Here is a 1,153,433-nt window from a genome sequence, read left to right on the forward strand (position 1 = left end):
AAATGCTCATGCTATTGCATTGAGACCATTTCTGGCGAGTGATTTGCGCGTCACCTTCTGAGGCATGGGGTGCTGGGGCACCCTCAGTTTTTGGGGTCTTACATTTTATGGTACAAGGGCTGGGAAGTGCGATTTCCCTTCACACCCGAGAACCAACTCAGAGGTAAAGGGGATCCTCTCTGGAATGTGTGTGTGCCAGCTGGTGTCTGTGTCCTGAATGTCTGAACTGATCTGTTTTCTGTATCTGAGGAGACGTGCATTTGATGTGTACAGCTGTCCTCTCAGGTTCATGAGAACCAGAGGAACGTGGTGAGCAGACGTGCTCTTTACCACAGGCTGAGACCCGGGCAGATGTTCCCGGGTATTTTGGGGGAACTCCATAGACCCTGGAATATTCCCGTCTGAATTTTGGAGAGGACATGGTAGTTCTACTGAATTGGAGAACTTATACGCCCTCCCGGCCATCTGGTTTTCTGATCTGGTTTTGTCCGTCTCAGTGGAGGCAAATACTTGTCAGTTTTGTGTGTCTCTGTCTACAGTTTGACCACTAGATGGGTGCCGCGGTTTACTTTCTGTCTGTCTCACTGTGTGTCAAAGTCTCAGTCTATAAGCCTTTCTGAAAATTTTGGTTTAGCTTGCAAGCTTCTGGTGTGGTGCGTTCCACTGGCAGCTGCTAGAGTCAAGACTATGAGGGTTTGGAGGAAGATTTAAACCCAGGAGAGAGCTGAATAAGGCTCTCCTCCATCTGTAAACAGCAAATTAGTAATGGTAGAAGCCATGCTTTGCTGAAATCTGTTTTATCTGATTCCTGCTATGTATGCAGGGATGCCTGATGTCTGAAACTGGGCCCTTCTAGGGGCAAATTGTGTGATTTTCCTTGCTCTGTGTCCTTGAATCTAGAGGCCGGATGGTGGCAGGGTCAGGCTGTCTATGTGGTATTGTTTTGTATCGTGTTTTGTGTTCTTGGACTTAGATGGATGATATTATTTTGACTTTGACCGAAAAGCAACTCTGTCTGTGGCACCAAAATCATGTCATGTGACTCAAGTGCACCAAAATCAGGTCACATGACTCAAGCACACCAACTTAAAACAAAAGGGGAGACAAAATACTTGGGCTCTGATGCCCCCTGAAAAGGAAAACAAGTCTTAACAAGACGATCAATGTGGCAGGTGCGAGAATTTTGGGTTGAAGTTGGTAAAAATGGCATATTTCTTTTATTTTAACTTGTTTAAATTGTTATGATTAATGTGATGTTAAACTTTCTGGTTATATTGTTCCTCTGAGAGAGGACAAAATAAGGGAGACCTCCAGAAGACTAGATTCTAAAATATTAAATGAAAAAAATCTGTCTTTGTGATACTAAAATCTTTATAATTGGTATTAAGTTCAAGGCATAAGCTCTTATTTGATACAGGTTTTATTTTGATACAAAATCAAGATTTTCATTGCTATAAATACTAAATTTAAATGTATAGGATTTGCACCCAGATCTTTGTTGTTATTATTACTGATTTAAGATGTTTAAGCCTATGAGGTTAGAGCTAAATAGAAATATAAGGCTCTGAGTTTATTGTTAGGGTGTTTTCTAGGTTTTAATCAGAAATAGCTGAATATAGTTTAATAGACCACAGTCCACATTACTTTACATAGATAGTTGGTTTTCAAAAATGTCAAAAATCCATGGCATATGATGTTTAGGTTTTAAAAAGCTATGTTAAGCTTTCTCTATATTTTCAGTTAATATTGGTCACTCTTAGATTTCTGATGGGGTTGAAGACTGTAGTCTCACAGACTGCCCAAGCTCTTTAATCTTGAGAAAGCTGATATAAATTTAAATAAATGATTTTCAGGTGACATAAAATTTAAAGCCAGGACATGAGTCAATTCTTACAATGTTAATTCTTAAGTGTTAATTCTGACAGTCTTTTAAGATAAACCAGGTGAAAAGGGTTCTGTTTAATTGACAGTGATGATAAGCTAGGTGTTATGTCTATCTTGTAGTTTATAATTTATAGTTATGCTCAATTGATATTTGGAGAGGACCACAGAATGGAGCAGGAGAGGACCTAAGACCACCTGTCCTGATACCATGGTAGCTCTCTCACTAAGGGTATATTTCCCAAGAGACTAATTAATCTCTTTGAGACTGTTTTATTTGTAATACAGGAAGCCAAAAAGATTAGCCCCTCAGACAAAAGTTAAGAGGCATCTGACAGACCAGCATCAGACTCCATTGGCAGTTCTCGAGGGCACGGCATCCCACGAATTTGACCAAGGTATGTAAAGTTAAGCAGGGACCAGAGGAGTCACCTGCAGCTTTTCCTGAACAACTCATAGAAGCATTCTGCCAATATACATGCTATGACTCCAGGGGCTCAGAATATAAAGCTACTATGACAATGGCTATTATAGACAGGGCTATAGAGATATCAGGAAAAACATTCAGAGGCTAGAGGGATTTGGTACAGGTTGCTGAGAAGGTCTGTAGAAGGATTTAGTAGTGTAGGTTATTGAGAAAGTCTGTAAAGAGATTTAGTAGTTTGTTGAGACAGGGAGACAGCAGAAAAAGAAAGAAACAGAGAAAAAGAAAGAAAATGACAGAGAAGGAAGGAAGTGACAGAGAATCCTGGATATAATAGCTAGAAAAAGCAGAAAAGGGAGACAGAAAAGGACCAGTGTACATACTATAAGGAAAGAGGCCACTGAGCCAAGTGTGCCCTAAGAAATAGAAACTGGGAGCAGGAATTCCCATGTCTTGGGAAAAGTGCCCCCAAATGGCAAACCCAGATGTTAGCCCTGGGTGAACAGAGCAACTAGGGGAGATGGGTTTTCTGACCACCTCCCTCAACCCAAGATAACTGTTGGAGTAAAAGAGAAACCCACTCAGTTCTTGGTGGGCACAGGGGCTCAACACTATGTCTTCCAAGCCAATGGCACTGTTTCCAAGGAAAGAACTTGGATCCAAGAAGCCCCTGGCATCAAAATATATTCATGGACTACCCAAAGTACAGCGGACCTAGGGGTGGGATGAGTAGCCCATTCATTAAGTGTCACCCCAGACTTTTCCTACTCTCTGTTGGAGAAAGACATACTCTCCAAAATGGGGAGGGGTCAGATATGCTTCCTGCCCAATGGGCTGTAGCTAACTGGCCCAAAAAGAGAGACTGACCCCTGCTGAAAGTTGCTACAGACCAGAGGAGTTTTCTCCATGATGGAAGCAGGTGCTGCTAAGGTGGACGGCACAAATGTCATCTGGGTAGAAAAATCTTTACCCCCTGGCATGTCGACACAGAAAGGGAAGCTTGTTGCCCTTACCAAGACCTTGAAACTTGGAGCCAGCAAGAAAATCAACATCCACACAGATAACAGGTATGCCTTTGCCACAGCCCATGTCCACAGGGATATATGCCAAGAGAACTGCTCACATCGGAGGAAATCAACTGGAAATCTTGGACCTCTTAGATGTCCTAATGAAGTCAGCCACTGTGAGTATTCATTGCCCAGGACATGCAAAGGCAAAAGACTCAATGGGCAATAGCCAGGCAGAGCAAGTGGCTCCAGGAATGGATATGCAGGAGCCTATACTGATTATGGGTCTGTAAGAGACACCCATTGGGAAATGGGACAATATTAAGGAACAGTCTCCCTTAAAAAAGGACTGAGATTGCTAGCCACCCTACCAACTATTGCCATGATAAGGTGCACACAAGAAGGGAGAACTATACTCCCCAGAAAGTAAACCAAGGACTCACTAGGCCAAATGCACAGATGGACTCATTTAGAGGATTTAAAGAAAAAAAAAAACTGTCCTGGCTGTTAAGGGACTAAACGTATATATTTTTGACTCAGGTCTTAGGCTAGAGAGATAATTAATAGAACAGTGTAAGATACGCCAGCAAGTAAATCCTTATGCAGTAAAGAGTACCTAGGGCAAAAGACCTAAAAGAGAACAGTCTAGAGTATATTAAGAGATTTTATAAAAGCTACGGCAGGAGAATATGGTTATAAAATATCTTATAGCATTTACAGATAATTTTATCTTGATGACTTGAAGCAGGAAACAGCTGCCAAGGTTAGAAAAAATTTTTCCAAGTTTCAGAGTGCCCACGGTAATTAGATCAGACAATGGTTCTGTTTTTGTTTCTAAGGTAAGTCAGAAATTGACAGAGATATTGGGGACTAATTGGAAACATTATTGGATGTATTGCCCCCAGGGCTCAAGACAGGTAGAGAGAATAAACAAAACACTATGAAAGACCTTAACTAAATTGACCTTGGAGACTGCCTTAGACTGGGTGGTGCCGCTCCCCTTGTTTCTGAAGAGCCCCAACCATTTTAACCTGACCTAGAGATCCTCTTTGATACCCCAACTCTTTGGTGTCCACAGGGCCCTCCCAGGAGGTGTCCCACTGTATATGATTTGCCTTAAATGCTCCAGGCATGCCAGAGTCTCCTCACTGCTTCCAGATAGGTTACTGGATCTGTATAAGAAGGCTTCAGGAACTGTTGCTGGAACCCTGATGAAAGAAACCATCACCAAATTAACCACAGAGACTGGTATTAATGATTTGATAGCTCTCCTACCCTTTTTGCTTCAGGCTTTTGTTCTCTAGGCTCAAGGCCCTTGAGTGGGTGAGGCAGCAAGTGTGGAAGCAGCTCTGGGAGGCCTACACAAGAGAAGTCCCACATTGCTTCCAATTTGGAGATTCGGTCTACATTAGACACCACTGCACAGAAAATCTTGAGTCTCAGTGGAAAAGCCCTTATCTTGTACTCTTGACCATCCTGCTTTCTGTTTTGATGAGACCCTTTGTAATTTTACTCCTTTTGCTTACAATTGGAACCTGTATGACTAACCGGTTAATAGCTTTTATTAGGGAAACATATATGTGCAGTGTAGATTCTTATGCTATGCCAACAATATCAGAGATTAAGGCAGGACAATCCAGAATATATAGAGTCAGAGATTTAGTTCTATTTTTCTAAGATTAGAACTACTAACAAGAGAAGAAGTGGGAAATGAGAGACCCCCAACTCAATGTTTTTAGACCTCTAAATATCTTGCCCAGCAAAAAGTAACTTGTTCTTCTGCTTTCAGCTTGAGAAAGATAGCCCACCCTATTCTAGTTCCAATGTTTGACTGTACAATGTCCCAAGGATGTTTGCTCCAGATAATCTCTAACCTTCCTTACTTCCTCATTCTGTACTTCCCCATTCTATGCATATTTTGTCCTCCACCTCTTGCCTTGTGAATTGTGTCCTCCAACCCTTGTTTTGTGATTTTTCCCCTTTAAATACCCCTGACTTCAGTTGCACGGGGTCCTCAGTCCTCTACCCTGTGTGCTGTCTGGCTGTGGAACCCAGAATTCTGGAATAAAGAAATCCTCGTGCTATTTCATCAAGACCATTTCTTTCGAGTGATTTGGGTGTCACTTTCCGAGGCGTGGGGTGCTGGAGCAGCCTCGGTTTTTGGGGTCTTACAGCTATACACCCGAGCTTTCAAAATGAAGTGCACAGGCAGCTGGCCTCTGCTTTCTTGCAAAAGTTCTCTCTCCTGCTCCTTCCTGCAGCAACAGATAGGCTTCCCTCTCCCTGGACTTTCCTGATGGATTGGTCTAGCATCTGAGTATCTCTATCCATGTTTTCATAGAGGCACCCCTAACTACACCCCCCTACACACACACCAGGAGCAACAGGTGCAAGCTTGAGAATAGATAAAAGACAAACTCCCTTGCCTCCCTGTAGCCAAGGCTGGCACTCTCATGTATAAACTGTTAAGCCCTTCAGAGGTACAGCTGGCACCTGTCAATGGGAAAGAAGTGAAGACCAAACACACATCCTTGGAGAGATTAGGTCCAGCATTTGGATTATGAAAGGAGGGTAATCAGGGGTCCCAGGCAGCTGTGGCTAGTTGTAAATGCACTCTAGTTCCTGATAAAACCATAAAGTTACTCCCTGGGTGAGAAGAGTTCACTTTCCCCATCTCACAATTCTGCCTTTCTGCCTGAACAAATGATATAGTGTTTGAAAGATGCCTTCCCTTATCACCTTTCCCACCACCCTAAAATACAAAGAATCTCTGACTATGCTGTATAAAAACATTAATACCTCTAGGCAGGGGGTTGAGCTCCTGCCCTACTCAGTGAGAAGGTGTGCCATATGAATCTGACTCAAATTAAGAAAATATCTCTGGCATTGGGCCTAGCAGTTCCTAGAGTTCTCCTATGGTGGGGGGGGGGGAGTCCCACAGTGACTTGAACATAACAAGAAAACCTAAAACCTACACAACCAGCAGTTAGGACCTTAGTTTATAAAATGTAAATATCTATAGGGTCAGGGCTAGCTTGAAATATGCAAGGGAAGAATTTAAGCATGATCCCCTACTAAAGAATTGTCAATTATATAAAAGAATTGTGTGTTGCAAGGTTAAAAGTTTAGCACTTTTTATTTAGCCTCTGTGATTAAAAAAAAAAATCCTGATGTAGTATTACATATCCATAATACCAGCACTCATAGGACAAGACTGTATAGACCTGAGAGTTCTGTGAGATTATCACACAAGGAAAACCAAAAACAAGCAAAATGCTGACTTTTCTACTGGGCTGGATAAGGGAGATTGAGGCCCCTGTTTGACTTACTGTGATATTATGAACTATTATATCCTCATTCCTCAATTTCTGCAAGTTCTGGGGGATCCCTCAGACAAACTAAGTATAATAATACCAACTTGCAACCAGAGTTATTAGGAAAGTTAAGTACAGTATAAGCTCAGTAGGTAATTAAATGCAGTGATTATACTGTTCTGTATTTCATGTAGTCTTAGAAGCCATATTTTCAGAAATACACTATGAGTGGTAAAAGTATGTGAAAGTCTACCCTAAAGACATTTCAGGGACAACAAGTTTTAGACAAGTAATAAGTAGGTGATGAAATGGCCCATGAACTTGAAAAACAATAAGTGTCCCTTTTCCTCCTCTTCTTCCTTCTCTTTTTCTTCCTTCTACCCACATTGATCTGTCTCCTCTCTTTCCTCTTCTTTCTTTCTTTTATGCATCCTCTTTATTCTTTTCTTTCTTTCCTTCCTTTCCTTACTGTCCCTACTTTCTGTTTCTTCCCTTTGTCTTAGCCTCAGAAAAAATAACATCTATAGCACCTTATGGATCATCTATTATTATTCTTGAGCTTTAGGTTGGTTCATCCTACAAACTCCCCAATTTTCATTATACTTTTCAGATTAAATTAGTAGTTATTTATATTCAATTCATATGTAGTATGCCATGAGGAAAAAATAGCAACTTGTGCACACATACACACACACACACACACACACACACACACACACACCACACATACATATACACATATCAGAAAAAGCATACAAAGAAAATATGTGATTTGCACCTAAGGTGTAGACAGAATTCCATACATGCCACCTTCAGTAGGCCTCACTTCTGCTGTGGGACACCCCAGTCTACCCTGAAGTTTAACTGTGTGACTGGAATGATCTCACCAAAAGTCTAGAATCATATCATGGTACTAGAAGATTGCAAGAGGAGTATAACCATATTCTTGTTCACAGGAGAATGTTGTGTGAGATCATGAGATAGGGATGTATGTGGTTCATTTGTTCAAACAAATATTACATATGGTGTGATTCTTATTACATAGTGTACTTGGCTATGAATCAATTAGGATATTTTGTACTGTCATAGAGTGATTAAAAAACAAAGTAATGAAATCATCATATGTGGTTATCATCACTATTTGTAGTATGATATACTTTCTGTCCATTCTCTAATTGTCATATAACTACTAGGTCTCCCTTTTTTCCAAAGTTTTAGACACATCCTTCTTGAATGCTCATAATCATTATTGTTGTCATCCTTACAGCCTAGGTGCTACCTTGAAAACTGAGGAGCAAATTTTATCTTCAAATTTTATTTTATTGAGGATATTACCAGCAAAGATACACAGATAATAATAAACTTTTAAAAAGTATTTAGGCTCTTCTATATATGTGAAGTCTTCTATTTTATATACAATGTCCTGTAAGAATGAATGAATTTTATAACTAATTGTAATAATTGCAGTAAAGAAAAGAAATAACAATATTTCATTTGTGGAACAGTAGTACTCTTTGACTGAGTTAAATACTTCAGGTCTTGCCATTACCAAGTGGCAAATACCACAGTAGACAATCATTATACACACACACACACACACACACACACACACACACACACACACACACACACACACACACACACAATCAGATTTTTAAAAATGAAGTCCTGTGCCCTACTATTATAGTTCTCACATGATAGAGACAATGCACATTTATAAAACAATCCAGTATTTATGCTTTACAGCCCCCAGTTACATGCAAGTATCCCTGAAATTCAAAATTGCTTATGATCTTTTAAACTTAATGGAGTTTAGCATGGAACTAATAATAAATATTTTCTGCAACACAATTAAACCAAATTAAATTCAATGTGTTTAGACTTCAGTGGCAAATTGACACTGGCCCAGGATACCAATTATGGCTAATAAAGATGAAGTGGAAGGAAGGTTAAGCTGAGACTGCTCAGCTGTGAAGCTCTACAAGGTGCTGCAGAACATGGGCTGTCCTTTTAGGCAAGTCTGGCCTTATGGCTTCATGCCGCCGACACTTACCATTCCTGGAGAGCAGGATAGCCAGAAAATTCTGAGAAGAGAAATTGAGGTAGAGCAAGAGGGTGGGAGCTTGTGCTGTCATGAAACTCAGCCTGATGGTTTCCTTAAATGAAGCTGTTATCTGTGTAGAAAGCTGAAGTGGAAAGGCTTGCATTCTTGATCACTGAATATGGTTCTTGAAACATGTATGTTATAGAGGTTCCAGAATCCAAAAGAGCTGAAATTTCTGCAAAAAAGAAAAGATAGCAGACTTTCAAACTTTCCAATATTTAGTCACTTACTTTGGGTAGCTGTAATACCTGCTTGTTGATTTATCTGTATCCAGCAATGGGTTAGAGGTGTTAAGAAACTACACAGTCTGCTTCTTGATGACTTTAGAAAGACTCAAACCCATTCCTATGTATATGTACACATGTGTAGATGTAGACTCATGTTGATATTGAAGACTAAGGGTTGTTGGATGTCCTCCCTTATCATTCTCCAATTTGAATTTTGAGACACTGAGTGTGGAGCTCATGGACTGGTTAGTTTGGCTGCTAATTAGGCTCAGAACTAATAAGATCTCACCATAATAAGATCGCAACATATCTAGTTGTCTAAGTTGGTGCGGATGATCTACACTCAGACTCTTATGCTTGTGTGGCAAGCATTGTGCTGACAATAACTATTTCCAAGCCCTTTTGTAACCATTGTTTGTAATTATAAATATGGCTGAGGAGGCTAATGAGAACATTTAACACTATTTCTGTATTACCATGTCATTTAGTGAGATTGTCTTTGTAAATCATTGAAGAACAATGTCCTACAGGGTTTTAAATTGTGTAATCTCTGTGCTATAAGAACATATAACTTAGGAATAAGGACATAGCTAGGTTGGATGGTTAAATGTCTGCTGTACAAGTGCAAAGAAATGAATTTGGATCTTCAATATCTACATTAAAAGATAGGTGTGGTTGTGTACATATTCCATCCTCACTCTGGGAAATCAAAGATAAAACGAACCCTGGTGCCCACTAAGTAGTCTAGCAACTACCGAGTGCCACGTTTTGAAGAGTAACTGAGCAATATATCTGTTATTGACTCCCGACCTATACATACATGTATATGCACACATACACACACCCACACACAATCTCACACATATATAAACATACTGAAAATATACAAAAACATAGAAAAAAGAACATAATTTAAGCTAAATACATCTCAGTAGCCTCCACATTTTATGTGTTTTGATTGATGGTATGTCTCTCAATGTGTTGAAATACTTATTCTCTCACATTTCAGGCTCCTCTTGAGCTAACCATAATTTTATCTTGTTGTGGACAAATGTAAAGGCAACATTGCTTTTTATAGAAGACTTCGAAGATCTATAAGCACAGAACTACATGGAAAACTGTGGTAGACTCAAGTTTATATGGGTATGATAGGTTCTTCTTCCCAAAGAAAGACACAGTGTTCCTAATCCTCTCTCAAAATGATCTGGCTAAGTGTGGGACACTAAGGCCTATCTTAGCTTTCCTTCCGAAGGCTCTCTAGCCATTTGAGTGTGTGTGTGTGTGTGTGTGTATGTGTGTGTGTGTGTGAAATTCTGTTAACAGTTTATAGTAGTGCCACCTAATTCACACTTTGTGTTTTTTCATAATGACTATCAGATATGGACTACTAGTGTAATTTGGGAAAATGTAAAGAAGCAGTGTTTTGACTTTATCAATCAAGTTACATCAGTGTGTGTATGTTAAAACTATGAATCAGACAAATATAGCTATGCAAATGTTGGCTCATAATCTGCTTGATACCTGTGTTGTCCTTATGGATGTATGACCTGCAGTTCAAGCTCCTATTTTCTTTTTTTTATTGATATATTTTAATTTACATTTCAAATGATTTATATTAATATATATTTAATATGATATTAATTTAATTATTTAATATAATATTAAATATATTTATATATTCAAAAATTGGTTTATCCACATTTGGAGGTTTCATTTGTTTTTTTGTTTGTTTGTTTTTTGTTTTTTATTTACTTTTTAAAATTTACATTGCAAATGATTTCCCATTTTCTGAATCCCCATTTCCCGCAAGTCCCATAAGCCCTCTTCTGTCCCCCTATTCTTCCATCCACCCCTTCCCACTTCCCTGTTCTGGAATTCCCCTATATTCTTGCACTAAGTCTTTCCAGAACCAGGGGCCACTCCTCCATTCTTTTTGGACATCATTTAATTTGTGGATTATGTCCTGGGTATTCAAAGTTTCTAGGCTAATATCCACTTATCAGTGAGTGCATACCATGATTGATCTTTTGAGACTGGATTACCTCACTTAGTATGATGTTCTCCAGCTCCATCCATTTGTCTAAGAATTTCATGAATTCATTGTTTCTAATGGCTGAATAGTACTCCATTGTGTAAATATACCATATTTTTTGTATCCATTCCTCCGCTGAAGGACACCTAGTTTCTTTCCAGCTTCTGGCTACTACAAATAGGGCTGCTATGAATACAGTGGAACATGTGTCATTATTGCATGCTAAAGAATCCTCTGGATATATGCCCAGGAGTGGTATAACAGGGTCCTCAGGAAGTGATATGTCCAGTTTTCTGAGGAACCGCCAGAATGATTTCCAAAGTGGTTGCATCATCTTGCAATCCCACCATCAAGCTCCTATTTTCAAGCTAACATAATAAAAGCCTTGGTCATGTTTGAGTATATTCTTAAATTTATATTTTATTCACAATGAATGTAAAGCATATAATATATAGGAATGTAAAATATGATTTTTCTTTTATGACAATAAATTAAAAATTAAAAAAAACTTTTATAATTAGACATATTAAAAAATTGGCATTCTGGCTCTGTTCCTGGAGCTAGTTTTAATTATTTCTAATATTTATGTGTAATTTGTTTCAGTGGAAAGCTGAACTCAGCAGTAAGTGGAGATGCTGCTACTCATCCAATTTTTTGTTTTATAACAAGAGATGAAGGTACTGGACTAGGTTTCATTTTCCTATAAATAAATTATAAAAAAAAAATCTGAAGCACATTTAGTAAATGTTTCATTTTATTGTTATTTTACTTTGAGATAATATAACATTTCAAAAAATAGTTAGTGCTAGCACTTAGGGAGAATTTACATAAAATGTATAGTGTTCATTGATGACTAAACTTGATCCATTCTATACAACTCCTGAATTTCACACACCTAATCAAGGAAGTAAGTTTGAGGTTAAGTGCATAAATATTATTTGCGCAGCGAGAATGTAAATTATGAGACCCTGAACATAGACTATTTCCACAGAGGTCCAGTGATAAATGAATTAAATAAGAAAGGAGAGTGTGTATAATAAGAAATGTTGTAATAGTTAAAACTGGTGCTTACAAACATTTATGACATTTATAGAAATGCTTATGGGATGAAATAAAGCAAGTGTGTGGCATAAATAAAACTCATACCATGATCTCTACTATATAAAATGTAAGTAATTTCAAAATGATTATGTGTATTTAAATGAGGTTTAGCATTATAAATTTACAAATTTATTATCCAGCACTTTTAGTAACAAAAGTATTTTTGTAGTAGGACTAGATTTTTGGTCAATAATAGAAGAGTGCTGAATGCAAAGACACACACATTCATCAATGCTCTCCTGAGGCAAAACAATCATGTCAAAAATGGCAAGGTGGCTCAGACCATACACTTAGGGCCACATGGTAGAATGAAAGAAGGTACTACTGAAAGTGCCCTGGCATGCTGACACACACATGCACACACACACACACACACACACACACACACACAAATAAATATAATTTAAAATTGGGGAGATAAATAATGGAATCATGCAAGAGCACAATTTTACAAAAAATAAAAATGATAACCCAAAATGTAACAAGGTCCTCAAAAAAAGAGATAAAATTAAAGTAATAAGATACTTAGAAGAAATATTTAGAAGAAATTATAGGTAAAACTTTCATTTCCTCAAATCCAACAATTATTTCTCATGAATGACAGCAAAAGTAGAACCAGTGAAAAAAATACCTCTTAAATTGAGTTTTAGCAGAATGAAAGACATTTCTGTTTCTCTAATCCATTGGTAATATGACTTTGAAGGGGATCTGGAAATTCCAGTTCCCTCTTTCTCTTCTTCTATACAAAAAGCTGTAAGAAATAGTTTTTTTTCTGCCATACTTGCCCTCAATGATGTCCCATGTCAACCTGACCCCAAAATCAACAGAGCCAAGGCACAGTTGGCTGAAATCTCTGAAATTATAAGCCCAGATGAATAATTTTTTGTTGTCATAGCCTTACAAAGAATAGAAAGTCTGTAATTTGGTCCAGTTCTGATAACAGAGAACATGTTCTTAATTTTATTCCTGATGTTACACAAGCCAATTGTCAAGACAATTATTTGTTTAGGAAAGGTTTCTCACTACCAATGCTTATGCATGTGATTATTAATTTGAATATGAAGGTAGAAATTGGAAACAGTGGAGTAGGTAAGGCTTAGAAATACATATTTTTTTTTTAACTTATGAATCAAAATGAGAAATACTGCAACAGTTGGGGCATTATTACTGGAGAAGAATGAGTAAAAATGTTACAGACAAATGAACTTGTAATAATGAGGCTAAACTGGACATTTGTATAATATCCCTTGAAAAATGCAGGTAGGGCCACTGTTCAAGTCCTCCCATCATTAGAAGATTTTCACATAGATGTTACAGAATACTGTGTGTATATTATAGTGTCATGTTTGTTGCTTTGCATCTGCATGTTCTTGATATAATAATGGATAGACTCAAACTTTTCAGAGATTGATAGCAGAGATCTCCACTTGTGAAACCTGAGAGAACTTTTATCTTCAAATCAGCTTAAAATGTATTTGTTTATTCTTCAAGAATGTTATATGTGCTGTCTTTTTCAATTTTCATTACCTTAACACAGGTCAGTTTAAACCATGAGGAGGAAACTTCAATAGAGCAAGTTCCTCCAACAGATTGGCCTCTAGGCAAGTCTATGGGAGACTTTTCCTAATGATTGATGTAGGAGTTCCCAGACTACATTAGACAGTGCCATCTCTGAACAAGTGGTGATGGATTATCCACAAATCAGTCAAAGCAAGTTCCTCACCTAGGTCACAGTCTTAGCTTCTGATGATGGACTGTGACCTGTAAGCTGAATAAGCTATTTTCTCCCCAAGTCCTTTTGGTCATAGAATTTATCATAGCAAAAGACAATAAATTGCAATTGAAGATGGAAGCAGGTTTATGGAATATTGCTGAGATTGATCTGTACATGCTCGTTTGAGGAGGAAGGTGGGATGCATTTGGCACTTTGTGCTAGACAATGCCATTATAGGCCCAGAGTCTATTAGGCTATATGTAAGGATCTGAAACATAATGTTGGGAGTTAACAAGAATAAGATGATGGAGATCTGGCTGGTTACATTTCAGAGGAAGTAATAGACTCTATCAGGAGTGATTGTGTGATATTTTTGTAGCAATGATCCCTGGGGTGTTTCATGTGGCTCACTGAGATAAGACTTACTCGCTAATTGGGGCGAGGGAACAGCTGAGAGTAATAAAAGACCATCAAAATCTTTTTTTTTTTTAACATTTACTCAGGGTTAGCACCCCAATGTGCAGACCAGAGAAGAAAAAGCAAAATTTCAAGCTGGTATCAAACATGGAATTGTATAAGTCTCCTCCAGATGATACTTGGTTTGTGTTGAATGAAATGTCAATACTGAAGGAGTCATGGAGAAAAGCTGAAGTATGGCAATAGGCCAGGACAGGTCATTGGTAATGCTATAAACTAAATTTACAGTAGAAATCCCAAAATTGAAGATTGTATTGAGAAAAGATGAAGTTTGGTATGGCGTGGTAGTATCAAAGACACAAAAGAGAGGCCAGGAAGGCACTGGTGATGGTAGAGACCCCATCAATTTTAGAGAAATCAGAACTGTAGGACAACATTCAAGGTAAGTAGTATCCAAAAGAAGGAGTGTACCTAGGTCTAGAAGAGGAGCTATGTGTATTACAAAGAGGAGAGTCAAAGAAGTATAGCTGTCTAGGCCATTGGTAGCCAAGATCATGTGTGGGAACCAGGTGACAACTAATGAAATTTTTACAATCTACTTTTAGTTTTGTTTTGTTTTGATAGTAACTGTACCCTATCTCTGTTGCCCACCCCGTCAAATAAGGAAGACTGTAACTTATTTGTTATATTAGAGTTATAAATACTATAGAGACTTTGGACTTTTAGAGAGACCAGATATTTAAAGGTCTGAATTTTAAAATTATTTTAATTTTTAAAAGTCATTGGACTTTTAAATGTAGATATGAATCTGAATTCTTAGAGACAAATGATAAAGGAGATGTCATGATTTTATAGCAATATATTGGTATGTCAAATTGTACAGGAGTCAATTGTCCTTGTTAATATTTGTCAACTTGACCAAGGCCCTGGTATTCTGGGAAGAAAGAGCTTCAATTAATAACATGACTCTGGAAATGACTTGCCTAGTTATCTGAGGAACCACCAGACTGATTTCCAGAGTGGTTGTATGTATTTGCAATCCCACCAGCAGTGGAGGAGTGTTCCTCTTTCTCCATATCCTTGACAACACCTGCTGTCTCCTGAGTTTTTAATCTTAGCCATTCTGACTGGTGTGAGATGAAATCTCAGTTTTGTTTTGATTTGCTTTTCCCTAATGTCTAATGTTGCTGAACATTATTTTAAGATGCTTCTCAGTCATCCGCAGTTCTTCAAGTTAAAATTTTTTGCTTAGCTCTGTACCCAATTTTTTAGTAGGGTTATTTGGTTTTCTGGAGTCTACCTTCTTGAGTTATTGGTATATATTAGATATTAGCCCTCTGTCAGATGTAGGGTTGGTGAATATCTTTACCCAATTTGTTGGTTGCCAATTTGTCCTTTTGATGGTGTCCTTTGCCTTACAGAAACTTTGTAATTTTATGAGGTCCCATTTGTCAATTCTTGATCTTAGAGTATAAGCTATTGGTGTTCTGTTCAGGAACTTTCCTCCTGTATCGATGTCCTCAAGTGTCTTCCCCAGTTTCTTTTCTATTAGATTCAGTGTGTCTGGCTTTAGCTGGAGGTTCTTGACTCATTTGGAGTTGAGCTTAGTACAAGGAGATAAGAATGGATCAATTAGCATTCCTCTGCATGCTGACTTCTAATTGAAACAGCACCATTTGTTGAAAAGGCTTTTTTTCCTCACTGGATGTTTTTAGCTCCTTTGTCAAAGATCAAGTGGTAGGTGTGTGGGTTCAATACTGGATCTTCAATCCTATTCCATTGATTGGCCTGCCTGTTACTGTACCAATAACTTGCAGTTTTTAATACTATTGCTCTGTAGTATTGCTTGAGGTCCAGGATACTGATACCCCCAGAATTTCTTTTAATGTTGCAAATAGTTTTAGCTATCCGTTTTTTTTGTTTTGTTTTGTTTTTTGTTTTTTTGTTATTCCAGATGAATTTGAGAATTGCTCTTTCAAGCTCTATGAAGAACTGAGTTGGGATTTTGATGGGTATTGCATTGAATCTGTATATTGCTTTTGGCAAGATGGCCATTTTAACAAAATTAATCCTGCCAATCCATGAGCATGGCAGATTTTTCCACTTTCTGAGGTCTTCTTCCATTTCCTTCTTCAGAAATTTGAAGTTCTTGTCATACAGATCTTTCACTTATTTGGTCAGAGTCACACCAAGGTACTTTATCTTATTTGTGGCTATTGTGAATGGTGTCATTTCCCTAATTTCTTTCTCAGCCTGCTTATCCTTTGAGTATAGAAAACCTACTAATTTGCAGAGGCTTCCCCAGCATGTAATAAAGACACATGCTACACTGTGTTCCTAGCAGCCCTATTTATAATAGACAGAAGCTGGGAAGAACCCAGATTTCTCTCAATGGGGAAATGGATACAAAAAATGTGGCATATATACACAACGGAGTACTATTCAGTCATTGGAAACAATGAATTCATGAAATTCTTAGAAAAATGGAGAGAGCTGGAGAACATCATACTAAGTGAGGTAACCCAGTCTCAAAAGATCAATCATGGTATGCACTCACTGATAAGCAGTTATTAGCCTAGAAAGTTGGAATAACCAAGACATAATCCACATATCAAATGATGTCCAAGAAGATTGGAGGAGTAGCCCCTGGTTATGGAAAGACTCAATGTAGCAGTATAAAGCAATACTAGAACAGGGAAGTGGGAAGGCGTGGAAGGGGGAGCAGGGGGAGGAAAGAAGGCTTATGTGGCTTCTGGTGAGTGTGGAGCCAGGAAAGGGGAAGACATATGAAATGTAAATAAAAATATATCGAAAAAAATAAGTAAAATAAAAAAAAAAAAAAGAACATGACTCTATCAGACTGGCCAACAGGCAAGCTTGTGTTGGTATTCTCCTGATTAATGGTTGGTGTAGAATACAAGGGCACATCCTATTATAGGCAGTGCAACCTGAGGCAAAGGCCCTGGGTTTACGTGGAAGCAGGAAGAGCAACACAGGAGAACCATGGCAATAAGCAGTATGCCTACATAGACTTTACTTCATCTCTTGCCTTTGAGTAACTCAATTGACTTTCTCAGATGATGTACTCTGGCCTGTAAGCCAACTTAACTCTTTCTTCCCTTTGTCGTTTTTGGTCATGGCATTTGTCCCAGCAGCAGAAAGCAAAGATAGAAATAAAATGCATTGTGATCACACCCCCTCCAACTCCTTCTTCCCTCATGACATGTATTGCCTCCTAACTTTATGTTATTCATTCGTTTATTCAACTGCCACTGAGTCGGGTTAATGTTTACACTATTACCATACATAAAAGGCCATCCAAGGGAGAATGGGCACCACATCAGTAAATAAACTGACTCTTCCTCAACTAATGATTATCAACTGCCAATAGATTCTCAGCTAGGGATGGAGCCTCTCAAGCATCTCCAAGATAATTGTTGGAATACTGACTAGATTTATCTTTTATAGGCTATATGTAAGCAACTGCAATTGCTGTGACTTTATGAGCTCTTATCTGAAAAATGTATAGTTAAGATAGTGCAATGGGTAAAATTTCTTCTCATCACACTGGAATACCTGAATATTGGACCCAAATAACAGATGCGAAAGTTAACTAGCCAAAATTTTCCTCTAACCTCCATGTGTGTGTTGTAATATCTATATTCTCCCCCAAAATACAAATAAATGTAATAGAACAAATTTCAAAGTTTTGCCTTTAGTGAAAACTTTTGGGATGAGACCTGCCTTATTCATTTCAAGTACTGATGAATTGTTTACCATGCTTGGTCCTAATGATTTCTGGGATATTTTCTTTTCTCATATTTTTTTTTGTTTGTTTGTTTGTTTGTTTTGTTTTTAATATTTTCTTGCAATAACACGCAAATAATTTAAGAGATCAGCATGAGTAAAGAGAGAAGTTAAATTACGGGATCTGAATGAAGCTTAAGAGGAAAGAAGACCACAGAGTGGATGCTTTGGTCTTACATAGGAAGGAGAGGATGAGAGATCCTTGGGATGAAAAGGAGAGGGGGAGAAGAAAAGAGGGAAAGAATCAAGTATGGGAGGAGTTGGACAATGTGTTCAGATGGTCAGGAAATTAAATACATCTGTGTAGCAATGGGAGATGTGGAACTGGGGGTAGAAATAAGAAAATCCCCGATGCCAGGAAAGCAAGAGCCTCCCAGAACTCCACGGGGATGATATTAGCCAAAATACCCCACAAAAGTGAGACAGAGTCTGCTGAGACCGTACCCAGAGATTAGGCATCCTCCCCCATTCACTGATTGAGGGATGGGACCACCCACCCATCTCCAAAAATTTAACCCAGAATTGCTCCTGTCTAAAGTAATCATGGGGACAAAGAGTAGAGCAGAGACTGAAGTAAAGACCATCCTGAGACTGCTCCATCTGAGGATCCATTTCACATACAGACACCAAACACAAACACCATTGCTGAGGCCAAGAAGTGCTTGCTGTCAGGAGTCTGAAACAGTTGTCTCTGGGAGTCTCTGCCAGATCCTGAGCAATACAGATGTGGATGCTCGCATCCAACCATAGGACTGAGCACAGGAATTCCAATGAAGGAATTATGGGAAGAACTGAAGGAGCTAAAGGGACCTTATCAAAGGGATGGGGACCCTTAGTACTGTGAAGGCTTGATGCCCCAGTGTAGAGGAATGCTAGGGTGGTGAAGAAGGAGTGGGTAGGTGGGTTGGGGAGCACACTCATAGAAGAAGGTTAAGGGAGGATGGGATAGGGGATTTGCAGAGGGGAAACTGTGAAAGGGTAAAACATTTGAAATGTAAATAAATAAAGTATCAACTTGAAAAATACAGGATTCTTCAAGGGAAACCGTGGGCACTTTTATTTTAAATTTGAGATTAAATTAGACTAAATAAAATACTGCTTGGTGGAGGAGTTTGAAAATTTTCTTTTAAGGCTTAAGAGATGGCTATGTTGTTGAACTGCTTAAAGTATGATCATCAAAACCTATGTTAAAAAATAGCTTACATAGTGGTGGCTACAATGTCTATTCTGGGCAGACAGAGTCTCCCACATCTTTGTAGCTTGTTGGCTAACCAGACTAGTCCACTGGAGAGTCTATACAAGTGAGAGACACTGACTTAAAACACAAAGTAGATGTGACCTAAGGAACATATGCCCATTTGTCCTATATATTGTTCACAGATGCTTATTCCTCATACATAGGAATGTGTGTGTGTGTGTGTGTGTGTGTGTGTGAGTGTGTGTGCGCATGGGGACACATACACATAGAGTCACACATAGACCAACACCAAAAAGGACAGTGTCTTTATGAATTGGTAAGAGTCTAGTGGAATTGCTGAGTCCTGTAGCAGTTAAAATATTTCATCTTAATATTGGATACTGTTGTTGAATATTATTTACACTAGGTCTTAGCAAACTTCATTTTTGTGAATAAAAGAAATGCTAAAAATCCTAGGAAGGTTATAGCAGACAAAACTTTTATTTTATTTTTTTCTCATTGACACATTCATTCAAATGAAGATGGCTTGAGCGTTTCTATATTTTGCACTCAATTCTTTTGGTCTTTTGATACATTTTCCAATTCATAACTAGAACTAGAAATTTAAGTATGCCATTAAACTCAAGTAGATGATCCACTGTTAATCTTCATCAGACCCTTCAGCCTTGTAGATGTGCCCATTTTCAATTATTGCTGAGCACAACTGATCCATCTAAACCAGTCAGCATATAAGACCAATGCATCAATATAATTATGCTGATGAGCTATGCAGAGTCTAAGCACAGGAAAACTTTCTGAAAGCGCAAAGTATGGACACTGCTTAGAGCATGGAAAAGGTTAGCTTGACAATGCCATGTCAGTATTACATTGCCACAAATAGAAGAAATGGTGTAGCTTGCCTGCAGTTTAAATATGGCATGTGGGTAGTAGAGCATTATATGTAGTATCAATGGTCTGGACTGAGTAAAGGCACATAATCATTGGCCATGGTATTTGTGTGTTAGGGAACCACACACAGTAATGAAATGTATGTCTACCATACCTTTCTGGCAGAAAGGTCCTTCATATGGTGAGTTGGTACAGTCACAGGAGTAACCACTATGTTTCTCCAAACACTTGCCCCCATTGTGACAATTGCTTCCATAGCTGCTGCAGTGACCTTGACAGCCAGGTATAACTCCAGACATGACCTTTGCTCTCTCTTCCAGGTCTGCTTTATGACCATTCAAGAGTAAAGATCGGATGCATCCAAGAAAGCCTTTCTGTCTTGATGATGTTCCTCCTAATGGTGAAAAAAAAGAGGGAACACATGTAAAGTGTCATAGCTTTAATACATAGGTGTAGCCAATAGATCACAGAAATCCTAGTTGTTCCCTCTCCCAGAAAGCATTCTAATTCTTGCTAAGGTCTCTCACTGTATACAGGATGAAATAGGCTCCTGTGGTCACAACTCTTCTTCTTTCCTTTGTGGTTGCAAACAAGGGGCAATGGACATCCTTTCACTATTGCCAAGTCATTAGAGGCTTAAGTTCAAGCTAGAGTCTGATGATGTCTAGCATGTAGAGTAGGACATTTGGTGTAGACCTTAGTCCTGTCTCCCTAGAAATCTGTACTAACAAGATGCTTCTTTTTGGTGAAGCAACATTTTTTTTTTAATGGACCTAAGAGCTCTTCACTCGCAATTTTGGGCCTATAAGGCTTTTGTGGTTGTGAGGCTAATACTCTGCACAGGAAGCTTGTCCAAGTGGTAATTTGATCTCAGCTTTCATCTGTTGATCTTTAACATCTTATTCCATGAAAGTAATATCTTTGTGGCAACACGAAGCTATAGTGCTATTGTCAGCTCAGCAGAACTTTTCCTTAAGTTCCCAGTAAAAGAAAGAAAGTTGTTAAAAAATAAAAACAAATATACAATAACAAAAAACAAACCAAACAAACAAAAAACCTAGAAGTCTGGCTAGCGACTTGATTCAGTTGGTAGACTGCTTGCCTAGCATGCAAGAAGCCCTGAGTTCAATGCCCATTACCACTGAATAAACTGTCACAATGAACATCAATAATCTTAGCCTTCAGGATGTGAAGCTAGGAAAATCAGAATTTAAGGTCATCTTTTGCTACATAACATGTTCAAGGCTAACTTTGGATCCATGAGGCATGTTGCAAAGAAAAATTATCATGAGACAGGGGAGACTGAGAGGGAAACTTAGCTCTTCTTAAAATACTAAAGAAGGAACATTTATTTATTTATTTATTTACACATGAATAAAATATGGAGTTTTATGCGGCTTGTACTGTGTTTCATCTGAAATAAAAGGGTTGCAATAAGATTGTCTCTTCTGGCCAATTTCAAAGAAAGATGTTAGGTCTACCACAGTGACAAAATTGTAACTTTCCCCTTTGCTCATACAGTTCAAGATTCAGAACTGTAAAAGGGTTAGGTGGGTGTTGGTGTTCAACTCCTGGTCACACACTGGTTAGCCATATTGCTAATTGAATCACTTAAGTTGAAGCTATTCCATTTATTATTCCATAATTTTGTAGTAAAGCTTACAGCACAGCTTAGAAAACAGTTTATGTTCAGTTACTACTGTCTTCTTAGTCTTCTCTTGAGAAGCAGTGTTCCTAATGTTAAGAATCAGTAGAAGTATTATGCATTATCTGATTTTTGCTCCTAGAGTTTACTAATAAAATTCCATTTAGCAGATTTTCAAGCTTATATTCAGACTTGGGCTATAATCTGACTCTTAGCTCAGAAGACATCGGAGGGATCAGAAGGGACTTCAATACATTCCATAAAGCATTGAGCAGATTTAAACTTTCATATTGTTTTGTTCACATAGAAAACCCAGCTCTTCATGCAAGTAAGAAAGTATGTATATTAAGACACAACAAATACAGCTAAATTCCATTAGCCTGTATTGTGTAGTGCTGAGCATTCTAGGAGTTCACAGAAAAGGCAGAGGTCCATTCTGACTTTAAAAAAACTGGCAATTATTGTCCAACCCTTGAACACAAGGTCATATCACAGATGAAATGAGAGTGCAGAGTAATCATTGAGTTCTGTCAAATGTACTAATGGGAGAAAAAGAAAGGAGGAGGGTGGAAAAAAGAGAGGGGAGAGAAGATAAGAAATGCTGATGGCAGTAGCAACAAATCAATTATTTTCCATGTATATCTGCTGTCTCAACTGAAATTCATTCTTCCTTAACATCTTTTGCCACAACTCTATTAAATTGTATTTTACAGGATCAGTTCTCAATCTGTAGGTCATGACCCCTTTAGAGGTAAACCAACCTTCCACAGTTTCATATGTCAGATATCTTGCATATCAGATATTTACATTACTACTCATAACAGTAGCAAAATTACAGTTACAAAGTATTACCAAATATAATTTTATGGCACAACATGAAACATTAGCCAGACTGAGAACTGCTCATCTAGAAAGTAACTAGATCTGTATGTGTGCTTATCAACATGGATAGATTCAGCATATCTAATTTTCTGTCTTAGATAAGAAATATGTCAACAAGGAAAATAAAGTCATAAATGGGGACTGGGAAGTTTGGACAATCAGAAAAGGGCTTGCCTTGCCAGCATGAAGACCAGAGTTTTACCCCCAGAACCAATGAGAAACCTAGGTTATGGGGTGGATGCACACAATATCTTTAATGTAAGATGTGAGGTAGAAACAAGCAGATCTCTGGAAGCCCACATGCCAGGTAGCCTAGTCTACATGAAAAAGTTACAAGACCATGAGAAACATTGATTTAAACAAATTGGAGGTATCTAAGGACTGTTCTCAGACTTTATATGCAGTGTGTACACATGATCACATCTACTCACATGTGCATTGACACACACAAACATGTGCACACACATACACACACAGATACACACACATACACACACAAATACACACAGGAGATCTGTAAGTTGAAAGGACAAAAGAGTAATTGATGACATGAAAGATAATGAACAGTGTAGAGGGTTAGAAATGACATGATGGTTAAAAATATACCTTCCTTAACCTGTCCCAGATATAGTGGTTCGAGTGACAACAGCTTCCTTAAGCTTATATTTGCACAGTCACTCCCCATATTCTATTGCTGGAACTGTTTGGGAAGAATTAGGAGGTTTGATCTTTTTGGAGAAAGATGGGCTCTGAAGTTCCAAAAGTGAGTTAGCTTTCTCTGTCTCATTCTTACGTAGTAAAATATAAGATCTTGGCTATTGCTTTGGCAGCATGCATACCTTGCTGCTGCCATGATTACTTCCATGCTGGAATAGACTCTAGCCCTCCACAAGTATGAGCACAAATAAAGGATTTTTATTGGTGTCTTATCATGGCAATTAAAAAGTAATTAAGACACCTGGTTACCAGACTAGTAAACACATATGTGAAATTTACTGCATGAGTCCAAAAAAAGAACATTCCTGAGGCACAGGTCTCTTACTCAGAAATAATGACAAAACTATAGATTGTTTCCAATTCTGATAAGACTGCAAGCAAAGAAGGCAAACCTCACTGGTAGTGTCTTCTCTGTTTCAATTTCAGTGAGTGAGTCTCCTTTAGCTGCAGGATAAATCAATGGGACATATGCCCCATCCAAATGATGACAGAGCAGTATAAAATGAAGCATTCCATACTACCATGTGCAGTGAACTAAAGTTGTATTTTTACCTGTGTGTAATTTATTTTTACAGTTTTAAGGAATGTATGAACTAGCCTAAATGTTGGATAATTTTAAGAGATTCTATATCATCACCATAACATACACCCATGTGCAAATCCTTGTATGTGTGTGTGTATGTGTGTATGCATGTGTATGTGTGTGCATTTGTGTGTGTGTGTTTGTGTGTATGTATAAATAAATACACTATATGACACCTAAACAAACATCTATATTCCTTCAGTGTAAACATTAATTGCAATGATCCAAAACATAAAATTCTACCAATGTTTGAAAACAATAAACAGAATGAAAAGTGGTACCAAAATTGTCTGAGATGACTCCTAAATTTGTAAAAGAGGTCAATGACTTTACTGCAATGACCATAAAGCTAGAATAAAATATTTTATAAAATTAAGCATGGTGAAAAACACCATTTTTTATTGTTTCCTAGTCATCATACGTTACTAGGAATTATCCTTGAGCGAGGACACAGAGAAATCTTGTAGGTAAGATCACAGCATAAAGTATGATCTATTATGTCTCCTACCTACAAACAACTGGCTATTCAACTGAAGTTGAAAATGGCCTTCCTCTGAGGCTTCCCTCATGCTCTGTGGAAGGTTGTCCACCTGTAGTGAGGTCTCCTTGAGGTTTGTCTCAGCTCGGATATAATGCCATTGATTGTCATTCAGAGGATAAGGAGACTGGATGAGAAGTTCAATGGGGCCATTTCCAACATCAATGGCAAATGTGAACTCAGAAGGGGCTGCAGCCAAACAAGAAAGAAGGATAAAGGTCATTGTCAGTGTGTTGTCAGCACAAACATATTCAGAATGTTTATTGGGTCTTATATATCTCAGTCAACATAGAAAGGACATTTCTGAGCTCCTCTAGCACTGAATACCATTACTATCAAACTATAAAGACTAAGAGTTTATATGGTTTATGTCCTCCCCACTTTGGCTATTCCCAATTGATCAATATATATGGTAACTGGGGCATCTGAGCTTATCTCAATCTCTGCTCAAGTTCTGAGTTTACTTTTTATACCCTGGTTTTACCTTTATCTTACTGTGCACTTGGGATGCACTAATCATCTCTAACCTTCAGAGCAGAGACACATATTGTTAGAATAACAGTACCATCTATCATGATATTTAGTTGGGGTTTATTAGATTGTGTTGAATTGAGTTGAGCAGATGACCTAATGTGAGTAATGTGATTCTATGGGCTTAAGTCCTGAAATAAATATGAAAAGGAAAGTGTGTTGAAACGTGACATTCATCACCTTAACTTCCCTGATATCATAGGCAGTGCACCTTGCAACCTCAAACTCTTATCATCAAGCCTTTCATACTGTGGTAAAATGTACCCTGAATCTATGAGTCAGAATAATAAAACCTGGCTCCTGTGACTGAGCAGACAGGTGGAACCAGGAACTCAGGGAACACCCAAGTGTCAGAACAGCTGGGACACAGTCCAGAAGTGCCCCACCTGCACCCAGGAGCGGGGCAGTGCCTCAACACTTGGCAGGAGAGAACCTGTCATCCAGGAGTGCTGAGACAGGCTTGCAGGCACACAGGAGAGACAAGCACCATCCAGAGACAGCAGGAACAACTAACACCAGAAAAAAACAGATGGCAAAAGGCAAAAGTAGGAACATTACTAAAAGAAATCAAGACAACATGGCACCATCCAAACCCAATTCTCCCACAACAACTAGACCAGGATACACCAATACATCAGAAAAACAAGATTTAGAATTAAAATCACAGCCCATGATGCTTATAGAGGGCATCTAGAAGTACATAAATAACTCCCTTAAGTAAATACAGTATATCACAAGTAAACAGGGAGAAGCCCTTAAAGAAAGAAATCAAAGACATGTAAGAACTTAATGAAAATGTAGGCACAACATAGCTAAATTTATGGGGCACAATGAAAGCAGTGCTAAGAGGAAATCTCAGAACTCTGAGTGCCTCCAAAAAGAAGCTGGAGAAAACATGTACTAGGAGCTTAGCCACACACCTGAAAGGTTTATAACAGAAAGAACTTAATACACGCAAGAGGAGTAGAAGGCAGAAAATCATCAAATTCAGGGCTGAAATAAACCAAGTAGAAACAAAAAGAACTATACAAAGAATCATAAAACCAGGAGCTGGTTCTTTGAGAAAATCAAGAAGATAGATAAACCCTTAGCCAGACTAACCAGAGGACACAGAGACAGTATCCAAATTAACAAAATCAGAAATGAAAAGGGAGATATAACAACAGAAACTCAGGAAATTAAAAAAAAAATCATCAGATTCTACTACAAAAGCCTATATTCAACACAACTGGAAAATCTGGAGTAACTGGACAATTTCCTAGACAGATACCAAATACCAAAATTAAGCCAGGATCAGATAGATCACCTAAACAGTTCCATAACACTTAAGCCATAATTTGAAGTATTCCAAACAACAGAAAAAAGAGGCACAGAACATGATGGTTTTAGTGCAGAATTCAATCAGACCTTCAAAGAAAACGTAACACTAGTAGTCTTCAAACTATTCCACAGAATAGAAACAGAAGGACCACTACCCAACTCCATCTATGATGCCACAATTGCACTAACATCAAAACCACACAAAGATCCAACAAAGAAAGAGAACTTCAGACCAATTTCCCTTATGAATATTGATGCAAAAATACTCAATAAAATTCTTGCCAATCAAATCCAAGAACACAACAAAATGATCATTCACCACAATCAAGTAGTCTTTGTCCCAGTGATGCAAAGATGATTCAAAATATGGAAATCTATCAATGTAATCTACTATATAAACAAACTGAAAGAAAAAAAAACACAAGTGCATTTCATTAGATGCTGAAAAAGCATTTAACAAAATTCATCATCCTTTCATGGTTAAAGTCATATAAAGAACAGGAATCCTGGCCCCTATAAAACATAGTAAAAGCAATATACAGCAAACCAATAGCCCACATCAAACTAAATGGAGAGAAAATTGAAACAATCCTACTAAAATCAGGGACTAGACAATGCAGTCCTTTCTCTCCATACTTATTCAATACAGTACTTGAAGTTCTAGTTAGAGCTATTATACAATTAAAAGAAGTCAAAGGGATAAAAAATTGAAAGGAAGAAGACAAATTATCATTATTTGAAGATGATATGATAGTATCAGTAAGCGACCAAAAATCTCCACCAGAGAACTCCTACAGCCGATAAACAACTTCAGTAAAGTGACTGGATATAAAATTAACTCAAAGAAACCAGTAGCCTTCCTATACTCAAAAAACAAACAGGCTGAGAAAGAAATTAGGGAAACACCATTCACAATAGTCACAAATAATATAAAGTATCTTGGTTTGACTCTAATCAAACAAATGAAACATCTCTATAACAAGAACTTCAAGTCTCCAAAGAAAGAAATCAAAGAAAACCTAATAAGATAGAAAGATCTCCCTTGCTTTTGGATTGGCCAGCTGGGTCCAGGGATTGCTATACCTTCTTCTCTCAACAGAAGTAATGCAAGTACCTGCCGCTACATTTAAGTTTTCAGTGTGTACACTGATGGTTATACTCAGGTCTTTATGCTTATAAAGGAATAATTTGTCAACTAAGCCATTTTTCCTGCCCTGATTTCTTTTTTAATTTGTTTAAATATTATTTATTTTGTTTTTGGTATATAAATCATTTATCTGTATGTATGTCTGCACACTACATGCATGTCTGTTATTTACAGAAACCATAAGAGGATGCAAGTGGCATTGTCGTGTAGATGGCTATAATCACCATGTTGGTGCTGGGAGCAGAACACAGGTACACTGCAAGAACAGCAAGTGCTGTTAGGTTCTGAACCATGTCTCTAGCCTCGGTTTTTATTTCTTACTCAGATCAGTAGTTCAATTTTGAAAATCTGCTCCTCTCCATACCAAACATTTATTGAGACATGAGTTGGTTTCATATGCATATCTCTTTATTATGCAGGGGAAAAATTCATGGAAATTTGGGAGAAGAGACACTAAATATTTGGCTAAAATCTTCCCTAAATACTAAATATTAAATACTAAATACTAAATAAATAATACTAAATACTAAATGCTAAATACTAAATGCTAAATGCTAAATGCTAAATACTAAATACTAAACACTAAACACTAAATAAATACTAAATACTAAATACTAAATAATACTAAATACTAAATAAAGGCGTTAGTTTCTAATCACACAAAATACCATTGTAGTATCATTGCTACTATTTTCAGCCTGAACCCATTTTGTCACCAAGTTAGGCTTCCTGTCTGTACTGATCTTGACTATACGATTCATCCCCTGAACCATATGATTTGACTGTTTCTGTCTCTCCAACTAGTCACTATACTGTCGGAGAGTGGTTCTCAACCTGCAGGTCAAGGCCTTTTTGCAGTAGAATGAACCTTTCACAAGGGTCACATATTAGTTTCACTGCATATCAGATACTTATATTATGATTCATAACAGTAGCAAAGTTTCAGTTTTAAAGGAGCAACTAAAATAATTTTATAATTAGGGGTCACCATAACATGAGTAAATGTATTAAAGCATCACAGCATTAAGGAGGTTGGAAACAATGGCTGTAGAAGAATTTTTATTTCGTACAGACCTAGCTAATAGCACTGTGCTTGGGTATAGCAAATCCTGGGGTTTGCAATCTGTAGAGAAACAGTTACTTATTACAAGCCCAGCCCAGCCCTGTGTTTGTATACACATTGTTCTGGAAAAACCAGGACTGCACATCTCAAAAGGGACAAGTGCTGTGTATTTTTCTCTACCTACTATTTATTTTTAAACCTGAGACTCTGTCTAACAATTAAGATATATCAAGCTTGAACAGTGTTTCTTCGATAGCTAAGAGTGTTCTCGAGATTGGACTATATTTATTCTGACTCACTAAATCTGTTAAAGGTCAATTCCTTTCCAAGTATCTGGTCTGTAGGATTTCCTGTTATAAACTCTTTAACATAAAAACTCCATCTTTAAGGGAGGGACCTGGGGGGGGAGGGATTAGGCAGGTAGGATCAGATATGAGGGGAGACATAAGGGAAACTCAGATGGCTAGAACAATGAATATACAGCTTCAGAGGGTGGGAGTAGGGTGGGGGAACATCTAAAATGTCTCAGACACCTGGAATGTGAGAAGCTCCCAGGAATCAATGGGGATGACCTTAGCCAAAATGCCCAACAGTGTATAGAATCTGAAAAGATCATCAGTAGTGTCCCCCAGTGGAGGGATGGGGTCACCAACCTACCTTCAAAAATTTTGACCCCAAATTGTTCCTGTCTTAAAGAAATACAAGGACAAAAATGGAGCAGAGATTGAAGGAAAGACTATCCAGCAACTGGCCCACCTTGTAATCCATTGCATGGGTGAGTACCATATCCTGACACTATTACTGATGCCATGTTGTGCTTGGAGACAGGAAATTAGCATGACTGTCCTCTGTGAGGCTCTACCAGTAGCTGACTGAGACAGATTCAGCTATATCCAGTCAACCATTGGCTAAGGTCTGGACTCCAGTAGAAGAGTCACGGGAAGTATTGAAGGAGCTTAAGGGGATGGCAACCCCATAGTAAGACTGATAGTATCAATGAACATGGACCGCTAGGAGCTCCCAGAGACTAAGCCACCAACTCAAGAACATAGATGGGCTGGTCCATGTTCCCCAGCACATATGTAGCAGAGGACTGCCTTGTCTGGCCTCAGTGGGAAAGGATATGACAAATGCTGTAGAGACTTGATATTCCTGGAAGGGAGGATGTGCAGGGTGAGGTAAGGTTGGCTCAGTTGGGGAGAGAGCACCCTCTCTGAGGCAATAGGGAAGGGGAAGGTGGTAAAGAACTCTTGGATTGGGGACCGGGAAGTGTGGCAACATTTAGAATGGAAATAAATTAAAATAATGTACAACACACAGGGAATAGTGCACTGCCACAAAGCACAAACAAATTGTGCACTGTTTACATTTGTTTGTTTATCTGTGTGTTTGTGTGTGTCCATTCATGGACAGAATGTGTTCAGAAGTGCTCATTCATGTGTGTATGCAGCAGTACTTTTCACTGCCTTAAAAGGACTCACTTTTTCTCCCCTTGATACTTGTTTATTGTTGTATAATCATCCTTCACTGGTAATTGTAAGTAATGATAATGATATATCACTCCATAAACAAAGACACATATACACACATGGATACACACACCCTAAAGTTCCTGTTAATTGTTAACACAGTCCAAATGACCCTTAAATGAATATATTTGTGACTTAGTAAATAAATTTATCCTGGGGAACAGTTAATACAGGTAACTGCACTTATTCCACTGGCTCCATGAAAAATCACAGGTGAATGTGATGGCTTTTAAGAGAAGAAAGCTGTTTCTCCCAGGTATCCGTATATTTTTCCGCTATGTTCTGTATTCTGATATTAGCTTGACACTGAAAACATGTACTAATGGCTGGTGACATAGATAAAGTAGAACCCTGCTTTGTGAACCGCTGACATTGAACTCATAAATGAAGGCACTTACAGCTCATTTCAAGTCGGAGGAAGTTTTTTAGTGCCAAGGTTTTCTAGAAATACTCCAGATAAAGCAGTGGTTTAAAAAAAAGAAAGAAAGAAAGAAAAGATATGTCAGCGCTGAATTCCACAAGGAAGGTAGGAAACTGGAGATAAGAAGCTTCCGTAGAAAACGAGACAGCATTCCAGAAGTGTCCTGTAAAGCAGAGAGTTCATGAACATGGCTCATTTATTTTTAATGTGGTAAGAAAAAACAATTGTCTTGTAGGTAACTTTCATGACAGGGAGGACACTGAAAGAAAAAGGAATACCAGGACCAAAATATTTTGTGCTTCTGCAATTCAACGAGTGATGGAGGGGAGGGGTGTTGTACTCACTGTCACCATAGCAACGCAAGGGGCCAATTCTCCAAGCAGCTTCTGCGTTTGATTGGTTGGTATCCATGATAAGTATCTGAGTTACAGGCAAATGATCTTTGAAGGAAAATAAGCCAGAATTATCTGCCCTGCAAAACATAAATTTCAGGAGGATGGAAAGAAGGTTAAATTTAGATTATTGAGACATTCAGTGCTAAGACACCTCTTTAGCAGAGACTTGGATTGGATGCATTTTGGCTACAATTGGAAAGAGCATAACAGAGATATTTTATTTTTGGCCTATGTGAAAAATTAGAATGCCATTTACAGAACCCATGGCATACATCAGAGCACCACTAGATGTTTTATCTTCCCTAAATGTGCTTTCAGGAACATAGGTAGTTTACAAATATCACAGAACCAATTGTGATATAGAGGAACTGAATGTTCACTGCAGCATTAATGTGAATTAAACACCACTTAATTTTCCTATAAAAGAAGATCTTACATCTGAGGACTGAGTCTGAAAAGAGGCATCACAAATGCCTGTCAGAATTGAACATTAAACCACCAGCAGGTTGAACCACCTGCTATGAGGTTTTAATCATTTTTGAGTGTTTCTTATCACCCTTTTACTTGTGTTAAAATGAATCTCTATACTTAATTGGTTGCTTTTTACTTTCTTCTTTACAAAGATCATGCTGGTTCTTGTTTGTTATGCAAATAAGAAATTGCCTAGTCAAAGGAATGCCTTGTCAGGGATCAGTGTGAGGAGAGGTCCTTGGTCCTGTGGCTGCTCAATAGGTACCCCAACAAAGAGAAATTGAGGGGAGGGGAGATGGGAGTGGGTGAAGTGGAGGGGCATATACTTGGAGGCAGGGGTAGAAGGAGAGGTTGAGGGTTTTCAGGGTGGGGGGAAACCGGGAAATGTTTTAGCATTTGAAAAGTAAATGAAGATTATATTCAATTAAAAAAAAGAATTGCCTACTTTTCTTTTGATAGGAAAATAAAAAGAATAGAGAAAGCCAGTGTTTCTTCTTCTTTTAAAGCTGTCTTTGACATCAAGGTAAAGATGGAACCGCTTGCTAGAGGAGAAAATTCAGAAGTGAAAAACTGGTATGGGATTGTATAGCTTCTTGTATTATGAAGGCTGATTATGTGCCCCCAAAAATCTGCTTACATGTACCTGCACATAGCTTCTGCAAACCTGCTCCCAGATGTTTGTGATTTGTAAATAAAAGATGCCAACTGCTAATTGCTGGAGAGGACAGACAGAGGCAGGTCATTTATAATTCAAAGGGCTTTGGACCTGGAGGAGAAAGGAGATCCACATGCTGGGAGAGTGTGGAAGAGAGGAGAAAGGCCATGCATGAGAAGAGTGCAGGAGAGACAGGCATGGCTACAATGGAAGGGAGCCAGGGGCACAAGGCCTAGAGTGCAGCCCAGTTGGGCAGTCCTTTGTGTCTAGACTATTCAAGATAGAACACAGAATTTAGTAAGTAGAAAATTACAATTATCAGTGAGAAGTAGTGGAGGTTAGGCAGTGGCCTAGATATTGTGTTGCTTAAAGTATATTACAATATAAATGCTGCATGTGTTTCTTTTATTCAGAAACAGAAACCATTAATGTGTGTAGAGAACCTGTTTTTGTGGTGTATTTATTAAATATTTAATTCTACAACTGACGTCTAGCTTCCACATGTACACAGATACTTGTTCACATGTACCTGTACATATGTATAAAAATGTGCATACCTATAACCCATACACACACCACAAAGAGCTAGAAGTAGTATAGGGGGTAGATGCTATCCAAGTACATTGTATTCATGAATGACATTTTCAAAAAATAAAATAAACCAATACTTTAAAAATAACAATACAAATTTAATTAAAATAAATAGTCACTGACTATGTAAATACTTCCAGACAAAAATATGCTAGGGACAACTCTAAGCTTTGTACACACAACATACCTATTGTGTACCACTATGTCCATTTGCAAATGTTGAAACTGTCAGAAGTACTGAGGAGTTTCCTAGGACCACAGACTAGAAAGACTAGAAAGGGAAGGAAGCAAGTCACTGGTTGCTTCCCCAAGTATCTCTTTCATGTGTTTTAGACAGTTCCTAGATGTGTAGCATGAGTGATATCCTTTCTGAGAAACATGGTATGTTGAGTGCACATATGAATAGCAACTTACAGAGTATTAAATGAATCTTTCAGCTGTTGTGACCAGTGTCTTGGTTAAATGTCCAAAATTAGTCTACCTGACATTTTAGGTTTTTTTTTTTCTTTGTCCCTGAACAGTAGTGGCCCGTGGCCTCAGGCAAGACAATTTAGTCAAGGATATCCAACTATGATCCTGGATTGGAGAGTTGTTGCCATGTGCCACATGTGAAATATTATATTTTAAGAATAAGAAAAGAGCTCAAGAAATTTAGAGAAAGATTCTTAATAACTTATCTGCATTACAAATAAATAAATAATCTACCTAAACCCTACCCCTACAGCTCTATTCACAACACAAAGAAATACATAATGTAATATTTGTGGCTTGAGTGCTTGTGTATAGAAACCTTTCAAATGATAAGACTTGTGCTCTGACTGACACTGGTGATATCCACAGAGGCAATTACTTCTATACCACAGGACATTTCTGTTTTCATATCTAAAATGAAACTTCTAATATCTTTTTTCTCAGTGTACAGGATGTGAAATTGAATGGCCAGGTTATAAATTCAGGATTTGATTCCAAAATATTATCACATCAGTGTGTGAAAATGCTTTCATATACCATGAACAGAGAGCAGCTCGTTCTGTCTGCCAGCTGGTACATCACCATGTATGGAAGGTGATAACCTTCCATAGACATTGCTGTATGCATAGCAACAGCACTGATTGCTGATTCCTGATTGCTTGGTTCGTCTCTGGCTGACCTTCCCATTTTATTCACACAGGCTTTCTCCACACACAACACAATTCAATTGATTGAGTTTCAGTTTGCTAATTTGCAATAACTGCAAGACTGATTCCCTACGATAACACCTTGGTCAACTTCACAGATGCTGTGAGAGACCACATACTACACCTCTGTTACACACTCAAAGCTCAACAGCAGGTCCATCCACTGCATAGCAAAGTTACAAGAATCTCCATTTTGAGGTATTTTGGATTTTTCAGAAATATCTCTTTACTCCACCCAGAATTTGTCAGTTGAAGGAAATTTTGTTATGCTGGCATGATATTTTTTCATTCATGCTTTTATTTCACATATACACTTGCCTATTGTTTCCAGAAGCATAAATTTAATATAGAAGCAATAGTAGTCTTTTATAATCAATTGAGGATTTTGCAGTATTACAGGAAATAATAATATGAATAACCACATATTTTTTCAAAGCTGACAACATACCACATCTGGTAGATGTGAAGATTATTTGCTAATTCAGCTAGTTATCTCCAGAAACAATTATTCTGCCTTTCCTTATTTTTTAAAATAAAACTATGACTGAGGCCTGCAGAACCTGAATGATTTAGATCCTTTAGTTAAAAAGTGACATGTGTAGGATTGATTGCACTGCTTCATAATAAAAATTTAGTTAAGGATATATTATATCTAGCATTCAGACTATGACAGAGTTATTAGAAAAAATAACTGTATGTGATAAGTGCATGATCATCCCTCAATCTCAGTACTGTGGATATGCAAACACACACACACACACACACACACACACACACAAACAGGATTAGTTCTTTTCCTTGTGCATGGTGAGAATTCTGTTTTTTTTTTCTTTTATTAGATATTTACTTTATTTACATTTCGAATGTTATCTGTTTTCCAGGTCTCCCCTTTGGAAACACCCTACCCCATCACCTCTCCCCCTGCCTCTGTGAAGGTGCTTCTCAACTCGTGCACCCACTCCTACCTTCCCATCCTACACTGGGGTAGGATGGGAAGGATCGAACCCCTGTAGGAGCAAAGGTTGCTCCTCCCACTGATGTCCAACAAGATCATCCTCTGTCACATACAAGGCTGGAGGTAGGGTCCCTGCATGTGTACTCCATGATTGGTGGTCCATTCCACGGAACTCCTGGGTGGTCTGGTCACTTGACACTATTTCTCCCCCCATGGGGTTTCAAACTCTCTCAGCTCCTTCTGTCTCTTCTCCAACTCCTCAATCAGGGACCTCCATGCTCATTCCAATGGTTAGTTTCTATCATCTGCCTCTGTATTTGTCAGACTTTGGCAGAGCCTCTCAGGAGATAGCCATGTCAGGCTCCCATGAGCAAATACTACCTGGTATCCACAATAGCATGCCAGTTTGATGACTGTACATGGAATTGATTTCTAGGTGGAACAATCTGTGTGGCCTTTCCTTTAGTCTTTGTTTGACACTTCGACTAAATATTTCCTCCTGTGACTATTTTGTTCCCCATGTTAAGAAGCAATGAAGCATCCACACTCAAGTTATCCTTCTTCTTGAGCTTCATATACTCTTAGGTATTCTGAGCTTTTGGGCTAATATCCACTTATCAGTGAGTGCATACCATGTGTGTTCTTTAGTGACTAGGTTACTGCCATAGAGGGGCTGGGTGCTATTCTTGTGATCCAATCCCCTAATGAGTAAAGGAACCAATCACTGGGCAAGTAGGCGAGACTTCTGGGTTGGACAGGGGAAGAAAGGAAACAGGATAGAATAACTTTCTTTTGGAATTGGGATAGCAGAGGGGTGAGATGTAGGTGCCAGCATTTCCTAGTATCATGTCAGATCCTTCAGCAAATAGAGGTATCAGATTTTAATAAGGCTTAGTAAATTTGATTTTAGTTCTTGTGCCCACATTTTTAGCTACCATTGTTTTTGAACTAAGTTTCTGTTATATTTTCCTTCATACAACTGCTTGCCTGGGTTTAAGAGAGGAAGGTATGGTGGCAAATCGTGGGTTTGCCAGATGTGTAACACAAATGCCATAGGGCATTTGAAGCACAGCATTGGTATGGTAGTGACCTGCCAGAGAGAATCTAGTGAGTTGGGGGAGAGATTGTGGAATTCAGAGTCAGAATCTCCATGAGATAAAAACAGGTTGGCCACTGCTCACTAGTGCATGGCCAGGCCACCGAAGCAATGGCACAACCACATAAATGTGATGGTTCTACATCATTTTATTTTAATTTATTTTATTTTATTAGATATATTCCTTATTTACATTTCAAATGTTGTCCCCTGTCCTGGTTCCCCCCTTCCAGAAAGTCTCATAACCCATCTGTCCTCCACCTGTTTCCCAACCAACCTTCTCCTGCTTCCCTGTCCTGGTATTCCCCTACACTGATGCATTGAGACTTTCCAGGACCATAGGCCTCTCCTCCCTTTGATGTTCATCAAGGTCAACCTCTGCTGTCTATGCATTCAGAGCCATGGGTACCATCATGTGCACTCTCTGGTTAATGTTTTTGTCCCTGGGAGCTCTGGGAGTACTGGGTGGATCATATTGTTGCTCCTCCTAAATCCCCCAACTGATGGCAAACCAACATGCTGACTGGACATGCATCCACTAGAAATTTAAGATTATTAGCCTGAGAGTTACAGTTTTATTTTATTTCCTTTCATCTTTTTTAAAGTGAGTAGCTGGATATCACTGAGATGAGTCACATGAGAATTGAAACATAGAAATCAGACTCTGAGGTCCCAGGCTGTGGGGAATTCTGGCAGCCCTAGGCAGAGAGCTGAACCATAAGATGCTATAAGTTTGCTTTACTTGCCTCACAGGATACTCATCTTCTGTCTATCGAGGGCTCCATGGGGATATTGGGTTTTATATTTTCTTAGCAACACAGGAAAGTCCTAAGTATAGGCACATACATTATTTTAGTTTGCTTCACTTGTTTAGGATTGTGTTGGTTTGAAGTAGAATAGGAAACATTAGTTACTGTCTTCAAGTAGAGATGAGAGTGAACAGGTATTAATAAAATAAATGTCTGTAGCTCCAGGCAGAGAGCCAAACATATAGATGGTAGAACAAGTTGGCTGCTCAGGCAGACTGCCAAACCAAAAGATGCTATAAGTTTGCTTTCCTTGCCTAGCAGGATACTCATATTCTATCTAACATGGGGTCCATGGGAATACTGGGGTTTATATCCTTTTGTCAACATAGGAAAAGCCTAAGTATAGGCACATACAGTATTTTCATTTACTTCATTTGTTTTGGAATTTAATTTTAATTTGAAGTAGGATAGGGAATATCATTCACTGACTCCAGACTACGAAGTGCAGTGATTGTCTATGTCTGTGGTTCCAGGTAGAGTGTTCAACAGACAGATATTATACAAATAGTAATAAAATATGTCTGTGGATATGGGCAGAAATCCAAGTGGAAAGATGGTATAGATTGTATAACCAGCCACAGGAAGCTTGTATTCTGTTAACATGGGCTCCATGGGAATCTTGAGTGTCTTCTTGCTTAGCAAGATAGGAAAGGCCTAGTATAAGGACATGAAGTGTCTTAATTTACTTCATTTGTTTTAATTTTCAAAATGGGATTGATGTTGAGTTTTGTGGGTATCTTATTCCTCTGGGAGAGAGGTCAAAATGAAGATTTTTCTAGTTACTTAGTCAAGGATATGCTGATTTGGGAAAAAGACTTTGTCTTTGTGTTTTTGGAAAAGGTGATTAAGGTATTTACACCATCCAGAGTTTTATGGATCAGATTTGATAGAGGGAAACCCTTTGAAGATCTAGATTCCAGAGAATCAAACAAAACATTTATCTTGATGATACTAATTTTTTTGAGATTTGTATATTACAGAATATACATCTTTGATGAATTTCCTCCTGAACTCTAGAAGTCTTGAAATTTCAGCCAGATACAGTCAAGAAACAGATATCAGAGACAAATAAATCATTGATGAGGCTTCTTAAGGCCAACCAACTCTATTTTCCCTAGCTTCCTCCCCCTTAAAAATATTTCAATGTCCATTCTCAGTTTGAAGAAGTTATGAAGAATCATCAAATCAGTCTGGGCTTTTGGGGCTGGAGAGGGTTATTAACAGGATGTAAAAGTGGTTATAATGAAACAGGGAAAAATAGCTAGAATTGATTGCATAGCCATACTTTCATTTGGTAGAACTTTTCTAAGTTGTTATTAAGGTGAAGTCATAATTTATTAAATGGGACATAATTTATTTTAATGTGAAATCAAGGGTTTCATTGGTATAAATTTCTTCTATTGATGCAAAATGTTGTAAGTACAGGAATTAGACCAGGTCCTTTTATAACTTATTTTAATCTGATATGAGATGTTTAAGCCTGTCAGTTTAAGACCAAATAGCAAATTCATGTCCATGAATTTATTATTGGGTGTTTTCAATATTTTAATTAGAAATACTTGAAAGTAGTTAAATAACAACAGTCCAGATTACTTTACATGGAGAGTTGGTTTTCACAAATCCACAGAATGTGACATGTAATTTTATTTCATCAATTGTTCTTGAGACTACTCTGCTCTTGACAGGTTTCCCTGTCTTGGATTCAAAGAAGAAACTGGGCATCTATGTAATCCTCCAGTTGGAGCAAGACAGGCACTAGGCAAGAATTGCCTCTTTTCAACTACAGACAATACTGTCCAAAGAAAGGACACAAGTACAGGTTTAGGACAGCTTGGTACTGCAAACACAAAATAGGCTACTACTATTTTTCGTTCTTAATTTACTTTTCAAATAATTTCCCCTTTCCTTGATCCTCCTTCGCTGCAAGTCCCATAAGCCCTCTTCCCTCCCCCAGTTTCCCCATCCACCCCTTCACAGTTGCCTTTTCAGGTATTCCCCTATACTGCTACACTGAGCCTTTCCAGAACCAAGGGCCAGTTTTTCCTTCTTTTTAGACATGATTTGATATGTGGATTGATACTTGGGTATTGCAAGCTTCTAGGCTAATATCTTGTCAGTGACTGCATACCAAAAGTGTTCTTTTGAGACTGGGTTACCTTACTTAGGATGATGTTCTCTAGCTCCATCCATTTGTCTAAGAATTTCATAAATTCATTGTTTCTAATGGCTGATTAGTACTCCATTGTGTATATATACCACAATTTTTATATCCATTCCTCCATTGAGGGACATCTAGGTTCTTTCAAGCTTCTGGCTATTGTGAATAGTACTTCTATGAACATACTGGAATATGTATCCTTATTACATGCTGGGTAATCCACTGGGTATATGCCCAGGAGTAATATAGCAGGGACCTAGAGAAGTTTCTTGCCCAGTTTTCTGAGGAACAACCAGACTGATTTCCAGAGTGGTTGTATCAGCTTGCAATCCCACCAGTAGTGGAGGAGTGTTCCTCTTTCTCCACATCCACACCAACAGCTTCTGTCTCCTGAATTTTTAACTTTAGCCATTCTGACTGGTGTGAGGTCAAATCCCAGGGTTGTTTTGATTTGCATTTCCCTGGTGACTAATGATACTGAATATTTCTTAAGGTGTTTCTCAGCCATTCAAAGTTCTTCAGGTGAAAATTCCTTGTTTAGCTCTGTACCCCATTTTTAATAAGGTTATTTGGTTTTCTGGGGTCTACCTTCTTGAGTTCTTTGTATATATTGGATATTAGCCCTCTGTCAGATGTAGGGTTGGTGAAGATCTTTTCCCAATTTGTTGGTTGCCAATTTGTCCTTTTGATGGTATCCTTTGCCTTACAGAAACTTTGTAATTTTATGAGGTCCCATTTGTCAATTCTTGATCTTAGAGCAAAAGCTATTGGTGTTCTGTTCAGGAACTTCCCCCCTGTAACCATGTCATTATGGATCTTCCCCAGATACTTTTCTATTAGTTTCTGTGTATCTGGTCCTTGTTCCACTTGGAGTTGAGCTTAATACAAGGAGATAGGAATGGATCAATTCACAATCTTGTGCATGCTGACCTCCAATTGAACCAGCACCATTTGTTGAAAGGCTATCTTTTTTCCACTGGATATTTTCAGCTCCTTTGTCAAAGAGCAAGTAACCATAGGTGTGTGGTTTCATTTCTGGGTCTTCAATCCTATTCTATTGATTTACATGCCTGTCACTGTAGAAATATCATGCAGTTACTAACACTATTACTCTGTAGTATTGCTTGAGGTCTGGTATGCTGATTCTCTCAGAATTTCTTTTACTGATGAGAGTAGTTTTATATATCTTAGGTTTTTTGTTATTACAGATGAATTTGAAAATTGCTATTTCTAAGTCTATGAAGAACTGAGTTGGGATTTTGATGGGGATTGTGTTGAATCTGTAGATTGCTTTTGGCAAGATGGCCATTTTAACTATATTTATCCTGACAATCAATGAGCATGGAAGATTTTTTCATTTTCTGAGGTCTTCTTCAATTTCCTTCTTCAGAGACCTGAAGTTCTTGTCATACAGATCTTTCACTTGTTTGGTTAGAGTCAAACCATGATACTTTATATTGTTTGTGGCTATTGTGAAAGGTGTCATTTCCCTAATTTCATTCTCAGCCTGCTTATCTTTTGAGTATAGGAAGGCTACTGATTTGCTAGTTTTGATTTTATAACTAGCAACTTTGCTGAAGTTGTTTATCAGCTGTAGGAGTTCTCTGCTGGAGTTTTTTTGGGATCATTTAAGTATACTATCTTATCATCTGCAAACAGTGATAATTTGAATTCTTTCTTTCCAATTTGTATCTATTTGACCTCCTTATGTTGTCTAATTGCTCTAGTTAGTAGCTCAATTACTATATTGGAAAGATATGGAGAGAGGGGACAGCTTTGTCTAGTCCCTGATTTTAGTGGGATTACTTCAAGTTTCTCTCTATTTAGTTTGATGTTGGCTACCAGTTTGATGTACTATGCTTTCACTATGTTTAAGTATGGACCTTGCATTCTTGTTCTTTCCAAGACTTTTTAGCATGAAAGGATGCTGAATTTTGTCAAATGCTTTTTCAGCATCTAATGAAATGACCATGTGGTTTTATTTTTTCTTTGAGTTTGTTTATGTAGTGGATTGCATTGTTGGATTTCTGTATATTGAAACATTCCTGCATCCCTGGGATGAAATCTACTTAAACATGGTGAATGATGGTTTTGATGTGTGCTTTGATTTGGCTGGCAAGAATTTTATTGAGTATTTTTGCACCTATTTTCATAAGGGAAATTGGTCTGAAGTTCCCTTTCTTTGTTGGATCTTTGTGTGGTTTTTGGAATCAGTATAATTGTGGCCTCTTAGAATGAGTTGGGCAGTGTTCCTTCTGTTTCTATTTTGTAGAATAGTTTTAAGAGTATTGGTGTTAGGTCTTCTTTGAAGGTCTGGTAGAATTCTTCACTAAAACCATCTGGCCTTGTGCTTTTTTTTTTTTTTTTTTTTTTTTTTTTTTGGTTTGCAAAACTTTCTATGATCCCTTCTATTTTGTTAGGGGTTATGGGACTGTTTAGATATTCCTATATCTCTAAGGTGTGTCAGATGATCCTGGCTAGAAGGCCAAAGACAGATGCTCCAATATTTTGAAGTAAGGAATTTTCCAGGTGATCAGGAGTCTTTATAAATTGACTGTAGTTTGAAGCTCTGGTAGGCATTTTATCTATTTTCAGTTAATATTTGTAGTTCTTAGATTTCTGAAGGCTTGACTACTGGTACTCTCATACATAACCCAAGCTGTTTAGCACTGAGAAAGATGATATACATTTAAGTGGCTGGTTTTCTTTTCTTTTTTTATTTTTATTTTTTATTTGTTTTTATTCGATTTATTTTTTATTTACATTTCAAATGATTTCCCCTTTTCAGGCCCACCCACTCACCAAAAGTCACATAAGCCCTCTTCCCTAATCCTGTTCTCCCAATCACCTCTTCCCACTTCCCTGTTCTGGTTTTGCCCTATACTGCTACACTGAGTCTTTCCAGAACCAGGGGCCACTCCTCCATTCTTCTTGTACCTCATTTGATGGGTGGATTATGTTTTGGGTATTCCAGTTTTCTAGGCTAATATCCACTTATTAGTGAGTGCATACCACGATTGTTCTTTTGAGACTGGGTTACCTCACTTAGTATGATGTTCTCCAACTCCATCCTTTGTCTAAGAATTTCATGAATTCATTGTTTCTAATGGCTGAATATTACTCCATTGTGTATATATACCACATTTTTTGCATCCATTCTTCTGTTGAGAGATACCTGGGTTCTTTCCAGCTTCTGGCTATTATAAATAGGGCAGCTATGAACATAATGGAGCACGTATCCTTATTACATGCTGGGGAATCCTCTGGGTATGTGCCCAGGAGTGGTATAGCAGGATATTCCGGAAGTGAAGTGCCCAGTTTTCTGAGGAACTGCCAGACTGATTTCCAGAGTGGTTGTACCAGCTTGCAACCCCACCAGCAGTGGAGGAGTGTTCCTCTTTCTGAGTGGATGGTTTTCAAATGGTTTATAATCTTAAACCAGGGCATGAGTCAGGAGTCTAATGATACATCTTTTACATTAGGGTAGATGAAAATGTTCTATCTTAATGACAAAATTAATGGACTGGGTATTAGGCTTGTTTATACCTTATAAATTACAAAATAGTAATAGTTGTGCTCTATATAGAGAGACGGTTTTAGTTTTTATTAGCATAGAAATTTTCTGAGGTCTTCTTCAATTTCCTTCTTCAGAGACCTGAAGTTCTTGTAATACAGATCTTTCACTTGTTTGGTTAGAGTCACACCAAGATACTTTTTCTTGTTTGTGGCTATTGTGAAGGGGGTCATTTCCCTAACTTCTTTCTAAGACTGTGTATCTTTTGAGTATAAAAAGGCTACTGATTTGCTTGAGCTGATTATATAACCAGCCACTTTGCTGAAGTTGTTTATCAGCTGTAGGTGATCTCTTGTGGAGTTTTATGGTTCACTTAAGTATAATATTATATCATCTGCAAATAGTGATAGTTTGACTTCTTCCTTTCCAATTTGTATCCCATTGACCTCCTTATGTTGCCGAATTGCTCTAGCTAGAACTTCAAGTACTATATTGAAAAGATATGATTTTTTAAAAAATCATTTTTTTAAAAATCAGGCAGTCCCTGATTTTAGTGGGATTGTTTCAATTTTCTCTCCATTTAGTTAGATGTTGGCTACTGGTTTGCTGTATAGTGCTTTTACTATGTTTAGGTATGTACTTTGAATTCTTATTTTTTCCAAGACTTTTACCATGAAAGGATGCTGAATTTTTAGATGCTTTTTCAGCATCTAATAAAATGACCATGAAGACCTAAGAAAAAGGGTAAATCTTTCATGCTTATTGATTGGGAATATTAATATAGTTAAAATGGCCATTTTGCCAAAAACAATCTACAGATTCAACACAGTCCCTATCAAAATCCCAACCCAGTTTTTCACAGGGTTAGAAAGAGCAATTCTCAAATTCATCTGGAATAACAAACAACCCAGGATAGCTAAAACTATTCTCAACAGTAAAAGAACTTTTGAGAAAATCAGTATCCCAGACCTCAAATAGTACTACAGAGCAATAGTGTTAAAAATTGCATGGCATTTGTACAGTGACAGGCAGGTAGATCAATGGAATAGACTTGAAGATCCAGAAATGAATCCATATACCTATGGTTACTTGATCTTTGACAAAGGTGCTAAAACCATCCAGTGGAAAAAAGACAGCCTTTTCAACTAATGGTGTTGGTTCAACTGGAAGTCAGCATGCAGAAGAATGCAAATTGATCCATTTTTATCTCCTTAGACTAAGCTCATTTCAAGTGGATCAAGGGCCTCCACATAAAACACACTGAAATTAATAGAAAAGAAACTGGGGAAGAGCCTTGTGCATATGGGCACAGGGGAAAATTTCCTGAACAGAACATCAGTAGCTTATGTTCTAAGATTAAGAATTGACAAATGGGACCTTATAAATTTACCTAGTTTCTGTAAGGTACGGCATTGTCAACAGCAAGGAACAAATTGGGAAAAGATCTTCACCAACTCTACATCCTATAGAAGGCTAATATCCAAGATTTAAAAAAAACTCAAGAAGGTCAATTCCAGAAAACCAAATAACTCTATTAATAAATGGGATACAGAGCTAAAAAAGAAGTTTCACCTGAAGAATTTTGAATCGCTGAGAAGCACCTTAAGATATGTTCAACATCATTATTCACTAGGGAAATGCAAATAAAAACATCTCTGAGATTTTACCTCACTCCAGTCAGAATGGCTAAGATTAAAAACTCAGGAGACAGCAGATGTTTGCTATGATATGGAAAAAAAGAACACTCCTCCTCTGCTGGTGGGAATGCAACTTGGTACAACCACTCTGGAAATCTGTCTGGTGGTTCCTCAGAAAACTGGGCATGACACTTAAGGAGGACCCTGTTATACCACATCTGGGCATATACCCAAAGGATTCCCCAGTATGCAATAAGGACATGTGCTCCACTATGTTCATAGCAGCCTTATTTATAATAGCCAGAAGTTAGAAAGAACCCAGATGTCCCTCAATGGAGCAATGGATACAGAAAATGTGGTACCTTTACACAATGGAATACTACTCAGCAATTAAAACAATGAATTTATGAAATTCGTAGGCAAGTGACTGGAACTGTAAAATATCATCCTAAGTGAGGTAACCCAGTCACAAAAGAACATGGAATGCAGTCACTGATAAGTGGATATTAGCCCAGAAGCTCTGAATACCCAAGACACAGTTTATATATCAAATAATTCCCAAGAAGAAGGAAAGAGAGGGCCCTGGTCCTGGAAAGGCTTATTGCAACAAATAGGGGATTACCATAACAAAGAAGTGGGAGTGGGGTTGATTGTGGAATGGGCAGAGGGAAAAGGGCTTGTGGGACTAATAGGAATGGGGGACAGGGAAAGGGGAAATCATTTGTAATACAAACAAAGAATGTAGGAAAAAAAGAATAGAATGGGGGAAGTGTAGCTGGGCCTCATGCTGTTCTTGTGATCCATCCCTCTAATGAATAGTAGAGCCAATCACTGGGCAAGTAGCTGAGACTTCTGTTTTGGACTGGGGAAGAAAGGAAGCAAGATAGAGGTACTGGTTTTGGAACTGGGAGAGCAGAGAGGTAAGATGTAGCTACCAGTATTTCCTAGTATCATGGCAGATCGTTCCACCACCAGAGGGATCAGATTCTAATAAGGCTTACAAGATTAGGTTCCTGTGCCTATTTTTTGAGTTACCATTTTTTGAACTAAGTTTGTATTGTATTTTCCTTAATACAACTGCTTGTCTGGATTTAAGAGATGAAGGTATGGCGGCAAATCCTGGGTTTGCCAGATGTGCACTACAAAGGCCATGGGGCACTTGAAACACAGTGTTGGTATGGTAGTGACCTTCCAGAGGGAGTCTAGTGAGCTGTGTGGAGAGATTGTGGAATTCAGAGTCAGAATCTCCATGACATAAAAACAGGTTGGCCATTGCCCAGCAGGGCAGAGGCACAAGTGCAGGAATGTGACAGTTCTACTTTTATAATATGTCCCCCCTAAAAGTTAACTTAGGATGATATTTTCAAGTTCCATCCATTTGCCTGTGAATTTCATGAAATCATTATTTTTAATGGCTGAGTAGTCAATTGTATAAATTCCATTTTCTCTATCCATTCTTCTTTTGAGGGACATCTGGGATGTTTCCAGCTTCTCTTTGATTATGCAGTCACTGCAATTGTCTGAAATCATCCATGCACTTTTCCATGGATTGTGGAAGTATGAGGAAAAAGAAATGGAGTAGCAGAGTATTACATCAAATCTATTCTGAGCACTGGCAAAGTAAAGGCACCAGAAAGTTTTCAGCCAGAAAGTTTACAAAGAATATCTCTCCATATGGGTGTGTGAGACTCTTCTGAGGGCTGACTACCTCCCTTCATGTCACTGAATAAGTTCCCTCCTTGGTGCTATGATAAAGGTTTATTTTGTCTCACATTTCAAGGGTGCTTTTCATCCTGGTGCCAAGGGATTGAGGCAACTCTTCACAGCACAGTCTCCATGCAAAAAAGTGAATGCTGATTCTCAGTTTTCTTTTCCCTATTTACTCACTCTAGATCCCCAGGATATAGCATGGTCCTTGAGTTTCAGTTGACTTAAATATTCTTGTCTTCTTGGTGATTCTGGATTATGTCCAGTTGTTGATTCATGTTGGCCATCTCATACCTATACTATTCTCTCAAAGAGTAGGCAATTCTCTGCATGCTCTGCATGGCCAGGGAATTCTACTTGGATTTTGCTCTGTTGGAATCTGCATAATGACCAATGTGTCCTTAACTATTTTGCTCAATTGGTCACAATTCATCCTCTCATAATTCTAAGATGCAATTCTAGTTAATAAAATACTACATAAAAACAATAAAAACAATACAAATCAAAACTCAAAACATTTTTCTACTGCACTATAGTGGCTATTCCTGGTTATCAATGCGGCTGTATCTGGAATGAACTCTGACCTGGATCTTGGATGAGAGATCTTGAGGCATAGTCTCTAGGAATCCCTGAAGATAAAGACAGAGTGATCTCTGAGTTCAAGGTTATATGGCACAAAGCACTTCCCAGATCCATGCATGGTGGCACACACATTTAATTTGGGTCTCACCTTTTGCTGGAGACCTATATAAGGGCATTGGAAGAAGACTGATTCTCTCTTCTTTGTCTGCTTGCCTTGTGGGACTGAGTAACTGCTAGATCCTTGGACTTCCATTCACAGCTGCTGCTGACTGTTGTTGTGAAGTTGTACTACAGACTTGTAAGTCTTCAACAAATTCTCCAACTATATAGAGACTACCCTTAAGTTCTGTGACTCTAGAGAACACTGGCTAATACACGCACAGTAGCAAAAAGTCAATCACTAGTTAATGCTTACTGTGGAATATTGAAAACAAGTAATGATAAAAGCTGAATATGGAGAATATGGAGGATTGTATATCCATTAAATTTGCCATGATGTCTTAACATGTATGATAGTATGGTGAATCCAAGGAAAGGATTTGTAACTTTTTTTCTGGAAGAAATACATTGAAAATAAATGCACTTAATTTGAATCATATTTAGTAATGGCTGAGCATGCAGTTTACAAATACTGGATGTCTATAAAATACTTATATTTGCAGAAAAGTTACATAACCAATTATTATATGCAGGAGTATTTTTCATGTGGCAACATGTCAGTGACTATATCACTAATGGAAATGGCACTCATCCCCCAACTATAGTTAATTTTCAATCATCCTTTTTAGTAGGGTGAGATGTCAGGGTCATTCCTTCATCCACAAGGATTTCAGGGGCTAGTATTGCACATGTCTTATGCAGTGAGTTCATTAGTAAAATGGCTATATCATGTCCAGACAACATCTTTTTGTAGTCATATTTCGCAGTCTTTGGAACTTATATTATTCCTAATTCATCTTCTGTGATGTTTCCTGAGACTAGGATAGAATCACTGTCCCATTTACAGATGAGCACCTCATCATTTCACTCTCAACACAAGGCTGATTTCCAGTTTCTTCAGTGTTCACAGTATAATCAGTATCCTCTTGGCCACTCATTCTTGGGTAAGCAACTATAATTAAATCAGTGACCACTGATAAAATAGAGACATGAAGGTAAAAATGGCTTACTGAGATTGGCTGTACCAGGAGAGGATGACAATGCGAGACAGGAATGGAAAATTATGGAAAATCATTATATAAATACAAGAAACTATCAAATAATAAAGTTAAACAGATTTTGCACATGGGATATATACATGAGGTTTCAAAGTACTAGTGAGGTGAAATTTTCTCCTTTTTATTTGTATATTCTGAAATCTTTGAATATATTATAATAAAAGTATATATTTAAAATAAGCCTTACAGTTATCCATTTAACAAAATAGCCTTATGTATCATTTAAATTGTGACAGATCAGGACTTAGAATGGCAATGAAAATATGGGAGACAAACAGCTCATTTTGAAGATTTAGTTCTGAGTGTGAGCTACACATAACAGTAAACCATGGGCTTTATTTCTCAGAAGCTCCCTACATTATTTCCAAAGATAGGGTCTCCCTATAGTATGGAATTTCCTCATTTATCTAAGTTTTGCACAGTTTTTATAGTACTTGAGAGATAACAATTTTAGAGAAACCTCAATTCTACATCTTGACTGTGTATGTGTGTGTGTGTGTGTGTGTAACGAATATATGGGTTCAACTTTGTGCATGGATGTACATGAACACGTGTGCACATGTGAACAGAGCACCATTTCCTTGGAGCTCTCCATCTTGCCCATGCCTTGTCCTGTCTTCACTGACTCATCATTGGAAAAATCATTGTGATTCATGATGGCTGACTCACTTTATTTGAGTTCTCGAGACTAGACTCAGGTCTCCATGCTTATTTGCCATGTATTTTCCAAACAAATCTACCTCGTCAGCCTCATTTATGTTTCCTAAAAACATTAGAAAGATGTTTCCTAGAGCAGAAGTGAGTGATAAGCTATTTATACTTAGAACTTGAGATGATAGCATAGACACATTATTGAATCCATTTCCAGAAAACCTCTTTTATATTTATAATTTTTACAAATATCAAATAAGTCTATTACATCTAGAATTTTTCCAATTTCAGTCATTCATTATGAATTTTATCCCCTATTCTCTCTTTGTATTTTTCTGTATTATCTTGAGTGTAAAATACCATTGTATTTTCTCCAGCTGAATAAACTACAAGCCAATTGTATTTTTAAAACATTGTAAGCCAATCATATGCCTAAACAAGTTATGAGAAAGTTACCTCTAGCCTGTGTATGCTTAAGGGTCAATTCAGAGAATCATATGGCAGGAAAGGTTAAGGAGTTTCATGGTAAAGAGACATGAGTGTTTCACCGGAACCAGAAAAGTAGCAACAATCAAAACCATAATTGTCCACAGACAGAAAGAAGAGTTATCCAAGAGCAGACTGAAAGGAAATCATCATGAGGCCATCTCTTAACTCACTACCTCTTTGATCAGTAAAAGCACATTGGCCTCAGAGCAAGCAGCAGACACACTTTGATCCAACAGAAAGGGCTGATCTGATGTTGCTGCCAGATAGACATACATGAGAATCCAAGTAACTGCCCTGATAACTAGTCAACCACTTTGAACTTTGGTGTGACCTCCCCCTGCCCATTGCTCTCAAGAATAGAAGGGAGGAATTGTGAAGTCCACCTACCCACTGCTCTCAAGAATAGCAGCCAGCAACCTGACTGCCCACCTCCTGAAAAACAAGAAGAACCAGTTTCCAGTCTTCAGGGGAGGGGCTTGGTCTGCCTTTGTATCTTTGGAGTGAAGGATTAAAGATGGAGACTTGAACCAGAAGCCATGTGTTTTTGTGTGTCCCCATGTGTTTTCTCTTGCAACCTGTTCCTTACCCATCTCTCCTTCCAGGAAACCTGCAGTTAGAATGTGTGAGCTGAACTCTACATATGGTGCCAACGTGGATTATAACTGGAAATGGAGAGGCAGAATGAAGTATGTTGTCTGAATTTAGGAGCTCCAAGGAAAAAGAAAAGGAAAAAATTTATGTATCAAGCACGGTAAGCAACAGGGTATTAATTTAGGGCCAATAATGTCATTTATTTCTAAAGAATGTTGCTGCAGAAGTGTATAAAGATATAGGCTAGACTGACTCAGTATATAGGCCCTGCACTGAGATCAGCTAGGATGTGAAGACAACTATGGAAGAGGTAATTTAGTTAGGCAATTGTCCACAGTCTAGAACTGCATCAGGCAAGAGAAATAAGGCATAAATTATTAAACAAAATATAAAGAGTAAAAAACAAGAAACAAAAATATTTCTAGAAACATGAAACAAAAAAGGAAAATAGATTTGGTTACATTGCAGGCGCACTTTAATTTTTATGTCTTCGGCACACCAATTGTCTGTCTACATGTACGTTTATTTGTCTATGTTTTGTGTGGATGACTGTTTCTTTCATGTTAAAAAATAAAAATTGATGAAAATTTTGTTTGCTGGGGCCTTGAGCCAGCAGGCCACAAGATGATACAAAGCCGCGTGCAGCAGCGGGCAATGGTGGTGTGCGCCCCTTTAATCCCAGCACTTGGGAGGCAGAGCGCCAGGAGGGAGCCTGGAACTCCAAGGGCTGTGGGTCGGGCAGGTAGCCCATGCAAGTGGCCCCGAGCAGCTGGAGCAAGCAGCTGGAGCACTACAAAGTTACTTGAACTTGCTCTGGGCCTGGGGCCAGCATCCTGTTGGTGGGAGGAACAAAGCAGGGCTTAGAGAAAGCCCAAAACTCTATGGCCTGGGTAGCCCAGGCTTTCTGCAGCACCCTGGCCTCAGTGGGCCTGGTCGTTTGTGCTGTGGCCCCCATGGTTTTTCAAGTGGCTGGAGGTGGCGCATGAGTGCTGCAAACGGCAGCTGCGGAGGCAGACCACAAGGCAATGAGGCACGGCCTCAATGGCCAGCCTAGGGCAGCGGCTATGACTCTAGACTAGGTGGTTTCAAACAAACTAAAAGTAAATTATTTTACAAAAAGATAAAATTAGCAAATCATACGTTCTGAAAAGGCTTGCAGGCAGAGCTCCAGGACATGCCTCTCCCTACCAGTTCATAACTGAACATTATGCTAGAATTATTATTATTATTATTATTGGTTTTGTATCTGATGTTTTGCTTGGATACTGGGTGTGCATCAAGCTAAGGTTTCACACTTATATAGTGAATACTATTGTTATCCCTCCAGTCTCAAGAACTTCTTTTGAAAGAATGTAGATAATTAATTCACAATAAAACTATATATTGTAAATAGTTCTTATGTTGAGAACCTAGAGAAATTGGCAAATAGTGTAATCAACACTAGTCAAACCAGAACTGGATTTAATCCACCTACCAAAGAATTGAGGTAAACATATGCCCAAAACAAACCACCCAGTCATCAGTCACTCATGAATACAGTGTCAGCCTGTAAATAATCTCTCTAAGGTACAGAGTGAAATCTAGCTATACACAGTAGCTGGAGGTTCTCAGGTTCCATATAATGAAAAGAAAAATAAAGAAAGAGAAGGGAGTGGAAGAAGGAAGGGAGGGAAGAAGGAGGGAGGGATTAAAGAGGGAAGAAAAAAGAATCCTGAAAAGTATACTGTTCTTTAAAGTTAAGATTGACATTTTTGCCTTTCAGGTTATAAAGTGACAGGAGCCCTGTCTTATGGACGTGCACACTAAGGCCAGAATCTATAACTAGAACTAAAAACTCTTCAATACTCCTCACTTCCTTTGAAACAATATTAAGAACCAGGCAGGAGCTCTACATGAAGGGAGCTTCACTTTAGTTGAACCTTGTATTGGGATGAGAAAACTTGTACTTCAGACTGTGGTCTGTTACCAGGAGCCCACATTGTAGTGTGTCCACACCTTCAACATGCCACATATCTGTGCTTCCTCCCTATTCAATGATCACTTTCTCTGCCCTGAAATACCCTATATTCCCTTACACTTTCCAGTGCCATACAGTCTCATGGGTTTTGCTGTATACCCATGGTGGTTTACCAGACTATTTCAGAAAGTTCCTCCTTCTGGGCTGGGGGGGGGGGGATAGATGGTTTAGTAGGTGAAAGTGTTTATCAAAACCATATGAGGATTTGAGCTCAGATCAACAGAAATCCCATTTTAAAAAGAACATATTTTAGTCTATAATCCTAGCACTCTAGATATCAGCAGGACCTGAGGATATCATTGGCTAGCCAGTCTCCAGGTTTAATAAAAGACCCTTGAGTTAGGGGAAGAAAGAATGGAGAGAAGAAAGGAAAATAGAAGATACATAATAACATTTGCTCTTCACTTAAGAACACGTTAATATTCCTACCCATACTCACATTTATACATGCAACATCACATAAACACAGATACGTACACACCCAAACACACACACACACACACACACACATACACACACACGCACACACACACACACACACACACACACACACAGTCTTGTATATGTATATATAAGTGAAAATTCCTAAATGAGATAAAATGTGAATTTTTCTATGATATGCTTCATATGATTAAAAATGTATCTCCAGTTGTATCTAATTTACTACAAAATCCAAACAACAACAACAACAACAACAACAACAGCAACAGCAACAGCAACACTTACTGCCTTTTTACTGCTAAAAACATTAAATCCTATATGCCAATATAGGATGCCAATATTAATTTTCTTATTTATTTCTTCTTCTTTACTAGGTATATTTGACTCTAACAAAATCCCTTGAGAAATGAATTTTATAGAATAGTATGTCCCTTCTCCCCATAAGTTCTTCATTCACAAACTCAAACTACTTATTTATTAAGATAAGATTTTCTTAATTTTAAACAAAAGAGTTCTTCTAAAAATGTTAGTTGAGGCATATCCCTTCATCTCCATCTCAGCCTCTTTCACCAATTATATAATACCCACTCATTTTCCTAACTTATTTAATCTCATTGGAACATGTGGCAATAAGTGTTGATCATCAAGGTCTGTCATAATAGAACAAAACAAAATGTGAGCAGAACCATATTCTGGGCTAGGGTTCCAGAATGAATAAAAAGGAAAAAGAGACCAGAATATCAGTATTCATCTTGTTCTGCTTGCTGCCTATGGATACAATGTGACCTGCTGTCTCAAGCTCCTGCTACTATGCCTTCCCCTCCAGGATAGATTGCACCTTTTACTTTGTGACAAATAGACTTTTCTGAATTTCCTTTTTTTTTTCTGTATGAAAAAAGAAGCTAATATATTCCTCTCCAAAGATATTCTGAACTTGCCTCCCTAAAACTTCCCTCAAACATCTACCAGGACTAAATAGATTGAGCATCATGTAGTTCAGAGAATTGTTCTTCATTCAGGACACAAAATAGATAGTTGTTAGGTCTCTCTAATGCTACAATAATATTCACTTCGAAGTAAAGGTGGAGACCAAAAAGAAAGCAGTTGACATTCAATATATGGTATTCTCCACATGACTTTTTCCTCATGAAGAGTTTGGGGTGACAGAGGAATCTAAAGAATTTTTTCTTTGTACTTTGTCATGTTCAGAACTCATGGGCCACTTATGGTAGTGAACACAGATTCTTCTTCTTCTTCTTCTTCTTCTTCTTCTTCTTCTTCTTCTTCTTCTTCTTCTTCTTCTTCTTCTTCTTCTTCTTCTTCTTCTTCTTCTTCTTCATCATTATCTTCTTCTTCTTCTTCTTCTTCTTCATCTTTTTCTTCTTTTGCAAGTGTGTGTGTGTGTGTGTGTGTGTGTGTATACAGGAGCATATGTACATTTGCACATGTATATAAGGAATAGATTCCATAACATTAACATGGATGCACACCACCAAGTATTGTTCATCTTTGCTTGAATTTTTTCTTAGAGCAGTAGTTCACAACTGCCCTAATGTTATGGTCATTTAATACAGTTTCTCATGTTTTGATGGAACCCAACAAGCAAATTATTTTCACTGCAACTTCATAACTGTAATTTTGCTACTATTACAAATTGTAATATAAATATCTGTGTTTTCAGATGCTCATATACAAACCCTGTGAGTGTGCCATTCAAACTGCAAAGGGGTCTCGACCCATGGGTTGAAAATTGGTGTTTTATATGATCACCCATCTGGAACTTTCCAACAAGCTCCGATGACCCACCTGATTCCAGCTCACTAGTGCTGAGAATTCAAGACCAGGACTCCCAGATGTTTAAATAATTTATTTATATGGATTCTGAGGATTTAATTCAGGTCTTCATGTTTGAGAGGCAAGTGTTTACTGATAAACCCATCTCCCCAACTCTAGGTTCCTGATCTAAAATAAGGTTTTGACTAGAATTTATGTTTCTTTGAACTGATTGCTTCAAGTAACAATTTGAAAAATGAAAGAAAATACTGTACCCAAAAGAAATTGTACTTTGTCTGAGAGAGGACTGACAGGGATTCTCAGTTATAAGTGAAAAGTATTTGAAGAGAAGAGAGAAAAAAACTGCAAAAGCTAAAATATCTGGTTGCCTAAAATCCAGCCCTACCTGAAAGCTGACTGGACATGTTGTTTGTACATTTTCATGACTAATAGAGTGAAAACAGAAAATCGTTCCAGGAGGTTGGAGATATATAGACCTAATAGACATAGAAATTAGACATCACCTCACAGAACTGAGATGATTTAGGAGAGTTCGAGAGAAGGTGTCCATAAACTTAAGTTTGAGTTTGGGTCTTCCAATTTAACATATGTATATAATATTGAAAACATTCATTTAACTTTCTGTAATTGGTACTTTTAAACCTCCAAACATGTGTTTTCATAGAAGATCAAGATTGTGAGAGTTATATGATCTGTAACTGAAAATCAGTAGGTAGAATAGAAAAATTAATTTGGTGTTAGAGTGACTAAATTGTGATTAAAGGAACTAAACACCAGTGAGTGAACAAGAAGGAAACTATTAACATAATTACACTCCCATCTTTCCTGTCTCTTCCACAGCAAGTGTGTTTCGAAACCTAACTCTGAATCTAGAGCGAGGGCTTGTTAGAATAGTACTTGCCTTAAACAGGCAGGACCTGACCTCATCCTCAGAACCCACAATAAATGGCTAGATGCAATTATAAAGGCTTAAAATACCAGCACTTGGGAGGCAAAGACAGGCAAACCAACCATGCCTACTTCTTCTGGGCCACAGAGAGATCATGTCTCAAATAAATCAAGGCAGGTAAAACCTGTTGAGTGACAAGGAAAGTTGTCTTCTGGCTTCCACAGACATGCACAAACACATCATGGACACTAACAAACACAAGAGCATCTACACACACACACACACACACACACACACACACACACACACACACACACATACACACACATGAGGGATGTGGACAGAATAAAAAAAACTGACTAAATGGTAAATGCATATTACATTACATTTTTTTGCTTAGAACAGAAATTTCAGAATATAAGGAAGTTATGGTACTAACTTCAGTATTACTCCTCAACACAGAACAGCAGAGTTTTCACATTTTTGAATTTTGTATTATATGAGTGTTTTTCTCTTATGTAAATGAACCATATACACACAGAGTCTATTAGAGGGCATTAGATCTATTGTACTTAAGGAAGATTTTAGCCAATATATAGGGGCTGAGTAGCAAATCTAGGTCCTATAAAAAAGCATCCATTGCTAAGTGCTGAACCATCTCTCAGACACCCAGGCCTTTTAAAATTTTTTAGATTTTTTAATTTTTTCTTTCTTTTTACTATGTACTCCTAATTCCCTTTGAATTTAGTATCTGCATGCTTCTCTTTTAGTAGCTATTCTGCATATCAGCTAACATTTCATACCAATATAGAAAACTGAAGTTCTTCTTATCATTCATCTGTGTCACCATCACAGTTACAAAAATGTTGATTGTCTAGGCAGATATCCTCTAGGCCACATCCACATTCCTGGACTCTAAGAACAGAACCTCCCCAGTAAGGGTGCCTTTCATCAGACCTCCCAATCCACCAGGTGAATGGGGCCCCATCTGAAAGACAAGATGTTTCATGAATAAGGAGTACAAGGTGAAAAGCTATTGAGATGCTCACAGTGGTTGTGGTGGTGGTGGTGGTGGTGTGTGTGTGTGTGTAGACATATAAAGGTTCTCCTCCCTACCCAACCAACCCCTGTTTTTTCCATACTTTATGGATTGCATTATCTCTTTCTCTGTTATGTTTTTCAAGTTTCTATATGTGTTAAATACATACTTACATACACATATGTGTGAGTACACCAAAAAATATTTTTATTAAAATAACATAGCTAAAAACCAATGAGTGAAACCATTGAGAATCAGGGATATAACTCAAACTGTTAGCAGATTAGACAATGTCACAGCTGATTTATTTGGATCAGGTTTAAAATATTAAAAGCCATACTTTATTTTTATGTACAGCATTCCAAAATTTATAGCTTAAGAATAGCATTAGTAATAATGCATTTGATTAATAAAATTAATAATTTAAATTAAGTAGAGTAAGATAAAAACTTGAGTTTATAAAATCCATTCCTTAAAAAAGTTTTTAAAAAGTAACTTTAAGTTGGTCAGTGCCACGTTGCGTTTTTAGTGACTAGTCATTTTTGCATGCTCTTGTACTAACGATTGGTGGAATTTAAAATAAACCTGAAATTGCAGAATCACTACCTCAGAGGGATAACAAAATTTAGATACTATTTGAATGTCAAGATGGTGTACTTACATACAAAAACATGAATTCACCTATCCTTTATAAAACAGAAAAAGATTACAGTGAAATCAAAACTGGAAACAAAGCTTCATATTCTCTTTCGTGATCTGTGTGTCTTTTCTTCTGGGTCTCTTCCTGTTCACCTAACATTAATCTCTTTTTTTTTTAATTAAATCAGTTTTTAAACAGCAATAGCAGCAACACACATACACACACTACACACTAAACACACACACACACACACACACACACACACACACCACACATCACAGACCTCCATATATATGTTGATTGAATGGTAATCCTTGGGAATTATTCCAACAAATTAACACAGTAAGTGTCAAAATTAGCCAAACCTGTGTTCCTTTTGATAGATATTAAAGAATGTGTAAAATAACGTGAAATAGAATATAAGCATATATAAAAGTGATCCTGACCTTGTCCCTATTAATTTTTTCCTCAGAACAAAATGAACTCATGTTCTAAGAGAAGTCATGAACTTTCAAGTTCATAAACTTAAGGGGAAATAAGACTGTGAAGACCATAACCCAGTGATTCAGGTAAAGCATTCTGAAATTATGATTTACTGAGATATAGGGGAGGGGGAAGAATAATTAGCTTTGAGTCCTGACTTTATTAACTTTCTGTGGTCTTTAATGATTGTGAATAGTACAGTAGCTTATAGTTACTAATTATAAAATGATAGTAGACCCCAAACAAGAACCAACACAGATATGAAGGCCCTGGATAGAATCTTGCTGAAGGTAATCATAGCTTCCTGTGGCAATTGATAACTCTTCTTGGCTTGAAATATGGTAGATACCTAAAATAAAAATATTATTGATTTAAGATTCTACTGTTAAGGCTGGGCATATAGTACAATTGGCACTGAGTGCTTTTCTAGCATGGAAGAAGCTCTGAATTGGATTCCCAGAACCATATACACAAACTAGGTAGACTGCTAAAGACTTGCAATCCCAGCATTAGGGGTATGAAGACAAGAGGATTTGAAGTTTAACATTGTACTTGGTTACATAACATTTCAGAGGACAGCCTAGGCCACAAGAGGGAATGCCTCAAACCAAAGCAAGCAACTATTCTAAAGCCATTGCAAATTTCTGCTTATGCTTGCTAGTATGTGGGACTTTTACACAGGAAAGATTTTGTTGTACAGGGACATCCTTAATTTTCTTAAAGATTCTACCTACATATACATATCCTCTGAATTGTCCACACAGCTAAATCTCTGAAATTTTGTGGCAAACATACATAGAGGATACATTTAGAAGTTCAATGACCATGAGGAAAATGGGGGGAGGGTTTTTTTTAAAAAAAAAACAATTATTTGGGTATCCTAATTCTTAAGAAGCCCTGGAAAACTCCACCTTCAACCCCCAGCCACATCTGCCCTAAATTTCACACATACTTTAGTACTATCTTCCTTCTTAGAGTTCCCCATGTATGTCTGCTAACTATTACTTCTTTTAAGACCATTCCTTAATGACCCAAACATCTCCTTCATCTCAAGCACCTCAGTCTCCTTCAAAGGCTTCAGATGATTTTGGGGTCAACAATGAAGACTTAGAGAATAGACTGAAAGAAAAGAATGGGTTTGCAACCTCATAGAAAGAGCAACAATATCAACCAAGCATAGTCCCCAGAGCTTCCAGGGACTAAGCCATCAACCAAGAAATACACGTGCTTCTAGCTGCATCAGTAGCAGAGGATTGCCTTGTTAGACATCAATGGGAATAGAGGTCCTTTGTCCTATGAAGCCTTGGTAGATGTCCCAGATTAGGGGAATTGAGGGTAGAGAGGTGGGAGAGGGGTGGCTGGAGAAACACCCTCATAGAAGGGAAAGGGAAGATGGGATAAGAGATTTCCAGGAAGGGGGCACCTGGGAAAGGGGATAGCATTTGCAATGTAAATAAAGAGAATATCCACTAAGAAATCATAAAAAATACAAATGTAAATTACAGGCATGAGTAGCTACAACAAAACAAAAACAAAAACAAACAAACAAAAACATCAGATGAATTGCCTTCTTCCTAAACCCTTGGCTAGATAAGTCATACTCAAGGCTTGACAGCTGACTGATCACTTGATTTTAACTGTATACAAAGAAAGAAAAAGGAAGAAAACAAAACAAAAATATCTACATATATTCCTATTTAAATATGTTGAAAAGTTGAGGACTTAGATTTATTTTTTCCTTCCAGATAAGCCACTTTTATTTCTACATCATTATAAAGTAGTGGAGATATCAGAAAATGTGGAAACTGAGAACCACAAACAATATATTTTTCTGTTAAATCACAAACCAATTGCATATCCAATGAAAGGATCTACACTTGAGCTGTAAATTTTGGACTTAGGAGACTAATTTTGCTTTCTCTTGTTATAAAACTGTTCCAACAAAGAAGGAATGAAATATTATTACTTAATTATAACTAAAATATTGAGTAATTTGACAAACATTTACTAAGGTTTTCTTTTTTTTATTGATATATTTTTTATTTACATTTCAAATGATTTGCCCTTTTCTGGGTCCCCACTCCCTGCAAGTCCCATTAGCCCTCTTCCATACCCCTGTTCTTCCATCCACCCCTTCCCTGTTCTGGAATTCCCCTATACTCTTGCACTGAGTCTTTCCAGAAGCAGGGGCCACTCCTCCATTCTTTTTGGACATCCTTTAATTAGTGGATTATGTCCTGGGTATTCAAAGTTTCTAGGCTAATATCCACTTATCAGTGAGTGCATACCATGATTGATCTTTTGAGACTGGGTTACCTCACTTGGTTTTCTTTTTCTAAGATCTATTTTAATAGTATGTAATTATTACATCATCAGGGAGAAATAACAAAATACAACAAAGCAAAAACAACAAAGAAAGCATGCCTCTGAGTTTACCTTGCTAAAAGGAAAAATATATAAAAATGCAAATTACAGGGACATTATTCAGTTAAGCACTGGATTCTCAAGCTGAAGACATTAACTTTACATCTAGAAATCTACATGGTGGATCCTGGGCAGATGGCATACAGACCCTAAGAGAACTACACTGAATAGTCAGCCCAGACTACTATACCCAGCAAAACTTTCAATTATCATAGAAGGAGAAAACAAAGTCATTTCATGACAAAAGCAAATTCACACAATATCTTTCAACAAATCCAGCTCTACAAAAGACAATGGATGGAAAATACCAACACAAGGCAGGTAAACACACCCGTAGAAAAAGCAATAAAGTAATTTTTCAACAAACCCAATAGAAAATAGCTACACAAACTGAATTTCACCTTTAACAAAAAAGATAACAGTAAGCAACAATCAATTTTCCTTAGTATCGCTTAACATCAATGGTCTCAATTTTCCAAGAAAAAGACACACTAACAGACTGGATATGTAAACAGGACCCAATGTTTTGCTGCATACAAGAAATCCAAATAAGTGACAAAGGCAGTCACTATTTCAGAGTCAAAGGTTTTAAAACAATTTTCCAAGTAAGTGCTCGCAAGAAACAAGCTGGAGTGGCCATTCGTCTATTGGATACAATTGACTTTCATCCAAAAGTTGTCAAAAAAGATAAGGAGGGACACTTCATATGGGTAGAAGGAAAAATCTACCAGGATGAAATATCAATTGTGAATATTTATGTTCCCAATGCAAGGGCACCCACATTAATAAAATAAACTTTACTAAAGCTCAAAGCACACATTACACTCCATACAATAATAGGGAGAGATGCCAACACCTCATTTGCCCCAATGGACAAATTATGGAAATATAAACTAAAGACAGACACAGGGAAACTAACTGAAGTTATGGAGCAAGTGGATCTAACAAATATTTATAGAATATTCCATCCTAAAGCAAAAAATTATACCTTCTTCTCGTCACCTCATGGTACCTTCTCCAAAACTGACCATATAATTGGTCACAAAGGAGGCCTCAATAGATAAAGAAATATTGAAATTACTCCAAGCACCTTACTAGATCACCACAGCCTAAGACTAGTCTTAAGCTCAAACAAAAAAAACTATGGAAAATACACATACACATGAACTTTTTTATTTTTTGGCAGGGAAACATATTTTATTATTAGACAAGAATAGTTGTATGGAGTCCATTGACCTTAGATGAATTAATGTCAACTCTCTGAAGTTTTAGTTAATTTTTTTTTAATTTTCTATATTCTTTGTTTCCATTCCAAATGATTTTCCCTTTCCTGGTTTCCCCAGCCCCATAAGTCCCATAAGCCCACTTCCCTCCATCTCTTCTCCAATCAACCCCCTTCTACTTCCCTGTCATGGTATTCCCCTACAATGCTGGATCAAGTTTTTTCAGGACCAGGGACCTCTCCTTCCTTCTTCTTCGGCATTATTTGATATGTGAATTGTGTCTTGGGTATTCAGAGCTTCTGGGGTAAAACTGACTATCAGTGACTGCATTCCATGTGTCTTCTTTTCTGATTGGGTTACCTCACTAAGGATGATATTTTCCAGTTCCAATCATTTGCCTAAGAATTTCATGAATTAATTGTTTTTAATTGCTAAGTCATATTCCACTGTGCAAATATACCATATTTTCTGTATCCATTCCTCCACTGAAGGGCATCTGGGTTCTTTCAAGCTTCTGGCTATTATAAATAAGGCTGCTATGAACATAGTGGAGCATGTGTCCTTATTGCATACCAGGGAATCCTCTGGGTATACGATCAGGAGTTGTATAGCAGGTTCTTGGTATGACTCTTTAGTATCTTGGTGTGACTCTAAACAAAAAAAGATCTGCATGGAAAGTGAAGAAGGAAATAGAAGAAGACCTCAGAAAATGGAAAAATCGTCTTTGCTTCTGGATTGAAAGGATTAATATAGTTAAAATGGCCACTTTGCCAAAAGCAATATACAGATTCAACACAATCCCCATCAAAATCCTAACTCAGTTCATAGAGTTAAAAAGAAAAATTCTCAAATTCATCTGGAATAACAAAAAAACACACAATAGCTAAAAGTATTCTCAACAGTAGAAGAATTTCTTGGGGAATCAGTAATCGGGACCTCAAGCAGTACTACAGTGCAATAGTATTAAAAAACTGCATGGTATTAGTTCAGTGACAGGCAGGTGGATCAATGCAATAGGATTGAAGTTCCAAAATGAACCCATACACCTACGGTCACTTGATCTTTGACAAAGTAGCTACAACAATCCAGTGGAAAAAAGATAGCCTTTTCGAGAAATGGTGCTGTTTCAATTGGAGGTCAGCATGCAGAAGAATACAAATTGATCCATTCTTATCTTCCTGTACCAAACTCAAGTCCAAGTAGATCAAGGACCTCCAGACATACTGAAACTAATAGAAAAGAAACTGGGGAAGAACCTTGAGGACATGGGCACAGGGGAAAAGTTCCTAAACAGAACACCAATAGCTTATGCTCTAAGATCAAGAATTGGCAAATGAGACCTCATAAAATTACAGTTTCTGTAAGGCAAAGGACACCATCAAAAGGATGAATTGGCAACCGACAAATTGGGAAAAGATCTTTACCAACCCTACATCTGACAGAGGGCTATTATCCAATATACACAAAGAACTCAAGAAGTTAGATCCCAGAAAACCTAATAACCCTATTAAGAATTGGGTTACATAGATAAACAAAGATTTTTCACCTGAAGAACTTCGAATGGCTGATAAGCACTTTAAGAAATGTTCAACATCATTAGTCATTAGGGAAATGCAAGTCAAAACAACACTGAGGTTTGACTTCACACCCTTCAGAATGGCTAAGATTAAAAACTCAGCAGATCTTGGTGAGAATGTGGAGAAAGAAGAATAATCCTCCACTGCTCGTGGGATTGCAGGCTGGTGCAAGCACTCTGGAAATCAGTCTGGGTTCCTCAGAAAACTTGGCAGGACACTTTTGGAGGGCACTGTTATACCACTCCTGGGTACATACCCAGAAGATTCCCCAGCATGCAATAAGGACACATGCTCCACTATGTTCATAGCAGCCCTATTTATAATAGTAAGAAACTGAAAAGAACCCAGATGAACCTCAATGGAGGAATGGATACAAAAATTGTGGTATATATACACAATGGAGTATTATTCAACCATTAGAAACAATGAATTTATGAAATTATTAAGCAAATGGATGGAGCTGGAGAATGTCGTCCTAAGTGAGGTAACCCATTCTCAAAAGAACACTCATGGTATGCACACACTGATAAGCAGATATTAGCTTAGAAGTTGGAATAACCTAGATACAATCCACATATCAAATGATGTCCAAGGAGACAGAAGGAGTGGCCCCTGGTTCTGGAAAGGCTCAGTGCAGCAATGTAGGGGAATACCAGAACAGGGAAGTGTGAAGAGGTGCATGGGAAACAGGGGGAGGGAAGAGGGCTAATGGGACTTGCAGGGAGGGGGATCAAGGAAAGGGGAAATTATTTGAAATGTAAATAAAGAATATAGCGAATAACAAAAGTGAATAGATACCAAAAGTAGAAGCCAATTCTGATTATTTATAGTGACATAACTATTAAGTGGAATTTATTGTTATATTATAAAATATTTAGGTTTAGGAGGACAGAAGGCTTTTCTGTTTGGTTATTTAAAAGTGTAGTTTTTCTTAAGGAATCTTAAAACTTAACTATGCTCCCTGATTTTCTCTGTTTGAAAGATGAGTTTTATATGGATTGATGAAGGATTAATAAGTATGTATTCAGGAAAATAAATCTCATTCCCCCAGGTATACATACACATAATTAAGACTGAATCTATAAGGAGCTATCAACATAGCTCAGCAGTTAAGAGCACTTGCTATTCTTCTAGAATACTTGGGACCTACATGGAGCTCACATTTCTGTAAATTGAATTTCAGGTGATTAAGTGTTCACTTATGGCATCCAGGCTTACTATCGGGGATGTAGTACACACATGTACATATAGTCAAAAATAATAAATGTAAAGAAAAATAAATAAATCTTCATAAAAATGTGATTAAAAAACACTTGAATGTTCTAGAACAAAAAGAAGCAAATACACCCAAGAGGACTAGACAGCGGAAAATAATCAAACTCAGGGCCAAAATCAACCAAATAGAAACAAAAAGTACTAGATAAAGAATCAACAAAACCAGGAGCTGGTTCTTTGAGAAAATCAATAAAATAGATCAACCCTTAGCCAGACTAACCATAGCGCACAGAGACACTATGCAAATTAATAAAATCAGAAATGAAAAGGGAGATTGAAACTGTGGAAATTCAAAAAACCTTTGAAAACCTGCATGAAATGGACAACTTTCTAGATACAAAGCAGGTGCAAATGTTAAAACAGGATCAGGTAAACCATCTAAATAATCCCATAAGTCCTGAGAAAATACAAGCAGTTGTTAATAGTCTCCCATCAAAAACAGCCCAGGATATGATGGGTTTACCAGGGATGATCATGATCTGATGATTATCAGATGATCAAAGAAGAGTTAATACAGGTAATCTTCAAAATATTACACGAAACAGAATTTCAGGGATCACAACCCCTCTCATTCTATGAAGCCACAATAATGCTTATACTTAATCCAAAGAAAAACCAAATAGAAAGCACTTCAGACAAATCTCCCTCATGATCATTGATGCAAAAATACTCAACAGAATTCTGGCCAACCGAATCCAAGAATACATCAAAAGTAGAATTCATCACAATCAGGAAGGCTTTATCCCAGTGATGCAGGGATGGTTTAATATAAGGAAATCCATCCATGTAATCTGCTACATAAACAAAATAAAGGAAAAAAAAACACATGGTCATTTCATTAGATGCTGAAAAGGCTTTTGTCAAAATTCAGCATCCCTTCATGATAAAAGTTTTAGAGAGATTGGGAATCTAAGGCCCATACATAAACATAGTAAAAGCAATATACTGCAAAACAATAGCCAACATCAAATTAAGCAGAGAGAAACTTGAAGCAATCCCACTAAGTGCTAAAACTGGGAAAGCAGACAAGGCTGCCCACTCTCTCCCTATCTATTCAATATAGTACTTGAAGTCCTAGACAGAGCAATCAGGCAAAAGGCAGTCAAAGATATGCAAAGTGGAAAGGAAGGAGTCAAATAATCACTATTTGCAGATGATATGATCATGTACTTAAGCAACCCCAAAACTTCCACCAGAGAACTCCTAAAGCTGAAAAACAACTTCAGCAAAGAGTCTGGATATAAAATTAACTCAAGTAAATCAGTAGCCTTCCTCTACTCAAAGGACAAACAAGCTGAGAAAGAAATTAAGGAAATGACACCATTCACAATATTCACAAATAATATTTCATACCTTGGTGTAACCCTAACGAAGCAAATGGAAGATCTGTATGATAAGAAGTTCAAGCCCCTGAAGAAAGAATCAAAGAAGATCTCAGAATATGGAAATATCTCCTATATTCATGGATGGGCAGGGTCAATATAGTAAAAACTACCATCTTGCCAAAAGCAATCTACAGATTCAATGCAATCCCCATCAAACTTCCAAATTAATTCTTCATATATCTAAAATCGTAGCTCTCAAATTCATCTGTAATAACAAAAAAAAAAAAAAAAAAAAAAAAAAAAACAGGATAGCAAAAACTATTCTCCACAACAAAAGATCTCCTGCAGGAATCACCATCCTGACCTCAAGCTCTACTACAGATCAATAGTGACAAAAACTCTTTTTTATTTGTATGGAGACAGGCAGGATTATCAATGGAATAGAATTGAAGACTCAGAAAAGAACCCACACAAGTACCTTCAGTTGATATTTGACAATGGAGCTAATAACATTCAGTGGGAAAAAGATAACCTTTTCAACAAATGGTGCTAGTTCAACTGTAGAAATTGTAGAAAATGTAAAAAAATGCAAATTTACCCATTCTTATCTATTTGTATAAAGCTCAAGTCCATGTGGATCAAGGACCTACACATAAAACCAGATACACTGAAGATTATAGAGGAGAAAGTGGGGACAAATCTTGAACACATGGGCACAGGGGAAAAGTTCCTGAATAGGACACCAATGGCTTATGCTCTAAGAACAACAATTGACAAATGGGACCTCATAAAACTGTAAAGCTTCTGTAAGGCAAAGGACAAGGTCAATAGGACAAAACAGCAACTAACAAATTGTGAAACTATCTTTATCAATCCTACATCTGATAGAGGGCTATTATCCAAGGTACTCAAAGAACTCAAGAAGTTAGTCTCTAGAGAGTCAAATAACCCTATTAAAAATGGGGTACAGATCTAAACAGGGAATTCTCAACTGAGGAAACTCGAATGGTTCTAAAGCACTTAAAGTGTTCAGCATCCTTAGTTATCAGGGAAATGCAAATCAAAACAACACTGAAATTCCACCCCATACTGATCTGAAATGCAAAGATGAAAAACTCATGGAACATCAGATGCTGGGGAGGATGTGGGGAAGGAGGAAGACTTCTCCGTTGTTGGTGGGATTACAAGCTGGTAAAAGCACATTGGAAGTCATTTTGGCAATTCCTCAGAAAATAAGACATAGAACTACCTGAGGACCCAGCTATACCATTCCTGGGAATATACTCAGAAGATGCTCCTACATGTAATATGGACATAAGCTCCACTATGTTCATGGCTGCCTTATTTATAGTAGTCAGAAGCTGGAAAGAACCCAGATGTCCTTCAGCAGAGGAATTGATACAGAAACTCTTATATATACATGCCAGGAGACATTCTCACAGAAAGCTCCAAACCCTCTCCTCTCAGCCATTTCTAGCTTGCTTTCTCTAGGCTGCTTTTAGAAGGAAATGTACTAGTTTAAAGATTAAACAAGTAAGCTAGATGGTCACTACGTACAGAGCTCACCCAAGTGGGCTCGAACAAATGAAGCTCACCTGTGGTTAAGTTACCATAGCAACTCCTTTCCACTTCACCTCCTCATGATCGAAATATGATGGCAAGTACCTACTGCACCTGCCAAATTTTCCCTGAGATTCTGAGAGACAATTCTGAGAAACTGTTCCTGAGAAATGATGCTAGCCCCCTAAGATTAGTCTCCAAATACAATGATGTTCCCCCTTCCCCCCTCCGCACACCTGTTTGCTTGCCTTTATAATGCCTAGTGTAACAATTAAAATTTGACAGCTTGATCAGAATCAGACTTGCTGTCCATCTCTCGGGTCTCTTGTCTCTTGCCTTTCCCTAGGTAGTTCTGGGGACCCTGTTGACTGTCCTGCAGGTTGGGACACTCTGGCACCTGACATTGTGGCCCCTGGGAAGCAATCAAGTGGAAGGATGTCATAGGAAAAAAAGAAGAAGGAAGGGCTCTTCTCGTACAGCTCCAGGAGCAGATTAGGTCATGGCACAGTTGACCTACAGGGGCTTGGCCAGGGGAAAATCTCCATGGCAATGACGTCTTGGAAGGTGAGACCCCATGAGACAAGCCTTTACTCAGAAATCCCTGTTCATTTCAGGGCTAAAGGAATCTCTCAAGACACGAGGGGCTAGGGTAAAGAAAAAAGATCTTAAGCACTTCTTAGACTTTGTTGGACAAATTTGTCCCTGCTTCCCAGGGGAAGGAACCATAGATAAGAAAACTTGGGCTAGAGTAGGTGATACTATGCAAGCTTTGGTCCAGAAAAAATTCAGGTCACTGCCTTTAACTACTGGTCTCTAATGACATTTTTCAGAACTCCTCCTGCTTCCAGGATCTAGTTTTTGAAGGAGAATGCACTCTGAGAAAGCGTTCATCTAGAGCACTGTCTCTGCACTCTCTTACCCCTCCTGCCTCTGTGGTGCTTGAAATGGAGGAGGGAAATTTAAAACGTCCATGTCTGTGTCTGCTCTTTCTTCTGATCTCCCAAAATAACTATGTGGCAAGATACATTACCCCCCTTTGCAAACTATAAATTCAGGTCATATTTCTGAAGGTGACCGTCTACGCCTGGAGGAGGAAGCCGACTTAGAGGAGGAGGCCAACTTAGAGGAGGAGGCCAACTTAGAGGAGGAAGTGGTGATATCTCATAACCCAAACCCACCTAAGGTTGCTGCTCCCACCACTACCATTGCCTTTGCTTCAGCACACCCGTGCTAGAATTGGTTCCACCTTTTGTCCTTCTGCCTTGTATGCCTTTTGATGATTTTTTTACTGCCCCCTCAGCTTCCGCTGCCCACAGGAGAGCCACTGAATAGATTTCTTCTCTCCACCAAATGGTAGAGAGCCACAAGGAGCAAGTAGCCCTCTTAAAGACACTATGAGACTTAGAACAACAAATGGTCACTTTAACTTCAGGATTTATTTCAAAGACAGAAACCCAGAAAAAGACAGAGCAAAAATCCTTGCAAAAAGGTTCAGACCTGGCATTTCCACTCTCTTTGCACAGTGGAGCCACTGTTCCTCATGTAGCTCCAGCTACTGATGAGGAGGAGAGTCCAGATGAATTAGAGGAGAGGAGGAGAGAGAAATAGGAGAACCCCCACATTCCCTGGATACTCGGACCCTGGATGAGGGCAGGGACGGCAATGTATCAAATTCAATTTATTCTTACAAGCCTCTTGACTTTAAAATTTTAGAAAAATTAAGGTCTGCAGTCACAGCCTATGGGTCAACATCTCCCTTCGCACTGGCTTTGTTAGAGTCTTCTACTGAGGGCTGACTTATAACCAAGGAATTTATCCAGCTTGCCAGAGCCGCATTCTCTGGGGGAGGATTTGTTCTTTAGAAGTCAGAGGCAGCTGAAGTGGCAAAAGAACTCAAAAGTAAAAACCACTCACAGGCAGAGTGTAAGTCCTGGACTGCTAAGAAACTTCTGGGTGATTCACCTTTTAATACATTAGAGGCCCAAATGATGTACCCCCATGACTCTTAGTCCAAGTTAGACAAAATTTTCTCATGGCATGGAGATGGTTACTTCCCAAGAAAGGGTCAACTGCCACTGTAACTAAAGTTCTTCAGGGTCCAGAGGAGCCCTATAGCTCATTCATCAGCCACCTTACTGAGACTATGGAGCATGTCTTTGGGCCCCAAGACCCTGAAAGTACATTCCTCAAACAGCTTGCCTTTGAGAATGCAAACCCATCCTTCCAGGATGTGCTTAAACTGCATTGTTCTAAATCCTTGTCAGAATATGTTCGCTTATGTGCAGGCGTGGGACCCAGTCATGCCATGGGGCTGGCAATAGGAGTTGCGCTTCAGAAAGCAGGCGTTCTGACGCAGTCAAAAACTTGCTTTAATTGCAAACAGCCCAGACACTTTCAATATAACTGTCCTCATTCCAGAGCTACCAGAAACTCTTTTTCCTAAACTTCAACTGCTCAATCCACAGGTCCACCCGCCCTAAGGCAAAGACCTCCAACTACCCTTTGTTCTTGCTGTTGCAAATGTCGCAAAGGTTAACATTGGGAATGGGACTGTCATTCCAAGATAGATAATCTTTGCCATCCTCTCTCTCCCCAGCCTTCAGGAAACACCCTGCAGGTGCAGCCACCAGTCTCCTACACAGAAACCAACCCCAGGATGATTGGGCTTGTCCCACAACAACAGTCCCTGCATCTAAAGATAAAACGCCCCAGGCACACTTGCCTCCACTCCTGTATGCACTATTCTTCAACTAACTCTTTTGCTATGGCTCTTTTGGGCAGCAAATTATTCAATAGCACCTCACTGCTCACTTACCTTTTAAAAGCAAGCAATCATTTGCAATGTGAAATACAGATGCCCGCCCCTCCCCCCCAACCCTTGGCCTCTAAGGATTATTAGATTTGTTTGTTTCCCCAGCCATATATTAACTCTTCAATCAAACTGGCCAATTCCTTTTCTTGACATTTGGAGGAATATATTTTGTTTTGCTTTGTTAGTCTCCCTGCCTATAAAATTCTCTCCTCTAGCTCTGGTTGACTGTTGAATATGTGCAAGTTCTAGTCTTTTCTTTTTGTAAATTCTTCTAAATATTTTCATTTCTAGGAACTCATCTTTGATATCATAAATTGAATGTATTTATTTTCACTGAAAAATATAGAAATTACTGATTTCATGCTATTTTATGTGCTTTATCACTATCACTATCTTCTTAATATTTAGGGGGGTCACGGTCAATTCTTTCCCTCACTTGTCAAAGCTCACCATCTTTTGATGGAATTATTTAGCCACTGGTTCTTTAAAAAATTATAAATAAGAGGGAATTTGTCCCTTCCCCGACTCTAGCCTTGAGCTGGGTTTTCTAGCCTCAGCTTGGATCATCAGTTATCATCCTGTGAAATTCCTGGCCTTTGCTCTTTAGAGAACAATCCAGCTGCTGCTCCCACCTAGAAGCCATGGGCAGCCTCACCTGAAAGCATTCTGGATCTGCTAGACTTGAATTGTTCTGATCTTAGCAGGTGACCTACTGAGATTGGAGACAGCAAGTTCTTGGACCTCTCCTTGAAGTCTGGGAGGAGGGCTTTCTTCCTAAGCTCTATATTGACTGATATTTATTACAGTTTTAGTCTTGATCAGCACAATGTTGACTTGAATCATTTCTCTTTTTACCATTTCTCCATCTATCCCTAAGTTTTTGTTCCAGGATCCAGCCCTCCAGTAACAGCAGAATACAACAACTATTTGTTGGGCAAAGGTATAGAGGCAGGTCTTCCAGGTCCACGGAGGAAGAGAAAGAAACAAGATTGAGAAAAGACTTTTCAAAGAGGTTGTGGAACAGAGGAGATGGACACCATGTAGACCTTGGGGTTATTAGATCTGGTGGTGGCTTCCACCACAGGATAAATTCTAATATAGAATGGCAGATGAGTTTCAGACAATAGATTATGAGCCCAGGGATTGTGTCATTTGGCTGATTTTTGAAAATTAATATTGTCTAGTCTTTTGCATTTGTGACAATACATGTGGGCAACAGAGAGGGTATAACTGAGAAGAGGTCATTATGAGGTGGCCATTTCTGCTACCAGGCAAGGAGGTAAAGGCTTCCTCTTGGGATTATAGTCAGCGGGTAGTCTCAGAGAATAGCAGGGATCTTGGGAAAATGTGAGCTAGCTGTGGGGACTAAGTAGATGTCAAGTGAGTGACTGCTAGTACCAGAGCCTAGCAAGGGATAACATGATTTTTAAATATTACATGCAATAATTACCATCTTGCAGGACTACATGAGGCACAAAATAAAAAATCCTTCTAATCCCAAATAGGAGTGCTCAAAAAGTTAGACAAAGTACAAATCTTCTCTCTCTGTATTTAAAACAACTCATAGTTATTATTACAGATATAGAAAACAAGGAAAAGCAATAGTAACCCTTTGATGGTAACTATTTGATGACCTGACCTTTCCTGAAAGAAACCTGAGGAAAAATATCTGTGTTGTGGGCAACACAAACATTCAGAGCACAGCATGAAGAGAACATTTAATGCCCTAATAGATTATTATAAAAGAATTTTAAACATGGCTAGAAAAGGATGAGAAGTAAGATTATAAATAGAGTACACCAATTTTAAATATGCATCTTTCTTATGCCTATGCAAAATTATCAGCATTTTACCTGATATTAACCCAGCATTTATCAAAAGGAAATTGTTCTTCTCTTTATATAATAAACAATTCTAACATGAATTTGGATCAGGTGATTGTTGTTATTGTGTCAGGAGCCATAATGGGACAAGAGAATATAATAGCAGATTAACATTCTGAAATGGCCTTCTACAGATAATTGTTTAATTTGTGGCAGGTGATCCCTCATTAAGCAAGGTCCTGAGAGACTAATTTTAGGAAAGATGCCTGCTATTAATATGTTTTTCCTATTATTGTTAAATATATAATAATAAGTAATAACACACCCCTTTGTAGCAGATCTTTGCAGATCCAGGATGATATACTGTCTTATAGTGATGCTTTATAGAGAAATAGATGACTTATGTTTTAATGATGATCCTGTAAGAATCCTTAAAATTATATCTGTGATTATTAAGTTTTTGTATAATGGGACTGCTATTAGGTCCTTTTAAGATAGTCAAAACTGCAACATGAACTCTGCCAGTCTCCCAAGTGTCACAAGTTAATTGCTCTTAGACGGTTACCAGACTTTCTCCTACTGCAAGCACATTCCAAGAGGTTGTAAAACAATTAATCAAAGGTCATAAAAGGGAATTAATCATTTCTTATAGGTGCTAGGACACAAGAAAAAATATTGACTGGGTCTATTTATACAAAACTTCACTAATAGCTTAGTTATGGTTTTAAACTGTCAATGAGCATGTAGACCTGAGACAAGTGATTAGTGTTTAACTAGATAATTACCCCTAATGGATATGAATGCAAACATTCTCTGTTGCAAACTTATATTTCAATTTATGATTTGATTTTTGTGTGAACTTGTGAAGAACTTTGTAACATGTGATTGTGTATTCTGAAAGATATATAAGTATTGAGGACAAAGAGATGAAGAGGAATTAGAGTAGAAAATTTTCCCTTTCCCTAGTTAGAGTAGAATTTTTGCCTTTCCCCTCTTAAAAGATTTTTTTTACCTTTCCCTGCTTAGGATCTTTTCAGTTTTCCCTTAGATAACTTTCAAAGGAAACCTTTTATAACTTAGGAAACCTTTTACAACAAAAGGAAAGCAAAGGGATACAAATAGGAAAGGAGGAAGTCATGATATCAGTATTACAGATGATATGATAGTATACATATTTACCCAAATAGATCCATGAAACAACTCCTACAGCTGATAAGGAATTTCAGCAAAGTGGCTGGATACAAAAATCAACTCAAATAATTCAGTAGCTTTCCTCTACTCAAAGGATAAACAGGCTGAGAAAGGAATCAGGGAAATAATACCCTTTTAATAGTCATAAATAATATGAAATATTTTGTTGTGATGCTAACAAAGTGAGTGAAAGATCTGTATGACAAGAACTGCAAGTCTCTGAAGAAAGGTCAAAGAAGACCTCAGAAGATGGAAAGATCTCCTATGCTCATGGACAGCAAGATTAACATAGTAAAATGACCATCTTTCCTAAAGCAATCTACAGATTTAATGCAATCCCTGTCAAGTTGCCAACTTCACAAAGACAGAAAGGGTAATTCTCAAATTTATCTGGAATAACAAAATACCCAGGACATATAAAACCATTTTCAACAATAAAGTAACTTCTGGAGGAATTGTAATCACTGACCTCAAGTTATTATACAGAACAATAGTGACTAAAAACTACAGACTATTGTTAGAGAGACAGACAAGTAGATCATTTGGATATAATGGAAGACCCAGAAATAAACCCATATGCCTATGGTCACTTGATTTTGCCAAAGGAGCCAAAACCATCCAGTGCAAAAATGACAGCATTTACAACAAATGTTGCTGGTTCAACTGTAGGTCAGCATGTAGAAGAATGCAAATTGATCCATTTTTATCTCCTTGTACAAAGTTCAAATACAAGTGGATCAAGGACCTCCACATAAAATCAGATACACTGAATCTAATAGACTAGAAAGTGGATATTATTTTTAAAAAAAGAAAGAAAGAAAGAAAGAAAGAAAGAAAGAAAGAAAGAAAGAAAGAAAGAAAGAAAGAAAGAAAGAAAGAAAGAAAGTGGGCAAGACCCTAAACACATTGGTGCAGGGAAAAATTTCCAAAATAGAACACCAAGGTCTCATGCAAAAGACCTTTACCAACCCTACATCTGGTAGGCAATATCTAACATACACAAAGAACTCAGGAAGGTAGACTCCAGAGAAACAAATAATTTTATTATAAAATGGGTTACAGAGCTAAAAAGAGAATTCTCAAGTGAAGAATCTCAAATGGCTGAGAAGAATTTAAAGAAATGTTCAACAGCTTCAGTCATCAGGGAAATGCAAATCAGAACAACCCTGAGATTTCACTTTATACCAGTCAGAATGGGTAAGATCAAAAATTTAGATAACAGCAGATGCTGGTGAGGATGTGGAGAATGAGGAACACCCCTCCATTGCTGGTACGATTGCAAGCTTGTACAACAAATTTGGAAATCAGAGTGGAGTTTCCTCAGAAAATTGGAAATAGTTCGACCTGAGGACCCAGCTATAGCACTCCTGGGCATATACACAAAAGATACTACAACATATATCAAGAACAAATGGTCCACTATGTTCCTAGCAGGGCATCAGAAGACATTTTCTGGCTTCACTCATGTGTAAATTCAGAAACAGACTCACATATACACATAATAAAAAACAAACTTGTAAAACAAAATTCCTTATTTCACTATTACACTTTTGTGTTGGTTTGGTTGTTACTGTTACTGTTTTTGTTTTGTTTTGTTTTGCTTTGCTTTCTCCTCAGACAGAGTTTTTCTTTGTAGTCTTGGCTCTCTTGAAACTCTCTATATACTAGAATGGCCTTGAACTCACAGAGATGCATTTGAATATGCCTCCAAAGTTCTAGGATTAAAGGCCTGTGCCATCGCTACCAGCTAAATACTGTTAATTCTGGGTATAAATCCAAAGGAATTGAAAGATATGTTTGCATATGGAGTAAAGGGGATAGATATAGGACAAAATGAAGAGAGATTCTCAAACTGTGCCCTGGGGATATCAAGTAACAAATTAGTTCCAGGGGCTGAAATGTAATGAAATTTGCTATTATGAGAGCTAAAGTAGATGTGGTTGCTTAGATCTTCCCCTGTTTGAGCTTGAGGTAGGCTAGAAATCAGACATACTAACAAGGAAAGAAGTTAGAAAGTTCTGATCTTATAGACAAAAACCAATTTTGAAGGATAAACAATATGTTCCTCCCCAAATATAGTACCCCTATAGAAATGTTATCCAATGAGAATTACCTAGTTGAGATCCAAAATAAAGCATTTAAAAGAACAACAATGAACTTGAGTTTAAAGAAGACATGAGCAGTGGAGTGTTCTTAGAGGGAATAATGTCTGAGTGGTGGCCTAGAAAAAGAAAAAAATGACTGAAAAAATTCTGAAAAATGCCAGGATTTGAAAACTGAATTCATTGAGAAGTTGAAAATATTTTAGGGAACTCAAGCCAATGTGAAGGTGGAATTGAAAAACTCAAAAATCTTTTAAGATTTTACAAGTAAAATAGATCAAGTGGAAAACAGAATATCAAGACATGAAGATAAAGTAGAACTATTGAATCACTCCAGTAAAGAGTATGAATTACACACACACACACACACACACATACTAGGACCTACTAATTGTCAGGAACAGTTGGAATATTCAAATTATATACATAAAGAGAATAACTCAAGTTCAGTGGCATAGACCAGGTTGGACAGGTCCAGAAAAGAAAGTCTCCATAGCATATTATAATTTAAAAACAAAATATACAGTGTGAAGAGAAGGTATTGAAGACTGTGAGGGAAAAATCCTGTCTCAAATAAAAGAATGTTCATCACAGTAACACAGGATTTTTTTTCCATGGTAAAGTTAAAATCCAGAATGTGACCAATTTCTGAAAGTTCATGGACAACAGCCTAGACTATTCTACTGAGCAAAACTATTCTCCACAGCTGAAAGAGGAAGAATACTTTCTCTGATGGAAACAAGTTAAAAGTATTTGTATCTACCAAACAAGATCTAGAGAGGACAATAGAAACAATACAGACACTTAAAAGAGTAATAAGATTGCCGATTTATAATGGAATGCTACTGATTTTGATATTTTATAAATTTTTTCCTCTTTAGCCTCTCTTTGATTTGTATATTTTCAATGCACTTCATTGGATAATTGATACACAGGGAGGCACACATGTGGCCTAGTGTGTTTGTGAGGCAGGAAAACAAAAAATCTTGCTTTTCACTTTTCATCTGAGACATCAACTCTTTTCAATTGCTTCACAATGAAATTTGTGAAATTTAAAGAGGCAAATCTTGTCAAAGACTAGATGAATGAAACTGGGTGCTGGAGCACTCCATTCATGTGCTGTTTGAGATTTGTTACTTTACACTTTATTTTGGAAGTTAGGGCAGAAAAATGATCTACACATCATGAAACAATACCATTAGGTGGATAGTTAGAAAAAAATATATGTTTTTTTTTGAAAATTCGATTTTTTAAATTAGATATTTGCTGTATTTCTAATCTGAAAACTCACAACATAAAATGATGCAAACTAAAATTTATTTTGAGTACCCTCATGAATCCATTACTTAAAAATACAATAATATTAGATATTTTCTTTATTTACACTTAAATGTTACCCCCTTTCTTTGTTCCCCCTCTGAAACCGCCCTAGCCCATCTCTACTCCCCCCTCTCAATAAGCCACACACTCCTGCTTCCATGACCAAGAATTCTCCTACCCTGGGGCAATGAGCCTCCATGGGTCCAAGGGGGGAAACAAAAAAAAAAAAAAATATATATATATATATATATATATATATATAAAAGAAGTGATTCTGGTTCTCCTTAAGTTGTTAAAAAATAAGTGAAAGTATAATAAAATAAAAAAATACAATAACATATTCTTTTGTATAGTATGTATAAATTATTGAAATATTGTATGCTGTGTGTAAGGTATAAACATAAATATAAATTGGTGGCAGTAGGTTTAGATCTTTCTCTAACATTATCAAGTAGATGCAAATATGCTAAAATATTAAGACCCCTCCAGTCCAAATCTCTTCTAGTCCTAGTATTCCAGACAAGGAATGATTACTCTGCTCATTAAAGGAAGATAAAGGAAAAGGTTGGAAGGAACATCTTCAGTGCAATCACATATATAAAGTACAGAGTTACTGCTCTCTTGAAAGAAACTGTGCATTTCATTGTCATGGCAACAGGGCTTCAGACCAACAAATGCCATATATGTCATTTTTTCAGTTATTAAAAGTACAACAAACTTATTTACCATTGCAAATGGACAAAGTTTACATATTAATTTCTCAATACTGTGTTTGGTATTTTTCTGCTCTCTTAGGCTTTTTCATGGGAAATAAACATTTCTGGCTGTTATTTTTCCCTCTTTTACTGATCTAATATAACTAGCATAATAGTAGAGCCATCTAATAATTTACACTCAAATTTTAAAAGTGATTTTCTGAGTTCTTTAAATATTTTCTCTTGAAAAGATTATCTAAGACATGTCATCATGTGTGAGTTATTTCTGGCTAAGTCAATAGAGTTGTTGAAGCTCAGGACAGCACAGGGGAGGGGAGGAAACCCATAGATGCTGCTTCCATCTGCACTAGGGGGAAGGGGACTCAGGTTTTCAGGAACCATTCAAAGCAGGAAACCACCAGGGTTCTCAGCCCTTTATGGGCAAAACTTATTATCTAAAATACTTCAGATAGAATTGCTGAGAACTGCCAAATCATTAAATGAAGACAAAGCATGCAAGGAATGGGCAGAGGCTGAGATAAACCCAAACACTCATGTTCAATCCCATAGAATACACACATTAAAAACAGGAGTAGCAAATTGGCACCTACCTCCTATCTGTAATCCCATGACAAAATTGCAGTCTCTGGACTTCCTGGCCAGAGAAACCAACATGGCCCCATCTCATAAATCAAAGAAGAATGACTGAGGAAAAATTGATGAACCTGTATATGCACACATATGCAGGTGAATGCTGCACACACACACACACACACACACACACAAGTATGCACACAAGCCCTTAACATAAATTGATTTAAATGAAAGAAATAAAATTAAATGCCCATTGTGGTTTTTTATAAGAATAAAAATAGAAAACAGAAGGATACACTTTATATGCCTTACCAATTAAGCAATAAACTATCACAGAATCATGAAAATTACTATGCAGGCACTGAAGATCAGTATGCTTAAGAAGTTTTCCAAATTTAAACTGATAAGTAAAATCAAGATTAAAATATCATCAAAATTTTGTTGTTGTATACCAGAAATTAAAATAAATGACCTCTCCCTCTTTAGTCCCACACTGAGTATATTTATTGTTTCACATGTTCTTTATATATATGACATATATGTTCCTATAATTCATTTGCAACCACCCACCAGTATACCTCCCCCTGCCTACTGCTCTCAAGAATAGAAGGGAGGAATTGTGACTTCCCCCTGCCCACTGCTCTCAAGAATAGAAGGGAGGAATTGTGACTTCCCCCTGCCCACTGCTCTCAAGAATAGCAGCCAGAAACCTGACAATCCACGTCCTGAAGAACAAGAAGAACCGGTTTTCAGCCTTCAGGAAAGGGGCTTGGTCTGCCTTTGTTTCTTGGGAGGTAGGGATCATTAAAGATGGAGACTTAAACCAGAAGCCATGTGTTTTTGTGTCTCTCCATGTGAGTTCTCTTGCAGCCTGTTCCTTACCCATCTCTCCTTCCAGAGAACCCACGATTAAGATGTGTGAGCTGGACTCTACACACCAGCACTGTGATTTTATTCACTATGCAAACAATTCTTTGTCTCAGAGAAAATTAAAAGTTTGCATCAATGGCCCAGGTGATGATAGGAACTAACCTTTATTAGAAGTATTATTTGCTGATGATTGTGATTACAGAAGGTGATTTAAACATTTAAACAGATCGTTTTCCTTTCTTATCAATATAGTCTATAAAAAGTTTTGATATATGGATTTAATAGCTAAAAATACCCAAAATCTAAATTTTCAAAGAGATTGATCATCTGGAGAGATGGGTTGAGGGAGGAGATGCATAGGGTAGGAGAGTGCTTGATACACAAGCATGAGGACCTGGTCACAGTACCCAAGGGCAGCACTATGTTCAGTGCCACATGCCTGTAATCAAAGGACAGGAAAGCAGAGCTGAGATGATAAATTGAATTTTCTGACTAGTGACAAGAGTCTGCAGGTGGGTCAGTTAGAACCAGGTTCAGTGAGTGACTCTGAAGTCCTTTCTCAGGCATAAAGATTACCTCTAGCTTCTTAAACAGATCCCACCCTACTCCTCAGTGTTTATAAAGTCACTATCCACATGGGATAAAGAATACAAGTTATTTCACTGAGAATGATCTGAGAGTAGCTGTTTTACTGAACTATAACACATTGGGGAAGACTCTTCTCTCTCATAACATTAATTGCTGGACCTTGGACCTGCCTAGCAGGGTGGGCTCATGCCAGTTTCTCTGCCACTTCCACTGCCCACTGCCACCATTTCCTGCCTATTGGGGTTCCTTCTGAGAGCTGTAACACTTTGGCCATTTCCAGCTGGACCAGGATTCTGGTTCCATGTAGGATGACATGTATGTATACACACACATACAGACACAGACACACACAGACACACACACACACACACACACACACACAAAGAGATTGAACAATTAACTCCACATAAAGGTCAAGTGGCTTTTTATCTGAAACACGTATAATGAGAATTATTCAGATTTCCTGTTATTTTCAAGATTAGAGCTAAGATGATGAAATGGAAGTTGAACTTTTTGAGAAGCATTAAACTAACAGAGCAGAGAACATGAGAATAAACTCTTAGAAATAACCCAGAGCTGACTAGAGGCCCTGAACAAAGCAGAGAGTTTACAACCCAGAACTAAAAGCACAGAATATAAGGCAACCTCATGAACACCAGCTGCCCTGCCAGTGGAAGAAAATCAGCCCTCCTTAGTTTTCCTTTTAGTGTTGTTACTGATGTTGCTCATATTCCCTTGCTGTTCCCTATTTTAAATTCACTTCCATTTTTTTATTCATTCTTCAATTGAATTCCATTCCTTTTCTCTGGTCTATTCTTTCTCATTTCCTCCATTTTATTTTACACTGCTTTTTTCTGCTATTCTTTCCACATTTATTCACCCAGGGCCCCTCATTTATAATCTTTTGCTGTTTTTTTTTTAATCCTCTTCATTAATTTTTAACTTCTCAATGCATTTTGTGCTACCTTTGTCTCTTTTCTAATATTCTTAAACCTATATCAGTTATGGTTACAGAATCACTATGCACCCACTTTATTTTCATGGAGAGTGTTTTTTTATTATATTAACTAAGTTGCTCCTAGCACTGGGAGTAGAAGCAACCCAAGTATTTTATTGTATACCACCATCTCAGATGAAATACACAGAATCTTATTTCCACCATGGCTTAGCTCCAGAGGGGCCTTTGTAAAAACTTCAACTCAAGCAACTAAGAGTGTAATGATTAACTTTCACTGTTTTTTGACACTACCCAGATTCACCTGAGAAAAGTTCTACATTGAGAAATTTTCTATATCAGTTTGGCCTCTGAGTATGTCTGTGGATTGTCTTGATTGTTAATGCAGGACTATTGACCAATTCTGGCCTGCACCATTCACTAGGCAGGACCTTGAACTATGTAAGGGAAGCAAGACTGCATGTTTATTTCTCTCTGCTCATGACTGTAGACATGCTGTTTGACTCCCTTCTTCAGGCTCCAACTACAGTAACTTCTCTACTATGATGGATTATAACATGGAATTATAAGCAAACAAACATTCTCCCCTAAGTTGCTTTTGGACACAGTATTTTATCTGAGCATGGGAAATGAAACTGGAACACAAGCCCTCAGACAATGATGATTCTATAAGTGTGTGTCATTGAAGAGACCTGAGGATGAACTCCAAGGAATGTTTCACAGCCATAAAAATGATAAATAATGCAGTTCCCATTTGAAGCACTTCTATCCTCATATGCTTCTAGGCTGATGAAACAGAAGCAGTAACAGAGGGCACTGCTCCCACCTGCACTAATTACAGTTTCAGCAGAGGTATTCATTTCAGATCTGTCAGCAAAGCAAATGCTCTGATCCTTTTGTTACCATACAGTGAAAGGTAGATTATAAACTGGAAAGGGCTCTATGGCTACAAATATATACTGCTCTTGAAAAGAACTCAAATTTGAACCCTAGTTCTTGTAATTCTGGCTCTACAGTATTTTTGACATCATCTTCTACCTTTCATGGGCACCCATACACACACACACACACACACACACACAGAGAGAGAGAGAGAGAGAGAGAGAGAGAGAGAGAGAGAGAGAGAGAGAGAGAGAGAGAACTCCCAGAGAGATGACATGGTCTACTTGTAAGGAAGATCAACTTCTTTCTGGTAATTTCTTTTCCTTATTCTAATTTGTTTATATGTAAATAATAATATAGTAACTAAGTAGAATAATGGTACTTATTTATATTTTATCAATACTTCACACAAATGATATGAAGTAAATTTTATGTAATATTGCCAGCTCCACCAGCATTTTGCTGATGTCATATCATGTTGTTTCAAATTTACAAAATTACAACTTTGAGATTTCTACACTAAGGTAGTTCAGCTCATTAGGAAAGACACAAAACTGTCTCATCACATATAAATGTCTTTCTGCAAACAATTTTTCTCTTCTGTTAGAGAAAGCTTATTGGATTTGTTCAATAAAATCCTCAACTTAACTGAATTCATGACCTTCCCTTTTCTCAGTGGTTTGATGTCAGTTTAATGTCATCATGATCTAGAAATGTTGAATATCTGGTCCCTTAGAAAACAATACTTGTAGTTCATCTCATGCCAAGATGAACTATTCAGCAGATATAACTACTAATATAATTTTAATAGCAGTAGCAGCAGCAGCACAGCAGTAATAAAAGCAGCAGTATCAGCATATTTAATAATATACCTGAATACTGACATGCTCAATCATATTTTTTTTTTTTTGGATTTTTCGAGACAGGGTTTCAAAACTGTTTCAACAGATTGTGTAGTCCTATCTGTCCTGGAACTCACTCTGTAGATCAGGCTGGCCTCGAACTTAGAAATCCGCTTGCCTCTGCCTCCCAAGTGCTGGGATTAAAGATATGCACCACTACTGCCTGGCTCAATAATATTTCTTCATTGAGTTAATTAATGTGTCCTGAGTAGGGCATTGCCTTGTTACTGGGAGCAGGATGACATGGATCTTGCCCCTGGGACAAGGCCAGCAGATGTGGGCATCTAACAGTGGCAATGGCTGACTTGGACATAAGATTTATTTGTTGAATCAGGTATATACTTGACAATCCCCCTATAAGGAGTATCCTTACTGTTAACATTAATGTCTTCTTCCTAAACAAAAACAACATTAATCAGGGCAGAGAAGGTATGGCTAATGTCTTAGAAAAATGGTAAATTTTGGGACCTTCAGGACTCCCTTTAAGGCTATGCAGAAAAACTCTAAAAACATAAATTCAATAATATATATTTATCAACTATCCAAAGATATATGGATACAATATTAACTGAATTAAGGAGCTTAATGATTCTAAAGGAAAATAGACAGCTGCATTAATGAGTCAGCTTGTCAGAAAGATAGAGTAATAGGCAGGTACAAAGTAAGGGAGATTCCTGAGTTCAAGGTCAGCCTGCAACAGAGGGACTTCAGGCCATGGTGTGGAAGAAGTAGTGATTTCAGGACTGGGTCCTACCTAGCTAGCTTACCATGTGTCTGTGCTTAACACAGGCAGGCAGATGTCTGAAATCTTTTGCTCTGTTACAAGAAAATGTGTGCTCTGTTTCCTTAGAATTAAGGGACAAGGGTCATAGGATCCTGATTTATAGTATGATCAAAAGGAAAACTGAAGCAAATTACTGCACAGGGTTTATGATTTGCAGGAGGTGAGCTATCCAGAGAATATTTTAGTACAGCAAGGAAGAACTGCTTGGAGAAATATCTTGAAAACATAGAGATCTGTCTAGAGATCTCCAGAGAACATGGATAAAAAGGAAGGAAAGAAAGAAAGAAAGAAAGAAAGAAAGAAAGAAAGAAAGAAAGAAAGAAGGAAGGAAGGAAGGAAGGAAGGAAGGAAGGAAGGAAGGAAGGAAGGAAGGAAGGAAGGAAGGAAGGAAGGAAGGAAGGAAGAAGAACAGAAAAAAATCAGGCTGGAGCAAAACACAGGCTGCCAGACTGTGCAATTTGACTGCAAGTCCTTTGTTTGAACCACTCCCAGACATGCCTTCTCTCAGAACCCCTCTCCAAATAAGGCTGGTCCTTGGAAGTTGGACCTGGAACAGGGACTAAGACAAGTACAGGAAAATATATTGGGCAAGTTTGGTTTAGGATAGATTTCATTCAAGGTACTGTAAACTCACTGGTGTTAGATAGAGCTGAAAAAATGAGTAAAGATTAGGTAAATAATAATGGGTGAAACAAATTAAAAAACCTGAGAAATGTATATTAAGGTTTTGAAGCAAGCAGTTAATAAGAAAGGTGTCAAGATGTATACAACGCTTTTGCAAAATTTCTTTGAATTTATACAGCAAGTTATTTTATACTTCCCTGAAGAAGAGTCATTTAGTCATGATATAAGAAGGTCTGTAAAACATTCACAAGTGGGTACAAATCAGCAACAGTAAAGAAATGCCTGAGAATGTTCTTTTTTTTGAGGCACATAATTGAGCAAACTATAAGAACAAAAGTGATTAATGGAAAACACCAAGAAAAAGAGGGTAACTACACACTAGAAAAAGCAAGAAATTAGTCTTCTTTCAACACACTCAAAAGAAAATAATCACACAAACATAAGAAATACATCAAAAATAACAGGAAGCAGCAATCACTGTTCCTTAATATCACTTAACTTCAATTGAATCAATTCCCCAATAAAAAGACATAGACTAAAAGACTGGATAAGTAAACAGGTCCCAACATTTTGCAACATATAGGAAACACATCGCAGTGTCAAAGACAAACACTACCTCAGAGTAAAATGCTGAAAAACAGTTTTTCAAGCAAATGGTCCCAGGAAATAAGTTGGAATAGCCATTCTAATATCCAATAAAACAGACTTTCAACTAAAAGTCATCAAAAAAGACACAGAAGGACACTTTATACTCATCAAAAGAAAAATTTACCAAGAAAACTCTCAATTCTGAACATCTATGCTCCAAATACAATGGCACACTCATTCGAAAAGGAAACTTCACTAAAAATTAAAGCACACTTTGTGCCTCATACAATAATTGTGGGTGACTTAAACACCACACTCTCCTCAATGAAAAGATCAGGGAAACATGAACTAAACAGAGACACAGTGAAACAGAAGTTTTGGGCCAAATGGATTTAATAGAGATGTATAGAACATTTCATCCTAAAGCAAAATAATATACCTTCTCATTACCTCATGATACCGTCTCCAAAACTGACCATATAATTGGTCACAAAGGAGACCTCAACAGATATAAGGAGATTGAAATAATCCCATGCCTCTTATCAGATCACTAGGGAGTAAGAGTGCTTTTCAATAGCAACAAAAACAACTGAAAGCTCACATACACATTGGGGTTGAAAAATAGTCTACTGAATGGTACCTTGGTCAAGAAAGAAATAAGGAAAGAAATCAAACACGTTTTAGAATTTACTGAAATGAAGGCACATCATACCCAAATTTATGGGACATAGTGAAAGCAGTGATAAGAGGATTCTCACAGCCCTGAGTGCCTCCAAAAAGAAGCTGTAGAAAGCATATACTAGCAGCATAGCAGCCCAACTGAAAGTTTTAGAACAGAAAGAAGCTAATGCTCTCAAGAGGAGTAGAAGGCAGGAATTATCACAAAAAAAAAAAAAAAAAACAATAACTATACAAAGAATCAACAAAACCGGGAACAGGTTCTTTGAGAAAATCAACAAGATAGATAAACCTTTAGCCAGACTAAACAGAGGACACAGAGTATCCAAATTAACAAAATCAGAAAAGAAAAGGGAAATATAACAATAGAAACTAAGGGAAAAAACATCAAATCCTACTACAAAAACTTATACTAAACACAATTAGAAAATCAGAAGGAAATAGACAATTTCATAGACAGATACTAAATACTAAACTTAAATCAGGATCAGATAGACCATCTAAATGGTTCCATTACACCTAAAGAAATATAAGTGACCATTGAAAGTCTCCCAACCAAAAAAAGCACAGGACCAGATGGTAGTGCAGAATTCTATCATACCTTTAAAGAAGACCCAACATGAATATTCTTCAAACTATTCCACAAAACAGAAAAAACACTACTCAACTTGTTCTATGGAGCCGAAATTATACTGATACCAAAATCAGACAAAGTTCCAACAAAGAAAGAGAACTTCAAAACAATTTCCCTTATGCATATTGATGCAAAAATACTGAATAAAATTCATGCCACCTGAATCCATGAACACACCAAAATGACCATTTACCACATGCATGGATGGTTCAATATATGGAAATCCATCAATGTAATCCACTACATAAACAAACTCAAAGTAAAGAAAAACACATGGTCATTTCATTAGATGCTGAAAAAGCATTTGACAAAATTCAGCATCCTTTCATGTCAAAGGTCTGGGAAAGAGCAGGAATTCAAGGTCCTTACTTTAACATAGAAAAAAAAATCAATACACAGCAGGGGGCAGCAGCAATGCCTGGTCCAGCTGAAGGGCTATCAGCAGTGGAACCAAGGTGACAGGGTCCAGGCAGGCCCTGCGCCCATGACCACTGACCTTCGCTGGCCAGCTGGGCTGCAAGCAGCGGCAGATTTACGGTGCCTTTCACCGCACAGAAGCCACTTCAGAGCTCTGCCTCCTGCCAGTCATGAGAGACTCCTCCATCTTGGTTCTCAGACTCCAGAGAGATCAGACAGACAGAGGTATGCAAACATAACCCAAGACCAACATCGCGGGGGTCTAAGCCCTACGGGCGTTGGCTGCACCCAGGCCCTGGGCTGTTCAGGGGGCCATCGGGGTGCCAACACAGCCAGGAGTTTTTTTGCCCAGGCCCGCCTCATGTGCCGCCATTTTGCCTACAGGACGCCAGTGAGCTCTAGCAGGCAAAGCTGGCTAACTGGCATAGCCCGAGGCTAACATGGCAGGGGTCTAGGCCCCAACAGGCCTTGGACTTGCCCCAAGATCTGGGCTGCTCAGTGGGCCATCTGTGTGTCAACTCCACCAGGAGGTTGTTAGTCAAGCAGACTCTCCTAGCACTTTCAGGGAGGGCAGGCGCACGCTCCCCTGGCCACCTGACAGACCCAATTAACAGTCATAGTCCGAGGGGAGCTTTGCTTGGACCTTGGCCTCCCAGGCTTTTGCCTAGACTCAGGGCCTGAGCAGCTAGGCTAGCCTTGTGTGCACCATCCTTGTTGGGAGATCTGCTGCCCAGCAGAGTGATCAGCACATAGAAAAGGTCCCCGCAGCATACACCCTTCAGCACTCCCTGAAGGAGCAAACAGGCAACATCTGGTTCACATACACAATCTGGGGCAAAGAACACTAAGGCTGCAAGGGCACCCAAGAGGAGGACAGCACATCAGTAATCTGCTACAGGGAAAACCCAGCCATCAAGTGTTGCAGAAATAGCCCCAGTGCCCCTCAGGAGGCTCATACACCAGCCAGAGACAAGACCAATTAACTCCAGAGAACAAGATGGCAAAGGGCAAACACAGGAACTCTACTAACAGAAATCTAGGCAATATGGCAGCATCTGAACCAAACACTCCAACATCAGCAAGTCCTGGTTATGCCAACACACCAGAGAAGCAAGATTTGGATTTAAAATCACTGGTCATGATACTTCTAGAAGAACACAAAAAGGACATAAATGAATCTCTTAAAGAAATACAGTCGAACAGGAATAAGCTAGAAACCCATATAATGGAAACACAAAAATCACTTAAAGAAATTCAGGAGAATAAGGCTCAAGAGATAGAAGCCAATAAATAAGAAATACAAATAAATAAATAAATAAATAAATAAACCAAAAAAACAAAAAAAAAAAAAACTTAAAGAAATGCAGGAGAACTTGAGTCAAGAGGCAGAAGTCATGAAAGAGGAAACATAAAAATCTCTTAAAAAATTACAGGAAAACACAAACAAACACATGACGGAACTGAGCAAAACCATCCTGGATCTAAAAACAGAAATAGAAACAACAAAGAAATCTCATAAGGAGACAACTTTGGAGATAGAAAACCTTGAGAAGAAATCAGGGGCCATAGATGCAGATATCAACAACAGAATACAAGAGATGGAAGAAAGAATCTCAGATACTGAAGATACCATAGAAACCATTGACTCAACAGTCAAAGAAAATGCAAAATGCAAAAATCTTGTATCCCAGAACATCCAGGAAATCCAGGATATAATGAGAAGACCAAACCTAAGGATTATAGGTATAGATGAGAGTGAAGATTTAGAACTGAAAGGGCCAGCAAATATCTTCAACAAAATTATGGAAGAAAACTTTCCCAACTTAAAGAGAGAGATGCCTATGAATATACAAGAAGCCTACAGAACTCCAAACAGACTAGACATGAGCAGAAATACCTCTTGCCACATAATAATTAAAACCCTAAATGCATTAAACAAAGAAAGAATATTAAAGGCAGTAAGAGAAAAAGGGCAAGTAACATATAAAGGAAGACCTATCAGAATCATACCAGACTTCTCACCAGAGACCAAGAAAGCTAGAAGATCCTGGGCAGATCTCATGCAGACTCTAAGAGAACACAAATGTCAGCCGAGACAACTATAACCCGCAAAACTCTCAAACACAATAGATGGAGAAACCAAGACATTCCATGTCAAAACCAAATGTACACAATATCTTTCCACAAACCCAGCTCTGCAAAGAATAATAGGAGGAAAACTCCACTACAAGGAGGGAAACTACACCCTGGAAAAAGCAAGATAGTAACCTTCCTTCATCAAACCCAAAAGAAGAAAACCACTCAAATATAAAAATAACATCAAAAATGACAGGAAGTAATAATCACTATTCCTTAATATCTCTTAACATCAATGGACTCAATTCCCAAATAAAAAGATATAGACTAACAGACTGGATAAGGAAACAGGACCCTACATTTTGCTGCATACAGGAAACAAACCTAAATGTCAAAGACAAAAATACCTTAGAGTAAAAGGCTGGAAGACAATTTTAAAAGACAATGGTCTTGGGAAACGAGCCAGAGTAGCCATTCTGATATCAGATGAAATTGACATTCAACCTAGAGTCATCAAAAGAGACACTGAGAGACACTTCTTGCTGGTCAAAGGAAAAATTCACCAAGAAGAACTTTCAATTCTGAACATCTATGCGCCAAATGCAAGGGCACCCTCATTCGTAAAAGAAACTTTACTAAAGCTCAAAGCAAGCATTTTACCTAACAAAATAATTGTGGGGGACTTCAACACTCCACTCTCCTCAATGGACTGATCAGGAAAACAGAAACTAAACCGGGACACAGTAAAACTAATTGAAGCTTTGTACCAGTTGGATTTGACTTATATTTATAGAACATTTCACCCTAAAGCAAAAGAATATACCTTTTTCTCAGCACCTCATGGTACCTTCTCCAAAATCGATGATATAATTTGGTCACATGACCAAATCAACAAATACAAGAAGATCGAACTAATGTCATGCCTACTATCAGATAACTACGGTGTAAGAGTGGTTTTCAATAGCAACAAAAACAACAGAAAGCCCACATACACATAGAGGCTGAACAATACTCTACTCAATGACACCTTGGCCAAAGAAGAAATAAAGAAAGAAATCAGAGAATTTTTAGAATTTAATGAAAATGAAGGCACAACATACCCAAATCTTTGGGACACAATAAAAGCAGTGCTAAGAGGAAAACTCATAGCCCTGAGTGCCTCCAAAAAGAAAATGGAGAGAGCATACACTAGCAGCTTAAAGACACACCTGAAAGCCCTGGAAAAAAAAGAAGCCCATTCCCCCAGGAGGAGTAGAAGACAGGAAATCATCAAACTCAGGGCTGAAATCAATCAAGTGGAAACAAAGAGAACCATACAAAGAATCAACAAATCCAGGAGCTGGTTCTTTGAGAAAATCAACAAGATTAATAAACTCTTAGCCAGACTGACCAAAGGGCACAGAATTTCCTTGACAGATACCAAATACCAAAATTAAATCAGTACGAAACAGAACATCTAAATAGTCCCATAGCCCCTAAAGAAATAGAAGGAGTCATAGGAAGGTAAAGCAGAGAGTAGCCGATGCTGCCAGTGGGGTCTTAGTAGTACAAATTGACCACTTCGGCTTTCCCACAGGCCACCACACTGTGTCCACGTGTGATAAGTTCTTGCTCTTGAGGAAGGAGCATAAGGAATGCCTGTGGCTCTGCCTACTAAGTGACTAAATGGTTATTTTTCACAGACTGAGTCCACAGTGAGCAAACTAGTCATAAAGCTGTCTAACATAAATGTTTGGGTATTTTACAATATATTAGTCACTAGGTTCTTTGGCCAATTGGTCAGACTGTATACATTTAATTTCTCTAGGAAAGAACACGACTTTGCTTAAACGTTTTCCATATGCTGAGAAGACAGGGGTACCTGCTGTGGACACATCATTTATCTGTGCACTCATCAGTAAAATCAATGACTTCAATCTTGGTGGATCAGCACTGTGCTGTGACTTCAGCTGCTTTTTAGGGAGAGCAGATCACAAGCACATCCTGCTTGTTAGGAATAATGCTCATGGGCCAGCTGAAAAGTTCACAAATATGTCACTACTGTTTGCCACTCTGACCTTCCCATCACATGTAAGTCTTTTGATTAAAATGTGACACTACAATCAAAATATCTTCCTGTCTGTTCTTCTGAGGATAAAAGGAAGCTGTACACAGAATGGACAGTCCTAGACATGGCACAATGTGACTTTGAAGGTAATTTGGTCCTGCTAGTAGAATTTTATACATTTCATTGACTTTATTTGTAACTCTTTAAATATTTAGATAAGGACATGTGTCTCTCCATCTCCATTTGGATTTTTACCCCAGGCCCTGTGTATGTCTGAGATATCCTAAAGCCTGACTAATTTTCTATTATTTCACTGATGAGTGGAGTAATTCACCCAGTATTAAAAATGTGTGATTAACTAACTCTATTAAAGAGGAAGGCTAATTAACCTATGCTCTTGACATTCTAGCAAAAAATTGAATGGAACAAGAAAATATATTGTAAGTTGCTTTCATGAATGCTTATAAAAAAAATCAATGAATTCAGACTTGGTGGCTCAGCACTGTGCTGTGCTTTCAGCCGCTGTTTAGGGAGAGCGGGAAGAACACTAGTAACCATGCCACAGAGAGCCCTCCAAATCCACCTTATTTTGGGAAGAAGCTGGGTGGTTGGACAATTGTCTAACAAGCACAGGACACTCAATTCAACCTCCAGAACTGAAAGAACAATAAAGGGGAGGAGGGATGGTTATAGCTTTCTTGGTATAATGCTAATTATTAAAAGACTTTCTGTCATGCTTAATGCCATTTTTTTTTTTTTTTACTTTTGGTGCATACCAAAATGTGTGTGTGTTTGTGTGTGTGTGTGTGTGTGTGTGTGTGTGTGTGTATCAGATATGCAGCTCAGTCGTCATGTGTTTTTTGAACAACTGGAATATTGTGTATCCCAAGAACTGTTGCCTATATGTGGAATATGGTCTTCTAGCTCGGCTGCTTGTCAGGTTTCAGTAGGAGAGAATGCGCTTAGCTTCAGGGAGACTTTATGTACTAGAATGTGAAATACCCAGAGGGGTCTCCACTAGCTCAGAGTAGAATAGGAAGGGTAATGGGGGAAGATTGTCAGAGGGGGACAGTGGGAGGGACACAGTGAACAGGATATAAAGTGAGTAAAAACAAACAATCAAACAAAGATGTTCCTTTTGCATAGCATATTCATGTGTGCATGTAAATATTCTTGCATGTCGGTGCACAGTCATATGGCAGCCACACTGGGTGCTCTCCTCCTAGATTATTTATTTATTTTTAACACATTTATTTAATATTTAGAGAATTAGAGTAGGGGAGATATATATATATATATGTCTGCCACAGAGCACATGTGGAAGCTGGAGAAAAATTGGAAGAGGTGGTTCTTGCTGTACACCATGTGGAAATCAGGGACTAAATGCAGATCTTCAGGCTTGGCATTTACGTACTGAGTCTGGTAAGAAACCAACTATTCAGTTCATTTACTTTTTATTATTTTTTTACTTTTTAGTGATATTCACTAAAACTGGAGTTCATATATTAAGCTAGGATGGTTTTTCAGCAAGCCCCAGGGATCATCTTTTCCTTGCTTTTCTAGTCCTGGGATTATATTCATATATATAAGCCCCTGAGGGAATGTTTTATACCATTTCATATTTATAATATTCAAGGAAATACAAAATCAACAGAACCAAAATCACAATTTGAAATTGGAAAATTAAAATGAAGGAGAATGACTTATGGAAATCTAATCATGCAGGTCAGTGGTGGTGCATACCTTTAATCCTAGCAATTGTGAGGCAGAGTCAGTGGATTTCTGAGGTAGAGATTGGCCTTGTCTACAGAGTGAGTTCCAGGACAGTCAGGGCTACACAGAGGATCGCTGTCTGGAGAAACAAAAACAAAAAACAAAAAAAGAGAAAGAAAGAAAGAAAGAAAGAAAGAAAGAAAGAAAGAAAGAAAGAAAGAAAGAAAGAAAGAAAGAAAGAAAGAAAGAAAGAAAGAAAAGAAAAGAAAAGAAAAAAGAAAAAGAAAAAGAAAAAGAAAAAAAAGAAAGAAAAGAAAAGAAAAGAAAAGTAAAAGAAAATCTAGTCTTTCCCAGAAAGTGTTCAGACCCAGTTCCCCCTGCTTCACCATCTGTCTCCTATCTCCAAGACAGCATCAGGGTCCCCTGCAAATCTCTGGGCATCATGTATATGTGACTCTGACTACAATAAAAAGAGGAATGAAGATGCTTTCCTCTCCTTGGGTCTTAGAGCTTACTATATGATACATCATGGATTTCATCCATTTCAGGGATTGTTTAAATGTGGAAAAATTTGGATTTGAATGCCAAATATCATCAGAGGTACATCTGTCTCTACCTGGTTCTACTTTTTATAAACATTTCGGAAGTTTTAAGAGATAGAGCCTAGAAGGAATACTTAACTATGAGGCTCTTATTGGCTGGGCCTACTCCCTTTGCTACCAGCATCTATACTGCAGATGCAGATAGCCTTGTGCTCTTGCTGTTGTGCCTTGTCTAAAATGATGGATGGTATCTCACTGAACTATAAATCAAATTACACCTTTCTCCCCTAAGTTACTTTACTCAGAGTATTTCAGCACATCAACAGAAGAAAAACAATATACAAGAATGCACGTGTTATATTACTTGAGATTATTCCCCATCTCTTCTATTCTCTCTCTCTCTCTCTCTCTCTCTCTCTCTCTCTCTCTCTCTCTCTCTCTCTCTCATCTTCTCATTCTCATTTTGTTTTCATGATATTTTATGTATTATGTATTCCCAATGTATTCATTTTAGGTTAGCCTCACAACTTAGTTACCCAGGAATAAAACACTAGCAGCAATAATATTTCACATTGTCTTGGAAACCATTTTTTTCTGGTGATTTGTCGTTATTTTAATTACAGATAAAGATTCCTATTTGTCCAGCCAACCTTTTAATCACATATGCATGGTTAGCAAAGTAGATAGTGTCTTGAAATAGCAATGGGGTCAGTAAGGACAGGCTCTTAAGATGTGGAAACTTGTACCAACTTCTTATGGGGAATTGGGATGAAGCTCAGCTTGCATAGCCCATATGAGTTCCTATGTTGTGTCTGCATCACTGCAAAAATGAGGTATGGTAATCCATCTGCAATCCCAGAGCTTGGAGGATAAAGGCAGGATTGGGAAATCAAGAACATCTACAATCATGGTTAGTTCAGTATTGGGGCTACCTGAGACCATCTCTCAAAAATCAAAAGAAAATCTTAACATCAGAGAAGTAGGAATAGGGTTAAACTGATACTATGCTAATTCATTAAAAAAAACCTCATTTTCATAGTTAAGAAATATCTCCAAATTTATCAGCAAGTTGTACTTTTTAGAAAAAAAAAGAAAGAGAAGCAAAAAAATATCAATCCCTATGATGAACTTAAATACATGGCATGTATGTGATAATGAGATAAATAGATAAATTTGAATACATCATATAAAGTGATATATATATATATATATATATGTATGTATGTATAGTGACACAAATATATATATATATATATGTATATGTTTATATATATATATATATATATATATATATACGTATATGTTTATGTATATATATATATATATATATATATATATATATATATATATATATATATTCCACAATAACTATGTTGACAATACATAATTGAATTAAAAATAAACAATTCCTGGTAACACACAGCTTGCTCCAGTGGATCAATTGGATCAGCACCACATAGCTTAGTTTCCAGTCCTGAGGCCTCTGGCAGGAGCCTTCAGATCTCTGCTTCAGGATCCAGAAAAGCCTGGGCTACACCATATCTCCAGGTACTGCAAGAGGCCAGAGGGGCACCCAGGAGGCCGGCTGGGAGGAGTCAGTGTGCTCTGGTGAATCCAGCAGGACCTGGTGGGAGCCTTCAGGTGTCTGCTTCAGGATCTGAACAGCCTGGACCACAGCACTCTGTCTCCAGGAAGTGCAAAAGGCCTGGTGTGCACCCAGAGGCAGACTGGGAGGATACAGCTTGCTCTGGTGGTTCTGCACCACAGAGCTTAGGTTCCAGTCCTGAGGCCTCTGGCAACAGCCTTCAGATCTTCACTTCGGGATCCAGAACAGCCTGGGCTACAACACCACATCTAAATACCCTGCAAGAGGCCAGAGGGGCACCCAGGAGGCCGGTTGGGAGGAGTCAGTGTGCTCTGGTGAGTCCAGCAGCCCAAAGCAGGAGCCTTCAGATGTCTGCTTCAGATCTGAACAGCCTGGGCCACTGCACCCTGTCTGAAGGAAGTGCAGGAGGTCAGCTGTGCACCAGAGGCCAGCTGGGAAGAGGCAGCTTGCACTGGTGAGTACAGCATTGACAAGACCAACTAACAACAGTGATAACTAGATGGCAAAAGGCAAACCCAGGAACGTCACTAACAGAAATCAAGGCAATATGGCAGAATCTGAACCCAATTCTCCTTTAACATCATGTCCTGGATACACCATCACACCAGAAAAACAAAACTTGGATTTAAAATCACTGGTCATGATGCTAGTAGAGGAACACATGAAGGACATACTTAAAGAAATTCAAGAGAAAATGGATCAAAAGTTAGAAGCCTGTACAAGGGAAACACAAAAATCATGAAAGACATTCAGGAGAATAAAAAAGCCAATAAGGAGGAAATGCAAAAATCACTTAAAGAAATACAGGAGAAGTTTGATCAACAGGCTGAGGTCATGAAAGAGGAAACACAAAAATCTCTTAAAGAATTACAGGAAAGCACAAACAGGAAAGTGAAGGAGCTAAGTGAAACCATCCAGGATCAAAAATCAGAAGTAGAAACAACTAAAAAAAAACTCAAAGGGAGACAACTTTGGAGATAGAAAACCTTGGGAAGAAATCAGAGGACATATATGCAAATATCAACAATAGAATACATGAGATAGAAGAAAGAATCTGAGATGCTGAAGATACCATAGAAACCATGGACTCAACAGTTAAAGAAAATGCAAAATGCAAAAAAGCTTGCCACCCAAAACATCCAGGAAATCCAGGACACAATGAGAAGCCAAAACCTAAGAATTATAGGCATAGATGAGAGCGAAGATCTACAACTTAAAGGGCCAGCAAATATCTTCAATAAAATTATGGAAGAAAACTTCCCTAACCTAAAGAGAGAGATGCCCATGAATATAAAAGAAGCATACAGAACTCCAAACAGACTGGACCAGAACAGAAATACCTCCTGTCACATAATTATCAAAACCCCAAATGTACTAAACAAAGAAAAAATATTAAAGGCAGTAAGAGAAAAAGGCCAAGTCACATATAAAGGAAGACCTATCAGAATCACACCAGACTTCTCACCTAAGACTATGAAAGCTAGAAGATCCTGGGCAGATCTCATGCAGACTCTAAGAGAACACAAATGCCAGCCAAAACTACTATATCCAGCAAAACTCTCAATCACCATAGATGGAGAAACTAAGATATTTCATGACAAACCAAGTTTACCCAATATCTATCCACAAACGCAGCCCTACAAAGGATAATAAGAGGAAAACACCAATACAAGGAGGGAAACTACACCCTGGAAAAAGCAAGATAGTAACCTTCTTTCATCCAACCCAAAAGAAGTTAAACAATCAAATTTAAAAAATAACATCAAAAATGCCAGGAAGTAATAATCACTATTCCTTAATATCTCTTAACATCAATGGGCTCAATGCTCCAATAAAAAGACATAGACTAACCGACTGGATAAAGAAACAGGACCCTACAATTTGCTGCATACAGGAAACACACCTCAGTGCCAAAGAAATACACTACCTTAGAGTAAAAGGCTGGAAGACAATTCTACAAGCCAATGGTCTCAGGAAACAAGCTGGAGTAGTCATTCTAATATCAGATAAAATTGACTTTCAACCCAAAGTCATCCAAAGAGACTCTGAAGGACACTTCTTGCTGGGCAAAGGAAAATACAACAAGAAGAACCCTCAATCCTGAACATCTATGCTCCAAATGCAAGGGCACCCTCATTCATAAAAGAAACTTTACTATGGTTCAAAGCACACATTGCACCTAACACAATAATTGTGGGTGACTTCAACACTGCACTTTCCTCAATGGACTGATCAGGATAACAGAAACTGAACAGGAACACAGTGAAACTAATTGAAGCATTGGACCAATTAGATTTCACAGATAGATATAGAACATTCTATCCTAAAGCAAAAGAATATACCTTTTTCTCAGCACCTCATGGTACCTTCTCCAAAATAGACCATATAATTGGTCACAAGACAGACCTCAATAAATATAAGAAGATCGAACTAATCCCATGCCTCCTATCAGATCACTATGGAGTAAAAGTGGTCTTCAATAGCAACAAAAACAACAGAACATCCACATACATGTGGAAACTGAACAATATTCTACTCAATGATACCTTGGTCAAGGATGAAATAAAGAAAGAAATTAAAGACTTTTTAGAACTTAATGAAAATGAAGACACAACATACCCAAATCTATGGGACACAACAAAAGCAGTGCTAAGAGGAAAACTCATAGCCCTGAGTGCCTCCAAAAAGAAAATGGAGAGAGCATACACTAACAGCTTAATGACACACCTGAAAGCCCTGGAACAAAAAGAAGCTATTTCACCCAGGAGGAGTAGAAGGCAGGAAATCATCAAACTCAGGGCCAAAATCAATCAAGTAGAAGCAAAGAGAACCATACCAAGAATCAACAAAACCAGGAGCTGGTTCTTTGAGAAAATCAACAAGATAGATAAACCCTTAGCCAGACTAACCAAAGGGCACAGAGACAGTATACAGATTAACAAACTTGGAAATGAAAAGGGAGATATAACAACACAAACTGAGGAAATTCAAAAAATCATTACATCCTACTACAAAAGCCTATACTCAACACAACTGGAGAATCTGGAAGAAATGGGCAGTTTCCTAGACAGGTATCTGACACCAAAACTAAATCAGGATCAAATAGATCATCTAAACAGTCCCATAACACCTGAAGAAATAAAAGGGGTCATAGAAAATCTCCCAACCAAAAAAGGCACGGGAACAGATGGCTTCAGTGCAGAATTCTATCATACCTTCCTAGAAGACCTAACACCAATATTCTTTAAACTTTTCCACAAAATAGAAACAGAAGAAACACTACCCAACTCGTTCTATGAAGCCACAATTACACTCATACCAAAGCTACACAAAGATCCAACAAAGAAAGAGAATTTCAGGCCAATTTCCCTTGTGAATATTGATGCAAAAATACTTAATAAAATTCCTGCCAACTGAATCCAAGAACACATCAAAATGATCATCCATCATGATCAAGTAGGCTTCATGCCAGGAATGCAAGGATGGTTCAATATAAGCAAATCCATCAATGATATCGACCCCAAAAACAAACTCACAGAAAAAAAAAAAAACATTTGATCGTCTCATTAGATGCAGAAAAACATTTGACAAAATTCAGCATCCTTTCATGCTAAAAGTCTTGGAAAGAACAGGAATTCAAGGCCCATACCTAAACATCTTTAAAGCAATATACAGCAAACCGATAGCCAACATCAAATGCAATGGAGAGAAACTTGAAGCAATCCCAGTAAAATCAGGGACTAGACAAGGCTGTCCTCTCTCTCCATATCTTTTCAATATAGTACTTGAAGTTTTAGCTAGAGCAATTAGACAACATAAGGAGGTCAAGGGGGTACAAATTGGAAAGGAAGAAGTCAAATTATCACTATTTGCAGATGACATGATAGTCTACTTAAGTGACCCGAAAACCTCCACCAGAGAACTCCTACAACTTCAGCAAAGTGGCTGGTTATAAAATCAACTCAAGCAAATCAGTGGCCTTCCTATACTCAAAGGATAAGCAGGCTGAGAAAGAAGTTAGGGAAATGAAACCCTTCAATATAGCCACAAACAATATAAAGTATCTTGGTGTGACTCTAACCAAACAAGTGAAAGATCTATACGACAAGAACTTCAGGTCTCTGAAGAAGGAAATCCAAGAAGACCTCAGAAAATGGAAAAATCTGCCATGCTCGTGGATCAGCAGTATTAATATAATTAAAAATGGCCATCTTGCCAAAAGGGATCTACAGATTCAACGCAATCCCCATCAAAACACCAACTCAGTTCTTCACAGGGTTAGAAAAAGCAAATCTCTAATTCATGTGGAATAACAAAAAACCCAGGATATCTAAAACTATTCTCAACAACAAAAGAAATTCTGGGGGAATCAGTATCCCTGACTTCAAGCAATACTACAGAGCAATAGTCTTAAAAACTGCATGGCATTGGCACAGTGACAGACAAGTGGATCAAAGGGATAGAATTGAATATCCAGAAATAATTCCACACACCTATCGTCACTTGATCTTTGACAAAGAAGCCAAAAATATCAAGTGGATAAAAGATAGCCTTTTCAACCAATGGTGCTGGTTCAATTGGAGGTCAGCATGCAGAAGAATGCGAATTGATCCATTCTTATCTCCATGTACTAAACTTCACTCCAAGTGGATCAAGGACCTCCATGTAAAACCAGACACACTGAAACTAATAGAAAAGAAACTGGGGAAGACCCTTGAGGGCATGGGCACAGGGGAAAATTTTCTAAACAGATCACCAATTGTTTATGCTCTAAAATTAAGAATTGACAAATGGGACCTCATAAAATTACAAAATTTCTGTAAGGCAAAGGACACTGTTAAAAGGACAAAATGGCAACCATCAAATTGGGAAAGGATATTCACCAACCCTACATCTGATATATGGCTAATATCCAACATGTACAAAGAACTCAAGAAGTTAGACGCCAGGGAACCAAATAACCCTATTAAAAATGGGGTACAGATCTAAACAAAGAATTTTCACCTGAAGAAATTCGGATAGCCAAGAGGCACTTTAAGAAGTGCTCAACATCATCAGTCATTAGGGAAATGCAAATCAAAACAACCCTGAGATTTCACCTTATACCAGTCAGCAAAAACTCAGGAGACAGCAGGTGTTGGCGAGGATGTGGAGAAAGAGGAACACTCCTCCACTGCTGGTGGGGCTGTAAGATGGTACAACCACTTTGGAAATCAGTCTGGCGCTTCCTCAGAAAACTGGACATGACACTTCCGGAGGACCCTGCTATATCTCTCCTGGGCATATACCCAAAGGATTCCCCTGCATACAATAAAGACTCATGTTCCATTATGTTCATAGCAGCCTTATTTATAATAGCCAGAAGCTGGAAAGTACCCAGGTGTCCCTCAAAGGAGGAATGGATACAGAAAATGTGGTATATTTACACAATGGAATACTACTCAGCAATTAGAAACAATAAATTCTCAAAATTTTTAGGTAAATGGTTTGATCTGGAAAATATCATCCTAAATGAGGTAACCCAATCACAAAAGAATACACATGGAATGCAATCTCTGATAAGTGGATATTAATTAGACCAGAAGCTCTGAATACCCAAGGCACAAATCGCATAACAAATGACTCCCATGAAGAAGTATGGAGAGGGTCCTGATCCTGGAAAGGAATGATCTAGCATTGGAGGGGAATATAAGGACAGAGAAAAAGGAGGGAGGTGATTGGAGAATGGATGGAGAGAAGAAGGTTTATGTGACATATGGGGAGGTGGTATCTGGGAAAGGGGAAATCATTTGGAATGTAAACAAAAATATAGAAAATAAAAATATTAAAAAAATAATATAGGAGGAAAGCAAGAAAATATACCATCTAGTATGGAGTGTTAGCTTCCATACAAAGGTACACACTTATGTAAACATAACTCTCCTCATACAACAGATACATCTTAACAACTATTAAAGTAAACAATGATAAATATGACAAAGCATATATATATATATATATATATATATATATATATATATATATATTCTATATAAAGCTGTGGCTGTTCTGGAACCTATTATGTGAACAAGAATGACCTCAAGCATATACAGATTAGCCTTCCTTCACTCCTCAGTAGTGGTTCAAAGGTATATGTCACCATGCCCAGCAAAAATGAAATTTTAAGAGAAAAACTATAAATTAGAATACTATGAAAACTTGAAATTTTAGAAGCACATAGAACCATATCATGAAGCATTCATTCTTTCTGTGGTCTCAAATTCTTAAAATGTGGCAAAAAATTAGAAAGTTTTGTAAAGTTAAATATTAAACAATAAAATGTTCCTCTATATAATGCCACTCTTCAGTACTAGTCCAGAATTCTTTAGTATGATTTGATTCTTACTTCGTTTGCTAATTATTAAAGAGAATCAAATATGACTGGATATCCCAGCACTAGGGAGCCAGATACAGGTGGAGTATGAATCAAATGTTCTCTACAAAGTAAATTCCAGGACAGCCAGGACTACACAGATAATATCTTATACGTATATATATATATATATATATATATGTATATATATGTATATATGCATGTATATATGTGTATGCATATACACATACACACACACACATACATACACACACATATATGAGAGAAAGGGAGAGAGAGACAGAGGCATAGACAGAGAGACAGAGAGAAAGAAAGAGAGAATGAGATATGCTACCAAATCAGAACACACTGTGTTAGTTTACTTCTTCCAGTGAGTCCATTATAGATTTTCATGTTTCTCCACAGTTTTTGCCCTAGTTGACATCAGAAACATGGTTATGATAGGAGTGAATTTTAAGTTGAGCTACTTTTAATTTGCACAAAATGAGAAAAGGCTCAAATTCTGTGGCTTCCCATGCATCTTTCCTCATTTCTTAAGATCATAATTTATCAGGGAGAGTTAGATGTCTATCATGTCAATTGAGATAGTAACTTTTTTAAGGAACCATAAGTATACTATACTTAGAATTTTTGGACATAGTTCAATTCTAAGAGGAGGGTTATGACAACCCAGTCCCCACTAGAATCTCTGAAAACTGTCCCCTGAATGCCTCAATGTTACAGAGCTGAACGGAGAGGGCAACTGTGTCACCGGCCACCATCTCTTATCTGTTATGGCCCAAGAACTTCCTGCCATATTTCCGATGAGCCCTAGAGCAAACTTTTGTCTGTGTGGACACAAGCAAAGTCATTGTGACACTCTGGTGAGCTATTCTAATATGGGGTTGACAATAAGTTTTAAATTATCAACATTTTTGGACTATGGACTGTACTCATCCCCCAGCCTTGAGGAGACTTAAATAGACCTTAAGTGTTTGCCACAGATGGAACTTAACCACCTAGGTAGAGTCTTCCTGCCTTGCTGAACCTGCAATTTTCTAGAGGAGTAGACTGCCCACTGAGTTTGCTTTGCAACATAATCCAGCTGAAACAAAACAATATAATTCAGCTGAAAGAAAGGATAGGTTCTGAGGGCTCTCCTTATATAAATACAGTGCTGAATATTAAACTTTGAGCCTTAATCAGAAAGTTTTTCTTTGCTTTATCTTTCTCTCATACCCATTATTTTCATTTCCATCCCCCCTTTCAAGTAACCTAGTTCATCTATGACTTCTGGATAGCAAAAATGAACAATTTTCCCATCAAAATTCCCAAAAATGATATAAGCTTCCAATATGGTTCTTGGTTGTCCACCAGAACTTGATGGTAATATTTATTGATGATGGCATGCCCTCTTTGATCTTTGGATAATAAAAATCATGTTGGATCTGAACAATAAATTTACTCCCTACCAGATAGCCTTCAGAGTACCTGAGGTATCCCCTGGTTTATGCAGCCATGAATCCTATGAACCACTTAATGACTTACCAGGCAAAATGTACCCACGAGTGAAACAGTGGCATAGCTATTATAAGATAAATCAACTTCTTTTCCTTTTTCTTTTTTTTTTCTCCTAATTCTTAGCATAATGCCAATTATATTAACTTACATAACTATGAACAAATTTTGAGAAAATGAATTTGGGTAGGGGAAACCATGTCTCACTTGATTGATATAATAATGTCTTAAATATTATATATAACAAAGAAGTGCACCATACTTTTGGACTATTTATGAATAAGTCAATATGCTTTGTTACAAGATGGTGTCTGCTAAGAAAATCCTCTGCTACATATCTAGCTGGAGCCATGAGTCCCTCCATCTGTACTCTTTTTTTTTTTTTTTTTTTGGTGGTTTAGTCCCTGAGACCTTTGGTGGGATTGTTTGGTTCATATTATTGTTCTTCCTGTGAGGTTGCAAACCCAACAGCTTCTAAATTCCTTGTCCTAACTTCTCCATTGGGCTTCAAATGCTCAGTTCATTGTTTGACTATGTACATCTGCATTTGTCTTGGTCAGGCTCTGGGAGACCCTCTTTCAGGGTAGAGCTATACCAGATTTCTGTCAGTAAGCACGTTTTGATTTGGTTCTGAAGATGGGCTGAATCCCTAGGTGGAACAGTCTCTGGAAGGCCTTTCCTTCACTCTTCTCCACTCTCTGTCCCTGCATTATTTTTGACAGATGAAATTATGGATTAATATTTTTGAGGATGTTGGGTGGCACCATCCCTCATCTGGGGCCATGCCTATCCACTGGATATGGTCTCTACAGGTTCTTTCTCCAATTGTTGGGTGTTGTTTTCATGTTCATTAAATATGTCACTGTTCCTCTGTATCTCCTTCTATGGGTACTTTGTTCCCCTATCTGCAAAGGACCCAAGTATCCATAATTTGTTCTCTCAGAGACAAAGCATAGAGCATCTGAGGGAAAAGACCATCCAGAGACAACCCCACACAGGGATACGTCCCATACAGTTACAAAAACCAGACAGTGTTATCAATGCCCACATGTGCTTGCTGACTGGAGATGGATATAGCTGTCACTTGGGAGTCTCTGCTAGTGCATGTCAAATACAGAAGGGGACACTCTCAGCCAATCATTGAACTGAGCACAGGGTCCCCAATGGAGGAGCAAGAGAAAAGGCCCAAGGAACTAAAGGAGTTTGCAGCGCCACAGGATGAAGAACAATATGAGTCACCCAGTACTCCCAGAGCTCCCAGGGACAAAACCAACCAAAGATTGCACATGGAGTTTCCCTTGGCTCTAGACACAAAGGCAGCAGAGGATGGTCTTGTTAGATCCCAAAGGGAGGAGAGACCCTTGGTCCTGGAAACACTTGATACCTTAGTATAGAGAAATACGAGGACAGGAATGCAGAGGATGGTTGATTGGGTAAGGGGAGATGACATATGGGATTTTCAGGGAATGGGGTAACCAGGAAAGGGGAAAAATTGAAATGTAAATAAAGAATATATCTAATAAAAATGTCACTGTGCTTTGAATTTATTGTAATTTACTGTGATCTCTTTTCTTTCTTCAATCTATTAAACAAGGTGTCATGGAAATTTTATGGCTACTAAAAGATTTTCCATAGTCATCAATTTAAAAATACCTACCTGGTTGCTTTCACTTTGAACCAAAGAATGTCAATGTGCCTTTTGAAGTTACTGAATGACGTATATTATCTACAATACTTAACAGAAGTTCTGTTAATCAAAGGAAAAGCCCTTTCTTAACGTTCATGAAGAAGACTGAAAAAAGCAAAACTTTCTATTATTTCTTTCTTCTTAGTTTTATTCCTCTATTCCACAGAGTCCTAAATTGTGTACATATGTTCCCTAGTCACTGTCTAGCAAGCACTTATAGGTTAGTTTCTTTTGCTCATAAAATACCCTGATAAAACAACTTAAAGAAGGAAGGATTTATTTCTTCGTACCATTCAAAGATAGAATCCATCACAGAAAGGAATTTCTAGTAATAGAAGCATGAGGTAGCACAATAGTCACATGGCCCTCACAACCAAGACACAGAAACAGAGTGATGATTTCTTGTACTCAGCTCATATTCAAGCTTTAATGCAGTAAAGCATCTCATCCCATGGAATAAAGACATGTGCAGCGATGGGTTTCCAGATCAATTAACCTAAGAATCCCTATACTATGGCTGCTTTTATGTCATCTTAACATGAACTGTAGTCACTGCAGCAGATTATTCCTTAATTGAATTTTTTCCTACAAAATTAGCTTGTGGAGAAACTTGTAGTGCATTCTCTTGATTAGTGCTTGATGTAGAAAATTCTGTCTCATAGTAAGTGATGTAACTCTTGGGGTAGTGGCCCTGGACAGGACATATATAATATAGCTGTAATGCACAAGGAGCAAGTGGTAAACATTGTCCCTTGATGCTCTCTGACACCTGATTTCTGCCTTGTGTTCCAGTTCAGACTTGCCAGGATAATAAACAGATATTGGAAGTCTAAGGTAAAATAATTTATTTTTCCTACAAACTGCTTTTGGCCACAGTGTTTTATCATAGTAACAGGAAACCTGACTTAAAAAAAAAAAAAAAAAAAAAAAAAAAAAAAAAAAAAAACAACCTTAAAGACATGCTGACCTAATCTGCATAAGCTTTTTTTAATTTTCTATATTCTTTCTTTACTTTCCAAATGATTTCCCCTTTCCCAGTTCCTACCTTCCCATATGTCCCATAAGCCTTCTTCTCTCCAGCCATTCTCCAATCACCTCCCTCCTTTCACTCTATCCTGGTATTGCCCTAGAATGCTAGATCAAGCCTTTCCAGGATTAGGACCCTCTCCTTAGTTCTTCATGGGAGTCTTTTGTTATGCTAATTGTGCCTTATCCATAGCTTCTGGGATAATTAATATCCACTTATCAAGATTGCATTCCATGTGTATTCTTTTGTGATTGAGTTACCTCACTTAGAATGATATTTTCCACTTCCATCCATTTGCCTAAAAATTTCATGAATTCATTGTTTTTAATTGGTGAGTAGTATTCCATTGTGCAAATATACCACATTTTCTGTATCCATTCCTCGATTGAGGGACATCTGGGTTCTTTACAGCTTCTGGCTATTATAATTAAAGCTGCGATGAACATAATGGAGCATGTGTCCTTATTGCATGCGGGGAATCCTTTGGGTATATGCCCGGGAGTAGTATAGCAGGGTCCTCTGGAAGGGTCATGTCCAGTTTTCTGAGGAACTGCCAGACTGATTTCCAGAGTGATTGTATTAGCTTACAATCCCACCAGCAGTGAAGGAGTGTTCCTCTTTCTCCACATCCTAGCCAACACCTACTGTCTCCTGAGTTTTTAACCTTAGCCATTCTGACTTGTGTGAGGTGAAATCTCAGGGTTGTTTTGATTTTCATTTCCCTAATGACTAATGATGTTGAGCATTTCTTAAGGTGCTTCTCGGTCATCCAAATTTCTTCAGGTGAAAATTCTTTGTTTATATCTGTACCCCATATTTTAATAGGGTTATTTGGTTCCCTGGAGTCTAACGTCTTGTGTTCTTTGTATTTATCTATCAGACGTAGGATTGGTGAAGATATTTTCTCAATTTGTTGGTTGCCATTTTGTCCTTTTGACAGTGTCCTTTGCCTTACAGAAACATTGTAATTTTATGAGATCCCATTTGTCAATTCTTGATCTTAGAGCATAAGCTATTGGTGTTCTGTTCAAGAACTTTCCCCCTGTGCCCATTTACTCAAGGGTTTTCCCCAGTTTCTTTTCTATTAGTTTCAGTGTGTCTGGTTTTATGTAGAGGTCCTTGATCCACTTGGAATTAAGCTTAGTACAAGGAGATAAGAATGGATCAATTCGCATTTGTCTGCATGCTAACCTCCAGTTGAACCAAGCACCATTTGTTGAAAAGGCTATCTTTTCTCCATTGGATGTTTTACTCTCCTATGTCGAAGATCAAGTGACCATAGGTGTGTGGATTCATTTCTAGGTCTTCAATTCTATTTCATTGGTCTACTTGCCTGTCACTGTGCCAATGCCATGAAGTTTTTAACACTATTGCTCTGTAGTATTGCTTGAGGTATGGGATATTGATTTTCCCGCAAGTTCTTTTTACTGTTGAGAATAGTTTTAACTATCCTGGCTTTTTTGTTTTTACAGGTTCACCTGAAGGCCAACATCACATATAACATAAGTGGACAATTACCCCCATATCCTGGTATTTGTTTCACCCATGAATAACCTACATGCAATTTTTGCAGAAACAGAGAGAGAGAGAGAGAGAGAGAGAGAGAGAGAGAGAGAGAGAGAGAGAGAGAGAGAGGAGAGAGACAGAGTCAGAGACAGAGAGACAGAGAGAGTCAGAGAGACAGGGAGACAGAGAGACAGAGGCAGAGACAGAGACAAAAATACAAACACAATGACACAGAAAAATAGAAACACACAGTACTATACAGAGAGAGGCAAGACAATCGCCTTTAGACAATAGATGGTATCAAAAATTGCCTGCAGGATTTCTGAGCATCAACAGTTAATTCCCTCATCTAGAATTTCTGACTCAGTAGGTCTGAATGAAGCCTAAGATGGTCCTATTTAATGTATTTTTAGTACAAATAATACTAATATTTAGAATTATAATTTACCCTGTGAACAGTTGTTCAGTGTTCTTAATTTACATAATTTAAATTCTGATTTAAAGCATTTTCCTTCTTTTATTTTTTTTCTTTCTTTTTTTCTTGGCTGTTTTCTTTATTTACATTTCAAATGTTATTCCCTTATCCCACCGCCCAAACTCCCTATCCCATCCACCCTCCCTCTGCTTCTGTGAGGGTGTTCTTCCATCCACCCCACTCCCAACTACCTGTCCTCAATTACCCTACTCTAGGCTTTCATAGGACCAAGAACCTCTCCTCCCATTGATGCCTGACAAGGCAATCCTTAATTACATAGGCAGCTGGAGCCATGTGCACTCCTTGGTTGATATTTACTTCCTGGGAGCCCCAGGGGTGGGGGTGTGTCTGGTGGGTTAATAGTGTGCTTCTTCCTAGGAGGTTGCAAACCACTTTAGTTCCTAAGTCCTTTCTCTAAGGCCTCCATTGGGGACCCCAAGCTTAGTCCAATGGTTGACTGCAAGAATTTGCCAATCTTTTTGCAAGGCTATGGCAAGGGATCTCATAAGACAGCCATATCAAGCTCCTTTCATCAAGCATTTCTTGGCATTCAAATAGTGCTAGGGATTGGTGACTGTATATGTGATGAATTCCCAGGTGGGACAGTTTCTAGATGGCTTTTCCTTTATTCTCTGCTCTACACTTTATCTCTATATTTACTCCTGTGAGTATTTTGTTTCCCTGAAGCACCCACACTTTGGTCTTCCTTCTTGAGTTTATGTGGTCTGTGAATTGTGTCTTGGGTATTCCAAGCTTCTAGGCTAATATCCACTCATTAGTGAGTGCATACTATGTCTATTCTTTTATGATTGGGTTACCACACTTAGGATGATATTTTCTAGTTCCAAACATTTGCCTAAGAATTTCATAAATCAGTTGCTTTTAATAGCTGAGTAGTACTCCATCTTGGGTATCCAATTCTATGTTGAGGGACATCTGTTTTTGTTTTTGTTTTTTTAATTAAAAAAGGAAGTAAAAACACTTTATGATAAAACTAAAGATTTACATGTACAATATTTCAGATAAAGACATTAAAACTGACAATTTTCATGGAAAATTAAAGAGTAAAGTGGTAGAAACTTAAAATATTGCTGAATTATTTGAAATATAGAATAGAAACATTTTATGATAGAATTGAAGATTCATGTAGAAACTATTTCTGATAAAATTGTAGAAAAATGTAGAAAAACATGTTAGAATTGAAGATTATCATGGTAAATTTTATATAGATCTAATAAAGGTAGTCATAAAAGTACTACTAAGTTGATTGAAAGTGGAATTATAAACATTTTCTGATAAACGTGAATATTTACATGGAAAGTATTTCTGGAAAAATTCAAGAAATATATAGACAAACACATTAAAATTGACTATTTCATGGAAAATTTTACATGTAAAATGGTAGATATAAATACTCTTTCTAAGCCAAGCAGTGGTGGTGCATGCCTTTGATCCCAGCACCTGAGAAGCAGAGGCACGCAGATTTCTGAGTTAGAGGCCAGCCTGGTCTACATAGTGAGTTCCAGGACAGTCAAGGCTGCACTGAGAAACCCTGTCTCGGGGAGGGGGGGGGACAGGGGGAGGGGGACATCTCTTATAAAATAGATGAAATATATAGAAAGACATATTAAAATTGAACATTATCATGAAAAATAATGCAGATAAAATGGTAGACATAAAAATCCATTACTAAATTAATAAAAAGGGGAATTACAAACATTTTCTGATAAAATTGAAAATTTACATGAGAAATATTTCGTTAGTCTATTTCTTTTTATTGGGGAGTTGTGTCTATTGTTGTTAAGAGATATTAACAAATAGTGATTGCTGCTTCCTGTTATTTTTGATGTTATTTTTATGTTTGTGTCAGTATCTTCTTTTAGGTTTGTTGGAAGAAGATTACTTTCTTGCCTTTTCTAGGGTGTAGTTTCCCTCCTTATGTTTGGATTTTCCATCAATTATCCTTTGTAGGGCTGGATTTGTGGACAGATATTGTACAAATTTGGTTTTATCATGGATTATCTTGGTTTCTCCATCTATGATGAGAGTTTTGCTGAATATAGTAATCTGGGCTGGCTTTGTGTTTTCTTAGGGTCTGTATGAGGTCTGCCCAGGATCTTCAGGCTTTCATCATCTCTGGTGAGAAGTCTGGTATAATTCTGATAGGTCTGCTTTTATAAGTAACTTGCCCTTTTTCCCTTACTGCTTTTATTATTCTTTCATTGTTTAGTAAATTTGGTGTTTTGATTATTATATGCTGGGAGGACTTTCTGTTTTGGTCCAGTCTGTTTGGAATTCTGAAGGCTTATTTTATGTTCATGGGCATCACTGTCTCTAGATGAGGGAAGTTTTCTTCTACAATTTTGTTGACAATATTTACTGGACCTTTAATGTATAAATCCTCACTCTCATCTATACCTATAATCCTTAGGTTTGGTCTTCCCATTGTGTCCTGGAGTTCCTGGATGTTTTAGGTTACCGGCTTTTTGAATTTTGTGTTTTCTTTGACTGTTGAGTGAATGTTTTCTATGGTATTGTATTAGTTTGGGTTCTCTAGAGTCACAGAACATATGGGTAGTCTTTATATAGTTAGGGAATTTGTCGATGACTTACAGTCTATAGTCCAACTCCCCTATAATGGTCAACAGCAGCTGTGGATCTAAGTCCAAGGATCTAGCAGTTTCTCAGTCCCACGAGGCAAGCAGGCAAAGAAGAGTGAGTAAATCTTCCTTCTTCCAATGTCCTTATATATCTCCAGCAGAAAGTGTAGCCCAGATTACAGGCATGTGGGTCTCCAGCAGAGCGTGTGGCCCAGATAAAAGGCATGTGCCTACATGCCTTTAATCTCAGATGATCATGAACTCAGAGATCTCCTTGTCTTAATCTTCTTAAATTCATAGCCACTATACTTCAAGATCTCCATGCCAAGATCCAGGTCACAAACATATCTCTGAGCTTCCAGATTAGGATCATAGGTGAGCCTTCCTACTCTCGATTGTAGTTCATTCCAGATATAGTCAAGTTGACAACCGGGAATAGCCACTATAATCCACCCTTTGTCAACTTGACACAAATAATATCTCATGTCCACATGAAACAATAACAAGGTCATGAATAAGCCTTACATGATATAACTATTCCTCGAACAATCGCAAATGCATTTGTAAATTTACAAAGGGGTAATGTCCCTTGGGAACATTCTTTTAGTGTTTCAATACCAACTGATGTTAAAGTAATTGGAAGAAAGACAAATGTATCCTTAACACAATAAGATAGAAGCATTCATATTACTTATAATCCTCATTTCTGCAACTGGATATGTGGCTTTAGCTGGTATTTATAACTATATTCTTCTGCTACCCATTCTGTATTTCCTTCACCTTCAGCAAGCACCTCAGCAGGTCTTGTTTCTTTTTCTGGAGGATTGATCCATACCTTCATTCCTGATGGGTCATCCTTTGTCATCCTGCTTGGATTAGGCTGTTATAGTTTCCCATTGACTTTAATCACAAGACATGGTAGTACTAAGAGACACCCTAGGAGATCTCCTGTAATCCAGACATAATCCTGCTTACCTCCATTGTGGAAAGGCAATCCAATTTCTCCATGGTAATCTGGATCTACCACCCCTCCTAGCACTGTTATTCCTTTCTTGGCTTGTTGGTTTAAGGGCATTAGAAGCCCAAAATGGCCAGGGGGAAATCTGAGCTTCCAGTTCAATTGAATGTTTCTTGTGACTCCTGGTAGGAGCACTTCCCCTCTCTGGAACCGAAACTTCTAGGCCAGCAGAACCTAAAGTTGTGGGCACAATTAGCAAAAATTTTCCTAGAGGGTTACTAGGAGTGATAGTGAGTGGAACTATTCCCTTTTCCACCCCTTGATTCCTAGACCCATGGATCTTGGCTATGGGAGAAACAGTACCATATATTGAAGGCTGATTCAAAGCATATACTGCCTTCTGAATAACACTGCCCCAGCCCTCCATGCTGTTGCCATGGTACTGTAACTGTGTCTTCAAATGGCCATTCCATCTTTCTATCAGACCAGCTGCTTCAGGGTGATGGGGAACATGGTAAGACCAGTGAATTCCATAATCGTGGGCCCACTGTCGCACTTTTCTGGCTGTGAAATGAGTTCCTTGGTCAGAAGCAATACTGTGTGGAATACCATGACGATAGATAAGGCATACAGTGAGTCCACGGATGGTGGTTTTGGCAGAAACATTACGTGCAGGAAAGGCAAATCCATAACCAAAATAAGTATCTACTCCAGTAAGAACAAAACGCTGTCCTTTCCATGGGGGAAGTGGTCCAATATAGTCAACCTACCACCAGATTGCTGGCTGGTCACCTCAAGGAATGGTGCCATATCTGGGGCTCAGTGTTGGTTTCTGCTGTTGGCAGATCTGGCATTCAGCAGCAGCTGTAGTCAGGTCAGTCTTGGTGAATGGAAGTCCATGTTGCTGAGCCCAAACATAACCTCTGTCTCAGCTACCATGGCCACATTGTTCCTGTGCCCACTGGGCAATAACTGGGATGGCTGTGGAAAGAGGATGACTATCCACAGAACAGGTCATCTTATCCTCTTGATTATTAAACTCCTCCTCAGCTGAAGTCACCTTTTGGTGAGCATTTACATGGGACACAAATATCTTCACATCCTTTGCTCATTTGGAGAGCTCTAGCCACATACTTCTTCTTCAGATGTCTTTCTCACCAATTTTCCAATTGTGATCTTTCCATGTCCCTGACCATCCAGTCAATCCATTGACTACAGCCCATGAGTCAGTGAACAATCGTACATCTGGCCATTTCTTCTTCCAAACAAACTGTAATACCATATGTACTGCCCAAAGTTCTGTTCACTGTGAAGATTTTCCTTCACCTGTATCTTTCAGGGTTGTCCCAGAAAGGGGTTGTAATGCTGTAGCTGTCCACTTCTGGGTGATGCCTGCATAATGTGCAGAGCCATCAGTAAACCAGGTCCTAGTCTTCTCTTCTTCAGTCAACTGGTCATAGGGAACACCCCATGAGGCTATAGGTGCATGTTTGGCAGCAGATGGCATTGTAACAGGAGTAGAAACCATAGGCATTTGAGCAACTTCTTCATGTAACTTGCTTGTGCCTTCAGGACCTGCTCTGACCCGATCACGTATATACCACTTCCATTTGATAATAGACTGCTGTTGTGCACTCCCTACTTAATGACTTGGGGGGGTCAGATAACACCCAGCTCATGATGGGCAGTTCAGGTCGCATAGTAACTTGGTGTCCTATTGTCAAACGTTCAGTTTCCACTAAGGCCCAATAGCAGGCCAAGAGCTGTTTTTCAAAGGGGGAGTAGTTGTCTGCAGATGACAGTAGAGCTTTGCTCCAAAATCCCAAAGGTCCCTTCTGTGATTCACCTACAGGGGCCTGCCAGAGGCTCCAAGCAGCATCTCTATCTGCCACTGACACCTCAAGTACCATTGGGTCTGCTGGATCATATGGTCCAAGTGGTAGTGCAGCCTGCACAGCAGCCTGGACCTGTTGAAGAGCCTTCTCATGTTCAGGGCCCCACACAAAGCTAGCAGCTTTCGGAGTCACTTGGTAAATAGGCCTGAGTAACACACCTAAGTGAAGAATGTGCTGTCTCCAGAATCCAAATAGACACACTAAATGTTGTGCTTCTTTCTTGGTGGTGGGAAGGGCCAGGTGCAATAACTTATCTTTCACCTTAGAAGGAATATCTCTGCATGCCCCACACCACTGTATTCCTAAGAATTTCACTGAAGTAGATGGTCCTTGAATCTTGGTTGGATTTATTTCCCATCCTCTGATATGCATATGTGTTACCAATGAATCCAAAGTGGTTGCTATTTCCTGCTCACTTGGTCCAATCAGCATAATATCATCAATATAGTGCACCAATGTAATTTTTTGTGGAAGAGACAAATGATCAAGGTCCCTTCTAAGTTATGACACGGGGCAGGAGAGTTAATATACCTTACAGGCAAAACTGTAAAGGTATACTTCTGGCCTTGCCAATTGAAATCAAATTGCTTCTGGTTGTTCTTATGGACAGGTACTGAGAAGGCATTTTCCAGGTCAATAGCTGCATACCAGGTTCCAGGAGATGTGTTAATTTGCTCAAGTAACGAAACTACATCTGGTAGAGCAGCTGCAATTGGAGTTACTACCTAATTTAATTATCAATAGTCAATTATCACCCTCCATGATCCATCTGTCTTCTGCACTGGCCAGATAGGAGAGTTAAAGGGTTATGTGGTGGGAACCACCACCCGTGCATATTTCATACCTTGATTGTGGCAGTAATTTGTGCAATTCTTCCAGGAATACGATATTGTTTTTGATTCACTATTTTCTTTGATAGAGGCAACTCTAAAGGCTTCCATTTTGCCTTTCCAACCATAATAGCCATCACTCCACAGGTCAGAGAACCAATGTGAGAATTCTGACAATTTCTGAGTATATCTATCCCAATTATACATTCTGGAACTGGGGAAATGACCACAGGATGTGTTCGGGGACCCACTGGACCTACTGTGAGTCACACATCAGTCAAAACTCTGTTAATCACCTGTCCTCCATAAGCCCCTACTCTTACTGGAGGGTCACAATGTTTCTTGGGATCTCCTGAGATCAGTGTCAATTCAGAACCAGTATCCAATAGCCCCCAGAAAGTCTGATTATTTCCTTTTCCCCAGTGTACAGTTACCCTTGTAAAGGGCCATAGGTCCCTCTGGGGAAGAATTGGAGAAAGACTAACAGCAAAACTTTTAGGTGTCTTATCAAGATCCTTCCTCAGGGGAACCCGGCCACCCCTTCATTCAAGGGGTTCTGGATATTTAAACTGGCTCAAGTCTGGAAATTAATTCACTGGCTGAGATTGCCTTTTGCCATGGTCTAATGCAGCCTTTCTATCATTTGTTTGAGGATTTTTCTGCTTATACAGATCGAACAGATATGCAGTAGGTTTCCTATATAGTTCATCCCTGGAAACTCCACGATTGATTAGCCAGCACCAAAAAAGTCATACCATTATAAGTTCCACCTCTCTGCCCATTAAGGGGTAGGTCATTATAAACATTGTTTTGTCTATGCTGTCCATTATAATAACTACGATCACCTTGTCTCTGGTGATTCATTGCTGCCACCTGGCCCTTGTTAACTCAGGGCCCAATTAAACCCATTGAATTTAATTCATCTAATTGAGAAGCAGCATCTCCAACCCTAAGTTCTGGCACAAGGGAAAGGGCAAGAGCAAAACTCTTTATATGTGCTGGTGCCCCTCTCACCAGTTTGCATCTTATAGGACTGGTGAAGGGCATATCTTCTGGACCTTCCCACTGTGGAGGATTAGATTTTACACAATGTATCCACTCTAACACTGCAATTTCCCTAATCCTTAAAATCCCTTCATCAACACTAAGCCAAGGGTTATCAGGCATCTCCAACTCCTTTTCAGCAGGCCATCTTTTGATAAATACTTCAACCAACCACTCAGACAAACTTTTGACACCTTTTTGAACTGTGCTAGCTTCCATATTAAACCTAGAATCTCCACTCAGAGGGCCCATTCCAATAAACTCAGCCTGCTCTAGTTTTATGTTCCTTCAACCATTATCCCACACCCTTAAAATCCATTTCCACACATATTCCCCAGACTGCTTGAATGAATTAGCAACCTCATTAAGCTCCTTATTAGTATAGTGTGTTTCCTCATGGGCTACACTTTCTCTCTCACCTTTAGGGGCCTGCTTTGCCTTGAGTCTGGTTATAGGTCTAGAAGAAACTATTGGTGGGGCCTAAGAAACATCAGCATTGTCAGCATAAGTCACTGCTGGTTTATCAGGCTCTGAGGAATTAATTTCCTCATGTGGAGAAGGAAGGCATTATTTCAAGGGGTGGGGCTAAGGGTACTACTTCTTCAGGTGGAGAAAATTCTTGAAAATCTGAAGATTCAAAACTCTTAATTTCAACAGGGTCTTCCCACACATCCCCATCCCAAGTTATAGCATCCCATTCTTTGCCGATTAATGACCTTACTTTAACTGCTGACACCTTCTGAGGTTGAGACTTAAATTTTCATTGTAATTCAGTCAACCTTATAATGAGGGCTTCAGTTTGATTTTCTGCTACTTGAGCTCTGTGGCTGCTAGAGAGTAGATTCTCTTCAAGGGCACACGTAGCAACTTTTAGATTGTTTACTTGAGTCTGGAGCTCTTTGATTTTATCACACAACTCCTTCCTTTCCTTCATTATTTTTTCTCAAGATGCTAAGAGCAACCATCCAGCAAAATCATTTTCCGAGTATTTCCCCAACTTGGAGAAAGTATTGTATACCACTGAATCACATAATTCATCAAGATAATCAAAGGCATTAGCTTCTTTAAGCTTGAGATATAGTTTCATCCATGAGTCTTCAATATTCTCCGAGTTCCCAGGATGGAAATAATCTGGAGAGGTTTCAGTAGTTGAAGATGCTGGTGGACCAACCAACCAACTCCAAAGTTTTGAAACATTCATCCTTATACTTCTACTCCTCTAGAAGCACTCCTGGTACCCACTTCTCTATTAGTTAGGGTTCTCTAGATTCTCAGAACGCATGGATAGTCTTTATATAGTTAGGGAATTTGTCAATGACTTACAGTCTATAGTCCAGTTCCCCTACAATGGTCAGCAGCAACTGTGGATTGAAGTCCAAGGATCTAGCAGTTTCTCAGTCCCATGAGGCAAGCAGCAAAGAAGAGTGAGTAAATCTTCCTTCTTCCAATGTCCTTATATATCTCCAGCAGAAGGTATAGCCCAGATTACAGGTGTGTGGGTCTCCAGGTGAGGGTGTGGCCCAGATAAATGGCGTGTGCCTACATGCCTTTAATCCCAGATGATCTTGAACTCAGAGATCTCCTTGTCTTAAACTTCTGAAATTCATAGCCACTATGCTTCAAGATCTCCATGCCAAGATCCATGTCAGAAACATATCTCTGAGCCTCCAGATTAGGATCATAGGTAAGCCTTCCAATTCTAGATTGTAGTTCATTCCAGATATAGTCAAGTTGACAACCAGGAATAGCCACTACAGGTATCTTCAGCACCTGAGGTTCTTTCTTCTATCTCTTGTATTCTGTTGTTGATGCTTGCATCTATGACTCCTGAATTATTTCCAAGGTTTTCTATCTCCAGAGATGTCTCACTTTGTGATCACTTTATTGATTCTACTTCCACTTTTAGATCCTGGATGGTTTTGCTCAGTTCCTTCACTTGATTGTTTGTGTTTTCCTGTAATTTTTTAAGGGATTTTTGTGTTTCTTCTTTAAGGGCTTCTGCCTGTTGACCCATGATCTCCTGTATTTCCTTAAGGGAGTTATTTAAGTCTTTCTTGAAGCCCTCTATCAGTGTCATGAGATGGTTTTAAATGCATTTCTTGCTTTTCTGGTGTGGTGGGATATCTGGGACTTGCTGTGGTGGCAGAACTGGGTTCTGATGTTGCCATGTGGCCTTGGTTTCTGTTGGTAGGGTTCTTGTGCAAGGCTTTTGCTATCTGGTTGTCTCTGGTGATAGTTGCTATTGATTTCTCTGGCTGGAGTTTGTTTCTCCTGTGGGGCCTGTAAGCCTGTGTTCTTACTACTCTGAGCTCAAAAGTGAAAGCACTGCTGGGAGATCTGTCTTTCCTGGCTGGCTATGCACAGAAGGATGAGGAATTTCTGGGTCCCTGGTGCAAATGGCAGTGGGAAGACTTCTGTCCCAGCTGTTCCATTGATCTTATGCCCTGTCGACATCTGGGTTCTTTCCAGTTTCTATCCATTGTAAATAAGGCTGCTATGATCATAGTTGAGTATGTTTCCTTATTACATGTTGGAGAATCTTCTAAGTATATGTCCAGGAGTTATATAGCTGGCTTCTCAGGTAATACTATGTCCAATTTTCTGAGGAGCCACCAAACTGATTTCCAGAGTGGTTATACGAGCTTGTAATCTCACTAGCAACAGAGAAGTGTTCCTCTTTCTCCAAATCTTAGCCAGCATCTTCTGTCATCTAAGTTTTTGATTTTATCCATTTTGACTGGTGTGAGGTGGAATCTCAGGGTTGTTTTGATTTGCATTTCCCTGACAACTAAGGATGTTGAACATTTCTTTAGATGTTTCTCAGCCATTTGGTCTTCCGCAGTTGAGAATTCTTTGATTAGCTCTGTACCCTATTTTTTTAATAGGGTTGTTTTTCTGGAGTAGTCTAACATTTTGTGCTCTTTGTATATATTGGATATTAGCCCTCTATCAAATGTAAGATTGGTAAAGATATTTTGCAAATCTGTTGGTTGCTGATTTCTCCTATTGATAGTACCCTTTGTCTTACAGAAGCTTTGCAATTTTATTAGGTCCCATTTGTCAATTCTTTATCTTAAAGCATAGGCCATTTGTGTTCTGTTCAGGAAAGTTTTCCCTCTGCCCATGTGTTCAAGGATCTTCCCCCTTTCTCCTCCATAAGTTTCAGTGTATCTGATTTTATGTACAGATTTTTCATCCACTTGGAGTTGTGCTTTGTACAAAGAGATAAGGATGGGTCAATTTGCAGTTTTCTACATGCTGAATTCTAGTTGATCCAGCACCATTTGTTAAAAAATGCTGTCTTTTTTCACTGGATGATTTTATCTCCACTGTGAATATCAAGTGACCATAGTTGTGTGGGTTAATTTCTAGATCTTCAGTTCTATCCCATTGATCTTCATGTTTCTCTCTATACCCATACTATACAGTTTTTATCACTATTGCTCAATAATACAGCTTGATATCAGGGATGGTTATTCAACCAGAAGTTCTTTAACTGTTGAGAATATTTTTTTGCTATCCTGGGTTTTTGTTATTCCAACAGAATTTGAAAATTGTTCTTTCTAACTCTATGAAGAAATGATTTGGAATTTTGATGAGGATTGCATTCAATCCATATATTACTTTTGGCAAGGTGGACATTCATACAATATAATTCCTGCCAATCCATGAGCATGGGAGAACTTTCCATATTCTGAGATCTTTTTGGATTTCTTTCTTCAGAGATTTGAAGTTCTTGTCATATAGATCTTTCAGTTGTTTGATGAGAGTTGCACCAAGGTATGTAATACTATTTGTGACTATTGTGAAGGTGTTGTTTCCCTAATTTCTTTCTCAGTCTTTTAATCTTTTGAGTAGAGGAAGGCTATTAATTTGTTTGAGTTAATTTTATATCCAGTTACTTTGCTGAAGTTGTTTATCAACTTTAGATAATCTCTGGTAGATTTTTTTCTGCATCACTTAATTATAGGATCATATCTTCTGCAACAGTGATATTTTGTTTTCTTCATTTCCAATTTGTATACTTTTGACATCCGTTTTTTCTCTAATTTCTCTAGCTAGAACTTCAGTTACTATATTGAATGGATATGGAGAGAGAGGGCAGCCTTGTCTAGTCCCTGATTTTCGTGGGATAGCTTTAAGTTTTTCTCCATTTAGTTTGTTGTTGGCTACTGGTTTGCTGTATATTGCTTTTACTACATTTAGGTATGGGCCTTGAATTCCTGATCTTTCTAAGACTTAACCTGAAGGGATGCTGAATTTTTGTCACATGCTTTCTCAGCATCTAATGAAATGACACATTTTTTCACTGAGTTTGCTTATGTAGTGGGTTGCATTGATGGATTTCCATACTTGATCATACTTGATCATGGTGAATGATTGCTTTGATGTGGTCTTGGATTCAGTTGGCAATAATTTTATTGAGTATTTTTGCATCAATGGTCATAAGGGAAATTGGTCTGAAGTTGTATTTCCTTGTTTGGTCTTTGTGTGGTTTAGGTATAAGCATAATTTTGGCTTCATAATACAAATTAAGTAGTATTCCTTCTGTTTCTATTTTGTGGAATGAAGAATATTGGTATTAGGTCTTCTTTGAAGGTTTGATAAAATTCTCCACTGTACCCATCTGATCCTGGGTTATTTTGGTTGAGAGACTATTAATTACTGCTTCTATTTCTTTAGGTGTTATGAGACTGTTTAGATTATTTATGTGATCCTGTTTTAACTTTGGTACATGGTATGTGTATAGAAAGTTGTTCATTTCATCCAGATTTCCCAATTTTATTGAGTTTAAACTTTTGTAGTAAGATCTGATGATATTTTTGAATGTCCAGAGTTTCCTTTTTGATGTCTCTCTTTTCATTTCTGATTGTATTAATTTTGGTACTATATCTGTTTCCTCTGGTTATTCTGGCTAAGGGTTTATGTTTTGTTTCTATTTGGTTGATTTCAATCCTGAGTTTGATTATTGCCTGCCGTCAACTAGTCTTATGTGTATTTGCTTCTTGTGGTTCTAGAGATTTCAGTGTGCTGTCAAGCTGCCAGTGTAAGCTCTCCCCAGTTTCTTTTTGGAGGCACTTAGAGCTATGAGTTTTCCTCTTGTGTCACATAAGTTTTTGATTAATGGGTATTCATTTTCATTAAATTCTAAAAAGTCTTTAATTTCTTTATTTCTTCCTTGACCAAGTTGTCATTGAGTAGAATATTGCTCAGTTTCCACATGCATATGTATTTTCCATTGTTTTTGTTGGAATTTAAGACTGTTTTCTCTGTCTATGATAATTGAGAGTTTTGCTGGATGTAGTATCCTGGGTTGGCATTTGTGTTTTCGTAGGGTCTGTATGACATCTGCCCAGGATCTTCTAATTTTCACAGTTTCTGGTGAGAAGTATGGTGTAATTATGATAGATCATCTTTTAAATGTTACTTGACCATTTTTCCTTACTGCTTTTAACATTCTTTCTTTGTTTAGTGTATTTGCTGTTTTGACTATTATGTGACAGGAGGAATTTCTTTTCTGATCCAATCTATTTGGAGTTCTGTAGGCTTCTTGTAATTTTATGTGTATCTATTTCTTTAGATTAAGGAAGTATCCTTCTATAATTTTACTGAAGATATATCCTAGCTCTCTTCTATTATCCTAAGGTTTGGTTCTCACTGTGTCCTCTATTTCCTGGGTGTTTTGGGTTAGGACGTTACAGCATTGAACATAAAGTCTGCTGATTCCTGGTCTGGGACATCTAAAACGAATGAGTCAACCTGAACTTTCAATGTTCATCATCATCTTGGTATTAAGACCTTCCCCAGACAAAGCAGTTATAAATATTCTTGTGTGTATATTCATAAATAAGAGCTAATTACATAGCAAAAAAAATAGGAATGAACAATTTTCCTCAAAAATGTTTTATTTAATTTAATTCCCAGCTTGTTTGATCACATTTATTGAGTTTATGTTTTAATAATGGGCATGTCTTCTAAGCAGCTTTGCAATTTTCTGAAAATCTTACCTTTGTTCCTCCTGTACCAAAGTGATTTCTGCATGGCACTGTTTTAAATCATGCCCACTCTGTTGCTTGACATTTCTGCTTTAGAGCCCAGTACACACATGCTACATCTTAACTTCTGTGGCGGTTTGAATATTCTTGGCCCAGTGATTTGCACTATTAAGAAGTTTGACCTTGTTGGAGTAGGTACGTCATTCTGGGTATGTCCTTTAAGACTATCTTCATAGCTGTCTGGAAGGCAGTCTTCTCCTAGTGTCCTTCAGATAATGATGTAGAACTCTCAGCTTCTCCTGCACTATGCCTCATAGGATGCTGCCATGCTTCTGTCTTGGTGATGATGGCCTGAACCACTGAATCTGTAAGCCAGCCTCAGTGTTGCCCTTATAAGAGTTGCCTTGGTCATGGTGTTTGTTCATAGCAGTAAAACCCTAACTAAGACAGTTTCTGATCAGGCTAACTGTATCCTTCTTTCAAGACTTAGTGGAATCTCCTGCTTGAAATCTTGTACCTCTTTCTCTGAACCAAATGTCCTGTCTCCACCTGCCCCCATCCCAAAAGACTCATCTTTCTGGATTTTTTTAAAATTAGACTTCTAGTACATGACTCAGAGGAACTGAAATCAAGTCATCAAGCATGGCAACATTCCCTTTACTAGATGAGCCATCTTGCTAGCACATGCTGATTTTTTTTATACTTTCAGTTTCCTTTTATTAGTCCAACTAATTGAAATAGTTTGTTCAAGAATGAATGGTCAGATGTAAACAAGAAACAACACTGTGTGGAAATATGTACATAGATATCCACATGTGTGTACACATGATCACATACACACACACATACACACATGGATACACAGATAGTAAAAAGAAGTATTGATTTTTAATGTATACATTTTATACCTCATCAAGGAAACAAAGGCATTTCCAGATAGCAGTGCATATCTTCCTGGGAGAATGCTCCCTTGTAGCCCAGCCCAGATGGAGGGGCTTAAGCACTTTATATACTGACTTCCCTTCCATTCCTGGGAACCTGTGGGGAGAATTGACTTACCTCATAGTCAATGTCAAGGGCGTCTGTGTTACCCTTGGTCCTAAAGTGCTGTGTGTTCATGTCCACAGTGAAGTTTGCCTGCTTGCCCACACGCTCCAGGAGAACTTAATGCCAGTGCTGGTCATCCAGAAGGCTACCAAGGATGACCAAGGGCACAGTGCTGCTGAGCTGAGTTTTGCTGTCATCTACAGAGGGAGGAAGAAGGAATGGGTTCTTTACTACAGCAGCCTTGAATACTGTACATCAACAGTACTAATTTATGGTTACCTGAGATTTCCTCAATCAAACCCAATTCAAGCTGTCCCTCACTTTGCACACTACTGGGCACTTATCTGAAGTCACACACAGGTTTTCCTTTTGCTTCCAGAACCCAGTTCTGGACCCCACTTCCTATCAGGAAATACAATCTGTCCCAGGTTTCCAGGAGACCAGCAATTGAATGGTGACAGGAATGTTTATAGTATTGGCCACGGGAATAAGATTGAAAGGAGAAGTCTCCATGTTTTAAACACACACACACACACACACACACACACACACACACACACACGTACACCTAAACACACACAATTTTTGAGAGTTATGCAGGAAAAAAGCAGATGCTGACCCAGATTTGGAGCATGCCCGTGGCCACAAAGAGTGTCTATGCACAAAAGAGCAGAAATAATAAACCATAACCCTTCCAGTTGCAACTGTTCAGTGCCTACTGTATGTGTGGCATGAGATCCTCCACTAAAAAGGCAATGGTTGTCACTACCACACAGATGTTGTCTCAACATAAAAAAGAAGCTGTCATCATCCTAAGTGAGGCACAATTAACATATCAAATCATTCCCAAGAAGGAAGAAAGGAGAAGGCCCTGGTCCTGGAAAGGCTTGATGCAGCATTGTAGGGGATTACCAGGACAGAGAAGTGGGAGGGGGTTGATTGGGGAATGGGCAGAGGGAAGAGAGGAATGGGACTTATGGGGAGAGGGGAACCAGGAAAGGGAAAACCATTTGGAATGTAAACAAAGAATATGGAAAATAAAAAAAAATAAACCTTGAATATACCAATAAAAAAGAAGCTGCCATTATAATAATATATATTTTTAAATCTTCATAAGTTGTGTGTGTGCACATGTACACATGTGTATGTGAATGTGTGTGTGTTTGTGTGAGTGTGTGTGTGTGTGTGTGTGTGTGTGTGTGTGTGTGTGTGAGAGAGAGAGAGAGAGAGAGAGAGAGAGAGAGAGAGAGGGAGAGAGAGAGAGAGAGAGATGGGGTAGTGTAAACGTGCATGTGCATGTCATGTGTGTGCTGGGATCTAACTCTAGCTATCAGACATGGCAGCAAACACCTTTACATACTGAGACATCATCTGGGTCTCTGATACATTAAATCTAGTTTAAGAAAATCGTTTATGTCCCCACCCCACTCAAAATATGATATCTAAGGGTGTCTCTTCTCTTTCTTGCACTTTATCATCCTTAACCCCACCTGTTATCATCTGGGCACAGGTGAGACTTTGATGTTCTGGATCTGGTATAGTTAATCTTCCTGTCGGCTGTTCATGACTACCTTCAGTATGGCCTGATGGTGCTATTTCTCTCATTGAATAAGGAAGCCTGGCTTCCAGCAGGAATTAAAATGAAAAGTTCACACTTCGCATACTTGAAAAATAGGGCCAGTATTTTAATGCCTGTTTCTATTTTGTTGATTTATCACTTGTTTATTCCACAAATTTTGAATTCTCAGCATTGGCAGATTACGTTAATGCCTTCATAAATATCCCTTTATCTTCTTCCTTTGCTTCTTCTGAAGGACATTGCAATCTAGCTGAACTCATTACACTCAAAGGTCATATAGAGAGAAAATACGGAAGGGAGGTTGAACTCTCTCTTCTGGAGCTTTAATGTGGCTGCCTTTCAGTAATAGTAGTTAGCAAAGATGACCACATAAATACAGACAAAAGGCTAAGTACACAGGAAGCTGTAGTATCCACTCAACATGGAGAAATTTGTTGAAGGGTCCTCAGCAGAGGAAAGCTGGATTAGGTCAAGCCTAGCAGCATCCTCCATGACTCTGTATGAGATTGCTCTAGTTGATTAACACAGAAGGAAAGTTAGGTTACCAGCAACACAAGATTCATTTGACATTTGCTGCTGCTTCAGCTTCTTTAAGAGGTATGACAACTTTTAACACACATTTCTTTAAGTGTGTGTGTGTGTGTGTGTGTGTGTGTGTGTGTTTGTGTGTGTGTGTTTACCAGAATTCACCTTCGGATGTCAGAGACAGTCTTGAACATCACTCTTCACCCTCCATTTTCCTTCAGACAAAGTATCTTGGGTGCCCCTGAATATCCCTGAGCAACCAGCCTATGAGCCTCTAGAGATTCTCTCTTATCTGTCTCTCAACCTGCAGTAAAATCTTATACAAAGTTATATATCTATAACTTTATGAGTGTGGGGGATCTAAATTCAGATTTTCACACTGAATTGGCAAACACTTGACCCATTGAGCCACCTTCCTAAGCCACTTCCTGTTTATTTCTCTTGGTATGGGAAGAGTTGGACAACATCTTCATTTTTATAAGCCATATTCTCTGACATTTGATCATTTGTTTTGACAACAATTTTGATATAGTCAAAGTCCTGCAGTATAAACTTTGAGGGTATCTGCCTGTTTGATAACTTTTTGAATGTTGCTTTTTCTGTTTTAGTTACTTTAATAATGAAGATATTTTTCTGTTGAAACTTCACTGGTTGAGAGCATCAGAGATGGCAGTGCAGTCTAAAGGCCTGTTATACAGGCTTCGGGATCAGACTTCAGATCTCTAGAAACCCTAGTAAATGCCTCTTGGTGTGGTGTCTCACTGAAATCCTAGCCCTGTACAGTGGAGACTGAGAATTGCAGTGCAAACTGCCTCAAAAGATTCCCCATCTCTCTGAGCTCTGTGTTTACTTGAGAGACCTGCCCTTGATAACTAAGGAGTAAGAGCAATGGATGATTTCCAACATCAGTGGTGGGCTGTCATTTGCAGGAGGATGCAGATGCACACTCATCCACAAGTATGTATGCCTACATACATATAAAGGAAAAACTATGCACCCTTCTAACATGCATACACATGGAAAAGAAAACTCAAAGGAATCACTGTAATTTTTCTTTCTGTAACAGCCCATCTCTGCTTTGAGATCAGAGGAAACATGATAGTCTGTTTAACCATTGATTTTGTATTTAGAAACCCAGATCTTTCTTGATTTATTCAGTAAGATAGGCAATTTGCGCTGTCTGATCCCTGTAAGTACACTATTTCAGATGGACACCTTAGGAAAACAGGCTCACTGAAGTGCAGACAGAACAAGCTACAAGGCTAAGTCCAAGTCAGGACAGGTATCTTTAAGTTCTAGCCCTAGTCATCTGCCTTCTGGAAATGTATGCTAGAAAAATAAATTAGTAAGCTGCTGAAAAAAAAGGCTAATAATTTTAAAAATGGACATAACTTTCACTTGTTTTCTTTGGAAGAAGATTAAACATACATATAAAATCAACAAAACAATATGATAGATGTTAAATTGGCTTTTATGATGTTCTCATAATATTTTAAAATATGTATGAGTAAAACCTGTATTTTTAGATGAAATTAAAAGTGACAGCTAATAAACAAAATATTTAACAACTTAAAATTCTTAATTTATGGTTTATACAAGTAGAATAGAAATGGGCAAATGCGTACTAAACACAGATATAAAAAATCACCAATAAATACTATAAAACCATAATGTACAAAAACACTACCATAAAATCAAACTAAATGTTTCTTTTCTTCTACATTTAGAGTTATAATATCGATTTTAATACCCAGAAAGAGCACTACAAAATTATGTTTATCCTATGTGAAATACTGCATGCTATCTAAATTACAAGGAGTTCCTTGTGTTTCATTGTTGGCTTCAAGGATGAATTTAATGTCTTGAATATGATGGGTGGGTACTTAATATAACATTGAGTTATGTCCATACTCAATGATTCAATTTTTATTACATATATACACTTATTTATGTGGGATGGTGTGAGTGTGTATGTTCTCTCTTTCCACCTCCTGTGTCTCAGGCATTAAAACCAGGTTTTTAACCTTGGCAGAAAGCACCTTTACCATCACAACAGTCCACACACTTATTTCCTAATTGTCGCCAAAGAGGAACATATGCATATATTCTAATCATTTTTAATTTACTTTTCACTAAACTCAATCATCTTACAGGAAAGGTAGTGAAAAGTATGTTGACTAAAAATTGTAGAAAACAAATACTACTTCTGATACTTGAGAATCAGTCATTCACAATTATATTGGTGAAGAAAGAACAACAATAATCTAATGAAACCTCCCCTAGAAATCTAGACTGTTGTCATGGAAACCATAGAAAATACAATTCTTAGCACACTGCCATTTTTTTTTTTAAATCTCAGGACACCTGTTTCTAGTTTTATATGAGTTACTTTTGGTGTTCAGTTACCCTGTCTTAACAGATTTTCAGTTTATTAAGACAAGATAAAACATGATACGACAAGAACAGCTGAGAAAAATAAGAATGACATAGGGAAGAAGAAACTGGCTTTGGAGACAGAAACAAAGAGGAAATTTATTTCTAATTAAATGGATGTTTTTAACCTTGTAGTTTGAGGATGACAGAAGTACTTCCTAAGCTTTATTGCAATGGATATGGTAAAGGAAGAGGTATTGAACTTTTAAAATAATTTTTGTTTTTAGCTTTTTAAAATTCATTTTTATTGTAATGTTTTGCTTCAGCTGTCTATATGTACATCATGTGAGTACCTTTTGATGTTAGAAGAGGACATTGAATACCTTGAAACTGGAATTATAAACCAAGACTGTGTGTTGCCATGTTGTTCTTGGGAACTGAATTCAGTTCCTCTGTAAAAGTAAAGGTGTTTTTAAGTGCTGAGACATCTCTACATCAGCATTAATTTATGTTTAATGTGGTGTGTGTGTGTGTGTGTGTGTGTGTGTGTGTGTGTGTGCTTATATCTGTGAGTGTGTGCAGCTGAGTACAAGAGGCCATGGAAGCTACAAAAGCTCCCCTAATCTTCTGAAAGCTGAGTTATAGGCTTTTGTGTCCTTCTCTATGTATGTACAGAGATCTGGATGTCTACCCGCTGCACTCTTAATCACTGAGTCATCCAGAGAATTCCAGGATTCTATCTGTTTCTACCTGCTCAGTCCTGGGGTTACAAGTTTTGCTACCAAACCAAGCTATTCTTTGTGGATTCTGAAGGTGAACAGACACTCAGAACTTTATTCTGAGTAGCATTTTTCCAAAGAATAATGTTACCATCCGTATCAATTTATTTATTTATTTATTTACTTTTATTTACATTGCAAATGATTTCCGCTTTTCTGGGTTCCCACTCCCCGCAAGTCCCATAAGCCCTCTTCCATCCCCCTATTCTTCCATCTACCCCTTCCCACTTCCCTGTTCTGGAATTCCCCTATACTCTTGCACTGAGTCTTTCCAGAACCAGGGCCCACTCCTCTACTCTTTTTGGACATCATTTAATTTGTGGATTATGTCCTGGGTATTCAAAGTTTCTAGGCTAATATCCACTTATCAGTGAGTGCATACCATTATTGATCTTTTGAGACTGGGTTACCTCATTTAGTATGATGTTCTCCAGCTCCATCCATTTGTCTAAAAATTTCATGAATTCATTGTTTCTAATGGCTGAATAGTACTCCGGACACCGTCAAAAGGACAAAACGTCAACCAACAGACTGGGAAAGAATCTTCACCAACCCTAAATCCGACAGAGGGCTAATATCTAATATATACAAAGAACTCAAGAAAGTAGAACCCAGAGATCCAAATAACCCCATTAAAAAGTGGGGTACGGAGCTAAACAAAGACTTTTCACATGAAGAACTTCAGAGAGCTGAGAAACACCTTAAGAAATGTTCAACATCATTAATCATTAGGGAAATGCAAATCAAAACAAGCCTGAGATTTCACCTCACACCAGTCAGAATGGCTAAGGTCAAAAACTCAGGAGACAGCAGGTGTTGGCGAGGATGTGGAGAAAGAGGAACACTCCTCCACTGTTGGTGGGATTGCAAGATGGTGCAACCACTTTGCAAATCAGTCTGGCGGTTCCTCAGAAAACTGGGCATGTCACTTCCTGAGGACCCTGTTATACCGCTACTGGGCATATATCCAGAGGATTCTTCAGCAGGCAGTAAGGACACATGCTCCACTATGTTCATAGCAGCCCTATTTGTAGTAGCCAGAAGCTGGAAAGAACTGTATCAATTTTTTAAGTAGGTAATAGTAATACTCCTTATATTGCTTTTGTACTTTTAAAGATTTTGATTTGAGTTGATTTGATTTGATGTTGTATGTGTACCCATGAAAGACAAGAGAGGACACTGGATCTCCTGGAGTAAGAATTGCAATTGTATCAGAGCATGAGAGAGCTCTGACATGGATCCTAGGACAACTCTAGTCCTCTCCACCTGACCCCAAAGCTAATATACTTTCCAGTCTTACTGCTGGTAAAATGATGATACTCTTCCATCTGTGTTTTGACTACCTGTATACAACCCTGCCAACTTGTTGCTTGTGAGCAGAAATTCAGAATAGGATTTGAAGGGCTCAGAAAAATCCTGGATGAATTGTGGAAAAGAGATCTGTGGTGAAAGAAATTCAAAGGTAAGGGTATTATATAAAATGCCAAAGTAAACCATAGCTTTATATGTTTTCCAGGATCAGGAAGACAGAGCTCTGCAGCAGGTTTGTATTACATGCAAAATCCACAAGTGGATTCCTAAAGACCCAAGTGAGAACACTAAAGAGATTCCAGCTGGCTTGATCCCAGCCCAGCACCAGCTGCCTTTTCAAAATGACAGGCCAATTCACTAGCTATCACTAAAACAATTAAACACAAGTCTTTGTCTTTGGAAATCTAGAATGGGTTCCTCCATCCTTGCTTCTTACTGATGTCCAGCTTCTCTGACCTTCCTACCATATAAAGGTTTTCTCATAGTGAGTTTTTGTGATATGATTTAGGGCATGAATGGGAACTATATTTTAATTAATATTACAAAGCTTGAAAATCAATAGAAATATATTAGAAGCAGGGAACACAAGTACAACTTTTAGACCAAAATTGCTGACCTTATTGCTCAATTACTTTTTACTGGCAGCCTTGCAGGATCTTGAATCACCTAGGAGTCAAATGCTTGGACAATTCTGTGAGAGAGTTTCTAGACAGGGTGGATATAGGAAGACCCAACATCAATGTAGGCAAGTATAAAGGACTGGAGACCAGGAGTGTGTAGGGAAGAGAAAGTGAACTGAGCATTTCATCTCTCCTTCTGCTTCCTTCTGCAGATGTAATATGACCAGTGGCCATAAACACCCTTGGCCATGTCTACCATGGTGGACTGCACACTTGATTTTGGATGTGTAATAAGCCTTTCCTTCCTTATTTTGCCAGAGCAACCGGTAATGAATACTTGGTTTAAGATGTGCTTATTTTATAAATTACAGAATTTATGAAGAACATTTTGTACCTGTTCACATTGTCTAGCATATCTGTCTTCTTTCTTCACAACTAGTTCAAAAGAATTTAAGATTACCTTGAACAATTACCCTCACAGCTTAAACATGGATATTGGACACCTGGTAATTGGTACTTTACTGTTTGATGAGGACATACAGTTTGATAGAACTTACAGTGTCAGCACATGAGGTAAGTTTCAAAGAATCTTCAGATCAGTGTTCTCTAGGTGTGCAGTTACGGGATCTTACATAATTAACAGTTATCATGGAATCAGATTCGAAATAAGATAAATGGAGATTGGAGTTGTGACTCAATTATTAGAGTACTTGCACAATATCTATGAGATCCTGGGTTTTATGCCCAGCACTAAATTGGGTAAATTGGGTATGTGGTACCTGTAATCTCAAAAGTCCAGAGATAGAGGCAGGAGGACTTGAAGTTTCAGGTCCTTCTCAGCTACATAGCAAGGTTAAAGCCAGCCTGGAATGTATTAGCCTCTGTCTCACAATAAAATAAAGCAAAAGGAAAAACTGCCTAGGATTGTCATTTGCCACAAATGAAATATACATGTGCATATATATTAAAGTCCCTGAATGTAGACTCTTGAAAAATAGAAATGCCTTTTGGAAGACTTGATAAATTCTCTCTCTCTCTCTCTCTCTCTCTCTCTCTCTATATATATATATATATATATATATATATATATATATATATATATATGTTAGTTGACTTACTAAAATGTCTAAAACACAAAGGAGCTACAAAATTTATGGTCTGAGGTTTCTTTAGAGCTGAATAAAGTTGCCATTACCTTGATAAGTTGTCATATAGTCTCTGGCTTTAGCCTGTGAGCTCTGAACCTGTCCTCCAAAGAACCCCCAGCTCTGCTCATGTTCTATGGCAAGATTCTCATTGTTCTGCATCTGTTTTTGCTGGGATCACCCAACATTCCAGTTCAGTTCAAAAACACTGAACTGTTGTAAGGATGAGTAACTTGTATGCTCCATTGATAACTTGCTCAGTACTTAAGCATAGTTCACAACCTACACAATTCTTCTGCCTTTTAATTCTCCAAGTGCCTATGTTACTCTTACCTTTGTAATTCTACTGAGAGCAGGTTCCCGTGGGTATTGAAAGGAATCCTGTGAAGGTTGGCAGGGGAAATACTCTAACCCCATGGATTGAAGAGTAAAATCTCATGCTCTGTTAGCAATTCTAAAAAGTCTGTTTTCTACACTTGGAAAGTAGGACAAGGCAAATTTCACCACAGAATTAGTTCTGCCCAAAATTCATAGCACACATAACAAGATGACACAAGTTTCCTCTTGAAGATCAGTGTAATATGCCTGTAGTTTCGCCATCTTTATTTTTGTTATTATGTGCACATATGCATGTATGTTTGTGTGTGTGTGTGTGTGTGTGTGTGTGTGTGTGTGTACAGGAGGTTAATCTCTAGTATTGTTTCTTAATTATTCTATGCCTTGTTGTTTGGACTTTTGGTTTGAAACAAGAATTTCATCGGGCCAAATAAATAAGTTTTATTTACCAAATATGCTAGGCAAAATGGCCAATAAGACCCAGGGATCCTTATGTCTCATGAACAGTACTGGGCTTAAAAGCAAGTGTCACAGCTGGTTTATTGGGGGTGTGGAAGCTGTCTGGGGATTAAGTTTAGTTCCTTAGGATTATAGGAAAGTTAGAAAGAGAGTCATCTCCCCAGTACACAGTTTATATTCATCTTATGTGTCAGGCATCAGTTGTATGAATTAAACTTGGAAATGTGTAGATTCTTCCTACTTCTTTTCCATATTTTTATGGAAAATACTAGGCAGATAATTGGAGCTGACATTGAGGAAGGAGTAGAACATTAGATAGAAGGATCTACATTGTTTGCTCTTGGGAGCTAGGCTGTACTATGGAGATTCACATGTTTTCTTCCTGATGACTAAAATACAGCTTATTCTGATGTCCTTTGTGTATCGTGGAGTTTGCACCCAGTATTAACCTATACTTCTTCTTGCCTACTATTTAAGAAATACTAAGGACAATGTGCTTCCTCTCCTTATTAATACATATTAAAGGGGAAATAAGGAGGGAGTTTCACACAAAACAGTCCCTCTGAGGACCAGAATTATTGTTCAGCAGAGTAAAGGTATGTGTAAATGAATCTAATGATCTAAGTTTGATCTTAGGAGATTAAAAATTCATGAGACAGCAGGTGTTGGAGAGGGTGCGGAGAAAGAGGAACACTCCTCCACTGCTGGTGGGGTTGCAAATTGGTACAACCACTCTGGAAATCAGTCGGGCGGTTCCTCCGAAAACTGGGCACCTCACTTCCAGAAGATCCTGCTATACCACTCCTGGGCATATACCCAGAAGACTCCCCACCATGTAATAAGGATACATGTTCTACTATGTTCATAGCAGCCCTATTTATAATTGCCAGATGCTGGAAAGAACCCAGGTATCCCTCAACAGAAGAGTGGATGCAAAAAATGTGGTATATCTACACAATGGAGTACTATTCAGCCATTAGAAACAATGAATTCATGAAATTCTTAGGCAAATGGATGGAGCTAGAGAATATCATACTAAGTGAGGTAACCCAGACTCAAAAGGTGAATCATGGTATGCACTCACTAATTAGTGGATATTAACCTAGAAAACTGGAATACCCAAAACATAATCCACACATCAAATGAGGTACAAGAAGAAAGGAGGAGTGGCCCCTGGTTCTGGAAAGACTCAGTGAAACAGTATTCAGCAAAACCAGAACAGGGAAGTGGGAAGGGGTGGGTGGGAGGACAGGGGAAGAGAAGGGGGCTTACGGGACTTTCAGGGAGTGGGGGGGGGCTAGAAAAGGGGAAATCATTTGAAATGTAAATAAATTATATCGAATAAAAAAAAGAAAAAAAAAGTTTGATCTTAGGAAACCACACCAAGAAAGTGAGACCAGAATGTGGTGGTGCATACCATTTATGCAAGGACTTGAGAGGCAGAGGCAAGTGGATTTCTGACTTTGTGACCAGTCTGGTCTACAGAGTGAGTTCCAGGGCAGCCAGGGCTATACAGAGAAACCCTGTCTCAAAACAAACAAACAAACAAACAAACAAAAAGTGAGACCAAACCCCTGCAAGCAATCCTCTGACCTTTGTGCCATGACAATTGTACACACCACAGCACAAATAAATCAATGAATATCATTAAATTTAAAATACAAAAGCCACTTATTTTTGCTCCAACATACATCTTTTCTGTTTGCCTTTTTTGAGAGGAGAGCTCATTTGATTTTCATCTGTGCTCTAAGGAACTCAGCACTTACTTCCTGGGGCCAGCCTTTCCTTTCCTTTCTTCCATGAGAAGACATGGCACAATGAATGGAGACCTACTTGCAGTGAAGCAAAACCAGGGAATAATTAACTCAGTGTTCCAAGCATCATTGTTCTGAAGAAAGGCAGGAAGATCCTCTTTACTAGGCCATCTGTTTTTCAGTTCACAGGCCCAAGGGCAGGGATTTAGTTTTCCATTAGCATATGTGCATAGTAACTCTCATTAAGAAGACCAAAACAATTAAGTTTTTTTTTCTTTTTAAATTACTTTAAGATGTTTGAGTTTGTTCTTTTGGTTGTTGTTGTTTTGCATATAGTAGGCTTTTATGGGATGCTCTATATAATAGTTGCATGTTATATATTTTTAAATTACTTGAGAGTTCTAAAAAATTTATTTTAAGTATATAGATTAAAAGATATTAAAAAGTTACATTCTAGCATCCTGTACATACAAATATTGTCTGTATCATAGAATGATATCTCTGGCAAAAACAAATAAAAATAAGTATTACCTCATAGGTGAGATATTTGAAATTAATTGGTGTTTTACTTCAATAAAGACAAAGGAAATAGTATTGATCATTTAGATAGTGCTCCTGTGACTCCATTTGATGTGTGAGAAAATGTTCCCTTGAATGTTATAGTATCCTTGAACAAAAATCACTGAGTATGAACACCTGCATTCCTGCATTTGAATTCCTAGCACTCATTTATTGGAATAATAATAATTAAAAATGGTAATCAATAACATTTTGTCTAGCACTACTACAGCAATACTGGCAATAGCCAGGTATGCCTGACTCACTACAAAAGGAGTTGCTTGCCCACTCTGCTTTCTCTTGCTCTTCTTGACTTCCTGTTCCTGTTCTGTCCTCTTGTCCCTTACCTCCTCTCTCCACATGCACATGCCACCCCTTCTCTCCTTCCCTCCTTTTCTCTCTGTCTCTGTCTCTCTCTCTCTCTCTCTATCTATCTCTCTCTCTGCCTTTCTCTGCCTCTACCACCCTTTTTACTCCCCTCACCATGAGCTGAATAAACTCTATTCTATACTATGCTTTAGTGTTGATGGTCCCTCAGGTAGAAGGAATGCCACATTGTGGGACTGCAGAGGCACCACATTCCCCCATAATTCACCACACAGCCACCAGTAACAATAATAATAATGAATGTGTGCAAGGCCATGAGCTGTCAGTAACCCCAGCTCTCAGTGACAGAAATAGGTGGATCTTAAGGAATTGCTTACAACCCAGCCTAGACCCAATTATAAGTTTCTGGGTCAGTAAAAGACTTTGTCTCAAGTCAATAACACAGAGATAGCAAAATACTAGTGTTTTGCTCAGTTCTCCACATTTATGTGCAAATATATATATATATATATATATATATATATATATATATTCTTAATATATGTTAATGTTCTTACAACAAACACACACATACAGTTAAAAAGTCCATGATGTTTAGAACTGTTTCCCACTCTATGCTAATATCTAAACCTGTCATTTTAGAGACATCTCCCTTCTACACTAAAACGTTGTATAAAAAAATTAGAAAGAAGGAAACCAAGGGTAACCACAAATAATTCAAGGTTGAGTTATCTAAAACTACTTAAAACCTTTTCTCCTGTGCTTTTATTGCTAACATCTGCAAGTGCTTTCTAAACCTAAATATGAAGATTATCCTACATCAGATCAACATTTCCTTTTTACAAGAGGAGATATCCAATGAGGGACAAGGCAGCACAAGTATGAGGATTTGAGTTCAATCCCTAGAACTCATGTAAAAAAGCCAGCTGCATCAATGCAAGCTTCAAATCTCAGCATGAGGTGAGTATTGGAAGGGAAAATAGGGACAGGAAATCATTGGGGTTTGCTTTTTAGTCATCCTGGCCAAATCAGTAAGCTACAAATTCAGTGAAAGTCTGCCACAGAAAGGGGGTGGTAGTTATTGAAGTGGATACCCTAGCTTCTCTTCTATCCTCAACAGTCATATACACAACATAAGCATAGGAATGACCTTACCCAGGTTCAGGTATAGAGCTAGCCTGCCCTTCTGGAGTTCCAAAGTGATGTGGTCTCCATGTTGTCCTTCTCCATGAAACAGAACTCCATCTCCTTGTATGCTCTTGAACTTCAGGGAGATCACATCTTTAAGGGTGCTCATTGTCTTCTGATTGAACCTGTATAAAAGTGAACTCTGACCATCAAAGTCAGCTACATCCGATCCTGAGAGCAGAGAAAGAGAGGAAAAATGTCACTGTGTTTCCTCATGGCAGCTATTTTTGATTCTCATCTTTGATGCTGCTCTGTTCATGGGAATGCTCCTGAAATCTGTAAGATCTCTCTTTTGAGGAAGCCCATGGAATAGAACAAAACTATGTAGAGTCTAAAGAATCATTCATTTGTAGGCCGAGCGTACATACCAGACTGAAATATAAATCCTTTTTAGTGACTGCTAAACAAAGCAAAACAAGAGCAGAAGCATGTCAAAGAAGGGAGCTGTCACATAATTCCCTACAATGAGTTGTATTACTTACAAGAGGCTCAAGGCAGTGATTGGACCTTGGGAAAAGAGGGATATCTTTAGACAAAATTAATGGGAGGACCTAACTCACTACATAATAGAACAGGCAACCATGTTAGGCCTTATAATTCAATTTTCCAGAAGGGCAACCAAGGCTTCTCAAAAAAAAATCAAAAACAAAAACAAAACCAAAAACCAAAAAAACAAACAAACAAACAAACAACAACAACAACAACAACAAAAAACAAAACAAAACCAAAAACCACATCAACGTGGCAGCCAATCAGCAACTGCCTGACATTTGACTTACAACAGATACAGAAAAGTCTTTACAAGGTAATCCTTTCTCCCTTCCTCGACTTATGAACCAATCAAAAGTGTACAAATATATCAAAAGCTCAGCTAATCCTGGTGAAAGGTGACCCAACCTCAACTGGAGAAACCCTAAATGGCTTTAAAAGGGGCTTGTTGGCTGTCTGCAGGGACACAAAAGAATCCCTAGGTACTGTACCACCCTGAGCTTTAGATTTCTGGTGATGCAAACCGCCAGGGGTCTGCCTGAACTAAGGAACTGAGCACATAGGCGGTTCATCTGCAAGCCAGTCCATCGCAGGACCTGTGTCCTATGTGAGAATCAACAGAGGGAGTGACCCCCACCACAACTTCTTCCTTCCATAATAGAGGAGACAGAGAACACCTGGTTGACCTTGACAACCTAAGTATAGCACTGCTTGAGGCAAGACTGAGAAGGGCTCCAAAGGCACAAAAGAAGCCAGAATATCGGTAATCTGTGCCAGAAAAAACCCAGTCATCCAGTGTTGCAGAGATAATCTTAAAGATCCACAGTAGGTTGAAGCACCAGTCAGTGACAAATAAGACCATCTAACTCCTGGGAGAACCAGATGGCTAAAGGCAAACATAGGAACATTACTAACAGAAACCAAGGCATTATGGCAGCATCTGAACCCAATTCTCCAATATTAGCAAGTCCTGGATATCCCAACACACCAGAAAAACAAGATTTGGATTTAAAATCACTGGTCATGATGGACACATGAAGGACATATTTTACGAAATTCAGGAGAAAATGGATCAAAAATTAGAAACCCTTACTAGGGAAACACAAAAATCATTGAAAGAAATTCAGGAGAATACAAAAGCCAATAAGGAGGAAACGCAAAACACACTTAAAGAAATACAGGAGAACCTTGATCAACAGGCAAAAGTCATGAAAGAGGAAACACAAAAATCACTTAAAGAATTAGAGGAAAACACAAACAAGCAAATGACAGAACTGAGCAAAAATTTCCAGGATCTAAAAACAGAAGTAGAAACAACTAAGAAAGCACAAAGGGAGACAACTTTGGAGATAGAATACCTTGGGAAGAAATCAGGGACCATAGACGCAAATATCAGCAACAGAATACAAGAGATAGAAGAAAGAATCTCAGATGCCAAAGACACCATAGAAACCATGGACTCAACAGTTAAAGAAAATGAAAATGCAAAAAGCTTGTAACCCAAAATATCCAGAAAATCCAGGACACAATGAGAAAGCCAAATCTAAGGATTATAGTTATTGATGAGAGTAAAGATTTACAACTTAAAGGGCCAGCAAATATCTTCAACAAAATTATGGAAGAAAACTTCCCTAACCTAAAGAGAGAGATGCCCATGAATATACAAGAAGCCTACAGAACTCCAAACAGACTGGACCAGAACAGAAATACCTCCCATCACATAATAATCAAAACCCCAAATGTACTATACAAAGAAAGGATACTTAGGGCAGTAAGAGAAAAAGGGCAAGTAACATATAAAGGAAGACCTATCAGAATTATACCAGATTTCTCACCAGAGACCATGAAAGCTAGAAGATCCTGGGTGGAGCTCATGCAGACTCTAAGAGAACACAAATGCCAGCCGAGACTACTATACCCAGCGAAACTTTAAATTACTATAGATGGAGAAAACAAGATATTCCATGACAAAACCAAATTTACACAATATCTTTCTAGAAACCCAGCCATACAAAGGATAATAGGGGGAAAGCACCATTACAATGAGGCAAACTATACCCTGGCAAGAGCAGGATATTAAGCTTCTTTCAGCAAATCCAAAGAAGATAACCACACACGTATAAAATTAAAATCAAAAATGTTAGGAAGCAATAACCACTACTCCTTGATATCTCTTAACATCAATGGACTCAATTCCCCAATAAAAGGACATAGACTAACAAACTGGTTATGTAAACAGGACCCTACATTTTGCTGCATACAGGAAACACACCTCAATGTCAAAGACAAAAACTACCTTAGAGTAAAAGGCTGGAAGACAATTCTACAAGCAAATGGTCCCAGGAAATAAGCCGGATTTGCCATTCTAATGACTTTCAACTTCATGTCATCAAAAGAGACATGGAACATCACTACTTGCTGGTCAAAGGAAAAATCCAACAAGAAGAACTCTCAATCCTGAACACCTATGCCCCAAATACAAGTGTGCCCTCATTCATAAAAGAAACTTTACTAAAGCTCAAAGTACACATTGCACCTAACACAATAATTGTGGGTGACTTCAACACTCTACTTTCACCAATGGACCGATCAGGAAAACAGAAACTAAACAAGGAGACAATGAAATTAATTGAAGCTTTGAACCAATTGGAGTTAAAAGATATATATAGAACTTTTTATCCCAAAGCAAAAGATTATACCTTTTTCTCAGCACCTCATGGTACCTTCTCCCAAATAGATCATATAGTTGGTCACAAGACAGACCTCACCAAATAAGAATTGAAATAATCCCATGCCTCCTATCAGATCACTATGGAGTAAAAGTTGTCTTTAGTAACAGTAAAAACAACAGAAAGTGCACATACACATGGAAACTGAACAATACTCTACTCAATGATACCTTGGTCAAGGAAGAAATAAAGAAAGAAATCAAAGATTTCTTAGAATTTAATGAAAATGAAGGCACAACATACACAAATGTATGGGACACAGTGAAAGAAGTGCTAAGAGGAAAACTCATAGCTTTGAGTGCCTCCAAAAAGAAATTTGAGAGAGGTTACACTAGAAGATTAACGGAACAACTGAAAACCTTGGAACAAGAAGAATCTAATTCACCCAGGAGGAAAAGAACACAGGAAATCATCAAACTCGGGGCTGAAATCAATCAAGTAGAAACCAAGAGAACCATACAAAGAATCAACAAGACCAAAAGCTGATTCTTTGAAAAAATCAACAAGATAGATAAACCCTTAGCCAGAATAACCAAAGGGCACAGAGAAAGTATCCAAATTAACAAAATTAGAAATGAAAATGGAGATATTACAACAGAAACTTAGGAAATTCAAAAAATCATCAGATCCTACTACAAAAACCTATACTCAACACAACTGGAGAATCTGTAGGAAATGGACATTTTCTTAGACAGATACCAATTACCAAAATTAAACCAGGATCAAATAGACCATCTAAACAGACCCATAACCCCTAAAGAAATAGAAGGGGTCATAGATAGGCTTCCAACCAAAAATAACACAGGACCAGATGGTTTCAGTGCAGAATTCTATCAGACCTTCAAAGAAGACTTAACACCACTACTCTTCAAACTTTTCCACCAAATAGAAACAGAAGGAACACTACCCAACTCCTTCTTCGAAGCCACTATTACGCTGATACCAAAACCACACAAAGATCCAACTAAGAAAGAGAATTTCAGGCCTATTTCCCTTATGAATATCGATGCAAAAATACTAAATAAAATTCTTGCCCACCGAATCCAAGAACACATCAAAACGATCATACACCATGATCAAGTAGGATTCATCCCAGGGATGCAGGGATGGTTCAATATAAGGAAATCCATCAATGCTATCCACTACATAAACAAACTCAAAGAAAAAAAACCACATGATCATTTCATTAGATGCTGAGAAAGCATTTGACAAAATTCAGCATCCTTTCATGCTAAAAGTCTTTGAAAGGACAGGAATTCAAGACCCATATCTCAACATAGTAAAAGCAATATACAGCAAACCGGTAGCTAACATCAAACTAAATGGAGAGAAACTTGAAGCAATCCCACTAAAATCAGGGACTAGACAAGGCTTCCCCCTCTCTCCATCTTTTCAATATATTTCTTGAAGTCCTAGCTAGAGAAATTAGACAACAGAAGGAAGCCAAAGGGATGCAAATTGGAAAGGAAGAAGTCAAACTATCACTATTTGCAGATGATATGATCGTATACTTAAGTGACCCTAAAAACTCTACTAGAGAACTCCTACAGCTGAGAAACAACTTCAGCAAAGTGACTGGCTACAAAATCAATGCAAGCAAATCAATAGCCTTTATATACTCAAATGATAAGCTGATTGAGAAAGAAATTAGGGAAATGACCCCCTTCACAATAGCTACAAACAGCATAAAGTATCTTGGGGTGACTCTAACCAAACAAGTGAAAGATCTATATGACAAGAACTTCAGATCTCTGAAGGAAATCGAAGATCTCAGAAAATGGAAAAACCTTCCATGCTCATGGATTAATAGGATTAATATAGTTAAAATGGCCATCTTGCCAAAGGCAATCTACAGATTCAATGCTATTCCCATAAAAATCCCAGCCCAGTATCTTCATAGAGCTAGAAAGAGCAATTCTCAAATTCATCTGGAATAACAAAAAACCCAGGATAGCTAAAACTATTCTCAACAGTAAAAGAAATACAGGGGGATTCAGTATCCCAGACTTTAAACTCTACTACAGAGTAATAGTGATAAAAACTGCATGGTATTGGTACAATATCAGGCAAGCAGATCAATGGAATAGGATTGAAGACCCAGAAATGAACCAACACACCTATGGAAACTTGGTCTTCGACAAAGGAGCTGAAAGCATCCAGTGGAAGAAAGATAGTCTTTTCAACAAATGGTGCTGGTTCAATTGGAGGTCAGCATGCAGAAGAATGCGCATCGATCCATTCTGATCTCCTTGTACCAAGCTCAACTCCAAATGGATCAAGGACCTCCACATAAAACCTGACACACTGAAACTAATCAAAAAGAAACTGGGGAAGACCCTGGAGGACATGGGCACAGGGGAAAAGTTCCTGAATAGAACACCAATAGCTTATTCTCTAAGATCAAGAATTGACAAATGGGACCTCATAAAACTTCAGTTTCTTCTGTAAGGCAAAGGCACCGTCAAAAGGACAAAACGTCAACCAACAGACTGGGAAAAGATCCTTACCAACCCTAAATCTGAAAGAGGGATAATATCTAATATATACAAAGAACTCAAGAAAGTAGAACCCAGAGAACCAAGTAACCCCATTAACAAGTGGAGTACGGAGCTAAACAAAGAATTTTCACATGAAGAATTCGGAGAGCTGAGAAACACCTTAAGAAATGTTCAACATCATTAATCATTAGGGAAATGCAAATCAAAACAAGCCTGAGATTTCACCTCACACCAGTCAGAATGGCTAAGGTCAAAAACTCAGGAGACAGCAGGTGTTGGCGAGGATGTGGAGAAAGAGGAACACTCCTCCACTGCTGCTGGGATTGCAAGATGGTGCAACCACTTTGGAAATCAGTATGTCAGTTCCTCAGAAAACTGGGCATGTCACTTCCTGAGGACCCTGTTATACCACTACTGGGCATATATCCAGAGGATTCTTCAGCATGCAATAAGGACACATGCTCCATTATGTTCATAGCAGCCCTATTTGTAGTAGCCAGAAGCTGGAAAGAACCTAGGTGTCCTTCATCGGAGGAATGGATACAAAAAATGTGGTATATTTACACAATGGAGTAATATTCAGCCATTAGAAACAATGCATTCATTAAATTCTTCATACTAAGTGAGGTAACCCAGTCTCAAAAGATCAATCATGGTATGCACTCACTGATAAGTGGATATTAGCCTAGAAACTTTGAATACCCAGGACATAATCCACAAATTAAATGCTGTCCAAAAAGAATGGGGGAGTGGCCCCTGGTTCTGGGAAGACTCAGTGCAAGAGTATAGGCGAATTCCAGAACAGGGAAGTGGGAAGGAGTAGATGGAAGAATAGGGGGATGGAAGAGGGCTTATGGGACTTGTGGGGAGTGGGGACTCAGAAAAGGGGAAATCATTTGCAATGTAAAGAAAAAAATAATATAAAACAAAAGGGGCTTGTTATCTTCCCTTGTGGCCACTATTTTGTTTGAATAGTTGATCCACACATGCTGGCTTTTTTCCCCATAATAAATGCTCTTTGTCTTTGCAAACTCTCAAAAATGGGTTCTTCTTTAAGTGACTCTTAGATCCTCACAGTACAGTACCTGGAGAACTAGAAATGATGGAGCCTTAGAAGTAAGGAGAAGCTTGTTTTGAAGTCTGGAGAGAAACAGTAAGAATAAGGGGAATATAGGGTGAGTGAGAAAAATATATAGCTACTATGTAAGGGACACTGAGTCAGGCAAGAAGAGCCTCCTCAGAGAGCAGCATTTAGAGCCCCTGAGAAGAAATACCGCTGAGGAATTTGGGTCCTATACTTGGAAAAAATAAAATCTGTGATATTTTACTCAGTTTTGTGGGTAGCAAACAGATGGCATCTCACTCTTTTCTCCCTACTCCAGCCTTTAAATCCCAGTTCTTTTCTCTCATTTTTCTTGAGATAAGCTTGGTCAAATTCCATAGATATTATCAGATAACATTTTCATTATATGCCTCCTAAATTTCATTTAGCATATGTAATCCAGTTCTGTTAGTATGGAAGCCAGATAGTGAACGTCAAGAAGTCTTGATCTAAACAAAGTTTTGAAGTATATGCATATGTACAAACTGACAAGTGTCTATCAATATATCCAGTGGAGAGATGTATTTGATTGTGTGTGTGTGTGTGTGTGTGTGTGTGTGTGTGTGTGTGTGTGTGTGTGTGTGTGTGCAGATACTCATGCATATGTGCAGGTTTGTACATGCTTCATGTGCATGCTCATGAGATTGATATTGGGTGTCTTCCTCACTCACATTCTAGACTCATACAGCCCAGCTTGTTCTTGAATTCACAATATTACTGAGGACAGCTTTGAACTTCTGATATCTTTATCTCTATTATTTAAGTGCTAGGATTATAAAAGTCTACCATGTGCCGGGTTTTATTCAGAGAGGAGGAAAACTCAAGGCCTTGTGCATGGAACATACTCTCTCTACCAGTTGACTTGGCTCTCCATCTCTCATTTTTTCACTGATACTGGTTCTCAACTATTAAGCAGATTAGATGGACAGTGAGCTCCAGGGATCTCATTCTGCCCCAAGGCTGAGATTATAAAAGTGTTTCACACTGAGCCAAGCTTCTTAAATATGTGCTGAATTAATATTGCCATGCTTGTACAGCAAGCACTTTACCACCAACAATCTCCATTGCTCCTTAGAAGAATTATTATAAGTTACTTGTATTTCTTTCTCTATTTTTATTACAAAAATCATATTGTAAAATGCTATTACTTCTATAATACAAAAATGTAAGGTTACTTAATTATAACTTGGAAAAGATTCATCATATAGTATCTTAGGAGGGTGAAACAGATGAGGGACTGTGTGGACAAGATACAGTTATACTTATTTGAAATCCAGAAGACACAAAAACTTATTTTGTCAAGATTTACTAACAACTAAAAAATTCTTAGATCAAGTATTAATAATGACAACTTAATTATTTTTCCTGTTCAAGGATATAGAGTTATCCTTAATAAAGAATGTTTGAAAGGAAGAAAAATCATGGTCTTCTGTAATCACATTGAAAAGAAAATTATTTAACTTATTTTTTAAATATACAGCTAACAACAATGCCCTTGAAGACTCCAGATTGTAAAAGCAGCTGGCCAGATGCTGGGAGGTTTTTAAAATCTCCTGTGTTTTTCTTTTTTCTTTTTTCTTTTTTTCTTTTTTCTTTCTTCTTTCTTCTTTTTCATACTTTTTTATTAAGTATATTATTCATTTACATTTCAAAGGTTTTTCCAGTTTTGCATCCCTCCCAGAAAACCCCCAACCAATTCTCCCTCCTCCTACCTTGATGAGAATGCCCCTCTACCCAACCCACTCCCACCCCCCACCCCTTGATTTCCCCACCCTGAGGCATCTATCCAGCCTTCTCAGGACCAAGGACCTCTTCTCTCACCAGTGCCCAAGGCATTCCTCTTCCAAAATGTTGCTGGAAACATGTGTACCCCTTGGTTGATGGCCTAGTTTCTGGGAGCCTTGGGGTTCTGGTTGGCTGTCATCATCATTCTTTCCATGAGATTGCAAACCCCTTCAGCTCCTCCAGTCCTCCCTCCAACTCCTCAATCGGGGACCCTGCTCTCACTCTAATGGTTGGTTAGTAGCATCTGCCTCTGTAATTTTAAGGCTTTGACAGGTCCTGGCCTCTCTAGAGACAGCTGTAGGAAGGCAAAGAAGAAAAACTTAGGGGACAGCAGATACTGGCCAGGATGTGGAGAACCAAGAACACTCCTCCATTTCTGGTGGGATTGCAGATACTGGCGAGGATGTGGAGAACCAAGAACACTCCTCCATTTCTGGTGGGATTGCAAGCTGGTACAACCACTCTGGAAAACACTTTGGCAGTTTCTCACAAAATTAAACATAGTACTACCTAAGGATCCAGCTATACCACTCCTGGGCATATACCCAGAAAATGCTCCAACATATAATAAGGAAACATGCTCCAATATATTCATAACAGCCTTATATATAATAGACAGAAGCTGAAAAGAACCCAGATATCCTTCAACAGAAGAGCAGATACAGAAAATGTGGTATATTTAAACAATGGAATACTAATTAGCTATTAAAAACAATGAATTTGAGAAATTCTTAGGTAAATGGATGGAACTGGAAATTGTCATCCAGAGTGAGGTAACACAATCACAAGGGAACACATATGGTATGTACTCACTGGTGAGCCCAAATGCTAAGAATAAACAAGGTATCATTTACAGCTCAAGAAGAAGGAAGAACAAAGTATGGGTCCTTTGGTTTTTCTGAGAAACAGAACAAAATACTCACAGGAGCAATTAGGGAGACAAAGTGTGGTACATGGACTGAAGGAAAGATCATCCAGAGACTGTCCTATAAATAGTCACCAAACCCAGGCATTATTATGGATGCTAAGAAGTGCTTTTCTATGTTTTTCAAAACCTTCCCACTTAATACTATCACTACATCTATGCATACTGTACTCACTGAACTTCAAGCTGAACTTATGGAGCTCTTGGCCATATTGCTCTGGCTTGGGTAATCAGAGCCATGGCTAGAGGGAATATCAGAGCTATAGCTTGCCAGCTGGATCACCTTTGGAATTTTATCTCTCTAAGATTTAAATTCATACATAAGACAAATACATTAGAAATATATAAAGCATAATCTTTAGGAGAAAAATCCCTCATGGCTAGGGATATAACTCAATGAATAATGAGCAGATGAGCTTAGACTCTAGCATTTTTTTAAACAACCAGAAGTACCTGTAATCCCAGAACTATGAAGACAAAAACAGGAGGATCCAGGGAACTAAATGGCTAGCAAGTCTAGAAGAAAAGGCAAGGTCCAGGTTCAATGAGAGACCTGTTTTCAAAAATAAGGTCTTTATACAACTAGAGAGAAGGCCTAGTGGTTAAGAGTGAGGAGTACTTTTTCAGTTCCCAACATTCACATGGGTGGTACACTGCAAAGTATAACTTCTGATTCTGGTCACTCAATGTCTTCTGAACCCTACCGACACTTACACTCACATGTGTATATGATCCCACTCCAAATGGTTAAAAGGAAAATAAAATAAGTATTAAATAAAGTGGTTAGAAACTGAGGAATACATCTGATATCCATCTCAATATGTATGCACACTCATGTAGGCTTGTGTACACACACACAAAAGCATAAGTGAAATGGTAGAAGAGTCCAGATATGTTGAAAGAGAAGACATGGAGGGAAGCGTTATGATTTATATTATATTATATTATATGCATGTATAAAATTATCAGAGAATGAATAAAGGAAGAAATAAAAAAGGAGGAAATAAATACATGCATAACCTAATAATTAAATGTATTAACACTAGTTACTTCATAAAAGATAAAATATATACCACCTTACCAGACATACTATTTGTTTTAAGTCAGTATGAAATAGATTGCCAGTTGTAACTGGGTTAAGTAGAAGGGTCTGGGGATCATGAACTGTGACTACAGTTGATGTTTTACTGCTCAGCAATGCATAGATCAACCACATAGCACCCACCAGTGCTTGGAAAACTGAATATAATGTGAATATATACATAGGGAGGCTGAAGAGTCCAAAAGGAAAGGAGAGTCCAGATAAACAAAGGAAAACACATCAGTATGCTGATACTAAATGAAGTGCTTTGGAAGAGATGGACCTAGTGTCACAGAGTTAGGGTAGAGACTGAAAGGGAAAAGAACACATGAAGATCAGTGATAAGTTCCAGCAATGGACAGCAGGAACTGCACTGTCCAGCACACTTACTTCCTACAGGCTGAGTAACACAGTGCAAAAGGTGACACCTAAAGAGTAACTGATAATCTATATTTACTACAAGATCATTGTTCCCACCTCCATGGAGAAATGCAGTATTTAACCTCTACATTCCCAGAGCATGGAGAACATCACTTCATTAGAGTATCACTGCCAAATACTGGGTTAAACTTCTCCCATATCAGCCAGTTATAGGTGGTGCTCTGAGTTCCGAGTACTCCTTATTCCAAGATTATGTTCCCCCAGACAAATTATTGCACAAGGGTCAAATAGTTATAAGTAGAAACTGTTTATTAAGAAAGGAGAAGCACTCCTGAAGATGAGAGTGGACAAGCCAGATGAACAGAAGAGAAAGTGTGTGTTCAACAGGCTTGGGCCATAGGCCATATGCTTCTTTATAGGATAACTCTACAGCAGCTGCCCCTCCGTCTTTTGTGTGGCATGAGCTTTTCTTAAACACAATTGACCTGTGTGATGACAAAGAAGAGACTCTAGTCCTCTTCTGCCAACTGGAACCATTCATATGAAAGTATTGATGCTGCTGTATCCAGGGTTTATTTTCTTACCACAGTCCTACACTGGAACTTTGGGCATTATATATTTCAGTAGAGACTGACACTGGTCAGTGTTTGTTATGAGAAAATGAAGCCACAGAATAGTACTTGGAAACAGTTGAGTTCCTTCTTTGTGCAGAATTTTATGTAGTGATGTACTTGATTAAAAAGTAAATGTTTAACACAAACAAGATGTTGCTATTGCTTTGTACTTTCCATTTCATTTCATTGGAGTATCATTGGCCACCAGGAACTTTTGAAGCCCTAAATTCCTCTGTCAAGTTATACATTCTAGAACTATTTTTTCTCCTGTAGTGTGGCTGCTACGGCTACATGCTAATGGTTTGAGTTCTCTGGACAGAGAGGAGATAAGAAGCAGGGTGGCAAGAGAATAAACATGGAGTCAAACCATCATTTTTTACTCAAGACTCAACCATTAATGAATCTCTCCAAAGATAAATAGGCAAGCCAAGACCCTCTCCTGGAGGCTCAAAACCGGTTCTGCTTGTTCTGCAGGAGGCTGGCAGTCAGGTGCCTGACGGCTATTCTTTGAGAACAATAGAGCTAAAGCTCTAGGAAGACCAAAGTGAGATCATCGTATATGGCCAATATAAAAGGGATTTTTTTTTTCTAGCAAGAATGATGTTTTGAAATTGTGAAAGCAAAGATCCTGATGGCATATTAAAATTAAATGTGCCACAGGTTTTTAATAAAGGGGCAGATTCTGCAACACGCAAACTATCTGTAAAAAGATTAAAAGTACTATTTATATGCTAAACAACATTTAATACTGCAGTTACCTCTGCTAACTAGGCTGAGAACCCAGGTGTTTCTATAATCACCCGTTGATTATTAATAAAATATCTAGCTCTTTTTTCAGAGGAGCCATCCTTGAAAATCAAAAGAACATTATGCAGCGGCTGTAAAGATGTCATATTAGGAAATACAACCTTATTCTTATATAAAACTTTATTAATTTATCTTGAGAATATGGTTATTTATAGTTCCTTCAAATCTTATATGAGCAAGTAACCAAACTGTGCTATGCTGCTTTAGCCAAGTATCTTGATCTATATTAAAAGGCTGAATAATGATATCTGTTTCTTTGTCAAAATAAATTAGCGACTGTTTCCTTCCAAGCACAATTATCTAGGCTACAGCTTCATAATATGGCAGGTTATTATGTTTAGGAGGCACCCTCAGATGAATCCACATAAGAGGAACCTTTTGCCACAATACTCTTATAGGCTAATGAGTCGTTATAATTTCTCCTTTAGATTAATTTTTCTAAGTTAGTTTAACAGTCTCCAAATTCTCTGTCCCACAAGTTCTAAAAACTTGAAGCAAGGCTGTTTATTTGATCTGGGACATTTGACAATTAAAGTGTGTGGGTACTCAGCAAGGCCACAGTCAACATTATCTTCAGTACCACACCAATACTCTGGCATCTAGCAGGTTTCTGCAGCATTCTGTGGAAAAAGAAAAACAACATAAACATGCTTTCTTTCCCAATATTAAGTCAGGATCATGTCATATGCCAATAAGCGAATTATTCCATCTCACATAGGAATTATATGCCTAGTTATAGGATGTCATATATACTCAGCAAAGAGTTTCTTGGCATCCAAAATTTAATTTTTTAAAAAATATGCAAGCATAATTTAAATGATATGCAGAGGTATACAATTTCACCTCTATTTTTCTTTTTAAGAAGATATTATTTTAAATATTTTTATATTATCTCATCTTTGAAGATAATAAAGAATTAAATTGTCAAGGACATCTCAAATGTTGCATAACTTTTATTTATTAAATGGTCAGTTCCATTATCTGTTTTAATTTAAGTTGGAACACCAAGCATATAACATAATATAGGCAATAACTATGTAATTATAGAAAATAAATGTAGTATTTTTATTTTTTTATATTAGAGCAGTTGTAACTAGAAATCCTAAAAATGAATCATTAGTCACATGTACATATTCTAATTTTCTAAATTAGAAGTATGAGAATCATTTATCTATATTAATTAATTAAGTCCTCTAGAATTAACACCATTATGTGGTAGAGGTAAAAACTGAGGACCCCAAGAACAAGTCTCTATAATTTGATGTACACAAAAATATAAAATTACTTTTTAATCCATTATCCTTTTGATGATATAAAGAATATGCTTGTATGGCCAATTGTTTCTATATAGTCTACCTGGAACACAAATTTCATGTGATTTGTCTTAAGTGGTCTTGTCCAGGTACCTTTTAAAAGATTAATTATATATTACTCTTGAATACTATCATAGCTGTGATGATCTAAGTAGCACTTCTTGAAGTTTGTGGATAGTCCAGAGGCCTTATCGATTAGATGAAATGTCACATACATGCATGGGCTCCAAGGAAACAGGTCTGAGTGTAGAGAAATTAGAGCTTTGGGTAAAGGAGAGACATGCACAAATATTTCACTCTTGTTCTGCAGCTTGTTAGTTGGTGCACAGAGGCTGAATTCTGAACTTTCACAAGCTCCATATTTATTGATCATTTGATGAGGCCTACAAAAGTCTGACCTGCAAAACACATTGAGAATTATAGAATTATAGACACTGACATGTGAATAAGCATTCAGTATCATCTCACTTCATTATTAATTCAGAGGATCTTTCCATTTGAGAAGATTTTGAGTGAGAGATGGAGATAGTATAAAGTTATGTGTGAATAAGTTACTGGAGAATTTGGAATGTGGAAGTTTGATGACATTTTCAGAGTTCTGAGATTATGGATGAATATTCATGTGTATATGGAAAATCTGTATCAACCTTCCGCCCAACTCCAAGGGCTCATAGGAGTACAAAGAAAGCAAGTTGAAGAATGTATGGACTGGAATCAGAAGATTATACTGTCTTAAACAAATAAGACACTCTTCATCCTCGAAGAAGTATCACTAAGACTATAAAAATAAACAACACACAACTCTCAGGGAGTTCCTAAAATGTATAAGATTCATAAAGCCCTTCTTCAAGGTTGTATAAGCAATAGTGGCTGCTGGGGAGAGATGATTTTCTGATCTACCCAGATGCCTACAAATTGTGCAATGAGCTCCAGGCATATAGATTTGGTGATTTGTCACTTATGCTGGGATGTAATTTTGGTGATACAAAAGCAAACAGTGATGAGTCCTCCTTGCTTGTGTAATTAATTCATCACCAAGAGTTCACAAGCAGTCCCAATAAACTCATGGGGTTTTTCAAATTGGGCTTCAGTAAATCTGTTTTTGGCCTGTTGTCAATGCCCTTCTGGGGTGAATATATATCTGTGGGTCCCTAGAAAAAGTCATAAAACAAGCACTGATATAATGTAATAACTCTGGGTCATAGTGATATGATTATTTGATGAACTGTCACATTTAACAGCCCCAAATTTAGGTGCTAGCTGTCCATTTATATTGAAATGGCTACTTCTCTCTAGAGCAGTGGTTCTCCACCTGTGGTTGTGACCCCTTTAGGGATTGAATGGCACTTTCATGTTGTGGTCTCATATCAGACATCCTGTATGTAAGATATTTACATTATGATTTGTAACAATAGCAAAATTACAACTTTGAACTATAAACAAAAGAAATAATTTCCACAACATGAGCTGTATTAAATGGTCACAGTATTAGGATGGTTGAGAACCACTGCTCATGTTTGCCTATTTGCCACTTGACCTGTGGAGACTGTATCACCCATCCTTGTTGCCTCTCACAGCAATGATATGTTCCCTTCATTGAGCACAGACTCAACCTGGTAGGATGGTGCAAGCTTTTCTCCAAACACCACTAACACTTATCAACAGAAATATTTTGCTCATCTGAAAGAATCCAGTCAAATGATTTAGAAATTTGGAATATTAATTAAGTAGCTCATGAGTTGTCACAACTGTTTCACAGATAGAGAAGCAAAACTTTGAAAGAAGCTTTGAAGAAGGATTAAGTATACCCAATGAATACTTAATCCCTTCTCTATACATAATGAGATGTTTAGTATCCCCAACAATACTTAGAAAAGCAGATTTAAAATAGCAATAAAAACTCAAAATTTTTACTCTTGTCATTTTTAAAAGAAGAAATACAACATACATTAGATTTTCATCATTGCATGTTATAATGCCTCTCTAATGATTGCCTTATTTGGAATTTAATTTGCAGACAGAGTCCTGTTGTGGACATTAAAACCTTTACTAATAGTATAAACATCTTGCCCAATCTCTTTAAAACTATTAGAGATTGAAAAAAAAAAAACATATGCTATATTATAAGAGACATCCAGGTTAGAGATGAGCTCTTATTTTTAACAGTTATTGTTGTATTTTATGACTTATAAACTCTTTCTTTCTCTCTGTCTCTGGTGTGTGTGTGTGTGTGTGTGTGTGTGTGTGTGTGTGTCTGTGTGTGTGTTACTTACTGGTATGTAGGTGCTTTGGGTGCAGGAGTTCAGAAAAAAACTTTCAGGATTCACTTCTCTCCTTCCATCTTCTATTTATCTCATTCTGTTTTTATTGTTTCTACCTACAAGATATTTACTACAAGCAAGCTAGCTCACTAGCTTGCAGCTTACAGTTAAGTATGTTCCCTGCTTCCAACCTTTCTCTAGGCTTGTTAGCGTTACAGATGTATGACCCCTGTTAACTGTAAAACTGAAAAATTATTCTGTAAAATTTCAAGTGACTACAAATATAGATATTAGCTACCAAATAAATCATAAACAAATTCCAATACATAGATCCAGATAGGGTAGGAGGGAAGGAGAAATGGAATAGATGTTTCAGATGGACTGCTGGAAGACGGGAATGGAAACAGCAGGGATCAGGTTGGAGAAGATGGAGGAAAAGCATGCAGGGAGAGAAAACCGGAATTAGAGAACATATGGGGAGCTATGTGGAAACTTAATGTAGTGGAAACTTCCTAGAATCTGTAAGGGTGCTCCTAGTGAGGACATCTACTAATGACGGATACAGAGTCTCATCTTGCCTCATTTAACCACGCAAGGATCCCAGAGTCAGGACTGGGATGTACTTGGTTGAGTTGTGGCCATGAGGGTCCTGTGGAGATCTCTAAACAACCAAGTTTGATACTAGGAGAATGAGACTTGCTATCTTCAGACTGACAGCAAGGACTCATTGCTGAGGAATAAGCAGATTGCACAGCTCATTGAAGATGGAAAAATTAAGCTGATGACTATATGAGGCCTTCACCCTTATTTTCTAATCTCTTTTGTGTTGGGATGTTCTCGATAGGATACTTAACAACAACAAAAAAAGTGGAAAATAACTCAGGAGCAATATTTCCTTCATGCAAGATATGCTGAGGCAACCATGGTGTACAACTTATGGGAGTAGTCAATCAATACCTGATATAACTTGAGATCCATTCCAGGTGAGGAGGCCTATGTCCTACACTGCTTGGAGAGCCATGAACCAGAGACTAGATAACCCAGAGATTCAGGGTAATGTCAAACATGACTGGGCAATAAAATGAAATTAATGAAATGATTCCTAATGGTATTCTGCTATTTTCATAGGTTCATTTTCCTTAGTCATCATTAGAAAAGCTTCCTCTGGCAGTAGATGGGAGTAGATCTAGATGTCCCCAGGCATATATTGTGCAGAAAGAGTTCAAATAAATTGGAGGTCTCCATCAGGTTCCTTCTCTAAAACTTGGGTAACCTGTATAAAAACAGTCAGAAAGATTGTGGGAGTCATAGAAGACAGAGGATAGCATGAGAAAGTTACTCACTGAATCAACCAAGAAGGGCTCATATGAGCTGCACACTAAGGAACCAGTGTCTGAACCAGTGTCTCTGCACATATGCTGTGACTGTGAGCTTGGTGCTCTCATGGAACTCTTAACAGTGGGGGTTGCTGTGTCTTTGACTCAGTTTTCTGCTCTTGGGATTTTTTTCCTCCTGTTTGGTTACCTTGTCCAGCCATATTGTGTGGTTTTTTGTTTGTTTGTTTTGCTTTTACTTGGGGGTATTTTGTTTTTGTTTTATTCTGTTTAGTTTTTGTTTCTTGGACCTGCTCTTTTCTGAAAGGAGGCAGAGGGGGAGTGGATTCAGGGGGAAAGAGGAGGTTTGGGGAGGTAGGCAGAGTGGAAGGAGGGAAATCTATATTGTATTCAAAAAGAATCTATTTTCAATAAAATAGAAAAGAAAATAAAGAAGAGAAAACATAGAAGAGAAAAGAAAGAAATGAAACAAGAAAAGAGAAAGAGTGGATGCCAAGTCAGAGAAAAGATTAGAGTAGGTAAGAATGTCCCCTATCAGTTGGGTTTAATCTCTAAACCCCACAGGAAAGTAGAAAGAAACAGATTGAACAATGTCATTCTCTGACCTCCAAATGTGCACTATTTTATGTATGCACTCCAAATACACGAACACACAGAAACACACTAATTTTTTTAATTATATTACTAATGGGTAGGTTTCTTTTCTTTATAAGTTATTATGTACTTTCCTGGCTCCTAGTCTTCTGTATTTCTTTCAGAAAAGTACTTATGAAGATCAAGGGTATTGCCAGTAGAGAGATGCCAGGAAGAAAGAACACAAAAAATCTAATATACTACATATGATCTGTTATAACATTTTCTCCTGGAGGTTCGGTACTGTTTTAGTCTTCCATATGTCAGTCTTGACACCTTCTCTCAATTTTATTCTCCTGATTCATACTAGGCTCTTACTGGGTCTCTTTCTTCTAGCTGACTTGTACAATCTCACTGCTTTCAGATATTCCTTTTTATTTTTTATATATTTTTTGTTTTTTAGAGACAGTGTTTCTCTTTGTAGCCCTGGCTTTACTGGAACTCACTCTGTAGACCAGGCTGGCCTCAAACTCAGAAATCTGCTTGCCCCTGCATCCCAAATTCTGGGATTAAAGGTGTGCACCACCATTGCCTGGCTTCCAGATATTCTTGATTCATACAGGTTTCTTTCTTATTGTTTGGTTCTTTGTATGTGAATGGTATGTGTGTGTGTGTGTGTTGTATTTTATAGAAAGGGAGGTTATATATGTACATGACAATATGTGCAGAAGAGAACCAGAAGTTGATGTTGAACATGTTCAATACCTCCCACCTTAATTATTGAGGCAGAGTCTCTCACTTGAATCTAGAGTTCATTGATGATAACTCTAGCTTATCATTTTGTTTCAGGGATTTTTTTTTTTTTATTCAACTTCCTAAGTACTAGTATTGGACGTGGGATTCTTCATCTGCCTGATATTTATGAGGGTAAATGTGACCTGAAATTAGGTGAACACATCAGTGCAGCAATGTGAAATCTTCCCATCTCCTTAGATTGCTTCTATTAATCTATTTCAGAATATGTGCCTGCATCCTAGATGTACAGCATGAATGAATAGTGACATCTTTGATAAGCTTTCTGGTTCAGGACTCTAAGCTGGAAAGCAAGCCACAACTCTGCATCCTGCAGAAAGACCAGCTCTTTGTGTTGTGCAAATTAAGTGGTTCCCCACTATCTTCAAGGTGAGATACAGTGTCAGCAGTATATCAAGCTAGGAGATATATTTATGAATGTCAAGGGTATTGCCTGTAGTGATATGCCAGGAAGAGACAACCCACAGGGTCAGATCTTGAATCTGTGAAGATCAGCTAGTTCTAGCCTCCATCCTTGAATAACTGCATAATTCTTATTTCCCGTTTTATAGAGGATTTAAGATTATCCAAGGATACTAGAGTAGTTATTGGTAAGGTCATGTTGTTATCTGTGGTATGTTAAGCCCAGTCCATGTGTTGCATTTGGCCATGTATGACTTTAGAAAGCTTCTAAGGATTCTGAGAAGATAGTTCTAGTGGTAGTCTTTGCCACACTAGTGTGTACACCTGAAGTCAATTCTAAATGTTCTGTAAATATTCTGTAAACAGACAGGTATGGTGGTATATTCCTGTAATCCTAATACACAGTAGTCAAAGTCAAGGGCATTCTAGGCAATTGATCAACTTACAACCTAGAATTTCTAGGTTGAGCCTAATTTCTCAACATTACTATGTAGAGAGTGTATGTGTACCAGGCGACAACATTGGGATTTGGATCTCCTCTTCCACCTTCTGGGTCCAAGGGATTCATCCTTCATAAGCTTTTAGGATTCAATGGCTGGAGTCCTCATCCATTCTGCCATCTTACAGACCCTTCTTGAAGATTCTAAAGATCTACAGATACTTATATAAAAGACAGTGCAAACTAAGAAACAATTGACTACAAAAAACGATAGTTACATAAGAAACAGAGATTGAAACAGTGGACTAAAATTCTTGTACTTTATCACAACTAATAATAAACAAACTCACTTGTGGCAAGAATAGGTATTTTTATGCTGTTTTCTTTTAAGATAGGGGCTGTGGCCCATGATGGATTTGAACTGGCTATGTATCTAAGGTTGACATCAACATGAGATGATTCTGCCTTCAATTCCTGAGTAAATGCTAGGATTACAGGCCGGCACACTAAGCCAGGTTTATGTGGTAGCTTGCCTGAATCTCATCTTTGTGGGTGCTCAGCAGGCATTTTTCTAGCAGAGCTATATTCTGAGCTCTAAGGTCTAATTTAGAAACCAATGGAAAGAAGTTATTCTTATGCAAAATTAAGGATAATGGTGCAGGTGAGGGACACAGAAACTGTTGCTCCTGGCAACAATTCAACTTTGTCCCTGGATCTTCTTAAATATATGCTTGGAAATTGTGGGATGTTGGTTTTGACTTTTGGAGTAAAAAACTAACTTGGTTGCCAGAAGATTGAGTATGGTCTTTTTCTTCCAGGGAAGTATTTTATGCCACATGATTGAATATAAATAAGATATAAATGGAAGGCCACAAGGGAAGAAGAAAGCAAACTTTGTTCAGATCCTACTAGCTTCAGCCACTTATGAATTTACTGTTATTATCTCTTAAATGTTCAATTATTTTTGAGTACACTTGGCCATTTCTGTGCAGAGTACTGGGGATCTAAGAACATAAGTTTCTTGGCTGCATGAAGCTTATAAATTACTAGGTGATACAGATTAATTTTAATGAATTGTGCCTATACTTTATTAAACATTCATTTAAAATGAGATGGATGATGATAAGGATTAGATGAGTGATAAATAATTACATAAAGTATGAAAAATAATCGAAAATAGATGAAAGATAGAAAGATGGACAATGTTATTTCTATCTATTAAAATTTGTTGTTTTACTTAGAAGCAGTCAGCTCAGCTGACAATACTCTTATTCAGAATTTCCGTTTCAGTAAGGATTCTCCAGTCAATCTCTGCTAAATATTATATGTGTATATAATATACACACACACACACATTACCAGATATATAGATATATATATAGTCTATCTGTCCATCTGTTATTTATCCTTTCACTTTAGCTTGCTGTATACTTAATAGGTTTACTCATTCTCATTCTAAGCAGAAGTATGGTGATAGTAGCTCAGTCTCCGGACAGGACAGAAAAACTTGCTAAGTCATTGATGCTTTATTAACAAAAGATTAATTAATATATGTCATATATTCTAATTTGTAGAGATCATTTGTATATTTATGAAATATAGTTTGGTTTGATAAGGTAATGAGTAGAAACTACTGAAGTCCCACAGCTGAGCATAGAATCTTTCCCTCACAAGGTAGGGGTGGGGGTTCAGATGTTTTCTAGAGAAAAGAGCTGAGAGAGTTACTGTGAGTTTTGGGCAGATTACTAGAAAAGTCATTAGAGGAAAGAAAAGTGTTAAACTTTTCAATATCATATATCAGCAGGCAGGGTGTAGGAGCCAATGATTGAAGACTGACTGGAGAGGAGGAGGTCTGGGGCATCTCGGTAGCCAAAATTGCCATTTTTTTTTCTATATCAAACTGGAGATATTTAGCACATTTTCTTGGGGAATCAAAATGTAAGCTTCCTGTTAGTATTTCTGGAGGCCAGGTTGACAGACAGAAAAGCTAAGAGACCTGATCCTAAATCTGAAAGAAAAAGACTTAATAAGCCATCAACCAAAGAGTAGACATCGAGTTATCCATGACTCCAAACAAATAGGCCACAGAGGATGGTCTTGTTAGACACCAAAGGGAGGAGAGTCCCTTGGTACTAGAAAGTCTTGATGCCATAGTGTAGAGGAATACCTGGATAGGGAAGCAGGAAAGGGTTGATTGGGGAAGGAGAGATGGCTTATGGGATTTTTGGGGGAGGGGGAACATCAAAGGTGACAAGATTTGAAATGTAAATAAAGAGTATATCTAATAAAAAAAGAAAAAGAAAAGAAAAAATTTTATTTAATCTTTAAAAAATTTATAAATTCATCTCTTCTTCAATATCTCCTGTCCCCTTAGCATATCACCCTTCCTACTTTCCAGTTCTTAGAAATCTATCGAGTTCAATTAGTCATGCTCATATGTACATGACAAACCATCCCCACCTCGATGTCTCATGGAACATCGTAGAAGAGGTAGGAGAAAGAATATGAGGACTGTCAGATTGGGAGAGTGCTATGAAATTCTATCTTTTCATTTTGTTTCTCAGTTTCTCATTAAACACTCCAGACTGTCCTCAAATTCAAATTCATTTTATACTTTCTTATTTATATCTTGGCTGTTAAGATTTTAGATGAGTACACTGGACTCAAATATTCTCTCTCTCCCCCCCCCTCTCTCTCTCTCCCTCCCTCCCTCCTTCCCTCTCTCCCTTACTCCCCTCTCTCTCCACCTCTGCATGCATAAGTGCATGTGTGCAATCCCATATGTATGCATCCATGTGTCTAATTTTGAAAAAGTAGAGAAAGACTAGATATTGGGTATCTTCTACAAGTGTTCTCCTTATTTTTTGAGATTGTCTCTCATTAAAACTGCAGCGCTCCAATTGCCAGAGTATTTAACCATCAAGTGTCAGAGATTCTTCTTTATTTGCATCTGCAGTACTGGGATCACAGGTACATGCTGCCAGGTCAAACTCATGTTCTTTTTAACAACTGTTCAGGCACCACCATGCTCATCAAAATGACATTATTTACATAGCCTCAAATATTCTTTTTGAAAAATAATTCAAATAGTGGTTTTAAATAACAACTGTGGCTATTTGGAGTCAAATGGAAATTCATGAAGAAAATAGATTTGTGGAGCATTTTGCACAGGTTAAAATACCATAAAAGAAAGAGAGAGCAGAAGGCTCAGACATACATCAGAAGAATTGAGACTGACCTTCATAGAGCTGATTGTCCACTGATGAGGTTGGAACTGCGAGGGACTGAAAGTGCTGTTCAATACAGACTGCCTTCTTCATTAGGAAATCACAGACTATTGTCTCTATTGCTTAAAAATAAGCTGGTTATAGGCCTAGAAAGATAGTGCAGATGTTAAGAGCACTAGGGCCTTTTCCAGAGGACCATGGCTTAATTCTCAGTGCCCACACAATGACTAATGATTGATCCAATGCCCTCCTTGGCAACCCTTGGAATGGCATTTTCATGGCATATACACACTTGCTGGTAGAACATCTATACACATAAAATTAAAGTTAAAAATTAAATGTAAATAAGCAAAATCAAGTGAATACAGACCTAATATAAACAACATCTCAGTGACACTTGAATAAGCATGTGGTAGTGTACTTTAGAATTAAATTGAGCCTTCCAGCTTACCCTCAGATGTCCAAAGACTCTTGTGAGAACCTACACAAAAAGAGGCAGGCAGAGATAGTAACTAAAGGAAAATTTTAGAAAAAGCATTATGTGAGATAGAGAAGAATAAAGAGGGAGGGAAATACTAAACAGGGCCCCACAAGGCCTTTGTTAGGGTAGATGGTGTTTTATAGAGCAGGGTTTTGTGTTAATAGGTATAGTCTAGTCATAGAATTGAAAGTCAACTTGACATGGATGAGAAGAAAGGCCTTCATGAAGTTTGCCTATGATCATTTTCATAGGACATTTTCATTAAAGAGGCCTTCCCCCACTATAGGCATTGCTGTCTTTGTGCAGTTGGGTCTGTGCTATCTAAGAAATAAAGGTTAATATTAGTCAGGCAGTAAATTAGAAAGCATAATTCCTGCTTCCATGTTCCTAATTTGATCTCCTGCTTTGTCGAGGATGTGAAGCTTCAAACCAAATGAACCTTCTGCTGCAAAGTAGATTTTGTCTGTGTTTTAGCATATCAACAAAGGAGCAAACTAGAACAGACTCAAGCCAGAGGCCATAGTGATATCTTGGGTTTTATAGAGAGACTTATGGATAGGATCATGGGCAACCAAAGCCAGCTACAGATAAACAACTAAGAAATTCATTCTGTCTTGAATAGTTCCCAAGGTGCTAACAACCATTGATGGCCAGTCTTACTGAAGAATTCCATCCACTTAAATAACTCAGGAAAATAGTAGTGTCTTCAGTGGAGTAGGCAGGCTTGGGTTCCCTTAAAGTCAGAAGTGTCTTAGAATGAAACAGCTGGGTTTTAGCAGATCTGTGGGTATATTTCTACTTTAAAAATGCATATATTTTCTATTATAAAGCTGATGTATTGGCATAGATTATTATATGATTTCTTCATTGGAAAAAGATAAAGTGCTACTGAAAGATACTTTTCAACATTATGATGGCTTATAGACTCAAGAGAGATCTGTGGGTAAAATATTTGTTTTAAAAGCACAAGGGCATTAGTTTGCTCCTCAGATCCTGTGTGTGAAGGCTAAGGGTGGTGGTAAGTACTTTTAAGCTCAACACTGTAGAGGGAGAGACAAGCAGAACATGCACTGTCAGAGTCTCTCAGTGGACAGCTATATCAGGTTCCTGCCAAGCACTTGTCATCAACAATAGTGTCTGGGTTTGGTTACTGTATATGGGATAGATCTGCACATGGGGCAGTCTCAGGTTGGCCTTTTCTTCGGACTCTGCTTCACAGTTTGTCTCTGTATTTTTTCTGAATTTGTTGGTTGTTGTTTTGTCCTATTGACTGTGTTCTTTGCCTTATGGAAGCTTTGCAATTTTATGAGGTCCCATTGATCAATTCTTGATCTTAGAGCTATTGGTGTTCTGTTCAGGAGAATTTTCCCTATGCCCATGTGTTCAAGGCTCCTCCCAACTTTCTCCTCCATAAGTTTCAGTGTGTCTGGTATTTGATACATTTGCACTTAAGCTTTGTACAAGGGGATAAGAATGGATCAATTTTCATTCTTTGATATGCTAGGACCCAGTTGAACCAGCACCTTTTGTTAAAAATGCTCTTTTTCCACTGGATGGTTTTAGCTCCTTTGTCAAAGATCAAATGATTACAGTTATGTGGGTTCATTTCTAGGTCTTCAATTCTCTTCCATTGACCTACTTGCCTGTCACTGTACCAATACTATGCAGTTTTTTCAGGATTGGTCTGTAGTACAACTTGAGGTCAGGGATAGTGATTTCACCTAAAGTTATTTTATTGTTGAGAATAGTTTTTGATATCCTCGGGTTTTTTTTTTTTTGTTTTGTTTTGTTTTTTGTTTTTTGTTCTGTTGTTGTTGATCTAGATGACTTTGCAAATTGCTCTTTCTAGCTCTATGAAGAATTGAGTTGGACTTTTAATGCGGAATGCAGTTCTGTAGATTGCTTTTGGCAAGCTGGCCATTTTTACTATATTAATCCTGCAAAACCATGAGCATGGGAGATCTTCCCATCTCTGACTTCAATTTCTTTTTTCAGAGACTTGAATTTTTTCATCAAGAAATTTCACTTGTTTAGTTAGAGTTACACCAAGGTACTTGATATTATTGTGACTATTGTGAAGGGAAGGTAGTTCTTTCTCTAATTTATTCTCAGCCTTCTTATCTTTTGAGTAGAGGAAGGCCAATGATTTGTTTGAGTTAATTTTATATCCAGTCACTTTGCTGAAGTTGTTTATCAGGCTTAGAAGTTCTCTGGGAGAATTTTTGAGGTCACTTAAATATCATCTGCAAATGATATTTTGACTTCTTCTTTTCCAATTTGTATCCCTTTGACTTTTTTTTGTTTGTTTGTTTGTTTGTTTTCTAATTGCTCTGGCTAGGACTTTTAGTACTATATTGAACAGGTATGAAGCAGTCTTGTCTAGTCCCTGATATTAGTGGGATTGTTTGAAGTTTCTTTCCATTCTGATTGATGCTTTCTACTGCTTTGGTTTTCTGTATATTGCTTTTACTGTATTTAGGTGTGGGCCTAGAATTGCTGATCTTTCCAAGACTTTTATCATGAACAGGTTTTGGGTGTTTTCAAATGTTTCTCATCATCTAATGAATTGATCTTGTGGGTTTTTTGTTTGTTTGTTTGTTTGTTTATATAGTAGATTACATAGATGAATTTTTTATATTGAGCCATCCCTGCATCCCTGGGATGAAGTCTACTTGATCATGGTGGTTGATGTACTCTTGGATTCAGTTTTGTGAAAATTTTATTGAGCATATTTGCATTAATATTCATAAGGGAAATTTGTCTGAAATTCCCCTTCTTTTTGGGGTCTTTGTGTGGTTTAGGAATAAGAGTAATTGTGGCTTCTTAGATATGTTGAGGCCTGTTTTGTGACCAATTATTTGGTCAGTTTTGGAGAAAGAACCATGAGTTCTATAAAATCTATAAAAAAAAATAAGTTATATTATTTTGTTTTAGGATAAAAATTGTAGATATCTGTTAAATCAATTTGGTTAATAACTTCTGTTAGTTTCACTGTGTCTTCATTTAGTTTATGCTTCCATGATTTGTCCATTGATGAGTTTGGGGTGTTGAAGTCTTCCAATATTATTGTATAAGGTATGTATGCTTTGAGCATTAGTAAGTTTTTTTTTGGATGAATGTATATGCCCTTGTATTTTAAGCATAGATGTTCAGAATTGAGAGTTCTTCTTTATAGATTTTTCCTTTGATTAGTATGAAGAGTCCTTCCTTATCTTATGTTTAACAACTCTGGGATGGAAGGCAATTTTACTCAATCTTAGAATGGCTACTGCAGCTTGTTTTTTTGGGAGCATTTGCTTGGAAAATTCTTACCCAGCCTTTTACTCTGAGTTAATGTCTCTCTTTGTCACTGAGGTGAGTTTCTTGTATGCAATAAAATGTTGGTTCCTGTTTACATATCTAGTCCATTAGTCTATGTGTTTTTATTGGTGAATTGAGTCCAATGATTTTAAGAAATATTAAGGAAAAGTGATTTTTGCTTCCTGATTTTCTTGTTAAAGTTGATGCTGTGTTTAAGTGGCTATCCTCTTATTGGTTTGTTAATGAATGATTACCTTCTTGCTTTTTCTAGGTTGTAGTTTCCATCCTTGTGTTGGAGTTTACATTTATTATCATTTGAAGGGCTGGGTTTATGGAAAGATATTGTGAAAATGTATTTTTGTCATGTAATATCTTGGTTACTCTGTCTGTAGAAATTGAAAGTTTTGCTGGGTTTAATAGCCTGGACTGGCATTAGTGTTCTCTTAAGGTCTGAATGATATCTGCCCAGGATTTTCTAGGTTTCATAGACTGTGTTGAGAAGTCTGGTATAATTCTGATAAATCTGCCTTCATATGTTACTTTACATTTTTCCCTTTCTGCTTTCAGTATTCTTTCTTTCTTTTGTGCATTTGTAGATTATTATGTAACAAGAGGGATTTCTATTCTGGCCAATATATTTGGAGTTCTGTAGGCTTCTTGTATGTCCATGGGTATCTCTTTCTTTCGGATTGGAAAGCTTTCTTCTATAATTTTATTGAAGATATTTATTGGCCCTTTAAGTTGGGAGTCTTCCCTCTTTTCTATACCTATTATCTTTAGGTTTGTTCTTCACATTGTGCCTTGGATTGCATGGATGTTTTGGATCCAGAGCATTTTGCATTTTCTTTGACTTTTGTGTCAATGCTTTCTTTTTTTTTTTTTTTTGAAATATTTTTTTTTATTCGATATAATTTATTTACATTTCAAATGATTTCCCCTTTTCTAGCCCCCCCACTCCCCGAAAGTCCCGCAAACCCACTCCTCTTCCCCTGTCCTCCCACCCACCCCTTCCCACTTCCCTGTTCTGGTTTTGCTGAATACTGTTTCACTGAGTCTTTCCAGAACCAGGGGCCACTCCTCCTTTCTTCTTGTACCTCATTTGATGTGTGGATTATGTTTGGGTATTCCAGTTTTCTAGGTTAATATCCACTTATTAGTGAGTGCATACCATGATTCACCTTTTGAGTCTGGGTTATCTCACTTAGTATGATATTCTCTAGCTCCATCCATTTGCCTAAGAATTTCATAAATTCATTGTTTCTAATGGCTGAATAGTACTCCATTGTGTAGATATACCACATTTTTTGCATCCACTCTTCTGTTGAGGGATACCTGGTTTCTTTCCAGCATCTGGCAATTACAAATAGGGCTGCTATGAACATAGTAGAACATGTATCCTTATTACATGGTGGGGAGTCTTCTGGGTATATGCCCAGGAGTGGTATAGCAGGATCTTCTGGAAGTAAGGTACCCAGTTTTCGGAGGAACCGCCAGACTGATTTCCAGAGTGGTTGTACCAATTTGCAACCCCACCAGCAGTGGAGGAGTGTTCCTCTTTCTCCACACCCTCTCCAACACCTGCTGTCTCCTGAATTTTTAATCTTAGCCATTCTGACTGGTGTAAGATGAAATCTTAGGGTTGTTTTGCTTTCTATAGTGTCTTCTGCACCTAAGATTCTCTCTTCTATCTCTTGAATTCTGTTGTTGAGGCTTGCTTGCATCCATGACTCCTGACATCTTTCCTAAGATTTTTATGTCCAAAGATGTTTCCCTTTGTGATTTCTTTATTGTTTCCTCCTCTATTTTTAGATTCTGCATTGTTTTGTTCAATTTCATCCCCTGTTTGATTATGTTTTACTGTAATTCTTTAAAGGTTTCTACCTGTTTGCCTGTGTTCTCTGTTTCATTAAGGGAGTTATTTATGTCCTTCTTGAGGCCCTCTATCATCATCTTGAACTGTGATTTTAAATCCAAATCCTGTTTTTCCGATGAGTTTGGGTATCCAGGACTTGCTGTTGTGGGAGAATTGGATTCAAATGGTGCCATGTTACCTTGATTTCTGTTAGTAGCATTCCTATGTTTACTTATCTCTGGAGTTAGTTGGTCCTGGTGTCTCTAGCTGGTTCTTGTCCCTCCTGTGTGGCTGCAATACTGTCTCAGGATCCTGGGTGACCTGCTCTCCCTGGCACAGATTGCTATGGCACTACCCAGCTCCTGGGTGCAGGTAGCATATTTCTCAACCTGGCCCCAGCTGTTCTGGCACTCCAGTTTTCCCCAAGTTGCTGGCTGTACCTGCCTGCTCAGTCACAGTAGCAAAGATGAGGGTCTCACCTCTACAATCAGTACTCCCTCTAAATTCTGGGCTCCCTGCAGAACAGATCTCTCCTAGCAGGATAGATGCCCAGATAACTATGGTGCTGCCCAGCTCCTGTATGCAGCTGGTGCCCTGCTGGACCGTTTCCCAATTGTTCTAAAACCCCTGTATTCCCTGAGTTCCTGTTTGTACCTGTCCACTCAGTCACAAGTCCAATGATTCCCCATAACTAAATTATAAGTGAAGTTTTATACAGATAAACCCAGTCAAGGGTTTATCTATCTTGTTGATTTTCTCAAAGAACCAGCTCCTGGATTTGTTGATTCTTTGTTTGGTTCTTTGTTTCCACTTGATTTATTTCATCCCTGAGTTTGATAACTTCCTGTCTTCTACTCCTCCTGGGTGAATTGGCTTCTTTTTGTTCCAGGGCTTTCAGGTGTGTAGTTAAGATGCTAGTGTATGCACTCTCCATTTTCTTTTTGGAGGCATTCAGGTCTATGAGTTTTCCTCTTAGCAATGCTTTCATTGTGTCCCAAAGATTTGGGTATGTTGTGCCTTCATTTTCATTAAATTCTAAAAGTCTCTGATTTCTTTTTTTATTTCTTCTTTGGCCAAGGTGTCATTGAGTAGAGTGTCGTTCAGCCTCCATGTGTATGTGGGCTTTCTTTTGTTTTTGTTGCTATTGAATACCACTCTTACTCCATAGTGATTTGATAGGAGGCATAGGATTATTTTGATCTTTTTATATTTTTGAGGTCTGTTTTGTGACCAATTATAATGTCGATTTTGGAGAATGTACCATGAGGTGCTGAGAAAAAGATAAATTCTTTTGTTTTAGGGTGAAATGTTCTATAAATATCAGTCAAGTCCAATTGGTCCAAAGCTTCAATTAGTTTTATTGTGTCCCTGTTTATTTTCTGTTTTCCTGATCAGTCCATTGAGGAGAGTGGAGTGTTGAAGTCACCCACAATTATTGTGTTAGGTGCAATGTGTGCTTTGAGCTTTAGTAAAGTTTCTTTTACAAATGAGTGTGCTCTTGCATTTGGCGCATACATGTTCAGAATTGAAAGTTCTTCTTGGTGGGTTTTTTGTTTGACCAGCAAGAAGTGTCCTTCTGTATCTCTTTTGATGACTTTAGGTTGAAAGTCAATTTTATCTGATATTAGAATGGCTACTCTGGCTTGTTTCCTGAGACCATTGTCTTGTAAAATTGTCTTCCAGCCTTTTACTTTAAGGTAGTGTTTTTCTTTGACATTGAGGTGTGTTTCCTGTATGCAGCAAAATGTAGGGTCCTGTTTCCTTATCCAGTCTGTTAGTCGATGTCTTTTTATTGGGGAGTTGAGTCTATTGATGTTAAGAGATATTAAGATATAGTGGTTATTACTTTCTGTCATTTTTGATGTTATTTTTGTATTTGAGTGGTTATCTTCTTTTGGGTTTGATGAAAGAAGGTAACTCTCTTGCTTTTTCCAGGGTGTCGTTTCCCTCCGTGTATTGGTGTTTTCCTCTTATTATTCTTTGTAGAGATGGGTTTGTAGAAAGATACTGTGTAAATTTGGTTTTGTCATGGAATATCTTGCTTTCTCCATCTATTATGATTGAGAGTTTTGCTAGGTATAGTAATCTTGGCTGACATTTGTGTTCTCTTATAGTCTGCATGAGATCTGACAAGGATCTTCTAGCTTTCATGGTCTCTGGTGAGAAGTCTGGTGTGATTCTGATAGGTCTTCCTTTATATGTTACTTGGCATTTTTCTCTTGCTGCCTTTAATATTCGTTCTTTGTTTAGTACATTTGGGGTTTTGATTATTATGTGATGAGAGGTATTTCTGCTCAGGTCCAGTCTGTTTGGAGTTCTGTAGGCTTCTTGTATATTCATGGGCATCTCTCTCTTTAAGTTGGAAAAGTTTTCTTCCATAATTTTGTTGAAGATATTTGCTGGTCCTTTCAGCTGTAATTCTTCACTCTCATCTATACCTATAATCCTTAGGTTTGGTCTTCTCATTGTATCCTGGATTTCCTGGATGTTCTGGGATACAAGCTTTTTGCATTTTGCATTTTCTTTGACTGTTGAGTCAATGGTTTCTATGATATCTTCAGCATATGAAATTCTTTCTTCCATCTCTTGTATTCTGTTGTTGATTTTTGACATTGATCTGATTTCTTCTCAAGGTTTTCTATCTCCAAAGTTGTCTCACTTTGTGATTTCTTAGTTGTTTCTACTTCTGATTTTAGATTCTGGATGGTTTTGCTTAGCTCCTTCACTTGCTTGTTTGTGTTTTCCTGTAATTCTTTAAGAGATTTTTGTGTTTCCTCTTTCATGACTTCTGCTGTTTGACTCATTTTCTCTTGCATTTCTTTAAGTTTTTTTTTTGTGTGTGTGTGTGTGTGTGTGTTTCTTCTTTATTGGCTTCTATCTCTTGAGCTTTATTCTCCTGAAGTCCTTTAAGTGATTTTTGTGTTTCCATTATTTTATGTGTCTAGCTTATTCATGTTCCCCTGTATTTCTTTAAGAGATTCATTTATGTCCTTTTCATTTTCTTCTAGCAGCATCATGAACAGTGATTTTAAATTCAAATCTTGTTTTTCTGGTGTGTTTGTGTAACCAGGACTTGCTGATGTTGGAGAGTTTGGTTCAGATGCTGCCATATTGCCTAGATTTCTGTTAGTAGCATTCCAGGTTTGCCCTTTGCCATCTTGTTATCTCTGGCATTTGTTGGTCTCATCTCTGGCTGGTGTTTGTGCCTCCTGTGAAGCTGTAGGACTATTTCTGCAACACTGGATGGCTGGGTTTGCCCTGTTACAGATTGCTGATATGCTGTCCTCCTCTTGGGTGCCCTTGGAGCCCTAGTGTGCCTTGCCCTAGATTGTCTGTGTGATCTAGGTGGTACCCATTTGCTCCTTCAGGGAGTGCTGATGGTGTATGCTGCCGTACCTTTTCTGAGTGCTTGTCACTCTGCTGGGCAGCCAATCTCCCACAGGGTTGGTGCACACAAGGCTAGCCTATCTGCTGAGGCCCTAAGGCTAGGCAAAAGCCTGGCAGGCCAAGGCCAGAACAAAGTTCCCCTCGGGCTATGATTGTTAATTGGTTCTGTGAGGTGGCCAGAATGGCAGAGTGTGGGCATGCTCAATGAAAGTGCTGGGAGAGTCTGCTAGACTAACAACCTCCTGGCCAGGTTGGCACACAGATGACCCACTGAGCAGCCCAGGACTTGGGGGCTTTCCAAGGCCTATCTGGCTTAGGCCCTACCCGCCGCCCCCCTCCCACCCCCCCCACCCCCCCCCAGCCCCCCCCACCCCCCCCCAGCCCCCCCCCACCCACCCCCCCCCCCCCCCCCGCTATGTTAACCTCAGGCTATGACTCCTTAGCTGACTTTGCCTGCTTGAACTCTCTGAAGTCCTGTAGTCAAAATGGCGGCACACACTCCGGGCTGGGCTAACGACCTCCTGGCTAGGTTAGCACACGAGGTCCCCCCTCCAACAGGCCAGGGCCTGGGTGCAGGCCAATGCCCATCATGCTTAGATGTTGGCCTCGGGTTATATTTGCATACCTCTGTCTGATTTCTCTGGCACCCGAGATCCAAGATGGCGGAGAGTCTCTCGTAACTGACTGGCAGGAGGTAGAGTTCTCATGTAGCTTCTGTGGGGTGAAAGGCTCTGTAAATTTGCCACCGCTTGCAGCCCGGCTGGCCAGCGAAGTTCAGTGGTAGAGGGCACAAAGCCTGCCTGGACCCTGTCACCTTGGTTCCACTGCTGATGGCCCTTCTGCTGGACCAGATGCTGCTGCTGCTGCTGCTGGCGCACCCTCCCAGATTTCCATAAAAAGATCTTAATAATTACACATATAATCTTAGGAATTATTATAGGTCCATCATTAAGACTCAAGTCATATTTTTGCCTATATAGTATGTATGTTCATGGTCATCTCTCCCTTTAGGTTAGGGTAGTTTTCTTCTATAATTTTTTGAAGATATTTACGGGCCCTTTAAGTTGGAAATCTTCACTCTCTTCTATACCTATAATCCTTAGGTTTGGTCTTCTCATTGTGTCCTGGATTTCCTGGATGATTTGGATTAGGAGCTTTTTGCATTTTGTATTTTTTTTGACTGCTGTGTCAATGTTTTCTTTGGTATATTCAGCACCTGAGATTCTCTCTTCTGTCTCTTGTGTTCTATTGGTGATGCTTGCATCCATTTTACCTAATCTTTTTCCTATGTTTTCTATCTCCAGAGTTGTCTCCCTTTGTGATTTCTTTATTGCTTCAACTCTCATTTTTTGATTCTGGATAATTGTTTTCTGTTCCTTCACCTGTTTAGTTGTGTTCTCCATTAATTCTTTAAGGGTTTTTGTGTTTCCTCTTTAAGGGCTTCTATCTGTTTACTTGTGTTCTCCTGAATTTCTTTATGGGAGTTATTCATTTCCTTCTTAAAGTCCTCTCTCAGCATCATCAGATGTGATTTTACATCCAACTCTTGCTTTTTTTGGTGTGTTCAGGTATCCACGACATGCTGTGGTGTGAGCACTGGCTTCTGATGTTGCCAAGTAGTCTTGGTTTCTGTTGGTATTGTTCTTGTGCTTGTCTTTCTCCATCTGGTTATCTGTGGTTACAGTTGATCTTCATATCTGTCTGGAGCTTGTCCCTTCTGTAAGCCAGTGTCAGCACTCTTGGGAGACCAGCTCTGTTCTGGTGGGATTTGTGTTCATATAGCTGTGGAACTGCCCAGTTCCTGAGTGCAGATGACTACTGGAAGGTTCCTGTTCTAGATGTTCCCCTGATCGTTTGTCCTGTGCACTTCTAGCCTTTCCCCTCAGAACAGTTATTTGAGAGAAAGTGGAGCTCTCACCCATGAGCACAGAAGTGAAAGTGATGCTGGGAGACCAGATATTTCCTGGATGGAGATCCACAGAGGGCAGTGTAAGTGCTAGTCTCCCAGATTCAGATGGTGACTGAAAGCGAATGTTTATTAACAAATGAATAAGCAAACAAGGATGGCAAGAATCACTGAAGCCTCACAGCAGTGAAAACGGTTATGAAGACCCATAGGAGAAGCAACAACATGTACCAAAGAGTACCCCCAAGTTCCCAAGGATTAAACCATCAACCAAAGAGCACACATGGTGGGACCCATGGCTCCAGAGGCATAGGCAGCAGAGGATGGCCTTTTCAGACATCAATAAAAGGAGAGGCCATTGGCCCTGTGAAGGTTTAATGCCCCAGTTTAGAGAAATGCCAGGTCAGAAAATTGGGAGGGAGGGTTAGTAAGTAGCGGGAGGGGGATGGGATATGGATTTTTTTGGAGGGGTATGGAGGGAAGGGGATACCATTTGAAATGTAAATAAACCAAGTATCTGATTAAAAAACTTGTTATAAAAAAAAAGAAAAAAGTAAATTGTCCCTACTGAGGGGTGAGACACCAGGGTAATTAAAGGCTTGATACTTGGAAGTAACAAAGTCCTTACTTGGATAGGCTGTTGATGCTTCTCCTATAGATAATAATCTTTCTAAAAGAATACTTTTAAAAGTATTTTATTTCTAAATGCTCACAGTAAGGACAGTCCTTTCTCCAGCAAATTCTCTGCCTTCAGACTTCATTTCTCTACCAGAGCTACCTTAGCCAACAGTTTTCCCAAGGAGCCATCAACACCTCATAGTTTTGTCTTTTTATGTACAGAAATCTTAATTTAGTGCCTGTAATATCAGAGATCCAAATGCATTTTTATGAAGTTCTTCAGATGCTTCTAAGACAAGTGTTATTTTACCTTGGCTTTAGTACATGTGAACACCTTCTATGACCTAAGTTCATAACTTACTGAACTGCTGTGAAAATTTTAATTACCACCATGAAAGCATGGAATCATTTCTGAAGGGAACCTCAGTAAGTCAATTCTTTAGATTAGGTTGGTTTGTGGGCATGTATAAGGAAGATTTTCCTTGAATAATGTGAAAATGCACTCACTCTGTTGTACCACTGCCTGGACATGGTATACTGGATTGGCAGGAGCAATAAAGTAAGTTGAGCACTAGCGTGTCATCATATATTCTTCACATTCCACTCTTAAATGCAGATGATGTGACTTGCCTTCTCAACTTTATGCCACCTTGATTACCTACCAATGATGGATTGTAATCTGAGATTGTGAGCTAAAATAATTAACATCTTCATCCCTGAAAATGGCCTCCAAAGTATTTTATCTTAGTAATTGGAAACAGCTAGGATAACTATGTTGTTAAACATTTTGTTGACTACGTATATTAACTCCTTAGTTGACAATGGATATTGCTATAAAATCAGCAAGTGAATGCGACTGATTAGAAGAAGAAAATTAATTCATAATGACACAATTTTCATGTTCACCTACAAGAGAGAATTAAAATAGCAATCTTTGTGAATGACTCCTTCCCTCCAGAATAATGCCATCCTCCTGTGGGTTATGACCATTTTGGGACTCAAATGATTCTTTCACAGATGTCATATATCAGATTTCCTTCATATCATATATTTACATTATAATGCATAATGGTAGCAGAATTAGAGTTATGCAGTAAGAACAAAAACAATCTTATGGCTGGAGGTCACCAGAACATGAGCAAAAATATTGTAGAAATACAGCATTAGGAGAGTTAAGAACCATAGTTTTAGAAACATCTTCAATTTTATAGTCTCATTTTGTTCAAGATGAATTATTACTTAAAATTTACACTTAGCAACTCTCAGATAACACATGAATACAATGACTGCAGAAGAAAAGAAATTCATGAGTTACCCTGTGTGGAATTATTTTTCTTTTTCAGGAATGTGAAGAAAGAAAACATACATCTTTCATGGTTCTTAAATAGAAAAATAACTTTCCTTTCAAAGAAAAGCTAAGATAGCTATTTCTGATTACAAGTGTCAATACTTATCCAAGCCCCAAGGGCTCTTAGCTTTGAATTTTTCTTTGAAACCATATTGCCTTATTGCCTCATCCTTATATAGAGCCCTCTCAATCATAAAAATGTTTCTACTTCTCTGCTGAGGTACACATTTTCATACACACACACATACACATACACACACACACACACACACACACACACACACATATATATATATATATATATACACACACATACACACATATATATACACATATATGTATATATGCATATATACATATGTGTATATATATGAAATATATATGAAAAATGTATATATATATATATATATATATATATATATATATATATATATATATATATATATACATTTTCAGTTATATTACAGTGATAATAACAGGCTGGGGAAATAGCTATAGTTCTAAAGTCCTTATTTTGCAAGCATTAAGACTTGGATTCTATTCCCAGGATCCAAATCAAGTTGGATATGATAGTACATGCTAGTAGTCCCAGCTGTGTGGAAATAAAGATAACAACATCTTTATGGGTCACTGGTCAGCCAGCATAGACTCAGATGGAAGTTCCAGACCATGTAAAAAGTATTGGTTCAAATGGTAGAGTGTTTTCTTCAGAAACATTACAGGTTTGTGGCTAGCTGCTTTATTGTACCCATGCAAATGAATACATACACAAATACAGAGATTTTAATTCTCAATATGAGTAACTGGTATTCCATAGACATCTTATGCTGTGTGATTTGATCTACATAGTTACTTACTATAGGAGCATCCATAGATTTCCACTCTCATGCCAATCTTTCCATTTGGATTCCACTCTAGAGACACAAAGCGAACAAAGTAGGATCTCACAGAGTGTATCAGCTTGTGGTGAACCACACTGTCAGCATTTATGTTTCCTAGAAATGTCTGAAGAGAAAAGAAAATTCATTTAGTATCAAGCGATGTCAACAGCAGTATGTGTGCTTCCTCACCCACACTTTCTGGAAATGTCAACAATAAAAGCAAAATAAAAGAAGATAAAAATAAACAAAGTCAATAATTGCTCTGACATTACTTTAATGTTGTGACTGTCCTGTGCCAGGCCTTACAATTTTTCATAAGCACCAAATCCTATTCTTTAGGATGTTCTTCTCACTATCATAGTACCTTGCTAAATTTTATGAATAAGGAAAGCTTCGATGTACAACATCTGAAGCTTTAAAAGCTAATAATAATGTGAAGTCCAGTTTTCCACTTGTCTATAGTCACTATGAACTCTAAGATAACTTCCAATCCCTTCTTGGAAGGGAAGATGTTTTACTGAAATTGTTGTCAAAGTTATTTGAGGGTAGTTATTAACTAAGCACATAACATCATCACCAACATTTTAAAAATTAAACATCAATGACAGACAACAAACAAAATCTCCTGTGTGAAGGAAACACATAAGGAAATAAATCTTCAAATCATCCAGTTATTCAGAAGTTAGAAATTAGCCAGAGTTTAGTTCTAAGACATTCCATGCTAGTTTTTGTAGTTTTCATTTTCTATGAAATCATCAGGTTTTACAGGAAGGAACTATCACAGTCTAGCTATATATGTAGTTCATTTTTCTGTTCATTTGTGAATGATGTTTATCTGAAAAAAATCAGACATGGTGTGAAGAGTTGGTCAGGGATTAAGAGTGTGTAATGCTTTGCTTACTACCCTTGGAGGAAATAAACCTATCTCTTTACTAATTCAGCATAATCTCTAACTCCATTCCAAATATTTACCATTATATGCACAGATAAATCAAGTCCTTGCCTCTCACCAAGGAAAATTTTCCTAGAAATAGAGAAGACATCACAGAAACCCACAATGGATTAAAATGTAGAGAATAAATAACTTTAAGATGCCTGGTCCCCGATCAGGAAAACCGAAACTAAACAGGGACACAGCAAAACTAATTGATGTTTTGGACCAAATGGATTTGACTGATATTTATAGAACATTTCACCCTAAAGCAAAAGAATATACATTTTTCTCAGCACCTCAGGGTACCTTCTTCAAAATCAGCCATATAATTGGTCACAAGACAGATCTGCACAAACATAAGAAGATTGAACTTATCCCATGCCTCCTATCATATCACCATGGAGTAAGAGTGGTCTTCAATAGCAACAAAAACAACAGAAAGACCACATACTCATGGAGACTGAACAATACTCTACTCAATGACACCTTGGCCAAAGAAGAAATAAAGAAAGAAATTGGGGACTTTTTAGAATTTAATGAAAATGAAAACACAACATGCCCAAATCTATGGGGCACAATAAAAGAAGTGTGAAGAGGAAAACTCATAGACCTGAGTGCCTCCAAAAAGAAAATAGAGAGAGCATACGCTAGCAGTTTAATGACACATCTGAAAGCCTGGGAACAAAAAGAAGCCAATTCACCCAGGAGGAGTAGAAGACAGGAAATCAACAAAATCATGGCTGAAATCAATTAAGTGGAGACAAAGAGAACCATACAAAGAATCAATGAATCCAGGAGCTGGTTCTTTGAGAAAACCAACAAGATAGATAAACCCTTAGCCAGACTGACCAAAGGGCACAGAGAAAGTATCCAAATTAACAAAATTAGAAATGAAAAGGGGGATATAACAACAGAAACTTAGGAAATTAAAAAATCATCAGATCCTACTACAAATGCCTATACTCAACACAACTGGAAAATCTGGAGGAAATGGACAATTTCCTAGACAGATACCAAATACCAAAATTAAATCAGGACCAAATAGATCATCTAAACAATCCTATAACCCCTAAAGAAATAGAAGGGGTAATAGAAAGTCTTCCAACCAAAAAAAGCACAGGACCAGATAACTTCAATGCAGAATTCTATCACACCTTCAAAGAAGACTTAACACCAATACTCTTCAAACAATTCCACAAAAGAGAAACAGAAGGAACACTACCCAATTCCTTCTACCAAGCCACAATTATGCTGATACCAAAACCACACAAAGATCCAACAAAGAAACCAATTTCCCGTATGAACATTGATGCAAAAATACTCAATAAAATTCTTTCCATCTGAATCCAAGAGCACATATAAAAGATCATCCACCATGATCAAGTAGGCTTTATCCCAGGGATGCAGGATTGGATCAATATATGGAAATCCATCAATGCAATCCACTAGGTAAACAAACTCAAAGAAAAAAACCACATGGTCATTTCATTGGATGCTGAAAAAGCATTTGCCAAAATTCAGTATCCTTTCATGCTTAAAGTCTTGGAAAGAACAGGAATTCAAGGCCCATACCTAAACATAGTAAAAGCAATATACAGCAAACCGGTAGCAAGCATCAAACTAAATGGAGAGAAACTTGAAGCAATCCCACTAAAATCAGGGACTAGACAGGGCTGCCCCCATTTCTCCTTATCTTTTCAATATTGTACTTGAGGTACTAGCTCGGGCAATTCGACAACATAAAGAGGTCAAAAAGATACAAATTGGAAAGGAAGAAGTCAAACTATCATTATTTGCAGATGATATGAGCATCTACCTAAGTGACCCAAAAACCTCGACTAGAGAACTCCTACAGCTGAAAAACAACTTCAGCAAAGTGGTTGGTTATAAAATCAACTGAAGCATATCCGTAGCCTTCCTATACTCAAAGGATAAGCAGGCTGAGAAAGAAATTAGGGAAATGACACCTTTCACAATAGCCACAATCAGTATAAAGTACCTTGGGGTGACTCTTACCAAATATGTGAAAGATCTGTATGACAAAAACTTCAAGACTCTGAAGAAGGAAATGGAAGAATACCTCAAAAAATGGAAAAATCTCCCATGCTCATGGATCAGCAGGATTAATATAGTTAAAATGGCCATTTTGCCAAAAGCAATATACAGATTCAACGCTATACCCATCAAAATCCCAACTCAATTCTTCATAGAGTTAGAAAGAGCAATTCTCAAATTCATCTTGAATAACAAAAAACCCAGGATAGCTAAAACTATTCTCAACAGTAAAAGAAATTCTGGGGGTATCAGTATCCCTGACATGAAGCAATACTACAGAGCATTAGTGTTAAAAACTGCATGGTATTGGTACATTGACAGGCAGGCGGATCAATGGAACAGGATTGAAGATCCAGAAATGAACCCACACACCTATGGCCACTTGATCCTTGACAAAGTGGCTGAAAACATCCAATGGAACAAAGATAGCCTTTTCAACAAATGGTGCTGGTTCAACTGGAAGTCACCATGCAGAAGAATGCAAATTGATCCTTCCTTATCTCCTTGTTCTAAGCTCAACTCCAAATGGATCAAGGACCTCTACATAAAGCCAGACACTCTGAAGCTAATAGAAAAGAAATTGGGGAAGACCCTTGAGGACATTGGTACAGGGGGAAAGTTCCTGAATAGAACACCAATAGCCTATGCTCTAAGATAAAAAATTGACAAGTGGGACCTCATAAAATTAAAAGTTTCTATAAGGCAAAGAACACCATCAAAAGGACCATTCGGCAACCAACAAACTGGGAAAAGATTTTCACCAACCCTACATCAGATAGAGGGCTAATATCCAATATATACAAAGAACTAAAGAAGTTATACTCCAGAAAACCAAATAACTCTATTAAAAATGGGGTACAGAACTAAACAAAGAATTTTCACTGGAAGAACTTCAAATGGCTGAGAAGCATCTTAAAAAATGCTCAACTTCACTAGTCATTAGGGAAATGCTAATCAAAACAGCCTTGAGATTTCACCTTATACTAGTCAGAATGGCTAAGATTAAAAATTCAGGAGACAGCAGGTGTTGGTGAGGATGTGGAGAAAGAAGAACACTCTTCCACTGCCGGTGGGGTTGCAAATTGGTAAAACCACTCTGGAAATCAGTCTGGTGGTTCCTCAGAAAACTGGGCATGTCACTTCTGGAAGATCTGGCTATTCTACTCCTGGGCGAATACCCAGAGGTTTCCCCAGCATGTAATAAGGATATATGTTCCACTATGTTCATAACAGTCCTACTTATAATAGACAGAAGCTGGAAAAAACCCAGGTGTTTCTCAACAGAAGAATGGATGCAAAAAATGGAGTACACAATGGAGTACTATTCAGCCATTAGAAACAATGTATTCATGAAATTCTTAGGCAAATGGATGGAGCTGGAGAACATCATACTAAGTGCAGTAACTCAGTCTCAAAAGATCAATCACGGTATGCACTAACTAATAAGTGGATATTAGCCTAGAAAACTAGAATACCCAAAACATAATCCACACATCAAATGAGGTACAAGAAGAACAGAGGAATGGACCCTGGTTCTGGAAAGACTCAGTGTAGCAGTATAGGGCAAAACCAGAACAGGGAAGTGGGAAGGGGTGGGTTGGAGAACAGGGGGAGGGAAGGGGTCTTATGTGACTTTCGGGGAGTTGGGGGGCGAGAAAAGTGGAAATCATTTTGAAATGTAAATAAAAATTATATCGAATAAAAAAAAAGATGCCTGCTCCCGACTGATACATACATCTAAAACACAGTTCTAGTACCTAAACCTCAGGGAGCAATATGGAAGAGATGGAGGAAAGACTGTAAGAGTCAGAAAAGCAGAATATTTCCTGTGAGATTGAGACTTCCATGAATGTCAGGGGGTTTACAACCAGGAAGTCTCACCCACATGGCTACCGAAATAAGACTAAAACAAGGATGACACCATTAGACATGTAAACATGGATAAAGGAAGTTCATAAGGCTTCCATCCCAGACAAGGAACTACAGGCAACTAAAAAATGCTGAGAGCAGAAACTATAGTATTCTGCTGAGACGTACCCTTCAGTTGGTTATCTACTATCAAATGGTCACCCAGAAATCAAATAATCAAATTCATACAGATAACGTTGTATAGACTAAGCATCTTTTACACACACACACACACACACACACACACACACACACACACACACAAAGCACTTTTTGGTTCATATGTATTATGTATCATATCCTTTATCTACAGGATAAAAGATTTAAAGTAAAGATGTTGTAGAGAACATACATACACATGGTGTTTTTCTGCAAGTTGCCCTGCAAAAGGTCATGTGATACTTTGCTAGAGCAGACACTTGGAAAAACACATGGTGTTTGGAAAGTGTATAAATATAACCCAACAGACAGTGGGCAGCACTGGGTGATATCAGTTCACTTTGCCACTCTTTGCTGGTCTTCTTTTGTCCTAATGGTGTAAAGATAACTGCATCAAGAAAATGGGCTTTTCAAGTAAATCGAGCAACCACTGCTGATTCTTGTGAACTAAGCTGTTGCTGTCTTGACAATGAAGATTGAGATTGTCCCAAATAACTTTTTCTAAACAGGTGCATATCCTTCCTATTAACCCTTCCTTTCCACTACATCTAGTGGGTGATGTGTTAGAAGAGAGGTTAAAAGTATGGAGAGGATCCTGATCCTGGAAAGGATTGATCTAGCATTGGAAGGGAATATAAGGACAGAGAAAAAGGAGGGAGGTGATTGGAGAAGGGATCGAGAAAAGAAGGTTTATAGGACATATGGGGAGGGGGGATCCGGGAAAGGGGAAATCATTTGGAATGTAAACAAAGAATATAGAAAATAAAAATATTAAAAAAAGAAGTGAGGTTAAAGCATTTAAAATCCCTTATTAAAGTAGTTTTGTTGTTCTCTCGTTGTTGTTGTTGTTTTAATATATGCCTTCTGACCTGTCTTTCCAAGGAGGCAAATTTAAGGGAAGCAAATACAGGAAACTCAGCAAATCATAAAGACATTTTCTTCTTTTGGATAGGACACATTTAGAAAGGCATAGGGCAAACCATGTGTTAAAACTAAAATGAATTAGCACAACCCAGCTCCAAGTTCCTGACTGTTCTTCTGTGATTCATGATAATAAGGATTTCCATCAGGCTCTCAGGAAAATGGAAATGAAGGAACTACATACAAGGAATTGGCCAGCTATTGCTGACTGACAAAGATTATAAAATATTACAGTTTAGGAGTGAAAGGGGAAAATAAAAATGTGGAATTCTCCTTTGAGTTCTACTTCTTTTTTTTTTTTTTTTTAGTGATGACTGTCTGTTTTGTCATTTTAAGGCCAAAGTCCCAACTGTTTCAAAATGCAGTAATTTTGGCTTCATATCCACTCCAGATTTGATCACTGTGAGATACTTAGTTGTAGCTTTGTTATTAGTTAAAGGATATCTCCTTTAGTTGATCATAACTTATACTTGCTGTATAACATAGTTGGTGGTGGTGGGGAATTAAATTATTTTATTTGGCAAGAAGCTCATTAAGCAGGTAGGAAAAAAGCACAAATACCTTTGGGAAGTCCCTGAAACTAATTAAAATCATTAGGCTACTCCCTGTCAGAGTAAATAATAACATCTGAGAGTCACTTTCAGAGGACAAGCCGCAAAGAAAACTCTCTTGTCAGACTAGCTGCTTGGAAGAAACAGAAACTAGCTAAGGTGCTTGAGAGAAATGTATCTAAACTAAAGAATGTGGGAAAAAACACTGCCCAAACTGTTGAGTTGTCCATAGCCTGTTTTCTAGCTTTCACCCATGAGCTGTCACCCATGCTGGGGTAGGTTGGCCTTGATGATGTAGATATCTTTGAGTCATTTTTGCTCTTTTAAGTAACATATTTTACCCATATTTCGGGAGTAACTTCATTAAAACTCATTAGTTTTCCAAGGTGGACTTTAATGATATCCACACTTTGGTCTGATGTGGGTTCTATGAAAGGATTCTAGCAAGCCAGTGCATGACTAATTTGGCTCTCACAGGCCTTGCCATTCTCTCCCATTCCCTCTGCCTTGCTAGAAAAACTTCCTAAATTACGTTCCTAAAACTAGTCCCTAAGGGCTCTTGCTTTATTTGGCCTCTTTCTTCTCTTAGGCTTACTACTACGGTCCAACTATCAAAATATTGATGCCCATTCATCAAAAACCACTTTGACTAACCTAATTAACATGCCCTATTAAAATGTAACACCTCATCCTATCAGGTGTCTTCCCCTTTTCCCCTATAAGCTGTCACTTTCCTATGGGCACGTCTGTCTTCGTTCTATCTACAGGCGGTCATTTGTACTCTGAGACACAGACTTTTCTCCCCTCATCCTCTTCCTCTTGTTCTTTATCTTCTATGTCTTCTATGCATTTCAGATTTTCTGTCCTTTGTCCCTATGGAGCAAATAATTCTTCTTTCTACAGAGAACTTGGTCGTGTGGATCTTGGTTCACTTTTTTCCATATCTAGAGTGAGTAGACATGTTTTGCGTCTTCCCAGGAAAAGCTTGTTACATAACACACTCTCTATGACATTCTGCCTCTTTTGTCTGCTTTTGGCCTTTATAGTAAGAAACAATGGAAGAGTTTCAAGAAACAATGCATCTTATTCTTCTTGAGTGACAGTGCTATTCATTAACATGATTCAAAATTAGAGATGGTGTAATAGTGTTAAAGATTTAGTGAAATCTGTACATTTAGTGATGAAACCAGTGTAGTATTCATATTTTGAACAGTATGCATAAGCTAATACTGCTAAATGCCACAAAGAGAAACTATTGGCACAGTTTTGCTGTGCTAGGTGTAGAATGTTGAGTTTATTTATAGTACACAGTAGATTTTTCAGGATGTAAACATATGAAGGTTGTGTAGACAGCTATCAGGGTGTTCTGATTATCATCATATATGAGAATGTGTTAATGACACTTATGCTGAATCATATGGGAACAAAAATGCACTCAAGTTCATCCTTTACCCCTAGGAATCACCCTACACATCTGACTATTCTGATAGAGTAACTGTACCACAATGACACTGGGCTCACTTGAGTGGCTCTCTCCTTAAAATCTCTCCAGGGTATATGGTATTTTCTCAGTACTACCCGTATCTGGCCCCACTTCTGACATCCATGTTCTTTCACAGTGAAAGGCCACCTGGGCAACTTGTTTCTCTTCTTCAGTTTTGTGACCTTAGCTGACACACCCTTGATTCATCACACTCTTGATTCATCACACTCTTGGCCATTTGAGAAAATGAAATCCAAATGGAAGTTTGAATACTGTTCACTTTGTTGTTAATTTACCTGTATTAAAATTACTTTTTATGCAAATATTATATACAATAACTCAGATACACCAACCAGGACTGCATCTTCACTTAACACAGGTCCCTTTATATTCCAAGTGATAAGATGTTACAAGACTTTTGGAAAATAAAACCTGTACTATAAAATTGTGAGTAGTGTTTTAAAACGTCCTTCATTTACTAGAGGTGCAGTTAGGAGAACAGCACTAAAACACAGACAAAAACATCAAAGTAACATACTTTCCCAGGATATACAGAATTGTGTGATCATGACACTTTAAATCCCTGCTTTAAGTATATATCTCAATGTAAATCATTCTAGAGGCTAGGAAGTGGCTCAACCAGGAAAGTGGTCATCACACAAGAATAAGAATCTGAGGCTACTTTCTCAAACCCATGTAAAAAGTCAAGCATAGAAGTTCAAAGGTATAATCAGCACTAGGTAGTTGGTTAAAGGATCCTTGAATTTCACTAGACAGGAGTCCAATTAAATTTGATTTGCAGGCTCCAATTTCTTTCTCAAAAAATAAGCTGTGTGGATGGTGAGATGGTTCAGCGAACAGAGCCATATGCTCATCCTTCAAGACCTGATTTAATTTCTAAATCTTGCAAAATAGCAGGAGGCAATTGACTACTGAATGTACTCACTCCACATATGTTTTGTGGCATATGTACCTGGACATACAATACACACTCATACACATACAAACTATTTCCACATATACACAAAATTACAAGTGATTATTCTTAATGATGTTTTCTTATCATTTGTCTAGTTTGATGAACCATTATCATTCCCTATAATTATTTTTGTTTTTTTAATCAATATCTTTGAACTTCCAAAGTTTTAACAACACAAAGATATACTTAAAAAGGCGATTTTGAAGTATAAGTGACAGATGTCTCAAATTACCTTTCCTGTCCATGACTACATTAATAACCAATATCCTTTGGTTTAAAGGGAAGTTCCTTTAATAGGTAGATCCAACATCTTCTTATAGCAATAAGAACCTTTCCAACTGTGTAAACAGTAGAATAGCTTCCTCATGATAACAAGTATGAGTGTGTGGTTTAATTATTGCTAGAAACTAAAGAAATCATGTAAGTCAACAGTGTTAGTTACTTCACTCACTGTCTTGAGAAAATACAAAAACAACATAAGAGTAAATAGTGTATTTTCATGCTGAGTTGGAGGAGATAGAGTCCATCATACTGGAAAAGGCAAGACTGCAGGAAAAGAGACCTACTGAGTCAGGAAGCAGAGTTACCAGCAAGTGGTCCAAGACTCTAGCTACTCCAAGTCCCCCTTCAGCCCACTTCCTCCAGTGAGGTATTAGCTCCTAAAGGTTCCATAACCTTTCCAAACAGTACAACCAGTTGTAAATGGAGTATGCCACAAGACAGAACTGGTAAGTTAGAAACAGGTTGCAAAAAAAAAAACAACAACAACAACAAAAAAAAAACAAACAGGTACTTGTTACAGGACAGGCTCTACCTGTCCTGTAACAAGTAACCACAATAACCCATTGAGAGGGCCATGACAACCAGTAAGATAGGAACAACACCTAATATCATTCCCTATGCAAATAATGCACTCCTAGAATCTCAGATTGAGCCACTGGCTTGCATCTCTCCCTGGATATCACCATATGGCCCAAATGTTTATAAGGTCCCTATCCACATGGAATAAAGTGCACGATTTATATTACCAAGAGTCTTTGGAGGGCAGCTACTTTATTGAGCTGTAACACTGCAGGGAAGTGTTTTCTTTCCTGGAGCATTCATTTGTGGACCTCAGCTCTGCTCAGCTGAGCTTAGCAGACAGCTGCCATTCACTGCAGATTGTAGTCCCACCTTTGGCTGCAGGGTGCCCGCTGCAGCTCATCCCTATTGCTGCCAGTAGCACTAGTGATTTTAGCAGAAGAGATCTGGTTGCCTGCCCTGCCAAGGCTTCTCCTCTGAGAGCTGTAACACTTTATCCATTTCAGCCAGGCCAAAGACCTAAAGCACCTTTATTTCCAGGCAGATACAGAGGCCAACAGAAAACCAAGTATTTAAACACCTAAGCTTCTGGTGGGATGTTTTGCATTAAAAAAATCAATATTAACTAATGGCCAGACACACTGACTTGAATGAATTAAACAATTAATTATTGAATGCAGATGGTAACCACCAAAACTGTCCATCACTGTTATGATTTTGCACCTCCAACTGTGTGGTGGATACAGGATGAAAAATTGGCTGCTGAGAAGCTTGTCTCATGTTTCTTTCTATATCTACACTGACGCTGTAATATCAACATGAATGCAGCTCTGCCATATGCTGTATACTTGGTAAAAATGAAATTCCTACTTAGCAAAATTAATTTTTCCACACTCCACTAAAGAAATAGAATGCCTTGCCTTTCTGAGAAATAGACAGATCAAACAAACAGACAAAACAAAAAACAAACAAGGAAACAAAAAACCAAATCAAACCAAGCAAACATTCTTTCCCTTCTGAATCACAAAGCTACTGTATAAAAGTTTACAGCAGGGCTTGTCCTACTGTTATTAGGTTTAAGGTAAGATTTGAAATTTTTATAAGGGCTAGTCCCAGAACTAGGGGAGATGACTGTTGTGTCTAAGGTAAATTCCCAGGGCAAATTTAGTAATGAAACCAACATAGAAGAATGAATGAGATTGTTAAGCAATTCTCATGTACATATAAATGGCAGTGACTCCATAATGTGATCCTGCTAACTATATAAGCTTTATTATATGCTGATCTTCTTAGCATTTGACAAAAATAATATACTACATATGAATATATATGTATATATGTATATGTGCATGTATATAAGATTAGAAGTCTGTCATCTATCTTGTTTATCTTCTATCAATTATTGTGAATCTTCCTGTCCATGTACTATAAGATGAAGAAGAGAAATTCGCTTAGAGTCACAGTGAATACCTTCTGAATGATAATTTGCATTTGTTTTTTAAGATTTTGAACTGCTGCTTTTCTCATGGAGCACCTTATGAAATTAGTATGCCCCCAAAAATGTGAACAAACTGTTATTGTGGGAACTCATTTACAGAAGTATAAATTATTTGCTGGCTTTTGGGAAACAAAATATTATTATGTAGACAGTTTTTCCCCAGACTCTCAATATCTTCTGCTTCAGCCTTCAAATAATGCCACAATTGTAAGTATACGGCATCTGAAAGTATTGCTCAAGGAATTTCAAGGACAGGAGTTCTAATACCCACTCTTAATGTTGATTCAGTACTAAGGGTCACTGGAATTTCATAGAAACAAATAGTTTCTTCCACTCCCACAGGTGACCTCAGGGCTCTTAATTCTCCAACTCTAGTGCTGTAGAGGTGCAAAAAAGTGTCAGCAGGGATGAGTCTGCAGCTCTATGCTAGCAGCCTATCACAAGGGTGAAGGAAGAATCCCAAAGTGTGATGGGTTGTACCTGTTGTTTCTTCTCTGATCTTGATGGTTGGTTTGCTGACTCCTCCACTATGCATGACTTTAAAGTGTTTCCTAGTCTTTTCCAGTTTCAATTAGCCAAGGGCAGAGAATGCTTGGTACTGGGTTTATATGGGCCACATAAGACTAGAAAGTTGCTCTGGCTATGTTTTATGGTATTTCTTCTCAGAGCTTTTCAGGCTCATGGCCATGTATAAGTGTCTGCACCAGGAGACAAGCCCCAACATGTTAGCCAGGTAAGCAGTTTCCTTCCAAGCTCATCTAATTCCCACAAGTAAGAATTTTGGTGGAGATAACAAACTCCATTGGAAAGTAGTATTAAAGTGGATAGCACATGTCTTTTTTTCTTTTGCTGTCCTGAGATTTGGATCTCAGCATAGGTTGTGTAATTTTGGTTTCAGGCATTTGTAGAACCATGTAGCAGAACAAACTTATCAAAATCTCCTCTTTGCTACTCTCATTTTTATTTCACTCTTACATTTCTCCTTCATTCTAGCAGGAGAATCTAAAAAATTACAAATTATTCAATCACTGAATCCCCCATGGGGGGCAGTATTTGAACATTTGAAATGGATTCTTGGAATATGATGGGTATGGGGGGGGGGGCAGAAAAGAAGAAAAAGAAAGGAAGCAGAAAGCATTTGCCACACTAAAGGAAGTACTTTCTGATGTCAACTTTGCTGGAAAATTGAGACCAAGCCCCCTGGTTATTTGTTGTAGTCTTTGAAGTCTCTCTCTGAGTGAGTGAAAACCAAATAAAATACCTGCTAATGTGTTTTTGACAGTAGAAAAGAGTACATATCAGGTTGGGGAGATGTCTCTGTCAGTAACAGTTGCAGTGCAAGCATGAGGGCCTGCATTCTATTCTCAAGACCCACAGAAAAAGTTGAACCTAGGTACATATATATTCAAGTGCTAGGGACAGAGACCAGATGATCTTGCTAGTCAGCCAGCCTAGTTGAGATAGTGATGTATAGATTCAATGAGAAAGAAATGATATCCACCTCTGGCCTTGGCATGTGTGGCAGGGCAAGAGAATACAGAGGTTCCTCCATCATATATTCTTGCTAAGATTTTCAGGTTTAATAAAACTGGGGTAGCCTTGATAGAGAACCACATGGAAAACTACCCCCATCCATTTGAGTAACCTGAGGTCAAAAGGCCCTAGCTGAATTATCCTACCTTCTGTTAAACTGCCTGCTTGTGAAACCTGTGCAACTGCTTCTCCACTTCCTTGCATGCAGCTGTAGAAAGAGACACCCAGATTTTTTCGCTTAAAAATGCCTTGTTCAAAATGCTTTGGGGTATGCAGATTTGATCCAAAATACCTGTGCTTACTCTGAGCCAACTAAATATAAAGGTTTACAATTGGCCATACAGAATGTCTTCGTGGTCATATCTGGTGGGATCCTGTAACATGGGCAGACACATACTTTTATATGTGCAGTCACAAGCATCTGGCCAAGACATACACACATGAGAGAGAGAGAGAGAGAGAGAGAGAGAGAGAGAGAGAGAGAGAGAGAGAGAGAGAGAGAGAGAGAGAGAGAGGAGAAAAACCTTTCATTCTAATAGGTGAGAAAAAATAAGCCCTTGGTATGAATGAGTAACTAATATCTCTAATATCTCTTTGGAGCCACACAACCATACTTACACATGAAAGTAGATGTTACTGTTTTACCAATATGTCTACAATGATTCTATTTTAATTTTCAATTATCTTTTTTTTTTTTTTTTTGCTAACAACCTCCTATGTAATGTCACTGCACTTTTGTTGTTATAATGAAGCATGAAGCCAATGGACTTTGAAAGGAAAGTGTTATTAAAAATTACCTATGACTGTTTTTTCATGTATAAACTCAAGCCATACACATTTCCCCTCAGAATCTTTTCCAATCTCTGTCATCTCATTTATTGAATATAGTTAAATATTCCTGCTAGAATGAGTTATGGAACCCTGGTAAGATTTGCACAACTGGGGGCTAGAGAGATGGCTCAGTGGGTAAGAGCACCGACTGCTCTTCCGAAGGTCATGAGTTCAAATCCCAGCACCCACATGGAGGCTCACAACCATCTGTAAGAAGATCTGACGCCCTCTTCTGGGGTCTGAAGACAGCTACAGTGTACTTACATATAATAAATTAAAAAATATATATATGTATATGTATATATATATATATATATATATATATATATATATATATATATATATATATATATAGAGAGAGAGAGAGAGAGAGAGAGAGAGAAACCCTGACTTTGGAAAAAACAACAACAAAAAACTTCTTAAAAAAAAAAAGATTTGCACAACTGCAGTCTAGCCCTAGAGGGTCTAATAGTGGAGAAGCTAATGTTCCAGAGTAGTCTAAGATAGAAACTGAGTTTGAGAATTGGGGCTTAGCATGTAGAAGAATGCAAATTCATCCATTCTTATCCCCTTATACAAAGCTCAAGTCTAAGTTTATCAAATACTTCCACATAAAACCAGATAAACTGATAATAATAGAAAAGAAATTGGGGAAGACCCTAGAGTTTGAGAATAGCAAGATGGAAAACCCTACCTCAAGAAGAGTAGAGGAATAGAGGAAGAAGATGGAAAGCAGAAGTAGAAGTTGAGAAGGGTATATGTAGAGGTGATGACCATTTCAAATACTATTATTCTTAGTTCCTGGTATCAAAATATGAGATAGGGAAAGTTGATCATGGGATGCTTGTATGTTCTTAAAAATTAATACAATGAAACTGTAGCAACCAGTGTCATGGTATTTGTTTGCATTCTGTTTAAACTTCACCCCACAGTTACCTGGCAACAGGTAGGCTTGACCTGATTTCCCTCTCCTTCCTTTCTTGTTCCTTTATTCCTCTCTTGGGCTCTTGTTCCCTTGCTCTTCCCTTCCCTGCTCTATTCTCATTCCCTCCGACGACCTTCAAGTGGTCATGACTGGCCTCTACTTCTCTACTGTCTCCCTCTTTCTGCCCTTTTCAGCCTCTATTACCCTTTTAACATCACTTTCAATGCTCAGAATAAACTTTATTCTATACTATACAGTTTTGTGGCTGGTACCTCAGAGGGAAGTGAGGCCTTGGTATTGGCTCATTTTGACCTCCCTTTCCCCCATAACTGACTATACAACATATTCATTCTCTCCTTATCTTTTTATAAACATATCCGTATTAGCTGACATTTGGAGAATTAGATTTTGGAAGTTTACCCTTGTGCTGGGAATAAGTTTGTGACTCTCTGTTGAAACAATGGTCCCTAAAAAACTAGAATTTCCTCAGGCATTCATAATGAGAGGAGGAAAAGGATTGGTGTCAGCCAGGGGAGGAACTTTTCTCCCAGCAAGAGACTTCACATAATACTGCCAATTTGCCAGACACCTTGCAGGTAGTACTGAGTGGAGCTAGCAGTGGGAAAGACTACACCTTGACCAGGGCTTCTCAGTGATGCTTCAACTTTTCTTCTATTTCAGTCTAAATAGAAGACCCCTTGGGTTTAAGAAGTGGGTAGGTCTTTTGACCTCTATCTGTGGAAACACTGAATATCTACTTTTTCACTTTTGTCCTCTTTTTTGACCATTGCTAGCTTGTTATGGATGTCAGCCCCAGGTTCTGATGCCAATAAATCTGATATTGTTATCCTTCAAGATAAAAAAGGGGAGATTTCTTCCTCACTAATTTCTTTTGCTTTCCACCCTCTTCTATATTCTCTCACTTCTCTTTTATTCATTATCATGTGAAGACCCAGGAGAGAACTACCTGCAGATCAAGAAGAAGGTCCTCAGCAGAGGATGCACTTAAAAGTTAATCTTGTTCTTCTTGACTCCAAATCCACAAGAAATAAATTTATTGCTTTCTGTTCTACTGAGTCTATAGTGATTAAGACAACAGATCTTTAGAATGGCCAGTATACCCAGAATAATATTTAAATCTAAAAACAAAGAATACTCTATACAAACTCAATGACAAAGAATGTTCTTGTCCCCTTTTGTTATTGAAATATTACACATTTTTTATATACACGAAGTTTGAGGACATAGTTCAGAAGAGAGACTGTCTGAGTGAAGCTCTGGGTTTACCCGCTAGCACTGACAATCAGGCATGGTGGGACTCAAGAGAGAGACACCGGAAGATGGAAAAGTCAGTGTCAGCTTTGTCTATATAATGAATTTGAGTTCAACTTGGGCTATATGACAACCTAATCCAATATCCTAAAATGCTTAAGGGCTTCCAACATTGCAATTGAAAATGTCCTAAAACACTGGTTTCAGAATCAAAACACTTTATGCTGCTTGGTATTACCTGGCAGAATTAGTAGAAGAAGCTGGATTCACTGTCACTAGGCTAGAGGCCAAAATAAAATAAAATAAAATAAAATGCCCAGGACTGCAATTTCACTTACACCTATATGGAATATGGCCACTACTGTTTCTGCTGTTATTGGATGATTATCTGGGGCTCTAAATTCACCCATAAAAAAGACAGTGAATTTACTCAGCTAAGAAAAAAAATTTTCTTCTTTCGTTTCCAGATCTTTTTGGAGCATCTACAGGAAGCTATTCATTTAGAACAGCATAAAAGCAATAATAATAATTTGACACTGGATTTAAAATAGCAAGCTATTTTTAAATTCACAATTTTTGGAGTGTGCAAAATTATTGCTTACTATATTCTGAAATATCATTTGTTACTTAAAACAAAGTTATAGTTGTTATTTTTAAAAATAATAAAATCACAGCAAAACCAAGATTTAAAAATGTACCCTAGAACTGAGAATTGATCTGACTTTTTTAGTTCTTTGCAAAAGTGCTTCCACTCCAATCATTAATCATGTTCTCTGCTGTTACTCTGCACATTCATCAGGGGAATCAGGAGGCTCTGCTACAATGATAAGGATTAAGACTGTATAAAGTACTTTACAACAAAACTGAATTTAAAATGAGAAGCACTCAAGTTCTGCCCAAACTTCAAATCTTTTTCGAGTAATAATTTTACACATGGCCTAATTTCTCACTTAAGAAATTCTGCTAGCAAGTAATAGGTATTCCAGTCCATTAATGTGGAAATGGTTCTCTTTTGTTGTTGTTGGTGTTGTTTTAGAGATAAGTCATTGCATATGTGTGTGTGTGTGTGTGTGTGTGTGTGTGTTTGTGTGTGTGTGTGTGTGCATGTGTGTAGTACCTGAAGAGGTCAGAATACAATGTTAAAATTTTTATTTATGCCTTTCTGCTTTATTTATTTATTTTATTATACAACTTTAAATTTACATTTTAAGTGTTATCCCCTTTCCTCATTTCCCCTCAAAAATCTCCTATCTCATTCCTCCTTCCCCTACTCACCAACCCACCTACTCCTCTTTGGTTGGTGGTTTAGCTCCTGGGAGCTCTGGGGGTACTGGGTGGTTAATAATATTGTTCTTCCTATGGGGATGGAATCCCCTACAGCTCCTTTTGTCCTTTCTCTAGCTCTTCCAATGGGGACACTGTGCTCAGTCCAATGGTTGACTGTAGTAGCATCCCCCTCTGTATTTTTGAGGCACTGGCAGAGCATCTCAGGAGACAGCTATATCAGGAAGGATGTAAGAGCAGGAACTCAAGGCAAAAACTGAAGCAGAGATCATGATGAGTGCTGCTTACTAGCTTCCTTAAGTATGATTTTGTTAGCCCTCTGTTTTTGTGTGGATAATGGAAAGGACTATCCTCCAAGGAAGATCTAGCATATTATGATTTTGGTGCTGAGAATGGATAACCTTATTACATCAATATTTAAACATCAGAAAAAATGCATAAATTATCCCCCAAAATCTTAAAAACAAAACAAAACATAGTATCCACTAGATGGTTTCCTATCTTGAGCCATCCCTCACAATTTCTTTCAAGATTTTATTTTGGTTAACTTTACTAAATATACTTCTGCTTAAATTGTATATGTATATAATAATTCTTCTCCTTGAGTGTACTATAACCAAAAATAAATGTGCCGTATAATACTAGAAATACATATAAAAAGCATGTATCCATATATATACATATATTCATACATATATATATATATATATACATATACATACATGCAAACATATACACATACATGTATACACATGTAGATGGACACAAAGCTATATAATTCCAAGATACCCTGAGCATTGTAAACATGGAACAGCTGAGAACTTAAAGCTGAGAGTACTTTTTGTTCTGATACAAAAGTAAATGACATGTTTGTTTTGTGAAAGATAAAATACAATATTTTGCTAAGCCTATGCATAGACATAGCTTAATCCAATAAAGCAAACCCTGCAGCAAAGGCAAGTGTACCCCTATGGATGTGTTCATGTGTCCTAAGCTGGGGTGAGGTAACTGCACTGGTCTCCAGAGGAAACAAGAAGTTTGCACTCTAAAGTAAGGTTTTTATGCATGCTGCAAAGTATTGTAAAAGTATAGTTAAATAGCAAGCAAGTTTCATACAGTAGGTAGGGTGGTGGGACACCCTTCAGCTGATGCAGTATGTACCAATTCAAATGCATTAATCATTATTAGGGAGATGACTCAGTGGGAAGACAACCTGAGTTCAAATTCCTAGATCCTTTGCAAAGCTACAATATATAAAACTATGATACATCCATGATTACATTGTTCTTACAGTGAGGTGATAGGTGGAGACAGACACTCTGGAAACTCCTGGATCAACAAGCCTGGTAAACTGACATCCACACGTGTATCATGCCATGCAGGTAACTGGACTCACATGAACACAAAAATGAGTGTAAAATCCACTAAATGACATTTGTACACTGTGATTTTTCTTCTTATTCCCAGCTATCCTTCTTGTTTCTATATCCTACATTAATGTTTCACCTGGTTGAGGAGGTGAAAAATTTCCTTCTTTCTGATTCAGCAGTTACAAAGAATAAAAACTTGGCTGATTTCTGCAAATCAGAGGGAAATAGTGTTTGAAGACTCTGCTGACTATATTACACAGTACTCCACACATTCATTATTCTACAACAGATAGTAGTAAATCTGTATGATTTGAATCTACTACAAGCTGAAATCACTTAATGTTGTCTTTCTATCCTCACACCTATTATAGAATAGAAAAGTAATAAAATATAAAGCAATGTGTGGGGAAGGATTACACAGTAAATGTAAAAGCTGCTTAATTTTAGTTGTATCTTGGAATATAACCCCAGTGGAATGAATTGTTGACACAAAATAGAATAAATTCCAGTGTTTTGACAGGCATGTGGTCAAGTTTCTTCCTTGTGATTCCCCAACTACCCTGAGACCCATACTGCCTAAGCAAACTTGCTGAAGTCTTTTGCTGAAGCTTTCCATCCACTCTCTTCCTACTTTTTCCCCATATCTTACTCCCTTTTAGGCAATGAAGAACAAAATGCAAATCACCAGTCAGATTTATTCACATGTCACACTTAGGAAACAATGCCAAACTAATTATTCTTATCCAACACTAGGGATTCTGAGAGGTTTCAGGATGGTGTGAATAAATTTCAATACAGACATTACTACTTTGTGATGTAACATCAGCCTTAATTTCATTGAGGCTGTCAAAATGCATTAGAGTTCTGACTCAATTAAAGCAGCTTTGAGTTTTTTGAGCTTCCTGGCTGAATTATTGAGATGTTTTACTTATCTAATATATTTGTAGATTTGTAAAGGCAACTGCTTTAAAGAATTAACCCTCTTTTAACTCTCTTTTTCTTTTCAAAGATAATCAAGACTGTTTCTTTACATCACCAGGGATAATTGTTGATCACATATCATTTCATCCTGTTTGCATTATGTGACCTTTACTTGTTAGCTTTTACAGTTCTTTTTTGGAAACATTTCTTTGCAGCAAACAATCTTGAAGTATAGTAAATGCAAATTGGACCTTTGAAAGTGTCCCATGATATATATGCCTCAATTTAAATTTTCTTGGCATAGAGCAGTGATGGGCACAGCCACTTTGTCCTGTCTTTCTTCAGTACTCATGGTCCTCTTACATTGGTCTCAGTGACACTTGATTACTCTTATCTCTTGCACATGTCCCCAGTACCTGGTTTCACCTTCTCAGTTTCCACTAAGAATAGAAGGTCTCTGAGATACGAAGACAGTCATTGGCACTTCCTGCCTGCTTTAAAAAGGAAGCTCCTTCAAATTATTTTAATATCTGGTTACCCTGGGGTAAGAGCTGGTAAAAGGAGTGTGTCCTAGTTTCATTTCTGTTGCTATGACAAAATACGCTGACAAAAAAAAAAAACTTTCAAAACAAATATTTCTTTTAACTCATAATTCTGGGTTACAGTTCGTCATTGCAGGGAAGTCAAGGAACCAAGAAACCAAAGCCTCAAGTCACATCATGTAATCAGATAAAAGGCTAGAGAAATGCATCCACACAAGCCGGTTCATTTGCCCGATTGCTTGTGCTCATCTTGATTTTTCTCTACTCTTATACAGCAATTGTCCCTCTCTTGGAAATGGTGACAGCACTGTGGGCTGGTTCTTTTTCCATCACTTATTTTATTTAAGACATTCCCACATAGATCTTCCCAGGATAACCAAGTGTATCCTATCTCTCTCTATTCTGAGGTGACTGTATGCATTTTCAGGATAAGAATTAAAGAGAAGCACCATGGAGTGTGACAACACTGAACTCACTGCTTTGACTTTATCCAGTCTACCCATGAACAGATTGTATCTTCTTCCCATTTCTTGTTACCTGTATTTGATTTGCATCACCCTATCTGAAAAGGTTAACATCTTCTATCTACCCTGTCTCTCTAAATATTCTGCTTGATAAATTTTAGAATCTTTTATGCAGGAACTTTTTTTCCTTCACATTTAAAACACTTTTATAAATATGCTAAGCCATAATTTTAGTGAGATGATTTAAATTCTCTACTGATGTTTACAGAATTTTATTTGAACCAAGTACTCTGAACTGATTATCTACCATATTGAACATTTGTCATCCTTTCTGGCACACGGCCATAGAGGCACTTGCTTTCAGTCTTATGATTTTGCCAATGCTTTTGCCCTTCCTAGAATTTCTCAAAAAATATTGCAAGGTCTCATTTTGTGCTTTTATATCATGTCATTTATATATCTAATAAAACATTATTCTGGCACCAAAAGGATGGGGAAAATACTGTGTGTCTGTGTGTGTGTGTTTAGCCATAAAAGAAGCAACTAGCTTAGTTGAAGGAATGTATTGCTCTATCTTGCTGATCGTCCTCAGTTACTAAGAAAAGTTATATTTCCTTTGTGCATTATTCCTCTTTAATCAAGACTTCCCATCATACTCAGCTGCCACTCGCTGTAGTATTTTCTTTATAAAACGTCTTTTAGTGTGGCCACGGCCAACATGTTGGGACAGTGATGTCAACAAGAATTGATTGGCAATGGTGTTGTTGTTTTCACAGATAATCCTGTGTTAAATGGTTATCCTTCCTGCCATTAGAGAATGCTTTAACTACACCAGTGGAGTTACAATATTACAGAAGGTGACAGGCCCAGACACCTGTCTACAATTAAAGTCATACATTAATAGTGAAAAGCAGAAAAAAGTGATTTACTTAATTAGCTATATTGTTAAAAGTAGTTAGGAGGCCCAATAATTGCCCTATCCCCAAGTCTATCTTCCTCTTGTGAAGTTCAGGTCTGAAGACAGACAAGAAGTATTCACAGTTAGGCAGTCCCCACCAAGATGTGGTCTCGCACCACATTAACTTTTCACTGCCTGGGGTAGCAATATAGGTTGTCAGAAGTGTGTGAAATATTTTTTCAGAAGACAATTAAAGGCATACATTAACAGTGAGGAGCAGAAAAAATGTAATGTACTTAATTGGCTATACAGGGAAAAGAAGATGGGAGGTCCAACAATTGTCCTATGCCTAAGTCAGACAAAATCTCCATTAGGATAAATTAATATAATGGTAAACATGTATGCCTGCCTTTCTTGAGAGAAAGATAAGATGACTGTCTCTACTTTGATAAGAATGGAATAATAGTTAACCATATTTAAGACAGTCTGGTGGGACACAGTCAAATGACCATAAAAAAAACACTGCTTGTCTGTATTCACACCAGAGTGTCACATCATAACACTGAAGATAGACTTGAAGGTGGGGCAGGCATCAGACCTCCATCACTTTACCCATTGTAGCCAATTAAATAATTCACCTTTTACCTCTTCTTTTATTCCTAAATAAACAGCGACAGAAAATTGAAAGGTATATTAAATTGGATCTGGAAAGAAAGACATGAAATTATATTTCTTTTCCAGCTCAAGCCTTTTCTTCCAAGCGATACACACACACACACACACACACACACACACACACACACACACATATACAATATATTCCAGTTCCTTGGTCTTGTTTCTTATATGGATCTAAATATCACTGGATCAAAAGTACTGCTGATTTTTGTTTGTTTGTTTTATTCCCCAGCTCTGTAACTTTTACTGTATTCAATGTAGAGTTTTGTTGTACTGAAATGAGATCCTGGAAAACAATCTACACTAGGGAGTATATGGACTGCTGTGGCTGGTAATCTTGCAGTGATGAAAAGGAGCTACTTTGGAGTGGATAGAGCCTAGTGTCTTCCCTTAACCTGAGTTTCTATGTGGCCTGGGATATTAGTAAATGCATTTGACATGTACTCCATGTTCTGAATTCAAGGTGAGATAGATGGCATTAAGTATCTACAAGTGAACATATGATTGTAAAGAACAAAGAAGATAGTCATCCAAATTCTTTATAAACCTATAATCCTGCATCTGCTTTGGAGTAACCTTCCAATGAATGAATGCATGTGTTCAGGAACGTTTCCTAAGCTCCTTAGAAATCCAACATTTACTTAAGGACAGAAATTGTACAGGCCAGGCTGGAATGATGGTTCAGTAAAGAAAATAGTTGAGCACACACCTTGCTCCGGCAGCACGGAGCTTAGGTTCCAGTCCTGAGGCCTCTGGCGGGAGCCTTCAGATCTCTGCTTTGGGATCCAGAACAGCCTGGGCTGCTATACCACATCTCCAGGTCCTGCAAGAGGCCAGAGTGGCACACAGGAGGCTGGCTGGGAGGAGTCAGTGTGCTCTGGTGAGTCCATCAGGCCCCAGGCAGGAGCCTTCAGGTGTCTGCTTTGGATCTGAACAACCTGGGCCACAGCACCCTGTCTCCAGGCAGTGCAGGAGGTCAGCTGTGCACCAGAGGCCACCTGGGAAGAGGCAGCTTGCACTGGTGAATCCAGCATTGACAAGACCAACTAACACCAGTGAGAACTAAATGGCAAAAGGAAAACGCAGGAATATCACTAACAGAAATCAAGGCAATATGGCAGCATCTAAACCCAATTCTCCCTTAACAGCATGTCCTGGATACCCCATCACAACAGAAAAACAAGATTTGGATTTAAAATCACTGGTCGTGATTCTGGTAGAGGAACATATGAAGGACATACTTAAAGAAATTCAGGAGAAAATGGATCAAAAGTTAGAAGCCCTTACAAGGGAAATACAAAAATCATTGAAAGAAATTTAAGAGAATACAAAAGCCAATAATGAGGAAAGGCAAAAATCTCTTAAAGAAATACAGGAGAACTTTGGTAAACAGGCTGAGGTCATGAAAGTGGAAACACAAAAATCTCTTAAAGAATTACAGGAAAACACAAACAAGCAAGTGAAGGAGCTAAGCAAAACCATCCAGGTTCTAAAATCAGAACTAGAAACAACTAAGAAATCTCAAAGGGAGACAACTTTGGAGATAGAAAACCTTGGGAAGAAATCAGGGGACATAGATGTAAATATCAACAACAGAATACAAGAGATAGAAGAAAGAATCTCAGATGCTGAAGATACCATAGAAACCATGGACTCAACAGTTAAAGAAAATGCAAAATGCAAAAAGCTTGTAACCCAAAACATCCAGGAAATTCAGGACACAATGAGAAGCCCAAACCTAAGGATTATAGGCATAGATGAGAGTGAAGATTTACAACTTAAAGGGCCAGCAAATATCTTCAATAAAATTATGGAAGAAAACTTCCCTAACCTAAAGAGAGAGATGCCCATGAATATACAAGAAGCTTACAGAACTCCAAACAGACTGGACCAGAACAGAAATCCCTCTCGTCACATAGTAATCAAAACCCCAAATGTACTAAACAAAGAAAGGATAGTAAAGGCAGTAAGAGAAAAAGGCCAAGCAGCATATAAAGGAAGACCTATCAGAATCACACCAGACTTCTCACCTGAGACTATGAAAGCTAGAAGATCCTATTTATAATAGCCAGAAGCTGGAAAGATCACAGATGTCTCTCAAAGGAGGAATGGATACAGAAATGTGGTATATTTACACAATGGAATACTACTCAGCAATTAGAAACAATTAATTCAGAAAATTTTTAGGCAAATGGTTTGATCTGGAAAATATCATCCTAAGTGAGGTAACCCAATCACAAAAGAATACACATGGAATGCAATCTCTGATAAGTGGATTTTAATTAGCCCATAAGCCCTGAATACCCAAGGCACAAATCGCATAACAAATGACTCCTATGAAGAAGTATGGAGGGGGTCCTGATCCTGGAAAGGATTGATCTAGCATTGGAGGGGAATATAAGGACAGAGAAAAAGGAGGGAGGTGACTGGAGACTGGATGGAGAGAAGAAGGTTTATGGGACATATGGGGAGCGGGGTCTGAGAAAGGGGAAATCATTTGGAAAGTAAACAAAGAATATAGAAAATATATTTAAAAAGAAAAGTTATACATGAATATATATATATATATATATATATGTGTGTGTGTGTGTGTGTGTTTTATCCTTATAGTCCATTTGAAAAATCTTGGCATAATAATGTATGCTTGTAATCTTAGTACTGGCTTGGCAAAGCACCTATTACCAGCTATCCTATCCTAGTCACAGAGTGCTTATCAATGAGCCCTGTCACCTACAGTCTTGACAAACATGCACACACACACACACACACACACACACACACACACACACACACACACATATATATGCACTCATACAAATGCAAATGCAAATGCACACGCACACACACACACACACACACACGCACGCACGCACACACACATACACATACACATACACACAAATGAGCTTGTATGACCATGGAGGGCCCACGGCAGAACTTTGTAGTACTTGCACAGTCTGTCTTCCATAGACTTGGGTCCCTCTATAGTAGTTGTCTCCTAGCTCTCCATTCTGCCAGGAGACAACATGATAGAAGAGTGGCTCAGGAAAAAAACCAACCATCTGACCACAAGTTTTGAATTATGATTTTTCAGGGTTTGATCTATGAACAGAGACATCACTGAGAGTCTTGGGAGTAAAATAATAAATTATTTCCCTGAGACAGAGCTTAGCTATCTAGGTCCTTGCTTATCATGGAAAAAGCATTTAGCTCAATCTCTGATACAATGTAAATTAGACCGTGTGTTGCATGTCTGTAATACCAGCACTCAGAGGGTGATAAAAAGATAAGAATTTTAAGTCTAATCTCAGTTATATAGTGAATTTGAGAGCAGCCTGTGCTATAGGATATTTTTCTTAAGAGAGGGAGGGGGTTCTTGCTCTTTCATCTCTCAAAAGCTACTAGAAAATCCAGTAGCATCCCATGGTCTCTTAATACTCAGAGGAGAGGCAGCCAACATGACACCACACCCTTTGTCTTAGTTTTCATTCTTAGCATAATTTTCTGAGATTGCCTTCCTTTTAGAAATATGCACAGTAGACTCTACTGTGAGAATGATCTTGCTCTGTGTGGAGATATAGAATGGATATCAGGGAAAAGCTCAGTGGTTAAAAAAATCTTTTATTCAAAATTAGAGATCCTGGTAAAATAACCTGTATCTCTTAGATACATAAGTTGCCTCTCCATGGCCTTACTATTCCCAGCAGAAGTACTGGCCCAAATCTCATCTTTCTGAACCCGAGCTAATATGAGGGTTGGAAAATGAAAGGTTTTAATCTTTGGATCACACACCATTAACATAAATGGAACAACACTGTATGCTTTTCTAAATAAGTTCCCATAGGTACATAGCCAAAGTATTTTCTACACCAAGATGACAAGTATGCAATTACCTTAGAGAAAAGTAAAACATGAACATGATCATCATGGGAGATATTTAAGTCAGGAAGGCAGATACCTTATTGGAAGTTAGTACTGTTTGTTGGCTCTGTGATTGGCAGGTGACAGTGAGACCCTGACCATCATTCTTTAACCACTTCACACAGACTAGTTTACTCTTTTACATTCTGATTTTAATTAAGGAAGTGTGAGCCCCTGATCTTGGACTTTCAAGCCTACAAAGCATTGTCAATATAAATCTCTTTTCTACTGCATTTACTTGACCTCATGTATTCTATATCCATAGAAATTACAGTGTGGTAGGACTAATGGAATCATAATTGGATTATTTTTCAAGGTCTCATCTCCAAATGCCATATCAGGATGAGGACTTTGATACCTGACCTGTGATGCACACAAAAATTGATCTACAAAGGAAAAAGGTAACTTTTTAGAAAGATATTTAGAGACCTTTATGGAAGAGTGTGTGCCAGGAGCCATTCTCACTTAGATCTCGATGCCAGGAAATCTCGATATCAGGATCCATTCCTACTTAGATTTCAAAACCCCCTCCTTTCTGAGCTCATCTTTGGATAGGTAACTATAGCAACTCCTTTCTACTTCACCTCATTATGACCCCCTTTATCATGCCAAGATTCCAGCAGCAATAATTAGCTTTTCCCAGAAATTATGAGACACTGTTTCTTAGAAATTATGCCAGCCCCCTGAGATTGTTCCCCCTTTACCACTCCCTACACCTTTACCCTTCCCTTTAAATTGCCTCGTGTAAAAAATAAAATTTGACAGCTTAATCAGAATACTGTCTTACTGTCCATCTCTCACGTCTCTTGTCTCTCACCTTCTCCTAGGTGTTCCTGGCACCCTGATGCGTATCCTGTGGGTTGGGATAAGGGTGCAATAATAGGAAGCCATTTGTAGTGAGATTGAGATAATCCTACAGTGCGGGGCAGAAGAAATGGTGAAGGAGTACATAAAATTCCCATCACACAGTATTGCTCTTTATATTGATACTGTTACCAGAGGTCTGTCCATGCACTAAAGCCTTGATCTCTGGCCTCACACTATTGAGAGATGGTGAAATATATAAGACAGAATATGAAAGAAGGATGCTGAAATACTGGAATGTATGAATAGAGAGTGTGTTGGGACACCCATATCCCTCTGTCTCTCTTTTCTTTATGTGGTACATATTATTGATACCCATGAGAATGAAGGGATTGAGATCAGTAAGTCTTGGACTGTAAATGTCTTAAAATATGTGTCAAAATATGGCTTTCATATTAAATATGTTGGGTTTATTTTTAGGCTAATGGAAATATGTTTGCAAAGATCCTGCCAAATAAAGATTTGAATACTGTTTTAAGTATAATATTTCAAGGTAACATAGAATAGAAAACACTACTGTAGGGAGGATTCGGTTTAAAGCAATGAATGTTCTTGAGAGAAAGGTGCTTAACAATAGCAGAGATGAGAAGATGATGCAGCACCATCACCATGCCAGCATTATTACACCTTTGTAAGATTGTCCTAGGGGGGATTCCTGTGAGGATGGGAACTGGGTTGGAGTATCGCCAAAGTTATAGATTTTGAGTCTGGATCTTCAATCAAAGTTAGTGTTTCACTTAGAGAACACGTGTGCTGCTGCTCTCCAGAGGACCTGAGCCTCCACTCCTTGCTTTGCAAGATTTTAACACAGTGGAGAAGAAATTTAAGCAATGCATTAAACACTCTGAAGAAATTCTGAGCAGATTCCACAGAAATTCTGAAGGTTACTTGCAGTAGAACATGAGACACACATACACACACACACACACACACACACACACACACACACAGAGAGAGAGAGAGAGAGAGAGAGAGAGAGAGAGAGAGAGAGAGAGAGAGAGAGAGAGACTGTTTCCATCCATCACTCTATAGGTAATAATAATCCGGTGTTGAAGGACGATCAAGCATATATCCCTTGGTATACTCACCCCAGGCAGTTCACTTATTCACTGAGTCACTTATTCATCCAATAAGTGTCAGTGATGTCTAGGTATAGGATACTACAAAGATGAAGAATGAATGATGAACTCTGTAGGACTGCATAGCCAGAAGGCAGGCAAAAGAGGAAATAAAGATAGAAAAAGGATTGAAAATGGGATAATGTATTCCATCTGTGCTGGTGTCTGTAGAAAGGACAAGCAGATTAACCTTTCCTAATGAGGTTGTTCTTATTGAAGAAGGAACCACAATATAAATATTATAGAATTGAGAATATTCAGGCTGACCTGAAATTGCTCATGTTATCCCCTTTCCTTGCTACTTAAATCCATATAAATACAGCTCTAGTCAATCAGAAATTTCTGTAAGGATTGCTTATTTAGTGGTGTCAAGTAAGACTCAAAGGATGGGGCAATGAAATGAAAAATATATCCTGACCCAGAAAAAATAACTCCATAATATAAAAAGGAATAAATCATTGGTTGCAGAGTAATTTCCTTGTATAATGCATTAAATTTTGTGGCTGTCATAAAATACCCTAAAATGCACTTTAGAGGAGAAATGGTTTATTTTTGCTCATATGTCCAGGTCATAGTCCAACATTATGTGAAAGTCTTCAAGGTAGATATTTAAAACAGCAACTCATATCCACTGAATGTAAGATATGAATTCATGTGAGCTCATTTATGCTCAGTCCCTCTCTATACTTTATAAATTGGGATTCCCTAATATCCAGAGTAGATTACAATATCAAGGTGATTCCCACAGACATGCTCAAAGGCTAGCATAATCTAAAAGATCCTTCACTTAGACTCACTTCTCAGATGATTCTAGATCTTGGCAAGCTGAAAATTAAAAGTAACTTTCACACATGGTTATATTGCATCCATGCAATTAGTGAGCTGAATGGAAGAATTAGTTTGTTCATCAGTGCCATGAATGATATCATGCTCACAGTATTGAAGTGGGGTACAAGAAATGTTACATACAAACTACTGTGTGCCCTATGTGGTATAGCAAATGATTGCTGAGTATTTACTGTTTATTCTGTGTTCACTGCAATGGCATTTATTGCTCCCCTTTTAGTTCTTCTGTCATTAGAGCAAGCAGAAACATTATCTTCATCCATTGCTAGGTCTTGCTTTCTTGATCGTCTCACCTGGATTCCTTTGTGCTCTAGATTTATACTGAAGTTCAGTAAATGGACTGGGTGAATCAGTATCTGAGTGAGTATCAGTGCCTAGAGTAAGTAAACCAGGGGTATGTGTTCAGCTGACTTTGATCACTAGGCTCATATTGCCGATGGTGTGGTGGGTGACACTGTCCTTATACACTCTCTACTGCAGACAGACCTTGTATTTCTGTGATATCTTCCTGAATTACCTCAGCATGTTGGAGGATGTTAAATTGCTTAAATTTCCTTTCTAAAATGTGACATTTAATTGTGTGTGCAACAGCACAGATTTGTACCCTTTCAAGATTTGCAACACTAGCTTTCCCTCAGTGGTACATCACCTGCCTTCCTGTCTTTCATGGAAGTTAAAATGATAAAATTTTGCTGACAGAACCCAAGGTATAGCAAGACCACTTCCTTGATGCCTGAGGGAAAAAGTGACTTTTCATTATATGTCATGTATCAGCTGTCATTGGAACCAATTAGGCCAGTTAAACATTTGTTTCATCCTTGAGTCCATATGACATCACTCTCATCTTCTGGGCTCTTCATTCTGTCTGATACTCACCTGTCATAAGTGCAGCAGCAGAAAGGGCAAGGCAGACAAGCAGGGGACATAAAAGAACTATAGGTGTACCTGACACTGTGCTTATCATTGCCACATATGACTCAGGAAGTTAAACATCAGAGGAACAAGGAAATTGAAGAATGAGAAACACAGTTTATTTTGTATGAACCTATGTATTCAATTTTTAATGTCATCAGAAGGAATATGTTAATTTTATTTGTGTTTTGATTAGAATTCCAAGACTGTATTCAAATCAATTTTGAATTCAGGAAATTTGCTTATCTTTTTAAGTTCTCAGACTTTTTGTGGTTAAAGATACGACAATTGGTGATTAATCCTAATTGTCAACTTAATGGGATTTAGAATCACAATGGTAACATATCTTTGGTGTATTCATGACATTTTCTAGGAAGTTTAAGTGAGAAAGAAAAATTCACCCTAACTCCATGCCTATAGACTGGGTCAACTGATTTAATAAAAAGGAGAGGGACTAAATGCTAATGTTCATCTCTTTCTGCTTCCAGATGATGCATAAAATGTGAGCAGCTTTAACCTCCCTTTTGCCATGCCTTTCCCACCATGATGGACTCTACCCTCAAACTATATGTAGATATAGATATAGATATAGATATAGATGATATAGATATAGATATAGATATAGATATAGATATAGATATAGATATAGTATAGATATAGTATAGATATAGTATAGATATAGTATAGATAGAGATAGAGATACAGATAGAGATACAGATACAGATACAGATAGATACAGATAGATACAGATAGATACAGATATAGTGTGTGTGTGTGTGTGTGTGTGAAATAAATCTTCCTTTGAGGTGTGTTTATTTGTCTGTTTGTTCTTGGTTTTATATTTGATTACAGCAGATAGCAAAATAAGTAACACATTGCCTCTATTTAAAATACAGACTAAGACATAGAGGAAGGTGTGCGTGTGCATGCGCGTGCACGTGCCCACGCGCACACACACACACACACACACACACACACACACACACATGCACTCTCCTATTTATCAACAACTAATCTGTGTTCAAAATATACATAATTTCTCTTTATTTATTCTAATGTGACCATAAATATTAATGTCTCCAAAACAGTTCAGATAGTCTTCTAGATATTTCTCTACATCAACACATTATGTTAAGTGGAAAAATTTGCTCTTGCAAATGAATCAAGTTCAGTTTCCAGAATTCATATTAGAGTAACTTACAGCAGCCTAAAACTATTGCTTCAGTACTGAAGTGTGCTTGACTTCAGTTATCACAGTATTGAAGTGTGCATACCTACCTATGCACAGTCACATACATGACATCAAATAGAAAAGGCAAATCTTAAACAAGACATAATTACCATAGCCTTAATTTCAGAACTATGTATGCAGACGCAGATGGATTTCTCTGAGATTGGGGCCAGCTTGGACTACATCATGAATTCCAAACCTACTGAGGTAAAATGTATCTTGATTCTATCCCATGAGTTATAATCCACTGAGAACTAATGATGGTGGAAACTATAATGAGATACTGTGCATTAAACTACCTTCACATTTATAGGAGCTTACAATTTTTTCAAATATGCAAGTAATGTACTGGGATTCAAATATTTTATAATAAATGCTGTGATCTATTTATTTTCTTATGTTTTTAATCATTATTATTGCATTTTATTTGTTTATGTACATGTGTGTGCACATATGTATGCACATGTACATGTATATGTATTTTGTATCACTTATCTGGCTCATCAAGGAGGTTAGGCTAGCAGGCCAGCCATCCCCAGGAACCTGTTTTTGAGTACATAAAACCAAGTTGAGAAGTACCTGTCATCAAACACAATAATTTTTTTTCATTTAAATTTACTTTCTCTTTAATTATTAATATGTGCATGTAACTGAGTATGAATATGTGTGCACACAGGTACCCACAGAAGTCAAATGTTCTGCAAGCCCTTGGAATTGGAGTTGTTAGTGATAGTGAGGTGCCACATCTGGGTTCTGGGAACTGAATTCTCAGCTTTTTAAAGACCAATATGTGTTGTTAACCAGAGAACAATTTACCTTGCATGCATAGCCAACATCTTGACCAGGATTTTTTTTTTTACAGGAGTTTTCGGTATCAAAATCAGGTCTTTGTGTTTGTAAGGCAGACACTTTCGAGCTGAAGCATCTCCACATCTGTCACACACACTACTTTGTGGTTATCATATTACTCTGTTCTCTTGACTGTAGTGCCTAGGCTGGTAGGGGTATCCCTGTGGATATGAACATAGTAGGGAGCAGCATGATAGGAATATGCATGTCACAGAAGCCTTCACAGAGCAGAGAGGGTGAAATGGGTCTCTATATGTGCCTATATGTTCATAGTTAAGTGCATTAAAATAATGATCTGGATAGAAATACAGCCTTTCAAGACGCAGATTTGTCTCTCTCCAAGTCTGATGTTAATGTTCACTTCAGAATGAAAATAGGTGAGGAATTCAGGTCATATAGAAGCCTACCATAGGCTCCACAAATGGTAGGAGATAAAGAACTGCTCTCATTGCTCCAGAGACAATGTTTTGCTAACCATTTACAGCTCTCCTGAGAAGCTTGGTCTGAGAATGCATCAGCCATTGTGATTTTTGGCATAGACTTGCAGGGCTGGAGGTGAGAAACAAGGCACATAAGAATAAAGTATCAAAGCTATGAGAGCAGTTTTGGCAGATGCACATTAGAAAATTTGACATTTCCAAATATAGAACAAATTTTACTTCTAGAAACTGCCAAAATCTGAATAATATTAGGAATGTTTTTGGATGGTAGTGGCAGGTTTTCCTCAGTTAAATATTTTGCTTTGCTTTTAAGGAAATACAGATTCAATCTTTAGAGTTCAGATATGAATACTAAATAAGAATGAACTTAAAGATGCAATTGAGCAATAAACAGTGTCACTGGTATTTGTGGTAAAGCAAGTTTAAGTGCAATGGTATATGTTGTGGACATAGTTTCTAAAATTTGTTCTTTTCTTTTATTTTTTCCTTCCTTCCCTAATTCCCCTTCTTCCTTCATCCTTCCTCACTAACCTTCTCTCTTTTCCTTCTTCCCCATCCATTGCCACATACATCTCTTTGAAACAGTTTTTCATGTACATGTCACAATATTTATAGATTAGTTTAAATCACACCATGAAGAAAAATTTATCTGTCATCAAAGGCCTGGTATATAAGGACCTCAATGCAATTTATGGATCTGTATATGTTAGAAGAAATGCAAATATATACATGCATGTGTGAGCACTTGTGCACAAGTATGTGTGATGGCCTGAAGTCAACCATAGCTGTTGCCCATCCTGATTTCCCGAGACAAAATTTCTCACTGGCCTATAACTCACCATGTAGAAAGCAAGACTAACTAAGCAGTGAACACTAGAGATCTTCCAAAATGCCCACCAGACAATAAGATATCAAGTACATTCAGTCATGCCAGACTTTTTATGTGGTTTCTAGAATTAAATTCAGGTCTTCATGCTTGCAAGGCAAATGTGTCACCATTTAAGTTATCTCCCTACACTCAAATATTGAGAATTTTAAAATTTTAAAATTTGCATTGGTAAGAAAACTAGATTAATTTATATAATATATACAAGTATATGAACAAACATAGGATTAAGCAATATTTTATACACATAGCATCTATGCATACAGTTATAAACACACACACACATACACTCACACACACACACACACACCCACACACACATCTGAAGGTACGGAGAAAGAGCTGAGACTCACTCAAATCCCCAAGGAGTTAAACTATGTAGTAGTTTCCACAGATAATTTTCTTCTCCTTCATTATGACTTACATTCACTTCTGCCTTTTCTAGTCTGGCATGTCTGTTTTCCCTGATCTCACTCAGTTACACACTCAGGGGATGACTCCTTCAAATCTGATGATCTTGGCAGCACTAGAACAGAAGGTTCTTACCTCTTACCTCATAGATGTTGCTTGGGCTCCATCTCTAGTGTAAATGGCAGTGCCATGAGTTCTCTCTAGCTGTAGTGCTAGTTCCGTCCCCTTCTACCTGTCTTACCCTTCTGCCTACTTTGACTTTGCAGTGGTAGCTTTCCTCTTAAGGCTCCTTTGCCTTCTTTGTGTTAATTTGAGAACACAAATATGCTATACAAATTATCACCTAAAAAACAAATACCACATAAAAAGCAAGCCAACATAGAAGCAAATCTGACCTAGGCTCTGCTGCCCTACTTGGAACTCTTTATTTTGCACTGCAATTTCACATGCTATGCACTTGCATTTTTCCTGATCCTTCACTATGTCCTTTAGCAACTGGGCTGGGCACTTTGGTTCCCTTTGCTGTGTCTCCTGTCCAGTATTTCCATGATTCAGAAGGGCTTTTTTTTCATAGCAGGTCTTGTTAAAGCCAATACTGTAACCAACATGTTCAATAACCTCCATATCTGCATGCCAATCATACATACTAGTGAATCTGATGCTTATCTCACTATCTAATAGGTGATTCAAATTTTTGTACCTTTTACCATGTCATCTTACCATCATCACTTTAGTACAAGTCAGCTCAGCATGAGGTTTTATTGCTGAAGATTTTCTCTCAAGTAAATACTAGGGGTTTTTCTTAGTTACTTTTATATTGCATTAATGAAACACTGTAACTAAAAACAATTTGTGGAAGAAAGTGTTCTTCTGACCTACACTTCCACATAAGTCTATCATTGGAGAAAGTAAGGACTCTGGAGACACACACTCAAGGCTAAGGAAGGAACTGAAGCAGAAATCATGGATTAAATCTGCTTACTCACATGCTACCAGGGATCAGCCTGATTTCTTATACAACCAAGGACCGATCTGGGATGATATTAACCACAGTAATCTGGGTCTTCATACATCAAATATTAATGAAGACAATACTCCATAGGCTTGCTTATGGGCTATTCTTTTATAAGCATTTTTCTCTGTTAAAATTTCCATTTCCCATGTTTGTTCAGGTTTCTGTTAGGATAAGTAAAAATAATCAGTACAGCAGCAGCCCATAACTAGTGTTCCCATACTCCCAGTGAGTCCCCGCTTAAGCCCCATTTCAGCATTATTAATTTTTCCTTTCTTACTTCATAATGTGCTTGCATGGACATTTATGAATGAGTGTGCATACATGGGTGTGCTTTGATGGTGTGTGTGTGTTTGTGTGTGTGTGTGTGTGCATATATAAAAGAGAGAGTGAACTAGACACATACATACATACAGAGACAGGGAGAGAGAGAGAGAGAGAGAGAGAGAGAGAGAGAGAGAGAGAGAGAGAGAGAGAGAGAGAGAGAGAGAGAGAACACATCACATACAGACAAGAACAGACCAGACTCCTACATTGATGCCAGTATTTGCCTTCTACTTTGTTTGTGAAAGTCATTCATTTCCAGGGTTCTTGCCAGGATAGCTGACCCCATAGGCCTCTAGAGATAATATTTATCTTTGTCCTTGATCTCCCAGTAGAAATTTTGGACTTACAGACTTTCATGCTTCAATAAACATTTTTTTCACATTTTTAGTAATTCAAACACCCATCTGTGAACCATCAAGTTTCTATTCTTGTCAAACCCCTATTTTCACCACACTGACAAATATTTATTGGGTTTGCACTCAGGAATACTGTGGAATGTCTCTATGGTTTGTAGAGAGACAGAAAATGCCTAGAATTCTCTGCTAGTCAAAAGAACCTAGACTTAGTCTTTTCTGATTGATAAAATAGACTCTGTTTGGTCTTTTAATGGATTCAAAAAAAGCATATAACTTGTAACACTTATTATACATTTTGTGTTACTCAGAATTAAATTATATATTCTGCACAGCTCCTAATTTTCTTCCTATGGGTTTCTTCTACCTCTTTCCAAACTTGCAATAAAGATTGATTTGAAAAACTTCAATGTTCTAGATGCTGCTTCTGAAGCAAGAGTTATTCAGTCAGTACTCTCCAGGGATGTGCTGAGTTCAGGGCAATTTTATTGATACAAGGGAGAGAACAGCCAGCAATGCAACCTATGCTTTCAAGAAAGTTGTACTCCACTCAGAAGAAAAAGATAAAACACATATTTTCTAAAAGAATAAACAATCTTAAATAATGATGTGTATTGTAAACAACAGTCCCTAATTGCTCTATGAAGTATAAAGGATATATAGCATTTCCCTTAAGACCTGGTGACTGGAGATTTTAGAAGGTGAAATTTGAGCTGAGCCTTGATGTTTCAGAACAAACATCTCTAAGAAGTGATCTGGCAATGTGAGTTTTACCCAAAATGAACTTGAGTGTAAAAAAAAAAATCATTGGCTCAAGCCTTTATTTGAACTTTATTTGGTTTGGGAGAAGGTTCAGAAGGCAATTCCTCAGCTGCATCCCCTCCCAAGATTGGAATTATCATCAAAACACAAGCCTAGGGTTATTATTCACAACATATAACCAATTCACAATGCAGAATATATGAGCTCCAACTTCAAAAGTCCCCAAAATAAAGCAGTCTCAAAATGTTGAGTCCACCTTTCAAAGACTCTTCTGAGATTAATCCTATCATGTAATAGTAATCACATATATTTTCAAAAAATTAAAAGGACATCATATATCTTCATATAAACATGATATACATCACCATTCCTAAAGGGCATTGTGAGTAAATCCTGTGCCTAAAGAAACCAATGTCAGGTGAGCAATCTCAAAACTCTGCATATCCAGTTCTGATGTCAAAGCATTCTTCTGATCAATAACTCTTTTCTGCATTGTTTACTGAAGCACAATTATTGCTCTTTGAGTAGTTTTACTCCCTTAAAGCAATTTTCCTGAGCAGGAAGCCCACAGTTCTAACATCTCAAAATCTTGGTGTCTCCAAGAATATTTCAATATCACAGCTTCTTGTTTCAATGTCCTGGATCCACACATGATCTTCTCTGCTCCTCCAAAGAGATTTGGTCACTTTTTCAGCATTGCCCTCTCCATCACTCTAAGCTCTGGTTGACTCCTCTCTGTTGCTCCTGCTGTTCTTGCTGCTCATCCCATGGTACTTTCTGTGCTCTTCTGCTGCAACTAGGCTTCACCCATAGCCTCTCTTATGCTCCCTGAATGATGCTAAGCCTCAGCTGTTCCACATGACAGCTTCATGCTCTCAAAATCAGTACCACTTGGGTTATTCTTAAACATGACCAAGTCCAGCTGCACCACTAGGTCCAACCTTGGTGATCTCTAGAACACACCTTCTTTGTCATTCAATAAATACTACCAATTTTTCACTCAGTGCTGCTGATTTCTTCTTCATCACCTCTAATGTCTTAGTTATAGCTAGACAGCATCAATTGTCTCAGTAGTTGCTTCTATTCTTACCTCTTAAGACAGAGCCACATGGACACAGTTGTTAAGTTCGCTGCTTTCTGGGACTGGAACATGGCCCCTTCTATTTCATTATCAGCAGCTTTCAATTTTTCAAAGACATCACTCCCTAACCTTAGCTTTCCTGAAACTTGCTTGGAGATCTACCTTGATCTCCAAGATCTGTATGGTTCTGTCTACTGAAGTCTGGAATAATAAGCATGAAACACCATACTGGACCTAAGCTTTTTCTTTTAGATCTTAAATTGAAATCCCAGAATAGCAATCAAGATCCTTCCCTTGTCAGTTTGACTCATGCTTGTATCTTTGTATGTCCACATGACATACCAGGTAATAATTCCTCACATGATAAATTCACTTTCATACAACAGCACATCCATAATTTTATGTGGATGTAATATTGTCCTATGTACATATTCCTTTGATACCATTGATTCCAGGATTTTGATTGATTCACCTTCTTGGTGATGCTCTGCTCTTTGAACCTTACATTTTTCTAATTTTCCTTTTGAAGTAGCTATGCTTGAACAAACCTGTCAGCCAAATTCTATGCAGAGATTTCTGAGCCTTCCTTTGACAATGCAATTAATGTAAACCTCTTTAACTTAACCTCAAGGAGGCTCTTTAGACAAGGGTAAAAGTTAGCAACATTCTTTGCCAAAGCATCAAAAGCACCATCTCAAGAGTTGAAATAATCCTAAGCACCAATGCCTATCATATACTTCACCCAATGGCCTCCTAGTTCCCATTTAATTCATGATTATATTAATTATATTTCTCTCTAGCATGTGTTCTCTTATGTCTTTGGAGGCTTCTCCCTTGTGAATAGGTTTTACGACATTGATTGCATTCATAAGGTTTCTTTCCAGTATGTGTTCTTTTATGATATTGGAGATGACTGGTTCTTGCCAAGGCTTTACCACATTGCTTACATTTATAGGGTTTCTCTCCAGTATGTATTCTTTTATGACTTTGGAGATCACTGGTGTTGCAAAGGCTTTACCACATTGATTGCATTCATAAGGTTTCTCTACATTATGTGCTATTTTATGTCTTTGGAGATTACTTGGTCTTGAAAAGGCTTTAGCACATTAATTACATTCATAAGGTTTCTCTCCAGTATGTATTATTTTATGCTATTGGAGATAACTACAGCTTGAAAATGCTTTACCACATTGATTATATTCATAAAGATTCTTTCAAGTATGTATTCTTTTATGATATTGGAGACTACAGTGACCCACAAAGGTTTTACCACATTGATTACATACATAAGATTTCTCTCCAGTATGTGTTCTTTAAGATATTGGAGATTACTGTTACCTGCAAAGGCTTTACACATTGATTACAATCATAGGGCTTCTCTCCAGTACATGTTCTTTTATGATATGGAGACTACTGTGACCTGCAAAGGTGTTACCACATTGATCACATACATAATTTTTCTCTCCAGTATGTATTCTTTTATGATATTGGATATGACTGGGTCTTGCAAAGGCTTCATCACACTGATCACATTCATTGGCTTTCATTCCAATATGACTTCTTACATGCTTATAGTTTTGAGGTTCAGGTAGGTTTCCAAGATCACATCTTTGTAGAGACTCTTCTGGCACATCCCACTCTTCCCCCATGAAGTTCACATTCACATTATCATAAGAAACTAAATCGTGCCTCACCAGCTTACACACAGAAGCAAGGGCCAGGCACACATCCCAGTGATCCATGGTGGCCAGACAAGATGGAACAACTATTATATTCTTGCATTTTTGATTCTAAGACAGTTATGTTGTAGTAAGTAAGTAAGTAGGCCACATAAGGATATAGATCTATAATCATATGTATGTTTGAATTCTATTAATTGTGTTTTTTAGAAACTCCTGACTTATAAAATGCCACATGGTTATTTTTTCTGTTGTTGTGATTAAGTACCCTGATGCCAAAGATAAAAGGATAAGTGTATATTGTGAGCAATAGTTCCAAAAGGAGATTGTTTTGCACTGTGGGGAAGATTCAATTCCAGTTTAAAAAAAATTATACTGGTAGGAGCAACAGGATAGCTGGCCACATTGTAGGAAAACCCATGAAGCAGAAAGCAAAAAGAAAATGGGAATATTCTACCAAGGCCCTACCTCCTCAAGGCTCCATATTCTTTTCAAATAGACCAAGTCCGAAAACACAAGTGGCTATGAGTATTTCACATTCAATCACCACTAGTCCTTATTCATAAAATAGTTAATTATATCTAAACAGGTGTATTTGGATACAAAATGCATACACCATGTCTACTAAGACAGCTAGTAGTAGGCAGCAGGGAAAGAGTTCTGGGGATACCCTGTAGACTGCAGAATATATGGAATGGCAGAAAATAGTTGCAAAGAGAAAAGCAAACATGGTAGACAAATCCCTAGCTACAGTTCTGATTTATGTTTGGTCCAAAGCACTGAAATTTGTATAATGACAGCATCAAAAATGGTGCTTAAGGGCTCCTCATTTAACGTTCTGTAACTTTCCCAATTTTCTTATGCTTTCCTTATGGAAATATTTGTTTTTATATATCCGATCAATATGGCTGATTCCTCATTCTCTCAGAGATACCATGCACTACCTTTATCCTTACGAAAAGCCCACTGTAGCTTCTAATTTACTTTTCATTGAAGGAAAGTTTGCCAGGAATCCAATACTCATAGGCATTTAAAGTGAGTACAATAAAAAGGAAACTTTAATCCTGGGGTATGGAAGGCATTGTCTAAGCAAGCATTTGATGGAGCTTTTAAAGTAAGTTGAAACATGAGATTGCATGCCTACTTTAAACTGTTATGGTTGGACTTTTCATATATTTCCCCCAGACAGTATGATAGAATAATAGAAAACCCAGGCTAGCTTTGAAAACTCTGTGGAACTTGAGATGACTTTATGGTTCTTGTCCTCCTGCCTTTCCTCCTCAGTTCTCACATTACAAATGTGAGACACCATGCCAGAGCTTTACACACTATTGAGGAATTATTCTACATGCCACACAAAAACTATACCAACTGAGCTACAAGCTCAGCCCTTTGTTTTCTTCATGTAGTAGGATAGTGAGGAGAAAGGCCTTTTGATACTTTTAATTGGGAATGGAGAAACTCATCATTATTTCATTTCAGTGGAGAAAACTAGTTTTTGGTACACATTTGTGCCATTTGTCTTTTCAATGCACTAGAAATCCTTAAAACAAGAATAACCATTGATTTTGAGCTTACTAATTGTTAAGAGTGTCCACCAATAAGAGAAGTATTAAAAATTTATGAAATATTGTAACCAGGCAATGAAGCTGTTATGTGACTTGCCATTCATGCAACAAACTAGAAGAGATGGATAATCTGCCATGTTAGGCAGTATGCCAAGTACCAAGGATAGAGAGGAAAGTGAGCATTACACCATCTCTCTTTTCAAAAGGCATGGTTGGCACTAAATCCTGAAGGCTTGACACTAGGGATGGATACTGGAGATTACCAAAATCTCACTAGTCACCCATTCTAGTTGAAACGATGACCTTTGTGTTCAAGGAGATCTTTTTTTAAAATATTAAGTGCAGAGGCTACAAAGTGGCTCAGATGTAAAAGGTATCATATTACATGACTGACAGAATGTAGCAGGTATCATAATATACAATTGACAGCATTACTGATAGGACAGCTAGGACAGCATGGGTCTTGGGATAGAACCAATTCCTGAATTTCAACATTCTTTCTTTGTTATGTAACATGCTTGAGCACACACATATACACACACATACACACACAACACACATACCACACACACACACACACACACACACACACACACAGAGAGAGAGAGAGAGAGAGAGAGAGAGAGAGAGAGAGAGAGAGAGAGAATGACGACGATGATGATGATGATGATGATGATGATGATGATGATGATGATGATGATGGATTACTACAGAAGAATCTTCCAAATGCCTTAATTCTACAGATTTTTTTTTGTCCCAGGGGCATCACATCTATGCTTGGGATAGAGCAGAGCCCTTACTTTAGGTATGGGTCTTCTGTTGACTCTCCCTAGAGCATCTCTTATTTTTTTAAATCTGATTTGTTCCTGTGGGAAACTGGCATTCGAGAAACAGGATCATATGTTTCAAGTGTAATATGTATTATTTAGAGAATATTTAGACTTGGGAAGCATAAGAAGGCATAGCACCTTGCTTTAGAATGCTGCGTTGTGGGCCATGAAGGCCTTCAGTTTTCACTTAACTTTACTGATAGCATTCCCTCTTCATATATTGAAAAAATATTTATATTCCCCATTCTCCTTCAAAGGGTTCTGTGGAGTTCAAATATGAATGTAGAGGTAGATTCTTCTATTCAGCTGGAATTGACTTCAGATGTTTTTCACCATCTGGAAGGCTCCAAATCCTGCTATAGCTCGTCAGTCATCATTTTTTAATTATGGGACTAATCCACTTCTACTGAGTATATGTAGTAGAAGCAAGGTTCTCTAAATAACCAATACAATTTACTCAGCCCCACCAAACATAGTCAGTTATGTTCCTTCTCTGAGCATAAATAAAAAGACTAATACAGGATGTCTAAGCAGGTGAGCTCTTAAACACGGTCATTGGGACATGAAGCCAATGTCTCTGAGGCAAGGTTGATTCTGTTTCCTGTTTTACAATGCCAATTTTCCAAGTCTACAAGAGAGTTTCTCTTTACAGTCATGCTCAGGTTTTATATTTTGTAAAGGTCCAGATATTACTGAAGGAATACCCCAGACTCAGATAGTATGCAGAAGCAAAGAGATTTTATTTTGCAGGAAACATCCCTCATGTGGATGTCAACCATTCTCTAAAATGGCAACCTAAGACAAAGGAACACAGGCCTTCTTATAGGGAATCAAGGCAACTCTCTAGAAGGATCAGGTTATCTAACATTTCAGTGGTGGGTGCTGGGAGGGGGAAGTGCCACAGGTTATCAGTAGTCTGCATTCCTATCTCATTGACTTCAACCATGTGATAAAACAGGGATGCCCAGCACAGATGGCACATTCTGAGATAAAGTATTCCCCTGTTTTTGTGATTATCCCCAGGCTGTTCTTTGGGAGGGGGTTTATTATCTTGTTCTGGATTTTATGGTCTGTTTCTAGGTCTGGTGTCTTATGACTTACTTTCTGAGACTTATGGTTTATTCTTAAAATTTGTGGTACAGATGGTAGTGGTGCACCCCTTTAATCCCAGCACTTGGGAAGCAGAGGCAGGCAGATTTCTGAGTTCTAGAACAGCCTGGTCTACAGAGTGAGTTCCAGGACAGCCAGGGCTACACAGATCAAAAAAAAGTTTGTGGCTTATGGCCTTTATTGAAATCAGACCTGGTCCTTACATAGAGATAAGTGGAGTTTATGGTGCCCTTTCAATTTATACATAAGTGGGTTTTTAATCACCACAGAAGTTCAGAAGCTGATACTTCATTTAGAAAACAAACCACAGGTCAAGGGCCAGCATTTACTGCCTGAATTCAGCTTAGCTTCTTTTTGCCATAACTCAACAGAGTGATCCTGGTTTTCTTCTTCTGTTAGCCTATGAAGTCTATTTAAGTAGTGGGTGGCTTAAATTACTTATGCTTTAGTTTTTGATTAATTTTGTTCGAGTCTTCTGGTAATTCAGCTTGTTACTTAAAATAGTCAATAAATGTCTCAGCACTTCTGCTTTGATTTAAATTTGCAGAATAGGGACTGGTTATATGTGTCAAAGGAAATGGAAACTGAGTAATTGCCAGCTGCCAAGTTGGCAGGTAATAATCATGTTAGAAATCAGGGTAGAAGACAGGTGAGATAGCTCAGAGGTTAAAGTGCTAGTTGAGTGAATCTGTAGGCACAAGTTTTATCCTCTGAACCCACATGAAAGATTCCCCCCATATAAAAGAGTCTGTAAACCTACTTACTTTATTAGGTCTACACCCACCCCACAGCATGAGGCTGTACATATTCTTCCTCTCTCTCTCTTTCTTTCTCTCATACAAACACACACACACACACACACACACACACACACACACACACATATCTTCTTCATCATTTTTTATTTTGACACAAAGGAGAGACCCTTCATGTGGAAAAGAGAAGTTCATGGGCTTATCTTTCTCCCTTGAAATGAATTGGCATGTGCAGTAGATTGAAGAAATGTGTACTATGAAGTGTACTTACTGTCCTTTCTGGTTCCTGAAGAACTGTATAATGTGACACTAATTGTTTTGAAATGAAAAGTCCTTATACATTGCTGGGCTTCTTACCAGCTGGTGGTATGCTCAGAATCTGTGGGTCTTGATGAGACTAGATCCTAGATTAATTACTGATGAGAGTGCCAAAGTGATGGAGAAACAGGAAAGCAATAAGCACCAAGGGTTATACCATCTGGATGCTAAAGACTCATAAGCTCTTCTCTCCGTTGTCTCTAATCTTTTGATAAAGACTGGAGCAAGAACTCCTGATGGTTCACTACCTTCAGCACACAAAGAAAGCACTTAGCTTTCCTCAATCTTTGCCTTTTCAGTCAAAAAACCAAGATTGACTCAGCAGTTTTGGATTGAAAAAAGCCACAGCCATCCTCTCCAGAATGACTAGATACCTTGCATTGAAAGAACTTCAAACTAATAATAGGCAGGTAGTATCCTGAGCTAAAAATCAGTACCAGAGAAGATATAAATTTCAAGCTCAATGCAAAAATCTAAAGGTGGAAACAATGTTTTGGGGCAGAAGAGTAGGGTAAGAAAGGCAGTGAGATAAACATATGAAATAAACCAAGGACAGAGAAAGACTGAAATGTTAGGTCCAGGTCTCATATCTGATTCAGAAGACCTTGGATACTGTGTAAATGGCTCATCAGGGAGCAGGACTCTAGTGACCCAGAAGCAATCAGGCTTCAACCTTTGCTAACTCTCTGGCCCACTTCTATAGAGGACATAGTTTCTTAACATACTTTCCATTTCTACCACAATGCTTTATTCTGGTACATCTGGATTGTCATAGTGAGCTCTCCAGAATCTGATTTCCACTTTTATTAACAACATGAATTCTCATGTAGTAAATGAGGGTGATTTTCAGTGTGTAGGATTTTGCTTGCACTGAAGCTGGGATTCCCCATAAGACTCATGCATTGAGTCTCTAAACCCTCATTGTGATAATATGTGGAGATGGGAAACATTTGTGGTAATTAGTGTTAGATTAAGTCACTTAAGTCACAAAATTGATTAGTTTTTTAGTGGTATTTCCAGGGCATATTTGTGCTCACTTTCCCTTTTCTTTCATCACTTTGTCCTTTGAATTACTCTTTCTCCCTCTCCTGTTCCATCCAGGTGCCAAGCAACACACATCAAGAAATTCAAGTAGGAACTGGGAAGTTAATGAAATTTAAATCCTTTGACACCATTTTCTCATGAATCAATCCTCTATCCCCCTGAAACTTAAACACACACACACACACACACACACACACACACACACACACACACACGTACATAAACATACACCAAAATAAGTTATTCAAGTCCCTTAATGTAGGGTGTATTTTTTCCATTTTTAAATGGAAGACAGGGCATTTCAGAGATGTTTTTTCCATCTCTACAAATAGAAAGCAGGGCAACTTTTTTAAAACCAGGGAGATGATTGAGCAACACTGCCCAGGTTTAGCAAGCAGATATGCTCTCCTGTCATTCTCACTCTGGTTATTGCAGAACAGCTCTCCATAGACATCCTTCACAACATCTTCTGCCTGTGTGGACCTGATGCCACCCACTGTGTTGTTCAATGATCTGTGTCACTAAGATCTGAACAACCAACGTGTTTCTGGCTATCAGCAGTAGCTCTTTGATGAGGATTTGGCCACAGAAACTTAGTTCTGGGCATCCATAGAATCTTTGGTGGAAAAAAGTGTGCTCCCTTGTCCTGGGCACTCAGTAGGGCTATTGTGCCGGGATAGTTTACAGTTAGTGTTATGGTTTGAAAGTGAATGTTTCCATACAGGCTCATGTACTTAATTCTTGGTCTGAGTTGGTGATAATATTTGTGATGGTGGGGGTCTTCTCACATGCCATAGAATGTGGGATTTTAGGATTTAATGCCTGGTATCATTGCCTGTTTTCCCTCTGCCTCCTGAGTACTGATGTCATCACATCCCCATCTGTAATGCTTTCCCCACTATTATAAATTCCATTATTCTGGAACTGTCAAACATTTTGTCCAGTAAGCTGCTTTGCTCATAGTATCTCTTGATAGCAACAGAAAAGAAACTAAGACAGTTAGCTTGTCTCCATGTCGAAGATCTTTCTGGCAGGGAAACCGACAAGGGGTGAGAAGGAAGAACTGCGATTGAAGAAAGGAGAGAGGTGAGGATGGAATAAGCAAACAAGTTTTCTCATTTTATTTTGTTGCTTTAACTACTTTGACCAAAATAAACCAGAAGATTTATTTTGTGTTACTATTCTAGATGATAGAAAAGCAATGAAGCAGAGTCAAGGAAGTAACTAGAAGCTAGGTTGATCTGCTGTCCTACACAACATTTCCTATCGCCAAATAACTCACTCCATGTCAAAGACAAATAGATATAGCAACAACTGTATGATGGCTGTATCACAGGCTGGCTTATACTTTCTTATATAAGTCAGGATCATCTACCTAGGGATAGTGTTACCCACAATGAACTGAACCCTCTTATAAAAAATAAATCAAGATAGCTTCATCTAGATAGTTCACAGCTTAACTTGATCTATAAAACTGAACAACTGAAACTCACTTTATCAGGTAATCCTTGCTTGTGACAAGTTGACAGCTAACCAGGACATCAAATAACAATTTTATTTGAATTCTGTGGTTTTCAGAATATCATATTGTCCTAAAATATTAAGATGCTCCATTTATAAACACACACACACATACACACAAACACAAACACACACAAACACACACACACAAATAACAAAAATAGAAAAAACACACACATACACAAAAAACCCCAACACAATTGAGGACTTTTACTACTGTCTGTTTATATAGAAAATTGATGTTACATTACACTTTTTATTCTTATGTGTTATAAAACGACACAGATTGTTAAAAAGAACTTAAAATAACTGGTGAGGCATCCGTTTTATATGGGATCAGTGAAGCATAGAAACCTGGGTTATCATCTCCTTCCTCCTTTTCAACAAAACACATACCACTTCAGCCAGATGGATGCTCCGTGATCAAGATAGACAAAGACTCTGATTTTCACAAATTACATGTTATATAACTAAAAATAATTGAGAAAATAATTTAGCAAGTCATCAGAATCATAATTAATTATAATTAACATGATACAAAAGAGAAGAATTATGTTAATAGAATGCTTGAATTTTTAGCAAATGACCGAGACTGGAGGTCCAAGAACAGTTTCTTCAAAATCATGACATTGTGCTGACATCCAACATAGAAAAAAATCAAAAAGGGGAAAATAGAAAAGTAGACCAACAGAGAAAACAGGCTATGATTAAACTCAGGTTCCAACATAGCCCATTAGGAAAGGCTGGGGAGAAATTCCCCAGCACTCATGAGTGTTCCCCATTGCATTCTCAGGTGGTCTGAGAGGATGGAAAGCTGGTCTTAGGGAGAGATGTGGAGAGCAGATCCCTCTCTAAAAGTTCATGCTATAGTTTCTAAACAAACTGGAAAAAGATGATCAGGATTAATAATGATTGTCAACTTCACAGGACCTCGCATCACTTAGGAAAAAAAAAAGACCTCTTGTCACTAAGTATTTTCTTTTAAGATAATCTATGCAATGAATTCACTCATTATTCATTCAATTCTAAAACCACAATTAATTGTGGACTCACCTTTGTGCAGCTCAGTCTTCTGAGGGGAAAAACAGCATCTGTCCTCAGTGTCCTGTAGTTTGCAACACCATAACAACCTTAGAGGATGTGTTAGACCTTAAAATGACTGTTACACTTAGGAAACAACCTCCTCGTCTGTTGAAAGCCTCTGAACAAGAGTTTGCAAGGTGGATCCATCTGTGTTTGGAAATCACCATCTGAAAATGTTTTGTTTCCAAATACACAGATTTATCTACATTTGTCCGCAGAAAATTTGACTCCACATGCAAACAACTCCTACCCAAATTGAGTTGGTTCTAGAAAGTGATGCTCAGCCTTTCTATTCTTTCCCACATGCAAATAAGTAGTAGTCCACTGTGTTATTTACATCATCATTCATTAATTTATTTATTCATTCAAAATAGTAAATGTATTACTTACTAGGATTCCATAACACCAAAGACTGAATGGCTTAATCCATAGATATCTCCTTGCATTTCTAGAGGTGGGAATTGAGGGAACAGGTTCCAAAGACTACACCTATATTGTGGCATCTTTCATTCATAGTCAGCTGCTTTATACTTTAGGCTTCCTGGCATTTCTCCCTCTGTACTTAGTTATATCTTCATCCAACCACTATCTTTAAGCTTAAAGATCCTATCTCCAAATATAGCCACATGGAGAGTGAGGACATTAATATGTAAATATGATTTATATAGGGCACAAAATTAATTCATAATATTCACATCAGTTTTATTATCACTTAAAGTGTTACATGAGGTGGAAATATTCCCCTCTATATACTGAAGTGGAGCTTTAAGATTTATCCACATTACAGTCACCTGAAGTATCATGACAAAATTTCAAGTGATGGTAGAAGTCTCTAGGACTGGGCAGATAGATGAATCAGTAAATTTCTTTGGCAAGAGGACCTGGATTCTATCCTCTTCACCTATATAAAAGGCAAAGTACAGTGGCATGGTTTTTTTGCTGGAAGATCCTTCTCTTAAGGTCAGAGTCCACCATGTCCAAATAAGCTCTCCAAGCTCAACACAAAATGGAGTACTCTCATTCTCATCAGGGCTCCCTCTTCTGGTCCTGATCTTATCTTGAGAGTGTTACTAAGTATAAGTGCCTGACTTTAGGCAGAAGATGATCCTGCACAAAGCTTCCTATTAGAACTGCATGATTCAGCACACAAGTTCTGCTCAGCCCTCCCCACAATATGATTATTAGGTATTATGCTATGACCCTTTAGCCTCTGCCACCTATAACATGCCAAAAGACCTCTGAGGAGACTCACCTAACCCATGACTAGATTACAGGTTCAACATACTCTCTTCCTTTAAGAACTTGTCTGGCTGATTCTTACAATTTCTCTTTATGCAAATGAAGCATATTTGCCCTAGCTAATAATATATAACCACTCGGAAATGCCTACCCATCCCCCAAGATCTATATAACCCTTGTATACCCCCAATAATGTTGGGCTGCCTCACAGAAACTGATTCTGGAAGCTATTCTGAGAGTACTCAATGAGTACTATATTCTAGCTACTTATGGTCCACTTCCCCGAGGGGAACTGTCCTCAAGGACCCATGAAGAAAGACAGTCCCACATTCCTATAATCCCAGCACTGGGAAGAATGCAAGCAAGTTGTGTGGAGCTGTTTACTAGCCAGCCTAGTTTTACCATAAATGAATCAACAACTTTTACCTTAAGTGACTGATGACATTTCCCTTTTTTACCAGGACAGAATGTTGATGGACTCAGTGCTAGAAGATTTTAAGCGGCAGAGGTCAGCTCCCCAGTATTTGCAAGCCTTTTCACTGTCCTTAGCTCAGGAGTCTTCTTTAGAGAGTCAGCTCAAAAACCTGCTGTGAAACCAATGTTACCCAAGGTAAGACATTCATCCAAGTCCTTCAGTCTTCAGAAGGCTGCGAGAATGCAAGAATGAATATTTGCAAGTTACCTGTGAATTACTGAATGTGACTATGCCATCAATCCCCATCTGCCCCTTCATTAACCTTCAGCTTTCTACACCATGTTCCTAGCACCAGGATGAAGCTTCCCCTCAGTCTAGTAACTGTCTTCATGCTCTTAAATTACATTTCTTCTATAAGCCTGATGAGTTTTGCTGTCCAGTCAAGATGAATGCAAACGATATAAAAATGACAGCATCATGGAGCCTCAGTTTTCATGATCTACTTACTTATACTTGTCTATCAATTAGCAATGTGAGACATTTAACTTCACTGAATTTCTCAAAATGAAGCAACTGGTGAATGGGACTTATAGGCTCCCAGCAATCCTTAGGAACTCTCAATTTGCCAGTCGTATGATGAACCTTATCCCAGATCTAGTATACCAATTCTGACTTGACTGTTAGGTACATGTATAGTACAGAAAACAGAGTCTGGACCACAGAGGGCTCTCCTCATGTGCAACAGCGGCAAGAGGTGGTGGTGGTAGCAGCACATCCAGCAGAGAGGGCCACCACCAGAAGAACCAAGGTGACAGGAACCAGGCAGGTCCTTCACCCGCTACCACTGGTCACCGCCAGCCAGCTGAACTGTGTGCAGAGGAGTTGCAGCACTTTTTACTGCACTGAAGCCCCATTAGACTTCTGCCTCCTGTCAGCCAGTTAAAAGAGGTGCTCCACCATCTTGGCTCCCAGACGCAAGAGAAAACTGACAGAGCCAGGTATGCAGATATACTCTGAGGCTAACATCACTTGGGTCTAAACCTGGCAGGCTTTTACTTGCATCCAGGCCTTGGGCATCTCGGTGGACCATCTATGTGCCAACCTGGCCAGAAGGTTGTTTGCCCTGTAGTCTGCCAGGCACTTGCAGGGGCATGTGCCACAATCTTGCCTACTGGATGCCAGAGAGATCTTACACTTAACGCCAGCTAGCAGACATAGCCCAATGCTAGCATTGTTTGGGTCTAAGCCTGGAAGGCTTTTGCATGCACACAGGTCCTGGGCAACTTGGTGGGCCATCTGTGTGCCAACCCAGTCCAGAGGTCATTTGCCCTGCAGACTGTATGGCACTTGTGGAAGTGCGCCACCATTTTGGCTACCAGATGCCAGTGTGATCTAAGGGACAGAACCAGCTACTCAGACATAGCCTGTGGCTAACATCACTTAGGTCTAAACCTGTGAGGTTTTGCCAGCACACATGCCCTTGGCAGCTAGGTGGGCTGTATGTGCTCCAACCCAGTCCAGGGGTCGTTTGCCCTGCAGACTGACCAGAACTTGCAGGGGCACACCTTGCCATCTTGGCTACCTGACAGAATCAGTTAGCAGACATAGCACAAGGCAAACATTGCTCTGGCCTAAGCCTGTCAGGCTTTTACCTGGACTCAGGGTCTGGGCAGCTAGACAGGCCATTTGTGCACCAACCCAGCTGGGGGATCTTTTGCCCTGCAGAGGGATCAGCAGTCAGAAAATGTCCCCACAGCATCCAACATCATCACTCCTTGAAGGAGCAAATGGGCAACACCATGTTCACAGAGACAACATGGGGCAGGGCACACTAGGGCCCCAAGGGCACCCAAGAGGAGGGCAGCACATCAAGAATGTGTGCCAGGGGAAACTCAGTAAGCCAGAGGTGTTGAAATAGCCCTACACAGAACCTCACAGGATGTTCAAACACCAGCCAGTGACAACAAGACCAACTAACACCAGAGATAACCAGATGGCAAAAGGCAAATGTTTGGAAGGTTATTAACAAAAATCTAGGCAATATGGCAGCATCTGAACCCAATTCTCTGACAACAGCATATCCTGGATACCCCAACACATCATAAAAACAAGATTTGGATTTAAAATCACTGGTCATGATGCTGTTAGAGAAACACAAAAAGGACATAAATAAATCTCTTAAAGTAATACAGGGGAACATAAATAAGTTAGAAGCCCTTACAATGGAAACACAAAAATCACTTAAAGAAATTCAGAAGAATTTGGGTCAACAGATAGAAGCCAATAAACAAGAAACATAAAAATCAGTTAAAGAAATGCAGGAGAAATTGAGTCAACAGGCAGAAGTCATGAAAGGAAACACAAAAAATACTCTTAAAGAATTATAGGAAAACACAAACAAACAAGAGAAGGAACTGAGCAAAAGTATCCAGGATCTAAAAACAAAAGTAGAGACAACTAAGAAATAACAAAGGGAGACGACTTTGGAGATAGAAAACATTGAGAAGAAATCAGTGGCCATAGATGCAAATATAAACAACAGAATACAAGAGATAAAAGAAAGAATCTCAGATGCAGAAGATGCCGTAGATACAGCTGACACTAGTGTCAAAGAAAATGCAAAATGCAAAAAGTTGGTAACCAAACACAACCAGGAAATCCAGGACACAATGAGATGACTAAACCTAAGGATTATAGGTATAGATGAGAGTGATGATCTACAACTGAAAGGGACAGCATATATCTTCAACAAAATTATGGAAGAAAACGTCACTAATCTAAAGAAAGATGCCCATGAATATACAAGAAGCCTACAGAACTCCAAAGAGACTGGACCAGAGCAGAAATACCTCCCGTCACATAATAATCAAAACCACAAATGTACTCTGCAAAGAAAGAATATTAGGCAGCAAGAGAAAAAGGCCAAGTAACATATAAAGGAAGACCTATCAGAATTACACCAGACTTCTCACCACAGACTATGAAAGCTAGAAGATCCTGGGCAGATATCATGCAGACTCCCAGAGAACACAAATGTCAGTCAAGACTACTATACCCAGCAAAACTCTCAATCACCATAGATGGAGAAAGCAAGATATTCCATGACAAAACCAAATTTACACAATATCTTTCCATAATCCCAGCCATACAAAGGATAATACAGGGAAAACACCAATACAAGGAGGGAAACTATACCCTGGAAAAAGCAAGATAGTAACATTCTTTCATCAAACCCAATGGAAGATAACCACTCAAATATAAAAATAACATAAAAAATGGCAGGAAGCAATAATCACTATTCCTTAATATCTCTTAACATCAATGGACTCAATTCCCCAATAAAAAGACATAGACTAACAGAGTGGATGAGGAAACAGGACCCTACATTTTGCTGCATACAGGAAACACACCTCAGTGTTAAAGACAAACATTACATTACAGTAAATGGTGGAAGACAATTTTACAAGCAAATGGTCTCAGGAAATGAGCCAGAGTAGCCATTCTAATATCATATAAAATTTACTTTTAACGTAAATTCATCAAAAGAGACATGGAAGGAAACTTCTTGCTGGTCAAAGAAAAAGTCCACGAAGAAGAACTCTCAATTCTGAACATCTATGCTTCAAATGCAAGGTCACTCTCATTCATAAAAAGAACTTTATAAAAGCTCAAAGAACACACTGCACATAACAAAATAATAGTGGTTAACTTCAGCACTCCACTCTCCTCAATAGACCAATCAGGAAAACAGTAACTATACAGGGACACATTAAAATTAATTGAAGCTTTGGAGCAATTGGATTTAACAGAGATTTATAGAACATTTCATCCTAAAGCAAAAGAATATACCTTTTTCTCAGCACCTCATAGGACATGCTCCAAAATTGACCATATAATTGGTCACAAGGCAGACCTCAACAAACACAAGAAGAATGAACTAGTCCCATGCTTCCTATCAGATACTATGGAATAAGAGTGGTCTTCAATAGCAACAAAAACAACAGAAAGCCCACATATACATGGAGGCTGGACAATACTCTACTCAATTATAACTTTGCCAAAGAAGAAATAAAGAAATAAATCAAAGACTTTTTATAATTTAAAGAAAATGAAGGCAAAATATACTCTAATATATGGATCACAATTAAAAAATTGCTAACAGGAAAACTCATAGCCCTGAGTGTCTTAAAAAAGAAATGGGAGAGAGCATACACTAGCAGCTTAAGGGCACACATGAAAGCTCTGGAACAAAAAGAAGCTAATTCAACCAGGAGGAGTAGAAGACAGGAAATCATCAAACTCAGGGCTGAAATCAATCAAGTTGAAACAAAGAGTATCATACAAAGAATCCGCAAAACCAGGAGCTAGTTCTTTGAGAAAATCAACAAGATAGATAAACCCTTAACCAGACTAAACAGAGGGCACAGAAACAGTATCCAAATTATCAAAATTAGAATCGAAAAGGGGGCTATAACAACAGAAACTGAGGAAATTCAAAAAACCATCAGATCCTACTACAAAAGTCTGTACTTAATACAACTAGAGAATCTGGAGGAAATGGACAATTTCCTAGAAAGACACCAAATACGAATAATAAATCAGGACCAAATAGATCATCTAAACAATCCCACAACCCCTAGAGAAATAGAAGGGGTCATAGAAAGTCTTCCAACCAAAAATAGTCACAGGACCAGATGCTTTCAGTGCAGAATTCTATCAGACCTTCAAAGAAGACCTAACACCAATACTCTTCAAGCTGTTCCACAGAACAGAAACAGAAGAAACACTACCCAACTCACTCTACGAAGCCACAATTATGCTGATACCAAAACCACACAAAGATCCAACAAAGAAAGAGAACTACATACCAATTTTCCTTATGAACATCAATGCAAAAATACTCAATAAAATTCTTGCCAACTGATTCCAAGAACACTTCAAAATGATCATCCACCATGATCAAGTAGGTTTCATCGCAGGAATGCAGGGATGGTTTAACATAAGGAAATCCATCAATGAAATCCACTACATATACAAACTCAATGAAAAAAAAAACACATGGTCATTTCATTGGATGCTGAAAAAGCATTTGACAAAATTCAGCATCCTTTCATGCTTAAAGTCTTGAAAAGTACAGGAATTCAAGGTCCATACCTAAATATAGTAAAATAAATATACAGCAAGCTAGTAGCCAACTTCAAACTAAATGGAGAGAAACTTGAAGCAATCCCACTAAAAACAAGGACTACACAAGGTTGCCACCTCACTCATTATCTTTTCTATATAGTACTTGATGTACTAGCTAGGGCAATTAGACAACATAAGTAGGTCAAAAGGATAGAAATTGGAAAGGAAGAAGTGGAACTATCACTATTTGCAAATGATATGATAGTATACTTAAGTGTCCCAAAAACTCCACCAGAGTACTACTACAGGTGAGAAACAACTTCAGCAAAGTGGCAGGATATAAAATCAACTCAAGCAAATCTGTAGCCTTCCTATACTCAAAGGATAAGTAGGCTGAGAAAGAAATTAGGGAAATGACACCCTTCACAATAGCCACAAACAATATAAAGTATCTTGGTATGACTCTGACCAAACAAATGAAAGTTCTCTATGACAAGAACTTCAAGTCTCTGAAGAAGGAAATGGAAGAAGACCTCAGAAAATTGAAAAATCTGCCAGGCTCATGGATTGGCAGGATTAATATAGTTAAAATGGCCATCTTCCCAAAGGCAATATATAGATTCAGTGAAATATCTATCAAAATCCCAACTCAGTTCTTCATAGAGTTAAAAACAGCAATTCTCAAATTCATCTGGAATAACAAAAAATCCAGGGTCACTAAAACTCTTCTCAACAACAAAAGAAATTCTGAGGGAATCAGTATCCTGGACCTCAAGCAATACTGCAGATTAATAGTGTTAAAGACTGCATGGTATTGGTACAGTGACAGGTATATCAATGGAATAGGATTGAAGATCCAGAAATGAACGCACATACCTATGGCCACTGGATCTTTGACAAAGGAGCTGAAAACATCCAGTGGAAAAAGACAGCCTTTTCAACAAATGGTGCTGGTTCAACTGGATGTCAGTATGCAGAAGAACACAAATTGATCCATTTTTATCTCCTTGTACTAAGCTCAGAAACTGGGAAAGACCCTTGAGGACATGGGAACAGGGGAAAAGTTCCTGCACAGAACACCAATAGCTTATGCTTTAAGATCAAAAATTTACAAATGGGACCTCATAAAATTACAAAGTTTCTGTGAGGCAAAGGATATAATCAAAAGGTCAAATCAGCAACAAACAAATTGTGACAAGATCTTCACCAACCCTACAGCTGAGAGAGGGCTAATATGCAATATGTACAAAGAACTCAAGAAGTTAGACTCCAGAAAACCAAGTAACCCTATTAAAACATGGGTAGAGAGCTAAACAAATAATTTTCACCTGAAGAACTTTGGATGGCTGAGAAGCATCTTAAAAAATGTTCAACATCAGGCAGCAAGCCCCGGACAGGAGCCTTCAGGTATCTGTTTGGGATCTGAACAGAATGGGCCACAGCACTTGGTCTCCAGGAAGTGCAAGAGGCCTGGTGTGCACCCGGAGGCAGACTGGGAGGAAACAGCTTGCTAAGGTGGGTTATCCCCACAGAGCTTAGATTCCAGTCCTGAGGCCTCTGGTGGGAGCCTACAGATCTCCGCTTCGGGATCCAGAACAGCCTGGGCTACAACACCACATCTCCAGGCCCTGCAAGAGGCCAGAGGGCACCCGTGAGGCTGGCTGGGAGGAGTCAGAGTGCTCTCGTGAGTCCAGCAGGCCCTGGGTGGGAGCCTTCACATGTCTGTTTTGGGATCTAAACAGTTCGGGCCAAAGCACTTGGTCTCCAGGAAGTGAAAGAAGCCTGGTGTGCACACGGACGCAGACTGGGAGGACACAGCTTGCTCTGGTGGGTCAGTCCCACACAGCTTAGGTTCCAGTCCTAAGGCCTCTGGCAGGAGCCTTCAGATCTCCGCTTTGTGATCCAGAAAAACCTGGGCTACAACACCACAACTCCAGGCCCTGCAAGAGGCCAGAGGGGCACCCGGGAGGCGAGCTGGGAGGAGTCAGTGTGCTCTGGTGATTCCAGCAGGTCCTGGGCGGGAGCCTTCAGGTGTCTGTTTCAGGATCTGAACCGACTGGGCCACTGCACCCTGTCTCCAGGCAGTGCAGGAGGTCAGCTCTGCACCAGAGGCCAGCTGGAAAGAGGCAGCTTGCACTGGTGAGTCCAGCATTGACAATAAGATCAACTAACACCAGTGAGAACTAGATGGCAAAAAGCAAACACAGGAATGTCACTAACAGAAATCAAGGCAATATGGCAGCATCTGAACCCAATTCTTCTTTAACAGCATGTCCTGAATACCCCATCACATCAGTAAAACACGATTCAGATTTAAAATCACTGTCATTATGCTGGTAGAGGAACACATGAAGGACATACTTAAAGAAATTCAGGAGAAAATGGATCAAAAGTTAGAAGCCCTTACAAGGGAAACACAAACATCTTTGAAAACAATTTAGGAGAATTCAGCAGCCAATAAGAAGGAAACACAAAAATCACTTAAAGAAATACAGGAGAACTTTTGTCAACAGGCTGAGGTCATGAAAGAGGAAACACAAAAATCTCTTAAGAATTACAGGAAAACACAAACAAGCAAGTGAAGGAACTAAGCAAAACCATCCAGGATCTAAAATCAGAAGTAGAAACAACTAAGAAATCTCAAAGGGAGACAACTTTGGAGATAGAAAACCTTTGGAAAAAATCAGGGGCCATAGATGCAACTATCAACAACAGAATACAAGAGATAGAAGAAAGAATCTCAGATGCTGAAGATACCATAGAAACCATGGACTCAACAGTTAAAGAAAATGCAAAAAGTGTGTAACCCAAAACATTCAGAAAATCTAGGACACAATGAGAAGACCAAACCTAAGAATTATAGGCATAGATGAGAGTGAAGATCTACAACTTAAAGGGCCAGCAAATACCTTCAATAAAATTAAGGAAGAAAACTCCCCTAACCTAAAGAGAGAGATTCCCATGAATATAAAAGAAGCATACAGAACTCCAAACAGACTATACCAGAACAGAAATACCTTCCGTCACATCATAATCAAAACCCCAAATGTACTAAACAAAGAAAGGATATTAAAGGCAGTAAGAGAAAAAGGCCAAGTAACATATAAAGGAAGACCTATCAGAATCCTTCCAGATTTCTCACCCGAGACTAGGAAAGCTAGAAGATCCTGGGCAGATCTCATGCAGATTCTAAGAGAACACAAATGCCAACCAAAACTACTATACCCAGCAAAACTCTCAATCAACATAGATGGAGAAACTAAGATATTCCATGACAAAACCAAGTTTACCCAATATCTATTCACAAACCCAGCCCTACAAAGGCTAATAGGAGGAAAACACCAATATAAGGAGGGAAACTTCACCCTAGAAAAAGCAAGATAGTAACCTTCTTTCATCAAACCCAAAAGAAGATAAACAATCAAATTTAAAAAATAACATCAAAAATGACAGGAAGAAATAATCACTATTCCTTATTATCTCTAAACATCAATGGGCTCAATGCCCCAACAAAAAGACATAGACTAACCAACAGGATACGTAAACATGACCCTACATTTTGTTGCATACAGAAAACACACCTCAGTGCCAAAGAAAAACACTACCTTAGAGTAACAGTCTGGAAGACAACTTTACAAGCAAATGGTCTCAGGAAACAAGCTGGAGTAGCCATTCTAATATCAGATAAAATTGACTTTCAACCCAAAGTCATCAAAAGAGACTCTGAGGGACACTTCTTGCTGGTCAAAGGAAAATGCAACAAGAAAAACTCTCAATCCTGAACATCTATGCTCCAAATGCACAGGCACCCTCATTCATAAAAGAAACTTTACTAAAGTTCAAAGCACACATTGCACCTAACACAATAATTGTGGGTGACTTCAACACTGCACTTTCCTCAATAGACCGATCAGGAAAATAGAAACTGAACAGGGATACAGTGAAACTAATTGAAGCTTTGGACCAATATATATATATATATATATATATATATATATATATATATATAAAATATTGTATCCTAAGCAAAAATACCTTTTTCTCAGCACCTCACAGTACCTTCTCCAAAATCGACCATATAATTGGTCACAAGACAGACCTCAACAAATATAAGAAGATCGAACTAATCCCATGCCTCCTATCAGATCACTATGGAGTAAAAGTGGTCTTCAATAGCAACAAAAACAACAGAAAACCCACATACACATGGAAACTGAACAATATTCTACTCAATGATAACTTGGTCAAGGAAGAAATAAAGAAATTAAAGACTTTTTAGAACTTAATGAAAATGAAGACACAACATACCCAAATCTATGGGACACAATGAAAGCAGTGCTAAGAGGAAAACTCATAGCCCTGCGTGCCTCCAAAAAGAAAATGGAGAGAGCATACACTAACAGCTTAATGGCACACCTCAAAGTCCTGGAACAAAAAGAAGCTATTTCACCCAGGAGAAGTAGAAGGCAGGAAATCATCAAACTCAGGGCCGAAATCAATCAAGTAGAAACAAATAGAACTGTACAAAGAATCAACAAAACCAGGATCTGGTTCTTTGAGAAAATCAATAAAATAGATAAACCCTTAGCCAGAATAACAAAAGGGCACAGAGACAGTATACAGATTAACAAACTTAGAAATGAAAAGGGAGATATAACAACAGAAACTGAGGAAATTAAAAAAAAAATCAGATCCTACTACAAAAGTCTATACTCAACTCAACTGGAGAATCTGTAGGAAATGGATGGTTTCCTATACAGATATCTGACAACAAAACTAAATCAGGATCACATAGATCATCTAAACAGTCCCATAACACCTGAAGAAATAAAAAGGGTCATAGAAAGTCTCCCAACCAAAAAAAGCACAGGACCAAATGGCTTCAGTTCAGAATTCTATCAGGCCTTCATAGAAGATCTAAGACCAATACTCTTCAAACTACTCCACAAAGTAGAAACAGAAGGAACTCTACCCAACTTTTTCTATGAAGCCACAATTATGCTGATACCAAAACCACACAAAGATCCAACAAAGAAAGAGAACTTCAGGTCAATTTCCCTTATGAATATTGATGCAAAAATACTTAATAAAATTCTTGCCAACCAAATTCAAGAACACATCAAAATTATTATCCACCATGATCAAGTAGGCTTTATCCCAGGGATGCAGGGATGGTTCAACATAAGGAAATCCATCAATCCTGTCCACTACATAAACAAACTGAAAGAAAAAAAAACATATGATCATCTCATTAGATGCAGAAAAAACATTTGACAAAATTCAGCATCCTTTCATGTTAAAAGTCTTGGAAAGAACAGGAATTCAAGGCCCATACCTAAACATCTTTAAAGCACTATACAACAAACCGGTAGCCAACATCAAAGTAAACAGAGAGAAATTTGAAGCAATCCCACTAAAATCAGGGACTAGACAAGGCTGCCCTCTCTCTCCATATCTTTTCAATATAGTACTTGAAGTTCTAACTAGAGCAATTAGACAACATAAGGAGGTCAAGGGTATACAAATTGGAAAGGAAGAAATCAAATTATCACTATTTCCAAATGACATGATAGTCTACTTAAGTGACCAGAAAACCTACACCAGAGAACTCCTACTGCTGATAAACAACTTCAGCAAAGTGGCTGGTTATAAAATCAAGTCAAGTAAATCAGTTGCCTTCCTATACTCAAAGGATAAGCAGGCGGAGAAAGAAGTAGGGAAATGACACCCTTCACAATAGCCACAAACAATATAAAGTATCTTGCTGTGACTGTAACCAAACAAGTGAAAGATCTATTCGACAAGAACTTCAGGTCTCTGAAAAAGGAAATCGAAGAAGACATCAGAAAATGGAAAAATCTGCCATGCTCATGGGTTGGCAGGATTAATAGAGTTAAAATGGCCATCTTCCCAAAAGCATTATACAGATTCAACGCAATCTCCATCAAAATCCCAACTCATTTCTTCACAGAGTTAGAAAAAGCAATTCTCAAATTCATCTGGAATAACAAAAACCCAGGATAGCTAAAACTATTCTCAACAACAATAAAAATTCTGGGGGAATCAGTATTCCTGATTTCAAGCAATACTACAGAGCAATAGTGTTAAAAACTGCATGGTATTGGCACAGTGACAGACAAGTGGACCAATGGAAAAGAATTGAAGATCCAGAAATGAATCCACACACCTATGGTCACTTGATCTTCGACCAAGGAGCCCAAAACATCCAGTGAAAAACATATTGCCTTTTCAACAAATAGTGCTGGTTCAATTAGAAGTCAGCATGCAGAAGAATGTGAATTGATCCATTCTTATCTCCATGTACTACTAAACTTCACTCCAAGTGGATCAAGGACCTCCATGTAAAACCAGATACACTGAAACTAATAGAAACGAAACTGGGGAAGACACTTGAGGACATGGGAACAGGGGAAAAATTCCTGAACAGAACACCAATAACTTATGCTCTAAGATCAATAATTGACAAATGGGACCTCAAAAAATCACAAAGTTTCTGTAAGGAAAAGTACACTGTTAAAAGGACAAAACAGTAACTATGAAATTGGGAAAGGATATTCACCAACCCTACATCTGATAGAGGGTTAATATCCAATATATACAAAGAACTCAAGAAGTTAGACCCCAGGGAACCAAATAACCCTATTAAAAAATGGGGGTACCGATCTAAACAAAGAATTTTCACCTGAAGAAATCCCGAATGGCTAAGAGGCACCTTATGAAGTGCTCAACATCTTTATTCATGAGGGAAATGCAAATCAAAACAACCCTGAGATTTTACCTTACACCAGTCAGAATGTCTAAGGTCAAAAATTCAGGAGACAGCAGGTGTTGGAGAGGATGTGGAGAAAGAGGAACACTCCTCCACTGCTGGTGGGGCTGTAAGATGGTACAACCACTTTGGAAATCTGTCTGGCAGTTCCTCAGAAAACTGGACATGACATTTCCAGAGGACCCTGCTATACCTCTCCTGGGCATATACCTAAAGGATTCCCCGGCATGCAATAAAGACACATGCACCATTATGTTCATAGCAGCCTTATTTATAATAGCCAGAAGCTGGAAAGAACCCAGATGTCCCTCAAAAGAGGAATGGATATAGAAAATGTGGTATATTTACACAATGGAATACTACTCAGCAATTAGAAACAATGAATTCACAAAATTTTTAGGCAAATGGTTTTATCTGGAAAATATCATCCTAAGTGAGGTAACCCAGTCACAAAAGAATATACATGGAATGCAATCTCTGATAAGTGGTTATTAATTAGCCCAGAAGCTCTGAATACCCAAGGCACAAATTGCATAACAAATGACTCCCATGAAGAAGTATGGAGAGGGTCCTGATCCTGGAAAGGATTGATCTAGCCTGGGAAGGGAATGTAAGGACAGAGAAAAAGGAGGGAGGTGATTGGAGAATGGATGGAGAGAAGGTTTATGGGACATATGTGGAGGGGGGGTCTGGGAAAGGGGAAATCATTTGGAATGTAAACAAAGAATATAGAAAATAAAAATATTTAATAAAAAATGTTCAACATCATTAGTCATTAGGGAAATGTAAATCAAACCATCCCAGTGATTGCATCTCACATCAGTCAGAAAGACCAAGATCAAAAACTCAGGAGAAAACAGGTGCTGGCAAGGGTGTGGAGAAAGAGGAACACTGCTTCACTGCTTGTCAGGTTGCAAATTGGTACAATCACTCTGGAGATTAGTCTTGTAGTTCCTTAGAAAACTGAGCTCATCACTTCCAGAGGACCCTGCTGTACCACTCCTAGGCATATACCCAGAGGATTCTCCAGCATGTAATAAGAATACATGCTCCTTTATGGTCATAGCAGCCCTATTCATAAAAGCCAGAAGCTGGACAGAACCCAAGTGTCCGTCAAGGGAGGAATGGATACAAAAAATATGATACACACACACACACACACACACATAAAATGGAGTACTATTCAGCCATTATAGACAATGAATTCATGAAATTCTTAGACAAATGGATGGAGCTGGAGAACATCATACTAAGTGAGGTAACCCAGTCTCAAAAGATCAATCATGGTATGCACTCACTGATAAGCAGATATTAACCTAGAAACTCGGATTAACCAAGTCATAATCCACATATCAAATTATGTCCAAGAAGATCAGAGGAGTGGCCCCTGGTTCTGAAAAGGCTCAGTGCAGCAGTATAGAGCAATACCAGAACAGTGAAGTGGGACCGGGTGGATGGGGAAACAGGTGAATGGAAGAGGGCTTATGGGATTTTCAGGGAGTGAGAAGCCAGGAAAGGGTAAATCATTTGAAATGTAAGTAAAAAATATATCCAATAAATAAAAAAAGAAAAGAAAAGAAAACAGACTCTGCTGAGTCACTTTTTAGGGAAAGTTTCCTATTTTCTATTTTATGCTCTTACATGATTGACACGTGCAATTGCAAGTGTTGCCAATTTGGCATAATCAAGAATTACCTGGGAGATGGGTCTCTAAGCCCTCCCGGGAAGACAATCATGATTATATCAATTGCGGTGGGGAGGAGTACCTGTCCAGTGTGGATAAGACCATTCTTAACTGAGAACAGGACTCTGTAGATAAAAAAAAAAAAAAGGAACTGACTATTGGTGCATATTCATTGTACTTTGTTTCCTGTCTATAGATATACTATGAGCAGCTGCTGTAATTTCATTCCTTGATTTCTCTGCCATGATGGACCATATCCTTGATTGTGAATTAGAATAAAGTTTTCTCTCTTAAGTTTCTTTTGTTTAAAAATTTTATCACAGTAACAAGAAGAAAAAAAAACTAAGATATCAAGTATATAATTAAAATTAGATATATCTAAATAAATGACATTTATAGTCACAAAGGTTTCTATAACCCAGCCTATCAATCCAAACAGAAAACAAACCTCAAACCCCACCACTCCTGGTATCAAGCTCCTGATGATGTACGCACAAAACAAAGACATTGGCTTTAAGCAGGAATCTTGAACAAATATCATTCAGGCCTTGCTATTCTCTGCAACAAATCCACACTGTATCTTGCACCTTTGGTTCTGAACAGAAGCCCAGATGACTTTACTATTTATGTATTTCTTCACTTCTTTGAACAGGGTAGCACAAACCTAGAAACAGCATCATCTTCATGAAGTCAGTGTACATACTTGTGAGAGTGAATCACTATGGTTTCTGTTCACATTCTCTCCAAGGAGGGGAGAGGAAAGTCATTGGACTCTTGTCATAATGTAGCTTCACTACTGCCACTGATTTGTATGAAAAATTACTCTATTTGTATTTTGATGGATGGGACTACGCAGGTTGGGGTACAAAAAGAAGGCTCCATCTATATGGCTGTGGGCAAGATAATATCCATTCTGGGTAAAGACTCTTCAGCATGGCTACTTTGGATTGTGCATACTCCTTTGAGTAGCCTATTACCTATGATATGAGCTGGTTTGTTTTACTGTCAATTTGATACAGACAAGTTGAGAGTATAAGAAGGAATCTCAATTGAGGGATTGCCTGGATCAAGCTTGTATGAAGGAGGACATAGTCCACAGTAGGTGGTATCATACATGTGTAGATGGTTCTACATTATAGAGGAAAGCAAGCTGATAATAAGCCAGAAGGAGGAAACTACTAAGCAGCATTCTCCAGTTTTTTTCAAGTTCTGACATTGTGTTCCTGTGGGATGAAACTAATTCTTCCATTGTCATGTTGGTTTTGCTCACAGTGTTTATTATAGCTACAGAAGACAAACCAGAAAAATATGTAAGACCAATAAACTCATTAGTTTCCAAGGATGAACATATGCTGCTTGCATCTCCCCCAGATAAGCAAATGTAACAGCATATCCAGCTAGAAAGAGAACCACATCCATATTCTCCTATCTTTAGGTCTCTTTCCATCATCCTTTGACATCCTTACTACACAGCAGATTTGAAATGACCACCCTCCTAGGCACTTCCTCAGTATTCATCATTGTTTGTAAGATTTATTTTCCCTCCTCCCTTTTGTGTGTTTTCCTGGTACCTGGAATATGTATGCACCTTGTAGAAGATGAAGCTGATGCAGCTGAGCCCTTGTGAGATAGAGCTGGAATTATTCTTAAATCATGGCTGTGAGCATGATTTTGCAAAGACAAAATACATAGTACAAGTATGACACAAAGCCTTTATCTTTACAAATATTCTGGGCATCCTTAAATTTCCAGAGTCAATTAAGTTGGCATTGGGAAAACCCACGATGACCAAAAATTACGGCATTAGGTCACCAGTGTTTCCAGGTTGTTTTTCTTTTATAGTCTCTATTTTCATTTTTTTCTTTTGGTATGTGTGTTTTCATCTATTAGGGCTCTGTTGTGTATAGGAGTGTACAAATGTTTGTGGAAGATTGATTTAAATTGGTGGATGTTTTCTTCAATTGCATTTCATATAATTTATTAAGGTATAAAAGCCAGGAATTTGACAATGTGGCTAGTAATGCTAACCAGTCTTCTGAGGTGTTTTCTAGGCTCTTTCCTGGACAAGATGAGATAAAAAGAGGACTCATGTCCCCATATGACATTTATGTGAGTTCTGCTGATTCAAATTTACATCTTCACATGTACTTGCAAATATTTTGCCCACAAAGCCATCTTCATAACCTCTCAAGAATATTTTTATGTTGTGAGTAGATAATGTTACTACCTTGAACAATTGCAAGAAAAATAAAAGAGCATTAATTTTCTAATCCATCAAATATCATTTTATATGACATGGAAAGAAATAGAAAAGCCCATGTGTGGAGTAACAACTGAGGATGGCTTAGCAAAAGAAGAGATGGAGCCAGCTTGTATCAGCTCTTAAGGGTTTTTGTTTTGATTGCTGTGTTCACACACAACAAGCATGAGCTCCAAGGCTGTGCTGCACCCACCATACTCAAGAAACATGTTTTGAATATATGAACATAATATGAAACATGATCTATTATTTAAAAATTCTGCTTAACTTAGCAACCAAAGAATGACTTTGGATTGTAAGAGGGAAATGAACTGATTTCTGAAATAACAATTTGACTTTTTCATATAATCAAACTTACAAGACTTGAACTGATTTCTCTACACAAGGGTCTTGAGCTCTGCACCACTGTCTACCCACTGCCACTCCACATACGGGACTCACACTCCCATTGCTATCCATTTGTATTCTGAGAGATAAGATGTCTTCATCAACAACACAAAAGTTCAGAGGCTGAAGAAATGGCTTTGTCCCTAAGGTGCTTGTCATCACAAGAAGATGTGAACTGGATCCCAATAACCCATGTAAGAAAGACAGACATGGTGATATACACTTGTGTTCGTGTTCCATCACTGAGGAAGTAGAGATGGGTGGCATTGACAACCATTGGACAGCCATCACAGTGGACCTGTAGAGCTCCCAGACACTGAGAGGCCTGAAAAGACAGGAGATGCTCTATCATGTTATGAAGAAGGAGGCATCTAAGTACATATTAGAGTGCTAGTAAGAGAGAAATTATTGGTTCATTATATTAAAAAAATTGCTTCTTGAATTATTTCAATGCATTCTAGAAATGTCCAAGATCTGCTCAGAGAAAGGTAGGTGCCTAAGTAATGAAACATAAGGTTTCTAAGTTTGCCATTCACATATGTATACAAGTAACTTGAAGGGATATGCTAGTTAAGAGGAGAAAGAAAACACACATGTGCATGTGCGCACACAAGTGTGCATGAGAGAAAGAGAGGGAGAGAGAGAGAAAGAGAGAGACGGGGGAGAAAGTGAGGGAGAGCAGGAGTGATTGAGAAAGGAAAAGCCAAAGAGATACAAATAGATGAAAGATAGATAGATAGATAGATAGATAGATAGATAGATAGATAGATAGATAGATAGATAGATGGATAGATGGATGGATGGATGGATGGATGGATGGATGGATGGATGGATGGACAGATGGAGGGATGAAGAGATAGATAGATAGATAGATAGATAGATAGATAGATAGATAGATAGATAGATAGATAGATAGATAGATAGAACGAACCTAACCACATCATCTCATGTTGTGGTATCTAATTATATGAAATATTATAGACTGTTTGTAAATGTTACTTTACATTCTGGGGATATTCCTTCATATTATAAACACAGATGCATCCTAGTCCACATTAGAGTGATAATAAGAATGAACATATTATTTCATTATATGAAAATAAATAGACTTCCCCAATTATTTCAATATACTGCTAAAATGTCTAAAAGCTGCCCAAGGTAATGGGCTTTAAACATGTTCAAAACTTTTAAGCTTTGCCTGCATTTTGGCCTCTCTATGTCCCTTTCCTGTTTCCTCCTCTTTCTTATTCTTTTCCCATCCACAGGTACAGGATTTCTTCTAGTTCTTAAAATACCACATCCAGTTTTTATCCTCTTCCTGGACATGGTTCTTGCAGTATGGTCTATGTTTAGTCTTCTACTGAAGATGGTTAAGTACTATATCTTGTGCCTGTTGGTGTTAATTGTCAAGGTGATAAATTCCTGAGCCACCTGAGAGATTGTGTTCTAGGCATGTTTCTTGGGCATCTTCTAGATCACGATATTGGATATGTGGAGTTTTGTGGTGGTTTGATTAGGAATGGTCCCCATAGACTCTTATATCTGAATGCTTGAGCATTAGAATGTGGACCAACTTGAAAAATATTAAGAAAAGTGACTTTATTAGAGGGCAATGCCACGGGGATGGGACCTGTGCTTTCAAAAGCTCAAGTCATGCCTACTATCTTTCTCTTCCTGCTGGCTGTGGATCCAGATAGAGAACTCTGATCTACTTCTCCAGGACTATGTCTGACTGCATACCACCATGCTTCCTTCCTTGATATTAGATTAAACCTCTGAAACTCAACACAAGTCTCATTTAAATGCTTTAAATATTCTATATCATTAGTCATTAGGGAAATGCAAATCAAAACAACCCTGAGATTTCACCTCATGCCAGTCAGAATGCCTAAGATTTAAAACTCAGGGGACAATAGGTGTTGGCGAGGATGAGGAGAAAAAGGGACACTCCTCCTGGTGGGAATGCAAGTTGATACAACTACTCTACAAATCAATCTGCTGGTTCCTTAGAAAACTGGGCATGGCTCTTCTGGAGGACCCTGCTATACCACTCCTGGGTATATACCCAGAGAATTCTCCAACATGCAATAAGGACACATGGTCCTCTTTGCTCATAGAAGCCTCATTAATAATAGCCAGAAGCTGGAAAGAACCCAGAAGTCCCTCAATGGAGGAATGGATATTTACACAATGGAATGCTACAATAAATTCATGAAATTTGTAGGCAAATGGTTGGAACTAGAAAATATCATCCTAAGTGAGGTAACTCATTCACAAAAGAACACATATGGAATGCAGTCACTGATAAGTGGATATTAGCCCAGAACCTCTGAATACCCAAGATACAACTCACATATCAAATAATTCCCAAGAAGAAGGAAGGAGAGGGCCCCAGCCCTGGAAAGGCTTGATGCAGCATTGTAGGGGATTGCCAGGACAGAGAATTTGGAGGGGGTTATTGGGAAATGGGCAGAGAGAAGAGGGTTTATGGGGAGGGGGAACAAGGAAAGAGAAAATCATTTGGAATGCAAACAAAGAATATAGAAAATTAAAAAAAAGAAAAAAAAGTGTTGCTGTGTTCATGGTGTCTCTTTACAGCAATAGAACATTGACTAAAATAGGCTCATCTTAAATGTGGGTTGAATCATTTCCTGGGCTGCGCATTGTGGGTTTTATCAAATGGAGAAAGTGGGCTGAGCATTAGCATTCTTTTCTCTCTATATTTCCTGGTTTTAGATGTTATATAAGTAGCTCCTATATGTTTCTGATGTCTTGACTATCCCACTACGATGGGTGGTAACATGGAACTCTGTACCAAAATAAGCCCTTCTTCCTTTGTCAGACTTTTTTATTGTAGGAAAAGAAACTAAGGAAAGTCAATACATTGCAGTTTCAGAGATAAATATTCAGACCCTTTAATATACATCTTACTCTAGTCCAAACATTATTATAAAACTCTAATTATTTTATAGCATTGACATTTAATTGTTTTCCTTGTTATTTATTAATCTTTAAGTATTTATCTTTTAATTTTCAGGGAGAATCACCATCCCTGACCTCAAACTTTACTACAGAGCTATAGTAATAAAAACTGCACAGTATTGGTATAGAGACAGAGAGTTGATAAATGAAATAAAATTGAAGACTCAGAAATAAAACCACACACTTAAAGACACTTGATCTTTGACAATGTAGCCAAAAATATGCAATGGATAAAAGAAGATATCTTCAACAAATGGTGTTGGTCTGACTCTCTGTATGTAGAAAAATAATAATAAATAAAAATGTTTGTCTCCTTGCACAAAACTCAGTCCAAAGGGATCAAGGATCTCAACATAAAACCAGTTATACTGAATCTAACAGAAGAAAATGTGGGAAAGAGCCTTTAACTCATTGGCACAGGGGGGAATTTCCTAAACAGTACTCCAATAACTCACTATCTAAGATCAAGGATTGATAAGTGCGATCTGTTGAAACTGGAAAGCTTCTGTAAGGCAAAGGACATAGTAAATAAGACAAATCAGCAACCTACAGACTGGGAAAAAGATTCTTCACTAACTCCATATCTGATAGAGGGCTAATATCCAAAATATATAAAGAACTCAAGAATCTAATCACCAAAAACTTGAACAACCCAATCAAAAAATTGGGGTATAGAACTAAACTGAGATTTCACAACTGAGGAATCTCAAATGGCTGAGAAGCACCTAAAGAAATGGCCAAACTCCTTATTGATCAGAGAAGTACAAATCAAAACTACTCTAAAATTCCCCCTACAACAATCAGAATGTCTACGATCAAAACCACAGGTGACAAGACATGATGGAGAGAATGTGGAGAAAGAGGAACACCCCTACATTGTTGTTGGAATTGCAAACTGGTACAACTACTCTGGAAATCAATCTGGTGGTTCCTCAGAAAATTGGGAATAGAACTACCTGAAGACCCATTTACACCCTCCTAGAAATGTATGCAAAAGATGCCTTATGGCACCACAGGAAAACCTGTTTCCTCTGTTTATAGTGCCCTTGTTTGTGATAGGCAGAAGCTGGAAACAACCCAGATGTCCCATGACAGAAGAATGGATACAGAAAAAGTGGTTCATTTACACAATGGAATACTACTCAGCTATTAAGAATGAGGACATTTTGAGTTTTGCAGGCAAATGGATGGAACTAAAAAATATCATCCTGAGTGAGGTAACTCAGACCCAAAAGACATGCATCATATATTCTAACTAATAAGTGGATGTTAGTTCCCCTCAAAAGTTGAGTACTCAAGATCCAGTCTACAGAACTCAAAAAGTTCAACAAGCTGAAGTGCCCAAGTGAGGATGACTCAGTCCCACTTGGGAGGGAGATCAAAGCAATTACAAGTGGGGAGGGAGGGACGGACTAGGGAGGGAAGTGGATGGAGGATTTTGGGGAGGGAGTGGATGGGAAAAGGGAGCCTGATCTGATATTGGTTTAGTGGAATTTAATAGAGATTGAATTTATCATATTTCATGAGGTTCTAGAAATCTGATGTTTGTTTAATAAACTGAACATGGGCTTTGCACTAGATGGCTAATGGGGTATGGGCGTTTCCAGCTTACTTTAGTACTACTCCACAAAATTCTATCTCCTACTATTTATTGTGTATTTTATATAATACAATGTTACTTTCATTTCATAAGTAAGCTCTATGAACAAGGGGCTCATTATGTGTTATCATCTCAGCCAGCCAAGCAGCTCATAACAGGCCCACAAATTCTTCCCACTAGCTGGCCAGCCACATAAGTCACAGACACCCAGCACCTGCACTCCTTATCTCCTTATTGTGACATGGTCCTTCCTGCCTGTATCTCCCTTATCCCCCTTTGTGAGCTCTGCCTGCAAGAGTCCTCTCATATGCATGGGGGACCTCATAATGGAGACTGAGTATCAGGAATCCATAGTTCTTTTTTTCCATTGCTATGTTTATCATTAAGCACCATTACACATGGTGTTTTTAATGTTGTTTCTGAGCATAGAGATACTTATGTTTCCAAGCCAGAACCTCACTGACTTCACTATCACTCCATTTAAGCAGTGTGACTTTCAAGGCACTCTTACCATTTTACATTTGAGAGAAGAAAGGTGACTTTATGGATTCAAACAAGATTACTATATAAGTACATCCGATGACCTATATTTTTTCCTGTAGGCACCCCAACATAAAAGTAAACTTAGGTGTTTGGAAAAAGGGCCCATAGCTTCACATGTAGAATCTTGATACTGGCTTCCAGGTATTCCATGAGAGAGATGATAAAGCCTGTAAACAAAAATACCACATGCTGGTAAAGGCTGTCCGACCAGCACCAGCTGCAGCTATTACCCCTGACTCCTGGCTTTCTAAGGCTTGGAGAGCACCAGGCCCCTGCTACAGAAGACTTTCCCTATCCCTGGGAAGCCAAGAGGATCGTGTCCTAGGTGCTATCAGGAGGAACATTGACTTCTTGATTGCCCTCAAGTCATGCACAACGGAGGGACATTGCTTCCAGGTAACCCTGCATCTGATCTCCTAGTCTTGACTAGAGATGACTGAAGGGGTCAGAGCTCACTTGACAGGACCATACCTATCACTAGCAGGTAGTCCCAGTTAGCTATCATGGTATCTGAGAGAACCATCTCCTTCCATTTGGACACCTGGGCCACTTACTCAGTCCTGATGGAGTTTTGGGGATCCACATCACCTTCAAGTTTTCCTATCTTCAGGGTAGGAGGACAAACTTAATTTCTTCATTAGATCCCACCACTTAGTTGCAATTTTAGGGGTGTACCCTTCACCCAATCCTTTTCGGTATTTCTTACATGTCCTGTCCCATTATTGGGAAGGGATCCTTTATCTAAGTTGGGAGCCTCTATTTCCTTTGTTCCTCCCATTCGCCTAAACCCAAGCTCAACAGCAATTCCTCTGCTACTCTTCTACCCAGTCATCCTATTAACACTAGCCTGTTGTTTCCTTTACCAGCTTCTCAGGTTCACCTCCAGAACCCCTCTGTTGCTAAACATAATTCTCATGTTGCTGTTTAGTTACTGAACTCTACCAGGTATATCACCCAAGTTCAATACTCTCTCTCTCTCTCTCTCTTCTCTCTCTCTCTCTCTCTCTCTCTCTCTCTCTCTCTCTCTCTCTCTCTCTCTCTCTCTCTCTCTCTCTCTCTCTCTCTTTCTCTCTCTCTCTCCAAAGCTTCAGGGGACATAAAGCCTATCATTTTTGACTTCTTAAGGAAAAAACTCCTTTGTCCCACTTCTTCCTCTTTTAACATCCCTATATTAGCAGTTAAGAAACCTAATGGAGCCTATCGGCTGATTCAAGATCTCAGAAGCATTAATTCTGCAGTGGTCCCACTCCACCATGCTGTAGCTAACATTTATACACTTCTTTCAACTATCCCTTCAGGGACTTTTTATTTCTTATTCCTAGATCTCAAGGACACACTTTTTTCGATCCTTCTTGATGTCCAGTCACAGAACATATTTGCCATTACCTGCACAGATCCTGACACTCACTTTTCTACCCAACTAACTTGGACTGTTCTACCTCAGGGATTCTGAGACAGCCCTATTTGGCAAGACCCAGGCTTCTGACTTACTTTCTTTATATCTTCCTAAATCTAAGATTGTACTTAATTTAAATGATGTCCTTCTCTGTAGCCCCTCTCTAGAGATTAGCCTAGCTGACACCTCTGTTCTTCTAAATTTCCTTTCTATTTGAGTCTACAGGGTCTCACATTCTAAAGTCCTAATGTCCACTCCTCAGGTCACCTATTTTGAAATAATATCTACCTCAACTCACAAGGGTATTACCTTAGATAGAAAGAATGTGATTCAGTCTCTAACTGTTCATTCTACAAAAGAAGAGATTTTATCATTCCTAGGTATGGCTAGCTTTTAAGTTCCTTGGTTCTTTTCTTTTCCCTCCTTTCTCACTCCTTATATGAAACAGTTTTAGACCCCACCCATGATGCTCTTCTCCAACCTGTTAACAAGTACTTTCAGAGGCTCCAACAGGCCCTCCTTAAGGCCCCAGCCTTACATCTCCCTGACCTGACTTGTACTTTTTCCATATATGTAACTTAAAAAGAGGGATTTGCCCTTGGGGACTTAGATCACCAATTAGGACCTTCTTTAGAACCTGTATCATACTTGTCAAAAAAGATCTAGTCAGACAATGGTGGCATACACCTTTAATTCCATCACTCCAGAAGCAGGCAGATTTCTGAGTTCAAGGCCAGCCTGGTCTACAGAGTGAGTTCTAGGACAGCTAGGGCTACACAGAGAAACCCTGTCTTAAAAAAAAAAAGAAAGAAAAAGAAAAAGAAAATAGTGGATCTAACCATCTAGGGATGGACATCTTGTATTTGTACCTTAGCAGTGATGGAAATCCTTGTTCATGCGTCAAAAACTAAACTTGGGGTCACCTTTAGCTGACCTCTCTTCGCATAACCTGTCACAGCTCCTAACTTACAAAAGCTTACAGACTGTACCTCCATCCAGAGTTCTTTCTCTTTAGGTAGCAGTAATAGAAGACTCTACACTCACCTTCCAGTCATTCCTGCCTCTTAATTTTTTCAATCTTCTTCCTAGACCTAATACTAACCACTCCCTACCTCACACCTGCACTGAAATTTTAGAAGAACTATTACTTAATCCTTCACACATACAGGAGAGCACATTACCTCAAGCCATTTATACCTGGTATACAGATGGAAGCTTATTTCTATATGAAGGGGCCAGAAAAGCTGGCTATGCTATAGTTTAAGACACTGATGTTGTGGAGACACAGGCCCTTCCTACTCACACCACTAGTCAACCTGCTGAACTAATAGCTCTTACCCATGCCTTTCAACTGACACAGGGGCATTCTTCAACATCTACACAGATTCCAAATATGCTTTTCATATCCTCTTTTCCCACTCTGCTATCTGTAAGGAGCACAGGTTACTTACCACAAAAGGAGGATCAGTAACTAATGCAAACCTCATTATAGTCATGCTAAAGGCCTCCAATCTCTCCAGAGCTATTGGCATTGTTCACTGCAGATCTCACCAGAGCAATGACTCTACCCAGTCCAAGGGAAACAACATAGTAGATGAGTCAGCTAGAGTTGTGGTGCTTAAGGGCCTGGACTCATCTCACCCTCCTCAGGACATCCTTACACTGCAACCCACATCCGTACCTTCAACCACTGTCACTAGCCAAACTCTGTCCGCTCTTCACCAGCTCTTACATCCTAAAATCTGAGTGTTGTCTTCCTTTGTCAATACCCATCTACAGCCTACTCCTGAGGAGTAAGTTTCTTAAATTTTATCACTGCTTCTGGCCAAATTTGTCAGATGTTAGACTCCAACTCGAGGTATTGTAGCACTCCTTTTCCTACTCATCAGGCTAGAGGTTCCCTTCCTGGAACTGACTGGCAACTTGACTTTAACCACATGACAACTGTCACATGTGCCAAGTACAGATCTTGAGCTATAAGCTCTTCCCAAGTGACCGCTTCTCATTTCTGCCTTTGAACACATGTATGGACATCAGGTCCTAACTCCTCGTCTTTCACCTAAATGTTTTCCCCTTCAAGTCTACCTATTCACCCCATTACTTTGTCACCTCTGTTCTCTCCTATGGAACTTTGCTGACCACCATCTATTGCAGCCACACACTGTCTCCTGTCCACTGCCTGTCAACATTGGAGACCAAGTCCTTCTATCTCCTCCAGATCATCAGTCCTCACCCCTCTTTCCCAAATGGCAGTACCCTTTTAAGGTAATTCTCATGACCCCTACAGCTGTTAAATTCAAGGGACTCACTTGGTCCACCTGTCTCACCTTTCATCTCTCCACCTAAAAATGATCCTTCTTCTTACATGTTGTCCCTAACAGGACCATGCTCAGTTAAGCTCCAGATGATTTTGAGACCCTGCAATTTGTCCCAATCCCAGAAAATGAAACTTGACTCTGGCAGCCAAGCTCAACCTTGCTGGATTAGACATGAGTTTCTTCTCTTCTCCTTCTGTTCATTTCCACCCAGGACAATCCTTACATCTGGAGATTTGAGCTTCAAGAAACTTCCACAGAAAACAGTCTTTCCAAATAGTGTCAGGAAATTGCTCCATAGCTGGATGCCAGGAACTGATCCAAATTGCTATCATCCCTGTATCTGTCATTCCATCTGAATATTATGATCTCTCTACTTGGCTTTGGCTTTGACCAGACAAAATATTATTGTAGAGAAAGGCCAGGCAAATATGAGGCTTACCCATAATAAACTTGTAAGATGCATATGCTAGGATCATGTGCCAATCATTTCTTCTATCAACACAAGACACTCTTCTTCTATATACAAGAAACATGAGATGCTCTAGAGTGTAATAGAACCATAACCCTTGATATACCACATTTGCAACAATGCCCTGCAGTACAGAACACAAGAATTTTGTGTGGTGCTCAGGTATATCATTGCCTATCTGCCAGCTGGTCAGGAGTTTGCACATTGATACTCCTTTTCCATGAACTTGGAGTAATCCAGGGAAACAAAGCCCCACCAATCCCAGTTGTAGATATAATAGCTGCCCAACAAAAGAGAGCAGTTCATGTCATACCACTCTCAGTCACCACAGACATAGCCAGGGGTGTTGTTACTAGATTGAGGAATAACTTCCATGACCCAATATATCACATCCACTTCCCAGTGTTAAAGCAATCTTCAAAATTGACTGAAACTGTGCTTACTATCCAGAAAGAGACCGATTCTTTGGCAGCTGTGGTACTTCAGAACTGATTGGGGCTAGATGTCCTGATGCTAAAAAAGGTGGTCATTGACTGTTACTCTAAGCAGAATGCTGTTTTACATCAACCAATCTGGGATAGTGAGAAATAATATCTGGGAGCTACAGTCAGAAATAAAGAGTTTCAGGTAAGTTGAGACCTCCAATGCTGGTATTTTTGAAAACCTTGTATCAAAGTGGATACTCTCGTCTGTAGTGCCTTTTCTAGTCATCCTACTGGTGTTATTATTTTCTCCCTCCCTCATTAATCTTGTTTCTACATTCTTTCAATAACAAATCCAAAAAAATTGCTAATCAAAATATTAATCAGTTCCTGTTACAGCATTATCAACCACTGCTCACAGAAGAGCCACTGTCTACGGAGGAACCTGATGTGACAATTTACTAAGTGGACCCTGATGATGAAAGTAAGATACACTCCTAAATTGATGACAGCCCTAGACAACAGGAAACAGCTTAAAAGACAGGTTGCCCTCAATCCCTTTTTACCATAGGCTTTCCCCTCTCACTTTTTTCTTCTCTTTATCATAATAAGAAGGGAGGTACATTGGTATCAGACCTCAAAACCTATGACATCACAGGCAACAATATGACTCATACACCTGTTGCCAAGGCAACAACCACCATATCCCCAGAATCCACTTGCCTCACTTCCCACCTTTCCCTGTAGCTATGTTACCATCTATATATAAAGGAAGGCCCCTATAATCTTATTCTTTCTTCTGCCCTTCTCTTTCTTCTGCCACCTTGCCCTTTCTCTCTCAATAAACCTCATGTGGAATTGTTTGGCTTGGTGTTTTCTTACTGGACCTGCATGATGATCACAGCATTGTTGATTTAAGCACTCCCTCCTTGTCTCTGATGTAGATTTTATATGTGGTTGGTAGCTGGAGGCTCTATCACCCAGAGTTATGAATTCCTGCTTAGGATGACAAGATTACCAAGTTGCAGTGTTCAAACTTAGATTCGTCTGAATCCAGAGCTCATGTCCTAAATCTGAACAGAAAAGAAAGCTCAGATAAATTAAAATGATGCAAATGGGAGTACAACCCTGCTCTAGTCTCAGGGAACAACTCTCCTCCCCATCTTATCTAAGTCCTTTCTGCAGACAGATGTTACAGACACACTTCATCTATTGTTGGATAAACAAAGACAGCTCAAGTGGGAGACAATGAATTCAGAGTCAACCCATTATACTTATCTGTACCCATTCTGCCAAACATCCTGAGAAGTAGTGCCTAGTTATTCCTAAAACTTACTCAATTATTTTCTGTTTCCCTTGTCTCATGTAAATCTGGAAGTCATACAAGCCATTGGAGAAGAAAAGTATGAACAAGTCCTTTACATATCACTTACCATAGGGTCAGACAAGAGAGGGTTATTGCATTCTCCAAAAACTAGGACTATTGCATTTTATTCTGAAGCAACACAACAGGAAATTTGGATTTTTGAGTAGCCCTCCTTGGATTATACATGTCCCTGTGCTGTGGGAGGGCCAAGGTGAGGAAATTATGTTCTTTGATGAGCCTTGCTTATCATCCTGGACCTGGTCTTGTGACTGACACCAGGAACTTACTGCCATATTTTTCTTTTTCTCTCTTTCCTTTGGAGACATACTAGGATTTGGACACATAGTCTTATACATCCTAGATAAGTTCTGTACAAATACATCTGAGCAACAGCTCCCCTCTTTATTGTCTCATCTCTACATGGGAACTTTCTCTCCTGTGCTCTAAGATGAGTTCACAATAGCACTCAGCAAAAATGTCACTCAGTAAAGAAATCTATTATATACTGCTACAACATTTGCTTCTAATGGGCTTGCAGAGAAATGAGGAGGGGACAACAACCAATCAAAAACAAATAAGCAAAACCTATATGTATACTGGTGTTCAGTTAGTAAATTATTACCTTACAGGCATAAGGATGTAAGTTCAGTCCCCTAGGGTTTATTTTTAAAAATCAGGAATTAGTGGTGAATGCTCATAAGGGCAGATTTCTAGGGCTTACTTTCAGGCAAATGAGACACCCTGTCTCAAAATATTTAAGAAGGAAAATACCTGAGAAACTATAGTGAGCTTTTCCTCTGCCCTGCCTACTTCCATGCACCAGCACATAGGCATGAATCCATAGTTAATGGCACTTAAACTAAAATGCTTGTAACCCTACCAAATAGTGTTTGTGATTCATTCCAGTCCAGCCAGAATACATATTAGCTTATGTTTCATCTGGAAAATAATTAATTCAGAAAGTATTCATGTACTTTATTGACTGATATAATATTTTAAAGATTTATTCATTTACTATATATGCATATATGACTGAACACCAGAAAAGAACATATGATCTCATTACAGCTGCTTGTGAACCATTATGTGTTTGCTGGAAATTGAACTCAGGACCTCTAGAAGAACAGTGATATTAGCCTCTGATCCATCTCTCCATCCCAATTGTTATTGTTTATTGTGAAATGTCTTCTAAAGTATCATGTGTTTGAACTCTTGGACCTTAGCTTGTGGTGCTCTTTGGAAAGATCGAGGTGATCCCTCATGGGAGCAAGTGCTCACTGGGGTAAATCGTGAGTTTTTGCAGCTCACCTCTTTTAACCTCTGTTCCTTAACTGTGGATGTAATGTGAGCTTCTGTCATGTTGTCATCATGTCTTCTTTACAATGATGAATTAGATCATCCTAGAACTGCAGAGACAAAATAAGCATCTTCTCCCATAAGTTCTTTTGTCAGTTAACTTTATCACAGCTGAAGAAGTAACTAAGCCAAAAACAAAGTTGATGTCACTTCAACTGCAATGTTAGGGTCAATGTACACATTAGGATCAATCTTGCTTTCTTATATCAGGGCTCAAAGTTTTTGCTAATGGCCAGTGGTACCTAGGTAAGGAGGTATAAATCACAGGTCTATGTGATGTGTGCTGTTTCCTGTTGCAGAAATACTGGTTACAAATATAACCTTACACTAATTTGGCACAATTTACATAAGTCATCTAATTGTAAAATTAAATATTTAATACAAAGTGAATGTACTCATCTTTTTCTAGTATCTTAATAACTATCACAACCTTTTAAAATTAGATAATTAAAATTTATATTTCAAATTAAATCCAGCATGCTAATATTCAAGTTTATGTGTATGTATAGAACATACTTATTTAAATGTAATTTATACATATATATTGAGAGAGTCTATCAACTCTTGCTTAGATATTAGAGTCACACCCTGAAGGTAGAATTTTTTTTTTTCGTTCATCTGTACATTGAAATACAGCCATCTGAAAGTCTTCAGGTTCCAGAAAAAAAAATGGTTCAAAAAACATTCACACTGATTTTTGTAAGTGTGTAAGAACTTAAAATTTTGAGTACTGCTACTCTATTCTTAAAATTTATCCACAATATCAATTGATCTTTCATTTTCTTCCATGATAAATTTTTTATCCATTACACAGAATTGAGAAATCCATTTATCAGGTTGTCATCTAATTGTTTCAGTAATTATTAAATGACAAATCCTTCTCAAAAGAGAACACCGATAAGCTAACATATTTGTGGGATAAAAGAGTTGCATAATAAAGATACTTGAGCTAAGACTATACTACCAGGCAGGGAAACTGAAGTAGAATGCACGGTGACTTCTTGATTAATCAAGTTCTTCTTGGTCAGGGAGAGAGGCTGTGCTGCACCTGCTCGGCAGGGTGGTTGGTCTTCTGCTGAGTCTCTGGAGATGCAGTCACTTGCATGTATACATCTACACTAGCAATGCAGTCTTAGTGTTTCCAAGTGTGGGAAAAGCCATCTTAATTGAAAGGGCACTCTGCTCCTGGCCTCTAAATTGGATTTGTTTAAACAGATTCCCTCTCATTTTTTCTTAACATGGACTAAGTTAACTCTTATATTATGTGTAGTTTTCCCATCATGCAGGTCAAACCTCATTGGGTTTTGGTTTGGGAGTTAGTGTGCACATGTATGTGTGAATACATCTATCCTAGTGCATGTATGCAGGGTCCAGAAAAGGATATCAAGTATTCTGCTCTATCATTCTCTGACTTACTCTCTTGAGACTGTTTCTTATTGTTGCATGAGATAGCTGGCAGTCAGCAAGGTCAGTGATCCTTCTGTCACTTCCCTACACAGATTTGGGCATAAAAATGCATGTGACCACATCTGGCAGTTTACATGAGTACATATACTTATACTTAAATCTTAGTGCTGGTGCAGCACATTTTCTTGCTTTTTGTACATCATGGAGCCATGTGAGCCCTATATGTGGACCTTCATCCATTCTCACAAACATACAACACTCACATAGATTCAATGTCTGAAATAGTAGCACATCACAGAAGCAGCTACTTTACAGGAAGGCTGAGGGAGGTCCATGAGAGTATGCAATCATCTCCATGTCCACTGAAGGCTGACCCACAGTCAGCAAAGATGCTTAGAATATCAAGGTAGTATGTGTACACTAGTCTGCTTTGTCCTTATTCCTTCTAGATACTCAGGTTCTCAGTCTGTTATAGAAGGCTGAGCCTATGTCATTGCAGCTTGTCATAAAAGAAGAAAAGTGACACACAAAAGTCAAAACTGCTTCTAGGGAAAAATTACTAAACAGGTATCTCCCCAACTTCACACAGATCTTCACACTGCCCCTTCCACATATTTGTCTTCACACCACAGAAGACTGTCCCATCGTACTTTAAAAATCAACTTAATCTATTGTCTCACACATGCCTGATAGCCTAAATTATATTCAAATAATTTAAGGAATGAGGAATGCTGGATTCTCTGATAATTCCAGTCCAGTTCAAAGGGCCCCTTCTTTTAAAAATTGTGTTGTAAAATGGTGCTGGTTCAACTGGAGGTCAGCATGCAGAAGAATGCGAATTGATCCATCCTTGTCTCCTTGTACTAAGCTCAAATCCAAATGGATCAAGGACCTCCACATAAAGCCAGACACTCTGAAGCTAATAGAAAAAAAACTGGGGAAGACCCTTGAGGACATCGGTACAGGGAGAAAGTTTCTGAACAGAACACCAATAGCGTATGCTCAAAGAGCAAGAATTGACAAATGGGACCTCATAAAATTACAAAGTTTCTGTAAGGCAAAGGACACCATCAAGAGGACAAATCGGCAACCAACAAATTGGGAAAAGATCTTCACCAATCCTACATCAGATAGAGGGCTAATATCCAATATATATAAAGAACTCAAGAAGTTAGACTCCAGAAAACCAAACAACCCTATTAAAAATGGGGTACAGAGTTAAACAAAGAATTCTCACCTGAAGAACTTCGGATGGCGGAGAAGCATCTTAAAAAATGCTCAACTTCATTAGTCATTAGGGAAATGCAAATCAAAACAACCCTAAGATTTCATCTTACACCAGTCAGAATGGCTAAGATTAAAAATTCAGGAGACAGCAGGTGTTGGAGAGGGTGTGGAGAAAGAGGAACACTCCTCCACTGCTGGTGGGGTTGCAAATTGGTACAACCACTCTGGAAATTAGTCTGTCGGTTCCTCCGAAAACTGGGCACCTTACTCCCAGAAGATCCTGCTATACCACTCCTGGGCATATACCCAGAAGACTCCCCACCATGTAATAAGGATACATGTTCTACTATGTTCATAGCAGCCCTATTTGTAATTGCCAGATGCTGGAAAGAACCCAGGTATCCCTCAACAGAAGAGTGGATGCAAAAAATGTGGTATATCTACACAATGGAGTACTATTCAGCCATTAGAAACAATGAATTCATGAAATTCTTAGGCAAATGGATGGAGCTAGAGAATGTCATACTGAGTGAGGTAACCCAGACTCAAAAGGTGAATCATGGTATGCACTCACTAATAAGTGGATATTAACCTAGAAAACTGGAATACCCAAAACATAATCCACACATCAAATGAGGTACAAGAAGAATGGAGGAGTGGCCCCTGGTTCTGGAAAGACTCAGTGAAACAGTATTCAGCAAAACCAGAACGGGGAAGTGGGAAGGGGTGGGTGGGAGCACAGGGGAAGAGAAGGGGGCTTGCGGGACTTTCAGGGAGTGGGGGGGCTAGAAGAGGGGAAATCATTTGAAATGTAAATAAATTATATCGAATAATAATAATAAAAAAATTGTGTTGTAGTTTAAAATGTGTGTGTGTGTGCACGCGCGCGCGCGCGCACGTGCTTATATTTGTAAATGAGTACAATGCCTCTAGAAACCATAGGTATTGGATCTACTGGAGCTAGAGTGGCAAGTTGTGACTTTGGATGATGAAAACTGAATTGAACTCAGTTCTGTGAGTTCTTAACTGATGAGCATCCTCTTTTTCTGTGGGGAATTCTCCTCTGTAATCCTTTGAAGAAAAAAATTCGCTACTATCTTCATTTATTGGCTATACCACAGTTTCTGATACAATCTCCAGCTACAGAGTATAATGATGCTTTTCAAGGCAAGTTGGGGGTGCCTAATGCATTTTGTGGTCCCATTTGGCATCTTTTTGTGTTTCAAAACAGCATAGAAAATATCTGTGTACTCTCAGACAGAGGGAATGTTTTTCTCATATGTGAACCACTTTAACTGAGCATTGACATGAAACATATCAACTCTACACACTCCATATTTCGCTTGTGGTGTTGATGCATTTATATTATTACACTGTACCCATCATCTTTGCATTATCCCTCTTTGCTTGAATTCTCACTGAGGCAACAAAAATCAAGTCTTCCTTAAGAGCAATTGTGCCTTGTGGTTTTGATATTGCAATTCTCTCCTTAGCACTGGCTGCTATTGTGATATTAAGGTAAATAATTTTAGTGAAGATGAGTTTCTTCTTGGCTTCTTTTCTTTTATAAAAGGGAGGGAAAGTCTTTATTTTCAGGAGCCCTATCCAGGGCTGAAGCTTTACAGTTGACTACAGACCTAGTAGACACCTGGGATTTCAGATTTTGGCCTAGAGTTCTTTACTTTAAGCATCCGTATGATTCTCAGGCTCTTCTATATCTCCTCTGTTTGCTGCAAGGCCAGTGAGCTAATTGTCTTTAATGAGCTTGCCTAAGTAATTCTGCACATAATCCAAGTACAGATTATCTGTCCCATTGAGCTTTCAGTTTATGCAAAAAACGTTGACATCTTAGGCTTATTTCTTATTTTCTATACAATGCTCTAATTAAAGAAACTGAGAATAGTCATCCTCTTTTTACTTGAACTATGTAGATGCCACATACTGCCTTTAATAATAGTAATGTTTTTCACCACTTTAGCTCTGGTCGAACTCATCAAGTGCATGAATCCACTTATGGTTTAAAAGGAGCTTGAAAAAGTTAGGGAATAGCCAATGTTCCACAAACATTTGATATTTTCCTTTTAGAAATGCAAATACTTAACCTAATACTAATCTATTGGGTTAGAAGTTCTACAAGCAGAGTTCTCCACATTGTGCCTTAACAAACACTATGGGGCATTTTAGGGCATGCTCATTTATTGTAACTGTGCTTTACAGGTCATGTGAGGTCAGCATCTTCATTACTCTTTCTTTTCAAGGGAGGGAGCTAAGGTTACTAGGGATTTAGTTATCTGTCAGAACCAAAGATTATTTTAAACTTCAAAGCAGAGCCAAAATATAGAAAACAACAGCTTAAAGATGAAACACAAATTCCATGTATATAAAGCTCAGTAGAGCGGTGGAGATCTTTTGGTTTGTAAAGTTCTTGGTGTGCATAATTAGGATCTGAGTCCAGGAACCAGGACACAAGAGAAAAGGTGCTTATGGGAGTATACATTTGTAATCTAAGCATTTGACAACTAGAGACAAGTGGATTCCTGGTGTCTGCTGGTCAGCTAGCAGAACCAAATGAAAGGGATCCAGACTACCGAGACGAACTGTCTCCAAAAATGCCTGGAGGAAGAACACTTAAATTTGAAGTCTGTCTTCCACATGCAGGCACACATATGTGCATGCACATCAGTATAAAAATATACAATTATACACAAACACATACACACACACACACACACACACACACACACACACATCCATAAAGAGAAGGCAATTAAAATTAAGTCTCTCAGACACTATACTTAATATAATTCAGTAAATTTAAAGAAGCAAAAAACATATGTTAAAATTAAAATATCAACTCTGTTTTCTTCTAGTCTAGTAAGCAAGTCTTCAGAACCTAATGAACTTAATTGGTATTATTAGGTTCTGAAGACTTTCTTCATGCTCAGAACTTCCTGGGATGTTGGGAGCCATAATGGGACAAACTAATAATTTCAGGATCATCCAGAAATGGCTGGCTTCAGATTATTATATAATCTGTGACAGATGAGCCCTCATTCAGCAAGGCTGTGTGGGACTAATTTTAGGAAAGGTTAATATGCTTTTCCTGTTATTATTAAACATATATGATAATCAATAAATAATAACACACCCCTTTGGAGCAGAACTCTGCAGATCCACGAGGATGTACTGTCTTACAGTGATGCTATGTAGACAAATTGATGACTTAATTTTAATGATGATCCTATAAGAATTCCTAAAATTATATCTGTGATTATTAAACTCTTTTATAATGGGACTGCTACTAGGTCATTTTCTGATAGTCAAAACTGCAGTGAGAAGTCTCCCAAGTGTCACAAGCTAATTGCTCTTAGAAAGCAATCAGACTTTCTCCTACTCAGAGCACAGCCCAAAAGGTTGCAAAACAATTAACCAAAGGTCATATAAAGGGAACTAATGACTTATTATGGGTTCTAGGACAGAAGATGAAATATTGACTGTATGTATACAAAACTTCACTTATAACTTAGTTATGGTTTTAAAGTTTCTATGAACCTGTGAAGAAGACAAGTGATAGATGATTATTCCTAATGGATATGCATGTAAACATTCTCTGTTGTAAACTTCTATTTCAATTTATGACTTGCTATTATGTGTGAACTTGTGATGGACTTTGTAACATGGGATCATATATTTTGAAAGATATTTAAGGTCTGAGGACAAAGAGAATTGTTAGACTAGAAGAATTTAGGTGAGAGGAACAGAGCTAAAAGAACTAAACTGAGGAAGTTTTCAGTCAGAAGAGAACAAGATTAGAAGGAGAACGCAGAGTGGAATAACTTAGAAACTATAGGTAACATAAAATAACTAAGAGAACAATGTGCAGGAGGCAGAGGGAAAAAGAGAAAAAAGAAGATGTTGCAGAGGGCAGAAGGAGCAGGCAGCCTTCTCCTTACCATGGGACCTGTTCTGCCTCATGGTAAGGACAAGGCAGGCTTGGTCTTATTAAAAGAAACAAAGCTTTTTTTCTAACACAGATGGATTTAATTCATTTAGAATTAAAAGCTTGGAAGCTTTTTCTTTCTCAATATAGTAAATATTGTAGTCCATTTTTTTTTTATCCCGAATAAGTGAATTCTTTCTGCAACAGTGTTTGGTCTTTTGCTCCATATGTATATGTAAGTATGGATGTGTGTGTAAGGATGTAATTGTGAGAATGTATGCATGTGTGTGTGTGTGTGTTTGTGTGTGTGAGTATAAAATTTTGAGAATACATGTAAGCTGAGCCCAAATGAATTTGCATGGAAATATGTATCATTGAAGCTGCAAATGAAATTATGTGAGATTATGCATATTCACTTATGTAAAAGTTTTTCCTTCTTCTCCTGCTTCAATAGAAGTTTGTTTCTCCTAACTTCCCCATAGACTGACAAGTAAGAGGCATTTGGACAATAGGGAAAAGGCTCTAGCAACTAATCCTTTACTTAATCTTCTGCTGTTTTAGCATAAGGTGTTAAGTGCCTGAGGCTGCAGTCTCTGGCTTCAGAGGAACACAGAAGGCAGGTCAGCTACATTAGCCATAGTAACTTAGATAAGTAAACTTTTTATTATACAGCAACCATAAATTTTCCATAAGACAAAGTCTTACCCCCTCTGACACTCTTTCCCCCTCCACTGCCTCAAGAACCAAGAAGAAAGAAACAACTCTCCTGGAATTGGCTCCCAGCACTGGGAAACATGGAGTAAATTAACAACAAGGTTAATTTCATAACTGAATTTAGAATAATTAATTTTAAGCAGATAGTACCAGTCCTTTTATATCAGTTATCTGTCCTTTCATAGAAAGTTTTCATATAAATAGTGATATTGAAGACTGCATGTTAGCTCCTTGTCCATGCAGTGTGTGTAAATGCCTCCTGAGTAATTGTGGGAAAGCATTAGCTTCCTGAAGAGGCTAGACCCCACACAGTGAAGTGCCGTGAAATACCACAGCTAACTCTCACATTAAGAAAGAAAAGCAGCTTCTGGCTATTATAAATAAGGTTGCTATAAATATAATGGAGCATGTGTCTTTGTTGCATGCCAGGGAATCCTTTGGGTATATGCCCAGGAGAGGTATAGTGGGGTTCAGGGAGGGGGGGGATCTGGGAAAGGGGAAATCATTTGGAATGAAAACAAAAATATAGAAAATAAAAATATAAAAAAGAAAAGAAAACTGGAAGACCAAAAACATAATACACACACAAAAAGAAAGAAAGAAAGAAAGAAAGAAAGAAAGAAAGAAAGAAAGAAAGAAAGAAAGAAAGAAAGAAAGAAAGAAAAAGGAACAAAGAAAGAAAGGAAGAAAGAAAGAAAAGCAGATGGGCATCAGTCAGGAAGTTTTAAGTTTATGTATAAAGCCATAATTCTAGAGATAAGCCTGCTGAGAGGTTGTATCAAGAACCAGATGTTCACAAGAACACTTGTTCCTTCCCTTTTCAGCAGGGTTCCTTTAGACTTAAGGGTATCCCAGATCAGCAAAGACAGCCACGGGGGCACCTCAAGGAGAATACTGAGCTTCAGAAGTCTATGTTTGTTGATTTAAAGCTGTATTAATGTGAAGATAAGACTCCATTTCCAGGTACGTCCTACCACCTCAAGAAAGGTAGTCAGATCAGGTAATGTGGAGGAATGAAGGCTGAGTATCAGAAGGCAACTTTGTCTACAGGTGCCATGGCTGATGTCAATGATGTGCTAAGGTAGTGCAAGTTACATTTTTATCCAGTGGCACAGCTGGAAAACAACCTACTTCATGCCAGAAATTTATGTTTGCATTAGTGGTACCTTTTGACAGCCTAAGTGTACAGAGTTCTTCATTTATTTCGGTTTTAAAAAGGTTGTATTAGTTCTTTGGGAAGTTTCCTGAAAAAAATTCACATGTTTATTCACTCTTTGAAAATTTAATACACTGTGTCTTGATTAAATTCACCTCTTCCTTCTCTTCCAATTACATCCAGCTCCATTCCTTATGCCTAATCCCACTTTCTACTTCTTTAACTTTTCTTATTCTTTTTAGACAATACTATCTCACAGGTTTGATCTCATTTTATGCCTAGTACCAGGCTACACGAAGAGACTTAAATATATAATCTCTTCCTCTTCTGTATATCCAGAACCATTAAGAGATTAAAACATTGATCCTATATAACACAGCCTTCATTCTTATTTTAGAATGTGTATATCTACACACTTCTGTGCACTCTGAAAATAAAAGCAGGTGTTATATGTTCTGATCTATCACTTTCTTACTTAGTCCCTTGGGACTGGTCCACTCAGTGTAACTTGAGATAGCATTGGTGCTAGCAAGCCACAGTGATCCTCCTACCTCATGACAGCTCTGGGTACATATGTAGGCTCAGGGTCAAACCTAGCTTTCTGTTTATTTGTTTGTTTTTTAATGAGAGATCGAGGGATGCATTCATAGACATAGCCCTTCATGCTTGTATACTGAGTATTCTTAGCCACTGCTCAATCTTCACAGTCTTTACCTTAATACCTTTAACATAGAATAATAAGACTATATAGAACAACACAGTATGAAAGGCATTTGCTGGGACTTTTGTTGCATGGACATAGTGTTTTATTCATGACTAATGCCTGCCTTGGGCTTCCAGAGTTCTAAAATTAAACAAACATCCATCATGTCTGGTGATTGCCTGGATTTTAAAGATATTTCTCTCATTTGTTTTCTCACACTTGGTAGTGTACACTATATTTTTTTAATTTTGTAGTTAAACATTATTTAAAGACCAAAGAGGAGGGTTAAATAATACTAAGTGTTTTGTAAAAAAGACTAAGGGATTATATTATTTTATGTTTATTTAATATTACATATAATATATGTTTGTATATAGGCATATATATTAATTAAAGCTATGCTACTTTGAATAAATACTCACAAACAAAATCTATTATCTAAATCAAAAATTATTGAATTTAGGAAAACTAATAAGTTGTTGGTCAGGGGAGTCCAGGAGGCCCCAAGCAACCTAGGCTAGGACTGCAGTCCTGGGAAGCTGAGTAGGAGCAAAGGTGAAGCAGTGCTGTGTCCACATCTCCCCACAAAGCGTCTCATACCAGAATTTCCCAGGAGGCTTGAGTTTCTACTTTGATTTGGCTGAGCATTATATTCTGGAATCTTGGTGAGACCTGATTCATCTTAATCATCAGAGAGCATGCTTTCCTAAGTGCTAGTGCCTTCAGGCTGAGGCATCACCCATCGGCGTGTGCATAGATGGCATTTACAGGGGGAGCAGAGTTTGCAACCAGCTGCTACTTCGGCACAGGCCAGCTTTAATTATTTTTTTTAAAGTTTTTTTGTTTGTTTGTTTTTTGTTTTTCTTTTTTATTAGATATATTCTTTACTGACATTTGAAATGCTTTCTCCTTTCCTGGTTCCCCCTCCCCTCAAAATCCCACAAGCCATCTCTGCTTCCCTAATCAACTCTCCCCTGCTTCCCTGTCCTGCTATTCTTCTACACCACACACTACAGCATCAAGTCTTTCCAGGACCGAGGGCCTCTCCTCACTTTGGTGTCTAACAAGATGGGCCTCTGCTGCCAATGTGTCTGGAGCCAGAGATAACTCCATTTGTACTCTTTGCTTGATGGTTTTGTCCCTGGGAGTTCCGGGAACACTGAAAACCCAGCATTCTCTAACTTTTGAAATCTCAATGTCTTCGATGAAAGAAACCTATTAGGCATCAATAAGAGTTGGAATGATCTGCTCATAATCTTATCAGAGTGTCCATGTGCTTTAGCGCTGGTTAAAGAGTATATGCTATGCAGAAATGCATGTCCAGGGAACAGATACCCAAAGGAAAGCACTTTGAACTTTAGAAGGTTGTCTTCTGAGCTGGAATTATCAGTCCATAGAAAATGTCTTGCAAGCTTCCTTGTTTCTTCATGGACACAACTCTACAAGTTCTTTTTTACCCACAGGGATCTTGTCCCTGTTCTCTACATCCTTCAGACAACAGTTTTCATGTTGTCATATAAACAATTAGCACATCTCCACCCTTTTAGAAAAAGTGGCCTGTGTCTAATGCAAGCTGGTCTTTCACAGATTGAGTAGAGTTCAGGAAGATGTGAGTGACAAATCAGCTAAATATATGCATGATTCAAGCAGAAGGAGGTACCAGTCACAAATGTCTGTCTGAAATCTGAACCCTGCAATGGGCTTCTTGGAGTGCCCTTGCAAAAGACAAATTAAGCAAACCATCACAGAGATAATGTATGGACCAGATTTGAAAAGGGAAATCTGGAAGGTGACTGGAAGGTAAAGAAATTTTAGACCCCAGGACTCACACCAGTTAACTAAGCTTCTTGGTCTGTGTGCTTTCTTTGTGAACACAATTAAAAGAGGGTGGCAGTGCTGATGTCATCAAAGATTTTAGGTAACTTGGAAGTTCCCAAGTAGGAGAGAAATGGAATGGATAACAGAAACAATTTTTGTAACTTTTGATGGATGTGTAACAGCAGGCAGGAAAGTCAGGTGGTTTATTTGTCCTGCCTCACTGCAGACCTAAATACTAATCTCAGGAGATGTCTCATAGGGTATGCACTGTACTCTAGCCTAATTACATGGGGGTCTTTTCTGGAACAAACAGAGTGGAACGGAAGAGAATTCTGCAGCTTTTCACCTAATTTACAAATGCATCCTACCAAGACACACAAAGCAAATCACTCTGGTTCAACCCTCTGCTTAGAGTTAGAATTTTAATCTTTGTATTTATCTCCCATGTTCATGTCATAATTTACAGATACTTTAGATCCACAAGGTATCTAAAATTTGTTGCCAAATCTGTCCTTGAGGTAGCTTCACTGATTAGTTAGTGGCCAGAGGCTTAGCTTGTTAAAAAATTATGAGGTATTGCTAGGCAGCTGCATATTTCTGTGAAATGTTTTTAAAATACCAGTTTGACATATTCTCCTTGAGCATTTCAGAGTTTAGATAGTATTTGCAATACAAAGGTACTAATATGTATAGTTGAAAATTTCCTAATTTTATATTTAGCAGTGTATATATTAAACATGTTTAATATTATTTCAGAGTAGGTCTGATAACATTTCATGATTCACATAAGACCAGAAAAAAAAAAGAGAAACATTTAAAAGAAATTAGTAATAAAGGAGAAATAGACCATAATGTCACAATCAATTATACTTAGAAATTAAACTTAAATTTGACTAGTAGTGCTAATGGGGCTTGGTCATTGTCAGTGCTGTTGAGGGTTAATGGGCTAGGGTGACAGCAGTCTTACCAATCAACCTGTATCTCTAAGAACCTTAACAATTCCACAATTCTTTATCTAAACACCCTAATATCAATCCAATGTGTAAAGGCTTTGTTTTTCATAGATGTAGAAGAGTGTGGTGCTTGCCATGAAATGAAAAGCAAACTCTTGAAACTTAAGGGAACTAAAAGGTCAAACAAGGTTTAGAGTCCTTTGTCAGCTGTTCCCCAAACACAGATAGGACTCATTGAAATGTTTGCTGAGGACTAGAAAGGCTGAAAGAAGGGTATTTAGAGGTGAGGAAAATGAAAACATAGATGTATTTTTTAAACATGGAAACAAAATAACTCAAAACTGCAACTCTGTCTGAAAACAACTAGTTCTGATGAAAAACTCTAGAGAAAATAAGTGATCTGGCATTCATTTTCACCCCTAAAGTCAACATAAAAATTTAAAATTGCTTCCTTGGCAGAAAGAGTGCTTATTTCTCACTCCAAACTCAACATCAATGCAAGCACAAATCTATAAACATTGAGATACTTCGATATTGAGAAAAAAGATAGAAGAGCCTTTTAAAACTATTTTCATAATGAAAAATTGCCATGGACCAGTCTCAGTTTGGAAAACGGTTCTGAAGTTGTGTCTGGGAACAGCAAAAGAAATGAATCCAAGTCAAATGATAGGGTGCAAGCTGACAGCCTGTGTTCTGCTGGGCAAAGCTTTCTCTGGAGATCATCAAACAGTTCAACTCTACAGATCAAAGCTCAAAGTCTTTTATTTACTTATCAATTCAATTGTCAGTCCCAATCTTCCATTTGATTATTCTACCAGTCAGCAATTTTGCCATTAGCTCCTTGACTCCTAGGAAAAGACAACAAGCTCACTTTTCTTAACATTGCAAATGCACTGAGAGATCTGCCTGCTTTTGTAAGCATAGAAAATAAACTCCCTGGATGAGATCTGACTCTGAGATCACCACGCTGACCACATCTGGACCTAATTTCCCTTTGTCCCAGGCTAACTTTGAATTCAGGAATATGCTGGCATTTATATTTGCCATTTGTATTTGTATTTATGATGGTGATTGCTAATTGTCAACTTGACAAAATCTAGAATCTGCTGATAGTTGAACATCTGAACATATCTGTAGAGGACTATCTTGATGGTCCTAATATATAAAGGAATATCTGCCTACTGTGGGTGGCAGCATTCCCTGGTTAGGATCCAGAAGAAAGTGGGGAGAGCAGCATCATGGCATTCATTAATCCTTCTGATAATGGATGCTATGTGACCAGCCACCTCAAATTCCCATAGTTGTGAATTCTCTGCTGAGAAAGATAATAACCATGAACCATAACAAAATTCTCACTTATATTGCTTTTATTGGCAGAATTTTACCACAGCATAATGGACAAAACAAAATAAGATAATTAATGAAACAGTATTACTGATAATTACATTGTTGTCACCATGTTTTCTCTTTTTATAGACGATGCAAGGGATTTTGTCTTAAAATCGTTGAAATTGCTAGAAAAGGTGAAACACACTGATATTCTGAATTTATTTGGGATAGAGCTACATTGGAATCAGGGCCTAGATGTGATCTCATTATTTCTGAATGGACACAGGACAGTGACTAAGCCCCTACAGTTTGTTTTCAGTAAGATGGAAGAAATATGCAAAAGTTAGCATTAACACATCCCATTTTTATTCACTGGAAGAGGAAAATATTTCTTAACCCATATCCTGTCTTCTTGATTGTACTGCCTCCAGTTGTACCCAGTGTCACTAAACATCAGGCGATAGCTTGTCACACAGTCACAGCTCCCATATCTTCCCTGGGTGGCCACTGTTGTAATCTCCACTCTGTTTAGCAGGTCAATCTGGAGCCACTGTTGGGCACTGGAATTTGCTGGGGACCAACCACCAGTTCCTGGTACAGAATGAAAGAAAGACTTGTAATAATGCCTTAGAAAGTCACTGTTTCCTATGTCAGAGATTCCTGAAAGTTCAGAGTTAAGGCACAGTCCGTGCCTCTGTACATAAACTCCTAGTACTTTCAAAGCTAATTTTCTATCTTGTATTCCAGGGCCACATGCTCATGGAAAGCACTGTGATTATGATACTACCTCCTTCCTTCCTTCTTCCATTCTTCTCTTGCTTGCTCTTTTTTTTTTCTCTTTTCAAATCAGTATTATGAACCTACTAGGGGACATATACTTCACTGTGGATATGAAGCTGAAAAGAAGACATTCATTGAGCCTTCCATGGACTTAATTTTTTCATTTAATATTTATTCTCCATGTGGAGAATTTTGGATGCAAGGTAGAGAAATGTTCAAAGAAAGCATGTGCAGAACTTTCACAGGAGAAAGACAGAAGTAACTATACTGGCACAGTGGATGTGCTCAGAAATGACTTTCAAAGACAGAGAGAATAAAGCTGAATCCTGAAGCCAGGATAGCCTGCAAAGGTAGGGTCAGCTAGAAACATGAGAAGCAGACAGTTGTCCAACCACACAAGCATAGGAAACAGAAGAGGTAATTGTGTATGAACAAGCACATTTCATGAAAAAGCCTGGCAAAGGTCATGTGTAATCTACTACACTAAGACTCACAAGGACTTTGTAATAGCTACTTGACTCCTAGATAATTATTGAAATTTGAATTTTGTCAATAACAAATATTCATTCTCTCACAATTGGAAACCTCAAGGTTTTTGTTACCATGTGAAGTAAGAAAAAGTAATTCAAAATATACTATTATTGACTGTTGAATTTTCAAGTCCTCTGTAACCTGGGGTGAGGGGTATTCCAGAGTGGTTGATGAACATCAACTATTTTGCTGGTTCTTTTGCTCAGAACAGGAGGGGAGAGTACTACTAATTATAATAATTAATAGAGTCACTTTTTTTCTTAAACTTGAATGCTTGTAGTGGTTATTCCTGGTTGTCAACTTTACTATATCTGGAATGAACTATAATCAAGAATTGGAAATCTCACCTTTTATCCCAATCTGGGGGCTCAGAGATACAAGTTTCTGACCTTGATCTTGACATGGAGATATTGAAGCATAGTGGCTATGAATTCCAGAAGTTTAAGACAAGGAGACCTCCAAGTGGTGGCACACACCTTTAATCTGCACCAAATCCTCTGTGAGAGACCCACAGCCTTTAATCTGTGACACACTGTCTGCTGGAGACCTACAGCCTTTAATCTGGGCCACACCTTCTGGTGGAGACCTATATAAGGACATTGGAAGAAGGAAGACTGACTCACTCTTCCTTGCCTGCTTGCCTCGTGCTACTGAGCAACTGCTAAATCCTTGGACTTCCATCCACAGCTGCTGCTGGCCATTGTTGGGGAGTTTGACTACAGGCTGCAAGTCATAGACAAATACCCTAACTATATAGAGACTGCCCATATGTTCTGTGACTCTAGAGAACTCCGACTAATACAATGCTGTTTCCTATAATGTTCTTATTTGCCTTCCAACAAGTGGAAGAGTGTTTACCCAGTGAAGAGAGACTTCAGCTGGGTAGCCGAAAGATTGTCTATATTCTGGTTGCCACTACACATTCATTCAGACCCATGCTTAGCTCATAGACTTAATGTATTGTGGTTCCAAGTGCACAGTCCCTCACTTTATATGACTAAATATATTGATACTGGAGCTGGAGGAAGAAAGGCAGAAATCTTACTGATCATGAGACATGTAGGACATGGGGACTGTCTTTGGGTATCAGCTAGTCTCTTATATTCTTATTTGATAAGCTTGTTTTTCTTTCCATCAACTAAATAAGATTTAAAACAGAGATGAAAGATCCATGATTAACATCTCTCTGAAATATATTCTCCTTAGTGGCCAGCATGCCACAAGCAAGTTTGTTACTGTGGTATACTGATTCTACATTCTTTTTATAATAAGAGATCTATACTCTGTGTGTGTGTGTGTGTGTATGTGTGTGTGTGTATGTGTGTGTGTGTGTGTGTGTATGTGTGTGTGTGTGTGTGGAAGGGTGATTGATTTCTTTTTTTTGTTGTATTTTATATTCCCATAGTAATATAGCTATGGCCACAAGATTAAGCTCTAAAGAAAAAAAGCTGTAAGTAGACTTTGATTACTTCCTTGACTCTAGTATCCTCCGTCTTATGAAAGATACTATAAACAAGACATAGATAATGTAGGAATGATTCCTGGGAAGAAGGCTGGGTGTCTGAACCAATATGAGCTCCCAAGCACTTATAAGACTGAATCAATCAACAGCAGGGACAAAACTTAAGACATTTTTTGATCCAATTATTTTATACTAGAATATTTTTTTTTTGCTTTTTAAATTTTTAATATTGAATATATTCTTCATTTACATATCTTTTTTCTTTAATTTTTTTATTCGATATAATTAATTTACATTTCAAATGATTTCCCCTTTTCTAGCCCCCCACTCCCCAAAAGTCCCATAAGCCCCCTTCTCTTCCCCTGTCCTCCCACCCACCCCTTCCCACTTCCTGTTCTGGTTTTGCCGAATACTGCTTTACTGAGTCTTTCCAGAACCTCCTTTCTTCTTGTACATCATTTGATGTGTGGATTATGTTTTGGGTATTCCAGTTTTCTAGGTTAATATCCACTTATTAGTGAGTGCATACCATGATTCACCTTTTGAGTCTGGGTTACCTCACTTAGTATGATGTTCTCTAGCTCCATCCATTTGCCTAAGAATTTCATGAATTCATTGTTTCTACTGGCTGAATAGTACTCCATTGTGTAGATATACCACATTTTTTGCATCCATTCTTCTGTTGAAGGATACCTGGGTTCTTTCCAGCATCTGGCAATTATAAATAGGGCTGCTATGAACATAGTAGAGCATGTATCCTTATTACATGGTGGGGAATCCTCTGGGTATATGCCCAGGAGTAGTATAGCAGGATCTTCTGGAAGTGAGGTGCCCAGTTTTCGGAGGAACCACCAGACTGATTTCCAGAGTGGTTGTACCAATTTGCAACCCCACCAGCAGTGGAGGAGTGTTCCTCTTTCTCCACACCCTCTCCAACACCTGCTGTCTCCTGAATTTTTAATCTTAGCCATTCTGACTGCTGTAAGAAGAAATCTCAGGGTTGTTTTGATTTGCATTTCCCTAAAGACTAATGAAGTTGAGCATTTTTTAAGATGTTTCTCTGCCATCCGAAGTTCTTCAGGTGAGAATTCTTTATTTAACTCTGTACCCCATTTTTTAATAGGGTTGTTCGGTTTTCTGGAGTCTAACTTCTTGAGTTCTTTATATATATTGGATATTAGCCCTCTATCTGATGTAGGATTGGTGAAGATCTTTTCCCAATTTGTTGGTTGCCGATTTGTCCTCTTGATGGTGTCCTTTGCCTTACAGAAACTTTGTAATTTTATGAGGTCCCATTTGTCAATTCTTGCTCTTAGAGCATACGCTATTGGTGTTTTGTTCAGAAACTTTCTCCCTGTACCGATGTCCTCAAGGGTCTTCCCCAGTTTCTTTTCTATTAGCTTCAGAGTGTCTGGCTTTATGTGGAGGTCCTTGATCCATTTGGATTTGAGCTTAGTACAAGGAGACAAGGATGGATCAATTCGCATTCTTCTGCATGCTGACCTCCAGTTGAACCAGCACCATTTGTTGAAAAGGCTATCTTTTTTCCATTGGATGTTTTCAGCCTCTTTGTCGAGGATCAAGTGGCCATAGGTGTGTGGGTTCATTTCTGGATCTTCAATCCTGTTCCATTGATCCTCCTGCCTGCATATTTTGTGGTTAGTTTCCTTTACTTTCTACACAAGGTCTTATGAAAAAAAAATAGCATCTAATTCCTGAAATGGAAGAAAGAATAGCACAGTTTAAAATATTGGACAACTAGGATTCAAATATTTCTCAGAAAATTCCAGCTCCTAGAGATTATTTTATATCAGAAAAATAATGCATCTAAATCCCAGATAATCTGAGATTGAGATGACTTGGAATAAAAAAGGCTTGCTCCTAAGCCTGACCACCTGACTTATTCATGAGAACCACATAGTAGAAAGAAGGATCTAATTTTAGGAAGTTGTCTTACATCAATATAGCCACACCCACACACACCCACACAGAGTTTCATTCAGCTAGAATGCTGGGGTTATTACAAAGAATTGGATATAATAAAACAAGAAAGGTTCAGTGGGGTGGAAGATGAGACGGTAAGGTAGAGGAATATAGAAAAGCATGAAGAACCTTTGAAAATGCTACATCAAATCTTACTGTAGAAGCTTCCTACAATATATACATGTACATAATGAGTTTGACTGTAATCTATAAAAAAAGACAATGTCCCCACTATAGACTCTCAAATAAAAATATCAGCACAAGGCATTGGTTACCTGTATGTTATCTATTAATCAGGTTGTTCAGTGGGATTCCATATTTCCCTTAAAAACTACAGCTACTGACATTGTTTTCTGTTACCTTCCAGATCTTGAAAGCAAAACACTATTGTAGAATACTCAATATACTTCAGTCATAAGACATGGAGAGATCAAAGTTACTAAGTAAGCTCAGTAGATTTAAAACATACCAAATTTTATAAAGATTAAGAGTCATGGAAGCAAGCATTTAAATCTCCTGAGTTTTCAGCTGCAGAAATATGTGTTTGCTATTCCTATTATTATCCTTACCACACTCAGAAGTCCCAACCACTACTACTGCCTCTCTGCTACCTCCTCAGAAGTGAAAGAGGAGGAGATTTAATTTCCTAGGAATTGCAAACTATTCATCATACCCAGTCACTTCTGCTTCTCATTTCAGAAACATTGCTGTTCTTAAGAGATAAAAATTCAAAGTGATTTTAAATTGTGTCACCACAATAATACTAAACCTTGACAGAAAATGGAAGTAAGATGTTATTTTTTTTCTGAGTAAAGACAGTCTGATTTGTGTGCTTGTTGTTTTTTCATGTAGAAGTTTCCTTTAGTGAATCTATATAATAAATAACTATATAAAGTTAAGAATATACTTATTATGGGAAGAATAATGTATGACTCTGGCTCTTTTCAGTTATGTTCACTAGTTTGAAATAACATTTCAAACCTTCATAATGTGCTTTTTATTACCAACAGTTCCCAACTGGACTTCTTGTTTATACTTTTGAATTTTTCACTTTTTAATAATATGTACACATAAGATAAAGTTAGTAGAAAACAGTTCTAGGGTGATGGCTCAACATCAAGTAAAATGCTTGCTATGTGAGACCTGAGTTTGGATCCCAGTAGTCATTGTTTTATTTTGTGCATTTATGGTACATGTATATGTTCAAATGTGTGCTTTTGTCCATGTGATTTCAATATTTGTGTACATCTGTGTGAAAATCATAGTCCACTGTTTAGTGTCTTCCTGTATTGCTCTTCATATTATTTTGATGCAGGGTCTCTCCCTGAACCTGGATATCTTATTTGACATCCACTTGACATGGCAAGAGCCATCTAGGCTTTCATTTAATTAAGAGATTGCTCAGATAAGCAAGTAGGATTGTCTTCATTATTAATTTTTGGGAGGACAAGATCCACTATGGGCAACATACATTCCTATACAAGTGATTTCATAAATGCTAACAAAGTAGAAGCCTGTGATTAAACTAGAAAAGGTTGGTGTTCTATATTTTCAGCCTCCATATTTCTGTGTGAGATTATGCCCTGGCTTTCTTCAAACATAAAAGCTATTCAGAAGTGCAAGCCAAATACATTTATTCCTCTAAGTTTCTTTTTATCAGTGTTTTATCATATCAGCAGGAAAAAAAAATTCCTAAACCTCTGGGATGCATTGACTCAGCTATACTAGCCAAATAACAATCAAGTTTAACTTTTTTCCACCTTCCCAGTGCTGGGACTGCTAACACAGATGCCCATTGTCAGCACATGGGGCCAAGTGTTCTAACAGAAGTCTTAATGTTTCCACAATAAGTACATTAAAAGCTATATCTCAAGCTTTTGACTAATCTTTATTTTTATCTTTTATTAGATATTATCATTTTTATTAGACATATTCTTTATTTACATTTCAAATGATGTCCCCTTTCCTGGTTCCCCATCCCCAATACTCCCATAAGTTATCTCCCTCCCCCTGTTCCCCAATAAACCCCCTCCTGCTTCCTTTTCCTGGTATTCTCCTACACTACTGCATCGAGGCTTTCTAGGACCAGGGGCCTTTCCTTTCTTCTTCTTGGGCATCATTTGATACATGAATTGTGTCTTGGTTATTCTGAGCTTCTGGGCTAATATCTACTTATCAGTAAGTGCATACCATTGTGTTCTTTTGTGATTGGTTTACCTCTCTTAGGATGATAATTTTCAGTTCCACCCATTTGCCTAAGGATTTCATGAATTCATTGTTTTTAATAGCTGAGTAGTATTCCATAGTGTAAATATACCTCATTTTCTGTATCCATTTCTCTGTTGAGGAATATCTGGGTTCTTTCCAGCTTCTGGCTTTTATAAATAGGGATGCTATGAACACAATAGAGCATGTGTCCTTATTACATGCTGGGGAATCCTCTGAATATATTCCCAGGAGTGATATAATGGTGTTCTCCAGTAGTATCATGCCCAGTTACCTGAGGAACCACCAAACTGATTTCCAGAGTAGTTGTACCAACTTGCAATCCCACCAGCAGTGGAGGAGTGTTCCTCTTTCTCCATATCCTCATCTGAACCTGCAGTCTCGTGAGTATTTGATCTTAGCCATTCTGACTGGTGTGAGGTGAAATCTTAGGATTGTTTTGATTTGCATTTCCCTGATGACTAAGGATGTTGAACATTTCTGTAGGTGCTTCTCAGTCATTCGATATTCCTCCAATGAAAATTCTTTGCTTAGTTCTGTTTCTATTTTTTATTAGGATTATTTGCTTCTCTGGATTCTAATTTCTTGAGTTATTTTTATATATTGGATAGTAGCCTTCTGTCTAATGTAGGGATAGTGAAGATGTTTTCCTAATTTGTTGGTTGTATTTTTGTCCTATTGACAGTATCTGCATGTCCTATTGACTGCAAACTAGCTGCCAGTTAAATCAACACCATTTGTTAAAAGGCTATCATTTTTCTTTTTCTTTTTTTTAGTTTTTCTCTTTCAACCTTTTGATTTCTTAGCAATACTTAAAATTTTCCAAGAGTGAAATATCTTTTAAGTTATAGTATAACAGAAACTGTGAGCAGATTGACTTATTATTTAAGTTTACTATTGTTGTCATTATTTCTAACAAACTTATCGATTCATTGGTATTTAGTAGAAGAGTTTTTCCACTGGCCATATATTCCCCAATGTTGGATCTGCCAAAATACTTGATACTCACTGAGAATTTTTTGTTTTTTGTTTTTTGTTTTTTAATATTTTATCTTCTATATTCTTTGTTTACATTCCAAATGATTTCCCCTTTCCAAGATCCCCTCTCCCCATATATCCCATAAACCTTCTTCTTTCCATCCATTCTCCAATCACCTCCATCCTTTTTCTCTGTCCTTATATTCCCCTCCAATGCTAGATCAAGCCTTTTGAGGATCAAGACCCTCTCCATACTTCTCCATGGGAGTCATTTGTTATGCGATTTGTGCCTTGGATATTCAGGGCTTCTGGGCTAATTAATATCTACTTATCAGAGATTGCATTCCATGTGTATTCTTTTGTGATTGGGTTACCTCACTTAGGATGATATTTTCCAGATCAAACCATTTGCCTAAAAATTTTGTGAATTCATTGTTTCTAATTGCTGAGTAGTATTCCATTGTGTAAATATACCACATTTTCTATATCCATTCCTCTTTTGAGGAACATCTGTGATCTTTCCAGCTTCTGACTATTATAAATAAGGCTGCTATGATCATAATGGAGCATGTGTCTTTACTGCATGCTGGGGAATCCTTTGGGTTTATGCCCAGGAGATGTATAGCAGGGTCCTCTGGAAGTGTCATGTCCAGTTTGTTGAGGAACTGCCAGACTGATTTCCAAAGTGGTTGTAACATCTTACAGCCCCACCAGCAGTGAAGGAGTGTTCCTCTTTCTCCACATCCTCTCCAACACCTGCTGTCTCCTGAGTTTTTGACCTTAGCCATTCTGACTGGTATAAGGTGAAATCTCAGGGTTATTTTGATTTGCATTTTCCTAATGAATAATGATGTTGAGCACTTCTTAAGGTGCCTCTCGGACATCCGAATTTCTTCAGCTGAAAATTCGTTGTTTAGATCTGTACCCCATTTTTAATAGGATTATTTGGTTCCCTAGGGTCTAACTTATTCAGTTCATTGTATATATTGGATATTAGCACTCTATCAGATGTAGGGTTGGTGAATATACTTTCCCAATTTGATAGTTGCCGTTTTGTTCTTTTTTACAGTGTCCTTTGCCTTACAGAAACTTTGTAATTTTATGAGGTCCCATTTGTCAATTCTTGATCTTAGAGCATAAGCTCTTGGTGATCTGTTCAGGAAGGTTTCCCCTATCCGCATGTCCTCAAGGGTCTTCCCCAGTTGTTTTCTATTAGTTTCAGTGTGTCTGGTTTTACAAGGAGGTCCTTGATCCACATGGAGTGAAGTTTAGTACATGGAGATAAGAATGGATCAGTTTGCATTCTTCTGCATGCTGTCCTCCAATTGAACCAGCATCATTTGTTGAAAAGGCTATCTTTTTTCCACTGGATGTTTTGGGCTCCTTGGTCGAAGATCAAGTGACCATAGGTGTGTGGAATTATTTCTGGATATTCAATTCTATCCCTTTGATCCACTTGTCTGTCACTGTGCCAATGCCATGCAGTTTTTAACATTATTGCTCTGTCATATTGCTTGACGTTGGGACACTGATTCCCCTAGAATTTCTTTTGTTGTTGAGAATAGTTTTAGCTATCCTGGGTTTTTTGTTATTACAGATGAATTCGAGAATTGCTTTTTCTAACTCTGTGAAGAACTGAGTTGGGATTTTGATAGAGATTGCGTTGAATCTGTAGATCGCTTTTGAGAAGATGGCCATTTTAACTATATTAAGACTACCGATCCACCAGCATGGTAGATTTTTCCATTTTCTGAGGTCTTTGATTTCCTTCTTCAGAGACCTGAAGTTTTTGTCTATTAGATTTTTTACTTGTTTGGTTAGAGTCACACCAAGATACTTTATATTGTTTGTGGCTATTTTGAAGGGTGTCATTTCCCTAACTTCTTTCTCAGTCTGCTTATCCTTTGAGTATAGGAAGGCAACTGATTTGCTTGAGTTGATTTTATAACCAGCCACTTTGCTGAAGTTGTTTATCAGCTGTAGGAGTTCTCTAATGGAGGTTTTTGGGTCACATAAGTAGACTATCATGTCATCTGCAAATAGTGATAATTTGACTTCTTCCTTTCTAATTTGTATCCTCTTGACCTCCTTATGTTGTCTAATTGTTCTAGCTAGAACTTCAAGTACTATATTGAAATGATATGGAGAGAGAGGACAGCCTTGTCTAGTCCCTGATTTTACTGGGATTGCTTCAAATTTCTCTCCATTTCGTTTGATGTTGGCTATCGGTTTGCTGTATATTGCTTTAAAGATGTTTAGGTATGGGCCTTGAATTACTGTTCTTTCCAACATTTTTATCATGAAAGGATGCTGAATTTTGTCAAATGTTTTTTCTGCATGTAATTTGATGATCATATGTTTTTTTCTTTGAGTTTGTTTATGTAGTGGATAGCACTACATTGATGGAATTGATGGATTTCCTTATATTGAACCATCCCTGCATCCCTGGGATGAAGTCTACTTGATCATGGTGGATGATCATTTTGATGTGTTCTTGGATTTGGTTGGCAAGAATTTTATTAAGTATTTTGCATCAATATTCATAAGGGAAATTGGCATGAAGTTCTCTTTCTTTGTTGGACCTTTGTGTGGTTTTGGTATGAGTGTAATTGTGGCTTCATAGACCGAGTTGGGCAGAGTTCCTTCTGTTTCTATTTTGTGGAAAAGTTTGAAGAGTATTGGTGTTAGGTCTTCTATAAATGTATGATAGAATTCTGCACTGAAGCCATCTAGTAACATGCTTTTTTTTGGTTGGGAGACTTTCGATGACCCTTTTTATTTCTTCAGGTCTTATGGGACTGTTTAGATGATCTATTTAATCCTGATTTAGTTTTGGTTTCATATATCTGTCTAGGAAACTGTCCATTTCCTCCAGATTCTCCAGTTGTGTTGAGTATAGGCTTTTGTAGTAGGATCTGATGATTTTTTTTGAATTTCCTCAGTTTCTGTTGTTATATCTCCCTTTTCATTTCTAAGTTTGTTAATCTGTATACTGTCTCTGTGCCCTTCGGTTAGTTTGGCTAAGAGTTTATCTATCTTGTTGATTTTCTCAAAGAACCAGCTCCTGGTTTTGTTGATTCTTTGTATGGTTCTGTTTGTTTCTACTTGATTGATTTCGGCCCTGAGTTTGGTGATTTCCTGCCTTCTACTCCTCCTGGGTGAAATAGCTTCTTTTTGTTCCAGGGCTTTTAGGTGTGTCATTAAGCTGTTAGTGTATGCTCTCTCCATTTTCTTTTGGAGGCACTCAGGGCTATGAGATTTCCTCTTAGCACTGCTTTCATTGTGTCCCATAGATTTGGGTATGCTGTGTCTTCATTTTCATTTAATTCTAAAGTCTTTAATTTCTTTCTGTATTTCTTCCTATCATTGAGTAGAATATTGTTCAGTTTCCATGTGTATTTGGATTTTCTGATGTTTTTATTGCTATTGAAGACCACTTTTATTCCATTGTCATCTGATAGGAGGCATGGGATTAGTTCTATTTTCTTATATTTGTTGAGGTCTGTCTTGTGAACAATTATATGGTCGATTTTGGAGAAGTGCTGAGAAATAGGTATATTCTTTTGCTTTAGGATAGAATGTTCTATATATATCTGTTAAATCTAATTGGTCCAAAGCTTCAATTAGTTTCACTGTGTCCCTGTTCAGTTTCTGTTTTCCTCATAGGTCCATTGAGGAAAGTGCAGTGTTGAAGTCACCCACAATTATTGTGTTAGGTGCAATGTGTGCTTTGAGCTTCAGTAAAGTTTCTTTTATGAATGAGGGTGCCCTTGTATTTGGAGCACAGATGTTCAGGATTGAGAGTTCTTCTTGTTGTATTTTTTCTTTGACCAGCAAGAAGTGTCCCTCAGAGTGATGACTTTGGGTTGAAAGTCAATTTTATCTGATATTAGAATGGCTATCCCAGCTTGTTTCCTGAGACCATTTGCTTGTAAAATTGTCTTCCAGCCTTTTACTCTAAGGTACTCTTTGTCTTTGACACTGAGGTGTGTTTCCTGTATGCAGCAAATGTAGCGTCCTGCTTATGTATCCAGTCGGTTAGTCTGTGTCTTTTTATTGGGGTATTGACCACATTGATATTAAGAGATATTAAGGAATAGCGATTATTACTTCCTGTCATTTTTGACGTTATTTTTTAAATTTGATTGGTTAACTTCTTTTGGGATTGATGAAAGAAGGTTACTATCTTGCTTTTTCCAGGGTGAAGTTTCCCTCCTCGTATTTGTGTTTTCCTCCTATTATCTTTGTAGGGCTGGGTTTGTGGATAGATTGTGTGTAAACTTGGTTTTGTCATGGAAAATCTTAGTCTCTCCATCTATGGTGATTGAGAGTTTTGCTGGGTATAGTAGTTTTGGCTGGCATTTGTGTTCTCTTAGAGTCTGCATGAGATCTGCCCAGGATCTTCTAGCTTTCATAGTCTCAGGTGAGAAGTCTGGTTTGATTCTAATAGGTCTTCTTTTATATATTACTTGGCCTTTTTCTCTTACTGCCTTTAATAGTCTTTCTTTGTTTAGTACATTAGGGGCTTTGATTATTATGTGACTGGAGGTATTTCTGTTTGGAGTTCTGTAGACTTCTTGTATATTCATGGGCATCTCTCCCTTTAGGTTAGGGAAGTTTTCTTCCATAATTTTATTGAAGATATTTGCTGGCCCTTCAAGGTGTATATCTTCACTTTCATCTATGCCTATAATCCTTAGGTTTGGTCTTCTCATTGTGTCTGGATTTCCTGGATGTTTTGGGTTACAAGCTTTTTGCATTTTGCATTTTCTTTAACTGTTGAGTCCATGGTTTCTATGGTATCTTCAGCATCTGAGATTCTTTCTTCTATCTCTTGTATTCTGTTGTTGATATTCGCATCTATGTCCCCTGATTTCTTCCCAAGGTTTTCTATCTCCAAAGTTGTCTCCCTTTGAGTTTTCTCAGTTGTTTCTACTTCTGATTTTAGATCCTGGATAGTTTTGCTTAGCTCCTTCAATTCTTATTTGTGCTTTCCTGTAATTGTTTAAGAGATTTTTGTGTTTCCTCTTTCATGATCTCAGCCTGTTGACCAAAGTTCTCCTGTAGTTCCTTAAGTGATTTTTGTGTTTCCTCCTTATTGGCTTTTGTATTCTCCTGAATTTCTTTCAATGATTTTTGTGTTTCCCTTGTAAGGGCTTCTAACTTTTGATCCATTTTCTCCTGAATTTAAGTATGTCCTTCATGTGTTCCTGTACCAGCATCATGACCAGTGATTTTAAATCCAAATCTTGTTTTTCTGGTATGATGGGTATCCCTGACAAGTTGTTAAAGGAGAATTGGGTTCAGATGCTGCCATATTGCCTTGATTTCTGATAGTGACATTCCTGCGTTTGCCTTTTGCCATCTAGTTCTCACTGATGTTAGTTGGTCTTGTCAATGCTGGACTCACCAGTGCAAGCTGACTCTTCCCAGCTGGCCTCTGGTGCACAGCTGACCTCCTGCACTGCCTGGAGACAGGGTGCTGTGGCCCAGGCTGTTCAGATCCCAAGGTGTGGTGACACCTGAAGGCTCCCGCCTGGGGCCTGCTGGACTCACCAGAGCACACTGACTCCTCCCAGCCGGCCTCCCAGGTGCTCCTCTGGCCTCTTGCAGAGCCTGGAGATGTGATGTTGTAGCCCAGTCTGTTCTGGATCCTGAAGCGGAGATCTGAAGGCTCCAGCCAGAGGACTCAGGACTGGAACTTAAGCTCTGTGGTGCTGACTGTGGAGCAAGCTGTGTGCTCCCAGTCTGCCTCTGGACCATAGGTGTGTGTGTTCATTTCTAGGTCTTCAATTCTATTCCATTGAAATACCTGTCACTGAACCAATACCATGCAGTTTTTAACACTATTGCTCTGTAGTACTGCTTGAGCATTCAGGATATTGATTCTCCCAGAATTTATTTTACTGTTGAGTATAGTTTTAGCTATACTGTGTTTTTTCTTATTCCAGATGAATTTGAGAATTGCTCTTTCTAACACTATGAAGAATTGAGTTGGGATTTTGATGCAGATTGAATTGAATTTGTATATTACTTTTGGCAAAATGGCCATTTTTACTATATTATTCTTGCCAGTCTACAAGCCTTGAAGATTTTTCCATCTTCTAAGGACTTCTTCGATTTCTTTCTTCAGAGATGTGAAGTTCTTGTCATACAGACATTTAACTTGTTTGGTGAGAGTCACACCAGGATACTTTATTTTGTTTGTGGCTATTGTGAAGGTTGTCATTTGCCTAATTTCTTTCTCAGCCTGTTTGTCTTTTGAGTATAGAAAGGTTACTGATTTGCTTCATTAATTTTATTTCCCGCCACATTGCTGAAGTTGCTTATCAACTGTAAGAGTTCTCTGGTGGGTTTTTCTTTTTTTGGTGGGGGGGAAAGGTCAATTAAATTTAATCTCATATCATCTCCAAATAGTGATACTTTGAATTCTTCCTTTCTAATTTGTTTCCTTTTGAACTACTTTTGTTGTCTAATTGCTCTAGCTAGAACTTCAAGTACTATGTTGAATAAATATGGAGAGAGAGGGCAGCCTTGTCTAGTCCCTGATTTCAGTGGGATTGCTTCAAGTTTCTCTCCGTTTAGTTTGATGTTGGTTAGCTGTATATTACTTTTCCTATGTTAAGCTATGGGCTTGAAAACCTTTTCTTTCCAAGACGTTTAGCATGAAAGGATGCTGAATTTTGTCAAATACATTTTCAGTATTTAATGAAATGATCATGTGGTTTTTTTTCTTTGAGCTTGCTTATGTAGTGGATTGCATTGTTGGATTTCTGTATATTGAAACATCCCTGAATCCCTGGGATTAAGCCTACTTGGTCATTTAGATCAACATTTTGAATTAACATTTTGATGCATTCTTGGTGTGATGGTTTGTATATTATTGGCCCAGGGGGTGACCCTATTAAGACTTGTGGCCTTGTTGGAGTATGTTTGTCACCCTGGGTGTGGGCTTAAGACACTCACTCTAGTTGCCTGGAATTCAGTCTTATACCAGAAGCCTTCAGCAGCCTATGATGATGTAGAACTCTTACTTCCTCCTGAACCATATCTTCTTTGATGCTCCCATCTCTCTGCCTTGATGACAATGGATTGAACCTCTGAAGCCAGCCCCAATTAAATGTTGTCTATTATAAAACTTGCATTGGTCATGGCTTCTGTTCACAGCAGTGAAATCCTAACTAGGACACTTGAATTTGGGTGGTGAGAAATTGACTGAGTATTTTTGCATCAACATTCATAAGGAAAATTGGTCTTAAGAACTCTTTCTTTGTTGGATCTTTGTGTGGTTTTGTTATCACTGTAATTGTGGCTTCATAGAATGAGTTGGATAGTGCTTCCTCTGCTTCTATTTTGTGGAATAGCTTGGAGAGTATTGTTGTTAGGTCTTCTTTGAAGATCTGATAGAATTCTACATTAAAACCATCTGGTCCTTTGCTTTTCTTGGTTGGGAATCTGTCATTGACCACTTATATTACTTTAGGGGTTATGGGACTGTTTAGATGATCTATCTGATCCTGATTTAAATTTTGTATTTGTTATCTCTGTAGAAAATTGTCCATTTCATACAGATTTTCCATTTGTGTTGATTATAGGCTTTTGTAGGAGGACCTGATGGTTTTTTGAATTCTCCTAGTTTCTGTTAATATAATTCCCTTTTCATTTCTGATTTTGTTAATTTGGATACTGTCTCAGCACACTCTGGTTAGTCAAGTTAAAGGTTTATCAAAAAGAACCAGCTCCTGATTTGTTGATCCTTTGTATAGCTCTTTTTGTTTCTACTTGGTTGATTTCAGCCCTTAGTTTGATGATTTCCTGTCTTCTACTCTTCTTGGGTGTATTAGCTTCTTTCTATTCTAAAGCTTTCAGGTGCACTGTTAAGCTGCTAATGTATGCTTTCTCCAGCTTCTTTTTGGAGGCATTCAGAGCTATGAGTTTTCTGACTAGTACTGCATTCATTGTGTCCCCAAAATTTGGAAATGTTGTGCTTTCATTTTCATTACATTCTAAAAAGTATTTGATTTCTTTCCTTTCTTCCTCCTTGACCAAGTTATCATTGAGTAAAAGATTTTTCAGTTTCCATGTGTATGTGGGTTTTCTTTTGGTTTTTTTGCTATTAAAGACCTCCATAGTGATCTGATGGGATGCATGGGATTAATTCAGTCTTCTTATATATGTTGATGTCTGTTTTGTGACAATTATATGGTCAATTTTGGAGAAGGTACATTGAGGCATTGAGAAGAAGGTATATTCTTTTGAGTTTAGGATGAAATATTTTATAGATATCTATTAAATCCATGTGTTCCAAAACTTTTGTTAATTTCACTGTATCTCTGTTTTGTTTATGTTTCCCTGATCTGTTCATTGTTGAGATTGGGGTGTTGAAGTCACCCACAATTTTTTGTGTGAATTGCAATGTGTGTTTTAAGCTTTAGTAAAGTTTATTTTATGAATGACGTTGCCCTTATATTTGGAACACAGATGTTCAGAATTGAGAGTTCTTCGTGGTAGATTTTTTCCTTTGTCCAGTATAAAATGTCCTTCTGGTTCTTTTTTTGACAACTTTTAGCTGACAGTCTATTTTATAGGCCATGAAAATGGCTGGGGCTGGAGAGATGGCTCAGCGGTTAAGAGCACCAACTGCTCCTTGAAAGGTCATGAGTTCAAAACCCAGCAACCACATGATGACTCACAACCATCCATAATGGGATCTGATGCCCTCTTCTGGGGTGTCTGAAGACAGATACAGCAAGCAAATGAGAGCGGCTGAAGTGAGAAGAAAATGTGTCTGAAGACAGCTACAGTGTACTTACATATAATAAATAAATCTTTAAAAAATAAAAATTTAATGAAATGGCTACTCCAGCTTGTTTCCTGGTGTCATTTGCTGAAAAAGTGTTTTCCAGCCTTTTACTCTGAGGTAGTGTTTGTCTTCGACACTGAGAAGTGTTACCTATATGCAGCGAAATGTTGGGTCCTGTTAGTCTACACCTTTTTTATTTGGGGATTGAGTACATTGATGTTAAGAGATATTAAGGAATAGTGATTGTTGCTTCCTGATATTTTTGATGTGATTTTTATGTTTGTGTGGTTATCTTCTTTTGGGTTTTTTGAAAGAAGATTAATTTCTTGCTTTTTCTAGTATGTAGTTCTCTTCCTTTTTTGGTGTTTTCCATTCTTTATCCTTTGAAGGGCTGGATTTGTGGAAAGATATTGTGTAAATTTATTTTTGTCATGGAATAACTTGGTTTCTCCATCTATGGTAATTGACAAATTTGTTGGATATTGCAGTCTGGGTTGGCATTTTTTTCCCCTTATTGTTGTTTGACATCTGCCCATGATATTCTGGCTTCCATAGTCTCTGGTGAGAATTCTGGTGTAATTCTGATAGGTCTACCATTATATGTTACTTTACTTTTTTTCCCTTAGTGCTTTTAATATTCTTTCTTTGATTAGTACATTTGCCATTTTAATTATTATGTGACGGGATGAATTTCTGTTCTAGTCAAATCTATTTGGAGGCCTGTAGGTTTTTTATATGTTCACGGGAATCTCTTTCTTTAGGTTCGGGAAGTTTTCTTCTATAATTTGTTGAAGACATTTACTGGCCCTTTAAGTTGGAAATCTTAGCTCTCTTCTATACCCTTAATCCTTAGGTTTGGTCTTCTCATTGTATCCTGGATTTCAAGGATGTTTTGCCTTAAGACATTTTTTGCATTTCCTACTTTATTTGACTGTTGTGTCAATGCTTCCTATGGTATCTTCTGTGTTTGATAGACCCTCTTTTATTTCTTGTATTATATTTTTGATGCTTGCATCCTTGACTCCTGATATTTTTTCTAGGTTTTCTATGTCCAGATTTGTTTCCCTTTGTGATTTCTTTATTTTTTCTACCTCCATTTTTCTGGGTTCAGGTGAGGCCATGGAAGACTGAGTACCAATTGATCTTATACTAGGATGTTCTTTGTGTTCCTGGCTGTAACAGCCTGTTCAGTTGCAGGAGTGCAGATGGTGGCCTGTTGGCTAAATGTGGGACTCCCTGCAGAGCAGATTTCCCCTAGAAGACTAGGGGCACAGATGGCTGTGGCAGCACTACCCAGCTCCTGGGTACAGGTGGGTTACTGGTGGGTTGTGTCCCAAGTGGTCTTACACTTGGGTGTTCCCTGTGTACCTGGCGGCACATTTCTGCTCAGTCTTAGGAGCAAGGGTGGTGGCCTCACCACTAAATGTGGGACTCCCTCTAACAGCAGGACTCCCTGCAGGACAAATGTCCCCTGGCATGGTAGGTGCACAGAAGGCTGTGGTTCTGTCCAGCTACTGGATGCGGGTGTGCCCCTGGTTGTCTGAGTCCCAAGTGATTTTACACTTGGATGTTTGCTGTGTTCCTGGCTGCAACAGTCTGCTCAATAGCAGGAATGAAGATGGTGGCCTCACCTCTAGCTGCAGCACTCCCTGCAGAGCAGATATCCCCTAACAGGATAGGTGCTCAGATGGCCGTGGTAGCACTGATAAGCCCCTGTGTGCAGTTGGGGGATCTGGTAGCCCATTTCCCAAGTGATCTTACACTAGGGTCTTCCCTGGGTACCTGGCTGCAACTGTCTGCTCAGTCACAGGAGCAAAGATGTACAGATATTTCCTTTATTTACTTTGTAAATGTTATCCCATTTCTGGTTTCCTCTCAGAAAACACCATATCCCAACTCCCTCCCCCCTTTGCCCTGTTCACCAACCCATCCATTCCTGCTTCCCTGCCCTGGTATTCCCCTATATTGCAGCATCCAGTCTTCTCATAGCCAAGGGCCTCTCCTTCCTTTGATATTCAACAAGGTCATCCTCTACTACACATGAAGCTGGAGCCATGGGTTCCTCCGTATGTACTCTTTGGTTGGTATTTTAGACCCTTGGAGTTCTAGGGTACTGATTGGTTCATAATGATGTTCTGCCTATGGAGCTGACAGCTCCTTTGGTTCCTTGTGTCCTTTCTCTAGCTCCTCCATTGGGGACCTTGTTCTCATTCCAATGGTTGGCTGGGAGCACCCACCTCAGTATTTGTTGCATACTGGCAGAGCCTCTCATGAGAGAGCTATATCAAGCTCCTGTCAGCAAGCAGTTTTTGGCATCCACATTAGTGTCTGTGTTGGGTGACACTATATGGGGTGGATACTCAGGTGGGGCAGTCTCTGGTTGTCCTTTTCTCCAGTCTCTGCTCAACACTTTGCCTATGTTTCTTCTCCCATGGCTGTTTTGTTCCTCCTTCTAAGAAGGGCCTAAATATTCACACATTGGTTTTCCTTCTTCTTGAGCTTAGTCTATAAATTGTAACTTGGGTATTACAAGCTTCTTGAGTAATATCCATTTATCAGTGAGTGTATACAGTGGTTTTAATCCCTTAAATCAGTCTTATAAGGAATTGGTTTCAAAAACCTGTGACTCACCACACAGAAGCCCAATGAGCAGAACTTTTCCATGACAGATGATGGAGCTTGCAAGGAAGAAAAGTTATAGCCTCAGTTTTTACACTCAGAGTATCCCTGTAAGCTAATACTCAAACTTGTTTTATGGACAAATAAACTTAATGTGTAAAACACTGTAATAAATTAACACAGAGTCCTTGTGCCTGGTAAGATGACTCATTCAGTAGAGCACTTGCTTTCAAAGAATAACACATGAGTTCAAACCCTACTTTACCCATATTTACATGCAGAACATAGTGGTACACAGCTGTAATTCCAGCTCTAGGAAGGTGGAGACAGGTAAATCACTAAAGCTCAATGGTGAAAACATTTCAGAAGTTTCAGGCCATTAAGATCCTTCATAGGACCAAGGACATCTCCTCCCATTGATGCCTGACAGGAACATCATCCTCTACATATGCAGCTGGAGCCATGTGCACTCCTTGGTTGGTGGCTTAGTTCCTGGGAGCTCAGCAGGGGTCTGGTTGGTTGATTTTGTTGTTCTTTCTATGTGATTTGCAAACCCCTTCAGCTCTTTTAGTCCTTTCTCTAACTCCTCCACTTGGGACCCCACACTCAGTGCAATGGTTGCCTGCTAGCATCTGACTCTGTATTTGTAAGGCTCTGACAGGGTCTCTCAGGAGACATCTATATCAGGCTTCTTTCAGAAAGCTTTTCTTAGTATCCACAATAGTGTCAGAGTTTGGGACTGTATCTGGGGAAAATTCCCAAGTGGTACAGTCTCTGGATGGCCTTTTGTTGAGTCTCTGCTCTGCACTTTGATCCCATATTTGCCCCCATGAATATTTTGTTCCCCCTATCTAAGGAGGACCAAAGTACCCACACATTGCTCTTCCTTCCTCTTTAGCTTCATGTGGTCTGTGAGTTTTTTCTTGCGTATTTGGATTTTTTTGGTTAATATCCACCTATTTGTGATTGAATACCAAATATATTCTTTTGTGATTGGGTTAACTCACTCAGGATGATATTTTCTAGGTCTGTCCATTTACTTAAGAATTTCATGAAATACACTGTAAATTAGTTTGACAGTTCCTCAGAAAATTAGACCTAGTCCTACCTGAGGAACAAGCTACAGCATTCCTGGGAATATACCAAGAAAATTCCCCAACACGTAATAAGGAAACATGCCCCACTATGTTCATAGCAGTCTTATTTATAATAGCAAGACACTGGAAAGAACCCAGATGTTCACTATTAAAAACAACACATTTATGAAATTCTTAGGTAAATGGATGGAATGAGATAGTGTCAACATTAGTGAGGTAACCCAATCACAAAAGCACATACTTGGTATGCACTCACTGATAAGTGGGTATTAGTGCAAAAGCTCAAAATAAACATGTTTTCATTTCTAAGAACATAGCATAAAATTGCTGAGCCATTAATATCTATCATAGTATGATATTTGGTCAAGTAAAAGCAATGGCTGTCATAAAAGATAAAATGGCCACATCCAGGAACATGCAGCTCATTAAGAAGGGAAGCAAAAAGACAGAAAAATTGCTCAAGTAGTGTAAAGTCTTGAAGAACTGAAAAAATGAAACTATTATAACAAATTGTGAGCAGATACAAAAATAGTTAATGTCTGTATTCATTATGATTTTCTAAAAAAGAAAGCTATGTACATGAATTTGTACATATGATTTCAAATGCATGTTAGCATATATGTGAAGAAATATAATAAACAAATAAACACACCATAGGTGGTACAGATATGCAGGAAGAGGCCCATTGTGTAACTTGATCATGTAATTATAGAAGGTAAGAAAACCTTGATGGGCGGTGGTGGCACATGCCTGTAATCCCAGCACTTTGGGAGAAAGAGGCAGGTGGATTTCTGAGTTCAAGGTCAGCCTGGTCAATATAGTGAGTTCCAGGACAGCCAGGGCTATACAGAGAAGCCCTGTCTTAAAGAACCAAATCCAAAAAACCAAAAAACCAAAAAACCAAAAAACCAAAAAACCAAAAAAAAAAAAAAAAAAAAAAAAAAAAAAAAAAAAAAAAAAAAGAAAAAAGAAAAAGAAAAGAAAAAAGAAAAGAAACGAAAAGAAAAACTCCATATGCTTTTTAGAAAATAGTAAACCAGGGAAGCTGGTACATCCCAGTGAGCCCAAAGATATGAGAACAGTGATGGCTGTTGGAATAACTTTTGAGTTGAGGCTTGACAATGAGAACCTGACCATGTAACTTTCTAAGCCTAAAGGTGTTTGATCCTGGTTAGATTACATGGCCAGTGTGTGCTAGGGATATTCCTGATTCGATTTATCCATCAGAATGCTTGGGTTAATGTGTACACTAACAGTCCTGGATTTTTATAGTGGTGATGGACTCAGATCATATTTGTGAAGTGAGCACTTATCCAACTGGGTCATCTCTTAAAACCATCAGCTCTATATAAGTAGAATTCCTACATGTTTTGTGCAATCATATGTAAAGATTCTAGTACAGTGACTAATACACATGAAGTATTCTCAAATCATCACAGAAATATTGATTATTCATTAATTGCTCTAACTTAATATCTTATAACTCTGGTTAAAATTTAAAACACTCCAGAAATCCTTTGTTCATTCACTTGATCAACATCCAGATAAAGTGTCTGGGCTATGTGTTTAACAATGTCACTGGTAAAAGTGCCTAGGTGAAGTAGACACACAGAGAGAACAAGAGAGAGCCAGGATTACAATTACCCTAGAGGCTGAGATTCCTCTTCCCTAAGAAATGATGAGGCCCTGTGAATGGAAATTCCTGCTAGTATATTGCACATTGAATTAGAGGGGGAGTTCTAGTCTCTGCATTTATCTTCATAACTTCAGCTTCTCTCAGTCTTCTAAGATAGAGTACCTAGGATCTCCGCCAAGCCAGAAAAAGATGGGTAGAATTAAGCATTACAGAGACATGGTCCCCAGTCAATATCTATCTAATAGAGAAGTAACTGGTTTAAAATTAGACCCTTAGCTTCTCCAGAGTTGGATTAGGAGTTCCTAGACAATGCTGGCACAGTTTCACACAATTTGAATAGAGATGAAACCAATTGTCTTGGCAAGCTCCATCCACTGTTTGGCTGTGGGATATCTCAACATGAGTCTATAACGGCTTAGAGGATATGGGGAGAAGGAATAGGGGAAGGATTGTGTGAGGGGGTGACCAGAGGGAAGTAATGAGTGGGATATAAAGTGAATAAGTAAAAAAAATAAAAAATTAAAACAAAAAAAGTCAGAGCGTTATATGCTTGTAATCCCACCTCAAAAACAGGAAGCAACTAGCCTAACATTTAAGCTCAAGGCAAATGAGACACGCTACAACTTAAGAGTGTCTGACACCTAAGAAATATCATTAAATGTTTTCCTCTGCCCCTCCACAACATACAATTGCATACATGTAAGCATGTGCATTCACTCATGACTATAAACAAACAAGTTCACACACAAATACAAATCTACACCAGGAATTTCATAGACCAGCTATGTGCACACATGAGCAAGTGAATAAGCATATTTCTCATATGCATGAAACCATGGGTTCTAGAGTCAGTACTTCAAACAACAACAACAACAACAACAACAACTAACACAAAGAATTCCTTGCTGGATCTTTGGGTTGGGCAAACATGTTGACTATCTATTACAAGCTGGGAAGTATTTTTGCTGTAGACTTAACCACGAATATTCCTTCAGGACTGTGATTTTGGATGGGAATCCTATGTAGACAGAATCCTATGAAGAACTTACAGTGACTTCAACTAACACTTCTATTTCAGCTTTAATCACTATTCTTACCCATTCTCCAGTTCAGTTAACCTGAGCTAGAACTTCCACTGAGATCTGAGGAACTGGAGAAAGCCGTCAGTGAGAGGAAGTTGGTCAATGGTTCATCACAGTTCTCTGAAAATATATAATGAGAGCAGGAGAGGTCAGATTGGGTGGTCAAGAAATGTTTTACAATGATGGAACTTACAAAATATGCACTCTCTTTTCTTAACCATACGCTCTGGAAAAGGTTGGGAATTATTTTCAGTGCATGTCTTTGCTGTTGCTTCTCATAAGCCTCAAGCATGATATGACTTCTCTTAATCGATTGAGAAATGAAGAATGAATGGTTTCAAATTCAGAACACTAGTAAATACCATAACCAAAAACTCACAGGAAGATTTGTTTGAGTTAAAAGCCCAGCAACCCATGCTTTCAATTTCTTTGTGAATCTGAGCCTAGCCTCACAACATAGCTGTTTTTAATCTATGAGAAGAGAAACACTTACAGAGCTTTGTTTTTTATCCCACATTTAGCTTCATAAAGGCTTTGCAATAAGTTTGCCTAACAAAATTGGATAATCTTGAATTCTTTCTACAATTTGTATATGAACATGTGGAAAAACTTCTTCTTACATATATGCTCACTTATGATATAGGAAATAAAAGTGAATAGTCTCAGATTTTGTACAATTTTGAGCTGGATAGGAATTTCAATAGCTAACTTTCCAGTTTTCCCTCGTGAGGCACTTTCTAAAGCTCTTTCAATAATACTAAATAAGATGAGGACATGGATAAATACATGTCTTGGCAGCATGGACATGTTCCTCCAAGTTCACATTAATCCATACCCACTGGATTTCAGGCGGAAGGGCTTGATTTTCATAATTAGCATTTATATATCATCAAAAGCTTCACTGACATTTGAGATCTTGTACTTTAGAAGTGCATATTTTCATCCTCTTCTATTCCATCACTTAATGACTCATAGTTTTGGCTTTGCTACACACTGACATCTTGATATCTTGACATCTTGATTCTCTAAAGATATCAGCTAACAACATTCTTCATAAGTGACTCTTACTCAGATATTCTGTTATAGCAGCACTAGACAGGTTAGAGGATTAATCACAAATGAACTGTAGTAATCTATTGTTTTTCTGAATCTTCCATAACATGGTCCATGTTTTTAAGGGTCTTTAGCAATGAATCTGCTGAATAAGAGAATTCATGTAAAGTTGTATGAACAGAGTGGGAAAATGAATGATAAGCTCTAGACAAGGGAAAGAACCAATGAATCTAACAGCTAATCTCACAAAGCCTATATTCCTTTCCCATTTTTAAAATTTGTAAACAGTTGGTTCTCTGGGACATTAAAAAATGACTCCATAACAGCCAGCAGACCTTATTCAAAATACATTTGAAATGCATCATTCAAGGTAAAATGTAGGTTCTTGGAAGGAACTGATCTAATATTTGAATATAACATTAACATAAGATCATGATTGTTTATCTAGCTAAATCCTATAAAGTTGTATTTCAGGCAATACAAAGAGAATTAATTAGAAACATGAGTTTTAAACTTGTGTTTATTAAGAGGTGTGTTTAAGTAGAGGTGAGTTGCCTGTGATCCTCTGAGCCTCATGTCTAGGTCTGGGCTTGCTCTTTAGCCCAGAGAAGCCTTCCATGTCCCCAAGAGCAAGCTTCCCTTCCTGGGAACTTTCAGGGGACCAAAACCTAACTAGATTGAAACTTTGCTGGACCAATACAATCCCTTCCCAGCTGGATCTACCAGCCATCCCAATTTGTCTGCCTGGGACACAGCCTGCAGAGGTGAATTGCATGAGGCCTTCTTAGTTTCATTCTCTAGCTCTGGGTTTACTTTTAATGCCTGGGGATCCTTGAAGGACACCAAGAGTATCCTGCTTCCTCCTGTAAGCCTTCAGAGGGCCTCAAAACTAATAAGTTTGAAAACATATTTCGCCATTCCATGCCTGTCAGATCTATCTGCCATCTCAGTTGGGTCTGACTGAGACACAACCTGCTGAGTGGGGTCTGCCTGAGGCACAGCCATCTGGGTCAAGTATCCTGACCTTTATTGTAAGAAAAGACAGCTTCCACTACCTTCCAAGGAAGTCCTGATACTATCAGGATCATCCTGCCAACACCAAAAAAAGCAACAATAACAACAACAGCAGCAACAACAACAACAAGTCAAACAGGTGCCTAGAAAACAATGTAAAAATACAATCAACAAGTCCCAATGCAGTATGGTACCACCAGAGCCCAGCAATCTTGCTACAACAAACCCTGGATTTTCTATTGCAATTAAAGTACCAGAAGTGGATATTAAATCAAATCTTATAAAATTAATAGAGGAATTTAAAGATGACAAGAATATGTCCCTTAACGAAATAAAGGAAATTAAATTTTAACAAGTAAAAGCTTTAATATAGGAATAAAATAAATTGAAAGATACAGAAAATGCAATCAAAGAGATAAAGGACATGAATAAAACTGTCAAAGACCTGAAAAAGGAAATAGATGCAATAAAAAAATGCATAAACTGAATCAATCCTGAAGATATAAAACCTCTTAGGAAAGTGACGTCACCAACAGAAAAGAGAAGGAAGAGAATCTCACATGTAGAAGATTCAATACAAGAAATTAAAACATCAATCAAAGAAAATTCAAAACATAAAATTTTTATGAAACAAAACATCTAGGAAATTTCAGACACTATGTAAGTTCAATCCTGGAAATAACTGGAATAGAAGAAGGAGAGGATTCCCATATCAAAGGGCTAGAAAATATCTTTACCAAATTCATAAAATGAAATATCGCTAACCTAAAGAAAGAGATGTCTACAGGTACCAGATGCCTAAAGAACACCAATCAGATTGGTTCAGAAAACAGAATTCTCCCACCACATAATAATCAAAACACTAAATGTAGAGAACACAGAAAAAAATTAAACGCAGCAATGAAAAATGCCAAGTAACATATAAAACAAACCTGCTAGAATAATAACTGATTTCTCATCTGAGACTCTAAAAGCCAGCAGGGTCATGGGATTGGTCTTGCATATCCTAGAGACCCCAGATGTCAGCCCAGACTGATAAACCCATTAAGATGTTCAGTTAGCATAGATGGAGAACCTAACATATTCCATGTCCAAATAAATTGAAACAATACCTTTCCACTAACCCAGCCCTAAAGAGGATCTTTGAAAGAGAACCCGACCCAATGTGGTAAACTACACTCAGAAAAACAAACAAACAAAAATATAGTTTCATATTATTAAAACCAATAGAAATGAAAAACACACATACACAACCACCACTAACAGTAAAATTAACAGGAACTAATAATCATTGCTATTAATAACTCTCAACAGCAGTGGAATCAATTCCCCAGTAAAAAGACACAGGATAACAGAGTGGATATATAAATAGAATCCAACACTCTTCTATATACAGCAAACATATCTCAGCAATAAACACAGACACAATCTCATCATCAAGGGCTGGAAAATGGTTTTCCAAGAAAACAGACCAAAGAAAGATACTGGTGTAGTCATTGTAACAACTAATAAAACAGACTTTCAACCAAAATTTAAAAAAAAGAAAGAATGGGAAGAACACTTGATATCTTGTACAGGAAAAAAGTTCAGTAAAATTATATCACAATTTTGAATATCTATGCTCCAAATGCAAGGGCACCCACATTTGTGAAAGAAATATTAGTAAAGCTTAAATCACACTGTGAATCCTACACATTAATAGTGGGAGACCTCAAGAAATAAATGGCCTGAGAAAGAAGTTAGAGACAAGAAAACCTTCCATAATAGCCACAAATACAGTAAAATTCCTTGGTGTAACTCTAACAAATCAGGTTAAAGACCTGTATGACAAGACCTTCAACTCTCTGAAGATTCAAAATTGAATTGAGGAAGATATCAGAAGATAGAAAAATGCTCGTTCAAGAGGATTAACCTCATGAATGGGCAATCTTAACAAAAGCAGTCTATGGATTCAATACAACTTCCATCAAAATTCTGACACAATTCTTTACAAGATCTTAAAAGAACTATTCTCAACTTCCTAAGGAAACACAATCAATAAACCAGGACAGCTAAAATCCTGAACTATAAAAAAATATTCTGGAAGTATCACTATCCCTTATTTCCAGCTGAAATACTGAGCAATGGTAATAAAAATTGCATGGTATTGATATAGAAACAGAGAACTGATACAATACAATTGAACCAAAGACTCAGATACAAACTATATATATATAGTTTTTGAAAAAGAAGCCAAAAACAAACAATGGAAAAGGGAAAGCATCTATAACAAATGGTGCTGGTTAAATAGGATATCTGCAGGTGGAATGCATATAGATCCACAAGAATCAAAGATCACAATGTAAATTAAGAAACACTAAATATAATAGAAAAGTGTGGAATAGCCTTGAACAGTACAGGAGACAACTTCTGAACAGAACAACAGTGGCTTAGGCATTAAGGTCAAGAATTAGTAAATGGGATCTCATGAAACTGAAAAGTTTATATACGTCCAAAAATACTGTTATCTGGGTAAAACAATGATTGGGATAAGATCTTTACTAAAGCTCCATTTGACTTAAGGATAATATTAAAATATGAAAAAAAATCTCATGATATTAGACACTACCAGTCCTTAATAACCAAATTAAAAATGGGGTATAGAGATAAAACAAAGATTCTCTAATTCCCAACAAACACTAAAGGAATGTTCAGTATCATTAGTCATTAAAAAAATACAAATAAAATGATGCCTAGATTCCATCTTCCATCCATTAGAATGTCTATGATCAAAACTTCAAAAATTCTGGAAAATTTATGTAAGAAAGGGAACACTTCTCTGCTGGTGGGAGTTCATACTTGTGCAATTACTCTGGAAATTATTTTGGTGGTTGCTTACAAGAGTGGAAATAGTTCTAATCAAGACCAAACTATACTACTTCTGGGCATATACACAAAATATACTCCACCATCCCACAAGGACACTTGCACAACAATGTGCATAGCAGCTTTATTTGTAACAGCCAGAAGCTGAAAACAACCTAGATGTTCCTCAACCAAAAATATGGATAAAGAAAAATGTATCTAATTTATATAATAGAATACTATTCAGCCATTAAAAACGAGGAATTTCACAGGCAAATTCATGGAACCATAAAATATGATCCTGGGTTAGGTAATACAGACCCCAAAGGACAAATATTGTATGCACTCTCTTATAAGTTGATATTAGTCAGAAAGTACAGGATAACCATGCCATAGTGAACTGACCGAAATCTGCCAAATAACAGGAAGGTCCAAAGGAGGATCGTTTAATCTTTCTCAGGAGAATAACAAAATAGACATCTAAAGTCAATAGAAGAAGGTAACTGTGTAAAATAGGGGGATGAAGAGAGGAATAGACTGGGGGGCAACCATATTTAGGAAGAACAGAAGATATATAAGGCAGATTGGCCACAGGGGCAGGAACAATCTCTAGGACCTGATATGAGGAGAGTCCCCGTGGGTTCTATTGGGGGACAACTCTAGCTGAGACTCCCGACCATTGAGAGAAATGGAGCCTGAAGTGGCCACTTTCTCTAGGCAGGCAAGTGTCCAAGGATAAGGATAGCAATTCACATGCAAAATCTTTGACCCAAAAAGTGTACTGCCTATAAGATGTGCAGGAAAAAATAGAGCACAGACTAGAGGAACAGCTAACCAATGACTGCCCAATTTTAGCCCCATCCCACTGGAAAGAACCAATCTCTAACACTATTAATGATACTCTGATATGCTTGTAGACAGGAAGCTAGCATAACTCTTCTCTGAGAGGGTCCACCTAGCAGCCAATGAAAAGAGATGTAGATACCAAAATATGAGCTGGAGGTTGTGGCATCTTCTGGAAACGAGGAGAGAAGGATTGAAGGACTCAAAGAGAAAAGATACTCCATAGCAAGATCAACTAACCAGGACACTTGGGAACTATGAGAGACTGAATCACCAACCAGAAAGATAGCATGGGCTGAACCTAAGTCCTCTGTACATAAGTAGCAGATGAGCAGCTTGGTCTTCATGCAGGTTCCCCCCAACAACTGGAGCTATGGCTGTCCCTTGAGCCAGTTGCAAATCAGCCTGTGGATCTCAATACCCTAAATGGATAACCTTGTTCAGCCTCAGTGGGAGCAAAGGTTTCTAGTCCAGGAGAAGCTCAATGTCCAGGTGTGGGTACAGTACATTATTGTGTGAGGTGGTGACACAGAGAGGGAGCTTCCCCTCCTCAACTGAGAAGGAGAAGGTGGAATAGGGGTAGGGAGTGGACTTTTATGAAGGGGTAATGGGAATAGAGAAAGGGCTGATATTTGGTTGTAAAGATAATAAATAATTTTAAAGAAGGAGGAGGAGGAGGTAGGAGTAGGAGGAAGAGTAGGGGAGGAGAAGGAAAAGGAGGAGAAGGAGGAAGAAGAAGAAGAGGAGGAGGGGGAGGAGGAGGAGGAGGAAAAGGAAGAGAAGGAGAAGAAGGAGGAAGAGGAGGAGAAGGAGAAGGAGGAGGAGGAGAAGGAGGAGGAGGAGGAAGAGGAGGAGAAGGAGAAGGAGGAGGTGGAGAAGGAGGAGGAGGAGGATGAGAAGAAGAAGAAGAAGAAAAGAAGAAGAAAAAGAAGAAGAAGAAGAAGAAGAAGAAGAAGAAGAAGAAGAAGAAGAAGAAGAAGAAGAAGAAGAAGAAGAAGAAGAAGAAGAAGAAGAAGAAGAAGAAAGAAAGAAGAAGAAATAGTAGTATGTTTTAGGTTTCTCCCAAATGCAAAGATCAATGATGACACAGAGGAATATCCTAACTGGAAAAGAATATCATCATAATCACATTCATGGCATCTTTATGACTCTGGAGGTTTATGATTCTCTTGTCATCAAGAAACATTAGAACATCAGATACAAGTGGAGGCATAGCTTGATTTGCCAAGTACTTGCTGTGCAGCCAAAAGGTTCTGAGTTCAACCACAACAGATTAAATCATGGATGCAACTCTCGTCTTTTAATACCAGAACTAGGGAGATAGAAACAAGTGGATATCTGGGGATTGTTTGCCAGCAAGACAAACCTATTTTGTAAGCTCTAATCCAGTACAATGAGAGACACTTTTTTTTTTTGTCTCCTTGTACTAAGCTCAAATCCAAATGGATCAAGGACCTCCACATAAAGCCAGACACTCTGAAGCTAATAGAAAAGAAACTGGGGAAGACCCTTGAGGACATCGGTACAGGGAGAAAGTTTCTGAACAGAACACCAATAGAGTATGCTCTAAGATCAAGAATTGACAAATGGGACCTCATAAAATTACAATGTTTCTGTAAGGCAAAGGACACCATCAAAAGGACAAATCGGCAACCAACAAATTTGGAAAAGATCTTCACCAATCCTACATCAGATAGAGGGCTAATATCCAATATATATAAAGAACTCAAGAAGTTAGACTCCTGAAAACCAAACAACCCTATTAAAAATGGGGTACAGAGTTAAACAAAGAATTCTCACCTCAAGAACTTCAGATGGCAGAGAAACATCTTAAAAAATGCTCACCTTCATTAGTCATTAGGGAAATGCAAATCAAAACAACCATGAGATTTCTCCTTACACCAGACAGAATGGCTAAGATTAAAAATTCAGGAGACAGCAGGTGTTGGTGAGGATGTGAAGAAAGAGGAACACTCCTCCACTGCTGGTGGGGTTGCAAATTGGTACAAACACTCTGGAAATCAGTCTGGTGGTTCCTCCGAAAACTGGGCACCTCACTTCCAGAAGATCCTGCCATAGCACTCCTGGGCATATACCCAAAAGATTCCCCAGCATGTAATAAGGATACGTGTTCCACTATGTTCATAGCAGCCCTATTTATAATTGCCAGAAGCTGGAAAGAACCCAGGTATCCCTCAACAGAAGAGTGGATGCAAAAAATGTGGTATATCTACACAATGGAGTACTATTCAGCCATTAGAAACAATGAATTCATGAAATTCTTAAGCAAATAGATGGAGCTGGAGACCATCATACTAAGTGAGGTCTCCAGACTCAAAAGATGAATCATGGTATGCACTCACTAATAAGTGGATATTAACCTAGAAAACTGCAATACCCAAAACATAATCCACACATCGAATGAGGTACAAGAAGAATGGAGGAGTGGCACCTTGTTCTGGAAAGACTCAGTGAAGCAGTATAGGGCAAAACCAGAACGGGAAGTGGGAAGGGGTGGGTGGGAGGACAGGGGGAGAGAAGGGGGCTTATGGAACTTTCGGGGAGTGGGGGACTAGAAAAGGGGAAACCATTGGAAATGTAAATAAAAATATATCGAATTAAAAAAAAAAGAAAAGAAAAAGAGAGACTCTTTCTTAAAAGAAGCAGAGAACAGTATCAGCATCCTGAGGATATTGCTCAATAATGACCTCTGGCTTCCATAGCGAGAGCCAGGTACCAGAATGAATATCTACTAGCAAACATGTATACTGCATGTGCACTAGCAAACACACACACACACACACACACACACACACACACACACACACACACAGAGTGAAGTTTTCATTATTAGGTTCTAATAACTTTTCCATGCATTATGGGTGAACTTTACAAGTGTTGTGCTCTTGGCTGGGATCAACCCAAATTTTTATCAGGTTTTATAGTAAAATCACATCTTCATTTTCCCATACATTTTAATTTTGCATTCTGACATAACTGAATGTAGTACTTTAAAATGTTCTGACATTAGTTCAAAGTCAAACATAACTTCAAAATTTGTCCTAGTGCTTTATTTTTCCTTTTATTGTAAAGCTTGGGTACATGTGTAAATTGTTGAAATACCTGAAATGTGAAAAAAATATGTCTGCTGTGCTGTGCTGTTTTGGATCACTGTGAGCCAAAAACACAAAAGTGCAGAAGAGAAGACGGTGAAGACATGGGGATAGGAAATTATAAGACATAGTCTACTCCTAGTAGAGGCTTACTTGATTTGACACCCACCATGTCTGGAAATGAAGGAAAGGAAATACCATGTGTTCCCTTACTCTTATGGGTTTTCTGGATATCTACCACATTGTCTTTCACTTTAAAGCTCCTCTACTTCCTCAGTTTCTCAGTGTTTTCACAAATCAAGAATCTCCTCTCCACTATGTCTGTGGTGTGTGTTTATGTGTGTGTGTATGTGTGTGAGTGTGTATGTGTGTGTGTGTGTGTGTGTGTATGTATGTGTGTGTGTGTGTGTGTGTGTGTGTGTGTGAGAGAGAGAGAGAGAGAGAGAGAGAGAGAGAGAGAGAGAGAGAGAGAGAGAGAAACTTAAAGAAAGTAAAAGAATGAAGAATACTGATTTGGAGGGAGTTTCTGTTTATGAGATGGTGTCTATGTACCCCATAATCTCCAACTTGCAATACTGTTTCAACCTTCTGAATACTGGACGTTCTAGTGCAGAAGGAGATGTTTTCAAGTTCACAAAAAATACCTTGAAGAATATTAGTGATTAATCTCAGTTGTAAACTTGAGAGATTCTAGAATTCCTAAGATTGGAGTCTTAATGTCAAAGCTCGTAATTACTTAAAATTAAAAATTAAGCTTGAAAATTTGTGCTTGTGAACAATTACATGTAAAACTGAAAAGGATGTGGCCTCAGATACAGGGTCTTCAGCCTGTAGTAATGTATTTCTCTGTCTATGGTCACCAGTGACACAGTGTGTGAATTTCTTTGGGCTCAGCAATGATGCAGGGTTTTAGCTGGATTCAGCAGAGATGCAGTTCTCTGTCTCTGGTCAGAAGTGATGCAGTGCTCTATCTGGGGACAGCAGTGAGGCAATATTCTGTCTGTTGTCAGCAGTGATGTGGTGCTGTCTGGGAGTCATTAGCTAAGCATCTCTATGGCTAATGTCAGCAGTGATGCAGCTCTCCGTCAGGGATCAACAATGATGCAGCTTTCTGGAGAGACTTCCCAGAATGCTGGATCAGCTTTCTTTGATTTGCAGAAGTAGCAAAAAGGGGAAATCCTCTGGTTGATCAACAGTAGAGTTTATAACATGTCAGGAATGACAGTAGAAACAGTACAGAGGAGACTGCCAGGACCATGATGACATAACAATGGCTACAATTCCTTACAGCATTATCCATTATGCAGAGGATGGGTTCTTCTTCTTCTTCTTCTTCTTCTTCTTCTTCTTCTTCTTCTTCTTCTTCTTCTTCTTCTTCTTCTTCTTCTTCTTCTTCTTCTTCTTCTCTCTTCTCCTTCTCCTTCTCCTTCTCCTTCTCCTTCTCCTTCTCCTTCTCCTTCTCCTTCTCCTTCTCCTTCTCCTTCTCCTTCTCCTTCTCCTTCTCCTTCTCCTTCTCCTTCTCCTTCTCCTTCTCCTTCTCCTTCTCCTTCTCCTTCTCCTTCTCCTTCTCCTTCTCCTTCTCCTTCTCCTTCTCCTTCTCCTTCTTTCTCCTTCTCCTTCTCCTTCTACTTCTCCTCCTCCTCCTCCTCCTCCTCCTCCTCCTCCTCCTCCTCCTCCTCCTTCTTCTACTTCTTCTCCTTATCCTCCTCCTCCCTCCCTCCCTCTCTGTCCCTCCCTGCTTCCCTCCCCCTCCCTCCCCGCCTCTCTCTCTTTGTTTTTTTGTAAACTTTTAATAATAGTCAATGTGAGTCTCTGCCCATTGTCTGTCTTGAACACATTCCTCAAAACTACAGTGGTAAATAAGCATGGTGAACTACCATGTGTGAATGTAGCTCTTTCTTTCTCAGATTGTCCCTGAATATACCATGATCCCAGACATAAGTTGCTCTCTTATTTCATTGCACATAACAGCCCTGTTTTGTTTTAATTCTGCTATTGCTTTAATTTATTTTAATTTTCCTTTGGATGTTCTATACAATGTATATTATCATATCCTTCCACTACTACCTCTGCTTTAAAAGTGGTTCATTATACTAGTTCCCAGGTACATATCCACTTTGTATTTGGGTACTGTTTATAAACCCTCATCCAGTTAGTGCCACCCATGTGGCCATGGGTTAGTCACCATCAGTGAAGTAAGAGTAACAGACTGAAATTGTATCCTCAATCAAAAGTTACTCATTCATCCTTAAGAGCTAGCAATTGGCAGTTTCTTCTCCAATAGGAGTCGAGCCTTGTTAGCTTCACACTACATTTGCTGGAATTTTGACGGGCTTAATTTTATACAGTTAGCTACAGTTGCAGGGAGATGATATATGCAAAAGCAATGTCATGTCTAGAAGTTCTGTTGATGTTTGTTGACTATTGTTTTCCTTCCAAGATAAATACATTATTTTCTTTATTATTTTCAATTTCTGTCCTAAAATCTAATTTGTGAATGGCTAGATTGATTCAGAACAAGTTTCTTTCAAGTTTTGTTTAGTATGTTTTCTAAGATGTAAGGTTAGAGGCTGCCTTTGTGTGACATGGTGAGTGCTAAGAGTCACAACTACAAGGGTAGACTCTATCATTAAAGAGAATGATTGGAACACTTTCAGAAACCACATGGTTGTGACAGACCCTATCCTGATAAGTGTATAGAACAGTGTGACTCAGCAAAAACCCACTTTCAGCATAGGGGGCATGATACTGTGCAGCAGTGGTAAGGCTAGAGGTCAGGCAGCCAGGGGTAAGTCAGGTTTCTCTACTGGCAATGGAATGTAGACAATCAGACAATCTGACAACAGAAAGAAAGAGCTATATTCACACATGGTACCTAATACTCTTGTTGTGTAATGGGACATCAGTGGAGCAGATTTCCATTCAGTCACTCTTGTTTTCTCAAAGAGGATGACAGGAACCATTGAAAAATATCCTATTCATTAATATTGACCAGTTTGGTATGTGAAGTGTGAAAAATAATTGAACATATATGATATGAAAGTAGAAGAGTTAATACTTGTGGTCTTACACTTCAAGTGCAGATGGTGCTTGGGAGATAAGGGAGAGCAATAAGCATCGGAGGTATGATCAATCAAAACACCTTAAAGAAACGTGTTGCTCGGTATAAAAATTATAAAGTTTAAATAAACTGAATTAAATAAAAATAGATTGACCTATACTGGGGGAATAATAATGATAACAAATAACAATGTACAATCATCAAACTGCCATGAGAAATACTTAGTTGTGGAAGGAGAGAAGAAGGGATTTCACATGACAAAAAGTATACATCTACTGATGAATGCTTGAATGGCAACAGGCATTGTCTTCAAGTATGTAAGGTAACTATGAACCCACTAGGCTGTAAAGATTAGTTTCAAATTCATGGTCACATAGGCCGTCCTGATTAGTAACAATGGGACATAAACCAAATGAAACTGTACAGAAATGGGAAGAAAAAGGATCTTTAGAGAATAAGGGGATGAAAGGAATTGGAGAGAAATAGAATTGGAGGATGAGAGCAAACATTGGAATGTGTGTGTGTGTGTGTGTGTGTGTGTGCATCTGTGTGTCTTTGTGTGTCTGTGTCTGTCTATGTGTGTCTGTGTCTGTGTGCCTGTGTGTGTCTAGGTGTGTCTGTGTTCACATGTGTGTCTGTGTCTGTGTGTGAACATGTATGTGTGCATGTGTGAACATGCTTGTGCATGAGTGCCAAATGAAAAATGTAATCAGGTAAAAATATCATGTTTAATAAAGCCTGGCAAGAAGCATAATATAATGTATTTGAGGGAGGTTTAGCTTAGGTAATGATAGTTATGAAGGCTGGGCTGGGGATCTCACCTTCAATTCAGAGGAGCTAACTCCATCACCTATGTGTAGCTCAGATTTTGAGAGTTCTCAGTATAAAGTAAACTTTGTGCTAAGTCTTCTGGAGCCATCTGTCTGCTATACATCTTTGGTATACTAGGAAAGGGTAACTAAAGCTCTATGGAAATGCCTACCTTGTATAGCTTCATATTATCACGATGATTGATTTGCTTGTATGCATCTCCATCCTTGTTGTGTCTTTTCATTCCAGTTTACATGGGAGCTACCTGTTAGGTAGAATACTAGCTGTTTTAGGGTGAATAATGTAGGAATCAGAGGAGTGTGAGAAACCCTGTTCAGCCTAGTAACTGCAAAGCTAGGTGTCAACAGCAGAGGGTAATGGTATAAAAAGAGGAGATGCTATTAATGTGATAGCAGCTCTGGTGGACACTTGACTGTCATGTAGTCCAGACTCAGGAAGAGATTTAGTAGGTGGGTCTATGTACCCTAGGGATCCCCTTGCCTTAACCATACTCACAAGCTAGAGACATTGTGAAGAAGCTGCATCATCTGTGTTTTCTTTACAGAATGCAAAGCTCTGCTTATCAATTTTCTTTATCAGGCCACTAATTACTTTTAATTTTATCTTGCTCCTTCCTCCTTCTTCCAAAATTTATATTCCATTGCTCTTTTTTCCTCTCAATTACTTAATCTTGTTTCCTTCTTTGCTTCATGTCTCTAGTGCTTCTTTCCTTACTTTATTAATTTACTATTTTATTGTTTAACTCAAATAAAAAATTAAGATCACAATACAATGTAAATTCATTTTAAACATTTTCTCTTCCCTTATGCCTGCTGGCAAATATTATGGGTTTTAAGTTATTTTGCCGTGTTTCTATTTGTGTTCTATTTGGTGGTAATTTTGTCAGTGTGTTTTCTATTCTGAGTGGCACTTGGAACTAAAAACTTAAGAAAAGGTGTATACCAAGAATCTCTTCAGGTAAAATACGAAGAACTTCTCTACAAAACCAGGAATAACCCTCAACACAGAATGACACATGATAAGACAAAGTGTGGTAAAATTACATCCTCAAGATGTCATGCTTCCTCCATTATAATCCAAATATACAGAAAAGGTAGTCAATTCAAGAACCTACTTCCAAATATACCACTGACTTTCATGGGAAAACAAACAATTAGATGAATAAAGAAAAGAAATCAATTCACAACATGCATGTTAAAGTCAGCAACCAAGAAGAGAAACAGAAGAATCTAAAATAATAATAATAATAATAATAATAATAATAATAATAATAATAATAACAATAATAAGTTTGGAATCCTGTATTGAGAACAAATAAACTCAATTAATTTTAAAAGTAAAGCAGTGAAAAATATCACAAGTAGACATGATAAAGCCAAAAGGAAGCTAATAGCATTGGAAAATAAGGTCACCAAAATATTACATTATGGCATCAATAAAGCTGAGCAAGAATAACAACAAATGACTAAGCATCACAGCAAACATCTTTGGGACAAGAGTAACAAACTATGTCTAAAATCCCATGCAGTTAAGAAAGGAGATATAGGAATCTATTCTGTAAAGCACAAAATTCACCTGTGATAAAAATGCTCACACAGGAGAAAGAGGAACACTCCTCCACTGCTGGTGGGGTTGCAAATTGGTACAACCACTCTGGAAATCAGTCTGGTGGTTCCTCCAAAAACTGGGCCCCTCACTTCCAGAAGATCCTGCTATACCACTCCTGGGCATATACCCGGAGGATTCCCCACCATGTAATAAGGATACATGCTCTACTATGTTTATAGCAGCCCTATTTATAATTGCCAGATGCTAGAAAGAACCTAGGTATTCCTCAACAGAAGAGTGGATGCAAAAAATGTGGTATATCTACACAATGGAGTACTATTCAGCCATTAGAAACAATGAATTCATGAAATTCTTAGACAAATGGATGGAGCTAGAGAACATCATACTAAGTGATGTAACCCAGACTCAAAAGGTGAATCATGGTATGCACTCACTAATAAGTGGATATTAACCTAGAAAACTGGAATACCCAAAACATAATCCACACATCAAATGAGGTACAAGAAGAAAGGATGAGTGGCCCCTTGTTCTGGAAAGACTCAGTGAAGCAGTATAGGGCAAAACCAGAACGGGGAAGTGGGAAGGGGTGGGTGGGAGGACAGGGGGAGAGAAGGGGGCTTGCGGAACTTTCGAGGAGTGGGGGGGCTAGAAAAGTGGAAATCATTTGAAATGTAAATAAAAATATATCGAATAAAATAATTGCTCACACAAACAGAAGGAGCATTTCAAACTCAAGTGTCCATAGTCATGAATAGACCTTTCCATGTTGCTTTATAATTTAAAATAAAGAACGAATACCACAAACTACAAGAGAAGAATCCCGAATCAGGGAGGCAAACAGATTAGAGCAGAATCTTAGTTCCTAGCAGCTTCACTGATGTTGTTGATGGCACTGTGTTTTTATTTGGCATGAGAATCAGACCCAATAGTCAGGAATCACAAGTCATGGACATACCGGGAAAGATGCTTGGGGATTTTGCTTTCAATACCAATGTTCTGATGCTGTACAAACTAAACTATGGCACTGCTAAATGATTAGAGTACTAAATAAGCCTCCAATTTAATTGAATTAGATAGAAGGCATGAGATCCTTTTCCAAAATTTTCCAAAATGTTTGGAATATTAAAAGTCAGCAAAGCCTACATTAGTTTGGAAAGTTTTAATTTTTTGTTTTGTTTTTCAGTTAGGGTCCTTTTGGGGGGAGTGGTTTTTGGGTTTTTATGCATTTTAGTTTTTTTCAAGACAGGGTCTCTCTGTATAGCCCTGGATGTCCTGGAACCCACTCTGTAGACCAGGCTGGCCTTGGACTCAGAAATCCAGCTGCCTCAGTCTCCCAGAATGCTTGGATTACAGGCATGTGCCACCCCACGAAGACCTGGCTCAGTTAGGGTGTTAATATTTAGAGTGGCCTGTAATTTACAGGGAATCTTCAGCCTCATCATTCCTCATGTGGGGCTTACAGGCGTAGCTTTGGACATTTCTCAAAAAGACTTATTATATATTTTATTATATATTTCTCAGGCAGGATTGATTCTATCCTATTATGAGGACTCTGGACAGCAATATATAAATATGAAATGAATGAAAATACTGGTGACTTGCTGAGGTCTCAGTTGAGATAAAAATATAAAATGTGAATTATATTAGCAAATAAGCTAAAGAGTTAACAACAATAACAAAAAAGAAAAACAATGAAGGAATAGAATTGTATTTACACTATTCTCTAATATTCCTGTACCTATGACTGTAGAGATGTAACTGTGATTACAAATATTTTTTTGCTCTTCCAGAAGATCCTAATTCAATTTCCAATGTCTAAGTCAGGTAGCACACAAATACCAATAACTTCAGGGAATTATTGTCTGGGAGGGCAGTGTTACTTGCCTGTGTGCTAATGAAACTATGTGCAAATAATCGATTGGAGACTATGTGTTGTCAAATAAATCATATAAAAATCTAACCCATAGATTGGTACATTATTATATTCATATACATACTTATATAAGTATACCATGACATGACTATATGTATTTCTGGTACTAAGATATAATTCACTTTGAAATGCAGATTTTAAGTAGGACCTTTTGTACTTGTCTTATAGATACTGAGCTTGAAAGCAGAAAGATACTAACTCAGAAGATAAAAGACGCTGATTTGTAGTTTCAAATCTATTCTAAATCTTAAGCAAGTTTTTTTTTGTTTTTGTTTTTGTTTTTGTTTTTTGTTTTTTTGTTTTTTTGTAATCTGAAATCTCAGAACAGAGGTTTTGGGGTTCATCCTTGGGGATCTCTTGGCACCCATGATGCATTGTTGAGCTCAAAGGAAAACTGAGAAAACCTATACTACACCCCAAATGGATGGCACCAGAGGAATGTCACTTGGAGTGGTCCTCATGTCCACACATATACAGAAACATGTGCTTATGCAGCAGCAAGCAGGATCGAATCTGAACACTCACAAAAAATGTCAGGAACATTAAAGAAGAAAAAAAAGGTAAGCTGGAGGAGAAAGATTGGAATTATCTCAATAAGGCCAGAGACAGACAATAAGCATGGTATAAGTGTTTCTTCCTGCTTCCAACTGCATGTTTAGAGATACTACAATCTCACATCTTTAACAACAGTATATTTTGTGTCTAGACAATGTCCATAAGCCAGCTAACATATTGTATCTTACTAAAGTTAGATATAAAGCAAAATAAAATATGATATGAATTACAATGAATATAGAGTTTAAAATAATTAAGAGTTAAAATAGGACTATGTCAATAATGACAAAATAATTTGAGAAACATTTTATAAAAGATTGGTGCTTGGAGGGGAAATGTATGAAAAATAAACTTGTCTCTGACAGGGAAAGGAAACCTAAAAGAATTTGGCATTAGTCAGCTTGATAAGAATGGCTTTACATAGACTGCTATGCACTATTATTTATTAAATTAAAAATCAAGTGAAAAATAATGATTATTAGTTCAATAGATAAAAATTATAAATCCAATAAAATATCTAAACATCTATTATTGACAGTTTTAGCAATTAAAACAGAAGATCAATGTATTAGTTCCTAGTCTTATTACTGTGAAAGATACCAAAAAGGCAGCAATTTGCAGAAAAAAACAGATTTATTTGGCTCCAGATGTTGGTACAAACAATATCAGTAGAAGATACACAGGGATAGAAGAGTGGGGAAGTCTATCAAACAATATGTGTCAGGACACAGAGGCAATATGCCGGCTAGTTTTCTCCTATTTATTCAGTCTACATCCCTACCTTGTGGAATAGTGCCAGCCACACTCAATGTGAGTATTCCTTACTCAGTTAAACATTTTGGAACTATCCTTACAGACACTCCCAGAGGTTTGTTTCCTTGGTGATCTTAACTCTACTCAAGATGAAAATGAACCTGAATCCTCAGAGGTATGTAAAACAAACCTTAATGATGACATGCTTAAAGCATTTTTTTTAAAATGTCTATATTGCCTCCTTCTTCTCCCACCACTGCCCCTTTCTGTCAGATGTGGTAGACCTGCACCATTTCTGACACAGAGAGGATCCTATTTCCTGATACTTTCTGCCTGTTCCAACATTGTAGGGCAGTAACAGGACAGAGAAAAAGGAGGGAGGTGATTGGAGAATGAGTGTATAGAAGGCTTATGGGACATATGGGTTGGAGGGAAATGGGAAAGGAGAAAGCATTTGGAATGTCAACAAATAATTTAGAAAATAAAAGAAAAAGAAAAAGAATTGGAAATAGCAGGGCATTCAGTAAAAATCTCCCCCACCCCACCCCTAGAAAACCAGAGCAGTTCTCTGATTCATTACCCAACAACCTCCAGATCACCACTCTCCTTCCATCCCTCCTACCCCTCCCTCAACCCCCTGCCACTTCCCCATTCTGCCAGATGTGGTAGACCTGTGCTACTTCTGACATGGAGAGGATCCTACTTCTTGATACTATCTAGAGATATGGCAGGAGCAGGTAATTCAAAAACAGGCACCAGAAGGGAATTTGAACTGGCAGAAGCAGGGCATTTGAGAACCAGCATCAGCCAGGCATTCGAGATCCAGCAGCAGGAGAACATTTGAGAACTAGCAGCCTGCAGGGCATTCAACCCTTGCTAAGTTTGCCACAGGGGAGACCCCATCACCTGGTACTTCCTGGAGAATCAGCTGTTTGCAGGGCATTGGACAGAAAGAGAATCCCAGGAGTACAAAAAACAAGGCCTGCAGGAGAGAGAAGATAGAGACAGCAAGACCAGCTAACACCAGAGAAGATGGCCAAAGGCAAATTCAAGATCATTATCAACAGAAACCCAGGCAACATTGCACCATCAGAACCCAGTTCTCCCACAACAGCAAATCCTGGATACTCAATTACATCAGAAACGCTAGAGTTAGATTTAAAATCACATCTCATATTGCTGATAGGGGACTTTAAGTAGGACATAAATAACTCCCTTAAAAAAAAAATACTGGAGAACAAGGATCAACAGGTAGAAGCTGTTAAAGAAGAAGCACAAAAAGCACTTAAAGAAATACAAGAGAATATGTATCTAAAGGAAGAAGACCTTAAAGAGGAATCACAAAAATCCCTAAATGAAAAACGGGAGAATATGGGTCAACAGTTAGAAGCCCTTAAAGAGGAAACACAAAAATTACTTAAAGAATTTCAGGAAGAAAAAAAAAGTGAAGGAACTGGACAAAACTATCTAGGATCTAAAAATGGAACTAGAAACAATAATGAAATCTCAAAATGAGACCTCTCTGAAGATAGAAAACCTTGGAAATAATTCAGGAGTCATAGATGCAAGCATCAACAACAGAATACAAGAGATAGAAGAAATAATTTCAGATGCAGATGCTGAAGATTCCATAGAAAACATTGACTCAACAATCAATGAAAATGCAAAATGCATAAAGCTTGTAACCGAAAATATCCAGGAAATCTAAAAACACAATGAGAAAACTAAAGCTAAGGATTATAGATGTAGAAGAAAGCAAAGATTTACATCTTAAAGGCACAGTAAATATCTTCATCAAAATTATAGATGGAAACTTCCCTAACCTAAAGAAAGAGATGCCCATGACCATATAAAAATCCTACAGAACTCCAAAGAGATTGGAACAGAGAAGAAATTATTCCCCTCACATAACAAACAAAAACAACAAATGTACTAAACAAAGAAAGAATATTGAAAGCAGTAAGAGAAAAAGGTCAAGTGACATATAAAGGCAGACCTATCAGAATTACACAAGACTTCTCACCAGAGACTATTAAAGCCAGAACATCCTGAGTAGTTGTTATACAGACCATAAGAAAACATAAATGTAAGCCCAGACTACTTTACCCAGCAATACTTTCAATTACCATAGACATAGAAAACAAGACATTCCATGACAAAAGTAAATTTACACAATATCTTTCCACAAATCCAGCTCTGCAAAGGATAATGGGTGGAAGATAACAACACAAGGCAGGAAACCACACTGTAGAAAAATCAATAAGTTAATCTTTCAATGAACCCATTAGAAGATAGCTATACAACCAGAATTTCACCTTTAACTAAGAAGATAATAGTAAGCCACAATCACTTTTCTTTATATCTCTTAATATCAATGGTTTCATTTCAACATAGACTAATAGATTGGATATGTAAACAGGACCCAACGTTTTGCTGCATACAAGAAACCCACCTCAGTAACAAAGACAGTCACTATTTAAGAGCCAAAAGTTGAAAAACAATTTTCCAAGCAAATGGTCCCAAGAAACAATCTGGAATAACCATTCTTATATCCAATAAAATTGACTTTAAACCAAAAGTTGTCAAAAAGATAAGGAGAGACACTTCATACTGGTTAAAAGAAAAGTCTATCAAGATGAGCTCTCAATTGTGAACATCTACGCTCTGACTGCAAGGGCACACCCATTCATAAAATAAATTTTAATAAAGTTCGTAGCACACATTGCATCCCACACAATAATAGTGGGAGACATCAACACCCCACTCTCAAAAATAGACAAATCATGGAATCAGATACTGAAAGATACAGTGAAACTAACCAAAGGTATGCATCAAATTGATCTAACACATATTTAAAGAACATTTCACCCTAAAACAAAAGAATATACCTTCTTCTCAGCAATTCATAGTACCTTCTCCAAAATTGACCATAAAATTTGTCACAAAAAGGGCCTCAACAGATACAGAAATATTTAAATTATTCCATGTACCTTATCAGATCTCCATGGCCTAAGGCTGGTCTTAAGCTCAAAAAAAAAAAAATGGACAACACATATACATATGGAATTTTAACAATACTCTTCACAACAATAACTTGGTAAAGGAAAAAAAATTAAAGTCCTTTTTGAATTTAATGAAATTGAAGACACATCATACCAAAATTTATGGGATACAAAGAAAGGAGTGCTAAGAGAAAAACTCATAGCTCTGAGGGCCTCCCAAAAGAGAATGGAAAGAGCTTACACTAATAGCTTGACAGTGCACTTGAAAGTTCTAGAACAAAAAGAAGCAAATAGAGCCAATAAACTTAGGGCCAAAATCATCCAAACAGAAACAAAAAGAACTATACAAACAATCAAAAAAAAAACAAGGAACTGGTTCTTTGAAAAATCAACAAGATAGAAAAACCCTTAGCCAGACTAACCATAGGCCACAGAGATAATTAATAAATTCAGAAATGAAAAGGGAGACATTCCCACAGAAACTGTGGAAATTCAAAAAATCCTCAGAAAGTAGTACAAGAGTTTATACTCAACAAAGTTTGAAAATCTGGATGAAATGGACAACTTTCTAGATATATACCAGGTGCTAACATTAAAACAGGATTAGATAAACCATTTAAATAGTCCCGTAAGTCCTGAAGAAATGGAAGTAGTCATTAATAGTCTCCCATCAAAACAAAGCCCAGGATGAGATGGGTTTAGAGAGGAGTTTTATCAGATCTTCAAAGAAGTGTTAATACCTTTACTCTTCAAACTATTCCATGAAAAAGAAACACAAGGAGCACTACCCAACTCATTCTACGAAGCCACAATAAAGCTTATACCTAACCTAAGCAAAGGACAAACAAAGAAGGAGAAATTGAGACCAATCTCCCTAATGAACATTGACGCATAAATACTGAACAAAATGCAGGCAACCAAAATCCAAGAATGCATAAAAACTATAATTCTCCATGATCAGGTAGGCTTCATACCAGGGATGCAGGGATGGTTCAATATATAGAAATCTGACAATGTATTCCACTACATAAACAAACTAAAGGAAAAAAAAGCCACGTGGTCATTTCATTAGATGCTGAAAAGGCTTTTGAAACAATCTAGCATCCCTTCATGATAAAAGTCTTGGAGAGATTGGGAATCCAAAGCCCATAACTGAACACAGTGAAAGTAATATACTGCAAACAGGTAGCCAATGTCAAGTTAAAGAGTGAGAAACTTGAAGCAATCCCACTAAAATCAGGGACCAGACAAGGCTGCCCACTTTTTCCCTCTCTATTCAATATAGTACTTGAAATCCTAGCCAGAGCAATCATGCAGCAAAAGGAAGTCAAAGCTATATAAATTGAAAAGGAAGAAGTCATAATATCATTATTGGCAGATGGTATGATAGTATACTTAAGCAATCTCAAGAATTCCACCAGATAACTCCAAAAGCTGATAAACAATTTCAGCAAAGTGACTGGATATAAAATTAACTCAAGCAAATCAGTGGCCTTTCTCAATTCAAACAATAAAAGATGAGAAAGAAATTAGGGAAATGGTGTACTTCACAATAGTTCCAAATAATATTTCATACCTAGGGGTGACCTTAACCAAGCAAGTGAATGATCTGTATAACAGTACTTCAAGCCTCGGAAGAAAGAAATCAAAGAAGTTCTCAGAAGATGGAAATATCTCCCAAGTTCATGGATTGGCAGAATCAATATAGTTAAAATGGCCATCTTGCTGACTGCAATCTACAGATTCAATGCAATCCCTATCAAAATCCCAAATCAAATCTTCATAGATCTAGAAAGACCAATTCATAAATTCATCTGGAATATCAAAAAACCCAAGATAGGAAAAACTATTCTCCACAAAAGATCTTTAAATCTATTCTCAGAAACAAAAGAAAGTCTAGGGGAATCAGTATCCCTGACCTCAAGCAATACTACAGAGCAATACTATTAAAAACTGCCTGGTATTGGTACAGTGACAGGCAGGAGGATCAATGGAACAGGATTGGAGATCCAGAAATGAACCTATGGCCACTTGATCCTCGACAAAGAGGCTGAAAACATCCAATGGAAAAAGATAGCCTTTTCAACAAATGGTGCTGGTTCAACTGGAGGTCAGCATGCAGAAGAATGTGAATTGATCCATCCTTGTCTCCTTGTACTAAGCTCAAATCCAAATGGATCAAGGACCTCCACATAAAGCCAGACACTCTGAAGCTAATAGAAAAGAAACTGGGGAAGACCCTTGAGGACATCGGTACAGGGAGAAAGTTTTTGAACAGAACACCAATAGCGTATGCTCTAAGAGCAAGAATTGACAAATGGGACCTCATAAAATTACAAAGTTTCTGTAAGGCAAAGGACACCATCAAGAGGACAAATCGGCAACCAACAAATTGGGAAAAGATCTTCACCAATCCTACATCAGATAGAGGGCTAATATCCAATATATATAAAGAACTCAAGAAGTTAGACTCCAGAAAACCGAACAACCCTATAAAAAATGGGGTACAGAGTTAAACAAAGAATTCTCACCTGAAGAACTTCGGATGGCAGAGAAACATCTTAAAAAATGCTCAACTTCATTAGTCATTAGGGAAATGCAAATCAAAACAACCCTAAGATTTCACCTTACACCAGTCAGAATGGCTAAGATTAAAAATTCAGGAGACTGCTGGTGGGGTTGCAAATTGGTACAACCACTCTGGAAATCAGTCTGGCGGTTCCTCCGAAAACTGGGCACCTCACTTCCAGAAGATCCTGCTATACCACTCCTGGGCATATACCCAGAGGATTCCCCACCATGTAATAAGGATACATGCTCTACTATGTTCATAGCAGGCCTATTTATAATTGCCAGATGCTGGAAAGAACCCAGGTATCTCTCAACAGAAGAGTGGATGCAAAAAATGTGGTATATCTACACAATGGAGTACTATTCAGCTATTAGAAACAATTAATTCATGAAATTCTTAGGCAAATGGATGGAGCTAGAGAACATCATACAAAGTGAGGTAACCCAGACTCAAAAGGTGAATCATGGTATGCACTCACTAATAAGTGGATATTAACCTAGAAAACTGGAATACCCAAAACATAATCTACACATCAAATGAGGTACAAGAAGAACTGAAGAGTGGCCCCTTGTTCTGGAAAGACTCAGTGAAGCAGTATTCAGCAAAACCAGAACGGGGAAGTGGGAAGGGGTGGGTGGGAGGACAGGGGGAGAGAAGGGGGCTTATGGGACTTTTGGGGAGTGGGGGGGCTAGAAAAGGGGAAATCATTTGAAATGTAAATAAAAATTATATCGAATAACCCCCCCCCCCCAAAAAAAATAAGATCTCCTGGGGGAATCACCATCCCTGACCTCAAGCTCTACTACAGAGCAATATTTATAAAAACTGTTTGGTATTGGTATGAAGGAGGATCGATGGAATAGAATTGAAGACCCAGAAAAGAACCCACACAATATGGTCACTTGATATTTGACAAGGAGGTAATAAAATCCAGTGGACAAAAGACAGCATTTTTAACAAATGTTGCTGTATCAACTGGAGGTATCCATGCAGAAAAATGCAAATAGACCTATTCTTATCTCCTTGTACAAAGGTCAAGTCCAAGTGAATCAAGGATCTAAACATGAAACCAGACACACTGAAGCTTATAGGGGAGAAAGTGGGGATGAATCTTGAACACATGGGCACGGGGAAAAGTTCCTGAACAGAACACCAATGGCTCATGCTCTAAGAACAAGAATTGACAAATGGGACCTCATAAAACTGCAAAACTTCTGTAAGGCAAAAGACATGGTCAATAGGACAAAATGACAACCAACATATTGGGACAAGACCTTTACTAACCCTACATGTGATAGGGGGCTAATATCCAATGTATACAAAGAACCCAAGGAGTTAGTCTCCAGAGAGTCAAATAACCCAATTAAAAATGGGGTACAAAGTTAAACAGGGAATTCTTAACTGAGGAAACTGGAATGCCTCTAAAGTAATCTTAGTTATCAGGGAAATGCAAATCAAAACCACACTGAGATTCCACTTCACACCGTTCGGAATGTCTAAGATGAAAAACTCCGGGGACAGCAGATGCTGGAGAGGATGTGGGAAAAAAAAAAGGAATAATTCTCCATTGTTGATGGGATGGCAAGCTGGCAAAACCACTTTAGAAATCAATTTGGCTATTCATCAGAAAATTAGATGTAGTACTACCTGAAGACACAGCTATACCACTACTGATCATATACCCAGGAGATGCTCCAACATGTAATAAGGACACATGCTCTACTATGTCAATAGCTGCCTTATTTATAACAGCCAGAAGCTGGAAAGAACCCAGATGTCCTTCAACAGAGAAACTGATACAGAAACTGTGTACACAATGTTGTACTATTCAGCGATTAAAAACAATGAAATAGGCAAAAGGATCTGACTTGAAAGTGCCGTCCTGAGTAAGGTAATCTCATCTCAAAAGAATACACATGGTATGCACTCACAAATAAGTGGATGTTAATCCAAAAGCTCAAAATAAACAATTTACAATTCACCCAGCACAGGAAGCTCAAGAAGGAGAGCTTAAGTGAGGGTGCCTTGGTTCCTCTGAGAAAGGGAACAAAATACTCACAGGAGCAAAAATGGAGGCAATGTGTGGAGCAGAGACTGAAGTAAAGGGCACAAAGAGACTGCCTACACAGGGATTTGTCCAATAAACAGTCACCAAAGCCTGACAATATTATGGATGACAAGTAGTGTAGACCAAAAGGAGTATGCCATGGTTGTCTCAGGAAGGTCCCTGCCAGGGCCTTACAAATACAGAGGCAGATGCTAGTAGCCAATCATTGGCTGGACACGGTGTCCCCAATGGAGGAGCTAGAAGATTGTCCAGAGGAGCTGAATGGGTTTACAGCCCCATGGGAAGAAAAATGATCTCTGCCACCCAGAAGGCCTAGGACTCCCAGGGACTAAACCATCAACCATGGGGTACACATGGTTTCAGCCAAAAATGTGTCAAAGGAAGGCCTTGTTGGGCATCAGTGGGAGGAGTGGTCCTTGTTCAGGTGAAGGCTTAAAATATGACTGCATCAAAGGGAAATCAAGGTGGGGAGGTGGGAGTGGGTCAGGTGGAGGAGCATTAAGTGGAGGCAGGGGATGGGAGGAGGGGTTGGGATTCTTTGAGGAGGGAGGAAATCGGCAAATGTTATTTACCATTATCAATGTAATAGAGACAATATTCATTAAAAAAGAAAAAAGAAAAAAAGAAAAAAGAAAATATTATGATGGTACCCGACTCAAAATATTAAGCACAGCCACCCATCATATCATCACACCAATAAATCAATTAATGAATAAACTATTTAAAAAGGACCAAATTGTCATGGACTATATGAAAAATATTTACCAGGCTCTATCTTTTGGGAAATACAAATTCAAAGTTTATAAAAATCCATTTCATTATAGTAAGAGTTGTCATGATGAAAACAAAAATGGTCATGGGAATGTGGTGAAGTGGTGCTTGCACAGTATTGGCAGGAATACTGATAGTTAGAATAACTCTGAAAATCAATATGGAGGTCCCTTGTAAAGGTAACAATAGGGCTAAAAGAAAATGCAGTTACACTACTAGAAAAATCTCCAGGGAACCTAAGCCAGCATCCAGAGAAAGACTTGCATACCCGTGTTTATATAGAACTATTTATAATCACTAGGACTTGGGATCAGTATAAAGCATCGATCACCAGAAAAATGGGTTCTATATACACAACAGAGTTTTATACAGTTGTGATGAAAACTAGAATTTCATGTGATTGGCATGAAAATGAATGGTACTAGAAATAATCACAGTAAGTAGAATAATCTAGAAGCAGAAAGGCAAACAGTACAGTCTTAATTAAACATAAGTATCTGTATGTGTGTAGGATATGAATTTATTAAGGAAAGGAATGTGAGAGGAATTAAGACAATCGTGTCTCCACATGTAGTCTATTTATGCCCACTCATTTAAATTGGTACTTACACAGGCATGTTCATATATTTGTATAAGAATATACAAAAATATGATTATGAACTGAGAAGACACTAGTTTCCTGTCATTTACACAGACTACTCCACCAATCATTCTGTTTATATCTGTGATTTGTAGACGGTTCATGTATGCAGATTCACTTTTAGAGGAAACTGTAAAAAACAAAGGGCAAAAATTGTATGTAGACAGTATTGTCTTTTCAATGTAATCTAAGAACACAACCAATTACCAGGGTCTCTCATAAGACAGGTATCCATTACTTCATTATCAGAGGTAGCATCTTCAGCATTTAAAGCTATTGTACATGTAGCTTGAAAAATTCTTATTTTCTAAATCACTATTAATATTAATCAAGAAAAAATATGCTGCAATTTTTTATGAAGTACCATGTTCACTTTAAGAAGAGATGGACACAAAAGATAATCTATCTAAATCCAATATGTATTTTATACCTCACATTGCTAATTTTTAAGCCTGAAAAACTTAACTTTTGAAATAAATTATAGAGAAGCAGGCAAAGAAGAAAGGATAATTTGGTCCAAACTAGGCCATTTCTTTTTATTGATTTATATTAAGCTTTAGTTTTGAAGAGTTTGAGAGACAGAGACAGAGAGAGACAGAGACAGAGAGAGAAAGAGACAGAGACAGAGAGACAGAGAGACAGAGACAGAGAGACAGAGAGACAGAGACAGAGACAGAGACAGAGACATAGAGACACAGAGAGAAAATGCTTGAAGTGCCTACGTCTTGCTGTGTGTGTCTGTGTATGTGTGTCTGTCTGTCTTTCCATGTGGGGTGCTGCCTAGCTAGCTGTTCATCTGTCTATCTCTGTTTTTGTATGTGTTTGTTTTTAGGACATACTTTCTGTATGTGTGTTTAGGAACACTTATGTATGTGTGTTCATCATCTGTCTATATCTCTCTATTTGAGCATATGCTGTTTTTGTGTGTGTATGTATGTGTTCATTTATATGTGTGTTGTGTAGGTACTTGTGGTGTTGAGAAGAGGGCATTGGATCCACTAGAGTTAGTGCTACAGGCAGCTGTGAGCTACCTGGCATGGGTAGTGGAAACTGAATTTATGTCTCCTGGATGAGCATCACATATTCTTAAACATCTCTCCAGTCCTACCACTATATTTTTGTGATCCATACTTCATTAGATTATGGCTTCTTCTTTTACATTTAGTCCATAAGATAACTTTCAATGATGTGAGGGCAGGGCGAATAACCTCTGTTAGAGCAGTTCCTGCATTTCAGTTCCTTTCCCTAGGATCTTCATTGGGCAATGCCTGTACATAGGTAGAGTATAAGTGCCTTATGCCTGCTCAGTGCACTCTCTCTCTCTCTCTCTCTCTCTCTCTCTCTCTCTCTCTCACACACACACACACACACACACACACACACACACACACACACACACAAACACACAAAACTGCCTGCACCATTCCCAAATGTGTTGCCCATCTTAATTCCCTGCTCTTGGTAGCAGGTAGCTTTATTCTCTTCCTCTCTCTGCCAACTGTCTTTCCAGCCTATGCCTATCTTTCCTGATCATACACAGTTTTATACTTCATTTCAGGGTAATAAATGGCAAGTAAATTCTCACCGTTTAAATATGCATTATTAATTTTCCGTATGACTGAGACCATTTAACGTGCTTTTTTTTTTTTATTATAAATTTTGAGGTTTTTTTTTCTAGAAGTCTTTCAATAACTTGCTCATTTGTCTATTGGTGGTATTCATACTTTCTAGTCAGAAGGCTTTCAGGCTTCTTCCATAGTTTCTAAACAATATCTTATGAATTAGGATGTTGTGATTAATATCTTTGACCCATATATTATTTTTTCTCATTTTGCCAAAAATGGAGATAAGTCTCATCCTACTTTCATTTCTGTTACTATGATGTATTCCCTGAAATAAATATATTTGTCTTGTCATTCTGGGTTATTGTCTCTTATATAACAATGCCCCTAGATGTATTGATAGTGTACTTGCTGTATCACATGTACATCAGTAGATGGCAGTGGCTACTTCTCAGATTTAAACTTTATGGACAGGCTGTGAAATAGAGAAAACCCATTAAAACAAAACATGGGTCCCCAAAGTATTCAGTGAAGTGATATTCGCCAAATGAAGGGGTCAGTAGCTTTGTGTTTTTCTAAACGATAATGTGTTTGGTTTTTATTCCCCGACAGATAAGACAGTGTGTCTAAGGCATCATCTAGAGTTTCATGTCACATTAATTCTTAAAATAGACTCTTATTTACACTTTCCTCGTCAATTCATAAAACACCTACTGAGTAGCCTTTTCTACTCACACAGTCCTGCTTGCTTAGCCATAACAATGTTAATAAAAAGCAGAGATACCAGATTACAAATTCCCACTTTGCCTTTAAAACCAAGTATAAACAGTGGATCCAAACATTATCAATTGGATATCACTGGTTCATCTGTGTGATGCTCAAATCCCTATGTTGAGAGATCATTTGTTCAGGGTGTGAAATTCTTGATATACACATAAGGTCCTTACTTCAATTTCTAGTATCCCCATTAAACTTAGGTCAGTCATCAATAGTCCCAAGACAGAATGTAGAGATAGGAGGATTCTTGGGACTTGATGACCTGCTGAATTGGTATATTACAATGGCATTCTATACATCAAATAAGACAAAATGTGATTGAGGACAATACATTCTTTTGACTTCTAGTGTTTTGACTCACAGAGTTAACAAAACCAATATAAGAACATATACTCATAACAGAGAGACAGAGAGACAGTAAGACAGACAGACAGATCATTGGGAATGTTTACATTCCATGTAGATTTAGGAATGAAGTTTTAGACAAGTTAAGGTGAGGTGTTATAGGAGTGTTAACATGGCATCTCTTGATCCACATAGATGACCAGAGGCAGATGAGGTAGGACAGAGGTAAAGATTAATGATAGACTTCTGCATGTCACAGAAGATCTAGGACTACCAGAAATAGGAAGGAAGTGGTGTGCTCTTTTACTACCTCTGAAAAACACATGGCCCTACCACCACCTTGATTTCTAATGTGTTCTGAACCTGGGGAACAATGTATTTTTTTCTGAGCTCTTTGGCATTTGGTAATTTGTAGGTAATAGCTAATGTGCTCTGTTAAGTCAAGGAGATCTAATATTTCTTAGAAGACAAACTTCTGGGCATGCATATGAGAAAACTTCTAGACTGGATTGATTGAGAGAAAGGACACATCCTATATGTAAGCATCAACATCCCATTCCCTGGGATGAATAAAGAGGAGGAAGTGAGTTGAAATCAGCATTGACTTCTGATTCTTTATTACAAATGCAATATGACCAGCAGCCTCACAAGCCACCCCTTCCCTTCCATAACAATGTCCTCATACTATTAGCTAAAATAAACCTTTGCATTCTGAAGTTCTATTTGTGAGGCATTTTGTCACAATGAAAGAAGTAACTGATGCAAGCATATTGAGAGAAGTGACACACAATGCATACTAGAGAATGGTCATACTGAGAGACAGAAAAAGACAAGGTTGAAGATCAGTAGTGAAAGCAGCAACTGATGATTTACATATGGTGGTCATGATGGGTCTAGATGATCTTAAAGAAAATGCAGGCATGGGACTACTGGAGGGACTTCAGCATACTCTAGCTGATGCGGCCAAGAGTTAGAGGGTTGAAATATAACTGTGTACTACCCTTGAAGGTGCCTCATTTTTTTTCTTGGGACCCAAAAAGAGATCTATCACAATCTATTTTAAGTCAGTCATACAACTGGTTAAACTGAGCCCTGGAAATAAGAGACCACTGAAACAGCAATACACTAATCTGGGCAACAGATAATATAAACCAAAGCTAGAACTTGTGGCCAACATCTAGAGAGAGGAGACAGGACAATCATCTGGCTATATGTTGAAAGTAGAGCCAATGAAATTTCCTTAGTAATTCTGTGTGGTTCACAAGAAGAAGTGGGCAACAGGCAAGATATGCTCTGAGGTTTAAAGGTTAACAACTTCTGAAAGGGAATAGCCACAACTGAGAGGATATAAATGCCTAGCAAATACAGAATATGGTGAAGTATTGACATACTGAGTTTAAAATATATAATAGACATCAGTATTCATCATGGTACCAGTGGGCAGAAGCTGATGCTTCCATCTATAAAAATAGAAAGAAGTGGCTATCTCCAAATTGTGGGATGATAGAGAAAATCTTGGTTTTAACAGACCACACTAGACTGCGGCCAGTGGGCTTCACTTCTATGTAGAGGCTGGTAGAGTGCCAGGACAACAGGGCCAACCAGAGAGCAAAACAGGAGCCACACCATTCTTTAGAGAAAATCAGGTTCTGCCAGTTTCTAGGGCAGGCATGGCATGTGTCATACATATTGTAACTGTACTCTTCTCTATGCCTGACATCTCAGAGGAAAAAAAAACTGTAGAAGCAAAGAAAAAAGAAAAGTGACGGAGATAGTACTATAGTTAACCCTCACTACTACCCTGATTCAATCTAGAATTACTATGGAAACAAACCTCTGAGTCTATCTATGAAAATGCTACTGAACTGTTAATTGAAGAGTGAGAAATTACCCAGGTGGGTTCTTGGAGTAAATGAAGGATGATAAAACCACTCTGGATTCCAGTCTCTGCTTCCCAACTGCCAAGGCAAACTGACTAGTTCCCTCCTATTCCTACCATAGTAGCCTGTAGTCTCAAACTTGTGCCAAATGAACCCTTCTTCCACAGAGGTTCTGTTGCCAGGTATCTAGTCACAATAGTGAGAAACTAACATAAAGAGAGAACCCAAAATTTGAGGACAGTATCGTGGCTTGCAAAGCAATAATCATTCACAGAATGAAAGACTTCAAATCACCAGGACTTAGTCCCAGCCCTCAGTATGAAAACTAAAGATGTAAAATGCCTACAGTGTTTGAAGGAGGCAGGAATTAGGATTCACAGTTTCACTGAGTTAAGGCTACTAGTTTGTTTTTGGTTCATTTCAGGGACCATGTTTTAGAATCTATTAGCAAGTTTTAACTTCCAGTCTTAGACTAGTAGCTCAGTCAGGTCTTGCTGATCTCTTTAGCCTGATGTTTCTATCCCATTTCTTTCCACATTGCCACATCAAGGAACATTGTGTGAGTACTTTGCAGGGAGTAGCACTTCTCCCTTCTCTCCTTGGCCTAAGAATGCTGTGCCTCCACTACATTTTTTTGGAATCCCTACCATCCATGCCAAAGGGATATGTCATCACAACTCTAGTGAGGTACAGTAGTGGTATCAGTTTATATAAAGACCTCTGTGCCCTATGAGATTGGGAAGCATGAGAAGCCACCTGTGAAAGTACCTGGAGACCAAGGAATGTGTTTGGGAAGTAAAAACTACACCTCACTTTTGCAGTTTGGCAATTCTGATCATAAAATTCAACCCAACATGGAGGTCCTAACTTTCCTAGACATCATTCCTTACACAGTCCCTGTAGTCTGTCATAAAACCTACCTTTATGATTGCATTTAAAAAAATTAATATCTCTTCTCACATTAGCTGTAAATTCATGTAGGCAAGGTGCATCACTTGAGCTTGGTATGCCCCTGAGATACTTTTACATTCACCTAGGATCCTGTCCAATGAGTGATAAATTCTGAATTGTCATCCTGTTACCTCACAACTACCGCACCTTTTAGTTCCCATTAATAATTATAATTGCATTATATCACTCACCAGTCTCTTGAAAGACACAAAGGGACAAGTTCCCCTTCCTCCAGTAATAGCATCTTAAGGATCGTCAAAGAATATTTTTTTCAAACTATCAAAACTATAAAACTATCAGATGTGGACAGAATTTTTATCTCTTCGCCTGTCTTTTAATTTCCCTTTTGTTACTTATATAATAATATTACAATTTTATTCCAAATGAGAAATTTGACTGTCAGAACATAAATAATTCATGTTTATTCTACCTATTTCAAAATAATTCATTTCAATTTTAAATCTCTGCTACTATGGTTCTAAGAGTAAAGTGAGCAAGACAAGTATATTTGTATCTTGAAATAAAAGTTGTGTAAAGTATCAACAATGCTTCCAAGGCTGGATTTTGGAGGGATCATTTCTTTGAAAATGTTTACATCTAGTGCTTATAAATACCTAGGCATTACAAGTAAAATGAACAAGAGGCAGGGAGACATCTCAGTTGCTGAAGTACCTTGGTATGAACATTATGACCTGAGTTAACATAAAATGGGAAACAAAATGACTTAATGGCCAAATGCAATTGCTGTCAGGCTTAAGGACCTGAATTTAATCCCTTGGACCCATATGTTGGAAGAATAAAATTAACTCTCATAGGTTTTCCTTTGACATCCACAGGAATGATATGACACATGAATATATATACACACAGTAATAAGAACACTGTTACAAATTTAAAAGCTGTACTTTGTTTCACAGGAATAAAATTTTAGCACTGATGATGAGCTGACTTGCTACTTATGGGTTTTCCTGACTGACCTGTCTGATTAAACTGAGACAGTTTCAAAAAGTCAAAGTGACTGACACCCAGAAGACATTATCCAAGGTTTATTTCTAGCCTCAGCATACACTTGTACATATGTGCCAGCACACCAATACATACACATGTACCCACACACATGAACATGCACATGTACAGAAAATAAGTAGAACAAATCTGTGCCTAATTTTGATCCCCCACGAATATGTTGACCTTAGTAAAACTTCTAGGGTATGCAACTGAAAATGTTAAAATGGGTGATTTGAATATATTTTTGGGTAAATTCTGTTAACTTAAATACTAATTAAACAATTGTTTTTTATTTATTTTGCTTAGTTATAAAAACTTAAAGGTGTTAATTATATAATGTTCTTATTTTGTGTTTATAGTGCTATTATTTCCTCTCTGAATAAAAAGGGGATCTATGTTTGTTCTTACTTGTAACTTGAAAATAATGTTCAGCTACAGTTACTGTTTTTAAGTCATGTTTAACATTGAGGGTTCTGTCTTTGGCTGGTGAGATGGCAGATAGGAGCTTGCCATGGAAACCTAAAAACTTGACTTCTATACCCAGGATCCACACAAATAATCTTAAAGGAGAGAATGACTTCAACAGCGACCATGTTTGTGACATGGATGCCATGGACTTGCACTCTATCCAGTAGTATTAAGAAAATTAAAAAAAAAAAAAAGATAGTACTATCTTGAACCATCTAGATTTTAGCAGGGCAGGAAGGTCTGCTCCTCCACCAATGATTTAACCCAGAATCTAATACCACATAGGTGCAACACACCAAAGGACATAATCCTTCTTTCTATTTGATTCAAATCACATCCTCATTAACAATTTCACAGGATGGCTATTTAAGTCTCATCCATATGCATGCTTCCAGGGTACTGGTTTCTGAATGAATTTTCCACATTTTCAGAAAAAAAAAAAACAAACCTTAATACCTTATTTAAGGAAAAAAAATATCTGGATTTTATGGCTATGGAAAGACCAGGAACAATCCTCACCTTGCACACGTGCCTAAACCATCAGCCAAGCTGTATTTTCTGCAGTATGTCACTATGCGAAAACAAACGCTTTGACCCTGACTGTAAGATGTTTTTCCACAAATTTTTGATCTTTCTGTTTTAAATAAATGAAGATACTTATTTTAACAATTTATTTTGAGTGAAACCAATGATATCAATTTGAACATAGTAACAGATTGATTTACCATTCATTTTAAGATAATAAAGCATGGTGGAATGTGCTAATGTTTGGGTTATATAAGTTTTAACTTGGGCTGTGGTTATGGAGTGTAAGCAATAGGAAGTAGGTAAGCTCTTGACTAGGGTTACTGACACAAGATACCAACATTTCAATTCTTCTGAGCATTGACTGGGCTGGTATCACAATTTTGTCATTGACATGAGTTGTCAGGAACTTATGAAACTTTCAAGGTGTAAAAGTAATTTGATAAAATTTGCTCTGCAAATAAGTAAAAAATTTTAAGGACTCATGTCTGGAGCTGGGGAGGTTGCTTAGCTGGTGAGGTGCTTGCCCTACACATATGGAGACCTGAATTCTATCTCTCAAGTGCCCATACAAATTCTGGGTATAGAGCAGGCACTTGTGACTCCAACACTGGGGAGGTAAAGGGAGGGAGATTCCTGTCCATTCAGTCTATCCTATTTAGCAAACATGAGGCCAATGAGAACTTTATGTTAAGGAACAAAGGGGGTGGCTTCTGAGGAATGAGAGCCAAGTGGTCTTCTGGCATACATAGGAGGTGCATGTGCTTATTGGCCATGGGAAGGCATTGACTGCTATTATTGCTCAAATATTTATGAGACTTTAGTCAGAAAATAGAGACTCCTGTTGGGACCTGTTTTTAAACACATTCAAAGACACAGGCAAAAGTAAGACACTAGCCACAAATATGTACAAATGGGTGTTAAACTAACCCAGTTTCCAAAAAAATCCATGCCCAAATGTTGGAGGGCTAGCAAGATGTTCAGTAAGATGAAATATCCATAGTGCAAGCCAAAAATACCTACAGTTATTTCTTGATGGCCAATATTGTCAAGCAGACAGGATCTAAAGCTCCTTCATACCTCTATGAAGGAGTTTCTGGACTACGTTAGTTGTAGTTGGATTATGTACTCTAAAATGTGGGCAGCATCTTGATTGACCAAGATTCTGGACTGATTCTGTAAAGGAAAAGCTGAGCTGAGCACAAGTATTCATCTATATCTGCTTCCTGCCTGTGGATGCCCATTGAGCAGCTGTATTATGTTCCTACTCCCATACATTATCCACCAAGTTTTACAGTACCTTCAAAATATGAACCAAAAGAAATGCTTCTTTCTTAAGTGCTTTTATTAGATATTTTTCTAAAAGCAATGAGTAAATCTTTGAATATCTGCTTGTTTATTTGTTTGCTTGCCTTTTGTTTTTTAAGACAGGTTTCTTTGAATAGCCCTGGATATTCTGGAACGCACTCTGTAGACCAAGTTGGTCTCAAACTCAGAAATACTCCTGCTTCAGTTTCTTAAGTAATGGGATTAAAGGCATGAACCACCATAACCTGCTAAGCACAGAATGTTTCACCAAGAAATATAGTGTCAGAAAATATATTACAGTTAACAGTCTACACAGATGAAGAGAGTTGGAGAAAATACTTATCATAAAATACCTATGTATATGTGTAACCTACTGATAACTCCTGGTATTGGTGATATATCACTCATTAGGAATGGCCTTGATGGTAGCACAGGCATATGCAGTACAATAACTCAGTAAATATGAAGAGAGAGGTTGAGAGAAGTGAATACTGGGAGCAAATTCCATTTGTATTTTTCTTTGCTAAGACCAAGATTCTGTTGATTGAGCTGTATTTTTCTCATGACAAATAGCCTTTATTCATGGATAATCTTGGTGTGAATTATTTTTAAAGTTACAGAATATTTGATTTTAAATGGGAACACTTTATCCAGTAGGTATTTTGTATGGCCATGCTGTATTCCCAACCATATCCTCAAGATTATATGTGAAGGTAATCATTGCTAGATATTGTCAATATCTGTATTGTAGGTCCTGTGACGTCATACAGGTGACAACTAGGACAGTGTATATGTCTGTTGCCAAGGCAACATCTGCCATATACCCAGAATTCAATGGCCCACCATTACCTGTAATTAAGTCATCACCCGTATATAACTGGGCAGCATTTCTCCCCCCGCCCCTTTTTTTTCTCTCTTTCTTTCCTTCCTTCTTCCCTTTCCCCATCTTAAATAAAGTCCCACATGGAACTGTTTGGCCTGGTGTATCTCATTGCAGCCCACATCTCCACCACATCCCCACAGCCCGCACTGCCTGCACATGTGGCAAGCAGACAGGTGACCTGTGCCACAGAGTAGGCAGGCGGACCTTTGCACAGAAAAACCAACATGTATCCCTAATAAGATTTGTACATGCGTGTGTATGTGTGTGTATGGTGTATATTTGAATCTGTGTTCATGTGTGTGAATTCATCCTTGTGAAGATGATTAGATAATTTAGAGCCCAGAGGCCAACATTACATGTTTTTCTTAACAGTTTTTCCCTCTACTTTACTGAGACAGAATCTTTCACTGAACATGGAGTTTATGAGATTGTCTAGGCTGCCTGCTACCAAAGCCACAGGGACCATCTTGTCTCTGCCTCTCCTCTGTGCTAGAATTATAGATGCACATTGTCAGGTCAGTTTTATTTTATTTTTTATTTATTTTTTTTTTATTTTTGGCCAAGAGATCTAACTTAGGTCCTTTTGATTCTATGACAAGTACAGTAGTGACTAAAGCATTTACCTAGACTACTTCAACCATCATTACATTTGAATCTTGAAACAGTCCTTGCTTCTATACTTCTCTGCTGACTAGAGGTGTGCTCATACAGGTCACTGCAACCTCTTATGCTAATAATGACACATATCATAGCTATGTGATCTATAATAACAGATGCCTTATGAGGCAAAGAGAGGTAACTCATAGCCAAGAGTATTATGGAAAAGTAGTCTTGCAAAACAAGTTCACATTTAACTCATGCATGAAGATTTTGTCTCTTCTTTTCTAACTGGAGAGAAGATTTAATTTTGCTCTCCAGAACCAGCCATAGAAACTTGATTTCCCCTCAGTTTTCCATTGGTGAAGTTGAGTGGAGCTGAAAGCTTTACTTGAATAAGTCATGAGAGAGATATAAAAGCCATTCTCATAGACTCTGTCAGCTTTTCTTTGTGGTACATGGAGGAAGCACAAAACTGGAAGTCAGCTTCATCTCTGACACTGTATCCCCTTATGATTGACATGTACAAATTACATGTCAAGCATAACATGTACTCTACTTCAGAACAGCACTCTCAACACATGGCAAGGAGCTATGGAAATCTCAGCAACTTGGTGCCAATGACGTTATGAATTTTAAACTGAAGGCCACTGATGCTCTATTTTAGAAAAAAAATGTAAAATAGAGGACACTGTAAATCAGAGATTGTTTTCCTTGGTTAATTATTTTATTAGCTAGCTTGGTGAAATTACATGAATGACTACCCATTTATTGACCTCCTTGGCAGTTATGTTAAAATATCTCACTTCTGTGATGTCCTATTAATCTTTTTTTGCTTGGCATGGGAGAATATGTCTACAATGGCAGAGACTATGGAGACCAAACTGGGAGAGTTGTGAATTCAAGTCTTGCCTGGGTAATCTGAGACAAAATCCTCCTAAAATACTGCAAACATAAACACAAAATATAGTGACATATTCTGAACAAACTTTAAGTTAAAACTGACAACCAGGAAGCCAAAGTTGGGATCAGAGATAATTAGCATTTCACTAGAAGTTAGAGGAGTGTACCTTCAGCATAGGTGCATGAGAGCCATCCTAACCTATCTGGTTTTGTGCCAAGAATAATCAGACTTGGCTTCTGGAGACACTTATGCTTAGAAAGCCCACATGTAAATTGTAAGTGTGTGCACTATTTGTATTATGATGTAACTCTATAAGGCCAAGGATTTGGTATTATTTCCTCTTTATTTCTAACATAACTAAATCAGAAGGAAGTCAAATGTTTGCTTCTTGAAGATTAAGAAAAAAATAAGAATAATGACTTCATATAGCAAAATGTCCATTCTACCAAAGGCAGATTCAATGCTATTGCCATCAACACCCCAAAACAATTCTTAAAAGACATGCAATGGGCAATTCTCAAATTCATCTGGTAAGTCAAAAAACACAGAATAGCGAAAACAGTTTTTAACAACAACAAAAAAAAAGGGTGGGGGCTGGAAGCTCTGAGAATACTGGATATTGAAATGGGTCAGGCTCGGGTACCAAACCTTCCCTTGACATGTGTTGGAGTGTGGCCCTGAGTCCAGAAGGCTTGGCACTTATGTACAACATAATTAGAGATTCTTTGAAAGCTTAGGGTGATGGGGGGGGGGAGGATGAGACAAGTCTTAATTTAAATAGGAATTCATTTGGCAGGGCAGAATTGTGCAGAAGAGAGGGGGATTCTCCTGACCTTTGGGCTTATCTCTACAGCACTGTCAGGGACCAATTTTATGACTGCCTGTGACCTCTTGTCTAAGATTCAAATGTGGGAACTGAATCTTTGTTTCTTTCTCTGAGGTCCTGAGGACAGGCACTTGCTGTGCCTGGGAAGATCAAGGAAAGCCTTGACAAAGGAGAGACAATAGAGGCTGGAACTGCTTCCTTGATCAAGCATTCCCTAACAAGATACTTCAGGGAATGTTGTTAAGAGTAGGTGGGGATGGTTTTTATGGGTAGTGCTATTCTAGCCAGGTTCTCTGGGTGCAGCCAGCAGTGGGGGTTGGGTCGGGGGAGTGAGCCCTGTGCTTGCTGCAGGAGGACACAGCACAGAAGCCAGCTATCTACATACTTATCCCACTTTGTCACAAGCAGGAACATTGGGAGGGAGCTGGGGACTTCTACCGGAAGCTATAGACAAACTATCTATACCTATACACTGAAGTTTCTTCGGTGAGGCTTACAAGAAACATAACATTTAACAGCAAATCAGGGACCATATCAAAAGCTTCTTCAATAAATGGTACTGGTCTAATTGGCTGTCTGTATGTGGAAAAATGAAAATAGAACCATATTTGTCACTTTGCATAAAGCTCAAGTCCAAGTGGATCAAAGCCCTCAAGATAAAACCAGATACACTGAATCTAATAGAAGAGAAAGTTGGAGAGAGCCTTTAACTCATTGACACAGGGAAAATTTCCTAAATAGAAATTAAATAACTCACTATCTAAGAATTGTTAAATGGAAATTCTTAATACTGTAAAGCATCAGTAAGGCAAAGGCCATAGCAAAAGAGGCGAATCGGCAACCTACAGATTGGGAAAAAATATTTACTAACCCCATATCTGATAGAGGGTGAATATTCAAAATAAATAAAGAACTCAAGAAGCTAACCATCAAAAAAGCAAACAGCCCAATCAAAAAATGGGGTATAGAAGTAAACCAAGATTTCACAATTGTGGAATTTCAAATGGTTGAGAAGCACCTAAAGAAATGTTCAAGTCCTTAGTCTTAAAGAAAGTCCTTAGTGATCAGAGAAATGAAAATCAAAATGACCCTGAGATTCCACCTTACATTAGCAGAATGGCTAAGATCAAAACTTCAAGTGACAACACATGTTGGCTAGGCTGCGGAGAAAGAAGAACACTCCTTCATTGCTGGAGGGATTGCAAACTGTAACACCCACTCTGGAAATTAATCAGGAGGTTCCTCAGAAAATTGGAAATAAATCTTCTTGAAGACCCAGAAATATACCCAAAAGCAGCCCCACCATGCAAAAGGGGCACATGTTCTACTGTGTTAATGGTGGCCTTATTTATGATAGCCAGAAGATGGAAAAAACCCAGATGTTCCATGACAGAAGAATAGACACACAAAATGTGGTTCATTTACACAATGGATTACTAACTAGCTATTAAGAATGAAGACATTCTGAAATTTGCAGAAAATAACATCCTCAGTGAGTTAACTCAGGCCCAAAAGGAAATATATACTCCATAGTCCATGGTATATACTCACTAATAAGTGGATATTAGCAAAAAAAAAAAAAAAAAAAAAAAGAAAAGAAAGAAAGAAAGAAAGAAAAGAAAGAGAGCGAGATAGAGAAAGAGAGAGAAAAGAAAGAAAGAAAGAAGGAAGGAAGGAAGGAAGGAAAGAAAGAAAGAAAGAAAGAAAGAAAGAAAGAAAGAAAGAAAGAAAGAAAGAAAGAAAGAAAGAAAGAAAGAAAGAAAGAAAAGTACAGAATACCCAAGATGCAGTCCACAAGACTCAAAAGGGTCAACAAACTGAAGGGCCAAGTGAGGATGCCTCAGTCCCACTTGGGAAGGAGAAGCAAGCAATCACAAGTGGGGACTAAGAGAGCAACCTGGGAGGGAAAGTAATGGGGGTAGGGGGAGTAGGGAGCCTTATCTGGTATTGGTGAGAGAAAAGTTCTAAAACCCTAAGGGTCAGCCTAAAGAATGGAAACAGGCAACTTCTTGGGAGGTAGGAAGTTATGAGGAAACTCCAGAATGCCCGTGAGACATTGTGTCAATGTTTTTCTATTATAAAATAAATTATGATGTGTGTGTAAAGTTATGTATTCTTGTATGTAAGAGTGTATCTAAATATATACCATGGTGTATGTACAGGTCAGAGGCCAGTCCCCAGTGTCAACACAACTTTCCACCTTATTTGAAAATGGATTTCATTTCAGTCCAGGACAGTTGGCCACGGAGCTTCCAGGAAATCAGGTGCCTCTATTTCCCATCTCCCTGAAACAGTGCTGGGATTACAGAGGCATGCCCCCAAAGCTGTTATACCTGGGAATCCAATCTTAAGTCTTTAGGTCTACACAGCAAGCTTGTTACTCACTGATTTATAGTTCATCCTATGCTTTCACTATATTGTATATACTTTTAACTCCTAACTATAAGACCCTAAACTTATCCATGGCATTTCTTTCTTCTCCTACTTCAAAGACAGCATATGTCTTGAAGTGAATGGACATTTTCAGCAGGAAGAAAAGAAATAATAAGTGCAATACACATGAGTCATGTGCTGTATTCATTTTAGTTTAATGCTGGAAAAATTACTCTACAGTTGAATGAGGCAGAAAAAGAAGGAAATGATTGAAATTTGACTTTAGAGCAGGATTCCAGAGGTCCTACAAGTTTGTAAACTTTATTTGACTTTGCAGATTCACATGTAACAAATGGAAATGTAAAAGGTACATCATGATTATGGAAAGTACCATCTTACAAATAAAGTTTAACACAGCCAGCAGGAAGAAACATCTATTGGAACACTTTGGTAATGAATTTAATAGAAAGTAGTGAGTATGATCTGCCTTTATTCATTTTTGAATATGGAGACAGATTAATAATACGCATGTATACATGCCCAGCATAAATGCTACCAAGAAATGTGCCTATTAAAATATTTTCAGCCTCAAGGGTTGAGAAAATGATTCAGTTGGAAAAGTTCAAGCCTTGAAAGCTCCTAGACAGAACCCAATCCTGAGAACCCACATAAGGATATCCAGCCATGGTAGTACACACTTCTAATCTCAATGCTGGGGAGACAGAGACAAGGAGTTTTCTGGGCATGTCGCCAGACAAACTTATCTACATGTTTGAGGCCAGTTTCAGAAAAATCTTGTCTTAATAAACAAGGAGAAAAGAATCTGAGAAATAATACCCATGGTGGTCCTCTTAACTCTATGAATGGACATGTACACATAAATAAATATATAAATGAACATTCACAATAAAAAAAATATATATAAGTCATGCTTCTATGTATGCATGGGTGTATAAAATTTATGTTTGGGTTGATCAGCTCTCACAAATAATTAATTTTGACATATTTAATCTTGATTGGGTTTCTTATTTACATTTTATTAGTAGAAGCAGAGAAATGCAGATAAAAAGGGTAAATTATCTGCTTCTAAACATAACACTGAACTATATGGTATAATTGACCTTTGTAGTCAAAACATATAGGATTTATATTGAATGTATTCATGAATATAGTAAATCTACCCATAATGATGAGCAGCTTAAGCACTAGAGGGTTTACCTTCTTCTGTAAGTTGAAAGAGTACACTCACACAAATCATCCTAGCATAGTACAGAACATAGGCAGTAGCTGAGGTCACTGAATTCAAAAGATCCTAAAAGGACCCCAAGCACTGACACTGAGCATGGCATCTTGGAAAGGCAGCTAGGAATAAGATGCCTAATATATGTCTATGTATATGTGTATATGTGTGTGTATATATATATATATATATATATACATACATACATACAAATATGTAATGTATACACATATACATATATGTATATATGTATATATTAGATTACATATATAAATAAATATATTAAGAATTTTCAACTGAGGAATATCAAATGGCCTAGAAGCACCTAAAGAAATGTTCAACATTCTTTGTTTTCTGATAAATGAAAATCAAAACAATCCTGAGATTTCACTTCACAACAGTCAGAATGGCTAGAATTAAAAACTCAGGGACAACAGATGTTGGTGAGGATTTGGAGAAAAAAGAAAACTTCTCAATTGCTGGTAGGTTGCAAGATGGTACAACCGCTCTAGAAATTGGTTTGGTGGCTGTCTTAGTCAGGGTTTCTATTCCTGTACAAACATCATGACCAAGAAGCCAGTTGGGTAGGAAAGTCTTTATTGAGCGTACATTTCCACGTTGCAGTTCATCACTAAACGAAGTCAGGACTGGAACTCAAGATGTTCAGGAAGCAGGAGCTGATGCAGAGGCCATGGAGGAATGTTCCTTACTGGCTTGCTCCCCTGGCTTGCTCAGCCTACTCTCTTATAGAACCCAAGAACACCAGCCCAGGGATGTTACCACCCAAAAGGGTCCCTCCTCACGTGATTGCTAATTGAGAAAATGCCCCACAGCTGGATCTCATGGAGGCACTTCCCCAACTGAAGCTCCTTTCTCTGTGATAACTCCAGCCTGTGTCAAGTTGACACACAAATCTAGTCAGTACAATTGACCCCTTTTCAACTTGACACACAAATACATCACTATTAAGCCTGACCCTTGCTTTCTTATTCATCCCCAAGATCTAAATTACTTTAAGAGTCCCACAGTCTTTACATATTAAAAGTTCAATCACCTTAAAATGTCCAATATCTTTAAAATTCAAAGTCTTTTAAAAATTTAAAGTCTCTCAACTGTGGGCTCCACTAAAATACTTTCTTCCATCAGAGTGAAACATATCAGGGCACACTCACAACCAAAAGAAAAACTCATACTCCAATGGTTCAATATCTGGGATCCAACTCATGATCTTCCGGGCTCCTCCAAGGGCTTGGTTCACTTCAGCTCTGCCCTCTGTAGCACACAGCTTGTCATCTACGCTCCAGCTGCCTGTACTCCACTGCTGCTGCTGTTCTTGGTGGTCATCGCATGGTACTGGCATCTCCAAAATGCTGCTATCTTCCACTTTAATTAGGCTTCACCAATAGCCTCTCATAGGCTATCTTCATGGTGACAAGCCTCTGCTCCTATGCATGACCCCTTCAAGTCCTGGGCCATCAATTGCAACAGAGGTTGCACCTTCACCCATGGCCTTCTGTGGCCTCTCACTGTGCCAAGAGCTTCAGCTGCACTTCATGACCCCTTCATACCTTCAAAACCAGTACCATCTGGGTGACTCTTACACAGTACCAAGTCCATCCACAGTACAAAATATAACTGTGATTATCTCTGGAACACAGCCTCTGTGCTCTCAGAAAACACTTCCCAGAAGATTTCACCTCAGTGATGCTGGTTTCTTCTTAATCACAGCTAATTTCTTAGCTCCAGCTAACCAGCATCAATAGTCCCAGTAACACAAACGTTTGCTTTAGTGGTTCTGGTAGCTTGTTACTCACCGGTGATTCTTCAGCCCCAGCTAACAAAACCACAGAATCTTCACAATCAAATCATGGCCACTGTAAGAGTCTTTAATCTTCCTTCTGAAATTTCACAAGCCAGGCCTCCATCTTCTGCACTTTATTTTTTTCAGTGTTATAATTTAATTACAGACAAGGAAGCACAAACTGCTAAAGGACATATGGACAACTACACTTGTCGGTATCTCTAGGGACAGTACAGAAATGGAAAAGAATTATGAACAACTAGGAAGTAATTATGTCCTACTAGCCAGTTTTTGAGAATTGCTTTGGAGTGAGTGAGCTAAACTTTTGTGTAAAAGAAAATTCAGGTCTCTCAAGAATGAAAAGTAACATGTATGGATTGTTAAACATCTATGTAAAATCCATACAAGATATTGACTATAATACTTTCTTTTTTTTTTCTATTAGCTTCTTTTTTTCTTTTTTCTTTTTCTTTTTCTTTTTTTTTTTTTGTAATTCGATATGTATTCTTTATTTACATATCAAATGATTTCCCCTTTTCTGGGTCCCCACTTCCAGCAAGTCCCATAAGCCCTCTTCCCTCCCCCTGTTCCCCCATCTACTCCTTCCCACTTCCCTGTTCTGGTATTCCCCTATACTGTTGCACTGAGTCTTTCCAGAACCAAGGGCCACTCCTCTGTTCTTTTTGGACATCATTTAATACGTGTATTATTTCTTGGGTATTCCAAGTTTCTAGGTTAATATCCACTTATCAGTGAGTGCATACCATGATTCATCTTTTGAGACTGGGTTACCTCACTTAGTATGATGTTCTCCAGCTCCATCCATTTGTCTACGAATTTCATGAATTCATTGTTTCTAATGACTGAATAGTACTCCATTGTGTAAATATACCACAGTTTTTGTATCCATTCCTCCATTGAGGGACACTTGGGTTGTTTCCAGCTTCTGGATACTACAAATAGGGCTGCTGTGAACATAGTGGAGCATGTGTCCTTATTACATGCTGGGGAGTCCTCTGGGTATATGCACAGGAGTGGTATAGCAGGGTCCTCCGGAATTTTGCACTGTTCTTAACATTGTTTTCCAAGCTCCTACAGAACTTTCCACCAAGCTTTTAATATTCTAATGGCTTTTCTAGTTCAAAGTTCCAAAGTCCTTCCACAGTCCTCCCCAAAACATGGTCAGGTTGTCACAGGAATACCCAACTATGCTGGTACCAATTTGTCTTAGTCAGGGATTCTATTCCTGTACAAACATCTTGACCAAGAAGCAAGTTGGGGAGGAAAGGGTTTATTGAGCTTACACTTCCACGTTGCAGTTCATCAATAAAGGAAGTTAGGACTGGAACTCAAGCAGGTCAGGAAGCAGGAGCTGATGCAGAAGCCATGGAGGGATGTTTCTTACTGGCTTGCTACCCTGGCTTGCTCAGCCTGCTCTCTTATAGAACCCAAAAACACCAGCCCAGGGATGGTACCACCCACAAGAGTCCCTCCCCACTTGATCACTAATTGAAAAAATGCTCCACAACTGGATCTCATGGAGGCACTTCCCCAACTGAAGCTCCTTTCTCTGTGATAACTCCAGCCTGTGTCATGTTCTCACACAAAACTAGCCAGTACAGTGGCTCCTCAGAAAATTTGACATAATACTACCTGAAGACCCAGCTATACCACTCCTGCACATATACCCAGAAGATGCTCCAATATGTAATAAGGACATATGCTCCACTGTGTTCATAGCAGCTTTGTTTATAATATCCAGAAGCTGGAAAGCACCCAGATGTCCTGCAACAGAGGAATGGATACAGAAAAGGTGGTATATTTATACAATGGGGTACTACTCAGCTATTAAAAACAATGAATTCATGACATTCTTAGGCAAATGGATGGAATTAGAAAATATCATGCTGAATGAAGTAACCCAATCACAAAAGAACACATATGATATGCAGTCACTGTTAAGTCAATATTAGCCCAAATACTTTGAATACCCAAGATACAATTCACAGACCACATGAAACCCAAGAAGAGGAATTACAAAATTGTTGGTGCTTCGTTTTGTGTCAGAAGAGGAACAAAATACTCACAGGAGCAAATATAGAGATAAAATATACAGCATAAACTAAAGGAAAGGCCATCCAGTGACTGTCCCACCTGGGGATTCATCCCATATATAGTCACCAAACCCTGACACTATTATGAATGCTAAGAAATGCTTGCTGAAAGGAGCCTGATATGGCTGTCTCTTGAAGGGTCCTTCCAGAACCTTGCAAATACAGAGGAAGATTCTCACAGCCAAACTTGGGACTGAGGGCAGGGTCCCCAATGGAGGAGTTAGAGAAAGGACTGAAGGAGGTGAAGTGGTTTAACCTCACAGGAAGAACAACAATGTCTTATACACTCCAGTGTTCCCAGGGACAAAGCCATCAACCAAGGAATACACATGGTTCCTGGCGCATATGTAGCAGAGGATTGCCTTGTCGGGCATCAATTGGAGGAGAGGTCATTGTTCCTACGAGGGCTTGATAGATGCCACAGAGTAGGAGAATTGAGAGTGGCGAGGTAGGAGTAGGGTTGGTGCAGGAATACCCTCATAGAAGCAGGGGAAGAATGTAATAGGGGGTTTCCCAGAGGATGAAAAACCGGGAAAGGAAATAACATTTAAAATGTAAATAAAGAAATTATCCAACAAACAAACAAACAATGGAACCAAGCACTGAGCATGGAATCCTGGGAAGTCAGATAGGGATAAGAAAGATGTCTAATATAGATAGATATAGATGTAAATATAGATATAGATTAGATATACATAGACATAGACATATATGTGTGTATATACATACATATATATGTGTGTATATATGTGTGTGTGTGTTAGAAGGATTACACTGATCATAAATAGCATAAAGACACAATGTGTGGTGTCATTTGTATATATATATATATACACATGCTCACCTACATATACATACACATATATGACAACCCAGACATGAAACTTTGATCTACATCTTGTCTTTCCTGTAAGATACTCTGGGGCAATTCTAACCCAGAACTTGTGGAAATGGCCAACCAATCACTGGTCTAACTTGAAGTCCATGCCACAAGAGGGAGTTTATGATGGACTCTGCCTAGATTGTCAGCAATTGGGATCCCAAAATCACAGAAACCTAGAGTAGAACCTCATAAGTCAGGGGAGAGAAAAAAAAAGAAGAGAGAGAGAGAGACAGAGAGAGACAGAGAGAGAGAGAGAGAGAGAGAGAGAGAGAGAGAGAGAGAGAGAGAGAGAGAAGAAGAAGAAGAAGAAGAAGAAGAAGAAGAAGAAGAAGAAGAAGAAGAAGAAGAAGAAGAAGAAGATTCTGATGATATTTTGCTATCCTGCTGTATTCATTGGTGCCTAGTTCAATTGTTAACAGAGAAGCATCACATAGCAAAGATGGAAGTAGATGCAGAGGCTCAGAGCCAAACATTAGGAAGAGTTTAGGACACCACATAGAAGAGTGGGAAGAAGGATATTAAGAAATAGAAGAGTCAAGAGAACATAGGCCACAAAACTAGCTAATGAGTACTTAGGTGCTCACAGAGACTGAAGTGGAAATAATGGAGACTATTACTGGTCTAGAGTTGGTACTTTCTATATATGTTATGGTTTTTTTAGCTTGGGAGTTGTGTAGAGTTTCTAGTCATAGAAATGGAGGTGTCCCTGTCTCCTTTCCCTACTCTTGGGAGCCTTTTCTATTTACTGGGATGTCTCCTTCAGCCTTTATATGAAGATCTGTTATGTTGTGTTTGCTTGATATCCCTGGAAAGCCTGTTCCTTTCTAAAGGGAAATAGAGAAGCAGTAGATTTGGGGGAGAAGAAGGTACTGGAAAGAGTGAAGGAAGGAGAAAATTCTGTTGGGATTACTGACATAAGAAAAGAATAAATAAAAATGTATTTATATTTTTACATGTGTGTGTGTGTGTGTGTGTGTGTGTGGTAAAGGTTTTTCATATATACACAGATGACCTCAGAATCCAGAAATCCCCTGGAGCCACAGTTACAGGTGTGAGTCCCCTGACATGGGTTTTGGGATCTGAATTTCAGTCCTTTCCAAGAGTAGGTAGTGATCTTAATATTCTGAGTCATCTCTATGAGATGGTGGATATTTGAGAATTTAGATCTGAGACCCAAGAGAATCCACAGAGTCCTTGTATCTGGGCCATTCTTAGAATATGAATAACTCTTAGTTGACACATTTTATCTAATCAAGCAATGTTAAAATTATGTCTCTTTAGTATGGTTTATGTTCTATTCTCTACTATCAATAGGATGGACCTAACACTCTCCAAACATTCCTGCTTCTACAGTTTTGAGTTTGTTTTGCTTGTGTATTCTTCTATGCTGTTCTTAAATGCACAGAAAAAGGGGCCTCGGGGGGATCCAATGTGTATAAGGTTCCACATGAACCTAGATTCTAGTCCTATTTCCTGGCTGTGAATGCTTTTTTTTTTTTTTTTTTTTTTTTCCTTTTTTGGTTTTTCGAGATAGGCTGTCTGTCCTGGAACTCACTCTGTAGACCAGGCTGGTCTTGAACTCAGAAATCCAACTGCCTCTGCCTCCCAAGTGCTGGGATTACAGGTGTGTGACACCAATTCTATTAATCAAATATTCTATGTCCAATGCCCAATAAGATTATATAGAGCTTTCTTAGAACAACGCAGAGATTCCTTCTCCCCCATCCTCTTGTAACTTTCAATTTAGTGTGAATACAAAAGATAAACCAAGAAAACTCTGATAGATTTTGCCACACAACAAACTGAATTATACTGACAATGAGTGGCTGTGGAGTCAAATTTGGGCAGTGCGAGGAAATGTATAGTTTTTGATAGCATTAGAATAACAAAGAGCAAATTGTAGGGGAAAGAAATCAGAGAAGTTGATTTTACCAATTACCTTCTCTGATATTTTGACTAAAACATTCATGTCTTTTGATGGAAAGCCATTGAAATAATGTTTCTGTGAAGACTTGGAAATATACAAATGAAATCAGAAGTAATACATTGTGCATGTTTGAGGGCTTAAGCCTGAGACCCAGGAAAACCACTGAGCCCTTGCATTCTAGACACTCTCACTAGACTGTTTAAACCACAGTCTGTCGAGCAGACAGGTAGATATGCATCTACTTATCAGAGGGACAGATGGCTCCCTAAAATAACTAGGGTTAGAGTACTGGAACACTAACACCAATGACTCATCCTAAAATATCAGCTGACTTCTGAATGGAACCTAAAGATAGCTTTTTTTCTGCTGGTTTTTATCTCTTTGTGTCTTGGCAACAAAAGAGTACAATTCCTGAACACTAATCTCAGCACATGTGAGTCTTAATGATAATGATTCATCCCTTAAATTGGTCTTTCTTGTTCAATTCATCCACTACAGTAACAATAGAATGAAGCTGAGAGATTTTAATCTATAAACATGTAGAGCCCTATTGAAAATTGACTTTCAGAATAGTAATAAATATTTCATTCTGTAGTATGCATATGCCCCAGAAAAGACTTAAATAAGAACTATTCTTAAAATAAGCACCACTTATTTATCTGAAATTAACTGTATTTTATATGAACATTCTATTCTAAGTGGCTAGATTGCTCATCTTATCATGTCTTTTATTTCAGTTAATATTCATTCAAATATTTTATTTTTAATTTTCTTTCTTTTGAGAAATGATCTCAATATGTACCCCTGGCTGTCTAGGAACTCCTTTGTAGTTCAGAGGAGCCTTGGATATACAATGTTTTTCCTGCCTCTGCCTCATGAGTATTGGAATTTAAGGTCTGTGCTACCATGCCTGGTTATTTTTATTTTTTTAATTATTTGTTCCTAAATACTGGTTTGTGAACATGACTGAAGTACCCTCAGACATCATAAGAGAGCATTGCATCCCCCTGAAGGTGGAGTTACAGGTAGTTGTGAGCCATCAGACATAAGTTATAGCCGCCACCATACTTTGTTCCTATGCAAGTGCAGTATGTACCAATAACTGATGAGCCATCTCTTTAGCCCTACTCTCAACTCTTTAAAACCCAAACTTCTCAAACCCCACGAGGACATTTACAGTCATTGTGGGATGTGTCATGTTTATGTTCCAGGTTTTACTTCTTAGATATGAAGATTCAGTGTGTGTATGATCTAGCCACTGTGTTTGAGGTCCCTGAACATGTTTGTCTGTCCTGTGAGTACCTTTTGATCCACAAGTTGTCCATTCATAAAACCTTTCTTCTCACTTTCCTAACACTTCAGAGTCCCATTGAGTGTGATATCTTCTGTAGTCCTCTCCATGACCTGGTGTAATGTATCTTGATCATATCTAGCCCTCCACCTCCTGTAGAAATATCCTCTAGTGTACCAAACTTATCTTCCTCCCAACTCCATGTCGTTTCTTATTTATGAATTTACCACTGAGTCCAGAAAGTGCAGCTCATGTGTTACACAGGGAACCTTGCAGGTTCCATAACTCTGAAAAAAAAGTGACCCTCCTCACCAAGAAATCATCAATCATTAATATCTCCTAGGTTTGGGAGGGGTATATATAGTTCCTTATCACTGCATGCTGGGAATTTAATTTCATTGAAGATGTATAAGGGTTATAGCCACTGAGAGTTTCTGTGTGCAACAGTTATGTCATAATTAGAGTGCAGTATTTCATAGATTTCCTCTCCATCCTTAAGCCCTGAGTCTTGGAAGAAGAGGTTGATATAAAAATTTGTTCTATAACTAAATATTAACAGTCATTTATTTTCAGCCTCGTACACAATTATAATCTTTTTTATTGGGATATTTGTTTTTTGCCAATAATTGTGTTGTGTTACAAGAATTACATGCCAGGTAAAGTAAGTTTTTATCATCCCAATGTACCATGCTGAATGGATTAAAGTGTTGCTATCTCCAACAGTGAAACCCTGGCACCAAGTACAGAAAGGGACATGTAAAGTGTTGAGAGATGTGGTCCTTACTCATTTCTGTTGAGGAACAAATGTTATATCTAGAAGTTTTAAGAGAGGTTAAATGTAAAATTGAAAGACATGTTAATGTCAGAGTGGAAAAATTTTGACTGGGATGGGAAAAATGGATGAAATGCATTTCTGATTCAAAGGAGAGTTGATGGGGAAGTGAAGGTATATTCATCAGAACTAAAGACATGTGCAGACCTGAGGAGATGGGTCAGTAAGGAACCGTTTGCTTTGCAAGCAGGAGCTCCTAAGCATAATGCCCCAAATCTATGCAAAAACATCAATACATAAGAGTATGCATTTACAATCCCAGAATTCAAGAGGTGAAAAGACATAGTTGGGTATTGCTGGCCAGCCAGTCCAACCTGCTGTGCAGGTGCCAAACTGAGAGCACTCTCTCTACACAACAACAAAATCAAGAAAGTTAATTTCTAAGATAAGAAGTCAAAAGCGACTGGTGGGTACATATGTGACATATATTCATGTTGTGTCATATGAAGTTATTTGACCGAACAAATATGTCAATCAGGAAAATGTACCTGTCTCGCTGAAAAGGATTCTTCCAGCTGGATTTCAACCTACGTCCTATGACAGTAGTTGAACAAGTTACCTCCTTTTATGTCTGGTGTTAATTCCTTGTGGGTTAATAAGCCAGTGTATCCCCCATGTACAGCATGGGCGTCTTGAAGGAGATAATCCGATTACTGCGGTGTACTTGAAATCTAACTTGGTCTGCGTGTTTATGGCACACATGCACATGTGCACACACACACACACACACACACACAAACACACACACATGCGCATACCCATCATTATTTTGAGGAGAATGTGAAGAAGATGTATTCACCTCTATAAACAACACTTCTTTGCAAAAGAGGAAACGAACACGCTCCTCTTGTTTTTGTCTCTGTGCAAGGGATGGATTAATCTACTGACTGAAAGCTCACAAAGTCTATAATTTGGGGAGTGTTTCATATAAGCCAATGCTTATTTCTGATTCTATTTTCTCTAAAATATAGATAATTAAGTTGCCAAAACTCAAGTTTAAACTACAGTTACCTACTCAAATGACTTTCTTCCTGACACATTTTAGTATCATGACATGTCTTTCTGTCATACTGCCAATGTTTAAGTCAAAATATCCTATATCTAAGAAAGGATACTGGTTAAATTAAGATTCAAAGATGAAACTGGCAATTTTGCTTGGTTTGTTAAGTAAGTCTGTACTCTTTTTAACTGCATAAGCAATCTTGCCATAAACACGCAGACCAAGTTAGACTTCAAGTACACCGCAGTAATCGGATTATCTCCTTCAAGACGCCCATGCTGTACATGGGGGATACACTGGCTTATTAACCCACAAGGAATTAACATCAGACATAAAAGGAGGTAACTTGTTCAACTACTGTCATAGGACGTAGGTTGAAATCCAGCTGGAAGAATCCTTTTCAGCGAGACAGGTACATTTTCATGATTGACATGTTTGTTCGATCAAATAACTTCATATGACACAACATGAACATATGTCAGAAATACTAAGACACATCTTAAATGTTGGTTATGTTAGTACACGATCTGGGTCCCTGACAGAATAAAAAGGAAAAGTTAAGCTGAGCATCCACATCCTACCACTTCCTGACTTTGGATGTGAAGCAATCAAATGCTTTGCACTCTTACTCCTATTGTTTTATCCAATGATGTAGCAACCCAACAAACTGAGCTGAAATTAACTTTTCCCCTTGCATTTGTTAGTTATTTTTCATTGTTGTGAAAAACGTAATGGATAAATGTATGAGAGAAGACATGATATTAATGTACAACTTAAATAGAAATAACTGTAAATTATCATAAATACAGGGGAAAAACAGTCTTCTTTCTTTTCAAGTGAGGTAAGAAGTTTTGGTGTCCATCACAGCAATCTTCAGTTCCATTATGAAATGAGAATACACAGCATTCATATGCATCATTGATTGAGCTCCTCCCCTGAGGAAGCTTTTACCAGCTTGGTATATACAAAAGAAGACATACGGAACTGTGTCCGAGGGACCCTCTAACATTAACAATGAATGGAAATGAGCTAGTAAGAGGAAGTATTTTGGTAACCTCTGTGGCTTACATTGCAGAGCTTTTGTTATTGAGGCATGGATGTATTAAGAGGGGTGCTTTTATTTTCCAAATTCCCTGAGCTGAGGCAACATAAACATTGTATACATTTCATGTAAGATATATCCAAGTAGCACCATAACTATTTTTCAAACCTCACTGTGAGTGTACATACAGATGTGTGTGAATGCACTAACTGTGTGAATGTAAAGGTGAATGGACAACCTTGGGTTGTCCTCAATGGACAATTCAATGTTGGTCATTGCTTTTCACAATTTTTAAATTTTATTTTTATGAATATGAGTGCTTTGTATGCATGTTTTATGTGAACTACATACAAGACTCTTTCTTTACAAAACCAGAAAAAGGAGTCAGATCATCTGGAACTGGATTTAGAATTGTTGTGAAGCAGTATGTATATACTAGCAATGGATTCCATGTCCTCTGGAAAGAGAACCAAGTATTCTTAATTACAGAGAAATCTGTTCAGTCCCCACTTCTATTATGTTTTAGACAGAGTATCTAGGTTGTTTTCCATAAGCAGATATCAGTCAGTTGTCCTTTTAGATTTGTGTACTTCCATTCTCATCAGGTGAATGCTGAAACTATAGATGTGCACTTTATTGACCAGATTTGGTGACTCTTACAGTTATAACACAAGTCCTAATATTTGCAAAGCAAATACTTTACCATAGAACCATATTCTCAGCCAAGTATCATAATTTTTAAATGAATTCCATCAATTGTAGCAGTTAATATGGATGTGTTATAATAAAATAAATCTTAAAATTATGTATAATTTAACCTTATTTACATATTAGAAATTTCTTATTTTATATCAAAATTATATATATATATATATATATATATATATATATATATATATATATATATACACACACACACACACACACTTTTATTCCTTCCTACATATTTTGAAATAAAATTATGTCTAAAACAATTCATAAAAAGTAAACTTTGATATAATTAATGTAAATGACAAAATATAAATGAATTAAATTAGGTCAAAAGTATATGTTGCAGTAAGATCACTTGGGACTCAGTTTGTCAGGGCCCCACATGCACCCAGGAACCGGGCAGTGCCATAGCCCTCTGGGCACCTATCCTGCCAGGGGACATCTGCTCAGCAGGGAGTACAATAGTTAGAGGCGAGGCTACCATCTTCACTTCTGAAACTGAGAGTCTACCACAGCCAGGAGCACAGGGAACATCTGAATGTAAGATCACATGGGACTTGGTCCACCAGGGCACCACCTGCACCCAGCAGTTGGGCAGCTCTGCCCTGCAGAGAGTTCCACATTTAGAGGGAGACCCTCATTTAGATGTGAGGCCACCATTTTTTCTCCTGTACTGAGCAGAGAGGTGTAGCCAGGAATACAGAGAACACCCAAGGGTAAGATAGCTTGGCATACAGTCCAACAGGGCCACAACCATACCCAGGAGCTGGGACGTGCCACATCACTCTGGCCAGGGAAGAGTCAGTGACACAGAGGTGCTGAGACAGATTTACAGGAACACAGGAGGGACAAGCAACAGCCAGAGACAGCAGGACTGACTAACACCTAAGATAGCCAGATGGCAAAAGGCAAATATAGGAACTTTACTAACAGAAATCAAGGTAGCATGGCACCATCCTAAAACAATTCTCCCATAACAACAAATCCTGGATACTCCAACGCACCAGAAAAGCAAGGTTTCTATTTAAAATCACAGCTCATGATGCTAATAGAGGGCTTCAAGAAGGACATAAATAACTCACTTAAAGAAATATAGGAGAACACATTAGTAAATAGGGAGAAATCCTAACAAACTACAGGAAAACAAACAAACAAACAAACAAAAACGAAAAACAAAAACTGGTGAAGGAATTGAACAAAACCATCTAGGAACTAAAAATGGAGGTAGAGAAAATAAAGAAATCACAAAGGGAAGCAACTCTGGACTTATAAAAATCTAGGAAAGATGTTAGAAGTCATGGATGCAAGTATCAACAATAGAATACAAAAGATAGAAGGGAACATCTCAGATGCAGAATATACGATAGAAATCACTGACACAACAGTCAAAGAACACCATCAAAAGGACAAATTAGCAACCAACAATTTGGGAAAAGATCTTTACCAACCCTACATCAGATAGAGGGCTAATATCCAATATATATAAAGAACTCAAGAGGTTAGACTCCAGAAAACCAAATAACCCTATTAAAAAATGGAATAAAGAATTAAACAAGGAATTTTCACCTGAAGAACTTCGGATGGCAGAGAAGCATCTTAAAAATGCTCAATTTCATTAGTCATTAGGGAAATGCAGATCAAAACAACCCTGAGATTTCACCTCACACCAGTCAGAATGGCTAAGATTAAAAATTCAGGAGACAGCAGATGTTGTCGAGGATGTGGAGAAAGAGGAACATTCCTCCATTGCTGGTGGGGTTGCAAATTGGTACAAGCACTCTGGAAATCAGTCTGGGGTTCCTCCGAAAACTGGGCACCTCACTTCCAGAAGATCCTGCTATACCACTACTGGGCATATACCCAGAAAATTCCCCAGCCTGTAATAAGGATACGTGTTCCACTATGTTCATAGCAACCCTATTTATAATTGCCAGAAGCTGGAAAGAACCCAGGTATCCCTCTACAGAAGAGTGGATGCAAAAAATGTGGTATATATACACAATGGAGTACTATTCAGCTATTAGATACTATGAATTCATGAAATTCTTAGGGAAATGGATGGAGCTGGAGAACATCATACTAAGTGAGGTAACCCAGTCTCAAAAGATCAATCATGGTATGTACTCACTAATAAGTGGATATTAACCTAGAAAACTGGAATACCCAAAACATAATCCACACATCAAATGAGGTACAAGAAGAAAGGAAGAGTGTCCCCCTGTTCTGGAAAGACTCAGTGAAGCAGTATTCGGCAGAACCAGAACGGAGATGTGGGAAGGGGTGGGTGGGAGGACGGGGGAGAGAAGGGAGGTTGCGGGACTTCCGGGGAGTCGGGGGCTAGAAAAGCGGAAATCATTTGAAATGTAAATAAAAAATATATCGAATAAAAAAAAAAAAACAGGACCAGATGATTTTAGGACAGAATTCTATCAGATCTTCAGAAAATATCTAACATCAATACTCTTCAAACCATTACAAAAATAGAGACAGGAAGTATACTACCCAACTCTTTTGATGAAGTCAAGATAATGCAGATATCAAAACCAGCCGAAAATACCACAAATAAGGAGTACTTCAGATCCAATTACCTTGTTAGTACTGATGCAAAAATATACAGCAAAATTATTGCCAACTGAATCCAAGAACATATCATAATAATCATTCACTATGATCATGTAGGCTTCACCCCAGTGATCCAGGTATGCTTCAATATACAGAAATCCAAAAATGTAATCCACTACATAAACAAATTCAAAGAAAAAAAAAAACTAGGTTATTTCATTAGATGCTGAAATAGCATTTGACAGAATTCAGCATCCTTTCATGTTAAAAGTCTTGGATACAACAGGAATTCAAGATGCATACATAAACATAGTAAAAGAAATATACAGCAAACCAGTAGCCAACATCAAACTAAATTGAGAGAAACTTAAAGCAATCTCACTAAAATCAGGGACTAGATAAGGCTGTGCTCTTTCTCCATATATACTCAATATAGTACTTGAAGTTCTAGCTAGAGCAATTAGACAAAAAAGGAGGTCAAAGGAAAACAAATTGGAAAAGAAGTCAAATTATCCCTATTTGCAGATGATATGATAGTATAATTAAGTGACCAAAAATCTTTACCAGAGAATTCCTACAGTAGATAAACACCTTCCATAAAGTGGCTGGATATAAAATTAACTCAAACAAATCAGTAGCCTTCCTAGACTCAAAGGATAAACAGACTGAGATAGAAATTAGGGAAAGGACACCTTTCACAATAGTCACAAACAACATAAAGTATCTTGCTGTGACTCTAAACTAACAAATGAACGATCTGTATGACAAGAACTTCAAGTCTCTTAAGAAAGAAATCAATGAAGACCTCAGGAGATGGAAAGATCTCCCATGCTTTTGGATTGGCAGGATTAATATAGTAAAAATACCATCTTGGAAAAAGCAATATACATATGCTATGCAATTCCATCAAAATCCCAACTAAATTCTTCACAGAGTTAGAAAGAGCATTTCTCAAATTTATCTGGAATAACAGAAATCCCAGGATAGCTAAAACTATTCTCAAAAGTAAAAGAAATTCTGGAGGAATCAATATCCTGGACTTCAAGCAGTACTACAGAACTATAGTGTTAAAAACTGCATTGTATTGGTACAGTGACAGACAAGTAGATCCATGGAATAGAATTGAAGACCCAGAAATGAACCCACACATCTATGGGCACTTGGTCTTTGACAAAGGTGTTAAAACCACCCATTGGAAAAGGATAGCCTTTTCAACAAATAGTTCTACTTGCAGCTAGTATGCAGAAGAATGCAAATCAATACTTTCTTACCTCATTGTACTAAGCTCAAGTCCAAGTAGATCAAGGACATCCACAGGAAACCAGACACACTGAAACTAATAGAAAAGAAACTGGGGAATGCCCTTGAGTACATGGGCACAAGGGAATATTTCCTTAATAGAACACCAATAGCTTATGCTCTTAGATTAAGGATTGACAAATAAACTTTGTGCAAGGAGATAAGAATGGGCCAATTTGCATTTTTCTGCTGATGCAAGTTTAATATCTTACAACATCCAGATTTATAATAAAATGATATCAGCTTAAACAGTATCCAGTCAGGAAGTATCTATGTGCCAATCATTGTGATAAATAAGAAGTTTACGCAATGACCCTTAAGGAGCTACTACTAATCCCATTTTAAGGTCATTATTGTACCTTCTTTTTTAGATTCAGCTAACATATCAGAACCCATATATTTGAATGCTAGTGATCTGGGTTTTGGTTTTGAGACAGAGTCTCACTGCTTAACACTGAGTGATCTGAAACTTGCTATGTAGAGCAAATAGGCCTCCACCTCATAGAGACCCACATGCTTCTGTCGCTGTTTCTGCCACTTGAGTGCTGGAAAAGGTGTGCAAAACCAAAGGATTTTCCAGCATGCAATAAGGCACATGTGCCACTGTGTTCATAGCTCCCTTATTTATAATATCCAGAAACTGGAGAGATCCCAGATGTTCCTCAACACAGGAATGAATACAGACAATAAATCTGTATTGGTACATATACACCATAAAATACTACTCAGCTATTAAAAACAATAAATTCATGAAATTCTTGGACAAATGGATGGAACTAGAAAATATCATCCTGATTGAGGCAACTCAGTCACAAAAGAACACACATTGTATGTATTTGCTGATAAGTGGATGCTAATCCAGAAACTTGGAATACCCAAGATACAATTCACAGGCCAAATGAAGCTCAAGAAGAAAGAAGAACAAAGTATGGATAATCTAGTTCTTTTTAAAGGGGGAACAAAATATCCACAGGAGGGGATACAGAAAGAAAGTGTGGAGCAGAGACTGAGGAAAAGACCATCCAGAAACTGCCATACCTAGGGATACATTCCAGAGAGTAATAAATCCAGACACTATTGTGCATGCCAAAAACTGCTTGCTCACAGGACCCTGCTATAGATGTCACCTGTGAGGCTCTGCCAGTGCATGACAAATATAGAGGGGGACACTCTCAGCCAACCATTGAACTGAGCACTGGGTCCCCAATGGAGGAGCTATAAAAAGGACCCAAGGAGCTGAAGAGGTTTTCAACACCATAGGAGAAACTACAATATGAATCACCCAATACTCCCAGTGCTCCCAGGGACTAAACGACCAACCAAAGAGCACAAATGGAGGTACCCATGACTGAAGATGCATATGCAGCAGAGGATGGCCTTGTTGCACATCAAAAGTAGGAGAGATCCTTGGTCCTGAGAAGACTGGATGCCCCAACATAGGGGAATGCCAGGACAGGGAAGCAGGAGTGGGTGGATTGGTAAGCAGGGAAAGAGAGATGGTTTAGGGGAGTTTTTGAGGAAAACCAAGAAAGGGGAAAACAGTTGAAATATAAATAAAGAATATATCTAATAAAAATAAACTGGGAAAAAAAGAATTGACAAATAGTTTCTGTAGGGCAAAGACACTGTCAATAAGTCAAAATCTCAACCACAAATTGGGAAAAGATCTTTACCAACCCTACATCCAATAAAGGTCTAATATGTAATATATAAAAAGAACTCAAGAAGGTAGACTCCAGAGAGCCACATAACCCTCCTAACAAATAGGTACAGAGCTAAACAAAGAATTTTCATCTGAGGAATATCGAATGGCTGTGAAAGACCTAAAGAAATGTTCAACATCCTTAGTCACCAGGGAAATGCAAATCAAAAGAACCCTGAGGTTTCTCCTCACACCAATCAGAATGGCTAAGATCAAAAACTCAGGGGACAGCAGGTGTTGTCAAGAATCTGGAGAATGAGGAACTCTTCATGGAATTGTAAGCTGGTACAGGCACTATGGAAATTAGTGTGGCAGTTCCTCAGAAAACTGGGCATGATACTATACTGTACTAGAGGACCCTGTTAAACCACTCTTGGGCATATACCAAGAGGATTCTCCATCATGTAATAAGTACACATGCTGCACTATGTTCAAAGCAGCCCTATTTAAAATAGCCAGAAGCTGGAAAGAACACAGATGTCCCTGAGCATAGGAATGGATACAGAAAATGTGGTATATTTACACAGTAGAATACTACTCAGCTATTAAAAACAATGAATTCATGAAATTCTTAGGCAAATGGGTAGAACTGAAAAATATGATGCTGAGTCAGGTTACCCAATCACAAAAGAATCCAAATAATATGTATTCACTGGGCTAAGTGGTTATTAACCCAGAACTTGGAATACCAAAGACACAATTTGCATATCAAATGATACCCAAGAAGGAGGATGAACAAAGTGTGGATACTCTGGTCTTTCTTAGAAGGGGGAGCAAAATACCCTCAGAATGAGATACAGAGACAAAGGGTGGAGTGTAGACTGAGGGATAGATCATCAGAGACTACCCCACCTTGGGATCCATCCCATATATAGCTACAAACCCCAGACATTATTATTGATGCCCACAAGTACTTGCTGTCTTGAGGTGGATATAGCTTTCAGCTGGGAGACTATGCTAGTACATGAGAAATACAGAGGGGTCACTCTCAGCCAGCCATTGAACTAAGCACAGGATTCCCAATGGGGGGCTACAGAATAGACTCAAGGAGTGGAAGGGTATTGCAGCACCATAGGAGGAATGAAGATATGTGGCACCCAGTATTCCCGGAGCTCCCTTGGACAAAGACATCAACCAGATAGTACACATGCTGCTACCCTTGGCTCCAGAGGCATAAGAAGTGAGGATGGCCTTGTAGGACATCAAAGGCAGGAGAGGCCCATGGTCCTGGTAAGACTCAATGTAGCAGTGTAGGTGAATACCAGGACAGGGAAGCAGGAAGGGGTTGATTGGAAAACAGGGTGAGGGAAGACTGCTTATGAGACTTTCAGAGGTTGGAACCAGGAAAGGGGAAATCATTTAAAATGTAATATATAATATTTGATATATATATATATATATATATATATATATATATATATATATATATATATATATATATATATAATCAAAAAAAGGAAAAAAAAAGGAAAGTATTTATTGCAAAATTTTATCCTGTATGTCCAGAAAACAAGCTGAAAATAGACTCTCTGGAATTATAGCTGATGTTTGCCTCAAATATTTGCCTTGTTACTCTTTACAGGAAATTGATTTTCTTTGCTGTAAATGATGTCATCCCTGCAGGTCCTTTGAAGTCTTGTCCAGAACCATCACATATTTTTATGCGTTTTTTGCAAGTGTCCAAAATATGCTCTCATGAAGTTAACTGTTGGAGAAGGAAACCAAAAACCAAATGCTTTATTCCTTCAGATTTATAACATTTGAACCAACCAAGTCATACTGGTACAAAGAAAATAAAAATCCCACAGTTTTATTTTTATAGACCAGCCCTCCCTAGAATTTTTCTGGAAATAGTGAATGTATATTCTGAAATAGCTTTGTTCTAAGAGAGCAGAAATAAGCAGGTGAATGGCTACCAGCACAGGCACGGGGCTAGCTTTAGCTAAAAGTCAAACCAATCAGGAACACATAAAACTCCTACTAATCCTGGAGAAGCCATAGGTACTGGATTTTAATAGTTGTAAATAAAAGGTTCATTTATCTTTGGTTGACGTGGAATCCTGCTTCTACCATGCCCAGTTTTCAGAACAGCATTTCATCTAATTTAAGGAAAGAATTTGAGGGATGATTGCTCTTGACTTGTGGAATTCAACGTTTGAGCTCCAAAAAGTGTTTAATTTCATTCTCTCTCTCTCTCTCTCTCTCTCTCTCTCTCGCTCACTCGCTCTCTCCCTCTCCTTCTCCCTCCCTCCTGCCCTCCCTCCCTCCCTCTTTTTGTGTGTGTGGTGTGTGTGTGTGTGTGTATGTGGTGTATGTGTGTGGTGTGTGTTTATCTTTGGAGGGAGAAAAGGAAAGCAAGCTTTCCTTTTTGGCAGGTGGCACTGATCTGTTTTGAATTCTCTGCATTTCATGTAATGAAGGAGGCAGAATGTAGGCTTAAGGAAGCAGTTTCCAGTGCCACAGGAGTGACAACAATATGAGCCACCCAGTACTCCCAGAGCTCTCAGGGACAAAACCATCAACCAAAGAGTACACTTGGAGTAACCCATGACTCCAGATACATAAGTAGGAGAGGATAGTCTGTTTAGACACCAATGGGAGGAGAGGCCCTTGGTACTGGAAGACTTGAGATCATAGTGTAGAGGAATACCAGGACAGAGAAGTAGGACAGGGTTGTTTGGGGAAGGGGAGATGACTTACAGGATTTTCAGGGAAGCGGGAGAACTAGGAAAAGAGACATTGGAAATGTAAATAAAGAATTGCCGGATTTGAATTAGAGGACACCAAATACAATTCATACATTTCCTCTAGGGCTGAACATTTTAAAACTGGAAAATAACAGTCCTGTTCATCTTGGCCACACCATTTTACCCAGATCTTCTATTTTGGTTGAACTAGTGTAACTATAATCATTTAGTTTTACAATAAATTCAGTTGTTTTTTTTTTTTATCCAGATTCTTGGTCGCTTGGTCTATAGATCTAAAAAATGGCCAGTCAGGACATTAATTGATCATCTAAAATTGGTTACCTCACTACTCCTTGATAATGTCAACTACTATCAAAGTAGGAAAGGTTTTACCCCCCCCCCCCTTCTTGTCATCCCTTTTTGTGCTATGACTATCCCGGCTTCAAAATTAGTCATAGAACTCAATTCCTGCACAGATCCTTCTTCATTTGCAAGTCCCAATAAAGGCCACAAAAATTGGAGGACACTTACTCACTGACTTATTTTTTCCTTTTCACTGACCAGTTAAGGCACAGCCTAGAAGGAGTTTCAGGACTGTTTCCCGAGTACCTGGAACAGAGTCAGGAGTGGGTGTTCAGAGCAATTCTCAGTTACCTAGCACAAGGCAAGCCTGAGCTACAAGAGACACTGCTCTAAACTTCAATAAATAATCAACAGCACTTCAGAAAAATGGAAGTTCTTAATGACTAGGAAACATTAGAGAATAAAAACAAGAGATCAGAGCAGTGATGTATTTAAAGAAAATCTAATTTAAAAAGTGAAATCAATAATTGACCTTTTAAAAAACAATAATTTAAAAATAGCTATAGTGACTTGAAAAAGAATAGCAAATTGTTCCCTGGCAAAGAGAATGGGGTTAATGTGACTGCTGAGGTGGCCCAGTGATGTCTGTAAAAATGATATTTTACAGACAGAGGCGGAAAAGAAATGCCTCCTGGGAATAATGGAATTCTCTGGAAGCTGTGGAAGCTGACAATCTCACCTAGCAATTTACTGTACTCTCTTACTTTCTGGCTATTTAAGATGGGCCCTTAGTTCTCAAGCAGCAGTTCGCCCTTACTTTCTCTTTTTCTCTCTTCACCTGGATTCCTAAGGCCAGGCTGATAATCCGGTCTTTGAAGTCGACTCACTGACTGCCAACCTTGCTTCATAGTTGTTTACATAATTACTACCTTCCAACCACATGCAGGTTTTTATGGCTGTGCATATGTATATGAGGATGGCTCAGGCACTCTGATACTGAAAGCATTAATTTAGTCAGGAAGTTTTTTGTTTTACAAGGTAAAAGGCTAAATGTTAGATAAGGATTTCTCATAAGAACTTGTTAAGACCCAGGTGGTATAAGAAACTTCAAACTCTTTGAAGGTTTGCTGTAAACTATGAGTGATTCTGTATTCTAATCAGGAAGTTTGATGGCATCTGTAAATTGATCTTCTGTATCTGTTACTTGAGAAACTGTTCCTGATTGATGTTGCATTTCCTTGTACCAAATGGCTATGATAATTGTACCTGCCTCACTGGCTACATCTTTTGAAATGGTAATAGTAACTCTTCCTGTATAAAAATCCTTGCCTTAGAGCTCCTAAATACATTCAGTTCAAACCGCCTCTGTGTGTGTGTGGTTTGTTCTGTCTGTCATCTCAGCTGGACCTGTGCCTTCCTGGACCAAGTGGTCCCTGGTTACCCCACAGCAGACCCACGGTCTGTAACAAAGAATATATCTAATAAAAATTTAAAAAAACAAAAAACAAAACAGTATTTGGATCTGTGCTGTAGTTGGGTGTGAGAGAAACTTGAAATTGTGTGTGTGTGTGTGTGTGTATGTGTGCACCAGCATGTGTCTGTATATAGAAGGTAGGTGTTAGGCCTATGTGCCATGGTGCACATAAAGAGAATGTAAAGATAAGGAGATAACATTGTGGAATGGTCTCTCTTCTTCCATCTTTATGTTGGTTGCTTCTCATCAACTCAGGCTGCCAATCTCAGACAGCATGCTCTCACCTCACCTCATTTTGAGACAGTTTCTCAAGGTTAGAACTCACCAAAACACATGTGTAGGGCTAACTAGAAGACCCTGGGTTTATTCTGGTTCTGCCTCACCAGTGTTGATATTCCTGTGCATATAAGCATACCTGGCTTTTTAAATGTAGATTCTCTTGTTCAAATGCAAGTTCAAGTAATTTAAAGGCAATACTTTCCAGAACAAGTTCTGACAGATACATAACTCATAAGATAGGGCTATTATTCTATAAGTGTTGCTGACATCTATTGCCAGTAACATAAATACTATGATCATAAAGAAACGGACAAGACTGAAAACCTAGAAATATAAGAATCTCAAAAGATTTCCTAAAATATCAGTGAAAACAATTATGAACATCAACAAAAACCCATGTCTATAACCTAAACAAATAGATACACACACAAAACAAATCAAACTCTGACTTACCGTCAGAACAATCACAGCATCACAAACTTCACATCGAAATTTGAGTCTAAATACTACCTTTGTGTTACTGAGATCATGGAGGACTCGATAATTTAGAAGATTACAAGCGAATTAATACCTCATATTAGAAATTAGTTCTAATGCTTTGTCTTATTTTGACTCCCAAAAATCTTGCTCCAGACTTGAGAGTCACTGCCCTTACCTGCCTTTGATTGATAATGAAGAATTGCCATGCATCCAATTGCTGCACAAGGAGATAGGTATGACTTTAGCTTGCTTGGGCAAGAGTTGGAGAGAGAGGAGAGAGAGGAAAGGAAGGGGAGATTTGCTATGACTCAGAGGGAGAAGGATAAGAGCTTCAGGAGAGAAAGTATCCTACAATGTATGTGAAAAGGGAATGAGGCCCTAGGTATGGGTGGGAAGCTACCCAAAACATAATAGGGAAGCCATGATAAAATATAGGTTTACTAGATAGTAAGCCAGAAATACCAGAGTGAAATGTATGTTAGCCATGGGGAGGATTAGAAATACTCAACCACTGAGCTAGTCAAGGCAAATCAAAGCTAACTGGCATGTGTCTTTCATTTGTCAATCCAGAGAGCTTTTGGGCAGATGAAGAGCACTTGTGACCTGCTGGGAGTCAAAGCAGATTGATTAATTAACTGCTACAATCACACTCTAAAACTGTAAGGTTAAATAGATCACTTAAATTACCTTAGCAGACACAGAACAGCCATTCATTCCCCTATTATTCTCATGTTGACAGAAATTAGAAAAACATGGCAGGGGCTATACAGATGGCTTAGTAGTTAAGAGCACTGCTTGTTCTTGCAGAGGTTCTGAGTTCAATTTCCAACAATCACATGGTAGCTCACAACCATCTATAATGTGATCCTGTGTCCTCTACTCGTATACTTGAAGACAGCATACTCATATACATAAGATCAATAAATAAATCTGAAAGAATGAGATAAAAGAAGAAAGACAAACAGACAGACAGAGAAATAGACAGACAAGAAGGAAGGAAGGAAGGAAGGAAGGAAGGAAGGAAGGAAGGAAGGAAGGAAGGAAGGAAGGAACAAAGAAAGAGAGAGGGGGAGAGAGAGAGAGAAAGGAAGAGGGACATGGGAAGTCTGACAGCCATACAGGCAAGCATGATGCATAAAAAAGGATAATGGCTGATTGTCTCACCTGAGTAATTGACTTTCTTTTTTTTTAATATTTTAATTTTCTATATTCTTTGTTTACATTCCAAATGATTTCCCCTTTCCCATCCCCCCTCCCCATATGTCCCATAAACCTTCTCTCCATCCATTCTCCAATCAACTCCCTCCTTGTTCTCTGTCCTTATATTCCCCTCCAATGCTAGATCAATCCTTTCCAGGATCAGGACCCTCTCCATACTTCTTCATGGGAGTCATTTGTTATGCAATTTGTGCCTTGGGTATTCAGAGCTTCTGGGCTAATTAATATCCACTTATCAGAGATTGCATTCCATGTGTATTCTTTTGTGATTGGGTTACCTCACTTAGGATGATATTTTCCAGATCAAACCATTTGCCTAAAGATTTTGTGAATTCATTGTTTCTAATTGCTGAGTAGTATTCAATTGTGTAAATATACATTTTCTGTATTCCACATTCCTCCTTTGAGGGGCATCTGGGATCTTTCCAGCTTCTGGCTATTATAAATAAGGCTGCTATGAACATCATGGAGCATGTTTCTTTATTGCATGCCAGCGAATCCTTTGGGTATATGCCCAGGAGAGGTATAGCAGGGTCTTCCGGAAGTGTCATGGCCAGTTTTCTGAGGAACCACCAGATTGATTTCCAAAGTGGTTGTACCATCTTATAGCCCCATCAACAGTAGAGGACTGTTCCTCTTTCTCGACATCCTCACCAACACCTGCTGTCTCCTGAGTTTTTTGTCCTTAGCCATTCTGACTGGTGTAAGGTGAAATCTCAGGTTGTTTTGATTTACATTTCTCTAATGACTAATGATGTTGAGCACTTCTTAAGGTGACTCTCAGCCATCTGAATTTCTTCTGGTGAAAATTCTTTGTTTAGATCTGTACCCCATTTTTTAATAGGGTTATTTGGTTCCCTGGGGTCTAACTTCTTGAGTTCTTTGTATATATTGGATATTAGCCCTCTATCAGATGTAGGGTTGGTGGATATCCTTTTCCAATTTGATGGTTGCTGTTTTGTCCCTTTAACAGTGTCCTTTGCCTTACAGAAACTTTGTAATTTTTTGAGGTCCCATTTTTCAATTCTTGATCTGATCTGCTCACCTAGTCAGGGAACTCTGGAGAAGTCTGATAAAGCCAAAATTACTGGGATGGTCCATGTTTTCATATAGATATCACCAACAAAGATGTCAAAAGCTATAAAAAAAAATAACTATTTCTTGCTCAAATAGTGTGTAACTTTGAGCACCTACCCTTTCTACTAAACCTAAACAATTCCCTTCATAAATCCAAGTTACATTTTTTTTTAACTTTACTTACTATACATTTTTCTCTTTTCTGTTTTCATGTGTATATGGTGTAAAACTTTAAATGCTTGCTTGAGCAAATGTGTTCATCTGCTGGCATGCAGAGGCCTAGAATTTGAAGTTGGGAATTCTAGTTTCTTTCCTTTCCATCTTATTCTTTGAGAAAGTTCTCTCAGTTGAATCCAGTGCTCACCAACACTACTGGTCTCACTAACCAGTTTGCTCCAGATAACTTTGCACTCTGTCTTCTCAGGCTGGACTTACAGGTAGGTCACTTGGGTTCTGGAGATCTCAAATATGTTTCTCATGCTCTTAATAGTAAATGTTTAACTGCTGTGGCAACTTCCAGACCCAAATTTCTTCAATCATATTTCAAAGTACACTCAGAGAAATGTTGTAATGTTTGTCTGTGAATCTTAATTTTGACATAGCTTGAGAGACACCAAAATTCTGTACATGTATATTGTAAATTTATGAAGACCTCCTCTCCTGCAGAAGGCCAAAGTCACCTATCCTTTCTCTGACTACCTCTTCTGGTAATCTCTATGCTAAAGATTTTCACTGATGATGCCTCTCAGTAAGTCTCCAATGCTAATTCATATGGGATTTCCCTAAAAGTCTCCCGTTCACTGAAACCACAGCTCCTATTTTTATCTGATAAGAGGTGTGCAAGGGGAAGAAAACTTTTCAGGTTTTGGGTGGGAAGGCAGAGACCTGTACAGGCAAAGGCTATGCCATTATTGCCAGTGGCAAGTTTGTGTACACTACAATCCGCATGCTCAATCCATTTGAGAAAATGAGTTTTATCTCAAGAGTAGGATAAGATCCAATGAAACACAGTACTCCAAAGCAGAAAAAGGGAAGGGGAACATGAAATTACTCAACAGGTATGAATGCTTGCCATTTACAGAGATTACCTGAATTTGCTTACTAGAATACGTGACAGAAGGAGAGAAATGAGATCTGTCATGTATGACTTGACATGTGCATACGCTCACATATGGCAAGAGGACATGCAATTAAAGAAAAGTAAAGAAAAATCAGAAACTATACAGTAAGCTATACGACAAATTGATTTTAGTGCCAAACAGATGGATGGATTGGGCGGTGGAGTTAAATTTCACACACACAATGTGTTTAATAGAAACAGAAACAATGATAAAGAAAGCTAGTTGTTTAGCATCTTCAACAGCACAGCTAGGAGAGGAATGGATCCTGGAGAAGATACATCTGGAAGAAAACTGTCAAGCATAAACACAGAAAACAAACAGAACAAAACTAAAGCAGCAAACAAACACAAAAAACAGCACAGGTAGCATGAATAGTATGAGACTGAAGGACTGCAGAACTCATTTTTATGCATACTTTTGAGAGGTTCTCTGGACATAGAGGGTGGAAGGAACTGAAAGAAGGAAGGAAGAAGGGAGAAAAGGAGGGATGGCTAGAATTTATGTGGCACATGTCTGGTCTGAGCATCTTTGGGAATCTACATGACACAGAATTAACATTAATTAAAAACACCTTCTTCTCTGGCTAGTGCTGTGTACTGGCTGATTTTGTGCGTGAACTTGACACAGGCTGAAGTTTTCACAGAGAAAGGAGTTTCAGTTGGGGAAGATCCCCCATGTGATCCATCTGTGGAGCATTTTCTCAATTAGTGATCAAGGGGGGAGGGTCCCTTGTGGGTGGTGCCATCTCTGGGCTGGTAGTCTTGGGTTCCACAAGAGAGCAGGCTGAGCAAGCCAGGGGAAGCAAGCAAGCCAGTAAGGAACATCTCTCTATGGCCTCTGCATCAGCTCCTGCTTCCAGGCCTGCTTGAGTTCCAGTCCTGACGTCCTTTTGTGATGAACAGCAATGCAGGAGTGTAAGCTGAATAAACCCTTTCCTCCCCAACTTGGTTCTTGGTCATGATATTTGTGCAGTAATAGAAACCCTGACTAAGACATGCTGGTTCACTGAGTAAAGTATACACCATATACACATGAGATCCTAAGTTTAAATCTCCAGAATGCACTGAAAACTAGTATGGGCAGTGAATATATATGTATGTATGTATGTATGTATGTATGTATGTATGTATATATGTATATATATATTCATTCCTAGGACTTCTAGACAGAGATTTGAAGTGAAGAGAGAAAGAGCCCTAGAAACTTATGGGCAGGCTAGCTTGGGTCACACTGTAAGGAAAAAGATACCTTGCCTCAGACAAGGTAGATGGGAATAACTAATATAGAAATTGTATTCTCCATGCATTCTGTGATATGTTCATGTGTACACCTGTACTCACATACATGAATGTACATGCACACTCACATGGACATGCTATCCAATACAGACCAGTAATTGTTCATACATTTATATATCTGTCCTTCTCTAGCAACAGCTTAATCAGGAATTTACCCAAACTAAAGCAAAAATCAATCTAGGAATAAAGCATGTCATTTAGGTAGTTGAGGCCGAATTGATTCATCCCTGCTTGATTTCAGAGCCTCACTTTTCTCAATATACTTTCTAACAGAAATCATGGCTGCTGATTTTTTTTTTTTTAAGAAAAAGTACCTTGCTTTAGAGTTGCTAGGTGTGAAGGAAGCCTGTTCTGAAACACTGAACATCTCACCCAAGGAGTCATTTCACTATTGAAGCACAGTTTCTGACCCTACACAGTTAAGTCATGTCTCCTAATAATGGTATATGGAACAATAGAACTGTTCTCATGCCATTAGCATTTGTTGGGGTTTGAGAGAGCTAGCTAAACACATGGCATTATGTGGTATGCCTATAGCCAGGGGTGTTGGCAGGGGAGAGATGAGCATAAAAGCATCGAGGAGAAAAAGAACAGGACATGGAGGGTTGAAGGATGTAGCTAGCTATCTTAGAGGTATATAATTTTCACTCTCAGGATTTATCAAACAAGGGCATAGGTTTTTAACATTATGAATTTAATAATTTAAATTTAATTTAAAGAATAAGAAAGTTTTTTTTTAAATTTTTTTCTTTATTGGTATATTTTTATTTACATTTCAAATGTTTTCCCCTTTTCTGGGTCCCCACTCCCCACAAGTCCTATAAGATCTCTTCCTTCCCCCTGTTCCTCCATCTACCCCTTCCCACTTCCCTGTTATGGTATTCCCCTATGGTGTTGCACTGAGTCTTTCCAGAACCAGGGGCCACACCTCCATTCTTTTTGGACTTCATTTAATATGTGGATTATGTCTTGGGTCCTCAAAGTTTCTAGGCTAATCTCCACATATCAGTGAGTGCATACCATGTTTGATCTTTTGAGACTGTGTTACCTCACTTAGTATGATGTTCTCCATCCATTTGTCTACGAATTTCTTGTATTCATTGTTTCTAATCCTGAATAGTACTCCATTGGGTAAATATACCACATTTTTTGTATCCATTCCTCCGTTGAGGGACACCTGGGTTCTTTCCTGCTTCTGGCCAAAATAAGTAGGACTGCTATGAACATAGTAGAGCATGTGTCCTTATTGCATGCTGAAGAATCCTCTGGATATATGCCCAGGAGTGGTATAGTAGGGTCCTCACGAAGTGTCATGCCCAGGAACTGCCAGACTGATTACCGAAGTAGTTGCAACATCTTGCAATCTCACCAGCAGTGTAGGAGTGTTCCTCTTTCTCCACATCCTTGCCAACACCTGCTGTCTCCTGAGTAAGAAAGGTTTTTAAGACAAAGCTTCCTGTGTGGCCCATGCTGGTTTTAGAATCCAGGGCTCATGTGATACTCACATCTTAGTGTTCAAGTTAGTGTTCATACATTTGCCTCTTAACTCATCGGTGCAAATTTTTGTGAATAGTTAAGTCAATGGGGAAATATTACAATAGAGGCTGAGTTGAAAAACATCAATATACATACTAATAAATATAAAAGGCTTTACTCACATATGCTTAAGGGATGGGTCTTTTGTGTACTATGTGTGTACATTTATACATATACAATAAATGTGTATTATGTCATGTACCTATTTATGTACATACATTTACACACATTTTATATTTATATGCAAGATACCTTAGCATATATCTAGAAAGACTAAGCATAAAAGCCAATTTTATAAAAAACAAATATGCAAGTATTTTATGAAGTCTTAATAGTTAATATCTTTCTTAAAACAAACAGGGGAGAAGGGAAAATCAGTAGTAATGCCCACATTACTATTTTTTTTATCTTCATAAATGTTGCTCTACTCTACATACCCTTTGAATGTAGAAATTTTCAAAGATAAAAAGCAAATGAGAATATATTTGTCAAATCCTGATAAAGATAATTAAAGATGTACATAGTTCTAGAACATGAAGTACTTTAGTGTAACTGAACATCATGGTCCATGAACAAGTTTTCTTCAAAACCTAATGTGAGTATAGTAAGCATCCTTTTACACATGTGTGGTCACAGGTGTTTGGAGGTCTATATGTGTGTGCATGCAAGTAAAGGTCCAAGGTTAGTGTCACACTTCTTCATATTTCTACACCTTTTTCACTGAAGGGATGTGTAATAGTGTCATTTTGGATGCTGTAATAAAATATTCCAAAAAGCAACTTAGGGGACACATGGGCTTACTACATCTTATAATTCCAGGTCATAGGCTTTCATTGTGGGGTAGTCAAGGCAAGAACCTCAAATAAATAGTCATATGTCACCTACAGAAGAAAGAAACAGACGAAAGTGAGCAGGCACTGGAAACTTACAAGTTGGCATACTGCTCAATTCCTCCACTCATACTTCAGGGCCCCATGCCAAAACAATGGTGCCATCATAGTATGATGGGTGCTCTCTCATGATTTAACTTTCAGTCCCCTATATACATGAACACAGAACAAACACAGGTCCACAGTAACCACAACACTCTACCAAGGTGAGGGTCCACTGTGCCCTATTAATGACTGAAGCTAGCTCTTATGTTTGGTCTCTCAGCTTAACTCAGTGCTTGGTGCAACAGTTGAGGTTTCTCCTGGCTGGAATTCTAATGGAATTGGTATGCCTGCTTCACATTTACATATGACCTAGGTATTAAAAACTTGGCTATATGTGTAGCAGGCACTGGAATCTTTGAGACTCTCCTTCACCCTGTCTTTGACATCACAAGAACAATGGGTACAGCTTTAGACTGCAAATCTGACCTAAAGAGACATTAAGAATTCATTATTTTTAATAACTGAATAGTATTCTATTGTGTATGTATACCAAAATTTCAGTATCTATTCCTCTGTTGAAGGACATCTAGGTTCTTTTCAGCTTCTGGCTATTATAAATAAGGCTGCTATAAACATATTGGAGGATGTGTCTTGATTACATGTTGGAATATCTCCTGGGTATATGACCAGGAGTTGTATAGCTGCATCCTCAGGTAGGAGTATATCTAATTTTCTGAGGAGGAGCTGCCAAAGGTGATTTTCAGAGTGGTTTTACCAGCTTGCAATTCCTCCAGCAATGGAGAAGTGATCCTCTTTCTCCACATCCTCTCCAGCATCTGTTGCGCCCTGGGTTTTTCATCTTAGTGATTCTGAATGGTGTCAGGTGGAATCTCAGGGTTGTTTTGATTTGCATTTCCCTGTGGACGGAACTAGAAAGTGTCATCCTAAGTGAGGTAATCCAATCAGAAATGAATATACATAGTATGTACTCACTAAAAAGTGGATATTTGCCCAAAAGATCAAAATTAACAAGTTACAATTCACAGACTACAGGAAGCTCAAGAAGAAGGAGGACTGAAGTGGGGGTGCTTTGGTTCCTCTGAGAATGGGAACAAAATACTCACAGGAGCAATTATGGAGACAAAGTGGGGAGCAGAGACTGAAGGAAAGGCCACTTAGAGACTGCCCTACCTAAGGATTCATCCTATTAACAGTAACCAAATCCAGACACTATTTTGGACAACAAGAAGTGCATACAGAAAGGATCCTGCTATGGTTGTCTCTTGGGGGCCCTGCCAGAGCCTTACAGATTCAGGGGCAGATGCTAGCAGTCAACCATTGGACTGGACTGAACGTGGGGTCCCCAATGGAATAGTTGGAGGGCAGACTAGAGGATCTGAAGGGGTTTGCAGCCACATGGGAATAACAACAATGTCGGCCACCCAGACACCTTAGGACTCCAAGGGACTATACTATCAACCAAGGGGTACACATGTGACAGAGGAATGCTTTATCAGGCATCAGTGGGAGGAGAGGTCCTTGGTCCTGTGAGGCTCAATAGATGCCCCAACAAAGAGATATCAAAGTAGGGAAGATGGGAGTGGGTCAGGTGGAGGGGCATATACTTGGAGGCAGGGGTTGGGGGAAGGGGTTGGGGGATTTCAGGGAGGGAGGAAACCTGGAAAGGATTTAGCATTTGAAATATAAGTGAAAAAATATATTCAATAAAAAGCACTAGGTGAAAAACAAACAGACAAAAACAAACAACCCCCCCAAAACAAACAACTACAATGAAACAAACAAACAAACAAAAAAGTACTGACTTCAGCAAACAAACAAACAAAAAAGTACTGACTTCAGCAGTCTTAGATAAACTAGACCTGTGATATCTCTCAGACATTGATCCCCCAACCAGCATGCATAGAGTAGCTGGTCTGAGGCCAGCAGAGGACAGTCTGTTCTGGCCTCAGTGGGAGAAGTTGTGCCTAACTATGGAGAAACTTGAGGCCCCAGAGAGTTGTGAGGCCTGGTGGGGGCAGGGAAGCGGTATCCTCTTGAAATAGGGAAGAGAAGGAATGGGATGAGGACCTCTGGGAGGACAGATCTGGAGAGGGACAATGACTGGGCTGTAAAAATTAAAAAATAATTAAACAAACAAAAAAGAGAAACTCTAGCTTTGGCTTAAGTGAGGGTGGGAGTCACACTGTTGCTATTGTTGAGAAGTAAAGTAAAACATGGCCAAATTTGATTGACGGAAAGTCTTTCTGTATCATTTCTTCAGAGAAACCTGTCCCAATATTTACCATCCATCCTACAAAAGCTTGATTTTTCACCTTAAGACCATCATGACAAGGAGACCTGCCCCTTAGCTCTAGCAGACAGTACTCATGGGGAAAAAATTATTTCTATTATCTGAGCAGGGGAAGTTGGAGACTCTGAGCCAAAGATTGCAAACTAGTACCTAACTCAGTCCCCAGGAGCCTGTCTAGCTAGTGGAGTGAGCTCGGCGGGAGGGCTCCTTGTACTGCATATCCCAGCACATTATTCAGAGTTTGTTTGTTTTTTTTTGTCCTACTCAGCATTTTTCGTACATGACACTCACTGATTTCGTATCTACAGAACAACTTATACTAGATGCATGCTGAGGCTCTCTCATACCAACTCTGCAGAATAGAGAACAAAAACAAGAACACTGCTGGGTGTCAGTTAAATACCATGATCTGTGTATTCAGTGGCTAGCGGAAGACCAGTGAGTGGGAAAGATAATTCACACAAAAGCCACCAGGGCATCTGAATGTAGACAATGGAAGCAACCATTTATATTCTAGCTGTAATTCTATGCTGTTTAGAAAAGCAATGTGCTCCTTTCTATCTGCATGACAGTAAGGGGTGCTATCACAGTTCTCAGAAATTTGGGAATAAATATATCAAACTTTACGTTGGGACAAAGGAGATGGTCATGGAAGTCAAGGGCCTTCTCAAATGGCTGATGGATTGGAATAAAGCTAGAATCACCCACTGTGTGTCATATTTAAGAGTCATAATTCTACTGCTCAAGCAGAAGTCATAATTCTACTGCTCAAGCAGATCAGGGTAACAGATACAATGTATCATAACAAAAATTGACACACACTGGCGTCTATGAACATTGGGTTTATCTTCAACAAAGGAGCAGAAAACATCCAGTGGAAAAAAGATAGTCTTTTCAACAAATGGTGTTGGTTCAACTGGAGGTCAGCATGCAGAAGAATGTGAATTGATCCATTCTTATCTCCTTGTACTAAGCTCAACTCCAAATGGATCAAGGACCTCCACATAAAACCAGACACACTGAAACTAATAGAAAAGTAACTGGGGAAAACCCTTGAAGACATGGGCACAGGGGAAAAATTCCTGAAGAGAACACCAATAGCTTATGCTCTAAAATCAAAAATTGACAAATGGGATCTCATAAAATTACAAAGTTTCTGTAAGGCAAAAGACATTGTCAAAAGGACAAAATGGCAACCAACAAATTGGGAAAAGATCTTCACCAACTCTGTATCTGATCGAGGGCTAATATCCAATATATAAAAAGAACTCAAGAAGTTAGACACCAGGGAACAAAATAACTTTAATAAAAAATGGGTTACAGATCTAAGCAAAGAATTGTCATCTGATGAGAATCGTCTCTGCCGAGAAGTACCTAAAATGCTCAAAATCATTAGTCATGAGGGAAATGCAAATCTAAACAACCCTCAGATTTCACCTCACACTAGTCAGAATGGCTAAAGTTAAAAACTCAGGAGACAGCAGGTGTTGGCTAGGATGTGGAGAAAGGAAAACTCCTCCACTGCTGGTGGGATTGTAAGATGGTACAACCACTATGGAAATCAGTCTGGTGGTTTCTTGGAAAACTGAACATGACACTACCGGAGGACCCTGCTATAACTTTCCTCGACACATACCCAGAGGATTTCCCCACATGCAATAAGGACACATGCTCTACTATGTTCATAGCAGCCTTATTTATAAGAGCCAGAAGCTGGAAAGAACCCAGATGTCCCTCCGTGGAGAAATGGATACAGAAAATGTGGTATAAATACACAATGGAATACTACTCAGCTATTAAAAACAATGAATTCATGAATTTTTTAGGCAAATGGATGGAACTGGAAAATATCATCCTAAGCAAGGTAACCCAACCACGAAAGAATATACATGGAATGCAATCATTGATATGAGGATATTAATTAGCCTAGAATCTCTGAATACTGAAACACAATTAGCATATTAATTGATTCCCATGAAGAAGCAAGAAGAGGGCCCTGATCCTGGAAAGGCTTGATCCAGCATTGTAGGGCAGTACCAGGACAGAGGAAAGGGAGGGGGAATGGTTGGAGAATGGATGGAGAGAAGAGGATTTATGGGACGTATGGGGAGGTGGGAACTGGGAAAGGAGAAAGCATTTGGAATGTAAACAAAGAATATAATATAATATAATATAATATATATATATATATATATATATATGCAAAAATAAGAACATTGGGTTTCTAATTGTCTGTTATTCCATAATTATCAGTCTCCATGACCATATGGAATACTTGTTTCTGACAGTCCTGTCCTCCTCTTACCAATCCTTAGTCCTCTGTGTCCCTCCTTTCATCACCCTTCACCATAGAGACTGGAAGGTGAGTCTCATGCTGTATAAAAGACTATAGAGTTCATTCTGATAATTGTTAATTCTTTTCCTGTCCTTGCATTCAGGGCAAAACATGCTATCAGGGTAAAGTTTCACCCCACAGATCCCTAGGAAGAACTCCACAATTTACTGGCCAATGGACTTTCAGAGCTACAGAACTCTAACCTGGTTTTCCCACAATGGCAGAGAACACCATCTCTGTGTGATTTAAAGGCACCATCTCACTGACATCCCAGGGCACCACTCATTTGAAAAGCATCTGCATACAATGTTGATATTGGCAAGGCTAATATTAGAAGGTTCACTCCAGTACCAAACCATGCCAAATGATAAATCAAACCATACTGGCTTTTTTCCAAGGCAATGGCCTCAGAGGAAAACTAAGGACATGTCAGTTCTGGATCACAAATGAACCCCATGCCATTCTAGAAGACAAGAGGAAAAACTGAAAAAAGGTAAGGCCAGCGCTGAAAGCAGGTTCCTTTGAAACTGTCTCCATGCTGCATGCCTCAAATAACTCTTATGCTTCTTATTCTCTGATTTCATTTTTTCCCAACTCACACTTCTGCCTTCTCTTTTTACAAAGTGTAGCATACAACTAATTATATTACATGTGTTTGCTAGAGTCATTTACTGGACTTTGAGACATGGATGCCTCCTGGTTTGGCTTTGCCCACTGTGATTCCCATAGGTACAACAGCAAAGAGCAGCTCTGGGTGCCATAGGAATGGTTGGTGCTCCACTCCAGTGTTTCTAGACTCTAGAATCAGGCTTTTTTGCCTTCACCATGCTCCCTTCACATTAACTGCTCAGTAGTTACATAGAACCCAAGTCCAAGATAACTCTGCCACCCTTCTAAATTGCTGTCCTTATGGACTTGAGTATGTGGTACTAAAAAATAGTTATCTAGTTGGGTTTTGTTAGAGTTGCACAATAATATTATTAATTAGCACTTTAATAGAAAATGAAACTCCTGATATACCTCAGCCCATAAAGAAGGAAGGGGAAGAGGCCATGATGTTTGTTCATACATGTGGAAGAAAAGGTGAGCGTTCTATTTTAATTCCTGTCATTGTAGCATATATCATTGCCAAAAGTGACAAAAGCATGTTGGGCAAGGAAAGAGTATATTTTAGATTATATTTTCAGGTCATAATACATTAATGATGTAAGATGGAGTAGGAGCTGAAGCAGAAATCATAAATTAATTCTGCTAACAGACTTACTCTCTGGTTCATGCTTAGCCTGATCTTTTATATAGCTTTGACCCATCTGCCTAGAGATAGGGTCACCCACAGTATACTGGGCCCTACAATATTAAGCATCAATCAAGATAATATGTCACAGACATGGCCATTGGCCAATCTGATTGACTCAATGATTCTTATTAGGTTCTTTCTTTCCAGTGGCACAAAGTTGTATCATGTTAAAAATAAAAGAAGCAAACACAATGCATGGTGTGCAATCATTATTTCCTGTCCAATGGGAAAAATACCAGGTGAAGTAGTGAACAGATGAGACTGTGGTTCCTATGTAAGAGCCAAAGGATCTTACTTATGGACTTATAGATTCTGTGCTGAATGATGGTATTCAGGTCTGCTGTGTACATGATGGGAAGTCAGATAGAGCAGAATTGGAAATCTCTGTAATTTCAAAGTGCTGTTATTGTATAAATTGTCTGGATGTCATGCATATGACACAAATGACATGTCAAAATATGATGCAATCAAACCTAGTATATCACTTAATTTACTGCTATTACATATAGTAGAATGTATGAATCAAGAAGCTGCATCAACAAAAAGTACACTAAGCATGAACACTGACTCCTCAAAACTGAATAGGTATAACCTGCAGAAAAACCAGCAAAGAACCTTTTTCCTATGCCTTTGCTACTGTTTATATAACCCTGTGGAGTGACCCTATTAATCTTTTCAGTTTAAGAAGGCATTTTTAGAGTGGTGAATTTCACTTAGGACCCTCCTTTCTCTCCTCAAGAGGTGGCTTCAAATTGACAGATAGTTACATAACATACTTCTTGAAACACCAGTTTTTTACTCAAATTCAAATATCAATATTGTGGGATTTGAATTTTCAAGAGAGGAATGTTCCAATAGTGCAAGGCTCAACCACACCCTCTATTTTCTCAGGTCACTTTCCTGGAGGTGATATACAAACAATCCCTGACCAGCCTTTATCATTGTAACTCAATTCTCTATTAAATTTACCTACACCAACTATTTTGTTGTAGAGTCAGAAAAGCTGACTTCTACAGCTTGGATTTGAGTAACAAATAAGCTTAATTAAGGAATATTTCCCAAAACTACTTCCATTTGTTTACACTTTTTTAATAATAAATGTTGGTGTGTCTATGACTAACATCAGTCAACACGACTGAGCAATAACATTTGCTTTCTTCTCATGCTTCTCCTTCACCCCTGGGCAAGTCAAATTTGAAAATGAGATTGCTAGAGACATCAGAATTATATCAAGGGAGAACCTCTTCAGTCCTTATCTTCCTCTTTCGAAGCCTAGATGATATTGTTCTATATTCTCTTCCAATTGTCTTCTTGGTGTTCTATGAATGAAGAATTTTTGATAACAAACCAAACCAAACAAACCCCTCTGAGTCATTTGGGTAAAGTTGCAGTGAATTTTATGCTTGCCATAATTGCCACCTAAGAAATAAAACCAACAGTTGTGCAGTAGTTGGTAGAGCAGGGTTTTTCTTTCTGCCCAACATTTTCCAGACTATTTGTCTATTAGTTGATCATGCCACCACCACTTAAGGGGTGATCTCTATCTTTCTAGTCTCTTCTATCTTCCCAAGTGTATGAAACATAAACACAGAATTCCTGGTTTTGCTTCTGGAAGTTTATAATGGGAAACAGATAAGATAATGAAGCCAATAGTCCCATACTAGCCAATAAGTAGATACCCTTCAGATAGCAGGGCTTTTATTTTAACTCCTTGTGGTAGGGTTGTGATGAGATCTAAGTGGACAAACACTAGTCTTCTGAAGAAGGCAACCTGAATTGGCTCTCTAGAATTAATGTTAACCAAATGTAGGCATGACATGGTTGTGTGCATTTGTAATGCCAGCACTAGAGAGACAAGACCTGCAGATCCTTGGGGCTGGCCTGCTTGATGATTTCAGACCAATGAAGGAGCCTATCTCAAAAACTAAGATGAGTGGTGTCACAAATGATTACCAAGGTTGCTGTATACCCTCCAAAGATATGTACAAAACTTTGCAGGCATGTGTAAACAGATGTCTGTTTACACAGACACCTGTAAACCCACAATGGATATGCATTAACATGCACACACACACACACACACACACACACACACACATACACATTCAGCCATTCACAGATGCAAATGCAAATCCTCATAATCAATTTTATTCAGTTAGTGTTTCACTGCTACTACATAAAGGCACTAATGTATTTTGATCATATATCAAGATAAAAATCAAATACAGCAACCATTAAAATTAGTAATGGAGTAACATAGAGTCATCTTGTCTGTGTTTAAAAATTCTTTTATCTTCTTTTAAATTGTTAAATTATTTTAAATAATTTAAAATGCATTTCTTGATAACTCTCTATATTTTTATTTGTTTGTTTGCTTGTTTTTAATACACGTGTTTTGATTCCCTTGTTTATCCTTGAACCGTTTGAGGCATTCCTTTTTGTTGGTGGTGGGGTTTTTTGTTTCTTTTTGCTTTGATTTATTTTTTCTTTTCTATTCTTTCTTTTAAAAAAACAAAAAAAAATAAATTTTAGGTATCAACAATCAGGAAATAAATGGTGGGTTCTTTTAGAGTGCTAGAAGGACTTCAGCTTTCAAAGAATCAGATGATAGTTAGGTCCTGAGTCTCCTGTCTATATAAGATTTCTCAGAACCACCTAACTGGAGACATAAGGAACTATATATTCTGCAGAGAATGTCAGACTTTGAAAATGAAAGCATGGTAATGAAAGATTTTCTTCATATAAAGTCTGCTATTTTCTGTTTATGCCTTTGGGAAAAATGTGACAAAAACAACAGTTTTGTTTTGGTAATTTTCTGCAGTACTGAGAAAATTGAGAATTTATTTTAAAATTATTTTGTACTTGAAATTTTTCAATGAAAATTGAAGTGGAGATTACCAAAGTAAACAGGACAGTGAAGTGTTAACAAAACTTTGGAAAGATACGTGGGAAACAACAGTAGAATTCTTGCCTGCCATTGTGCAGTATAATCTATCTCAACACCTCAATTCATGTTTTAATCTCTTCTGGTTAAAGAATATAATCCCATGTGGAAATACATCAGAGACAACTTGCCCTTCTAGCTAGAAGCAACAGTTTTTACCTGAATTATATCTCGTTACATACACACTTGAATTTCACAGTGTAGGATTTAGGAGATAGTGGTCATGTGTCCCCAGTACCTGTTGTATAGACTTAGAATGAATTATTTGGATAAAAGTAGATATGTGAGGAATAATTTATAAAATTAAGCATGCTATGTTAGAGAGTTCGAGGGAGACAGGTACAAAATATATGTTCTTGACTTTGAAAGTGAGTAAGGCTTTTCTCTGTGGGCTTTGAATTCTTAAGGGGGTGTGTTAAAAAGTGCATTACTGAGCCAACATCCCCTATTTTCTCAGGCCAATTTCATGCAGGTGATTCTGCCATATCTAAAATTCAACAGGATATATAGAATCATGGAAGAGACAGGTCTACTAGCATACCTATAGAAGAATACCTGGATTGGGTTACTTGAGGTTAAAAAGCCTGTACTAAGTGTAGTCAGCAGCTTTCCTGGCTGGGACTCTAGACTTAATCAAAAATAGAAACCAGCTTAGCACCAGTATTAACCATTCTCTAGTTCCCAATAATGGATGCAGCCAGCTCCTTCCGGCTTCTGATGCTATACCTCTCTGATAGGCATTTCTTCAAAGTATAAACCAATACAAACCGTTGGGGTTCTTTACTTAGGTATTTTGTTACAGCAAATGGAAAGGTAAGTAATACAGAACTCACTGTAAATAGAAGAGGTGTTTGCATTCGCAAACACTACAGCAAGAATGGTGCATACATATGAACAGTGCACCATGTAGAGTTTGCATACCAGATGAATAGGTTCTGCTGCCTCACATATATAGTAGTCTTCTATATGACTAAATACCAAAACAATCTCTCTCTATATATATTTATACCTATATCTATATATACACTGGTATAGATATAGGTGTAGATATAGATATCGATAGATATAGATGATAGACAAACATGTAGATATAGATGATAGAAATAGAGATAGAGATATATGGTCTCTCTCTCTCTCTCTCTCTCTCTCTCTCTCTCTCTCTCTCTCTCACACACACACACACACACACACACACACACACACACACACACATCAGGAACACAGTAAAAACTAGACCTGATTTTCATTTTCTATCTTGGAAAAGTGGAGAAAGAGATTTAGAAAAATTCTGTGGAAAGAATAAACCAAGAAGTAAAATTAGTTGCCTGGGAATTTGAGATCATATTAACCCTCTAGCTGTCTAAGGACAGAGCATCTTTTCCAAACCAAAAACTCAGATCATTCCCAAAGTTGTGCCATTGCATGGAAAAATTGTTCTGAAACTGGTGTTGGGGGAGTTCCATCGTTTGGTGGTTCCTTCTAATTAATTGAATTATTGGAACAAGGATAGAGCTACACAGGCATGCAAAATAAGTAAGGTGGAAGCTTATCAGAGAAAAGAATGGATGAGAGGCAACTGGGAATAGACTATGCCATAAATCCTTTAGTACTGACTGTAAGCTGTAAGAGCTGCCTCACATCTAGAGCATGGAAGCTCACCCTTACTCGGCCCCAAGTTCCAATGTAAATGAGTGTGGTTAGTTACAGGCTTTAGATTATTAAACATGATTTAGATTCTCCCTGGCTCTAACAAGAACTGCATGCACTTATTACTATAACATCTCCCACATGACAATATAATCAGGATTATAGCACATTTATTTAAACAAAACAACAGCCTATATAATTGGGTCCATGTAGTATTTTCAGGAGCACAGATTTTGAGGCACAAGATTTGGAGAAGTGAAAACACAAGGGCTCTATCTCAGGCTAAACATTTGCTATTTTGAGTTTTGCTTTAGCTTTCTTGGGGATCATTAGCATTCACATTCCAGCCAAAAATGTATTGTTGGACTTTGAAGGTTGGAGTGTAGAGTGCCACATTTAGATCATGATCTCTCTGTTTCTGTCCGTGTCTCTGTCTCTAACTCTGTCTCTCTGTGTCAGTATCTCTGTTGGTGTCTCTGCTTCTGTCTGTCTCCTTCTCTGCCTCTCAATTGTCTCTCTGTCTCTCTCTGTCTCTCTCTTTCTCTGTCTCTCTCTCCCCCCCACCTCTCTCTCTCTCTCTCTCTCTCTCTCTCTCTCTCTCTCTCTGTTTGTTTGTGTGTGTGTGTGTGTGTGTGTGGCTAGACTGTCCAAAGAGGAGATGTCTCTCCTTCTGAGCACTGATATTGTAGATTTGTACTATCTTACCTGCATTTTGGTGATGGCTTTTAAGTGATGAAATTCAGGTCATATTTGCACAGTGAGTACTTAACCAAGTAATAAGTACTTTTTATATATTATTGAAATTCACAAATTGTAGTCTGAGAAGATAGATTAGTGGATGAAGCACTTCTCACACCAGACTGATGACTTAATTTTAGATTCCTAGACCAGGGACAATACATGGCTAGTGTGGCAGTCTCACCTCTAGGAGTTTCAGCAAAGAAAGACTGGTTAAACTGGAGGCACTATGAACTCTGGGATAAAATGAATGATCCCATCTCAATGAATAAGGTGAATAATTAAGAAAGATACCTGATACCAATTTCTGGCCTCTTTCAGCTCATGTGCGTGTACATCTACATGCGAACTGCTGTGAACACATACACATCACATATCCACAAGGGTAAATAAGTATTAGAAAATGAATTGGAACAGAGATTATGCATATTAGTCCAATTGCCAGCAATTACTTAATCACATCCCTTGTATCATTCATGCCTTTACACATAATTTAATTCTTACAACATTATATAAACTAAATGATATTGCACATACTTTGTGCCTGAATCGAAAATGGTCCACAGGGTATTTAGTGACAGGCAAGAGGAAGAAAAACTGACCATGCACACTGGGATTTAAAGTGATGTGATGTTTCACTCAAATCACATCATGTCTTTTCCTAGGAAAACAGTGGATACGCTGTTAATCTCATTATTCAATGGCTCCTTACATTTCTGTACATAGTGTCTGTACTTCACAGTTGAAAGCCACCCCTTCATGCATATAATATAGATGTTAATCAGCTAGAGTAATATTGGAGTCTGAGGATTAACTTCCACCATGTAAGACTCCATTATAATGGAGTCAAAATAATTTATTCCTCTTCTCCTCTTACCCAGGAGATAGAATTACAGGCTGCTGCTCCCACTGTGATAAAGTGTAGTCTTCATCCTTGTTTGGAAAGAATTCTACCCATTGATCCACAATCTCTTTTTTTCATAACATAAAAGTAAATGGTTTTTAATATTATATGAAAGGTATTTATTAATTAGTAGATCTTACTACTGCTTTTAGTGAATGCTGACAACCATCTAGTGCTCATGCAGAGACCTATACAGGTCACACTTTGATGTCATTCTCTGTAAGAGAGATTAGCATATCTTAACCCCATGCCTGAATGGAACTTAATCCAAACAGAAGGAAAGAAGAAATAAGAAAACACCTAAACCTTGGAAAGAAATCAGTAGTCATAGATGCAAGTATCACCAACAGAATACAAGAGATAAAAGAGAGAATCCAGGTGCAGAAGATACCATGGGAAACATTGACAAATGTGTTAAAGAAAATGCAAAATGCAAAAAAATCCTAACCCAAAACACCCAATAAATTTAGGACACAATCAGACGACCAAAACTTAGAATAAAAAGTATAGAAGAGAGTGAAGATTCCCAACATAAATGGCCAGTAAATATCTTCAATAAAATTATAGAAGAAAGCTTCCCTAACATAAAGAAAGAGATGCTTATGAACATAAAAGAATCCTACAGAACTACAAATGGACTGGACCAGAAAAGAAATTACTCCTGTCACATAATAATTAAAACACCAAATTCACAAAATGAAGAAAGAATATTAAAAATAGGGAAAAAGTCAGGTAACATATAAAGGCAGACCTATCATAACTACACCAGATTTCTCACTGGAGACTATGAAAGCTTGAAGACACTGAGCAGATGTCATATAAACCCTAAGAGAACACAAATGTCATCCCTAACTACTATACCCAGTAAAATAATTACCATAGATTGAGAAAATAAGACATTCCATGACAAAACCAAATTTACATAATATCTTTGCAGAAATCAAGCCATAGAAAGGATAGTAAATGGAAAACTCCAACACAAGAAGGGGAAATCCACCTTACAAAATGCAAGAAAGTAATCTTTCAACAAACCTGCAAAGCCATAATTACCCCTCTAACAACAAAAATAACTGGAAGTAACAATTTTCCTTAATAGCTCTTAATGTGAAAATTAATATTACCAACATAACCTAATTAATTCAAATTCAAAAATGTGAGAAATTTGAAATTTTTGGCTCTAATTTGTCTCTTTAATGTGTGTCTCTAATTTAGTAATTGGAGAAATATGTCCAATATTGTACAATCCATATATACTTACTGCTTGTTTTCATGTGACAGTCTCTTTCTGTGTACTACATAATGACCTTGAAATCATGCTTCTCTTATCTCAGCCTCTCTATTACTAGGATTGTTTATTTGATCTTTTTACACTGCAGTTTGTTTTTCAGAGAAGCTTACATATTTCAAAATTACTCATACAGCCAAAAGAAACATAAACATTCAATTTTGGAGGTGGCTTGTAAAAGAATAATGAATAGTTAGACTGAATGTTTTGCTTGATATTTATAATTATTGCATCAATTTTAAAGATGATGACCTTATAAGTCATTCTTTTTCTGAGATGAATGCTTTTCAAAAATCATCAGAGCCAATGAAAGGGAATCTTACCCTCACCTAATGTGTGTGCCACCCTCCAAGCTGAAACATTGTTCATTGAAAGGATTGTTGAATTACTTGACAGAGAGACAATCTTAATACACACACAATTTCTTACATGAAAGTAACCTGTTCCCTGTGGGCTGATAATGACAATCACTCAAGTCAAACAGCTTTGAGCATAGCAGGAAATCTATATCCAAAAAATTAATACCTTGGAGCAGCATAAATATCTATCTTTAGATTAGCTACTATGGAGTTAACATCCTTTGGTGATGTGAGGGACATTGAAGTATAGCCTAACTACAATATACTCTAATGTCTAAAAATTTTTCTTATTTTAGGTTTTTACCATAGTAAGCACCAAGATTTTAAGCTCTACTAAAAAGAAAACAAACAGACCAACAAAAAGACTTTATCTTTTTATGTTCATTTAATGATATGTCTATCATTTTTATGATTGGTATAAAAATATAGAGTTGAAATTAATAAAAAATTAAAATTAAAATTAAAAAAAAAATGAAAAGAGTAAGAATGGTGTTAGATGGAGATGAAAGAGAGTGTGAGACAGAGGAAGTCATGGTATGGTATGCATATATCAAATTATAAAATGATTAATTTTTAATGTTAGGAACTGGAGAGATGGCTCAGCAGTTAAGAAAGAGTACTGACTACTCTTCCAGAGGATGCAGTTTGGTTCTTACCACCCTCATGGATTCTCAGTTATCTGTAATTCCAGTTCCTGAGAGTCCAGTGATCGATTTGAGCCTCTGTCATCAGCATGAGACATGAGTGTGCTTCTCATTCCTACATGCAGACAAACATTCATGCACATGAAGTAAAAATAATAAGAGCCATCTTTAAAAAACCCAGATGAATGCAGAAAATCTATTTTAATCATATGTGCTTGTGTTCCTCTTTTGAAAGTAATGTTTCATGCAAATGGTATTTGAACAGACACCTAAATAAAGAGAGAACAAAATTTAGAAAAAAAAATAAGTAGAGAAGACAATCTACAGTGGCATTAAGCTCTTCTGTTCTTAGAGGATCTTTAAAGATGGAAAGGGGATGGAAACTAGAGAATGGGCAATTGGGAACTTAGAAGGCTAGACAAAGACTTCACAGTAGAACACATATTCACTACCAGGTTTAACAAAGCTATTTAGATGTCCTTCACCTCAGTTAGGAGACTCTGTAGAGGCAGGTCTTAGCTAAGAAAACAGCTAAGGATTGCTCTGAGCGTCTTCATAAGTAAATAGAATAATACCTCTGTTGCTAAAACACGGAAGAAACTATTCCCTCCCTCAACAAACACTAATTTTCAATAGTCATGTAGGAAGGACAATTTGGCTTTTTATCTGTTTTTTTTGTTGTTGTTCTATTTATGGATAAAAATTATATATTACATTATAACCTTTATGTTTTCCTATTTCACATTTCCTTCCCTTTTGTTTAAGCTCTATTTAAGTATAGGATTGAGATATGCTCAGCTTTATCACGTTTACTTTAGAGAAAATTCAGTTTCAGAATAGTCTTTCAATGACATTTTCACCTCTATGTTGATATTTGCATATATGAGGTGAAAGGGCATGACATACAAGTAACTGTGACATGTGTAGATCTCTTTATGATCACTGAATGGTAGTAAGCATCCACTAAATCCAGAAATACTAGAACTGCCATGTTTTACAAGCCACTAAGACATGCACTAATGCTAAACAGAGCTTCGAGGAGAGAGTGCTTTGAGGTATATTTCAGCTAATCTATAGAAGTCATAGATCTTGGAAGAAATATTGAAAATGATAAAGCTCTGCTTATCATTGAGAGAGGGATTTGGTTTAGATAAATGCTCCAAAAGAAGATAATCTGAAGCCAAAAAGGAAATGGAGGTCTTTCTCATGAAAGAAAATTAAATGTTATTTCTCAAGTCATCACTCATATTAGAGAAACCAGAGGACTTGGGAGATGTCTCAGGAAGACAAAAAGTCATCTTCCACAAGTGTTTGAGCATGTGAGTTCAGACCCTAGACCCATGAAAAAGCCAGCTTCAGGTGTGTGCACTTGAAATTCCATCTATGGAAAGCAGTTCTCTGAGACTTGTTTTCCAGACTGATCAGAAAAATCTGTAAGCTTTACAGTCAGGGAAAGACACTTATTCAAAACATACAGTGAAGTGCAATTCAGAAAAATTTTCAATATTGATTTCTGGTTTCCACAAATACATATATCCAGGTATACATATGGCTAAGACATATGCAGTCACATGCACATTAACAAGTACCAACACATAAGAAACCTGGTGAAATGGCATGCAAGGTAGAGAAGCCCCCTCAAAGTGGCATGGGGAAGGTATAATCTTAGTGGTTGATCCAGTAGGTTGTAGCTTCCTACAGTCTAGATGAAGAAAAATCCATTGCCTTACAGAAAGCTTGTAATTTTATGAAGTCCCATTTGTCAATTCTTGATCTTAGAGCATAAGCTATTGGTGTTCTGTTCAGGAACTTTCCCCCTGTACCAATGTCCTCAAGGGTCTTCCCCAGTTTCTTTTCTATTAGCTTCAGTGTGCCTGGCTTATGTGGAGGTGCTTGATCCATTTGCAGTTGGGCTTAGTACGAGGAGATAAGGATTGATCAATTCTCCTTCTTCTGTATGCTGACCTCCAGTTAAACCAGCACTATTTGTTAAAAAGGATATATTTTTTTCCACTGGATGTTTTTCTGGCAACCAACAAATTGGGAAAAGATCATCACCAACCCTACATCTGACAGAGGGATAATATCCAATATATACAAAGAACTCAAGAAGTTAGACCCCAGAAAACCAAATAACCCTATTAAAAATGGGGTACAGAGCTAAACAAAGAATTCTCACCAGAAGAACTTCAGATGGCTGAGAAGCATCTTAAAGAATGTTCAACTTCATTAGTCATTAGGGAAATGCAAGTCAAAACAACCCTGAAATTTTACCTTACACCAGTCAGAATGGCTAAGATTAAAAACTCAGGGGACTGGAGGTATTGACGAGGATGTGAAGAAAGAGGAACACTCCTCCACTGACGGTGGGAATGCAAATTGGTACAACCACTCTGGAAATCAGTCTGGCAGTTTCTCAGAAATCTGGGCACGTCACTAACAGAGGACCCTGCTACACCACTCCTGGGCATATACCCAGAGGATTCCCTAGCATGTAATAAAGACACATGCTCCACTATGTTCATAACAACCTTATTTGTAATAGCCAGAAGTCGGAAAGAACCCAGGTGTCCCTCAACAGAAGAATGGATGAAAAAAATGTGGTATATATACACAATGGAGTACTATTCAGTCATTAGAAACAAGGAATTCATGGAATTCTTAGACAAATGGATGGAGCTGGAGAACATCATACTAAGTGAGATAACCCAGTCTCAAAAGATCAATCATGGTATGCATTCACTGATAAGTGGATATTTGTCAAGAAACTTGGAATACCTAAGACATAATCCACATATTAAATGATGGCTCTGGAAAGGCTCAGTGCAGCAGTATAGGGCAATACCAGAACAGGGAAGTGGGAAGGGGTGGATGGGGAAGAGGGGGAGGGAAGAGGGCTTATGGCACTTTCGGGGAGTGGGGAGCCAGAAAAGGGGAAATCATTTGAATTGTAAATAACAAATATATCAAATATAAAACAAAACAAAACAGGAAAAAAAAGAAAAAAATCTATCTTCCTTCAATGTGAAATCTTCAATCAAACTCATTATTTTATTTGTATTAGCCATAAGGATAATCCAATGCTCAAATTAATTTGTGAAGAGTCATCTCAAAATCCAGTCTTTCCTCCTGAATTCCTTCATGTAAATCAGATTTAGTAGTCTAGGTTTACCCCTCAAAACATGCTAAATACATCCTGATATTTCTAGTAAGCAAAACTACCTGTCAGCTGGTGTATAAGATAGATGCTTTCTGAGGTTCTACAGCCATGATAACTTGCCATGAATAATGCCATCCTGCTACTGCTATGCTTCCAAAATAGGAGAGAACACATCTAAACCCTGACTAAAGCCTGAGAGTCAGAGCACTTGACTTCTGTCCCAACTTTATAACATTATGAGTGACCTTGTATACATGTCCGAGTTACTGTATTCCTTACTTTGGAGTGAAAGGATGGTTGGGATTAATATCAGTCTTAAATTTTAATGTTCCATGATTCCAATTCATAAATTTTCAAGTGGAATGTCTTTAAAATGTTCCAATCTAATAATATTTCAAAATTATGCTTTCAGTGGCATTATCAGGATCTATTTTAACCAACATTTGGAATAACATTTACTTTAGAGAAAATTTGGTTTCAGAATACTTAGTCTTTCAATGACATTTTTCACCTCTGTGGTGATATTTGCATATATGAGGGAATAAAAAAGAGAAGGAACCATATTGAAAAGCTAATAAAATATACTTAGAAATAAAGACACTGGTCTTGGAAAATGGTCCAGGAGACAAGGGTTCTTGTTGCCAAGCCTGAGTACCTTAGTTTGATGCCTGGAATCCACATACTACAAGGAGAAAGCCAACTACCAAATGACATCCCCTGATCTCCACATGCTCATGGTAAGTATTTATTTGTGTTTACACACACTAAATAAATAAATATTTTTAAAAAAATGTAGGCAGACTATTATTGGTTCACAAATCTTAGTTTTATGATTCTTACCAACCAGTGGGTAACTAAATAATTCCTAGCCTCCTTTTCAAAAAAGAGACAACTAAAGTTTTCTACTTCTAATCATTTTATTAAAACTATTGTTTAAAAATTCATGCTCTTTTTCCTAGATGTGATTTCTACATTTCTAGCTTCATTTTATACTATGGATAGGAGCATAATGTTAATAAAGAGCAGGAATGCTGTTTCTTCAGTTTGAGTGCCAAGAATATCATTTGAAAATCTGTGATAGTTGAATCATCATTTTCCTGACAACTGGAGAAATATGAAGCTCTAATCTGATCATTCTCTCCAGGTTATGAGCCTAAAGCTCTGCTCTGATCCTTGACCTATGTTCAAGTCCATGGGGGGATTTGACTGCTTTTTGAATTGACTCTGTGCAATGAAGATAATGAAACAGATGACTTCAAGATAGTCACCATGGTCAAATAATGTTATGCTCAATGCCAAGCATAAGTTACATTTGAAATATGGGGTCCTTATATCTAGTGAGGGCTATTCTAGGTACCTTTCCTCTTCTTGTGTTAAAATGTCCTACAAAAGGAAACTTGAGTGAGAAACTGTTTATTTTGACTCACAGTGTGAGGTTACAGTTCCTTATATTTGGGAAATCACAGCAGCAAGAAGGTGGTTTAGCTCTTCATATTGTATAGAAAGCTAAGAAGTGAAGAGTAATACATACATGTGCTCATCCCAAGTATAGACAATATTTTTGCCCATATCAATCATATTCCTACATTTCAGATGTGGGCCACATTTTGAAGATAGTGGCCCATAGACATATCCAGAAGCCTGAGACTCAAGTGATTCTAGATCTCACTGAGTTGACCATTGGGATTATGTATCACAAGGGTTTAACTACTTTTATTTAAAATTTCACTAAAAGGCAGACAAACAATATCAAGTAAAATATCTGTTCAACATCACTCTTTTAATGAAATAATTACAGATTCCAACACTGAAACTCTAATATTAAATGAGTTTCTTAGACAGAGGTATGAATAGAAAGGGGTCATAGCCAAGGTTTTATCTAATTAGTAACAGAGCATCCATGTTAGTGGACTTTTCTGACACAGCCTTACCTGTCAGCAGCAGTACATTTCTTTTACCATTTGCTCATTTCACTTTTTTTAAACTCCTGAAATCCTATTTTAAAATTGCACCCCTCTCTTTTATATTATTCTAATTTTACTTTTCTCTGCTATGAATTCAAGAGATGTTATTCTGTCTAAAATCTGTTTCTTTAAAGAATGGATAGCATTAAAACCAAGGGAAAAAAAGCAAGAAAAGAGTCCATACTGAAAGAAAAAAATAGCAATGTTTTTTTTAAATAGCTACATTGACACCTACATTCAGAAACCTTTTGAAGTATTCAATCAATGCAAAATTATTGAATAATTTCTGATCACATACTAACTTCGGGAAGTCATTAGGAATGGTACTCATGTATTTCATGACAGAGTCTGTATTTGAATAGACCTCAAGCTACTTCTTTCCTAATTCTTATAGTTGTAAATGACATAGATTCAAGCTCTATTTCCCCTGTATTATAACCTTCCCATTTTCTTATCACTGTGCTTGTCTATATTCCAATCTCCTCTGTAGCATAGAAAAGGAGACTGGTTATAGAGATCAAGTTTTATTCAGCTGTGCTCATTTACTATTTGGGTCCACTTAGCATATTTATATCTCTTTACCTCTACCTGCACAGTGAGCTTTAGATGATTGACTTCATAACTGTTGTAGAAATCATCAATGAACTGATATATTATTCACACTCATTTCACAGATGTTATCACTTAACCATGACTGGAAGCAGTACATTTGTATGGCCTATGCTTTCTTTCCTAAGAATCCTTTCCTCTGATCTTAATGTTTGGCTTATGATCAGTTATGCTTTTAGTATAGCATCACCAATTTCTTTTGCAGGTGATCCACAGGAGCCTTTTGAAAAACCGACAAGCTTTCAGATACACACTCTAAGAAAATGTATTGATACAAAAAAAAAAATAAATACAGAACTTGGTCACAAATGTCCAATCTTATGTTCTCTAGTTATACAGTCTATATATATATATATATATATATATATATATATATATATATATATATATATATATATATATATATATTCTGTCAACTATGATGGTTATTTATTAATTCCAAACATGCAAAAATGTGAGAAATGTACAATTTAACAGAGGGCCTGGCTATGCAGGAGCAATGCTAATTACAATCATTTGTGTCTACAGCTTACCATTTATACCTAATCACCATGCTTCAAAAATACATTAAGCATATCATTAACTGTGTGTGTCAAATTAACTCTGTTGTAAGTTTTATTTAATTATACCACTGTCCTCTACACCTCTATGCTCAGTTTTTATAGGCTGTTACTTCTGTGTCATGTTCAACTGACGTTAGCCTACAGAAAAAAAAATGATGGAGCCAGCAAACACCAAGCATAATAGAAATAGATTATTGAGACTCTAGCACAAAGGTGTTGTTCAGAATGGAGAAGTAGGTCATTGAATAAAGCATCTGTCAAGCAAGTTCATATCCCAGCATCAAGTAAAAGCCTGGTATGTTTGTGTGCATGAATAAACCCCGTGAAGGGAAAAAAGGGACAGTAGGGCCGCAAGAGCAAAGATAAAAGAGAGAGTGATTGAGGAAGACCCCCCCAAATGGGTTTTAGGCCTCCATATGCATGCCCACAAATGTTCATGCCCACTAATGCCCCCACTCATGTATATTAGCAGTAAAGATTGATTTGGTCATTGTACTGGCTTGTTTTGTGTGTCAACTTGACACAGGCTGGAGTTATCACAGAGAAAGGAATTTCAGTTGGGGAAGTACCTCCATGAGATCCAACTCTGAGACGTTTTCTCAATTAGTGATCAATGGGGGAGGGACCCTTGTGGGTGGTACCATCCCTGGGTTGGTATTCTTGGGTTCTATAAGAGAGCAGGCTGAGCAAGCCAGCAGAAGCAAGCCAGTAAGGAACATCCCATCATGGCTTCTGCATCAACTCCTGCTTCCAAACCTGCTTGAGTTCCAGTCCTGACTTCCTTTTGTGATGAAGAGCAATGCAAAAGTGTAAGCTGAATAAACCCTTTCCTCCCCAACTTGCTTCTTGGTCATGATTGTGCAGGAATAGAAACCCTGACTAAAACAGTCCTCTTCAATTAATTTTAGTTAACACCTGTGTTTCAAACGTCAATGACACCAAAGAATGCCAGCTGTGAGCTGTGAAAAAAGACATAGAGTCACTTTATCCAACCCTTTTTTTTTCCCTAGAGGAAAACATTAGAATGCAATGGGGATAAATAATTTCAGCAATGGCCAAACAGTTGGTCTGGGAGAAACTTGGCACAAAATTTCATTTGGCCTTTCTGCTGAGCAAGTCCAGGGGCTGGAAAACTATGACCTGGAGGCAAATGTCACCTGCTACCTATATTTACAAAGAGAGTTTGACTGGGGTGGACATGCATTTATGCATTTATACACTGTGTAGTTTGCTGATCTAACAGAAGAGTTGAGTAACTGTGGAAGAAACCAGATGGCATGAAAATCCAATTGTGCTTACTCTCTGGCCTTTTGCAGAAAGTTTTGAGACCTGTTTCAGAAATAGGAATAATTCCCAATGCCAACTCACAAACCGAGATAGCTGCAAACTTTTCATTATCAATTGAATAAAATAAACATTAAACTACTGTGCATCTATCTTTTAAGCAATGCCAATGATATGTACATATACATATAATATTACTATATATACTAATATAAATTTTATATTATTTATAATATTATATACTATTTTAATATAATATTATATTATATTATAATATATATTATATACTATTTAGTATATATTAATATATATATACTAAATATTTAGTATATATTAATATACTAATATTAATATAATATTATATTATATACTATTTCTATACTATTAATATATACTAAATATTTAGTATATATTAATATACTAATATTAATATAATATTATATTATATACTATTTCTATTAGGGGATGTGATTACATCTTGGAAAAAACATTAAAACCAAGAATATCAGAATATTTCTGAATATCATATCCAATATATTTTCTTCCTCAAGTTTTCTATAGCTGTTACAGAGTGGTTTTATAAGGAATACATATTTAATGTGTACAAGATAGCATGATTTATAAAGTGTTCACTGAGCAAGCATGAAGATCTTAGCTTCAGATCTATAGCCTGTCAGCACATGCTATAATCACAGTGCTATGGAGATGAAGATACAAAGGTCCTTGAGAATTGTTGGTCTTCTAGGCCAGCTGAATTGGTATGTTACAGGTTTAAAGAGAGATCCAGTTTAGATTAATAAAGCAGATTGATTACAGAAATCATACACTACTGCTCATTGGTATCCATGAGCCAATGCCCTTCTCTATTAATACGTACATACTTTGCATACACACAGCTATAAGAAGGACATTTTTGTAGTGAACTATAAGACTTCTCTGAGTCAAAAGATCTTACTGTTCCATTCCCAATGCATAAGCAATCTGTAATATATATACCTATCATGCCATATCAAAAAGGTACTCTTCAGTGTAATATTAAAATAAGGGGTACATTTTGTGTTTTACACAATGGTATACCCTAGAAGAGGAATTATACGTGGTCATCTGACAGGTCACACAAATTAAAGAGCTATATTTTTAATGCATTCTTTGCTATTAGTAAAGTTAAACATGTATAAAATATCATTTTAACATAAGAGAAAACTGTCCTAAAAATATAAATATTTATTAATCATTTCAACATGACTATCACAAACAAGTTAATAATTGATATTATAAACACCCTCTATTTTTGATGGTATGGAAGCTGCTCTTCAGAGGATACATGAAGTCATAAGAAACTGAAAATCAAAACTGTTATAAAGAGGACATGAAACCCCTCATCTCACATGGTATGAAAATAATAGAATCTCTCAGAGTCATGAATTACCAGTAGTTAACCAATAAAGGGAAGAGTGCCTGTTATTTCAAAATTTCATCATGACAATTTTCTCCATTTTTTCTTCTCCAAATTTCCCTGATTGATAATATGGCAATACTTAATAAAAGAAAATGATGTGTTTATTCTCCCAAACAATATTTTTAAAAAGCTATGCTTTGGTAGAGATTTATCACAATGTTTGACAGTTTTAAGCTTCTGGATCCATAACCTTAAAGGGGACAATGGGATATGGATCTCCCATCCTTATTCACTCAAATAGGCAGTGTATACAAAGAATTGGGGGAGGGGGGACACTTGGCCAAAGCTCCTAAATTATGAGCAAATTTAGGCTGTCTTTATACTTGATACTGCCAGATATTTACAGTAGAGACAATTTCTTTCTTCTAAAAGGAACTGAAATATCAAATTTTACATGTCCTATAACAATATAAAAAACAAGTATGCACTAAAGGATACATTTATTAAAAGTATTAGGGTGACAGGCATTTAAAACAATAGGTAACTTAAAGTTGGAGAATTAAGTACCAAAAGAATAAGAAGTCATTTCACATTTTTGCACTAAGGGTCCAATACAGACCTTCCTTACCAGAGAACAAAGTAACCAAGCTGTGAAGTCACAGAAGACATGTCAAAGAATCTTACTAACCATAATTTAATTAATTATATAAAGATAGTTTTAGGCTAGGGATGGATAAGATACTTTTTGGTCAATTATGAGGACCTGAATTTGAATTCCTAGGACACATAAAGCCTAATTTGGTAGTACATTTTTAATCACTGGGCTTCTAGAGAGGTGGGAAGTGGATATGGAAAAACCCTCAGAAGTTTTCTTGTCAGCTAGCCTTGTGTGTAGCTGTGAAGACCAGAGACTCTGTCTTTGTCATAGAGAAAAGTGAAGAGCAATAATTGATATCTTCTGACCTCTACACAGGTAAAGTGGATGCCTATACTTTGTATGAACACACACACACACACACACACACATACACACACAAACACACAAGCAACTAAGGAGAGGGGTGATGGAGAGAGAGGGAGAGGGAGAGGGAGAGGGAGAAGTAACAACAACAACAGTGAGGAAAAGAGTTATTTAATATGACGGTCAAGATATGTGAGACACAGCTAGACGCAGGTGCTCAGGATATTCCTTGGATTTGACTTCCTCCTTTTACTCTTCTCTTAAGCTGTCTTTCTCAACCATTCCTTATGACACCCTCCAAACCCTTCCTAGAGGTCAACTTATCTCTTTACAGCCATTCAGATTTGATCATGATACTCTGATATCTCTGACTCATGATCTCTACTCTGGAGTCAGTGACTAGTATTCCCTATCATAGTTCGAATTAAAACAATCCAAGATGGCAACCAACAAATTGGAAAAGGATATTCACCAACATTACATCTGATGGAGGGCTAATATCCATTATATACAAATAACTCAAGAAGTTAGACCCTAGGGAACCAAATAACCCTATTAAAAATGGGGGGACAGATTTAAACAAAGAATTTTCACCTGAAGAAATCCAGATGCCTGAGAGTCACCTTAAGAAGTGCTCAACATCATTAGTCATTAGGGAAATGCAAATCAAAGCAACCTGAGATTTAACCTTACACCAGTCAGTATGGCTAAGGTCAAAAGCTCAGGAGACAACAGGTGTTGGTGAGGATGTGGAGAAAGAGGAACACTCCTCCACTGCTGGTGGGGCTGTAAGATGGTACAACCACTCTGGAAATCAGTCTGGCGGTTCCTCAGAAAACTGGACATGACTCTTCCAGAGGACCCTGCTATACCTCTCCTGGACATATACCCAAAGGATTCCCTGGCATGTAATAAAGACACATGCTCCATTATGTTCATAGCAGCCTTATTTATAATAGCCAGAAGCTGGAAAGAACCCAGATGTCCCTCAATGGAGGAATGGATACAGAAAATGTGGTATATATATACAATGGAGTACTATTCAGCCATTAGAAACAATGAATTCACGAAATTCTTAGGCAAATGGTTGGATCTGGAAAATATTATCCTTAGTGAGGTAACCCAATCACAAAAGAATACACATGGAATGCAATCTCTGATAAGTGGATATTAATTAGCCCAGAAGCTATGAATACCCAAGGCGTAAATAGCATAACAAATGACTCCCATGAAGAAGTATGGAGAGGGTCCTGATCCTGGAAAGGATTGACCTAGCGTTGGAGGGGAGTATTAGGACAGAGAAAAAGGAGAGAGGTGATTGGAGAATGTGTGGAGAGAAGGAGATTTATGATACATATCGGGATGGGGTCTGGGAAAGGGGAAATCATTTGGAATGTGAACAAAGAATATAGAAAATAAAAATAGAAAATAAAAAATTAAAATATTCTGTTTCAACAGAAAAAAAAATCCAAAAAATGAAATAAACTAAAATATTGTATGTGCCTATACTTACACCTTTCCTATGTTGACAAACGGATATAAAACACAATATTTGCATGGAGCCCACATTACACAGACTATGAGTATCCTGCGAGATGTATTAGAACAGTGCATCTTTACACAATCTTAACACAATTGCTTCACAATTCTTTCTATACCTACTTATAAGCAGGCAGCTATTCAAAGTTGTATTTAAGCCGAGAATTCCTGTGGAATCCATGTTAGACAGAATTTGAGTATCCTCTAAGATGTATTAGAGCAATATATCTTTATACCATCTTTAAAGCAATTAATTCAAAATTTCACTAATATCTGCCTATAGGAAGCAGGCAGTTTTTACTTGATAAGTTCTCTGCCTAGAGCAGCCAGCATTCCCCACAGCACGGGACCTAAGAGCCTGCTTTATATGTTTCAATTCCCATGGAACTCTTCGCAGTGCTACCCAGCTGCTCAGTTAAAAATAAAGAAAGTAAATAAAATAAAACTCTTACACTCAGGCTCATGATTTTTAATTTCTAGTGGGTTAGTGCCCAGCCAGCTCATTGCTTTGCAATCTCTTACAGCAATCCATTGGACTGAGCACCAGGTCCCCAGTGGAGGAGCTAGAAAATGGATCAAAGGAGCTGAAAGGGTTTGATAGGAGGAGCAACAACATGAAACACAAAGTTCCCCCAGAGCTCCCAGGGACTAAAACATTAACCAAAGAGTACACATGGAGGGATCGATGGTGCCAGGTACATATATAGCAAATGATGGCATTTGGACATCAATGAGAGAGGCCCTTGGTCCTGGGAAGTCTTGAAGCCCCAGTGTAGGGGAATGCCAGGACAGGGCAGTAGGAGTGGGAGGGAGAGTGAGTAGAGGGAGAGGGGGTGGGATATGAGAGTTTCAGAGAGGAATGAGGAGAGGGGATAACATTTGAAGTGAAAATGAATAAAATATCTAATTAAAAAAGAAAGAAAAATAATTGATGACAAAATTAGAGCTGCTCATTTCTATACTGTGTTTCTGCCCAGACAGATTGATTGGACATGCACTGGCAGGTAATGCCATACCTGTTTTTCTCTTGTGAAGATTCTGACTCTGAACTCCACAATATCTCCACACAGCTGAATAGGTTCACAATGTCAAGTTGCTACCAAGCCATGCTTCAAATCCCCCACAAAGGTATTTTTGTGGAGCACCTTTTTCTCTTGAATTCACAAGAGCTGCTGTGTAAAGGAAAATACAACACACACTTAGTTCAGAAACAATGGTAAATCAATCTCTGGGCACAACAACTAAAACCTAATCTTGTAAGCCTTACTAAACTCTGATCCCTCCAGTGGCAGATCCTCAGGGATCAGCCATGACACTAGGAAACTCTAGCAGCTGCATCTTACCCCTCTGCTCTCCCAGTTCCAAAGAGAACTGTCTTCTGCTACCTTTCTTCTGTCCTGATACCTATATCTCTTAATTCAGTTTTAAATTTAATATCAATGATCATGGCATTGTTCTTCACAAAGTTGTATAAAATTACCTGGTGAAAATTTACCTCTGCAAAAAACAAGGTACTTTTTAGGGGCACATTGAAGTTGAGCCCCTTCTCTATGCAAGGTAGGAAAACATGGCATGTTCACTATCTCCTAAGAAGCATAACACCTCTCATTCTGAGGGGACTCTGTTCTTCTGTTTAAATTAGCAGTAAACTTATTCATACCTATATACTTAGTCATAGAAATAAAATGAGCATTCTCCTCCCTTAATGCTCATTATTCCTTTTTTCTCAGAAGTCAATTTATTGGTTTTCATTTTGCTTTCAGGTTCTGAATACTGAGAATTGTATTTTTCTTTGTAAGCTAATTAAGGACAATACAATTTAAATGGGTCAATCATTAATATTACACACACACACACACACACATACAGAGAGAGAGAGAGAGAGAGAGAGAGAGAGAGAGAGAGAGAGAGACCCTTGATATGACATCTGATTTTATGCATATTTTAATGTGCAGATATGCATACGCACATTGAAAGTGTTACAGGGATAAAGTTGTATTGGAAAACTTTAAGATTAAAAATGTTTGAGTCAAGTATTGCTCTTCACTTTTCTCCTTGAGTAAGACAGGGCTTCTTTTCTTCACAGCTAGTATACCAGGCTAGCTGACAAGAACAGTTACAGAAGGAGATGAGAGTGTTTCCAATTGTCAAAAGGAAGGTCAAGTCGAGGCATTACTTCTGCCTTTGAAGATCTAAAAGGTATTCAGGTGCAAAATAGACTAGACTCATTCTGCATTGTTCAAAACTGCAAAATGAGGATGATTGTTGTAAGGTTCAGAGGAAGGTTTAACCCAGCCTGAGAAAAATAAGATTGGAACAATTAGTGGTGTCAGAGAGTGGAATAGTTTGCTTCTTAAATTATCAGTGTTGTCTCATGAACAATTTCTAAGACAAGTTTGAATGGCCATGTGTCAAGGATACGGTAGAGCAAATGATTGCATTCATCAAACAAGAGCAGTGTTCCTTGGCCCAGATTACCATATGGAATCATGAGGTCAGTTTGTACAATTTTTTCACCCCTAAAGTCCATCCCTGATATTCAGTTCATACGTGCAGTGGAGTCATGATTTATATTTTAAGGTTTCCAATCTGATTGTCATATGTAACCCAGTAAGCCTCATCTAGTTCAATAAAATTTATCTTATTGATTATTCAAAGTCAGTATGTTAATGGTGTTTTAATTGATATGACAAAACATTATGGCTGTGAGCAACTTAGAGGGGAAAGTCTGTATTCTATTTTACAGATTGAAATCTATTGAAGACATCAGGGTGAAAACTCAAGGCTGAAAATCAAGGTGGAAACCTGGAAGCTGAAATTGAAGCAGAGGCCATGGAGGAAATTTTCACACTTGCTTGCTACTTATGGCTTGTCTAGCTTGCTTGGCTATATAATCTAGGATCTCCTGCCAAGGGGTAGCAGTGCTCAAAGTGGACTAGGTTCTGCCCCATCAATCATGAATCCAGAAAATACTTTACAGATCAATCTAGTGGAGGCAATTTCTTAATTAAATTCCCTATATTAGATGTCTCTACTTTGTGGCAAATTGGCAGAAAAGTAGCCAACACAGATATATACATGATGCAATCATCTTCTTTGAGTTAGAAAAAAATTAGCCTGATCTGGGTTATATATGTAAAATTTTCTCCCAACTGTCACCAACAGATGTTTCAGAGCAGCACCTACAGTTTCAGATGCAGAAATTTCACTTAGCAGTAGAAGACTTTGCCATAGCATGGCAGGGAAGAATACAGAGTCATAGTTCCTTAGAAGATTCATTCAGCCAGAGTCTGACAGGAGCATCATGTCTTAGACAAGGCTGTGGCATTATGAACTATGTATTCTGCAGTTGTCCTCTGCATTCCTACACTTTGTTTACTTAACCTCTATATCCATTTTTTTAATCTCTAGTCTCTACTATTGTTCCTTTTATCACTACAACAAGTTGGTTACACTTCAATACTGAATGTGCTAGCAAAATCTACACTACATAGAGATAACTAGACCATTTTGAATGGAAAGAATGCACAATGCAAAAAGAGAGAACAAATGAACATAAATGATATTCAGATTTTTTGTAAAACCATTCAGAGAAGGATATTGACGATAAGAGTATATGATCAATGCTATTGTCAACTTGACTAGATACAGAATCACCTAAGAATCTCAGCATGTTGATGAAGGATTTTGTGCATTAAGTTAAGTGGCAGGACTCATTTTAAATGTGGGTAGTCCTCTTTTATGGGATGGAGTGTCTTAGAATGAACATAGGGTAGAAACTGAGCTAAGAACTAGCAGTCATTTTCCTATGTTTCTTGATTACAAATCAACTTGACCTATCACCTCATCACCATGTTTCTGAGGATTTCCATTCATGATGACCTGTACTCTCAAAAATCTTTAAATTGCTTTTGTCAGGTATTTTGTCACAGTATCAAGAAAGCAACTAATATCCTTACAAATTTGCTTGCTACATAGAGTATCTGCATCTCCATCAATCTTTTCATTAAAATATGGGCCTCACAGCAATGCTGTGACATAAAGCCATAGGAAGGGCCTCAGGACAAGTAGATAATTAACCATGAACCAGTATAGAGCTTATATTGAGGATTGTACATGGATCTCCCTTGAATGGCCACACTTAGATATGTATACAAACAAAGAACAAGTCCTCATAAGATGATGAGTTAGCTTTTGACTTGATCTTGGACCTCCAATTTCTGGAGTTATGAGAAATAGGATTGAGTAAGTAGCTCAGTTGCAAAAGTTTTTATCATTCAGGTGTGAAGATCTGATTTTGGTCCTCAGAAAACATGTAAATAAGGTAAGCATTGGTATTACATGCTTATCATGCCAGTCATAGTGAGGCAGTTAGGGATAGCCCTCAGGATCTTTGGCCAGCAGCCTAGCATAAACATCAAGTCCCAGAACAATGAAAGACCTTGTGCAAAAGGGACAGTATCTTGAGGAAAAATATCCGAAGTTAAGCTCTTATATTCACATAAATATATACACGCAGGATCCCAACTACAGAAGTAAAACACACATGTGCAAGATCCGTGCAGCAGGGAACACAGAGAGCATCCAAGTGTAAGATCACTTGGGACTACATCCAACAGCGCTTTGCCTGCACCCAGGAGCTGGGCAGCTAGTGCCACATCCATCAGTGCACCTACCTGGCAAAGGCACATATGCCATGCAGGGAGTCCTACATTTAGAAGTGAAGCTGCCATCTTTGCTCCTGGGACTGAGCAGACAAGTGAAGACAAGGACACAGGGAACATGCAAGTATAAGATCACATTGGAATCCACTGCCAGGGTCCCACCTACACCTAGGAGCTGGACAGCACCACAGCCCTCTGAGCACCTTTCCTGCCAGGGGAAATCTGCTCTGCAGGGAGTCCCACAGTTAGAGGTGAGGCCACCATCTTCAATCCTGTGACTGAGCAGGGTGTTTCAGCCAGGATCTCAGGGAATATTCAAGTGTAAGATCACTTGGAACTCAGTCTGCCAAGGTAACACCTGCACTCAGGAACTGGGCAGAGCAGAAGAACTCTGTGCCAGGGGAGAAGCAATAACCCAGACACAAAGGAGGGACAAACACTAAGCAAAGACAGCAGGACCAACTAACACCTGAGATAACCAGATGGCAAAAGGCAAACGTAGGAATTTTACTAACAGAAACCAAGGGAATATGGCACCATCCTAAATAAATTCACCCAAAACAGCAAGACCTGGACGCCCCCAATAGACCAGGAAAGCAAGATTTGTATTTAAAATCACAGCTCATGATGCTGATAAAGGGCTTCAAGGAGGACTTAAATAACTCCCTTAAAGAAATACAGGAGAACACAAGTAAACAGGGAGAAGCCCTTAAAGAACTACAGAAAAACACAACAAAACAGGTGAAGGAATTGAAAAAAATCTAGGATCTAAAAATTGAGGTGGAAAAGATAAAGAAATCACAAAGGGAAACAACTCTGTACATAGAAAACCTAGAAAAGATTTCAGGTTCATGGATCAATAATGGAATACAAGAGATAGAAGAGAGAATCTGAGATACAGAAGACACCATAGAGAGCATTGATACAATAGTCAAAGAAAATGAAAATGCAAAAAGTTTCTCACCCAAAATATCCAGGAAATTGAGGACAAAATGAGAAGACCAAACCAAACGATTATAGATATAGAAAGAGTGAAGATTTCCAACTTAAGAGGCCAGTAAATGTCTTCAACAAATTATAGAAGAAAACTTCTCTAACCTAAAGAAAGTGATGCCCATGAACATACAAGAAGTATACAGAACTCAAAATAGATTTGACAATAAAAGAAATTCCTCCTATCACATAATAATTCAAAAGCCAAATGTACTAAACAAAGAAATAATATTAAAAGCAGTAAGGGAGAAAGGTCAAGTAACATAAAAAGGTAGACCTATCAGAATTATACCAGACTTCTCCCCAGAGAATATGAAAGCCAGAAGATCCTGGGAAGATGTCCTACAGACCCTAAGGGAAAACAAATGTCATCCCAGATGGCTATATATAGCAAATCTCTCAATTAACATAGATTAGAAACCAAAGGATAATGAATGGAAAACACCAACAAAAGGAGAGAAACTACACACTCGAAAAAGCAAGGAATTAATCTTCCTTCCACAAACCCAAAGAAAGATAACCACACAAACATATAAATAACATCAAAAATAGCAGGAAGCAACAATCATTATTCCTTAATATCTTTTAACATTGATGGACACAATTCCCCAATAAAAAGACATAGACTAAAAAACTGAGTAAGTAAACAGGACCCAACATTTTGCTGCATACAGGAAATGCATCTCAGTATCAAAGACAAACACTACCTCAGAGTAAAAGCTGGAAAACAGTTTCCAAAGCAAATGGTCCCAGGAACCAAGCTGGCCATTCTAATATACTATAAAACAGACTTTCAACAAAAAAAATCATCAAAAAAGGCACAGAAAGTCATTTTACACATATCAAAGGAAATATCTACCAAGAGGAACTCTTAATTCTGAGCATCTATGCTCCAAATACATGGGCACCCTCACTTGTAAAAGAAACTTTACTAAAGTTTAAAGCACATGTTGCACCTCACAAAATGATTGTGGGTGACTTCAACATCCTACTCTCCTCAATGGAAAGATCAGGGAAACACAAACTAAACAGAGACACAGTGAAAATTACAGTAGTTTTGGACCAATGCATTTAATTGATATCTATCGAACATTTCATCATAAGTCAAAAGAATATACCTTCTTTTCAGCACCTCATGGTACTTTCTTCAAAATTAACCATATAATTGCTCACAAACAGACCTCAACAGATATAAGAAGATTGAACTAATCCCATGCATCCTATAAGATCACTGTGGAGTAAGGGTGGTCTTTAATAACAACAAAAACAACAGAATACCCACATACACATGGAAGCTGAACAATGCTCAATTATACCTTAGTGAAGGAAGAAATATGGAAAGAAATCGAAGACTTTATAGAATTTAATGAAAATGAAGGTATAACATACCCAAATTTATGGGACATAATGAAAGCAGAGCTAAGGGGAAACACAAAGCTATGAGTTTCTCTAATAAGAATCTAGAGAGAGCATATAAAAGCAGCTTAACAGCACATCTGAAAGCATTAGAACAGAAAGAAGCTAATATACCCAAGAGGAGTGAGTACAATTCAGGAAATTATCATGTTCAGGGTTAAAATCAACCAAGTAGAAACAGAAAGAACTATACAAAGAATCGAAAACCTGAAGCTGGTTCTTTGATAAAATAAACAAGAAAGCAAACCCTTAGCCAGACTAATTAATTGGCACAGAGACAGTATCCAAATTAAGAAAATCAGAAATTAAAAAGAATATATAACAACAGAAACTGAGGAAATTCTACAAATCATTAGATTTTACTACAAAAGCCTATACTCAAGAAAATTAGAAACTGAATGAAATGGACAATTTCCAAGAAAGATATCAAATTCCAAAATTAAATCAGGATCAGATAGATCACCTAAATGGTCCCATAACCCCTAATAAAATGAAGGTGAAATTAAAAGTCTCCTAACCAAAAAAAGGAACAGGACCAGATGGTTTTAGTGCAGAATTCTATTAAGCCTTTAAAGAAGACCTAACACCAATACTTTTCTAATTATTCCACAAAATAGAAACAGAAGGAACACTACCCAAAAAGGAGAACTTCAGACTAATTTCCTTTATGAATATCAGTGTAAAAATACTCAATAAAATTATTGCCAACAGAACTCAAGAACACATGAAAATGATCATTCAACAAGAACAGTAGGCTTCATTCCAGGGATGCAGGGATGGTTCAATATATGTAAATTCATCAATGTAATCCACTTCATAAACAAACTCAAAGGAAAAAAAACCACATGGCCATTTCATTAGATACTGAAAAAATATTTGACAAAATTCAGCATCCATTCATGTTAAAAGTCTTGGAAAAATAGGAATTTATGGCCAAGTCCTAAATAGTAGCCAACATCAAAACAAATGGAGAGAAACATGAAGGAATCCCACTAAAATCAGGGAGTAAACAAGGCTGCCTTTTGTCTCTATATTTATTTTGTATAGTACTTGAAGTTCTAGCTAGAGCAATTAGACAACAGAAGGAGGTCAAATGTACACAAATTGGAATGGAAGAAATCAAATTATCACTAATTACAGATGATATGATAGTATCATTACGTGACCCAAGAAACTCCACCAGAAAATTGCTACAGTTGATAAAGCACTTCGGCAAAGTGGCCAATTATAAAATTAACACAAACAAATCAGTAGGTTTCTGAAACTCAAAGGATAAACAGACCGAGAAAGAAATTGGGGAAATGGCACCCTTTACAATAGTCACAAACAATATAAAGTATCTCGGTGTGACTCTAACCAAACAACTGCAAGATATATATGACAAGAACTTCAAGTCTCTGAAGAAAGAAATTGAAGGAGACTCAGAAGATGGAAAGATCTCACATGCTTGTGTGTTGGCAGAATTAATATAGTAAAACTGGCAATCTTGCAATATTCAGATTCAGTGAAATCCCCCATCAAAATCCCAACTCAACTCTTCATAGACTAATTTTCAAATTCATCTTGAATCACAAAAGTCCCAGTATAGCTAAAACTATTCTCAACAGTAAAAGAACTTCTGGAGGAATTAGTATCCCAGACCTCAAGCAGTATTACAAAGCAATAGTGTGAAAAACTGCATGCTATTGGTACAGTGACAACCAGGTAGATCAATGGAATAGAATTGAAGACCCAGAAATGAACCCACACACCTATGGTCACTTAATCTTTGACAAAGGAGCTGAAACCATCCAGTTGAAAAAAGATAGCCTTTTAAACAAATTGTGGTGGTTCACCTCTCAGCTAGCATATAGAAGAATGCAAATCAATACATGTTATCTCCTTGTACTAAGCTCAAGTTCAAGTGGATCAAACACCTCCACATAAAACCAGACACACTGAAACGAATAAAAAAATACTGGGCAAGAGTCTTGAGCACATTGCCACAGGGGAAATTTTCCTAAAAAGAATATCAATAGCCTATGCCCTAAGATCAGTAATTGAAAAATGTGACCTCATAAAGTTATGAAGGTTCTGTAATGAACAGGACACTGTCAAAAGGACCAAACAGCAGCCAACAAATTGGGAAAAAAACTTCACCAATCCTACATCTGATATAGGGCTAATATCCAATATATACAAATAATTTAAGAAGTTAGACCCCAGGGAACCAAATGACCCTATTAAAAAATGGGTTACAGACCTAAACAAAGAATTTTCACCTGAAGAAATTCGGAAGCACCTTAAGAAATGGTCACCATCATTAGCCATTAGGGAAATGCAAATCAAAACAACCCTGAGATTTCACCTCACACTAGTCAGAATGGCTAAGGTTAAAAACTCAGGAGACAGCAGGTGTTGGTGAGGATGTGGAGAAAAAGGAACATTCCTTCACTGCTGGTGGGATTGTAAGATGGTACAACCACTATGGAAATCAGTCTCGTGGTTCCTAAGAAAACTGGACATGACACTTCCGGAGGACCCTGCTATACCTCTCCTGGACATATACACAGATGATTCCCCAGCATGCAATAAGGACACATGCTCCACTATGTTCATAGCAGCCTTATTTATAAGAGCCAGAAGCTGGAAAGAACCCAGATATTCCTCAATGGAGGAATGGATACAGGAAATGTGGAGTACTATTCAGCAATTAAAAACAATGAATTCATGAATTTTTTAGGCAAATGGATAGAACTGGAAAATATCGTCCTAAGCGAGGTAACACAATCACAAAAGAATACACATGGAATGCAATCATTGATAAGTGGACATTAATTAGTCCTGAAGCTTTGAATACTGAAGATACAATTAGCATATCAAATGATTCCCATGAAGAAGGAAGGCCCTAATCCTGGAAAGGCTTGATCCAGCATTGTAGGGGAGGACCAGGACACAGAAAAGGGAGGGGGAAAGATAAGAGAATGGATGGAGAAAAGAGGACTTATGGGACATATTGGGAGGGAGGAACTGGGAAAGAGGAAAACTTTTGGATTGTAAACAAAGAATATAGAAAATAAAAACATCTTTAAAAAAAAGAATTCAGAAGTCACAGATGCAACAAGCATCAACAACAAAATACAATAGATATTTGTATTTTGCTGAAGCTCAGGTTCAACAGAACCTTGGGTGCTGAAGATACCATAGAAAACTTTGACTCAACAGTCAAAGAAAATGCAAAATGCATAAAGCTGGTAATCCAAAATATCCATGACTCCAGGACACAATGAGAAGAACAAACCTAAGGATTATAGGTATAAAAAAGAGTGAAGACTTCCAAATTAAAGGACCAGTAAATATCTTCAAAAAATTATAGAAGAAAACTTCCCTAACCTAGAGAAAGAGATGCCCATAAACATACAAGAAGCCTTCAGAACTCCAAACAGGCTGGACCAAAACAGAAAATACTCCCGGCACATAATAATCAAAACACCAAATTCACCAAACAAAGTAAGAATATGAAAAGCAGTAAAGGAAAAATGGCAAGCAACTTATAAAGGAAGACCTATCAGAATTATACCAAACTTCTCACCAGAGATGATGAAAGCTAGAAGACCCTGGGCAGACCTCAGGCAGATCCTAAGAGAACACAATTGCCAGCCCAGGCTACTATACCCAGCAAAACTCTAAATCATTGTAGATGGAGAAACCAAGATATTCCATGATAAAACCAAATTTATACAATCTGTCCACAAATCCAGCACTACAAAGGATAATTGATAGAAAATGCCAACACAAGGAGGGAAACTGCACACTAGAAAGAGCAAGAAAGTGATCTTCTTCCAATAAGCCCAAAAGAAGATTCCCACACAAACATAAAAATAACATCAAAAATAACAGGAAGCAACAATCACTATTCCTTAATATCTGTTAATGACAATGGAATCAATTCCCCATTAAAAATAATAGACTAATGAAATATTTCTCATGCAAATCTTCAATTTTATCAGAAAATATTTATATTCCCCTTTTAATTAATTTAATAATTTTTTATCTCTACCATTTTATCTGCATTAATTTTCATAATATACTATTTCATATGTTTTTCTAAATACTTCCTCCATTTTATCAGAAGTGTTTCCAATGTAAATCTTTGATTTTATCACAAATGTTTCTAATTCCACCTTCAATTAATATCTGCCATTTTACTCTTGATCTTAGCCAAAAAGCGGAGAAGTCATATCTACCATGTTATATGTAAAATTTTCCATGAAATAATCAATTTTAACATGTATATCTATGTATTTCTTGAATTTTGCCAGAATTATTTTCCATATAAATCTTCAATTTTTACCTGAAAATGTTTATAATTTCACCTTCAATCAACTTAAAATTATCTCTATGCCTATCATTATATCTGTATAATTTCCATGGTAATCTTGAATTTTAACATATTTTTCTATATATTTCTTCAATTTTATCAGAAATATTTTCCATGTAAATTTTCAAGTTTATCAGAAAATATTTATAATTCCACTTTTAAATCAGTTTAGGAATATTTCATGCCTATCATTCCTATACCGATATAAAATTTTGATAATCTATTATTCCAACATGTTTTTCTACAATTTTTCTGATATATTGTCCAAATAAATCTTCAATTCTATCATAAAATGTTTCCATTTAATATTTCAATTAATTTCGCAATGTTTTTTATGTGTCCTACTTTACCCTTTAATTTTCTGTGAAAATTGTCTATTTTAACTTGTTTTTCTATGTATCTCTTCTATTTTATCTAAAATCCATATAAATCTTTAATTTTATCATACAGTGTTTCTAGTTCCCTTTTCAATAAAAAAGTAAAAACAGTGAATTTATGAAATTCTTATGCAAAGGAGTGGAACTGGAAATATCATTCTAAGTGAGGCAACCCAATCACAAAAGAACATACATGGTATGGACTCTGATAATTAGATATTAGACCAGAAGTTTGGAATACCCAAGACACAATTTATATATCAAATGATTCTCAAGAAGTAGGAAGAACAGAGAATGGATACTATGATCCTTCTTAGATGGGGGAGCAAAATACCCACAGAATGAGATACAGAGACAAGGGTGGAACATAAAGGGAATAATCATCCAGAGACTACCCCACCTAGTGATCCATCCCATATACAGTTATAAAAACCAGACACTATTATCAATGACCACAAGTACGTGCTGACTAGAACCGGATATAGCTGTCACATGGGAGGCTCTGTTAGTGCATGAGAAATACATTGAGGGATACTCTCAACCAGTCATTGAACTGAGCACATTGTCCCCAATGGGTGAGCTAGAGAAAGGATCCAAGGAGCTGAAGGGGTTTGCAGCACCATAGGAGGTACAATGATATTAGCCACCCAGTACTCCCAGAACTCCCAGGACAAAACAAACAACAACCAGATAGTACACATGTTATTACCCATGGCTCCAAACACATAGGCAACTGAGGATGGCCTTTTTGGTCATCAAAGGGAGGAGAGGACCCTGGTCCTGGAAAGGCTAGATGCAACAGTGTAGGGGAATTCCATGACAGGTAAGCAGGCATTTATTGGGAAACAGGGGGAAGGGAGATGGCTTATGGGAAATTCACGGAGGGATCCAGGAAAGGGAAGAACATTTGAAATATAAATGAATATACCTAATAAAAATAGAGGGAAACACATACACATATACAAACACACACACAAAGTCAGAGGATTATAAGAAATAGTTTTGTTTTTTCCTTTAATTTATTCATTTATTTTATGTCTCAATAACAGTCTTCCCCTCTTCCCAGCCCTTCCACTCTCCAACATAATCCTTCCTCCTATCCTTATTCTCTCCTCTTCTCTGAGAAGGGGGAGGTCCCCTGTGAGTACCAACCAACCCTGGCACCTAAAGCTACTTCATGATGCTAGGCACTCCTCTCATATTAAGGTGAGTCTAAGCTATCTAGTTAGGGGAACAGGATCTAGTGATATGCAATAGAGTCAAGGTAAGCCCCTGCTCCCCTTGTTGGGAAAACTACATGAAGACCAAGTTGCATATCTGCTACATATATGCTGGGAACTTAATACCAGACCATGCATGTTCTTTGTTTGCTGTTTCAGTCTCTGGGAACACTCAAGTGTCCAATTTTTTGATTAATTTGGTATTCTTCTGGAGTCACTTTGCTTTCCTGTTTCATCAATCCATCACCCAACTCTTCTAGAAGTCTCCTTGAGTTCTATCAGAAGTTTGGCTATGGATCTCTGCATCTGTGTGAGTCACCTGATGGGTGGAGCCTATTCAGGGACAGTTATGCTAGGCTCAGGTCTAAAAGAATTACCAGCTATCATTAATAGTATCAGGGGTTGGTTCTTGCACATGGGATGCATCTAAAGTTGAGTTGCTCATTGGTTGGCCATTCTCTCTGTTCCTGCTCCATTTTCATCATTTTGTTCGATCTTTGTACACTTCTTGTATACAGGACAGATATTGGGTTGAAGCTTTTTCTTGGGTGAGTATGTGTCCTTATTCCTTCACTCGATCTTCTTCCTGGCTACAGTAGGCCATTTCAGACACTCTAACATCCACTGCTAGGAGTCCCAACAAGAGTAGCTCTCATAGACTCCCCTGAGCCTCTCCCATCCCAAGTGTCTTGCATCTCCTAGAAATGCTACCCTCCCTTCTGTGGAATAGTTAAATTACAAGAAGAGACTAAGAATAGGACTCTAACTCAGACAGGGAAATAAAATTGTCATTGTTGGTGGGTGGCCCGAGGGAACTGATTGGAAGAGGAGATGAAGAAGGGAATGGAGAGGGCAACTCAAATTATGGCCTGTGTTACTCAGAGGTTCTTGACCTCAAATTATGCCTTAAATTTCATGATAGCCAGTGCTTTTATGTGTCACTCTAAATGCATATTGGAACTCAGCACATGCATAGGGTAGTATCTGCATATGCCATCCATTAGGTAATTGAAAATTAAATCAGCAGTAGAATTTTTTGCTTCTTCCTAAAGTATTCTTAGACAATGCACAGAGATTTAAAAAGTAGAAGAACTCTGGTTGACAGCTTTTCTGTACAAGTAGGCACTAGAGTACAATCAGGCAAGTATGCACTGAAATTTTCTTAGAAATTTGGAACTCCACTTAACTTGGAACTATATACACATTCTTATTTAAACAATATAATTGGAAACCTAGGAACTTCTATATGCAAACACTTGTCTTATCAGTACACTAAGCAACTTATGCACTGAGTGAGATGAACACCCAACTTTGAACATTATCTTTTCTACCAACAATAAGAAGAACATTTTATGAATCATTTTCAATTTATATGTCCAGATTATATCTAGCTGTGGGGAAAAGTGCAATGATCCAGCACACATTGAGTTTGAATGCATGGGCAGTGCAGTAAACTTTGTTTTCTTGGTGAATTACTACAGAAAATCATGTTTCTACCATATCCAATTAGATATTTATATGACTAAAATCAGGTGCATTGGGCGGTGGTAGCAGCAGAAGCAGCAGCTCATCAGGCAGAGAGGGCTACCACCAGCAGAACCAAGGCGATAGGGAAAAGGCAGGTACTGCAACTGCTACCACTAGCCATTGCCGGCCAGCCGTGCTGTGAGCAGCAGTGGAGTTACAGTGCTTTTTTTTTTTTTTTTTTTAATATTTTTTTATTCGATATAATTTATTTACATTTCAAATGATTTCCCCTTTTCTAGCCCCCCACTCCCCGAAAGTCCCGTAAGCCCCCTTCTCTTCCCCTGTCCTCCCACCCACCCCTTCCCACTTCACCGTTCTGGTTTTGCCGAATACTGTTTCACTGAGTCTTTCCAGAACCAGGGGCCACTCCTCCTTTACCATACTGAAGCCACATTCGACCTCAGCCTACTGCTAGCCAGTTATGAGAGGCGCTTCGCCATCTTGGCTCCCGGACGCCAGGGCGATCTGAAAGTGCCAGGTATACAGACATAGTCCGAGGCTAACATCACTTAGGTCTAAACCTGTCAGGCTCTGGCCTGTACCCAGGCCCTGGGCAGCTCAGTGGACCGTCTATGTGCCAACCCAGCCAGGAGTTTGTTTGCACTGCAGACTGCCCATCACTTGCAGGGGTGCGTGTTACCATCTTGGCTACCTGATGCTAGAGAGATCTAACAGGCAAACCCAGCTAGCAGACATCACCTGAGGCTAACATCGCTTTAGTCTAAGCCTGATTTGGATTTAAACAAGATTTGGATTTAAAATCACTGCTCATGATGCTGCTAGGGGAACACAAAAAAGACATAAATAAATCTCTTAAAGAAATACCGGGGAACATGCTTGAGTCAACAGGCAGAAGTCATGAAATAGGAAACAAAAAAAATCTCTTAAAGAATTCAAGGAAAACACAAACAAGCAAATGAAGGAACTGAGCAAAACAATCCAGGATCAAAAAACAGAAGTAGAAACAAGTAAGAAATCACAAAGGGAGACAATTTTGGAGATAGAAAACCTTGGGAAGAAATCAGGGGCCATAGATGCAAATATCAACAACAGAATGCAATAGATAGAAGAAAGAATTTTAGATGCTGAAAATACTATAGAAACCATTGACTCAACAGTCAAAAAAATGCAAAAAGCTTGTAACCCAGAACATTCAGGGCACAATGAGAAGACCAAATCTAAGGATTATAGGTATAGTTGAGAGTGAAGATTTACAATTGAAAGGGCCAGCAAATATTTTCAACAAAATTATGGAAGAAAATTTCCCTAACCTAAAGAAAGAGATGCCCATGAATGTACAAGGAGCCTACAGAACTCCAAACAGACTGGACTCAATTCCCCAATAAAAAGACATAGACTAACAGACTGGAAGAGGAAACAGAACCTTACATTTTGCAGCATACAGGAAACACACCTCAGTATCAAAGACTAAAACTACCTTAGAGTAAAAGGCTGGAAGACAATTTTACAAGCCAATGGTCTCAGAAAACGAGCCGGAGTAGCCATTCTAATATCAGATAAACTTGACTTTCAACCTAAGTCATCAAAAGAGACTCAGAAGGACACTTCCTACTAGTCAAAGGAAAAATCCATCAAGAAGAACTCTCAATTCGGAACATCTATGCGCCAAATGCAAGGGCACCCTCTTTTCTAAAAGAAACTTTACTAAAGCTCAAAGGGCACATTCCACCTAAAACAATAATTGTAGGTGACTTCAACACTCCATTCTCCTCAATGGACCGATCAGTAAAACAGAAGCTAAACAGGGACACAGTAAAACTAATTGAAATTTTGAACCAATTGGATTTAACTGATATTTATAGAACATTTCACCCTAAAGCAGAAGAATATACCTTTTTCTCAGCAACTCATGTTACCTTCTCCAAAATCAACCTTATAATTGGTCACAAGACAGACCTCAACAAATATAAGAAGATTGAAATAATTCTATGCCTCCTATCAGATCACTAAGGAGTAAGAATGGTCTTCAATAGCAACAAAAACAATAGAAAGCCCACATACACATGGAGGCTGAACAATACTCTACACAGTGATAACTTGACCAAAGAAGAAATAAAGAAACAAATCAAAGACATTTTAGAATTTAACGAAAATGAAGGCACAACATTCCCAAATCTTTGGGACACAATGAAAGCTGTCCTAAGAGCAAAACTCATAGCCCTAAGGGCCTCCAAAAAGAAATGGAAGAGAAAACACACTAACAGCTTAATGACACACCTGAAAGCCCTGGAACAAAAAGAAGCTAATTCACCCAGGAGTAATAGAAGACAGAAAATCATGAAACTGTAGGCTGAAATCAATCAAGTGGAAAGAAAGAGGACCATGCAAAGAATCAACAAAACCAGGAGCTAGTTCTTTGAGAAAATCAACAAGATAGATAAACCCTTAGCCAGACTAACCAATGGGCACAGAGACAGTATCCAAATTAACATAATTAAAAATGAAAAGGGGGATATAACAACAGAAACTGAGGAAATTCAAAAAGTCATCAGATCCTACTACAAAAGCCTATACTCAACACAACTGGAGAACCTGGAGGAAATGGACAATTTCCTAAACAGATATCAAATACCAAAATTAAATTAGGATTGAATAGAACATCTAAACAGCCACATAACCCTAAAGAAATAGAAGGGGTCATAGAAAGTCTTCCAAAAAAAAAAAAAAAAAGGATCACATGTTTTCAGTGTAGAATTCTATCAGACCTTCAAAGAAAACCTAACACCAATGCTCTTCAAACTATTCTACAAAATAGAAACAGAAAGAACACTACCCAACTCCTTCTAAGAAGCCACAATTATGCTGATACCAAAACCACACAAAGATCCAACAAAGAAAGAGAACTTCAGACCAATTTCCCTTATGAACATCGATGCAAAAATACTCAATAAACTTCTTACCAACCGAATCCAAGAACACATGAAAACAATCATGCACCATGATCAAGTAGGCTTGATCCCAGTGATGCAGGGAAGGTTCAATATGTGGAAATCTAACAATGCAATCCATTACATAAAGAAACTCAAAGAAAAAAAAACACATGGTCATTTCATTGGATGCTGAAAAAGCATTTGTCAAAATTCAGCATCCTTTCATGCTTAAAGTCTTGGAAAGAACAGGAATTCAAGGCCCATACTTAAACATAGTAAAAGCAATATACATCAAGCCAGTAGCCAACATCAAACTAAATTGAGAGAAACTTGAAGCAAGCCCACTAAAATCAGGGACTAGACAAGACTGCCTACTCTCTCTTTATATTTTCAGTATTGTACTTGAGGTACTAGCTAGGGCAATTAGACAACATAAAGAGGTCAAAGGGATTCAAATTGGAAAGGATGAAGTCAGACTATCACTATTTGCAGATGATATTATTGTCTACATAAGTGACCCAAAAAAAACTCCACCAGAGAACTACTATAGCTGATAAACAACTTCAGCAAAGTTGCATGTTATAAAATCAAATCAAGCAAATCAGTAGACTTCCTATACTCAAAGGATAAGCAGGCTGAGAAAGAAATTAGGGAAATGAAACCCTTCACAATAGCCACTAACAATATAAAGTACATTGGTGTGAATCTGACCAAACAAGTGAAAGATCTGTATGACAACAACTTCAAGTCTCTGAAGAATGAGGTGGAAGAAGACCTCAGGGAAAAAAGAAATCTTCCACGCTCCTGGATTGGTAGGATTAATATAGTTAAAATAGCCATCTTGCCAAAAGCAATATACAGATTCAATGCCATAACCATCAAAATTTCAACTCAGTACTTCATAGAGTTAGAAAAAGCAATTCCCAAATTCATCTGGAATAATAGAAAACCCAGGATAGCTAAAAATATTCTCAACAACAAAAGAAATTCAAGGTGAATCATTATCCCTGACTTCAAGCAAAACTACAGAGCAACAGTGTAAAAAACTGCATGGTACTGATACAGTGACAGGCAAATTAAACAATGGAATAGAATTGAATACCCAGAAATGAATCCACATACCTATGGGCTCTTGATCTTCAACAAAGTTGCTGAAATCATCCAGTGGAAAAAAAGATAGCCTTTTGAAAAAATGGTGCTGGTTCAACTGGATGTTGAATTCAAAAAAATGTGAATTGATCCATCCTTATTTCCTTGTACTCTGCTCAACTCTAAATCGATCATGGCCCTCCACACAAACCAGACACACTCAAGCTAATAGAAAAGAAACTGGGGAAGACCTTTGAGGACATTGGTATACGGGGAAAGTTCCTGAACAGAACACCAATATCTTATGCTCTAAGATCAAGAATTGACAAATGGGACCTCATAAAATTACAAAGTTTCTGTAAGATGAAAGTCTCCATCAAAAGGACAAATTGGCAACCACAAATTGGAAAAAGATCTTTCCCAACCCTGTATCAGACAGAGTGCTAATATCCAATATATTCAAAGAACTCAAGAAGTTAAACCCCAGAAAATCAAATAACCCTATTAAAAATGGGGTACAGAGCTAAACAAAGAATTTTCACCTGAAGAACTTCAGATGGCTGAGAAGCATCTTAAAAGAATGCTAAACATCATTAGTCATTAGGGAAATGCTAATCAAAACAACCCTGATATTTCATCTTACACCAGTCAGAATGGCTAAGATTAAAAACTCAGGAGACTGGAGGTGTTGGTAAAGATGTGGAGAAAGAGGAACACTCCTTCACTATTGCCTGGGTAGCAAATTGGTACAACCACTCTGGAAATCAGTCTGGCAGTTCCTTATAAAACTGGAAAAGTCACTTCTGGAGGTCCCTGCTATAACACTCCTGGGCATATACCCAGAGGATTCCCCAGTATGTAATAAGGATATATTCTCCACTATGTTCATAGCGGCCCTATTTATAATAGCCAGAAGCTGGAAAGAACCCAGGTATCTCTCAACAGAAGAATGGATACAAAATAATGTGGTATATTTACAAAATGGAATACTATTCAGCCAGTAGAAACAATGAATTCATGAAACTCTTAAGACAAATGGATGGAGCTGGAGAACATCATACTAAGTGAGGTAACCCAGTCTCAAAAGATGAGTCATGGTATGCACTCACTGATAAGTGGATATTAGCCTAGAAACTTGGAATACCCAAGACATAATCCACATATCAAATGATGTTGAGGATGAATGGAGGATTACTCCCTGGTTCTGGAAAGGGTCAGTGCAGCAGTATAGAGCAATATCAGAACAGGGAAGTGGGAAGGGGTAGATGGAGGAACAGATGGAGGGATGAGGGCTTATGGGACTTTCAGGGAGTGGGGAGCCAGAAAGGAGGAAACCATTTGAAATGTAAATAAAAAATATATCGAATAAAAAAAGAAAAAAAGAAAAAAAAAACAGGTGCATCACATTAAGGTACATGCACAGTGTATACATTTTACATAAATCACGTCAAACAAGTGGAAGTTATTCAAAAAATTCACCTTGGCAAATATCTTCCTTCCCCTAGATTTTCATTAAAGAAGCTCTTAGGTATCTTGTGCACTCTCCTGCTTTGGTGTCATGCTACTGTTTTTACTGTATTTTTATAATTTGCTTCATTGGTGAGCTGTTTCATTGCTGCTTTGAAATCTGAGTAGGCCTATTTTTTTTTTTTCTGATTATTTGAGTAAGGTGCCAAGCTCCTGGAAATACCTAGTTTAGACAACAATCAGAGTCATCCAAAAGATGCTTATTTTATGTCACACAGTTCCACATCTTTTTCTAGAAAATGGATGTTTTAATATCCACTAAATCTCAGTCAGATTCTATTCAATGAACCAGTGCATGTAAAGTTCTTGTCAATTAGATTTCATTTTTCTTTTTTCTTTTAATTTTATTTTTTACTTATTCTCTTCACATTGAGCTGACTGCCCTTCTCTAGGTCACCACCTCCCAAAATCCTTTCTTTGTCACCTCTACCCCTCTCTTCTGTGTGGGTTGGCCCTCTCTGGATTCACCCCACCTCTCCCTTCATGTCTCTGTGAGGCTAGGCACTTTCTCTTCTACTGAAGTCAGATAAGGCTGCCTAGACAGAACAATAGCCAAGCAGAGGCAACAGCTTTTGGGATAGCTCATGCTCCAGTTGTTCAAGATTCACATGAAGACCAAGCTGTTTATCTGCTACATATGTGCAGTGAGGTCTAAGTCCAATGCATGTGTGTTCTTTGGTTGGTGATTCAGACTCTAAGATCCACAAGAGTCCAGAGTAGTTGATTCTGTTTTTCTTCCTGTGGAGATCCAATCACCTTTGGGGCCTACAATCATACCTCCTCTTCGGCAAGAGTCTCCAATCTCCATCCACTGTTTGGCTGTGGGTATCTGCTTGTTCAAGACTCTCAAAAGAAAACATGCTCTTTTCCCTAACCATAATAGAGAAAGAGACCTGGAATGATGGAGACACGCAAGAATCAACTGGGGTAACCTTAGCTGTATCTGATAACATTGGGTATATAGAACCTGAAGAGGTCACCTATTGTAGCCATGCAGGAACCCCAGTGGAGCTAGAGAAACACCAACCTACCTACAAAACTTTCTTTTTTTTAATTATATATTTTTATTTTCTATATTCTTTGTTTACATTCCAAATGATTTCCCCTTTCTGAGTTTCCCCTTCCCCATATGTCCTATAAACCTTCTACTGTCCACTCATTCTCCAATCACCTCTTTCCTTTTTCTCTGTCCTGATACTCCCCTCGAATGCTAGATCAAGCCTTTCCAGGATTAGGACCCTCTTCATACTTCTTCATGATAGTCATTTGTTATGCTAATTGTGCATTGGACATATACCCAAAGGATTCCCTGACATGCAATAAAGACACATGCTCCATTATGTTCATAGCAGCCTTATTTATAATAGCCAGAAGCTGGAAAGAACCCAAATGTTCCTCAATGCAGGAATGGATACAGAAAATGTGGTATATTTACACAATGGAATACTACTCAGCAATAAAAAACAATGAATTCACAAAAATTTTAGGCAAATGGTTGGATCTGGAAAATATCATCCTAAGTGAGGTGACCAAATCACAAAAGAATACATGGAATGCAATCTCTGATAAGTGGATTTTAATTAGCCTACAAAACTTTCAACCCAAAATTCACCCCATCTATAAGAAATGCAGTCGTGGGGGTTGGAGCGGAGAATGTGGGAATGTCTACTCATTAAGCAGCCTAACTTAAGACATATCCCATGGGCAAGCACTAATCCCTGACACTATTAACGATACTTTATCAGTGGAATTTATTAAAGTTTGGATACCTAAAGCTGTTCTATTGGATTGATTCTCTCCCTTGACCTTTAAGAAGTTGCTATTTCTCAGCAACTCCCATGTCCAGCCTGTAAGTAGACAAGAGAATGTTGTCATCTCTCTCTGCTTGCAAGGCAGCTCTGTAGAGCTAGGGCATATGTTGCCTACTTTGATATAGCAGACCAGAGTAGAAATGTAATAATACTGAAAAAAAGTATTGATAGCAGAGCATACGGTGAATGATCTTTGTAAGATATACCTGGAGACCAGATGATACAAATGCATTTCTGTCCCATGGTTTAACCTTGCTATTATGATACAGTTCAAATTCCTGGAATTGACCACAAAGTTCTGTTAATGAGCCCCAGCTTACATTTTCTTATATCCCAGATTACAAGGCCATAACAAACAATCACTTATGCACTCTGCACTTATATTAGTGTCAAGCATTATCTTTTTATATCAGTTACAGGCATTATCTTCCTGAAAACTTTCATAAGAGTTCTGTAGGGGTTCAACCACCTTGTAGAAATTTCTTTTCACTGAATTTTGCAAGGGTCTAAGTATATTATATTCTTTACAAATTTTCATGTGCATCACTTTTGAGAAACTTCTTCAGCCAAAGTCTCTACTGCCAACATGGAGCTTGGTACTCCAGCAGGAACTTGATATTCACAAAAGAATTAATTATGCTTGCTCACATCAATGCAAGAATATGTTGCTTTTTAGAAGGTAGAGAGTAGCTGGGAAATAGACTTTCTGTACACATGCACGCACGCACACACAAACACACACACATGCACACATGTGCACACACAGAGACACACACATGCACATGTGTGCATTCACATGCACACATGTGCACACAAAGACACACACAGACAGACACACACACACACATACACACATACAGACACAAACACACACACTCATGAAACTCAAAGACACCAGGCAAGAGTTTTACCACTGAGATAACCAGTGGTAAACAACCCAGCTCCAAGTTATTAGGTATTAAAGCAAAAAACACACAATTCATAATAATTTGTTTTCTTTGCATCAAAAATAACTTTAACAGGACTTTATAGGAAGCAATCTGATATAGAGATTATTTTTGCTTTTTGTTTCTTTTTGTAGTTTTTTTTTAACTGTACACATGTTGTAAGCACAGATATAGCATTTAAAGAGGTCAGAAGACAAACACATATATCATCTTCCTCCCACTTTTGCTTGAGACCATCACCATCACAAATGTTTGTCTAGAGAACTGGCCTGAATGTTAAAAAGAGGGCAACCCAATTGACAATATTGGCATGGAGGGATGAGAACTTGTATGTAGGATGCTCAAAGCTGCCAAGGGAACTTGATTCAGCAACAGATGATACACAGGTAATCTGGTCAGATGTACCTGTTTGTTGGCTCCATGAAAGTACGACATTCTTCCAAGGGTTGGAGCACCATGGCCTAGATACTGCTTCTTCTATGTAGGGTTATCATGGCTCACTTCTTATTTCCTTTCCTTTGTCCATGATGTCCAGTAATATGGGGTTTCACACTCTTTTGACCTTCTGTAGGAAGGCATTTCTTTTTCAGTGAAAAATAGATGTAGGAAAGCAGGCCATTCTGAATACAGGTGCTGGAGCTCTAGGACTACCTTATCATGGCAGTGGTTTCTGATTTCACTGTGAGTTAAGCTTAACTATCCTACACTGCTTTGCCTTCTGATAAATGCACTACCCACTATAAGCATATTCCTGATTCCATTGTCATTATTTGCTTCTTTTTAGTGATGGGCAATAAAGAAATAAAAATATTCTTTCCTTCTTAATTTATTACTATCAAATGCAAAATAGAGGAGAATAAAATTTCATGGGAAAATATGGATTGTTCTAGTAATATTTTTTTACATACATTCATTATTTACATTTCAAATGTTGTCCACTTTCCTGGTGCCCCCAACGAAAATGCCATAAGCCATCACCCCTCCCCCTGTTCCCCAATCAACTCTCTCATGCTCTGCCCTGCAGCATTGAACCTATCTAAGACCAAGGGCCTCTCCTCCCTTTGGTTTCTAAAAAGGTGATCCTCTGCTGCCTATGTGTCTGGATGTGTACTCCTTGGTTTATGGTTTTATCCCTGGGAGCTCTGAGAGTACTTTCTGTTTCATATTTTTGTTCCTCCTATGGCCCTGCAAACTCCTTCAGCACTTTGGATCCTCTTTCCTGTTCCTCCATTGGGGACTCTATGCTTAGTTCAATGGCTCACTGGGAGTGACCCCTCTGTATTTATCATTCACTACCAGAGCCTTCCATATGGCAGCTATATCCGGCTCCAGTCAGCAAGCACTTGTGGGCATCAATAATACTGTCTGGGTTTTGCAGCTGTATATAGGATGAATCCTTCGATGGGGTAGTCTCTGATGGTCTGTCCTTCACTCTACACTTGACCCCTTGTCTCTGTAGCTCCTTCTGTGGGTATTTTGTTCCCCATTTAAAGAAGGACAAGAGTATCCATACTTTGTTTATCCTCCTTCTTGGGCATCCTGTGATATGTGAATTGTGTCTTGGGTATTCCAAGCTTCTGGGCTAATATCCACTTAGCCCAGTGAGTGCATATCATGTGGGTTCTTTTGAGATTGGGTTTCCTAACTCAGGATGATATTTTCCAGTTCCACCCATTTGCTTAAGAATTTCATGAATTCATTATTTTTAATCGCTGAGCAGTATTCCATTGTGTAAATATACCACATTTTCTATATCCATTTCTCTGTTGAGGGACATCTGGATTATTTCAATCTTCTGGCTATTTTAAATAGGGTTGCTTTGAATATAGTGTAGCATGTGTCCTTATTACATGCCGGGGAATCCTCTGGGTATATGCTCAGGAGTGGTATAGCAGGGTCCTCTAATGTAGTATCATGCCTAGTTTTCTGAAGAACGACCAGACTGGTTTCCAGACTGATTGTACTAGCTTGCAATCCTACCAGCAATTGAGGAGTGTTCCTTTCTCCACATCTTCACAAGCACCTGCTGTCTCCTGATCTTTTAATTCTACCCATTCTGACCAGTTTGAGGTGAAATCTCAGGGTTGTTTTGATTTCCATTTCCTTGATGACTAAGGATGATGAACAGTTCTTTAGGTGCTTCTCAGCCATTCGATATTCCTCAGGTGAAAATTTAATTTTTAGCTCTGAATCAAATTTTTAATAGGGATATTTGGTTCTCTAGAGTCTAACTTCTTGAGTTCTTTGTATATATTGGATAGTAGCCCTCTGTTGGATGTAGGGATGGTTCAATTTTTAAATGAATATAAAGTTATTTCCAAAGCATAACCCTCTTAAAATTATATATATATATATATACATGTATATGCATATGTATGATTTTAAACATATTTTCATATCTTATTATATAGATATATTATTTATGAATATAATAAATATATTATTTACATATAATTATCCATAAACCAGACTATTTTAACAAGTTCAGTTTTGGATCAGTAATTTCTAAATACTTCCTTCCATACTTCTGAGATGAATATCTTTACTAGATGGACTAAGCAGTTCTGATCTCTTTGAGTCCTACTTTCAAGACTACCAGGAGGTAGGTGTGTATGTGTGCATTTGTGGGTATATGCACACAATATATGTGTGCGTGTGTGTGTGTGTGTGTGTGTGTGTGAATGTGTGCATGTTCATGTGCATGTGCGTGTGCGCATGTGTCTGTGCATGAGTGTGTGTGTGTATGTGTGTGTGTGTGTGTGTGTGTGTGTGTGTATGTGTGTGTGTGTGTCTGGTTTGAAACAAAATAAGGCACTTTTGGCAAATTTAGCTATCTGAACATTTAGTGTATTGACTTCAGATTGACCAGGCAGCTTCTAGAGAAAAGCATACTTGTGCTTTGTCTCCATTTTTGGTGTGAGTATCCAGTTCTGCTTCAAAATGTCTGCCTGCTTCTCTCTTTACTTCTGTTTTCTTGTCTCTTTGTTAGCAGTTGTTCTCACCTCTGCCTTTCCTTCATCAGCTGAAATGCTCTCAAGAGAAAATAAAAGGATCTTTTAAAGCAAAAGTTGCTCCACAGCTTCATCCTGTTATTAATTATACTAAGCAGTGACTAGAATTTTTTTCATTTACATACCATTAAGTTACTATCATCATGCATCAATTTTCTATCCATCTTATGAAATTCAAAACTGAAAATCTCAATAATTACTTAAAACACCAAATCTTCCCTATAATTAATAGCAGTAGTTAGGCACAGAATTTTTTAAAATAGATATTGCTATTTGACAATACTGCATACTGATGAGAGACCAAGGGAAATAAAGAATTAAAGATGAGAACTCTTGTGCTACGGTTGAGAGAGCATAGAACTAAAGCAAGCTAAAACCACATTGTGTAACAGGCATCTTCTGTGACTCCTTGTTTCTCAGTTGGAGAAGAGGTTCCTGAAGGATGGCTCTGTTGAAGGTCCATCACAGCACAAATGTCCCATGGTTTTCAGGAGCTCTCTCAATGGGAATGATGTGTGTTAGCCAGCAAGGTTATTACTAGAAGGTGGCTTTATATCTTGGATCAGTGTTTTGTGCATGCATGTTAAACATTTTATTCTATATCAGTTATTTTCTGAAGAGGTGCAAATATATGTCTCAGGAGGTCGAGTAAGATTATTCTGGCCATTCATAAAGCCAAGTCTTCCACTCTCAAAACTACATAAATCTGTCATGGTGATGCATACCTTGGATTCTCACAGTTGCAAGGTAGATGTGGGAGGTTTAGAAGTTCAAGGTCATCCTTCCCTACATAGCAAATTTGCAATCAGCCTGAGATACAAGAAAAACTACCTAAAATGAAAAAGAATAGTAGGAATCACAGATGAATGAACAAAGGGAGTGAACCAGGAATGAGAAAGGGAGGGAGGAGAAATGGGATTTCCTGGGTAATGGTAAAATCATTATGTTTGGCTTTGTCTTGCTTACTTCTCAAGATAAACTAAAAGAAATAAAATGAATGAATAAATATTGAACAAGTCCATATCCTGGATGAAATAAAGTATGAACAACTGTACAAATGTACAAGAAGAGAATTTACTGTAGCTCTATGTCAAAGTGTAGACCTACAAAGTGATAATAGGGGCCAGAGGTTAAATTTTCCATGTGTGTGTGTGTGTGTGTGTGTGTGTGTGTGTGTGTTGTGTACATGTGTGCATGTGTATGTGTATGAAGGAGTAGAAATTTGTTTCTTCTGGAATTGTTAGTCGAATCTAGAATGCTGATACATAGTAGATTGAGGTGTGTGTGTGTGCACGTCTGTGTGTAAGGGATGAGTGTGAAGTGGATTTCAATACCATGTGCCCTTGTATCCAACGTTTAGTATATAAAAATAAAATGACTGGATCACTTTTTTTTACAAGCAAATTTAATTAAATAGGCTTTCTCTAAAATTCAGGATCTAAACTTTGGTTTAATTTTAAGTGCTCATCTCATCTCCCTAGGGTACAGATTATCTCCTAATGGAAGTCAAAACCTAACACAGCTGAAAGATAAGAAGAGGACCTGTTCAAAATTCCTCAGATTGAAAATGCAAGAAGGTCACTTGTGCTCTGTGAGAATATTCTCAACTTGCCTATCTTTCAAAATTGATCCACTGACATTTATCAAATGGCTATCATAAACTCATAAACATTTCTTGAAGAGAAAAATTAAAAGACTCAATCACAAGACCAGAGAAAGATTTGGTCTTATAATAACCCATGTGGCAAGAGGAACAACGAGTTCTTTCTCTACCTTTTAAAGGCAGTTAGTCATTCCTGTGAGGAGAATAGTGTATTGTAGTGCAGTAGAATAATATAGTAGTAGGGTAATGACTGACAAGGTGTCCATTCTCCAGTGAGCAATCTAAATAAATTTATTGTGCTACAACATGCACACACACACACACACACAAACACACACTCACATATATATATATACTATAAATATATATAATATAAATTACTTTGTTCTGTACATTTTTTACTTTGATAATATGTAAATATACTATATATAATAAATATACAATATAGTGTATATATCTATAGTATATGTACATTAATAGTATATGTAAAATCAAAGTAGAAAAGTACTAATTGAAGAGGGAAAAGGAATCATCAGGAGTTAGAGAAGGACAGGAGTGGAAAATAAGTGTTGAGTATGAGGGTGATAATACATATTAAAAGGAAATATGAAACTGCTATAATAAAAGCATGTATACCTAATATATGCTGATAAATCACTCAAGATGAAATTCTCTCAGAAACTCAATCTTACTTGAGCACAGAAGTTTCTAGGCTTATATAATTGCCCAGACAGTGCCTTTAACAAAATCTGTTTGCTAATTTGAGGCAGAATGATTGAAATTAATATATTACCAGTTTATCAATGGTAAACTAGTTAGATTAGATGATATGTATACACTTCTAGTTAGATTAGATGATATGTATACACTTTTACTTTAACTTTTCTTTCCATTTATCTTTCATACATGCTTTTTCATTTATTTCTTTCTACCTTCATCCCAACCTCCTTCCTTCTGCATCCTCTTCCTTCTCTCCTTGTCCTTCTCTCCCATCTTCTTTCTTTTCTTCCATATTTTGTTCCTCCCTTCCTTTTTTCTTTCTTCCTTCTTTCTTCTTTTCGTTCTTCCTTCCTTTCTTCCTTTCTTCCTTTCTTTCTACATTTCTTCCTTTCTTCCTTCCTTTTTCTTCCTTCCTTCCTTCCTTCCTTCCTTCCTTCCTTCCTTCCTTCCTTCCTTCCTTCCTTCCTTCCTTCCTTCTTAGGATACATCATCCAGCCACTTATATTATAGTCATTTGCCAGTATGATCAACATTGTAGATACTTGTATATTCTTATAACTAGTGTTATTTATGATGTTTACTTTTAGTTCATCTATCATATAGAGATTTATCTTAAGTAATCCAAGAATTCATATCTAGACCTAGCTTTATTTCTTTACTAATCATATATTAATATATAAAAATGGCAAATGTTTTTTTTTATTTCCTATAACTCTCCTTTATTCCTTTTTGTTTGATTTCTCTCACAATTTTGCCACAGATATCCTACTTCAGGATTTGTGTCCCTGTCCTTCACTGCTCTGCTGATCTTCTGAGAGATAGTCATTGAATGGCTAGGGAAGACCGGGCTGTTTATCTATAGCAAGTTCTAGTTAGTGTTATCTTCAAACTTCTTATATCTTATATCATGAAAATTCTATTTCTTTCCTTATACCTTAATAACTATAGTGGCCCCTGCTCTGTTTCATACAAGTTTCTCTTCCTTGCACCTTCTGAGATCCCAGGCTACTTCACAGAAAAACTATGTCAACTGCTACTTAGCCACAGCCAGGAATATTTCCTTGCCTTCTAGTGATATGATGTTTGCGAGGCACTGTCTCACAGAATCTAGCACAAGTCTGTCCTGAAGTTTTCACTACTGAGTAGGCTCTACCCTGTTGAAAAGAAGACCAGTCCTCTTCTTTTTTTTGCTTGTTTTGTTGTTTTCTCACTAAAGATTTTTCCTGGACAATCTGTGGTTCCGACTGAATCAAATTAAGCTTTGTAGTATGGTATATCATAAGTTTTTATTAGTCAGCAGTGTGTAATCTGCATATAATTTAACAAATAAACTTATTTTGAAACAAAATTACTTGCAGGTTATTGGAACAAATCATTAAAAAGCATGTTTCATACTCATTGGTGTGAGTAGGAATTGTTTGTTTAGGTTGTGGAGTAATTTGTTCTGATCTCAGTAAAGCTCCAGTGTATTACAGAAGACAAGAAATTACCAAGTTCCTAGAAAGTCTATATTCTAACAGGGAAGTGAAGACTAGAGTTTACACTAGGAATTAACACTGCTCCATTCTGAGCTCATGAGGATCAAGAGGAAAATGAGAAAAAAAGTGAGTATCTGAGAATGATCTTGGAAGTTCCCTGAACTTGGTGATCAAGAATAGTTTACTCAAACCCAATGGTTAAAGCATCCTTAGAGGAAAACATCTGGGTCCCTTGAGGTGTCTACCTCATGTTTTCACCAATCTTCGAGAAAACAACTTTGTTTGTGCTGTTAATCTACATACATCATGAAACTATTATCATATTTAAACACTGTATCTGAAAAAACCCAATTGTGGGTCTCTGAGGATCCACATTAATATTCAACTATCTAATAAACAATCTTCCACTTTCTATGATGACAGAGCTATATTTCAGTGTTGTTATTAGTATGTGGGTTACAATAAAGATAGGGTTATCAACACACATCTCTAAGGCATATTGAGGATTTAAAATGTATGGCTTTTCCTTTATATCCTGTGTCATCCAACTATTCCCTAGCAATATCGCAAATGCCAAACAAGGCAGATTTCATTATAGACTATGTGCTGCTATGTCTCCTTGAAGTCACACTAATTAGCCTCTGTCAATGTTCTCACTGGCGCTCAGGATTCCCACAACTGATAAGGTCATGTTGCTTTAAAAATAATTTAGCTTATCAACATTACACATAACAAAAGAAGACAACCTCATTATTTTACAGTTCACTTTACACTCAGTGGACTACAGTCCTCTATTGCACTCAGTGACAGATGTATCCTCAGAGATGGATAGGACTGAGATTATCTTGTGATTTCTTCCAGGTTGAATACCTGATGTTTTGATTGGATAAACTGCAATCCAAAGCAAGCTTTGTGTTTTGTAGCTCTGAAAATTGAAACTTTGATGCAAGCATATTTGTGTATTAAATATTCTCTGTAGGTATTCATGTACAGAGTAGTGTTTGTGTACATGTATATATGTATGTACACATATATTCTATAAAAATGTATGCAGTAAAATAATGGAAATATTCTCAAATCTTGGTTATCACTATTTTTGGCCTTGTCATATTTTATTAGAAAGGTGGAAACAACTTTTTAAGGAGGGTCTCATGCATCAAAGGCTGGTCTCTCACATTCCATATAGCCAGTGATAAACTTGGTCATCTAAGTCTCCCATCTCTCTGTCCTATATGCCAGGATTATAGGCAGGCAGCATGATGCTCAGTTTATGTGGCACTGGGGAACAAACTTGGGATTGTTTCCATGCTAGGCAGAAACTCTACCATGAGAGGTTTATCCTCTGGTCGGTATAGAAACTTTTAATATAAACTTGCAAATTCATTACAAACAACAACCATAGAACAAAGATTTACAAATGTGATCATTCATCAAAGCCCAACTACACATGCACTGTCTGATTTGATAATCTTGTACCTGCCTTAGACTTCACATTCAGTATTCACTGCTTTTTCATAATTTTAATGCAGAATACAGAGCAGGAGAGATCTCCAAAGTTATTGAATAGCAGAGACTAAGGAATCACTGCTCATGACCAAAGTTTTAAAATAAGAAATAGTAGAGAACACAGCACGCATTAAACTAGTGCTACATTCTATTTTGAATACTTTTTTCCTTCATCAAACAAATAACTTATCCCAAACATTCTTGAGAGTTTTGATTTCATATATTGGGGAGTACTTTAAGACAGAGGAGATAAAATACAATAATTTAACATTAAAGAGAAATAATGTCATAGGAAGCATTAAATGGTGTGGGATTTGAATATCAGAATAAAGAAAGGAATGTAGAGAAGGTTAACTAACATAAAAGACCTTTCAAGAAATTAATGTGAAGATCTTTTCCAAATTTGTTGTTTGCTGTTTTATCCTTTTGACTGTGTCCTTTGCCTTACAGAAGCTTTGTAAGTTTATGAGGTCCCATTTGTCAATTCTTGATCTTAGAGCATAAGCTATTGATGTTCTGTTCAGGAACTTTTAACCTGTGCCCATGTCCTCAAGGGTTTTCCCCAGTTACTTTTCTATTAGTTTCAGTGTGTCTGGTTTTATGTGGAGGTCCTTGAACTACTTGGAGTTGAGCTTAGTAGGAGATAAGAATGAATCAATTTGCATTTGTCTGCATGTTGACCTCCAGTTGAACCAGCATCATTTGTTGAAAAGGCTGTTATCCACTGGATGCTTTCAGCTCCTTTGTTGAAGATCAAGTGACCATATGTGTGTGGGTTCACCAACCCTACTTCTGATAGAGGGTTAAGATCCAATATATACAAAGAACTCAAGAAGTTAGACCCCAGAGAACCAAATAATCCTATTAAAATGGGGTACAGATATAAACAAAGAATTTTCACCAGAAGAAATTCAGATGGCTGAGAAGTACCTTAAGAAATACTCAACATCATTATTCATTAGGGGAATGCAAATCAAAACAAACCTGAGACTTCACATCACACCAGTCAGAATGGCTAAGGTTAAAAACTCAGGAGACAGCAGGTGTTGGTGAGGATGTGGAGAAAGAGGAACACTCCTCCAATGCTGGTGGGATTGTCAGATGGTACAATCGCTATGGAAATCAGTCTGGTGGTTCCTCAGAAAACTGGGCATGACATTTCTGGAGGACCCTGCTACACCTCTCCTGGGTATATACCCAGAGGATTCCCCAGCATGCAATAAGGACACATGCTCCATTATGTTCATAGCAGCCTTATTTATAATAGCCAGAAGCTGGAAAGAACCCAGAAGTCCCTCAATGGAGGAATAGATACAGAAAATGTGGTATATTTACACAATGGAATACTACTCAGCAATTAAAAACAATGAATTCATGAAAATTTTATGCAAATGTTTGGAACTGGAAAATATCATCCTAAGTGAGGTAACCCAATCACAAAAGAATACACATGGAATGCAATCTGTGATAAGTGGTTATTAATTAACCCAGAAGCTCTGAATACTCAAGGCACAATTAGCATAACAAATGACTCCCATGAAGAAATAAGGAGATGGCTCTGATCCTGGAAAGGCTTTATCTAGCATTGTAGGGGAGTACCAGGACAGAGAAAAAAGTGGGAGGTGATTGGAGAATGGGTGGAGAGAAGAAGGCTTATGGGCCATATGGGGAAGGGGGGAACTGGGAAAGGGGAAATAATTTGAAATGTAAACAAATAATATAGAAAATTTAAAAAAAAAGAAAAAAAAAGAAATTACTGTGAATACTACTGTCAAAGCTTCCAAAATATGTGCAAACATGTTAAATTTAAATATGATTTTTCACCAAGGAGTGAGGAGACTCCACAGACCTCTGTTCACAGTGCACCAGGAGAGAGTGATCTCATGGCAGCACCTTCAATTCTGAGTGCCTAGGTGAGATCTCCACCTTCTCTCTGGAGGGGACCAGCTAGGAGGACACTGGGGCATATGATTAGTGGAGCAACTGGGAAAGAAATCTTCTTGCAGCCATTTGCACCAGGGAGCCAGGAAACTCTATAGACTTCTGTGCAAAGCCTGCCAGGCGTGGTCTCCCACCATCACTTTCACTTTTGAGCTCAGAGGAGTAAGGACACAGGCTTACAGGCCCACAGGAGGAACAAACTCCAGCCAGAGAAAACAATAACAATTAGCACCAGTGATAACCAGATGATGAAAGGCAAACATGAGAACTCTACCAACAGAAACCAAGGCCACATGGCCACATCAGAACCCAGTTCTCCCACCACAACAAGTCCCAGATACCCCAACACACTGGAAAAGCAAGAGTGGGATTTGAAATCATACCTCATGATACTGATAGAGACCTTCAAGGAAGACTTAAATAACTCCCTTAAAGAAATACAGGAGAACATGGATCAAGAGGTAAAAGCCCTTAAAGAGCAAACACAAAAACCCCTTAAAGAAATACAGGAGATCATGGGTCAACAGGCAGAAGCCCTTAAAGAAAAAAACACAAAAATTCCTTAAAGAATTATAGGAAAATACAATCAATCAAGTGAAGGAACTGAACAAAAACATCCAGGATCTAAAAGTGGAAGTAGAAACAATAAAGAAATGACAAAGTGAGATATCTGTGGATATAGAAAACCTTGGAAAGAATTCAGGAGACATAGATTCAAGCATCAACAACAAAACACAAGAGATAGAAGAAAGAACCTTGGGTGCCTCAGATGCAATGAAACAAAGAAATGACAAAGTGAGATATCTCTGGAGATAGAAAACCTTGGAAATAATTCAGGAAGCATAGATGCAAGCATCAGCAACAAAATACAAAAGGTAGAAGAAAGAACCTCCGGTGCCTCAGATTCAATAGAAAACATATATAAAGAACTCAAGAAGTTAGACTCCAGAAAATCAAACAACCCTATTAAAAAATGGGGTACAGAGTTAAACAAAGAATTCTCACCTGAAGAACTTCGGATGGCGGAGAAGCATCTTAAAAAATGCTCAACTTCATTAGTCATTAGGGAAATGTAAATCAAAACAACCCTGAGATTTCATCTTACACCAGTCAGAATGGCTAAGATTACAAATTCAGGAGACAGCAAGTGTTGGAGAGGGTGTGGAGAAAGAGGAACACTCCTCCACTGCTGGTGGGGTTGCAAATTGGTACAACCACTCTGGAAAGCAATCTGGCAGTTCCTCTGAAAACTGGGCACCTCACTTCCAGAAGATCCTGCTATACCACTCCTGGGCATATACCCAGAGGATTCCCCACCATGTAATAAGGATACATGCTCTACTATGTTCATAGCAGCCCTATTTATAATTGCCAGATGCTGGAAAGAACCCAGGTATCCCTCAACAGAAGAGTGGATGCAAAAAATGAGGTATATCTACACAATGGAGTACTATTCCGCCATTAGAAACAATGAATTCATGAAATTCTTAGGCAAATGGATGGAGCTAGAGAACATCATACTAAGTGAGGTAACCCAGACTCAAAAGGTGAATCATGGTATGCACTCACTAATAAGTGGATATTAACCTAGAAAACTGGAATACCCAAAACATAATCCACACATCAAATGAGATACAAGAAGAAAGGAGGAGTGGCCCCTGGTTCTGGAAAGACTCAGTGAAGCAGTATTCGACAAAACCAGAACGGGGAAGTGGGAAGGGGTGGGTGGGAGGACAGGGGAAGAGAAGGGGGCTTACGGGACTTTCGGGGAGTGGGGGGCTAGAAAAGGGGAAATCCTTTGAAATGTAAATAAATTATATCGAATAAAAAAATTAAAATAAAAAGAAAGGCAACTCCTATCATTGATTTTATTCAACAAGAATACTGGATTCATTAGGTTAACTTGTTTCAAAGAAAATAATTGTATTGGCTACAAATAAATTCACAATACTACATTAAAAAAAAAAGAAAACATTGACTCAACAGTTATAAATGCAAATTGCAAAATGATTGTACCCCAAAACATTCTGGAAGTACAGGACACAATGAGAAGACCAAACCTAAGCATTATAAGAATAGAAGAAAGTGAGGATTTACATCTTAAAGGGCCAATAAATATCTTCAACAAAATTATAGAAGAAAACTTCCCTAACCTAAAGAAAGAGATACCTATGAACATACAGGAAGACTATAGAACTCGAAACATACCAGAGCAGAAATTCCTCCCTTCACAAAATAATCAAAACACCAAATGCACTAAACAAAGAAAGAATATTAAAAGCAGTTAGAGAAAAAGCCAAGTAACATATAAATGTAGACCTATCAGAATTATACCAGATTTCTCTCCAGAGTCAACAAAAGTCAGAAGAGCCTAGGTAGATATCATACAGACCCTAAGAGAACATAAATGTCCACACAGACTACTATACCCAGCAAAACTTTTAATTACCATAGATGGTGAAAACAAGACATTCCATGACAAAAGAAAATTTATACAGTAACCACAAATCTAGCTCTGTAAAGGATAATGGGTGGAAAATACCAACACAAGGCAGCAAGCAACTCGATAGAAAAATCAATAAGGTAATCTTTCAACAAACCCAATAGAAGATAGCTACACAACCAGAATTTCACCTTTAACTAAGAAGATAACAGTAAGCAACAATCACTTTTCTTAATAACTCTTAATATCCATGGTCTCAATTCCCCTATAAAAAACAGACTAACAGACTGGATACATAAACAGGACCCAACATTTTGCTGTACTCAAAAAACTCACCTCAGTAAAAAAGACAGTCACTACTTAAGAATCAAAGTCTGGAAAAAAAATTTCCAAGAAAATGGTCCCAAGAAACAAGCTGGAGTGGCCATTCTTATATCAGATAAAATTTACTTTCAAACAAAAGTTGTCATAAAAGATAAGGAGAGACACTTCATACTGGTCAAAGGAAAAGTCTACCAAAATGAACTCTCAATTCTGAATATCTATGCTCCGACGACAAGGACACCCATATTCATAAAATAAACTTTAATAAAGCTCAAAGCACACATCACACCCCAAACAATTCAACACCTAACTGTCTAAAATGGACAAATCCTAGAATCAAAAACTAAACAAAGATACAGTGAAACTAACTGAAGTTATGGACCAAATAGATCTAACAGATATTTATAGTACATTCTACCCTAAAGCAAAAGAATATACCTTCTTCTCAGCACTTCATGATACCTTCTCCAAAAATTGACCATACAATTGATCACAAAATGGGCCTCAATAGATAAAGAAATATTGAAATTATTTCATGTATCTTATCAGATCACGATGACCTAAGGCTGGTCTTAAGCTCAAACAAAAACAATGGAAAACGCACATACATGTGGACTTTGAACAATGTTCTTCTCAATGATAGCTTGGTCAAAGAAGAAATAAAGAAATAAATTAAAAATGTTTTAGAATTTAATGAAAATGAAGATATATCATACCTTTATGATGGGACACAATGAAAGCAGTGCTAAGAGGAAAACTCATAGGTCTGAGTGCCTCCAAAAAGAGAATGGAGAGAGCTTACTCTAACAGCTTGACAATCCAAATGAAAACTCTAGAACAAAAAGAAGCAAATACACCCAAGAGGAGTAGATAGATGGCAGGAAATAGTCAAATTTACAGCTGAAACCAACCAGAAACAAAAAGAACTATACAAAGAATCATCAACACAAAGACCTGATTCTTTGAAATAGTTAAAAACATAGATACACCCTTAGACAGATTAACCAGAGGACACAGATACAGTATCCAAATTAATAAACTCAGAAATGAAAAGGGAGAGAGAACACCAGAAAATGTGAAAATTCAAAAAATTATCAGATACTGCTACAAGAGTTTATACTCAAGAAAGTTTGAAAACCTGGAGGAAATGGACAACTTTTTAGATACACACAAGGTGCCAATGTTAAAAGAGGATCAGATAAATCATCTAAATAGTCCCATAAGCCCTGAGGAAATAGAAACAGTCATTAATAGTCTCCCATCCAAACAAAAGAAAGCCCAAGAGCAGAAGGGCTTAGTGGGGAATTCTATCAGATCTTAAAAGAAGAGTTAATCCCTTTACTCTTCAAACATTTCCAGAAAATAGAAACTCAAGGAACACTACCCAAATCATTCTATGAAGCCACAATAATGCTTATACCTAAACCAAACAAAGACCAAACAAGTAAGGAAAACTTCAGACCAATCTCCCTCGTGAACATTGATGCAGAAATATGAACAAAATCCTGGCAAACTGAATCCAAGAATGCATCAGAACTATAATTCACCATGATCAGGTAGGCTTCATCCCAGGGATACAGGGATGGTTCAATATAAGAAAATCCATCAATGTAATCCACTATATAAACAAACTAAAGGAAAAAAAAAACACATGGTTATTTCATTAGATGCTGAAAAGGATTTGGACAAAATCCAGTATCCTTTCATGATAAAAGCCTTGGAGAGAGCGGGAATCAAAGGCCCATACCTAACTTCTTTGGTGTTAATATACAGTGGTGACCCACAGATTTCCTCCAAAATGTTCAGGTTATTGTTTAGCCTCTTGTTCATCCTAGAGAACTTAACTGTAAGAACTATTAATCAAGAAAAATCATTCTCAAGTCACAGAACATAATGAACTCAAGATGACACTTACCTGGATAATTTGTCTTTACTGTAGTGGCTTCTCTAGTGCCAGGGGGTGACTTTGTGCATTTCATGATACTACAGAAAAAAAGTAATCTTCAACTTGACCTAGCTATGAACCCTGAGAAGTATAATGACTGGCTTGACAAGGTATATCCCTTGGTGTAATAGTGGCACAAACATCATAGAAATAACTAACCACTTTCTGATTGGTTATAAGTCAAAACTCCATATGTTGAAACACATTTTTGGCTCCTTTATTTCCAATTTGTATCTTCTTGATCATGAATTTTCAGGCAAAGGAATGGAACTTGAGGGAATATTCCTGAGTGAGGTTACTCAGTCCCCAAAAGCATGTATGATATGTACTCACTTATAAGTAGATTTTATCCATAAAATAAAGGTACCATGATGTACTCTTACAGATCCAAAGAAGCTAAATGAGAAGGAAAGTACAAGCAAGGATGCTTGAATCTCACTTAGAAAGGGGAATAAAATAGTCATAAGAGGTAGATGGATGGAGGAAACTTGAAGGGAAAGGGAATGGAAAGGGTACTTCACGATGAGGTATGGAGGACAGAAGAGATGGTTAAATGGAAATAAAAATAGATGGGAATCTGCATCTGAGAGATGCGAAGAGGTAGAGGACATCTCCAGGATGTAACAGAGACACTGGATGGGGTGATCTTAATTATAACTCACAGCATTGAGGATATGGAACCTGAAGAGGCCACCTCCTGTAGCCAAGCAGAAACCTCAGTGGATCAAGAGAGACATCAATCATTTACAAAAATTTCAGACCAAAATGTATCTTTTCTACAAGTAATGTATGCAAAAAGGAGTGAGCAGAGACTGAGGGAATGGCAAACCATTTACCAGCTCAACATGAGACTCATCCCAGGGGCAAACTCTAATCCTTGACACTATTAATGGCAAAGTGTTTTGCTCACAGACAGGAGAATGCTCACTTCTGAGAGTTTCATCCAGCAGCTCACTCAGACAGATGCAGACTCCCACAACCAAACAGTGGGTGACTCTTATGGAAGAATAGGAGGAAAAGTGACATGCAGCAAAAGGGATAGAAACAGCACAGGAAGACCAACAGAGTCCACTAATCTGAAACTTTGGTAATCTCAGAGTCTGAACAAGGGCTGGATTGGCCTTCTTGCACATATGTAGTAGATGCACCTTGGTCTCCATATGTGTTCCAAAAACTGGAGTGGGTTCTGCCTCTCTCTGTCACTGTCTCTTTCTGACTCTCTCTCTATCTCTCTCCTTCTCTGTCCTAAGTCTGTATTTTCCTTCCCTTCCCCTTCTCTTCTTTTTCTTATTTTATTTCCTTTCCCCACATCCCTTTCTCTTTCATTTTTTCCTTTCCTTTCTTTTTTTTCTTTTCTAGTTTTGAGTATGGTCTCCCATTTCCCAGAAAGCCTTCAAACTTTGTATGTAGTTGAATCTGGTCTTGTTATTCTAATCACTTTATTGTGAGAGTTGCTGTTAAGTTTCCTTTCTTGATAATTATTTGTTTATTTTCCAAATATAAGAAAAATAAAGCTGATACTTAGGGCATTTAATAATTTTCTTTATCCATGTATGTTTCCAATTACTGAGCTCAGAAAAATATAAACACCAAAAAAGCACCAGCTGTGTGTTAAACATTAAGGTAGCTTATATTTTGCCTCTCAGAACTCATCCAATGAGAGCAAGGGACCCCATTGCACTTGTCTTGAGACAATAAAGAATTGAGTTTCATATGCAATGAGTATATATAAAAATCTGGTGTGGTACTATGTAATTGTAATCCCTATACTGGGTTTCCTTGGCTCCAGCCAGCCTAACCTCATTGGCCTGGCTAGGGAAAGTCACTATCATGTGTCCTTCTTTATCAGCGATGTCTCCTGAGACATACTGGGAACAACTGGACCTGCAATATATGTGTCAAATTATGCAGTGACGGAAAAACCAGAATAAACACAGTCTGGTGACTCAGAGCATAGTGTTTGGAGAAATTGATAAATTACAAATGAAAGCTACTACTTGCAAAAAGGAAATTGTGTATGATGAATTTAAGAAATGGCCAGAAAGAAGATGATTTTGTGTCATTGAAGTGTTTATGCCAGCATCAGTGAGTCATTAATGTTGGTCCGTGATTTTGCCCTTCGTGTTTTCCATCAGTCATATTGTAGCTTCTTCACTGTTTTCAGTAAATCACATCAATTTTGGAGCTTGGACTGAGAATAAAATGATTTGGAGCTTTAAGAATTGAACAATGCTATCAGGCCCCTGGGTAATCAGATGAAATTTGTAATAGAAACATATGTATCAGTGTTTAGGTAATGTTGGGCCTACTAGTAACATCCATAACTCTCATGCTTAAAGATAATGGAATTGAACTGAGCTGCTACAAGAGAATATACGGATAGCAGTATCAAAATTGACACATGAAGAAAACAGTTTTGCATCGCTCTACAGTTGGGCATAAAACGTTTTAACACCTGATTTGTATCCCCAGGTCCAACATGACCATTCTTTTACCTCTCTGAATGTTCTGTGCTTATACTTTCCCTCTCTCTCCTTCTCCTCTCTACTTCTCATTGTTGCTCTCCTTGTCCCTGGTCTCCCTCGCTTCCTTGTTCCTCTCCCTGTACTCTCTTTTCCTGTTCATCTCTCTTCATCTCCTCTCCCTCCCTTTCATTGTGTCTCATATAAGTTTATGTGTACCTAGATGCACACATACAGATAAACACACACACACACACACACACACACACACACACACACAAAGAGGAACACAAATATAATATGTAAATGAAACATAATAAGGAAGAAACAAGTTAGGAAATTACTAGACATTGTTCATAATCTGAGATGTATAAAAGAAAAAAGAGAGAATGCATGAGAAAAATCTCATGATAGACAAATGTAAAAGACATGGGTATTATGAGATGGGACAATGAAGGGTCATGAACTTCATGCCCAGAGATTTAGGAAGAAATTTCTTCCCAGACTAATGGATCTCTTTCATTCTCAGACTATTTTATTTTTAATTAAGATATTTCTATTTCTATTCATAACCACATAATCCTGCTCTAATACTTGTTTTTGGTCACAGCGACACATAAACTTCATTGGGTGTCATCCAGATTCTCACCTAAGCTTGTACATAGGCTGAAAGATTTGAAACAATTGACCTGCCATACATACCTTTATCATATCTAGAAAGGACACTTTTGCTTATCTGAAGTCACAGTTACTTCATACACTTCGAGTTTGCAGTCTAAGAAATGTAGTGCACACAAGCCTTTTCCATAATGAGTGTCCAAATGACTTAGGCAACCAAATGTACCCTGAATCTATAAGAGTTTTCTCCTTTGTTGTTTTTCTGTTGCTCCAACAACCTTTCCCAAGCTCTTTATGGAATTTACCCAAATTTCCTTGCATTTTCAATTCTCTGCCAGGCAGATAATAAGAGGCATCTGATCAAGTGCTTCCTTAAGTGCATCATACTGTGCTGTGGATCCTGCATGCATTATGCATGCAACACCACCAGCCCAATAACCCATAAACCAAGGTTTTCTAATACAGTCATTTTTAAGTCCATTCATTTACCAGAGAAGTTAGAGATCAGTGGAGATCAGAGGAGACACTCTTATGCAGCGATAATGAACTTTGGCTCTTTCCCCCATGTGTCTTTGTCTCCCCTTTCTGGTGTGGGTTATCTTCGGAAAAGGCCTTTTTGAATATCAAATGAACGGATAGATGGAAAAGTTCACTGATCTGTAAATGCACTGAATACACTGATACAGTTATCCTTGGAAAGCAGGGTCTTTGAGTAGACCGTTTTGCAATTACAGAGAACAACTTCTGAATGGCAAAGTATGCAAGTGACCTCTGAGAAAAACCTAAGTTCTTTTAGCCCTAGCTTCAGTGACTTTAAACTGAAGAAAATTGGGATTAAGTAGGTGAAATGCCTGACATACAACAAGGACTACAGTTTAAGTCCCTGACCCCATGTAAAATGCCAAATATGCTTGCATGGGTATGTCCTCTCAGGGTTGGGTGGTGGGGAAGGTGATAAAAAAGGTGATCCTTGAAGTTCATTGAACAGTAAGAAAAGTCTAATTGATAGTTTTTGTTTTAGTAAGAAAATGTTTCAAAAAATAAGGTGGAAATCTGCCGAGGAGAGACAATCATTGCTAATCTCTGGATTTGACACATATGAACACATTCACATCAATAAGTAGATAAATCATAGACATAAAACACACATTCATGTGTACTTGCGATTATAAATAAAGCAAAAGTTCAGTAGTTCATTGTCAGAACAGTAACCTCATCGTGGTATCATCTACAACTGGCATTTTATAATGATTTTCCCTTTTGCTCATTGCTGCTTTGTTCATTGGCCCTTTTGTGAACACCATCATTCTGATTAACTTTCATTAATGTGAGCTCTGTTGCCAGCTTGAGTCTAAAATCCTAAGATACAGAGCTGGTTAATTGTTCTACTTTACTTCTGAAGCCAATCAAGTATATGCATAGAAATGTGCCTTTTTCATATACCTAAGTATGAGCATGCATTCTCTGCTCTGTGTTTGAATTATTTTTACATATATTCTTTTCATGCTTAGGGAAGGAGACAGTACCTACATATTTTCATGAGAAGACAAGGCAGACAAATGCTTCCTAAGAGCTCATTATCTAATGTGCAAACTGAGATATGTATCCTCAAAGTTTGTGTATCCACTGATGCAAATAAAAGACAAAATTTTATTGTGAAAATCTCAGCTCACTCAGTTGATTAAGAATAACCTGCACAAGTGCTCTTGCCTTTGTATTATGGCTTCATGAATTAATTCCCTCTAGTTGGAGTAATTAGGAAAAATTTCTGATATCTATATTACCTCTAGAACTGAATGAATATGTGGTAGAAGAGGCTACAAAAATATACCTTCTAAAATAAGAAAACATGAGCTACTGAGATGGTTCAGTAGGCAAAAGTACTTGTTATGCATGCCTGGCAACTTTCATTAGAATAGGATGCCACATTGGAAAGATACAATGAACTACTAAAAGTGGTTCTCTGTAGAAATGCACTTACACAAACACAGAGACTCTCTCTCTCCCTCTCTCTCTCTCTCTCTCTCTCTCTCTCTCTCTCTCTCTATATATATATATATATATATATATATATATATATATATATATATATATATATATATGTAGATATATATATGTAAATATATATGTACAAATATATACACATATATACATATATAGTTTTTTTCATTTTTATTATCTTCTTCATTTACATTGCCAATGGTAAAACCTTTCCCAATTTCCCCCCTTCCAAAAGCCCCCCCAATGATTCCATACCCCTCCTCCTGCCCCTGCCTCTATGTATATGCCCCTCTGCCTGACACAGTCCCACCTTCCCCCTAACTTCCCCCACCTGTTTCCCTTTGTTGTGGCCTTTATTGAGCCTTTACCTGACCAAAGACCACTCCTCCAACTGATGCCCCAAAAGGCATTACTCTGCCACATTTTTGGCTGGAACCATGTATACCCCTTGGTTGATAGTTCAGTCCCTGGGAGTTTGGGGGTATCTGGGTGTCCAAAGTCATTGTTCTTCCCATGGGGTCCGTTCAGCTCCTCTGGACCACCCTCCAGATCTTCTGTTGGGGACGCCAAGCTCAGGCCAATAGTTGGTTGCTAGTTTCTGCCTCTGAATTTGTAAGCCTCTGGCAGGGCCCCTCTGGAGACAGCCATGGTATGCTCCTTTTGGTACACACTTCTGGTCTTTGTGTCAGGGTTTGCTGACTATTTATAGGATGAATCCCCAGATAGGGCACCCCCAGGTGGCCTTTACTTCAGACTCTGTTCCACACATTTTCTCCCTTGTTGCTCCTGTGAGCATTTTGTTCCCTTTATCAGAGGAACTATAGCTCTCTCACTTAAGTACTAATTCTTCTTGAGCTTCCTGTGCTGGGTGAATTGTAACTTGTTCATTTTGAGCTTTTGAACTAGCATCTGCTTATTAGTGACTGCATACCATGTGCGTTCTTTTGTGACTGGGTTATCTCACTCAGGGTGACACTTTCTAGTTCCATCCATTTGCCTAAGAATTTCATGAATTCATTGTTTTTTAATAGCTGAATAGTATTCTATTGTGTATGTATACCACAGTTTCTATATCAATTTCTCTGTTGAGGGACATCTGGGTTCTTTCCAGCTTCTGGCTATTATAAATAAGGAAGCAATGACCTTAGTGGAGCATGTGTCCTTATTACATGTAGGAGCACTTTCTGGGTATATGCCCAGGAGTGGTATAGCTGGGTCCACAGGTAGTACTATGTTTAATTTTCTGAGGAATCGCCAAACTGATTTCCAGAGTGGTTTTACCAGCTTGCAATCCCACCAACAATGAAAAAGTGTTCCTCTTTCCACACATCCTCTCCAGCATATGCTGTTCCCTGAGTTTTTCATCTTAGCCATTCAGACTGGTGTAAGGTGGAATCTCAGTGTTGTTTTGATTTACATTTCCCTGTTAACTAAGGATGATGAACATTTTTTAGGTGCTTTAGAGCCATTTGAATATCCTCAGTTGGGAATTCCCGGTTTAGCTCTGTACCCCAATTTTTAAGAGGGTTATTTAATTCTCTGGAGACTAACCTCTTGAGTTCTTTGTATATGTTGGATATTAACCCTCTATCAGATGTAGGGTTAGTAAAGATCTTTCCCCAATTTGTTGGTTGCCGTTTTGTCCTATTGACTATATCCTTTGCCTTAGAGAAGCTCTGCAGTTTTATGAGGTCCCATTTGTCGACTCTTGTTCTTAGAGCATAAGCCATTGGTGTTCTGTTCAGAAACTTCCCCCCTGTGCCCATGTGTTCAAGGTTTGTCCCCACTTTCTCTTCTATAAGCTTCAGTGTGTCCGATTTTATGTGTAGATCTTTGATTCACTTGGAATTGAGCTTTGTACAAGGAGATAAGAATGGGGCAATTTGCGTTTTCTGCATCCAGACTTCCAGTTGATCCAGCACCATTTGTTAAAAATGCTGTCTTTTTTCCACTGGATTTTTTTTAGCTCCTTTATCAAATATCAAGTGACCATACGTGTGTGTGTGTGTGTTTTTTCTGGGTCTTCAAATCTATTTCATTGATCTTCCTGCCTGTCTGCATACCAATACCAAACAGTTTTTTTTTTTTTTTTTTTTTTTTTTTTTATAAATACTGCTCTGTAGTAGAGCTTGAGGTCAGGGATGGTGATTCCCCCAGAATATCTTTTGTTGTGAAGAATAGTTTTTGCTATCCTGGGTTTTTTTTATTCCAGATGAATTTGAGAATTGCTCTTTCTAGATCTGTGAAGAATTGATTTGGAATTTTGATGGGGATTGCATTGAATATGTAGATAGCTTTTGGCAAGATGGCCATTTATACTATTTTGATCCTGCCAATCCATGAATATGGGAGATCTTTCCATCTTCTGAGACTTTGTTCTATGTCTTCATATAGACCCTTCACTTACTTTGTCAGGGTCACACCTAGGTGTGAAATATTATTTGTGTCTATTGTGAAGGGTGTCATTTCCCTAATTTCTTTCTCATCTTGTTTATCCTTTGAGTAGACGAAGTTTCCTGATTTGCTTGAGTTAATTTTATATCCAACCACTTTGCTGAAGTTGTTTATCAGCTTTAGGAGTTCTTTGGTGGAAGTCTTGGGGTCGGTTAAGTATACTATTTATCATCTGCAAATAGTGATAGTTTGACTTCTTCATTTCCAGTTTGCATTCCTTTAACCTATTTTTGCTGCCTGATTGCTCTGGCTAGGACTTCAAGTAATATATTGAGTAGATAGGGAGAGAGTGGGCAGCCTTGTCTGGTCCCTGATTTTAGTGGAATTGCCCCAAGTTTCTCTCTATTTAGTTTGATGTTGGCTACCTGTTTGAAGTATATTGCTTTAACTATGCTTAGGTATGAGCCTTGGATTCCTGATCTTTCCAAGACTTTTATCATGAAGGGATGCTGGATTTTGTCAAAAGCCTTTTCAGCATCTAATGAAATGACCATGTGTTTTTTTTTTCCTTTAGTTTGCTTATGTAGTGAATTACATTGACAATTTTCTGTATGTTCAACCATCCCTGCATCCCTGGGATGAAACCTACCTGATCTCGGTGAATTATAATTCTGATGCATTCAAGGATTCGGTTGGCCAGGATTTTGTTCAATATTTTTGCATCAATGTTCATGAGGGAGATTGGTCTAAGTCCTCCTTCTTTGTTTGGTTTAGGTTTAAGTGTGATTGTGGCTTCATAGAATGAGTTGGGTAGTGTTCTTTGAGTTTCTATTTCATGGAAAAGCCTGAAGATCTGATAGAATTCCCCACTAATCCCTTCTGGTCCTGGGCTTTTTTTTTTTTTTTTTTTTTTTTGAAGGGAGACTATTAATGACTGCTTCTATTTCCTTATGACTTATGGGACTATTTAGATGGTTTATCTGATCCTGTTTTAACATTGGCATTTGTTAGTATCTAGAAAGTTATCCATTTCATCCAGGTTTTCAAACTTTGTTGAGTATAAACTCTTGTAATAGGATCTGATGAGTTTTTGAATTTCCAGTTTATGTTGTTATGACTCCCTTTTCATTTCTGATTTTATTAATTTTGATACTGTCTCTGTGTCCCCTGGTCAGTCTGGCTAAGGGTTTATCTTTCTTGTTGATTTTTTCCAAGAACCAGCTCCTTGTTTTGTTGATTCTTTGTATAGCTCCTTTTGTTTCTGCTTGGTTGATTTCAGCTCTAAGTCTGATTATTTCCTGCTGTCTGTTCCTCTTGGTATTTGCTTCCTTTTGTTCTAGAGCATTCAAGCACACTGTCAAGCTGTTTGTGTAAGCTCTCTCCATTCTCTTTTTGGAGGCACACAGAACTATGAGTTTTCCTCTTAGCATTGCTTTCATTGTGTCCCATAAATTTTGGTATGATGTGTCTTTATTTTCATTGAATTCTAAAAAGTCTTTAATTTCTTTCTTATTTCTTCCTTCACCAAGCTCTCATTGAAAAGAGCATTGTTCAAAGTCCATGTGTATGCATGTTTTCCATTGCTTTTGTTTGAGCTTAAGACCAGCCTTAGGCCATGGTGATCTGATAAGATACATGTAATAATTTCAGTATTTCTATATCTGTTGAAGCCTGTTTTGTGACCAATTATATGGTCAATTTTGGAGAAGGTACTATGAGGTGCTGAGAAGAAGGTTTATTCTCTTGCTTTAGGGTGGAATGTTCAATAAATATATGTTAGATCCAGTTGGTTCATAACTTCAGTTAGCTTCACTGTATCTTTGTTTAGTTTCTGGTTCCATGACTTGTCCATTTTTGCCAGTGGGGTGTTGATGTCTCCCACTATTATTTTGTGGGGTGCAATGTGTGCTTTGAGCTTTAGTAAAATTTCTTGTATGAATGTGGGTGCCCTTGCGTTTGGAGCGTAGATGTTCAGAATTGAGAGTTCATCGTGGTACTTTTCCTTTGACCAGTATGAATTGTCCCTCTTTATCTTTTTTGACAAGTTTTGGTTGAATGTCAATTTTATCTGATATAAGAATGGCTAAACCAGCTTGTTTCTTGTGACTATTTGCTTGGAAAATGGTTTTTCATCCTTTGACTCTTAAATAGTGCCTGTCTTTGTCACTGAGGTGGGTTTCTTGTATGCAGCCAAATGTTGGGTCCTGTTTAGGTGTCCAGCCCATTAGTCTATGTCTTTTTATAAGGCAATTGAGACCATTGATATTAAGAGATATTCAGGAAAAGTGATTGTTGCTTACTGTTATATTCTTAGTTAAATTTGATATTCTGGTTGTGTAGCTATCTTCTATTGGGTTTGATGGAAGATTACCTTATTGATTTTTCTACAGTGTGGTCTTGTTTTGGCATTTTCCACAAATTATTCTTTGCAGAGCTGGATTTGTGGAAAGATACTGTGTAAACTTGCTTTTGTCATGGAATGTCTTGTTTCCACCATCTATGGTAATATATAGTTTTGCTGGCTATAATAGTCTGTGCTGACATTTATGTTATCTTAGGGTCTGTATGATATCTGCTCAGGCTCTTCTGGCTTTCTTTCTTTCTTTCTTTCTTTCTTTCTTTCTTTCTTTTTTTTGAAGCATTTTTAATTTATCTTTATATAGGTTACAATAATTTAATGATAATATCAAAAGATAATTTTCATTCCTTAGAAATAGGAACTTGTCCTAAAGAAAGTCAAATTTCTAAAAAAAAAATTAAAAAAGAATTGTCATTAGAAAAAACAGGTTGCAGAAAATGAATCTCAGTTGGAAATACTTTTCGCAGATCCATTGAGTGGCAGACTGAGATTAAATAGACAAATAAAATTTTTTTGAAGACTAGTAGAGATGTAGAAAATGCATTTGAAAAGCAAGTACTCAATATGTTTAGATAGATAGGTTCATTCCTTTAGAATTATGCCTCAGGATATCTGATTTTATGGGTTCTATGATATCTAAAGGCTTCCATTCTCTGGGTCTCTCCAGGACTTTATATAATCATGTAGTTCCAGATTTCTATCACTTTATGTGTTACACACTTTTCTGGAAAATTCTCATTGGGTACCAGAAGCTCCAGCTTCTGTATGGATGGGGTACTTTGGGGCTGGGTGGCTCTCCACCATCAGTGATTAACACAGTCCTTCACTAAATGAAGCAGAAAGATGTAATAGTTTCCCCAGACATGTTAGTCGGGCATAACATTTACTAAATTTTAAAACTGCTAACCTAGCATGCAATTATACCTGCCAGGAAAAAACAAAACAAAACAAAACAGTACTAACAAGGAAATTGTAGATTATGGACCTTCATATCTTTGCTCCCTCTAACATCGCCTCCTGGATTTCTCAACTGTGACTTCTTGTATTTCCAAATACAAAATTTGGACAATGTGGCTGCTTCTTATACTGCTCTTATTTTCCTTAAATATTAAAGCTTATGTTTTCCTATTCCAGGTTATTGAACCTAAAGAGGTATGTAACACAATATACTTCAGTATATTCATTATATTCAACTTGTTTCAGTATAAGAAAAAGGAAGAGCTTGACAAAGAAATGCTTATTTCTCTAAGAGGCACCAAGTCCTTGAATTCAGGGACTCAGATTGTACTAAATAAGGAATTGTACCAAGTTAGTAAGGAGTATAAGACAGGAAGCAGCTGAATTACTTTCAATGCTATTTTGTATAAGGCAACACAATTTCCAACTGTTGTCTAGGGATGTATTCTAGAAGGTCTGATAGAATTCTGCACTGAAACCATCTGGTCCTGTGCTTTTTTTGGTTGTAAGCCTATCTATGACCCCTACTATTTCTTTAGGGGTTATGGGTCTGTTTAGATGGTCTATTTGATCCTGTTTTAAGTTTGGTAATTGGTGTCTGTCAAAGAAAATGTCCATTTCTTCCAGATTCTCCAGTTTTGTTGAGTACAGGTTTTTGTAGTAGGATCTGATGATTTTTTTGATTTCCTCGGTTTCTGTTGTATTATCTCCATTTTCATTTCTAATTTTGTTAATTTGGATACTTTCTCTGTGCCCTTTGGTTAGTCTGGCCAAGGGTTTATCTCTCTTGTTGATTTTTTCAAAGAACCAGCTTTTGGTCTTGTTGATTCTTTGTATGTTTCTCTTGGTTTCTACTTGATTGATTTCATACCTGAGTTTGATGATTTCCTGTCTTCTTCTCCTCCTGGGTGAATTAGCTTCTTCTTGTTCCAGGGTTTTCAGTTGTTCCATTAATCTTCTAGTGTAAGCTCTCTCAAATTTCTTTTTGGAGACACTCAAAGCTATGAGTTTTCCTCTTAGCACTGCTTTCATTGTGTCCCATAGATTTGTGTATGTTGTGCTTTCATTTTCATTAAATTCTAAGAAATCTTTGATTTCTTTCTTTATTTCTTCCTTGACCAAGGAATCATTGAGTAGAGTATTGTTCAGTTTCCATGTGTATGTGGGCTTTATGTTGTTTTTACTGTTACTAAAGACCACCCTTACTCCACAGTGATCTTATAGGATGCATGGGATTAGTTCAATCTTCTTATATCTGTTGAGGTCTCTTTGTGACCACATTACTAACAGAAACCAAGGCATTATGGCAGCATCTGAACCCAATTCTCCAACATTAGCAAGTCCTGGATACCCCAACACACCAGAAAAACAAGATTTGGATTTAAAATCACTGGTCATGATGCTAGTACAGGAACACACGAAGGACATTCTTAAAGAAATTCAGGAGAAAATGGATTAAAAATTAGAAGCCCTTACAAGGGAAACACAAAAATCATTGAAAGAAATTCAGGAGAATACAAAAGCCAATAAGGAGGAAATGCAAAAACCACTTAAAAAAATACAGGAGAACCTTGATCAACAGGCAGAAGTCATGAAAGAGGAAACTCAAAAATCACTTAAGAATTAGAAGAAAACACAAACAAGTAAATGACAGAACTGAGCAAAAATTTCCAGGATCTAAAAACAGAAGTAGAAACAACTAAGAAAGCACAAAGGGATACAACTTTGGAGATAGAAAACCTTGGGAAGAAATCAGGGACCATAGACGCAAATATCAGCAACAGAATACAAGAGATAGAAGAAAGAATCTCAGATCCCGAAGATACCATAGCAACCATGGACACAACAGTTAAAGAAAATGCAAAATGCAAAAACCCTGTATCCCAAAATATCCAGGAATTCCAGGACACAACGAGAAAGCCAAATCTAAGGATTATAGGTATTGATGAGAGTGAAGATTTACAACTTAAAGGGCCAGCAAATATCTTCAACAAAATTATGGAAGAAAGCTTCCGTAACCTAAAGAGAGAGATGCCCATGAATATACAAGAAGCCTACAGAACTCCAAACAGACTGGACCAGAACAGAAATACCTCCCATCATATAATAATCAAACCCCCAAATGTACTAAACAAAGAAAGAATACTTAGGGCAGTAAGAGAAAAAGGGCAAGTAGCATATAAAGGAAGACCTATCAGAATTACACCAGATTTCTCACCAGACACCATGAAAGCTAGAAGATCCTGGGCAGAGCTCATGCAGACTCTAAGAGAACCCAAATGCCAGCCGAGACTACTATACCCAGCGAAACTCTCAATTACTATAGATGGAGAAACCAAGATATTCCATGACAAAACCAAATTTACACAATATCTTTCTACGAACCCAGCCCTACAAAGGATAATAGGGGGAAAGCACCATTACAATGAGGGAAACTATACCCTGGCAAGAGCAGGATATTAAGCTTCTTTCAACAAACCCAGAGAAGATAACCATACACGTATAAAATTATAATCAAAAATGATAAGAAGCAATAACCACTACTCCTTGATATCTCTTAACATCAATGGACTCAATTTCCCAATAAAAAGACATAGACTAACAGACTGGTTGCATAAATAGGACCCTACATTTTGCTTCCTACAAGAAACACACCCCAATGTCAAAGACAAAAACTACCTTAGAGTAAAAGGCTCGAAGACAATTCTACAATCAAATGGTCCCAGGAAACAAGCCGGAGTTGCCATTCTAATTTCAGATAAAATTGACTTTCAACCTAATGTCATCAAAAGAGACATGGAAGGTCACTACTTGCTGGTCAAAGGAAAAATCCAACAAGAAAAATTCTCAATCCTGAACATCTATGCCCCAAATACAAGGGTGCCCTCATTCATAAAAGAATTTTTACTAAAGCTCAAAGTACACATTGCACCTAACACAATAATTGTGGGTGACTTCAACACTCCACTTTCACCAATGAACCTATCAGGAAAACAGAAACTAAGCAGGAAGACAATGAAACTAATTGAAGCTTTGAACCAATTGGAGTTAACAGATATATATAGAACTTTTTATCCCAAAGCAAAAGAATATACCTTTTTCTCAGCACCTCATGGTACCTTCTCCAATATAGATCATATAGTTGGTCACAAGACAGACCTCAACAAATATAAGAAGATTGAAATAATCCCATGCCTCCTATCAGATCACTATGGAGTAAAAGTTGTCTACATTTCTAACATGAAAGCTATTAATGTGGCATGGGTAACATGGAGGAAGAAAATAACTAGCTATGAAAACCAGAAAGGTTTGTGCTTGGCACTAGACTATTCCAGGATGACATCACATATCATAATCATTTCTAATTGTTTTCTGTCTTAGGTTAGTCACTGGCTTTCAAGGGGCGGTTCTTAGGTCATAACGGATGGTACTCACTATTGTTTGAAACTGGTTCATCCCAGAACTATCTACTAAAAGATTCCTGTTTTTCACACTGATCTTTTTCTAAGTACTCGTTGTCTCTATCTAAACAGAGTGTTTCTAGGCTAAAGGGCAGTAGGTTTGTAGTTTTATGTTTTGACTGACAGAACTGGGCTATATGACTTCTTTCTCAATTTATATATGGTACTTTCCCATGGTACATCCATTTTAATCATTAACATACCCTACTATGCATATAGTCCAGGCTAGAGTAATGTACAGCTTCTACTTCTGGGTATGTTCTGGGATGTGTTTGACCACAAAACAAACTGGTTTACACACTGCTAAAATATTCCTCAAAGTTGGTGGAGTGACTGATTTGAAGGGTATATTTAGAGCTCAATATATGGATTAATCAAATCGTTCTAAGGTACCCATGAAAATTACCTGCCATTGTATGAATACATGAATGGTAGTAGAATGTCGAAGTCTGGGGCCTAAATGGAATGTTTAGGCCATTGGGAACACTGCCTTACAAGGAGATTAAAGTGGCTCTTATGTAACCTCAATTAGTTCTCAAGAGGGATTTCTTATACTAGAGCAGTGCTGAATTTCCTTCCCCCAGGCCCATGCTTACTGATTTACCATCCCTCCACATTGCTTGCACTTTCCCATAGTGACATTGTGAAGCCCTGACAAGAGGAAAAACTAATGAATAGCATGAACATGGACTTACTGACTATGAAGTAATAAACCACGAATATATTCTGTTTCCTAGGATTTGAAATGATTTCAAAAGCCTATGTACTAGAAGCAAGGTCTCAACCCATGGTGCTTTTGCAAGTTAGAAGAAACCTTGAGGAGACTTAATTGGAAATCTTATAGTAACAGAACAAATGGATTTTCCTTAATGAAAGTAATGTGGTTACAATGGTCTCTTCTTGTCTCTTGTCTCTGCCTTTTGTCTTGAGCACAAAGATTATTTTTGGTTTTCTACTTGGAACAGTTCAAAAACAAAACAATAGAATCCACCGCTTATTATCTGAAATTCCCATGCTGGAGCCCAAATAATTTTTTTCCCTATCAGCTAATTATCTCTGGAAATTGTCAATACAGGGAAGCAAATGATCAGAAATACGCATTGTTGTGTCTTTTGTTATACAGTAGGAATGAAGTATATGCACTGTCCACATAAGGCTTCAAACAACAGGACTACCAATTGGCAAGGATTAGGGAACCGATAGAATAGTTAGGAGGATATTAAGTATGCCATGTAGAAAACTAGAGTGATGATTTAGAGCACTGGCTTCTTTCCTAGAAAATCAAGTTTAATTCCCAGCACCTACATGTTCGCTTACAGTTGTCTGTAACTACAGTTCCATGACATTCAATCACTGCATACTCACATATGCATACACACACACACACACACACACACAGACACAGACACACACACGGACACAGACACAGACACAAACAAACACATTACATATAGATTACTTGTGTGTGAACATTCATACATATATATTCTTTTACATTTTTAAAATAAATCTATATATTTTATCTATCTATTCATTGTAAAAATTTAAAAACCAGTTTAGATGATCTTAGCACACAACATAGCTGCTTAATGCAGTTATGAGGGACAAAACTACTGGAATTTTTCTTGTGAAAATCAAAGGAATTTGGGTATTAAGGCAAGGTACATACATTAGTGCCTTAGTGCTAAGGATCAGCCTCAGCTTAGAGAGAGGTTCTGTGAGAAGGGATGTCTGGAGTAGCAGAAGCAATGACTCAAAGTCAGTCTATCTTCTCCTGAAGATGGCTCCCAGATTGGTTTTCTCTCTGTGTTCTGCAGGAAAAAGCTTTTCAGAGTCCACTCTCTGTTTTGTTCTGCTGGAGACAGATATCTCTTGCTATTCTAACATCTCTTTGATTAGCTCATCTTTTGGAAATAAAAGATGAGCTTTTTTTAAAATTTTATATTTCAATTCAGTCATTACTGCAGTTTGTCTTTCCTTTAACCAATGAATAAGCAGCACATGACCCCAGCCCCTTGATTCTTAGAAAGAGACAGTAAGCAAAAGCATAGGCAATAAGGTCCTGGAAATGCTCAATGCAGCAGTATAGAAGAATACCAGGACAGGGAAACAGGGGAGGGTTGATTAGGGAACAGGTGGAGGGAAGAGGGCTTACGGGACTTTTTGGGAGGGGGGATCCAGGAAAGAGGAAAGCATTAAAATGTAAGTTAAGAATATATCTAATAAAAAAGTAAATTAAAAAACAAGGTGGATATATGAAATTACTCTTCTGATGACATCTGGAACTTAATTAGCTGTATCCCAGGCTGGCTTTGAATTCAGGAATCCACCTGCCTTTGTAAGCAAATGAAAAAAACAAGCAGACAAACAACAAAACAAAACAAAAACAAGATAAATTCAAACTAAATGAAACAAGACAAAACAAAATTAAAAAAAAATTGCTGGGTAGAATATTCCCTTGTGATCACCATTCCCTAAAACCTCTTTATCACCTTTCTTAGTTTCTTTCTGACAAGCTGGCTCACAGTCGAGCTACCTCTGTACCTTTTGACCTGTGAAGATCCTATGCAATTCATATTACATACTTATATTTTTGTATAATTTAGAAAGTATATACTTTCAAACTCAGGTGTTTAGCATTCTTTCCCATAGTTTTAATTGCTATCCTGATGTTCACAGCATTCTACCATTTTGCTGAGAGAAGACATGCCCTTGCCTGCAGGACATGTTGTCTCTGATTATAATCATTAACCTCGGCAGAAAGGTTAATCCTCAAAGGGGGGAACTTGAAAATATGTACACTATTATACAAAAAGCCCTTCTCCTACAGAAACTGTCTACTTTCGTGGAGTCCATGCTCTGCTGGCACTATTTGGGTGCAGGAATTCATGTCGAACTATACTTTACATTGCTAGACTCAGCATCTTATCTTTGCCTATTGTTGTTGTGATACAAAATCCTGACAAAAGTTACTTAGAGAAAAGAATTTCTTTTTCAAAGCTCATGATTTAAGGTTATAGTTCACTATAGAGTGGAAGTCACAGATACAGAAGCTATACAAACAGTTCAAAATATTAAGAAAACAGACCAATGCATTGCTGAACTCAGCTTTTTGTTTGGTTGTATTTGTTTTTGTTTTGTTTTTTCTTGTTTTTGTTATGTTTGTTTGTTTGGTTTTGATTTTCTGTGGTGTTTTTGTTCTATTTTTGTTTCCTTGGATTCATCTTGCTTATAATTCAGGATCATCTGATAGGGAATGTTGCCACCCACAGTAGAGAAAGGATTTAACACAAACAACACAGTCTTTCAAAGACATGCCCACTGGCCAATATAATCTAGGCATTCCATTATAAAGAATCCCTTCCCAGGTGATTTTAGATTGTTTCTGTTTGACAAAACTATTCATCATACTCAGTAAATAAGTTTCCTTGTCACTATGGATAAGGATATGAATTACATCCACATAAAAATTCTAGGCAAGTAGTATGTCTGTAACTCTTGCACTGTGAAAGTGAAAACACCATGTTCATTAGGAATTACTATGCTGCTAGTCTAACTGAATAAGAAACCTGCAAATTTACTGAACATATACAAGTGGTTTCAGAGTACACATGAGTTGGAACTCTTGGGGAAGTGGATGGAATAGGGTTATTTTTTAATTTTTTATTCGATATATTCTTTATTTACATTTCAAATGACTTCCCCTTTCCTGGAACCCCCCTCTCCAAAAGTCCCATAAGCCCTCTTCGTTCCCCTTGTTCCCCCATCCACCCCTTCCCAATACCCTGTTCTGGTATTCCCCTACACTGCTGCACTGAGCCTTTCCATAACCAGTGGCCACTCCTTCATTCTTCTTGGACATATTTGACAAGTGGATTGTGTCTTGGCTATTCCAAGCTTCTACGCTAAAACCTGCTTATCAGTGGGTGCATACCATGAGTGTTCTTTTGAGACTGTGTTACCTTACTTAGGATAATGTTCTCCAGTTCCATCCATTTGTCTAAGAATTTCATAAATTCATTGTATCTAATAGCTGAACAGTACTCCATTGTGTATATATACCACATTTTCTGTATCCATTCCTCCATTGAGGGTCATCTGGGTTCTTTCCAGCTTCTGGCTATTATAAATATGGCTGCTATGAATGTAGTGAAACATGGATCCTTATTACATATTTGGGAAGCTTCTGGGTTTATGCCCAGGAGTGGTATAGCAGGCTCCTCTGGAACTGTTGTGCCCAGTTTTCTAAGGAACCACCAAACTGATTTACAGTGTGTGTGTACCAGCTTGCAATCCCACCAAGAGTGGAGGAGTGTTCCTCTTTCTCCACATCCTCATCAATACTTGCTCTCTCCTGAGTTTTTAATCTTAGCCATTCTGGCTGGTGTGAGGTAAAATCTCAGGGTTGTTTTGGTTTGCGTTTCCCTAATGACTAATAATGTTGAACATTTCTTAAGGTGCTTCACAGAGAGTCAAAGTTCTTCAGGCAAAAATTCCTTGTTTTAGGCTGCCCCCTTTCTCCTTATCTTTTCAATATTGTACTTGAGGTACTAGCTCGGGCAATTCGGCAACATAAGGAGGTCAAAGGGATACAAATTGGAAAGGAAGAAGTCAAACTATCGTTATTTGCAGACGACATGATCGTCTACCTAAGTGACCCAAAGAACTCAACTAGAGAGCTCCTACAGCTGATAAACAACTTCAGCAAACTGGCAGGTTATAAAATCAACTCAAGCAAATCAGTGTCCTTCCTATACTCAAAGGATAAGCAGGCTGAGAAAGAAATTAGGGAAATGACCCCCTTCACAATAGCCACAAACAGTATAAAGTATCTTGGGGTGACTCTTACCAAACATGTGAAAGATCTGTATGACAAGAACTTCAAGACTCTGAAGAAGGAAATGGAAGAAGACCTCAAAAAATGGGAAAACCTCCCATGCTCGTGGATCGGTAGAATCAACATAGTTAAAATGGCCATTTTGCCTAAAGCACTATACAGATTCAATGCAATACCCATCAAAATCCCAACTCAAATTCTTCACAGAGTTAGAAAGAGCAATTATCAAATTCATCTGGAACAAGAAAAAACCCAGGATAGCTAAAACTATTCTTAGCAACAAAAGAAAATCTGGGGGAATCAGTATCCCTGACCTCAAGCTATACTACAGAGCAATAATGTTAAAAATTGCATGGTATTGGTACAGTGACAGGCAGGAGGATCAATGGAACAGGATTGAAGATCCAGAAATGAACCCACACACCTATGGCCACTTGATCCTCGACAAAGAGGCTGAAAACATTCAATGGAAAAAAGATAGTTTTTTCAATAAATGGTGCTGGTTCAACTGGAGGTCAGCATGCAGAAGAATGCGAATTGATCCATCCTTGTCTCCTTGTACTAAGCTCAAATCCAAATGGATCAAGGACCTCCACATAAAGCCAGACACTCTGAAGCTAATAGAAAAGAGACTGGGGAAGACCCTTGAGGACATCGGTACAGGGACAAAGTTTCTGAACAGAACACCAATAGCGTATGCTCTAAGAGCAAGAATTGACAAATGGAACCTCATAAAATTACAAAGTTTCTGTAAGGCAAAGGACACCATCAAGAGGACAAATCGGCAACCAACAAATTGGGAAAAGATCTTCACCAATCCTACATCAGATAGAGGGCTAATATCCAATATATATAAAGAACTCAAGAAGTTAGACTCCAGAAAACCAAACAACCTTATTAAAAAATGGGGTACAGAGTTAAACAAAGAATTCCCACCTGAAGAACTTCGGATGGCGGAGAAGCATCTTAAAAAATGCTCAACTTCATTAGTCATTAGGGAAATGCAAATCAAAACAACCCTAAGATTTCATCTTACACCAGTCAGAATGGCTAAGATTAAAAATTCAGGAGACAGCAGGTGTTGGAGAGGGTGTGGAGAAAGAGGAACACTCCTCCACTGCTGGTGGGGTTGCAAATTGGTACAACCACTCTGGAAATCAGTCTGGCGGTTCCTCAGAAAACTGGGCACCTCACTTCCAGAAGATCCTGCTATACCACTCCTGGGCATATACCCAGAAGACTCCCCACCATGTAATAAGGATACATGTTCTACTATGTTCATTGCAGCCCTATTTATAATTGCCAGATGCTGGAAAGAACCCAGGTATCCCTCAACAGAAGAGTGGATGCAAAAAATGTGGTATATATACACAGTGGAGTACTATTCAGCCATTAGAAACAATGAATTCATGAAATTCTTAGGCAAATGGATGGAGCTAGAGAATATCATACTAAGTGAGGTAACCCAGACTCAAAAGGTGAATCATGGTATGCACTCACTAATAAGTGGATATTAACCTAGAAAACTGGAATACCCAAAATATAATCCACACATCAAATGAGGTACAAGAAGAAAGGAGGAGTGACCCCTGGTTCTGGAAAGACTCAGTGAAACAGTATTCAGCAAAACCAGAACGGGGAAGTGGGAAGGGGTGGGTGGGAGGACAGGGGAAGAGAAGGGGGCTTACGGGACTTTCGGGGAGTGGGGGGGCTAGAAAAGGGGAAATCATTTGAAATGTAAATAAATTATATCGAATAAAAAAAAGAAAAGGAAAAAAATTTCCTTATTTAGCTCTGTACCCCATTTTTTTTAAAAAGCGTTATTTGTTTTTCTGGGGTCTAAGTAAAGTATCTTGGTGTGACTCTAACCAAACAAGTGAAAGATCTGTATGACAAGAACTTCAGGTCTCTGAAGGAAATTTAAAAATTCCTCAGAAAATGGAAAAATCTTTCATACTTGTGGACTGGCAGAATTAATATAGCTAAATGGCCATCTTGCCAAAAGCAATATACAGATTCAATGCAATCCCCATCAAAATCCCAAGTCAGTTCTTCATAGATGTAGGAAGAGTAATTCTCAAATTCATCTTGAATAACTAAAAGCCTAGGATAGGTAAATCTATTCTCAACAATAAAATAACTTCTGGGCGATTAGTATCCCAGACTTCAAGCAATACTACAGAGCAATAGTGTTAAAAACTGCATGGTATTGGTACAGTGACAGGCAGGTGGATAAATGGAATAGGATTGAAGACCCAGAAATGAACCCACAAATATATCGTCACTTGATCTTCAACAAAGGAGCTGAAAATATCCAGTGTAAAAAAGTTAGCCTTTTCAACAAATGGTGCTACTTCATTTGGAGGTCAGCATGGAGAAGAATGTGAATTGATCCATTCTTATGTCCTTGCACTAAGCTCATCTACAAGTGGATCAAGAACCTCCACATAAAACCTTTTACACTGAAACTAATAGAAAAGAAACTGGGTAAGACCCTTGAGGCCATAGGCACAGGGGGAAAGTTCCTGAACAGAACACAAATAGCTTATGCTCTAAGATCAAGAATTGACAAATGGGACATCATAAAATTACAAAGTCTCTGTAAGGAAAAGGACAATGTCAAAAGGACAAAATGGCAACCAACAAATTGGGAAAAGATCTTCACCACCCCTACATCCAACAGAGGGCTAATATCCAATATATACAAAGAACTCAAGGAGGAATAGAGTTCTTATATCATCTTATTTCATTCTTTTCTTATTTCTTTGAGACAGGGTCTCTGTACCTGGAGTCACAGATCTGAATATTTAATATATATGTAATATTCTTGATTGCAACAGTCACTCTTCTCCAAGTCTATTGCCTTAGTTTGGTGCTCAACACACTGATGAAACCTGGGACCCCTGCATTTGAACTTCGTATACAAATATAATAGGAGCCTAGACTCTAGACTCCAGTTCTAAAAACCACCCCCTCAGTGTCAATTTCTCTCTCTCTCTCTCTCTCTCTCTCTCTCTCTCTCTCTCTCTCTCTCTCTCTCTCTCTCTCTCTCTCTGTGTGTGTGTGTGTGTGTGTGCATGCATGTGTTATTCTTATGCATGTGTATGTGTTTTCCTGTACCTGAACCATGTTGTAAGCAAGCAGGTCAGAGAAAGGACTTGAGTATCAATTCTTGCCTGCCTCCCTCCCTTTTTGAGACACAGTCTCCTGTTGTTTATAACAGACTATCTGTTCCTTTAATTTCCTGGAGTTTCTGCCTCAGATACTGCCATAAGAATTCTGAAGTTAGAAATATGTGCTACCATATCCCAGTAATCTGGTCTTATAGGCATCCAAACTCTAGTACCCCAGCTTGCATGGCAAGTAGTTTACTCTGGGCCATCTCCACAGCACTTTCTGGACTCAGGTTTTATCATGTTTTTAGAAGGCACAGTCCTCAGAGATTTCTCTGTTATCTTATATCTTCCAAGAGCCTTGTGAGGTAAATAACTTTTTTTTTTTTTTTTTTTAGTGAAAATCTTAGGTGTGTTGACAAAACTTTTTAAGAGATCATCTGTAGGAGTGGGAGGAGATCCCAAAATACACAGTGAGAAAGCAGATTTGTTCTGAGGCAAATATTTTAAATTGGGTTTGAAAGCATGGTCCAAGTTCTCATTTAAATAAACATTAGGGAGGTGGATGAGAGACAGACACAACACAGAATTCTCATTGTGTTCTGATCTACTTCTGCAAATTCACTTATGCTTATTTCTCTGAACTACAGAGTCAGTACACCCCTACCCTACTACCTAAAATCAATCTGCTCTGGTTTACCTATGGAGAGGCCAGAAAGCCAATGTATGAGCCACTTAGCTTCTGGCCCCTTGCTCTTTTCATCTACAAGTTCAAGCATAGTCCAGATTATAACTATGCCCTGAGGATAATTTCTGTTTCTTTATTACATTACTCAGCAATTTTATTTGGTACTTTCTTCATCTATTTAATAGAAAAGTTTAAACATACATACATACACACACACATTATATATATATATATATTATACATGTAATATATATATATTATTAATAATAAATAATAATATATATTATTTCTATGAAAAGTGGCCCCAGGGATTAGATCAGTTCCCATGCTTGGGCAGTGTTTTCAATATCTGCAAAGAAAAATGCAAAGATCACCTCCTTTTTTATATTTCCTGTTTCCTCTATATTTTTTACAAAGTGGTAAATGAGGTCTTTGAAAGCTCAGTGTTTAGAAAGAGTCAGCTCATGAAGTGGTCATAGTTCTGTTTACCATCTACAATGGGCATTAAATGCATCTCTGCTTCTAGAATTGAGAGGTGGAGACACAGCAATGTTACATGAATGTCAGACATAAAGACACCTTTGTTGAGATGAGCCTAAACTGATAGTTCACATTAAAATGCAACTCTCAGAAAAGTCAGCATCCTCAGAGTCTGGCCTTAAGTAAATGAATAGCTTGATGCAGACATTGCGTAGTCAGCAGTCATAACACCAACTTTCAGTTCTGCATGACTCCAAACTTCATGACCATAGCTTTGATCGCAAAATCTGTAGACATTTGGGTGTACAAGTTGAATACAGCAAAATACAATATATAGATTAAATGCATAACTTTTTGACTGAACCTGGCAGATCTATTCAATAAGTGGTGAGAGAAAATTTTCCTAGATTTGCTTTTTGTCTTTGATATGTAATCAACACGAAATGTTAAAGGGAAGCCATAGTGGTGACTGGAATGAAGTCTGTGTCTGCGGATGCTTCTGAGCTCTGTACCTATGCATGTATGTGTGTACAAACTACATATCTGTCTTTCTATATATTTCTTGTTAGGTTTGCATGGTGCTTCTCAGCCATTCAAGATTCCTCAGTTTGGGCTGGAGGTCACCTGTTATGAACAACGACTATTCTTCCAGAGGTCTTGAGTTCATTTCCCTGCTACCACATGATAGCTCACAAACATCTGTTATGTGAGCAGATGCCCTCTTCTGGTGTGTCTGAAGACATCTACAATGTACATAAAGTAAATACAAAAAGATTCCTCGGTTCAGAATTCTCTGTTTAACTTTTGTTCCCCATTTTTATTTTTATTTTTTTTAATTTTGGAGGTTAGCTTCTTGATTTCTTTATATATTTTGGATATTAGCTCTCTATCTGATGTGTAGTTGATGACGTTCTTTTTTCAATATGTAAATTGCCTCTTTGTTCTATTGACTGTGTCATTTGCCTTACAGAAGCTTCTCAGTTTCATGAGGTTTCATTTATTAATTGTTGATCTTAGAACCTGAGCCATGGAGTCAGTTTAGGAAATTTCACCCTGTGTCAATGAGTTCAAGGCTGTTTCCCTCTTTTTCCTCTATTTATTGTATATGGTTTTATGTTGAGGTCCTTGATCAACTTGTAATTGAGCTTTGTGCAAGGTGATAAATATGGATCTATTTTAATTTTCTACATATATTCTGCCAGTTGTAGCAGCACCATTTATTGAAAATACTTTCCTTTTTCCATTGTATGATTTTAGATTCTTTGCTGAATGAAGATCAAGTGACCATATGTATGGGCTTATTTCTGGGTCTTCAAGTATATTCCATTGATTGACCTATCTGTCTCTATACCAATATCATGCAGTTTTTATCACTATTACTCTGTAGTACAGCTTGAAATCAGAGATGGTGATTCCCCCAGAATTTATTTTATTTTTTAAAATTGTTTTCACTATCCTGGCTTTTTTAAAACCATATGAAATTGAGAATTGATCTTTCCATGTCTATGAAGAAGTGTTGGAATCTTGATAGGGATTGCATTAAACCTCTAGATGGATTTTGGTGAGATGGCCATATTTACTGTGTTAATACTACCAATACATGAGCATGGGTGGTATGCCTTTTTATGGTACTTGACTTTTTTTTCTTGCTGCTTTTAATATTTTTTCTTTGTTCTGAGCAATTATTTTGATTATTATATAAATGAAGTACTTTCTTTTCTGGTGCAATTTATTTGGTGTTCTGTAGGCTACTTGTATGTTTATGTCTTTCTTTAAGTTAGGGACATTTTCTTCTGTGATTCTGCTGAAGATTTTTCTGGCCCTTTGAGCTGGGAATCTTTGCTCTCTTTTATTCCTATTATTCTTATATTTGGTCTTTTCATTGTGTCCTGGATTTCCTGGATGTTTTGAGGTAGAATTTTTTTTTTATATTTTATATTTTCTTTGACTAATGTGTCAAAATCTTCTATTTGGGTAGCTATCCTACCTGTTGCCCTGGTTGTAGCATGTTTCCTGGGAACCCTGCAGACTGTGCAGTGTTAAGAGATGAGGCAGACAGGCTGATCTTCTCCTACATAGGTACATAGCAGAAATGAGATGTACATAACATATTGTAGGTATGCTCTATGCCTGAGATTTTCTCTTCTATCTCTTCTATTCTGATACTGATGTTTGCATCTATAGCTCTTGATCTCTTTCCTAAGTTTTCATTATTCAGAGTCGCCTCTATTTGTGATTACTTTATTGTTTCTACTTCCATTTTCAGGTCTTGGACTACTTGGTTCAATTCCTTCACCTGTTTGGTTGTGTTTTCCTGTATTTCTTTAAGTGAGTCATTTTTATTCTCCTTAAATATCTCTATTTTCTTCACAAAATGGAATTTTATGTCAGCATCATGCTTTTCAGGTGTATTGGAGTATTCATGGCTTGCTGTAATGGGAGAGCTGGGTTCTGAAGGTGTCAAAGTATATTGGCTTCTGTTGTCTATGATCTTGTACTTATCTCTAGCCATCTGTTTTTTTCTGGTATTAGCTGGCCCAGGTGACTCGAAGGAGCCTGAGTCCTGTGCCCCTGGGGTTCCACAGATCTCCCAGAGATCTATGGCTCAAGATTCATCTGATCTCCTGTGAAACTAGCAGACTGTTGCCCTGGCTTCAGCAGATCTCCAGTTAGCCCTATAAACTGTTGTCCTGGCTGCATCACATTGCCTGGAAGCCCTGAAGACTGTGAAGTGTTGAAAGAGAAGGTGAAGCAGGGTTATCTGCTCCCAAGCAGGTGCAAACAAGAAAAGAAGTAGCATGTGTTTGTAGGGGGAAAAGCACCACATCTACTGGGTACCTCAAGTGAGGTTCCCAGCTGCTCCAGTTATTTGGTGGGTATCCTACCTGTTGCTCTAGTAGATTTCCTGGGAGCCCTGAAGACTGTGCAGTGCTAAGAGATGAGGCAGACAGGCTGATCTTCTCCCATACAGGTACAGATCAGAAAGGAAATATACATTTCTCCTCTTAATGCATCAGAATGCTGCAAATTCTACATCTTTCAAAATAAGATGATTCTGCTTTCCTCTCATTCTCTTTTTCTTTAAAATCTTGAAACACATATTTATTAAAATCTTGCTGGTTATCAACATAAACAAGCTTAATATATTTGACATAACATTGCACTGCTTTTCTGAAACTCAGTTTGAATTCAGGTTTCCCCCATTATTTTGTAGCAATATGCAAGCTGTTCAGTCTCCCATAGTCACTGCTTTCTCTTGAGTTGAATCCGAGAGGATATTGTCTATTTAGCAAGCTTTCTCTGAAAAGCTTACATGTAAGTGTCTTGGCCATTCTACAGTCAATGCATGTTCCTTTTCTCTATTTTATTTTCTATTTTAAAATAGTATTTGTTTTTAAATTTTTATTTTAGTTGTGTTTGTCTAAGAGTGCATGCACATGCTTGCTGGGGGATTCAAGATACCAATATACAATCAAAGGACAAAAGAGTTTGAGAACACATTGAATCCAGCAGAGCAGGCTGTAATAATAATTTAAGACTTGCCAAGCTTGTCATGTATGCTCTGCCATTACAATATTCCTGTCCTTGTGATTATTGATCAAGAACTCTTAAAGACTGTTCTACCTTTCTCATGTCCTGCTACCTTCTACCTTACTACTATGATGACACAATATACCAGCAGAGAGGTCAGTGCTTTACTTAAAACTCTGATATTTGCATATATTGTCTCTGCATATATATATTGATCATATTATGGATTGACTACAGGGCTTCAGATACACAAGCAAGAGTTCTACCACTGAACCATACTTCACTGCTCAGATCGACATAAGGTGAGGCCCATCATTGTTGAGGCATTGAAGCATGAGGATTAACTAAGGACCTAAGATAAGCCAGCCCATTAACAGGATAATGGGGGAAAGCCTCGTATCAATGTAATAAATGCATTTGATAAAATTCCTTATTTGTGAAGGAAGTTTGTAGGGGCTGGGAATGTAGCTCACTGTTAGAGTTACATCTAGCATATGTAATACCATGCGTTCATTTTCTCAAGCTGGCCATCTCTCATCCCAGAAAAATCCTCTAAGAATACTCGAAACAGAAGATGTTTCTCATTTAAATGAAGACTATTCATAAAATGCTATGGCAAGGGTCAGTTGCATAGCTTAGTGAGTAGAGGCACTCTCCTCTGGCCCCTGAAGACCTGAATGTCAACCCTAGAATATCTATGAAAGGAAGAGAAGAATGACATTGCAACCCTGTCCTCTGAATTCCACATGAGTACCATGGCACACATGTTCCACTGTACACATCCTGCACACACAGAGATAGCAAATTAAATATTTTTAAAAGTATTGTGTCTAACACCACATTTATTGGTAAAACAATGAATGTTTTTCACATAAAATGGGAAAGAAGCAAAGATTTTTGAAAATTATTACCTAAATAATATAGTTAAGAACCTTCAAAACACTCTAAAAATTGATTCTGAGATGGAGGATTTAAAAAAACTTAAAAATGTTGAGATATTTTATATGCTTAGAATAAGAATATATGGAAAATAATATTACATACATTGCTAAACATTCCAACTATTAGCAGATATATCTAAATATAGACCAAATGCACACAGAACATTATATGCCAGAAACTAGCAATTTATCATGAGAAGAATAAAAACTGTCTATAGCACAAAAATCAGCTGATGAGAGAATCCATTCTTTCTAGAGAAGCACACATAAGTAACATTTCTCATCAGAGTCAAAGGAAGCTGCTTTGTTTCATAAGGGTCATTACTATGTGTATATTCAAAGAAAAAAGAATCACAGTAAATCAAATTTTTAAAATGAAATGTTTTTAAAAATAATGGAATATATCAAGGGGCATTAATTCATCTTCTGTCACATCCTTACAGATGTCAAAACAAAGCTTGTGTGATGCTGGTGGAGTGGAAGATGAATACAAAAATGCAAAATAAAGAGAACTCACACTAGTTGTTTAAAAAATGCTTAAAGCAGTTTGGTGGAGAAAAATAACCTTTTTGAATCATTAAAATTTAATAAGCAAACCCTGGCAGAGAATCTTTAGTATCTAAAATTTGGCAAAGAAAAATCAGACTTTATTCAAATCAGAAGGAGTTCCTTCTGTAAAACTGAAGAACAATGCTCAAATCTTAGTCTCCCAACAAAAGAGATATATCCAATGTAGGAACAAATTCTGAAACCTCAACATTAAGTTATCTGTCAGTTATCATCAGGAAAGATATGGAAAGTGACTATACCCCACCCCTGCCAAAGTATCTTCAGATGCAAATCACCATGTGAAAGATGTTCAGCTTCATAAGCCAATGAAGAAATGCTCATTAAAATGCAGGAAGATATCAGTGCAGAGCTATCAGAATGCACAAAGAGACAAAGAGTAATGCTACCAAGTGCTACTGGGATGAAGAGAAATCAAATTGCTTGCAAGTGAGGGTGTGGACCTGCACAAACTTCTGAAACACACATTGACTGGTTCCTTAAAAGTCTGTATGTTATCACTATATGACTTGGCTATTATATTCTCTAGTATTTTGTTTTAATTTTTTTATTCGATATAATTTATTTACATTTCAAATGATTTCCCCTTTTCAAGCCCCCCCTCCCCGAAAGTCCCGTAAGCCCCCTTCTCTTCCCCGTCCTCCCACCCACCCCTTCTCACTTCCCCGTTCTGGTTTTGCTGAATACTGTTTCACTGAGTCTTTCCAGAACCAGGGGCCACTCCTCCTTTCTTCTTGTACCTCATTTGATGTGTGGATTATGTTTTGGGTATTCCAGTTTTCTAGGTTAATAAGCACTTACTAGTGGGTGCATACCATGATTCACCTTTTGAGTCTGGGTTACCTCACTTAGTATGATGTTCTCTAGCTCCATCCATTTGCCTAAGAATTTCATGAATTCATTGTTTCTAATGGCTGAATAGTACTCCATTGTGTAGATATACCACATTTTTTGGATCCACTCTTCTGTTGAGGGATACCTGGGTTGTTCCAGCATCTGGCAATTATAAATAGGCCTGCTATGAACATAGTAGAGCATGTATCCTTATTACATGGTGGGGAATCCTCTGGGTATATGCCCAGGAGTGGTATAGCAGGATCTTCCGGAAGGGAGGTGCCCAGTTTTCGGAGGAACCGCCAGACTGATTTCCAGAGTGGTTGTACCAATTTGCAACCCCACCAGCAGTGGAGGAGTGTTCCTCTTTCTCCACACCCTCTCCAACACCTGCTGTCTCCTGAATTTTTAATCTTAGCCATTCTGACTGGTGTAAGATGAAATCTTAGGGTTGTTTTGATTTGCATTTCCCTAATGACTAATGAAGTTGAGCATTTTTTAAGATGCTTCTCCACCATCCGAAGTTCTTCGGGTGAGAATTCTTTGTTTTACTCTGTACCCCATTTTTTAATAGGGTTGTTTGGTTTTCTGGAGTCTAACTTCTTGAGTTCTTTATATATATTGGATATTAGCCCTCGATCTGATGTAGGATTGGTGAAGATCTTTTCCCAATTTGTTGGTTGCCGATTTGTCCTCTTGATGGTGTCCTTTGCCTTACAGAAACTTTGTAATTTTATGAGGTCCCATTTGTCAATTCTTGCTCTTAGAGCATACGCTATTGGTGTTCTGTTCAGAAACTTTCTCCCTGTACCGATGTCCTCAAGGGTCTTCCCCAGTTTCTTTTCTATTAGCTTCAGAGTGTCTGGCTTTATGTGGAGGTCCTTGATCCATTTGGATTTGAGCTTAGTTCAAGGAGACAAGCATGGATCAATTCACATTCTTCTGCATGCTGACCTCCAGTTGAACCAGCATCATTTGTTGAAAAGGCTATCTTTTTTCCATTGGATGTTTTCAGCCTCTTTGTCGAGGATCAAGTGGCCATAAGTGTGTGGGTTCATTTCTGGATCTTCAATCCTGTTCCATTGATCCTCCTGCCTGTCACTGTACCAATACCATGCAGTTTTTAACACTATTGCTCTGTAGTATTGCTTGAGGTCAGGGATACTGATTCCCCCAGATTTTCTTTTGTTGCTGAGAATAGTTTTAGCTATCCTGGGTTTTTTCTTGTTCCAGATGAATTTGATAATTGCTCTTTCTAACTCTGTGAAGAATTGAGTTGGGATTTTGATGGGTATTGCATTGAATCTGTATATTGCTTTTGGCAAAATGGCCATTTTAACTATATTGATTCTACCGATCCATGAGCATGGGAGGTTTTCCCATTTTTTGAGGTCTTCTTCCATTTCCTTCTTCAGAGTCTTGAAGTTCTTGTCATACAGATCTTTCACATGTTTGGTAAGAGTCACCCCAAGATACTTTATACTGTTTGTGGCTATTGTGAAAGGGGTCATTTCCCTAATTTCTTTCTCAGCCTGCTTATCCTTTGAGTATAGGAAGGCCACTGATTTGCTTGAGTTGATTTTATAACCTGCCACTTTGCTGAAGTTGTTTATCAGCTCTAGGAGCTCTCTAGTGGAGTTTTTTGGGTCACTTAGGTAGACTATCATGTCGTCTGCAAATAATGATAGTTTGACTTCTTCCTTTCCAATTTGTATCTCTTTGACCTCCTTGTGTTGTCGAATTGCCCGAGCTAGTATCTCAAGTACAATATTGAAAAGATAAGGAGAAAGGGGGCAGCCTTGTCTGGTCCCTGATTTCAGTGGGATTGCTTCAAGTTTCTCTCCATTTAGTTTGATGCTGGCTACCGGTTTGCTGTATATTTCTTTTACTATGTTTAAGTATGGGCCTTGAATTCCTGTTCTCTCCAAGACTTTACGCATCAAAGGATGCTGAATTTTGTCAAATGCTTTTTCAGCATCCAATGAAATGACCATATGGTTTTGTTCTTTGAGTTTGTTTATGTATTGTATTGATTGTATTCATGGATTTCCGTATATTTAACCAACCCTGCATTCCCGGGATAAAGCCTACTTGATCATGGTGGATGATCCTTTTGATGTGTTCTTGGATTCAGTTGGCAATAATTTTATTGAGTATTTTTGCATCGATGTTCATAAGGGAAATTGGTCTGAAGTTCTCTTTCTTTGTTGGATCTTTGTGTGGCTTTGGTATCAGCGTAATTGTGGCTTCATAGAAGGAACTGGGTAGTGCTCCTTCTGTTTCTATTTTGTGGAATAATTTGAAGAGTATTGGTGTTAACTCTTCTTTGAAGGTCTGATAGAATTCTGCACTGAAACCATCTGGTCCTGTGCATTTTTTGGTTGGAAGACTTTCTATGACTCCTTCTATTTCTTTAGGCATTATGGGACTGTTTAGATGGTCTAGTTGGTCCTGATTTAATTTTGGTATTTGGTAACTGTCAAGGAAATTGTCCATTTCCTCCAGATTTTCCAGTTGTGTTGAGTACAGGCTCTTGTAGTAGGATCTGATGATTTTTTGGATTTCCTCAGTTTCCGTTGTTATATCTCCCTTTTCATTGCTAAGTTTGTTAATTTGGATACTTTCTCTGTGCCCTGTGGTCAGTCTGGCTAAGGGTATATCTATCTTGTTGATTTTCTCAAAGAACCAGCTCCTGATTTTGTTGAATTTTTTGTATGGTTCTCTTTGTTTCTACTTGATTGATTTTGGCCCTGAGTTCGATGATTTCCTGCCTTCTACTCCTCCTTGGTGAAATAGCTTCTTTTTGTTATAGGGCTTTCAGGTGTGTCATTAAGCTGGTAATGTATGCTCTCTCCATTTTCTTTTTGGAGGCACTCAGGGCTATGACTTTTCCTCTTAGCACTGGTTTCATTGTGTCCCATAGATTTGGGTATGTTGTATTTTCATTTTCATTGTGTTCTAAAAAGTCTTTCATTTCTTTCCTTATTTCTTCATTGACCAAGGTATCATTGAGTAGAGTATTGTTCAGTTTCCACGAGTATGTGGGTTTTCTGTTATTTCTGTTGCTATTGAAGACCACTTTTACTCCATAGTGATCAGATAGGAGGCATGGGATTAATTCGATCTTCTTATATTTGTTGAGGTCTGTCTTGTGACCAATTATACGGTCGATTTTGGAGAAGGTACCATGGGGTGCTGAGGAAAAGGTATATTCTTTTGTTTTAGGGTAGAATGTTTTATATACATCTGTTAAATCTAATTGGTCCAAAGCTTCAATTAGTTTCATTGTGTCCCTGTTTAGTTTCTGTTTTCCTGATCGGTCCATTGAGGAAAGTGCAGTGTTGAAGTCACCCACAATTACTGTGTTAGGTGCAATATGTGCTTTGAGTTTTAATAAAGTTTCTTTTACAAAAGAAGGTGCCCTTGCATTTGGAGCATAGATGTTCAGGATTGAGAGTTATTCTTGTTGTATTTTTTTTTTTTTTTTTTGACCAGCAAGAAGTGTCCCTCAGAGTCTCTTTTGATGACTTTGGGTTAAAAGTCAATTTTATCTGATATTAAAATGGCTACTCCAGCTTGTTTCCTGAGACCATTTGCTTGTAAATTGTCTTCCAGCCTTTTACTCTAAGGTAGTGTTTGTCTTTGACCCTGAGGTGTGTTTCCTGTAAGCAGCAAAATGTAGGGTCCTGTTTACGTATCCAGTCAGTTAGTCTGCGTCTTTTTATTGGGGCATTAAGTCCATTGATGTTAAGAGATATTAAGGAATAGTGATTGTTACTTCCTATCATTTTTGACGTTATTTTTTAAATTTGATTGCTTAACTTCTTTTGGGTTTGATGAAAGGTTACTATCTTGCTTTTTCCAGGGTGAAGTTTCCCTCCTTGTATTGGTGTTGTCCTCCTATTATCCTTTTTAGGGCTGGGTTTGTGGATAGATATTGGGTAAACTTTGTTTTGTTATGAAATATCTTAGTTTCTCCATCTATGGTGATTGAGAGTTTTGCTGGATATAGTAGTTTTGGTTGGCATTTGAGTTCTCTTAGAGTCAGCATGAGATCTGCCCAGGACCTTCTAGCCTTCATAGTCTCAGGTGAAAAGTCTGCTGTGATTCTGATAGGTCTTCCTTTATATGTTACTTGGCCTTTTTCTCTTACTGCCTTTAATATTCTTTCTTTGTTTAGAACATTTGGTGTTTTGATTATTATGTGACATCAAGTATTTCTGTTTTGGTCCAGTCTGTTTGGAGTTCTGTAGGCTTCTTGTATATTCATGGGCATCTCTCTCTTTAGGTTAGAGAAGTTTTCTTCCATAATTTTATTGAAGATATTTGCTGGCCCTTTACGTTGTAAATCTTCACTCTCATCTATGCCTATAATCCTTAGGTTTGGTCTTCTCATTGTGTCCTGGATTTCCTGGATATTTTGGGTTACAAGCTTTTTGCATTTTGCATTTTCTTTAACTGTTGAGTCCATGGTTTCTATGGAATCTTCAGCATCTGAGATTCTTTCTTCTATCTCTTGTATTCTGTTGTTGATATTTGCATTTCTGTCCCCTGATTTCTTCCCAAGGCTTTCTATCTTCAAAGTTTGAAGTTTTGAGTTTTCTTAGTTGTTTCTACTTCTGATTTTAGATCCTGGATGGTTTTGCTTAGCTCCTTCACTTGCTTGTTTGTGCTTTCCTGTAATTCTTTAAGAGATTTTTGTGTTTCCTCTTTCATGACCTCAGCCTGTTGATCAAAGTTCTCCTGTATTTCTTTAAGTGTATTTTGCGTTTCCTCCTTGTTGGCTTTTGTATTCTCCTTGATTTCTTTCAATGATTTTTGTGTTTCCCTTGCAAGGGCTTCTAACTTTTGATCCATTTTCTCCTGAATTTCTTTAAGTATGTCCTTCATGTGTTCCTGTACCAGCATCATGACCAGTGATTTTAAATCCAAATCTTGTTTTACTGGTGTGATGGGGTATCCAGGACATGCTGGTAGAGGAGAATTGGGTTCAGATGTTGCCATATTGCCTTGATTTCTGTTAGTGACGTTCCTACGTTTGCCTTTTGCCATCTAGTTCTCACTGGTGTTACTTGGTCTTGTCAGTGCTGGACTCACCAGTGCAAGCTGCCCCTTCCCCGTTGGCCTCTGGTGCACAGCTTACCCCCTGCACTGCCTGTAGACAGGGTGCTGCTGCCCAGGCTGTTCAGATTCCGAAGCAGGTGCCCGAAGGCTCCCACTGGGGCCCGCTGGATTCACTGGAGCACACCGACTTCTCCCAGCTGGCCGCCCGGAAGCCCCGCTAGTGTCTTGCAGAACCTGGAGATGTGGTGTGGCCGCCCAGGCTGATCTCAGTCTGTCCGATGTTTCTGGAGTCTGAAACCAAGATGGAGATGAGCCTCTCCTGACTGGTGGGAGGCCGAGTTCTGAAGTGGCTTCCGTGCAGCGAAAGGCACCGCACAACAGCAGCTGCTTACCGCCCGGCCAGTCAGTGAAGGTCAGTGGTCGTGGGCACAGGGCCTAACTGGACCCTGTGTCGCCTTGGTTCCACTGCTGATGGCCCTTCAGCTGGACCAGCCACTGCTGCACTGCCACTGCCGCCGCCGCTGCCGCTGCTGCCTCTCTCTAGTATTTTTATTTATTTATTTTTTATTAGATATTTTCCTTATTTACATTTCAAATGTTATCCCCTTTCCTGGTTTATCCTATGAAAACCCCCTATCCTATCTCCGCTACGCCTGATCACTAATACAACCATGCTCCTTTTGCTTCCCTGTTCTGGAATTGCCTGACATTGGGGCACCAAGCCTACACCTCTCATTGATGTTTGACAAGGCCCTACTCTGCTACATATGTGGCAGAAGCCCTGGGTCCCTCCAAGTGTACCCTTTGGTTGGTGGTTTAGTCCCTAGGAGTTCTGGAGTTACTGGTAAGTTCATATTGTTGTTCCTCCTGTGAGGCTGTAATCCCTTTAGCTCCTGGGGTTCTTTCTCTAGCTCCTCCACTGGAGAACCTGTGCTCAATCCACTGGTTGGCTATTAGCATTCACTTCTGTGTTTTTCATCCACTGGAAGCTCATCTCAGGAGATTCTCTCTTCTATTTCTTGTATTCTTTTGATGATGCTTGCAACTGTGACTCGTGATCTCATTCCTTTATTTTCTATCTCAAACTTGTTTCCCTTTTTGATTTCTTATTTCTACTTCCACTTTTATATTCTGCATGGTATTGTTCAATTCCTTTACCTTTTTGGTTGTGTTTTTCTGTAATTCTTTAAGGGATTTGTGTGTTTCCTTTTTAAGGGCTTCTACCTGTTTACCTGTGTTCTCCTGTATTTTTTTAAGGGAATTATTTATGTCCTTCTTGAAGTCCTCTATCAGCATCATGAGATGTGATTTTAAGTCCAAATCTTGCTTTTTTGGTATGCTGGGATATCCAGGACTTGCTGTTGTGGGCACTGCATTCTGATGATACCATGTAGCCTTGGTTTCTGTTAGTAAGTTTCTTGTATTTGACTTTTACCATCTGTTTATGTCTGCTGTTGGTTGGTCTTGCTATCTCTGGCTGTATCTTGTCACTCCTGTGAGTGTGTAAGCCTGTGCCAGCACTCCTGGAAGACCAACTTTCCCTTGCCAAGACCCATGCACAGAGAGCTGTGGAACAGCGCCCTGCTCCCAGGTGCAGAAGGCAACCAGAAGTACCCTGTCCAGCTGCTCCTTAGTTCTTGTGCCTTGTGTGCTCCTAGCCAGACCTGCCTAGGACAGTCACCAGAGAGAAAATGGTGATCCATCTCTAAGCCTAGGAGTCAGACCACTCCCTGGAGACCAGCTCTCTGCAGCACAAAGGACTATGGGACTATGGGACTACCTCTAAGATGCAGATGGTGACTAGAAGGACTCTGTCCTAAATTTATTTTAATTGGTTATTTTATTTATTTACATTTCAAATGTTGCCCCAACTTTCCAATTTATGCCATTTAAAATGGAATCTCTCACTGAGTTTGGATCTTTTGTTTCTCTAGCTAGGCTGCTGTCAACAAACCTCAGTGATCCTCCTGTCTCTTCCCATCCAGCTATCCCTGAGTTAGTGTCCTACTTAAGCATTGATATTTTAGTACTCATTGATGTTGGAGAGCCGAACTCAAATGCTCATATTTACACAAAGTGTGCTGTTACCTATAGCCATTTACCAGTACATTGTTAATTTAAAAATAAGTATATGAATCTACAGTTGTCTCCAAGTTAACAATAAATGAAATATATGAATAGATGAGATATTTGTTTCATGCTTGTTCATCTTACAAAGTTGGAGAAAAAAGGAACAAGGAATAATAATAATAATAATAATACAATGACATTTGCCCACTGATTTCATAAAATGATGGACATTGCACTATTTCAAGCACAATCTATTTTACATCTCACAGAAGTCAGTTCCTCAGGCCTACAGCTCAATAAAAGGAAGCAAAGGATGTGGAAGCTTATATATCAAGGAAACAAGTAAGAAGTTAACACCTTTGAACAGCTTCCTTCCACTTTCTAAAAGTGACTCATACACACCAGAGCACATGTAGAGATGGCTGTTAGGATGCAGATGAGTTATTAAGCCACTTAATGAAGGAAGTGGTGAAGGTAGATTTGTATGTTCATCCCACAGAGGTGAAATGTTATTAGATGCTTGTATCTGAAGGTCTGGTAGCTGAGACATATAAGAGACTTATTTCCTGTTACAAATTTATTTCCCAAGAGAAAGTTGGGAAATACTTGATGATAAGTTGTTGTAAGAAGTAATATATTTGCATGCATCGTGATGTAGTAACTTAAATATGTATTAGAAAAAAACAATATAGACAATAACATAAGTAGAAATACAAAACTGCCACCTATAGAAGGATTTATGCATTTCTCAGTTTTAGTATACCTCATTTTAAATGTAGAAGTTTTGTTTTTATGAGACATATTTTCCATTTTTTAAAATTAGATATATCCTTTATTTACAGTTCAAATGTTGTCCCCTTTGCTGGTTTCCCCACCAAAAATGCTTTAACCCACACCCCCTTACCCTGCTCACCAATGCACCCACCCCCACTTCCCTGTACTGGCATTCTCCTATACTAGGACATCTAGCCTCTCAGGACCAAGGGCTTCTCCTCCCTTTGATATCAAACAAGGCCATCCTCTGCTACATATGCCTCTGGAGCCATAGGAGCCATGTGTGCTCTTTGGTTGGTGGTTTAGTCCCAGGGATCTCTGGGGGTACTGTGTGTTTCAAATTGTTGTTCCTCCTATGGTGGTACAAATTCCTTCAACTCCTTGAGTCCTTTCTCTAGATCCTCCAAAGGGGACCCTGTGCTCAGGTCAATGGTTGGCTGAGACTTTCCCTCTCTGTATTTGTCATGCACTGGCAAAGTCTCCCAGGTGACTGCTATATCAGACCCCTGTCAGAAAGCACTTGTTGGCATCCACAATAGTGCCTGGCTTTTGTAACTGTACATGGGATGGATCCATAGGAGGGGCAGTCACTATGTGGTCTTTTGCTCAGTCTCTGTTCCACACTTGCTCTCTGTATCTCCTCCTGTGGGTATTTTATTTCTCCTTCTAAGAAGAATTGGAGTATACATACTTTGTTCTTCCTTCTTCTTGAGTTTCATTCAGTCTGTGAACTATGTTTTGGGTATTCCAAACCTCTGAGATAATATCCACTTATCAGTCAGTGCATACTATGTGTATTCATTTGTGATTGGGCTACCTCACTCAGGATAATACTTTATATCTCCATCCATTTGCCTAAAAATTACATGAAGTCATTGTTTTTAATAGCTCCATTGTGTAAATGTGCCATGTTTTCTGTACTACTCCTTCTGCTGAGGAACATCTGGGTTCGACTTTTATGCACATGTACATTGTTCTTGAATCATTTAGCTACCCACATCCATGATTTCTCCCTTCTCCTTCCTTTTTCTCTGCAATCGATCTCCTTTGTTACACTGTTTCACTTCTACTTGAGATATCAATATGTCTGTATTTTTATGTGACTTTGAAGTCTGAGCATTTGTTTTCTAGAGTAATTTAATTCTTTTAATGTGATTGTTTCTAGTTGCACAAATTTACCTGCGAGTGACTTAATTTTATTCTTCTTTGAAGCTTCTACATATTCCATTTTGTATTTGAGTGAAAAGAAATTTAAAACAGAATTCAATTGGGGGGTCAGAGAAAATACTTGCTGTGAAGAAAAGGCTTGAGTTGGGATCCCAAGGAACCCTGCAAAGCTAAACAAGTTAGTGCAGGTTGACAAGTCCAGCACAACTCTGGTGACATGAGAGGCTGGGACCAAAAGAATCTGTGATGACTGAGGGCTAGCAATACTGTTGTGCAATACAGTTACTAATAACTAGACACATTTTTTAAACAGAATGGAAGGCCAAGATTTGACACTTGAGGTTTGCCTCAGACTTCCAACCATTTTATGGTAGCACTTGCATGGATGTGCTCATAAACACAAGCAGGAAATTATATATAACACTATTAATAGGGAAAAGAAAACAAATAAGGATAAATGTAGGGGGTTTCTTGCCATGCTTGTGAATGATATTTATGAGCATGGTTATGTATTGTCACTGGAGACAAAAGCTGACTATTCATATTTCATCAATAGGACAAAATAAAATGTATCAATAATGATAGAAAGTTTTGTCCATAGTTGGGACTCAGGAAATGTGCTCTCATAGCATTGCTCCTAACATTTTATCTTCTAATTACCTATCATTCTTTTAGACTGACTGCAAAGGATTGTGAGCATACATTTATGGAAGAGCAGCTGCAGATGTACCGAGAAAAACAACAGCATTGCTTCCAGGCCAGGAAGGCAGTCAGCAAACTGTAATCCATGAGTTCTCAGAATCAGTCTCTAGATCCAGTGTCAGTTTCTACTTATATTTCATCCTGACTGATCATGATAAACTTCAGTGTTTACTCAATAACAAGCTTAAGAAGATAGAAAATACTGCTCAAAGTTTCCCAGCAGTACTTGATGTGCAATCAGTTCTAATATGACTCATCTAGATTACATAATGAAAGCTGCCAGACTCAGACAGTGATAGCTCAAAGTCATTGCTTCCAGCTGAAAGACTAGACTGTTATGTTCTCTCTCAGTTTGAAGGTAGATGTTGTGTGGTAGGAATTTCCTCTACTTAAAAGATTCCATCCTGGATAGAGTCTGATAAATAATCAAGAAGTAAATAAAATTTAATAGCTCCAGGAAGAAAATAAAAAAAGAGGGATCAGAAAGTTCCTGTAATATATACTACCCACAGTGGGCCTTCCCAGAGTTATTTAAACAGTAGCAACTTCAGGAAAAAGGGTTGAACTACCTTTCAGTGAGGCAGAGATGTCTGCAGATGCAGATTTTGTGGATAATTACTAACAATCCATAGGCTTTTCTGCAACCCATCCATCCTCATATTTGTAAACCCAGTGTACTCACAGGTTCATGTAGCTTTATTTTGGATAGAATTGCTCCTTTGGTCTGTCCTTAGTGTCTGCTCTGGGGTAATACTAGTATGAAAATTATATGATAGCTTATGGAAATTTGTTAATATTTTGCTAAGATGACAAGACTATTTGAGGAATGATAAAATTTTACTCAGATTAACTGTCTTAGTGAAATTGGACACAGTGCATATATTAGAAAGGTGTGTGATTCATGAAAATAAGTACTTTACTTTGATTTGATGGCTTAATTTCATAAATGCTCTGCTTGTACAGCAAGACATTAGCTAGTGATGAATCTTTTGAAAGAGAATGCAAAGACAATTGCATGAAATTTTAGACTTAAATCAATTCTCAACACATATCTTCCTGGGAGGTTAAAAATGTGGATGATTTTAATCTCCCTTGTTCCTTGCTGAACAAAAACTGTATCAAAATTTAATTTATCTGTCATTCAGTGACTGCACTTATAAAATAAAGAAAATATATATTGAGTGATGTTAATATGTAGGTACCATCTTTGACTTTCTGGTTATGGTCATTAATTTATTCCTCATATGAACCCATGTGAATAATGATATTTTATGGAAAGAATATAAAATCCAATTAGTAGGTGATAGTGCTAAATTAATTAAATGATTGTACCCCAAGAATTTAAACATTACAATCCCTACATTTTGAAACCTCGAGTTAGCAAGAGACTTTTATTAACAGTATATTATATGAAAGCTTTTCCTGTATAGCCTCAAAAGATACACACACACACACACACACACACACACACACACACACACACTTATACAGAGAGGGACATGCACACACACACACATACTCCAAAGAGAAATACTCCTCCCCTTTTGTTAAGATGACACAAATCATTTCTGTTGATATTTCTATTTTCTTAGTTGTTTCATTCTAAAAATGCTAGTCAAAAAATATTGAAAATGGTCTTACAAATCAGTGCATTTTAATCAACATATTACAAAAAGAACAGCTTTTATGAAATTATGGCAAGTTAGAAACTGATCTCTCAAATGGTAAAGACAATCAAAAACAAGCATCTACTTTGTGAAGACATATAGAGAAGTTTTAAGTTTGTAGGGGATATTGCTGGGTTACTAGAGAGTGAGAGATAAGCCTTCCTCCTGTGCTCAAATAACTGAAAGGGACAGCAGAGAGTAGGAGCTAAATTTCCTGGAGTTGATAACCTGGGATGTGAAGAAAGGTGGCTGTTATCAGAATAGTCTCAAGCACGGACCAACAGCCAGCTGAGTCATTTTGGACAAATGAATTAATCTTTCAAAGATTAATTTCCAGTTTCTTCTGCCATGAATCTTACCCTTCTCACAGTAACTAGCTCATATAAGCCTGGCTAACACAGGTGGAATTAAATTCTAAACTCTGTATTGTGATACTTGAAATGCTTAGAACTGTAATATACAATCACAGACAATCAGAAGGTCTCCTGATCCAAGAGTCAATCCTTACCCAGTCAGAAAATCCCACAGCTATCTGTTCTTTGGCAGACAACCCCAGAGATTATTCTCTTTCTTTCACAGAGTCCTGTTATGATCAAGTACTTCTGTTTTGGGTATCTGTTGAGTAATTGTTGAATTTTTGTCCCATGAATAGCATCTTCCTTATTCAACTTCAGCTTTCTGAGGTCTCTCACAATTTCCTGAATAGTCAAACCACAATTGTTGATATCAGAGATGTGAATCACACTCCATTATCTAATTAATCAGATGCAAAGCTCCAGGAGGACCTGCTTTATTCTAAACTAGGGTGATATTTGTAGAAAGTAGACAGAGACCTGGAGCTCAAGAATAAGAGGTGGAGATACAGTGCTCAGTCTAAGTAACAGTAAGTTGAGACTCCAATGGTGAACAGTGCTTAAGGCAAGAGCTAGAATATCTCCTTGCCAATATGCTTAGTTACAAACACTTGAGAAGTTCTTAGTAATCATGAAAAAATAACCTCTGAATAAACTGTGAAAACATAAACTTCAGGTGAATAAAGCCAACATCCAAATTTAAGGCATTATCTTACATTTACTTCAAACATTAGCTTAGGAACTACACCTATTGTTGATCTTCTAAGCAAGAATTACAATTGTGATTTCCTTCTTATTGCACCTTTCAAAGGGAATAGACAATATGGAGATGCATTTGTAAGCATGTCAAGCAAGGTACAGTTAATTATTCTGTGGCATATTGATAAAGTTCAGTGCACATATATTGGGTGATAAAACAAAGTCATTCTGGATATTTTAAGTAAAAACATGAGCAAACACAATAATTTGTTCATAATTGCACAAGTCTCAGGTCCTGGTATTAGGAATTACTTTCACATGACGTTATATATGGCAGCAACATTAAAATAATTGCCTTTCAACCTTCAGCGGATGCCCAGATAGAATCTGAGTTTTATTTTACAAAGGACCCTGTGACTCTGAATGTCTAATCTTGGTTCAGGTTAGAATCATCTGACACAGCAGCTTGCTATCAGAGATGGGGTGGAGGGTGTCAGACATTAGGCACTGATAAAGCTTTGCTGCTCTGGAATGTTCAATAATTACTTCTTAAGTGTGAGGAGTCTAATTTATAATTTCTTCTGAAAAACTATGGTGAGAGACAAGTCAGTGGTCAATTTGGTTATAAGAGGAATAGATGCTTACTTATTGGAAGAGAGAGTTTTCAATTCATATTATGTATTCTTAGTTGTTTATTTCATAATTCCATAGAATGAGAATTGTCATGTTATCATGAATTTCCAAAGTAGCTTCCTAGAAAAGTTAGGGATCCATCTCAATCTGTAACATTTAACACCTGTAAGCAAATGAACCTGAGTTCTAACCCTCCAACCCATATAAAAAGTCTGATGCAGTATATAGATTCACATTAATCCCAGAATTTATGGGTAGAGGCTGAGAGATTTCGAGGCTTCATTGGCAAGCTCTAGGCTAGGCAGAAACTCTGTCTCAATAAAATAAGTTAGACAGTGCCTCAACAACACCGAAGGTCATTCTGGTCAATATTTTTCCTCCACATGAATATATACAAGTGTGTACACACATGCACATATACACATGAGCATTCATACACACAGGTAGTTGACCAAGAAAAAAGGGATACAAAAATAAATCTCTTCTAGGAGAAATTAAAAAGGGAAATCTTCAGAGGCACCAACAGGGCATTCCTAGAGGCAAAAATAGCTTCCAGTTTCTGTCTGTAGCTGGAGCTGGTCCTCTGCCATAGGGCTCCATACCAAAGTGGCATAGGGAGGTAGCTAGCCTTCCTGGAGTGCAGACAGGCTGGTGAGCAAAGGTAGGGCCACCCCTGGTACTCAGAGGAACCCACCCCAATCACTCAGTACAGAGGAACTGAGGGTCTGTCTGAGACAAGGATCTTCCAATTTCTGTATGCACCCAGAACTGATCCTGGGCCATAGAGCTACATTACCAAATACCACCAGTAGTGAGCTGGCTTCCCAGAACTACCTACACACATGCAAGCATGAGTAAGACCACTATTTCTCTTGAAATTCCTGGTGCAAGATGGAACTGCTCAGAGCGATCAGGACACAGGAATCAAGGAGTAGCTGGGGACAGGATCCTTCTGGTTTCTGTCTTCAGCCTAGAGATGAACCTGTACCACAGATCTCCATACCTAAATTCCTCCAGGAGAGAACTGGTCTCCCAGGAGAACTGACACACACAGGCTTGCAGGACAGAGAATTCAAAGTAAGAGATATCAATTAGCTAACACCAGAGATAACCAGATAACAAAAGGCAAGTGCAAGAACATAAAAAACAGAAACAAATGCTACTTGGCATCATTAGAACCCAGTTCTCTTATCACAGCTAGCCCTGGCTAACCCACCACACAAGAAAAGCAAGTCTCTGATTTAAAATCACATCTCATGATGATGATGGAGGACTTTAAGAAGGACATGAAAACCTACCTTAAAGAAATATAAGAGAATACATGTAAACAAGTAGAAGGTCTTAAAGAGGAAACCCAAAAATACCCTAATTATTTACAGGAAAACAAAAGCAAAGAGGTGAAGGAACTGAACAAAACCATCTAGGATCTAAAAATGGAAATAGAAACAATAAAGAAATTACAAAGGAAGACAATATTGGAGATAGAAAACCTGAGAAAGACATCATGATTGATAGATGCAAGCAGCACCACAGAATATAAGAGATAGAAGAGATAATCTGAGGTACAGAATATACCATAGAAAACACTGACACAACAGTCAAAGAAAATGAAAACTGAACAAAGCTTCTAACCTAAAACATCCGAGAAATGAAGGTCACAATGAGAAGACCAAGCAAAGGATAATAGGCATAGAAGAGAGCGATGATTCCCAACTTAAAGGCCCAGAAAATATCTTCAACAAAATTGCAGAAGAAAACTTCCCTATCCTAAAGAAATAGATGGACATGAACGTATAGGATGCCTACAGACTTCCAAATAGATTGGAAGAGAAAATAAATTCCTCCCCTCCCATAATAATCAAAACATCAAATGTGCTGAACAAAGAATGGATATTAAAAGTAGTAAGGGGAAAAGATCAAATAACATATAAAGGCAGACCTATCAGAATTATACCAGACTTCTCACCAGAGACAATGACAGATTCAAGATCCTGGGCAGATGGCATACAGACTCTAAGGGAACATAAATGCCAGCCCAGACTATTATATCCAGAAAAACTATCAATTACCATAGATAAAGAAACCAAGATATAAGTGACAAAACCATATTTACACATCTTTCCACAAATCCAGCCCTACAAAGGAGAGAAACTATATGCTTGAAAAGGAAGAAACACATTTTCAGCAAACCCTAAAGAAGAAAACCAGACAAATATAAAAATAGCATCAAAAAACCCAGAAAACAACAATCAGAATTCCTTAATATCTCTTAATATCAATAAATTTAATTACCCAATAAAAAGACATACACTAACAGACTGGATACATAAATAGGACATAGCATTTTGCTGTATTCACGAAACACACCTCAGTGTCAAAGATAAACACTACCTCAGAGTAACGGGCTGGAAAACAATTCTTCAAGCAAATTGTCCCAGGCAACAAGCTGGAGTAGCCATTCTAATATCATATAAAATCAGCTTTCAATCAAATGGCATCAAAAAGGATGAGGAAGGACACTTAATATACATCAAAGGAAAAATCTACCAAGCAGAACTCACAATTCGGAACATCTATGCTCCAAATGCAAGAACACACACGTTCATAAAAGAAAATTTACTAAATCCCAAAGCACACATTGCATCTCACATAATAAATGTGGACATCAAAACCCTGCTCTCATCAATGGACAGATCAAGGAGTCAAAAACTAACAGAAGTTATGGACCAAATGGATTTAACTGATATCTATAGAACATTTCATCCTTTATCAAAAGAATAAACCTTCTCAGCACCTCATGGTACATTCCCCAAAATTGACCATTGAATCTGTCAAAAAACAGATCTCAATAGATACAAGAAGACAGAAATAATCCATGCCTCCTTTAAGATCATAACAGATAAAGCCTGGTATTCAATAGCAACAAAACCAGCAGAAATTCTATTTACACTTTGAAGCTCAACAATGTTCTACTTAATAATTACTTGGTCAAGGAATAAATAAAGAATGAAATTAAAGAGTTTTTAGAATTTAATGAAAATGAACAACATACCCGAATTTCTGAGATGCAGTAAAAGCAGTGCTAAGGGAAAAATTCATAGATCTGAGTCCCTACAAATAGAACCTGGAGAGAGCATAAACTAGCAGCTTGACCATACATCTGAAATCTCTAGAAAAAACAAAACAAAACAAATATACCCAAGAAGAGTAGACAACAGGAAATCAAACTCAGGCTTGAAATCAACCAAGTAGAAACAACAACAGCAAAAAACTATACAAAGAATCAATCAAAGAAAAAAGCAGCAGTTCTTTAGAAAATCAATAAGATAGATAAGTCCATAGCCAGACTAACCATAGTGCACAGAGACAGTAGTAAACGAGATATAACAACAGAAACTGAGGGAATTCAAACAGTCATCAGATCCTACTACCAATGATTATATTTAACAAAACTGGAAAATCTAGATGAAATGGACAATTTTCTAGACAGATACCAAAAACCAAAATTAAATCAGGATCAGATAAACCATAAAAGCATTCCCATAAGCCCCAAAGAAATAGAAGCTGTCATTAAAAGTCTCCCAAGCAAAAAAGCCAAGAACTAGATGGGTTTTGGGCAGAATTCTATCAGACAGTCAAAGAAGACCTAATACCAAAAATTCTTTAACCTATTCCACAAAATAGAATCAGAGGGAACTTTACCAAACTCTTTCTATGAAGCTTCAATTATACTGATACCAAAACCACATAAAGAACCAACAAAGAAAGACAACTTCAGACCAATTTTCCTTATATCTATGCAAAAATACTCAATAACATTTTAGCCAACAGAATCCAAGAACAAATCAAAATGTTCATTCACCAAAATCTGATAGGCTTTATCCCAGGGATGCAGGGATGGTTAAATATAAGGAAATCCATCAATTTAATTCACTACTTAAACTAAAAAAAAAAAAAAAAAAAAATCCAAATGGTTATTTCATTTGATCCTGAGTAAATATTTGACAAAATTCAGCACACTTTCTCATCAAGAGTCTTTGAAAAACAAGGAATTCAAAGTCGGTATATAAACATACTAAAGACAATATACAGCAAACCAGTAGCCAACATCAAACTAAATCGACAGAAACTTGAAGTTATCTCATTAAAATCAGGGACTAGCCAAGGCTGACCTCTCTCTCTCTCTCTCTCTCTCTCTCTATATATATATATATATATATATATATATATATATATATATATATATATATATATATATATATCTGTCTCTCTCTTTCTCTCTTCAATATAGTACTTAAAGTTCTAGCTGCAGAAATTTGAAAACAAAAGGATGTCAAAGGGATACAAATTGGAAAGGAAGAAGTCAAACTATCACTATTTGCAGATGATATGATAGTATACCTACAGATTATAAACGACTTCAACAAAGTGGCTGGATATAAAATTAACTCAAAAAAATGAGTACCCTTCCTATACTCAAAGGATAAAAAGGCTGAAAAAGAAATTAGGGGAAAGACACCCTTGACAATAGACACAAGCAACATAAAGTATCTTGCTGTGACTCTAACCAAACAAGTGAAATATCTGTATGACAAAACTTCAAGTCTCTTAAGAAAGAAATCAATGAAGTCATTAGAAGATGGAAAAATCTCCCATGATCATAGATTGAAAGGATTAATATAATAAAAATGGCCATCTTGTCTAAGGCAATCTATAGATTCAATGAAATACCCATCAAAATTCCAACTCAGTTCTTTATAGAGTTAGAAAAAAGTATCTGGAATGATAAAATAACCCAAAATAGTGAAAACTATTCTCAACAATAAAAGTTGTATCTATCTAGGAAAGTGTCCTTTCATCCAGCATTTCCAGTTTTGTTGAATATAGGCTTTTGTAGTAGGATCTGATGATTTTTTTTTAATTTCCTCAGTTTCTGTTGTTATTTCTCCCTTTTCATTTCTGATTTTGTTAATTTGGATACTGTCTGTATGTCCTCAGGTTAGTCTGGCTAAAGGTTTATCTATCTTGCTGATTTTCTCAAAGAACCAGCTCCTGGATTTGCTGATTCTTTATATAGTTCTTTTTGTTTCTATTTGTTTGATTTCAGCCCTGAGTTTGATGATTTCCAGCCTTCTACTCCTCTTGGGTGTATTATCTTCTTTTGGTTCTAAAGATTTCAGATATGTGTTAAGCTGCTAGTGCATGCTCTCTCCAGCTTCCTTTTTGAGGCACTCAGATCTCAGTTTTCCTCTTAGAACTGCTTTCTTCGTGTCCCATAAATTTGGTATTTTGTGCCTTCATTTTCATTAAATTCTAAAAAGTCTTTGATTTCTTTTCTTATTTCTTCCTTGACCGAGTTACCATTGAGAAGAACATTGTTCACCTTCCATGTGTATGTGGGCTTTCTGTTTTTTTTTTTTTTTTGTTGTTGTTGTTGTTGCTATTGAAGACCACCCTTACTCCACAGTACAGAGTACTCCATCTGATAGGAGGATTGGGAATATTTCAATCTTCTTATATCTGTTGAGGTCTGTTTTGTGACTAATTATATGGTCAGTTTTGGAGAAAGTACCATGAGTTGCTGAGAAGAAGATATATTCTTTTGATTTAGGATGAAATGTTCTATAGATTAAATCCATTTTGTCCAAAACTTCTGTTTGTTTTGCTGTGTCTCTGTTTAGTTTGTGTTTTTCTGATAAGTCTATTGAGGAGATTGTGGTGTTGAAGTCACTTAAAATTATTGTGTGAGATGCCATGTGTGCTTTAAGCTTTAGTGAAGTTTGTTTTACAAATATAGGTGCCTATGTATTTGGAGCATATATGTTCAAAATTGAGACTCTAGGAAGATTTTTAATTTGATGAGTATAAAGTGTACTATCATGTCTTTTTCCATGACTTTTGTTTGAAAGTCTATTTTATTGGATATTAGAATGGCTACGCCAGCTTGATTCCTGGTCACATTTGTTGGGTAAACTGGTTTCTACCCTTTTACTCTGATGTAGTGTTTTTCTTTGACACTGAGATGTGTTTCCTATATGCAGCAAAATGTTCGGTCCTGTTTATATATCAAATCTGTTCATTTACGTCTTTTTATTGGGGAAGTGAGTCCACTGATGTTAAGAGATATTAAGAAATAGTAATTGTTACTTCCTGTTAATTTTGATGCAATTTTTACGTTTGTGTGGTTATCTTCTTTTGAGTTTGCTGAAAGAAGATTAATTTCTTGCTTTTTCTAGTGCATAGTTTCCCTCCTTTTGTTAGTGTTTTCCATTCATTATCCTTTGAAGGGCTGCATTTGTGGAAAGATACTGTCTAAATTTATTTTTGTCATGGAATACCTTGGTTTCTCTATCTATATTAATTGAGAGATTTGCTGGATATATCAGACTGGGTTGGTATTTGGGTACCCCTAGAGTCTGTATGCCATCTGCCCAGGCTCTTCTAGCTTTCATAGTCTGAGTAGTCTGGTATAATTCTGATAGGTTTACTTTTATATATTACTTGATTTTCCCTTACTGCTTTTAATATTCTTTGTTTGTTTAGTACATTTGGCATTTTAATTATTATGTGACAGGAGAAACTTCTTTTCTCATCAAACCTCTTTGGATTTCTGTAGGCTTTTTATATGTTCATGGGCACCTCTTTCTTTGGGTGCTGGAAAAGGAACCACTAGATTTACATCTTGAATAGAAGGTGGCCAGGAGAAAACTGACATCTAGATGGTTAGGAGGAGGATCTCAATATCTGCCCTAACAGTCCTCCAGCAAAGCTACACCTACTCCAACAAGGTCATATTTTTATTATTATAAATTTGTTTTTATTAATTATTTTTATACATTCCATATTTTTCCCTGCCCCGAGAACTACTGTCTACCCTGCAAAACTTCCACATCCCATACCTCCTTACCTGCCCCTGTTTCCACATAGATGCCTCTACCACACCCCACCTGACCTCTATACTCCATTGTGCCTCCAGTCTCTTGAAGGTTAGGTGCAACATCTCTGAATCAACACAAAGTCAGCAGACCTTTTTTGTATGTGTGCTAGGGGCCTCATTTCCACTGGTATATGCTGCATTTTTGGTGGTCCAGTATTTGAGGAATTCCATGGGGTCCAGATTAATTGAGACTGCTAGTTTAATTAATTGAGACTACAGGATTAATTGAGATTACAGGATTGCCCTCAGCTTCATTCAGCCTTCCCTAATTCAGCAGCAGGGGTCAGATGCTTCTGTCCATTAGTTAGGTGCAAATATCTGCATCTGACTCATTCAGCTGCTTGTTGGTTTGTCTGAAATTTTGTCATGGTAGTTCCCTTTTTGTGTGTGCTCCATAGCCTCAGTAATAATGTCAGGCCTTGTGACCTCCCCTTGCTCCGGATCACATTTTGAGCCTATCACTGGACCTTCTTTTCCTTTGGCTCCTCCATTTCCCTCCCTGTAAGTTTTTTCATCAAGGAAAAATTATAGGTTAGAGTTATGACTGTGGCATGGCCCTTCTCTCCCGCATTTGAAGCCTTGTCTTCCTGCTGAAAGTAGGCTTTATATGTTCACTCTCCGTACTGCTGGGCATTTCATCTAGGGTCCCTGGCTCTTTTAGTTCTTGAATCTCTCACCTCCCAGGTCTCTGGTACATTCTTGAGGGTCCTCCTAATCTCCTGTCTCTGGAGGTTGCCTGTTTCCATTCTTTCTGCTGGCCCTCAGGGCTTCAGTCCTTTTCTCTCCCCCAATGTCAAATAAGGTTTTCTTCTTTTCCCCTTTCCCCCCTCTTCCATCTCCATCTACTTTCCCTCCAAGGTTCCTCCCTTCCACCTCACTTGTGATTGCTCTTTTCTCTCTCCCAGGTGGGAATGGGTTTTCCTCACTTGGGCACTTCATCTTGTTGACCTCTTTGAATCCTTTAGACTGTATCTTGGGTTTCTGTACTTTTTTTGACTACTACACACTTATTAATGAGTACATACCAAGCATGTCATTTTGGGCCTGTGTTACCTCACTCAGGATGATATTTTCTAGTTCCATCCATTTGCTTGCAAAGCTCAGGATGTCCTCATTCTTAATAGCTGAGTAGCCTTCCATTGTGTAAATTAACCATATTTCTCTATCCATTCTTCTGTTGTGAGACATCTGGGTTGTTACCAGTTTCTGGCTATCACAAATATGGTTGATATGAACATAGTGGAACACATCTTTTGGGTATATTCTCAAGAGTGATATAGCTGGGTCTTCAAGAAGATCTATTTCCAACTTTCTGAAGAAGCTCCAGGTTGATTTCCAGATTGGTTTTACCAGTTTGCAATCCAACCAGCAATATAGGAGTGTTCATTTTTTCTACATCCTTTTCAATATGTATTGCTTCCTGATGTTTGATCTTAGCTATTCTGATTGGTGCAAGGTGTAATCTCAACTTTACTACAGAGCAATAGTGATAAAAAACTGCATGGTTTTGGTACAGGAACAGACACATTGGTCAATGGAACAAAAATTGAAGAATCAGAAATAAAACTACACACTTACAGACAATTGGTCTTTGTCAAAGAAGCCAAAAATATACAATGGCAAGAAGAAAGCATCTTCAAAAAGTGGTGCTGGTCTAATTGGCTGTCTGTGTATAGAAAAATGAAATTAGACCCATATTTGTCACCTTGCACAAAAGCTCAAGCACAAGTGGATCAAGGACCTCAGCATAAAACCAGAAACAGTGAATCTAATGGAAGAGAATATGGTAAAGAGCCTTGAATTCTTTGGCAAAGGGGAAACTTCCTAAACACAACTCCAATGGGTCATGCTATATGTTCAAGAATAATAAATAGGATCTCATGAAACTGGAAACTTCTGTAAGGCAAAGAACATAGTCAATAAGACCTACTACAGAGTGGGAAAACAACACTTCACTAACCACACATTCAATTGAGGGCTAATATCCAAAATTTATAAAGCACTCAAGAAGCTAATTACCAAAACACCAAACAACCCCATCAAAGATTGGGGTATAGAACTAAACTGAGATTTTACAACTGAGGAATCTCAAATGGCTGAGAAGTACCTAAAAAAAATGTTCAAAGTCCTTAGTGATAATAGAAACACAAATCAAAACGATGAAGCCATATTTTTTCTTTTTTTCTTTTTTTTTTTAATATTTTTATTTTCTATATTCTTTGTTTACATTCCAAATGATTTCCCCTTTTCCGGATCCCCACTCCCCATATGTCCCATAAACCTTCTTCTCTCCATCCCTTCTCCAATCACCTCCCTCCTTTTTCTCTGTCTTTATAATCCCTTCCCATGCTAGATCAATCCTTTCCAGGATCAGGACCCTCTCCATACTTCTTCATGGGAGTCATTTGTTATGCAATTTGTGTCTTGGGTATTCAGAGCTTCTGGGCTAATTAATATCCACTTATCAGAGATTGCATTCCATGTGTATTCTTTTGTGATTGGCTTACCTCACTTAGGATGATATTTTCCAGATCAAACCATTTGCCTAAAAAATTTTGTGAATTCATTCTTTCTAATTGCTGAGTAGTATTCCGTTGTGTAAATATACCACATTTTCTGTATCGATTCCTCCTTTGAGGGGCATCTGGGTTCTTTCCAGCTTCTGGCTATTATAAATAAGGCTGCTATGAACATAATGGAGCATGTGTCTTTATTGCATGCCAGGGAATCCTTTGGGTATATGCCCAGGAGAGGTATAGCAGGGTCCTCTGGAAGTCTCATGTCCAGTTTTCTGAGGAACCTCCAGACTGATTTCCACAGTGGTTGTACCATCTTAAAGCCCCACCAGCAGTGGAGGAGTGTTCTTCTTTCTCCACATCCTCGCCAACACCTGCTGTCTCCTGAGTTTTTGCCCTTAGCCATTCTGGGAGGCCATATTTTTTTTAATAGTACCACTTCCTGAACTGAGCTTATTCAAACCAGCATATATCGTGATTCACCAAAGCTTAGGATAGAATAAGTCAAATCATGGGAAAAAAGGCCCACTAATGTTCACCAGAATCCAGTTAATCTTCTTACAAAGAAAGGAAATAATTTATTTCTCAGTGTTTCTAATATAATTGAATGTGTACAAAGTCAGTATTAATTTTTATATATTTTTCATTTTTATATATTCATTCTAATAATGTTTTATTAGAATCAACTCCTTTCTGTATTGGCTTTATACCTGATTACATATTAGGAGAGGCACTGTCTCCCATTATAAGATAATTCCATTTAAGCTTTTTTTGATATGTGTTTATGTATATGTTACCAATCCTCCACAATGGTATGTTTGCATATGACTTTTTCTATGAATACCCATGTGACTTATCCATTCTGAATAGACCCTTCATCCCTTCTCTCACACCTCCACACTATCTAACCATTCTTTCTCCACTATTCCAAATTCTCCCTACATACATTTGTATTCAATTTCACTTTCATTGCAAGACTCCATGGACCCTTGCTGACTGATAAGCTTCCTGACTTCTAACGTACTCCAATTTAATCATGTACATCAGAAGATGAAAACCAACAGCCAGAACTGAAAGAAAATGTGGATTTTGTTTTTTAGAGCCTGGAATATATAACTTAGAATGCTTATTTCCAGATCTATTCATTTATTTTAAAATTTTATAATTTCAGTTTTTCTTAACAATTGAGTAAAATTCTGTTGTGTAAAGAAGGCACATTTGCATTTTCTATCCACCAATTTATTGACTTCAAGTCAGTTTCCATTTCCTTGTTATTGTGAATAAATAACACTGACAATGGATAAAGAAGTATAGTTTAAGTAGCATATAGAGACATTTGGTTATATGCCCAAAATTGTATTGATGGTTGTTTTGGTAGATCTATTTATAATTTTGAACAACATTGAGTTTTCTAAGACCCAAAAAGTTTACTTGCTATTGACATTGCTCTTTTTTACCAGCCAGAATTTACTAGCCCTCTCTACTGGCTAACATGAATAGTCCTGAAATTTGATATTCATGCTACCAGAGTAGAAAATTAATTGCTACTCTTTCCCACCTATGAATCTTGAGAGCTACACTAATCAGTGGTTTGGCAAGGCATGTGCACTGGTGAGATAGTGGCATTAATGTTTTGATAACATCAACCATTATTTGATTTGATTTAAAGCCCGTTCCACAAAATAAAGATCATGCCTGGCACAATTAGTAGGGTCAAGCGCCAAGGCTGTCCATGTAACGGGCCCTAAGGAAAAAGGTACTACTTAATCCTGTTAAAAGAACAAAAACTTAATGTTAAACATTAAACAGGCTTGCATAACTTAATGTCATGTGCATACAATAGTGTATATCTCAAACCTCACTAGAGATGGTTAAGTTATTTATATAGGTGATGGTTAACAAAGAGATCCTAAACTGCAAATGCAGAGAATAAAAGACTTTGTATGCTAAGTCTTAAATAGGGTAACTATATCAGTTTCCTCCTATTCTTCCCTCAAGACTCAGGCATCATCTCAGAATATGGGGTAGACAGACTTTAAAATCCAGAGGTAGGGTAGAATTTAGCATAGCACTATTTGTGGGTCATAACAGGTCTGTGGAGCATGTGAGCTCATCTGTACAAGCTCAAGTGTCTGCTGTGATTTAAATGTAATCACATGTTTCCTCATATGAGAAAGGCACAGGAAGAATTAATCTGGAGGTGATAAAATGACCACTGAAGACAGATATTGGCGTTATGTGCCCCATCCCAATGAATGCACCCTCTCTCCTAAAGATGAAATAGGCAAGGACTCATTTTTTCAGGAACTTCTCCTTGGAGGGTCTTTACTAACACCTTACATCTGGCAAAATTGCTAATTTACTTTTCTAGATTATAGACTCAAAAAAATCCATTTTTCCTCCTATTAACTATTAGTGGAAATTTTAAGGCATAGATTACTTTACTTCTATATTTAGAATATCACCACAAGGTGATAAATCAAACCCATAAATCATTAATGAGAAATGACCAAGTACAGGTATGTGGGGCTAGAGATCTATGTAGATTGAGTAGGACAAGGACTTTAAATTCTAGGTTAGTTACTCTTGCATAAGTAAATGTGTGAAATTTATATGTACAACACTGTATAATCCTTTAAAAGTTCTGGAGCTACAGAGCAAATAGCTTAGCATTTTATGATGGAATTTTACTTGACTGTTAAAAATTAGGTTACAAGTAAGTGTTCTGAGAAAAATAGTCACACACAGATATATTAAAGATAGCCATCAAATGAACATACAAAAGTGATAATGGAATAGAATATAGGATATGAGATATTGTTCAGGATTTCCCTGAGATTATTTTAATTTTCATTTTGATTTGTTTGCCAATATCCTGATTTTTATTAATAAGATAATGAGAAAAGTATTGTGTCCTGAATGATTTCTGGTACCTGTGCAAAGTAGAAGTAGATTCTAGAATTAAAAATGACAGAGAAAAAATCCAAGAGAGCCAATGAGATGACATGACTCCCTGTGCAAAATGAAGACAAGAACCACACTTGTATCCATCAATCAGAGGGAATTGCATTACTTTAATCATGAGTATCAGATAGTCTAAAAACTCATCATGAGGTTAAAACTGAAATCTCTGATCTACAAATACTACACTGTAAAAAAACACTGCTGTGGACCTGAAAAATTTGAACATTTTCAAAAACTTAATACTAGTTTTGGTTCAGGATAAAGTAGAATCATGAGGGTTAAAGAGAAGCATTGGAGAGAATGAATGAGATTGCTTACAATTCTTTGCACAGCATGGGTATAACAAACTGCTGTCCTTGTATATAGATTCCTATTCTACCCAGCTAGATAAAAACTTATGTGAACAAATTTCTAGGTGCCAAATACACATATGTGTACATACACATACACAACAAAACTCAGCACACATGTATGCATGCACACATACACATAACACTTATATAAAATACATATATTTGTATACATACTCATATAAATCCACACATGCATATGCATGGCTACACCTGCACTGATGTGCATATATATATACAAAAATGAACACATCTTCATATTAATTTATATATATCCATAAACACATGTACACACACACACACACACACACACACACACACACACCAGAGATTTCCACCCCATTCTTGGGACAACCTCATGGAAGAAGGCAGCATCAGGGAGAAAGTCCTCTGTCCTCTGTCTGATTATGTGTGGGACACTTTGAAATTCTACCTAAGAATGTATCTACTAACTGGTAATAGCTTTAGAAAGTATTTCTTAAATTGAAATTCAAATAAGATTGAAAATACTTTGTTTTATTTTAGCTTTATAAAATAGATTTACATTAAGTCAAACAATCTCTAGTCAGGGGCTATCATTAGCATAAACAGTGAGAACCCAGTTGGCTTTTTAAATTTTTTAACTTGGAGTAATCTTGGACTTTGACTGTGGAGCTTGCCTGGCAAGCTGAGAAGCCATCCCTAAGAGGAAGTGGTTTCTGCATAGTGCTCACATGTCTGCTTGTTTGTCAGTACCATCTTCCCAACATTGATTATATATATACATGTACATATATATATATATATATATATATATATATATGTGATATTCTCTGTGTTATTGCAAACACAGGATTTGTGTGTCTTTGTGTGTGTGTGTGTGTGTGTGTGTGTGTATAGTATGTATGTATGTAGTGGTTGAGGTGTTCTTGTGAATGAGAATGCACATGTGTGTACAAGAGCGGGGGTATGTGTAAGAACATGCATTTGGAGTCTTCTACTTGGCTGTTTTTTGGACACAGGTCATCTTAGTGGACCTTGAGTCTTACCTTTCTCCCAAGGGGGCCCCAGGAATCCTCCTGTGTGGCTTCTACAATGCTGGATTAAAAGCACAAACCCACATCCAGTTCTTTATCCAGATTTTGAGAGTTGTACTCAAGATCTCACACATATGCTACAACACTTTTTTGAGTGAGCCATCTTCCCAACCCCACAGCAGGTTTCATTGTGAGGACACTGGAGTTGCTTGTCCACCTAGAATGCATGAACCCCTATTGCTTTCTAAAAAAGTAGGCATGGAACAGACAGACCCTCTGAAAATGGGATGTGACTGTTGTATAAAGTAAAAGTGCTGAATGCTCTAAGCCAGTAAATTCTTAGGGTTTCATGATTCTTATTTTTCTGTGACACTTTCAACTTGATTTCACTATCCATCTACTCAGTAGGACAATGACTAACACTTCATGTTTTGTGACTGGCATTGCTAAGCCTAAAAAGCTTTAGGATAGTCTGCTTAAGTAATAAGGCTTACAATAGCTCTCATTTCCTCTTCCCTTGTTATGTGTAAAGTCATGGAACTTCATATAAATTAACCAGTTTCTGATATGTATTTATGTATGTGGGTCTTGGCCCACACCATGATGTACTGAAGTATGGTATATAAATGTATTCTGGCATTAGAAAATATAAAATCAAACAAGGACAGACTTCTTATAGCTACAAACACTGAAAGATGTTTATTAGTTTAGAAACTCAAATCAAGTATAGGCCAAAGTAAGGCAGAGACAGGCATGGGTAATTCATGTGCACATTGTTCACTTCTGACATGCTGATCTCTTGAATTTTGGTCTGGATATTTGAAAAGGTTGTTTCTTAAGTCCTGGTTAAACATAAGAGAGGTAAAATCTTGAAATTTGAGTAGTGGAAAAATGCTTATAGATTTTGTTTTATTTATTTTATAGGAGGATGGCAGTGGGGATAAAATTGAGTTACTAAATCCACCATCTCTTAATCTAATGGCATAATTCTTCTACCCCCTGTCCTCACATCTTCTGCCAGATCTCTGCGTGTGACACCACTGTTACTGCAAAGTGAACATTCTAGCCAAATATCCCTGCATTTTCACCCTCCCTGTTTAGCTGGTACCTTCTTGGACTTAATGTACACATTCCTCATGCCATCTTTTGAGGCTTATATCTCTTCTTTTATGTTACATTTTCTTTTGCCTTAAGAACACAAATATAGAATTATTCAGATCGAGGCATTGTCATTCTAATTTCTTGTCTTCCTCACTTATTATATATGAGAGCACCAAATTCTCATTGAGTTGAGTTTCTAGGATGGCATCTGAAGACACAGGAAGGGCATATGCTTCGTGATGAGGTAGATGTCATTCTGAAATCTAACTTCTCTCAGTAGGCATACACAATTGTGTAATGTCTATATTTTATTATGCAACGTTTGTTCTGTAAGTCTGGAATTCTCATTTCTATAAAATAATCATACTCAGACTATTAAAATGGATGACACCATGCATCACATGAGACACAATGCTGAATATCACATTCTGGCTGTATGTAACCTGAAGTCTTAATGAAGCATGAACATTACAACCATGTCCTATCTTATAATATATTGTCCTCCTAGTTCAAGAGTATTTCCTATTTTTTTCTGCTATATCTCAATGTTGCTATTTTTGCATTTTTTTTAGTTCTTAGCCAAGACTTTAAAACCCTTGTCAACTCTCAATATCTCTATCTCTATCATCTATCTATGTATCTATCTATGTATCTATCTATCTATCAATCTATCTATCTATCTATCTATCTATCTTTCTTTCTTTCTATCTATCTATTGATCGATCAATCAATTGATCTATCTATTTATTCCCATGTACAACAGTGTTTTCCTAAAGTCCATTCCACAAACTACCATCACTATTCAGAAGAACAGCAGACACACCTGTTCATCTGAGTTCCTTTTTTCAGGCTAGGCCCATGCCTTGCTCCAAGTCACCATTTGCACCACAGCACTATTTGCCTCAAGTTGCACTTGATTTCTTTCAGTTCTTTGTCTCTTGTGTTCAGTAAATTAGCCAATTCATTTTCAGTTCTTGCATGGATCGCCCATAATCTACTGGAGCAATGGCAAACTAAGGAGCTATCCTATCTTCTTTTTTTATGTGTTCAATGCAATGTAGAGTCCATTCCACTGCAATTATTCAAATGAAGTTTTAAATGAAAAAAGATAATCAACTATTCAAGTTAAAATCCTTTCAGTAGTTCCTGCTCATTCACTGACATTTAAGAGTGTAGACCTGAACACTAAGTGAAATATCTTAAAAGACAGAGCTGAAATGATTGACTTTTTGTTATCAACCCTAGACTCTGTCAAAATATCTGAGTGACTGATGTATTTATAATGCCAATAGAGAAATATCATTTAAGGAGATCGACCAAATTCCATAAACTATATCTACCATCAGCAAATTATTTGCCTCACAAACTTTCTGGAGATAGCAGTAACTTCTGGCTGAGACAATATACCTGGCCAATGGGCATAATAGATGGAAGAGTTGTTCTTGATGGACACATCATGGTAATAGGACAATGGGGAAGCTGATTGCTTCCTTTCAGTCAGAAAGGAAAGATAAGTTGTGGATCTCTGATCAATTTCACTATTTTTATTCATCAAAGGTTCCTGCTTATGGCATCTTTTAACCTACTTTCAGGGTGAGGTTTCCCACCTGAATAAATGGTATAGAAAGTCTCACACAACCCTGCTCTGCTACTGCTTAAACACACAGATCTCTAAACAGCTTGCTATTTTCATCTTCATTGCTTGTATCATTTGCTTAATTTTTTTAATGTTAGTTATTTTTTGTATGTTTCATGCCTGTGTTTATATATGGGGGTCCCTCATAATCATTGATTTCATGATAAGGTCAGAGCACAATAAGTGTGAATCCCAAAATCTAAAGTCATGTCATCATGCTAGGTGGCTGGTGCTTTTATCTACTGATCTGTATTACCTGACTTGGTTCTGATACTAGTAAAAAAAAAAAAGTGATATTTCAATCTTTTTCCTGTTGGTCCAATATGCCAGAAATGATTAAATAGCCTTGTAAATATCCCCATACTGTCCAGGAATATAAATTCCTCCTGGTGAAAAAAAAGATTTTCTTATTGTCTGGGCTTTATTTGAGTTACAAAAACGAACTTACTAGAATTAATATAATTTACAAAGACAATGTTATTTATGGTTTAGCTTTTATTGTATCTTTTCATTTTATGTTTGCTATTAAAATGCAATCTCAAAAATTAGTGCAAGTATAATTTATTTTATTTATTCCTCATTCCTATCTTAAGAAATGGCAGCTGTTTTAGCAGCATTACTAAATTATCCAAAAGTGAATTAGCTTATGAGATTTATAGTATAAAGTTATAACTGTCCATATATTTACCGTTTGTTGAAATGATATGAATAGATCAACTGAAGACTTCCAAGGGCATGGATGTCCTTTGAAATTTAGGCTTTTGCTATTGTTTTGAAAACTGTGTGTTTCACTAGAATGATTGGAGATTTCTGGGACTGGTATATAAACAACTAGAAAATATGCTTAATCATCTGGCTTTCCCTCATTAAAGAGAAGAAGGAACTAGAAAGATGGCACAGCAGTTAAGAGAACTTTGTGATTCTACAGAGGATTCAAGTTCTGGTCCTAGCACCTATTCCATGCTCTTCAGAATTGCCTGCACCTTAGCCCTGGATGGGGGTCCCACTCCTTAATGAATGGCTCCCAGCAGCTCATAGCTCATATATGTATCTTACCCCCTCGCTCCTTCCTTCCCTCTCCCAACTCTTCCTCTTCCTGAAGAGTTTTAGTTATCCTGGGGTTTATTGTTTGTTTTCCATTTGAAGTTTTGAACATTCCTGTAAAGATCTGTGCCTTATTCAGTAGCCACAAGAGACTCTTGCAGCAGATGGGGATAGGTGTAGGGACCCACAGCAAGATAGTATATGAAAATTCCCTCTGATCTCAGGAAATCCCACTGAAGATGAGGAGGAAAGATTTTAAGAGCCAGAGGAATGAAGAACACCAGGAGAACAAGGCCTTCTAAATGAACTAAGCAGTGCACATAGCCTCTCACAGAGATTGAGGCTTCAAGCACAGGGCCTGCAAAGACATGGCCCAGACTCTGCTTACATATTGGAGCCATTAGCTTAGTATTTTTTTGGGAATCCTGACCATGAGAAAGAGTGAGCCCCTGACATTTGTGCCTGCTTTTGCTCTTCCTGTTAGGTTGATGTTTCCAACCTATAATATGTTAGCATTTGCTTCATCTTATTATGTTTATTTGTCATGTTTGATTGTTATTTCTTAGAAACCCATTCTTTTCTAATGAGAGACAGAAATGGAGGGTGGGGGAGGTATCCAGAAAGAAAGGTAGACAGGGAGGAGGAAGGAACTGTGATAAATGGGAAATGGGTAAACTATAATCTGAACATATTGTATGAGAAAAGAATCTATTTTAAATAAAGGAAATATATGAAAGAATAAGACAGTAATGTGGGTATAATTATATGAGCACTAGAATGCTGGCAGGTAGACTAGAAATATTCTATATTTTCTGTTGTGGCAGGTGCTTTTATCAGGCTCTCTAAATATATTTTCTGGGTTATTTGCTTTTTTTTTTTTGATCAATTTTAAATCATAGTGAGTTTTTTCCCCATTAAGAAGGAATAGAGAAAACTATCTATTGTTTGACAACTTGCTATCACCTCTATTGTCTTCTGTCTGTCCCTCCCTTGATCCCTCCCCATTAAGTTTATTAACAAGTAGGGTCTTCTCAACAAGATGCTACATTCACTAAGCAGAAGAAATCTAGGGATGTCTGCTCTCTGTATAAAAATCTCTGATGTATGCAATAAGGAATGTTTTGACATGTCATTATATATGGGAGGCAAATTATGCTTGAATAACTATTTTAATTTTCATAAATGCATACTCTTAAAATGACAAAATTGTAAGTGGTTTGAAACCTGTGTGATACGAACACTAAGATTTCTACTGTAGTTAATGACCTAGAGATAATTTTATTTTATTTTGATCAGGGAAGGTCTTTGTAGAGTTCTGGGTCTTAGGGAATTTGAATTCATGGCTCTACAGAATTAATATCTCACTAGTACCTGCATGCACCTGCTCTAGCAGACATCCATTCATTGTGAAGATGTCTGTCATAACTGGCTAGGCAGTCAGGAAAGCATAAGTGTATTTTTTTGCTGCAAATACCTGCCAGTGCAGCATTAATTTGGAAGGCACCTGGAGTTACAAATGTTTCTGGTAAAATCAGGTTATGATTGGGAATGAAATAACTCAGGTACTCGCAGGCAGCTCCTTCTCTAGTCCTCAGGAAAGCCTCGAGTTACATCTGAGAGGCCAAATTATTGAAAATGTCTCTCCGAAATTTAAGCCACAAGGAGCTGAAATTTTGACCCTGAAGAAGAGTCACATCAGCACACCTCTGCTTAGAATTGCTTCATGACATCTAGGGGGTTGGAAAATTCTAGCTAGCAAAGAACACAGAATTTTACTCTGGACAGATTTCAGCTTCAATCCTATATCTGCTGCTAACAGCTCTACATTTCTATATCTAAAAATCAAGCCTGATATGATAAGTCAAAGTTCAGACTTACAGTATAAATCAGAAAACCTTAACAGATGCATTTGTTAGGAAACCATCACCCTCACATATTTTGATGCAGATATAATCTGATTTGAGAAACATTTAAAATTTTCCTAAAAATTATGTTTTTGAATTGGAAAAGATGTCATAGATACTTACCATGCTGTTTGGCTCCTATATTAGAAGTAAAGAAACTACTTCAGATGAATTGAACCTAGGCCTGGTTAAGTAAACATGACTAGCACTCATACCTGACAGGTTACAATCCTAGAGGAAGAATGTATTATTATTTTTTTTTCCAAAATGGATATGGTAACAAAGTGCTTCCATGATTATGTATACAGATTAGCAAAGGTTTCAGTTATTAGAGAAGTTTCCTTTGCAGTAGGCAGCCGTTAAAAATACTCAACGTATTAAAATGTGGAGAAAAAGTATTAAAGCTAGCCAGAAATGGAAAATGTATATTATTGCCATTTCCCTCAAGTTTCAGAAAAGTATTACAGAGAATAGAGTGAAAAATGTATGAGGCAGAGATGGAGAATGAATGATAAGAAATACCTCTTCAGGTCAGGACAGGACTTTTATATTCATCAACTCACCACAGCAATAGTCGTCTGTACAGGACTGCACCCATCATCATTTCATCATAACTCATACCTGCCAACCTTTCACTAAGAGAATATGTGCAGTCAACTGGTACAGAGGGATGTCATTTCATTTAGTACCCACTGAAACGTTGTCCTTGTTCTAGTAATTATCTCTCCATTTAAAATCATAAAATCATACACCTTTCATTAATAGAAGAGCATGGGAGGGACCTTGTTAGGAAGAAAACTTCACTGTGAGAAAGATGGAAATGTGAAATGTTGAGGAATGTGAGAATGACCAAATTTTATATATAAGTGTATGAAATAAAAATACTTTTTAAAAAGAAAAAAGTGGCTCAAATACTGAGAAGAATGAGTTCTCCTTTTAATTATTGTTTTCTAGTTGTTTTTACAGGTCACAAACCTGCTTTATAGTTACTTGAGTGATCATTCAGTGTTCAATTGGAGCATATTTTTCCCAACTATGTGTTGTTGAAAGACATAATAGGGGATCATTACGTAAAAAATATTTTGGTATGAGAAAAATATCTCCAAAATCTGAGCCTCAAATATCTGAAAAATTGTTGTCTTGATATCTCTAGCCTGGTTCTTCATTGGATTACTTTCTTTGTTACCATATTAACTTCCAACCTCAGAAAAATGACACTGCATTGTATTCTCTGCATCTTTCCATTCATAAGCAATCTGACATTTTTAAATGTGAAATATCCCTGTCAGCTCTTGTGTTGAGGACTTGGTCACCAGCCCATGGTCTTCTTTGGGATGTAGAATCCTGCTGGACAAAGTGAGTGACAGAAGCTAAGCTTTTAGGTTCTATGTCCTGCCCCAACTTGCTGTTCACTGTGGGCTACCATGACATAGGTAAAATATGAATTCAGCCTCCTCTTCCTGTTTCTAAACATTTGCTACCATGATGATCTGAACCCCCTGGAAGAGTCAGCAAAAATAATCTCTTTCTCCTCAAATCTCCCTTGTTGGGTATTTTACCCCAAGAAAGTGAAGAAAGTAACTGAATTATAAGCTTTCAGCTATATTGGGCCTTGTACATAACCTACTCATATCCTGTCTCACTTACCTTCCCCCACATTCCCTACTTTCTTAAGTACTTGTAGGTGGTAAAATTTAGTGATTATTTTTCTGCATGCTACATTGAGAAGCTGACAAATACATTGGAGTCAACTACTAGATAATGGAATTTATAGGCTGAAAGTGGTTTCCTTTTATCCCAGTAGTATGGAGAGAGGAGGAGTTGAGTCTCTGAGTTCAAGGCCAGTCTGGTCTACAGAGAGAATTTCAGAATGGCAAGGGCCACAAAGAGTAACCCTATTGCAATGAATTAATTGATCAAACAAACAAACACACAAAGAAGAGATTTTAAATAAAATTATTAATATAGTGTAAAATAAATTGTAATTACTGAATAACTATAATTATATTACTATACATATGTGAATATTTCATCAGTTTTATGTAGTTTGTCTATTAGAGGCAAGGATGCAAGCAAACAACAAGAACAAACAATAAATTGAGAGGGTGCTAGTCACAATTTATTGGGCAGTAGGTATTAGGTAACGAACTACTGAGTTACAATAAGATCAGACTTAGCAGAAAATAATGAGGTAACTTCCATGGTTCTTCCAGGTAATGCTTTCTAATGCTAAGCATATATTATCTCCCTTGTCTTCCCAACAGTTCATGGCACAGCGATGTCCTAACTCAGTCCATGGAACAGCAGCAATAGACAGAGGCTGAAAATGTCACGAACTCTCACACGTCAATTCCCATAAATACAGGTTATCCTTTAAGTATGACTGAATTAATGAATGTCTGGCTGGATAAAAGAGTCAATGATAAAGGAATGGAAGGGTGAATGAAAGTGTTGACACCACTGTGGAGTGTGCATAAAAGCAGAAGGCTCGTAGCTTATCTAGGAACAGAGAGTCCATGCAAACCTCAACCTCTCAGAATATTCGCACTTTTGGAGGACGAAGGTACAGACCTTCACTCATTGCGATAGTTTTGCCTTTGTTCCCATTGTTTCTTCTTCTTCTTCTCCTTCCTCTTCCTCCACTTCTAACTCTCTCTCACACATACACTCTTACTTACTTTTTAAATTAAAGCTGTGATTTAACAAAACTCAGGCTAGCCTTAAGCTCACTGTGTATTCAAGGATGATTACAGTGATCTTTCTGCCTCTATTTCCTGGGAGGATGGATTACATGAAAGAACCACAGCCCTGGTTTATTCACGACTGGGACCAAAATCCAAAATATTCTAAACTTGAGGCAAGCATGGTTACAACTAAGTTGCATTTCCAGAATTTTTTGTAAGCTTTTTATGGAATCTTCTAATGAAGCCCATGCCAGCTTTGAATTCAATAATCCCCTGCAGCCTCTATTTTCTCAGTTCTGAAATTATTTAGATTTTTAGACTACACGCAGCTCTAGAAAATTACATGAGTAGAAAACTATATCCTCATTGGGGATTTTTAACTAAATTCACACTGAGGTTAAAATGGGACTGCTCAGTCACATTCCTCAGAACTACCAGTGAAATCCAGACAACTAAAATGCTAGTTTAGCCTTTGTGTGTATAGTAACAATGAAGATTCCAACAAATCCAACTAGCTCTTTGCTTCTATGGAGATCTAAGGCACTTTTTTCTTTATAGGCTCTCTTTATAGTGATATACTTTATTCTTTTAAGAATAATGTTCTCAAAATTTAGGAAAATCTAGAGTTAGATGATATGTTTTTATCATTCAACCTTTCTGACCATAGAATTGAACAAATTTTGAAGGTTTTATTCATTGTTGAATCTCCCCCAAGCAGTGGAAAGTTATTTAATAAACCAAAGAACTTTCCATTATTTACTATAATATTTTGTATGTGTGTGCATGCATGTGTGTGCATGCTATGCTGTGTATATCTGAATCATTAAAAATTAAATTTTGTCATTGAGAAATATCATTAATCTGTAATTGGCAAATGGCATTTTTATTTTACATTTCTTTTGTGTGTTCCTATCAATTCTATCAGTGCTAATTATCTAGAACAGAGACACACAAAGCCAACTTTCAACCACCCTCTATATACAGAGAGTTTGCAAATGCCTATTCTCTTACTGGTGTGTTATTAACCTATCCCCTCATAGAATGGTAGACCCCTTCAGACAACAGTCCTGACTTTAGGAAGTATAAAATCCTCTTAAATGACTGTGACTAAGCAAAAACATCTTGCCATTTGTATTGCTTTTCTTAGCAGAGGAGATAAACAAAAGTAATTAAAGATATAGTTAATATAACTATTGTAGTTTGAATATGAAATGTTCTGTAGAGGCTCACATGCTTTGAATCCTTAGTGCCCAGATGATGGTTCTGTTTGAGAAGGTTGTGAACTCTTAGGGAGTGAGACGAAGGAAGTGGAACTTGAGACTTTTTAGCCCAGTCCTATTTTCTCTTTTCTCTCTGCTTAATTATCATTTATTAGACATGAAACCACATTAACTATTTATGTAGATCATGACATTTAACTATAGAATCTGGAGGAAATGGACATTTTCTTAGACAGATACCAATTACCAAAATTAAACAGACACATAACCCCTAAAGAATTAAACAGACCCATAACCCCTAAAGAAATAGAAGGGGTCATAGATAGGATCCCGACCAAAAAAAGCACAGGACCAGATGGTTTCAGTGCAGAATTCTATCAAACCTTCAATGAAGACTTAACACTAATACTTTTCAAACTTTTCCACCAAATAGAAACAGAAGGAACACTACCCAACTCCTTCTTCGAAGCCACTATTAGGCTGATACCAAAACCACACAAAGATCCAACTAAGAAAGAGAATTTCAGGCCAGTTTCCCTTATGAATATCGATGCAAAAAAAACTCAATAAAATTCTTACCCGCAGAATCCAAGAACACATCAAAACGATCATCCACCATGATCAAGTAGGTTTCATCCCAGGGATGCAGGGATTGTTCAATATAAGGAAATTCATAAATGCTATCCACTACATAAACAAACTCAAAGAAAAAAAAACACATGATCATTTCATTAGATGCTGAAAAAGCATTTGACAAAATTCAGCATTCTTTCATGCTAAAAGTCTGGGAAAGGACAGGAATTCAAGGCCCATATCTAAACATAGTAAAAGCAATATATTTCTTCCTTGACCAAGGTATCATTGAGTACAATATTGTTCAGTTTCCACGTGTATGGGGTTTTCTGTTGTTTTGTTGCTATTGAAGACCAGTTTTACTCCATAGTGATCTGAAAGGAAGCAAGGGATTAGTTTGATCTTCTTACATTTGTTGAGGTCTGTCTTGTGACCAATTATATGGTCAATTTTGTTGGTGCTGAGAAAAAGGTATATTCTTTTGCTTTAGGATAGAATGTTTTATATATATATATTATATATATATATATATATATATGTTAAATCTGATTGGTCCAAAGTTTCAATTAGTTTCATTGTGTCCCTGTTTAGTTTCTGTTTTCCTGATGGGTCCATTGAGGAAAGTGCAGTGCTGAAGTCACCCACAATTATTGTGTTAGGTGCAATGTGTGCTTTGAGCTTTAATAAAGTTTCTTTTATGGATGAGGGTGCCTTTGCATTTGGAGCATATATGTTCAGGATTGAGAGTTCTTCTTATTGTATTTTTCTTTGACCAGCAAGAAGTGTCCCTCAGAGTCTCTTTTGATGACTTTGGGTTGAAAGTCAATTTTATCTGATATTAAAATGGCTACTCCAGCTTGTTTCCTGAGACCATTTGCTTGTAAAATTGTCTTCCAGCCTTTTAATCTAAGGTAGTGTTTGTCTTTGACCCTGTAGTGTGTTTCCTGTATGCAGCAAAATGTAGGGTCCTGTTTACGTATCCAGTCGATTAGTCTATGTCTTTTTATTGGGGCATTGAGTCCATTGATGTTAAGAGATATTAAGGAATAGTGATTGTTACTTCCTGTCATTTTTGACATTATTTTTTAAATTTGATTAGTTAACTTCTTTTGGGTTTGATGAAAGGTTGCTATCTTGCTTTTTCCAGGGTGAAGTTTCCCTCCTTGTATTGGTATTTTCCTCCTATTATCCTTTGTAGGTCTAGGTTTGTGGATAGATATTGGGTAAACTTGGCTTTGTCATGGAATATCTTTCAGGTCCCCTAGAACCCCCTTCTGCTTCCAGAAAGTCAACCCACCCTGTCAGGACTTAACACAGTGTTCTTTTAGAACAAGATGGGCCCGATATCAAAGGAAATTCAGGGTAATGAGATACATGGAATCTTTTCTCCTTCTCCTCTTACTGTGTCATGGGCATAGTTAGGATATCAGACATAACATAGAGATTCACACACACACACACACACACACACACACACACACACACACACACACACCAAGTTTTTTATACTTATAGGGAATGCTTGGAACCACCTAAAGACAAAAGAGAAATACTTAACAATCTAACTGGAGTTGGTGCAATGACTGTGGTTAATATTGTTTGCATTATTAAGAGTTGATTTCTGATCTAAAAACACACATGGCATGTCAGACATGGTCTTCCACATGCCTGTAATCCCAATCTTATGGATCATCTGTTGAGATAAAGGGATTGTTGGGTTCCCTGTTTGTCTGCCTGGATAAGAAAAAATATGACCTGTTAGCTCAGTGAGTGATGTTGCCCCAAAGGAATAAAGTGGGCTGTGATAGCAAGATGCCTGATACATTCTTCTGTCTTCTGAATATATGTGCACACAGACACACACAAACACACAAATAGAAACACACAGACATATGTGCACACACACACACACACACACACACAAAATCACATTACAAGTGAATGTTACTCTACTCTAGAAGGAAGTGTTTCTTGGTATTAGGGATCTGATACCTATGTGAATATGAATATGATTCCTGGAACTACACAAAATATGTAATAACTAAATAAATAAAATTACAAAATTTCTAACTTTCTTGGACAACTTTGCAAAATAGTAGATGGAGGATGTGGAGGTGGGTTTCCCTCATTATTAGCTCATTCTGTCATTTCTTGTGATTTTTAATGTTCTCTCTCTGCTTGATGGTATTTGAAATGGCCATGGAAACAAATCTTTGGTCATGTTTGTGAGGGAGGTTAAGATAAGGTTGGGAATTGGGAAGACAGACATTAAGTATAGTCATCACCATGCCAGCACTGAATAAGAAAGGATAAAGTGATTTGAACACCAGAATCCATCTCACCGTATTTTTCACTCCTGGTGTTATGTGACCAGTTGACCCACATTCCTGCCACCATGCCATTACTTTCATGACTGAGTCCTGGAACTCTGACACCAAAACAATCTTTTCTTCCTTATATTGCTCTTTTCAGATATTTTTTTTCTGTAAGGATTACTTTTATTTTATTTTTTTTGTCTATGAGTATTTTGCCTGAATGTATATATGAACACCATATTTGTGGCTGGTACCTTTGGAGATCAGAAGAAGGTACCATGTCCCCTAGAAATAGAGTACCAATGATTGTCTTCCATCTACTGAGTTCTCTCAAAGGGTAACAGGGCAATTATTCTAGTCTGTTTAGTCAGGAAGACAAATGGCTAATATAATTCACAAACATAAAATGCCGGTCACAGGCAGGAGGATCAATGGAACAGGATTGAAGATCCAGAAATGAACCCACAAACCTATGGCCACTTGATCCTCGACAAAGAGGCTGAAAACATCCAATGGAAAAAAGATAGCCTTTTCAACAAATGGTGCTGGTTCAACTGGAGGTCAGCATGCAGAAGAATGCGAATAGATTCATCCTTGTCTCCTTGTACTAAGCTCAAATTCAAATGGATCAAGGACCTCCACATAAAGCCAGACACTCTGAAGCTAATAGAAAAGAAACTGGGGAAGACCCTTGAGGACATCGGTACAGGGAGAAAGTTTCTGAACAGAACACCAATAGTGTATGCTCTAAGAGCAAGAATTGACAAATGGGACCTCATAAGGTTAGAGTTTCTGTAAGGCAAAGGACACCATCAAGAGGACAGATTGGAAACCAACAAATTGGGGAAAGATCTTCACCAATCCTACATCAGATAGAGGGATAATATCCAATATATATAAAGAACTCAAGAAGTTAGACTCCAGAAAACCGAACAACCCTATTGAAAAATGGGGGTACAGAGTTAAACAAAGAATACTCACCTGAAGAACTTCGGATGGCGGAGAAGCATCTTAAAAAATGCTCAACTTCATTAGTCATTAGGGAAATGCAAATCAAAACAACCCTAAGATTTCATCTTACACCAGTCAGAATGGCTAAGATTAAAAATTCAGGAGACAGCAGGTGTTGGAGAGGGTGTGGAGAAAGAGGAACACTCCTCCACTGCTGGTGGGGTTGCAAATTGGTACAACCACTCTGGAAAGCAGTCTGGCGGTTCCTCCATAAACTGGTCACCTCACTTCCAGAAGATCCTGCCATACCACTCCTGGGCATATACCCAGAGGATTCCCCACCATGTAATAAGGATACATGCTCTACTATGTTCATAGCAGCCCTATTTATAATTGCCAGATGCTGGAAAGAACCCAGGTATCCCTCAACAGAAGAGTGGATGCAAAAAATGTGGTATATCTACACAATGGAGTACTATTCAGCCATTAGAAACAATGAATTCATGAAATTCTTAGGCAAATGGATGGGGCTAGAGAACATCATACTAAGTGAGGTAACCCAGACTCAAAAGGTGAATCATGGTATGCACTCACTAATAAGTGGTTATTAACCTAGAAAACTGGAATACCCAAAACATAATCCACACATCAAATGAGATACAAGAAGAAAGGAGGAGTGGTCCCTGGTTCTGGAAAGACTCAGTGAAACAGTATTTGGCAAAACCAGAACGGGGAACTGGAAAGGGGTGGGAGGGAGGACAGGGGAAGAGAAGGGGGCTTACGGGACTTTCGGGGAGCGGGGGGGGCTAGAAAAGGGGAAATCATTTGAAATGTAAATAAATTATATCGAATAAAAAAATTAAAAAAAAAATTAAATGCCGGTCACAAGGTTTGTCCGAGTGTTGGTAATATTTGCTAAAATACAGTGATTTATTAAATAGCTTTAGAATATAATATTGTTACAAATATTACATAACTCTATGCTCTAACGCTACTGACTAGCCTATCTTTTTTTTTATTCGATATTATTTATTTACATTTCAAATGATTTCTTTTCTAGCCCCCCCCACTCCCCGAAAGTCCCGTAAGCCCCCTTCTCTTCCCCTGTCTTCCCTCCCACCCCTTCCCAGTTCCCCATTCTGGTTTTGCCAAATACTGTTTCACTGAGTCTTTCCAGAACCAGGGACCACTCCTGCTTTCTTCTTGTATCTCATTTGATGTGTGGATTATATTTTGGGTATTCCAGTGTTCTAGGTTAATAACCACTTATTAGTGAGTGCATACCATGATTCACCTTTTGAGTCTGGGTTACCTCACTTAGTATGATGTTCTCTAGCTCCATCCATTTGCCTAAGAATTTCATGAATTCATTGTTTCTAATGGCTGAATAGTACTCCATTGTGTAGATATACTACATTTTTTGCATCCACTCTTCTGTTGAGGGATACCTGGGTTCTTTCCAGCATCTGGCAATTATAAATAGGGCTGCTATGAACATAGTAGAGCATGTATCCTTATTACATGGTGGGGAATCCTCTGGGTATATGCCCAGGAGTGGTATAGCAGGATCTTCTGGAAGTGAGGTGCCCAGTTTTCGGAGGAACTGCCAGACTGCTTTCCAGAGTGGTTGTACCAATTTGCAACCCCACCAGCAGTGGAGGAGTGTTCCTCTTTCTCCGCACCCTCTCCAACACCTGCTGTCTCCTGAATTTTTAATCTTAGCCATTCTGACTGGTGTAAGATGAAATCTTAGGGTTGTTTTGATTTGCATTTCCCTAATGACTAATGAAGTTGAGCATTTTTTAAGATGCTTCTCCGCCATCCGAAGTTCTTCAGGTGAAAATTCTTTGTTTAACTCTGTACCCCATTTTTTAATAGGGTTGTTCGGTTTTCTGGAGTCTAACTTCTTGAGTTCTTTATATATATTGGATATTAGCCCTCTATCTGATGTAGGATTGGTGAAGATCTTTTCCCAATTTGTTGGTTGCCGATCTGTCCTCTTGATGGTGTCCTTTGCCTTACAGAAACTCTGTAACCTTATGGGGTCCCATTTGTCAATTCTTGCTCTTAGAGCATACGCTATTGGTGTTCTGTTCAGAAACTTTCTCCCTGTACCGATGTCCTCAAGGGTCTTCCCCAGTTTCTTTTCTATTAGCTTCAGAGTGTCTGGCTTTTGGAAAAATATTTAAGGACATATACATTTTAAAAAGGTCAGGAAATGGTTGGACTCTAATGCTTCTAGTACAAAAACAGCCATGATTTACTAAGGGCATTTATATTTTGCTTTTCCAAAAACTGAATCCTACTTTATAACTGTCATTCAATTTTTGTGTGGTAAATGCAATTTTTTCCTAATCAATGAGTAATGATCTTTGGAATCTGTTGGCTGCTCATACCCAAACTGGGATACAGAACATTTTACTCTTTAATGATGCATCATCCCTGTAAAATTTCAATCCAACCACTTAATAGCTGTGAGGACGTCAGTGCTCTCTTTAGGTTCCCTAAGCTTATTCCTTCACGTACAGAGTATAACTAAAAATGTTAACCACATTGTTTTGGTGCATTTTTAGCTTCAAATATTATACTGTCACAAACTATTTGGTATCTTTATGTGATTTTCATGTGAATATGTATGCTTATATACATGTCTTGTGCAAGTGCACATATGTGGATGTTTCTGTATGCTTATTAATGTGGACACCAATGGACAACATTGGCTGTTGCCTTCAAATATCAGGAATGCTTGGAATTGTATTAAATTTGCATGCACTTTAATGAAAAGAAAAACAAATGTTAATAAGAAAAATCACACACTTTTGGATTAAAGGTGTAACTATGAATTTATTATTTGGGCTTTCAGAGTTGTTTATTTATTGTTATTTATGTTTATGGAAGTTTTGTATGCTTTTGTCTGTGCACCATATTCATACAATGTCTGAAGAGGACAGAAAACAGCAGAAGATACTCAGATACTGGAGTTATGTTAGATATAAAAACTCATGTAGATTCTGGTAATTGAATTCAGTTCTTCTGCAAGAAAAGTCGTGCGCTTGACTGCCGAACCATCTTTCTAGCTCCAGGATTTGGGAGGTTAGAAGAAGGGCATGAAAATAAGGCTTGAGGAGAGAAATTAAAACTAGCCTGTGGGTGAGAACGTGTGTTGACTGTGGTAAGTACCAGATTACCTTCAATTTAGGAAAACCATCACATGCATTTCTCCAGGTATCCTTGAACAAGAGTAAAGGTGCATATACACCAATGGAAAGTCTTTTATATAAAAAGGTGAAGTGGAGAAAGGACAGATATTGACTGTTAGACAAAACAGATCCTTTGAGCTGATAGTTTGATGAACTTTTTTATTTCAACACATATTTTATATTTTCTGTTTGTGTTTGTTTAATTCTGGGCATATGGATATACTTACTTTTGCACATTCAAGTGTGAAGGTGTGAGAATATGTGTAATATTGTTTAGGTGTCTACCTATGTGAATGAGGGTGTGTGTGCGTGTGCATGTGTGTGTGCATGTGTGTGTGTGTGTGTGTGTGTGTGTGTGTGCATGTGTGTGTGTGCACGCATGAAGGCATGTTCAGGCCAGAAGTCCAGCTTAGATATCACTTCTTAGACAGCATTCATGATTTATTTAATCTTTTGCTTGCTAGTATGTATTTTCTAACTTTAAAATTTTAAGTTAGAAATTGGCCTTACTGGCCTAGAATATGCAAAGTATGATGCACTGGCTGTTCCCAAAGCTCCAGGAGGCTATTTCATTCCATGGCCAAAGAACTTCAGTTACAGGTGCATTTTCATCATGCTCTCCTTTTCTATCCTTTCCTTTTACTTGAATTTTGGATATTGGACTCAAGCAAGTGGTTGTTGTTGTTGTTGTGGTTGTTTTGTTCTGAGTGGTGTGAGGTGGAATCTCAGGCTTGTTTTTAATTGCATTTTCTGATGACAGAGGATGTTGAACGTTTCTTTAGGTGCTCTTCAGCCATTCGATATTCCTCAGGTGAAAATTCTTTGTTTAGCTCTATACCCCATTTTTTACTAGGGTTATTTCGTTTTCTAGAGTCTAACTTCTTCAATTATTTGTATATGTTGGATATTAGCCCTCTAACAGATATAGGGTCGTTAAAGATCTTTTCATAACTTGTTAGTTGCTGTTTTGTCCTTTTGGCAGTCTCCTTGGCCTTACATAACCTTTGTAATTTTATGAGATCTATTTTGCCAATTCTTAATCTTAGGCCATAGGCTATTGGTGTTCTGTTCAGGAACTTTCCCCCTGTGCCCATGTCCTCAAGGGTTTTCTCCAGTTTCTTTTCTCTTAGGTTCAGTGTGTCTGGTTTTATGTGGAAGTGATTGATCTACTTGGACATGTGCTTAGTACAAGGAGATAAGAACTCCTACAGATGATAAACAACTTCATCAAAGTGGCTGGTTATAAAATCAACTCAAGCAAATTAGTAGCCTTCCTATACTCAAAGGATAAACAGGCTGAGAAAGAAATTAGGGAAATAACACCTTTCACAATAGCCTCAAAGAAGATAAAGTATCTTGGGGTGATTCTAACCAAACAAGTGAAAGATCTGTATGACAAGAACTTCAGGTCTCTGAAGGAAATTGAAGAAGACTTCAGAAAATGGAAAAATCTTCCATACTCTGGGATTGGCAGGATTAATATAGTAAAAATGGCCATCTTGCCAAAAGCAATATTCAGATTCAATGCAATGCTCATCAAAATCCCATCTGAGTTTTTATAGAGTTAGAAAGAGCAATTCTTAAATTTGTCTGGAATAAACAAAAATCCAGGATAGCTAAAAGTATTCTCAACAGTAAAAGAACTTCTGGGAAAATCAGTATCCTGAACTTCAAGCAGTAATAGTGTTAAAAAATAAATGGTATTGGTATAGTGACAGGCAGGTAGATCAATGGAATTGAATTGAAGACCCAGAAATGAACCCACATACCTATGGTCACTTGATATTTGACAAAAGAGCTGAAACCATCCAGTGGAAAAAAGATAGCCTTTTCAATAAATGGTGCGGACTCAACTGGAGGTCAGCATTCAGAAGAATACGAATTGATCCATTCTTATCTCCTTGTACTAAGCTCCATTCCAAGGGGATCAAGGACCACCATATAAAACCAAACACACTGAAACTAATAGAAAAGAAACTGGGGAAGACCCTTGAGGACATGGGCACAGGGGAAAAGTTCCTGAACAGAACACCAATGGCTTATGCTCAAGGATCAAGAATTGACAAATGGGTATTTTGTGTGAACTTGTAATGAACTTTGTAAATGTGATGATGTATTCTCAAAGATGTTTAAGGACTGAGAACAAAGAGAAGAGTCCGACCATAAGAATTTATGTGAGAGTAATAGAGGTGAGAAGAAGAGAGGTGAGAGAGGAACTGAACCTAGGAGAAGTCTCTAGTCAGAAGAGAACAAGATTAGAAGAAGAATGCAGAGTGGAATAACTTAGAAACTATAGATAACATAAAAAAAAAAAAACTAAGAGAGCTATGTGCAAAATGCAGAGAAAAACAGGAAAAAAGAAGATGTTGCAGAGAACAGAAGTAGCAGGTAGGCTTCTCCTTACCATGGGACAGAAGATGTCCCATGGTAAGGACACGATAGGCTTAGTCTTATTAAAAGAAACAAAGTTTTTTCTTACAAACATGGATTAAATTTATTTTCCATTAAATGGGTGGAAGCTTTTCCTTCTCGATATAATAAATATTGGAGTCCATTTTTCATCCAGAATGAGTGAGTTCTTTCTGGTGTTTAGTCTTTTGCTCCATATGCATATGTAAGTATGGATATGTGTATAAGTATGTAATTGTGAGAATGTATGCATGTGTGTGTTTGTAAGTATGAAATTGGGAGAATGCATGCAAGCTAGGTCAGGCTGAATTTGTGTTGAAATGTGTAGATAAAATCTCTGTTATATTTTAAACTGTGTATGAACTTATATGAGATTATGCATATTGACTTATTTAAAAGTTTTTCTTTCTGGAGTGTTATTCTCTTCTCCTGTCTCAATAGAAGCTTATTGCTCCTAACTAACCCCTAGCCTGACAAGCAACAGGCATCTGGAAAATAAGGAAAAGTCTCTAGCAACTAATCATTTACTTAATCTCCTGCTGTTTTATTATGAGGTTGTAAGTGCCTGAGACTGCAGTCTCTGGAGGAACACAGAAGGCTGGTCCGCTATATTAGCATAGTAAGTTAGAATTAAATAAGTAAACTTTTTATTATACAGCAACCCTAAATTTTTGATAAGATAAAATTTTACCCCAGAATTTCAGTAGGACAAAGTCTTATCCCTGCCAATGGTCTTCCCCAATCTGCTGCCTCAAGAAGAACTGACAAAAAGAAAACCTCTGCTGGGACTGGCATATGAGAGAAAGGATCCATATGTCCTACATAGAGGAATGGATACAGAAAATGGTATTATCACATAATGGAGTACTACTCATCTATTAAAAACAATGTCTTGAAATTCTTAGGCAAATGGATGAAATTAGAAAATATTATCCTGAGTGAGGTAACAAAGTCACAAATGAACACACATGGTATGAACTCCTTGCTAAGTGGATATTAGCCCCAAGGCCCAGAATAACCAAATATTCACAGACCACATGAAGCTCAAGAAGAAAGAAAAAGTGTGGATGGTTCAGTCCTTCTTAGATGTGGGAACAAAATACTCATAGGAGGAAATTCAGAGACAAAGTATGGAATAGAGACTGAAGGAAAGGCCACCCAGAAACTATCCCACTGGAGATCCATCCCATATACAGTCACCAAACCCAGACACTATGGTGGATGCCAAGCAGTGCTTGTTGTCTGGAGCCTGATATAGTTGTCTCCTGAGAGACCCTGCCAGAGCCTGACAAATACTGATTGGATGCTCACAGCCAGCAGTTGGACTGAGCACAGAGTCCCTAATGGGGGAGTTAGAAAAAAGACTGAAGGAGCTGAAGGGGTTTGATACCCCACAGGAAGAACAACAATGTCAACCTACAATGTCAATCTACCAAAATCCCCAGGGACTAAACCATCAAGCAAAGAGTACACATGGAGTGACCCATGGCTCCAGCATCATATGTAGCAGAGGATGGCTTTGTCAGGACTCAATGGGAGGAGAAACCCTTGGTCCTGTGGAGGCATGATGTCCTAGTGTAGGAGAATGCCAGGTGGGGAGGCAAGAGTGTGTGGGTGGGTGAGAACCCTCATAGAATCAGGGGGAGAGGGGATGGGATAATTTAAATTTTTGGAGGGGAAACCGGGAAAGCTAATGACACTTGAAATGCAAATTTATAAATTATCTAATGAAAGAAAAGAAAAGAAAGAAAGGAAGGGAGGAAGGAAGGAAAGAAGAAAGAAAGAAAGAAAAAAAGAAAGAAAGAAAGAAAGAAAAAAAAGAAAGAAAGAAAGAAAGAAAGAAAGAAAGAAAGAAAGGAAGGAAGGAAGGAAGGAAGGAAGGAAGGAAGGAAGAAAGAAAGAAAGAAAGAAAGAAAGAAAGAAAGAAAGAAAGAAAGAAAGAAAGAAAGAAAGAAAGAAAGAAAAAAATCACTTTGATTTGAGATTAGAGGTGAGAACTGCTTGTCCTGGAATTATTCTTGGGTGTGCTGCGGAAAGATGATATTGTAAGGGAAATATCTCTGAGGTCATATTTCTACACTTAAGAAGTTGAGTAAAGTGAAGTAATTAGGCACCAACAATACTGTTAAAGTAAAGTTGCACTTCAGTAACAGTGCTACCTACTATGTTATTTGAAACCAAAGGTATTGTCAAATCATGTGGTCTCTGATATTTGAGTCTGCATTTTGTTTTAACACAGACATCTGATAGAGGTAAGGAAAACCTTATATTTCCAATTAAATAATGAATTAAAAATTGTGCTTAAGATTTAATTTATTTTAAAATTGATGATGAAATCTGAATAATAGGCAATTGGTAATCAATGCCAAGGTCCTTATATAGCTGATCTGTGATCTGCTAAATGAGCTAGAAAATGTCTGCCTAAAAGATCAGGTAGCTGGCCTTTCTGGACACAAATATCTATGCCACCTCAAAATCTCATACCATCATATCAGCTTGCCACCATTAGCTTTATCCTAGGATTTTCTCATCTGACAGATTTCCTACTTGTGCTAGTGGATTTTATATATATATATATATGGAAGGAGATGCTTTATTTGCATCATAATTTAGTCTGCATGTGTAAACAAATGTTCTCCTATAAGTAACACTCTGACCAGATAATATGAGGAAAATGTTGAAAACTGAGCTCCCTGGAGCCCAGAAAACCTGAAGATAGTTTAGCATTGGCCATCACTGTTCTAAATTTAGGTACACTGAGTCTGCAGCACAAGGATCTCACATTTCTCCTATGTGGTCTCTTATTTCTCCAGAAGCAGGGAGGAGAGGAGAAGTTTTCCATTATTCCTCCAAAACAATGTGTCTTTAGACCTCTTCAAAAAACTACCTTTCATGCAATTTATTACTCAAATCACAGATATATAGCCAACAACATTGTCACCACATTCATCGGAATGATGATAATGGTTCTGGGGTCAACAAATGTAAAAAGAAAAAGTACAGCAAAATTATTACTTCAGTTTGCAATCCTAAAGCTCTTAATATGTTGGAGATGTTGTAAGCAACATCTTTTTTTAAATTTTTGCCTAATATAAGATAATGCATAAACAGAGGTGAGCTGTTGTTTCCACCCTTACGGATGTTGAGGTGAAGATGAGATAACCACTATGCACTGGCCTCCTTTGTACTGAAGATGTGATTCTCAACAGATCTCTGAACTAGGGACTCACTAGATGTAAGCAGAAAGACTCTAACTATGATAAGAAAAGACAACTCTATGAAAGGAAAACCTTTAGTTTGTTTTCTTCTATGGCTGCTTGAGTAGGTTATATTTTCCATCAGCATGATATACAGTTGATTTCTATTCACATCCTCACCAGCATTTTCTGCTTATGTTCTTGATGACAGTCATTCAGTCTGAAAGAAGAAAGATTCTCAATGCAATTTTGATTTTCATTTCTTTAATGGCTCGAGAAGTTGAGCATTCTATTTTCATGTCTATTCACCTTCTGAGATATGTCTGTTTATTTGCCCAGTGATTGATTTTGTTGTTTGAGTTCCTCTGTGACAAAGCGGTACAATAAGTGGATAGTCACAAATCAACATCTTAAAAGGATATTTGGACAATATTGATTGCAGCATTTGCAGAATAAGTAAATTTTAGGACCAATCTCATTGTCTAAAATTCCCGAAGTGATAAACATGCGATATACATGAGTGTTAGAATTTTTCTGAGCCATAAAGTTGAATGAAGTGATGTCATTGTGCAGGAAAAAATAATATAACTGGAGACTATCACATTAAGTGAATTAAGTTAGTTTTAGAAATACAAGTATTTCTCATTTATGGCCTCTGCTTATGTAAAATCACATATGTATAGATGACATAATACCAAATTCAAATATTCTACAGAGTAAAAGGACTTAATGGAAGAAAAAAGGGAAATGGGAGATGAAGGGAACATGATGACAGAAGAGATACCTTATCTTAAAATAAAATATATAAAAACTTAAGCAAATTAATTTAATAAATGTTTCTAAACATTACCAATGACTAGAGTAAAGTCATTTCTAGTTGAAAATGATACCTCTATCTCCACTTTCCATATTGCCTTGAGTCTCTATGAGAAGAGAAATACAAAATTGGTACTGTGTCAGTTTCTGCTGTTTGTAAACATGAGACAAATCACAGGTGAAAGGAAAGCTCTTAATAGCTCTGACTTTGTTAAGAAATAAAACCACTTATTCTCTATAATATTTACTTTTCACTTTAGCCTTATGTTCTAATCTGGACTGTGAATTGCATAGTATATTAAAGTAGGCTTATACTGACCATCATATTAGTATTATTTTTATTTGTCCATGCAGAAAATAACTTCATTTCCCTATGATATCACAAAATCTTAGCAATAGGAACACATTAAGTCAAACTGTATTTTCACAAGAAAATTATATTTATGTGGAAAAAATAGAACTCTTTACCCCCATGCAATGTTTCAACAAGGGTGACAACATCAATAGAGTTATGCATGATTTTATGTCACATGCTCAAATATATCTTGGATTAACTATACTAATGAATTTTCACAGTGTTATTACCTTGAAAAGAAAGCCATTTTCTGTCCTTAATATGTTATTTCCTAAGTTAAGGTCTTTCATCCAATCATTAATAGCTGCAAAAGGATTTTCTAAGGTGCTAGATAACCTTAGATATCTTGTTGTAAATTAACAAATTAAAAATAGAATCTGTGTAGTTATCTGCACATAAACACTTTCCCTTTTCATATAACCAAAAAAGCAGATACCCTGTTACTTTTATTGAAATGTTTTATTAAAATGTATCAGTTCTTTATAAGATGAAACTTTATTTAAATAATATACTGTTATTCTGCACACAGAATTGATAACTATTTCAAGAATAACAGGAACAAAACTATCTTAGTGATTCAAATATTTGAATTAATTTAAATTTGGTCTAATATATGAAAGTATATCTACAGAAAGACATGATGTACTGTTATGGCTTGAATAACAAAAACCTGGCTATGGAAAAGCACTTCCCTCTTAAGCCTTGATCAGCGTTCACTTCACATAAACTATATAAAAAACAAGATTTCATGGAACATATCAGTAATCCCAATGTTTTCTAAGATGTGGGCATGGAGAAAGAAAATTCACCGAGAAGTTTGTGGACCAGTAACTTGCAATATACAGTGCAATGACAAAAGCAGCAAGGAAGCCCCTGCCTTGGAGAAAAGGTCAGAGAAAAGCTTCCAAAAAAGTTGTTTTATGGCCTTCTCCATGTTTTCTTACACAAACATTAAATGCTGAGGTAGTGGCTGTAGGCAGTCTGGGGGAAGTTGTTGAGCCTTTAAAGGACTGATCTTAGAAGTGTCTTAGAGGTTTTATAATTTGATTTTATTCCCTGTCTGTTATCTGCTTTCTGTCTTATAGAATGTGAGAATGATAAAGGTACTAGTCACATGATTCTTTCACTATGGAAACAACTTTTATCACAACTTCTCATCCATATATATGGGATGACACTCTAAGGAAAGTCTCCCCATCTTTAACTTGTTTCTCATAGCCATTTGTTCAACACAACAAAGTACTTTTAAGTAAATCATTTTAAAAATGGATTTTGTACATGTCCATAAGCAACTGCATGTATGTGGAAGTCAGAGAACAATTTGTAAGGCTTGATTTATTCTTTCTACAATGTGAATTTCTGGGATGGAATTCAGGTTGCAAGGTTAGCAAAAAGAGCTTTTACTGCTGAGACCACAAGTATACACTCTTAGTGAAAATATATGAACACAGTTTTATACATCTATGCATACATACGTAAACAGAGAAGGGGGAGAGATAGAGGTAAAAGAGAGAGACAGAGATAAAGAGAGAAGGAGAGATACACAGAGATACTCATAGACATGTATACAAAGACACACACATGCACACAAAGAGATACATAAAATACATACACACACACACACAAACACACACACACACACACACACAGAGAGAGAGAGAGAGAGAGAGAAAGAGAGAGAGAGAGAGAGAGGGAGATACTCATACAGGAATGAAACATATTATCTGGGAGTGTGAAAAAACAAATCAAAATCATAAACCAATGAAAAACTTTGGGTGGTTCTATTCACTGTAATGGAGTTGTATTTTCATAATAGCGAATCTAACCCTAAATAAATACTAAGGCCAAGATTATCATTCACTGAGACTAGGTCTGTTATCTATATATTTATGCCTTACCAACTCCTACTTTAGTTAGTAAAATGTTAACCTAAGTATATTCAAAGCTTCCATTCTGTATGCTATTTAGAAAGTAGTTTAATATGAAAGAATTAATAAATCTAACTCCAGTAAATCACAATGCATGGCAGGTTTTTGCAAAGCCATCATGAAACAGAGTAGTTCCCCGTGGCACATGACTGCACACCTTCCTTTCTCTTAGTAAAATATTTGATTTCATAAAGTAATGTGACATTAATTTCATCCTGTTTCCAATTTCAATTCTTTATATGCATAAGTAAATTTTCACAAAAGTGAACCTGAGTTAATATTAACTTTGGGGGAAAATAAATCCTGACAGTCATAAGAATGAGTGGTTAATATTATATATATTGACTCATTTGTCCAGCATATGCAAATAAATGAGCTTCAGGTTTATTTAAGTAACATGTCTATAAAATAGACATAAAATATAATATAGCCTATATGTTATATTATTTATACTAAAATATAAAATAAACTATAAAATAAAATGGAGAGCAGTTGAATAAGATAACTAATGTCCATGTTTGTTCTCTACATATTGTTGTAAACATATGAATACAAACAAAACCCTATATACCTGTACACATTTGGGTAGGGTAAATGAAAATACTCTATACACATATCTCACCATCTTCACAAAGTTGCATAACATGCATGTATGCATATATGTATAATGTCATTTTGGTAATGATTATTAAATATGATATATTGTATTAAGTTTTCATAATAAGTATACTAGATTATGATGAAATGTAAAATAAGGCATTTGGAGTTCACTAAAGGAAGAAGTGTGGACAGTGAAGATCTGAATGGACAGATGTTCTGAACAATGTTGCTCAGAGCAAGCACTAAGCATATGATAAAAATTATCACTTAGATTAGATTCAATGACTAAAACCAAATCCAGATTAACAACAATTGTTTTAATATGTTTGTCACTTTTCCCAACCACATTTGCCATCAGAAAATCACACTGGGACATTCTTGCTGATGATGTTCCAAGGCTTATATCTTACCACAATGTAAAGAAGCATGAGGCAATGAGGGGTGACCCACATGTTCTGGATGTGTGCTTGCTGCCTTGGCTAGAGTTCTACTCAAATTGTCTGCATTTGAGTTTTCTCAAGAAGTTATTTTGCCATTCACTGTGTTATACATAAAGAAATTAATCATAGCTAACCTGAGATTTCTTATTTTGAGGAGGTTACATGCCAGGGGGATACATGGGATATAGGTAAATAATACAAGGGCCTTCACAAGATAAATTAATCACTTAAAAATAGCATGGTGAAGAGGCAATATTTTTTGGACACACTGCTAAGCTATCTTTACAGATCAGTTAATTACAATAAGATGACTCTTAATGTAAGTAGCAGGAAGAGAAAATCAGATTTTCAGCAGTTTAAAAATAAAAATAGGAGATTCTTTTCTTAGATGTCTATAATATAAAATGCTTTATGGCAAGCTATATGATCCTACTGTATAGTTAAGGATGAAACACCTTTAACAATAGTCAAAAATAATATTACATACCTTGATGTATAACTTTAACTAAGCAAGTGAAAGATCTGTGTGATAAGAACTTAAAGTCTCTGAAGAAAAGATTCAAAGATCTCAGAAGATTAAAAGATCTCCCATGCTCATTGATTCGCAGGATTAATGTAGAAAAGTGGCCATCTTGCTGAAAGCAATCTACATATTCAAAACAATCCACATTGAATTTCCAAATCAATTCTTCATAGACTTAGAAAGAGCAATTTGCAAATTCATGTGGAATAACGAAAAATGTAGGATAGTGAAAACTACTATTAACAATAATGGAAACTTCTGCTGGAATCACCATGCCTGACCTCAAGCTGTATTACAAAGCAATGATGATAAAAACTGTCTGGTGTTAATACAGAGACAGGCAGGAAGATCAATGGAATAGAACTGAAGACCCAGAAATGAACCCATACATCTAAGGTCACTTGATCTTTGACAAAGGAGCTAAAACCATCCAGTGGAAAAAAAGATACCCTTTTCAACAAATGCTACTGAGTCCTCTGGATGTCATCATGCAGAAAAATGCAAATTGACCCATTCTTATCTCCTTGTACAAAGTTCAAGTCCAAGTATATCTCCTCCATATACAACCAGATACACTGAAACTTATAGAAGTCATTTGAAAGTGGGGAAGGTCCTTGAACCCATAGGCACAGGGGAAATTTTCCTGAACAGAACACCAGTAGCTTATGATATAAGATCAAGAATTGACAAATGGGGCCTCATGAAACTGCAAAGCTTCTATAAGGCAGAGGACACTGTCCATAGGACAAAATAGCAATGAAGAGTTTGGGGAAAGGCCTTTACCAATTCTACATCTGCTAGAGAACTGATATCCAAAACATACAAGGAACTCAAAAAGTTAGACTCCAGAAAAGCAAATAACTTCATTAAAAATTGGGTAACAAAGCTAAACAAAGAATTTTCAAGTGAGGAATATTGAATGGCCAAGAAGCACCTAACAAAATGTTCAATATCTTTAGCTATCAAGGAAATGCAAATCAAAACAACCCTGGAATTCCATGTCGCACCAGCCAGAATGGCTAAGATGAAAAACTCAGATGACAGCAGATGCTGGCAAGGATGTGGAGAAAGACAAATGCTCCTCCATTGGTAATTGGACATTGTACTACCTGAGCACCCAGCTATACCACTCCTGGGAATATACCCAGAAGATTCTCCAACATGTAATAAGGATACATACTCCACAAGGTTCATAACAGCCTTATTTTTAATAGACAAAAAACTGGAAAGAACCCAGATGTCCTCCCACAGAAGAAAGGATACAGAAAATGTGGTATATTTACACAATGGAGTACTACCCAGCTATCAAAAACAGTAATTTCTAAAAGTCTTAGGCAAATGGATAAAACTAGAAACTATCATCTTGAATGAGGTAACCCAATCACAAGCATACACACACACACACACACACACACATGCATGCACGCACACACACACACACATGCACACGCACATGCACACACACATGAACATGCATGTACACACACATACACACACACACACACACACACACATGGTATGTACTCACTGATGAATGGAAGAAGGAAGACCAAAATGTGGGTGCCTCAGTTCTTCTGAGAAGGGGAACAAAATACTCACAGGAGCATATATGGAGGTAAAGTGTAGAGCAGAGAGTGAAGGAAAGGCCATCCAGAGACTGTTCCACATGGGGCTTCACCCCATATATAGTCACCAAACCTCAACAGTATTGTGGCTGCCAAGAAATGCTTGCTGAAAGAAGCCTCATATGGCTGTCTCCTGAGACGCCCTGACAGAGCCTTACAAATACAGAGGCTTTTCCTCACAGGCAACCATTGGATTGAGAGCTTGGTACAAATTGGAGGAGTTAGAGAAAGGATTGGGGGGAGCTGAAGGGGTTTGCAACTTCATAGGGTGAATAATGATATCAACCAACCAGCCCCACCACAGAGCTACCAGAGACTAAACCAAGGAGGACACATGGCTCCATTTGCATATGTAGCAGAGGATTGCCTTGTTGGGCATCTATGGGAGGAGAGGTCTTTGGTCATATGAAGTCTTTATAGATAGGTAATCAAGGGCATGGAGATAGGAGAGGAGTAGGTGGAAGAACACTCTCAGAGAAGCACGGAGAGGGAGGATGGGATAGGGAGTTGTCAGGATGGGGGAAACGTGGGAAAAGGGATAAGATTTGATATGTAAATAAATAAAAGAGTCAATAAAACACACATAAAATTTTTAAAAATTCCAGAATTTGTTGCTATTAGGCAACCAAGAAAAAATGTTAAATACTTTAGTCCATGTGCTGTATACAGTACATTAAAAGTTTATACTATATCACATAAGCATATATAATTATTATGTGTTAATAACACAAAAATGGTAACTACTTATTTACTATGACTTCAGGCAGATATCATAGTAATAACCTTACTCCACACTAACTGACTACTGCAAGCAGATAGTATTGTATTTATAGAGTGGCACCACTGTTCTATCCCAGCCATAAAATAACTGTCTGAATAAAAACAGCTTCTATTTTCTTTCCTTAAATCTTTTAAAAATATTATTATCTTGCATGTAATTATACAATTAGATTATTGAAAATTAGAAGTAGATAGGGCTATAGAAATCGTATAGAAGGGCTAGCACCTGTCCAAAACATCTGATAACTTGTTTGAAGTCCCATAAAGAATTTAATGCTAGATATTCTAGTACATGTACTGTTCAAGATTGACTACAAAGAATTATAATAAGGATACTGAAGAATTTCTGCAAGCATAGTGGCCAGGCAGCCTAGTATAGGCAGTTATAATGTAACCTATCACATACAAGGTGGAAGATGAGGTTTGACATCAATAATGTCTTATGCCCTCCATGAGCTCACACACAAACACACACACACACTAGTAGACAGAAAAATAAGAGGTTGAGAGGGAGACATTTTTTAAAGTGTGGGGAAGTGGGGGAACTTTACAAGACCCCTCCTTGAACAATCAGAAAAAAAAAACATGCCGAAGCAATGAATTCTGGGCAGTCTTGCCCATTTCCTCCATAGTAGCACTTTGTAATTTAAGTGCTGAAATTTTATATAAAATTTCTTCTAGAAAATGGAAATATAATGCTTTTGAAAAAGGTTTCAGTATAGCATTACCCTTTTCAATGCTGTTTTTAAGAGTAGAACAAAAATATTTATTGATGCTTTTGTCGTTAACAGCAGTCAGAGTAATCAAAGACCTTGTTCTTTAGAATTTATAGAATTTAAGTTTGGCCCCAAGGAAAAAGACATTGAACATTGAACAATGTATTTTTAGAATCCCCAAAGCCTGAGGAAGCATGTCCAAAAGATTCAAGGCAGAAATTGAAAAATAAAATGAAGGAGGCCAAACTTATGAAACCTTGAAATTAAAGCAAAGAATTTATTTGTCTAACTCCCCACTAAACTTATGGTGACAGCAAACTGCTGTAAGGGTCATTTCTCATTACCAAATACATGTTCTATGGCTATCACACAGGATCCTTTACTGCACTTGACTTAGGATGAAGAACAGTGACACTGGATAGAGGTTTGTAATTTCTACTCTCCCATATAATATGTATTCATCAGAAGATGAACTCTTGGGTTATTCCACGGCATGGGTTTGTGAACAGTGCTGTATAATTAGAGTGAAACATATATATTCAAAACCAGCATACTGATGAATTAATTGTATGGACAGTGAGTATTTAGCAGCACTGCAAAGTCTTTAGTTAGAGAGTGTTCTATAAAACTCTTCACTTGCTGTTAGCTCACTTTCTTTTGACTATAATTTAAATATGACAAAAGCAATGAGAGGAAGGAATAGTCTATTTGGGCTCATAGATCCCTAGAACAGTTCACCATGGTAGACAGACATGCTAATGGTGAGACAACTGGTCACATGCCATTTTCCTCATGAAGCAGGGAAATGAAGGGTGATGCTTATTTTCCTTTCTCTTTTTTACTAAGTCAAGGAACCCAGTCAATGAAAAGATATCACCCATATTTGGAGTGAGTCTTCCAAACTCAACTTATATGGTCTAGATAATCCTTCATAAACACTGACTTGAAGGTTATTTCCATGGTGATCATAAATCTCATCAAGTTAATAATCAGAATTAAAGTCATCACACATGGAAAGTAAGGACTGTCAGACAGTTCAAGGTACAGTGTTAATTTGACAAGATGGTCCTAACCCTTGAAGAGGTGGCAGAAAGATTTTGTCAGCTATTGAAAGATTTAATCAGTGGTTAAGGCAAATTCTATGAGTAGATAGTTATATACAGCAGTGTTATTCTTTAGAAAAGAGGGAGGGAATCTTTTCAAGGTTAGAATAAGTTGTCTCATATAGTAATGGAGGAAGATTCTGTTGATCAGGACACCAAAATCATTTCCCATCAGGAGTTTGAGATAGATAACTTTGAAAACAAGAACAACCCCACAAGTTTTAATAACAGCTTCATCTTGGGTGACAGACTATGTGAGATATAAACTTACATGAGATTTAAGATAATAGAAAGTGGATTGTACAGGATATGATGTTGGTTAAAGTTTTTACCCAGCTAACCAAGAACAACCACATTTATGGGGACAAATCCTTCATCTGTATAATTGTACTAAGGGACAAACTGAAACCTCACTGTGTTCTAAATCTGGCATTTGGTGTATGTTGAAATCTTCACAAAGACACGCTGGTTAATTCTTTCTCTCTCCTCTCTCTCTCTCTCTCTCTCTCTCTCTCTCTCTCTCTCTCTCTCTCTCTCTCTCTCTGTTTCTCTCATTTCTCTCTGTCTCTCTCTATCCCCTTCTCGATGTACCACTTTAATCTGATGCACTACTTCTTCTGATTTTGTCTATATTGGTGATGACTGTAAAATGAGTAGTCATTTCTCTTCATTGCTTTCTGATCAGAAAGAACCTACACTTCTGAACTCTAGCCAAGGCTGCACCCAAGGCTCAACAGGAGGAAAGCCAGTGGAGATGAAGATGTCTTATTCTCTCAGATGACGATGGTGGAAGTACCACAGACTCCAGTGGGGTGGGGGAGTCTTGATAGGTATAGTACCTTTTTAAAGCTCAATTTACATCCACTAAAAGTCTAGTAAATTTCCCTACTTCAATGAATCAAATCTTTCTAGTTCCTATCATTGACTGACAATTATATGTAGGTTAGAGATCAGTCCAAGTGGAAAATGGAAAATGAAGCAAACTGTTGTTCTGACATAAAAGGGCAGATACTGGCCTTCTCTCAATTATAGTAATCTTGGAAGGCACAAAAATAGACAGAGGCAAAATGCTATATTTATATTCTTTTTTTTCTGAGACATGGTTTCTCTGTGTAGCCCTGGCTGGCCTGGAACTCACTCTGTAGACCAGGCTTGCCTCAAACTCAGAAATCCATCTGCTCTGCTTCTGCGTGCGCTACCACCACCCAGCTCAAACTTATATTCTATTGCTTATAGTCCTCTGCTTTGGGTAAGGAATACATTTTTGGTAATCAAATTTAATTAAAGATTCAAGGAAAATATTTTTATCATAAGCAAAGATAAAACATGAATCTAAATGCAAATTTGTTTAAGATAAATTTTCTAGAAATTATAAACTTCACTGGTCACTGGCTGCTGTGTTGATATTCAAATTCCCACTGCTCTCCTGAGATTCAGCACCTCTGTATGTGACATTTGAGTGAGAAATCTATAAAAGCATTAACTTAAGTCACAACGTGTGAAACTGTCATTCTGTAAAAGGTAAATAAACTAATAAGAGGAGAGGGAGAAAAATAGGAGAAGAAATCATGGAAAAGGAAGCAAGAAAAGGAGTGGGAAAGATGGGTAGAGAGAGAAGGTACAATGAGAGGACAACTGAGGGTGGAAGTTGTAAGATTAAACAAGATGAGGGAAAAAGCCTTTAAACACTGAGCAAGAACACAATGGTGATGATCAGCCACCAAACCTAAAGAGGGAAGAGTTAGCTCTGATATCTTGAACATGCCTACCTCTCTCCCCTTTCCTCAGCTCAGAACATCCTCTGTCTTCTTAGTATTGCTACCTGGATAGTCTGTCCTCCCAGTTGTCAAATGTTCATTACATATCCTTCTCTGTAGTTTCTCTCCTAATGGATTCTGCATGGCTAATTTCTATGAATTTTAAGGTATTCCTCATAATTACAGATTTGAGGAATTAGTGAAATCATAGAGGAGTTGTTTAGAGAGAGTAGGTAGGAGCAATGGAACTACATCAATATCCAAATGCATCCTGTAAATGGTTGCTCTGTGTCAAGTTATGCTCCAACACATCTTGCTGGGTAGCATCATTTTTGGTGATTGCCCACACAGTATAGCAAATCAGAGATGAAATCCAGCAGACACTCAAATCTTCACACCCTGTACAGCAATGATCTCAGAAAACAAAATCCATAATCACAAGCTCCATGACATCACAGAAATAGAATGATTGGATCCAAGGGAAGGCAAATGGTATTTAGAAGGAATGAAGGAAAAAACAAAACAAAGAATTGATGTTGCATTTAGGCTCAGTGACTAAAGATCACCTATTAAATACTGTTCTCTCTGTAAGCTAAATTATTTCTTACTGTGTTTTTATGATGTATATACCTGTATGATGTTTGTGTATGTTTATCTGTATGTGATATTTGTGTGATGTGTGTGTGTGTGTGTTTTGAAATGTGTCGGGTTTGTGGCTATGTATATTTTTGGTGTTCATTCAAGTGTGGGGAGAGTTTTTACACATATCTTGGTGTATATGTTGATGTTAGAGGTCTTAGGAATACTGTGGTTACAGTATATAATTCCATGTCTGGCTTTTCCTGGGGGCTGGAGAATAAAACTTTAGCCCTCAGTTTTATACAGAAAGAAGATAATTGTTTTGTTTTTTCCTTTATTCATTCTAAATACCATTTGCCTTTCATTGGATGCAGTCATTCTATTTCTGTGAGGTCATGGAGCTTGTGCATTATGGATGCTGTTCTCTGAGATCATTGCTATACTGGAGGTGTACAAGATTTGAGAGTCTACTGGATTTCATCTCTGATTTGTTATACTGTGTGGGCAGCACATTAGTTATTGAGTCCTGGAAAGTTCCTCAGACTGTTATGGAGCTTGGACTGTATTCTGAGGAATGTTTTTGCTTCAAAGATAAATTATTAAAAATGATATGCACAGAAGTGTGTTCTGTCTTTACCATTGCTGGTGTCACCCTGAAGAATTTGGTAGATTCAGCTAATTTAGGAAATGGAGAGAGTTAACAGCCTGTCCTAAGAATCTGCAGAAAGGAAATAGACAGTATAGAGACATTCGTATTTATGCTTGAAGATCATTTACCAATGATAATTCATCAACCTGAAGCACTCAGCTTTAGAAATTTTCCTTGCACATAGCAGACATTCAAGAGAGTTAGGATGCTTAATCCATCCCCAGTTGAGAGAGCCTGCATCCATGTTGTTGAGCTTTAATAATACAATCACTAATGATGAGTTTTCATTTTGCTGATACAAACCAGTATAATTTATAGACTAGAAGACAGTATCAGAGTGACAGATCCAGGCAGCATGTGCAATATGGTGTCAAGTTTATATGAAATATACTCGATTCAGAAAATGGACACTGAATTCAGAGAAAAGATTCATTTCAGAGTACAAAATAGCTTTTGATCAGATATTGCTGTCATATGTCACAAGTAATCTAACTATTTACAGTGTACATTTTAGCTGCAAATCTACTTTTGTAGGCTTAGTAGCTTATGTGTTCATGTGCCTTAAGTTTACTTGGTCATTATTCTCTTTGAGATATTGTGTGAGCTGAACTTCCAAATGACTTTTCTTCCTTAGTAGGTGTTAAATGAGCTGCTGTAATTATCTCATTTAGTTTTCTCAACATCATTTTGTTTTAGTTCATTTGATGTCTCATTAATCCTTAACAAGGAAAGAAAGTGGAAGTTCTAGGAAGATAGCATAGGTGGTAAACTTCTTAACTTGAAAGCTTTAACACCTAAATTTGACCCTTAAAACCAACAAAAAATCCATGTATACCATTCAGAAGATCATTTGCTTCATAAAAGTTCTAACCATGCAAGGATTGTGATCAGTATTTTATACGTGAAATCCACATTAAGGTGGAAGGAGTGAATCAGCTCCACAATGTAGATGATGCCTTATTATTCCAATGTGTCATACACAGACTTTAAGAGCATGCAGCCATCAGGCAAGCAAAATACACACCAACATCCACCATATTAAAATAATATATCTGGATGTTGTGACATGTATGTATATTCCCAGAGCTGGAGGTCACCTAGGACTAGCCTAATGCCTGCCTAGACTAACTGGTAAACTCTAGATCAATGAGAGACTCTGTCTCAAGGATGGTATGTAACATTCTTAAAGATACCACACAGTCTGATCTTCATGATCCACATGCACAAACACACATGTTCATGGACATACATACACAAACTTTAAAAGAGGGAAAATTAAAATTTTAGTCCTATAGACTAAATAATGGCTCACAATTATTTCTAAGATTTCCTTGTTGCCAAGCTTTTCACCATTCCTGAAGGTCATGTAGTGTATCTTAATAGTTAATCTTCACTTCTCTAACTACATAGAAAACTCAACTTTATGAAAGAAAAGCAATACTTAAGACTAAGTTCATTGGCAAGTTCTTCAAATGAATAGCATACACTGACTCTGGATATTTACACCTTTCTGTTCAAATCTAAGAAAATGATAAGGGTTTCTCACAAAATTTTAATAAGAGTCATGAAATGGATTTGCAATTAAATGATAATATTTTCCATGATTCAGCACTAAATTCCATTAAATAGGATCCAAATACTCTGTATATTAAACTTAAGATAATGAATGAATTTATTGTAGCAATGGGGCCCCATTTCTTTCAAATTATAGATGAAGTATTAACTAACATTGCACTAAGAAATTTAGGGTTGCGGGAAAAGGATAGGAGTATGAATGGAAATCAGTGGGGGACATCTCTGGAAGTAGTTGGAGATATGAGATTGGGGAGGATGCAGGGAATCTATGGGTTGATCCTATCTGAGATTCCCTACCACAGAGAATATAGAGACTGAAGTGGCCACTTCCTGTAGCTATGTGCAACTTCCATTGTAGGGAGAAGGACAGTAACCCATCCAGAAAACCTTCAAACCCAAGTTTGTTCTGCCTACAAGATGTGCAGGGATACAGATGGATTAGACACTAAGGGCACAGGTAACCAATGGCTGCCTCAATTTGAGACCTATCCCATGTGGGAAAGCCAACTCCTAATACTATTAATGATACTCGCTGTGCTTGCAGATAGGATGGTCAATATAACTGTCTGCTGAGAGGATTCATTCTGCAGCAGATGAAAACAGATGCAGAACCCCATGGCCAAACATGAAGCAGAGCTTAAGGTGTCATGTGGAAGAGTTGGGAATAGAATTTAATGAGCATAGGAGTCAAGGACATTGAAAGAAGCCCTACATTGTCATCTGACCTGGGTCCATGGGAACCCACAGAGATGAAACCACCAGCCAAAGAGCATGCAAGTGCCGTACCACTACAGAATTGTACCAGATGTACAGCCTATTCTTCATGTGGATCTTCTACCAATTGAGTGGGGGATGTCTCTGACTATGCTGTCTGCCATTGGATGTCCTTACCCTAGCTAGACTACCTGCTTGGGCTCAGTGGAAGAGAGGATGTTGCTTAGTTCTGTTGGGACTACATGTTTCAGCATTCACTTGAAGGAAGGGGAGCAGGTACTTCTTCTATACTAACTATACTAACTAGGGAGTGGGAGTTTTACGGGAGGGATTGAAAGAAGAGGAGAAGGTATGGGTTGCAATCAGGCAAAAGGAAGTTAATCAAATTAACTCTAACTTGTAGTAAAGTCAAGTGCCTAAAGACTCCTTGTGCCCCAGTACATAAATGAATTCTTGGTGCCCAAGTCAGGCTTTCTCTGCAATGAATCCAGAGAAATATGCAGTAGGAGATCCATGCTGCATATCTCATACTCTGTAAGACAGTTTGGATTTTTGTTTCATATTGCAGTTGACTTCTACTTGAAATTTCCACAGCAGTGATAATCAATAGTTGTTAAAATAATAACAAAGAAAACTTGTCTTAAATACAAGTCTGCCAATACAGAGTAGAAAAATCTCAGTTTAAAATTGAAATGTTTTGCTAAAATCCATTAAATCATTCCTTCATTCATCTACTGGCTCAGTATTTTAACTATTGGATGAAATAATTCAAATAAAATATGACAAAGAGTCAATATATCTTAGTTGAAGCAACAAGTATTACAGAAAGAGCTATAAAAAATGAAATAAATAGGGGCAACCTAAGCTAGACTGGGAAAATTTAAAAATATATTTCATTTAGTCTGTGTTGTCATACATATATGCAACTTATCTTGATCCTTAACATCTCCATTCTTCCCAGCTGTTCTTCCAAATATTCCCAGCACATGTCATACTAGACATAATGAGAGAGAGAGAGAGAGAGAGAGAGAGAGAGAGAGAGAGAGAGAGAGAAATGGAGAGAGAAATGGAGAGAGAAATGGAGAGGGAAATAGAGAGAAAAGACAGAGAGTCTGTGTAGTTGACAAACTGAAGGGAAAATTAAGTGAAAATGGTACTATAGGCCAAGTAATAAGCAGCACATTTAAATATATCCAAGAGGCATGAGTGTGTGCTTTGTAAAATATAGAACTCTATATTTTGTTAGGAGAAATATTGAGGGTGATATTTGGATTTTTATACAAAGCCAGATCAAGGCTTGCACCATGTCACATATGATGATGCTTCATAGCACTGTGAACTATGATCTCAGCAGAGCAATGGTCTGATATTGGCAAACTTATGAACAAAATGTCAACAACATTGACAAACATAATGGCCACAGAAGTGCCATTTCTGGCATGTGTTGTGCTTGTGTATACACAACAGGTTATTCTAAATCACTTCTTAAATGTTTCTCCATCCCTTATCAAACTTTTAACTAAAAGTATGAAAGAAATATAAAACCTCAACCTGGGTAAAAGCCCAGATATAAACTCGCTTTTTGTTGAAAAATGTGATATTTACACTCATGCTTCAAGTCTTGGTCTGAATGTTTTTGTCTTTTTCTTTTTTCAGGTGTGACTCAGAAGTTGGTTTTGTGCAAAACTAAGTCATGCTCTTCAAGGCTAAAGTTATGAGACTTATCTTAGAATCTTGCCAAATTACTGCAGATACAATACAAATTACATAGCAACATACATTGGAAAATACTTTATTGTAAAAATATTTCTGTTTAAAAATGCATCTAGGTCAGGATTCAGAATTTTCACATTGCTGAAACTAGTGATTTGGGGGACATGGCTAAGTTCTACATATTTGAAATTCATTCATATAAACTAGATCACTTTATCTTGCTGAGCAGTCTTGTAAAGTGTGTGTGTGTGTGTGTGTGTGTGTGTGTGTGTAATGAGGGATGTGTGCTACATATTTACTAACAGGAATTAAAATTTCATTAAATTCTTAATCTGATTATATGCATCTCCCTGTTTTGAAGTGCATTGATTTCAAACACACTGAAATGAAATAACCAGTAAGTAGCATCTGTGGTTAACAGGGAGAACCCATTTCAAGTAAGCATTGTCTTCCAATCTAAACCTAAACCTTTATTCAACAAAATCAAGGTCATGGGGAAAATGAGAAATTTGTAGACGGTCACTAGGCAAGCATGGCAATAGGTAAATGGATGAAATGGTTTCTTTCAGAAGTATAAAAAAGTCATCATTGTTTATAAATCAATACAATGCAACTCAAAATTGTAAAATGCTATTTTCTTCTACCTTTTTAGCTACCTACACCCTCTCCCCATCTTATCTGTTGTGAGTAATTATCACCCACAGCTTACATTTGGTACAGTCTGGGTTATCAACTGAAAGTCAATTGAAAAATACAAAATTTAGAGATGCTTCAAATCCTACCATTATATGTTAAATTGATACAAAAAAGTAAAGCAATTCACTCAAAGGACTAATGACAGTTGGACATATGGACAGAGAAAAAGGAAGGCTGTAGCTGGGAAGACAGTCATTCCTTAGAATTAGAATGCAGACGAGAGCAGATCTGCTCCAGTAGATATTAATCTTCTCCAACATCTGCTCCTTTATCATGAAATCCTTGTTCTAGTTTTTCATTTTTATTTTATAGTTGAAAAGTGATATGGGAGCTAATATGAAGGAAATGGAAAATGATTTTATATGAAACATTAAAGGTCAAAGTGAGCAAGATTGATAATGGAGAATGTTTTCAGACTCTGCTAACTGACCAGTGCAGGGGTCCCTCCCTTCTCCTAACTAGCTGTAGGTGCCACAGAAAATACTGCACAAGCAGTCTCTTGATCAACACAAACTAAACATTCATTGTCCATACTATCCTTCTATTTTGTTTGTTAACAGCATTCAGATAATTCAAGGTCTTATATCTCTTTACTATCATGATCAACTTCTCAAGATTGTTGTGAAATTCAAAATGGGAGAAAAATCTAGAATATGGGGTTTTATATTCTCATGACAATAAGATGTCTCTGAGACTAATAATGAGTAGCAATAAACTTCAAAGAGGTATTTTGTGAATGTTCTAAGTTGTTTCAGAAAAATTAAATCAATTTTAAAATTTTAAAATTTTAAATTACCTCATGTAATTTATGCTTCTTTATGTAAAATATGCTTCTTTAAAAAATGAAGTTACTATTCTGTGTGTGAACTATGCAAACTGCCTGTTTTTTGGACACCATACTTCTGTCATGACAAAAATTTAACTTGCCTAATTTTAGATGAATATCCTTACTAAGATATTTAGCTGATGTTCAATTTGGAGTAGACACATATCTCAATAGCATGCTGCATTTTACTGGCAGGCTGGAAAAGACAATAATTAAGTATTTGACCTCTGGTCTGAGACTTCAATGTGAATAAAACATCTTATACGCTGACTTCGGGCCTCATTTAATCAAACTCCCAAGTCATAGTTTCTTGTGTCAAAGTAGTTAAATACATAATTCTTTTAAATTTTTTACAGTTATATATATATATATATATATATATATATATATATATATATATATATATATATATATATATATATATATATCAGTCCTCTCAGAATATACCCAAAGGAAACACTGTACCTTTTTAATATCCTGAAAATTTAAATGGTGATATTTCCAGAGGTTCATATTACTGGTAGATAATTGTATCCTCACCATAGATTTGTAATATCTATATTATGGCTGGAAGACTTTTAGTCTGACTGTGCTTTCATTTTGCTTAATTAGAAACTTATAAAACTTTTAAATGAATATGCATTCAATTTTCGCTGTGTAGATAAATGCCCGTATTTGAGACAGAGTATGAGAGAACCAAACAAGTGTACAAGTAGGTACACACTACACAATTACAACAACAGCAAGTCATTATAAAAGAGGGCAAAGAATAAAAAGTTACTTTATAAGAAACACCACATTTTAAAATTAGTATGTTTAGCTGTCTGTCCATAATAGAAGTACCTGGGCACACACTGTTTTCAAAGCTGACATTACTAAAGACACAGGAAACTCCTCAAAATTTAGCGAAAATAAACTTAATCAGTTCTCACAAATCAAATTAAAAAGGAAACCCTTGGAATTTCTAATTCATCAAAGTATTTATATGAAAGGGAGCTGATTGTACATCCATAGCATATCCGTTGTGCACAGCAGCCTAGAGAAGTTGGAAGATATTCGTGATTGTTCTATGATCTTTACCTTATAGGCTCTGAAGAACACTAATATGCATTGATTTCAGAATCAGTGCCTGCTGTAAGCCTATTGTTTACTGAATGTATACAGTTTTTACAGTACATTCAACCTCCACTGCTGTTCCTTAAGAAAACTCCCTTTAGAATACTTAGCTAGCATCATTCCCTATATTGCCATATTGGTTAGAAAGTGGGGATGCAATTGTCACTTAGGAAATTCTCAAGTTCATTATCACTACTTTTTAAATACCCAAAACTGGCTTTGTAACTATGGCTAAAATAAGCTGAAGTCTTAAACACATAGCATTTAGTTGTTTGTATATTATTAAAATATATTGAGCACAGTTAAGTTAATTTACAGAAAATATAGCTCCAAGAAGGAACTTTCAAGAACCTCAAGTATGTACTTGTGCTGTACAGTCTACTCATTTAATCAGTATCCCTTACTTCCAACATTTGGATCCTCAAAGTATTCATTCTTTTCAGATAATGGAATGTGCTAAGGACAAAGCAGAGTTCAGAGCCACACCTTTGAATCAATTGGAAAATACTGACCTCTAGTGTTCCAGAAGGTTCACGAGTGAGTTCAGTAACAAATCTCACTTCCTAAAGCCCTTGGTCTTTCTTTGGGGCACTGTGGCAATACTTTCAAGGAGAAGGGGTGAAGAAAAGGAGGAAAAGGGAACCAAATAGATGAGGTAGAAGGAAGAAGAGAAATAATTTTACCTGACTTAAATTTGCCTCAATATATCCTCTAAAATAATTAACTAGGTTATCCCAATCTGCTGGAGAGAGTAGCCACTTTGGCCTTCCTTTATAACATAAACTTTAAGAAAATATTACAACTATGGATTGTCAGCTTTCCAATCTTTGGATGACAGAAACACAGATTGTACTTTGAACATCTATTCACTCATGTTTCATTTAGAATGCAAGTTTTGGACAAGTTACTGTAAAGATTAAGGAATAACGCAGAAGGATCTTTTGTAGTAAGTCAGTTCACTTTTTATTCTTTTTAATTGCTACTAATAGTACAAATTACAAAAGTAAAATCAATTGATCTAATCTGTATGATGTTTCTGAGGTACAGTATAGGAATATGTGAGGAATCAAACCCAGAAACTTGAGGGACAGTAGCAAGCCATTCTTGCAAACAACACAGATGGCTTAATTTCATCCTTTTTTATTTAGGAGTTCCCAGAGAAGGAAAAACTTCCCTTCCTTTGCCTAGAGAAGCAGCTGAGCAATTGAGCTTGAACCTCTCACAGCTTTAGTGAATTATTGAACTTTGACAAACTGGATTCTTAAAATAAATAGTGCAGGTGGCAGCTTTCTGGTAGTCAAAAATTCCTGCCTATTAAATTCAGTGTTCTATGCTCGCTAGGGTGGAAATGTGGATAACATGGCATCGTCATTTCTTCATGGGCACTGGGATTTTGAGGGAGGAGTTTATATTTTTTAAAGCATTCCCTCCTGCAATAGAGCAGCCACTGATTTCATGAGGCAGTTACATTTGGGCTACAATTCTTCGACCCAAACTCCCAAACCCTTTATATGTGTACTCATTGGTTACAAAATGCCTACCGCAGTAGAGAGCTTAGCATTCAGCGTGGAAGTTAGGGAAGAACTCTTTCGGGCACATTGCAAATCGGTGGGAGCTACAGTCTGATCTTATCACTTTGCTAGGAGGCACCTGAGTGTCTCTGGCCCTAGAGGCTTGTTCCTGGACCATGCATTTCTGGCTGAGATTAAGAACCATGAATATAGCAGCAAGTTAAGGGAACTTTTATGATTCCACAAAAGGGCGAGCAATCGAGCAGAGCAAGCTCATTAGAGCTCTGCTAACTTTTAGGGTGCTTGTATTAGTCAAACCACACTGGTTAGGGTTTTCACACTGTTCTTTTCTTTTACCCAGAGCATATATGGTCTGACAATGGATAGTTATTCTGAGGCGCGTCCTACCTTACCTCACCTTCCCGCCCCCAGCTCCAAGTGCTCACAATTTGTCGCTGTTCATCCTAAATGCCACAAGCCAGAGAGCACCAGAGTCAAAATGCTATTTAGTCTTGGTACAGAATCCATTTTCCCCAAGTGAGCGATCTCTTCCAATGGAATCCCAAATTTGCAGGCATGAGCGTTGGCTTTTCTCTCTTTTCCTTTCTCTCTATTTCAATGTTCCCTCTCCTCTGCACAGCCTGACCTCCTCTCACCCCCTTGAGCCACTCTCCTCCTTCATTCCATTCTGATCCTCAGAAACTGCAGCAGGGCTTTCTCTGAGATGCAAACTGAAATCAAGGTTTGTAGGTCCTGCTACTGCCCCTTTCTCTGCTTTCCTTCCTTGCCTGCCTCTCCTTCCTCTGGATTCTCTTTTTAAAGATTCAGATCCAAACTCCAGGGCAGCTCTTGGAGCCCTGCTTTACCAATAGCTGAAAGCATCTCTTTCGGGAATGAGTGCTAGATTCAGCACCAGGATATCGGACAGCTCCTTATGAGCACCTTCTGCGCAGCACTGCCTCCCACTGAACCAGCCCCACACTGGTCTATAAAAGGGGCCTGGGATTTTGATGGGTATTGCATTGAATCTGTATATTGCTTTTGGCAAAATGGCCATTTTAACTATATTGATTCTACCGATCCATGAGCATGGGAGGTTTTCCCATTTTTTGAGGTCTTCTTCCGTTTCCTTCCTCAGAGTCTTTAAGTTCTTGTCATAAAGATCTTTCACATGTTTGGTAAGAGTCACCCCAAGATACTTTATACTGTTTGTGGCTATTGTGAAGGGGGTCATTTCCATAATTTCTTTCTCAGCCTGCTTATCCTTTGAGTATAGGAAGGCCACTGATTTGCTTGAGCTGATTTTATAACCTGCCACTTTGCTGAAGTTGTTTATCAGCTGTAGGAGCTCTCTAGTGGAGTTTTTTGGGTCACTTAGGTAGACTATCATGTCATGTGCAAGTAATGATAGTTTGACTTCACTCCTCCACTGCTGGTGGGATTGCAAATTGGTACAACCACTCTGGAAATCAGTCTGGCGGTTCCTCCGAAAACTGGGCACCTCACTTCCAGAAGATCCTGCTCTACCACTCCTGGGCATATACCCAGAGGATTCCTGACTATGTAATAAGGATACATGCTCTACTATGTTCATAGCAGCCCTATTTATAATTGCCAGATGCTGGAAAGAACCCAGGTATCCCTCAACAGAAGAGTAGATGCAAAAAATGTGGTATATCTACACAATGGAGTACTATTCAGCCATTAGAAACAATGAATTCATGAAATTCTTAGGCAAATGGATGGAACTAGAGAACATCATACAAAGTGAAGTAACCCAGACTCAAAAGGTGAATCATGGTATGCACTCACTAATAAGTGGATATTAACCTAGAAAACTGGAATACCCAAAACATAATCCACACATCAAATGAGGTACAAGAAGAAAGGAGGAGTGGCCCCTGGTTCTGGAAAGACTCAGTGAAGCAGTATTCGGCAAAACCAGAACGGGGAAGTGGGAAGGTGTGGGTGGGAGGACAGGGGAAGAGAAGGGGGCTTACGGGACTTTCAGGGAGTGGGGGGCTAGAAAAGGGGAAATAATTTGAAATGTAAATAAATTATATCGAATAAAAAATTTTAAAAAAGGGGGGGCCTGGGCGGGTCCTTGGTCGCTAGGATTTCCCCACAGAGGCTCTGCTGTTTTATGCTTCATCTACGTGCTGGGGAAGCAAAGTGAAAAGATCTCTCCTCTTCCCTCCCTCCCCTCCCTTCCCTTCCCCTTCTGTTCCCTCTCTTCCCCTCCCCTCTCCTCTTCTCTCCTCTCCTCTCTCTACCAGGATCCCTAAATACTTAAGCCTTCTCTTTCACTTCCTCCCAAATTAAAGGCATTTATATCAGGTTTTTGAAGAATGCCTAAAGGTGTTGAAAGACAGAAGCCACAGGAGGAAGGATTTTTCTCATAGAAAACTTGTCAACGACCTATCCTGATGCCTATGCCTTTTTCTCCTCTTCATAAGGGAAAGTTGATCTCTCTCTCTCTCTCTCTCTCTCTCTCTCTCTCTCTCTCTCTCTCTCACACACACACACACACACACACACACACACACACACACACATTAGTGAGCACAAAGATGTATTTTAAACCACAGGTTCCTAACAGCATTTGGACTCAGCTTCTGGCGCTGCTGCTACTGGATACTGAAATGAGTTTCAAGCAGCCTTTGCATAAATCCTGACCATTGCAGTCTCAGAGCTCTTATTACTGGAATACTGAATGACAGTTCAATGGAAATTGGAATAACAGACAATTATTATATCAAAGAAATAATTATATAATTCCTATTATCTTTAAACAAACATTCTTCTATGTATTCTTTAGCTGGAAACAATTATATCAGCAAATTTTTCGATCACAGAAAAACTCAGTACAAGGTGTTGATGTTTTAACCATACATAGGGACTTTGATACACAATATATCAATGCTGGGGAACATACCCTTGTTTCTCCTCTTTGGAGGAGGTTATAGAAAGGAAAGTGGTAATGAGAATCTTAGTTTCTTTGCATTGGGTTGTTTTCCCTTACACCCTTTCTAAAGCTAGGCTCAGAGATGCTGCCATTCCAGACCTAATCTTTGAGATTGTCATACACTGAACTTCTGGCTAGCTTGGTCATACTTAAAAAGACCTTGAACATATATATGTGTGTGTGTGTGTGTGTGTGTGTGTGTGTATCCATGACCCTTATTCACTTTGTACATTTTTTGTATATGTAATATTTAGAGTTTCTATTTCTTGCAATTATTAGCATTTTTATTCTATATGTATGTGTATATATGTGTTCCTACAGGGATGTACTTGTATATAACTCAAAACTTTTTGAAATTTTTGCTTTTAAAACATCTGTACCAGTTCATTATTGTAAAAACATTGATTTTCATGGATTATTCCCATACATGAGTTTCTATGAGTTTTATTACCATCTTTAAATATTACATTGTATTATTTTGATGAACATTTGATTACATTTTATCAATTAAGAAATGGTGATGTTGGGAATAGAGTACAGTTGGTGACATGCTAACACAGGTTTCAGGAAGCTTTGGGTTCAATCCTAGTACTACAAAGCTGAAGGTGTTTGTTGGGCCTGGTGTTGCATACCCATAATATAATGGACATAGAGGCAAGGGGATCAGAAGTGCAAGGTTATCCTAGCAACAAATGAGTTCCAGGTCATAAAGGCAACTTGAGAACACACTCCCCCACTATATATATGGCTGTTTATCTATCAACTTTCCTATTTATCTATTATCTATCAGCTATTTACCTGTTATCTCCATAATATGTATAGAAATTATATCAAACTATATCTTTTTCTCTTTTTAATATATTTAATATTATTATAGAAATTCACTGTTTGGCGCATGAATCCCTTCTTGTTTCCTACTCCTATATTGTTAAATTTTATGACTATGCCAATGTTAATTCATTAGTGATCCTGTTTAAAACCTTCATTATTTCCATTTTGTCCACCAATTTAAACTATAAAATGCTTTAAGAACCTAGTAATTTTCTTATATTTAGTAGTGAAAATTCTGCATTCTTAGGAATGTTTTTCCTTTTGGGTGCTGTGTCTTTCCACTATTATATAATAAGATGGCATAAATTCATGTTTCTTCCTTTGCTAAAAGCGTGTGGCATTTCCAAAAAGCACCTTGCCTTTTTTTTTTTTGAAGAAAATAATGATAACTAAAAAGAAAATCCAGTTTTCCTCATTAGCATCACAGCTTTTTATGTACCTCCAAAATACAGTTTAACTAGATAAAATGTTTTTAAAATGAGAGATGTAACAATTCTGCCTATTCTAGCAGAGTCTTTTAACATGAACCATCAGGGCCAAAGAAATGTGCTGGATGTACATGATCAGACAATGTGGAAAAACATCACTATGGAGTCCAGAAGCCTGATGCATTTTCCAGTTGTTGGTAAACACTGCCACTTCCTGTTTTAGGTGCCCATATGTAGACAGCATTTGTAGTATAAAATTACACCTAATTTACAACCCTGTGTACAGTTGTAGTCTTTATTTTTTTTTCTGTCTCAAGCACAGCTGTCTAGAGCAACTGTGAGCTTTTAACCATTATACAGTTGTCTAAGATTTGCCAATGCTTTAGCGAACCTATTTTGCCTCTGAGTGTGATGTGTGGCAAACAGCTGCTTCTCACGGAGAGTAGTGTAAACAATGCCACCTCTAAGGGGTTTTTGTCCCTATAATATTTGAGGGTACAGCAGAATATTAATAATTATTTGAACTGTTTTTTAGCCAGATTATTATTTGCCTACTGAAATATTTTCTTTCATAAGGATTTTATTCTAATTGATGCTGGTGCCATATGATAGAGGTTGAATAATTGTATATTTATTGTCATGTTGCTGCACAGCATAATTCCTACCTGTAGAACATCTGAATCTGAAGAGGCTCGCAGCTTTGGCATAGTCAATAGATGCTTAGTATTCATAGAAAATTTTGGTCTCCAGTGTTCTTTGTCTAGCTAGTCTAACAAAGCCGTGAGTTCTGAATTCAAATGGAAGACAGACTCAGAATGAGAATAATGAAAATAGAATACCCATAACGTTAACTCCTGTCCTCCACAAGAACATTTACACATTATAACATACATGTACATACACATATATACACATTGTGGATGTACACACATAAACTATATAGTCACACATGCTCATATATTATACATTATGTGCATACAAACAAAAAGATAAAATAAGTTAAATGACTTGTATTGTATTTCACTATTTTTCAGCTTCTCTGGAACACTTCTGTTTCAGCCATAGTGGAACAAGGAAAAGGAATCATTCATTACACAGTTTTTGATGTTGAGTATTCAGAAAGTGGTATATATATTAATTTCATAATAATTATTAGATATATCCTTGGGAGATAAGTTTGTTCATCTTCATTTTCTGATGAGATAATGTCACAGATGATACAGCAAATAGTTTAAAAATTAAAGACTTCCACTCATAGGCTGCACACCAATAAGAGCCACTCACTGCCTGGTTTTCTATGTTTTGAAGTCCGGTATGATAAAATCCCTATAATTTGAATGATATTGTGTAAAAGAACAGAACTTACAGATGAGTGTGTTTTGAAAATCAATATTTTTGACAATTTTGCCTTCACATGCCATGGTTTGTTTTATTACCTGAAGGACAGTTCTTGTTACCACCACAGATTTAGGGTTTGCTTGTTTGTTTGATTGGTTGGTTTTGTTGTTTTGTTTTTTGCTTTTTTGTAAAATACTGATGTAGTAGAACACCATCATGTTTTCCATTAAGTTTTTTCTTTGTAACTTAATTTTCTTATTTTAAATTTTGTGTTCATTTCATACAGTAAATGGCAGGTGACAGGGCAAAGCAGAAGGAGAAAAACCACTAGGCTAGCAGACATAAAACTGACTTAAGAATATACCACAGAAACCCATCCAAAGTTAAGAGAGCAGCAGCTATTATCATGAGACTCTGTGCCAAGTGTCTCACATTACAAGTGCTGTCAGAGATTTTAAGTTGACAAGGATTACTTCCCCTGAGAAGGGAAAGTCACAGGTGGAATAATGAAGGGATTCTTTGTCTCTTTGTGGCACAGTGTTGTTCATGTCAGGCCAAGTCAAATATACATTTGCCTTAACAGGTACGTTGAGTCCTATAGTGAAGGCAGAGTTATGCTTTCTCAGAGGAGTGCACATCCATATTAATGTCTGGAAGTCAAATTGCATAGTGAACCACATGTGTCAGAGCAGGTATGCTTCTCAGGGGTGCGCTGCCAGGTGTGCTGCGGGTGTGCTTCCCAGGGATGTGCTGCAGGTGTGCTTCCCAGGGATGTGCTGCCAGGTGTGCTGCAGGTGTGCTTCCCAGGGATGTGCTGCTAGGTGTGCTTCCCAGGGATGTGCTGCCAGGTGTGCTTCCCAGGGATTTGATGCAGGTGTGCTTCCCAGGGATGTGCTACCAGGTGTGCTTCCCAGGGGTGTGCTGCCAGGTGTGCTTCCCAGGGATGTGCTACCAGGTGTGCTTCCCAGGGGTGTGCTGCCAGGTGTGCTTCCCAGGGTTGTGATGCAGGTGTGCTTCCCAGGGATGTGCTACCAGGTGTGCTTCCCAGGGGTGTGCTGCCAGGTGTGCTTCAGGTATGCTTCTCAGGGGTGTGCTGCCAGGCCCCAGATTGAGTTCAATTTTATAGGATCATTATCCTTCCAAATGTGACACTCTAAGTTTTATTAGATGTCAATGGTTATTTGGTCTAGTCTTCAGGATTTGAGTCTCTTCCACAATCAGTTTCCTCATTGTCAGCTGTTTTTAACTTCTCTGATTGCCCAATAGGTTGAGGAAGAAATCATGAGTAGATTAAGACTATTACAACTGCTGCAGGCTCCTGTAGGATTGGTTATCTGGTGCTTGCTAGATGGTCCAGATCTGATAAATAAGACTGAAGGAAAGGATCAATATATTTCTTAAGAAAAACAGAGAAGTGTGTGAAAAAATGTTAATTGTTTCTGCAGTTTTCTCACATCAGGGACAGGATCTCATGAGAGCAGGAAGTAGTAATAAGAGGTAAAGTCCATTTAGTGCATGCTTGTAGAGGCTAGAGGGCTCTGCCAGGTGTCTTTCTCTAGCATTCTCTGCCTTTTAAAAATATTTAAGTTTTTATTGATTTATGTTTCTTTTTTGACATATATCACATATATGTGGATACCTAAAGGGGGCAGAGAGGGTACCAGATGCCTTGAAGCTGTAGTTACTGGCCATTGTGTATGTTCAAGTTTGGGGCAGGGAACTTTGTTTTTGGAAGAGCAACATATGTTCATGACTGTCGAACTGTTCATCTACCCACTCCATCTTATTGTTTTTGAGACAGGGTCTCTCAATGAACTTGGAGTAATGATATTGTATTTGGAAACTCTAGTTGCCAACAAGACCCAGGAATGCTTTTGTTGACCTCTCCAGAAATGCATTTGGAAGTATTTGACTCCATATCCAGCATGTACATGGGTACAAGGATTGGAACTTCTGTTTGCATAGTAAACACTTGACTGATGTAAAAATCTCACAGCTCCATTGCTTTTTATTTTCAGTTAGTCACAACAAAAGTGTCTAACTTCTTCAGCAGAGCAAATATAAATGCAAAACTAGTCATATTTAGATTCGCTAAATGATCAAATGAAAACTATTAATTATCACCCTCCATTTGAGTTTCTTCACAAGAGCTAAAATATTACTGAAACATTGTTATGAATGGAAAAAAAAGGTTAGTTAGGTTTTCTGCATTACTTTTCTCCCTCAAGAAATATCTGAACAACCAGGGTGCTATTGCCCAGCTTGCTGAATGTAACAAAGCAAAACAAACACTTGTCATACCTGATGTCTCCCCCTGATTTTTACATAATCCAGACCAATATCTGAACATATATTTTTTTTGGAAAAATCCAATAGGAAGAGACTAATAATCTTATAATGTTCTCAAGTCATATTTTTCAAAAAATTAGCATATAGTAGAAACAATTGATTTCCAGAGTTGTTGTTGTTATTATTATTATTATTATTATTATTATTATTATATAACCATCCTTAGTGTGCCTTTATCTTTTATGCATTTAAAATGAATAGAAAACACACTGGAAAACATCTCTAATAGGTTTTTTATTGGCATTTTTAATATCATGTGAGGCCAAAGCCAGCAGAGGGTGTATTGACTAGTAGTAATGAAAAATGCACACAAAACACATACATGCAAGCATGTGTGAAAACTCATACATACACACACACATAAACACACAGAAAAAGACAGACAGACAGAGACAGAAAAGAAGTGAAATTTATGTGTGAGAAACTTCATAGATCACAGAATTGTTGCTTTGTTGGGGAGTAGGACAAAGGATGCAGGAGGTATCAAAAGAGAAAGATAAATGTATTCATGACTCGCTTTCATTTCTTTCTAGTGATTCTGAACTTATGTCTATTGAGTACAGAAGTCCCAAATTTATGAATGTCTGCAAGACAATATTGAGGATAGCATTGATTATCTTTATTATTCCTATTCTTATTAAATAAATATGCTATCTGCCCCTTCAAGTAGAAAATATATATTATTACAATCATTTGAAGATATATACAATGTAGAAAATGTACATTCATGCTCAGTACTAAAGAATCATGAATATATATATATATATGTAATATACATGAGTTTTTATCATAAATAATTGCAATCACTTTCTACTAAGATATTTTGCTGTTTTAATCTCATTAGAAATTATGTGAACTTTAGATTAACTAGGTATACTTTTGGGAATCATGATTTAGTACTGCACCCAAATATATCCATGAAGAGAATGTACTATATGACAAATATAGGTGGGCATCTGTATACATGTGGTTACCACACCAGCACATCTTGCAAAATTGAGCCAAAAGTATTCAGAAAAGTGCATATGTGCTGTATATGTGCATATTTTCTATGGTAATTATTTCCTACCTTGTATATTATAAGGATTTGCATGTCATTTGAATTGTTTTGGCTATCATAACTAGCTAAAGATATTTCTATAAGAAACAATGCATAGGTTACATACACATACCACTTTATTTCTTATTACTAAATAACCTGAGTATCCTCAACTTTTCACTTCCACAGAATTGTTCCAGAGCCATGTCCTTGATATGAAGGAAAAGCAGTCTCTGAAAAATAACTCCATTTATAAGTATTTAAACTTGGAAATTTGCAGTGATTGTTACTGGCATGAGTTCATTTCAGTAGAATGTATATCAATCAAATCGAGCTAGAGTTCTCTTCTAGTGATATAATTATGATATTTGGAATACAAAGCTAGGTACTTGGAGAACATAGATATTGCAGCTAAGAAAAATGATTGGTGCCCAAATAAATTAAAGTTCAAAAAAGGAAAAATAACAGACAAGGTTAAAAAAACTTGTGTCCAGGCCAAGGCCTGTGCTTTCCTTTGATACTACATATGGCTATGAACTGCTTTTATGTTTAAAATATTTTTAAGTGAATTGTACCTTGTAGTATAATGAGAATTGCACACAGTTTTTAAGTGGATATGAATACATTTGTTGTCTTACATAGCTATGTGTAAACATCTGCCTTCACACTGGATCCTGGAGCTGAGAAATTTTCAGAGAAGTTCCAAAAACTGCAAGTGTGCCTTAAAGACACATTGTCTTCTTATAATTGTCAGGCTCCTGGACTTATTCATCGAATCTGGTTCAAAAAAAAGAGAAAGGATGAATATTAAAGGCTATGTATGGTGGTATGCACCACTAATCCTGTCTCTGAGGAGACAAAAACAAATAGATCTTGTAACTTTCTGACCATTGATCTATCAAGATCTGTGATAGTCAGATTCAAAGAAACAACCTATCTCTAAAACCAAGGTGAAGGCGAACAGAAGAAGCAGTGGATAAGTCACAATCCACACAACTTTGAAGACTGGGAATCAAATTTCCAGAATCCATTTAATAGCAAGGTGAGTGTGGTAGCTTCCTGTAATCCTGGCTGCAGGGAGGCAGACAGTGCATACCTGGGGCAAGCTCACTGATAAAACCCCAGTTCAGAAATCATGTCTTAGTAAATAAACTGAAGAGCAATTAAGGATGAAATGGTGACTTCATCAGCCTATCACATATACCATATTCACATTTAAAAAAATGAAATTTAAACAAGTCAAAACACCACAAACACACACACACCCAAAAAAGAAAAACAAAATAAAACAAAAAGCAAATCAACTAAACAAACAAAAGCCAAGTGGACAGCTCTGAAGGAGCGATATCTGAGCCTGATCTCTGGCTTACACTGCATGTAAGTGCAAGTACTTGCACACATGCAGGAGAATAGCAAGTGACCAAGTAAGCAATTCTGCCTTCCCCTACCAATGACATGCAGCGATGGAGGAAGGAAGCAAAGAGAAAAGGAGAGGAGAATGGTGTGGGTGCATTCATGCCAGTGTACACAGAGAAAATCAGATGTCAGATTTCAGAAGGGTCTCCCTTGTTGCTTCTGTCTTTACTTGCAGTGCATAATCCGGCCTGGCTGGCTAGAAAGCTGCCTCCTTTCTTGTCACAGAGTGATTTTACTGCTGTTATTCTCTGAATCATTTCATCAGCCCAGATCCAAATTTTGAAACAAGACATATAAATGTGTCATATGCTGTAGATAAATGCAATAACAAACTGATCTCTGACAATTGAAAACTACAGGCTACCTATATAGATTTGGATATAGTAAGCTATATTTGCATTTCAGAACATTGTCAGTTTCAGTGCTTTAAAATCAGAATATCCTAGAATGGTTTCCCTCTTCTGAACATGTGTGTTAATTACTGAGAATGCCTTTCTGAGTTCTTGACTGTGGCTCAGTGTCACTGTAATTTGTACCTTGGTGTTTATTGTGATATAAGTACAATTTTCATATCAACTCCAATACATAACTTTTAGTGTGTGCAAAATGCATGTGTGTATTCTGGCGCATCTATGCTTATATGAGGGTTCATATTGAGACTGGGTTTCGGGATGAGCTGTTTTCCTTGGTCATTCTCTATCTTATTTTCTGTAATAGATTCTTACTAAACCTGGACCTTGCCAACAGAACTAACTTTACTGGCTGCAGCATTAGTAATTCTCCTGTTTCCATTCCCCAATATTTGGATTAGAGTCACAGGCAATAGAACTGGCATTTCTATACTAATGTTAGAGACTTGAAAACTCAAATGTCTGAATTTACACAGCAAGCATTTTATAAACTGACCCACCTCCCCAGATAAACCTATGTACATTTATTCTTTTAGAATTCTTTAAACCATTTTTCCCATTTACATAAAAACAGCCTTGGTTAACCCATCCTATCACAATATTTTGTTTAATGGCAAAAATCTCCTGAAGTTTATCTGCATTTCTGACTCATTTTTCACTTGAATTATCACAAGAACAGTCCAAAATATGGACAAGCAGAAGGAAAAAACAAACATGAGACATCATGACTATTTATGACTTACCATGTTCTCTTCAGACAATTAATTATAATTGTTTCGCATGGTTAGAAGAGAAGCAAGGAATTTGAAAGCAACACTTGGAAGGTTACCTAAGGCAGAACTTTGAAGCATGAAAGGATGGTCCTGTAAGTTGTTTTTTGTTTGTTTGTTTTTGTTTTGTTTTGCTTTTTGTATTTTAAGGTAGGGGGAGCAGCATCCATTAGAGCACATGCAGTCTCACTTGAAGCTTCCAGATGTACTTGAGCTTCTTCTACAGTCAGGCTTTGCAGCAATTGCAGTCTGCAACACCTACTACGCAAAATAACAATGGGTATTTGTGATGGTTGATATTGATCAGCACTCTTCAGTATCTAGAATCACCTAAGAGACAAAACCCTGTTTTGCCTGTGAGAGAGATTCTTCTCTATACTGTGGTTATTGAGAAGGGAAGACCACCCCCCACCTCACCATGGCTGATGCCATTCCATGGTCCGGGGTTCTTGACTGAAGAAAAAGCAAGTAGAGCACTAGCATTTATCTCTTTGTATGCTGATTGCATACTATGTGACCACCTTCTTGCTGTCAGGCACTCCATGCCTGATGGGTTGTACCTGTATTGGAAGCAGAAATAATACTTTCTACTATTGTTTTCTGCTATTTTCTTTGAGAAATGAGAATGATAACTAATGTAACATGATACTGACAGTTCTTATTTCAAGGCGTGACTAAATATCATATTTTATACTTCTTAGTAGGAGGTGTGGGAATGGCAGGAAGTTCTTGCAATAAAAATGCTTTTTTGTTATGTGTTCTGAAGCCAATAGTGATGCATTTTCCAGAAGAAAAAAATCTCCATCTGCATATTTCATAGCTTTTACTTTATTGTTTCTATAAGTTGTACACTCTCACAGGCAAAACAGAAAGAGGTTAAGCATTTCTCTCCAGCTGTGACCCCCGACTGTAAGTACATTTATTTTTTCATTTTTTCATAGTTAAGAGCCAGGCTTTATTGACATAGCAGGTGAACTATGAGGTACAGGATTTAATTTTTCTATCACCATATATTTTGTATTGATTATTTCAAACACTTTACATGAGAATATAACAACTCATGGAACAGAGCTTCTATGGTAGGAGTCTTAGCGTTTCTTTACCGGCATAAAGCAGCATGATCAAGAAGCAAGTTGGGGAGGAAAGGGTTTATTCAGCTTAAACTTCCACATTGCTGTTTATCACCAATGGAAGTCAGGTCAGGAAGCAGGAGCTGATGCAGAGGCCATGGAGGGATGTTTCTTACTGTCCTGCTCAGCTTGCTTTCTTATAGAACCCAGAACTACCAGCCCAGGGATGGCACCACCCACAATGGGCCCTCTGCCCTTGATCACTAATTGAGAAAATGCCTTAGAGCTGGATCTCCTGGAGGCATTTCCTCAAGGGAGACTCCTTTCTCTAACTTGTGCCAAATTGTACAGTAAGTTTATTGGGGATATAGTGTGTTTTCACCTCATTTAGGTATGGAAAGAGTAGGCAAAGTATTTAGAATAGTTTTAATTCTAAAATTGTGCAATATCAACTTAAACAGTGTGACAAAGTTCAGAATGAGGTAAATAAATGCGTGGCCCATGCCTGTAGGTCTTATTAAAATTCATTTGAAATGTAAATAAAGAATATATCTAATAAAAAATTCAGTTAGTCAGTTGGTTATGTGTTAGTCATGAATTATGCATACTTCAACACAGAGCACATCCTAGGTGTGTGTGCTTTTTCCTCCCTTAAATGTTAAGAGTGCCTCGGTCAAACAAGGTCAATTTTTTATTGTATTCCTTTGCGTAAATGCAACATCTTAAAAGTGGGTAATGAGGAAAGTACTTGTTGTTTAATCACAAAGATTTTTAGCAGCCACGTAAAAAAAAAAAAAAAGTGCAGTAGTGGGAAATAATCTCAGCACTGGAAAAGTAGAGACAGGGAAATTTAAGATCTCACTGGCCAAGCACTACAGCCAATTGGCAAGTTCTGGGTTTAACAAGTAATTGTCTAAACACATGAGGAGCAAAGTGACAGAAGAAGGAGACCTGGTGTCCTAGTGTCCATTTCTGCCTTACACATGTGCATGCAAGTGCACACTTATATTCCACAATTATAAATGTGTGTGACTTATTCTCTCTCTGTAGTCTGTGTCTATGTGTGCAACTGTTCCAGCAAAAGTACCCCCTTCTCGTTTCTTCTTCCCCTTCTTTCCTCGCTCTGCTCTTCTCTTCTCTTCTCTTCTCTTCTCTTCTCTTCTCTTCTCTTCTCTTCTCCTCTTCTTCTCTTCTCTTCTCCTCTTCTTCTTCTTCTTCCTCTCTCTCTCTCTCTCTCTCTCTCTCTCTCTCTCTCTCTCTCTCTCTCTCTCTCCTACTCTCATAATTAGTTTCTCTTTTCTCTCTGTTCTTGGGAGAGTCATGTTCCTATTCTCTCAAGTCTTTCTCTGATTCATCACTTTGTTTAACTCTTAATTAGATATCACTTTCAAACATGAGTGCTTCCTCGTACAAATGAAAATTACCTTCATTGTTTAGATTTAAATGTGAACTTAAGAAAGAATCTGTATTCCAACAAGAGTTATTGAAGGTATATTCTAAGGCTGAGTCACAGCACAATGAAAATAGTTTTTCTAGTAAACAACATAATCTCAGAGTTCACAGTGATCAAATGTCCTGCATCCTGAGACTGTACAAATATATATTTTCTATGTATTTCTTGATTATTTGACAGGAAGTGACTTTTGCGGTCAGTGATTGTTTTCTGAAGAATTCATACATGGCAAGCAGATGGCAGCAGCATGCGTTCTAAGGGGATTCACAGAGGTCATAAGGACAAACAAAAAGACATGCTTTAAATATTTACAAGTGTGGGGTCTGTAACTTTGTCTCAGAGGATAGGGCCACTTGTTCTTGCAGATGACCTTAATTTTGTTTCCAGCATGTACACGGTAGGTCAGACACATCTGCAACTCTAAATCTAAGTCTGAGCAGTGGTGGCATATGCCTTTAATCCCAGCACTTGGGAAGCAGAGAGGAGCAAATTTCTGAATTTGAGGTCAGTCTGGTCTACAGAATGAGTTTCAAGACAGCCAGGATATGTAAATGCAGTATATGTATATGTAGGTGTATGTGTATGTGCATGTGTATGTGTATATGTGTATACACATGTGTATATATATATATATATATATATATATATATATATACTTTTAAAAATACATAAAAGAGAATTAGAAAATGAGAATTAATGTGTTTATTATGTAGGAGCTGTACCTCTTTCATTTAGAATTTTCCTGGCACCATGCTTCCCCTGCTTTAGCCTCCATGTTCAATATTTTCATTCTACGATACCACCAAAAAAAAAAAAAAAAGATAACAAACATGACAAAAGTAAAACCCAACGACATCAATGAAGTAAATAATGTCATACATGTATGTACAATCTAGTGAATATGGCTACCAGATTGGTATTGAGTTCTGAAAGACAATCAGCAATAGACATATCATAGGCCCCTGGTACATACCACAGATGAAACATCCATCAGCTGCATTTTCTGTGTGCTACAAGGAAGCAATAGTTGGCAAATGTTTCTTGAGCTATTGTGGTTGATCTAGAATCCTGGACCATGGACTTCATTCCAGAAGTCATTTTGTCCAGACCTTAAGGTCAATCTGGGACAAGCAACAACTGGATCAAAGGCTGCTACACAGAGGGAGCTCTGCTGGCTGATCCTATCACAGATTTGGTATAGAAGAAGAACAGGAAGACTAAGTTCCTAAAAAGCATCCAATTGTCCCACTAACTAAGTGGAAGAGTAGACTTGGAGTTGACAGCCTACTCATCAGAGATATCCAAGAAGAATATCCAGTCATCATCATAAGCATTGTAAGTAGAGTGTCAGGCCCAAAGTTCTCAACACTGTGCTTAAACCCTGTTCTCTGTCCATTTTGGTAGAGAGAACTTAGGACAGCTACTGAATTGATAATGAGACTTTATATTAATCTGTTTTTGTACTGTCAAATTCATTTCATTATTCCATAGGGATGTGGATGTGAATTAGCTTCCTCAATCACTATGCTCAAAGCTATGACCTCCCTCTTCTTCCCTAGACTGATCAATGTGAGGTGTCCTTCCCATGTCTCCATTTCTTCACCCCAGGCTTTGCCTTTTTCACTAGCCATGGAAGCCACCAGGATCAGGTTATCATTATCACTCAGAAGCTTTTAGATGACAAGAACATTATGGCTGCCTTTGACTACCACCATTGCCAATACTGTAGCATTTTACTTAGAGAGATATCCATGAAAGAAGGTGATGAGCACATATTCAATGCAGAATGTGATGAGCTACTACTTTGTGAACCAATTTTAACAAAGTGAAGACACTCCTTTTTTTCAATATATTTTTTATCTACATTTCAAATGATTTTCCCTTTCCTGCCCCCCGACTATAAGTCCCCTTCCCCCCCCCTGTACTCCAACCCACCCCTTCCCACTTTCCTGTTCTGGTTTTGCCCTATACTGCTACACTGAGTCTTTCCAGAACAAGGGGCCACTCCTCCTCATTTGATGTGTGCATTATGTTTTGGATATTCCAGTTTTCTAGATTAGTATCCACTTATTAGTGAGTGAATACAATGATTGATCTTTTGAGACTGGGTTACTTTACTTATTATGATGTGCTCCAGCTCCATCCATTTGCCTAAGAATTTCATGAATTCATTATTTCTAATGGCTGAATAATACACCATTGTGTTTATATACCACATTTCGTAGCATCCATTCTTCTGTTGAGGGATACCTGGGCTCTTTCCAGCTTCTGGCTATTATGAATAAGGCTGCTATGAACATAGTGGAGCATGTATCTTTATTACATGCTAGGGGATCCTCTGGGTATATGCCCAGGAGTGGTATAGCAGGATCTTCCGGAAGTGATGTGCCCAATTTTCTGAGGAACTGCCAGACTGACTTCCAGAGTGGTTGTATCAATTTGCAACCCCACCAGCAGTGGAGGAGTGTTCCTCTTTCTCCACATCCTTACACCAGTCAGAATGTCTAAGATTAAAAATTCAGGAGACAGCAGGTGAAGGCACTCTTTGTGACATCCAACCACATTGTATTTAAATGTCAGTACCCATCATTAGCAACAAAACAGCCATCCAGGACCTAGCTATTTAACTGAATCTCAGAACAGTTCACAGCAATGTCCTGCCAGAATGTCTTCATTCATAGGTACACAGGAGATGAAATTTTTTGGCAGCTGAGATCAACAAACATGACCTTGCCTGAGTATCAGCATAATGAGAATGACACAAGATCTGGGGAAGGCCACAGTCAGAGAGTGGGTCTCTAGGTATCCAAAAACTTCTGCATTCCACTTCTTATTATTTGCAACTACCTGGAAAAATGTGTTGTCTTTACATATTTCGATTACTCCCTCCCCAAGAAGAAAAAGGACATATTTCTGTGATTGTGCTGTTTGCCCTTTATCCTTGACTCTTATACTACAATTTAAATTTCTATTTCTATTTTGTGATACACTTGTAACTTACTTTCATATTGAAAAGACTGCATTGCCATAACAAACAAAAAATGAATTGAAGAAATAAAGAAAAACCATGTACAGGTGACATCTAGTCACATTAGCATGACTAGAGTGTGGGCAGGAGATAATCAGATTTTAAATTTCAAAAGTTCCAATTAAATTTTCAAGACAACCATTTGTAGAAGAAATATTTTTTCTTCTATTTGCTGAGTCTACCCACTTCCCTTTCTTTGTTTCATATAAGTTAGAGCTTAGAGATGGTCACTTCCCATTAACAGTTCAGAAATACTGATCCATATTAACAGTGTGTAGAAGGAAAGCTTGATTTCTTATACATATTTGGATTTCCAGAAAAAAAAAATACTTGTTTTCTTTGTCAGAAAATCTGAACACTATATTTTAACCTCATTTGTTTATTTGTTTTTGATTTAATTTTTAACAGTAGATTTCATTGAGCAAAGATTCAAGAATTAGATTAGGCATAGTCCTATGAATACCCAATGTGCACTTTTAGACTAATGAGATTGGATGGTTTGGCAGTAAAGTTCTGTGCATAAGGAAAATAAATTTCCAACCAAGTCTTAAGGATATATTACATATGGAAAGTTTACATATTTCAGCTGCTTTTGACCTATTTGCATGCTCATTAGCATCTACTGTGCCTATAAACAGGAAATTCCAGGACAGATGGGTTAGAGACAAGGAAGGAGGTTGCTCCTTCAAAGTGTGTTGTAACTTGGTACAGACAAGTTTACCAGGCCTTACCTTTGATATTAGATTTCTCTAATTTGATTGATTTAGGGAAAGAAATTGCTTCATTATCATCATAAACAGTTTGTGGCAGGACATTGACGCTTTTGTTGTCTTCTTAAATGTTTTTATTTTGTACAGAAGAAGTTTAGGGACACACTGATGAGAGCATTCCATTTTTTTTTCTTTTGGTAATATCCACTGAGCCAGGCTAGTTAGAGTCCAGAGGCTGCTATTAGTGATAACAGTTTTGAAGCATTGGCTATATTGGTTAATGTGCAGATGAGAAAATTTTCATTTGGAGTTTAAATAGCCACATTGAGCATATAATGCATCATAAGGCTTTAGCTAAGGGTGCTTTTATATGTGGATAATGTTTGTGATCCAAACAACTCAGTTACTAAATAGGTAATGAACTAAGGAAGTAAAAGAAGAAATGAATCTGTCCATTTGAAATTCAGTAATAGTGAAAATTTCAGAGTCTAGAAATATAAATATCCATTTTCATGGAAGAATAGAAGTCTACAGCAAAACAAAGACTCAGAGTCCTGAGCCTCTGTTTAAAAATCTTGATAATTGGATATTTCCAGGAGCCAGGTGGGATAAAGAGATGATGAAAATACTACTCAGATATTGAAAATATGACTTTGTAAAATTCAGAAGCAAATGGATGGAACTAGAATATATCATTCTGAGTGAGGTAACCAAATCATAAAAGAATATACATGATATGTACTCACTGATAAGTGGATAATAGGAAAAAAGCTTGGAATACCCACGATACAACTCACAGGCCATATGAAGCACAAGAAGAAGGAAGAACAAAGTGTGGATGTTTCAGTCTTGATTAAAAGAGAGAACAAAATATTCTCAGGAATTAGAGGGACAGAGGGTTCTGGGGGGAAAGGGAGGGGAAAGGAAAATTGGGCAGGGTCAGTGTAGGAGGAAACAAGGGCAGCAGAGAAAAGTACAGAGGGTCAGGAAATTGAACAGTGGTGTGTAGTATTGGGGCATGGGGAACTGATCACACCAGTCAGAATGGCTAAGATTAAAAACTCAGGAGACAGCAGGTGTTAGAGAGGATGTGGAGAAAGAGGAACACTCCTCCACTGCTGGTGGGATTTCAATCTATAACAGCCACTGTGGAAACCAGTCTGGCCTCAGAAAACTGGGCATGACATTTCTGGAGGACTGTGTCATACCACTCCTGGGCTTATACCCAGAGGATTCCCTGGTATGCAATAAGGACACATGCTCCATTATGTTCATAGCAACCTTATTTATAATAGCCAGAAAGCAGTTTCCCATGCCCCAATCTTATTTATAGTAGCTGTAAAGAACCCAGATGTCCCTCAATGGAGGAATGGATACAGAAATTGTGGTATATTTACACAATGGAATACTACTCAGCAATTAAAATCAATGAATTAATGAAATTCTTAGGCAAATGGTTGGAACTGAAAAATATCATCCTAAGTGAGGCAACCCAAACACAAGAAAACACACATGGAATGCAGTAACTGGTAAGTAGATATTAGCCCAGAAGTTCTGAAAACCTGAGATACAACTCACACATCAAATGATTCCCAAGAAAAAGGAAGGAGAAGGCCCTGGTCCTTGAAAAGCTTGATGCAGCAATGTAGGGAATTACCAGGACAGAGAAGTAGGAAGGGTTGATTGGCAAAAGGGCAGAGGGAAGAGGGCTTTTGGGACTTATGGGGCGGGGGGCAGACAGGGAAAGGGGAAATCATTTAGAATGTAAACAAAGAGTATAGAAAAAAATGTACCATATGCCAGGAAATCAAGGTGTTCCCAGGAACCAGTAGGGATGGCATTAGCTAAAAAACCCAACAAAGGGGAGAGAGAATCTGTAGAGACCATATTCAGAGAGATAGGACCATCCACCCTCCCACCCATCTCAAAAATATTATCACTGAATTGTTTCTGTCTAAAGGAAATGCAGAAACAAAGAGTCAAGCAGAAAATGAAGGAAAGGCCATACAGACTGCCCCATATAGGAAATCCATGCCATCTGCTGACAACAAACCCAGACACTATTGCTGATGCCAAGAAGCACTTGCTGGCAGGAGTCTTGTATGGCTGTCCCCTGGGAAGGCTCTTCCAGAGCTTGAGCAGTACAGATATGGATACTCACAGACAATCATCGAATTGAGCATGAGGACAGGAATGGAAGAATTAGGGGAAGGACTGAAGAAGATGAAGCAGATTGCAACCCCATAGGAAGAGAATTTTCAAACAACCAGACCTTCCCCACCTGAATCCCAGTACCAAACCAATAACCAAAAAATACATATGGAGAGACCCATGGCTCTATCTGCTTATGTAATAGAAGATTGCCTTATCTGGCATCTGTGAGAGGGGAGGCCTTTCAACATGTGGAGACTCTAGGACCCAAAGTAGGGAAATGCTAGGGTAGTGAGGGGGTAGGGGAGCACCCTCATAGAAAAAGCAGGGGGTATGGGATAGACAGTTTGCAGAGTGGAAATCAGGAAGGGGAATAACATTTGAAGTGTACATAAATAAAGTAACCAATAAAATAGATGGTGAAAATTATTAGTGAGTATGTCTATGCTTGGGAAAATAAAGAAAGAAAGTAAAAGAAAACTTGAAAGAAGACAATGTTTATCTGATGTAGGATAGTCTTCATATTTAACTTTAGAAAATATACAGGCATTATCACTAAAAACACAGAAATAATTGCTGTAAGTTTTAGTTAACCAAATATTGAATTATTTTTGGTTATTCTTGGTTTCCTTCTTCCCAATTTTATTATATGTAGTTTCAGTGTAGGCAAGAGAAGTCACCAAATTGACTTAGATATTAGCTAAGAGGAGAAAATATTTCTAAATATCATGGCTTTCAACCTTCAGTACGGTGGGTGGCAAAGAATACAGTCTATGTCCTCATACATAAAGGCAAGGTTTCTATTACTGAGCTGCACTCCCAGCACTAGGATGTTCATATTTTGTTACTTTGTAATGTTACTCTTGCTTGGTGTTTGATAAGGAAATTCTTCCAAATTTAAATCTGATTACCAGGAATTTTTTCTCAATACTGAATCTGAAAACACATATATAGATGACCATACATCTTTTTTTTTCAGAAGTTAAAAACCAATATAATAAATTTGTAATTCACACATTGGCAAAAAGTATTTTCTATGTTCATAATGTGATATTGTACACCACTATCAACAATATTCTGGCTTGTTTCAGGGTTAGGTTTTTCTTTTCCTTTTCTTTTTTCTTTTCTTTTCTTTTCCTTTACTTTTTTCTTTTTTATTCTCTACCCAAAACCAAACCTAATAATAACTTTGACATTCATTTTGAATATTTTTGTAGAAGAAATAATGTACCACAAAATATGGTATAATAGTACCCAGCAAAATACTATACACACTGTCTCAAACTGTCTAATTAAAGCATACTAGTTACTAAACCAGAATCACAGTTGTTCATCATTCCCCTACCATGATATAATGCGATGATAAATAGTCATTCATTGTTGACATTTCCACATTATAGAGTCAATTGGAAAAATATAATTTGGTGTTTTGGAATCATCATATATTTTGACATAGAATTTCACAGTTTAGGGGTTTGAATCTAAGAAAATAATATGCTGTAATGCCATCCTTGCCATGGACTTATTATGCAATAATTAAAAAGCAAGATTAGTAATCAATTATGACATATTTTTTTGGAAAAGTCAACAATGTTACTGACAAAATTAGAATTTCTATTATAACAAAATTAAATTCATTACTTCTGCTTGTGTTTATCTTTCTCTTTCCATCCCCATCCCCCATATGTGTGTGCGCAAGTGGGTGAAAGATAGTGTATATATGTCATAGTGTGTGGATTTAATACCTCCATATTATAAAAATTCAAATAAAACTGAAATGATGACCAATCAATCTCTATAAACAACCTCTTAAATATAGGAGGCACATGTTACAACAATCTGCAGAGGTTAGTTATATCCTTCAACCATTTTGGTGTGCTGCCTTCTGAACTCTGTCTGACAAAGTGGAGATAGTTGCCATCAACAACCCCTTCATTGATCTCAACTGATCTCAATTTGGTTATAGTGATCTCAACTACATGTTGTACATGTTCCAATATGACTACACCTCTGGCAAATTCAATGTCACAGTCAAAGCTGAGAATGGGAAACTTCTCATCAACGGGAAGTCCATCACCATCTTCCAGGAGCAAGATCTCGCTAACATAAAATGGTGTTATGCTGGTACTGAATATGTCATGGAGTCTACTGGCTTCTTTACCACCATGGAGAAGGCCAGGGCCCACTTTAAGGGTGGGGCCAAAAGGGTCATTATCCCCACCCTTTCCGCTGATGTCCCCTTGTTTGTGATGGGTATGAATTATGAGAAATATGACAACTCACTCAAGATTTTCAGCAATGCATCCTGTACCACCAACTGCTTAGCCCCCCTGATAATTCATAACTCTTGGTGATCACAGTTTCAGGGTATCCAATAACCTGGATTCTGATCACACTGGACACCTGCACACAAGTGGCATAAATCCACAAATATGCACATGCATGAGCATACATGTGTGTACATGTGCATACACATACATATACCATACATACACACATGACACACATACATACAACACATATGCAACTAACATACATGCACACACATAAAACCCACACCAATTAAAACTTTAAAATTGCAAATAGAGAGGGGAACATATTACAGGATATGAGACAATGACTTCAGGCCTCTGCTTGTGTGCATACACACACAAACACACACACACACACACACACACACACACACACACACACACACACACACTGGATGATGAAATAACTAAAACTTTCATGCTTACACTTTAAAAAATATTTTCTGTCCTAAAATAATTTAAAATGTGAAGAATTCTTAAATGCTAGTCATATCCATAGTGGAGCTGTAAGGAAGAAAGTTTTACCTAGAATGGTGGTTGTGAAATATGCCTCTATTCCCAGCAATCAGGAGACAGATACAAGTAAGTGTCTGAGTTCAAGGTCAGCCTGGGCTACAAAGCAAATTCTTGTACATCTAAAGCTGTGCAAGGAAAAGCTAACAACAAACAAAATGATCCATTCCTCTTCGTTTGACTTTGCTGGATTAATAACATGTGGGCTTCTCCTTTATGAAGGGCAAAAACTTTCTTTCAGATTTTAAATCAATTCATTGTTTATATTTTTCAGATTTATTTTTATTTGATATGAGTAAGTATCTGTCAAGTATTATGAAGTAAGCCCAAGAGAAACGACCACACTAATATTCTTAATGCGAAATAGAAAGTTTTCCTTGCTGGCCTGTGGCTATATAGAGACTTTGTCCAAATTATACAGCTCCAAGCATTATATATCTGAGCCCTTTAAGCACACACACACAAAATTTGTTCTATATGGCACACTTCAGTTATTAACCAGAAGAACTACACAATCAAAACATAGAATTGGAACTACACAATCAAAATATAGAATTGGAACTTGAAGGGATTTTTGCCTAGACATATCTGCAGCCACAGCCCAAGACCATTGACATTTCAGTTCTTCCTGAATGGGAAGGTGGGAGACATGTGTCTTCTTGTTTGAACAAGTGTTATTCCCTACATGCTAGCTTTCAAGTCATATATCTCATTGTATGGTGTAATCTTTGCTATGGTCTGGGGGCCTGTTAGAGTCTGTTTATGAACCATGTACCTACAGTGGACTCAGAGGCCAGAAAAGGACATGTGGTCCCCTGGAATTGGAGTTACACTGATTTGTGATCAAACATGCATGCTCTGGCAACTGAAGCTGTGCTCCACCCAAAAGTAGCAAAAACTCATAATCACAGAGTCACTCTTTAAGTGTCCCCTCTTTTCAAGTTTTAAACATACAATCTAGACCTTAGGTTTTTTTTTTTTTTTATCATTATACTCTTTTCCTATCTTCGCAGAAGAGAAAAAAATATCTCCAGCATTATTGATTGTCTGACTGACTGATTTATTGAATTTGTCTCTTCCCACAAGGGTGGTGGTTAGTCTTCATTTCCTAGTGTTCACATGTATGGAAATCATAGGACAATCTAGGATATTTTTCTACAGGTGCCTTCCACATTGATTTTGAGACAACATCTTTCCCTTGGCCTGTAGCTTATCAAGTATGCTATACTTGCTGGCTGGCCACTGTGCCCTAAGATTCCCCTGTTTCTGCCTTTCTACAGCTGGGATAACAGGTGCCTATCACCAGGATCAGCATACTTTCATTTGTTTCCTAAAAATTCTAATGGTCAACTTCAGTTCTCATGCTTGCAAGGCTAACCTAGATTTGACTTATTTTCATTTACCAACGTACAGCAGGCCATCCCACTAAATGCTTCTTAGTATTTGTGTCTCTCATAAGATCACCAGCATTGACACTTGTCTGTAGTCTTTTACTCTCACTATTCTATAACCTTTCTCCTTGTTTCTGGGACCCTATTCCCTGTGGCTTTGCTGATAAACCCCTTATACACTTCATTCTCTGACCTTGAGTCTTTTTTTTTAAATGTTTTTTTTTTTCTTTAATCATTTTTTTAAAGTCCAGACTTTATCCCCCTCCCAGTCCACCCTCCAACTCTCCCACATTCAATACCTCCTGTTAGGTGCATCTTCTCAGACTGAGCCCATACCAGGAACTCCTCTATATGTATTGGGAGCCTCATATCATCTAGCGTATGTTGCATGGTTGGTGGCTCAGTGTCTTACAGATCCTTGGGCCCAGATTAGTTGAGACTGTTGGTTTTCCTATAGGGTTTACCTCCTCAGCTTCTTCTTGCTTTTCCTTAATTCAACCACAAGGTTCATCAGATTCTGTTCATTAGTTAGGAATGAATATCTGCATTTGATTCTTTCAGTTGTCTTTTGGGCCTTTTGTAGGGTAGTTTAGCCGAATAGTACGGAATCCCCAGGACACAATCCACAGAACTGAAGAAGGCTAACAACCTGAATGTCCCAAGTGAGGATGCCTCAATCCCACTTGGAAGAGAGAAGAAAGCAATCATAGAGTTGGGAGAGAGGGAGGGACATTGGTTAGAAAGGTGAAAAGGAGGGGAAGAGGGAAACATAATAAGGTATTGGAGGTGGGTGGCAGGATTGTATCCCCTGAGGGCCAGCGGAAAGAATCAAAACAGGCAACAGAGGGAGGTAGGATGGTAGGGGTGTGCTCTAGAATAAGCCAGGGACCTGAGGGTGAGAGACACTTAGAATTCAAAGAGATGAACCTTATATGAAATGCCCTAGAGTGGAAAGAGGGAAATTGTAGAGTCCATCTCCAGTAGAAAAACCAGGGCATCAAATAGAGGGATGGGGTTGCTATCCCACAGCCATAAACCCTGACCCAGAATTATTACTGTTTAAAAGAACTGCAGGAACAAAAATTGAGAAGAGCTTGTGGAAAGGAAATTCCAGTGATAGGCCCAAATTGGGATCCAGATCAGGGGGAAGCCCCAAGGCCTGACACTCACTATTAATGATGCTATGATGTGATTACAAACAGAGGCCACAAGGCTCAATTTCAGGTTGTCATATAACTGTAGTTGTTGTATCAAAAAGTCCCACATTTCCATAATTCTTTTTTTAATTCTTTTTTTTTATTCGATATATTTTTTATTTACATTTCAAATGATTTCCCCTTTTCTGGTCCTCACTCCCTGAAAGTCCCAAAAGCCCCCTTCCCTCCTCCTGTTCTCCCAACCACCCTTTCCCACTTCCCTGTTCGGGTTTTGCCCTATACTGCTACACTGAGTCTTTCCAGAACAAGGGGCCACTCTTCCATTCTTCTTGTACCTCATTTGATGTGTGGATTATGTTTTGGGTTTTCTAGGTTAATATCCACTTTTTCGTGAGTGCATACCATGATTGATCTTTTGAGACTGGGTTACCTTACTTAGTATGATATTCTCCATCTCCATCCATTTGCCTTAGAATTTCATGAATTCGTTGTTTCTAATGGCTGAATAGTACTCCATTGTGTGTATATACCACATTTTTTTGCATTCATTATTCTGTTGAGGGATACCTGGGTTCTTTCCAGCTTCTGGCTATTATAAATAGGGCTGCTATGAATATAGTGGAGTATCTATCCTTATTGAATGCTGGAGAATCCTCTGGGTATATGCCTCCTCCAGAAGTGACTTTCCCAGTTTTCTGAGGAACGGTCAGACTGATTTCCAGAGTGGTTGTACCAATTTGTAACCCCACCAGCAGTGGAGGAGTGTTCCTCTTCATCCATGTCCTCGCAAAAACCTGCTGTCTCCTGAATTTTTAATCTTAGCCATTCTAACTGGTATAAGGTGAAATCTCAGTGTTGTTTTGATTTCTATTCCCCTAATGACTAATGAAGTTGAGCATTTTTTTAAGATGCTTCTTTGCCATCCAAAGTTCTTCAGGTGAAAATTCTTTGTTCATCTCTGTACCCCATTTTTTAATAGGGTTATTTGGTTTTCTGGGGTCTATCTTCTTGAGTTATTTGTATATATTGGATATTAGCCCTCTATCTGATGTAGGGTTGGTGAAGATATTTTCCCAATTTGTTGGTTGCCAATTTATCCTTTTGATGGTGTCCTTTGCCTTACGGAAACTTTGTAATTTTATGAGGTCCCATTTGTCAATTCTTGATATTAGAGCATATGCTTTTGGTGATCTGTTTTGAAACTTTCCCCGTGTACCAATGTCTTCAAGGATCTTCCCCAGTTTCTTTTCTATTAGCTTCAGAGTGTCTGGCTTTATGTGTAGGTCCTGGATCCATTTGGAGTTGAGCTTAGTACAAGGAGACAAGAATGGATCGATTTGCATTATTCTGCATTATTCTGCATGCTAAATTTCCATAATTCTAATAATGAAATTTATATTGTGAGGAAAGCCGATCTCTCTCCAAGGTAGGTGCTTCATACACAGCTATCTTTCTTATATGGAGTCTCTAGGAAAACAATGGTAATGGCTCAGGAAGTGGCTCAGTGGGTTAAATACGTATATGACATAATCGAACCCATGTCCATATGCTTGTTCATCAAGTTTGCTCACTTACCAATGTGTCTAACATCATGTGTCTAACCCAACACATGATGTGTGTATGTCTATGTGTATGTATGTATTGATGCATGTGCATACACACCCACATGGAGACAGACATGGGACAGCACACATGTGGAGATCAATGAAATATTTTATTGCCCGTTCTTTCATTCTTTCCTGTATATAAAGCAGGATCACTTTATTCCTTCTGTCTCTACATGTACACACAAATGCTTGAAGCACAATTCTCTCTTAGTATTTCCTTAAAATACTAAGGAGGTATTACAGATGAGAGCCATCCATATGACTTTGACACATGGATTAAAACAGATGCTCAGAATTGTACAGCAAGGGCTTTTATTCTTTCCTGTCCCTTATCTTAATCTTAAAATGGCAACTTGGAAAGTATATACAAATTACTATTTAATATTCCTTTTGGGTAAGAAGCAAATTGAAAAATAGTAAAAATACTGTCATGACTATCAGGACTTTAATAAGTTAATGTCGGGGTGCTATTCTAGGATAGTACATTTAAATCATAGGTAGATATCGGGGTGCTACTCTAAGCCGGTACATGTATAAGTCACAACTAGGTTGATGTTAGGGTACTATTCTAGGCCACTAAATGTAAGTTATATCTAGACAGGTGTTGGGCTTCTATTTGAGTCTAGTACATATAAGATTCCATTTAAAGTTCAATGAGACATTTAATAATAAATTGTTTAGTATTTTTAAAAGATTTATTTCATTTGAATTTGTATGGAGTGTGTGATGTGTGTATGTGTGTGTGTTTGAGAGATAGATAGAGAGAAGGGGGGAAGGGAGACAGAGAGAGAGAGAGGGAGACAGAGAGAGAGAGAGACAGGGACAGAGAGAGACAGAGACAGAGACCGAAAGAGAGGGGCCTGTAGAGTCCAGAAGAGGTTGACAAAACTCCAGAAGCTGTATTTACTAGAAGTTGTAAACACCCTAAATGGTCTCTGAGAATTGACTTTAGCAAGATCAAAAAGCACTCTTAACTATTGAATCCTTTTTCTGTCCTGTAGAGACTCTTATTGAGGAACCATGCCACCTGGCAGAAACTTGACATTAACCAATGTTAAGTTCGTTTCCCAGCCTTTGAGGTGGAACTCCTGTGTTAGACATAATGCCCTACACCTAGGGTAGAGTGCTTAGTCTAAGGTGAAGACCATTGTTCTTCAAGGACCTGCAGTTTCCTGAGAAACACTAGCCACTTGTGGAGCAACTGAGCAGGTTCTGCAGAGAAGGTTCCAGTCTTTGGGGGAAGGGTTTTCCCCTACCTATATATTTGGAGTTGTCTTGGTCTCCATCTCTTTTTGCTGCCTTCCCATACATCCCTAGCTTTCCTTCCAGGTAAATTTTCATTCCAGCAGTGTAACTGCTGGTGGTTACACTATCCCTTGACATTCTTTATATCAATGAAGGTGCTGAGACATAGAGAATTCAGTGATTGGCTTAGAAACTTGTGGTTTAAATATAGTAAATGATCCATCTCAACCAGAAAGTCTACATGCACACCCAGGTTTAAAACCCCAGCATCATGACTTAGTGGGATCAAAAACTGTTCTTGGATGTTCCAGCAAGGTTTCCTTGAAATGTAGTAAGATGAAACCTGGCATAAATAAATCCCTTTCTATTTGCCTACAACTAGTACCATTCCTCAGTTTTTTCTATTGTGCTTTCAGGAAAACATTCAACATCAGCTTTATAATGATGATGCAAACATGATTTCAAGAGATTATGTGCAATCATTCAGCTTAATAAAACCAACTATACTGCATTGTTGTAGAATGTGATTACCTGACATTTCAACACAATCTTATTTCCTCTCTAAACCCATACAAGATGCACATTGTTTCTTTAAGATATAATTCATTCTTGCATTTACAATGGGAGAAATCAGATTCATTGTCAGCAAAAGTTAAGGAGCAGGTAGGCCACTAACTTGGGGTTAAGAAGAACTTCATAGGGAACATCAGAAGGGATAAATGGATATTTATGTTACATTTTCAAAGTGCTTGTTTGTCCAGATAAAGCTGAGGGATTTTTAGCCACAGAGATTAATGTCCTTCAGGCATCAAAAAGTTTTTTTAAAAAGGCCCTTTTAATGCACTATCTTCCATAATTTCACTATATGTTTCAAAGTGTCAGAAGTAAGACATTGGGCAAAATATATTCACACTTGCTCACACATGCTATACAAGGCTGTAATACTTTGAAGAGAATTATTCTTTTGAGTTAAGATAATGGCCAAAGTAAATATCCTTATGCAGATAAGTTAATGCCCAAATGAGTCATTAATGCTTTGGTGTACATTAGGTGTCAGACTGTGCTTGAACCTGAAGAGTTAAAAGTGTGTGTGTGTGTGTGTGTGTGTGTGTGTGTGTTCATACATAAAGATGCAAATATGTGGATGTGCACCTATGTATGTGCGGATAGTACCCACAAGTCAATATTGGGTGTCCTGCTCAGTCACTCTCCACTTTCTCTAATTTGCTTTAGGGGAAGACTTTCTTGCTAGATTTAGGCCTTACCAATGCTGTTGGGCTAGCTGACTACCATGTCCTTGGAATTCCTGTGTCTCCATATTCTTTATCCTGGGATAGAAATTATGTGTTAACACATTCAGCTTTGTTTTATTTTTAAGTTGGCTCTAGGAATCAAACTGAGGTCCTCATGCTTGTATAACAAGCTATTTACAAGAGGAATCTTCAAGTCTCTGAAAGGTTTTAAAAGAAGAGAATAACAGACACAGACACTATTTATGCATGTTGGACACGTTAAGTAAGGGGAAAGCCTCACTAGAGTAACAAATAGCTTGTGAATAGAGGACAAAAGCAGACAGAATCTACATACGAAGCAGTATTTGGATAATAACATAAAATGGGATCTTCTGGTTTTTAGTTTGTTAGAGCTGATCAGGTCCTGTTTTAGCATCCTGCTATACTATTTGATCTTTATGGAAACTGTGGTGGAAAAGACCCCAAATGCTTGCCTGTGTCTACACATATCCAGACATGTTTGTATCTCAGCATAGTGAGTAAATTCAGACAGCATCCTTAGATACAGAGAACTTGGAACTTTACTGGCATAGAGCCAATTCTATGTTCACTTTGAAATGTAGACCATCTATTTAACTAAGTCTTGGAGTTGGGAGCACTTTTTAAAACATTTTTCATTATGTTCATAAACAGTCAAGTTTTTAGAACCAGGTCATTCAACAAATCAGAAAAGAGCCTGGTTAATGGAAGAGACTTGTCCTCAATAACAAATTGATAAGTTATAAATACTGCAGCTTCCACTTCACATCTATGTTCCATTCACTAAATTAAGTCTTCCACAGCTATGCTTTAATTCATCTGGCTGTAAAACTGGTCCATGCTCTTTTTCTCTTTTCTGTTCTATAATTGCTAATTTAAGCTACAGTCCAGACTGAATCAAATGAGAAAGGTTGGGATAAATTCTTAATCAGTGTTTTGAGCTTCTAACAAAGAGAATGCTCAGAAAAAAAGCTGGTGAAATAACCTTAAATTTCCATTTTTTCCTGTTGTGTGGAAATTGGCATTCTTGCGTTTTAACAGAGGGGCCCTCTGAATATAGAAGTCTGCAGAGACCTGGTTATTGGAAACAATCCTTTTGGCCCATAGATGCCCTGCCATAGCTCCACTCTGCCTGTGAAGGAGGAAGAGGCCATTCCTGAGAGAGCACCTATTAGCAGTTTGGAGCAAGCTCAGCAACACAGACTCCCTTGTTATTAATGGAAAATGAACTGTGGCTGATATTGTCAGAGAGCTTCTCTCTACTCTGTCCTATCCTGTTTCCTGCTACTTTAAGAATTCTGCCAAGGACAGTCTCACATCTGCTCTTCTGAATTCTCTGATGGGCAGATAACCAAAGTACTTTAGGTTTGGAAAACTCATTGGAGGTGAAACAAGGTGATGTCATCAGGTCCTGGAGCAAATGATAATATCTAGATAACCTATTTTTAGTTACCCTGATGCTTAAATTGGTTTCTCAGCAAAAAGGAGGTTAAGAGCAGTCACTAAGTAGGTCCCTAAATGCCTCACACCTGATCTTAAATTGCATTTGCTCTTGTATACTTTATTATAAGAAGGGCATGTTCCTTGCTATGGTATAGTCCAGGGTCTTCTACATACTTGGCATTTCTTGGTCACTAGGTGGAACAATCCAGCACAACAATGCAGAAACAATGAACAATATCATATGTTGACTGGCTAGGGTCAGTCCCAGTGTAGCCCCTTTCCACACATATGATTTCTTGTCGACATTCCACATGCTTCAGTGTTCTCATCTATCAATTGATGATAATAAATTTTCTAGTCAAGGCATTTTTGGTAAAAATTAATTTATATTAAAATGTCATTATCTAGCAGATGAAATTGTTTGATTACTCATTCCCCAAGGATATATTCCCCTTCTCATGATCCTCCCTTAATTTTTGCTGTGAATTTAAAACTCAACTGGTATGGTAATGGAACTTGAATTTAATTTAAATTAGCACCATGAGATTGGAGAGTTTCCTCAGTGGTTAAAGTACTGTTCATGTAAGCATAAGGATCAGAATCTGATCCTTAGTACTTACATAAGAAGCAAGGCAGAGCAGCGCCTTGGAGGGCCCGTGGGTCTGTGTCTTGCTTCAACAGTGTTTGGACGGAACAGACCCGGGGACTCCCACTTCAGCTTCCGGCCGCCTTACTAGTCTCTCCAGCCGCAGCCTCCGGGACCATCTCCTCGCCGCCTTCGGCTCCTAGGACCAGCCTGCACCGTCCTCGCGGTCAGCCCCATACTCCGGATCAGCCATGACCTCTCAGATCCGTCAGAATTATTCCACCGAAGTGGAGGCTGCCGTGAACCGCCTGGTCAACTTGCACCTGCGGGCCTCCTACACCTACCTCTCTCTGGGCTTCTATTTCGATCGGGATGACGTGGCTCTGGAGGGCGTAGGCCATTTCTTCCGCGAATTGGCCGAGGAGAAGCGTGAGGACCAAGTGAAAATAAAGCTTTTTGAGACAGCAAAAAAAAAAAAAAAAAAAAAAAAAAAAAAGAAGCAAGGCATGCTGGCCTGTTACCTATAATTCCCTCATCTGCTAGGGAAATTCAGGAGGATCCATGAAACTCAGAAGCAATGGAGTCAAGACTAACTAGGGAGCTCCACATTTATTGGGAGGCCATTCTTCAGAAAAAAAGGAGGAATTGAGTGATTGAGGAAGACACTGTAAATAGACTTCTGGCTTCTATTTGTGCACGTACACATACACAAAGACACACAGAAAGATACACAGAGCAATGACTTCAAATTGCTCATGGATAAGAGCACATGCTTACTTTCATCCTTTGTCTTGAATGTGGGTAGATTTGTTTTATGCCTGGTAGTGATTTTTTATTATTAGATATTTGCTTTATTTTCATTTTAAATGGTATCCCCTTTCCTTGTTAAACCTCCAAAAACTCCCTATCCCATCAGGCCTTCCTCTGCTTATTGAGCCCCCTCTTTCCTGTCCCGGCATTCTGCTACATTGGGTCATCAAAACTTTATAGGCCCAGTGACATATCCTCTCACTGATGTTTGAAATGCCCATCCTCTACTACGTATGTGTAGCTGGAAGCATGGGTCCCTCCATGTGTATACTTTGGTTGCTGGGTAGTTTTAACTGTCCACTTAATATAACCTACAATCACCTTGGAGGATTTTCTCGAGGAGGAACAATGATTTAGATCAATTTGGACTGTAGACATATCTGTAGGAAATTTATTTGATTATTAATTAATATAAAAAGACCTATGTGAAATGTGAATAGCACCATTTCAGAGGCTGGTGAGACTATGCCAAAGTAAAGAAATCTAGATAAGGTTAAGCAAGCAAGCAAACAAGCAGGAGGATGATGGACTGTAACCTGGAAATTTTAAGTCAGATGTACCCCTTTCTTCTCTAAGTTGCTTGTGGTCAGGCTGTTTTATCACAGCAACAGAAATGAAAGTTGAGCAAACATTGTTCAACATGTAGGCAGTAGCTGGAAGCAAGTCAGAATCTTGGCTCTGCATAAAGATTCACTGTTTTACATTGTAAATAGGGTGGCAGTTGCCAGATGTAGAATTATGTGGGAAATACTATGCCGGTCATGGACTAAGCTTTCAATTGCAAGATGATAAATAGTAAATGCTGAGCATGGTGTCTGAAGAGAAAATAATGCAGCAGCTGTTCTTCAGCATCCCAATCTCAGGATTCCAGAATCCTACAGAAGCCACAATCTGCAATCCTCACATTCCCTAAGGAATGTGGTGTAATACATATGACCATTTTATACATACACATATTCTATGCTTAAGATAATCATTGATTACTTTTAACATTGTAAACAGTGTAATGCTACACACATAATTTTTAGGAAATATTTTTAGCTTATAATTAAGAGTCTATATAAATCTGCAAACAATGTCAAAATCAAACAGACTGTGTAATAGATAGAAAGTGAGTTTTCATTTCAAATACTTTCTACTTGTACCTTGTAGAGTCCTAGATGTAAAATATTCAAATAGAGACAGTTGGAAAACTGTATATGTATCTTTATAAACAACTACCCAAAACTGATGATCTGTGATAATGGATATTGCTTGACACAATGTGGTAGCGAATGCAGTGTGTGTATACATATTAGTCATTATTTTATAACTGTCATATGTATAAATTTGACAAATTTGCTACAGTGTTGATGAAAAATATGAAAAATATATTCTACATATCAAAATTATTTTATTCCTATCCATGGAAGCACTCAAGTAAAGTTCATGATCTTTTTATAAGAAAATCTGTTCTAGTATTCTGTTATTAAATTTTTACTTATAAGGTATCATCAAAAGAACACATAATCATTAGAATTAATTCATCAGATGATAAATTATTCCTGTTTTTTCTTCAAGTGTTTAATGAAAATTCAAAAATTACTAAACATACGTCCATTATAATATTTAATTCTAATTTTAAAATCTTTTTTCATAATTCTAACATTTTACATTTATTAAAAATTAAAATATTAATAGTATAGCTCTCACTGGAAACCTTCAGTTTACAAGCTTGTGCTTTTTTTAGTCAGATAATCATCTCTGTAATTAGTAATGCGATGTAGTAGTGTAATCTTGCCTTTTATCATATCTAGCTATCATTTAAGTAAGACCCATGTCCTATGGCCTGAATTCTCACACAAACTTTTCCCAAAGATGCTCTCTACATAGCCGCTCTCCATTCACTGCCTCCTTCTTAGTAATTTATTTTCCTAAGCACTTCTGTGCTTCTGAAATTCTTCAGTAACATTACTTTGGCTTGCTTATTGATTGTTTTTCTCATTTTTTGATAGAATCAGAAGCTGCATATAGCTCATATATAGTAAATAGTTGTTCATGAACACAGCGGACCTGTGTGTGTTTGTGTGTATGTGTGTGTGTGTGTGTGTGTGTGTGTGTGTGTGGAGAGAGAGAGAGAGAGAGAGAGAGAGAGAGAGAGAGAGAGAGAGAGAGAGAGAGAGAGAGAGAGACTACAAACAGGGTAAGGAATGTATTTCAGTTGTTTGAGAGCTTGACCAGCATGCACACAGCTTACCACTGACTTATGAGTAAGATGGCTGCTATGTTTTGTTGGATGCTTTGTCCCTCCTCACAGCTCCCTGTTAAGCTATCTTTGATTTTGCAAACAATCATTTATTTAATGTTTTTCCAGAGCTGAATAAATAATATATTAATTTTTATGCTTAAAGATTTTTCTTTACAAAACAATCATAAGCAAAATTTTATGAATTGCTTATTTGCTTTTTTAATTGTTTGAGAATTTCATAAATACATGTAATATCCTTGTTCAAAGCCATCCTTATTAGCTTACATTCAATTCCTTCCCTCTCTAGCCCACACTACTTTCCATAATTATAAAATCTTCTATTTTAACACCCACTCTATCAACTTTGTGCTTCCTATATACGCTTGGGTGGAACATTATCTTTTGCAGTCTGGGTAGCCACTCAGGGGCCTTCCCTTGAAAAAAAGAGGTAGACCAATCCCTAGAAGTCCTCAATTTCTATTGTGCCTTGGCTATGGATGAGTGATCATGTCTATGTAGTCCCAATTCCTGTGTGTTCACTGTTATCTCCAGAAATGTTTCTCTGGTGATTTCTACTACCTGTTGTTCTTACAGTCATTCTGTCCCTTCTTCCATGAAGACTCCTTGGGAGACTTGTATACTTAGGAGGAAGAAGATAAATTCTAGATATATAAAAACTACCAAAAGTTAAATCAAAATATTCTTATCACCTTTGATTATTAGGTTTATAATATGCAACATATCTTTCTCCTAATTTGTCTATTATATATTCCAAAGTGCAAAATCTCCTGACATCTTTCCAGAGCTAACTATAATTTGTATTTTTTTACATTTCTCAGAATAATTGTGATATTTCCAATTATTAAAAATTATATTCCCAGAGTTATCAAAGATTCATCTTCACTTCACTTCAAAGACAACTCCTGTATACAGTGTGTGTGGAGCAGATGGAAACTACTAAGCTTAAATGTGTTAATTTGTGACACATATTACCATTTTCTGCACTGTTATTTAAAATGTCCCAATATGTTGGATTTATTAAGTGATTTGTCCCCTTTTATTTGTGACTCCCTACCTCAAAATCAGGATCACCTTAATGTATCAAGACCATTTATCCTGTGACAAAATTTTTGCCCATATTGATTAATTTCCTGTTGCAGTGATAAAATATCTAACAGTAGTACTTTATAGAGGAAAGGAATTACATAGGCTCACAATTTGATTGTACAATCTATCATAATGGCATGCATGTGATACAAATGGGCAAATTGCATCCACAGTCAAGAAGCAGAGAGAGGAATTTGGTACTCATTTCACTTTCCTTTTTTTTTTAGTCCAGGTCCACAGCACATGAGATGGTGCCATGAGCATTTAGAAAAGATATTCTCAGCTCAGTTACCTCAATCTATAAATCTCATAGGTGTGTCTAGAAGATTGTCTCTGATGATTCTAGGTCTTGTCAGTTTGATGGTTGATATTGAATATTATATTATCTGAACAACTCTTCTCAAACCAGCACCTTCAGACCCACCTCTCACTTTCCTGGTCGTGTTTTCAGAGGATTATGACCAACCATGAAACGATATCTCCCCTAAGATATTTTACTTCAGGAAGATAGGCTGTTCTATCTAAATACTAAATTTTTAAGCTCATTTTCCACAATTTTACTACCTCTACGTGGCATATCCTAATTGCCAATCATTCCAGTTCATCAAAGCATTAATATTATTAGATATCATACCAACAAAAGAAAAAGGCCTATGGTTCTGTTACTCCTGGATTTATATATATAATCACAAATATTCATTTGTTCCATGGTCAAACAGTTTTTTACACTATAGGAAAACACAGTGTTGTCTGTTAGGATAAAGGAACATATTCTGAAGCAAAATTTCAAGTAGAAAAGCTTATTATTAAATTCCCTCATAGCAACATTTGCCATGTCAAATTTATCAATATATTCATTCTTATCACTGTAAGAGATATCTGAGCAAATATTTTTACCCTATCAATCAGGCAACGTTGTGAAAGGAACAACAGGAACTCAGATGCTTGAGTATTGTGAGGAGGGTCAAGCTTCTCTGAGATGGTTTTCTGTGTTATCCCTTTCTTTATTCAGGGGTAATAAGGAATATGTAAATCTTGGGGAGTACATAGGAGATTTGATATAATTGTACATTATTGGCTACAAGTGAAGTCATAGAAATGCATCATTTCTATGAAGAGGAATTTCAAGTGTTTGCTAGACATGTCCTTTTATGCATAGAGGAAGTTAAACCTTATAATTTAACCATCACCCTATGCTATTGCCACAAGGTAGACAGAGCTGTGGGTCATAAGTACATGTGGACCATGGGATGTAGACTGGGAAAAGGGAGGAAGTGATCCTTATACCTGCAAGTCTCAGGGTGAGATTTTCTGTGTTTATACACATATTGACCTCATTCTTGCTCCATGCCGATTCTCACAATCAAATGACTCACTTTGCACCACAACCTATTATTGTTAATGTAAATTCACAATACCATTATAGAAATGTTATTTTCTAAGAATGTGTGGTACCTGAACCATAAATTTGTGCTGGGGCTGTGGTGATGACTCAGTAAAGTGCATACTACACAAGAATTATGAAATAAGTTCATAACCCTAAAGCATATAAAAGATTCCATCTGGTACATGCCTGTAATCCCAGTGCAGGGGGCCAGGAGAGGCATAAATGATGGTCCCTGGAGTCCATTGTGCAGCCATTTAAATAGACAGCTGAGCTCTATTCTAGACTCAGTGAAAGGCCTTGTCTCAAAAGTAACATGGAATTAATTCAGAAAGATGCCCAGTATCTGGAGCTTAAAGGTATTTGTAAAGGACAATTTTTCCTTCATTTCATGTAAATGTGTCACTGGTGAAACTGATAATACAAAGCCAGAAATATGAAATTTGGATGAGTGATTCAAGTGTGTGAAATGTTACACAATGTTCATTGCAGAATCAGGCAGCTAACTACAGAAGTTGTCAAGGACCTCTGAAGAGAACATGGTTCAGTGAATAATTTTTATTAATTGCTTCAAGTACTAAATCTTATCAAACATCCACTTTGTCTGTAATCCATTTATATTAAACCAAGACACAAAGGGGAGGGGCTAAGAATAGCCATTTAAGAAGGAAGGCTACCTGAAAATTTTATCTAAAGCATAATAGCTAACATTTGAGTATAAAATTCACTTAAGCTGAGGAATAACTTGCTTATTATAATTTGACACCAATAAATTTCTCAGTATGAAAATGACTCCAATTACAGGTATATAATTAATTTACTTGACTTTATAATGGAAATAGGAAAAATCAATGAATATTCAAATACCCCTTTAAAGTAATTTAAGTCTCTGAATCAAACTGTGAAATTGTACAAAATTTATAAATGTAGAGTACTTTAGTGAAGAGGAAAAGAGCTAGTTAATTTGACAATTTTAACTCTTCATTTGTTTACATTTTTAATTTATCAATATTTACATATTTATTTCATAGGTGGCCATCATTCATTAGATATTTGCTAGGAAGGCACACTCTTTCATATGTCAAGAGTACCAAATATGAAAGGATAGAGTCCTGTTCTTTGTATATTTACGTCTCTTGTATTCACTGCTTTTTAAAACACCCATGAATGCTGATATCATTCTCCATATACTTGTTTACTTCTTTATCAGTTACTTTCATTTCTGCAACAAAACACTCAATGAAAGAAAGTAATTTAAGGAAGAAGGCATTTATTTTGGCACAGTTTCTAAGGTTGTATTTGGTTTTATATTGAGGAACTAAGGAATAGAAAAGAGAAGGAGAGAAAGAGTGTGTGTGTCTCTGTGTGTATGTGTGTGTGTGTTTGTGTGTTTGTGTGTGTGTGTGTGTGTGTGTGTGTGTGGTGAGAGAGAGACAGAGAGAGACAGAGAGACAGAGAAAGAGACAGAAACAGAGACAGAGACAGAGAGAGAGTATATTTTGTAGTCATGCTTGTGTTCCTCTTAATTGATCAATAACTGCCTCTCAATGGAAAAGCCAAAAATCTTAAAATTGTTCTGTCCAAAAGGAAGTTGAATATCTCAGCTTCTCTTCCGTTGATGTTGTAAACCTGAAGAAAAAATTTTATTAAATGTTTTCTTTATTTATATTTCTGATGTTATTCTCCCTTTGCTTTCCCCTCTGGAAAACCCTATTCCCATCCCTTCTAACTCTGTTCACCAACCCACCCAACAGGACTAAGAGCCTCCCCTCTTATTGATGTCCAAAAGAGTCATCCTTTGCTATATATGTGGCTGGAGACATGGATCCATCCTTGTGTACTCTTGGTGATTTAGTCCCTGGGAGCTCTTGGGGTACTGATTGCTTCATATTGTTTTTCCTCTTAAGGAGCTGCAAATCCATTTTGCTCCTGGGGTCCATTCTCTAGCATATCTATTGGGTACCCTGTGCTCAGTCCAATGGCCAGCTGATTGGATCCACCTCTGTATTTGTAAGGCACTGGCAAAGCCTCTCAGGCAACAGCTGTGTCAAGATCCTGTCAGCAAGAACTTCTTGGCATCCACAATAATGTCTATGTTTAAAAACTGTATATGGAATGGATCCCTAGTTGGAGCAGTCACTGGATAGACTTTCCATCAATCTCAGCACCACACTATGTCACTGTATCCCCTCCAATGGGTAATTTGTTCCTCCTTCTAAGAAGTACCAAAGTATCCACACCTTGGTCTTCCTTCTTGAGCTTCTCGTGGTCTGTGAATTGTTTCTTGGGAATTCTGAGCTTTTTGAGTAATATCCACTTATTAGTGAGTGCAAACCATGTGTGTGCATTTGTGATTCAGTTACTTCACTCAGAATATTTTCTAGTTCCACAATTTGCCTAAATTTTTTATGAATTCATTGTTTTTAATAGCTGAATAGTACTCCATTGTGTAAATGTACCTTATTTTTTGTATCTATTCCTCTGTTGAGGAACATCTGGGTTCTTTCCAGCTTCTGGATATTAGAAGTAAGGCTGCTATGCACATAGTGGAGCATGTGTCCTTAATACCCATTGGAACATCTTCTGGGTATATGCCCAGGAGTGGTATAGCTGGATCAACAGGTAGCAATATGTCCACTCTTCTGAGGAACTACCAAACTGATTTCCAGAGTGCTTGTACCAAAGTGCAATCCCTACAACAATGGAGGAGTGGTCCTCTTTCTCCACATCCTCATCAGCATCTTCTGTCATGTGAGTTTTTATTCTTAGCCATTCTGACTGGTGTGAGAAAAATTTTTGCAGTTGTTTTAATTTGCATTTCCCTGATTGATTAAGGATGTTGAACATATCTTTAGGTACTTCTTAGACATTCACTGTTCCTCATTTGAGAATTCATAGTTTAACTCTGTACCCCATTTCTTAAATGGTTATTTCATTCTCTGGAGTCTAACTTCTTTAGTTCTTTGTATATATTGGATATAATCCCTCTTTCAGATCTAAGATTGGGAAAGATCTTTTCCAAATCTGTTGGTTGTCATTTTGTCATGTTGAAAATGTCCTTTGCCTTACAAATGCTTTGCCATTATATGAGGTCCCATTTTTCAATTCTTGATCTTAGAGCATGATCTATTGTTATGGATTGGCAACATTAATATACTAAGAATGGCCACCTTGCAGAATGAAATCAAGAATGCAATTCCCACTAAATTTGCAACTCAATTCTTCATAGAGTTACAAAGAGCAATTTCCAAGTGAATTTTCCACTGTGCCCATGTGCTCAAGGCTTCTCTCCACTTTCTTTTCTATTAGTTTCAGTGTATCTGGCTTTATGTGAAGGTCCTTGATCCACTTGGAGTTGAGCTTTGTACTAGGAGATAAGAATGTCAATTTGCCTTCTTCTACATTCCAACCGCCAGTTGAACCAGCAGCAATTGTTGAAAAAGCTGTCTTTTTTGCCACTGGATGGTTCTAGCACCATTGTCAAATTTCGAGAGACCATCAGTGTCTGGGGTCAATTTTGGATCTTCAATTCTATTGCACTGTTCTACCTGCCTGTCACTGTACTGGTTCCATGCAATTTTTATTATACTTGCTCTGTAATACAGCTTGAGGTCATGGATAAAGATTCTGCCAGAGGATCTTTTATTGTTGAGAAGAGTTTCTGCTATCTTGGGGTTTTTGTTATTACAGATGAATTTGGAAATTGTTCTTTGTAACTCTATGAAGAATTTACTTGCAAATTTGGGGGGAATTGCATTCAATCTTAGATTTCTTTCTTCACAATGGCCATTTTACATTACTAACCCTGCCAATCCACAAACATGGGATGTCTTTCCATATTATGATATCTCTTTCACTTTCTTTCTTCAGAGAGTTTAAGTTCTTGTCATTCAAATCTTTCACTTCCTTAGAGTCATGCCAAGGTATTTTATATTTTTGTGACTATTGTGAAGGGTGTTGTTTCCCTAATTTCTTTCTCAACCTGTTTATCCTTTGAGTATAGGACGGCCACTGATTTGTTTGAGTTTGTTTTATATCCAGCCACTTTGCTGAAATTGTTTATCAGGTTTAGGTGTTCTCTGGTGGAAATTTGGTGGCAATGTAAGTATATTATCATATCCTCTGCAAATAGTGATATTTTGACTTCTACCTTTTTAACTTGTATCCCTTTCACCTCCTTTTGTTGTCTAATTGCTCTGGCTAGTATTTTGAGTATTACATTGAATTGGTATGGTGAGAGAGCGCAGCCTTGTCTAGTCTTTGATTTTAGTGGGATTGCTTCAAGTGTCTCTCCATTTAGTTTGGTTTAGCTACTGGTTTGCTGTACATTACTTTTAATATATTTAGGTGCGGGAATTGAATTCATGATCTTTCAAGGACTTATTTTTTTTTATCTTATTGATGATAACCACCCAAGCCATAATCAATAAAAACCACTCAAGTCAAAGTCAATAAAAACACACAAGCAACCCAGATCCTATGAGGTCAAAACCAAGCCATCTTCATTCTGTGGCTCCATGGAGAAGGGATAGTCAGAGAAGGAAGTCAGAGCAGAGACTCTCATTAATTTCTGGGCCTGGGTGCTTATTTATTTGGTTAGAATGAATTTGGGGCCATTTAATTCCTTGGGATTAATTTTTTAATATTTTTATTTTCTATATTCTTTGTTTACATTCCAAATGATTTTCCCTTTCCCGGATCCCTCCTCCCCATATGTCCCATAAACCTTCTTCTCTCCATCCCTTCTCCAATCACCTCCCTCCTTTTTCTCTCTCCTTATATTCTTTCAAGGACTTTTATCATGATGGTGTATTGTATTTTATCAAATGCTTTGTTAGCATCTAATGAAATGATCATGTGGTTGTAGTCTTTGAGATTGTTTATAGAATAGATGAAGTTGATGGCTTTCTGTATATTGAGCCATCCCTCCATCCCTGGGATGAAGCTTACTTGATCATGATGGATGATCATTTTGATGTGTTTTGGATTTAGTTTGTGAGAATTTTTTTTAGTATTATGCATCAAAATTAATAAGAGGAATTGTTCTGAATATCTCTTTCTTTGTTGAGTCACTGTGTGGTTTATCTATCAGAGCAATTGTTGCTTCATAGAATGAATTAGGTAATGTTCCTTCTCTTTCTATTTTGTGATAGTTTGGAGAATAACTGTATTAGTTCTTCTTTGATGGTCTAATAGAACTCTGCACTAAACCTATGTAGTAATGGGAATTTTTTGGTTAGGAGACAATTAATAACTGCTTTTATTTCTTTAGGGGTAACACAACTGTTTAGATAATTTATCTGATCATCATTTAACTTTTGTACATTGTATCAATCTAGAAAATTGTCCATTTCAACCAGATTTTCCAGTTTTGTTGAGTATAGCCTTTTGTATTACAATCTGATTATATTTTGAATTACTTCAGTTCCTGTTGTTATGTCTTCCTTTTCATTTCTGATTTTGTTGAGTTGGATTTTGTCTCTGTGCCTTCGGCTAGTCTGGCTAAGATTTTTTCTATCCTGATGATTTTCTTAAAGAATTAGCACCTAGTTTGGTTGATTCTTTTTATATTTGTTTTTGTTTCTACTTGATTGATTTACTCCCTGAGTCTGATTATTTCCTGCCATCTACTCCTCTTAGCTATATTTGCTTCTTTTTGTTCTTGAGCTTTTAGCTGCTAGTTTATGCTCTGTCCAGTTTCTTTTTGGAGACACTCAGAACTATGAGTATTCCTCTTGGTACTGCTTTCTTTAGGTCCGATATTTTTGTTGTTCCTTCATTTTTATAAAAATTTTAAAGCATATTTAATTTCTTTCTTTATATCTTTCTTGAACAAGTTATCATTGAATATATTGTTGTTCAGCTTCAAATTGTATGTGGGCTTTAAAATGTTTCTGTTGTTATTGAAGACCAGCCTTGGTCTGTGGTGATGTGATAAGACGCAACATATTCTTTCACTCTTCTTACATCTGTTGAGACCTGTTTTGTGGCTGATAGTATGGTCAGTTTTGGATGAGGTACGGTGAAATACTGAGAGAAAGGTATATTTTGTTTCATTTATGATAATGTTCTATAGGTAGCTGTTAAATCCATTTAGTTCATAACTTTTGTTAGTTTCACTCTTTCTCTGATCTGACCATTGATGAGAGAGGGGTGTTGACGTCTGCCACTATCATTGTGTGAAATGCAATGTGTGCTTTGAAATCTATTTAGTTTACTTTAGTTTTCGTTTCACTGATCTGTCCATTGGTGAGAGTGGAGTGTTGAAGTCTCCCACTTTTATTTTGTGGAATGCAATGTGTGCTTTGAGCTTCAGTAAAGTTCCTTTTATAAATGTGGTTGTCCTTGCATTTGGAGCAGACATGTTCACATTTGAGAGTTCTTGATAGATTTTTTTTTTGTTGATATGTCCTTCCTTATCTTTTTTGATAACTTTAGGTTGAAAGTCAACTTTATTCGATATTAGAATGGCTACTTCAGCTTGTTTCTGTGGTATAGTTTCCCTCCTTGGTTTGTAATTTTCCATTTATTATCCTTTTAAAGAGCTGGATTTATGGAAAGATATTGTGGGAATTTGTTTTTATCATAGAATATCTTGGTTTGTTCATCTATATTAATTGAAAGTTTTGCTAGTTATAATAGCATGGGCTAGCATTTGTTTTCTGTTAGGGTCTGTATGACATCTGCCCAGGATCTTCTAACTTTTAAAGGTTCTGGTGAAAATTCTGGTGTCATACTAATAGGTCTTCCTTCATGTGTTACTTGACCTTTTTCCCTTACTGCTTTTAATATTCTTTCTTTTGTGCATTGGGTGTTTTGATTATTACATGATGGATGTAATTTCTTTTCTGGTCCAATCTATTTGGAGTTCTGTAGGCTTCTTGTATGCTTATGGGCATCACTTTCTTTAAGTTAATGAAGTTTTCTTTTATAATTTTGTTGAAGATATTTACAGGCACTTTAAGATGGGGATCTTTGTTCTCTTCTATGCCCAATTTCCTTAGGTTTCCTGGATGATTTGGGTTAGGAGATTTTGGAATTCTGTATTTTCTTTGACTGTTATTTCAATGTTTTCTATGGTTTCATGGGCACCTGAGATCTTTCTCTTTTATCTCTTTTTTTTCTGTTAGTGATGCTTGCATCTATGGCTCCTGACCTTTTTCCTAGTTTTTCTATCTTCAAAGTTGTCTCACATTGTGATTTTTTATTGTTTCTTCTTCCATTTTTAGATCCTGGATAGTTTTGTTCAATTCCTTCACCTGTTTAGTTGTATTTTCCTGTAATTCCTTAAGGGATTTTTATGTTTCCTTTCTAAGACATTCTACCTGTTTACATATGTTCTTCTGTATTTCTTTAAGGAAGATATTTATGTCCTTCTTAAAATCTTCTATCATAATCAAGAGATGTGATTTTAAATCTGAATCTTGCTTTATCTGGTGTGCTGGGGTATTAGCACTTGCTGCCTTGGGAAAACTGACACCCAGAGAATTTTGTTCTAGCACCAGTAAAGCAATGGCTCAGCAGCAGCATTGATCAATCAACTTGCAAACAAGAAAATTTTCTTTGTTCTCTCCTTTCTTTCTTTGTTTCTTTCTTTGTTTCTTTCTTTCTTTCTTTCTTTTTTTCTTTCTTTCTTTCTTTCTTAAACACATTATATAATCTGATCAGAATTTCGCAGTCATTATTCTTGTAAACAATTCTCATATCTAAAACATGACCATAGCACAGAGAATGTCCCATAAGTAATACGAAGAAGAGTTTAATGATAACCACAGCAGAAGACTTTGTGTTACTGGTTAAAAAAAAAAAAAAAAAAAACCACAAAAAAGAAATAAAAAGCCTAAATGATGCTGCTTTTTGATATAGATGTAATGCTAAGAAATGAACGTAAAGACTATGGTGAAGCAATAAATAAACATGCTGGAGCTATAGTTTGGAATATATTTTCATAATTTCTTGAAGATAAACCCTTGATAGAAGCAAAAATGTATGTACTTCATCCGAAGACTTATATAGGAGCATGTGTGCACTATATATGCATTAAATGACCAGTAACAGAAGATGAAAATCCATTGGCTGTCCAGGTATGTTAGAATGCATCATACCTATATATGTAATGCACATAAGTAAACACTGAGTTTGCTACTTTTAACATTCCACTTGTGCCAAAATTAGGATCTATCCTACACTAGAAAGATTTGGGGAGGGGAAGGATGGATTAGTGTGTACTTTCAACTAAGTATGATAAACTAAGCTTGGAATTTAAAGTAAGGAAATACAGGACCAATTTTCAAAAGATTTTCCCAACTATTTACACATATGCTGTAGCATGCATGCCATGCATGAGTAAATAAAAGATCCATTTTTTTTTATATAGGTAACTTGTTTTCCTCTTTCTACACTCTCAGAGCAGGGCAATATGCAGAATTCACAGGGTCTTATTTCAGTATTCTGTTTCTTGCTCTGAAACCATTCTGATATGGCTCTTTAGAAAATAATATGTTGAACAATTTCCTGAATAAATAGCTGCCCTGTGTTTGAAGTGGAGCCTTGGTGGTTAAGTTTAGATATCTGGAAACCAATTGAATATAATAACTGCAAGAGAATTTTATGAGCTTTTAAACTCTTTGCATATAAAAATCTCTACAGTAACAACAGCAGAGATTCGTCAAAAGTGTTCAAGGCATGATATGCTTAATGCAACCTCCAAGGTACATAAAAATTAAAGAGCTGTAAATATTGGCTTTTGTTTCATCAAATTTGACAGGTGAGGTAGATAGCAATTGACAAAGGGAAAGTATATAAAAAATAAGAATCAAAAATAGCCTTAAAGATTAATTTAATGCAATGTCTCCTTTGATTTATTTCACTTAGATTTTTCCTGGTTTTGTTTTGTTTTACTTTTATTTTATAAGTATCCAGTTTATTACTATATGCTTAATTTTCAGAGACATTTTTAATGCTTCAAAAATAGGAATAATCCCATAATGGCTATCTCTCACTTCCTGTGAGGACTAGAGTTGACATCCTGTTTTTCTTCAATTTTCAAAGCTTGGTCCATCTGCACTTGGGCTCTGAAAGCCATTAAGTTTTCTATGGAGTCACTGCTCCACATCGGCAGTGGAAATGATGGGTAAGGAGTGGGGAAGAGTGGGGTCCAGGTGTCCTGCTCTCAGCAAAGGAAGCAGCAGCAGCAGCAGCAGCAAGAAGACAAGTTCACTCCATGCCAGAGGGAAACAGGAGTACAAAAGGGACAGAGACATTTCTTCCAGAATTCCTTTTATATCTGAAGAAGATAATGCTGCTTATAATTTGGCTGGACCTTCCTATATAAAAGTAATCAGAACAATTCATTAAGCAAGGATCCCTATTTAGTGATTCTAATTTGTCTCTAGATGGATTAAAACCAATCTTTTTGTAAACTTACTATTTTTGATATTGCTTTTGTTAGCAATCAGACAACCTTCACATCCAACCTCACCTTACAACAAGGGAACCATCAGGCAACATCCAGGTCCATCCCTGCTTGGAGACAAATGACTCATCAGACAACCTAGTAACCCAGATGTTCTACATTCCCATTGTCTTTGTTTCATCTCCCCCTGGAAATCTCTTGCAATTTGTTTAGAATCTACTCCCTAGTTTCATCACTACTGCAGATTCTCAAATTTGCATGTTTGCAGCCCTTCTCGGTGACCTTTTCTCTTGGGTGAGATTTCTCTATTTCCAAGGAACACCCCCTTCATTTTCTCATAAAATACCAGTACTGGGTGGCCTGCCTTTTCCAGGTATCCGCCCTGGTCTTTGAGGTCTGTTACATGATGTTCAACAAGTTTGTAAAAGTGTTATATTATTATTTTCCATACAATCATGACACAAAATGTTGTAAAAGTAATAACACTATTCCTAGCTCATGGTCATTATGTATTCATCCACACTTCTAGCCTACCTTCTGGAATGACTCCTAGAAAACCCCAAACCTCTAAATTTGGCACCTGATTTAAAGGACTCCAGACTCATCTATGCTTACAGTCATACTAGGACTCCGTATCTACTAGATAATAAATCAACATGGGTGCCTAATGGCATTTTTAATTCTATGCTTATAAGATGCCTTTACAACCTCTTATAAGAATATAAGAATATATGGCAACTATTGCCAGTGATTCAGAAACTGGAAGGAGGTTTTTTCTATCTTCAGTGAAAATCTTCTCTATGTCCCTCCTGTTCTGCAACTCAGCTCCTCCTACCTATTAAATCTCAGCTAAAGGGAACTTTACTATCATTGAGAAAGCTAAATGACTTCTTTCTTTTTCCTGAGAAACCTCTGCCACCTCATGTATTTCCATGGCTTCTTCAATATCCCCTACTCCCCTGACTCTTTAGCTTCCTCTCTGTTCTCTACTTCTCTAGACCCCAACCTTTACTCTACAGCTACAGGCCACTCTAACAATCTCACACTAGCACCTACTTTCAACCCACCTTTTTATTTTTTCCAACTACCTGTTCTTGCTCTACAGTCAACATGCCTCCTTCTACACCCACAAGCCAAACCCAGCTCCAGCTTTTCCTTCCAGAAAGTTGCTGGGGTGGATGATCTAGTGACAGTGCATGTCCTCTGTTCAGTAAGTTAGCATTCTCAGATTAAAAAAAAATGAGACTCCTAGACCTCTAACTCCTCCACCTTTATTAAAGAATTTCATTGTATCTCTCACTCTTACAGTCTGACTTTTCATGATATATATATATAAAGATTTTTAGTAACAACCTACTTTCTGAGAAGTTTTTTGTTGTTTTGTTTTGTTTTAATTAGTTAGAATGAAGTGATTCATTTTATTTCTTACGAAGATTTTCAGTTTTATGGTTATTTTCTGAAATACTGGGATAGTGATACCTACTGGTCCTATTTGACTAAAGTATCTTTTTTTTTCACTGTAAAGTTATGTCTATCCTTAAAACTAATATTTTTTGTAGGAAGCAGACACACAGATTTTTGTTTCTTGATCTATTTATATAGTCTGTGAATTTTGAATAATATGTTGAGTCCATTAGAATTTAAAACTGCTATTTACCAACAGAATTAATCCAAAAGTCTTCATTTTTTTTTAATTGGCAAACTTTTTAAACAAGGCCCAAAGCAACCACATTCTTTGCCAAAATAGGACAAGAACTATGTGTAAGCCATGTGCTAACACTCTTTCTGAAGCCTTTGGGCCCAGACTCCATAGTTAAAATCACCATCAGGATCTCTGTTTTATCTGTTCTTGGATGGCCCATTAAGATCAGTTTAAATCATTCAACTGGTTTTCTAATCTATACTACCAAAGTCTATACTCTTACAAGCATAAGCATAGTTAGGCCTATTAGAGCAATACTGCACTCTTGGTATGAACTCTGCCATTTCTAGGATTTCTATTGCTGTAAAGAAATTCCACAACCACAAAAACTCTTATTTACTAAAGGAAAACATTTATTTGTACTTGGTTTACAGTTTCAAAGTTTTAGTCCATTATCATCATGGCAAGAAATATGGTGGCATACAGGCAGACATGAGATTATAAAGACAGCTGAGACTTCATCCACAGACAGTAGTAGGAGACTTCCATAATTGGCATAGCTTGAACATATATGATACCTCAAAGCCACCCCAACAATGACATACTTCCTCTAAGAAAGCCAAATATACTCCAAGGCTATATGTCCTAATAATGCTACTTCCTATGGGCCAAGCATTCAAGAGAATGAGTAATTAGAAGTTATTCCTATTAAAACCACCACGTATGTATATAGTTATGCCATTGTAGAGTTGACATATTGTGGGAGTATTTGTGATATCAGTAGTTCTTTTATGTTTCAGTAATTATAACTTTGAGTTTCTTTCTAAAATATATCACATATACTCATTTTTAGTTCCAAATACTATTTTCTCCATTTTTTTTTAAGTTTTTTCATTGAGTGTTATCTTTTTTAGGATGTTTAGATCATGGCAAGTTTCTCTTTCTCCTTTTATCATGAGAAAAAGTTTTATTGAGTATATAATTCTATCTTGCTAGCATGGCCTTTTCAAGCTGGAAATCATTCTTAACCATTGCTTCAGGCTCTTCTTCCTTTCTAAGTCTCCAGTGGTAAATCACTTGTAATAATGTATGTAATTGTTCCTTATATGTGATTGATGTTTTTTCTTTGCCTCTCTTGCACTTTTAAAATAAACTCTTTCTATGTACTTAATGTTTTAACTAAAATATAGCACGATGGTTTTCCCTTTTTGGTCTCATCTGTGTATGTTCTTATATCCATATAGTAAATCTTTCCTTAGTTTGGGGAAATTTTCTTCTGTGATCTTGATGAAAATCTTGTATATGCTACTGAATTTTGATTCTTCTGCCTCGTCCATTCCTATAAATAAAATATGTGATCTTTTCATTGTATTCCACATTTTCTAAATATTTAGGTTTATTTTTTCATATTTTTGCTCATTTTACCTACATCCTCAATATTATCTTTAAATCCTAATATTACCTTCTACTTTATTTAATCTACTTCTATGCCTTCCATTTCAGTTTTCTTGTTGAGTTATAGAGTTTTTTTCCAATTTTGTCTTCATAATTAATTGTTATTCAATAATTCTATTTCTTTATTAAATTTTGATTTCAAATTCTGATTATATTTTGTCATTGCATAAAGCCTTATGTTGGAGTTTTGTTAAATATCACTTGAGTGCCTATATTCTTTAAGTTTATACTCTTTAAGTTCACTATGATTTTTGTGTCTGCATGAGAAAGATTTTTTAAACTTGTTTTTTTTGTGATAAAGCTATGATATTCCTATAAATATTCTGTGACCTTCTGTCCTAAAAGACAATTCTTATTAGAAAATATTACTATATATTTTGTGGACTTAGTGAGGGAAGTACTATCTTGATCTTTCATATTTTTTTCAGTGAGATCTTGGCACAAGTTCTTCTTTTGTTAGTTCTATTTATGGTAAGGATAGAGCAGGTTGTAGGAGAAAATAATATGCTTGAGCTGGATTAAGACAAGGCATTATATATAAGAAATGAAGTGTGATGGTCATAAGAAATTGTGATGGTGTATCATATGCATTCATTTTTCAAAGTTAGCAATGAATTATGACCTTGGGGTTGGAGAATGTGAATAAGAGGTGTAAATCATGAAGATTAACTTGGGTAGACCATGAATAAAGATATGTAAGATCTGATCTCTTCAGGTGTAGAAGTTGTATGTGGCATGAAAGAGGATTGGAGAATGAAAAGGGCAAATGGACCTTTTTAGAAGTCTTGACAATTGTAGTGTCAGCAACAGTAGACGGCCAAGGCTAGGGTAATGGAATTAATCCCTAAGCTAAATCTGAGGAGTTGAAGATACACATGGAGTGGATGGGAGGGGCAGGAGGTTTAGAGGAGAATGTGGAGGATTTATTAGGTTAGAATGATCTGATGTCAGTAAATACTCTCTGTTGGTCTATAATGAAATAACAAATTAGACAAAAAGAAATAAAAAAGGCCAGTTTGGAAAGAAAAAGAGCAATAGAAAAACTAATATTGGAGCCAAAGTCTATACTGAAATAGATAAGGAATTTACAGAGAGGTCTGATATATGATAGAATAAAGGGTGACATGCCCTCATGGAAACACCTCACTGCAACTGCACTTACTCAAACATTCACCTAAAATTTCAGTTTTGGAAAGATAAAGAAGTAATTGATTTTCTACTCTAACATAACAAGAGCAAATCAAAGCTGTTGATAATGTGATTCAAGGGAATAATGGCTAATGCCAAACTTGGTATCTGAACTTTTGAAATAATTTCAATGCCATAATTCTGTCTTTAGAGTCATGAAGCATTCAGGAGTATAGGAATTGATATTGCTGTCTCTCAATTAAGAAGAGCCACTGAGTCTAGGCACATAGTATTTTAATAGTAGGTCACATGGTGTCATGATGGTTGTAATCACATGGTGTTCTGAACATTGTGATTGTATGTTGGATCAGGACCTCTGAAACCCATGACATCACATATAGGTGACACTGTGACCTTCATACCTGTTGCCAACACAACAGGCACCATAGTCCTAGAATCCACTTGGCTCACCCACCACCTTTACCTTTGACTTTGACTTCATCACTATGCAAGTATAAAACCAAGGCTGCTCTGATCTCTCTCTCTCTCTCTCTCTCTCTCTCTCTCTCTCTCTCTCTCTCTCTCTCTCTCTCTCTCTCTCCCTCCCTCCTTCTCTTTTTGCAGCTACCTTGCCCTTCTGTTTCTCAAAAAAAAAAAAAAAAACCCATGTGGAAATGTTCACTCTGCTGTGGTTGTTCTGGAGCTGCACAACTATCACATCATTGGTGCTGAAGGCTTTAGGAATCACTATGTAGGGGAGCTGTGGAACTGATGCAGCTGTTGCTGCCTGGAGCGACACTGAAGCTGCCCATTGCCACCAGAGGACTGCTACCACATGGACTGCCACCACCACCATCAGCACCTGCAGTCACTGCTACACCACATGGACTCCATCTGCTGGCACCTGCAGTCATCCACTACATGGATTTCTACCACTTCCACAGAACATTCCCTCTGCTGCTGTGAAACTCACAGACCTCTACCATGTAGAGCTGGCCTCTGAGCACACCAAACACTCAGTTCCACACTTTCTGCTATCCTACTGCAGAAGCCCCCAAAACACACACCAGCATATTTATTGCTAAGGAGTTTCTCCAGTTGGTATGAGGAAGCCAACATGACCAGGTAGCAGCTGGCCAGCCTCATTCGGGCTAACGGGTTGGCATTACAATGCCCGGGTCCTTATGAACAGTCTCCTGGCTGATCTACAAGAGAAGACGTAGACCCTTGGGTGACTTCCCTTCTTGAAAGCAGATCATAAATTCCTCAAACACTTGCATCCAGGCCAAAAATTCCTGGTACCAGGTTGAACTGCTTTCTGGCAATTTCTGGAAAATTGCCTTCATAGTCCCTAGTTATTCTTAGGGCAAACTGAATTTCTAGCTTGACCTTACACTGACATGTTGCTGAGATCTTCTTGGGATGCTGGTTCAGACACATCACCATCACCAAGTGGATGCTAAATTTTCTTTTGAAAGTACCTCCAAGCACCCCATTGGGATATCTCCTGAAAATCTCTACTCTCTCTAACTAATGCCAAATTTGAGGCCCTCAAAACTGATACACATCTTCAATAAGGTCTGTATTCAATAACCTTTAGATAATAATATCAAATGTCCAGCTAATGGTCCACTAGATGTAATCATTTTACAATTCTCCATATACACTGCCAGCAGTCCAGTAATATATCCAAAAAATTCAACTATCTTTGCTCTCATCCCTCTATATGCTCCTCCTGTCCCCAACCCAACTTCTCTTAGCCATGAAACATGCACACTCTCTACTAGATGACACTATAATGCTTGATTCAGCCAACAAGCCCTCTTTTCTCTGCCACAGACATGCCTCCACACCACCGAAAACCCAAACTGCCAACTCAGTTTCTATGTCCCACCAGGATACCTCAGAGACTATGAGCTTGACATCTTCAGACCCCTTCCCTCGTTCTATGCTAGTTGCAGTCACACCTAATGCCCTGTACTTTTACCCATCCTATCATGCATTCTAAGACCAAAGTCAAACCCCCAAGTTCTTCTTCTCCTACAGGGTCACATGACCCAGCATTGGTCCTTCCTCTAAGGGAAGTGGTTGGGGTTGACAGTCTGCTCAGAGTAGATGTTCCTTTCTTGCTGAGTGAAATTTCTCAAATAGAAAGTGGACTGTGTTCCTCTACTTCAAACTCTTCCAGCTGTAATAAGGAGTTCTAGTACTTTACTCAATCTTATAGCTTGACTTTCCATGATGTTCATGGAAAGGTGCTTTTTACTAATAAATTACTTCCTGATGAACACTGGTGAGTTTGAAAAGAGGCAAAAGTATATGCAGATGTAATTTACCACACAGATGGAACATATCAAATTGGATCTGAAGGAGTACCTGACCAGGATTCCCAATGGAATTATAGTTCCACAGGAGGTATCTTAGCCACAGACAGGTTTATTACATACCTTCTGGATGGCCTATGAAAGGCAGCCTTAAAGCCAGTAAATGTTGAAAAATTCCAAGAGGTTATCCAGAACAAACAGAAGAACCCATCTCAATTTTCAGAATGCCTCACAAAGGCTTTAATACAAAACACGAATCTGGACCCAGAAAACCCAGAAGGTAAGCAACTTCTGATGACCTACTGCTGTTTTTCCCAGATCTACCCCAACATAAAAACTAAACTTAAGTGATTGTAGAGGTAGCATTAATGAATTAACTAATGAAGAACCATTAATTCTTCAGTGGTACCTCTCTATCCTGTTGTGACTAAAACTTATACACTGCTTTATATTTTCCCCTTCGGGACTTATCATTACTCAGTCCTAGATATCAAGGATGAATTTTTCTTTATCCATCTTGATGTCCAGTCACAGAATATATTTGCCTTTACCTGGACAGATCCTGACACACACATTTCTACCCAATTTACATGGAATGTTCTACCTCAGGGATTCTGAGACAGCACACACCTATTTGGCCAGGCCCTGGCTTCTGACTTAATCTCTTTATCTCTCCCTAAATCTAAGATTGTTCTTTATATAGATGATGTTCTTCTCTGATGACCCTCACTAGATATTAGCCAAGTGGACACCTCTGCTCTTCTAAAGTTCCTTTCCAGTCAAGGCTAGTGTGTCTCACCTTCTAAAGTCCAACTGTCAGCTTCTTTCTGTGTGAAGGGGCCAGAAAAGCTGGGTATGCAATAGTGTCAGATACTGAGGTGATGGAGGCACAGGCTTTTCCTATTCACACCAATAATCAACAGGATGAACAAATCTTTCACCTGGCACAGGGACAATCCCTCAACATCTAAACAGATTCCAGTCCATATCTTCCTGTTCCATGCTGCTATCTCGAAGGAGTGCAAGCTACTTATTTAAATAGGAGGATCTGTAGCTAATGCAAACCACATTATGGACACACTAAAGGCCTCCCATCTTCTCACAGCTATTTATATTGCCCAGTGCAGATCCCACCAGATGGATGAATTTATTATCTCCAAGGGAAACAAGTGAGCAGACAAGGTATCATGAGTTGTGGGCATTAGGAGTTTCGACTCTTCTTATCCTCCTCAGAAAATCCTTACACAGCAACTTACATCCCCAACTACATCCCCTGACATAGTCCACACTCTGTCACATCTTAATCAACTCTTTCATCCTAACAGCTGTGTGTTGTCTTCTTTTGTTTTGACCCATTTACAAACCTACCCCTGAGATCTTAAATTTCTTAAAATCTATTACTGCTTTTTGAAAAATCTGTTAGATGTCAGACTTCAACTTGAGGTTTCATAGCACCACTTTTCCTACCCATCATACAAGAAGTTCCTTTCCTGGAACTGACTGGCAACTTAACTTTACCCACATGCTCACTATCAAATATTTCACCTACCTTCTGGTCCTGATGGACACTTCTTTGGGGAGGTGGAGGCATTTCCGACAACTAACAAAAGATATCAGACAGCCTCTCATTTCCTCCTCTAAGAGATCATCCCCCAGTTTTGTGTCTCAGTCTCCATCTAGTCAAACACCGGTCATGAATTTACTTCCTAAATTTCTCCAATTCTGTCTAAGTCCCTGGACATATCCTGGCATTTTCACATTCAATACTATAGTCAATCTTCAGGCCAGGTAGAAAAAACTAACTTCTTGTACTGGCTGGTTTTGTGTGTCAACTTGACATAGGCTGAAGTTATCAAAGAGATTGGAACTTCAGTTGGGAAAGTGTCTCCATTAAATCCAGCTGTGGGGCATTTTCTCAGTTAGTGATCAAGGGGATTTTGTGGGTGGTATCACCTCTGGGCTGGTACTCTTGGGTTCTATAGGAGAGCAGGGTGAGCAAGCCAGGGGAAGCAAGCAAGCCAGTTAGAAACATCACTCCATGGCCTCTGCAATATCTCCTGCTTCCTAAACTGCTTGAATTCCAGTCCTGACTTCTTTTGATGATAAAAACATGTACGCTAAATAAACCCTTTCCTCCCCAACTTGCTTCTTGGTCATGATGTTTGTGCAGGAATAGAAGCCCTGACTAAGACACTGCTCTTTAAAAACCATTCTTGCTAAGCTGTCACAGGAATTTCACTTTGACTGGTTAAAACTACTACCTCTGGCACTTTTCAGCCTACAAGGTCTCCTCAAGCAATCTCTTGTCATCTTACCCTTTGAAATCATGTATTGATGTCCAACCCTAACTCCTGGTCTTTCACCTAAATGCTGTACCCTCCCAGATCATCTATTCCCACCCATTACTTTGCCACCTCATTACTTTGTTCTCTCATATGGAAATTTGCTGACCACTGCGTACCATGGCCCACACTGTCTCCTGTGCATTGTCTGTAAACATTGGAGACCAAGTCATTCTATCCTCTTCTGATCATCAGAACTCACCCCTCACTCACAAATGGCAGAGCCCTTTTAAAGTAATCCTCAAGACCCTACAGCTACTAAACTTGAGTGAATTGAATAGTCTCTATTATTTTGATTAGCCTTATATTTTTATTTTTATATTTCTTGTATTTAATTTCATTCACTTTACATTTGTTGATATATTTCTTTTTGTCTTCTCTTTTCATAGTTTATTTTCTTTTTGTATTATGCTGAGGTTTTAAATGTCATGTTCTATAATTCATCTGGGTAATTTTCATTGGTGGACATTTATATAGCATGCTTGGAAATGGATGTTGGGGAGGTATTTTTTTTTTAATCTTGCACATTGTTATTTTGTGATAATATATGTGTTTATGGACTACTTTTGTTAGTTCTCTATCTGGTGTGAACAGAGCTGGATTGGAAAGGGAATAGGATATATAAGGTCACTTAGGCCTATATTTTGGTATGGCTTTGGTAGAATAAATGTCAGATGGACACAGGTGGTTGTCAAATGTAAGATATACAAATGAGTATAAGTCTGCAGTTTTCAGGCATCCTTGTCTGTTGAGAGAGTCTGTGGAAAGCAGAATCAGGTGAACTTACTGAAGTAAAAATAAGAGAAATTTAAAAAGAAATAATAAATAAGAGCTGGCACTTTAAAATGAAAAACAGAAAAATCATATTGGTAAACTCTTTTTGTCAATGAAGTTAAAGAGAATTCCCTGTTCAGGAATTCACATAAAAATATAATGACTCACCAATGTCAAATGTACTGTGAATCAGTTTTAAATTATGTTTCACAAGAATAGTAACCAAAGAAACATGATTCTAACTTCAAATACACATTTTTGTTTGTTGTTGCTTTGTTTGTTTGGTAGTTTTGTAGTTTTTGTTTTTTGATTTTTGGTTTTGGTTTTGATTTTGGTTTTATTTTTTTGAGACAGGGTTTCTCTGTATTGCTCTGGCTTTCCTGGAACTCACTCAATGGACTAAGCTGACATCAAAGTCAGAAATCTACTTGCCTCTGCATCTCAAGTGCTGGGATTAAAGGTGTGCACCACCTCTGCCTAGCAAGATTTATTTATTTATTTATTTATTTATTTATTTATTTATTTATTTAATGTATGTGGGTACACCATTGCTATTTTTAGACACACCAGAAGAGGGCATCAAATCCCATTATTGATGGTTGGAGCAACCATTTGCTTGCTGGGAATTGAAATCAGGACCTCTAGAAGAGCAGTCAGTGTTATTAGCCACTGAGCCATCTCTCCAGACCCACATGTGTTCATGGAACCAGATGTAAAACCTCACATCTATTACCAACTAATTTTGACAAAGCTATCAAAAATGTTCTTGGAGAAAAAAAACAGTCTGTTTACAAGTTGGGGCATGAAACTGTATGCATATGCAGAAGGATGAAAAGAGTTCCCTATTTATAGCCGCTTACAATTGCAATGAAAAATTAATGGTAGAATTTAATGTTAAAATGAAACATTACAATTTTTTTCAGGGGAAAATATTTTCAGATATACACATAGGCAAAGGCTTTCTCAAATGAAAATTGATGGTTCAGGAAAAAATTGCATGAATAAACAAATCAGAATGCATGTAACTAAAATGCTGCTGCACTACGAAAGAAACAATTCATCATGTGGCAAGAGAGCAAATAGGTTAGGAAAAAAATCTCTGATATATGTACAGCTGATAAAAATAATATCTATAAATATATAAAGGAATAATAATCCTTCCAAAATATCAAACAAAACATACAAAGGCTGAATTTTAAATAACCAATATTAATATTATAAAAAGTTCAACTTAATTAAATGCAACCAAGCAAAGAATCCATATGGTGGTACACATGGCTCCAGATGGATATGAAGCCAAGGATTTCCTTATCTGGCATCACTAGAAGGCATCACTTTCTGTCCTATAAAGGCTTGATAACCCAAGGTAGGGAATTTATTTCATTGTAATATTTAAAGGCTTCATCCACAAAAGTCAATGCACATACCCAAAGTAGAAGCTTGAGGTAGAGAGTTCCATAGAAATATTAATGGTATTTACTAGCTGTCTTCTACTGCTAGCTTGATACACTTTTTTATTTCTCCTTCCTTTCCTTCCCTTTATCCTTTCCTTCCTCCATCCATTGCTCTTTCTGACACTCTGTCACATCTGTCTGTCAGAGCCATATTCTCGGCAAGAAAGTTGTTCTACAATCTAAGACTCCTAATGGATTTAATAATAGAATAAGTTGTATTCCATTCTTCTTAGCTCATTTATAATATTTTCAAAGATCTATTAATATTATTATTGTTAATTTTTTTCTTTATAGTCAGTGAATTATGTATTCCTGCTTTTTCCTTTTAATTTTGCAATGGGTATAATTATGTAATCGTTACACATACAATTTGTGTTAATTATAAAAGTTCATAAATGAGAAAATGGTCAAATAAGAACAACTTACAGACAATGAGGCATGTCATCAAGTAGTAAGTTTGGGAAAAGTTATGTTTTAGATGACTAGTTTGCATTATGTCATAATTTTCCTTATTGAAATTTACATACAGATTTACTATTACTTGCATTTCTGATTTTTTGTTATGTCATTTATTTAAATTTTATATTTTATCCACCTTCCCAGTTTCCTCTTCATAAACCCCCTTTCCATACCCCTTCTCACTGCCTCTGAAAGGGTGCTTCGCTACCTACAAATTCACTCCTACCTCAGCACACTAAAATTACATTACCCTGGATCACCTAGTCTCCACAGGACATAGGGGCTCTTCCAGTGATACCCTATAAGGCAATCTTCTGTTACATATCCAGCTGAAGCAATGGGCCCCCCTCCCCCATGTGTACTCTTTGTTTGGTTATTTAGTTCCTGGAAGATTTGTGGCCTCAGGTTAATTGATATTATTGTTCTTTCTATGGAAATGTCAATCCCTTAACTCCTTCAGCCCTTGCTCAAGCTCCTTCAATGTGGTCCCCACACTCACTCAGAAGTTTGGCTGTGTGCCTCTGCATTTTTACTGGTCTGGCTCTGGCAGAGCCTTTCAGGTGATAGCTCTGCCAGGCTCTTATTAGCAAGCTTTTCTTGGCATCAGCAATAGTGTCTGTGTTTGGTGTTTGAAGAAGGGATGAGCTCTTAGGTGGAGCAGTCTCTGGATGCCCTTTCCTTCAATCTCTGCTCAACCCTTTGTCCATGCATTTTCTTCTCACAGGAACAATTCTGGATTAATATCTTTGAGGTGGGTAGGTAGCCTCATCTCTCAACCAAGGGCAATGTCTATCCACTGGATATGGTCTCCAGAGTTTCTAACCTTCCTTTGCTGGGTATTTTGGCTAAGGTTCTCCCTGTTGTTTAATGGGAATCTCTTAGTGCCTTGGGACCTGGAACTATCTAGTGGCTGCCCACATCTGCACCTTTCCCACTGCGACAGACCTCCATTAAAAATCCTGATTGTCTTAGTCAACGTTTCTATTCCTGCACAAACATGACCAAGAAGCAAGTTGGGGAGGAAAGGGTTTATTGAGCTTACACTTCCATGTTGCAGTTTATCACCAAAGGAAATCAGGACTGGAACTCAAGCAGGTCAGGAAGCAGGAGCTGATGCAGAGGCCATGGAGAGATGTTTCTTACTGGCTTGCTTCTCCTGGCTTGCTCAGCCTGCTCTCTTACAGAAACCAAGATTACCAGCCCAGGGATGGTACTATCCACAAGGTGCCCACCCCACTTGATCACTAATTGAGAAAATGCTCCACAGCTGGATCTCATGGAGTCACTTCCCCAACTAAAGCTCCTTTCTCTGTGATAACTCCAGCCTGTGTCAAGTTGTCACACAAAACTAGCCAGTACACTGATCATCTTTACTTCACCCCCATCTCCTCCAGTATCTGAACCAGACTCCCCTTTCCCCTCCTCCTCCTCTCTCCCTCCAGATATATTTCTTCCTTTACTTCTCAAGATTACTTTCTTTGCTCATCTGAGTAGAACTGTAGCATCCACACTTTGATGTGGGTTTCTTTCTTCTTGGGTTTCATATGTTCTGGGAGATGTAGCATGGGTATTTCAAGCTTCCTTTTGGCTAATATTCACTTACAAGTAAGTACATACCATATGCATTCTTTTGTGACTGGGTTGCCTCACACAGAATGACATTCTCAAGTTCCACCCATTCACCTGAGAATTTCATGAAGTCATAGTTTTTAATAGCTGAGTAGTACTACATTGTGAATATGTACCACATTCCTCTGTTGAGGGACATCTGTGTTCTTTCTGGATATTATAAGTAAGGCTTATAATATAGAAGATAAGAAGATAGCAGATCATATGTATTTGTTATATGTTGGGACATCTTTTGAGTATATTTCCAGGAGTAGTATAGCAGTGTCCTCAGGTAGAACTATTTCCAATTTTCTGAGGAATCATCAGAGTGATTTCCAGAAATCACCAACTTGCAATTCCACCAGAAATGTAGGAGTGTTCCTCTTTCTCCACACCTTCATTAGCATCTGCTGTCACCTGAGTTATTGATACTTGCCATTTAGACTGGTGTGAGGTGGAATCTGTGTTGTTTTGAATTGCATTTCCCTGATGACTAAGGATGTTGCACATTTCTTTAAGGTTTCCTCAGCCATTCAAGATTCCTCAGTTAAAGATATCTGTTTAGCATTGTACCCCATTTTAATAGGGTTATTTCACTCTCTGGAGTTATTTTATTCTTGAGTTCTTCATATATTTTGGATTTTAGCACTCTATAGGAAATAGGGTAGATAAAGACCTTTCCCAAATATGTTGATTGCTCTTTTCTTCCCATTGACTGTGCTCTAAGCTGTATAGAAGCTTTTCAGTTTTATAAGGTGCTATTTGTCATTTTTTGATCATAGAACAAAAGCCATTGTTTCGGGGATAGTAGCCCTGTGCCAATATGCTCGAGGTCCTTTCCCATCCTCTCTTCTATTCGATTCAGTGTATCTAGTTTTATTTAGAGGTCATTGATTTACTTGGACTTGATCTTTGTACATGGAGATAAGAATGGGTCATTTTTGCATTCTTTTATATGGCATCCACCAGTTAAACCACCACCATTTGTTGAAAATGCTATTTTTCCCCGACTGGATGATTTTGGCTTCTTTGTAAAAAAATAAAATAAAATAAAATAAAATAAAATAAAATAAAATAAAATAAAATAAAATAAAACAAAATAAAATAAAATAAAATAAAATAAAATAAAGTGATCAAAGCTGTGTGGGTCCACTTCTGACTCTTCAATTCCATTCCATTTATCTCCCTACCCAACTCTGTAACAACACCATGCAGTTTTTATCATGATTACTTAGTAGTATAGCTCAAGGTCAGGGATGGTGCTTCCCCAGAAGTTCTTTTTTGTTGAGAATGGTTTTTGGTATCCTAGATTTTTTGTTGTTCCAGATAAATTTCATAATTTCTCTTCCTATCTCTTTGAAGAATTAATTTGAAATGTTGATCAGGATTGCATTAAATCTGTTGATTGGCTTTGATAGGATGACGATTATTACACTGTTCATCCTGCTGATCTATGGGAATTGTAGATCTTCCATCCTGAGTTCATCTTCAGTTTCTTTTGTCACAGACTTGAATGTCCTTCAAAGATGACCTCAGACCAATACAACATAAACTATTTCTTAAAATAGAAACACAAAGGAAATTACACAATACAGTCTATGAAGCAACTGTTAAAATGATACCTAAACTTCACAAAGATGCAACAAAGAAAATCAAACTTATAACCAATTTTCCTCATGAATTTGATTCAAAAATAATAAAATTATTGCATACCATATCCAATAACACATTGAAATGATCATTCATCATGATCATATAGGCTTCTTCCCAGGGATGCAGGGTTGGTTCAATATTCAGAAATCCATCAATGTAATCCACTATATAGACAAACTCAAAGAGAACAGAACACGTAATCATCTCATTATATGCTGAAAAGGTCTTTGACAAAAGACAATGCACATTCATTCTAAAAGTACTCCAGAGATTAAAAATTCAAGGTCTATACCTAAGTATAATAAAAGCAATATATACTAAACCAATAGCCAACATCAAACTAAATTGAGAGAAACTTGAAGCAATTCCACTAAAATCAGGGACAAGACAAGGCATCCCACTCTCCCCCTATCTATTCAATATACTACTTGAAGTTCTAGCCAGAGCAATTTGACAATGAAAAGAGATCAAAGGGGTACAAATTGACAAGATATCAATATTTTTGAATTATATGGGAGTATGCATAAATAACTTGAAATTTCCATGAGTGAAATCCTACTGCTGGTAAACACCTACAATAACATGGTGGATGGATAGAAAATTATCTCAACCAAACACCTTTCCTTTACTCAATAGATAAATGGGCTGCTTAGAAAGACATAAGGCATATAATACCTTTTACAATAATCACATATAATAGAAAATATATTCATGTGACTCTAACCAAGCAATTGAATGAACTGTTGCTTACTTTTAAGAATAACCCAAACAACTATTGTGTGCCAAACATTTGCAAAGTGAATATCCAAATTGATAAACATTTTTTAAAGCCCAGCATCTCAGAAAATAACAATCTCCAAATATTTTTATGTAGTAAAGAAAAAGTATTTCATCATCTAAAATTATGGACATAGAAATCATACTGGTATCAATCTAATGTCTTTAAAATTATTATGATTAGTAGTTTATATTTCTAAGTCATCAAAAAGATTATCAACCTAATATGCATTTCCTCACATACAAAAATGAATAAATAATACACAAGAGTAAAAGGAAAAATGTCAACAAGATACCTCACTCAACAAAACTCTATGCATGGAAGTATACAGACTAGAATTCATATCACCAAAATCTAAGTATGGTGGTTTGAATATGCTTAGCCCAGGAAATGAAAAATATTAGAAAGCGTGGCCTTGTTGGAGAAAGTATATTACTGTGGGGTTGGCTTTTACAGCTTTCCTACTATCATCCTTGATGCCAGTCTTCTTTTTCTTTTGGAAAAATATATAGAATTCTCAGCTCCTCCTTCTTGCCATTCTTCCTTTCTTGTTGAATGAAACTCTCGATTTGTAATGTAGCTCCAATTAAATATTTCCATTATATGAGTTGCCTATGTCACAGTGATGGTTCAGAGCACTAAAACCCAAATAAAGACAGCAAATAAGGCTAGCAATCTCTAATCGCAAAATGTCTAGTGATGAGTTGGGAAGCAGAGACAGAAAAATCTTTAGAATCTCCTGGACCATATATCCTGGGAAGAGAGCAGTGAAAAACAAGAGACCATGCCTCAAACAAGAACAACAGAAGTAGAAACTGACACCAGAGATCATCTATTGACCTTAATTCTCTATCTTGGTAATAACATATACGCAAAATCAATCACATACACAAAAATGTGCAAAAACATACATCATACTCACATTTAAAAAGAGTGCACAGATAAGTGATAACCTTATCCTGGTAAATTATTTTACTATGTTAACAGATATGAATGGAAAACACAAGCTAATCTGGCCTGAAAGAAACTTCAGAATCTGGCATTTCTCTGCAATGCATTTCAATGACCTTATCATGGCCAAATTTGGACCTTATGTTAAATATTAAATATTAGAGATTCTATCTAAATTATTTTATTTTATACAGTCTTTCTTTACTTTTCCAATAATGTCTCTCTTCCTTTTTTTATTCCTTATATTTTTTATTTACATTTTAAATGATTTCCCCTTTTCTGGCCCCCCCATTCCCTGAAAGTCACATAAGCCTCCTTCACTCCCCCTGTTCTCCCCCCGCAGCCGTTCCCACTTCCCTGTTCTGGTTTTGCTCTATACTGCTACTCAGAGTCTTTCCAGAACAAGGCGCCACTCCTACGTTCTCCTTGTACATCATTTGATGTGTGCATTATGTTTTGGGTATTCCAGTTTTCTAGGCGAATATCTGCTTATTAGTGAGTGCATACCATGATCAATCTTTTGAGACTTGGTTACCTCACTTAGTATGATGTTCTCCAGCTCCATCCATTTGTCTAAGAATTTCATGAATTCGTTGTTTCTAATGGCTGAATAGTATTTCATTGTGTATATTTACCACATTTTTTGAATCTATTCTTCTGTTGAGGGATACCTAGGTTCTTTCCAGCTTCTGGCTATTATAAATAGGCCTGCTATGAACATAGTAGAACATGTATCCTTATTACATGCTGGGGAATCCTTTGGGTATATGCCCAGGAGTGGTATAGCAGGACCTTCTGGAAGTGACGTGCCAGTCTGAGGAACCTCCAGACTGATTTCCAGATGGGTTGTGTCAATTTGAAGCCCACCAGCAGTGGGGGAGTGTTCCTTTTTCTCCACATCGTCACCAACACCTGCTGTCTCCTGAATTTTTAATCTTAGCCATTCTGACTGGTGTAAGGTGAAATCTCAGGGTTGTTTTGATTTGCAGTTCCCTAATGACTAATGAAGTTGAGCATTTGTTAAGATGCTTCTTAGCCATCCGAAGTTCTTCAGGTGAGAATTCTTTGTTTAACTCTGTACCCCATTTTAATAGGGTTATTTGGTTTTCTGGGATCTAACTTCTTGAGTTCTTTGTATATATTGGATATTAGTCCTCTATCTGATGTAGGGTTGGTGAAGATATTTTCCCAATTTATTGGTTGACAATTTGTCCTTTTCATGGTGTTCTTTGCCTTACAGAAACTTTGTAATTTTACGAGGTCCCATTTGTCAATTCTTGATATTAGAGCATACACTGTTGGTAGCCAGCATCAAAGTAAATTGAGAGAAACTTGAAGCAATCCTACTAAAATCAGGGACTAGACAGGGTTGACCCCTTTCTCCTTATCTTTTCAATATTGTACTTGAGGTACTAGCTCAGGCAATTCGACAACATAAGGAGGTCAAAGGGATACAAATTGGAAAGGAAGAAGTCAAACTATCATTATTTGCAGATGACATGATAGTCTACCTAAGTGAACCAAAAAACTCCACTAGAGAACTCCTACAGCTGATAAACAACTTCAGCAAAGTGGCAGGTTATAAAATTAACTCAAGCAAATCATTACACTTCCTATACTCAAAGGATAAGGAGTCTGAGAAAGAAATTAGGGAAATGACACCCTTCATAATAACCATAAACAGTATAAAGAACCTTGGGGTGACTCTTACCAAACATGTGAAAGATCTGTATGACAAGAACTTCAATACTCTGAAGAAGGAAATGGAAGAAGATCTCACAAAATGGAAAATCCTTCCATGCTCATGGATTGGCAGGATTAATATAGTTAAAATGGCCATTTTGCCAGAAGTAATATACAAATTCAATGAAATACCCATCAAAATCCCAACTCAATTCTTCATAGAGTTAGAAAAGCAATTCTCAAATTCATCTGGAATATAGCTAAAACTATTCTCAACAACAAAAGAAATTCTGGGGAATCAGTATCCCTGACCTCATGCAATACTACAGAGCAATACTCTTAAAAAAAACTGCATGGTTTTGGTACAGTGGCAGGCAGGAGGATCAATGGAACAGGATTGAAGATCCAGAAATGTACCCACACACCGATGGCCACTTGATCCTCGACAAAGGTGCTGAACACATCCAATTGAAAAAAGATAGACTTTTCAACAAATGGTGCTGGTTCAACTGGAGGTCGGCATTCAGAAGAACACAAATTGATCCATCCTTGTCTCTTTGTACTAAGCTCAACTCCAAATGGATCAAGGACCTACACATAAAACCAGACACTATGAAGCTAATAGAAAAGAAACTGGGGAAGACCCTTGAGGACATTGGTATAGGGGGAAATTCCTGAACAGAACACCAATAGCATATGTTGTCCCCTTTCTTGCTCCCTACCCACTAAATTCCCATAAGCCATCTCCTCTACCCCTGTTCCCAATCAATCATCTCCCACTTCCCTGTTCTTTATAATTCTCTACATTTCGGCATCAAGCCTTTCCAGGACCAAGGGCCTCTTCTCCCTTTGGGGTCTAACAAGAACATCCTCTACTGCTTATGCATCTGGAGCCATAGGTAATTCCATGTGTACTCTTTGGTTGATGGTTTTTTTCTCTAGGAGCTCTGAGAGAACTGGGTGGCTCATATTGTTGTTCCTCCTATGGCACTACAAACCCCTTCAGTTCCTTTTGTTCTCATTCTAGCTCTTCTTCCATTTGGGACTCTGTGCTCAGTTCAGTGTCGGGCTGATAGTGTCCCCCTCTGTATTTGCCATGCACTAGCAGAGCCTCTCAGGTGACAGCTATATCCAGCTCCAGTCAGCAAGCACTTGTTGGCACCCACGATAGTGTCTGGGTTTTTTAACAGTATATGGGATGGATCCCTAGACGGGGTAGTCTCTCGATGGTCTTTCCTTTATCCTCTGCTCCATAGTTTGTCTCTGTATCTCCTCCTCTTGGTATTTTTTTCTCCCTTCTAAGAAGGACCAGAATATCCATACTTTGTTCTTCCTCCTACTTGGGCATCATTTGATATGTGAAATGTGTCTTAGATTACCTATTAGCCCTACACAGATTAATTTCCAAATTTAAACTATTGTCATTTAGAAGATGAGTAATATTTTACACACATGAAATTCTGTTCTTTGCACATTATCAGATTTATGAATGTTCCCTGTAAGATAGCACATATAATGGTGAGAATTGTTCCCCTTCATTCACTGTGTTACAAAGTGAATCGGAAATACCACAGGAATGTGAGCTTTTTCCAAAATATGTGTTCAATTTTTCACAAATTCTGTAGAATATTCTTGGTATTCTTTGGCATTCTATATTTAGTTTCGAAAGTCTAAAAGTTAAATAAGTATAAAACCATGTATACATAATATATGGTCTGCACAAGTTGGATTCTATGCACATGTATAAATTGAAAATAGATGAAGGTAAGTTGGGAGGAGGAAAGAGATTGGATTACTCTACGAAGCAAACACATGTGAAATAATATGATTTAAATACATTTCATGGTTCTGGAATGATTGCTGTTTAGGCAAAGCACATGCTTCCTTTGAATGGACTGGAATTCAGTCCTTAGCACCAATGCTAGATGGCTCATAACTACTTGTAACTTTAGCTCCAAGGAAATTTATACCCTATTTTTCCTCCATAGGAACAAGCAAACATATTATTCACTCATACAGACAAACTTATACTCATTGCTGATGTTTGGTCTGTTGCTGTGTATTGTACTGTTATGTTCTATACCTGAACATCTAGGACAATGATTTCTCATGTTTACAAGCTTTTATTGTATAACCCTATTCCTTTGATTTAAAACTATTGGCTAAATAAAATTGGCTACAGCCAAATTCTGGAGAAATTAAAGGTAGGTGGGTTTGAGTTACCTCATTGAAGATGGAGAATAAAGAGGAATTAGTTGAGACCAGTAAAAGGAAGAACAAGAGGCAAAAAGGAATCCACCATGGGAGGAGATGGATCATGAGCATGTGGCCAGTAGAAGTAGAAAGTAACTGTGATATTTCTGAGGAGGTAATTACTCAGTTAAAAGAGTAGGATACGGATTACTTCCCAGGAATTCTCAAAGGAAATTAAATAACTATAGTCTGAGTCTCATTTATTTGTGAGATAGAGATCAATTTAAAGTAGTTGTACTAAAACTCATAAACACAAATAAATCTTTAAACCTGTAATGGTGGCACATGTATTAATCTTAATAGAGGCAAGCAAAACTTTGATTTCAAGGATAGCCTGATCCACTGAATGAGTTCAAGAATATGTACTGCTACAAAGAGAAATCCTGTCACAAAAAACAAAAACAATAAAACAACAACTAAATATTTTATAATACATGCATGTATGAAAGTCTCAAAAATTAATAGAAATAGTTTGAAAAAACAAAATATAGACATATTAATAATATTTTGGGTCTGATTTAAATGTTTACATATTTTTAAGTAGTGTAGAAATTTATAAAAATTGATCACATAGTGAATTGTTCATTGTTTTCAAGCATTTATGCATTGAAATCAAGGCAATAGAGATGATTGGCAAATGATCTACCACTTTTATACTTACTTAGCCTAGCGATTATTATTTTGCAGGGATAGTTTATGTGGAAGAATGTGCATGTGTATGTGTACATGTGTGTGTGTGTGTGTGTGTGTGTGTGTAAATGATTTAAAAAGTTAAGTGAGCTAATTTTTTATTCATAGATGAAACAAACTTTATTTCTTGAAATATGGTTATTCTCTGGAAGATTTTTGACTAGAGATTTTAATATGTAGAACTTACAAGTTTATATTGTTCCTTTAATCTTCTAAGAAACTTCATTTTCTTTCACCCCAACTTTTCTCACACACAGTTTCATGCAAGAATAACACGTCCATTTTTCATTAATGAAAACTAAACATAAATTTAACCAACTACCTCCACTGTACTTTGGGACCTGGATATTGCAATGGTAACAGAAAATGAAAAGAAAAACAGACTTCTAGATTTTATGGATAGGTTTCACCTTTTTGAGCTATCTTGAGTTAATTTGAACTCCATCAATGAAAAGACTTAAATTTCCCTCACTGTTCTTGTCTATCTCTACTAAGTTTTGTCTGTTGGTTAGCAAAAATAAAGTTTTAATACATGGACAGATATATTCAAAGCATCACTACTGCAAGGCTTGTCATTAATCAGTCAAACAAAATATCAGCAATCAGAACTTGAGGACATTTGAATAGAATACTACAATTAAATTATGAGTTTGCAAGAGAAATTGTGAGCAAGGTAAAATTTCCTTTACAAATTTTATTTGCCGTTAAGGATACTCCTGTAAATTGCATTATACTTTCTCATCTTTATATTAAACATCTATGCTTTGTTTGTAGTTTCTGTTTCTCATCTTTGACACCTTGGTAGGAAAAGCATATCTCCCTTCTCAGTATGTTCTACATGTCTTTAGAGGTACATCTTCACAAATTGTCTTAATTTTTCTATTAACAATAATTATAAAACTGTAGTGTTTTGGAATTTCTGAAAGGGATCATGGTAGGTGTGATTATGAAAGCAATGAAAGTGAACAGAGCTGCTAAGGTGAAAATTATTATAAAAGCATATTAATTAATTACTTGAAAGCATATACTATCCAGAAATTACTCTGCCTATATCCTCAGTTTGCTCAGTCAATTTTCCTCCCTGAACATTTGTATTCAGGGAGAGATGAAAGCCTGGAGGTCAGACACAGAGATGGGAAAGATGTAGACTAATTGCTTGATATCCAACAGATCATTGTACTCAAGAAAAGCCAATTAAGTCATAAGGTAACCTGGAAAATTAATATAGGATGATTAAATTAAGCAGACTAAGGTTACTAATGATTCTTTTACTATAAGTTAATACCAGCAGATTAGACATTTTTTTTTCTTTTAAAATTACCAAGAGCTTTGCACACTTGGATGTGTGGATATGGCTCAAACTGTAAAGTCTTTGTAAAAATGAAAATCTTCTTTTGATACCCAGCATTCATGAAAAAGCTTAGTCCAAAGGTATACATATGTAATTCCCAAATTGAAATAAGATAGTAGAATACCTAGATACTACTGAACAATTTGTTTAGCTGATTAGTAATCTCGAGCTTTTATAAAAGTCCTTATTAAGAAAGAAACATAGAAACAAACAAAGAAGATAAAGAGAGTGAGTGAAAAAGTTGTGTGATACTGACCTTCCTTCCACATGTCTGTAGACACATGTGTATACAAAAATAATATACACATATATAAGTTTTTTGTTAAAAGGTTGTATTAATCTTCTAGATCATGAGCATATTTCTTATGTAATCTTTTGTAATAGATGTAGTGTTAACAATATCTTAGGTGATTAAGAATGATAGGTCTTTTACCTCAGCCAATACGAGATCAGGATCCCCCTCCCCTCCACTGACTGTCCACTTTCCCTCTCAGGTAAAGGGGACCCTCCAGAATGCAGCAGAAACCTGGGATGTGAGAGACTCTCAGAATTCAAAGGGAGGGACCTTAGATGAAATGCCTGACAGCAGGGAGAGAGAAATTATAGAGCAGAAAAACAGTGCATCAAATGAGGGAGAGGGGGGCCATCTCACAGTCACCACTCTGACTCATAATTGTTCCTGTGTGAAAAAAATTACAGGAATAGAAATGGAGAGGAGCCTCTCTCTCACTGCACTCAGGAAGACACATCAAACAGCTGAAAGAGTCAGATGCAGATATTTGCAACTAACCAATGGAAAGAAGCAGTTGACCCCTTTGGTTGAATTAGGGAAAGATAAAAGAAGCTGAGGAAAAGAGCAATCTTGTAGGAGGACCAGCCATCTCGATTAATCTAGAATCCTGATATCTCTCAAATACTGGACCACCAAACAGGCATCAAATACCAGCTGATATGAGGACACCAAGACACCCATAGTAGAGGACTGCTGGGTCTGTGTTCTTTCAGAGATGATACATTGAACCCTCAAGAGACTGGAGACCACAGGGAGGTTATAGGTCAGGTAGTGTGGGGGGTGGGAACATTTACATGGAGTCAGGGGTTGAGGAAGTATGGGATATGGAACAGTCCAGGGGGTGGACAAAGTTGGCAGAGAGTAAAATATGGATTGTAAAAAATTAATCAATTAATTGATTAATTAAAAAGAATAAAATTTCTTAAGAATTGAAATATATGTAGGTAGCTGAAGTAAAATAAATTTAAAGTCATAGTTTAATAAGAATGTTTTCAACTTTATAAATGATTATGAAACCTAGATACAAAAGCATTAATTTGGATTTAATTTTCATTGCTGTACATGTATATAAAAGGCTGCTTATCTGTGTGTGTACTGTGAGATTGCACATTATCAGAGGTTGGAAGATGACATCAAGAAAATTTGGATCTGGATTTGGAGCAAGGCATGAGGTGATTGATGTGAGTGCTGAATTGGCATTTGAGTCCATTGCCCAAGCAATAAATGTTCATTACCATTTAGCAATCTGTCTAGCTTCAAAAAGAGATTTTTATCTAATAATTCCTTCAATTGTTATGGCTGTCATTGTAACACTGAATGTCAGTTTAAGACTTGAAGATTAACTTGGTGATTTAATAGAGAAACATAGCATGAGAAGTAGTAGGGTAAATAGAGGAGTACACAAAGAAAGACTGTGAAGAGTCTTCTTGGGTTGACTGACTGGCAGTTACTGATGACTGCCACCTATCCATAGACATTGAGATGCCAGCCTTATTTTCGTGTAATGAAGACATAGCTGTGAATGTTTTTGTGAGACTTGCATTCCCCAAACATGAAAATATCCCAAAAGTTACAAGATTTCTTAGAACTATAACTAAGCTTATATACTTGGTAATGATTGATGGGAATAGATAACAAAACAAACCAAGTTCCAGAGAGCACTGTGGGATATTGATTTCCTGAGTCATCATAGCTACTCAGGTGGGCATTTTAATGGTACACCTGCCTTTAAATCACCTATAGTTTTATAAGTTACATCCATCTGTAGTCCTGGAAATAATTTGAAAAAAGTTAGAAGATTCATGTATTATTTAATAGCTATTTTTCCACTCCAGTGATTTGGTTCCATACCATAACCTCTCTTTCTTTTACTTTTATCTTGATGCCTCTGTAGGTGTGCTTCAGACAATGATGGTGTCTATGTATGCACATAAAAATTAGTTCTTTAGACTATGAAAACTGATATTTTACTGTATAGAACATTCAGAAAGTATTTATTTTTCTGTCACAAAATAGTTTTGACATTTATTCATAGTGATTTATTTATGTATCATATATTCAGAATTAATTTGTTATTGTTTCTATAATGAAAAAGAAGTTATATTTCCTCAGCCCTCTTATTTGAATAAATGGTTATATTTCTAAATTTTTCATTGTACAATTTTATTTACTTGGATTAAACATTCTCTGTATTAAATATTACAAAGTATTCTCTAGTAATATATATTGACACATGTGATTGCAAACATTTCTGATCTAGATAGAGACTAATTAATGACACATTCCAAAAAATCTCTCCAAAGTATCCTTCTGTGAGTACACTTTGAAGAGAATGAGCTGATCACATTTATAGGTTATAAGTAGTAACTTAGGGTTTTACTTTGCAAATTACAATTTTTATTGCAATTTGAACATACTGGTATTTTTGGTAAATCTTGGACCAGAACTCCTCTCTTCTCTGGTATATTTTTGACCACCTATTAGAAGGAAATACAACTCATACCTTCAAGACAGTATGTACAAGGATATGGGGACTGTTGCAGAAACATTCAAAATGAAACATTGCTGATTTTGAGAGTAGCATTTTAGAAGCATTGGAAATAGCACTTAAAATACATGAAAAAGGGCACCTAATTACAATCTCATCAGAGTCCATAAGATGGTTCAAAGGTAAAACTTCTTTGCTTGAATTTCATGCCCTGGACAGAAAAGTGTAAGAAGAGAACTAACTCAGATATGCTCAGAGATAGTGGCTCCTACCCACCAAACACTTGGAATACACACACTCACTCAGACACACACACACACACACACACACACACACACACACACATACACATACACACACACAATCAAACTAAAATCATATAAAAATTGCAAAAGAACAAAATCCAAACTTTCATAGTTTTAGAGAAATATAGTTTAACTTCATCACATTTATTCCATTTCATGTGTGTGATTCAAGATTTTTAAATAAGAATGGATGAGTGTGTGTGTGTGTGTGTGTGTGTGTGCATGTGTACAGATTAGAAGACAATATTTGGAAATTAATTTTTTCAACTCTGCTGGTCCAAGAGACTTATTTCAGGTTGGCCACAAGTGACTTTACTAACTGAGCCATCTCACCAGTCCTAACTTAATAATTTCTTCACAGAATGCATACATGCAAAATTGTCAATATATATGATTTGTAAAATTTTCATCATCTCAGGAAGAACATCAACATCTATTAGCTAGATTTTATAGTCCCAATTATTCTGGGAAACATGACATTTCATTCTTTATATGCACATCTGTGTTAGTTCAGGTTTCACTGCTGTCAGCAGATACTATGACTGAGACACATTTTAAAGGAACAATATTAAACTGCAGCTTGCTTACAGGCTCTGACTTTCAGTCCATGAACATCAAGGAAGGGAAGAGAATGGCAGCATCCAGTCAGGTGTGGCACATGAGAAGCTGAGAGTTCTACATCTTAACCTGATTGTTGCTAGGAGAAGACTGACTTACAGGAAGCCAGGAAGAGTGTAGTAAAGCTCAGGCCCACAATGGCAAACCTACTACATCAAGGGCACATATCACAGAACAAATACCAGAGCCAAGAGTATACAAACCATCAGAACATGTCTCTTGCTGGCTTCTTTCTCTCAGCCTAATAGTGCAAGAAGCACATATGATTATACTACATGCTATATGCTATTAACTCTATATTGTATACTATGTAATATAGAGTATTATATAGTTCAGTGAATTCACACAATAGAATATAACAACCTGTAAGAAAACTTTACATTAACCCAGTTCTCAGTTTTATTTCATTCCAATCACTTTCACCTTGGAGCAATAAGGCCAGAGAAGGGTATTAAACACTGTAGAGCTAGAGAGACAGTCTCGGGATTCAAATTGAGATCTTGTAAGTGAAGAAAGCTCTAATGACTAGTGATCATTCTTTTTTCAAGTTTAGGTATAATCTTTAATTTTAAATAAAAAAAAAAGCAATCAAAGGAAACTTAAATGCCAAGGTTCTGTTAAATTTCCACAGATCTAACAAGTTTCATTTTGAAATAAAAAATTAAATGTAGAAGTTTCTTATTGAGTTTCTTGTAGGCATACTGGTTGATAGAGAATATTGTAAAATCAGAAAAGACTTGGTTTGTGGGTATGAGATTGATCAGAATATTATATGGCAAAAATTTCATGTGTTGCAAGTAGAGACACTGTCCATTGTCGTGATTGCTTTTATGATGAGTGTGGAAAGAAGTTTTCAGGGACACTCTGGTTTTAGTGGCTTAAAGTCGGTCACAGAGTTTTTGAATACACATTTTGTCAGAAGGATCTTTATTGTACTTGTCAAACTTATTGCCTTTGGAGACACTCCTTCTGATGCTCATGGATGCTATTCACCTAGTAGATGCTCCAGAACCAAAAGTACTCCCAATTTACTACTTCCTTAAATTGCCTTTTTCTGATATGTTGTCACTACAGTGAGAAAGTCAAACTAATACAATACTTTATACAATATCATTTGAATATAAAAAATGAATATAAAAATAGTAATGTCAGTGAATATCTATTTAGAAATAAATGACAATGACAAATAGATTATTTAAGAGATAGCTTAATGGAAACAGCAGATTTTGCACCATCCAGAAGAATGTAAGTGAGTCTAATTATCTGCCTTCTTTGCCTCTCTGATAAGATTGTAGTACTGTTTTTTTTAATTGCATGTAATTTCTCATAGCAAAGATATTATAATTTAAATTTCTCAAAATGAACTTAAGAAAATTTCTCTTTTCTGTCTTTACTGTAGCTGTCCTACTTTGAATAAATATTTCAATTTCATAATTTAATCACAATGTTTTGAAAATTCTAAAATTACTTTAATATCTGAGTATTTGATCACATTTCTTTCATGTTTTAATTTTACATGTTCAGCAGACATTGTCATATCATGTGCTGCATTTCCACAAATTCTGAGTTACAGGCCATTCAGTGAATACACTGCCAGTTTCCAGCATTGGACCTAGAAGGTACATCACACTCCCCTGTGGATGGCTCCATCCCACTCTCCTTTTTTCTCTACCTTTGATTACAGGAGTTACCTAATTTGGATCAATTATTTTTACTGCAGTCTTCTTGTAGTTGGCAAAAACTAATGTGATTTAATGCTTGCTAACAAATTAAAAATATTCTTATAGCTTTTCAAATTTCTTTAGAATTTTTATACTCAAATTTACTAGATGATGACTAAGTGATTCAGTAGCTCAGTGTTCTTTTGTTACCTAGTCAATATTCTCATTCAAAGTCTTGAGAAATGTGCAAGGAAAGCCCAAAGAAAATAAAGATAATATATCAGCTAGGCCTAAATAAATATTTGTGTTATAAATTGTTTATGGCTCTAGAGTCATGTGACATTGAAGAATGAAGCTAATAAGTGAGACTGACTAAAGTATAATGCAATAGAAAATCCAATTGAATGAAAAATCATTCCAATTTATTCAGAGGATCAGATTGTTAATGCTCTGATGTTTAAAAGGTGTCATGTGAAAAATGTGTACAATCATATATACAAGTAATATTATTGAAACTCAGAAAGTAAAATTTGATAATATTAATTTTAAAAAGAAGCCATGAATATGAAAGATAGCCAGGAGAATATATGAAATAATTTTGAGGAAGGAAAGAGAAGAGAGAAATATTATAGTTCTATTCTAATCTTAAAAACAAAACAAACAAATAAACCTGAGTTCTAAAGTTTCTCATACTGGCCTCTTTGGTGCATGATTTTCTTTCTAACAAGCATGTGAGGAGCTAAGCCCAAGAAAGAAAAATAATTGAGTCTAGAAGCACAGTGTAGCTAACTCTTATATTTTACACACAAACACTTGCTCAATTAATGCATCCTGATCTAGAATGTATGTTATAGTAATTACCAAAGCTTTGTTTCAAAATGAGACATTCTTTCACAAGCGAATTTAGCTTTGATTTTTGCTGCATCTGTTGGTGTGATGTCAATATAACATCATCGTATAATACACAATTTAGAAAGTAGGTTTAGAGTATATGTCAGCAGACTAACAAAAATGAACTAAGTTATAGAAAGGAAAATGGACTGAGTAGATCAAAGACTGAAGATTAGAATAGAATAGTTTAAATATAAGTACAGTCTGAGTGACTATTCTCAACTCTAATGATTATGGTGAACATAAAACTAATGAGAAGAGCAATGCTATGACTTTAGTTCCTTAGAGGGTACATCTGTGATGACTCATCAGGCAAGGAGCATATCTCTGCTCAAGTGTTTGTTTCATGCAAAGGAAAATCTAAACAGGATGATGGTGCATACTTTATCTACTGCATAGAAAGAACTATTTCATGTTCTAATAAAAATTTTGTACTGCAAGTTTTGGAAATTTTATGGATAACCACCAGTAGGAAGTTCTTTGTTTGCTAGTGCTATATGTAAGGTAAGGAAACATGATAAAATAGAACAGAAATGGACTTCCAAGGCAAAGCATCTCATATCTATGATTTCTGTTACAATGAACAACACGTGTTCAGAACTAGATATATGTATGTCTTTCTTTAGACCAAATGACACCCTGTGAATCTCAGTTCATACAGTTTGAAATATGTCATTCAGATATTCATTGCACACACACACACATACACACACACTATATTGATCATCCAAGAAAAATATATAAGACATTGTGTAAATATGAAAATATGAACAGATACATATTCAGTAAAACTAGACTTTCAGAAAGTAAAAGTATTGCATATTTTCTTTTATATTCAGAATCATTGTTGAGAGGGAAGAGGGAACATTTGCGGGGAGACTATTTGTGAGATGAGCCTAGTGAAAGGAGGAAGGTAGTGAAGAGGGTAGCATAGATATGTGAATCTGATCAAATGCATATGTGAAATTGATATATTGAAAACTCTTAAGTCATCAACTCACTAAAACAAAACTATTAATGAGGAGGGCCAATTACAGTCTTATAGGTATGATATAGCAGAGACAATCACTGAACTCAAATAATCTGAATTTGCCTGCTTAGGGCCTTCAAAAAATTGAATAAGTAACATTTCTTCATAGAAGAGAGGCTCATGGGACTTGCACCCAGGGGAAGAAATGGAGGACAGGAAGTCATTAGTTTAATTTATACAGTCAGTGGTGCTTTGTTCATTCCCCAGCTGAGGAATGGATAACTTCATACCCATGGCCATGTTAGAGATCCTGATTTAAAACTTTTAGATTACAGAGCAGAACTACAATCCAGAGTATTATGAAAGTCAGATGGGACTTGGTGGGTGGAAATGAGAGGTCTAGAATTTTAATGAACAAGAGAGGCTGTTGAGATGGATGGAATCAGAATGTATTATAAGTGACATGAAAGCGTAATAGAATAAGTTAATACATATAGATGCGTTAAATGAAAGTGTTTAATTAAAGAAATCAAAGCAGGAATAATTTAAGAAATTGCAAGGTGGGCTAATATCCTCTTATCAGTGAGTGTATACCATGTGTGTTCTTTTTGTGATTTGGTTACCTCACTCAAATATACTGGTTCCATTCATTTGTCTAAGAATTTCATGAATTTATTGTTTTGAATAGCTGAGTTGTACTCCATTGTGTAAATGTACCACATCTTCTGTATCCATTTGTCAGTTGAGGGACATCTGGGTTCTTTCCAGCTTTTGGCAGTTATAAATAAGGCAGCTATGCACTTAATGGAGCAGGTGTATTTATTAAATGTTGGAGCATCTTTAGGGTATATACCCAGAAGTTGTATAGCTGAGTCCTCAGGAAAGTAATATTTTCAATATTCGGAGGAAATCCCCAAACTAATTAATAGAGTAGTTTTACCAGCTTGCAATCCCACCAGCAATGGAGGAATGTTACTCTTTCTCCACATCATCTCCAGCCCAAAAGTTCGAAATACCCAAGATACAATTAACAGACCACACGAAGCTCAAGAAGAAGGAAGACGAAAGTGTGGATTCTTTGGTCCTTCTTAGAAGGGGGATAAAATTACCCATGGTTCACAGATAACCAATGGACTGAGCATAGGGTCCCCTGTGGAGGACCTAGAGAAATGCCCCAAGGAGCTGAAGAGGTTTGCAGACCCATAGAAGGGAAAGTAATATCTACCAACCAGTACCTCCGGAGCTTCCAGGACTAAACCACCAACCAAAGAGTACACATGGAGAAACCCATGGCTGAGAAACCCATGGCTACTACATGTGTAGTAGAGGTTGGCCTTTTCAGACATCAATGAGAAAAGAGGCCAATGATCCTGTGAAGGATCAATGCACCAATGTAAGGAAATACCAGGTCAGGAAAGCAGGGGAAAGAGAATGGAATAGGTGGTTTTCAGAGGTGTAACAAGAAAAGGAGATAACATTTGAAATGTAAATAAAGGAAATGTTTAATAAAAATGGAAAAAAAAAGAAATTGCAAGATGTGTTGTAAATCAACATGTAGGACATTGTGGATTGGCATGTACTCACAAATACTGTAATGGCAAAGATTGAACTCCCACATGCAAGGCACATATGACAAGGCTGCACAATGGTTTTGTTTTTCATTAAAGATGGAAATATACATGATCATATCCTCATATTTTAAAACATCATGTTCTAGTGGCCTTGCTATATCAAAAATGCCAAAGGCCATGCCCAATATTTGCCATTTTGTGGTTGTTTCTGGAATTTTAACTATAGGCTGGTGAACACAAGGACACCTATTGCAGCCTCTTTTTCATTTTTGTTTTTAAATAGGATATTTTTATATTTACACTTCAAATGTTATCTCCTTTCCCAATTTTCCTTCTGAAAACCCCTATCACATCTCTCCTCCTCCTCCTCCTGCTTCTATGAGGGTATCCTCTCACCTACCAACCCACTGCCTCCTTCCTGTTCTGTCAATCCTTTTTACTGGGGCATCAAGCCTTCATAGGTACAAAGGCCTCTTCTCTCATTGATACCCCACAGTAATATCCTCTGCTACATACATGAGTCAAGAAATGCGTCCCTCCATGTGTACTCCTTGGTTGGTGGTTTAGACCTTGGGAGCTCTGGTTGGTTGAAATTGTTCTTCCTATGGGGTTACAAACCCCTTCAGCTCCTTCAGTCTTTTCTCTCTCTACTCCAATGGGGACACCGTGATCAGTTCAGTGGTTGGTTGCAAAGATTTGCCTCTGCATATGTCTTCCTCTGACAGAGCCTCTCAGGAGACTGCTTTAACAGGCTCCTGTCTCAATCCATTTCTTGGTATCCACAATAGTTTCTAGGATTGGTGACTGTATATGGGATGGATCACCAGGTGGGACAGTCTCTGGATAACCTTTTCTTTAGTCTCTGTTCCACACTTACTTTGTCTTCATATTTGCTTCTCTGAGTATTTCATTACCACTTCTATTAGTTTCAGTGTATCTGGTTTTATGTTGAAGTCTTTGATACACTTGGACTTGAGCTTTGTACAAGGAGATAAGAATTGAGTCAATTGTGTTAATCTACAGATGACTGCCAGTTGAATAAGCACCATTTGTTGAAAATTCTGTCCTTTTACCACTGGATGTTTTTAGCTCCTTTGTCAAAGATCAAGTGACCATAGGTGTGTGAGTTCATTTCATGGTCATAAGTTTTATTCAATTCATCTTGCTGCCTATCTCTGTACCAATAACATGCAGTTGTTTTTTTTTTTTTTAATCACTATTTCTCCATAGTACAACTTGAAGTCAGATTTGTGATTCCTCCAGATAGCGGGATTGAAAGCTCATTCAACCACTCTGGAAATCAGTCTGGTGGTTCCTCAGAAAATTGGACATAGTATTACCTGAAGGCCCAGCCATACCACTGCTGGGCATATACGCAAAACATGCTCCAACATACAACAAAGATAAATGCTGCCTTATTTATAATAGCCAGAAGCTTGAAAGAACCTAGATGTCATTCAATGGAAGAATAGATAAAGAAAATGTGGCATATTTACACAATGGAGTACTACTAGCTATCAAAAAATTAATTCGTGAAATTCTTAGGCAAATGGATGGAACTAGAAAATATCCTGTGTGAGGTAACCAAATCACTAAAGAAGACATGTGGTATGCATTCACTGCTAAGTGGATATTACCTTAAAATCTCCAAATACCCATGATACAATTCACATACCACGTGAAGCTCAAGAAGAAAGAAGACCAAAGTGTAGTTGTTTTGGTTCTTCTGAGAAGGGGAACAAAATACTCATGGGAGCGAATATGGAGACCAAGTATAGAGCAAAGACTGAAGGAAAGGCCATCCAGAGAATGTTCCTCCTGGAGATTCATGCCATATAAAGTCACCATAACTGATACTATTTTGGATGCCAAGAAATGCTTGAAGAAAGAAACCTGATATAACTGTCTCCTGAGAGGCCCTGTCAGAACCTTATAAATACAGAGGTGGATGCTCACAGCCAACCCATTGTACTGAGGGTTGAGTCCTCAGTGGAGGAGTTAAAAAAGTACTGAAAGAGTTAAACATGGTTGCAACTCCATAGAAAGAACAATATCAACCAAACAGATGTCCCAGAGCTCCCAGCTATTAAGCCACCAACCAAGGAGAACACATGGCTCCAGCTGCCTATACAACAGGGGATGGCTATGTCAGGTTTAATTGAAGGAAAGTTCCTTGTTCCTGTGAAGGCTATATAGAAGCCCCAGAGTAGGGAATTGAGGGTGTGGGAGTTGGGAGAGGGTAGGTGTGTAGAAGAAAACTGTCATAGAAATGAGGGGTGGGGTAATGGAATACAGGGTTTCAAGGAAGGGGAAAACTAGTAAAGGGGATAACATTTGAAATGTAAATGAAGAAAATATCCAATAAAAAATAAAAATGAAAACAAATTTAAAACCAAACAAACCAAACTAACCAGAGGGCACAGAGACAGTATCCAAATCAGCAAAATCGGAGATAAAAGAAGGAGGCATAACAACAGATACTGAGGAAAACCAAAAAATCATCAGATCCTAGTACAAAAGCCTATACTCATAAAAACTGAAAAATCTAGATGATATTGCCAAATTTTCTAGACAGATACCAGTTACCAAAGTTAAATCAGGATCAGATAAATGATCAAAGTCATCCCATAACCCCTAAAGAAATAGAAGCAGTCATTATTAGTCTCCCAAAATAAAAATCCCAGGACCAGATGGGTTCAATGCAAAATTCTATGAGACCTTCAGTGAAGACCTAATACCAATAATCTTCAAAGTATTCCACAAAACAGAAAAAAGATGGAACACTATCTAATTCATTTTATGAAGCCAAAATTACTCTGATACCTAAATTACACAAACACCTAACAAAGTAAAAGAACTTTAGACCAATTTCCCTTATGAATATCAATGCAAAAATATTCAAAATTTTGCCAACTGAATCTAAGAACACATTAAAAATCATCATTCACCAGGATCAAGTAGGCATCTTCCCAACAGATGCAGAGATAGTTCAATATATGGAAATCCATCAGTGTAATCCACTACATAAACAAACTCACAGAACAATAACATAGATGCTGACATTTTATTAGATGCCATGAAAGAATTTGACAAAATCCAACACCTCTTCATGATAAAAGTCTTAGAAAGATCAGGAGTTCAAATCCCATACCTAAACATAGTAAAATCAATAAACAGCAAACCAGTAGCTAACATCAAACTAGAGAGAAACTTGAAGCAATCCCACTGAAATTAGGGACCAGAAAATGCTGTCCTCTCTCTCCCTACGTGTTCAATATAGTACTCAAAATCTTAGTTATCGCAATTAGACAACCAAATGAGGTCAAAGGAGTTCAGATTGGAAATGAAGAAGTCAAAGTATCACTATTTGCATTTGATGTGATAGTATACTTAAGTGACCTGAAAATTGTATCAGAGAACTCATAAACCTCACAAACAACTTCAGCAAAATTGCTGGATATAAAATTAACTCAAACAAATCAGTAGCCTTCCTATCCTCAAAGGATAAAGGGACTGAGAAAGAAATTAGAGAAATGACACCATTCACAATAGCCACAAATAATATAAAATACCTTGGTGAGACTTTAAGTAAGCAAGCAAAAGATCTGTATGACAAGATCTTCAAGTCTGTGAAGAAAGAAATTGAAGAAGATCTAAGAAGATGGAAAAATCTCTCATGCTCAAGGATCAGCAAGGCTAATAGTAAAAATGACCATCTTCCCTAAAGCAATCTACAAAATCAAGACAATCCCCATCAAAATTACAACCTGATTCTTCACTGAGTTAGATAGAGCAATTTCCAAATTTATCTGAAATAACCAAAACCCCAGGATAATGCAAACGATTCTCAACATTAGAAGAAATTCTGATAGAATCACCATCCATGATCTCAAGCTATACTGCAGAGCCCAGTGTTAAAAACTTCATGATATTTGTACAGTGACAGGCAGGTAGATCAATAGAAGAGAATTGAAGATCCAGAAATGAACCTTCACATCAATGGTCACTTGATCTTCGACAAAGGAGCTAAAACTATCCAGTGGAAAATAGACAGCATTTTCAACAAATGGTGCTGGCTTAACTGGCAGTCAACATGTAGAAAGGTGCAAATTGATACATTCTTATCAATCTGTGAAGCTCAAGTCCAAGTGGATCAAGGACCCCCACATAAAACCAGATACACTGAATCTAATAGAGGCAAAAATGGGGGAAGAACCTCTAGCACACAGGTACAGGAGAAAATGTTCTGAATAGAACACCAATCGCTTATGCTCTAAGATCAAGTATTGATAAAAAAGGAACCTAATAAAATTGCAAAGCTTCTGTAAGGCAAAGGCCACTGTCAATAGGACAAAATGGCAACCAACAGATTGGGAAAAAATCTTTACCAATCCTGCATCTGATAGAGGGCCATTATCCAACATATACTAAGAATTCAAGAAGTTAGACTCTGGAGAACCAAATAACCCTATTAAAAATGAGATACAAAGCTAAACAAAGAATTCTCAACTGAGGAATACCAAATGACTGAGAAACACCTAAAGAAATGTTCAGCATCCTTAATCATCAGGAAAATTTAAATGAAAAACAACCCTGAGAATCCACCTCATATCAGTCAGAATGGTCAAGTTCAAAAACTCAGGGAACAACAAGTGCTGGAGCAGATGTGGAGAAAGAGGAATAGTCCTCCATTGCTGGTCAATTGCAAACTGGTAAAATCACTCTGGAAATCAGTTTGGCAGTTCCTCAGAAATTTGGACATAGCACTACCTGAGGACTTAGCTATATCACTCCTGGGCATATACCCAGAATATACTCCAACATGTAAGAAGTACACATACTCCACTATGTCCATAGCAGTCTTATTTATAATAGCCAAAATCTGGAAAGAATCGAGATGTCCCTCAACAGAGAAATGGATACAGAAAATGTGGTATGTTTACACAATGGAGTGCTAGTCCACTATTAAAAACAATGAATTCATGAAATTCTTAGGCAAATGAATGGAACTCAAAATTATCATCCTAAGTGAGGTAACCCAATCAGAAAATAACACACAGGGCATTCACTTGCTGATAAGTGGATATTAGCCCAAATGCTCAGAATACCCAAGATACAACTCACAGACCACATGAAGCTCAATATTTAGGAAGATCAGAGTGTGGATACTTTGATCCTAATAGGAAAGTGCATGGAAACACCCATGGCTCATAGCCAACCAATAGAATGAACCTAGGATCCCCAAATGAAGCAGCTAGAGAAAGGTCCCAAGGAGCTGAAGAGATTTTCAACCCTGCAGGAGCAACAATAATATATACTAACCAGTACTCCCAGAGCTCCCAGCCAAAGAGGTGGTTTAGAGCTACATATGTAGCAGAAGATGACCATTTCAGACATCAATGGGAGGAGAGGTCATTGGTCTTGTGAAGGCTCGACTACCCAGAAGAGAGGAATGCAAGTCAGGATATGGGTGTTGGAGGGTGATCAGGGGAAGGCAGAATGGGTTATGGGGTTTTCGGAGAGGTAAGGAGGTGAAGGGATACCATTTGAAATGGAAATAAAGGAACTATCTAAAAATTGATTTAAAAAAATGTGGACAGTTCTTTGGAAACAACTAATTAAATGTCATTTACCTGGACTGATGTTGAAAAGATTATTCAAATTTAATTTGTGAAAATTAATATTTCATTATAGACTTTACAAACACATTAAGTGTATGATGAAATACCGTATATCCTTGTGCAAAATAGATAGCATAGATGAAACAAAAAAAATTTTAGAAGACAAATGCTACTTATATAACATAGAAAAGCAGCATGGCCATAAAAACAAAGGAGACACAGGTAATAACATCCACAGCATCCACAAGCAAAATCCACACTGGAGACTTCATTGAGGAAACCTGCTGGGCACTTACCATATCCAGCCACTCAAGAACTGTAAGAATTTCATGCTCATCCATTTTGATTTGTTTCAGTCAGTTTCACACTGGGTCATAAATTTTAAGTAAATGAAGATGGACTATTTTCTATCTCCATTATGGATTGATTGATGTCCTAATACTAAAACTGGACTTCATTACAAAAGTTTCATGAGAAACAGTTAAATCTGTGTCATTTAGAAATGTGATGAAACATTTCTCAACATAACACTAGATACAGCAATATATAAGATTAGTTTATGCTGCATCCACGTGGGAATTATTCATACATGCAATGTAGTTTAACTTGTGAGTTAAACTACACTGCAATAATACATGAATAAATGTAATGCAAAAATTATTATAATCATCTCTCTTTGTGCAGCAAATAATAATTGGCAGAATTAAACACCATTTCATGGTGACAACACTAGATCAATGGACAAGATGTTCTAAATAACAGGAAAAGCTACTATTTAGTATGTGTAAATTTATAATTGCATTAGCTCACTTAAAATATTGTTCTCAATGCTAGTATCTCTAATAAGAAGTATCAGAATTTACTTTGTTGTTGTTACCTAATATTCTCTGGTATGAATATACTACATAGTGGTTATATAGTCAATACTTGATTGACTCTAGTTTTTTCCAAACTTTAATTGTAAATTTGTTTTTATGGCATTGCATATAAAAATAGAGAATTGAGATTTTGTTTTCAATTTCTTCTGAAATATACTTGAGTGGAACACTGAATCATATATAAGTTGTTTCTAAATTTTCTTAAAAACTATCATATAATTTTTATGTATCAATTGTATTCTTATATATTGCCATCAACATTTTTGCTCTAAGGTAATATTATTATCTACATTCTCAACAACACTTATGATACAGGGTCTGTTGGGTGTGTTGGTTTTTTTTGTTTGTTTGTTATTGCTGTCATTCTAGTAAACTGCTGTCTGTGACATCAGATTTCATTTTTAAAGGCCTAGTAATTTTAACCATTCCATTTCTCTTGTTTATTAGGTCTATGTACAACTTAATTAGATACATTTCTGTTACAATAATTTGCCCACATCTCAGCTCATTTTGGTGAATTCTTGAATTTTTTCTCTAGATATAGTTGTGTGTGTGTGTGTGTGTGTGTGTGTGTTGAAAAATATTTTCTCCTGTTCCATGAGTTAAAGGAGATAGTTTTGAGCCACTGAACTCAAATTTCTATGGCTGCAGGCCTTAGGTATAACTGTCATCATATTCTGTCTTGAATAATTCCATAAGTTGGCTCTCTTTTGATGTAGGACAGCATCAATCAATAACTGGTACACCTTGGTTCATGGGATTTGAGAAATAGAATTTGTAAAGACATAGCTTAGAGTAACTTCTCTTTGGAGCCTCTGCTACTATAAATTCTCTTATGGTAAGCCACACAGAGAAACCAGCCCTTGGCTGCATACTCCCTTTCAAGCCTCAGCATAATGGCTTGTAATACATTAAAGGCTAATTTTCACTTCACAGAGATAGAGCCTGCAGCAAGTATCTGATTGTAATAGTCTTTCTTGAAATCTCTTTGTAGCCACATTTTGCAACATACAAAGGAAATAAAGGTGTGATTTGTTCTTTTATTCTGTTGGTGTCTTGAGGCTAATAGTTTATTTTTATCTGTGTATTGGCAGTGGTACCTAGGGCTACTGAATAATTAGGTATCATGCTTCCTATGATTCCTCAATAACAAAATACAGAACACTTTCCCATTGTTACTTTGTGCAGAGTCTCGCACAAAGTCTACTGGGGAAGAAACTATCTGCTTGTTCTTAATGGAGAATAACTGTATCTATTTCTACTTAAAATTCCCAAATACCCCAGATTTTGCCAGTCTGAAATCTAATCTGCTTTTCATGCCAGAAGTACACCTCATCTAAAATTCTGAAGAAACTCTTATATATAACAGTATCACGGCACCTTTTATTAAATGATATTTCTAGTTTCCATGAATATAAGAGCAGTCAGGGATTTGGCTATTCTACAATGACGTTAGCCCAAAATTCTCTGTGGGTTCTTGACCTTGTACCCCACTATTAGACACTGATGGTCCACATTTGGGGAGGTAAAAGTGCATGCATGTGTTCAATTGTGTGGGGATGGGACATATATTCACATGCGTGTGTGCCCATCATCATTGAAAGACAAAGCTCAGCGTTTTGGGGGGGTTCTGTCTGTTGATAGAAGCCGTAGGTCCATTTTATATTCATTTATTTAGGTATGGTTCATTTTTTTTATGAGAAGAGATCTCTGTCTTGGACCTGTGGCTTGCTGTTTTGGTGGATTGGCTGGACATTCAATCCCAGAGATCTGCCTCCTCTGTCTCCCCAACACAGGGATAGCATTTGCAAAGCACCAAGACCTCCTTTGTTACCTCGGTTATGGCAATTGAACTCAGGTTCTCTTGCTTATATATGAAGCAATATACTTTTTTTTTCTTGGTTTTTCCAAGACATGGTTTCTCTGTGTAGCCCTGGTTGTCCTGGAACACACTTTGTAGACCAGGCTGGCCCCGAACTCAGAAATCCACCTTCCGCTGCCTCCAAAGTGCTGGGATTAAAGGCGTGTGCCACCACTGCCCAGTGAAGCAATATACCTATTATCTATGCCCCTGATCTTTGAAATGTGCAGTAACCATGCTGCAAGAAATTCTTATTCAGAATCCTGTCAATAAGTAATCCTTGGAAGAAACTAATAGATGTGAGTGAAAGACAGTTCCCCAAGGTTGATTGAATTGATATATTAATACACCACCTATAGTTACAAGAGGAAGAGTGCAACAATTCAGTAATATGTATATGTATGTACATTTGCATGCATTTATAAATTATATGTCTGCATATTTATGTCTGTACTTGTAGGCATACAGGTATGCAAGCATGTTTGTGTGTATGTATGCACATAAAGTTCAAAGGTTTCTACTTAGTGGATATCTGCGAAAATTTTTTGGTTAAAAAATATTTTCACTGGATCTGAAGTTAATAGATTAAGGTAATTGGACTGTCAAGAGAAATCTAAGGACACATCAACCTTGACTTCATAGCACTAGGGTTATTGGTACACACAACTACACTAGACATTTTATTTGGGCACTAGAAATCTGATCTTGGGTGCGGGTAAGTTACCAATTAAGACATCTCTTCAGCCACAAGGGTGGATATATTAGTTAACTAAAAATAACAACCATGGATCACAATTTAGATTAAATGCACAGTGACTCATATCTTATATCCAACTGTCTTTTCCTTTTTGTTCCTCATTTTTCACTCCAGGTGGTACTGGAAAACACCATTAATCCCAGCACAAAGAGGCAGAGTAATCTCTGAGTTTCAGGACAATCTGCTCTACAAAGTGGTTTACAGGGCATCAAGAGCTACACAGACAGATTCCATATAGAAAAAGTAAAATATAATTAATAAAACAGAAAATAAATATCCCCAAACTAAAGCTGCCAAAAAAACCCTTCATTTCTTCATACATAAAAATATTATTACTGACTTGTTCCTATATGGAAGTAATTAATTGATCATGTCTACCTACCTTAAACTATGGTAAGTCATTGCACTGTTTTTGATAATTAATTAGTTTAATATCATAGTTATTTATGTGATAGATGTTAATATACTAACCCAAAAATTTCTGTCTTCTGAATGAAATCAGGATGTTCTTAACAAATCCTTGATAGGGTTGTTCTCTGAAACACTCATAGTTATCCACTGTGATTTGCCTGTCTGTGGAGTCTAGGTGTGGCTTCCTCAATTGATCCTCTGCTTTATTTATTTATTCTGTTATTTATTTTGTTGAAGAACATTCATAGGGCCTGGAAGATCAGCAGTGTGGTTCCAATGGACAGTCAAATACAATGCTCAGAATCCTCTTTCTCTTTTCGTCCAGCACTGTGATTATAGACACACAACATTGTGTTTGGATATTTATGTGGCTGCTAAATGGACCTCAGGGATTTATTCTGCACAGAAAGCATTTTGTTGACAGAGCTATCTTCAGTCTCCTCCTTTATTAATTTCCTAGAATCATATTGTGTTTTTTCCTCTAAGTAAACTATTTGAATTTAAATCATTACACAAGAAAATCTCATGTAAGTTTGAGCATTTTCTCCCTAGTCTTCTATCATAGGATCTTCTCTTTGTATCACTGGGAACTAACTTCTGTGCTGTTAATTCTCTAATTAAGCAATTAGTCAAATGTTTTGGACTCTCAATATAATGATTTTATTTATTTATTTTCAAAGAGACTTTTATGATTTCAGGTAATAGAAAAAGAATGAGGATAAATATATTTCTTCCTATAATACAGAAAGAGAGTGCCAGATGGAATTTGGATATTTTTCCTTCATCTGAAGATGTTCTTGGCGATAAATACAATTAAATCATTACAGATAATGGCTCTTTTGTAATCTTAGACATTTTGGTGAGTTCCTTCAATCAAAACATAGGAATAGGATGGTTTATAAGAATAAAACATTCTAAAATCTGGAGAAGGTTCAGAAGAAACAGGCTTTGAAATAGCTGATAAAAATCAGGCATAATGATATTTAATTGCAATTCTATATCATATGAGAGCTTTATAAACTATGAAGAAAAAAGATTATCTATTTAAGAATAGAGACTAATTGGTTTTCCTGCCATGGAAGCACATCCAGTTCCTGCTAATGACTTTGGCTGTCTGTCATCCTGTTTTGAAGGACCTTGGGCTGGACCCCTTCCACTCAACACTGACTTATGAAAGCCTCCAGCAGTAATCATTACAATCTTATTCTACACTGTGGAAACAATTTGGAGTAATAATTATATAATTTTTTCAGTCCCCTCATTGCTCTGATAAAACACTCCTGAAATTTCAACCCAATGAAAAGGGTATATTTGGTAAACTATTCCTGGTTATATTCCATCACTGTGGGGATGTCAAGGCAGCAGGATTTAAGACAGTCTTCAGTCACATTCTCATTCAAGAGCAGTGAAAGAAAGAAAGGCATGCAGGTAAGTGTTCAGTTGACTTTCTCCTTTACAGACCAGGGAAAACATTCCCAAAAAATGTGCTGTTCATATAGATATGTCTTCATTCATCAGTTTGTCAGAATGACCAAAACATCTGAGACTACTTCTTTGCTGAAGCACAAACTCTTGCCTGTATCCTGCATCTTTCATTCCACACTAAGATTAAAATTCCTGCCTTAACTTACTTCCCTATTATTCCTTAAAGTTAGAATCTTGCCTAAACTTAACTTCCCTATCATGTCCTATTGTCAGATTACTGAACTGCCTGAAGCCCATTTCCTTTTCCTTGGTCAATGTCAAGCTCCTGCCAGGCAGAATGGCAACCCAACAAGGCTCTGTACACAATGCAAATGTATTAAATTGTTGCTTTCACATATAATCTATGTGTGCCAAAACTCTCTGTACACTATATGTATATATGCCCATGTGCTTGATGTATATGCACACAACCATGAGGATAAATTTAGGCCAGTGTTTGAAATTGTATTACTTTTTCAATTATTCCTCATTATTTTTTTGTGTTGTGTTCTCTCACTAAAGCTTGTACTTAGTAACGGTAGCTAAGCTTAGCTAAGCCATCTGGACAGGAATCCCCAGGGTTCTTTCTGTTACTCCTTCTGTAATAGTGGGATAATGGCTATGAACTCCTACTCTCAGATATTTAGGTGGGTGCTAAGAATCCAACCTTAGTTCCTCATGTTTGGAGAGCAAATACAATACATATGAGGCCACAACCTTCAAGATAAGGCTTTACTGGGGGTGTGTAGTATAAGGATTTAAATATATACATAAGTCACTGAATAGCCATATACAATATTGCATATGTCTGTACATATCTAAATATGAAATATAAATAAATATTAATTAAGATAACCAGTTTTGTCTTCATCAGCTCTTTATCTTCCATCTGTTTATGATCATACTACCTACAAGGGGATATGTTACTCCAAAGCACACAACGGGCATTCATCAAACTGAGAGAAAGTTACTTCTCTGTTCAATTTGTCTACAAAATTTGTGCTTAATACATGATTTATCCAATTATTTTCAGTGAATTTCTCCATAGTTTTCATACTTTTTATAGAATTATGCCCTAGGATTTCTCACAAATTTTAGAAAATAGGAAAGTGGAAAAAATTGCAATCTGTTCTTTCCACAGCCTTCTTATAACTATTAGTAATTCAAAAATAGGTTTGCTTTGACACTGTCTTTTGAGTTACATACATCGACTACTTTCCATTACTTTCTTTAAGTAACGTTTTAGTTTTATACATTTAGAGTGTATTTCAGACTCTTCAATTATGTGCCACCAGATATTTTTTGTTGCTTTTTACATTTAAATAATGAATGGAATATCCATCAGACTTTAAAGAATGTACAGCTTGGTAGAGGCACCAGAGAGTTTCCAGGAGATAAGGGATCCAAATCATGCATGCTGTTCTTGCAAGGGTTTCTGACAGCCTATAGAGAGCCTTTTTAAGATTCCGTGCCACCTGGCAGGAACTTGACATTGACCAATGCGAAGTTCCTCAACGAGACTTTGAGCAGGAACTCCTCAGAAGCTTTGGTAAAAGAGACGGAAAATTAACTTAAGCTGTCTCAGAGTTCTCCTAGGTACAGGAGGAGATTGGGAGATATCTTGCCTCCTCTAGCTTCTACTGGAGGAATGCTTGGTTCTGAGCCCCTTAGGTAGGAGGATATCTGGGTCCCTTCGGGACTTCTAATTCTCTCTGTGTCTATTGTTTGTCCTTGTCATGCCAATCTGTCCATGGCTGTCAAAACTGTTTTGTGTTAAGTCTGTGTTTTTGTTTTGTGATTTGTTTGTTATTCTGTGTTTAATTTATGTTCAAAAAATGGTTAAAACTTTATCTGTTGGTTGTTCACCCTTTGATTTTGTTTTATCTCATTTCATAAAAAGTGAAAAAGAAAAAAATAAACAAAATGCAGTCTCAATTGCCTTTGGAGACCTGCACCTGTAGTTAGCATTCTAGTACAACTGAGAAGCCCTGCCAGGAGGTTTTCTGTACAAGCCAAATTTAAAGGGGCCAGAAGCTTCTTGACTTCTATGGTAAGGGAGCTGATGGTTGTTTCTCCTAGAAAAATCTCTGCAGTTCTGATTATTGGATTCAGCAGGTGACAACGAGCTCCTCTCTTGAAATACAGTTAGAAAACGTAAAAATTTTGTTTGATCAAATTTATAAGATTTGTGCAGCTGCTTCGTTTTGTTTCTGATTGATATTAAAAGTATAAATATATCCTGCATGTCTTGGTTATAGAGTATTGGTTTATAAATTATTGGATATGATGTAGAAAGTATGATGTTGATAAAAAAAAGTTAGCTTAAAACTTGTAAGTCAGTGTTGGAGTCATTTTAAACAACAACACCTAGCCTGAGCCAGCCCATGAAATCAGGCCTCAAAAGATACTTCCAAATTAAGAAAATATTTTATGTAATTCTTATCCTAGAAACCAGACTTTTAAAAGATAGGATTTAGGACAGTGTCTCTTTGGGATATTGGAGGCTGCACTGTTTTGAATTTGTGTGTAAGAATTAGCAGCCAAACATTATAATGAGAATGTATTCAGTATGGTGCCGCAGTCCAAACTGAGCTGCAGGATAACCAGGATCCTTTTGGTCCAGGAAAGCACAGGTTCAGTGAAAATGACACACAGACAGTGAAGTCGATTTTGGATCTGAGTATTATTCTGGGTATCCCCTGGTCCAGTCAAATTAACATCTCAAATTAAGAATCATATTCATCTGTCAAATATTCAGTTTTCTTGGGCAGTACAAGGTGTTTGCCCATCATCCGGTTGGCCAAATGGCACATGGAGTTAAACTGCTTCTTCATCGTGGCCCTGCTGTCACAATAGCCAGGGAGCTGAGGAAGGAGGGCTCCCCCCAGGCCTAGCCTCCTGGGCGATGATGGCAGCATTACAGAGTCTGGGGAGCCACCTGTCTCACACCCAGCCTCCCTGGAGCTCCTCTGCCTAGTCCATCCACCACATTCTTCTCTGTGTCATGACTGAGGATGCCCCGGAAACCTAGAGATCAGCTCTGGCTGCACCTCCTAGCCCCAGCCTGATGAGCTAACCAGGGAGTCTCTGTGAGTAAAAAGTATACATTGTGTCCTGAATCACACCTGGATAAGTTAAGGATGCTGTTTTGGCCAAAGACTCCCTATGTGGTGTTTTCAAAACAAAAGCAGTTCCTTACAAGCTTCTATTAAGGCAGCTCTGAGCTCTGCACCAACTGAAAAATAAATTCTTTCCAGCTTGCCCAACACCCACCTGTTTGGCCAGGCATTGTATAAGGTCCTTCAGATGTAAACATCTTCTAGTCTGGGCCTATTGTTTCAAACCCACCTGTCCTGCAAGGGTGACTAAAAAAAGGAACCTGTAATTTTAGGATTCCGGGAAAATTCTACTGCCTGCTATTAATGTTTTTTATATCATATTTGGAGCCATATTTCATATATATCCTGTTGGGAGGCAAATATAATTGTTGCATTCTGTAGCTGCCAGCAGTTACTGCAAACTGGGCTAATGGAACAGAAGCTGACGGATGAATAGAGAAGGGGCAAAAAGAAGGAGGCCAGCACAATAGTTTAGTGATTGAGGCCCCAACTTTAATCAAGGTCAGACCTTTTAACAGTTTGGGCAAGCCCCTCCCTCCAGACTCAGGGCTGAGTTCCTGGGACGTTGTCTGGCAGTCCTTGACTCTACTGCTCAGGCAGCTGGCTACATCACCTCCATAATTCAGGAATTCATAGACCTGGAAGAACAATGAACCTCACCTTCACTCTGAGCACTTCACCCTAGGTGGAACAGGATCCTATCTAGCATGGGAATCCATGCTCAACAAAGGCTGGAAGAAGAAGTTCACCTTGACAAATCTCAAGAACACTCTAAGCATTCCACCCTAGGATAAAAATTCCTGCTGTAACTTACTTCCCTATTATGCCTTATCAGATTCCTGATAACACCAGATTCCTGCCCAAAGTCCTTGTCCTTGGCTAATTTCAAGTTATAATTACATAAACAACTAGAGCAAAGTGTTGCAGAATTTTCTGACTAGTGATTTACTACAAAATGGATTCTTTTACATCTTAGTTTGCTTGGATTTTCTTAGTCCCAGCTACTAGGGAAGAGGAGAGCTTAGAATTAAAGTAAATTGCCAAGTGAGATTTTCCGCTTTTCAATAAGGTGTTCTGGAGAGCCCTAAGAGACATTTCTCGCCTCAATCTGTAAAATTTTCTTTTACAGATTTCATTGGGGCCACTGCAGCAGTATGGGGCATAAATCATTTTAGGAAAGACTGCCAAAAAAAAAAAAAATTAAAACCATAGGCAGTAGAATTGCTCCCAGGAGTCTGTTCTCACTGTAGGATGGGTAAACATTGTGCCTGGCTAAGGCAGTAGTATCAGATTAAGAAATATTTACATTTGAAGTTAATGCAAAGCTCAGAAAAGCCCCAGAGGCTTACATGACACTCCCTGCCTAGGGAAGGTTGTTTGGGCCCTCACCTTGCCTTTGGGGAATTATTCTTAGGCCAAAACAGCATTACTAATGGATCTATCAAGGTGTTGTTCAAAATAAAGTTCATATTTAAGATTTATAAATGCTTAATAAGGCTATGGAACTTATGAAGTCATTAAAATCTGGCCTGTCTACTCCACATAGAATTATTATGAATTTGGAGGGTTCCTTTTTCCTTGTCTTCGTGATAATTGTGAAGGGTGTGCTTCTTGTGAATTTGTAATCTTTGTAAAGTTTTGCCTCAAGGAATGGCTAATAAAATAGCCTCACATTATGTGAGATAAATATTTTGTCTCTGCTTCAATACATAAGCAAGGACTTTGAATCTTTCAGTGTATATTATTCATGGAGTTTTATTACAGTCCTCTGTTCTTATACAGTGGGCTTTAAAATTTTTGGAGTAGTTGATGCTCCAGAAAAGATTTAAAGGCAACATCTTTTTCAATATTTGGGATATCAGTTATATCATATGGAAACTGTAGAACAGAAAATTCAAATAAGAAAAGATAATTTACTTACTTCAAATGATTTTCAAAAGTTGTTAGGAGATATTAATTGACTAAGAGCTTATCTTACTACAAGAGAACTTGAATCCTTGTTTGGTACCCTCAAGGGGTATGCAAATCCTAATTCCCCTGCATAATTAACTAATGAAGGATAAATAGCTTTAAAGAAAGGAGAGGAAGCTACTAGCCAACAACAGATATATTACATAGACTATGATCAATTGTTAGCTGTTTGTATTCTTGTTACTTTCTCATGTGCTCACAGAAGTTCTTTTGCAAAAAGGACCATTAATGTGGATTCATTTTTCTTCCTATCCAAAGAAAGTTTTAACACATCATGCTGCTGTTGCTGTGTTAATACAGAATTGTAGGATAGAATCAAGGAATATTTTGGGAAAGAACTTGAATTATTTATTCCTTATTCCAAACAACAATTAATTTAGTTATTGCAAAATACTGATATTTGGCCTATTGCATGTGCAAATTCTCTAGGCAATATTGATAATCATTATCCAGAAGAGAAGTTGTTAAAATTTACCTCTATGCATGCTTTTGTATTCCCTGTAAATTTGCACATGCAGACCATTGAAAATGTATTTACTATATTTACAGATGGCTCATCTAAAGGGGAGACAGCATATGTGATTGGATCACAGGTTAATTCTCTTGAGTATCTCCCTGCTTCAGCACAAATAATTGAACTCCATGTTGTAGCTTATATTTTTGAAATACTGAAAAAAAATCAAGTTTTAATTTGTTTACTGATAGCCAATAAATATGTAGCTCATGGTTTACAATTACGTGAAATTGTTCCCCTTTTTTAGATACTGCTAATTCTCAATTTTTGCAATTATTTATACACATAGAACTCAATTTAAAAAAATGTACAGTTCCATATTTGAAGGAAATTTAAGAGCTCATAGTGCATTGCCAGGACCCCTTAGTGAGTGCAATGCTACAGCAGATTTATATACCAGGAAGTTTGTAGACCTTACACAGGAATAATTATCCAAACAATCTCATTCTTTATAACATCAAAATAGTGATAGCCTGAGACAGTAATTTCGAGAATGTGTACATCAAATTGTAAAGACTTGCCCTGAATGTCCTCAATATCTACCTGTACAACAGAATTGTGTTAATCATCCAGAACTTATACCTAATCAATTATTACAAATGGATACTTATATTTATGATTTTATAAAATTAAAAGATGTACAAGTGACTATTGACAATTTTTTTTCAGGATTTCTAGTTGCCACTGCTTTAACAGAAGAACAACTACAAATATAATTAGTCATTGCCTACATTATTTTTCTGTGCTTTGTGTTCCAAATCAGATTAAAACAGATAATAGAAGTGGCTATTACAGTCAAGCATTTGAGGTATTTTGCTAACACTTTACATACACTCATATTACAGGTATTCTTCATAACCATCAAGGATAAGGCATCATGGAACAGGCCCATAAAACTTTAAAACAAAATTTTAATAAAATAAAAAACAGGGAGAGTTATATCCTTGTACAGAACAAAAATTATTTAAATCATGCTTCTTTTTATTTTAAAATTTTAATATTTGGATGCCAAGGAACTCTCTGCTGAGGGTCTGGTACCTTACAACTAGGCATACTTATGTTTAGGTGAAACAAATGGATCCACATACTGCCTTACGTTATGATCATGATCAGGTATTTAATATGGGGAAGAGGACATGTTTGTGTTTTTTATACAGGATGCTAAAGGAGCATATTAACTGCTAAAGTGATTGGAGTGACATGGTGATACTGGGACAAGGAATGATGCTGACCTGTGAGCTTGCTGAGATTTCTGACAATGGTGACAGGAAAGTTGTTTTGGACATATTCCTGGCCCACATTTGTGTGCCTATATCCCAGACAAGCTACCTTGCCTCAAGCTTTTAGACTTTGTGAACCAGAGAAAATGGAGAATGTAGAAACTAATTTAGAAAAAGTAATCAAATAGAGAAGTTGTTATAATGACTCTTCCCATTTTTTAGTGTGACCAGTTATTCTGCCTCAGTCATAGACTGGTATATTATCAATAAAATATTGGAAATGACTGTCTTCATTAGGAAGGCTGGTTCATATTTTAAAATTGACCACTCCTTGTATAAAGCGACATTTTAGTAGATAAAACTGGACAGGGTCTAAATTTCAAACAAGTGTTAGTGCATATGTTAAAGCTCCTAATCTTTTATTTATTGGTCATGTTAAAATTGCTTTTGTTGGCACAGCTTTGCACGGAGCTTAGGCTCCAATCCTGAGGACTCTGGTAGGAGCACTCAGATCACCGCTTCGGGATCCAGAACAGCCTGGGCTACAACGCCACACCTCCAGGTCCTGCAGGAGGCAAGAGGGGCATCCGGGAGGCCGGCTGGGAGGAGTCAGTGTTCTCTCCCACCACAGCAAGTAATGGATACCCCAGCATATTGAAAAAGCAAGAGTTGGATTTAAAGTCACATCTCATGATGATGATAGAGGACTTTATGAAGAACATAAACAACTCCCTTAAAGAAATACAGAAGAACACAGGTAGAACCCTTAAAGAGCTACAGGAAAACAAAAGCAAACAGGAGAAGGAACTCAACAAAACCATCCAGAATCTAAAAACGGAAGTAGAGGAAATAATTACAAAAGGAAACATCAGTGAAGATGGAAAACTTAGGAATGCAATCAGGAATCATAGATACACGCATCCACAACAGAATACAAGAGATAGCGAGAGAATCTCAGGTGTACAAGACACCATAGAAAACATTGACACATCAGTCAAAGAAAGTGCAAAGTGCAAAAAGGTTCTGACCCAAAACATCCATGAAATCCAAGACACAATGACTAGACCAAACTTAAAAATAATAGGGATAGAAGGGAGCAAAGGCTCCCAACTTAAAGGGTAAGTAAATATCTTCAATATACTTATAGACAAAAACTCCCCTAAACTAAAGAAAGAGATACCTATGGACATACAAGAAGCCTATAGAACTCCAAAAGGTTTGGACCCAAAAAGAAATACCTCCAGTCTCATAATAATCTAACACTAAATGTAAAAAACAAAGACAGAATATTAAAAGCAGCAAGGGAAAAATGTCAAGTAACATATTAAGGAAGACCTATCAGAATTATATCAAACGTCTCACCAGAAACTACGAAAGCTAGAACATACTGGGCAGATCTCATACAGACCCTAAGAGAACACAAATGCCAGCCCTGGTTACTATACCCAGCACAATTCTCAATTACCATAGATGGAGAAACCAAGTTATTCCATGACAAAACTAAATTTACACAATTGTTTTCCACAAATCCATTGCTTCAAAATATACTAAAAGAAAAACCCCAGCACAAAGAGGAAAACTACACCCTAGGAAAAGCAAGAAATTAATCTTCCATTAACAAACTAATAAGATAGTCACAGAAACATAACTCCAACTTTATCAAAAATAAGACAGGAAGCAATGATCACTTTTCTTTAATATCTCTTAATATCAATGGAGTCAATTCCTCAATAAAATGACATAGGTTACTGACTGGATGCATAAACAGGACCCACCATTTTGCTGCATACAACAAACCCACCTCAGTGATAAAGACAGACCCTACCTTAAGATAAAAGGCTGGAAAACAATCTTCCAAGCAAATTGTCCCAAGAAAAAGTTGGGGTAGCCATTCTAATATCGAATAAAATCAAATTTCAACCTAAAGTTATCAAAAAAGATATTGAAGGAGATTTCATAATCATCAAAGAAAAAATATACAAAGAACTCTCAATCCTGAATATCCAAATAAATGGTACCCACAATCATAAAAGACTTTACTGAAGTCCAAAGCACACATTTCACTTCATACAATAATAGGGCTAGTCTTCAATACCACACTTTCATCAATGGCCAGATCATGAAAACAGAAACTAAACTGAGAACCGTTGAAACTAATAGAAGTTATGAACCAAATGGATTTAACAGATATGTATAGAATATTTTATCATAAAAAAAGAATATACCTTCTTCTTGGAACCTCATGGTGCCTTCTCCAAAATTGACCATATAATCAGTCATAAAACAGGAGTCAACAGATATAAGAATATTGAAATAATCCCATGCATCTTATCAGATCACCATGGATTAAGGCTGATCTTCAGTAATATTAAAAACAATAGAAAGTCCAAATATATGTGGAAGTTGAACAACACTCAATGACAACTTGATCAAGGAAGAAATAAAGAAATTAAAGACTTTTTTAAGTTAATGAAAATGAAGTCACTACATAACAAATTTATGGGACACAGTGAAAGCAGTACAGAAGGAGAACTCATAGCTCTCTGTGCCTGCAAAAAGAAATGGGAAAGAGCATACACTGGCAGTTTGACAGCACATCAGAAAGCTCTAGAACAAAAAGAAGCAAATATACCCAAGAGGAGTAGACAAAAGGAAATAATCAAAATCAACTAAGTTGAGACAAAAAGAATATACATAGAATCAACAAAACCAGGAGATGGTTCCTTGAGAAAATCAGCAAGATAGAGAAACCCTTAGCCAGACTAACCAGAGGGCACAGAGTAACTATCCAAATTAACAAAATCATAAATAGAAATGGAGACATCACAAAAGACATCAAGAAAATATTAAACATCTGTAGATCCTACTCCAAAAGCCTTTGCTCTATAAAACTGGAAAATCTGGATGCTATCACAATTTCCTAGACAGATTCCAGGTCCCACAATTAAATCAAGATGAAATAAATGATCTAAATAGTCCCATTACCCATAATGAAATAGAAGCAATCATCAATAGTCTCCCAAGCAAGAAAATCCAGGTCCAAATGTGTTTGGTGCAGAGTTATGTCAGCACTTCAAAGAAGATCTAGTACCAATACTCTGCAAACTATTCCACAAAATAGAAAGAGAAGTAAGCCTACTCAATTCATTCTATAAAGCCACACTTACTTTGATACCCAAACCACAGTAAGAATTTACAAAGAAGAACTTCAGATTTCCCTTATGATTATTGATGCAAAGATACTTAATAAAATATTTTCAAATCAATTCCAAGAACACATCAAACCAAACATCAATCATGATCAAGTAGGCTTCATCCCAGGGATGCAGGGATGATCCAATTTAAGAAAACCTATCAACCTAATCCTCTACAAAAACAATCTCAAAGAAAAATACCACATGATCATATCATTAAATGCTAAAAAATGCACTTGACAAAATCTAACCTCCCTTCATGATAAAACTCTTGGAATGATCAGGAATCCAAGGCCAACAAGTAAACACAGTAAAAGTAATATACAGCAAACCAGTAGCCAACAACAAACTAAATGGAGAGAAAGTCAAGGCAATCTCACTGAAATCAGGGACTAGACAAGGCTGCCCACTCTCTACATACCTATTCAATATAGTACTCAAAATGATAGTCAGAAATTAGACAATAAAAGGAAAATGAATGAATACAAATTGGAAAGGAGGAAGTCAAAGTATTATTTGCAGATGATATGATATTATACTTGAGTGACCCCAAACATTCCACCAGAGAACTCCTACAACTAACTGATAAACAACTTAAGCAAAATGGCAGGATATAAAATTAACTCAAACAAATCAGTGGCCTTCCTCTACTCAAAAAATAAACAGCCTGAGGAAGAAATGAGAAAAACCACTCCCCGCACAATAGTCACAAGTAATACAAAATGCCTTGGTGTGACTCTAACTATACAAGTCAAAGATCTGCATGACAAGAACTTCAAGTCTCTGAAGAAAGAAATCAAAGAAGATCTCGGGAAATGGAAATATCTCCATGCTCTTGGAATGGCAGGATTGATATAGTAAAAATGGCCATCTTGCCAAAAGCAATATACAGATCCAATGCAATCCCCATCAAAATTCCAAATAAATTCTTCATAGAGCTAGAAAAAGCAATTTGCAAATTTATCTCGAATAACAAAAAACCCAGGATAACTAAAACTATTTTAAGGAATAAAAGAACTTCTGGCTGAATCACCATCCCTGACTTCAAGCTGTAATATAGAGCAATTGTGATAAATGTTGCATGGTATTAGCACAATGACAAGCACGTAGATCAATGGAATAGAATTGAAGACCCAATAAATGAATACAGACACCAATGGTCACTTGATCTTTGACAAGTGATCTTTAAAAAGCATTTGGTGGATAAAAGAGGGCATTTTCAAACAATGGAGCTGGTTCACCTGGCAGATAGCATGTAGAAGATTGCAAATTGATCCATTCTTAACCCCTTGTACAAACTCAAGTCCAAGGGGATCAGGGACCTCCACATAAATCCAGATACACTGAAACTAATAGAAAAGAACATGGAGAACACAATTGCGCACATGGGTCCAGGGGTAAAGTTCCTGAACAGAACACTAATAGCTTATGTTCTAAGATCAAGAATTGACAAATAGGACCTCATAAAATTGCAAAGCTTCTGTAAGACAAAGGATATTGTTGGTAGGATGTAATTGTAACTAACAGACTGGGCAAAGATCTTTACCAAGCCTACATCCAAAAGAGGATGAATATCCAATATATACAAAGAACTCAAGAACTTAGATGCCAGAGAACCAAATAACCCTATTAAAAATGGTACGGAACTAAAGAAAGAATTCTCAACTGAGCAAAACTGAATGGCTGTGAAGCACCTAAGGAAATGTTCAACACCCTTAGTCATCAGGCAAATGCGAACCAAAACAACCCTGATATTCCACCTTACACCAGTCAGAATGGTTAAGTTCATAAACTCAGGTGACAGCAGATACTGGCAAGAATGTGTAGTAAGAGAAACACTCCTCCATTGCTGGTGGAAATTAAAGATGGTGAAACCACTCTGGAAATCTGTTTGAAGGTACATCAGAAAATTGGATATTGGTATTGCCAGAAGACCCAACCATGTCACTCCTGGGCATATACCCAGAAGATGTTCCAATGTGTAAAAAGAACACATGCTCCACTATATTCATAGAAGCCTTATTAATATACAAAAACTGGAAAGAACCCATATGTCCTTCAACAGAGGAATCAATGCAGAAAATGTGGTACATTTACACAATAGAATACTATTCACCTACTGAAAACAATGAATTTATGAAATTCCTAGGCAAATGGATGGAACTAGAAAATATCATCTTGACTAAGGTAACCCAATCACAAAAGAACTCACATGGTATGCACTCACTAATTAGTGGATATTAGCCCAGAAACTTGGAATACCCAAGATACAATTCACAGACCAAATGAAATTCAAGAAGGAAGATCAAAGTATGGATTCTTTGGTCCTTCTTGGAAGAGGAGACAAAATACCCATGGGAGGAGATATAGAGACAAAGTGTGGAGAAGAGTTTGAAGGAAAAACCACCCAGAGACTGTCCCACCTGGGGTTCCATCCCATATAGAGTCACCAAACATAGATATCATTGTGGATGCCAACAAGCACTTCCTAACAGGAGACTGATGTAACTGCTTCCTAAGAGGCTCTGCCAGTATTTGACAAATACCGAGGTGGGTGTTCTCATCCAGCCATTGGAGTAAGCACAGGGTCTCCAATGGAGGAGCTAGAGAAAATCCAAGGAGCTGAAGGAGCACGCAGCCACATAGGAGGAACAACTATATGATCCAACCAGTATCCCCACAGTTCCTAGGGTCTAAACTAGCAACCAAAGAGTATACATGGAGGGACCCATGGCTCCAGCTGCATATGTAGCAGTGAATGGCCTTGTTGGAAATCAAATGGAGGAAAGGTCTTTGGTTCTGAGAAGGCTTCATATGCCAGTATAGGGACAGGAAAGAGGAGGGATGTTGGTGAGCCGGGGAGGGGACATGGAATAAGGTGTTTTCGGAGGGGAAACCTGGAAAGGGGGATAACATTTGAAATGTAAATAAAGAAAATATCAAATAAAAAAGAGCATAATGGCTTCTAATTATATTACATATAGTAGAGACCTCTGGATCTCTGGGCTCACTGGCCTTGATTATTTTGCTATCTTCATCTGAGACTAAGAGAACTCCCCTCAAAATATAGGTTAAATAGTGTTTCAAGGAACATCACAAATTGCTGACCACTTTGCCCCATGTACATGGTCAAACTTCCCATGAAAATACATTCATGTGTACACACATGTCACTTTGGAAATCAATTCAAATTCATTGCATTTGACATAGGTAATTAGAAGTCATGCTTTCTCCATGATGTTATATGTGCTTTCTATATGTTCCTCATTATCAGCCTAAGCAAATGAACAGCTCAATCATATATACCCTCAAGAGAATCGTTCTGTGTTACTCCAGGAACATGGCTTTCCATATATCTAGCTTCTATGGTAATGTGACATTTCTGAACCAAGGGTTAACTGTGGTCTCTTTATGTGTTGCATTGCTGTTATTTTTATTATTATATTAAATGGTATCACATTATGCACCTCTAAAGAACAAGATACTTGTTGCTAATTTGAGAAAATGTTTGAATACAAATTTTATGAATATGGCACCAAAAGATTTCATTATGTGATAGACACAGTCTGTAAAATAAAGATCTACCTTTACAGAAGAGTCTACAAAAAAGAATTTTTAAGGGTTAATTTGACTTTTATTTATGTGTATATGTGTGAGAGAAGATGATAAGTACAAATGTATATAAGTGCCCATGGAGACCAGGAGGAAAATTGGATATTGTGGAGCTGAAATTACAGGCAGTTGTTAATCATCTAACTTGAATAATAGAAACTGACATTGTGTCCTCAGCAAGAACAGTAAGAGCTCTGAAAAGTCTAAAGATCATCCAGACCCAATTAAAACTATTTAAAGAGAAGCAAACACATCAATTTCAATAATGTGAATTCACACATAGTCTAACAACTGCACATTATTTTGAAGCTAAGGTACAAAAAGACACATCAAAATCTAGGTTATTTTCTAGGTAGCTTATGGTTTAAATACTTAATGACCTATATATGACAAAAAAGAAGAGGCATTGTAATTAAGTGTTGTTTTGGTTGATAGTGTTGCTGGGTTTTTTTTTGTTGTTGTTTTGTTTTATTTTTGTTTTTTTGTTTTTTGTTTTTTACTACTGTAGTGCACATCAATAAGAGCTCACCAACAATTCTCAGCCTGTTCTTAGAGATGAAACCTAAAAATAGAAATAACAGCACAACGTTCCCAAGGCATGTACATGTAAGCACCTTTTTATTCTCTTTAACTTACTTTACTTAATTGAGCAGTTGCAATTTTTGGTCTCATTTGGTTCCCATAACTAACTCAGTGGTATTCACAGCTCAGTGAGTTTAATTTCATTACACATGCTATCCAAATGCTTCTTAATCCTGCAGGATAATGGAGAAAAGCTAGAGATATGCTTTTGTTTAACTAGGACATTTAGTCATATCAGACATACATCCCACTAATGAATGAAGAAAGTAGAGTGAGCTTCAGGCTGCAGCTTGTTTGTACTAGTGTCCTGTTCTGGAGATAAGCCTGCCATAATTTAATCCTCCCTGATTAAGTAGGAAAATTGTGTCAGAAGTATCTCATTATCACAATGATGTGTTTATTCTCAGGAAACCTGAGGTTGAGCTCAATTTCGTGTTAGCATCACAGGAAATGAAGTAGTGATAATGTTGGGATGAAATTTTCATTTTGAAGTTTAAGGAATTTCTTGAAGCTTGGTTTCAAAAAGAAAAATTGAAAAGATAACGTAATCAAACTTTCCAGGTATTCATGAGAAACTTTTCAACAAAATCACTTTATTTTTCATTGGTTTTGAGCATTTGCTTTATCCCTGAGTGTATGGGTACTTTTAGATTGATACCCAAGAGGCCAAAATGGAGTTACAGGCAATAGTGAACATCCCTCTGTTAGTGCTGGAAGCTGAACTCAGTACTCTAGTAGAGTATCAAGCACTGGTTACTGATGAGCTTTGCAACATCCCCAAGAGAGCCACTTCAGGGTTACCAAATTCTTATTCAACAATGGAAGAGATTCATGTTTAAAAAACATTTCTGTGCAAATCAAAACAAACCTAAGATTTCATCTTACACCAGTCAGAATGGCTAAGATTAAAAATTCAGGAGACAGCAGGTGTTGGAGAGGGTGCGGAGAAAGAGGAACACTCCTCCACTGCTGGTGGGGTTGCAAATTGGTACAACCACTCTGGAAATCAGTCTGGCGGTTCCTCCAAAAACTGGGCACCTCACTTCCAGAAGATCCTGCTATACCACTCCTGGGCATATACCCAGAGGATTCCCTACCATGTAATAAGGATACATGCTCTACTATGTTCATAGCAGCCCTATTTATGATTGCCAGATGCTGGAAAGAACCCAGGTATCCCTCAACAGAAGAGTGGATACAAAAAATGTGGTATATCTACACAATGGAGTACTATTCAGCCATTAGAAACAATGAATTCATGAAATTCTTAGGCAAATGGATGGAGCTAGAGAACATCATACTAAGTGAGGTAACCCAGACTCAAAAGGTGAATCATGGTATGCACTCACTAATAAGTGGTTATTAACCTAGAAAACTGGAATACCCAAAACATAATTCACACATCAAATGAGATACAAGAAGAAAGCAGGAGTGGTCCCCGGTTCTGGAAAGACTCAGTGAAACAGTATTTGGCAAAACCAGAACGGGGAACTGGGAAGGGGTGGGAGGGAGGACAGGGGAAGAGAAGGGGGCTTACGGGACTTTCGGGGAGTGGGGGGGGGGGGCTAGAAATGGGGAAATCATTTGAAATGTAAATAAATTATATCGAATAAAAAAAAACATTTCTGAAATATTTGCCTACATTCTAATGCTCCTACTTCCCAATTAATATGCAACAGAACAATAAAAATCGTTTAAATATTTTAAAAGTAAAAAGATGTTTTTTTCCGATACTATGACAAATTACTTTAATATTGCCATCTGTATATCTAATATAACTCACAATTATAGTGAGCATACAAGACAAAAATTTGAATATTTTAATATCATGAATTAAAAGAGTAATTTCTAACAGGAATTAAGATCACACTATGATTTTTCTGTCCAACATAAAACTGACTTTTACTGTAGCTATTCTCTAAAGCCTTAGTAAGTATGTAGTCATAATAGACGGTCTGCCTGCAATAATTGCAGCTTTTCCAATTTATTTAGCAATAGGTAAACATAAATTAACTTTCTAATAATGATAAGTACTGTTTTATTAAGAAGCATTTGATCCCTTGATCGCTTGTTCCTACATTTCTTATTTCCCCACATATATGCATACTTGAACACAAATACATATAGAGACATGGATATATAGATAGAGATAGAGATAGAGATAGAGATAGAGATAGAGATAGAGATAGAGATAGAGATAGAGATAGATAGATAGATAGAAAGAAAGATAGATAGATAGATAGATAGATAGATAGATAGATAGATAGATAGATAGAAATTCCCTTGCTATGCCTCTTTCTGTCTCTCTGTCTCTGAACATGTGAGATGTGTGTGTGTGTGTGTGTGAGAGAGAGAGAGAGAGAGAGAGAGAAGGAGAGAGAGAGAGAGAGAGAGAGAGTTCTTTGACTCAACACTTAAGAAATTATACTGCTCTCATAGAATATCTGGATTAAAATATAATAACCATGACCTGCACCTCATATCTCACAAGCACCCATAGCTCTACAGCTTTTGAGATCCTCTTTAGGCCTCCATGGGGACTTATACACACAGGCAAAAAATAAACATATACCTATGTCCCTATGTAATTTTGGCTATAAAGATGATTCCAGAGTTTATATTTCACTTGTGACACTAAATTTAATCAAGGCAGACCTAGGTTTAGAAAAGCAACTATTTTCACATATTTGAGTCAAGTATATGAGAATTATCAAAACTTTTATCTTTGATGGATGGTGTGGCTTCACTTGGCTTCAATTATTGTCCTTTCTTTTAGGAAGAAGTTCAGACATATTCTTCAGTTAATTTCTGATCCAAAATAATCAGATCTCTCACTCAAAAAGAATCAAATATGCTAAGCTGCCAAGAACGATTAGGAAACTATACAAGAATCCTATTATAGGAGTTGTTAAAAGCAGCAGGTGACAAAGGCAAAAGAATATTTTCATTTCTTTAATCAATATAGTTAGAAAATATTCAATGTTGTGATAATGTTTACTTTATATTTATTTTACAATAGATGAACAATTAATAAGGTATATAAAATCCATTATTATTGTAAAAAATGCATTCATTTTCCCAAGGAATCAAGTACATATACAAGCATATATATATATATATATATATATATATATATATATGTATATATATATATATACATATATATATATACATATATATATATATATATATATATATATATATATGTATGTATGTATGTATGTATATACACAGACACACAGACACACACACATGCACACACACACACACACACATGGTATATATGTAAAGGCACACTCTGAGATTCACCAAATTTTGAGAACAGACTTGCAAAGATCTCCAGGGTTTGTCCACAACTTTGGACATGTGTTTTATTTACAATTTCATTCTAATTTTTCAAAATATATAATGAAATTCATATAAATGTAGTGTTTAAGATGGTACAATAAGTTTTAAAACTTTATTAAATATTGTTTGCCAACTGTAATATATTTTTGGTTATTTGAGAAGAACATGAAGAAGCAGGTGGATTTCTGAGTTTGAGGCCAGCCTGGTCTACAAAGAGAGTTCCAGGACAGCCAGGGCTACACAGATAAACCTATTTCCAAAAAAAAAAAAAGTATCCTTTGGGGCTGGAGAGATGGCTTAGCATTTAAGAGCACTGACTGCTCTTCCAAAGGTCCCGAGTTCAAATTCCAGCAACCACATGGTGACTCACAACCATTTATAATGTGGTCTGACGCCCTCTTCTGGTGTGTCTGAAGACAGCTACAGTGTATTTATATAAAAAATAATAAATAAATATTTTTAAAAATGAACACAAAACTAGGGACATATTCTAAATTTGAAATCTAAATATTAACTGGACTTGTGTGTGTGTGTGTGTGTGTGTGTGTGTGTGTGAATGTGTATGAGTACATATGTGTGCATATAGAAGCTAGAGGTTGCCTGGTTGCCATTAATTTTGATGTTGAAACAAGGTTGTTCTACTAGTCCTGAGCAAAACAAAGAAGATAGGGTGTGACATGGACCATCAGATTGTTCTTCAGTGATGGGATCCTGAGAGAGTACTAATCGGAATCGTAAGCCTGTCAATTGCTGGAATTAAAGGCATGAGCTATCACTGTCCAGTGAGTTGGAGCTCTTGACAAACTATTATCACTCACATTCAAATACATACTGTCAGATATTATCAAATTTTATGGGATTAGATGATCCTTGAGTAATGTTCCTGTGTTTACATCCTATACATTGCTTTCACTTTCAACACTGAATAGTGAAGAAAATCTCCCCACAGGACATGACTCTCTTTTCTCTAATATGTTTTATTTCTGAGTCCTGGATTTGATTTAAAAAATTGTGATATCTAATATTAATTGATTCTGGATGGTATTTTTTGCATAACTGGGATTAAGAAGGGTCTGTCAATGCAATTTACTCTCCAATGTCACTGTGATATTATACCAAGTAGATTCATGTACAAATACATCAATTAATCTCTTCCATTGTTATTGGCATCATCAACAGGCAATTATGTTGCCAAAAAATAAGAAAAATATTTAATGGACATAGTTAGAAGATGATGGTGATAAGGCATTACTGCTTTTGTGATCTTTGTGCCAAAAAAATTCACATACACCAATAGTCTCATGATTTACATAACATTTAGCTTCTATTATGACAAGATATTTTTATTTTCTCATTGGCACAGGGAACTCAGTGAGGTCTCAGGACTTATATGGCTGATAGAGGCCTTGTCTTTTTTCATGTCTACATGTATTTCTTAGAGATTGGTTCTCATGACTCAGAATCAAAATGAGAAAAATTAAAGGCAACCTCCCTCCAGGCACTAGCTCTATGCAAATCTATTGTCATTTTGTCAAGAACAAACTACCAGTAAGCTTGAACTGAGCTTCTAGTATCTTTTTTCTTATGGTTTGATAGTTGGTCCATACATGCTAATGCACTCAAATTAATAAATTAACAAATTTGCATCTATCTCCAGCAACTGAGCAGGCAGGTACAGCCAGAAGAAGTAAAAATGGTGGTAGAACCAATAAAGAAATCACAAAGGGAAAAGATCCTGGATATAGAAAACCAAGGAAAGAAGTCAAGAATTAAGTATACTATCATATCATCTGCAAATAGTGGTAATTTGAGTTCTTTCTTTCCAATGTGTATCCCTTTGACCTCTTTATGTTGTCAAAAAACTCCACCAGAGAACTTCTACAGCTGATAAACAACTTCAGCAAAGTGGCTGGTTATAAAATCAACTCAAGAAAATAAGTAGCCTTCCTATACTCAAAGGATAAACAGGCTGAAAAAGAAGTTAGGGAAATGACACCCTTCAGAATAACCACGAACAATATAAAGTATCTTGGTGTGACTCTAACCAAATATATAAAAGATCTGAATGAGAAGAACAAAAGGTCTCTGAAGAAGGAAATCGAAGAAGACCTCAGAAAGTGGAAAAATCTGCTATGCTCTTGGATTGGCAGGATTAATATAGTTAAAATGGCCATTATGCCAAAAGCAATATACAGAGTCAACAAAATCCCCATCAAAATCCCAACACAGTTCTTAGAAAAAGCAATTCTCAAATTCATCTGGAATAACAAAAACCCACGATAGCTAAAACTATTCTCAACAACAAAAGAAATTCTGGAGGAATCAGTATCCCTGACCTCAAGCAATACTACCGAGCAATAGTCTTAAAAACTGCATGATATTGGAACAACAACAGAAAAATGGACGAATGGAATAGAATTGAAGACCCAGAAATGAATCCACACACCTATGGTCACGTGATCTTTGACAAAGGAGCAGAAAATATCCAGTGGAAAAAAGATAGCCTTTTCAACGAATGGTGCTGATTCAACTGGAGGTCAGCATGCAGAAGATTATGAATTGATCCATTCTTATTTCCATGTACTAAGCTCAACTCCAAGTGGATGAAAGACCTCCACATAAAACCACACATACTGAAACTAATAAAAAAGAAACTGGGGAAAACCCTTGAGGACATGGGCACGGGGGAAAAGTTCCTGAACAGAACAGCAATAGCTTATGCTCTAAGATCAATAATTGACAAATGGGACTTCAAAAATTACAAAGTTTCTATAAGGCAAAAGACACTGTCAAAAGGACAAAATGGCAGCCAACAAACTGGGAAAAAATCTTCACCAATCCTACATCTGATAGAGGGCTAATATCCAATATATGCAAAGAACTCAAGAAGTTAGATCCCAGGGAACCAAATAACCCTATTAAAAAATGGGAAGCAGATCTAAACAAAGAATTTTCACCTGAAGAAATCCGGATGGCTGAGAAGCACCTTAAGAAATGCTCATCATCATTAGTCATTAGGGAAATGCAAATCAAAACAACTCTAAGATTCCACCTCACAACAGTCAGATTGGCTAAGCTTAAAAATTCAGGAGACAGCAGGTGTTGGTGAGGATGTGGAGAAAGAGGGACACTCCTCTACTGCTGGTGGAATTGCAAGAAGGTACAACCACTCTGGAAATCAATCTAGTGGTTCCTCAGAAAACTGAATATGACACTACCGGAGGACCCTGGTATACTACTTCTGGGCATATACCCAGAGGATTCCCAGGCATGCAATAAGGACACATGCTCCACTATGTTTATAGCAGCCTTATTTATAATAGCCAGATGCTGGAAAGAACCCAGATGTCCCTCAGTGGAGGAATGGATACAGAAAATGTGGTATATTTGCACAATGGAATACTACTCAGCAATTAAAAACAATGAATTTATGAAATTTGTAGGCAAATGGTTGCAACTAGAAAATATCATCCTAAGTGAGGTTACCCAAACACAAAAGAATACACATGGAATGCAATCACTTTTAAGTGGATATAAACTAGCCCAGTAGCTCTGAATACTCAAGACACAAGTAGCATATCAAATGATTCCCATGAAGAAGTAAGGAGAGGGCCCTGATCCTGGAAAGGACTGATCGAGCATTGTATGGGAGTATCAGGTCAGAGAAAAAGGAGGGGGGTGATTGGAGTATGGGTGTAGAGAAGGCTTATGGGACATATGGGGAGGGGGGACTGGGAAAGGGGAAAGTGTTTGGAATGTAAACCAAAAATTTAGAAAATAATAAAAAATTTAAAGAAAGAAGCCAGGAATTGTAGATACAAGCACCAACAACAGAATAAAAGAGAGAATTTCAGATGCAGAAAGTATCAAAGAAAGCATTAATACAACAGCCTAAGCAAATGAAAAATGCAAAAAGCTAATCCAAAGCATCCGGGAAATCCAGGACAAAATGAGCAAACCAAACTTAAGGATTACAAGTGTAAAAGAGGGTGAAGATTTCCAACTTAATGTACCAGTAACTGTCTTCAACAAAATAATAGAAGAAAACCTCACTATCCTAAAGGAATAGATGCCCATGAACATGTAAGAAGCCTATAGAACTCCAAATAGATTTTACCAGAAATGTAAGTCCTCCCTTCACAACATAATTACAACACCAAGTACACTAAACAAAGAAATACTATTAAAAGCAATAAGGGAAAAATGACAAGTAAAATATAAAGGAGAATTACATCAGACTTCCCAAAACAGACTACGAAATTCAGAAGACCCTGGGCAGATGTCATAATGTCCCTAAGGGAATACAAATGCTCACACAGGCTACTATACCTAGCAAAACTCTCCATTTGGCTTGATGGAGAAGCCAAAATACTCAGTGACAAAAACCAAATTTACACAATATCTTTCTACAAATCCTCACTTCAAAGGACAATGAATGGAAGAACAACAAAATGGGGGAAACTACACACTAGAAAAGCAAGGTATTAATCTTCTTTTAACAAACCAAAAAGAAGAGAACCACACAAACATAACTCCACTTCTAACAACAAAAATAAGAGGAAAAAACAATAACTTCTCCTTAATATTTCTTAATTCAATGGACTCAATTCTCCTATAAAAAGACATAAGCTATACCACTAGATATATAAGCAGCACCCAACATTTTGCTGCATACAGGAAACTTACCTCAGACACAAAGGTAGACACTACCTCAGAGTAAAAGGATGGAAAACAATTTTCCAAGCAAATGGTTTCAAGAAACAAACTGGAATAGCGATTCTAATTTAGAATAAAATCTACTTCCAATCTAAAGTAATCAAAAAAGATAAGGAAGGACACTTCATAACCATCATAGGAAAAATCTACTAAGATGATTATCACTCAATTTTGAACATTTATGCTCCAAATAAGAGGCCCTAACATTCATAAAAGAATCTTTACCAAAGATCAAAGCACAGATTGCACCACACACAATAATAGTGGGAGACTTCAACCACCAACTTCCATCAATGGACACATCAGAGAAACACAAAATAAACAGAGAAACAGTGAAACTAACACAAGTTATGAGCAAGAGTGATTTAAAATATGTCTATTGAACTTTTTTATCCTAAAACAAAAGAATATAACTTCTTCTCCGCACCTTACCATGCATTCTATAAAATATAAGAAGATTGACCTAATTCCATGCACCCTATCAGATCCCCACAGACTAAGGCTGGTCTTCAATAACAACAAAACAACAGAAAGCCCATATAAATGTGGAAATTAAACATTGTATTCAATGATAACTTGGTAAAGGAAGAAATAAAGAATGAAATTAAAGACTTTTTAGAATTTAAGGAAAAAGAAGGGACAAAATACCTAAACTTATGGGACACAATGAAAGCAGTGCTAAGCGGAAAATGCACAGCTCTGAGTACCTCCCAGAAGAAACTGGAAAGAACACGCACTTACAGATAGACACACAGCTGAAGTCTCTAGAACAAAAAGTAGGAAATACACCCAAGTGGAGTAGATGGCAGGAAACAATCTACCTCAGGGCTGCACTATAGTTGAAAATAATATAAAATACCATGGTTTGACTCTAACCAAGCAAGTAAAAGATCAGTATGACAAGAACTTCTAGTCTCTGAAGAAAGAAACTCAAACTGAAGAAGATCTCAAAAGATGGAAACATCCATGCTCACCAATTGGCATGGTTAAAATAGTAAAAATGGACATCTTACCTAAAGCAATCTATAGATTCAATGTAATCCCCATCAAAATTGATCTCAATTCTTCATAGCGTTAGAAAGAGCAATTTACAAATTTACCCTGAATAACAAAAAACCCAAGATAATGAAAACCATTCTCAACATTAGAAGGAATTTTGATAGAATCACCATTCCTGACCTCAAGCTATACTACAGAGCAATAATGATAAAAACTGTATGGTATTTGTACAGTGACAGGCTGTTAGATCAATGGAATAGAATTGAAGACTCAGTAATGAACCCTCACATCTATGTTCACTTGATCTTCGACAAAGCAGCTTAAACCATTCACTATTAAGACAAAACAAAACAACAACAACACAAAAACAAAAGCAAAAAACCCAGCATTTTCAAACAATTGTGCTGGGTTAACTGGCTTCCAACATGTAAAAGATGCAAATTAATCCATTCTTATTTCCCTGTACAAAGCTCAAGTCCAAGTGAATCAAGGACCTCAACATAAATCCAGATACACTGAATCTAATAGAAGAGAAAGAGGGGAAGAACCTGGAAGTCAGGAGTACAGGGGAAATTTTCCTGAATAGAACACTGATAGCTTATGCTCTATGATCAAGAATTGACAAATAGGATATCATAACATTGCAAAGCTTCTATAAGGCAAAGGACACTGTCAATAGGTCAAAATGGCAAACTATAAATTGGGAAAATATCTTTACCAATCCTACATCTGAGAGCACAGATGTCCATCAACAGAGTAATGGACACAGAAAATGTGGTACATTGGCACAATGGAATACTACTCAGCTATTAAAAGAAACAAATTCATGAAATTCTTAGACAAATTGATGGAGCTAGAAAATATTACACAGAGTGAGTTAACCCAATCACAAAAGAACACACATGGTATGCACTTGTTGATACGTGGATATTAGCCCAAACCTTGGAATATTGAAAATATAACTAACAATGGAATACTACTCAGCTATTTAAAATAACAAATTCATGAAATTCTTAGACAAATTGATGGATCTAGATAATATTATCCTGAGTGTGTTAACCCAAAAACAAAAGAACACACATGACTTGCACTCGATGATAAGTGGGTATTAGCCCAAACCTTGGAATTTGGAAGATATAACTTAACACACCACATGAAGCTCAAGAAGAAGGAAGACCAAAGTTTGGATACATTGATCCTTATTGAAATGAGAATCAAAATACCCATGTCTCGCAGTCAACCAATAGAATGAGCATAGGGTTCCCAATGGAACAGCTAGAGAAAGATACCAAGGAGCTGAAGAGGTTTGAAACCCTGAAAGAGGAACAATAATATATACCAACCAGTACCCTCAGAGCTCTTACCAACCAAAGAGTACACATGGAGGGACCCATCGCTCCAGCCTCATATGTAGCAAAAGATGGTTATTTCCAACATCAATGAGAGGAGAGGCTATTAGACTTGTGAAGACTGGATTCCCCCAGAATAAGGGAAAGCAAGTCAGGAAATTGGAGTGGGGGTGTTGAAAAGGGGAATGGGATGGGATCGGGGTTTTTGGATGGGTAATGAGGAAAGGGGAAACCATTTGAGATGTAAATAAAGCAGTAGTGGGTGGGTTCTTGTAAAAGACACATTCAAAACTCTTTGAAAAATTGTTTGCAGGAATCAGTGATTCTATCTTACTTAGCTAATGATTTTGCCTTAGATATGTTTCTGTTTACATGTGTATCGTATGAAAAGAGTTCAAGAGTCCATCAATATGGCAGCAGTATTTGTAATTGCTATCTTGGATTATTTTCTGATGTTAGAGAAAGACATTCAATACTAATTTACATGAAAGTTTATTGCAAAATTTCTGTAAGGCAAAGGACACTCAATAGGACAAAACAGCAACCAACAGATTGGGAAAAGATCTTTACCAATTCTACATCCAATAAAGGACTAATATCCAATATATACAAAGAATTCAAGAAGTGAGACTCCAAAGAGTCAAATATCCCTATTAAAAAAGACTCAGTGAAGCAGTATAAGACTTTCAGGGTGTGGGGGTACAGAAAAGGGGAAATCATTTGAAATGTAAATAAATATATCAATAAATTTATTAAAAAATGGGGTTCAGAGCTAAATAGGACATTCTCAACTGAGAAAATTTGAATGGCTCTCAAGCAGCTGAAGAAATGTTCAGCTTCCTTAGTAATCAGGGAAATGCAAATCCAAAAAACCCTGAGACTGTACCTCACACCTGTCAGAATGGCTAAGATAAAAAACTCAGGGGACAGCAGATGCTGGAGAGAATGTGAAGAAAGAGGAACACTTCTCCGGTGCTGGTGGGATTGCAAATTGGTAAAATCACTCTGGAAATCAGTTTAGTGGTTCCTCAGAAAATTAGACATAGTACTATCTGAGGACCCAGCTATACCTCTCCTAGGCTTATACACAGAAGATGTTCCAACCAGTAATAAGGACACATGCTCCACTATGTTCATAGCAGCCTTATTTATAATAGTCAGAAGCTGGAAAGAACCCAGATGCCCTGCAAGAGAGGAATGAATACAGAAATTGTGGTATATATACATACTGGAGTACTATTCAGCTATCAAAAACAATGCATTCAGGAAATTCTTAGGCAAATGAATGGAACTAGAATGTGTCGTCATGAGTGAGGTAACCCAATTGCTAAAGAAGGCACATGGTATGCCCTCACTGATAAGTGGATATTAGCCCAGAAACTCAAAATAAACAATTTACAATTCATAGACCACAGGTAGTTCAAGAAGTGGGAAGACTGAAGTGGGGGTGCTTTGGATCCTCTGAGAAAGGGAACAAAGTACTCACAGGAGCAATTATGGAGACAAAGTTTGGAGCAGTGTCTGAAGGAAAGACCTGCCAGAGACTGTCCTACCTAGGGATAAATCTTATAAACAGTCACCAAACCCCAACGCTATTAAGGAAGACAAGAAGTGCATACCAAAAAGGGCCTATTATGGTTGTCTCTGGAAGGGCCCTACCATATCCTAACAGATACAGAGGCAGATGCTAGCAGCCAACCATTGGACTGAACATGGGGACCCTAATGGAGGAGTTAGAGGGCAAACTGGAGCAGCTGAAGGGGATTGCAAACCCATGGAAAGAACAAAGGTGTCAGTCACTAAGATGTCCCATGACTCCCAGGGACTAAACCATCAACTAAGGGGTACACATGGTTCCAGTCAAAGTGAGGTAGAGGCAGTTATCAGGCATTAGTGGTAAGAAAGGTCCTTTGTCTATGAAGGCACAATAGATGCCCCAACTAAAGGAAATCGAGAGAGGGAGTAGGTGGGAGTGGGTCTAGTGGAAGTGTATATACTTGGAGGACGGGGGTGGGAGAAAGGTTGGGGTTTTTCGGGGAGGAGGGAGACCAGGAAATGTTTTAGCATTTGAAGGGTAAATGAAGAATATATTCAATTAAAAATTATTTTAGAATAAAGAATGTTTATGCAAGTGTCCAAGTAGTCCAAAAAGATAGTGTCAGCTTCTGGTAAAAGTCATATTTACTATGACATCATATTTTAGAACTGAAAAAAGCAATTACCGTGTGCAGAAGAGAGAATTATTTGAGCTAAAGTCAAAATGAATAAAATATTCCTTATTTCCTTATTACAAAGCAACTCACATTACTATTCCACTTTCTAAAATTACTACTGTCTTCTGTACATGGCTTACTATGTTCAAATCAGTATCTATTAGGCTCTACCCCTCTGTTATCTGTTATCTCTCATAATCTTCCAATTGAGGACAAAATTCCGAACACACGACCTTTTGCTTAACATTTGAATTGGTTCATAACAGCACTCTGAACTTGAAATTACACAAACATTCATGAATATCAGAACACAAAAAGAAGCCATTGAATAATACTGCTATTTCTATATAGATATATTTTCCAAAAATATAAATCTTGCCAATTCAGCATAGAAACAGCAATGAGAAATGAAGGATTGTAACTGAATATTTCTACTTATACAAAATTTGAAGAGCAGAAAATTGATATCTGTACTTAGAAATGAACACACTAGCAATGATTAGTGAGAACCAATATCTGCTTTTAAAAAATTATTGTTCTTTGTATATATTGGATATTAGCCCTATATCTGATGTAGGGTTGGTGAAGATCTTTTCCCAATTTGTTGGTTGCCGATTTGTCCTTTTGATGGTGTCCTTTGTTTTACAGAAACTTTGTAATTTTATGAGGTCCCATTTGTCAATTCTTGATCTTAGAGCATATGCTATTGGTGTTGTGTTCAGGAACTTTCCCCCTGTACCGATGTCCTCAAGGGTCTTCCCCAGTTTCTTTTCTATTAGCTTCAGAGTGGCTGGCTTTATGTGGAGGTCTTGATCTATTTGGAGTTGAGCTTAGTACCCCAGAAAACCAAATAACCCTATTAAAAACTGGGGTACAGAGTTAAACAAAGAACTCTCACCTGAAGACCTTTGGATGGCGGAGAAACATCTTTAAAAAATGCTCAACTTCACTAGTCATCAGGGAAAAGCAAATCAAAACAACCCTGAGATTTCACCTTACACCAGTCAGAATGGCTAAGATTAAAAACTCAGGAGACAGTAGGTGTTGGCGAGGATGTGGAGAAAGAGGAACTCTCCTCCAATGCTGGTGGGGTTGCAAATTGGTACAACCACTCTGGAAATCAGTCTGGCGGTTCCTCAGAAAACTGGGCATGTCACTTCTGAAAGATCGTGCTATACTGCTCCTGGGCATATACCCAGAGCATTCCCCAGCATGTAATAAGGATATATGCTTCACTATGTTCATAGCAGCCCTATTTATAATAGCCAGAAGCTGGAAAGAACCCAGGAATCCCTCAACAGAAGGATGGATACAAAAAAATGTGGTATTTATACACAATGGAGTACTATTCAGCCATTAGAAACAATCAATTCATGAAATTCTTAGGCAAATGGATGAAGCTGCAGAACATCATACTAAGTGAGGTAACCCAGTCTCAAAAGATCAATCATGGTATGCACTCACTAATAAGTGGATATTAGCCTGGAAAACTGGAATACCCAAAACATAATCCACACATCAAATGAGGTACAAGAAGAAAGGAGGAGTGGCCCCTGGTTCTGGAAAGACTCAGTGTAGCAGTATAAGGCAAAACCAGAGCAGGGAAGTGGGAAGGGGTAGGTGGGAGAACAGGGGGAGGGAAGGGGGCTTATGTGACTTTCGGGGAGTGGGGGACCAGAAAAGGGGAAATCATTTGAAATGTAAATAAAAAATATATCGAATAAAATAAAAACAATAAAAATAAAGTTGTTGTTATTTATTCTGTTTCTGGAACTATATTTTCTATGTAAAGACCCACTTCTTTAATTTACTTGAAAATATTTTTTCTTTTGTTATACTGATTTATATAAATCTTACAAAATTTGCTTCCGTAATTTATTCACTTATACTTTTCAACTATTTAGTTTCTATGTCCAAATAATTATATCACCATATATATATATATATATATATATATATATATATATGTATATGATAAAGTCAATTATAAAGCTAAAAGTACTTTTTGTACTCCTATGAATAAGTAAAATATATGCATGCTATTGTTGATAATATAATTTAAAATAATTATAAAATTAATTTTTATATAATATATTAAAATATGTAAAGTTAAAATATATTACATGAATTTTATGTATATATAATATAGAAAATGTTATTATACATAAATTAATTTGTGTGTGGGGGGGTACATTTATACTTGCAACAGTGTGCATTTGAATGTTAGAAAGCAAATTGTAGTTTTCACTTTCTTCCTAGTGGATATGATGGTCCAACTTAAATTATAAATTCAGCATGTACCTTAATCTCAATGGAAATATCTGTGCATGTTAATTATATATAATTTATTTATAAACAGATACAGAATATTTATGCATTCTTTCACTTTGTTTTATATTTCCTGCAATTTTTATAATATTTTTTTTTTCATTTCTGGCTTGAGATTTCAGATGCTTCCTTTATGTCCCAATCTGCCTTCATCTGTTTTGGTGATGTAGTTTAGGTTTAGTTTAGCTGGTTACATTAAAATCTTTAATGTTTCATCTCTTCATTTGATTTTATATAATTGCATTTATTTATATTCAAAATTTGTATTCACTATTTGGATATTTTCTTATGTCATCAATTGTACATTACTGGCTTTTTGGTGTTTGTGATCATTTAATTTTTAACTATTCAGAGAAGTCCTTTTGCCCTGGGTAAACTTTGGTCCTCATTTTCTTTAAGATTAAAGAATTTTAGAGTTTTCACATGCATTTCTGCTTGTTTCCACAGGTATTTTAGATTTCTGTATCTATCAACGTCCAGTATATGTCTTAAAGTAAGCACCAGCTGGCACAATTCTACTGCTTCTTCTGGAATTATAGTGTAGTTTACTGATTTTGATTCTCATGGTTTGTGCTTTTCAGTCTTTCCAGTTTCAACCAGCTGCTTCTTCGTACTCTCTCCTCCCAAGCCAAAAAGTGGATTTGACACACTTTGCCTGTCTTCTTCATGGAAATTCTGCTTTTCATTGGAATTTCCTCCATTTCCCAAATTTTACAAGCTTCCATGGAGGGTATTTTAACCTATGCCACAGATATGACATTTTCCTGTGTATAGTTCTCAAGGACTGAGTCTCCTGCAGTGCTTTTGTCCTTTATTATTTGGGTGACTCACCTGTGTATGTTACCTTCTGGTCTGCTGGAGGATCTTTTGGTTATATGCCCAGGAACAAAATAGCTGTGTCATCAGGTTGAATACTTTTCTGATTTTCTGAGGAACTGCCACACTAAATTCCAGAGTACACCAGTTTGCAATCCTTCCAGCAATGAATGAATATTCCCCTTTCTCCACATCCTCCACAGCATATGCTGCCAGTTGAGTCTTTGATCTTAGCCATTCTGATTGGTGTAATGTGGAATATCAGGGGTTTTTTGATTTGCATTTAAAATTATGACTAAAGATTTTAAACATTGTTCTAAGTGATTCTCATACATTTGAGATTTCTCTCTTGAGAATTATGCTTAGCTCTGTACCCATTTTTTTTAATTTGTTTATTTAGGTTTTGGGGGTCTAACTTCTTGTGTTCTTTATATATTTTTAATATTACACCTCTATCAGATATACGGTTGCTGAAGATCTGCTCCCAATCTGTAGTTTGCTATTTTGTATTATTAACAGTGTTGGTTTTTCTTACAGAAGCTTTTCCGTTTTATGTGGTCCACTTATCATTTTTTTTTATTTTTTCATAGAGCAAGATTCTGGTGTTCTGTTAAGGAAATTTCCCACTGTGTCAGTGCATTCCAGGCAATCAATCTCTCTTCTATTAGATTCAGTATATCTTGTTTTATGTTGAAGTCTCTTATCCACTTACATTTATGCTTTGTACAAGGTGAAGAGTATGTATCCATTTGAATTCTTCTAGGAAATGACCAACAGTTATATCAACAACATTTGTTGAAGATGCTTTTATTTTCTATTGTATGGTTTTGGCTTGCCAAAGATCAAGTGCCCATATATGTAAGGGTTTATTTCAGGGCTGTCAATTCTATTTTATATATAGATCTGTCTGTCTCTGTAACAATATCATGCATTTTTACCTTTATTTGTCTGTATTACACCTTAAGGTCAAATACAGTGATTTCTCAATACATCTTTTATTGTTGAGAATTATTTTATCTATTCTGGATTTTTGGGTTTTTCCATATGAAGTGGAGAATTTCTCTTTTCATGTTTGTAAAGGATTGTGTTGGAATTTTGATTGAAATTCTGTTAAATCTGTAGAATGCATTTAGTAAGACGGCCATTTTTTCCTATGTTAATTTCACTTATCCACAAACATAGGAGAATTTATCCATTTTTTGAGGTCTACAGACACTCGAAGTTCTTGTCATACATCTTGCATTTGTATAGTTAGACTTACACCAAGATTTGTTATATTATTTTTGGCTATTGTGAAGAGTAGTGTGTATTTCATTTCTTTCTCAGACCATTTATCATTTCAAAGGACCTTAAAGGGTAAAAGAATATTGAAGTAATCTGATATATTTCATCAGATCACAAAGGAGTAAGGCTAGATTGCTAATAATGACAAAAACAAAAGAAGCCCACATATTCACAGAAACTAAGAACTATATACTCCATGTTAATTGGTCACTGAACAAATAAAGAAATTAAAGACTGTTCATAATTCAATGAAAATTAAATCAAAGCTTACCCAAAGTTATGGGACACAATGAAAGCAGTGTTATGAAAATTAAATGCCTTCATAAATAAATTTGAGGAATCCTACACTAGCAACTTAACTGCATACCTAAAACCTGTAGAAAAAAAGAAGCAAACACACTCAAAAGGAATAGTCGACAGGAAATTGCCAAACTCAAGGATGAAATCAACCAATCTGAAACAAAGGGAATGCTCCAAAGAATCAACAAAATCAAGAGTTGGTTCTTTGAGAAAATCAACAGGACAGATAAACTGGAAATAAAGACAGAAATGAAAACAGAGACATTACAACAAATATTGAGGAAACTCAAAAATCATCAGATCTTACTACAAAAGCATATACTCAACAAAACTGGAAAATCTGGATGAAATTATTTTCTAGAGATATAACACATATGAAAGTTAGATCAAGACCAGATAAAATATCTAATCTCTGCCACTATTCCTAAAGAAATAGAACCTCTCAAAAAGAAAGAAGGAAAAGAAGAGAAGAGAAAAGAAAAGAAAAAAAGGAAAGAAAAAGAAAAAGAAAAGAACACCAGAGCCAGATGGTTTGATGGAAAATTGTACCAGATCTTTAAAGAATAGCTACAACCAATATTCCTGAAACTATTCCACAATAGAGAAACAGAAAGAACACTTCTTAATAGAAGCTATTCAGCTATAATTTCTCTGATAAGAGCTTACAAAAAAGAACATCATACCAATTTCACTTATGAATATCAATGCAAATATACTCTATAAAATCCTTATAAATAGAATCCAAGAACACATCAGAACCATCATTAACAAAGATTAAGTAGGGTTTCTCTTAAGGATTCAGGAATAATTGAATATGTGAAAATCGGTCAACATAATCCTCTATAAACAAGCTCAAAGATAAAAACCACTTGATCATTTCATTACATGCTAATAATGTCTTTCACAAAATCTAACACCCCTTCATATTGAAAGTTTTGGAGAGATGGTGATCAAGATACTGTCCCATCTAGGGAGCCTTCCCATCTGCAGACACAAAACCACTCACAGTATTGCTGATGCCAAGAAGTGCTTGCTGAGAAGAACCTTGTATGGCTGTTCCCTGAGATGTTCTACCAGCACCTGACTTTACAAATACCCATACGCAAAGCCAACCATTAGACTGAGCCCAGCGACTAATGGAAGAGCTAGCTGGAGTACTGAAGGAGCTGAAGGGAATTACACCCTAAGTGGAAGAACAATATCAACTAACTGAATTACCCAGAACTCCCAGGGACTAAACTACCAACCAAAAAGTATACATAGAGGGATCTATGGCTTCAGATATATATGTAGCAGAGGATGGACTTATCTGATATCAATGGGAATAGAGGCCCTTGGTCCGTTGGAGGCTTGATGCCCCAGCATAGGGGGATTCTAGAGTAGTGAGGTGGATACAGCTGAGTAGGTGGAGGAGCACCCTCATGGAGGCATAGGGGTAGGGAGATAGGATGGGGTATTTGTGGAGGCTTTACCAGGAAGTGGAATATCATTGAAAATGTAAATGAATAAAGGGAATAATGAGAAAAAGACTTGGAGAGATCAGGAATGCATGCCACATACATAAATATAATAAAAGCTATATATATATATATATATATATATATATATATATATATATATATATATATATATATATATATATATATATATATCTTAACCTATGTTAAAACCTTTGATAATGCAACTTGAGGAGCATATAACACCGAGCTACTTTCTGAATTTTTTTTAATCTTTCTATTCCTACTCTTCCAGCTCCTCTTTCTCCCTCATCTTCCTCTCCTTCCTTATTCAGGATGATATTTTCTAGCTTGACACATTTGCCTGTGAATTTCATGAATTCGTTGTTTTAAAGAGCTGAGTAGTACTCCTTTGTGTAAATGTACCACATTTTCTGTATCCATTCTTCTATTGAAGGACATTTGGATTGTTACCAGCTTCTGGCTATTATAAATAAGACTGCTATTAACATAGTGGAGCATGTGTCTTTATTATATGTTGGAGAATCTTCCAGGTATATGCCCTGGAGTGATATAAGGTAGTACTTGGTCCAGCTTTCTGGGGATCCACCAAACTGTTTTCCAGAGTAGTTTTATGATCTAGCAATCCCACAAGCAAAGCATGAGTGTTCCTCTTTCTCCACATTCTCTCCAGCATCTACAGTACCCTGAGTTCTTAGCCATTCCCACTGGTGTGAGGTGGAATCTCAGGGTTGTTTCGATTTGCAATTCCCCTGATGATTAAGGATGTTGAAAATTTCTTTAGTTGTTTCTCAGCCGTCTGGTATTGCTCAGTTGAGAAATATTTGTTTATTGTAGGACCTCCTTTTTGGGGAGACCTCCACTCCATTCTCGGGATAGTGAACACCCAAGGAAACGCGAGAGACTGACTTAATGCAAACACATGAGGCAGTTTATTATCAGAGCTCTGGCCCGACACATATCTTACACAGGAGGCAGAGGAGTCGACCCTGAGGCTCAAAAGTTAGGGGTTATATAGGAAAAGTCAGGGGGGTTTGGCGTGGTTACACATGATTTGCTGATTCAAACATTGGCAGGGGATTCTGTCGCGCAGTGTGGGCTTTTTGGCATACGTGCTGATCGGGCCATAGGCAATGTAGGAGGGTGGTTTATTTTTGTTAGCAGGAAGGTTACTTTGACATTAGTAAACTGCATCTAAGGGACAGGAGACAGGAGACTCCAGTCCAGATGGCGTATGACCCATAGGAGATTGCCCAGGCATGCCCCTTATCTTTTATGGCTGGTCTGTTTGTGGAATGACTCAACCACAACCTTACTTCAAGCTTGTCCATCGTGCCTGGGCTCTAAGTCTGCCTGCTGCCTCAACTATGGATTCTGAAAAGTCCCAACTCCCTTCATTTAGCTCTGTACCACATTTTAAAATAGGTTTCATTGGTTCTCTGGGGTCTAACTTCTTGAGTTTTTTGTTTATATTAGATTTGATTCCTTTCTTGGATGTAGGATTAGAAAGTATCTTTTCCTAATCTGATGTTTGCCATTTTGTTGAATTGACAGTGTCCTTTGTCTTAGAGAAGCTTGTAATTTTGTGAGGTCCCATTGGTATTTTTTTTTCTTTTTTTTTTTTTTTTTTTTTTTTTGAGACAGGGTTTCTCTGTGTAGCCCTGGCTGTCATGGAACTCATTCTGTAGAACAGACTGGCCTTGAATTCAGAAATCTTCCTGCCTCTGCCTCCCAAGTGCTGGGAATAAAGGCGTGTGCCAACACCGCCTGGCCCCATTGCTCAATTATTTATCTTAGAATAAAAACTATTGGTGGTATCTTCCGGATATTTTCTCCGTAACTATGGGCTCTACTCTCATCCCCACTTTCTTTTCTATTAAAATCAGTGTACATGGTTTTATGTGGAGGCCTTTGATCCCCTTGGACTTGGACTTTGTACAGGGAGAAAAGAATGGTTCAGTTTGCATCCATCTACATGTTGACTGCCAGTTTCCCCATCACTATTTATTAAAAATGCTGTCTTTTTTCCACTGGATGGTTTTAGCTCCTTTGTGAAACATCAGATGACCATAGACATGTGGGCTCATTTCTTGGTCTTCAATTCTAATTGCTCTAGCTAGAACTTCAAGTATTATATTGAACTGGTAGGGAGAAAGTGACCAACCTTGACTAGTCCATGATTTCAGTGGGATTGTTTTAAATTTCTCTCCATTTAGTTTGATGTTGGCTACTAGTTATCTGAGCATTGCTTTTATTATGTTTAGATATGGACCTTGATTCCTGATATTTCCAAGACTTTTATCATGAAGGGGTGTTGGATTTTGTGAAATGCTTTTTTAGTATGTAATGAACTGTTCATGCTTTTTGTTTTCTCTGAGTTAATTTATATAGTGGATTACATCGATGGATTTCCATATATTGAACCATCTCTGCATCCCTGAGTGGGTGCTTACTTGATCACAGTGGAGGATTATTTTGATGTGTTCTTGGATTCGGTTGGCAAGAATTTTATTGAGTATTATTACATTGATATTCATAAGGGAAATTGGCTTAATGTTCCCCTTTTGTTAGCTTTTTGTGTGGTTTAGGTATCAGGGTGATTGTGACTTCATAGAACAAATTGGGTAGTTTTCCTTCTGTTCCTATTATGGGGAATAGTTTGAAGAGTATTGGAATTAGGTCTTCTTTGAAAGTGTGATTGAACTCTGAATTAAACCCATCTGGTCCTGGGCTGGTTTTGGTTGAGAAAATATTAATGACTGCTGCTATTTTTTAGGGGTTATGGGATTGTTTAGACAAGTTATCTGATCTGGATTTAATTTTGGTACCTGGTATCTGTCTAGAAAATTGTCCATTTTTTCAAGACTAACAAGTGTTGTTGAATATAGGCTTTTTGTAGTAGGATCTGATGATTTTTTGTGTTTTCTCAGTATCTGTTGTTATGTCTTCCTTTTCAGTTTTGATTTTGTTGATTTTGATACTCTTTGTGCCCTCTCATCAGCTTGGCTAAGGGTCTATCTAACTTGTGGGTTTCTGCAAAGAACCAGCTCCTGGTTTGGACGATTCTTTGTATAGTTCATTATGTTTCTACTTGGTTGATTTCAGCCCTGTGTTTGATTATTTCCTGCAGTCATCTCCTCTTGGGTGTATTTGCTTCTTTTTGATCTAGAGCCTCCAGATGTACTGTCAAGCTGCCAGTGTATCGTCTTTCAAGTTTCTTTTTGGAGGTGCTCAAATATATGAGTGCTCCTCTTAGCATTGGTTTCATTGTGTCTCATAAGTTTGAGTATGTTGTGCCATTTTTTTTTCATTAAATTCTAAAAAGTCTTTAATTTCTTTATTTCTTCCCTCACCAAGTTATCATTGAGTAGAATGTTGTTCAGTTTCCATGTTAATGAGGCCTTCTGTTTTTTTTTTTTTGTTTTTTTTTTTTGTTTGTTTTTGTTTGTTTGTTTTTTGTTTTTGTTTTTTTTTTTTGGTATTCAAGACCAGCTTTAGTCTGTCGTGATCTGGTAGAGTGAGTGGAATGATTTCAATCTTATTATCTGCTGAGGTCTGTTTGGTGCCTGAGTCAATTTTGGAGAAGGTACCATGAGGTGCCAATAAGAAGATATATTCTTTTGTTTTCGGATAAAATGTTCTGTAGATATCTGTTAAATTCATCTGGTTCATAACTTCTGTTAGTTTCACTGAATCTCTGTTTAATTTCTGTTTTCATGATGTGTCCATTGATGAGAGTGGGGTGTTGAAGGCTCCCATTATTAATGTGTGAGACACAATATGAGCTTTGAGTTTTAGTAATGCTTCTTTACAATTTGGGTGCTCTTGCATTTGGAGCATAGATGTTCTGAATTGAGAATTCATCTTGGTGTATTTTTCCATTATTTGAGTAGGAAGTGTCCTCCCTCATTCTTGACTACTTTAGATAGAATGTCAATTTAATTCCATATTAGAATGTCTACACCAGCTTGTTTCTTGAGAACACTTGCTTGGAAAATTGTTTTCCATCTTTTACTCTGAAGTAGTGTTTGTCTTTGTGCTTGAGTTTAGTTTTCTTTATGCAGAAAAATTTTGGGTCCTGTTTATGTATCCAGTCTGTCTATGTCTATATTATTCTATGTCTATGTCAATCTATATTAGTTTGTGTCTTTTTATTGGAGAATTGAGTTCACTTATATTAAGAGATATTAAGGAAAAGTGCTTTTTGCTTTCAGTTATTTTTGTTATTAGAGGTGGTGTTAAATTTGTGTGGCTGCCTTCATTTTGGTTTGTTAAAAGAAGATTATTTTCTTGCTTTATCTTGGGTATAGTTTCCCTCCTATATTTTGGAGTTTTTCATTTATTAACCTTTGAAAGCCTGGATTTGTGGAAAGATATTGTGTAAATTTGTTTTTGCCATGGAATCCCTTTGTTTCTTCATCTATGGTAATTGAGAGTTTTTCTGGGTATAACAGCCTGGGTGGGCATTTGTGTTCCCTTAGGGTCTGTATAACATCAACCTAGATCTCCTGGCCTTCATAATCTCTGGTTAGAAGTCTGGAGTAATTCCGATAGGTCTGCCTTTATATGTTTCTTGACATTTTTCCCTTACTGCTTTTAATATTATTCCGTTATTTTGTGTATTTGGTGTTTTGATTATTATGTGATAGGAGGAATTTCTGTTCTATTTCAGTCTATTTGGAGTTCTGTTAGACTTCTTGTATATTCAAGGGAATCACTTTCTTTAGGGTAGGGGCTATTCTATAATTTTGTTGAAGACATTTACTGGACCTTTAAGCTGGAAATCGTTACTCTCTTATAAACCTATAATCCTTATGTTTGGTCTTCTCATTTTGTCCTGGATTTCCTGGATGTTATTGGTAAGGATCTTTTTGCATTTTGCATTTTTCATTGACTGGTGTGTCAATGTTTTCTATGGCATCTTCTGTATCTGAGATCCTCTCTTTTATGTCTTGAATTCTGTTGTTGATGCCTGCGTCTATGACTCCTGACTTCTTTCCTAGGTTTTCTATCTCCAGAGTTGTTTCCCTTTGTGATTTCTTTGTTTCTACATCCATTTTAAAGATCCTGAATGGTTTTTTTTCAAGTCCTTCACTGTTTGGTTGTGTTTTCCTGTATTTCTTTAAGGAAGTTATTTATGTCCTTCTTGAAGTCCTCTATCAGCATCATGAACTATGATTTTTAAATCCAAATTGTGCTTCTCCAATATAGTGGGGTATCCAGGAGTTGTGGTTGTGAGAGAAATGGGTTCAGTTGATGCCATGTTGCTTTCATTTCTGTCCATAACTTTCTTGTGTTTACATTTCACCATCAGGTTTTCTCTGGTTTTAGTTGGTCTTGCTGCCTCTGGTTGGAGCCTGTTCCCTCTGTGAGACTGGAAGCCTGTCTCAGCTTCCATGGGAGACCAGCTCTCCCCTAGCACAGGGCACTTTGATTCTGTCCAGCTTCTGTGTGCAGATGGAACCCAGAAGTCCCTGTCCCAGCTGTTTGCCAGTCCTTTGTTCCATGTGCTCCTGGCCTTACCCACCTTGCACAATCACAGGAGAGAAAATGGTGGTCTAACCTTCAAAGCTGGGAGGCAAAGCACTCCCTGGAGGCCAGTTCTCTTCTGGCAGGACTGATGCATTTATGGCTTTGGAACAACCCAACACCTGGGTGCAGTTGGAGCCCATAAGGTCAGATAATTTCTTTACTTGCATTTCAAATGTTATTCCATTTTGCCTTTATTCTCCAAGGCCACCTACTCCATTACCCTCCCTTTGTTCACTAACCCACCCATTTCCACTTCCCTGTCTTGATATTCTACTACATTGGAGCAGTGAGCTTTCACATGTCCAAGGGTCTCTCCTAATATTGATATCCAACAAAGCCATCCTTGCTGCACATACAGCTGGAGCTCCATGTGTACTCTTCGGTTGGTGGTTAGTTCCCTGAAACCTCTGTGGATACAGATTGGTTCATATTGCTGTTCCTACTATGGGACTACAAGCATTCAGTTCTTTGAGTTATTTCTTTAGCTCCTCCATTGGGGACCCTGTTCTCAGATCTATGGTTGGCTGACAGTATCCACCACTGTATTTGTCAGTTCCTGACATAGCCTCTCAGGAAACAGCTCTATCAGGTTCTTGTCAGTAAGCAACTGTTGGCATCCACAATAGTGTCTGGATTTAGTAAATGTACATGGGATGGATTCACAGGTGGGGCAATCCCTGGATCGACTTTCCTTCTGTCTCCGAAGCACACTTGGTCTCTGCATCTTCTCCCATGAATGTTTTGCTATAATTATGTTAAATGTAAATCCATGAGCATGGGAGATGTTTCTATCTTCTGAGTTCCTCTTCAAATTCTTTCTTCAGAGATGTAAAGTTCTTGTCACACAGCTCTTTCACTTGCTTGGTTAGAGTCACACCAAAGTATTTTATATTATTTGTGACTATTGTGATTGGTGTCATTTCTTTAATTTCTTTAAAAGAGTTGTTTATGTCCATCTTAAAGTCTTCTGTCAGCACCATGAGATGTGATTTTAAATCTAAGTCTTGCTTTTGTAGTGTGTTGTGTTATCCAGAATTTGTTGTGGTAGGAGAAATGGGTCTTGCAGATTCCAAGCAGCCTTGGTTTCTTTTGGCAAGGTTCTTGAATTTGCCTTTCTCCATCTTGTTATCTCTGGTGTTAGTTGATCTTGTTGTCTCCAACTGGAGCTTGTCTCTCCTGTGCAGAGGGCTGTGGAACTACTCCAACTCCCAGATACAGATTGCAAAAAGAAGGATCTGGTCCCAGCAGCTCCACTATTCCTATGCCCTGTATGCTCTTAGCTGGTCTGCTCTGCACAATTATTGGAGAGAAAGTGAAGTTCTCATCTCTGAGCCCAGAAGTGAAAGCACTCCTGGGAGACCAGCTATCATCTGTTGGGCCCTGTGTACAGAGGGTCATGGAACCACCCCATCACCTAGGTGTAGTTCCAGATACTTTTCTTTGCATGATAAATACAAATACATTAATAATTCTGTATAATTTACCATATGTGTTAATCAAAGCCACATGAGAATTTGGCACTGTAGCACACACCTATAATTTAAAATGCTTAGACAAGAGTATCAGGAATTCAAGGTCAACCTGAGCTTCCCAGAAAGACCCTGCCTCAAAAGAATCAAAATAAGAAAAAGTAAGCATTATCAATAACATATCCAGATAATTTGCATTTAGGTCATTCTCTGATGAATGTTAGACATTTCCCCAAATTGTTTTGTTATGTTGTGCTTATAAATATTCCTCAAAAATATTTTATAAATAATCCTTAAGTTTAGTGGTTCAAGTAATGGTATTTCTGTATAAACATATTTACAAAAAGACAGTTTTTATTATTCCAGCTCTATTCAGTTGGGGCTATAAAATAACCTGACAATCATAGGAAAGAAAAGGTTAATTTAATTTACAAGTTTATGTTATAGTCCTTTAGAGGAGAGAAGCTAGGGAAGTAGGATAGGCTTTATGTTGGAATCTTGCCCAAGTCATGCAACACTGAGCAGTATGGCCATTTGTCTCTTAATCCCCCTAAAACAGATCCTCATTTTTGGAATTCAGTTAGCAAGAAACAAAGACAGAGCAGCCAAGATGCAAGGTTAGAATATTTAGAAATGTTTCTAAAACTGTGAACTTATTCTTTCATGAATTACATCTTTCTTCACATTCTGTCAATTGTTGGGACCTATGTCACAAATTTTAAGGTCAGAATAGTGTTTCTAACAAGTGCCAGTTCTCAGTTCTGCAAAGGACTGGAGCCCTGCTACATTCTTCACTGATTTTTACAGTTAAAATGCATCAAATTGTGGATTCATTTTGGATCAGGTGTTTATATTGTCCTCTTATTATATAAAAAAAAGGACAATAGAACCAAGAAATGGCATGTTTCCTCTTAAGACAATATAACCAAGGGTCTAGAGAGACATTAAACATGATTTGATTTGTTCTCTCTCTCTCTCTCTCTCTCTCTCTCTCTCTCTCTCTCTCTCTCTCTCTCTCTCTCTCTCTTTCTCTCAAGTATATCTGTTCTGCACTCTTGCAAGAGGAGAGGTTTCCTGAGGTCAAGATCCAAATACCAAAGTCAACAACGTCTGCCTAAATTTCAAAAGAAAATTACAAATTGAATAGGCTAAGGATATGATCCCATCTCCTGGAAATAAACTGCCTAAGTGTAAGTAAATGTTTCCCATAAGCTGTGTTTCTTAAGCCTTAGCCCAGTGAGGCCAGGTTCCATTGAACCACCTTAGCTATTCCTTTAAAATTACCTATTTCTTAATAAGGTACTTATATAGATATATTTATTTTCATGAGTTAGATGCATTAGTATTCATGGTGCTTTTCTTCTCAACTGTGTGAATAACATATCGTTTTCATTTTGTGTCTATAATTTCAGCACTATAGTTTTCCCAAGATAAATCTTACTCCATCATACATGATTGATTACTCAAACTTGTCTTAAGTTTGAGAATTCACATACTTCATTATCTACCAAACTCCACCTTCTCTAAGCTATGCCACAACATAACAATGAAATATTCTTGAATTCTTCACGTCATCCTCTTTACCACATTATGTGACTCCCTACTCTGTCTTTCAATTATGTTTCCCTGTACCCTTCCAATGAATAATCGTGATAAGTAAAATCATAAAGACATCTTCACTTTATCCCACACTATGTCCAAATCCAATACTGGTGAATTTTTATTCTTTATCAGATAAAGTTTCCTGAAAATTCTAACAATAGCCAAAATTTCATCTTCTCCCTGCCCCTAGCACTCTAGAATACACTTCAATTTGACAATGTACTTACTCATAATCTATTTTAACTATAATCATAACACATTTCCATTATACATCCATGACTCTATTTTTTAGCAATATTGAATCATTAGGATATCTATTTTCCTGTTATATCAAATATTCCCTGGAAGAAAAAAAGAAAGAATATCTACTTACCCAGAGAAAGAATCAAAGTATCAGTTACACAAAACACCACTTAATAAATTTAACAGAGTGACTTGGGTATTGTGGGTGACTGGTCACTTACTTACAGATTGGGAGTGATTCATCTGCAATTGTACAAACTTTATATACACTCATGATTGCATAGGTGATGAGAAATGTAAGATACCATCCTCAAACTGTTGGCAAAACTTGAACATAGCTGATAAGTATGAAAATTACTCCTTGACAGACAGCAGGGTCTTAGTTTCCTACTCCAACTGCTGCTTTCTTCTTCTGTAACTAAGGAGACAGCCTCACAGACTTATAAGTTTCTTCTTTCACAAATGCATGATATTTGTTTACTTCCTAAGTCTCATGCATCTCCCATTCTTTTCGGAAGGATATGTTTCTATTTGAAAAAGGAGTATAAATCATTTCCGTACAGAGGAACAAGTTCTACTATATTTATGGATACCATATTTATTTGCAAATTTCATGTATCTAAATCACCAGGAGATAATCAATATAAACAAAACCAGTGCATTTCTTTTCCTGTCCAAGGAAACACATGCACAATATTATCCTACAACAGTGAATAAAATACTTCACTTTTATTTAGCTCATCTAGCATGTCTCACTTAAAGCATCCTTCTTTTATCCACATCAGAAAGTGGCTTCAGTACATTTTTTCACATGTATGATATGGTTCTTCCTTATCACCTTCTGAAGTGTAACTCACTAGAGGATACTGAAGTATTCAACTTCTTTAAATATTGTTTCCTCTAAATTGGTTTTGGTATATTAGATTTTTATATATTTCTCCCTTCCACAACCCCTTGTACATCTTCCCATACCTAACAAATTCATGTTATTAGGATCACTTTCTAAACAAATAAACAAACAAATACCAAAAAATCCAATAAGATAAAACCTATGAAAATAAAAGAGTGCAGAAATCCCTCAAACAAAAATTGAATCTATTTTGTGTTAGACAACTACTCCCGGACTTGGGCCCTGCCCTGAGTTGTGTTTGACATACTCACTGAAACTCATTGAAGAAAACTACTTTCTCCTTTCACAGCAGATAACAACTGTGAATACTATTATGCTTTGGTGTGGGACCAGTGTTTACTTTACCTTTCCCATGCTGAGAATTTTGTCTGGTTCGAAGTTGTTCTAGACTTATATGTGTTCTCATAGTCACTATGAGTTCATATCTGCTCCAACCTGTTGGATCAGAAACATGTTGTCTCCTTGAAGTCATCTATGACCTCTGGCTCTTAGAATCATTCTGACTCCTCTTCTGCATAGACTCCCTAAGACATTTCGAGAGGGATTTTGTTTATTGATTTTGGCTTTTTTTTTTAACTATCTTATTAATTGGTTTATTTACTCAAGTCTTACTGTCCACCAGTTAATAACTAAAATTATTTCCACACTACCACAGCAGTGATTATGTTGCAAATTTCTGGTGTTATGCTTTCTCCGCAGTGATGAGCTATGCCCTCAAACTGTGAACCGAAATAAATGCTCCCCTCTTTTAATTTGCTTTAAAAAATAAGATTCATTTATTTACTGATTTACTTACTTATTTGTTTGTTTGTTTATTAGAGGAGGGCATGCCCATGCCATGCCATACTTTTGCAGATATGGCTAACAAGCTATAGTTTTGAGGATTATAATCATTCTTTTTATTCTGTAATATTCCAGGGTAGAAGCCACATCATCAGACTTGAAAGAAAGCAAGAATGCTAGTTGAAATTTATTGCCAACATTTGAGCTGCTTTTCTGCAGATACTTTTTTATGGTAATACAAAAAATGATTAATATTGGCATCCTAAGTACTATGATAGGGACGCTACCACTTTTATCATTAAAAGGAAAATGGGAGAAGGATAAAGAAAAATCATACACAGGGTCGTGTCAACAGCTTTGTCCTTATGACTGCTACATTTGAAAAAAATACATTAACTAGAACACTACTTTTTTTTTCATTTTTGAGATTATAACATAGTGACAATATTTTTCTTTTCTTCCCTCAAAACACATCCATATACTGATCCCTACTCTCCTTGAAATGTATACCCTCTTTTCACATTAAATACACATAATGGATATACATATATATATATATATATATATATATATATATATATGTATATGTATATGTATATATATATATACACACATGTATATGTTTATGTATGTGTGTATACATAAGGATGCAATATCAAATATATATATGATTATGTGTGTGCATGTGTATATGTATACAAACTAATAACAATGTATATTTAATTTTATAATAATATAAATGATTAAATATAAATTTCTAAGTCTGTCAAATGTTATTTGTATATATGGTTTCAGATCTAGCCATTTTTCTTTGGAATAACAGTTAGTGTTTTCTTCCCTGGGGAGGACTTCTTCTCTTTCTCTAAACTTTCCCCAGTGTTCTCTGTGCATGATTGGCGCTATGTGGACATCTCCATTTAGTTTCACATGTTAATTGGTCAGCTCATGATAGGGTAGTTGTGTTGGTAAGACTAAATGGATATCAATTCTGACAATACTAGTAGACAAACTCATAAACCAAATTACCTAATCCACTGGGTTTTTACAACCCTCTGTTCCCTCTTCTTCAATAGCCCCTCAACCTCAAGTGTGAGAGTGTTTTGTAGATCTACCAGTTTGCACTGGCCTCCTGTACAATGTATAATGGTTAGTTATGGTTTTATGTAGTGTTGTTGCATAAAAAAAAAATTATCCTTGAGGAGTGGAGGTTATGGCCCTCTGTGGGCAAAATGTTAAATGTTTATGTGTTGTTGTTAGAAATGATTGTGGTTTAGTAGTTAGTCATCATAGATTCTCCTTTAATAGCAATGAACTTATACAGAGGGTGACATTAAAAAATTCATGGTTAACAATCTACTATATCCATCAGTCAATTGAGCCATAACAGCCAATCTTTTTCTTTTCTGTATTCTTTATTTACTTTCCAAATGCTTTACCCTTTCCTGGTTCCCCACTCCCCATCAGACTCATAAGCCCTCTTCCCTTCACCCATTTTCCAATCCCCCCTCCCATGTAGGTTCCCATCCTGGTACTCCCCTACAATGCTGGATCTACTCTTTTCAGAACCAGAGCCCCCTCATTCCCTCTTCTTGGTATCATTTGATATGCTGTGTCTTGAGATTCAGAGCTTCTGGACTAATTTATATCCAGTTATCAGTGATTGCATTCCATGTGTCCTCTTTTATAATTGGGTTACCTCACTTAGGATGATATTTTCCAGTAACAACTATTTGCCTAAGAATTTCATGAATTCCTTGTTTTTAAATGCTGAATATTATTCCATTGTGCAAATATACCACATTTTCTATATTCATTCCTCCATTGAGGCACATCTGTGTTCTCGCCACCTTCTGGCTATTATAAATAAGGCTGCTATGAACATAGTAGAGCATGTGTACTTATTGTAGATCCCCAGTAGAGCATGCTGGGGAATCCTCTTGGTATATGCCCAGGAGAGGTATAGCAGGGTCCTCCAGAAGTATCATGTCCAGTTTTCTCAGTAACTTCCAGACTAATTTCCAAAGTAGTTGTACCATCTTAAAATCCCACCAGCAGTGGAGAAGTGTTACTCTTTCTCCACATCCTCACCCACTACTGCTGTCTCCTGAGTTTTTAATCTTAGCTATTCTGACTGGTGTAAGGTGAAGTCTCAGGGTTGTTTTGATTTGCATTTCTCTAATGAATAATGATGTTGAACATTTCTGAAGGTGCTTCTCAGCAATCAGAAGTTCTTCAGGTGAAAATTCTTGTTTAGCTCTGTACCCCATATTTCAATAGGGTTATTTGCTTCTCTGGGGTCTAACCTCTTGAGTTCTTTGTATATATTGGATCAATTCACATTCTTCTGCATTCTTCCAATGGAACCAGAGCCATTTGTTTAAAATGATTTCTTTTTTTTTCCACTCGATATTTTCAGCTCCTTTGTCAAAGATTAAGTGACCTTAGACATTTGGGTTAATTTCTGGGTCTTCAATCCTTTTCCATTGTTCCACTTGCCTGACATTTTGCCAATACAATACAGTTTTTATCACTATTGCTCTCTAGAAATTTTGAGGTCTGGGATACTGATTCCCCCAGAAGTTCTTTTATGTTGAGAATCATTTTAGCTATCCTGAGTTTTGTGTTATTCCAAATGAATTTGAGAATTGCACTTTCTAAATCTATGCACAATTGAATTGGGATTTTGATGGGGATTGCTTTGAATCTGTAGATTGCTTTTGGCACGATGGCCATTTTAACTATATTAATCCTGCCATCTACAAGCATGGGAGATTTTTCCATTTTCTGAGGTCTTCTTCAATTTCCTTATTCAGAGACCTGAAGTACTTGTCGTATAGATCATTCACTTTTTTGGTTAGAGTCACACTAACATACTTTATGCTGTTTGTGACTATTGTGAAGGGTGTCATTTCCCTAATTTCTTTTTCATTCTGCTTATTCTTTGAGTATAGGAGGACTACTGATTTGCTTGAGTTGATTTTGTAACCAGGCACTTTGCTGAAGTTTAGCAACAGAAGGAGTTTTCTGGTAGAGTTTTTTGTGTCACTTAAGTATACTATCATATGATCTGCAATTAGTGATAGTTTGACTTCTTTACAATTTGTATCCTTTTGACCTCCTTATGTTGTCTAACTGCTCTAGCTAGTACATCAAGAACTATATTAAAAACATATGGAGAGAGGGGGCAGCCTTTTCTAGTCCCTGATTTTAGTGTTATTGCTTCAAGTTTCTCTCCATTTAGTTTGATGTTGGCTACCAGCTTGCTGTATATTGCTTTTACTATGTTTAGATACGGGCCTTGAATTCCTGTGTTTTCCAAGACTTTTAGCCTGAAAGGATGATGAATTTTGTGAAATGCTTTTTCAGCATCCAATGAAATGATCATGTGATTTCTTTCTTTGAGTTTGTTTATGTTGTGAATAGCATTGCTGGATTTCTGTATATTGAACTATCCCTGCATCCCTAGGATGAAGTCTACTTGATCATGGTGGATGATCATTTTGATATGTTCTTGGATTCAGTGGGCAAGAATTTTATTTAGTATTTTTGCATCAATATTCCTAAGAGAAATTGGCCTGAAGTTCTCTTTCTTTGTTGGATCTTTGTGTTGTTTTGGTATCAGCGTAATTGTGGCTTCTTAGAACAAGATGGGTAGTGTTCCTTCTATTAATATTTTAGGCAATAGTTTGAAGAGCATTGATGATAAGTCTTTGAAGGTCTGATAGAATTCTGCACTGAAGCCATCTGGTCCTGTGCTTTATTTTTGGTTGGAAGGCTTTCTATGACCCCCTCTAATTCTTTAGGGGTTATGGGACTGTTTAGATGATCTATTTGATCCTGATTTAATTTTGGTATTTGGTATCTGTCTAAGAAATTGTCCATTTCCTCCAGATTCTCCAGTTGTGCTGAGTACAGGCTTTTGTAGTATGATCTGATATATATATTTTTTTATTTCCTCAGTTTCTGTTGTTATATCTCACTTTTCATTTCTAATTTTGCTAATGTAGATGCTGTCTCTGTGAGCTTTGGTTAGTCTAGCTAAGGGTTTATCTATCTTGTTGATTTTTTCAAAAAACTAGCTCTTGTTTGTGTTGATTCTTTATATGGTTCTATTTGCTTCTACTTGATTGATTTCAGTCCTGAATTTGATGATTTCCTGTCTTCTTCTCATCCTGGGTAAATTAGCTTCTTTTTGTTCCAGGGCTTTCAGTTGTGCCATTAAGCTTCTAGTGTATGCTCTCTCCGTTTTCATTGAGAAGGCACTCAGGGCTATGAGATTTCCTCTGTGCACTGCTTTCATTGTGTCCCAAAGTTTTGGGTATGTTCTGTCTTCATTTTCATTAAATTTTAAAATGTCTTTGATTTCTTTCTTTATTTCTACCTTGATCAGGGTATCATTGCGTAGAGTATTGTTCAGTTTTCATGTGTATGTGGACTTTCTGGTTTTTTTTTTTTTTTTTTTTTTATTAAAGACCACTTTTACTCCACAGTGATCTGATAGGAGGCATGAGATTATTTCAATCTTCTTCTTTGTTGAGGTCTGTCTTGTGACCAACTATATAATTGATTTTGGAGACAGTACAATTAGGAGCTGATAAAAAGCTATATTATTTTGCTTTGGGATGAAAAGTTATATATATATATATATATATTAAATTCAATTGGTCCAAAGTTTCAATTAGTTTCACTGTGTCCCTATTTAGTTTCTATTTTTCTGATTGGTCTGTTGAGGAGAGTGGGGTGTTGAAGTCACCCACAATTATTGTGTTAGGTGCAATGTGTGCTTTGAGCTTTAGTAAAGTTCCTTTTATGAATGAGAGTGCCCTTGCATTTGGAGTATAGATGTTCAAGATTGGGAGTTCTTCTTGGTGGATTTTTTCTTTGACCAGCAAGAAGTGTCCTTCCATGTCTCTTTTGATGACTTTAGGTTGAAAGTCTGTTTTATCTGATTTTAGAAAGTCAACTCCAGCTTGTTTCCTGAGACCATTTGCTTGTAGAATTGTCTTTCAGCCTTTTAATCTAAGGTAGTTTTTGTCTTTGACAATGAGGTGAGATTCCTGTATGCAGCAAAATGTAGGGTCGTGTTTATGTATCCTGTCTGTTAGTCTATTGATGTTAACATTGAAGTAACATTGATGTTAACAGATATTAAGGAATAGTGACTATTTCTTCCTATAACTTTTGACGTTAATTTTATATTTGAGTGGTTATAATCTTTTGGGTTTGATGAAAGAAGGATATTATCCTGCTTATTTCAGGGTATATTTTCCGTCCTTTTATTGATGTTTTCCCCCCTATTATCCTCTTCGGGATACATCTTCTGTTTTTACATCCTGGATTGTTTTGCTCAGCTCCTTCACTTTTTTGTTTTTGCTTTCCTGTAATTTTTTAAGAGATTTTGTGTTTCCTCTTTTGTGACATCTGCCTATTGACCAAAGTTCTCCTGTATTTCTTTAAGTGATTTTTCCATTTCCTCCTTATTGGCTTCTATCTTTTGAGCCATATTCTCCTGAATTTCTTTAAATTATTTTTGTGTTTCCTTTGTAAGGGAAACTAATTTTTGATCATTTTTCTCCTGAATTTATTTAAGAGATTTCTTTACGTCCTTCATGTGTTCCTCTAACAGCATCATGACCATGGATTTTTAAATCCAAATCTTGTTTTTCCAGTGTGTGTGGGTATCCAAGACTTGCTGTTGTTGGAGAATTGGGTTCAGGAGCTGTCATTTTGTCTTGGTCTGTGTTAGTATCATTCCTATGTTTGCCTTTAGCAATCTAGTTCTCAGTGGTGTTTGTTGGTCTTGCTGTCACTGGCTGGTGCTTCAACCTCCTGTGAGCCTGTAAGTCTATTTCTGTGACACTTGATGACTGGGTTTCCCCTGGCACAGAGTGTCAATGTGCTGCCTTCCTCTTTTGTGGTGTTGGAGCCTTGCTGTTTCTTGCCTCTAGCAATGTTATACTTGGGTTGCCTCAGTGAACCTGGTGCTCTCTGACTGCTCTGTCATGGAGAGAAGATGGTTGCCGGGAGTCCCTCCAAATGCTGATCACCACATAGGGCACAGGCAGGCCCCTGGCGGTTTGCACCCCCAAAGATCTTAAACTCCGGATATCTCAGTACCTGGTGCTGCCTTTCTGCTCCTTCAGACAGCGAAGATATATGCAGGGAGCCACTCCCTGTGCTAATCCTCACGTAGGACACAGGCCCCATGACAGGCTGGCACAAAGACAAACCACCTATCTGTCCAGGTCCTGGTGGCAGGTAGACCCCTGACGGTTTGTGCACCCAGAGATTTTAAACTCAATATATCTCGGTACCTTGTGCTGCCTTTCTGCTCTGGCAGGCAGCAAAGATTGCAGTCTATAACAACCAACCTTTGTTAATACAAAGAGCAGTTACAGAAGAAAGCATGGCTTTATATATCACAAGTCAGTGAAGATTCCTGCAAACTGTTAGAATTGTATTCAACGCTGAAAAATGATTAAATATCTCCTAACTATCAGATAAACGAGCTGGTGTGGTGGTGTATTTGATTCCAGGATTTGGAAGAAATAGTCAATTGCATCTATGACTTCTTGACCAACCTGGCTTGCATAGTGAGTTCCAGGACTATGTTGGATATATTCTGGAACTCTAATTCAAAAAAGAATAATAGAAAATAAGAAAGAGAAGAAAGAAAGTAAGAAAAAAACTAGAACGAAGAAAAAAGCAAGAAAAAAAGAAAGAAAGAGAAAGAAAGAAAGAAAGAAAGAAAGAAAGAAAGGAAGGAAGGAAGGAAGGAAGGAAGGAAGGAAGGAAGGAAGGAAGGAAGGAAGGAAGAAAGAAAGAAAGAAAAGAAAGAAAGAAAAGAAAGAAAGGAAAGAAAGAAAGAAAGAAAGAAAGAAAGAAAGAAAGAAAGAAAGAAAGAAAGAAAGAAAGAAAGAAAGAAACAAGGCAGAAAGAAGGAAGAAATGATGGGGAGAAGCAAACACTAGAAGAAAAAAATCTCAAACTTGTTTCTGCTCCTTATAGAAATGCTTGTTTGTATCATACTACAACCAGCCTCTGACTTACTATGAGCATAACATGATCTAGAGACCATTTCAAGGCTGCTGACAGATACATACTTCATATAGACTGACAGAGTCAGAATATGAAGTTAGGCATAAGATGGAAAAAGCTGAATATTTTTATCACAAATGTTACATGTGAAATTCTAAAATTCAAAGCAAGAGGCAGCAAAGAACACTGTCTTATATTCTAAACATCCTCTCACCTAGAAGTAATCAAAGTTTGTTTCCCCTTCATTTTCTCCTCCTCCTTTTCTTCTTCCTCCCCCTCCTTCTTCTTCTTATTTCATCTTCTTGTTCTTCTTCTCAATTGTGGAATGTATTTGGAAGAATGAAAAACTGTGTATCATGAAACCACCTAGATGCCAGCCTGTCCATAAATTATGTGTAATAAAAAATACAAATTATATAAATATTTACAGTCAGGATATATTTGAAAATTAGTGTTAGAAACAAAGTCCAGTGTATCAGGTTAAGAGAAGATATCCAGAGAAAATAAAAGGAAGTAGTTTTCTCTTCTTTTCCTTTGTTTCTTCCTTCCTCTATTCCTTCTCTTTCTACCTCCTTTATTCTGTTCCTCTCTTTCCCTCTATTCTTTCTTACTTTCATCTCTCCTTCAATTTTTCCTCTTTTCCTCTAATTAATTCATCCTGTTTCATTCCTTCCTTCTTTCTTTCCTTCCATCCATCCTCCCATCCTCCCTTACTTTTTCCTTCTTTCTGCTGGGTAAGCCAAGGAACAAAATTGCATTCAATCTAAGCCAATGCATGCATAAGTTTGTGTATGTGTATGCAATGTTGTTATTTTTATTGTTTATTCATGTATGTGAATACAAATAAGAGAATATGTTTGTGGAGTGATTTATTTCCTTTGCTCTTTAATGGGTTTTGGAATTAAACTCAGGTCATGTACAGAAAGCACATTTACTAAAATATTCATCTTTTAAGGTCCACATCAGAGTATAGTAATGCACACAGATGATTCGGATAACTGAACATTCCTTTGTGGAATGTCAACACTAGGTTTCAGAGCCTAAGTTAAAGCACAGTGTCAATCTTCCAGTTAAGAATATTTTTCAGTTTTTAAAACAAGCAAAAGTGCATCTTCAAATGCTAAAGTGCCCCCTCCCTTTTTTAGTTTTATTTTCCTGATGCTGTGATACATCATATGTGATGTGATATACATCATGACCCAAAAGTAACATACAGGAAGAAAATGGTTTGATTACCATATACTTCAAATCCATAGTCCATCACTGAAGGAACTTAAAATGGGCCTGACAAAAAACAACAGATGGGCATTGCCTTCCCTCCTTGTATGCAGCCTAATTTTTTAATAGTTTTATTGTATTGCTCAAGATGACCTCTGTAGGGGTTTTAATACCCACAGTGTGATGAGTCTTCCTATATTAACTAATAGTCAAAACCATCCCTCACTGTATTGTTTATGTTTTTGTTGTTATAATAAACCACAATTACAACAGGTACTTGAAAGAAGAAAGTATATGCTTTGCTTATAATTCCAAAGAGATACTCCATAATATCAGCATGTTCAGCAAGCTAAAAGAGCATATCTTACACCTCAAACTCAAGCAGAGAGATTGGAAGTATGGTCAAAGCCCTCAGTGAAATTCATTCTCTAGCAATGCTCCATCACCTAAAGTTTCCACAACATCCCAAAATAGTATCATAAACAAGGAACAAAATTATCAAATATATGACCTTATTTTGGGCCTTACTCATTCAAAGTACCAATACCACACACATGTCCACAGTCTAATCAGATATAAGAATTTTTTATCTTTTCCCCCTTTCATTATACATAGACTCTTTTTCTCATTCAATGAAATCTTAATACAATTTCTATTCCTCTGCTCCTACCAGTTTCACTCTACTACTTTTCTTATCCAGATCCTCTCCTTTTTGGACTCTCATGAGAAAATCACATGTTTCTAAGAGATAACAAATGTATCCACCCAGCAGCCAGCACAGACGAGGCCAGACCTACACATCAGAAGATCCTTTCCAGAGGCCTCTGGCAGGTGCCTTCCGGTTTCTGCCTTTGGACAGTGAACATTCTCTGCCACAGCACACCATCTACAAGAGGCTCAGGAAGACAGCTATACACCCAGCTGCCTGGAGGAGATATCCAGAACAGCCTTCATCCAGAGCTGATCAGGGCCACAGAGCAACATACAAAATACAACTACAAGAGAGAAAGTGGGTCTCAGCCATCATCTTTGCTTCTGTGACTGTGTAACAGATTGGTAGGCAGGGATCACCAGAGTAGAGGATCGCTTGGGACACTCCTCCAGAACTCAGCAGCACCACAACAATTTGTTTCAGGGGAAAGCAGGTTCCAGGGTTGCTGGAATAGGCTTGCAGGCACACAGAAGGGGCAATCAACAGCTAGTGACAGCAGGACCAACTAACACCAGAGATAACCAGATGGCAAAAGGCAAACTTAGGAAAGTTGCTAACAATAATGCAGGTAAAATGGCACAATATGAACCCAATTTCCCCACAACAGCATGTCCTGGATACCCCAAAAAACCAGGAAAGCAAGATTTGGCTTTGAAATCATCGGTCATGATGCTGATGGAGGGCTTTTAAGAGGGCTCCAAGAAGGACATAAATAATTTCCTTAAAGAAATACAGGAGAACACAAATAAACAGGGAGAAGACTTTGAAGAACTAAGGGAAAATACAACAAAAGAGGTGAATGAATAAAACAAAGCCATCCAGGATCTAAATAAGGAGGTAGAAACAATAATGAAATCAAAAAGGGAAACAACTCGAGACATAGAAAACCAAGGAAATAAGTCAGGAGTGTTGGATCCAAGCATCAACAACAGAATACAAGAGATAGAAAAGAGAATCTCAGATACAGAAGATACCATAGAAGGCATTGATACAACAGTCAAAGAAAATGAAAAATGCAAAAATCTTCTGACCCAAAATATCCAGGAAATGCAGAATAAAAGGAGACCAAACATAAAGATTATAGGTATAGAAGGGAGGGAAGATTTCCAGATTAAAAGGCCAGTAAATGTCTTCAACAAAATTATAGAAGAACACTTCCATAACCTAAGAAAGAGATGCACATGAACATAGAAGAAGCTTACAGAACTCCAAACAGAATGGGTCAGAACAGAAATACCTCTCATCACATAATAATTAAAACACAAAATGTATTAAACAAAGAAAGACTACTAAAAAGCAGTGAGGGAAAAAGGTCAAGTAACATATAAAGGTACACCTATCAGAATTATACCAGGGTTCTCACCAGAGACTATGAAAGCCAGAATAGCTTGGTCTGATGTCATACATACCCTAAGGGAACACAAATGGCAACCCAAACTGCTATATCCAGCAAATTTCTCAAATACCACAGATGGTGAAACCAAGGTATTTCAAGACAAAAACAAATTTGCAAAGCATCTTTCCACAAATCCAGCCCTTCAAAGGATAATGAATGGAAAGCACCAACAAAAGGATTGAAACTACACACTAGAAAAAGCATGATATTAATCTTCTTTTAACAAACAAATAAACATAAACACACAAACATAAAAATTACATTAAAAACAGCAGGAAGCAACAATCACTATTCCTTAATATCTCTTAACATCAATGAATTCAATTCCCTAATAAAAAGGCATAGACTAACAGACTGGATACATAAACAATACCCAACATGTTGCTGTATACAGGAATGGCATCTCAGTGTCAAAGATAAACTACCTCAGAGTAAAAGGCTTCAAATCTTTAAAGAAAGAAATCCAAGAATACCTCAGAATATGGAAAAATCTTCCATGCTCTTGGATTGGCAGGGTTAATATAGTAAAAATAGCAATCCTGCCAAAAATAATATGCAGATTTAGTGCAATTCCCTTCAAAATCCCAACTCAATTCTTCATAGAGTTAGAAAGAGCAATTCTCAAATTCATCTGGAATAACAAAAAAGCCAGGATAGATAAAACTATCCCCAACAGTAAAAGAACTTCTGGGGGAATCAGTATCCCTGACCTCAAGCAGAACTACTGAGCAATTGCGTTAAAAACTGCATGGTATTGGTACAGTGACAGGCAGGTAAATCAATGGAATAGAAGTGAAAACCCAGAAATGAATCTATAGGCTTATGGTCACATTATCTTTGACAAAGGAGCTACAACCTTCCAGTGGAAAAAAAATATAGCCTTTTCAATAAATGGTGCTGGTTCAACTGGAGTTTAGCATGCAGAAGAATGCAAATTGATCTGTTCTTTTTTATCCTACATCTTTATTTACATTCCAAAAGATTTCCAATTTCTTGGATTCCCCATCCCCATAAGCCCCATAACCCCTCTTTCCTCTTCCTATTCCCCAATCAACCTCTTCCCACTTCTCTGTCCTGGTAATTCCCTACTTTGCTGCATCAAGCCTTTCTAGGACCAGGGCCATCTCCTTCCTTCTTTTTGGGAATGATTTGATATGTGAATTGTGTCTTGGGTATTCAGTGCTTCTAGGCTAGTATCTACTTATCACCTCAAGTCCACGTGGATCAAGTATCTCCACATAAAACCAGACACACTGAAACTATTAGAAAAGAAACTGGGAAAGACCCTTGAAGACATGGGCACAGGAGAAAATTTCATGAACAAAACACCAATAGCTTATGCTCTAAGATCAAGAATTGACAAATAGAACCTCATAAAATTACTGAGTTTCTGTAAAGCAAAGGAAATTGTCAAATGAACAAAACAGCAATCAACAACTTGGGAAAAGATCTTTTCCAACCCTACATCCGACAGAGGCCTTATATCCAAGATGTACAAAGAACTCAAGAAGGTAGACTCTAAAGAGCCAAATAACCCCATTTAAAAAATGGGGTAAAGAGCTAAATATAGAATTTTCACCTGAGGAATATCAAATGGTGGAGAAACACCTAAAGTAATGTTGAACATTCTTAGTCATCAGAGAAATGCAAATTAAAACAACCCTGAGATTTCACCTCACACCAGTCAGAATGGCTAAGAACAAAAACTCAGGAGACAACAGAATCTGATGAGGGTGTGGAGAAAGAGGAACATTTCTCCACTGCTGGTGGGGTTGCAAGCTGGTACAACCCTTATGAAAATTAATCTGTTGATTCCTCAGAAAACTGGGCATGATACTATGGGAGGGCCTTGCTATTCTATTCCTAGGCATATACCTAAAGGATTCCCCAGCATGTTGTAAGGATACATGCTCCACTATGCTCACCACAGCCCTATTTATAATAGCCAGAAGCTGGAAATAACCCAGATGCCCCTCAACAGAGGAAAGGATACAGAAAATATGTTATATATACACAATGGATGACTATCCAGCTATTAAAAACATTTAATTCAGGAAATTCTTAGACAAATGGATGGAACTAGAGAATATCATCATCCTAAGTGAGGTAACTCAATCACAAAAGAACGTCATGGTATGCATTCACTGATAAGTGGATATTAGTCTAGAAGCTTGGAATACCCAAGACACAATTCACATACCAAATAAACCCAAAGAAGAAGGAAGGAAATGCTCCTGGTCCTGGGATGTCCCAGTGCAGCAGTGAATGTGAATACCAGGACAGGGAAGCAGGAAGGGGTGAATTGGGGAACAGGGGGAGGGAAGAGGGTTTATGGGACTTTCGGGAAGGGAAGATTGAGGAAATGGGAAATCATTTGAAATGTAAATAAAGAATATATCAATTTAAAAAAGAGATAGAAAATTCATACTGAAATATAATAAAATTATACAAAAAGTATATTATATTATAGTTGGCCGAGCCAAACTAATAGAAAGTACAAGTTCCCTTAGAGAAGGCATAAGAACTTCTCATTAACACATTCAGTGTTTTATAATAGTAATAAACTGAAAGCTGTAGTATATATGGTTAGGACCTGACATAAACCTGTCTATGTCCTGTGATTCCTGCTTCAGTCTCTGTGAGTTCATTTGAGCTTTGCTTTGTTGCTATTGAGTGTGTTGTTCTCATGTTGTCCTCGATCCTTCTATCTCTATAACCCTGCCTCCTCTGCTATGAGATTCCTTGAGATTTGAGGCAAGAAATTTGGAAGAGATGTCTGATTTATAGGAGTGTTCTCATAGATGTCTCTCTCTGTTTCTATCATCTACCATCTCTATCTATCTATCTATCTATCTATCTATCTATCATTTATCTATCTATCTATCTGTCTATCTGTCTATCTATCTATCTAATTTATCATCTATCTATCTCAATCTCTGTCTCCATAATGTCTGGCTATGGATCTCTGTATTTGTTCCCATATGCTGCAGGAGAAAGGGAGAGCATGCCACAGCTTTAGTTAGGGTTTCTTTTGCTGTAAAAAGACATGACTGTGGGAATTCTTGTAAAGGAAAACATTTAATTGGGCCTCACTTAAAGTATCAAAGGTTTAGGCCAATGTAATCTTGGCAGGAAACATATCAACATGCAAGCAGACATGGTGCTTAGATAATAAGAGACATCTATATCTTAATCAACAGGCAACAGAAGGTTAAAGTGTGCTACCTTTTCCATAGTTTGAGCATATGAGACCTCAAAGGCTGTCCACCAAGTGACATGGTTCCTCAAAAAAAAAAGCCATACCTACTACAAAAATGCTGTACTTCCAAATTTTGCCATGGGACATAGGTCAATAATTAAAACATAAGAGTCTATGGGGGCCATTCCTATCTAAACCACAACCACCGAACCAATTCAAACACAAAACATTTAATCTACAATTTTTTTGCCTGCAAAATATGCTAGCGAAATGTGGCATAAAGTTTGTGAATGTAACCAACCAATGTCTGATTTGATGAAAGTTCTACTCTTAAGACTTAATCCATACCTGACATGCTTGGGTGACCAAGAACCAGGAGCCAGAAACCTTGAGACAAAACTCTATACTACTGGGTCAAAATAAAATTGAAAAGTAGCAATAAAATTACTTCTAAATTTATTCTGGTAAACTCACAGATTCATGTCTTATTAAGCAATTCCTTGAGTTTTCTCCTCTCAGATAACTCTGGAATGTATCATGTAGGCAGACACATAAGGGGCCTGAGGTAATTGTTCACTAGGTAAAAGCTTGAGCAAGAAGGAATTTAGATTGCTGAACTGCCCAAGGGCCTATGTGAGAAGCATGGTTTTCTGTTATGTATGTAATTCAAAGACTGGGAAAGGAGAGACAGGAGAATTGCTAGGCATTACTAGCCAATATGTCTAGAGAAATTGGCAAGGTCCAGGTTCATTGACAAAAAATAAAAATAAAAAATAAATAAGGAGAAGAAGCAATTGAGAAAACACATGACATTTTCCTCTAACCTGTACAAGTTCAACTGTACTCACACAAGTGTAGATAAAATTCTGGATGTACCAAAGTCAGGTGACACATGAAAGAGTTTACTTCATAAAAGCCACAGTATTCAGTTTGCCTGAAGCTCATGCTTGCATGATAGCAGGAAAAAGGGAAATAATATAATGGAGAGGAAAATTTCAGTCAATATTTGAAAACTAGATAAATATATGTGTACATCTATACATCATTTATTAAACAGCATCCTTCTTGGTTTGGCAAATATCATTTTATATATAAGATGGATGTACATAATAATATACATAATAATAGGTAGCAAGTATAAAAATATGTATGAAACAATAAAGGTATGATTCCCACACCCTGATTTCAATATGTTCTTTAACACAAAGCTCAGAGGACCAGTACTATATACCCTAAATTGTTCCCCAAATGCATATCATCTAGGCCCATCAGAGGTAATAATGCAGTGTGCTAAATTGAATATCTTATCCTCTTTTGAGGGACATTACAATCTCCTAAATTCATAATGCTTCATTGTGAAGATGAGTCCAAATGTTCCCATACCAGAGATAACACTAATAAAGAAATCTAAGTACATCACCATTCACTTTATCTGTAATCTAGGTAATCTTTGTTCAACTACTTGGTAATCATCACAGAGGAAGCATCAAGCATAGGGAAAATTAAAAACAAAGTCTCAGTATGTTCAAATGCCTAGCTTCTTTTTGCCATATTCACTTCAAACACTAAGAAAAAAAATGTCTGTTAAGTAATAATAATTCCACAAATTTTAAGTATCTGTTAACAGAAAATTTAAAAATTCTATACTCTACTCTTAAGTAGGGTTATTTGGTTTTCTGGAGTCTAACTTCTTGAGTTCCTTTAACATATTGGATATTAGTCTACCATCAGATGTAGAATTGGTAAAGATCTTTACCCAATCTGTTGGTTGCAATTTTTTCTTATTGTCAGTGTCCTTTGCCTTACCAAAGCTTTGCAATTTTATGAGGTGCTATTTGTCAAATCTTGATCTTAGAGTATACATTACTGGTATTCTGTTCAGGAAAATTTCCCCTCTGCCAATGTGCTTGAGGGTCTTCCCCACATTCTTTTTATTAGTTTCAGAGTATCTGGTTGTATGTGAAGGTCCTTGATACACTTGGAATTGAGATTTGCACAAAGGTATAACAATGGATCAATTTCCATTCGTCCACCAGAAAGCAACTAGTTGAACCAGCACCATTTGTTGAAAATGCTGTCTTTTAATCCACTAAAGTGTTTTAGCTCCTTTGTTGAAGATCGAGTAACCACAGGTGTGTGGGTTCATTTCTTTGTCTTCAATTCTATTCCACTGATTTATGTGACTGTAACTATTCCAATACGATGCAGTTTTTTTTTTTACAGGATTGCTCTGTAATACTGCTTGAGGTCAGGGATAGTGATTTCACCAGAAGATCTTTTATTGTTGAGAGTTGTTTTCACTATCCTCAGTTTTTGTTGTTGCAGATGAATTTGAAAATTGCTTTTTCTAACTCTGTGAAGAAATGAGTTGGAATTTTGATGGGAATTGTGTTAAAACTGTAGAATGCTGGCAGCAAGAAGGCCATTTTTACTAATCTTCATGGGTTTATTTCTTGAAAATACATGACTTCTTTTATTTATTTATTTATTTATTTATTTATTTATTGAAAAGGGAAGTAAAGAGAAGTAGAAACACTTTAAAATAAAATTAAAGATTTACATGGAAAACATTTCAGATAAACACGCTAAAATTGACAAGTTTCATGGAAAATTAAGTAAAGTGGTAGACATGTAAAATATTGCTAAATTAATTGAAATATGTAATAGTAACATTTTATGATAGAATTGATGATTTACATGGAAATATTTTTGATAAAATTGTAGGAAAATGTAGAAAACATGTTAGAATTGAAGATTATGATGGAAACTTTTATTAAGTTATAATAAAGGTAGGCATAAAAGTATTTCTAAGTTGATTAAAAGTGGAATTATAAACAATTTCTGATAAACCTGAAGATTTACATGGAAATATTTCTGATAAAATTGTAGAAATATATAGAATAACATGTTAAAATTAATGATTATCATGGAAATTATATAGATAAAATGATAGGCATAAGATAATTCTAAGTTTATTGAAGGTTTAATTGTAAACATTTTCAGATAACATTGAAGATTTGCATAAAAAATATTTCTGGTAAAATTCAAGAAATAAATAGACAAACAAGTTAAAATTGACTATATCATGGAAAATTTTACATAAAAAATGGTTGATGTAAAACTCTAAATTAATTGAAGGTGGATTTTGAAACATTTGTGATAAAATCAAATATTTACATTGGAAACATTTCTGATAAAATGAAGGAAGCATTATAAAGGCATATTAAATTTTAAGATTATCATGACAAATAATTCAGATAAAACATTAGACATAAAATGAATTATGAAATTAATAAAAAGGAGAATTACAAATATTTTCTGATAAAATTGAAGATTTACATTAGAAATATTTCATTAGTCTGTCTTTTTATTGGGGAGTTGAGTCCATTGTTGTTAAGATATATTAATAAATAGTGATTGTAGCTTTTTGTTATTTTTGATGTTATTTTTATTTTTGTGTGGGTATCTTCTTTTGGGTTTTTTGGAAGAAAATTACTTTCTTGCTTTTTCTAGGGTATAGTTGCCCTCCATGTGTTGGCATTTTCTATCAACTATCCTTTGAAGGGCTGGATTTGTGGACAGATATTGTGGAAATTTGGTTTTAACATGGAATATCTTGGTTTCTCCATCTAGGATGATTGAGTTTTGCTGGGTATAGTAACCTGGGATGGCATTTGTGTTCTCTTAGGGCCTATATGAGGTCTGCCCAGGATCTTATAGCTTTCAGCTTTTCTGATGAAAAATCTGGTGTGATTCTGATAGGTATGCCTTTATAAGTTACTTGCTCTTTTTCCCTTACTGCTTTTAATATTCTTTCTTTGTTTAGTGCAATTGGTGTTTTAATTATTTTATTCCAGGAGTATTTTCTGTTCTGGTCCAATCTATTTGGATTTCTGAAGGCTTCTTTTTTGTTCATGGGCATCTTTTTCTCTAGGTTAGGGAAGTTTTCTTCTACAATTTTGTTGACGATATTTACTGGGACTTTAAGATGTAAATCCTCACTCTTGTCTATACCTTTAATCCATAGGTTTCGTCTTCTCATTGTGTCCTGGAGTTCCTGGATGTTTTGCATTACCAGCCTTATACATTTTGGATTTTCTTTGACTGCTGAGTCAATGTTTTCTATGGTATCTTCAGTACCTGATTTCTTTCTTCTATCTTTTGTATTCTGCTGTTGGTGCTTGCATCTATGACTCCTGGATTCTTTCCAAGATTTTTTATCTACAGAGATGTCTCACTTTTTGATTTCTTTATTATTTCTACTTCCACATTTGTTTATAAGGTTGAGGAGTTCTTTAGTTGAATTTTAGTAGTCACTTAAGTACACTATCCTATGGTCTGCAAATAATGATATTTTAACTTCTTCCTTTCCAATTTTTATCCCTTTGACTTCTTTTGGTTGTCTAATTCCTCTGGCTAGAACTGCAAATCATATATTGAATAAATATGGCGCAAGAAGGCAGCCTTGTCTAGTCCCTGATTTCAGTAGGATTGCTTTAAATTTCTCTCCATGTGGTTTGATGTTGGCTACAGGTTTGCTGTATATTGCTTTTACTATATTTAGGTATGACATTGAATTCCTGATCTAACCAATACTTTTAATATGAAAGGATGCTGAATTTTTCAAATGCTTTTTCATTATCTAATGAAATGACCATGTGGTTTTTGTCTTTGAGATTGTTTATATAGTGGATTACATTGATCCATTTCCATATATTGAACCATCCCTACATCCCTAGTGTGAAGTCTACTCGATTGTGGTAAATGGTCGTTTGATGTGTTCTTGAATTAGGTTGTCAAGAATTTTATTGAGATTTTTTTGTAACAATATTCATAAGGGAAATTGTTCTGAAATTCTCTATCCTTTTTTGGTCTTTGTGTGGTTTTTGTATCAGCATAATTGTGGCTTCATAGAATGTGTTTGGTATTGTTTCTTTTGTGCAATAGTTTGATGAGTATTGGTATTAGGTCTTTGGCTTTTTTGTTGAGAGATTTTTTAATGAATGCTTTTATTTCTTTAGGGTTATGGGACTGTTTACATAGTTTATCTGATTCTGATTTAACTTTGGTATTTTGTATCTGTTTAGAAAATTGTTTAGTTTATCCAGGTTTTCCAGTTCTGTTGAGTATAGGCTTTTGTAGTAGTATCTGGATATTTTTAAATTTCCTCAGTTTCTGTTGTTATATATCCATTTACATTTCTAATTTTGTTAATTTGGATACTGTTTCTGTGCTCTCTCTTTAGTCCAGCTTAGAGTTATTCATCTTGTTAATTTTCTTAAGGAAACAGCTCGTGGTTTTGTTGATTCTTTTATAGTTTTTTTTTTTTCCTACTTGTTTGAATTCAGCCCGTAGTTTCTTTTCCTGACAACTACTCCTCTTGGATGTATTTGCTTCTTTCTGTTTTAGAGCTTTCAGGTGTGCTGTTAAATTGCTAGTGTCTGCTCTCTCCAGTTTATTTATTTATTTATTTATTTATTTATTTAGGCACTCAGATCTTTGAATTTTCCTTTTATCACTTCTTTCATTGTGTTCCATAAGTTTGGGTATGTTGTACCTTCATTTTCATTAAATTCTAAAAAGTCTTTAATTTCTTTCTGATCTCCTCATGATGATCTGACATTGGGGGACAGAAAAAGACTGAAGCCCTTAGCACCTACAGAAAGAATGGAAACAGGCAACCTCGGGAGATAGGTTGTTGGGGAGACACTTGAGATTGCATCAGAGACCTTGGAGATGAGAGACTCTCAGGACTCAAAGGGAGGGACCTTGTATGAATTGCCTCACTATAGGGAGTGGGAAATTATAGAGCCTACCTCCAGTAGGAAGACAAGGCTACAAATGAGGGTGAGTGGGGCCTTCCCACAGTCATAACTCTGATCCATAATTATTCCTATCTGAATGAATTACAGGGATGGCAATGGAGAGGAGCCTGAAGAATAGAAGTTCTAGCAACAGGCTCAATGTGGATTCCAGCTCAAGAGGAGGTCCCAAGGCCTGACACTATTATTGAGACTATGTAACACTCAGAAAAAGGGACTTAGCTTGACAGCTTTTTGGACAACACACCAAGCAGCTGAAAGTGTCAGATGCAGATATTTCCACCCAATCAATGGACAGAAGCAGCTGACCCATCCTGTTGAATTAGGTAAGGCTGAATGAAGCTGAGGGTGATTCTGGAGGTGTACCAGCAGTCTCAATAAATCTGGATTCCCAGGATCTCTCAAACACTGGACCTCCAAATAGGCAGCATACACCAGATGATATCATGCCTCTAGCATACATACCATAGAAGACTGCTGAGTCTGTGTTCATTCAGAGATGATGTACCTTTCCCCCAAGGCACTGAAGTCCCCAGGAAGTTTAGAGTTCAGGTGGGGTGGGGGTAGGGACATCCATGTGGAATAATGGGGATATGGAACAGTCAGAGGGTAGACAGGAGTTGGTGGCATGGTGAATAATATATTGAGTGTATAAAAAATAATAAAAATATTTATAATGTTTATAAACTCTTCAGGCTAATTTCTCATATAATCATTGATGTAAAAATACTTAATAAAATACTTGAAAACTGAATCCAAGAAAACATCGAAAACATAATTCACCATAAATAATTAGGACTCATTCCATGGATGCAGGAAACAGGGATGGTTCAACACATAAAATTCTAACAATGTGATCCACCGTATGAAGAAGAGAACTGAAAGAAGATAATCACATGATCATTTTACTAGATTCTGAAAAATGCTTTGACAAAATCCAATACCCCTTCATGTTAAGAATCTTGTAGGGATTGATCATGGTTACAATGTAAATAGCTAAACATAAATAGAGCAATATACAGCTTACCAATAACCAACATAGAATCTGATGGAGATAAAATTAATGCAATTCCACTAAAATCATGACAAAGGCTGCTTATTCTCTCCCTATATATTGAACATAGTACTTGAAAGTTTAGCTAGAGTGGTAAGGCAACTTAAGGAAAACCAGGGGCTACAAATTGGAAATGAAAAAGTCAAAACACTGCTATTAACAGATGGTATGATAGTATATATAAGGGTTCCCCAGTAAAGTGGCTAGATACAAAATTAATTATAAATATCACTACCCCTCTTTTACACAAATAATACATAGTCTAAGAAAGAAGTTAGGAAAACAAAATCCATTATAATACAAAAAATGTTGTAAAATATTTCGGGGATAATTTTAACCAAGCAAGTGAAAGACTATTATGACAAAACATTAAATCCCTGAATAATGAAATTTAGTAAAATATCAGAAGATGTAAAGACCTCCCTGCTCCTCAATGATTGGTAGGCTTAACACAGTAAAAATGTCCATCTTAAAAACAGCAATTTAATGGGCAATGAAGTTCCCATCAACGTTCCAATGATTTTTTCATAGATCTGAAAACAGCAATTATCAATTTCGTATGAAAAATCTAAATACACAAGGTAGATAAAATAACTCTTTACACTAAAACAACTGCTAGAGGTATCAACATCCCTTATTTCAAACTATATTATAGAGCAGTAGTATTTAACATGTATTAAAAGCTACATGATATTGGCATAGCAAAATGAAGCATGTTAATGAAATAGAATCAGTCCCAGAAATAAATGCATATACCTATTGGCACTGCATAATTGAGAAAAAAGCTAAAAACATACAGTGAAAAAATTAAAGCATCTTCAACAAATGTTGTTGATAATACTGCATGTCTGCGTGTAGAAAAATGCAGACAGGCACACATCTATCCCCCTACACAAAACACATGTTGAAATAGAGCAAAGACTCAACACAAAACCAAACACACTTAATCTAATAGAAGAGAAACTGGGAAACTGCATTGAGCTCTTTGCCTCTTGGAACCAATTCCTGAACAGAACACTAATACCTCAGGCACTAAGATGAATGATTAATAAATGAGACACCATGGATCTGAAAAGCTTTCAGAAAAATAAAGACACCATCAATAGAACAGTAGTGTAGGTGTTAGACTGGAATACTGATCTCATCATCCTATATCTGAAAGAGGACTGATATCCATAATAAATAGCACAAGAAATTAGAGATCAACCGACAAATAACCCATTTAAAAATTGATGTACATACCTGAACAGAAAATTTTCAACAGGACTATGCAACCGCTTACAATCACTTAAAAGGTCAACATCCTTAGTCTTCAGGAAAATGCAAACCAAAATGACCATTCCATCCTTCACCCATTTGAATAGGTAACAGAACATGTGGGAAAAGACGAGGAACAAGTGAAACATTCCTCCATCAATGGTGGGAGTGCAAACTTTTAAAAACACTTAGAAACTAAATTTGAAAGTTTCTCAAAAAATCTGGAATTGTTCTAAAACAAGATCCAACTATTCTACTCCTGGACCTTTTTTTTCCAAAAATACTCCACTAGGCAACAGGGACTCAATTATGTCCATAGCAGTTTTATTCATAATAGCCCAAAACTGGAAACAACATAGTTCTCACTCAACTGAAGAATGCATAAATAAAATATGAAAAATCTACACAATGAAATACTATTCATCTATTAAAAACAATGAATGGCATCATAAGAATTTCAGGCAAATGGATGGAAATTGCCATACACATTGAGGTAGACAAAGAAAGACAATATAGTATGTACTCACTTGTAATTGGACATTAGTCATAAAATACATGATAACCGTGCTATAATTCATAGACCCCCCCCCCAAGAAAACCCTCAGTATTTAGGAGGGATCAGGGAAGGATATGTGAATTTTACACAGGAGGTAAAATATAGTCTTTGGAGGTGGATGGAGAGAGTGAACTGTGAAGGAGGAAACATAAGTTGGGTATGAGGAATGTGATCTGATATTTGGGAAGTGGGGACTGGAGAGAGCAAGAGGTATGAATTTAAATCTGTAGGGGCTTTCACTGGGACTAGTTGAAGACCTTTATTAGACCACTAATCCAGTAATGGGATGTGAGAGGATATGGGGAAACTATCTGTGTGATCCTAAGGACACCAGGCCGTAGTAGCTGCAGGCGGCTACAGAGTACAACAGATTGGTGGCCGAACGTGGGGCTGGATACAAAAAGATTTCCTGAGGTGACCATGTCTTGTAATGCTTCACAGAAAATAGAAAAAGATGCTATCCTGCATAGTGAGCAATTATAGATGTAAGAGGATACAGAGTAAGTGAAGCAGTATTGACCGATTGCTGAACCCCTCGCTTAGGGGCAGACAGTGGAAAATGGGGTGGGAACTTTATAGGCATTTTTTCGACAACTTTTAAGAACTGATTCAGGTGAAAAATAAAAGGGTTTAAAAATAGGCATATGTCCGCAGCCTCCAAGAGCTGCTTTAAGACAGTTTGAAAAATGAAAGATTAATAGAAAAGGAAAATGGATGTAACTGCTTAAAAAGCACACTTCTCTTTCTATGTATTGTTGTTTGTCCCTTGTGCACAGACTGTTTGCCCACATGTGCGTTTACATCCTCTCTGTGTTTTTGAGTGAATGACTGTTTGTTTGTTTCATGTTAAAAAATTAAAATTGGTGAAAATTTCATATGCTGGCGGCCTCTTGAGCTGGCTAATGTTTGTGCGGGGGATGACTTAAACCTGCACAGCAGCACAGCACACTCACCCTAAAGGCAAACATCACTGGGAGAAAAGCCACTCTTTAAAAGGCCAGAAGCCTCAAGGTTTGGGAATACTTTGGTTTAACTTTTGAGATTCCTGCTTTGTTCTTGTTTTTAATGGGTCTTCTTTTTTCTTTTTCCTTTTTTTTATTCAATATATTTTTTATTTACATTTCAAATGATTTCCCCTTTTCTGGCCCCCTACTCCACGAAAGTCCCGTAAGCCCCTTCCCTCCACCTGTTCTCCTACCAATTCCTTCCCTCTTCCCTGTTCTGGTTTTGCCCTATACTGCTACACTGAGTCTTTCCACAACAAGGGGCCATTCCTCCGTTCTTCTTGTACCTCATTTGATGTGTGGATTATGTCTTGGGTATTCCAGATTTCTAGGTTAATATCCACTTATTAGGGAGTGCATAGCATGATTCATCTTTTGAGACTGGGTTACTTCATTTAGTATGATGTTCTCCAGCACCACCCATTTGTCTAAGAATTTCATGAATTCATTGCTTCTAATGGCTGAATAGTACTCCATTGTGTATATATACACCACATTTTTTGCATCCACTCTACTGTTGAGGGAAACCTGGGTCCTTTCCAGCTTCTGGCAATTATAAATAGGGCTGCTATGAACATAGTGGAATATGTATCCTTATTGCAAGCTGGGGAATCTTCTGGGTATATGTCCAGGAGTGGTATAGCAGGATCTTCTGGAAGTGAGGTGCCCAGTTTTCTGAGGAACCGCCAGACTAATTTCCAGAGTGGAAGTACTGATTTGCAACCCAAGCAGCAGTGGAAGAATGTTCCTCTTTCTCCACATCCTCACCAACACCTGCTGTCTCCTGAATTTTTAATCTTAGTCATTCTGACTGGTATAAGGTGAAATCTCATGGTTGTTTTAATTTGCATTTACCTAATGATTAATGAACTTGAACAATTTTTTAAGATGCTTCTCTGCCATCCAAAGTTCTTCAGGTGAAAATTCTTTGTTAAACTCTGGACGCCAATTTTAATAGGGTTATTTGGTTTTCTGGGGTCTAACTTCTTGAGTTCTTTGTATATATTGGATATTAGCCCTTTATCTGATGTAGGGTTAGTGAAGATATTTTCCCAATTTGTTGGTTGCCAATTTGTCCTTTTTATGGTGTCCTTTGTCTTACAGAAACTGTAATTTTATGAGCTCCAATTTGTCAGTTCTTGATCTTAGAGCATTAGCTGTTGGTTATCTGTTCAGAAACTTTCCCCCTGTACTGATGTCCTCAAGTGTCTTCCCCAGTTTCTTTTCTATTAGCTTCAGAGTGTCTGGCTTTAAGTGGAGTTTCTTGATCCATTTAGAGTTGAGCTTTGTACAAGGAGACAAGGATGGATCAATTCACATTCTTCTGCATGCTGACCTCCAGTTGAACCAGCACCATTTGATGAAAAGGCTATCATTCTTCCATTAGATGTTTTCTGCCCCTTTGACCAGGATCAAGTGGCCATAGGTGTGTGGGTTCATTTCTGGATCTTCAATCCTGTTCCATGGATCCACTTGCCTGTCACTGTATCAATGCCAAGTCGTTTTTAATACTATTGCTATGTAGTATTGCTTGAGGTGAGGGATACTGATTCCCCCAGAATTTCTTTTGTTGTTAAGAATAGTTTTAGCTATCCTGGGTTTCTTGTTATTCCAGATGAATTTGAGAATTGCTCTTTCTAACTCTATGAAGATTTGAGTTGGGATTTTGATGGGTACTGCGTTGAATCTGTATATTGCTTTTGGCAAAATGGACATTTTGTGTCATTAGGTAGACTATCATATCATCTGCAAAAAATGATAGTTTGACTTCTTTCTTACCAATTTGTATCCATTTGACCTCCTTATGTTGTCTAATTGCCCGAGCTAGTACATCAAGTTCAATATTGAAAAGATAAGTAGAAAGCGGGCAGCCCTGTCTAGTCCCTGATTTTAGTGGGACTGCTTCAAGTTTCTCTTCATTTAGTTTGGTGATGGCTACCACTTTGCTGTATATTGCTTTTACTATGTTTAGGTATGGACCTTGAATTCCTGTTCTTTCCTAGACTTTAAGCATGAAAGGATGCTGAATTTTGTCAAATGCCTTTTCAGCATCCAATGAAATGACCATGCGTTTTTTTTTTTTTTCTTTGAGTTTGTTTTTGTAGTGGATTGCATTGATAGATTTCGGTGTATTGAACCAACCCTGCACCCCTGGGATAAAGCCTACTTGATCATGATGGATGATCGTTTTTATGTGTTTTTGGATTCGGTTGGCAAGAATTTTATTGAATATTTTTGCATCCATGTTCATAAGGGTAATTGTTCTGAAGTTCTCTTTCTTTGTTGGTTCTTTGTGTGGTTTTGGTATCAGCATAATTGTGATTTTGTAGAAGGAATTGGGTAGTGTTCCTTCTGTTTCTATTTTGTGGAACAGTTTGAAGAGTATTGGTGTTAGGTCTTCTTTGAATGTCAGGTAGAATTCTGCACTGAAACCATCTGGTCCAGTGCTTTTCGTTTGTTGGAAGAATTTCTATGACCACTTCTATTTCTTTAGGGGTTATGGGACAGTTTAGATGATCTATTTGGTCCTGATTTAATTTTGGTAGTTGGTATCTGTCTAGGAAATTGTCCATTTCCTCCAGATTCTCCAGTTGTGTTGAATATAGGCTTTTGTAGTAGGATCTGATGATTTTTTGGATTTCCTCAGTTTCTGTTGTTATATCCCCCTTTTCATTTCTAATTTTATTAATTTCGATACTTTTAGAGCCTGCCTGAGATCTGCCCAGGATCTTCTACCTGTCATAGTCTCAGGTGCAAAGTCTGGTGTGATTCTGAAAAGTCTTCCTTGGATAATTTTTCTGTGCCCTTTGGTCAATCTGGCTAAGCGTTATCTCTCTTGGTGATATTTTCAAAGAACCAGCTCCTGGATTCGTTGATACTTTGTATGGTTCTCTTTGTTTCCACTTGATTGATTTCAGCCCTGTGTTTGATGATTTCCTGTCTTCTACTCCTCCTGGGTGAATTGGCTTCTTTTTTTTCCAGGGCTTTCAGGTGTGTCATTAAGCTGCTAGGGTATACTCCATTTTCTTTTTGGAGGCACTCAAGCCTAAGAGTTTCCTCTTAGCACTGTTTCATTGTGTCCCAAAGTTTTGGGTATGTTGTGCCTTCATTTTCATTAAATTCTAAAAAGTCTCTGATTTATTTCTTTATTTCTTCTTTGGCCAAGGTGTCATTGAGTATTGTTCAGCCTCCATGTGTAAGTGGGCTTTCTGTTGTTTTTGTTGCTATTGAAAACCACTCTTACTCCATAGTGATCTGATAGAAGGCATGGGATTAGTTTGATCTTCTTGTATTTGTTGAGGTCTGTCTTGTGACCAATTTTATGGTCGATTTTGCAGAAGGTACCATGAGGTGCTGAGAAAAAGGTATATTCTTGTGCTTTAGGGTGAAATGTTCTATAAATATCGGTCAAATCCAATTGGTGCAAAGCTTCAATTAGTTTTACTGTGTCCCTGTTTAGTTTCTGTTTTCCTGATCGGTCCATTGAGGAGAGTGGAGTGTTGAAGTCCCCCACAATTCTTGTGTTAAGTGCAATGTGTGCTTTGAGCTTTAGTAATGTTTCTTTAATGAATGAGACTGCCCTTGCTTTGGCACATACATTTTCAGAATTGAAAGTTCTTCTTGGTGGATTTTTCCTTTGACCAGCAAGAAGTGTCTTATTGTGTCACTTTTGATGAATTTAGGTTGAAAGTCAATTTTATCTGATATTAGAATGGCTACTCCGGCTTGTTTCCCGAGACCATTGGTTTGTAAAATTGTCTTTCAGCCTTTTATGCTAAGGTAGTTTTTGTCTTTGTCATTGAGGTGTGTTTCTTGTATGAAAATGTAGGGTCCTGTTTCCTTATCCAGTCTGTTAGTCTATGTCTTTTTACTGGGGAATTGAGTCCATTGGTGTTAAGAGATATTAAGGAATAGTGATTATTCCTTTCTGTCATTTTTGATGTTATTTTTATATTTGAGTGGTTATCTTCTTTTGGGTTTGATGAAAGAAGGTAACTATCTTGCTTTTTCCAGGGTGTAGTTTCCCTCCTTGTATTGGAGTTTTCTTCCTATTATTCTTTGCAGAGCTGGGTTTGTGGAAAGATATTGTGTAAATTTGGTTTTGTCATGGAATATCTTGGTTTCTCCATCTATGGTGATTGAGATTTTTGCTGGGTATAGTAGTCTTGGCTAACAATTGTGTTCTCTTAGAGTCTGCATGAGATTTGCCCACGATCTTCTACTTTCATTGTTTCTCCTGAGAAGTCTGGTGTGGTTCTGATAGATCTTCCTTTATATGTTACATGGCCTTTTTCTCTTACTGCCTTAAATATTCTTTCTTTGTTTAGTGCATTTGGGGTTTTTATTATTATGTGACAGGAGGCATTTCTGCTCAGGTCCAGTCTGTTTGGAGTTCTGTAGGCTTCTTGTATATTCATGGGCATCTCTCCCTTTAAGTTGGGAAAGTTTTCTTCCATAATTTTGTTGAAGATATTTGCTGGCCTTTTCAGTTGTAAATCTTCACTCTCATCTATACCTATAATCCTTAGGTTTGGTCTTCTCATTGTATCCTGGATTTCCTGGATGTTCAGGGATACAAACTTTTTGCATTTTGCATTTTCTTTGACTGTTGAGTCAATGGTTTCTATGGTATCTTCAGTATCTGAGGTTCTTTCTTCCATCTATTGTATACTGTTGTTGATATTTGCATCTATGGCCCCTGATTTCTTCTCAAGGTTTTCTATCTCCAAAGTTGTCTCCCTTTGTGATTTCTTAATTGTTTCTACTTCTGTTTTTAGAACCAGGATGGTTTTGCTCAGTTCCATCATTTGTTTGTTTGTGTTTTCCTGTAATTCTTTAAGAGATGTTTGTATTTCCTCTTTCATGACTTCTGCCTGTTGACTCAAGTTCTCCTGCATTTCTTTAAGGTTTTTTTTTTTTTTTTTTTTGCGTGTGTGTGTGTGTTTCTTCTTTATTGGCTTCTATCTCTTGAGCCTTATTCTCCTGCATTTCTTTAAGTGATTTTTGTGTTTCCATTATAACGGGTTTCTAGCTTATTCATATTCCCCCGTATTTCTTTAAGAGATTCATTTATGTCCTTTTTGTGTTCTTCTAGCAGATTCATGACCAGTGATTTTAAATCCAAATCTTGTTTCTCTGGTGTGTTGGCATAACCAGGACTTGCTGATGTTGGAGAGTTTGGTTTAGATGCTGCCATATTGCCTAGATTTCTGTTAGTAGCATTCCTGCATTTGCCCTTTGCTATCTTGTTCTCTGGAGTTAGTTGGTCTTGACTCTGGCTGGTGTTTGAGCCTCCTGAGGGGCTCTGGGACTATTTCTGAAACACTGGATGGCTGAGTTTCCCCTGTAGCAGATTGCTGATGTGCTGTCCTCTGCTTGGGCGCCCTTGTAGCTCTAGTGTGCTTTGCCCCAGATTGTGTCTGTGAACCAGATGGTGCCTGTTTGCTCCTTCAGGGAGGGCTAAAGGGTGTATGCTTTGGGGACATTTTCTGTATGCTGATCACTCTGCTGGGCAGCAGATCTCCCAACCGGGTTGGTGCACACAAGGCTAGCCTAGCTGCTCAGGCCCTGTGTCTAGGCAAAAGCCTGGGAGGCCAAGGTCCGATCAAAGTTCCCCTCGGGCTATGACTGTTAATTGGGTCTGTCAGGTGGCCAGGATGGTAGGTGTGTGTGCTCCCTGAAAGTGCTGCGAAAATCTGCTGGGCTAATATCTCCTGGCTGGGTTGACACACAGATGGCCCACCAAGCAGCACAGTTCTTGGGGTCAGTCCAAGGCTTGTTGGGGCCTAGGCCCCAGCTATGTTAGCCTCGGGCTATGCCTGCTAACCGGCTTTGCCTGCTAGAACTCTTTAGTGTCCTGTAGGCAAAATGGCGGTTTATGCGCTGGGTCCGGGCAAAAAACCTCCTGGCTGGGTTGGCACCCCGATGTCCTCCACCCCCCTCGAACAGCCCAGGACCTGGTTGCAGGCAAATGCCCGTAGGGCTTAGATTCCCGCGATGTTGGCCTCAGGTTATATTTGTATACCTCAGTCTGTCTGATCGCTCTGGAGTCCCAGAACCAAGATGGAGGCAAGTCTCTCGTGACTGACTGGCGGGAGGCAGAGTTCTGAAGTGGCTTCTGTGAGGTGAAAGGCACCATAAATCCGCCACTGCTTGCAGTCAGGCTGGCCAGAGATGGCCAGTGGTCTTGGGCTCAGGGCCTGCCTGGACCCTGTTACCTTGGTTCCACTGCTGATGGCCCTTCAACTGGACCAGTCACTCTTGCATTGGATCACCTTAAAGTGCCTTGAAGGTATTCTCTAGTCTTCACAAGTCATGACTTCATAAAGAGAAAAGTATATCATTTTATTTCAGCTTTTATCCACTTCCTTGAAATCATGCTGACTCAGCAGAATGTTGTAGTTTCTTTTGGATCAAGCTGCTGTTACTGATTTGTGTTTGATGTCTGTGATTGGACTGCTCTAGTGTTACTGACTTGTATTTGGAATTGCCCCAAAGAACTATGTCTGAACTGGTCTACAACCTGGATTTCTTATTAACCTTACTTCATTCCTACCTTTGTTTGGTGGTCTAGAAAGGATATTGCAGTGTTTAATAACCCTTGTTAAGTAGGTTTTTATAAATCTAAGCCTACAGGCAACAGTATGTCAGAGATGTAATTAGGAATTATTTTTAATGTGGCCATGAGGATATTTAAAAAAAAATGTGTAGTCAATCTGTGCACATATTAGCCTTAGTGACAGGTGGTATTCTCCAACTTGCTGAAGGGCAGAAGATAACAGAAGGCTGACAGATGTTCATTGATATACACTGCTTAATTTTTCTAATTGGTAATAAAAATATTTTCCTGTCTTATGAATATGAAATGCTAGAAAAATTTAATTATCAGTTCCTTTAAAAATTAGAAATTTAATATATATACATACTTTACTGAGTCTTACCAGAAGGAAGATTGTAAGTTTTCTCAGTATGATAAATATATGAGCAGATTGCACATAATAAATTTCATTCAGATATGCCTGTACCCTTCTGGGACTGTTTCTTTGGAGAACCATAATATAACATATGTCTGGAATTTATCTTCAGAAGAAGACTCTTATCTAATGACCTACCTGTCAATAAGATCAGAGCGACTGAGATAACAGATAGCTTCCTAACATATTCAGCCAATGCATTAGCTTTGACAGTATGAGTGGAAACCAAGCCACCATGTCTCAGAGGAAGCAGGAAATATTATAGCTGCAATATGTGGAAAGTTTTGCTTTGTTTTGTTTTGTTTTGTTTTGTTTTGTTTTGTTTTTTTGCCCATTTTGGCATCTATTTAATGAAATACTTACCTTGGAATTTCTCCATTAGACATTTGTTTCTCAGGATTCAGGAGGATGGGATATCTAAGACTATGGTTTCAGCAAATTTGTTATCTCATGGTCTCACATCTTGCTTAAAAGCTGTCTTCTTTCTGTGTCCATACTAGATGTAGAGACTTCTTACAGATACTCCAACCCTGTTCATAAAGGATATGACTGTGTGTGTAAAGCATGCATTCTGAAAGCATGAGGACAAAAGCATAGACCATAGAATCCAGGTAAATTTTAGGCTGATTTGGCAACCCATAACTCTAATTCCAGGTCTCAGGTCTATATATATATATATGCATATGCCTTGGTATATGTGGTGGATAGTGATGCAAGAAAATATATGATATTGACTACTGAACACTACATGCATACTCATCCCCACACATATGTACTCGAACATAGATAAATGTACCACACATATACACACCACTTACAAGTGTAATGCATAATACCTCTTCATGGAAACTTTTAGAGTGGATTATTATCCTAAGCATTGCCTTCTGAATCCACTCTTGTTGTTTCTACATGGGATAGAAGGAAATTCCCATTCTCTTTTTGGATCCACTATTCTTACCTGCTAGGTATTTTCTGATCACTTAAAGATAGGGAGCCCTGAGTGCTAGAGGCAAGATTGTCTTCTGTGGACTTTAGAAAAGAAAAGTGAGGATTCAGAAGGGAAGCTTTCAATAATAAATTTATGAGGATCTGGGGTTTTCTTTCAGCAGAAAATAGTAGTAACTCATAATATTGTATTTTGAATTTAAATATAAGTGGATTTTAAGAAACTTTCTTTTTTAATAATAATTTTAATAGTGCTTTATATAAGTAGCTGTATATAACCTAGTTAATTGGAATTAATTCCTTTAAAACTCAATAATAGCTTGTGCCCATAATCATAGCATTTTCCTTATTTTTTAAAACTTTTTAATTCACAATTCTTCCAAATTTCAGTCCCCATTCCCTCTTTTCCTCACATTCTCATACTTACAGATTCCTTTCCCTATTGCCTACTCTGCTTCTCAGAGAACAAGAAACCACTCTTGTGTACCACCCTACCCTGGGGCATCTAATACCAGCAAGACTAGCAATACCCCCTCCAAATAATGTCCAACTAGGCAGTCTAGGTAGGAGAAGGGGATACATTGGAAGGCAACAGAATCAGAGACACTCCTTTCACCAAGTTTTAAGTAACCCACACAAAGATAAAGCTGCACATCTGCTATAAATATGTGGGAGGCCTAGGTAGCACTCCTCCATGCACTTTTGGTGGTGATTTATTCTCTATGAACCACCATGGGCTCAGGTTAGTGGATTCTGCATGTCTACTTGTGTCCTTATTCAATTCAACTTCCTCAGTTCTCTCTGGCATTCTTTCATATGAATCCCCATGCTTCCCATGATATTTTGCTATGGTCCTCTGTATTTGTTTCCATCTGTTGCTGTGTGAATCTTCTCAGTAGACAGATATTCTAGATTCCTGTCTGCAAGTATAGAAGAGTATAATTATCAGTGTCAGTGGTTGACTTTCTCCCATGAGATGTGTCTCATATTGCACCAGTAATCAGTTGGCCATTCTGTCAGTCTCTCCTACAGCTTTAACCTTGAATATAGAGTTAGAAAGACAAATTTGAGTTTGAAGGTAATACGTGTGGGTTCCCATACCCTTATTTCCACTTGAAGTAACTCCTGGCTACAGGAGGTTGTCATGTCAGTCTCTATAATCCCCTATGATAGGAATCTCAGATAGAACCACAAGGATAGATTCCCCATATGCTCTCCCATCCCACTACTGGATTAGGAGTCTAATAAAAATCTTCAGCTAATCACAGAGATACCCACTAAAGATTTCAATTCATATTGTATTCTGTAGCTGCCTGCAGCTACTACAAACTGGGTTCCTGGAACAAAAGCTAAGGAATGAATGGAGAAGGAACAAAAAGAAGGAAGCCAGGACAATAGTTTACTGATCAAGGCCCCAACTTTAATCAAGGTCAGAACTTTTAACACTTTGTGCAAGCCCTACCCCCAGACTCCTGGCTGAGTTCCAGGGAAGTAGTCTGGCAGTCCATGGCTCCACTGCTCAGGCAGCTGGGTGGGTCACCTGCTTAATTCAGGAATTCGTAGACCTGGAGGAACAATGAACTTAACCTTCACTCTGATCATTCCACCCTAGGATAAAAAATCCTGCTGTAACCTACTTCCCTATGCTCTAAAGTCAGATTCCTGCCTGAAGCCCTTGTCCGTGGTCATTGTCAAGTTTCTACTATGTGGCATGACAACCCATTATGGCTCCGTACATTTCCTCCCTTTTTATTAATTTGAAAAATGAGGAGGTAGAAAACAAGTAGATAAACATCCTTCATAAGAAGGCAGGCCTTAACAAGAGAGGGAAAGAATTGACCATAATTACTATTAAATATAGTATAACATCTCTTTCAGAGGAGTGGTAATAGGCTCCCTTATTACTTTAATGACAGCCTCTTGACGTTAACCCCTATGCAATTAGGTACACTTCCTGGGGAATCAGAAGCAGAAATTCACCTCACACCTCTCACTGGTGCCCATGTTTCCTCATAAACAAACAAACATAGATCTCAGTTGGTTGTGGCTATCTTTTTGGAGATCCACTTGTGTAAGATTTGAAGCCAGGGGGTCTGCAAGTGTCTTTAACAGACACTCGATCTTGCCATCTATGTGAGCCTGGATGGAGACAACCAGTCTGCTTAACCAAAAAGGTTAAGAGTTAAAGCTGGAACAGGATTAACTTGTCTGCTGATGTCCCTGAGGTATAAAAGACACAAAGCCTAGCCTCTGGGGTAGGGGAGGTAGCTTTGTGTACCAAGAGATAAACTGTTACTTCTTAGGAAAAGGGGAGACTAAATTTAAATTTAACTCAATTGGCTGAAGATGATTATTAGTCATCTTTATAATTGGAATCTCCAATATTGGATTTATTTCTAGGCCAGTCCATGATTTAGTCAACTGATCAAATTAAAGAAGAGAGGAGTCATTTAAATCCTCTTTAGATGAATTGTTTTTCTAAGCTAGCTTAACAGTCTTCAGGTTCTGTCCCATAAATTCTAAAAGCTTGAAGCAAGGCAATTTATCTAATCTGGGACATTTGACAATGAAAATAAGTCAAGAACATCTACCCAATATAGCTCTTATGTTACCATTGTCTGGGCACTCAGCAAGCCCAAAGTCAGCATATTTTCAGCATGCCACAACAATCATTCTGGCAGCTAGCATGCTTCTGCAACATTCTGTGGAAAAATCATAGATATGCCTTCTTTCCCAATATTAAGTCAGGATCATGGCATATGTCAATAAGTGAATTTCTTCATTTCACCCAGGCATCAGTAAGCCTAATTACAGGATGTCATATACACTCATCAAGAAGTTCCTTGGCATCCACATTTTAATTTTTTTTTTAAAATATACAAGCATAATTTAAAAATATGCACGGGGACACAATTTTCCACTCTCTTTTCCTTTTAGGCAGGACGCAAAGAAAATAAACATAGCCTTTTTACTTGCTTTTTCTGTTAGAGCAGTTGCAACTAGAAAGTCTAAAAATGAATCATTAGTCACATGCACATATTTTAACCTTTTACATTAGAAATATTAGTATGATTTATCTGTAATAATTAATTAAGTCCTCTAAGATTAAAACCATTATGTGGTAGAGGTAGAAATTGAGAACATCAAGAACAAATTTTTATAATTTGATGTGCACAAAAATACAAAATTATTTTTAAACCATTATCCTTTTGATGATGTAAATAATATGCTGGTACATCTGATTGTTTCTATATAACCTGTCTGGGATACAAATTTTAGGTGCCTTGCCTTAAGGGGTCTTGTCCAGGCACCTTTTTAAAGATTAATTATTTATAAGTATATTGTAGCTCTCTTTAGACACACCAGAAGAGGACATCAGATCTCATCATACGTTGTTGTGAGCCACCATGTGGTTCCTGGGATCTGAGCTCCCATAATTCATGATTGAGGGCCTATCATTTAATGGCTGAGCTACCTCTCCAGGCTTACAATAATAACATACAAGAGTTTGGCTCCCAGCCCCCATGGCTGTCCCTCCAGCCTTTGGATTAGCTCTTAGATATCCAGAGGACAGTCATATAAAGAACATATCTTTTTAAATTTGAATTACATATGCATAAACAATTGTAAAAACTAAGAATTAGCAGTATTAAAAAGGGAAGAGTCTTAAACCATTTATATATATATATATATATATATATATATATATATATATATATATATATATATATATATACTATTATTAAATGCTTGATTTTTAACACCTTAAAAATAGTTGCTACAGCACTGAAGTCAGGTATTTGTGCTGAAGCAGGGGGAAACTCAAAGGAACAAACATGTGATCTGACAGTAAAAATTATCTTTTGGATAACAATTATTAATTTTGCCTAAAAAGGCTTGCCATGTAATAGTTCAACCATCAATGTTTTGTAATAACCAATTTGATTGCTTTTTGAAACAAGGAACAAACATTTTCTACCTTGAAAACAGAGGTTGAAGTACACCCATGGCAAGATTAAGATGAGGTTAATATAAGATAAAGACAATTAATATATCCTAACAACCTTTGAAAATTATTTACTTAAAAAAATTAAAAGCCCAATAGCTGAAAGCAAAGGTCTGTAACAAACCTTTCATGAACAAAATATATTGAAAAATCTAAGATCCCAGCTTCTTGTATTGAAGCAGAAACAAAACATTTTTTTCTCACATAATGTAAGACTATAATTGAATTATATTTTGAATCACACCTGCACGATCCCACCAAAAAAGTCGTTTTTCTCTGGCCAGAAACCCTGCTGGTGAGACCTGTAAGCCATAACCAGCATACTTTCCTGGCTAAAAGCAGTACCTCATAGGCTATTGAGGCTAATATCTCTTAAAGAATTTACACTGCCTTGAACTCTCTCTTTAAAGTTCTTTTTAACTTTCTCTTATAGTATTTGTTGACTATCGGTATCCTGCTGGTATTTAGCCTTAGATGGAGTTTACCATTGCTTTGGGCTGCATTCCCAAGCAACCCAACCCTAGAAAACTGGGGCCTGGTGCACTAGGGGGTCGCCACATGTTCAAAATGGATATGATTCCAAGCTACCAGCTCCAACTTAGCCTGTATTTTTATAAATCTATAGTCAAGATATGTAAAACCTTATACTATTAAGACCAATTAAGATCAGCAGTGGAACCAAGGTGACAGGGTCCAGGCAGGACCTGTAGCCACTACCACTGACTATCACTGGCCAGCAAGGCTGCAAGCTGCAGCGGATTTACAGTGCCTTTCACCACACAGAAGCCACATCAGAAATCTGCCTCCTGCCAGTCAGTTATAAGAGACTCGCCTCCATCTTGGTTCTATGATGCCAGAGAGATCAGACAGTCTGAGGTATGCAAACATAACCCGAGGCCAACATCATGGGGGTCTAAGTCCAACGGGATTTGGCCTGCACCCAGGCCCTGGGCTGTTCAGGGGGCCATCAGTGTGCCAACCCTGCCAGGAGGTTGTTTGTCTGGCCCGACACACATGCTGCCATTTTGGCTATGGGATTCCAGAGAGTTCTAGAAGGCAGGCTAACAGTCTTAGCCTGAGGCTAACATAGGAGGTGTCTAGGCCTGAAAGGCCCTGGACTGCCCCCAAGACCTGGGCAGCTTGGTCAGCCATCTGTGTGCCAACCCAGCCCAGCAGATTCTCCCAGCACTTTCAGGGAGCCTGTGAACACTGCCATCTTGGCCACCTGACAGAACCAATTAACACTCATAGCCCAAGGGGAACTTTCCTCAGCCCTGGGCTGCCAGGCTTTTGCCTAGACTCGGGACCTGAGCAGCTAGGATAGCCTTGTGTGCCCTAACCTAGTTGGGAGATCGGCTGCCCAGCATTGTGATCATAATTCAGAAAAGGTCACACAGCAAACATCATCAGCACTCTCTGAAGGAGCAAACAGGCACCATCTGGTTCACAGACACAATCTAGGGCAAGGCACACTAAGGCTGTAAAGGCACCCAAGAGGAGGACAGCACATCAGCAATCTGCAACAGGGGAAACCCAGCCATCCAGTGTTTCAGAAATAGCCCTAGAGCCTCACAGGAGGTTTAAACACCAGCCAGAGACAATACCAACTAACGCCAGAGAACAAGATGGCAAAGGGCAAATGCAGGAACGCTACTAACAAAATCTAGGCAATATGGAAGCATCTGAATCAAACTAACATCAGCAAGTCATGGTTATGCCAACACACCAGAAAAACAAGATTTGGATTTAAAATCATTGGTCATGATGCTGCTAGAAGAACACAAAAAGGACATAAATGAATCTCTTAAAGAAATACAGGGGAACAAAAATAAGCTAGAAAACAGTATAATGGAAACACAAAAATCACTTAAAGAAATTCAGGAGAATAAGGCTCAAGAAATAGAAGCCAATAAAGAAGAAACACACACACAGATTCACACACACACACACAAACACACAACTTAAAAAATTGCAGGAGAACGTGAGTAAACAGGCAGAAGTCATGAAATAAGAAACAAAAAAATCTCTTAGAGAATTAAAGGAAAACACAAAAAACAAATGGTAGAACTGAACAAAACCATCCTGGTTCTAAAAACAGAAGTAGAAACAACTAAGAAATCACAAAGGGAAACAACTTTGGAAATAGAAAAACTTGAGAAGTAATTAGGGGCCATAGATGAAAATATCAACAACAGAATAGAAGAGATAGAAGAAAGAATCTCAGATGCCAAAGATACCATAGAAACTATTGACTCAAAAGTCAATGAAAATGCAAAATGCAAAAAGCTTGTTTACCAGAACATCCAGGAAATACAGAACACAATAAGAAGATCAAACCAATGAATTAGGTATAGATGAGAGTGAAGATTTACAACTGAATGTGTCAGCAAATATCTTCAACAAAATTATGGAAAAAAAAATTTCCTAACTTAAAGAGAGAGAAATGCCTATGAATATACAAGAAGCCTACAGAACAATTTGAGCAATTCTCAAATTCATCTGGAATACCAAAAAAAAAAACAAAAAAAAAAACAAAAAAACAAACAAACAAACAAACAAAAAAACCAACCAGGATAGCTAAAAATATACTCAACAATAAAAGAAATTCTGGGGGTATCAGTATCCCTGACCTCAAGAAATACTGCAGAGCAATAGTGTTAAAAATTGCATGGTATTGGTACAGTGACAGGCATGCAGATCAATGGAACAGGACTGAAGATCCAGAAATGAACCCACACACCTATGGCCACTTGATCCTAGACAAAGGGGCTGAAAACATCCAATGGAAAAAAGATAGCCTTTTTAACAAATGGTGCTGGTTCAACTGGAGGTCTGCACGCAGAAGAATGCGAATTGATCCATCCTTTTCTCCTTGTACTAAGCTCAAATCCAAATGGATCAAGGACCTCCACATAAAGCCAGACACTCTGAGGCTAATAGAAAAGGAACTGGGGAAATCCCTTGAGGATATCGGTACAGGGGGAAAGTTTCTGAACAGATAACCAATAGTGTATGCTCTAAGACCAAGAATTGACAAATGGGACCTCATTAAATTGCAAAGTTTCTGTAATGCAAAGGACACCATCAAAAGGACAAATTGGCAACCAACAAATTGGAAAAGATCTTCACCAACCCTATATCAGATAGAGGGCTAATATCCAATATATATAAAGAACTCAAGAAGTTAGACCCCAGAAAAGCAAATAACCCTATTAAAAAATGGAGTACAGAGTTAAAAAAAAGAATTTTCACCTGAATAACTTCGGATGGTGGAAAACATCTTAAAAAATGCTCAACTTCATTAGTCATCAGGGAAATGCAAATCAAAACAACCCTGAGATTTCACCTTACACCAGTCACAATGGCTAAGATTAAAAATTGAGGAGACAGCAGATGTTGGCGTGGACGCGGAGAAAGAGGAACACTCCTTCACTGCTGGTGGGGTTGCAAACTGGTACACTCTAGAAATCAGTCTGGTGGTTCTTCGGAAACCTGGGCACCTCACTTCTAGAAGATCCTGCTATACCACTCCTGGGCATATACCCAGAAGATTCCCCAGCATATAATAAGGATACATGCTCTACTATGTTCATAGCAGCCCTATTTATAATTGCCAGAAGCTAGAAAGAACCCAGGTATCCCTCAACAGAAGAGCGGATGCAAAAAATGTGGTATGTATACACAATGGAGTACTATTCAGCCATTAGAAACAATGAATTCATGAAATTCTTAGACAAATGGATAGAGCTGGAGAACATCATACTAAGTGAGGTGACCCAGACTCAAAAGATGAATCATGGTATGCACTCACTAATAAGTGGATATTAACCTAGAAACCTGGAATACCCAAAACATAATCCACACATCAAATGAGGTACAAGAAGAATGGAGGAGTGTCCCCTTGTTCTGGAAAGACTCAGTGAAGCAGTATAGGGAAAACCCGAACAGGGTAGTGGGAAGGGTTGGCTGAGGAAACAGGGGGAGGGAAGGGGGCTGATGGGACTTTTGGGGAGTGGGGGCCTAGAAAAGCAGAAATCATTTGAAAGGTAAATAAAAAATATATCGAATAAAAAAATTTTAAAAATGTAAATTACACACACACAAAAAAAATAGAATCATCAGTAAAGAAAAGCAAATGATTTTGAGGCCAAAGAAGTGAAGAGTGTTGTCAGTAATGACTAAGTCAGTGTTGCAAGGTGAATCAATTAAAAAGCTCCTTTCACTGTCTGTGGGGTGATTTTTATATCCTTTGTAAACATCATGAACCATCTCAAGTGTACACTACAGCAAAATATTACATACCCTTTCACATAAGACACCTTCCAGAAAAATACCATTCACTTATTTCAAAAAACAAACAAAAAAAAAATCTTCCTCACTTGTCTTCTTCAACAATATCCTCTTATAAGACACACTCTAGAATACCATCAGAAAACACAACTGAATCTCCAAATAAAACAGGAATCCCACCCCTGTGTCACCTGAACATATCTAAGAGTATCTGAAGGCCTTATCTACATATGCATGTGTAATCCACATGTTTGTGTGTATGTAAATGTGTGTGCATGTGTGAGGCACATGTATGCATGCATGTTGCTGAATAGAAGGACTGTGTATGGTCATGTTGTATATGTGCATGACTGCCTTTATTTCTTTTCACATTGCTAAAATAATTTGATAAATTATCACAATGAAAAAATATTCTGAGAAAAGCAAATTAAGGAGATAAATAATGACTGACCCAAAGTTAGAGATTAGAGTACATCCTTGTTGTGGATTTGGTCTAACACTTGTATTATGTTAATTGAGATCTCAAAATTGTATAAGAATCCACATGTAAGATTTCAAGGGTCCCTGTCTCTAGTTAGTTTTAATTGGTAAATAAAGTTGGCTATGGCTGATGGCTGTGCAGAGAGACAGAGGTGGGACTTAAGTATTTTAGTAAGAAAGATTTAAATCTGCCATGCCTGAAAAGAAGCAAAAAGCAGGCTATAGAAGTATCGAAGAGCAGACAGAGCATACCAATCATGTAAGGGCCTCTGAAGAGCATCCTGAGCACATTCCACCCCAAATTGGGTCTACAGCAACAAAGATAAATTAAAGAGTTTAGTAAGTAATAACTCAGGAATACTGGAGGGAATGTATTAGCCATGTGGAAGTTTGGGAGTGACCCAGTCATTGAGCTCTTTAAGCCACATTAAAATATAAGACTGTGTGTATGTCTTTTACACAGGAACCCAGAGCATGGGAGCAAAGAATGTGTCTCCGGGTTGATTACAAAAGACTGTCTAAATATAGAAATTAGGAAAGAATTAAAATTCACTTATATAACATAAGTCTAAGCATATCAGATTTTAAATAATTTCATGAAAATTCTTACAATATTAATTTCTTTATAAAAATTTACTAAAAATAATCTTATGCAAGAATGAGGACATGACTATAGGTTCTATGGGCACATTCCTTTCTGGTTCTAGGCTCCCTTTCATGTAATTGTGATGTTTTCAGCTATTAAAACAACCTGAATCAAGTGGTCAACTCTTGAGTCCTTTCTTTGGAAATATGTAATCTAAAGTATATCCACACTATTTAACAGATGGATTTTCACTTTCAAGTGTCAATTGAATTTAGAAGACTGAGTCCAATGTTGCTGGCAAAATTCCCTTATCAGTGCTCCTTAACAGTATAAGAAAGGATCAATCATCTAGTCCTGTGCTGTTTTTGGTTGGAAGACGTTCTATGACCCCTTCTATTTCTTTCTCCAGATTCTCCAGTTGTGTTGAGTATAGGCTTTTGTAGGAGGATCTGATTATTTTTTGGATTTCCTCAGTTTCTGTTGTTATATCCCCCTTTTCATTTCTAATTTTGTTAATTTGGATACTTTCTCTGTGCCCTTTGGTCAGTCTGGCTAAGGGTTTATGTATCTTGTTGATTTTCTCAAAGAAACAGCTCCTGGATTCGTTGATTCTTTGTATGGTTCTCTTTGTTTCCACTTGATTTATTTCAGCCCTGAGTTTTGATGATTTAATGTCTTCTACTCTTCCTGGGGGAATTGGCTTCTTTTTGTTCCAGGGCTATCAGGTGTGTTGTTAAGCTGCTAGTGTATCCTCTCTCCATTTTATTTTTTGAGGCACTCAGAACTATGAGTTTTCCTCTTAGCACTGCTTTCATTGTGTCCCAAAGTTTTGGGTATGTTGTGCCTTCATTTTCATTAAATTCTAAAAAGTCTCCGATTTCTTTCTTTATTTCATTTTTGGCCAAGGTGTCATTGAGTCCATTGACGTTAAGAGATATTAAGGAATAGTGATTATTACTTCCTGTCATTTTGATGTTATTTTTATATTTGAGTGGTTAACTTCTTTGGGTTTGATGAAAGAAGGTAACTATCTTGCTTTTTCCAGGGTGTAGTTTCCCTCCTTGTATTGGAGTTTTCCTCCCATTATTCTTTGCAGAGCTGGGTTTGTGGAAAGATATTGTGTAATTTTGGTTTTGTCATGGAATATCTTGGTTTCTCCATCTATGGTGATTGAGAGTTTTGCTGGGTATAGCAGTCTTGGCTGACATTTGTGTTTTCTTAGAATCTGCATGAGATCTGGCCAGGATCTTCTACTTTCATTGTCTCTTGTGAGAAGTCTGGTGTGATTCTGATAGATCTTCCTTTATATGTTACTTGGCCTTTTTCTCTTACTGCCTTAAATATTCTTTCTTTGTTTAGTGCATTTGGGGTTTTGATTATTATGTGACAGGAGTCATTTCTAAACAGAGTCCAGTCTGTTTAGAGTTCTGTAGGCATCTCTCTCTTTAAGTTGGGAAAGTTTTCTTCCATAATTTTGTGGAAGATATTTGCTGGCCCTTTCAGTTGTGAATCTTCACTCTCATCTATACCTATAATACTTAGGTTTGGTCTTCTCGTTGCATCCTGGATTTCCTGGGTGTTCTGGGATACAAGCTTTTTGCATTTTGCATTTTCTTTGACTGTTGAGTCAATGGTTTCTATGTTATCTTTGGCATCTGAGGTTCTTTCTTCCATCTCTTGTATTCTGTTTTTTTTATTTGTATCTATGGCCCCTGATTTCTTCTCAAGGTTTTCTATCTCCAAACTTGTTTCCCTTTGTGATTTCTTAGTTGTTTCTACTTCTGTTTTTAGATCCAGGATGGTTTTGCTCAATTCCATTATTTGTTTGTTTGTGTTTTCCTGTAATTAATTCTTTAAGAGATGTTTGTATTTCCTCTGTCATGACTTCTGCCTGTTGACTCAAGTTCTCTTGCATTTCTTTAAGGTTTTTTTGTTTTGTTTTGTTTTGTTTTTTTGGTTTTGTTTTGTTTTTTTTTTGTTGTTTTGTGTGTGTGTATGTATGTGTGTGTGTGTGTGTGTTTCTTCTTTATTGGCTTCTACCTCTTGAGCCTTATTCTCCTGCATTTCTTTGAGTCTCTTAATTATAATATGGAATGCTATCTATTTTTTAAAGTATTGGATTTTTGAGTATAAATATGAGAAAAAATTAAGGTATATAAAAAGTTGTTTCAGATTTCTTTCCCTTTTTCTAAGGTATTATTTCTATCTCCAAACTTTTACTATAATTCAAGATGTATATCTATTTTACATTCTACAATGGGGATTTCAGTACAGATTAAATGAAGGTAATTCTAATACCTAAAACTGTTATCTCTTTTGTACATATTAAAAACTATTATACGGTTGAGAAAATCAATTTGAACTCACCAGTCACAGATCAAGTGCATTCCCGATAATTACACCTCTCAACCAAGAGCATAGGTTTCCCTGCCTGTCTATTCTCTCTCTCTACTCACTTTCCCTCATATCAGGACTCCTTTCCCCAAACTACTAATTCTATGAATTTAAATATTTCAAATATGCCACAGTGGTCCCAATGAAATCTGTAAAACAAAATGTTATAGACTGAGGTGAGAAATGTCTTTTGCGGCTTTTCAGAACCCCCCTATTTAGAAGCCGAAAATCTCACTTGGCAATTTACTATACTTCTAGGTTCTCCTCCTTCCTAGTAGCCAGGACCTAGAAAAACCAAGCAAATTAAAATGTAAAAGAATCCATCTTGTAGCCAAAAAATTCTGCAATGCTTTGCCCCAATCCTTTATGTAATTACATTTACCTTCCAACAGGATATATGTGAAGTATAGCTACAAATATGATATAAAAACCATTAATAGCAGGTAGTAGAATTTTCCAGTAATACTAAAATTACAGGTTCCTTTTGTTATTCAACCCTCATTCTATGTCCTTGTAGGATTGGTGGATATGGGCAATAGGCTCAGATTAGAAGATATTTACATTTAAGGAACCTCATACAAAGTCCTTGCCTGAACAGGTGGGAATTGGGCAAATTAGAAAGAATTCACATTTGAGTTCTTTTATAGCTCAAAGCCACCTCCCCACTCCAGAGGCCAGACTTTCTGTCTTTTCAGTTGCTAATTTGCAACTGAATTGTATACCTCAGAGACATCCATAAACAAGCTAATCCTGTTCCACCTTTAACTATTGACCTTGTTTGTTAAACAGACAGGCTGTCTCCACTCAGGCTCACCTGGATAGAAAGATACAGTGTCTGTTAAAGATACTTTCAGACCCCACCTAGGAAGTCTTTGGCCAAAACAGTATTCTTAGCTTATCCAGGTGTGACTCAGGATACAGTTCATACTTTTTACACACAGAGACTCCCTGGTTAGTTCACTGGGCTGGTGCTAGGGGACTGCAGCCAGAGCTGATTGCCGGGTGCCTAGGGCTGCCCCGGGCATGACGCAGAGAAGAATGCAGCATATGGACTAGGTGGAGGTGCTCTTGTGAGGACAGTGTGGGCCAGATGGCTTCCCAAGCTCTGCAATGACACCATCTTCACCCGGGAGGTTACCTGTGAGAGCCGACCTTCCCCAGCTCCCAGGCTTGTGCGACAGTGGGGCCATGATAAAGAAGCAGTTTAACCGCATGTGCCAATTGGCCAACGAGACGATGGGCAAACACCCTATATTGCCCAAGAAATCTGAAGCTTTGACAGATGAATGAGATGCTTAATTTGAGATGTTAACTTGACTGGACTAGGGGACACCCAAAACAATACACTCAGATCCAAAATCCACCTCAGTGTCTGTGTGTCATTTCGCCAGACCTGTGCCTTCCTGGACCAAAAAGAATCCTGGTTGTCCCGAAGTTTAGCTTCAACTGCGGCACAAATATGCACCCATGATATTTTCTATCCTAAGTCCCTTAAGTTTTCTTTTTGTCCCTAGTCAATATTTCCCATCAGATTTTAAGTCAAGTATATACTACTCCTGCAAATAACCAGATCCATATGTTCTCTAGGAATCTACATCCAAGACAACTCCAACATGGCTAAAGCCAGATCACCTTGATTCACAAACTGCTTGAATGTTGTTTATACTCCCCCAGCTTAGGTAGTCCTGCAGAGCCAGGGCATCATATAATACAACTTGCATTTTCAAGTATTCCACCTTTTAAGTACCTTTGAGGGTTGCTTAAAAATGACTCTTGCAAATCAGCAGTAAAAACCCAGATAAACTAAAAATACACCACAATTGTTATCCAACAATAAAAAAAAAAGTTAGAATGATGAATGCTCTAACACACCCAAACAAACAACATATCAGTAGTTGTGTTTGTTTTGTCCTTTTCTCTTTCTTTTTCATTGCTAAACATTTAGATTGCATTGCCAAATCTAGCTCCCAAATTATTTTCCTGTATTTGGCAACTTCTTTGTACCTAACTAAAACAAGAAAGTCCAATTATAAAAATACCAAAGTCCAGTAATCAAAGTTAGTTATTTGTCTACACTAGTGAACCTACCCAATTAAGATCTACCAACTCATTCTAGCAGAATTCCCTTTTTTCTCCTTAGAAATTTTTGCAATAAAAAAAAAAAAAACAAACAAAAAAAACAACCACGCTGGGCAGTGGTGGCGCATGCCTGTAATCCCAGCACTCTGGGAGGCAGAGGCAGGCATATTTCTGAGTTCCAGGCCTGCCTGGTCTACAGAGTGAGTTCCAGGACAGCCAGGGCTATACAGAGAAACCCTGTCTCGAAAAGAAAAAAAAAACAAAACAAAACAAAAAACACTTTTGTCTGTCTGTCTGTCTCTCTGCCTGTCTGTCTCTCTGTCTGTCTTTTACAAAGCCACTGGCATGCCTTCATACACTTTCTTTCAGGGATAATAAATATTCTTTGTGCTGAAATTTGGAATTTGGGTATGTTCTGTACTGCCACATTTAAGATAGAGAAAGCAGAAAAAGGAAAGCCACATATGGTTGTAAATATCTGTAACTTCAGCACTTGGGAAGAGAATACAGTAGTATCAAATATTGAAGACCAGTTTCAACTAACTGGTGAACTGCCTACTGTGCTGACCTACAACAAACTCTGTCCCAAACAACAAAACAAATTTAAATACATTGTGCTTATCAGTGGACTACTAAAATTGTGCTAAATTGTAAAACTATACTCCTGTTTGTTATATGTATAGTTGTTTTTCCTATATTCATATATGTATACCACAGGTCTCCCTGATGCCTTTGGAGGTTAGAATTTAGTAGGATCCCTGGGAACTGGACTTACAGGGTCCTATTACCAATTTTGTATCATGCTGGATAGTATTAAATAGCAGTTTTCAAACCCTAAATGTTTTAAAACATTGAGCTATCTCTGAAGGTACCGTATTCTTTAAATGTGTGTGTGTGTGCATTTAAATGTACATGTGTCACAAGCCAACCAAGATGTTAGAAGACAAATTATAGAGTCTATCCCACCTTTTTCTGAGTTTAAGAAATTGAACAGGATTGTGAGGCAGGTGACTTGACACACTGAGCCATCACTCTAATCTAAGGCTATTTATTACTCTATGCTAATTTTATATATAGCTATTTTACAGAAGACATTGATCAATTCTAGTACTTTTCTGGGAATCCTTAGTGCTTCTTGTATACAGAATCAGAATCAGATATCTTATACTTAAAAAACAGAAAAGTAGCTCAGAAGCTAGTGTGTGTCTAGATTATACATAGCTCTGTTTTTAATTGTTAGTAGAGAGGGAGAGGGAGGGAGAGAGGAAGACAGAGGGACAGAGAGACTGACAGAGAGAGGAAGAAGTATGTAAAAATACATGGTAGAATACATGTAAGATTAGCCACAGCTATTGTGCATCCTGTATAAGGCAAAGTGGTAACAGGGAATAACACCATACACCATTCACATAGGCTTTCTCTTAATTGCTCAAAATGCTCTAACAGGATATTTGTATGTTCACAAATATTAATTTTTAAATATATGTATTCATGTCTCACTAAATATGGTAGCAATTTTACATAGTTACACAAATGAAAGCTGTATACCTTTCTGCAATTTAATCTATTTTTGAACTAATACTAGCTAAAAGAACAACACATTTTAATAAATTGATTATGCATTAATGTTGTACATCATGGTAATAACTATTACCAATTTTGTATCATTCTGGATAGTACTAAAGAGCAGTTTTCAAACCCAATTTTTTTTCTTTCTTTTCCTAACAACAACAAATGATAGGGAAGTACTTGATATCTTTGTGTGAAAGAGAGTAAAATAAGTCTGTAATGTTTAATAAAGAGTTTCCAACCCACAATCGCAGATAAATTCTCAGATATAAAGTAGCATCAAGAAAATGAATGAGTTTGTAGAATATAAGCAGAGGGAACACATGGGTTTGTATACATCCATTGTTTTATAATCTTATCATCCTACCCATTGACCAACAATGATCTACTGGAGTAGACTGTAACTGTAGATCCAAAAGAGACTTCCTTTTTAAGCAATTTGTTTCATGTATTTTTGTTATACACAGTCACCCACAGACACACACAGACACACCTACACTTGTGAGTACTTGTTCACATACAAATATGTGTGTCTATATAGTTGTTTATTTAAACCACCTGCAGATTCTCAAAGTTTCCTGAGAATCTAGGGGCAAGAGGCACAAGAAATGGGGACAAGACAGGATTCTGATCAAGTCTCGCTTAATGCAGATTCACAAAGCCATATATGATAAAGCATTTGGCAGAAAAAAATAAACGGGATATGGTAAGCAGACACTAAAGAAAAACAACCTTCAGAGAATCTAATCTAAAGTATAAGTCAGCACACTATGTCTAATCAAGTGCTCAGGGTACAGTCAGCATGAACAATTCCAGACTGACCAAACAACTTCCCGTGACTAATGACCTCACCTTGACCCTGATCAGGCCTGAGAAAGAAATGTCTGACTCCAGCAATCTACTTCATGTCCACCTTATGTAAAATAAAATATAATCCAAAGGATGAGCTCCTGTCTTAGGCACTCTGTGCAAGCAGATTCAGATCATGTTTACCACAATCACTAAATAAACATCCAGCAAACAGATGCCTTCTGTCTTAGCTCAAAAACATGATGACCCCTGTAATGCTGTCACTGTGAGGATTACCCATTATTGACTACATATCAGCAAAAGTTAATCGCTGATAATGAACTTGTATAGCTTTAGATTGAATTTGATCAATCTGTTGTTTCAGAAAGTTCATCAGCTTGTTGAATAAAACTGGGCCAAGGGACAATACGATGTGCAGACCAAGCAATGGCCCAAACAAAGAAGGTAGAAGAGTAGTCAGCCACGGGGAAGTTCTGAACCAAGTCTCCAACCATCCTGTATCCTTTTCTGTCAACTTCTTATGCACCTCTAACTTTTTTCAGTGAATTGAATGCCTAAAGTAGGATAGACAGTGTTGTTTCCTCTACAAGAATAGAGATTATCGATGGACACATAGCTCTTTCTCTCATAAAGATGCTGGACTCTGGTCCGATAAGATACAAAGTAATCAAGTTTCCACCATTAGCCTCCCAGTAAATTGGCCCAGAAGTTTCAAAATCCCAAAATGCATACTAAAAAGAATCACTAGAGCCAAAAGATTTTTTTTCCTCAGAACCATGAGCAGGACATATATAAAAATGTCCTTGGGGTAAGTGAGTCCATATGGCACAGCTAACAATCCTTCCCCGAGGGGGTGATTTCTGTAAACTAAGTTCCAGGATTTGTTGTTCTTGTCACTGATGTAAGTTTTCTTCCCATTCCATCTTCTGTGATCCATGTCAGCTCCATTGATTCATACAGTGTCGGTATGTGGGCAGCCTCTGCAATCATCTGGGTCATCACCTTCAGCATGAGGTTCTTCATCTGAAACACATAAAAAAATATTTTCTCAGGGACTCAGCCCTGGATCAACTCATGTTTTCAAAGTTCATGAGTTTCAAACTTAAGGACTCTGTCAAAAGTCTCATCATTCACCATATTGCTGTTACATTAGGCACATCCTTACCTTCCAGATTCATGCTATCTCTGATTTTCACGTAGTCGTTAATCTTAGCAGAGAGGATATTCCCTGATAAACATAGCAAGGAGAATATTTCCTGAAGGATAAACTTGTGCAAAAAGGCCTCATGTCTAGCAACTGTCAAAACTCTTTGAGGCCCATACCTTACTGGTTCTATTTCAGTGGTAGGAACCCATGTCAATCCATCACATTCATATAACTACACAGGACATGGCAGCAAGAGGAGCTGTGGGGCAGTCAATAGACGTCTGTTAACCCATCTATGCTGGCTATATTTCAGACAGACCCACTGGCAAATGATTGTTGGGGCAAGGTTATAATCAGGTAGTCCTTGCCCTACTTCCTTGCAGGCCCATTACTGGTTCAATAGGGATCTTCAAAATAGGATGGAAAACCCAAACTCAGACAATTGAGGCCAGGGTCTGGGCACATCTCACCTCTGCAGTCTATGCTCCCAGGCAGACCCAACTGGGAAAAGGTTACAAGCTAGTTATTTTTGAAGCCCTGTTGGCCTCCATGCAGAAGGCAGATGCTCTTGGAGTGCCAAAAGTTCTTGGTGACTGAAAGACAAGAACAGAAAATGGAGGTGAAGCGGCCATGCACATTACACTTCTGTCCTCAGCTATAAATTTTAGACAGAATATAACATAGTGTTTGATAAAGACTCATTCCTTATACCTAGTGTTTTTATAAATTACTTTTTAAAGAATATCAACAGAAGGAAGCTTTGGTTGTTAGTACTCATTGTCACCCTTAAAGACTTCAGAATCAACATGGAAACAAACTTCTGGGTTTGTCTGTGAGGAAGTTTGAAAATAGGTTTATTGAGTGGTTGGTATCATTCCCTGATATGTGGACTAGGTGATAAAGTGCTTGTTATGCAATTATAATGACTCAAGCTTGATCCACAGCACATATGTAAAACCTGCTATAAATTCCAGCCTGGGTAGAGGATATTGAGCAGTCTCACTCATCATCCAGGCTTGGGTGATTCGTATGTTTAGGTCAATGAGAGACTCTTGTCTCAATAAAAAAAAAATGCAAGTAGAGAAAAATTAAGAAACACAACTGGCATTGAATTCTAGCCCTTCCCCAAACCAACATGCATATCAACTTTTTAGTGAGAAATTATAATCTTAAAATATGTAAATTTGGCTGTCTTAAAATGTTCTCATTAAGCTCATTCTACTTTGTCTTTTCAAACTCTTCACAATTTCACTCTGCTGAGTTCCAAGACTATTATGTATTATGTATATATGCAGCAGCTTTTCCCCTGAGGTCATTAATTTGATTTTGACATGAATGAGTTAGATGAATATCTTTCATTATCAAACCCCCTAGGAGGGGACTTTGATTTGTCTAGTAAGTTGTGTATGTCTTGTTGATTTTCACTTTATGATGCCACTGAAGAATGTATTGATTTCTTTCTCACATTTCCATTCTGAGAATGGAAAAAAAACATACACCCCAAAGTGTCTGGCATTAAATTCCTCTTGCCTATATCCTCTGCAGCAAGGGGAGTTGATATTTCACCCTGTACAGATCATTAGAATTGTTTTTCCAAACACTGTGTTTCAGAGTACACACACACCAACTGGGTACATTAGCAAGAAAAATTGTGGTTACTTATACCAAACTATTTAAATGATCTTTGTGTCATACTACAATTGCTCATTCTTATGGTTTATAAACTATATTACATGAAAACTTTGATTTTTCAAATTGTATGAGCATGTTCATTACAGGAAACATTGTTTATCCCTAAGATTTACATATATTTATACTTGCAAAAGAAAGATATATGAAGGTGAGAGGAAATCTTTGGAAATTGGAGTCCTACTTTCACATTCGGGATTAAGAGGATTGAATTAGGATGTTAGATTTGGAGGTAAGAACATTTACTCACTGAGACATAACATTGAATCTGTTAATGAGCTTTGAATGCACTGTTTTCATTCATGTAAATAGCATCATAGCATAGTAACCCCAATTTCCATATGTGGATCTCTTTCCACTCCCACTCACCCAATGTTTTTCTGTTTGCTGTTGTGTTTTTGCTTGTTTGTTTTGTTGCAGTTAGTCCCTCTCCTGTTTCCTAACTTTTGATTTGAGTTTAATTAGGATTGACTACAGTAGCATGGCTGAATTATTATGTAATTTAGAGTGTGTGATTTAGGAACAATTACACTACCAAAGAAATGTTTCCCCTTCTCAGAGTCCATGAACTGCTTATAGATGCTCAAGGCGGCTGGAGGCTTGAGATGCCTGCTCCATGAAGAAAGGTGATAGGCACAATTTTCTTAAATTTGGAATACTGGGCTTGGGTGTTCAGGAGAAGGTAGAAGGTAGACCAGACATATAAGATGGTGTGTTTGGCAATTCCTAGAAAAAGGTCAAGTGTTGAAAAGACTAGCTTTGAAGTGTAACTTATCACAACAAGGCATAACTTCCCCAAATAGTGTGAATAACCACCTGGATCCTGCATTTTCTTACAGCTTCATCCATAAGCACATTATGCTCTCAAGTTTCGGAATGATTTTGCTGCTTTTATTTTCCTGTATAAATCTTCCAACTTTATTTTGGAAGAGTGGTCCTAGAATTCATGTTTGAAAAGCATTATGCATTCTTCTTATTTATTCTGAAGGAATATCATTTTGCAGCCTTGCTTCACAAACCTCTAATTCCAGCATTTTTCAAGGTAAATTTCAAGTGAGTATTTTCCTGCCATTACTATAATTTCATGCAAGCCCTGTTCCTCATTTGAAATTTTGTTGATGGACAATTGTCTACCAACCAAAATCTAGATTCTGGATTGATAACACTTAGCACTGTTCCCATGTATTCAGTAGTATATCTACGCAAAATCCACCAGCATGCTGGGCTTAAGAATTTGGAGACAAGACATCTCAGATCAGCAGTTCTCAATGTGGAACTCAGACTTGTAGTCATGACCTTTGTTGAACCTGCTAGAATTTCAAATGTCTGGAACAGAGGTTTATACTTTCACAAGTCTCCACATTATTGTGGTTCATCATAAACAGCAAAATTTGAATTCCAGAAATACTCTGTTTTATTTATATTATTAATTGAATCTGGATAGCTGTATATAAACTCTATTCTCCACTCTTGAGAATCAATTAAGAAAGTTATGGCATGTCTAAAAACCACAGACTTTTGTAAGCTAGACTACAGGAACTGAGGAGAAATAACATGCTAATATTGCACTTATCAGGACCTCCATTTAATACCAAGAACACACATAAAAGCCTGACATAGTGAAATGAACTTTTAGTTACAGAGATAGTGAGATAGGAATGTGACATGTGGATCTTGAGATGCTTGCTGAGCAGTTAGTCACAAAGCTTTGGAATAGGAAAGACCCTACTCCTCTCTGGATATATCTCAACTGAAAGTAGAAGGTATTGAAAGTAGAAGGTACCTGAGGAATATCATCCCAGGTTATACTCTCATCTCCTTATCTATATGCAGACATGTATACACTCATAATGCATGTACATATTCCCCCAAAACCACATACACATATGTGAATAAATAACATTGTATATATTTTGATATGAGTTTAATTTACTCATGTATTGCTTTATATTTTCATTTCATAGGATTAGGTCTTCAAAATCAGTGCTAGAGTATGCAGCTACATGTAAATATTTTCACAGATGTATAACCAAAGAGGAAAATTAACACCAAAGAGGAAAATTATATGTAGAATTATATTTGTTTCAATAGAAATAGAAACAAAGTGTGACATAAATATATAATTGTATGCAGATATATAAGTACAAATAAAAACAGGTGATCTTGAATGAAATTTAATACCTCACATCCATACAATGATAAAAGACAAAGATGGGATAATTCACTGAGATACATAGAGAATGTCAAACAACTTTCAGTGTTAACTAGCCTGTATTTAGGGAAGGGTATAAATCATCACCTTCAGCAGCACACTGGGAATAACCAGATGCCTCAGAAAAGCCTAGGCATTACCACCCACTCCCTATTTTACATAAGCCAAATTCTTTTCTGTTTTCATGGAATTCTTCTCTGGCTTTATCGCTTCCCTTTTCCAATGTAGACATTCTTGCTATCAGTTTTAGAGCACAACAAATAATCTCCGATATTTATACCTTTATTTTCTATCTTCATCAGGTGAACAAAGGAACAGGTTCTTTTCCAGATTAAAGTCACATTTATCCACTGCAGAATTTAGTTTGCTTTTGAAGTATCTTTGGTGAAGGAGTGTTATTTAAACCATTGTATATAGTCTTTTGCACTTGACTTTGCCCTTGAATAAATATACATGAAAGGGAGAACGTAATCAGGAGCATTAGAGATATCTGCAGTAACATTCCCTTTCTCATAATATTAACTTTAAGGCTAAGAAGACTAAATCACAAATTATCAAGACATTGTATGCTATCGAGTAGAACAGCCTCGTGACATAACTGGTTCTCAGTACTCTTAGAAATACATTTCATTAGTTAATAATTGTATTATTTTGTTGGATTTTTTTTTACCTCAGAATAAACATAGAAATTGTTAGACATAAGGTGTTAAATAAAATATTTTATTAGTGTATTGTCTCATTTGATCCTTTAGTAATATAGCATACATTCATAACTATGTGACTGTTAGGCAATGTATTAGAATCTGGGTGACCAAGCATAAAAAGATGCTCTATTTATTTTTGTATGCTTCAAATTATAAGATATTATGTGTGAAGGCAATAATATAATAAAAGATGTTAACATGATAGAAACTATGAGGCAGAGTAGGGAAAACTAATTTAAAATCCTTAGAAGAATCAATAGAAATATCAATGCCTAGCTAATGAAGAATTTAGCCTGGAACATTTCTTAACCAAGCAGGAAAAGAAAAATGAGTCTGGTATAAGATCGCATGGTTACCAAGCTTCACACACATGAGTTCACTCAGCCAGGTGGGTTTAGTCTATCTTAAAGTCTGCATAAATTTGTCAGTATTAATGCATATATGTGAAAGCCAGAAGAGGGAGGGCATTGAATCCCCTGGACCTAGATTTCCAGTCAGTAGTAAGTTACCCTCTGAAGCAGCAGCAATTGAAGTTAACCCCTAAGTCATTTCTCAAGATCAGAATTATTGAGCTATGTGAAGACTTAATATTTACAGCTGCTTTCTGGGAGCACGAAAAATTCATGCCAAGTAAATTGGATGTAGGCAGTCTGCTTGGTAAAAGTGATGGCCTAGACACATACGTTCTCATTTCTCCTTTGGATAAGGATTGGTGAGCATGGTAGTTTGAATTATCAGTGAAACAATCTAGAAACACCTAGGATGGGAGCCTCAATTAGGGAATATCCAGATCCTGTTGTCATATTATTGGACATTGTCCTTATTGCTTAGTTGACTTTAGTAGATGCAGCCTGAAAATAGGCAACATCATTCTTGGCCTTCATGCTTTGTACTGTGAAAATTAAACAAGAAGCATGCTAAGCATTCACGCATGTATTACCATGAATGTGACCAATTACTTCAGTGTACTGGTCCTGTGACTTCCCTTAAGTTACATTTCATCTGAGTATCTTAGCACAACAGAAAAGAATCTAAGTCAATGTGCTAGAGGCCATAGGTCATTGAGCAGGAAAACATTTATAAAACACATATGATATTTCCAAACCCATGACTGTTAGCAGCTAAAACTCATATATCATGCTTTTTGTCCAGTTCAAAGATTTGAATGTGTCCATTAGACTGTAGAGTAGAACCAGTTTAATATCTTACTAAAATATAATTGGCAAGCTTTTAATAAAAAGAAATCAACTTCGGATAGTTTTGAAAATGGAACCCAGAGCCCTGTACAAGGCAAGTGAGCTTTTCATTAAGCTTAAAAATCATCATACTAAGTGAGATAACCCAGACTCAAAAGGTGAATCATGGTATGCACTCACTAATAAGTGGATATTTACCTAGAAAACTGGAATACCCAAAACATAATCCACACATCAAATGAGGTACAAGAAGAAAGGAGGAGTGGCCCCTTGTTCTGGAAAGACTCAGTGAAGCAGTATTCGGCAAAACCAGAACGGGGAAGTGGGAAGGGGTGGGTGGGAGGACAGGGGAAGAGAAAGGGGTTTATGGGACTTTCGGGGAGTGGGGGTCTAGAAAAGGGGAAATCATTTGAAATGTAAATAAAATATTATATCGAATAAAAAAATCAGTTGTAAAAATATGAAAATGTGAGCACACATCAAACCAGAGTGTTCTGATAGAGATATTATGTATCAGACTATAACTTGAACACTTGCATTCACAAGGACAAGATATCAAGAGAAACAGTCTTTTATAAAAGCAAACAAGTAAATATACATGGACACACAAACACCAAAAGTCACTATAAACAGTCTTCTGTGGAGGACTGTTGCTGCTGGCCCCTTATAGTCCTCTGATAGCCCCTCTCAAAGACTTTGGAACATCTCCTCCTTGAATCTACTTGTGGGATCCTATGTAACAGCCTCCTAACTGCCAAAGTTATCTGAAGCCCTGTTATTGAGAGACCCCAACTCAATGTTTTTAGACACGTAACAACTAGCCCAGCACAGAGTAACTTGTTTTTCTGCTTTCAACTTGAGAAAGATACCACACCCTGTTCCAGGAACTAGCTCACCACATTCTTGACACATCTGGTGTTCTACTCAATGTTTAACTATACAATGCCCCAAGGATATTTGCTCCAGATAACCTTCCTTAAGAAATAAACTATTGCCTGACTTCCTCATTTTGATTCGTCCTCCACCCCTTGCCTTGTGATTTATGTCTTCCATTTCTTGTGATTTTTGTCCTCTACCCCTTGCCTTGTGACTTTTTCCCTTTAAATACCCCTGACTTCAATTACTCAGGGACAAACTCCTCTACCCCTGTGAGTGATATGAGCTGGACTCCAGTGCACTTGGTTCCCAACTAAACTTCATGTGATTGCAGCAAGGATGGTTTATCATCAGTTCTTGAGGGTCACATTATCCCGTGCTTTGAGTGGTGGTCTCCGCTTTCGGAGGTCTTTCATTATCATGATGATGATAGACTAGTATTTATGGCACCAAGGAACACAGAGATCACATGAAGCAACAAGTTCAGGAAATTATTCCAGTTTCCCCTTAGCAAACACTCATCTAATATGGAAAAGGACCTAACTGAGAACTGGCTGTATTTGAGACACAACTGAATATCTTCATCAGTTAAAATTATCCACAGAAATCAGCTTCAGAGAATATATTTACTTCTACATTACAAGGGAAACATTCCATTGAGATATGTATCTCTCTCTCTCTCTCTCTCTCTCTCTCTCTCTCTCTCTCTCTCTCTCTCTCTCTCCTCTAGCTCATCTAAACTAATCTCTCCACTGACCTATATCTCTCTTTATCTTTCACTCTCTCCCTACTCCCAACCTATAATTTATTTAATTTTCATATTAGATATATTGTTTATTTATATTTTAAATGATTTACCCTTTCCTTAATCCCCCCTCCCCATACGCCCTCTTCCCTCCCCCTGTTCTCCCATCCACACCTTCCCACTTCCCTGTTCTGGTATTCCCCTACACTGATGCACTGAGCCTTTCCAGAACCAGGGGCCACTCCGCCATTCTTCTTGCACATTATTTGATATGTAAACTGTGCCTTGTGTATTCTAAGCTTCTAGGCTAATATCCACTTATCAGTGAGTGCATACCATGAGTGTTCTTTTGAGACTGGGATACCTCACTTAGTATAATGTTCTTCAGCTCCATCCATTGGTCTATGAATTTCATAAATTGTTTCTAATGGCTGAATTTTGCTCCATTGTGTATATATAGAACATTTTTGTCTCCATTCCTCCATTGAGGGATATCTGGGTTCTTTCCATCTTCTGGCTATTATAAATAGGGCTGCTATGAACATAGTAGAGCATGTATCCTTATTACATGCTGGGGAATCCTCTGGGTATATGCCCAGGAGTAGTATAGGAGGGTCCTCCAGAAGTGTCATGTCCAGCTTTCTGAGGAAGCACCAGACTGTCTTTCAGAGTGGTTGTACCAGCTTGCAATCCCACCAGAAGTGGAGGAGTGTTCCTCTTTCTCCACATCCTTGCCAAGACCTGCTGTCTCTTGAGTTTTCATTTTCGCCATTCTGACTGGTGTGAGGTAAAATCTCAGAGTTGTTTTGGTTTGAATTTCCCTAATGACTAATCATGTTAAACATTTTTAAGGTGCTTTTCAGTCATCCGAAGTTCTTTGGGGGAAAATTCTTTGTTTACCTCTGTACCCCATTTTTTAATAAGGTTATTTGGGCCGGGTGGTGGTGGCACATGCCTTTAATCCAAGCACTTGGGAGGCAGAGGCAGGTAGATCTCTGAGTTCAAGGCCAGCCTGGTCTACATAGTGAGTTCCAGGACAGCCAGGGCTACTCAGGGAAACCCTATCTTGAAAACAAACAAACAAACAAACAAACAAACAAACAAACAAAAAAGGGTTATTTGGTTTTCTGGGGTCTAACCTCTTGAGTTCTTTGTATATATTGGACATTGGATATTAGCCCTATGTCAGATGTAAAGTTGGTGAAGATCATTTCCTAATTTTTTGGTTGCCGATTGTCCTTTTGATAGTGTCCTTTGCTTTATAGACACTTTGTAATTTTATGAGGTCCCATTTGTCAATTCTTGATCTTAAAGCATAAGCTATTGGTGTTCTGTTCAAGAACTTTCCCCCTGTGCCCATGTCCTCATGGATCTTCCCCAATTTCTTTTCTATTAGTTTCAGTTTGCCTGGCTTTATGTGGAGGTCCTTGATTCACTTGCAGTTGAACTTAATACAAGGAGATAAGAATCAATCAATTCACATTTTTCTGTATGCTGATCTCCAATGGTACAAACATATGTGTCCAATGTAAATGGAGAACAAACTTCAAGGCTTACTAGTTTTGAGAAGCACAATACCACACACGGTTTATTAAAATGTTGATTTTTTATTTCTAATTATGTGTTTATATTGTGGTATATGCATATGAATGCAGGTGACTCCAAATTGCAGAATAGGACACTGGATTCCTTGGAGCAGGATTTATAAGAACTTGTGAGCCACCAAAAAGTGAAGCCTGGGAATTGAGATTATTTTTTGTTCAAGAGAGGTATATGCTCTTATCTAATCTCTCCAATGCCTTCAACCAGTTGATATTTAATATGGCAGTAAATTCATGATTCTTTCAATTATTTTTAGATGTTATTTCTAAACCATGTAAATATGTGTGCAAACACTAACTTTTACAATATAAATATCCACCTCTTTGATTTGCTTTAGACTTTGATTTGGTATTTGGGTTCATATCCTTCCTCTGCTGGCTTCAAATGAGTAAATAAAGGGATGAGTGCAGACTATGTTATGGCATGCTTGCAATCACAGTACTAGGTATGCAAATAGATGGAGGTACCAGGGTCTTAATAATCAATCTGTAAGCTACACATTCTGGAAGAAACCTTGTTTCAACAAGCAAAATAGAAACCCAAATAAAGACACCAGACATCAACTTCTGGCCAACACAATGACTGGATAGTTCTCTGCTACTTACAGGTAGATCACAGCTGCTAATAACTGTAAGGCAATCACAGCCCACCACAGGAACCCTCTACTCCATGTTGTTTTATTGTGGATCAGGCTGAATCTTCTCAAGGAAACAGCTCCTTACCTCATGTGTCTTGCAATTTTTATCTTGGTCACAGCTCAAGTAGTTCACAGAACTAGTCCTGTGTTGAATACGTTTTCTTGACATGTATCAGAAGCATGGAATCTGAACTCAAGGGATTCTAATTCTGAAATAATAATAGCAGAACAATCACTTTAGGGTTGACAGGAGGCAAGTGTTTAGCTGAAAGGACTAACCCTGGACCTTGTCACTGACTTTCCACATTTGTAGGAGTCCTGTAGGACTAATTTGTCAGGAAGAAGCACTGCAGATAGGACAATATGAGAAGCAGTTATAGCAGGAGTGAACAGATTATTTATACAAGCCTCTGTCTGTGATTCTTCTCTGATAGTTGATTATGTGTTGGCCTCAGGGGAGTATAGATCAGCTAGGTGGCCACATCACCAGAGCTCAACTGCCAAACTACAAGGAGTGAAAAAAAAAAAGCCCAACCCTGTACTTCAGCCAACCAATCACACAGGACAGAGGCAGGTTTGGGGAAGGAATGGGGTTTAATATATATATAGAGAGAAATAGATCATCTTTTAGGAACATATTTTACTATGCTAACAACTAGCACCACCAGAAAAATCCAAATGAAATTATTCATAGCCCAGGGCTAATAAAGTCTGTAATTTTAAAATGGACACAAAAAAATGTCCATTGTGAGAAATCATGAACAGAACTTTTCTCTGGCACGGTGAAGAAATGACTTCAAGGTCACTTGACACATCTACTGAAACCTAAAGACACTCTCTGTCTTAATTTATGAATGAGATATCTGTCTCATTCCCAATTTTAGAAGTCCCAAGGATTTTTCTGGGAAAGTGGCATCAAAGAAAATCCATGGGCTTAGTTAGCATAAGATATGGTGACAGTGGCCATCTTCCATTCCTATAGCGCTTCAAAATTTAAGACTGATTTTTGAAAGAGCCAGTACACAGTAAATGAGGAGAAAGCTTTGGTACCTGGGAGGATGGGGACAGTCAGGTAAGCTTCCTTCATAGTCATCAGAGGAGGAAAGCTCTCCATGCCTCTTACTTACTGCTACACTCAGGAAAGTAGGTCCAGCACTTTACCTGGGCAGCTAAGTAGAGCTGACGCTGGCTATGGTGGTTGTAGGTAATAGGTTAATCCCAGAAAGCTCATGTACAGTAGTGTTGGCAATGCCTCTTGTCTGCTGTGTGATAGGCTCAGTGGCATCCCATTCCTTGTCCCTCACTAACAATGGCAGACTAGAGACCTGACTCATGGAAACTGAGAGTGGGAGAACTGATCATGACTCTCAGTGGCTGTAAAAATTGGAAAAACAGGAACCCTTAGACAATCTTTGATGGGAAAATCAGGGCACTTTATTCCTGATGGAGAGGGGCATTATAAGCATTTGGTAGTGGAGTGAGATCTAATTGTAGATCTCTCCACTGTCTCAGTCTGAGAAATTAGGGATCTTCCATTTACATGGGGAAGGTCTTCAGGAGTTGTCCCTATGTGACTGATTGCCACAATTATATTACTTCATTGTGGGGGTCATGTGCTCCTGGCCAGGAAATTGGCAAGTGGCTAAACCCAACACCTACCATTAACAATTATGAATGTTCTCAGAGTTCTGAACTGTTGGGGCCACTTTACCAGATCGTCTGTCTAATGTCAAGTTCTACTGCCCCACACTTCATGTTCACTCTTGATATTGGAGTGTGATGCAGTATGATGAGGCAGCTTTTGTTTGTGCTATCATTTCATTTGCCTCCAGTTAGCATGTTTGCCCTGTGTAATGAACTGTGTATCTCTAGAACTATAAGAAAAATAAAGCTTTTTCTCACTGATGCAGATTTTACCAGGGTGTTTTATCAAAAACTACAGTGAATTGCAGACAATAAGCAAAGTTAAAGATCCTATTAAAGTGTAATTTAGTTAACCAGTAACTTGATTAGATCACCTCACAGGTTCCAGATGTGGTGTTACTTAGAGAAGGGTTGATAACTGTGATGGCCATTCCCAGCTGTCAATTTTACTGCCACTGAAATGAACTACAATCTAGGAATGGAGAGCACACCTGTGATCTACATCTTGAGTCTGGAAGACACAGACTTTTGATTTGGATTTTGACATGGGATGACATACTGTTGTCATCCACATCTTAAGGCATAGTGGCTATAAAAAGCATAGGACTAGGTGAGGTGGTAATGCCTTTAATCCCAGGATATAGAGATAAGAAGCTCTCTAATTTTAAGACTGACCTAGAATAGAGCATGCTCTAAGTAAAGAGGAGCTTAGGTCCAGGGGTGATGTTGCACACCATTAATCTAGCCTTTACCTTTTGGTAGAGGCCTACGTAATTACAATGGAAGAAGGAAGTACTTCTTTTTCTTCTGTTTGCAATTACTTGTCAGAGCATGTTAGAATCTACTTCTTCAGAATTCCAGCTTAAATAGAAGACCAGCTGGAATCCCTAGCCTCCTGTGATTCCCCCCAAAAGCTCTTGATCACAAAGCTCCAATGCCTCATAGAGTTGGATCTGGCTGATAGAGCCCACTTCCTAGTTAATATGCTACTTATACTCTGATGTTCCCCAGAATTACATGTATGTGTGTGTGGGGGGGTCCAGAAAGTTGTAGTAAGTAGAGCCCCAGATAAAGAACCTATCATGAATCCTTCCTTCTCACTAGAATGTATTTATAACTGTACTACCATTGAAATAGTCATGTCTATCCATGCACTGGCTTGCTTAGCCATAGTTCATGACTACTCAAAGAAGACTATGAGGTTTCCCTGCTAAATTCTGAGCAAAAATGCATCCTAAAACACAAGAACCCCCCCCAAAGAAAAGAACAGAAAATTGAACACATTTTTAAAGTAATTATAGAACATAGATCATTTAAATGCTTCCTATTATAACAGTGAAAACTGAAAGCTAGACACAGCAAGGACTCATCTCAATGTGTATCTGTCTTTGTGTCAGGGTTTTAAGATGCTCTCTGTTCTGAGTTTTTTATTCCTACTCCTGATTTATGGTTATTATTAGTACCTGGATCCTCTGTGCTATGTCTCTTACACTGTGTGGAACTACATCACATAGTGTAAAATTGCCTGCTACTTCTAAATAGAATCAAAATTACATAGTTTACATTGATGGAAGAATTTATCAAAAAGTTCCTTTTCTTCTGGGTCTCCCCATTTTCATTCTTGCATTCACTTTGAGGTATCTTTTTAATGACACTCAATAAGATTATACTTATGTAGGTTTGATGTGTTGTTCCATTCTAATTATCTCCTAACTTAATGCTTGATCTTGGCTTCTGTAGTCTTGAGGCCTTTTGCCACCTAATACTGCTTGTCATTAAAGGGCAAATTTGTGCCAGCACCTTAACTGAACCAATATACCTTCTCCCTTTTCACACTATCTGAAATTAAATGTATGGTACAGTCCTAGTTATAATGGAATGATAATAGAAGTAGATACCAAAAGGGTAATTGTAAATTTCACAAATGTGTAGAAACTAAACATATTTTTAATTGAATGTGACAAAGAAGATATTTTGAAGCTAAGATAGAAAATATCTAAGACAAATGAATACATACTTAAGGAATCCTGTATGGAAAGGAAGCCAAGAATGAAATTTATAGTTTTATACTCTGTAAAAAGAAGTGTCCTGGAGAGAATCCCAGCGGCCATATTTGCTGCTGGCCAGGGCAGAAGAGCTTCACTACATACTGTATCACCCTGAGCTTTAGATCTCTGGGGGTGCAAACCACCAGTGGTCTGCCTGGGCTCAGGAACTGAGCACATAAGAGGTTCATCTGCCAGAACTCTGGGTGTGGAGCCTGTGTACTGCCTGGAGACCAGCAGAGGGAGAGAATCCCCACAGTCATATTCTCTGCCTGTCAGAGCAGAAGAGCTTCACTAGGTACTGTATCACCCTGAGCTTTAGATCTCTGGGGGTGCAAACTGCCAGGAGTCTGCCTGTGCTCAGGAATTGAGCTCATAGGAGGTTCATCTGCCAGACCTCCAGGCATGGGGCCTGTGTACTGCCTGGAGGCCAGCAGAGGAAGAGAATCCCCACGGCCATATTTGCTGCCGGCCAGGGCAGAAGAGCTTCCCTAGGTACTGTATCACCCCGAGCTTTAGATCTCTGTGGATGCAAACCACCAGTGGTCTGCCTGGGTTCAGGAACTGAGCACATAGAAGGTTCATCTGCCAGACCTCCGGGCATGGGGCCTGTGTTCTGCCTGAAGACCAGCAGAGGGAGAGAATCCCCACGGCCATATTCTCTGCCTGCTGGAGCAGAAGAGCTTCACTAGGTTCTGTATCACCCTGAGCTTTAGATCTCTGGGGGTACACAATGCCGGGGGTCTGCCTGCACCCAGGACCTGAGCACACAGATGGTTCATCTCCCAGCTGGTAGGTGGTGGGGCCTGTATTCTTTGCAGAGAACAGAAGAGGGAGCTACTCCTGTGGCCATCTTTGTGGCCTGCCAGGGCAGAAAAACATCACTAGGTACTGTATTATCCTGAGCATAAGATCTCTGGGGGTGCAAATCTCCAAGGGTCTGCCTGCACTCAGGACCTGAGAACATAGGCTGTTTATCTGCAAGCTGGTCAGTCGTGGGGCCTGTATCCTACATGAGAATCAACAGAGGGAGAGACCCCCCCACTCACCATTTTTGCTCCATAACAGAGCAGTCTGAGAAGAACTGGTTCACCTTGACAACCCAAGTATAACATTTCCTGAGGCAAGACTGAGCAGGGCTCCAAAGTCACAAAGGAGGAAGGCAGCATATCAGCAATCTGTGCCAGAGGAAACCCAGTCATCCAGTGTCTCAGAAATAGCCCTAAAGTTCCAAACTAGGTTGTGGCACCAGCTAGTGACAATAAAACCATCTAACACCAATGAGAACTAGATGGCTAAAGGCAAGCATAGGAACATTGCTAACAGAAAACAAGGAATTATGGAAGCATCTGAACCCAATTCTCCAACAATAGCAAGTCCTGGATACCCCAACACAACAGAAAAAACAAGAGTTGGATTTAAAATCACTGGTAAGGATGCTGTTAGAGGAACACATGAAGGACATAAATAAATCTCTTAAAGAAATTCAAGAGAAAAATGATCAAAAGCTAGAAGCCCCTACAAGGGAAACACAAAAATCACTTAAAGAAATTCAGACCAATATGGGTCAGAAGTTTGTAGCCAATAAGGAGGAAATGCAAAATTCACTTAATAAAATACAGGAGAAGTTTGATCAAGAGGCAGAAGTAATGAAAGAGGAAACAAAAAATCTCTCAAAGTATTAGAGTAAAACACAAACAAGCAAATGACAGAACTGAGCAAAAACTTCCAGGATCTGAAAACAGAAGAAGAAACAACTAAGAAAGCAAAAAGGGAGACATCTTTGGAGATAGAAAACCTTGGGAAGGTCCATCCATTTGCCTAAGAATTTCATGAATTCATTGTTTCTAATGGCTGAATAGTACTCCATTGTGTAGATATACCACATTTTTCACATCCACTCTTCTGTTGAGGGATACCTGGGTTCTTTGCAGCATCTGGCAATTATAAATAGGGCTGCTATGAACATAGTAGAGCATGTATCCTTATTACATGGTGGGGAATCTTCTGGGTATATGCCCAGGAGTTGTATAGCAGGATATTCTGGAAGTGAAGTGCCCAGTTTTCTGAGGAACCACCAGACTGATTTCCAAAGTGGTTGTACCAATTTGCAACCCCACCAGCAGTGGAGGAGTGTTCCTCTTTCTCCACACCCTCTCCAACACCTGCTATCTCCGGAATTTTTAATCTTAGCCATTCTGACTGGTGTAAGGTGAAATCTCAGGGTTGTTTTGATTTGCATTTTCCTAATGACTAATGAAGTTGAGCATTTTTAAGATGCTTCTCCGCCATCCGAAGTTCTTCAGGTGAAAATTCTTTGTTTAACTCTGTACCCCATTTTTTAATAGGGTTGTTTGTTTTTCTGGAGTCTAACTTCTTGAGTTCTTTATATATATTGGATATTCGCCCTCTATCTGATGTAGGATTGGTGAAGATCTTTTCCCAATTTGTTGGTTGCCGATTTGTCCTCTTGATGGTGTCCTTTGCCTTACAGAAACTTTGTAATTTTATGAGGTCCCATTTGTCAATTCTTGCTCTTAGAGCATACACTATTGGTGTTCTGTTCAGAAACTTTCTCCCTGTACCGATGTCCTCAAGGGTCTTCCCAGTTTCTTTTGTATTAACTTCAGAGTGTCTGACTTTATGTGGAGGTCCTTGATCGATTTGGATTTGAGCTTAGTACAAGGAGACAAGGATGGATCAATTCGCATTCTTCTGCATGCTGACCTCCAGTTGAACTAGCACCATTTGTTGAAAAGGCTATCTTTTTTCCATTGGATGTTTTCAGCCTCTTTGTCAAGGATCAAGTGGCCATAGGTGTGTGGGTTCATTTCTGGATCTTCAATAAGTGAGGTAACCCAGACTCAAAAGATGAATCATGTTATGCACTCACTAATAAGTGGATATTTACCTAGAAACCTGGATTACCCAAAACATAATCTATACATCAAATGAGGTACAAGAAGAAAGGAAGAGTGGCCCCTTGTTCTGGAAAGACTCAATGAAGCTGTATTCAGCAAAACCAGAACGGGGAAGTGGGAAGGGGTGGGTGGGAGGACAGGGGGAGAGAAGGGAGCTTACGGGACTTTTTGGGAGTGGGGGGGCTAGGAAAGGGAAAATCATTTGAAATGTCAATTAAAAATATATCGAATAAAAACAATTAAAAAAAGGAAAAAAAAAAGAAAGATAATCTCAAAAAAAAAAAAAAAAAAAAGAAAGAAAACCTTGGGAAGAAATCAGGGACCATAGATGCAAATATCAACAACAGAATACAAGAGATAGAAGAAAGAATCTCAGATGCCAAAGATACCATAGAAACCATGGACTCAACAGTCAAAGAAAATGCAGAATCCAAAAAGCTTGTAACCCAAAACATCCAGGAAATCCAGAACACAATGAGGAAGTCAAATCTAAGGATTATAGGCATTGATGAGAGTGAAGATTTACAACTTAAAGGGCCAGCAAATATCTTCAACAAAATTGTGAAAGAAAACTTCCCTAACATAAAGAGAGAGAAGCCCATAAATATACAAAAAGCCTACAGAACTCCAAACAGACTGGACCAGAACAAAACTACCTCCCATCACATAATAATCAAAACCCCAAATGTACTAAACAAAGAGAGAATATTTAGGGCAGTAAGAGAAAATGGCAAAGTAACCTCTCAGAATCACACCAGACTTCTCACTAAAGACCATGAAAGTTAGAAGATCCTGGGTAATGCCCGTGCAGACTCTAAAAGAACAGAAATGCCAGCCAAGACTACTATACCCACGAACACTCTCAATCTCTATAGATGGAGAAACCAAGATATTCCATGACAAAACCTAATTTACACAATATCTTTCCACAAACCCAGCCCTACAAAGGATAATAGGGTGAAAACACCATTACAACAAGGGAAACTATACCCTGGGAAAAGCAGGATATTAAGCTTCTTTCATCAAACCCAAAAGAAGATAACCACACTAGTATAAAATTAAAATAAAAAATGATGGGAAGCAATAACCACTACTCCTTAATATCACTTAATATCAATGGACTCAATTCCCCAATAAAAAGACATAGACTAACAGACTGGTTACTTAAACAGGACCCTATATTTTGCTGCATACAGAAAACATACCTCAGTGTCAAAGACATAAACTACCTTAGAGGAAAAGGCTAGAAGACAATTCTACAAGCAAATGGTCCCAGGAAACAAGCTGGAGTTGCCATTCTAATATCAGATAAAATTGACTTTCAACCTAATGTCATCAAAAGAGACATAGAAGGTCACTTATTGCTGGTCAAAGGAAAAATCCAACAAGAAGAACTCTCAATCCTGAACATTTATTCTCCAAATACAAGGGCACCCTCATTCAAAAAAGAAACTTTACTAAAGCTCAAAGCACACATTGCACCTAACACAATAATTGTGGGTGACTTCAACACTCCACTCTCATCAATGGACTGATCAGTAAAACAGAAACTAAACAGGGATACAGTGAAACTAATTGAAGCTTTGGACCAATTGGATTTAACAGATATATATATATATAACTTTTCATCCCAAAGCAAAAGAATATACCTTTTTGTCAGCACCTTGTCCAAAATCGATCTTATAGTTGGTCACAAGACAGACCTCAACAAATATAAGAAGATTGAAAAAATCCCATGCCTCCTATCAGATCACTATGGAGTAAAAGTGGTATTTAATAACAATAAAAACAACAGAAAGCCCACATATACATGAAAACTGAACAATACTCAATGATACCTTGGTAAAGGAAGAAATAAAGAAAGAAGTCAAAGATTTTTTAGAATTTAATGAAATTTAAGGCACAGCATACACAAATCTATAGGACACAATGAAAGCAGTGCTAAGAGGAAAACTCATTGCTTTGAGTGCCTCCCTCCAAAAAGAAATTTGTGAGAGCATACACTAGAAGATTAATGGAACAACTGAAAGCCCTGGAACAAAAAGAAGCTAATTCACCCAGGAGGAGTAGAAGTCAGGAAATCATCAAACTCAGAGCTGAAATCAATCAAGTAGAAACCAAGAGAACCATACAAAGAATCAACAAAACCAGGAGCTGGTTCTTTGAAGAAAATCAAGAAGATAGATAAACCCTTAGCCAGACTAACCCAAGGACACAGAGAAAGTATCCAAATTAACAAAATTAGAAATGAAAAGGGAGATAATACAACAGAAACTGAGGAAAATCAAAAAATCATCAGATCCTACTACAAAAGCCTCTTCTCAACACAACTGGAGAATATGGAGGAAATAACAATTTCTTAGACAGATACCAAATACCAAAATTAAACCAGGATCAAATAGATCATCTAAACAGACCCATAACCCCTAAAGAAATAGAAGGGGTTATAGATAGCCTTCTGACCAAAAAAAGCACAGGACCAGATGGCTTCAGTGCATAATTCTATCAGACCTTCAAAGAAGATTTAACACCAATACTCTTCAAACTATTCCACCAAATAGAAAGAGAAGAAATATTACCCAACTCCTTCTGTGAAGCCACAATTACGCTGATACCAAAACCACACAAAAATCTTACTAGGAAAGAGAATTTCAGGGCAATTTCCCTTATGAATATCGATGCAAAATTATTCAATAAAATTCTTGCCCACCGAATCCAAGAACACATAAAAACGATCATCCACCATGATCCAGTAGGCTTAATTCCAGGGATGTAGGGATTTTTCAATAGAAGGAAATCCATCAATGCAATCCACTACATAAACAAACTCAAAGAAAAAAAATCCACATGATCTTTTCATTAGATGCTGAAAAGGCATTTGACAACATTCAGCATCCTTTCATGCTAAAAGTCTTGGAAAGGACAGGAATTCAAGGCCCATATCTAAACATAGTAAAAGCAATATACAGCAAACCGGTGGCCAACATCAAACTAAATGGAGAGAAACTTGAAGCAATCCCACTAAAATCAGGGACTAGACAATGTTGCCCCCTCTCTCCATATCTTTTTAATATAGTTCTTGAAGTCCTAGCTAGAGCAATTAGAGAACATCAGGAGGTCAAAGGGATCCAAATTGGAAAGGAAGAAGTCAAACTATCACTATTTGCAGATGATATGATAGTATATTTAAGTGACCCAAAAAATTCTACTAGAGAACTCCTACAGCTGATAAACAACTTCAGCAAAGTGGCTGGCTACAAAATCAACTCAAGCAAATTAGTAGCCTTTATATACTCAAAGGACAAGCAGGCTGAGAAAGAAATTAGGGAAGTGACACCCTTCACAATAGCCACAAACAGCATAAAGTATCTTGGGGTGACTCTAACCAAACAAGTGAAAGACCTATATGACAAGAACTTCAGATCTCTGAAGAAGGACTTGAAGAAGATCTCAGAAAATGGAAAAATCTTCCATGCTCATGGATTGGCACAAATAGCATAACAAATGACTCTCATGAAGAAGTATGGAGAAGGTCCTGATCCTGGAAAGGATTGATCTAGCATTGGATGGTATATAAGGGCAGAAAAAAAAGGAGGGAGGTGATTGGAGAATGGATGGAGAGAAGAAGGTTTATGAAACATATGGGGAGGGGGGGATCCGGGAAAGGGGAAATCATTTGGAATGTAAACAAAGAATATAGAAAATAAAAAAAAATGATGAACAACTACTAGTACTCTGAACAACTGGAAACTTGGAGCATCTCATAAAATGTCATGAGCTGCCAAGACTAAATTACAGAGATTCAAAAATCATGTCAGGCTAACAATCGAAAACAGTAAAGTTGCAATCTAAAATCATTCTAAAAACCTACATGAATGGTCCTTGAGGAATGATATCTGAGACTGATATCTGGATTCCAAAATTACATGCACATATATGTATGCAAACACATCTAAACACAAAACATACTAATATACACCCATAAAGTAAGAAAATAAATAATAAACATGGAATTGAAATTGGCAGTTGCGTAACCTCCAAGGAACACATTTACATCCATCAACTCCACAATTGCCATGATTGGTAGAAATCCTGGTAGAATAGGCACAATTTTGACATGGCTTTTTAACATTTTAACTTTTTGATCTCTTGTCAATCACTTCTGCTTCTAATTTCAGCAATTGGTTCAGTTACAATATTTTTTCAGCTAGTGTGTACAGCCCATGATTCTTTTTCTCATTCTTAAAATGATGTCATTTTTTTTTACTGTGATTATAAAGACATTTTTGTCTCCAAATTATTCTCTCATTTGCCAATAGCCTCTGAACTGACACTTGCTTCATATTGACATCTCTTCCTCCCAAATACATGCTTATTAATGTTCTACAGATACTAAAGTTAAAAAAAAAACAATCACAATCTCAGTTATAGGAGTTTTTTTTTAACCACGTACCACAAAAATTCTGGTTAGACAGTCATATCAAGAAATTCAGTAAAAATTATGTAAATTACATTAATTCAAATCAGCTCAGCCTACTTCCATGCAAAAAGTTCCTGAATAATAGAAAGAATTCTCCTAATTAAATCTCAAAACTCTACAACTGTGAAACTATACATTTATATCTATGCTAACAGTAGCTCTAAAATGACTCTAAATTAAAATATTTACTCTCCTACCTCTTTCGAGGGATATAACATACAATATTAAAATTTTTCTGAGGTGAATCAGAGTGCACTGGCCTTTCTAAATCAAAGCAGACTTTGGCAGACTTTTGTTGTTTCAGAAAAGTGTTTTTGTATTTGTTATGCTTATTCTGTGCTGTGTCATGCTCAGTATCTTGTTCTTGTTTATTTTGCTTGTAGGTATACATATGTATGTATATAGTATTCCTGTAGGATTGGTGAGTAGGTATTATGGTTGTAGATAATAATATAGTATAGGGTGAAAAGAAGATTGATTATTAAGGCCTTGAGTATAATAAGTACGCTAAATTGGCTAGCTTTTACATTCCAGAGATCCAGTTGTTTCTGGCTTTCCATTTTTTGGGATTCTGCATATAAACTGCAGCTGTGAAATTGTAAGTTTTACTTAAATTTCAGATTTTGAACTAAGGGCTTCCTGTTTACAAGGAAGCATTTTACTAACTGAACCTTCTCCCTAATCAAAATGCTTAGTGTTTATTGTACATGAATTCATCACATGAACAAACTTGCCACTCTTCTTGCCATTGTTAGTTTTCTCCTTCTGTCCTTCAGTTTTAAATAGTCCCTTGTTGGCATTTGCAGGGTGTCCCACATTTAGATGTGAGTCTACAACTTTGCTCCTGTGTCTGAGCAGACAGGTACAGCCAGTAATGCAGGGAACACTTGAGTGTAAGATCACTTGAGACACAGTCCACCAGGGCCACACTTGCATCCAGGAGCTGGGACCACTAACTTCCACTAATTCAAAAGCTATATATCATTAGATAAACTTTGAAGCTGATAAAACAAACAAAAAAACTAACAAACAAACAAACAAACAAAAAACTCTGCCCCCATCTTGCTAGATCCACATCTCTGATGTACATGATTATATTTTAAATTTACTTTGATTTGATTTTCTGTGTGTAGAAAGCCATATTGGGGTGTTATGCCACCTGGCAGAAACTTGACATTGACCAAGGTGAAGTTCCTCAACCAGCCTTTGATGAGGAGGAATTCCTGCGCTAACCATAATCCTGTTCCACCTAGGGTGGAGAAATCAGAGTGAAGGTGAAGTTCATTGTTTCTGCAGGTCTACAAATTCCTGATTTAAGCAGGTGACCCACCCAGCTGCTGGAGCAATGGAGCCAACACCTATTGAACAGCAAGACCACTTCACCAGAACACACCCTGGAATTTGGGTGAAGGGTTTCGACTGAAACCTTAACATACTGAGTTCCCCACTAAACCACGAGATTCTGAGCAGCAGAGCAGGTGTTGTCTTAGTCTCTGTACTTTTTTTTTTTTTCTGCCTCCCAATTTATCCCCAGCTTCATTTCCAGGTACACGGTTTGATGTAGCTGCAGGTGACTACACTTTGTTCTGTGAGAATACTCACTGATAAGTGGATATTAGTGAAAGAGCATGGAATACACATGATACAACTCAGTGACCACATGAAGCTCAAGAGTAGGGAAGACAAAAGAGTGGATATTTCAATCCTACTTAGAAGGGGGGACAAAATAATTAAGGAAAGCAGAGATTGGGACAAACTTGAGAGGGAGAGATGAGGGGAGTGGAAAAAGGTGGGGAATGAATCAAGTATGGGAGGAGATTGAGGAGATGTACAGAGAATCAGAAACTTGAACAGAGGTGTGTAGCAATGGAAGGTGAGGAGCTGGGGATAGCAAACAGTAAGTACCAGATGTCAGCAAAGCAAGAACTTCCCAGGTCACCACAGTGACAACATAGCTGAAATTCTCCACAAATATGAGGGAGAACCTGTCAACACCATATCAAGATGTGCCCCCACCCACTAGGTAAGGGATGGGGCTACCCATCGATCTCCAAAGCTTTAACCCAGTAATGCTTATGTCGAAAAGAAATACAGTTACAAAGAATGGAACAAAGACTGAAGGAAAGACCATCCAGAGACTGCCCAACCTGGGAATCTATCCCACATGCAGACACCTAAGCCCAGACACTATTGTGAATGCCAAGGAGTGCTTACTGACAGGAACCTGATACAGCTGTCTCCTGAGAGGCTCTGCCAGGTCCTGACCAATACAGTTGCGGATGCACACAGCCAAACATTGGACTGAAGAGACGGTCTCCAAAAGAGGAGTTAGGTGAAGAACTGAAGTAGCTGAAGGGTTTTTTTTCTAGCATCAATGGGAGGGAAGGCCCTCAATCCTGTGAAGGCTTCATGCCCCAATGTAGAGGAAAGCGAGAATGGTGAGGCAGGAGTGAATATGTAGGTGTGAGTGCACCCTCTTAGAAGCATGGTAAAGGAATATGGGATAGGGGGTTTGCACAGTGGAAATAGGGAAAGAGAATAACATTTGAAATGTAAATAAAATACCAAATTAAAAAAAAATCATTAAACTGCTTCCTTGTTGGAATGAAATTTAGGGTAATCCAAATCTGTATTCCCAGACAGTGGTCACTTAGAATTTTTCCTGAATGGACTAGCTCTTATTGCTGTTAATATGAGAAATGGGGCTGATTTGTTCTGTTTTGAGTTGACATGTGGAAGAAAGGATTTTTCTGTTGCAACTTTGCTGCCACTGAATCTCCTGCTAAATGTAATAAATTGCTAACTATGTGTGTGGAGGTCCATGGGTAAATCCCTATAATGCTCTGTCATAGTCATATCTTAGAGAAGAATGAAAAACAGTTATATAAAGTTTGATCTTTCCACAAATTGTTAGGCATTTGAATCAATAATACTCGCCTTGTAGTGTTAGCTTTTGCTACTGCCTAATCAAAGATGGATTTACTAATTCCTTGTGTAAGGAAAGTGCCCCGAATGGGTCTGGAATCAATATCTCAATCTTTATCTGGATAGGCATCATCCCAACTCCCACTAAGCACACTACTGGAGTTCATGAGAATGAAATTCCTAAAAATCTAAATTCTGAAACACTAACATTATTAGAATATTATAGGCACATTAAAGGAGTAAGAAAACACAGGAAGAGTCGTGCATTCAACCTTTAGGTGGTTCCATGTTTCTTGGCATAAGCACAATAAGGGGATGGTATTGAAAGGCCCCCAAAGAGGGGAGACCCTCACTCAAATCTCAGGATAAAACGACACCCAAGGAATTCACAGAAGACTGTTCTTGATGGAAACACATGAGGTTTATTCGGGAGAAACAAGTACACTAGGGTTGTTTCGTAAACACCAAGGGCCAAAGGAGATCGTTCCCCAGTAACTGGGGTCAGGGGTATTAAAAGGGAAAAATCACAAGGCGGGGGGGGGGGGGGGGGGGTGGAGGACAAAGTAAAGAATTCACAGGGCAAAAAGTGGAGGACACAATTCACCAGGTAAGGGGTGGAGGACAAATTATGCATGGAATGGGGCAGTACAGAATGAGGAAGTCAGGCAATAGTTTATGCCTTAAGGAAGGTTAGAGATTATCTAGAGCAAACATCCTTGGGGCATGGTATAGTTAAGCATTGTAAAGATAGTCACAAGGCAAGTCATTCAGACATTCTTTTTGGTCAGCTAGTTCCTGAAACAGGGCATCTCAGGATCAGTTAAGCAAATGTTGGATATTTCCAAGGTCAGGGTGTACTTGACTTCAGGGGCTCTTTCTCAGTCAGGCAGCTTGTTGAGTAAACATGTTGAGGCTTATTTGTTAGGGGTCTAAAAACCTTTACATTTTTTGAGTTGGGGGGGTCTCTCATTCCCCACTTCCTCTAATAAGTAGTTCTAATATTAGAACTAAAGGTCTGATTCTGGTCCTATGTATTTTGAATTGGTTTGCCCTAGTTGTTGATATTGTTGGCAAAGCATCAGGATCTGAACAGCGCTAATTCCCTGGCAAACAAAAGCAATTAATCTATTGATTATGCAAGGCCCTATAGTGAGCAGGGGTAGTAGAATTATCAAAGGACTCATAAGTGCCGAGAACAAAGTGGTCATCCATGGAGACTTAGTAAACCACCCTTCATATCAGTTTTGGGTGCTCTCTCTCAAGCCTGTGCTTGTTAAGTCTTTCTTTAAGTTTACTCATGGCATCCCTGATAGCCCCTGAATGGTCAACACAGAAACAGCATTCTTCTTTAAGTGCTGCATATAACCCTCCTTCTTTAATCCTCTCCTAGTCTGCAAGACCACTTCTGATAGGGAGGCAAGGGAATCTTCCTGTGTAGTAACTAAATCCTGGGTGGCCTGTAAATCCTGATCCATAGCAGCCTGCCGAGTGTTAAGGCTGTGTTGTAAATCCTGGAGTTCCTTGATTAGGGCAGTGGTCACTGTCCCTATGCCTGCCGCCAAGCCTAACTCTAGCATGACTGCTAGAGTAAGAGAAACCGGTTCTCTTCTGACTTGTTTTAATCCAGTATCATAAGCTTCTATGACCACTTCTTCAGAATGGTAATAAACACTGGGTACTAGCTGAATCATAACACAAAAATCTTTGGACTGATTAAAAACAGAAGTAGATACACAGGGGGTGAGCCTAGTACTGCATGCTCACCAGCTGTTATTAGCGGGTAATGGGTACTGATCTGCCTTTGAGGTGTTAAGGGTCATGGAGATGTTACAAAGATGTTGGTGGATAGGGGACACCCTTCCTATACAAAACCCAGAACCAGAAACTTCAGTAAGAGTGAGTTTGCTTTTTGCTCCCCAGGGGCATTGATTATGATCCATGATGCTGGTTAGGATACATGGAATGACAGTCCCCTCATAATAAAGGGGGCTCATAACCAGACAAAGCCAGAGGATGTGGTAGCATCAGGATTGGTGACATCGAGGACTGAGAAGTCCCCTTGGATCAAATTTAAGAAGTATATCTCCTCTTGTAGGAGCAGGATGAGCTGTCCTTGAGGGAGGCATAGCAGTAGGGACTGGGGTCTCTGTGATTGGAGGAGGAGAAGGCAATGGCCGGGCTCTACCAGGTGCCGTTGGAGGACCTTGTTCTGTTAGAACAGTGGTTGGGTCCCACAGGAACTGTTGAGGTACTTCCTATTTTTAGCTGTATTTGGAACACTACACCGGGGTCAGTTCCAGATACATAGAATCGGATCCCCCACTATCGGCCTTTAGGCCATTTGGTGAATAATTACACCTGTGAAGTAAATCGGATTACTATGGAATTGCAGGGTCCTGACTTGCAGGTAGCATTAGAAGTGGGAACATACCTTCCTCCCTAGGGGCACTGGGTAGGTTCCAAATGGTTTCTGGACACTGTTATTAAATCTGGTGCAGAGGTGGGATGTCAATAAGCATTTCCCGAGGTCTCACGGCTCCATTCTTTATAATAAAAGTGTTCTAGACTCCACATGGTCTAGCCTCTTGCCTGGACTGCCAATCTCAAGGACAGATGTAAAATTCGATAAGCCTCAATTGATATCGTGACTAAGGTCTGGCACAGCCTAGGGAGGCCATACGCTGGGAATGAATAGCCTCCGAGAGCACAGGCAGCTCATCAGGTCTGACCTCAGGGATATCCCATGTTTCTAACCCGGTCATTAATAGGCAGAAATCTAAGGTAATATCAGGCCACCTGGTCCCCAGAGGGGTGACCTTAGAGGTGCTCCAGACAATGTCTCCAGTTTCGGACAGTACTTGCCATGTGAGAACCATAGGTTGATAAGAGTTGTTATTCTTCATCAGAGATTAACAGGTGACAAAGGTGCAACTTAAGAGGATCATCAGTATGCTCCAGCTTCCAGGTGCCATTTTGGGCTGCAGGTGGTGCGGCCTTGACGTGGGAGGCATGGATCCAGGTGGGAATGCCGTCAACCATTAATCTTAACAGCAGTGAGGCTGGTCAGGAGCACCAGATAGGGTCCCTTCCATCTGGCTTGAAGGTTCCCAGCTCAGTGGCAACAGACCAGGACAGAGTGCCCCACTTGGAACTTGTGGGGCACTTCGGTGGTCCCTGGCTCGTAAGCTTCCTTGAGCTGCTCCCAGGTGTCTTTTCTGACAAGTTCAAGGGCTTTTAAGTGGCATAGGAGGGGTTGGAAAAATAAGCATCAGGATCAAGAACTCCCCCTGCCTCAGCTGAGGAGGGGTCCCCCAAAGAGTAGCTCGAATAGAGTGAGCTTGAACTTCTCAGGAGTGTTTCGCACCTGGAACATGGCAAAGAGCAGGATAGCTGTCCAATCCTTCCCGCCAGTCTCTAAGGCTTATTTAGTCAAGGTATCTTTTAAGGTTCTATTCATCCTCTCTAACTGTCCTGAACTCTGTGGTCTGTAAGCACAATGTAATTTCCAATTAATCCCCAGTTGAGTGACCATTCCCTGACTTACCTGAGCAACGAAGGCAGGGCCATTGTCTGATCCTATTACCTTAGGAATACAAAAATTTGGAAATATTTCTTCTAGAATCTTTTTGGCCACAACATTGGCTGTCTCCTTTTTGGTTGGAAATGCTTCTACCCAACCTGAAAAACTGTCTATGAAAACTAGTAAATATTTATTAACTTATTTTGCTGGTTTGACCTCAGAGAAGTCTACTTCCCAATAGGCTCCCGGCCTTTCTCCTCAGAGTTGCTTACCAGAAGTACCCATGTGGTTCCTAGCATTAATCAGGGCACACGCCTTGCAATTCTGGACCACCTCCTGTGCAATGTCTGATAGTCCCATCACATAGTAATCAGAGTGGCGAAAAATGTCTTTAAGTTTCTTAGTTCCCAGGTGTGTCAACTGATGCAAATTAGCAATGTATTGTTGTCCCTCCTTTTGGGACAGGACAGAGTTTCCTTCTTCTGTTTCTACTACCCCATAGGGGGAATATCCCTGTACAATTTTTAGCTTTTCCATCAATTTGTGGTCCTCTGGTGTGTATCTAATACTGGTGTCTCTGATATCATAATAATCTATAGTCTTTTTATTTTTGGATGTGACTGGAAGACTCATGGCCCCCTGAGCTACCTGTTTTGCTGCTGAATCTGCCATCTGGTTCCCCTTGGCCACCGCATCATGTCCTTTTTGGTGGCCATGCAATGTATGATGGCCAATTTCTTTGGTTGATGCATGGCCTCCAGCAAGCATAGAATTTCTTCTTTATTTTTAATGTCGTTTCCAGTACATGTAAGTAGCCCCCTCCTACTTATAAATAGCCTCATGTTCATGCACGGTGGCGAACGCATACCTGCTGACCGTGTAGATGTTGACGTTGTTCCCTCAGCCAGTTTCAAAGCCTGGATGAGTGCAATCAGTTCTGCTTTCTGAGCTGACATCTCCTCAGGTAAACTGCTGGCCCAAATGGTCTGTCTTCCATCTACCACCGCTGCCCCAGCTCTCCACTTACCTTCAACCATGAAGCTGCTGCCATACATGTACCAACTAGGGCATCCTGGCCAGGGTTGGTCAGTGAGGTCCTTCCTGGTCCCAATCTCTTCTGCTAGGATGTCCATATACTTGTGTATGGGTGCAGATTCATCAGCTTCTGGCTGTAGGGTGGCAGAGTTCAGGATAGTCGGGGGGTGCAAACAATACTCTCTCAGTCAGTAGGAGGCTCTGGTAGTGGGTCATGTGGGTGTTAGTCATCCAGTGATCTGTAGGTTGCCTATGATGCTTTCTAGGGCATGGGGGGCTACTATGATTGTCTGCTGTCCCAAAGTCAATTTATCTGCTATCTTTGAGGAGCAGTGCCACTGCAGCAATAGCTTTCAAGCAGGATGACCACCCACTGGCCACTGGGTCTAACTTCTTTGATAGGTAGGCTATGGGTCATTTTCATGACCCCAAGCTCTGAGTTAGGACTCCTCAAGCAACCCCCACTCTCTCTTCCACATAGAGAGTAAAAGGTTTAGTTAGATCAGGCAGAGCCAGAGCAGGGGCACTAAGTAAAGCCTTTTTGAACACCTCAAAAGCTTTCTGATATTCTTGAGTCCAGGTAAAGGATCCTGTTTTCTTGGTAAGAGGATAAAGGGGTCCATCAGGGTAGCAACCCTGGGATCCAGAGACTGCAATACCCCGTGGTCCCCAAGAATTCTCTCACCTGCTTTGGAGTGGTAGGAATAGGAATCTGTTTCACAGTCCTCTTTCGGGCTTCAGTCAGCCAACATTTCCCTCCTTTTAGAGTGTATCCTGGGTATGTGACCTCCGTCTGGCAGATCTGAGCATTCTTGGCCAATGCCCGGTACCCCAACTCACCTAGTTCTGTTAACAGTTCTTTGGTCCCCCTTCTGCATTCCTGTTTGGTATATGCTGCTAAAAGTAAATCATCAACATACTGAAGAAGAGTGAGGTTCGGATGTTCTGACCTGAATGGGGCCAAATCCCGCTGAAGGGCCTCATCAAAGAGGGTAGGGGAATTCTTGAATCCTTGCGGCAAACTGGTCCAGGTTAGTTGTCCAGCCTGTCCAGTTTCTGGATCCCTCCATTCGAAGGCAAAGATTGCCTGACTGTTAGGATGTAACTTTAGGCAGAAGAAAGTGTCTTTCAGGTTGAGAACACTGTACTATTGTCTGTCCTGGGGCAAGGAACTGAGCAAGTTATAAGGGTTGGCGACGGTAGGATGGATATCCTGCACTTTCCTATTAACTTCTCAGAGGCCTTGTACTTGCCTGTATTCATTTGTTCCCAGTTTCTTGACTGGTAACAGTGGGGTGTTCCATGGGGACTGGCAGGGTCTCAGAATTCCTGATTACAAGTCTCTGAATGTGAGTTCTGATGCCTTCCTGAGCTTCTTTACTCATAGGATATTGGCGTATCCCAATAGGGGTTGCAGCAGGTTTTAAGAGTAGTAACAATGGGGGGCACCCTTTTGGCTTCTCCTATACACCTGGTTTCTGCCCAGGCCTGGGGGAACTTATCCAGACAATTGTCTCCTAAGGAAGTCGTCTTAGGGCCAAGGTTCTCATGCATCCTATACTCTTCCTCTAATTGCAATGCCAAAACCATAGAAGTTGGGGGTCTGCCAGTCCACATTGGCTCCTTCAGATGTGAAGCTAATTTGGGCTTTCAATTTGGCCAATAAATCTCTACCCAGGAGTGGCACAGGGCATTCAGGAATGATGAGAAAAGAGTGAGCTACTTGTTCTTTACCTAAACAGGTCATGGTCCAAGAATAAGGTTTCTGGCCGGTGGCTCCTATTACTATTGTTTTCTTGTCTTCTAATTTACCTAGAAGTTCCTTTAAAACCAAGAATTCTGCTCTGGTATCCACAAGAAAGTCTACTGGGTTCCCCTACACAGTTAGGGTTACCCAAGGCTGGGGAGGGGGTCCAAGCTTCAACTCCACTAGTCTTCATTCCCTAGAGTAAGAATCTTGGGCAGTTTGCCTCTCGGTTTCTTTTTGGGTCAGTCTCGGGCCCAATAGCCCTTTTCTTTGCAATACACACATTGATTTTTGACCAACGGCTGTCACCCTCCTGGGTTTGGGTTTTGTCTTCTCTGCCCTGAGCTGCCCAGGTACTCTGTTTGCCTTGGCCCCTGTCTTCCTCTATATCCTTCTCTCTCACCTACAACTGAGGCTAAAGTGCTAGTTAGACTTTTCTCATGCCTTTTATCTCACCTAGTTTCACATTCTTCTCATTCCTTTTTCTCTCTCTCTTTCCTATCTTCTTCTGTATCCCTCTTGTGATAAACTTTCTCAGCCTCTTTCACCAAATCCTGTAAAGACAATGTCTTTAGCCCTTCTAAGCACTGCAGCTTCCTCTGTATGTCGGAGGTGGACTGCCCAATAAATGCCATGGCAATCGCCACCTGGTAACACTCCAAAGTTGGGTCGAAGGGGGTGTAGTGCCTGTAGGCTTCCATTAACCTCTCTAAAAATACTGATGGGGGTTTTTTATGCCCCTGAAGACCTTCTCTTACCTTAGCCAAATAGGTGGGGCATCTGCCCCCACTTTTGAGACCTTTCACGAGAGCCTAGTTATAGACTGTCAGCGGCCCCCTACCTTCAGCCTTGTTGTAGTCCTAATTAGGTCGGTCCAGAGGGAAACCAGCATCTATCTCATTATGGAGTTGGGTGGGTTGGCCATTGTTGCCCGGGACATTTTTCTAGGCCTCCAGCAGATTTCTCTCCTTCTCTTCGGTACTGAAGAGGAGCAGCAAAAGTTGCTGAAAATCATCTCAGGTGGGTTGGTGAGAGAACCTAAGGGACTCAATCAAACCAGTGAGGCTGGAGGGATTCTCTGAAAAAGGAGCATGGTTATTTTTCCAATTGTAAAGGTCGGCCGAAGCGAAGGGCCAATATTGAAGGGGCTCTATCTCATTAGGGTTAATCGGAGGGGGTCCATAAACATTCAAAGGCAACACCATAGTCGAATCAGGCTCCCTGGTATTTTGAGCTTGTTTTCTCCATGTCCCAGCATCCAGTCATTCTGCTTTCCCACCAGCGGCACCCTGAACTGATCCTTGAGGGCCCTGGAGAGGTAAAGGATAAGGGTAGGGAGGAGGAGTTTCCGACCATTCGGGAGGCTCCTCAATTTCAGGATAGATCTTAAGTAGAGCTAATGGCTTCTGCGACAGTTCGGGCTCTTTGGTTTCATTTTCTGGTCTGCATCGCAGAGTGCCAGGACTCAGGAGCCTGGTTTGTTTTTGTGGGTCCATGGTTTAAGCCAAGAGGGAGCACCCTGAGCTAAACCTTCCCAGACAAAAATATAAGGGACTTGATCAGGGTGCAACCCTGGGCCCTTCTGGAAAAGAATGTTTTGATAACAGAAATAACAGTCAAATCTAATGTTCCCTCCGGCAACCAACCAACATCATGGGTGGGCCACTCAGAAGAGCAAAATTTCCTCCAAGGTCCTTTCTTAACATCAACAGACAGATTATGAGCCCTAGTCCTAATTTCAGTCTAATGTCAAAGTCAGTGGGGTCGAGACAGTTTGAACCATGATCAGAGAGACGTAGACAATAAAAACAACACTCAAGATGAACAGAGATATCAACACCAAAAGATGTCTCTTGAAAGACTTCCAACACCAGAAAATGAATCAGATGTTCAGGGATCAACAAAGAATCTCTTCCCTAGGAGAAAACCAGAGTCTGACCCAACACAGACAGGAATCTCTGAGCATCCTCGGAGTTCCCACAGACTCTCTGGGATGTCTCCCAGGGTGGCAGTCGGTTACCCTCTTTGCATGTCTGCTGATAAACTTCTCAAAGAGAAGTCTTTGCTCAAGCAAGAGCAGATGACTGCAAACTGAAAACAACAGAATCAAAACATCAAAACAATCTGGCCGGCGGAGATCAAGGCAAATAGACCACATTTTAAATCTAAGAGGGTTCTCTGGAAACTTGGTTGGTGGCAAATCCCAGATGAGCCCCCAAGATGAAAGGCCCCCAAAGAGGGAAGACCCTCACTCAAATCTGAGGATGAAACGACATCCAAGGAATTCATAGGAGACTGTTCTTGATGCAAACGCATGAGGTTTATTTAGGAGAAACCAGTGCATTAGGGTGATCTCGTAACTATACAGGGCCAGAGGAGATCAATGCCCAGTAACTGGAGTCAGGGGTATTAAAAGGGGAAAATCACAAGGTAGGGAGTGGAGGAAAAAGAAAAGAATTCACAAGGCAAGGGGTGGAGGACACAATTCACCAGGCACAGGGTAGAGGACAAATTATGCATGGAATGGTGATGTACAGAATGAGGAAGTCAGGCAATAGTTAATGCCATAAGGAAGGTTAGAGATTTTCTGGAGCAAACATCCTTGGTGCATGGTACAGTTACAAATTGTAAAGATAGTCACAAGGCAAGTCATTCAGACATTCTTTTTGGTCAGCTAGTTCCTGAAACAGGGTGTCTCAGGATCAGTTAAGCAAATGTCGGCTATTTCCAAGGTCATGGTGTGCTTTCTCAAAGTCAGGCAGCTTGTTGAGTGAACATGTTGAGGCTTGTTTGTTAGGGATCTAAATCCTTCACATTTTTTAAGTTGGGGTCTCTCAGTATCAGATGTCAGTCACATGGATGCATGAGCCATATGCCTCACAGGATATTGGTGAACAAGGAAGTGTTCATTTCACGAAGGTAGGTGAGAGAAAACTGCTCACAGAAAGAAGCTGGCTGTGACTTCTATAGGGAAATTCCATGGCTTGGAGGAGGGAGTGGGTAGGTGAGCTCCCTCACAAAAGCAGGGTAGGGGAATGGGATAGGGTTTTCTGGAAGAGAAACAGGGAAAGGAGATAACATTTAAAAATGTAAATAAAAAAATCCAAGAAAAGAAAAGAGAAAGAGAGAGACATTATGGCCATAATAACTTGTTAAGGGAAGCATTTATTTGGGGGTTAGCTTAAAATTTCAGATCACTAGGCCATTAGCAACATGATGGGAAGCATGGCTGCATGGACACTGACATGGTCCTGGAAAAGTACCTAAGAGCTCTATATCTGGCTCCACAGGTTTCAGAAAAAATCCAGGAAGCCAGACTTGGCCTTTTTTAAACCTCTAAGTTCACCGGTATTGGTATTGACACACCTACTCCCACAAGTCCACACCTCCTAATTTTTTCAAAGAGTGCCACTTCATTGTGTCAAAACATTCAAATCTGTGAGGCTGAGAGATATGTTCTTTCAAACCAACACATTAATCTTCCAGCTCTCTCAGATTATTTCCTATTGACTTCTACCTCACTGCCTGAGCACTGTATTTATGGATGCAGAACATTACTTTATTTATGTTTTGCAAATCCAAACACAGTTTTCTGTACTTGAATGATAAGCACATTCCCCACAGACTCTCTAATTCTTTATAAAACTTACTCTGTGTTATCAAAAACAGTTCAAATATTATATGCACAGCGTAGAGGATTGCATGTGTTAATGTTGATGTATTGGATATCTGCTACACTACATATTTAGAATAATATTTATAAATTAAGGCATCTTTAAAATGCATTATTGTAAGCATGAAGTGGGCAATTACAGCAGACAGGTGTATCTTAGCTTTAGTCCTCGAGGGATATTTTATAGCATTTGTTTGAAGTTCATTGGTGGCAAAATCCATTTGAGTTAATATTAATTTCAACTATCCATTTCAAAGATTTTGTTCTTGTTTAATCTTCTTGTCTGGCTGTTAGGTCTGACACACAAGTGTCTCTAAATAAATTAAAAGAAATTTTTATGAGGCTATGGGCCAGGAAAATTTTAACTCAGTAGTCATTATTGTCAGCCTTATTTTCTTAAGAAAGATTCTCTCATTGAGCTTGGAATATCTGTTTTGAATATTCATGCGGTCCAATGAATCACAGTGATTCACTTCTAGTTGGTTCTGGGGGTCAGTTGAGTTTGCAGCCACAAGTAGTTTTTGTGTTGGCCCTGGATATTTGAACTCAGGTCTGTATGCTTGCATTGCTCATTGCCGTATTTTTTGTCAACTTAACATAAGTCTAGAAATACTCATGAAAAATAAATGCCTCCAATAGGTTGCATCATGGACATATCAATGGAGCATCTCTTAATTAGGCATTAATATGGGAGGGTCCATCTCACTTTGGGCAGATCCAGTCCTGAGCAGGGGCCCTGGATTATATAGGAAATGTACTTGAGTAATACAGGGAATGCAAGCTAATAATAACTCTTATTTAGTTGTTTCTGCTTTAGTTCCTGCCTTCAGGTTCCTTCATTGATTTCCTTTCCTGGCTTTCCTCCAAGATGAATTATATCTCCAAGCCACATAAAACACTTCCCTTCACCGTGTTGCTTTGGGTAAATACTTTATAACAATAACAAGTAAGCAAGACTAGTCAGCAATTTTCCAAGTTCAACTTCTAACTTTTTCTGGCTTCTTTAGGTAGGAACTACCCTTGTTCCTGGAGCTGATGTTTCATACTTCATTTCTAAGAATTCCCTCCAATGTTTCTCTACTTTGATGTTTGGGAAAAAAAATTGATCTTGAGATTTATAAACTACTAGAGAGTCTTTTAAGTATGTGTATTTTCCCTTCTGTTAATTATTATGTTTTCATGGAGCAATGACATAATCCTATCTAGTGAAGATTCACAGAAGCTCAGTAGATATGTGATGAATGAAAATATATCTAACACTCCCTTGCTGGAAATGGTTACCAACAAGACCATTTTCAGGTTCTTTTGTGTGGCCATATATATGGGCATTGTGTTTGAGTGTATGTGTGTGTGTGTGTGTGTGTGTGTGTGTTTGTATGTGTTTGTATGTGTTTGTGTGTGTGTGTGTGAGCAGGGAATGTTTATCATGCAAGCATTTGTTGGGGCCTGTGAATGATACTGAAATATCTTTTACTATTTCCCTAACACTTCCTTTTGTTTTGTTTTGTTTTGTTTTGTTTTGTTTTGTTTTGTTTTTTGAGTCAGGAGTACTCACCAAAATTTAGGTTGACTATTCCTTCTAGACTAACTGTTATGTCCCTACTTCAATTACACCATGTAGTTAACAGTGATGTACCAGCATGGATGTATTTTATATGAGATCTAACTAGAAATCAGATCTTTGCACTTGCATGTGAGGCAGTTAACCCACTAATCTATTTCTGTACCCTACTTGGAACTTTAGTGAAAGGCAATTTTACAGTGCCTGGTGGTCAGTTCTGAGGTTGCAGTTTATTGCAAAATATCTTTTTGATTCTCTGTATTCTTATTTCATGCCAGATACAACATGAGATATTTTTTCCAGAATTGTATACAAATCTGCTAAAGTATATATACACATTGAGAATGGATTCAAGTGATAATAAACATCCTCAGAAATCCCAAGACTTTTTCTGTGCTGGCATGACAATACAGAAGAACAACCTGACTGGGACAGATACCTTGGGTATTTGCACTGCTTCACACACCTGACAGTTACAAAAATAGAATTTTATTATTTGCTTATTGGAAAAGTTTGTTCTTTTTTTCAATGATTTGAAGTAAGCTTAACAAAGGCCACCTTGTTCTTTTTATGTAGGAGTGACATTGTCTTTCTTCTTTACATTTATGCATTTTTATACATTATATAAGACTGGCATGTGGCTAAACAACAACCCCTGTGATATTTGCCAAACAGAATGTCTAGGTATACCCTCTGGATTATTCACATTAGCTGAACTGTGCTATCTGCTGCTGTGTTTGTTAGTATTACAAAATCGTCCTGAGCTTTAAGCATAGTTTTCCCTAAACATGGATTTTCAATGTGATGGATAAGCTTGAATACCATTTGATGAAATTAATAATTGTCATGGATACACACACCTGGACATACCTGTAAATGAGTTTTTGATTAGATTAATTAAAGTGAGATAATTGACTTTAAATATGAGAGGTAAATATCCATGGTATCAACTCTATATAGTACCTATAGAGTACCAACTCTAAATTGCACAACAAAGAGAAATTAATTGAGTACCAGAGGTCTTCAGGCCTCCCTGCTGCCTAACTATGGACGCCACGTACCAGCTGCTTCATGTTCCTGCCACACTGTCTTCCACTACTATGGACTTTTCCATCCAACTGTGAGACATGAAAATATTCCATGTTTCAAATTACTTTTATCATATCTTCTAGCTTGGCAGTGAGAAAAATAACTTATAGAATCACTCCCCTAAGAGGCTTGTCAACCCACATAAGCAAATCTGTTCTGCTTTTTCTGTCAATATCCAAACATATAAATGTTCAATTGTCCCAGACATTTAATACAGTTGGCATCAATCATCAATCAAAAAATCATGCTAATGGATTGTCAGTAAAACACCCAATGTGGTCTTTAACTAACAAGCAAATGGAGCAAGATTGTTTAATTTTGTCTTTGCAAATCATTGACTTTCTACAAAGTTCCTCATAAAGTTTCAGCATATAAAATGTTATCTCTTCTATTTTATCCAGCCTATTAGTTGTTAACTGTCATATGTAACAGTGATAGAACATCTATAATAAGGAGATGTCATGAATCTCAGAATAGAGTCAATGGTTAGCTATGTTATTCTCTTTCCTAAATATTTCTACCAGTTCTAAAGTTAGAACCTATAGCTGGTATTGAACAAACAGGTTAGTTGGGAAAATACTTGCTGTGTAAACAAGAAAACCTGAGTTTAGATCTTAAATAAACACATAAAAAGTGCAATGTGATAGTATGCACTGGCGGATAAGTGCATATTAGCCCAAAAGCATGGAATACCCAAGATACAACTCACAGACTACATGAAGTTCAAGAAGAAGGAAGACCAAAGTATGTATACTTTGATCCTTCTCAGAACGTGGATCATGGATCAAAATACCCATGGCTCACAGCCAATTAATAGACTGAGCATTGGGTCCCCAATGGAGAAGCTAAAGAAAGGACCCAAGGATCTGAAGAAGTTTGTAGCCCCATAGTAGGAACAATAATATATACCAACCAGTATTCCCAGAGCTCCGACAGACTAAACCACCAATTAAGGAGTACACATGGAAGGACCCATGGCTCCAGCTACATATGTAGCAGAAGATGACCATTTCAGACATCAATGAGATGAATGGCCATTGGTGCTGGGAAGGCTCTTTACCTCAGTATAGGGGAATGCCATGTCAGGGAAATGGGAGTGGATGTGTTAGTGAGCAGGGGGAGGAGTGATGGGATAGGGGGTTTTTGGAGGGGTAACAAGAAAAGGAGATATAATTTGAAATGTAAATAGAGCAAATATCTAATAAAATAAAAATAAAATAATAAATAAGTAATTTAAATAAATAAATAAATAAATAAATAAATAAATAAATAAATAAATACAGTCCAATGGGATAGTATTTGTCTATAATACCAGTGTTCGGAAGGGTAAGCCAGTAGGATTCCTGGGATTTTTGGCTAGGCAGGGTACCATAATAAGTGAATTGCTTCTGTGACAGACATCATATTTAAGTAGTAAGACAGAGGTGGCTGGAAAGTTGGCTTGGTGGTTAAAAGCATTCATCACGTAAACATGAGAGCAAGACATAACATTCATAGAATCCAATGCCAGGTAAGTGTGGTAGCCTTCCTGATTTTCCAAATATTTGGGAAGAAGAGACAGGAAATCCCCTAAGCAAGATGACACATGGTACAGACCAAAAGAACAGGTTCAGTTCAACTAAGACACTTCCTCAATGAATAAAATAGCAACTGATAAAGGAAAGCATACAAAAATCAACTTCATATCACTATATGAACACATATACACGTGTGAAGTAATTTGAATAATTATATTCCCTATAAGCTCATATATTTAAATGTTTATTTGCAAGGGTGTGGTACTACTTAAGAATGATTAGGAAATGTGTTGTTAAAATATGGCCTTAATGAAGAAAGTGTTCCTCTGGTCCTTGAGGCTTCAGAAGATTAAGTCAGGTCAAGTGCCTCTCTCTTTATTCTGCCTGTGGATTCATATGTGTATTCTCAACTACTTGTCCAGTACAGTTTCTGCCTGCTTAAAATCATGGTCCCTGTCATGATGATAATAGACTAAACTTCTGACAACTAAACTACTTCGATTAAATGCTTTCTGTTATAAGATTTTTGATGATCATGGTGTTTCTCCAAAGCAATAGAAAATCAACTAAGACAATGTGTAACACTCTACAAGAACTCACACATATATACATGCCTATACAAAGCACATATTTAGACATGAGAGATTAGACAATAAGATAGAGATTTATTGAGGAAGACACAAATGTTAACCTCTATCCTTTACTCTCTCTCTCTCTCTCTCTCTCTCTGTCACACACACACACACACACACACACACACACATTCATTCAAGAATGCATACATGCCCCCACACACAGGTCTGTGCCCTCACTTATGAGTGTTCACACATACATATACATACGCACAATTCAGTTAATATTTTTCAGTAAATAATATGATTTGAATATGATAAAAATTTCAAGCTCATTCTTTTTTGATAAAACTTGACTTTTGTCAAGAAAGTTGTCTCAATCTTAATACAAGTCAAATGCTCCCTCATAAGCAAATCTCCAGAATGAAGACAAAACAGTTCCTCATGTGAGTGATCACTACATATTATCTTTGTTTCTTTTCAGATTGCTTTTTTCTTAGCTCTAATCATTTTCATTAACTGTACAAACATGCAGAATGATTTTGATTGAAAAAATATGTGTTGATATAGCAATCAGTATAGTTAAGACAAACTAACTATAAAAGTCATCATTTTGGTCAAATTAACGTATGCTACATTTTTTTGAATTATTATTCTTTTCTAAAATAAGCTGTCTTGATGGATAATCATTTTGTATGTATGTATGTATGTATTTTTGTATGTATATATGTATGTATGTATGTATTTATTTATCTTTTAAGACAGAGTTTCATACACTGTAAGTTTTGTCAGATGAGATAGGATTGCAAATGTGGCTCTGTGACAGTTTTAGTTGTGGAAACAAGATCAACCTGAATAATGAATTTCAGGCTTTATAGTATACAGATGGTTTTGCTCTTTCTTGTCTGCTTATTTATTTTGCCTTTTTCTATACGAAATCTGTGCTCAAATAAAAATCTGGTGAATATTTCTGGGACTGGGATTGGGGACATTCCTTGATAATGAAATTTCTCTGATGACTAGTAGGAATAAACTGCTCACCCTAGAGATTCAAGCATTTAATCAAGGCACACTGTGACGAGGGTTCTGGATGTGGAGGCTGACTAACTTAATTGTTCTCTGAGAAATTAAAGCCAACTCATAATGGTTATATTGTATCAGGAATTATTTAAAGAAGGAATTCTTTAGGTTACATTTTTAATTATTGATTAATTATTTTTATACACTGGATATTTTATTACCCACCTGCCAATCTCTGTCCACCCTTCAACTGTTCCACATCCCATAACACCTCCTCTCCCCTTGTCTACAACTGGATGTCTCTACCCGCTACCACATCTGACCTCTAAACTCCCTGGGGCTTCCAGTCTCTTGAGGGTTAGTTAGGTACATCATCACTAAATGAACACAGACCCAGAAGTCCTCTACTTTATGTGTCCTAGGATCTTTATATCAGCTGGTGGATGCTGCCTGTTTGGTGATGCAGTGTTTGTGAGATCCCAGGGGTCCAGATTAATTGAGAATCTTGGTCTTCTTATAGAGTCACCCTCAGCTTCATTTAGCCTTCACTAATTCAACAGCAGGGGTCAGCTGCTTCTGTCCATTGGTTGGGTGAAAATATCTGCATCTGACTCTTTCAGCTTCTTTTTGGGTCTTCCAGAGTGCTGTCATACTAGTCCATTTTGGCAGTGCTCTAAAGCTTCAGTAATAGTATCAGGCCTTGGGACCTCCCCTTGAGCTGGATCTCACTTTGGGTCTCTTGCTGGACCTTCTTTTCCTTGGGCTAGTTTCCATTTCCATCCCTGTAATCCTTTCAGACAGGAACAATTATAGGTCAGAGTTATGATTGTGGGATGGGCCCACTCTCCCTCATTTGAAATTCTGTCTTTTTGCTGGAGGCAGGCTCTATAAGTTCCCTCTCCCTACTGTCAGACATTTCATCTAAGGTCCCTCCCTTTTAGCCCTGTGAGTCTCTCACCTCCCAATTCTCTGGCGTATTCTGGAGCGTCTTCTGAACCTCCTATCACCCAAGGTTGCCTGTTTCCATTCTCTCTGCTGGCCTTCAGCCTTCACTCCTTTTCCCTGCCCCAAGGTCAGACCAGGTTCCCTTCTCTTCCCCACTCCCCAACCCTGTTAACTTTCCCTTGAAGGTCCCTCCATCCCTCCCCACTTATGATTGTGTTCTTCTCTCTCCCAAGGGGGAGTGAGGTGTCCTTACTTGGGCCCTTGAGCTTGTTGACCTTTATGAGTACTATGAACTGTATCTTGGGTAATATGTACTTTTTGTTTGTTTGTTTTGGTTTTGGTTTTTGATTGTTTGTTTTGCTAATATCCACTTATTGCTGAGTAAAGTGATTTTGTTTCTGCGTTACCTCACACAGAATGATATTTTCTAGTTCTATCCACTTCACTGCAATAGTCAGGATGTCCCTCATTCTCAATAGCTGAGTACTATTCCATTTTGGAAATGAACCATATTTTCTGTTTCCATTCTTCTGTAATGGGACATTTAAGTTGTTTCCAGCTTCTGGCTATCACAAACAAGACCGCTATGAATACAATCATACATGTGCTCCTTTGGCATGGTGGGGTACCTTTCAGACATAAGCCCAATTTTCTGAAGAACCTCCAGATTGAATTCCAGAGGTGAACAAGTCTGCAATCCCACCAGCAATGGAGGGGTGTTCCTCTTTCTCCATATTGTTTTGCTACCTGCAGTTTGGTTTTAGAACTTCTGATTGGTGTAAGATAGGTTTCAGTTGAGTGTCATTTTGATTTGCATTTCTCTGATCAATAAGGACTTCGACCTTTTTTGTTTCAGGTTCTTCTCAGCCTTTCAAGATTTCTCAGTTGTAAAATCTTTGTTTCGTTTGAGTTATTATTTAGGTTTTTGGGTGATTAGTTTCTTGAGTTCAATATAAATTTTGGATATTAGCCCTATATTGGATGGTGGTTAAGTGGAGATTTTTTCCCATTCTGTAGATTGCCAATTTGTATTATTGACTATGTCCTTTGCCTTAGAGAAGATTTCCAGTTTCATGAGATCTATACACAATTTTTTGTTTGAGTTATTATTTGGGTTTTTGGGTAATTAGTTTCTTGAGTTCAGTATAAATTTTGGATATTAGCCCTATATTGGATGGTGGTTAAGTGGAGATTTTTTTCCCATTCTGTAGATTGCCAATTTGTCTTATTGACTATGACCTTTGCCTTAGAGAAGATTTCCAGTTTCATGAGATCTATACACACATTTTTGTTTGAGTTATTATTTGGGTTTTTGGGTAATTAGTTTCTTGAGTTCAGTATAAATTTTGGATATTAGCCCTATATTGGATGGTGGTTAAGTGGAGATTTTTTTCACATTCTGTAGATTGCCAATTTGTCTTATTGACTATGTCCTTTGCCTTAGAGAAGATTTCCAGTTTCATGAGATTCCATTTATCAATTTTTGATCTTAGAGCAGGAGTCATTGGAAGTTTAGGAAGTCTTCCTCTGTGCTAATGATTTCAAGGCTCTTTCCCACTTTCTCTTTTATTAAATTCAGTATATCTGGTTTTATGTTGAGGTCCTTGATCTGCTTGGCCTTGAGCATTGTGCCAGGTGACAAGTATGGGTCTATTTTCATTGTTCTACGTACACACAGCCAGTTACATCAGCACCTTTTATTGAAGATGCTTTCTTTTTACTATTGTATAATATTGGCATCTTTGTCAAAGATCAATTGTCCATGAGTGTGTGGTGTGATTTTATTTCTGACTCTTCAATTATATTCCATTGATCAGCATGTCTATTTCTGTACCAGTGCCATGCAATTTTTATCACTATTGCTCTGTAGTAAAGCTTGAGGTCAGGGATGGTGATTCCCCCAGATGTTCTTTTATTTTTAAGAATTGTTTTTGCTATTCTGGGTATTTTGTCTTTCCAGATGAATTTGAGAATTGCTTTTGAAATGTCTATGAAGAATTGTGTTGGGATTTTGATGGGGATTGCATTGAATCTATACACTGCCTTTGACAGGATGGCCATTTTTACAATGTCAATTCTTCTAATCCATAAACAAGGGAAATCTCTCCATTTTGTGAGAACTTCAATTTCCTTCTTGAAAGACATGAAGTTATTGTCATATAGATATTTCACTTGTTTAGTTAGAGTTACCTGATGATATTTTATATTATTTGTGGCTATTATGAAGGGAACTGTTTCCGTAATTTCCTTCTCAGCCTCTTTACCATTTATATAAAGGACAGCTATTGATTTATTTGAATTAATTTTTTATCTGACCACTTTGCTGAAGTTGTTTATCAGCTGGGGAAGTTCTCTGGTAGAATTTTTGGGTCACTTATGTATACTATTATATCATCTGCACAGAGTGGTACTTTATTTCTTCTTTGCCAATTTGTATCACCTTGACCTCTTTTTGCTGCCTTGTTTTTCTGGCTAGCACTTTGAGTACTATATGGAATAGACATGGGGAGAGTGGGTATCCTTGTCTTGTCCCCAATTTCAGTTGGATTGCTTCAAGTGTGTCTCCATTTAATTTGATATTGTCATTTTACAGTAAAATACTTTTACTACCTTTAGGTATGGGCTTTGAATTCCTAATCTCTCCAATATGTTTAACATGAAGGGGTGTTGTATTTTCTCATTTTTTTTTTTTTTTTGCTTCTAAGTAGATGGCCATGTGATTTTTTTCTTTGAGTTTGTTTTTATAGTGGATTATGTTAATGGATTTTCATATATTAAACCATTCTTGCATCTGTGGGATGAAGCCTACTTGATCGTGGTAAACGATGGTTTTGATGTGTTCTTGGATTCAGTTTGCTTGAACTTTAATGAGTATTTTCGCATTGATATTCATAAGCAAGACTAGTCTGAAGTTCTCTTTTATGGCTGGGTCCTTGTGCTGTTTAGGTATAAGAGTAATTATGGCTTCATAGAATTTGTTGGGTAGTGTTTCTTCTCTTTCTATTTTATGCAATATTTGGAGGAAAATTGGTATCAGATCTTCTTTGAATGTCTGGTATAATTGTGTACAAAATCATCTGGCCCTGGGCTTTATTTAGTAGGAGGTTTTCAATGACTTCCTCTATTTTCATTTTTGAGAAATTTAAAATTGAAGACTCCAAGGAAAAGGAACATTAGGTCTGGGTCACATGGGACAGGTGTATCCATAGAACATACATGGAAGAAAATAAATGAAGAAATAGCTGTTTCTTTTGGGTTAATAGTAGTGTGAGGCCACATGAGGGGAGATCTCTAACAATAGAATGCTAATCAAGAAATATTATTGGGGTACATTGGGAGATATATGTATAACAGAAAAGATAATGGGATGGGTATGAGAGTTTAAACCCTGTGAAGGGCCCCATTAGATTAGGGAGCAGAACTTTCTGGCAAATTGAAACAGGATAATTTTACCTCTTGGTGTTACTTAACTGAGAAAACCAGAATAAAAACTCTAAGAGACAGACTCCAGGACTTGTGAAGGATCCCTTGGGAAAGATGCAAGAGGAATTAATATTGCATATGAAAAGGAGTTTTAAAAGTTCTATAGAAGTAAATATAAATATTTCGATGTTGGGATCAATAAACTGGAGAAACATATTCTTTAGACAATTTTAGCAAATTTAGACAAGCTAAAAACATTAATATTACCCTGAACTGTTTAGCAGTTTTCTGTTTTCTTGCTAATCCTATAACCCCAAGTTCATTCCCAGATGACCTGTGATTTAGAGTTTTTTCCAAGAGTTAAAAGTTAATGTATAGCTCACTTTGGCAGACACTGAACTGTGATTTTATTTGAGCATGGCATTTTCCGCTGACATAGTTACATGCAGTTTTTCAGGAAAAACAGTGGGTTTGAAGAAAATAATGAAAAGGTTTTTGATTATGTATTATTGTAAAAAAAATACTGTGGAACCAATAAAAGACTAAGGTGAATTCAGAGAAATAAGTAAAATACCTGAAGGCTATCTCTTAGTGCAGTTTCAGAAATACAATACCTGTCAGATTACAGCTGCACCTTTACCTGAATTTGTTTGGATACAATTCTCAGAATGACTGATGCTGGTCCTTAACACATTCAGCTGGCCTGTTGTATGTACCAGACTGATCTCTGACTTACAATGATCTTCCTATTGCTGTTTCCTCAGAATTTCAGGTTGTTGATAGCAACAGTGTGTGGATATGGTAGGGTGAGAAAGAGAGATCATTTGAACATCAAATGTCCTTCAAGAAGCCTAGGCTGCTCTGGACATGCACAGTGCACATGGGTATAACTGTATAGACCTAAGGTCAGAACTTTCATGATCCAATCACTTCCAAAGCACCCTCTCTCTGAACACTGAAAGGCCTTTTTTTTTTTTTTTTTTTTTTTGTTTAAAGAAAGAAAAATATAGTGCTTTTATTTAGTACTTAATACTTATATTAAAATAGCAATGAGAAGAAACTAAAATAATCAATTTTAGGCCACATGGTTATCCCAAGATTCCTTGAATTGTGAAAACTACCTAAGATGATTAATTAAAAGCGTGAAATAGATCCAGATTGTTGTCTGCTGGGAAAGGTCTATGTTTACATCTGATTCATGCACTCCGGCATCTGTAGTAATTATTTTTCTTTTTTTTTTTTTTTTTTTTTTTTTTTTTTTTTTTATTTGATATAATTTATTTACATTTCAAATGATTTCCCCTTTTCTAGCCCCCCCCCCACTCCCCGAAAGTCCCGTAAGCCCCCTTCTCTTCCCCTGTCCTCCCTCCCACCCCTTCCCAGTTCCCCGTTCTGGTTTTGCCAAATACTGTTTCACTGAGTCTTTCCAGAACCAGGGACCACTCCTGCTTTCTTCTTGTATCTCATTTGATGTGTGGATTATGTTTTGGGTATTCCAGTTTTCTAGGTTAATAACCACTTATTAGTGAGTGCATACCATGATTCACCTTTTGAGTCTGGGTTACCTCACTTAGTATGATGTTCTCTAGCTCCATCCATTTGCCTAAGAATTTCATGAATTCATTGTTTCTAATGGCTGAATAGTACTCCATTGTGTAGATATACCACATTTTTTGTATCCACTCTTCTGTTGAGGGATACCTGGGTTCTTTCCAGCATCTGGCAATTATAAATAGGGCTGCTATGAACATAGTAGAGCATGTATCCTTATTACATGGTGGGGAATCCTCTGGGTATATGCCCAGGAGTGGTATAGCAGGATCTTCTGGAAGTGAGGTGCCCAGTTTTCGGAGGAACCGCCAGACTGCTTTCCAGAGTGGTTGTACGAATTTGCAACCCCACCAGCAGTGGAGGAGTGTTCCTCTTTCTCCGCACCCTCTCCAACACCTGCTGTCTCCTGAATTTTTAATCTTAGCCATTCTGACTGGTGTAAGATGAAATCTTAGGGTTGTTTTGATTTGCATTTCCCTAATGACTAATGAAGTGGAGCATTTTTTAAGATGCTTCTCCGCCATCCGAAGTTCTTCAGGTGAGAATTCTTTGTTTAACTCTGTACCCCATTTTTTAATAGGGTTGTTCGGTTTTCTGGAGTCTAACTTCTTGAGTTCTTTATATATATTGGATATTAGCCCTCTATCTGATGTAGGATTGGTGAAGATCTTTTCCCAATTTGTTGGTTGCCGATCTGTCCTCTTGATGGTGTCCTTTGCCTTACAGAAACTCTGTAACCTTATGAGGTCCCATTTGTCAATTCTTGCTCTTAGAGCATACGCTATTGGTGTTCTGTTCAGAAACTTTCTCCCTGTACCGATGTCCTCAAGGGTCTTCCCCAGTTTCTTTTCTATTAGCTTCAGAGTGTCTGGCTTTATGTGGAGGTCCTTGATCCATTTGGATTTGAGCTTAGTACAAGGAGACAAGGATGGATCAATTCGCATTCTTCTGCATGCTGACCTCCAGTTGAACCAGCACCATTTGTTGAAAAGGCTATCTTTTTTCCATTGGATGTTTTCAGCCTCTTTGTCGAGGATCAAGTGGCCATAGGTGTGTGGGTTCATTTCTGGATCTTCAATCCTGTTCCATTGATCCTCCTGCCTGTCACTGTACCAATACCATGCAGTTTTTAACACTATTGCTCTGTAGTATTGCTTGAGGTCAGGGATACTGATTCCCCCAGATTTTCTTTTGTTGCTGAGAATAGTTTTAGCTATCCTGGGTTTTTTGTTGTTCCAGATGAATTTGATAATTGCTCTTTCTAACTCTGTGAAGAATTGAGTTGGGATTTTGATGGGTATTGCATTGAATCTGTATAGTGCTTTAGGCAAAATGGCCATTTTAACTATATTGATTCTACCGATCCATGAGCATGGGAGGTTTTCCCATTTTTTGAGGTCTTCTTCCATTTCCTTCTTCAGAGTCTTGAAGTTCTTGCCATACAGATCTTTCGCATGTTTGGTAAGAGTCACCCCAAGATACTTTATACTGTTTGTGGCTATTGTGAAGGGGGTCATTTCCCTAATTTCTTTCTCAGCCTGCTTATCCTTTGAGTATAGGAAGGCCACTGATTTGCTTGAGTTGATTTTGTAACCTGCCACTTTGCTGAAGTTGTTTATCAGCTGTAGGAGCTCTCTAGTGGAGTTCTTTGGGTCACTTAGGTAGACGATCATGTCGTCTGCAAATAATGATAGTTTGACTTCCTCCTTTCCAATTTGTATCCCTTTGACCTCCTTATGTTGTCGAATTGCCCGAGCTAGTACCTCAAGTACAATATTGAAAAGATAAGGAGAAAGGGGGCAGCCTTGTCTGGTCCCTGATTTCAGTGGGATTGCTTCAAGTTTCTCTCCGTTTAGTTTGATGCTGGCTACCGGTTTGCTGTATATTGCTTTTACTATGTTTAGGTATGGGCCTTGAATTCCTGTTCTCTCCAAGACTTTAAGCATGAAAGGATGCTGAATTTTGTCAAATGCTTTTTCAGCATCCAATGAAATGACCATGTGGTTTTGTTCTTTGAGTTTGTTTATGTAGTGGATTGTATTGATGGATTTCCGTATATTGAACCAACCCTGCATTCCCGGGATAAAGCCTACTTGATCATGGTGGATGATCGTTTTGATGTGTTCTTGGATTCGGTTGGCAAGAATTTTGTTGAGTATTTTTGCATCGATGTTCATAAGGGAAATTGGTCTGAAGTTCTCTTTCTTTGTTGGATCTTTGTGTGGCTTTGGTATCAGCGTAATTGTGGCTTCGTAGAAGGAATTGGGTAGTGTTCCTTCTGTTTCTATTTTGTGGAATAGTTTGAAGAGTATTGGTGTTAACTCTTCTTTGAAGGTCTGGTAGAATTCTGCACTGAAACCATCTGGTCCTGTGCTTTTTTTGGTTGGAAGACTTTCTATGACTCCTTCTATTTCTTTAGGCTTTATGGGACTGTTTAGATGGTCTAGTTGGTCCTGATTTAATTTTGGTATTTGGTATCTGTCAAGGAAATTGTCCATTTCCTCCAGATTCTCCAGTTGTGTTGAGTACAGGCTCTTGTAGTAGGATCTGATGATTTTTTGGATTTCCTCAGTTTCCGTTGTTATGTCTCCCTTTTCATTTCTAAGTTTGTTAATTTGGATACTTTCTCTGTGCCCTTTGGTCAGTCTGGCTAAGGGTTTATCTATCTTGTTGATTTTCTCAAAGAACCAGCTCCTAGTTTTGTTGATTTTTTTGTATGGTTCTCTTTGTTTCTACTTGATTGATTTCGGCCCTGAGTTTGATGATTTCCTGCCTTCTACTCCTCCTGGGTGAAATAGCTTCTTTTTGTTCTAGGGCTTTCAGGTGTGTCATTAAGTTGGTAATGTATGCTCTCTCCATTTTCTTTTTGGAGGCACTCAGGGCTATGAGTTTTCCTCTTAGCACTGCTTTCATTGTGTCCCATAGATTTGGGTATGTTGTTTCTTCATTTTCATTGTGTTCTAAAAAGTCTTTAATTTCTTTCTTTATTTCTTCCTTGACCAAGGTGTCATTGAGTAGAGTATTGTTCAATCTCCATGTGTTTGTGGGTTTTCTGTTGTTTCTGTTGCTATTGAAGACCACTTTTATTCCATAGTGATCAGATAGGAGGCATGGGATTAGTTCTATCTTTTTATATTTGTTGAGGTCTGTCTTGTGACCAATTATATGGTCGATTTTGGAGAAGGTACCATGAGGTGCTGAAAAAAAGGTATATTCTTTTGTTTTAGGATAGAATGTTCTATATATATCAGTTAAATCTAATTGGTCCAAAGCTTCAATTAGTTTCATTGTGTCCTTGTTTAGTTTCTGTTTTCCTGATCGGTCCATTGAGGAAAGTGCAGTGTTGAAGTCACCCACAATTATTGTGTTAGGTGCAATGTGTGCTTTGAGTTTTAATAAAGTTTCTTTTATGAAAGAGGGTGCCCTTGCATTTGGAGCATAGATGTTCAGGATTGAGAGTTCTTCTTGTTGTATTTTTCCTTTGACCAGCAAGAAGTGTCCCTCAGAGTCTCTTTTGATGACTTTGGGTTGAAAGTCAATTTTATCTGATATTAAAATGGCTACTCCAGCTTGTTTCCTGAGACCATTTGCTTGTAAAATTGTCTTCCAGCCTTTTACTCTAAGGTAGTGTTTGTCTTTGACCCTGAGGTGTGTTTCCTGTAAGCAGCAAAATGTAGGGTCCTGTTTACGTATCCAGTCAGTTAGTCTGTGTCTTTTTATTGGGGCATTGAGTCCATTGATGTTAAGAGATATTAAGGAATAGTGATTGTTACTTCCTATCATTTTTGACGTTATTTTTTAAATTTGATTGCTTAACTTATTTGGGTTTGATGAAAGGTTACTATCTTGCTTTTTTCAGGGTGGAGTTTCCCTCCTTGTATTGGTGTTGTCCTCCTATTATCCTTTTTAGGGCTGGGTTTGTGGATAGATATTGGGTGAACTTGGTTTTGTCGTGAAATATCTTAGTTTCTCCATCTATGGTGATTGAGAGTTTTGCTGGATATAGTAGTTTTGGTTGGCATTTGTGTTCTCTTAGAGTCTGCATGAGATCTGCCCAGGACCTTCTAGCCTTCATAGTCTCAGGTGAAAAGTCTGCTGTGATTCTGATAGGTCTTCCTTTATATGTTACTTGGCCTTTTTCTCTTACTGCCTTTAGTATTCTTTCTTTGTTTAGAACATTTGGTGTTTTGATTATTATGTGACGGGAAGTATTTCTGTTCTGGTCCAGTCTGTTTGGAGTTCTGTAGGCTTCTTGTATATTCATGGGCATCTCTCTCTTTAGGTTAGGGAAGTTTTCTTCCATAATTTTATTGAAGATATTTGCTGGCCCTTTAAGTTGTAAATCTTCACTCTCATCTATGCCTATAATCCTTAGGTTTGGTCTTCTCATTGTGTCCTGGATTTCCTGGATATTTTGGGTTACAAGCTTTTTGCACTTTGCATTTTCTTTAACTGTTGAGTCCATGGTTTCTATGGAATCTTCAGCATCTGAGATTCTTTCTTCTATCTCTTGTATTCTGTTGTTGATATTTGCATCTCTGTCCCCTGATTTCTTCCCAAGGCTTTCTATCTCCAAAGTTGTCTCCCTTTGAGTTTTCTTAGTTGTTTCTACTTCTGATTTTAGATCTTGGATGGTTTTGCTTAGCTCCTTCCCTTGCATGTTTGTGTTTTCCTGTAATTCTTTAAGAGATTTTTGTGTTTCCTCTTTCATGAGCTCAGCCTGTTGACCAAAGTTCTCCTGTATTTCTTTAAGAGATTTTTGTGTTTCGTCTTTCATGACCTCAGCCTGTTGAGCAAAGTTCTCCTGTATTTCTTTAAGTGTTTTTTGCATTTCCTCCTTGTTGGCTTTTGTATTCTGGATTTCTTTCAATGATTTTTGTGTTTCCCTTGCAAGGGCTTCTAACTTTTGATCCATTTTCTCCTCAATGTCCTTCATGTGTTCCTGTACCAGCATCATGACCAGTGATTTTAAATCCAAATCTTGTTTTACTGGTGTGATGGGGTATCCAGGACTTGCTGGTAGAGGAGAATTTGGTTCAGATGTTGCCATATTGCCTTGATTTCTGTTAGTGACGTTTCTGCGTTTGCCTTTTGCCATCTAGCTCTCACTGGTGTTACTTGGTCTTGTCAGTGCTGGACTCACCAGTGCAAGCTGCCCCTTCCCTGTTGGCCTCTGGTGCACAGCTTACACTCTGCACTGCCTATAGACAGGGTGCTGTTGTCCAGGCTGTTCAGATCCCGAAGCAGGCACCTGAAGGCTCCCGTTGGGGCCCGCAGGATTTATTGGAGCACACCGACTTCTCCCAGCTGGCCGCCCGGAAGCCCCCACTAGCCTCTTGAGGGACCTGGAGATGTGGCGGTCACCCAGGCTGATCTGAAGCGGAGAGAGTTGAGCTGGGGGCTTCTGCCTGAGGCCTTGCCCCAGATTGTGTCTGTGGACCAGGTGGAACCCGTGTGCACCCCCAGGGAGCTCCGAAGGTGAATGTTGCTGTGACCTCCCCTGTGCTCCGCTCACTCCGCTGGGCAGCCGATTTCCCCAACCGGGCTGGCGCACACTAGGTTAGCCTTGTCGCCTGGGCCCTGAGTCCAGGCAAACGCCTGGGAGGCCAAGGTCCGAGCAAAGTTCCCCTAGGGCTATGTCTGTTATTTGGGTCCGCCAGGTGACCCGGATGGCGGGCGTGCGCGTCTGCGCTCCGCGAAAGCACCGGGAGAGTCTGTTGTGCTAATAACCTCCTGGGCTGGTTGACACACAGATGGCCCACCAAGCCGCCCAGTTCTTGGGGTCAGTCCTGTGCCTTTTGGGGCCTAGACCCCCGTTTTGTTAGCCTCAGGCTACGCTTGTTAGCAGTCTCTGCCCTCCCGAGCACTCTGGCTCCTGTAGGCAAAATGGCGGCGCGTGCACCGGCCGGGGCAAAAAAAAAAAACTCCTGGCTGGGTTGGCGCCCCGATGGCCACTCGAACAGCCCAGGGCCTGGGTGCAGGCCAACGCCCGTCTGGCTCAGACCCCTGCGGTGTTGGGCCTAGGATTATGTTTGTGTACCTCAGTCTGACCGATCTCTGGAGCCCGGGATCAAGATGGCGGTGAGTCTCTCCTGACTGGCGGGCAGCCGAGTTCTGAAGTGGCTTCCGTGCAGCGAAAGGCTCCGCAGAACCGCAGTTGCTTGCCGCCCGGCTGGTCAGCGAAGGTCAGTGGTCGTGGGCGCAGGGCCTAACTGGACCCTGTGTCGCCTTGGTTCCACTGCTGATGGCCCTTCAGCTGGAGCAGCCACTGCTACCGCCGCCGCCGCCGCCGCCGCCGCCGCCGCCGCCGCCGCCGCCGCCCGCAGTCGGGAAAGGCCTTTAATACAGCATATGTGAAGGAGGACATAAGATCCAATCAGCTGAGATAGTGATAAATTCTGCATTCATAGTACTTGGAAAGTTGTTGTAAGAAAACAGGAAATGAGTTCAAAGCCTGCCTATGCTACATCCTTGCTGGAATTTTCATTGTGTTCCAATAAAGCTAGATTTTAATCCAGAACTGTTGACTCATAAAATCTATGAAGCTAGTCCATAAAATACCATTGAAAGTTTTCTCCCCAGTCTTTCCTGTATCATCTTCTATTTATGTCTTTTAATGTTAATTATAATCAGAAAACAGTAAGTCAAAAAATATTATTTAGCCATATAGCTAGGGCAGCAGAACTATAAATATTACACAAAATTTAGAAATCCCGATGTGTAGCTAATTACTGATTCAGGCAAATTACCCTAGAAGATGCTTATCTAAATCTTCAAAACATGGAATAACTTCAACATATTGTTCAATGGTGACCTCAGATTAACAAACCTCGGCAGTCAACCATGCTTAGCCTCAGCTTAATGAATATAGTAAGTGACAGTGCTGTCAGATGGCAGGCATTTTTTTAAGTGGTTGTAGCTCAATATTTACATGTGTTATGCTTTTGAGTGGCTCATTTTCTTGTTTTCACAATAACTTGATCCTCATCCATGACATGATAAATATCTGAGAACTACAGGAGTAGTTGCTCAGATATTAAAATGTCAGAACCCCCTTAGAGGGAATAAGGCAAAAGACTCCCTTTCATACAATCAAACCATATGGTGAAAAATCATTATGGCAGAACTCAATTATCTAAATTATTGTAACTCAAGAGTTTTATTGGGCATCTCTGCTAAAATAGCCTTAGATAGTATATGTTCAATGTGATGAACAGTCAACCTCTAGAGCAGCTTTGCAAAATAGTTGCTTCTTTTTTGGAGCTCTGTGAAGGCTGTGTAGGTAAAGGAGACTCAATTTTTCACTGATTTTTAACACACTTTGTAAGAAAGCATAAATGAGAATGATGTAAGAAAAACAATTATTTTGAACTCAGTTCACAGCAGGGAAAGAGATAGTAAAAAAGAAAAAAAGATGGGCATGTCAATATTAGCTGTACTGTGATTAGAGAGACAATGTGAGCTGTAGAAGATAGACAGAGAAAGATAGAAATATACTACATAGACCTCCAAGAGGTCCAAATGGGTGACAAAACTTTGGGACTTGCAATAATTTTTCTTGCAGACTTAGAAATTAAGTTTTTGTTATGTTTTATTTTTTGCATGTTTGTTTGTATTTTCGTTTTTGCCATATCCTGAAGATTAGACAGTATGGGCTTTAACATGGAGGCATTTTTCCCAGTATAATTTTCATGTATGTTAGGGCTTTTTTTTTTTTTTGTATGTGTGATGTGATGCAGTGTGTATATGTGTGTGTGTGTGTGTGTGTGTGTGTGTGCATGTGATGTTTTTTATAGAGATTTGTTTTTATTTATATTTAATTTTTGCTCCCATTAAAAATGTGTGTAAGTGCCCCCTAAAATTAGAGGAGGCTCTCAAATGCTCTAGAATTGCAGATACAGGTGATTTTGAGCCATTCGAAATGGATATACAAATCCAACCTGTCTGCAAGCATAACAGTATCATTACTAGTGTTAAGGATTGGTGCTTGTCCATGGGATGGGTTTCAATTTGGGCCAGATATTGGTTGACAATTCTCCCAGTCTCTGCTCCATTCCCTATTCCTGAATTTCTTGTAGACAGGATAAATTTAGGTTGAAAATTTTGTGGGTATGTTGATCTTTCTATCACTCCACTGGCGTTCTTGCCTGACTACAGGAATTAGCCTCTTCGGGTTCCTCATGCCCAGTATTGTGAGTCACAGTTATGGTCACCCCCACTGACACTTGGGTTAGTGCCAAGGGTCTCAAGACAAAGACCCTTATCCAAGGTCTCTGTCTTGAATGCTCCTACCTCTTCACCCCTATCAGATGCAGATTTCCATTCGTATTCATGGCAATCTAGCTATCTCTTTCCCTTCACCACATCTAATCCTGAACCTTCAATCCCTGCTTATCACCTCCATCTCTGTTCACTCCCTCTATCTGACTATTTTATTCCCCATTCTAAGTGAGATTCAAGATTCCTTGTTGGACCTTCCTTCTTGTTTAGTTTCTTGATGTCTGTGTAGAAGCAGGTTGTTCTTTGAGGGGCTCTACCTATCAGCTGACCCAGACACCTCTTCACTGCTAAGCATCTCAGTTCCATCCTTTGTGTGTGTGTGTGTGTGTGTGTTTGTGTGTGTGTGTGTGAGAGAGAGAGAGAGAGAGAGCGAGAGAGAGAGAGAGAGAGAGAGAGAGAGAGAGAGAGAGAGAGAGAGAGAGAGAGAGAATCAGAGGTCTGTTCCCTTCAAAACTTTTGCCAGTAAACTTAGGTCTCAGTCTAACTTACTGTGAAGATTTGGGGCTGATTTTCTCTTGTGAGGATTGTAAATACACTTCTCTGATATGTGTCACCTGAACAGCAAAAAGTCTTTTGAAGCTAAAATTTTGTCTCCTTTGTGTTTTAGGAGCTTCAGATGTAGTCTGATATACACAGGGAAGCTCTCATTTTCTGTTTCCAAGCAAAAACTGAAATCCAGGAAACATTCCCTTATCTTCTCTAAAACTCCTCTCCTAGGTTAAGATCCTCTTCTGACTCTGTGATGAGTTAAAAAAAAAAAAAAAAAAAAAACAGAACAAACCAAATACAAAACAAAACAAAAAACAGCAATGAGGTAAAGGTGTTAAAATAAATTAAAATAATAAAAATAACAATGACTGCATTCTGAGAACAGCTAGAACATCTGGGTAGTAAAGCATTCACATGAAAGAATACTGTCATGTAGCCCATGGGATAAACACACCAGAGTGAGAAAGCTGTTTATCCATGCAGAGAAGCTCAGACGAGCCCAGCAGCTGGAGCCACATTGCATAGGGAGGACAGGCAATGATGGTATGACCTGGAACAGGAATTTTAATGAACATACATACTTTAGACTCTGACACAGAAAACATGAGAAAATTCATAAATTGTAGTGATTAAAGCACTTAGCCATAGCCCTGATCTTGCATATTATAACTAATCATGTAAATTCTATTTGCAGTGAGTGTCTTGTTTCTCTCACTACCAACAACATGATGCTAACATATAACCAATTGGCCAGTTTCATTTCTAATGGGCTTTTTATTGGCTTTTCAATGGCTCTATTAAATCATTAACAACACTTGAAATTTTTCTTTTTACTTTTAGAAAGCAAACATACTCCAACTTTGTTAACAATACATCTTAAAATGTTTTGAGCTATGAAGCTCCTCTTTGGTGTGAGACTTTCTTCTTCCCCACGAAACATCAAGAAAATAGTTCCTGTATATCTTACCATCCACTAGATGATGGTGCTCTCAGGGAATCTATCTATAATTAATTTTATAATTTTTTTCATGAAAATGTAATCGATAAAATGCTACTTTAGCCCACTGCTTTATGAGTCTTATTTGCTAATTTTGGAGAGTGCATTGGATTGCAGACATTCCATGGAATGTGTGAAGGGGAGAGGTCAATTTCCATGGGTCTGTTTCTTGTACCTGTCATATAAGTGCTAGGAATTGAACTCATGTCAGCAAGCTTGGCAGCACATGCCTACTGAGTATTGCAATGCCTTTTCGACCCACTTTATTTTAATACATAGAAGTATTGAAGGTAGCATCCATTACATATTTAAATCACAGTAAGAGAAAATTTGCAGTTGACATTTTGATGTAGAGAAGGGATGAATATTACAGGGGCTATGATGGATTGTTACCCAATGTAAATAAAAAAGGAATAGACAATGCTGGGTCCAGCAGGTGCAAAACCTTCTCCATATATCACTGATATAACAACTGAGGAAATAAAAAAAGAAGTGGAGACTAATGCTACATCAAAATCATTCAATTGTAAAATATGTACCATTCTCAGAGTATTTCTTCATTCATTTTTAATTATTTGCTTTAAAAAATGTTTGTGAGATAATTCCAAATTACTTCACTGTTGTGAGATTGAAGAGTAAATATATTTAAATACTTTTGTCATGTTATTCAGGTAAATTACACCTATGCTCAGACTTTTCTGTGCTGTAGTTTATTTTATATTGATAATTTTGATGCTTTCATACTCAACACCTGTGTACCATATATTGATAGATATATTGCTATATCATAATGCCTGACCAAAATGGAATACTACTCAGCAATTAAAAACAATGAATTCATGAAATTTTTAAGCAAATGGTTGGAACTGGAAAATATCATCCTAAGTGAGATAACCCAATCTCAAAATAATACACATGGAAAGCAGTCACTGATAAGTGGATATTAATTTGCCCAGAAGCTCTGAACACTCAAGACATAATTAACATATCAAATAATTCTCAAGAAGAAGGAAGGAGAGGGTCCAGGTCTTGGAAAGGCTTGATCCAGAGTGTAGGGGAATACCAGGACAGAGAAATGGGAGGGGGTTTTGGGGGAATGAACAGAGGGAAGAGGGCTTATGGGAGTTATGGGGAAGGGGAAATCGGGAAAGGGGAAAGCATTTGGAATGTAAAAAAAAATATAGAAAATAAAAAAAGAGGAAAAAATAAAACAAACTTTCCTCTTGTAATGAAAAAAAATGCTTAGATCATAGTTTGCTACTATTGTCCATCACGGTATGCAAGTATGACAGCAAAACTTTAGGAGGCAGCTGACTACATTGTACCCAAAGTTAGAAAGGAGAGAATGGAATGCTGGATTGTGTCTAGCTCACCTTCTCTCATTTATTTCTTCCATGTCCCTGCCAATAATAGGGTACCACCCACCATTATAGTGGTCTTTCCACTATAGTTACCCAAAGTTATAACTCTATCACAACCATGTCCAAAAAACTTTCTTAAAAGTGATTTTATGTCTTGTCAGTATTCACTGTTATTTATCAAATACATGACGAGGGTTATTAGACACATACACTCACAGACACACACATACACACACAAGCATGTAAAAGCACAAATATATCAATACATCAAAAGTTACTAAGTTTTTGACTTGATTTGTGAAGTATAAAAGACTTAGCTCATTATCAGTATAATGAAAAATGAAATTAAAGCAAAGGTGATTCATCTATACAATGCATAATTAAATATAATGAAGTAAAATTGCTTTAATTAAACTAATCATGATGCTTACATTTTCAATTGTTTCACTCTATTTCCAGGGAGAAAACATGGCATAACTAATAGGTTAGCAAGGGGATATGAAAAAAAAAATAATGTAGCAGTAAAAGTTTTTAGGAAGTGTTTAATCCTCTCCTCAGCACCTCAGCAACCTTGTAAGTAAATGTCATGTTTGCTAAAGTAGCTCATGTAGAGAATGACCATCTGTGAACAATATGAAGGATTCAAAACATTTTGCTTGATAAAGTAGCTAATGCTGATGGCCAGCAATGAGCTGATTAACATTTCAAAGGTGTGGGGAGAAGAGAATCAGGAGAAGAACTTAAGAGTTTGTAAATAAAATGCACTCATTTAATGTTAACCTCTTGATTAAACTAATGTGCATTAGTGTTGGAAATTAAAAAAAAATTAGAAGCTAAGACTCATTAACTCCATTGTAGATGCCATGTCCAAGTCAGTGTGCTTGAGGGTATTTTCTGAGACATAATCTGTGTTGAGCATTATGGATTATGTTGCAGGCTTTCCCAAATGTGTGTAAAAAATTAATTGTCATTAGGGTAGTATAAAGAGATGTGACTATTAAAAAGTGTTAAGTACATTAGGAATTATCCATCCTTGTGAACATATGAATTTATGTCCTTCTTGTGGGATTAGATTTGGTCCATGTTTTATGTTCATTCTTTCATTTCTTGTCTCTTTGATTCCCATTCCTTTTCTCTTTCTTCTATTCTCTTCCTCTTCCCTCTTCTGTGATCCTTTTCCTCACAACTCTCTCTGTGTTGTCTGTCTTTTCTCTATATCTCTGTCTGTCTTTCTCAACCAATGCTCTTTGCTTCCTGTTCCCCTTCAGAGCCCTCTGTCTCATCAGAGTATAGGTTGTCCATGTTGTCATGTAAGAGGAAGACACTCACTGGATGCTGGGCTCTATCTACAATTATACAAAGCAATAAGTCTGTTTTCATTAAAAACTACCTCAGCTGTGGAATATTTTTTTATAATAGCATAATACCAAAAAGATGAGCCATGTATTTGGCCTCATGGAGCAAATAATTTAACACAGGTACACACACACACACACTCAAACACACATGACGTCTCACTACTCTTTAATGTTATAAAACACCATTACATCAAAAAGATCCATATAGGTGTCTCCTGAGATGTCTTAAATTATTAAAAGCACCCAAGGCCCTGCCTCACAACCTGAGGTTTATACCTGATACCCATAAAGCAAACAAAAATGATTTCTTCAGGTTTTCTTCCAAATTCTACATGAGTGCGATGACAAACATCTTGATGCTTTATCTTTTATCATCTATAATAATGCTAAGTGTGGACTCCATGACTATGACTCTGTTCTTAGCCCCTGGAATCCTGACCTTAAGTTTATTCTGATTGGTGAATACAGATGTCAACAACTGCATTACATACATAGGTAGGAGGAAGGTTTCCTGGATTGGAGAGAGACAACCACGGGGAGAAAAAGGAAATAAAGTACTTCCATGGGCCAAAAGAAGAAGGTATGGGAGGAAGAAGGAGAACAGACATTGAATAGGGGCCAAGAAAATATGGCCTAAAGACTTGTTTAATAAAATGTAAGAACAGCCTAGATGGACCACAGTAATAGTAAGTGATGGCTTAGAAAAGTAGATTCTAACAAGATGTGCTTTGAAAGTGTCATATTGCTCTGGCTTTTGTTGATTGTTTTATTTCAAGGTTCTCTAGCTATCTGAATCACTTTAGTTTCTGGCTGTTCCTGCAGGTATTAGGAAGGGAATTAATTTCTATGGTTCTGGTGTGGCAGGACTCTGATGACTATCCTTGGGTTGTATGGTACCAATAAACATGACTGTATTGGTGAGCTTCCACAGGTCTGTATGGTTCTGAAATAGCAAATACAATGAAGATAGGCAGAGAGGTAGTGGAAGAATGGTGGTCTGCCTGGATTAGGAGGCTGTTCAAAGTAGCTAGGGGTGCCATAGAGGACTCAGTGAGCAGGAAAGATAAATGAGGGAAATAAGCTAACTCTATTGTAGCCGCCCACGGCCACATGTGAACTGGAGACCTGGAAGAGAACTCTGGGGATAAATGGGAAGGCAACGAAAGAGAATTGAGTCAGGATGACATTTTGCCAATCAAGACTGACTTTACTATTATTTAGCCAATATATATAGTCTTTAGAAAACAACCCTGCCCCCTGAATGGCTGTGAATTCCATGGTTCTTCTTCTCAGCGGGTCACCTGCTTCCAGTCACACAGGTCTCTGCTGGTCTCCAGGTGAGACAGCCATGAGGCAGCCTTGGTTGCCAAGGTGAAAGCAGCTGTAGTGTTCTCAATGGAACAAGGGCTAGAGGTAACACCAGAGGAAGGGTGGAGGCTGCTAGCCAGGAATGTCGCAGCTTGAATAGGCTGGGTAAACCAGTGGAAGGGTGGGGGCTGAGAAGTCCAGCTCAATGCTGTGGGGGAAGGGACACTCTATAGTTCAGGGTCTTCAGGTCTGATGAAATTAAGAGAAGAGTTGGCAGGAAAATGGAGGTCCCCCTGGGATACGATGGCACTCAGTACAGCTTAGTTTGCCCTATATGACTCAGAAAACAAAGATGTATGAGGAATGTGAGACTTAACTGTATGGTTCAAAACCTGCAGGTCTAATGAAGGTGGGAGAAGAGTTCGTGGGTGAATACCCTCCTTTGGTTACTTCAGTCCTACTTAGAAATGGGATCAAAATAACCATGGGAGGAGATACAGAAGCAAAGTGTGGAACAGAGACTGAAGGAAAGGCCATCCAGAGATTATCCCACCTTGGGATCCATCCCATATACTGTTATCAAACCCAGACACTATTGTGGATGTCAACAAGTGTTTGCTGGAAGAGCCCAGTATAGCTGAGCTGGCATTGCCAGTGCATGATAAACACAGAAGTGGATGCTCACAGCCAACCAATGGACTGAGAAAAAGTTTCCCAATGGAGGATCTAGAGAAAGGACACAAGGAGCTGAAGGGGTTTGCAGCTCCATAGAAGGAACAGCAATATGAACCAACCAGTTCCCCCAGATGTCCCATGAACTACATCACCAACCAAAGAGTACACCTGGAGAGACCCACAGATAGAGTCCATGTGGCAGAGGATGGCCTTGTCACATATCAATAAAATAAGAGGGTCTTGGTCCTGTGAAGACTCAATGCTCCAGTGTAGCGGAATGCGAGGACAGGGAAGCTTGAGTGGGTGGGTTGTTGAGCAGGAGGAGTGGGGATGGGACAGGGGATTTTCAGAGGGTAAACAGGGAAAGGGGATAGCATTTGGAATGTAAATAATCAAAATATGTAATAAAAATAAGGCAAAAAGGAAAAACAAAAAAATAATGAAATAAAGCACTGGAAAACAAGGAAAGCTTGACTGGCATTTGTGTACAGTAAAGAGCCTAATGATAAAGTACACTTGTATGCCTCAGAAGGGGATAAGACAGAGAATCTAAACATAGTTCCATGGAATACTTATTTAACAAACAAACTAGATTAAAAGAAAATATTTGGATGATGATTAGTATTATAGTTTTCACATTTAGGTTAAAATCCATATCCATAGACATAATAAAATGATGGAGAGAGGGAAAAGAAGAATGAAAGAGGTGTGAAACTTCTGTGCAGTATAGCAGCCTAATGCTGGAATTCATTTGGATATCACCGGGGAAGGAGAAGAGATAGAAACATAAGTTAGTTCCATTGAATTCTGACATAACCAACATACTAGATTAAGAGAAATTATTTGAATGATGATTAATATTATAGTTATCAACCTTAATGGCTAAATTTCTTTTACAGAGATAATAAAATGACAATTATTTGTTCACCAATCTATGGCCATTGATTTAGAATGGCTTATGATAACTGTAACCATGAACTAATGGTCACTATAAATATCATAGTAATTAATATACTGAGTGAATATGTTTTAATACTATTTTTGCCATCAATGTATCTGAAAGTAATATAAAGAAGAGTTTTGAATTAATTAAATAAACAAATATTTCTGAAAAGTTAACATTTTATTTCCTTTCTAATTATTTCTGTATGCATGATTGTATGTGTGTGTGTGTGTGTGTGTGTGTGTGTGTGTGTTATACATGAGTATAAACACTTGTGTGGGGGAGATGTATGTGCACATATGTGAGCATGTAAATGGAGGACCAAGGTACATATCAGGAATAATCTTTGATTTCTCTATACATATTCATTGAGAGAGGGAGTCTCAAAGAAACCATCACTCACTGATATGACAAAATGATGTTCAGCATAATTGCCTCTGTTTTTCAAGCTTGAAAAGATAGATCAAAATACCCATTCATGATTTATATGTGTGTGTGCTCAATCCCTGATTCTCATGATTCAGAGGCAAGTGCTTAAACACTGAGACATAACACCTCACAGCAAACAATAAACAAAAATCAGTGAGCAAACATTTTTCCTACCCAGTATTCAAGTGTTCTTAGAAAGTGAAATATAATCTCAATTGGTCCTGGAAAGTTTTACTACTGAAAAACTAAAAGAAGTATGTGATTAGGTAACAGAAGAAAATTGTGGCATGAATATTTATAATTCTTAAAATTCTTAAAATATCTATAATTCACTTAAAATTGACCAGGAAGCAAGGAATTTTGAATCTCTATGAAACTATTACTTCAAAACAAGAGTGAGGTTTGAGAGGAAGAAATTAGATAAGTATCATCAATTAAGCACCAAATGTATAACAAAGCTATGCATACATGAGCACACATACAGATGCACTCTTGTATATACACAGATACACACACACACAGAGTCATGCACCTATACACACAAACACACACACATGCGTGCATGTGCACGGGCACACACACACACACACACACACACACACACACACACACAAAGCCCAAGACATAAGAACAAGAAAGATGCCAGGCGCTGGTGGCGCACCCCTGTAATCCCAGCACTCTGGGAGGCAGAAGCAGGCGGATCTCTGAGTTCGAGGCCAGCCTGGTCTACAGAGTGATTTCCAGGACAGCCAGGGCTACACAGAGAAACCCTGTCTTGGGGGGGGGAGGGGGGAACCAAATCCAAAAAAAAAAAAAAAAAAAAAAGAACAAGACAGACACTAAAAAAGTCACAAGACAAAGGAAATATAAACAATTTTCATCCAATCCATACAATAAATAGGCACACAAATAATCACAGCTTTTGGGAGGATTCAAATAACCAAGTATTTCTGAGATCTTAAACTATATATTCATCTATCACAAACTTATAGAAGGAACAGTTTGCAATGTTGTAAATGAATGTAACCCTATCACATTGTCACAGAATGAATTATCTGAAAATATACTAGGTTAAACAAAACAAGCCAGACATACTTACATGAGTATTGCAAATTCTGAACACATAGAAATAGGGATGCAAAAAGATAGAGAAAGGTATAGAGTTGGTATTAAAGGCATCAAGATGTTGGTTGAGAGGGCAAAGATTTGATTAAATAAGAGGAATTAGTTCTTAATCTCAATTCTTCATCATGATGCAGTTACTGGATACTGGTCCATATCTGGGAATTTCTTATTGTTTATACTTACTGTGTGTGTGTGTGTGTGTGTGTGTCTGTCTGTGCATCTGTGTGTGTGTGTGTGTGTGCATGTGTGTGTGGCTATGTGTGTTTGTGTGAGCACATGTCTGTGCATGTGCATGTGTGTGCATGTCTGCACGTGTCTTGGAAGCCAGAAAAAATCATAGAATACCCTGAAGTTGAATTTTCATACAGTTTTGAGATACCACTTTGAAGTCTCAAAATTTCTAGGAAAGTGATCTCACCAATAGTGATAATAAATTAGTGCCATAATGGCTCTTTTAACTAGTTTAATTTACTCCCCAATATATTGTATTCCTTATAGTGTATTTTCAATATATCATCAGAAATACATTTAACCTTATTCAATTAAAATTATAAAAAGATAATTTATAAATATATCAGTATAAATATTATTTAAATAATTAAACGAATAAGAAATATTAGTTAAACTAATTAAACTAATTAATTAGACTTATAAGAAAGTGTGATATGAATGTATAAAAATTTTATACTGAAGTCCATTATTTTGTGACATGAAAAATGTCATGAATAAATAAAAGATAAAATTAAATTTAAATTTATATTAAAATGAAATATCGAGCCAAGAAAAGTTTAAATAATATGAAATATAAATATCAACAATTTTAATGTATCAAAATAGTAAATCTTATCATAGAGTAAAATACTAAAAAATTCGAAGACAGGTGCCACAGAGCCAGGAGTTGAACTTGTACCATAGTACTACATACCCAAATACAGCTAGGAGAGGACTGGCCTCCTGGGAGAGTAGACAATACTGTGATTACAGATAAGGCAATCACTTCTGCTCAGATTATACCCTCCTAGAACCCTTAGGTCACAGAAATTGAGCAATAGCTTGAGACAGAGACTTTCTGGTTTCCATCTGCACCCAGAGATGATCCTGTGCCACAGTGTTCATTACCCAAATTCTGCCAAGAGGCAGCTGGTCTCCCAGGAGTGCAAACATAGCTGTGAGCACAGACCACCACTTCTGTTCAAATTACTGGCCTAAGAGGGACCCACCTAGAGTCATCAGAACACAGAAATAAAGGAACAGTCAGGGACAGGTTCTAATTTCCATCTACACCCCAGAGCTGACCCTGTGCCACAGCTCTCCATAACAAAATACCTTCCAGAAAGAACTAGTATTCTAGGAATACTGACACATATGCTTGCAAGAGGGACAGGTCACAGTCAGAGACAGCAAGACCAGATAACACCAGAAATAACCAGAGGGCAAGAGGCAAGGGCAGGAACATAAGAAAGAGTAACCAAGGATACTTAGCATCTTCAAAACCCAGTTCTCCCACCACAACAACCAATGGATAAACCAACAGACCAGACAGAAAAGCAAGTCTCTGATTTAAAATCACATCTCATAATGATGATAGAGTACTTTAAGAAGCACATAACTCCCTTAAAGAAATACAGAACACAGGAAAACAACTAGATGCCCTAAAAGAGGAAACAAGATTCTTTAAAGAATTATAGGAAAACACAAGCAAACAGGTGAAGGAATTGAGGAAAACCATCCAGGATCTAAAAATAAAAATAGGAGCAATAAAGATATCACAAAGAGATGCAACCCTAGAGAAAGAATATGTAGGAAAGAGATCAGGAGGAACAGATTCAAGCATCACCAAAAGAATACAAGAGATAAAAGAGAGAATCACAAGTGCAGAAGATACCACAGAAAACATTGACACAACATTCAAAGAAAACACAAAATGATAAAAGCGTCTAATCCAAAATATCCAGGAAATACAGGACACAATGAGAACACCAATCCTAAGGATAATAGGTATAGAAGAGAGTGAATATTCCAAACTTAAAGGACCAATAAATATTCTCAACAAATTATGGAAGAAAAGTTCCCTAACCTAAATAAAGAGATACACATACATACAAGAAGCCTACAGAACTCCAAAGATACTGGAATAAACAGAAATGTCTCCCATCATATAATAGTCAAAACATCAAATTCACAAAACAAAGAAAGAATATTAAAAGCAGTAAGGGTAAAATACCAGGTAGCATAAAAAGCCATACCTATCAGAAGTAAAGAAGACTTCTCACCAGAAACTATGAAAGCTAGAAAATCCTTGGAAGATGTCATGCATACCCTAAAAACAAAAATGCCAGCCCAGACTATTATACACAGTAAAACTCACAATTACCATAGGTAGAGATATCTCATTACCAAACCAAATTTACACAATATCTTTCTACAAATCCAGCTGTACAAAAGAAAATGGATGGAAAACATCAACACAAGGAGGTAAACTAAACAACAAAAGAAAAAGCAAGAAAATAATCTTCTTTCAAAATCCCAAAAGATGGCTAAACAAGCATAAAAATAACATCAAAAATAATAAGAATTAACTATCACTATTTCTTAAAATCTCTTAACATAAATGGACTCTATTCCCCAATCAAAAGACATAGAATTGCAGACTTGATAGGTGAATAGGACTCAGCATTTTGCTGCATACAGGAAAAGCACCTCAGTGTCAAAGACAGACACTACCTCGGGGGGTGGGGGGGGAAGACTGGGAAACAATTTTCCAAGCAAATGATCCCAAGAAACAAGTTTGAGTAGCAATTCTAATGATGGAGAAAATTGCCTTTCAAACAAAAGTTATCAAATAGGATAAGATGGACACTTCATATTCCTCAAAGGAAAAATCTAACAAGAGAACCCTCAATTCTGATCATTTATGGTCCAAAATGCAAGGGCACCCACATTCATAAAAGAAACTACTAAGGCTCAAAGCACACATTTTACCTCACACAATAATAGTGAGAGGCATCAACACCCCAGTCTCACCAATGGACAGAAATACAAGCTAAACAGAGACACGATGAAACTAACAGAAATTATGGACCATATATATTTAACATATATATATATAACATTTCATCCTAAATCAAAAGAATATAAATTCCTCTCACCATCTCAAGGTACCTTCCCCAAATTGACCATATAATTGGTGACAAAACACATCTGTCTTAGGCAGGGTTTCTATTCCTGTACAAACATCATGAGCAAGAAACAAGTTGAGGAGGAAGATTTTAATTGAGCTTACACTTCCACACTGCTGTTCATTACTAAAGGAAATCAGGACAAGAACTCAAGTAGGTCAGGAAGCAGGAGCTGATGTGGAGGCCATGGAGGGATGTTCCTTACAGCCTTGCTTACTCTGGCTTGCTCAGCCTGCTCTCCTATAGAATGCAAGGCCATCAGCCCAGGGATGGTACCACCCACAAGGGGTCCTTTCCACTTGATCACTAATTGAGAACATGCCCCACAGCTGGATCTCATGGAAGCACTTCCCTAACTGAAGCTCCTTTCTCTGTGATAACTCCACCTTGTGTCAAGTTGACACACAATCATTCAGTACAACATCCCAACAGGTATAAGAAGATTGAAATAATTCTTTTCATTCTATCAGATTACCACAGACAAAAGATGGTCTTAAATAGGAACAAAAACAAGAGAAAGCATACATACACATATAAGATGAACAATGCCTTACTTAATAATAACATGGTCAAGGAATAAAAAAAGAAAGATATTATGACTTCTTAAAATTTAATGAAAATAAAGATTCAACATACCTAAACTTATAGGACACAATGAAAGCAGATGTTAAGAGGAAAACCCACAGCACTGAGTGCCTCAAAAATGAAACTGGAGGGAGCATACACAAGCAGCTTAATAGCTAATTTGAAAGCTCCAGAACAAAAATAATCAAATACACCAAAGAGGAGTAGACTGTAGGAAATAAACTCAGGGCTGAAATTAACCAAGTAGACATAAAAACAATACAAAGAGTCACCAATACCAGCATCTGGTTCTCTAAGAAAATCAACAAGATAATAAATCCTTAGCCAGACTAACCAGAGGGCACAGAGACAAAATCCAAATTATAAAAATCAGAAATTAAAATCGAGATATATCAACAGAAACCTAGGAATACTCCCACCCCCCCCCCCCCCAAAAAAAATCAACGAATCCTACTACAAAAGCCTATACTCAACCAAACTGGAAAATCTGGAAGAAGTAGAGGATTTTCTAGATAGATAAAAAACACCAAAGTTAAATCAGGATGAGATAAACCATCTACTCAGCCCCATAACCCCTAAAGAGAAAGTAGCAGTCATTAAAAATCCTCTAACAAAAAAAAAAAAAAAAAAAAAAAAAAAAAAAAAAAAAGCTCAGGCCAAGATGGTTTTAGTGGAGATTTCTACCAGATATTCCACGAAAGCCTCTTACTAATTGAATATATTAATATATTAAAAATATTAAACAAAATAGAAAATAAATTAATACTACCAAATTTGTTCTATAAAACCACAGTGATGCTGTTACCAAACATCACAAAAACACAAAAAATAATAAAAACTTCAGACCAATTTCCTTTATGAATATCAATACAAACATAATAAAATTCTCAAAAACTGAATCCAAGAACACATGAAAATGATCATTCATTACAATCAAGTAGGTGTCATTCCGGTGATGAAGGGATGATTCAATAAATTGTAATCCATCAATGTAATCTACTACATAAACAAACTCAAAGTAAATAAAACACATTTTCATTTCCTTAGAAGCAAAAAAGAATTTGACAAAATTGAACATCATTTTCTATCTAACTGGGCATAGTTGTTGCCTTGTTTGGAGATCAGAAAATGCTCTTAGAAATTAATAAGATAAAACAGATTTAAGTGAATAAGCTAATGCAATATACTGGACATTAGAAGATTTAGGCTTATCAGGTTCATATATTAATGGGGAATACAGTATATTTATATATAAAACATGAAAGGCAAAACTGATTGTGCTAGGTACACCCCTGAAAAATCTGAGATATAGAATATAATATTGAGTTTTGCCAAATTAATACATTCTGGAATTCTGCATCTCAAAATGAAATAGATTTTTAAAATTAATTGTATCTTATTCTATTTCTTCTACAAACAAATCATTATTTCAGAATATGCTTTTCCAGAAATAGAATTTGATAAGTGTTTAAATAAATAGTTGTGAAGCAATTTCAGGAAGTATCACTTAGGAAATGATTTACAGGAAGTGAAAGAAAGAGTAATGGTAAGAATGGTTTTGGCCAAAGCAGCTCATTCAAACTCATCATTAACTAAGAAATATTTTTAATTTTTATTTTTGATGACATAAGTGTGTGTGTGTGTGTGTGTGTGTGTGCGCGCGCGTGCGCGCGCACGTGCATGCCTCTGACATGGCATTTTTATAGAAATAAGAGAAAAATTGTGGGAATCAGTATTTTCCCTCTTAGCAGGTAGGATCCAGGGATTGAACTCAGTTTATCAACTCATCTGGTGGATAGCTCCATTACAAACTGATCCAACTCATTTGTCTAGGATGTGGCTTGTTAATCTCACAAGTAGAAAATCTTAATCACCAAAGTAGAAATGTGGGTTGTGTTGATGGATATCATGGTAAGAGCAAGAGATGAAGAAAGAGAAATAAAAATCCTTTCCACTGAAGGCAATATCAGAGGAGAGCCATGATAGAACAAATGGCAGAAAACTTGCAGGCAAATGTTTCAGAGAGACTTTCAGAACTTACAAACAATTGGCCTTCAATAGACTTCTCTCCACAAGCATATTTCAACTTTACATGTCAGCAGGTATTATTATTTCCATTTGTGAGGCTTTACATATGACAAATCTGGGGGCCAAATTTCATGTTTTAATATATGCAATTTAGTGGTTATTAATATACTCTTAAAATAATTATGCCCAGTAAGATAGAAAAGGAATAAAGGAGTTTCCCATAATTTTGATGAACTCTATATTATTAGGAATTATTCAGAGATTGCAGGAACATGAAATTTTGTTTACAGATCTGTGTAAGAACCTTCATTATAACATTCACAATAGGCTATTTCTCTCTGGCAACTGAGCAGGTGGGTACAGCCAGGACCACAGGGAATATAAAAGTGTCAGAACAGTTAGGGCAGAGTCCATTAGGGTCCCAACTGCACCACAGTGCTGGCCAGAGCCACAGCCATCTGTGTACCAATCCTGCCAGGGGAGAAAGGCTCTGCAGGGAGTCATATGACTGCTGGGTTTACAGGTCAGGCCTCCATCTTCTCTCCAGCTACTGAACAGGCTGTTATAGCCAGGAGTGCAGGGAACACAGGAGTGGTAGGGCAGTTGGGACAGGGATAGTCCAGGCTCTACCTGCACCAGGTGCTGAGCAGTGCCACAGCACTCTGTGCTAGCAGAAAGCCAGGCACCCAGCATTGCTGAGACAGGCTTGCAAGCCCACAAGAGGAACAAGCATTAGCCAGAGACAGCAGGACCAACTAATGCCAGAGATAACAAGATGGCAAAAGGCAAGCATACAAATGCTACTATCAGAAATCAAGGCAACATGGCACCATCTGAATCTAATTCACACAAAACAACAAGTCCTGTATAACCCAACACACCAGAAAAACAAGATTTGTATTTAAAAGCACAGCTCATGATGTTGATAGAGGGCTTTAAGAAGGACATAAATAGCTCCCTTAAATAAATACAGGAGAATTCAAGTAAACAGGGAGAAGCCCTTAAAGAACTGCAGGAAACCACAACCGAAGAGATGAAGGAAGTGAACAGAACCATACAGGATGTAAAAAGGGAGGTAGAACTAATAAAGAAATCACAAAGGGAAATAACTCTGGAAATATAAAACCTAGGAAAGAAGTAAGGAGTCACGGATGCAAGCATCAACAACAGAGTTGAACAAGAGATAGAAGAGAGAATTTCAGATACAGAAGATACAATAGAAAGCTCTGAAACAACAATCAAAGAAAATGCAAAATGCAAAAAGCTCCTGACCCAAAACAACCAAGAAATCCAGGACAAAAAGAGAAGAGCAAACCTAAGGATTATAGGTATACAAGAGAGTGAAGATTTCCAACTTCAAGGGCCAATTATCTTCAGCAAAATTATAGAAGAAAACTTCCCTAACCTAATGAAAGAATGCTCATTAACTTAGAAGAAGCCAACAGAACTCCAGATAGATTTGACCAGAAAAGAAATTCCTCCCATCACATAATAATTAAAACAACAAATGCACTAAACAAAGAAAGAATATTAAAAGCAGTAAGGGAAAAGGGTCAAGTAACATATAAAGGTAGATCTATAAGAATTACACCAGACATCTCACCAGAGACTATGAAAGCCAGAAGAGCCTGGGCAGATGTCAGACACTAAGGGAACACAAATGCCAACCCAGACTGTTATATCCAGTAAATCTCTCAATTACCATAAATGGAGAATCCAAGGTATTCCATGACAAAAACAAATTTACAAAATATCTTTCCACAAATCCAGCCCTTTCAAGCATAATGAGTAGAAAACACCAACACAAGGAGGGAAACTACACACTCACACTAGAAAAGGCAAAAAATTAATCTTCTTTCAACAAACCCAAAAGAAGATCATCAGACAAACATAAAAAGTCCATCAAAAATAACAGGAAGCAACAATCTCTATTCTTTAATATATCATAACATCAATTGACTCAATTCCCAATAAAAAGACATAGACTAACAGACTAGATACTTAAACAGGAATTTTGCTGCATACAGGAAATGCACCTCAGAGTCAAAGACAAATACTACCTCAGAGTAAAAGATGGAAAACAATTTTCCAAGCAAATGTTCCCAGGAAACAAACTAGAGTAGCCATTCTAATAATTAATAGAATAGTCTTCCAACCAAAAGTCATCAAAAAAGACACAGAAGGACACTTTATACTCATCAAAGGAAAAAACTTGCAAGGAGAACTCTTAATTCTGAACATCTATGCTCCAAATACAAGGATAACCTCATTTGTAAAAGAAACTTTACTAAAACATTAAACAAAAATTGCACCTCACAAAATAATTGTTGGTGACTTCAACACCCCACTCTCCTCAATGGACAGATCAGGAAACACAAACTAAATAGAGACACAGTGAAATTAACAGAAGTTTTGAACAAAATGGATTTAATAGATACCTATAGAACATTTCATCCTAAATCAAAAGAATATACCTTCTTTTCAGTACCTCATGGCACCGTCCCCAAGGCTGACCATGTAATTGGTAACAAAACAGAGCTCAACAGACATAAGAAGATCAAACTAATCTCCTGCATCCTATCAGATCACAATAGAGTAAGGGTGGTCTTCAGTACCAATAAAAACAATTGAAAGTCCACATACACATGGAAGCTGAACAATGCTCTACTCAATGATACCTTGGTCAAGGAAGAAATAAGGAAAGAAATCAAAGACTTTTTTAGAATTTAATGAAAATGATGGCACAACATTTACAAATTTATGGGGCACAATGAAAGCAGTGCTAAGAGGAAAACTCATAGCTCTGGGTGCCTCCAAAAAGATGCTGGAGAAAGCAAACACTAGCAGATTAACAGCATACCTGAAAGCTTTAGAAAAGAAAAAAAGCTAATATACTCAAGAGGAGGAGAAGACAGGAATTTATCAAACTCAGGGCTGAAATCAGCTAAGTAGAAAGAGAAAGAACTATAGAAAATCAACTAGATAAATAAACCTTAAACCAGACTAAACAGAGGACACAGAGACAGTATCCTAATTGACAAAATTGGAAATGAAAAGGTAGATTTAACAACAGAAACTGAAGAAATTTAAAAAATCATTAGATCCTACTATAAAAGTCATTACACAACACAACTGTAAGATCTGAAGGAAATGGATAATTTTCTAGATATATACCAAATACCAAAGTTCAGATAGACCACCTAAACTGTCCCATAACCTCTCATGATATAGATGTAGTCACTAATAATTTCCCACCCAAAAAAAGCCCTGGATCACAATGGTTCAATGGAAAGTTCTACCAGACTGACAAATAAAAATTAATACCAATACTCTTCAAACTATCCAGCAAAATAGAAAGAGGAGAAACACTACCCAATTTACTATATGTAGCCAAAATTACTCTGATACCTAAACTACACAAGGATCCAACAAAGAAAGAAAACTTTAGACTAATTTCCCTTGTGAATATCGTTGCAAAAATACTCAATAAAATTCTTGCCAACCGAATCTAAGAACTCATCAAAAAGATCATCCACCATGATCAAGAATGCTTCATCCCATAGACTAATGGACTGGATATGTAAACAGGGCCCAATATTTTGCTGCAGGAAACCTACCTCAGTAACAAAGACATTCACTTCCTCAGTGTCAAAGATCAGAAAACATTTTTCCAAGCAAATGGTCACAAGAAACAAGCTGGAGTGGCCATTCTTATATCAGATAAAATCAGCTTTCAACCAAAAGTTTTGAAAAAGATAAGGAGGGATGCTTCATGACGGTCGAAGGAAAAATCTACCAAGATGAACTCTCACGTATGAACATCTATGATCCAAATGCAAGGGCCCCCACATTCATAAAAGTAACTTTACTAAAGCTCAAAGCACACACTGCACCCCACACAATAATAACACAATAATAGTGGCAGACTTCAATACCCCATTCTCAGAAATGGACAAACCATGGAAATGAAAACCAAACAGAGACACAGTGAAACTAACTGAATTATGGACCAAATGTGTCTAATGGATATTTATAGAAAATTCCATCCTAAAGCAAAAGAATATATCTTCTCAGCATCTCAAGGTATCTTCTCCAAAATTGACCATATAATTGGTCACAAACAGGCCTCAAAAGATACAGGAATATTGAAATAATCCCATGCACCCTCTCAGATCACCACTGTCTAAGGTTGATCTTAAGTTCAAACAAAAACAATGGAAAACACTCATCGAAAATGAATATTGAACAATGCTCTACTCAATGATAGCTTGGACAAGGAAGAAATAAAGAAATAAATTAAAGACATTTTAGTATAAAATGAAAATGAAGACACATCATACCAAAATTATAGGATACAAAGAAAGCAGTGATAAGAGGAAAACTCATAGCTCTAAGTGCCTCCATAAAGAAAATGGAGAGAACTTGACCTAGCAACTTAACAATATACCTGAAAGCTGTAGAATAAAAAGAAGCAAATGTACCCAAGAGGAGTAGACAGCAGGAAATAATCAAACTCATGACCAAAATCAGTCAAAAACAAAAAAACAAAAAACAAAAAACAAAAAAACCCAAAAAAAACCCAAAAGAACTATACAATGATTCAACAAAAAAAGGACCTGGTTCTTTGAGAAAATCAACAAGAAAGATCAACCCTTAGACAGACTAACCATAGGTTACAGAGTCACTATCCAAATAAATAAAATCAGAAAGGAAAAGGGAGATGTAACAACAGAACTGTGGAAATGCAAAATATCATCAGATCCTACGATAAGAGCTTATGCTCAACAAAATTAGAAAACCTGGACAAAATGGAAAATTTTCTAGAAACATACCAGGTGCCAAGGTTAAAACAGGATCAGATAAACCATTAAGTCCAATAAGTCCTAAAGAAATAGAAGCAGTTGTTAAAAGTCTCCTAAGCAAAAATAAAAATTAAAAAATTATAAAAAAAAAGCCCAAGATCAGATGGGTTTAGTGGGGAATTCTATCTATCAGATCTTCAAATAGGACCTAATACTGGTACTCTTCAAACTATTCCACAAAATGGAAATACAAGGAACTCTACCCAATTCATTCTTTGAGACCACAATAGCACATATCTAATCCAAACAAAGACCAAACAAGGAAAGAGAACTTCAGACCAATTTTTTTTTTTTTTTTTTTTTTTTTATGAACATTGCATGGTATTGGTACAGTGACAGGCAGGCAGATCAATGGAACAGGATTGAAGATCCAAAATGAACCCACACACCTATGGCCACTTGATCTTTGACAAAGGGGCAGAACATATCCAATGGAAAAAAAGATAGCCTTTTCAACAAACGATGTTGGTTCAACTGGAGGTCAGCATGCAGAAGAATGGGAATTGATCCATCCTTGTCTCCTTGTACTAAGCTCAACTCCAAATGGATCAAGGACCTTCACATAAAGCCAGACACTCTGAAGCTAATAGAAAAGAAACTGGGGAAGACCCTTGCGGACATCAGTACAGGGGGAAAGTTCCTGAAGAGAACACCAAAAGCTTATGCTCTAAGATCAATAATTGACAATTGGGACCTTATAAAATTACAAAGTTTCTGTAAGGCAAAGGACATCATCAAAAGGGCAAATCAGCAACCAACAAATACAGAAAAGATCTTCACCAACCCTACATCAGATAGAGGGCTAATATCCAATATATATAAAGAACTCAAGAAGTTAGACTTCAGAAAATCAAATAACCCTATTAAAAAATGGAATACAGAGTTAAACAAAGAATTTTCACCTGAAGAACTTAGGATGGTGGAGAAGCATCTTAAAAAATGTTCAACTTTATTAGTCATTAGGGAAATGCAAATCAAAACAACCCTGAGATTTCACCTTACACCAGTCAGAATGGCTAAGATTAAAACTTCAGGAGACAGCAGATGTTGGTGAGGATGTGGAGAAAGAGGAACACTCCTCCACTGCAGGTGGGGTTGCAAATTGGTACAACCACTCTGGAAATCAGTCTGGCGGTTCCTCTGAAAACTGGGCACCTCACTTCCAGAAGAGCCAGCATATACCCAGAAGATTCCCCAGCATGTAATAAGGATACATGTTCCACTATGTTCATAGCAACCCTATTTATAATTGCCAGACACTGTAAAGAACCCAGGTATCCTTCAACAGAAGAGTGGATGCAAAAAAAATGTGGTATATATACACAATGGAGTACTATTCAGCCATTAGAAACAATGAATTCCTGAAATTCTTAGGCAAATGGATGGAGCTGGAGAACATCATACTAAGTGAGGTAACCAGACTCAAAAGATTAATCATGGTATGCACTCACTAATAAGTGGATATTAACCTAGAAAACTGGAATACAAAAAACATAATCCACACATCAAACGAGGTACAAGAAGAAAGGAGGAGTGGCCCCTTGTTCTGGAAAGACTCAGTGAAGCAGTATAGGGCAAAATCAGAACAGGGAAGTGGGAAGGGTTGGGTGAGAAAACAGGGGGAGGAAAGGGGGCTGATGGGACTTTCAGGGAGTGGGGGTCTAGAAAAAGGGAAATCATTTGAAATGTAGATAAAAAGTATATCGAATTAAAAAAAAGGAAAAAAAAAGAAAAAAAATTCTCAATAAAATTCTGGCCAGTGCAATCCAAGAATACATCAAAATGATAATTCACCATGGTCAAGTAGGCTTCATCTCAGGAATGCAGGGATGGTTCAATATATGGAAATCCATCAATGTTATCCACTATATAAACAAACTCATAGATAAAAAAACACATGGTCATTTCATTATGTGCTGAAAAACCTTTTGACAAAAGTCACCATTCCTTCATGAATAAATGTCTTAAAGAGATCAGGAATTCAAGGCACATACCTAAACATAGTGAAAGCCATATGTTGTAAACCAGTAGCCCACATCAAACTAAATGGAGAGAAATTGAAGTAATTCCACTAAATTGGGGACCAGACAAGGATGCCAACTCTCTTGCTATGTATTCAATATAGCATTTGAAGTCCTAGACAGAGCAATTAGACAACAAAAGGAGATCAAAGGTACATAAATTAGAAAGGAGAATATCAAAATATCACTATTTGCAGATGATATGGTCATATGATTAAATGACCCCAAAACTTCCACCAGAGAACTCCTAAAGCTGAAAAACAACTTCAGCAAATTGGCTGGATGTAAAATTAACTCAAATAAATCAGTAGCCTTCCTATACTCAAAGGATAAACAAGCTGAGATAGAAATTATGGAAATGACACCCTTCACAATGGTCACAAATAATATAACATACCTTGGTGTGACTCTAATCAAGCATGAGAAAATTCTGTATGAGAAGAACTTCAAGATTCTGAAGAAAATAATTGAAGAAGAGCTCAGGAGATGAAAAGATCTCCCATTCTCATGTATTGGCAAGATTAAAATAGTAAAAATGGCCATCTTGCCGAATGTAATCTATATATTTAATGTTCAAATTCAATAATCAACATTCCAAATCAAATTTTCTTAGAGCTAGAAAGAGCAATCTGCAAATTCATTTGGAATAAATAAAATCTCAGGATAGAGAAAACTATTTTCTACAACAAAAGATCTCCTGGGAGAACCACCATCCCTGACCTCAAGCTCTATTATACAGCAATAATGATAAAAATTGTATGGTATTGGTACAGATACAGATACAGGCAGGAATGGATACAGAAAATTTGGTCTATCTATAGAACGGAGTACTATTCAGCTATTAAAAACAATGAATTCATGAAATTCTTAGGCAAATGAATAGAGGTAGAAAGTGTCATCCTGAGTGAGATAACCCAATCACAAAAGAACATACATGGTATGCAATCACTGATAAGTGGATATTAACCCAAAAGCTCAAAATAAACCAGTTACAATTCACAGACCTCAGGAAGCTAAAGAAGAAGGAAGATCAAAGTGTGAGTGCTTGTTTTTTTCTGAGAAAGGGAACAAAATACTCCCAAAAGCAATTATGGAGACAATGTGTGGAGCAAAGACTAACTAAAGGATAGGTCACCCATAGACTGCTCTAATTGAGAATCCATCCTATAAACTATAAATCCCGGACACTATTATGGATGACAAGAAGTGTGTGCCAAAAGGAGCATGTTATGGTTGTCTCCAGAAGCGATCTGCCAGATCCTTGAAAATAGATACAGAGACAGATGCAAGCATCCAACCATTGGACTCAGTGTTGAGAAAGAGTTGGAGGGTGGACTGGAGAAGCTGAAGGGTTTTGCAGACCCATGGGAAGAAAAATGATGTCAATCAATCATATGCCTCAGGGCTCCCTGGGAGTAAGCCATCAACCAAGGGGTATACATGGTTCCAGGCAAAAGTGTGGCAGGGTAATGCGTTTTCAGGCATCAGTGTGAAAGTTATTTGGTCCCCAGCATGGGGAAATTGAGATAGGTGGGAGTGGGTTTGGTAGAGGCGCATCTTCCTGGAGGCAGTGGGCAGGAGGATGGGTTAGGCGTTTTCTGGGAGGGGGAAACCGGGAAAGGGTATATTCAATAAAAAATTAAAAAAAACAACAAACCCTGCTTTCTCACATATATATTTCTCAAATATGATATATATATTCCTGTTAAATTTTTCTGCTTCTAAGTGTTTCTGAATAAAGTGTGTCTTTGCAAAGACAGGAAAGAACTTTCCTATTTTCAATGGTTCTCAGGCAGTATCAACATGAATAAAGATCAATTAATTTTGTATCTTTGTTTATGACCTTGTTTGCCTTTAAAAGGATGCTAATTTCAAACACCCTGGACATTAATCTTGAACACAGATGTACACAGCAGTAAGTGCACACTATGTAGGCATCCATCTTATCTCCCAAATTAATGGTTGAAAATGACTATCAAACTAATTAGCTGTCACAAGTTATTTAAAAGGACAGGAATTTGGAGACGAATCAAAACCAAACAACGTGTTATTAAGTTTCAAGTAGAAAATGTGCCTTTTGTAGAGTCTTTTAAAAGAGTCATAGAAGGGCATGGGAATAAAACATAATTCAGTAATAATTGTCAATGCATCAACTTGTCTTTGAACCATTCCACATTTTGTTATGACTGAGGTGGGTTCTGTGATGTAGGTCATTTAGTAAAGTGCTCTCTATCATAATTAGAGCCTTGGGTTCAATCATCAGCATCACATGCTAGATATGATGCTGTATGACAGTAATGCCAGCATTTTGGAGGTGGAAGCATGATAATCAGATATTCAGGGTCAACTGTGGCTGTTTGATGAATTTAAAGACAGCTCCATGAAACCAGACATGTAATAATTTAAAAAAAAGTGTTAGACTGATTATCTTCCTTTTAAGTAACCAACTGTGGAGTCACATGTAGATGTAATTCAGGAACCCATCCTCATTCTAAGCTTATCTTCATTAAAACTTCTTTTAGTACTACTAGTTTCCATGTTTTTTGTTATTTCTGTTGGTCCTATATATTACACCTCTGTTCACATTCTGCGTCACTGATTTACTTTAAATTTGGCATAGTTCTTTCTTGTTTAAGTTGGATATTATCTTAATTAGGGTTTCTATTGCTACAATAAAACACCTTGAAGAAAAATCAAATTTGAGGAGAAATGATAATTTGGCTTATACCTTCATATTGTACTCCTTCCCTACAGGAAGCTAAACAGCAACTCAAACAGGGTAGTGACCTGGAGGCATGAACTGATGCAGAGACCTGGGAGAAGTGGCGCTTAGTGGCTTCCTCCACATGGTTTCCTTATCCTGAGTTTTATGGAACCCAGGGACACCATGACAGGGTTGCCTCCACTCAACTTGGGGAACCAATGCTGCCTCAGTTCTTAATTTAAAAAGATGTTCTACAGACTGGTCCACAGCCCAATCCTGTGGAGGCATTTATTCAACTGAGGTTGCCTTCTCTCAAACTGTGTCACATAGACCTATATCTAGCTAGCACAGATATCTAAAAATGTTTCTAGAAGACAGGTTTCTATTTCCATGGAGATATCTTATTACACAATTAGATGACAATGCTAACAAGAGCTTGCTCTCACAAAGTCTTGAAAACACCTGATTTTCTCTAGATCCAGTGATGTTCCTTCCTGCCATTGTTGTTATACTTTGGTATTAGGGCTTTCCAGAATAGATGGTTTCAGAAAGTATCTGAAGCTAATTTGAAACGTGTGATTCTCCCAACTTTTGGGGATTTCAAAACAAAGGCAAATTAAATTAAAATTAAGTAAACTGCTTTCATTGCTACATACCATTATATCACATGTTCATATTATAGATATAAAAGAATATATTATTGAAATGGACATTTTCAAAACCAACCTGTGTAGTGGGGATATGGCTTAGTCAAAAAAAGTGTCTATTATATTAGGATAAGGACCTTAATTCAGATACTAAGTATGCCACCCACCCCAGAAAAAAACCTGGCAATGGTGGCACATTTCTGTAATACTGGTGCTTTATGGGAGTGGGTGAGAACAAAGATGATCCATGTCTTAGTCAGAGTTTCTATTCCTGCACAAACATCATGACCAAGAAGCAAGTTGGGGAGGAAAGTGTTTATTGAGCTTAAACTTCCACATTGCAGTTCATCACTAAAGGAAGTCAGGACTGGAACTCAAGCAGGTCAGGAAGCAGAAGCAGAAGCAGAGGCCATGGAGGGATGTTTCTTACTGGCTTGCTTCCCCTGGCTTGTTCAGCCTGCTCTCTTATAGAACCCAAGAATACCAGCCCAAAGGTGGAACCACCCACAAGAGGCCCTCACCACTTGATCAGTAATTGAGAAAAATGCCTCACAACTGGATATCATGGAGGCACTTGCCCAACTGAAGTTCCTTTCTCTGTGATAACTCCATCCTGTGTCAAGTTGACACACAAAACTAGCCAGTACAATTGACCCCTTGTCAACTTGACACATAAACACATCACTATTAGGCCTCAACCCTTATTTTCTTTTTCATCCCCAAGATCTAAATTACTTTAAAAGTCCCACAGTCTTTACATATTAAAAGTTCAATCACCTTAAAATGTTCAATATCTTTAAAATTCAAAGTTTTTTAAAAGTTCAAAGTCTTTTAACTGTGGGCTCCAATAAAATACTTTCTTCCTTCAAAAGGGAAACATATCAGAGCACAGTCACAACCAGAAGCAAAACTCAAACTCCAAATGTCCAATGTCTGGGATCCAACTCAAGATCTTTTGGGCTCGTCCAAGGGCTTGGGTCACTTCTTCAGTCCTGCCCTTTGCAGCACACAGCTTGTCTTCTAGGTTCCAGCTGCCTATACGTCACTGCTGCTGCTGTTCTTGGTGGTCATCGTATGATACTGGCATCTCCAAAACACTGTTGACTTCTAATGTAATTAGGCTTCACCAATAGCCTCTCATAGGCTCTCTTCATGGTGACAAGCCTCTGCTCCTATGCATGACCCATTCAAGTCCTGGGCCATTAATTGCAACTGAGGCTGCACCTTCACCAGTGACCTTCCCTGGCCTCTCACTGTGCCAAGAGCCTCAGGTGCTCTTCATGACCCCTTCATGCCTTCAAAACCAGTACTATCTGGGTGACTCTTAGACAGTACCAAGTCCAGCCACAGCACAAAATACAACTTTGGCTATCTCTGGAACACACTCTCTGTGCTCTCAGAAAACACTTCCAAGAAGATTTCATCTCAGTGATGCTGGTCTCTTCTTAATCACTGCTAACTTCTTAGCTCCAGCTAACCAGCATCAATAGTCCAAGTAACACAAAGGTTTGCTTTAGTGGTTCTGGTATCTTGTTACTTACAGCTGATTCTTCAGCCCCAGCTAACCAAAACCACAGAATCTTCACAATCAAATCATGGCCACTGCAAGGGTCTTTAATCTTCTCTCTGAAATTTCACAAGCCAGGCCTCCATCTTCTGCACTGTTCTCAATGTTGTCTTCCAAGCTCCTACAGAACATTCATTCCACAGAGCTCTTAACGCCTAATGGATCATCTAGCCTAAAGTTCCAAAGTCCTTCCACAGTCCTACCCAAAACATGGTCAGGTTTTCACAGGAATACACCACTGATCTATTACCAATTTGTCTTAGTCAGGGTTTCTGCACAAACATCATGACCAAGAAGCAAGTTGGGGAGGAAAGGGTTTATTGAGCTTACACTTCCAGGTTGCAGTTCATCACTAAAGGAAGTCAGGACTGGAACTTAAGCAGGTCAGGAAGCAGGAGCTGATGCAGAGGCCATGGAGGCATGTTTCTTACTGGCTTGCTTTCCCTGGCTTGCTCAGCCTGCTCTCTTATAGAACCCAAGAATACCAGCCCAAAGGTGGAACCACCCACAATAGGCCCTCACCACTTGATCAATAATTGAGAAAATGCCTCATAGCTGGATCTCATGGAGGCACTTCCCCAACTGAAGCTCCTTTCTCTGTGATAACTCTAGCCTGTGTCAAGTTGACCCACAAAACTAGCCAGTATAATTCATGAAGCTCAAAGTTTTTCAATCTAGCTAATCAGTGAACTCTGAATTCAATGGGAAACCCTGCCCTCAAAATATAGTATGCTGGAGAGAAAAAAGTCAGTCCAACATGACAAGCATGTTTACATATACAACTCATGCATATATCCATACACCACATACATGGACATTGTGGTGTGTGTGTGTATGTATATGTGTGTGTGTGTACTTGGTGTATACATGTGTATTTTTGTGTCTATGTATGTTTGGTGTTTGTGTATGTTTAATGTGTGTGTGTGTCTGTAATTGGGCATGTGTATATTTTAGTGTGTGTGTGTGTGTGATTATTTGTGTATTTGGGCATGTGTGTAAGTGATTGCTTTGATAGGGCTCTAGGTTCCTTCACCAGCACAGGCAAGCAAGACAAATAATTCGCCTGCACAAGCAATCAAGAAAACTATTTGTAGTTTATCTCATTAATTTATGAATGCATTCTTGTTTATTTATCACTAATTAGAATAATTAGAACTATGTAAATTAGAATAAGCAAACTGGGATTTATTCTTTAATCCATAGCTTTAAAAACAACTTCAAAAACAATCTAAAATAATTAAAGTGGATTACCTAGACACAATAATATTTTCTTAGGTTGACACTTTATTTAGTCTGGTTAGTATAATTATCAGTCAAGCAGAAACTTCTTGAAGCTCGAAGAATCCCTGGCAGTGACTAGTGTATAAGTTACTTGTCTCAATGCTTTGACAAAATATCTGGCAAAAATGACTTAAGGAATGAAGCATGTATTTAGACTCACAATTTGAGTGTACAGACTATTATGTTGAGCAAGACACAACCTCGGGAGAATAAAGCAGTTGTTCCCATTGGATCTGCAGTCAAGGAGCAGAGGAAAATGAGTATTTATTTTCAGCTTAATTTCCTCCTTTTATACAGATGTACCCACCACATAAAAGATACCACTCACATTATGTAGATCTTCCCACAACAGTTAATTTAATCTGGAGACTCCTGTTGCAGACCAAAGTCTGCCATGGCATAACAAGGATTCTTTGGTCCAGGAAGGTAAGGCACAGATCTGGCTGAGATGAAAGACAGACACAACCACAGAGGCGGTTTGAATCTGAATGTATTTTGGAACTCTAAAGCAAGGATTTTTACACACGAAGAGTTGGTATTACCATTTCAAAAGATGTAGCCAGTGAGGCAGACACAATTATAACTATTTGGTACAAGAAAATGCAAAATCAATCAGGTACAAAGTTTCTCATGTAACAGATACAGAGGATCAATTTACAGATGCCATCAAACTTCCTGATTAGAATACAGAGTCACTATTAGTTTACAGTAAACCTTGACAGAGTTTGAAGTTTCTTATACCCCCTGGGTCTTAACAAGTTCTTGTTAGAAATGCTTATCTAACATCTAGCCTTCTACCTTGTAAAACAAAACTTCTCGACTTAATCAGTACCAGAGTGCCAGAGCCATCCTCATATACATATGCACATCCATATAAATCTGCATGTGGTTGGAAGGTTGTAATTACATAAACAACTATGGGACAAAGCATGGCAATTCTTAAAAGGGAGTTTGGTGGTCGCTGAGTCAACTTCAAAGACTGGATTATAAGGAGGAAGTCAGGGCAAACTGCTGTTTGAGAACTATGGACCCATCTTAAATAACTAGTAAGTAGGAGACTATAGTAAATTGCCAAGTATGATTTTCAGCTTCTAAATTTACAGCGTTTCATTATTTCTAGGAGACATTTTTTTTCCGCCTCTGTCTGTAAAATATCAGTTTTACAGGCCTCACTGTGCCACCGTGCCAGACTTCTTCAGAAAAATTTCCAGACATTTGGTAACATGGTATTTTCATATCTTGTCAAGCTGACAAAACTGACCATCACATACTGCTTCTGAGTTCCATTGTTTTCAGCTACGCTTTCATGGACAGTTGAGCTTTCCTCCCATCATTTAGCAACACAGAATTGTCCCCAGGAATACAAAGGCCTGAGATACACAAGTCCCTTATACAAAATGACATAAATTTTTCATATGCTGATATAAGCATCATCATTACAAAGCTTCCCTGAATTACTTGTAATTCCTGTTGCAGTATAATGTTATGTAAAGTCATACCTCTCTGAAAGAGACATATTTCATCTGATCCCAGGTATGCCCTTTGAGATCTCACTTGTATTTAGATGGGAGAACATTCTTTCTAGCTTTTAGAGAATAATAACTATAAATAAAAACAATTTAAATATTTAAATATAAATTATATTTGAATATAAATGAAAAATAAGAAGAATATCTATACATGTTAAACATAGTTCTTTCCTAAATGTTTTCTTTCCAAGACTGTTGAAATGCTCTGATGTGATTTGCACAGGCTGAAAAATCCAATTTTATACAGAAAAATAAGGTGTGGGTTACTGTAACAGAACATTCATTACATATGAACAACTTTCAGGAAGATTAGCAATGGTCTCACCTCTCTGTCTTATCCTGAAATAGTTCCTTTCCACCTGCACTAGAGCTGGTTCTAACAATTGGATGAGTCCAAAGATCCTTCTTCATTTTTCAGATTTCACTTGCTACTTATTCCAATTGTAGGCATGTATTTTGTGATCTGAACTTTGTAATGTAACATAGATGATATCCATAGAACTTCCTCGCTAACCATCCACTTTGCTGCAGGTTTTTGTCCCCTAACAAGTACTCACAACCTCCTCAGTTGAGACCATGTTTCTGGCATGATTTCAACTGGACAATATGTTTCTCAGTCAAGCTCTAACATCCAGGATCACATTATTCAATTGTGATAACATAACATTTTGCGCTTTAAATAAGTTTTTGCCTTCCATAGATTCTAATACAGAAAACTGCATGTTAGGGAAAAATGTTATCCTCTCTTCTAATTTTTAGAGAAGGAATGTTTATTTTCTTCATTGTTAAAATTGAGGGTTCTTTCAGTTGTCTAAGCACTCTGATGCTACTTTATGTTTCTCTACTTGAATACTTCTGGGATGAACCACAATCCACAAATCGAGGGCAAACCTGTAAGAGATTTGTTTGTGTGTTTGATTAATTGATTGATTTGAAATGCATGAATTGATTTTTAGTAAGGAAGACACATGCTAGATGTAGCACTTGAGGCAATAATATACATCTTTAATCTGGAATGCCTTCTGCTGTAAACCTATATAAGAGAAGGAAAGAAAGAAGATTTGTGCTTTGTCTTCTTGCCCTCAGTTTGTCAGCATACCCATTACTTAACTGACATTAGAGCCTACTTCTTCAAGATTCTAGCATATACAGAGATTACTGACACATGGAGACTTGTAAATTGAGCAACAATTGTATTCTATGGAGCACTGACTAATACAAACACAGATATATAGAGGGAGTTTATGAAAAATTTACAATTACTTTATGATTAAAATTTATAAGAAATAGATTCCTTAACAGGAAATAGATGTACTAACTGATATCAAGAACTTTGATGTTATATTCATCAATTTTCCTTGTTGTACAAATAAAAGAGATGCTAAATGTTGTGCCTTATAGTTGTTTGCTTGAACACTGCATTGGAATTTAACCAGGAACCCAGGGTTATAGTGGCTGCCAGTTAAGCAGCAGAGTGAAAAACATTTGTTTCCATATTGATTGGAAAAATTTCTGCCTGTTATTTCTGCTGTTAGAAGCATACTAATAGCCAGGAAGGCATCTTTTCTAAAAACTCCTGGAGAAGGACTAAGTTGTGCTTAGGCGGCTGGCCACAGACTTTGGATATCTTCTCTCCTGTGAGACAAAGGCAGTCTGTTCCTTATCTGGTAATTCCTTACTGGTTTATAACATTCTTCTCAAAGAGTACATGACCAGCTTGTAGGATAAACAGACTGATAGGTACCATACTATGAAAATGATATTTGGATTGTATTTTCCTTCTTGGAAATTATATTAACTCTGTCAAAATGCACTTTAGTCAACCATGAAAAATGAGGTAAGCTCACATGCTAATCTCTGCTGAGAAAAGATTCACCCCCTCTTTTGCCTGTTGAATCTGTCCTTGCTTACAAGTCTGTTGCTACAGGAAAACACTGATTAAAAGCATACTGGGAGGAAGAGTTTTACTTTATCTTCTAATTTATAGTCTATCACTATAAACAGAAAAAGAGTTCAAGGTAGAAACTGTAGGAAGGAACTAATGTAGAGACCATGGAAGAACACTTTTTATTTCTGGCTTTTTTCCTCTGCTTTGTTTGTCTATGTTGTTTATAAAGTCCAGTCTTCCTGCCAAGCAAAGACAACTGGAAGTGGACTGATCTCTTCTAAATCAAACAACAATTAAGGAAATTTCTTCCAGAAATGTCCGTAAACCAATCAAATGGAGACAACCCAGGTATTTATACATTTGTGCCAAACTCACAACTAGGCATCACAGGAATGGTTTTGTTAAAGAAGAATTAGGTTTGCAGGTGAAAATATGATGGAGGGAAGAGATTGGGCAACAAGGACTGAAATACTACATAGATGTTCTCCGAAAACTAATGAAAGTGCCTGGGGAGCACTCATTTGCAGAGTTGTATAAAATGGACTGGCAAACTATCAAAATACCACCTGCTTCATGTGGAATTAAACTCCATAAGAGAAGAAACACATCTCTCTAAATTCTGTCCAACCCACAGAGAACAATACAGCTGCAGAATAGGTATTTGTTTTTTGTTTTTTTTTTTTTTTTTTTAAGCTTCTAGTTGCTGTGACAAAATGCCTGACAGAAACATTATATTACAAATTTTCTCTTTATGGGGAAGGGATATTGCTCACCAAAGCAGACCAATAACTAGGGGCAGAAAGTACATTTGAATTTTATTCTCATGCAGGTGGTAGATGGGATTTTTCCTCATTGGATAAGGTTTAATATCAGAGTCTTTTAAGATTCGTTAGATTTACTAGAATAAACAAACAGTAAATGGAGGAGGAAGGGACCATCCACTGTAATCTGAGAGCACAGCTGATGGAGTGTCTTTATGTAAACTGAACATTTTCTGGGTAGGGGTTTTGAAAATTTGCATAAATGTCTAATAAAGTTGGGAAAATAGACTTAAATTTCTTGTCAAAATATATGTTTTATTATATTTGATGTAAAAGAATGATATTTAAAGTTCCTTACAGTGTGGACAACAGCTAACCTCTGGAAAAGACAGTATGAATCAGAGTTGAAGATTTATTGTAATAAATTTTAATATATTTATAAATACTAAGGCATATAAGAAACAAAGACTTGGAAAGAAAGACTCCTGAGGGCCAACATGTGCATAGACTTTTCAATGAGAGTGACCTCTGTTGTCTCTAGTTTTTTTTTTTTTTTTTTTTTTTTGTTTTGATTTGTTTTGTTTTTTTAAGTCCTTGGCTTCAAAAGGTTGCTAAGGAATTTGAATGATGCCACCTCATAGTTACTATGACTCCAGATATGAATGCAATGGTTGGAATTCTTAGCTGGTAAGAAGTTTCAACCACACTCTGGGAAGGTGGGCTCCTTTCCATCTTCATGTTCCCTAATCTCCCTTCCTTTCTATCCTGTGTCATTTAGTATTTTGCTCTACAAAGTGGCTGTACTTGAAGGACTGAAACTCCATTCAGGTTTCAAAAGATTGTCTCACAAACCAGATGTGGCTCATTAGAAATTTGGCAGACTGACCTTATCAAATGGCATCTCTCAATTGACGAAAACACACAAACCACATGTCAGCTCCTAGTACATTTTACTTCTGGACCTTTCATAGAAGCAGCATTATGTTTGGAAATCTTGGGCAGTTCTATCTTTAACTTACTGGAGAGTAATATCAAGTTTCTTAGTCTCTCTAACCCCTGTCACACTCTTCACAAAGGAAAGCTCATGTTACTTTGAGTTGTACAACACAAAAACTGAGGATCCCTTTCATGGGATATTTGTCTTGCTAGTATACAAAGTAAAAAACTGAGTCAAAGACCTTTTTATTATGACTTGTGAGAAAAGCTACAGAACAGGTTAGCTGAAATATCTTTGCAGCTTTTCAGAGAAAAGAGATGGAAAACAGAGTCTGCTCAACCTTTTGAGTTCTTCTGTCTCCCAACATGGTCTACTTACTCCACATAAAGTTGAGAAAAGGCTTCCTGTGATTCCCTGCCAACTGTTTTTACATTTTTATTTTATTTTTACTTAGGGTATGTGTGTGTGTATGTGTGTGTGTGTGTGTGTGTGTGTGTGTGTGTGTTTGTGTGTGTACCAGAACAGATGTGTATAAGTCAGAGGACAACCTGAAGGATCAAACTTGATCACCTTGACCATTAAACCCATACTTATCACTCACAAAATTTACAACATTACACTCAAGGTAAAGGGAATAAGACACTTTAATCTGCAGCAATTAAAGGTGACCATTCCCCAAGAACACTAATATAGGTATTCCCAAATTTCATGTTCCAACCTGAAAGCTGTTTCATAAAACTGTATTGTTTTATAGAACAAAGAAAGCCAAATTTAGGCAAATTTAAAATACATTAATGAGTACATCAGAGAGGTACTTATGGCAAGATGGCAAAATATGGGGAGATTTTCTAGAACCCCAAGATGCTAAGTGATTAAATTATTACTATTTTGGTTGGAAGAAATTAGTGGTCTATTAAGGTAATAGAGTCCAAAAGGCTTCCATTTATTAATCACAAGATATTTATTATAACATAGAAGGGGACAAGGGAATGTGGGGAATAAATTAATCAGAGGTAGGATGATTACCTTCTGAAACGGCAAAGTTTGCTACATCTCTACATCACTGCAGTTCTAAAGAGTCTTTGTAGATAAAGCTTCTTTCCAGGAATTTTAGTTCCTACTAGAAGCACCTTACCTACAGATCACATGCACCCACATGTAGCTACCCGTGGAAGGGGGCATTGAATCTCATGGAGCCAGACTGATAGGAGATTGAAAGCCACCAGATATGGATGCTGGCAACCAAATTCTGGTCCTCTGGAAAAGTGGTAAGTTCTCTTAATTGCTGAGCTGTTTACTGTTAGTTAGTCATGATTGATACTATGTCTCCAAGGTTGAGAAAAAGAAGATGCATGTAAATAGGTGATAATATCTTGATTGTAGAAACAGCTTGCATATTATAACACTTAGGAATTTGTGTACCAGGTTGTCCTTCTTCTAATCATTTTTGCTTGGATGGGAAGTCAGAACATTGGATGAGGTTAGGAAATCAAAGCTTTCCTTGGATTCACTGTCACCTGCCAGTGTCAGGTGGAGCTCGTGGAGCGTTCAGGCATTCACACAAATTTTAATAGTCTACTTCCTGTGAGCAATGGCATTAGAGTCTTTGTGGGGCTTCTACTAAATTTGTAGCTCATCGAAACAATGTTTCAAGTCTTCATTAGGCACATTCAACAGTGAGCTTTTATGGCCTCTGGGTCTGTTTGCTCTTCTTTATTCTGTGGTAACTTTCTTTCTGGCTACAACTTAGCAGACACTGGAAGTTGTTATGGTCTCCTCATTGACTAGTCTTTCCTCACAAATCGTTGCTTCCCTCTGGCCCCATCTCACGTAAGAACTGAAGTTGCTCGGATATTGAAAATAGCACATGTAGCAGCCCGTGGAGAGGTCCTCTGTGTACAAAGCCTTCTGCTTTTTGGCATCGTTGATTTCGATAAGGTTTCCACGGTATTCTACCACAAAGTCGCTCCGGGAGAACTGCTTGGTAACAATCACACCCCTGCCTTTGCTATCAATTAGATCAATCTTCACTCCTTCTTCCTTCTCACTCTCTATCAGCTCGCCTGTTCTCTTCCTCTCTTCAGACTGCTGCTCGTTCTTCCTGCAGCTCCTTCCAGGAGCACAGGGTATAAAGCAGTGAGCTTTCTCGTCTGCTGTGTTTTCCAGTAAGACTTTTTTCGTGGGACCTGCTCACCTTTTTCAGGCCTTGCTTAGCAACTACTACATTGGGAGAATCACATCTGTGCAAAACCTATTGCGTGGACACCACTCAAGGAAAGAATCCCCTGGGGAGACTCGTCAATCATTGTGTGAGAACTGCCAGAGGAAACTGCATGACATCGACGATGGCGTGCTTCACCTCATCCTCATCGCTGCCTGAGACTTCACAGCTGGGGAGAAGCTTCTGTATGACTATGGGAACCGACCGAAGCAAGGCCTCCATCGAAGAGCACCCTTGCCTGAAGCACTAACCATGTGGCCTCCCTGCCTCCGTGCCTTCCTGCCTCCTTCAAAGGCCAAAGTGCCCTCAAAGGGAAGTGCATTTTTTTACATGCGCGCACGTGCGCGCACACACACACACACACACACACACACACAAGCACGCACGCACCACACACGCACAGACTCTTACTCTTAGCTAATTACTTCAAATGTTTTTAAAAAGTATATTAAAGATGCCTTTTCATGTAGTATTTAAAAATCTGTTACAGATTTTCAAGGTGGACTTGAACAGATGATCTTATATTACCAAAACGTTTATATTCTTGGTATTTGTTTGTTTGTTGTTTTTGTACCTTTTTGCAAACAAGCTGAACATTTATGCTTCCCACGCAGTATAAGACTCGGCACAGGTTTTAGAGAATGGAGTTGAACATGAACTAGGAAGCCTGGCTCTGCCCAAGATGAAAGCCAGGACTTCCCACCCCACAGCCAAGGACAGGCGGGTGTGAGGGTGCTGCCACCCCACAGCCAGCCTGGACCGGATGTCTCCAGACTGTCCTCAGACAAGCGTACACACCAACGTTTGAATATGTTTTAGCAAAAGTTCCACAGTAAGCTAGTCTTCCCCTCTGCTCTCTCCAAAGCTTACTGAGCCCAGGGCCTGGATGAGCGGCCAGGAGCAGACCTCCTTCGCAGGCTTAAGGCTTTTCCACGCACCTTGCAACATCAAGGTGGACAGTCAGACTAGAGGCGGGCCGGGAGAAACACTGTTCTCCTGCCCTTCTTGGGCAGGTCTCCTGAAAGTGCATTAATTCTTTATAGAAATGTGAACGCTGAATTTATTTTAAATAAATAATAAAAACAAAGCATTGAAAAAATGAAAAAAAAAAGAAAAAATAGAAAAAAAACACAGAAAACAACTTAACATGTTAATAGGTTTTTGAAGGGAGTGAAATGAATGCGGTTTTCTTTTCTTCTGACGAATATTTGTTTGTTTGTTTGTTTGTTTGTTTGTTTTTTTTGACCTGGCTGGTTGGTTTGTGTAGATATGATTTGAAATGGTACTCTATTCTAATCAAAAGAGAGGTTTTATAGTGGGACTAGAAATTACTACGCCCACACTCCATGTCCATCCCCAGTTCTGCTGCGTGAGAAGTTCTTTAACTGCTGTCAAAGCAGAACACCCGATATCCCATGGAGATGCTGTCAGCTGTCAGTCTGGGACGCTGCAAGCAGCAGGCGCCACATGTGCTTGGCACTAGGGCTCCTGGCTGCAGGCAAGAGCCTGGCTGATACTTCTGTTTTGACATGTGAGAGCAAAAGCAGGTGGCTTCCTTCTCCCTCCCTGGGGAGGTCTAACTATTCACCTTCAGTCCAGGGAACTGTGGTTCAGGAGCCAGGTCTAAGAACCTACCCTTGTCCCCAGCATCCCATTTCCCAGCCTCATGATGGTGCTACCTAAGAAAGTCTTCCCCGCACCCTTTGATAGCCCAGTCAGTGGTCAGACTTGGAGGAGGATCCGACAGAAGGGTGGAACTGTGAGATAAAAAAATGTCTTGGTTATACCTATTTGTGGCTTAGCTTTGTAATTAAATAGCAAACAAACAAAGAAATAAACTTGAAACCTATTTATCGTCCTAAGAATAAAGCAAAAAATTAGAATATTTATTGCCAGCTATAAATATAAAAAAAATTTATTGTCCAGGCACCTGCCACATAACCACATAATGGAGTTCAATCCCCAGGACCCCAATGCTGGGGTGACAGTGCTGACTCCTGAAAGTTTTCTTTGAAATTACATGCGTGCTGGCACACACACAAACACACACACACACACACAACAGATATGTCTTTACCACACTCCAAAAAGTTAATGAGTTTTAATTTAAGGTGTGAGATCATTCATTCTCTGCTGCTCTCAATGAAGTTGAGGCATAACTGCACATGTGGCACATATGCTACAACTTTTGCATCAGAAATAACACACTTATGTTTAATTTTTAATTAACAAATATTTATTTTTACTGTATGTGCATTAGTGTTTCATCATGAATGCCTGGTGTTTCTGCCAACCAGAAGGGGTTGTTTGCTTAAACACCTAGAAGAAGACATTAAAATTCTGTCCTTTGTAAGAATATCAAGTGTTCATAACTACTTAGCCATTTCTCCAGAGCCTGCATTTGCACTTTCTTAGAATCTTTAAATTTCTCTCCATCAGAGTAATTCCCAGGTTGAGGGAGGCATTTCATTTTTTTTTCTCAGATTTTCTTACTCCTCAGAACAAACCTTTTTATATAATAGTCAGTAAATCTTGGTCTATGGTTGTATTAGTGGTTCTCAACTTATTTATCCTGTGCTATAAATGGTCCAGTAGATGCAGAGACTGAGAAATGGCCTTTCCTCGACTCTCTCAGATTTTCAACAGAGGTCTGGGAAGATAATATTATTCTCCATCTCTATCTCTGTATAATGTATATTGGATTAATTTTTATCCAAAGAATATGTTTTCTTTTGGAATAAAAATCGCATCCAGTTTTACTGTGAGTTAGAGGATAATTGGAAGTTTGAAAAAAATGAGAAAAACTGATTAAAACTCCCTTCCTACAAATATGTTAGAAAAACTGATTAAATCTAGATCATCTGAATAATAATCATGAACTAATTGGAAGAATAACTGTGAAAATTGGAGTAAATTAAAATTAAAATTTAAATGAGACATGCTTATTTAAAAAGTTTAGTTACCACAAGATGCAATATAACTCCAAACTCACACTTATCCTTTTTTTTTTCCTATTTTTTATTCGATATAATTTTTTATTTACATTTCAATTGATTTCCCCTTTTCTAGCCCCCCACTCCCTGAAAGTCCCATAAGCCCCCTTCTCTTCCCCTGTTCTCCCACCCACCCCTTCCCACTTCCCCTTTCTGGTTTTGCCGAATATTGCTTCACTGAGTCTTTCCAGAACAAGGGGCCACTCCTCTTTTCTCCTTGTACCTCATTTGATGTGTGGATTATGTTTTGGGTATTCCAGTTTTCTAGGTTAATAACCACTTATTAGTGAGTGCATACCATGATTCACCTTTTGAGTCTGGGTTACCTCACTTAGTATGATGTTCTCTAGCTCCAACCATTTGCCTAAGAATTTCATGAATTCATTGTTTTTAATGGCTGAATAGTACTCCATTGTGTAGATATACCACATTTTATGCATCCACTTTTCTGTTGAGGGATACCTCACACTTATCCTTAAGTGCAGAAGTACAGAATAAGGTTAGAAGACTGATCCCTAACAGCATTCCATCTTGCAAGAAGGAAAAACTTGTGAGACACACTACTCCCCACAGAACAATATGTAGTGTGTGTGTGTGTGTGTGTGTGTGTGTGTGTGTGTGTGTGTGTGAAAGAGAGAGAGAGAGAGAGAGAGAGAGAGAGAGAGAGAGAGAGAGAGAGAGAGAGAGAGAGAGAGAACTAATATATTTACAGAAAGAAATAAAAAGGGGAAACAAATGAGTGTTTGGGAAAGATAAAACACAAATGTTGAAAGCTGGGGCTTGGGGTAGATTTTCAAAAGTCCCTTTCTGTAGCTACTGATTTTGGATGTTGAGACACCTAATTCAAAAGATTTTGGGGCTTTGCGACACTTCCTATACAGAAATTTGACTAACTACTGTTTGAAAATACTTGAAATCCTATTCCATGACCTCACTATCATGTGGAATTATGAAAAGCTGAAGGAGATAGGAGAATATAGGCAGTACAAACATGACAATAGAACCAAGCCTCGGAGGTGGGATGAGGGGGTGGAAATTTGGAATGTCATATCAAATGATAGTAAGTTGGGCTGGAATCAGGTAATAGAGAATTGTCAAGTGTGATGAAAGTACTTCGTTTCACCTCCAGAGATAAGAGCATCAGAAGTTCAAGCTTGTTCTCTGATACATAGTAGGTTCTAGGTCTATATAACATGCATGAGCTTCTATCTAGAACTAAATAAAGTTCACATGATGAAAGATGATGAAATTAATTATCTTCTTATCAGCCAAAATTTAAATACAGATGTCAAGGCATTCTTGTGATGAAGGAATTACTGCTTTTATCTAGAATGTTCAGTCTTTTCAAAAACCATAGCATGTCATAAGTAGTATTTTAAATAAATCTCGAAATATATTTACCCTCGATATGGTGAGAGGAGAGACCCAACTCCAGAAAGTTGTTCTATGACATACACACACACAGACACACAGACACACATACACACACAAACACACACACACACAAACACACATATTTTTTAAGACCTTGCTATTTTTCAAAATGATTTATAACAGTGCTATTTTACCTTGTCTTTGGATTCTGCAAATCCGAATGAAATAATTTGAAATTCTAATGATATTCTCGATTTCTGTTGATGCCAACGAGATTAATTTTGTACTTATTTGCAATTTATGGAAAATCTGTGTTAATTTTTGCCACTCATCTTACTTGGTAGAGTTGCTAAACATTCCTACCAATATTTCACACAAGGCAGAGCACCTGACTAATCCAAATGCCTAAACATAGTTTGTCTGATTTTAGCTAATTAATCTTGTATTTACAAAATCAAAAGTACTTAAGTAATAAGCACATAAAATGTTACTTGCCATCTTGAAAATGTCAATCATATTATGAAGCATCTGTGAAAGCTTGCATAATTTAAATTTTCCAGTATAATTGAAGTATATTTTAATTAGTATTACATATTAAAAAAATCTTTTTTCAAAAAGACAAGGAAAAATTAGCTCATTTGATTATATCTTCATTTAAATGCTTGCTACCTCACTTGTGCTTAATGACTATATCAAGTCAATCATACAATTTTGCAGTAAAACTTTATTTGCTTGAAAAATATTAGAGTAAAAAATGAACAGCAAATTTATAGATCATGCATTACAATTATAGACTGAATCAATAACAAAACACTTGATGGTGTTTTGGTTTTATGGGTTTTTTTTAAATTCGATATATTTTTTATTTACATTTCAAATGATTTCCCCTTTTCTAGCCCCCCACTCCCCGAAAGTCCCATAAGCCCCCTTTTCTCCCTGTCCTCCCACCCACCCCTTCCCACTTCCCCGTTCTGGTTTTGCCCTATACTTCTTCACTGAGTCTTTCCAGAACAAGGGGCCACTCCTCCTTTCTTCTTGTACCTCATTTGATGTATGGATTATGTTTGGGGTATTCCAAATGACTATGACCAGGATATATTACATTTCCTTAGTTTCATTACTTAAATGTTAAAAAGTAAAACTTGACTGGTAAGATAGCTTAGCAAGCAGAAATACTTGTGACCAAACCTGAGCTTAACCTGAGTTCAATCCCTGATATCCAGATAGCGGAAATGAAGAACTGGTTTGTAAAAATTTCCTTCTAATTTACAGATACAGTGTGGCAGTACACATGTATGTATACAAAAAGATAAAACAAATAAAATATTCAAAAAATTTGAGAAATAAACCGGTATGTTGAAAAGACATCAATTCTTCCATGTCTCTTGCAGAATTAATTACAACAGACCAAAGTTAAAAATAATATTTATTCAAAGAGTCAATAGATAAAATGTGATCTATATTCAGAATGAAATGTTCTTAATATAAAATGAATTTAAGCCTGAAATACATTGTGATATGGATGATTCTGGAGCCCATCCTCATAAAGGAAATAATTCTGGTACAGAAAGATAAATGCCATGTAGTGTTACTGTGAAATCTGAAACCTTGATCTCATAAATAGAAATATGAATGATAATTAGCAAAGGATTGGAAGATGTAGAGGAAGGAATAGGAGGAGTTTGAACAAAGAGTTCTAATTTACAGTTAGAGAAAAGTAGAAAAGCAGAGAAAAGTAGATCTGGACTGTGATCATCCAATTTTATAATGGTATATAATAAAATGCTTTATGTTTCCAAAAGAGGAAAGGGGATATTTTGTATATTTTTGTCATAAATGGTATGTGTCTAAGGAAATATGTATATGTATTAATATTCTCTCAAAGATCATCAATAAATACACATATCAAATCAATACAGGGCAGTGATATATATTATTAGTGTTTTTATGTATCTTAAATGTACAAGGCTCAATGAGTTACCCATAGAGATGTATGTAAATAACTCAATAGCCATTCCTAGAAAAGGACATCTCCATTAGTTTCCCCTATCTCAAAACTCTTTTAAGTGAAGTTATTCTTTTCAGCCTGGGGGGGGGGGTGATTATTAGTAAAAAAAAAAACATAAAAGAAAAAATAGAAATAAAACAGAAAATTACATGCATTTGTGTAAAATGAGGCATTTAAAGGCTGTATGACAAATAAAAAGCAAGATCAAGCCAGATGGATAATGATAAATGATATAAGTACATTACAAGAAGCTCAACATACTTATTGGTGGTATTGTCCAGTGGTCAGTGATAAGACTTATCAATTATTCTTAGTTTTACTAAGCTCAATGAGCTACCCAGAGAGATGTATGTAAATAACTCAGTAGCCATTCCTAGAAAAGGACATCTCCATTACTTTGCCCTATCTCGAAACTCCATTAACTGACATTAGGTTTGACAAAGATTGAGAGCTCTGGGTGAATGAAATGTAGCTGACTATAATGGAATAAAAGCATGGAAAGAGGTAGTAATCAGAAATTATAGAATAGGCCTAAAGAAACTTCACTCTTGAGAGAATACAATAGATTCAAAAGTCAAAAACATAAAAAAGATGAATTTAGTAATAATTTGCTATAGTGAATAAAATGACAACTTAAAATCACACTAATAAAAAACTGCTGAGAGATAGATCATTGTTTAGGGTCAGAGGACCAAGCTTAGTTCCAGCACACATTTTAGGTGACTCAACTACTACCAACTCCAGCTGCAGAGAAAAAGATTCTTTCTTCTTTCCTGCCTTACGACTGTCTGCATGTGAATCAGCAGATTTATATATATAAATGATTAAAAATATAAATTATATTGAAAATGAATATTGGATCACTTCAGTACTGGAAAATGACAATCCTAGGAACATATATAACAATATATTTTCTATAAACAATTGCAAAAACAAAATTTAGAATTAAAATCTTATGGATTTAAGGTTCCTCTTGACAAAAGTGAGAAAAGGGGATTTTGTAATTGAGTAGTGTGGTCTCATAAGAACACAAGAGCTGCTAAATTACTTATTAACCATAATTATATAATGAAATCCTTAAGATAAATTTCTGAGTCAGATAATCTACTATTCTCAAACTCACATAATAATGAGCAATTTGGCTATAGTCACACTGAAAGGAAAGGGACAATGAGGGGTTACCATCTTAAGAGTTGTTCACTAGAATACAAATACTGGATGATAGGGAATGAGATGTCTGGTGAGAGTAAATAGATTCAAAGGCGAAAAAATTTACTTTGATGTAACAAATTAACTATTGTTATTTTCAAATATACCCATCCCTGCTTGTCAAACTTCTCTCTTCTTTGGTTCCTATACACAAAATGTTTTGTGTACTTACCTTTAATTTAGAAGAAAAGAATGAGTATTTTAATTCAAGAACCTCTTTATATACATCAGTGATATGATACCAATCAGTTATGAGGCTTGGGGATAGCTCATCAATTAAAACTTGAATCTCTTTCAAATGATTCCAGTTCAGTTCCCAGCATCCATGTTTGTTTACTCAACTTCCTATAAGGTAAGTCCTACTCTTGGGAGCAGATGCTATATTCTGGCCTCTGCTGGCCACTGCTTTTGTATGCATATGATACATGCTTAAACATTAATCATTTGTAATCATAGGAAGTCATATCTCAGCAACTTTGTAAGAGGCAGGGACACACTTTAAGAGGATGCCTCCGTAAACACATGTTCATTTGCTTTCTCCTTTATTCTTAATGAATTAGATAGCCACAATGCTCCCCCCCCCAATACATCTTTCTTTTTAGAGATTTAGTCTAATTTAGGAGTTGAATGTACAGTTGAGAAAACTGTAGAAAATCTGTCACGATTTTCACATAATGTAATTGTTTTATTTTACTAATTAAATACTATATAATATACTCACTTAGGTCAAGATAGTAAAAATAATCATTGATTATGAAAACATTACAGTCTAGGAATCTTGTCAAATCGTTTGCATAAGTCCTTTCTCTAAATTAAAATATATTTTGTTATCAAATAAAATAAAAATTAAAAAAGCTGTCTTTAAATTAATTTACTAATTGTGTATATGTGGGAATGTGCACAAATGACTGTTCACATGCATGAGTCAAAGAACATATTTTGGAGTCAGCTCTTTTTCTTTACACAGTTCCTAGATATTATACTCAGCTTGGCAGTCTTGGCAGCAAAAGTTTAACTGGTTGAGCCCTATTTCTGACACATTCCTCTCAAACACTTACAATCATTACAATAGAGAGGGCAAAAAGAGTCTTTGAGCCAAGGTCATGACTACAAGGAAACACTGTTTTTTATTGACACAGAGATAGAAGGATGAAATCAAAGCACTTGTGGCAGAGTGTATAAAATATTTAGTATGATCAAGCCAGATGGATAATGATAAAAAATTAGTACATTACAAAAAGCTCAACATATTTGTTTGTGGTATTGTCCAGTGGTCAGTGATATGATATTTTTTGTGGTCACTATATTAGTCTCAAGAGAGTTAACTAAATATAAAGAAGCAATGCTCTATTCATCCCATGAATCTCCACACCTGTCCCTGTTACTAGTCCAACAATACATCCTTAAAAAGATAATTTAAAAAGATAAATCAACAATGCAAATCAGAAAAATGAAATTTATTCAACATAGCTGTATTGAGAGCAGTTTTCCATGTTTCCGAGATTCAGTGACATCCCTAGGTTCTGGGACTTTAAAGTGAGATGAATGCATAGAGATCCAAGAGAATACAAAACTAAGCAGTTTTGGTCAGAGTATAGTCCCACACTAGTGACATGTCATTACATAGATTTCAATCCCATTCTGTAAGATGGTCTGAAAGTTGTTAAAACTGTTTGAAATCTCTCTTCCTTCTGTTGTAGAAACTGATATTATCACTTAAGGTGAGATTGAGGGAACAGTTTTTATTGTAGATAAAGGGGAGAGCATAGGCATAATGAAAAGTCTGTGACAGAAAGAGAAAATAATAGACTGACCAAGGCCAGTATACTGGACTTGGCCAGGAGAGGAGAAAATGGGGGAGAACAAGAGAGGAAAAGAATCCACCACCACTCTAATCAAATTCAGATTAAAAAAATAAAATTTGAAAACCTCTGCAAAATTATGAAAGATATTTTGGAGAAAAAGTTTGAAAATATGGTTGTGTCAAACCAATTGGTGATATCCTGGTGCTGTATTGTCACAAGAACATACAGGTGGACAGCAAACATGGAAAGAATCACAAAAGCTCAAGACCTCAGAGAGAAGTCAACAATGACAGCCAACAAACACCCAGAGATAAACCCTGATCACTCCATCATTGAAACCTTAAAGCAAAGAGCAGAGGCTGACAAGAATGGCAAGTCTGTGAAGGATCTGGCCATCCTGCTATATGAGACTGCACTCCTGTCTTTGGCTTCAGTCTGAAAGAAACCCCAGACCCATACTAACAGGATCTACAGGATGATCAAGCTTGGTCTAGGTTGAAGATCCTACTGTGGATGATACCAGTGTTGCAGTAACTGAAGAAATGCCACCCTGGAAGGAGATGACAACACATCACGCATGCCTTTATTCCTTCTGATGATATATTATCCATGATTCTTGTTTATTTTTGTTAACATTTAAAACATCTGTGTGGCATGAAATCTAAGGGGAAGATAAATTTCTACATGTGATACTGTGATACTATAGGTTTGACTTGAGGTTGATAGAACATATGTTGTAAGATGTAATGCAACCTGCTGTTAATGTTAATTTTGTGGTCTGATCTGAAGTGTTTAGCTGTTGAACTGGATTTCTTAGTAGACCCAATTAAGATGGCTCAGGTTACATCTTGAAAATTCCATTCCCTGTAGTTAATTCTGCATGTACTAGTTTAAAAGTAAACGCAGGTTGAAACAACTTGACAGAAATTCCACAGGTGTCTTGTTTTCTAAAGTACCAAAAACAAACCCATAAGTTTCCCTAGGTCTTGTAACTCAGCAAGGTTTGGAATGGAAATAATAGTGCCCAATCACATTCTGCTTTAAAAGGTAAGTATAGATGAGATAAAAAGAAAAAGAAGCCTGGCAGTGGTGGTGCACCCCTATAATCCCACACTCTGGGAGGCAGAGGCAGGTGGATTTCTGAGTTCAAGGCCAGCCTGGTCTACAGAGTGAGTTCCAGGATAGCCAGGACTACACAGAGAAACCCCGGTCTCGAACAAACCAAATCCAAAAAAATAAAATAAAATAAAGAAAAGAAAAAAAGAAAAAGAAAAGAAATGAAGAAAGGAAAAGGGACAACCAAGGGAAAGGGACAATAGGAAGGAAGTTGAGGAAAGTGGGAGGAGTAAAACATAAGAAGAATATGGGTTGAAGAGCTTATAGGAGGAAGGGAGAAGAGCAGGGATTTGTGAGACTCAGTGAGTTTGGAGTCCAGAATGCAATTTGATATGCTAATTCTCACTACAGATAGACCTTTGTCTCTTTTGTCATTGATAAGGAAATGGATACTTTGTTAGAAAGTAAGACACCAGCATTTGAGGTGGTGGAGATTCCTTGAACCTGACACCTCTGGATATGTTTTCTCATTTCACCAGCATCAAACTTGTTTTGGAAATTCCCTTTTCTTTGGAGACCATTGTTTCGATAATTAATCATTAGATTGAGAGACACTATAGTCATACTGGCAAAGAGGAAAAAAAGTGAGAAAAATGGGAAAAGATAAAAAGGAAAGCAAGTGTGTATGTGTATGTGAGATGCAGATATCAGGCATCTTCTTCAATCACTCTCATAAACACACTGTATTGTACCTTTTAAAATAAAGGAAACATGGATACTAAAAATTGAATGCAGTTCCTCAAGCTTGTACAGCAAGTGCTTTACCTACAGTACAATTTTGCAAAAACCAAAATTTCACATATTGTTAAATGCCTATTTTGTCACCTGTATAATAGATGCAATTTATACATGTTTCTAATGAGTTATAAAAATCAAATTAGTGTCATTCTAAAAACCCTGCATCTTAGAATTACTCCTTTGGATTAAAGCATGAGCATTTGACAACACACCTAGACTTTTTCTAAATGTCACATCTTCATCAGTGTTGCTATTAAACATCCCCTTCCCATTCAAATCCTTTATTTGGAATAACAGCTGATATCAGAGTTTTTTAATAAGTTTTCAAACATCACTCAAATTTACAGAACTATACACTGGTGACACATTTTCCTAGTTCCTTGATAAACCAATAAGTACCATCCTGTGACCTCCCCCTGCCTACCCACTGCTCTCAAGAATAGAAGGGAGGAATTATGACTTCCCCCTGCCCACTGCTCTCAAGAATAGCAGCCAGCTACCTGACCACCCACCTCCTGAAGAACAAGAAGAACCAGTTTCCAGCCTTCAGGGGAGGGGCTTGGTCTGCCTTTGTTTCTTGGGAGAGGGGCATTAAAGATGGAGACTTGCACCAGAAGCCATGTGTTTTTGTGTCTCTCCATGTGTTTTCTCTTGCAACCTGTTCCTTACCCATCTCTCCTTCCAGAAAACCCACAGTTAAAATGTGTGAGCTGGACTCTACATATGGCGCCAACGTGTATTATAACTGGAAAGGAAGAGGCCGAATGAGGTATGCTGTCTGAATTTAAGAGCTCCAAGGAAAAAAGAAAAGAAAAAAGTTTATGTATTGGGCACAGTAAGCAACAGGGTATTAATTTAGCGCTTATAATGTCATTTATTTCTAAAGAATGTTGCTGCAGAAGGGTATAAAGATACAGGCTAGACTGACTCAGAATATAGGCCCTGCACTGAGATCAGCTAGGATGTAAAGACAGCTATGGAACAGGGAATTTAGTTAGGCAATTATTCGCAGTCTAAAACTGCATCAGGCAAGAGAAATAGCACATAAATTATAAAACAAAATAAAAACAATAAAAAGCAAAAAAAAATATTTCTAGAAACATAAAAGAAAAAAGCAAAATGGATGCAATTGCTTAACAAGCGCACTTCTCTTTCTGTGTATCGTTCTATGTTGTTTGTCCTGGTGCACCGATTGTCTGTCTACATGTATATTTATTTGTCTGAGTTTTGTGTGAATGAGTGTTTGTTTCATGTTAAAAATAAAAGTTGATTAAAATTCTGTCTGCTGGGGCCTCGAGCTGACAGGCTGCAAGCTGATTCAAAGCTGCGTGCAGCAGCAGCCAATGGTGGCGAACACGCCTTTAAGCCCAGCATTTGGGAGGCAGAGCACAGAGAGTGAGAACTCTGCAGGCCAGGAGAGGGTGGCCCCAGAGGCTGAGTGCTCAACCTTTTTTTTTCTCTTAAAGGTCCACTAGCCTCCAGCCTTTAAATTAACTCTTAGATATACGGAACTCTGCAGGCCATGAGCAGGGGGCCCAGGCAGTGTGGTGCAGAGCACAGACTGATATCGCCCCAGCAGAAGGGAGTCTGGAACTCTGAGGACTGCGGGCCTGGCGGGTGGCCTGGGGGAGCAGTTGAAGGCGGAACTCAAGTGAAACAAGTTACTCTCACTTGCTCCAGACAGGGGCTGCATGCTGCCTCCAGGAGGACCCTGAAGTGTCTATGGCGGCAGAGCATGTGACAGCGTGCTGTCTGGAGCCCGCTCACACTTGGCCTGGGCATCCTGCTTCTGGCCGGCCTGACACAGGTGTCCGCCGGTCCACTGGCAGAGCGGTTGTCTCCCCTGCTTTGGCGTTTCTCTGCTTGTCGGTCCCCTGGCCACAGTTTCTAAACTGGCTGCTAAGTGTTGCTTAAAAAACCATGGGGGATCTGACTACTTAATTAAAACAAAGCATGAGTTTCTGGCCAAGAAAATATTTTGGCAAATTCATACAGATATGATCCAAAATACAATTCAAATATAGCCTTGCCTTATGTGAGAAGGAACATTTTTGTCTTTGCTTCAATAAAAGAAGCTGAGATCTTACATTTTTAATATATTTTATTTATAAAAATCTCTTGTTTTATAAAAATATTTGTTTATAAAATATTTTGTTTATAGAGAAACAGGCCTTTGCTAATGGGTTTTTAAAAACTTTTTAAATAAATTATTTTCAAAGGTTATTAAAATAAGTTAATTGGCTAAGACATCTTTTGAAGCTTGCCACAGGAGAACTATTGATGTGTTGTTAAAATGTTATAGAGATACTTTAAAAAATGTTTTAAGTGCCTAATAAAACGTTTATTCCTTGCTTCAAGTAGCAATCAACTTAATTATTATTAATGGTTGATCTATTACATGGCAATCCTTTTTAGGCAAAATTAATAATTGTTATCCAAAAAATAAGTTGCTGCAATTTACTTTATATTTCTATATGTACATCCCATAAATTATACATCAACTATGGGACTAAAGTTTATATAACATGTATTCCTATAAGTTGTCCCTTCTTCAGCACTTGGATTCTATAGCAGCAATTTTTAAGATGTTAAAAAATCAAGCTTTTAATAATAATAAATATATATAAAGCTCATGGTTTACAATTGCTTAAAATTGTTCTATTTTTAATACTGCTAATTCTTAATTTTTACAATTGTTTTACAAGTATAATTCAAATTTTAAAGAATATGTTCTCTAAATTACTGTCCTTTAGATATTTATAAGATAACCCAAAGGCTGAAGAGATAGCCATGGGTGCTGAGAGCTAGACTCTTGTATTTTATGTTTATAAACCTAGAGAGATGGCTCAGCTGCTAAAGGCTAGGCCCTCATTAATGGAGCATGCCAGCTCGAATCCCAGGGATCGCATGGTGCCTCACGACCACCTGTGGTAAGATCTAACGCCCTCTTCTGGTGTGTCTGAAGACAACTACAATACTTATATACTTATTTATAACTTAATCTTTAAAAAGGTGACTGTACAGGACCCCTTGGGTCTGGGCACATAAAATTTGTATCCCAGATGGCTATATAGAGACAGTTGAATGTACAAGCATATTGTTTATATTCATCAAAAAGATAATGGCTTAAAGAATGATTTTATATTTTTATATACTTTAAATTATAAAAATTTGTTCTCGATGTCCTCATTTTCTACTTCTACCACATAATGGTGTTGATTCTAGAGGACTTAATTAACTTTTACAGATAATTTATACTCTTATTTCTAATTTAGAAAATTTAAATATGTACATAGTTATGATTCATTTTGGGGCATTCTAGTTGCAACCGCTCTAGCAAAAGGCAACTGAGAATGCTATGTTTATTTTCTATAATTACATAGTTATTGCCTATGTTATGGCATATGCTTGGATTGGAACAAACAATAAAACTGGCCATTTAATAAATATTCATTTGAGATATCTAGTTCATATTCATTTGAGATATCTAGTTGCAACCTCTCTAGCAAAAGGCAACTGAGAATGCTATGTTTATTTTCTATAATTACATAGTTATTGCCTATGTTATGGCATATGCTTAGATTGGAACAAACAATTTAACTGGCCATTTAATAAATAAGAGTTATTCATTTGAGATATCTTTGACAATTTGATTCTTTATAATCCTCAAAGACAAGGTAATATAAAACATTTTTTTTAAAAAAACAAAACAATATCTTCGTAAAAGGAAAAACAGAGGGAAAATGGTATCCCTGTGAATATAATTTGAATTATTCATATATATTTTAAGTCATATATATATTTTAAGAAAATTTTAAAATTTGGATGCCAAGGAAATCTTGCTAAATGTATATGGCTTCCTATCACTAGGCATGCCGGTGCCTAGATGAGATGGAAGAATTCACTTATTGGCATTGCTGTTGTCCTCAAGATAGATTATTAATGTTTCTTAGATATACATGAGGTTGTATTTCCTAATATGATCTTTATAGCCTCTGCATAAAAATACTCTTGATTTTCATAGACGGCTCTTCTGAAAGAAGAGCTCTATATCTTATTTATAATCAACAGGTGGTTATAGAAACACCTGGGCTCAGCTCAGTTAGCAGAGCTGACAATGATATTAAATGTTTTTCAACCTATAAATAATACTTTTAATCCTTTTACAATTAGCTTGTATGTTATAAAATTTGTTCTTTATTGGAAACCTATGGCATGTTTAAGTTTAATACGCCATCAGGATCTTTGTTTTCACTATTGTAAAGCAATGTCCTAACTGCAATTCCTTATCTCCAGCTCCCCATTTAGGGGTTTATCTATGTGGCCTTATGCCCTATCATTTTTGACAAATGGATGTAACTCGCTATGCAAAATTGGAAAATTAAAATTTATACACGTTTGCATTGATACTTGTTCAAGATTTCTTTTCACTCAAGAGAAGCCTCTAAATGTAATCAATCACTGTTCACAAGTTTTTATACCAACAGATTGCCATGGTTAAATGGTGGGACGTGTTAACCAATACATGGAATGGTCCAGACCCTGTATTATTATGGAAAAGATGCTCTATTTATATTTTCTCTCAAAAAGAAGATGGAGCCCGATGGCTGTCAGAAAGATTGATATGGTAGGTAAATAGAGACCCTGAATCAGCTGATATGTATGACTAATTCAATAATATTCATAAGGCTACTTCTCCCATATTGGGAAGGTAGGCTGCTTTTCTTCTAGCCATTAATTTGTAAGCCAGGTTTTATTCCTGAGCTACTAATTTACAACCAAATTAAATACCATGGGCCCTCCAGAGAAACAGACCAAGCAGTTTTTCCTTTTAATCTCTTATTTTGTGTTTCAAGCAGATATCTTTCAGATACAGCATTCGAAGGTGGCCTGCTACAGCAATGGCTTCCAGGACTCGAAGATGGGTGGCCATCAAAGCCAGCCAACTAATATTCACAGGGCATTTACTTTACCAGTGGATCCCCAGGGAGGGGGGTGCATAGAACCGGATCTATGCATGTTTGTTAATTTAACAAATAGGGGCATCAGTTTGAGGTGTGAGGTGAGGCACTGCAAGGGAAAAGGAAATGTCCTGCTTCTGAGTTTCCCTGAAAGTAAGCCTGGGGTCGACATTGAGAGACTGTCCTTTAAAATAATAAGGCAGTCTATTTCCCCTCCCCTGAAAAGGATGTCAATTAATACTTAAGGGGGTCGAGACCAATGATTTTCCTCACTGGTCAACGCCCATCGTCTTTTGACGAATATAGTTATCCACTGGTTTTTATTAAATTATAAAAAAAAAATGGAGGAATTGTGACTTCCCACTGCCCACTGCTCTCAAGAATAGAAAGGAGCAATTGTGACTTCCCCCTGCCCACTGCTCTCAAGAATAGCAGCCAGCAACCTGACCACCCACCTCCTGAAGAACAAGAAGGACCAATTTCCAGCCTTCAGGGGAGGGGCTTGGTCTGCCTTTGTTTTTTGGGAGAGGGGCAATTAAAGATGGAGACTTGAACCAGAAGCCATGTGTTTTTTGTGTCTCTCATGTGTTTTCTCTTGCAAGCTGTTCTTTACCCATGTCTCCTTCCAGAAAACCCATGGTTAAAATGTGTGAGCTGGACTCTACACCATCCAACATTATGCCCTTTAGAAAGTAGCCTGGTTTCTCGGAGAAAATTCTTGCAATGCAAGTCTGAGGACATAAGTTTGGTTTCCAGAACTCATTAAAAATTGGTGTGGTAACATAAATCACAAATTCCATTCCTAAGAGAAATGTTAGCAAGACCATTAGAGCTCAGTTCCAGGTTCAATTGAGAGAGCTGTATCAAAATAAAGAGGATGTTGAAAAAGACACACAACTCACTTCTGATATATGTGTATGCATCTGCAGACACTTGTAAATACAAGAAAGAATAAATCATATTCAAGTGATGAACATTAGTTAAGAATATCCAGTATGAAAATATTGATTCTTTTAAAAATCCCATGCAATTCATTTAAAACCTAAGAACTTAAATTTGGCCTTTCATACTGGGTGCTCGAGGGCTCAGAATGTAATTCATCTGGTAAAGCTCACTTCCTCATTTGATCAAAGCCCTGGGTTCAAATTCCTACAGAGTGGGAATCCAGTCCCAGAGCTACATTATTCAAAAAGTGAAAGCAGGATTGTCAGATTTAAGGTTTTCCTCATTTTTTAATTGAGTTTCAGATAAACCTGAAATATATGAGACTTCTATACAAAAATCAGAAAATAAATAATGAGGGTTGGTCTTGAATTGTGATGAATAGGTTGGTGGGGATAATCTGGGAGCATATGTGTGGGAAAGAAGTATGATCAAGAATATATCATATACAAAATTTTTGCCAATAATTTCTTTTGTACAGATTGGAATTTATCTACTTCCTAAACATCTTATCCTCTTGTATAGGATGCTTGCACTTAGTGAGTCCTGTTTCAGCCATGCTCTTCCCAGATCATCATACAGCTGTTCTCATCATGCAGTGCTGTTCTTAAAGACATACTTAATTTGAAACAGGATATCACCTAGAATTCTTGGCTGGGCTACAACTCAATACACAGATATACAGGCTATATAGATAGAAATAGATAGAGATAGAAATAGAGATAGAGATAGAGATTGATATATATAGAGAGATAAGAGAGCTAGAGATAGATATAGATGATATAGTAGATACAGATACAGATATAGCTATTCAAAGATCCCCATTATGCAGAAATTGGAATAAAAAATATCAGTATTTAGGTCATTCTCGTTTATTTATCGAGTTTGAGATCAACCTGAGATACATGAGAGTTCCTTAGAAAAATAAGGAAATAAATAAGGAGTGTATAAATACTCATGGATCCATTAAAGATTGCAGGCCAGCTAGTCTAGCCAAATGGCTGAGTTCCATGAAAAAGGAGAGATGTTGAGGAAGACACAAAGTTAATTTCTGATATACAAGTGTATGTATGAATTTGCATACACTTCTGTACTTGAATATGCATGAAAACTTGTATACACATTTAATATACCATGAATTACATTGTACAAGGCAAATTACCCCCAGAAGTAATTGTTTCTCCATTAGCTCCAGATTTCCTTAAACTCTTTTTTTAAATTTTATTCGATATATTCTTTATTTACATTTCAAATGATTTCCCCTTTCCTCCATCCCCCCTCCCATAAGCCCTCTTCCTTTGCCCTGTTCCCCCAATCAACCCCTTCCAGCTTCCCTGTCCTGTTATTCCCTTACACTGATGCACTGAGCCTTTCCAGGACCAGGGGCCTCTCTTTCCTTCTTCTTGGTCATCATTTGAGATGTGAATTGCTTCTTGGGTATTCTGAGCTTCTGAGTTAATATCCACTTATCAGTGAGTTCATACCATGTGAGTTCTTTTGTGATTGGGTCACCTCACTCAGGGTGACATTCTCCAGTTCCAACCACTTGCCTAAGAATTTCATGAATTCATTGTTTTTAATAGCTGAGTAGTATTCCATAGTGTAAATATAGCACATTTTCTGTATCCATTCCACTGTTGCGGGACATCTGTGTTCTTTCCAGATTCTGGCTATTATAAATAGGGATGCTATGAACATAGTGGCGCATGTATCCTTATTACTTGCTGGGAATCCTCTGGGTATATGCCTACAAGTAGCATAGTGTGGTCCTCTGGTAGTATCATGCTCAGTTTTCTGAGGAACCACCAGATTGATTTCCAGAGTGGGAGTATCACCCTGCAAACCCACTAGCAGTGGAGGAGTTTTCCTCTTCTTCCACATCCTCACCAGCATGGGTTTTCCCCTGAGGTTTTAATCTTGGCCATGCTGATTGGTGTGAAGTGAAATCTCAGTGTTGTTTTGATTTGCATTTCCCTGATGACTAAAGATACAAGTGCTTCTCAGCCTTTTGATATTCCTCAGGTGAAAATTCTTTGTTTGGATCTGTATCATCCTTTCATGCTAAAGGCCTTAAACCCTTAAGAACCTCTAATAGGAATACTGGGTATATTGGCAAGGGTAAGAATGCTGGCATTGAACAAGGAGAAACTGTCTTAGTTTTCATGAGGTAGAAAGAAAGAAAGAAAGAAAGAAAGAAAGAAAGAAAGAAAGAAAGAAAGAAAGAAAGAAAGAAAGAAGAAAGGAAAAGAATAGAGAACAGAAAAGAAAAGAAAAAAAGGAGCTAATGTTGCCTGTAATATTAAATAAAAACCCATGCTTTCATTGGCTAAGTGCTGCAACAATGAAGCTCTAAGCAGCTGTTTGGCCCTGGTGCTGTGGACTGGCTTGTTAAGCTGACCAAACCAGTTTTTCCTGAAAATACCTGGAGCTCCAGGTTCCTGTGTCTTGTATTCCTTAGGTCATTCCTGCAACAAGCTTGACTGACCCATGGCTGACACACAGCTTCACCCTCTCACTTGTCCACCTGAATTGTCACAAATGGAGAGCAGCAGATTGTTTTAACACTTTAAAATGAGACAGATTGCACAACTGCTGAGCAAAAAATATCCTGCCTCATTTTCTGGAAACTGAAAACTGTAGGTGTCCAAGAGACCTACATGTCCACATTTTTTTTTTGTCTGCCCATGTGTCTGTGCCTGATTCAACACCTAACCCTCTTTTGGGTCTATTTGGAAACTCCCACTTCCATATCTTTGTGTAGGGATTTGCTTCTGCCTTCTTTAATAGCCATCAACAAATAGGGAAATAATTAGGAAAAGAATCAGGAAAACTCCCCGTTCAAGCTAAAAATATTAAGAAAGAAAATCTTAGAAAAATAAATGAAAAAATCATTAAATATCAATTAAATGTGAAATATAGAAGGATGAGAGGATGGAAAAGTTGCTCAGATATTAAGAAGTGATTGCCAACTTAAGCTGGAATTCTGGTGGTGATTACATTGAGTTTGTAGATAGTTTTTGGTAAGATGGCCATTTTCACTATGCTAATCTTACTGATCCATAAGCATGGGAGTTCTTTACATCTTTTGTGGTCTTCAGTTTCTTTCTGCAGGAACTTGATGTTCTTGTCATACAGATGTTTCACTTTCAAAGAAATGTCCAAAATCCTTATCCATAGAGGAAATGTAAATCAACATGATCCTGGGCTTTCACCTTAGAGTAGTCAGAATGACTAATTTCAAAAACACAAATGACAGCACATTCTATGAAGGATGTGGAGAAAGAAGAACACTCCAGCATTGCTGGTGGGATTGCAAAGTGGTTCAAGCACTCTGGAAATCACTCTGGCAGTTCGTTTGAACATTGCAAGCATTTAAATCTGAAGATCCAGATATAACACTCCTGGACATATGCCCAAAAGATGCTCCATCATACCACAAGGACACACTCTCCACTATGTTTATAGCAGCCCTATTTGTAATAGCCAGAAACTTGAAACAGCCCAGATGTCCCTCAACTGAAGATTGGATACAGAAAATGCAGTTTATATAAAAAATGGTATATTAGTCAGTTATTAAAAATGAGGACATCATGAATTTTGCAGGCAAATGAAAATACCGTCTTGAGTGAGGTAACACAGACCCAAAATGACATGCATTAAATATGGGTGGGGGCAGACAGAAAAGAAGGCCAGAGAGCCACCAGAGTGAAAGGAATTATGCAGTTTCTGGTGTCAGGGGGCTGAAAGTACCTCTATAAACATCCTGGGACCTGGGATGTTAGAGGTTTGCAGGACGCCATGGGGATGACATTAGATGAAATGTCGAACAGTAAGAAGATAGAACCTGAAGATACCACGTCAAGAAGATAGGCAGGACACCGGGAGGTGTTGGCACATGTCTTTAATCTCAGCACTTGAGACGCAGAGGCAGGTGGATCTCTGATTTTGAGTCCATCTTGGTCTACAGAGTGAGTTTCAGGACAGCTAGGGCTACACAGAGAAACCCCTGCCTTGAAAAACCAAAAGAAAAAAAAAAGGAATATAGACAGGGCCCCCAGTGGAGGATTGGGGTCAACAACATACCTTCAATTTTTTTTTTTTTTTTTTTTTTTTTTTTTTTTTTTTTTACCAAGAATTGGTTTTGCCTAAAAGAAAGATAGGAACAAAAATGGAGCAGAGACTAAAGGAATGGCCAAGTGTCTGGCCCAGCTTGGGATTCATTACATTGGCAGGCACCATACCCAGACACTATTGCTAATGCTATCTTTTACTTGTAGACAGGAGCCTAGCATAGCTGTCCTCTCTGAACTCTACCAGTAGCTGACTGAGACAAAAATAGATCCTTATAGTTAACCATTGAACTGAATATATAAAGCCCTATTGAAGAGTTAGGGAAAGATTGAAAGAGGTGATAGGGATGGCAACCCCATAGGATGATCAATAGTGTCAACTATCTGGATCCCTGGGGGCTCCCAGAGACTAAGTCACCAACCAAATAGCATACATAGGATCATCTGTGACCTCAGGCACAAATGTAGATGAGGACTGCCTTTTCTGACTTTAATATGAAAGGCTATGCTTAATCCTGTAAAAATTTGATACCCCAGGAAAGAGAGATTCCAAGGGTCAGGTAGGAAAGGGGTGAGGTTGTGGTGGGGTGTGTGCTATGGGTGGGGTGGATTTGGGGTATGGATGAAGAAGCACCTTCTCAGAAGCAAAGGGGAGGAGGGAAGTGGGTAAGAACTCTTGAGAGATGGGGCAACATTTGGAATGTAAGTAAATATAATAATTAATTTAAAAAAAATCTCTTTGCAGAGGATCTGCAATCAGTTCTCATTTGGCCTGTCAATTTGTTCACAACTATCTATAACTTTGGAGGATCTGCAACATTTTTGGTGTATGCCAGCATTTGCACTCTACACACACACACACACACACACACACATGCACACACTCACATTGCTACAAACAAATCTTTAAGCATAAGGATTTAGAGATGAGTAGCAAACTCAAAATGAATTTTTAAAGGATGATAAAATGTAGCAGGTTATATTTAAAAATATAAATGTGCATGTACACACACATACACACATACACAACACACACACACACAAATATCCCCAGATGAGACAGTCTCTGGATGGCCTTTACTTCAATCACTGTTTCATACTTTTTCCTCTGTATTTCCTTTAGACAGGAATAATTCTGGGTTAAAAATTGGGAGGTAAGTGGATGTTCCCATCTCCCAACCTAAGACCTTGCCTAAGCTCTGGATATGGTCTCTACAGGTTCTCTCTGACCTTTTTTTTTTTTTTTTTTTTTTTTTGGCATTTCAGCTTACCTTATCCCTGGTGGGTCCTAGGACCCTCTTGCTTTCCTAGCATCTGGGACCCACCAGGGATGAGGTAAGCTATACCCATTTACCCAGTCCCCACTGCTAAACACCTCTAACCCCCTGTATATCATCCCTATCTCCTCCCATACCTGATCCTGCCCCCCCCCTTTTCTCCCTCAACCTCCTCTTTTCCTCCCAAGTCACTTCCACCCTCTACCTCCAGTGAATATTGCTACAGTTCCAGTGGTCAGTGTGCAGTGCCCATACCTGAATCCTCTGCCCATACCTTACCTGCTGAGCTTCTCTCCGGCATCTTGTATTCTTTCTTTCATAACAGTCTACACAGTTTCTACTGAATCTGATATTTACTTTCATGTAGATGCCTTATTATTAGTTATCATTATATTTAGATGTTCAAATAAGCATTTTAAATATTAAAGAAAAATATAAATGACTCCTATGGAGGAACACTGGCATTAAATCCACAAATAAGAAATTATATATTTCTGCTGATACAATACTACTAGATAAATGATGAGTATGATGTCTAGATTGTTTAATTGCCCCCCCCACCAAAGCAGTGATGTAAAATCAAAAGGAAAGTATGCAACTCTCATAGCTAATGAGGAAATGAAAGTGTGATACAGTTGATACTTTCCTCAAGATTCAAGTCCAGACACACAAAAAATGTACTTTATCAAAATAAAAATAACTTATATTATTGAAGAAATAAAAATCTGAAAAAAAGACAAAAAAATATAATCATGTAAGTGGATACAGGTAATAAAGAAGTGTGAATACATGCAATCCCAACACTTAGTAGGGATGAAAGAGAAGACTGAATAGAACACAATTTGGTAGTATATATTGTAGTGATTTGAATAGGTAAAAGCCCCAAAGACTCAATTAGTTTGTGATGTTATTTTATTAGAGATTGTTGAAGTAGAGTCTATCTGCAGGAAATATTTGAAAAAAACTTGGGGAGTTTATATTCTTGTCCAACTTCATGCTTATTCATTTGACTTGCTGTGTGTGGTTGAGTTGTGAGCTGTCATATTCCTGTTCTGTCAGCTTGCTGCCATTATGGACTCTCTATCTGGCACATTAAGCTAATACACAAATAAAATAACCCCCTTCCCTTTATAATTTGCTTTGGTCATAGTGTTTTCTAAAAGCAAAATAATGCAACTACAGCAATAGTGAATTTAACACAAAATGAAAACATTGATATCAGGGGGAAAAATTCTGTCTTGAGCAGCCCCAACAATCACCTATGCCAGTATTGCCATTATAGAAACAGGTACAGTGAATAATAGCAAAATGTGATATATTTAATGTGGTCACATTGTGAAAAGAAAATTTTAAGAGTCGTAATGTACCCTATAAGTCAGTCTTCTGTGTACAGAGATGGACTTTAGACAGAAACAGAGAAAGGACTGGGGCAGAGTATGAGAGATACACATAATTAAGCATTCTGAGTGGGTCCTATGCACTGTCCTAAGATAGCCTGTCCTCTCAGCAGATGCTTCCTTCTGCTCTCAGATGCACCTTCATACTCACCGGAAATTTTCAGTCTTCTGTGATTCTGGTATTTCAGGACTCCACTCAAGAGATAAAGCTGAAAACAAAGCTTTTTCTCTGTGTTGAAGAAAAGGACACAAAATGATGGTTGAAACTAAGAGGCTCTTGTCCTGCTTTTAATTATTCAGATAATAAAAACCACTTTTCTCCAAAAGTATCTAAGTTATGCTTATGCACAGCCTGAGCTTGACAGTGAGACCCTGACTCAAGAAAAGGGGCTGATAGAGATTTGATTCTGCTACAGAGAACTTGCACCATATACACATACATATATATGTATGTATGTATATGTGTATATATATGTATACACACACACATACACAAACGTGCATGCATGTGTATGTATATGTGTGTGAGTGTCCAAGTGATATAGAGATATATGTTCAAGAGATTCAGTCATTTATTCAGGTGCCCTCAGAATCTCCATCAATATATCAGATGCACTGGAACTAAAACTACAGGCAGTTATATGCTACCCAATTTTAGTGGTGGGTGTTGTACTGGAACCCCTTTTTGCCTTTGCAAACATGCAAAAGTCCATCGTTCCTCCTTCATTAAACCCGACCTATACGGTGTAAACTCTGAACAAAGGTATAGTAACAAAACATAGTTTTTTCTTTGTCACTACAATACAACCCAACTTTCTGACATGGACACCCCACCCAAGTGCCTCGCAATGAGCTTAGCTTTTGACCTTACCTGGCATAGTCCCAGCTTCTGGCTTACATGTTATCAAAGAGCTCCTGATGTTTATTTTGATTATTCCTTCCCTCAGTATTGTCCGCAGATATGATCAACAAGGACAAAATGAGAAGAGATGATGAACAGGAGGTTTGGAAACCCTCTGAATATGTACACTGATATATTATATATTGTTTACAGTCCAAAAGCTTTCCTTTTTCCCAGTTCCCCCCCTCCCCATATGTCCCATAAGTCCTCTTCTCTCCATCCATTCTCCTATCTTTCCCTCTCCCTTTTCTCTGTCCTGGTACTCCCCTAAAATGCTGGATCAAGCATTTTCAGGATTAGGGCCCTCTTCTTCCTTCTTCATGGGAATCATTTGATATGCTAATGGTATCTACAGTATTCAGAGTTTCAGGGCTAATTAATAACCACTTATCAATGATGGCATATCATGTGTATTCTTTTGTAATTATGTTTCCTTGCTTAGGATCATATTTTCCAGTTCCATCCATTTGAATAAAAAAATCATGAATTCATTGTTTTTAAGTGCTGAATAGTACTCCATTGTGTATATATACCACATTTTCTGTATCCATTCCTCCATTGAGGGATATCTGAGTTCTTTCCAGATTCTGGCTATTATAAATATGGCTGCTATGAACATAGTGGAGCATGTGTCCTTAATGCATGCTGGGGAATCCTCTGGGTATATGCCCAGGAGAGGTATAGCAGGGTCCTCCAGAAGTGTCATGTCTAATTTTCTTAGGAACCACCAGACTGATTTCCATAGTGGTTGTACCATCTTACAATCCCACCAGTGTAGAAGGAGTGTTCCTCTTTCTCCACAACCTCACCAACACATGCTGTTTCCTGAGTTTTAAACCTTAGCCATTCTGACTGGTGTGAGGTGAAATATCAGGGTTGTTTTGATTTGTATTTCGCTAATGGCTAATGATGTTGAGCATTTCTTAAGGTGCTTCTCGGCCATCCAAATTTCTCCAGGTAAACATTCTTTGTTTAGGTCTGTACCCCATTTTGTAATAGGATTATTTGGTTCCCTGGGGTCTAAATTCTCGAGTTCTTTGTATATATTGGAAATTAGTCCTCTATTGGATGTAGGATTGATGAAGATCTTTTCCCAATATGTTGGTTGCTGTTTTGTCCTTTTGAAGGTGTCCTTTGCCTTACAGAAACTTTGTAATTTTATGAGATTCCATTTGTCAATTCTTGATCTTAGAGCATAAGCTATTGGTGTTCTGTTCAGGAACTTTCCCCCTGTACCGATGTCCTCAAGGGTCTTCCGCAGTTTCTTCTCTATTAGCTTCAGAGTGGCTGGCTTTATGTTGAGGTCCGGGATCCATTTGGAGTTGAGTTTAGTACAAGAAGACAAGTATGGATCAATTCGAATTCTTCTGCATGCTGACCTCCAGTTGAACCAGCACCATTTGTTGAAAAAGCTATCTTTTTTCCATTGGATGTTTTCTGCCCCTTTGTTGAGGATCAAGTGTCCATAGGTGTGTGGGTTTATTTCTGGATCTTCAATCCTTTTCCATTGATGCACCTGCTTGTCACTGTACCAATACTATGCAGTTTTAAACACTATTTCTGGGTAGTATTGCTTGATGTCAGGGATACTAATTCCCCCAGAATATCTTTGGTTGTTGAGAATAGTTTTAGCTGTCCTGGGTTCTTTGTTATTCCAGGTGAATTTGAGAATTGCTCTTTTAACAGTATGAAGAATTGAGTTCGGATTTTGATGGGGATATCATTGAATCTGTATATTGCTTTTGGCAAGATGGCCATTTTAACTATAATAATCCTGTGAATCCACAAACAGGGAAGATTTTTCTATTTTCTGAGGTCTTCTTCAATTTCCTTCTTCAGTGGCCTGAAGTTCTTGTCATATAGATCTTTCACTTGTTTATTTAGAGTCACACCAAGATAATTCATATTGTTTATGGCTATTGTGAAGGGTGTCATTTCCCTAACTTCTTTCTCAGCCTGCTTGTCATTTGAGTATAGGAAGGCAACTGATTTGCTTGAGTTGATTTTATGACCTGCCACTCTGCTGAAGTTGTTTATCAGCTGTAGGGCTTCTCTGGTGGAGGTCTTGGGTCACTTAAGTATACTATCATGTCATCTGCAAATAGTCATAATTTGACTTCTTCCTTCCAATTTGTATCCCTTTGACCTCCTTACGTTGTCTAATTGCTCTAACTAGAACTTCAAGTACTACATTGAAAAGATATGGAGACAGAGGGCAGCCTTGTCTAGTCCCTAATTTTAGTGGGATGGTTTCAAGTTTTTCTCCATTTAGTTTGATGTTGGCTACCGGTTTGCTGTATATTGCTTTAAAGATGTTTAGGTATGGACCTTGAATTCCTGTTCTTTCCAAGACTTTTAGCATGAAAGGATGCTGAATTTTGTCAAATGCTTTTTCAGCATCTAATGAAATGATCATATGATTTTTCCTTTGAGTTTGTTTATGTAGCGGAGTGCATTGATGGATTTCCTTATATTAAAATATCCCTGCATCCCTGGGATGAAGCCCACTTGATCATGGTGGATGATCATTTTGATGTGTTCTTGGATTCGCTTGAAAATAATTTTATTAAGTATTTTTGCATCGATATTCATAAGGGAAATTGGCCTGAAGTTCTCTTTCTTTGTTGGATCTTTGTGTGGTTTTGGTATCTGTGTAATTGTAGCATTGTAGAACGAGTTGGGTAGTGTACCTTCTGTTTCTATTTTGTTGAACAGTTTGAAGAGTATTGGTGTTAGGTCTTCTTTGAAGGACTCATAGAATTATGCACTGAAGCCATCTGGTCCTGTGCTTTTTTTGGTTGGGAGACTTTCTACGACCCCTTTTATTTCTTTAGGGATTATGGGCCTGCTTATATGATATATTTGATCCTGATTTAATTTTGGTGTTTGGTATCTGTCTAAGAAATTGTCCATTTCCTCCAGATTCTCCAGTTGTGTTGAGTATAGGCTTTGGTAGAAAGATCTGATGATTTTTTGAATTTCCTCAGTTTCTGTTGTTATATCTCCCTTTTCATTTCTAATTTTGCTAATCTGGATACTGTCTCTGTGCCTTTTGGTTAGTCTGGCTAAGGGTTTATCTATCTTGTTGATTTTCTCAAAGAACCAGCTTCTGGTTTTGTTGATTCTTTGTGTGGTTCTCTTAGTTTCTACTTGATTGATTTCATCCCTGAGTTTGATGATTTCCTGCCTTCTACTCCTCCTGGATGAATTCACTTCTTTTTGCTCCAAGGCTTTCAGGTGTGTCATTAAGCTGCTAGTGTATGATCTTTCCAATTTCTTTTTGGAGGCACTCAGGGCTATGTGTTCTGTCTTAGCACTGCTTTCATTGTGTCCCATAGATTTGGATATGTTGTGTTTTCATTTTCATTAAATTCTAAAAAGTCTTTGATTTCTTTCTTTATTTCTTCCTTGACCAAGGTATCGTTGAGTAGAGTATTGTTCAGTTTCCATGTGTATGTGGGCTTTTTGTTGTTTGTGTTGTTATTGAAGACCACTTTTACTCCATAGTGATCGGATAGGAGGCATGGGATTATTTCGATCTTATATTTGCTGAGGTCTGTCTTGTGACCAATTATATGGTCGATTTTGGAAAAGGTACTATGTGGTTCTGAGGAAAATGTATATCCTTTTGCTTTAGAGTGAAATGAAATGTTTCATATATATGTTAAATCTAATTGGTCCAAAGCTTCAATTAGTTTCACTGTGTACCTGTTTAGTATCTGATATCCTGATCTGTCAATTGAGGAAGGTGCAGTGTTGAAGTCACCCACAATTATTGTGTTAGGTGCAATGTGTGCTTTGAACTTTAGTAAAGTTTCTTTTATGAATGAAGGTGCCTTTGCATTTGGAGCATAGATGTTCAGGATTGAGAGTTCTTCTTGGTGGATTTTTCCTTTGACCAGCAAGAAGTGTCTCTCAGTGTCTCTTTTGATGACTTTAGGTTGAAAGTCAATATTATCTGATATTAGAATGACTACTCCACCTTCTTTCCTGAGACCATTTGCTTGTAAAATTGTCTTTCAGTCTTTTACTCTAAAGTAGTGTTTGTCTTTGATACTGACGTGTGTTTCCTGTATGCAGCAAAATGTAGGATCCTATTTACATATCCAGTCTATTAGTCTATATCTTTTTATTGGGGAATTGAGTCCATTGATGTTAAGAGACATTAAGGAATAATGATTATTACTTCCTGTCATTTTTGATGTTATCTTTTATATTTGATTGGTTATCTTCTTTTGGGATTGATGAAATAAGTTTACTATCTTGCATTTTCCAGGGTGAAGTTTCCCTCCTTGTGATGGTGTTTTCCTCCTATTATCCTTTGTAGGGCTGGGTTTGTGGTAAGATATTGGGTAAACTTGGTTTTGTCATGGAATATCTTGGTTTCTCCATCTATGGTGATTGAGAGTTTTGCTGGGGATAGTAGTTTTGGCTGGCATTTGTGTTCTCTTAGAGTCTGCATGAGATCTGCCCTGTATCTTCTAGCTTTCATTTTCTCCTGTGAAAAATATGTTGTGATTCTGATAGGTCTTCCTTTCTATGTTAGATGGCCTTTTTCTCTTACTGCCTTTAATATTCTTTCTTTGTTTAGCACATTTGGGGCTTTGATTATGATGTGATAGGAGTTATTTCTGTTCTGGTCCAGTCTGTTTGGAGTTCTGAAGGCTTCTTGTATATTCATGGGCATCACTCTCTTTAGGTTAGGGAAGTTTTCTTCCATAATTTTATTGAAGATATTTGCTGGCCCTTTAAGTTGTAAATCTTCACTCTCATCTATGCCTATAATTCTTAGGTTTGGTCTTCTCATTGTGTCCTGGATTTCTGGATGTTTTGGATTACAACGTTTTGCATTTTGCATTTTCTTTAACTGTTGAGTCAATGGTTTCTATGGTATCTTCGGCATCTGAGATTCTTTCTTCTATCTCTTGTATTCTGTTGTTGATATTTGCATCTATGTCCCCTGATTTCTTCCCAAGGTTTTCTATCTCCAAAGTTGTCTCCCTTTGAGATTTCATAGTTGTTTCTACTTCTTATTTTAGATCCTGGATGGTTTTGCTTTGCTCCTTCACTTGCTTGTTTGTGTTTTCCTGTAATTCTTTAAGAGATTATTGTGTTTCCTCTTTCATGACCTCAGCCTGTTGACCAAAGTTCTCCTTTATTTCTTTAAGAGATTTTTGTGTTTCCTTCTTATTGGCTTCTGAATTCTCCTGAATTTCTTTCAATGATTTTTGTGTTTCCTTTGTAAGTGCATCTTACTTTTGATCCATTTTCTCCTGAATTTCTTTATGAGATTTATTTGTGTCCTTCATGTGATCTTATAACAGCATCATGATCAGTGATTTTAAATCCATATCTTGGTTTTCTGGAGTGTTCGTGATTCCAGGACATCTTGCTAATGAATTGGGTTCAGATGCTGCCATATTGCCTTGATTTCTGTTAGTAGCATTCCTGCATTTGTCTTTTGCCATCTAGTCTCACTGGGGTTAGTTGGTCTTGTTGTCAATGCTGGTCTCACCAGTGCAAGCTTCCTCTTTGCAGCTGGTCTCCGGGTGCCCAGCTGACTTCCTGCACTGCCTAGAGATTGTGTGCAGTGGCCCAGGCTGTTCCTGATCCCAAAACGGAGGTCTGAAGGCTCCCACCAGAGGTCTCAGGGCTGGATCCTCTGCTCTGCAGGGCCTGACTCACCTGAGCATGCTTCTTGCTTCCAGCCAGGCTCCAGATGTACCTCATGATTTAGTTTTTAATAGAGAAATGTCACTAAAGTACTCAGCCTGGATATTGGAGATCACTTGATACCTTATTGCATATGTGAATGCATGCAAGTGCACACACACACATACATGCACACACATAAACCCACTCATTCACACATGCACATACATCATAGCATATGAATATACACATACAGTAAAACAATATACATTTGAAGAATATGTGCTACACAAATGCCATGAAATCTAATGTTGCTCTGTGAATACATATAGTGTTTACCTGCCAATTTTGAAAGCTCAGCAAAACCTTTGTAAAAATATTAACATCTATTCTTGGAAGAAATCTGAAATATTGCTGTATATTAACAGCATGGATATATTGAACTCGTTGTATTTCAAAATTCATTTCAAGTGCTTTATGTCTATTACTTCACCATTTATAGCTATAATTTTGAAAAGGAATGAACAGCTGGATACCACCTGTACTGGAATGTATAAATCCATCATTATAAATATTTTACTTGGAGCCAGGGACTCTTGAATGCTTTTCATATATTATGTCTTTTAATCCTCACAGCACCCCATGAGTTGTCATTCCTATCCAGTCCTTACCCACACATACAGGAATCATATAAATACATTTAATATGCCAAACTTAAAAGCTTTCCTTGGGCTTTAAAGAAAAGGTATTCATATTTTCCTGTAGGAAAATTGGAAGCAGAAATGAGCTTCCTTCATCACTATTATTGTTCCCCTGGTGATGCAGTTACGGGAAAATATTCCACACAGTCTAGAGATGTGAATATTAGATAAACAATGGGAGATAAAGGGATTTTTAAACATGATGTCATACCTAAAATACCAGCAAAATTCAATGAAAAAACTCATTCCAGCAGTAAGGTATAAATGTCTCAGATGTTTCTTATGATTTTAGTATATGGAATTGATAAAAAAAAGTCCCAGTTTTTTTTTAAATATTTAGTGTGTAGAAATATAGAACATTCATTCTTTTCTTAGTCACCTCTCCTACTTAGGGTAGAAAACACTCTGACAAAAAGTTACAAAATGAAGATACAGCTTCTCTGGTTTGCAGACCAGAGACTGTAGTGAAGAGACTGTAGTGAAGAGTCCAGCTGAAAGAGCTCAGAACAACTAGTTTCCTTGTAGCCACTGTCAGATGTGAAGAGCAGTGAACAGATAGTCCTTATTTATGGTTAGCTTGCATTCTCCTTTTCATGTATTCCTAGGCCTGCCTATGAAATGTTGTGGTCCACATTCAGGATGGGCCTTCCGACATTTAATTACCTTTCTTTGAATATCCTCATATATTTGTTCATAGGCCAAGTAAATGGAGATAGTCCCTCATTAAGTCTTCCTTCTTACATGTTTATCCCACAATCAAAACTAGGTTTCTCAGTAAAAGACTTAAGAGAGATGTGATGAAGAACTAGAGGGAAACTGTACAAGTTCTATGGAGAGTGGTGCCTCCTTAGACTGCATCTATATTGAAATTGAGAATAAGGTTCATAAACACATCAATAATAACTTTAAAATTTTGAAGATTTACAGGATTCTTTTTTTTTTTCTCCTGAGACAGTGTCTCATGTATCTCAGATTTGTCTGTACTGGAAACCACTTATATGGCCTTTAATTCCTTAACACTCAAGTGCTGGAATTACAAGAGTAGACTGCTATTCCAAGTCTATGTGGTGCTGGGAATTTAATCCAAGGCTTTGTTTACTTTAGGCAAGCACATTACCATCTGAGGACTACCCTCAGGCCTAACCATATAGCATTATAAAAGGTCAGAGTTTACATTATCTCTGCTAGAATGTTTCATTCTTCTGCTATAAAATTGCCAATCATTTTTTGAAGTAATTTAGTTATTACATTCTCATTGCATGCTTATAGAATATGTTTAGTAGTGATTTGAAATATGAAGGAGAGATGAATCATAGGTTATTCTAAACATAATTTAAATTTTCAGTAGAGAAATCAGTATATTCTATATGGAGAAGCACATAAGCAAGAGATAATAGGATGCTAAAATGAATGAATATTACTTCTGGTGATGTCCATGTTAGAAAAAAAGAAATCTCACTTCACCATTTCTATTATATTTTTCAATAGAGAATGAAGTTAATGATGGCCAACATGATGTAAAGGTCAACGTGAATTATAAGCAAAGAAGGGAACTATGTTAGTAGATCAATTAACAAATTGAAACCAAAATGTTGTCTTTCCATTATGAAGGTGTTCCAAAGCTACTGACTAGCTATTGAGTACCTGATTCAAGATTGAAAGTTGGCTCCATAGTAGAAATTTAGTCTTATTTGATTCTGGTAAAACTTAACACTCAGCAGTGTCTGTAGCCAGACATCCTATGTGACTGTGATATTTAAAACAACTCCTTGATTGACAGGCAATCAAAATATCTAGAAGATAAACTTTTTTTATTCGATATAATTTATTTACATTTCTAATGATTTCCCCTTTTCTAGCCCCCCCCACTCCCCGAAAGTCCCGTAAGACCCCTTCTCTTCCCCTGTCCTGCCACCCACCCCTTCCCACTTCCCCATTCTGGTTTTGCTGAATACTGTTTCACTGAGTCTTTCCAGAACCAGGGGTCACTCCTCCTTTCTTCTTGTACCTCATTTGATGTGTGGATTATGTTTTGGGTATTCCAGTTTTCTAGGTTAATAACCACTTATTAGTGAGTGCATACCATGATTCACCTTTTGAGTCTGGGTTACCTCACTTAGTATGATGTTCTCTAGCTCCATCCATTTGCCTAAGAATTTCATGAATTGATTGTTTCTAATGGCTGAATAGTACTCCATTGTGAGGGTATACCACATTTTTTGCATCCACTCTTCTGTTGAGGGATACCTGGGTTCTTTCCAGCATCTGGCAATTATAAATAAGGCTGCTATGAACATAGTAGAGCATGTATCCTTATTACATGGTGGGGAGTCCTCTGGGTATATGCCCAGGAGTGGTATAGCAGGATCTTCTGGAAGTGAGGTGCCCAGTTTTCTGAGGAACCGCCAGACTGATTTCCAGAGTGGTTGTACCAATTTGCAACCCCACCAGCAATGGAGGAGTGTTCCTCTTTCTCCACACCCTCTCCAACACCTGCTGTCTCCTGAATTTTTAATCTTAGTCATTCTGACTGGTGTAAGATGAAATCTTAGGGTCGTTTTGATTTGCATTTCCCTAATGACTAATGAGGTTGAGCATTTTTTAAGATGCTTCTCCGCCATCCGAAGTTCTTCTGGGGAGAATTCTTTGTTTAACTCTGTACCCCATTTTTTAATAGGGTTGTTTGGTTTTCTGGAGTCTAACTTCTTGAGTTCTTTATATATATTGGATATTAGCCCTCTATCTGATGTAGGATTGGTGAAGATCTTTTCCCAATTTGTTGGTTGCTGATTTGTCCTCTTGATGGTGTCCTTTGCTTTACAGAAACTTTGTAATTTTATGAGGTCCCGTTTGTCAATTCTTGCTCTTAGAGCATACGCTATTGGTCTTCTGTTCAGAAACTTTCTCCCTGTACCGATGTCTTCAAGGGTCTTCCCCAGTTTCTTTTCTATTAGCTTCAGAGTGTCTGGCTTTATGTGGAGGTCCTTGATCCATATGGATTTGAGCTTAGTACAAGGAGACAAGGATGGATCAATTCGCATTCTTCTGCATGCTGACCTCCAGTTGAACCAGCACCATTTGTTGAAAAGGCTATCTTTTTTCCATTGGATGTTTTCAGCCTCTTTGTCGAGGATCAAGTGGCCATAGGTGCGTGGGTTCATTTCTGGATCTTCAATCCTGTTCCATTGATCCTCCTGCCTGTCACTGTACCAATACCATACAGTTTTTAACACTATTGCTCTGTAGTATTGCTTGAGGTCAGGGATACTGATTCCCCCAGATTTTCTTTTGTTGCTGAGAATAGTTTTAGCTATCCTGGGTTTTTTGTTGTTCCAGATGAATTTGATAATTGCTCTTTCTAACTCTGTGAAGAATTGAGTTGGGATTTTGATAGGTATTGCATTGAATCTTTATATTGCTTTTGGCAAAATGGCCATTTTAACTATATTGATTCTACCGATCCATGAGCATGGGAGGTTTTCCCATTTTTTGAGGTCTTCTTCCATTTCCTTCTTCAGAGTCTTGAAGTTCTTGTCATACAGATCTTTCACATGTTTGGTAAGAGTCACCCCAAGATACTTTGTACTGTTTGTGGCTATTGTGAAGGGGGTCATTTCCCTAATTTCTTTCTCAGCCTGCTTATCCTTTGAGTATAGGAAGGCCACTGATTTGCTTGAGTTGATTTTATAACCTGCCATTTTGCTGACGTTGTTTATCAGCTGTAGGAGCTCTCTAGTGGAGTTTTTTGGGTAACTTAGGTAGACTATCATGTCGTCTGCAAATAATGATAGTTTGACTTCTTCCTTTCCAATTTGTATCCCTTTGACCTCCTTATATTGTCGAATTGCCTGAGCTAGTACTTCAAGTACAATATTGAAAAGTTAAGGAGAAAGGGGGCAGCCTTGTCTGGGCCCTGATTTCAGTGGGATTGCTTCAAGTTTCTCTCCATTTAGTTTGATGCTGGCTACCAGTTTGCTGTATATTGCTTTTAATATGTTTAGGTATGGGCCTTGAATTCCTGTTCTCTCCAAGACTTTAAGCATGAAAGGATGCAGAATTTTGTCAAATGCTTTTTCAGCATCCAATGAAATGACCTTGTGGTTTTGTTCTTTGAGTTTGTTTATGTAGTGGATTGTATTGATGGATTTCTGTATATTGAACCAACCCTGCATTCCCAGGATAAAGCCTGCTTGATCATGGTGGATGATCGTTTTGATGTGTTCTTGGATTTGGTTAGCAAAAATCTTATTGAGTATTTTAGCATCGATGTTTATAAGGGAAATTGGTCTGAAGTTCTCTTTCTTTGTTGGATCTTTTTGTGGCTTTGGTATCAGCATAATGTGGCTTCTTAGAAGGAATTGGGTAGTGTTCCTTCTGTTTCTACTTTGTGGAATAGTTTGAAGAGTATTGGTGTTAACTCTTTGAAGGTCTGGTAGAATTCTGCACTGAAACCATCTGGTCCTGTGCTTTTTTTGGTTGGAAGACTTTCTATGACTCCTTCTATTTCTTTAGGCATTATGGGACTGTTTAGATGGTCTAGTTGGTCCTGATTTAATTTTGGTATTTGATATCTGTCAAGGAAATTGTCCGTTTCCTCCAGATTCTCCAGTTGTGTTGAGTACAGGCTCTTGTAGTAGGATCTGGTGATTTTTTGGATTTCCTCAGTTTCCGTTGTTATATCTCCCTTTTCATTTCTAAGTTTGTTAATTTGGATACTCTCTCTGTGCCCTTTGTGTCTGGCTAAGGCTTTATCTATTTTGTTGATTTTCTCAAAGAACCAGCTCCTGGTTTTGTTGATTTTTTTGTATGGTTCTCTTTGTTTCTACTTGATTGATTTCGTCCCTGAGTTTGATGATTTCCTGCCTTCTACTCCTCCTGGGTGAAATAGCTTCTTTTAGTTCTAGGGCTCTCAGGTGTGTCATTAAGCTGGTAATGTATGCTCTCTCCATTTTCTTTTTGGAGGCACTCAGGGCTATGAGTTTTCCTCTTAGCACTGCTTTCATTGAGTCCCATAGATTTGGGTATGTTGTGTTTTCATTTTCTATGTGTTCTAAAAAGTCTTTAATTTCTTTCTTTATTTCTTCCTTGACCAAGGTATCATTGAGTAGAGTATTGTTCAATTTCCACGTGTATGTGGGTTTTCTGTTGTTTCTGTTGCTATTGAAGACCACTTTTACTCCATAGTGATCAGATAGGATGCATGGGATTAGTTCGATCTTCTTATATTTGTTGAGGTCTGTCTTGTGACCAATTATATGGTCGATTTTGGAGAAGGTACCATGAGATGCTGAGAAAAAGGTATATTCTTTTGTTTTAGGATAGAATGTTCTCTATATATCTGTTAAATCTAATTGGTCCAAAGCTTCAATTAGTTTCATTGTGTCCCTGTTTAGTTTCTGTTTTCCTGATCAGTCCATTGAGGAAAGTGCAGTGTTGAAGTCACCCACAATTATTGTGTTAGGTGCAATGTGTGCTTTGCGTTTTCATAAAGTTTCTTTTACGAAATAGGGTGCCCTTGAATTTGGAGCATAGATGTTCAGGATTGAGAGTTCTTCTTGTATTTTTCCTTTGACCAGCAAGAAGTGTCCCTCAGAGTCTCTTTTGATGACTTTGGGTTGAAAGTCAATTTTATCTGATATTAAAATGGCTACTCCACCTTCTTTCCTGAGACCATATGCTTTTAAAATTGTCTTCTAGCCTTTTACTCTAAGGTAGTGTTTGTGTTTGACCCTAGGTGTGTTTCCTGTAAGCAGCAAAATAAAGGGTCCTGTTTACGTATCCAGTCAGTTATTCTGTGTCTTTTTATTGGGGCATTAAGTCCATTGATGTTAAGAGATATTAAGGAATAGTGATTGTTACTTCCTATCATTTTTGACGTTATTTTTTAAATTTGATTGCTTAAGTTCTTTTGGGTTTGATGAAGGTTACTATCTTGCTTTTTCCAGGGTGAAGTTTCCCTCCTCGTATTGGTGTTGTCCTCCTATTATCCTTTTTAGGGCTGGGTTTGTGGATAGATATTGGGTTAACTTGGTTTTGTCATGAAATATCTTAGTTTCTCCATCTATGGTGATTGAGAGTTTTGCTGGATATAGTAGTTTTGGTTGGCATTTGTGTTCTCTTAGAGTCTGCATGAGATCTGCCCAAGAACTTCTAGCCTTCATAGTCTCAGGTGAAAAGTCTTCTGTGATTCTGATAGGTCTTCCTTTATATGTTACTTGGCCTTTTTCTCTTACTGCCTTTAATATTCTTTCTTTGTTTAGCACATTTGGTGTTTTGATTATTATGTGACGGGAAGTATTTCTGTTCTGGTCCAGTCTGTTTTGAGTTCTGTAGGCTTCTTGTATATTCATGGGCATCTCTCTCTTTAGGTTAGGGAAGTTTTCTTCCATAATTTTATTGAAGATATTAGCTGTCCCTTTAATTTAAGTTGTACATCTTCACTCTCATCTATGCCTATAGTCCTTAGGTTTGGTCTTCTCATTGTGTCCTGGATTTCCTGGATATTTTGGGTTACAAGCTTTTTGCATTTTGCATTTTCTTTAACTGTTGAGTCCATGGTTTCTATGGAATCTTCAGCATCTGAGATTCTTTCTTCTATCTCTTGTATTCTGTTGTTGATATTTGCATCTCTGTCCCCTGATTTCTTCCCAAGGCTTTCTATCTCCAAAGTTGTCTCCCTTTGAGTTTTCTTAGTTGTTTCTACTTCTGATTTTAGATCCTGGATGGTTTTGCTTAGCTCCTTCACTTGCTTGTTTGTGCTTTCCTGTGATTCTTTAAGAGATTTTTGTGTTTCCTCTTTCATGACGTCAGCCTGTTGTCCAAAGTTCTCCTATATTTCTTTAAGTGTTTTTTGCGTTTCTTCCTTGTTGGCGTTTGTATTCTCCTGGATTTCTATCAATGATTTTTGTGTTTCCCTTGCAAGGGCTTCTAACTTTTGATCCGTTTTCTCCTGAAGTTCTTTAAGTATGTCCTTCATGTGTTCCTGTACCAGCATCATGACCAGTGATTTTAAATCCAAATCTTGTTTTACTGGTGTGATGCCATATCTAGGACATGCTGGTAGAGGAGAATTGGGTTCAGATATTGCCATATTGCCTTGATTTCTGTTAGTGACGTTCCTGCGTTTGCCTTTTGCCTTCTAGTTCTCACTGGTGTTAGTTTGTCTTGTCAGTGTTGGACTCACCAGTGCAAGCTGCCCCTTCCCTGTTGGCCTCTGGTGCACAGCTTACCCCCTGCACTGCCTGTAGACAGAGTGCTGCTGCCCAGGCTGATCAGATCCCGAAGCAGGCACCTGAAGGCTCCTGCTGGGGCCCGCTGGATTCACTGGAGCACACCAACTTCTCCCAGCTGGCCGCCTGGAAGCCCCGCTAGCCTCTTGCAGGACCTGGAGATGTGGTGAGGCCGCCCAGGCTGATCTGGATCCGGGAGTGGATCCCCCAACCGGGCTGGCGTACACAAGGTTAGCCTGGCCACCCAGGTTCTGAGTCCAGGCAAAAGCCTGGGAGGCCAAGGTCCGAGCAAAGTTCCCCTAGGGCTATGACTGTTAATTGGGTCCGCCAGGTGACCAGGATGGCGGGCGTGTGCGCCCGTGCTCCCTGAAAGCTCCGGGAGTGTCTGCTGTGCTAACAACCTCCTGGGCGGGTTGACTCACAGATGGCCCACCAAGCCGCCCAGTTCTTGGGGGTCAGTCCTGTGCCTTTTGGGGCCTAGACCCCCACTTTGTTATCCTCAGGCTATGCCTGTTACGGGTCTGCCCGCCAGAGCTCTCCGTAGTCCTGCAGGCAAAATGGCGGGGGGCGCGCAGGAGGCCGAGTTCTGAAGTGGCTTCCGCACAACCACAGCTGCTTGCCGCCCGGCTGGTCAGCGAAGGTCAGTGGTCGTGGGCGCAGGGCCTAACTGGACCCCGTGTCACCTTGGTTCCACTGCTGATGGCCCTTCAGCTGGACCAGCCACTGCTGCACTAGAAGATAAACTTTTAAGTATATCTATGAGGATGCTTCTAGATTCGGTAACATAAAATAGAAAGAATGAGACAGCAGGATGTGAATTTTGCCTTTATATACATACTTCTTTCTATAAATATTCGTACTACATTTAGGCCCCAAACAGCTGAAAATAGTCCCAAAGGGTTAATAAAGACTCCCAATTGGCTATAAACTTCCTCGGAATGGTCATATCTGGTGGTCCCTCTGTAGTAATGACCAGAGCCTTAGTCCTGATAGCTCCACCATGGAAAGCTTAGTTAGCCATTCTCAATAATAGAGAACTAACAGTGATAAGTATTCAATATGATCACACTGGTAATAGAAACAAGTAAATTTATTTATGCTGCAAGTCCATTTCTGGGATCCTAACATGAGGTTTAGACTTAAATTGATGGAAAAAATCTACATATACCTTAACAATACTGGCCACTGTGTGATCTTGCTCTTCTTTAGCTCATTACAATTTGAACTCTAAATTGTTAAAACTGTATGAAATCTCTGTGTAGGAAATGAATTTTCCCTCCGGTTATCATCAAGTTTCAATTTTTTCTTTCTCTTAGTATGAGAAACTTGAAGATATTGTAATTTCTTAGTATATGTTAAGTCAATAATCTGACAGCCAAGGGGAAAAACAAATATCTCTTTAGAATATCTGTGTTACTGCCAGGATGCTTACCTGCCTGGTATTTCACAATTTAATCAAAAAATAGCAACTTTATGCATTATATAATGTTTCCTCCCATTAGGAAGAAGTCCCTAACCTCTAGTATGTCCTGGGGTATGTCTTAGAAACCTGAGTTCTTACATCTATCGAATTCCCATTGAAATTTGAAAATCAGGGAGAAATATCTGGAGGAAAACGGCCTGAATGTTTACTTCTTCTGTCATTTGAATTTATGGAATGTTCCAGGAACCTACACCATGACCTGGGAAATAGAAATATGAAATGGGAAAAATAAATATTTGTTGAACTTTGAGAGATCATAGTAAGTAGACCTACTTCCTGCCTACTTGAGTTTAATTGCATGTATCATGTCAACTTGGTAAAGGTCATTTTCTGACTGAGTTCTCTTCTGCCCTTTTCAGGATGATCTTTATGACACAAATGTCAAACATAGGGCAACTGTGTGTATTCTACCTTTTATTGTAAAAGAGTGAATAGTGCCTGTAAATCTAACTAGTTCAGTGAATCAGTTTCTGAAAGATCAGAATCATTTAACATTCTTGTTCTTAAGATTCTTTTTTAGCAACTTTTTTATGAAGCAAAATTTATAATAATCAAGGTTTTTGAGTGATGCTAAACTAGCACACATACAAGCACAAATGCACACACACATGCATGCACACATACACACATACACAGGCATACAAGAATTCTTGTGCATGTAAAACACCAATTTACTGTGACTCCAGTGAACAAATAAATTACTGGACATTATATTGATTTTAGAAAGTGCCTGTGTGAGCCTTCTGTGCTTCATTTTTTTAGTAGGTCCATTTGGGCATGTTGGAGGTAGACTAAGCTGTGTTTTTTACTAGTTTAAATGTAATAAATATGTATCTGTCTTAGTTTACTTTCTATTGCTAAGACAAAACAATATAACTAAAAGAAACTTAGAGAATAAAAGGTATATTTCACTTAATAGTGCATTCTTCATTATGCAAAGAAGTCAAGGAAGAAGGCACTCAGGGGAAGAATGGAGAGCCAGGCACTAAAACAGAGGTCAAAGAGCAATGCTGCTCACTGGCTTATACCTTATAGCCACTCAGTTGACTTCCTAGGCTATTCAAGAACATGTGCCTAGGGTTGGCACTTCTCATACTGTACTTGCCCTACCACATGAATTATTAATGAAAAAAAATGTTCCACAGGCTTGGCTACAGGATAATCTGATGGAGGCATTTTCTTTATTGAGGTTTCTTTTTCCAGATTAGTTTGTCCCAAGGTAAAAAACACTATCCAGGACATTGTTACAATGATTTTGGAGGACAAATTTCCACCAAAAGTTAAAATACTCACATGTTGATATGCAGGAAGGGGAGACAGAAAGAACAAGAGGTAGAATGTTACCACCTTAAGTTACTTTTCTCAATGTCATAGTAAAAGCAAATAAAGGGAGAGTTTATCTTGACTCACAGATTAAGGGTACAGCTCTTCATGATAAGAAAGGCATGGCAGTTCAAACTTGAGGCATCTGGTGATGTTACAACCACACTTAGGAAGTACAAACTGACAATAACTGTTAAATTCAGCTCTCTGTGGCCTTATTTAGTCCAGATCCCCATCCCATGAAACAGGGCTTCACACATTATGAGTGGTCTTCCTACCTCAAGTATGCCAATCTGGAAACTCCCTCAAGGACATGTCAAGGCTTGTCTACCAGGTGATTTTAGATGATGTCATATTGACAATCAATATTAACCATCACAAATGGTGAGGGAGAAAAGGAAGGAGTGGCTTTCTCTGGAGGAATTCACTCAAAGGATTGTGAATTGTAGCATAGGAGGATACATTCCAGGAAATGTTATAATTCTAGTTTATAGTTTAGTGTTGGTAAGATTCTCTGTTCCTATATGTAGGACACCCATTTCACACTGAGTGTATGATAACAACCAGCAAGCACTGTCCAGATACATTTAAATACTTTCATGATAATTGCCTTAGGTAAATGAATATTAAATAAATGTAAAAAAAAGTGTAACTTTATTAAACAGTAAGAACTCTTTCCACGATGTAGTGCTTGTCAAGTTGAAGCAAAATTAACCACAACATTATCAATAAAACCAGGACCTGGGTATTTGCAAAGCAATTGTGTTGAATTGTGTTGTCATAGAGTCACATGTGATGTAAATGTTTACCTAAATCTGTTCAGATTCTAGTGAGACCACAAAGGTTTGGTAGTCTCAGGCAGATGACTTACAGTCAACACACTGGCACCTAGTTGTCATTCAGTGTTGTCTTTTAAGATGCATTTCTAAAGACAATTTAATTGACATGATAAAATGTTTCACTTGCTTTTTTCTTTCAAATAACTTGTATTATTTTATATATTATATAGACATCATTTTCAATGACTACTTAATATCCAATATAGTGAATTTAAAACAAATTGCTTATATAAAATTTTTTCATGGTTGTTGCTTTGTTTTGTAGACATTTATCCATTTACTCTAGATCTCAAACACAGACACACACACACACACACACACAAACACACACATACACAACTGAGATTTTTAGTTTGGTGTTATGTGTGCTGGCAGCTATCTAACACAGATCTTCATGTATTGAGACAAGCATTTTTGTTAATTGAGACACATCTCCAAAGTCCAATTTTTGCTGTTATGAGCTATATCTTGATTTTTAAGATTTCTTTATACAATATTTACAACTTATCAAATATACACATTTAGACATTTTCGAGGAATTTTGACTTCATATTTAAACTCTCAATTTATGAATTCATTGGATTAAGAATATATTTCTCTCAAACCATTATTAGAATTCATTTTTCAGGACTTCTTAAAATAAATGAATAGATGACTAATTTCTTGGTGTCTTAGTTTCTGTTCATTTGCTACAATTCAATAGACACCTTAGCAAAATAAACTTATGCAAAAATGGTATATTTTATTTTACAGTTCAAGGAATATGACAGGGATGTCACAATGGAAGGAACGTGAAACAGCTGATCACATTGACTACAAACTTAAGAAGCAGAGCATGAGAAGCACCTGCCTCTATACAATTCTTTCTCTTGCATAGTACAAGAGTCAGAAGGTAGTACCAGGCATTTAAGATGACTCTTTTTAACTCAATCTAGTTTGATCTGGACTCCTATGTATTCTATAAAATTACACATTTCTTTGCATCATTTCTACTAGTAAAAAAGAAAAAGGTTAACTTGTCATGGTCCTACATGTTTTTTAAACATTATTTTTTGAGTTTCTTATCATACACCTCATTCTCATTCATATCCTCATCTCTTTGTTTCAGCCCTCCACCCTTGCAATGACCTTCTAAATAGAACACAAAAAACAACAAAAATAAATGAAGGAAAACACAAAATAATCTTTTTTCTGGAAATGGTAATATGTCACAGTATATTCATTTGTCCACACATCTTTATTTAAAATGTTAATTGCAATGAGTCATTGGTCTGATCAAGTTTTTGGATTCTATGTCATTTTCAAGACTGAATCCTCAATGCAACTCCTCTCTGATATCCCAAACATTCCCTGTGTCATTGAGATCCTGCTGCTTCGTATCTGCAAAACAGGCCCTTTGCTGTGCTTGAATAGTACATGGATGGAGAAAATATTGGAGTGGACAAAGTTAAAAGCCTAGAGCTGGGCCTAGGTGGCTGCTGAATTGGTCATCCTGCCACCACTCCCACATCTATACCACCAGAGCAAGCTCTCCAGCACTACCCCATCATGTTTCCTGCATTCCTGCCCATGAGGATGGCTCACCCATACTAACTGACCATATCTTTTGTGCTGCCCAGTCAAACAGTAGGACCTTCTCTCCAGAAATCTGTAGCAAGTGATCATGGCCAGTTTTCTAACTTTCATGACCACAGCACCAGCTTTTGTGACTCCAGGGTCAGCCATAGATGGCAAGCGGTGACTGGGGAAAATCATTTTCCCCTGCCCATGCCATCTCATGGCAGATGAGTAGTTAGGCCATCTCTCCTATACTCATATCCCCAGGGCTTGCTCTATTGTGTTGTCCAGTAGTGAAACATGGCCCACTCTCTGGTATATTGGAACTATTTCCTCTTCTGAGAGATGTGGGACTAGCACTCCATTGTGCTGCAGCCTATGAGGATGAGAACCAGATCTGCATAGACATTGGGCATCAATCTGGACCCAGGTCACATTACATATCAAAGTCATCCACATGGTTTTTGGTGGTAACATGGGCCATGGACACCAATTCAGAACCCTGATTCTGCATCATCACAGATCAACACACTGCCCACAGGAGGAGCATATGCTGGTATTTCACCATGGCTGAGGGTGGTAGGGCAGGTTACTCTATTTAGTCTATCTAAACAGACTATTCCTCTTCACTCTTACATCTCTACTTATACCTGTCTTCATAATCCTCAAAGTGTTCTGCTTCTCTTTCCCTCTCTTATGTCTGTCATATGCTTGCACATCATACTGGCTCTCATTTTAAGTTAGCACATGATTGCAGGATCTCTGGATGTCCACCCTACACCTGAAGTTTGTATGTGTGTGTGTGTGTGTGTGTGTGTGAATGTGCTGATGTATATATGTACATGTTTGCAAACACATTGCAGTTATTCTTTCTTGGGAGGCTAGAGGTTGAAGTCATAAGTTTACTCAATCCATTTCTGCCTTTCTTTTTGAGACAGAATTTTTCTTCCTTGTGAACCTGGGCAGGCTGAACCAGTCAGATATGATCGTACTGAATATCCAGACTGATGTTTAGAGATCATCTTGTCCCTATGTCTCCAGTTCTTGAGTTATTGGTATTCAGTGTGATACAGATTCCATGTGCTGGGAAGACTGAGGTTAGTCCTCATGTTTGAGCAGCTGTCACCCTACCAGTTGAACCCTTATCGGCCCCTTATGCCATATTTTAAAATAAGAAGAAACAGTATACTCTTAGAGGAATCAAACCAGACTTGGCACAGAGACTGGATAAATAAGGGAGAACAATATGTAATATAGTGTACCCATTGAGTTTGTACACATCACTTCCTATAACTGAACAAGCAAAAAGGATGATATGGGATTTCTAAGAGTGTGTGGGAATATATGTGTGTTTTTCACAATACAAAATGACTACTAGGAGCTTGATCTGTAAACCTACATCATTGTAACACACATTACCTGTAGCTGAAAACCTATCATCATGAACTATTTTAAGAGATTGACTGTATTTCTCGCCTGAAACCATTTGACTATTATAGTCTTTGTAATAGGGGCATCACAAAACACCATTTTTCTGTTGTAAAATACTGAACTTCAGAAAGTAGGATGGACTAAGATATACATCTAACCTCACTGAAGTCAGATTTGTGATACAGGAGAAGTAAGAGTTCAAGAAATGGAGGAAAGAGTACCCTGGAACAATATCTATCATATACAACATGGCTATCCTAGTAAAGGTTACAATCACTATGACTGAAAGCATGTTTGGAAGAAAAGCTATATCTTTACACTTCCAGATCATAGCCCATCACTGACAAAAGTTTAGGACAAGAATTCAGGCAAGAATAGAACATAGAGGCCAGAACTGATGCAGAGGTCATGGAAGACTTCATTCTGTATTATTCTTCATGGTTTCATTAGCCTGTTTTTTTCAGACTTATGTTTATTCCAATATTATGGAAATGTTGTTGTTACTTGTTGTTGTATTGGTTAGTGAGGTTCTCTTTTCTCAAATGACTTTAACATTTGTCAGGTTGACATAATATTATCTAGTACAATGACTATCTTGTCCTTGAACTCATAGTATCTATGATTATATACAAACTACACACACACACACACACACACACACACACACACACACACACACAACCGGCCCATGAACATTCCATGCTGAAGCTTGCAGCTCACAAGGCATGTCAATTCCTGATATTGTATACATTATTAACGTTTGATGAGATTAATACACATTTTATTTAGCTGTGTATCCACTCTTAAGGTATCCCTTCTTGTAAATAATCCTTCACCCACACACTTCTATGCTACTCCAATGAAACATGTGGGGTTCTGAAAGAAATGAGAAATGGATATGAAATTAAAAGGGGCCTACATTGGAAGAGGAGATGGATAAATAAGAGGGTAGAAATGAGAGTAGGGACATGCTATTATGACTAAAACCCATTCCATACACATGTAATGAAAATATCCTAATAAAGTCTATTATTGGCAAATGATAGTGGCCAGCTCCAGTCGTCCTCCTTGGTTCCTCTTGAGGCAGCAGAGAGGGAAGAAAATCAGTAGAGGCAAGATTTTGTCTTGCAAGATATTTAGTGCTGCTATTTAATAATGAAATGTTTACCAATCTTAAGTTACTTTGCTATAATAGCTGACCAGCCTAAGTTCCCTTGTAGCCAGAAACTGCAGTCTCTGGCATTTAGCACCTCATCATAGAATAACAAAGAATAAACTAAAGGATTTATTGATAGAGCCTTTTCCCTCTTGTCCAGATGCTTCTCACTAGTCAAGTTAAGGGGAGGGTGGGAAAAATAAACTTCTATTAGAACAGGAGAAACATCAGAAGGAAAAATTTTACACAAGCAAATATGAATTAAACTCACATAAATTGATATACAGATTCATGTATATATTTACATTTATATAGTTTTGGACCAGCTTACACACTATCTCATAGATTCATACTTACATACAAACATACATATGTACATATGTATATGGTGAAAAAGACCATATGTACATAGCCATATGTACAAAAGATCCATATGTACATATGTATATGGTGCCAGTGCAGAAAGAACTCATTCATTCTGGAGGAAAAATGAGTTTCAACATTTTATTTTTAGTTTTCTATTTTTATTTTTAATTTTTTAATTTATTTATATTTCAAATGTTATCGTCCTTCCCTGTTTCCACTCCACAACTCCCCTATCATTTCTCCCACTTCCTGCCTCTATGAGGGTTCTCCCCAAACCGCCACCTACTCTTGCCTCAATATCATAGCATTCTGCTACCCTGGGTCATTGAGCCTCCACAGAATCAAGGGACTCCCTTCCCATTCATGTCATATAAGGTAATCCTCTGCTTCAGGTCCAGATGGGGACATGGGTCCTCCCATGGGTACTCTTTGGTTGGTGGTTTAGTCCCTCAGAGCTCTGGGGTATCTCTTATTGATATTTTTGCTCTTCCTATGAAGTTGCAAATCCCTTCAGCTCCTTCATTCCTTGCCCTACTTTCTCCATTGGTGTCCTCACACTCAGTCCAACATGTAGCTGTGAGCATCCCCCTCTGTATTGGTCAGGCTCTAGCAGCACTTCTCAGGGAATAGCAATAAAATCTCCTGTTAACATGCACTTATTATTTTCAGTTTTCTGAGGAACTGTCGGAATGATTTCCAGAGTGGTTGTACCAACTTTCAATTCCAGCAGCAATTGAGGAGTATTCCTATTTCTTCACAGTCTCCTCAGTATCTGCTGTCACCTGAGTTGTTGGTCATAGCCATTTTGACTAGTGTGAGATACAATCTCAGAGTGCTTTTGATTTGTATTTCCCAGATGACTAAGGATGTTGAGCAGTTCTGTAAGTGCTTTTAAACTCTTTGAGATTTATCAGCTGAGAATTCTGGTTAGCACTGTACATCATTTTCTGATAGGACAATTTGGTTATCTGCAGTCTAACTTTTTTTTTTTTTTAATGTTAACAATCTATCAGATGTAGGATAAGTGTACTGGCTAGTTTTGTGTGTCAACTTGACACAAGCTGGAGTTATCACAGAGAAAGGAGCTTCATTGGGGAAGTGCCTCCATGAGATCCAGCTGTGGGGCATTTTCTCAATTAGTAATCAAGTGGGGAGGGCCTCTTGTGGGTGGTGCCACCTTTGGGCTGGTGCTCTTAGATTCTATAAAAGATCAGGCTGAGCAAGCCAGGGGAAGCAAGCCAGTAAGCAACATCCCTCCCTGGTCTCTGCATCAGCTCCTGCTTCCAACCCTGCTTGAGTTCCAGTTCTGACTTCCTTTAGTGATGAACTTCAATGTGGAAGTATAAGGTCAATAAACCCTTTCCTCCCCAACTTGCTTTTTGGTCATGATGCTTGTGCAGGAATAGAATCCCTGACTAAGACAAATTGGTACCAGCATAGTGGGGTATTTCTGTGACAACCTGACCATGTTTGGGGGAGGACTGTGGAAAGGCTTTGGAACTTTGAGCTAGAAAAGACATTAAAATATTAAGAGCTCACTGGAAAATTCTGTAGGAGCTTAGAAAACAATGTTATGAACAGTGCAAAAGATGGAGGCCTGGATTGTAAAAATTCAGAGGGAAGATTAAAGACTCTTACAGTGGCCATGTTTTGATTGTGAAGATTCTGTGGTTTTGGCGAGCTGGGGCTGAAGAATCAGCTATGAGTCACAAGATACCAGAACCACTAAAACAAAACTTTGTGTTACTGGGACTATTGATGCTGGTTAACTGGAGCTAAGAAATTAGCAGTGATTAAGAAGAGACCAGCATCACTGAGATGAAATCTTCTGGGTAGTGTTTTCTGAGAGCACAGAGAGTATGTTCCAGAGATAGCCACATTTGTATTTTGTTCTGTGGCTGGACTTGCTACTGTGTAAGAGTCACCCAGATGGTACTGGTTTTGAAGGCATGAATGGGTCATGAAGAGCAGGTGAGGATCTTGGCACAGTGAGAGGCCATGGAAGGCCATTGGTGAAGGTGCAGCCTCAGTTGCAATTGATGGCCCAGGACTTGAAGGAGTCATGCATAGGAGCAGAGGCTTGTCACCATGAAGAGAGCCTATGAGAGTCTATTGGTGAAGCCTAATTACAGTTGAGGTCAGCAGTGTTTTGGAGATGCCAGTTCCATGAGATGACCACCAAGAACAGCAGCAGCAGTGGAATACAGGCAGGTGGAGCCTAGAAGAGAAGCTGTGTGCTACAAAGGGCAGAGCTGAAGAAGTGACCCACACACTTGGATGAACCCAGAAGATTGTGAGTTGGATCCGAGACATTGAACCATTAGTTTGAGTTTTGCTTTTGGTTGTGACTGTACCCTAATATGTTTCCCTCTTGAAGGAAGAAAGTATTTTAGTGGAGCCCACAGTTAAAAGACTTTGGATTTTTAAAGGACTTTGAATTTTAAAAATATTGGACATTTTAAGGTGATTGACCTTTTAATATGTAAAGACTGTGGGATTTTTTTTATTCGATATAATTTATTTACATTTCAAATGATTTCCCCTTTTCTAGCCCCCCACTCCCCGAAAGTCCCGTAAGACCCCTTCTCTTCCCCTGTCCTCCCACCAACCCTTCCCACTTCCCCGTGCTGGTTTTGCCGAATACTGCTTCACTGAGTCTTTCCAGAACCAGGGGCCACTCCTCCTTTCTTCTTGTACCTCATTTGATGTGTGGATTATGTTTTGGGTATTCCAGTTTTCTAGGTTAATATCCACTTATTAGTGAGGGAATACCATGATTCACCTTTTGAGTCTGGGTTACCTCACTTAGTATGATGTTCTCTAGCTCCATCCATTTGCCTAAGAATTTCATGAATTCGTTGTTTCTAATGGCTGAATAGTACTCCATTGTGTAGATATACCACTTTTTTTGCATCCACTCTTCTGTTGAAGGATACCTGGGTTCTTTCCAGCATCTGGCAATTGTAAATAGGGCTGCTATGAACATTGTAGAGCATGTATCCTTATTACATGGTGGAGAATCCTCTGGGTATATGCCCAGGAGTGGTATAGCAGGATCTTCTGGAAGTGAGGTGCCCAGTTTTCGGAGGAACCACCAGACTGATTTCCAGAGTGGTTGTACCAATTTGCAACCCCACCAGCAGTGGAGGAGTGTTCCTCTTTCTCCACACCCTCTCCAACACCTGCTGTCTCCTGAATTTTTAATCTTAGCCATTTTGACTGGTCTAAGATGAAATCTCAGGGTTGTTTTGATTTGCATTTCCCTAATGACTAATGAAGTTGAACATTTTTGAAGATGCTTCACCGCCATCCGAAGTTCTTCAGGTGATAATTCTTTGTTTAACTCTTTACCCCATTTTTTAATAGGGTTGTTCGGTTTTCTGGAGTCTAACTTCTTGTGTTCTTTATATATATTGGATATCAGCCCTCTATCTGATGTAGGATTGGTGAAGATCATTTCCCAATTTGTTGCTTCCCGATTTGTCCTCTTGATGGTGTCCGTAAGTAATTTAGATCTTTCTGATGAATAAGAAATTAAGGGTTGAGACTTAATAGTGATGTGTTTGTGTGTCAAGTTGACAAGGGGTCAATTGTACTGTCTAGTTTTGTGTGTCCTCTTGACACAGGCTGGAGTTATCACAGAGAAAGGAGCTTCAGTTGGGGAAGTGCCTCCATGAGATCTAGCTGTGGGGCATTTTCTCAATTAGTGATCAAGTGGGGAGGGCCCCTTGTGGGTGGTGTCATCTTTGGACTGGTGGTCTTGGGTTCTATAAGAGAACAGGCTGAGCAAGCCAGGGGAAGCAAGCCAGTAAGGAACATCTCTCCATGGCCTCTGCATCAGCTCCTGCTTCCAACCCTGCCTGAGTTCCAGTCCTGACTTCCTTTAGTGATGAACTGCAATGTAGAAGTGTAAGCTGAATAAACCCTTTCCTCCCCAACTTGCTTTTTGGTCATTGTGTTTGTGCAGGAATAGAAACCCTGACTAAGACAGTAAGTAAAGATCTTTTCCCAATCCTTGGGTTGCTATTGTGTCCTATTGACAGTGTCCTTTACCTTATGTAAGCTTTTCAATTTGTTAATTATTGATCTTAGAGTATAAGTCATTGCTGTTCTGTTCAAGAAATTTTTCCTTGTGCACAAGTATTTAAGGTTCTTTCCCACTTTCTCTTCTTTTAAATTCATCATATTTGGTTTTATGTGGAATTTGTTCATCAACTTGGACTTGAGCTTTGTGCAAGTAGATTAGAATGGAGCAATTTGCATTCTTCAACATGTTGACCACCAGTTGAACCATCACCATGGTTGGTTTTGGGTCCTTTGTCAAAGAACAAGTGACCATAGGTGTGTACCAACACATTCATGGGTCTTCAACTCTATTTCGTTGATTTACCTGCCTGTCTCTGTACCAATACCATGCTGTTTTTTTGTTTTTTTGTTTTTTTTTTTTTTCCATTATTACCCTGTAGTATAGCTTGAGGTCAGGGATGGAGTTTCCCCCAGACATTCTTTCATTGTTGATAACTGCTTTTTTTTTTTTTTTTTTTTTTTTTTTTTTGCACTCCTGGGTATGCTCTTTAACCATGTGATCAAGTAGGCTTCATCCCAGGGATGCAAAGATGTTTCAATATATGGGTATCCATCAACCAAATCAATGATATAAACAAAATCAATGATAAAAACCCACATGTTATCTCATTAGATGCTGAAAAAGGATTTGATTAAATTCAACACCTCTTCATGTTAAAATAATTGGATAAATCAGGATTCAAGGTCAATACCTAATTATAATAAAAGCAATATACAACAAACAAATAGTCAACAACCAACTAAATGGAGAGAAACTTGAAGCAATCCCTCCAAAATAGGGATAAGGCATGGCTGCCACCTCTTCCAATATCTATTCAATATAGTAGATGGAGTTCTGGCCAGAGCAATTAGGCAACAAAATGAGATCAAAGGGATACAGTTTGGAATGAAGGAAGTCAAGGTATCGCAAATGATAAGATAGCATACATAAGTGACCACCAAAAAAATCATGAGACAACTACAGCTGTAAAACAACTTCAGTAAAGTGGCTGGACATAAAATTAACTCAAACAAATCAGTAGCCTCCCTATACTCAAAGGATAAATGTGCTAATAAGGAAATTAGAGAAATGACACCCTTTACAATAGTCACAATAATATAAAATATCTTGGTGTGATTCTAAGAAAGCAAGTGAATAATCAGTATGACAAGAACCTCAATCTCTGAAGAAAAACATTGAAGAAGACATCAGAAGATGGAAAGATCTACCATACTCATGGATCAGAAGGATTAATATATGGCCATTTTACAGATTCAACACTATCACCATCAAGATTCTTCACAGAGAATGAATGAGCAGTTCTCAAATTTATCTGGAATGAGCTCCAATATTTATTGTATAAAGAAAGCAAAATATCAAATACCCTTTTAGTGCCCAGTGAATTAAAATCTGTAAGAAAAAAGCTTTGTTCTCTTTAGTAAGATTAAGCCTGCTTTGCTATTAAGAAAGAACTGTTACCTGTCCCAAGGTAAGACGAAGCCTACTTACTCCTTATGGTCTATCTGCAGCTTCTATTTGTCTCTTTTTCTTTTTCTCTGTGTCTTAATCAGGGTTTCTATTCCTGCACAAACATCATTACCGAGAAGCAAGTTGGGGAGGAAAGTGTTTATGGAGCTTACACTTCCACGTTGCAGTTTATCACTAAAGGAAGTCAGGACTGGAACTAAAGCAGGGTTGGAAGCAGGAGCTGAGGCAGAGGCCACGTAGGGATGTTTTTTACTGGTTTGCTTCCCCTGGTTTGTTCAACCTGCTCTCTTATAGAACCAAAGAATACAGCTCAGAGATGGTACCACTCACAAGGGGCCCTCCCCCCTGATCACTAATTGAGAAAATACCTCACAGTTGGATCTCATGGAGGCACTTACCCAACTGAATGTCCTTTCTCTGTGATAACTCCAGCCTGTTTCAAGTTGACACTCAAAAACCAGCCAGTTTACTCTATATTCTGCATATTGTTCCTACTTTTCTTGCTCGGATATTACAATGCCCTTGCTACCTAGGCCTTATTCCCAATGCTTTGCCTTTGCTTCCAAGTTGTTTAGTTCAATTCTGTCTTAAAAAGGTGTTTTTATTTTCTCTCTTAGTCCCTATCACTTATATATCTTTCACAATACATGATCACATGGCAAAATGTCTACCAAAAGTTTACACATTATTTCAAACACTAAATTGAATAAGAAAGTTTACAATAGGAATGTTTACTTGCACATCTATTAAGATAAGTGTTCAGTCCATGCATTCATCCTCTCTCATCTTTTATACAGACACATGGAGAGTTTAAAATGTAATTGTAACCTTTGTGACTATTTTTTAGTGATGTTTCATATAGATAAATACCTTCAAGATTTTATCTTCTGTCCTTGTACTTATAGAAAACCATTAGTTCCCTTTTTATGACCTTTGGTTAATGGTGTTACAACTTCTTGGAATGTGCTCTTAGTGGTAGATACCTGATTAATATCTTGGAAGCAGTTAACTCATGACTCTTGAAGACCAGCAGTGTTCTCACTGTAGTTTTTACATCATAAAGGACTTAATAACAATACCATTATAAAAGAGCTTAATAATCATTAATTGGTGAAAAGACTCCTTAAAATCATAATTATGAATTGATAAATCATCTATTTTTATATATAAAATCACTATAAGACACTATATCTTCATTTTTCTGCCTAGATCAGCAATAAAGGGTGGGTGAATAATTAGTGATTATAAATATATTTTATAATAACAGGAAAAGCATATAAATGGCATAATTTTTCTTAAAATGATATTCTTCTCAGCCTTACTAAGAGAAGAAATTATTTCATTAATTTTGATAGTCGATGGCAGAGCCTTCTCAGGAAGATGATTTCTCCTAGATTTAGCTTCTCCTTGGATTCTGGGAAGCAAAGTTAATGTAGTCTAATAAAAGCATAACAAAACTGGATATATTCAATCTGAGTGTAAAAGATCTCCACTTCCTACTTGGAAGAGTCTGGGATGTGATGTGTTTGTACATATCTATGTGTGATTTATATGAGTGCTTACATGTTTTTATATAGGTTTATATGTGGTGGGTATGTGTACATATGTGTGATGTGCATATGGATAGGTGCATAATCAATCCATGTAAGTATGTGATATTAGAGTGTACATTTGTTGTGTTTATGTTGATGTATGTGATATATGCATACATGTACATGTAATGAATTTATGATTGTATTTATGTGTGTTTTTATGAATATTTTTCATAGTGATGTTCCACTATATGTATGAATTAAGATATGCAAGTGTCAAGGTCAACATATGGTTAGAGAACAATTTTGAAAGTCAGTCACCACTACACATTTTGTTTGATTAAACATAATTTGGTTTGCTGTAATATATACCAGGATAGTGTCCTGTTAACTTCCTGCAATTCTCATGTCTCAGCTTCCATATTCTCAAAGGAGATTATAGAGGTTATTGATACTTGCTCTAAAAGATTTCTAGGAATCAAAACTTAAGGTGTTGGACTTTTAAAGCAAATGCTTTACAAACTGAGCTTTTACCTCTACTCTTAAGATTTTTTTTCATAGAATATGAGTATGGGTATTTGCAGTGTCCATGAGTTGTCAAAGTGTCTGTGAGTCTGCACAAAGTCCTAATTCTGATTACTAAAAATGTGGAGATAATTATGAAGCCTCATAAAGCTTGCCCATGAGAGGCAAAAGAAGACCATCAGATTTCAATGTTATCTTTGAGTACATATCAAGTTCAAGTGCTGATCAGAGTATGTGATTGTTTCTGCCAGCAGCTACAAATGAACTAGCTACCTGGAAAAGAACCTAGAGATATATGGGAATGTAGCAAAAAGAAATGACATCAGGACAACATAGCTGCTCGAGATGTAATCGTTATATGACAATTTGACACTAATATATGAGCAGTAGGGAGAAACTTTTGAGACCATCTCAGTGTGTGATGACTCCACTGTCAGCAGGTAGCCTGAAGTGATTATGAAACTGCAAGTCTGGCAGATACATGGATTTCATCTCTCCAGGTGCTTGCTGGCTGTGGCTCACAGGTGAAAACAGGAAGCTGTATTGTTCTATTAAGAACAAAGGGCTAGGGACTTCACAGGGCTGAGAACTAATGATTAATGCAGAATAAGCCCAGCTCAATCGCTGGGGAAGGGAACATGTGATCACTCATCAAAAATAGGGAACAAAAGAAAATAAATAGGTTAATGGAGATTTACTGTAAGAAAGAAAGAAGGAATAACCCAAGATGAGTTTCCTGGAGATAATGTTGACTCTCAAGATTTGTGACAAGGGAGATATCACCTCAGTACATATTGTAGGTGATAAGACCAAGTATGATTGTAATACATGAAGTTGTCACTAAAATGTTGTCAACTCTTATTCAAATACATTAGAAAAAAAAAAAAAAACATTTCAATGGAGCATCCTGATTTGGGTAAGTTACAAAAGAGACTGAAAATATTCAGTTTCCTCAATTCCAAAATATATAAATATGAGTTTGTATATTAACATATCGGAAATGTATAAACACTTTGCAATTTAAAAGAATTATTCTCTCTGTGTATGTTTTTATTTTTGTCTCTGTCTCTGACTCCTCTCTCTCTCTTTCTCTCTCTCTCTCTCTGTCTCTCTCTATCTCTTTTGTTCTATCTCACTCTGGAGTTGGGTCTGGAGGATATGCATGTAACAGTGTGCCTATGGAGATATGAGGGCATTGGTTCTCTCCTTCCACATGTGAATTTATTGTTTTATTAATCAAATATTATTCATTCCCCATGACTCTCCATCATAAATATTATGGTCAGTTTTCATTAATGACATTTTGGGAAGGAATGTGTCATATTTATCCTGCAAGGTAAAACAAACCATACTTTGTTTCTCTTCATAACATTTTAAAATTTAGAAAAGCTCAAGCTCATGAAGTTTCCTCATCTTTCTTAGCATGTGTGGATAAGCAAAATGCTCTTGTGCTCAGAGATAACTCATTTACATACCAGCTGTGCATTCACAATGACAAGGCTTCAATCTCCAAGAACCATATTAAAATGATAGATATTATAACACATACTTATAAGGCTGTCAATATTGAGTACAGGCAGGAGATTCCTGAAGCATGCTGGTCATTTGTTTAGTCAAGTTGGAGCAATAGGCCAATGAATAGCGCTGTCTCAAAACCCAAGTTAGATGGTATCTATGGAACCACACCTGAGCTTAAACTCTGACCTACACATGATTACATACAAAGAAATCATTAAAATAAATGTCCATAGGGATGCTTATCTTTCACATACATGTTGTGTAACCCCATGCCTTTGTTCAAATATTGTTCTTTCCTATGCATTCTTGTCCCAGTTGTGCTGTAAAGCATCTGTTAATACATCATAATCTCTCTGTCTCTCTCTGTCTCTCTGTCTCTGTCTCTTACTCTTACTTTCTCAGTCTCTGTCTCTCCCCCCCTCTCTCTCACTCTCTCTCTCTCTCAAACACACACACACACACACACACACACACACACACACATGAAAATTCTATTATGATTAAGACACAATCTTTGCCAAAATGTCCAATGAAAACTCTCTGATGTCTTTACCATTTGGTCTAGTTTCATTTCTGTTGCTGTCATAAAGCATTTTAGCAGGGAGGAAAGAGCCACTTTCATATTATGAGTCTCAGTCCTTGAGGCAAGCAAGAGAAACAATTTACAAAATTAACCACGAAGGAACACGACTTGCTAGATCACTCAACTTCATGCTTACCCATTGTGTTGCTCTTGGTGGGCGCTGGCAAAGCTAGTCTTACCCAGATCCCATGGCTTATTTCACCAATCTGATCTGCTCTCTTCTTGCTCCTTGCAATTGGTGATGGCAATCTCACCAACTTGCAACAGCTAATTTATGCCTTTCCTATAAACACATGTAGCTGTGATTGCTCTACATCAAGCATCATCTCTTGTGGTTCTGCTGACTACCAATGACAGCCACACAGATGTGCCTTTTACTTTGATCACCTGAATTGTTAAAAATGGAAAACACCAGACAACCTTTTTTTTATTTGATATATTTTTTATTTACATTTCAAATGATTTCCCCTTTTCAGGTCCCTCACTCCCTGAAAATCACATAAGTCACATAAGCCCTCTTCTCTCCCCCTGTTCTCCCACCCCTTCACACTTCCCTGTTCTGGTTTTGCCCTATACTGCTACACTGAGTCTTTCCAGAATCAGTGACCACTCAACCGTTCTTCTTGAACCTTTTTGATGTGTGGATTATATTTTGGGTATTGCAATTTTCTAGGCTAATAGCCACTTATTAGTGAGAGCATACCATGAATGATCTTTTGAGACTGGGTTACCTCACTTAGTATGATGTTCTCCAGCTCCATCCATTTGTCTAAGAATTTCATGAATTCATTGTTTTTAATGACTGAATAGTACTCCATTGTGTATATATACCACCTTTTTTGCACCCATTCTTCCGTTGAGGGATACCTGGTTTCTTCCCAGCTTCTGGCTATTATAAATAGGGCTGCTATGAACATAGTGGAGGACATGTCCTTACTACATGCTGGGGAATACTCTGGGTATATACCCAGAGGTAGTATAGCAGGATCCTCCAGAAGTGACATGCACAGTTTTCTGAGGAACCACCAGACTGATTTCCAGAGTGGTTGTACCAATTTGCAACCCCAACAGCAGTGGAGGAGTGTTCCTCTTTATCAACATCCTTGCCAATACCTGCTATCTCCTGAATAATCTTGGCCATTCTGACTGGTGCAAGGTGAAACCTCAGGGTTGTTTTGATTTGCATTTCCCTGATGACTAATGAAATTGAGCATTTTTTAAGATGCTGCACAGCCATCCGAAGTTCTTCAGGTGAAAATTATTCACTTAGCACTATACTCCATTTTAATAGGGTTATTTGGTTTTCTGGGGTCTAACTTCTTGATTTCTTTGTATATATTGGATACTAACCCTCTATCTGATGTAGGGTTGGTGAAGATCTTTTCCCAATTTATTGGTTGCCAATTTGGCCTTAAGAAACGTCGTAATTTTATGACATACCATTTGTCAATTCTTGATCTTAGAGCATACAGTATTGGTATTCTGTTCAGGATCTTTCCCCCTGTACCAATGTCCTCAAAGGTCTTCCCCAGTTTCATTTCTATTAGCTTCAGAGTGTCTGGTTTTATGTGTAGGTCCTTGATCCATTTGGAGTTGAGCTTAGTACAAGGAGATAAGGATGGATCAATTCACATTCTTCTGCATGCTTACCTCCAGTTGAATCAGCACCATTTGTTGTAAAGGTTATCTTTTTTCCATTAGATATTTTCAGCTCCTTCGTTGATGATCAAGTGGCTATAGGTGTGTGGATTCATTTCTGGATCTTCAATCCTGTTCCATTGATCTGCCTGCCTGTCAATGGACTAATACCATGCAGTTTTTAACACTATTGCCCTGTAGTATTGCTTGAGATCAGGGATACTGATTCCCCCAGAATTTCTTTTGTTGTTGAGAATAGTTTTAGCTATCCTGTTTTTTTTTTTTTTTTTTTTTTTTTTTATTCCAGATGAATATGAGAATTGCTCTTTCTAACTGTAGGAAGAACTGACTTGGGATTTTGAGGGGATTGCATTGAATCTGCATATTGCTTTTGGCAAAATGGCCATTTTAACTGTATTAATCCTGCTGAACCATGAGCATGGGAGGTTTTTCATTTTTTGAGGTCTTCTTCCATTTACTTCTTCAGAGACTTGAAGTTCTTGTCATACAGATCTTTCACATGTTTGGTAAGAGTCATCCCAAGGCACTTTACACTGTTAGTGGCTATTGTGAATGGTGTCATTTCTCTCATTTCTTAGCCTGCTTATCCTTTGATTATAAGGCTACTGATTTGTTTGAGTTGATTTTATAACCTGCCACTTTGCTGAAGCTGTTTATCAGCTGTAGGAGTTCTCTAGTGGAATTTTTTGGGTCACTTAGGTAGACTATCATATCATCTGGAAATAATGATAGTTTGACTTCTTCCTTTCCAATTTGTATTCCTTTGACCTCCTTATTTTGTCTAATTGCCAAGCTAGTACCACCAGTACAATATTGAAAAGATAAAGAGAAAGGGGGCAGCCTTGTCTAGTCCCGGATTTTAGTGGGGTTGCTTCAAGGTTCTCTCCATTTCATTTGATGCTGTCTACTGGTTTGCTGTATATTGCTTTTACTATGTTTAGGTATAGGCATTGAAATCCTGTTTTTCCCAGGAATTGAAGAATGAAAGGATGCTGAATTTTGTCAAATGCTTTTTCAGCATCCAATGAAATGGCCATGTGTTTTTTTTTTTCTTTGAGTTTGTTTATGTAGTAGATTGCATTGATGGATTTTCATATATTGAACCAACCCTGCATCCCTGGGATAAAGCCTACTTGATCATGGTGGATGATTGTTTTTATGTGTTCTTAGATTCAGTTGGCAAGAATTTTATTGAGTATTTTTGCATCGATGTTCATAAGGGAAATTGGTCTGAAGTTCTCTTTCTTTGTTGGATTTTTCTGAGGTTTTGGTATCAGCGTAATTTTGGCTTCTTAGAAAGAGTTGGGTAGGATTCCTTCTGTTTCTATTTTGTGAAATAGTTTGAAGAGTATTGGTGTTAGATCTTCTTTGAAAGTCTGATAGAATTCTTCACTGAAGCCATCTGGTCCTGTGCTCTTTTTGGTTGGAAGACTTTCTATGACCCCTTCCATTTCTTTAGGGGTTATGGGACTGTTTAGATGATCTGTTTGGTCCTGATTTAATTTTGGTATTTGGTATCTGTCAAGGAAATTGTCCATTTCCTCCAGATTTGCCAGTTGTGTTGAGTAAAAACTTTTGTAGTAGGATCTGATGGCTTTTTTGAATTTCCTCGGTTTCTGTTGTTATATCCCCCTTTACATTTCAAATTTTGTTAATTTGAATACCTTCTCTGTGCCCTTTGGTCAGTCTAGCTAAGGGTTTATCTATCTTGTTGATTTTCTCAAAGAACCAATTTCTGGATTTGTTGATTTTTTGTATGGTTCTCTTTGTTTCTACTTGATTGATTTCGGCCCTGAGTTTGATGATTTCCTGTCTTCTTCTCCTCTGCCTGTATTAGCTTCTTTTTGTTCCAGAGCTTTCATGTGTGCCATTAAGCTGCTAGTGTATACTCTCTCCCGTTTCTTTTTGAAGGCATTCAGGGCTATTAGTTTTCCTCTTAGCACTGCTTTCATTGTGTCCCAAATGTTTGGGTATGTTGTGCCTTCATTTTCATTATATTCTAAAAAGTCTCTGATTTCTTTCTTTATTTCTTCTTTGGCCAAGGTATCATTGAGTAGACTATTGTTCAGCCTCCATGTGTATGTGGGCTTTCTGTTGTTTTTGTTGCTATTTTAGACCACTCTTATTTCATAGTGATCTGATAGGAGACATTGGATTAGTTTGATCTTCTTATATTTGTTGAGACAAAATAATTCTTGTGACCAATTATATGGATGATTTTGGAGAAGGTACCATGAGATGCTGAGAAAAAGGTATATTCTTTCACTTTAGGGTGAAATGTTCTATAAATATCAGTCAAATCTGATTGGTCCAAAGCTTCAATTAGTTTTACTGTGTCCCTGCTTGGTTTCTGTTTTCCTGATCAGTCCTGTGAGGAGATTGGAGTGTTGAAGTCATCCACAATTACTGTGTTAGGTGCAATGTGTGCTTTGAGCATTAGTAAAATTTCTTTTATGATTGAGGGTGTCCTTGTATTCAGTGCATAGATGTTCAGAATTGAAAGTTCTTCTTGGTGGATTTTTCCTTTGACCAGCAAGAAGTGTCCTTCCATGTCTCTTTTGATGACTTTAGATTGACAGTCAACTTTACCTGATATTAGAATGGCTACTCTGGCTCGTTTCCGGAGACCAATGGCTCGTATAATTGTCTTACAGCCTTTTACTCTAAGGTAGCTTTTGTCTTTGACACTGAGGTGTGTTTCCTGTATGCAGAAAATGTTGGGTCCTGTTTCCTCATCCAGTCTGTTAGTCTATGTCTTTTTATTGGGGGAATTGAGACCATTGATGTTAAGAGATATTAAGCAATAGTGATTATTAATTTCTTTCATTTTTTATGTTATTTATATATTTTAGTGGTTATCTTCTTTTGGGTTTGATGTAAGAAGGTTGCTTTCTTGCTTTGTCCAGGGTGTAGTTTCTCTCTTTATATTGGAGTTTTCTTTCTATTATTCTTTGTAGAGCTATATTTAAGGAAAGATATTGTGTAAATTTGGTTTTGTCATGGAATATCTTGGTTTCTCCATCTATGGTGAATGAGAGTTTTGCTGGGAATAGTTGTCTTGGCTGACATTTGTGTTCTCTTAGAGTCTGCATGAGATCTGCACAGGATCTTCCAGCTTTCATGGTCTCTGATGATAAGTCTAGTATAATTCTGATAGGTCTTCCTTTATATGTTACTTGGTCTTTTTCTCTTACTGCCTTTAATATTCTTTCTTTCTTTAGTACATTTGGAGTTTTGATTATTATGTGACGAGAGGTATTTCTGCTCAAGTAGAGTCTGTTTGGAGTTCTGTAGGTTTCTTGCATATTCATGGTCGTCACTTTCTTTAAGTTAGGGAAGTTTTCTTCCATAATTTTTTTGAAGATATTTGCTGGTCCTTTCATTTGTAAATCTTCACTCTCATCTATACCTATAATCCTTAGGTTTGGTCTTCTCATTGTGTCCTTGATTTCCTGGATGTTCTTGGATACAAGCTTTATGCCTTTTGCATTTTGTTTGATTTTTGAGTCAATGATTTCTATGGTATCTTCGTCATCTGAAATTCTTTCTTCCATCTCTTGTATTCTGTTGTTCATATTTGCATCCATGGCCCCTGATTTCTTCCAAAGGTTTTCTATCTCCAAAGTTGTCTCCCTTTGTGATTTCTTAGTTGTATCTACTTCTGTTTTTAGATCCAGGATGGTTTTGCTCAGTTCCTTCATTTATTTGTTTGCGTTTTCCTTTAATTCTTTAGAAGATTTTTCTTTCATAACTTCTGACATTTGACACACTTTCTCCTGCATTTCTTTAAGTCTTTTTTGTGTTTCTTCTTTATTATCTTCTATCTCTTGAGCCTTATTCTCCTGAATTTCTTTAAGTGATTTTTGTGTTCCATTATACAGGTTTCTAGCTTTTCTTGTATCCCTGTATTTCTTTAAGAGATTCATTTATGTCCTTTTTGTGTTCTTCTAGCAGCATCATGACCAGTGATTTTAAATCCAAGTCTTGTTTTTCTGGAGTGTTGGCATATCCAGGACTTGCTGATGTTGGAGATTTTGGTTCAGACGTTGCCATATTGCCTAGATTTCTGTTAGTAGCATTTCTACAATTGCCCTTTGCGATCTTGTTATCTCTGAAGTTAATTGGTCTTGTCTCTGGCTGATGTTTCAGCCTCCTGTGAGGCTGTAGGGCTATTTCTGCAACACCGGGTGGCTGGGTTTCCCCTGGCAGAGATTGCTGATGTGCTGCCCTCCTCTTGGGTGCCCTTGAAGCCCTAGTGTGCCTTGCCCCAGATTGTTTCTGAGAACCAGGTGTTGCCCATATGCTCTTTCAGGGAGTGCTGATGATGTCCTCCTTTTCCTCTCTGGGACCCGAAAAACCTAACTATATCTTCATCCTGTGATTGGTTTCTGTCATTTTTATTAAGCCAATAAAACAAATATGAACTCCAATCCCCATACATACTTACCTAGTTTTCCTATACAGCCAAGAACCACTGGATCAGGAAATGTGTAACCCATTGTGGAATAGAACCCCTTATACAGTTAATATTAAAGGTATACTCAATACACAGTCTACTCTAGCCAATACATCAGTTGAGACTTCCATCTTAAAACACTAAAGACCGTGTCATATTGGGACTCAAAACTAACATAGCTGTAATACCAGCACTTGGGAGAAAGAAGCAGATAGATCTTTCTGAGTTTCCATCCAGGTAGTTTGTCTAGCAAATCCTCATATAAAGGCAACAACAAAAACTATGTTAATTAAGATACCATCAATACCACAAACTATCACTCCCAGAGTGTTCCCAGTATACATATTGATTTGCTTATTCAAACATATGTGGCTATTTCCCTGGGAACAAATATTGTATACATCTCATTCCTTCAATCCAAATTAGTATTTATGTAGTACTTAGCAGTAAATATAATTTTAAAGTCCTATTAGCCTGGGAAGACAGCTTACTCAGTAAGGGACCTTCATTCTTTCTCCCAGTGGCCATAAGAAAATGAAAAAAACACAACAGCATACCTCAGTTCCCAGCTCTGGTAATACAGTGTAGACAGTCTCTAGACCTGTCTAGCTAGCCAATTTAGTGAAATATGTCCAAAGATACTATCATAAAACTTAAAGTAGAAAGTGACAGAAGGTGTCAACTGACAGTGAACATTGCCTTCCACATACATATGCATACATGTGCATGCATGTATACTCATGTGCGTGAGCACACATACCCAAACACACCTATAGATATATCCATAACTGCATACATATATTCATTAGAAGAAAAATCTTTTTGATGAATTAATAAATATTTCTTGTACTAAAGATCAACTGCATGGAATTCCAGGAACAAAACGTTTTTAATCTACAGAGCCAAGATTTTTCATGATGCATTTTCAAACTCAAGAATTTCTGAAATGTTTATAACTATGTGATGGCTGAGAGAAAAATAGATATTTCCCCTACTTTTACCCACTTTCTGGCTGTTTGGTTTACTTGTATTTCCATATTATCCTATATTTTCTCACACACTAAACAATAGTCCAATCTCAGCAAAGTCTTTCTGTTCTTCTTGTATGAATCAAGATGAACATGCTCTTATTTTTAAATACATGTGACAGATGATTCTACAGCAAATAAAATCAGTAAATAAGCAGCCCCCATCTGTATTTTATGAATGACATTTGTTCTCAGGAAGCACCACATGATTCATCCAAAGAAGAAAGCATCTATAATTCCAGAACATTTAATTTGGCAATGAATCATGATGTATATTTTCAATGTATGTCTCTTTGTTTAAATGTAAAACCAGACTTCAAATACATATATTCTTTAAATTCCTGAGGGTGGGTTGCACCAAGCTTCATTCAAGCAAGTGCTACATAAAAGATGGCTATGATCTTTGTCACAGGAGGATTAAAACTGTCAGCAGAAATTTTTAATGAGACTATCCTTCATAAATAAATATGCATATTAATATATAAGAATTGATGCAATCAATAATTCAAAGGATACGGGCAGAAAAAGAGATGCTATTTTTCCAGATAACCCTCAAACTTTCAATTTTTCCAAGTCTCAAGGTCATATTCACTCTGCTATTACTGCTTCTGAGCTAAAATACATCCAGCAGCAGCTATCAAAATCTAAAAATGCTGCTTGCCAAGTATACTTCTATGGAAAAACACTACAGGAGGCAGAGCAAAGAAACAATTCTGGGAGGAAAGTAAATAAAAATGACATTTTCAGGAGAAAGGATGAATCAGGAAATAATTGTTGTGTCAAATGATATAACTCATATGCAACAAAACCAGGAGGGAATATTTTTCTCTTACACACAGATACCAATATTCAATGATTGTATATATGTAAGTAAAGGGTAAAAGAGTGAATACAATCTATGAAACCAGAAAAAAAGAGTGAGGTAAACAGGTGTTGAGGAAAGGGAATTGAATGAACATCTATGTAACAATAGTGGAAATGACGCTACAAGAATCAGAACACAAATGTCAGGAGGTTACAACAATGAAAAAAGGCAAATAACAAAAAGAAATTTTGTTTAAAATGACAAAATTAAGTCTAAAACTTTTATCAGTTAATAAAGCAAACAGTCCTGTGGTTAAAGATGAGGCCACTATCTTCACTTCATGACTAAGCAGGCTATTACAGCCAGGAACACCAGGAACACCCAAGTGTCCGATCATTTGGGACTCGGTCAGCCAGGGTCCCGTATGCACCCAGGAGCTGGGCAGTGCAATAGTAATAGGTGTTCCTGTCTTTCCAGGGAACATCTGCTCTGCAGGGAATGGTGCATTTAGAGGGACTCTAGCATTAAAAGGTGAGGCCACCACCTTTGTTCCCCTGAGCAGATTGGTGCAGCCAGGAAGACAGGGAACTCCCAAGTGTATGATCACTTGGGACATGGTCTGCCAGGGCCCCACTGGCACCCAGGAACTGGGCAGCACCACAGCTCTCTGTGCCAGGGGAGGGAGAGCCTGTCACCAAGGGCTGCTGAGGCAGGCTAACAGGCACACAGTAGGAACAAGTACCAGCCAGAGACAGCAGGATCAACTAACACCAGACATAACCAGATGGCAAAAGGCAAATGTAGGAACATTACCCACAGAAATCAAGGCAATATTGCACAATTTTAACCCAATTCTCCCAAAAGAGTAACTCCTGGATGCCCCAATACTCTACAAAAGCAAGATGTTGATTTAAAATGAAAGCTTATGATTCAGATAGATGGCTTCAGGAAGGATGTAAATAGCTCCCTTAAAGAAATACAAGAGAACATGGATAAAGATGTAGACACCCTTAAAGAATTACAGGAAAGCAAAACCAAACATGTAAAGCAATTTAACAAAATTATCCAGATCTAAAAACAGAGGTTGAAACAATAAAGAAATCATAAAGGGAAACGACTCTGGATATAGAAAACCTAGGAAAAGAGTCAGGAGACATAGATGCAAGCATCAACAACAGAATACAAGAGATAGAAGAGAGAATCTCAGATAAAAAAGATACTACAGAAAGCATTGACAAAACAGGCAAAGAAAATGCAAAATGCAAAAAGCTCTTGACACAAAACAGCCAGGATACCCAGGACAAAATGAGAAGTTCAAATCTAAGGATTATAGGTATAGAAGAGAGTGAAGATCTCCAACTTAAAGGGCCAGTAAATGTCTTAAAATTATAAAAGAAAACTTCCCTAACCTAAAGAAAGAGATGACCATGAACATACAAGAAGCGTACAGAACTACAAATAGATTTGACCAGAACAGAAATATCTACCATCAAAAATTAATTAAAACAAAAATTGCACTAAAAAAGAAAGAATATTAAAAGCCATAAGGGAGATATTCGCTGCCTGCGTGGACAGAAAAGGGTCACTGTGTACTGTATCACCCTGAGCTTTAGATCTCTGGTGGTACAAACCGCCAGGTGTCTGCCAGCGCCAAAGAACTGAGCACATAGGTGGTTTGTCTGCCATCCCGCCAGGTGTGGGGCTTGTGTCCTGTCCAGAGAGCAACAGATAGAGTGAAGCCCCTCAGCCATATTCGCTTCCTGCCAGGACAGAAAAGGGTCACTAGTCACTGTATCACCCTGAGCTTTAGATCTCTGGTGGTGCAAACCTCCAGAGGTCTGCCTGTGCCAAAGAACTGAGCACATAGGTGGTTTGTCTGCCATCCCACCAGGTGTGGGGCCTGTGTCCTGCCCAGAGAGCAGCAGAAAGAGAAGCCCCATGGCCATATTCGCTGCCTGCCAGGACAGAAAAGGGTCACTAGGTACTGTATCATCCTGAGCTTTAGATCTCTGGTGGTGCAAACTGCCAGGGGTCTGCCTGTGCCAAAGAACTGAGCACATAGGCGGTTTGTCTGTCAGCCTGCCAGGCCTGGGGACTGTGTCCTGCCCAGAGAGCAGCAGAAAGAGAGAAGCCCCGCGGCCATATTTGCTGCCTGCAGGGACAGAAAAGGGTCACTAGGTACTGTATCATCCTGAGCTTTAGATCTCTGGTGGTGTAAATTGACAGGGGTCTGTCTGCACCAAAGAACTGAGCACATAGGCGGTTTGTCTGCCAGCCAGCTGGGCGTGGGACCTGTGTCCTGCGTGTCCAGAGAGCAGCAGAAGGAGAGAAGCGCCTCAGCATTAGTCTCTCCATGCCAGGACAGAAAAGGGTCACGAGGTACTGTATCACCCTGAGCTTTAGATCTCTGGTGGTGCAAACTACCAGGGGTCTGCCTGCTCCAAAGAACTGAGCACATAGGTGGTGTGTCCACCAGCCCACTGGGTGTGGGTCCTGTGTCCTGCCCAGAGAGCAGCAGAGGAAGAGATTCCCCTCGACCATATTTGCTCCCTGCCAGGACAGAAAAGTGTCACTAGGTACGGATCACCCTGAGCACCTTAGATCTCTGGGGGGGGGGGGGGGTGGGGTGCAAATCTTCAGCAGTCTGCCTGCACTCAGGAACTGAGCACATAGGTGGTTCATCTGCAAGCCAGTCTGTCACAGGACCTGTGTCCTATGTGAGAATCAACAAAGGGAGTGACCCCCACCACACCATCTTCTGCTCCATAATAGAGCAGACAGAGAGCACCTGGTTGACCTTGACAACCTAAGTATAACATTGCTTGAGGCAAGACTGAGTAGGGCTCCAAAGGCACAAAAGAGGAAGGCAGCATATCAGTAATCTGTGCCAGAGGAAACCCAGTCATCCAGTGTTGCAGAAATAACCTTAAAGATCCACAGTAAGTTGAAGCACCAGCCAGTGACAATAGGACCATCTAACACCCGGGAGAACAAGATCGCTAAAGGAAAATGTTGGAACGTTACTAACAGAAACCAAGGCATTATGGCAGCATCTGAACCCAGTTCTCCAACAATAGCAAGTCCTGGATATCCCAACATACTAGAAAACAAGATTTGGATTTAAAATCATTGGTCATGATGCTGGTACAGGAACACATGAAGGGCACATTTAGGAAATTCAGGAGAAAATGGATCAAAAATTAGAAGCCCTTACAAGGGAATCACAAAAATCATTGGAAGAAACTCAGGAGAATACAAAAGCCAATAAGGAGGAAAGACAAAAATCACTTAAAGAAATACAGGAGAACTTTGATCAACAGGCAGATGTCATGAAAGAGGAAACACAAAAATCTTAAAGAATTAGAGGAAAACATAAACAAGCAAATGACGGAACTGAGCAAAATCTTCCAGGATCTAAAACAGAAGTAGAAACAACTAAGAAAACACAAAGGGAGACAACTTTGGAGATAGAGAACCTTGGGAAGAAAACAGGGACCATAGAAACAAATATCAACAACAGAATACAAGAGATAGAAGAAAGAATCTCAGATGCCAAAGATACCATAGAAACCATGGACTCAACAGTTAATGAAAATGCAAAATGCAAAAAGCTTGTAACCCAAAATATCCAGGAAACCCAGGACACAATAAGAAAACCAAATCTAAGAATTATAGGCATTGATGAGAGTGAAGATTTACAACTTAAAGAGCCAGCAAATATCTTCAACAAAATTATGGAAGAAAACTTCCCTAACCTAAAGAGAGAGATGCCCATGAATATACAAGAAGCTTACAGAACTCCAAACAGACTGAACCAGAACAAAAAATACCTCTTGTCACATAATAATCAAAACCCCAAAAGTACTAAACAAAGAAAGAATATTAAAGGAAGCAAGAGAAAAAAGGCAAGTAACATATAAAGGAAGACCTATCAGAATTACTCCAGATTTCCCAACAGAGACCATGAAAGCTAGAAGATCCTGAGCAGAACTCATGCAGACTCTAAGAGAAAACAAATGCCAACTGAGACTACTATACCCAGCAAAACTCTCTATTACTATAGATGGAGAAACCCAGATATTCCATGACAAAACCAAATTTACACAATATCTTTCCACTAACCCAGCTCTACAAAGGATAATAGGGGGAAAACAACATTACAACGAGAGAAACTATACCCTGGAAAAAGCAGAATATTAAGCTTCTTTCATCACACCAAAAGAAGATAACCACACACGTATAAAATTAAAATCAAAAATGATAGGAAGCAGTAACCACTACTCCTTAATATCTCTTAACATCATTGGACTCAATTCCCCAATAAAAAGACATAGACTAACGGACTGGTTACTTAAACAGGACCCTACATTTTGCTGCATACAGGAAACACATCTCAGTGTCAAAGACAAAAACTACCTCAGAGTAAAAGGCTGGAAGACAATTCTACAAGCAAATTGTCCCAGGAAACAAGCCAGAGTTGCCATCCTAATATCAGATAAAATTGACTTTCAACCTAATGTCATCAAAAGAGACATGGAAGGTCACTTCTTGCTGGTCAAAGGAAAAATCCAACAAGAAGAACTCTCAATCCTGAACATCTTTTCTCCAAATACAAGGGCACCCTCATTCATAAAAGAAACTTTACTAAAGCTCAAAGCACACATTGCACCTAACACAATAATTGTGGGTGACTTCAACACTCCATTCTCATCAATGGACTGATCTGGAAAGCAGAAACTAAACAGGGAGACAGTGAAATTAATTGAAACTTTGGACCAATTGGATTTAACAAATATATATAGAACTTTCATCCCAAAGCAAAAGAATATACCTTTTTCTCAGCACTTCATGGTACCTTTTCCAAAAATCATATAGTAGGTCACAAGACAGACCTCAACAGATATAAAAAGATTGAAAAAATCTCATGCCCCCTACGGATCACTATGGAGGAAAAGTGGTATTTAATAACAATAAAAACAACAGAAAGCCCACATACACATGGAAATTTAACAATACTCTATTTAATGATACCTTGGTGAAGGAAGAAATAAATAAATAAATCAAAGATTTCATAGAATTTAATGAAAATGAAGGCACAACATACACAAATCTATGGGACACAATGAAAGCAGTGCTAAGAGGAAAACTCATAGCTTTGAGTGCCTCCAAAAAGAAATTAGAGAGAGCATACACTAGAAGATTAACAGAACAACTGAAAGCCCTGGAACAAAAAGAAGCTAATTCACCCAGGAGGAGAAGAAGACAGGAAATCATCAAACTCAGGGATGAAATCAATCAAATATAAACCAAGAGAACCATACAAAGAATCAACAAAACCAAAAGCTGGTTCTTTGAAAAAATCAACAACATAGATAAACCCCTAGCCAGAATCTTTCAAATCATCAATATCTGACACAGGTTGCACAGTAACACCTATAAAAAATATTATCAAATACTCAGTTGGTAAAGAATTTCCTATACAATCACAAGAAATAAATGCTCAGAACTCACAGAAAATTTTGAGTATAGTTTCACAAGTGTTTGGGAGGGAAAAAAGGCAGACTCTTTGATAGACTGATCGAAATAATCCCATGATTCCTATCAGATCACTATGGAATAAGAGTGGTCTACAATAGCAACAAAAACAAGAGAAAGCCCATATACACATGGAAGCTGAACAATACTCAATGACACCTTGGCCAAAGAAGAAATAAAGAAAGAAATCAGAGACATTTTAGAATTTAATGAAAATGAAGGCACAACATTCCCAAATCTTTGGGATACAATGAAAGCAGTGCTAAGAGGAAAACTCATAGCCCTATGTGTCTTCAAAAAGAAACAGGAGAAAGCATACACTAACAGCTTAATGGCACACATGAAAGCTCTGGAATAAAAAGAAGCTACTTCACCCAGGAGGAGAAGAAGACAGGAAATCATCAAACTAAGGGCTGAAATCAATCAAGTGGAAACAAAGAGAACCATACAAATAATCAACAAATCTAGGAGCTGGTGCTTTGAGAAAATCAACAACATAGAAAAACCCTTAGCCAGACTGACCTAAGGGCACAGAGAAAATATTCAAATTAATAAAATTAGAAATGAAATGGGGAAATATAACAACAGAAACTGAGGATATTCAAAGAATCATCAGATCCTACTACAAAAGCCTATACTCAACACAACTGGAGAATCTGGAGGAAATGGACAATTTCCTAGACAGATACAAAAGACCAAAATTAAATCAGGACCAAATAGAACATCTACACAGTACCATAATCCCTAAGAATTAGAAGGGCCTTAGAAATTCTTCCAACCAAAAAAAGCACAGGACCAGATGGTTTCAGTGCAGAATTCAATCAGCCCTTCAAAGAAGACTTAACACCAATACTCTTCAAACTATTCCACCAAATAGAAACAGAAGGAACACTACCCAACTCCTTCTATGAAGCCACAATCACGCTGGTACCAAAACCACACAATGATCCAACAAAGAAAGAGAACTTCAGACCAATTTTCCTTGTGACTATCGATGCAAAAATACTCAATAAATTCTTGCCAACTGAATTCAAGAACACATAAAAATGATCATCCACTTTGATCAAGTAGGCTTTATCCCAGGGATGAAGTGTTTATTCAAAATATAGAAATCCATTAATGCAATCCACTACATAAACAAACTCAAAAAAAAAAAAAATAACCACATGGTCATTTCGTTGGATGCTCAAAAACATTTGACAAAAATCAGCATCCTTTCATGCTTAAAGTCTTGGAAAGAACAGGAATTCAAGGCCCATACCTAAACATAATAAAAGCAATATACAGCAAATGGGTAACCAGCATCAAACTAAATGGAGAGAAACTTGAAGCAATCCCACTAAAATCAGGGACTAGACATGACTACTCCCTTTCTCCTTATTTTTTCAATATTGTACTTGGGGTACTACCTCGGGTAATTAGACAACATAAGAAGGTCAAAGGGATATAAATTGGAAAGGAAGAATTCAAACTATCATTAATTGCAGATGATATGATAGTCTACCTAAGTGACCCCCCCCAAAAAATAAATCCACTAGAGAGATCCTACAGCTGATAAACAACTTCAGCAAAGTGATAGGTTATAAAATCAATTCAAGCAAATCAGTAGCCTTCCTATACTCAAAGGATAAACAGGCTGAGATAGAAATTAGGGAACTGACATCCTTCACAATAGTCACAAACAGTATAAAGTACCTTGGGGTTTCTCTTACCAAACATGTGAAAGATCTTTATGACAAGAACTTCAAGACTCTGAAGAAGGAAATGGAAGAAGACCTCAAAAAAATGGAAAAATTCCCCATGCTGATGGATCAGTAGGATTAATATAGTTAAAATGGCCACTTTGCCAAGAGCAATATACAGATTCTATGCAATACTGGACAAAATCTCAAATCAGTTCTTCATAGAAAGAAAAATTGTCAAATTGATCTGGAATAACCAAAAACCCAGGATAGCTAAAACTATTTTCAACAACAAAAGAAATTCCGGTTGAATCATTATCCCTGACCTCAAGCAATACTACAGAGCAACAGTGATAAAAACTGCATGGTATTGGTAAAGTGACAGGCAGGTGGATCAATGGGACAGGATTGAAGATCCAGAAATGAACCCACACACCTATGGCCACTTGATCCTCAACAAAATAGCTGAAAACATCCAATGGAAAAAACCGCCTTTTCAACAAATGATCCTGGTTCTACTGGAGGTCAGCATGCAGGAGCATCTTATCTCCACCCTTATCTCCTTGTACTAAGCTCAACCTCAAATGGATCAAGGACCTCCATATAAAGCCAGACACTCTAAAGCTAATAGAAAATAAACTGGGGAAGACCCTTGAGGACATTGGTACAGGGGGAAAGTTCCTGAACAGAACACCAATAGTTTATGCTCTAAGATCAAGAATTGACAAATGGGACCTCATTAAATTACAAAGTTTCTGTAAGGCAAAGGACACCATGAAATGGTCAAATCGGCAGCCAACAAATTGGGAAATGTTCTTCACCAACCATCCATCAGATAGAGGGCTAATATCCAGTTTATACAAAGAACTCAAGAAGTTAGACCTCAGAAAATCAAAAACCCTATTAGAAAATGGGGTATAGAGCTAAACAAAGAATTTTCACCTGAAGAACTGTGGATGGTGGAGAAGCATCTTAAAAAATGCTCAACTTCATTAGTCATTAGGGAAATGCAAGTCAAAACAACCCTGAGATTTCATCTTACATCAGTCAGAATGGCTAAGATTAAAAACTCAGGAGACAGCAGGTGTTGGTCAGGTTGTGGAGAAAAAGGAATGCTCCTCCATGCCTGGTGGGATTTTAAACTGGTACAACCACTCTGGAAAACATTCTGGTGGTTCCTCAGAAAACTGGACATGTCACTTCCAGAGGATCCTGCAATACTGCTCTGGGGCATATACAGGAGTGCTATACAGAGGATTCCCCAGCATGTAACAAGTATATGTGTTCCACTATGTCCATAGAAACTCTATTTATAATATTCAGAAGCTGGAAAGAACCCAGGTATCTGTCAACGGAAGAATGGATGCAAAAATGTGGTATATATACAAAATGGAGTACTATTCATCCATTAGAATCAATGAATTCATGAAATTCTCAGCCAAATGGGTGGAGTTGGACAACATCTTACTAAGTAAGGTAACCTAGTCTCTAAAGATCAATCATGGTAGGCACTCAGTAATAAGTGGATACTAGCCTAGAAAATTGGAATACTCAGAACATAATCCACACTTCAAATGAAGTTCAATAAGAACGGAGTGGCCCCTGGTTCTGGAAAGACTCAGTGTAGCAGTATAGGGCAAAAACCGAACATGGAAGTGGGAGGCGGTGGATGGGAGAACACGGGGAGGGAAGGGAGCTTATGTGACTTTCAGAGAGTGGGGTGGCCTGAAAAGGGGAAATTATTTGAAATGTAAATAAAAATATATAGAATAAAAAAATAGTGAATATTCACTGCCTGATGGGGCAGAAGAGCTTCACTAGGTACTGTATTACCCCGAGCTTTAGATCTCTGGGGCTGCAAAAAGCCAGGTGTTTGCAGCCGCAGAGTGCAACCTGCACTCAGGAACAGAACACATAGGTGGTTAATCTGCCAGACCTCCGGGCATGGGGCCTGTGACCTGCCTGGAGAGCAGCAGAAGAAGAAAATCCCCACAGCCATATTTGCAGCCTGCCAGGGCAGAACAATGTCACTAGGTACTGTATCACCCTGCGCTTAAGATCTCTAGGGGTGCAAACCTCCAGAGGTCTACTGGCTCCCAACCCTAAGCACAGAGGTGGTTTGCAACCAAGCTGGTAGGTCGTGGGGTGTGTGTCCTGCATGGAGAGCAGCAGAGGGAGCAATTCCTCGGAGCCATCTTCATGGCCTGCCAGGGCAGAAAAACATCACTAGGTACTGTATTATCCTGAGCTTAAGATCTCTGGGGGTGCAAATCTCCAGAGGTCTGCCTGTGCCCAGGACCTGAGAACATAGGCGTTTTATCTGCAAGCTGGTCGGTTGTGGGGCCTGTGTCCTACATGAGAATCAACAAAGGGAATGACCCCCCACACACACCATCTTTGCTCCATAACAGAGCAGTCTGAGAACACCTGGTTCACCTTGAAAACCCAAGTATAACATTTCCTGAGGCAAGACTGAGCAGGGCTCCAAAGGCACAAAAGAGGAAGGCAGCATATCAGTAATCTGTGCCAGAGGAAACCCAGTCATCCAGTGTCAGGAACATAGCCTTAAACGTCCACAGTAGGTTGAAACACAAGCCAGTGACAATAAGACCATCTAACACAAGTGAGAACTAGATGGTTAAAGGTAAGTTTAGGAATGTTACTAACAGAAACCAAGCATTATGGCAGCTTCTGAATCCAATTCTCCAACAATAGAAAATCCTGTATACCTCAACACACCTGAAAAACAAGAGTTGGATTTAAAAGCACTGGTAAGGATGCTGTTAGAGGAACACATGAAGGATATACATAAAATTCTTAAAGAAATTCAGGAGAAAAATGATCAAAAGCTAGAAGCCCTTACAAGGTAAACACAAAAATCACTTAAAGAAATTCAGGACAATATGGATCAGAAGTTTGTAGCCAATAAGGAGGAAATGCAAAAATCACTTAAAGAAATACAGGAGAACTTTGATCAACAGGCAGAAGTCATGAAAGAGGAAACACAAAAATCTCTCAAAGAATTAGAGGAAAACACAAACAAGCAAATGATAGAACTGAGCAAAAACTTCAAGGATCTAAAAACAGAAATAGAAACAACTAAGAAAGCACAAAGGGAGACAAATTTGCAGACAGAAAACCTTGGGAAGAAATCAAGGACCATAGATGCAAATATCAACAGCAGAATACAAGCGATAGAAGAACGAATCTCAGATGCTGAAGATACCATAGAAACCACGGACTCAACAGTTAAAGAAAATGCAAAATGCAAAAAGCTTGTAACCCAAAACATCCAGGACACACTGAGAAAGCCATGGATTATAGGCATGGATGAGAGTGAAGATTTATAACTTAAAGGGCCAGCAAATGTCTTCAACAAAATTATGGAAGAAAACTTCCCTAACCTAAAGAGAGAAATGCCCATGAATATACAAGAAGCCTACAGAACTCCAAACAGCCTGGACCAAAACAGAACTACCTACCTGTCACATAATAATCAAAACACCAAATGTACTAAACAAACAGAGAATACTTAGGGCAGTAAGTGTAAAAGGCCAAGTAACATATAATGGAAGACCTATCAGAATTACACCAGACTTCTCACCAGAGACCATGAAAGCTAGAAGATCCTGGGCAGAGCTCATGCAGACTCTAAGAGAACACAAATGCCAGCCAAGACTGCTATACCCAGTGAAACTCTCAATTACTCTAGATGGAGAAACCAAGATGTTCCACGGCAAAACCAAATTTACACAATATCTTTCCTCAAACCCAGCCCTACAAAGGATAATAAGGGGAAAACACCATTACAATGAGGCAAACTCTACCGTGGAAAAAGTAGGATATTAAGCTTCTTTCATCAAACCCAAATTTTATACACAAGTATAAAATTAACATCAAAAATGATAGGAAGCAATAACCACTACTCCTTAATATCTCTTTACAGCAATGGACTCAATCCACCCCCCCCAAAAAAAAGACATAGACTAACAGACTGGATAAGGAAACAGGACCCTATATTTTGCTGCATACAGGAAACACACCTCAGTGTCAAAGACAAAAACTACCTTAAAGTAAAAGGCTGGATGACAATTATACAAGCCAATGGTCTCAGGAAACGAGCCAGAGTAGACATTCTAATATCAGATAAAATTGACTTTCATCCTAAAGTCATCAAAGGAGACATGGAAGGACACTTCTTGCTGGTCAAAGGAAAAACCAAGAAGAACTTTCAATTCTAAACATCTATGCACTGAATGCAAGGACACCCTAATTCGCAAAAGAAACTTTACTAAAGCTCAAATCACATATTGCACCTAACACAATAATTGTGGGTGACTTCAACACTCCACTCTCCTCAACGGACCAATCAGGAAAACAGAAAAATAAGCAGGGACACAGTAAAACTAATTGAAGCTTTTGACCAATTGGATTTGACTGATATTATAAAACATCTGACCCTAAAGCAAAAGAATATACCATTTTCTCAGCACCTCATGGCAACTTCTCCAAAATCGTTCATATAGTGGGTCACAAGACAGACCTCAACAAATATAAGAAGATTGAAATAATCCCATGCTTTCTATCAGATCACTATGGAGTAAAAGTGGTATTTAATAACAATACAAACAACAGAAAGCCCACATACACATGGAAACGGAACAATACTCTATGCAATGATACCTTGGTCAAGGAAGAAATAAAGAAAGAAATCAAATATTTTATAGAATTTAATGAAAATGAAGGCACAGTATGCACAAATCTATGGGACACAAAGCATTGAAAAGAGGAGAACTCATAGCTTTGAGTGCCTCTGAAAATATATTCGAGAAAGCATACACTAGAAGATTAATGGAACAACTTAAAGCCCTAGAACAAAAAGAAGCTAATTCACCCTGAAGAAGAAAACAGGAAATCATCAAACTCAGGGTTGAATACAATCAAGTAGAAGCAAAGAGAACCATACAAAGAATCAACAAAACCAGGAGCTGGTTCTTTGAAAAAATCAACAAGACTGATAAACCCTTAGCCAGCCTAACCAACGGGCACAGAGAAAGTATCCAAATTGACAAAATTAGAAATAAAAAGGGAGATATTACAACAGAAGCTGAGGAAATTCAAAATATTGTCAGATCCTACTACAAAAGCCTGTACTCAACACAACTGGAGAATCTGGAGGAAATGGACAATTTCTTAGACAGATACCAAATAAAATTAAACTAGGATCAAATAAATCATCTAAACAGACCCATAATCCCTAAAGAAATAGAAGGGGTCATAGATAGCCTTCCGACCAAAAAAGGAACAGGACCAGATTGTTTCAGTGCAGAATTCTATCAGACCTTCAAAGAAGATTTTATGCCAATACTCTTCAAACTATTCCACCAAGTAGAAACAGAAGGAACACTACCTAACTCCTTCTACAAAACCATAATTATGCTGATACCAAAAACACACAAAGACCCAACTCAGAAAGAGAATTTCAGGCCAATTTCCCTTATGAATATCGATGCAAAAATGCTCAATAAAATTCTTGCCAACTGAATCAAAGAACACATAAAACCCGATCATCCCCCATGATCAAGTAGACTTCATCTCAGTGATGCTGGGATGGTTCAATATAAGGAAATCCATCAATTTTACCCACTACACAAACAAACTCAAAGAAAAAAAAAAAACCACATGATCATTTCATTAGATGCTGAAAAAGCATTTGACAAAATTCAGCATCCTTTCATGCTAAATGTCTTGGAAAGAACAGGAATTCAAGGCCCACATCTAAACATAGTAAAAGCAATATACAGCAAACCGGTAGCCAACATCAAAGTAAATGGAGAGAAACTTGAAGCAATCCCACTAAAATCAGGGACTAGACAAGGCTGCCCCCTCTCTCCATATCTTTTCAATATAATTCTTGAAGTCCTAGATAGAACAATTAGACAACATAAGGAGGTCAAAGGGATACAAATTGGAAAGGAAGAAGTCAAACTATCGCTATTTGCAGATGATATAATAATATAATCAAGTGACCCAAAAAACTCTACTAGAGAAATCCTACAGCTGATAAACAACTTCATTAAGTGGCTGGCTACAAAATCAACTTAAGCAAATCAGTAGCCTTTATATACTCAAAGGATAAGCAGACTGAGAAAGAAATTAGGGAAATGACACTCTTCACAATAGCCACAAAGAGCATAAGGTATCTTGGGATGACTCTAACCAAACAAGTGAAAGACCTACATGACAAGAACTTCAGATATCTGAAGAAGGAAATCGAAAAAGATCTCAGAAAATGGAAAAACCTTCCATTCTCGTGGTTTGGCAGGATTAATATAGTTAAAATGGACATCTTTCCAAAGGAAATCTACAGATTCAATGAAATCCCCATCAAAATCCCAACCCAGTTCTTCATAGAGCTAGAAAGAGCAATTCTCAAATTCATTTGGAATATCAAAAATCCCAGGATAGCTAAAACTATTCTCAACAGTAAAAGAACTTCAGGATGATTCTGTGTCCCAGACCTCAAAATTTACTACAGAGCAATAGTGATAAAAACTGCATGGTATTGGTACAAGGTCAGGCAAGCAGATCAATGGAATAGGATTGAAGACCCTGAAATGAAACCACACACCTATGGTCACTTGATCTTTCACAAAGGAGCTGAAAGCATCCAGTGGAAAAAAGATAGACTTTAATAAATGGTGCTGGTTCAATTGGAAGTCAGCATTCAGAAGAATGTGAATTGATCCATTATCTCCTTGTACTCAACTCCAAATGGATCAAGGACCTCCACATAAAACCTTACACACTGAAACTAATAGAAAAGAAACTGGGGAAGACCCTTGGGGACATTGGCACAGGGGAACAGTTCCTGAATAGAACAACAATAGTTTATGCTCTAAGATCAAGAATTGACAAATGGGACCTCATAAAAGTACAACGTTTCTGTAAGGCAAAGAACACTGGCAAAAGGACAAAGTGTCAACCAACAGATTGGGAAAGGATCTTCACCATCCCTAAATCTGACAGAGGGCTAATATCTAATATATACAAAGAACTCAAGAAGGTAGAACCCAGAGTACCAAGTAACCCCATTAACAAGTGGGGTACGGAGCTAAACAAAGTATTTTCACATGAAGAACTTCAGAGGGCTGAGTAACACCTTAAGAAATGTTCGAAATCATTAATCATTAAAGAAATGCAAATCTAAACAACTCTGAGATTTCACCTAATACCAGTCAGAATGGCTAAGGTAAAAAACTCAGGAGGCAGCAGGTGCTGGCGAGGATGTGGAGAAAGAGGAACACTCCTCCACTGCTGGTGGGATTGTAAGATGGTACAACCACTTTTGAAATCAGTGTGGAGGTTCCTCAGAAAACTGGGCAAGACACCCTGCTATACCACTCCTGGGCATATACCCAGAGGATTCCCCGGCATGCAATAAGGACACATGTTCCACTATGTTCATAGCAGCCCTATTTGTAGTCGTCAGAAGCTAGAAAGAATCCAGGTGTCCCTCAATGAAGGAATGGATACAAAAAATGTGGTATATTTACACAAAGGAGTACTATTCAGACATTAGAAACAATGAATTTATGAAATTCTTAGACAAATGGATGGAGCTGGAGAACAATGTACTAATTGAGGTAACCCAGTCTCAAAAGATAAACCATGGTATGCACTCACTGATAAGTGGATATTAACCTAGAAACTTGGAACACCCAAGACATAATCCACATATTAAATGATGTCCAAAATGAATGGAGGAGTGGCCCCTGGTTCTGGAAAGACTCAAAGCAACAGTATAGGGGAATACCAGAACAGGGAAGTGGGAAGGAGTAGATGGAGGAACAGGAGGAGGGAAGAAGGCTTATGAGACTTGCGTGGAGTGGGTACCCAGAAAAGGGGAAATTATTTGAAATGTAAATAAAGTATACATCGAATTATAAAAATATGTATATAACCACTGGAAAAAAAGGCTGTTTATTCTTAAGAAATGCATAAATGATGATTATGAATAAAATAGTTTTAGGAAAAACAAACAAAATAGTGGAAGAGCTAAAAAATAAAAAAATTAAATAAAAGCATATGCCACTAAGCCCAGCCAAAAAAAAAAAAAAAAGCACGTGCATATATACAAATATGTCCATATTAGAACATGGTGTATTAGAAAGCAATAAAGAGAAAGGAAATGACATAGTAATAGAAAATTGAAAAGTAATATAATCTCAATAAGGAAATTTTACTATGAAGCAAATGTAAACTGAAACTTCCACAAATTATGAATTTTTATTTTTCCTAGAAGATACACTTTTAAAACAATCCATGCAAAAAATATTAACCAAATGCGAACATGGGGAGGTAAATGGAATACCCATCTCTTGCTAAGCACAAGGAATCTAGGTCAGATATGTTGATATGAATGTATGTGAAGGATAGAAGCAGAGGAAAGGGGATGAGATATGGGGTTTGCAGAAGGGAAACTTGGAATGCAGATAATATTTGAATTATAATTAAATAAAATATCCAAAAAAAGGAAAAAAATAGAGGTCTGTGATCTAGCAGTATGAAGCAAGTAATTAAACATGTAGGAATAAAATATGTCTATTCATTATCCCCTCTAGATGCAATTAAAAGCAACAAAAGAACAAAATTTTCAACTGAAAGAACTCTATCTGAACTGTCATATATCTAGACTGTTTAATTTTAAGTATAGAAACCCTGCTGTTAAAAATAAGTTAGCAGGTTGGAAAGAGGCTCAGTGGATAATAGCTTTGACTGCTCTTCCAGAGTTGTTGGATTCAATTCTCAGAAACTTTATAGTGGCTCACAATCATCTGTAATAGGATATGATGCCCATTCTGGTGTGTCCGAACAGTTAAGTCTACTCATAACATAAAACAAATAAACAAATCTCTAAAACTAAATAAAATAAAATTAGCATTCTCCTCCTTCTTTTTCTCTTGTAGAACCCTACCCAGTGAGTGGAGAGAACCTCACAACCATGAAGATATGCTCAGTCTTGTTTTACCTTAAGTGCAAAGCTATCAGACAGTTCCTCTGTGAGGAATCATGAGATAGAATAAAGAACAGAGGTAAGGTCAACAAAGCAAATGTCAAGAAAAGAAACACAACATGTTAAGTTCATTTTTTATAGTTGAACATTAATTTGTATTGAAGAATTTTTAAACAAATATTTCATTAAATATATTCCTACTACGTCAATAAAATACTAATATTAATAAATAACTTTAGTGAAGAAATCTGAAAGCAGAGTAGATGCTTTCCAGACTCTCAGAAAGATTGTAAGATAAGGAAACAAGAGGCTGGAGACAGCTCAGCAGAGAACCAATCCCTAGTACTTCTAGTGGCTTAGAGCCTTCTATATTTTTGTTGATTCGTTCAAATGCTATTTGTGTTTATTTGGCACCTGAAATCACATAGAACCCACACCTCTGTTGAGGGTCCCTGCATCTAGTTGACTCTGATAGGGAAATAACTTTGTCAGCAACCAATGTCTGGGCAGGGAGACAGAGCAAGGAGTTTTAGGAATCTGAGGCAAGATCAGGAGAGAAATGCAGAATTGTCATGCAGGAGCAGAAAGATCAAGCCTGAAAGATTAAAGAAAGTAAACACATAAAATATAAGAAACAGGATAGAATATCCCCAAGGGACATTCTATAGTTTGGGTCTGAAGTAACAGAGATGGAATATAGATTTTAGGATGGAATAATTCAGGAATAGCAAAGGAGAGAGTATACTAGTCATTGGGTGGTTTGAAATTGGTCAATTATTGCTGTTCAAGGCATATTAAAAATAAGGCTGTGTGTGTGTGTGTGTGTGTGTGCTACTTTCATGAATTCAAAACAACTGGCTGGCAGGTATCAGGAAACATTTGCACACCTGCCAGGCAATTTAGAACAGATTAGCAATTTACAGCTTCACCATAGCTGTAGTTTCATGGAGCTTGATGCCTTCTTCTGGCTCCAGAAGGCATCAAATCTACATGTGGCACACATCTATACATACAGGCAAAACACTCATACACATGAAGTAAAAAATGAATAAATATTTCAAAAGAATTCACAAAATGTTATGAAATGTGGAAACTATTACCTAAAAAGGAATGAGTGATAAAGCATGTGAAATTCTCGTGAGTAAAGACTCTTACTTTAAAGCTATATAATAACAGTTTCAGGCTCGAATCTACAAGGTAAAAGGAAAAAGTTGACTCTCACAAATTTTACTCTGGACTCTATATGTCAAGGAAACATGTTTATGACTCCCAATAAACAAAGAAACAAAAAAACCAAACATAGTTGATTTTGAAAAATTAATGTATTTTATATATATATCAGTATCTGTAATGTGAACATGCCTTTTAAAAGCAAATATTATCATTCAGGTTTTATAAAACAAAACTGATCCCCATGTTTATTATAAAGAGGAGATACCAAGAGAAGAGTCATTTGAGAAGAAAGGTAATAATACAGAGTAAAAATAAATGGAAACAAATAATATCAAGTCAATTGTTTACCTTACTCCTGATGGAAAGACCAGCAAAAGAGTTAATAAATGTGCAAACATGAACAAAGAGCCAATTTTTCACTGAGGACCTGGTATCTGTACCTGAGACAGTTCAAGATTTTATGAATCAAAATCAAGAAGAACATGTTGTGAAAACAAGTTGTAAATAGTTTTCTCTGTGGTCTCATCTCAGAGATAATGAAAGAGTTCTAAATTGCCTGATGAATGTATATTTAAGTCTGTGTATGATTATGGGGTTATCATACATGAGTGGAGGCCAGGAGATAATTCCAGATATTAATGCTTACTTGCCACCAAGTTTGAGAAAATGTCTTGTTACTACTGAAAACATTTGGCTACCTGTCCTATGAGTCTCCAAAGATGATTTTGTCTCTATCTTCAGTCTTTCTTCAGGAGCCCTGAGATTTGGGGCATGTGTGTCCATGTCTCTCATTTATGTGGTTTCTGGGCATTTGAATTCCTGTCCTCACAATTCCTTAGCAGGCATCTTACCCAATGAAGTATGTCTTTATGCCTAAAAACTGTTTTTCTTTGACATGTATCATACACCAAACGTGTATCCACTAAACCCCCATATGCTATCCAATCCTCTAATCTCTGGTGCCACTACAGAAATTTTAGAATTTAAAAGCAAAGATTGATAACAAAATGTTAAGCTACTGATGTTTTCTGTAACTCTATTTTAGATAACCTAAAGTCATATTGCCCAATATTTAAAATGTTTTAATGTTGATAGTACTATCTTAATATTAACATTGAAGTTTTAAATAATCATTGTAAAGAGAAAGTTACTAGAGAAAAATAAATGAAATATATTATATATACATATGAAGCTCTAATTATGAAACTTGTTGTTTCCTTTGGCTCCTGTGACAAATACCATGACCAAAAACAACCTTTTTTGCCTTATATCAACATGCCCCAGTCTCCCATAAAGGTCAAAGCAAAGACTCAAGCAGGAACTTTAAGAAAAAAACATGTTTACCACAAGCTTATTCTCAACTAGCTTTCTTATAAAACCCAGATCACCAGATCAGGAAATGGTGCCACCAATAACAATAAGAAATCAATAAAAGACTGCACAGGTATGTACACAGGTAGGACTGAAAGGCCAATATCTCAGTTCAGATTACCTCATCAGATGATTCTAGGCTGTGGTTAAATGACAGTTAACAGAACTAGGACACCCAATGTTATGTATATTAACACAGTAAAATATAATCATTAACATTTCAATAATAATAAGGAAATAGAAATTATACAGAAGAAGAAACAATTAGCAGAGCAATCAAAAATGGTACACAGAAATTAATTTTAAAATAAATAATAAGTTACTGGAGCATAAGAAATCTTTGAGTGACTAAGTTTAGGTTTAATGTTTTCAAGATGGGGATCCTATTACATAAAAGAATTAAAAGGAAAAGAAAGAACAGTAGAAATTAAAATTAGGAATTGAACCCAAATACAAGAAAATAATAAAAGAATTATGATCTAAAAAGCCCTTTGTCTCTATTAATGATTTATAAATGAATGAAGGGACAATAAGAAATTATAAACAATCAATTCTCCCCAACACAAAACTACCCTTTCATAAGAATAATTCCTGAAAACAAATTTAAAGAAGTCATGACCCTACTTATTGTAAAAAGAAATATTACTGTATTTTGCAAATAAAAGCAAGCAACCCACGCAATCTTCACAGTATAAAAGTTAAATTTCAAGCATTGTTAAAGGTGCATTTTATTAAAATGTAGTTCCTTCTCACATATCAATACTTAAAACTAAAATTATATTCTAATATATTGTGGAAGACATGCTGATATCCTGAAACAGAAGACCAAAATGAGACAGACTTGAAAATTATAACATGGTCATAATAGTAATTTGAAATGTCTATGCTGATTATATAGGAGTAACATATATTCTAAATATGTGCTAATCAATTAAATAAAATTTTCATCTCTTTTGATGCCAATATTCTGGTTTTGGCAAATTTTCATGTAGACATAATCCATAATATTCAAAAAATAAAAATGAATTAATTAAATACTAATAAATACTAACTAAATGTATTATTTGTAGTTAAAAAAGGCCTAAGTACATATGGGTAATTAAATGGTTTCACATTTATTAGGAACATTGTTCTTGGTATGACCTACCAACACTAAACCATGATGAGAAAATCAGCATAAGCAAATCTATAATAAACAATATACAAGCAATAGTTTTTAAATCTCCCAACAAAAACAAGTTGAAATTCAAAGGTGATGTGAACAGATGCCCAAAAGAGGACAAAAAATCAAAATCAGAGACTTGAATAAAGTAATGAAAACAATTCAAAATATGCAAATGAACTGAAGATATAGATCTCTGAATAAAAGCCCAAATGAAATAAATCTTAAAATAAACTCATGAGTCAAGCAAAAAGTGCAGAAGAAAATATTAAGGTTTTAGAGTGGTGATGCACTTGAAATCAATAATTGACATTTTTAAAATTATAAAGACAGAATGAATTAGATAGTGTTCCTTCTGTTTCTGTTTTGTGGAAGAGGTAAACAAGTATTGGTATCTCTGAATGAGTTTTTATGAGTTTCATGAAGCAGCATCTCTGATAACAATTGGTGTAGGCAGAAAAATATGAGTATAGCAGAATATCGTAAGTAATTTCTTTTGGCCAGTCATGTTTGGTTCTATCCTAGATCTCAGGGATATGTGTCCTCTGGGTTCAGGCCCTCCAGGCAGAATCAGAATGTGCTCCCTCTTGTGTCATGGGTCTCAGGCTTGACCATTCATTGCTTTCCCACTCCCACATATTTCTATGCCACACTTATACCAGCATATCTTGTAAATAGAAAATAAAACTGATCAAGGTTATATGGCTGGTTAGTGTTGTATTCTCTTTTAGAAATTTTACCTAGTCACAGGAGATGGTCAATACAGGATCCATATCTCTCATTGCTAGGAGTCTTAGTTTGAGGTTCATCCTTCTAAATTCCTGGGAATTTCCATTGCACTAGGTTTCTAGCTAGACCCTTCAATTTTACCAACCAGTCAATTTGCTCCCATTTACATAATTGAAATTTCTTTTCAATTCTGTTTAAATGAAAGTACTACATCTTGTTTTATTTTGCTTCAGTTTGGTTTTGTTATTGTTTCTGGTTCAAGGATGATTTTGACCTCCTGATTTCCCTGTCTTCACTTCCTGCCTAATTAACTTACATGTTTTCTATCATGCTAGGGATCAGACTCAGGAACTTCTACATCCTAGGTAAGAATTCTATCATTTGAGTCAGGTTCCCAAATTCAAAACACTCTTTTCAAATGAGAATATGACACTTTCTTTTTTGAGGCAAAGCTAATTCAAATGTCAGTTGAAGGATAAGGATTCCAAAATCAGGCAATGGCATGACAAACATCCCCATCCCTCTGGTAGGATTATCACTAAAACAGCAAGCTACACAAACATAACATTTATACACAGGGCCTAATTTAGACCCCTAGAAGCTCCCTGGTATTTGGTTCCATTTCATTGAATCACTGTAAGTCCAAGATTGTCAGTTATGTGAAGTTTCTTTGGTGTACTTGAACCATTGAGGTACTACAATTCTCCCTCCTCCATCATCAGCAGAATTTCCTGAACTCTGACTAAAATTTGGTTATGGAATTCTGCATCTGTTTCCATTACTTGTAGTATGAAGCCTCTCTGAGGACAATTGGGTTAGGCATCAATCTATGAGTATAGCAGAATATCATTAGGCATTATTTCAGTTGTATAGATTTGTCTTATTGTGGAACTCCTAACAGTGATAGAGGAAGGTGTCTCTGAAGGTATCTCTGAATCTTACTGCCTTTTGGAACTATTTCTTCATACTTTGTTGTATCATCAAGCCTTAATATGAGAGGAGCTACCTAGTTTAAATATAATTTGGTATGCCATGTTTGGTTAATATTTATTGGTGGTCTGACCTTTTCTAAGTGGAAGCAGGGAAGGATTAAATGAATTGAGGGTACAGGGTAAGTGGGGAAAGGGACTAGAAGGAAAGGTTAGAGGGGAATTCACTCAGCAAAATACTAAAACTACTGCTGCTATTACTACTGCTACTGCTACTGCTGCTGCTGCTGCTGCTGCTGCTGCTGCTGCTGCTGCTGCTGCTGCTGCTGTTGCTACTGCTACTGCTACTGCTTATGCTACTGCTACTGTTACTGCTACTGCTACTGCTACTGCTACTACTACTACTAATAATAATAATGAAAAATACTAGATCTATGACTAAAATATTTAGAGAAAAATATCAAGTCAAAGGTATAGAAATTTTTTTTTTAATAAAATCATATAAAAATTTTCTAAATCTAAAAAAATAGATGCTTTTTATTAGGGTCTAAGAGGCACAGAGAACAGAAGGTTAATATGAGTAGAACAGAAACTTTCTTTGTAACAAAATTGTTAAATCATTAAATGTAGAGTTTAAAGAAAGAATATTAAAAGGGGCAAGAAGAAAAGACCAACTCACATAAACAGGTCCATCAGATTAATATCTGGCTTTTCTGTGGAGATGCTGGAAGTAAGAAGGGCCAAGAATTACATTCTCCACATCTAAACATCCAGAAATATCAGCCCAAATTACTATACCCTAGCAAAATTGTCAATCATAATTGAAGGAAGAAAAACATTATGATAAAAGTAGATTTAATGAATTTATGCACAAAATCAATTCCATAGAAGGTATTAGGACTACCCCAATTTAAAGAGAAGATTAAATATACCAAGAAAATCTAAGAAATATGTCATTCCAGAACAGATAACAAAAATGTGCAAAAAATCAACATCACACATATTCCTCCTGACACATACACATATGCACACACATACACACACATCCAAACACACAAAACAGAAATTAATGTTGTTTAGTAATTCTCAAAATTAATAATTTTATTTCCTCAATAAAGAAACAGAATAATAGACAAGACCTGAAACAATTCTTTTCACCCTCTAAGAAACATATTTCACCTTCAACAACAGCATCACCTTAGGATGAAAGTAAGGTAGAAAGTATTTAAGCATATTGGAACAGAGATACAATCAAGCATATGTACTCACATATTTCTCAAAATGAACATCAAGCCAAAACTTGCCAAAAGAGACAGGAAGACAGGAAATCTCATAGATAGATAGACAGACAGACAGACAGATAGATAGATAGATAGATAGATAGATAGATAGATAGATAGACAGACAGACAGACAAACAGATAGATTTACAGTTATCCCTGCTCCTCTCAGACTCCCCTCCATAAACTTCTTCAATAGAAAAGGGCAGACCTCCCATGTATATCAAGGAGCCTTGGCATATCAACTTGCAATAAGAATAAGCACCTAGTTTCCTTTTAAGTCAAGACTATGCAGTATAGTTATAGAAAAACAGCCAGCAGAGTCAAAAATAACAGTTCCTGCCCCTGCTATTATTTGTCCCACAAGAATACTATACAACTCTAACATATAGGTGCAGGACTAAGGTCAGACACATGGCCTGGCTCCCTGATTGGCAGACTAGTCTCTATGAGCCCCTGTGAGCCTAGAATAGTAAAGAGAACAACTTTCTTCTAGAGCTCATTCCCTTATATCTTGTTAGGTGTGAGAATGAAGCTCAGGCATCTTAAGAAGACCTATAACTTGCTATCGTTTCTCACTTGACAACATTTTTAATTTTGTATCCATATGTTGGGGCCCAAGTTCAATTGTCATTATTCATGAGAATTAAGCACTGAGCATGAAGACTCACATCTAACTATAATTTTTAGGGCATCAAATGAGACAGGGTCACTGATTTATAATATGTTATTAGTTGAATTATTTGTGTATATTGATCCACTCATTTAATTTGTGAACCTAATCTCTTTTTTCCACATAAAACATAATATAGAAAAACAATCAAGGAATGAATTATCTTTATAAGTATATATGATTATCAATCATTTAATTCAGAGAAGTCACAATACCTGGTTGCTAACATCTCTTTATATAATCATCCTAGTTTCTTGTATTTTCATTTATTTTTGCATGATATTTTCTTACTAGGTACCTAAGATAAAACAAAGTATGCAGTCCTCCTTACTCAGCCTCCTAAGGATCTGAAATAACAAGCACTTTCTACCACATTGTTCTGTATTTTTAAGAAAGGTAAAATTTAAAATTCTAAGACAATAATTGCCAATTAATACCCAGTATTTTATTGAAGATCTCTGTCAACAAAGTAAAACAGACAATGAGGGATAAATGAAAATGGGAATATATTGTCACTTATAAGCTATATTTTGTAAACTACAAAGTAGATTGTGATCACTAATTTAAAAATTAGGACAAATACAATATAGAAAAATATTAAAATATTTTCCATCACTAACTGATGACAGACCTCAAATACACAGTGCAGTAGCCGTCACATAAGAGGACTTTTTCCATTCTATATAGGCCCTTCATTATCAGAATAACAGGAAGCTCCAATAAGGATGGAGTCTGGGCAAAAGGCAAGCACAAAACAGACTCCTTTGGGTGTATTTGGCAAATATATAGGTGGAAAGTATTTTTCTCTAGTGAATGATTTGTACAAAAGTCCATTGATGATATAAACAAATAGAATGCCTTGGGTAGGGATAAGAATAGTGCAGTAACCATGATGTTGTAAACATAATCTTGGGTAACATAATTATTTGACACACAGAAGCTTAGAAAGAAAATTGTCCATGTTTTCTTTGTGACATGTATGGAAGACTACTTTTCTTTTTCTTTCAGAGTATTCAACTGCAAATTCTCTGTGTCCATCAACAGAGGAATGAATAAAGAAAATGCGGTACATTTACACAAAAGGAATACTACTCAGCTCTTAAAAATGATGAATTCATGAAATTCTTAGGCAAATGGATTGAACTAGAAAATATCCTGAGTGTGGTATCCCAATCTCAAAAGAGCACACATAGTATGCACTCACTGATAAGTGGATATTAGCCCAAAAGCTCAGAATACTCAAGATACAATTTACTGACCATGTGAATCTCAAGAAGATGCAAGTCCAAAATGTGGATACTTCAGTCCTTTTTACAAGGGGTGACAAAATACCCATGGGAAGAGATACAGAGACAAAGTGTGGAGCAGAGATGGAAGGAAAGGCCACTTAGAAACTGTCACACCTAGGGATCCATCCCATATACAGTTACTAAACACAGACACTATTGTGGATGCCATCAAGTGCTTGCTGACAGGAGCATGATAATAGTCGTTTCCTGAGAGGCTCTGACAGTTCATGACACATACAGACAGAAGTGGATGTTCACAGCCAGCCATTGAACTGAGCACAGGGTCCCCAATGGAGAAGCTAGAGAGAAGAGCTGAAGGTGTTTGCAGCACCATAGGAGAAACAACAATGTAAACCAACCAGTAGCCCCAAGAGCTCCCAGGGACTAAACCACCAACCAACATGTGGAGAGACCCATAACTCCACCGCATATGTAGCAGAGAAATGACCTTGTCAGACATCAAAGAGAGGAGAGGCTCTTTGTCCCGTGAAGGCTCAACACTTCAGTGTAGGGAATACCAGGACAGGGAGATGAAAGTGGGAGGATCGATGAGCATGAGAAGGGAGAGAGAATAGGGGGTTTGGGGAAGGGAAATGAGGAAAGGGGATAAAATTTGGAATGTAAATAAAGAAAATATCTAATAAAAATAATATAGATAAATAAATTGAAATTGTTTATAAATAAATACATAAATAAAATTTTAAAATGTGAATAAATTGATGTCTGTTCTTAGATGCTTTTTCTATTTTTCAGTTTATTTCACAGGTTCTTGGTCTCATAGAATGTTTGGGTCACTCTGTAGTGTTATTACTAGGATCTAAGGAAATAAATTAAATAAGTAATTACATAAATTAGCCATTGCAAATTAATTGAAAACACCTACAAAATCTTTCATCTCCGGAGTGTCCTTTCTGTTGTTATCTTTGGCTTTAATGAGAATTCATCCTGCTTGCACTCATAAAGGAGGAAAACTCACATGCCTGAGCTCTGAGTGATTCTGGCAGGATTACAGAATCTGGAGTTCTTTGTCCACCAGTGTCTTTGTTCAAACACTTGTTCCCTGCATTGAGAATCTGCCTTATACTGCAACCCTGGCACACTGAAGTGTTATGTTGGGTTATTAAATAAAGTGAACCTTTTATCATAATGTGTTGGAGTCATCTAATCATTTAAAGGGTTTGCAGACCATTGCCAAACTAGTCATATTTATGATCTAAAGGATTAATTTTCTCTTTCATAAACATAAGGACAGCTAGTCATGAAAGGGAATTTTCAATCAACCATGATATTTGATTTGTGGAAAGCAAGAAGTTCAAGTTAAGAGTAGTCTGTCTTCTTGTTGATTGTTGAGGTATCACCTTAAAATCTTCTAGGATACAATTTTCCTGCTATGAAAGGAAACTCTAACTTATTTTTCAAGTCCCTCCAATTTATACCAAGACTACTAACAAGCATTCAGTCTCTCTTCCACATGTTTGAGTGTATTGAGTTGAATTGTACCTGTAGTGTAATGAAATATGTCTAGTGATAAGCCTATTTTCTGTTATGAAGCCTCCATTGTGTCAAAGAGCTGAATCAAATGCAGACAATCAGTCATCAGTAGGGAGGGATGGGGGCTGACTTCAGGGCTAGGACTTTGCTGTGCTGCCCATGTCTAAGAATGCTGGAAGCTCTAGGTTCATATACAAGCAGTCAGAATCCTGTTCAAACATGGTTTGTTATATTCTGTGGAAAAAGTCTCTAGCTATTAAAAATATTACTTAAATACTAAATCAATCACACACAAATGGTATATGACAAGTCATGCACCTTTAATATTGTCTTAGATTTAGTTAACACACTCTATTTAACAAGTGAACATCTCAGTTAAAAACACTGCAAATTATTATGACATGTATGTTATATCCATTAAATAAGAAGGAGTAGTATGTTACAAGACCCAAGATCTCCAAAGCCACAGGCCTTTGACAAGACTTTGTGTCCAGAACACACACACACACACACACACACACACACACACACACACACACAAAGAATTACCTCTGAGGTGGGGCAGCATCTAAAGCCATGCATGAAATTGTTGTTTACTTTTAACACAACCATGCCAGTATTGAAACAGTCTGGCCACTATTGCCAGAGTGTTGTCTTGTTTTGTACCATGAGTTTTGGGGAACAAACTCAGTTTCTTGTTCTGTCACAGCAAGCACTTTTTTATTAGATATATTCTTTATTTACATTTCAAATATTGCCCCCTTTCCTGGTTTCCCTCCTGAAAAACCCCTAACCAATCCCTGCTTCCCCTGCTTATCAATCCACCCACTCCTACTCTGCTGTCTTGGCATTCCCCTATTCTGGGGAATCTAGCTTTCTCCGGTCTGAGGTCCTCTTCTTGCTTTGATATCCAATAAGGCCATCCTAAGCTGCATGTGCATCTGGAGCCATGGGTGCCTCCATGTGAACTTTTGTTGGTGGTTTAGTGCCTGGGAACTCTGGGGTTATTGGGAGTTTCATATTGTTATTTCTTCTATGGGGCTGCAAACACCTTCAGCTCCTTCAGTCCTTTCTCTACCTTTTCCATTGGGGACCCTGTGCTCAGTTCAGTGGTTGCCTTAGTGTAGAGTGTCCTCCTCTGTATATGTCATGAACTGGCAGAGCTTTCGAGGTGACAGCTATAACAGGCTCCTGTGAGCTAACACTTGTTGGCATCAACAATAGTGCCTGGATTTGTAACTGTAATGGGATGGATCCCAAGGAGGGGTAGTCTCTAGATGGTCTTTCCCTCAGTCTCTACTCCACACTTCATCTCTGTATCTCATCCTATGAGTATTTTGTTATTCCTTCTCAGACTAACTAGAGTATCCATACTTTGTACTTCTTTCTTCTTGAGCCTTGTTTGGTCTGCGAATTTTATCTTGGGTATTCCAAGCTTCTGCATTAATATCTTTATTCATTTACACACATCTCTTCAGCACAACTCTATGTTTTGTTTGTTTTTGTTGTTGTTCCTCTTTCTCCATTGTTGGTGGGTTTGCAAGCTTGTAAAACCACTGTGGAAATCAGTCTGTCATTTCCTCAGAGAATTTGACAGAAGGACCTAGATATACCACTCCTGGGAATATACCCAAAAGAAGCTCCAACATATAACAAGGACACATGCTCTACTATGGTCATGGAAGCCCTATTTATAATATCCATAAGTTGGAAAGAACCCAGATGTTCTTTAACAGAGAAATGAATATAGAAAATATGGTACATTTAAACAATGAAGTACTACTCAGATATTAATGACATCATGAAATTCTTAGGCAAATGTATTGAATTAGAAAATGTCATTCTGAAGAGGGGCTTCCAGGCGGCCAGCTGGGAGAAGTCAGTGTGCTCTGGTGAATCCAGCAGGCCCAGGCAGGCGCCTTCAATGCCTGATTTGGGATCTGAACAGACTGGGCCACAGCACTTGGTCTCCAGGAAGTGCGGGAGACCTGGTGTGTACCCGGAGGCAGTCTGGGAGCACACAGCTTGCTCAGGTGGCAGGGAGCTTAGGTTCCAGTCCTGAGGCCTCTGGCGGGAGCCCTCAGATCTCTTCGCTTCCGGATCCAGATCAGCCTGGGCTGCAACACCACATCTCCAGGTCCTGTAAGAGGCAAGAGGGGCTTCCGGGAGGCTGCCTGGGAGAAGTCAGTGTGCTCTGGTATATCCAGCAGGCCCCAGCAGGAGCCTTCAGGTGTCTACTTCGGGATCTGAACAGCCTGGGCAATAGCACCCTGTCTTCAGGCAGTGCAGGAGGTAAGCTGTGCACAAGAGGCCACCTGGGAAGGGGCAGCTTGCACTGGTGAGTCCAGCACTGACAAGACAAACTAACACCAGTGAGAACTAGATGGCAAAAGGCAAATGCAGGAACGTCACTAACAGAAATCAAGGCAATATGGCAACATCTGAACCTAATTCTCCTTTAACAGCATGTCCTGGATACGACATCACACCAGTAAAACAAGATTTGGATTTTAAATCATTGGTCATGATGCTAGTACAGGAACACAGGAGAAAATGGATCAAAAGTTAGAAGCCCTGGCAAAGGGAAACACAAAAATCATTGAAAGAAATCCAAGAGAATACAAAAGCCAATAATGAGGAAACACAAAAAACACTTAAAGAAATACAGGAGAACTTTGGTCAATAGGCTGAGGTCATGAAAGAGGAACACAAAAATCTCTTAAAGAATTACAGGAAAGCACAAACAAGCAAGTGAAAGAGCTAAGCAATACCATCCAGGATCTAAAATCAGAAGTAGAAACAACTAAGAAAACTCAAAGGGAGACAACTTTGGAGATAGAAAGCCTTGGGAAAAACTCAGGGGACATAGAAGCAAATATCAACAACAGAATACAAGAGATAGAAGAAAGAATCTCAGATGCTGAAGATACCATAGAAACCATGGACTTAACAGTTAAATAAAATGCAAAATGCAAAAAGCGTGTAACCCAAAATATCCAGGAAATCCAGGACACAATGAGAAGACCAAACCTAAGAATTATAGGCATAGATGAGAGTGAAGATATACAACTTAAAGGGCCAGCAAATATCTTCAATAAAATTATGGAAGAAAACTTCCCTAACCTAAAGTGAGAGATGCCCATGAATATACAAGAAGCCTACAGAACTCCAAACAGACTGGACCAGAACAGAAATACTTCCTGTCATAATAATCAAAACACCAAATGTACTAAACAAGGAAAGAATATTAAAGGCAGTAAGAGAAAAAGGCCAAGTAACATATAAAGGAAGACCTATCAGAATCAAAGCAGACTTTTCACCTGAGACTATGAAGGCTAGAAGATCCTGGGCAGACCTCATGCAGACTCTAAGAGAACACAAATGCCAGCCAAAACTACTATATCCAGAAAACTCTCAACCACAATAGATGGAGAAATTAAGATATTCTATGACAAAACCAAGTTTACGCAATGTCTATCCACAAACCCAGCCCTACAAAGGATAATAGAAGGAAAACACCAATACAAGGAGGGAAACTTCACCCTGGAAAAAGCAAGATAGTAACCTTTCATCAAACCCAAAAGAAGTTAACCCATCAAATTTAAAAAATAACGTCAAAAATGACCGGAAGAATCAATCACTATTCCTTAATATCTCTTAACATCAATGGATTCAATGCCCTAATAAAAAGACATAGACTAACCGACTGGATACATAAACAGGACCCTATATTTTGCTGCTTACAGGAAACACACCTCAGGGTCAAAGACAAACACAACCTTAGTGTGAAAGGCTGGAAGACAATTTTACAAGCAAATGGTCTCAGGAAACAAGCCGGAGGAGCCATTTTAATATCAGATAAAATTGACTTTCAACCCAAGTCATCAAAAGAGACTCTGAGGGACACTTCTTGATGGTCAAAGGAAAAATACAACAAGAAGAACTCTCAATCCTGAACATCTATGCTCCAAATGCAAGGGCACCCTCTTTCATAAAAGATACTTTATTAACACATTGCACCTAACACAATAATTGTGGGTGCCTTCAACACTGTACTTTCCTCAATGGACCGATCAAGAAAACAGAAACTAAACAGGGACACAATGAAACAAATTGAAGCTTTGGACCAATTAGATTTAATATATAATATATATATATATATATATATATAACATTCTATCCTAAAGCAAAAATTATACCTTTTTCTCAGCACCTCATGGAACCTTCTCCAAAATCGACCATATAATTGGTCACAAGACAGACCTCAACAAGTATAAGAAGATCGAACTAATCTCATGCCTCCTATCAGATCACTATGAAGTAAAAGTGGTCTTGAATAGCAACAAAACAACAGAAAACCCACATCCATGTGGAAACTGAACAATATTCTACTTAATGATACCTCAGTCAAGGAAGAAATAAAGAAAGAAATTAAAGACTTTTTAGAACTTAATGAAAATGAAGACACAACATTCCCAAATCTATGGGACACAATGAAAGCAGTGCTAAGAGGAAAACTCATACCCCTGAGTGCCTCCAAAAAGAAAATGGAGAGAGCATACACTACCAGCTTAATGACACACCTGAAAGCCCTGGAACAAAAAGAAGCTATTTCACCCAGGAGGAGTAGAAGGCAGGAAATCATCAAACTCAGATCTGTAATCAATCAAGTAGAATCGAAGAGAACCATACAAATAATCAACAAAACCAGGAGCTGGTTCTTTGAGAAAATCAACAAGATAGATAAACCCTTAGCCAGACTAACCAAAGGGCACAGAGACAGTATCCAGATTAACAAACTTAGAAATGAAAAGGGAGATATAACAACAATAACTGACGAAATTCAAAAAATCATTAGATCCTACTACAAAAGCCTATACTCAACACAACTGGAGAATCTGGAGGAAATGGACAGTCTCCTAGACAGATATCTGACACCAAAACTATATCAGGATCAAATAGATCAACTAAACAGTCCCATAACACCTGAAGAAATAAAACGGGTCATAGAAAGTCTCCCAATCAAAAAAATCACAGGACCAGATGGCTTCAGTACAGAGTTCTATCAGACCTTCATAGAAGACCTAACACCAATACTCTTCAAACTTTTCCACAAAATAGAAACAGAAGGAACTCTACCCAACTTTTTCTATGAAGCCACAATTACGCTGATACCAAAACCACACAAAGATCCAACAAAGAAAGAGAACTTCAGGTCAATTTCTCTTATGAATATTGATGCAAAAATACTTAATAAAATTCTTGCCAACTGAATCCAAGAACACATCAAAATGATCATCCACCATGATCAAGTAGGCTTCATCCCAGGGATGCAGGGATGGTTCAATATAAGGAAATCCTTCAATGCTCTCCACTACATAAACAAACTCAAAGAAAAAAAATCATATGATCATCTCAGTAGATGCAGAAAAAGCATTTGACAAAATCCAGCATCCCTTCATGCTAAAAGTCTTGGAAAGAACAGGAATTCAAGGCCCATACCTAAACATCATTAAAGCAATATACAGCAAACTGATAGCCAACATCAAACTAAATGGAGAGAAACTTGAATCAATCCCACTAAAATGAGGGACTAGACAAGGCTGTCCTCCCTCTCCATATCTTTTCAATATAGTACTTGAAGTTCTATCTAGAGCAATTAGACAACATAAGGAGATCAAGGGGAAACAAATTGGAAAGGAAGAAGTCAAATTATCACTATTTGCAGATGACATGATAGTCTACTTAGGTGACCCGAAAACATCCACCAGAGAACTCCTACTGCTGCTAAACAACTTTAGCAATGTGGCTGGTTATAAAATCAACTCAAGCAAATCATTTGCCTTCCTATACTCAAAGGATAAGCAAGCTGAGACAGAAGCTAGGGAAATGACACCTTTCAAAATAGCCACAAACAATATAAAGTATCTTGGTATGACTCTAACCAAACAAGTGTAAGATCTATATGACAAGAAATTCAGGTCTCTAAAGAAGTAAATCGAAGAAGACCTCAGAAAATGGAAAAATCTTCCACGCTCGTGGATTGGCAGGATTAATATAGTTAAAATGGCCATCTTGCCAAAAGCTATCTAGAGATTCAGTGCAATCCCCATTAAAATCCCAGCTCACTTCTTCACAGTGTTAGAAAGAGCAATTCTCAAATTCATCTGGAATAACAAGAAACCCAGAATAGCTAAAACTATTCTCAAAAACAAAAGAAATTATGGGGGAATCAGTATCCCTGACTTCAAGTAATACTACAGAGCAATAGTGTTAAAAACTGCATGGTATTGGCACAGTGACAGACAAGTAGACCAATGGAACAGAATTGAAGATCCAGAAATGAATCCACACACCTATGGTTACTTGATGTTCGACAAAGAAGCCAAAAACATCCAGTGGAAAAAAGATAGCCTATTCAACAAAGGGTGCTGGATCAATTGGAGGTCAGCATGCAGAAGAATGCGTATTGATCCATTCTTATCTCCATGTACTAAACTTCACTCCAAGTAGATCAAGGACCTCCATGTAAAACCAGACACACTGAAACTAATAGAAAAGAAACTGGGGAAGACCCTTGAGGACATGGGCACAGGCGAAAAGTTCCTGAACAGATCACCAATAGCTTATGCTTTAAGATCAAGAATTGACAAATAGGACCTCATAAAATTACAAAGTTTCTGTAAGGGAAAGGACACTGTTAAAAGGACAAAACGGCAACCACCAAATTGGGAAAGGATATTCACCAACCCCACATCTGATAGAGGGCTAATATACAATTTACACAAAGAACTCAAGAGGTTAGACACCAGGAAACCAAATAACCCTGTTAAAAAATGGGGTACAAATCTTAACAAAGAATTTTCACCTGAAAAAATTCGTATGGCTGAGAGGCACCTTAAGAAGTGCTCAACATCATTAGTCATTAGGGAAATGCAGATCAAAACAATCCTGAGATTTCACCTTACACCAGTCAGAATGGCTAAGGTCAAAAACTCAGGAGACAGCAGGTGATGGCAATGATGTGAAGAAAGAGGAACACTCCTCCACTGATGGTGGGGCTGTAAGATGGTACAACCACTGTGGAAATCAGTCTGGAGGTTCCTCAGAAAACTGGACATGAGACTTCCAGAGGACCCTGCTATACCTCTCCTGGGCATATGCCCAAAGGATTCCCCGGCATGCAATAAAGACACATGCTCCATTATGTTCATAGCAGCTTTATTCATAATAGCCAGAAGGTGGAAAGAAACCAGATGCCCCTCAAAAGAGGAATGGATTTAGAAAATGTGGTATATTTACACAATGGAATACTACTCACAATTAGAAACAATGAATTCACAAAATTTTTAGACAAATGGTTTGATCTGGAAAATATCATCCTAAGTGAGGTAACCCAATCACAAAAGAATACACATGGAATGCAATCTCTGATAAGTGGATATTAATTAGCCCAGAAGCCCTGAATATCCAAGGCACAAATTGCATAACAAATAACTCCCATGAAGAAGTATAGAGAGGGTCCTGATCCTAGAAAGGATCGATCTAGCATTGGAAGGGAATATAAGGACAGAGAAAAGGAGGGAGATGATTGGAGAAGGGATGGAGAGAAGAAGGTTTATGGGACATATGGGGAGGGGGGATCTGGGAAAGGGGAAATCATTTGGAATTTAAACAAAGAATATAGAAAATAAAAATATTAAAAAAAATTAAAAAAAAATGAAAATGTCATTCTGAATAAGGTAACCCAGTCATAAAATAACATACATGGTATACACTCACTATTAAGTGGAAATTATCACCACATTTTGAAAAGATACAATTCACAGACCACATGAAGCTCAAGAAGAAGGAAGACAAAAGTATGGATGTTTCAGTCCTCCTTAGGAAGGGAAACAAAATACTCAGAGGAGGAAATATTGTAACAAAGTGTGGAACAGAGATTAAAGGAAAGGTCAACCAGAGACTTTACCACCTGGGCATTCACCCCATGTACATACACCAAACCCAAACACTTTTGCAGATGGCAAGAAGTGCTTGCTGTCAGGAGCCTGATATAGCTGTCACCTGAGAGGCATTGTCACAGCTTGACAAAAACAGAGGTATTATTGGCAGCCAACCATTGGACTGACTATGGAGTGCCCAAAGGAGTTAGAGAAGGGACTGAAGGAGCTAAAGTGGTTTACAACTCCATAAAAGAACAACAATATCATCCAACCACATCACCCAGAGTCCCAAGGGACTAAACCATCAATGAAAGAGTACACTTGGAGTGACCTATGACTTCAGCTATATATAGAGCTTGACAAGGATTGCCTTGTGCAGCATTAATGAGAGGAGAGAGCCTTGGTCCTATGAAGGTTTGATGCCCCACTGTAGGTGAATGCAGGGATTTCCATACCGGGGTGGTTGGATAGGTGGGTGCGCACCCTCATAGAAGCAGAGGTCGGGGGTGAGAGGGCAGATGGGGAATATCTGGGTACTAGAAAATGGGATAACATTTGAAATGCAAATAAGTAAAATATTCAATAACAAATATACATATAGAGAACCAAAGTGTTTAAACACCCCTAGAATATTTATCTATGTCAGTATAGTCAAACATGTTCGTGTAAAGATTGTATAGCACCTATACCATAAGCAAGACTCTGGAGACTCTGTAATGGCTATAAAGGTCAATGGTAGTATGTAAAAAATGACAAACTCTTATGGCTTTCTATTTGTATCTTGCAAAGGAAAGAACTACGATGAACCTTTAACATTTTTCTGTATGATTCCACATCATTTCCTTGGTGGTGTACTGGGAAATAATGCATAACACTATTACAGCTCTGCAGCCTTGAGAAAGGAGCCAGAGGAAAAACATTTCAAGGGGTAATAGCTTTTCAGTCAATCTGGAAAGCAGAACTATGGGTGCACTTTACCCAGCTCATGAGGTCACCATTCTTCAGTAATGGCATTAACATTTTATTGGCTTATCCTTCACCTTCACTCCTTGACCTACAGAAAGCAATCTTCAATTCTGTTTGTTTCTCGATGTTGAGCAGTTATTCACTCCAAGCACTGGCTTCTATTAAGCTCCAACTCTGAATACCGTTGTTCATGTGAAGCATGGAATTTCCAAAGGAGAAAGGAAATCATTTACTGCACAAAGCCTTGCATTGATTAAGTACCTAATGTATTAGTTAATACTGTCAACTAGAGAGGATTGAGAATCTCCATGGAACCACAGCTGGAGGTTGTTTTTAGGTTAGGTGAATTGAGGTGAGAAGACCTACCTTGACAGTGGGTAGCACTAAGGGCTAGGTCCAGCTGCAAAAAAAGAAGGAAGTGAGCTAACCATAAGCATCCATCTCACTATGTTTCTTGACCAGATTATGGATGCAATGTGAACAACTGCCTCACATTCCTGCCACTATACCATTCCCACCATGATAGACTATTCCCTTGAACCCTGAACCAAAATGCATAAGTCCTTTCTACATTATCCTTGTCAGACACTTAGTTACAGTATTTAAAGAAGCACCTAAATGCAGTCACTGTGTGGAAAGATATTAGAAGTGGAACTGAGTCCATATCATATCATCCTCTATGTACTCTTATTAATGCTTATATTTTTTTATGAACATATTACAACGTGATTCAGATATTATCATCATCTCTTATTAGAGAAAAAAAGATAGATTGACAAACAAGGTAATAAATTTTCAGTGAAGACAGCCAAGTGCTGAGCCTCTAACTGAACATAGAGTAGCAACTTTCCTGGGAGCACAAGAGATCCTCATGTCTTTGTGAACCCAGCACTAAAGTTACGTGAATGAGCCACTAGGCCACCTTTACACACATGCTGAGAATCTTAAGTCAAACATCATGTTTATAAAATGAGTAGTTTAACAATGAAGTCATGTTCTCATTTTGCATATAGAAAATCTTATTGTGTTTCAGTTTCATGTCAATAACTTTCTGTACTGTTTTTGAAGTATTCCAAGTGTTTTTAGAATAGGAAAGAAAACCTGTAAGTGTAAATAAAATCAATAATTCAAAAAGAAATCACATATTTCATTTTATCTCATTTTAAAATATATCATAAAGGATTCAATTAGAAATTTTAGAAAGCATTTATGCCAACACCTTCATTATACATTAAAAAACTGAAATCAAGACAGCAAATTAAATAATGCAGGCTCAGTATTTCATCGGATGTATTCTACCATTCTATATCCTTTATTTTGAAATATGTCTCAGAGAACCTAGAGCTCAATGATTCAGCTAGACTGGCTGTCTTTCATACTCCTGTCCTGTCTTTTAATAAAATTTGAATTTTGGTATATTCCCCTCCTGTCTTTTACAGGAGTGCTACGTATTAAAGCTGCAACCCTCATGTTTTTCTAGCAAGTATGTTTTACTCGGGGCCCACATCCTTAGGCCTTTTCTACATTTTAATAAAAATGTCCTAGTTATTTATCTAAAGTTCTTTACCAAAAGGATTATTTAAAATGTATCTTTATGTATCCCTGTTTATTCCTGGAGAGCTAGTCCTGCTTCAGTGAAAAACATATCTCTTGACTTGCTGGCTATCTTCTTTGCATATTTATTACATAGGCTGTAAATTTTCCTTTCTCCTCAGGTTAACTGTTAACTAGATAAAATCTTACTTAGTTAACTATTATTCATCTAAGACATACGATGCCATAGACAGAATTAAATATTGCTCTGCTTCTCAACTTCTCCAAAAAAATGAAAGCAGCTGCTTCCATGGAGCCACACTTCCACTGTAATTCCTCATGTGCACTGATCCATCAGGCTCATTGATGCTTTATCAGTTAAGACGCCCCACTGGGATGTGATAATGACAACAAACAGACACAGCTTGTAAATTTCAACTATGGGCATCTGGTATTTGTCAGGCTCAAGCCTTGCTTTTGAGGAATCAATGCTGCCTAATGAGAAAAGTGATGTGAAAATAGCTAAGTAATTAGATGATGGCAATACTTTCATTCCTTTAATTCAGTTATGATCTATTGAACCACCACCTGCTGCTGAACATGGAGCTAAATCATGATCAAAAGTCTGTATAACTCCTGGCCAATTGATGGAAGAAATATTTAATCATATCCCATGAAATAGGTATAGAACTGTTATCTGGACAAGGTATAAGAGAAAGATAGGTTCAAATTGTCATGAAAGTAAACTACTGACACAATGGAGCAAAGCCAGAATTGTTAGGCTAGGGAGATGACTTAGTAGGTAGGTGAATTTCATGAAAGCATGAGGACACTGAATCAGTTACTATGCACCCAGATGAGAAGCCTGACTCTATTCATGCATGTGAATTCACACACACACACACACACACACACACACACACACACACACAGAAGACAAAATAGATAAAGAAAATCTTAAATTTAGAAATATGTAGGTTAGCAAGGATTGAGGTGACATTGAAGAGTGCTAGAATACAGTCTAGGAATATTAAGCTATTATGAAAACAATTGCAAAAATACAGATTTTGGTCAAAGCCAGAAGACTAGAGGAAGAAAATCACTGAAAAAATTCCACTGTGAAACTTTGCATGTCACACATGCCTAGTATTCACTACTTAGAGGGGAACCCATAAGTATGTCCAACAAGAAAGATTGATTCATAAAGGTATTTTACTATAAATTCATATCTTCCACCTACATTGCCTTCTTCTAATTTTTTTAAAAAATACAGTAAGTTCTCCAAAACTCAAATATCTCACTTTAAAATGCAGTACTGAGCTAAACAGAGAATTCACAACAGAACAAACTGGAATGGCTGAGAGCACTTAAAAATTCATCAATGTCCCTATTCATCAGAGAAACACAAATCAAAACAACACTGAGATTCCTCCTCACACCAATTCAAATGTCTAAGATCAAAACTCAAGTGATAGTACATGCTGCCAAGGATATGGAGAAAGAAATTGCTAGTGGCATTGCTAACTGGTACAACCACTCTAGAAATCAATCTGGAGGTTTCTCAGAAAACTGAAAATTGTTCTACCTAAAAAGAACCAGCTATAGCACTCTCAGTCATATACCCAAACTATCTTCTAACATAACCCAAGGACACATGCTCCACCATGTTCATAGCAGCCATAATTTTAAAGGCCAAAATCTGGAAATGACCAATATCTTCCTTAACTGAAGAATGGGTACAAAAAGTGTGCTTCATTTACAAAATGGAATATTATTCAGCTATGAAAAATGAGGACATCATGAATTTTGAAGGACTATGAAATATTATCCCAAGTGAAGTATCCCAGACCCAAAAGGATATGCATGGTATATACTCATTTATAAGTGATTATTAGCAAAAAGTTACATAGAATACCTAGGATACAACTTAGAGACCTTAAGAAGTGTAACAGGAGAAAAAACCCAATTAAGGAGGTTTCAACTCCATTTAGAAGGTGGAAGGAAATAATCACAGGAGGTGAAGGGAGGAAGGAAAATGGGAAGGAGAGAAAAGGAGGAGGGGAATGGGGGAGTAGAAAGAGGAGGGGGAAGGGGAATAGAATAAGATATGAGGGGAGGGGAAAGGAGAGAAGACTAGAGGGTCAAGAGAATAAATGGAAATAAGCAGGCTTCAGGAATGGGTTGTGGGTTAACTCTCTAGAGAGTAACAGACACCCAGGAGATGAGACACTCATTGGGGGTGACCTTAGCCAAAATAATCAATATTAGGGCAAGGGAATTCAAAAAGTCCACCACCAGTACAGTAGTAGCCCCTCAAGTTCAGGGACAGTATTACTAACTCACAGTCAAAATTCCTGGCCCAGAATTGCTCCAGTCTAAGAGAATTGAAGTGACAAAATTGGAGCCTGAAGGAAAGAAAATACAATAACTGATTCATCCTGGGATCCACCTGATGGAAATGGGTGTGGTGGTGGAAACAAAGCCTGACATTACTATACTGTGATCTGCTTACAGACAGGAATCTTGGATGATTGTCCTCAGAGAGGCACTATCAGCAGCTGACTGAGACAGAAGCACATACTTATACACAACCATTAGACTGAATCATTGAATAAAGGGAAGGACTGAAGCTGGAAGACCAGCATTAACAACTGATCCAGACTCCAGGGAGTTCCCAGAGACTGAGCCACCAACCAGGACCAAACATGGGATGGTTTGAGGCCCCTAGCACAAATGTAGCAGAGGTCTACCTGATCTAGCCTCAGTGGGAGATATATTTAATCCTTGAGAGCCTTGAGGCCCCATTGAAGGGGAGACAGTCTGATGTGGGGGAATCCTCTCATAGAAAGTAGGGTGGATGAATGGGATGAAGAACTGTGGGAGGATGGACTGAGTGGGGAGCAATTACAGGAATGTGATTTAGTTAATTAATTAATTAAAATAAAAAAACATAAGGTTCTTATTTTCTAAAAAACAAATTGTGTTTTTTAAAATGTCAGTATGAGAGCTTATACAGATTGAAATAATACTGGCATGATTTGTTAAAAATAAAATTCTATCAATCATGTTGCCTTTTACAATTTTACAGGATATTTCTCTTGAATATAAGGAATCTAATGGGGAGTAAATGTTGTGTTTTTGTTTGTGCTTGTATTTGTGTATACATGTTCATGTGCATGAGTATGGGTGGAGGCATGCCATGGTTTATTCATGGAAGTCAGAGAACAGTTCGTGTATAAGTTCCAACTTTTTTAAAAAAACCTGATTTCTTGTTCACCATTGTGAACTAAGTTAAATGGTCTTTGAGCTTCTGGGATTTTCTTATTTCCATCTCTTTTCTTGCCATTAGGAGCCCTAGGTTTACAAATTCATGGTATAGATTTATTCAACCCATTTTTTACTTGGAATCTGAAGATTCAAACTTACGATCACAGAAAAACAAAACAAAACTAAACTAAACAAAAACCTAACAAACACTTTGTACAGCAAATAAACTCCTAAATGAAAGTAGTTTTTGAGGATGCCATACAGGACTCCTGAATTTACATGATTTCTAACTTTTTAAAGACAAAAACTGCTACAGCAATCAAAGCCTAACTTAACATCGAAGGAGGAATGAAAAGAGCAAGTAGTAAACACAATTTACTAATCAAAGTTCTGCCATGAGAATAGTGGGGCAACAATATAACAGCATCAGATGACATGAGCCTTGAGGATTTTTTGTGACCAGTTAAAGACAGGAAGAGAAATTATCTATCTTCATATTACTCATTCATTCAACAAACTTGAGTTAGTATTCCATCAAGCATGAGAATATGCACCAGAAGAAAAGTCACTTGGTATTTAAAAATATTACAACCAAATGATTTTTATTTAGCTTTTGTACTAAATCAGACTAACATTTTCTTCCTTACACTTCTCAGTAATTCCTCCTCCTTCACACCCATATGCTCACTATTCTTAATTAGTGAGATTGCCCTTTATTTTTTTTTGCTAGAACTTTGGAAGTAGGTAAATGCCATGTAAACAAGAACAGTCAGTTTCGTCATAAATTTCTATAGAAGGAAGTTGTCTGTCATGCCTTCAGCTTGGCAAAGAATAAATTGGAGGCAGTAGCAGGGGAAAACATGGAAATAAGATAGGAGAGAGAACAGAAGCTCTTCAAGTTACAGTGATGGAAGGTTCACATGAGGACATTGAAATTGGCTTAGGAGAAGGGAAGTGTCTTATAAGATCAGTCTGGCATCCATACTATGCTTTCTCTCATTATTCCAGAGTGGGAAGAAGATTGTAGGTGGAGAAAAAATAAGAGAATTGTTGAATATTGATCAATCTCTGCTACCAATATGGGTTTGCTTAAGCTTGGACCATGATGGAGCAAAGATGCAAAACTTGTACCTTGGCTTGCAGGAATAACTGGACTGATGTATACATTTTAGTATAGATTATCTGAACATTGTTTGCTTGTACATTAAGTCTCTTTGGTCAATATCTTCTGAATGAAAACCCAACTTATTCAGAGAAGGAAGGAGATCTAAGTCAACCATCATTGGTGGAATTGTTTTGAGTGTATCTACTCTACAATGATGCCATCACAGCCTTTTGGATGTGGTAACATGATAACAATTATCTAACTAGAGAATACAACAAAAGAATAAGTAGGTTCCATATAGAAAGCAACAGATCAGGAACATAATAATGTAACAGAATAGGGTTATAGAGATGACATAGTGTTTAAGACAGATCTTGATGGCTTTGTAGAAGACATGAATCTTATTCCTAAGTCTCACAGCATCTCACAAACATTAGTAATTCTAGTTCAAGTAAATTCAAATGTCTCTGTGAGTACCAGGGAAGAAATAGTTCCACATACTTACTTGCAGTCAAAATACATATACACATAAAGGAAATAAATCATATTTTTAAAAACAATGATGGTCCCCATTAAATGCTTCAAACTAATGACTTAGCCTAATCTACTTGATATAGGGAACATATCAATCAACTTTAGCTCCTTGATAGCAAGCATGTTGGACCAACCTAATTCAGTATCTTTCTTCTCTGATTTGCCAATCATAATGGACTATAACTTTCAAAAGTAAGCCAAAAAACATCTTTTCATCCTGTAGGAGGCAAGATTTGAAGAGAAAATCCCAATGAGACTCAAAAAAAAAATCTCAAAAGAAATGTGGTACTCATATACTTCATGGTCCTAATTTCTAATATTATGACTTTCACTTGCAAATTTTAAATATGACGTGATCCACCCCTACCTAGCAGGCAAACAAAGAAGAGCAACAACAATGCCAGAAGAGCACTTTATTGAGTTCAGTGCTACACACTTTTGATTTTAACATAATGAGCAACTAAAAATCTCTTCTGGTGCTGTTAATTCCTTACAATGACATTTGTGCAAACAGATAGAAGTTTGGTAGAAATCAAAAAGCCATGCTCTATGAACATGGCTTCAGCAAGAAGCTTGGTAGTATCTATAGATACATTCTAACCTTATTCCCCTTCTTAGGATGAACAACATTTTTTAAATGGAATTACAGTGTCCCGACCTGCAGGACAGTCATTATGGTTCCCTGAACCACCTAGGGGAGAATGGGAGAGGTGACAAGAGACTCAAGAGATGGATAGCAAGACAGTATTCTGATCAAGCTGTAAATTTTATTTTTTACACACTGCAATATAAAGGGAAACAAGCAAGGTGTATGGAGGGGTAAAGGGAGCAAGACATTGTCTTTAGGGAAAAATCTCAGGGGCCAAGCATTGTTTCTCCGGAACAGTTTCTCAGATTTGTCTCTCAAAATCTCATGAAAAGGCTGGCTGAATTTCAAGGAAATTGACTACATAAAATGATCACGAGGAGGTGAAGTGGAAAGGACTTGCTATGGTAACTTAACCACACAAAAGTTCTGTTTGTTCTAGCCCACTCATGTCTGCTTTTCATGTGCTGACAACCTTGCTACTTGGCTAACTTGAAAGGTAGTATTTTTTTCCTTCTAAAAGCAAGCTTGAACATGTAAGATGAAAGGAGGAGGTTTTGAGATCTATGTGAGAGTGGCTCCTGACATTACAGAAACAAGAAACTTGAAAGTGAGTGAGAATGCATGGGCTGACTCCACCAAGAATATCACTTGGGATCGAACCATGATAAAATCACTTAGCAAAGCTAATAAAGCCTAGGAGCTCATTGTGGAGACAATGAAATCAAACCAATTTGGTCTTCGTAAACTTATGTTTCTATTCCCTGGGCCCAGTTGCATACCAGACTTAAATGTAGAATGAGGTCTCATGACTGTTTGTGTAGAGGAAGCACTCCTGAATATAAGCTATCATTCTCTGATAATATTATCAGCATGACTTGATCTAGAGTGACCTGTGAGAAAAGTCTCTGACTGTTGGGCTCAAGAATTTACTCTCAAGTAACACAAATGCTGATCTCACTCACACAGAGATAATTTATTGAAAATATGATTCAGGACATATAGATCAGGGACATAGTCCACATGTGTGACCTGAATCCTGACACCAAGTTATGATCCTTCAGGGACTTTAAGCCCCAAATCCAAATAAAATAAAACAAAACAAAAAACTAAGCAAAACAAAAAACAATCAAACAAACAAAAAACCCAGAGAACACTACTCAAAATGTGATCTCACCCCAAATACTTTCCTATTTTGGGGTAGATATGTTGCATCCCAAGGGCAGCATATACCATAAAAATGTATAAATATATGCAAGAATTGCTATTACAAGGTTGGTTCAGTTCTAAGCTTATTGTAGGTAAGTATACAAAATAGTTTTTTTTTTTTATTTTTTTTATTCGATATAATTTATTTAGATTTCAAATCATTTCCCCTTTTCTAGCCCCCCACTCCCTGAAAGTCCCCTAAGCCCCCATCTCTTCCCCTATCCTCTCACCCACCCCTTCCCACTTCCCCGTTCTGGTTTTGCCGAATACTGCTTCACTGAGTCTTTCTAGAACCAGGGGCCACTCCTCCTTTCTTCTTGTACCTCATTTGATGTGTGGATTATGTTTTGGGTATTCCAGTTTTCTAGGTTAATATCCACTTAGTAGTGAGTGCATACCATGATTCACCTTTTGAGTCTGGGTTACCTTACTTAGTATGATGTTCTCTAGCTCAATTCATTTGCCTAAGAATTTCATGAATTCATTGTTTCTAATGGCTGAATAGTACTCCATTGTGTAGATATACCACATTTTTTGCATCCACTCTTCTGTTGAGGGATACCTGGGTTCTTTCCAGCATCTGGCAATTATAAATAGGGCTGCTATGAACATAGTAGAGCATGTATCCTTATTACATGGTGGGAAAACCTCTGGGTATATGCCCAGGAGTGGTATAGCAGGATCTTCTGGAAGTGAGGTGCCCAGTTTTCTGAGGAACCGCCAGACTGATTTCCAGAGTGGTTGTACCAATTTGCTACCCCACCAGCAGTGGAGGAGAGTTCCTCTTTCTCCGCACCCTCTCCAACACCTGCTGTCTCCTGAATTTTTAATCTTAGCCATTCTGACTGGTGTAAGATGAAATCTCAGGGTTGTTTTGATTCGCATTTCCCTAATGACTAACGAAGTTGAGCATTTTTTAAGATGCTTCTCCACCATCCGAAGTTCTTCAGGTGAGAATTCTTTGTTTAACTCTGTACCCCATTTTTTAATAGGGTTGTTCAGTTTTCTGGAGTCTAACTTCTTGAGTTTTTTATATATATTGGATATTAGCCCTCTATCTGATGTAGGATTGGTGAAGATCTTTTAGCAATTTTTTGGTTGCCGATTTGTCCTCTTGATTGTGTCCTTTGCCTTACAGAAACTTTGTAATTTTATGAGGTCCCATTTGTCAATTCTTGCTCTTAGAACATAAGCTACTGGTGTTCTGTTCAGAAACTTTCTCCCTGTACCGATGTCTTCAAGGGTCTTCCACAGTTTCTTTTCTATTAGATTCAGAGTGTCTGGCTTTATGTGGAGGTCCTTGATCCATTTGGATTTGAGCTTAGTACAAGGAGACAAGGATGGATCAATTCGCATTCTTCTGCATCCTGACCTCCAGTTGAACCAGCACCATTTGTTGAAAAGGCTATCTTTTTTCCATTGGATGTTTTCAGCCTCTTTGTCGAGGATCAAGTGGCCATAGGTGTGTGGGTTCATTTCTGGATCTTCAATCATGTTCCATTGATCCTCCTGCCTGTCACTGTACCAATACCATGCAGTTTTTAACACTATTGCTCTGTAGTATTGCTTGAGGTCAGGGATACTGATTTCCCCAGATTTTCTTTTGTTGCTGAGAATAGTTTTAGCTATCCTGGGTTTTTTGTTGTTCCAGATGAATTTGATAATTGCTCTTTCTAACTCTGTGAAGAATTGTGTTGGGATTTTGATGTGTATTGCATTGAATCTCTATATTGCATTTGGCAAAATGGCCATTTTAACTATATTGATTCTACCGATCCATGAGCATGGGAGGTTTTCCCATTTTTTGAGGTCTTCTTCCATTTCCTTCTTCAGAGTCTTGAAGTTCTTTTCATACATATCTTTCACATGTTTGGTAAGAGTCACCCCAAGATACTTTATACTGTTTGTGACTATTGTGAGGGGGTCATTTCCCTAATTTCTTTCTCAGCCTTCTTATCCTTTGAGTATAGGAAGGGCACTGATTTGCTTGTATTGATTTTATAACCTGCCACTTTGCTGAAGTTGTTTATCAGCTGTAGGAACTCTCTAGTGGTGTTTTTTGGGTCACTTAGGTAGACTACCATGTCGTTGGCAAATAATGATAGTTAGACTTCTTCCTTTCCAATTTGTATCCCTTTGACCTCCTTATGTTGTCGAATTCCCCGAGCTAGTACCTCAAGTACTATATTGAAAAGAAAAGGAGAAAGGGGGCAGCCTTGTCTAGTCCCTGATTTCAGTGGGATTGCTTCAAGTTTCTCTCTATTTAGTTTGATGCTGGCTACCGGTTTGCTGTATATTGCTTTTACTATGTTTAGGTATGGGCCTTGAATTCCTGTTCTCTCCAAGACTTTAAGCATGAAAGGATGCTGAATTTTGTCAAATGCTTTTTCAGCATCCAATGAAATGACCATGTGGTTTTGTTCTTTGAGTTTGTTTATGTAGTGGATTGCATTGATGGATTTCTGTATATTGAACCAACCCTGCATTGCCGGGATAAAGCCTACTTGAACATGGTGGATGATCTTTTTGATGTGTTCTTGGATTCGGTTGGCAAGAATTTTATTGAGTATTTTTGCATCGATGTTCATAAGGGAAATTGGTCTGAAGTTCTCTTTTTTGTTGGATCTTTGTGTGGCTTTGGTATTAGTGTAATTGTGGCTTCGTAGAAGGAATTGGGTAGTGTTCCTTCTGTTTCTATTTTGTGGAATAGTTTGAAGAGTATTGGTGTTAACTCTTCTTTGAAGGTCTGATAGAATTCTGCACTGAAACCATCTGGTCCTGTGCTTTTTTTGGTTGGAAGACTTTCTATGACTCCTTCTATTTCTTTAGGCATTATAGGACTATTTAGATGGTCTAGTTGGTCCTGATTTAATTTTGGTATTTGGTATCTCTCAAGGAAATTGTCCATTTCCTCCAGATTCTCCAGTTGTGTTGAGTACAGGCTCTTGTAGTAGGATCTGATGATTTTTTGGATTTCCTCAGTTTCCGTTGTTATATCTCCCTTTTCATTTCTAAGTTTGTTAATTTGGATACTTTCTCTGTGCCCTTTGGTCAGTCTGGAAAATCTTGTTGATTTTCTCAAAGAACCAGCTCCTGGTTTTGTTGATTTTTTTTGTATGGTTCTCTTTGTTTCTACTTGATTGATTTCGGCCCTGAAGTTTGATGATTTCCTGACTTCTACTCCTCCTTGGTGGAATAGATTCTTTTTGTTCCAGGGCTTTCAGGTGTGTCCTTAAACTGGTAATGTATGCTCTCTCCATTTTCTTTTTGGAGGCACTCAGGGCTATGAGTTACCTCTTAGCACTGCTTTCATTGTGTCCCTTAGATTTGGGCATGTAGTGTTTTCATTTTCATTGTGTTCTAAAAAGTCTTTAATTTCTTTCTTTATTTCTTCCTTGACCAAGGTATCATTGAGTAGAATATTGTTCAGTTTCCACGTGTATGTGGGTTTTCTGTTGTTTTGTTGCTATTGAAGACCACTTTTACTCCATAGTTCAGATAGGAGGCATGGGATTAGTTCGATCTTCTTATATTTGTTGAGGTCTGTCTTGTGACCAATTATATGGTCGATATTGGAGAAGGTACCATGAGGTGCTGAGAAAAAGGTATATTCTTTTGTTTTAGGATAGAATGTTCTATATATATATCTGTTAAATCTAATTAGTCCAAAGCTTCAATTAGTTTCATTGTGTCCCTGTTCTTTTCTGTTTTCCTGATCGGTCCATTGAGGAAAGTGCAGTGTTGAAGTCATCCACAATTATTGTGTTAGGTGCAATGTGTGCTTTGAGTTTTAATAAAGTTTCTTTTACGAAAGAGGGTGCCCTTGCATTTGGAGCCTAGATGTTCAGGATTGAGAGATCTTCTTCTTGTATTTTTCCTTTGACCAATAAGAAGTGGCCCTCAGAGTCTCTTTTGATGACTTTGGGTTGAAAGTCAATTTTATCTGATATTAAAATGGCTACTCCAGCTTGTTTCCTGAGACCATTTGCTTGTAAAATTGTCTTCCAGACTTTTACTCTAAGGTAGTGTTTGTCTTTGACCCTGAGGTGTGTTTCCTGTAAACAGCAAAATGTAGGGTCCTGTTTACGTATCCAGTCAGTTAGTCTGTGTCTTTTTATTGGGGCATTAAGTCCATTGATGTTAAGAGATATTAAGGAATAGTGATTGTTACTTCCTGTCATTTTGATGTTATTTTTAAATTTGATTGCTTAACTTCTTTTGGGTTTGATGAAAGGTTAGTATCTTGCTTTTTCCAGGGTGAAGTTTCCCTCCTTGTATTGGTGTTTTCCTCCTATTATCCTTTGTAGGACTGAGTTTGTGGATAGATATTGGGTAAACTTGATTTTGTCATGAAATATCTTAGTTTCTCCATCTACGTTGATTGAGAGTTTTGCTGGTTATAGTAGTTTTGGTTGGCATTTGTGTTCTCTTAGAGTCTGCATGAGATCTGCCCAGGACCTTCTAGCCTTCATAATCTCAGGTGAAAAGTCTGCTGTGATTCTGATAGGTCTTCCTTCCTTTATATGTTACTTGGCCTTTTTCTCTAACTGCCTTTAATATTCTTTCTTTGTTTAGAACATTTGGTGTTTTGATTATTATGTGATGGGAAGTATTTCTGTTCTGGTCCAGTCTGTTTGGAGTTCTGTAGGCTTCTTGTATATTCATGGGCATCTCTCTCTTTAGGTTAGGGAAGTTTTCTTCCATAATTTAATTGAAGATATTTGCTGGCCCTTTAAGTTTAAATCTTCACTCTCATCTATGCCTATAATCCTTAGGTTTGGTCATCTCATTGTGTCCTGGATTTCCTGGATATTTTGGGTTACAACCTTTTTGCATTTTGCATTTTCTTTAACTGTTGAGTCCATGGTTTTTATGGAATCTTCAGCATCTGAGATTCTTTCTTCTATCTCTTGTATTCTGTTGTTGATATTTGCATCTCTGTCCCCTGATTTCTTCCCAAGGCTTTCTATCTCCATAGTTGTCTCCCTTTGAGTTTTCTTAGTTGTTTCTACTTCTGATTTTAGATCCTGGATCGTTTTGCTTAGCTCCTTCACTTGCTTGTTTGTTCTTTCCTGTAATTCTTTAAGAGATTTTTGTCTTTCCTCTTTCATGACCTCAGCCTGTTGACCAAAGTTCTCCTGTATTTCTTTAAGTGTTTTTTTTGTGTTTTCTCATTGTTGGCTTTTGCATTCTCCTGGATTTCTTTCAATGATTTTTGTGTTTCCCTTGCAAGGGCTTCTAACTTTTGATCCATTTTCTCCTGAATTTCTTTAAGTATGTCCTTCATGTGTTCCTGTACCAGCATCATGACCAGTGATTTTAAATACAAATCTTGTTTTATTGGTGTGATGGGGTATCCAGGACCTGCTGGTAGAGGAGAATTGGGTTCAGATGTTGCCATATTGCCTTGATTTCTGTTAGTGACGTTCCTGCCTTTGGCTTTTGCCATCTAGTTCTCACTGGTGTTTCTTGGTCTTGTCAGTGCTGGACTCACCAGTGCAAGCTGCCCCTTCCCCCCCGTTGGCCTCTGGTGCACAGCTTACCCCTTGCACTGCCTGTAGACAGGGTGCTGCTGCCTAGGCTGTTCAGATCCCGAAGCAGGCACCCAAAGGCTCTTGCTGGTGCCCGCTCGATTCACTGGAGCACACCGACTTTTCCCAGCTGGCCGCCCGGAAGCCCCACTAGCCTCTTGCAGGACCTGGAGATGTAGTGTGGCTGCCCAGTCTGATCTGGATCTCAGTCTGTCCGATGTCTCTGGGGACCGAAGCCAAGATGGAAATGAGCCTCTCCTGACTGGTGGGAGGCCGAGTTCTGAAGTGGCTTCAGTGCAGCGAAAGGCGCTGCAAAACCACAGCTGCTTGCAGCCAGGCTGGTCAGCGAGGGTCAGTGGTCGTGGGCCCAGTGCCTAACTGGGCCCTGTGTCGCCTTGGTTCCACTGCTGATGGCCCTTCAGCTGGACCAGCCACTGCTGTACTGCCGCCGCCGCCGCTGCCGCCGCCGCCCTCTCCACATCTTTTTAATATAGTTCTTGAAGTCCTTGCTAGAGCAATTAGACAACATAAGGAGGTCAAAGGGATACAAATTGGAAAGGAAGAAGTCAAACTATCAATATTTTCATATGATATGATAGTATATTTAAGTGACCAAAAAACCTCTACTAGAGAACATCTAATAAACAACTTTAGCAAAGTGGCTGGCTACAAAATCAACTCAAGAAAATCAGTAGCCTTTTTATACTCAAAGGATAAACAGCCTGAGACAGAAATTAGGGAAATGACACCCTTCACAATAGCCACAAATAGCATAAAGTATCTTGGGGTGACTCTAACCAAACAAGTGAAACACCTATATGACAAGAATTTCAGATCTCTGAAGAAGGAAATCGAAGATCTCAGAAAATGGAAAAATCTTCCATGCTCATGGATTGGCAGGAATAATATAGTTAAAATGGCCATATTGCCAAAGGCAATCTACAGATTCAGTGCAATCCCCATCAAAATCTCAACCCAGTTCTTCATAGAGCTAGAAAGAGCAATGCTCAGATTCAATAAATAATAAAATACACAGGATAGTTAAAACTATTCTCAACAGTAAATGTATTTCAGGGGGATTCATTATCCCAGACCTCAAACTTTACTACAGAACAATAGTGATAAAAAGTGCATGGTATTGGTACAATGTCAGGCAAGCCAAACAATGGAATAGGATTGAAGACCCAGAAATGAACCCACACACCTATGGTCACTTGATCTTTGACAAAGGAGCTGAAAGCACCCAGTGGAAAAAAGATAGTCTTTTCAACAAATGGTGCTGGTTTAATTGGAGGTCAGCATGCAGAGGCACGCACATCGATCTATTCTTATCTCCTTGTACTAAGCTCAAGTCCAAATGGATCAAGGACCTCCACATATATCCTGACACACTGAAACTAATAGAAAAGAAACTGGAGAAGATGGGGTTGCAAATTGGTACAACCACTCTGGAAATCAGTCTGGCGGTTCCGCAGAAAACTGGGCAAAAAGGTGAATCATGGTATGCACTCACTAATAAGTGGTTATTAACCTAGAAAACTGGAATACCCAAAACATAATCCACACATCAAATGAGATACAAGAAGAAAGGAGGAGTGGCCCCTGGTTCTGGAAAGACTCAGTGAAACAGTATTGGGCAAAACCAGAACGGGGAAGTGGGAAGGGGTGGGAGGGAGGACAGGGGAAGAGAAGGGGGTTACGGGACTTTCGGGGAGTGTTGGGGCTAGAAAAGGGGAAATCATTTGAAATGCAAATAAATTATATCGAATAAAAAAAAAAAAAAGAAACTGGAGAAGACTCTTGAGGACATGGGTACAGGGGAAACGTTCCTGAAGAGAACACCAATAGCTTATGCTCTAAGATCAAGAATTGAGAAATGGGACCTCATAAAACTACAAAGGTTCTGAAAAGTAAAGGACACTGTCAAAAGGACAAAACGTCAACCAACAGATTGGGAAAGGATCTTCACCAACTCTAAATCTGACAGAGGGCTAATATCTTATATATACAGAGAACTCAAGAAGGTAGAACCTCGAGAATGAAATAACCCCATTAAAAAGTGGGGTACTGAACTAAACAAAGATTTTTCACATGAAGAACTTCAGATGGCTGAGAAACAACTTAAGAAATCTTCAGCATCATTAATCATTAGGGAAATGCAAATCAAAACAACCCTGAGATTTCACCTCACACCAGCAGAATGGCTAAGTTCAAAAACTAGGAGACAGCAGGTGCTGGCGAGGATGTGGAGAAAGAGGAACACTCCTCCACTGCTGGTGGGATTGTAAGATGGTGCAACCACTTTGGAAATCAGTCTGGCAGCTCCTCAGAAAACCAGTCATGGCACTTCCGGAGGACCCTGCAATACCACTCCTGGGCATATACCCAGAGGATTCCCCAGCATGTAATAAGGACATATGCTTCACTATGTTCATAGCAGCCCTATTTGTAGTAGCCAGAAGCTGGAAACAACCCAGGTGTCCCTCAACAGAGGAATGGATACAAAAAATATCGTTAATTTAAACAATGAAGTACTATTCAGCCATTAGAATCAATGAATTCATGAAATTTGTAGACAAATGGATGGAGCTGGAGGACATCATTACTAAGTGAGATAACCCAGTCTGAAAAGATAAGTCATGGTATGCACTCACTGATAAGTGGATAATAACCTAGAAATTTGGAATACCCAAGAAATAAGCCACATATGAAATGTTGTCCAAAAAGAACAGAGGAGTGGCTGTCCTGGAAAGACTCAATGCAACAGTATAGGGGAATACCAGAACAGGGAAGTGGGAAGGAGTTGATGGAGGAACATGGAGAGGGAAGAGGGCTTATGGGACTTGCGGGGAGTGGGGACCCAGAAAATGGGAAATCATTTGAAATATAAATAAAGAATACATCGAATAAAAAAAAAAGATTTCCTAGATCTTTCTTTCAGGCATTTTTAGATTTAATATTTTCTTTTACTAGTGCATCAGTTTCTTCTATTGTATCTTCTATATACAAGATTGCCTCTTCCAACACTTGTATTCTGTTGGTGATATTATTCTTGTTCCCTTCCCTAGCTTTTCTATACCCAGCATTCTGTCAGTTTGTGTTTTCTTCATTATGTCTATTTTTATTTTTAGTTCGTGAACATTTTTATTTCCTTTTATTTTTTAACTGTATTTTCCTGTATTTCTGTAAGGTATTCACTTGTTTCCTCTTTAAAAACTTCTGTTTGATTGTATTTTTCTGTATTTCTTTAAGACAGTTCTTTCTTCTTTAAAGGCATCTATCATCTTAAAACATATGATTCAAGGTTATTTTCCTGTGCTTCAGTTGTGTTAGGGTATCTAGGGACTGCTGTAAAAGGGTAGCTACTCTCCCTTTTCCTTAATAGCATCTCCTTACCTTCTTATGACCGCACCAACTCCATATTCCTTTAAGGAGAGTGGTTGGAAAGAACAGCTTTATTATTCACTGAGGCAGAAGTACAATTGTGCAGATGATGCAACACTTGACTATGAAAAGTATGTTCACTCTCCATCCTGGGACAGAAGCTGACAGAGATGGTAGTGTCTAAGTGCTATATGTATAGATGGAGAAAGAAGCCCAGATACTCTCATAGCCTGAATGTGCCACTTACAAACAATGTATTGAAAATTGTTCTGTTACTTTTCCTGGGAACATGTAGAAAAATTAACTTCTCTTCTTTTGAATTTTTACAGCCTATCATATTTTTGTTATAGAAGCAGAAAATAAATCAGCAGACCTATAAACAGAAGTCAAGTGACTACTCTATGACCAACATGTCATACGAATTGAGGTGAAGAAAGCACAGAAATCCATTTTCTTCAGTCACTTATGTGGGGAATACAGCACATGCTCAAGCAAAGAATCTGGCAGGGAATTGGTAGTAACTGCAGTCTCAGCAGGGTGCTCACCACTTACTGAGCTCTCAACCTACTCTCCCCACCAAGCTTGATGGTATGGTTTTACCATCCTATACTTTCTCCAACAAAGCCCTATTTTCTAGACTTCTTACAACCATCCAAAACTGTATTGCTAACCAAAGACCAAGTATTCAAAAATAAACCTAACAGGACATTTCAGAGTCAATCCAAATTCCATGCTTCTCTGTGGTGATAGCACCCAGAGGGTTTTTTCCCATATCATGAAGATTTGATTGATTTTTGGAATAAAAGAATGGAATGAAGGGGAAAAGGATAGAAGGGAGCAAGGAAAAAAAGGAGGGAGGGAGGGAGGTAGGGAGGGAGGGAGGGAGGGAGGGAGAGAAGGAAAAGAGGGAGGAAGAGAGGGAGAATGCAATGGAGCAAGGAAGGAAGGCAGGGAGGGAGGCAGGGAGGAATAAAGGATGAGTAGGTGGATGCTGCCTGTAGCCTGATAAGCAATAAGCTGAAGCATAGCTTCTATAATGCAGCTGTACTGTCTTTCAAGGAGAAAGTACATTCTGTGTCTCTTAAAATGAGAAAAAGGTCATTCCCTGTCCGCAATGGAGTTTTCTTAGAATTTTTTATGCACATTAATTGCTTTTAAATTTTATCACAGATTATTTCCTCTGCCTTTGCTTTCACACAGCTATAATGAGAAAGAAAATGGGTATTTAGCTCACAGTCCCCGAGGGTTTTCTATTCTGTACTTTATAAATTCAGTTTCTGATTTAAAACAGAAAAAAAAAAAAGGAAAATTGGTCAAGGGATTTAATCCCTGCATGTTTGAAGATGTGGCATTAATGGGCCTATGGAAGAAGCAAAATTTCTTTTGTGTGCTCATGTTTAGTCTTATTTATGCAGATTTCCTTCTCATTTCAGTTTTTAAAGTATTTACATTTTGATAATATAAAAATAATGATATGCAATCCCTTAAAATTAAATTAATTTCTGCATCTCCATAATTTTCAAGATTTGCAGTGCCTTCTTTCTTGTTATGACTCAAAGATGTGGCACCCATGTTTAAATGTCAGAGATGGGGACAGCCTCCTACACTTCTCATCCATGGCCATTTCTTCTCTGAGTTTTCCTGCCCACACCCCTCTGTTCATCCCTCCTACTATTACATTCTTTATTGCAATATCTGGATCAAGTTTGTCACCCCTTATATTTATGTGTTAGAAGCTTTGTCCCCAACTGTGTCAGTGTGAGATATGGTAGATCCATTAAGAGGCTGAGCTTAGTGGGAGGCAGTTAGGTTATTGGAGGATTAATTCAGTAGTCCTTGAACAACTATAGTCAGTGTGTATAAAAAGCAGAACTGGGTCCCTGGTGCCTTTGACTTTCAGTCTTGCAGGATGAGTTCTCCCTCTACTGTATACTCCCACAACCATGAAGGCCTTTGGCTATAAAGTTCTCTGCAGATCCCAGAAGAGACCAGCTAAATTGGTCCTGAATCTCCAAAGCTGTGAACCAAATAAACTCTTTCCTTACCTTCCAATGTATAGTTGCATAAGGTCATCTTCATGTATGAATATAATATACTTTGAGCATATTTCCCCCATATTCTACCTACCCTGTGACCTTCTCCCCTCCATTTAGTTCCTTTTTATTGCCCCAATCAGTTTTGTTTAAACAACTTATGTGCTATCTGCATAGGTACACTTTTATGTTCCTTTTTTTTTTTTTTTGGTCCTTAAACAGCCATTTTTTTTATTTTCTATATTCTTTGTTTACATTCCAAATGCTTTTATGTTTCTATAAGGTGTAAATCTCCCAAATGAGAAAAAAAATTTTTTTTCTCTTTTCTTGTATTCCTTAGCTGCCTGTAGCTATTATGGACTGGGTTGCTCAAACAGAAGCAATTCATTTGCAAATTAGCAACTTTAAAGATACAAAGCCTGGCTTCTGGGGTGGGAGAGGTAGCTTTGTGTATCAAGAGATAAGCTGTTACTTCTCATGAAAAGTGGAGACTATATTTTAAATTAACACAGCTGGCTGAAGATTGTTAGCCATCTTCAAAATTGGAATCTTCAATATTGGAATTATTTCTAGACCAGTCTATGGTTGAGTCTGCTCAACCATAAGGAGAAGAGTCATTATAATTCCCCTTTAGATTAAATTTTTCTCAGCTAGCTTAACAGTCTCCATTTTCTGTCCCACAAAATCTAAAAGCTTAAAGCTAGGCAAATTATCTAACCTTGGACATTTGACAATTAAGGTAAGTCAAGAACGTATACCCAATATAGCTCTTATGTTACCACTGTCTGGACATTTTAGCAAGCACACAGTCAGCATATCTTCAGCATGCCACACCAATCACTCTGGCAGCTAGCATGCTTCTGCAGCATTCTGTGGAAAAAAAACATAGGGGAAAAGGCTTCTTCCCCAATATTAAATCAGGATCATGGCTATATCAATAAATGAATTCCTTCATTTCACCTAGACATCAATATGCCTAATTACAGGATGTCATATACACTCAGCAAGGAGTTCCTTGGCTTCCAAATTTTAAAATTTTCTTAAAAATATGCAAGCATAATTTAAATGATATGCATGGGAACACAATTTCCCCTCTCTTCCCTCTTCTAAGAAGATATTGGTTTTTAATTTAAGTTGGAACACAAAGTATATACCATAACATAGGCAATAACTATGTTATTATAGAAAATACAAAGGAGTACTATTCAGCCATTAGAAACAATGAATTCATGAAATTCTTAGGCAAATGGATGGAGCTAGAGAACATCATACTAAGTGAGGTAACCCAGACGCAAAAGGTGAATCATGGTATACACTCACTAAAAAGTGGTTATTAACCTAGAAACCTGGAAATCCCAAAACATAATGTACACATCAAATGAGGTACAAGAAGAAAGGAAGAGTGGCCCCTTGTTCTGGAAAGACTCAGTGAAGCAGTATTCAGCAAAACCAGAACAGGGAAGTGGGAAGGAGCTTTGGACAAATGCCTACCAAATTTCTATCCCATATTCCACTGTCTGCCCCCTAAGGAGTTCAGCACTGGCTCCATACTACCTCACTTAGTTCATATCCTCTAGCTCACCATGCAGGATACCATCTTTTTTTTTTCATTTTCTGCGAAGCTTCGCCAAAACAGGATCACCTGAGGAAGCCGTCTTGTATCCAGCCCCGTGTCCGGGCACCACTCTGTTGTATTCCTTAGCTGCCTGCAGCTTTTATGAACTGGGTTGCTGGAACAGAAGCTGAGGGATGGATGGGGAAGGGGCAAAAAGGAGGGCCAAGACAATATTTCACTGATCAATGCCGGAAATTTTAATGGCGGTCGGACCCTTTAACAGTTTGGGCAAACCCTTCCCCCCAGACTCCAGGCTGAGTTCCCGTGGAAGTTGTCTAGCTTCTCTTGGAGGTCCTTGTTTTGACTGCTCAGGAAGCTTGGTGGGTCACCTGCTTAATTCAGGTATTCCTAGACCTGGAGGAACAATGAACTTAACCTTCACTGAGCTTCTCCACTCTAGGATACAAATTCCTGCTTTAACCTACTTCCTTATTATGTCCTAATGGCAGATTCCTGCCCGAACCCAGGGATTGTCCTTGACCAATATCAAACTCCAACCAAGTGCATGACTGCCCCCATATGGCTCTGTACAGTCTTTTTAAGACTAATTTAGTTCTCTTAATATAATTATAATCCTTTGTATTTCCTTTTTACCTTGATTATACAATTGCTATAGCTTGTGATAGTTCATCTCAAATATTGTTGTGATTTTGAGTAGGTATGGCTTCCATAGACTCAGGTGTTTGAATACTTGGACAAATAGAATAGCACTATTAGGAAGTGTGGCTGGTTTGGAGTGAGTATATAACTGTGGAGTTGGACTTTGAGGTCATACATATGCTCAAGCTATTCTCGGTATGGAACAGTCTCTATCTGCTAGCTGTGGGTCAAGATGTTGAACTCTTGGCTCCTTCTCCAGTATCATATCTACCTGTATATGACTATGCTTCCTGTTGTGATTATAATGGGCAAAACTCTGAAACTATAAGACACTCCCAAATTTGATGTTTTCCTTTGTAATAGTTGCATTATTTTGTCACTTCCCTGCAATAAAACTGAGACAATTATCATCTTGGTTTGATATGGAATCACATAGCAGATATATCATTGGTTGGATTTATGAAGGGATTTCTGAGAAAGACTAACTACATGGAAATATCCTCCCAGACTGGGCAGTACCTGTAAAAGAATAAAGATTGAGAGGACCTAGACAAAATCACTGTCTCTGGTTTGCCTAATTTTATTGATAGTAAATTAATCCATTCTGCTATTGATGTAGCTGTATTATCTGCCATTTTTCATTGACATCAACAACCAGCTTCATTAATCTGATAGGTTGAAATCCAGCAGCTCTCTAGGAATCCTCTAGACACATAGCACCAGAATGGGACTTCAAAGACATCAGTTCCTTAGACAGTACCACTACCAGATTCTCAGCTTCTACCATGCAGAAGCAATTGTTGTATTTAATAACCCAAATCATATAAACCAATCTAATAAACCACCTTTTGTAATATTAAACTCATTCTGTTGGTTCTGTATCTCTTGAAGGTATTAACATACAATTATATTTATACTGAGATGGAAAGGTCGAAGTTTAGATAGGCTAAGAAGATTGCAAAGTTTACACAGCTATAAAATGAGAAGAAAAATAAGACAAATGCCTTTTCAATCAATATGAATTCATCTTGCCTCAATGTAATGTCTTTTATCTTTATTTTCTTTTGTGTTATTGACTTGAGATGTAGCATGAATGGACCATGGTACAAAATTTAAAATTTCAAAAAGATAACTCTTTGAAACTCTTTGAAGAAGACTCTTCAATGTGTTTATGATTCATTAGCACCATTTCCTCTCAGAAGAATGTATTATCCCCATCATTAATGGTCTGCCATTCTGGACAGCACTTAGCAGTGTGAAGAGAAAGGCAGACACATGTCAGAGCACCACAGAGAAAGAAATAGATACCAACTCATGATATATTCAATTGCTAACTCTTCTGCTACTCTTCCAAAACTAGACCCTAGGCTGAGTGCAGAAAAAGTATGGATCAGAACAATATTCCTGATTTTCAGAAACTCAAAATTTGATGTAAAGGTTGGCATACATGATTCTGACCAGGCAAATAGTAGGGAGGGAGGCTGTGGAAGTACTATAGGTAACTGATGGAAAAAAGTCAGCTTGCATTCTGGAATATGACAGGGTAATTGAGACTGAAACATAGGAATTTCAGGAAGAGAAATAAATGTCCATATGAGCTAAGGCACATGGTTAGCCAGACACACACTATTTGGTAAAGCCCCTCCAGTTTGGTAAATGTTGGCAATTTCACAAAGACAAAGTAGTAAAACTGAAGCACCCAACCCCTAACTTATTGTCATGCTTCAGGATCACCTGACATTCAATTATCCAGCAATTTAATCCCCTTTTTACACATATAAATAGCCATTCTTGGACCCAGAAAAGGATATTTTTTATATCCACTCATCTTCCTATAACTACCTCCAGTTTAAATGTCAAACTAACAATGCTTTCTCAACCTAGAGACCCCCCTTTTTTTTTTTTTTTTTTTTTTTTTTTTTTTTTTTTTTGCTTATCAAATAGAACAAATTCTGCTGGTGAAGTCTCTCATTTCCTTGTCTATTTTCCCTTTCTTTGAACTTTCATGTGTTAGTCACAGCTCTCTGGAGGAACAGAACAAGTAGAATGGGTACATATTGCATAGGGGGATTTATTATATTGCTTGATACAACAAAGGCTGAGTACTCCAATTGCAACTGTGTGCTGGAAAGACAGAGAAAACAGCATCTGCTCATCCAGGAGGCTACAAAATGAAACAGTTCTACTCTGGCACTGAAATTCTGGAGGATTCCTTGTGAATTGCTCTCCATATTGAAGGGTTTTGATAACAGCAACAGATGGAACAGCATGACAGCAACAAGTTAGACAAATTTGCATGTAAGGAGTGTAGCCAGACAAGTAGGCTGCATGGCTTTTTCCTGGGAATTTTATATGAGAAATTTAAAAATGTTCCACCCACCTTGGAGGCAAGACATTTTCCCTCTGTTACTCCTTCCTTAAAATGCCCTTACAGATGTATCTCTTAGTTTATTCTAGAGTTAAACATTCTGACAAATAAGATTAACTGTCCCAATATATGAAAGACCCTGGTGCACCCAGGAGACTGCTGGTACCTTGAACTCCTCTGGAACACTTGGAACAGAAAGTAAAAATGAAAGTAAATGCAGTCAAGGTTCCCATTACATGCAGCCTTTTGTGTGCAAGCTAAAAGAAATATTGCCAGAATTAAATAAGACACACCAAAAGGAAAAGATTTGAACAGTTTATAATGCTTAGAAATTATGAGTTCAAATGAGAAACTAGTACATGCTCTCTCAATTGTCATCATTGACTGCCTTTCTCCAAAGATTTAGTTTCTTATAGTGGTTAAAATGCAGGATCACCTATTAAGGCTATGTCATAGAAGAAGCTTAATAGAGAAGTGATGGCCATCTGCACTTTGAACTATCAAAAACACATATAAAGTCCATATCTCAAAGCTCTATTAGTAACTACCATGTGGAAATATTTGCTGTTCAAGTCTCATCAAATGTTAATACAAGAGGTAGTTTAATAGTTAAGAAACTGTACTGCTCTTACAGAAGACCCAAGTAAGATTCCAACATCCATGCCAGTCAGTTCACAATACCTAATCCAGCTCCAGGGTGAGAACTTCTGCCTGCTGTTGGCATCTTTAATTACAAATACGTAGTCATACACACTTATACAACCCACACACACATTCACACACATGCACACATATATATTTCAAAGGAAAATATAAGCAAATATATATGTAAATGTAAGTAAAATTGTGTATGAGAAAGGATCCCTGAAGTCACTGAGTCTTCCTCAGTTCCAAAGCATTGAGTATGTCACTTTGCCAAGCTACATAGCCAGAAGTTGTTTTTCTCAGCCTTACAGAGAAATGCCAGAAGAATCATCCCCACCTAGCTATACTTCCTGCTAATGGTTCTTAGTGGATATTTTTTTAAGTTGAATATTCAAACTATGTGAATTGGTATCAGTTTGTCTGAATTCTGAGAGATACTGACTATCTTGAAAGTAGTTCTAATGTGCAGCTTATGTTAAGCATCACTCCTTTAATTGAATTCAGGGTCCATAATCAGGAATCTTTATATAAACTACCCTCTTGAAGCATATTTCTTCCTGGAGAAGACACTGTTGGCTATTCACATCCATCCGATTCCTGCAACTAAATGGGCAGCCCTGGAAAGACAGCAATAACAGGAGAAAACATGCTGCAGGCACCAGAGTGTCTGTTGCCCAGGATGGGCCAGTGAGCTGCAAAATTAAACTCCTCTTTTTAGAAGCCATTTGTGTGTTAATGAAGAGAATAAATAAGCTAATACCATGGCCACTTAAAAAATGCACCCAGACAGAGAACTTATTTGACTATTTAAACCAATGTGGGAAACTGAGCTTTATAATTGAATTGGGAATGGAAAGAGTTAGGCATGTGGGGTTCAGGGCATTCTCAGAGGTGGTATCCTCAATAAGCTGGCAACTAAGACAGAACCTTGAACAAAAGGAAAACAGAAAAAGATCAATTCTGCATGAAATATGAGGTCTTTGTGTACAGAAGTAGTCTAGCTTTCTAAATATAGTAGACATTATAGGACCACAGTGGAGTTGCTTTATAATTAATGACAATGCTTGGATGTCTTTTGTCACATCTTCCTGTCTTCCTTTTCCATACCAAATCCAGGTCACTTCTCCTCCCCTCATGAGCCTGCTGATAATAAAAGGGTATATATGCCTTTACACTTCTGCAGTTGATAGAGACAGAATGCAGTATTAACTCACTGGTACACATTTGTTGAGAAATGCCTCTGTGTCATTTACTAGCTGACTCCTTGATGAAGACAGTTGCTGTCAGTGAAACAGTCCAACCAAAATCATCTGTTGGGTCTTGTGAGTTCTAACAGAACAGTCTCAGAATCAACTAGGGAATGGCAATTTGGGAAGCAGCCACTCAAATGACTCTACATGGGAACCAGCCTTTTAGACTGGTATGTAGCTCAGTCCTTTGAATTGAACCATTTTCACATATTGAAATACTCCTCAAGTGTCTGGAAGTAAACAAAACTTAGAAAGCTCAGAAAGAAACAAATCTACAAAGTTCAGGAAGTTCCTGAAGCATATACCATCATAGCTGCAGCAACAACAGCTAAAGAGACTTGGAGAGAAGGAATTCTCTGACCAGTGGAGTATCTGTCTTTCAAGTGCCCTATGATTTTCAGGGATGTATCTCTCATGACTGATCACCCATTCTGAGGAGGTATTTTCAGTAAGACACTGGAATTTGCCTTCTTTGCCTCCCGATATGACAGCAGGCTGTCTAATTAAATGTTTCTTTCCAGTTCCTGTTTCCTATCATAGTCCTACCCTTCTCTGTGGGTGGGTAATTCATTGAATGTCCATTCTTAGGTATAATGAAATTGACCTGGAAGAGCACAAGCTTTAAGGATCAAATAGTCCTCAATTTAATTCAAGGTATGGTACCCACCTTGCTTGGTACTGACTACAAATTATCCCTGGCCTCAGTTTTCTCAAAATCAAAGAGGAATGACAATTATACAGGATTACTAGAAGGATGAATTAGCCTAAAATCTGTAAATTTCTCAGAATAGCACTCGCAACATGCCATCTCTGAATCATCATTACCATCAAGACTCATCTATGTGCTGAAGTTTCTGTTGTGACTATTGTTCACTTTTGTTCATCATTGCAAAGTTCACAGCACCATTTTGACATGATTGCTCAAGATGCCAACACCACTTAAGAATCAACACAGATTGCTTAGTCACTAATAGGCACAAGAAAGATGTTGAATGCATTTCTAGATAAAAGTGGTGTGTGTGTGTGTGTGCGTGTGTGCGTGTGCGTGTGCGTGTGCGTGTGCGTGTGTGTGTGTGTGTGTGTGTGTGTGTGTGTGTTGGTACCCAGCTCCCACAGGCGTGGCAGTCTTGGCTGTGACTATCAACAACCACATTGATTCCTTTAATGAAGGCAAGACCCTACTCACCTCAGCATATCTTTGAAATTACTACTCTAATAGTTTTCTGTTGCTATGATTAAAACAATCTGACCAAAAGCAATTCATGACAGAAAATCGTTTATTTCATTGTAAAAGCTAATCCATCATTGAAGGATACAAAGGCAGAAACAAAAGGCAGTAAGTTGGGACAAAAACTATGGAAGAATGCTGATTACAGACCCACGCACTGACTCAAGCATTTTCTGTTGTATAGCCATGGCCCACCTGTCTGAAGATGGTGCTTTCACAGTGAGCTGGGTCTTCACACATAATTCATCAATCAAAACAACATTGCACAGCTATGGTCACAGGATAATTTGAAGAAGTCAATTCAGTTTGTGTCTCCCTTTTTATAGAAAAGTCTAGGCAGTGTCAAATTGAAAATCAAAAGTAGTCAGAACATAAAACAAAGAAAACCGTCACAATATCATGTACTGAAAAGATGCTTCATATTCCCAGCATAATGTTGAGCAGGTTCTTCTTCTTTTTTTTAACACAGTTTCATATAATCCAGTGTTTGCATCAGCATCACTATATAACTGAATGTGACCTTGAACTTCTTATATTCCAGTCTCCACCTATGACATACAAGTGTGTACTGGTTTATCCAGGTTTACCAAGCCCAAGACTTGATGCATGCTGAGGAATCAGTCTCTCAGATGAACAACATTCCCAGCCTGAGGAAGAATTCCTATTCCTTGCACTATCTATTCTTTCTGGGTAAACTGAATCTTACCATGAGAAGATTAAAGTGGGGCTCTTGAATATCTCAAGACAACACACAGGAACACAGCACACCCGATCATAAATGGAAGCATAATCTGCTTCTAATGAGTCCATTTTTAAACTGCCCCATTGTGAACATATCTACAAAAGTCTAGTGGCACTACTTAGTATAGAAATCGAGTACCCGAAAAACACCTGCCTTAAGTACAAAATGATAAAAGAATCCTCAGCAGTTTTTTATCCTTACAAGCAGAAACAGGATTCCCAGCATACCCAGGGTTATGTCATACATAGAATGACAAAATTAATGGATTGTAAAGCAAGAATCTAAAGTACAAATTCTCAATATTACACAGGCTGCCAGACTCATGGAGCTCATCTCTTAGATGAGTGATGGGGTATGAGTAATATGAAGCAGCCAGGAGGACTTTGACATTGAGCAAAGTGAAGGCAGAAGACCAGCATCCATAAAAGGAACAACTGGTTAATCCACACAACTTCCTCCAAGGAGATACAACTCTATTTTCAATCAGAAGCTTCTTTTTTTCTATATTCTTTGTTTACATTCCAAATGATTTCCCCTTTCCCAGTTCCCCCGTTCCCATATGCCCCATAAGCATTCTTCTCTCCACCCATTCTCCAATCACCTCCCTCCTTTTTCTCTGTCCTGGTACTCCACTACAATGCTAGATCAAGCCTTTCCAGGATCAGGATCCTCTCCATACTTCTTCATGGGAGTCATTGTTATGCTAATTGTGCCTTGGGTATTCAGAGCTTCTGGGCTAATTAATATCCACTTATCAGAGACTGTATTCCATCTGAATTCTTTGGTGATTGGGTTACCTCACATTATGATGATATTTTCCAGTTCCAACCACTTGCCTAAAAATTTCTTGAATTCATTGTTTTTAATTGCTGAGTAGTATTCCATTGTGTAAATATACCACATATTCTGTATCCATTCCTCCATTGAGGGACATCTGGGTTCTTTCATGCTTCTGGCTATTATAAATAAGGCTGCTATGAACATAATGGAGCATTTGTCCTTATTGCATGCTTGGGAATCCTTTGGTTATATGCCCAGAAGTGGTATAGCAGGGTCCTCTGGAAGTGCCATGTCCTGGTTTCTGAGGAACTGCCAGATTAATTTCCATAGTGGTTGTATGATCTTGCAATCCCACCAGCAGTGGAGGAGTGTTCCTCTTTCTCCACATCCTTGCCAACACCTGCTGTCTCCTGAGTTTTTAACCTTAGCCATTCTGACTGGTGTGAGGTGAAATTTCAGTTTTGTTTGATTTGCATATCTCTAATGACTAATGATGTTGAGCATTTCTTAAGGTGCTTCTCAGCCATATGTATTTCTTCAGGTGAAAATTCTTTATTTAGATCTGTACCCCATTTTTAATAAGGTTATTTGGTTCCCTGGGGTTTAACTTCTTGAGTTCTTTGTATATATTGGATATCAGCCCTCTATCAGATGTAGGGTTTGAGAAGATCTTTTCCCAACTTGTTGGTGGTCATTTTGTCCTTTTGACAGTGTACTTTGCCTTACAGAAACTTTGTAATTTTTTGAGGTCCCATTTGTCAATTTTTGATCTTAGAGCATAAGCTGTTGGTGTTTTGTTCAGGAACTTTTCTCCTGTGCCCACGTCCTCAAGGGTTTCCCCCAGTTTCTTTTCTATTAGTTTCACTGTTTCTGGTTTTATGTGGAGGTCCTTGATCCACTTGGAGTTGAGCTTTGTACAAAGAGATAAGAATGGATCAATTTGCATTCTTCTGCATGCTGACCTCAAGTTGTAACAGGAACATTTGCTGAAATGCTATCTTTTTTCCACTGGATGTTTTCTGCTCCTATATCGAAGAACAAGTGATCATAGGTGTGTAGATTCATGTCTGGATCTTCAATTCTATTCCATTGGTCCACTTGCCTTTCTCTGTGCCAATACCATGCATTTTTTAAAAGACATTGCTCTGTAGTATTGCTTGAGGTCTGGGATTCTAAATCACCCAGAAGTTCTTTTACTGTTTAGAATAGTTTTAGCTATCCTGGTTTTTTTTTTTTTTTTTTTTTTTTTTTTTTTTTTTTTTTTTTTTTGTTATTCCAGACTAATTTGAGAAATGTTTTTACTAACTCTATGAAGAACTGAGTTGGTATTTTGATGGGGATTGCAATGATTCTGTATATTGCTTTCAGCAAGAAGGCCATTTTAATTATATTAATCTTGCTAATCCATGAGCATGGATGATTTTTCTATTTTCTAAGGTCTTCTTCTATTTCCTTCTTCAGAGACCTGAAGTTCTTGTCATAAAGATCTTTCACTTGTTTGGTTAGAGTCACACCATGATACTTTATATTGTTGGTGGCTATTGTGAAGGGTGGCATTTCCCTAACTTCTTTCTCAGCCTGTTTATCTTTTGAAAATATGATGGCAGCTTCTTTTCATGAGTTGATTTTATAACCAGCCTCTATCCTGAAGTTATTTATCATCTGTAGGACTTCTCTGGAGGAGTTTTTTGGATCACTTAAATATACAATCATATCATCTGCAAATAGTGATAATTTGACTTCTTCCTTTCCAATTTGTATGCTTTTGACGTCCTTATGTTGTCTAATTGTTCTAGCTAGAACTTCAAGTACTATATTGAAAAGATAGGGAGAGAGAAATCAGCCATGTCTAGTCCTTGATTTTACTGGCATTGCTTCAAATTTCTCTCTATTTAGTATCATATTGGCTATGGATTTGCTGTATATGGCTTTAACTATATGTAGGTATGATCCTTGAATTCCTGTGTTTTCCTAAACTTTTAGTATGAAACGATGCTGAATTTTGTTAAATGCTTTTTCAGCATCAAATAAAATGATCATATGCTTTTTTTTCTTTGAGTTTGTTTATGTAGTGGATACCATTGATGATGGATTTCCTTATGTTGAACCATCGCTGCATCCCTGGGGTGAAGCCTACTTGATCATTGTGGATGATCATTTTGATTTGTTCTTGAATTCGGTTGGCAAGAATTTTATTTAGTATTTTTGCATCGATATTCAAAAGGGAAATTGGCCTGAAGTTCTCTTTCTTTGTGCATCTTTGTGTGGTTTTGGTATCAGTGTATGTGTGGCTTCATAGAAGGAATTGGGTAGTGTTCCTTCTATTTCTATTTTGTGGAATAGTGTGAAGAATATTGGTGTTAGGTCTTCTTTGAAGGTCTGAGAGAATTCTGCATTGAAGACATCTGTTCTCGTGCTTTATTTGGTTGGGAGACTTTCTATTACCTCTTTTATTTCTTTTGGAGTTATGGGACTGTTTAGATGCTCTATTTGACCCTGATTTAATTTTGGTGTTTTATATCTGTCTAGGAAACTGTCCATTTCCTAAAGATTCTCCAATTATGTTGAGTATAGTCTTTTGTAGTAGGTTCTGATGATTTTGTTTGAATTTCCTCAGTTTCTGTTGTTTTATCTCCCTTTTCATTTCTAATTTTGTTAATCTGGGTACTGTCTCTGTGCCCTTTGGCTAGTCTGGTTTAGGGTTTTTCTGTCTTGTTGATTTTCTCAAAGAACCAACTCCTGGTTTTGTTGGTTCTTTGTATGGTTCTCTTTGTTTCTACTTGATTGATTTCTGCCCTGGTTTTGATGATTTCCTGCTTTCCACTCCTACTGGATGAATTAGCTTCTTTTTTGTTCCAGAGCTATTAGGTGTGTAATTAAGCTGCTAGTCTATGTTCTCTCCATTTTCTTTGTGGAGGTACTCAGGGCTATGAGTTTTCCTCTTAGCACTGCTTTCATAGTGTTCCATAGATTTGGTTATGGTGTGTCTTCATTTTCATTAAATTCTAAAACATCTTTAATTTCTTTCATTATTTTGTCCTTGATCAAGTTATCATTAAGTAGAATATTGGCCAGTTTCATTGTTTATGTGGGCTTTCTGTTGTTTTTTTTTTTTTTTTTTTTTTTTTTTTTTTTTTTTTTTTTTTGCTATTGAAGACCACTTTTACTCCATAGTGATCTGATAGGATGCATGGGATTATATCAATCTTCTTATATTTGTTGAGGTCTGTCTTGTCATCTATTATATGATCAGTTTTGGAGAAGGCACCATGAGGTGGTGAGAAAATGGTATATTCTTTTATTTAGGATAAAATGTTGTATATCTGTTAAATCTAATTGGTCCAAAGCTTCAATCAGTTTCACTGTGTCCTTGTTCATTTTCTCTTTTCTGATCAGTCCATTGAGGAAAGTGTAGTGTTGAAGTCACCACAGTTATTGTGTTGGTGTAATATGTACTTTGAGCTTTAGCAAAGTTTCTTTTATGAATGAGTATGCCCTTGCATTTGGAGCATAGATGTTCAGGATTGAGAGTACTTCATGGTGAGTTTTTCATTTGACCAACACGAAGTGTCCCTCAGTGTCTCTTTTGATGACTTTAGATTGAAAGTCAATTTTATCTGATATTATGATGGCTACTCCATCTTGTTTCCTGAGACCATTTGCTTGTAAAATTGTCTTCCAACCTTTTACCCTAAGGTAGTGTTTGTTTTTGACCCTGAGGTGTGTTTCCTGTATGCAGCAAAATGTAGGGTCCTGTTTACATATCCACTCTGTTAGTCTTTGTCGTTTTATTAGGGAATTGATTCCATTGGTGTTAAGAGATATTAAAGAATAGTGATTACTACTTCCTGTTATTTTTGATGTTATTTTTTTATATTTGATTGGCTATCTTCTTTGAGTTTGATGAAAGAAGATTACTATATTGCTTTTTCCAGGGTGAAGTTTCCCTCCTTGTATCGGTGTTTTCCCCCTATTATCTTTTGTAGGGCTGGGTTTGTGGAAAGATTTTGGGTAAACTTGGTTATGTCATGGAATATCTTGGTTTCTCCATCTATGGTGATTGATAGTTTTTCTGGGTATAGTAGTTTTGGCTGGCATTTGTTTTCACTTAGAGTCTGAATGAGATCTGCCTAAGATTTTCTAGCTTTCATAGTCTCTGGTCAAAAGTCTGGTGGGATTCTGATAGGTCTTCCTTAATATGTTACTTTGTCTTTTTCTCTTACTGCCTTTATTATTCTTTTTTGTTTAGTACATTTGGGGTTCTGATTATGATGTGACAGAAAGTATTTCTGTTCAGATCCAGTCTGTTTGGAGTTCTGTAGGTTTCTTGTATATTCATGGGAATCTCTCTTTTTAGGTTAGGGAAGTTTTCTTCCATAATTTTATTGAAGATATTTGCGGGCCCTTTAGCTTGTAAATCTTAACTCTCATCTGTGCCTATAATCCTTAGGTTTGGTCTTCTCATTGTGTCCTGGATTTCCTGGATGTTTTCGGTTACAAGCTTTTTGCATCTTGCATTTTCTTTAAATGTTGAGTCCATGGTTTCTATGGTATCTTCAGCATCTGAGATTCTTCTACCTCTTGTATTCTGTTGCTGGTATGTGCATCTATGGCCTCTGATTTTTCCCAATGTATTCTATCTCCAAATTTGTCTCCCTTTGCCCAACTCCTTCACTTGCTTGTTTGTGTTTTCCTGTAATTCTTTAAGAGATTTTTTTTGTTTCCTCTCTAATGAACTCAGCCTGTTGATCAATGTTCTCCGGTATTTCTTTAAGTGATTTTTGTGATTCCTTCTTATTGGCTTCTATCTTTTGACCGATATTCTCCTGAATTTTTTTCAATGATTTTTGTGTTTTCCTTGTAAGGGCTTCTAAATTTTGATCCATTTTCTCCTGAATTTCTTTAAGAGATTTATTTATCTCCTTCATGTGTTCCTGTAACAGCATCCTGACTGGTGATTTTAAATCCAAATCTTGTTTTTCTGGTGTGTTGGGGTATCCAGGTCATGCTGTTAATGAAGAATTGGGATCAGATGCTGCCATATTGCTTTGATTTCTGTTAATACTCTTCCTACATTTGCCTTTTGCCATTTAGTTTTCACTGGTGTTAGTTGGTCTTGTTGTCAATGTCGGACTCACCAGAGCAAGCTGTCTCTTCCTAGCCTGCCTCCGGGTACACATCTGGCCTCCTGCACTGCCTGGGGAAGAGGCACCTGGGCCCACGCTGTTCTCGATCCAGGAATGGAGACTGGAAGGCTCCTGCTAGAGGTCTCCAGACTGGATCTACTGCTCTGCAAGTCTGGACTCACCAGTGCATGCTGCCTCCTACCAGCCAACCTCTGGGTGTACAGCTGGCCTTCTGCACTGCCTGGAGATGGGTGCCATCGCCCAGGTTCTTCCTGATCCAGAGCCAGAAGTTTCTTTATATTTCAGTATAACAAATAATATTTACAGAAACAGAATCACACACACACACACAAAAAAAAACAAATTCCATAATGAGAAAGCAAAAACAACAAATCATCATCATCAACAACAACAACAACAACAAACTAAACTTGTATCTAGATCACCTGCTTGATGCTTAAGTCATTTTATAAGGAATTCAGTTTTCATGGTCCATTAGAGATCTAGAGGTAGAATTTTCAGAACAATTTTGGACTAATGAGTCTTTTGCCAATTGTTTTTCTAACACATTTTTTTAAAATCTCTTTAGAGTAAAAAGAACCTTTGGTTTATGGAATGTGTGCCAATACTTGAGAAAAACTGTAGTTATTTTAATGGAACCTAGTGTATTTTTTAATAGTAGAAGATGTTGGTGTTTTGTGTCTTTGAGATGCATTTTGTACACTGTTAAGCAAATGGTGCTATTTGTCAAATTATTATAGCCTCCTATACATGTTTCTACACATCTTTTAAATACTTTTGACAATATTCCCTTGCCTCTCCATAAAAATGTATATTTTCCCTTGGGAATCCAACAGCTGAAGGGAAACACAACTGACAATAGTCTATGTCACCTACACACTCACTTCTCCAGAGTCACCTCTAGAGATAAGAAATAAGTATCTCAGCAAAATCAGCTCTTTTCCTTACCAGTGAGACAGATAATCAACACAGTAGACCTTTCTTGGAATTACATGGCAAATTCTTCTTGGTAATTTCCCATAAAGCCATCACAAAAGAATGTTAGTCAGTTATTTATTAGTCATGTTAAAAATTTAAGTTAAGATGTAGCTAGGAAAACCTTTCTCATTAATGTCTTGTAAAAGAAAAAAAATGTCTCAGCTATAAGAGGTACATACTTCATTTTTAAACATGTGGCAGTAGAAGGTATATTAGTTACTGATTTCCTTGCTCTCACAAAATAACATGACAAAAATAACTTCCGAACGAAAAGTTTTTTATTGAGTCAAAATTTAAAAGTGCAATCCATTATTACATAGAATTAACAAAGGAAGGGCCCTACTCACATTCAATCTGTAGTCAGGCGAATAAAAATCACTAATGTTGATGCTCAGCTAATTTTCTCCTCTGTATTATGTCTGAGTCCCTGCCCATTGTATGATGCTATCTTCATTTGGGGTGAGTGTTCCATGCTTAGAAAAATTATTCTTAAAAGACAAGACATATGAAGACATGTTTCTAAACTGATTATAAATCACTTGACATTGAGAAAGAAGGTTAGCCATTACAGAATCAAACAATTTGTCCATTTTTCCTCAGTCAGAGGTGTTTTTTCCCTTCAATGAAAAAGCTCAATGAGTCTACTTCTTGAAATCAATATATGAGACTTATTGATTGAGTGTTCTTCTACACTGAATGTTGTTCTAACTCCCAGAGGAGCTACAGTAGAGTCAAAGTAGACACTCTGGTTACTAATCACAGTATCTTCTCAAGTGCGGAAACAAAGAAATTAATAAGTAAAAATTGTTGGGAGCCAGAGAGCTTGGCTCAACACCCCCAGCTGAGCTGTTTGTACAGGTTTCTTGAGAGCAAAACATCCCATGGCTTAGCTTGATTCCTGCCTTCCTGCCTGGTGTGGTATAGACTTCCCAGGTGCCTGACCTATGACTATAATTGATTTTTCCTGTTCCCTTCCCTGGCCTCTAGTATATATATTGATGGTTTCTCAGCAAGGTTTTGGGGGCATTATCCTTGCAGAATGACCTGTGTCTGTGTTTTTTAATCCCCCTGGGAATAAACTGTTTGAAGAAGATCTTCCTGCATTGCGTCATTCCTTGCTGGTGAGAGTGGTTGCAACAACTGGTGCCAAAACCCGGCACACCAAGTAGCTCAGGGCCTGGGGTCAGTCCAAGACCTGTCCGTCATAGACCCCTGCTATGTTAGCCTCAGGCTATGATTCTTAGCTGACTTTGCCTGCTAGAACTCTCTGGTGTCCCATAGTCAAAATGGTGGTGGGTGCGCTGTGCCGGGCAAACAACCTCCTGGCAGGTTTTGAACACGATGGCCCACCGAACAGTCCAAGGCCTGGGATCAGGCCAACAAGATGTTGGCCTTGGGTTATATTTGCATACCTCAGTCTGTCTCGTTTCTCTGGTGCCCGAGATCCAAGATGGTGGAAAGACTCTCATAACTGACTGGCGGGAGGCAGAGTTCTGATGTAGCTTCTGTGGGGTGAAAGGTGCTGTATATCTGCCACCGCTTGCAGCCTGGCTGTCCATCAAAGGTAAGTGGTAGCGGGTGCAAGGCTTGCCTGGACGCTGTCACCTTGGTTCCACTGCTGATAGCCCTTCTGTTGGACCAGCTGCTGCTGCCACCACCGCTGCTGCTCCTGCTGCCACTGCTTCCGCCCCAATACATTATACTTAATAAGTTCCAATTCTACACAAAGACCTTGCTTTAAAAAAAAAGTAAGTTTCCTTGGAAAAAGATAGATATTGTTATTCTCTGGCATACATGTATGCATTGCTCTCATGCTCAGAGGGAGAGGAAAAGGTAGAGAAAAGGAGACAGAAACAGAGACAGAGAGACCAAGAATAAAATGAACTCCTCTTTGCAAAATTTTTGGCTCTCAGCATGACTTTGAAATGGATATATACGTCCTCATTTTTGTAGAATGTTTAGTTCCTGGAAGAATTTGTATAGTTCTTTGGGATGATGATGTGAAAAATCCATGTATAGTTTAGCTTATGTAGCAAGCAGCTTCCTCAAGTCTGTGTCTGAATCACAAATTTTGCTAATTGATTCCCATTTCCTTACTAGATATGGCTATCTATCACTCTATAATGTGGTTCCAATTAACAGCAGGAAACTATGACTCAATCTCTACAATTCTATCCTTCCCAAGAGGCACATCAAACAATTTGAATTCAGAAACTATTATGTGTAAGACATTTTTGATAGTAAAGAAAGTAGGCAGTACATCAAAGGCACCAGGGGAGCTGCTACTGAATCCTCCACAAAGGTGGTGATGTTATTCATATCTTTTGTAAATTCAGATTTTCCTCTATCTGGTATTTCCCAAAGAGCTATATGGGTGTTCCGTGCAGGTAATCAAGGTTGCCATAGAAATGGAAAGGCATAAAAGGATGTTTCAAAATGTAAGGACATCTATAAGTCCTCTACAACACTAACGGTTTTAGTAAGCAATAATTGAGACTATTCATGACATGTTCTGAATTGGGGAAAGTTCAAATGACTCACCAACTGTAGCTCTGGGGAAGAAAAACAGCACACCCAGAAAAAGTCTATAATATCCTCTAAATGCCATATTACAGGAACTTAATTTTATTTTGTGACCAAAATGGATTCAACAAATTATGAAACTCCAAATCAAGTTCAAATATCATCTCTATATTCTAAACTTCTTCCAGACCTGCTTTAATGTTTTCAGTGGCATCAAACTAGCATTGTGACCTACCTCAGCAGTAGGTACCCAGTTCCTAAGAGAGTATTTGAGAGAAGTTATCTATGCACCATTGCCTGGACACCCAGGGATTCTGAGAATCTCAGACTATGAAGTACCAACAGGTAAGTATTGGAAACAGCAAGCACAGCATACTTGAATTTTGTTTTATGTGTTTGCAAACACTAGGCATGAAGTAATGCCTCCTGAATAAAGCACAAGAGAACCATGTATTGTGATGAAAACTATTTATGATATTAATAGGTAGAGTTCATGAGCAAAGGAAGAAAGGCCAAGAAAGGTTTCAGGCATTAGGGTGGTTTTCATTTCTTCTAGACTCAGGGTTCCCTACCAGAAACTTAGCTGTCATTTTCTTTCTGCATTGGTACCTCTGTACTTCCTCAGAAGGTTGACTGTCTTACTGCCCAGTACATGTAGACTAACAACCTCATAGTTTACATTTTAGCCTCAAGCTAACTGGAGATATTCTGTCTTTCTCTTAGGCCAGTTCCAAACGTTCAGTAAAACAGAGCTTTACAACAGTTTGTCACAGCTAGCTTTCATTTTACCAAGTAATTGTTTGAGGCCTGGGGTGGATTTCTTTTCAGCTCAGAGTGTCATTAAAAAATGCACTATCTGCAGGTTAAAAAGCAGGCACTTAGGAATTCTGCCAGAAAGGTAAGTGAAGGATAAGAACAGGGCTCACGTTCTCCATGTGTTGTTACATGGCTTATATCCATGAGTGTATTAGAAAAAGAGAGAAAGCAAGCCCTCTGCAGCCTCTCATCATATCATCAAAATGTCCTGCCTTCAAAACCCAAGCTAAACCTATGGGTGAACAAGAAAAAGAGCCAGTAACCAGGAACTATGTCCAAAATGGTACCAAATATACAATGTCATGAAGTGTGAATGTTATGGCACACAGAGCACAGGAGGAAACAGGCCATTGCTTTGGCCATGCAGCATCTAAAGGGAACAGCATATAGTGATACATTGATGGCATTCTACTATGGCAAGGCCACTTTTCATTAACCTGTGGTAAATTTTGCAAACCCTATACTTATTACCTTGATTGCTGTATTACAAAGCTCACCTTAATATCACTATCCTGTTTATACTCATAGCAATATTTATTTCTACTTTGTCAGTCATGGACAAGGACAGGATCACACAAGATGAAAGCCCTGTGCATGTTTCTGTTTTTGTTTTTTCTTCTTTCTTTTTCAATACACTTTTCAGTCCTGAGGCTCTCCTCTCCTCTTTTGCTTCTATCAGTCCTTTGGATGTGACTATTAATCCTGGGTATTTGGGGACTTGATTCATTTCCCTAGAGAACCAGATGTAAACATACTGAATAAGTCTATGACAATTGTGAAGCAAGCAGTGGGTCCTTATTGCACAAATTTTTTGAAGAAGCAGTGTCTAATCAACAGAATCTTAAAATGTTAAAACCATTTCTGATCAACAGAGACTTAGAAAATAGAAAATAGACTTAGAAAAAGTTTTGTTTGGTTAATAGAGGCTTGAAAATGGTTCTCAGAAATATAAAATAATTGATAGCTACATTTCAGAAAAGGTTGCTTGGTGCAATGAATAATCCTCTACCTTCAATTTGAAAAGTAGACTTATAGCCACAAATGTTTACGCATCTGCTTTTCACATTGCAAGCTGTAACACTGTCAGCATTGAACACAGACATAGCTAAATAGCTATTACAGCAGATAGTTGCTTGGTGGAATGTTTATTTGCTTCTTTACACCTTCAGCAAAACCATTGGTTTAACTATTCTGTCTCTAGAATCAGTATTGTAAGAACATCCAGCCATAGGATATTTCTCTTTTCCTTTGCACATACAACTATTTAAGCCTGAGAGTTCTGAATCTATACTGTCTCTGAGATCACTCTTCATGTCCTTTCTTCATTAATTAAATCAACTCCAACTTCAGGGTCTGAGTTTTTTCTTTTTCTATTTTATTTAATCTTTTGTTTTATAATACAGATTTTTATCCTCCTCCCTGTCCACCCTCGGACTGTTCCACATTCCATACCTCCTCTCCTTCGGCCAAGTCCATCACCACAAAGATGTCCACAACCCATCCACACCCAATTCCACCAGACTTCCCCAATCCCTGGAGCCTGCATTCTCTTGAGGTTTAGGTGAATCTTCTCTGATTGTGTCCAGACCTGGCAGTCCTCTGCTGTATATATGTTGGGGGTCTCATATCAGTGGTTGTATGCTGCCTGGGTAGTGATCCAGTGTCTGAGAGATCTCAGAGGTCCAGGTTCTTTGAGAATGACTCTTTCATCTGCTTTTTGGGGTTTTCAATAATAGAGCCAAGCCTTGGAACCTCCCAAATCCTAATTTGGGCCTGTTGCTGGACCTCCTTTTTCTCAGGTTCTTTTCCATTTTTGTCTTTGCAGTTTTTTTTTTTTTTCCAGACAGGAATAATTTGGGTCAGAAATTTAGACTGTGAGATAGCAATCCCAGACCTTACTTGATACCCTATCTTTCTGCTAGATTTACAAGTTGCCTATCCCCAAAAGATGGCATTTCATCTAAGGTCTCACCATTTGAGTCCTGTGATTCTCTTACCTCTCAGGTCCCTTGTATCCTACCTGCTGATATTGACTGTTTCAATTAATTCTATTGGCCTTCAGGGCTTCTAGTGCTTCTTCTGCAGCCCAATACAAGATAATGTTTCCCTCTTCCCCTCCCTGTCTCATTTGTACCCACGTCCCTTCCACTCACTCCAATCCTGTGATTGCTTTCTTCTCTCTCCCAAGTGCGATTGAGGCAACCTTACTTGGGGCCTTCAGCTTGTTAACATTTTTGAGTATAATGGACTGTATCCTGGGTATTCTGTACTATTTTTGATAATATCTACATAATATTGAGTACATACCATCGATGATATTTTGAGTCTGAGTTACCTCATACAGGTTGATACTTTTTAGTTCCATCCATTTTCCTGTATTATCCTCATTCTTAATAGCTGAATAGTATTACATTATGTAAATGATCCACATTTTCTCTTTTCTTTTTTTCTTTTGTGGGACATCTGAGTTTCTAGCTTCTCCCTATCACAAACAAGGCTATGAACATAGTGGAACACATGACCCAGAGGCTTTGTTGGCAATCTTTTGCATACATTTCAAGAGTTGTATAGCTCAATCTTCAGGTAGATCTGCTTCCCGTTTTCTTAGAAAGCTCCAGATTGATTTTCAGAGTGGTTGCATTTTCTATCCTACCGCACAGCTACAAAACATCAACCCAGGTTCTGACCCAGATCTCCATGAAAACTCACAACTCTACCTTTCTCTTGATTCTGTCTCCATAAAATCCATAGCCAAATGCACACACATTGCTGCAATGGAGTCAATCCATCTAGTTCTTATTTGCTTCTGCCTGGAATGGGAGCGATCACAACTTTCCCTCCATTTCCTCTTTGGGTCTCATTCATGTGACTTTTTGCTGTCATTTCTCCATTTTCTTGTAATTTTTATTACTCAACTCTGGTTTGAATCACTTGACCAATTCCAGCTGAACCTACCTAGACACTCCTGGAAATCAAATATACCCTTTCCAGTCCAGGAAGAATTTCATCCCTTTACCTTTTGTTCACTCCTTAGTCCCTGACATCTGATACCAAACATTGCAACTAAACAGCATTTTCTGATTTCTTTCATGAAAGTCCATGAATATTTTTGATATAATATTTCAATCCATAGACTGAACTCTGCCCTTTCTTCCTTCTTTCCTTTCTTCCTTCCTTCCTTCCCTCCTTCCTTCCTTCCTTCCTTCCTTCCTTCCTTCCTTCCTTCCCACCTTCCATGTTTCTTTCTTTCCTTTAGTGTTCAGGATCAGAAAATTCCAATCCTCCTTCTCCTACACATAAATATGCTCATGTGCACATTTCAGTAAAATACCACATAAAAGCAACATAAGAAAGGAAGAATTAATTTGACTTATGGTTCAAGGGTACTGACCTCCATAGTAGGAAAGATGTGGTGTCAGGAGCCTGAGGCATATTGATGCATTGTATCCATAGTTAAGAAACAAAGGTGAACGCTTGATTAATCTTTCTGTTTCAGTCTAGGACATTATCCTATGGAACTGTTGTGTCCAGTTAGTGGAGTTTACGACCTAATTAACCTAATCAGGTTTTACCACCTAATCTAGAATCTCTTTCATAGACACACTGAGAGATTTGCTCCCATGCTGATTTTAAATCCTATCAGGTTGACAATCAGGTCTGCAATTTGTATATACCCATACCTCCACCACCACCAACCACAGTCCCAAACTTAAAAAGAGGAATTTATTTCCTCATCTGTAAGATACTCCATATGACAAAACTCACTCAACTTGCAATTATCACCTCATGTAACGAACATTTATAGAAAAACTTATGAGGATCCAAAGCAGGACCCATGACTGGTTGATATATGCAGATCTCAATTGTACCCAGAAAATATACATCTAAATAAATAATTTCAACTAAATTAGACTCAAGTTATTTTTCTTAATTATGATTACTTTACACTGTTTTCATAAGTATGCAAAATACATGTGGTAAGTTTGTACAGTCACACATGTTCCATGGAAACTTATGAAAATCTGAGGACAACATTTGAGAGTCTGATTTTTTCCCTTGAGGGCAGGACTGTTATTTCATTCTACTGCACTGAATACACCTATTATATCTGGCCCCTAATGTTTCAGGCACTCTCCTTTCTCCAGTACTTCTCACAATGAGAGCACTGGAATTTAAAAAATTTACCACAAACTACATATTTGTGTAGGTACTACATATTTGGATAGGTATTAGCATAAGTTCCAGGGGATCAAACTGGAGGTTGTGTACTTGTGCAGCAAAGCACTTTTATTTTCTGATGCAACTTACCAAACTAAAAGCATTCATTTCAACAGTCTAATATTTGGAAGCTCTGGTGTCTTCTTAAATGACAAACTGTCTCCACAATTCAATGTAGAAAATAAACATTAACATGTAGCCAAACTGCTTATTTGGCAAATTACAATACCTTATGAAACTGTCCATACAGATGTGATTACACATAATGATAAAGAAAGCTTGGGGATTTCTAGTTGTCAGTGAAGTGCCTGAGAAGGAAGCATGATGGCCTGATTTTCCACCCTAGCACCCACATAAAAAAGCCACATTTCATGGCTTATGATTATAAACTCACTGAATTGAGGGGGAGGTGGAAACAAGTGGGACCTTGGTATTGCCAGTCAAAGAGCACATCCTAATTGAAGAACTTTGAGCTCCTGCAAAAAGCCCTGTTTCAAAGCCACAAGGTAGTTGCCTCTTGAGGAATGACATCTGAGGTTGGTCTGTAAAATACACACAGACACACAAATACACATGCATAGACATACATACTGTGTGTGTGTGTGTGTGTGTGTGTGTGTGTGAGAGAGAGAGAGAGAGAGAGAGAGAGAGAGAGAGAGAGAGAGAGGACAGCTGTGGGTAGCTGGGATAGATAGGATGGATTCTCTGTACTGCAGAGGAAGAATCAAGAGAATTAAAACTTTTATTGTGCTAATAGTGTGTTTTGACACTAGGATGCTGTGCCCTTCTGCCCTGCTACCTTTCCTCTAATGACTTTAATAACCATACAGAAAGAAAACACTTCTTGGCAGCAGGTGGTAGCAGTAATAAGCTACAATAGCAGGCTAAACACTGACAGGTGGCACTTAAATGGGCTCTTCCTATCCATTAAACATACAACTTTTCTTTGAAATGGAGTGAACAAACAGAAAACATGAAGAGCCATATCTTTTCAATGAGACACAAATCTAACAAGTTGACTTCCAGTAATGGGAGTGGTAACCCTGTAGACACACTTGGCACACTGTAGGAATTCCATGGAGCTTCTCTGAGGCTATACTGAATCATTCACTTACCTTCTAATCTCAGATTATAGATGTTGAGTTGCCAGGAAGTCAGAGACCGACAGATGTCTCACCCATCTTTGGAGGACACCTCCTGACTTGGCTTTCACAGCACCCTCAGGACACCTGACTTTAAAGTTTGGCACTGATCATAACAACTTATAAACATTTGTTCTCCTACCATATATGATCCATGAGTTTTGTGAAGAAAAAATTACATGTCTTGGTAAACTTTGCTTTTCCCTAATATAGAGTAAAATGCCTACTACCCTAAAGGAAATTTGACAGGATGGAAAAAAACAAGTCTTAGAAAGACTTAGACTTGAGTCTTTCTATGTACAAGACCATACTCAATTAGTTTACATCTCTGAACTCCATTCTTGAGGTGTGAAAATATATACATGCCTGAGAAATAAGTATAAGCATAAAACAAATTTAAAATGCACATTGTAAGACCGGAAAAACAGGGAACCCCCCCCCCCCCATGCCTCGGAAGGCGATACCCAAATTACTCAAGAGAAACAGTCTTGATGCAACAGCAAGAGGATTTTATTCTAGGCGCACTGGGGATCATTGTCGTACACCATGCAGGGGTAGAGGACTATGGACCCTGAGTGCAGAAACGGGACAGCTTTTATGGGTTACAACAAAGCCCCACACATCACAAACCATTCATTCCTTAGCATCGAGAGCCCATGATGTACAAGCCAATCGATTTGTACCACTCCATAGATTTTTGGCCAATCAATTTAAATTATCTGAGCCCGTGCTCCTTGGACCAGTCAGTTTCCTATTGTCTCAGACAGGCCAGGATCACATACTCAAGATTCTTTTGCCTAGCTCCTAACAAAGAGCAGAACTCAAGGAATGCGACTTATCACCTAATTTTAAACAAAGAGCGGGGTCTGGAATTTGAGGTATTTAGGACTTCTTAGGAGGCTGGAGTTAGGGTTCCTTTGGAGTGATATAGCATTTTTAAACTTCTGACTTCTTGGGGTCATTTGTGAGTTAGTCTGTATTTTTCACCCATTCAACATAATTTCAAATAAAATTCCCAATTTGTAAAAGAGTCTACATGGAATAAACAGCTTACATGGATTAACTCCATATAATAGCTTTGCTGGTTAGTTATAATTATCCATTTAATACAATCAAGTTGATTGATAAGCATGAGTGTGGGTTCTGTACTTTTTGTTTTTATAAGAAGACCCAGAAAACTGTGGGCAGTACCATTCCTAGAGTGGTGTATAATAATAAAACCCATAAGAGGAAAGGAAGCTACAAAACTAGCAAACAGAAGAACAGCATCTCTGGTTTACTTGTTGTGAACCATAGTGGAAGGAAAGAAAAAAAATAAAAAGAATTATGATGCTTTATACAATCACATGTACATAAACATGTACATAAATATTCCTAACCCATACTGTGCCTTGACCCTAAGATCTATCACAATCAACTTCAAATGTAATCATGTATGCAAATGTATACATATATGCATAAACCTACACACAAACAAATAAATAATCAGACATACACATTTAGATGAATGGATGGAGGGATGGGTTGGGCTAAGCTCCCTTTTCCAAAACATTCAACCAAAAACTTTATTTCTTTACTCTGGTCTTTTTATAGACCAAGAGTTTTTTAGAAATTTATCTCAGAAAAAAAAATGTACATAGAATAAAATTACAGAAGGATGTTGATATGAAGTTCAAAGTAATGGTTCATTATAATATCTCATTAAAATTTCAAATCAATAGATTTTACATGGCATTGCCATATTATAATGCATACCTGTGACATTATCCTTGGATAGAAATGGTTTTCTTTGAACACAAAATTGTCCCAATTCTATTTCTCTTTTTAGTGTGATTGGGAAAACTCACTGTATTCATATCATTTAGTCTTTACTTACTATTTTGAGGAGTGAGCATGTTCTATTCTTGATACTAACTTTATTACATATTTCTATCAACTAAGATTTTCTCTAAAAATTGTCTTCCTAAATTATTTTAATCAGGTCAGGAATTCTATAGAATCATTATCTATTTGTCTACATAACATTACTACAAGTTAGTACATCTTTGTAAGTCTGCAGAAATCTCCTCAAAAGGGTGGATGTATGCCTAGGGATTGTAATGTGTGTGTGTGTGTGTGTGTGTGTGTGTATAGGTATTTATGTATTTCTGTATGTATGTATGTATGTATGTATATACACATACAACAATTTATATAATACATAATATATATGCTACATATAAATAAAACAATATATATATAATATATATATTAATGACAACAGGAATATATATGTACATATATATGTATGTGTATGTGTGTGTATCTATCTATCTATCTATATATATATATATATATATATATATATATATATATACATTTAATATACATTTCATATATATATAAAATTTAATAATAACAGAAAAAGGTATATTAATAGCAGGAATCTTTCATAAAATGAATTTCTTCTGGGCCTTATATACTTGAGCAGATCTATCCTAGCTATTAATCCAAGTTGGACATGTCTCAGGAAGATCAACTGATAGCTTTTGCTTTTACTTGTTGACTCCTGAGACTGTGTCATAAAGAAGATGATTATTGAATTTAGTGTTCATGAAAGAAGGGAGCATAGGGAAATCCATAGGAACCAAGCTTCATTCTGTACAGCAATGGCACAGTGTGTATTAAATGGTATCATGATCAGAATAAGCCGAGTGCAGTATTCTGTGTACTTAATGCCTGAGTGCTACTTCTAACTAGTCATTGATATTTTTTATTTATTTTTTAATTATTGAAAAGGGAAGTAAAGGGAAATAAAAACACTTTATGATAAAATTAAAGATTTACATGAAAAATATTTCAGATAAATATGTTAAAATTAACAATTTCCATGGAAAATTAAAGAGTAAAGTCGTAGACAAGTAAAACATTGATAAACTAATTGAAATATTGGATAAACTTTTTATGATAGAATTGAAGATTTATGTTGAAAATATTTCTGACAAAATTGTAGAAAAACATGTTAGAATTGAAGATTAAGTGGAATATTTTATATAGATAGAATAGCGGTAGGTTTAAAAGAATTACTAAGTTGATTGAAAATGGAATTATAAACATTTTCTGATAAACTTTAAGTTTCCATGGAAAATATTTCTGATAAAATTGAAGAAATATATAGAAAAACAAGTTAAAATTAAAGATTATCATGGAAATTTTATAGATAAAATGATAGGCATATAGATAATTCTAAGATGATTGAAGGTGGATTTATAAACATTTTCATGTAACATTGAATATTTACATGGAAAATATTTCTGATAAAATTCAAGAAAGAAATAGACAAACATGTTAAAATCGACTGTTTCATGGATATTTTAACATATAAAATGGTAGTAATAAAAAGCCTTTCTGTCGCTGGAGTACATTTGCATATAATAATTAAATAAATAAACCTTAAAAAAACTCTAAATTAATTGAAAGTGGAATTAGAAACATTTGTGATAAAATCAAAGATTTACATTGAAAACATTTCTGATAAAATAGAGGAAGTATATAGAAAGACACATCACTTCCGGAAGATCCGGCTATACCACTCCTGGGCATATACCCAGAGGATTCCCCAGCATGTAATAAGGATACGTGCTCCATTATGTTCATAGCAGCCCTATTTATAATAGCCAGAAGCTGGAAAGAACACAGGTATCCCTCAACAGAAGAATGGATGCAAAATATGTGGTATATATACACAATGGAGTACTATTCAGCCTTTAGAAACAATGAATTCATGAAATTCTTAGGCAAATGGATGGAGCTGGAGAACATCATACTAAGTGAGGTAACCCAGTCTCAAAAGATCAATCATGTGTCAATTCTTGATCTTAGAGCATAAGCTATTGGTGTTTACAAAGTTTCTGTAAGGCAAAGGACACCATCAAATGGACAAATCGGCAACCAACAAATTGGGAAAAGATCTTCACTAATCCTACATCAGATAGAAGGCTAATATCCAATATATATATATAAAGAACTCAAGAAGTTAGACTCCAGAAAACCAAACAATCCTATTAAATAATGGCGTACAGAGTTAAACGAAGAATTCTCACCTGAAGAACTTCGGATGGCGGAGAAGCATCTTAAAAAATGCTCAACTTCATTAGTCATTAGGGAAATGCAAATCAAAACAACCCTGAGATTTCACCTTACACCACTCAGAATGGCTAAGATTAAAAATTCAGGAGACAGCAGGTGTTGGAGAGGATGTGGAGACAGAGGAACACTCCTCCACTGCTGGTGGGGTTGCAAATTGGTACAACCACTCTGGAAATCAGTCTGTCGGTTCCTCTGAAAACTGGGCACCTCACTTCCAGAAGATCCTGCTATACCACTCCTGGGCATATACCCAGAGGATTCCCCACCATGTAATAAGGATACATGCTCTACTATGTTCATAGCAGCCCTATTTATAATTGCCAGATGCTGGAAAGAACCCAGGTATCCCTCAACAGAAGAGCGGATGCAAAAAATGTGGTATATCTACACAATGGAGTACTATTCAGCCATTAGAAACAATGAATTCATGAAATTGTTAGGCAAATGGATGGAGCTAGAGAACATCATACTAAGTGATGTAACCCAGACTCAAAAGGTGAATCATGGTATGCATTCACTAATAAATGGATATTAACCTAGAAAACTGGAATACCCAAAACATAATCCACACATCAAAAGAGGTACAAGAAGAAAGGAGGAGTGGCCCATTGTTCTGGAAAGACTCAGTGAAGCAGTATTCGGCAAAACCAGAACTGGGAAGTGGGAAGGGGTGGGTGGGAGGACAGGGGGAGAGAAGGGGGCTTATGGGATTTTGGGGGAGTGGGGGGCTAGAAAAGGGGAAATCATTTGAAATGTAAATAAAAAATATTTTGAATTAAAAAAAAAAGGCTTGGTTTGAGGAAAAAAAATCAATCATGGCATGCACTCACTGATAAGTGGATATTAGCCTAGAAAACTGGAATACCCAAAGCATAATCCACACATCAAATGAGGTACAAGAAGAAAGGAGGAGTGGCCCCTTGTTCTGGAAAGACTCAGTGTAGCAGTATAGGGCAAAACGGGCACAGGTAAGTAGGAAGGGGTGGATAGGAGAACAGGGGGAGGGAAAAGGGCTTATGTGACTCTCAGGGAGTGGGAAGGGCAGAAAAGGAGAGATTATTTAGAAACATAAATAAAAATACATCGAATAAAAATGCATGAAAAAAGAAAGACATTAAAATGGAAGATTATCATGAAAAATAATGCAGATAAAATGGTAGACGTAAAAAAAAATTGCTAAATTAATTAAAAGGGGAATTATAAACATTTTCTGATAAAACTGAAACTTTACATGAGAAATATTTCGTTAGTCTATGTCTTTTTATTGGGGAGTTGAGTCCATTGTTGTTAAGAGATATTAGGGAATATCATTTTTGCTTCCTGTTATTTTTGATGTTATTTTTATGTTTATGTGGGTATCTTCTTTTTGGTTTGTCGGAAAAAGATTCCTTTCTTGCTTTTTCTAGGGTGTAGTTTCCCTCCTTGTGTGGCATTTTCCATCAATTATCATTTGTAAGGCTGGATTTGTGGATAGATATTATGTAAATTTGGTTTTATCATGGAATATCTTGGTTTTTTATCATGAAATATCTATGATGACTGAGAGTTCTGCTGGGTATAGTAGCCTGGGTTGGCATTTGTTTTCTCTTAGGATATGTATGAGGTCTGCCCAGCATCCTCTAGTTTTCATCTTCTCTGGTGAGAAGTATGGTGTAATTCTGATAGGTCTGCCTTTTTAAGTTACTTGCCCGTTTTCCCTTACTGCTTTTAATATTCTTTCTTTGTTTAGTGAATTTGGTGTTTTGATTATTATTGTCAGGAGTATTTTCTGTTCTGGTCCAGTCTGTTTGACATTCTTGTATGTTCCTGGGCATCTCTCTCTTTAGGTTAAGATAGTTTTCTTCTACAATTTTTTTGAGGATAATTACTGACTGAGCTTTTAAGTTTAAATCCTCGCTCTCCTCTATACCTATAATCCTTAGGTTTGGTCTACTCATTGTGTCCTGGAGTTCCTGGATGTTTTGGGTTACCAGATTTATGCATTTTGCATTTCCTTTGACTGTTGAGTCAATGTTTTCTATGATATATTCAGCACCTGAGGTTATTTTTTTTTATCTCTTGTATTATGCTGTTGATGCATGCAACTATGATGCCTGAATTATTTCCAAGGTTTTCTATCTCCAGAGATGTCTCACTTTATGATATTTTTATTGTTTCTATTTCCACTTTTAGATCAAGGGTGGTTTGGTTCAGTTCCTTCATTTGATTGTTTGGGTTTTACTGTAATTCTTTAAGGGATTTTTGTATTTTTTCCTTTAAGGACTTCTGCATTTTGATCCATGATCTCCTGTTTTTCCTTAAGGGTATTTTGTGCTTCCTCTTTAAGGACTATTACCTGTTGACTGATGTTCTCCTGTATTTCTTTAAGGGAGTTATTTAAGTGTTTCCTGCAGCCCTCTATCAGCATCATGAGATACAACTTTAAATCTAACTCTTGCTTTTCTGGTGTGTTCTGGTATATCGGACTTGTTGTGGTGGGAGAACTGGGTTCTTATGTTGCCATGTGGACTTTTTTTCTGTTAGAAGGGTTATTGTTCTTGCCTTTTGCCATCTGGTTATCTCTGGTGCTAGTTGGTATTGTTGTCTCTGGCTGGAAATTGTTTCTCCTGTGGTCCTGTAAGCCTGTGTCCTTACTCTTCTGAGTTCAAATGTGAAAGCACTGCTGGAAGATCTCTCTTTCCTGGCAGGATATGCACAGAGGCTGTGGAGTTTCCTGGTTCCCTGGTTCAAATTGTGGCAGGAAGACTTCAGCCCCCACTACTCCACTGATCTTAGGCCCTGTGTGCTCCTAGCAGTTTTCTTCCAGAGAGAAGGTGGAGAGCTCACCTCTGCACTCAGAAGTTAAAGCACTGCTGGGAGACCACTCTCTCCTTGCAGGCTATGCACAGAACACTGTGGAGTCGCCTGCCTCCCTGGTGCTTAGTCTTTTTTTTATTTTTTCTTCCAAAATTTGAAATCACTTAGCAAATATCTGCTGAATATGAGTTAAGGGGACAAGGAAATTTGTTTCTCAAGCACTTCTTTTATTCAATCTGTTATTATTCTTGTTTATCCACTCCAGCAGAAACTATTAAGGAGAAAGGTTTTATATAGACATTAATTACGCTCACAGATCTTGTTTAGAATGTGTATCATTGGCATTTTCTTCATAAAAGCAGACACAACATGCAAATATGATACATTGAGACATACCCATTCCTATTAGGAGGAAATTTTGACTAGGCCCATTACTTTTTCCTCCTAGTAGAGGTTAGATGAAAATGAAATGGTTCTACAAAATTTTGACTTCATAAAAACTAAAGATGGGCTCATATGTCAGAACTAAAGTGTTTACTGCTCCCTCATTACTTATTAACAAAGAGTCATGGATGATTGCTGGGGACAGCAAACAATGGCAGGAACTGTTAGCTCCTTGTAGAAAAGGATGATGCCTGGGACCCTGTGAAGCAGGAGACCCTCCCTCTAGGAGACCTGTCATCTGAAATAAGGGACTGACTGCAGTAGGCCTGGATGGAGACATTTCACTAGCCTAAGGCAGCTCTTTGTAACAATAGTTGTTATCATTTCTCCTAATCTTAGTCCTGGACAATGACTCTATAGATTTCATTTGTGTGTGACTGTTTTTCAGTTGGCCTTGATGTGCATAATTCTATTATATCTGACTTTCTTACTTCTTTCTCCTTCTGCTCTGGCAAATTCTGTGAAATTAGATGTTCCCTGATTTAATGATTCTTAAACAATTAAAAACTGAGGCATGGGACACAGCACAGCACAGCACAGCCTTAATGATTCAGGTGCATGCTGTGTGTTCTCATCTTGGAAAGACTGCAATAACTGCACATGGTACTTCTAGATTAATGCTTGACTTGCAAAGTAAGTTTGATGAAATCATTAGAAAATGAATTAGAGTCAACATTGGGACCCCAAAGAAAGAAAAATTTATTAAAGCATTGAAATAAATTTTGCACAACATTAGAGACTGGTTTCTGGAAAAACATATATAGAATATTTAAAATCTTTTATGAGTAAAACTAAGTCAAAACACTGGGATTCTTAGGAGAGTCATTGTGTTCAATGTGTAGAGGTGGAAAGCTAGGGTAAGTGCTAAGATAAAGGTTAACTTGATTCTTCCTGGGCACTGCCTGGATCTTTGCCCACATCATTTATCATTAGAGCTTCACAAGAAAATGCAAGTAGCTGCTGCTGGAGCTCTGAGCCCTGAAGTATAATAGTTAAAGCTAAAGCTTAAATAATGATAAGTTTGCAATTATTATTTTGGCTATAGGCCTAGGAATGGGGAAGCTTGAAATTTGGAGAACAATCATAATTCTTGATTCCTTGTGGAATGTGGTTATTCTTTTGAATTTGGTTTGGCAACTCTTATACAATGTCTGTTTTTCTGCTTTTTGAGTATCAATAAAAGACTGGGCAAGAAGAAGACAAGAAAGCATGTAGAGAACATGTGAGAGCAAGTGAGAGAGTGAATGTGGAGAGCATGAGAAGAGCTTGTGAAGAGTGAGTGAAGAGAGAATGTGAGGTATGTGTGAAGAGTGTGTGTGTGAGTGAAAGGAGAGTGCGTGTGATGTGTGTGAAGAGTATGTATGTGAGTGAAAGGTGAATACATAGAGGTGTGTATGAGCATTAGAGTGCAAGAAAAGCAGGGTGTGCAGGAGAATGCAGAGTGTATGCAGCCTCATGCTGTGAGCGAATGAGCAAGAGAGAAAGAGCAGAAAAAGAGAAAGAGGAGAAAATTTAAAACTTGAAACATTGCCTCTCAGTTTGTATTTAAAAAGTTATCTATTTATATTTATTATGTGCCTTCCAGATATCTTTGCTTCCAGTTGGGAACTCCAATTCTGTGTCAAGGCTGACCCCAGCAGATGATAACTAGAATAAGATTTAAATCCTCATATTTTCATCTAGTAATGTAAGTATTTGAAACCCCTATTCAGTGTCATACTTAGAACTGAAACCTAAGTCCAAGGAAATCTCTGAGTTTTTAAAATTGTTTGCAAATCAAATGTAAGGATCTAAGTTAGAATTTCCAGATCCCACAGAAGAACCAGACATGTGTCAGGAAGGTCTGTATTTCCAGAAGATAGAAACAGACATCTACAAAGTATTATGAACCATGTATTCTTGTATATCACACACACACACACACACACACACACACACACACACACACACACAGATATCTAGTTTCTTCAACTTAGAATACCATTGTTCATAAATTATGATTCTTTCTCACTACAGTCTAACACAGAGAACAGCTACCCTATTAGAAATGATCAGTAGATTTGGACAAAAGGAACAGAAGCAAAACAATGTCCAAATATAGAAATTAAATCATTTTATTCTTTTTCCACTTGACAAAAGAAGCATATTTGATGCATATCTGTGCTTATATATTCAAAATAAAATGGACAAGAAGATGGGGGCTGTGTCGTGCCTGGAGACCAGCACAGGGAGAGAATCGCCATGACCATATTCTCTGCCGGCCAGGGCAGAAGAACTTCACTAGATAATGTATTACCCCGAGCTTTAGATCTCTGAGGGTACAAACCACCAGGGGTCTGCCTTCAGTCAGGAACTAAGCTCATAAGCGGTTCGTCTGCCAGACTTCCAGGTGTGGGGCCTGTGTACTGCCTGGAGACCAGCAAAGAGAGAGAATCCCTGTGGCCATATTCACTGCCGGCCAGGGCAGAAGAGCTTCACTAGGTACTGTATCACCCTGAGCTTTAGAACTCTGGGGGTGCAAACAACCAGTGGTCTGCCTGGGCTCAGGAACTGAGCACATAGGAGATTCATTTGCAAGACTTCCGGGCTTGGGGCCTGTGTCCTACCTGGAGACCAGTACGGGGAGAGAATCCCCGTGGCCATATTCGCTGCCTGCCAGAGCAGAAAAACCTCATTAGTTACTGTATCACCCTGAGCTTTAGATCTCTGGGGGTGCAAGCCACCGGGGGGTCTGCCTGCACTCAGGAACTGAGCACATAGGTGGTTCATCTGCCAGTCCGCTTGGCATGGGGCCTGTGTAATGACTGGAGACCAGCAGAGGGAGAGAATCCCTGCAGCCATAGTCTCTGCCTGCTGGAGCAGAAGAGCATCACTAGGTACTGTATTCCCTGAGCTTTAAATCTCTGGGGGTTCAAACAGCCAGAGTTCTGCCTGTGCCCAGGACCTGAGCAAACAGGTGGTTCATCTCTCAGCTGGTAAGTCATGGGGCCTGTATCCTTTGCAGAGAACAGAAGAGGGAGCTACTCCCGTGGCCATCTTTGTGGCCTGCCAGCACAGAAAAACATCACTAGGTACTGTATTATCCTGAGCTTAAGATTTCTGGTGCTGCAAATCTCCAGGGGTCTCCCTGCGCTCAGGACCTGAGAACATAGGTGGTTTATATGCAAGCCAGTGGTTGTGGGGCCTGTATCCTATGTGAGAATCAACAGAGGGAGTGACCCTCCACTCACCATCTTTGCTCCATAACAGAGCAGTCTGAGAACACCTGGTTCACCTTGACAACCCAAATACAACATTTCCTGAGGCAAGACTGAGCAAGGCTCCAAAGGCACAAAAGAGGAAGGCAGCATATCAGTAATCTGTGCCAGAGGAAACCCAGTCATCCAGTGTCTCGGAAATAGCCCTAAAGGTCCACAATAGGTTGTGGCACCAGCCAGTGACGATAAGACCATCTAACACCAGTGAGAACTAGATGGCTAAAGGCAAGCGTAGGAACGTTGCTAACAGAAACCAAGGCATTATGGCAGCATCTGAACCCAATTCTCCAACAATAGCATGTCCTGGATACCCCAACACACCAGAAAAACAAGAGTTGGATATAAAAGCACTGGAAAGGATGCTGTTAGAGGAACACATGAAGGACATAAATAAATCTCTTAAAGAAATTCAGGAGAAAAATAATCAAAATGATCAAAAGCCCTTACAAGGGAAACACAAAAATCACTTAAAGAAATTCAGGACAATATGGGTCAGAAGTTTGTAGCCAATAAGGAGGAAATGCAAAATTCACTTTAAAAAATACAGGAGAAGTTTGATCAACAGGCAGAAGTCATGAAAGAGGAAACACAAAAATCTCTCAAAGTATTAGAGGAAAACACAAACAAGCAAACAACAGAGCTGAGCAAAAACTTCCAGGATCTAAAAACAGAAGTAGAAACAACCAAGAAAGTGCAAAGGGAGACATCTTTGGAAATAGAAAACCTTGGGAAGAAATCAGGGACCATAGATGAAAATATCAACAACAGAATACAAGACATAAAAGAATGAATCTCAGATGCCAAAGATACCATAGAAACCATGGACTCAACAGTGAAAGAAAATGCAAAATGGAAAAAGCATGTAACCCAAAACATCCAGGAAATCCAGGACACAATGAGAAAGCCAAATCTAAGGATTATAGGCATTGATGAGAGTGAAGATTTACAACTTAAAGGGCCAGCAAATATCTTCAACAAAATTATGGAAGAAAATTTCCCTAACCTAAAGAGAGACATGCCCATGAACGTACAAGTAGAGTACAGAACTCCAAACAGACTGAACCAGAACAGATTTATCACATAATAATCAATCAGACTGAACCAGAACCTCCCATCACATAATAATCAAACCCCCAAATGTATTATACAAAGAGAGAATACTTAGGGCAGTAATAGAAAAAGGGCAAGTAACATATAAACAAAGACCTATCAGAATTATACCAGACTTCTCACCAGAGACCATGAAATCTAGAAGATCCTGGGCAGAGCTCATGCAGACTCTAAGGAAACACAAATGCCAGCCAAGACTACTATACCCAGTGAAACTCTCAATCACTATAGATGGAGAAACCAAGATATTCCATGACAAAACCAAATTTACACAATATCTTTCCACAAACCCAGGCCTGCAAAGGATAATGGGGGGAAAAACACCAATACAATGAGGGAAACTATACCCTGGAAAAAGCAGGATATTAAGCTTCTTTCATCAAACCCAAAAGAAGATAACCACACTAATATAAAATTAACATCAAAAATGATGGTAAGCAACAACCACTACTCCTTAATATCTCTTAACATCAATGGATTCAATTCCACAATATAAAAACAGACTAACAGACTGGTTACTTAAACAGGATCCTCCATTTTGCTGCATACAGGAAATACACCTCAGTGTCAAAGACAGAAACTACCTTACAGTAAAAGGCTGGAAATGAGCCGGAGTGGCCATTCTAATATCAGATAAAATTGACTTTCAACATAAAGTCATCAAAAGAGACACAGAAGAACAATTCTTGCTGGTCAAAGAAAAAATCCAACAAGAAGAACTCTCAATCCTCAACATCTATGCTCCAAATACAAGGGCATTGTCATTCATAAAAGAAACTTTACTAAAGCTCAAAGCACACATTGCACCTAACACAATAATTGTGGGTGACTTCAAAACTTCACTCTCATCAATGGACCGATCACGAAAACAAAAACTAAACAGGGAGACAGTGAACCTAATTGAAGCTTTGGACCAATTGGATTTAATAGATGTATATAGAACTTTTCATCCCAAAGCAAAAGATTATACCTTTTTCTCAGCACCTCATGGTACCTTCTCCAAAATCGATCATATAGTTGGTCACACATCCCAAAGCAAAAGATTATACCTTTTTCTAAGCACCTCATGGTACCTTCTCCAAAATCGATCATATAGTTGGTCACAAGACAGAGCTCAACAAATATAAGAAGATTGACATAATCCCATGCCTCCTATTAGATCAGTATGGCGTAAAAGTGATATTTAATAACAACAAAAACAACAGAAAGCCCACATATATATGGAAAGTGAACAATACTCTACTCAATGATAGCTTGGTAAAGGAAGAAATAAAGAAAGAAAGCAAAGATTTTTTAGTATTTAATGAAATTGACGGCACAACATACATAAATCTATGGGACAAAATGAAAGCAGTGCTAAGAGAAAAATTCATAGCTTTGAGTGCCTCCAAAAAGAAATTTGAGAGAGCATACACTAGAAGATAAACACAACAACTGAAAGCCCTGGAACAAAAAGAAGCTAGTTCACCCAGGAGGAGGAGAAGACAGAAAATCATCAAACTCAGAGCTGAAATCAATCAAGTAGAAACTAAGAGAACCATACAAAGAATCAACAAAACCAGGAGCTGGTTCTTTAAAAAATTAACAAGATAGATAAACCCTTATCCACACTAACCAAAGGGCACAGAGAAAGTATCCAAATTAACAAAATTAGAAATGAAAAGGGAGATATTACAACAGAAACAGAGAAAATTCAAAAAAATCATCAGATCCTACTACAAAAGCCTGTACTCAGCACAAATGGAGAATCTGGAGGAAATGGACAGTTTCTTAGACAGATACCAAATACAAAATTAAAGTAGGATCAAATAGATCATGTGTACTGGCTAGTTTTGTGTGTCAACTTGACACAGGCTGGAGTTATCACAAAGAAAGTAGCTTCAGTTGGGGAAGTGCCTCCATGAGATCCAGCTGTGGGGTATTTTCTCAATTACTGATCAAGTGGTGAGGGTCGCTTGTGGGTGGTTCCACCTTTGGGCTGGTGCTCTTGGGTTCTATAAGAGAGCAGGCTGAGCAAGCCAGGGAAAGCAAGCCAGTAAGAAACATCCCTCCATGGACTCTGCATCAGCTCCTGCTTCCTGGCCTGCTTGAGTTCCAGTCCTGACTACCTTTTGTGATGAACTGCAATGTGGAAGTGTAAGCTCAATAAACCCTTTCCTCCCCAACCTGGTTCTTGGTCATGATGTTTGTGCAGGAATAGAAACCCTGACTAAGACATCATCTAAGCAGACACATAACCCCTAAAGAAATAGAAGGTGTAATAGATAGCCTTCCGACCAAAAAAAAGCACAGGACCAGATGGTTTCAGTGCAGAATTCTATCAGACTTTCAAAGAAGACTTAGCACTAATACTCTTCAAACTATTCCACCAAATAGAAACAGAAGGGGCACTACCCAACTCCTTCTACAAAGCCACAATTATACTGAAACCAAAACCACACAAAGATCCAACTAAGAAAGAGAATTTCAGACCATTTTCCCTTACGAATATTGATGCGAAATTACTCAATAAAATTCTTGCCCACTGAATCCAATAACACATCAAAATGATCATTCACCAGGATCAAGTAGGCTTCATCCTAAGATACAGGGATGGTTCAATATAAGGAAATCCATCAATGCAATCCACTAATAAACAAACTGTAAGAAAAAAAACACATTATCATTCCATTAGATGCTGAAAAGGCATTTGACAAAATTCAGCATCCTTTCATGCTAAAAGTCTTGGGAAGGACAGGAATTCAAGGCCCATATCTAAACATAGTAAAAGCAATATACAGCAAACTGGTAGCCATCATCAAACTAAATGGAGGGAAACTTGAAACAATCCCATTAAAATCAGGGACTACACAAGGCTGCCCCCTCTCTCCGTATCTTTTTAATAGAGTTCTTGAAGTCCTAGCTAGAACAATTAGACAATATAAGGAGGTTAAAGGGATAAAAATTGGAAAGGAAGAAGTCAAACTATCACTATTTGCAGATGATATGATAGTATACTTAAGTGACCCAAAAAACTCTACTAGAGAACTCCTACAGTTGATAACTTCTGCAAAGTGGCTGGATAAAAAATCAATTCAAGCAAATCATTAGCCTTTATACACTCAAAGGATAAGCAGACTGAGAAAGAAATTAGGAAAATGACACCCTTCACAATAGCCACAAATAGCATAAAGTATCTTGGGATGATTCTAACCAAACAAGTGAAAGACCTATATGACAAGAAATTCAGATATCTGAAGAAGGAAATCGAAGAAGATCTCAGAAAATGGAAAAATGTTCCATGCTCGTGGATTGGCAGGATTAATATAGTTAAAATGGCCATTTTGCCAAAGACAATCTACAGATTCAATGCTATCCCCATCAAAATCCCAACCAGGTTCTTCGTAGAGCTACAAAGAGCAATTCTCAAATTCATCTGGAATAACAAAAAACAGAGGATAGCTAAAACTATTCTTAACAGTAAAAGAACTTCAGGGGGATTCAGCATCCCAGACCCCAAACTTTACTACACAGCAATAGTGATAAAAATTGCATGGTATTGGTACAATGTCAGGCAAGCTGATCAATGGAATAGGATTGAAGACCCAGAAATGAACCTACACACCTATGGTCACTTGATCTTTGCAAAGGAGCTGAAAGCATCCAGTGGATAAAAGATAGTCTTTTCAATAATTGGTGCTGGTTCAATTGGAGGTCAGCATGCAGAAGAATGTGAATTGATCCATTCTTATCTCCTTGTACTAAGCTCAACTCCAAGTGGATCAAGGACCTCCACATAAAACCTGACACACTGAAACTAATAGAAAAGAAACTAGGGAAGACCCCTGAGGACATGGGCACAGGGGAAAAGTTCCTGAATAGAACACCAATAGCTTATGCTCTAAGATCAAGAATTGAGAATTGGGACCTCATAAAACTACAAAGGTTCTGTAAGGCAAAGGACACTGTCAAAAGGATAAAATGTCAACCAACAGATTGGGAAAGGATCTTCACCAACCCTAAATCTGACAGAGGGCTAATATCTAATATACACAGAGAACTCAAGAAGGTAGAACCTAGAGAACGAAATAACCCCATTAAAAAGTGGGGGTAGCGAACTAAACAAAGATTTTTCACATGAAGAACTTCAGAGGGCTGAGAAACACCTTAAGAAATGTTCAACATCATTAATCATTAGGGAAATGCAAATCAAAACAATCCTGAGATTTCACCTCACACCAGTCAGAATGGCTAAGGTCAAAAACTCAGGAGACAGCAGGTGTTGGCGAGGATGTGGAGAAAGAGGAGCACTCCTCCACTGCTGGTGGGATTGTAAGATGGTGCAACCTCTTTGGAAATAAGTCTGGTGGCTCATCAGAAAACTCGGCATGGCACTTCTGGAGGACCCTGCTATACCACTCCTGGGCATATACCCAGAGGATTCCCTAGCATGTAATAAGGACACTTGCTTCACTATGTTCATAGCAGCCCTATTTGTAGTAGCCAGAAGCTGGAAACAACCCAGGTGTCCCTCAACAGAAGAATGGATAAAAAATGTGGTATATTTACACAATGGAGTACTATTCAGCCATTAGAAACAATCAATTCATGAAATTTGTAGACAAATGGATGGAACTGGAGAACATCATACTAAGCGAGGTAACCCAGTCTCAAAAGATCAGTCATGGTATGCACTCACTGATAAGTAGATAATAACCTAGAAACTTCGAATACCCCAAAAATAATCAACATATTAAATGATGTCCAAAAAGAAGAGAGGAGTGGCCCCTGGTTCTGGAAAGACTCAATGCAACAGTATAGGGGAATACCAGAACAGGGAAGTGGGGAGAAGTTGATGGAGGAACAGGGGGAGGGAAGAGGGCTTATGGGACTTGCGGTGAGTGTGGACCTAGAAAATGGGAAATCATTTGAAATGTAAATAAAGAATACATCGAATAAAAAAATCAAAATAAAAAAATAAAAAATAATGGACAAGTAACCAAAGATTGCTCCTAGCACTGTCAAACTCGTTCACCATCCCAGCTGTTCCTTTATTCCTGTAACTTTTGTTTCACTAGTCCCAGGAGCTCTTTTCTACTTTGGGGGGTAGGGCATGATACACAAAGAATTAATCAAAGGCAACAGATTTCTATTATTTACTCTGTGTGGAGACCCATAGTATTTCCTGAACAAACATACATACCTTAGTTCTAATCCCAATCAATCAAATAAAGAGCACAATTTGCCTTCATATGACTATAACCCTAGCACTGCTAAAGTATTGGGAGACAGGAGTCCTTGGTGTATTGAATACCTGCTTAGATCCAGGTTCATTGAGAAACTCTTGCTCAAGTGAAGAAAGAACATGACAGTATAAGACACTAACCAATTTCCTCTTCTGACTTATGCACATGTACATAGACACACACAACTTCATACAGGTATGCATTAGAAACACACAGATAATGTATTTACACAAGCCATTATATGTACTCATATAGCCAAATGTGTATGCTTCTTTAAAATTCCATGTGTGCCTCTTCCTTTTCAACAAAATGTTTATATGTTCATATGTATGTATGTATGTATGTGTATATATATATATATATATATGTGTGTGTGTGTGTGTGTGTGTATTATGTGCACAATTATGTACACAATATATATTGTACATAATTGTAAGCCTATTAATCAGGAGGCTAAGACATGGGGATCACAAGTTTAATGCAAGCCTAGGCTACATAACAATAGACTGTCTCAAAAAGAGGAGAGGAGAGGAGAGGAGAGGAGAGGAGAGGAGAGGAGAGGAGAGGAGAGGAGAGGAGAGGAGAGGAGAGGAGAGGAGAGGAGAGGAGAGGAGAGGAGAGGAGAGGATAAAATAAATCTTTTCTGTTGATGAACATTCTGCATGGCCGTATATGACAGCAATATTGGATAGCATAGATATAAAGAAAAGAATCTTGCCTTCCAGTACCTTGGATTTAAATATCTTTAGAGAGTTCATGAGCTAATATCCTTGGAAATTTAAAAAACTTCAAGACAGGAAATATATCAAGGAATATTTACTTTTGACTCATGGTAAGAAGGGAGAGTCTATCATGAAACAGAAAGCATGGCAACAGGGGTGCAATGCTGCTGATGAGTTTGCATTACAATCAGAAAATAGAACAAAGAGGAAATAGTACCAGGCTATAGACTCTTCCCCCATATAGCCTAATGTGTCTGTTAATACCCCATTTACACAAGGCTCCACAGCTCCAAAATAATGCCACCAACTAAAGTTCAAGTGCTTGAACACTTGAGCCCAAGGGAGACATTTCACTTTTCAACTACAAAAGTCTCCATTGAATGAGGAAACACAAATATTCAGAACTCATTTATTATGAAGTTGGGGGAGGTAGCTCATCCTGTAAGTTATTTGTTTTTAAAGCAAAAGACCTTAGTTTAATCACCCAAACACACATAAAAAGAAAGAAAGAAAGAAAGAAAGAAAGAAAGAAAGAAAGAAAGAAAGAAAGAAAGAAAGAAAGAAAGAAAGGAACAAAGGAAGGAACGAAGGAAGGAACGAAGAAAGAAAGAAAGGAAGGAAGGCAAGACAAGGCTATCCTTAGTGGCACACACTTGTAATCAGTCTTAGGGAAAAGTTAAACAAACAAACAAAATTTACTCCTAGTATTCTCTGCCTTGCAAGATCCTAGACAATGAGGGACATTTCTTTAAAAAGATGGGGAGGCTGTGAAAAATAAAACCAAAGGGGGTCTTTTGGTCTCTGTAAAGAAATGCATACATATATATATATATATATATATGTAATATATATGCATATATATATATATATATATAAGCAAATGCATATGCACACATACATGCACATATCTATTCATTATAAAGAAGCTTTATGGCAGGTTTGTCATCTCCCTCTTGCAACTTAAAGAATGTTACCTTACACACCAGTTCCCAAAATCATGACTCTCAGAGGATTCACCATCTGTCTGGTGATGTTTCCATATGGTACACAAGAAATTCTCTCTACAGAAGAATTCTTATTTAAATAGTCTGTTTATTTTAACCTTAAATTATATTGAAAATAATTTCCCATCTCATATGACCTTAAAAATCCAAAAGACATGGAAGTGGATGTTGGTGGACATAATATTTAAAGGTCCTTAAGAATATTTTGTTGGGTTTTCAACTGGGCCATCAACTGGGAATTCATTGACTCCCTGGCTTGCTGTTACCATGCAGAACTGTTCATAGAGTTCTCAGAATGGGAAGGATTTTTTATTATTTTATTTTATTTTATTTTATTTTATTTTATCTTATTTTATTTTATTTTATTTTATTTTACTTTACTTTACTTTACTTTACTTTATTTTATTTATTTTATTTTATTTTATTTTATTTTATGTTATGTTATTTTATTTTCTGCCAATCAATCAACCAAGAGATTCCTAGTTTAAACATCACTATAGTTTGAATTTGTCTAAAATTCTACATATTATGTAGCACACAGAGTGCACATAAATTCTTGTCCTTTGGTGGGGTGCATTTTCAAAACACTCAGTGAATACTTAATGATTTTTCTGTTGCTATAGCAAAAAAAAAATGGTATAATAAAAATAATTATGAGGAAAATAAAGAAGTTGTATTCTTTAGATCCACAGGGATAGATTTCATCATGATAGGAAACACTTGACAACAGACAGGACTAGGCATGGCTGCATAAGCAGGACCTTAGTTTTTCACATTTGTCTGCACACAGAAAACAAAGAGAAAAAAGAAAGAATGCAAATATATTACCTGAAAACCTGTCCCTGGTGACATACTTCCTCTCACAAATCATCCCTCCTAAAATTCCAAATCATTCCAAGCAATTCCACCAGTTGGAAAACATGGTTTTAAATATATAAGCCAATGGAGGACATTTCTCCTTAAAACCATCACTCCAAGCTCTAAACATGTTACTATGCAAGTCATGTTTACATCACTATAACGAAATGTCCATGCTAATTAACTTACAAAATGAACATATTCCTTTCAGGTCACCATTTTAGAGGTCTAGTCTATTCTGGGACAAATGTGCGCTTGGAGCCAACATTGAGTGCAGTGGCAGGGAGCATGCAGCATGCCAACTGCTCCCCCTTATGGACACAATTGTGGAATGAATGTGAAATACCCCCAAGAATTCATATGTTTTAGAACTTAGTCTCAGGCTGGTGTCACTGATTGAGAAGGTTTCAAATTGTTAGTAATTAGAAGCTTCTAAAATGGGATGCTAAAGGATGGCTTTGATGTTGTAAAATGAGGCCCTATTTCCTGTTTCTCTCTTATTTCTGACAGTATGACCAGCTGCTTTCTATTTCTACCACGTTGCCTTCCCCACCATAGTGGATTGTACCTTTGAGCAGTAAATCTAATGAAATCCTTTCTTATTCAATTTGCTATTTTTTCACAGTAATGAGAAAAGTATCTAATACTGCCTAGATACATGTACAAACACACACACACATACACACACACAATATATACATATATTGTGTGGGGGGGAAGAGGGAGAGAGAGAAGAGAGAGAGAGAGAGAGAGAGAGAGAGAGAGAGAGGGAGGGAGAGGGAGAGGGAGAGGGAGAGAGTGTGTGTGTGTGTGTGTGTGAGAGAGAGAGAGAGAGGGAGGGAGAGGGAGAGGGAGAGGGAGAGGGAGAGGGAGAGGGAGAGGGAGAGAGAGAGAGAGAGAGAGAGAGAGAGAGAGAGAGAGAGAGAGAGAGAGAGACAGAGAACTAGGGAAGCAGACTTCCACAGTCACCTACAAGAGCACCACACACACACACACACACACACACACACACACACACACACACACAGTAAACATAAGCCTTCACATCCCCAAAGTCTGAAACATGTATATATAACAACAACCTGGCAGCCACATAATATTCAGGGGACATTCAATATTAAAACAATAACATTTATACATCTGTTTTTAGAAAAGCAGACAAACAAAAGTCACTTTCCCAGAGGATAGACTTTCCCTAGGGATTCATAAACTGACTTTCCTATAATGTGGATGAGATAAAGAATATGATGTGGTATAGGACTGGAAGCATGCCAGCATTTCTTCTTTAGACTCTTAGAAATGTAGATGTACAGGACAAAAATTATTGTGAAAAGAAAATAAATCAAGGGTTGCCTTGATTTTGGCCTTCCTGCATATTCTACCAATGTAAATTAACATGGCAAAGTGGGAAGAAAATGATAAAAAGTCAGACATGTAGACATTTGTAGAAGGGAAGTTGCAGATAACCATTTTAGTCATACATAACTCTATGAATGTCCAGCCTGTTCTGTGAAGATAACATGGTACCTTACCATCTTGGACAGTGAAAGGATATTATATGGCAGCTCCATTCTCTCTATATAATATAGTAGATGGGAGAAGAGAGTCCTGATACTGCCTCTCTCTGGGGGATATATAGGCTCTTATTTGTTGCTTTGGAAGAAGACATTTTCTTCATTGACATTGGCAGTGTTAAGTTACTTGTGCTTCTACATAAAATCCTTCACCTATTATTCTCTAAGTAACATTAATTAAACCCACTGGTTCTGTCTTACACACCCACTGATAATTAGAGTATTTGTAAAATGGGATCAGTTTGGGGATGGGAATAAACACAGGAAAATGGGGATGGATATGATCAAAATATTTTATAAACATATGAAATGACATCGTGACACCCATTATTGTTCATAATTAATATGTGCTTAAAAGGCATTTCTCAGAGGAGAGAGTTGAGTGTACTACAGCTTCTGCTTGCTCTATGGCTTTCTGACTCTTTAAATGGAGTGTCTATGGAGGTTCACTCTTAGCTCACTCTTCACCCTTTTCTATCCAATCTGGTCTCTAATTGTTTCGCTTTAATCCTCATAAACTAGTAGCTCAGAGTAAAACTCTTAAATGTGTTTTAATTTTCTCTCTACCTCTCATCATACATTCAATACATCCATGAAGAGAGTAAGTAGGTCCTGTAGCAGATTAAGTTCATTCTCAAGAATCACCAACTGCCCAAGTTGTTTCAGAATGAACAGACATGTTTTATGCCTATTTGTACCTTTTGTTATAATTAAAGTATAATCATTCACTGATTTTAAAACATGAATTATTCACATTGTTAATGTTGGCACTTAACTGATAATCCCTAGAGTCCAGGGATTCTGCTAAAAGAATGAGTTTCATACCATCTGACCTACATAGTGAGTTTGAGAACACCCTCGGATATTTAGGACACATCTCAAAACAAACAACAAATGCTAAGAAGAACCTATCCTCCCTTTTTGATGATAAACCCTGCTGTCTTCCTCACACTTCATTACACAGACACCAAACTTCTAGCTAACACACTCTCCTCCCTCTCCCTGCACCTAGCACATCCCTATTCTTTTATGTCAGCTACCAATGTATGGAAGTATTTGCTACCTGATAACCCACTGGTCATACCAACCTCAAAATCAAGTAGGAAATTTGAATCTTCATTTCTGTCTTCCATTTTAAATTCCCTAGTCTCATCCCTAGTCTTCTTGCAGATCACTTACAGAGACTTGTCCTCCAACACTACATGTGTTTCCTCTAGACATCGCAAAAATCTTTGGGTGAACTCAGTTTCCATCCTTCCTTGAGACTATCTTAATCCCCACTTCTATCCCACTCTTATTTCTTTGTGTTAATTACTTATACCTATAACTAGTTTCTGGCTAGGATCCCCAGTATTTACAACGGACTTGTACTCAAATCAATACTGTTCTCAGCCATCCTGAGAGAAGATTCCTTCAGAAGTAGATAGGAGGAAGTTTATTCTAAGAAGAGCCAAAGATGGACAATATACAGAGATGAGAGAATTTGGTGTACTTAGCACAAATGGGATGTCTTCATCAGATCCCTTCCTTCAAGATTTAAGGATATCAGCAGAAAAGGGGAAATGACTAGGTGTGTATTTGTCTTCCAATTCCTGGAAACCACTGGCTCCAACCCAAAGTTTCATAAGAAGCTCTCTCTCAAAATAATAAAATAGACAGTTTTAGAGCAGAACATGTGACACTGACCTCTAGTCTTGGGATATCTACATACTGACATACACAGGGACACACACTCACAAACACATTCATTAGAGAGCATGCATGCAAACAAAAAATCAAATGTAATTTTAAAAATTAAAAAAGAAATATACAAGTTCCTTGTATGCAGATAATCTATTTTGTTAAAAATATTAACCAAGAAGAGAAGAGAAGAATTCTCTTGAATGAAAATGACAGACAACTGATACATCATAAATGATCAAAATAGAAGCCAGAAAAATACTAGCTATAAAAATTTCAAGGTATGAACAAGTAAAAAAACAAACATTATCAAACAGAAAATCTAGAAATATACCTAAGCCCTTAAAAGTTGCATAAAAATGTGTATTCTTGCCATAATGGCATCTTCATTGTAACTTGATTGGATTTGGAATTACCTAGGAGACACCCATCTGGCCAGGACTGTGATGGTTTTTTCCAGAGATTAGCTAGCAGGAAAGACTTCCTCTGAATTTGTTTTACACCATGCCCTATACTAAGATCTCAGGATGAATATAAAACAAATTGACAGAATGTCAAGATGAGCCCCAAAATTCATCTCCCTCTCCTTCCAAACTACAGACCTACTGCTACTCTTACTCATAGCATGATAGCCTATCTCCTCTAATGAAAGAAATCAAACTGACCCCTTCTTCTCCTGTTAATTTTGTCAGTTAATATGTTACAGTAACAAATAACTTATGTGACAAGACCACTAACACTTATGCCAATGGCTTCAGAGCCATGGACTTGGAAATTGCTGGTTTACAATATGACAAGGGCTACAAAAATGGAAAGTCAATATCGCTTAGATTGGTTAGCAACAAATGCTACAGGATGTACCTATTCCAAAGACTGGAAATGAACACAAATACTAGAAACCACAGGGTCTCAGAACAGGAAACACAAGAAGGAACATTAAAAGATACCCCACAAATTCATTGTTTTTAATTGCTGAGTAGTATTTCATTGTGCAAATATACCACATTTTCTGTATCCAGTGGCCATTGAGGGACCTTTGGGTTCTTTGCAGCTTCTGGCTATTATAAATAAGGCTGCAATGAACATAGTGGAACATGTGTCCTTATTGCATTCAGGGAAATCCTCTGGGTATAAGCCCAGGTGTGGTATAGCCGGGTCCTTCGGAAGTGTGTTGTCCAATTTTCTGAGGAATCTCCAGACTGATTTCCCGAGTGGTTGTACCATCTTACACTCCCACCGGCAGTGGAGCAGTGTTTCTCCTTCCCCACATCCACACCAACACCTATTGTCTCCTAAGATATTAACCTTAACCATTCTGAATGGTGGGAGGTGAAATCTCAGGGTTGTTTTTATTTGTATTTCCCTAATGACTAATGTTGAGCATTTCTTAAGGTGCTTCTTGACCATCCGAATTTCTTTAGGCAAAAATTCTTTGTTTAGCTCTGTACCCCATTTTTAATAGGGTTATTTGGTTCCTTGGGGTCTAACTTCTTGAGTTCTTTGTAATATAGGATATTAGCCCTCTTTTGGATGTAGAGTTGGTGAAGATCTTTCCCCAGTTTGTTTGCTGCTGTTTTGTCCTTTTGAGAGTGCCCTTTGCCTTACAGAAACTTTGTAATTTTATGAGGTCCCATTTGTCAAATCTTGATCTTAGAGCATAAGCTATTGGTGTTTGATTCAGGAACTTTTCCCCTGTGCCCATGTCCTAAAGGGTGTTCCCCAGTTTCTTTTCTATTAGTTTCAGTGTGCCTGGTTTTATGTGGAGGTCCTTGATCCACTTGGAGTTGAGCTTAGTATAAGGGGATAAGAGTGGATCAATTCTTACATTCTTATGCATGCTGACTTCCAGTTGGAACAGCACCATTTGTTGAAAAGGCTTTCTTTTTTCCACTGCATGTTTTCTGCTCCTTTGTCAAAGATCAAGTGGCCATAGGTGTGTGGATGCATTTCTGGGCCTTCAATTCTATTCTTTTTGTCCACTTGCCTGTCCCTGTGCCAATACTATGCAGCTTTTAACACTGTTGCTCTGTAGTGTTGCTTGAGGTCTGGGGTATTGATTGATTCTTCCAGAAGTTCTTTTACTGTTGAGAATAGTTTTAGCTATCCTGGGTCTTTTGTTATTCCAGATGAATTTGAGAGTTGCTTTTTATAACTCTATGAAGAACTGAGTTGGGATTTTGATGGGGTTTGCATTGAATCTGTATATTGCTTTTGGCAAGTTGGCCATTTTAACTATGTTAATCCTGCCAAACCATGAGCATGGAAGATTTTTCCATTTTCTGAGTTCTTCTTCTATTAAAAACAATGAATTCATGAAATTTTTATGCAAACATTTGTAACTGGAAAATATCATCCTAAGTGAGGTAACCCAATTACAAAAGCATACACATGGAATGCATTCACTGAATATTAATTAGCCCAGAAGCCCTGAGTACCCAAGACACAGTTAGCATATCAAATGACTCCCATGAAGAAGTAAGGAGAGGGACATGATCCTGGATAGGCTTGATCCAGCATTGTAGGGGAGTACCAGTACAGAGAAAAGGGAGGGGGTGATTGGAGAATGGGTGGAGAGAAGAGGGCCTATGGGGCATATGGTGTGAGGGAACCGGGAAAGGGGCAAGCATTTGTAATGTAAACAAATAATTTAGAAAAATGAATAAATAAAAAAAAAAGAATCCCCACATTCTGACAGGGACTACTAGAGAAAATGCACCTCTGTGAAGAAAGAAGAATGTGACAGCTTAAAGTATATTTAAAATATTCTTCTCTGTTTAACAATTTACTAAGAATGAGAATGCATTTCAACCACTGACATGAAATTCCTTTTTGCTCCTCACGAAACATTGTACAATGTATAATAGTAGATTTTAAAATACCAATATGATCATGCATTCTTAAGACACCAACTTACTCAAATTGATGAGCACAATTCAAGTGGTGCAATCCCAGGCTCTTTCAAAATCAGCTTCCTTGCTTGCCTATGTGAAGTAAATGCTAAGGTTGCTTTTATGAAACAATTTGGAAGTTCAAATCAAATATTTCCACTCTGCAATCATGGTGACCTAGAATCTGCCCCAATGCAAATTTTCCTAACAAAATAATGAATATGCACAGAAACATATTCTATGGAAGCCAAAGATATTTATCAAAGTCCTGCATCTAATGATAAAAAGCAGACTACAACACTCACTCCTGTAATAACCATTTTGATGAATACATTGTGACATGTGTAAATGAAGAGCTTGTAGGCAATCATCTGAAAGGAAGCAATGGGTGCTTCTTGGCTCTCAAGGGTGTTCACGATGTGAAAAAAGGTGAAGTGGCAAACATGATGTCTAGCAGGATTTCATCCTTTTATTTATTTAAAGACAAAAAAACATTGAAAATACTACATACAAATTTGCTAGTGGTACTTAACTCATGCTGGGTTTAGTTACCGATAAGTATTCATTTGCTCCTTAATTGTGTATACATTTTATTCTTATTGAATTTATATCTTCCTTGAGATATGTGGTGGTGTATTCATTTATAGATACTATTATAGCAATACTAAAGTACAGTTATTGTTTCAAGTTCTATAAATATGAATTAATATTTGTAAGTTTTCAATCTTAAGTGGCTCAAACTATACATGTTGCAGAGTACAGAATCTGTTTGCCTACAATGATCAAATGGGGTAGTTGGGATCTCTCTTAGCTAAAACATTAAGTGGTTTCTTGTAAAAAGAACAATCAAATCTTCTCATGTGTCCACATTACAAATGTGAACTATTGGGGCTGGAATGATGCCTCAGTGATTAAGAGAACTGACTGCTCTTCCAAAGGTCCTGATTTCAATTCCCAGCAATCAAAAGGTGGCTCACAACCATCTGTAACCTATTACAGATGCCTTCTTCTGGTATGTTTAAAAAATCTACAGTGTATTCATAAAAATGACAAAAATCTTTAAAAAGAATGTGAACTACTGTTAACTATAGTCACCCTGCTGTACAATAAGATGCCGTATCTTCTTGCCTCAGCAAACAGAGAAAATCCTGCAGTGCAATTTCTCAGGTAATTGAAAAATTAAGTGAATTATTGGATTCTTTATTGATAGTTATATTTGCTAGAGAAAAGTGACATTTTCTTCTGCAGGTGCAGCGACTAACAAGATTCCCATGTTCCTATAAATAACCCACAATCCTTGCTCCTGAAAGCCTCTCTAATGAAACTCAATGGGTCACAAAACAAAACTGGGAAATGACAAATAAAAAGTGTTGTTAGTATACTTGTATCTTTGCTGCTAACAATTCAGAGTCTTACCTTCCAGGTTCTAAAATGTATCAACAGGGTATACCTTTCCCTATTGACTATTGCACTATTGACCAACAGGAAACCATTTATTTCCAAGAACCAGTTCAGCCGTCCAGTGAATATCTACTGCTGTGTTTGGCTTGGTACACAGTCCATTTGCAACAGATGTTATAAGGAAAAATGTAATATTCATTTGTTACATTACAACAATTTAATGGGAACAATCAATCCAATAAATGGAAACTATCAAGAGGGCGATTAAATCCCTTCAGCAGGAGTAGTGTGTCTATGCAAAAAATTAAATGAGAAAAATATGGAAAAAATACAAAAGAATATACTTCTTAGAACAAACCTGGGAGTAAGCAACTCGACGTTGGCTCCATTTTCTGATGGACAGAGAACAGTCTTGTCTGACCTAAGTAGTAAGCAGTCTGCCTTCAAAGGCAGGTGCATTGCTGGAGTACAGGGATTCAGAAGTGAGTACATACCCACAGAAGTTAATATTAACTATCAATATAACAAAATGAGAATCACTTAGTAGGCAGACCTGCTGGGAATATCACTAAGAAAATTTATAGAATAAGAAAATTGAGATAGAACTACTCACCCTACCTGTGGGCAGTATCATGCCATGGCCTGGGGTCTTGAATTAAATAAAAAGTGTCAAGTAAACTGAACAGCAGCATTCATCACTTCCTGTTTTCTGACTATAGATACAAACTGAGCAGCTGTCTCAAGTCCCTGTTGCCCTTACTTCCCCACCATGATGAGTTCCTTCCTCAAATTTCTTTAGGTTGCCTTTGCCACATCATTTTTTGCATCTGTCAGCAAAGCAACTAATGTACTTTCCATCTTCTTATAGATCTTACAAACCAATGAAAAGAAAGGTGAGGCCTGGGGAGATAAGTCTTTGTGTAATAACACTTACTGGTTAAACAAGGGTAATTAAGTTCAAAGCATTGATGTAAAAGCCAGGCATGGCCTCAGGTGCCTGTAACACCAGAATTGAAAGATGAAGATAGGCACATCCTAAGAGTGTGTTAGCCAACTAGGTTAGCCAACATGTCATGCTTTAGCATGTGAGAGACCCCCATCTCCCAAAACAAAATAGAATACAACAGAGCATATGTTTTGATTCTTTGATATGTTAAATAGGCAACACGGCTATTTGTCCCAGGGCTTGAAATTTAGCAACATGTGCTTACACTAATAACCACAGCACTATCAAAAAGGCTTGCTCAACATCTTGACCTGTCTGAAAAGTAGCCTGTTACAGGTTTATTGAAAGACTTTATCTCAAGAGCAAAATGTAGAGAATAAGAAAATAAGATAAACAACACCTTCTTTTAAGCTCTATGCAAAATTAATATACACACAGAAACATGGTTTCTGTGTATATGTATGGAACCATATACATGAACAAGAATAAGCATAAGAGTTGTAAGTATATTTAAAGTTGATACGTTACCATGGGTGGAAAAGGATAACATGATTCTGACCTTGATCTCCTGTTCAAGAAGACCTGATGACAGCTTAAACTGACCCAGCTGAACTGTACCACTACCACCTTTAAATCTTCATGTCCAATCTGTTTGACTACCACAAACTATGTCAAAATTCTTATATTTTTATGAGAAGGACCAGCCAGAATAAACCCCACCATTACCTCCATGGTCCAGCTAGAATCAGCTACCATCAGTGTTTTATACTTACTATGGTGATATTTGTCATTTTCTCCTGAAGCTAATTTTCTGCTATCAGAGGGAGCAACTGACTCCAATGTTTACTCAAATCAAACAAGTGAGGTCCAAGAGAAGGGAGAGCATTGCAAGAGGCTAAGGAGTTCTTGCCACTGGCAATCTACTTATTTGTGAAAATCTTATCTTTTGTCTTATGACGCCATGAGCCAGCAAGAAACATCCTGTCTTCTGTCTTATAACCAGCCACAAAATCTCAGGTTTCCTAAACCCTATTAGCTCTGAAAGGTTACCAGAAAAATGGTGGCTAAATTATACATGGATTCACTAGATATGAAATGGGTTTCCTATATAACCTGGTTATATCTTATATCTATTTTATGCCAATCTTGCTTCAATTACTTTGTTTCACCTTGTCTTTTGATAATCATAATTATAGTTTTCAATAATAATATTTTTTCCTATTCTAGGCCCTTGCAGAAAGATTTCCATGGGAAATAGAGCTGACTACTTTCGTCTAGGTGACATCTTTTGATAACCCCAGTCTTTCTTGTTCCTGATGGTGAACAGTTATTTCTCTCTTACTATTTTTTAGCCTTTTTTCATGCTTCTGAGGCCAAGTGGTCTAATCTGTATGTGTTTGACTCTCCTTTCCAAAATGTCTAATGTTGTCTCCTCCTCCTCTTCCTCCTCGTCGTCCTCTGCCTCCTCCTTCCTGCTCCTCCTCCTCCTTCCCCTCCTCCTCCCTCTTCTTCTTCCTCCTCCTCCTCCTCTTCCTCCTCCTCCTCCTCCTTCTTCTTCTTCTTCTTCTTCTTCTTCTTCTTCTTCTTCTTCTTCTTCTTCTTCTTCTTCTTCTTCTTCTTTTCTCTCTCTCTCTTTCTCTTTCTCTCTCTCTCTCTCCTCTCTCTCTCTCTCTCTCTCTCTCTCTCTATCTCTCTCTCTCTCTCTCTGTATGTGTGTGTGTTTATGCAAAAATTGCTTCAATATTGGGCCTGAGCAACAGTTGGAATCTAGCATTACATTCTGACTAGTGAAGTTTACCTGAACAGTATAGTGCCCTTACAGAAAAGGCAACAGTGTCCCAAAACACAGCAATAATACAATTGAGGAACCAGAAATCAATGCTTACTAGCAACAGAATCTTCTAGATGTTTGACATTGAATTCCCAACCTCCAGAACGGTAAAAGATAAATCACTGTTGCTTTTAATTTGCAAGTGTTATGGTCTATGATGTGTCTAACTCATGTCCTTCACTTTCATGCTCAACTTCTGACCTGAATATAGCATGTGGGCTCTGAGAACTGTTGACTCCTGCCCAGAGTTGGAGAGCATAAAGGCTTTATACCCTTTCCTTCTAAATTTTGTTCACCTTTGTTCACTGGTCCATCTCACAAGTCCTTAGCTATCCTTTTGTATGTCTAGCTTCCACTGTACCAGAAATAGTGCTAGGTCCAATCACAAATATTAGCCCAGCCTCAACTCATTTGAACAGTTACAGACAAACTTGATGGAACTCCGTTAAGGTACCAACACCAGTTACAGAGAGTTCTCTCCTTACATGTTTGTATTACCCGGAAGTTTTGCTCTGGGTTACTAAACACCAGCTCTAACAAAAAAGATGGTCCAACTGAGGTTAGCATTCCCAGAAGACAACCTGATTCTGTAGAATGCTCTATGTACCCTGGAATTGTAGCCAGGGTAAGGAGCATCAACTCAGCAGAGTATACATCTAGGCTACTTTGTGTTGAAGGACATGAGTTGGACACATTACTGAAGAAGATTTGAAGACATTTTGGGAAAAATTTAGTTGCTTAATACTTTCCATGCAAGCATCAGGACCTGAGTTTCGTCCTTAATATTCAGAGAAAGAGGGGCGAGATGCTTGGACTAGCAAAGCCAGTGCAGAGAGGCAGAGGAAGAGTGTTCTCTTTCTAGCCAGAGACTAGCCAAATTAATGACTTTCAGTGGGACAATTTGTCTCAATGGATAAAACAAAACAGGCCATATTGCTCCTGAGAAAAAATAATCTGAGGTTGCACTCTGGTCTCTATATGCTCTTGACTGCAAACGCATGTGTGCATTTCAATCTCTCTCTCTCTCTCTCTCTCTCTCTCTCTCTCTCTCTCTCTCTCTCTCTCTCACACACACACACACACACACACATCCAAAATTAAATCAGGATCAAATAGATCATCTAAACAGTCCCATAACCCCAAAAGTAATAGAACAGGTCATAGAAGATCTTCCAAACAAAAAAGGCACAGGAATAGATGGTTTTAGTACAGAATTCTATGAGACCTTCAAAGAAGACCTAACACCAATACTCTTCAAACTATTTGACAAATAGAAACAGAAGGAACACTACCAACTCATTTCACAAAGCCACAATTGCACTGATAACAAAACTGAACAAAGATCCAGCAAAGAAAGAGAATTTCAGGCCAATTTCCCCTATGAACATCCATGGAAAAAGTATCTTTTTGTGACACTAACAAAATAAGTAATATATCTGTATGAAAGGAACTTCAAGTCATTGAAGAAAGAAATTGAAGATGACCTCAAAAGATGGAAAAATCTTCCATGCAATCCAGTACATAAACAAAATAAAAAAAAAAAAAAAAAAACACATGGCCATTTAATTAGAGGCTGAAAAAAATATTTGACAAATTTCAGCATTGTTTCATGATAAAAGTCTTGAAAAGAACAGGAATTCAAGGCCCATACCTAAACATAGTTAAAACAATATACAACAAACCAGTAGCCAACATCAAATTAAATGGAGAGAAACTTGAAACAATCTCACTAAAATCAGGGACTAGATAAGGCTGCTCCCTCTCTCCATATCTTTTCAATATAGTGCTTGAGGTTGTAGCTAGAGCAATTAGACAACATAAGGAGGTCAAAGGGATTGAAATTGGAAAGGAACAAGTCAAACTATTCCTCTTTGCAGATGATATGATAGTACACTTAAGTGGCATAAAAACTGCACCATAGAACCCCTACAGCTGATAAACAGCTTCAGCAAAGTGGAATGTTATAAAATCAACTCAAGAAAATCAGTAGCCTTCCAATATTCAAAGGATAAGCAGGCTGAGAAAGAAATTAGGGAAATGACACCCTTCACAATATCCAAAAATTATATAAAGTATCTTGGTGTGACTCTAACCAAACAAGTGAAAAATCTGTATAACAAGAACTTCAGGTCCCTTAAGAAGGAAATTTCAAAAGACCTCTGAAAATGGAAATATCTTCCATGCTTGTGGATTGGCTGGTATAATATAGTTAAAATAGCCATCTTGCCAAATTCAATATACAGACTCAGTGCAATCCCCATCAAAATCCCAACTCAGTTCTTCATTGAGTTAGAAAGAGCAATTCTCAAATACTTCTGGAATAACAAAAATACCCAGGATACCTAAATCTATTCTAAACAGTAAAAGAACTTCTGGGAGAATGAGTATCTTGGACCTCAAGTAATGCTACAGAGCAATAGTGTTAAAAACTGCATGGTACTGGTACAGTGACAGGCAGGTGGACAAATGGAATAGGATTGTAGACCCAGAAATGAACCCACACAACCATGGTCACTAGATCCTCAACAAAGGGACTGAAATCATCCAGTGGAAAAATGATAGCCTTTTCAACAAATGTTTCTTGTTCAATTGGAGGTCAGCATGCAGAAGTATGCAAATTGATCCATTCTTTTCTTCTTGTACTAAGCTCAACTCCAAGTGGATCAAGGATGTCCACATAAAACCTGACACACTGAAAGAAATAGAAAAGAAACTGGGGAAAACCCTTCAGGACATGGGCACAGGGGGAAAGGTCCTGAACAGAGAACATCAATAGCTTATGCTCTAAGATTAAGAATTTACAAAAGGGACCTCATAAAATAACAGTTTCTGTAAGTCAAAGGACACCATCAAAAGGACAAAACAGCAACCACCAATTTGAGAAAAGATCTTCACCAACCCTACATCTGACAGAGGGCTAATATCCAATATATACAAAAAAAAACTCAAGAAATTAGACCACAGAGAACCAAATAACCCTATTAAAATGGGGTGCATAACTAAACAAAGAATTTTCACCTGAAGAACTTTGAATGGCTGAGAAGCACCTTAAGAAATGTTCAACATCATTAGTCATTAGGGAAATACAAATCAAAACAATCCTGAGATTTCACCTCACACTAGTCAGAACGGCTAAAAATAAAAATTCAGGAAACCTCAAGTGCTCGTGGGGATGTGATGAAAGAGGAACACGTTTCTACTGCTGATGGGATTGCAAAATGGTACAACCATTCTTGAAATCAATTTGGAGGTTCATCAAAAAACTGGAGACTTCCACAGGACCCTGCTATACCACTCCTGGGCATATACCCAGAGTATTCCCCCATCATGCAATAAGTACAAATGCTCCATTATGTTCATAGCAGCCTTATTTATAATATCCAGAAGCTGGAAAGAACCCAGATGTCCCTCAATGGAGGAATGGGTACAGAAAATGTGGTATATTTACACAATGGACTACTACTCAGCAATTAAAAACAATGAATTCATGAAATTCTTTTGCAAATGGCTGGAACTGGAAAATATCTTACTAAGTGAGGTAACTCATTCACAAAAGAACACACGTGGAATGCTGTCACTGATAAGTGAGTATTTGCCCGGAAGCTCTGAATACCCAAGACACAGGTTTCAAATCATTCCGAAGAAGAAGGAAGGAGAGGGCCCTGGTCCTGGAAAGGCTTGATGCAGCATTGTAGGGGATTGCCAGGTCAAGGAAGGGGGGGGGGGGGGTTGATTGGAGATCTGGCAGAGAGAAGAGGGCCTGTGGGATTTAGGGGGAGGGGAGAACTTGAATAGGTAAAATCATTTGGAATGTAAACAAAGAATATAGAAAATAATAAAGTGAGAGAGGGGGAGAGGAGAGAGAGGAGAAGAGAGAGAGAGAGAGAGAGAGAGAGAGAGAGAGAGAGAGAGAGAGAGAGAGAGAGAGAGAGAACTTTCCAGGACCAAAATAATAAACCGAAAGGCAATGAATTCATGAAATTCTTTTGTTTGTGTTTGTTTTTTTGTCCTTTTCGAGATTCTTAGGCAAATGGATGGAATTCAAAAATATCATGCTGAGTGAAGTAACCCAATCACAAAAGAACACACATGGTATACACTCACTGATAAGTGAATATTAACCCAAAAGCTCAGACTACCCAAGATACAATTCACAAACCACATTAAGCTCAAGAAGGAAGATTAAAATGTGGGTGCTTTGGTCCTTCTTAGAAAGGAAAGCAAAATACTCATAGGAGCAAATAGAAAGATGATGTGTAGAGCACAGACTATAAGAAAGGCAACCTAAAGACTGTCCCACCTTGGGATTCATCCTGTATACAATCACCCAACCCAGACACTATTGTGGATGCCAAGAAATTCTTGCAGACAGAAGCCTGATATACATGTCTCCTAAAAGGCTCTGCCATAGCTGGCCAAATCCAGAATCAGAGGCTTACAGCCAACCATTGCACTGAGTACTGGGTCTCCATTGTAAGAGATAGAGAAAGGAAAGAATAAGCTGAATGGGGTTTGTAACCCCACTGGGAGAACAACAATATCAACCAACCTGACACACCAGAGCTCCCAGGAACTAATTCACCAACCAAGGAGTACCCATTCATGACCCATGTCCCCAGCCGCATATGTAGCAGAGGATGGCCTTGTCAGGAGAGACCTTGTGAGGAGAGCACATTAGTCCTGTGAAGGCTAGGTGGATGCCCAAGTGTAGGGGAATTTGAGAGTGAGGAGGTAGGAGAGGATGGGTGGGTGAGGGAACACCCTTATAATAGAAGGGTAAGAGGGATAGGATAGGGTTTTTCTGGAAGGAAATGGAGTGGCAGGGTGTAGGAAGGGGGGTATGAACCAGAAAAGGTGATAACTAATGAAATATAATAAAGAAAATATCCAATTAAAAAATAAAAATAAATGTTTGATTAAATCTGAGTCATATAAAATAAAAAAAATTGTGAATTTCCTTGTCGTGATATATAATTTTAAGATTAGATTGATGCCAATGAGATACAGAAAAACAAAACATAAAACAAGTAAACAAACAAAAAACTGATTAGAGTTCTGAGCAATTAATATCATCAGAACTCAGGGAAATGATAGATTGATGTGGAAGCCTCTTTCTAAGCCTAACCAAACTAGATGAGGACATAGGGGATCACCCAATCAAGCTGCTAACCCAACCAGTGAAATTGTCATGTTCTCAGTTTAGTATATAAGGTGAAAGGGACTGAGAAAGCCACTAGACACCAAGCACTGACCTCCAGACAGAAAGTTGTTGATATGACATCATGCATGCACACAGGACCACCACACACATATACATGACAATAAATTAGAATTTTAAACAGTGGGACTAATGAGTTTAAAGCTCTTCTCACTGATAACCTGTTTCTGACTTTTTCTGACATAGACCACTGACCACTGATTCTACATCATTGCATTGTTAAATTTCCCTGGAACTAGATGAAACATATGCCTCCTCTGTAAAAATGTGGCACTGTAGAGATATAATCTGAATTCAAAACCCTCTTGATCTAAACATCTGCCTCTTAAAAAAGAAAAAATACTCATAATTCTTTGTAATCATGTTCATTTCCCATTTTCTCAACTATGTAACAGCTGGTATGGGGCAGCAGACAAAGAGCAGGAGAAGACATGGTTAATTAATAAACGTCTTTCTCCTGACTTGATTTCAAGTGTCATCAGTGCTTAAAATGTTAAAACTATGACCCATGTTCTATTGACTTACTTGTAACCTTCCTAACTGAATACAGCCTACATGTTTACCAGTAGAGAACAGAATGAGCAAAGAAACCTGACTGCCTTTCTCTGAATTACTTACTGAAGGCTCAACAAGAGAAGAATTACTGACAAGAAGCATTCAACAGTTGGACGACAATAGATGATATGTGTTTAAACCTTATAATCAAATTAAGCATCATATCTATTTCTGGAGATAAAGGGCAGCCAGTAAAAATGCAGATATTACAGCACTGGTATATACTTAAGAAACAAAGCCCTCAGTGGTTCTACAGGTACACACAGGACACAATTTAAGTTTATTTTGATGTTTCTGACAATGTCATGGGTGTTTGCATGATAGATCAGATTGCTTTTGCTACCTGTAAGCAGGTGGTCCTGGGACATCAACTTAGGTATTTCTTAGCTAGTTCTGATTAAAAGCAGGTTTGTTTCCCTAGATGCCATCCTCTAACTAGCAACCAAACACATCACAGAGTCCTATCCAGTCAGATCTCTACAGCTAAATTTGGAGACAGTGTTTTTCCAGTTTAAAAATAACAATACAAAGATCTGCTGGTAGCAAGCTCAGTGGGCAAAATGCTTGCTGTACAAACATGAAGACTTCAGTTGGATACAGCCTAGTGCCCATATGGTAAAACCTCAGGCAGCTTCACAATATTGTAATGCTAGTTATGAGGAGTAAGAGACAGGAAGGTCTCTAGGGCTCTCTGGTCTGCTCTCCTGGGCAAATTGGTGAGCCACACACAGAAACCCTTTCTAAAATACAGCAAATGAAGACTGACTGAAGAAGACAACTGACATCAACTGTTGGCCTCCACACATCCATAATCATGTGTACATGAGCCTCTTTACACCACACACACACACACACACACACACACACACACACACACACAAAACATAAACACAATTTGTCAGAAATTACTGAATATAATATCTATGATGAGAACTAAGCAGAAGATTAATTCTATGCTAGAGGGTATAGGATGCTGAATGACTATCATTAAGGTCCCTGGACAGCCTCAGAATCCTTCCTCTGCAGAGAACAGTGAATACCTGCTGCCTAGTACTTAAATCCTACTGCTCATCGAGACTTGACCCTTCTGTATCTGGAGTAGAGTTCTGACATCTGGACTCCTATGTAAAGATGCTCAACTGGAACACTTACCTCAGTCATAGGGGTAGAAGCTTCTTCATCTCTGTAGCAGAAGTCTGCAGAAGTTCTCAGTAATTCAGCTGCTTTTGAGGCATTTCTTCTTCTGTAAGTAACATCTTACCCTTCTCAATTAAATAACCCCAATACATTCATCAGTTTCTCAAGTTGGAATTTGATGGTATTGAGAGACCAAATCTTTGGGGTCCAGTCTAAATCTTAGAGAATATGACCTAACTCAAGTTAACTAACATGTTAGTACCTAGCACCAGTATCCAGACTACTCCCAACCCCAACAAAACCAGTATCTAACACCAGTTTCCAGGTCACCCCCAATAAAAGCTGTATCTATCACCAGTATCTATTATCCCCAACAAATCGGCACCTCCATATTACCAGTTTACCCCTCCCTGACAAACACCTATCAAGAGTTAAGTTTTTGGTTTGGCTCCTAGAACCAGCCAATTATACTAAAGTCCATAATAAAGACATCCTCCCCCATCAGATGTGTATCAGTTTAGGTACCCTCTTTTTGACTCTATAAATGCGTGCCCAAGACTATGGTCAAGGCTCCACCTTCTTGCTGTATCAGGGTTGGTGGCGACACCAAGCTTGAGTTTAAATAAAGAGTCCTAATATGATTGTATCAGATCAGCCATCATACTAGGAAACTATAGCAGCTGCATCTTACTGCTCTGCAGTCCCAGTTCCAAAAGAAACTAAATACCTTTTGATTCTTTTCTCCTTCCATCCAACATGGAAGTCCTGCCTACACACACAGTGATTGCCTCCTTTATTTATTAGGGAATTGGTTCACAAGAACGGCACCAGATCCCTCCATAAGAGTAATTTACACAGTTCCCCTGGCACTTACTAAGGAAGGAAGTACATAGCCCTTCCCTTCCAGCCCATGCAGAGCTTTCAGACACATCCCAGCTAACTCCCATGGTCTTCTTCTCACTAAATGTCTAAGTACTCTCTTTTGAAAAGAACTATTCCAGAATGACATACTTGTTTGACAAAACTTTTCATGTTGAAAAAGAGAAAGATTCGTGCTGCACAATGGGGTTTTTGCTTTTCATTTCTTTTACTTAATTCATTTCTGTAACAGCATGCTTTTTACCAAATATAATTTTTCTTACCCTAAGGGAATATATATATTCTATATGTACAAATATATAAAAGGTATATTAGACCTATGGTCTAATATGTCTGGACCTCTAGTATCCTTTGGAAAGTGCACCATATGTAATTTTATTGTATTATTTATTAGTGTATATTTTGTGTTGCTTAAAATGACAATATCACCAATAAAAAGACACATTACAGATTTCTCATCCCATAAAGTCCTTGGCACATGAGCATACTCCCTTGAGTTCAGTTCTCAGTAGCCACACAAATGTGTGTAGCTGTTGTGGTGTTTCATACTACTATTCTCAGTATCAGCAAGGCAGAATTGTGTGAATTCACAAGAGTAGTTTGAAGAACCAGCCTAGCATCCTCAGAAAGATTCTGAACAATGAAAGACCTTCCCCAGAAAACAAAGTAGATTTCTTCCAAGGAACAGCACCAAACTTGGTCTCTAGCCTCCCAATGAATGCACATTCACATGAAAATATGCAGACACAAGCACACAGAATGCCCTCTAAAATACAAGTATAAAATAGGGGAATCTACTTAAGAGAACCCCTGAGCATATCAATCACTAATTAGTGTCAATTAGGCTTTGTGCTTTCCTTTTTATCTCAGAAATGCAGGATTAGTCATCAGGAATCCAGAAGAGGGAACAACAACAAAAGAGAATTCAAGTCTTTCCTTGGTCTACATAATCGCTTTGGAACCTGAAGTCTATAAACTCCCTGAGATTCTATTTCTTCTCCTATCCACTGGAGATAGATGAAGGACACCCCCCTACACACACACACACACACACACACACACACACACACACACGTTTATGCATGGTTTGTCACCTAAGGGTTCCTGTACTAGACTTGATCTCTAGTGTGGTGATGCTGGAAAGTCACAAACCTTTACAGCTGCTGCTTCACAGAAGGTCCTTAAGACCCTATAGGATCTGTTTTCACAAGTGGATATAGTAGCTGTCATTGAGTGATGGAGGTATTTGAAGGGTGAGTTTTTATAAGTTGGGCTTCTTATCTGCCTGATATTTGATGCTTTAAACTCTTCCAAATATACACACACAAACACACACACACACACATGTACACATACCACACACCACATACCACTGCCTATCATCATGATCTCCTCATCAAAGCCAGCTAATATTGACACGATTTTTGAGTCTCAAAAATTGTGAGCTAAATATGCTATCTATTAATTTTTAAGCTGTCTGTAGTATTATTAATTAAAAGAAAGAGTATAATAGAGAAATATATCTTGTTGACATGTAATAATAATCCAAATGACATGTTTATGTTCAGAGTGTTCAGAGTTGGCAAACTGGGAGGCTGGGGACTAGCATTCAAAATGACCTCCAGTCCATAAGAGGCCTATTAAATAGGCAAGGAAGAGTGACACAGAGAATTGACTCAAAGTGGCCAAAACAGGAAGGAAAGAAATTTAGGAGTCTAATGATCCACTGGTCACACTACAGTGAGAACTATGCAGAATTAAGCAGTCTGCGTCCAGGTGTGGTCACGCCTAACATTGACCCATCATTATCTCTATCTCTGTCTTTCGTGGAAGGTGGACTGACAAGTTCTCAGAACTACTCAAAATTTCTTCCTGAGAAACAAGCTGCCCTTCTGGAGGGCATCACTGCCTGAGCTTTAGAATTCCCAAAGCTAGGTTCCTGGAGAAATGCCAATCTCTTTTGACTACCCTTTCTGAAAGCTATTTAAGCTAAAGTGAGGAGCATAAATCACTCTTTAGAATACCTTTGCTTCTGCCAGGAGGGTTACAGAATGTGATCTGAAAAAAGAATTTAGAATTTATAAGAAAAAGAAAAATGTAGGACTTTCACTGACATCTAGAGGTTACAGAGCAATCTCAAATTCCTACTGCTCCCTTAAAGGAATCAGGCCAAATGTCTTTGTCAGAAGTCGCACCTGCCTCTGTGCCTCCTGCAGCTCAAGAACTGAACTCCATGAACACCCTGTTGAGGCAAGGAGATGCACTAGAAAAAGATCAGCTGGAGCCATCTGCTCTACCCTCAATATGTCCCTAGGATCATCACCACCAGGAGGATGGGAAAGTAGTAGTGACAGGCACTGGAAGGCCTAGGTCAACTTCTTTTGATGTACAAACATGTCACAAGAGCAAAGGATTCTGTTCCCAACTAATCATATCCCTACACCACCCCATCTCATCCTGACAACCAGTTTTTTTTTTCCGTTTTTTTTAAATATTTTTATACAATATATTATTTATTTACATTTCAAATGGTTTCCCCTTTTCCGGCCCCCCACACCCCAAAAGTCCCATAAGCCCCCTTCCCTCTGTTCTCCCAGCCACCCCTTCCCACTTCCCTGTTCTGGTTTTTCCTATACTGCTACACTGAGTCTTTCTAGAACCAGACCACTCCTCCGTTCTTCTTGTACCTCATTTGATGTGTTGATTCTGTTTTGGGTATTCCAATTATCTTGGTTAATATCCACTTATTAGTAGGTGCATACCATGATTAATCTTTTGAGACTGGGTTACCTCACTTAGTATGATCTTCTCCAGCTCCATCCATTTGTCTAAGAATTTCATGAATTCATTGTTTCTAATGACTGAATAGTACTCCATTGTGTATATATACCACATTTTTTTGCATCCATTTTTCCATTGAGGGATACCTGGGTTCTTTCCAGGTTCAGGCTATTATAAATAGTGTACAGAGCCATATTGGGGCAGTCTTGCACTTGGTCAGAGTTTGACTTTGGTCAAGGTTAACTTCTCCCAGTTAGCCAGTATCCTGCTCCACCTAGGGTGGAGCGCTCGTAGTAAAGGTTAAGTTTATTGTTCCTCCAGGTATAGGGATTCCTGAATTAAACAGGTGACCCACCCAGCTGCCGGAGCAGTCAAGACGAAGACCTCCAAGAGAAGCTAGACAACTTCCACCGGAACTCAGCCTGGAGTCTGGGGGGAAGGGTTTGCCCGAACTGTTATAAGGTCTGGCGCCATTAAAGTTTACGGCTTTGATCAGTGAACATTGACTTGGCCGCACGTTCTTTTCGCTTCTCTTCCCTATGACCCCAAAATTCTCTCAACAGGTAACCCGGTTTACATGTGGCTGCGGGCAGCTACAAAATAGGACTGCTATGAACATAGTGGAGCATGTATCCTTATTACCTGCTGTGGAATCCTCTGGGTATATGCCCAGGAATGGTATAGCAGGATCCTCTGAAAGTGGCGTGCCCAGTTTTCTTAGGAACTGCCAGACTGATTTCCAGAGTGGTTGCACCCATAGCAACCCCACCAGCAGTGGAGGAGTGTTCCTCTTTCTCCACATCCTCACCAACACCTGCTGTCTCCTGAGTTTTTGACCGTAGCCATTCTGACTGGTGTAAGGTGAATACTCAGGGTTGTTTTGATTTGCATTTCCTTAATGACTAATGAAGTTGAGCATTTTTTAAGATGCTTCTCCGCCATCTGAGGTTCTTCAGGTGAGAATTCTTTGTTTAGCTCTGTACCCCATTTTTAATAGGGTTATTTGGCTTTCTGGGGTCTAACTTCTTGAGTTCTTTGTATATATTGGATATTAGCCCTCTATCTGATGTAGGGTTGGTGAAGATCTTTTCCAAATTTGTTGGTTGCTGACTTGTCCTTTTGATGGTGTCCTTTGCCTTACAGAAACTTTGTAATTTTATGAGATCCCATTTGTCTATTCTTGATCTTAGACCATACTCTATTGGTATTCTGTTCAGGAAATTTCCACCTGTACTGATGTCCTCAAGGGTCTTCCCCAGTTTCTTTTCTATTAGCTTCAGAGTGTCTAGCTTTATGTGGAGGTCCTTGATCCATTTGGATTTGAGCTTAGTACAAGGAGGCAAGGATGGATCAATTTGCATTCTTCTGCATGCAGACCTCCAGGTGAATCAGCACCATTTGTTGAAAAGGCTATCTTTTTTCCACTGGATGCTTTCAGCTCCTTTGTCGAGGATCAAGTGCCCATAGGTGTGTGGCTTCATTTCTGGATCTTCAATCCTATTCCATTGATTCGCCTGCCTGTCACTGTACCAATACCAGGCAGTTTTTAACACTATTACTCTGTAGTATTGCTTGAGGTCTGGGATACTGATTCCCCCAGAATTTATTTTGTTGTTGAGAATAGTTCTAGCTATCCTGTATTTTCTTTTTTTTATGATTGATTTTGAAGAAGGTACCATGGCATGCTGAGAAAAAGGTATATTCTTTTTCTTTGGGATTATATATATATGTTAAAACCAATTGGTCCAAAGCTTCAATTAGTTTCACTGTCTCCCTATTTAGTTTCTGTTTTCCTGATCGGTTCATTGAGGAGCTTCTGTATTTCTAAAGTGCTACTTCTCTTTGTTAGCCACTATAGTTGTTATAGTCAATTTCTACACGTCTGTCTACACCCCCATTACCATACATCAACATTTATGCAATAACAAAGCCATAGAGGCATCAAATAGGTCAGTGTTTTGCAGGAGCTGGAATGTGAGCAAACTGATGGTTTAGAAATCTATGTGCTATAATCATTGCTCAGTCATGTATTTTTCAATACTATTACATTTCTATTTTTATATTATTTGTATATTTATTTTTTAAAATTAGGTATTTCATTATTAATCCCTTGTAAGATTTTACAGAAGTAAAAGCACAACACAAAGTACAGAAAAATGGATGAAAAAAGTACAGCAAAATAAAAGGCTTGAATAAGGGAAGAGACTTAATTTGATATTTAGCACAACACATGGAGATTCATTACATCCGACAGAACCACATATGACATCAGGAAGCCACAGATTGAGGAAGAGTTGAGAGAAAGAGTAAGGAAACCAACTTAGAAAAGAGACTAAGAGAAGAAAGTGAACATGTTTGGACATGGCTATGTATGGGTGAACTCTTAGGCAAGGAGACAATGAAACATCTGCACCTAGTTTGAGTGTCTATTTTTGAATATGAATTTCTGCTGTGATTCTATCGTCTTAAAAAGATTTAGGAGGTGGGCTAAAAGTGGAGAATAGATTCCACCAATTTCAATATAAAAATCTAGAGCCAGTTCCAAAGTTGTTCAGTGAAAGAGATCAATATCTACATTTAAGTTCGGGTCTCCACCCTCATGTACAACCTTTAGGTGGGGAAAAGCTATCAGATTTCTAGCAACCACATAAAAAGTCAGGCACAGGGGCACATGCACCTTATCATTCTGTTGGGAAGGCAGGTAAAGGTAAATACTTGTGGCTTTGTTGACTGGTGTATCTGACTAATTTGGTGAACTGCATGATCAGGGAGAGACCATGTCTCAACACTCTTGCCATTGTCAAGCGGTGCTTGAAAATAAGAGGAACCAAGTGTGGCAGTTCCTGGGGAGGTCCAGTCAGCAACTTTCCAACACAGATGCAGATGCTTGGATACAAATATCAGGCTGAACTCAGGGAACATGATGGGGGAATTGGCAGGAGGACTGGAGGAGCAGAGGAGGATTGCAACCCCATTGGAAGACCAACATATGCAGGCCTGACCACCAAGTTTTCCCAGAGACTAGACTACAAACTCAGGAGTATACCTAAAATGATCTTTAGCTCTATATACATATGTAGCAGAGGATGGCCTTGACTAATAGCAATGAGAGGGGAGGCTCTTGGTCCTGGAATAGTTTGATGGCTCAGAGCAGAGGGATCTTAGAGTCATGGGGAGAGAGAGTGTGGGTGGGTAGAAGAGCACTCTCAGACAGGCAAAAGTGAAGTTGTAGGGCAGATGTGTGATTGGAGAGTGGCAGGGAGTAACTGGGAAGTGGGATATCATGGGATATGGGTGTTGGTGGAGTGGCTAAGTGGGAAGTAGAATATCATTTGAGATGTAAAGGAATGGAATGATTAATAAAAAGTTTTAAAAAGAGAAATAATTAAGTGGACAACTATGAAAGAAGGCAAATAATAATGACATCTGGCTTCTATACACATACACACATATATATGAACACACCTCCACACCAGAAAAATATGTACATATACAAACTATAAATACTATTTAAATGCTTTAAAACAATAATCTATTCCATGGTGGAGAAAGGGTGTAAGGTGGAGATCTGACACCTCTTTTGTTTTTTGTTGTTTTTTTTAATATTTATATTGTTTTAAGTTGTGTGAGAGAGTGAGAGGTAGAGAAAGAGAGTCACAGAAATACACACACACACACACACAGTGACAAAGAAAGACAGAGAGACAGAGAGATATATCCAAATGCAGGTGCCCTGGACACCAGAGAGGGTACAGGATCTTTTGCAGCTGCTGTCCCATGGAGTTGTGAGCCCTCTAATGTGATGAGTGGAAATAAACTCTTGTCCTCTGTACGAAAAGCAAGATCTCTTAAAAACAGAGCCGTTTTTCTTTGTTCGTTTCTCTGTTCTTCACCAAGCTTATTCTGAACTCTTAATTATGCACCTTGCGAGCTGCCAGGGTTCTGTCTTTAGTATCCTGTTCTATTTGTAGATGACAAAGAGCCTGGCTCTCAAGGCATCACAGCTTTTGCAGCTGTTCTATTCTCCTAACAAATGAAAGTCATTTCTCAGCATCCAAGAATATGTTTGCTCTCAGCCCAAGAGGATACATAAATGAGTCCTCTTCAATGTGATTTTATTTAAGAATAATTTTTTATTGGATACTTTTCGTATTTTGCTTCAAATGTTATCCCTTTCCTGGTTTCCCCTCTGGATCCCCCTTCCATCCTCCTTTTGCCTGCTTCTATGTGGATGCTTCCCTTTCCATGCATCCACTTCCATCTCACTGTCCTGGTATTCACCTACACTAGGAAATAGAACTTTCACAGGACCAAGGGCTTCTCCTACTATTGATGCCAGATAATTCCATCCTCTGCTTCATATGTGGATGGAGCCATGGGTCATCCCATGTGTACTGTTTGGTTGGTGATTTTGTAATCCTTTTACAGAAACAGCCGGAGACTAAGGATGCATACTGTTTCAGAAATGGAAAACCAGAGTGGCTGAAGCCACATGGGTTCCTGTATTCCTGCAGCATGATTATTTTGGGTCAGGCCCACACTAGTGGAAGTGCCTTACTTCCTGTCCCCAATAAAATGAACATAACAGGCCTGTGCTGGCACAGGTCAGGACTTCTCAAACATTTCAATTTCTATGCAGGGATTATTCTTTCACAGTTTAACAAGGGAATTATTTTGTCATTCAAATTAAAATTAGCTCCTAAAAACGCAACTTCGAGTTGATGTATTCCTGAAAATTTGAGCCTTTCCTTCTGCAGTGATCTTAAATGGAGGCACATTCCCTAGAACCACATTTCCTAAGAGAGCCCCTGGCACATCTCTGATTGGCAAACTTAGACTTCAAATGCACCAGTCAGTAAGGAGTAAAGCAGCTGACCACTTAGTGTTGAGGGGGGGTGCATATTTCTTTCTTTCTCCCTTTTTGCTTGTCTTTGACACACACACACACACACACACACACACACACTCTCTCTCTCTCTCTCTTTTTCTGTGTGTGTGTTGGATGGGGGGACCTGTGCTAACATATGCACACAAATGAGGAGGACAGAATTCAACTTCAGGAATAATTTCTCAACTGTCATATATACCTAGTTTTTTAGTCAGGTTTTCTCATTGGCCTACAGCATACCGAATAGCCTAGGCTATCTGTCCAGTTAACCCAAGAGATCCTCCTACCTCTGCCTTCCCAGGGCGGGGAATACAAGAACAGGCTACCATAGCAGTGTGAGGGTAATTGTTGTTATTGTTTTGGCTGTTGTTTTATTGGGGGGGGGGGGTGTTTGTTTTGTTTATCATAGGTTCTAGAGACAAGACTCAAGTTCTTAGGCTTTTATAGCAAATAAGCTTTTGTCTCAGCCCATCATTCACATATTTAGAAAACTTTCTATCAAAATAATAGATGTGCTAGATTAATGCTTAGGAGATAATACTTAGGAAATGATAAAAATTTGCTCTTCATATAGGATAAGTTGAGATATGAACATCTTTACTGAATGTAAAGACACACACTCTCTCTCTCTCTCTATCTCTCTCTCTCATATATATATATACTTTACTTAATATATATGTATGAGTGTGTATATATACACATAAATATATGTGATTGTGTATGTATGTATGCTTGTGTATATACATATACATATATGTCCATAATTGTTTGTGCGTATGTTTCTGTGTGTGTATATGTGTATGCAGGTATTCCTAAAAGACTTCTTAATGCTCTTCTCCTTCACATGGACTTGTCACTGTGACTCACATAACTATCAGAGCAGATTGACATCTAAGTAAATGTGAGTGAAACTGATTTTACCACCTGTCAGAGGTTGAGAACCTTTGAGAATACATTACATAGCCATGAAAGTTTCTATGGATACAGCCATGCAGTTTCTGGGCTCTCTTCTACTGCAGTATCTCTATTCTATTGCAATCAGGCTTTTAATGATTTTTTTCAGCCATAGTCACACACTTGGAAAAGCCAGTATACACTATGAAAACTTTCAGATTAAAAATCAGCAGGTGTACCAAAATTCATGAAAGAAAAGAAAGTGTGCCAATGTGACCATATCCAACAGTTTATTACCCTAATGAACATTAACTAATATTTGTGTTCCAAGCACCGCCATGGTCTCCCAGTGGCCCTTTACTCTGCATACTTTTCACTGACATGACAAAAAGTCTGACCAAAGACGCTACTGGGAGGAAGCATTTCTTTTGGTTCATAGTTTCAAGGAGTTCAGTCTGTGGAGATTTTGATTCTGGACCTATGATGGGGCTGTCACAAATTTGAGGACATGTAGCAGGCAAGAATTGGGTAAAATAAATATAGCAAGAGTTTAAGACCAGATACAGTTGCCAAGAGCAACGACCCTCCTTTCACATATCTTCCCACCATGTTATTGTGTCCCAGGAACTTCATCATGAGTTTTCATTTTATTGAGCCCCCAGTATACAATTTTGCAGCTACCACCTTTTATACAAATATTTCTGGGGCAAGACCTCCCAAAACAGCATCTTTATACTTTAGAGAGTTGTATCTCCCAGGTATTAAAGTTGTATGTGTGTGTTTCAGAAGTTGAGTGTCTTCAGAAATCATGTTCTACCTTATTTTTGAGACACCATTTTTCTCTAAAAGTAGCATCAGCATCTAGAGGTCTTGATAAGGTTGATTTTTTTTGCCCAACAAGTAAAGAATTAAAAGGCAATAATCAGTAATAAACTTCACTTAAATGAGGGGAGAGGGAGAGGGGGAGGGGAAGGGAGAAGGAGAGAGAAGAGAAAAGAAGAGAAGAAAGAGGAAGAGAGAGAGAGAGAGAGAGAGAGAGAGAGAGAGAGAGAGAGAGAGAGAGAGAGAGAGAGAGAGATTCCTTTTTTGATTAAGTTTGGCTTTTAATTAAAGCATCATTATTTACCTTAGCTATATATATACTCCCTTGATGCCTGAACAGAAAATTAAGCCCTCTTTCATTTTATAATATTAGGTAATGAATCAAGGGAAGTTAATGACTAATTTTTTTTTTTAAATTCTGACTAGTTTTAATCAAACTGTTAACTCAACTGTTGAAATTTTTGATCTTGCTTGATAAGTGCTATTGTTCAAATACTGGAAGATCCAACTATGACCATGACTAGCAGGATAGGAACTATGGAGTGTTCTGGCCATCTGTGATATGTGTGATTTCCTAGGTGTTCCCTCCTAACCCTTCAAAATAATATTCAACCTGGGGCAATTGATGTACAAGTACAATTATCACCTAAAGAATAAAAGTATCTCAGTGTTATACTTCCTAAGGAGGAAGTTAGAAGTCTTAGGGTAATAGGAAAGGTGACCAAGTCTGGGAGCAACCTGTCAGCCACATAGTGGCAGAAGCGGACTGTTAGTTGGTTAGCTCAGGGTTAGTGGCTGTCTTTCTGGAGTCAGAAAGATAGTTTAATAAGTGTTGGGCAGTGAAGCAGTATAGAGCAAAATCAGAACAGGGAAGTGGGAAGGGTTGGGTGGGAAAACAGGGGGAGGGAAGGGGACTGATGGGACTTTCGGGGAGTGGGGGTCCAGAAAAGGGGAAATCATTTGAAATGTAAATAAATATATCAATAAATTTAAAATAAAATAAAATGAAATACAATAAAATAAAATATATATTAAAAAAATGATGTCTCAGACCCCATTACTGGTCACTTGAAATCTCTGGAAAGTGAACATCATCCTAGGCTCCTTACCAGACTCATAAAGTTGGTGTCCCCAAGTCTTCCTTCTATTCCATACGTTATGCATATCATTTTTTTCATCTTTTGTAATTATTGTATTTATTCTTTATATTCTTTATTTACAAATGTTACAAATATTTACAAAATGATTTCTCCTTTCCAGGATCCTCCCTCCCCAAAAGTCCCATAAGCCCTCTACCCTCCCCAAGTTCCTCAATCAACCTCTTCCTGCTTCCCTAAAGAAATGTTAAACATACTTAGTCATCATTGAAATGCTAATCAAAACAACCCTGAGATTTCAGCTTACAGAAGTCAGAATGGCTAAGATCAGAAACTCAGGAGAAAACAGGTGCTGCTATGGATGTGGAGAAAGAGGAACACTTCTCCACTGCTGGTGGTTTGCATGCTGGTACAACCACTCTGGAAATCAGTATGGTGTTTCAGAAAACTGGGCATAATACTCCTGGAGGGTCCACTATAGCACTCCTGGGCATATACCCAGAGGATTCCCCAGCATGTAATAAGGATACATGCTCTGCTATGTTCTATAGCAGCCCTATTTAGAGTAGCCAGAAGATGGAAAGAACCCAGTTCTTCCTCAACAAAGGAAAGGATACAGAAAATGTGGCATGTTTGCACTATGGAATACTACTCAGCTATTAAAAACAATGAATTCATGAAATTTATAGGCAAGTTGGTGGAACTGGAGAATACCATCCTGAGTGACCCAATCACAAAATAACACACATGGTATATACTCACTGATAATATTAGCCGAGAAGCTTGGAATACCCAAGAAAAAATTCACATATATAATCTTTTATCTGAATTTGAATTTAGAGTGAATTTCAACTCTCTGTAACCAAATACAATTACACTTTTCTATGACTGAGGAAGATAATGTTTCATGGCCCCATGTAGCAGAAAAGTAAAAATTTTGTTCCCTCTATCAGTGTCTCCATCTGAGGAAAAGGCATACAACTTAAAGGTGGCTAAAGTGCTTTAAATACTCTGGGTCCCACATCCAAAAGACCCAGAGAATGAGGGAACATATCTATTTGCAGGCTTAGTGAGCCTATTCCATTTTCATCCAAATAATTTACATAAATCAAATATGTGGCAAAAATAATAGTAATAGGCTCTCATTGGTAGTTCTAATCAATATTCATGTGTGTTATAGTGGGGTATGTGCCTCAGAAAGTTGAAGCACCTAAAATAGAAAACTAGTGTACAGTGTCTCTTGTTAGTTTGATTGTTCATATATAATATGTGTGTGTGTATAAAGTGATATATATATATATAATTACTTTACTTTTACAGACCAGTTTTTTGCCACCCTCCTAGTCCTCCTTCTTACAGTTCCTCACCCCATCCCTCCTCCTTGCTGTCTGGTGAATGTTTCCCTTACCTCCTCCTGGGCTCTCCAGTTCCTAGGGCCTCACATCTCTAGACATTTAGAACCAGCTTCTCCCACTGAGGCCAGGCAAGGCAGTACTCTGCTATATATATATGTTGGGGCCTTGGATCAGTTCATGTATGATGCCTGATTGTTGGCTTGGTGTTTGGGAGACTTCAAAGTTTAGTGCTGACTGCTGGTCTTCCTATGTGGTCACCCTCCTCCTCAGCTTCTTCTAGCCTTTCCCTAATTCAAGCAAAGGTGTCACCAACTTTACTTGAATGGTTGAGTGTAATTATATGTGTCTCTCTCAGTCAGCTTCTTGTTGGACCTCTCAGAGGTTAGCCATGCTAGCTTCCTGTTTGCAAGCAAAACACAGCATCAGCAACAGTATCAGGCTCTGGAGCCTCCCCTTGAGATGGATCCCATGTTGGGCTTCTGTTTAGACTCCATTTCCATCAATCACTTTTCCAATTTTCTTCCTGCAATTCTTTCAGACAAGAACAATTCTGGGTCATCTTTTTGACTTTGTGATTACAACTCCACCAGTCTTATTTTTAATGGGTCCTGTGGGCATTTTCTGATAACTCATCACTAATTCAATACTGATGTTTCCAGGAGGAGAAATAGAGATTAGAGTGATGTATCCAGGAAAGAATCCCATTTACCTTCACAGCCATCAGGGTGGGGAGGATCACAAAGCATGGTCCTTTACAACATGTGTCCAGAGATATCCTTTCTAATTTAGAATGTAAGAATGTCTTTTTTTTTTTTTTGTAACCCTCTCCAACAGACATTAGGTATTCTACAAAAGGAAAATCAGAGTTTTCTTTGTTCTCCCAATGCACATACCTTCACTTCAGGGGCCAAAATGTTCTAGAAAGGAACCAAGGAAAACCAAGACCAAACCAAGAAAAACAACTGTGCAGGTATAAACAAAATAAAACAAAACAAAAAACAAAAACAAAAACAAAAACAAACAGAAACAAAAAAATGTCCTAATCACTGAGGGCCTACCTGGATTGATGCCATTCATTATGAGCAACTAAGGCTTATTCAAGGGAAGGGACTTCTCAGACAATGCAGCAAGTATTGTATTTTAAGAGTCACTCCACAAAACTCACTAGCACTGATCTTGGTCAGAAAAAGATGGTTTCTTGATTGCCCATTATAAGAAGATCCTAAAGGTCACTTGGTCACTGAGCCATCTCCCCAGACCCAGTTATCACACCTTACCTGCTACTATGCCTTGCTCCTCCTGTTATCAATCTTGGGACCACAGTCTGTGCCTCAAGATGTCAAGTTCAGACACCCATACTTAAAAGAAGCTGTTAATAGTCAAAAACAGAAAAAAAAAAGTATATTCCATGTGGCCACATTGGGAAAAGGAAAAAACAGATTTAGTGACCCTATACAGTCCATCTTAGAAGGTCTTGAAGTGAAATTAAATTTTTAAAGTAGGGTTATACATATCTGACTTATTCTACAATGTGGCTAAATACCTAAGTAAATCTCTTTCTTAGACACAAGTTCTCCTCCGGCTTTTTCTTCTCCAAGTATGATATACCTGACAAACTTCTAATTTCTTGGGATCTATTCTTTCCATAGTCTAATGTTTAGAATGTTTAATGAGTGTCTGTTCAGATTGCATTTTCTTCTGCCAGGCTGTTTAGAGGCACCTTTTTCTTCTCCCCTTTATCCTTTCAAAAAACATTAAAAATAAACAAAGAAATCAACAAGCAAAAAACCAAAAAAATCCCAAAAATAAACAACAAAAAAACCCACCCTTCCTGTCTCATGCAGAGTGGCTCAACATTGTTTTTTGTTTGTTTGCTTTGTTTCATTTTTTTCTGTGGTTCTATCACCATGTCCCAAGGCCTATCCTTCTTCCTTAGTTGTTTAAATTTTCTTCCTAAAGACAAATGCTCCTTAGGATAGAATTTGAAATAAGTGCTGACTCTGTGCTCGGACCAGAAACAATAAAATCCAGAAGACCACTCAGGCTCTTTCAATCACCACTCGTCAGTTTCCACTCTGTCCTCAGCAGAGAAAGCTCAGGTTTAAGGCTATACATTTGCAGCCCACCTTTAAGTATGTGTTCAAGTAGTTAAGCATAACTTGTTAGGATCCTGATCCCTCTCTGGAAGAGAATTTACTGAACCCAACTCAATGCCTTCTATACATAAACATGTCCACTTTCCTTATTGTACCATTAGTACACTAACAATCAGAGTTTAATCCCCAAATCCTACATGAAGGTGAAAACAGAAAAGAAAAAAAAAAAAGAACTCCAAAAATTTGCCCTCTGACCTCCATATTCACACTTTGGAACCTATATCTTTAACAGACAAACAGGTAGACAGACACCTGCATGCAGTCATACAATGTGCATATGCAAACACACACACAGACACACACACACACACACAGAGAGAGAGAGAGAGAGAGACAGAGAGACAGAGAGACAGAGAGACAGAGAGACAGAGAGAGAAACAGAGAGACAGAGAGACAGAGAGATTTAAAATATTTTATCAAGTCATGGAACTACTGAGCAGGAAGAAATTTCTACAGGATCTAAAATGAACCCCATGGGATAAAGGGAGAGTTACAACCTACCAATCAGACTGCCAACTGTGGCCTATTAGACCCAGGGATTTAGGCCATCAAAAACCCACACTTCTGGGACCTGAGTAAGCCTTCAAGTCACTGTTTTTTCAGTTTATTGGAATTGTACTAATAGACAAGCTTTTTAAAATCAAGATGCTTTACTGATGGGAATATAAGGTAGTGGATACTCTGCATTCCAAGTGAATGACAGCTGCTATCATACCTTGAAACCATGAGGAACACACTTCCTTTTTCCATGACCTCCTGAAACACCTCCACTAGGGCAGGATTCAAGTCATGGGCTATGGGGACTGTACATATTCAAATAATAATAGGATGATTAGAACAATTTCCATGTTATATAATTTTGGGAGAAGTACTCTCAGGCTTCAACTCACTTGCCTGCAACTTTCATAAGCTGACAAGAGTAAAAAAGAACTCTTTTTTGTTCCATTTGAAAATTATTGTCATATGATTATTGTATTATTGCTGTTCACTTAATATTGCCTGTCCATGGCGTCCTGGTGTAGTCCATTCCTGAAGGCCTCTCAGCTCCTCTCACACCTTCTGGCCTCTCCTCTTTCAGAAATGTGTCCTTCTCTTCCCTCTAGCCTTCTTCCTTAAGTCTCTGATTACTCTGTGTGCATCCCTCTTTCCAGTTTCATTCCAGGAACCTCCAAGCACATAATGAGCACTTCCTTAGCCTGTGGCAGAAAATGAGCTCAGTTCCTTTCACTTGTTCCCATCAAAACAAACTGGGGGGTGGAGTAGAACAGGAAACTATATATTCTTTTCCACTGTGATTTCAGCCACTAATGGGAAAATCAATCAAGATAACTTTTTATCCATACTTGGAGGGAAGTTATATCTGTGTATCCACATTAATTTGAAAAGCAAAAAGGGGAGATTCAATGTGGCCACACTGGAATGAGCTACAAAGAGAGAGAATGAACATTCACAACATGCTCAGTGTTATCTTCAGGGTCCTACAGTGTACAAAAGATTTAAACAGAGAACCACAGAGATGCATCTCTATGCAGTCAGTCCAAGGCAGACTGGCCTATCACTGAATTATCATTGTGTCTTCTGAAACATCTGACAGGGTGGAATCTTTCCTAGAGACATATTTTCACTGGGGTTGTCCCACTTTATCTCTCATCTCAGCATGAAATCCCTGGAAAATTTCTATAGGCCCATTGTCTTAATAGTTTAAAAGTCACACTGAGTGGCACTAATGTCTTTTTAAAATGTCATTATCCCAAATATGATCAAAATAAATTATGTGAAATACTCAAAGTATTAATAAAATATAATTTTAATTTTATCTTTGTTAGCAACTAAAGATTAGCGAGTATATTGACAATAATATAAATAATTTGATGTATTTTCCTTCGTCCATAAATTTATAAGAATCACATACAAAAAATTCATTAAAAAATATTTATTCCTCCAAGGCCTTTATATAGCCAGAAATTTTACAGATGCCGTGGATATCAGAGATGTTTTACTATAAGAGAACTTTACAGAATGTTTCATTTTCCTAATTAGAATTTTCTTCAACAATAAATATGAGTGTGGGGTTAAAGAGATGGATCTGTGTTTATGAACTTATACAGAGTACCCTATTGAGTTTCCAGAATGTCTGATTGCCTGCAACCAGTAGAACTCCTGAAGCAGGGAATGTGATGTCCCACTTAACAGGCACCCTCACCTGCATACACACACACACACACACACACACACACACACACACACACATACCATAATGTAAGTAAAATAAAATAAAATGAATCTTTTAACATGTCAGTGTTCTTGGGTACTTTTTAGTTTGTCAGTCTCTACTGCTCCTAAGTTTCTCAGAACAGATCCTGTGTCAAGCAATCTGGCACTGCAGCTATAGTTAAAAACTTAACAGATTTCTGAGCTTATTCTTTGCATGTACAAAGAAACGAACATCAAGGAAAGACAATTGCCCAAGCTGCAGAGAAAGGGAAAGTGAGATAGACAATGGCTTAGGTATCTTTAGGGTCACAATGTCCTCCTGTTTCCATTTGATAATTTTAGATACCCAGTTCCATGCTGCCATGATGTCACACCAAAATTCAGCAAGGAGCAAGGAAGCTACCACCTTGCAGGGCACATTTTCCTTTCTTTCATTTTTTTTTTAAATTGAGTATCTTCTTCATTTACATTGCAAATGATAATACCTTTCCCAATTTCCCCCCTCCCAAAAGACCACCTCCCCAAAGATTCCCTACCCCTCCTCCCACCTCCTGCCTCCATATATATGTCCTTCTACCTGACACACTCCCACTTCCCCACCCCCCAGCCCTATCCATTTCCCTTTGTTAGGGCCTCAATTAAGCCTTTACCTGACCAAAGACCATTCCTCCCACTGATGCCTAACAAGGCATTCCTCTGCCACATTTTTAGCTGGAACCATGTGAACCCCTTGGTTGATGGTTCAGTCCCTGAGAGTCTTGGGGTATCTAGATGTCCGAAGTCATTTTCCTTCCCATGAGGTTATAAACCCCTTCAGCTCCTTTGGAGCATACACCAGATCCTCCGCTGGAAACCCCAAGCACAGTCCAAGAGTTGGTTGCTAGTTTCTACCTCTGTATTTGTAAGGCTCATTATCCTTGTCTACTGATCTTCTTCTAATTCTGAGCCTTAGAGTTTATGACTCTTAAAAATAGCATTCATTTCAGGAAAACAATAGGGTTTGGGGCATTGTTTTGTGTTGGTTTGTTTTATGTCTGAAGGACAACAACTTCCAGGTAACATTCTTAGTATTTTTCTTTATATTTTTATTTTCTATATTCTTTGTTTACATTCCAAATGATTTCCCCTTTCCCGGAGCCTCCCTCCCCATATGTCCCATAAACCTTCCTCTCTTCATTCATTCACCTCCCTCCTTTTCCTCTGTTCTTATCTTCCCCTCCAATACTAGGTCAATCCTTTCCAGGATCAGGAGCCTCTCCATACTTCTTCATGGGAGTCATTTGTTATGCGATTTGTGCCTTGGGTATTCAGGGCTTCTGGGCTAATTAATATCCACTTATCAGAGATTGCATTCCATGTGTGTTCTTTTGTGATTGGGTTACCTCACTTAGAATGATATTTTCCAGATCAAACCATTTGCCTAAGAATTTCATGAATTCATTGCTTTTAATTGCTGAGTAGTATTCCATTTTGTAAATATACCACATTTTATGTATCCGTTCCTCCTTTGAGGGACATCTGGGTTCTTTCCAGCTTCTGGCTATTATAAATAAGGGTGCTACGAACATAATGGAGCATGTGTCTTTATTGCATGCCAGGGAATCCTTTGGGTACATGCCCAGGAGAGGTATAGCAGGGTCCTCCGGGAGTGTCATGCCCAGTTTTCTGAGGAACCGCCAGACTGATTTCCAAAGTGGTTGTACCATCTTACAGCCCCACCAGCAGTGGAGGAGTGTTCCTCTTTCTCCACATCCTCACCAACACCTGCTGTCTCCTGAGTTTTTGACCTTAGCCATTCTGACTGGTGTAAGGTGAAATCTCAGGGTTGTTTTGATTTGCATTTCCCTAATGACTAATGATGTTGAGAACTTCTTAAGGTGACTCTCGGTCATCCAAATTTCTTCAGGTGAAAATTCTTTGTTTAGATCTGTACCCCATTTTTAAAAGGGTTATTTGGTTCCCTGGGATCTAACTTCTTGAGTTCTTTGTATATATTGGATATTAGCCCTCTATCAGATGTAGGGTTAGTGAATATCCTTTCCCAATTTGATGGTTGCCGTTTTGTCCTTTTAACAGTGTCCTTTGCCTTACAGAAATTTTGTAATTTTATGAGGTCAATTCTTGATCTTAGAGCATAAGCTATTGGTGATCTGCTCAGGAACTTTTCCCCTGTGCCCATATCCTCAAGGGTCTTCCCCAGTTTCTTTTCTATTAGTTTCATTGTGTTTGGTTTTACATTGATCCACTTGGAGTGAAGTTTAGTACATGGAGACAAAAATGAAGAATTTGCATTCTTCTGCATGCTGACCTCCAATTGAACCAGCACCATCTTTTGAAAAGGCTTGTCGAAGATCAAGTGACCATAGGTGTGTGGATTCATTTCTGGATCTTCAATGCTATTCCATTGGTCTACTTGTCTGTCACTGTGCCAATACCTTGCAGTTTTTAAAACTATTGCTCTGTAGTATTGCTTGAAGTCAGGGATAGTGATTCCCCCAGATATATTATATTATATTATATTATATTATATTATATTATATTATATTTATATTATATTATATTATATTATATTATATTATATTATATTATATTATATTATATTATATTATATTATTATCTTCTTATATTTGTTGAGGTCTGTCTTGTGACCAATTATATGGTTGATTTTGGATAAGGTACCATGAGATGCTGAGAAAAAGGTATATATTTTTGCTTTAGGATAGAATGCTCTCTATATATCTGTTAAATCGAATTGGTCCAAAGCTTCAATTAGTTTCACAGTGTCCCTGTTCAGTCCATTGAGGAAAGTGCAGTGTTGAAGTCACCCACAATTATTGTGTTAGGTGCAATGTTTGCTTTGAGCTTTAAGAAAGTTTTGTGGGTTTTTTTTTTTTTTTTGGTTTTTTTTTTGTTTTTGTTTGTTTGTTTGTTTGTTTTGTTTTGTTTTAATGAATGAGGGTGCCCTTGAATTTGGAGCATAGATGTTCAGGATTGAGAGTTCTTCTTGTTGTATTTTTCCTTTGACCAGCAAGAAGTGTCCCTCAGAGTCTCTTTTGATTACTTTGGGTTGAAAGTTAATTTTATCTGATATTAGAATGATACTCCAGCTTGTTTCCTGAGACCATTTCCTTGTAAAATTGTCTTCTAGCCTTTTACTCTAAGGTAGTGTTTGTCTTTGACCCTGAGGTATATTTCTTGTATGCAGCAAAATATAGGGTCCTGTTTACTTATCCAGTTGGTTAGTCTATGTCTTTTTATTGGGGCATTGAGTTCTTTGATGTTAAGAGATATTAAAGAATAGTGATTATTACTTCCTGTCATTTTGATGTTATTTTTTAAATTTGATTGGTTAACTTCTTTTGGGTTTGATGAAAGAAGGTTACTATCTTGCTTTTTCCATGGTGAAGATTCCCTCCTTGTATTGCAGTTTTCCTCCTATTATCCTCTGTAGGGCTGGGTTTGTGGATAGATATTGGATAAACTTGGTTTTGTCATGGAATATCTTAGTTTCTCCATCTATGGTGATTGAGAGTTTTGCTGGGTATAGTAGTTTTGGCTGGAATTTGTGTTCTCTTAGAGTCTGCATGAGATCTGTCCAGGATCTTCTAGCTTTCATAGTCTCAGGTGAAAAGTCTGCTGTGATTCTGATGGGTCTTCCTTTATATGTTACTTGGCCTTTTTCTCTTACTGCCTTTAATATTCTTTCTTTGTTTGGTACATTTTGTGTTTTGATTATTATGTGACAGGAGGCATTTCTGTTCTGGTCCAGTCTGTTTGGAGTTCTGTAGGCTTCTTGTGTATTCATGGGCATCTCTCTCTTTAGGTTAGGGAAGTTTTCTTCCATAATTTTATTAAAGATATTTGCTGGACCTTTAAGTTATAAATCTTCACTCTCATCTATGCCTATAATCCTTAGGTTTGGTCTTCTGATTGTGTGCTGGATTTTCTGGCTGTTTTGGGTTACAAACTTTTTGCATTTTCTTTAACTGTTGAGCCCATGGTTTCTTTGGTATCTTCAGCATGTGAGATTCGTTCTTCTATCTCTTGTATTCTGTTGTTGATATTTGCATCTCTGTCCCCTGATTTCTTCCCAAGGGTTTCTATCTCCAAAGTTGTCTCCCTTTGAGTATTCTTAGTTGTTTCTACTACTGATTTTAGATCCTGGATGGTTTTACTTAGCTCCTTCACTTGCTTGTTTGTGCTTTGCTATAATTCTTTAAGAGATTTTGTGTTTTCTCTTTCATGACCTCAGCCTGTTGACCAAAATTCTCCTGTATTTCTTTAAGTGATTTTTGTGTTTCCTCCTTATTAGCTTTTGTATTCTCCTGAATTTCTTTCAATAATTTTTGTGTTTCCCTTGTAAGGGCTTCTAACTTTTGATCCATTTTCTCCTGAATTTCTTTAAGTATGTCCTTCATGTGTTCCTCTACCAGCATCATGACCAGTGATTTTAAATCCAAATTTTGTTTTTCTGGTGTGATGGGGTATCCAGGACATGCTGTTAAAGAGAATTGGGTTTAGATGCTGCCATATTGCCTTGATTTCTGTTAGTGACGTTCCTGCTTTTGCCTTTTGTCATCTAGTTCTCACTGGTATTAGTTGGTCTTGTCAATACTGGACTCACCAGTGCAAGCTGCCTCTTCCCAAGTGGCCTCTGGTGCACAGCTGACCTCCTGCACTGCCTGTAGACAGGGTGCTGTGGCTCACGGTGTCCAGATCCTGAAGCAGACACCTGAAGGCTCCCAATGGGGCCTGCTGGACTCACCAGATCACACTGACTCCTCCCAGCCAGTCTCAGGGTGCCTCTCTGACCTCTTGCTCGACCTGGAGATGTGGTGTTGCAGCCCAGGCTATTCTGGATCCCGAAGCGGAGATCTGAACCTCCCACCAGAGACCTCAGGACTGGAACCTAAGCTCCGTGCAGCTGGAGCAAGCTGTGCACTCCCAGTCTGCCTCCGGGTGCACACCAGGCCTCTTGCACTTCCTGGAGACGGAGTGCTGTGCCCCAGTCTGTTCAGATCCCAAAGCAGACACCTCACATTCTTAGTCTTATTATTATTATTATCCATTTTACCTGGGGGCACCCATGATGGAACAAAAAGCATGGGAACATCTGCAGTGATTTTCCTCTTTCTGGTACCTCTGTCCAGAAGGAAAGCAAAACCCCATGAAGATTATATAAAGAAATTATATTAAAATTATATATTTTAATATATATATATTTAAAATTATATAATGAAATTATCTAAATATTAAGAAATTATATAAATGACCTTTGCCCCTGTGACTGTGTATACAGGTGCAGACAGGTATGCAGGGATCATACAAGTAGAAGATGACTTGGGAAAAACCCCGCCCGGGCTCCACCTGTACCCAGGTGCTCAGCAGCACTACAGACATCTGTGCACCTCTCTGGCCAGGGACATCTGCACTGCAGGAAGTCCCACAATTAGTGGGAGTCCCAGGTTTTGAAGTGAGGCACCTCCATCTTTGCACCTTTGACAGTGTAGACAGGTGCAGACAGATATGCAGGGATTGCCATAATACAACAGTGCTTGGGGCACTGCTCTGCAGGGCTCCACCTGTACCCAATAACTGGGCAGCTCCACCATAGCCCTCTGTACATCTAGTCTGCTATTGAATATCTGCTCTGCATTGAGGCCCACAATTAGAGGTGAGACCAGCATCTTCTCTCCTGCGACTGAGCAGGCTATTGCAGCCAGGAATGCAGAGAACCCCTAAGTGTAAGATCATTTGAAACTGGTCTGCAAAGGCTGACTTGCACCCAGGAGCTGGACAGCCCCATGACAATCTGTGATAGGAAGAATCCAGCCACCCAGGAGTGCTGAGATAGGCTTGCAGGCACACCAGGAGGGATAAGGGACAGCAGGGCCAACTAACACCAGAGATAACCGAATGGTAAAGGCAAATATAGGAAAATTACTAACAGAAATCAAGGCAGTATGGCACTATCCAAACCAAATTCTCCCACAGCAGCAAGTCCTGCATATCCCAACACACCAGAAAAGCAAGATTTGGATTTGAAATCACAGCTCATAATTCTGATGTGCTTCAAGAAGGACATAAATAATTTCCTAGAAGAAATACAGACAAACACAAGTAAATAGGAAGGAAGATGCCCTTGATGAAATAAGGGAAAACACAACAAAACAGGTGAAGGAGTTGAACAAAGCCATCCAGGAACTAAGAATGGAGGTAGAACCAAGAATGAAATCACAAAGGGAAACAACTCTGGACATAGACCACCTAGGAAAGAAGTCAGGACTCATGGATCCAAGTATCAACAACAGAATGCAAGAGACAGAAGAGAGAACCCCAGATGCAGAAGATACCATAGAAAAGGCATTCATACAACAGTCAAAGAAAATGCAAAATGCAAAATGCAAAATGCAAAAAGATCCTGAACCAAAACATCCAGGAAATCCAGGCCAAAATGAGAGGAGCAAACCTAAGAATTATAGGTGTTATAGAAGTGAAGATTTCAAACATAAAGGACCAGTAAATATCTTAAACAAAAATATATAAGAAAACTTCCCTAACTTAAAGAAAGAGATGTCCACAAACATATAAGAAGCCTACAGAACTCCAAATTGATTTGACCAGAAAAGAAATTCCTCCCGTCACATAATAATTATAACATCAAATGCACTAAACAAAGAAAAAAATATTAAACGCATTAAGGGATAAAGGTCAAGTAACATAAAATTAGACCTATCAGAATTCCACCAGATTTCTCACCAGAGGCTATGAAAGCCAGAAGCTTGAGCAGATATCACACAGAACCTAAGGGAACACAAATGCCATACAAAATTGTGATATCTAGCAAATCTCTTAATTATCATAGATGGAGAAACCAAGGTATTTCATAACAAAAACAAATTTACACAGTATCTTTCTACAAATCTAGCCCCTCAAAGGATAACAATTGGGAAACATCAACCAAAGGAGGGAAAATACACACTAGAAAAAGCAAGAAATTAATCTTCTTTGAGCAAACCCAAAAGAAGATAACCACACAAATATAAAAATTACATCAAAAATTATAGGAAACAACAATCACTATTCCTTAATACCTCTTAACATCAATGGACTCAATTCACCAATAAAAAGACATAAAATAACAGGCTAGATGCATAAACAGGACCCAACATTTTGCTGCATACAGGAAACACATCTCAGTGTCAACGAAAAACACTACCTCAGATAAAAGGCTGGAAAACAGTTTTCCAAGCAAATGGTCCCAGGAAACAAGCTGGAGTAACCATTCTATTATCCAATAAAATAGACATTCAACCAAAAGTCATCAAAAAAGAAAAAAAAAAGGACACTTTATATTCATCAAAGGAAAAGTTTACTGCCAAGAACTCTCAATTCTGAATATCTATGCTCCAAGTACAAGGGCAACCACATTTGTAAAGGAAACTTTACTAAAGCTTAATGCACTCATCACACCACACACAATAATTTTGGGTAACTTCAACACCCCACTCTCTTCAATGGACAGATGAAGAACACACAAACTAAACGGAGACACATTGAAAAACAAGGTTTGGGATCAAAAGAATTGAATAGAAATCTATGAACATTTCATGCTAAATCAAAAGAATATATCCTCTTCTCAGCATTTCATGGCTCCTTCTCCAAAATTGGCCATTTAATTGGCCACAAAACAGATATCAACAGATATAAGAAGATCTAACTAATTCCATGGCTCTTATCAGATCACTAGGGAGTAAGGGTGGTCTTTAATAGCAACGAAACAATAGCAAGCCCGAATACACATGGAAGCTGAACAATGCTCTACTCAATGTTACATTGGTCAAGGAAGAAATAAGAAAGAAATCAAAACCTTCTTAGAATTTAATGAAAATGAAGACACTACATACCCAAATTTATGGAATACAATGAAAGCAGCTCTAAGAAACTCATAGCTCTGAATACCTACAAAAAGAAGCTAGAGAGAGCATATACTAGCAGTTTAACAACACACCTGAAAGCTTTAGAGCAGAAAGAAGCTAATACACCCAAGAGGAGTAGAAGGCACGAAATCATCAAACTCAGGCCTGAAATCAACCAAGTAAAAACAAAGAGAACTATAGGAAGAATAAACAAAACCATGAGCTGGTTCTTTGAGAAAATCAACAAGATATATAATCCTTTAACCAGACTAACCAGTGGGCACAAAGACTTTATCCAAATTAATAAAATCAGAAATGAAAAGGGAGAAACAACAACAGAAACTGAGGAAATTCAAAAAAATCATCAGATTCTACTACAAAAGTCTATACTCAACACAACTGGAAAATCTGGATGAAATGGTTAATTTCCTAGACAGTTAACAATTACCAAAGTTTAAACAGGATCAGATAAAATGATCATCTAAATGGTCCCATAACCCCTATAGTAATAGAAGTAGTAATTGACAGTCTCCCAACCAAAAAAGCACAAGACCAGATGGTTTTTTTTTTTTATCTTTTTTTTTTATTTTTTTTTTATTATTTGATATAATTTATTTACATTTCAAATGATTTCCCCTTTTCTAGCCCCCCCACTCCCCGAGAGTCCCGCAAGCCCCCTTCTCTTCCCCTGTCCTCCCACCCACCCCTTCCCACTTCCCCGTTCTGGTTTTGCTGAATACTGTTTCACTGAGTCTTTCCAGAACCAGGGGCCACTCCTCCTTTCTTCTTGTACCTCATTTGATGTGTGGATTATGTTTTGGGTATTCCAGTTTTCTAGGTTAATATCCACTTATTAGTGAGTGCATACCATGATTCACCTTTTGAGTCTGGGTTACCTCACTTAGTATGATATTCTCTAGCTCCATCCATTTGCCTAAGAATTTCATGAATTCATTGTTTCTAATGGCTGAATAGTACTCCATTGTGTAGATATACCACATTTTTTGCATCCACTCTTCTGTCGAGGGATACCTGGGTTCTTTCCAGCATCTGGCAATTACAAATAGGGCTGCTATGAACATAGTAGAACATGTATCCTTATTACATGGTGGGGAGTCTTCTGGGTATATGCCCAGGAGTGGTATAGCAGGATCTTCTGGAAGTAAGGTGCCCAGTTTTCGGAGGAACCGCCAGACTGATTTCCAGAGTGGTTGTACCAATTTGCAACCCCACCAGCAGTGGAGGAGTGTTCCTCTTTCTCCACACCCTCTCCAACACTTGCTGTCTCCTGAATTTTTAATCTTAGCCATTCTGTCTGGTGTAAGATGAAATCTTAGGGTGGTTTTGATTTGCATTTCCCTAATGACTAATGAAGTTGAGCATTTTTTAAGATGCTTCTCTGCCATCCGAAGTTCTTCAGGTGAGAATTCTTTGGTTGGTTCAATATACGGAAATCCATCAATACAATCCACTACATAAACAAACTCAAAGAACAAAACCACATGGTCATTTCATTGGATGCTGAAAAAGCATTTGACAAAATTCAGCATCCCTTCATGCTTAAAGTCTTGGAGAGAACAGGAATTCAAGGCCCATACCTAAACATAGTAAAAGCAATATACAGCAAACCGGTAGCCAGCATCAAACTAAATGGAGAGAAACTTGAAGTAATCCCACTGAAATCAGGGACCAGACAAGGCTGCCCCCTTTCTCCTTATCTTTTCAATATTGTACTTGAGGTACTAGCTCGGGCAATTCGACAACATAAGGAGGCCAAAGGGATACAAATTGGAAAGGAAGAAGTCAAACTATCATTATTTGCAAATGACATGATCGTCTACCTAAGTGACCCAAAGAACTCCACTAGAGAGCTCCTACAGCTGATAAACAACTTCAGCAAAGTGGCAGGTTATAAAATCAACTCAAGCAAATCAGTGGCCTTCCTATACTCAAAGGATAAGCAGGCTGAGAAAGAAATTAGGGAAATGACCCCCTTCACAATAGCCACAAACAGTATAAAGTATCTTGGGGTGACTCTTACCAAACATGTGAAAGATCTGTATGACAAGAACTTCAAGACTCTGAAGAAGGAAATGGAAGAAGACCTCAAAAAATGGGAAAACCTCCCATGCTCATGGATCGGTAGAATCAATATAGTTAAAATGGCCATTTTGCCTAAAGCACTATACAGATTCAATGCAATACCCATCAAAATCCCAACTCAATTCTTCACAGAATTAGAAAGAGCAATTATCAAATTCATCTGGAACAACAAAAAAACCAGGATAGCCAAAACTATTCTCAGCAACAAAAGGAAATCTGGGGGAATCAGTATCCCTGACCTCAAGCAATACTACAGAGCAATAGTGTTAAAAACTGCATGGTATTGGTACAGTGACAGGCAGAAGGATCAATGGAACAGGATTGAAGATCCAGAAATGAACCCACACACCTATGGCCACTTGATCCTCGACAAAGAGGCTGAAAACATCCAATGGAAAAAAGATAGCCTTTTCAACAAATGGTGCTGGTTCAACTGGAGGTCAGCATGCAGAAGAATGTGAATTGATCCATCCTTGTCTCCTTGTACTAAGCTCAAATCCAAATGGATCAAGGACCTCCACATAAAGCCAGACACTCTGAAGCTAATAGAAAAGAAACTGGGGAAGACCCTTGAGGACATCGGTACAGGGAGAAAGTTTCTGAACAGAACACCAATAGTGTATGCTCTAAGAGCAAGAATTGACAAATGGGACCTCATAAGGTTACAGAGTTTCTGTAAGGCAAAGGACACCATCAAGAGGACAGATCGGCAACCAACAAATTGGGAAAAGATCTTCACCAATCCTACATCAGATAGAGGGCTAATATCCAATATATATAAAGAACTCAAGAAGTTAGACTCCAGAAAACCAAACAACCCTATTAAAAAATGGGGTACAGAGTTAAACAAAGACCAGATGGTTTTAGTGCAGAATTCTATCAGACTTTCAAAAAAGACCTAACACCAATACTCATTAAACAATTCCTCAAAACAGAAACCAAAGGAGCACTACTAAACTCATTCTATGAAGCCACAATTTTGTTGATATCAAAATCACAAAATGATCCTTGAAAGAAAGAGAATGTTAGTCCATTTCCCTCATGTACATCAATACAAAAATACTCAATAAAAGTCTTGCCAACTGACTCCAAGAACACATCAAAACAATCATTCACCATGATCCGTCTTCATCCCAGGGATGGTCCAATATATGGGAATCCATCAATGTAATCCATTACATAAACAGACTCAAGGAAAAAAACACATGGTCATTTCATTAGATGCTGAAAAGCATTTGACAAAATTCTGCATCCTTTCATTTTAAAGGTCTTGGAAAGAACAGGAATTCAAGGCCCATACCTAAATATAGTAAAAGCAATATACAGCAAATCAGTGGCCAACATCAAACTAAATGGAATATTGAATAGCTGAGAAACACTTAAAGAAATGTTGAACAACCTTAGTCATCATTGGAATGCTAATCGAAACAACCCTGAGATATCAGCTTACACAAGTCAGAATGGCTAAGATCAAAAACTCAGGAGAAAACAGGTGCTGGAAAGGATGTGGAAGAAGAGGAACACTCCTCCACTGTTTGTGGGACTGCAAGTTGGTACAACCACTCTGAAAATCATCTGGCAGTTTCTCAGAAAACTGGCCATGATACTAGCAGAGGACACTGTTATTCCACACCTTGGCATATACCCAGAGAATCCCCCCTCATGTTTTAAGGACACATGCTCTACTATGTTCATATCAGCACTATTTATAATAACCAGAAGCAGGAAATAAACCAGATCTTCCTCAAAGGAGTAATGGATACAGAAAATGTGGTATATTTACACTATGGAATAGTACTCAGCTATTAAAAAGAACGAATTCATGAAATTCTTAGGCAAATGAGTGCATGTGGGAAATATCATCCTAAGTGAGGTAACCCAATCATAAAAGGACACACATGTTATACACTCACTGATAAGCAGATATTAGCACAGAAGCTTGGAATGTCCAGGAAACAATTCACATATCAAATGATGTCCAAGAAGAAGGAAGGAGTGGCCTCTGGTCTGGGACAGGCTTGATGCAGCAGTGTAGGGAAATACCATGACAGGGGAGTGAAAAAGTGTTTATTGATGATCGGGGGAGGGAAGAGGGCTTATGGGACTTTTGGAGAGGGGGGAACCAAGAAAGGGAAATCATTTCAAATGTAAATAAAGAATATAACTAATAAAAATATTTTAAAAAAGAAATTATATAAATGGGACTAGAAAGATAGCTCAGTGTTGATTGCCCATTTAGAAGATAAAAGTTCAATTCCCAGCAACTATAGTGTGGTTTAGAACCACTTGTAGCTACAATTTTAGATGAACAAGAACCTTCTTCTCTAAGGGCATGCAAGTAGCACACAGTCATACATGCAGGTAACACACATATAAATGTTTTTTTTTTTTTTAATAATAGAAAGAGGATTTCCAGCCACAATGGTTCTTATAGGTCTTCTAAGCTCCTCATAAAACCCTTACCCAGAATTTTATGGCATGTATATAGATGAACATCTCTCTGTGTGTTTGCAAGTGCACATGTGTGCAGAGGACAGAGGGTTAGTATTCCTCAGACACAATATACCTTTCCTTTTTTCAAGGCAATAGAGACATAGTGTCTTATTGGAATGTACCTTATCACGTAGTCTAGGCTGTTTAGAAATGTATTCTAGGCTGGTTGGACATGCTCAGGAATAGAATGGCATGAGCAATACATTGAATGGGATAGCTAAGACCTTTTTCATAGGGGATGCATGGGCTGGAGAATTTAAAACATAAAGCAGTATATTTCTGCTTCAAAATTTTCAGCTATGAATAAGAACAGCAATGGAGTCATAGCTGGAAGATGAAAAGAGAAAGCCATATTTCAGTGTTGTTCTAGTCCTAATCTCTAAGGGAAAGAAGTACAATAGTCTTCAACAATCAATCTCTCTTATGTTGCTCCTGCTTCTTAGGAGTAATTGGCTACAGCCAGGAATCACAGGGAATCACAGGGCTCCACCTCAAGTCAGAAAGTCTAGGCAGAGCCCATGACCATTTCCTTATGTATATCCTGAGTGATTGAATGTATATAAAAAATTCTCAAGCCCTGCAGCAAGGAAGAGCAAGCAGTAATCTTGAGATGGCTTTATTTGGATCTGTGTTGGATAGTTTTAATTACAGTTTTAAGTGATTTGGGTTAGTAAAATATCAGCATATGTAAAGTGTTTCTTGTACAATCCTGAGAACTTAAGTTCTATCCCCATAAAACATAGTAAGAAGACATGCACCAACAACTCTATCCTGGAGACCAAAATCATGGGGATCCTGGGGAATTTCTGGTCAGCCAGCCTAGCCAAAAGGTAAATTGCAGGTTCAATGAGAAACCCTCACTCATAGCACAAGATAGAGAAATGATTAAGATTCTCTGATGTGTACCTCTGGTCTCCAAAGGCACATGCACATACTACACTCAAGGAGAAAGTGGTGAGTGGAAGAAAATAATTTCATGATATTTGGGCTAACTTTGGCCCCGAACTTGCATGGCCTGTAGGACACACCTATCCATAAGGCGGTAACTGTTGAGCTTCATCTTATGCTCTACCAAAGAGAAAAACAATGAATATGACACAGTGGCTGGCTTACAGGAACTTGTAGTTACTAGAGACAAGGATTTCTTCTAAGATAAGAATGAACGTCACCATCAAAAGCAGCAACCTGGGAAAATCAAGGAAGGAATATAAAAATGTGCTTTACATTCATTATACACTGACACACACACATACATACACACACAAACGTGTGTTGTATATGGAGAGAGAGAGAGAGAGAGAGAGAGAGAGAGAGAGAGAGAGAGAGAGAGAGAGAGAGAGAGAGAGAGAGAGAGAACACAGAGACAAGGAAGTAGAAGGATCTCTGGTTTCTGGTTTTTATCTTACTATGTAACAAAGAATGACATTGAAATTCTCATATTCTTTTCTTTCCTCTCAAGTGCTGGAATTATAGGTGTGAGCAAACATGTTTGTTTTATTCAATGCTAGAGGTAGAGCCTGGGAAGTGGAATAACAGTGTCCTCTGCTAGTATCATGGCCAGTTTTCGGAGAAACTGCCAGATGATTTTCAGAGTGGTTGTACCAGCTTGCAGTCCCACAAACAGTGGAGGAGTGTTCCTCTTCTTCCACATCCTTGCTAGCACCTGTTTTCTCCTGAGTTTTTGATCTTAGCCATTCTGACTTGTGTAAGCTGATATCTCAGGGTTGTTTTGATTAGCATTCCAATGATGACTAAGTCTGTTCAACATTTCTTTAAGTGTTTCTCAGCTATTCAATATTCCATTTAGTTTGATGTTGGCCACTGATTTGCTGTATATTGCTTTTACTATATTTAGGTATGGGCCTTGAATTCCTGTTCTTTCCAAGACCTTTAAAATGAAAGGATGCAGAATTTTGTCAAATGCTTTTCAGCATCTAATGAAATGACCATGTGTTTTTTTTCCTTGAGTCTGTTTATGTAATGGTTAAGCTATTCTGGGAAATGCCAGCTGAGAGCTTGATAACAAACAAGCACTACTACTGTTATTATTATCTGTCTGCTTGAGACCTTGGATGTGAGGTGACTTGTATTGCTGCCTTTACTTCCCCTTAACATACATTGTGACATAGAAGTGTAATCTGAAGAAAACCTTTCCTTTCCTAAGGTGGCATTGGGAAGAGTATATTTTCACAGGAAAATAAATGAAACAAGGAAAAAGGGTTATTGGGAGTCTTTGTTTCTCTTCACAACATGAACCCATTACAAATCTCCAACTTCCACTTTTCACTCTTACTTGTCTGTTTAACTGTCATATTGAGAAGTGGTAGCTAAGCCTGGCTTATTAGGTTTGCCAGGTCAAGTCTCTAACCCTAAGGACTCCAGAACCTAGGTAAGACATGAAGGGTCTACTAAAAGGCCACAGAGCATCCAACACACCCAATTATGTTTACTTAGTACATGTTACATTTCCCAGAATAGCTTAACTAATTAAGTCTGATATTATACCCTTCTCAAGTTCAGAGATTTGTGAATATTCATTAACTCATATCTATTTTTTCCTGAATTCTTTAAAATAATTATGACAATATACTTTGAAAGTGATTAGTCCCCGTTATCCAGTTTTATTGGCAAACAGGAAATAAATTAATATATCACATATTCTGGCAGCATATGGCTGCATGTCATTGCTAGAACAATTAACTAGCATGCAGAAGTCCAAGTATTCCATCACTCACAGTAGGTGAAGCATATATTCAAGGCATATGATGTGACTGATATAGTTACACCTTAATTTCTTGATTTAATCAAATCAGCATACCTCCCCAGCACACACTTATCATGTGTACATATGCCTATGTACATACAACACTTAAAATCTGTTCTTCTGGGGTAATTTTAGTAAAAAAAAAAATTGAAAATTATTATACATAGTCATTACAAAAACTTGTGTTTTTATCAACTTTTCATAACATAGTTCAATTAAAAAGCCGTTATTGTGTTGAGGACATAATTCACTAAAAGTACTTGCTATGCAAGCATGAGCCCAGATACTTCACAAAAATGTCAACCAAGATGGTGCACACTTGCAATACACACAATGGGCAGTAGAGATGGGAAAATCTCGGGGGCTCTTTGGACAGCCTGGGTAGCCTTGTTGGTGAGTTCCAGGTCAATAAGAGGACCTGTCTTAGAGGAAGAGGACAGCTTCTGAGACAAAACTGAATGGTATATCCTCATCTTCATGTACTTGTGAGTGTCCCCTCAAAACAATTCCATAAAAGATATATTGGAGAAATACTACCTTCAAAGTCTCCAATTTTAAGAATTCATACATAGAAAAACAAAGTAGTAGCATGCAGAGATCTAACAGTAAATAAGTTTAATTGACTGTGGAGGGGACTTAAAGACTTGTAAGTGCAGAACTTGTCACCTTACCTACCCCAAGACCTCAGAAACACTCAGGGTACTGTTGAGCTAAAAGTACTGACATTTTGTTTCTAGGAATAAGAAATTACTATAACAGTCTGGAACATAATCTATGCTGGGCACACAATAGGCAAAATGAGGAAAAACAGAATAAAGTTCAGTGAAAATCATGTAGTGATTAGCACTGCATCGTAGTGTAGGGGACAGTGAAAGAAATATTCAACAGATGTCATGCTCTGACAAGTTCAACACTACAAATTCCATTTCATTTCTCTTCACACTGTTCAACAATCCTTCAGCCTGCCTCTTCCCATTCATGCTCAATTTCAGATGGTGACATCCCAAGACTTGTGTCCCGGTATATATACCTCTTCTGAGCAGTCCCTACACCTGGCAGCCCATGATTGTTACATATGGTTTAGACACCTCCTCACTTCCTATTCTGAGTAGACATCAGTGTCCAAAATCTGAAACATGGATATAAGACTCAGGCTCTCTACTACCTGAGTGACACCCACATTTGCTCTCTGCATCCTCAACCATGAATTAAGGACGAGCTGTGGCTAGGTACAGGTTTCTAAGAGAAGGGATATTAGTGAGTGCCAAAGCAAAATACTATTAAGTCAAACTTTTTGTAAAAGCTACTGGCTATGTTCTACTCAAGATGGTTCCCTAGGAATCTCTCTACATATAGCTTTTAACTCTATAGATAGCTCCAGATAACTTTCTGCTGGAGACAGCTTTCTCTTGAGAAAGCATCCTCTGATGGAAAGTGTTGTGTCTGTTTGTATGAATTCTAAAAGCCCCCTGGATACCCTAACTATTTTCTTTCCAAAGTTAGAAAAGCTTCTATAAAAATATATTGGATATTTTGACCAAGTCAGAAATCCTATTCCAAATATTCTAAAAACTAATTCTTGGATTTTCTGATCAAAATCAGAAATCCAGAAAATATTCTGTAAGTTTGTGTTCACACTTCAGACAACCTTCTCTGGATTGCTGCTAGAAAACATCCTAAACAAACATTGTATTATCTCTCTAAAGTATTCTTGGAATTTTTGACCAAGATTGTGTTTCTGGAAATGAAAAACTTATATAGTATTCTAGAGTCAAATCCATGTCAGGCAAGCAAATGTGTACAATATGGTTAGAATTCTGACCAAGGTCAGATATCCTGTTAGAAAAAACTAAAAACAAGCTGTAAAAATTTGTGAAATAGCTGTGTTTTCTATCTTTGAATTTTTCCAGCTATTATCAGAAATCCTGGTTTTAATTTATTTATTTACTTAATTTTATTCCATTTATTTTAATTAATTAATATATGTTTTTACACTTCATATTTTATCCCCCCCCCCATCCCATACCTTTTCCTCACCATCTCCACATGGATATTCCACCCAACCCCACCTAATCTCTAAACTGCCTGGGACCTCCAGTCTCTTGAGAGTTATGTGCATCAAGTCTGAATGAACACAGACCCAGCAGTCCTCTACTGTATTTGTGTTGGGGACCTCATATCACCTGTTATATGGTGCCTGATTGGTAGTCCAGTGATTGAGAGATCTCTAGGTTCCAGATTAATTGAGACTGCTGGTCATTCTACAGGGATGCCCTTCTCCTCAGTTTCTTTCAGCCTACCCTAATTCAAAAACAGTGGTCAGTGTCTTCTGTCCATTCGTGGGGTACAAATATCTTCTAATTCTTTCACCTGCTTGATGAGACTTCGAGAGTGTGGTCATGCTAAATCTCTTTTTGAGAGTGTTCCTTCATAGCCTCAGTAATAATTTCTTTCCTTGGGGCCTCCCGTTGAGCTGGATTCCATTTTGAGCCTATCTCTGGAACTTCTTTTCCTCAAGCTCTTCTCCATTTCCATCGTTGTAATTCTTACAGACTGAAACAATTAAGGGTCAGAGTTGTGACTGTGGGATAGTCCCGCTCTCCCTCATTTGATGCACTGTCTTCTTGCTGAGAGTGTGCTCTATAACTTCCCACTAAGTACTGTCATCCATTTCATCAAAGGTCCCTCCCTTTGAGTACTGAAAGTCTCTCACCTCCGGGTTTCTGGTGCATTCTGGAGAGTCCCCCCACTTCCTATCTCCCGAGGTTTTCTGTTTCCATTCTTTCTGCTTCCCCTCAGGGCTTCTATCCTTTTCCCTCACCCAATATCAGATCAGGTTCCACTGTCCCCTCTACTCCTTTACCACCCCACTCCCATCCACTTTCTGCCCCAGGTCCCTCCCTCCTTCCCCAATTGTGATTGCTTTGTTTTCCCTCCCAAGTGTGACTGAGGCATTCTTATCTGTGCACTTTAGCTCGTTAAACTTTTTGAGTTCTGTGGACTGTATCTTGGGTACTCTGTACTTTTATTTTTAATTTTTTTTGGCTAAAATACATTTATTAGTAAATACATACCATGCCTTCTCTTTCGGGTCTGAGAAACCTCACTCAGGATGTTTTGTAGTTAAATCCATTTGTCTGCAAATTTGAAGATGTCTTCCTTCTTAATAGCTGCGTAGCATTCCTTGTGTAAATGAACCACATTATTTGTATCCATTCTTCATTTGTGGATCATCTGGGTTCTTTCCTGCTTCTAGCTGTCACAAATAAGGCCTCTATGAACATAGTGGAACATGTGCCACTGTGACATGGTGGGGAACCTTAAGGGTATAATCCCAAGAGTGGTATAGCTGGTTTTTCAAGTAGATACATTTCCAATTTTCTGAGAAAGTTCCAGATTGATTTCCAGAGTCCTTGTACCACTTTGCAATCCCATCTCAGTGGAGGAGTGCTCCACATTCTCCATATCCTCTGCAGCATGTATTGTCACTTGTGGTTTTGATCTTAGCCATTCTGATTGGTGCAAGGTGGAATCTCAGGATCTTTTTGATTTGCATCTCTCTGATCACTAAGTACTTTGAACATTTCTGTAGGTGCTTCTCAGCCATTTGAGATTCCTCACTTGTGAAATCTCAGATTAGTTCTATACACCATGGGTTTTATAGCACCATTAGGATTGGGTTGTTTGAATTTTTTTTAATTTCTTGAGTTCTTTATATATTTTGGATACTAGTGCTCTATTGAATGTGGATTAGTGAAGTTTTTTCCCAGCCAGTGGGTTGCCAATTTTTCTTATTGACAGTGTGCTTTGCCTTAACAGATGCTTTCCAATTTCACGAGGTACCATTTACAATTCTTGATCTTGGAGAATGAACCATTGGAGCTATGTTTAGGAAATTTCCTCCTGTGCCAATGAGATCAAGGCTATTTCCCAGTTTCTCTTCTAATAGATACAGTTCATATGGTTTTATGTGGTCCTTGATCCACTTGGACTTGAGCTTTGTGCAAGGTAACAAATACAGCTCTATTTTGATTTTTTTACATACATACAGACAGACACTTAAACCAGCACCATATATTGAAGATGCTTTCTTTTTTCCATTGTATGGCTTTGACTTCTTTGTCAGAGATCAAGTGTCCATAAATATGCACCTTTTTTTCTGGGTCCTCCATTGTATTTCATTGATCAATTTGTCTATCTCTGTATCAATAGAATGAAGTTTTTGTCACTCTTGTTCTGTAGTAAAACTTGAGGTCCAGGATGGTGATTCCCCCTTCATGTTAAAAGTATTGGGAAGATCAGAAATTAAAGGACCGTACCTGTACATAATAAAATAAATTTCCTGCAATCCAACAGCCAATATCAAAGTAAATGGAGACATACTTGGAAGCACTCCCACTGATATCAGGGACAAGACAAGGATGCCCATTCTCCCTACATCTATTCAATATTGTAATCAAAGTACTAGATTGAAAATAAGACAACAAAAGAAGATCAAGGGGATACAAATTGGCAAGGAAGAAATAAAGATATCACTATTTGTAGATGATATGATCGTATACATAAGCCACCCCAAAAATTCTACCATAGAACTTCTCCAGCTTATAAACAACCTCAGCAAAGTAGCCAGATATAAAATTAGCTCAAATAAATCAGTACCCTTCCTTTATACAAATGATAAACAGGCTGAAACAGAAATTCGGGAAAGAACATACTTCACAATAGTCACAAATAATATAAAATATCTTGGGGTGACTATAACCAAACAAATGAAAGACCTATAAGACAATAACTTCAAGTCTCTTAAGAAAGAAATATAAGAAGATCCCAGAAAATGGATCGAACTCCCATGCTCATGGATTTGCATAATTAACATAGTAAAATTAGCCATTCTACCAAAGATAATTTATAGATACCATGCAATCCCCATCAAAATCCCAACACAATGCTTCAAAGATATGGAAAGAGCAATTCTCAAATTCATCTGAAAAGGTGAAAAACCCAATACAGAAAAAACAATTTTAACTGAAATACTGTTTAAAAAAAATACTTTGTGATCTGTATTCATTCTCTAGACATTTGCAGACAGCTCAGTTCCCAATGGAGATAATTCTAAAGTACTGATAATATTCTCCTAGCTCATCTCATAAAGACCAAAAGCCTGTTTTGTTTTGCTTTGTTTTTAATTTATTTCATGTCCATTTTGCTTATTCCAGGTTCCCTCTTGCCCATCCCACAAATCAGTATTCCATGACCTTAGCCTCTTGACTATTAAGACAATTATAGCAAGTACACTACATTCCCCCATTTTTAAACTTCTCCAGATGATTCAGAGATCTTCCAGCCTTTGTAAACATAGCTGGTTTTGGCATTGCCCTTCTATTGCCATCTCAACATGCCTGGAACAAAATTCAGACTGTCCTGGAGTGATTTCGAAATCAGGAATCTACTGCTTTTTGATGTTCCTGCCTTTGTATCATTCTAGCAAGTTGTTTCAAATTAGAGTTTCCTCTGTTTTCTTTTTATTTTCATTTATTTTTAAGTGCATAAAATCCCTCATATAATTCGTATTGCATCTTTACATTGGGCATAGTTGAGAAAATATATATAATATATGTACTAATATTTTCAGAATTCCTTCACACAACCTTGAGGACTTTCTTAAAAATCACTGCATTCCACCATTTTTCTGAGAAGTTAGACACATCCTTGCCTCCTCAACCCAGGATGTCTCTTGGGAGCCAGAACCCTTGATAGAAAAGACATCCCTCGAATGAGGAACTTGAGAATGAGTACACCATCATAAAAACAAACCTTACATCCACAGTATACATCAACCCTCATGGAGAACAATGTCCTGCTGGCTCTTTTATAGGAGCAAGAATAATTACATGCTGTCACTTCCACATTGTCTTTTTTTTTCTAGAATCCAATAATCAGAGTACATTTCTGAGTTCCTGTAACACTCAAAACTAAACTCATAATTGCTAAGTAGTAAAGAGTAATTATTGCTCTTAAAAAGGAAATTACCTTGTTTAAAGGCACACATGTGGGTCAATTTATAATCATATTTAACTTCAGCTCCACAAAATCAAACGGCATCATCTGGCCTCTGGGAGTAACTGCACTCAGGGATATATATATACTTCAAAAATAATTAAAAAAAAAATTGTGAGGGACTTGAAGATGTCTTGGTCAGCAAGCACAAGTACCTCTGAAGGTCATGAACCATGGAAAATGGTTTGTTCAGAGTCATATGCCTACATCAATCCCAGCCTTGAGAAGATAGAAACAAGGGAATCTCTGAGGGTTGCTACAGGTTCAGATAGAGAACCTGTCTCAAAAAGTTCTGTGGACAGTCTCAACCTACATTCACATGGACACAGACTCACAAGAAATTATACATATACCAGTCACACAAAAGAATAAAGAAAATCAATCATCATTAATTTGTACCTTTATGCTGCTTTGCATATAAATAATTTCAATTAGAAGTCTTAAGATATCCAATGTTAAGGGCTAAAAGTCATGCTGTCTACAAAATTATTTTGGTCCTTTGTTTTGTTTCATGATTTTCTTAGAAGTATTTTTCTGAGTTATTCATATTGACCTTGAGTTTTTAGTCCTCCTATATCTATTCTTGAAGTCTAGGGACACTGGTGTGTACCACCTGGCCTTTTTACAAAATGAATTGGTATTTTTTTCTATAGGTTCTGAATAAAACCATTAACATTCAGAGAGTAAAAGCCCATAACTTTAATAATGTACCTTAGAAAAATACTAAGCCTAGCATGAACAAAATAGAACACCAGCTGCCAGTATATTGTAAACCCCACAAAATTATCAAAATAACTCTACTTTTACCCATTTGTGTTTCCTTCAACTTAGTAGGTTACCACATTCCATTTCCCTCTCTTCACTCAAATATATATCTATTTCTCTGTTAGTAAAGTTTGATATGTAGGGAAAATGGAGCCATCAAATATTGTATCTGAGCTTCATAAATAGAGTAGTAATGAAATAGTCAGACAGAAAACCTTTGTAGTAATAGATGTGGAAAAACAAAAGTACAGAAATTATACAGAATAAGAAAGCCCAAATTGTTTAAGGAATTGCTTGTGTTCTTTCAACTTCAAACCTATACAGCTTTTGATTTGGCCTCTCTTCTTTGTTGATGGGACATTTCTGGGGTTTATTTTGTTTTGTTTGAAGTTTTAATAACTCTTTCTCTCTCTCTCTGTCTCACTGTGTCTCTTTCTGTCTCTTTGTCTCTCTCTCTCTCTCTTGACTGATTTATGTAAGAAAGTTTTCTCTAATCTATACTAGCCACTGTGTCTCTCAATTCATCCCAAAGCCATAATAATTTTGTCAAATTACTCTATGAATCAATATACAATACAACAAAATTATTCCAGTTAAGAACTGTTGAAATGCTCATTGGGTTAAGTTGCCAAACCCCAAATCTGACTATCTGGGTTAAATATCCCGGATCTAAAGGCTGCAAAGAACAAACTGTCTCCCACAAATTTCCTCTCAACTCCACATGCATCAAATATATATAAAAAAAATAATTGTACCAAGAATATACTGTTCATTCTTCAAAATTTGAAGGACAAGAAGGAGACATGGGACCCCACCTATCTAATGTATTGGGGCTTCCATTAGTTTCTGAAAGACAGGCAGTTATCATTTTCATTAGATATGCCTTGGTGACTTCCCCAAGCTCCAGTAAATAGTTCTAACCCTGAGTAACACAGAGTATCTTCTGTATTCTGTGGGTCGCAAAACAAACAAAAACAAACACATGGGGAAAGGAAAAGGACTTATAGGGAGGGTGCTCATCAGCAGCCAGATGAGGGTTCAGAGGGTAGAAAAAAGTTCATTCATTTTATGCATATATGATATGGTCATAAAAGAAGCTTGATTAATTAAAAGAAAAATTTCAAAATGGCCGTTGCTTATTTCGACTGCTGGGAGGTTAGGTGTATGAGGTGGATCTTGTGGTATTTTTAGTTTATGTTGAAATATTTGGAGCATAATATCCTGTAACTCAAAGAGCATCTGTATATATATATATATATATATTCAATGAAGTATAGAGTAATTAATGATGACATCTGGTATCTACTTTGAGATTGTACACATTCCCATATATATTTGACATATAAACAAGGCTATGTATGACATACACAGCACACTCAGAAATTTTAAATAAGTAAAGTATGAAGGAAAGAAGGAAGGAAGGAAAGAAAGAAGGATTAAAAAGACATTATTGCCCTTCGCAGAATGCAATTCAATCTGAGGCTGAGTTACTGGATTTCCCTACTATTTAATCATTATCTTATAGTCTTACCTTTGAATCTCTGACATAATGCAACAAGAGTTGTTAGCATGTAAGAATGACCAGGATACTAACTCAGATGTAAATAACCAATTTCATCTCAGCTGTACAACCCCTCCCTGTCATTTTGTTTTGCCACTCATAGAAAACTGTAATTACATCACTCATTGAGGTCCATGTAGTTTGGTTTTGAAACAGGCATTGTCTGCAGTTAGTTCCAAGAGAATTCCCAAACTTTTCTCTTTTACGTTGACAACATTGTGATTAATGGCTTTACTGTTTAAGTTTCTGGATCACTGAGTAAAAATTAATGTCACAGGAACATTTTCACTCTGTCTTGAGAAAATTTATTTGCTTTGTGCTCTCAATGTTCCGCTCCAAATGAGTATACCTTATGAGGGGCATGTGTCCATTTGGATGTCCTAGTCACCATGGACCAAAAGACAAAGCCCTTATCACCCCAGCTATTGATTCAATCTGTCAACCCACAGAGAGTAGCATCCCCTTCCTGGGTTTCTCCCTCCCACAAAACATCTCTCCTGAGTTGATGGATGGTTCAATGATTATGGCACTTGTGACACAAGCTTGAAGACTGAAGAGCAGAACTCATTGACCTAGAGAAAGACTGAGTGGGCATGACAGCCTACCTGTCACTCATACAGCATGAAACACCAAGAGCAAGCTGGCTTGCTTGATGGACTGGTTCTCCAGTAACTCTGAATTTGAATGTAAGACCTTTCCTAAATAAATAAGGTACAGAGCAATCCAGGATCCTACACAAGGTGTACTCCAAGCATCTATGAATATTTGTACACATAGAAGATATTTATACATACTCATGCTAAACACATATACACATATATGCACACAACACATCCATATAGATAAGAGAAGAATTAAATACCTTCCACAGAACTCCATTCCCACACTTGCTGAAAAGTAATATGCAATACTAAATGATGCAATCACCCAGCCAAAGCAGAGTAAACTGGGAGCTTATAACAGACACAGTTCTGGGATAACTACAGCCAATGACAGGTAAACAGCCAAGCATGTGAAAGCTCTAGCTAGAATCTGAAGGAAGACACACAACTAAGTATGCCAGTGGTTGGCAGGAATCCACCATCAAGGGGCAATCATTCATCCTTAGCTAAGGGATCCTTAGATGTATGCAATGAGAGGTGTCTATAGAAGCCAAGATGGGAGCTCTTTGTGTGTACTACAGAGGCAGAAAGAGACATAAAGAACAACCTATCTACTATCAAGAACCAAACCATAAATTCCTGAAGGAGACAAGAATTTTTATCCCTGGAAATCCCCCTTAATCTATTTATCTCCTTAAATATAGGGTTTAGCTCCATTTCACTTGTGGGTGCACCTTTATTATTTGAACCATAAATTTTATATCTTCTTTTTCTCAGCTTGATATGTTTCATTAAAATGTTCTTTATAAGACTAAACCAGGGAACAAAGTATCTCCTGGGCTCTTTTAAATCTTCCAGTATCAGTACAATTAGCATAAATGTTTTTATTTTAGACTCCGGTAGACTCTTCACTCAAGTGCAAAAAGCAGCCACATTCTTCATCAAAATACCACCAAAACAGTTGCTAGGACACATATTAAAATTCCTCTCCACTGAAAACATTTAAGCCAGTTCTGCACAGTTCAAATCAATCTCAGCAACAAGATTTTCCATATTTCTACTGGGATGTTTCATTTAAGCCCACTTAAAGTGTTTCACTGCTTTTCAAATCCAAAGTCCCAAAATCCACATTTCTCCAAATAAAATTGTGGACATTCCTATCCCAGCTATAACCCAGTTACTGTCATCAGCTTCTAGCTTAACTAGGGTTTTATTGCTGCAGACTCCATGGTTAAGACAACCCTTATAAAGACAACATATAATAGGGCTGGTATACAAGTGGAGAACAAAATGGCAGCATTCGGGCAGGCATGGTGAAAAAGGTGGTAAGATCTCTACATCTTCACCTGAGGCTGCTACAAGAAGACTAGTTTCCAAACATCTTATTAACCCTGACCACAAAGGCATACTTCTTCAAACAAAGATACATTTCCAAATAGTGCCAATACATTGGCCAACCATATTCAAACTACCCCTGGCATATAAACAAATAATAATACCAATGAATTAGCTGAAGTAAACTCTTTTTTGCTTACCTGTTAGAAGCACAAGAACAATTCTTTGTTTTCAAGAATTTGTGGTCACTGGCTCTTGACTGTTTTCTATCGAGTTTTCTCACAAGCACCCAGAAATCTCTTCACATGACTACATTCTTAGATGATGTTCCTAAGTAAGGCCATATATCTGGCATATCTGGGAGTCAGAGAAATCTTGGTAAAGGATCAGGAAGCTGGCTGATCACATTTTCATATGCAGAAGGTAGAAAGAATCAGGAAGTGGTACTGGGATGCAAAACTTCAAAAGTTGTTCCCAATGATGTGCTTTCCCTACAAGGCTCAACCAGAACATGTTCTACAACCTTCCCAAACAGCACCACCAAGTGAGAACTGAGTATGCAAACACAGAACCTTAAGAGAGGCATCTGTCATGCAAACTACCACAATTTCATACCACTAATTGACTAATAAAGAAATAACAAATAAGCAAAAGCTATACATCATTTTCTGTGGGAACATTTGTAGTTTCATTGAGAAGAGGATGTTAAATTATATTATAATTTTTAAAGTGCATGGGAGAGTATGTGATATTCTTCTGTCACATTCCCCTCTGTTTGTTTAAAAATGGCAAAAAGAAGTGTAGTCAACAAGGCTGAGGCAGACTTATAGTTTGTACCTGAATGACAAATGTAAGAGGACCTTAAGAAAGGGAGGCAAGATGAAGATTAAAAACTCAGGAGACTGCAGGTATTGATGAGAATGGGAAGAAAGAGGAACACTCCTCCACTCCTGGTGAAAATGCAAATTGGTACAACCACACTGGAAAACAGGCTGGCGGTTCCTCAGAAAACTGGGCACGTCACTTCCAGAGGACCCTGCTATACCACTTCTGGGCATATACCCAGAAGATTCCCCAGCATGTAATAAGGATACATGGTCCACTATGTTTATAGCAGCCCGATTTATGATAGCCAGGAGCTGGAAAGAACCCAGGTGTCCTTAATGGAGGAATGGATACAAAAAATGTGGTATATATACACAATAGAGTACTAGTCAGCCATTAGAAACAATGAATTCATGAAATTCTTAGACAAATGAATGGAATTGGAGAACATCATATAAGTGAGGTAACCCAGTCTCAAAAGATCAGTCATGGTATGCACTCACTGATAAGTGTATATTAGCCTAGAAACTTGGAATATCTAAGACATAATCCACATATCAAATGATGTCCAAGAGGAACTGAGGAGTAGCCCCTGGTTCTGGAAAGGCTCAGTGCAGCAGGATAGGGCAATACCAGAACAGGGAAGTGGCAAGGGGTGGATGGGGGAACAGGGGGAAGGAAGAGGACTTATGGGACTTCCGGGGAGTGGGGAGCCAGAAAAGGGGAAATCATTTGAATGTAAATAAAAAATATATCGAATAAAAAAAAAAGAAAAAAAAAGAAAGCGAGGCAAGGAGGGATGGAGAGAAAAGGAGGGATGGAGATCCTCCTTAAGTTGAAATGACTAAAGGGAAAGTTAGAGATGATTGACGTCAAGAATTTTTTTTTTTTTTTTTTTTATCTCAGTGGGCAAGAGTACTTGCTATGCAAGTATGAGTACCTGAGTTCAAAGATCTAGCTCCCAAATAAAAATCAGGAATGGATGCATATGCCTGTAGCCCAAATGCTGGAAACAAAAACTTGAAGATTCCCAGAGTTCCAAGCTAGGCAACCTATATGCAAGATGAGTTTCAAGATAAGTGAAAAATTCTATGTCATTTGTTGAAGGTATTGCATGTAAATAGTAGAGAAAGACTCTTGATGTCCTTCTCTGGCCTCTTCATGTACTGACTCTACATGTTCACATGGAAGAAAGTAAATCACTCACAGACTCACACAGACACTCTTTTGCATACACACATATACTCATACACATTTTCATGAATACAGAGGATTGTCAAGGAGGATGAAAACTAACAGATAAATATTCTCTCCTGTGGGGTAGTGGACAATGAGACCATGAGAGGTAGCCAGGTCCTTGATTGAGCTAAAGGGCTTGAAGCCCCCAAAAACCTATAGGGTTTGGGAGGAACTTCACATGCTCCCAGGCACCAGTCCCTATCTCTAGCAGTAGCCCCCACATTGATTTGTGGGCATCAGTTACATCAAGGAAATGCCCCCAAGCACTTTGACCTAAAGATGAGGTACCCCTAACATCTCAGACCAAGACAATAGGAAAAGAGATGTGACTGGTAGTCATATAGGTTCAAGACAGAGATCTCCATGTCAATGAGGTACATAGAGGCCTGTGGGCCAAACAAATAAGCATTCCTTCACAGACATTACTCCCTGCAAAAGGTATTTAATCTCAGGCCCACCATGAAAAGCTGTTATGGTTTTACTTTCTACCGCAACAATAAAAGATTTGGAACCAAAGCATTTCTCTTTTCATAGGGATCCACCATGGAGAGCCAGGGAGGTCTTTGCCTACAGAGCTTCTGTTTAATCTCCTGTAGAAGTTCTCTCTGCACTCCAAGGCACAACTGCTACCAAGTCTACCTCCCTTGCAGACGCCAAGAACAAATCACTCTGCAAAGATCCTGAGCTCCACTTCACCCCTGTAGTGGCTATTCCTGGTTGTCAACTTGACTATATCTGGAATGAACTACAGTCTAGTATTGGAAGGCTCACCTATGATCCTAATTTGGAGGCTCAGAGATATAAGTTTCTGACCTGGATCTTGGCTTGGAGACCTTGAAGCATAGTGGCTAAGACAAGGAGATCTAGGAGTTCAAGATCATTTGGGATTAAAGGCATGGATGCACACACCTTTAATCTGGGCCACACCCTCTGCTGGAGACCCACACACCAATAATCTGGGCCACACCCTCTGCTGGAGACCCACACACCAATAATCTGGGCCACACCTTCTGTTGGAGACCTACAGTATTTAATCTGGGCTATACCCTCTGCTGGAGATACATAAGGACATTGGAAGAAGGAAGGTTCTCTCTCACTCTTCCTTGCCTGCTTGCTTCATGGGACTGAGAAACTGCTAGATCCTTGGACTTCCATCCACAGCTGCTGCTGATCATTGTTGGGGAGTTGGACTATAGACTATAAGTCATTGACAAATTCCTTAACTATATAAAGACTATCCATACGTAATGTGACTCTAGAGAACCCAAACTAATACAGGCCTGTACTAGATACAGCTCCTGAACCCCAACTCAGTTTTCAGCTCTTCCCTGGCTCCCAAAAGATCCTGGATGTCCAATATCCTGAAAACCAGTATGACATGGCCTCATTGAAGGCTGGCTGACCCCCAAACCAATTCCAACAGTTTCTCATCTCAGACTGTGATTTCCCACCCTAAGAGATGCCCTGTGGCTTCCCTGCATTCCAGCACTGGCCAGACACATCTTGCAATAAGTGCAATCAAACTCTCCAAGTCCCACCTCTCCCAAAAGACTCCCTGTGACCAAATCAATGCAGTACCCACAACCCTACATTCTGTTTCTCAGTAGTCTCTAGGAGTAGTTTTCTCAGAATTTAACGGTGAAGCACTATAGTTTTGATGTTATATGTCCATGCATTGGGGAAGCAGATAGTTGTAGTGTAATTGATATAATCACTACAGCAATTGTAAATCCACATAGAACTTTGAGTCAAAAATTTTGAGATATGTTTTCATTGTTCTACCCTTTCTGATCATGCATCTCCTGGTGACAGAAGTACCCTTAAGTTAGCATTCTGGTCATTATTCACTTGATTCCTGGAATATTCTATCAGACATGTCAGTTATTAAACAACTTCTGATATTCCCTGCTAGCCCTAATCCAAGTAAATATAGCCACTTAGACTTCCAGGTTGTCATACATTTCTACTATTCACTTTTTATATCTGTGACCCATCTTTGAAAAGAATGCCTAATTATTTCCAAGGTAAAATGAGGCAACACTATATTTTTTGAGGTGACAATGTGTTGAAAATTCAGACATTTTAAACAGAGGAAGAATCTATTGAATTCTTTTAGAGCATTGATTCTCAACCTGTGGTTTATGACACCTTTGGGGCTCATAGGGTTCTCCTAATACCAAAATTACAAAATGGGTAAAAATTACATTATGATTCAAAACAGTAGCAAAAGCACATTCAATAAATAGCAATAAAAGTAATGTATTGTTGGGGGCTGCCACATCATGAAGAAGTCATAAAGGATTATAGGAAGGTTGTGAATCAATGCTTTAGACTCTACTTGAGGAACCAAAGGGCTGGATCAGGACAGTTATTAACACTATTCTGTACAGGAGGAGGAACAGCCCATGGAAAGTGAAGGAAAGCACTTATCCAAGGAACCAAAAGAAGAGAGCACAGCTAGGCAGTGGTCAGGCAGAGGGCTTGGTCAGAAGGCTGACTATGCTGAGTCTCCTGAGGAACTTTAAAGGAAGCACTTCAAATGCCATTCTAAGAATCCTAAGAATCCTTTACTTCCTGGGAATCAACATACAGCTTAGCCTAGCATCCAAGAACCCTTGAGTTTCATCTTTAAAACTGCTTAAAGCATGAACCAAATTTGCTGTGTTCACCTGTAACACCACACTCATGAAGTAAAGGCAGAATGATAAGCAGTTGGCAGCCATATAGTGGATAAGATCAGAACAAGTTATATGAGACTTATTAAGGTAGATAAATTCCTCCCTCATAGGGCTACAGTTAATGTCAGTTAGTACATTGGCTAGCCATAGTAAAAGCTCAGAAAATATTAGCTGACATTAATAATAAATTTATTTTAAATGACTGGCATATCAGAATATCAAGCACTAGCCAGCATATCATATCTTGCTTCTTTAGCTGAAATTACGTTTTTTTGTAGGTAAATTTTGTTCACAAGATGTTTAATCATTTTATTATCTGAAGTGAGTACAAGAAGTAGCTGTGCTCTCTTCTCTTGCTTCCTTGGACAAGTGCTTTCCTTCACTTTCCATGGGCTGTTCCTCCTCCTGTACAGAATACTGTAAATAACTGTCCTGATCCAGCCCTTTGGTTCCTCAAGTAGAGTCTAAAGCATTGGTTTACAACCTTCCTATGATTCTTTATATAGTTCTTTAGGGGCAGAGGGAAATGGGGGGGTGGGGAGAAAATATCTCTCTTCTTGCATTTATGTCATAGATGTCATCCTGGAAGGAAAGAAGATTAAAAAAGTGGGAAGCAATAATGGCTGGTTAGATTTATTCTGAAATATTTCTGTATATTATTATTTGTGAACTCACTTTGTTGACTTAAAGGATCCTATGGAACTGACAACCTAAAACAATACTTTAGCCATAAGTAAAGAGGAGACCTTCAACCAAAAGTTCATTGCCTTTTCTAATTTTCTTCACTTATTGACAATCCAGGTATATAAAATCAATGACTCCATCTCAAGACCAAGCCACTTACTATTATATTGTACAGAGTAAATAAAATCACTGCAGCAATATTTACTCACTTCAGAGAACAAAATGATTAAACATCTTATGTGCAAAATTTGCCTACAAAAAACATAATTTCAGCTAAAGAAGTAAGATATGATGTGCAGGCTAGTATTTGATATGCTGATTATGCCAGTCATCTAAGATGAATTTATTATTAATGTCAACTAATATTTACTGAGCTTTTATTATGGCTAGCCAATGTGCTAACTGACATTAACTGTAGCCCTACGAGGGAGGCATTTATCTACCTTAATAAATCAATACCAGGGCCAGAAAAAATGAATACTGTGTTTATTAAATTTAATATACAAAATTATTGCTTTCCACAAAGTTCTCTCTGGCAATCAAGAGATTCAAATTCATGTCCTAACAAAGGGCATGTGACAGGCTAGGTCTGGGACTCAGTGGTAAAGTACTTGGAGTAAAAAGTGGGAAGATGATCCCAAAAGCACAAATAAAGTCCCTGAGCATGAGCACAGCAGCACAAGCCTGCCATGGTGGCACAGGTGTGCAGTGGCAGCACAATCCGACAGTGCCAGCTTTAGGAGGGCAAAAACAGCAGGACCGCAAAGGCTTATCAGCCAACCATTCTAACCAAATCAACAGATTCTTTGTGAAGACAAGGTGGAGATCCCCTGACAGTTGACAGCTAACATACCAACACATATGCACACTTGCATGCATGTACACACAAAAAGCTTTATTGTACTTTGATGAGATGGCAGTCAAACATGCATAACAAAGGACCTATAATGGAAATACAGAGTGTGTGTGGAGACTATTTGGGGAATAAAATGACCATAGAAGTAATTGTTGAATAAATATCTTAAAAGGTTGTATTAGCACACCTCTCATTGTGGAAATGCTTCAATGGTAGAAGAAAATGGGCTCTCAATCCATTCATAGAAACACTGGAGTCTGGTTTACTCAGACATGCAGTGAAATTACATTACGAGTAGTATATGATATTTGTCATTTTTCTTTACTATGTTTCATCTCTTTTCCAGTAAGAAAATCCATTTTTATCAAGTCCAAAGTCTTGAAGGAAAACTTGCAAGAGCTTTTATGTCATCCCCTATTGGAGTTATTTGCAGACATGTAATTGACTTTGGATTGTAACTTGACATAAACTGAGATGAACTTGATTGGGGACATGGATTACCATGAATACTTTTGTGATTCTGTGTTGTAGTTACTTTTATCAGAATACTAAGAGAAAGAACAAGCCAGGGAGAATGTCTCACTGTAATTGCAGGGCCAGAAAGTCTGAGGTCAGAGTATAGCAAGCAGTACTCTTCCTCAAGAAAAGAAATAAACAAAAACAATAAAATGGAAGCAATAAAAATATTTAAATCAATGTGTTGCCCTATATAGTGTGTAACCATCTCGGCAAAAGCATAGATACTCTAAAAAATACATTTGTACCCCTCCTCCTTAGCTATCAGAATATTTCAACAGACACTTGGGAACTGAAATTCCTCCCAGGGTTCTCCTACTTGCAAAAGGAAATGGTGAAGCCCAGTGACAACCAAACAGAGCTCCTCTCCAGGGAAGAAATTCAAAGCAGTTCTGACAAGTTATCATCCACCTTGATTTTGTATGTGATATTGCATGTATCTTGTCTTGTATTAACCCTAAATATCATGTCAGGATACTGGCATCTGTCTTATTGGGGCATATGGAATGTTTTGTTTCTATTCCCAATGTGACCGTGTTTGAATCAATGTCTTCATTGTTATTTCTGTTCATTTATCCCCTTGCCTTATGCAAGATAGATGGCTGAGCTTGGCTTTTCTAGGCTGCTAGATTCCAGGTACCCTAAAATCTTTGATAATAGTTTTATGTATCAAGTTTGTATAGCCCTCAGGAGGCCCCCACTAAATAGTCAGTGCACATCACTGTTTTTCCTATTACAAGTAATCACTACTTAAGCAAAAACATTTGCTGGGTCAAATATTCTTCTAAATACTAGTCACATGGGAATAATCTGGCAGCATCAACTTCTCCTTGAATTTCATGCTAAAAGACTAAAGAGTAAGACAATCTTCTTAAAAGCTTCATATTGATGGGAGGTAGATCAATTTGCTCAGATCTGTACTTGAGACAAATGTTAAAAAAAGAAAAATGGATCCTGGAACTTAAGGAGAAATACAAATAACCACATCCAAGGAGACAGGAGGATTCCACAGAGAGGCCTCTACACCATCCCTCTCTGTTTGGGAGCAAGGCTGGCTGTAGGGTTTAGCAAAAAAAAAAAAAAAAAAAAAAAAAAAAAAAAAAAAAAAAAAAAAAAAAATCAGACTGACTAAGGGGTTAAGCAAGCATCTCATAAAATGATTAAATCAGAAATAAGAAATCATGCTAACACTGCTGTTAATTTTGTATATTTCTGTGTTAAGATATTTATTAGAGGAAAGTAACTTTTTAAGTTATGTTATTTTTTTATAATTTACAGGCTAGAGATGTCTCTGTGGTTATGAGCACTGGGTGATATTCCAGCACTCCAACTTAGATGATGGCTTACTGTCATCTAAGTTCAGATGCTCTCTTCTGGTCTCCAGAGCAACAAGCAAGAACATATTGCACACACACACACACACACACACACACACATATATACCAAATTTCTTGACTACATGAAATAAAATAAAAATAAATAATCCTAAAATCAAAATGAAGCCATTAACAATCCCAGAGGTTCCACAAATGACACTCTGATGTATTGGCTATTCATAAGTCTATCATCACAGTTCTTGGTTTTTCTTAAGACAAAAAGAAATCCACCAAAAGATCTGCCTCCCACCAATCAGTTACGAGAGACTCACCTCCATCTTGGTTCTCGGTTGCCAGAGAAATCAGACAGACTGAGGTACGCAGATATAACCCAAGGCCAACATCGTGGGGTTCTAAGCCCGACTGGCGTTAGCCTGCACCCAGGCCCTGTGCTGTTCGGGGGGCCATCGGTGTGCCAAGCCGGCCAGGAGGTTGTATGCCCGGCCCGGTGAACACTGCCATTTTCCCTACAGGACACCAGAGAGTTCTAGCAGGCAAAGCTGGCTAACAGGAATAGCCCGAGGCTAACATAGTGGAGGTCTAGGCCCCAACAGGCCCTGGACTGAACCCAAGACCTGGGCTGCTCAGTGGGCCATCTGTGTGCCAAAAAGGCACAGGTGGTTGTTAGCCCAGCAGAGTCTCCCAGCACTTTCAGGGAGCTTGTGCACACCAGCCATCCTGGCCACCTGACAGACCCAATGAACACTCACAGCCAAGGGGAACTTTGTTCGGACCTTGGCCTGCCAGGCTTTTGCCTAGACTCAGGGCCTGAGCAGCAATGCTAGCCTTGTGTGCACCAACCCGGTTGGGAGTTCCACTGCGCAGCAGAGTGATCAGCACTCGGAAAAGGTCCCTGCAGCATATCCCCTCAGCACTCCCTGAAGGAGCAAACCAGCACCACCTGGTTCACAGAGAAAATATGGGGCAAAGCACACTAGGGCAGCAAGGGCACCCAAGAGGAGGACAGCACATCAGCAATCTGCAACAGGGGAAACCCAGCCATCCAGTATTGCAGAAATAGACCTAGAGCAATTCAGGAAGCTCAAACACCAGGCAGAGACAAGACCAACTAACTCCAGAGAACAAGATGGCAAAGGGCAAATGCAGGAACGCTACTAAGAGAAATCTAAGCAATATGGCAGCATCTGAACCAAATTCTCCATCAGCAAGTCCTGGTTATGCCTACACACCAGCGAAACAAGATTTGGATTTAAAATCACTGGTCATGATACTGCTAGAAGCACACAAAAAGGACATGAATGAATCTCTTAAAGAAATACAGAGGAACATGAATAAGCTAGAGACCCGGATAATGGAAACACAAAAATCACTTAAAGAAATGCAGGAGAATAAGGCTCAAGAGATAGAAGCCAATAAAGAAGAAACACACACACACACACACACACACACACACACACACTAAAAAAAAATAAAATAAAATAAAATAAAAAAAAAGAAACCTTAAAGAAATGCAGGAGAACTTGAGTCAACAGGCAGAAGTCATGAAAGAGGAAACATAAAAATCTCTTAAAGAATTACAGGAAAACAAAAACAAATGATGGAACTGAGGAAAACCATCCTGAATCTAAAAACAGAAGTAGAAACAACTAAGAAATCACAAAGGGAGACAACTTTGGAGATAGAAAACCTTGAGAAGAAATTAGGGGCATAGATGCAAATATAAACAACAGAATACAACAGATGGAAGAAAGAATCTCAGATGCCCAATATACCATAGAAACCATTAACTCAACAGTCAAAGAAAATGTAAAATGCAAAAAAACGTGTATCCCAGAACATCCAGGAAATCCAGGATACAATGAGAAGACCAACCCTAAGAATTATAGGTATAGATGAGAGTGAAGATTTACAACTGAAAGGGCCAGCAAATATCTTCAAGAAAATTATGGAAGAAAACTTTCCAAACTTAAAGAGAGAGATGCCTATGAATATTCAAGAAGCCTACAGAACTCCAAACAGACTGTACCTGAGCAGAAATACCTACTGTCACATAATAATCAAAACCCCAAATGCACTAAACAAAGAAAGAATATTAAAGGCAAAAAGAAGAAAAGGCCAAGTAACATATAAAGGAAGACCTATCAAATTCACAGCAGACTTCTCACCAGAGACCATGAAAGCTAGAAGATCCTGGATAGATCTCATGCAGACTCTAAGAGAACACCCATGAACTCTAAGACTCAGCCAAGACTACTATACCCAGCAAAACTCTAATTCACCATAGATGGAGAAACCAAGATATTCCATGACAAAACCAAATTCACACAATATATTTCCAAAAACCCTGATCAACAAAGAATAATAGGAGGAAAACTCCAGTACAAGGAGGAAAACTATACCCTTGAAAAAGCAAGATAGTTACCTTCCTTCATCAAACCCAAAAGAAGATAACCACTCAAATATAAAAAGAACATCAAAAATGACAGGAAGTAATGATCATTATTCCTTAATATCTCTTAACATCAATGGACTCAATGCCCCAATAAAAAGAAATAGACTAACAAACTGGTTACGTAAACAGGACACTACATTTTGCTGCATACAGGAGACATACCTCAGTGTCGAAGACAAAAACTACCTTAAAGTAAAAGGCTGAAAGACAATTTTACAAGCCAATGGTCTCACGAAACAGGCAGGAGTAGCCATTCTAATATCAGATAAAATTGACCTTCAACCTAAAGTCATCAAAAGAGAGACAGAAGGACACTTCTTGCTGGTCAAAGGAAAAATCCACCAAGAAGAACTTTCAATTCTGAACATCTATGCACCAAATGCAAGGGCAACCTCATTCATAAAAGAAACTTTACTAAAGCTCAAAGCACACATTGCACCTAACACAATAATTGTGGAGGACTTCAACACTCCACTCACCTGGACCGATCAGGAAAACAGAAACTAAACAGGGACACAGTACAAATAATTGAAGCTTTGGACCAATTGGATTTGACTGATATTTATACAACATTTCACCCTAAAGCAAAATAATATAGCTTTTTCTCGGCACCTCATGCTACCTTCTCCAAAAGCAACCATATAATTAGTCACAAGACAGACCTCAAAAAATATAAGAAAATCGAACTAATTCCATGCCTCCTATTAGATCACTATGGTGTAAGAGTGATTTCAATAGCAACAAAAACAATAGAAAGCCCACATGCACATGGAGGCTGAACAATACTCAACTCAATAACACCTTGGCCAAAGAAGAAAGAAATAAGATATTTATTTATTTTTTTTTTTTAGAATTTAATGAAAATGAAGGCACAACATACTCAAATCTTTGGGATACAGAGAAAGCAGTGCTAAGAGGAAAACTCATAGCCATGAGGGCCTCCAAAAAGAAAATGGAGAGAGCATACACTAGCAGCTTAAAGACACACCTGAAAGCCCTCAAACAAAAAGAAGCCAATTCATCAAGGAGGAGGAGAAGACAGGAAATCATCAAACTCAGGGCTGAAATCAAACAGGTGGAAACAAAGAGAACCATAAAAGAAATCATTGAATCCAGGAGATGGTTCTCTGAGAAAATCGACAAGATAGATAAACCCTTAGCCAGACTGACCAAAGAGCACAGAGAAAGTATCCAAATTAACAAACTTAGGAATGAAAAGTGGGATATAACAACAGAAACTGAGGAAATCCAAAAAATCATCAGATGCTACTTCAAAAGCCTATACTCAACACAACTGGTGAATCTGGAGGAAATGGACAATTTCCTTGACAGATACCAAATACGAAAATTAAATCAGTACCAAGTAGATCATCTAAACAATCCCATATCCTCTAAAGAAATTGAAGGGGTCATAGAAAGTCTTCCAACCAAAAAAAGCACAGGCCCAGATGGTCTCATTTCAGAATTCTATCAGACCTTCAAAGAAGACCTAACACCAATACTCTTCAAACTATTCCACAAAATAGAAACAAAAGGAACACTACCCAATTCCTTCTATGAAGTCACAATTACGTTGATTCCAAAACCACAGAAAGATCCAACAAAGCAAGAGAACTTCAGACCAATTTCCCTTATGAACATCGATGCAAAAATACTCAATAAAATTCTTGCCAACCGAATCCAAGAACACATCAAAACGAACATCCACCATGATCAAGTAGGCTTTATCCCAGGAATGCAGGGTTGGTTGAATATACGGAAATCCATCAATGCAATCCACTACATAAACAAACTCAAAGAAAAAAAAAACACATGGTCATTTTATTGGATGCTGAAAAAGCATTTGACAAAATTCAGCATCTTTTTCATGCTTAAAGTCTAGGAAAGAACAGGAATTCAAGGCCCAAACCTAAACATAATCAAAGCAATATACAGCAAACCAGTAGCCAGCATCAAGCTAAATGGAGCGAAACTTGATGTAATCACAATAAAATCAGGGACTAGACAGGGCTGCCCACTTTCTCCTTATCTTTTTAATATTGTACTTGAGGTACTAGCTCGGGCAATTAGACAATATAAGGACGTCAAAGGGATACAAATTGGAAAGGAAGAATTCAAACTATCATTATTTGCAGATGATATGATAGTCTACCTAAGTGACCCAAAAAAACTCCACTAGAGAACTCCTACAATGGATAAACAACATCAGCAAAGTGGCAGGTTATAAAATCAGCTCAAGCAAATCAGTAGCCTTCCTATACTCAAAGAATAAGCAGGATGAGAAAGAAATTAGGGAAATGACATCCTTCACAATAGCCTCAAACAGTACTCTTTCCAAACATGTGAAAGATCTGTATGACAAGAACTTCAAGACTATGAAGAAGAAAATGGAAGAAGGCCTCAAAAAATAGAAAAACCTCCCATGCTCATGGATTGGCAGTATTAATATAGTTAAAATGGCCATTTTGCCTAAAGCAATATACAGATTCAACGCAATATCCATCAAAATCCCAACTCAATACTTCACAGAGTTAGAAAGAGCAATTCTCAAATTCATCTGGAATTAAAAACAACAACAACAACAAAAACAAAAAAAAAAAAAACAAAAAAACAGGATAGCTAAAACTATTCTCAACAACAAAAGAAATTCTGGGGGAATCAGTATCCCTGACCTGACCTCAAGCAATACTACAGAACAATAGTGTTAAAAACTGCATGTTATTGGTACAGTGACAGGCAGGCAGATCAATGGAACAGAATTGAAGATCCAGAAATGAACCCACACACCTATGGCCAATTGATTCTTGAGAAAGGGGCTGAAAATATCCAATGGAAAAAAGATAGCCTTTTTAACAATTGGTGCTGGTTCAACTGGAAGTCAGCATGCAGAAGAATGCAAATTGCTCCAGCCTTGCTTCCTTGTACTAACTGCAAACGAATCAAGGACCTCCACATAAAGCCAGACACTCTGAAGCTAATAGAAAAGAAACTGGGGAAGAACCTTGAGGACATCGGTACAGGGGGAAAGTATCTGAGCAGATCACAAATAGCATATGCTCTAAGATCAAGAATTGACAAATGGGACTTCATAAAATTACAAAGTTTCTGTAAGGCAAAGGACACCATTGAAAGGACAAATCGGCAACCAACACATTGGAAAAAGATAGTCACCAACCCTACATCAGATAGAGGGCTAATATGCAATATATATAAAGAAATCAAGAAGTTAGACTCCAGAAAACCAAATAACCCTATTAAACAATGGGGTACAGAGTTAAACAAAAATTTTCATCTGAAGAACTTCGGATGGCAGAGAAGCATCTTAAAAAATGCTCAACTTCATTAGTCATTAGGGAAATGCAAATAAAACAACCCTGAGATTTCACCTTACACCTGTCAGAATGGCTAAGATTAAAAATTCAGGAGACAGCAGGTATTGGCGAGGATGTGGAGAAAGAGGAACACTCCTCCACTGCTGGTGGGGTTGCAAATTGGTACAACCATTCTGGAAATAAGTCTGGTGGTTCCTCAGAATACTCGGCACCTCACTTCCAGAAGATCCTGCTATAACAATCCTGGGCATATTCCCAGAGGATTCCCAAGCATATAATAAGGATACAGGCTCCACTATGTTCATAGCAGCCCTATTTATAATTGCCAGAAGCTGGAAGGAACCCAGGTATCCCTCAACAGAAGAGTGGCGGCAAAAAATGTGGTATATCTACACAATGGAGTACTATTCAGCCATTAGAAACAATGAATTCATGAAATTTTTAGGCAAATGGATGGAGCTGGAGAACATCATACTAAGTGAGGTAACCCAGACTCAAAAGATGAACCATGGTATGCACTCACTAATATGTGGATATTAACCTAGAAAACTGGAATACCCAAAACATAATCCACACATCAAATGAGGTACAAGAAGAACGGAGGAGTGGCCCCTTGTTCTGGAAAGACTCAGTGAAGCAGTATAGGGCAAAACCAGAGCAGGGAAGTGGGAAGAGGTGAGTTTGAGAACAGGGGGAGGGAAGGGGGCTTATGGGACATTCAGGGAGTGGGGGGCTAGAAAAAGGGAAATCATTTGAAATGTAAATAAAAAATATATTGAAGAAAATAAAAAGAAATCCACCAAAAGATTTTTTCACATCACATTTTGTGTCTATCTTCTGTTTTCAAGAATTTTCTATTTGTGTGTGTGTATGTGTGTTTGTGTGTGTGTGTGTGTGTTTGTGTGTGTGTGTGTGTGAGCATGAATGATATACACCACACATATGTAAAGTACCCTCAGAGGTCAATAGAAGAAATTATACCATCCCAGTTGGAATTAGAGGTGATTATGTGCTTGCCCATATGGTGCTGGGAAATGAAATCCTTGTTACCCACAAAGGCATAAGTGTTGTTAAGTGCTGATGTTTTCTCCAGCTCATCTCCACTTTCATACTAGGTAGTAAGCATCCCTTTGTTTGGTACCATCAGACATTCACTATTATAATCCCATCAGAAACTTCATGGAAAGGCCTTATGTCAAGATTCCTCATGGCTTCTACACATCTCACACTGAGAAGGGATAGTTTGGGCTTTTCTGAACTTCCCATTCATTACTGTGTATATGGCTGTGTCGAAATATGAAGGAGAAATGTGATTACTAATTTTTTTTTAATTTTTGAAATTGGGTTTCCTTCCTTAATATTATGCATTCTATGTCTATCAATTTTCCTGCAAAATGTGTGATTTCCTTTTTCCTATAACTGAATGGTAGTCCATTTGTACATATGTACCATATTTTCAATGTTTTTCCATCTACAGGTTTTAAAGGGAAATATTTTTTACTTTAGGCCCCTCTTATGCCATTTCTGATATGTTGTTCTGGGCATTTTGAATACTCTTTAGATTTTTTCTTCTACAACAGCTCATCCTTGAGGGGTAATTATATGCCAGTTACTTGATGAACAGACATCATTGCTTTTTTGCATTTTTGTAGCAATAAGGTTTTATGTAAGTGCATAGTTAAGGTTGTGTCACATTCAGAGAAACTCTTGACTATAGACTCAGCATAACTGTATACATAGGTGTGGCTGAGGAGAACAAAATTGCTAATATCAAAGAAGAATGCAGAAAAGGAAAATGTTTCATGTGGCCTAAGAGGCTATCTCATTTGATAAAATGCTTGTCTTTTCATCTAAGTATAAGGGCTTGAGTTCAATTCCTAAAACACACATAATAAAAGCCAGATGTGGTGGCATATTCTTGGAATTCCAAAACTGGAGAGATGAAATTTGGATATTGCTGACCAAACATAATAGCCTACCTGGGAATATTCAGGACAGTGAAAATCATTGTCTCAAAGAATCCAAAGTAGACAATAGATGGGGAGTGATTTCCAACGTTAATCTTTGACCTCCACATATAGATACATATGCATATGCACTTATAGTGTATATGCACATACATGCACAAAACTCAGCACAAAGAGAAAAAAGAGAAAAAGATTGTCATAGTTATTTTTCTATTTTGTAATAAAAATACCACAGCCAAGGCAAATTTTAGATGGAAGAATTTATTTGTTGGTTTTATGTTTAGAGGAATGCAAGTTCATTTCAGTCAGTTGGGCAATGGACAGAACAAGACTGCTTGAAAAACAATATCTAAAACTGCAAACAGACAGCAAAGAAAGTACAATGGAAATGTTAAAGCCCTCTCCTAGTTACACACTTTTTCAGCTAGGGCCACACCCACTAAGCCTCCCCAAACACGACCACAACTAAAAGACCAAGTTCTCAAATGTTTGAGATTATGAAATACATCACATTCAAACCACCACACTGATGTGAACCAGCCAAAAACAGATATTTTTTGTGTGTCAAGTACATTTCTTTTATTTTTTTATTCGATATATTTTTATTTACATTTCAAATGACTTCCCCTTTTTTAGCCCCCCCTCCCAGAAAGTCCCATAGGCCCCCTTCTCTCCCCCTGTCCTCCCACCCACCCCTTACCACTTCCCTGTTCTGGTTTTGCCAAATACTGCTTCACTGACTCTTTCCAGAAAAAGGGGCCACTCTTCCTTTCTTCTTGTACCTCATTTGAAGTGTGGATTATGTTTTGGGTATTCCAATTTTCTAGGTTAATATTCACTTATTAGTGAGTGCATACCATGATTCACCTTTTGAGTCTGGGTTACATCACTTAGTATGATGTTCTACTCCTCCTGGGTGAATTGGCTTCTTTTTGTTCCAGGCCTTTCAGGTGTGTTGTTAAGCTGCTAATGTATGCTCTCTCCATTTTCTTTTTGGAGGCACTCAGGGCTATGAGTTTTCCTCTTAGCACTGCTTTCATTGTGTCCCAAAAATTTGGGTATGTTGTGCCTTCATTTTCATTAAACTCTAAAAAGTCTCTGATTTCTTTCCTTATTACTTCTTTGGCCAAGATGTCATTGAGTAGAGTATTGTTCAGCCTCCATGTGTATGTGGGCTTTCTGTTGTTTTTGTTGCTATTGAAAACCACTCATACTCCATAGTGATCTGATAAGAGGCATGGGATTAGTTCGATCTTCTTATATTTGTTGAGGTCTGTCTTGTGACCAATTATATGGTCGATTTTGGAGAAGGAACCATGAGATGCTGAGAAAAAGGTATATTCTTTTGCTTTAGGTTGAAATGTTCTATAAATATCAGTCAAATCCAATTGGTCCAAAGCTTCAATTAGTTTTACTGTGTCCCTGTTTAGTTTCTGTTTTTCCGATCGCTCCATTGAGGAGAGTGGAGGGTTGAAGTCCCCCACAATTATTGTGTTAGGTGCAATGTGTTCTTTGAGTTTTAGTAAAGTTTCTTTTACGAATGAGGGTGCCCTTCCATTTGGCGCATAGATTTTCAGGATTGAAAGTTCTTCTTGGTGGATTTTTCCTTTGACCAGCAAGAAGTGTCCTTCTTTGTCTCTTTTGATGACTTTAGGTTGAAAGTCAATTTTATCTGATATTAGAATGGCTACTCCTGCTTGTTTCCTGTGACCGTTGGCTTGTAAGATTGTCTTCCACCCTTTTACTCTAAGGTATTTTTTATCTTTGACACTGAGGTGTGTCTCCTATATGCAGCAAATTGTAGGGTCCTGTTTACTTAACCAGTCTGTTAGTCTATGTCTTTTTATGGGAGAATTGAGACCATTGATGTTAAGAGATATTAAGGAATAGTGATTATTACTTCCTGTCATTTTTGATGTTCTTTTTATATTTGAGTGGTTATCTTCTTTTGGGTTTGATGAAGGAAGGTAACTATCTTGCTTTTTCAAGGGTATAGTTTTCCTCCTTGTACTGGAGTTTTCCTCCTATTATTCTTTGTTGATCAGGGTTTTTGGAAATATATTGTGTGAATTTGGTTTTGTCATGGAATATCTTGGTTTCTCCATCTATGGTGAATGAGAGTTTTGCTGGGTATAGTAGTCTCAGCTGACATTTGTGTTCTCTTAGAGTCTGCATTAGATCTGCCCAGGATCTTCTAGCTTTCATGGTCTCTGGTGAAAAGTCTCGTGTGATTCTGATGGGTCTTCTTTTATATGTTACTTGGCCTTTTTCTCTTACTGCCTTTAATATTCTTTTTTTGTTTAGTGCATTTGGGGTTTTGAATATTATGTGATGGGAGGTATTTCTGCTCAGGTCCAGTCTGTTTGGAGTTCTGTAGGCTTCTTGTATATTCATAGGCATCTCTCTAAGTTAGGAAAGTTTTCTTCCATAATTTTGTTGAAGATATTTGCTGGCCCTTTCTGTTGTAAATCTTCACTCTCATCTATACCTATAATCCTTAGGTTTGGTCTTCTCATTGTATCCTGGATTCCTGGATGTTCTGGCATACAAGCTTTTTGCATTTTTGCATTTTCTTTGCCAGTTGAGTCAATGGTTTCTATGGTGACTTCAGCATCTGAGAGTTTTTCTTCCATCTCTTGTATCCTGTTGTTTATATTTGTATCTATGGCCCCTGATTTCTTCTCAAGGTTTTCTATCTCCAAATTTGTGTCCCTTTGTGATTTCGTAGTTGTTTCTACTTCTGTTTTTAGATCCAGGATGGTTTTGCTTAGTTCCATCATTTGTTTGTGTTTTCATGTAATTCTTTAAGAAATTTTTGTGTTTCCTCTTTCATGACTTCTGCCTGTTGACTCAAATTCTCCTGCATTTCTTTAAGCTTTTTTTTTTCTTTTCTTCTTTATTGGCTTCTGTCTCTTGGGCCTTATTCTCCTGCATTTCTTTAAGAGATTTTTGTGTTTCCATTATATGAGTTTCTAGCTTATTCATGTTCCCCTGTATTTCTTTAAGAGATTCATTCATGTCCTTTTTGTGTTCTTCTAGCAGCATCATGATCAGTGATTTTAAATCCAAATCTTGTTTCTCTGGTGTGTTGGCATAACCAGGACTTGCTGATGTTGAAGAGTTTGGTTCAGATGCTGCCATATTGCCTAGATTTCTGTTAGTAGTGTTCCTGCATTTGCCCTTTGCCATCTTGTTCTCTGGAGCTAGTTGGTCTTGTCTCTGTCTGGTGTTTCAGCCTCCTGAAAGGCTCTAGGGCTATTTCTGCAGCACTGGATGGCAGGGTTTCCCCTGTTGCAGATTGCTGATGTGCTGTCCTCCTCTTGGGTGCATTTGCAGCCCTAGTGTGTTTTGCCCCATATTGTGACTGTGAACCAAATGGTGCCTGTTTGCTCCTTCAGGGAGTGATGAGGAGTGTATGCTGCAGGGATCTTTTCTGCATGCTGATCTCTCTGCTGGCCAGTGGAACTCCCAACCGGGTTGGTGCACACAAGGCTAGCCTTGCTGCTCAGGCCCTGAGTCTAGGCAAAAGCCTGGCAGGCCAATGTCTGAGCAAAGTTCCCCTCAGCTGTGAGTTTTGTTGGGTCTGTCAGGTGGCCAGGATGGCTGTGTGCACGTGCTCCCTGAGAGTGCTGGGAGAGTGTGCTGGGCTAACAACCTCCTGGCTGGGTCAGCACACAGATGGCCCATCGAGCAGCGCAGGGCCTGAGGGCAGTCCAGGGCCTGACCGTCTGAGACCCCTACTATGTCCGCCTCAGGCTATACCTGTTAGCTGGTTTAGTTTTTGCCTGCCAGGACTCTCTGGCTTCCCGAAGGAAAAATGGCGGTGGTGCACGCTGGGGCCTGGGCAAACAACCTCCTGGCCGGGTTTGCACACTGGTGTCCCCCCGACCAGCTCAGTGCCTGGGTGCAGGGCAACGCCTGTTGGGCTTAGACCCCTGTGATGTTGGTCTAGGGTTGCATTTGTATACCTCAGTCTGTCTGATTTCTCTGGCGTCCGAGAACCAATATGGAGGCCTCGTATCTGACTGGCGGGAGGCAGAGTTCTGATGTGGCTTCTGTGTGGTGAAAGGTGCCCGGCTGGCCAGCGATGTCCAGTGATTATGGGCGCAGGGTCTGCCTGGACTCTGTCAGCTTGGTTCTGCTGCTGATGGCCCTTCCTCTGGACCAGTTGCTGCTGCTGCTGCTGCCACCACCGCTCCCCGGAGTGATAGTCAAGTACATTTTTAAAGAATTTAAAAATTATTTCTTGTGATTGTTTGGCTAATTACATGGGTTTGGGAACTCCGATCATTATGCTCGTATTATAAATGCATATGACTGCTGTATACATTTGCTTACACTGTCCCTGAGATTTAGTGATAGTAAAAGAAGAGTAGAAACATTTGCATGGGTGAAGATGTAGCATTCAGATAACAGGGAAAGGGCAGGTTGCCATATACCAGCTGCTGCACTTAGAAGCACACAGAGTTGTTCTTTCGTTGTCTTTTAAAATTCTGCCACCTTATCTGTGGGAAATTAGAAGATCATTATTATTGACAAGACACCTAATACCCTTGAGGAGTCTGGAGTTTGTAGCAATCAGCATTAAGAAAGGCACCTTGTAATTGGCTCATAAGACTGGCAGGGTATAGAAAATAGTTAAGGGCATTTCAATTCACATGTGCCATTACTTTGAACTCATTAAATATATGAGTAAAATAAAAGTGTAAACAACAAGGCCCATTCTCTATAATTACAATTGTGTATCTACTGCCTGCTTTCTGTATTCTCATGAAAACCTCACTGTGCCAAGGCCAATTTGTCCATGCTCTTTGGGTATTCAGAGTACATTGTATCAATAAGGCTCAACACAGTTTTATGATATGGCCCATGGACAGATAACTGTGGTTTACACTAAATGTCAGTGGTTCCCATCTAAGAGTCACTGAATATGTTTATATGGTGGTGCAGCATTAAGTCCCATTCCTGAGGCCTCTTGCGTGTATAGTTCTAACTGGGTAATATAAGTAGAGAATCCTTGTAGATTATTTTCTTTTAATGCTTACACGTTGGAACACAGAAAGACTGCAAGGCTTTGATGGCTACCAGAATAGCCAAACCAAAATGGAGAAGATAAATGAAACCTTACACCAAAATGTGATAGATATTGATGCCCTTCCTTAACCTTTGCATGCATGAAACATGAATTAATATATAGATATTCACACACCAAAAAGAACAGAAAAGGAAATGATCTTCTGCATTTTTGCATTGAGTTTTCCAGAGCAGATAGCAACAACAAATATGTATTTATTCAGAAAATGTACCAAATAAAAGAAGAATATATGAATGATTCCACAACAGTCTAATGTGTCAAACCAGTGGCTTTACTGGTCTTTCTAATACAGAACAAGAAAGAGAGGTTACTTAATGGACCCTAAAACAACTGCATTACCAAAAGGTCTTAATTCATTATAAAGGATCCCATGGAAGGCATATCATGGGCTCCCACTTACAGTTACCTGACCCGTCCAGCAGGTCAAGTTATTCCTGGGTCCCGAAGGGGTACTACCTGAGGGTCAAAAATGGGGGGAAGAGGAAAAGGAAGCCAAGCGTGCTAACAAAGTCAGAGTCAGTCTGGGTTGTGTCATGGCTTCATTTAATGTCGGGGAGGTAAGGGGGTTTTAAGGCTTACAGAGAAGGAAATAACCTTCACAGCAGACAAAGGAGGGAAGGGCAGAGACACCCCTAGGGGTCGAAGCAGGAAGCAAGCAAGGGAGGACATCTGGTCATCTGGAGAGGACACCCAGAGTTAACGCAGGCAGGTACATTCTGTGATTAGGGCAGGAACATCTTGTGGTATTCTCAGAATCTTCTCACACTGATACCTCAAGGAGAAGGCTCTAGTTAATTGTTCTTATATTTTAGCAGCCACCACCTTTGCGCCATGAGTAAGCATTAGTCCGAATAGCTCAGGATGGCTTCCCACATCTCTTCCTTTTTTTATTTCTTAAGTTGGGGGGTGGCTATGGAAAGATGGTCGGTGGAGAGCCTGTTTTAGGCTATGTGGTTTTGCCCCCACATCCGGCACCGGCACCGCAGTAACTAGGCCTTTTTAGATCCTAGTAGGGCAGGGCCTCTGCCTTAGGCTATGTAAGTTGCATCCACTCCTGGCATCACATCCCACTCCAAAGGCTTATTCAGGCCCTTGGTGGTTGTGACGGGCCTCCAGGTAGCGGACTCACAATAATCCATCATGGAGTCACCCTGCAGCCAAGAGGCGGTGTGCATCTGGCTCGTGGCACCACAATATTTCCCGTCATTGGCTACTCCACAGCTTATGGCCCTCAGCCACTATTAGGAGCCGGAGGTCACCCTCCCTGGCATTGACGTTTCTACTGCTTTTGGAACGAAGAAAGTTCTGTGCCTGTAGCAAGGGTGGAGAACTGAATAGATGGAGGTAGATGGTTGCTACCTCTGCTTCTGTCAAGGCAGAATCGATCTGTGATTTAACAAAACTGGTTAATCTGTTAAAGGCCCAGGGGCCAAATGACAAAAGCAGCAAAAGACCCAGGAGGGGCCCCAAAAGGCTGGAGAGCAAGGTGGAAAGCCAGGGCGAAGTCTCAGCATCAGCATACTCTGGCAGCTAGCATGTTCCTTCAGCATCCTGTAGAAAGAACACAAACATGCCTCTTCTCTACACTTAGAGTTCCCTGGCATTAATTTTTTTTTTAATTTTTTGGTATAGAGATGTGATTCTCCCTTCTTTTATTATAAAAATATTGTTGTAAAGTTCTATGGGTCTGTTCCATAATATCTTGCCTCTGTGAATTATGAGGAATCTCAGTAATATGACTAATATTAAATTATTAATAAAACATCTCAAATGACTGACCATAATAATCAGTTATAATATTTGTCTTAATCTGATTTGGAACATTCAGTATAAAAAATAACATATGTAAAAACAGTTATAACTAGAAATCTTGAAAAGCTGTCAATAGTCATGCATATTTTCATTAATTTTTTGAATTGCATTTGTATTGTAAAAGTTAAGAATTAGTAGCATTAAAAAAGAAACAATTTCAAGCAATTGTAAGCCATGAGTAATATATATATATATATATATATATATATATATATATATATATATATATATATATATATTATTAATATATAAATCAAAAATTTGATTTTTAACATTTTAAGAAGAACAGCTACAACACCCAATTCAATTATCTGTGCTGAAACAAGGGGACACTCAAAAGAATAAACATGTGATCTAATTATATGAGCTTTACTCCCATAGTAGATGTATTTTTATAGGATGATGTATAAATTTATCACAATAAAAATATGTATAGAGGTATATTTTTAACAGTTTATCTTTTAGATAACAATTATTACTTTTGCCTAAAAATGGCTTGCCATGTAATAAATCAACCATCAATGTTTTGTAATAACCAATTTGATTGCTGTTTGAAGCAAGGAACAAACGTTTTTTTACCTTGAAAACAGGGGTTTAGGTCTTCCACGGGCAGCTTAAGATGAGGTTAATATAAGATAAATCCAATTAATATATCCTAACAACCTTTGAAAATCATTTATGTAAACATTCTAAAAGTCCATAGTTAGGAAAAAAGGCCTGTAATGAACATTTCATGAACATTATACATTGAAGAAATTAAGATCCTAGCTTCTTGTATTGAGATAGAGACAAAATATCTTTTCTCACTTAAGGTAAGGCTACTCACCATTCCTTAAAGAAAAAACGTTCTAATGAAATTGTTTTATTGCTTCTTTAAAGTTAGAAGTGATTGCTTTTATAATTGTCAGAATGTAAAGCAAAAAACACTCTGTAATCTATAATTTTGTATGGAGTAGACAGGCCAAATGCTAATGCCTTATTGACCTTTTATTGATTTTAACTACATTTTAAACCACATGCTGATAAGGATGTAAGGAATGTCCTTTTAGCCAAACATTCCCTAGTAGAGGTGAGGTCTGTAAGGCAAAAATAGTTTTTCCACAAGCTTCCACTGAGGCAGCCCCAAGCCTTGCATTAATTCAAATGTAAATTCCTTTTTTTTTTTCCTCCCCAAGTACCCACCTTGAGTCCTTGGCTAGGACATTACATGTGCTTCCTCAAACTTAACCACCTTCTAATCTGAGCTTTTTATGTAAGACCAGACCCAAACCCGCTTGTCCATTCCAGCAAGGACACCTTGAGGATTGACTAACAAAAGGAACCTGTAATTCCAGGATTCCGGGAAAGATCCTTGTTTCATAGTAGTCAAAGGAGCGTGTTTGATATCGAATACATTTCCACTGAGATCTCCTTTTTAATTTTGGAGGGTTAAATTTTGCTTCTACCATTGTAGCCTATAAACTTGTGGAAAAGTAGCAATAGGCCTAAAATGGCCACAGCTGTATCATACTTAAAATCATCTTAATTACAAAATGTGTTAAGAATCATGAGCCTTTAACCAGGCGCAAACTGCAGCCAATGGCACAGTGGCAATTTTTATTGTAACTCAATTTTTCCTTGCAATATTAGAGCACAACTGCAACTTTGGAAGCGAATTCCGATTTTAAACAATCTATTTTCTTTAAAATCAATGGCAAACTTATTATCTTTACAGCACAAGGTTTGTCTGCCTGTTCTTGTGTTCAAGTGTATGACGGTATAACTTATTAAAGAGGCATTATTTTAAATCATATTTCTTATAAGTCCAATCTCCAGACTAAGATTTTCACATGAAAAACCAAGCCAATTTAGAAGCATCTTAGAGGTCTTGCCACGTGTAGCGTCATGCCACGTGTAGCTAGTTAAGATGACTCCAACACTGAGTCACCAGTTTTAAACAAACCTTTTCTTAATAACACTATACCTTTTAAATCATAGCCAATTAATCTGTAACTATAGTCAAGATATGTAAAACCTTATACCATTAAGACCAATTAAAAACAAGAATAAAGCGATTACATGAATCTTATGAGTTAAACCAGAGTTTTCCCAAAGTGGAGATTATTGTTTTTTTAAGAGAAAAAGTTGAGCACATTGCTGCTGCCGGGTCTACCGGCTCGTGGCCTGTAGAGTTCCGGGGTCACTCCAAGACGGAGCAAGGCCAAGTAACTTTGAGGCGCCAGCACTCTGCCTCTAGACTCTTGCCAGGGCCAATTGCCCATGGCCTGCAGAGTTCCAGGCTCTCTCTGGCGGCCGCCGTTATTGCCTGTGCCCTGTGCGCCGCCCTGCGCTCTGCCTCCCAAGTGCTGGGATTAAAGGTGTGCGCCACCATTGTCCGCTGCTTCACATATATTTTTTTTTTCTTTAGCTGTGTTTTACTCCTACTTATGAATGTGAGGCACCTCAAATTAGCCTCCTCTGTGTAAACTAGGACTGACAGGACTGACAGCAAATAAAGCTTTTTTTTTTTTTTTTTTTTTTTTTTTACCATTTTTTTCCTTTTTAACATAAAACATAAACGACCAATCATTCAGCCAAATAAAACAATGGACAACACAAATAAACACACATATAGACAAGTTTTTGTGCACCAAAAGACAAACAACAGACAACGAGGGAACTTGATGTCCCAAAGAGATCCAAATATCTTAACCTGAACTAAAGAGATCTCCAGTAGGTTTCAGAAAAAAAAATAGGATGTCTCCCGCTTTCCTGTCCTCACCAGGAGAGTTTTGAAATAGCTTCCAACCATTCTTTTTTTTTAATACCGTGTCCTACACATGGAAAAACTGCTTTTCTGAAGCCTGCTTTTTCTCTTGTATAAGATTTAACAAGGGAGAAGGAGGATGCCTAGTCAAACACACACACCTGTGGAGAGAGAAGGAGAGCCCAGGAATTTCTCTGCAGTTCAGGTCTTACATTCTGCCTGTGAGAAGTTTTTCTCTAGCCTCCTCAGCAGCAGTCTCTGGCTTCTACCTGCATGGGTCTCCCTGTCCATTTTTTCCTAGTCCCTGTCCAGGGAGATAGCCCTGGGAGAAACCTCATTGCGACTACACATAAGGACTTTCATTTGAGAGAGAATGTCTCTTCCCCAGAGGTTAACAGGCAGGCCAGGGACCACGAAGGGCTGAGTAGAGCCAGTATTTCCCTCACTGTCCTCCCAAGTCAGCAACTGTGAGCTCTGGAGAGTATTTTTTGATTGTCCAATCCCCTGCAGATGGGTCAGAGGGGCTTGCAGAAAGTCGCCAGCAACAGCTAACAGACCGGCACTCTCCCCTCCATTCTCAGCATCTATTATTATGTCCCGTATAAGGCCCCAGTAACTAAAAATTGCATCAGACACTGGTTCACCTGTTTTCAAAATCTTATTAATTTCTTTACCAACCCTATTCCATGTGCGCGGGTGAATGTCAGGTCCACTAAAAACCAACCAAGGGCATTTTTCATGACAAAACAAAAGAACTTAATTAAATCTGTTTTTCTTAACTCTTACTCCTCTCTCCCTGAATGATTGCTTGATTTCTCCTATGAATCAAGCCTCTTTAGACTCTTTTATTAATTGTTTCCCCATGACAATCAGACAACAATGTTTGGCCACTTACCTGCCCCTCCAGCGACGCACGAGCAATGCAGTCTGTGGGGTCCTTCATTCCTTTTCCCGGGATTTCTCCTCCGTCATCCTGTAGTTGACCGTACTTCGGGTCCCTGGTTCGGGCGCCACTTTGACCCGTCCAGCAGGTCCAGTTATTCCAGGGTCTCGAAGAGGCACTACCTGAGGGTCAAAAATGGGGGGGAGAGAAAATGGAAGCCAAGCACGCTAACAAAGTCAGAGTCAGTCTGGGATGTGTCATGGCTTCATTTAATGTCGGGGAGGTAAGTGGGTTTTAAGGCTTACAGAGAAGGAAATAACCTTCACACCAGACAAAGCAGAGAAGGGCAGAGACACTCCTAGGGGTCGAAGCAGGAAGCAAGTGAGGGAGGTCATCTGGTCATCTGGAGAGGACACCCAGAGTTAACACAGGCAGGTACATTCTGTGATTAGGGCAGGAACATCTTGTGGTATTCTCGGAATCTTCTCACACTGATACCTCAAGGAGAAGGCTCTAGTTAATTGTTCTTATATTTTAGCAGCCACCACCTTAGGGCCATGAGTAAGCATTAGTCCGAATAGCTCAGGACGGCTTCCCACAGTTACCCTTCCACATTCTGTATATGCTAGTATCTCTCAATATCATATGAAGTTGAGGTAAGGCAAGAGAGAGTAATGGAGAATAATGGCTGGACTTTGTGGTGAAAGGCCAAGATTGTCTGGACTCTGATATGGTAATGGCAAAAGGATGTTATACCCAGAAGAAATAAGTCATAATGGGACATCTATTCTCAAAGAATTTGGATAGGAAGAAATAAACATTGTCTTTCCTCTTCAGCGCACTTTCCTACAGATCCTCTCACTTCTCTTTACTGTCTTAGTATTGGTTGCAAGTCTCATTGTTGTGACAAATTGCTGGACAAAAAGCAAACTTAAAGGGCACAAAGGCTTTATTTTGGGTCATGAATTGAGAGTTCATATTCTTGTTTGGAAGACATGGGAACAAGAGCATGACAAAGTCATGGACATTGCATCCAGAATCAGGAAGCAGACTGAAATAATGCTCAGCTCACTTTCCCCTTCTCAATCAGTTCAGGATGCCAGACAGTAGAATGGTGCCTCCTACGGATGAGGCAGTTCTTTAAACTTCAACTGACTTAATATGTTAATTCTTCAGACATGCCAGAGGCTTGTTTCCATGTTATTTTACATAGTGCTATTTTGACAATAGTAGTTATGGCAAACCTTATCTTAAGTATAAATACTTGCTAGCACATTACAGAGAAGAGGCAAAGAGTGTGTAACAAATCCCCAGATTTAGCACAAGTGATGACATGTCAGAGGCACAATTACAACTTTAAATGCAGCACATATGTCCCAACACATGCCTAAATGAGAACAAAGCCAAGATTCATCAAAGACCCGGCTCATATTTTCAGAAAAGACTACAAATGTACTAATCTTTTTTTCTTGGCTTCCATATTTCTGCTTGTTGCTCCCTAAAGTGTGACAAGCTGGATCTTGTTTTTATACATAAAAATGGTTCAAAGGCTTTGGGATGCCTGATTTGGGCAAGTTCTGCCATGAGCTGCAGGCCAGCAATAAACATTTTCTTTACCGCTTTAAGAATATGGTTAAGTGGTCTCCTAACAACTTAAGCAAACTCTTAAAGGGATTGAGGGGATCTATTCACAATGTTCTGTAAGCAATTGTAAGATCACAGAGTCTGAGGTGATACTGAGGTACTGGAGGATCTTAGATTTCCTTTTATCTAAAACAGGAAGAAATCCGGCAGATTATTAGGGAAGTACACCATGAGATGTTCCCTGTTCCCCGGTTCCACAAAATTCTATGGCCTCTAATCCATTCTATCACTGGGGCTACTCACACCTTCACTCTAAAACAGAGAATTACAGTAAGTCATATGAACCTATTGCATTTGAAGGTATGTCTGTTTATGATGCTTTCAAAAAAGACTCCTAGTAAAGAATGGGCATGGCACCAGTTATGTTGTTCAGGATTCAAGCAAGATATCAGTGGACTGCACAGTTAAGGCTGGTTGGTCAAAACACAACACAGGGAGGGCTTTGCATACAGAGATAGATAAGGTATATATTTCTCATCCAGAAAACACCACCTCTTCTGTGAGATAGATTGACTCTCCATTGGAGTCAGGTAGCCACTGGGGGAAAAAAATCTGGACCACTAGATGGTTCAGGATTTCTAAAACGCAGCAAATAGAGAACCCACCCAGCCCAGCCAATTTCTAGATTTTGACCAGTGGCTTTCTCTGGGGCAAAACTGACCTTCCTGAATTAAGACTTGTACTCTCATATTGGAGATCTGAATCTTCATGATTCAGTGAGGAAAGAGCAACCTAAAGCTCAGGATCTTTCTTCCTCTCTATGCTCCAGCAGAGCACTGGCCATGCTTCTTTAAAGCATAATTCCCCTGGTCAAGACTGTACAGGAAGTGTTAGCCTTCTGTACCTCAGGTCCATTTCCCTTCCACACACAGAGTCTCTGGTTATGGTTTCTTTCATTTTAATTTCAAGAGTACCTATGTGGTGGTCTCTAGATGTCTTAACTTGCAACAAGAGGAAATTCTCTACAGATGTAATTCTCAAAAGTTGGAGTTAAATCAAAAGTTGGAGTTAAGTTCAACCAATGGAATTGTAGTAGGAAAGGAAGCTAGAGAGAGAGATAATGATACCACTTGGCAGAAACTGGAACTGAGCTGCTAGACACTTTGAAAATATCCAGGCTCATCATACATGGTAGGTGCTATGTAAGTGACATACAAAGATTCAGTACTCTTGCACCCCATGCTTTTACAGACTCGTATCTGCCCCAGATATCTAGCCCATGCATTTTCAGCAGTATCTTTCTGCTCCTGAGTAAACATTCTCTATTTCTTTCATGATCATTAAGCTTTGGTTTAATTGTTTGCTCCAGAACACAAAAATATTTCAATGCTAGTATATGTTCTCTGAATACACACCCATGCCAATAAATTGCCCCATTGGAACCAATCCTGGCCCATCTTTATACTTTCTGACTTAGGAAGTCTCAGGCTGGGGATGCAGAGTTGCATTTCTTTTATGTTCTGATGTACACATTGAAACAGTTTAATCAGAACTTTAATAATTTCTGAGGTATTAGAATGCTGAAAGCCACTCTAACAGGATTGCAAATCAACACACATTTTCAATACAGTGGCAGGTATGCCATAGATGGCTTACAACAAATCTCAGCTATAGGCCTCAGACACTGTCCAGTGACATGCTTAGATTTTGTTTGGTGGAGAGTAAGGGGTCTATTTACACTTTCCAAAGAACTTACCTAATAATCATAGCAGGTCACATAAAATGTTGACAATAAATGGACATTGGGCAAAGATAATGAAACATAACTTTTATGGAGTATGAATATTTTAAGAGTAAAAAATACCTTTCAAGCTTCAATAAAAGAGCTACTCAACAAACACTTTATCATTAAACATTAAACGAAACTTATCTTCCAAATAATGTTTTATATATGCAAAACGTAGATGAACCAGGACTTCTAAATTGAGAGAGTTTAAGTGCTGTACACATTACTCAATTGGTAAAGCACTTGCCACTCTACCATAAAAACCTGAGTCAATTTCCAGCATTTATGTAAAAACCTAAGTATAGTATCACACACTTATAAACCCTGTGCTAGAGAAATAGAGTCATGGCAACCTCTGAAGCTTGCAAGTCAGATAGTCACAGGGTGAAACCTTGCCTTAAAAGCAAAGGAGGCAGGGAGTTATTAAAATATTGAAAGGTGACAACACCTGAGATTGACCTCTAACCTCTGACAACTTGCCACCACCAGGCATACATGCTTTAACACATATATACTTACATGTACACACATACACAGAACACAATTTTCAACAATATGGAATACTTAAATGCATTCATTTAAAAATAGAGCAAGTGTGAAAAATGACCTTCCAGAGTCACATTGGCACAGAAAGGTGCTGATGTGATGTTTAAAAGCAATTTAGCAAAAAGTACTTCCTTATGTCAGATATGTTTACAATGGGAAAAAAAGTATCTTTCATTTTTAAGAGGAATGAAACCACTATATTGAAAACCAAGACATAAAAACAATGCATATTTTATCCATTTTTCCTATCAAAGTTATACCTCCATGAATACAAAACTACTTAAGGGAAATTTATTTAAAAAAAAAAAAGATTCTAGGGCTAGTGATATGGATCCGTGGATTAAAAAAATGGCTGCTCTTCCAGAGATCCTAAGTTCAATTCTCAGCAACCACATGGTCTGTAAATGTATCTGATGCCTTGTTTGCCATCCAGGTATGCATACAGACAAATCAATTCAATATTTTAAAAAATAAGTAAATAGATAAAGTTTTAAAAGTCTAAGTGATATATACATGTATATGTTTACTTTTGGACCCAATACAAGACTGAAGTCTATAGTTTACATACCAAGGTAGATATGGCTTCCGGGTTCTTCCAGCCTCACTCTGTTCTTACCTTGTATACCCAGCCCCCAAACCTCAACCTCCAGCCTACGAAATGGCCTGCCCTTCCCCAGACCTCTACCCTATGTGATTCAGACATTTTAGTCTCTCTAAGCCCTTTTTCCTCTTCTCTCTCAGCAGGAGCACCTCTTTCTCTTGTTCTCTCTCCCTCCTTTACTCTTCCTCCCTTTTCCCTTGACAACATCCCTGGCCTTGGCTTTTGGGGCCAGTGAACTTGCCCATCCAAGAGTAGCTTTCCAATAAACCGGCCTTTACTATAATCAAACCTGGATTGAATTGGCTCATTTAAAAAGTGGCAGAGAAAATATCATATCAATATCTATATAATAAAATAGATATGATAATTTAGCATTTGGTCATTTTACACATTTTTAATGGAGAGCTCTTAATTTTAAGTTTGTTAGGTGATTAGGTTTACAAATCTGAATGCAAGAGCTAGAGGAAGACAGAACAAGGCATCTGAGCTCCTGAAGTTGAAATTACAGAATGTTGTGAACTACCTTGATATGGGTGCTACAAACCAGACTCAGGTCCAAGGCAAGGGTAGCAAGTACTCAAAACCATTCAGTGATCTCTCCAGCACTCACTTTAAACCTAGTGATGAAAAATTAATGGAGGTTACATATTGGACAAAAAATAACTAGAAATGTGGGATCCCCTGGGAAGGAAGACACCACCATTTCTGAAATAGCATTGATCAGTGGAAACCGATTGTGAATATAATCAGGCTTTTAAATCTAAGAACTTTCCAAGAACTACCAGGCATGGACATTATAACAGCTCTACAGAAAAGCAATCCACATGTCAAGCCAACAACATGCTGTAGATAAGTGTTCGGATAACTTATACCCACAAATAATGTATCAAAAAGACTATGTGGATATGCAGTTTATTTTCAGTTGTTAATTGATGAGCATGAAATTTGATATTGTCATTTCTATTGTCCATTACCTGTTTTCAGTTTGTAAATGTTTGTCACTTCCTCATCTGATCAGTAAGCAGATTCTTTGAGATTATATTACAAAGCAAGCTGCAGAAAGTCACATTGCCTTCAATCTGGCTGAAAGGTAACACTTATATAGAACCTGGGGTGAATCATGCTGTTCATTACATCAGAATGAGTAAATGGTGAAACCTCTCCCACTATTTTAACATCTTTTGTGTATGAGAAAGGAATTCTGCCTTTGGGAAACAAAGAGTTGGTGACAGAAACAGAGGCAGAGGGACAGAACCATGGAGAAGAATGCCACAGTGAGAACCCTGTAAAAAAAAAAAAAACAAAAAAACAAAAAAAAAAAAACATAGTGGTAGAGAAGTTGGGTTAAGTTACAAATTGGCTGAGAAACTGCCCCAGTAAAAAGGTCACCAACCTTAAACTATCTTATAGCTCCATAATATGGATGCAGCACAAATGTCAGAGGGATATAAGACAAGTGTTAATCAAGGGAACCAGTTATAGGTGTGTCTCCATCTGGATTTAAGTAAAATAATAACAATAGCAAAAGGATAGTCAGAGCAGGTTTATCAGTGGATATGTGAGGAGGTAAGATGGACTGTTCACTGGATAAAAGAAGGATACTCTCATTGTTAAAGGTTATTTATTTCTTGACAGATTTCCTGCCCCTATGAGATTTAATTGTCTCTTTTAACACAACCTTGAGTCATCTGAGAGGATAGACTCGATCTAAGGGTGACCCAGCTCAGATTGCTTGGAATATGTTCACATTCTTAGTGGACAGTATTAATTGTTATGTGCTGTGGGTGGACCCAACCATCTGTCGGTAATGCAAATTCCTGTATAAGCCGTCCTGACTGTATAAAAAACCTATTTGAGTCTGAGCAAACAAGTCATATATCAATTATCTTCCTGCAGGGATTCTACTTCAAGACACTGCTTGAGTTCCTGTCCTGACTACACTTAATGATGAACTGTGCCCTGGAAGTTTAAACCAGACAAATCCTCCCCTCCTAAAAATTGCTTTTAGTCTGAATGTTTTATTATGGCAATAAAAATGAAACCTGAACATGCACTGAGTTAGTTCATAAGAAAATATCAGAAAGATAGCATTTACTTTAAAAATAATCTCAGTTGTGTAAATCTGAGTACATGTGTACAAAGAGTAGCCAAATAAAACAATATATTATATATAGAACCTATCAAAATATGTCTGAAATTTTTTTTAGGATAAACAAGATTTTTAAAGTGAAGTTATGGCAATTGAATAGGACAGAGCTAAAATAACCCACTGTGGAAGAAAATGAAGGATACATCCACATACAGGTGAGAAGGAATGAAGACAAAATTAAAAAGTAATAATAAAATTTCTGGGTAGTATAATTGGGGATATTTTCCCTACCAATCTTTCTTACCTGTTCACAGTTATTAAGGAGGGGATATTTTCAGAAAAAGCTAGGTAGAGGTTATCACAGGAAAGTAGAACATTTCTTAGAGTGCATTTAAACAAGGAAAAATAAGCTACTTATTTTTTTTTTCAAGACAGGGTTTCTCTGTTCAAGCCCTGGCTGTCCTTGAACTCACTCTGGACACCAAGCTGGTCTTGAACTTAGAAATTTACCTGCCTATGCCTCCCAAGTGCTGAAGTTAACAGCATGTGCCACCACTGTCTGGCATTATTTTTTTTAATGTACAGTGTCTCTGTACATATTCCTGTCTCTCATGGAACTCAATGTATAGAACAGACTGACCAGATATGCCTGTTTCAACATTAAAAGTGCATGCCACCATTCCCAGTAAACTCCAATTGTTAATACAACTGTTACCCCCAGGAAACTTTTGAACAGAATAACAAAATTAAACTGGTGGCCAAAGATGAAGGCTTGTTACTCTGTTAATCATTTCCTGGGTTTTGGGACTGTAAGGCTCCTTGCCTAGAATAATATAGCATCACAGATCATATCTCACAAAGCTTTAAATAAGGAAAGTGGCATGTATCACAAGTGTTGTTAGTACTGAGACCTGCGAGACCTATGATGTCATATAGTTACAATTAGCACAGTGTGACACAGTGTTTCCAACACAACAGTCACAATATAACCAGAATTCAACGGCCCACCTTTACCTGTAATTTACGTCATCACCCATATATAATTGGGTAGCATTTTTCCTCTCTCTCTCTCTCTCTCTCTCTCTCTCTCTCTCTCTCTCTCTCTCTCTCTCTCTCTCTCCTTCCTTCTTCCTGACCGCTACACCTTTTCCCCATATTAAATAAAGCCCTATGTGGAACTGTTTGGCCTGGTGTGACTTCATTGTGGCTTGCATCTCTGCTGCATCCCCATGGCCCATGTGGTGGGCAAACAGTTGACCTGCACAGCATGCAGGCAGGAGAATTGCGTTGAAAAGCCAGCATTTTGAGAAGCCAGCCACAAGATTCTGCCTGCAGCTGTTATGGACAGAACAGTGCAGCTGCCACCTCTATGCTAACACTGCTGTTAACTCCAAAGCTACTGCTGCCGCTAGTGGGCTCTTCACCACTGGGAAGATTGCTGCAGCCTGAGGCTCATGGGCTTCATTACATGAACTGTGCTCGACAGCTTGCCATATGGATTTGTCTCTGGGCCACCCTACCAAACAGTTCCACACTCCCAGCTATCAGATTGCACATTTTAACAAACACACATCTGCATATCGGTAAGGTGCCTTGGTTAGCCGGAGGGACTCTTATCCATGGAGGGGACCTGGCCAACCTTTTCTAGAGCTAAGATTTGCCTCTCAGGCCCAGCCCACACACTGGCATTTCAGCTAACATTCGTAATAGGACATTTAAGCCATTGGGTGTACCCTCACTCAGAAGTGACCCCCAAATCCCCCTTAGCTTTTACAGCTGACGACAAAGTCATGGATTAGGCGGGCCACTTCCTCTGACGTTCTGAGAATGTTTTAGCTCCTACAGGCCTTCATGATGACCTGGGCCTTTAGCCTAGCTGTACCATGTTGCTTATATCCTTTCAGGGCTCTGAAATTATATTTAGCAACTTTTCCTCCCACCTGATGGGCAATAACTTGTCTTCAGCCATACGTAGAGGGACCCCACTGGGATGCCTCCTGGAAAATCTCAAGTCTCTAAAACTAACACAGAATTTGAGGTGGTCAAAATTAATAATCCTTTGGAGTGAGGTCTGTACTCAATATAAGTTAGACAATAGTTCCAAATGGCCACCTAATGGCACCCTAGACCCAATTGTTTTAAGGGATCTTAGTATGTACAGCCAGCAATCCAGTAAATAGGATGAGATTCTATATGTTCAAGCTTTCCTATATCTTTGCCCTAAACCCCCTCTCTGCTCTGCCTGTCTCCCACCCCAGCATCTCTTAGCCATGAAACCTACCCTCCTTCCAATAAATGGTGCTACTTTTGATCCTGCTGATGAGCCACCACCCATCCGTGGCAGGTCTGTTGGGCCTGTGAAATCCCTAACTGAAGCCTCGGTCTCTCTCTCTCTCTCTCTCTCTCTCTCTCTCTCTCTCTCTCTCTCTCTCTCTCTCTCTCTCTCTCTCTCTCTCTCTCTCTCTCACCAGGTCCCAGAGTCTACTAATCCAACCTCCCCTAATCACTCTTCTCCCTCTGTGCCAGCTACAGGTCACTCCAAATGCCCTGAACTGGTGCTAAACTTTACCCCTTCTATTATGTGTTGTAAGGCTACAGTCAAACTCCCAAGTTCTCCTTCTCCTCCAAGGATACCTGATGCAGCACCAGTCCTTCCTCTGAGGGAAGTGACTGGAATTGATGGTCTGGTTAGAGTACTTGTTCCTTTCTTGTTGAGTGAACTTTCTCAAATAGAAAAAAAAACTGGGTTCTTATACTTCTAACTCCTCAAACTTTATTAAAAAGTTTCAGTACATACTCAATCTTACAGCTTGACTTTCCATGATGTTCATGTGATTCTTACTAACAATTTACTTCCTGATGTACGCAGGTGAGTTTTAGAATAGGAAGAATGCATGCAGATGAAATTCACCAAACAGACAGAACCTATCCATTTCTGACACAGTGCCTGATCAGGACCCTCAGTGGAATTACAATTCCAGAGTTAGTATTTTAGCCAGAGAAGGGTTTGTTACGTGCCTTCTGGCTGGTCTCAGAAAGGCAGCCTTAAAGCTAGTAGATTTTGAAAAACTCCAAGAGGTTGTCCAAGACAAACAGGAAAATCCATCTCAGTTTTTAGAATGCCTCACAAAGGCTTTGTTACCATACACTAACCTAGAACCCGAGAATACGGAAGGTGAGCAATTGTTAATGACTTATTTCTTTTTCCAGAGCTACCCTGACATAAGAGCTAAACTTAGGCACCTGGAGAGGAGGCTCCTAACTCCACAGGCAGAAGTCTTGGCTCTGGCCTTCAAGGTGTACCATGGGAGAGATTAAAAAGCCTGAAAACAAAAGTATCACATGCTGGCAAAAGCTGTTCAACCAGCTCCAGCTACTACCCCTGGCCTTCCAAATCTGAGGTACCACCATCTCCCTGCTACAGATGTGGTGAACAAGGTCACTGGGCGAAGACTTGTCCCAACCCTCACAAGCCAAGAGGACTGTCCTAAGTGTCATGGTGAGGGACACTGGGCTGTTGATTGCCCTCAATTCGCACAGGACAAAGGGCCATCCTGTCCAGATACCCATCTAGCTGACCTCCTAGGCTTGGCTATGGATGGATGAAGGGGCCAGAGCTCTCTCAACCCAACCATGCCTATCACCAACAGGGAGCCCCAGGTAACTATTGTGGTATGTGGGCAGCCCATCTCTTTCTTTTTGGACACTGGGGCCACTAACTCAGTCCTGGTGGAGTTTTGGGGTCCCACCTTACCCTCGTGTCTTCCCATAGTTGGAATAGGAGGACAGCCTCACCTTCCTCGTCAGACCCCACAAATTAGCTACAGTTTTAGAACTATACCCTTCACCCGTTCCTTTTTGGTAGTGCCAACTTCTCTCATTCCCTTATTAGGAAGAAATCTTTTAGTTAAGTTGGGGGCTTCAATTTCTTTTGCTCCCCCCACTTGCCTGAACCCAAGCTTGCCAGCAGTTCCCCTACTTCTTCTTCTAGCCAGTCAACCTACTAACACTAAGATGTTATTTCCTCTACCAGCTTCTCAGGTGGACCCCAGAATTTGGGACGTCCAGAATCCCTCTGTTGTTAGACATCATTCTCCTGTTGTGATCCAGTTACTGGACCCTACCAGGTACATCACCCAAGCTCAATACCGTCTATCTCTCCAGATAGATGGAAAAAGACCTCCTTTGTTCTACTTCTTCTTCTAGCCAGTCAACCTACTAACACTAACATGTTATTTCCTCTACAAGCTTCTCAGGTGGACCCCAGAGTTTGGGACGTCCAGAATCCCTCTGTTGTTAGACATCATTCTTCTGTTGTCATCCAGTTACTGGACCCTACCAGGTACATCACGCAAGCTCAATACCATCTTTCTCTCCAGAGCCTCAGGGGACTAAAGTCTATCGTTTCTGACCTCTTAAGGAATATACTCCTTTGTTCCACTTCTTCTCATTTCAACACCCCTATACTAGCAGTTAAGAAACCTAATGGTACCTATCGCGTGATTCAATACTTCAGGCGCATTGGTACCTCTCCATCCTGTCATAGCTAGCCCCTACACACTTCTCTTTACTATCCCCTCAGGCACTTCTCATTTCTCAGTCCTAGATCTAAAGGATGCATTTTTCTCTATCCCTCTTGACACCCAGTCACAGAACATATTTGCCTTTACCTGGACGGATCCTGACACCCACTTTACTACCCAACTTACCTGGACTGTTCTGCCTCAGGGATTCTGAGACAGCCTACACCTATTTGGCCAGGCTCTGATCTCTGACTCACTCTCTTTATCTTTCCCTAGACCTAAAATTCTTCTTTATGTAGATGGCATCCTTGTCTGTGGCCCATCTGTAGAGATTAGCCAAGCAGACACCTCTGCTCTTCTAAATTTCCTTTCCAGTCAAGGTTACAGGGTTTCATCTTCTAAAGTTCAACTGTCTACTCCTCAGGTTACCTATTTGGGATTAACAATTACCCCAACCCACAAGGCTATTACCTTAGATAGAAAGAATCTGATTCAGACTTTAACTGTTCTTTTTACAAAGGAAGAGATTTTATCATTCCTAGGAATGGCTAACTTTTTGTTCCTGGGTTTCTTCCTTTTCCCTCCTTTCTCAAGCCTTATATGAGGCAGCATTAGGTCCCACACACAAACCTCTTCTCAAACCTGTTGCCAAGCACTTACAGAGGTTCCAACAGGCTCTCCTTAAGGACCCAGACTTACATCTCCCTGACCTGACTCACCCGTTTTCCTTCTATGTTACTGAAAAAGAGGGATTTGCACTTGGAGTCATAGGTCATCAACTGGGATCTTCTTTTGCACATGTTGCATACTTCTCAAAAAGACTAGATTTTACCATCCAGGAATGGGCACCTTGTATTCATGCCTTAGCAGCTGCTGAATTTATTTGAGAGTCATAGAAACTAAACTTTGGGTCTCCCATAACTGCGCTCTCTTCTCATAACCTGTCACAGCTCCAAATTTACAAAAGCTTACAGACTCTACCTCCCTCTTTAGTTCTTTCTATTCAGGTAGCACTAATAGATGATTCCATGCTCACCTTCCAATCATGTCCTCCTCTACTCCCTTTCCCTGATCTAATACTCTCATTCCTGCACTGAAACTTTAGAGCAACTATTACCTCATCCTTCACACAAACAGGAGGGCACATTGCCTCAAGCCATTTATATCTGGTATACAGATGGAAGCTCCTTTCTATATGAAGGGACTAGAAAAGCTGGCTATGCCATAATATCAGACACCAAATTGGTAGGGGCAGAGTCCCTTCCTGTACACACCACTAATCAACTGACTGAGATAATAACTCTCACCTGTGCCTTTCAACTGTCACAGAGAAAATCCCTCAACATCTATACAAATTTCAAATATGCTTTCCATATACTCCTGTTCCACCCTGCTATCTGGAATGAGTGCAGGTTACTTACCATAAGTGGTTAGCTAATGCAAACCACACTTTAGCCATGCTAAAGGCCTCCCATCTCCCCACAGCTATTGGGATTGTCCACTGCAGATCCCACCAGATGGATGACTCTATTGTATCCAAGGGAAACATTCAAGCTGATGTGGCAGCTAGAGCTGTGGCCCTTAGGGATCAAAACTCATCTCACCTTCCCCAAGACATCCTTACACTACATATCACATCTCTACCTCCACCCCTTAACACTTGCCAAACTCTATCCTATCTTCACCAACTCTTTCATCCTAACAGCCTAGCATTACTTTCTTTTGTTAATACCCACTTGCAGCCTACTCCTGAGGATGTAAGTTTCTTAAAATCTATAACTGCTACTTGTAATATCTGTCAGATGTCAGGTTCCAACTTGAGATATTATAGTACCTCTTTCCCTACCCATCAAGCTAGAGGTTCCCTTCCTGGAACTGACTGGCAACTTGACTTTACCCATATGCCTACTGTTAAATTTGTCAAGTACCTCCTAGACCATGTGGACACCTTCTTGGGGAGGGTAGAGACCTTTCCCATCACTAACAAAAGGTCTCAAACCATCTCTGATCTCCTCCACTGAGAGATCATCCCCTGATTTTGTGTTTCCAGCCTCTCTTCTATCAGACAATGGTCCTGAATTTACTTCTCAGATCTCTCAGATTCTATCTAAGGCCTTAAACATACCTTGGCATTTTCATATTCCCTACCATCCTCAATCATCATTTAAGGTACAAATTACTAATTGTTCTTTAAAATCCACTCTTGTTAAGATGTCATAGGAGCTTCACCTTGACTTGGTAAAACTCCTACCTCTGGCTCTTTTCAGGTTACGAGGTCTCCCCAAAGACCTCTTCTTAGCTCACCCTTTGACCTTATGTATGGACATCTAGTTTTAACTCCTGGTATTTCACCTAAATGCTCTCACCTCCCAGACCACCTACTCACCCCATTGCTTTGCCACCTTCACTTTCTCCTATGGGACTTTGCTGACCACCATCTACTGTGGCCACAGACTGTCTCCTGTCAACATCAGAGACCAAATCCTCTTTTCCCCTCCAGATCATGGGCCCTCACCCCTCTCTCCCAAATGTCAGGGCCCTTTTAAGGTGATCCCTACAGCTCCTAAACTCCAAGGATTCTCTTATTGGGTCCACCTCTCTCACCTCAAACATTTCATCCCTCCAAATAAAAATGATTCTTTTTCATACATGTCAACTCTAACAGGACTGTGCTCTATTAAGCTCCAGAGTACATCGAGACCATCCACCTTGTTCCAGAACATGAGACTCCACTCCGGCAGACACGCTCAACCTCATTGGATTAGACATGGGTTTTTTGTTTCCATCCAGGGCAGTCCGTACATCTAGAGATTCAAGATTCATGAAACCCTCACAGATAACAAACAGTCTTTCCAAATAGGGTCAGGAAGCTGCTCCATAGCCAGATGCCAGGACCGGATCCAAATCACAATCATCCCTGTATATGTTATCCCATTTAAGTATTATGATCTCTATACTTGTTTTCTCTTGAACAGAAAAAAGATTATTGTAAAAAATGGCCAGACTAATATGGGGGTTGCCCATATTGGTCTTATAGATACATATGATAGGATCACGGGTCAATCATTTCTTCTATCAACACCATAAGACACTTTTCTTCTACATACAAGACCCATGGGATTCCAGGTGAGAGACAGGATTTTCTGGTAAGCTCAATTGTAAAAATCAGCCCAGTTCCGCAGCAAGTACCATCCATATTCAGAGAAAATATATCTCAATCGCCCAACCACTAGATATTGGAAAAGTAGGGAAAAGGTGTTCTCACCCCTTTTCACCATCAAATCCCCTCTCTTCTTTCCCTTTTATTTTTAATGAAAGAAATGTAGGGATCTTAGTACCGAGACCTGTGAGACCTGTGACATCATATAGGTGACAATTAGCACAGTGCAACTATAGGTCTGTTGCCAAGGCAACAGAGGCCATATACCCATAATTCAATGGCCCACCTTTACCTGTAATTTATGACATAGCCCATATATAATTGGGTAACATTTCTCCTGTCTCTCTCTCTCTCTTTCTTTTCCTTCCTTCTTCCCACATGCTACACCTTTTCTCCATCTTAAATAAAGCCCCACATGGAACTGTTTTGCCTGGTGTGACCTCATTGTGGCCTGCATCTCCGCTGCATCCCCGCAGTCTATGTGGGGGTGGGGGGTGGGAGAGATTGAACAGGTGACCTGCATGGCATGCAGGCAGACGAACTACATGAAGAAACCAACAGGTGTGGCAGAAAGAATAATTGGCTCCATTAAATATGAAATGTGATTATTCCAAAGGTTAATGAATACACAATGGTATTTAAAAAGTAAAACTAGACTACAAGTTAAATGAAATTAGTAATTATATCCTCTCTGAAATTTTACCTGCAGCTCATAGAGTGAGGATATGCAGAAATTGTGAGTAACTGGAAGAAAAGGAATGGGGTAAAGGGAGGAGAAAGACAGAAGATGGGTCATAATTAGAGAACCCAATAAGAACAAGTTATGATAATATGTAAGTATAAAGATGTCATAATGAAACTCATCACTTCTTGTGCTAACAAAAACAATCAATTAAAAACATAAAAAAGCCTTTTTATTACTTTGTTCCAAAGATCTAGACCATAGGCAAATATTGAGTCCAGATCCCTAAAGCTTCCCTAAACATATGCACAGTATGATGTACTTTGCCTGTATCTGTACTATGCCCTTCAGTGATGGACCCACAGCTGAAGCCTGGTTGGAGGGACTATTAGTAGTTAATGTTCTAGTCTCCTTTACAATTTTTTTATTAATACTGAGTAATTGTAGATATTTCTTTGGTAGAGTGTTGTTTCAATACTGTTTTGTGTGTGTGTGTGTGTGTGTGTGTGTGTGTGTGTGTTTGTGTGTGTGTATGTGTGTGTGTACATATATGTGTGTGTGTGTGTGTGTGTGTTTGTGTGTGGGTATGTGTTTGTGTGCATGCATATGAGTAGGTAGACATGCCATTCTACATATGTGCAGATCAGGGGGAAGCTTCATGGTTTCAGTTCTCCTTTCTTCTTTATGGGGCTCAGGAGTCCAACTCAGGTCTCCAGACTTGCTCACTAAGTGCCTTACCACTAACACACTTTCTAGATCTTTTTATCTCTGTGTTACACATAGGAACCTCATAGAGATCATATATAACTTGCTGAGGGTCATGGAAGAAGTCTGTGATATAGCTTTGATTTGGAGCAATGCTGCTCTACAGTGACAATCAAACTGTGACCAACATACTGTATTCTTTTTTTCTAACCTTGTAAACAGTTTCTTTCAAACCACCATTTTTTTTTTTTTTTTTTGGTGAGCTAGCCACTGCATTGCAAATAAGATTGTCTCTGTAAGTACATGGATTATACTTGTATAATTCAGTATAAGTCATGAGCTTGAATTACATTCAGCAGAATATGGATAGTCTACTGGACAGGACCTTGAATCACTCCAGAGATATATCTAAAGGCATTTCCATGAGATATTTTCCCAATTAGGTTAGTTTAAGATAGGAAGAATAATCCAAAATGCAAATGTTACTATTGGATAGAATGGTACATTTACACAAAGGAATATAACTCAGTTATTAAAAACAATGAGTTAATTAAATTCTTAGGCAAATGGATGGAACTAGAAAATATCATAACAAAAGAACACACATGGTATGTACTCACTAATAAGTGGATATTAACACAGAAGCTCAGAAAACCCAAGATATAATTCCTAGACCATATGAAGCTCAAGAAGGAAGACCAAAGTGTGGATTCATTGTTCCTTCTTAGAAAGGGGAACAAAATACCCATGGGAGGAAATACAGAGATGAAGTGTGGAGCAGAGACTGAAGGAAAGGTCTTCAAGAGACTGTCCCACCTGGGAATATATCACATATAGAGTTGCCATACCCAGACACTATTAAGGATGTCAACAAGTGCTTACTTACAGGAACCTGATATAGCTGTCTCCTGAGAGGATCTTCTAGGGCCTGACAAATACAGAGGGTGCTGCTCTCAGCTAACCAATGGACTGAGCACAGGGTGTACAAATGGAGAAGCTAGAGAAAGGACCCAAAGAGCTGAAGGGCTTTGCAGCCACATAGAAGGAACAACAATATGAACTAATCTATAACCCGTAGAGCTCCCAGGAACTAAACCAGCAACTAAAAGTACTCATGGAGGAATGCCTGGCTCCAGCCACATATGTAGCCGAGGATGGCCTTGTTGGATATCAATGAGAGGAATTGCCCTTAGTCCTTTGAAGGCTTGTTGCACCAGTGTAGGGGAATGCCAGGACAGGGAAGCAGGAGAGCATAGGTTAGAGGGAGGATTAATAGAGGATTTTCGAAGGGGAAATGAGAAAAGGGGATAATACTGAAATATAAATAAAAAATATCTAATATAAAATGCAAATAATTTTTAAAAAATCATCTGTTTGGTTTTATTATTAGTAAATATTAAATATTAATAAAGTATTAAACACATTGGAAAGTGACGAAATTGTTCTTGAATTTTATCAAGTAATTCTTGACTAATGGGGAATTTAAGAACTATTTGGGGGAAAGTCCTACCATGGGGACTTCCTTTCATTTTCTCCCACTATCTGACCATGTATTCTGGGATTTTAGATGCAAATAAGCAGTTTTATGTAGTCCACTGCTTTACTTATTTGGAGATGAGTGGGTGTATGAAATACAAAACCTTCCTATGGCAGGGACGAAGAGACCTAAGGAAAGCTGGGCACAAATTTTAAAAGAACACAAACTCTGTGAGATGGCATCCAAAATTACCTTTTCTCTTGTTCCTGTTGGATGTGTGTTGTGGTCATGGAAACTAGATTATGGCTAGTAATAGATGTCTAAGGAACTTCAGACAAATTTTGGTGAGTCTGCTTTCATACTAGGTTTCATACTAGGTCATGGAAACTAGATTATGGCTAGTAATAGATGTCTAAGGAACTTCAGACTAACTTTGGTGGGTCTGTTTTCATACTAGGGGCATCTAGGGAAGCCCAAGACATGTGCAACTGTAGGAGGGACCCAGCTCAATTTAAGGTGGGCTCTAAGGAAGATATTTCCTTGCTTAGGATCCTCTATGAATACAGCTGCCCCAAGAACATCCGTACAGTCTTAGCTTGTGTGATGACACTCTTCTACCCAGAATCATGATTATACATCCACACATGAAGAGTTTAATAACCAAGATGTCGCTGAAAGTCAACAGGACACCTCATTGCTTTATCTGAAATCATAAGCACAGTTGTCCAATGCTATTTGTTCACAGCAACAAATATAGCATATAAACCTACCATGGATGTGCCCCTTTTGATTTATCCCTACTATTTGTGGGTCCTCAGAGAGAGGAACCTTACATAATGATGAAATCCATGCACTCACCATCAAAAGGGGTGTAAGAAGCATGGGCTTATGGGGCTGCTCCAGGAGCCAAGAATAGAGTATGGTAGTAATGAGGTCAGGAAACACTTCTGAGCCCAGTTACCAAAAAATAAACCCCAACAATTTACCCTGCCTCACCAAAGCAGGATTGTAGTCTCATAAATCTGAAAAATATTTCCCTTCTTAAGATGCTTGAATGCTATTGAGTAGGAAATTCATTAATTTTTTATTTGTTTGGGAGGAAAACTTGATTTCTATTTTTTTGTAATTGTCAAAATAAAGTTTTAAGTCTGTGTATCCTCTGCTGTTTATAGGGTTCTTAAATGGTCATGACACTCTTGAACAGTACTTAATTTAAGTATCTTCAGAGGCCCTGCCCAGCTTTCTATCTATTGAGGTTGCTGATGAATCTAGAAGCCTAGGTTTTTTTTCTCTAAATTTGTGTGTGTGTGTGTGTGTGTGTGTGTGTGTGTGTGTGTGTGTGTGTTCTTAGGTGTCTAGGTGCATGTGCACATATGTTTACCTGCCTGTGGATGTAAATGTGAACCTCAGGAATCATCTACCTTCTTCCTCCTGAGAGAGTCTCTCAGAAACCTGAACACACCAAAATAAAGTTAGACATGCTAACAAGAAATCTCCAAGGATCCTTCTGTCTCTGTCACTCCAGTACTACATCAAATGTGTTTCCTACTCATTAGAGAGACGGAGATACACTCATTAGAGATACAGAGACTCATTTCAGATTAAGTAAGAGCTAACCACCCTCAGCTGCTCTGGATAACACCAAGTCTGATTAAGCTGACCCAAAAATGGCAGTATCTCTCATGTTGTAAAGTGCTGGTTAATAAAAAGCCATTATAGAAGATTCAGTGGTGACATTTCCACCCATGTTCCCCTGATAAAAGATACATTTATCTTAAAATCTACACACTCAATTGGGTCTGTGGTTTTGCAGGACAAAGTGGCTGGGTGGGCTGTGCTTCAGACTTACTTCCTGACACATCTGCACCCCATTAAGTATTGTTCCATAAGCAATTCTGACTGGGTTCTTGCTGTCAGTGCTGTTAAGAGTAAGCACTATATCCTGGCACAAGCTGAGGCAGAGACACTACATTTTGCATTTCGTTTCTGGTCCCTGTAGGGAGGGCACTGTTTCAGCTCAGGTGTCCTTATACATGAGTGAATTATGAAACCTGTCAGTGATGGTGAACTTTATTTGTCAACATGATAGTATATAGAATCACCTCATAGATAAACCACTGGCAATGTCATGGGAAGAGTTTCTAGACTAGGTAATTGAAGTGGGAAGGTAGCTACTAAATGTAGGTAGCAGCTTTGATTTTTTTTTTTTTTTTGCCATGAGTTCCCTTCAATAATGAACTGTATCTGGGAAATCCACTATGAATGAGCCCTTTCTCCCCTAAGATGTTTTTTATCCAGATAGTTTGACACTGTATCAAGTAAAACTAAGGCAGCAAGGAAGTGAGGGAGGGGACACAGAAGATCAGTCTTTCCTCCTCCTTTCTTCCTCTTCCCCCTATTGTCTTCTGTCTCCTCCCCTTCTCATTCTTCTCTCTCTCCATTTCTCCCCTTTATAGCCTCCATTCTTCCTTCTTCCATTCTCCCCACCATTTTTTTCCTTCCCCATTCTCCCCTCATTATTCTCCCCTATCCCATTCTCCCCTTCCCCATTCTCTCCTCATTACCTCTCAGCCATTCTCCTCTCTCTCATTTCCTGTCTCTCTAATTCATCTTCTCTCTACTCCTCACTCTTATAGTTTTCTTGCCTTACTTGTTCATCCTCTCTATACTCTTCCCCTGTACATGTCTATCTTCTATGGGCTACCTCTCTCCTCAGCTCCTAGAAATTTGGGGATGCCATTGACTCTGAGGATTCTGTAAGCTTTGAGCCTGGATCACATGAAGCTCTGCAGAAGAATGCCTTAACAGGATGTGATTTTTGATTAGATGAAGCCAGTGAAGTGAAGACAAATCCCACTTCTAATTATCTCCTCAGGCATTCTTTTCATCAAGCAACCTAGGTTAAATAACTTTGTTTTTATTTAATCTATTTTGGAAAGGCATTGTGTGACTCAGTGTCTTACTCAATTAAGAAAAAGCACTTCATGGCAATGGTTTCCAGCCAGGCTCCTAGGACATGAATTGGACACTGGCTTTCTGTGAATACAAGTTGATGTTGTTGACATTTCAATTAGCTTTGTTTTACTTGAGAGAATTTTCACTTTTCTGTGGTTTTCTAATTATACCCTCAACTGAGTTTGTCTTGTCCCTCAAGTTCTCTGGCTCTGGAAGTTCACTCAGTTTTCTTGTTTTCCTACAATGTCAGATTTTTGAAATATACACCATTCATGCCACAAAGGATGCAGGCTAGATAGTTATAAGTGCAGCCCAACACAGCACTGTAAAATTACATTGTTAGAATTTTAATGTCAAAATGTTAGGCACATGTGCTGATAGGATGCATTCAACATACCCTCATCTACCAGCCCAAAGCAATTCTTTCTCCACTGCATTTAGGCAGTTTTCCTGCTATGAACTCTACTTGAGGAGTCCTTAGCTACATTTTTAAACATGGTCCCCAAAGCTCCTGGAAAAACCACATCTCCACTCATGTGTTCACATAGAGCTGTGAGCAGAATGAGTACAAGCACCTGCCTGCAGTGTGCAGGGAAAGGTTACTGACACAGAAGGAAGAACAGATTGTGTGTTTCCAACACCACAGCCTAAGCTTAGACTTCCCATCCAGGCAAGAAAAAGATGATACTGTTGACATGTGACTTGTTGTCCATCAGAACCTAAGCAGAAACAGCCTGAGTAAAGGCCCTACGTCTGTTAAAGAAAAGCATTCCGTGGAAATGCTTTAGACCCATGCCTTTATTTGAGAAGGTATCTCTGTGGAAAATTGAACAAATCCTTTCAACCCAAAATCTTAATAACTTGCCCCTTTCCATCAGAATCCAACTTGTAATCTTTATACAAAGCAAGTATATGGTTATCATTTTTTTTTCATGAAAAAAGGAAAGTAATGACATTCACAACAATGTTACTGAACCAATACATTGAAAACTAAATTATTCAGTGGCATAAAAACAAAATGAAGAAGCTAATGCTTCAATCACCTGTTGTAATGCCTCCTTTTGCACTGATGAAACATCTGTGGAGGCTTCAATATGGCAGATTATTGGGTGAGAGAAGGAATCTTGTGTAGCCATGAAAATGTTTCTTCTTGCGGGAAAGGACTATAGCCTGTGAGCTGCAAATCCTCAGAGGTTTCTACACATCTATGGGTGCCCAGTGAGAGTCTAGGTTTTGCTTCTTTGGCTAAGCACTAGTCTCCTTAGGCTTTCTTAACTACCTGTTCTCCAGTGTTATTGTGGGAAATGCTGCTACTCAGCTCCCCTCTTGCCTCCATTTTCTGAAAATCTCCTTGTTCTTTACTCACTCCTCTTACTGACCATCTCCCTCAATTTTTCTCTTGTATTATTTTCCCCCTGGCTGTCATTAGCTTTGATGACTGATGTGACACTTAAACATAATATAAAGGTTAAAACAATATGGGAGTGGAGCCTGGAGAGACAACTCAGCAGCTAAGAGTTCCTATTCTCTTAAAGAGGTCCTAAGTTAAGTTTCCAGTCTCAATCTTCCTTGGATCAAAACCACTTCAGTTTTAAATCCTGGCCATAGAATGCTTTCTTCTGGCCTCCATGAACATATATACATACATACGTATATACCTACCTACCTACATACATGCATGCATACATACACACTCATACCACACATAATATGTGCAGACATGCATAAGCACCCTAACACATGCACTAAAAAAACAATTAATTTTTTTTGAGTGTTTTGCTTGGTTTTGTTTTTTAAGTGGAGTTAGGAACAAAGATAAAGATAAAGATAAACATGAGGGCTCTGAAGTAACTAGAAGAAATATGAGACTGGTTAAGCAATGATCTTACCTTCTCCTGGACCCCAGAGAACCTCTCCTTGACAAATCACCTTTACCATTTTTTCCCAGTATATGTCTCAAATGTGTGGGAAGTTTTACCTTTATGTACATTTCTGCATCTAATATGTCTAATAGACTGAATTATGGGTAAGGACGGCTTCTAAGATATCTTGAGCTTATTCTGAGACTTGTAAGTCTAAATACAAGGGACAGCAACTTGTGCCCTTCCCCCAGCCTTTAGTAGTCTAAGCAGACCCACAAAGGTTGTACAACCTAGCTGGAGTTTCTGGCCTCACTGCATTTGCAATTTCCTAGGGGAGTAGACTGCCTGCTGAGCTTGCTTTGCAACACAGTCCAAATGAAACAAAAGATGGGACTGTGGGCTCTCCCTTTATGAACACAAACTTTTTCTTTGCTTCATCCTTTGCTCAAACCCTGTTCCTTTGTCATTTCCAAACCCTCTTTCAGGTAGACCTGGTTAGTCAAAAGCTGCTGGATGGCTACAGGTAGAGCCTGAAGCAGGGGACTGAAAATGGTGGGGAGCGATGAAGGGGGTTAAAAAGGGAGAGTATAGGGGGTTAGGGGAGTGTGGCTAGGCACTGTGGGGGAAGATGTCCAGGCGGGCCCTTGCCTGGACACCTCTGCCCCTGAGGGACCACACATGCACAGGCATAGTATAGAATAAAGTTTATTCAGAGTAGGGGATGGGAGTTAGTGGTAGAGAGAGGCACAGAGAGAGGGAGATGGAGAGAGAGAGAGAGAGAGAGAGAGAGAGAGAGAGAGAGAGAGAGAGAGAGAGAGAGAGAGAGTGGAGGCTGGCCATGACCACGTGGAGGGGGAAGAGCCCAATGGTCAGAGAGGTGAGAGAATGTGGGAGAGCAGAGAACAAAGAGAGAGAGGAGGGGCAAGTAGCCCCTCTTATAGTGGGCCAGATCTCTGGGGTAGAGCATACCTGGCTATTGCCAGGTAGGTGTGGGGTGGAGCTTAAACAGAACCCCAACAGGGGACTGACTGAGAAATGCTGTCTTGGGTGGAGCTCCACAAAAAAATGAAAGAAAAGTAACAGTATCTTGCAGAGTGGTAGGCAACAAACTGCATTCATGCTAGCACAATGCATAATGTTTATTTTTTTGCAGGCGGTTGATGCAGGAGCTGCATTAAAATAGGATACAACTAGGATGAATAAGTGAATAAGAGTCGACCGGAAGCTGAATTCACCAAGGGGTGACAGCACAGCGCAATTGGAAAGGGAATTCTATATAGGCATTTGTCTGTGGCCAATAGCTGCATCTGGTGAGAGGAGCATGGTTTAAAAAAACAGATGTTAGAAAATTCTTAGCTTAAGTAGATTTATGCAGTGGATAGTTTCCAGAAGTAGGAACTGTAAATATACACATGACATGAAAGAGAGAGAGAGAGAGAGAGAGAGAGAGAGAGAGAGAGAGAGAGAGAGAGAGAGAGAGAGAGAGAGAGATGCGGGAGAGAATAGGTGTCAGAAAAGCAGTCTTTCCCTATCTGGGATACATTAGCAAAAGAGAAGGAATATGGATAGCAGCTATATCAGAGCTCTACTAGGGATGGGAAGAAATCAGGAGACATCCTGCTCTGGCTACTACTGGAGATAACTCTTAGTCTAGGTTCAAGCTCTCTTCCCTCTCTGTCTATTGTCTGTCCCTGGTGCAGGAATCCTGTCCACATATGCCAATTTATTTCGGTTTTTGTTTTGTTGTTTGCTGTGTATCAGGTTGGAAAAAAATGGTTAAAACTTTACCTGTTGGCTATCCATCAGATTTACTTTAACCTGTTTAGAAGGCAGTCTCAATTTGCACAGCAGAAACTGGTAAGTTACCCTTCATTGTAGCTGGATATCAAGCACATTTGGAGAAAAGCTGCTTTTAAAGGGGCCAGCAGCTTCTCAAGTTCGATGGCAAGTCAGCTGATGGCTGTTTATATTGCTAGAAAAGTCTCTTCAATTGTGCCTATTGGGTTCAGCAAGTGACAAGATGCCTTTTCTCTTGAAATTACAGCTAGAAAGGATAAGAGATTTTTGTTTGGTCTAAATATATAAGATGTGTGCAGCCACATCATTTTTGTTTCTGACTGGTTGTAAAAGTATAATTATGCTTTGCATGTCTTGATTATGGGGTATTAGTTTATAAGCTATTGGATATGACTAAAAATTTGTAACATTTAACAGAAAGTTAGATGAAAACTGTTAACTTAGGGTTGGAGTCATTTTAAACAACACATGGCATGAGCCAACCCAGGAAAACAGCTCTTTAAAGTTATTTCTACATTGGGATAATATTTTATGTAATTCTTATCCTAAATTCTAGACTTATAAAAGATAATATTTAAAACAGTGTCTCTTTAATGAGATTAATTAATGTATTAAAATCTGTACTATCATGCATTCATATGCAGAAACTGGCAGCCAAAAACACTTTGTAGCATGGAGGTCATGTACTTGGTATTGATTATAGAGAGACTAACTTGTTTGAAGGTTGAATTTTGCTTTCCAAAGTCGAGGTCGTGCTTTAATGTTGCAAAAGAAACTTAGACATTATAGATCAAAACTGCAAGTTTTCCACTGGCTTCAGTTTGCAATTTGATCACAGGCTCAGGGTTCGAGATCACCCATATTTGTAATTAAGAAAAAAAAATCAAGCAAGTGTATATGATTGCAAGAGTAATAAAAGTTAAAAGCAGCTGTGATACAATGTGACTCTACTGCACCTATTATACAAGCTTTTTGGATACAAGATTTTTTTTATCTTATCCATTGTGGTCCCTGTGCTCATTCTGATGTTTGGCTACATGCATCCACACCTGTATTGGTCAGCCTCTTAAGGGATTGCTAAACCAGCCTGCTGTCAGCAAGTGCTTTTGATTTCATCAACAGTGTCTGCATTTTTTGGCTAATATTCATTTAACAGAGCGTATTGCCATGTGTTTTCTTTTATAACTGGGTATCCTCACTTAGGATGATATTTTCAAGTCCCATCCATTTGCCTGTGAATTTCATGAAGTCATTGTTTTTAATAGGTGTGTAGAACTCCATTGTGTAAATGTACCATAATTCTGTAACCTTTCCCCAGTCAAGGAACATCTGGGTGGTTTCTAGCTTCTGGCTGTCATAAATGTGGCTGCTATGAACATAGTGGAACGTGTGTCCATGTTATATGCTAGAACATCTTTTGGGTATATGACCAGGAGTGGTATAGCTTGAGGTCTCAGGTAGAACTTCTTCACATTTTAAAGATAGAAAAACCTAGGCACTAAAAAGATGGATCAGCAGTTTAGAGTACTGACTGCTCTTCCAGAGATCCAGATTTTAATTCCCAACAACCACATGGCGGCTAAGAACTATCTGTAATGGGATCCAATGCTCTTTTTGTGGTTTGTCTGAGGACAACTGCAGTGCACTCATGTACATTAAATAAAAAAGAAAGAAAGAAAGAATGGAAGGAAGGAAGGAAGAAATCTTCAAAAAGAAGGAAAAACCATAGGAAGACCACATTGAAAATAAATTAAATAAAAGACTACCGTAGAGGAGTTCCTCTATGAGGAAAAGAAATTGGATTCTGTTCCAAATAGAACAAGAACATGAAAGGTTGTGTTTATTGTAGGGTTCAGTGTAGAGCCTGTGTGTAGAGTTCCACTAAGAGGAAATATTAGGGCAGCAGTAACACTTGCCAAGTAACTGCAAGACTTCTTGCTGAAAAAAAGCTTGAGTGTATAATAAATTGATGTTTCACACATATATCTACTGCATACACACAGGTCTATATAATAACTCTAACTGCACAAATATATGTCAGTATATGTATATGCACATGCACATGCATATGCATATATATATATATTATACATAATATTGTATATATATATATATATATATATATATATATATTTAACAACTCTAAGTTGGATGTATACCTGCACTGCATATATACAGTTTTATATAATAGCTATGTGCTATACAAATACATCCATGCCATACATGCATGCTTATATAATAATTCTTGTGCTATATATGTACATCCACAGAGGTCTCTATAATGACTTTATGCTAAAGCACATATACCACCAAACCTGTTAAATTGGTTATTTTTCTCATTGCTATGATCCAATTCCTGATAATAACCATGTAAGAAAGGAAGAGTTTAATATGGCTAAAAGTATATAAGTCTAGTTCTTCACAGTGGGGAAAGCACAGTAGCGGGAGATCAAAAAACCTGGTCTCGTTGCAACTACAGTCAGTGAGGAGTGGCCAAGCAGATGTCATAGAGGAAAGTGAACCATGCAAGGAGATAAAAATAGGTACAGATTACCTTTGTCAACATAGATCAAACTTCAGGGAGTCAAATCAGAGGCAGTGTATTTAACTCAGAACAATTTAGGAAAGAAGTTTCCTTTTGTAATTTAATTTTGGTGCACAAAGAAAGATAAACACATTGAAATTCAACTCAGAATAGTGTCATTTCTTTCCTTTTTTTCTTTTTTTTCCAAGACAGGGTTTCTCTGTGTAGCCCTGGCTGTCCTGGAACTCACTCTTTAGAGCAGGCTGGCCTCAAACTCAAAAATCTGCCTGCCTCTTCCTCCCAGAGTGCTGGGGTTACATGTGTGCGCCACCACCGCATGGCTTGTGTCATTTCTTTCAAGAAGAAGGTTGTCTATGCTAGCTTAAGTGCCAAATGGTCTGGCCTAGTCTTTATCACACACATTGCATAAAGGTCAATTGGGATATTAGCTACCTCTGATGGTCCTAGTTGTAGGACCTTCAAGTAGTTTCCAGATATAAGGGTCATTTAGATTACTAGCCACATCCAGTCCTGGCTGTGGAAGGATGATATGGCCTTGCCCAACAGATAACACAGGTTACCAGACACTTAATCATTTGAAATTTTCATCTTCCTAGGTCAAAGAATATGTTGTTCATCTTTCCATTTGATAGACAATTCTGTGGGATTAATAGTCCTATTTTCTTTGGAAACATGTGTGCATGGGTTCTATTGAATGGGCAACATGACATAGTTCCTGGCCCTGGAGCTGAGCCAGCAGAAAGTGGGCCTCCATGAATATTGAAGATTGCTAGGTATAAGGCTTGTTTATGTAATAATGTACATAATTTACTTTATTTTCCTCTTTTGGAAGATGTCCTCCCTGCCAAAGTTAATGACTCCATAATAATTAGAAGCAACATGAGTCCAGGAGAGAGTATGTCTAAAGTTCTTAGTAAAATCGTAAATGCAGCCCTTAAGGCTATGGAAAAAACTCAGTAAATATGGGTTTAAGAATATGCAATTTTATATTCTTTCCAGCAACTGAGCAGAAAGGCACTGTCAGGAGTGCCAGAAGGACTGAGACAGGGTCTGCCAGGAACCTGCCTGCACCCAGGAACTTGGCACCAACATAGCCTTCTGTGTACGGATCCTGCTAGGGCAGAATTGCTCTGCATGGTGTGATTTGACTCCCAGGTTTAGAGGTAAGGCCACCATCTTCTCTCTGGTGACTGTGCAGAATGCTACAGCTAAGAGCACAGGGAGCAACTGAGTGCCAAAACAATTGGGACAGGGTTAATTTGGGTTCTACCTTCACCCAGTTGTAGGGCAGTGCCACAGAACTCTGTGCCAGGGGAGATCTGGTAACCCAGGGGTGCTGAGACAGGCTTGCAGGCCCACAGGAGGGACAAGTACCATCCAGAGACAGCAGGACCAACTGACACCAGAGAAAACCAGATGGCAAAAGGCAAAATTAGGAATGTTACTAACATAAATCAAGGCAACATGGCACCATCAAACCCAGTTCTGCCACAAGAGCAAGTCCTAGATACCCCAACACACCTGAACACCAAAAATTGGATTTAAAATCACAACTCATAATGCTGATAGAGGGCTTCAAGATTGGCATAAATAACTCCCTTGAAGGAATACAGGAGAGTACAGGTAAAGAGGTAGATGCCCTTAATGAATTATAGGAAAGCACAACCAAACAGGTGATGGAATTGAACAAAACCATCCAGGATCTAAAAATGGAGGTAGAAAGAATAAAGAAATCACAAGGGAAAATAACATTGGACATAGAATATCTTGGAAAGAAGTCAGGAGACATGGATGCAAGCATCAACAACAGAATACAAGAAATAGAAGAGAGAATCTCAGATGCAGAATATACCATAGAAAGTTTTGACACAAGAGTTGAAGAAAATGTAAAACACAAAAAGCTCCTGAAGCAAAACATCCAGGAAATCCAGGATGGAAAAATTAAAAAGACCAAACCTAAGGAATACAAGTATAGAAGAGAGAAATGATTTACAAATTAAAGGGCCAGTAAATGACTTCATCAAAATAATAGAAGAAACTTCCTGAACCAAAAGAAAGAGATGCCCAGGAATATAGAAGAAACCTATAGAACTCCAAATAGAATGGATCAGAAAAGAAATTCTTTCCTCCTGTCATATAATAATTAAAACACCATACGCACTAAACAAAGAAAGAATATTAAAAGCAGTAAGGTAAAATGTGAAGTAACACATAAAGTTAGACCTATCAAAATTACACCAGACTTCTCACCAGTGACCATGAAAGACAGAAGAGCCTGGGCAAATGTCATACAGACCCTAAGGGAACACACATGCCAACCCAGGCTACTATATCCAGTAAATCTTTCATTCAACATACACGGAGAAACCAAGGTATTCTATGACAAAAACAAAATTACACAGTATCTTTTCACAAATCAAGCTTTTCAAAGGATAACGAATCGAAAACACCAACAAAAGGAGGGAAACTGCACAGTAGAAAAAGCAAAAAATTAATCTTCTTTTAACAAACCAAAAAGAAGAGACCCACACAAGCATAATTCCACGTCTAATAACAAAAATAACAGCAGACAACCATAACTTCTTAATATCTCCTATTATCAATTTATTCAATTCTCCAATAAAAAGACATAGATTAACAGACTGGTCCTATATAAATAGGACCCAACATTTTGCTACATACATGAGACCCACCTCAGGAATAAAGACAGACACTACTTCTGTGTAAAAGGCTAGAAAACCATTTTCCAAGAAAATGGTCCCAAGAAACAAGCTGTGTAGCCATCCTAATATTGAATTAGATCAACTTTCAACCTAAAGTAATCAAAAAAGATAAGGAAGGACACTTCATACTCATCATCGGAAAAACCTACAAAGATGAACTCTCAATTCTGAACATCTATTCTCCAAATACAAGGGCACCCATATTCATAAAAGAAACTTCTCTAAAGCTCAAAGCACTCATTTCACCTAACATAATAATAGTGGGTAACTTCAACACTCAACTGTCATCAATAGACAGATCAGGGAAACACAAACTAAACAGAGAAACAGTGAAACTAACAGACATTATGAAACAAATGGTTTTAACAGATGTCTATAGGACATTTTTTTCCTAAAAGAAAAGAATATACCTACTTCTCAGCACCTCACAGTACCTTTGCCAAAATTAACCATATACTTGGTCACAAAACAGACCTCAGCAGATATAAGACAATTAAAATAATTCCATAAACCCTATCATATCACCTTAGACTAAGGCTTGTCTTCAGTAACAACAAAAACAACAGAAAGCCCACATACACATGTAAATTGAAGAAGTCTGTACTCAAGGATAATTTGGACAAGGGAAAAATAAAGAAAGAAATTAAAGACTTTTTAGAATTTAATGAGAAGGAAGGCACAACATACCCAAACTTAGAGGATACAATGAAAGCAGTGATAATAAGAATACTTATAGCACTGAGTGCCTCAAAAAGAAACTGGAAAGAGCACAAACTAACAACTTAATAGCTCAGCTGAAGGCTCTAGAACAAATAGAAGCAAATACACCCAAGAGGAGTAGACAGCAGGAATTTATCAAACTCAGGACTGAATTCAACCAAGTAGAAACAAAAAGAACTATATAAAGAATCAACCAAACCAGGAGCTGGTTCTTTGAAAACAACAACAACAACAATAACAATAACAGCGAGATAGATAAACCCTAAGTCAAACTAACCAGAGAGCACAGAGACAGTATCCAAATCAGCAAAAATCATAAATGAAAAGGAGTATACAACATTTGATACTGAGGAGATCCAATAAGTCATCAGATACTACTATAAATGCCTATATTCAACAAAAGTGGAAAATCCAGATGAAATGGAAATTTTTCTAGAGAGATAACATGTACCAAAGTGAAAATAGGATCAGATAAATGATCTAAATGATCCCATAATCCCTAAAGAAATATCAGCAGTCATTAATAGTCTCCCAACCAAAAATAGCCTAGGACCAGATGGGTTCGATGCAGAGTTCTACCAGATATTCAAAGATGACTTAACACCAATACTCTTCAAATTATTTCACAAAATAGAAGTAGAAGGAGCACTACCCAACTCACTTAATGAAGCCATTATTACTCTTATACCCAAATCACACAAAGACCCAAAAATATAGAAAACTGTAGACTTCACAGAGTTAGAAAGAGCAATCCTCAAATTCATCTGGAATAACAAAAAACCCAGGATAGTTAAAACTGTTCTCAACAATAAAAGAAACTCTGGGGGTATCAGTATCCCTGACCTCAAGCAATACTACAGAGCAATAGTGTTAAAAACTGCATGGTATTGGTACAGAGACAGGCAGGCGGATCAATGGAACAGGATTGAAGATCCAGAAATGAACCCAAACACCTATGGCCAATTGATCCTTGACAAAGGGGCTGAAAACATCCAATGGAAAAAAGATAGCCTTTTCAACAAATGGTGCTGGTTCAACTGGAAGTCAGCATGCAGAAGAATGGGAATTGAGCCATCCTTGTCTCCTTGTACTAAGCTCAACTCCAAATGGATCAAGGACCTCCACATAAAGCCAGACACTCTGAAGCTAATAGGAAAAAAAACTGGGGAAGACCCCTGAGGACATGGGTACAGGGGGAAAGTTCCTGAACAGAACACCAATAGCTTATGCTCTAAGATCAAGAATTGACAAGTGGGACCTCATCCAATTACAAAGTTTCTGTTAGGCAAAGGACACCATCAAAAGGGCAAATCAGCAACCAACAAATTGGGAAAAGATCTTCACCAACCCTACATCAGATAGAGGGCGAATATCCAATATATATAAAGAACTCAAGGAGTTAGACTACAGAAAACCAAATAACCCTATTAAAAAATGGAGTAGAGAGTTAAACAAAGAATTTTCACCTGAAGAACTTCGGATGGCAGAGAAGCATCTTAAAAAATGCTAAACTTCATTAGTCATTAGGGAAATACAAATCAAAACAACCCTGAAATTTCACCTTATACCAGTCAGAATGGCTAAGATTAAAAATTCAGGAGACAGCAGATGTTGGCGAGGATGTGGAGAAAGAGGAACACTCCTCCACTGCTGGTGGGGTTGCAAATTGGTACAACCACTCTGGAAATAAATCTGGCAGTTCCTCAGAAAGCTGGTCACCTCACTTCCAGAAGATCCTGCTATACCACTCCTGGGCATATATCCGGAAGATTCTCAGCATGTAATAAGGATACATGTTCCACTATGTTCATAGCAGCCCTATTTATAATTGCCAGAAGCTGGAAAGAACCCAGGTATCCCTCACCAGAAGAGTGGATGCAAAAAAATGTGGTATATATACACAATGGAGTACTATTCAGCCATTAGAAATAATGAATTCATGAAGTTCTTAGGCAAATGGATGGAGCTGGAGAACATCATACTAAGTGAGGTAACCCAGACTCAAAAGATGAATCATGGTATGCACTCACTAATAAGTGGATATTAACCTAGAAAACTGAAATACCAAAAACATAATCCACACATCAAATGAAGTACAAGAAGAACTGAGGAGTGGCCCCTTGTTCTGGAAAGACTCAGTGAAGCAGTGTGGGGCAAAACCAGAAAAGGGAAGTGGGAAGGGTTGGGTGGGAAAACAGGGGGAGGGAAGGGGGCTGATGGGACTTTCAGGGAGTGGGGGTCTAGGGAAGGGGAAATAATTTCAAATGTAAATAAAAAATTATCGAATAAAAAAAAGAAAAATAAAGAAAACTGTAGACCAAATTTCCTTATGAATATTGATGCAAAAATACTCAATAAAATTGTTGCCAACCGCATTCAAGAACATATCAAAATGATTTTCCACTATGATCTAGTAGGTTTCATCCTAAGAATGCAGTCATAGTACAATATATGGAAATCTACCAATGCAAATCACTATATAAAAAAAACGCAAAGAAAAAAAAATACACGATCATTTAATTAGATGCTGAGAAAGAATTTGAGAAAATCCAACACTTTTTCAGGATAAAAGTCTTAGAAACATAAGGAATTCAAGGTCCAGCCCTACACATAGTAAAAACAGTATACAGTAAACCAGTAGCCTACATCAAAATGAATAGAGAGAAAGTTGAAGCAATCCCACTGAAATCAGAGATTAAACAAGGCTTTCCACTCTCCCCCTACATGTTAAACATTGTACCCATATGCCTAGCCAGAACAATTAGACAACAGAAGGAGGTAAAAGGGATTGAAATTGGAAAGGAGGAAGCCAAAATATCACTATTTGCATATGATATACCGAAGTGACCCCACATTCCACCGGAGAACTCATAAACCTGATAAACAACTTCAGCAAAGTATCTTGATATAACATTAACTCAAACAAATCAGTAACCTTCTTATAATGAAAGGATAAAGAGGATGAGTAAAAATTAGGGAATTGACTCCCTTCACAATAGTTACAAATAATATAAAATACCTTGGTGTAACTCTAACCAAGCAAGTGAAAGATCTGTATGACAAGAACTTCCAGTCGGTGAAGAAAGAAATCAAATATCTCAGAAGATGGGAAGAGCTCTCATGCTCTTGGATTGACAGAGCTAATATAATAAAAATGGTCATCTTGTCTAAACCAATCTACAGATTCAATGCAATCGCCATCAAAATTCTCATATTCTTCATAGAGTTAGAAGGAACAATTTCCAAAGTCATTTGGAATAACTCAAACCCAGGGTAGTGAAAATTATTCTCAACAATATTCTTGCAAAATCACCTTTCCTGAACTCAAGCTCTACTTCAGAGCAATAGTGATAAAAAACAGTATGATATTGGAATAGAGATAGATAGATAGATCAATGGAATAGAATTAAAGACCCAGAAATGAACCCAGACACCTATGGTCACTTTATCTTGGACAAGGTGCTAAAACTATCCATTGGAAAAAAAGACAGCATTTTCAACAAATGGTGCTGGGTCCACTAGCAGTCAACATGTAGAAGGATGCAAATTGATCCATTCTTATCTAAATGTAAAAAGCTCAAGTACAAGTTGATAAAGGACATCTACAAAAAAACCAGATACACTGAATCTAATAGAAGAGAAATTGGGGATGAACATGGAATTTGTGGACACGGGAAATTTTCCTGAATAGAACACCAACGGCTTATGCTCTATGATCAAGAATTGACAAAAGGGACCTCATAAAATTGCAAAGCTTATATAAGGCAAAGGACACTATCAATAGGACAAAATGGCAACCAACAAATTGGGAAAAGATCTTTAGCAATCTTACATCTGATAGTGGGCTAATATTCTATATACAAAAAGTACTCACGTAGTTAGACACCAGAGAACCAAATAACCCTATTAAAAATTGGGTACAGAGCTAAACAAAGAATGGAGGAATATCAAATGGCTGAGAAACACCTAAAGAAATGTTCAATATCCTTAACCATCAGGGAAATGAAATAAAAACAACCCTGAGATTCCACCTCACACTAGTCAAAATGGCCAAGATCAAAAACTCAAGGATAGCAAATGCTGAAGGAAATGTGGAGAAAGAGATTGAAGGACAAACTCCTACCCAGCTACCTTATTATCTGTGCTTACAATGGCAAGGAGATGTCTGAATGCATTTCCCATTTTTTTTAAAGTGTCCTTGGAGAGAGCTAATAGACAAGAGCTGCTTGGAGAGTGAACACAGCTATTTTAGAATTCCTTCTAGAAACTTTTCTGACTTGGGATGGCAAATGTATGAGCTTTCCAGAGAGCTTGTAGAATTATTTGCTAGCATCAGAAAGCTGTTTCTAGAAGAGAGCTTTCTCGGGCAGAAAGCTATCTTAAGCAGACTACCAAGATAAGAAGCTGTCTAGGATGCCAACTTATAAACACGATTAATCTTTAGTCTTTCTTTCACCACTTTCAACACCACTTTTTTTAATACTCCTGTCCAACTAAGGCTGGTCCTTTGCATCTGTGGTGGCAAGGACCTTCACAATATGCTCCTAAGAATTCAGAAAATAGAGACAAATTTTGTTTCTCAGCATGTTTTCTCCTAATCATTTAGCCCAGGACACCAGCCTGGAAAATGGTGTCAGCCACAATTAAGGTGTGACTTTCCATGGAAATTAATCTAATCTAGAAAATCTTACAGAGACATGACCAAAGGACTGTCTTTCTAATAACCCTAGGTCCTTCTAAGAAGACAAAGACTATTAGTCATCACACCTGAATAAATATGTATTTGAATATGTGTGCCTGTATAGCTATAAGTTGCACTGTATGTTATAATAAAATATGATACATTATATAAATTGGAGACATGTATGTGATAAAGATACATGTAATATAAAGTGACATACTTATGAAAGACAAGAGCTTCGCTTCTCCAGTGATTCACTGGCATGTATTCTGCAGTGAAAGAAGATACTATACAGAAAGAGCAGCCACCTGGTCTTGTACTCTGTTTCTTGGGCTGAATCTGAATATTACCCTTCACTTCACACCTCATAAGCATGCACCACATAAAAATGAATCACCTAATATACTGGTTCACATATTTCTGTTAGCTCTGCCACAAGAGCTTCTGCTTAGACAGTTTTGTGGTTAATCAGTTTTGCTATGGAGATATGAACAAATGTGTTTTCACACTTAGTAAGACACAAACAACAGATAGAGGAAACTATTCCACTGAAGTCTAGCTTAAAAGCTAATGTTTGTCAGGAATACAGAGGTATAGCAAAAGCGTTACATACAAGAACACGGGCATCTCAATCCAGCCCAGTATGAAAGATAGCTCATAAGAGCTGGACCCCTGGAGCTTTCTTCACTACCTTCTGGCTACTCAACTTCTCATAAATTTTCTTTGCTCCAGTAGCTGTTACTGCCTAGAGTGTCTTGTGAATCTTCTTCCAGAGAGCTTCAAGAAATATTGAGTTTTGTATATTACCTGAGCTTTGTAATTTCCATTTATTTCTTGAGTTTTCTTTGATCTTTTTACTATATTCTTTATTTATGTTTCAAATGATTTCCCCCTTTTTTCTGGAGCCTTAACTGCAGGCCTTAAAATAAATTAATTAATTAATTATTTTTTGTGTATTAGTTTGCTTACTTATTTACTTATTTATCATCTTAAACATGTAGCAATCTCCCCATGTGACTGACATTCACTACAATGTTTGAAACCATTGATTTTTCAAGCACTCATGATTACTAGGTGTTATTATAAACTATTTATTTACTGAGAACAACATAGACTATTCATTTGTCAGGGATAACTAGGTTCCTGGCTTGGACTGATATCTGGATACCTACGAATCTGATAACAGGTACGGGTGGCTCTCAGACTAGATTCCATCAGATAGAATGGTTACCAGGCATTGTAGATATTATATTCAGGCATGGAACAATTGTGCAATTCTTTTTATTTTAAATTGACATATAACATAAAACTGTAGACAGGTATCTTGGCAAGGGTATCAATTGTTGTGAAAAAAAACATCAATAACATCATTTAAAGAGGACATGATTTACTTCTTACTCTCATGTCACACTCCATCTCTAAGGAAACTCTGGAGTCAAAAACTGGTGAAGAGATCATGGATGAACACTGCTCATTGGCTTCCTCTTATGACTTGCTGCACCTGCTTTTTATAGAACTGAAGACAACCTGACCAGGAATATAGGCCATAAACAGTGAGCTGGGCACTGTAACATCAATCTTCAATCAAAGAAATATACCATAGGCTTGCCTAAATGCCAATATTTAGGGAATATAACTGGGGGGAATTTTCTCAATTGAGGCTTTTTTTTCTTCCAAAATGACTCTGGCATGAAACAAGTTGGCATAAACTGAACCAGAATAACTTGCATAGGATGCATTTATTTAAATTTTCTTTGGCAATGAGAACAAATATCTATTTACCCCCTGAATGGGCATGATGACAGACCAAAGAAACCATTTCATCAAAATCCAATCTATAAGCTAACGATTTTATTGGACTTATAGAGCATGTGTGAAGGACTATTTAGAGGAATAAATCAGCTTCCTTACTGCAAATTCCAACTTTTTAGGAACTACATTGTAGAATTATCAATTAACATTTTACTTATTATATACTCAAGCATCTCCTAAGATCTCTTGAAGGTGGGGAAGACAGAGGGAAATAAAAACTTAGGTAAGTGTCCCATGACTCTTCTCTCCCTCCTCACATTAGAGACAGTCAATATCTGCATCACCATTATCATACAGTTAGTTATCACTGTACAGTTGTCAGATCAGGTTTCTCCTGTATCTTAATACCTATATTATTTAAGTGAGTACTGGGAACTAAACTCTGGTCCTCTGTAAGAGCATCAAGTACTCAGCTGGTGAGCCATGTCTCTTGCCATTAATGAAGTTCCTCTAAGAGATGAAAGGATAAGTTTCATCTATATTTTTATTATTTTCTATCTGATGTTTTCTATTCCACCTCTAGGTTGTATGATGTCTCAAAGTGCTTGCTTCAAACAATCTTCATTCCAAAAAATAAAGGCATATAACGTGTCCTTTCCACAAACTACTATACTGTTATCACATTTAATAGTCACCACTATTATGTTCTCAACTCCTATGAGCTGAAATCTTAACTATTCCATTTATGAATAATACTGTTACATGACCATTTTCTCAAGAAATCTTACTACTTTTCCAAGGCCAAAACAGGCATAAGCATAGATAGATAATAAGGAAAAAGCCAAACACTTTCAAAAAAACTAAAAGACTAATATCCACCAAAAAGATATTATCTATTCATGACCTCTCATACTAAACTGTGACTGTAAAAAAAAAATCTTTCATTGTTTTGACTATAAAGGTCTATCTCTGGCTTAGAGTTCAATGGCAGGCATTGAGGCAAATGTCCTTTAGGACAAGAGAGTTATTAGAAGAGTTATTCTCATCTGTACACAGGAAGTTGATGAATGGAAGGAACAAAGTTCTAATCCCCATTCACATAAACTGTACACAAACATACACAGTTGATGGGTAGGAGAAACAATGTTCCAGGCCATTCTTTATTCTTTCTTCCATAGTTTATAAATCCCAGGAACATCTTTCAAGCAATACAAAATTACAAAGTGATTACATTTTACTTTTCTTCTGGAGAATGATCATGGAAAAAAAAAAAACCAAAAAAAAGAAAACAAAAAAAAAAAAAACTGGTATTCTTCCTAATACCTTTACAAGAAATAGCATTGTATAGTACTGATAAAGAAAAAAATATTCCCACAACCCATGCACAATTGTAGCTTAGGAACTTGTTATAGATTAACAAAGCGTGAGTAAGCAAGGTATTTTCTCAGCCTCTCTAACTGGCAGGCAGCAATTTGTGGTTATAAAGAAACAAGTAATTCTTTTATTGTTTGTCATTAAAAATAATTTTATAAGAATCTTAGAATCACAAATCTATACTTTGATATAAAGATCAGACATATGTACCTTTAAATCTTAAATTCTACCAATCAGCAATTCTTAATAAATCTTCTCAGGAAGCCAAGGGCAAAAATGGTTATGAGAAATAAATTATCAGCTGTCTAACCTCAGTGAGAATCTCATCAGCCAGTGTTTCCATTCTTCCTGTTCCCTGACCAACAATTTCCCTAGCTTAAGTAATAAATGTGTGTCTTTCTGAACTGCAAACTGTTCTTTAATATTTTTTGCATAAGAACCAGTAATAAAAACATCTCAAGATAGCTTCACTATCAACTTCATTTCCCCAAATGTTTTCTAAAGGTCCTGGTCATTGCTGACAATGTCTCTAAGTTTTTCTCTAGGGTAATGTTTGAATCATTAATTTGCTCTAGCAACAATGCCTGAAAGAGATCAAACATTAATATTGTGAGTGTCCCAAGGGAACTAGAGGACACTTTAGAATTTTCATATAATTCTAAATTAAGAGGGATATGATGGCAGCAAACAGAACAGAACTCCATTTAATAGCATGAAATCCTCAGGATGCTTGGTCCTTAGAGCCATACAACACCAAGGCCTACCCACGTGACTGTAGTAACTAAGGAGTGAGCTCCACTCCATGAGGTCTAAAGACATTTGTCTTTTGTCATGCATGACTCTCAGCAGGAAAATCCATTCAGTTAACAGCAATTAGCTTTACATGGCGGGAAGACAAGTTGTGTTTTTTGCTCCAATTTTTCCTTTTCTGTAATTTAAGTATATAAATACACATGACCTGTTTACCTCTTTGTCATTTCATTTTTATTTGATACAGTGTCTCACATCTGGTCCTTGAATTCAGTTAGTAGCTGAAAATGACCTTGAGTCCTGATCCTCTTCTTCCCAGAAGTTAGGAACACAGACATATTTTACCATACCGTGTTTAAGCCTCCCCCTACAACCCCTGCTTTTTTCCCTAGTGTTACTGGACACAGCTTTGTTCATGATAGGCAAACACATTGGACTTTGTGTGTGTGTGTGTGTGTGTGTGTTTGTATGTTTGCGTTTGTGTGTATTAATTTAAAAACATATTTTTCTACCTAATTTCTAATTATCTTAGTCATTGTTTTATTGCTATGAATAGATAACATGCCCACAGCAATACTTAGGAAAGCATTTTTTGGGGGCTGAATTTTAGTTTCAGGAGTTTTATGCATTATTATGGTGACAAAAATTATGGTGGTACATAAGCAGACATAGCGCTAGAGAAGGGGTTGAGAGTTCTACATTTAGATCCATAGGCAGCAGGAAGGAAGGAAGTAGCAGTGGGCCTAGGTTAGGCATCTGAAGCCCCAAAGCCCATCCTCAATGACATACTCTCTCTAGCAAGGCCACATCTTCTATAATAAGGCTGGAGCCCCTAATCCCTGTCACATACTGCCACTCACAAATGACTAAACTTTCAAGTCTATTAACCCACAGGGGTCATTCCTATTCAAAACACCAAGCCGGATATATACAGTTTTATCATGTTAAATAGTCTGTTTCTAAGAGAAAAGTTAATGCTAGAATTCAAAATGGGCTTTAATAAGCACACAGACTAGAAAGATGACTTCGGAGTTAAAGAGAACCTGCTAGTCTTGCAGAAGACACAAGTTGGTTCTAACTACACCAAGCCAGGACTGCTCATAACAACCTGCAACTCCACCTTCATGAAATCCAAAGCCTTTTTCTAGCTCTCTCTCTCTCTCTCTCTCTCTCTCTCTCTCTCTCTCTCTCTCTCACACACACACACACACACACACACACACATACACACACATACACACACACACACACATACACAGAGAGAGAGAGAGAGAGAAGAGAGAGAGAGAGAGAGAGAGAGAGAGAGAGAGAGAGAGAGAGAAAGAGAAGTAAAAGACAAAGACTTATTTTAAATTAAAGATGTACTAAGTCCATAAAAAAATGCGAAACTTAAATAGAAATGCAATAAGAATCAAAAGCAGAGAGGCCATTCAAATGACAAGACTATAGAACTTGGAATATGACTGAGCTGGAAATGTATTAATATATGAGGCCTTGAAATTCAATTATCAGAACATATGTGGTAATGTCTAGTTTGGTGGTGGCAATGTCTATTTGGTTGTACAACCTTGTAATCTCAGAATGGATAAGAAGAAGACAGGAAGATCCTTGGTGTTTGTTGGCCTCTCTAGCCTAATTGGTGAGTTCTATACCAATGAGAGATACTATCTCTTTTTTTTTCTTTTTTTTTTTCTTGCTTATACACACAGATACATGTGCAGAAACACATTTTAAAAAGACAAGACTTGGCTCTGAGATTGTCAAAGACAATGTCGTAAAATTGCTAAGGACCTGATCAGCACTGTTCTGTTGTATTTTTTATTGGGGTTGATAACAATATGCGATGAATATGTTAGTGGTGTCAGCTTCCAGAACCTTGATCTAGCATTGGAGGGGAATATAAGGACAGAGAATAAAAGGAGAGAGGTGATTGGAGAATGGATGGAGAGAAGAAGGTTTATGGGACATATGGGAAGGAGGGATCCGGGAAAGGGGAAATCATTTGGAATGTAAACAAAGAATATAGAAAATAAAAATATTAAAAAAAAAGAAAGAAAATTGTAGTTAAAGAACTGTGTAACACATGCCTTCCCAAATGCAGCTTATCTTGTGCTAGTAGAAAAGGTAAAATGTATATCAGGAAGGAAGATTACATCTCAGTGGATTTTCATTCCTGACTACACATCAAATTCCTCCTGCAAATTATTCTCTCTCTCTCTGTCTCTGTCTCTCTCTCTCTCTGTCCCTCTCTCTCTGTCTCTCTCTGTGTGTCTCTGTCTCTCTCTCTGTCTCTGTCTCTCTCTTTCTCTCTCTGTCTCTCTTGTCTCTGTCTCTCTCTCTGTGTTTATTGTGTAAATGAATACGTATTTATGTAAATGGGTAAGGAGATGCATATGCATGTGGAAAACAAAGATAAATGTCATGTCTTCCTCCATCTCTCTTTGCCTTTTTTTTTTAAAGACTTTCAGTGGAATTGGCACCACCTAGGCTCCTTGAAAGAACTCTAGGTAGCTTCAAAAAAAGCTATGACTAGAATACTAATGGATCTGAATCTCATCAATTTGGAAAACTCTCTGGTGATTCTGGTGCAGGCACAGTTCAACTGTGATTGAACAGAGAAATCTCTATACCTTTCAGTTTACATCTGAAATAGGTGATTGTTTTGCCCAGGCATGGCGGCTCACTCTAGGTGTTTACCAGGCTCAGAGTCTTGGGTGGTAGAAAGCTGGCCAGAAACAAGTATTAAATCCTTCAAATAGTAGTCAAAACTGCCAGTGTGGCCAGTGCAGCAAAGCATACATAATCACTTTCAAATGAATTCAAAACTTTAAGAAAAGAAAATCCAAATCCTGAAAACTTCCACAATTTATTTTTTCATTTTTGCTCTTTGGATTCTGGTTGCCAATGTACTTTTCCTTTCTAAATTCACTTAGTTCTGTGAATATAGAGACAATGCCACCCACTCTGAGACAATCTTTAATGATTGTCCTTAGATTCCAGTGACTCAGACATTCTCTTATTCAGAAATCCCAAGCTACTTGTGTTTAATTGGTACTTCCAAGGAACATTCTTGGTCATTTACAGTGGCCTACATTGTCCTATCATGAGGAGACCAGATGAAGGAATAAACAACAACAATTCCCCAGTAGGTCTGAAAAGTACTCAGTAAATTGCTTGCAACACAAGCACAGAAACTAGAGTCTAAACATCAGAAATTACATAGAAATCATATAAAAGAATAATGCATTCTTCTAATCACAGTACTGCTGAGGTAGCCTTGTGGACTCCTGTGTCTCATCTAGCTAGATCATCTAGCTTAAAGCTAGCTTGGAAGGTCCAGTCAAGTGAGAGATTCTGCTACAAAAACAATGTGAATGGTAATTGAACAGCCTAAGTTTGACTTCTGACCCTAATCATGAACATAACACACACACACACACACACACACACACACACACACACACACACACACACATATATATATATATATATATATATATATATATATACATACATACACATGCATACACACACAAAGACACACACACTAACATACACAAAAATTAATACAAACCTTACCTTAAATATATAGGAACAGATACAAAAAGAAAATTTGAAAAAAAAATTCTGAAGGACAGTAAAATTGTTAGAATTTATCCTAATTACTTTCAAATGATACCAAAACTTGCAAATAATGATAATGATAATGCATTTGAAAATGAAATTGTCTTTACTGTCAAGTCATTCTGAAGACCAACTTACATGGAGCCAAATTGTTCTCAGTTTACTGGCTCATTCCTATCCATCACTGTCCTTCTTCTATTGTATTAAGCCAAAATTCTTTCCATCAATTGCAAGATCTGGAGGGAACCTAAAACATTTTTTTCTAGCCAGATCTCTGTGGTCTTTTCACATGTCCCTGCTTAAATTTCTCAGACTCCTAAATGCTCTTATCCTCTTGTGGCTCTGAATCAGCTCCAGTTCTGCATGCTTGAGTGCTTGTGCACTAATCTCACACCCCTGCTGAGCTGCTAAACTTCCTCAGCCTGAATCAGCTTGCACTCTTTTATGTCTTTCACAGCATGGAACACACTGCAGGTCCTCAGTTAATACTTATTGAATGAAGCAGAGCAAATTCATACTAGAGCCTTTTGAAAACCCTTCTATTCATTTGTAAACTCAGTGACTCTGCACTTCATCATATTGAGCACTGTAGATTAGCAGGTCCTACAAAGGGAAAGCAAGGAAACTCCATAATCCAGAGGCACTAACCATATGGATAAGCAGTGGAGAAGATCTGCCTCTGCACAGGTCCCCCAGGATCTACAAAGGATTTCCTCCCAAAAATCTTCAAATCTGCCTCATACCAAAAAGGGAGGAAGGGACCCAGACAAGTAGAAGCACCAGATTGATCTGTGGCTGGCTACAAAGGCCACACTGATAAAGGCAGAGGGAACCCTGCTGGGCAAAACCAGCAACTTCTTAGCTGTAGGTGGTTTGTGTTGATCTTTTGGCAGAATCCAGATTGTTTGGGAGATGGTTCTACTTAGATGATGTCCAGGATCATTCCTGTAAAAGCAGGCACTTATTGAGTTCCTGGGAAAAAGAGTGGAGAGAGGCCTTTGCAGCAGTAACATCTCTATTCCTGGTTCTGGATACTGTGTGGCTGTCTGCTAAAGGTTCCCATTGCTTTGACTTCCCACCACCATGATAGGCAATACCTGGTAATGTGAGCAAAATAAACTCTGTCTGTCTTAATTTGTTTTTGTCAGGATATTTTAATACAGGTGTAAGGAAAGAAACTCAGAAATCACCACAACATTAAGTAGGTTATGGAGAACAAGTAGTAGAAAGCCTTGAAAGAAATTATAACCTAGATTAAGACATGCCAACAGGCGAGAACCTGGATGCCAACAAAAGCCAGAATTCACACAGACACAGAGAAGAATAAAAGGAGGAGTATTATTACACAGTTAGAGCTGAAGGGTCAAGAACAATGAAGCGAAACTATCACTAAAAAATTCTAAATATGGGAGCTGAGGAGATAGCATAGACTCTAGAATGTTTGAATTATTTGAATACTTATACAGTTATTTGAAATCATTATCAAAACTCAGCACCCATATAAAAAGAAGGGCATGGTGGAAAGTATCTGCCTTCCCAGCTCTGGAGAGGTAGACATAGGAGTATCCCTGGGGCTTACTGGCTAGTCAAACAATAAGCTCCAGATTGAGTGAGGAGGCCTACCTCAGAAAATAAGGTGTAGAGTGCTAGACAAGGCACTCATCAAAATTTTAGGACCACATAAATACATACACAAATGTGTACATATACACACATTTTGTCACTTACATATATACACATGCACATACTAAGACACACAGGCACGCACACACACACACACACACACACACACACACACACACAAACTCTGAGTCTTACCTGAAAGAGCCAAGACTAATGGCTCAAAGATTTCACAGAGTAGGGTTTATGTGCTAGAGGTCAGGGGTCAATTCTCCCACCAGGAAGACTAAAGCTGAGTCTAAACTAAAACATGACAAAACTAAATGGATGACAAATTAAATCAGCATAGCAGGCTCTTTAAAGAGGAAGGTACAATTTACATTAGCCAGAATTATTTGCAGGGATCATCCTGCACCTTTTTACAAGAAGTCCCTTAATAAGCCATTTGGATAGACATTGTAGGGTGTAGTAAATTAGCTAAACATTGTTCCCAAGAAGAGGAATTCTACAAAACACAAATTTATGAATACTAATTCATTGAAATAACCATTTTACCCCAAGCTCTCAGAAGACTTATATAAAATTAGTTCTTAGCAGGTTACCACAACTATTTTATAGCACCATACCAATGTTAAGAATCTAGAGTGACATAGTCCCAATGCTTGCACACAGAATATCTTACAGGTATGATGTGAAAGCCATAACTTGGTGATCTCTGTATTCTGGCAGATGGTATATTTTCATTGTCTCCACTGCCTATTCTTTATCTCATAAACCAAGAAGGTGTTAAGAGAAAATTCTAGCAGGTACTGGTGTCTAATGCCTCAAATCCCAGCATTTGCAAGATTAAGGCAAGAAAACTGCCTCTAGCACAAACTCAGTTTTGATTACAGACTAAGTTCCACAGCCTGTGTTACAGAACGATTCCTTGTCTAAAAACTTAAATGCACAAGAAGAGAATAGAAAGAGAATATGCAGGAAATAGAGAGAAGGAAGAAGAAAATGGTGGAAAGGAGAAAATGAGTGCCAGAAAGATGTGAGCAAGGGGAAGTTGAGGATGAAGAGGAGGAGAAAAATAACTTAGAGGAAGGATCTACATCAATGACTATTTTTTTTCCAATGACTACTTTTATTTGTGTTTGGGAATTAAGCACCTGTGTGGAGGTCAGGAAAAACTTTTGAGGGTTGTTTCCTTCTCTTTCCACTGAAGTTTCAGGTGAGTCACAAAATCAGGTTGCCTGTCACCTTCACTGTCTGAGCTATCTCAGTGACCTATTACCTATTATTTTATAGTAAACCCCTCTTATAAGAACAGGCTCTAATAAAATCAAAAGTAAGGGATAGTCTTAAGTGTGTTTGCACAGGAAAAGGCATTCTTAGAATAAGAAAAATATCAACAGTAAATGGTTTCTTGCAGAACTGAAATGCTTCTGAATGCCAAAGAACACTGTCAACAGGACAAAATAGCAGGCACAGAATGAGAAATTGTTTACCAATTACCCATTTGATATAGGATTAATGTCTGAAATATCAGAAGAACTTAAAAAAAAAGCATATCAAGAAATCAGAAAATCCAATTAAAATTAGGGAAGAGATCTTAACAAAATTATCAAAAGATGTAATGCAATGGTAAAAAAAAAAAAAAAAAAAAAAAAAAAAAAAAAAACTCAGAAATGATCAAAATCTGTAGTCACCAGAGAAATGAAAATCAAAACTAATTGGAGATTTCATCTTACATCAGTCAGAATGGCCAAGATCCAGAAAAGAAATAACATTTCTTGTTACAGAGGAATGGACTAAGAAGAATGTTCTTTCATTGCTATTGAGCCTGCATCTTGTACAGTCACTATGGAAATCAGGGTGGTGGTTCCTCAGGAAGCTGGGACTCTACCTCAAGATTCATCTATATCACTCTGTGCATATACCAAGAGCAACGTTTACACTTCTTCTGACATACTTGCTCAATCATTTTCATAACTGCTCTATTCATAATAGCAAAAATTGGAAAGAACTAGATGTTAGTGGGTGAATAAAGAAACTGTGGTACATTTCAACAATGGAGTATTACTAGGCCATTTAAAAAAATGAAATTATAAAATTCCCAGGTAAGTGAATAGTGCAAGAAAAACAATATATATAGCTGATATAGCCCAAATCCCAAAATACAAATATGGTATGTATTTCCATATATATGGATGTTAGCTGTTTAATCTTTATAAAGATATAATCCATGTAATTACCAGAGGTTAGGTACCCAGTAAAGAGCTGGAGGAGAGGAGGTAATATTGGTCTTGCTACAAAGGGGAAATAAAGTAGATATTTTTGGATGGATTGCAGGGGGTGGGAGACTGTAAGGCAAGTAACAAACAGGAGAGAAGAGAGGAGCAAGGAAAGAAACACGGGGGAGGGGGGCATCAGGTAAGCCTAAGGATCATTTGAGAGGTTGTATGGCAACCTACTATAGTAGAAGCTTGCTAAAAAATCCTGAAAGTAAACTAGAATCATCAAATAACAGGGAAGACAGGACACCAACTGATCAGCTCTCTGCATTACCAAAGACTTCCAGTCCGGGAATGGGATTACATCAATTAACTTAATTAAAACAGTTTCTCACCAACATGCCCACAGACCAACCTAATATTGGCATTCTCTCTCTGAAACTCTCTGTCTAGGTGATCATATGTTCTGTCAAGTTTACAGTTAATGTTATCCATCCCTGGACAGAAAGAAGTCAACACAGCCAGATAGAGATCAGAAACAAGATGATATAAGGAATAAATTTATTTATATATGCCTGTCTGGATGCTGATATGTTTCTGCCTTAATGATAATGGACTGTACTGCTGGACATGTACACCAACCTTAATTAACCACTGCCCTTTATAAAAGTTGCCTTGGTCCTTGTGTTTCTTTACATCAAGAGAAAATCTAACTAAAACTCTTAAGTATGAAATTTTCAGGGAATAAAATGTTTAAAAGAAAGATCAGAGCACAAAGAAGTTAATGCTTATAAGTTTCTATTTTTCCTCTCAGAACTGTGGAGAAGAGTGCAGGCAGAACAACTGCTGAGGTCTCCGTCTGTACTCTGTAGGAGCTGAGCATTGGACTACTCAGCCTAAATCACATTATCAAGATTAATAGATCCCCTTTTATAATAAATATTTTTCTATGGGTTCAATTCATTTAGAGCATTTTGAATATTTTTCTCTGTCTACCATTTATTTCTGTTCTGCATGCACTCTGGCAGCCAGTTCACTGTAGGTTGAATGCAGAAAGAACAAGAGATTTGGGAAAATGTTTTGCTTTGTTGTTTGTGTTCTCTCTGTCTCTGTCTCTGTCTCTCTCCTTCCACCCTCTCTCTGTCTTTCTCTGTCTCTCTCTGTCTCTGTCTCTCTCTCTCTGTCTCTCTGTCTCTCTCTCTCTCTCTCTCTCTCTCTCTCTCTCTCTCTCTCTCTCTCTCTCTCTCTCTCTCTCTCTCAGCAGTCCCCAGTGACTGGAAAGTTCAACTCTTACAAAGATAAATCCTTATAAATGAAGCTCATGGCTATGAGAGCAATCTGGATGTGGTGATGTCTCCCATCCTGTTCTTCAACCCTATAGAGTTGAATCCATTGATTTAGATAAGTAGGCAGCATCTCCTTGGTAATTCAATATGGTGGATGCACCATTGGAAGCTGCAGGCTGAGGTTGACATTCCCCAATGAGTATCTTGACCTTTGCTAGAATTTCCAAATACACTCACAAGAAAACAGAACTCCATAGAGACTCAAGTTATATGACTCCTTGGCTGAAGAGTGGAAAGTCGACCTTCTTAAAACTTTTTATGCTATGAAGAAGGGACAACATTGCAATCATTTCTTCAAAGTTGAGGGAGATTCTTGAGCCTAATGAGAAAGAGAGTCTGTTGCCAGTTGTGATCTTTGATTATTCATCAAGAAGTCCTATGCCCAGAAAGGAAAGAAGACACTTCCATTTATTTCCAAGCTACTATTAGGTTAAATTTTCATGTACCTATCATTCAGGAATTCTGTGATGGTATTTCTTTTATTTTAAGTTTATAATTTTTATAGGTATCATAATTCTTTTTAAACTTCATTTTCAAAATACACTTTCTAAAATATTACTGTAATTTACCACAACACTCAAATTCTAGAATCTTTTTTCCCATTTATACAACTATTTTTGTAATGAAGAAAATCCATAACCCATTTCACAGTGATGCTCTCAGAAAGGAAAGACTTTGGAAAAGTGTGGATAAATGCATTGAGCAAATGTTAGTCCTCTTCTATCTGTGTCCACCTGATGTTTTCCATAGGGTAGCAAATTATTCCAAAGAAAAACTTCTAACAATAGAATATTCATGTAAAAAGCCTGCTGGTATTCATCAGTATTTAAAGGCCAAAATGAAGGCTTCAGAAGCAACTAGGCTTGGCAAAACCTTGGCTCCTGTTCTTGTTAGAATTAGGACTCTGTACAACGTAATGTACCATTACTGTGGTAATTTGGAGCTCTGCTGCTGTGATGAGACACCATGATGACTCTAATAAAGGAAAATATTTAATTGGGGCTGGCTTACAATTCAGAGATTTAGTCTATTATTTTCATAGCAGAAACATGGTGATACACAGGCAGACATGTTGCTAGAGAAGAAGACAAATGTTTTACATCTAGATATACATCTAGGTAGCAGAAAGAGAGAGAAAATGGGCCCGCCTTGAGCATTTCCAACCTTAAAGCCAACTCCCAGTGACACACTTCCTCCAACAAGGCCACCCCCACTCTAACGAGGCCACACCTCCTGATAATGCCACTCCATACTCACCAAATATTCAAACCTATGATTCTATGTTGGGCATTATTTTTTAAACCACCACAATATCAAACTTACTCCCTTCTCATCAAAAGCAGAGAAGTTTAATTATACTTTGAAGAACAAAGTTAAGATGAAGTCACGTATAAGCATGTGTGTGTATGGATTTGTGCACATGTATGTTTGTATACATATGTCTATGTATGCATTGCATATGCATGTATGTCATCACCATGTATGGATAAATTTGTGTATGTATATGTTTATGTGTACATGTATGGTTTTTGTAAATATGAATGAATTTGTGGATGAATGTGTATACCTACATATGTGTAAGTGTGTGGGCCTATGTCTCAGAGGTTTCCATGGAAATCTCTGACAAAGCCAGATATGAGGGTTCAAGGGAAGGGGAAAGAGTGCAAGTAGGGAGGGGGAATTGCCTCTGCCACCTCCATTGCTGCCACTACTGCGTCCACTAATGCTGTGGGTGATGATGCTCAAAGACATCACACTGGCTGTGGTGCTCTGAGCTGACCAAGCTGAGCTGGTAAAAGGCTGATTTGTTAGTGAGGGGGTTCAGGGGAAATTCTGGTTGCAATTTAGGAGATCACTTCTCTTCACTGGCAGTTCTGTTACAGTTCTTATGACAGAATTTCCCAGATGACAAGAGTAATTATCACACACCTATATTCTTTCTGGATAGGATCTTTATATACAGTTTTGGGGTGGGTTGGGGTCTGATACTGGTTGCTACCTATTGGCTTGGTCTGAGAGGCTAGGGATTCTTCATCTACATGTGGAAGGGCTAAGTGTGTTGTCCCTATGAGACTGATGGCCACAAATCCCTCTATGGAGCAGAGAGAGCTGCAGGTATGTGACAAGGGCCCTGGTGCCAGGAATAGCTAAAGCCCCTACCTTCTCTTCAGGTTCTCTGAGACTTCTAGCCTTAACTCAGCCTTACCAGGCTTCCTCTTATGGCTTGATGCTCTGCATTTGTATATGGATATGTGTGTAATATGTGTATGTGTTTATGTATATGTCTCTGTATATGTATGTATAAATGTGTGTATGTGTGTGTGTGTGTGTGTGTGTGTGTATGTGTGTGTGTGAGTTCTAGTCCAAGAGAACTGTCAACGTCAACCTGATGTGATATGGAATTAACAAAATTCATGCCTCTGAGAGGATTTGTGACAACATTTTTAGGAAAGAATAATTGACAAGGAGGAAACCATTTCCTGACATGAGAATTCAGAATTCTTCACCTTTACAACCTGTTCTCACTGTTACTTCATAGGATTCCTCCAAACCTTTATCATGAGAAGGGGACAAATTAAAGAGCTAAACAGGATTCTTATGCTTAAGAGTGTTAGACTGCCCAAGTTGTATATTGGAAGACAACCTAATAACTCTTCTTTCAATATGCATTCATTCTATCATTGCTCCTCTAGAGATTCTGACCCATACAAGAGCTCTCTGTGAAACTGTGGCCTTTTGTTATTTCTGTATCTGGAGGTGAGTGAGTGAAGGGCCAATTCTAACCCAGTGTTCTTTATAGTAGTTTTGATGAGCCCTGAATTATTCTCTTCTTTCTCAGAAGAGAATTTCACAATTTGTGATCTAAGAAACTTTCTATTCCTTGGATAAACTTTCTTCCTGGAAATGGAAAATCAATGGGACTTATTCAGAGTGTCACTAAACATTAGGCCATAATTGTGACATTTCACCATCATGGGCAGGTAGCAATGCAATCTCCTCTTAAGTGTTCTTTTCACCCCTGAGTGCTGAAGTCAGTGTCTGATATCAAGAGATATTCTGAACCTTGACAGTGAAGCTAGAGGCAGGGTGAAAGGTGGGCATCTATTATATCTCTGTGACCTCTAGAATGTGACTTTGTTTCTGAGCCCAAGCTGGCTCCTCTGTAAAGTGGTTACCTCTGAAATTCTGCTCATGTAGTGGTGATGTACTGATACCATATATGGTTACATTAGACCAGCCATGCAAGTGACTAAAGGCAGGACAGGACAAGAAAAGGAAATGGATAATGAAAGACTTAATAGATGGTTCAATTGGTAAAGTGCTTACAACACTAGCATAAGAAAAATTTTATTTAATTCTGCTGAGCATAGTGTTATATTCTCATAATCTCAGTTTTGAAGAAAGGGAAATAGTATGATCCCTGAGACTTTATGTCTAGCCAGTCTAGCCTAATTTGAAATTCCCAAACCAGCAAGAGATCCTATCTTTATACTTCAAGATGTGTAAAGGTAACAAAGAAAAACACCAAAAGTGACTACCTGCTTCCACATGCACATATATAAACACAGAAAACTTTATAAGCAAACAAAAAGATGAAGTGCAACTGGGAAATACTGTTTTGAGACTAATTCAAAACTGGAGAGCATGGTCTCAGTTCTCAGAAGTGTACAATACTTAACCTCCCTTCTTCAGCTGGCCCTTAGCTCTGACACTCAGAGTGAGTGGAAACTCTGGCCTCTTCCCAATATCATAATTAGATGACCCCTTTTGTCAGGAACCCACAAGCATTTTCTATGTGGGCTTTGAAGAGGAACATTCATGTTGTCTCAATTGGTTCCCATGACAATTTCAACTTCAGGATGGCTTCAGAGGCAAGGCAGGGCTAGCCTTTATGCAGGTTCTTTTAGAGAAGACTATCTCAACTTTTCTAAAAAGGTGCTGCTCTTTTAAATGAGTGTGAGTTTGTCTCTAAATTTGCTATTTATTTCAACTAATATTATTTATTAGAGCTGTGAGTCAGAGCCTGTACAGGGGAAGTGCTAACAAACCAGATTCAGCCTCTCATGCTCAAAAAGTCAATTGAGGCAGTTTTAAGAAAAAGGAGCCTAGTCACTTTGACCACACTAGAAAGAGGAACAAAAACTCAGTTACTCTAAAATCTATGAGTTTCAGGTTTAAACAGAGGGTAAGACATGTACATAGCTAAGTCGTCTTGATTACTCTGCAGGTCTGCCCATAATCTTTTTTCTGGCTGTAGTCTCTTCTTAGTGGTTTGTATCCTGTCAGAACAAAGTGAAATCTATGCCTAGAGACAAGTTCCTCTTCTAGCTGAAAAAAAGAGCTCATTCTCTAACTTGTTTGAAATAAGATTCATGGGGAAAGTCCATATAGCTCAAGGGAGGTTCACAAATGTGTCTGTAGGTTACCATCAGTTTTGCAAGAATGGATGTAAGAGCTACTGAAGAAACTAAAAGAATCTGCCTAAAACTACAGAGTCATTTCAAAGCACTCATTTCAGATCACTTAAAGTAGACTTACTATAACAGTGGTTCAATACTTTTTTTATTATACAATTGATGGAGAAGCATAACATCAAAATGTGCATGGTTAAGAATGTGTCTTGTCAACCTGCTCAGAAGCTACAGTTGTTAGAAACCTCTGACTAATTGAGTTGGGCAGATAAAGATAAAAGCAGGTGGAAAATTGGCTTCTTTGGCTGCATTTTGTGTCTGTGTCCTTTTTATAGAGGTAGACATTTGATCCAGCTTGACTCTGCAGAGCATGGCAATCAGTAATGAATGTCTTCCTACATGAACCATATAATCACCCTTCAAAGCTGAAGGCCTAAAGATGAGAGCTCAATCATTGCCATAAGATATGGCTCTATCACAAATTCCTTCTGGTTCCTATGCAGAAGCAGAACCAAAACTTCATCAACCAGAACACAGTATGACCATGACTACTTGATTATGCATGCCTCTTGCTCTTTTGCCATAGTTGTACTCATATTTATTTCTTAAGCTAATGTGAGTAACCAAAAGAAAAACATGGATTGGCTGGGCCCCATTATATGCTCTTCTTCCCACTGTACACATTGTCTGTTTTTCTTGTGGCTTTCTATTTGAGACAGGGTCTCACTGTGTAGTAACCGTATTTAGTATGAAATTTGCAGTGTAGCTAAAGCTGGCTTTGAGCTCACCATATTCTTCTTGCTTTTGCCTCCTGGGTGCTAAGGATGCAGGAATGTACCACCATGTTGGCCTAACTCTACTTTCTTTGCTTTCCATCATAATGTATCTTTAATTTCATACAGGGACAAGTCATCAAGCCTAGTCCTTTGGCACCTTTAGAGTCAGAGGTTTTGGACTGAAAATATGTTGCATTCTCACCTCTTAAATTTGTTGCAGTAAATCTCCAACACAAATAAGACGATACAAAGAAAACACAACTCAACTAATGTGAGTACAAAGTGCATGCCTAGATTAGGCAGATCTGTCACTAATCTACTATTATTCCCATCTGTGAGATCCCTTATAACTTGTGATTTGCTTGTGCTTCTGCTCCATTTTCCTTCCACATCCTCCTCTTTCATTATCCCTTATCTCCTCTCCCTTTCTAGCTCAAACATCTCCTTCCATTCCACTGCCTAATAACCAGCTCCAGGCTTTATTTTACAAGTTAATTTGGGAAGAAATTTCACAAGAAGTCACCTGAGTACATGATTCACACATCTGTAGCTCATCCTGGGAAAGCAGAATTAGCATCAAAATGCAAACAGCAACAGGGCTATCCGCAACATTACACAACAATGTATCTGCCATATATGACTACAAATGAATTTCCCTCTGAAATTTTCTCTGCTTTGTTTGCTGGGGGAGGAACAACTTAGTACACTTCTTACTTATTCTTAGTAGTAAGTGTCTCTTCATTATTACTTCCTGGGTGTACTTATAACTTTACACTTATCAAGATTTTACTTCCTGTGCTGTCTGATACAGTGGTGACTCTTCATAACCAGAAAGATGTTCATGTCCTTCACTCACTGGGTCACTATGAGGGTTAGTTTTAATAGTTGACACAATATTGAATCACCTGGAAAGTGTCTTTATGAGGGATTGTCAAGATATGGTTGAGCTGTCAGCATATCTCTAGGGGATTGTCATGAATATTTTAATTTAGATAGGAAGATTCTCTCACTCTAAGTACCACAGTTCCTTAGGCAGGAAATCCTGAACTGAATAAGAGACAAAAGATGATCTAAACATGGGCATTTTTATATCCGTTACTTTCTTTCCTAATTATAAATGTGATGCTAACAATTCCCTCAAGCTCATACTTCTGGACTTCTATTGAGTTATGTAGGAATCAGTAACTATGATATAAAAAAAAAGTAAATTCTCCCTTCAGTTGCTTTGTTGGGGGTATTTTACTATAACTGAACCATGAATAGCCACTGTGCATTGATAAGAGCCTTGTACACAAACCAACAGAATAGAAAGGAATTTTTACTTCTATCTGCTTCCTGGGGATGAGTTGAACTGAAAGAATGCACGCTTTGAATTTGACCATGAAAACTCTCTATGCGTGACTCTTCCTTGACTGAATGACGTTAAGTTCCACCTCTCAAAGTGTTACTGTGAGATTTTCCCACACTTGAGTTTATCCTACACTCCTGCTCTGCCTTCACCATCCACTCACATGCACAAATCTTGAGTCCCTAACCTAGCCAGGATCCTGGAAATAAGTGGCCAACATGCCACAAAACAAATGCTATCTACTGCTGGTATGGCCATTCTATCTTATCCCCCATGGCCAGATTCTTTATATACATGGCAGCATGTTTTTAAAATGGCCTCATCCATGATCTTGGCAGTTTCCTAGTTGCAGGCTAATGAGACCTCTAGTAGGTAATGAATGGCTGATCTTAACTTGCTTGCCACTGTGGGACTCTTAGTACATCACAGTATAGTGTCTGCTCTTAGTAGTTCAGAGGCCTATTGCATGAGACTTTGCTGCTTGTTTTATGCCAAGACCCATAATAACACTCTTTAGACATAGCAGAAATTTTCTTTGGTAGTAATGGTCTCTTCATTCTGATTTGAGCATTGAATGTAGACCTGATTTTCCTAAGTGTATAGTCCACCAAATAATATGATTCTTCCCAAGCTCATGGCTCCTAGAGACAAAATAGGATTGAGTTAATTGTTGCTAACACAACTGCAAGCAACTAAGACAGAGTAACCTCAGGGGCAGCAGATGGCTCCCATACCATCCTCCCTTTCTTGTTCACTGTTGCCTGAATTTACTTCAACAGAAATCAGCATGCTTTATTTCACAATTAGAAGTAGGCCTTTAAACACAGATTCTTCTGGTTGAAAATATACAGTGATTACTCTCTTACTGAATAATAAGTCAACAGTTATCAAAGAAATGAGGGAGAATGTCCGGATATCCAGGGATGGAGAGTTAGATAATGTTTTGTTCCTCATAAAGTCTGTTTGGCAAAGTCTCTCAGGAGACCTCCATATCAGGCTCTGGTCAGTAAGCACTTCCTGGCAACCACAATAAAATCTGGGTTTGGTGACTGAGTATGGAATGGATAAACAGATTGGGTTGTTTCTGGACAATTTTTTTTTTCTTTAGACTCTGCTCCAAACTTTGACTCCATATTTTTCCAAGTGAGTATTTTAGCAGCTCCCAAACACCCCTTATCAGGACCCCAAATTATGCTAAGGATAGTCCTTGATACAACAGAAATTAGTTTACATTTATTTATTGAGGTATGAGAGAGTGTTAATGGTATGGCATGTTACAAATGTGGGCATCAGAGAAGGTTGTCTCTTTTAAACATGTGGGAGCCAGACATGGAACGCACATTATTAGGCTTGGTAGCAAGACCATTTATGTGCTGACTCATCGCACAAGCCCAGAAATAGGTGTTTTTTATGTCTTTAAAGAGAAGAGAAAGAAGAAGGGGGTATATGAAAGGCTTGTGAAACACTCGTAGAGGCAAGGGGGGCCCTAAGAAGATCTCTCTCCTTGACCTTTCACAAGAGCAACAGAAAGAGGTCACTCTTTAAAGTCCTTTACTGGGCTGGTGTGATGGTTGAGCAAGTAAGAGGACTGTTGCCAAGCATAATGACCTGAGTTTAAGGCGAAGGGCCTATAAAGAAAAATAAAGAGGACTGATGCCCACAAATTGCCCTCTGTTGGCCACTGTCAAAGCATAGAAAATTCACACACACACACAAACACACACACACACATACACACACACAAAATCAAAATTTTAATAAATGAAACTAGTGGCTGCAGAGATGGCTCAGTGGTTAAGTATATGTATTAACCGTGCAGAGAACCTTGATTCAGTTGCCAGTACTCACATTGTGACTTACAAGCACAAGCAACTCTCGCTTTCCTGATGATCTGAGGTTTTTGTATGAATTTTGCCAGCATCAGGCACACATGTAGTATACATACACAGATAAAGTCAATATACTAATTATATATTCTTTCAAAAAAATTAGAGAGGGGGAGAGAGAGAGAGAGAGAGAGAGAGAGAGAGAGAGAGAGAGAGAGAGAGAGAGAAAGACAACAGGGACTTTTTTACAGTAACTTATCTATAAGGAACATAGTAAAGTTCTTAGAACATAATACATTTCCAAATGAAAAGATCCTGCTTTAATGGAAATAGGTAAACTGTGAGAGGCAAGGTATACAGAGATATAGCACAAAAGCAATGAAGTAAGAAAGTAATGCTCCATGTATACTCAAGACTGTCCCAGCATCATACAGTATTCTGGTACTTAGAGAAATCTAGATACTCCTGCCATTGTGGTACCTGAAGCATAAAATGTAACCAAGACACATATACCAGAAAATTCTGATGTAGATTCCTGGAGAAAGAGAAGTTCAGAAGAACTGCAGAAAGATGCAACATTACAGACCATGATTAATTGCAAATGAGTGGAGTGAGAAGTGAAACTGGGAGGGATGTGATGTCATTTCAGGTTAGGTGAAAGGCAGCACAGTGGGCAGGACACTTGAACAAAATAAGTGCAGTGCTTTGAGGAAAACTGGCCTGGAATTACTTTGCCTTGTCTTAATTTTCGTTATTTGTTTTATTATTAACATATAGTCCTGAATTAATTGCTGTTATGGTAATGAAAACAGCCTGACCAAAAGCAAAATAGAAGGGTGATGCTTCCACACCATATAGGTCAGCTGTCTCCTTGGAGGTCTTCCATATCCAGGAATATAAGAGAGACCTCTTCCCCAATACCCATACCATCTGGGACTGCCCCAAATCCTAGCAGTCATGGGATATAATCTTTTCTGCCTGAGCCCCATAGTCACTCAGGTCTGTACCTCTATCTACAACTGGGTCAGAGCCTGATCCCAGAAACCAAAGCCTGCCTGTCTCTAAGGAGGTTCCCAATAACCTAGGAACCAGACAGTCTACTCTAACCAGAGACACAGGAGGACTGCTCTCACCAGGAACACAAAACCCCACACTCCAACTAGAGACAGAACTCTCTTCCTCATAGGAGACCTACTCTAACCTAGGTCACAGAGCTTGTCTCCAACAGGATGGCTCCAGGTAGAGCCAATTAACACCAGAGATAAGCAGATGGTGTAACACAGCTAAAGAACATAAGCAACAGAAGCCAATGTAATTTGCTACCATAAGAACACCAGTCTTCTACCACAGCAAGCCTTGGATACCTGAACAAACCCCAAAAGCATAATTCTGACTTAAAATTACATTTTATAATGGTGATAGAGCCTGTTAAGAAGGATAGAAATAACGCCTCTAATGAAATACAGGAAAACACAGGCAAGCATAGAGGTTCTTGAAGAAGAAACACATAAAACCCTTAAAGAAATATAGGAAAATACAATCAATTAGGTAATCTAATTGAAAAATATGGTCAAAGATTTAAAATTGGAATTAGACATAATAAACAATCCTTTAATACCAGCACTTGGGAGGCAGAGGCAGGCGTATTTCTGAGTTCAAGGCCAGCCTTGACTACAAAGTGAGTTCCAGGACAGCCAGGGCTACACAGAGAAATCCTGTCTCAAAAAATACCAAATACCAAAAACCAAAAACCAAAAACCAAAAAAAAAACCCCAAACAAACAAACAAAAAAAAACCAATCAAACAAAAACAAACAAACAAAAAGGAAATAATAAAGAAATGACAAATGGGGGGGGGGGGAAATCTGGGCATAGAAAACCTAGGAAAGAGATCAAGAACTACAGGAACAACTGTCACAAACAGAACACAAGAGATAAAAAGACAATCTCAAGCATAGAAGATATCAGAGAAGACATTGACACATAGATTAAAAAACATAAAAAGTATAAAAAGCCCCTATCCTTAAACTTCCAAGAAATTCAGGACAAAATGATAAGACCAAACCTAAGAGTAATAGAAACTCCTCTTCCACCAACACCTGCCCCATTCATTCTGATGTGGCAGACCCCTGTCAGTTTTACCACAGGGAAGACCCCATATCCTGATACACTCTAGAGAACCAGCAGCACTCAGGGCATTTTGGAAGAAATACCCCCATCTCTGGAGACCCAGCCCTGGATGGGACTCACTACCCAGCAAACACAAAAACCCACAGTCCCTCTAGATTACCACTCCCCTTCCATTCCTTCTACCACTCCCTCCTCCTCTGACACTGCCTGACCAGTTCATTCCGATGTGGTAGACCCTTGCCAGTTATGCCACAGGGAAGACCCTTTTTCCTGATACTTTTAGAGAACAAGCAGCATGCAGAGCATGCGAGAACCAGCAGCACTCAGGGCATTCCACCTTGTCCAGTTCTGCCACAGGGAAGATGCCATCTCCTGATACTTCCTGGAGAAACAGCTGTATGCAGGCCATTTGAGAGAAAGGGAATCCCAGGAGTACAGATACGCAGGCATGCAGGATAGAGAAGCCACAGTCAGAGACAGCAGGACCAACTAACATCAGAGAAAATTAGATCGCCAAAGGCAAACACAAGTACCAACAGAAAACACCATAACCCAGCTCTCCCACACAGAAAATCTTGTATACTCATACACATCAGAAAAGCAAGAGCTAGTGTTAATTTCACATCTCATGACGCTGATAGATGCCTTCATGAAGGACATAAATAAGTCCTTTAAAGAAATACAGGAGAACCTGGGTCAACAGGTAGAAGCTTTAAAGAAGAAACACAAAAATCTCTTAAAGAAATATAGGAGAATATGGGTGAACATTTAGAAAACCTTAAAGAGGAAACACAAAAATCACTTAAAGAAATACGGGAAAACATGGGTCAATATGTAGAGGCCCTTAAAGAGGAAACACAAAAATCCCATAGGGAATTACAGAAGAACATGAGTCAATAGGCAGATGCCCTTTAAAAGGAATCACAAAATTCATTAAAGAATTTCAAGCAAAAACAGACAAGTGAAGGAACTGAACAAAACTATCCAGGATCAAAAATGGAAGTAGAAACAATAAAGACATAGCCAAGTTAGACTTCTCTGGAGATAGAAAACCTTGGGAAGAATTCAGGAGTCATAGATGAAAGCATCAACAACAAAATGCAAGAGATAGAAGAAAGAATCTCAGATGCTGAAAATTCCATAGAAAACATAGACTCAACAGTCAAAGAAAATGCAAAGTACAAAAATCTTGTAACCCAAAACATCAAGGAAATCTAGGACAAAATGAGAAGACCAAACCTAAGGATTATATGTATAGAAGAGAGCAAAGATTTCCAACTTATAGGACCAGTAAATATCTTCAACAAAATTATAGAAGAACACTTCCCTAACCTAAAGAAAGAGATGCCTGTGAACAAAGAAAATGCAATAGCACTCCAAACATACTGGACCAGACAAGAAATTCTTCCTGTCAAAAATAATCAAAACATCATATGCACTAAACAAAGAAAGAATATTAAAAGCAGTAAGGGAAAAAAGTCAAGTAACACAGAATGGCCAATCTATCCGAATTATATGAGACTTCTCACTAGAAACTATGAAAGCCAGAAGATCCTGGGCAGATGTCATACAGACCCTCAGAGAACATAAATGTTAACCCAGACAACTATACCCAGCAAAATGTTCAATTACAATAGATGGAGAAAAGACATTCCATGACAAAGTGAATTTACACAATATATTCCACAAATCCAGCTGTACAAAGGATAATGTGTGAAAAATACCAACACAAGGCAGGAATCCACAGTCTAGAGAAAGCAATAAAATAATCTTCTTTTAACAAACCCCAAAGAAGATAGATACACAAAAAAGAATTTCACTTTTAAAAAAGAAAATAACAGTAAGCAACAATCACTTTTTCCTTTATTTTTAATTCTTTTTTTTTATTCAATATCTTTTTTATTTACATTTCAAATGATTTCTCCTTTTCTAGACCCACTCCCCAAAAGTTCCATCAGCCCCCTTCCCTCCCCCTGTTTTCCTGCCCAACCCTTCCCACTTCCCTGTTCTGGTTTTGCCCTATACTGCTTCACTGAGTCTTTCCAGAACCAGGGGACATTCCTCAGTTCTTCTTGTACATCATTTGATGTCTGGATTATGTTTTGGGTATACCAGTTTTCTAGGTTAATATCCACTTATTAGTGAGTGGATACCATGATTGATGTTTTGAGTCTGCGTTACCTCACTTAGTATGATGTTCTCCAGATCCATCCATTTGCATAAGAATTTCATGATTTCATTGTTTCTAATGGCTGAATAGTACTCCATTGTGTAGATATACCACATTTTTATTTTTGCATTCACTCTTCTGTTGAGGGATACCTGGGTTCTTTCCAGCTTCTGGCAATTATAAATAGGGCTGCTATGAACATAGTGGAACATGTATCCTTATTACATGCTGGGGAAACTTCTGGGTATATGCCCAGGAGTGGTATAGCAGGATCTTCTGGAAGTGAGGTGCCCAGTTTTCTGAGGAACCGCCAGACTGATTTCCAGAGTGGTTGTACCAATTTGCAACCCCACCAGCAGTGGAGGAGTGTTCCTCTTTCTCCACATCCTTGCCAACACCTGCTGTCTCCTGAATTTTTAATCTTAGCCATTCTGACTGGTGTAAGGTGAAATCTCAGGGTTGTTTTGATTTGTATTTCCCTAATGACTAATGAAGTTGAGCATTTTTTAAGATGCTTCTCTGCCATCCAAAGTTCTTCAGGTGAAAATTCTTTGTTTAACTCTGTACTCCATTTTTTAATAGGGTTATTTGGTTTTCTGGAGTCTACCTTCTTGAGTTCTTTATATATATTGGATATTAGCCCTCTATCTGATGTAGGGTTGGTGAAGATCTTTTCCCTATTTGTTGGTTGCCGATTTGTCCTTTTGATGGTGTCCTTTGCCTTACAGAAACTTTGTAATTTTATGAGGTCCCATTTGTCAATTCTTGATCTTAGAGCATACACTATTGGTGATCTGTTCAGAAACTTTCCCCCTGTACCCATGTCCTCAAGGGTCTTCCCCAGTTTCTTTTCTATTAGCTTCAGAGTTTCTGGCTTTATGTGGAGGTCCTTGATCCATTTGGAGTTGAGCTTAGTACAAGGAGACAAGGATGGATCAATTCGCATTCTTCTGCATGCTGACCTCCAGTTGAACCAGCACCATTTGTTGAAAAGGCTATCTTTTTTCCATTGGATGTTTTCAGCACCTTTGTTGAGGATCAAGTGGCCATAGGTGTGTGGGTTCATTTCTGGATCTTCACTTCTGTTCCATTGAACAGCCTGCCTGTCACTGTACCAATACCATGCAGTTGTTAACACTATTGCTCTGTAGTATTGCTTGAGGTCAGTGATACTGATACCCCCAGAATTTCTTTTATTGTTGAGAATAGTTTTAGCTATCCTGGGTTTTTTGTTATTCCAGATGAATTTGATGATTGCTCTTTCTAACTTTGTGAAGAATTTAGTTGGGATTTTGATGGGCATTGTGTTGAATCTGTATATTGCCTTTGGCAAAATGGCCATTTTAACTATATTAATCCTGCCAATTCATGAGCATGGGAGTTTTTTCCATTTTTTTGAGGTCTTCTTCTATTTCCTTCTTCATAGTCTTGAAGTCACTTTTCCTTAATATCTTTTAACATCAATGATCTCAGTTACCCAATGAAAAGACATAGACTAACAGACTTAAAAAGGACTCAACATTTTACTGCATACAAGAAACCATCCTCAGTGACAAAGGTAGCCACAACTTCAGAGACGAAGGTTGGAAAACAATTTTCCAAGCAAATGGTTCCAAGAAACAAGCTGGAGTGGGCATTCTTATATAGGATATAATTGACTTTCAGTCACAGGTTTTCAAAAAAGGTTAGGAGGGACACTTCATACTTGTCAAAGGAAAAGTCTCCCAAGATGAACTCTTAATTCTGAACATATTTGTTCTAACTGCAAGAGCACCCACATTCATAAAAGAAACTTTACTAAAGCTCAAATCACACATTGTACCACACACAATAATAATGAGAGACTTCAACACTCCACTCTCAACAATGGACAAATCATGGAAACAGATACTAAACAGAGACACAGTGAAACTAACTGACGTTAAAGATCAAATCAATTTAACAGATATTTCCGCCCTAAAGCAAGCCTTTTCTCATCACCTCATGGTACCTTCTCCAAAAGCTGCCCATATAATTTGTCATAAACAGGCATCAACAGATGTAGAAATATTGAAATTATTCCAAGCAATTTATCAGATTATCATGGCCCAAGGCTGTTCTTAAGTACAAAAAATAATGGAAAACACACATACACATGATCTTGGTCAAGGATGTAATATAGAAAGAAATTAAAAAAAAATAAGGATTTAATGAAAATGAAGATATGTCATTCCAAAATTTATGGAACACAATGAAAGCAGTGCTAAGAGAAAAACTCATAGCTCTGTGTGCCTCCAAAAAAAAAAATGGAGAGAATTTACACTAATATATTGACAGTGCACCTGAAAGCTCTAAAACAAATAGAAACAAATATATCCAAGAGGAGTAGATGTCAGGAAATAATAAAACTCAGTGCTGAAATCAACCAAATAGAAACAAAAAGAACTATACAAAGAATAAAACAAAAAACAAAACAAACAAACAAACAAACAAACAAAAAACTAGGAACTGGTTCTTTGAAAAAAAAAAATCAACAAGATAGAAAAACCCTTAGCCAAACTAACAAGAGGTCACAGAGTTACTACCCAAATTAATAAAATCAGAAATGAAAAGAGACACACAACAACATAAACTGTGGAAATTCAAAAACCATCAGAATCTACTACAAGCGCTTCTACTCAACAAAGTTTGAAGATCTGGATGGATGAAGTGGACAACTTTATATATGCATACCAGGTGCAGAAGTTAAAACAAGATCAGATAAAGCATCTAAATAGTCCCATAGTCCTGAAGAAACAGAAGCAGTTGTTAATAGTCTCCCATCAAATAAATAAATAAATAAATAAATAAAAATAAGTAAATAAGTACATTAATAAATAAATAAATAAAAAGCCAAGGACATGATGGGTTTAGTTGTGAATTCTATCAGATCTTCAAAGAAGAACTCATACTGATATTCTTCAAGCTATTCCATGAAATAGAAACTCAAGAAACACTAACCAACTCATTCTATGAAGCCACAATAATGCTTATACCTAAACCAAACAAAGACCAAACAAGGAAAGAGAACTTAAGACCAATCTCCCAAATGAGCATCTATGCTAAAATACTCAACAAAATTCTGACCAACCGAATTCGAGAATGCATCAAAATTATAATTCACCACGATCAGGTTGGCTTCATCCCAGGGATGTAGAGATGATTCAATATAAGGGAATCCATCAATGTAATCCACGACATAAACAATCACAAGGAAAAAAAAAAAAAACACATGTTCATTCATTAGATTCTGCAAAAGCTTTTAACAAAATCCATCCTCCCGTCCGGATAAAAGTCTTGGAGAGATTGGGAATCCAAGGCACATACCTAAACATAATGGAAGCAATATACCGCAAACTGGTAGCCAACCTCAAATTAAACGGAAAGAAATTTGAAGCAAGCCCATTAAAATCAGGGACCATACAGGATTGCCCACTCTCTCCCTTTTCTATTCAATATAGTACTTTAAGTCCTAGCCAGAGCAATCAGACAACAAAAGGAGATCAATGATATACAAATTGGAAAAGCAGAAGTCAAAGTATCACTATTTATAAATGATATGATTGCATATTTAGGCAACCCCAAAACTTGCACCAGAGAACTCCTACAGCTGATAAACACCTTCAGCAAAATGGCTGGATATACAATTTACTCAAGCAAATCAGTAGCCTTGCCCTATTCAAAGGATAAACTAGAGGAGAAAGAAATTAGAGAAATGAAACCCATCACAATAATCACAAATAATATTACATATCTTGGTTGGACTCTGTCAAAGCAAGTGAACAATCTATATGACAAGAACTTTAAGACTCTGAAGAAAAAAATTGAAAATCTCAGAAGATGGAAAGGTTTCCCATGCTCATGGATTGGCAGGATTAATATAGTAAAAATAGTCACAGATGGGGAATCATCATCTATGACCTCAAGCTCTACTCCAGAGCAATAGTGATAAAAACTGTTTGGTATTTGTAAGGAAACAGGCAGAAAGATCAATGGAATAGAATTGAAGACCCAGAAAAGAACCCACTCACCTAAGATCACTTGATATTTGACAAAGGAGCTAAGAACATTAAGTAGAAAAAAGACAGTATTTTTAACAAATGGTGATGGTTCAATTGAAATTCAGCATGCAGAAAAATGCAAATCATCCCATTGATATCTCCTTGTACAAAGCTCAAGTCCAAGTGGATCAAGGACCTGTACATAAAACCAGACCCACTGAACCTTATAGAGGTAAAATATAAGGGAAATTTCTCCTTATAGAAGAGAAATCTTGAACACATGGACATAGGGGAAACTTTCCTGAATAAAACACCAGTGGCTTATATTCTAAGAATAAGAATGGACAAATGGGACCTCATAAAATTGCAAAGCTTCTGTAAGGCAAAGGAAAATGTCAATAAGACAAAGTGGGAACGAACAAATTGGGGAAAGACCTTTACCAATCCTAAATCCAATAGAGATCTAATATCCAATGTATGCAAAGAATTCAGCAAGTTAGACTCCAGAGAGTAAAATAACCTTTTAAAAATGTGATACAGATCTAAACAGGAAATTCTTAACTGAGGAAACTCTATTGGCTTTGAAACCCCTAAAGAAATCTTCAGCATCCTTAGTTATCAGGGAAATGCAAATCAAAACAATACTGAAATCCATCTCACACTGGTCAGAATGGCTAAGAAGAAAAACTCACAGGACAGCAGATGCTGGAGAGGATGTGGGAAATGAACAACATTTCTCCATTTTTTGGTGATATTGCAAGCTGGTAAAACCTCTCTCCACATCACTTTTGTGGTTCCTTATAAAATTAGACATAGTACTACCTGAGGACCCAGCTATCCCACTCCTGGGCCTATACCCAGAGAATGTTCCTACATGAATTAGGACACATGCTCCACTATGTTCATAGCAGCCTTATTTATAATAGCCAGAAGCCAGAAATAACCCAGATGTCCTTCAAGAGAGGAATGGATATAGAAAGTGTGGTATATATGCACAATGGATTAAAACCAGTGAATTCATTAAATTCTTAGGCAAATGGATGAAACTAGAAAGTGTCATTCTGAGCAAGGTAATCCAATCACAAAAGAACACACATGGTATGCACTCACTGATAAGTGGATGTTAGTTCAAAAGCTCAAAATAAACAAGTTATAATTCACAGACCACAAGAAGCTCAAGAAGAAGAAGAAGGAGTGAAGTGGGGGTGCTTTAGTTCATCTGAGAAAGGGAACAAAATAATTTTGCTCACTTAAGCAATAAAGGAGACAAAAGTATGGGTCAGTGACTAAAGGTTAGGCCACCCAGAGACTGTCCTACCTGGGGATTCATCCTACAAACAGTCACCAAACCCCAACACTATTATGGATGACAAGAAGTGCATACCAAAAGGTGCATGTCAGTGTCATCTCTGGAGGGGCCCTGCCAGAGCCTTACACATACAGAGGCAGATCCTAGCAGCCAGCATTGGAGTGGGCATGGGGTCCCCAAAGGAAGAATTGGAGCATGGTCTGGAGGAGCTGAAATGTTTTATAGCCCCATGGGAAGAACAACAATGTTAGCCACCCAGCTACCCCAGGACAACTAAGGACTAAATCATCAACCAAGGTGTACATATGGTTCCAGTCAAAAATGTGGCAGAGGAATACCTTGTTGGTCATCATTTGGAGGAGTGGTCCTTGGTCAGATGAAGGCTCAATACATGTGTCAACAAGGGAAATCGAGGGACAGGAGGTGGTAGTGGGTTTGGTGCAGGGAACTATACTTGGAGGCAGGTGATTGGAGGAGGAGTTGGAGGTTTTTAGAGAGGGGGAAAACCAGGAAAGGTTTTAGCAGTTATACACCAGGTGTATAACTAAACCCAAGAAAACACACAAAACTGATCATCTTACAATAAAACCAAAATAAATATATTATATGCACCTAATACCACCTCCCAAAACAACAATAACATGAATTACCAATCATTTCTCTTTAACATTTTTAATATAAATTAACTCAATTCTCCCACTAAAAAGATACAGGTAAATAGACTGGATATATAAACATGATTCAGCATATTGCTGCATAAAAGAAAGAACCTCATTTACAAAGACAGATACTACTTCTGAATAACAGTCTAGAAAAAAGTTTTCCAAGCAAATGTTCCAAAGAAACTTGATGGCATATGCATTCTAATATCCAGTAAAATAGACTTTCAACAAAAAGTTATCAAAAGAGTTGGGGAAGGACACTTCATATTCATCAAAGAAAATATCCACACATATGAAGTCTTAATTCTGAACATTTATATCCCAAATGCAAGGATACACAACTCAGAAAAGAAAGCTTACTAAAATTGAAAATGCACATTGAATCTCACAAAATATTAGTGGGAGACTTTAATACTACACTCTCACCAATGGACAATTCACTGAAACAGAAACTAAGCAGTCACAGTGAAACTAACATAAGTTATTAAACAAATGGATTTTTATAGAAATCTTTAGAACATTTCACTCCCAAACAAGAGAATATACCTTCTTCTCAGCCACCTGATGGGACGTTCTCCAGAATTAACCATATGATCTGACACAAACAAACCTCAAAGGATAAAAGTAAACTGAACCAAACCTATGTATTTTATCAGATCACAATGGACTAAGATTGGACATCAATAACAACAAAAACAACATAAATACCATATATTCATGGAAACTGAATAACAGTATATTCAAAAATAACTTGGTCTGGGAAGAAAGAAAGAAAGAAATAATACTAGCAACTTACCAGCACACCTGAAACCTCTAGAACAAAAAAAAAAAAAAAACAAACACACTTAAGAACAGTGGATGACAGAAAATAGTCAAACTCAGAGACAAAACACTTAGTCAAATTATCTTGTTGATTTTGTTTTGTTTTGTTTTAGAACTCTTAGTTCTGTTGATTCTTTGAATTGTTCACTTTTTTTCTACTTGTTTTGTTTCATCTCAGAGTTAACTCATACAAACCAGTAGCATTCATTTATACAAATGATACATGGGCTGAGAAAGAAATTAGGGAAACAAAACCCTTCACAATAGCCACAAATAATATATAATATCTTGTTGTAATTCTAACCAAGCAAGTGAAAGATTTGTATGGCAAGAACAAGTGGCTCAGGCTCTAAGATCAACAATTGATGAATGGGACCTCATGAAGCTGAAAAACTTGTGTAAGGAAAAGGACACTATCAATAGTCAAAAGCAGCAACAGATTGGGAAACATCCTTCACTAACCCTACATCTGATATAGTGTTAATATCCAAAATACAGAAAAAAGTCAAGAAGTTACCCTCCAAAAACCAAATAAAAAATAAAATATAAAAACAAATAAAAAACAAATAAAAAATTAAAAACTGAATTAAAAACTTAGGTACAGGTTTAAATAACAAACACTCAACAAAGGAATCTCAAATAGCTCTTATAAAGATCCTCAACATACTTAGTTGACAGGGAAATGCAAATCAAAACAATCCTGAGTTTCTACCTTTCACCAATTAGAATGGCTAAGACCAGAAACTCAAATGACAACATATGCTGGCCAGGATGTGGAGAAAAAGAAATGCTACTTCATTTCTAGAGGAATTGCAAACTGGTACAACTATTCTAGAAATTGATGTGGTCCTTTTTTCGAAAATTGAAAGTAGTTCTATCAGAAGATTGAGCTATAATGCCCTACCATACTACAAGGACATATGCTCTGCTATGTTCCTATCTGCCTTATTCATAATAGTCAGAAGCTGGAAGCAACTCAGATATCTGAATATAGATACAAAAATTGTGGATCATTTGCACAATGGAATAGTATTCAGCTATTAAAAATGAGGACATCATAAAATTTGCAGGCAAATGGATTGAACTCAAAAAATATCCTGAGTGGGATAGTCCACCCAAAAGACATGCATGGTATATACTGAATGGTAAGCTTACAGTAGCCATAACATGTAAAATACCTAGGATACAGACCAGAGACCATAAAAGAATATCAAGAATGAATATCCAAGTGAGGATGAGTTAATCCCAATTAGAATGGGAAAAATGTGATCATAAGAGAAAGAACAGAAGGACATGAGTGGAAGAGAAAACAAGAGGGAGAGAGGAAAGGGGGGGAGGCAGAATCAGATGTGGCAGGTCAGAACAGGAGAGAAGCTCAGAGTGCCAGGAGAATGAATGAAATATGTAGCTTTCTGATGATGGGAGTTGGAGAGACCCTCTAGAAATTTGGGATGTGAGAGACTCTCAGGATTTAATGGAGGTGACCTTACCAGAAATGTCCAAAAGTGGGGAGAAGGAACTTTAAGAGACCGCCTCCAGTAGATAGACAGGGCATCCTCCAGTGGAGGGATAGTATTATAAACTCACATCAACATTTCTGACTCAGAATTTTCCTTATCTTAAAGAAACACAGGGACATAAATGGAGCAGAGACTAAAAAGAAAGGCTGTCAAGTGACCTGCCCAACTTGGGATCCATCTCATGGGTAGGCCCCGAAGCCTGACACTATTACTGATGCTATGATGTGCTTGCAGATAGGACCCTAGCATGGCTATACTCTGAGAGGTTCTATAAGCAGCTGGCTGAGACTGAAGCAGATGCAAATAGTCAAACATTTGGCTGAGGTCTGGGAACCCTATGGAATAGCTAAGGAACGTATTGAAGGAGCTAAAGTGGATTACAACCCCATAGAAAGGGCAGCAGTCTCAACTTACACTGACTCCTGGGATATAAAAAAAACTAAGTCATTAACCAAAGAACATACAAGGGCTGGTGTGAGGGTGCTACTGTGTAAAATCATTATGCACTGTTGATTACCAAACCTTCTCTCCATCCTCACAGTGGCAAGTTTAATACATGTATTTTCACCCAAGCATGCTATGTAGTTTGTATTCACTACCATCCCTTTTCTCTCCCCTCATTTCCAGTTACTCACCTTACTTTCCCTAGCCCGGCAACATAACAGAGCATGTATTCTCAGCACTCAGCAGAAGGGCAAATTTGTAACCACCTGGATTATACATCATAACAAACAAAAATTTAAACACATGTTCAGTGGAAACTGAGCTACTATTGGACCTATCCAAAAAGATAGATGAAGGAAAAAGAAAAATGAAAAAGGTTAAGTGCAACTTCAAAGTTAATGGAATAACAGGAATGCTCACTGATTGTGAGGAGCATGGGAAGTGTCCTTAATGGGAATTTGAAAGTCACTTCTAAGGCCAGAAAAGAAGTATCCTTCAGAAGGGTAAGACATCTAGAAAAGGCTGGAGACGCAGCTATGATACTAAAGACTTTTCTGGAAAGCAAAAGGACCTGAGTTTGATCACTACCCACAGTCCAGGTAAAAATGCCAGGCCTGGTAGCATACACTTGTAATCCTAGTACTGTGTAGACAGAAACAGGAGATATCTGGTGCTCGTTAAGAACCAATATAACCATTCCTTCACTAGATTGCATTTGACAGGCATTTTGTCACAGCAGTAACACAAGCAAATATGTATATGTTTTCAGTCTGGACAGGAGATATTCTTACCTGCACAGAAAATTAATTTAGAACTTATGTATGTCCTTCAAACTTCAGGCCTGGTTGAAAAATAAATAGCACTTTTTAAGTGAAGCTGGCCAAAAATTGTCAAGAAGCAAGTGTCCTTTAACCAGAAATTCTGCAATCTGTACATTTTAGGGTATACGGTATCATCACTGTATCATACCATATCATCATGTAGCTTAAGAGGCTGTGTTTGGCTGCCACCTCTATTGGCAAATAGGATTCAGGGAACTCCCAAAATCCAGACACCCCTGCTTGAAAGGGTCGTTGAAATACCTGGCTAACACCGCACAAAGAATTGATGAAGTATAGAGCCGATGGTAGGTACATTATCAGGTTATAGTTGCAGTTGTAAAAGCAAGGAAGGATATGCTACACTCACACCGAGGCTGCTGTGGAATTCCACCAGGCTGTATCACAGGAGCTAATCCAGACAAGGCTCTAAAAGTGATTGGCTTAAGGACCATGGAATGGGGACTGCAGCTGAGTTCCTATTATGCCCCTGATGTCTTTGCTCATCGCAGACTCTCTCTGGTCCAGTAATAATATAAATTTTTCTTGAAGGTAACCTTGTTTGAGAGCAACTTCAATTCCTAGATCCCCATCAGTAAAACTTGCCCAGGAGGGTTCTGCCTTATCTCTTTCATGCAGTATCATCCTTCACACTTTTTCATGCTTTAAGGTGACTGCCCATTCCAGGAATGTAGATTATGATTCCTTTACCAGACTGCCCCAGCTGGATGCAGCCTATAGACAAGTAGCCAGAAGACAAAAAAAAAAAAAAAAAAAAAAACCAAAAAAAAAAAAAACATTGTTGCTAAACTTATTGTTCTAAGCTTAAATACTGATAAAATGTAGACTTTAACAGAAAAGGGGCCTGGAAAGGAACACTCACACAGGGACAAGGAATGAAGTCCCCAAAGGGACTTAAAGGGGAAAACCCAATTAACGTTACTGTTGTTTTAATGAGAAAGGGCCACAAATCATTTTATCTTTGAGCACTTGGTTCCCAATTAATAGCAAAGGATTGCCAATATGAGAAAATAAAACACCAGAGTGGGATTTGAGAATTTATAGTCTCAAACCACTTTCCTGTGCTCTCTCTCCCTCTCTGTGCTTGGTCTCTCTCTCTCTCTCTCTCTCTCTCTCTCTCTCTCTCTCTCTCTCTCTCTCTCTCTCTCTCTCTCTCTCTCTCTCCATCTCTTTCTCCCTCCATCCCTCCACCTTGCTTAGATGCCTTCCCCACTATTATGGACTCTTAATTATCTGGAATAATGAGCCACCTTGATACTTTTTCTCTATGTTACTTTTGATCTTGATATTTTATCACGGGAGTAGAGAGTAACTAATTAATAGGTATTGCCTGACAATAAAAGAAAATAAAAATACTACAGGGAAGAAAACATAATGTAAGTTCACAGCTTGCTCAGCTGGATACATATTTATTGTAAACAATGAATAATGAATGTTACAAAGTTTGCTATTGGAAAAAAATTGAAGGTGTACATCTTTGAGTGGCTTAAAAAGTGCCAAGTCCTTACTTGCTCTTCTAAAAAGGCAAGAAAATTAATACTTCAAAAATTGTTAATCATAAAGTAGTTATGGATGGGGCTTTAGAAATGTCTCAGTTCTTAAGAGCACTTGCAACTCTTCTACAATATCTGATTTTGAACTCCCACATCAAGCCACAACTTTCTGTAATCACTTGCACACACATTTACATATTCTCATTCTAACTTATACACACACATATTCACAAACATTAAAATAAGCTCAATTCTTGTTTCTCAGTATTTTTTAATTTAAATTATATTTGTTAACAAAATATCATTACCTCATTTCCCTATTCTCTTTCCTTCATCTCATTTTTCCCATTCCTTCCACATTAAATCCTCTAAAACTTATGGCTGAATTTTAAAGAAAATGACAACTGATCATGATAAATCTTTATAAATATCTCTTTTAAAGAAAATTAGTATGGATTCATTAAAAAATTGGCTAAAGAGTGGGTGTGCTTGTACGTGATGAGGATAAAGCAGGAGGCCTATGACCACAAAGTAGCATTATTTTGTATAGATCTTTCTGTGTGTCTATTAGTCTACCCACTTTGTGTGTGTGTGTGTGTGTGTGTGTGTGTGTGTTTTACCTATATATAAATATATAAGTACAACTTTTTGACTCTGATCAGTGTTTGTGGTATGTATGTTAATTCAGGACTGACCATTTGGGATTGGATAAACAATTAGAAGAATTATTCTTAGAAAAGACTACTTCTCCAACTTTCAGTAGTCCTTAGAGGACGATAACTCTTTCTCTAGTGAGGGGCCCTATGAGACTCCCCCCTTCTATATTAGCAAGTCTATTGGTACTATAGTTGTTTCAACCTTGTTTTGGCAGCCATTCTGTTGAGAATATCACAAATGTAACTTCCCTGTCTTTCTAGGAGAATCTCACACGGTATTTCCTGGTTTTCTGTCCCTTATACTCTTTTTACTCCTTGTACTAAATGAGCCCTGAGTTTTAGGTATAGAAGTTGTGTTACAAATGTTTCCTGGTGATGGGATCCCCACAATCCATTGCCCCCTACATAATCCATAACTGTGTTCTAAATGCTTATCTTTATACCTTCAGACAAGTGTAGCTCATACCCCCTGTAAAAACCATTATTCAAAGTAAGAGATATAGAGCATTTCAGAACAACAAACTATTTAAGAAAAATATTTGAAGAAAAATGAATATCACTAAAATTATGCATAAAGTTTCATTGATAGCTTTGACTCACTAAAAAGTGTGAAAGTACTTATTGGTGAAGAGAACAGAGGGCATGCGGAAAAAAAAGAATATTAGAGTCAGAACTCATAGTATTCATGATCCAAGGATGCCGAAATTTTCTATTATTGATACACAGCATCCATCTGCTAAGTTCCTGGGAGCATTCACCTTAAAGATTCTGTGTGTCTGCAAGTCAAAACTCAACTAAAGTTGTACTGTTCCAAACAAAGACAGAAACAACTCCTGCTGTGATGTCTTATCTTTTGTAGCAAAAGTCACAAGTTCCTTTGGAAAGAAATAGGCCTGGTGTGTGATTTGGATCCTCAATATTTTATTTTGCATTCATCGATTATTTGCCACCTACTGAGAGGGAGTTCCTTCCAGGGAGTGACTCCAAATCTCTTCCCAAATTGCAGCCTGGTAATATTTCAAGTATGGATAAAGTATCCACAGAGGCTTGTAAGCTTGCCTAACTAGACTGGAAATATGAATCTCTATTATATAATTACGTGGGAAAAAAGAAACAGAGAGATCACAAAACTTCTTTTCCTGAAGTCTCTGAAAGTAGACAATATTCCACCACAGTAAAGAAGTGATTAATGTCAATAAACAACTTGATAAAAATCTAGAATCACATGGGAGATGGGCCTCTGGGCATAGCTGTGGGAGACTTTCTTAATTAGGTTAATTAAGATGGGATGAACTGCTCATGGCTTGGTGTGTTCTTAGAGATGGATCCTGGACTGTTTAAAGAAGAGGAAGTGAGCTGAGAACTAGCCTGTCTCTACTTCCTGTTGATGGATATGATGTAAACTGGGCTGCATACTAGCCTGTGTCTGTTTCCTAACAGAAGTAATAGCAAGAGCTACTTCCAGTAGCCTTGAGTTCCCAGAAAGACAGTTCATAGAACTATGAGCCTGAAGAAACCCCTCCCTTATTGTGTTGTTTTGGTCAGAGTATTTCAACACAAGAGGAAAGTAATTTAGACATTCATATTTCATTTTCTCTGATTCCTCACGCCTCTCTTCTACTCTCCCTTCTTTTCTCTGTCCCTTTTCCCTGTCCCTACTTACTCTACTCCTATATTCCTTTCTCCCGCTTTGCCCAACCTACATTTTGGTCTCCAGCATCTCTCCTTCTACAATGACTATTGTCTTCTATATCTCCCATTTCAGTTTTCTTGAAATTTTCATAATTCATTTTATTTCTTACTGAAAATTAAAGTCCCACTGTGTACATGCCTCATTTTCATTATCCATTCTTATGTTGATGGATATCTAGGTTGACTCCATTTCCTCGCTATTATAAATAATCAGTGCAATGAACACAGATGTGCAAGTATATCTGTGGTTTGCTATGACATCCTTCAATTGCATATTCAATTCCATATAGCTGGTGTTTTCATTTGTTTTCTTTTTAGGAGTCTCCACATTGTTTTCCATAGTTATTTACCATAGTTTTCTCTTCTTATCAGCTTATAGATCATACTTCCTCCCATCTTTTTTCCCCACAGTAGTATCATTATTTGCTACTACATTCCTTTTTAAGTTATGTCTATGTGGTAGTGGGTTTGTGCACATAAGCACAGGCAAAGAAGACTAGAAGAAGGTTCAGAGCCCCATGGGCTAGAGCTACAGTCAATTGATAGTCATATGACATGTGTCCTGGGAACTGAACTCAGGTAGAAAATCATTCCCTTTTAAAATCTGAGCCATCTGTCCAGCTGTATCCTTTACTTTCTTGAAAATAGATATTCTGACAGTGGTAACATAAAATCTCAGAAGAGTTTTAATTTGTACTTTTCTGACACCTAAAGATGTTAAGCACTTTATGACTTTCTTCTTTTGAGAGCCATATATTTGGCTTATTGGATCACTATCTGAAAGGCAGTTTGGGGTAAGGTGCGTGTGTTTGTATGTGTGTGTTTCTGTGTGTGTATGTGTTTGTGTGTGTATGTGTTTGTGTGTGTATGTGTTTGTGTGTGTATGTGTGTATGCATGTATGTGTGTGTGTGTACACTTCTTTATTTTTGTTTTACACTTCTTTATTTTTGTAGACATTAATATCATGTCTAAAGTATAGCTAGTGTTAGCAAATCTTACCCAAAGAGACCTGCCACTGTTATATTTGTCCTTTTGCTTAGGGACATGGGTTATTATTCATAAAACAAGACAATCTCAATTCTTTTCCTTCCTCATTCTCCTTGGCGACAAGAAACAGATATACAACAATAGCCTCTTCTAGGTCATCATTTTTCATTGAATATCTCCACAGAGCAGGGTTTGAGACTGAGAGATGTATCAGAAACAATAGTCCCTGTCTTTGAGGACTAAGCAAGAAGTATAGCAAGAAGGACATGAAGATAATCATTAACTGATAAACCCTGTCTCAACTCACCCTGCAATTATTTAATGTTTTATTTTTCTAACTGTTTTCCCTCTCCCACTATGTGAGAACAGAGAATGAAACCTCTGTCTTCCATAAAAGCAGCTGTTGCTCTTAAATTCAGTGCAATACCCTTAGCCCATGAATTTTTCTAATATAGAAACTTCTAATATAGAATTTTTCTAATTTCTAATTAATTAATATATTATTTTTTCTAATATAATATCTAATATTTTCTAATTCTATATTAACATTGTTACTAGACTGTGAAGGGCAGAAAAAACTGTGTGAAATTATATATTACATTGTGTTCTATATATTTCTAAAATAAATTTTGTTATCTTATATTTAATTTATAAAATGAATCTTGACATGTTTATACATTTGCCATAATATATAACACATCTTCAAATTATGCTTCTGATCTATTGGGTTTTATGTTTGATCAGCATTTGACTATCCTTATTTTAACTTTCTTATGATGTCATATAAGGAGTTTTCTTTTCTTGGGTTTATTTATTTATTTAATTATTTGACTATGCCTGGCTTATTTCATCATTGAGTCTTCATCAGCATCAATTTCAACAGAAATCACAGAATTCCTTTTTTCTTGGGAAATTCTCACATGTTTAAAAATAAATATGATCACATGTCATACTCATTTGCACTGTAGCACTCCCCTAGTTTTGTCCAAGCACCCATTCCTATATTCATGATTTCTTTACTTTTTATAATCTACTAAGTCCAATTTATGCTGCTTTTATATTGTTATGCATGGTGACATTCACTGAGAAATATGAAATCTACCAGTGGCACCACCTTCAATGCAGAATGATTTTTGTATATCAACTGCAATAGTTCTTCAGTCAGAGGTGAGGCACAATGAATGTTTCCCCTACCTACAAGGACATTTTAGTTGGTTTGATTTTGTGCTGGTTTTGTGCAGTCAAATACATCTGTTATGAGTTTATGTGTTCCAGAACCATGGCATGGCAATAAATTAGTAATTTACAGCTTTGTATTCTATTCCCCAGCTCTTACATTTTGATTAGGGTAACAATATTACAAGTCCTTCACCAAATCCACACTTTCTCCAAAAATCCATACTTTTTTCGAAAGGTCACACTTCTCCATCAAGATCACACCTTCTCCAACATGGTCACACCTTCTACAACAAGATCATACCTTCTTCAACAAGGCCACACCTTCTCCAACAAGGCAATACCTCATCTAACAAGACGACTACACTTCTAAGGCCACACTTTCTTTAGCAAGGCCACACTTTCTCCAAGCCTATACCTCCTCCAGTAAGGCCTGAGCTTCTCCAACAAGACGATACCAAAACTAACAAGACCCCTTCCAAAAAGACCACACTTTCTCCAACAAGATCCTACCTTTTCAAAAAGGCCACAATTCCTTCAACTAGGCCACCACTTCTACAACCAGGCCATAATTCTCCAATAAGTCCAAACCTACTCTAATAAGGCTGTACCTCCACTAAGGTTACAACCGCTCCAACAAAGCCACACCTCCTCCAACAAGGCCATAATTCTAACAAAGTCTCTTAATCCTTCCCAAATTGTTACACCAACTTGTGGAGCAAGTATTTACTCCTATTATCCTACATGGCTAATTTAAATTTAAATCACCACAACTGCCCAATATAGGTGCTGGGAATTAAACTCTGTAAGAGCATTAAATGCTCCTAACTGTGAAGCCATCTTCTAATCTTCTTGAATTAAGTGCAAAAGCATAAGTTCTTATTTTGCTTTGTGAATATGCATGTGTAGTGGATATGTGGTTGTGGATGCCCCTGCCTGTACACCTGTATGAAAGTCTTAAGAATCCATCAGTTGTCCTTCTTATTATGCTCTAACATTTTTTTTCTTTTTGAGTCAGTGCCTTTCTCTGAGCCCTGGGTTGTGTTTTCTCAGCAAACACTGTCAATTCTCCTGTCTCCATTTCCTCTCAGAGATGTGTTCATTTTTGTTCTACAAAAAACAGAAATTAAATACTGAAAACAGTTTTAGGTTTTTGAAAACCAAAAATTACAGTTTTTAAAGGAGATTTCTCTCATTTTGGAATTAAACAGCTTTGATCTTGAATTATTTGGTGTTTGCATTTTGAAATTTCTTCCTTCTTTCCTCCCTTTTTTTCAGTCTTTTCTTCTTCATCTTCTTTCTGGAAGAGGAACATCTGAAGCAGGGAGTTGGTGAGATTTTCTCTTTTGAAATATGTATTAGTCAGTGCGCCATCACTATAATGGAACTCCCAAGACTTATATAGAGAGCAAAGTTCACAATTTCAATCCAAGATATAATGGGCATATTGTTTTTGATTTCTCCCATGAGCAGCATATTTTGGGGGGTGTGTGGGAAAGAAAAAGTTTTGTATAATCCTACTTCTACTAGTCTCTCTCTCTCACTCTCTTTCTCTCTTTCTCTCTCTTTCACTTTCTCTCTTTCAGTCTCCTTTATATGGTGGATGTTGTGCTTCCAAGTATGTTTGAGTTCCACAAGAATACATTGCATGAGAGATTCAGAAAGAGATAATCAAAATGGAGTTTAAGTGGTTTTGATCAGCAATGTGGGTATTGGAAACCTGGGTCTTGTGGAAAAGCAGTCCATTCTTTTAACAGCAGAGGAGTCTCTATGGACCTAGCCCATGGTCTTAAATGGTTTATCTCCTGACAGTACCATAAGCTGGTGATAGGGAATATAACACAGACCTTTGGGGAACACTCATTAGAAACACAAGTTTGATGGTCTTTTCTAAAATTCTGTATTAAAATCGATATTAGATATGTGAAGGTTTATCCTGGTTGTCCACCTGAGTGGACATTTAATAGATAAGCAGTAGGGTATACCAATCAGTGTCTTTTTTGATTAGGTTATCTGAAGTTTGAATCTTCTGATGAGGCAGCATCCTCATGAATTTTTCAACTACAGGTTTTCAGCATCTCTGTGCAGAGGGTCCAGTAATAGCAAGCCTATGGAATGTAAGTCAATCTAATACAAAGCCCCTTTATTTACTTGACAATCCTTCTGCTCTAAAATTTCAGAAATGAAGTTTCAGAATACTCCCTTCTTCTCTACTTTCCTTCTTTCCCACTTCTTCATCTTTTACTTCCTGCTCCTGTTTCTTTGTATCCTTACTCTCCTTTTTAATTTTAAGCTTTTCCTCTACACTTCAGGTTAAGTTTTTTTTTAGTTTTTTAAAGCCGGGTGCCTTAGCTCCCTTACCAAGACTTCTCCAAACAGGCCAAAAAAAGGCAGCAGTCATAAAAGATTCCAAATAACACCTCAACTATGGTGGCTTTCCAGGAAACCTCCAAATTCAGATTTTGTTGAGCCACCTCGTTTGTTCCAAAGCTTTTAAAGCCTTTAATTCTCCATAGAACACGATGTTAAACAGGAAGTCAAAACAGAAAAAAATAAACAGCAAAAGCTATCCAACAAGCAGAACAATACTGAGAAAAGAAAACAACACAGTCCTTTCATTGTGTGAAATGATTGTATTCAGCTGCAGAAACCAGAGCCAGCAGGCTGCCTAGTCACAGGCTATCCCTACAGAGGCACTTAAGGCGTCATGGTGGTTAGGAGTGTCATATGTTTTCAGTCCAGAGTTCTTCAACAAGACTATACTGTTTCTCATCCCAGAGACACCTGTATTAGAGCGTGTTCCACAAGTTCCCTGAGTCTGGTACTGATAACCTTGGCCTCTTTTCTGCAATAACTTCTGTCATTATTATTCTAGATTTTACCACAAACTTAGCCCTGGACTCCTAACCCACCTTTAAAACAGAATTCAGTCACTCAAAATTTGACTATTCAGAGTGCTTCCCATTCTGAAGTAGGACAGGGGATCCTAAAGTTTATCAAACTTTATATTATTTGCTATGGAGTCAAACATATGGGCATGTCATATTCAGTAAATCAAATGGCAATGAACTGTTGAGAAAGCAAAAGAGGCGAGAAGCAGGCTTAGAAGTCAATGTTTCCAAGGTGCCATGGGTTCTTGTCTGCCAAGCAGGCTTGTGAAAGGGGCCTCTGCAGAGAAACCTTCTCCCCTCCTCCTGTTTCCTGCAGAGCATGGTAAAGGCCATCACTGCTGGTCAGGAGCCAATCTTTATTCTTTTCAAGGGTTACCTGACAAAACCTCAGCTTAGTGATATCTTCATAGAAGGTGTGTGTGTGTGTGGGGGGGTGGTTTTTGTAATATTAGACCCACTGTATTTCACAAGTATATAACATAGTGTCTGGGTCAGCAAATAATTACAAGAGTTATTAGTTCATTCAATTATTATTATAGCTGCTACTAGCAAGATGGAGAAATTAAGCAGAGAACAACTGAAAGAACCAAACCTCTGAAGAAATTTAGAAAGATCACAACCAAACAAATATTTTAGCAATTTGAACCTATCCCCAAAAAATGCTTACTGCCAATTAGAAACAGGATCTCACAAGACATGTTTCCACTTTACTAAATGCTGGTCACAATGACTCTCAGGCCTACTAATACATAGGCTTCTAGAGAAGACCCAGAAGCATGCAGAAAAAGACACATATGAAGGATATGTGAAACCAAAGGAAAAGAGTTCACTATCAAGATTAAGATTTACAGTATCCTGTATGAGCACAGTTGTAACCCAGAACCCACACACACAAAGGAAAACCTCACATTAATCTACTATGTTGAAAATAATAGCAGAAGAGAAGTGAAATGAGCCCTTCTCAAAGCATCGGTTCACTTCGTTGAAAAAAAAATACTCTCATTTACCTATTTTGCTGTGAAACATTGAAAGAGAACCAAAATGATATCGTAGGTGCATCACTCTGTGTATTGAGTTTCTTCACCATATTTATTTTCTTACAAAAACAGAAACAGAGGACTGAGGGTCTGTCTTCATTCATTGTAGATTTGCCTAATATTCACCAAGCTCTGGGTTCTATGCCCAGCACTAAATATACCTAGGCACAGTGGCATGCACCTATAATCACTGCCATTTGGGATATGGAGGGAAAAGTTGTAGGTACCCGAGGCCTGAAAAGCTTGTGACGCCATACAAGCAATGTATAGGTCTGTTGCCAAGGCAACAGCTGCTGTTTACCCAGAATTCCATAGCCCACCTTTACCTGTAATTATGTCACCAGCTACCGGTATATAACTGCGCAGCGATCATTTCCTCTTTCTCTTTTCTCTTCTCCCCTTCCTTCCCGCCCGCTACCCATTTCCCTGTCTTAAATAAAATCCCACGTGGAACTATCTGGTCTGGCGTGTCTCATTGCGGCTCATGCTTCTACCGCGTCCCATGGTGCGGTGCCCATGGCACGCTTGTGTGGGCACAGCGAGCAGCCACAGTCGCAACCAGCGAGCAGACGGGACCTTCAAGCGAGCGCAGAAACCAACTTTTTCTCATAATTCAGATCAACTGTAGCTGGGCGACCTATTTTCAAAATGTATGTAGAAGGATTGCCCCCAGGAAGAGATAGGTCACTACTCTGGAGCATCAAGACTTGAGAATTAGACCCTGTTCTAGTAGACAGAAAAAAAGACAATAATCATGTTAACAAAAGCAGATAGTCAGGAACCTGGTGCATTCTGTCAAAATAGTCACATAGTGAGGCTATGTCAAATATAAACACAATACAATTTGGCTGAGGACAAGAGAAGTAGATCTTTGAGAGTTTGAAGCCACACTGGTTTATATAGCAAATTCTGTTTGGCAAGGGCAATATTATGAGACCCTATCTCAAAAACTAATTTTAGTAGAAGACCCAATTTATTTCTAGAATACCCAATTTGGAATAACAATGGAGAATTGATTGAAAGATACTCTATAACTTTCTCAATTTGTTCCAGCCTATGTTCTACAAACTTTCCTCTTCTAAGTCTCATAATAGATTGTGGGTGTCATGCATGTCCCAGTTTCCTATCCAAAGAGAAGCACAGAGTAACATGGGAAGTGGTGTCTAAGGGCCTTCATACTAAAATGTCTTTCCACTGCTAAAATTGTGCTGTTAAAGATACACTGCTGGGATAATGAGATAGTGCAGTCAGTAACATGTTTGTCTTGAAAGCATGAGTACCCAAGTTCAAGCCCCAACAACCCAAAGGGTTATAAGGACAAGTGGTGGCATACATATAATCACATATTTATGAAACAGGGATAGGTAGCAGTGGGGATCACTGACCAGCCTCTCCAACCCAGAAACTTCCAGGCCAGTGGAGATGCAATTTACTCAGGAAGTAGAATGCATAGCTAGAGGCACACTGCAGGAACATGTTTTGCTTAGCTGCCCTTTCATGGCTACTCATGTCTAAGTGCTGCCATGATACCACATGGGAGCCCAAGAAACCCAGAACATACTTTCTGCTCCAAACACCATTTGTGCTCTGATATAGCACCTCATCTTGGTGCAGGAAAAGGAGCCCCACAAGAAGGTCCTAACCAGAGAGATCTGTAAAGTCCTCTGCCTCAGTGATCAAACTATGAAATACTGGTTCTACTGCTTCACAACACTATGCATACCTCTGGGTCTGCCCTTCCCTTCCTAGATTAAAAAAAAACAAAAAAAAAAAAAACAAAAAAAAAAACCTGACCACAAACTCTTGCCTAGCTAACACTCTTCCAGCCAAGGTTCATCCCCTTCTACCCCATCCTAAACAGGAAGGAAGCCTCAGTGCCTGTCAATCCTGATGGGGAAGAACCTGTTGTTTCACTGTATTTTCAATGTACACAGCACTGAAATCCACGAACAGAACCATGGGGAAGAACCCACCAAGCCATCAACTTCCCTAGAAAGAATGTGATAGTGTCTTGGTCAAATTCACCTCTGCATGTTTCCTGCTTCCAAGAGGAGAAGCGTACCTGAACAGAGCACATCTCTGTACAATTCTCAGTACTAAGAAAGTACATACAGTGCATTATTATTCCATGTACCGCTAGGAACCATGAGCAAGTATATTCTCACTTTTGCTACCCTTCTGTAAGGATTCATGATGAGTCACATAATCTACACACAAAAAAATTGTTGAGCTGCCTGTCTGCCTAGCCACTGGAGGTGTTATGGCAGGGTAGGCAGAATGTAGTTCATGTATGTTCAGAGTAGGCAGAATTTAGTTTATGGTAGGAGACTCTAGGTGTCACTTTCTGCAAAACCAGAAGAGAAAAATTCTGAGGATCTCTGGTCTGGCAGAAGCAAAAGGTTCCTCAGGGCTTTTGTCTATACATAAAAGCCAAGCAGCAACAAACATCTGAGGACCACAACTGTAACCATTAGGCAAGGAGGCAGCAGGAAGTAGCTATGATTCACAAAAGTAGATGCAGGCTACATGGTTTCATAATACTGGAGCTGGGACATGAACCAGCCTGATGGGTGGATTCAACACCCAAAGATGAGTATTTAGGCAGAGAAAATGTGTCCCCTGAGTGTTAGTTCTCAGTTAAGCTGCCATTCTCAAACAATTCTTGGTGAAATAAAATGTACACTTTATCTCATGTGGATAGGAAGGTTATAAATATTTTGGGAGTAGGGTGGGATCCTGGGGTAAGTGTGTTTCAGTTTTTCAATCTGAGGTGGTAGGGATGAGGAAGGACGTAATGTATTTTCCCCACCTAACTGATTGCCATAGCCCTCTCAGTGGGGTGTCATTGGAAAAGGATAATTAGAAAACAACAATCAAATCTTGGATGGGAGCTGGCCCCACAACTGCCATTATCAATTCTGAGATTCCCCAGGATTTCAACCTGCTCTGGGTTACCAATTCTTCTGTCTGGTAGCATGGACCACTTGCCCCACACCAATGGACTGTAGAAAGTGAGACCTTCTGTCAGCCAAAGTATGTTTCTCCATCAAACTACACTTATAAATCTGTGCATTTATCTACTTTAGGCAGGTTGGATGGTTTATCAGGAAGAGAGAAGTCTGCAGGGAACAAGGAGAGAACAGTTTGTGGGGGTGACATTATTTGGCAAGCATTCTTCCCTTAGAAATAAGAATACTTGAGTTTCCAAATCACTGTGGGATCTTCTAGAAGGCTATTGTACTGGCTATTTTATGCCAACTTAATATCAGTTAGAGTTTTTCAAGAAGAGGGAATCTCAGTTAAAAAATCCCAACCACAACCAGGCAGTGGTGGTGCTTGCCTTTAATCCAGGGAAGAAGAGATAGGTGAATCTCTTATTTTAAGGTCAGCCTTGTCTACAGATCATCCTCAGCTACACATAAAAATCCTGTCTTGGAAAACCAAAAAGAAATAAAGAAAGAGAAAGATGTAGAGAGAAGGAGTGAGTGGAAGGAAGAGAAAGAGAGAAATGAAGGGTGTGTGAGAAAAACAGAGAGAGAGACAGAGAGAGAGAGAGACAGAGACAGAGACGGAGATAGAGACGGAGACAGAGAGATTTCCCCACTAGCAGTGCTGCATTTTCTTGATTGGTAATTGATGTAAAATGCATAGTTTATGTAGCTGCAGACATCCCTCTGAACAAGTTGACTAAGACATAGGGAACAAGTAATTACACAGTACTACTATTCCATGGTCTCTACTTCACCTTCTTCTTTGAGTTCCTATCCTGACTTCTGAGTATGGACTATGACATGTAAGTTGAATAAGCACTCCTCTACACAAGTTTCTTTTGGACTCTACACAAGTTTCTTTTCTATTGATCACAGCAATAGAAACTCTAATACAATCATAGAACTCAAAGATATTCAGTAGTCTCTCAGCACAGGAGACAGTAGAATGCAAAATTGAGAGTTTCTGTGATTCTAAATGAAGAGATGAATCTACAGAACTTAGCACAAATACAAGTATTCACTATGGCTGTTAAATGACTGACATTTTCATTCCATGGGTTGCTCCCATCTACTGGAGGTCAGAGGTCCTATTCTATAAGCACTATTGTTAATTTGCTAGGTGGTCATGTTATCAATTTCACTCTAAATATTTATATTTATCCCATAGATGTGAATTGTTTCTTAGCCTTTGTGAGAGAAGCTTCTTTTTGCAATGGGCATCAGTCAGAAGAAAGATTCAGAACTGTTTCCATATCTGAGAATGAGATGAGTGTTTAGTCATATATAAGATATCAGCACACAGATACAGAGTACACACACACACACACACACACACACACAAGATGTGCTCACAAGCAGTTACATGCACACATGCAAGGTATTCCCAGGCACCACTCCTTACTGAGAACTATTAGTAAAATTATTCTCAAAAAGAAATGTTAGTTCTTTCTTCTGTTCTGCACCTATACCTGTAACAGATTAGCTCACCCTGTGTGTCACATTACAGTTCTGCCTGCTTCACAAGAGGGCAAATCAAAACCTGGAAACACAGCTCTACCTGTCTCCTGGGAGGCCTGTGCTAACCCCATGACATTCAACCCAGCCAATAACAGAAACAATCAGATGGAGAAATGCAAGCACAGGAAAATATTCTAACAGAGCCAATGCAATATGGCGATGTATGAACCTTACCTTAGTACCGTAAGCCTTTTATATATTAACACATGTTAAAATTAAGACTGTTTCACTAAATCTTATCACACAAAAATGAGAGAAGCCTTTAAAGATTATATAAATCATTCCCTTAAAGAAATATATCAAAACACAATTAAATGGGTAGAAGCACTTAAATAGTTAACAGATAAAACCTTTGAGAAAATACAGGACAATATAATCAAACAGATGAAAGAAATGAATAAAAACATTCCAAGACTTTAAAAAAAAAATAAAACAAAGAAAAAAAAAAAACACAAGTAGAGGAAACCTTGGAGACAGAAAACCCAGAAAAGAGAACAGGAACTACATCAACACTAACAGAATACCAGAAGTAGAAGAAAGGATCTTAGGCATAGACACTGGAGAATAAATGGATACATCAGCAAAAGAAAGTGCCAAATCAAAGCAAAACTTCTCAACTCAAAGCATTCCAGAAATTTCTGTCACTATGAAAAGGCCAAAACTAAGAATAATAGGAATAGAAGCAGGTGAAGTTACCCAGTTTAAAGGGCTAGAAAATACCTTCAACAATAATATAGAAGAAAACGTTCCTAACCTAAATAAAGAGATGGCTATAAATGTACAAGAAGCTTGTAGAACACAGAATAGATTGTATGAGAATAAAAATCCTCCCACCACATAATAATCAAAATATTAACTATACAGAACAAAGAAAGGATATCAAAAGCTTCTAGGGAAAAAGACTAAGCAAAGTATAAAAGAAGATGTATCGAATTATACCTGACTTCTCAGCAGAGATTTTATAAAAACCTGACATCTATCTTATAGACATAAGTGACCATAGTTGCCAGGCAAGACTGCTATACCAAGCAAAATGACAGTCACCTTAGATGGAGGAACCATGATAATATACAATAAAAGCAAACTGAAACATTATCTGTCTGCTAATCAAACTCTATTGAGGATACTAGAGGGAAAACTCTAACACAAGGAAGATAACTATCCCCAAGGAAACATGAGAAATTAATCATTAATCATCTCCCTGCAAAACCAAAAGAAGAGACTTCTACACACAGTAACACCTCACACATCAAAATACCAGCAACTAACAGTCATTAGTCATTAATATCTCTCAATATCAATGTACTTATTCACCAATAAAAAGACACAGGCTAACAGACAGGTTACATAAAGAAGAGCCATCTGTCTGCTGAATACCAGAAACACACCTCAGGAACAAAGATTGATAGTACTTCAGTGTAAGGGGCTAGAAAAGGTTTTTCAAGCAAAGGGACTTGAAGAAAACCTGAAGTAGACATTCTAATACTTAATAAAATATACTTTCAACCAAAAGTAATCAAAAGAGATGGAGAATGATATTTCACACTCATCAAGGGAAAAATTCTCTAAACATCTAGGCCCTAAATGCAAGAACACCAACATCCTTAAAAGAAACTTCACCAAAACTCTAAATTACACATTGTATTCCACACAATAATAGTGGAGGACTTCACTCTCACCAACAGACAGCTCATCAATACAGAAACTATCCATCAAAACCATGAAATTAATAGCTCTTATGAAACAAATGGATGTAAGATCATTTCACTCTAAAATAAAATAATACATTTTCTCTTTACAAACTCACCAGGGCCTTCTTCAAAATTGATAATATACTTGGGCACAAAGCAAACCTCAACATATACAAAAAGTTTAAAAACAAAAAACTTTGCATTCTATTAGATCACCACAGATTAGGACAAGACTTCAAGAAAAACAGAAACATGAGAAAGTCCACACACTCATGCAAATTGAACAACTCTCTAGTCAGTTGATTACTTCACCAGGGAATATATGAAGAAAGAAATTAAATACAACCTGAAATTCAATGAAAATGGAGGTACAACATACCCAAAATATGAGACACTATGAAATCATGCTAAGAAAAATATTCATAGAACCACATTCCTTGAGAAATTGGATAGATCTTATACTAGCAACTTAAAATCATGCCTGAAAGCCCTAGAATAAATGACAGAAAACAAGCAAGAGGAGAAGATGACTGGAATTGTCAAACTCAGGGCTGAAATCAGTCAAACAATGTGAATTATATAAACCATCAACAAAATCAAGATCTATTTCTTTGAGAATCTCTTAAAGAAATACTCTACACCTTTAGTCATCAGTGAAATGCAGATCAAAACAATCCTGACATTTCACTTAACACCAAGCAGAATGATTAAAAACAAAAACAACAACAAAAAATATGCAAGGCCCATGCTGGCCTGGTTATGGAGAAAGGAGGAATGTCTTAACGAGATCAGGTATTCAGTGTGAATAACACAACATTATAAAAGCAATATATATCAAGCCAATAACCAGCATCAACTTAAAGGGAGAGAAACATGCAAATGGAGGTAAACTAGCTCTCCTCCTTTTGCTGGTTAAAATGAAATGTATAATCATTCTGGAAATCAGTCTGGCAGTATCTCAGAAAATGTAAAATAGATTTGAAGATCCAACTATCCTGTTCTGGGTATATACCCCCCAAAATTTCCCCATACCATAAGGTCATATGCTCCATTTTGTTCATGACAGTTTTCTTTGTAATAGCCAGAAACTGGAAACAACCCAGATGCCACTTAACTGAAGAATCAAATTAGAAAATGGATCCATTTGCACAATGTGATGCTATACAGCTATTAAAAACAAAATGATTATGAGTTTTGTAGGCAATTGTAAAGAACTAGATAATACCAGGTTGAGTGTGGTAACCCTGAAAAAAAGTGATTATATGATATATCATCACTGGTAAGTGGATATTAGCCAAGCAGTACAAAATATGCATGATATACCTCAGAGGACCAAAGAAGTTAAATTAGAAGAAAGGCCCAAGGATCGAGGTTTGAATCACACTTAGAAAGGGGAATAAAATATTCATAGATGGAAGAGGGTAGGGGCAAAGTGGGTAGAAGAGAGGAGGTGGAAGGTAAAAGTGGAACATGTTCAAGTATGGGGGCAAACAGGAGTGAAACCCAGAGGGCCAGGACAATGGATGCAAATGTGTAGCTGTTGGGTATCAGTAATTGTGAGAAAATCTTTTGAAGTCCCAGAGATGACATATTGCAGTGACTCCAAAGAGTCAGTGTTCATGACCTTAGCTGAGATGTCTAACTTTGGGTACATGGAACCTGAAGGAGCCAATTTCTATAGCCAGATAGGATCCCCAAAGGAGAGATGAGGATGACAGCCCACCAACAAAGCCTTTTATGAAAACTTTGGTCAGTCTAAGAGAAATGCAGGGACAAAGAAGGACCAGGTAATAAAGGAATGGCCAGCCAATAACAAGCCTAATTTGAGACCTATACCATGGGCAAATACTATACCCTGTTTTGCTTGCAGACAGAATTCTATCATAACTGTCCTCTGAGAAGATCTAACCAGCAACAGGTGACTGAAACACTGGCTGTATGTCAGGAACTCTTATGCAATATTTGTGAGAAAGTTTGAAGTCGATAAATGGAATAGGAAATTCCCAGGAAGACAATCTGTGTCCACTAACATGGACACCTGGGAATGCTCAGGGACTGAGTGACCAAAAGCATGTAAGGAATAGACCCTGGCCCCGGGCACATACATAGAAGATGTGTAATCTCCATGTGCGTCCCCTACAATACGAATCAATGGTGTCACCAAAGCTGTATCTACTTTTCTATTAGTTTCAGTGTGCCTGCCTTTATTTGGAAGTCTTGATCCACTTGCAGTTGAGCTTACAACAAGGAGATAAGAATGGATCAATTCTCATTCTTCTGTATGCTGGCTTTCAGTTGAACCAGTACCATTTGTTGGAAAGGCTATCTTTTTTTCCACTGGATGGTTTCAGCTCCTTTGTTAAAGATCAAGTGACCTTAGGTGTGTGGGTTCACTGCTGAGTCTTCAATCCTATTCCATTTATCTAACTGCCTGTCATTGTACAAATATCATGCAGCTTTTAACACCATTGCTCTATAGTACTGCTTGAGGCCTGGAATACTGAATCCCCCAGCAGTTCTATTACTATTGAGAATAGTTTTAGCTATCCTAGGTTTTTTATTATTCCAGATGAATTTGAGAATTGCTCTTTCTAACTCTATGAAGAATTGAGTTGGGATTTTGATGGGGAGTGCATTGAATCTGTATATTGCTTTTGGCAAGATGGCCATTTTTACTATATTAATCCTGCCAACCCATGAGCATTGAAGGTTTTTCCATTTTCTGAGGTCTTCTTTGATTTCCTTCTTTAGAGACCTGAAGTTCTTGTCATACAGATCTTTCACTTGTTTGGTTAGGAACACACCAAGATACTTTATACTGCTTGTGGCTATTGTGAATGGTGTCATTTCCCTAATTTCTTTCCCAGCCTTCTTATCCTTAGAGTATAGGAAGGCTACTGATTTGCTTGAGTTGATTATTTAACTAGCCACCTTGCTGAAGTTGTTTATCAGTTGTAGGAGTTTTTTGTGTCACTTAAGTATACTATCTTATCATCTGGAAATAGTGATAGTTTGACATCTTCCTTTCCAATTTGTTTCCCCTTGATCTTCTTATGTTGTCTAATTGCTCTAGTTAGAACTTAAAGTACTATATAGAAAAGATATGAAGAGAGGGTTCAGCCTTGTCTAGTCTCTGATTTTAGTAGGATTGCTTCAAGTTTCTCTCCATTTTGTTTGATGTTGGGTCACTGTTTGTTTCATATTGCTTTGACTATGTTTAGATATGGGCCTTGAATTCCTGTTCTTTCCAAGACTTTTAGGATGAAAGGATGCTGAATTTTGTCAAATGCTTTTTCAACATCTAATGAACTGTCCATGTGTTTTTTTTTTCCTTTGAGTTTATTTATGTGATGTATTGCATTGATGGATTTCCATACATTGAACCATCCCTGCATCCTTAGGATGAAGCCTATTTGATCATGGTGAATTATCATTTTGATGTGTTCTTGGATTTGGTTTGCAAGAATTTTATTGAGTATTTTTGCATCGGTATTCATAAGGAAAATTGGTCTACAGTTTTCTTTCTTTGTTGGGTCTTTGTGTGGTTTAGGAATAAGAGTAATTGTGGCTTCATAGAATGAGTTTGGCATTGTTCCTTCTGCATCTATTTTGAGGGATAGTTTGAAGAGTATTGGTGTTAGGTCCTCTTTGAAGGTCTGATATAATTCTGCTCTAAAACCATCAGGCCCAGTGTTTTGTTGTTGTTGTTGTTGTTGTTGTTGTTGTTTTGTTGTTGTTTTTGTTATTGGAAGACATTTTATGACCCCTTCTAACTCTTTACAGGTTATGGGACTGTTTAGATAATCTATTTAATTCTGATTTAATTTTGGTGTTTGGTATCTGTCTAGGAAATTGTCTATTTCCTCTGGATTCTTCAGTTGTGTTGAGTATAGGCTTTTGTAGTAGGATCTGATGATATTTTTGAATTTTCTCAAGTTTCTCTTGTTATATCTCCCTTTTCATTTCTAATTTTGATAATTTGGATACTGTCTCTGTGCCCTTTGGTTAGTCTAGCTAAGGATTTATCTATCTTGTTGATTTTCTCAAAGAACCAGCTCCTGGTTTTGTTGATTCTTTGTATAGTTCTCTTGGTTTCTACTTGATAGGTTTCAGCCCTGAGTTTAATGATTTCCTGTCTCCTATGCATCCTTAGTGAATTAGCTTCTTTTTGTTCTTGGTGTTTTACATGTGTCTTTAAGCTGCTAGTGTATGCTCTCTCCAGTATCTTTTTTGAGACACTTAGGGTTATGAGATTTCCTCTTATCATTGCTTTCATTGTGTCCCATATATTTGGGTATGCTTTGCCTTCATTTTCATTAAATTCTGAAAAGCCTTTGATTTCTTTCTTTATTTCTTTCTTGACTAGGGTATCATTGAGTAGAGTTTTGTTCAGCTTACATGTGTATGTGATCTTTTTGTTTTTTTTTGTGTTTTTGTTGTTGTTGTTGTTGTTGTTGTTGTTGTTATTGAAGACCACTTTTACTCCATAGTGATCTGATAGGACATATGGGATTAGTTTAATCTTCTTATATTTGTTGAGATCTGTCTTGTGACCAATTATATGATTGGTTTTGGAGAAGGTACTATGAGGTATTGAGAAAAAGGTATTCTTTTGCATTAGGATGAAATGTTCTTTATATATCTGTTAAATTCAATTGGTCCTAAGCTTCAATTAGTTTCACTTTGACCTGTTTAGTGTTTGTTTTCCTGATTGGTCCATTGAGGAGAGTGGAGTGTTGAAGTCACCCACAATTATTGTGTTAGGTGCAATGTGTGCTATGATCTTTAGTAAATTTTATTTTAAGAATGAGGATGCCCTTGCATTTGGAATATAGATAGAATAAAGAGTTCTTATTGGTGTATTTTTCCTTTGATCAGTAAGAAGTGTCCTTCTGTGTCTCTTTTGATGACTTTAGGTTGAATGTCAATTTTGTCTGATATTAGAATAGCTATTATGGCTTGTTTCCTGAGATCATTTGCTTGTAAAATTGTTTTCCAGCCTTTTACACAGAGGCAGTGTTCACCTTTGACACTGAGGTGTATTTCCTGTATGCAGCAAAATGTAGAATCCTGTTTAAGTGTCTAGTCTGTTAGTATGTCTTTTTTAATAGGGAATTGAGTCCTTTAATATTAAGGGATATTAAGGAATAGTGATTATTACTTCCTGTTATTTTGATGTTATTTTTATGTTTGATTGGTTATCTTCTTTTGGGTTTGATGAAAGAAGGTTACTATCTTGCTTTTTCCAGGGTAAGGTTTCCCTCCTTGTAATGGTATTTTCCACTTATTATCCTTTGTAGAGCTGGGTTTGTGGAAAGATATTCCGTAAATTCAATTTTATCATGGAACATCTTGGTTTCTCCATCTATGGTGATTGAGAGTTTAGCTGAGTATAGTAGTCTTGGCTGACATTTGTGTTCTCTTAGAGTCTTATGAGATTTGCACAGGATATTCTAGCTTTCATGGTGTCTGGTGAGAAGTTTGATATAATTCTAATAGGTCTTCCTTTATATCTTAATTGGCCATTTTCTCTTACTGTCTATAATCTTTCTTTGTTTAGTACATTTGGGTTTTGATTATTATGTGACAGGAGATATTTTCTGGTCCAGTTTATTTGGAGTTCTGTAGGCTTCCTGTATGTTCATGGGCAGCTCTCTCTTTAGGATAGGGAAGTTTTCTTCTAGCATTTTGTTGAAGATATTTGCTGGCCTTTACATTGCAAATCTTTACACATATCTATATCTATAATCCTTAGATTTGGTCTTCTCATTGTGTCCTGGATTTCCTGCATTTTTGGGGTTATAAGTTTTTTGCATTTTGCATTTTCTTTGACTGTAAATTCAATGCTTTCTATGGTATCTTTGGCATCTGAGATTCTTTCTCCTATCTCTTGTATTCTGTTGCTTATATTGGCATCTATGACCCCTGATTTCATCCCAAGGTTTTCCATCTCCAGGTTGTCTCCCCTTGTGATTTCTTAGTTGTTTCTACTTTTTTTTAGATCCTGAATGGCTTTGCTCAGTTCCTTCACTTGTTTGTTTGTGTTTTCCTGTAATTCTTTAAGAGATTTTTGTGTTTCCTCTTCCATGACTTCTGCCTGTTGACCCAATTTCTCCTGTATATCTTTAAGTGATTTTTGTGTTTCATTTGTAAGAGCTTCTACCTTATTCATATTCTCTTCTATTTCTTTAAGAGATTTATTTATGTCTTTCTTGTAATGCTCTAATAGCATCATGATAAGTGATTTATATCCAAATCATGTTTTCTGGTGTGTTGGGGTATCCAGAACTTGCTGTTGTTCGGGAATTTTGTTCAGTCTTGCTATATTGCCTTATTTTCTATTAGTAACATTCATACGTTTGCCTTTTGCCATCTGGTTATCTCTGGCTTTAGTTGGTACTGTTGTCACTGGCTGGTGCTTGAAACCCTGTGAGTTGTATGACTGGGTTTCCCCTGGCACAGATTGCTGATATGCTGCCCTACTCTTGGGAGCTATTGGAGCCCTGATATGCTTTGCTCCAAGCAATGTTATACATGGGTTTTCTCTGTGTACCTGGTGTTGCCTGTTTGGTCCACCCGAGAGCAAAGTTGGGGAATCCATGGAGATCCTCTCCAAGCACCGATCACTATGCAGGTCAAATGTTCTAGAACAGGTCTGGCACACAGAAGGCCAGCAGAGCAACGCAGGCCCTGGGCACAGGCAGCAGAAGCCTGGCGGGCTATGTCCTGAGTGATGTCAAACTCAGGATATCTCTGTGAACCTGGTGCTGCCTGTCTGCTCTGTCTGGGACCAAAGATGATGGATGTTGCAGGGACGTTTTCCAAGTGCTGATCACTCTGCAGGACAAATAGCCCATGACAGGGCTGGCATACAGATGGCCTGCAGAGCTGCCCAAGCCCTGGGCACAGGCAGAAGCCTGAGGGGTTGAGTCCCAAGCTATGTTAGACTCAGAATATCTCTGTGTACCCGGTGCTGCCCATCCGGTCCCTCTGGGAACCAAGATAGAGGAGCATTCATTAATTTCTAAACAAGGAATGTCAAGAAAAAATGGTTCCAATGACTTGTACATTGAATCTTCAGTAACTCTAAGTGAAGAAGAGAGACATGGGCTGATTCATCCTTACCACAGTGGGGGAATTACTACTTAAGAGGAATAGCTGGTTATCACTAAACTTTCCAAGTGACATCAATGCACAGCATTGCTCCATACCACTGACTTGTTGTTTCTCCAGAGGATCAAACCTTGATGGATATCAAGGCATTGACTCCAGGTAGTGATAACATCCTACAGGTAATACTCTATGCTACCAGGAGGACAGAAGAAACATTAACTACTGAGGTTATCTCTCATCTCTCTTTATCTTTATCTCCCCCCTCTCTCTTTCTCTTTCTCTCTCTCTGTCTCTTTCCTTCTCTCTTGCTAGCTATGTTTCAAACTGGGACAATGAGAAGGTTGGGAATGTACTGTTAAATTGAGCTGCATCTTTGGCACTCATTTTGTCTGTCTGTGTGTGTGTGTGTGTGTGTGTGTGTGTGTGTTTATAGCATTTTTACTGGAACAGTTTCCTAAAGAGAGTTTACAGAAAGAACAATCTAAATACAGATGAAGACAGAATAGGCTAGAGAATGAGAAAGAGCCCCAAGTTTAGAAAATATTTCAAAAGTTAATATAAGGCCAGGCATGGTTCAACTGGAGGTCAGCATGCAGAAGAATGGGAATTGATCCATCATTGTCTCCTTGTACTAAACTCAACTCCAAATGGATCAAGGACCTGCACATAAAGCCAGACACTCTAAAGCTAATAGAAAAGAAACTGGGTAGACCCATGAGAACATCGGTACAAGGGGAAAGTTCCTGAACAGAACACCAATAGCTTATGCTCAAAGATCAAGAATTGACAAATTGGACCTCATAAAATTACAAAGTTACTATAAGGCAAAGGACACCATCAAAAGGGCGAATGGGCAACCAACAAATTGGGAAAAGATCTTCACCAATCCTACATCAGATAGAGGGCTAATATCCAATATATATAAAGAACTCAAGAAGTTAGGCTCCAGAAAATCAAATAACCCTATTAAAAAGTAGAGTAGAGAGTTAAAGAATTTTCACCTGAAGAACTTCGGATGGCGGGGAAGCATCTTAAAAAATGCTCAACTTCATTAGTCAATAGGGAAATGCAAATCAAAACAACCCTGAGATTTCGCCTTATACCAGTCAGAATGGCTAAGATTAAAAATTCAGGAGACAGCAGATGTTGGCTCCTCCACTGCTGGTGGGGTTGCAAATTGGTACAACCACTCTGGAAATCAGTCTGGCGGTTCCTCCTAAAACTGAGCACCTCACTTCCAGAAGATCCTGCTATATCACTCCTGGGCATATACCCAGAAGATTCCCCAGCATGTAATAAGGATACATGGTCCACTATGTTCACAGCAGCCCTATTCATAATTTCCAGATGCTGGAAAGAACCCAGGTATCCCTCAACAGAAGAGTGGATGCAAAAATTGAGGTATATATACACAATGGAGTACTATTCAGCCATTAGAAATAGTGAATTCATGAAATTCTTAGGCAAATGGATGGAGCTGGAGAACATTATACTAAGTGAGGTAACCCAGACTCAAAAGATGAATCACAGTATGCACTCACTGATAAGTGGATATTAACCTAGAAAACTGGAATACCCAAAACATAATCCATACATCAAATGAGGTACAAGAAGAACAGAGGACTGGCCCCTTGTTCTGGAAAGACTCAGTGAAGCAGTATAGGGCAAATCCAGAACAGGGAAGTGGGAAGGGTTGGGTGGGAAAACAGGAGGAGGGAAAGGGGCTGATGGGACTTTTGGGGAATGGGGGTCTAGTAAAGGGGAAATCATTTGAAATATAAATAAAAAATATATCGAATTAAAAAAAAAGAAAAAATATAAGGCCGGGCAATGGAATTCTGTCAGAAATCAAGAGAATTCAGATTGAATCGATCAGTTTGGAAGATTAGATTCTATAGAATCTAGATGCTTTCAAGTCTAAGCCTATGGAGAGGTAGAACAAAGATGGAAACAGTCAGATTTCTGCCCAAGCCATGTTTCCTCACAGCTTATGTATGGGCTTCATCTCAACATCTAATCAAATAAATAAAAATTATATTTACATTTTATTCATGTACTCCTGGCAAGCATAATGCCCCATGAGTCATCCCTCAGCCTTCAGTTACTAATGTAAATTTGAATGTTACTTTTGTTTATTGCTTATATATTCTGTATAAGATGTTCAGTATTTGTTGAATAGAAATGGTAAAAGTGGACATCTTTGTGTCTTTCAGGAATTTAATGGCAGTGATGGCAATGCTTTCATTCATTCTCTTGAGTCTTGCGGGAAATGTTTGTTGTATGTACCCTTTCTAAATGCTTGGATATATTTCTTCACTTCCTCATTTGTTCAGTTTTTTGTTTTTATGGAAACATGTTCAATTTTACCAGATTTTTTTATATAAGATTTGGATGTTAGTTTGGCCCTTGAACATTTGGTACACCCTAACATTTATAGTGCTTTTGCTGTTTTATGTTTGTTAATGTTAATCACTTGCCCAGTATATAAAACTTTCTAAATATTTACAAATGTATACATATATTAATATATATGCACATATTCATGTATACACACACATATGTATATACTTATACAAACACATACATATCTCTCTCTCCCTTTCTCTCTCTTAATTTTTTTATTTGTTTGTTTATTTAGTTATTTATTTAATGAATGTGGGTAAACTGTTGCTGTCTTGAGACACACCAGAAGAGGACATCATATCTCATTACAGATGGTTGTGAGCCACCATGTGGTTGCAGAGAATTGAATTCAGGACCTCTGGAAGAGCAGGCAGTGTACTCCTAACCACTGAGCAATTTGTCCAGCCCCAGCTTTGTCTCTTGAATGCTGGAATTAAAGGAGTATAGCACTATGCACTACTTTAATTTGGTGACATTTTTCCTTTTGTTGAGAATTTTTACATCTATATTTATCTGGGAAATTGGTGATCATTTTCACTTTTTAAAGAATTACTTTAAAGTTTATGGTTGTGTGTGTGTGTGTGTGTGTGTATACTCATGTGTATATATGCATCTAGAAGTCAGAACAGTGTTAGATCCTTCTTCACTTGAGTTACAGGTGATTATGAACTGATCAACATTGGTGCTAAAATCGAACACAGGTCCTCTGCAAAACTTGCAAGTGCCTTGTAACTGCAGAGCCAACTCTCCTGGGCCACATTTCCCATTTTGTTATGTTATTCTCTAAAATTTTAATCACAATAATTCTAGCCTTGTCAGATAACTTGAGAAGTCCCTCTCACCCCCCCCCCCTTTTTTTAACTTTTTCAAGTAGTTGGAGAAAAATTAGCATTGTTTTGTCTATCCAGGGTTTAAAAGTATTACAGAAAAGCTGTCTGGCCTTGGGCTATTCTTTGCAGAGAGACTTTACTAAGCACTCAGTTAGGTTGCTCACTATTGGTATCTCCAGGGTTTTGTTTTTCTTCTTGTTTCTATTTTGGCAGATCCTAAATGTCGAGGAATTGCACTCTTTTCTCCTGGGCTTTTCAGCTTACTGCCATATAATTGTTGGCAATCTTTCTTTATGACCTTTTTTGTTTGTATTCCTGTTCTCCCTTTCCCTCTTCTCGCCCTCCCTCCCACTCCCTTTTTCTCCTTCTCCCTCACCCTCCCTCTTCTTGTCCTTCCTCTCTCTCCCTCCTTCTCCATCTCCCTCCCCTCCCTCTCCCTCCTCATTCTCCATCCTTTCCTCTCTCTCTCTCTCTCTCTCTCTCTCTCTCTCTCTCTCTCTCTCTCTCTCTCTCTTCCATACACCCCTGGTTAACTAGGGCAAAGGTTTTTTAATTACATTTTTCATTAAAAGAAAAAAACATGTATTTTTCCCATTGGTCTTTTGCTTCAAAGTGGTTTTCTGTTTTTTCCCACCATGTAGTGGTTTGAAAAGTCATGAGCCCTATAGACTCATGTGTTTAATTGCTTGTCTCAGAGGGAATGGCAATAATAGAGGTTGTCCTTGTTAGAGTCAGTGAGGCCTTGGTGGCAGAAGCATGACACCGTGAGCTTTAAGGTTTTATATGCTCAGGAGTCATCCTGTATGAAGTGAGTCTCCACTCCTGGTTTCCTGTTGATGACAGTCTTTTCTGTTCAAGACTGATCTGCATTATGATCAAGATATAAAACTCTTAGCTCCTTCTCTAGCAACACGTCTGTCTGTCTGCTGCCATGTTTCCTGTCATGATGATAATGGATGGAACCTCTAAAACCATAAACCAGTCCCAATTAAATAATTTCTTTTCTGAGAGTTGTTTTGATCATGCTGTCTTTTTACAGTAAAAAATCCTATCTCCCATTGTTGTATTCCATAGCTGCCTGCAGCTACTACAAACTGGGTTGCTGGAACAGAAGCTGAGAGATAGATGGGGAAGGGGTGAAAAGAACGAGGTAGGATGAGTTTAACACGATCAAGGACCCAAATCTAATGGTGGTCAGACTTTTAAATAGTTTGGGCAGGCCCTTCCACCCCAGACTCCAGGCTGAGTTCCATGAAAGGCTTCTGGCCCTTTGCTGGGTGTTAGCTCCAATGCTCAGGAATCTGGGTGGGTTACCTGTTTAATTCAGGAATTTGTAGACCTGGAGGAACAATGAGCTTAACCTTCACTCTGAGCCTTCCACCCTAGGTGGAGCAGGATCCTGCTGTAACCTAATTCCCTATTATGCCCTAACATCAGATTTCCTGCCCAAAGACCTTGTCCTTGGCCAATGTCAAGTTTCTACCATGTGGCATGACTCCCCAATATGGCTCTGTACACCCCATTATTAATATTTTTTCTTTTAACCTTCTTTGAATTTCTTCCTTCCCCTCTAGATTTTCTCTTCTATTTTCCATACATTTTCTAATATTCATATGGTTATTGTTCATGAAGACTTGGACAGTAAGTTTCTAGACTCTTTGGCCCATGGGTTTCTAGAGTCCCCTGTTTCTGTCACTTCAGTTTTTTTTTTTTTTTTTTTTTCTTTTGATTTTCACGGGTAATAAGAATTTGATCTCAGACAATAAGAGAATGGTAAGTAAAATATAAACTCTCCTTATCTTCATAGTTCCTAACTGGGGAGGAATTCATATTATAGTGAGATACCCATGTCCAAGGTTATGCAAAAGCATTTTTCCTCTCAGGTAGTACTATTTCCAAAAATTGCTTCTTTAACAGGACATCACTGTGCTGTATCAGCCTGGTGTCTAGGAGGAGTTGAGTACATTGACACTTCCTTTTCTGAAACATAACTATTTTTTTGATCTTAAGGGTCTTGGCACAAATGGGTTCTTAGTCTGTGGTGTTGCTGGAAATTTCCAGTATTTAGTGACACCAATGTTTGTGGTGGTCAAATCTTCTAGGACAATCCTGTTTAATTTTCTTCCAGAACAAGGGAGTAAGTCCCCTTGACTAGAATGGCAGAGTCACAGTTGCCAATGGGCTGTGTTCTTTCTATGCTGTCAGCCTTGGCCTCTGTTCCCTGAATAAATTACTTTGTTGTTCCTTGTTCACCCTAGGAGAATAAGAATATAGTTGTCGTTCTTTCCTTGGGGGCTTCTACTTAGCTACCTTTGCCTTTTATATTTACTTTTTTGCTTGTTTTATTGTTTGCTTATTTCTGGCTTTCACAATTATATTAAAAGCTTTAATAATAGGTTCAGATATTCTATTGTATGTGTGAAGGTGTTTATGTATATATGTGTAGCAATTGTGTGCCTGGTGCCCAAGAAGGACAGAAGAAGATATTGTGTCCTTTGGGACAAGAGTTAGAGTTGTGTGCCACCATGTGGATTCTGGGAACTGAACCTTGGTGCGTTGTAAGAACAATGTACTAATTTTATCATTGAGCCATGTCTCTAGCCACTTTTTTGCATTTATATTAAATTTTCTATTTATTTACAATCGTGAAGTTATATGTGTGTGGAGGTCAGACCATTCTTGGGAGCCATTTCTCTCCTGTAACCTTGTAGGACTGAGTCAAAGAATTCATGTTATCAGTTATTAATTTCCATAAAAATGCTTTCAATGATTTTGATGGTTTTTTGAGTGTATAATTCTATTTGGAGATGAAATTATGTTTGTAATATTATATCTTTCTATAATATAGATAGCTCTAAGGTGTCAGCTTTGGTATAATCATCTGGGACCTCATTAGTTGAGAACCAAGTTGTATGTTACTTCTTTTTAGTTTGGGGATTCCTAGACCATCTTACATTATATAAAGTTCAGACCAAAATCTGTGTGAAGGTATGTTTGTGTTTTTGAGTTCCCAGGTAAGTGATTGCTTACCTATCAATTTTGTTATTTTTTTTCTAACATGAATGCTGTTTAAAAAAATCTATATTTTTAGTGAGTAGTTTTTCTTTCAACATACATACATTCCAGTTTAGATTTCACTCTGTGCAAGCCTCAAACCTGAATGCTCATGGAGCTTACCAATTCCCCACCATCCAGACCAAGTTGTTGAAGTAAAAGCTAATGTGAGCTTCCTGATTTGGGGGAAATCCTGTGTACTTCTTTAGAACTTCATCATGAATCTATCTAGAATTTCTTAGTATTCATAATTTTAAATTGTATTTGTATTTATTTGCTTATAGTTTTGTGTACATGCATGTATATCTATTCAAATATGTGCATACTCATCTGTACATGGGATCACAAGAGACCATTGAATCTTCTGGAGCTACGTTTACAGTATGACTGCCTTCTTTTTACCTTTTATTCTTCCTACCTTCCTTTTATCATTGAGACAAAGTCTTATTCTGTAGACCTGACTAATCTGGAACTTTCTATCTAGAATACGTGACCTTTACCTCAAAGACCCACCTGCCTTTGACTCCATTTTCTTTTATTTAATAATAAACTCAGTTCTGTTTTGGGTCATTCTTCCATGTAGGTCACTGCTTTTCATGAAAAATAATGACACAGATAGAGATACAACTTGTTTTCCTCTTGGGATATTCTGTTTTTTGTTTTTGTTTTTGTTTTTGCTTTTGCTTTTTTTTAGGTTACCTTGTATTTCTACAAAATAATTCTTTCAGTTTATGGATCTCATCTGTCCCTTGATGATTTCGTACACAAACCAAGTGTATGCTGTTTGTTTTATCCCACCTTACTTCAGCCTTCTCGGTAATGGCAGTCATCCATCCTCCCACTTTCCCTTTATTAAACACTTTATTGAGAAGCTTGGGGGAAAACAGAAGTCCACACTGTCTGCTCTCCTCTGCAGAACAGACCTCCCTCTATCCTCTGCAGACCAGTGATTTCCCTGTGGCTAAGAGACTATTATTCTTTTCATTTGTCTTGTTGGTTTTGTTTGATTTGTATTTTTGTTTTGGATCCACAGATTTTAACCAAGATGATCTGTAGAGTCACCAGTTTTGAACTATCTCATAGAGTTTAATGGTATCATTGTTTGACTACTGAAGTCAGTGATTGTCTCTACCCTATAATCTATTAGTTCTCAATAGTTCAGCAGGGATGTAGCGAGCCCATTGAAGCCCTCTTTGATCAATTATTGCTGTTGACCACAGGCACAGACTTGTATGGTATTTTCTTTCTACTAATGTATTTTATATCCACTTAATATCATCTATACAGTTACCACTGACATCCCTATCATGCAGTCCATTCCCCCAATACACCCTCATGTTCTCTTCAGAGATGGTGGAGGTTCCACCTGGGTACCTTGCCCCTACCTTGGCACATCAAGTATCTGTTGGTCTAGGTGCATCCTATCCCACAGAGGACAGATGAGGCAGTTCAGTTAGGGGAACATATTCCACAGTCAGGGAATAAGTTTAGGGATAAATCCCACTCCATTTGTTGAGGGACCCACATAAAGACCAAGCAGTATATTTGCTACATGTGTGAGGGGCCTAGGGCCACCTTCTATATGCTCTTTGGGTGGTGGTACAGTTTCTGACAGCACCCAGTGGACTAGATTAGTTGACTCTTCTTCATCCAATGGAGTTCCTATCCCCCTTTCACCCACAATCCTTCCCTCAGCTCTTTGATTAGAGTGCATAAGCTCTAACTAGTGATTAGCCATGCATTGCTGCATCTGTTTGTGTGAGATGCTGGATAGAAACAGTCAGACGACAGGTAGAGTAGGCTCTTGTCTATAAGCATAACAGAGTATAATTATTTGCGTCAGAGACTGGCACTTGCCCATGGTATTGGTCTCAAATTGGGGTAGGTATCAGTTGACTATTCCTTTAGCCTCTGCTACATATTTCTCCCTGCATTTCTTGTAGACAGGACAAATATTTGGTCAAAAATTTTGTGGGTGGGTTGGAATTTTTAACAGCGACAGAGGTAACTTGGGCCAATGGGAAGGATCAAGAAGTACATGGAAAATGTCTGATACGGTAAGATCAGGTATCAGGCATGGAGAACAAGGGGATTGTAGTTCTTTCTCATGTAGAATATTATTCATAATTTTTTTAAGAAGTATTTAAAAGTTGATCCAGCAGTACAGGAGAACACTTAGTTAAGACAAGCTCAGAAGACCCTGACAGAAGTTTGGTCAAGGAGGGAATTATGAGCTCATGGGGATACCAATTAGTAGAATGTACAAGATAATACCAGTACTCATGTTGACAGCCGTGCTAGGTATGATGTCTGCTGTGTTCTGTCTGAGACCTGTAGTGGTTATTGTTGGATATTTTGCTGTACTTTATTATTTCCTCTTACAGATGTAAGCTTTAGAGAGAGCACTCAATTTTTAATCATAATTTTTATTATGATAAGAGTAGAAGCTAATATCAATTATCAACTTGAGAGAAACAAGAATCACTGAGGGACAAACCTCTGGGCACACCTATGAAAGATATTTGCTCTCTCTCCTCTTTAACTCTTTCTTGGCAAGCAGTGCTTCCCTTATCTCCTTATTTTAAACTTGTATCTTTATGCCAAGCAGATATAGGGCCACATTCAAAAAACATTCAGCCTTAAAATTAGTCTTGTTTGATAAGCAAGTTTGGGTCTTGCTAAGTAAAGACTGCTACATTTTAGATTTCAACTCTCTTATTTCCTTACCCCATCTCTTGAACCTGTGATGATATTGAGGCTTCTGAGTAAAACAGGTGATTTTCATTCTGCTCTACAGTTTCTAAGGCAAACCTGGAAAAATTTGGTGATATTTGAATAAATTCATGTGAGCTGACATAAGCGGTAGGGTTGATGTTGTTGTAACAAGATCACAAAACCCCAAAGATGTCACCAGGAACCACAACTCAGATATAAGCACACACAAGTCTTTATTTATGCTTCAATTCAGTCGACAAACCTCTTTGACACAGAAGGAGAGGAGAACAGCTCCTGGGTCCAGGGGAATGGAGTTTATAAAGAGAAAAACTCCAGGAAGGAATTTCCAAGCCTTAGCATTACAGGATTGGATAAGAGGGTAAAGGGACCACAAGGAGGGATCATACATCTCAAAGGAACATCTTGATTTGGGAATGATTTATGTTTTCTTAGTCCACCACCTTGTTATTATCAGCTAGCTCCAGCTAATGTGTCTATTTTCCAACTGTTATTTCATGTTTTCCTCAGAACACATGGGAGGGGGTCTTGCCTTTCTAAGAGCAAGTTAACTTAAAATGGAGTCTGAAAAAATTAAGACACTGGAAGGGCCCCTCTAGAGACAAGCATGTCATGTTCCTTTTGGTATACACTTCTTGTCATAGTGTAGGGGTTTGATGACTGTTTATAAGATAAATCCCCACATAGGGCAGTCTCTGGGTGCCCTTTACTTCAGTCTCTGCTCCACACAGTGTCTCCCTTATTGCTCCTGTGAGTATTTTGTTCCCATCCTCAAAGGAACCAAAGCAGCCTCACTTACGTCCTCCTTCTTCTTGAGTCTCCTGTGCTGGGTGAATTGTAACTTGTTTATATTGAGCTTTTGGACTAACATAGGCTTATTAGTGAGTGCACACCATGTGCTTTCTTTTGTGATTGGGTCACCTCGCTCAGGATGACAATTTCTAGTTCCAACCATTTGCCTAAAAATTTCATAAATTCATTGTTTTTAATAGTTAAATAGTACTCCAGCTTGTATATATAACACAGTTTCTGTATCCATACCTTTGATGAGGAACATCTGGGTTCTTTCCAGCTTCTGGCTAATATAAATAATGCAGCTATGAATATAGTGGAATATGTGTCCTTATTACATGAAGGAGCATCTTCTAGGTATATGACCAGGAATGGTGTAGCTGGGGAAACAGGCAGTACTATGCCTAATTTTCTGAGGATTCACCAAATTGATATCCTGAGTGGTTTTACAAGCTTGCAATCCCACCAAAAATTTAGAAGTGCTCCTTTTTCCCCATATCCTCTCCAGCATCTCCTGTTCCCTAAGATTTTCAACTTAGCCATTCTGACTGATGTAAGGTGGAATCTCAGTGTTGTTTTGATTTGCATTTCCCTGATAACTAAGGATGCTAAACATTTCTTTAGGTGCTTTAGAGCCATTTGAGTTTCCTTAGTTAAGAATTCCCTCTTTAGCATTGTACCCAATTTTTAATAGGGTCATTTGACTCTCTGGAGACTAACTTCTTGAGTTCTTTGTATACATTGGATATTAGCCCTCTATCATATGTAGGTTTAGTAAAGATCATTTCCTAATTTGTTGGTTGCCATTTTGTTCCATTGACCATGTTCTTTGCCTTAAAGAAGCTTTGCAATTTTATGAGGTCCCATTTGTCATTTCTTGTTCTTAGAGCATAAGCCGTTGGTGTTCTGCTCAGGAACTTTTCCCCTGTGCCCATGTGTTCAAGATTTGTCCACACTTTTTCCTCTATAAGCCTTGGTGTGTCTGGTTTTATGTGTAGATACTTCATCTACTTGGACTTGAGCTTTGTACAAGGAGATAAGAATGGCTCATTTTGCATTTTTCTGTATGCAGACCTCCAGTTGATCCACTACCATTTCTTAGAAATGCAGTTTTTTCCCCCCATTGGATGTTTTTAGCTCCTTTGTCAAATATCAAGTGACTGGATGTGTGTGGGTTATTATCTAGGTTTTCAGTTCTATTCCATTGTTCTTCCTGCTTGTCTCCTTACCAATACCAAGCAGTTTTTTATCACTATTGCTCTGGAGTAGAGCTTGAGGTCAGGGATGGTGATTCCCCCAGAAGATATTTTATTTTAGAGAATACTTTTGCTATCCCGGGGTTTTTGTTATTACAGATGAATTTGAGAATTGCTTTTTCTAGATCTATGAAGAATCATTTTGGGAATTTGATTGGGATTGCATTGAATTAGTAGATTGCTTTTGGCAAGATGGCCATTTTTGCAATGTTAATCCTCCCAATCTATGAACATGGGAGATCTTTCCATCTTCTGAGACATTCTTCAATTTCTTTCTCAGAGGCGTGAAGTTTTTGTCATATAGATCTTTCACTTGCTTCATTAGAGTCACACATAGGTATGAAATTTTATTTGGGACTATTGTGAAGGGTGTCATTTCCCTAAGTTCTTTCTCATCTTGATTATCCTTTGGGTAGAGGAAGGCTACTGATTTGCTTGAGTTAATTTTATATCCAGCCACTTTGCTGAAGTTGCTTATCAGTTTAGGAGATCTCTGGTGGAAGTCTTGTGGTTACTTAAGTATATTATCATATCATCTGTAAATAGTGATATTTTGACTTCTTTCCAATTTGTATACCTTTGACCTCCTATTGCTGCCTGATTGCTTTGGCTAGGACGTTAAGTACGATATTGAATAAATAGGGAGAGAGTGGGCAGTCTTGTCTGGTCCCCAATTTTAGTGGGATTGCTTCAAGTTTCTCTCCATTAAGTTTGATGTTGGCCACCAGTTTGTAGTATATTGCTTTCACTATGTTTATATATGGGCCTTAGTGTTGTATTCTATAGCTGCCTGCAGGTACTGTGAACTAGGTTCCTGGAACAGAAGCTGAGGGATGGATGGAAAACTGGCAAAAAGAACGAGGGCCAGAATGATAGTTTACCATTTGAGGCCAAAACTTTAATGGAGGTCAGACCATTTAACAGTTTGGGCAAACTCCTCCCACCAGATTCTGGGCTGAGTTAAAGTGAAGTCGTCTGGAGGTACTTGGCTCCACTGCTCAGGCAGCTGGGTGGGTCACTGGCTTAATTCAGGAATTCGTGGACCTGGAGGAACAATGAATTATACCTTCACTCTGAACACTCCACCCTAGGCGAAACAGGATCCTGAATCACACAGAAATCCCTGCTCAACAAAGGCTGGGAGAAGAAGTTTCCCTTGACCAATATCAAGTTCCTACCAAGTGGCATGACACACTGTTATGGCTCTTTACACCATGGATTCCCAATCTCTCCAAGACTTTTATCATGAAGGGATGTTGGATTTTGTTAAAAGATTTTTCAGCATCTAATGAAATGACCATTGGTTTTTATCCATTAGTTTGTTTACATAGTGGATCACATTGATCTATTTCCCTATATTGAACCATCCCTACATCCCTGCGATGAAGGCTACCTGATCATAGTGAATTATAGTTTTGATGCGTTCTTGGATACGGTTGTCCAGGATTTTGTTCAGTATTTTTGCTGATGTTCATGATGGAGATTGGTCTGAAGTTCTCCTTTCTTGTTTGATCTTTGTTTGGCTTAGGTATAAGCATTATTGTGGCTTCATAGACTGAGTTGGGTAGTGTTCTTTGAGTTTCTATTTAATGGAAAAGTTTGAAGAATATTGGTATTAACTCTTCTTTGAAGATCTGATAAAATTCCCCACTAAACCCATCTGGTCCTGGGCATTTTTTTAATGGAAGACTGTTAATGACAGCTTCTATTTCCTCAGGACTTATGGGACTATTTAGATGGTTTATTGGATCCTGTTTTAATGTTGGCACCTGGTATGTATCTAGAAAGTTGTCCATTTTTTCCATGTTTTCAAACTTTGTTGAGTATAAACTCTTGTATTAAAATATGATTTTTAAAATATCCACGGTTTCTGTTATGTTTTCCTTTTCATTTCTAATATTATTAATTTGGATACTTTCTATGTACCCTCTAGTTAGTCTAGAAAAGTGTTCATCTATCCTGTTGATAACTTCAAAAAACCAGCTCTTTAGTTTTGTTGATTCTTTGTAAAGTTCTTTTTGTTTCTCTTTGGTTGATTTTGGCTATAAGTTTTACTATTTCTTGCCATCTACTCTTGTTGGGGGTATTTGCTACCTTTTGTTCTAGAGTTTTCAAGTGCATTGTTAAGCTGGTAGTGTAAGCTCTCTCTGTTATCTTTTTGGAGGCACTCAGAGCTATGACTTTTCCTCTTAGAATTGCTTTCATTGTGTTCCATACATTTTGGTATGATGTGTCTTCATTTTCATAAAATTCTAAAAAGTCTTTAATTTCTTTCATTGTTTCTTCCTTGATCAAGCTATCATTGAGAAGAACATTGTTCAAAGTCAATGTATATGTGCCTTTTCCATTGCTTTTATTTGAGCTTAAGACCAACCTTAGGTCTTGGTGATCTGATAAGATACTTGGAATAATTTCAATAACTCTGTTTCTGTTGAGGCCCATTTTGTGACCAATTTTATAGCCAATTTTGGAAATGGTAGCATCAGGTGCTGAGAAGAAGGTATATTCTTTTGCTTTAGGGTGGAATGTTCTATAAATATCTGTTAGATCCATTTGGTCTATAACTTCAGTTAGTTTTACTCTATTTCTGTTTAGTTTCTGGTTCCATGATTTGTCCATTTTTACAGTGGTGTGCTGATGTCTCCCACTATTATTGTGTGGGGTGCAATGTGTGCTTTGACCTTTAGAAAAGTTTATGAATGTGGGTGCCCTTGCGTTCAAAGCATAGATGTTCAGAATTCAGAGTTAGTCTTGGTAGACTTTTCCTTTGACCAGTATGAAGTGTCCCTCCTTATCGTTTATGACAACTTTTGGTTGAAAATCAATTTTATCCAATATAAAAATGGCCACCCCAGCTTATTTCCTGGAACCATTTGCTTGGAAAATTGTTTTCCAACTTTTAACTCTTAAATAGTGCCTGTCTTTGTCACTAAAGTGGGTTTCTTGTATGCAGCAAAACATTGGGTCCTGTTTAGGTATCCATTCTGTAAGTCTATGTCTTTTTATAGGGGAATTGAGGCCATTGATGTTAAGAGATATTAAGGAGACGTGATTGCTGCTTACTGTTAACTTCTTATTTATAGGTGAAATTCTGTTTGTGTAGCTATCTTCTATCTACCATATTGATTTTTCTAAGTTGTGGTTTCCTGCCTTGTGCTGGCATTTTCCACACACTATACATTGCAGAGCTGGGTTTGTGGAAAGATATTATTTACATTTGCTTTTGTCATAGAATATTTTGTTTTCTCCATCTATAGTAATTGAAAGTTTTGCTAGGTATCGTAGTCTGGGCTGAAGTTTATGTTCTCTTAGGATCTGTATAATACCTACCCAGGATCTTCTGGCTTTCATATTATCTGGTGAGAAGTCTGATGTAGTTCTGATGAGTCTACCTTTATATGTTACTTGATCTTTAACTCTTACTGCTTTTAATATTCTTTCTTTGTTTAGTCCCTTTGGTGTTTTGATTATTATGTATTGGTAAGAATTTCTGCTCTGGTCCAATCTGTTTGGAGTTCTGTAGGCTTTTTGTATAGTCATGGGCATTTCTTTCTTTAGGTTAGGGAAGGTTTCATCTATAATTTTGTTGAAGATATTTAATGATCTTTTAAGATGTAAATCCTCACTTTCTTCTATACCTATAATCCTTAGGTTTGGTCTTCACATTTTGTCCTGGATTTCCTGGGTGTTTTGGGTTACAGGCTTTTTGCATTTTGCATTTTCTTTGACTGTTGTGTCAATGTTTTCTATGGAATCATTTGCATCTGAGATTCTTTCTTCTATCTTTTGTATTCTGCTGTTGATGCTTTCATTCATGACTCCTGAATCCTTTCCAAGGTTTTCTATCTTCAGAGATGTTTCACTTTGAGATGTCTTTATTGTTTTTATTTCCATTTTTAGATCCTGGATAGTTTTGTTCAGTTCCATCACTTGTTTTTATTTTTTTTTCCTGAAATTTTTTAAGGAATTTTTGTGTTTCCTCTTTAAGGGTGTCTACCTGTTGACCCATGTTCTCCTGTTTTTCTTTTAGGAATTTTTGTGATTCCTCTTTAAGGATTTCTGCATGTTGACACGTGCTCTTCCATAATTCCCTATTGGATTTTTGTATTGCCTCTTTAAGGCCTTCTACATGTTGACCCATGTTCTCCCTAATTTCTTTATGGGATTTGGTGCTTCTACCTGTTGACACGTGTTCTCATGTATTTCTTTAATAGGGTTATTTATGACCTCCTTGAAGTCCTCCATCAGTGATATATGATGTGATTTTAAATCTAGTTCTTGCTTTTTGGATGTGATAGAATATGTAGGATTTGCTGTTGTGGGAAAACAGGATTCTGATGGTGCCATGTTGCCTTGGTTTCTGTTGGTAATGATAATTGCATTTGCCTTTGGCCATCTTGTTATCTCTGGTGTTAGCTGGTCTTGCTCTCTCTATCTTCTCTGTCCTGTAGGCCTGTGTTTCTGTACTCCTGGGATTATCTTTCTGTCCAATGACCTGCAAACAGTTGATTCTCCTGGAAATATCAGGTGATGAGATCTCCCCTCTGGCAAACTTGGGAAGAGTCAGATGTCCTGTAGGCTGCTAGTTCTCAAATGATCTGTGGCTAATGAATTTCTCATTCCCTGATGATGCTGGTTCTCAAATGCCCTGCTTCTGCCTGTTCAAATGTCCTGCTGCTGCCAGTTTTCAAATGACCTGCTCCTGCCCATTCTAGATTGCCTTGCTCATGATAGTTCTTGAATGCCCTGCTCCTGTTGGTTCTCTGGAGAGTATCAGTGAGTAGGGTGCTCTGGGTGCCAGATGTGGCACAGGTCTACCACAGCCAATGGAAAGGGGCAGTGACAAAGGAGGAGGGAGGCGTAAAAGGGGCAGAAGGGGAGTGGTGATCTGGAAGTTGCTAGGTAGTGAGTCCCAGAGCAGGGTGGCTCCAGGCCTCTAGACGGTGGCTGGTAATTCTTACCAAATGCCCTTCTCCTAGAAAAAAATGTCTGTTTTCTAGAGAGTATCAGGAAGTAGGGCCGTCTCCATGCCTGATGTGGTGCAAGTCTACCACATCTGATGGAAAGGGAGATTGTTAGTTTATATCAACTTAATAAAACAAAAGTCACCTGTGAAGATGGAACCTCAATTTGATGAGGATGCCTCTAGAAGGCTGTGGTGGCATAAGCCTTTTATTTAGCATTTGGGTGGCAGACACCTGAGAATCTATGTGAGTTTCAGGTGAAGGTGGCTTATATAGTAAGTTCTAGGATGCATAAAACTATATGATGAGACCATATTTTAAAAGAACAAAATAACAACAAATAGAGTTTGCCTCCATCACTGACCTGTAGGAAAGTCTATATGGTAGGGTTTTGATTTTTGTGAGAAGGTCCAGCCCACTGTGAATGAAGTCACCCTTGAGCATGTGTATATAAAAAAAAAAAAATTAAGCTGAGAGGGCCATATATCAAGCCAGAGCGCAACATTTCTCCATGGTCTCAATTTCTATTTCTGCTTGGAGGCCTCTGAATTGTTTCCTGCCCTGACTTCCCTCAGTAATGAACTATAAACTGTCAGCTGAAATAATACCTTAGCTTCTTAAGCTACTTTTAGTCACTGTTTTTAACGTAATGGAAAGCAAAGCAGTGTAGTTTCAGTTTGAGGATTTACTGATATGCTCATCAATGTGAAACTTCAATGTGAAACTGTTCTGACAGACTCTGCACATGGCTATCATGAAAATTTCAGAAATAATTGTTGGAGTGCAAGTATCTGCTAACACAGATTCCTTTAGGTATCCTCAGAAGAGGTAGAGATGGGTCATTTTGTAGTTGAAAATGGAAACAGTTGCTCTTGTTGGGCATTTTGTCACAGTATTGAGAATATTTGATAGCTCCAGAGACATACTTTCCACGTATCAACTGCTCATCTGAAAGTATAGACTACAATAAATGAGGAAGGCAACTTCCCTCAGAGAAAAGTTATACAAACATGTGATGGCCTAGATCCGTTTTCAATGCAGTAGTGAATCTGTTTTGTAAGAAATACTTCTGATTGTTTGAACAGCTATGGCCCCCATAGACTCATGTGTTCAAACGCTTGGCCCATAGTGAGTGGCATTATTAGAAGGCATGCCCTTATAGGAGTGGGTGTGGCTTTGTTGGAGGAAGTGTTGCATTGAGTGAGTGGGTATTTGAAAATTCATATTCTCAAGTGTGGCACACAGTCCCCCCTTTGTTTCATGAGGACCAAGATATAGAACTCTCAGCTCCTTTTCCAGTATTAGGTCTCCCAGCACACTGTTATAATGGTAATAGATTAATCTCTAAAAGTGTAAGCCAGCTCTAATTAAAAGTTTCCCTTTATAAAAGTTGCCATTGTCATGGTATCTCTTAACAGGAATAAAACTCTAAGACATGTTCTTAAGGGCCTATTCTATAATGTGTTGAGTTGGAACTCAAAGCTTCAGACACAGTCTATGGAAGGTAAGTACCTCATTACTGAGCTTCATTCTCAACTCAAGATAATCTTCTCCTCCCCTACCTTCATTTCTTTCTTCCCTTTTTACTCCTGATTCTTCATCTCCCCTATTTCCATGTTCCTTTTTTCCCATGACTCTTCTTCCTTCCTCCTCTTGTATCTTTGTAACATTCCTGGACCCATAGCCTTGGACATCCCAAGCCAGTGATACTGTAACACATACTGTCTACATTTCTCTTAGGCTGCTTTTTTACATGGTGCTCTAGTTACACAGTTTCTAGCTCTTTAAATGTGTGTACATGCATAACTGAACATGTGGATGTAGGTACATGTTCATATATGTGCAAGACAGAGGACAGTTTCAAATGCCATTTCTTCAGTGTCTTCCTTGTTTTTTGAGACAGGGTCTCACATTTACCTGAAAGCCAATTGATTTAGATATGTTGGCTAGTCAGCAAGCCCCAAGGATTCTCTTGTTAATGCTTCTCCTGTGCTGAAATTAAACACAAACCTTTATGCCCTCTATTTTCATGCATGTTTGGGGCTTTGATATCAGGTACTCATATGTTCCTCATGCATATGTGGCACATAAGCACTTTATTAACTGTATCATTTTTCAGCTCTTAATGCCTAGATTTTGATTGATCTATTTAAGTTAACTCTTTTGTTAAATTAAAAAAAAAGCTTTTAAAATTATATATATATATATATATATATATATATATTTATATGTATGTTTATGTATGTATATATGTATGTTTATGCATGTATACATGTATGTATGTTTATGTATGCATATATGAATGTATATACATATGTATATATGTATGCATGTATGTACGCATTCATACATATGTGCTTTGTGGTTATGTAGGCCAGAGGTGTAAGATTCCCTAGAACAGGAATTATAGGCAGTTGTGAACCATCTGACATAGGTTTTAGGATCAGAACTCAGGTTCTCAGCAAGATTTTTACATGCTCCTCTCCATTAGGCTGGTTCTCCAAATCCATGTCATTCTGTCAGCACAGAAGCTCTGACAGAAATTTTGTAAACCTGATTCACATAATCCTATAGGCTTCTAACTCTGCTTCCTAACTGTGGACAGTGTGACTAGCTTCCTCACATTCCTGCTGCCTAATTTCAAATCATGGTGGGATGTATATTCATACTGTGAGGCAGTATAAACCCCTTCCATCCTTAAACTCCTGCTGGGAGTTAAACTCCTTGGCACAGCAATGAGATAACTTGTATGAAAACATCTAGGGTATTTCTACTATGTCCAAGACCCTGAATTGTATGTGTTTGTGTGTGTGTGTGTGTGTGTGTGTGTGTATCTTCTTATTTGATCTAAGGGTCTAACTCAGGTCTTAATGCTAGAAAGTTAAGGACTTTACTATCTGAGCTCTCTCCTCAGCCTCCAGGTCTCTTTGTTAGTTAGTTTTTGTATTTCTGTGACAAAAATACCTCCCAGAAACAGCAAATTGGAGCCACTGTTTTGGGGGAATGCAATTTGGGGTCAATGATTCAGAAGATTCAATCCTAGGTTCCTTGACCAAATAAGATTGGGCCTTGAATTCCCATTCTCTCCAAGAATTTTATCATGAAGGGATGCTGAAATTTGTCAAAAGCCTTTTCAGCATCTAGTGAAAGGACCATGTGGGTTTTTTTCTCCTTTAGTTTGTTTATGTAGTGAATTACATTGACAGAGGTCTGTATGTTGACCCATCCCTGCATCCCTTGGATGAAGCCTACCTGATCGTGGTGAATTATAGTTCTGATGCATTCTTGGATTCATTTGGCCAGGATTATGTTCAGTATTTTTGCATTAATGTTCATGAGGAAAATTGGTCGGAGGTTCTCCTTCCTTGTTTCGTCTTTGTTTGGTTTAGTTATAAGCATGATTGAGGCTTCATAGAATGAGAAGGGTAGTGTTCCTTGAGTTTCTATTTCATGGAAAAGTTAGAAGAGTATCAGTATTAAGTCTTCTTTGAAGATCTGATAGAATTGCCCACTAAACCCTTCTGGTCCTGGCCTTTTTTTTTGAAGGGAGACTATTAATGACTGCCTCTCTTTCCTCATGGATTAAGTGACTATTTAGATAGTTTATCTGATACTCTTTTAACATTGGCACCTGGTATGTATCTAGAAAGTTGTCCATTTTATCCAGGTTTTCAAACTTTTTGGAGTATAAACTCTTGTAATAGGATCTGTTGATTTTTTGAATTTCCACAGTTTCTGTTGTTATGTTTCCCTTTTCATTTCTGATTTTATTTATTTGGATACTGTCTCTGTGCCCCGTGGTTAGTCTGGCTATGAGTTTATCAATCTTTTTGATTTTTTTCAAAGAACCAGCTTCTTGTTTTGTTGATTGTATATCTCTTTTTGTTTCTGCTTGATTGATTTCGGCTCTAAGTTTGATTATTTCCTGCTGTCTACTCCTCTTGTGGGCATTTGCTTCCTTTTGTTCTAGAGCCTTCAAGTACCCTGTCAGGTTGTTAGTGTAAGCTCTCTCCATTCTCTTTTTGGAGGCACACAGAGCTATGAGTTTTCCTCTTAGCACTACATTCATTGTGTCCCATAAATTTTGTTATGATGTGTCTTCATTTTCATTGAATTCTAAAATGTCTTTAATTTCTTTCCTTATTTCTTTCTTGACCAGGCTATCATTGAGAAGAGCATTGTTCAAAGTCCATGTGTATGTATGTTTTCCATTGCTATTGTTTGAGCTTAAGACTAGCCTTAGTTCATGGTGATCTGATAAGATACAGAGAATAATTTCAATATTTCTATATCTGTTGAGGCCTGTTTTGTGACCAATTATATGGTCAATTTTGGAGAACATACCATGAGATGTTGAGAATAAGGTATATTCTCTTACTTTTGGGTGAATTGTTCTATAAATATCTGTTAGAGTCAGTTGGTCCATAACTTCAGTTAGATTTACTGTATCTCTGTTTAGTTTCTGGTTCCATGACTTGTCCATTTTTGAAAGTAGGGTGTTGAAGTCTCCCACTGTTATTGTGTGGGGTGCAATCTGTACTTTGAGCTTTAGTAAAGTTTCTTTTATGATTGTGGGTGCCCTTTTGTTTGGAGCATAGATGTTCAGAATTGAGAGTTCATCTTATTAGACTTTTCATTTGACTAGTATGAAGTGTCCCTTCTTAACTTTTTGACAAGTCTTGGCTGAAAGTCAGTTTTATCCAAGAATGGCCACTCCAGGTTGTTTAATGGGACCATTTGCTTGGAAAATTGTTTTCCATCCATTGACTCTAAATAGTGCCTCTCTTTGTCATGGAGGTGTGATCTTGTATGCAGCAAAATGTTGGGTTCTGTTTATGGATCCAGTCCATTAGTCTTTGTCTTTTTATAGGAGAATTGAAACCATTGGTATAAGGAGATATTAAGGAAAAGTGATTGTTGCTTATTGTTATCTTCTTAGTTAAAGTTGACCTTCTAGTTGTGTACCTATTTTCTATTGGGTTTGAGAAAAGACTACCTTATTGATTTTTCTACAGTATGGTGTGATGTCTTGTGTTGGTATTTTCCACCCATTATCTTTTGCAGAGCTGGATTTATAGAAATATACTGTGCAAATTTGCTTTTCTCATGGAATGTTTTGTTTTTACTATCTATGGTAATTGATAGTTTTGCTGGGTATAGTAGTCTGGGCTGACATTTATGTTGTCTTAGGGTCTGTATGATGTCTGCCAATGCTCTTCTGGCTTTCATAATCTCTGGTGAGAAGTCTGCTGTAATTCTGATAGGTCTGCCTTTATATGTTACTTGATTTTTTTCTCTTACTGCTTTCAATATTCTTTCCTTGTATAGTGCATTTGGTGTTTTGATTATTATGTGACAGGAGGAGTTTCTGCTCTTGTCCAATCTGTTTGGAGTTCTGTAGGCTTCCTGTATGTTCATGGGCATCTCTTTCTTTAGGTTAGGGAAGTTTCTTCTATAATTTTGTTGAAGATATTTATTGGGCTTTTAAGATGTAAATCCTTGCTTTCTTCTATTCGTATACTCCTTAGGTTTGGTCTTCTGAAAGACTCTTGTGCCCGAGAGTTCTTAGATGGGTTACAAGTTTTTTGCATTTTGCAGGGTTTTTGTTGTTGTTGTTGTTGTTGTTGTTGTTGTATGGTTTTTTGTTTGTTTGTTTGTTTTACTTTTGAGTCAATGGTTTCTATGGAATCTTCAGCATCCGAGTTTCTTTCTTCTATCTCTTGTATTCTGTTGTTGTTTCTTACATCTATGACTACTGAATTCTTTCCAAGGTTTTCTATTTTCAGAGATATCTCACTTTGTGATTTCTTTCTTGATTCTATTTCCAGGTTTAGATCCTGGATAGTTTTATTCAATTCCATCACTTGTTTGTTTGTTTTATTCCTGAAATTCTTTAAGGAATTTTTGTGTTACCTCTTTAAGGACTTCTACCTGTTGATCCATGTTCTCCTGTGTTTCTCTAATGGACTTTTGTGATTCATTTTTATGGGATTCTGCATGTTGACCCATGTTCTCCCGTAATTCCCTATGGGATTTTTGTATTGCCTCATTAAGGACTTCAACCTGTTAACCCATATTCTCCTGTATTTCTTTAAGAGATTTTTGTGTCACCCCCCCCCATTTTTTAACGTTAAAAAATATATCTTGGTAACTGGGAGGCCAACTGGGAGGAGTCAGTGTACTCTGGTGAGTCCAGCAGGCCCCGGTGGGAGCCTTTAGGTGTCTGCTTCAGGATCTGAACAGCCTGGGCCACAGCACTCAGTCTCCAGGAAGTGCAAGAGACCTAGTGTGCACCTGGAAGCAGACTGGGAGTGCACAGCTTGCTCAAGCATGGAGCTTAGGTTCCAGTCCTGAGGCCTCTGGCGGGAGCCTTCAGATCTCAGAACAGCCTGGGCTGCAACACCATATCTCCAGGTCCTGCAAGAGGCAAGAGGGGCATCCGGGATGCTGGCTGGGAGGAGTCAGTGTGCTCTGGTGAGTCCAGCATGCACCTGCAGGAGCCTTCAGTTGTCTGCTTCAGGATTGGAACAGCCTGGGCCATGGCACCCTGTCTCCAGGCAGTGCAGGAGGTCAGCTGTGCATGAGAGGCCATCTGGGAAGAGGCAGCTTGGACTGGTGAGTCCAGAATTGACAAGACCAATTTACACCAGTGAGAAATAGATGGCAAAAGGCAAACTCAGGAACGTCACTAACAGAAGTCAAGGCAATATGGCAGCTTCTGAACCCAATTCTCCTTTACCAGCATGTCCTGGATACCTAATCACACCAGAAAAACAAGATTTGGATTTAAAATCAGTGGTCATGATGGTGGTACAGGAACACATGAAGGTCATACATAAAGAAATTTAGGAGAAAATGGATCAAAAGTTAGAAGCCCTTACAAGGGAAACACAAAAATCATTGAAAGAAATTCAGGAAAATACAAAAGCCAATAAGGAGGAAACGCAAAAATCACTTAAAGAAATACAGGAGAACTTTGGTCAACAGGCTGAGGTCATGAAAGAGGAAACACAAAAATCTCCTAAAGAAATACAGAAAAGCCCAAACAAGCAAGTGAAGGAGCTAAGCAAAAGCATCCAGGATCTAAAATCAGAAGTAGAAACAAATAAGAAAACTCAAAGGGAGACAAGTTTGGAGATAGAAAACCTTGGGAAGAAATCAGGGGACCTAGATGCAAATATCAACAACAGAATACATGAGATAGAAGAAAGAATCTCAGATGTTGAAGATACCATAGAAACCATGGACTCAACAGTTAAAGAAAATGCAAAATGCAAAAACCTTGTAACCCAAAATATCCAGAAAATCCAGGACACAATGAGAAGACCAAACCTAAGGATTATAGACATAGATGAGAGTGAAGATTTACAACTTAAAGGCCCAGCAAATATCTTCAATAAAATTATGGAAGAAAACTTCCCTAACCTAAAGAGAGAGATACCCATGAATATACAAGAAGCCTACAGAACTCCAAATAGACTGGACCAGAACAGAAATGCCTCCCGTCACATAATAATCAAAACACCAAATGTACTAAACAAAGAAAGATTATTAAAGGCAGTAAGAGAAAAAGGCCAAGTAACATATAAAGGAAGACCTATCAGAATCACAGCAGACTTTTCACCTGAGACTATGAAAGCTAGAAGATCCTGGACAGATCTCATGCAGACTCTAAGAGAACACAAATGCTAGCCAAAACTACTATACCCAGCAAAACTCTCAATCACCATAGATGGAGAAACTAAGATATTCCATGACAAAACCAAGTTTACCCAATATCTATCCACAAACCTAGCCCTACAAAGGATAATAGGAGGAAAACACCAATACAAGAAGGGAAACTTCACCCTGGAAAAAGCAAGATAGTAACCTTCTTTCATCAAACCCAAAATAAGTTAACCAATCAAGTTTAAAAAATAACATCAAAAATGACAGGAAGTAACAAGCACTATTCCTTAATATCTCTTAACATCAACGGACTCAATGCCCCAATAAAAAGACATAGACTAACCGACTGGATACATAAACTAGACCCTACATTTTGCTGCATACAGGAAACATACCTCAGGGTCAAAGACAAACACTACCTTAGAGTAAAAGGCTGGAAGACAATTTTAAAAGCAAATGGTCTCAGGAAAAAAAGCTGGAGTAGCTATTTTAATATCAGATAAAATTGACTTTCAACCCAAATCATCAAAAGGACTCTGAGGGACACTTCTTGCTGGTCAAAGGAAAAATACAACAAGAAGAACTCTCAATCCTGAACATCTAGGCTCCAAAAGCAAAGGCACCTTCATTCATAAAAGAAACCTTATTAAAGCTCAAAGGACACATTCCACCTAACAAAATAATTGTGGGTGACTTCAACACTGCACTTTCCTCAATAGACCAATCAGGAAAACAGAAACTAAACTGGGACACAATGAAACTAATTGAAGCTTTGGACGAATTAGATTTAACAAGATATATATAACATTCTATCCTAAAGCAAAAGAATATACCTTTTTCTCAGCACCTCATGGTACCTTCTCCAAAATTGGCCATATAATTGGTCACAAGACAGACCTCAACAATTATAAGAAGATCAAACTAATCCCATGCCTCCTATCAGATCACTATGGAATAAACCTGGTCTTCAATAGCAACAAAAACAACAGAAAACCCACATACACATGGAAACTGAACAATATTCTACTCAATGATAGCTTGGTCAAGGAAGAAATAAAGAAAGAAATTAAAGACTTTTTAGAACACAATGAAAATGAAGACACAACATACCCAAATCTATGGGACACAATGAAAGCAGTGCTAAGAGGAAAACTCATAGCCCTGAGTGCCACCAAAAATAAAATGGAGAGAGCATACACTAACAGCTTAATGACACACCTGAAAGCCCTGGAACAAAAGGAAGCTATTTCACCCAGGAAGAGTAGAAGGCAGGAAATCATCAAACTCAGGGCCGAAATCAATCAAGTAGAAGCAAAGAGAACCATACAAAGAATCAACAAAACCAGGAGCTGGTACATTGAGAAAATCAACAAGATAGATAAACCCTTAGCCAGAATAACTAAAGGGCACAGAGAGAGTATACAGATTAAAAAACTTAGAAATGAAAAGGGAGATATAACAACAGAAACTGAGGAAATTCAAAACATCATTAGATCCTACTACAAAAGCCTTTACTCAACACAACTGGAGAATCTGGAGGATATGGACAGTTTCCTAGACAGATTTCTGACACCAAAACTAAATCAGGATCAAATAGATCAACTAAACAGTCCCACAACACCTGAAGAAATAAAAAGGCTAATACAAATTCTGCCAACCAAAAAATGCATGGGACCAGATGGCTTCAGTGCAGAATTCTATCAGACCTTCACAGAAGACCTAACACCAATTCTCTTCAAAATATTCCACAAAATAGAAACAGAAGAAACTCTAAGCAACTCGTTCTATGAAGTCACAATTACACTGATATCAAAACCACACAAAGATCCAACAAAGAAAGAGAACTTCAGGCCCATTTCTCTTATGATTATTGATGCAGAAATACTTAATAAAATTCTTGCCAACCGAATCCAAGAACACATCAAAACGATCATCCACCATGATCAAGTAGACTTCATCCCCAGGATGCAGGGATGGTTCAATATAAGGAAATCCATCAATGCTATAAACTACATAAATAAACTCAAAGAACAAAAACATATGATCATCTAACTAAATGCAGAAAAAGCATTTGACAAAAATTCAGCATCCTTTCATGCTAAAAGTCTTGGAAAGAACAGGAATTCAAGGCCCATACCCAAACATCGTTAAAGCAATATACAGGAAACTGGTAGCCAACATCAAACTAAAGGGAGAGTAACTTGAAGCAATCCCACTAAAATCAGGGACTAGACAAGGCTGTCCTCTCTCTTCATATCTTTTCAATATAGTATTTGAAGTTCTAGGTAGAGCAATTACACAGCATAAGGAGGTCAAGGGGATACAAATTGGAAAGGAAGAAGTCAAATTATCACTATTTGTAGATGACATGATAGTCTACTTAAGTGACCCAAAAAACCTCCACCAGAGAACTCCTACAGCTGATAAACAACTTCAGCAAAGTGGCTGGTTATAAAATCAACTCAAGCAAATCAGTTGCCTTCCTATAGTCAAAGGATAATCAGGCTTAGAAAGAAGTTAGGGAAATGACACCCTTCACAATAGCCACAAAAAATATAACGTATTTTGGTGTGACTCTAACCAACCAAGTGAAAATTTATATAACAATAACTTCAGGTCTCTGAATAAGGAAATCAAAGAAGACCTCAGAAAATGGAAAAATCTGCCATGCTCATGGATCGGCAAGATTAATATAGTTAAAATGGCCATCTTGCCAAAAGCAATCTATAGATTCATTACAATCCCTTTCAAAATCCCAACT

The 1,153,433-nt window shown here is 37.8% G+C and overlaps 1 pseudogene; it reads right to left on the reverse strand.

Moving 5' to 3' along the window:
• Positions 1–8,590: 8,590 nt before the first annotated feature.
• On the reverse strand, positions 8,591–516,933 carry LOC127697734 (contactin-associated protein like 5-1-like; annotated as a pseudogene).
• Between the last annotated feature and the right edge of the window lie 636,500 nt (positions 516,934–1,153,433).

This window comes from Apodemus sylvaticus, chromosome 12, assembly GCF_947179515.1.
Source record: "Apodemus sylvaticus chromosome 12, mApoSyl1.1, whole genome shotgun sequence".
Taxonomy (NCBI): Eukaryota; Metazoa; Chordata; class Mammalia; order Rodentia; family Muridae; genus Apodemus; species Apodemus sylvaticus.